General features: G+C 39.5%; 30 protein-coding genes, 16 long non-coding RNA genes, 1 other non-coding gene and 11 pseudogenes across 89 annotated transcripts; 29 read left to right on the top strand and 29 right to left on the bottom strand.

Annotated features, from left to right (window-relative positions):
• The first annotated feature begins 23201 nt into the window (after positions 1-23201).
• On the top strand, positions 23202-24558 carry LOC117162581 (uncharacterized; annotated as a pseudogene).
• A 23742-nt stretch (positions 24559-48300) lies between these two features.
• LOC143303385 (uncharacterized) lies at positions 48301-49970 on the bottom strand. Its single transcript, XM_076622880.1, has 3 exons — positions 49381-49970; positions 49172-49292; positions 48301-49065 (listed from the first exon to the last, which is right to left on the bottom strand). The coding sequence occupies exons 1-3, from the start codon at positions 49968-49970 to the stop codon at positions 48301-48303; spliced, it is 1476 nt and encodes a 491-aa protein (XP_076478995.1).
• A 21211-nt stretch (positions 49971-71181) lies between these two features.
• LOC143303384 (uncharacterized) lies at positions 71182-73209 on the top strand. Its single transcript, XM_076622879.1, has 3 exons — positions 71182-71984; positions 72285-72757; positions 72848-73209. Exons 1-3 carry the CDS (start codon positions 71182-71184, stop codon positions 73207-73209), a joined length of 1638 nt encoding a protein of 545 aa, XP_076478994.1.
• Positions 73210-138643: 65434 nt separating this feature from the next.
• On the top strand, positions 138644-139903 carry LOC143303383 (uncharacterized; annotated as a pseudogene).
• Positions 139904-162624: 22721 nt separating this feature from the next.
• Positions 162625-162743, bottom strand: LOC117162616 (5S ribosomal RNA; annotated as a pseudogene).
• Positions 162744-162753: 10 nt separating this feature from the next.
• On the bottom strand, positions 162754-162835 carry TRNAS-GCU (transfer RNA serine (anticodon GCU)). The gene has a single exon. It is a non-coding gene; the product is annotated as a tRNA-Ser (tRNA).
• Positions 162836-207361: 44526 nt separating this feature from the next.
• On the top strand, positions 207362-270821 carry LOC117165077 (glutathione S-transferase-like). Of its 3 annotated transcripts, none has more exons than XM_076622949.1 (5): positions 207362-207378; positions 268214-268371; positions 269337-269472; positions 269784-269951; positions 270209-270821. In XM_076622949.1, the coding sequence occupies exons 4-5, from the start codon at positions 269807-269809 to the stop codon at positions 270514-270516; spliced, it is 453 nt and encodes a 150-aa protein (XP_076479064.1). In that variant the 5' UTR covers positions 207362-207378; positions 268214-268371; positions 269337-269472; positions 269784-269806; the 3' UTR covers positions 270517-270821. The 3 variants fall into 3 exon arrangements, with proteins under 3 accessions (XP_076479064.1, XP_076479063.1, XP_076479065.1); XM_076622948.1 differs by lacking the exon at positions 207362-207378 and adding an exon at positions 228440-228531; XM_076622950.1 differs by lacking the exon at positions 207362-207378 and adding an exon at positions 247589-248063.
• Positions 244194-246415, bottom strand: LOC143303382 (uncharacterized). The gene is made up of 2 exons (XM_076622877.1): positions 246096-246415; positions 244194-245946 (listed from the first exon to the last, which is right to left on the bottom strand). Exons 1-2 carry the CDS (start codon positions 246413-246415, stop codon positions 244194-244196), a joined length of 2073 nt encoding a protein of 690 aa, XP_076478992.1.
• Positions 270822-278137: 7316 nt separating the features above from the next.
• LOC143303372 (glutathione S-transferase-like) lies at positions 278138-280940 on the top strand. Its single transcript, XM_076622850.1, has 2 exons — positions 278138-279073; positions 280019-280940. The coding sequence occupies exons 1-2, from the start codon at positions 278908-278910 to the stop codon at positions 280054-280056; spliced, it is 204 nt and encodes a 67-aa protein (XP_076478965.1). The 5' UTR covers positions 278138-278907; the 3' UTR covers positions 280057-280940.
• An 11519-nt stretch (positions 280941-292459) lies between these two features.
• On the top strand, positions 292460-293731 carry LOC143303371 (uncharacterized). Of its 3 annotated transcripts, none has more exons than XM_076622848.1 (2): positions 292460-292608; positions 293017-293731. In XM_076622848.1, the coding sequence occupies exons 1-2, from the start codon at positions 292497-292499 to the stop codon at positions 293550-293552; spliced, it is 648 nt and encodes a 215-aa protein (XP_076478963.1). In that variant the 5' UTR covers positions 292460-292496; the 3' UTR covers positions 293553-293731. The 3 variants fall into 3 exon arrangements, 2 of the variants coding, with proteins under 2 accessions (XP_076478963.1, XP_076478964.1); XR_013059570.1 differs by having other exon boundaries at positions 292511-292939; positions 293017-293141; XM_076622849.1 differs by having other exon boundaries at positions 292511-292875.
• Positions 293732-295091: 1360 nt separating this feature from the next.
• LOC143303370 (survival motor neuron protein-like) lies at positions 295092-300896 on the top strand (annotated as a pseudogene). Its single transcript, XR_013059569.1, has 7 exons — positions 295092-295532; positions 297695-297775; positions 299341-299523; positions 299649-299763; positions 300163-300460; positions 300583-300653; positions 300722-300896. The product of XR_013059569.1 is annotated as a survival motor neuron protein-like (transcript).
• Positions 296314-298645, bottom strand: LOC117162851 (adrenodoxin-like protein 2, mitochondrial; annotated as a pseudogene). The gene is made up of 4 exons (XR_013059571.1): positions 297836-298645; positions 297309-297420; positions 297012-297144; positions 296314-296644 (listed from the first exon to the last, which is right to left on the bottom strand). The product of XR_013059571.1 is annotated as an adrenodoxin-like protein 2, mitochondrial (transcript).
• Positions 300897-301300: 404 nt separating the features above from the next.
• Positions 301301-305030, bottom strand: LOC117162134 (katanin p60 ATPase-containing subunit A-like 2). The gene is made up of 8 exons (XM_076622847.1): positions 305021-305030; positions 304612-304682; positions 303998-304195; positions 303615-303903; positions 303270-303438; positions 303099-303211; positions 302686-302885; positions 301301-302535 (listed from the first exon to the last, which is right to left on the bottom strand). Exons 3-8 carry the CDS (start codon positions 304078-304080, stop codon positions 302175-302177), a joined length of 1215 nt encoding a protein of 404 aa, XP_076478962.1. The 5' UTR covers positions 304081-304195; positions 304612-304682; positions 305021-305030; the 3' UTR covers positions 301301-302174.
• Positions 304660-322942, top strand: LOC117162132 (uncharacterized). Of its 4 annotated transcripts, XR_013059572.1 has the most exons (6): positions 304660-305596; positions 306348-306443; positions 314072-314244; positions 315337-315485; positions 317156-317362; positions 320747-322942. It is a non-coding gene; the product is annotated as an uncharacterized LOC117162132 (long non-coding RNA). The 4 variants fall into 4 exon arrangements; XR_013059575.1 differs by lacking the exon at positions 317156-317362; XR_013059573.1 differs by lacking the exons at positions 304660-305596; positions 306348-306443 and adding an exon at positions 307117-311331.
• A 23-nt stretch (positions 322943-322965) lies between these two features.
• LOC143303369 (omega-amidase NIT2-like) lies at positions 322966-327130 on the bottom strand. Of its 3 annotated transcripts, none has more exons than XM_076622845.1 (6): positions 327029-327130; positions 326795-326941; positions 326048-326232; positions 325478-325646; positions 324970-325203; positions 322966-323233 (listed from the first exon to the last, which is right to left on the bottom strand). In XM_076622845.1, the coding sequence occupies exons 1-6, from the start codon at positions 327111-327113 to the stop codon at positions 323193-323195; spliced, it is 861 nt and encodes a 286-aa protein (XP_076478960.1). In that variant the 5' UTR covers positions 327114-327130; the 3' UTR covers positions 322966-323192. The 3 variants fall into 3 exon arrangements, with proteins under 3 accessions (XP_076478960.1, XP_076478961.1, XP_076478959.1); XM_076622846.1 differs by having other exon boundaries at positions 322966-323230; XM_076622844.1 differs by lacking the exon at positions 322966-323233 and adding an exon at positions 324195-324818.
• Positions 327131-333415: 6285 nt separating this feature from the next.
• LOC117165657 (uncharacterized) lies at positions 333416-335062 on the top strand. Its single transcript, XM_033348975.2, has one exon. The coding sequence runs from the start codon at positions 333950-333952 to the stop codon at positions 334901-334903; it is 954 nt and encodes a 317-aa protein (XP_033204866.2). The 5' UTR covers positions 333416-333949; the 3' UTR covers positions 334904-335062.
• A 4499-nt stretch (positions 335063-339561) lies between these two features.
• On the bottom strand, positions 339562-341861 carry LOC143303338 (omega-amidase NIT2-like). The gene is made up of 4 exons (XM_076622701.1): positions 341391-341861; positions 340821-340989; positions 340313-340546; positions 339562-340161 (listed from the first exon to the last, which is right to left on the bottom strand). The coding sequence occupies exons 1-4, from the start codon at positions 341472-341474 to the stop codon at positions 340070-340072; spliced, it is 579 nt and encodes a 192-aa protein (XP_076478816.1). The 5' UTR covers positions 341475-341861; the 3' UTR covers positions 339562-340069.
• A 16725-nt stretch (positions 341862-358586) lies between these two features.
• LOC143303363 (uncharacterized) lies at positions 358587-370973 on the top strand. Of its 4 annotated transcripts, XR_013059555.1 has the most exons (6): positions 358587-358663; positions 358934-359209; positions 360311-360449; positions 360940-361028; positions 361264-361353; positions 368068-370973. XR_013059555.1 is itself a non-coding variant. In XM_076622802.1 (5 exons), exons 1-4 carry the CDS (start codon positions 358592-358594, stop codon positions 360978-360980), a joined length of 528 nt encoding a protein of 175 aa, XP_076478917.1. In that variant the 5' UTR covers positions 358587-358591; the 3' UTR covers positions 360981-361028; positions 368068-370973. The 4 variants fall into 4 exon arrangements, 3 of the variants coding, with proteins under 3 accessions (XP_076478917.1, XP_076478915.1, XP_076478918.1); XM_076622802.1 differs by lacking the exon at positions 361264-361353; XM_076622800.1 differs by lacking the exons at positions 361264-361353; positions 368068-370973 and adding an exon at positions 361132-361212.
• A 1748-nt stretch (positions 370974-372721) lies between these two features.
• LOC143303366 (venom serine protease Bi-VSP-like) lies at positions 372722-381500 on the bottom strand. 6 transcript variants are annotated; one of them, XM_076622805.1, is made up of 8 exons: positions 381360-381500; positions 381134-381288; positions 380751-380805; positions 379004-379099; positions 375045-375323; positions 374701-374969; positions 374521-374617; positions 372722-374358 (listed from the first exon to the last, which is right to left on the bottom strand). In XM_076622805.1, the coding sequence occupies exons 2-4, from the start codon at positions 381263-381265 to the stop codon at positions 379092-379094; spliced, it is 195 nt and encodes a 64-aa protein (XP_076478920.1). In that variant the 5' UTR covers positions 381266-381288; positions 381360-381500; the 3' UTR covers positions 372722-374358; positions 374521-374617; positions 374701-374969; positions 375045-375323; positions 379004-379091. The 6 variants fall into 6 exon arrangements, 3 of the variants coding, with proteins under 3 accessions (XP_076478920.1, XP_076478921.1, XP_076478922.1); XR_013059558.1 differs by lacking the exons at positions 380751-380805; positions 381134-381288; positions 381360-381500 and adding exons at positions 379312-380365; positions 380464-380719; XR_013059559.1 differs by lacking the exons at positions 380751-380805; positions 381134-381288; positions 381360-381500 and adding exons at positions 379312-380341; positions 380464-380718.
• LOC143303367 (uncharacterized) lies at positions 379919-386485 on the top strand. Its single transcript, XR_013059561.1, has 5 exons — positions 379919-380055; positions 384744-384928; positions 385330-385491; positions 385766-385999; positions 386151-386485. It is a non-coding gene; the product is annotated as an uncharacterized LOC143303367 (long non-coding RNA).
• On the bottom strand, positions 381359-382896 carry LOC143303364 (venom serine protease Bi-VSP-like). Its single transcript, XM_076622804.1, has 4 exons — positions 382359-382896; positions 381923-381974; positions 381654-381851; positions 381359-381454 (listed from the first exon to the last, which is right to left on the bottom strand). Exons 1-4 carry the CDS (start codon positions 382377-382379, stop codon positions 381366-381368), a joined length of 360 nt encoding a protein of 119 aa, XP_076478919.1. The 5' UTR covers positions 382380-382896; the 3' UTR covers positions 381359-381365.
• Positions 386486-389413: 2928 nt separating the features above from the next.
• LOC143303365 (uncharacterized) lies at positions 389414-405902 on the bottom strand. 2 transcript variants are annotated; one of them, XR_013059556.1, is made up of 3 exons: positions 405732-405902; positions 403580-403728; positions 389414-390226 (listed from the first exon to the last, which is right to left on the bottom strand). It is a non-coding gene; the product is annotated as an uncharacterized LOC143303365 (long non-coding RNA). The 2 variants fall into 2 exon arrangements; XR_013059557.1 differs by lacking the exons at positions 403580-403728; positions 405732-405902 and adding an exon at positions 391002-391137.
• A 23814-nt stretch (positions 405903-429716) lies between these two features.
• LOC143303375 (uncharacterized) lies at positions 429717-437135 on the top strand (annotated as a pseudogene).
• Positions 437136-488987: 51852 nt separating this feature from the next.
• On the bottom strand, positions 488988-494143 carry LOC143303317 (uncharacterized). Its single transcript, XM_076622626.1, has 2 exons — positions 493999-494143; positions 488988-491175 (listed from the first exon to the last, which is right to left on the bottom strand). The coding sequence occupies exons 1-2, from the start codon at positions 494013-494015 to the stop codon at positions 489345-489347; spliced, it is 1848 nt and encodes a 615-aa protein (XP_076478741.1). The 5' UTR covers positions 494016-494143; the 3' UTR covers positions 488988-489344.
• A 149-nt stretch (positions 494144-494292) lies between these two features.
• On the bottom strand, positions 494293-500102 carry LOC143303320 (uncharacterized). Its single transcript, XM_076622630.1, has 2 exons — positions 498369-500102; positions 494293-496034 (listed from the first exon to the last, which is right to left on the bottom strand). The coding sequence occupies exon 2, from the start codon at positions 495646-495648 to the stop codon at positions 494293-494295; it is 1356 nt and encodes a 451-aa protein (XP_076478745.1). The 5' UTR covers positions 495649-496034; positions 498369-500102.
• A 16606-nt stretch (positions 500103-516708) lies between these two features.
• Positions 516709-526442, bottom strand: LOC143303327 (uncharacterized). Its single transcript, XR_013059498.1, has 2 exons — positions 526140-526442; positions 516709-520980 (listed from the first exon to the last, which is right to left on the bottom strand). It is a non-coding gene; the product is annotated as an uncharacterized LOC143303327 (long non-coding RNA).
• A 328-nt stretch (positions 526443-526770) lies between these two features.
• LOC143303316 (uncharacterized) lies at positions 526771-584233 on the top strand. Of its 4 annotated transcripts, XM_076622622.1 has the most exons (8): positions 526771-526899; positions 534662-534920; positions 546550-547081; positions 552241-552350; positions 574636-574852; positions 577187-577456; positions 579138-579222; positions 582046-584233. In XM_076622622.1, the coding sequence occupies exons 7-8, from the start codon at positions 579206-579208 to the stop codon at positions 583874-583876; spliced, it is 1848 nt and encodes a 615-aa protein (XP_076478737.1). In that variant the 5' UTR covers positions 526771-526899; positions 534662-534920; positions 546550-547081; positions 552241-552350; positions 574636-574852; positions 577187-577456; positions 579138-579205; the 3' UTR covers positions 583877-584233. The 4 variants fall into 4 exon arrangements, with proteins under 4 accessions (XP_076478737.1, XP_076478738.1, XP_076478740.1 ...); XM_076622623.1 differs by lacking the exons at positions 546550-547081; positions 552241-552350; XM_076622625.1 differs by lacking the exons at positions 546550-547081; positions 552241-552350; positions 574636-574852 and having other exon boundaries at positions 577205-577456.
• LOC143303315 (uncharacterized) lies at positions 526907-804161 on the top strand. 2 transcript variants are annotated; one of them, XM_076622621.1, is made up of 4 exons: positions 526907-527113; positions 790618-790924; positions 796515-797797; positions 799780-804161. In XM_076622621.1, the coding sequence occupies exon 4, from the start codon at positions 801212-801214 to the stop codon at positions 803096-803098; it is 1887 nt and encodes a 628-aa protein (XP_076478736.1). In that variant the 5' UTR covers positions 526907-527113; positions 790618-790924; positions 796515-797797; positions 799780-801211; the 3' UTR covers positions 803099-804161. The 2 variants fall into 2 exon arrangements, with proteins under 2 accessions (XP_076478736.1, XP_076478735.1); XM_076622620.1 differs by lacking the exons at positions 526907-527113; positions 790618-790924 and adding exons at positions 791403-792672; positions 793180-793378.
• On the bottom strand, positions 535942-546550 carry LOC143303322 (uncharacterized). Its single transcript, XM_076622632.1, has 2 exons — positions 546325-546550; positions 535942-536840 (listed from the first exon to the last, which is right to left on the bottom strand). The coding sequence occupies exon 2, from the start codon at positions 536764-536766 to the stop codon at positions 536050-536052; it is 717 nt and encodes a 238-aa protein (XP_076478747.1). The 5' UTR covers positions 536767-536840; positions 546325-546550; the 3' UTR covers positions 535942-536049.
• Positions 584290-591321, top strand: LOC143303318 (uncharacterized). Of its 2 annotated transcripts, XM_076622629.1 has the most exons (3): positions 584290-584544; positions 586226-586310; positions 589134-591321. In XM_076622629.1, the coding sequence occupies exons 2-3, from the start codon at positions 586294-586296 to the stop codon at positions 590962-590964; spliced, it is 1848 nt and encodes a 615-aa protein (XP_076478744.1). In that variant the 5' UTR covers positions 584290-584544; positions 586226-586293; the 3' UTR covers positions 590965-591321. The 2 variants fall into 2 exon arrangements, with proteins under 2 accessions (XP_076478744.1, XP_076478742.1); XM_076622627.1 differs by lacking the exon at positions 584290-584544 and having other exon boundaries at positions 586168-586310.
• On the top strand, positions 603388-603909 carry LOC117162960 (uncharacterized). The gene has a single exon (XM_033344938.1). The coding sequence runs from the start codon at positions 603388-603390 to the stop codon at positions 603907-603909; it is 522 nt and encodes a 173-aa protein (XP_033200829.1).
• LOC143303326 (uncharacterized) lies at positions 622353-625813 on the top strand. The gene is made up of 6 exons (XR_013059497.1): positions 622353-622435; positions 622708-623489; positions 623935-624057; positions 624547-624635; positions 624739-624960; positions 625095-625813. It is a non-coding gene; the product is annotated as an uncharacterized LOC143303326 (long non-coding RNA).
• Positions 662472-666012, bottom strand: LOC143303309 (uncharacterized). 4 transcript variants are annotated; one of them, XR_013059485.1, is made up of 6 exons: positions 665432-666012; positions 665124-665219; positions 664769-665047; positions 664425-664693; positions 664245-664341; positions 662472-664082 (listed from the first exon to the last, which is right to left on the bottom strand). It is a non-coding gene; the product is annotated as an uncharacterized LOC143303309 (long non-coding RNA). The 4 variants fall into 4 exon arrangements; XR_013059484.1 differs by having other exon boundaries at positions 662472-663329; positions 663474-664082; positions 664245-664693; positions 665432-665572; XR_013059483.1 differs by having other exon boundaries at positions 664245-664693; positions 665412-666001.
• Positions 666421-667992, bottom strand: LOC143303308 (venom serine protease Bi-VSP-like; annotated as a pseudogene).
• On the bottom strand, positions 694556-696127 carry LOC143303399 (venom serine protease Bi-VSP-like; annotated as a pseudogene).
• On the bottom strand, positions 726314-731366 carry LOC143303401 (venom serine protease Bi-VSP-like; annotated as a pseudogene).
• LOC143303403 (uncharacterized) lies at positions 733882-737137 on the top strand. Its single transcript, XR_013059620.1, has 2 exons — positions 733882-734058; positions 734333-737137. It is a non-coding gene; the product is annotated as an uncharacterized LOC143303403 (long non-coding RNA).
• On the bottom strand, positions 753087-759566 carry LOC143303402 (venom serine protease Bi-VSP-like; annotated as a pseudogene).
• LOC143303404 (uncharacterized) lies at positions 762274-765343 on the top strand. The gene is made up of 2 exons (XR_013059621.1): positions 762274-762766; positions 762918-765343. It is a non-coding gene; the product is annotated as an uncharacterized LOC143303404 (long non-coding RNA).
• Positions 784684-790234, bottom strand: LOC143303323 (venom serine protease Bi-VSP-like; annotated as a pseudogene).
• On the top strand, positions 788315-1086608 carry LOC143303324 (omega-amidase NIT2-A-like). The gene is made up of 4 exons (XM_076622633.1): positions 788315-788390; positions 1085097-1085281; positions 1085683-1085851; positions 1086126-1086608. Exons 2-4 carry the CDS (start codon positions 1085198-1085200, stop codon positions 1086257-1086259), a joined length of 387 nt encoding a protein of 128 aa, XP_076478748.1. The 5' UTR covers positions 788315-788390; positions 1085097-1085197; the 3' UTR covers positions 1086260-1086608.
• LOC143303321 (uncharacterized) lies at positions 824982-845146 on the top strand. Its single transcript, XM_076622631.1, has 2 exons — positions 824982-825189; positions 842713-845146. The coding sequence occupies exon 2, from the start codon at positions 843342-843344 to the stop codon at positions 844587-844589; it is 1248 nt and encodes a 415-aa protein (XP_076478746.1). The 5' UTR covers positions 824982-825189; positions 842713-843341; the 3' UTR covers positions 844590-845146.
• Positions 825343-859097, top strand: LOC143303325 (uncharacterized). Its single transcript, XR_013059496.1, has 3 exons — positions 825343-825370; positions 832758-833016; positions 858931-859097. It is a non-coding gene; the product is annotated as an uncharacterized LOC143303325 (long non-coding RNA).
• Positions 836847-837368, bottom strand: LOC117162594 (uncharacterized). Its single transcript, XM_033344436.1, has one exon. It carries the CDS (start codon positions 837366-837368, stop codon positions 836847-836849), a length of 522 nt encoding a protein of 173 aa, XP_033200327.1.
• LOC117162592 (uncharacterized) lies at positions 853253-853747 on the bottom strand. The gene has a single exon (XM_076622875.1). It carries the CDS (start codon positions 853745-853747, stop codon positions 853253-853255), a length of 495 nt encoding a protein of 164 aa, XP_076478990.1.
• LOC143303381 (uncharacterized) lies at positions 866253-868175 on the bottom strand. Its single transcript, XM_076622874.1, has 3 exons — positions 868076-868175; positions 867647-867978; positions 866253-867571 (listed from the first exon to the last, which is right to left on the bottom strand). The coding sequence occupies exons 1-3, from the start codon at positions 868173-868175 to the stop codon at positions 867431-867433; spliced, it is 573 nt and encodes a 190-aa protein (XP_076478989.1). The 3' UTR covers positions 866253-867430.
• LOC143303333 (uncharacterized) lies at positions 937160-940395 on the top strand. The gene is made up of 2 exons (XR_013059514.1): positions 937160-937555; positions 940089-940395. It is a non-coding gene; the product is annotated as an uncharacterized LOC143303333 (long non-coding RNA).
• LOC143303334 (uncharacterized) lies at positions 940616-944505 on the bottom strand. The gene is made up of 2 exons (XR_013059515.1): positions 943714-944505; positions 940616-943309 (listed from the first exon to the last, which is right to left on the bottom strand). It is a non-coding gene; the product is annotated as an uncharacterized LOC143303334 (long non-coding RNA).
• Positions 1039359-1056486, bottom strand: LOC143303400 (uncharacterized). Of its 8 annotated transcripts, XR_013059616.1 has the most exons (8): positions 1056386-1056486; positions 1055842-1056117; positions 1054761-1054899; positions 1054188-1054276; positions 1053863-1054084; positions 1048985-1053728; positions 1048860-1048910; positions 1039359-1040890 (listed from the first exon to the last, which is right to left on the bottom strand). It is a non-coding gene; the product is annotated as an uncharacterized LOC143303400 (long non-coding RNA). The 8 variants fall into 8 exon arrangements; XR_013059618.1 differs by lacking the exons at positions 1048860-1048910; positions 1048985-1053728 and having other exon boundaries at positions 1039359-1040633; positions 1040711-1040890; XR_013059613.1 differs by lacking the exons at positions 1048860-1048910; positions 1048985-1053728; positions 1056386-1056486 and having other exon boundaries at positions 1053863-1053952; positions 1055842-1055961.
• On the top strand, positions 1043173-1047881 carry LOC143303380 (uncharacterized). The gene is made up of 2 exons (XM_076622873.1): positions 1043173-1044046; positions 1047781-1047881. The coding sequence occupies exons 1-2, from the start codon at positions 1043173-1043175 to the stop codon at positions 1047798-1047800; spliced, it is 894 nt and encodes a 297-aa protein (XP_076478988.1). The 3' UTR covers positions 1047801-1047881.
• A 4762-nt stretch (positions 1086609-1091370) lies between the features above and the next one.
• Positions 1091371-1092359, bottom strand: LOC117162971 (uncharacterized). The gene has a single exon (XM_033344951.2). It carries the CDS (start codon positions 1092357-1092359, stop codon positions 1091406-1091408), a length of 954 nt encoding a protein of 317 aa, XP_033200842.2. The 3' UTR covers positions 1091371-1091405.
• A 152-nt stretch (positions 1092360-1092511) lies between these two features.
• Positions 1092512-1094296, top strand: LOC117162973 (uncharacterized). The gene is made up of 3 exons (XR_013059518.1): positions 1092512-1092851; positions 1093006-1093134; positions 1093382-1094296. It is a non-coding gene; the product is annotated as an uncharacterized LOC117162973 (long non-coding RNA).
• Positions 1094297-1097693: 3397 nt separating this feature from the next.
• Positions 1097694-1104803, bottom strand: LOC143303337 (uncharacterized). The gene is made up of 2 exons (XR_013059519.1): positions 1100172-1104803; positions 1097694-1099002 (listed from the first exon to the last, which is right to left on the bottom strand). It is a non-coding gene; the product is annotated as an uncharacterized LOC143303337 (long non-coding RNA).
• A 5250-nt stretch (positions 1104804-1110053) lies between these two features.
• LOC143303368 (uncharacterized) lies at positions 1110054-1112268 on the top strand. The gene is made up of 3 exons (XR_013059566.1): positions 1110054-1110720; positions 1110804-1110900; positions 1111063-1112268. It is a non-coding gene; the product is annotated as an uncharacterized LOC143303368 (long non-coding RNA).
• A 5429-nt stretch (positions 1112269-1117697) lies between these two features.
• LOC143303345 (uncharacterized) lies at positions 1117698-1119121 on the top strand. The gene is made up of 3 exons (XR_013059529.1): positions 1117698-1118026; positions 1118181-1118309; positions 1118557-1119121. It is a non-coding gene; the product is annotated as an uncharacterized LOC143303345 (long non-coding RNA).
• Positions 1119122-1124033: 4912 nt separating this feature from the next.
• LOC143303353 (omega-amidase NIT2-like) lies at positions 1124034-1128977 on the top strand. 2 transcript variants are annotated; one of them, XM_076622744.1, is made up of 6 exons: positions 1124034-1124439; positions 1124527-1124673; positions 1125236-1125420; positions 1125826-1125994; positions 1126269-1126502; positions 1128532-1128977. In XM_076622744.1, exons 1-6 carry the CDS (start codon positions 1124355-1124357, stop codon positions 1128570-1128572), a joined length of 861 nt encoding a protein of 286 aa, XP_076478859.1. In that variant the 5' UTR covers positions 1124034-1124354; the 3' UTR covers positions 1128573-1128977. The 2 variants fall into 2 exon arrangements, with proteins under 2 accessions (XP_076478859.1, XP_076478858.1); XM_076622743.1 differs by lacking the exon at positions 1128532-1128977 and adding an exon at positions 1126654-1127000 and having other exon boundaries at positions 1124040-1124439.
• A 1709-nt stretch (positions 1128978-1130686) lies between these two features.
• LOC117163884 (uncharacterized) lies at positions 1130687-1149918 on the bottom strand. Of its 4 annotated transcripts, none has more exons than XM_076622761.1 (6): positions 1149722-1149918; positions 1149485-1149580; positions 1141758-1141928; positions 1140516-1140664; positions 1138639-1138845; positions 1130687-1131382 (listed from the first exon to the last, which is right to left on the bottom strand). In XM_076622761.1, the coding sequence occupies exons 1-5, from the start codon at positions 1149771-1149773 to the stop codon at positions 1138786-1138788; spliced, it is 528 nt and encodes a 175-aa protein (XP_076478876.1). In that variant the 5' UTR covers positions 1149774-1149918; the 3' UTR covers positions 1130687-1131382; positions 1138639-1138785. The 4 variants fall into 4 exon arrangements, with proteins under 4 accessions (XP_076478876.1, XP_076478874.1, XP_076478875.1 ...); XM_076622759.1 differs by lacking the exon at positions 1138639-1138845 and adding an exon at positions 1132158-1132418; XM_076622760.1 differs by lacking the exon at positions 1138639-1138845 and adding an exon at positions 1132158-1132418 and having other exon boundaries at positions 1149485-1149577.
• Positions 1149919-1150324: 406 nt separating this feature from the next.
• LOC143303354 (katanin p60 ATPase-containing subunit A-like 2) lies at positions 1150325-1153204 on the top strand. 4 transcript variants are annotated; one of them, XM_076622766.1, is made up of 5 exons: positions 1150570-1151930; positions 1152025-1152313; positions 1152536-1152658; positions 1152717-1152829; positions 1153066-1153204. In XM_076622766.1, the coding sequence occupies exons 2-5, from the start codon at positions 1152310-1152312 to the stop codon at positions 1153099-1153101; spliced, it is 276 nt and encodes a 91-aa protein (XP_076478881.1). In that variant the 5' UTR covers positions 1150570-1151930; positions 1152025-1152309; the 3' UTR covers positions 1153102-1153204. The 4 variants fall into 4 exon arrangements, with proteins under 4 accessions (XP_076478878.1, XP_076478879.1, XP_076478880.1 ...); XM_076622763.1 differs by lacking the exons at positions 1152717-1152829; positions 1153066-1153204 and having other exon boundaries at positions 1150325-1151316; positions 1151733-1151930; positions 1152490-1152630; XM_076622765.1 differs by lacking the exon at positions 1153066-1153204 and having other exon boundaries at positions 1150569-1151930; positions 1152717-1152940.
• The last annotated feature ends 229 nt before the right edge of the window (positions 1153205-1153433 follow it).

Raw genomic sequence — 1153433 nt, 5'->3', positions numbered from 1 at the left:
AACAAAAAAGGATAAAGACGGCTCATCGCCCGCAAACCTACGACCCATAAGTCTCCTCCCCAACATAAGCAAAGTATTCGAAATAATCATAAACAACCCCCTAACCTCCTTCTGCACAAAAAATAACATAATCCCAGAGAATCAATTCGGCTTCCGACACAAACACTCCACAATTCACGCAATAAACAAACTCACGTCGGACATCTGCTGGGCTCTAAACGCAAAAGAACGAGTTGCCGCCTGCTTAATAGACCTCGAAAAAGCCTTCGACACAGTCTGGATCCCAGGTCTCATTTACAAACTGATCAAAAAAAAGTTCCCTAAACACCTGATTAAAATAGCCTGGGACATGATCACAAACAGAACATTCGTAATGACTGAAGGTTCACACTCATCAAGCAAAGAATTCTCCATAAAAAACGGTCTACAACAAGGTACAGTGAATTCCCCGTTACTTTTCAGTATTTACAACAGCGACTTACTAAACCTCTTTGAGCTCAATACATCCACCCATAAACGCTCCATAGCCTTCGCAGACGACCTAATCATATACGTAACAGGCCGCAAAACCAAAACTATAAAAACGGAACTCCAAGAACTCTTTGAGAAAATAAACGACTATTACCACGCATGGAAACTAAAAATCAACATAAGTAAATGCGAAACCATACTGTATAGACCCAAGTCAAGTGAAATCGGCCCAATAGAAAGAGAACACTGCAAAAAATTTCAGATAAGAGAAAAAACAGACAAAGGGGCCCTCATACCACACAAAAATTGCGTAAAATACTTAGGGGTAAACATAGATTACAAATTAAACTACAAGCAGCACACCGAAATTCAACTTACCAAGGCCAATAAAGCATTCTGGAAAATGAAAAAACTATTCCACTCCAAACATCTCGACAGCAAAGTAAAAATCCTATGCTACCAAGCACTAATCAGACCGATCATAACCTACGGCTGCCCAATCTGGTACAACATATCAGCCTCCCAAATGGAAAAAATTCGCATATTCGAAAGAAAATGCATCAGGGCTTGCTTGAGCACTTACAGATCCGAACACAGCGGATTCAAAAAATACGTAAAAAACAAAATAATATACGACCTAGCCAACGTTCACCGCATAGACTGTCACATCCTAAAGCTAATACGAAACCACTTCGCGCAAGCGGCAAAGATAAAAGAAAATAGTTTAATCTTCAGCTGTTTATTTCCAAATGACACATATTACAAAAACACTCTGACAACAGGCTACATCCCGCCGGAAGCTTTCCCATACCTTGACGGAAAGACTACCTACAAGACCAAAATAACATCCCGATAATTTATCATATAAAGAGAAAAATAGGGACCCAAACTATACTTTACGAGGAAAACCTAGACGGTCAGACCGCAGACACTAGATGGAGATACAACATGGCCCTCCCCCTGAAAGACACCAAAGACAAACATAGAAAAAATTCAAAAAAATATTGGTGGATACTGAACCCATAATAAAATAAGAAAGAAAATCTATTAAACCGATAAAAATCAATTCTGCCCCCGCACAACACTGGTGCAAACATTGTAATCTTCGCAATCCTCCTTCTTTTAAAAGAAACTTATTTATTTAACATCCCCCTCCCCCGCCCCCTCATCCACCCCCCCCGCCAAATTCCACATCATCCAAAAACATACTACCGAAGCGTCCTGTTTTTGCGACCCAGTTTCCAGGACAATAAAAACAAGTAAAAACAAAATCACATAGAAGCTCCGCTCCTCCAGCGGCTTAAACCAAAAGATATATTCAACACGAAAAATGTAAAGCGTCGACACATATTACAGCATGGCTACGTAGTACCGTTGCGTATCGGTACCTTTGCCTAAGATACCATTATATAAATTCACCGTTTATTGTGAACACTATAATGTATTTATAATTGTATATTGGGTTTTAATAAACAGTTTAAAAAAAAAAAAAAAAGCACTCGTTCTCGTCCGATCACGAAAGTTAAGCAACGTAGGGCGCGGATAGTACTTAGATGGGTGACCGCTTGGGAACTCCGTGTGGTGTTGGCTTTTTTAATTTTTTCCAATTCTTCCTATTTTTCTTAATAATTTATGGTCATGTACATCGTGTTAAATATATACTTTTAGTATTACGCGTATGTCAATGTCGTGGTTATTCGTTATACATTCAAGTACGCTTGTTTGAAAGTCAATAGACTATTGCCGAATCACGTACTACATATAAATTGTTGACTAGCACGTAAGTGTAATTTCATGTACATCATACAACAGTACTGTGGGCTATAATTCATGAACTGCACAATAGATTTAACGCACCAATTATCTATACATCTATTAGACTGATTCCTGCAGTAGTTTTTACTTTCGACACCCTATGGCCACCGTTTGCACAAAACGGCTATTTATATGTCGGATTGGCACTGGGAGTAGGGTTGTGAGCGTCAAATTAATCTTCTCGAGGATTAGCCATTGATACGGTACACACAGGCGTAGTTTATTGCAATGATAGAATTATTACAGTCTTGACAATTGATCACGACGATTCGGCACCCGCGACACTAGTGACGATGGTCTCGGGCTCAATAACGAATCCGCGGCCAACGGGATGACAACAGAACGTACTCACAAAGTCCAAGTCTGGTTAAAACGTGAAATAACCACTGATCGCGAAGACGTTACTGTTTAATCGATGAGATCGCGAGCGAGAATGACTTTCCCATCCCGATGATGCCACAGAGGAAAACTATATTGGGGTGTGTCTAAGGACACGAGATCATCGGATTCGTCGAGAAAAGCATTCGTTCAGAAAGTAAGGGAAATTGGCGTTGCCACTAATTGGTCAATCTCCATACCGGTGATTAGAAAAACATGCTAGCCGCCCTCGAGGGAAAGTTGCTAGTGGGAGACGCCGCTCGTTGAAAAATAGGTCTCCCCTATCTTCCCGTAGTTGGGACAAAGACCGTTTGTCTGTTTGAAGGACTTTAATTGTCTAAATCTTAAGATTTACAACGGGCCCTCGAGCTAGCTGAACATGTACTGCGGAGACGCATCGACATCTGGCAATCATCTTACTCGAAGAATAGGGTCTGCGTGTGGCGAGCCACGGGGCAGAAACCGTTGGAATGTTTACTGTCGAGTGCCGCCACGAATATTTCTTTTAAGGAGAGCTATAGGATTACTCCATACCTTTGTTAGACGAAACGTTCATCCCTTGGCCGCGGCTACGTTGGGCGACAGACTGTCGCCTCGAGCCAGAGCTCACTATCACCAATGTCGAACAATTACAATCGGATTGAATAACTACAATTGTTTAATTACTGCTATAGTAGACTCTAGGTTACAATGTTGCGGGATTAACCAAAATTCCAAAGACGCCGGTGTTCTTTCATCTCCGACATACATTTGTTCCAATTTTTATTCCACGGATGACGACGTAATAAATTTGTTAACATATAGCAAACTCGATATCGAATATTCATTACATACGTCTAATCCATTATGCCAGTCGTGATTTAAGTTAATATTTACTTTCACGTTAAAAAGACAAAGAAGGTGAAACCATACTAATTACTGTACGTTCTGGTCGTTGTAAAAGATTTTGGATGGAAGAAACATAAACAGCTTGGTTTTCTTTTCCTATTCAAATCCAGTCTCTTTCTATGATAACGCAGCGGATATCATGGAAAACAACGGATATAACATAGTTGATTAAAAAAACCAGTAACACCATAAATTAATTATGCGCATAAAGTTCATATGACTTGTCTACCAACCAACCAACCAACCAAACAGCACAAGTTATGTGATGTAAACAACGTGATGAGATAATCTTTCAAACACGAGTCCAAAATCTACAATGGCACAACTTTTCTTCGAAACAGAGACGTCCAGCTGTTTTTTCTACAGCCCGTTTTCACTATGAATTCAATGGAACACCGTTTGGCCTAAAAGGTGTAGCCACCTGAGCAAAATTTTATACATTTGCGTGGACGTATGCACATCGTTCATCTTCACGAACATTTATACGTAAAGTCACATACACGTATTGTCTCCATAGTTGTTCGAAAATCGTGTCTCCTTGGCGATGAATTACAGTAGAGTTTTGTACAGTAGTGACTTACTTAGAAAAGACAGCGCAAGCGAAACAGAAAAAGGTGTGAGAGTCGGCTTAATAAGATACATATCGGTCAAACAATGTCGGTCTTTTTGATTCAACGCTTGCATAAAATGGTAACAGTTATTCTTTTCGTAAAACAATATCAATTATTTATTAGCATACTATTTTTATAATCAATTTGTTATATTTTCTGTATAATTGATCGCAATTAATCGGTCGTCATTCCCGTTACTGGGGGGAAATGAACCTACAGGGCCCTAGTGTTCCCTTTAACACGCCGCGAAGTTCGACGGTTGAGTAGTGTAAAATGATCCGAATTCAATCGTCCATGAAAGAATACTAATTATCCATCAGTCAATGGTTTATGTTTAATTTTTTTAAATTAAATTTTTACTGATTTTTTGTGAGATTTTTCTGATTAAAATGAGGCCAAACACGATATAATTTACATCACATTTATATGTATATGTCGGAGATAAAAGGACACCGAAGCCTTTCCTTTGGAATTTTGGGAAAACCCCTTAACACATTAATATAGATTCTACTATAGCCGCAATTAAGCAATTGTCGTTATTCAATCCGATTGTATTTGTTCGAGATTTGTGATAATGAACTTGGGCTCGAGGCGACAATCAGTCGCCGAATGTAGCCGCGGTCAAGGGATGAACGCTTTCTCTAACAGAGGTATAGAGAAATTCTATAGCTCTCCTTAAAAGAAATAATTGTAGCGGCACTCGACAGTAAACATTCCAACGGTTTCTGTCCCGTGGCTCGCCACACGCAGACCATATTCTCCGAGTAAGATGATTACCAGATGTCGATGCATCTCCACAGTACATGTTCAGCTAGCTTGAGAACCCGTTATAAATTTTAAGATTTAGTTTACTAAAGTCCTTCAAACAGACAAACAGTTTTTGTCCCAACTACGTGAAGATAGGGGAAATGTATTTTTTTCACGAACGACGCTTCCCACTAGCAACCTTCCCACAAGGGCGGCTAGCATCCTTTTCTCGATACCAACATGGAAATTGATCAATTAAGAGCAACGTCAATTTCCCTCACTTTCCGAACAAGGGCTTTTCTCGACGAATCCGATGATCTCGTGTCCTTAGACACACCCCATCACAGTTTTCCTCTGCAGCATCACCCTGACGGAAAGTCATTCTCTCTCGTGATTTCTCAGTAGCGAGTTACATAGTGTCTTTACGCTCGGTGAATATTCTACGTTTTAACAAAGAGTTAGTTTAGTAATACTTGTACCGTAGACAAGCAAGTTGAGTACAACTTGGACTTTGGAAGGAAGCGCATTTTGTTATTCCGCTGACCGCGGATTCGTTATTGAACGTAGGATTATTGTCATTAGCATCTCGAGTATCGAATTACTACGGCTACTTGTCAAATTCTGTAATAATCATATTTGTACTAGTAAATATCTTCTCTGTTACATAACAACAATGGCTAATCCAAATGAAGATTCGTTTCACGCACCTAACCCTAATCATAATGAAATGAAAGCCGAAGCCTTTCCTTGGAAATTTTGGGAGCATCCTCTAGTACTTTAGTCTAGATTTTATTATAGCTGTAATTGTTTAAAATTTGTGATAGCGAGATTGGGTTCGAGGTGACAATTGGTCGCCGAACGTGGCCACGGTCACGAGATAAACGTTTTGCCTAACGGAGGTCTGGAGTGGTTGTATGGGTTTTCCGAGAAGTGTGATTGTGGCGGCAGGCGGCCTCTTGAGCGGGTCTAGCCACGTGTGAGGTTACCTCGGAGGTGTCGAGACAATGGGACATACATTGTATCAATAACCAAACTCCAGGCAGAAACTGCCTAGCAACGGCGTTCGGAACTTCTCGATGCTTCTAACGAGTGCGTATCGAATTGCAGACGAGGCTGGCACTCTTGCGATTGCCTTGGAGAGTGACACATCGAACATTTCTCGTCAATCGTATTTTGCGCCTAAGATTATTTTTTACGCTTAGTAGAGAGTTATCTCGTTGGCCGTGGATTCGTTTGAACCCAACAAAAGCATTGTTAATAGTGTACATAAATTTTTATTCGTAATTCGTATTATTCATTAACTTCATTGTTCATCAAATTTATCATTCATTAGACTTAATTATTTGTTAAGCTTAGTATGAGGTGGTATAGTGATAGGTGCGTAAGGAGCTACTCTTGGTGTTTTTAACGAATAACAGTTTATTAGGACTAATCAACAATCAGAGTTAACAATTAACGGTCAACAATAACATTTAACGGACAACAGGTAACAACTAACAAATAACGATAGACACCGAGATGCCGTTCGTCGCCTTGCTATCGAAAAGGGACCGAGGAGTTACACTTCTAATGACGCAAGCCAGACTGACCCTGCTTTTTGTTTTTCTTCGCGCAGACCTTCCCTTCGTAGCCCATCGATATCCCCACTCGCGTGCATTCATAAGATGTGTCGCCTGTGCTGGCACGAGTATGCTCTTCCGAGAATTCGGCGGAAAGAGTGTGAGGATATCGATGACAGATTGGGCACATGGGTGTTGCGCTTTGGTGGCGTCGCGCTTTGTATCTGGAGCCGTTGAAAAGTTCCGTGGCCCGTGCCGCCACAAGTATTATAATATAGTATTATAGTATTATAATATTATAACTTCATACTTTTCATAGCTTGCATACATTGGAAAGGAAAATATTTGAGTTTCGAAAGTTATTAATCCTCTTTAAGAACCCACTAATCCAATAATACGAAGCATAATTGTTAGAATTTAATCTCGGAATTAAGATTAATAATCTCTGGGAGACATAATGTTTGTGTTGAAATAATGTTATGTGATATTTATTAAACAATTATTACAGGGAATATAAGTGAGTGTTGTGGAATGTAGACAGTTGGCTAGTTATTCTCAGACTGACTGACTTAGTGACCCATGCCCCTTAAAAAGGTTTTGAACCCCACTCTCTATGCAGTAAAGAGTGTGACCTGAGTAGATGTCTGTGTGGCTTCACGGAACCTTCTAGCAGCTTCTCGATACAAAGCGCTACGCCGTCTAGGTGCGACACCGACGTGCCCAATGTTTCGTCCATATCCTTACGCTTCTTCCGCCGAATTCTCGGAAGAGCATGCACGTGCCAGCCGCCGCGGTACATCTAACGAACGTACGCTAGTGGGGACATCGCTGGGCAACGAAGGGAAGAATCCGTTCGATCAATCACCTCATCTATATGCGATTAATATCGTTGTATTCCAATACTCTTCCTCAACGATATTAGTCGCCAATCATTAATTCTGTAAATTGTATTTCTGTAACAGAAAATTCAATTTAATTGCACTTGAGGTTTTAGTTAGTGAATCAGCTATCATTTGATCCCGTACCCTTCAGGTTGACCCATGTAAACTGTTTCCTGCTGTTGTCTGCACGTTTCTGAATGTCTGTAGTGTGCCTTACTACTGGCGCAAACACTTTGTCGTAATCCTTTCCAAATTTTGTGAAAAGCTTTTTGCGACGAGTCTTGCCTTATATCTTACAATTTTGCCTTCGATGTTTCTCTTTATCTTGTAGACCCATCTACATCCAATAACCTTTCGCTGTTTAGGTGGAATCACAAGGTCCCAAGTTTTGTTATTTTTTAGTGAATCCATTTCCTCGTCCATCGCCTTTATCCACAGTTCTGCATTTGGCCTTGATAATGCATTCTTTCGATCCTTTGGTTCTTCTGGGCTAACTGTCATGTTTAGTGCTCCCATGTACCTATCGGGAGGAACTCCTTTATTTGATCTTTTTGATCGCCTTGGCTCTGAACCTTGAATATCTTTATTTGTTACTTTACTTTCCTTGTCTTTGTCTTCGGATTGATCTTTGGGTCCTTTTTCTTCAATAATATTCTTATTGTTGTCTCTTCTGTTTTCCTCAGTTTTATTAATTGTATCTTCAGTAATAGTCTGTTCTTCAAAAATAATTTCTTCAGTCCCGGATTCCTTATGAGTTTCAAGAAAGATCACATTACGGCTTATCTTTACTTTATCTGTAGCTTATCTGTACTTTATCTCTATCAAGTAATCTGTATGCTTTTGATTCTTCCGAATATCCGAAAAACCTTAATTTTTACTGCTCTCTCGTCTAATTTTCTTCGACACTCTTGAGGTATATGTGCATATGCCATAGTACCAAAAGGACGAAGATTTTTGACGTCAGGTAGCTTAGAATACCATAATTCATACGGCGTCTTACCTGTGTGTTTTGTGGGTATGACATTTTGCAGGTAGTTGGCTGTGTGTATTGCCTCACCCCAGTACTTCTTGTCCATGTCGGCGTCAATAAGCATACATTTAGCCATTTCTATTAGAGAGCGATTCTTCCTTCCAGCGACTCCATTTTGCTGCGGCGAGTATCCTGCTGTATACTGAATCTTTATGCCTTCATTATGAAAATAACTTCTCAGGTTGTTGTTGACGTATTCCCTTCCTCGACCCGATCTTATTACTTTAGGTATCTTATTTAATTGATTTTTCATTGATTGTACAAATTCTTTAATATATTTCGTGGTTTCATGTTTTGTTTCCATCTGATATATTCTAGTAAATCTACTGAAATCATCAATTATAGTTAAAACATACCTCTTCTTACCTGGAGTTGCAGTCTGCATTGGGCCACAAACATCTGTATGTATGAGATCCAGAATACTACTCGTCCTCGTCGTTGATTCTTTAGAGAAAGGTTTTTTCGCCATTTTTCCTTTTATACAGCACTCGTAAATTTCTCTTCTTCCGCAGTCCTTTATCTTTATCCCGGTTGCAAGGCCGTTTTCTAATTGCTTTATCACATCTATGTTTCTATGCCCGAAACGCTTATGCCACGTATGTTGACAGTTTTCATTGTGTTCCCTTTCCTTAATAGTACATGCGCTTTCGATGGTCGGCAGTAGATATAAGTTGCTTGAGGCTTTAGCGAACAGTTCTACTACTTCATCTTTTATAATACGACAACCGTCATTCTCGAAACTTACTTTATAGCCGTCATTTGTTAATTTTTTCACCGAAAGTAAGTTCGAGCTTAGTCCAGGTATGTACAACACATTGTCAACGTGCATGTTTATCACTTTACCGTTACTTGGGTACTTTATGATGCCTGATTCTTTGCCTTTTACATGAACTGCCTTAACTTCGTCTGCTAGAAGTACAAAACCCTTTTCATCTGGATTGAAGCTGTTGAAAAAATTTCTGTCTGCCGTCATGTGGCTCGTAGCCCCTGAGTCAATAATCCATACATCTTGGGAAACATCTTGGGAAATTTTCTCAGATGCCTTATGTTCTGTACTCACCAAAGCTTGCTGTTCCTCATCAGATGTTTATTCCATCATCTTATTCACTTTATCTTTCTTTGTTTTCCATGTGGCGTAATTACGGCAATCCTTCTTCATGTGCCCGGGTTTCTTACAAAAGAAACATTTCGAATGTCGGAGATGAAAGGACATCGGAGCCTTCCCTTTGGAAATTCGGGAAAATCCCTTAATACCGTAATCTAGATTCTATAATAGGTGTAATTAAACAATTGTCGTCATTCGATCCGATTGTATTTGTTCGAGATTTGTGATAATGAGCTTGGGCTCGAGGCTACATCTAACAAAGGTATGGAGTGATTCTATAGCTCTCCTTAAAAGAAATATTTGTGGCGGCACGCGACAGTAAACATTCCAACGGTTTCTGTTCCGTGGCTCGCCATACGCAGACCCTATTCTTCGAGTATGATGGTTACTAGATTCCGACGCATCTCCACAGTACATGTTCAGCTAGCCTGAGGGCCCGTTATGAATCTTAAAATTTAGTTGACTAAAGTCCTTCAGACAGACAAACAATCTTTGTCCCAGCAACGGAAAGATAGGGCAGACCTATTTTGCAACGAACGACGTCTCCCACTAGCAACTTTCCCTCGAGGGCGGCTAGCATCTTTTTCTAACCACCGATATGGAGATTAATCAATTAGCAGCAACGCCAATTTCCCTTACTTTCTGAACGAAGGCTTTTCTAGACGAATCCGATGATCTCGTGTCCTTAGACACACCCCATTATAGTTTTCCTCTGTGGCATCATCGGGACGGGAAAGGCATTCTCGCTCGCGATCTCACTGATGAAAGGAGTAACCCTTTACGACCAGTGAATATTACGCATCCGACTTAGATTTTGTGAGTACGTCCATCTATCATCCCGTCGACCGCGGATTCGTTATTGAACCTAGGATCATTGTCATTAGTTTCTCGAGTATCTAATTACCACGGTTACTTGTCCGGTTCTACGATAATCGTATTTGCACTAGTCAATGTCTTCTCCATTGCGTAATGACAACGTGTAATCCCAACGAAGATTCGTTTCACGCCCCTAACCCTAATTCTAATGTAAACCCGACATATATATTACCTCGTCATTTATTACGTGACAAAATAAACATCGCTGAGAGAGTCGAAAATTTGTCTCTTCAAATTTTAAGCGGATACGAGTTATCCCGACTACTTCGCGGAACTGATCACTGCAAGCAGTTTCCGGTGTTTTCTTTGTCTGCTCCAGCGATAATGCAATTACTCATAAACTTTCAAAGTAAGAAAAACGAAGTTTTCATATTTTTTATTTCATTGTTATAAAACTATTTAATTGGATTTTTGAGAATCTTACGATCAAAATGATATTGAACGATAGCTAAGCACTCCAAATGCGCAACGTTTAGTCAACTGCACAGAAGACGATACCTAAGTCCGACACAGCTCTTTGAAGTTACAATGAATGTTAATACTAAATCCGTCGTTTAGAGATACCTTTGGCTTCTTGCGACACTAAACTAAACAACTTCCGTTATTTGCTGACTAGTCCAAATGGATCCAGACACTGGTTAAATTCTATTTCTTTTGACTTTATTTGTCTAGATATAAAATCTGTAAGGTATCTCGTTGTATCTCAATTGCTTCTCTTGTTTCTTATTCTTACATTCACCGTATTCACAAAACAACGATCCAAAGACAAGTAATAGCGGTCAGTTTGTGAAAGGTGCTCGTTAACAAATCTTAAATTACAACGAAATGAAATTGTTGAACACCTTAAAATTGAAAATTATCGAACTAAGTAGGAAAAAGGCCACAATGTTTGTAGAAAAACTGAATAATTGTATTATAATTCACCAATATCGCCATTTTCAATTTAACAAAATTACATCGTAATTATATTTCAGGTATGCGTGAACCAAAATACTAATCATAAAAAGAAATTTGCTGTATGTAGCGAAAAACCGAGTTACGTCGCGTGAGATAAACCGTACGCCATCATCTCGTTGTCAAACATCGGCGCCTCTACATATTCATGGAGGCGGACACACCTGGACCCCGAACGAGGACTGTAGGCGAGGGTCGCGGCCCGCCGAGGAGGGGACACGCGCGCCCACCGCCAAGATGGAAGGTTAAGGAGATGAACGGGGATCTACTCCGGAAGGCTGCCATAGGAACAGCTTGGAGCTGGGAAGCCCCGACGACGACGACCGAGACAAACGTGGAAGAGGAAGCCGAGAACCTGCGCCGAGCCATGACAGCAATCTGCGACGCATCCATGCCACGTGCCACACCAGGTACGGTGCGAGGCAGGGCAGTCTACCCTGCCTGACATCGCGGAGCTGAGGACGAGATGCGTCCGGGCCCGAAGACAGTACCTAAGGGCCCGCCGCTGGCGACGACACAACGAAGAAGTCTCCTCGCGCTACCGGGCGTACCGCGTGCTACGGCGCTCGCTGCAAAAGGAGATTAAAAACGCGAAGGACCGTGCCTGGTCCGAACTGATCGGAACAGTCGAGGCCGACCCATGGGGAAGGCCGTATAGGACGGTGACACGGAAACTGCGCGCGAAGGGCTCCCTGGCAACGACGGAAATGGAACCTGCGCTGCTGCGGCAGATCATCGCGACACTGTTCCCCTCGCAAGAAGACAGGGCGACAGAACGGCCGCGGGAACCGACGCGGATGTTGGAATGGAGCGATGACTGGGAAGTCACAGAGGAGGAGATATGGGAGGCGGCCAGAAGAATGGCCTCCCGCGACGTGGCGCCGGGCCCGGACGGAATCTCGGGTCGGATCTGGGGGGAAGTGATGGGAGTCATGGCCCCCAGACTTCGGCGCCTCCACACAAGATACCTGAAAGAGGGAGCTTACCTCCGGGCATGGCAGACGGCGAGGCTGGTCTTGCTCCATAAAGAGGGTCGACCGACGACCTCGCCGTCAGCGTACTGGCCGATATGCCTGCTAGACGAGGTCGGCAAACTACTCGAGAGTTGGCACGAAAGCCAGTACGGCTTCCGGAAGGAACGCTCGACGACTGACGCCGTCAGACGCGCGCGGCACTGGCAGAGGACAGAGTTTCCCGGAACGACGTGGCGCTGGCGGTTTCCCTGGACATCGTCAACGCGTTTAACTCCATGCCGTGGGACAGGATACTGACGGCCCTGGAGCACTTCGAGGTTCCCAGCTACCTCGTCCGGCTGTTCCGGGCCTACCTCGACGACACGTGGATTTGCTACAGCAGCAAGGAGGGAGAGGAAAGGCGACCTGTCGAACGCGGAGTCCCGCAGGGCTCGGTGCTGGGACCAATCCTATGGAACATTGCGTACGACGAGGTACTGCGATGCCCCCAGGCGCGGCCATGGCGTGCTACGCGGACGACACCCTGGTCCTGGTCGGGGGTCGTGGCTGGCACGAGACACTGCGCATCGGCGAAATCGCAACGGCCTGCGCAATCCGTGCCCTGCGCGGATTGGGCCTGAGGGTCTCCCCTGCGAAGTCAGAGTCCACCTGGTTCTACGACAAGAAGCGGCGGGGGACCCCACCGCCCGGCCTATGCATAAACATGGCAGGCGAAACCGTCCAGGTGGGATCGCAAATGAAATACCTGGGTCTTGTCATCGACAGCCAGTGGACGTTCGAGCCACACTTCGACTGCCTGATTCCGAAAGTGTCGGTGGCCGCTAATGCCGCATGCGGCCTGCTACCGAACATCGGCGGGGCGGGAGACGCGGTGCGCCGACTTCACGAGGGTGTCATTCTGTCCCTAGTGATGTACGGGGCCCCGGTATGGGCGGACGACCTGATGGCTAGCCGCCGCAGCATCCTGCTTCTGAGGAGGCTACACAGGGTAACCGCCATCAAAGTCATTAGGGGATACCGGACGGTCTCTCACGCGTCGGCGAGCGCCCTAGCCGCGTCCCCCCCGTGGGAGCTCCGGGCGCCAGCGCTCAAAAAGTGATACACCCACCGGAGAGTATTGCATCCGGGAGAAGATCCGACCGAGCAGGCGGCTTCGAATGGCATAGGAACCGCTAAGGAGGACACGTGGGACCGGTGGCGATCCCAGCTGATCAACGAGGGAGGTGAACATCGGGGCGCGGAGGCGGTCCTCCCAAACTGGGAGGCATGGAGAAGCCGCCACGGCCTCCCGCTCACATTCAGAATGACCTAGATGTTCACCGGACACTGCGTGTTCGGCGAGTTCCTAAAGAGAATTGGACGGGAGACGACAGACATCTGCCACCACTGTGGAGAGGACAGGGACACGGCGCAGCAAACACTGGAGCTCTGCCCGGCGTGGAAGCTGCCCCGACACTCCCTGCGGCACGCCACAAGAGGAACACTGACCCCCCTGCGATTATAGGGGCGATACTGAGAGGGCCACAGGAATACGAGGCCGTCCGCCACTTCTGCGAGCGAGTTATGCTCGCGAAGGAGCGAGCGGAAAGGGAGAGGAAGAAAAACTCTCACCCCTGCAGGATAAGACGATGGAGAAGGATGGCAGTCAGGCGACCTAGAACCGCACCACCGCCGTCCCAACGGACCACGCCTGAAGGAGCGCAGCGCTAGGGGCAAGGACCCCCCTAACGCCAGCTCAATAGACGGAAGATACTAGGACTGGCTCGAACAAGAGGACTCGCGAGAAGGGCGCAACAGAAGTTAATTCATTGAGGTTCCTGGAGCACCCCCGTCGCACTCGTAGGATAGTCATCGTGGAGTTTTAGTCGGTAGGAGTCCGACACTGCTCTGCTGCTACGCGTCCACTGCAGCATCGGAGTGTCCATGAGGATTTCTCCACGTACAAAAAAAAAAAAGAAAAAGTTCGAAGAGCGTTGTACTCGACATTTGCTGCGTTATACAGCGCACGACAGAAGGTTCGCACTGTGTCAACACTGCTCTCTGTCAAAACCGATGCAATTTTACTACTTTTTAACGTTCGGGGCCAAAAATTCAATTCAACGAACCTCCGCTGTTTTTCGGCATACATGGGCAGTTCGTAGCACGTTGTACTCCTCATTTGCTGCTATATACTGAGCACATCAGAAGGATTGCACTGTGTCTATACTGCTGCCTGCCAAATCCGATGCAACTTTAATTTTTTTTAATGCTCAAGACTAAAAATTCAATTCAACGAATCTCCGCTGCTTATCGGGATACATGGACAGTTCGAAGCGCGTTGCACTCGACATTTTCTGCTTTATACAGCGCACATCAGAAGGTTCGCACTGTGTCAACACTGGTCCCTGTCAAAACCGATGCAATTTTCATTTTTTTAATGCTCAAGGCTAAAAATTCACATCAACGAACCTCCGTTGTTTTTCGGCTTACATGGACAGCGTGAAGCGCGTTGTACTCGTCCTTTGCTGCTTTATGCAGCGCACATCAGAAGGTTTGCACTGTGTCAACACTGCTCCCTGTTAAACCGCTCGTCTTCGCTGTATCGTAGTAACCATCGGTGCAAGTAGCAGCTTGTGCAAGAGAATAAATATGAACCTAGCGCGGAACGTGATGCGAACAGTAGCGGCGAGTCGAACGAAGCTCTTGGTGCTAATTATTAAAGTTAAAGTACTGTCGACTATAAACGGATGAAGAACACGCACTCAACTTATTTATTATTCATACTAACTCTTCCGAATTTTTCGAACGTAGATGATTGATTAATGTATCAAAAACTGAATAATTCGCAATGACGTATGTATTTTCGACCACTCGCGGGGAGACGCAATCGCGAGAAGAGACGTCAACGGGAGTCGTAAATTCCCGTTACGATTATAATAATCAACACCACGAGTTGATCGATCCCCTGATTTCCGTTAAGATAATAAGGGTGATTCAGTTATTATAACAGTGTGATTCACAGAATTATAAGGTTTTTATTTCCAGCACTTAAGTTACACTGTTGAGTAGATATGTGGCAGATGAAAAGAGAGTTTTGCGTTTCGTCCGGGGACTACCGGTGGACTCGTCAGTAAGGCTATGCCCGGTAGTCCCTGCCTTAGACGTAGAGGGAGTCTCGCTAGGTGCGGTATTTGTATCAATCGTCCGTATATTCGACCGCTAGCGAGATAGACAGACTCGTTGTCGTCGTAGCCCTCTAGTGTTGGCGGTTGGTACCCGCGGATCACCCGGGAGGTGTTCCGCCGCGTCGATACCTCGACCTGTCGGCGTCCTATTGATACCGACAACTTTTCGCACGAAGATAAGGTAGATATGCACAGTAGAGGAAGGTTCTTGGAGTTGAACTTGGCATGTTAGTGGACGTTGCACTAGAAGATACTTAATAGAGGAAGTGAATGTTCGGTGATCCCGAGAACTGACTTGGATAGTTGATGTGAGTTAGACTTAGACGCTGACTTCTCAAGCGTCTGTAGAAGAAGTAGTTGACTTAACCCCGCTAAAGTCGTAGGAGAAGTCGTTGACTTGACCCTCCTGAGGTCGTAGGAGAAGTAGTTGTCTTGACCCCACTTGTAATATCGGAATATATTAAAGGTGTAATTTTGTCCGATTAATTATAATTTATTAACAATGGATTGAAAATACAGATATTAGTTAGACAGAGAAACGATGTTTGATTAACAGGAAAACTAAATGCAACGCTCGTATTTACAACAAATAACTTGACAACTATTTGGTAACTCTCTCTCTCTCTCTCTCTCTCTCTCTCTCTCTCTCTCTCACTAGCAACTCTAACACTCGACAACACTCGCAACTCAATTCTAACGACTCTATGCTTCGACGTCTCGATCAACTCTGATTCTCGCAACACGCACACTTTTCGATTCGCCTTGGATAGCGAAACCGTCCTTCTTCTAACGTTGCCTATTGTTTCCCTCATACCTATGTAAGAACTACCAACTACGTGCCTTTAGTCACGTAGGCACTCTTAAATGTAAACGAACCACAGAAACACGACGTACACGGTTTTTCCATTTTCAGCCGATCTCCAATCAAAGCTATTCTACGATATCACAATCGGCCTTTCCTGACAATCACATCTGCCCTCAGATGTGCTCATCATCGCCGCTCGCACTTACATCACTATCGTCAGCATTCCACCATTTCATGTGATCGGCTGCCGTGGAAGTTGTACGTGGCCCTTCGTGCTCCCCCTCTCGCTGCACTATGTATCGGTCATTTCGCAGGACTTTTATCACCCGATACGGTCCAAGAAACTTCGGATGCAGCTTTAGCCCGGGACCCCTCTGCATCCTCTCGATTGCCACTAGATCTCCCGTCCTGTATGCTGTCGCCTTCTTGCGTCTCCTGTTATACGCCCGCTTGTTGCGGATTTGGATCTCCTCAATCCGTCTCTTTGCATCCGCACGCAGCTGATCTCGTTCCTCTTGGAACACCGCGGCCTGTTCGTCCTCGATGCTACTGCTCCTCTTTCGCTCCTCCTCTATCTTCCTCTCCGTTGTTTGTTTACCCATTTCACTCTTGTCAGGGGCTTTGATCGTCGTGGCAGCATCGTGACATTTTCGTAGGCTCGGTTCGTATATGGAAGACGTTAACAACTTACCATCTACCGAGACTATGATCTCTTTTCTTTCGAAGGTCTTCACGTTCATCGTGTCCTCGACAATCCCATCGTCGTCCTCGTCATCCACATACTCTGTATATCGAATCTTCGTATCGATATTATTGGAGGGATTCCGCGCGTGCGACTTCCCTTGTCTTTTCGTTCGCCTTGCATTCACTCTCTTCGAGTCTATCCGAAAACTTGAAACAACCCTCACACCCGCAACGCTATCCTTCTCAGTAAATTCGCAAATATCATCAACAACATCCTGTTGCTGTTGTTTAGCCAGATTCTTCCTCCTCGTGATGTTCGCTAAGTCCTCGTGCTAGCCGCAAGAATCCGACGAGGACACCATCTCGTGGTCCACTTTACCAATCACCACGTGTCTTGCCACTATTCTCCGTTCCTCCGACACTTGCTGCACAGCTGCCCGATACTTCTTCAAAACTTCTGCTAACTCTTCTTTATTTTCTTCCAATTGCGACAGTAGCTCAGTTCGTTCGCGACTAGCTACATTAATCACGATCTTCTGCTTCGGAACGTAGCCGCAGTACTTCCTGCAACGAAGCCTGCGTCTCATTCGGTTCTTGCTCCAGTGCCTGTTTCGCTTTAACTGCAACTGCTCTAGCGCATTCTGCATCTTCTAACTGGTTCTTCAGCTGTGCTACTTCCTCCTCCGTTTTGCTACCAAATGTTAACTCCTCAAGCTCTTGGCCCAATGTCCGCAATCTTTCTTCCTTCAATTCGATTTCCAATCTTGCGTCACTAAGGTTCTGTTCTATGGTAAACTTCTCCGCGATCGCGATTTCTTTTTCTCTAGCTAATCTTTTACGTTGCGCTTTCTCTTGCCGTAGATCGTTCATTAGATTCTGAGTTTCTGAATCAAATTTGCGCTGTTTCTTTTCCAGAAGATTATTCATAGCTGTTTGTTCTTCCAACAGTAGTCTCAAGTCGTGCATCTCGCCATTCAGACTTTGCACGCGTCGTTTCCATTGTCCAACAACCTGACGTTGTTCCTCGACCTCTTCGTAAGCATCAGCTAATTTCTTCTCCAATTGCTTCTTAAATCCAACCAGTTGCTCAAGATCATCCTCATGTTGCTGGGCACTTACTACATTTTCAAACTCATTCCTTAACGCCTTTTTTAGCTTTGCCCAGGACTTCGCGCATCGCTCTTGTCGTACGAAGGCCTGAGCGGAGCCTGTGAGTAATTTCTTAGCATAGGTCACCATGTGGGCGTCTGAGCAACCACACACTTCTGCCATTTCCTCGAAGTCTTCCACCCACTGATTTACACTCAGCAGATCATCCTCGCTGAATTTCTCTAATGACTCTTCTACGTCTTTAAGACTCAACATCGAACCGACGCATACCTTCTAGTGATACTCATTGCGGTCCTGATACACCGCTCGCGTGCCTCTCCTGTATTCTCGCGCGCCTTGTTTGTCGTCCTCGCCTTTACTTTCGTCGGAGCTCTCTTCTTCCGACGATACATCGTCTCCTTCTAGGGCCGCCTGTAGCCGCGCGCGTAGTTCGGATTTTCTTCCTGTTACCTTCAACCCCAAGCTAGCGAGACGCGCTCTCAGCTCTTTCGTCCTCAGCTTCTCGAGGTCTTCAACGTTCGCCATTTTATTCTATTCTTTTTCTACTCCCGCACAAATAGCTCCGTTAAATCGTGTAGTTTTCTGTCTTATTCGATCCCGGAGGGGCCCCCACTTGTAATATCGAAAAATAAGGATAGAAATTTTCTTTTTCGATTACTTACAATTTATTAATATTAAATTGAATATACAAATATAAATTGGACAGAGAACGATATTTAACGGAAACTAAATGCAATACTCGTATCTATATCAAATAACTTTACAGTTATTTGATCACTCTCGTCACAACGAATCTAACACACACACTCTCTCTCTCTAACAACTCTATCAATTCTCACGACTCTACTCTTCGACGACTCGAAACCTCTAACGACTTTACTCTTCGACAACTCGAAACCTCTAACGACTCTACTCTTCAACGACTCAATTCGCTCTGATCTTCGCCAATACACTCCTGCTCGGTCGTGCTCGCTCTTGCAGCAGGTTGGTGGTGGTGAAGGTTGGTGGACTAGGAAGGGTCTTAACCGCTCTCGATAGAAAGTTGCTAGTAGGAAGCATCGTGCGTGAGAAAAACTAACTTTCCCTTATCAAGCCGTAGTAGACAATAGTCTTTAGAAATGATTCAGAAAACAGCTGTTTGTTGGTTCTGAAGAACCTTAGCTAGCAAATTACTGGAATTTATGATGGGTTCTTAAGACGAGCGGGTACGCAGCAAGGATGAGCGGACATCTGGTTCTCGTCTGGCCCGCGGTGTATGGCCTGGTCTAGGTAGAGGGTCGCCCGACGTAACAACGTAAGCTGAGCGCGGCTCATCGATTTATACCCTTGCGTATTCCTCTTCCTGTGCATTGGTTCCTTTGAATTTGCCGGAACACACCGAGATCAAAAACGTTTGATCTAATGTACAAAAGGCTAATGTACAAAAAGTTAAAGACGTCCTGTAGAAGAGTAACAGCCGTCCGGAGCTTGCCAATCGGATCATAACACCGGTACCAACACAGCCGAAATCTGCCGAACGGGATCGTCGACTCACAGATATTAAAAAAAGCAAGCGCGATGCGAGAAGCGGTTGAGACATAAGAATCAAAACAGAAACCCTGATATAGTTCTTATATCTGAAATCAATCATATAATATAATCAATAATATCATAAATCATATAATAATAATCAATCAATAATCAAAATTAGAACTGCTCTTGTTCTAAACTTGTGTCCATTTATTAAAAGGCTCATGTATTTTCCTGCGTAAACACCTAAATCATACGTATAACCGCTCGGTAAACATAATTTGTATTATTTGATGTCGTATTTATGATATTTCCCTTTGGTATATTAGCGGAAATTTATCATTCTTATTTTTATTCTGGTAGAAATTTGCAAAATTCCAAAGAAGATATTCGAAATCCAAATTCAGGAATTTATGTCGCAAAAGTATTGATGATAAATTCTGTAGTAGGTTTAAGATCCTGCATGGTTCCAAACCTGTTGCTAAAATCCATGTTGATATAATCCTAATTTCCCCAAATTTTCATCTTTATTTTTACACTGCGATTTAAGGCAAGGAAAATGATTGAAAGTTTCTTTTGTTCTTGTTTCAAATCATTTTTTCTTCTTAAAAAGGATTTTAAGAAATATAAAAAATATGTCGGGTTTACATTAGAATTAGGGTTAAGGGCGTGAAACGAATCTTCGTTTGGGTTACACGTTGTCGTTATGCAATAGAGAAGACATTGACTAGTGCAAATATGATTATTATAGAACCGGACAAGTAACCGTGGTAGTTAGGTACTCGAGAAACTAATGACAATGATCCTAGGTTCAATAACGAATCCGCGGTCGACGGGATGATAGATGAACGTACTCACAAAATCTAAGTCGGATGCGTAATATTCACTGGTCGTAAAGGGTTACTCCTTTCATCAGTGAGATCGCGAGCGAGAATGCCTTTCCCGTCCCGATGATGCCACAGAGAAAAACTATAATGGGGTGTGTCTAAGGACACGAGATCATCGGATTCGTCGAGAAAAGCCTTCGTTCAGGAAGTAAGGGAAATTGGCGTTGCTGCTAATTGGTCAATCTCCATATCGGTGGTTAGAAAAAGATGTTAGCCGCCCTCGAGGGAAAGTTGCTAGTGGGAGACACCGCTCGTTGAAAAATAGGTCTCCCCTATTTTCCCGTAGTTGGGACAACGACTGTTTGTCTGTTTGAAGGACTTTAGTTGACTAAATCTTAAGATTTATAACGGACCCTCGAGCTAGCCGAACATGTACTGCGGAGACGCATCGACATCTGGCAATCATCTTACTCGAAGAATAGGGTCTGCGTGTGGCGAGCTACGGGACAGAAACCGTTGGAATGTTTACTGCCACCTGCCGCTACAAATCTTTCTTTTAAGCAGAGCTATAGGGTTACTCAATGCCTTTGTTAGACGGAGAGTTCGTCCCGTTGACCGCTGCTACGTTTCCCTGTTTCGGTTAAGATAACAGAGGTGGTTTAATGAATGTAACACTGTATTAACAGGTTAACATAGAATGATATATTTTATAATATTATGATGAATATGTTACAGAAATTTGACTCGACTTTGCGATATCTCTAGATAAATTCGTTTGCTCTGCAGATTTGTCGAAGTGTCACGTTTGACTCGTCAGAAGTAACTGATCATCCTTCGATTATTCCTTTGTCTCATTTGAAAGACGTCCCCCACTATGCTCGGGTCACGCCACCGCACGCGCCTATGATCACGCATGCCTCTTGTTACGTCGTGCGACATTCTATCTAGGCCAGGCCACACACCGCGGACGGGATGGCAACCAGATGTCCGCACGCCTTCACTACGTACCTTCAATAGTGTTAAGAGCCAATCATAAATCTTAGAGGAATTTCTAAGGTCCTTCAGACCGAACCAAACATCTGCACTAAGTCACTGTCTAAAGGTTATTGTTTACTACGGAAAGATAGGAGAAGTTCGTCTTTCTCATGTACGATGTTTTACACTAGCAACTTTCTCTCGAGGCGGTTAACACCCTTCCTCCACTCTTCCACACCAATCCAGAAAATTAACCTATTACCAGAGAAGTCCTTCCCTCACTCTCCCAACAAGAACTTGGTCTTAACAAATCAGCTTTTCTCGCATCATTAGACCCACCCATCGCAAGTTTCCTCCGCTGCATCATCGTTACAGAAAGTCAGTCATTACACGTTTTTTGAACCTTCAACATCTAAGCGTGCGTCGCGTACAACACCTTGTTACTCTAGCTATCAATCGAATTAATTGTACATTTCTAGTTAAGAAGTTGTTGGAATAAACATTAATTGTATTCGTTAATTCAGTGTAAAATCAATTTAACCATCCCTATTATCGCAAACGAAATTAGGGGATCGATCACTTTGTGGCGTCGATTATCCAATCGTAACGGGAATTTACGACTCCCATTGACGTGCTTCCTCACGATCGTGTCTCCCCGCAAATGGTCGAAACATTTTGGTCCTTCGAGCCGGATAACGTGTCAATGAGAGGTGTACTTGCCAGTGACCACACCATGCCACTTGAATACATTAAACCAGCAGCGGGAGTGTTATCACCATCACGAAGCCAGTGACGTCAGGTGTGTCACATTCGAAGGAGCACAACCCATTGGCAAAGGAACTCAACCACGCAGCCTCCCGCCACAGCTGGGCGAGCATCAAACCAACGAATTCCACAACTTAATAACACAACCAAACGAGTGGCCGTCGGGGAGGAACGAGGCGTTCCTCGCCAAGTATACACGCGACCTCACGACGCACGACAGTAAGGTAAGCTCGTTCCTTATATCGACCATCTCCTATCCTCGGCAACGATAGCAAGCGAAGACCAGCTCATCTCCCTGCGTCGGAGACGAGGCTATTGTAGCGGCCGATTCACATACGTATCGAACCGACTGGACGAGTACGAACAATCAGGGTGTCAGCAAAACTCCTTGCTAACGAACTACGAGAAACAACTGACGGACGCTGCGAGTCAATTCGAAGATATCCAATTCGAGTTAGAAGTATTAGACGAGGAGGAACAAGCGCGCGGCTTCGAAATAAGAGATCAGTACGTCGCGGTAGACATAAAGCTACAAAATCTTCTAAGGAAGCGCAAGCAGCATCGCCGTCGACATTCATAAACCTTCCAACCTGTGCATCATCCGCTAGTTCAAATCCGATAACTATTAAGTTACCAGATCTTCAGCTCCCTACTTTCGACGGAAGCTTAGAGAAATGGAACACGTTTTATGACATTTTTTTTCCACCATCGATAAAAATCCTAATCTCACGGAAGTACAGAAATTTCATTACCTGCAGTCCGCCCTGCAAGGAGAAGCAGCGGATTGCTTAAACGGGTTACCACTTAGTAATATAAACTACAGTCAGGCTATAAGGGTTCTTAAGAAGAGTTTCGAATGTCCACGATACACAACTGTCAGTCACGGCATGGCAATCATTGATTATCCAAAGTTAACCAAAGAATCTCCAACGGAATTGAGGCGCTTAGTCCACACATTCAAACAGCACATATCCGCGTTAAACAAATTAGGAGACTCTTACCCCGATACCAGTGCCGTACTTAACAGCCTCATTCTATCGAAAATCCCACCAAGAATCCAAAAATAATGGGAAATGACGCTGCCTAATAAGGAGCTGCCTCCGTACATTCAGCTATTGAGCTTCCTAGAGAGATTAGCACGAAGCTCCAGACCGATCACCACGGTCAAACAAACAAGAGAATCACCGGAACAAACCACTCTGGTCCGTCAACGCGCACCACGAGGGCATGCATTTACGGCGACACAGGTTACTCCGACATGCCCCACCTGTTAAGGACCACACCCCATTTGAAGGTGTGACACCTTCAAAACCAAATCCCTTCGCGAACGCATTCGGGAAGTCAAAGGAGCATCATTATGCCTCGGGAAAGGGCACACAACAAAACATTGTCTCGCGGGGTCATGCCGCGTCTGCGGTGAACGACATCATACGTTGCTGCATAGAGCAAAACACTATTCAGAATCTCGCTCCAGCACGCCCAGCCCGAAATCTTCCCCATCAAATAGTCGATCCACAACACCCTCTTTGCCACACTACTCACCACCCACTCGTCGCAAAAGGCACACAACAGACCACAGATCGGAACCACCACGAACAGCCGCGTCTAGAAGTCCACCTCCCAGTGACAGGCGAACACATAACCAATGACGCCGACGATCGACGACTCCGTTGACGACCGAACATACCAGACCAGCACCGTCCGAGTCACTATCCAATGATCTAGTCACCACAGCGCAGATTAACGTTTTGAATGATAAACGGCAACCAATCCGTTGTCGAGCGTTGCTCGACACCGGATCTAGTATGAATTACATTACCGAGAAATTAAAAAAATCGCTAAAAAATAAAGCACAACAAATGTTCGGTCCCAATCGGAGCTCTAGATACCTTGACGACGACCTCTAAGCGACACACCACGGCCACGATCACTTCCACTGACGGCACATACACACGGACATTAACGTTCCTTGTCATTCCGACCATATCAACCTTAATTTCAAGCGAACCCATCGATCGTTCGACACTTGAGATACCAAAAAATCTCAAATTGGCCGATCCACGATTTCATTCACCAGCTCCGATCGATGTGCTACTAAGCTCAGGTTCAACACTCGCGTCGATGTGTGTGGGACAAATCAACCTAACGCAACCAGACGAGCCTGAACTGCATCTGCAAAAAACGCGATTCGGATGGGTAATCGGGGGGAGTCCAACTTCCCAAACCGCGACAAATACATTTCACACACCCACGACGACTCTACAAGCAGACCTCGCGCGGTTTTGGCAAATTGACGAAGGACCCTCGATTACACATATCTCAGAGGCAGATCGACGATGCGAAGAACACTTCCAAGCCCACATCCGACGCACCAGCGAAGGACGTCGCTCTACCATTCAACGATCAGCTTCAGTCACCCGGATCCTCTGAAACGCTAGCAATTAAACGACTTGCCTCATTCAATCACCGATTCCAGCACGACAAACGCTTCGAATCAGAATATCGAACGGTAATACAGGAGTACCTGACATTGGGACACATGACGAAGGTCAATGTCAACCACTCCGACGACAACGGATACTATTTACCCCATCATAGCGTGATCGAAGCATCGACTCAAACCACCAAACTCCGTGTAGTTTTCGACGGATCGGCACCAAGCACTACCGGAATCTCCCTAAACGATACACTTCACACAGGACCAAAGTTACAGGAAGATTTATTTTACATACTAATTAGATTCCGCCGTCATCAATACGTACTCACTGGCGATATCGAAAAAATGTATCGGCAATTCCTCGTACGACCAGAGGATCGGAAATATCAAAAGATATTATGGCGCGGCTCGAGTTGAGAAACAGAAACATATCAGCTTAACACCGCAACGTTCGGTTTATCCGCAGCGCCGTATCTAGCCATTCGGTGCCTCAAGCAACTGGCAGAGGACGAAGGACATCGATTTCCACGTGCAGCGCAGGTACTGCAGCGGGATTTCTACGTCGACGACGCTCTTGTCACGTAATTTTTGGGGTTAGTTGATGAAAATAAAAAGTAGCTGAGTCGTAACACAACTATCGTCTTTATTTCACAGTACAGGTTTACATAGATTGGAGAGATGTTCACTGTTCGGTAGTTTTATCTATTTCTCCCCAGGTGTTTTCGTCTCATTACGGAGGAAAGCTCGGTGTGGGTGCGCCCTTTTTAATTAACAACGCGGATTCGCTGTTCGCACCTTCCGTTAGGAAAAGTGAGGGTAACGATCCACGATGCCAATTGGTTATAAGTCATGAAGATAGGAGGAGAAAGCCTTCTTCCAGCGCGGCTAGTAGGTAATATTGTTTATGGGAAAACCAGCTTTTTCGTTAGTCGAGTATTGGGTTTTTCCCATTAAGTAACTACCTGCTTTCCCGTAATTAGTAAGGACGTATAACAACCTAAGGGCTGTTTCAAGAACCATCCATAAACAGATAGAAGAAATAATAAACTTAAAATGTTTAGGTTTATGATGAGTCCTTGGGGTAATTGAGGGTACGGACTGAAGACCTGCATACATCCTGCCTCTAATGTGAAGCGACGTTACACTCTCACCGGAGCTGTGACGAGGGACGAAGCAATCACGCTTAGAACAGAACTCACCAATTTACTTCAACTGGCCGGCTTAAACATACGAAAATGGGCATCAAACGACAACAACTTATTACATGGACTTTCCATAGAAGAAACAAATCATCAATACTTTTTGGGCGGTTCGCAAACTTTGAAGACGCTGGAGGTGTTTCGGAATTCATCCGACGACTCCATTCTTCACTCGGTGGAAGTCAAACCCACCACCTCCCGAGTCACGAAACGAATCATTAGCTCGGAGATCGCAAAAATCTACGATTCGCTCGGTCTGCTCGCACCGGTGATTGTTCGGGCCAAGACGCTGTGTTACGACCGTTCGCGGAGAGACGTGATCGCGAGATAGCACGTCAACGAGAGTTGTAAATTCTCGCTACGATCATGTTAATCGACGCCGCGAAATAGTCGTTCCCCTGTTTCGTTTAGGATAACAGAGGTGGTTCAATGAATATAGCACTGTGTTAACACTAATAAATTAACGTTTATTTCAACAACTTATTAATTAGAAAGATATAAATGGAACAACAAAAGAAATGTAACTACGTAATGCGCGATATAAGATATGTATTGACTGTTTGGCTTCTCGAAACGTTCTGCCCGCCCTTCGATTTGTTGGTTTTTTCTGGAAGGCGACCCCCACTACGTTCGGATCACGCCACCTTTGTTTACGCCAGATAAAATAACGGCCACGAATCGACGCCTCTGGAGGTCGCTCCGCTTAATGAGCCATGCGCTTGCCACTACAATGTTTATTTGTCGGGCAGCCGCGACGATCCGTCCGCGACATTATAGTGCCGCGACCGACGGTTAAGAATATGATCTATGGCAAGCCGCATGGCGTAACACGCTGCTTCAACGAATATGGTCGTCGAAAATCAATTGGGATGAATCAGTTCCGATCGAGTTACATACAGAATGGGACAGGTACTACGCCCAATTACCCTTATTAAACAACATCAGGTTCCAACGCAAGGCAATAATGAAGTCGGCAACGGAAATTGAATTGCATGGTTTCTGCGATGCTAGCGAAAAGGCTTACGGAGCCTGTGTTTATCTCCGAACCCTTAACACTAACGGCCGTGTTTGTACCCAACTTTTAATCGCAAAATCGAAAGTCGCCCCGCTCAAGTACCAAACCATTCCTTGGCTTGAGCTGAGCGCGGCACTCCTTCTATAAATATAAATATATGTCGGGTTTACATTAGAGTTAGGGTTAGGCGAGTGAAACGAATCTTCGTTTGGGTTACACGTTGTCGTTATGCAATAGAGAAGACATTGACTAGTGCAAATACGATTATTATAGAACCGGACAAGTAACCGTGGTAGTTAGGTACTCGAGAAACTAATGTAGTATCGTGGACGAAAGGCCTGGGAAATATCGCACGAACTATGAACAGTGTCGCGAGAGCCGAGGCGCCGTCGGGCCCATCAGTGTGTCATCGGTCTTTTCAAGTGCATAGTTTCGTGGAAAAGACCTACGTGACCCTGGCTACGAGTGTCTGCAGAACACGTGTGCGGTGGGCCTAGGAAAAAGGCAATAGAATGGGACAACGGTCAGTCGAAAAGCAGTGTGCGAGTCGAGAAACAGAGCGCGAGTCGAGAAACAGAGTGCGAGTCGAGGAGCAGAGTGCGAGTCGAGGAGCCGAGTGCGAGTTGAGCGGAGACGGAGGTTGCGAGTGGCGTTGCCGAGAGAGTGTGGATTGCGCTGTTTTCTGTACGTTTGGTATGAATAGTTCAAGTTAAGCCACAATCGTCTTTTCTGTCTGATTAACATCTCTATTGTCCACTTTTTGTAAACATATTACATGACGATATTACACTAATGACAATGATCCTAGGTTCAATAACGAATCCGCGGCCGACGGGATGATAGATGAAAGTACTCACAAAATCTAAGTCGGATGCGTAATATTCACTGGTCGTAAAGGGTTACTCCTTTCATCAGTGAGATCGCGAGCGAGAATGCCTTTCCCGTCCCGATGATGGCACAGAGGAAAACTATAATGGGGTGTGTCTAAGGATACGAGATCATCGGATTCGTCGAGAAAAGCCTTCTTTCAGGAAGTAAGGGAAATTGGCGTTGCTGCTAATTGGTCAATCTCCATATCGGTGGTTAGAAAAAGGTGCTAGCCGCCCTCGTGGGAAAGTTGCTAGTGGGAGACACCGCTCGTTGAAAAATAGGTCTCCCCTATTTTCCCGTAGTTGGGACAAAGACTGTTTTTCTGTTTGAAGGACTTTAGTTGACTAAATCTTAAGATTTATAACGGGCCCTCGAGCTAGCCGAACATGTACTGCGGAGACGCATCGACATCTGGCAATCATCTTACTCGAAGAATAGGGTCTGCGTGTGGCGAGCCACGGGACAGAAACCGTTGGAATGTTTACTGTCGCGTGTCGCCACGAATATTTCTTTTAAGGAGAGCTATAGAATTACTCCATACCTTTTTTAGACAAAGCGTTTATCCCGTGACCGCGGCTACATTCGGCGACTGACTGTCCCCTCGAGCCCAAGCTCATTATCACAACTCTCGAACAATTACAATCGGATTGAATAACTACAATTGTTCAATTACAGCTATAATAGACTCTAGGTTACAATGTTGCGGGATTATCCAAAATTCCAAAGGCTCCGGTGTTCTTTCATCTCCGACATATAAATAATAAAAGACCAATCACCTCACCTTCTCGCGGGGCTCCCTGTCGCCCTGCACCGGCTTCGACCAGGATTAGGTTGGGGTTAGGTTGGGGTTAGGTTGGGGAGCATGAGGCGGGCATGGGTTCCCGGGGCATAGTACCATGCCCTGGGAAACCCCGATGGATCTGATGTTCTCTTACAGTCGGGTGGCGGCCGATCGGTGCCCTTGGCGCCCGTCGGTTCGCCGATCCGGTGCGGAGAACTTCGGAGAAGTTGGTGGGCCCATGCCTGTCAAGACCACACACCTCACCTTCTCGCGGGGCTCCCTGTCGCCCTGCACCGGCTTCGACCGGGACAGGGTGCGAAAGAGTGAGTGGCACCAGGACGGAGACTTCGACGACGACCTTGGCGAAAACAAAAAAAACAACATGGACATGGAGAACGTAAGCAACAAAGTTTACGATGCAGGGGAGGGATACCACAGTACCGGCGCAGTCGTGGGTAGTGAAGTGGGCCGCACTGCGTCGACATCTCGCGACCACGGCCGTTCGAGGGTGGACCACCAGGCCCCCGGACGTGTTTCTACGCCTGGCGATGAGACAGGAGACAGGAGGAAGACAACGGGAGGACAACCGGAGGACAACAGGATGGAGACCGCGGAGGAGCCTCCGAGGAGGGCGACGAGACGCTCGCTGAGAGCCGCGGACATCCGAGTACGTCTTTCTCGCACCGGCCATGATAGACGATGGCGCGTCACCGATGGCGGGGGGATCGCGGGGGCGAGCGAGGTCCGACGACGAGGAGTCGGTCGCCTCGGTCACCTCGCGCTCGTCGCTGGCTTCGATGGCGTCCAGGGGTAAGAGGAGGAGAATAGCAGCCACAACCCCGGAGGTGTCCGAAGAGTTGGAGGCGCAGATGAGGACGAGCTCCCCGGCGGACATCAGCGCGGGCCTGACGATGCACGTGTCCGAGATAATGTACGTCGCGACGACGTCGTCGAACCTGAAGGGGACCTACATCAGATCCCTGAAGAACGCGGCGAGCTACATCACCGCCGCCTGGAACACGTAATCCTCGAGGAGGACGAGGTCAGCGCGAGGCACCGACGACGTGGACGCGAGGCTGTCCGTGCTGGAAGAGGAGAATGCAGCCCTCCGCCAGGAACTGAGGAGACTGGCTGCTTGTATCCACGAGTGCCCGCGATGCGCAGACGCGACGCCCGAATACGTCCGTCCCCCGCGGGAATGCGGAAACGACAGGACGCGTCTAGACGCCCTGGAAAGAGTAGTCCGAGAATTGGGACCCTCCATTCTCAGGACCATAGAGGAACGATTCGGGGACACACGGTGGCAACACCCCCCCGCTCCGTCGATCCCCACGCTGCCCAACCGACGCCGCCCCCAAGGGAGCGGGAGGACGGGGGATGGGAACTGGCGGAGATGAAAAAGAAAAGGAGGAGAAGTAGGAAGAAGACGAACGGGACGAAGGCAGCCGCCGCCGCCGGAGGAGAGGCGGCGAGGAAAGGACCGATCGCGCCACCACCGACGCGGGCACGACGGCAGCAGCCCCACCCCGGCAGGACGACAGGCGCACCGAAAGCGAGCGCCCCCGCAACGCAGAAAGGACCACCGCGGACACCCAAGGTGGTCACCCCCCTTGCGCACCACGAACATCCGCGGTGACCCTGACGCTGAACGAGGGAGCGAGGATGTCGTACGCCGACGTCCTGGAAGCAGCCAGAACGAAGATCCCGCTATCGGAGCTCGGCATGGAGCGCTTGGAGATGAAGAAGGCGATGACGGGTGCCATCATAATCCAAGTCCCCGGAGACAAGGACAGGGGAAAGGTGACGCTACTGGCGACGCGTCTGGCCGAGACGCTGGACCCGATGGCAGTGAGAATCGCCACACCGACCAGGATGGCGGAGCTACGCGTGACCGGGATAAACATCTCGGTCAAGAAGGAGGAGCTGCGAAGAGCACTGGCCTCGGCGGCAGGATGCGGCAGCGCGGAGGTACAGGTGGGCGAGATCGGCGCCACCAGAGGCGGTCTCGGGTCGGCATGGATCAAGTGTCCGGCAGCAGGAGCCCGCAAGCTGGCCCAGGCGGAGAAGATAGCCCTGGGCTGGTCAACCGCGAGGATAAGGGCCATCCCGAAGCAGCCGTTGCAGTGCTTCAGGTGCCTGGAACTGGGGCACGTACGCGCCACCTGCGTATCCGGCGAAGACCGAGGGCACCTGTGTTACAGGTGCGGCGGGAGCGGACACCGCGCCAGAGACTGTCCCGCCTCCGCTCCCAAGTGCCCCCTGCGCCGCTCCAGGATAACTCACGATAGCTTTTGTCGTAAATGGACTACACATGTAATAATACAGTGCTATGTAAACGTGAGTGTTGATTTAAAAGGAAAACAATCTTAAATTGTTATCAGAAGTATTACGTTTGTCGCAAGTGGGCACTATGCTTGCATTTATACGAATTATACGAAATTATACTAGCACGACTTTGAACTAACGAATATCGGCCCCGTTGTATGTATCTTTCAAATGGATATATATATATGTAAGTAATGTAACTATCGTAGAGTTACTTCCAAAGTGCGATGCAATACCATATAATGAAAATACTATCTTGGGAGTAATTGTTTGAATATGTCGAATAAGTAGTTTTAGGAGACGGATAAATAACATTTTTTGAAATCTATATTGTTGAGGTTATTCGATGTGTAAACAGAGAAAACTCGTGAATAAATTGTAAGGCAGAAAATATATTTAAATAGAAGTGTAATTATAAGTAAGAATACAATTTGAGCTGATCCAGATCCGCAAGCTAGCTGTGTTACCCAATAACTGAAAACCCCGAAGTTAACGTCGCCTGTCTACTGTTTATGGTCTGTCTTCGTCGCAGTCTTTTGTCTACACGCTGTCGATGGCTTCAGTGCTGAGAAAACTAAAAAGACCAGATGTAGAGTTTTCTTAAAAGTGATAACCACTTCAACATATATAAAAAATATCTAGTAGATATTAATAGATTAATAATCGTAATAACTTTAAGCATTATCAAAAGTAATAAAGAAACTTCAAAGTCAAGTAATTTGTTGGAATTCTACATTTTTATATCTAATATACAAATATTAACGATTGCTAAGATAATCTCTGTGAGGTACGGCATTGTTATTTTAAGTTATGAAAGGATCTGAAAATCGTGGAGAACAACGTGATTAGCCGTGTTAATACAAAATTCTCCCTGTCTGGACATAGTTTATAAAATTGTCTGATGCCTACATAATAAAAGTTACATGACTTCAAGTATGGATATGATTAATATACACATACATATAAGCGTGTTTGAATGCAAATCGATTCCTATTACTAGTCGGACATGATGGTGGTCGAGAGATTATTATTGCTCTATATATTATTTTGCTTATAATAGTATTATTACGAACTCGTTGCTTTTTAATAAAAAGCTAATAATTGTGCATTATGTGCATTAAATAAATGAAACTTATGTTTCTGCTGACCATAATAGATGCTTCAATATAAAAAAAGGAAATATAAAAGGAAATAATTAATTGAATAACACTACCATGAAGAAATAGATATATAAACTAATAATCTCTCGAATATAGTAGGAAAATAGTACAGAATATTAATAAGAACTACAGTACGTTGACGTTTACTATTACTTAGTAGATCACGAGCAATAATAATGCGAGTTTAGCTAATGAAGACCGAAAAGTTGAACTTGGATGCGATTTGGTCTGATTTCGCAAAATTGCTTATTATAATACGTTGGCCTTCAAACGCAAATTATAGAACGTAGGCATAGACGAATCTGAATTTTTTTTCTTTTTTTTATTTAATTCTTTTGGTAAAATTTTTTAACTGTTTGATTATCATTTGGGTGACTACTCCCAGCAGGATACCATCTTCGTGTTTGTTAGGTTGTGTCCTTTGTGAGGTCTGCTGGGTGTCTCCTTTTCAGTCTTCTTTCCATGCTTGAGGTGTTGATCGTTTCCGCAGCTAGCCGGTTTGGGTATGTTCCTAATCTTTCTTTGTATTTTTCTGCATATCTGCTAATTTCCTCTTTGACCGTTGGTATTCCCAGATCCTTCCGTATGTCCTCGTTTCTAACGTACCATGGGACGTTTACTATTGTTGTAAGAATTTTTGCTTGTATTGTCTCTATTTTGTTTATATGGCTCATTGCTGCTGTCCCCCATAGTGATATTCCGTACGTTGAGATTGGTTTTATGATCGTTTTGTATACTTTTAATTTATTTTCTATGCTTAATTTGGATTTTCGACTTGTTAGCCATTGCATTTGTCTCCTTGTTGTCTGTATTTTGTCTATTATTGATTTAGTATGCTGTTTCCATGTGAGTTGTGTTTCTAGGTGGAGTCCTAGGTATTTGACTTGCCTTGTTTGCGGTATGTGCGTGCCGTTCAGTAGGATGTTTGGTGGTGTCTGTTTTCGCAGTGTGAGTGTAATATGGTTGCATTTATAGGGGTTTGCTTTTATTTGTTTATCTTGCAGCAACTTTTCTATTTTTGTGATATGTTCTTGTAGTAATGTGACTGCTGTTACAGGGTTAGTGTGTCTGACTGGTACAGCTGTGTCGTCCGCGAATGTCAGTATTTTGCTATTGGTAGTTGTTGGTATCTTGGTCGTGTATAGTGTGTATAGTGTTGGTCCTAAGACGCTTCCTTGTGGAACCCCTGCCTTGATGTCTTTAACTTCAGAGTATGTGTCCTTCATTTTTATTACGGAGGTTCTGCTGCTTAAGTAAGATTTTATTAATTGGTATATTTGCTGCGGGAATTGTTTCCTAATTTTTTGTAGGTGGATTTTTTGTAGTGGTTTATTTTGTCAAATGCTTTCTCTATGTCCATAAAGAGGGCTGCACAGTATTGTTTGTCTTCTAATGCTAGTATTATTTCGCTAATGAGCCTCTGCATTTGCTCTACCGTGGAATGTTTGTTTCTGAATCCAAATTAGTGATCTGGTATTAATTTTTCCTTCTCTATTATTGGTTTTATGCGGTCGTATATTATTTTCTCTAGTATTTTGGAAAACACAGGAAGTAGTGATATTGGTCTGTAAGATGCAGTTTGGTGTGGGTCTTTGCCTGGTTTAGATAACATTATGATCTGTGCTGGTTTCCATTGTTTAGGAAAGTATTGAATTCTTAGTATTGCATTGAATATTATTGTCATTAGTCTTATCGCTTTTGGCGGAAGGTTTTTCAAGATTTTACCATTGATTAGATCTATTCCTGGTGTTTTATTGTTTTTTGTTTTCTCGATTATGTTTCTAATTTCTTGTGCTGTTGTTTTAGGTATGGTGTAGTGTTTGTCAGTTGAGGTACTAGTGGTTTGCGCATCCTCGTCCGTATGACTATTGTGGTTGCTGTTGTTGATATTATGTGGTGTAAATGTATTGTAAAGGTGATTGGAAAATTCTTCAGCTTGATCTTCGCCGCTTCTTGCCCATATGTTGTCTGCTTTTCTGATTACTGGGATTAGTTTTGTTGGCTTCTTTATTTTTTTCGTGGCTTTCCATAGGGAGTAGTTGGAGTTTTCGTGTGCAGAGAGTGACTCTATGAATTTTGTGAATTCGTTATTGTTGTGCTCTTTTATTTTGTTTTTTATTTCCTTTGCAAGTTTGTTTAGGTGTTTTCTGTTTTCTCGTGTTTTATGTTTTCGCCATTTTGCTTTCGCTTTTCTTTTTTCTCTAATTTTTTCGAGGATGTCTAGTGGAACTGTTTTTGTTTGTCTGTTGGTTGGTTCAGGTATAGTGGTTGCCCATGCTGCTTCTTGGATAGTTTCTGTAAATGTTGTTACTGCCTGTTCGATGTGTTCGGGTGTTTTCAATGGAATGTTGCAGTTGGTTTTGCTCTCGATTATTTCTTTAAAAGTTTGCCATTTGGTGGTTCTGTTGCATAGTGTCTCTGGATTGCTATGAGGTATTGGTTTGTTTCTATATGCAATTATTATGGGTGTATGATCGAAGCTAAGCTCGAGGCTGGGTATTATTTTTAATTTATTTGCGTTCAGTCCCTTTGTGACTGCAAGGTCGGGTAGGTCAGGCATTTTACTCAGGTCTGTCGGTCAGTATGTCGGTCTTCCTGTGGATAATATATTGAGGTTGTTGTTTCTAATGTATTTTTCCAGGATTCTACCTCGAGGTGTGGTAATTCTTGATCTCCATAGCGTGTGCTTTGCATTGTAGTCTCCCGCTGCGATAGGCCTGTCACCTAAGTGTTGAAAGTACTCCTCCCACATTTGTGATGTCATTTTGTGTCGCGGTGGTACATATACTGCTGACAACAGGAAGTGGTTACTGCTAGTTTGTACCGTAACGGTGGTTGCTTGGGTATATTTCTTTCTTACTTGGCTATGTAAGTGATGTTTGATATCACTGCGGTCCCTCCGTGTGCTTTTCCTAAGGGGTGTTTGGTATCATATATGGTGTAGTATGGTAGTTTCATGTAGCCTTTTGGCGTGAAGTGCGTTTCTGAAACAAGTAATATGTCTATATTGTTGTTGTACAGGAATGTTTTAGCTTCTAGGTCCCGTTGTTGTAGGCCATTTGAGTTCCAGGCCGCTATTTTCAGCGTGTCTGTTTTTATTTTTTGCTTAGCATGTTTGTAAGAAGTTGTAACATGACTGTAATTTGTTGCGTTTGCTGTCTAAGAACTGCGTTTTGTTTGCTTATCATTTTTGTTAGCATTTCGGTGTTTTCGGTGGATTGTTTGAGCAGTTCCTTTATTTCTGTAGTGTCGTTGCTGTGATGGTTCTAATTTTGGTTGTCTAAGGATGGCAGTTGGTTGATTACTTGTGCGTAGCTTCGGCTACCAACGGTGTTGGTGTTACCGTGGTTATAGTTCATTACGTGCTGTAAATTTGGTATTGTCTCAGTTTCTGTGCTATTCTGTTGCGCGTGAAAGTTATTGCGTGTCCTGTTTCGAAGCGGCGGAAACAGTTTACGTTGCAATTGTTTTCTGACTACACAGCCTTTGTAGCTAGCTGGGTGGATTCCATTGCAGTTGTAGCATTTTACTTCATTTATTTTTCCTATGTACGGACAGTTTATTGTTAGGTGTTTTTCTGCTCATTTGACACACGCCGCGTTTCTGTTGCAGTAATTTTCTGTGTGTCCATATTGCTGACACCGTATGCATTGCGGTATGTCTTTTTTACGTCTGGGTGGCTGCACTGTTACTATTGTGTTTAGAACCTTTTTAATTTCAAAAATTTCGGTGTTATTATTTTTAGGTTCGAATTTTATTAGAAATAGCGGTAATGGTTGCTTCGTATCATACCGGGTTATATTGTTTATTGCTTTTACCTGGTCTCCGATTTTAGCTAGTTCCTCGCATATTTTATGAGTATTTGTTTTTGGGTGTAATCCTCTGAATACTGCTTTGTAACTTTTATCAGTTTTGAGCTGGTAAGTGTAATAGCCGGCGTTTTTTTTCTTTTAGTGTTTTTGTCACTTTTCTGAAAGTTTCTGGGGTGTTAGTTTGTACTTTTACCTGGTCTAGTTTTAATTGTTTTATACTGTAATTTTCTTTTCCTGCCACGTTGTTCAGTAGTTCAATGAGGGGGTCTATTATTTGGGCTGCAATGTAAATTGGCGGTGGTTTGGCGATATGGGTTATTGGTTTTCCGACTGGGTCTGTTTCTTTCTCTTCAGGCAGTGCGCTGAAGGAGTTTCGGAAAGTAATTTCTTGTAGCCATTGTTGCTTTTCTGCTTCGATAGCTTTCCTAACGTTCGTGTTTGGTGTCATTTTGCGTTTTTTATTGTAAATTGCCACCTTCCAGCTTTCATCCTGGTGGGTTAGTTCGTTGTTGGTTTTATTCTCGTCATTATTTTGTATTGTTTCCATTTCTATTTCATTTATAGGTGAGCACTCCTGTTCTGCGTTTAGTGATTGACTTGGATTTGATATATTTATAGCTTTGTTTATGTAATATGTTTCATCTTTGCTTATTATTTTTATCGGTGGTATGTGTTGTTGCACTTTGGATTTAGTAATAATAATCTTATCAGTAGAAAACACGGATTGTCCACCATTTGGCTATGGGCGTTGTCGTTCGTCACTTTCTTTTACCTTCTTGCCGCACTTTCACTGAAGCACTGTTTTACACGTCCGTTTAGCTCGGCTGCTTGGGCAGAACTGCGCATGCTTTTGACCTGTAACTTTGGTTTCTTTTTATCATTTCTCTTGCCATCGCTCCTATTGCGCTATTCGCCAAGGATTGTAATAAACAGTTATCTTTCGTTCCTCAAAAAGTTCTATAACTTACATATTCCGTTTAAGAAAATATGCTCTGTCCCTGTGGGATTTTTATGGAAAGAAATGTTATCCTTAGGAAATTTTTTAAAAAGTGTTGTCATGGAACAGACATTTTAGAATCTGCATAATAAAAATTCCATGAAAACAAGTTATTTTAAAACGTATAATAAAAGACGTTACATAAAATAAATAATACAGTACGAATAATGTTGTATTATTCATAAGATTATTTAATAAAAAAATATGAAAATTATAACGTAAATAATTCACAGTTTCAGGAGAAGTATTAAATGGAAAAAAATATTTGTTCAGAATAGTACTTAAATAAAATTCTTTTACCATTTAAATGAATAGAAATACATAAAAATTATGTAATATAATATATAGACAATATTATACATTATACAATGTAATATGTATTCGGGTTTACATTAGGATTAGGGTTAGAGGCGCTTAATGATTCTTCAATAGAATTAGACATTGACGTGGTACAACAATGGTAAAGTTTATTAACACAAGTATGGATATTACAGCGTTGGCAATTAACCGCGGTGATTAGGCACTCGTGACACTAATGGCAATGGCCTCAGGTTCGATAACGAATCTGCGGTCAACGGGATAACAAAATATGTTTCCTTCCAAAGTACAAGTTGTACTCAACTTGCTTGTCTACGGTACAAGTATCACTAAACTAACTCTTCATTAGAACGTAGAATATTCAGCGAGAGTAAAGATGCTATGTAACTCGATAATGAGACCTCACGAGAGGTCAGAGACATTCCGTTACGATAATGTTGCAGAGGAAAACTATGATGGGGTGTGTCTACGGACCGAGATCATCAGATTCGTCGAGGAAAGCCTTCGTTCGGAAAGTGAGGGAAATTGACGTTGCTAATTGGTCAATTTCCATGTTGGTGGTTAGAGAAGGCCGCCCTTGAGGGAAAGTTGCTATCGAGAAGCGTCGTTCGTGTGAATAATAGATTTCCCCTATCTTCCCGTAGTTGGGACAAAGACTGTTCGTCTGTTTGAAGGACTTTTGTTAACTAAATCTTCTGTAAATCTAAATAATCTAAATAATCTGTAATCATCTTACCCGAAGAATAGGGTCTGTGTGTAGCGGGCCACGGAATAGAAACCGTTGGAATGTTTACTGTCGCGTGTCTCTACAACTATTTCCTTTTAAGGAGAGCTATACTATTACTCTATACCTTTGTTAGACAAAACGTTCCCTTCACTGCGGCTACGTTCGGAGGCTGATTGTCGCCTCGAGCCTAAGCTCAATATCACAAATCTCGAACAAATACAATCGGATTGAATGACGACAATTGCTTAATTACGGCTATGAATAGAATCTAGATTATAATGTTAGGGGATTTTCCCAAAATTACAAAGGGAAGGCTTCGGTGTCCTTTCACCTCCGACATATATATAAGAAACGAGAAAATATATAGAGAGTAGAATCGATCAATAAACTAAAAATATATACGGACGCTAAAATAGGCGCGCGCTACAGTCGGCGCGTAATATGGAGTGAAAAGAGCATTCAAACGTCAAGATAGCTCAAACAGGAATGAGGTAACATCTAGTTTTCTTCAAAATCATTATAAGAATGCAGTTTGCGCGATGCCGGTGTAACGTCAATTTTATCAAAGGCCACCGCGTACCCTCAATTACCCCAGGGACCCACCATAAACTTAAACTTTTAGTTTATTATTTTTGTGTTATCTGTTTATGGATGGTCCTTGAAACAGCCCTTAAGTTGTTATACGTCCTCACTAATTACGGGGAAAGCAGGTAGTTACCTAATGGGAAAAACCCAACACTTGACTAACGAAAAAGCTGATTTTTCCCATAAACAATATTATTAACATGACCAATTGGCATCGCGGATCGTTACCCTCATCTTTCCTAACGTAAGGTGCGAACAGCGAATCCGCGTTGTTAATTAAAAAGGGCGCACCCACACCGAGCTTTCCTCCCTAATGAGACGAGAACACCTGGGGAGAAATAGACAAAACCATCGAAGAGTGAACATCTCTCCGATCAGTGTAAACCTGTGCTGTGCTAGAAAATAAAGACAATAGTTGTGTTACGACTTAGCTATTTTATTTCATCAACCAACCCTTAAGTTTACTGGCAGAAGAAGGGTTAAGCGCTTTTTAAGTGCGTATTCGCTTTTAATACTAATATAAAAATAATAAAAGAGAAAAGTTATTTATTCCTAAGCGAAAAATGTGGTAAGAGAATAATTTTCTCATGGTTGAAAATTTGAAGTCCATTGATATTTTCTCTATAACATTTTTATTATCACGACATAGTATCTGAAATTTTGACCAATCCAATGATTTTTATTCTTAGAAATATCTTGAATACGGAGAATTAAGAAATGTATAGTGAAGGATGTAAATAATGAAAATAAATTATGGTGGAGGAATCAACGAAGGAAAGTTATTTTGCTAATTATTATACGAATGAATATTCAAAATGTCGCGCAACGACTACTAAACTATTTAATAAACACTAACCTTACCCGGGTTAACGAAATGACTGGTTTAAAGATCTAATTTAAAATTGTACATTTATAGTTATTTCTTTTGTTCATCTAGCTTTATGTGAATTCTTATATTCTCCGATTAATTGATTTCTCAACTTTTAAAACTAGTTATGTGACCGGGCCTGATGAGATTAGTGTCGCAAGCCAGCCGGAAATTTTCTTCAATTTCTGATCTTCGGCTGATTTTCAGTATTTTGCCTCCGACCTTTCACCAGCAATTAGATTTGACAAACGAAATGCAATGTAAGACTTACCAACGTTTAGGCCATGTATCTTCTAACTGCAACAGACTGCCGCAGCGTTAAATTAAACGATAAATTATGATCCAAATAAACGTATTGACCCAGATTCATATACCGAAGAAAGCGAGGATAACACGAATCAACCTTGTTGCGTGTCGTGTAAAAATTCTGATCATCCTGTTCACATCAAGATTGCTTTCAACGCTTATTGTTAGTGTTAAAAAGGCGATGACAAAAGAGAATTTGGAATATTAACGAAGAGCGGAACAAATAAATACGATTCGTTTGTGAAACAAGTGACTCAAAAATTACTTGCAGAAAAAATTCCATCGAATAATAAATTAGATAATTGTCCTAACCTCTGTATTCCCTTATTTCATCGCGATATATCTGATGGCTAAATATGAACCACAATCCTAACACTGTCCTTGGAGAAGCGGCTAAATACAATACAAAGGTCAAACTCTAAACTTATAGGGGAAATCTTCACGTTTATACCGCAGCAACATAGCTCAACAGTGAACCGGCTCCTTTCACTTCACTAAATAATAGGGCGACGATCTCCTAGACGAGTCCAGTAACTCGGCGGTAAGAACAGAGCATCGCATGCAGCATTCAAGATTTCCAAACATATCCTACCGCCACGTATAGACAATAGAAAGCTACATCTGTATATCTATTATTAAACTATGTCTTGTTCCCTAACAATGTTTCAAATCAACCAAAAAATTTAAGAGAAAATAGTGCTTGCCCTCCGTATAAATGAAATATCATAATGGAACTTTCGGGCAGCCGACTAACTCAGAGACCAACTGACTCAGAGTTCAAAGTAATTACCCGTGCTTCCAGGTTTTTTCCTGAAACACGACTTGGGAAATCCCCCAACACAACAATCCCCAAAAATTTCGGAAATCCCCAAAACACATCTCCAAAGTAACAGCCCAACAATGGAACTTATTTAGAGCAGCCTCTATTTCTGTCAACAAACAAGTGGTCCGTAATGTACCGTAATGAGTTTCATGTCCTTTCAATTGTTCGTTAAATTTATTGTTTAGCATATCCACTCGAGAAATTTCGAGTTCTAGAGCATCGTTTGTTCTTCAGAAATTTGGATTATTTTCTCTTGTCTGCTGCTACATGTTGCTGTTATTTTATCAACTTCTTTCAACATAGGTGCTTGTTCTTTCTTTTTCAAGTAATATATCATTGTCCGTACCTTTGGATTTTACTTTTTTAACTGTATGTTCTTCATCTAAATTTATTACATAGTCTTCAGCTTCCATTCTGGCTTGTTTTGTTACTGACTCGAACGTATGAACTGCACGTCCTTATACTGAGTAGGTTTTTAAATTTTGTCTGGCGTTTGATATTACTTTTAGGCGATGATAACTCAAGCAAGGATTTAAACACTGATCCATCATTTGCTTTTTGCACTTCAGATACACTATCTTTTTCATTATCACATAAATTATTTTCGATAATAGGAGTTGAAATCTTTGGTTCACTGATACTGATTTCATTGGTTTCTTCAAATTCCTTAACGTTATCTTTAGGAACTTCGATATCGTCGTTATCACAATCATTTGAAACAATTTTACCTACTACCTCATCCTCAGCTGTAGCATCACAGCATTTCATTAAAGGAGAAATATCCTCCACTTTATTAATTTTAATAAAACATTATTTTTCAGTACTTTTTTCTTTTTAATAATTCTGATGTTTCTTAGGAACTTTCTACTATATCTTCTGCATCATGTTGAGTTTGATTTTTTTTTCTTCTATGAACTTAAGATCTTGATTTAAGCTTTGTGTTTCGCTATATGATTTATTACTATTAACTACTTCGACAATATTTTCATATTTTTTGTAAAGTAAATCATATTTATCATCTGATATACATTTTGAAGTAATTTCTGTCTGTATATTTTTTCCTTTCCCCTACTTCTTTTTCTCCTACTAATGAATTCTTTTTATACACTAAAATAATTTTTGTATCTTTAATTTTGTTAAGTTCAATTCTTATTTTTAATAATTTACTTTTATCTAATTTAGATAATGCTTGTGAATCTTCTATTACATCTTCCATATCATTTTGAGTGTAGCTCCTATCTTCAGTAAATTTAATATTTTGAACGATATCATTAATTTCATTAGCTCTTTCGGTATCAAACAAATCGCACTTATTATTTGATGTACCTTTTGAATTAACTCCTGTCTTTGCAGTTTTTTCTTTTGTATTTTCTTCGACTTTTCTTTGTTCTTTTAATCCACTCTTTTCATTTTGTAGGATCTTTCTTGTATCTTCGTCCTTTTTAACTTCAACTTTACCCAATCTCCTAGGTCTGCCTCTATGTTTCGCTTCTCTCTTTGCGATATTAGCATCTTTGTTTTCTTCTGATTGCTTTTCATTATCACAACACTTCGATCGCCGACTACGCGATAGGGGACTATCAAATAACATATTTATACGTAAACGAGATATTTCATTCCTATTACGTTGGCTTAAATCCGCTTCATCAATTGCTATTACACTCGTTACTGCATTATCATTTTCTACAGATTTACACCTATCGCTATCACTAGCTGTGTCCGTTAAAAGAACTTTGCTTCGTTGACGCGCATTAGTTGTTTCGCTTTCACTATCTGAAATTGATCACCCACTCCCTATGGTAGAATCAATCAATCCTAATGTACACATCTACAAATTTAAAGCCATCGTAGCAGAATATCCATCCACTAGGTAAACAAAATAAAAACCTGCCAAGCACGAACGCGGTATAGATTGTTGTCACCTGTTCGATTCGTGCTACATTTGACTAAAAAACTCGTGCGAAGTTATTTGAAATATAAAATTCGAATTAACATCTAGCTTTCAACAACCTGTCTAAAGATACCGCTCACAAACAAGCTATCATTTCTTGAAACAAATATATAAGATTTATTTATGTTATCAATTTTGTTGTGTGTCGAAATACAGCCCAATCAAAACATTCTATGGACCAAATAAAAAAATTGTTGACATTGATTGTCAACAAGTCCTATAAACTAAGATTTTTCATATTTCTTCTGCTTTTGATAATTAGACACAACCTCCCGCTAGCCGATGAGTCATTCTGCTATATTTGGCTTATCCTTTGTTATTATACAAATTGCTGCCATTTTTCACGGCTGACCTACTAATTCGTTTAGAGACTAGACACTACGTTAGATATTTTAATCAAATAAACTCATAATTGTAGCGATAAAATACTTCCTATCAGTACAATATATGATCTAAAATTTAAACATCCTGCTTCAGGACGACACATCCAGTGAATTAACGGCGCCTGAACAATCCCTTAAAACGGGTAAATCTATAACTTTATTATCTAATTTCAACCTAATATCCAAAAACTGATCAACATAATTTCACTATGCCCAAAAAGCATCGCCTTACAAATGATATCGATATTTACGACATTTCTTTGCTATATGAGTATAGTATTATTTGTTATAGATCCAGACCACCGACCTCGGCCAGGGCTATCAAAATTCGCCTTCGTCATGGCCAATAACCAATATAATATTAACTACGATAGAAACTGTCATTGTTAATTTAACACTAGCTATCATCGCTATAATACGAATGACCTATATACATATTAAATAAACTATAATAAATAACTTATTATCTTTAAATACACCTTGTCTTATTTATCTACACTTTCCTTTGTCTTGCAATCTACGTCCACCTTGATCTACGCATTGTCGCGTAAAATTCGTGATAAAAAAGGAGGAGCGGAGCAATAGCTTAACTTGACTGTCCTTGGAATAAAGTAAAACCCGAGCGAGAACGAAAAATATTTATTGCGGGTAGCCGCAACCGCGGCTTCGACCTTGCAATCCACTAGCGATAAAAAGTTCGCGTACAAGGTAAATAGCGGGCAAAAGAACGATATAGAGCATAGAGTGTAGAGTATTGCAGCGTCGCAGAAAAAGAAAAATCAACAGCTTGGTCGATCATTGCGCAGCAACAGATCGAGCAACAATACAAATGATCATGGAAGTGCGTTTCTGCTGCCCGGTCTGTTCGAACTATGACGATTTGTCTTTCTGATCTTTCCGACTCGACAGTCGCACCGTTCACTCGACCGTCGACTATAAATTGTTTCGCATTTTCTAGAGAACGGACACTTGAAACTACGTGCTTGCGGTACATTCGATAGCCAGGACAGAGGGATCATTCGTGAGCCTGTTTTCGTCCTGAGAGACGAGAAAATTATTAGAAATTCAATGGTGCAATTGTACGCGGTTTTATGTAACTTTGATTCTATGCGTGAACGATATTTAGCACAGAGGAGAAGGGTTAACATTTGCGCACTAATAGGTTCCTACGTAGCTAAAATAAAGCAAAAGTAGCGCGAAATTAAGGAATGACAATTGAGAAATTTCTTGGATGATCTACGTTTATTACGCACTGGTTGCCTGCGAGAATCGGTATCTAGTAGCATCTAAGTTGTCCGAGAGAGTTTCACGATAAAGGGACAGATCTCTGCCGATACTCTCTATCTGACTATCGTAGCAGATCTGCGTACTTTTGCAAGGTTCTCCAAATTAATACAAATTTCTAACTACCGTAAAATCGAGATACTATACGCCGTAAAGCAAAGATAAGGAGAGTGGCGATGACCTCAGAAACGCGAAAAATATCTTAGAAGGTAGAATTTTGGTTCCCCTCTTGACGTGTCTGCTCGGCGCCACCTCCGGCATCGTGACAACCACCGTATGCCCTAGGACGCCCTTACAACCTCCTTTACATCGTATATGCTCTTCTCGCCGGGATCCCGAAACGTTCGTAACCTAAGGCGCTAGCCACTGCGCTGCCGTCGTCCGACACTAGTTAGTGTCGAGTGGTGGTTTTTGCTGTTTAGTGCCGCCACAAATTCTTTATAAGTATTTAATATGTCGGAGATGAAAGGACATCGGACCCTTCCCTTTGGAACTTCGGGAAAATCCCTTAACACCGTAATCTAGATTCTATCATAGGCGTAATTAAACAATTGTCGTTCTTCGATCCGATTGTATTTGTTCAAGATTTGTGACAATGAGCTTGGGCTCGAGGCGACAGCCAGTCGCCGAACGTAGTCGCGGTCACGGGATGAACGCTTTGTCTAACAAAGGTATGGAGCAATTCTATAGCTCTGCTTAAAAGAAATATTTCTGGCGGCACGCGACAGTAAACATTCCAACGGTCTCTGTCCCGTAGCTCGCCACACGCAGACCCCACTCTTCGAGTAAGATGATTGCCAGATGTCGATGCGTCTCCGCAGTACATCTTCAGCTAGCCCGAGGGCCCGTTATAAATCTTTAGATTTAGCCAACTAAAGTCCTTCAAACAGACAAACAGTCTTTGTCCCAACTACGGGAAAATAGGGGAGACCTATTTTTCAACGAGCGGCGTCTCCCACTAGCAACTTTCCCTCGAGGGCGGCTAGCATCTTTTTCTAACCACCGATATGGGGATTGACCAATTAGCAACAACGCCAATTTCCATTACTTTCTGAACGAAGGCTTTTCTCGACGAATCCGATGATCTCCTGTCCTTAGACACACCGCATTATAGTTTTCCTTTGTGGCATCATCGGGACGGGAAAGTCATTCTCGCTCGCGATCTCATCGATGAAAAGAGTAACCCTTTACGACCAGTGAATATTACCAGTGAGTACCTAACTACCGCAGTTACTTGTCCGGTTCTATAATAATCGTATTTATACTAGTCAATGTCTTCTCTATTGCATAACGACAACGTGTAACCCACACGAAGATTCGTTTCACGCCCCTAACCCTAATTCTAATGTAAACCCGATACCCGCCCATCCGCTACTATCGGAGACAAGATCCCACTGGAATTATGGAAAGGTAAGGGATGTGACATCCAAGGGGAGATCAACGGACTGAGAGTATTTGGGTGCAGAGTTCGGTACCTCTGAAGTCCAAGCGGAGGAAAATTCGATAGCAGGGCAGATGATGGGATATTTGTAGGTTACGACAGATAAGTCAAAGGCTATACAATTTACCTGCCAAGGACAAAGAAAGTGATAATATCTTGTCATGTCAGGTTCGATGAGAATACGTTTCCCTATAAGAGTGTTAAGATGAATACGAGCAATATAAAAAGGAGGTCCTCAGAATGGATATGGGACGTAGAAGATTTTGAACTTTGAAGGGGAATTGACCAGACTGACGTCGAAACACAAAGTGATGGCGAAAACGATGAAGGGGAGACTGACTACTTCATGGACAATTTAACGAGTGAGGATAATACGGGGGAGGCTGTGAGTATACCGACTGAGCCCAGGAGGTCGGCAAGATTACATAAACCAAAGACGTGTGATAGTTCCGTTCATGTTGCGACCGTTTGCAAAACTCAAAGCATGTGTGTACCTGCGAATGTGTAAGGGGCCAGGTGCTCAAAAGTGGACTGATGCAATAATGGAGGAGTTAGACAATCTAAAAAGTAAAGACGAGTGGGACATTGTGCAAAGGCCCTTGAACAGAAACGTTATAGACTGTAAATGGGTGCTTGTAATAAAAAGAGACGCTGATAGGGACCTTTTTTGAGCGAGGAGGGGAAAATGCAGTTACGCATACCCAGCGTCACTGAGTTATGTGGGACTCGGCAGATGACGTCGCCATACCCACTAAAAACCCCACCTCCTATGCACTGCATTGAGATACTCGAGGTACCAACCCGGTACAGTCATTCGACATTACTTCGGGTTAGCTTCTACTTAAGCGTATCCACCTTCATCGGCAATCTTCTACGCTACACTCTTCTCCTCCTGCTTTCTCTTCTCCGCAGAGCTACCACCTCCCTCTCCTAGTTAAGCCAATTCGTCATGACCTTGGTGCACATTCTGCTGAATTTAAGCCATAGCCGCTCCTCGGCGGCCAGCTTCTCCACGATCCGGTTCTCTATCCTACATTCTTCTCCTATCTCGGCCTCCAACTCCGCGCGCTCCCCTGACCATCTAGGGCACCAGAACAGCAGGTGCTCGGCATCGTCCACGGCGGCTCCACAATCCCAACAACTGATGTGCGTCTCTTTCCCAATCCTGTGACGGTACCAATTGAAGATACTGTGCCCAGTGAGAATCTGCATGACGTGGTGTTGACGCCCCTCTTCATTCTGTAGAAGATCAACCGATCCTTTATCAACCTCTTAGTCCAGCTGTAGGGATTGTGGAACGTCTATTCCACCCTCCATCTGTCCTCGGCTTCGGTCTTCAGCCTCTCCATCTCCTCGTACAATGCCGGCTTCGTTCCCTCTGCATTCTCGACTATCCGCCTCTTCAAGCCGTACTGCTTCCACCGCAACCACGCCTTGATGTATGTGGGCATGTTACCCGTTACCACGCACAAGGCTCCGTGCGACACTGTACGGTAGGCGGTAGACGTACGGATCATCGCCGCCCTCTGTGCCCTCTTGATGATGTTCTTGTTCTTCACCTTGACCAGGGATGAGGCCCATATAGGTGCACCATACAGGAACACCGACCCCCATACCCCATAGTAGAGCCTTCGGACTGCGTCCCTAGGCCCATTCACGTTGGGGAGCAGGCCCCGTATGGCGCACAAGAACCGTTCCGCCTTGTCACACGCCGATTCGAGGTGGGAGCAGAACCCCCTAGCATTATCCAACCAAACTCCCAAGTACTTCACTGTCTTACTAGTGGAGATCTCCCCCCCCCCTCCCCGGCCCGCACGTCGAAGTTAAAACTCGTCGGTATCCTCTTCCTGGTTAGCAGGATAAGCTCCGTCTTCTCTCTTGCCAGATGAAGTCCCACGTCGCTGCAACCAACTGGTGGCCGTGCTGATGGCCGCCCTTATTCTGTCCTGGATTCCGAGGAACCCTGGCCTTAAGGAGTACCGCCAGGTCGTCGGCAAACGCCACGGTTTCGATGTCCTTCTCCCGGTCGAGCGTCTCCAGAATTCCGTCGTACACGAGGTTCCACAGTAGCGGTCCTAAGACCGACACATGCGGAATCCCCGCACCGACCTTCCTCCTTACGACGCTGTCCCGGCAGTGCGCTATGATCCTCCTATCGGCCAGGTAATCCCCGATCAACTCCTGAAGTCGTCCTGGCAACCGCCTCCTTCGCACTTCCTCCAGAATACTCTGCAGTCTCAGTATATTGAACGCGTTCTTCACGTCGAACGCGACCAGAACGCATACCAGGCCCTCTCTTTTGCAGTCCTCTGCAACCGCGACCGTCCTGTTTAGGACTTCGAGGGTCCCCCTCCTCCTCCTGAAGCCATACTGGTCCTTGTGGAAGGGATCTCGCCCGATGCTACTCTCGATGAGTATCTTCAGCGTGTGCTCCCAGACCTTGCTCAATGCCGGCAGTATGCTGATCGGCCTGTAAGCCGACGACAGTGTCGGGTCTCTGTTGGGCTTGGGTATCAGCATCACCCTAGCCACCTTCCATAACGCCGGTATCCTACCGCAGTTGTTAACTCCGTTGAGCACAGCTGGGCGCACCCTCGGTCTTCATTCCGCCAGCAGTCTGATCAAAGTACCGGAGATCCCATCCACCGTCTGCAGCCTTCCTAGGATCGCATTTCCCGACAGCCATCTTCAAATCTTCCTCGTCTATCCGTAGATCGTCGGCTCCGTCGAGTACCGCAGGTGGGGCCAGTCCGATTTCTTGCCTACCCGGTCGCGGTTGCTGCCCGGTAACGAAGATGTCGTCCAGGATACTCGCCACCCTGTCACCTCCGAGGGGCTCGGATGGTGCCGACCGCACCAATCTGCTCCTCACCACTCGATACGGCCTGCCTCATGGATCCTGGTCTAAAGTGGCACGGAAACCCTTCCCGCATTCCTCCTTACTGCGTTCGATCGCCCTCTTCAGGCTCCTTCGCGCAGCCTTGAATTCGGCCACCAGGAATTCGGCATCTTCCTTGCGAGCCGCCACCGCTAGTTGCGCTCTTCTCCTGCTCCTGCACATTGCGCTCCTTAACGTGGCTAGCTCGCTGTTCCACCAGTAATTGGCTTGTCTTCTCGCCCGCGACGGTAACGTCTTCCTCAAAGTCTCGGCACACGTGCGCTCCAAGCTATTCTGTGGCCTTTCGCCGCATGTCGACTCGTCGATTTTTAAAACGTGCCCCGCGTAGACAGCGTCGAATTTGCTCAAAAAGCTATCCGCATCGATCTGCTTCATCGAGTACACGAACGCTCCGCCAGCCGCCCTCTTAACGCTGCTCGTAAATACGTGTAATATATAAAAATGATTAGAGTCTGAGTACCAATCCAAGACGGCACTCCTCCTCCAACTCAGCCTCATACGTCGATCGATACACAACACATCCGGGAAACTAGTCCTTCCATTTCTCAGGAAGGAATAGCTCCCCGTCGTCCTAATCGGTACCAAACCGCGCTTCGTGATCACGTTCAGCAGGCATGTTCCCCTCCGTTCGGTCCTAATGCCACCCCACACACTAGAATTGGCATTAAAGTCGCCGGCGACCATTAGCGCCGATGCGCTTCTCCTCCCCTCCTTCAGAACCCCGTCTAGTTCCCCCCAAAAAGCATCGAAACGCACCTAGTCGTATTCGGGGAACAGTACCCAGTGACACAGAACACGTCGCCGAACCTGATTCCTACAATCCCAGCCTTTTGGACCAGGGTCTCGCTCATCGCGTATCTACCGTTAAACAGGTCGTAAACTCATCGTTAAACCAATAAGGCAATTGCCTGTAGGGCTCAGAGATGACCACGATGCCCACCCTGCTTTCACACGCGTACTGCATCATCAGGTCCTGCGCCAGTCTGCACCAATTTAAGTTAATCTGTAGGACTCTAATTGAGTCCCCGTCTAAACTTCCTAACTCCTAGGCGCACCATCGGGCACGCCTACGAACCGGTAATATGTTTCGCACTAATCCCCCCCTGCCCCGAACACATCGCGCATCTGGGTTCCCTATCGCAGTCCTTCATGGTGCATTCGGTACTCCCACACCTCCTACACAGTTCCCTACCCGGGCACACCATGGTACATTTCGCTGCCACGTGCCCCAACATGTGGCACTTGTAGCAGCGCTGTGCGCCGGTAAGCAACCTAACCGAGGCTATGGTTAGTCCCGTTCTCAACCTCCTGTCCCTATCTTCGCTCGGCACCCCATTAGCAGGGAGGACCACCACCGCGACCTGCGTGCCCCATGGTGCCATCTTCAGGGATTTCACCTCGACGCTCACACTATCCTTGATCCCCCATTGAGCTCTCATCTCTTCCACCTGCTCCTCTTTACTGGTGAGGGGGTCAACGTTTCTAATCTGCAACGTCGCCGTATTAACGACCGCGGCCACCTCCGTGCTGTCGCTTAACGCGGCTCTCAGTCTCATCGCCGCCTCGTGCACCGACACCGTTCTGTCGAACTCTATTAGGATGTGCCCTGCCCTCGTTCTTCGGACCCCCGTGGCTCCCTCCAGGGTGTTCCTAGCAGCCATTATCTTCTTGTACACCAGGAGCCACTCCGAACCTTCCTCCACCTTTACCAGGGGCGCCTCCCTCCTTCTTCTATCCCTCGGTGCACCCCTGACCTCCGGGGCCACCTCTCGACTATTTCAATGGGGCGCGCTTTCGGAGCCTCCTTTATCAAGGGAGCTCTCCTCTCCCTTTTCCTCCTTTCGACCCTCCTCCACACCTCGGAGTCGTCACTATACTCCTCCTCCATCCTGCTCTTACTGAACGTACTCTCACAGGCCTCCGCATAAGAGACCTCGCCTTTTCTAGGCCTCCTCCGCCCCCTTCGTCCTTGCCACCTCGGTCGGCGATATCCCTTTCCTCTTGGGATATCCGCCCTCGCTGGCCACCGTCACCCTACTGACCGCTCCATCGACAGGATCCCTCCTCCTCTTCCTCCTCGTATCCTTGTGCTCTCCGCACTACTCCAGGGACGATAGAATGCCTTTCACCATGTTCCCTACCTCCCTGATATCCTCGCCTTTGTCCTTGTCTACCCTGAACTTTTTCACAAGGGCGCCCAGCATCTGGACAACGCCAGTGAGGGCTTGCGTGAGCCCGTTAAGCTCCGCCCTCGATGTCACGACGTCTTCATCGTCGCTCGTCATCGTGTCATTCCTGGCACTGTCCTCTGCTTCGCCAGGCATGGTCGCACTCGCCTTTTTCACTCCAGCGTTTTTATCCACCACCCTTCTCGCCAGTAGCTTGGTGTAGGACAGTCCTCTCGTCCTCACTGGCGTACCGAGGTCGTTGTTCCCCATCCCGGCGGAACCCACCGAACCTTCGACTACTCCAATCTCGGGCCTAGCACCGCTCGTGGGGCTCCTCAGGTCCTTCCTACTGGGCCTGAAGGGGTTGCTCTCCTCATCCCCCCTACTCCTTGGTACCACCGAGATGGTGACCTTCTCCCCTATCCTTACATCGGACACCACCCTCGGTTTTTCTATACTACCCGCCAACCTCCTACCATTCACCTTGGCCCCAGTCGCTATTACCGTACGAGGGGGTGCCTGGGGTTCCACCTCCCCCCCCCCCCCGCCGTTCTTCCAGTAGCCAGATGACCGTCGGGTCGGGTCTGGAAAACCACCCGCAATCCCGACGGGGCCTGGGGGCTTCGAAACCCCCTGCGCCGTACTTTTATTTCCTATATTAACCTTATCCATATTACAATAATTATCAGTGCGGTGGACATCGCCATAGTCGTCGTCAGCCTAGCCAAAAACCGTCCGAATGTAACCAATCGTAAACCAAAAGAACTCGCCAAGTCATCAACAAAAGCAATTGATTAAACTGGGTCATACTTACGAATAAATAAATAAATAAATAAATAAATAAATACGTGACTACATACATGCATATCTAGGTGCAAGAACATCATAGTATCTTCGATCAATATAATAAAATATAATAATATAATCTTAAAGATTTACAATATTCAAGCTAGCTAACGCCTGCGCTTCGATAAAGGACCCGATGATGCATACGCGGATCGCCACCCGCGTAAATAGATAATATAGTACTAAATCGATATACAACAACTGGCTAAATAAATAAACAAATAACAATGATTAAATAAACTAAATAATAAATAAATAAATAACATAACTAAAAATAAATAAATAAATAAATAAATAAATAAATAAATAAATAAATAAATAAATAAATAATACATAACGAGCCAGTAGCACCTAGTTAATAAATAAATGATATAAGTAGGAATGCATATACCTACATACCCCACCTACGCCACATCGCACGACTCAAATAAAAACCTCCACGTGCGCAGCACCCTTCGTACTTATTTACTCTCATTCATTAATTCATTCTCCACGGAAGTTCGGCTCGAGTGGCGAAATGAACAAAATAAATAACATAAATACCGACGATATATAAAAATTAGAACTCTGGCCGACCCGACTTTGTTTCTTCCTACTAGGAACTTAAGTCGAGCCGGCCGTACATAGTCAAGTGTGCTGCCCGTAAGGTGGCGACGCCACATATCGACGCGGCAAACCACCTCGCCTGCGCCTCGTTCGGCTCCACGCGCACGTCCTGTCACTATTGTTGCAATAATGGCATCCATCTATCCGCGTGCGTGTCTCGATATTAAAGAAAATCACGTATTTCTCGTATCTCGCGTTGTCACGCAACGCGAGTGCCAAATCACATCCAACGAAGCTTAATAACGATTCTTACACGCCGGTGCGCTCAAATTACTAACTCTACAACGAATACCTCCCCAAAAGCATCCGTGTCTATACGAGTATACGTGATAGAGATTACTCAGATTACTCAGAAACATTCAGTCCAATAGTAAAACGCAGAACTCTAAGAATTCTGCTTGCTCTGTGTACAGAGAATGTGTGGGTTTATGAGCATATCAATGTGGAGTGTGCATATCTCAACAGTCCTCTGGATGATGATATATACATGGAGCAGCCAGAATTTTTTAAAGTTCCAGAGAAAGACAGGACTCAATATGTGTACAAACTCAAAAGGAACCTATATGGACTGAAGCAAGCCGGGAGAATGTGGTTTAAATACATAAATAGTATTTTGAAAGGAATGAGTTTGAACCCATGTATGAGTGATCCGTGTGTGTATGTGAATGCGTCCAAAGATCTGATTGTAGCTGTGTATGTGGATGACATTCTTATGTTTAGAACGAAGGATAGGATTGAAGTGTTCAAAACTAGAATTAATGAGAAATTAGACGTTAGGATGCTGGGCACAAATACTCAATTTCTATCCATCCACCTGAGTAAGCCAAACAGTACCACTGTCGTATTTGATCAATCCGTACAGATAGGTCAAATGCTGGATGTAGTTTCGACCAATCGCCGGGAGACGCAATCGCGAGGAGAGATGTCAACGGTAGTCGTAAATTACCGTTACGATTATAGTAGTGGACACCACGAATTGATCGATCCCCTGATTTCCTTTGAGATAATAGGGCTGATTCAGTTTGTATAACACTGTGATTCACAGAATTATATGTTATATATTTCCAACACTTAGATTGCACTGTTGAGCAGGTAACAACTTATCGCACGAAGCTAAGATAGATATGCACGCTAGATCAGGGCTTTTATAATTGAATTTAGTGTATTAGAGGACGTAGCACTATAGTAAACTTAGTAGAGGAGATGGATATTCGACAATACCGAGAACCGACTTAGATAGGTTACGTGAATTACGTACGTAACGTTAGGCATTAGATTTAAACTGAGTAGTTAACTTTACGCTCCTGATGTCGCAGAAGAAGTTTGACTTGACTCTCTTGAGGTCGTCGGAGCAGTAAGTTACAGTGACGATACTGTGTCGTAGGAAAGCTAATGATGGGTGTGTCTAGAGCACGGGACCATCGGATTTGTTCATGACATTTTTGGTCAGGAAAGTGAGGGCAGTATGCATTGCTTCTGATTGGATAAACGGAGGTTGGTGGACTAGGAAGGCTCTTAGCTGTCCTCGATAGAAAGTTGTTATTAGGAAGCATCCCTTCCCTTAGGAAGCATTAGGAAGTTTCCCTTGTCAAGCCGCGGTAGACAATCGTCTTTAGAAAGTGATTTAGAAAAAGACATTTGTTGGTTCTGAAGGACCTTAGCTAGCAAATTACTCGGATTTATGACGGGTCCTTGAGGCTATTGAGGGTACGCCGTAAGGATGAGCGGACATCTGGTGTCCGTCTGGCCCGCGGTGTATGACCTGGTCCAGGTAGAGAGTCGCCCGACGTAACACTGGATCAGTTTGACATTGCTCATGAGGTTGGAGTGTCAACACCGCTAGCTAAGGAATGTGAAGCCGATTTTGACATTGAGTGTGATGAGCCCTTCGATAATAAGTTGTACGAACAAGCTGTGGGGCATATAATGTATGTCGCAAGTATGAGTCGTCCTGATGTCGCGTGTGTAATAGGGAAATTAAGCCAAAGATGCGCAAATCCGACTGTATCCGATTGGAAAGCAGTGAGGCGGATTTTTAAGTACCTGCTAAAAACCAAAGACTTGAAGCTAGTATACCAAAGGACAGGACAACTTTTGAAGGTGTTTTGTGACTCGGACTTTGCGGGCTGTACGGTAGATAGCAAATCTAGGGGCAGGTATGTCTGCATACTTGCTGGTGGTGCAATATATTGGCTGTCCAAGAAACAACCAATTATAGCTCAATCGACGTGCGAAGCGGAGTTTGTGGCGATGCAAGAAGCAGCAAGGGAAATTGTGTGGATTTCCTTACTGCTGAGGGAGTTAGGTCAACTGTCATTCTTGCAAGATTTTTTGTAATAACATCGGGGCTATTTCATGGCCCAAAGATGAAGTAGTTGCTGAAAGATCTAAGCATGTGCAAGTACGTTATTTTTGTGTTAAGAACTGCGTGTCGAAGGGAATATTAGATTATACATGTCGGAGATGAAAGGAAAACCGGAGCCGTCGCTTTGCAATTTTGGGAAAGTCTCCTAATGCTTTAGCCTAGATTTTATGATAGCTGTAATTAAGCAATTGTTGTCATTTGTAATTGTTCGATATTTGTGATAGCGAAAGTGGGTTCGAGGTGACAACTGGTCGCCGAACGTAGCCGCGGTCACGGGATAAACGTTTTGCCTGACGAAGGTGTGGATCGGTTGTATTGTTCTCCCTAGAAATCACATAGAATTGTACTTTGGAGATGTCGATATAATGGGACACACGTTGTATTTGGAATCAAACTCCAGATAGAAACTGCCTAGCAACGGCGTTTGGATCTTTCTCGATGCTTCCAAAGAGTATACAACAAACTCTTGGCAGAAACTGCCTAGCAACGGCGATTGGAACCTTCTCGATGCCTCCAGCGAGCATATAACAAACAAATGCAGTCGTACAGCGAAAAAGATTTTCAGCAGATATTCATTCGTGTGATCGCCTTGGAAAGTGATACATCGAGTAATTTACCGAGTGTCTCAGCAACTGTATTTTGTGTTTAAAATTATTCTACACATAGTAAAGAGTTATCCCGTTGACCGTGGATTCGTTTGAACCCAGGAACATTGTTAATAGCGTTAATTAAATTCATTATTCGTTAAATTTATTATTCGTAAAACATATTATTCGTTACTCTTATTATTCGTTAAACTTATTATTCTTTAATCTAATCATTAGTTAAACTTATCGTTTGTTAATCTTATCATTCATTAAACTCAATATTCATAATATTTTGTAAAATCTTGTATATTCACGTAAATATAATCTCTGTTTCGTAAAACGATGGCTAATTCAAACGAAGAATCGTTACGCGCCTTAAATTCTAATGTTAACCCGACATACATATATACCTAGTCCTCAGAATGTTGCTGACATTCTCACCAAAGGCTTAAATAGAGTTAAGACTCAGTATTTTGCCAAAGCTATGGGGCTTGTAGAAACTACGATCAAAGGGGAGTGTTGAGAAAAGTTAAGTTCGCATGATCGCTAGTTACTACAAGCTAAGTTGGTACGACATCTAACGACGCTCTTTTGTCTTAGAAGTCAACCACGTGTTAATTGACTAATTGTATCTTGTGTGTTAAGACGTGTTGTACGAGGCGGAGAAGTATAGAGAGAAAAATCTAATCTGTGTGAATCGATTAATTATCAACCCCAAACCTACATCAATTAACAAAATTAGCAAAAATCAGACACCAAGCAAAAGCAATAATAACAAGAATAATAATAAGACGTGTTGTACGAGGCGGAGAAATATAGAGAGAAAAATCTAATCTGTGTGAATCGATTAATTATCAACCCCAAATCTACATCAATTAACAAAATTAGCAAAAATCAGACACCAAGCAAGAACAATAAATAATATAAACACATATGATACGAAACAGCCATTGCCACTGTTTCTAATAGAACTTGAACCCAAAGCTAATAACAAAAAAATCTTTGACATTAAAAAGATCATAAACACAACAGTAACAATTGAACCACTTCGTTATAAAAGGACATACCGCAATGCATACGGTGCCAACAATACGGACACACAAAAAACTACTGCAACAGAAACCCGGCGTGTGTCAAATGTGCAGAAAACCACCTAACAACAAACTGCCCATACATAGGAAAGATAAACGAAGTAAAATGCTATAACTGTAATGAAAACCACCCAGCAATAGAGAAAGGAATGTTAATACCAGATCACTAATTTGGGTTCAGAATCAGGCACTCCACGACAGAGGAAATTCACAGACTCATCAACGAAATTTTACTAGCAATAGAGAAGAAACAATACTGTTTAGCTCTCTTCATGGACATTGAGAAAGCATTTGATAAAGTGAACCATGAATACCACTTACAAACAATCAAAACACTTCCCGCAACAAATCCACCACTCACTCAAGTCATATTTACGCAACAGTATCTTTGTAGTAAAAATAAAGGATGTATGTTGTGAAATAAGAGCATCAAGGCAGGGGTACCGCAAGGAAGCGTCTTAGGACCAATATTATATACACTATACACGGTCGACATACCAACAACTACCAACAGCAAAATACTCACATTCGCGGACGACACGGCTGTACTAGTTAGGCACACTAATCCAGAAACAACAGTCACATTGCTACAAGAGCACATCACAAAAATAGAAAAATGACTACGAGATAAACAAATAAAAGCAAACCTCAGTAAATACAACCATATTAAATTTACACTCAGAAAACGGAAACCACCAAATATTCAATTGAATGACGCGCACATAACGCAAACAAAGCAAACTAAATACCTAGGACTTCACTTAGACACACAACTTACATGGAAACAACACATTAAATCAATTATAGATAAAATACGGATATAAAGAAGGGAGATGTACTGGCTAACTAGTCGAAACTCTAAATTCACCATAGGAAATAAATTAAAAATCTACGAAACAATAATAAAATCAATTTGGACGTACGGAATACCACTATCGGGGACAGCAGCAATGGTCCACATAAATAAATTAGAGTTTATTGCTGAGATATCGTAGATACTGCGAACAATAGTCAACACCCCATGGTATGTCAGAAACGAGGATATACATAAAGAGGTCAAAATACCAACGGTCAAAGAAGAAATCGACAACTCCATTCCACTGGACTGATAAATAACAGCATTTGACACATTGAAACTCTGTGATGCTCCGGTACTACAATACCCAGACTTTGAGAAAACATTTACATTAATAACACACGCAAGTAAGGAAGGATTAGGAGCAATACTCTCCCATCCAAATGGGCATCCATGCTGTATCATATCTCGAACCTTGAACCCTACTGAGAAAAACTATTTTACAACCGAGAAAGAGTTACTAGCAACAGTATGTTCAATCAAAAGACTAAGGCAATACCTACTTGATAGAAAATTTAAGATTCAAAGTGATCATCAAGCTTTAAAATGCTTAAAAAATGTTAATCTCTCCAATGAAGATATTCAATCCGTATCATTCGATCTAGAAAACCCAGACTATTATGATGACCATATCGACTGGAAAACTAATACAACCCGAGCTCCAATAACTCAAAAACCTAACAGACCACGCTTTAAACAAATTACAAGCCGAACTAGGAGACTTTAACGAACAGCACTGGTTATATAAGTAAACTAAACACTTTACTAAATGCCAAACTGAATTCTTACAAATAGGGATAAACGACAATAGTTTCAGCACGTTAGAAAAAGTAAACATTCGACCTATGTTAAGATTCTTGACAACGAGATTCCCTCAAATTAAACTAATATTTGGACAAGATCCGCCAGTAGACTACGATAATAAACAGAAACAAATAATATTAAGCGAAAACCATAACGAAATCGTAGGACACTTAGGTACACACCGCACCGTGAAACGAATACAAGAGCACCATCACTGGACAAATCTAGAACAACGCGTCACAGAATTAATAGAAAACTGCTAAACTTGCCAACGAGAGAAATTGAACCGTATCAGAGCAAAAGAGCAACCCTTAATAACTGACACACTCGTTAACCCTAATGACAAAATCGCAATGCATATATTCAGACCTCTCACAAAAACCAAACGAGGTAATCAATTTATCCTGTCTATTCAAAACTAATTGACCAAATACCACGTCCTCATCCTTTTAAAAGACCAAACAGCCAACTCGATCATCAACGAACTATCGAATCACTATGTGTACATATTTTCCGCACCTAAAAGTATCTTCACGGATATGGGACGAAATTTCGTGTACACTGATGGATACATTTGAAAAGGCTTTGAAGGTTTGACACATAAAAGCTACTTTCTTCCACCCGCAATTTAACGGATCCCTCGAACGAACACATGCTGTGATAAAAGACCTTATTCGAACTTGCACGATCGACCGACAAAACGACTGGGACGAAAACCTAAAACTAATATGTATGGGATATAATACTTCTGTACACGAAATAACCGGATACACCCCTTTCGAACTGACATTTGGACGACAAGCTAACATGCCATCCTCAATATCAAACACCCCCACTGTAACTAAAGAACAATTATTTAACCTCTGGAAAAATCGATATAACGCCTATTTAGTCAAAGCAAAACAAATCACTGGTCAAACAAAAAGCAATATCGGAGAGATTAGATATGAAAAGTCATTAAAACACAAACGATATTCCAGGTAAAGTATGGGTACATAACGATGACAAAACCAACAAACTAGACTACGAATAGCTAGGACCGGCAGAAATCCTCTCGTCTAATCCACCTACTTAGCTTATTGAATATTGCAATGATTAAACGCAAAGAATCCACGGTAACAGATTAAACCTTATTTTTCATGAAGGCGACCATAATATGGATAATTCTAACTCTCGAATACATTCAAAGCGATCTAGTGGTAAGACCACTAAGTTATGCCAACGTTTTCTTAGAACATATCGACGATTGCTATCTGTATAATGAACAAGTAGATATCACTCTTATAGTGGACCATAATGACCCAATCGATCAAACCAATAAATTACAACATTGAGCTAATAAACCGTTAATGCAAACCACCTTGCGCTTACATATCAGAGATAAACAATCTAAAAATCAAGTATAGAAATCTCGGAAACCTAACGCATCAACTTGAAATTGTTATTACATTATAGAAGCAAACGCGGACTGCTCAACGTCATAGGTTCAATATCTAAAACTCTATTCGGAACTCTCCTCGAAAAAGATCTAGAACTCATCAACGAAAATATTGATACATTATTTGACTCCAACAATAGAATACGATCCTTAGTAATCAAACCGCATTTATCAAACGCGTGCTAGACTATGCTAAGACGGATCAACTCGAAAACGTTAGCAATGTCATACGCAAGATTGAAAACCATAACGAGAAAAACGAAATATTGATCTCTTTACTAATTCAGACTGAATCTACCACATCTGAGCTCCATATTAACATCGACGAAATTTTTAACACTACCGTATCAGGAAAACAAGGAATCATAAACCCGCAAATTATAGAATCTAAACAATTCTTAACAATACTCAACCAAATAACGAAACAAAACTTTATGCGTAATCATATCGATCTTTCAGTTCAAGACTTTCTACTAATTCTATATCTAAGTAAACTAAAATTATGGACAAATGATAACAAACTTATATATACGATAACTGTACCGCTTTCAGAAGACAACGGATGGAAAATAAAAATTTATCCGATACCTTTCAAGCAAAACTCTGTATTTATCGTACCTGTAGTAGAAACTGATACTAATCAACTTAGAACGATACACCTTTGTCGATAGCCACTACTTAAACAAATATAAACGAATGGCAATGATGGACATTTGTAAGGGAACTCAACCAAGTCACAGTAGAATCAGTTCACCTGAATGTAGAATCGAATTAACTAATAATCAACAGACAGTCAAAACCTGCCAAACTGCTCTATTCAAGCTGGAAGAATTGACGATCGTACCCTTACAGACTGAAAATCATTATATTATCGTTAGGAAAAATATGCAGATCGACGTATCGTGTAAAATACATAAAATCTTAGAAATCAGACAACCGAGTTTAATTAGCAGCAAAACTAGAGTTCGACTCGAGACGTCGTTGCTTGCGGACGTGTTTGCCGCGAGCTCCCGCTCGGGAGCATAAGACTAGTTGTAATAGTAGTTGGTTAGGATGTGTCATATCGTGGGTGGAATTAGTTTAAAGGAAACATGAGAAATATCAATTTTTAACGAGCTAGATAATGATGGATAATTCCCATCTGAGATGAATTAGGGTGTCGTGGGTACGTACAGTGATTTTAGTTTATTGTTGACTTGAATAAGATGAGAGGGTTTAACGGATGCGAGAAGTCACAGGCTAAATTGGAAGACGTAGCGGGGCTAAAATCGATATAACAATTAATGTTATTCAGTGAGTAAGCGTTTAATGGATTTTAATTAAAGTTAAAGTGAGCTAAATTAATATTAAGTTAATCTATTGGCTAAACATTGGCTATTGCGGTCGACTGAGATAAGTTGTACTGTTGAGTGTAAGTAATTTTATTTACTTGTCATGTTATTTGCTTACCGCTCCTTCGGTTATTATTAGTACGGAGCTAAGCGTATAAAGTTGTGTATGTTTGATTTGATGATATCCTCGTATTATCAACAGTGACCTCCGAATACTGTCTGAATTATCACTATATTCAGGGATAATTCGAATGTGTTGACTATGTTTAACGCATGTAAGTATTGTTTAAGATTGGAAAAGTGGGGTTATTTTAATCAAGTGAGTTAATAACATGGAATAAGTCGGAATGGGAGTAATTTTCTAAACGAAAATTCTCAACAAAATGGCGGCTTGCGAAGTTTGGTTCTCGATACGCCATGTTATTGTACGGTTCGATATGTCTCCAGGCGCAATGTTCGATGTCCACTCGCAGCTTTGGGAAGAGGTTGCCACCATATGGACCTCTTGTTTGTTGGCAGAGATAGAGTCTGCTCGTAGTGGGTTCCACCGCGGTGGAGTCGTTTCATTGCAGATTTTTGGTATTTCGGAAATTTTCTCATGGTTTAAAATTATTGTAGTTAGTTTTATACAGTTGTAGCTATCTACTCGATAAATCGCGTGTCGGGAAAAAATCTGGAAGTATGGAAAAATTACTGTAGAATTTTGATACAGTCGGCTGCCCCGAAGTACCTTTATAATATTACATTTGCAACAGCGGTGTTCTGTGAATTTTTGGTGGATGGGAAATATTGTCGAGGATAAGACGTATTTTAGTAACAGATTATAGAAGCAGCTTCCTCTTGGCTATACGCGGCGGTAGGGAAGGTTTGGAAGTATGGTCTTAGATGCTATGAGCGATTTTTGGTCTTATTGCCGAGTAACTCATCTTTTCTAGTGGACCGCCGCCCTTTTATTTAACGAAATGAGAGGAGTCGGTTCACGGTCGAGCTATGTTGCTGCGGTATGATAGCGTGAAGATTTCCCCTGTACGTATAGAGTTTGAACATTGGACGATCATCGACGCACTGATTTCGGAACTTGGAGACACTGCGAACGGAAATAAAATTATGGTGAAACATTGAATTCGAATTTATGAGCTATGACTACTGTAGTATTTAGCCTTGCGATGGCCCCCAAGGGTGTTGACGGAATGTGATTTCGGCCCAGTGCTCTGAATGTCAACGTAAAAAAATTCAAAAAAAGCGCGGGTAACCTGGCGGGAGTAACTATGACTCTCTTAAGGTTTCCACAGGCCTCGTCATTGGATTAGTGACGTTACAAGGGCGGTGTGTCGCTTGGACTTGGTTGCGCTTGCTATATAGCGAGGTGCGGCCGGTCTCGGCGGCGCATCGCCATATTTTTTTTTAAGCCGAATTCGTGCTACACGAAACGGAAAAGGTGAACAGCAGCCTCGTCATCTGACTAGTGACGTTATAAAAGAAAGCAATACGCCGCTGGCACTTTGCCGCGCGTGCTCGAAAAGCAATACGCCGCTGGGACTTGGCTGTGCGCGCCAGAAAGTAATATGCCGCTGGCCCTTAGCCGCGTTCGCCCAAAAACGATACGCCGCTGGGACTTAGGCGGATGAGCTGGATGGTGGCATGGCTTGCCTACGTGTGTGCTGGAAGAGCCGCGCGGGGGTTGCTGGTTGAGCGAAGCGATCTTGCTCGTTGGGTGGCGGGACGTTGGAAAACGGCTTGTCTCCAACGATGGAAGAGTCATAGTTGCTTGGGGGCAGGCGGGGCTTCGGCCCCGTTTGCTCAAGTCGCACTCCTACCTCCTCGTGGTACCGCCGGTAACATACTCATTCGTGTCAGCGCGGGGAGCATCCCCCCGGACACCGAGTATGGCCAAAGGGAGTGCGGCGATGAAGGAGCGAGAGACGAAACCAAAAATCGGCTTGCCGATCTAACGGTGAATTTCACCGTGAAGTATGGAGTTATCTCCCTGAAAGGAACTCGTTCCTTGATTAGCTATGGCACGACTTGGCAGTAATAAGGTTAACGATTGGGCATGATTGAGAAAAATAACAAAAGCGTAATTAAACAGAATGAAATATCATGGTAAATAAAGACACAGAAAGCGCCTCGGACGCGGCATCTCTCGGTCCCGGAGACGTCGCGGCGGATTCTTCCGCTCTGGAGGGGACCTCTGTTGACGATTTGGCTTCATCCCCGGACACGATTGACATCATGGTACCGATCGTGGGTGACCAGGTTGCCTGCCCTGTCTGCCAGAAAAGGGAAATCGACCTTTTCTTTTTGTCATTGTCAGACTTAGGGCGGCACCTGGAGCAACATCATGTGACAGCCCGCATCCAATGGAGATGCAAAGACTGTGGGAAAGGCTTTCCGAAGCTTCATGGGGCCAGATGCCACCTGCCTCACTGTAGAGTCACAAGTCAAGGATCTGGTGGCTCATATAGATGCGAAACCTGCCCCATGAGCTTTGGGACGCTTAGAGGGCTGTCTACCCACGAGCAGCATGCGCACCCTGCCGTAAGAAACGTCAAAAGAAGGGGAAAGGACCCCCCTGAGAAAAAATGGACGGCAGAGGAGTTGGCTCAATTGAGGGAACTTTGTGAGATATATAATGATCACAAATTCCCCAACAAAATGATCAGTGAGATCCTCACCAGCAAGACGATCGAACAAATCAGATACCAGCGTAAAAAGCTGAGGCTGATTGGTGAGGAAGCAAATTCTCAAGAGCCCACTCAGGTGACAGAGGGAGGGTGCGATCCCGTTGATCCAGGCAATGCGTGTTTCGAAGAACCTGGAGTCAGCGGTCTAGAATATGAACAGTGGAGACTCCAGCTGGAGTCCGCAATAATGACACAAGTCGAGGTGCCACCTGTTTTAAGGTGGGTCCACACTCGACTGATGACAATCTGGGTCTCTCTCAAGGGAAATAGGGAAGCCCTTGAGAGTACTATAAATGAATTTTTAAAATTCACGCTCTATGGAGCCATAAAAGAAATTAATAGTAAAAAGAGGGCAAGTTCAGTTAAGAACAAAAGGATTGGTCACCAAGGAAAGAAAAAGGGAAATAGGAATGCTAGAAAGAGATACTCATACGCTCGTTGCCAAGAGTTGTTTACAGAAAATCCAAGGAGGTTGGCCGATGCCGTAATAAATGATGATCGGGCCTTCCTCCAACCGGCTAGGGATCTGCCTGATGCCGAGGAAGTGAGGAGGCTTTATGAGGATTTATGGGGCCAGACAGGACCTGTTGAAGCCCCCGTCCCAGGAAGTAGAGCCTCTGAGCTTTCCTTATGCGAGGTCTTCCCGCCAATTGCTGTTGAGGATGTGGCGGAGAAATTGAGCAGAATAAGAATGAAGGCTGCAGCAGGACCGGATGGCTTCCAGAAGGAACACCTTCTGATCCCTGGCCTGCCCACCATTTTAGCTGTATTGTACAATATCTTACTTTATTGCTCCTATTTTCCTCCTATATGGAAGGAAAATAGAACAACATTAATACCAAAACCAAATAAGTCGAGCAGCCTGGTCGAGAATTGGAGGCCTATAACTATAGGCCCCATTCTCGGCCGTATTTTCTCCTCCATAATTGACGGGAGGATAAGGAGGGGCATTGTGTTGAATCCAAGGCAGAAAGGATTCACCGCTGAAAGCGGTTGTAAAATAAACATCGACCTGTTGAGCGCTGCCTTGGATCATAGCAAGAAAAAGAAAGGCGGGGTATTCACTATTGTGGATATCTCCAAAGCCTTCGACACAGTGCCCCACTCGGCAATCGTCCCCTGCCTAAGGAGGAAGGGCGTGCCGATCCCCATTACTGACTTGATCAGGAACATGTATAACGAGGGCAAGACCACAATAAAATCTAAAAACAGCACCGGGGTCGAGATTAAGATCCTCAGGGGAGTTAAGCAGGGCGACCCTTTGTCACCGCTGCTATTCAACCTGTGCTTGGAGCCACTGCTGGATTTGATCGAGCAACAAACCAGCGGAATAAACGTGAATGAGACAAGAAAGATTCCTGTCCTGGCTTTTGCTGACGACGTAGTGTTGCTCGGCGCCGATATCGGGGAAGCGCAACGCCAAGTGGATGTGCTTGACGAGTATCTGAACGGCCTCGGTATGACCATCTCAAGGGATAAATGCCAGGCATTTCAAATAGTCGCAGAAAGGCGTACTTGGTTCATCAAAGAACCAAAAATTAAACATGGGAACAACACCATCCCAACAGTCGATCCCGACGAAGCCTTCAGGTACTTAGGCGCCAAAATGGGGCCTTGGAAAGGCATACACTGTGGCATAATCGTTCCCGAGCTTCTGAGTGTGGTGAGGAGAATTAGAAAGCTCTCTCTCAAGCCATGCCAGAAGCTCGAATTGATCACAAAACATATCTTTCCCCGATATATTTATAACCTGCTCGTAAGCCCGCCGAGCGACAGCGTTTTAAGATTGCTGGACAGCGAAGTCAGGCAGGAAATAAAGGCTATATTCCATCTAACGCCTTCAACTGCCACTGGATTTTTCTATGCCCCCAAATCCTGGGGCGGATTAGGGTTGCCGAGGTTCGAACACATCGTCAAACTTGGCACCCTAAAAAGTGCAATAAAAATGAAAAACTCGATCGACCCGGCGGTCTCCAGCCTGGTTGATGAAAAGTATAATGAGAAATTGAAAAAGATGGCAAACTCACTGAGGATCAATTGGCCAGACTCTGTGGAAGATATCGAAAGAGCCCGAAAAAGATTAAAAGCGGGGCATGTGAAGGAATCTGCAGAACTAAGAAGTCAGGGGCAGGGCGTACCTGACTTCTCGAGAAACAAAACTGGCAATGTGTGGCTTGAGGATTACGAACTGCTCAGGCCATCAAGATTTATAGATGCCCTCAAACTCAGGACCAACACCGTTGGTACAAGAACAGTGCTGGCACGGGTCGACAAAAATTTGGACATCAATTGTAGAAAATGTCGAGCCCAGCCCGAGACCCTTGGACATATACTCGGGCTGTGCCAGTACAACAAGGGCCTGAGGATTAAGCGACATGATGAAGCGAAAATGACCCTTGCCGAAAGTCTACGAAGGAATAATGAAGTTTTTGTTGAACCTACGCTCCGGGTGGGAGGTGCTCTTTTCAAGCCGGACCTCGTAGTTAAAAACGAGGAAAGGGTTCTCGTGGTCGACGTTACCGTCCGCTACGGGAATAAGGATTACCTCTCGCGCGCGGAGAAGGAAAAGATCAACAAATATCGACCTTGCTTCGAACACCTAAAGGCAAGATTTAATGTCGGCAAGGGAGAAGTAATACCGGTGGTCTTGGGCAGCCGTGGTACCATAACGCCTTCCACGGAAAGTAACCTCAAGCGTATGGGTATCGGTGGCCATGTGATAAAAACATTAGTGATGAATGTTTTGAGAAGCTCCATAGAGTTGTGTAATATATTTTTAGATACATAAATTAGACCCAGTTCTTTTATTTAAAATTATTTATTTATTTATTTATTTATTTAATAACTTATTATTACGTCCATGCATGATATTGAATAAATTTGCTGTAATCTTCGGGTTACATAGCAAATATGCTATATTTTAATGTCCCTACGAGGGGGATAAACCTCGGAAGTATGGTCCTCGTATCGAGGATCACAGATTATAGCCAAATGCCTCGTCATTGGATTAGTGACGTTATAAGGGCGCTGTGTCGCTTGGACTTGGTTGCGCTTGCTATATAGCGAGGTGCGGCCGGTCTTGGTGGCGCATCGCCTTATTTTTTTAAGCCGATTTCGTGTTACACGGAACGGAAAAGGTGAACAGCAGCCTCGTCATCTGACTAGTGACGTTATAAAAGAAAGCAATACGCCGCAGGCACTTTGCCGCGCATGCTCGAAAAGCAATACGCCGCTGGGACTTGGCTGTGCGCGCCAGAAAGCAATATGCCGCTGGCCCTTAGCCGCGTTCGTCCAAAAACGATACGCCGCTGGGACTTAGGCGGATGAGCCGGAAGATGGCCGTGGCTTGCCTATGCGTGTGCTGGAAGAGCCGCGAGGGGGTTGCTGGTTGAGCGTAGCGATCTTGCTCGTTGGGTGGCGGGACGTTGGAAAACGGCTTGTCTCCAACGATGGAAGAGTCATAGTTGCCGAAGCCCCGCCTGCTCAAGTCGCACTCCTACCTCCTCGTGGTACCGCCGGTAACATACTCATTTGTGTCAGCGTGGGGAGCATCCTCCCGGACACCGAGTATGGCTAAATGGAGTGCGGCCATGAAGGAGCGAAAGACTAAACCAAAGAATCGGCTTGCCGATCTAACGGTGAATTTCACCGTGAAATGCGGAGTTATCTCCTTTAAAGGAACTCGTTCCTTGGTTGGATATGGCACAACCTGGCAGTAACAAGGCTGACGATTGGGCATGATTGGAAAAAGTAGCATTGTTAAAATTAAATATCATGGTAAATCAAGATACACAAAGCGCCTCGGACGCGGCGTCTCTCGGTCCCGGAGACGCTGTGGCGGATTCTTCCGCTCTGGAGGAGACCTCTGTTGACGACCAGGCTTTATCCCTGGACATGATTGAGATATCGGTACCGATCGTGGGTGACCAGGTTGCCTGCCCTGTCTGCCAGAAAAGGGAAATTGACCTTTTCCTTTTGTCGTTATCAGACTTAGGGCGGCACCTGGAACAACATCACGTGACAGCCCGCATCCAATGGAGATGCAAAGACTGTGGGAAAGGCTTTCCGAAGCTTCATGGGGCCAGATGCCACCTGCCTCACTGTAGAGTCACAAGTCAAGGATCTGGTGGCTCATATAGATGCGAAACCTGCCCCATGAGCTTTGGGACGCTTAGAGGGCTGTCTACCCACGAGCAGCATGCGCACCCTGCCGTAAGAAACGTCAAAAGAAGGGGAAAGGACCCCCCTGAGAAAAAATGGACGGCAGAGGAGTTGGCTCAATTGAGGGAACTTTGTGAGATATATAATGATCACAAATTCCCCAACAAAATGATCAGTGAGATCCTCACCAGCAAGACGATCGGACAAATCAGATACCAGCGAAAAAAGCTGAGGCTGATTGGTGAGGAAGCAAATTCTCAAGAGCCCACTCAGGTGACAGAGGGAGGGTGCGATCACGTTGATCCAGGCAATGCGTGTTTCGAAGAACCTGGAATCAGCGGTATAGATTACGAACAATGGAGGCTCCAGTTGGAGTCCGCAATAGTGACGCAAGTCGAGGTGCCACCTGTTTTAAGGTGGGTCCACACTCGACTGATGACAATCTGGGTCTCTCTCAAGGGAAATAGGGAAGCCCTTGAGAGTGCTATAAATGAATTCTTAAAAATCACGCTCTATGGAGCCATAAAGGAAATTAACAGTAGAAAGAGGGCAAGTTCAGTTAGTAACAGAAGGATTGGTCACCAGAAAAAGAAAAACAGAAATGCAAGAAAGAGATACTCATACGCACGTTGCCAGGAGTTGTTTATAGAAAATCCAAGGAGGTTGGCCGATGCTGTAATAAATGATGATCAGGCCTTCCTCCAACCGGCTAGGGATCTACCTGATGCCGAGGAAGTGAAGAGGCTTTATGAGGATTTATGGGGCCAGACAGGACCTGTTGAAGCCCCTATCCCAGGAAGTAGAGCCACTGAGCTGTCCTTATGTGAAGTCTTCCCGCCAATTGCTGTTAAGGATGTGGCGGAGAAATTGAGTAAAATAAGAATGAAGGCTGCAGCAGGACCGGACGGCTTTCAGAAGGAACACCTGATCCCTGGCCTGCCTATCATCTTGGCTAAATTGTACAACATTTTACTATATTGTTCCTATTTTCCTCCTATATGGAAGGAAAATAGAACAACATTAATTCCGAAACCAAATAAGCCTAGCAGCCTGGTCGAGAATTGGAGGCCTATAACTATAGGCCCCATTCTCGGCCGTATTTTCTCCTCCATTATTGACGGGAGGATAAGGAGGGGCATTGTGTTGAATAAAAGGCAGAAAGGATTCACCGCCGAGAGCGGTTGTAAAATTAATATCGAACTGTTGAGCGCTGCCTTGGATTATAGCAAGAAAAAGAAAGGCGGGATATTCACTACTGTGGATATCTCGAAAGCCTTCGACACAGTGCCTCATTCGGCAATTGTTCCCTGCCTGAGGAGGAAGGGCGTGCCGACCCCCATTACTGACTTGATCAGTAATATGTACACTGAGGGCAAGACCACGATCAAATCCAAAGATAATATGGGGGTCGAGAATACGATCCTCAGGGGAGTTAAGCAGGGCGACCCTTTGTCGCCGCTGCTATTCAACCTGTGCTTGGAGCCACTGCTGGATTTGATCGAGAAACAAACCAGTGGAATTAACATAAGCGAGACACGAAAGATTCCTGTCCTGGCTTTCGCTGATGACGTAGTATTGCTCGACGCTGATGTCGGGGAAGCGCAACGCCAAGTGGACATGCGTGACGAGTGTCTGAATGGCTTCGGTATGACCATCTCACGGGATAAATGCCAGATATTTCAAATAGTCACAGAAAGGCGTACTTGGTTCATTAAAGAACCAAAAATTAAGCTTGGGAACAACACCATCCCAACAGTCGATCCCGACGAGGCCTTCAGGTACATGGGCGCCAAAATGGGGACCTGGAAAGGCATACACTGTGTCATAATTGTTCCCGAGCTTCTGAGTGTGGTGAGGAGAGTTAGAAAACTCTCTCTCAAGCCATGCCTGAAGCTCGAACTGATCACAAAATATATCTTTACCCGATATATTTATAACCTGCTCGTAAGCCCGCCGAGAGACTGCGTTCTAAGATTGCTGGACAGCGAAGTCAGGCAGGAGGTAAAGGCTATATTCCATCTCACGCCTTCAACTACCACTGGATTTTTCCATGCCCCCAAATCCTGGGGCGGATTAGGGTTGCCGAGGTTCGAACACATCGTCAAACTTGGCACCCTAAAAAGTGCAATTAAAATAAAAGACTCGATCGACCCGGCGGTCTCCAGCCTGGTTGATGAAAAGTATAATGAGAAATTGAAAAAGATGGCAAACTCACTGAGGATCAATTGGCCAGACTCTGTGGAAGATATCGAAAGAGCCCGAAAAAGATTAAAAGCGGGGCATGTGAAGCAATCTGCAGAACTAAGAAGTCAGGGGCAGGGCGTACCTGACTTCTCGAGAAACAAAACTGGCAATGTGTGGCTTGAGGATTACGAACTGCTCAGGCCATCAAGATTTATAGATGCCCTCAAACTCAGGACCAACACCGTTGGTACAAGAACAGTGCTGGCACGGGTCGACAAAAATTTGGACATCAATTGTAGAAAATGTCGAGCCCAGCCCGAGACCCTTGGACATATACTCGGGCTGTGCCAGTACAACAAGGGCCTGAGGATTAAGCGACATGATGAAGCGAAAATGACCCTTGCCGAAAGTCTACGAAGGAATAATGAAGTTTTTGTTGAACCTACGCTCCGGGTGGGAGGTGCTCTTTTCAAGCCGGACCTCGTAGTTAAAAACGAGGAAAGGGTTCTCGTGGTCGACGTTACCGTCCGCTACGGGAATAAGGATTACCTCTCGCGCGCGGAGAAGGAAAAGATCAACAAATATCGACCTTGCTTCGAACACCTAAAGGCAAGATTTAATGTCGGCAAGGGAGAAGTAATACCGGTGGTCTTGGGCAGCCGTGGTACCATAACGCCTTCCACGGAAAGTAACCTCAAGCGTATGGGTATCGGTGGCCATGTGATAAAAACATTAGTGATGAATGTTTTGAGAAGCTCCATAGAGTTGTGTAATATATTTTTAGACACATGAATAAGACCCAGCTTTTTTAAAAATTATTTATTTATTTATTTATTTATTATTACGTCCATGCACGATATTTATTAAATTTGCTGTAACCTTCGGGTTACAAAGCAAATGTGTTATATTTTAATGTCCCTACGAGGGGGATAAACCTCGGAAGTATGGTCCTCGTATCGAGGACCACAGATTATTTCCACAGGCCTCGTCATTGAATTAGTGACTTTACAAGGCGTGGTGTCGCTGGGACTTGGTTGCGCTTGCTTTATAGCGATGGGTAGCCGGTTTCGGTGGCGCATCGCCTTATTTTTTTTTAAGCCGTTTTCGTTAATCTATACGAAGCGGAACAGGTGAACAACTGCCTCGTCATCTAATTAGTGACGTTATAAAAGAAAGCAATACGCCGCCGGCACTTTGCCGCACGTGCTCGAAAAGCAATACGCCGCTGGCCCTTAGCCGCGTTCGCCTAAAAACGATACGCCGCTGGGACTTAGGCGGATGAGCCGGAAGGTGGCCGTGGCTAGCCTATGCGTGTGCTGGAAGAGCAGCGTGGGGGTTGCTGGTTGAGTGTAGCGATCTTGCTCGTTGGGTGGCATAACGCTGGAAACGGCTTGCCTCCAATGATGGAAGAGTCACAGCTGCTTGGTGGCAGGCGGGGCTTCGGCTCCGTCTGCTCAAGTCGCACTCCTACCTCCTCGTGGTACCGCCGGTAACATACTCATTTGTGTCAGAGTGGGGAGCATCCCCCGGGCACTGAGTATGGCTAAAGGGAGAGCGGCGATGAAGGAGCGAAAGACTAAACCAAAATCGGCTTGCCGATCTAACGGTGAATTTCACCGTGAAAAATGGAGTTATCTCCTTTAAAAGGAACTTGTTCCTTGACTGGATTTGGCACAACTTGGCAATAATGAGGCTAATGATTGGACACAATTGGAAAAGTAATATGGTGAAATATAATAATATTAAATATCATGGTAAATCAAAACTCACAAAGTGCCTCGAACGCGACGTCTCTCGGTCCCGGGGACGCCGTGGCGGGTTCTTCCGCTCTGGAGGAGACCTCTGTTGACGACCTGGCTTTATCCCTGGACATGATTGAAATATCGGTACCGGTCGTGGGTGACCAGGTTGCCTGCCCTGTCTGCCAGAAAAGGGAAATCGACCTTTTCTTTTTGTCATTGTCAGACTTAGGGCGGCACCTGGAGCAACATCATGTGACAGCCCGCATCCAATGGAGATGCAAAGACTGTGGGAAAGGCTTTCCGAAGCTTCATGGGGCCAGATGCCACCTGCCTCATTGTAGAGGAACAAGTCAAGGACCTAGTGGCTCATATAGATGCGAAACCTGCCCCATGAGCTTTGGGACGCTTAGAGGGCTGTCTACCCACGAGCGGCATGCGCACCCTGCCGTAAGAAACGTCAAAAGGAGGGGAACGGACCCCCCTGAGAAAAAATGGACGGCGGAGGAGTTGGCTCAGTTGAGGGATCTTTGGGAGATATATAAAGATCACAAATTCCCCAACAAAATGATCAGTGAGATCCTCACCAGCAAGACGATCGAACAAATCAGATACCAGCGTAAAAAGCTGAGGCTGATTGGTGAGGAAGCAAATTCTCAAGAGCCCACTCAGGTGACAGAGGGAGGGTGCGATCCCGTTGATCCAGGCAATGCGTGTTTCGAAGAACCTGGAGTCAGCGGTCTAGAATATGAACAGTGGAGACTCCAGCTGGAGTCCGCAATAATGACACAAGTCGAGGTGCCACCTGTTTTAAGGTGGGTCCACACTCGACTGATGACAATCTGGGTCTCTCTCAAGGGAAATAGGGAAGCCCTTGAGAGTGCTATAAATGAATTTTTAAAATTCACGCTCTATGGAGCCAAAAAAGAAATAAATAGTAGAAAGAGGGCAAGTCCAATTAAGAACAAAAGGATTGGTCACCAAAGAAAGAAAAAGGGAAATAGAAACGCTAGAAAGAGATACTCATACGCTCGTTGCCAGGAGTTGTTTACAGAGAATCCAAGGAGGTTGGCCGATGCCGTAATAAATGATGATCAGGCCTTCCAACCGGCTAGGGATCTGCCTGATGCCGAGGAAGTGAGGAGGCTGTATGTGGATTTATGGGGCCAGACAGGACCTGTTGAAGCCCCCGTCCCAGGAAGTAGAGCCTCTGAGCTTTCCTTATGTGAGGTCTTCCCGCCAATTGCTGTTGAGGATGTGGCGGAGAAATTGAGCAAAATAAGAATGAAGGCTGCAGCAGGACCGGATGGCTTCCAGAAGGAACACCTTCTGATCCCTGGCCTGCCCACCATCTTAGCTATACTATATAATATCTTACTTTATTGCTCCTATTTTCCTCCTATATGGAAGGAAAATAGAACAACATTAATACCAAAACCGAATAAGTCTAGCAGCCTGATCGAGAATTGGAGGCCTATAACTATAGGCCCCATTCTCGGCCGTATTTTCTCCTCCATAATTGACGGGAGGATAAGGAGGGGCATTGTGTTGAATCCAAGGCAGAAAGGATTCACCGCTGAGAGCGGCTGTAAAATAAACATCGAACTGTTGAGCGCTGCCTTGGATTATAGCAAGAAAAAGAAAGGCGGGGTATTCACTATTGTGGATATCTCCAAAGCCTTTGACACAGTGCCTCACTCGGCAATCGTCCCCTGCCTAAGGAGGAAGGGCGTGCCGATCCCCATTACTGACTTGGTCAGTAACATGTATAATGAGGGCAAGACCACGATAAAATCTAACAACAGCACCGGGGTCGAGATTACGATCCTCAGGGGAGTTAAGCAGGGCGACCCTTTGTCGCCGCTGCTATTCAACGTGTGCTTGGAGCCACTGCTGGATTTGATCGAGCAACAAACCAGCGGAATAAATGTAAGTGAGACAAGAAAGATTCCTGTCCTGGCTTTTGCTGACGACGTAGTGTTGCTCGGCGCCGATATCGGGGAAGCGCACGCCAAGTGGATGTGCTTGACGAGTATCTGAATGGCCTCGGTATGACCATCTCAAGGGATAAATGCCAGGCATTTCAAATAGTCGCAGAAAGGCGTACTTGGTTCATCAAAGAACCAAAAATTAAACATGGGAACAACACCATCCCAACAGTCGATCCCGACGAGGCCTTCAGGTACTTAGGCGCCAAAATGGGGCCTTGGAAAGGCATACACTGTGGCATAATCGTTCCCGAGCTTCTGAGTGTGGTGAGGAGAATTAGAAAGCTCTCTCTCAAGCCATGCCAGAAGCTCGAATTGATCACAAAACATATCTTTCCCCGATATATTTATAACCTGCTCGTAAGCCCGCCGAGCGACAGCGTTTTAAGATTGCTGGACAGCGAAGTCAGGCAGGAAATAAAGGCTATATTCCATCTAACGCCTTCAACTGCCACTGGATTTTTCTATGCCCCCAAATCCTGGGGCGGATTAGGGTTGCCGAGGTTCGAACACATCGTCAAACTTGGCACCCTAAAAAGTGCAATAAAAATGAAAAACTCGATCGACCCGGCGGTCTCCAGCCTGGTTTTATAGATTTATAGATGCCCTCAAACTCAGGACCAACACCGTTGGTACAAGAACAGTACTGGCACGGACCGACAAAAATGTGGATGTTAATTGTAGAAAATGTCGAGCCCAGCCCAAGACCCTTGGACATATACTCGGGCTGTGTCAGTACACCAAGGGCCTGAGGATGAAGCGGCACGATGAGGCAAAAATGACCCTTGCCGAGAGTCTACGGAAGAGTAATGAAGTATTTGTTGAACCTACGCTCAGAGTGGGAGGTGATCTGTTCAAGCCGGACCTCGTAGTCAAAAACGAGGAAAGGGTTCTCGTAGTCGACGTTACCGTCCGCTACGAGAATAGAGATTACCTCCTCAAGGCAAGGCAAAAAAAGGTTGACAAGTACCTCCCCTGTCTTGAGTACCTAAAGACAACGTATGGCCTGAAAGAAGGTTCGATCATGCCGATAGTGCTGGGAAGTAGAGGTACCATCACTACCAAAACGAAGGAAAGTCTACTGGAGCTGGGGCTAAACTATAATGAAATGAAGACTATAATAATGGATGTGCTCCGTAGCTCCATCGAAATGGGAAACATATTCCTAGACGGCTGACGATTTTAACCTGTATTTATCTATTTATTTATTTATTTAAGTTATTATATTTATTTATTTATTTATTTCAATACTCATCTTAACGAATGAGTAAATTGTACATATTGGAATAATTGACTTTTGTCAATTTTTAAGAACAAATCCTTACGAGGGGGTACCTCGGAAGTATGAAGCTTCTTTGGAGACTTCACAGGTTTTTTTTTCCAGAGGTCTCGTCATCTGGTTAGTGTCGTTATAATGGGCGGTGCGCTGGTCTCGGTGGCGCATCGCCTTATTTTTTCTAAGCCTTTTTGTGTATTTTATACGAAATGGAAAGGTGAGCAGCTGCCCCGTCGCCGATTAGTGACACAGTGAGACACTGAAAAGCAATACGCCGCTGGTCCTTAGCCGCGTTCGCCTGAAAACGATACGCCGCTGGGACTTAGTCGGATGCGCTGATTAGTGGTTTGCGGCTTAGCCTATGCGTGAGCTTGGTGAGTCACGCCGTGTTGGGCCGGTTGCGGGTTGCGATCCTGTGAGTTGGGTGGCAAGACGTTGCAAGACGGCTTGCCCTCAGCAACAGAAGAATCATAGTTACTCGGGGGCAGGCGAGGCCTCGGTCTCGTCTGCTCAAGTCGCACTCCTACCTCCCAGTGGTACCGCCGGTAACATGTTATGTCGTATCAGCGTGGGGTGTAGTCTCCCGGATGCGGCTGGCATGGCCAAACGGAGTGCGGCGACGAATAGGGGCGGAAGACAAAAAAAGAAGACGTCGGTTTACCGATTAACGGTGATTTCACCGTGAATATTGGAATTTTTGAACTTAATTAAGGGAACTTGTTCCCAAACTGAATCTATGACGACTTGTACCGCTAACGGCTAAGATTGGATTTTGATTGGATATTGGTTCGGGATCAAAATTTTTTGATAAAATTCGATAGTAGTAGAAATATAGCCTCGGACACGGCGTCTCTCGGTCCCGGAGGCGTCGTGGCGGATTTTTCCGCTTCGGAGGGGACCAATGGTGACGATCTGGCAACGTCCCTGGACATGAGTTTTAAAATATTAGTCCCATTGGTGGGGGTCAGATCGCCTGTCCAGTCTGCGAAAAGAGGGAAATCCGCCTCCTTTTCATGACGCTGCATGACTTGGACAGGCATCTTAACGAGCATCACTTAAATACTCCCATCCACTGGGGCTGTTATAAATGCAATAGAAGCTTCCCAAAGCTCCATGGTGCGCAGTGTCACATACCTAAGTGTCGTGTTCCCACGCAGCAGTGTGAGGGACTGTTCAAATGTGACGTCTGCCCCAAGAGCTTCGGGTCTCAGAGAGGTCTTTCGACTCACGAGCGACACGCGCACCCTGCCGTGCGGAATGTAAAAAGAAGGGGAATGGACCCCCAATGAATGTGGCAAGTGGTAGAGCATGGAACCTGGAGGAGGTTGCCCCCCTGAAGGAGCTAGATGCCGTACACAGAGATCACAAATTTCCCAACGTTGAGATTAGCAAGATTCTAACCACAAAATCAGTTGAACAAATTAGAAATAAACGGAAGGTACTAAAAACGGCTAACACAGAAGGGGACCTTCAGGAGGAAGCCCTGCGACAGAGGGCGGGTGCGATCTCGTTGAACCATTCATGGCGTCTGAGCGCCATGAAAACAGCGTCAATAGCGAAGAAGTGGTTCGCGAGTGGAAGCAATGCCTTGTCGGTGAGATAGAGAGACAAGCCGAGGTGCCCCCTGTTTTAAGGGACGCATATGCTCGGTTAGTAGAAATCTGGAACTCGAGTAGGGGGACATGAGTCTATTGCGCAAGCATGTCGACGAATATGTTTCCATAATTTTGTCTGTAGCTCTTAAAGATAAAAGTCGTAAGAATAGAAAGCCCGTTGATTATAAGAACCATAGACAGGATGGTCAAAAGAGAAACAAGTCTATGAATAATAGAAATAAGAAGAAGAGATACTCCTACGCACCTTGCCAGGAGATCTTTCTTGAATGCCCAAGGAAGTTGGCTGATGCCGTAGTAAACAAATTTCGGCTTTTCTGGAACCATCCAGAAAGCCACCAGACGCGGACGATATTAAGCGTTTATACGAAGCTCTGTGGGGTAGAACTGGAGCCACGAATTTAGAAATGACGTTTGAGTCGGCAGGAGCTTCGGAATTACTTTTAAATAACTCTTTCATGCCCGTCACCGTCGAGGAGGTCGAGAGAAAGATAACGAGTTTAAGGAATAAGACAACAGCAGGCCCAGATGGCCTGCTCAAAGAGAATTTATTAATACCTGGTCTGTCGACAATCCTAGCTAAACTCTTCAATATATTGTGGTACAGTTCCTGTTTTCCGACTGCATGGAAGGAGAACAGGACTACCCTCATACCGAAAACCAAGAAGGATCTTAATAAGGTCGAGAACTGGCGACCGATCACGATTAGCCCAATTCTGGGTAGAGTTTTCTCTTCGATCCTCGATGGGCGGCTGAGAAGCGGTATAGAGCAAAGCCTTAGACAAAAAGGCTTCACATCCGAGAATGGATGCAAAATAAATGTAGAAATGATAAACGCAGCCTTAAACTTTTGCAAAAAGAACCGAGGAGGAGTGTTCACAATCGTGGACATCTCCAAGGCTTTTGATACTATACCCCATGCTGGTATAAGGCCGTGTCTGGCAAAGAAAGGAGTACCGGCCCCTATTATCGATTTGATCTGTGATATGTACAAAGGTAACAATACTGCTATAAGAGCGAGCAGCGGTAAAGGGGCCGGGATAAATATACTCAGAGGAGTTAAGCAAGGAGATCCTCTGTCGCCACTACTTTTTAATTTGTGTATTGAGCCGCTGCTTCAGATCATCGAAGAAAGATCCAGTGGCATAAATATAAATAGTGGAAATAAAGTTTCTGTTCTGGCCTTCGCAGACATCGTCCTGCTCGGGCAAGATGAGAGGGAGGCACAGAGCCAAGTGGACGAGCTCCACAAGTATTTGACTAGGCTTGGCATGACTGTATCGGCCCAAAAGAGTCAGGCATTCCAGGTGGGGACAAAGAGGGATACCTGGGTGGTCAAGGACCCAATAATAAAAGTTGGCGAAGAAAGAATACCGGGCGTAGATCCAGACCAGGTCTTCAGGTACTTGGGCGCTAAAATAGGGCCATGGAAAGGCGTCCATTGTGGCATCATAGTGCCAGAGATTCTGAGCATGGTGAGGAGAGTAAGGAAACTTTCCTTAAAGCCGTGCCAGAAGATGGAATTACTTACGAAATACATATTCCCTCGATATATATACCATCTATTAATAAATCCCCCGGGTGACGGCGTATTGAAGATGATGGCCAGCGAGGTCAGGCAGGAGGTTAAAGCAATCCTGCATTTAGTGCCGTCTACAGCCACCGGCTTCTTCTACGCTCCTAAAAACTGTGGTGGATTGGGGCTACCGAGGTTTGAACACATAGTGAAATTCGGTACCCTCAGGAGCGCCCTAAAAATCAAAACTTCTCGTGACCCAGCAGCGGCCAGTCTAGTAGGCGACGAGGTCGATCTAAAACTGAAAAAGATGGCTAACTCCTTAAGAATTAATTGGCCAACCAGCTTGGAGGACATTGACAAAGCCAAAAAGAGACTGAAAGGAGAACATATAAAAGAATGGGCAAATCTTACAAGTCAGCGCCAAGGTGTCGCTGACTACGTTAAAGAGAGACTGAGCAACGTGTGGCTTAAGGAGTACAAACTGTTGAAGCCATCCCGCTTCATCGATGCCTTGCGCATGAGAACAAATACCTTTGGCACCAGGACCACCTTGGCAAGAGCAAATAAGAACATAGAAGTAGCTTGCCGAAGGTGCCATGCCCAGCCGGAAACCCTGGAACATGTGCTGGGTCTGTGCCAATACACAAAAGGTCTGCGCATGAAGAGGCATGATGAGGTTAAAGAATTTCTGGCCAACAAGTTGAGAGAAAGTAATGAGGTGTTTGTTGAATCTACTATTATAGTGAGGAGCAATCGGTACAAACCGGACCTCGTAGTCAAAAACGAGGAATGGCTTCTCGTAGTCGACGTAACTGTCCGCTACGAGAATAGAGATTACCTCCTCAAGGCAAGACAAGAAAAGGTTGACAAGTACCTCCCATGTCTTGAGCATTTAAAGACAGTGTATGGCCTGAAAGAAGGTTCGATCGTGCCGATAGTACTTGGTAGCAGAGGTACTATCACCACCAAAACGAAAGAGAGTCTACTGGAGCTGGGGCTAAACCAAAACGAAATAAAAACAATAATAATGAACGTGCTCCGTAACTCCATTGAAATGGGAAACATATTCCCAGACGGCTGATAATTTTAACTTATATTTATTTATTTATTTAATTTATTATTTTATATTTATTTATTTATTATTATTCATTTTAATGAATGAGCAAATTGTATATATTGAGAATTATTGACTTTTGTCAATTTTTAAATAACAAATCCCTACGAGGGGGTACCTCGGAAATATGGAGTCTCTTTTGCGGTTCCACAGCCTTTAGCCAAATGCCTGGTCATCTAATTAGTGACGCGCATGAATGGATTAACGAGATTCCCTCTGTCCCTATCTACTCTCCGCAGGGAGGATTCGCTTATGCAAGTCTATGGAGGCTGGCAAACGCACGTTCCCGCAGTCAGGGAGGACCGTCGGGACAAGCGTCCTGCTTACGTCAGTCTTCTATGTACACCGTAAGACTAAGTCCTCCCCGCGGAGCCTTGGGTAGTAGCGCACCCACGATCCTGAAGCGAAGGGTGAGACCGTCGGGAGAACCGCCGAGGTACATTTCCTCAACTCCCGCTTACGTGAGTCTCATCTGGGTCTGTCGAGGACGGTTAGCAGGATAGCCGTGCAGCAGAGACGTGGCGGTACATCCACAAAGAACAGTCCCACCATTGACTAAGGATGGTACCACGGGCGGTCGAGTGTTAGCCCATAGGGTGTAGCGAGCCCTCGACTCGGCCAATTATGGGTATGGACTCCTGGTGGCAGTGGTTATGGCCGAATACTGGCAACAGGGCCGATTTAAAGGGGACTTGGCTCCCCCGAATGGCCTTCGGCTGGTGAGCAGCGTCCCACCTGCTCCGGATACCGTCCCGAGGAGACGGAAGGGCTTGGAAAGGGCCCCGTTCGACCTGAGAAGAGTGAAAGCCCCTGCAGGCCTAACTAATCGAGGTAACATAGGTACTTGGTACATATGCGCTAGTTGGACATATCCCAACTCCGATGGCTTCTGGGGATGCCCGGGTACTGTATAGATTCTATATCTGAGGAAAGTACCCGACACCAAAGAACCACACTACATATAGTATTTAGTCGTCTCTCTAAGGACAAGGCTAGGGTTGTAGCTTGAATTCAGCCATTAGAGTTATCACGATAGAATAAGGGAATGCATGGTCTAGGACCGCACGTATCGATGGACTCACTTGAAAAAGACTCACTTGAACTGTTTCGCGACGACTTTGGCTACGATTTAAGGGCACGATAATGGTACAACTCTCTTATGACGAACGCGGCACTGTCCCTGTCCGATTATAAATTGTCCGAGATTTGTAATAATGAGCTTGGGCTGGTTACTAAAGTTCAATTCTTCGCCTTATTTGTAAAACGTTCAAACTGCGACAAAAGGAGATCACCGGTGATCTCTCAATTTTGCAATTTTTTGTGTCCACTACGTGACACTAACATCGTGGCGTCAGCGAGGGCGTGTTTAAACTCGCAGAAACTGTTTTCGGTCTGCTTCGAACACTCGATGGGCGCGTTGCCCTTTTTGCATCTTTTAGTAAATTGTTGAGTGGTTGGAAGATTTTAGGGCCGCTGATGTGAAATTATGGTAGAAGTTAATCATACCGGGGTATCTTCGCAGTTGCTTAGTCGCGAGCTTTGGAACGTTCACAATCGCTTTAACACGCTCGACCAGCTGCTTAATTCCATCGGCGTTTACGGTGTATCCTAAAAATGTGATTTCGCTCGAACCAAATTCATATTTCGTGGGATTAATTACAACACCGTAATCGTTTAAACGTTCGAAGGTTCGCAAGTGATCGCGATGTTGCTGCTTGTCTTCCGAGGCTATCAAGAGATCGTCGATGTACGCATATACGAAGTCTAAAGCAGACTAGAATCCGTACATGAATCGTTGCCACATTTGCGCTATGCTGCCGCAAAGGAGTGCGGAGGTTATTTGAAAGTAAAAAAATGGGAAACAGGACACCCTCCCAGTTCTACAGAGAATTGAAGAAGCTAGCCGCCCCATCGATTTCTGACGACCTCGTTCTGACGCTTTGGAAGAACCGCCTCCCAGTGAATGTGCAACGGATCCTGGCTGCCATAATAGAAACAAGTTCGAATGATCTCACCACGGTGGCAGACAGGCTCCACGAAATAAGCCCAGAACAGCCCGGACAGACAACAGCGGACAACGAGGAATCGAACTGCCCCCAGTCACGAAGTTCGCGGACGAGTAACGTAAATTCGCGCGCTGCTCTTCGACAGTCGTCGCAAACCACGATCGCGATCCCCGAATATCCGAGACATGACGCAGCAAAATGGTAGGATGTACTGTAAACGTAAACGTTCCAGAGGCTACGACTGTTAAGCAACTGCGAAGGTATATTCGTGATTCTCGTCAAATGTCTCGAGAATCGGCACCTGCAGCAAGTCGAGGATGCAGTGGTGAGTCTATCAGCCACGGAACGATACGAAAAATTAAAAAGTGAAATTATCCGGGAACTGGCTGATTCAGACAGCACGAGAATGCGAAAGTTGCTGGAATCTGAAGAAATGGGCGAAAGGAAGCCGTCCCAATTTTATCAATACCTACGAAAACTCACCAGGCACGTAGCATCCCCAGTCGGAGCGTCAACAGGTAAATTTGATCACATACATATACACATGCACATATCGTGATGCAGTATTCGCAAGGCTACCGATATTGTCTAACGTGTATCGACCGGTTCTCGTGTTGGTCCCAAGAAATACCCATACCCGACATGGAAGCATCAACCATTGCTTCAGCTCTCCTTTCCATTGTACCATCGAAAATAACAACCGATCAAGGACGCCAATTCAAGTCACAATTGTTCAAGGAACTATACCTGTTCTCGGTACCAAACATTTACGCACGACGACCTATCATCCCGCGTCCAACGGAATGGTAGAGCGTCTACATCGACAGTTGAAAGCAGCAATTAAGTAATATGTCAATATTATTGTTATACAGAAATGTTTTCATTTCGAGGGCCCGTTGTTGTAGACCACTGGAGTTCTTAGTTGCTATTTTCGGCGTGTCCATTTCTATTTTTTACTTTTTTTTTTATATTTGCGTGGAGGAAATCCACACGGACGCCAGGCCGCTTCTGGGGAAAGCGGCGTGGTAGTGTCGGACTCCAACCGACTAAAACCTCCGTGATGACCGTCCCGGCTGCGATCGAGAGAGGCCCGGGAACCGGTGTGAGCGTCGCAACGGGGCCTCCCCCGCGCGCCTAATACCACCGCTGATGGAGCGGGTATGTGGCCATTGTCACACCGCGCCTCGCCGGTGGAGCCGCCCGTGCCAGGCAGTCCGGTTCCCCTACCGGACTGCTTGGCGGCCCCGTGGCGCTGAGCCGCCAACGCGCTTCGCTAACACCACACGGAGTTTCCAGATGATCACCCATCCAAGTACTATCTGTGACCGGCGCTGCTTAACTTTCATGATCTGGCGGGAACGAGTGCACTCAGCGCGGCTAGGGCGCTGGCTTCATTTCTCTTTTTCACTTAACGTGTTTGTAAGTAGTTGTAGCATGACTGTAATTTGTTGTGTTTGTTGTCTGAGTACTGCATTTTGCTCACTTATTTTTGTTGACATTTCAGTGTTTTTGATAGATTGCTTGAACAGTTCCTTGATATCTGCAGCGTCGTTATTGTTGTTGTTTTGATTTTGGTTGTTTAAGGGTGGTATTTAGTTAATTACTTGTGCATAACTTCGGCTATCAAAGGTGTTGATGGGGTAGAACTGATGCCGATGGAATTTGACGAAATCGTTATTATGTTTAAATGTTACATTCATACATTAATTGTCGTAGAACATCGAGACTCCGTGATAGCCACGGTCATGGGATAAACGTTTTGCCTGACGAAGGTGTGGATCGGTTGTATTGTTCTCCCTAGAAATCACATAGAATTGTACTTTGGAGATGTCGATATAATGGGACACACGTTGTATTAGGAATCAAACTCCAGACAGAAACTGCCTAGCAACGGCGTTTGGATCTTTCTCGATGCTTCCAAAGAGTATACAACAAACTTTTGACAGAAACTGCCTAGCAACGACGATTGGAACCTTCTCGATGCCTCCAGCGAGCATATAACAAACAAATGCAGTCGTATAGCGAAAAAGATTTTCATCAGATATTCATTCGTGTGATCGCCTTGGAAAGTGATACATCGAGCAATTTACCGAGTGTCTCAGCAATCGTATTTTTGTGTTTAAAATTATTCTACGCATAGTAGAGAGTTATCCCGTTGACCGTGGATTCGTTTGAACCCCGGAACATTGTTAATAGCGTTAATTAAATTCATTATTCGTAAAACCTATCAATCGTTAATCTCATTATTCGTTAAATTTATTATTCGTAAGACATATTATTCGTTCCTCTTATTATTCGTTAAACTTATTATTCTTTAATCTAATCATTAGTTAAACTTATCATTTGTTAATCTTATCATTCATTAAACTCATTATTCATAATATTTTGTAAAATCTTGTATAATCGCGTAAATATAATCTTTGTTTCGTAAAACAATGGCTAATTCAAACGAAGAATCATTACGCGCCTTAAATTCTAATGATAACCCGACATATAAAATATGTTATAAAACTCACTTCACTTCACTTTCCATTCACTTTTTATAACACTTCATGCTTTGTTTTTTTTTTGTAAAATGTTTCGACGTACTCACTTTTTTATTATTTTTATGCAAAAGTATGTTATTCTACCAGTACTTTATAATTTAATTCTCTCAAGTTAACTTACTGTTTGAAATTGACTTCCTTCTGCGAAAACATTTTTGATTAAATTTACCCGGATATTTCCTGTATCCAATACTCAGATTATGCGGAGCATTTCAAAGCTTGAATTTCGAAAGAGGTCCCGGTACACCTCTATTAGGCGTCAAGTAGGCCAAAGTGAAGAAATTGACCTTTATATATGATAATAGAGTTTATTATGCAGATCTAACAGAGTAACGGTTCAAATTGTTACAGAATGATTCAAAGTATTACAAGAGACTACGTCAAAACATTTTAACAGACTGATTCGAGCGCTTATTTTGGAGGGTTTTTATACTGTGGTTTCTAAGCGGTGGTCTTCTTGAGCATGTGACACTATCGTGGGGTTTTAGTCGGTAAGTTTGACACTATCCCGACAGTGTTCATGAGGTTCTCCCCATGAAAAAAAAAGTTCAAGGCTTGAATATTTTTAGAAAAATAATAATTTCACTGATCTTAGTATCAATTTCAATAATTTCAGTAAAAATAAACGTAATTTTCAGTATTACTAACAATTCTATTCGCTGATAAAATTAACATGTTCTTCTGAAAATTGCACTTTGTTTTATCCTCTTCTTACCACATTTTGAAATACAAATTTTTAAATCTAAACTTCAATCTAACAATGAAGGTCATCATCCAGGTTGATACATGTTCCCGTTTCACATATACATCAAAAGAGGTGCCCGTTTTCTTAAGTTGAGATCACAGTAAGCATTTTCAGTCTATTCTCTTGTATTAATGGTAGAAACAAGCAATCAAAGAGGTAGTATGCATCAAAATATAATACAATATGCTCAAATATACTACAATATACTGCAAGAGCGACATCGGAAATTGTCTTTTTTTTTTTATTTAATTCTTTACATTCACAATTTGTCCAGTTTGGACATTAGGTAGAATTTTTTTACTGCTTTATAACTTTTATCAGCTTTGAGCTGGTAAGTGTGATACCTAGCGTTTTTTTCTTTTAGTGCTTTTGCCACTTTTCTGAAAGTTTCCGGTGTGTTCGTTTGTACTTTTACCTGATCTTGTTTTAATTGTTTTATACTGTAGTTTTCTTTTCCTGCCGTGTTGTTCAGTAGTTCAATGAGGGGGTCTGTTATTTGGGCTTCAATGTAAATTGGTAGTGGTTTGGCGATGTGGGTTATTGGTTTTCCGGCTGGGTCTGTTTCTTTCTTTTCTGGCAGTGCGCTGAAAGAGTTTCGGAGTGTAATTTCTTGAAGCCATTGTTGCTTTTCTGCTTCTATAGCTTTCCTAACGTTTGTGTTTGGTATTATTTTGCGTTTTTTATTGTAACTTGCCGCCTTCCAGCTTTCATCCTGGTGGGTTAGTTCGTTATTGGTTTTATTCTGGTCATTATTTTGTATTGGTTCCATCTCAATTTCGTTTGTAGCTGAGCACTCCTGCTCTTCGTTTAGTGATTGGCTTGGTTTTGACATATTTGTAGCTTCGTTTATGTAGTATGTTTCATCTTTGCTAATTATTTTTATCGGTGGGATGTGTTGTTGCATTTTAGATTTAGTAATAATAATCTTCTTAGTAGAAGACACGGATTTCCACCATTTGGCTGTGGGCGTTGTCGTTCGTAACTTTCTTTTCCCCACTTGCCGCACTTTCTCTGAAGCATTGTTTTACACGTCCCTTTAGCTCAGAACATAGAAGACCGAGAACTATAGCATCAGAAGCAGCTGGTTCCTTTTTGTTCCTTATTTGGACTTTTAGCTTTCCTCCCTTACATTAATCAGCTCTTTGTATTCTATCTGTTTCCTCTTCTTTTTCCACCTACTTAGGGGTTCATTCCTTGGAATCCGCGGATACAGTACCTAACTGATCTTCATCGAGCAACCTTGCCAATACGCATCGTCATTTGCCACTCGCTCATTTGAAGAGATTAGATCTCGATAGTATTCCTATTACAGCATGTATATATTTCATGATATGGAGTAATATCATATGATGGTAATAAAAACATACATGGAGTTCGGCAGACGTTCATATAGATCAAATGTTTGATATCCAAATTTACTACAGTGGTGCAGTGCAACATAGATTAAGTAATTTCACAAAACGACCTGAGTTGAAAATTTGGCAGGAGTCCCATTTCAAGGATAGGTTATCCGGAACAATAAACTCCATACATTTTAAGGCAGTCTATATGAGATGGCTGTCCCAATAGACTCAAATGTCAACAAGAACATCTTACAGAATTTTCAAATCCAAGTCAAAAATGCATTCATAAGCAGTTGCAATTTTCTTACAGCGATGATTAATTTCAGTCTTCTGTGCAAGCACTAAATATGTTTTCACTCGAGACCTTTTTGACTTCAGCTATTTTCAGGTTTTTCTTTGCATATTATCTATCTACAGTCTTGAGTACAGTGACGTTGGTTTGAAAATTTTGGGTGGGCTCGACACCCGTGTTTTGATGAGAAACGTAATTGTTGACAATACATCTGTTCGGTTGGAATGTACTACCGCACTGATACATTGTATTAATTGTATTGTCACTTACACCGTGACTATAGCCAGTTTTCAATGGTACGAGGAGCATTTTAACTCGTACAAGGATGACTGCAACGACATAAAAGGGGAAATGACGGAGTGCGTTGCCTGCAGTCAAAGCAGTGAAACTTTGTGCTCCTGTTTAGCAACTGGAGGTCAAGTTACGCGAATTGCATTTTTCTGTACAAGAAATTGCAAATACGTCTGTAGTAAGTGCCGAATATTCATCGAAAAGTAGTTCATAAGATTTTCAATTTTCAAATATTTTTGAGATGTTCATTAATTCTCTTCAAGAAGTTTATGCATCTTACAACCTTTTCCATCGATTGCGATCTTACTGCGTATAGTTTTGTTTATATTACATAAGCAAATGTTTCATTTGTTCGTTTATCCAAATTGAAACTTGATTTTTTTATATTAAATTTGATTATTTGATTATTTTATATTATTGTTGCTATATTACATTGCACAATCCTTATATTAAGAGAAACAAGTTAAAATTCTGGATATAATTTCCTTACAGGTAAAGCATGATTCTACATTCGAAGTATACAAATGTATTCGTTTGTGAAATAAGGAGGATCTCGTCTTCGTGATTAGAAAATTGATGTGCTGCATCGCATATCTGACAAAAATAATTGGGTCCATTTCCTTGAGTAAAGTTGTTACAAAACTGTGCTATTCACGCGATCATGTGATTTGAGTGTACAAACGAAAGATTGGAATCGTTATAGTTTTCTTCTTTTTATATATGTATCTGTATACAATTCTGCACGTTTTAAGCGAATCACGTTGTTCATCTTTTTCCCGTTACTGTGTCAAACTTTACACCGCAAATTTTTTTCTTTTATTTTTTATTAATAATTATTTACGAATCTGCCAAATTATTCGAATTTCCCATCACATAAATATATCACAAGTTCAAAACGTTGCTGTGTCATTGTCCAATCTGCATAGAGTTTTCGACGATATGATGACCAATATCTATATCTTCAGATTTGTTATAGATATCTCCAACATATGTCGATATACGATAAATTACAATATAGTAGATAATTGTTGGCTAGGAACTTCCTGAGTATTCTACAATTCCGTTCAATTAGACGGATTGCATTTCTTTAACGTTTTCTACATTGTATACTGTACAAGTATCTTTATGAACTCTATACGTTTTTCCTTACGTTGAGATGTGAATGATATCTAAGGTCGTAGCGTTGCATGTTGCAAATGCTTATATCGCTGCAAGATACATTGTACGGTTTATCGCAAGACCTACTATTTTACCGAATCCTCTTTGCCAATGAGACTGCTCTCTGCTCTTTCTTGTTTTATATTTTGTAGCACTTCTAAGCAACTGCTTTGCTGTCTTTTCATTTCTACTAATAAATTTTGTAACTTCTATGACGGTGTAATTAACTGTTTACTGTAATAGCAGAATTCTGTCAATTTCATTATTATTTAAAAATTTTTCCTTGAAGGGACACTTACTTACTTGCAAAATTTAGTAAGGAATAAAAGAATAAAATTTTGGGTAGACTTGTACTCTATTAGTTTACTTTCAAAATACCTCAACAGTAATTAATAAAAAATGTAATAGGATTCCTTCTATAACTTTAGATTTTCTGCTATAATTTCCATAATTAATTACAGCGATTTTCCATATGCTTTGCGCGACACGCATAACTTATAGAATATAAACTTGTAAAACTTATATAAATATTAAGTATGTTCTGTATCAATTGTAATGCCAGTTACCAAGAAAAGTATATAAAAAAAAAGAAAAAGAATGGAAAATCCAAACGAACAATGGAAGAAGGTAGGATATCTCTTGTAAAAACAACACAACTCCTATACGTAATCTGTTGTTTCAGTGATCGTGCTTTTATATATGAGAGTCATTTACGATTAATTGCAACTCGTTCGAATGAAATAATTACATAACTATACAGAATGATTTATACAGAGAGTCGCATTTAAAATCGTCCTGATGCAAAAAATATTACTAATTATTTACTCATAAAATATTGTACATAAAACTAAAGGCAAATTAAGACTTAGAAACTTAAATACATGGCATGTACCATGTTAATTAGCAATGAAGTTAGAAAGATTTACCGAATGGGCATATTGTAAGGTACAAATTAAATAAATAAATAAAGAAAATATATCTGTAGTGTCACATGAGTTAAAGAACGATTCGAATCGAGGGTGACTCATGTTGTTGTTTTGCCTCGGAGTATTATCATCGTTACGATGTACGAAATGTAATAATAAACAAACTCCGGACAGAACAATATCGCTGCTACGCGCAACCGTCAACCAGAGTCAGAATCGAACTTTACGGTACTCCCTCGACCAGTATAAATAGACGATCATGCTCTCCAGAAAGTGAATATCGAGCGAATATAAGCATTATCTAGTATACGAGTATCGGGCATTCTTATAGCGAGTATATCGAATAACATTGAGCGAACGACAATTAACTCTGTATTCTATACTTAGAATAATTTCAAGTACATTTGATATGTAGCGGCACACGAGTCAGAGAACAATTTAAATCCTGTTGCTGTTTTGCCTCGGAGTATCAAGACCGTTAGATTACAAGTAATGTAAGAACATATAAACTCCGGGCAAAACAATGTCGCCACTTCGTGCAACCGTCAAACGTAGAAGAATTCGAATTTTCCGGTTCTCCCCCGACCAGTATAAATAAACGGACGCAACCGAAAAGAATTTAATTATTTAGAGTTATCAACCAGTTATCTATTGAATATTTATTAGCGATCTGTACGGACGTCTTAGCGATTATGGTTTACATACATATTTATTGAATTATTTTAAATATATTCGACAGTTTCAACAATGAGCAATCTCGTCTAATACATTTCACGATCAAACATTCTCTACAAAAGTCCTCTACAACAATATTTCTGAAGTGCGATCGACAATACATATAAAAGAAATGCCAAAAGCAAGAAGGAATCGTTGACTAAACGATTCCCGAAATTAGAAGAGAATAAGAAAAAATTGGAAAAATTAGGAATACCTTAAAATTAGGAAACCACAGTGTTGAAATATGTATAATTTTCTGTGCTGGACTAGGTTAAACGCGTAATAGAGATACTTGTATGTGAATATCAGTGTGTGAAAGTATGTGTGTCCGAAGCGTCTCGAAAACAAAGGAATGTAAACAGTTCAATCTGTTAAGAGTCCGTTAACGGTCGGTTAAGAGTCGGTTAAAAGTCAGTTAAGAGTCGGTTAACAGTCGGGTATAAAAAAAAGTGCTGAAACGCGTGCATGTCTGTATCGTTTTGTCTATGAAATAAATATATCATTGTTTTAATATTAATCCTCAGTATAAATTTAATGTTCCTATAACATTATTTCGGACTCAAAGATCCACAATTCTCAACACACAGAACAAACAGAAATTAGTTTTATCCATCGAACTCACTTATACCCGAACGCGATCTAGGGCTGCATTGCCAATAGTTTAGGATAACGATAATTATCCTCGTCTTATAAACTATATAGAGAGTCAAGACCAGAATTTTGATAATAAATATCTAATTAAATAAAATCGAATAAATTACCAGTTACGAGACATTGAAATTATTTATTTATTCCTAGAAAACTTTAATCCTTCTCGCGCTAGTACTCTTCTGCCCATAGGAGCTAAGCTGAAACGTGGAGTTTATTTACCAATCGCATTAATACGTTAGTTAAAGCTACTCCTACGGTCATATTAACGAATTAGAATATCAAGGATATGACAGTTTGAAAATTCAAAATAGTGTTGCGCTTTAGGAAGGTGCGACAAGTTTTGAATCTATTCCATTCAATCGTTCGCCTTGTTTCGAAAATAACGAACGAGAGTCGAACTAATTGAAATAGTTTAACGACTATTTCTGGTGGCAGCAACTACCGCTTTGATTCAAGCGTCAATTTAAGGAAGCTAGGACCCGAAATCGAGAATATTAAGTAACGGTTACAAATACCGAAGATCAAGACCGGATCGTAACAGTAAATAATGACTAGGAAAGATAACGAATAATTGGAATTTGTTAATAATAATAATGATAATAATATAACGGACTTACTATAGCACCATAGTACAGAATTTACAAAGTTTTGTCTTATTCAAGAATAAGTTTCCTTGAATATCATAAAATGCATTTACCTTAAATTTCTGGCAACGAAAATTCTTGAATTTGGTACAAAATGATAGCTAATAAAATGAATGAAATAAAAGCTTCGAAAATCAACTAATATTAACAGGAATTGGAATAAGGGAAGGGTTGCATGTACAAGAATACGTAAGAGTGCACTTAGAAAAATCAAAATAATTGAAAATATAATTAGAACGTGGGAAGAAGATATCGCCCGAAAATTGCATATTATTTATTTAGTAGTAAATTTTATTTATTTCTATTACGTATTTCAATAGTCAATTAGTGTAAATCCTACTTTCTTTGAAAAGGACTTACGTAGCTCCAAAAATAATTTATTGTTAAAAATTTTAATTGATAAATCAATTAATTCGCTACTTTCATGCATATGTAATAGATTACGGTATTGACCACGAAATTACTAAGCACAATTATTCCGAGCATAAGCACAAACAATGAGAATCATTTCGAAGTCGTGACAAGTCTAGTCTAAACATTATCGTTTGTTATGTAAAAAATAATTGTACGCTGCTTAACCGAAACATTAAGCAAAAAAGATGAAAATACGTGTATTTTCAGGAAATGGCCTTTTTCCTGCTAGTGAATTCGAATATTTATCTAATGAGCAAAATTTATCTAATTGTGATAATGATGAACGAGACGAAAATTAAAAGAAAAAGATTGTTACAGGAAAACTCTGCTGAATGATTTTCCACTTTATGAGATCAACGGTTCATCGATCAATGTTTTTCAAAACTCATTGTACAGGAACGTAATGTGTATTTTATGTTTTTTCTTTATTATAACCATTTTTAAACTTCATGATTCACGGTATACTTCAATTTTAGAGTTGACAGCTATATTTTACAAAAAGATTAAACAGAGAATTACTTCCTTTACAGATTTACAAAAAATTTTGTATGAAGATCCGGGTTATGCCAATATTCCTGTTTGGCACTGTATTAGCATGAACGAACAATCTAACTTTGAGTCGACTTGACAAAAATCGAACGACTAGCACAAAGAACTAGCGACTGCTTATTTTCCATAGCTCGGAATACAGTTATGGACATTAGGACGAAATTGTTACCGCAGAAAATACAAAAGTTATGTAGTTCAATACGACAAGATTTCTACAGGTTTTCTACATGTTACGTATATAGAAACCAAAAATGTAATAAAAATAAAAGGCGACGTAAAATAAGAAGATTAAATATATTCGTACTCATGACTTACCCTTATATGTAGAATAACTTTCTGTCCGGTTACTGCATTACCCTATCTATTATGGAACAAATTTTTGGGTTACAATCATTTACACAAAGCTAATACGCGTACGAATATCTTTTCATTTTATAAACGTTTATGTATAAAATATCTATCCACGTTAAATCAATCTCTTTTTATAGAAACTTAATAAGTTAATTTTTTAGATCGAAAAATTAAAACTTTTAGTAAATTCTTGTACATCGCGCACTCTACTGCGTCCCGGATACGAATGACGAATGAACGTTATCGCTCTACGGCGATCGCTTATATAGTGACGACGACGGATTAGTATTGCTGAGTAATTGGCTACGCTTCGGGTCTAGAGGCGGTACTTGTACGCGCAAAAATCATTTCGTGGCATGCTCTCTTCCCTCACTCTGCTACGTCCTCCGTTCCCGCAACCCCGTAGTAACTAAAAGTAAGCTACTGATCTGTCCTGTTTTGCGATTAAGTTTTCAGGGCAGGAAAAAAGAGAAAAGACAATATCGTATAAAAGTATCGCTTTTGAGCAGCATAAATTAAATTACAAACTGTAATGTTAAAAATGTAAACCCAACACAAAATATGGTATGGCCACGTCGTACCGTTGCGTAAAGGTACTTTTGCCAAAACCACTATCAAACAGAAATTCATTGTTTATTACGAATACACATATGAAATTTATATTTTTCTTAGGCAATAAACATTATATATATGTAAATTCTATAGAATTTAGAACACCAACCGATGGTTTGACCTTCCCTGTGTTTACTGGCAGTCGGTCGAACGATATGAATATAGAAGGATGGAGACTTAGGATAGAGAATAAAACAGGACTTCGAGAGGCGAAGATTGAACAAAGAAAAAAGCTAAAACAACAAACTCAACTGTAAGAGCCTTGCTCTATTGTGCATGTATATCGCATCTTCATACGCCAAATCATCGTCTACGACTTATATCATACGAAACGGTGTAACTCTTCAGTGTGTAGGTGTTGGAAATTTCTGAAGAAACTCTACTATTAAATTAGAATTAAATGAGACAACAAATAATAATAGTAGGTATCCAATAAAATAAATACACACTATTTTTATCATGAATATAAAAGTATTTAAAATATATGTCGGAGATGAAAGAACACCGGAGCCTTTGGAATTTTGGATAATCCCGCAACATTGTAACCTGAACTAACCGGGCGACTCTCTGCCTGGCCCAGGTCACACACCGCGGGCCAGACGGACACCAGATGTCCGCTCTTCCGTACGGCTTACCCTCAATAGCCTTAAGCACCCGTCATAAACCCGAGTCACTTGCCTGCTAAGGTCCTTCAGACCCAACAAATGTCTTTTCTAAATCAGTTTCCAAAGACTATTGTTTACTACGGCTTGACACGGGAAAGTTAATTTTTCTCGCGTACGATGCTTCCTACTAGCAACTTTCTATCGAGGGCGGTTAAGACCCTTCCTAGTCCACTAACCTTCGTTTGTCCAATCCGAGGCAATGTATACTGCCCTCACTTCCTGACCTAAAATGGCATGAACAAATCCGATGATCCCGTGCGCTAGACACACCCATCACTAGCTTTCCTCCGTCACAGCATCGTCACTCAACTTCACTTCTTCTACATCGTTGGAAAAGTCAACTACTAAGTCTAACGCTAATGCCTATCGGGGCAGTCTAAGCATAACGCGAGAGTCGGGCTCGGTATTGTCTAGCATACATTTCCTCTCCTAAATATCTTATAGTGCTACGTCCACTAATACATTAAATCCAATTATAAGAGCCCTGCTCTAACGTACATATCTATCTTATCTTCGTGCGATAAGTGATTATCTATCTATCTATGCTCATCAGTGTAATCTAAGTGTTGGAAATATATAATTTATAATTCTGTGAATCACAGTGTTATACAAACTCAATCACCCCTATTATCTCAACGGAAATCAGGGGATCGATCAAGTCGTGGTGTCGATTGTTATAATCGTAAGGGGAATTTACGACTCCCGTTGACGTCTCTCCTAGCGACTACGTCTCCCCGCGATTGGTCGAACAAACACAAACTCTTCTGCTAGTTATATTTTTCTCGCATTTATACATCTTTTTACACTTGTATTAGTTACCATATATATTGCTGCGAATAATTGTAAACTCAACCATATTTTCAAATTATTTATGATACTAAAACAAAAATTGAAAGAATCGTTTGTATAATTTCACATTATAATATAAAACAAATCTGAAGATAGAACAAACAAAAATTGTCTTCTTTCGAACTCTGGAAAAAATTAAATTTTCTCTTAAAATTGTGTTTTTGGCTGTGAAACAATATAAATTCAATGTTAATTTTGTTATGCTTTTACTTAATATCTAGTGGATTTTCCCTTATTTTTTATTGCTTCTATCAATCTGTGAGGTACACTATGCACTGATTTATTTAAAAAACAGGAGAGGTATTATCCAAACAAATTATTACATTTTTTAAGAATTTAATGTATATATTAATTTATAAGTTAATATATGTATCAAAGAATGACATTGTCGTACTCAAATGGAGAGATTCGTGAGATTTATCAACAAAGCAGACTCCCATCATGGTACCAAGTACAAGAAATATTCTTAATATTCATGCTGCTTTTACGAGCCAACAGTCATCTGGAAAATTGAAACCACTATCTGTTCTTGCATACAGTAAAGTCTTTTGTTTCTAGACCTTGTGACCCGAAAACAACATTTATATTCAAGGACACAATAATATGGATCTCTCCTTTCCGTTAACTTTTTTGCTTCATTAAGTTCTATTTTCACCGTAACAGCGGTGTCCAGGTCACGAGTATACAAAAGAAAAAGATGTAGAGTTTTTCTAGAAGTAAATACTTCATCATGGACAATACATTACATTGTAAATAATTTTTAAATAAACCATGTTTCTATATTACTTTTATAACAGTTTAATAGTCTTATTATTGTTGAGAATTGTGGATCTTAGTCGCCGAAATAAACGTATAGCAACACTCACATTACACGTAGAAATGATATTACAATAGTTTCATATTTATTTAATATGTGATTTACAAGATACACACTGAACGTGTCTCAGTACTCTTTTTGTCTCATCATCATTTTCTCCGTTCTTCTGTTCTACGAGACGCTGCACGCACATACTCCCACACACACTCATACTCACATATATGTGTCACTATTACGCGGCTAATTTGTGTGTAGCACACAAAATTACACATATCTCAAAAATGATATTCTGTGAAATACCCCTCCAAATAACTTTCCCACTAACTTATCTCGTATGTACTCAAATAAGCGTTGTTCGGGATTGTGGTAAGAAACACGTCACTCGCATACGAAGAATTATCCACTAAACTGATAGCAATTGAGGCGAGTTTTGTCCGTATAGACAGTACTGGTGGAGTAGATGGGACAAAGAATATTCTTTCAACCGACTAATGATTAGGAAAAAATGGCATCAGCATGGCGCAACAAATTCCAAGGAAAGCATGATGGCCGTATCAAGGGACGACAACACGACAATGCCAGTATTCGCCCTAAGTAGCCTCTTATCCACTCATAACAGCAAACGAAGTAATTCGTCATACGACTTGCCGATATTTCTGACTCTGCCATTTATTTTCCGACTAGATTTAATACATTGTTACATTTCATTTTATAAAGTACGGAAATTCACGATCAAATACGAGATACAATCGGATAATTCTAACAATCAATCATTCTTACGCCATTTTACATATTCATCGTTTCGAAACGCGAAACAATGTATTGTGAACCTACTTCAGAAATACGAGAGAAATTTATCATAAATCCATTTTGTTACTTAACTTTATTAGTTTGCATAACGAACGAATGAACATATTTAAATCTGTATTTAATCGCAAATTCAGACCACGATCAATGATGTTCGGTTAGCGATGTTTATTACGTATAATAGTTGTATTATTATGATCGACTTTCTGGTTTGTCAATTAAAGAGAAAATAAGAGAAAAGAGGAATATGGTTGTGTAAATGAAACAAGCAATCGTGTACAGTATGCACAGCTTCCTATTAGTCTAGCTGTTCAATGTATGTATATTAAGATGCGCACGATAATTTTATATACCCACTTGCGTTGTAATAGTCGATTTTCTATCAGCAAGTTGGGAAAAACCATCGACGAATGCATCGAACGAATGGCCATTGCTCCTATTTTGCTGATGTGGAGAACTGTCGCAAGAAGACTGCCATATGCCATCTGTGAAGCCATCTGTAAACAGAAGAAGGTCCGCTTTCCCTTTAATTGTAACCATTTATAAATTTCGAACACGTAGATAACACGGACAATTATTATAACAGTGTACAAATTGCAGAGGAATTATCAGATTGTCCGAAAAATTTCTTTCGTTTCATAAGGTGATAATAGATGAACAACAATTTCTCTCTCATACCATTTTATTAAATTAGGCACGATCCATTTCGTTATATCTCTATTATTATGTTCGTGCATAATTCAATAAACTAATGTGAAACAAAAAACTGTGCGTCTATTATTTCTTTATAAAGCGAAAGTAACTTTCCGGATTACCTAATACCTTGAAGAAAAAAAGGTGTACGTGAAGCATTAAGAGAAAACGGATGTGAGCAAGCTTGTCTGAAACATATAAAACTAAAGGAGAATGCAACAACCTTTCATAGGAGTTATAATCTTCTACTACAAGCATAGAAAACAAAACAATGATTAAAACATTAATACAAGTAAGAAATGGCAAATGTAGTTTACCTCTTATGAATCTCTTCCACTCAAGAATAAAATGATATATTTGGGAATAACTTGGAACAAAAAACTTACCTAAAAATAACACATACGTCTGCTTGGAATGAAAGCTCAAGCTGTTCTTGGCACAATCGGGTGGCTACCATGGCACGCATCCCAATTAAAAATATGTCAAACAAAACATTACTATTTACAGATATGATCAAACCACTATGAACATGTGGTATGACATTATGAAGCACAAACTGCTAAATCCAAACGAGCAAAACTTAGAGGATTACAAACTTTTATTATGAAGAAAATATTAATTACTCTTTGGGGAGTTAGAACTGATGACATGGAACCTGCACCTTGTCCAGATTCAATTGGCTCCGAAATTATCAGACACTGTTGGAAACATCCTACTTCGACTACAACTGTTTTCAGAAACTTCCCAATGAAAGAAGAATCAGGGTGAGTTATCCATTGAATAGAAAGTACTCGTCTGCGTTTTCGTCACTGGCCTCTGCATTGGCTTGCTGGACAATAGTGTTCGAGATTTTGAGTGGCCGATCTCCTTGTTTTGGGAAAGTCCTAAGTGCCTGCCCCCACGACAGTCTTCATCAGAGCGCCGTATCGTTTATGTGATACTACATCGTATTTAATCTCAACAAAGTCGTACAACCGTCGTGATCAGAATGTCAAACTCTTCGTGTATACTAAAAGTGTCAAATAAGGTATCAAACCATATTAACACACGATATATTCAATTTACCTCCACATTAACTCATTCAAGGTTCGCTGTATCAACCGATTGGTTGAATCTGACCGATCGCTATTTAGTTGAGAATTCGCATCAAGTAGCATTCCAACTTCCAAATATTGTATACATGATAGTGAACAATACTTTAAAGAAAAGAAAAAAGGGCAAACGCAGTTGATGTTACAGATATCCAAAGAAACAAAAGGACAAACAAACCAATATATTTTTTTTTATTTAATTAGCACTTTACAATTTGTCCAGCTGGATATTCAGTAAATTTTTCTAACTTTATCGCTAATTAACATGTGGATGGCTATGTTGTATTTTTTTGGGTATCTCCCGACTTCTTCTTTAACCTTTGGTAGTTTTAGGCTTTTGCGTATATCCTTGTTTCTGACATACCATGGGGCGTTGACTACTGTTTTTGAGTATTTTCGATTGTAACGACTCTAGTTTATTTATGTGGGTTGTTTACGTTCCACTGGATTTTCACCGATTAATGAGAAACAAGAGGGCCACTTACATTGTATTTATTGGATACATTGTATAAAGGGACGTAGTCTGCTGTTTCAAGCCCTTCGTCTAGACCATATGGAACAATTAGAAAAGACCGGAGAGGATACAAACATTTTTTCACAGTCACTGGTGTGTTCACAAAATATATCAGGTGATATCTGTGCTAATCAACTTGGAGAAAGTTATTAACAGTATTTACCAATATTTTAGAACGTCTAGCAAACTGATACTCTGAAACTGATAATTTTACCCGCCATATTTTCAAAAAGTACGTAAAAGATGAGAAGATCGAACGTGTTCCATTGCGGTAGAAACCGCATACACGAACAGGTAAGTTGAACCCCCATGCCCCGTCGGCGATTCTAGTGGCTTTCTAGGCTCGACCCGACGGTCATCAAGCGACTGGAAAAACGGTGGGGGGATGTTGACCCCAAGGCGCCCCCGTGTGCGGAGGAAGCGACTTGGGAAAACAAGACGGATACAATGGGATGGAGGAGCTATGCGAGCGAGGAAGGCGGAACACAAGTATTGAAACGGGATGGGAAGAAGGAGACGTTTAAGGTTCTCTCGGACATTAAATTAAGTGACAATGCAACTATCACTGTTGTACCGAATCCGAAGGGAAAGGAGGAGGGAGATGGGTTCAGCCCATTTAAGTCGAGCAAGAGGCTGCAGAGAAGCCCGATTGTAAACAGGAAAATGCAGGCGGACGTGGGCGATGAATCGGAAAGGGTGAAGTATTGTTTGATGTCGAGGATAGTGACCAGAGTACGCCGCTTACAGTGAGAAATGATAAAAGGGGGAGGTATCTGGCGAGGAGCGCGGTTGAAAGAAGGACGCGCGCTAGATATGGCAAATTGTTGCCTGTGGACAGTGAGGCGGAGGATAGTGGGAGGGGGGATATATGCTCAGAATAGCGAAGTCGGAGGGGTAGAGATAATATTCATTATGAGTGAGATGAAGGGGTTCACGCAAGCCCTGTCGGGGGCGGTGGAAATGTTGAATGCACTGGTGAAGAAACTGAATCTCGAGAAGGAAAAGAACAAGGGAATTATAGTCGATAAATTATAACGAGGAATTATAACGAGGGAAGACACTGGTACTCTGCCTCTGATCACCTGTATTTACTACATGAATTTTCGAGTAATTACAAGAAGCCAGCGCGGGGTAGTTTTAGATATTCGACAAGAATATTGACGAGGGAAAATTCCTGAGGATGTTTGACGGTAACTTGAACTTTATGGCGAATGACGAGGCAACCCACGGCGCCCAATTCCAGAAAAGTCTGGAACGTACGTGTTCCAATGTATTGAAAAAGATCTTCCCGTCGCAAGGCAGGAGAAGTATTAACCACTGGTGGAACGAAGAGTTGTCCGGGTTAAGAAGGGCAACACTGAGATTAAGGAGAGCGCAACCGAGTTTAAGGAGGCAAGGAGGAGGTTAAGAAGGGCGATCGAACGCTGCAAGGAGGAATGGTGGAAGGAGTTTTGCGCAACTTTGAACCAGGATACCTGTGTAAGGCCATATCGAGTCGTAAAAGCTATAATGGCTCGGAATATACCGCCGGAGGACCTTAGTAAGGACAGAGTTGCGAAAATTCTAGAAAACATTTTCGTCATCAAACGAGCGGAACAGAAAGAAGAAGAGCACAGTTCTCAAATCCCGCAGAAGCAAACGGAAGAGGAACAAGATCTGCGCGCAACGAAGGAGGACCTGCGAACGGCTATTGTGAAATGTGATCCGAGCAACGCTGCGGGTGTCGCAGGCTATATTCGAGCAGCCATATGATAAACCGAAATTCCGAGCGCCTTATCACGTGTGACCGTCCGGTCAGCACCCATTCTCAGCCGCCTGGGTGGCATTCGGTCACTCCAGCCGTTCTCCGATGTATATAATAAGTACAAACAAAGACTTCTCCCACTCCAACGAATAAAAGAATATAAATGCTTCCTTCAAAATCATCCAGTCAGTCTAAAAAATTCTTAACTAACCCAAGTATCGAAAGTGTATCATCGCGAACCGAAAAAACTGTATAAATTGAGTAAAAATAAAAAGAACTCGATCTCCTGTTCGGAAATTGACAAGTTCCTTATTATTTTTTTCTTAATTTTACGCAACACGGGCGTGGAAGGGGTTCCTGGGGAGATCGTTAGGATCATCACGGGAGAACGACCTTTTTTTTTGTACGTGGAGAAATCCTCATGGACACTCCGCTGCTGCAGTAGATGCGTAGCAGCAGAGTAGTGTCGGACTCCTACCGACTAAAACTCCACGATGACCATCCTACGCGTGCGACGGGGGTGCTCCAGGAACCTCAATGAATTAACTTCTGTTGCACCCTCTTCTCGCGTCCTCTTGCTCGAGCCAGTCCTAGTATCTCCTGTCTATTGAATTGGCGTTAGGGGGGGTCATTGCCCCTAGCGCTGCGCTCCTTCAGGCATGGTCCGTTGGGATTGCGGTGGGGCGGCTCCAGGTCGTCTGACTGCCATCCTTCTCCATCGTCTTATCTTGCAGGGATGAGAGTTTTTCTTCCTCTCCCATTCCGCTCGCTCCTTCGCGAGTATAACTCGCTCGCAGAAGAGGCGGACGGCCTCGTATTCCTGTGCCCCTCTCAGCATCGCCTCTACAATCGCGGGGGGAGGAAGGGGTCAATGTTCCTCCCGTGGTGTGCCGCAGGGAGTATCGGGGCAGCTCCCACGCCGGGCAGAGCTCCGGGGTGTGCTGCGCCGTGTCCCTGTCCTCTCCGCAGTGGTGGCAGATGTCTGTCGTCTCCCGTCCGATTCTCTTCAGGAACTCGCCGAACACGCCGTGTCCGGTGAGCATCTGGGTCATTCTGAATGTGAGCGGGAGGCCGTGGCGGTTTCTCCATGCCTCCTAGTTTGGGGGGACCGCCTCCGCGCCCCGATGTTCACCTCCCTCGTTGATCAACTGGGATCGCCACCGTTCCCACGTGTCCTCCTCAGCGGTTCCTATGTCGTTCGGAGTCGCCTGCTCGGTCGGATCTTCTCCCGGATGCCATACCCTCCGCTGGGTGTATCTCTTTTTGGGCGCTAGCGCCCGGAGCTCCCACGGGGGGAGGGGGGCGGGCGCGGCTAGGGCGGTTGCCGACGCGTGAGACATCGTCCGGTATCCCCTACTGATTCTGACGGCGGTTAACCTTGTAGCCTCCTCAGGAGCAGGATGCTGCGGCGGCTAGCCATCAGGTCGTCCGCCCATACCGGGGCCCCGTACATCACTCGGGACCGAATGACGCCCTCGTAAAGTCGGTGCACCGCGTCTCCCGCCCCGCCGATGTTCGGTAGCAGGCCGCACAGGGCATTAACAGCCACAGACAGCTTCGGAATCAGGCAGTCGAAGTGTTGCTCAAACGTCCACTGGCTGGACAGTTTCGACTGCCATGTTTATGCATAGGCGGGGCGGTGGGGTCCCTCGCCGCTTCTTGTCATACAACCAGATGGCCTCCGACTTCGCAGGGGAGACCCGCAGGCCCCGTCCGCGCACGGCACGTTGCGATTTCGCCGATGCGCAGCGTCTCGTGCCAGCCACGACCCCCGACCAGGACCAGGGTGTCGTCCGCATAGCATACCATGGCCGCCCCTGGAGGCATTGGGCATCGCAGTACCTCGTCGTACGCAATGTTCCATAGGATCGGTCCCAGCACGGAGGCCTGCGGGACTCCGCGCTCAACAGGTCGCCTTTCCTCCCCTTCCTTGCTGGTGTAGCATATCCACCTGTCGTCGAGATAGGCTCGGATCAGCCGGACGAGGTAGCTGGGAACCTCGAAGTGCTCCAGGGCCGTCAGTATCCTGTCCCATGGTATGGAGTTAAACGCGTTGACGATGTCCAGGGAAACCGCCAGCGCCACGTCGTTCCGGGAAACCATGTCCTCTGCCAGTGCCCGCACGCGTCTGACCGCGTCAACCGTCGAGCATCCCTTCCGAAAGCCGTACTGGCTTTCGTGTCAACCTGGCACCTGACCCGCCATGTGTCGTTCCAAGCGGGTGGCGACTACCCTCTCGAGTAGTTTGCCGACCTCGTCTAGCAAGCATATCGGCCGGTACGCTGACGGCGAAGTCGATGGTCTTTACGGAGCAAGACCAGCCTCGCTGTCCGCCATACCCGGGGGTAAGCTCCCTCTTTCAGGCATCTTGTGTAGAGGCGCTGAAGTCTAGGGGCCATGACTGCCATCACTTCCCCCCAGATCCGACCCAAAATTCCGTCCGGGCCCGGCGCCACGTCGCGGGATGCCATTCTTCTGGTCGCCTCCCATATCTCTACCTTTGTGACTTCCCAGTCATCGCTCCATTCCAACGTCCGTGTCTTTTCCCGCGGCCGTTCTGCCCCCTGTCTTCTTGCGGGGGAAAAGCGTCGCGATGATCCGCAGCAGCAGCGCAGGTTCCATTTCCATCGTTGCCAGGGGGCCTTCGCGCGAGGTTTCCGCGTCACTGTCTTATATGGCTGTGGCGGATCGGTACCAACAGGACGCCGACAGGTCGAGGCATCAACGTGGTGCAACACCTCCCGGGCGATCCGCGGGTACCAACCACCAGCACCAGAGGGCTACGACGGCAACGAGTCTATCTATCTCGCTAGCGGTCGAATATACGTTCGAACGATACAAATACCGCAGCTAGCGAGAGTCCCTCTACGTCTAAGGCAGGGACTACCGGGCATAGCCTTACTGACGAGTCCACCGGTAGTCCCGGGAGGAAACGCAACCTCTCTTTACATCCACCACATGGCCTTCCCCATGGGTCGGCCTCGACTGTTTCAATTAGTTCGGACCAGGCACGGTCCCTCGCGTTTTTAATCTCTTTTTGCAGCGAACGCCTCGTTCTCCGCCTCTAAGTGTCGCTATGCGTCCTTGCGCTATAGCGAGGGCGGCGGAGGCGGGGTCTATTCTCCTCACCATCTCTGTTGCGCCCGCAGCGGTAGTCCTCGCCGCTTCCTTCAACGTTTTCCCCTGCATGCCCTTGAGGTTCCGAGATGTCTCGGCAACCGTGATCACCTCTGCGGCTCGACGGATCTGTTCCGCTCCTATCTCCGCCGTAGTAGAGGTTCGCATTTCTTCGGCGAGGTCCTCTTCCTCCGTCGTTTCTTCGGTCTGCGGGTTCTCCGTTTCCAGTGTGGGGTGGGAGGGCCCCTCTTTTGGCGGGGCCGCCCTCGTCATGCTCCTGGTGCTGACGTGTGACGGTTCAGCAACCACCACCGCTTCGCCCCCTCCTCTGACAATTTCCCCTACCTCCTTATCTTTCGCCACTGTTGCGTCTTTTTTCGCCATTGGTTCGCAAAAATGGCCACTTCCGCCGCACTTGCTATTCCACCAGTTGCTGTCACTTTCGAATGGTCCGCACGGCGCGCTTTGACGCACGTGCCAATATGGCTGCGTCTGTGTAGTTCCTCGGGTAGCCCGTGTAGCGGCGTTGTTATCACGCGTCCTAATATGGCTACCCCACCGTCATAACCTCGTACTCGGTTTACCTCCGCCTTCAGTGCCTTTCCACACCAGATTTCATGGGTTCTTACACTCGCTTTGCTTTCATGGGCGCTAAACCTTCACTCTGGTTACTTTCCTTGCCTGAATTCTACAGTATTCCGGAGATTTCGAGTACGCTCACGGCTCCGTCCTTCCTCCGTCTGCTCCATCACACAGTCACCACGAAAACTCATTCAATCTGTATCTGGAGTCACTGCTGGAGAATATTGAAAGGGATACCAGTGGCATTAAAGTGAACGATCAGAGAAAAGTTCCTGTTCTGACTTTTGGCGACGACATAGTACTGCTTGGCGAGGATGAGAGGGAGGCACAACAACAGTTGGATGCTCTTTATTGGCACTTAAGCTGTCTGGGAATGAATATTTCTGGGGAGAAGGGTCCGACTTTCCAGGGGGTCGCCAAAAAGGACACCTGGTTCATAAAAAACCCAGAAATTTAACTTAAAAATCATCGCAAAGCATCAGTCGATTCTTCAAGTCTTTAGGCGCCCAAATGGGGCCTTGGAAAGGTATTCACTGTGGCATAATAGTGCCAGAAATTCTGAGCATTATAAGAAGAGTAAAAAGCTCTCTTTAAAACCATGTCTAAAATCGAGTTAGTAACTAAGTACATCTTCCCTCGCTTCATCTACCACCTGTTGATCAATCCTCCAAGCGATTCATTCTTAAAATTGTTGGATAGCGAAGGCAGACAGGAAATAAAGGCAATAATACATCTTCTGCTTTCAACTACCACTGGATTCTGTTACACTCTCAAAGCAAACGGAGGTCCAGGTATACCTAGATTCGAACATCTTGTAAAGCTCGGTACCCTACAGAGTGAAACTGAAAAGAATGGCGAATTCCTTAAGGATTAATTGGGCCAGCCACTTCCGAGGATTTGAAAAAATTGAAAAAAGACTAAAAAGCGAACACTTGAACCAATGTGCCGAACTTAAAAGACAAGGACAAGGTGTCCCTGACTTTGCAAAAGAGAAAATTTTCAATGTGTGTATTAAGGAGTATCACTTGCTCAAGCCATCTAGGTACATTGATAATTTAAGATTGAGGACCAACACCTTTAGTGTGAAGACTGTATTGGCACGGGCTGACAAGAAAATGGATGTTAATTGAGTTTCGAGACCCAAAGAGGGTTATAGATGCATGAGTGGCATGCACACCCTGCCGTCAGAAATGTTAAGAGAAGAGGAATAACAGACCCCACTAATTAAGAAAGTAATAGTGGAGTGTGGTCGGTAGAAGAGATTACTCTCCTGACGGAGCTCGAACAATATTTTAAGAATTATAAATACCCCAACGTAGAAATAAATAAGTCTTTAACTAGCAAGACGACCGAGCAAATAAGAAATAAGAGAAAAAGTCCAAGGAATGAACACGTTGGTCCTTAGGAGAGTGCCCAAGAGACAGAGGGCGGGAGCGATCTCGTTGACCCAAACTGCGCGCTAGCGTAGGTTGAAAACATTATAACAAACGAAAAATCAATCCGCGAGTGGCGGCAGAATTTGATAAGAGAAATAGAGAGTTCAACCGATGTGCCCCCATCGTTAAGGGAGGTCTATACCCGGTTGGAACAGATCCGGGCCGAAGAGAGAAATGATAGGGAAGCGCTGAATAAAAAATTAGAACATTTTGTATGCACATCTTTACATGGAGCACTAGCGAAAAACATGAGTGAGAAGAAGAGTATGAAACGGTCGAAGCCCCGAAATAGAAAAGACGGAAAAGATGGAAAGAATAATAGAAATGGGAAGAAGAGATACTTGTTGAAAATGACAACGTAAGTTCGTGCTCGCCATCCATATGCAGATGTGTTAGTTATAGAAATAATAACTAGAAGATAATCCTAGTTACAATCGATAGGCTTAAGATGCTTTTTTGTTTTTATCCCTAGTTTTTGTAAGCGCGTGTAATAAAGGTTTTTCGGCTCACAACGGTGTGATAGATTTATCCATTCAATAAAATAATACCTATTGTGATCCTACCTCTGAGTATAGAAATAACAACAATACTTTTACGCACGTTGCCAAGAGATCCCTAAGAATGTTCGAGAAAGTTGGTCGATGCTGTCGTGAACAACGACCTGGTATACCTGGTGCCGGCCAGGTAACCGCCAGAGGCAAGAGAGGTGAAGAGGCTCTATGAAGATTTATGGGGTCGAGCTGATCCATCCAATCCCATAGTCCCAGGAGATAGAGCCTCCGAATTCTTATCATACGAAGTGTTTCTGCCGATACCGCCGAGGTATACTTATATAAGTGGATGATAGAAAAAGGTGAGGAAGAAAACTGCGGCAGGGCCAGGCGGATTACAAAAGGAGCACCTGATGATACCTGACCTGCTTGCAATAATAGCAAAAGTGTATAATATATTTTGTTTCAGTTTCTATTTTCCAACGGCATGGAAAGAGAATAGGACAACTTTGATACCTTGAAAACAAATAAGGATATCAGCAAGGTCGAGAATTGGAGGCTTGTAATTGTAGGCCCCATTTTCGGCCGAATCTTTTCGTGAACCCTCGACGGCAGGATAAGGAGGGGTATCGTGCAAAGTTTAAGACAGAAGACGGATGTAAAATAAATATTGAATTATTTAACGCTGTCTTAAATCATGGCAAACAATGTGGGGAGGGGGGGCTATTCACTATTGCGGATATCTGCAAAGCGTTTGACACGGTACCCCATTCGGATAAAACCTTGCCTGGAGAGGAAAGGTGTTCCGACTCCTATAATAGACTTAATAGAAAATATCTACTAGAATTGTAAAACAAAGATAAAAGCTAAAGATAATATAGGGGTCGAGATCGAAATCCTTAGGGGAGTTAAGCAGGCTCACCCTCTGACACCGCTGCTATTTAATCTGTGTCTGGAACCGCTACTGGATGAAATAGAGGAGAAAACCAGTGGCATAAATATAAATGATAAAATAAAGTCCCAATCCTGGCTTTCGCTGACGACATCGTTTTGCTGGGTGAAGATGGGAGGGAGGCACAATGTCAGGTGGATACGCTCCACAAATACCTGAAGAGCCTGGGAATGTCTATCACCAGAGAAAAAAGTCCAGCGTTCCAGGTGATCTCTAAAAAGGGCACCTGGTTCGTCAAAGACCCTAAAATAAAATTAGAAAAAGCTCAGGTACCAGCCAGGAGGAAGCCTTCAGATATTTAGGCCAAAATGGGGCCTTGGAAGGGTATCCACTGTGGCATAATAGTGCCGGAAATTCTGAGCGATGTGAGAAGGGTCAGAAAGCTCTCTCTTAAGACATGCCTATTTTTAGATGGATGAGCAAAATATTATTATTTATTTACTTATTTATTATTATTTATTTTCAATGTTAAATTATTATTGTTATTTATTTATTGACTATTATTTATTTATTTATTTATTTATCATTAACTATTATCATTAACTACTTCTAACTACTAATAGCTGAAGACGCAACTACTCAGGAACTGAGCAAGAATATCTGCGGATATGCTTTGCTATTTCCATTACCTTTCAAGAGCTGTGCTTGCCTCACCGACCACCGATTCTTAGTTTGAACAATTTCAGTCGAACGATCCACTCAAAATAAAACTCATGCAGCTACCAGAAAAAGAAATCCACTTCAGATTCAGACGAACATGAGAGAAGATTTGAAAATCTCCGTGATGGACGATCCACAAATACAATACTACGGTATCTATATACGGTATTTACCGGAAGCAGGCTCGATATTTGGATGACACCGGCTGGTATCTTACGCGTCAGAAAACTTCTTTTATGACCAATGGCCTTGTAGTTTCGACCAATCGCGGGGAGACGTAATCGCGAGGAGAGACGCCAACGGAAGTCGTAAATTCCCGTTACGATTATAACAATCGACACCACGAATTGATCGATCCCCTGATTTCCGTTGAGATAATAGGGGTAATTCAGTTTGTATAACACTGTGATTCACAGAATTATAAGTTATATATTTCCAACACTTAGATTACACTGTTGAGTAGAGATAAATAGATAACAACTTATCGCACGAAGATAAGATAGATATGTACGCTAGAGCAGAGCTCTTACAATTGAATTTAGTGTATTAGTGGACGTAGCACTATAATATATTTAGTAGAGGAGATGTATGTTCGACAATACTGAGAACCGACAAAATAGTTTGCGTGAAGTATGCTACTCTCGCGTTATGTTTAGACTGCCACGTTAGGCGTTAGCGTTAGACTTAGTAGGAGAACTAGTTGACTTTTGAACGTTGTAGAAGAAGTGAAGTTGAGTGACGATGCTGTGTCGGAGGAAAACTAGTGATGGGTGTGTCTAGCGCACGGGACCATCGGATTTGTTGGTGACGATTTTGGCTAAGAGAGTGAGGGAAATAGGCTTCGTTGTTAATTGGTTAAACGAAGGTTGGTGGACTAGGAAGGGTCTTAGCTGCCCTTGATAGAAAGTTGTTATTAGGAAGCATCGTACGTGGAAAAACCCAACTTTCCCTTGCCAAGCCGTAGTAAACAATAGTCTTTAGAAACTGATTTAGAAAAGGACATTTGTTGGGTCTGAAGGACCTTAACGAGCAAATTACTCGGGTTTATGACGGGTACTTAGGCTATTGAGGGTACGTCGTAAGGATGAGCGGACGTCTGGTGTCCGTCTGGCCCGCGGTGTATGACCTGGGCCAGGTAGAGAGTCGTCCGGCGTAACAGGCCTTAAAGTTCATTTTCTTTTCGAATTCTTACATCTATTTAAGAGTATTCGGAATAGTTCACTAAAAATGTTTTCTTAATTGATGGAACCTTAGTTTTGTGATACGATATGGCTTCATTCTGAAGTTTAGAAAAAGATAAAGACACAGAAGCGTGAAATTCGTAGAACAATACAAACTTTACTGTGATCCACGTGAGACTTCAAAGTGAGTAAAATTGCGGCTGTTTCTTCTCTATTATTAGCTTATGGAGCCACTTTTTAATAGTTTGAAATAAAAAATCTATTGAACTTGCACATAATAATGCAACTCTTGTATAGAAAACCAATAGAAAGAATAGAACTGAGTTGCTATCAGTTGCTGTGCAAGGTGCAAAAATTGTAGAAATCAGGATCAAATAAAACGCCGTTTTATTTGCTAAATAACTTTTGCGAGAACTAATAAACATTTGAGGCTTGATTTTTGCATACTTTTCAAAATTAAGAAAAGTCATATTTTCACAAAGCTTCAGGTTCGTATACTCAATTGTATATAAATATGTATCGGCACATGAGTAGAGGACAATTCAAATCATGTTGTTGTTTTGCCTCGGAGTATCAACATCATTAGGACACCAGTAATGTAAGAACAAATAGACTCTGGGCAAAACAACGTCGCCGCTACGCACAACCGTCGAACAAAGACGAATTTGAATCTTCCGACTTCCCCCCGGACCTGTATAAATAAACCGACGCAACCAAAAAGAGTTGAGTATCTACGACTATCTTTCTGTTTCAGTTCTGCCCGAGCAGCCGAGCTAAACGGGCGTGTGAAACAGTGCTCCGGAGAAAGTGCGGCAAGTGGGGAAGAGAAAACTACGAACGGTTACGCCTATAGCCAAACGGTGGAAACCCGTGTCCTATATCAAGAAGACTAGCAAACCTACTATGGAAAATATTCCACCGATAAGAATTATAAACAAACAAGATCAATATTACATACACAAAACAACAGATACATTAAAAACCAGTCAACCAACAAACCAAGGACAGGACTCCTCAGCCACAATAGAAGTTGACATGGAAAAGAACAATGCAACAACTCCACAGGATGAAAGCTGGAAGATAGCCAGCTATAACAAAAAAAGAAAAATAACAGCCAACCTAGATATGAAAAAGCAGCGATGGCTGCAAGAATTGCCGCTAAGAAACTCCTTCAGCTCGCTAACAGAAGAATCAGACGACGACCCAACAAGCAACACCACGACCCAATCAACACACATCACAAAACCACCACCAATATTTGTTGAGGCGCAAATAATAGACCCGCTTCTTGACCAACTTAACAATATTGTTGGAAAGGATAGTTACACACTAAAACAAACAAAACTAGAACAAATAAAAATCCAAACAAATACACCAGAAAATTACAGAAAAGTTATAAAAGAATAAAGGGGAAAAATGCCATATACTACACGTACTAGCTCAAAACGAAAAGGAGCTACAAAGTAGTTATAAGAGGACTGCACCCAAAAATTAACACAAAAAAACTAAGTGACGAATTAGCAAAGATGGGCCACCAAACAAGAACTATAAACAATATTACAAGGTACGATACGAAGCAACCACTACCGCTATTCCTAATAGAATTATAACCTAAAAATAACAACAAGGAAATTTTCGATATTAAAAAAATCTTAAACACATTAATCACAGTCGAGCCACCCAGGCACAAAAAAGACATACTACAATGCATGAGGTGTCAACAATATAGACACGCTAAAAATTACTGCAACAGGAACCCGGCGTGTGTCAAATGCGCAGAAAAGCACCTAACTGAGAACTGCCCACACACGGGAAAAATAAACGACGTAAAATGTTACAATTGCGGGGGAAATCACCCAGCGAGTTACAAAGACTGTCTGGTAAGAAAGCAACTTCAAGGCAAACTTTCTCCGCCGCTTCGTAACAGGACACACAACAATCTCCACACGCAACAGGACAACACAGAATCTACGTCAACACCAAAAACACAGCACGCAAGGAACAATAACCACACTAACACCAACACCGCTAGAAACCGAAGCTACGCGCAAGTAGTCAACCGGTCGTCACCCTTAGACAATCAAGAACAGAACAACCACAGCAACGACGCTAAAGAAATTAAAGAGTTAATAAAACATTCCATAAAAAACACCGAAATACTGACAAAAATGATACGCGACCAAAACGAACTCCTCAGACAGCAAACACAGCAGATAACAGTCATGTTACAATTACTTACTAACATGATGAGCAAAAAATAAAAATAGACCCGCTTAAAATAGCAGCCTGGAACTCTCACGGCCTACAACAAAGGGCCCTAGAAACAAAAACATTCCTGTACAACAATAATATCGACACACTATTCGTATCAGAAACGCACTTCACTACAAAAAGTTACATAAAAATACCGTACTACACCATATATGATACCAAGCATCCCTCAAGAAAAGCACACGGAGGGATCGCAGTAGCAATAAAAAACGACATTAAACATCACTTACACAGCCAAGTTAGTAACGGACATATACAAGCAGCCACCGTTACCGTGCAGACTAACAGCAACCAACTGCAATTGTCAGCAGTATACGTACCGCTGCGACACAAATTCACAACGCAAATGTGGGAAGACTACTTCCGACACTTAGGTGACAAGTATATTGCAGCGGGAGACTATAACTCAAAGCACACACTATGGGGATCAAAAATCACCACATCTCGAGGTAGAACCTTGGAAAAATACATCAGAAATAATAACCTCAATATATTATCCACAGCAAGACCGACATACTGGCCGACAAACCTGAGCAAAATACCTGACCTGCTAGACTTTGCAGTTACAAAGGGACTAAATGCAAATAAACTAAACATAGCACCCAGCCTTGAGTTTAGCTCCGACCATACGCCCATAATAATTACATACAGAAACAAACCAATACTTTACAGCAGCACAGAGAAGCTATGCAATAAAACCACCAAATGGCAAAACAAAAAACACCTAAACAAACTCACAAAAGAAATAAAAAACAAAATAAAAGAGCACAACAACAACGAGTTCACAAAGTTCATCGAGTCACTATCTGCTCACGAGAACTACAACTACTCCCTATGGAAAGCCACAAAAAAAAAAAAAAAAATAAAGAAGACAACAAAAATGGCACCAGCAATCAGAAGAGCAGACAATACATGGGCAAGAAGCAACGAAGAGCAAGCTGAAGAATTTTCCAACCACCTATGCAACACATTCACCCCACACAACATCAACAACAGCAACCACAATAGTCATACGGACGAGGATGCGCTAACTACTAGTACACCAACTGACAATCACTACACCATACCCAAAGCAACAGCATAAGAAATCAGAAACATAATTGAGAAAACAAAAAACAACAAAGCACCAGGAATCGACCTAATTAACGGCAAAATCTTGAAAAACCTTCCGCTAAAAGCGATAAGACAAATCACAATAATAGTAAACGCAATACTAAGAATACAATACTTTCCAAAAGCTTGGAAACTAGCACAAATCATAATGATACCCAAACCAGGCAAGGACTCACACGAAACCAAGTCCTACCGACCAATCTCACTACTTCCGGTGTTCTCCAAGATACTAGAGAAAATAATCTACGACCGGATAAAACCAATAATAGAGAAGAACCATCTAATACCGGATCACCAATTCGGATTCAGAAACAAACACAACACAATAGAAGAAACGCACAGACTCGTCAATGAAATCCTACAGGCGCTGGAAACAAAACAATACTGCACGGCACTCTTTATGGACATCGAAAAAGCATTCGATAAAATAAACCACACTAGCCTACTACAATCAATCAGAAAACAGTTCCCGGAGCAGATATGCCAATTAATCAAATCATACTTAAGTAGCAGAACCTCCTGAGTAAAAATCAAAGACACATACTCTGAAGTTAAAGAAATCAAGGCAGGAGTTCCGCAAGGAAGCGTCCTAAGACCAATTCTATACACATTATACACGGCCAACATACCAACAACTAACGATAGCAAAATACTGACATTCGCGGATGACACAGCTGTACTAGTCAGGCACACTAAACCTGCAACAGCAGTTACATTACTACAAGAACATATCACAAAAATAGAAAAGTGGCTTCAAGCAAAACAAATCAAAGCAAACCCCGAAAAATGCAAACACATTACATTCACACTGCGAAAACAGAAACCACCAAACATTGTACTAAACGGCACACACATAATACAAACAAGGCAAGTCAAATATCTAAGACTCCACTTAGATTCACGACTCACATGGAAACAGCATGTTAAAGCAACAATAGGCAAAATACAGATGGCAAGGAGACAAATGTACTGGCTAACAAGTCGAAAATCCAAACTAAGCATAGAAAACAAACTAAAAATATATAAAATGGTCATAAAACCAATCTGGACGTACGGAATAGCACTATGGGGAACAGCAACAATGAGTCATATAACCAAAATAGAGGCAACACAATCGAAAATACCCAGAACAATAGTAAACGCGCCATGGTACGTTAGGAACGAGGACATTCGGAAAGACCTGGGAATACCAACGGTCAAGGAGGAGATTAACAAACGTGCAAGAAGGCACGGAGAAAGAATAGCAACGCACCCAAACCGGCTGGCAGCGGAAACGGTCGACACATTAAGCATAAAAAGAAGATTAAAAAGGAAACACCCAACAGATCTCACAAAGGACATAACCTAACAAACACGATGATGGTACCCCGCTGGGGGTAGCCACCCACATGTTATATTAGTATACCGCTATAATATTTTACCAAATGTCCTACTGGACAAATTGTAAAATCCAAATAAATAAATAAAAAAAAATCTTTCTGTTTCGACGTGCTATCTAAGTGTCATGACGAGTTATCTACCGAGTTATCGACGAGCATTTATCGAGTATTTATCCGCGATTTTATTTTGCGATTTATACTCTGTAATAACGATTCAGCAATTATAGGCTGTATATTAATTTATTATTTTTAAATATATTCGATGGTTACGACAACAAACGATAACCTCCAATAAATCTCACGATTAAACATCCTATATACCTGTCCTCTACAAAATATACGAACGCGATCGTAACGTGACCAGTTTTTCAGTCTCACTCTCGAGCGATCTTAATAAAGATCGATACTTAGTGTTACGACCGTTCGCGGAGAGACGCGGTCGCGAGGAAGACGCGTCAGCGAGAGGCGTAAATTCTCGCTACGATTCGGTGAATCGACGCCGCGAAGTAGTCGTTCCCCTGTTTCGGTTAGGATAACAGAGGTGGTTGATTGAATATGACACAGTAGTAAGTTATATTTCACCGTTTATTCCACAACTTCTAACGAGGATAGTTACACTGGTGCGTGTGTACGAGATGAGTGAGTGACTGATCTGCGGGTGTGTATACCCGCTCGAAGGATGTTGACCGTTCGAAGGATGTGAAATCAGTGCCTCTTGGGAGACGATGCTGTCTCGGAGGAAGGCTAAGGATCCGTCTGTCTAGCGCACGGGACCATCGGATTTGTTGGTGCCGATGTTCTTTAGGAGAGTGAGGGAATAGGCTTCGTTTTTAATTGGTTAAACGAAGGGTCTTAACTGCCCTCGAGAGAAAGTGGTTGGTGGGAGGAAAGTTGCAGCGTGCGTGAGAAAAAACAACTTTCCCTTGTCCTTCCGTGGTAGACAATAGTGTTTAGAAATTCCTCGGGACCAGATGTTTGTTTTGTTTAAAGGACCTTTTCTAGGAAATCTATGATTTATGGACGGTGCTTAAAACTATTGAGGGTACGCCGTACGGAAGAGCGGACATCTGGTGTCCGTCTGGCCCGCGGTGTGTGACCTGGGCCAGGCAGAGAGTCGCGCGGCGTAACACTTAGTCTTAGCGAATCAGTTAGTATCGAGCGTCTTAGCGAATCAGTTAGTATCGAGCGAACATTCTCTGTATCTATTATTTTAAAATATATTTGACGGTTTTCAATATCAAGATATTTCGTCACTTAAAACACACTACCAATCATCTTCTACAACCGTGTGACACGGGTCACTGGGTATGCGTAATAGCATTTTCCCCTCCTTGTGAAAAAAATAGGTAATATGTATAAGATACAGACCGAGTGCGGAGTCGAATTGATAAAACGGTCAACGTGGAAATTCGTATGTGACTCAGGCATAAACAACCAAAAGGAGCAGCAAAACACACGCTCTCAGGACAACAGGTGCTGAATCTTAGTTCAAGATCCAGAACACAAAAGTCAATTCAACCAAGAGGAAACCATCGTGCAAATGGAAGAATAGCCTGCTGTTCGCCCATTCAATGGATCAGTGACTGATACCAAATGTCACACTCAAGAGAATCAAGAAATCAAATGAAGGTACTCTAACCTATGAGCGGCAATCGGAATTTGAAATAGATATATCGCTAAAAAAAGTAACAGCAAACACAAAGAAATTCGTTTCGAGAGATTTCTCTAGCGCTTTATTTTTTCGTCAGTAGCATACTACGTTATTTCCTAACATTTGAGATCGTATTTCAACTAAAATATATAATTCTAGCATTTAGTTTTGGTCAAGTGTAGCACATTGTTTCTATTTTCATATTCAAAACTGGCAATCCTTTTCTCTCACACCGAAAATCGAGGAAAACACCGCAATAGGGAATGAGCCGTTGCATTCGACTGTCTGTGATGATGATTGTCAGAAAAAGAGGGATTTTTCTTCATTATTTGGGCTCGATATGTTTATTGGGAAATACAGGAATGAAATACTCGAACCAATTGTAAAATCTGCTTTCTGACGCTCACTGTATTATTGGAAGGAAAGGTAGGAAACTCTAGACCATAAAAAATGGAAGGAAACAGATGCTTATGAATGTCCTGTCAACCACGGGAGAAACGTGCAGGAAAATTGAAGGTAGACGCCGTGACTGAAATGTTTTTGCTTTCAGAAAAATTACATGGCGTGAAATACGTGAATCATATCGATGCAAAGTCATTTAAAACATTAAGCGCGAAGCTGATTTTGTATGGATTGTGCTCTCCGTTCAAGCACTGTGCAGGCGTGGCCGCGGGAGGTGCGAATTAAAGTATAAGTAGACGATAATACACACATCGCGGTGACGATTTAGTTTCATTTTATACAAATTACAAACGAAAAATTACGAGATGGGGAACTCATTTCAAGTATGAAAATGAAGTTAAGAGAGCGGTGAAGTTATTTATCAAAAGCTTACTAGCAGCATCCAGCAGAATTCTTCGCTGGCGGAATGAAGAAACTTGTCACAGGTTGCCAAGTATGGATTAATGCAAATGGCAATTATATCGAAAAATAATTAACATATTTTATAGGTAATGAATTGAATTTTCATTTCCTTTCTGTTTCATTTCAATCAATCGTCGTAGTTCCCATTAAAAACAGAACTGCAGCTTCGTATCTCGGAAAATAATGTAAAAAAGAATTGTTTGTGTTATTCGATGATTCCGTTAAACGAAATAATAGCATCCATATATCTTTTGTGCGTTCATGTTTACAAAAAGCTAATTACACACAATAAAGGAAGGGGTTTAAAACAGGCGGATTTTTCGGTTACATTCTTATATGACAATATAAATTTACGTAACAATAAGCATAGTTAATAACTATATCAGAACAATATATATGTCGGAGATGAAAGGACATCGAAGCCTCCCCTTTGGAACTTCGGGATAATCCCCTAACACCGTAATCTAGATTCTATCATAGGCGTAATTAAACAATTGTTTTTCGATCTGATTGTATTTGTTTGAAATTTGAGATAGTGAGGCGACAGCCAGTCGCCGAACGTAGCCGCGGTCACGGGATGAACGCTTTGTCTAACAAAGGTACGGAGTAATTTTATAGCTCTCCTTAAAAGAAATATTTGTAGCGGCACGCGACAGTAAACATTGCAACGGTTGCTGTCCCGTTGCTCGCCGCACGCAGATCCTATTCTTCGGGTATGATGGTTACCAGATGCCGACGCGTCTCTACAGTACGTGATCAGCTAGCCCGAGGGCCGTTATAAACACTAAGATCTAGTTACCTAAAGTCCTTCAAACAGACAAACAGTCTTTGTCCCAACTACGGGAAGATAGGAGAGACCTATTTTTCATCGAACGGCGTCTCCCACGAGTAACTTTCCCTCGAGGGCGGCTAGCATCTTTTTCTAAGCACTAATATGGAGATTGACCAATTAGCAGCAACGCCAATTTCCCTCGCCTTCTGAACGAAGGCTATCCTCGACGAATCCGATGATCTCGTGTCCTTAGACACACCCCATCATAGTTTTCCTCCGCAGCATCATCGCGACGGAAAGTCATTCTCTCGCGCGATCTCATCGACGAAAAGAGTAACCCCTTACAACCAGTGAATATTACGCGTCTGACTTAGATTTTGTGAGCATATTCATCTATCATCCCGTTGACCGCGGATTCGTTATTGAACCTAGGATCATTGTCATTAGTTTCTCGAGTATCTAATTACCACGGTTACTTGTCCAATTCTATAATAATCGTATTTGCACTAGTCAATGTCTTCTGTATTGCATAACGACAATGTGTAATCCAAACGAAGTTTCGTTTCACGCCCCTAACACCAATTTTAATGTAAACCCGACATACATATATGTGATGTGATCTTATTTTCGAGTTATTTATGGTTTATTTTGCTACCTTTACCAGTTGTAGAGCGATACAGTGAAATCAATTCATAAGTGAGAATTTGTTATTGCATAAAGGCGAATAAAAATTTTCTCTATAATGTATCGAACATAATTACTTAGAAAAAAAAACGGACGAATAAATGTTCTTTTTAAAGAAAAAATTAATGAAGAAAAATGAGAATAAAATTTTAAATAATAAATTATTTAATAAGTTGCCGACAGCTTGAATTTCCATGATATGCTGTAGGAATCAACATTTCCAACAACTTCTTCCTTGGCATTTTACCGCCGCTCGGTCGTAGTTTCCGAGATATTCGCAAAAACTGTCGGTAACACTACATGTATATCTCTAATAGAGTCGCAAGCATAGCTGACACGTTCGCCGCTTTGTTCGTCGTGTTGCTTGGCGACTTGTTTATTTACATTCATTAGACATTGATGCTTTTGTCTTTGAACTCTACTTTCCGAATCCAACAATAATTAATTATTTACAATTGCGTATTCAAGACTATAAGAATCATTGTTGATATTGGCTGAAATGTATAAGTTGAAATAATAACAATAAAATATAAAGCTCGATATAAACTGTAATTTAAAAGACAGATTGTTCTAAACCTAACTCATACCATTAATAACAATAATTTTTATTACGCAGTTCTGCATGCGGCTATAATTCGAAGGATCCGTGGAATACCCAAGTTCGCCTCGTCTTCTTTTACATATTGCATGTAAATGGAAGATGACAGTTAGGTTTACATTAGCTTTCTAAATTCGGCCACTGCAAAGTAGTTGACAAACAATACGAACATATACGGTGCTACAGACACACAATTATATGTATCATTCACTGTAGTGGTGGTACCGACAGATTTTTGCAAAGATCTCGCAAAGCAAGGCTGAGTAATGGTAACATGCAAAGGAAGATGTTCAGAATGTCGATTTCTACGATATAGTGAAACATTACCGAAACCCACGCTGCTGTGACATCAATCACATCTCAACCTACATCAGTGATAAGACATCGACCGCCAACCTTCGGACACTTTTGGACACATCACCACCTTATCATCATAGCATACACCAAGGCTGTGACGCACCTTAGTCCACATCAGAGATAGGATATGGACCCCCGACCTTCGGACACTTTTCCACATCATAGCCTACACCTAGCCCCTCAACATCCTAAAACCAAAACGTATATAAACCGAGACTCACCCTTCGGGCAGTTCTTGTTCCTCTTCTAGTTGCTGTACTCATACAACTCCTATTCTCCGGTTCGGTGTTATTTTGTAAGTGTTAACATTTATAATAAAGTTTTATAAAAGAAAATTAGTAGTTGGGTTACGACTCAGCTTCTTACTACCACCCAAGTACCAACTTTACGTGACACTGCCAGCAGTTTTCTATATAATAACCAAATTTTATTCGTTATTCCTTATTCGACAGACTACCGATTTTAGGATCCTGATGTACAGAGCATCCCAATTTAACCTATAAATGCGAATTGCTCGTAAACTGCCCGCCGTGTAAGAAATATGTTGAGACAGAAATTTAATGGTTTCGCAGGTGTAATTAGTCTTTCTGTAAATAAACGTATAGCGGTCACATTTCCTATAAAAAATGAATATCCTATACATGTAAATTCTGTGAAATTTAGAACACCAACCGACGGTTTGACTTTTCCTGTGTTTACTACGAGTCGGTCGAACGATATAAATAGAGAATGACGGGTACTTAGGGGGGGGGGAGAATAAAACAGGATTTGGAGAAGCGAAGATGGAGAACAAAGAAAAAGAAAAGCAAGTTAAAAGTTAGAAAGAGAAAGAGAAGAGGGATTAGAAGCGGAGTTTTTAGAAGATACAGAAGAAGACTTAAAAAATCGATTCTTGAGTTTTCACGAATCGATCGCCTGATTTCCAACAATATTGCAACATTACGAATAGAATTTTTCCATACCATGCCGTTAAAAGTTATTCTCCGTATTACCATTAACGAAGACACGAAAGATGAAAAAATAGAGTGTATAAAATCCATAAGGAAAATGCAGGATGAAGTGTATTACGTTTAGTTTTGAAAACAGCCTTTATAAAGTTTTTTTCATCTAATTTTTAGGCTCAAACGCGCAAAAGAGTAAATTAATATTAAATTACTTTCCAAGATATACCAGTATACCAGTATATTAGTAGATTTAAATAATAAAAATAGCAGTCGTAAAACAACTTCTCCTGAAACATTGCATTTTATAAAATGCTGAATATTTTAAAATACCAATAAAACGTAGAAGTCCCTCTTGTGGTGAGTCCCTCGCTTAATAAAAAGTATGTTAAAACAACTTACTTTGATTCAACAAATTAAAGGACTTTGGACAGAGTAGAAACATTTTTAATGTTAAAAAGTTATACTGTTAAAAATATTGTGTAAAATCGAACCAATGAATACTTTTTGTTACATATGAGTAAAATAGAATTCAAAATTTTTGAAAATTGTTTATGGTAACTTAACCTTCACAAAATGTTATTTTTATGCTTTCTTTTTATATACGTTACTGTCCATGATATTAAATAAAGATTTATATGAAACCTCTGATTATCGGTTTTGTTTTTCTCTTCACTATAAACGCATCGTGGCACGGGCATCTAATATAATCCTGACCGTAGAGAAACATAAAGCAAACCTAAGCGGCATCTAGCCCACATCAAAGTGCAAATGTAAAAACATTTTTCATGGATACCTCGAAATCTAAAGCCGAGCCAAGATTATATGTATAGGAAAGGTGTGCAAAATCTTGATTGTGACAATACATTCAAAAATCACCGAAATCGACGATGCGGGCCTTTATCTGTATAATTGCTGTAGCGGCACCCGACAACAAAACTTTCGACAACAAATTTTAAAATTTAGTATTTATGTTACATTGCATTTTACGTGTTAAAGATATGTATAACACTATTATTTTTATAACAGTTTGCATAATGCACATATAATATTAAATACATTAATTAAGCACAGATGTATCAATTTTCTCTATGTAAGTGCATATTCATCAAACTTCTCCTGCATGCACATTGTATATATAGGGTGGTTGGTAACTGGTGGTACAAGCGGAAAAGGGGTGGTTCTACGCGAAAAAAGAAGTCGAAAATATAGAATAAAAATTTTTCGTTTGAGGCTTTGTTTTCGAGAAAATCGACTTTGAATTTTCGCTCGGTACGCGTGCACTTTATCACGTTTCGTTATAACGGATCTCACTGTAGATCGTTGTCTCGATTGACGGTATGTTGATAAACACTTCCAATGTGACCGAAGTGTTTTCCTACCTATTAACTTACTATCCGACTACCATTTTACTACCATCATGTCTACATACAGCAATCGGAAATATACTTTCGTCAGGTGCGTGTAGTTGTAACGCATCAGCCGCAGCTGATCATTACAGACACCGATATTCCAATCGTTGACAGACGTGTTATTCAAAGAGCAGAACGAACCCTCGGCGAATATGGTTCTTTTGAAAAACTTAGACGACATGGTGGTCGTCGACGACGCGTTAGTGTAAATGTTGAAGAGCAAATACTAAAGGACGTTTTGGAACATCCTGACATAAGTGCAAGAAACCTTTCTTTGCGGTATAATCTTAGTTGCTTCACGATTCTTCGAATTCTACACGAAAACAATTTACATGCTTATCATATCACCAGAGTACAAGGACTCATGCCTCATGATTTCGCAAAAGGCATTTGTCATTGGTTGCTTCAACACTATGCCAACGATGCAGAATTTCTGTTAAAAATTTTATGGACCGATGAAGCGAAATTTACGAGGGACGGCATGTTCAGTGTCCATAACATGCATAATTGGCAAAATGAGAATCCTCACTCTATTCTTGAAACACATTTTCAAGTAAGATGGAACGTAAACGTCTGGGCTGGCATAATCGGACATCTAATTATTGGGCCATATTTTTTCGAAGGAAATGTAACGTCAGCAGCATATTTCGATTTCTTACAAAACAAACTACCGGGATTATTAGAAGATGTACTGCTGAGAACTAGAGGAAGTTTAATTTTTCAACAAGACAGCGCACCGCCACATTTTAGTCATCATGTGAGAGATTTTTTAAACCAACATTACCAAGGCTGGATTGGTCGTGCTGGAACAATAGCTTGGCCACCACGCTCTCCTGACTTAACTCCGCTTGACTTTTATTTATGGAGCCATATTAAATCAATTGTCTATTCTGAAGAAATCGCAAGTTGCGAGCAATTGAAAGAAAAGATTATTGTAGCCTTTCATACTTTAAAACAATCGAATACGTTAGAAAGTGTTCATAGAAATTAAATTAGAAGAGCAGAAGTATGTGTTCGGCAGAATGGGCAACATTTTCAGCAATTTTTGTAACAATAAACTTTATGATTACTTCGTATTATTTCATTATGTATTCCTAATTTTCCGTTACGGCAAAAACAAACTTAAATTGCGATAATATCCATCGAGACAACGATCTACAGTGAGATTCGTTATAACGAGACATGATAAAGTGCACGCGTACCGAGTGAAAATTTAAAGTCGATTTTCTCGAAAACAAAGCCTCAAACGAAAAAATTTTATTCTATATTTTCGACTTCTTTTTCACGTAGAATCGCCCCTTTTCCGCTTGTACCACCAGTTACCAACCACTGTGTATATATCTTGCATAGCACTCTGCATATTTACTGCATATTGTAATGCATAAACTTCTGTAGCCTAACAAGAAGAGGTCAGCGTCGTTGGATCATTGGTTCTGACAAAAATTTTTCTTATGAATTTAGGACAAAAATAAACCAACCCATATTCTGATGTTTTAGTCAATACCCATTATTTAGGAAGATATTAAATATAATCAATCCATATTGTGGAAACAATAAGTTCTTATTAATTCTAGATTCATGGGATGGATAAACAGATGCTGCTTACTTTAATAGTACTCTTACAAATAACGATGGAAATTGTATATCAATATCACAAATTATTCCGCCACATTGTGGTTCCTATTACTATCTTTATGACATTTACTTTTTCCGCCAAGTACACTTTTTATGAACAGATTATAAAATTCGCAATTTATAAATATCAAGTGAATTCCCGAAAGACGTTAATTAAAAAAATGTTACCGTTAATTTTTTTATTTTATTAAATGATATAAATATTCATACATTTAATTGTTAATTTTCCTATTAATCCAACATAGAATGCAACAGTTCACTATAGTATTAGTATGTAGCGGCATGAGTCATAGGACGATTCGAACTGGGAGCTACTCATATTGTTGTAGCTCGAAGTATTAACGCTGTTTTGCATTTGCGAAGTTCTAGAATAGACAAACTCCAGACAAAAGCAGTATCGCTGTTATTTCATAATCGTCAACCTGAATCAAATATAATCTTCTATAAGTCCGCCGGACAAAATAAACGAACGAGCATTCTCTCTAAAACAGTCTAGAAAGCGAAGCAGTATAGTGAAGAATATAGCTAATTATCATAAGGAGTCATACGAACGACAGTTACAACCGACCTAAACTATCTTTGTATCTGTACTTAAAGTAATTTTAATATAATTGACTATTACAAATTTCCACTCGTCTCTTCAATAACCAATACGTTTAATATCACCTCAAGTGTAAGAAATAAGTAAATATATTTTTGTTAATATTTCGAAATTTTTTTATTTCTACTGTATCCTCTTATCATCATTGTATGAAGATCATAAGTATTACAATGGAAATTTTCAAGTTAACCACGACCGAGGAAAGCATGGCAGTGAGATCAAATGTTCAAGTCCTTCTCACAGCTTCTTTTTCGATTACCGTGGTATTGTGTTTCATAAATTTTTATCACAATATCTTACAATTCATAGAGAATACTATTTGAGCGTTTCACGCCAATTGTACGAAGCAATTCGAAGGATTTGTGAAGCAATCACTCGTAGAAATTGTACTACTATAGCACATCAGCTCATGCGTCACTACTGACTCGGGAGTTTCTCGCAAGAAATGACATTTACAATCACCATATTCACGTTGTGGAGGTTTATGTGTAGAGGATAGTTAGCGCGTGAGGTTTAAAGGACGAGATTATTCATTGTTGAAACCATCAAATATATTTAAAATAATAAATTAATGTACAGCCTGTATACGTGAGTCGTTAGTACAAAGTATAAATCGCAAAATAAAATCGCGGATAAATACTCGTTAATGCTCGGTAGATACTCGTGATACTCGAAGATACTGTAGATATTGTAGATACTGTTAGATACTGTTAGATACTGTTTCGCTCGCGAACGCGTCCGTTTACTTATAATGGTCGGGACAGAGTTGCATATAGCGGCGACATTGTCTACCCCGGAATTTATTTGTCATTACGTTTCACGTTTCAAGGCTCTTGCGCCGCTACAACCTGATCACTCTCTTGCGATTATTTGTTATTCTGCAGAATAAAAAAATAAAATAAAAGTCGTTATGCGAACTATGCACTATAGAAGAAAGTGCTTTCAGAAATGTGTTCATGACTGAAAGACACGTTGGCAAAAATATACTGTATTCTGTTGAGGTTGACTGATAGAAGAACGAGTGGATGAATTTGTAATAGAAAAATATATTGAAATAAATAAAGGTATAAGTATGTCGGAGATGAAAGGACACCGGAGCCTTCCCTCTGGAACTTCGGGAAAATCCGTAAAATTGCAATTAGAGTTTACAGCTGTAATTAAACAATTTGCCGTCATTCTACCCAATTGTACTTGTTTGCGATTTGTGATAATAAACTTGGGCTCAAGGCGGCCATCAGTAGCCGAACGTAGCCGCGGTCAACGGGACGGGCGCTTCGTCTAACAAAGGTGTGGAGTGGTAGTATGACCCTCATTAAAAGAAATACCCATAGAGGTACTTGACAGTAAAACATTCCAACGGTTCCTTCGGACACAATGAATACCAAATGTTGATGCACTTACACAGCACAAGTTCAGTTAGCCTGAGGACCCGCTATAAAACCTAGGTTTTTGGTAATTAAGGATCTTCAAACGGACAGGCAGTCTTTGTCCCAAATTGACTAATTGACAGCAACGTCAATTTCCCTTACTTTCTGAACGAGGGCTATACTCAACGAATCCGATGATCGCGTGTCCTCAGACACACCCCATCATAGCTTTCCTCTGCAGCATCATCGCGACGGAGAGTCATTCTCTCGTGAGGTCGTATTAGCGAGTTACTTAGTGTCTGTACGCTCGGTGGATATTCCACGTTTTCGCAAAGAGTCCGACTTTGATTTTTGTGAGCACGTACATCTATCATCCCGTTGACTGCGGATTCGTTATTGAACCTAAGACCAACATCACTAGTATCGCGAGTGTCCAACCGCCGCGGTTGTTTGTCGAGTCGGTAGTATCCATACTCGTATTATCAGACCGTACCTTCGTTATAACCCAACGATGGCCAATTCCAATGAAGATTTATCAAGCGCCCACGACCCTATTCCTGACGCTTCTCCGACATCAGAAGTGGGATCAATGCCGATTATAACACTACAAGAGCTACGACCATCGTACGCGAGTTAATTCAGTCGCTAGTGCAAAAATCGAGCGTGGAACCTAACAATTTTTGCCACCGCGTTTTAACCCTGAAAGTGCGAGCTCCGATTCCGCTGCATGATGCGCAGCTGTCAATTTGATTATGGAGGCAAATCCTTACAAAATAGTGCCCTGAATATAATCTCAATGACGAGCGGCGAGTCGACTTCTACGTAGTGGGAGCATCAACTGGTGGATCAAGTCATCCGGGTGAGTCGTTTCCATTTTACCCCGATTTTGGAGCCGAGTGTTCACTAATTAAAGAATCCGTAGTGTTGAGATCTTATGCCAAAAGAACGATCGATATAGTAGTAATGCGAGGAATGAGAAATATTTGTACATCTCAAATCTTGTCCGTTGCCGGCGTTAGTGGTTTTACATTAGAGATAAATTCGTCATGCCCTCGCTGATAGTCATTTTAAGATATGATATAGCGATTGATCGTGAAATTTTAAGTCAAGGTTTTGACGTAATATTACACAAAATAGCCTCGCTATGTGTAAGACAAATAATTAATGCCTGTAATAAAACCGCTGAAAACGAGATCGATGTTAATGAAGTTGACAATGATGTACGTGGTAGTGATAAAAGTTGATCTTCTTTTCGAAAATTCAAAGATTCATTCGTTACGGGTTTCCTACGTACTCGTGTAAATACAGGCCAGTTAGAAATACAATTAATTGATCCTAACATCACCGTACAAACGTGTCCTTATAGACTTCGCGAGGAAGAGAGCAAAATGGTACATGAGAGAAAGAGCGAATCAATTAGAGCCAAATATCATAAGGCCTAGTAATTTATCGTTCACGGGCCCCGTATTGCTCGTGAAGACGAACGATGGTTCAGATAGATGATTTGTAGATTTTCGAGAACTAAATAAAAATACGGTCGCGGATCGGTATCCTTTACCCCTTGTTGCGGATCAAATCGCGAGATTGCAAAAGCGAGATATTTTATTAGTCTGGGCATGGCCAGCGGGTTTCGCCAAATCCCTATTCATCCTAATTCTAAGAAATACGCAGCATTGGTTACAGCAAGCAGCATTGGCAGCAGCAAGATGGACAATTTGGGCAATAAGTTGTTGTTTTCTTCAAATTCTTTTGTGCCTTTGTTCGGTCCAGTCGACGTCTTTTGTTTGCATGGCATGGTTGCGTGCGCGTCTGGTGTTTCTTCCGAAATCATTTTTTCGAACAGCGATATTGTGCTGACTCCGTCGAAAGCGGAAATTCTTGCGTTTTTAGACACCCCTAATAATTTTGCAACTAATACTTGTCTAAATATTCTAATTTCTTCCTTGCTGCAATTTTTTTACCGTCAAAGCGTTTACCACAGAAATCCCCAGAGGTAATCGCATGCCAAATTTCCTGTACCATTTGATCCTTTTTCTAATTGTGGTGACATAAGAGGCCATTTGGTCGGAGTGATCTCTTCCACACTTTTCTTCATTGTATTTAGCGGCGGCTGGTGATTTTAATGTTACGAACAAACGAAACAAGAGATCATTCTTAAGATTCCTTTGAGAATGCGTATGGCAGCCAACGTGCCTTTCGTGCGTTGTTTATTTTGATGATGTTCTAATTATTGTCGACTCCATAGATCAAGCTCTAGATAGATTGTACACCGTATCAAATACCCTCGTAAATGGCGGATTTTCTTCTAATTTTTCTAAATGCCCTTTCCTAAACATATCGGTACTCTATTTGGGACATGTAATTCACAACGGAGAAGTTCGCCCCGATCCGGGTAAAATATAAACCTTGAGTACTTTGCTTGATCCAACGACCGTCACACAGTATAGACAGTTCATAGGTTCAGTTTCTTACGTCCGAAAATTCATCTCTAAGCTTTCAGAGGTAATGAAACCTCTATGCCCACTTACTTCCGGTAACAAAAACATAACTTGGACAGATAAATGCGAGAAGATGAGGCAAAAGGTAATTTCTGTCCTAATTTATGCTTTGGTGTTAACGATATTTGACCCTAATTATTCGATAGGATTACATACTGATGCTAATTTGGATGTATATGGGGTTACTTTAATGCATAAGGCTGAAAGTAAAAATAGAGTGGTAGAATATTATAGTAGAAGACCTAGCCCTGCGGAATCCAGGTATTTTTCATATGAACTAGAGACGTTAGCAGTTGTTACACGCTGTTAAACATTTTCGCTACTATTTACATAGATGAGAATTTCTTGTTGTTACTGATTGTACCTCCACAAAGGCATCTATTAATGGGGCGAATTTAAATGACAGGGTTTATAGGTGGTGGGCTTACTTACAAACTTTTATTTTCGACATTATGTATCAAGTAGGTAAACGGAGGGCCCACGTAGATTTCTTCTCGCGAAACCCCGTAGACTTGGATCAACAAAGTCGTAGAGAAGGAAATCAATCCGACCGCAATTCCCGAAGATTGGCTATTAGCGGTATAACATCGCGAACTCCAAATTTCTGAGATCGTCAGTAAATTGCAGAACGAGGAGCTCACGGAAGATATTGCGAATACATATTGTTGAAGTGGCTACCACTTGTAAGAAAACTCTACATCTGGTCTTTTTAGTTTTCTCAAGCATTGAAGCCATCGACAGCGCGTAGACAAAAGATTGCGACGAAGTCAGGCCATAAAGAGTAGACAGGCGACGTTGGCTTCGGGGTTTTTCAGTTATTGGGTAACACAGATAACGTGCGGATCTGGACCAGCTCAAATTGTATTCTTACTTAATACACTTCTATTTAAATATATTTTCTGCCTTACAATTTATCCACGTGTTTTCTCTGTTTACACATCGAATAACCTCAACACGTATGAATTACGGTCCGGTACTCTTCATCGTAAAATACAGAGAAAAGGCAGAACTCTTTGCTTGCTATTGTCTCAAGAGGTTTTAGGTAGTCCGTTATTAACCACGTCCATCAGTCAATTCTACTCTTAGGTTAGGATAAAACGCTCGAGAAACTGTACGAATATTACTGGTTCGAAGGAATGGCGAAATATGTTCGTAAATTCGTAGAGAACAGTCGTGCTTGTCGAGTTTCGAAGGCTAGTTCAGGTAAAATACCAGCTGTACTACATCCTATTCCTAAGGCCAGCATACCTTGGCATACCGTTCACGTGGACCTAACGGGCAAACTAAGCAGTAAAAGTGATTCGAAAGAATATGTCATTGTTTTGGTCGACGGCTTCACTAGATTCGCACATCTGCATCATATTCATACTTCGTTGAAAAATAGGTCTCTCCTATCTTCCCGTAGCTGGCACAAAGACTGTTTGTTTGAAGGACTTTAGTCAACTATATCCTAAGATTTATGACGGGCCCTCAGGCTAGCTGAACATGTACTGCGGAGACGCATCGACATCTGGCAATCATCTTACTCGAAGAATAGCGTCTGCGTGTGGCGAGCCACGGGACAGAAACCGTTGGAATGTTTACTGTCGAGTGTTACAACTATTTCCTTTTTAAGGAGAGCTATAGAATTATTCCATGCCTTTGTTAGACAAAGCGTTCATCCCGTGACCGCGGCTACGTTCGGCGACTGACTGTCGCCTCGAGCCCAAGCTCATTATCACAACTCTCGAACAATTACAATCGGATTCAATAACTACAATTGTTCAATTACAGCTATAGTGGACTCTAGGTTGCAATGTTGCGGGATTATCCAAAATTCCAAAAGTTCCGGTGTTCTTTCATCTCCGACATATATATGTCGGAGATGAAAGGAAAACCGGAGCCTTCCCTTTGCAATTTTGGGAAAGTCCTTTAATGCTTTAGCCTAGATGTTATCATAGCTGTAATTAACCAATTGTTGTCATTGAATCTGATTGTAATTGTTCGAGATTTGTGATAGCGAAAGTGGGTTCGGGGTGACAATTGGTCGTCGAACGTAGCCACGGCCACGGGATAAGCGTTTTGCCTGACAAAGGTGTGGAGCGGTTGTATGGTTCTCTCTAGAAATGTGGTTGTGGCGGCATATGGCCTCAAGAACGGGCTTGGCCACATAGGATTGTGCTTTGGAGGTGTCGATATAATGGGACACACGTTATATTAGCAATAAAACTCCAGACAGAAACTGCCTAGCAACGGCGTTTGTAACTTTCTCGATGCTTCCAACGAGTATACAACAAACTTTTGGCAGAAACTGCCTAGCGACGGCGATTAGAACCTTCTCGATGCTTCTGTAACGTCAATCCACATCAGAGACCAGGCCGCTGTCACGACCGGCTCACTTTAAAATCGGAGATAAAGATGTGGCGGCATTCGGCGACAATGTATATCGCCGAAGTGCCTAATGAGCCATCAATATCCCAACGATCCTTCCGCCGAATACTCGAGGAGAAGGCGTGCGTGGCGGCGATCGCGGATGCCTAACAAACTCAAGGATAGTGGGGATAAGAATACTTCCGTTTAGTTATAATTTTCATACATGCATCTATTCTTTTCCATTCCTTAATGACGTTCCGTAGTAAATAAAAAGCCCGAATGATCACCTTTTGACATCATTCAACTGATACTGAATTACCAAGTTAAAAAAATATCATTCTTTCATATTTCTTATTATATCATTATGACACGACTTCAGTCGGATTATCTAGATTCGTGCGATAAAATTCGTGGGGTCTGAGCTACCAGTATTCGCGAGCAACGGTCATAAAAGTTTGTCGAAATGCTCAAGAACACGTTCGCACATAGTTCTCTTGAACACATGTCCAGCCTTTGGGGAACGACGTTATCAATAACAGACACAATAACCTGTATGGACGTTACACTACGTTCTAGGTAATCCAGAACAATCGAGATCTATATAGATAGGACCGATGAAGATTGGATCCACAATAAAACTAAATATAAAGCTCGGGTGTTTCTCGCTCGGGCATTCCATTATCGCGTGTTCGCTACCGTAACAGTTCGTCTGCGTTTGCTCGTTCGAAGGTTGACAAATGTTGAACAAGTGCTAGACTGGTGAAATTAGTCGTGATGCTTTTACAATTTATCAATTCATCAATTACGATTTATCAATTTGCAATCCGTAGGAAAGAGATAACATGCCGATATTCTAGTTTGTAGCTGTAGATAAATAAAACATATATTTTCTATACATCTTTTATATTGCACACCTTATTGAACATATAGAAAATTGCTAGTAGAACATAGATATTATGAGAATATATTTAATTCATAAATACATTGTGAAAATTATAGAGGAAAATATAAATAGAATGTAAGCCGGTGGTAACAAAATTATATGAAACATTATTCAATATGTATTGTAGAACGAATATATTATTCGTTATTTATAATATTTCATGTTTTATTTCCCTTGTAAGATATATATTATATTTCGATTATATACTTAGTTTTCGAATATCTTTCTGCTAAATTATATTATTTTCCCAGAACATCATAATTAAATTTAATCTTACTGCTTGAAATGATTAACTTCCTTTTGTGAAAACACTCCTGACTAAATCTATCCGAACACTTTCCGTAATGCTCAGATCTGATAAATGTGCGAAACAAATCAGGGTTTGAATATTCTCAGGAAGATAATAGTTTCAGTAAATTTAAGTGTATCGAACATTATCACGTTGAAAGGATCCCTCCGTTCAATGCGACTAACATGCTGTTCTTATCTTCCATATATTAAACTGATATATCTATGACTGTTTATAGCACTATATCATTACTAATTGTATTCACTGCTTAAATTAATTAAATTAATTTTTTTCTGAAAATTGCGTTTTGTTTCATCCTTCTCTTACTTTCTACATTTTCAAATATAAATGTCGTTTAGATTAAACAACGTTTATCTAACAATGGAGAGGTTATGACACAAGTTCATATATGTTTCTGCTCCGAATTTATATCACAGGAAGATCCTCCTTTCTGAAGTTAAGATCACGACATGATCTTCTGTCTGTTCTAATGGAAATAAGTGATCGATGAAATAGTATGCAACGAAATATAATATGGTCAAATACACCAGAATCTGTTACAATATTCTTCAAGGACAGTATAGTTAATTGTCACCCAACACAATTGACTGTGATATTTGTGTTCTATCTGTTCCCTCTTCTTTTTCCATCTACTTAGAGCCTCATTTTTTGCACTGATTCCCATCGAGCAATCTTGTCAGAACGTGTCGTCACTTTTGCGGAAACTTGTAGACGACTTCAATACGTATTCGCCACTCGGTCATTAAAGAGATTGAAAAAATTCTGGTACATTTTCATTTAAGCATCGTCATCTCAAGAGTATTCCTATTAAAGCGTGCAAATATTTCATAACGGTAATAAATACATCGAGCTCAGCAAACGTTCATATAGATAAAATTTTGGACATCTAAATTTATTAGCGTAATGCAATGCAACATTTGCTTAAGTAGTTTCACAAACTGAGTTGAGTTTAAGAAATTGGTAGAACACTTGACAAAAAGCTTCTCAATATTCAGGATAATATGTGTTACGCCACGAGGCTTACAACAGGCTGTATTTTCTAACCGTCGCTCGCGGTCCTACAACGTCGCAGGCAGACCGTCTTATCTGCCCGCCGGATCATATACAATGTATCGACGAGAGCATAGTTGTCGCCAAGCAGCGAGCTCTAGAAACGTCGATTTTTGACCGTTACGTTTTTCACACAAGAAGAGGCATACGTGATCATAGGCGCGAGCGGTGGCGTGACTCGAGCATAGTGGGGGTCGTCTTCCAAATGAGACAAAGGAATAATCGAAGGGCGATCAGTTCCTTCTAACGAGTCAAACGTGACACTTCGACAAATCTGACGAGCAAACGAATTTATCTAGAGATATCGCAAAGTCGAGTCAAATTTCTGTAACATATTCATCATATTATTGTAAAATATATTGTTCTATGTTAACCTGTTAATACAGTGTTACATTCATTAAACCACCTCTGTTATCCTAACCGAAACAGGGGAACGACTATTTTGCGGCGTCGATTAACATAATCGCAGCGAGAATTTATGCCTCTCGCTGACGCGTTCTCCTAGCGACCGCGTCTCTCCGCGAACGGTCGTAACAATATGCTCCATATATTATAAGGAAGTTTTTATGATGCGATTGTTCCAATAGACTCAGATATTAGTAAAGATATTTTACAGGATCCTTAAATCCAAGCTGAAATTGCACGTATAAGCAGAATTGTAGTTTTTATTTAAGGATTTCATCCTTGAGTGAAAACGCTAAATATGTTTTCACTTAAATGATCTTTTTATTTGTGTTGATTGTGTCAATTTTTTTTTTTTTTTTGATTGTGTGTCTTCAAGATTTTCTTTGCATGTTGTCTACTGACAGCCTTGAATGCAATAATTTCATATTTGCAAATGTCGAAGGACTTGTGAATAAAATTGTCGCCATAATTATCAACTTTTCTATTTATTTTTATTTTTATTATTTATATTATTTCTGAAATAATACTGACATTTGCTATAAAATTTGAATGAGCTCGACACCTGTGTTTTGGTGAGAAACATAGCTGTTGACAAGGCATTCACGGCTGCGCTAGGGACGTACCGCTGCACTGTATCGTATTGATTGTATTGTCACCTATAATATTATTATAGTTAACTTCCAACGGTACGAAGATTATTGTATGGAGAAATCACGGAGTGTGTTGTTTGTAACCACAGCGGTGAAAGTTTGTGTTCGTGTTCAGCAACTGGAGATCAAATTATGCGAATTGCATTTTTCTATGCAACAAAATGCAAATACGCCTATAGAAAATGTGTCATGAACAACCTACTTCTCGATAAATGTGCGGACGTGTTTAAGATACCCAATATTCGAATATTTTTGAGATGCTCATCAACTTTCTTCCAGAAGCTTTTGAATCTTACAACCTTTTTCCATTGATTGCGATCTCACTGCGTATAGCTTTATTTATAAGTATTAGACAAGCAAATGTTTCATTTGTTCATTTATCCAAATTGAAACTTGATATTATTTCATATTATTGTTGCTATATTACATTGCACAATCCTTGTATCAAGAGAAAAATGTTAAAATTCTAGACATTTATTTTACAGATAAAGCACAATTCTAGATTCCAAGTATACAAATGTATTCGTTTGTGAAATAACGAAAATCTCCTCTTCATGAATAGAAAATTGGTGTGTACTGCATTGTATATCTGACAGCAATAATTGGATCCATTTCCTTGTTTTGTTCACGTGGTCATCTGATTTCACATATAATATCACATGCATCTTCTTCCCGTTTCGGTCTTAAACTTTAAAACGCAAGTTTATCGTTTCTAATCTTTTCACTTTTATGTTTTCTTCATTTTCTTTTATTAATAATCATTTTGTACTGCACCATTTATTTTTATTGTCTGATTACTCTGAGTACGAGTTCTTCAAACTATTCAAATTCCTCATCGTATAAATAGATATTGCAAGTTCAAAACACGTTGCTGTGTCATTGGCCAATCTGCATAAAGTTCTCGACCAATATCAATATCTTTAGATTTGTTATAGATTTTCCAACATATGTTGATATACGACAAATTACAACATAATATATAGTACATTGTTGGCTGGAAATTTTTTGTATATCTAGATGAATTGCTTTTTCATCGCCAAGTACAATTTTTCTAACTTTTAATTTTTTTTTTTGTAAATTCTATATATTGTTCTTTACGTTGAGACGTGAATGATATATAACGTTGCAGTGTTGCAAATGTTTATATCGCTGCAAAATACGTTGAACGGTTTATCGCAAGATCTACTATTTTAGCAAATAAATTTTTGGCAAAGCGATTGCTCTCTGCTCTTGCTTGTGTTATATTTCGTAGAACTTCTAAGCAATTATACTGTTATCTTTCCATTTCTACTATCAAATGAAGGAAGACTTATTTACAAAATTCATTAAGGAATAAAACAATAAAATATTGAGTAGACTTGTACTTTATTACTCTGCTATCAAAATACGTCAATAGCAATTAATAAGAGATATAACAAGATTCTATTAGGTTTCCCTCCATAAATTTCATATAATATTAATCATATAATATTCTACAACATATGGCAGCGATCTTCCCAGTGCGTTTAGCATAATATACAAGGTGGTTGGTAACTGGTGGTATAAGCGGAAAGGGGGTGATTCTACGCGAAAGAAGAAGTCGAAAATATAGAATAAAAAATTTTTTTTTATTTTTTTTTTTTAATTTTTCCATCGAGACAACGATCTACAGTGAGATCCATTATAACGTAACGCACGCGTACCAAGCGAAAATTCAAAATCGATTTTCTCGAAAACAAAGCCTCAAACGAAAAATTTTTATTCTATATTTTTAACCTTTCTTTCGCGTAGAATCACCCCCCTTCCGCTTGTACCACCAGTTACCAACCACCCTGTATACAATTTATAAAATATATGTAACATTTCCCCTTGGAGTCCTTAACATGCATCATGATGTAGTCTGCATCGAATGTAATGTCAGATTGCACTATAACGAATAATAATATTACTGGAAAAAATGGAAAATGCAAGTAACCAATATAAAAAAGTAGGATGTCTCTTGTTTAAAGCAACACAACCTCTATACATCGTCTGTTGTGTCAGTGCTTTTATATATGAGAATCATCTACAATTAATTACAACCGATCAGAATGAAATAATTACATAACTATCATACAGAATTATTTATAACACTGAGAGTAATTTAAAATTGTACGATACGATGCGAGAAATATTTTTTATGTATAAAATATCGCAAATAAAAGTGTAAGATAGTTTATATCAATGTAATCAATAATTGAACGATACTATATATTTTATTTGTTTCGGCAAAAAATTCTCATATTCGTAAAGTCAAAAATGTAGAAAGAACGAGTTCCATCGTCGGAAGATAAGTCAACGATTGCATAATTTTTCGTTTTTTGTAGAGGACTATTGCAATATTTATTGTGAAACTGTTTTTTAAATATATTAGAACACTTGCGCTACTTTCATCGGTATTTATAATCTACCTTGGAATAATAACGGCAATATTTTATTGGTTATGATAAGAAGTAGAGAACTAAGAGAACTATAGAGATTGAGGATCTCTCAGCGAAGAAAAAAGGATATTCCTTGACTGCAATGCCTGGAAAATTTAAGCTCTCGAAAATAGAAGTCAGAAGGATGCTTTTTTTTACTATTTAATTTGTAGTTTGAGGACTTTCAGTTTGGTATGGGGCTGGCATATGGAAGAAAGACTGGATAGAATACAAAGAAGATATGTGAAATGGATCTTAGGTTTAGATATGACAACACCAAATTATATGTCGGAGATGAAAGAACACCGGAGTCTGTAATTGAACAATTGTAGTTATTCAATCCGATTGTAATTGTTCGAGAGTTGTGATAGTGAGCTTGGGCTCGAGGCGACAGTCAGTCGCCGAACGTAGCCGCGGTCACGGGATGAACGCTTTGCCTAACAAAGGTATGGAGTAATTCTATAGCTCTCCTTAAAAGAAATATTCGTAGTGACACGCGACAGTAAACATTCCAACGGTTTCTGTCCCGTGGCTCGCCACACGCAGACCCTATTCTTCGAGTAAGATGATTGCCAGATGTCGATGCGTCTCCGCAGTACATGTTCGGCTAGCCCGAGAGCCCGTTATAAATCTTAAGGTTTAGTTAACTAAAGTCCTTCAAACAGACAAACAGTCTTTGTCCCAACTACGGGAAGATAGGGGAGACATATTTTTCAACGAGCGGCGTCTCCCACTAGCAACTTTCCCTCGAGGGCGGCTAGCATCTTTTTCTAACCACCGATATGGAGATTGACCAATTAGCAGCAACGCCAATTTCCCTTACTTCCTGAACGAAGGCTTTTCTCGACGAATCCGATGATCTCGTATCCTTAGACACACCCCATTATAGTTTTCCTCTGTGGCATCATCGGGACGGGAAAGGCATTCTCGCTCGCGATCTCATTGATCAAAGGAGTAACTCTTTACGATCAGTGAATATTACGCGTCCGACTTAGATTTTGTGAGTACGTTCATCTATCATCCCGTCGACCGCGGATTCGTTATTGAACCTAGGATCATTGTCATTAGTTTCTCGAGTGCCTAACTACCACGGTTACTTGTCCGGCTCTATAATAATCGTATTTGCACTAGTCAATATCTTCTCTATTGCATAACGACAACGTGTAACCCAAACGAAGATTCGTTTCACGCCCCTAACCCTAATTCTAATGTAAACCCGACATATAAGAAGCGAAATAGGTATAAGGGATGTAAAACCGAAAGTTCGTCCAAAGACGAAAGGCACGGACTAAGCAATAATAAATAATAAATAATTTGTAGTTTACAATTTGTCCAGCTGGACATTCGATAAATTTTTCTAGCTTAAAAAAAAAAAGAAAGCCATGTGATTGAGTCAAAAAGAGAAGTTTCGCTGAAGATGTACCAAGAACGGGTAGAAAACGCAAAACGACACTGCGGCAAGATATTCGTATCGTTCGCGAAATAAAGCGCAATCCATTAATTACGATTCGTGAAATAAAATGAACAGCGAACTTGAAGAAACGTTCCATTCTCTGCAATTTCGATGACTTTGAAACATGTTATGGAGATCGAAGGAAAGTGAATTCAAAATTTACGAGAATACTCCAATGCATTATAGATTTAAGATATCAAACTGAGATAACGAGTGTTTCACAGAAGCACGACCGTCCCTATGGAATAAACTAGGTCGCATAATTAGTAAAAAATACAATCATACAAAAATATAAGAATAAACACCGAAGAAAGTTCATTTAATAGAGAAATAAATTACAGTATCGATTATTAATAAAAAATAATCTTCAACATCCGGAAGATCGTCTACTAACACATTATTGAACAAAAGGAGTATCGGACAAAATATTGGACTTTTAGGTGTGGGTTAGAGTTTTCACCGACCGCTGCAAGGTGGGCGCAAACGGTTGCGTGAAGTAGTAACAAATTAATTATAAAAATAGTATGTGTAATGTATTCTAAAAATAATAAGTGAATGGGTAATTGATATTATTTTAGGAAATAGAATAATCGTTATTGTACACTTATTATAGGCGGATGATTGAAGGATTGCAAACTCAAGAGTGTCTATCACAAAATAATAACGTGCAATCCTGGACTCTTAGAGATAAAGCAAACCTATATCTTTTCAGAGCAGCCCTTCGATCAATATTGTGCTATTTTATATGTCGGAGATGAGAGGAAAACCGAAGCCTTTCCTTGGAAATTTTGGGAACATCCTCTAGTACTTTAGCCTAGATTTTATCATAGCTGTAATTGTTCAAGATTTGTGATAGCGATATTGGGTTCGAGGTGACAATTGGTCGCCGAACGTAGCCACGGTCACGGGATAGACGTTTTGCCTAACGGAGGTCTGGAGTGGCTGTTTTTGGTTTTTCCGAGAAATGTGGCTGTGGCGGCATGCGGCCTCGGGAGTGCGCCTAGCCACGTGTGATGTTGCCTCTGAGGTGCCGATATAATGAGACATACATTGTATTAATAATCAAACTCCAGGCCGAAACTGCCTAGCAACGGCGTTTGGAACCTTCTCAACGCTTCCAAACGAATATAGAAAACAAATGCAATCGTACAGCAGAGAAAAATCTCCACGAGGCTGGCATTCGTGCGATTGCCTTGGAGAGTGACACATCGAGCATTTTCAATATTCCATTTGCATTAGTCTACGCTTAGTAAAGAGTTATCCTGTTGACCGTGGATTCGTTTGAACTCAAGAACATTGTTAATAGCGTTCATTAAACTTATTATTCATTAAACTTACTATTCGTTAAACTTATTATTCATTAGACTTATTATTTGTTAAACGTATTATTCGTTCAACTTATTATTCACTAACATTATTATTCGTTAAACTTATTATTCATTAGACTTATTATTTGTTAAACTTTGTAGTAGTCTTGTATATACGTGTAAATATAATCTCGGCTTTGTAAAACAATGGCTAATTCACGTGAAGAGTTGTTACGCGCCCAAAATTCTAACCATAACCCGACATATGGTATATATTTTTCATTTCTGAGTTAAACATTTTATTTTGGATATAATATTAAAGTTTGATATATTGCTTATAGCTACATACTCCAAAGTAGAGATCTTGTTCTGTCAGTTATGTACCACGACAGCTACTTGTGTATCCCACGGTGCCATTCTCAGGGATTTAACCTCAATATTGTTGTTACTTATCTCCCACTGCGTCACTATGTCTTCCACCAGCTCCTCCTTGCTGGTGAGGGGATCGATATTCCTAATCTGTAGGTTCCCTCTGTTGACAAGAGCAGCTACCTCCGTATTGTCACTCAAAGCGGCTCTTAACTTGACCGCCGCCTCGTTCACCGCCACCGACCTGTCGAATTCTATCAATATATGACCGGCTCTCGTTCTACGCACCCCCGTAGCTCCTTCCAAGGTGCTCCTAGCCGCCATTATTTTTCTACAGACTTAAAGCCATTCACAGCCTTCTTCAACTTTAATTAGAATGGCTTCCTTCCTTCTCCTATTCCTTGTCTCCTGTTACCCGGACGTACCATAGGGGTAGCCTGTTCTAAGGGAGCTCTCCTCTCCCTCTTCCTTCTTTCTACTCTCATCCAACCTTCAGAATCCTTACTATAGTCTCGTTCAATCCTTACCTTCCTGATTTCCCTCCCACACGCCTCGGCGTAAGTGGCCTCTCCTCTTTGGGGCCTCTTAAGTTCCTCCACTCTCATTGTTTCAGTCGGCGATACCACTTTCCTTTTAGGGTATCCGCCTTTAGTCATCATCGCATCTTTCATTCTTTCTGCCCTGTCTACCCTTCTTTCTATCTCGACAGGCTCTCTTCTTCTCTTTCTCCTTCTAGCCGTCTGCTCTCCACATTGTTCCAAGGAAGACAGGATGCCTTTAATCAAATTTCCTATCTCCCTAATCCCCTCATCCTTATCTTTATCCAACTGAAATTTTTTGACTAAAACATTTAACATCTGCGCTGCACCCGCCAGGGCTTGTGTGAACCCTTTCAGCTCAGCCCTGGAAATCATGACGTCCTCATCATCGACGTCACTTGTCTGCGTGTCATCCCTCGCGCTATCTTCAGCTTCACTGGCCATAGCCGATCTCACGTATTAAGCGCTGACATTCTTCTCCACCACCTTCCTGGCCAGCTGTTTACCGGAAGCTATTCCTCTCCCTGTGACCGGCGTACTATGGTCGCTCTCTCTAATTCCAAAGGAACCCTCGGATTCCTCAACCACTTCTACTTCCGCCCTGCCACTAGTCATAGGGCTACTCGGTTTGAAGGGGCAAAAATCTTCTCTTTCCTCACTCCCATTTTTCCTCGGAATAACCGAGATTGTCACGTTATCACTTAACTTAATATCTGAAACCATCCTCGGTTTCTCTCCCCCCACTATCATCTTCTTTACCTTGCCTTTCTCTTTCTCTTTCTCCTTCTCCCCAGTAATTCTTACCGTACGAGGGGGTGCCTGGGGATCTACCTCCCCCCGCCATTCAGCCAGTAGCTGAATAACCGTCGCGTCGAGCCTGGACAGCTACTCGTTCTCCCGGCGGGGCCTGGGGGCTCCGAAACCCCCTGCGCCGTAACTTTATTTCCCTTATTCGACTTATCCATAATAGATTAAAAGTTAAGTCCGTGGACATCGCCAAAGTCGACATCATCCAATATCAGAAAACCGTCCAAATATATCCAATCATAACCATGATACTCGCGGTTTGACAGAGCTATTCGTGCTAGTTGTAAATTTGCCGGTGCGCGGTGCGATAAAAGGCGATATCGTTGGCTGTTTAAGTTTGTGTAGTGTGAAAAAATGGCAAACGTTGGGGACGAACGATTGTTGGGTGAAGAGGGTTCGACGCTGGAGGAGCTGAGGAGTAAGCTCGCGTGAATGAACCCCCCTATATCTGGTGCGAGGTCAGTGCTGATTGAAGGCTGAATCTGGCGTGTAGGGCTGGACAATCGTATCCTAAGGGATCGACGGGCGGTGAAGAGTTAACCGACCAACGAGACTTAGGAAATGTACAGAGAGCTGAGCGTGATCGAGATGAAGACGAAAATCTTAAGAAAATGAAGACAAAGGAGTTGAAAGAGCACCTCGCTAGTTTGGGGTTAAAAACGACGGGAAGAAAAACCCAATTACGCGCACGGCTACAAGCGGCCATGGATGGTAACGGCATATCGTCTGAAGAAGAAAATGAGGATGAAGATGACAAAAAAAAACGCAGGAGGATACAAGAGAGGTACGCGAAGAGTGTACCAGGACCGTGACGAATGTTGTCGAAGGGCATGTGTTGGTTCGACACTGAGTTTTAAAGACGTCGAAGATGTATTAGAGTCGTTTAGTGGCAACAAAGGCGAAAATGTCGAACGATGGTTCGAGTCGTTCGAGGATGTCGCTGATACGTGCATGTGGTCGGATGGACAGAAGGCGGTCTACGCGAGGAGGCTGCTGAAGGGATCAGCAAAAATATTTGCCAGCTTCGAGTGTCATGCCAGGACTTGGCATGAGTTGAAGAGGGGGTTAGTGAAAGAATTTTCGAAGAAGGTTAATAGTAGGCAAGTACATCAAAAACTTAGAGAAACAAAAAAGAAGAGTGATGAAGCATGCTTGGCTTACATGTACCGCATACTCGAAATAGCTAGCCATGTGGATATAGAGGAGGAAGCAAAGGTGGAATACATAGTGGATGGAATTGTAGACGACGAGAGCAATAAGTCTATGTTGTACGGTGCTATGTCAATCAAAGAGTTCAGGATGAGGTTAGTCATGTACGAAGAGCAGAAGAGTCGCAGAGTAAAGTCGATTGTGAAGTCGGCTAAAATTGAGAGTAACAGGAAGTCCAGTGAATCTGGAGATGTAGTGAACAAAAGAAGATGCTTCATTTGCGGTAGTGAGGATCATCTAAGAGCTAAGTGTCCGGAGAGAGGAAAAGGTATTAGGTGCTTTGAGTGCAGCGGATTTGGACATATTGCGGCGAAGTGTACAGCACGACCGAAAGAGACTTGCGTAATTTTAAGATCTGAGAAGAGGAAGTATATGAAGGAAGTGGCGATAGATAATTGTAGATAAGTGACGTTAGTGGATACGGGTAGTGATCTCATGTTCATTCGATCAGACGAGTATGCGAGGCTAGGATCACCACCGCTAGGTAATTGTAAGCTTAAGTTCGACGGTTTTGGTTCCGCTGGCAATGAGACCTGGGGTGAATTCACCAAGGTAATGATGGTTGATGGGTATAAATTGCCAGTCACTTTACACGTTGTTTCAAACAAAATATTGACGAAGCACGGCCTGTTGCTAGGCACTGACTTTCTGGATCAGGTAGAGTTGCGGGTTAAACGAGGCGAAGTGACCTTCTTGCGGCTTGACAAACAGACTAACAAAGACGTGCCAGATATGTTTAGAATCAACGTGGTAGAACAGACTGACGAAACAGACCTATCACACGTACAGGAACCGCATTATCGTGAGGCGATTCACGATATCATTAGGGGGTATAAGCCGGAGAAAAAGCGGGACGTCGGGATAACGGAAAAAATCGTTTTAAAGAGTGACAAACCTGTGGTCCGAAGGCCGCGAAGATTGGCGCCTTCGGAGAAAAACGAGGTGGACGAGTTCATGGAATTATGGACAAGTGAAGGCATAATAAAACCGTCCAACTCAGAATATGCAAGTCCCATAGTTGTAGTTAGAAAGAAAGATGGCTCCATCAGAGTCTGCGTTGATTTTCGCGAGCTTAGTGAACTTATTGAGTGTCCACGTTTCCCGTTGCCTTTAATTGACGATATTTTAGATGCATTGCAGGGTACTCAGTTTTTCAGGACGTTAAATTTAAAGAATGGTTTTTTTCACGTGTGTTTAGACAAAGACAACCAAAAGTATACATCTTTTGTTACGCGAACGGGGCAATATGAATTTTTGAAGTTGCCGTTTGGTTTAAAGATTTCACCCATCGTGTTTCAAAAGTATATTTCGATGATTTTCAAGGAACTAGTAGGTAAAGGTATTGTCATCGTGTACATGGATGACATTATTATTCTTGCAAAGAATTTAGAGGAGGCGTGGGAACGCTTGCAAATGGTCATAGAGTTAGCTGAGCAGTATAGGTTAATTATAAACTGGGGAAAGTGTCGTGTTTGCAGCAGAAAATTGAGTACTTGGGGTACATAGTCTCAAAAAAATACCATAAGGCCGTCTACACATAAAACTAGAGCAGTTGCAAACTTTCCCAAGCCAACATCTGTTAAAAAGGTCCAGAGTTTCTTGGAACTTACGGGGTACTTTCGAAAATTTATTAGGGGATACGCGACGATTGCTAAGCCTTTAACGGATTTGTTGAAAAAGGAGGTAAAGTTTCAGTTCGGGAATCGAGAAGTAGAGGCCTTTGAAACCTTGAAAGCAGCGCTTGCCAGCGAACCGGTGTTAAAGTTGTATAGAATGGGCGCAGAGACTGAGTTGCATGCAGACGCGTCCGCAGGGGGTTACGGAGCAATCTTAATGCAACTAGATCTGGACGATGGAAAATTCCATCCGGTCTACTTTGCTAGCGGAAAAACAACTCCCGCCTAAGCAAAGTACACCAGTTACGAACTGGAAGTACCAGCGATAGTAAAAGCGTTAAATAAGTTTAGAATATATCTGTTAGGTATGCCGTTTACTATCGTCACGGATTGCCCAAGCATTTGCTATGACAATGAGAAAAAAAGAGTTGTGTTTGGTGTAGCCAGATGGGCTTTATTGCTGGGTGATTTTAAGTATCAGGTATGTCATCGGCCGGGTAAAAATATGCAGCATGTGGATGCCCTGAGTAGAAATCCATTGCCGAGTACTATGTATGTAACTGAAAGTGAGAACGGGCTGCTTGCACCGTTGAGAAGTACACAGAACAAGGGCATTGAAGTCCGTAAGATTTTAGATGCTGTAACGTGCAGCCAGGTCGAGGGATATGTAATCAGAAATAATATTTTGTACAAAGATTGTAAAGATGATTTGTTAATGGTAGTACCGAAGGCTATGCAGACTCAAATAGTTAGGCAGGCGCACGAGCGTGGGCATTTTGGGGTCACCAAAACAGAAGCTAACGTCAAGAAGGATTTCCGGTTTAAGGGGCTGCGTGAAAAGGTCTTGATTGTATCCTAGCTGACCGAAAGTCGGGCAAGCCAGAAGGATATTTAAATCCTTTAGACAAAGGTGACACACCGCTAGACACTTACCATGCTGACCATGTGGGCCCTAGCTACGAAGAAAAGATATGCGCACATCTTTATGGTAGTGGATGCGTTTACGAAGTTTACGTGGCTTTATCCCACCAGGTCTACCGGTGCCGTGGATGTTATTGACCGATTGAAGAGGCAAGCGACGATTTTTGGGAACCCACGACGGATCATCTCCGATCGGGGAACAGCATTCACATCCAACGCTTTTCGAGAATATTGCGGAGAAGAAAATATCCAACATGTATTAATCACGATGGGGATACCGAGGGGAAGCGGACAAGTAGAGAGGGTCAACAGGACACTTATGCCGTTACTATCCAAGCTGACTGCCCCTAAGCCCGATGATTGGTACAAACATGTCGACCAAGTACAGAAATACCTGAATTCTATATTAAACAGAAGCCCGGAGAAACTGCTTTCTAGCTACTTGTCGCGGTCGAGATGCAAACTAAAGAAGACCCACAGGTCCGAAAATTAATTGAAGAAGAATGGGTTGCGGAATTCGAAGAGCAACGTCGTGAACTGCGTGAGGACGCGAAAAAGAAGATCGCTGCCACTCAAGAGGAAAATCGGAGGCACTACAACAAAAGAAGAAAAGGTGCGAAACAGTACCTAAGTGGAGAGTTAGTAGCCATAAAGAGAACGCAATTTGGACCAGGATTAAAACTTGGGGGTAAATTTTTGGGTCCGTACCGGATAGTGCGAGCAATGCGAAATGACCGTTACGTTTTGGAGAAGGTAGGGGAGCATGGGGGTCCGAAACAGTCATCAACTACCGCTGATTTTATGAAATCTTGGGTCATAAAGGCCGAAAGTGACGCATATGATGACAGCGAGATAGAAGACAACATCTGAGGGCAGATGTTATTGCAGGATGGCAGAGTGTAGTATCGCGAGCGAGGGGCCTGGGAGTTGGCGGGTGAACCGCGTGGAATGTCGCGAGAGCCGAGGCGTTCGTTTCGATCGTGTAGTTTTGGAAAGAGGAGGCCTACGTGATCTTGGCCACGAGCGGTTGCTAGGGGACGGGAAACGAATCAACAGTGATTGCGAGTTGCGTTGCCGAGAGAGTGCTGATTGCGTTTATGAAAGTCGAGACGTTGATTAATTATTTAGTTGTGCTGTTTATTATATGTTTGCTGCGATTAATTCATATTGAACAACTATCATTTTTCTGTCTGATTAACACCTGTATCATCCATTCATTGTAAATATATACCATCACGATATTACAGAACGTATGGAGAAAAGGTAGAGAGAAGAATGGAGTTATTATAGGGAGGATAATTGGACAAGGAGAGTTATAAATTACGCTTGTATTTTTAAGAAGTACAGAAGGAATATTGAAGACTTTACCATGCAGATCTTGAGTGGACATGGAATATTTAACGTATACCGTAAGACGATTAATAAGGAGGTCCACTCAAGATGCTGGGATTATAATGCTGAAGAAAATGATGCGGAGCATGCGTTGTACCATTGCCTTACGTGGATCAATGATAGAACAGTACTAGAAAATTACTTGGGCATGCAACTCTGCTAAGGAACCTGGAAGAGAGAGGCTGGATGATAATCAATGAAAGAGATATAGAAGGGGAGGAGTGGACATATATTGGGGAGAGAAGAAACTCAGTAATAGATTATGTGATTGGAAATCAGGAGGCGACAGAAGAAATAATCGACATGAAAGTAGCAAAAAAAACAGAGTCGGACCACATGGCGTTAGAAATAGAAATAGGGGGGCCGGAATTACAAAAAGTGAGGAAAAGAAAGAAAAAGAGAAGGAGAAAAGGGAATGAACAAACGAAAGTATGGAAAAATACCTGGAGGAATGTAAAGACTGGACCTGTAAGGGAAGAACAGTAGACGAAATGTGGATTGAAATCAAAAAGTAGATAAACGAAGCAATGCCAAAGAAGAAAGTGAAGATAAGGAAATGGGGCATGGGAGAGAAAGTGTGGTACGACAAGGAGTGGAAAGAAAGGAAAAGAAAGAAGAGAAGGAAGATGACAAAGTTTGTGAAAGGAAAATGCAGCAGGGAAGCGCTCATAGAGGAAAAAAGGCATTAAAGCAGTGGCGTAAACAAGGAAAGGAAAGACACGAAGAAGAAGAAATGTAGAAAATAAAGAAGATCAAAACAGAACAAGAAGCGTGGAAATACATAAATAAATACAGAAGAATAGAGAAGGTATAAATGAGGATATATGTTAAGGGAAAAATGAGCATGGAAAATGCTGTCAGAGTTGAATTTATCGTGGTCGTGTGAAGTTCGTTGTGTTGTTGTGTCGTAAAATTAGTGAGAAACGAATACGCGAAACGCGGTATTATATTCGATTTCGTGTGAGTGCAACGATATTGTATTTATCATACTGTTATTATGATATCATGTTTCATATCATGTTATGTTATCATTGGTATTATGTTATCATACTAATATCGTGTGTATTCATAGACATTATTGTAAAGTCTAAGATGGCAAATTGTGAAGAGAAACAATTTTCTAGTGAGGAAAATCTAACGATGGAAGAATTAAGAAACAAGCTTGCTCAGATGAATCTACCGCTTTCTGGTGCAAGGTCAGTGTTGGTGACCAGGCTAAATCGAGCGTGTAGTGCTGGTCAATCAAATTTCAAAGAGCAAGTGAACGGTGAAAGGTCCGCGGAGAAGCGAGGTTCGGGGAGCATACCAAGAACTAAGCGTGATCGAGATGTAGGCGAAAATCTCGAGGGGCTTAGGACAAAGGAATTAAGAGAACGTCTAGCTAGTATGGGGCTAGAGACGAGAGGAAGAAAGGCTGAATTACATGAGCGACTGCAGGCTGCCTTGGAAGAAGACGCATCGTCGAAGGGAGAAACTGACTACGAAAGTGAAACGGAAGACGATGAAGAAGGTGAAAGTGAACGCAGAAGGAGCGCGCGAGGTGTACATCAGAACTGTGACAAATGCTGTAGAAAGACACGTAGGCGTACAAGATTAAGTTTTCAACATGTCCAAGACGCCTTAGAAGATTTTACGGGCGAAAACAATGAAAATATCAATCAATGGTTCAAGACGTTTGAAGAAACGGCAAGCATGTGTATGTAGACAGAAGAACAGAAAGTAATTTATACAAAAAAGCTGATGAGACAACCAGCAAAAATATTTGTGAATTATGAGTGGCATGCTAGAACTTGGCATGAATTAAAAAGAGGACTAATAAAGGAATTTTCAAAAAAATTTAATACTTGGCAAATACACCATAGACTTCAAGAGACGAAAAAAAGAGATGACGAAGAGTGTACGGCCTACATGTACCGAATGCTTGGGATAGCTAGTCACATGGATATGGAAGAAGCAGCAAAAAATGCGGTACATCGTAGAAGGAATAAGAGAAAGAAGTCAATAAAGCAATACTTTATGGGGCCAAATCAACGAAAGAACTAAAGGGAAATCTAATCATTTATGAGGAACAAAAATCACGCATAGCAGGGTCATCTGTGAGACCGGTCAGAGCTGAGGACAACAGGAAATACAGGCAATCTGGAAGTGTAGTGAAGTATAGAAGATGTCATAATTGCGGCGACAAAGAACATGTGAGTGCCGATTGTCCGAACAAATCGAGAGGCCCTAACTGTTTCAAATGTAGAGAATTCGGAAACATTTCATCAAACTGTGCAAATATACTAAAGGATAAGACGCATTGTGATGGGTGGCGGAATGAAAATAAAAGAGGGGACAAGCAAATAAAGATTATGAACATGAATGTAGGGGCAAAGATAGACACAGGAAGTGATCTTAATTTAGTAAACATGAGTATGTATTTGGGTTTAGGAGCACCTCAACTTGAGAAAAGAATTATTAGATTCGATAGTATAGGCGCCGTTGACATACACACCATGGGACGATTCAAAACGGATATAATGATTGGCGGTTTAAAGGTAACGCTAGACTTTGACGTAGTTCCCGATAACTTCTTGGGACACGACGTACTATTAGGTTTTGAATTAACTGATCAAATGGAAGTAAGAGTGAAACATAAACAAGTAAAGTTTAAACAAATTAAAAAAGAACTACGTGAGAACCAGTGTGCTGCCGAAGATAGTGAATGGAGTGAAATGTTAAATATAGACGTATCTAGTAAACAAAACGATCGAGATCTGGTCGAGTTGGACCATATTGAAGATAAAAAACCGAAGACGATATCAAAAATTTAATTAGTGAATATACAGTGACGAAGACAAAGGACACAGGTGTACGTATGAAAATCATAATTGAAGATGATGCACCAGTATACCAAAACCCACGGAGATTGTCAGCAGAACAAAGGAAAAAGGTTACTAAAATCATCGATCGGCGGTTAAGTGAAAACATTTTACGTCATAGTGTGTCAGAATATGCAAGTCCTATTGTGGTACTAGAGAAAAAAATGGTGAACCGCGACTGTGTGTAAATTATAGGTTATTAAACAGGAAAATTGTTAAAGATAGGAACCCGTTACCATTAATAGAAGACCAGTTAGATAGACTACGGAATGTGAAAATATTTTCCACGTTAGATCTAAAGGACGGATTTTTCTATGTCCCAATTGACGAGAATAGTGTTAAATACACAGCTTTCGTGGTTCCCCATGGACATTATGAGCCGACATTATGTACCGTTCGGTTTGTGCAACTCACCTGCTGTGTTTCAGCGACATGTTCGTGCAGTGTTTCGACCTTTAATCAACGACGGAATTGTGTTAGCGTATCTAGACGATGTTATAGTTCCTGCAGAGACCGAGAGTGAGGCAATTGAAAAACTGAGAAAAGTGCTAAAAACCGGGGGTGAATATGGACTAGTAATTAACTGGCGAAAATGTAGTTTTTAGTCAAATAAGTGAATTATCTCGGGTACATCATTGAAAATGGACAAATTCGATCTTCGCAACAGAAGAAGTTGGCAGAGTCAAGATTTCCAGAACCTAAGACGACCAAACAGGTACAGAGTTTTTTGGGTTTAACGGGATATTACCGTAAATTCATAGAATCATATGCCGTGATTGAGCGAACATTATCGTAATTATTAAGAAACAACGTTGGATTTAAATTTGGACCGTTAGAGAAGGAGGCATTTGAAAGATTAAAAAAAGCCTTTATTGAAAACCGGCACATAGATTGTATCAAGTAGGAGCTAAAACCGAATTTCATACTGATGCTTATAAAGAAGGATTAGGGGCAATAATGTTACAGTAAAGTACCGATGACGGTAAATTTCATCCCGTGTACTATGCCAGCTGGAAGACGTCCTCCGCGGAAGAAAAATACACGAGCTACGCTTAGTGTCAGACCGCGGTTCAGCGTTCACTTTGAAAGCATTTAAACAGTATTGTCAAGAAGAAAACATCGAGCACATACTAATTACTACGGGTATACCGCGCGGAAATGGTCAGGTGGAAAGAATGAACGAAACAATCATACCTGTTCTAACGAAACTTTCTATAAGCAATCAAGCGGAATGGTGGAAACACGTGGGCAGAGTGCAAAAAATGATAAATGCAAACCATAACTGGAGTATTAAGAAGACACCATTTGAACTACTAATCGGAGAACAAATGAGACTTAAGGGAGACCAAGAATTAAAGCAACGGATATTCGCACTAAAGATCGCATGAAGATGAGATTAGAGGCCAAGGAAAATATTGCAAAAATCCAGGAAGAAAACAAAAGAACATACAATAAACGTCGTAAAACTGCCGCGAAATATAAAATTGGTGATTTAGTAGCAATTAAACGTTACGAAGTCATCAAAGCAGGTGAGCAAGAGGGACCGCAGAAAACAAGCTCCGCAGCTGATCATATGAAGCCATGGGTTAAATTTAATTAAATAAACCATTAGAATTTGACGATTTTGAAGACAACGAAGGATAATCGTCATCCATTGAGGTTGATAGTCGATGCAGAATAGCAAGAAATCAGGAGCACAAGTGAAATTAGTAATATTAGACACATCCGAGGGCAGATGTGTTTGTCAAAATGGCCGAAGTTGTGGGACACCAGGGGAGGACGTGGCGTGAGGAGTAATTGTTTATTAGCGTTGTCAAGATATGTTAATGTTGTCAAGGAATGTTGTGAGCGTTACGAAGGTATGTTAAGGGAAAAATGAGCATAGAAAATGCTGTCAGAGTTGAATTTATCGTGGTCGTGTGAAGTTCGTTGTGTTGTTGTGTCGTAGAATTAGTGAAAAGCGAATACGCGAAACGCGGTATTATATTCGATTTCGTGCGAGTGCAACGATATTGTATTTATCATACTGTTTTCTATAAACTTATAACATAACATTCCTACAATACTACCTTCTCGAAAATCGATCTTGTTCGCGCATATCATCAAATTCCGATAGCGCCCGAAGATGTTGAAAAAATCGCGATAACAACACCTTTCGGACTTTTCGAAGCAACAAACATGATGTGCGGACTTCGGAACGCCGCACAAACGTGTCAGCGATTCGTCGACGAAATTGTAACGTCAATCCACATCAGAGACCAGGTCGCTGTCACGACCGGCTCACTTTAAAATCGGAGATAAAGATGTGGCGGCACTCGGCGACAATGTATATCGCCGAAGTGCCTAATGAGCCATCAATATCCCAACGATCCTTCCGCCGAATATTCGAGGAGAAACTCAAGGATGGTGGGGATATTGAGCGGTGACAAATGACAAATAACCGAATCCGATTGGAAGTCGAGTTGTAAGAGTCAGTCTTGAAAAGTCACGCCTAGAGCTCGGAAGTAAAAAATTGTGAACTGTGTTAGAAAAAAATAAAGTTTCTTTTTTTTATTTTTTCTGTTTTTTTGTGTTATTTTACGTGACAAAATCACGCGCGGTCTCGATTTCGTGTACGCGTATATAGACGACATCCTCATAGCTTCGAAAGACGAAAAACAACATCGCGAACATTTACAAACCCTGTTTAACCGCCTCAACGACTATGGCGTAGTAATCAATCCCGCAAAATGCGAATTCGGTGCACACGAAATCACATTCCTCGGATATACGGTAAACTCCGACGGAATTAAGCCGCTAGCAGAGCGAGTGGAAGCAATCGTGAATGTTCCGAAGCCCGCGAACGTTAAACGGCTACGCAGGTATCTCGGCATGATTAACTTCTACTACCGACGTTTCATACCGAGGCCCGCGAAAATACTTCAGCCGCTAAATGACCTGCTAAAAGGTGCAAAAAAGGACAACGCGCCCGTTGAGTGGTCGCAACAAACCGAAAACAGCGAATTAAAACGGGCCCTGGCGGACGCAACGATGCTAGCGAATCCGATACCAGGCGCGCCCGTCAGCCTCGCGGTAGAATCGTCCGACTACGCAATGGGTGCAGTATTGCAACAACACGTGAACGACGAATGGCAGCCAACTGGGGTTCGCTACGAAATCATTAACCCCCGCGCAGAGAAAATATAGTGCGTATGATCGCGAACTACTCGCGATGTACACCGCGGTAAAACGTTTTCGGCACGCCGTAGGAGGCAGAAATTTCACGATATACACCGATCATAAGCTCTTGACGTACGCATTTAATCAAAGTCTAGAGAAGTGCTCGCCGCGACAATTTCGATACCTAAACTATATCGGACAATTTGCAACCGATATCCGGTATATAAAGGGGCTAGTTAACAATATAGCCGACACTTTATCCCAGATCGAAGCGATAGGGAAATCAGTCGACCATCGAATTTTAGCAGCCGCGCAAGAGAACGATACCGAGTTACGCAGAATCGTCAACTCAGCCACATGCGCGTTACGGCTAAAAAAGATACGATTTCCCGACAAGAATAATACAAGAGGATTCAACAGACCAACAGGCGATCAACATTGTGCAGTAAGCCCTATTATCATAAGACGTAGAAACGCTACTATTCACATCTAAGGACGTAGGAACGCTATCAATGACGTCTAAGCATGCAAAGCCCTCAGCATTTATATTTTCCCCCAAAATAATCAAATCGATAGATATGCCAAGCAAAGGAAAGAGTAAAAAGAAAAACAAAGAAAAGAGGGAACACTGTAACAATCATCTCGGAACAATGTAAAAGCCAGGTCGAACAAGAAGACCAGAGTGAATGGAAATCAACCTTGGAACGGCACTCATTCCGTTTTCTGCTTTCACGTGTGGAATAGTCCTCGTGATGCTTTTAATGCGTTCATCGTGTCATTTTTCATTTTTTTTTTTTTTTTTGAATACCTTTTTTTTAATCAGAAGCTTTTTCATGTAAACATATGATAGGAAAGAGTAATAAACGACAATTGAAATTTATGGCGACGGCTAGGAAATTGGAATGAGTGAAGGACTAGCGCCCGTGAATGCAAAGCGGGTGTAGGAACCCACGAAATCTGGTGTAGAAAGGTACTAAAGGCGGAGGTAAACCGAGTGCGAGGTTATGACGGAGGGGTAGCCATGTTGGGACGCGTGACAACAGCGCCGCCACACGGGCTACCCGAGGAACCACACAGACGCAGCCATATTGACACGTGCGTCAAAGCGCTCCGCGCGGGCCACATTTGCGCCCAATGGCGAAAAAGGACGCAGCAGTGGCGAAAAATAAGGAGGTGGGGGAAATCATCAAAGGAGAGGGCGAAGCGGAGCTGGTTGCTGAGCCGTCACAAGTCAGCACCAGGAGCATGACGAGGGCGGCACTGACAAAAGAGGGGCACTCCCACACCACACTGGGCGCGGAGAACCCGCGGAACCGAAGGAACGACGGAGGAAGAGGACCTAGCCCAAGAGATGAGAACCGCTACTACAGCAGACATAGGAGCGGAACTGATCCGTCGGGCCGCAGAGATGACCAAGGTTGTCGAGACATCTCGCAACTTCAAGAGTACGCAGGAGGAAACGTTAAAGGAAGTGGCGAGGACTATCACCGCGGGCACAACAGAGCTGGTGAGGAGAATAGACCCCGCCATCGTCGCCCTCGCTATAGCGGAAGGACGCATAACGACACTAGAGGCGAAGAAGGAGGCGCTCAAAAAAGAGCTGGCCATGCGTCCCCCCGCATATTCATCAGGGTGGTGGGTGTATACGTGTCACTCAACAGCGGACGGGCAGCATTCGAGGAATTCCTGGACGGAGTCGGCGATTGCGTCAGGCGACGACTCCCCCGGCAAGTGCTCGTCCTGGTGGACTTTAACGCGCACTCCACGGAATGGGGGATCGCCAGAACCAACGCGCGCGGCCGCACGCTGTCAAACTGTGCCGCGGGACTTGGACTTCTGTTGGTGAACAGGGGCTCGGCCAGTACCTGCGTGGCGTGGAGAGAGAGCTCCATCGTCGACATTACATGGGCCTCCCCCGATGCATTCAGGCGGCTCTCAGGCTGGAGAGTAGCCGAAGGGGTCGAGACACTTTCGGACCGCCTCTACATATTCATGGAGGCGGACACACCTGGACTCCGAACGTGGACTACAGGCGATGGTCGCGGCTCGCCGAGGAAAGGATACGCGCGCCCACCGCCAAGATGGAAGGTTAAGGAGATGAACGGGGATCTACTCCGGGCGGCTGCCATAGCAACAGCTTGGAACTGGGAGGCCCCGACGACGACGACCGAAACAGACGTGGAAGAGGAGGCTGAGAACCTACGCCGAGCCATGGCAGCAATCTGCGACGCATTCATGCCACGTGCCACACCAGGCATGGTGCGAAGCAGGGCAGTCTACTGGTGGAAGCCTGACATCGCGGAGCTGAGGACGAGAAGCGTCCGGGCCCGAAGACAGTACCTAAGGCCGCTGGCGACGTCGCGACGAAGAAGTCTCCTGGCGCTACCGGGCGTACCGCGTGCTACGGCGCTCGCTGCAGAAGGAGATCAAAAACGCGAAGGACCGTGCCTGGTCCGAACTGATCGGAACAGTCGAGGCAGACCCATGGGGAAGGCCGTATAGGACGGTGACGCAGAAACTGCGCGCGAAGGGCCCCCCTGGCAATGACGGAAATGGAACCTGCGCTGCTGCGGCGGATCATCGCGACACTTTTCCCCTCGCAAGAAGACAGGGCGACAGAACGGCCGCGGGAACCGACACGGACGTTGGAGTGGAGGGATGACTGGGAAGTCACGGAGGAAGAGATATGGGAGGCGACCAGAAGAATGGCCTCCCGCAACGTGGCGCCGGGCCCAGACGGAATCTCGGGTCGCACCTGGGGGGAAGTGATGGGAGTCATGGCCCCCAGACTTCGGCGCCTCTACACAAGATGCCTGAAAGAGGGAGCTTAACCCCGGGCATGGCGGACGGCCAGGCTGGTCCTGCTCCGTAAAGAGGGCCGACCGACAACCTCGCCGTCAGCGTACCGGCCGATATGCCTGCTAGGCGAGGTCGGCAAACTGCTGGAGAGGGTAGTTGCCACTCGCTTGGAGCGACACATAGCGGGCCAGGTGCCAGGTTGGCACGAAAGCCAGTACGGCTTCCGGAAGGGACGCTCGACGATCGACGCGGTCAGACACGTGCGGACGCTGGCAGAGGACAGAGTTTCCCGGAACGACGTGGCGCTGGCGGTTTCCCTGGACATCGTCAACGCGTTTAACTCCATGCCGTGGGACAGGAGACTGACGGCCCTGGAGCACTTCGAGGTTCCCAGCTACCTCGTCCGGCTGATCCGGGCCTACCTCGACGACAGGAGCATTTGCTACAGCAGCAAGGAGGGAGAGGAAAGGCGACCTGTCGAACGCGGAGTCCCGCAGGGCTCGGTACTGCGATGCCCGCTGCCCCCCGTCGCGGCCATGGTGTGCTACGCGGACGACACCCTGGTCCTGGTTGGGGGCCGTGGCTGGCACGAGACACTGCGCATCGGCGAAATCGCAACCGCCTGCGCAATCTGTGCCGTGCGCGGACTGGGCTTGAGGGTCTCCCCTGCGAAGTCAGAGGCCATCTGGTTCTTTGAGAAGAAGCGGCGGGGGACCCCACCGCCCGGCCTATGCATAAACATGGCAGGCGAACCCCCCAGGTGGGATCGCAAATGAAATACCTGGGTCTCGTCATCGACAACCAGTGGACGTTCGAGCCACACTTCGACTGCCTGATCCCGAAAGTATCGGTGGCCGCTAATGCCCTATGCGGCCAGCTACCGAACATCGGCGGGGCGGGAGACGCGCTGCGCCGACTTTACGAGGGCGTCATTCTGTCCCGAGTGATGTACGGGGCCCCGGTATGGGCGGACGACCTGATGGCGAGCCGTCGCAGCATCCTGCTTCTGAGGAGGCTACACAGGATAACCGCTATCAGAATCATTAGGGGATACCGGACGGTGTCTCACGCGTCGGCGACTGCCCTGGCCGCGTCCCCCCCCCCCCCCCCCGTGAGAGCTCCGGGCGCTAGCGCTCAAAAAGAGATACACCCGCCGGAGAGTATGGCATCCGGGAGAAGATCCGACCGAGCAGGCGGCTCCGAATGGCATAGGAACCGCTGAGGTGGACGCGTGGGACTGGTGGCGCTCCCAGCTGATCAACGAGGGACGTGAACATCGGGGTGCGGAGGCGGTCCTCCCAAACTGGGAGGCATGGAGAAGCCGCCACGGCCTCCCGCTCACATTCAGAATGGCCCAGATGCTCACCGGACACGGCGTGTTCGGCGAGTTCCTGAAGAGAATTGGACGGGAGACGACAGACATCTGCCACCACTGCGGGGAGGACAGGGACACGGCGCAGCACTCCCTGGAGCTCTGCCCGGCGTGGGAGCTGCCCCGACACTCCCTGCGGCACGCCACAGGAGGAACACCGACCCCCCAGCGATTATAGAGGCGATGCTGAGAGGTTCACAGGAATACGAGGTCGTCCGCCGCTTCTGCGAGCGAGTCATGCTCGCGAAGGAGCGAGTGGAAAGGGAGAAGAAGAAAAACTCTCACCCCTGCAGGATAAGACGATGGAGAAGGATGGCAGTCAAGCGACCTAGAGCCGCCCCAACGCCGTCCCAACGGAAGTTAATTCATTGAGGTGCCTGCCCCCCCCCCGCCGTCGCACGCGTAGGATGGTCATCGTGGAGTGTTAGTCGGTAGGAGTCCGACACTACTCTGCTGCTACGCGTCCTGCAGCAGCGGAGTGTCCATGAGGATTTCTCCACGTACAAAAAAAAAAAGAAAAAAATCGAACAAGAAATTCCTCAGGCTGGAAAAAAGACCGAATAAAAAAAATCTTTCAAAACCAGGAGCGCACTTAGCAGAGACGAAGAAAATGTAGCAGTGAAAAATGAAAAATACAAAATCTTAGAAAAAGGTGGATGCAATGTATTATATGACATAGATGGGCACATGAAATTTGCATAAATGTTGAGGGCTGATGGTTTAACTAACTAGCACTGCTCATTAGATTAATTATATGATCTCTTACGTCGTATCGCAAATTATTCCGATTATGTCCATGAAGCGTGAGTTATCTGTAAAATATAATCGTAGCGTTTAGCTTCCTTTCATAGACTTAGCTTATTATAGTTCGTAACGTCGTCGGCTGACTTGGAGCCTACATATTCATGCACACCATCAACAGAATGTTTGGATCTCTCGTAATGCGTCTTTTAACTGTTTTGCCAACCGATGCACTGATAAGGCGTCTTTCTCCAACACTCACTGCTGAAGTCATCAGGACATGGATTGCATTGGGTGATCGACAGAACGACGAGTTTTTGAAATTGCATGGTGGTCCCGCGGCCTGCTCTAAGACAGCGTCGAACGATGACACCGCGCTCCTTTCTATCTGGCTAGTCGTCAAGTCACTTCAAGTCCGTTCGAATCTATCAGTTTAAAGAATCGGTGCCAGTGCACTTCGCTGAGCGTGTGTTCTCGTGCGCTTTCGTGGGGAGAAAACGAATTAGAAAAGAGAAAAAAAAGGGATAAAAGCCGAAAGAACATTTCTTGACTTGGGCGAATTGCAACGCCCAAAGAACAAAAAAGAATGTAAGACAATTACTGGGGAAAATTAAGTTTTATTATAAATTTATAGAAGATACCTGCAAACTCCTGGAACCACTTCATAACTTAATAAGGAAAAATGTCGAATTCATCTGCAATGAAAAATCTGAGAAATCATTTCAGAAGATTAAGGAATATCTCTGTTCAAGTCCGGCCCTAGCAACATATGAGCAAAACAAAGAAATATTCATTTATACAGATGCAAGTGGTGATGGTTTAGGAGCCGTTTTAAAACAACCCCAAGATATGTTACACCCGGTTGCGCACTTCTCAAGAAAACTGAAAGCAAACAGAATCAATGAGGAAAGCAATCTATCTCGAATGCCCTGCTATTAAAAAAGCGATTCAATATTGGCAACATTACACATGACTGTTCCTTCGCACAGAATGCTTGATATGAAATGAACCTTATAGCGACAGCGTTCGTAATGAGAACTAGCTGCAGTGCGTATATAGTAGCAGATGGGTTCACGAAAATTGCATCAGGTCTAATATGGCGTTCTACGTGCACATCAACTGTAACTTGAACGATACACGTTGCTGAACCGAATAACAAGCGTATCAACTAAAAAATTGTGAAACAGAGATAACAATGAAGTGTTCATAAGTAATCTTAGTTAATATATCTTGAATTTTGTTGCTGCATTTTCGATGATAGCGACTAGTGTTATTTGCAAGAATTGCAAAAGAAAAATTCAGTCTTCTAGAACTAGAAACTGCGGCTTAGGTTCCAAAATTACAATTAAGTGTGAGTACTGGATGAAATTTTTCAACTCATCTCCACTAATTGGCAATGCCAATCCATACCAAAAGTCATCTGAAATAAATCGCAGGATTGTGTTGGCGACTTTTAGAGAGCGGAATGGAACAGATAAATTTATTTTGTGCCCTAATGGATATTTTTCAGTGATTGGCTATCAATAGATACTATGGCTGTACGGAAAATTTACATTCTGCTGTCTTACGGATATATAATCGTCCAATTTCGAGAGCTACCGAGAAAGACAAAAGAAAAGTTAGCGTTTCGGAAGAGAGAATGCCAGGAAAATGAGAGAATTGAATTCTTCGTTCGGGCTTGCTAGACTCCACGGGAAACACAGTAAGAAAGTGCTTGATATAATTGTAAAATCTAGTTTTCTGAATCTTGCAACGTTGCATGGGAGAATAAAACGGGCACAGAACAGTACAATGATGAGTATGAAGGCGACAAAGATAATTGCACTATAAACCATATCAGTGCTGATAAAGTGGAAATTTATGTCATCACAGAAATGTTTATGAGATCAGGAAAGAAACATCATGCCAAGTATAGTACATATATTGGAGATGGAGATAGCGAACCGCATAAAGATATTAATCCATACGAAGACATTGTCGTTTAAAAGAAAGAATATGTTGGTCATGTATAGAAACGAATAGGCACAAAGCTAAAGGATGCCAAATAACGTTAAATAAACTGTTTTCGAATAATTACAATAGCGTTTTCACAAAAAGTGGGATTTCTAACTGGAGAAGGACAGACATAATAATTTGTAAAAATCCTAGGAATAGCGAAGAGTATAATCCATGCATGTTTTAAACCAGTTAAAGCTGGATTCCAAGTCACTTTACATAAAGTTCATCTGAAATAGAACTTTTGTTTGTAATTGCTTTTGTTTGTATTTGCTTTTTCGATGAATATAATTAAGTGCTGTGGGCAAAACCTGAGCCCTCGTCAACATTTTATTGCCGACCTATTAAATTTGTATTTATGAAAGAAAATGTAGCATTGGTTAGGGAAGAACATAATAATGGAAATAAATAATCTTTCTCTCAATACATACAATTCAGACAATGATATTATAAAAGTTAACTTTTTATTGCGCTTAGCCTTATTATACGGTAGCGTTGGTAACATTTTATTAAATATAAATGTCGGTTCAAAATGTTGTACCGGTGGAGAATCTTCAAAGAAAATGAATTCGATAGAAATTATTCAAAAACCTCGCGTGTGCAGATATTTCGACGTTAGCACGCGAGCTAAGAATTTAATCGTAATTCGACCGTGTTTGTACTTTCAGGAAGAAAACAACCTTATTGACCGGGCAGTTCTATGTAAATATTTATAAATCGCACATTAAGCGAACTTGTTTACGAGTTAAAATTCAAAGGTCTCAGTTATAAGAACCACAAGAAAAGATAAAAGATACGTACCTTCGGAATTTCAATCTCATAAACTGAGGTTGAGGTCGTGAGGTAAACTGTTTTCTTTTTGGGTTCACTCAAGACAGGATATTGGTATCTTACGATCCCAAGAATTATGATCCCGTTGGTACAAGTGTGTATATAACAAAACAAAAATGAAACGTATTCTTTTCATTTGTAATTTTAAATAACGAATAGAAAAGATAACGCACACATGACCTTCTTTAAATGGTATAATGCATTCCACAATTAAAAGAGAATAAAGATACGAACTTACCAAAGCACCATAGGCAAGAATTTATGAAGTTTTATCTTACTCGGGAGTCAGTTTGCCTGAATATCACAAAATCCATTCATCTTAAATTTCTGGCAACGAGAACTCTTGAAATTTCCTAAAAATATGAATATTAGCAGACATTTTTTTCATTTTTCTAAATTTTAACAGGCAATTTAATATTTTAACATATTTAACAAGTTAACTACATACTAACAATATTTTAACTACTATAACGGTACCTCTTTATCCTCCGGTATACAACTTCCTGAAGCCGAAACTGTGATATTCCCAAAACGTTACTGTTAACTCATTTAGGTTATTAAGTCGTATGTATAAATTAACGCAGAATGAAAATATTAACTCAGCAGTTCGTTCTAAGTTTTGCATATACAAAAGGGAGAGGGATGATATACTGTTACGTTTTGTTTGTCTCGTTTTGGTTGCGTTGCCGTTAATTTTTAAATTTAGATTAAATTGTAGTATTGTCTGTTATTTAATGCGATTGGAAATTAAACTCCACGTTTTGGCTAACCTGCTATGCGCAGGAGTACTGGCGCGGGAGAGGATTAAAGTTGGTGAAAATAATCCTATTATATTATTAGACAAATATTCTTCACAAAAAAATGTTTATTCATATTCTAATTGGATATTGACAAAATGGTTCTTGAAATTTCGAATGCTCGGAATTACAATCGTGTGCAATACGTTTTCGCTCTTATTAATTACAAGATTTTAATTTCGATAGATTTTCGATAGTTTACAAATTGACACATACAAACACGTCGATTAACAATACTAATAAGAATTGGGAACTGATAAAACAAAGAACTAAAAGCTAAAGAACTAAAGGACTAAAGAACCTAAAAGCTGATAGCAAAAACTAAGAGCTAAAGGAATTAAGAGCTGAAAAACTAAGGAACTAAAGAATTAAAAGTGTTTTCGCACGTTCGCGGGAAGACGCGATCTCGAAGAAGCGCGCCAACGGGAGTCGTAAATTCCCGTTACGATTTGCTAATCGACGCCGCGAATCGCTCGATCCCTTATTTCGTTTAGGATAATAAGGGTAGTTAAATGAAAGATAACGCTGTTGCTAACAGGTTATTATATATTTTCACAAATCAACAACTTCGGTGTAACACAAAATGAATATTTGTTATGAGATGACTACGAATGAGTGCGACCTGAGTCTCTAGGCGGATTATCGCGGATACTGATGGATTTGTCGACTCACTGTATTCGAATTGTTGACCGCTTGACGAGATGCTTGATTGAGACTGACTGATCTTCGGGTGTAAACCCGGTCGAAGGATGTTGACTGTTCGAAGGATGTAAAATCAGTACCGTTCGGAGACGATGCTGTGGCGAAGGAAAGCCAAGGATGGGTGTGTCTAGCGCACGGGACCATCGGATTTGTGGATGACGATTTTGGCTAAGATAGTGAGGGAAATAGTCTTCGTTGTTAATTGGTTAAACGAAGGGTCTTAACCGCCCTCGAGAGAAAGTGGTTCGTGAGAGGAAAGTTGCATCATACGTGAGAAAAACCAACTTTCCCTTGTCAAGCCGTGGTAGACAATGGTCTTTGGAAATGCTTCGGAAACAGACGTTTGTTCAGTTTGAAAGACCTCGACTAGGAAATTCCTAAGATTTATGGACGATACTTGAGACTATTGGGGGTACGCAGTGAGTATCCGAAGACATCTGGTTGCCATCTTGCCCGCGGTGTGTGGCCTGGGTCAGGTAGAGTGTTAAGCGACGTAACAAAAAGGAAAGCAAAGGAATTGAGAAATTAAGAGCTAGAGGAATTAAGAATCAATCGCTATGAACAAGAAATTACTTGCCAAGTAATGGGGAACTGAGCGCCAAGTACCAAGGAGAACCACGAACTGAGGAACTAATCACACAAAACTGAGGAATTAACTACTCTAAAACTAATTATTTCGCTTCTCCTATGTCGCTACGCTTATTTATATTTAAGTCTACCGTGGAGGGGTCGTCATGTGACGGGTTATTCCGTGGGGGTTGTGAGGTTCGAATTTGGTTTCTATACAAATTGTTAAAATTTATTTAAATTTCAAATTGGAACGCTCTCTCGTGCTATTGGTAGTTTTAGTCTACGTTACGGTGCGTGCGCAGCGCGGGACGTGACAATACATATATAAATGAAATTCCTTATAAAACATTGCTGCCAGATATAACTTTAACGCAACGACATTGCACATTAAAAGAGAGTTATTAATTTATACCCCGTTAAGAATTTAGTACAGCGTAATCTGCATAGAAAGTTAGAAATTATTTTCTTGAAGACTATCGGAGGCAATTTGAAAAGTCTGTTTCAGGGTTTTAACGATTCACTATACCCTTTATCCCGCTTCGTAGAATAAATGAGATGATACAGTTACCCTCCTTTTCAGCAAGGGAGAGACACTTATTCGGCAAATGGAGTGGACATGTAAATTTTCGCGTTTTACGATAGTTTGTTTTATAAAATTTGTCCACTTCTAGACAATTGAAATAGGTAGCAAACACGAGATGGTATATATGTAATAAAAAAGTTAAAAAATCCCACGATTCTACATTAGTTGTTTATTTATACGTACTGGAGGGAACAATAGTAGAGCTGAGACTTTAATTTAATTACTAATGTCTGACGTCACGAAGCATGAATCGAAGTAAGAAGGGACTCTAGCAGGCCACCTGCGAACTTTACCTCCAGCTTATGTATGTCTACGACAGGATCTCTGATAGGATATTCCCTATTCCCAAAATGTTGTATAAAGGGACCTCGCCAAAACCACATAAAAAGATGTCACGATATTTCGCGTAGTTGTCGCATTTGTACTTTGCTGCAATCCAACTAGTATCATTATATTTCCTCATCGTTAAAGTTTGAAATTTAAAACACTAAAAAGATATTTGTCGATATGTATAAAAAAGATTTGAAATGTTAGGTTATCATCTTTGCGATGCCTGCATCTTGAATTTTGTATTCTATTGTTCAAGCGTTAATTACGTTGTATCCGTTCATCTGTTATGATTTTATTATAATATATTTTGTTCCGGTGAATAAAATACAGAGTTCAGAAACTCGAATATCCATTCGCGAAGGCTTTAAAAATGCTACATACATAGCGCAATATGTACAGCCGCAAATTTTCGCAAAATCGGCTGATTTATTCCTTCAAAGTGTTCCAAAAAAGTGAAAAATTGAAATTTCGAAAAACCCTTCCAGCGTTACCTGTAGAAAACTGTTATCTAACGAATGAACTTTGATTTTTTTATTTCAGATGATTCAGCACCAAGAGACACGCCCGAATAATTACTGCCATTGCCGTATTTTTTAGTATTTCTCCGTGAAAATTTTATACAATATTCTTCGAATGTCATACTTTAATGTACTATTGGTTTTAATAAAGAGATTTTAACTGTGTCGTCACAAATAATTCACAAAGACATGCCTTATTTTTGTACGAATTAACCTTACCCCCCCCCCTTAAAAGATTATAATCTTAAGAAACTTCCCTGTTGTTACTCATGACGTTGATAGAGCAATGACTTGCTCGATTGTGATGGACTTGGCATCCATCATACTCTAGTGACAATTATTTTAATGACAATGTTTAAAGATTTAGAGATTAATAAACACGTGCGGCTTTAACTTCTTCGAAGCTCTGCGTGGCCAACAGTTCGATAACGCGGATGCCTTCGTGAGTTTTGCTTCCTGCAATTGCACCCTGCACGCGAGTTCCTTGGATTGGCCACGCCAAACCAAATCAATTACTACTATTTTATTTACTATATTAATAACTCTGCTTTGTATACAACCAGTAATAAAGAAATTTAAGGTTTTCAAGTTGGCCATAACATCCATGTAAATAGAAGATGTGTGCGTGGAGTAACCGAGAGTGATAATGAGAACAAACGATTTTGCATCTTGGAGCCATTTTCTAAACCATTTCTTGTTGCGATAGTATATGCGATACCAAGTATATGCGATAAGAAACTATTTTAACGAATCTATTTATATTTCATCTTGAGTTAGATGAAATTTTATTCTTAAAGTTTCTATATTCTTTGCTGACGTATCCATGGAATAGTTAAATAAAAATGACTACATTAATGGATTAAAAAATTTTACGCTGCGTTTACTTCTTGCTCCAATTCTTGTGTACTTTATATTTATCAATATTGTAGTATAAAAATTATTTCGTTAATTGTGACAAGAATGAAAGAATGAATACATTTTGAAAAATGATATGAATAAATTCTTAAGCGTTGTATAACTAAATTTCTCCTACACAATTTTTACGTATAAATTATTTCTGTATATCTTATAATTGCTACGATACTTTTATTTCTTACATGTTAATAATCAGGTTGACTACCTTAAATATAAATTTCTAGAAGGTAAAAGTTGACTATAAAGTGTTACCAATATCTTCGCAGTTGTATTTAAGTGTTCTACACACTTAGTTACTTGTTGTCTCGTGAATCTGTCTTTAGTTTCACTTCAAATGGCTATAATTTGAAATAAATTTTGGAAAATTGTCGCAGTATGTGAAATTATGAAACTCGCAAACTCGTATAAAATTTCCTCCTCTTTCTCTTTACACGTTTAAAGTGTTAGTCGAAAAAATTCGAGTCTCGTAAAGTAGCATGAGTTGAAACACGGAAGTTGTTATCTGTGGAACAACACATCCGGCGCAAATGGAATTCGAGCCAAATTCTAGAATTTTAAACTTAAAATCATTTCGTTATAACCTTAGGTATTATTTGCTACCTTTACGCTGTAAATGTTAACAATAATATGACATTAGTATACCTTTTCACCGAAAATTAAATGTAATTATATCTTTTTTTTATATTTTACGTGGAGGAAATCCGCACGGTAGCCAGGCCGCTTCTGGGGAAGGCGGAGTGGTAGTGTCGGACTCCAACCGACTAAAACCTCCACGATAACCGTCTCGGCTGCGATCGAGAGAGGCCTGGGAACCGATGTGAGCGTCGCAACGGGGCTTCCCCCGCGCGCCTAATACCACCGCTGATGGGGCGGTGTGTGACCATTATCACACCGCGCCTCTTCGCCGGAGCCACCGTGCCAGGCAGCCCGGTTCCCCTACCGCACTGTTTGGCGGCCCCGAAGCGCTGAGCCACCAGCGCCCAAGCCCGAAACCCACGGGGGGCACGGCGGGCCCAGCGCGCTTCGCCAACGCCACACGGAGTTCCCAGGCGATCATCCATCTAAGTACTATCCGTGCCCAGCGCTGCTTAACTTTCGTGATCTGACGGGAACGAGTGCACTCAGCGCGGCCAGGGCGTTGGCCGAAAAACACCGACGAGGATGGGATTCGAACCGACGCGTGCAGAGCACATTGGATTAGCAGTCCAACGCTTTAACCACTCGACCACCTCGTCAACCAAATGTAATTATATCTAGATAACGTTTAAGCGTCTATACCTGTGGCAATTGTCAAGAAATTATGTGTCGCAAAATCTAAATAGAATGCAGCTGCAACGTCGATCGTGATTGTAAAATATTACAAAATTACTTACTCTAAAAAAACTTTCCCAACAAGAGCTAAGTGACTTGATATTATTAGTTTCTTCGTAGGTAGGTATGGAAGGACATACAAGAATTGAAAACACAACGTTTCTTTTAAGTAGAATCACATTTCTTTGTGCGTTGATCAACGCAATTCGTTATTTCACATAGGTCTGTAGGTTTCAGGTGAGTGTTTTAAATAAAAAGTCTTTCTTTAAAATTATCATTAAAAAAACATTAACATTAACACTAGCTTTACGGGAGCCACCAATTTGACGAATTTCGAACTTTGAAATGAAATATCTCAAAAACCATAGCATTAATTTTAACCATTTTGCATCGTAAATTGATCATTTCATCTAAAGAATTTATACAACTATTTTTTCCCAGGCTTTCTAATGTTTGAATTCTCTATGTAGTATGCCTATCTTTACTTAACCCGTCAAATTGACGGGCTAGCTGATTTCATAAACAACCCGTTTTTCAAAGACTGTGCAAAAGTTTCAGTTATTGTAGACATTTCCCATTATTGTCTCCGCTTATTGTAAGTATTTACAATAGGATAATTGAATTTGGGCACAGTATTTTCTTTTTCTGATGAATCCCCTTTTTCTAGCAATTATGAGTACATCCAGGAGATATAATAAGATATTGCACATAATTGTCAACATCAATGAAGATTGTTCTGAGGATGCCTTCGAAGAAGATCAATATGAATTAGGCCATAGCGAAGGTGACAGTGGAAGTCCGTTCTTATAATATTCAAAGATATCGCAGGGCTTACTGGCTACGCTAAGGGAAATATTATGTCGAGTTGTGTAACTAATGCTTTCGAATTGATAATTGACAGACGAGTTACGTAGTTTTTTAAGAATTCTATATGCCAGGGGCGCATATGAAGGGAGATCATTGAAAGTCCCCGAAAGATTACAAACAGATAAATTTGCGCTGATATCCGAAATATAGAACAGATTCATAAGTAATAGCCAGGCTTGTTACAAGTCATATGAAAATATCTCAATAGATGAAAAATTATTCCCAACGAAAGCCCGATGCAGGTTTACGCGATATATGCCGGATAAGCCTCATAAATTTGGCATTAAGGTTTGGTTTGCAGTTGACGTCAAAACAAAATATATTTTGAATGGTTTCCCTAATGTGGGGAAAGATGAAACTCTATGCTCTATGCTCTTCCACGCATGTGAAGATGCTGAAAGAAGTGGCGAGGTCCACTGCCGCTGGTGCAACAAAGATGGTGAGAAGAATGGACCCCGCTCCTGGTGCCTTCGCGATAATGGAAGGATGCATAGCGGCATTGGAATTGGCCTCGCGCTCCACTGTGGAGAAGAGCAGCGAGACAGCGCGTCTCGCCGCGACCGAACGCAAGGTGGAAGAGCTAGGCCCCCCGTTGATCCAGCTAATGGAAGAACGCCTCCAAAATGTAGAAAGAAGAAGGGAAAAGGAGATCGTCCTCGACGAGACCACGAGAAGGGTGGAACCTGGAGTTCTAAACAGTCCAGCGACCAAGGGAGGGCAAGCGGCTGCCATGAAAAGAAGATACAAAGAGGAAACAAAAAGAAGAAGGAGTCAGCGAAGAAACAACCGGCGAAGCTAACTCCAGGGACAGGGGTGAAGAGCCCGAGGAATGCCCCAGAGGGAGGATCGGAGGATAGATCGGGCCAATCCTACGCGGAGGTATTGGCCGCGGACAAGGACAGCGTCCCTCTGGCCGAGGTCGGCATCAACGCGGTAAGGATGCGTAAAACTATGACCGGAGGCGTTCTCCTGGAGGTCCCGAAGATCAGAAGAGGGAGAAGACCGCTGCGCTCGCAGCACGACTGACCGGGATCCTGGATCCGAGCAAGGTCCGCGTGGCGACACCCTTCCGAGCTGCGGTAGCAAGGGTGACTAGAATAGATATTTCGGCCAACAAGGATGAAATCAGCTAGCGGTGGTGGCCGAACCATACAGATTTCTGGATGCTCCGAACTGGACCGGAGATACGGACAAAATGATTGCTGTCACCTGGACATCAACGCTGGGGGCGTTCGCCCACGAAGTCCCGCTGGAGCGCAGGAACGGATACGTAGCGGTCGAGTGGGCAAGGACGGTGGTGGTAGGCGTGTACGTGTTACCCAACAGTGGATGGGCAGCGTTCGAGGAGTTCCTGGACGGAGTCGGCGGCTGCGTCAGGCGGCGCCCTCCCCGGCAGGTGCTCGTCCTGGGAGACTTCAACGCACACTCCACAGAATGGGGAAATCCCAGGACCAACGCATGCGGCCGCGCGTTGTCAGACTAGGCCGCGGGTCTTGGACTGCTGTTGGTGAACAGGAGCTCGGCCAGCACCTGCGTGGCGTAAATGGGGAGTTCCACCTATGCATTCAGGCGGATTTCAGGCTGGAGAGTGGCCGAGCGGATCGAAACACTCTCAGACCACCTGTACAAATTCATAGAAGTGAAAGACATACTTGGATCTGGAACGGTGACCGCGGGCGATGGTCGCGGCCCGCCGAAGGGAGGACGCGCGCCCATCATCAAGGTGGAGGATCAAGGAAAGGGACGACGATCTGCTTCGAGCTGCCGCAGTAGTGGTTGCCTGGAACTGAGAGGCCTCGTCGACGCCGACGAAAAGTGTGGAGGAGAAGGCCGAGAACCTCCGCCAAGGCGTAACGGCAATATGTGACACGCCCATGTCGCGAACCACACTGGACACCGCGCAAGGTAGAGCCGTGTATTGGTGAACTCCAGACATCGTGGAGCTGAGGGCGAGGTGTGTGACACGAAAACGTCGCGCGAAGGACCCTCTGGTAACGACGGAGATGGAACCTGCGTTGTTGCTGCAGATAATCGGGGCGCTTTTCCCCCCGCAAGAGGACAGTGCGACAGAACAGCCGCGGCAAACAACATGGACGGTAGAATAGACAGATGACTGGGAAGTCACGGAGGAAGAGCTGTGGGAGGCGACCAGAAGAATGGCCTTCCGCGACGTGGTGCCAGGTCCGGACGGAATCTGGGGCCGGATCTGGGGGAAGTGATGGGGGTCATGGCTCCCAAACTTCGTGTAGTAGTGAAGCGTGCCTAGCCTATATGTATCGCATGCTTGAGATAGCTAGTCATGTCGATATGGAAAAAGATGTAAAAGTTGAATACATTATAGACGGGATAATAGACGAGGAAGCAAATAAGTCTATGTTGTACGGCGTTGCATCCATCAACGAGTTAAGAAAGAGGTTGATCGCGTACGATGAGCAGAAGAGTCGTAGAGTAAAGTCGATTGCGAAGCCGGTCAAAACCAAGAAGAACAAGAAGCCCAGTCGATCTGGAGATGTGAAAAAGACGCGATGCTATAACTGCGGCGACAAGGAACACGGCTGTGCAGAGTGTCCAAACAGGTCAAGAGGGTCGAAGTGTTTTAAGTGTAGAGGGTACGGAGACAATGCATCGAAGTGCAACAATCTGGATAAGTCCTCTAAAGAAGTTTATAATGCGCGGAATTTGTTGCTGGCGAGTTGTAAAAGTATTAGAATTGGAAATTTCGAACTGAGCGCTCTGATAGACATTGGTAGTGAACTGACTTTAATGCAAGCAGATCTGCATGCTAAAATTGTTAATTGTTGATCGTTAATCGTCGCTTGTTGATTGCTGACTGTTAATTGTTTAATAATAATAATAATTAATAAAATAATAATTAATAAACATTTTTTGTTGAAAGTGGGGAGTATTTTTTGGGGCACTAACATGCAACACCACCTCAAATTAATATATTAACATGTTCTGGTTACAGACAGCCTCTTTCCGTCGTAACAATATTTCCCGCACATGAGAAGCATCGTTTCAACATAACCGGCATTGCTGGTATCATTAAATATCCTTTAGCATGTTCTGAAATTGCTGAGTATTAGGTTATCCTTGCCTTTCTCCATTTATATGGGTTCAAATTCAACATTTGCCTTAGCGTCATTACTTTCGTCGTATAGAAATTCGAAAGCACTCTTCTTGGTCAATTTTTCTGCACTTGCTATACGCAGGGCACAATTTCCGAGCAAGTGTTTCACTTTCCAGCGAATCATCTCTCTGATATTCAACGTTTCACGTTCCAAATCTTTGTATCGTGGATGAGAAAGCAGGATATATGGCTCAGTGACATAACGCCATGTTCGTTCCGTTTTGAATTTGAAGCGTTTCGTAATTTCTGAAATTAATGTCTGCTTGCGAAATTAACGTGTATGAAAAATTGTGTCTTCTGTATGTCTGAGAATTATTATGTCCTTACAATTTCTACTGTTTTTAAAATTCTGACGAGGGATTATGTCATTTCCACCCTCTTTCAGTAATTTTAAGACGCTGTGCCACGGATTGGTCCGCTATGACGTTTCATATTGGACTTCCACTTAAGCGGCGTGAAATATACAGAGTTCAATCCTTTCAATGTAAAATTAATTTTTATCGTTTACGAACACTCGATATCGTTTATTAATATTCATTCGGGATGTCTCAAAATGAGTTTCTGCATCTATTATCCTACCTCGATTCTGACTGATATCATACAGTCTCGTTAAATTCCATTACGGGGTCCTTTCTCTTCAAGTTAACCCAATTAGAAAGTAGTAAAGCCGAATATTCTAACTTGGGAAAAAGGATGGCACAGATTTTACGATATGTAGCTCATAAGGACAAACAAACAGATACCAGCTGAAATGCTTTGGGATTTATCGATTTCGACGTTATAAAACATTGAATTTTATTCTCTTCCGTGGCAAATATTGAAAACATTCGTTGTTCGTCTCGATACGTTTATATTCTTCTATTATTTCGTTCAAAAATAAAATTCATTTTTATGTATAATAACGTATCGATAAAAATGCGACGCGAGCAAAAACTTTGTCGACCGTAAAAAACGTGTCCATCGACGGATGAAAAAGTTAATCTCTTTGTCTAGACTTTGTGAATTATTATAGATAGGAATTACTAGCCAACGGAAAATTCGAGTCTGGCAGTGACTCGTGTTATTGTACCAACGTTGTTTTAATTTACAGGATCTAGAGTCAAACCAACTCGATACAGATTGTTATCGTCGTTCCTGGTAATCTCCAAACGAAGTTACGTAACTAAGTTCATATTACGACCGGCATGCACTATTTCTATACCCACACTAATTTTAATATAACTGACTATTGCAATTTTATCCTTTATGATGTTCCATAAAGGAACCATCATAATTTCGTAAACACGCGTTTAAGTATCGATTTTCAGACGTCTTCTTCAGGCTGTATACTTGCCAATTCATCTAGACAAGTAGCTTACCTGGAAGTAACACTTAAAAAGAAAGGAAAGGCAACTAGATATTGATTTAAAGAAGGAATATATAAACTACCATAATACCGATATGGTCATGCGGAATACAACGGCTGGCACCGTGTCATGTCACAAATGAAACGTTGCACAAAGATCTTTAAATAATACGGATATGCAAACTTGTCTAAAATCGTATGTCATAAGTATCACCTTCGTTAACAAAGTATCTTCATCACAAACAATGGCAAACGAAACAGAAATCACCTCCTTGTGTCGGGAGCGAAGCAATCTAAGCGACCAATTCCAGTCCATATGGAGATTACTCGACGAATACGAACAGTCTGGTCGGCACAACAAGGCCGCCTTAATAACCTATCAAAAACAAGTCGACGACATTTGGAAACGGTTCAACATTGTCAATGACGAATTACTCATGCTCGACGACGTCGCACCTGTAGACTTATTCGATGCCTATTTAGACCTGATAGTACGACTGAGCAATCTCATCGAAATTAATTCTTCCTCAACGAATGCCTCCAAGACAATGGCGAATCCAAAACCTCCTAAATGCAGCAGCAACACTCCTAGCAGTTTCCAGAGACGTAAGAATAATTTCAATAATAACAGTAACAATGATCACACTCCGCCGATGGAGAATATCGTATCGAATCTAACTCCGATCCCGTTGTATGACACGCGAAGCTCATTGCATAATACTAGCAGCTCGTCACCTACACGCGACTTGACGACAACCAAGTTCGCGTCCTCATTATCTGAACAATCTGATTCAACGCCACCAAACGCCGTAAATCAGACAACCTTTCACACTCGCAGCTCATCGCCAACACGCGACTTGACGACAACGAAGTTCGCGTCATCATTATCTCAACAATAGGATTCAACGCTACCAAACGCCTTGAATCAGAATACTCTTCACATTCGCAACTCATCGCCTACACGCGACTTGAGGGGGGAGCCCAGCCTCCCAATCAACTACAAAACTCCGCGTCGTGTTGGACGAATCAGCACCAAGCAACACCGGAGTTCCGTTCAACGATGCCTCTTGGACCGAGCTGGTCCATTATCTTTCCAGGACCGTGACGGTTCACGATCTTGCAAGGACCGGGACATTCAACGACACCTTCCGGGCCGAGAACTACAACTGAAAATTTCTAGGCAATGACGAGGCCCGCGGCGATCAAAACTACAAGGATTTTCCGAACAGGACATAGACAACAAACATGTCAAACTATTATAACTGCTATTTTTCAGATGAAATTCGTACTCTCCGAATGAAATCTCACCCATTTATCAACCACGGAATCAACTATTGAAGACCATTTTACGTCAAAGAGGGAAAGAATCGTAACCGCCGCAAAATTCAGGTATTCGTATCTAACTTGTATGTTGTGCAGTTAAGGCAGTCCACATCGAGCTGGTCAGCGATCTCATAAGCGAGGCCTTCATTGCTGCTCTGCTAAGATTCATCGCTCGTCGAAGATTCAGTCTTTTCATAACTCCCTTGTCCCTACTCCCGATCACTTCCTCATCAGAGACTCGCTAACAATTTTTCGAACGAGAACGAGATTTCAGGGACGCTGCATTCAATCATCTGTCCAGCTGACATAGAGAGTATCCACACGAGTTGAATATCCAAAACAAATGGGACAAGGGCAGTCACGGCATACGAGAAGGCACCATCGTCATTCTCAGAGAGAACAACGTTCCCTCAATGCAATGGCCATTGGGCTGAATCATCAAAGTCCAACCCGGCGCAGACGGCATCATACGGACGACTACCGTTCGAACAGCAACGAGCACCCTGGATCGGAGCATCAAGCGGATGGTACTCCGAAACAATCAGCAACAGCAACGAATTCTGAAAGGAGATTCACCTCACAGCATCACACCGTATTGTTTGATCGGTACCCTCTCAACGGGGGGAGTATGTTACGCCACGAAGCTTACCACAGGCTGTATTTCTAACCGTCGCTCGCGGCCCTACAGTGTCGCAGACTAATCGTCTTATCTGCCCGACGGAAAATATACAATATATCGACGAGCGCATAGGAAACGTCGATTTCGGTCCGTTATGCCATACATATAAAGAAAGTGGCATACGTGATCATAGGCGCGAACGGTGGCCGTCTCCCAGAGAAGACAAAGGAATAATCGAAGGGCAATCAGTCCCTTTTGAAGAGTCAAACGTTATACGTCGAGAGGTTTAGACAAAGAACATCCAGATCACTTAGTTTAACGCATACATCGAGATCGTAAAGTTGGGTCGAATTTCTCTAACATATTAACTGTATTCATCGCTAAATAATTTGTGACGTTTATATTATTACATTCATTATCGTTAAATATACAAGCTATATTAACCTGTTAATACGGTGTTAAATTCATTGAACTACCACTGTTATCTTAATCGAAACAGGGGAACGACTATTTCGCGGCGTCGATTAGCAGAATCGTGGCGAGAATTTACGCCTCTCGCTGGCGCGTTTTCCTCGCGACCGCGTCTCTCCGCGAACGGTCGTAACACTACGATTGATAATTAATTATACACAGCATGATAATTAAGGATAAGATAAATAATAAAGTGTAAAATAAATCACGAGAATATCATTGTGCAACACTAAATTCTAATAATAACGACAAACGGGAAAAAGAGCAAACAATTTCGTTTTTATTTTATATCCCTAAATAACGTTGCATAAGAAACTAATGTTACCAATTGTTCTTTTTAACCCTAAATTTAAAAAAAATACCTTTGTAGGTGCTATAATTTCCGCGATAATACGATTTTTTCCATGAGCTTCAATTTTTGCGCGGTCGAGCCAGAAATGGCGCGCGGAGCTCCCAGCGGTCTCGTTCGCTGCACTGAAGGCTTCTAATCGCCCGCTATGAAAATGGAACAACTTTATAAACGTGTTTTTATCTTTTATGGGCACCCAATCAATACGAAAAAAATACACATATAATACACGTAATAAACTATGAAACCACGCCTGTCGCACCGCTCAATTTTTTAATAGTTTAACGCTGGCGAGTTGTTCTGAAGCCAATTCCTCCTAGAGGAATATTTTTTTAAAATAATTAAGTTAGGCACGACTGGAGAAACCGACAGAGACAAGTAAGTCTCAGCACGGTAGGACATGACGTGCGAAAGTTATTGCATTTTACAACTAACTGGAAGCGATTATCGTTGTATATTAGCTGAGCGTTCAGGCGAAAAAGACTTTTACTCCTGCGAATCAAAATACAGGTCTTGTAGAAAACGTAAAGGCTTGAAGGATAAACTCAGATAAGTTCGTATTTGTATTGCAAATTTAACATTTTCTGCGTCGTAAAACAACAAATTGATCGTACGAAAGCTAACACACGAATCAATTGTATGATATTTTTACATGTCACATGGACTCGTAATCGTATGGCAATTTTAACTAAAATTAATTTGCAACCTAAAAAATTGGGGTCATCGCAAGTCTCATTTTACAGATATTTTAATTATATACAACATTCTACTGAAGCTTCTTCACGTACGATAAATGATTTTTTAAAGATGAGGTGTAGTAGTAGTTATGATAGTGTAGAGGCCGCGAGATAGTGTACCGCTACTTTTCTTCTGAGTTTTGTGTCGCGGAAGAAAAATCGGATCACGGGCGTCGGGATTTGAACCCCGGTCCCGAACGTTCGTAACCAAAGGCGCTAACCATTGCGCTTTGTTTTTCTTTTTTTTTATAACGTTTATCGTCAAAGTAGATGAGTATTACAATGTATATTATTCACAATAAACAATGAAGCGCTAACCACTGCGCTGCCGTCGTCCGGTGTTAGTTGCTATCAAGTGCCGCCACAAAGATATAAAACGAAATGTAAAAATAGTTGGGCTTTTTCGTTTAATTGACATTTTCTTTAGAAAGCACCGGAGGGAAATTGTTTCAAAATCGCTTCTTTTGTTCTAAATATCGTTGCAAATCATATTATGCAAAGATGTTTCTGCCATCAACTGTAATCATTTAATCCTCAACCAGAGGCATAATCATTTATTAATTTATTATTTGTTGTTAAACAAACAAAAATGCAATTTCATTATATTCCTCCATACATGGGCATACATTGTGCCTGAATAACATACAATTATTCAGTGCACATCGTTCGTGTGGACGTTGAAGAATTGGCACGTCAAAGACAGACATGTCCGTACAAACATGTTCGCGATCTGATGGAAACACTAATCCTCTTCATTTGGGAATTAAAAGGTAGCTTTTGACATGGATCGGCAGATTTTACGTTAGCGACAAAATGCACAATTGTTTACAACATCATCAGTTTTTCTTGTGACTTACACGTCACACGATAAATTGACGAATATGTGTCATCGAGTTTAAAACTGAAACTGCTAATATTCTGCTAATAATATACTTATTTAACAGATTTATTTATAATGGTGAAACAGGAAACTATGATTGTTCTACGATACTACAATATTTTGGTTACCACTCAGACACCAGCAGCTAATTATCAGTTCACAAACAAAGCTTAAAACGCAAATTTTGCTAATTGTAAAAAAAGAGATACACTTCACCGATCTGTTAGGGAAGTGATACATTTACACTGTACACGAGAGTGTGTGTGTAAGGGTTAGAGGGCGTCAAGGACTCAGTGGAGACAAAAGACTGTTGCCAGATGTTAGAAGAATCTAGGCTAGTCGGTTGGCAACCAGCGTGCGTGCAAGACGTTCTTAGAGAGGAATATAGATGTATAACTGTTGTATGGGAAATATAGTCAATAATTTGTATTCCCAAATCCTCGAATTTTCTTAACATGGTAGCAGAGCGTGGTTACTAGTTTTGCAAGATATTTAGTGCGTGGTTACGATCTTGCGAGTGAGTTTTCAGTAAAGAAAAAAAAACTTTCAGAGGAACAAAATATACTTCGAGCACGTAGGAACGCTTGAGTAAGAAAAGAAAAAAAAAAGAAGAATCAATTAAAATGGAGAGATCGGAAATCATGATACCTATATTCGATGGTGAGGATTATGGAATGTGGAAGCAAAGAATCACGATGTTTCTCAAATATAAGGAATGCGAGGTTGTTACAACTAGAATGAAGAACGAAAGAGACGATGAAGACTGGGACAAAAAGGATTTGAAGGCGATTAATATAATTTATAGTGCAATATCGAACAGACAATTGGAGTATGTTAGGGAAGGAAAAACGGCGTATGATATAATAAAAAGGTTCGATGAAATGTACTTGAAAGAGTCGACGGCACTGCAGATCGTATGCAGAAGGAGATTGGAAAACATAAGACTGGAGAACTACAGTGATTCAGCATCATTCTTTAACGATTTCGAGAAATTAATCAATGAATTAAAAGGTGCGGGCGCACAAGTAAGTGAGAGGGAAAAGCTGAATTACATGCTGAATACGTTACCCGAAGAATACAGCTACATAGCGGACATAATAGACGCATTGAAAGAAGAGGATCAAACGGTAGCGTATGTAAAAAATAAAATAGAGGTAGCAGAGAAGAAAAATAAATCCAATCGAGGAGAAAGGCAAACCAACGCCTTTTCTGCAAAAAAGGAAGGATGCTTCAGATGTGGAAGATTAGGACACTTTGCGAGAGAGTGTCAAAATGGCGTCCAAGCGGAAAGCAGTAACGGCTATTGGCATGGGCCAACACGTGGTCGAAACAGAAGAAGAGGGAACAAAGGCAATACGAGCAGAGGACGTGGAAACTTTCATCGTCAATCAACAACCGGCATGGGCGAGCATGGAAACTCAAGAGCAGGCATATGGATAGCAACGGCGCACGCAGCAAACAGCAGTGAGACGAATGAGATAAGTAAGAACGAAATAGTGTGGCTATTAGATAGCGGTTGTACTGATCACATAATTAATAATATAAATTATTTCGATAAATCTATCGACCTAAAAGAACCGGTAAATATATATTTAGGCGATAATAGACCGATAAAAGCGACAAAAGTTGGGAATGTTATAAGTTATTTTGAAGCATTCGGAAAACAAAATAAAATAAATATGAGGAAAGTATTTTACGCGAAAGAAATGTCCGCAAATTTGATTAGTTTAGGTAAACTAACAGACAATAAGAATACGGTTATTTCCAAAGGAAATATTGCGAAAATAATAGATGAGGATAATAAACTTACAGCTGTAGCGTTCAAAGAAAATGGGACATATAGAATAAAAAGTATATTGAAAGGGAAGAAGCACTTAGTAAACAGCGCCGAACGTAGTGGTATGAGTAAAAAGGAAAGATGGCATAGGATGCTAGGACACGTAAATTTTAAATATTTAGAGATTTTGGGTAAAGAGCAGCTAGTGACTGGCATACCGAATGAATTTGAAAAGGAACTTTTGAAATGTAGGGTGTGTATAGAAAGCAAAATGCATAACTTACCTTTCAAAAATAATCGAACTAAGGCTAGGGAAATAATGGAAATTATTCATACGGACGTATGTGGTCCCTTTAAGACCACCGGATTCAATGGAGAAAAATATTTCATTTCATTTATCGATGATTATAGTAAAATAGCTAGGATCTATTGTATAAAATCAAAAGATGAGGTCTTTGATTCTTTCGTACAGTTCGTAAATGAAGCCGAAAATTTAACGGGCAAGAGGTTAAAAATATTAAGATGCGATAATGGTAAAGAATATTTAAATAATCGAATTTATAAATTTGCTAGGGATAAAGGTATAAGAATAAATAATTGCCCAACATACGTACATAAATTAAACGGGACAGCGGAAAGGTATAATAGAACAGTGATGGACATGGCGCGTTGCTTGTTAGCGGAAGCGAAAGTACATAAAAGGTACTGGCCGGAAATAGTTTGTACAGCGGCATACTTGAAAAATCGAATATTAGCGAATACTATAGAAAGAAAGACACCTTTTGAAATATTCTTCGGGAGAAAACCAAGTGTTAAAAATCTACATCTATATGGAAGTAAAGTTTTTGTAAGAAGGCCAGAACAAAAAAGAGTTTCCAAATGGGACAAGAAGGCAGATATGGGAATTCTATTAGGATATAGTGAAGTAGGATACAGAGTCTTATTAGGTGGGAAAATAACAATAGCTAGACATGTAGAGGTCATAGAGACAGACACTAAATGTATCGGTTTTGAGGAAAATTCATTAGAGGCAGATAGAAATGATAGCGAAGATAACTATTCATTGGATGGTATGGATAAGGAAGAGTTAGAAGGTAGGAAAGATGAAAATAATAGTAGTATTGAAAGCTCAAACACTCCTAGGAGATCTACACGTATTAGAAAACTCCAGTAAGGTATCCAGAAAAGGAAAATATTTGCGAGATTCATGCAAATTATTGTAAAGTAGATATCCCTCGTACATTTGAGGAGGCGATTTGTTGCGAAAATAATGAAGTTTGGAAACAGGCTATGGATAAGGAAATAGAATGTCTCTATAAGAATAAAACTTGGAAATTGGTAGAAAGGGTAAAAGGTAAAGAAGTATTAGATGTAAAATGGGTTTACACGAAAAAAATCAGAGGACAGGTATAAGGCTAGATTAGTGGTAAGGGGATTTCAACAAAGAAACGTAGCCGATGACATATATTCTCCAGTGGCGAGTAATCAGACCTTTAAGATATTGCTATCATATTGTTGTCAAAATGGATTAATAATTGAGCAAATGGATGTAGAAACTGCCTTTTTAAATGGTGAAGTAACCTCGGAGGTATATGTAAATCAACCAAAGGGATATGCGGACGGAACGAATAGAGTTTGTAAATTATCGAAAGTGCTTTATGGGTTAAAAGAAAGTCCGAGGGACTGGTATGAGTGTTTTGATAAGTATGTGACGAGATTATGTTTTAAAAAGAACAATATAGAGCTGTGCCTATATACTTATGGAGAGGGAGAAAATGTTGTTTATTTGTTAATATACGTAGACGATTTGTTGATTTGTAGTAAAAACAAAGGGAAGATACAAAGTGTAAAAAAATTATTAACTGATAAATTTGAAATGAAAGATTTAGGTGAAGTAAAAGAATATCTTGGAATAAATATAGAGTATGATTATTTAAAAAATGAAATGAGATTAAGCCAAAAGAAATACATAAAATCATTAGCAAACAAATATAAATTACATAACAGCAAATTGTACTGTACACCTATGGAGACCAACTTAAAAATTGGAAAAGCTGAGATAAATAGAGAGGACATTGGATACAAGAATTTAATTGGCGCATTGCTGTATATTAGTGTAAATACCAGACTCGATATAAGTTATAGTGTGAATTATCTGAGTAGATTTCAAGATTGTTGTAACGAGACACATTTTAAATATGCCTTGCGAATATTGAAATATTTGTACCGGACTAGAGATTTAGGGCTACATTATAAAAGAAATGAAAAGTGCGAAACGATAGATTGTTATGTGGACGCTGATTGGGCAGGAGATCATATAGATAGGAAATCGACTTCTGGGTATGTAATTAGATTGTGTGGAAATGTAATTGGATGGAAGTCTAAAAAACAAAGGTGTGTGACAAAAGCCTGGACGTATGCAGAGTATGTAGCTCTATCGGAAGCGGTGAGCGAAGTAATGACTATCAGAGAACTAATGAAAATCTTCGATGTAAATGTAGACGATAACCCTGTAAAAATCTATGAGGATAACTCTGGAGTAATGAGTATAGCAAAATACGGAACTTTTACAAAAAATTCTAAACACATCGAAGTTCATTACCACTACGTTCACGAGTACGTAAAGGAAAATAAGATAAACATAATAAAAGTAAGTACAGAAGAAAACACTGCAGATATTTTTATGAAGGCACTGTGTAGAGAGAAATTTGAAAGGTTTAGGTCATGGATGAATGTAAAATAAGAGAAATGTAAAGAAAGCGATAAATGTCAAATATTCTGTTAATTCGACAAGTATGTAAATAAAATTAAGTGTACAGTATAAATGTAAGGAGGCGTGTTAGGGAAGTGATACATTTACACTGTACACGAGAGTGTGTGTGTAAGGGTTAGAGGGCGTCAAGGACTCAGTGGAGACAAAAGACTGTTGCCAGATGTTAGAAGAATCTAGGCTAGTCGGTTGGCAACCAGCGTGCGTGCAAGACGTTCTTAGAGAGGAATATAGATGTATAACTGTTGTATGGGAAATATAGTCAATAATTTGTATTCCCAAATCCTCGAATTTCCTTAACACGATCGTACTATCTTCGATATACATACATGAGGCGTAGTCTCACCGGGAATATTCGGATGTACCGAAATGTCATAAAAACGGACCTAAGGCGTAGCGCAGGAGGACCAGTGTGATATATATCTTGTAGGTTTTAGTAGGTGGCGGGCCTGGGCCAGCCTCGATTCTGATCCCTGGGGGCGCCCTTACAAGATGGTATTGAACAAACTCCGTCCATGGGCGTCTCCCTTAACGGAGAGCATGGACCCTCGGTTCCTGGAGGAGATCATCGGCACCTCGTTCCCGGGAGCAGCGAACGAGGGAAATAGCAGCCCTACCGAAGAGAAGGAGCAGGAGCCTCAACCTCCGGAAGAAGAACCACGTGCCTCCGCGGGAAGTTGGAGCCCGGAATCGCGGGTCACCGAGGAAGAACTGACCGGGGCCGTCGGGAGGATCGGAGCGCGGAAAGCTCCGGGTCCCGATGGAATCCCGGTCTGCTTGTGGAAGGACGTCGCCGGGGTCTTGGCCCCGAGACTAATGCGTCTATTCGACGGATGCCTGTTTCGAGGTGAATTCCCCGCTTCGTGGAAGGAGGGGCGGATGGTCCTGCTGCCGAAGCCGGGGCGCTCCCCGGACTCGCCTTCCGCCATCCGCCTTCCACCTTCGGGCCGGTGTGCCTTTTGGACGAGGCGGGCAAGCTGCTGGAGAAAGTGGTGGCTGCCCGCTTGGAGTCGGATCTGTCCCGGAATGTGCCCGGACTGCACGACGGCCAGTTCGGTTTCCGGAGAGGGCGGTCTACGACCAACGCTGTCGCCCGTGCTCCGCTCCCTTGTCGAGGGGGCCGAGCGGCGTTACGTGACCTTCGAATTTCATCGGGTGCCTGCGTACCTTAGGGGTGTGATCTGGGCGTTCCTCCGGGACCGGAGTATCGTCTACGCCGTCCAGGGCGAAGGGATGACCGAGAGGGCTGTACACCGCGGGGTCCCGCAGGGTTCGGAGTTGGGGTCCGTTGCTGTGGAGCATCGCGTACGACGCAGTGCTTCGGACGCCGATGCCTCCGAACGCGGCACTGGCGTGCTACGTCGACGACACGTTGATGCTGGTCTGGGGCACGGCATGGGGTAAAACCGTCCGCCTGGCGGAGCTGGCGGTGGCCTGCGTAGTCGCCGAGATCAAGGGATTGGGACTAAGGGTGTCCCCTGAGAAGTCCGAGACAATGTGGTTTTGCCGCAAGGCCGATCACGGGACGCCTCCAGCGGGTTATCGCCTGAGGTTGGAGGGGGCTGAGATAGGGATCGGAACCAGTATGAAGTATCTGGGCCTAACCCTTGACAGCCACTGGACCTTCGGCGCTCACCGATTGTTGAGGAGACGGCGAACGCCTTAGGACGTTTGCCGCCTCGGCTGGCCGGGCCCGACGTCGGAGCGCGCCGGCTGTACGCCGGCGTGGTGCGATCGAGGCTTCTGTACGGAGCTCCGATCTGGGCGGAGGACCTGATGACCAACCGTCGCAGCCTCCTAGCGATCAGGAGGCTGCACAGGACGGTGGCCATCAGGGTAGTGAGGGGCTTCCGCACCATTTCGGCGGCAGCACCGGTGGTGCTCTCCGGGTTTCCTCCTTCTTTCCCCGTTCGAATTGCAGGCCCTGAGATGCAGCGAGATTTATCTCGACACTCGGGGTATGTCGGGCGGGATGGGCCCGGCGGGCGCCGACGTCAGGGTTCGGGCTCGGTGGGCTTTTCGCTCCATTAGGGGATGTATTGAGCGCGGGGGTGGCCCGGTGTATCGCTCACACCGGTTCCCGGACCCCTCTCTATCGCAGCCAGGACGGTCATCGTGGAGGTTTTAGTCGGTTGGAGTCCTTCACTACCACGCCGCTTTTCCCCAGAAGCGACCTGGCTACCGTGCGGATTTCCTCCACGTTAATAAAAAAAAAGGAAAAGGTTTTAGTAGGTGAAAATCCGATACTATCCTACGTCCTTCCTTTAAAAAAACACTGTTTATGATGATGTTTTCCAGATAAAAAACAAGTACGAGTCAAACGCTAAAGAAGTAACTATAATTTCTGTGAAGTTTTATGGCAGTAACATAGAAAGGAGCACGCCTCATCGATTTCATTGAGCGTGCAAGAAACACTACGCCGGATATATATATGTCGGAGATGAAAGAACACCGGAGCCTTTGGAATTTTGTATAATCCCGCAACATTGTAACCTAGAGTCTCCTATAGCTGTAATTGAACAATTGTAGTTATTCAACCCGATTGTAATTGTTCGAGAGTCGTGATAATGAGCTTGGGCTCGAGGCGACAGTCAGTCGCCGAACGTAGCCGCGGTCACGGGATGAACGCTTTGTCTAACAAAGGTATGGAGTAATTCTATAGCTCTCCTTAAAAGAAATATTCGTGGCGACACGCGACAGTAAACATTCCAACGGTTTCTGTCCCGTGGCTCGCCACACGCAGACCCTATTCTTCGAGTAAGATGATTGCCAGATGTCGATGCGTCTCCGCAGTACATGTTCAGCTAGCCCGAGGGCCCGTTATAAATCTTAAGGTTTAGTTAACTAAAGTCCTTCAAACAGACAAACAGTCTTTGTCCCAACTACGGGAAGATAGGGGAGACATATTCTTCAACGAGCGGCGTCTCCCACTAGCAACTTTCCCTCGAGGGCGGCTAGCATCTTTTCCTAACCACCGATATGGAGATTGACCAATTAGCAGCAACGCCAATTTCCCTTACTTTCTGAACGAAGGCTTTTCTCGACGAATCCGATGATCTCGTGTCCTTAGACACACCCCATTATAGTTTTCCTCTGTAGCATCATCGGGGCGGGAAAGGCATTCTCTCGCTCGCGATCTCACTGATGAAAGGAGTAACCCTTTACGACCAGTGAATATTACGCGTCCGACTTAGATTTTGTTCATCTATCATCCCGTCGACCGCGGATTCGTTATTGAACCTAGAATCATTGTCATTAGTTTCTCGAGTACCTAACTACCACGGTTACTTGTCCGGTTCTATAATAATCGTATTTGCACTAGTCAATGTCTTCTCTATTGCATAACGACAACGTGTAACCCAAACGCAGATTCGTTTCACGCCCCTAACCCTAATTCTAATGTAAACCCTACATATATGATATGTAATTTATAAACAGAATTCATTGTAATGATATAGATAGATTTCTTAGATAGTTAAAGAAGGTAGTTGTTCGCAATCATGCACTTGACAACATATTCAAAAGTCATTGAAATCGGAAAAGACGTTACGGTTCTATAGTTTCACCCAATCAATATTTATTAATCATAAACGAAGTAGCTATAAATCTTGACAATTCCCAGTTAAACTTAAAATAATTATTGCATTTTTAAAAATAATGAAAATTTATTATTTGCATAAGCGATCTAATAATCATTCTTGCGTTCTTCATTGTAAATTAAAATAAATAAATTATACACTTTACTTTGTACCGCTTAGGACTGAATTATAACTTTACCGAAACAGTGCAAAGCATTCTTTAAAATTCTCTAAAATTCATTTGCATTCATTTCATTTATATACATATATTTATACATATGTTGAGTTGATAGTAAAAAGTACTTCAATGGAAATTATTTAATAATAATAATTATCTACTGTGCCCTGTTCTTTAAGGATTAAGTATGTAGTAGTTCCTGTGCTCACAGTTAGAAAATAAACTATCTATCTTGTCTTGTGCGTTCGGTTCCTCATTGTGTCTTTTGATGCCGTTGATGACACATATCACTTCATAGTGAAAAAAGCAACATTCAATCACGGACCAGCAACATACTCGAAATCTTATAAGGAAATTCAAGAAATTCAAAATAAAATAGAGTCGAACTCAATCCTAAAATCAAATGGAGTTATTATTACTCGACTGAACTATTTTCAATCAACTCTCATTGAGAATTATAAGTAAATTCTTTTGGCGTGGTACTGTAACAAGCAAAATTTAACATAATTTTGAGACGAAACGCGAAAGTAAATCGATAAAAAGGAGGGAGGGTTATATTTCCCCTTTCCTTCTTGAAAATAGGCCGAAATCACATTGAAGCGGATCAAATAGTACATATATACAATTACATAGTCAAATAAATACTAACAAAAGGGAAGCCAGCACCAATACCTTGGGCCTTGATATATGTTGACAAGGACACACTTCTGATTAACTTCCAGAAGATTTTAGCCATCACTCGTTAGTCCTTAAAAATTTATTAACAGAAGCATATTGCTACTACTATGTACAGCGTGTTAAAAAATTTATTTGTCAAAAAAGTGGAACGCCAAATTTCCTGAATGTTGAAATGGTTACCACTTCTAAGAAAATTCTACATCTGGTCTTTTTAGTTTTCTCAAGCACAGAAGCCATTGACAGCGCGTAGACAAAAGACTGCGACGAAGTCAGGCCATAAACAGTAGACAGGCGACGTTGGCTTCGGGGTTTTCAGTTATTGGGTAACACAGCTAGCGTGCGGATCTGGACCAGCTCAAATTGTATTCTTACTTATAATTACACTTCTATTTAAATATATTTTCTGTCTTACAATTTATCCACGTGTTTTCTCTGTTTACACATCGAATAATCTCCATGCTACAGAGGAAATCAGAACATGATTAACAAGGCCAAATTTTTTGCTGTTGCAAAAATCTGTTCTCTTAGGAACAGGTATTTAAAGTGTCCTGAATTTTTTAACTGATTTTGTTCATATTTTAAAGTCAGATATGTAGTATCGTGGACAGATTGCCTAAGAAATATCGATTTTTTCTCTATTTACCGTACCGTATAATCTACCGTACAAAGTTCTTGCATTATATGAACCATATAAAAACATAGACCTTCTTTACGTATTATTCTTCTTACTGTTTCTTGTGAAATTCCTACTCGATAAGCTATTGTTCGCAAATACATCAATAGATTTATACGTACACTGCACAAACGACACTTGCTCTTTCTTACGTCAATGTACACAACGAGCGTCGAGTGGAAATCAACCTAACCCCAATCGACGATCTGAAACTTCTACTTCACGCTGTGATCTTCCATCAGGTCTTGAACAAAGAACAATTCCCAGCACGCTTTCTAAACTTTATTACTTATTATTATGTTCATAATATTATTAATTTTGTATTAATACAATAATAATATCGTATCATTATTATATTATTTCTTTATTTTTCTGCTTGTATTGTCTTTTATTCGTAATATATTATCGCAATATAATAACAAAATTAGTTTAAGGGATAATGGAACCTTAAAGATTTTTTTCAAATGAACGGGTCATTTGCAAACCATGATGAACAAATGTTCTTCGTGATAAGTACTATATGACGCGGTAAAAAAATTTGATTTTGAATATCATGTTCAAAATCAGTTTTGCGAATCATTTTTTCAACAGATCTCCGCAGATTTAAAGATGTAGCATCACCCCCCCCCCCAAAGCAATTACAAATAATTTTTTTAATACCTTGTACATTGTATTCTGCCTATATGTAAATATATGTGACTGTGAATTGCAAATACGGACGTACGTGTTTATTTCCTAGTTTTTATTTGAAAGGAACATCACATATGTTGGTCGTTCCACTCGGTCCGCGAACTCTGCGAGTTCATAAAAATCTATTCCAACCCAATGTTCCATATGCGAGCGAAGCGGCTTCTCTAACTTTCGGCCAAAGAAACATTTCTAAAAATTTCTTGTTCGCTCGCATATGAAACTGGTATTAGGTTGGACTACCCTTTTTACGAGCGAGTAGAGCGAGCAACGAGAACAGTGTTTCTCTACTATATGTAAATGAATACTATACATTGTTTTTTATAAATATTTTTTATTGATAATTTCTTAGGGAATAACAGGCGATCGCTAAAATCTTCTAGAAATTGCTCAGGAAAATGTCCTTGACAACATATATCGAAGCGAACATCATTAGCAAAAACTCTGACGGATCATATATTTTTTAACAAGAACTTTAAGATAAAATATGCAAGAGAGAGAGAGAGAAATATTTTATTGATATAACTGTTTTACTATACTAGCAATAAGAGGAAAATTGAACAAAACAAAAGCTAATTAATTACATATATATGTCGGGTTCACATTATGATTAGGGTTAGGGGCGTGAAACAAATCTTTATTTGGATTAGACATTATTGTTATGCAATAGAGGAGATATGTACTAGTGTAAATATGATTATTACAGAATATGGCAAGTAACTGTGGTAATCAGATACTCGAGAAGCTAATAACAATGATCCTAGGTTCAATAACGAATCCGCGATTAACGGGATAACAGAATGCGCCTTCTTCCAAGGTCCACGTTGTACCCAACTTCCTTGTTTACGGTTCAAGTATTACTGAACTAACTCTTTGTTATAACATAGAATATCCACCGAGCGTAAGGACGCTATGTGACTAGCTAATGTGACCTCACGAGGGAATAAGTCTCCGTCGCGTTGGGGTGTGTCTAAGGACACGAGATCATCGGATTCGTGGAGAGATGCCTTCGTTCGGAAAGTGAGGGAAACTGACGTTGCTGTTAATTGGTCAATTTCCATGTTGGTGGTTAGAGGAGGATCCTTGAGGGAAAATTGCTAGCGGGAAGCGTCTTTCGTGAGAAAAATAGATTTCCCCTATCTTCTTGTAGTTGGTACAATGACTGTTTGTCGGTTTGAAGGACTTTAGTTAATTAAATCTTAAGATTTATAACGGGTCCTCAGGCTAGCTGAACATGTACTGTGGAGATGCGTCGACGTCTGTTAATCATCTTACCCGAAGAATAGGACTTGTGTGTGGCGAGCCACGGCACAGAAATCGTTGGAATGTTTACTGTCGCGTGCCGCTACAACTATTTCTTTTAAGGAGAGCTATAGAATCACTCCATACCTCTGTTAGGTAAAAACGTTCATCCCTTGACCGCGGCTACGTTCGGCGACTGGTTGTCGCCTCGAGCCCAAGCTCACTATCATAAATCTGGAACAAATACAATCGGATTGAATGGCGGCAATCGCTTAATTACGGCTATGGTAGAATCTAGATTAAAGTGTTAAGGGACTTTCCCAAAATTCCAAAGGAGAGGTTCCGGTGTCCTTTCATCTCTGATATATATATATATATATATGCTCAGATTTCAGAGCTTAGTTTTAGGAGTAATGTAATATCGTAAGGTAGTTCGAATTAGAAATCAGTTGAAAATAGATAAAACCGAGTACGTCGTCTTTCTGTGGTTCGTTTACATTTAAGAGTGCCTGCGTGACTAAAGGCACGTAGTTGGTAGTTCTTACATAGGTATGAGGGAAACAATAGACAACGTTAGAAGAAGGACGGTTTCGCTATCCAAGGCGGGACGACCGAAAGATCAGAGTGTGCGAGTCGAAAAGTGTGCGTGTTGCGAGAATCAGAGCTAATTGAGTCGTCGAAGAGTAGAGTCGTGAGAATTGATAGAGTTGTTAGAGAGAGAGAGAGTGTGTGTGTGTTAGATTCGTTGTGACGACGGTGGTCAAATAACTGTAAAGTTATTTGATATAGATACGAGTATTGCATTTAGTTTCCGTTAAATACACATCGTTTTCTGTCCAATTTATATTTGTATATTCAATTTAATATTAATAAATTGTAAGTAATCGGAAAAAAATTCTATCCTTATTTCCACGCTATTACAGTAATATATTGTATTTCCCAGATTACTTTCATTAATATTCGTCTTAAGACATTAATAACACTCAATTTTAATTTTATCAAAGCAAAATAAATATTTTTGTTTAATTAAAACTCTACTCCTAAAAAATAAAACTTTTCTATTTATGCAAAATTGCATGCAATGAAAGTTTCAATGAATACACTTCGTTTTGTAACTGTTTTCTTCAATCAGAAAAGATAACGGCCAAAAAATTATTGTTATTCCACAACTAATTGGAAATTTTGACAGTTTAATTCGATCATTGGATCAATTACACGTACGGTGATTTTTCAAATTCGGAATCAGTTACAGACCTGACTGAAGAGTTAAGCCCTGCGATGTGTAGTTGGTCCAGGGACAGTGTGGCAAATCTATTCGTTCAACGCTGATTGGTTCCGCCATTTATAAAAGCGCTTCCTGCAGCAGTTATGTATAGATTGGTATAAATATAAATGTATAAAGTATACGTTTACAAAGTTGTCTGTAAATAAAGTGTAATAATATTTACCGTGTATTGGAGTGTATATAACGACGAAAATAAAGAATAATAAGAAAAAGTAAGATATTATTAAAAGTCGCTCTTATTAATTGATATAAATAATACTTGAATAACCTTTTCATAATCCTCAGGAGTAGTCGCGTGCCAAGTCTTCTGTAGCATTTGACCCTTTTTAATTGCGGTGACATAAGAAATCATTTGGTCGGAGTGATCTGTACTACACTTTCCTTCGTTCCATTCAGCAGCGGCTGCTGATTTCGAGGTTGCGAACAAACGAAACGAGAGATCATTCTTGAGATTCCTTTGAAAACACGTATAACAGCCAACGTGCCATTCTTACGTTGTCGTCTATTTGGATGATCCCCTAATTATTGCCGACTCGATAGATCAAGCTCTAAAAGTATTGCACACCGTACTAGATACCCTTCTAAAAGCCGGATTCTCCTTTAACTTTTCAAAATGTTCTTTTCTAAAGGCATCGGTACTCTATTTGGTTCGTCCCAATCCGGATAAAATGCACGCCTTGAGTTCTTTACCTGCGTCAACGACTATCTCACAGCTCAGGCAGTTCATAGGTTTAGCCCTTTATTTCCGAAAATTCGTCCCTAAATTTTCACGGGTAATGAAACCCTTGTATGCGCTTACTTCCGATAATAAAAACATGACTTGGACAGATAGGCATGGAAAAATAAGGCAAAAGGTAATTTCCGCCTTGACCGACGCGCCGGTGTTAATGGTATTTGACCCGAACTACCCGATAGAACTTCGTATCGACGCTAGTTCGGATGGATATGAGGTTATTTTAATGCACAAGATTGAAGGTAAAAATAGAGTAATAGAATATTACAGTATAAGAAGTAGCCCTGCGGAATCTAGGTATCATTCTTACGAACTAGAAACGTTAGCAGTTGTGAACGCCGTCAAGCATTTCCGTCATTATCTCCACGGACGAGAATTTCTTGTCGTCTCCGATTGTAATCCTTTGAAGGCATCCAGTAGTAAGGTAAATTTAAATGACAGGGTTTACAGGTGGTGGGCTTACTTACAAACTTTTACTTTTGACATTCTGTACCGGGAGGGTAAACGAATGGCCCACGTAAATTTTGTCTCGCGAAATCCCGTAGACTTGGAGTATGAATTACGGCCCGGTACCCTTCATCGTAAAATACAGAGAAAAGGCAGAACTCTTTGCTTGTCCATTGTCCCCAGAGGTTTTAGATGATCTGTTATTAACCATGTGCAACAGTCCATTATGCACTTAGGTTGGGATAAAACGCTTGAGAAACTGTGCGACTGTTACTGGTTCGAAGGAATGGCGGAGTATGTTCGCAAATTCGTTGAGAACTGTCATGCTTGTCGAGTTTCGAAGGCTAGTTCAGGTAAAGTACAAGCTGAACTACATCCCATACCTAAGACCAGCATACCCTGGCATACGGTACACATGGATATAACGGGCAAATTGAGCGGTAAAAGTGACTCGAAGGAGTATACCATTGTTTTGGTCGACGCTTTTACAATATATAATGAAAAATAAAATGATGCTCCGTTTATATGAATTAATCGAATTAATCGTCCTGAGTTTATATCTTTTATAATATTTGAAATTCTATTAAATGCAATATTGATATTTGGACAGTAATTTATTGATAAAAATAATCCTGAGATAATTTGAATTATTAAAAATATTCCAAGTATTGATCCAAAATTTCATAAGTAATTAATATTAATTGTTGTAGGTAAATTAATAAATGATATAGGTGTTACGACCATTCGCGGAGAGACGCAGTCGCTAAGAGAACGCGTCAGCCAGAGGCGTAAATTCTAGCTACGATCATGTTAATCGACGCCGCGAAATAGTCGTTCACCTGTTTCGTTTAGGATAACAGAGGTGGTTTAATGAATGTAACACTGTATTAACAGGTTAACATAGAACAATATATTTTACAATAATATGATGAAGATGTTACAGAATTTTGGCTCGACTTTGATCTCTAGATAAATTCGTTTGCTCGTCAGATTTGTCGAAGTGTCACGCTTGACTCGTCAGAAGGAACTGCACGCCCTTCGATTATTTACGTCTTTTCTGGAAGGCGACCCCTTAATGAACCATGCGCTTGCCACTACAATGTTTGTTTGCCGGGCAGCCGCGACGATCCGTCTGCGACGTTGTAGGACCGCGAGCGACGGTTAGAAAATACAGCCTGTGGTAAGCCTCGTGGCGTAACAATAGGTAAATTTAATATATGAATTTCATAAATTGACAAACTTATTTTATTAATTTTTTGCTCGTAAGTTTTTATTTTTAATATAAAAAATTTTTGTTATAATTAATAGTATAATAATTAGGAAAATAATAAATATTAAAAGAATACAATAGTTGGGTTTTAAATATAATTTTTTAATATTATAAATTTTATTATTTTTGTAATAATTAAAATTTAATATTTTAATATTTATATCATAATGGTTTATTAAGAATAAAAAAGTTAATAATAAAGTTAGATTTGTTAAAAATAAATTTAAATAATCAGTTTTTTTTATAATTTATTAATTAAACTAATAAAATAAGAGAATAAAATTAAAATTCCTCTAATAAACTTAATTAATAAAATATATGTCGGGTTTACATTAGAATTAGGGTTAGGGGCGTCAAAGAATCTTCGTTTGGGTTACACGTTGTCGTTATGCAATAGAGAAGACATTGACTAGTGCAAATACGATTATTATAGAACCGGACAAGTAACCGCGGTAGTTAGGTACTCGAGAAACTAATGACAATGATCCTAGGTTCAATAACGAATCCGCGGTCGACGGGATGATAGATGAACGTACTCACAAAATCTAAGTCGGACGCGTAATATTCACTGATCGTAAAGAGTTATTCCTTTCATCAATGAGATCGCGAGCGAGAATGCCTTTCCCGTCCCGATGATGCCACAGAGGAAAACTATAATGGGGTGTGTCTAAGGATACGAGATCATCGGATTCGTCGAGAAAAGCCTTCGTTCAGAAAGTAAGGGAAATTGGCGTTGCTGCTAATTGGTCAATCTCCATATCGGTGGTTAGAAAAAGATGCTAGCCGCCCTCGAGGGAAAGTTGCTAGTGGAAGACGCCGCTCGTTGAAAAATATGTCTCCCCTATCTTCCCGTAGTTGGGACAAAGACTGTTTGTCTGTTTGAAGGACTTTAGTTAACTAAACCTTAAGATTTATAACGGGCCCTCGGGCTAGCCGAACATATACTGCGGAGACGCATCGACATCTGGCAATCATCTTACTCGAAGAATAGGGTCTGCGTGTGGCGAGCTACGGGACGGAGACCGTTGGAATGTTTACTGTCGCGTGTCGCCACGAATATTTCTTTTAAAGAGAGCTATAGAATTACTCCATACCTTTGCTAGGCAAAGCGTTCATCCCGTGACCGCGGCTACGTTCGGCGATTGACTGTCGCCTCGAGCCCAAGCTCATTATCACAACTCTCGTACAATTACAATCGGATTGAATAACTACAATTGTTCAATTACAGACTCCGGTGTTCTTTCATCTCCGACAAATATTTTTATTATACTTACTTGATTAGGAAAACAAATAATTGAATACCCATATACTAATTTAAATATATTATATACGTCATTATATTTTATATATTTAATTTTCTCATTTTTTATAAATAATATTTGAGATACATTGAATACAAATTAGTTTCAACTTATTAACTACGAAAATAGGAATGGGGAAGTATGAAAGAAAGTAGGAAACTAAGAAGTATGTTTTCATGCGGTCATAAAATTTGCTCGGCTATAAAGCTGCATGCTTACAAACAAATTTCTTTTGTATTTCTTGAAATTGCGGAAAGATTCGCGGTAATTATCGGATTTTTGTCCTCTTTTATCTGCTTTTTTTATTCGCAACTTATATGAGATATGAATTAATATTCAACGACGTGCGCTCTGTGCCACGAAATGAATTATCTCGCGTTAAGACTGCGGCAATTCTTACGTTTGATATTTCATTTAACGAACAGCCGCGCGTTCCTGAGTTTAAAAACCGCCACTCTGAACTTACGCTGAGAATAATATCAGGGAAAGCGAACGAGAGATGATTAGAAAGAAAATGCGAGGAGCAGTGAGGGGGATATTACTAGACTGCGCTTTTTTGTGCAAGTATAGCAGGATGTTTGGGAGTGTAAAATTTTAACGAATGCGTATAATATGAAAAAATATATGAAATATCCAAGGTATAGTTTTATTAAACTTACTTTTTATAATGCTTCGTAGGTAAAACAATTTTCTATCCAGATTCCACTTTCTCAATTATATTTTCAAAAATGCTCGATAAGGAGTACAATTTTCTACCCAGGTTGTACCTTTCTGATTATATCTTCCAAAATTCTTGATAGGTGAAACAATATTCCACCGACGATTTACTTTTTTAATTGTATCCCCAAAAATATGGACCTGCTTAACGTTTAGATATTATTATCTTTTTCGTTGTTACTTGATACGGCTAGCAATTAAATAGTGAGAATAAGAAGAATTGGAAGTGCCATTTTCGAAAAAGAATTTTGTTTTTCCTTGAAGAGGTTGTTTGTATGAAGGTTAATATCACTAAATATGAAGGGAAGTGTAATCATAATAATTCGTACAGTTTTTAACGTTTCATACGTGATATAGGTTGTGTATGATGTATGTTATACGATTAGTTCCCTAAATTAGACTGTGTGCACCATGTGCCAGCAAACTCCCTCCATCGTGCTTGAACATGTGCGTAGATAAATCTGCCTCAATTATCCCATCAGATAAGAAAATCTCTACTGACCTTCTTAAGCAAACTACATAATGGACTTACATATCTTCTCTTAAGATATAAAGAAGATATTTTTTTTATCGTTAATTAACAGATCTTTGAAACGATAGAATAGAGATATCGTAAAATTATACAAAGTATTATAATATGCGTAATAAATAAGTATCGTTATATTTTTCTAATAAATAACATTCCCATAAACAAACAATTTCTCATAAACAGTCGTTTCCCAGAAAACTTTAGTTTCGATACTGGCAACTTTATCTACTTCCGCTCTTCAATTATGAAGGATTAATCTTTACGAAACTTTTGGAACGGCTGAAGATTTCTCACGATGAAACGCGACGAATTCGATACAAACTACGCGGAAATAAAGACAGCTGCGATGGAGGATCGCGGGATTGATATTAATTAATTAATCTATGGCAACCATTATATCGATTCGTTACGTTATTGCGACAGGCCACGCAACATTTTATTGCTTCTGTTTCTACAATTTAATTACAAAGTATTCAATTTCCCGTTATAAACAAGGAAAGGACTGCAAGTTTGTACAGCTTTTATCAAGATTACGTGCCATTGAACATATCGATTGATTGACTTCTCATGTTTCGTATTAATCGACATCCGATATAGCTATGGGACCTGGAATATTGAAATATTGGGAAGTCAGTTATATTCAGGTGTTCTATAGATTTGACGTATAAGCCTTGTAACATGTACTTCTTCATCAGACGTTTACGAGATACTGAACGATGGCTACGCTTGTAGTATCCAAAAATTTTACGTCGATTTATAATCGAAGATTCGATCAAACTATAGATAGATTTGAATATTCTACGAATTGAATTTAATATTAAGAATTTTAGTTGTATAGATCATCGACGAAAGTCTGTTACGCGGACCCTTTCAACAGTTCTATACACACTTCTATTATATATTTTATTTTTTAAAAATAACGCTTTGGCATGATCAAGGATCGGAAGTATAAAAAATAATTGTGACAATTCGAGCAGTGAAAGCCTCTAGAGTAACATTATATTGGTCTCTATAGCGACATTGTGGTACCGTGTCATTTTCAAAGTTCTCAGATTTGGTACTGTATCCGATTTCAATGTTTAATATTCTTCCCGGTTCCTGGAAGAATTTCTTCAAAACTACGTTAACCCATGAAGAATCAACCAACAGTTTCTCATAATGCCGTTTTATCCACATCCTTTGAAACTCATGAAATTGTAGAATCCAGATAGAAAAAGTAGAGACGAGGTAAACGCGAAGCTCATCCTTGGAATTGCTTGTCATGGTGATAATGTTAACAAATAGAATTCGATAACGCAAATTCATTGGGGAAAAGGTGACAGATGAAATTCGCTAACGCAACGTTGCCCGTTAATGGGCTAAGAATTACGCTCCATGGGATCGCTCACTGCATTCTTCGAAACGACCCTCGTAATCCATAGGCTCGTAAACGGCTTCCGTAACCGTGACGAATTTCAATCTTGTTCACGGATCTCTGACCGCTCGTTTCGAGGTGTTATCGTGATTGTAAGGCGTGCTGGAGCAGATAAGTCCAATATGCTCGCGGAAATCGTCGAGATTCATTGCCCAAAGCTGGCTGATAGTCGAAATTAACTTCGCCTCGTCCGATTTCCGCGTTCACATCGCTTTCACGATGGTTAGGCGTTTCTTCGTTCGTTTCTAACGCTGAGTTTTCCCGTGTCGCAGTCAACCCATATTTGGATGTGTGTACACGTTGCACAGAAAATGTGGTCGGGGGATGAAACGCGGACAGAATGGAAAACGGACTATGGGAAACGCCGAGAAAGAGGCGTCGATGAGTTGAAGACACGTCGATGCTGAAGTACACGTGTATCTCGCGTCTTATAGCGAAGGAAGGATACGTGTGAAATTTTAGAAAATATTGGCTGGAAAATGTTCTAACGGACATTGAAGAAACGAATTTAAATTGTAAAAAGAAAAAGATGGTAGCCTAAAGACGTTCCGCTTTCTGTCCCATTACGGAAAACTGCAAAAGCTATGTATCTTGAGAACAGATAAAGTTAAGAAATGAAAAGGAAAAATTCGATTTACTACGTATTTTCGCTATATTTTATATTTACTGTATATTATCGGAATAGCCATCCCTGATTCAGAAAATCAATTACATATATCCCTTGGCGAGAGGGAGTGAGAATTAATCCGACTAATTGTAATGGTGGATCAGCTGGATCCTCATATTCTGAACGTCCAGAGACTCGCTAACTACGAAGAAACTGGTCTGTTTGTGACGCCTATCAATTGTTTGCTAGAGATTAATCTGCTGGTAAGCAGCGTCAAAATGCGACGATAACTAAACCGTCCGAAGATCGAATTATAGCAAATGAAACGCGTCTCTGCGCTAGTCTGACCGATTAACAGGGCCTATGGGGGTGGCTTTCAAATTTGCAAGCAAGGAATTACCGTGTAACGAGCAACTCGTATCGATTATTCAATGGGTTCATATGGAGGCGAATAGAAACTCGAACTCGAAACGTTTTCGACTCGACGCTGAGTATCGCGTTCATCCTTTAAATGCTACTTCAACATGGGCAAACGTTCATTTTGGTAATGTCGAGTTTTCTCATTGAATAATCTTCCGTTCGTCGATTTTACACGCTTAACCGACTAGATAAATTCGATGATTTTAAGCAACGTAATTAATGTAATTGATTAATTTTTCTTAAAGTGTGAACTATGGATGAAAGATTAGAAACCGTGACATTACAGAGTACAAAGTTAGAAATACAGGGGAACTTTATATTTTTCTTCACTGCTGATTAATTTCTTGCTGAACGTGCAACCACTCGGGAAAACTGTCGTTACCTGTTGCAAACTGATCGTAACATACATAGATCAAGGAACATCACAAATTTCACTTGACTACTTACGTTCGTACAACGAAGAATCCACATAATACAGTACGGCTAATATATTACTATAGAAATCGGATGGTTATACATACGCAACAATTTGGAAGAGGATATTTGCTTTCGGGTTGGGAATATCAGGGAATAGAATTGTTATTATGCGAATGACTGACGTTGATTCAATGTAATTAGTTAGGAGTAGAATTACAGTAAAAAAGGCATCAATACGATGGAATTGCACAGTTATTGTAAAAAAACAAACGATACTATATAATATATTTAGGTATACAGAAACAGTGACACTTCTGTATTGTCAATTATGATATAATTAAATGAGATAATACGAGTAATTGTAAATGCTATTAAATTGTTAAATTTTAATAATTTCCAATTCATCTTCGTATCAAAGCAAATACGAACAATTTACAACGTTGCTAGTTATGACAATAAATTTCTATTTCTCGTGTCAGTAATTTCAAATGTCGTTGGTTGCAATCAAAAATCTGTCGGCGGAAAATTTTCACCCAAGCTTCGTCAAATAAATGAAACATCGTATTATTCTCGGTCAATATCGAGTCACTTTCGAAATTACACGAATAAAATTTAAAAAACTTTTTTGATGAATTGCTCGTCGAGGCATCGTTCTGATGTCGATATCGCATTGAGCAACTCGAAGATCGAAGTCTTGGTAACGAGATTGTCGCGTCAAAGACGTAGCGAGGCCTATTACCCAGGCGATGATGGAAGCTATGCAACTATAAAGAATACTAGCGTCTTTTTCTACGATTTTATACGACTCGATGCCAGTCGAAGCTCTTGGAAAATATTGCAACAAAAAGTCAATATATAAAACAAAAAATAGGAGGTTTCTCCTTAAAGCAATTTAATCACTGTCCACGCAACTTTTATTGTTCTCATCTAGAACCGAGCAAGAAAAATAACTATTTTATTTTTATACCTTCTCTATATTGGGATTGTAAAAATTTGTCTGTTTGAAATGCATTGGAAAATTTCGTCGAATTATAAAGTTACACCGTTGGCTGTCACCATAGAATCGATTTTAGAATGGATTTTAAAATAACGTAAGAACGATTTTAATGAAATTTTGAGAGTACATATGTACGTACATAGAGAAGCGAATGTAGTTCACACGCATTGCTACTAGGAATATTTGTGACCTACATAGGTTTCAGGGAAAATATATGTCTGTTGCAAATAACACTAATTACAAATTCTATTTTTTCAAGCTTCGTGAAAACTCACATGAGAAATTAACCTGTCGAGATTCAGCATTTTTATATAATACTATCTTGACAAGTACATTTTACAAACAAACGAATATTACTAATTCGATACGAATAATTAATTAGTTTTTCAAGTTTTCTAAGATAAATAATAGAATCAGACATTATTCCAATTTCCACGAAGATCCATTGAAATATAATATCAGAAAATGATCTATTAACAATTTCAATTTTATTCGACGCTACTATAACCCTTCGCAATCGAGGGCTCCGCTAATAATATCAAATAAATTAAATAATTAATAAATTAAAAATTTAATAAATCAATAAATTAAAAATTTGTCCTTAACCTGTCAAATCATAATTATCTCACGTATTCTTGCAACGAACAGGTAAAATACAATCAGAAAAATAAACCGACGTATTGGCCGAAGATATATTACACTACCAAGCAAAATCGTATCGCACTGCGCGATGATAGTGAGTGAGTGAGTAGGTGATGTGTGATGCGGCTATGACTCTTCATTCTACGCATATATTTAACCAATTATACGAAAACACGTTCTTTCTACTGAAATTACTTGGAGTATCTGGTAATATGAATAAATGAAACCTTCGAATGCAAAGTATTAATATTATTAACGAAAATTAGAAATATAATTTATCAAACGGGATACGTGTATATAGTAAACCAAAGAATACAATGAATTATGCAATAACGACAGAAAAATTAACAGATATGACCAGATCTAATTGTTCAACCACTATACCCCTACATGTTCGAATCCTTGGGCGAACACCAGCAAACAGTTCGATCGATATTTTTCAACCTTCGAATTAGCTGTTATAACTAAAATATTTTCCATCCTTACAATGCATCCTGTCCCCAATTACATCGTTAATTTCGTTTCCGAGGTTCCGCTACAATACTTCGCAACGAGCAATTCAATAATTGAGACGACTCGCGTGATGCGCAGCAGTACGCTGGCCGTGAATTAATTGCATCGGATTACCTCGATTAATACGATTTTCTAGGACTACGCTGTAATGTCGAGTTAATTAATACGATAAAGTGCAATCGCGATCCAATGGAAACGCCTTCATTCTTACTTTTTCGCGCGATTTCACATCGGAGTCTAAGGAAAACGAGCTGCATCTTGCGGCATCTTGCGGAAAAACTGAAATTCATAGGACACAGGAAACCTGGTAAACAATAAATACGGCATGGTTCCACGATATGGACGCAAAATCAATGCTGGATGGCACGCTAATTCGATTGGCGGCTGGACAGGTCGAAGCATAGAGCTCAAAGTGTTTCCTCAAAGTGTTTCCGTTCCCTCATCCTCCCTTCAATAAATCTTGTTTCTCTCTCTCTCTCCCCCCCCCTCTCTGTCTCTTTCTCTTTCTCCTCCGAAAACTTGATCATCCGATTTGTGTAACGGAGTTTATTTTGTCTTTCTGTTAATAATCTATTAATACCAATAAGTTGCCTAATCGCGACACTTCTCGAGAAAATTTCTTTTAATCGCAAGGCCGCATAATTTTGACGAAATCCATGTGAAAAGAGTGTCCGGAATTAGGATGAAAAATATGTTTATATTTCATACGTGTATATGTTTCAAAATAGTTGCAATATAGAAATACCTTGTTTGTAAAGAAGATTGACTCTATTGAGATTAATCGTTTGGTTTCTGAAGAGTTCAATGTGAATAAGGTTTTACGGTAAATTGAAAGATGTAAAAATACGCGCGAAAGTGTACAAATATGCAAAGTCTAGCAGCTATTAATAGTTCAGTAAGTAAAATAAATTTCTGTCTAGGTTCTTCTTCTTCGTCGCGCTCTATAAAAACATAAATTTAAATAAATATCAGCAATGAGTGTAGCGATTTAGTCGATCGGATCTTAGAACGAAAAAACTTGTTTAAAAATGGTATCGATCAATTTAACTTCTCACTGGCTCACTTATCAGTGTTTATGTAACTCTTTCTCCCATTTCCTCTGCGTGAAACATGCAGCTTGGGAGTTTCGATTCGATAAAAAGTTGCGACTCTGAATATCCTTTGATCGTAAATTGAAGCATGAAAATATCATATATGTCGTATTTCGCTCTGAAACTGGATGAAAGAGGGAAATTGACTTGGTTCTTTCGCTGTTCCATTTTTTTCTTTTTTTCTATCTTTCGGCTATAGAATTACTCTGCCTATGGTGAAATTTGTAAAATTTAGTTGAATGTTACTAAGAGATACGCGATTTATCGATGGAAAGAAAGAAGAGAAATATTCACTCGTCGAAAGCTTAGTAGAACAACGTTTACTTCGCAGATGTAGAACATTTATTTCGGTTACCTATCGGTTGTATGAAACGCAGACGCCACCGGCCAGTTTATTCAATAATAAATTATCTGACGCGTCGATTGATCACGAACACATGCTGTCCACGAAATTGAATTGTGTTCCAATCTCTGCATTATAATGTTTATATATATGTTTATGTTTATATATATGTTTTGTAAGGATTCGTTTAGTCGTAAATATGGTTTAGTCGTAAAACAGAATTTTTACACTCAACTCGATTTGCGTAATGGAAATCATAAAATTAACAAAGGACAATTGCAGTTAGATTTAAGATTAAGATTAAGTGCAGTTAGATTTAAGATTTAGATTAAGATTAGGTAAGTGGCGAATAATGGCTCGTATAATTGATTCTTCTCTCCTTCTTTGAGGATATCTTCGCCGCTCTATAGCTTCTTTATTGTTGCAAGTGTGTAACCTTATTTTGTATAAATTAGATCAGTAACGAGGATTTAAGACGAGGATTAATTTAACAATAGCATATCAATTCTTTTCATTGAGATTTTCACACGAGAAACTGATCAGCCTTGTGAAAAATATAAAATTAATATAAAATTCCTCGATTTAATTATTTAAGTATATAATTAATATTCAGCATGCTAAAAAACGAACGATCTATTTTTCCAAATTTGCAATTATCTATCGCAAGGAATTGTAAAAAGTCACAGGCTCCTGTGGCGGCACGGGCCACGGAACTTTTCAACGGCTCCGGATACAAAGCGCGACGCCGCCAAAGCGCAACACCGACGTGCCCAATGTACCATCGATATCTTCACACTCTTTCCGCCGAATTCTCGGAAGAGCATACACGTGCCAGCACTGGCGGCACATCTAATGAATGCACGCTAGTGGGGATATCGATGGGCTACGAAGGGAAGAATCTGCGCGATCCGAAACAAAAGCAGAGTCAGTCTGTCTTGCGCCATTAAATGTGTAACTCCTCGGTACTATTTGATAGCAACGCGTCGAATGACCTCTCGGTGTCTATCGTTATTTGTTAGTTGTTACCTGTTGTCTGTTAAGTGTAATTGTGGATTGTTAATTGTTAACTCTGATTGTTGATTAGTTCTAATAAACTATTGTTCGTAAAAACACCAAGAGTAGTTCCTTACGCACCTATCACCGTACCACCTCACTCCAAGGTAAATTTTCAAAAGCGTTTGTAATTGTTTTCTGTTATTTTTCTCTGTGCTTGAATTTATGAAGGTGATCAGCGTGGCTCCTGAGCAAATTAAGCTAACAGAATGAAATACTTTCAGTATACAATTTCAATATTTTAATATATGATTACAGAATTTCAATATTGAAATTTAAATTATTATTTAGTGTTACGCCGTAAATAATATCAATAATACTTATTACGTAAAGTACGAAATACAAATCAACGTATATTATTGAAACTCTAAAATTGAGTAACTATTGCTGTACCAAGAATACTAATTAAGAGTTAATCGCATGGATCTGCCTGAGTGACTAAGGAATTTAACAATAGAAGATTTTTAATCGAACTTCTCTTTCAAGCTGAGTTGACCGTGATTCAATTCACGAATATCGGAGAGGAAAAGTCGTAACAGTCTTACAGTTTCGATTCACTTTCATCTCTTTTCGAGGGGGTACTCGCGATTCGCGGCTGCTTCGAGAACTTCCTGCTGGTTCATCCATTGAACCTCATTCTTCGGCGTTCTTTCAATCCCTCGTCTTCCATAGACAAGTCGTAAATCTTTCGAAAACTATTAGCTTGTCCAAAAAGTTTCTTTCGTTTTATGAGAAAATAATAGACGCACAACGTTTTTTTGTTTTATATTATTTTGTCGAATTACGTACGATCCAATTTGTTCTGTTGAGATAAATTTCACAGACTTGGTTTTACGTTTGTACGAAGGTGCATCGTTGTAAAAGACACGCTTGCGAAAGAAAGACACTTTCCGGACAACCTAATACTTTCTCTGTTCGTAAAAATTCTGTTCTACGTTTATTTCGTTCTTTCATATTAAAGGAAAGCGATACTGATCGATAAGTTACTTGATACCGTTTAGTATGTGTAACTGGTTAAAGTATAGTACAACTGGTTCTTACGAGTTTCGTAGCATTCAAATATTTAGTGCGTCTCATTAATCGTACTATAAAGGATAAGGTAAAATTTTCTACGTGAAGAAATAAATCGAAAATGTATAATTTTACAATGTACATTTTAAAATGTACAATTTTATCCTACGACGTTCTTCTTTTTGGAGAAGATAGATTTGAAATACTTTACGTCAGAAATTTATAAAGGTTATACGTTTGACAAAACCTGTTGCTTCGCTGAAAATAATACTTGGTAGGATATTCTGTCAGCCAATTTTTTTAAGAATTTTTACGATTTTGTTGTCTCAGAGTCATAACTTTACAATGCTACAACTATACACAATTGCTTCATTACGATATATGGGATACTTGTATAATCAATTATAATCATGAAGATAAAGAGTAGTAAATGGTATAATTGAAAAACACGATTTTGTTAATGTAACTTTATCGAATAATGTTAAAAAATGACTAGAAGTGATATTAATAAGTACCTTTTAAAAATATCTGAAACGAAGATTAATGGAAATGCAGTATATATACCGAAATAAAAAATATTGAAAAGTCCTCTGAGCTGTCTTGTTATTTTATAAATTTTTATTATAGATACTACACGAATTTCCAACTATGCGAATAATTTTCCCATTTAATGTAGGAAAAGTTTCATAAACTAAATATATTTCATTACGGTATATTTAACTCTATTTAATTGCATTTACCTATATTTAGTGTTAGAATTTAATCTTGGAATTAGGATTAATATTCTGTGGAAGACACAATGTTTATGTTGAAATAATATAATGTGATATTTATTAAACAATTATTTCAAGAGTTATAAATGTGCGTTCTGGAATGTAGACAGTTGGCCAGTTATTCACAGACTAACTGCCTTAGTGACCTGTGGCGCTTGTAAAGATTTTGAACCCCCACTCTCTATAATGAGTGTGACCTGAGTAGATGTCTGTGTAACGTCACGTGCCACGGAACTTTCTAGCAGCTTCTCGATACAAAGCGCTACGCTGTCAAGGCGCGACACCGACGTGCCCAATGTTCCATCCATATCCTTACGTTTCTTCCGCCGAGTTCTCGGAAGAGCATGTACGCGCCAGCCGCCGCGGTACATCTAACGAACGTACGCTAGTGGGGATGGCGCTGGGCAACGAATGGAAGAATCTGTACGATCAAACACTCTATCCGCATGCGACTGATATCGTTGTATTCCAACATTTAGCTATGTTTAATATAGAACACCTGCGTCCCATATATAATATAGTTTATATGTAAATATAATACAGCTTCATTGACGGTATCCAAAAATTTTTTTTTTTAGGCACGGATTGGCTTGGTCTTTGATCAGAACGTCGGCTATTATAGTCGATAAATTTTCATTATCCCTCGTGTCATCAATTTCGCGGCACGGAAATTCATCGTTGCTCGAACCACGCGAAAAATATCCAGGCCAAAGGAACGAACGAGAGAGAGAGGTGGGGGGGGGGGCAGAAGGAAATGGAAGAAGAAAAATGCGAGAGAAATAAAAGGGAGGAGACCGAAAAGAGAGCTGTTCGTATTAGGTCGGTGAGGTACGTATAGACGACTTTGAAGTGGGTACATGAATAAAAAATATGCCGCTAACACGCGTCGACCTATTTCGGCTTCTTTCTTCTTACTTTCTTGTAACCATGAATATTAAAACGCGTATAGTTCGTGAAATGTTAAGGGCCAGTTATCGAGTAGAAATTTTTAAGGAATTAATCGATACATCGATTCTGTTTTGTCTTTCGCTTTTCTTACGAATTTCAATAACTTTGAAGGAAAGCAATCTTTCGTTTATATTTAAATTTAATTAGAAGCATCGTAATTTAGACAAAAATTATGTTCCATTATGTAATATGGAAAAACGTGTAAAATATTCGAGGAATAGTACTCGATATAATATTATCCAGTGCTATTATCGAGTATTATTTAAATTATATCTATAAAAATATTAATTTGCATATTCAACCTACAGCATAAGCGATATACAAAAGTATTAGAATACAAAAACATTAAGGGATTAATAAACATGAAAGTTTATATTCTGAAATAATTCATCTCTTCTAGGTGATGCTTTTAATATGTTATTAATCATGTCAAGTACTGTTTTATTATTATGTTATGAGATGTAAATGGTGGGTGGGAATGACAGGGGATGAATGGGATTATATCATTGAGCAGAACATTTTGATAAGTTACGACAAGAGGTATTTATAACTTCCAGCACTAAGTAATAGTACAGTAATGCATGGGAAAGATAAAATGATGAACATTGTATTTTTCTCATTGTACCTTAGAAGTTTGAACAGTGTTTATGATTTTTTTAAATGACCAATATACGTAATCGACATATACAATTCAAAATTCTTTCTAAAATCTAAATGTAAGCACAAACACTTGCGTCTATCAAAAATGTCAAACTTCTGATGAAGATTCTTTCCACAAGTGAAACACAAGCGAGGAATTGAAACTTTCATTTCACTTTCCAATCCTAAACTTCACTTTTCATTCACTGCCAGAGCAACAAGTTCAGAGGATTCATTCATGCCTCGAAACAGTAAAAAGTAGGGGAAAAAGAGCGGGCACAAAGTGGGACAAAGGACACGTATAAATTAGAATATATTCATTTTGCTACGATTACTGCACAGAAAATAATCGATTCGAACTGACCAGCAGTCTCCTCGTATTTAAATTGCTACAATCAATCAGATCAAATAAAAAAGAATCGGACAAAGCTAAGGAAAGGACCGAAGACTCACAAAAATCAGAATAAATTTTATAATTATTCGATAGACAATGATCGAGCGAAACTCAACGTCGATGGTCTTGCGTATAAATTCAATAAAGGATGGACGATGCAAATTTATCAACAGTATCCTCGCATAAAAGTTCCTCACCTTTTTGACTAAGTAAGAAACAACGCGAAATGAAGAAAAGAAATTACACACAGAAATAAATTAGAATGATTTCTTGTAACTACATTTAGCGTCACGATGATTTCATAGAAGATATAGTGGATTTAAACTCACCGATGTCACCGAACTCAATGTCTTCACGTTGGAATTCCACCCTTTCGAGCAGGTTGGATGAACACTCGTATGGAGCGCAACTGGTACTGAGCTGTGGCGAAACTAAGGTCCTGGTGCTCCTTCTCCACCACTTGTTCGCTTGCCAGCAGTTTCCAGCTATGTCGAGCACGATGCGCAACCTCGAATATTTATGCAACCCTCCCCACCAGCAGGACGAGCTGTTCGAAACGAAAATTGTTTCAGGACTCGGAAGGTTTTCCCCTTCTCTTCCGACATTCACCTATCCGCGCTTCGGCTCGTTTCCTCCCCAGCCACCGACAAATCTTTTCTCATGCAAATGAACGAACGATTGGTATTTTGAACGCGGAACTCCCGTGGTTGGCTTAGTAGAGTTAAATATGGGAGGGACTTCAGGTTTGTTGACGTCAGGTACGTTCCTTGATGCGTGATGGTAATTTTAGACTGACGCAAATTGTTCTTTTTGGGCTGCTTGTTTCCGCAAATAAACTTTTATGATTGACGAAAGCGCAAAATGAGATTTCGGGGAAGGGGGAGGTCTGTAGAATTTTGAACATAATTGAAAAATGTAGGTATTTCATAATTTTATGGACAGGATGTATATGGAATGGATGTGGATGGTAACTGATGGTACAAGCGGAAAGGGGGTGAAAGAAGTCGAAAATATAGAATAAATATTTTTTTCTTAATTTTTCCATCGAGACAACGATCTACAGTGAGATCCGTTATAACGAGATAAGATTCAAAGTTGATTTTCTCGAAAACAAAGCCTCGAACGAAAGATTTCTATTCTATATTTTCTTTTTTCGCGTAGAATCACCCCCTTTCCGCTTGTACCACCAGTTACCAACCACCCTGTATATTCGTACGTGAAGCTAGTCTAAAGTCTATTATTATAAATACTAAATGTACAGAAAATCGGTTAGGTGTTCGAACTGTAAGACATATCCAAGTAAAATCATATATCTAAAAAGACGAGATTCTATGTTTTTTGTTTCGAGGAAATAGGAATAATTTCTGAATTTCGCCACTGGTAATTAGTGGTACACAAAGTTGGTAAAAACAAATCAAACAGATGTTATATTCAAATACGATTGCTCACGTGCAGCGGATGCCTGGCAGCCGCAGTAGAGCGTGCCTGTCTATGGTCGGACGCGTGCAAACAGGCGGAAACACAAATTAACAGTAACAGCTTAATCTTAAATCTTCCTACACCTTAACACATCGTTACAATTCCACGTATTTGCCCTTTCGAGTTCTCATTTATTCTATTAAAAAGTTTCTTTAAAATTCTGATCACTGAATTAATTGATTATACATAATCTATAAAATTTAATTTTTTTTTTTGTAACCATCAAAAAACACGATGTCTACGTTAAAATACCGTTAGGCAAAAAACAGTTTTTGCGACCATTATCATCGTTATCATGCGAACACAGTCTCATGGTAATATACCTCTCGCATTTGCATAAAAAGGCATTTTTAATATTTATCTAATATTATAAATATTTATGATGAATTTCTTTTTTTTGCAGTAATCTGCTTCAGAAAACCTTACGTTACTTATTTATCAAAAATTCCTGATTTAAAGACGTGGTACTCCGTTACGAATATTCTTCGTTCACTCGACGAAATCCTTACACTTCCAAAATTATAAATCAGAGAATAAAAATATTTCATCTGTCGGAGATGAAAGAACACCGGAGCCTTTGGAACTTTGGATAACCCCGCAACATTGTAACCTAGAGTCTACTATAGCAGTAATTAAACAATTGTAGTTATTTAATCCGATTGTAATTGTTCGAGATTGGTGATAGTGAGCTCTGGCTCGAGGCGACAGTCTGTCGCCCAACGTAGCCGCGGCCAAGGGATGAACGCTTTGTTTAACAAAGGTATGGAGTAATCCTATAGCTCAAAAGCTTAAAATCCTATACCTTAAAAGAAATATTCGTGGCGACACGTGACAGTAAATATTCCAACGGTTTTTGTCCCGTGGCTCGCCACGCGCAGACCCTATTCCTGGAGTAAGATAATTGCCAGATGTCGATGCGTCTCCACAGTACATGTTCAGCTAGCTCGAGGGCTCGTTATAAATCTTAAGATTTAGTGAAATAAAGTCCATCAAACAGACAAACAATCTTTGTCCCCACTACGGGAAAATAGGGGAGACCAATTTTTCAACGAGCGGCGTCTCCCACTAGCAACTTCCCCTCGAAAACAGCCAGCATCTTTTTCTAACCACCGGTATAGAGATTGACCAATTAGCGGCAACGACAATTTCTCTTACTTTCTGAACGGAGGCTTTTCTCGACGAATCCGATCTCGTGTCCTTAGACACGCCCCAATATAGTTTTCCTCCGTGGTATCATCGGGACGGGAAAGTCATTCTCGCTCGCGATCTCATCGACTAAAGAGTAACATCTTCGCGATCAGTGGTTATTTCACGTTTTAACCAGACTTAAACTTTGTGAGTACGTCCTTTTGTCATCCCGTTGGCCGCGGCTACGTTGGGCGACAGACTGTCGCCTCGAGCCAGAGATCACTATCACCTATCTCGAACAATTACAATCGGATTGAATAACTACAATTGTTTAATTACTGTTTTAGTAGACTCTAGGTTACAATGTTGCGGGGTTATCCAAAGTTCCAAAGGCTCCGGTGTTCTTTTATCTCCGACAGGTGTTCTTTCATCTCCGACACATCGATTTCCAATCTGTCTTGAATAGATCGATAAAATCGCGAAGGTGAAAATTTTTATGACCCACGAATATAATTCCAATCGAATTGCCATGAATATTTGATCCGTAAATCGCGTGAAGGTACTTGTAACTCACGCTGGGATGATCCGCGTGAGCGAATTCATCATCACGCGAGATTCCCTCGCAACGCGTTTTCATGTTACGCTATATCCATCGCGTAAACGTGGCCACGTGAACAGGGGAAGGCGGCGAGTGTACGTTAAATATTATGCCGTAGTTGGGTTGGTTAATTGGTCAGAGCAAGCCAGTTAGTTTCATTACGTTATCTCCATCTTCGTGGGTTTCGCACAATGGAAGCCTCTTCCAGTATCGGGGCCACTAGGCCTGCGTGCGTTCTAGAGCCTCTTTATCCGAACGAGACCGATTCCTCGATCGAATTCTATCGTTCTCCATAGTTTCCTGCTTTCTTTTTCGTATTTTTCATATTTCGATGAGACATGGATTTTAGTAAATGATTTTTTTGACGTATTAGTATGACGTATTACGTAAATAATTTGGAATTTCTTATGTAAACTATAACTGGTGCATAAACACGTTGCGTAAACTTGGCTTAATTACTGGTTTGTGATAATTCATATGTTCTAATTTTACCGATGAAAATTATATCATCCAGAAAATATGACATTCAAACGCTGATTTCAATGACTGCATCTTCCGAGATGACAGACAACCGTCTGTGTAACTTAAGAACATTTTTTTAGATATAGCGCGAGTTTGAGCTAATTCTGACTGCGAACTGAAGCAATTAGTTATACATATCGTAGCAAATATTTATTGTTTAATATCCACTATTACACTACACACTGTACGATGCGAACAATCGGATGAATTTCCAACTCAATAGCAGTATTGTTTAATCTTAAAGCTGATACAAACGCATTACACATATCGCTGACGTAGTCGACTGCATATGTGCATAGATGAAGTATTATGACAGAATTACCGATACGTATTATGCGAGGATAGGGAACACCATTGGAAATGTCATTGCATGTTAAGAATAACATTGTATTGCGACAAAGAAAAGGCATCTATAAGAAATGAGCAGAATTACACAAGCAAAAGCTACATAAATCTCAGATGTATCAAATAAATTCCTTAAAACATGTACGATGAATATATTACGAACACTCTTAAAAAAAGTTCTTTTCAATAAGCTTGAACGCATAATTTTTCGATTCTATTTCCCAGTCCCTCTCATATAACCTCTTTTCCAACATACAACTAAACTACTCAATCTTCCATTTCCTAGCCCGACTTGTAAACTGTTTCCCAGCTTCTCTGCAAGCCTCTCTTCCATCGTATAACCCTCTTCAGTCCTCTTTTTCGATCAGACTTTACTCGAATACAAAAATGCTTATCGTGACAACACATCGTTATACTATTCGCGTGAGAATCAAATTTGATCAAGGATATTTATGTAAATTTACACCTTCGTGTATCAAAGACATTATTTAGATGAGAGAAAAAAAGAAAAAATATGTCAAAAGGCAAAGTTTATACTTTAATGAATGATCAACGAAATAGATTGTAAGCAGAAATTTGTTTATTTACCAAATATTCTGGAACATTATAAAGAATACATTTTTGTATATTAGGAGCGTCTTACGGATTTTCTCGTTTCTAAATTTCCTATAGATGGATAAAACTCCACACTAATGTTCTATCTATGCACATTAATGTCTCAATGAAAATTAATATTTTTACATTGGGTAGGTATTAGGAGAGTATTAATTAAAGAAATGTTGAGATTAACAAGAATAAATTATGCAAAAGATCGCTATGAAGAACGACATCTTTTTATGTAGCACCGAATCCATCGAAAAATAGAATATTTTTATGATGCAGTAGTGATTTTTATTCAAAGCTTCTCTAGTTTCTCAAAAATGCATAGAATGTACGTTGCATAACCATCTATCAACCACGCGTAATAAATATATGGTAGATAGTAGCAACGACAATATGGAACAAGTTTACTATAGAAAATTAGATCTCCTCGTAGAGGATCGTGCGTTTTAAAAATCACAATGCTTTCGACATTCGTTGAATGTTCTCATCGAAAGCCTTTTCAACTGCCCGCGAACGTTTAAAAATCCACACAATCTAATAATCGACTCGAGTCAGCGAATAACGAAGATCATAACTTTATCTTGCATTTTTCGATCGAAAAAAGAAAAGAAGCAAAGAAGGTGAACGTAACGAAAAAGAATAAAGAGGATAAGAAGCGCGTGCACGAGAATTACGCGAGCTTCGAAAGATCGTGGAGGGCATCGTTAATGACCCACTCTATGTGGCGAAGAATTACACGCTGGCACGCTCTCCACGTACCCTGATCGAATGCAGGGCCTCTAAAATGCTGAACTACGTCCGCAAGTTTTGTTATCGTTGCCAGAGTGAGGTGACAGAGCTTTAGTGCAAGGTTAGTCGGCGATGAGTGAAGTGGCAATCCTCTGCACGGCCATTATTCTTCGGTAGCGGCTAGGACCAGAAAGGATTTCGTTCGAATTCCTGTCGTGAGTACATTGCTTCATCGGTACATTGGATGGAATATTTCTAAAAACCGACGTTCCTACGCGTCGATTTCGGTTCCTTTCTCTCTGATGTCTCTACATCATTTACGCACGTAGCGAGTCTTCTGGATTTACAGTTTGTAGAAAAGTTTATTCGCTCGAGAGGAGATAAACTCTTAAACAACATGTAATTTCTTTTCTCTTGTATTTTCCCAGCGTTTCGTTTACTTTCTCTCCCCTTTGATAAAAAGTTACGATAGTTGACATGGTTCAGCATTTTGAAACATCTGAGTTTTAATTGACAAGTTTCTCGATCGAAGAATATTAAATGGAGAACCTTTTAATTGAAAAGATGTTGGGTTTTTAAAATCACTGAGGAGCTTGTTTCAACTTCTGAAACTTTTCGGTCGGGATAGATTTTTGGAAAGTAATTTTAATTGATACGCTTGTACTTCGCTTAGTATACTACACCACCTGGAATATTTTCAATTGGATTTTTTATTGCAAAAATTTATTAATATTGAGAAAACTTTATTCTGCAACTGCATTCTCTTATACAAATATTTCTTCTTCATTTGCTACCCACCTCATTCTACAAATATTTCTCCACGATAATTTTGTAGCTCACTCTCTCTTATAAATTTGTTCAAATAATTAATATACGCGGGCAGTAGTCAAACGAAATCCATCTGTCACTCCATTTGATTATTTTACAAATTTCCATTTAATATTAAGGGGACAAATATTTAATTCGTTATTTTCACGATTTATGCTAAGGATCGCGCTACATCAAAACTTTCAGTTCGTAATGTACGTCAATTTTAATGTCATCTGAAGGTTGGAGTTATTCTGTATTCCTATCTCATTTAAAATTTAAACTCCACTCTGTAGCCATTAATTTGCAGCAGAGACAGCGAATGTATGTAGTAGTCATCTTATCCGTATGCTACAGCGTTCAACGAATTTGCAACTCGTTAATCTAAGCGACACACAACAAGTATTTTGTTTTAGCAGCATTGCCATTCGTTTCAACTTCATCTGAGCGAATGGAAAATCCACGTTCGATCAAAGGAAATATGGTGCGCGAGTTATTCAATTAATTGTCGTATTTATTGATAGTTTAATTAGTTTGCACATTTTCTTTATTTTCACCACAAATTCTGACCAGTTACAGCCTCCTGTTCTAATGTATTTGAAAAAATTAGTGGTTTTATATACAATTTATATACAATGATAAAATGAGAATATTTTAACGTTAATCGAACAAGCTTTTCTTTTAATCAGTAAAAATTATATCCTCGCGAAAAGTTATGACCATCGATATATTCTACCAATTCACGATATATTACGAGTCGTTAACGAATTAAAGAGCTCGTTTTCAAACATAGATCGTACAAAAATTGTTCATCAACCGAATTTGACGAATCGCCAGGCAATTTCTTTTAATTGAAAAAAAGAAACGCGAGGTCTTTTAATCCACCGAGAAGATTATTCGTACAGTTGTAAAATGTCGAATAGATAAAGATTGTACGCGTCTTGTCTTAAACTCTCATTAGCGTAGGTTGATTCGTGCAGTAAAAAAAAAAAGGAGGGGAAAATAACTTTGCTAAATTCAACCAGGCAGCTTTCGTCGTATTAAAAGTTTTAGGGTTGTTTTATAATTATTAGCCGAGGTTTGCGACAACGCGACGCAGTTTACAATAGTTCGTCGCAGTTGACAATACTTCAGCAACGCGTAGAATAACAGACGATGAAGAATAGTGGTGCAAAAAAACGAATGATATATTATAACGCATGACGTCATTGATCTGGAAACTCATTAAACGATAGGATTACGGCCATATTCGCGGATTGTATTCGCGACGGATATAAAACGACAAATTCCGTGGATAGGTTCGTTGTAACAACGTCGACCACTTGGACACAATACTCCTTGATTATCCGTGTGATTTTATTCGCGGGCGTGGAATTTCCACGAAAATTCGAAACTGTATGCCACGGTTTCGTAAACCGGTGTTCCATCGCGAAAGTGCTGGATGAAACTGAGTATACAACGTTCAATTCGCGCAATTCTCTTCAATTGACATCATTCCGCCCTATGTTGCATGACGTTTACGTCATGTTTCGAAGAATTTGACATAGTACGGCGCGAACACCATAAATCAATTGTTCGACAGGCGATCGATCGATTTTAAAGTAAGCTTAAACGCCGTTAGATGAACGGCGTCAAGTGAGTTGGCCGTCGTGTCGTCTGCCGGAAATCGAGCTGGCGACACCAGTTTCGCGCTTGTCACGCGCAAGTGTTAGATTGTTTTAAATGGCGTGACGCGGATGACACTTCTGTAATTGTTAAAATTGTTGATTCTTGTCTTTGAGATAACTGGCAAAGAATTGTAAAAGATAGCCTATTGTCAAGAGGAATTTCTCAGGAGTTCGATGGTTCGTTAAGAGGTTCAAGTTGTGCGATTTAGTATTGTTAAACACTGTATTGTGCAACTATTTGCACGTTCATAATGTATATTGATAAATCTAAATGGCGTGACGCGAACTATACTAAATGGCGTAATTGCTAAAATTGTTGGTTTTTGCCTTCGCGATAACTTTGAAAGCTTCCGTGAAAGATAGCGTATCGTCGAGGTCCGAAGTTTTTTCAGAAGTTCGCCGTTTCAGAAGTTTTATTTCAACTCGTATACTTTAGGATTTTTACGCGGCTTTATGCAACTATTTGGACTTTTATAATGTGTATTGATAAATTTAAACGTTGTGACGCGAATGGTATTAAATATTATGATTGTTAAACTTGTTGATTCTTTCCTTTAACATAGCTTTAAAAAGCTTCTATAAAAGCTAGCGTATTGTCAAGGTTCCTCAAAAAATCGGAGTTTTGTTGAAGATTCAAACTGGTTTAGGATTCTAAAACATTGGATATTTCTATTTTGAAACATTTTATAGCCGCGTTTTACGTTTAAGATATACTGAATCTTCATTTATATTACAGATTGTATCATTATGCTGTTATACCTTTAAATTGCAAGACCGTATCTTCAAGACTAATTATTAATCATCTTAGAATCTCAGGATTCGATCCTTCGACTTTTAAATTACGTTACGGTATTAAATCATATTACATGGTAATAAATTTTACCAACTTGTTGAAATAGCTTGTACTCTGCGCAAATCAAAATCGTATTATCACTAGATTGATATACAACTAAGTTACTGTATGTCATAGCAACTTTTCAAATCGATCGAAAATCAAAAACGATGCGGTTCGTATCGCGGCAAATAGTATGCCGTGTGTCACAAACATGAAGATCTTGTAGTAGACATTGAAAACTGTGGAAAAATATATATTACGATATTTATATATTATTAATATTATAACATTGCGAAGATATTCGTTGTTGCAATTTAATTACATTAGGGTTGAGTAAATTAAGCTCATTAAATGTCAGTATAAGAAGAGACAAAATTACATTTTAAATTAAGAACATCGATTTCAAAAATCTCTCGATATTTTTTATTTCTTTTTTTTTCCTCTTAAACATTATAGATCTTTAACTACAGCGCGTTGCAATGTAATATACTCGCGTTTAATAATTTTGCAGAACGATATCCTACGAATATTAAACCTTAATCGTTTCCTAGAATTAACTCAAATAAATCCAGGAAATCCCTCAGAGCCACTGATAATTGTCTTACCTGGTAGTAAGTACTTTAATTACGAAACATTACATTACATCGACGACTGTTAATGCGTTAACTGAATTATCGTTTATAGACTAGTAAATTAAGTCACCCTACATAGAAATACAAAATTAGATTTTACGTTGAAAGCGTTGATTTTGGAATAATGGGAATAAGGAAAAATACAGTTTAAATTATTAATATAAGAACTACTTCAAGTAAATTCAGATTTGCTTCTGAATAATCATGGTTTTCCCATGCTGAAAAATGATCGAGCAATATGAATAATAAAGAACCATTTCTTAGAATTAAATGAGTTTCTATATTTCATTTTCCTAATATAAAATTTTACCAAATACCAAAATTAATACACTTGGACCTAATTAACTAGTATGATATAATAAATACAATGTTATACTAAATAAATATATTAATAATTACAATGCTAAGTGTATTTCGAAATTATTTCTTATTCCCTTTAACAAAATCCTTGCACCTATCATGTTTTTGCAATAGCCTGTATATACAAGGTGTCTCGTCTTGATCGAGCCAGGCAAATATCTCTTAAACTGTATATTATTCGAAAGAAGTGTTTCTTCGAAAAAAACATAGCTTCGAGATCTCAAGGTGACCTTCGTTTATTCAAATGGATTTCTACATACATTTTTTTCATACGCTATTCGATGGATTTTTTAATTCCCTACAAACCAGTATTAGAGTACTTCAATGGAAAAATGATTAGTTCAAAAGGTATTCCAGCTTCAACCTTGTAAAACTTATCGCATGAAAGACAAGGAAAGATAACACAGCGCACTTACGTTTATATGTTTCTTGTCCTCCACACGCTCAATTTTAATGAAATTAACAATGAGATATCTTTTAAGCTAAGAATTTTCAGATACAACTACCTTGATACTTTTCCGTAGAGAACTAAAAAGTGCATCGGATGGTGTATGAAAGATAAAACGTATAATTCAATTGGAAGAAACAACGGTTATCTTAGAATCTCGTAAACGCTTCCACTTAGACAAATCCAATTGAACGTCGTAAGATGGGCCAATTGAAACCGTACAATTTTATTGTACGCTCTTTCTCGAATTACGTATAGTTTAGGATATATGTTTGCGTGGAACGATCAAAATGAGACACCATGTACATTAATACATTCCACATTCATTATCGCGAAATTGCGTTTCCCTTTGACTTTTTCAAGTTTCTGGGACGCGACAGCACGTTCCATTCAACCGCAATTCGCGTACTCGCTTACAATTAGTCAGGGTCGCGATACTCGCGAGTTCCACTCGCGCGATTAGTCATAATGGCTATTATTTTATTGTGTAACAGCTTTTTCCCTCGTTGCTTGCCAATCGAATTGCCTGTTACCGAGATGCACTACTCGACACGCCCGCGTCTTTAAACGTTAAATACCTTGAATATTAATGTCAGAGACGTCTGATATAGTGCATTTTACCGATGATGAAATCCACTCGATCACTAGGGAAAAACACGGCGTAACGAGGGCGTGTGTACACGAAACGTGGATCATTTGCTCCGCACGATCGATCATGCTAATGTAACGAATATAACAAATCGTTACGATAGCTTCTACTCTTGGAAGAAAGAATAGAAATACCAGCAGACACTGGGAAAATGACAAATGTACAATCATTTCCAAGTAATCCGCATGTCTTGAAAACATTGACATTCTTTGTTTAAATAAAGCATGTAGGAGTCAATCTGACAAGCTGAACTGATCGATTTCGATGTTTGAAAAGTTTTTAATTTTACGTATCAAAATACGTAAATAGGGTTCATTTCGCAGAAACGGAACGATTAATTAACCTCGATAGAATTGGTCAGTTTTATTTCTATATCGTAGTTACTTTTTGTTTTATTACGCAAGAATAAAACAGTTATGTTAATCGTTTTGTTACGAAATACGTTAACTCTACGCTGAAATTTTAGAAGATTTTACTCGAGTATAAATAGCCTTTCTATTATGAAGACTTTTGTATGGGAATGTAGATGCCGAAAAATGTCAGCTCGAAAATACAGAGGAAAGATCTATATATAAAATTCAGCATAAACCGGAAACGCCACTTCAAGACGCGTAAATGTACCAATGTATCTTTCATCAAGATAGAAAAAGAGACGTCGAAATTATTAATAGACTAAATTAAGATAAATCTGTTGAATGGTTTAATCGAGACACAATGGAATATACAATAGAATTCTTACAGAAATACATAATAACAGAGTAGTGATACATCAACGGCTGTCATCAATCTCAGGTGTGCGTTATTACGTTGACCCTGGCCACGGATTAGCTAACACCTTGATGGTGACGTTATTAATCGATGTGGTTTTTACTTTCTGAATGATATACAGCATTATGTGACGTTTCCTATTTCAGCAGATTGACTTTAGAAAGAAAGAAACTGTAAAAAGAGAAAGGGAGAAAATGGGGAGTCATAAATTCTCGTATCATTAATAGAAGTCTAAATATCACGTGATAAGTTTTATATTAATTTCACATTTTATATCTCGGAAATATAAATGTCACAAAATCACACAAAACAAAAATGTTGTCAACGCAGACCCAAAACGTAAAATATTCGGCTTACCTTTTCAATTTAGTTTCCATCAAAGATAGATTACGGATTTTTATGCAAATTCATATCTTTACGAATATAGCTGAAAGGAATGGGACCTCGATGGATAATCATTTTTTCGATAGATATTATAACGAGTACTATAGTTCGAATTTATTCATATATTTTTGCTTATGTTTCGCGTTTAAGTCTCCCATAAGTGCGTAAAAAGTTGCATACTAGTCAAAAATTGAATGGTCACACATTTTAGTCAAACTTGAGTTAAAAGTAAAATATGGTTCTACAGTGTTTGTAAATTATTGCAGATATTGCGATCAAAAGGCGATTTAATGTTAAACACAAGAAGCACATTAGGTGCTCGAAACTTGTGGCACAGCGTAGCTTAAAAACTCCTTTATCTCGACATGCGCTAAATGTGTTTCAGATCTTTACTTTCGGTTTCCATTCGATTAAAAACGTAGAATGAGAAACAAAACTCCAGAGAGTACAAACGTCCCTTCCATAGGATTCCACAGGAATCACCCCCATTCAACATACATAACATCTGTACGTACATCGATAAAAGTCCAGTATTTCTTTCCGATCGGAGAAAGCAAGCCATTCTCATGAGACTTAAAATTCGACATACTAAACTGACACACTCTCATAACTTTATCCTATTTGTAGATGATAATCTTCTTAATCGTAGCAACGTTAATGCATGAAAAGTAAATTAAATTAAGAAATAAATCAGAAGCATTGAAGATCTTCTTTATCTTCTCAAAGATATTAATCTGTATCAGCAATTATGATATCGTAAGCTACCTGCTTAATTCTAACATACGCTGTATCGTAGTATAGATATCGTTGTTTGAGTTTCTAACTTGCCTTATTGCATTCTACGCTTTGCTCTTTGTTACGTATTTTATTAATCGCGGTAGCTACCTAATCCCGGATCATAAAAATCATGAAAACGATAAAGAAATAAATAAATAAGGAAGAACAGAGCATCGACTATTAGTAAAACCTACTCGACGATAGAAGCGCCTTTTCTTCGTTTCGCGGTGCCGCGAAAACGAAAGAAAAACCGCGGCCAACAGAGCGAAGGTAAAGAATCGGAAGCCGGCGGCAGAATTAAGAGGCACGCCGTTGGCTGTTTACAGTGAATACCGGTCGCGATAAATCCAGCCTCCGGTACACTCGAAATTGCTTTTCGAGGGTCGCCTTGTAGCGGATGCAATTAAACAGGATCACTGTACGCTCGTAATAAAATCTCCAAGTTCCAGTGCGCTTCCGGGATGAAAGAATCGGCTGCCTCCGCGGTGCGACGCTATTCCCGGCCGTGCAAAAAGTTCCCTTGAAAGTGCGCACTCCTCGTAACGAGCTTTTGCTAATTTTTTTAATTAATTCAAGATCGAATAGGTATCGATTAGAATCGCGATCCACATTTACCCGTTTCGATGAAACACGAATTATTAACACGAAAACACTTTCGTATTGGGTTTGAATAACATATAACGAGGTTTGAAACGAGCAGAATGTTTAATTGAAAAATTTAACTTACATTTTTACGAAGCGTCAAGACATTGTGAGATATATTTCGAAGGATTATATTTTGCTCAAATGTTTGCATTGATTTGCACAAATTATGCAGCTATATTGTTACAATATGGAACGTAAATTATTATAATGAAACGTATATTGTTGCAATAATGTAAGGTAAAACCAATCCATAAATTACAGTAATGAAATTTCATATTGAATATGTACGATATTGTAACTATACAAATTAATGAACAGTTTAACAGTTTAATTAATGGACATGATAAACAATTTAATAAATCACAACTGAAGACCTTAGTAAAATAGACGTGTAAGTGCAGTTATTCAAGAAGATGATAAAAACGCTCATACAATTCCAGTTTTAATAGCATGAAAGTATAACTGCACTTACACATTTCAGAAATATTAATTATCCTAGTACTATTGCTCTTTTAATATAACGTTTTTGAACACGTAACATTAAAATCACGAAATCTATCATGATGGATCTGCCACATTATGTTCAGTTATGTTTCCTGTACTTCTCACGGAAATTACTTAACGAAATAAGGTTCGACTACGTCTAAATTTAATCTTAATTCTTTTATTTTTTTAAATTTGCTAAAAATCTCGTGTTATTTTTAGCTCATTAAAAAGGTTTCGTATTATATTCATATATTTATACAAATTGGTGGGAGGATTTTAATTAACGATAGCCTGCGTCCATTGTAATGAAAGTTTGCCAGTTGCACTCTGTGTTTAAACGGTTCGAAGGTATTTAGTGTTTTTTGTAGAAAATCGAGAGCCGCAATGTTATACAGATTGTGAAGCTGTTCGCAAGAGATACGAAAAGTTATGAAGATGGCTACTCGAAAGTTCCCATTAACCTACTTAATCCAAGTGCGTCGTCCTCAACGACAACAACACTTATACTCACCAGTCTCCACCAAAATATGCAAACTACCCCTATGAGAAGTATTTTTCTTTTCTTTTGATAAAAACAAAACTGTATAATAAGCGATACAGAACTTTGCAAGTATAATCACATAAAATCAAGCGGCGTTAGGTAAAACTTTGGTAAACTTGTTATGAATATCGTAACTTTGATCTTCAAAATATAGTAAATTATACCATCAACCCTTAACGCATACCAAGATAGGACAAGCGATGTCTTCTTATCAAGAAGGCTATTAACATTCTCGAAAAACTGTACGATCTTTTTAATAGTTCAATCGATTAGCATTAATATATTTTTTTTTTAGAAGAATATTATACAATATCGCGGAACATTTTACTCGAAGGATTTTATTAAAGTAAAAAGTACGTCAAAATAAAATTACGCTCTGACCAGAAATTATTAACAGTCACTGTGTACGCTATCATTTCGTAAAAGCGCGTTATAATTAAATTTTATTAAAAGGATAATACCGTTAAACAGCTTCGAGGCAAATACTAAAAGTATCGGATAAGCGTTTTTTCATCCAGCAAAAATTCAACAAGAACGTACTGTAAAATGGTAAGAAACTTCTAAAATCCTTTAATACGTCAAGAAGTTGGCGTTCGAGTCTAAAGTGGAGATAAAAAAATGCTTGTTTTCACCGAAAAGGCGAAAGCTCAAGAGATCGTTTTAAGCGTCTTAAGAAAATTATAGCCCGTAAGCATGGAACGTTGAAAAAGTAAATTCGAAGAACAGAATATTATTTGGAGATTGTTTTATTGGGCATGCGTATAAAGGAGCGCAACCACCTCTCTATGAACGCTTTCTACATACGAAACGGTTGTGTGCTGAACAAACATCGGACCAATCTCGGTTCACTTCTTCCCTCGCGGCCTGCTTTCACGAATCTCCATCCCTGAAACCATCCTTTCATCCCTCGTGGTCGTGGGTTTTTCGACGCTTCTCTCGTGCGATTGAAAGTAAAGGGAGAGAAAAGAATTAGAGCGATGTTCATCGATTAGGGACGAAGGGTGAGAAAGCATACAACAGTGAAATAGCAAACAGAGAACGTTTTAGGCCTTTAGGCTTTTAATCATTTTTGATAACGTTAGAATCCCAAGGAGAAGTGTAACTGGAAGTCCGCTTTACTGCGGAAGGCAGAATTATGAAATGTAAATAAATAAATAAAGTAACTTTAGAATCTTCAATTTTTAATGATTTAAAAATCTCTGATTTTTAATAATTTTAGGATCTTTAAGAGAAGATTAATCTTAATAATTTTGGAATCTCTGGACAATTTTCATAATTTCATTGATCGATTAAAATGATTTTTGATTCCAAAAATTAAAGTTTCGCGTGAAATTTATTTTTATCAATATCCATAGTTTTTAACAACAAAACACGAGATTCAGTATAAAATAATTTTTGTACCATCGCGCCGGTGTGAAATTTTAAGCATGGACACTGTGTACCTGGAAAATAAGTCGAATACAGAACGTAAAAACGCGTAAAATAGGTTTGAAATAGAGAAAATGAGGTTTGTAGAATTGTAAAGTGCTGTACCGAGCAGGATTTTTTATTCAAACGAAGTACTTTGTGGTCGAAAATTTTACGGATTCTAAAGCGATGAGAGCAACAGATTCCCTACTAAATGTTTCATATTTTTAACTAATTGTTAAGAATTTTAAACGGATGAGATAACCTCGTTAAAGACCGTAGAGAATTTTAAAGTTTGTCGTTTTGTATATAAAATCTGATTATAGACGGTCTCTACTGATACCATCTTTCGGTTTAAATCTTCTTCTTTGCAAATCAATTAAAAATTCTTTCAAATAAAAACTATTTATACTTATGTAAATTATTAGGAATTCATAAATATATTTAAATTTGTTGTGGTCAGACACGAAGGCCTAATGTAAAATAAACTGCCTTGCATAACTTACGTGTAATAACAGCTGGACAAATCTTTAATTCTGTGGTTGACGAGGAAAAAAACAAAAAATGTTTATCACGGAAAACGTATAAATATAAACTCGTTGATTCGATAAACGCAACAACGATGAGCCTTTGCGTCATTCTTATGCCAATACTATTGATCGAACTGAAAGAAGCTTTCAACACGTTGAATGCTAGCTTTACAGGGATTACCCGTGGCGCCATAATGAATTTTTTATTATGCGATAAATGTAACGGTGAAATATTATAGGTCCATATTTCATGTATAAATAAATTTATTTTTATATGTTTTATACTGTATTAATTTCGTCACGCCGTTGTAGTAACGATGGTGATAATGAACAATCGACATTTGTTCAAATTTTTTGATTTTATTTTTACCAATCTTGGCACTCCGGTTACCGGTGACCTCCATGGCGGCACCGACAAGTTGAGTGTCGGTGACCGATGACCCCCGTGGCATGTGACATGCTAAAATGAACGCGGTTCCGATCAGTCCTTGAAAAACTGCGTGATTCTCGTTTACAATAACATCATGACAGAAAAGTAATTTCAGATATAAAATATCTCAAGTTTTACAGTTTAGGTGTTAGATGCTGTGAAAAATTGAAATAGAATAAAATTGTCTAAAATATAATAACATAAGTCCAAACGAAACGTTTATGAGTCATTCGCGATTCGATGACATTAACTAAGCATTACATGCTATTTCCAATGAAATTAAGACAAAGTACTGTATAATTAATTTTATCGTAAATTATGTATCCCATGAAACAATGGAACGAACTGTGAAACGCGAAAACTGGAAAATTTCAATCTTCTCCTTCCATCGTTTTTGAAAGCAGGAAAATCGTAATTCAGAATGGAAACATTGTAAACACGATATTATGTTCATAGAATTATCAATTCGAGTAGGTACGTGATTTATTGTAACGTAAAACCGGACACTAACGATGATCGAGCATAATTCCCTTTCGCATAATTACTCGAGTTCTCTAATAAACGTTCACTAAATCAACCAAGGTTGCTCGTTCGATTGAAACGAAAAACCATTCGAATAAATAGTCTGAACGTTTAAAAAGCGGATCGAGAGGCAAGTTATATCAAGGTTTCCACGAAAAGAACCTACAAACGCCGCTAATAATAGCTGAGAACGAATCACCAACCAAAGCTAACGCGTTTACCGATCGTGTTACGATAATGACGCGCTACGTCAAGCCATTTCGATCTTAGATTTAAGCGAAGTTTTTTCTTCCTCATCTTATATTCATCTATCGGTATATTGATTCTGGATAATGGAAAAAGTCACGGAACTGCGACCAATAGAAACTTGTTAACACGTTGCGAGAATTCTTTTTGTTCTTTCGTCCTATTAGAAGTGGATCAGCGAGTATTGATCGATGAAATAAAGTAATAGATGCAGATGGAGTTTCACCGAAAGATCGTATAACACTGTCGTCTAGTTGATACTTCCATGGACCCAGTTTCGATGGATATACTTTGACGTAAAACGCGACTCATTACTTCCATCGAACCTCGTTTACCGTATCGTGCAACTATTTCCCTGGAACTGTTCCATTTATCGCCGGTACTCGTTAAGGAAACACTTCCTGTCCTTGGCTAACCCGGTCATAGAATGCCTCCTGAATGCTCCGTGATATTTTCAGAAATTCTAGGGAATTTGAGGTCACTTGTAATCGTTGTGTTACGCCATGCGGCTTGCCATAGATCATATTCTTAACTGTCGGTCGCAGCACTATAATGTCGCGGACGGATCGTCGCGGCTGCCCGGCAAATAAACATTGTAGTGGCAAGCGCATGGTTCATTAAGCGGAGCGACCTCCAGAGGCGTCGATTCGTGGCCGTTATTTTATCTGGCGTAAACGAATGTGGCGTGATCCGAACGTAGTGGGGGTCGCCTTCCAGAAAAAACCAACAAATCGAAGGGCGGACAGAACGTTTCGAGAAGCCAAACAGTCAATACATATCTAATATCGCGCATTACGTAGTTACATTTCTTTTGTTGTTCCATTTATATCTTTCTAATTAATAAGTTGTTGAAATAAACGTTAATTTATTAGTGTTAACACAGTGCTATATTCATTAAACCACCTCTGTTATCCTAAACGAAACAGGGGAACGACTATTTCGCGGCGTCGATTAACATGATCGTAGCGAGAATTTACAACTCTCGTTGACGTGCTATCTCGCGATCACGTCTCTCCGCGAACGGTCGTAACACGTTGTTCGTGACGTTACACGTCTAATACGTGATTCTTGTTTAGACACGGATTGAAATAATGCAGCGATTTTCAATTTTTGTTCAACCTACCGCGCGTCTAAACTAATTATCCAGCAAAATTCTGCTAAAATTCTATTAAAATTCTGGTACGTTAAAAAATATATTATATTTGATTTAACATATGCCATATGCTGTATAGCTATCGTTATGTTTATTTTCTTGAACGCATTCAATTTTTATATATTTTGCTTTAAAAGATAGATTGAGATGTACGAGGTAATGTTTATTCTTTGTAATGTGTTATTTTGTATTGGCACTGTTGGAGGAAAACACTCCACTCTTCCAGGAAAGTTCTACGTCTGCTCTACTGTTTAGTTTTCCTGATTTTCGAACCTATTAAGCATTATCTATTACTAAATTAATTTGAAGGGCCTTCCAGACCAATAGCCTTTTCTGGAATATGCCTTGTGTAGATGGTGCAGCGAGATGTAAACAAACTGGATTTTTGGAATTATAAATACCATAGGCCCATGGCTTCGGGGCTCTATTGTAATGTCACGCTGCCAGCGTGCAGATCTGGATTAGCATACACTGAACTTATACCGTTATACTCGAATATATTTCTGTTACACATTAACAGAATACAGATAACCCCAACAGGTACAATTTTTCTCCAACGATGTTATTTAAATGGTTCATGTTGTTGACAATTTTTTAATCCGTGAAATTCCTGTTTTAACCATTTTAAAAGATTCAATTTATTTTACCTAGTTGGTCACCGATAACCACCGTGACAACTAACGTGTTAACGGCGTGAAAAATTAAATTAAAGCAGAATCGTGAAAAAACTGTAAATTCCCACCGATAAAAATTCAAAAATAAATGTACCAAACAAATATCGGTCTTTTAAAATCAACGTCTAAAATACATGTACAAATCTCAAAAAGTAGTTTCCACGATTTTCTCCAGGAACTAATAGAAACAGCATCACTACTTCCCTTCCAAAATTGATGAGACATTTGAATGCATTTGAATGGCACGGCACGAAATCGCGAAGAAATCTCCGAGTATCGACGAGAGAATATCATCGCCTGACCTATCGTCATCCTCGTGCGATTCGTGAACCTGCATTTCATTTTTCTCTGCTTCTTTATGCCAGTTAATGCCACTAAAACTGCCGCGTGATCGATTCTCTGCTAATTTTGGGGAAGAGTTTGCTTTTTCTTTGACTTTGGTCTTCGCTGAACTTGTTAGCGAATCTGTTTCGCTTTTAGTGGGCGTAAGAAATAATTTAAGTATGGAATTATTTGAATAATCCTTCAGTTGGGTATTATTTTAATAATTCTTCAGATAAGATTATTTTAATGATTTTTTCAAGGGTTGGAATAATTTCAATAGTTTCGCAAAAGACATTTTTCTATTTTAAGATCGTTGAACGTTATATAGAATATTTTATACGATCGCTGGCGATTCCTGAACTTGCACGCTATTTCCTTCTTCTTCTTCTTTCTCTCGCGGGTTACATCATTGGAACTTTCGTGAGATCGATTCCTCGCTATATGTTGACTCGTGTGTAACTTTTTCTTTATTCTTTCTAAACTTCGTTATTGAATCTTTTCCTGTCTTAATGAATATAAGAAGGAAGTTAAGTAATGTCAATAGAATTCTTGTATGAGAGATACCAATACATCCTGTTATTAGACTTTCATTATTTAGAAGAATGAAAAAAGAAAAAAATAATGTTAACTCAGAAAGAAGATATATCGATGTCTCAAGTCGTGTCATGTGCGATGATTCGAGAAATGAACAAATGTTATATAAATTACTTGAGCTAAGGAGGGCTGTATAATTCCAAAGATATTAAAAATCGTAATTTTCCTCAAACCGCCCTGCAATTATTATTTCACTTAAAAGCTAATTAAATTATACACGATAGTTATTACTAATACACGCGATCGCCCATGGCAATTATATCTTTCAAGTTACGACGAGATAAAAAATTGCTTCAACCTGATAGACTCTATTTAACCAATCCGCCAGGAGATCCGCCTCTATTTAACCGCCAGGACTTGTTTACAATATCGATTGCAATAATTCCCCATGATCATGAAAAGGAAAAATCGCGTCTCTGTCTCTCCTCCTGTTCCACGTGCGCGATCGTTTTCTTCACGACGTACCTGGAAAAAATCGTCGATACTACAAATAACTGATTTTTTTCCTCCTTCGTGTAATATCAATCCATGAGCCAGCTGAGCGTGTCCAACTCGATATTTCCAAGGATACCTGGCTGAAAACGCATAGCAGTAGGGAATAAATGGAATTACAGTTATCGAAAATCGTAGAAAACAAGCCCGAAGAGCTATCTGACGTCCATCGGTGGAACCCACCGAGGAACGCTCGACAAACTTCGGAAATGTGGTCAGTCGAAGCTTGCTTGATCAACAATAAGGGACAGGGCATGTCCTCAAAATTGATCATGGACGAAGGGGAAATAATTAATGTACAATATATCCAGTCCATATACAATGTATTAAAATTACATACGTCATGATTAACGTCTAACTGTTAAAAATGTGATGGCAATATGGGGGAATATTTTTCGTAATTGACAGAAAAGCTTTAACCATTTAATCATCGTTTATATAGATTTCATAAAAAATTCAAATGTTCTATAATTAAGTATATAAATTGCGATTAATACACGTTTAACATGATATCAACGTACATTTCGATCGAATAAAAGCAAACTTAACTAGCTAAAAATGTGCTTAAGGTAAAGTTAGTCCTACTAAAAGTTAGTCACAGATTAAGATCATCGAATTTTATTCCATTCTAAATCACCTTATTTTGACGATTCGATATGCGTACGAAGAAACATGAATATAAACATACATACAAAGAGACATATGCTTATGTGCATGCATGTATGTACGTGTAAGTACCGTACATGTATGCACGTGTACCGTTCAACGGTACAGTCACCTGTTTTTATGCCGCAGATACAAGTAATTAACACCGTATGAGTTGTTATTCGCCTTCAAGACAGATTAATTACAATGCAACTTGTTCAGAACAATTTGAAGCAGTTATAGAATGTTGACATTTCGACCACACATGCACGCTGCTGTACAAGGAATTGCTTCATACGCGAGGAATTGCACTGTCCTCCTCGCGCGCACGGCTTCTCCGAATCTCTTTCATCCACAATAAATTATTTCCTTTTACAAACAAACCATCCATTTTAAAATCTGTACAGCAAGACTGTAATAAGCCACAATTTTTGTTTTTTTTCTTTTTTTTTTCATTATACACGATAGAAATTATTTGATTTTGGAATTGAATATGTGTTCTTGCCATACTTTTGGATATTTTGAAAATATTAATACGCTTATATTATATAAAATCCATAAAACTAATCTTATCTTTCTACCCGCGGTGTTCGATTTAATAACATCACACCAAAGTTGTTGTTTTATTTGATTTTAGGAATCTTTTCGTATATTATTGTAACTTCAAAAATATCAAAGTATTATTCATTTTAACAGATATGCACATTTTACTTCGACAAAATTTCCTCAGTTACACGTATCTTCGTATTTAACAGAATTCTTTCCACTTTTAACTGAAGCGTTTATTTTAAAAGTGATGTAAGTATATTTTTCGACAAAAATTGATAAAACGAGAGACTTACGTGTACTTTAACGTAAAACTTTTATTTATAAACGAATTATAATTTCACTCTTAGAATATTCGTTCGTTTGGATCAATCGAAACATCGTTAATAAATGGAATAGCATAATCGCGTAATCATAATTATTTTGGAAGCGGTATAAGTCTATTTCTTAATGATCTGTAGCTTGTCCAAATAGTCGAGGCAGCAATAATTAAAAAGAAATGATATCGAAATTAAACAGCAGTATTTTACGTGTTTCAATTCTTCAACGACAAGCTTCCGACTTAAACTTTATATTTATCGTGAATCATCAAATCTTCTCTTCGATTTTATTCAGAGGAGCTGATAAGGAAGTTTGCGATATGTGTGAAGCACCGTTTATAGCTGCGATTACGAATGCAAATGTTGTCGTCCTATGTGTCGACGTACGACATGTAGACGAATCCCCGGGCATGTTGCGTTGTCATGTCGCAACGTTATCGGAGCTATCATGCACGCAAATTTTATAAGAACGATCAACGACGATGTATCTTTCCATGATCTTGGCATGTGCACCTTTTGGATTTTGTTAAATAACAAAACGCACTAGAGTTGCTGAAATAATTTATTCATCGTGCAGCATCAGAACAGAATATTTTTCTTCCGAGTTGGATTAAAATATTTACAAAATAATAAATATTTACAAAATTAAATAAAGAATGACTGTACTTCGATAAAAATTTGAAATCAATATCAAGCAATTACAGACGATGATCTGTAGATATGCATAGTAATTATAAACAAACTGTACATAACGAGGAAATAATGAAACGAAAATTGGATACAAATCATAACGAGTATAACGAGTAATTGATATCAGAAATACCTATATATTCGCAACGTAGAATTGACGACCCTGAATAACAACATGCTAATAATCACCTTGTCGATCGAGTAATTAAAGGAACGTTATTGTCTTCTGTGAGAATCACAGTGCGTACTTTCATAACGTCTTTATAAAGTCAGGCAAAAGCTATTGTATGCATAAAAATGGATTTATTAAAAGTATTAATTATGCACTATCCTGCAACAGAAAAGAGAAATCTCCTTCCTAAAAAAAAAAAAAAAAAGAAAAAGAAAAAAAAAGGCGAAAGAAAAAAGATACTATATGCCTTCTAACGTTAATTTATGATACAGACGAACAAAAATGACAAGATCAATCAGCGTGATATACCGATTGTTTCAATTTTCTATGCTCTACAAGATGACGTAATTTTGAAAAAATATCAGCAAAAATCGTTATCTGTTTATGGTAATAATATCATCTCGCGACACACGTTGAACAGACCTATCAAACGGAATGATACAGGTATGTTACTTATAAGTAATCCCGATGATTTAGCGCTTTTATCGACAAATCTTAGAAACAACATATACTGCAGCAACCGAGACAATCTTCGAATTTGCAGAAGATCGTTGTAACCAACGAAAAAGAACGTTTTATGAACGTTGTTCAAACCGCTCGCAGGAAGATACCTCTGTTTTAGATTTCCTCTTAGATCAACGCAAGACGATGACTTATAATTCTTATAAATATCGATAAAACGTCTTTCTTCACGCGTCTATTACGAAATCTATCCTCCACTGCGATAAAATATAATTAATATTTATCAACGAATTTCGAGAATTAAATCGACGAATAATTTGAATAGCTTTTCGCGTTCACGAAATCTTTCGCGTTCGATTTCTATTGGCGAATTTTCAAGGAGGAACCCTTTACTGGAATACGCGCGAAATTCAAACTTCGTTTTCAAACTGTTCCGTTGCGTAAGAAAGATCGTAAGAGCGATCTTGCATCTCGCGTATATAACATGTAATTCTATTCTTTTTTTTCTTTTTCAAGGGTATCGGGTTTCTGAAGCAAATATCTTTGACGGTTAAGTCCCTGCGTCTCCGTGTTTCGCGAGTAGATTTCATTACTCAGCGAATTTGCCTGAAGCTATCAATGGGGCTATTTTGTTTCGGGAATCAGAAAAACTACCGTGTTCTTTCGTGACAATTGATTTAATTAACTACGGCTCAAGGAAGATAAAAACGGAAAATATCGCGCTCATTTATTTTCGGTGTCGAAGATCGCACGAATAGAAAATTTGTAATCCTCGATTGGCATAATCGACACTATCCGATCATAATTTTTTTATCTCTCGGGTAAACATAGAAGGTCAAAAAATTAGAACTCCGGCGATATCGAAGATTGGAAATTTGGAACTTGGACGATTTGAAGATATTTCAAAATTAGGATATTTGGAACTTCGAGCGCATCGAAACTGGAATATTTGGAAATTCGGAAATTTAGAAGTTCGACAATTTGAAAATTTGAAAGTTATTATTAGAAAGTTAAAATTGAGTGTTAAAAAATTTGAAAATGTCGATGCGATTAACCTCGATATTCTTCTATATATCTGTTGATTTTTTCGTTCACAATGTAACAAACCGAAGAACCGTAGAATTTCAATTTGAAAAAGATATCAAAAAACATTTACCATGTGAAGAAACATAGTGAAACAAAGTATGGTTCACTGAACGGTTGATTCGCTTTTACTCGAGTGCTATGCGAGAAAATGATGGATAAAAAAGAGAATTGCGTAAAACACAGAGAATTGTACAAGTCGAAGATAAGTAAGTGATGTGATGTTGGAACAATAAAATTGCCGATTGAATGATCATTGCGAGTACCGTGTGAATTACGATGAAACCAACTTTATCATGATTCACACACGGTATACGAACTTTTCAATTAATCCTATTAAATTTAATCACGCAAGACAAGCTGTTAATCAATTCACGTGTCAAGTATCATCGAGAACTAAAGTTTGTCTCTGTTTCTTTGTTTCTAAAGTCCTTTAAATTTAAATTCGTTAAGTCGTTAGTATATTTCCATATAGCTTTTACCCCATCAAATTTATTTTTTCTTAAATAGTAACATTTATTTTGTAAAATCTGTAAAACTAAAGCTACATATTACTCATTTTCCAACGTTTCTTTTCTACCATCGATTAATTAATGGTAAATCAATTTATATCAAATTTGTTAAATCAATTTCTATAACAATTAGTAATTAATATTAAAAGTCGAATAAATTAATGAGCCCCATTAGATAAATTCGTTCATTTCGTCGATAATGGAACGATTATTTCAAATTGTTTCATCGTTCGACTTTGAAAACCACTCAAGGAACTATCAGTTACACGATATCTGACTAACGCTTCGACGGATGGATAATCAACGTTTGATTCACATGATCATTGTTTTTACAGTTCACATATCATTAGCCGAATTCAATACCACGGTAAACCTGCGATACTAAAAATTACGTAATAATTTCTATTTTATAATCATTCTTTCCTACCTGAAAGAAATCGATCTTTCGTATATCATAAATCCCAATGTACGCAGCAAGCAACTTAGAATTATACTTTTTTCTTTTCCTTGCTAAACAATTCATACTCAATTAATATTCCTGATCAATTAACCAGCCTAGCTGTCTGCTTATTATTGTATCTCTTCCAATCTATACTATACAAACAACACTGTAAATTACCATACGTAATATGGTGAAACACAGGAAATTCACAAATTCTCACTCCAAATACTCCGCAACTGCACCTCGTAATATCACTCAAATTTCCATGAGTCACCAACAGGCGAATTAAGTTAGTTAACCAAACACAGTTTGAGGAAACATATCAAACCATGCAACAACGTCGCAACGTTCTCGGCAGGTACACTCACCTGCGCGTCACCAGTTTATGTCTCTCGCTTTCCGGTCGCGTATACGTGTCGCGACAAAGCGACGAGGGAGAAGGAAGATTGCGATGGTAGTGAGAAGAGCGAGAAGGGAAAAAAGCGTGCAAACGAGTCACGAGAAAACCCAACGGTCGCGGTGAAGCAGGAGAAGCGGCTCTTTGGAATCGTAAAATCCCCGCAGTTCTCCAGTGACGTCTTCGACTTCGGCGTTGCTGTCGACGGGACGATCCACGGGAACCAAAGTCATCGTCCAATAGCCGCACACACGACGCTGGTGGGGCTCCGCTTTCGTTTGCACACGCTATAAAGCCCCGCTAATTGTCCAGGCGGCGAACAGTCGGTGCGTGCCCCCTTTTAAACGACGATGTAGCGCGGCGTCCGAAAAATCGAGGATCCGTGCACCCAAGATCATTGTGACGATCGAGATCGAGCACGTGTCCTGGACTTGGATCACAGGATCACGAGAGTCGTTGCGATCCGCGATTTTTTTTGTTATTTTTCCAATTTCCGTTTTATCCTGTTGAAACAGTGAAAAGACATCCGGAAGAAGAAGAAGAAGAAGAAGAAAAGAGTAAAGTTTGTTCGAAATCGACTTATCGAGTCGGACAAAAGTGAAGAAGCTAAATTTCATTTTATTTCTGTGACTTCTGCAGAGAGTTTCTCGTTTTAGAAACAAAACCACGACGAGATTTGTGATACGCCGAGTGAAGTTTCGCGTTGCTCTCGGACGATCGTGAAAAAGGTAAACGTTTGTTTGCACCGATCATTCGTATCGATGTGTCGCGTGAGACTTGAATTTTAGTACAGTGGTTCGTCGTGAAAGTATTTGAACGCTGGTCGTAAAAGGCTTTGGTGCATAATGTATGTTATCTGTTACACGAAACATTATGAAGCATATCGGGAGAAACTTGTTCGATATAACCGTACCTGTGTTATCTTAGCCGTGTCTCATTACGGTGATAATTAAACTTCAAAATGTTTCGCCTAACACACATATTATAATATCTACTATATCCATAAAGGACTTCTATAAGTATTTCAGCATTTAGCATAGATAACTTACGTATCTTTATTGTATGCGTTACATAAAATATTTAAAAATTTCTTTAGTATCGGAATGAGACATGACTATTGTAGGTCAGTCAAATTTTTAGTCAATCTGAAAACTCATATAGGAACTACTGTGATATTCATTGATCGCGAACATAATACACATGATATATTTACAAAATGTTTGCACAAATATTCAGATATTTTCACGTGAGCTACTGTATATTTGCTATTTCGCGAAGAAGGAAAAAGAATGAAGTTCTTTCATTGCTCCAATCGTGTTTTATCTTTCATTAACACTTGCGTCGATAACCTGCTTAGATGACCAAATTTCCCTCGTTGAAGATAACAACTAAAAGTTTGGTATTTGCTTCGATCAAGTTACATACATACCATTTCTTCGTGATTACTCGGTCTCTTTACTTCTTCTCACTTTCACGACCAATTTAATTAAAATCCGAGCCAATGACTGCTATAACACTGCTATAATATAATAATATATGGCTCTTAAGATTGGAAGTTTCGTTAAATATCACGATATAATGGTGGTCCGTTAATTGATCGAAATTTTGATTTGTTAAATAAACAATTTTGTCCTTATTAGTTCTTTAAAATGTCTTCGTGATGTGACAGTCAGTGTATTTGTGTTGACCCTTAATATACTGATGTGCAGTGACTTTCACGTCTACATTTATTTAGTTCAGATATTTTACTAATTATTAGAAACATACTGCAGACAATGTAGTAGAGCCTCTCTTTTCTGAAATAATAGGAAGACGAAATTTCATTTATCCAAATACAGTTTAAGAGTAATCGACAGATTCTTTAAATATTTATGAATCCATAATCAGATAATTTTTTCATCGTAAATAACTACACAGAGTTACGTTCTTTATCGTACTTCGAATCATCGGAGTTCTTCTACGAGTGCCACGAGTGCTTTGGCATGAGCAGATATCTTTTCATTAGCTTTTTCGTCTGCTGTTTTCATTTATATAAAATCGCCATTATTATCGTCTACGTGAAACATTTCATTACATCAGAATACTTACGGCTTTTCTACCGTTGCCAACATCCGAGGAATCTACGTGTTTTGAAGAATTTTCAATTATGTTTTTCTTCCTTTAATGTCTGTGATTCTGGCTTCTCCAATATCGTGTATTTTTGCTAATTTTGTTGCGCTTACATCACTTTCCAGTTTTCTCGTTTACATCGTATTTTCCTGCGATAGTTAGAACGCTTCCTAGTTTCATACCAAATTCGTATAATCACAATTCAATGAATCAAATCAAGGAAAGAGTACATTGTGTATGAACACTGACGACATACGTATGTACATATTTGAAACGGAAAAGGGCATTCGTTACGAAGAAATATTGTGTTTGAATAATAGAACGTTCGGATATTAGGCTATTTGGATAATACCGTGATTTGCTACATTTGCTACATCCATTTCGGTGTACCAATTAGGAATAAAAACATTAAAAAAACAAGTTGAAATGATTTGTACAAGAAATAGAAATATTACCACGGTATCTTAGAATGTTTTAGTATATTACGTACATCATTTTGCTTCTTTTGTTTATTTTTTCAGTAAGTGAAACACAGCGTCTGTGCCAGAATAACTAAGAGTAAGTTAGACGTTTCTGAGAAACTGTGACTAACTCCGAGTACAACATTCGTTCTTTAAGGACCCTTTGTGAAGAAACGTCGATGATGGCATAAACATTGGTATGCTGAGAGTTGAAGGATAGACGTCTATAGAATTTTGATAGTATCTGTCAGATATCTGTATCTCGTTGAAGATCAACAGCATCGGAGATTTCCTAGAACTCTGGCTCATTTAACAGCTAATTATTTTAAAGAAGGTTAGACAGAAGAAATATGATAAATCCATTTACGTTGATTTTCTAATTATAGCGTTACTTGATGATTAAGTATAAGGTTGAAGAGGAATAAACTTATTAGATCAAAGTCCTTTAAAGCTTGCTTATTCTTTCGAAGATAACTAACAAATCCGCAAAACTTTGTAGAAAGCTGTTTAATCACAAAGTTAAATAGATCTTTGAAATAGAAAATTTGCCAGCTGTGTATTCAATCTTAACGCTAGAAACTAGCAAATCAGACAAAATCACTGACATCGGATTTGTTGTTTTTGGAATTTCTAAAAATATACAAGTGTTTTCGATAGCATCAGTGTTCACTTTTATTGGAACAGAAACGCGACTATATATACTTATCCATTATCGTGATATTTATCGTGACTATGTATAACATATTTAGATGGGAATCAAAAAGTCGGACGTTTTAATGATAAAATTATGTTTTTCTAAAGAACGTAAACTTAGAAAACTGCCTTCTTCTCTGTGAACTTGGTATGTTTAAATGCCACGATCGACTAACAAAGCACTGTACTACAAAATACCAATCGATGCCGTTCAGTGAGAGGTAAACTCACTATTCTAGAACAGGTGGTCAAACACTGCAATTAAGCAACAAGAATAGGACAACCGTGACTCATATAGTCTTTCAGAAGCCAAAATGATTAACTCTTTGTACACTAGTTCTTGCACATTATCCTGGCACACGGCGTTAGCGTTCAATTTTTCTAGAAGAGAAATTACTTCCATAAGCTCAATTTGTCGCAAAAAAGAACGCCGTAAACAATCATAAATTCCAAGATGAATAAGAAAAAAATAATTCCAATGTTGTCGCTGGACCATGGACTTTTATCATATAAAGCGATAATTAATCTAACTTACTCATTGTGTATTACAACAAATTTTTATTTCGCTTAAAAGCTTATTCGCGTTAAATATGGTAGAACTCGATTAATTAATCGAACTTTTACCGATTTGAAGCACTCACTTGAACGTGAGCTCGTATCACGCGAACGAAAAATGATGAGTAGCGAAGAAAATTGGTGAACTCTTGTTATATGAATTCCAATCGATCCATATAAATTGTCCGTCAGAAAAATCAGATAATTGGGATTACAATCTTAAATAAAATTTCTGTTTCTATCGACTACAATAAGTGTTTTAATGTATAATATTAAGAAACAATTAACTCGATAACGCCATTATAAATAAATAAATAGAACGATAATTCCTCGAAAACGATGGTATTCCAATATTAATAACAGATTTCTTTCCTTTCTTTTCTTCGTTTTCCCTTACGACCAAGAAGAACACCAATCAATAGGAAGACTTACGGTTGGAAGTGAAACCAAACGATCGTTCCACTTTGTATTGTTACGAGTCTGTAAGTTTTACTTTGTAGTTTGTGCGAGTTCCGCGAGATCAAAACGCCATGCTGTATCTCGTGTGCATCGAATGAATTTCAATGGTTCGATCGCGATCACAATCGCTTTCCCTGATCGATTCGAAGGCGAGAAAACTGGCCCCGCAGGGAAAAATCACGTATGCAAACTATATGTATCCATGCTAGCCATGATCGCTCTTATTAATTAGTTCTGGGATGTAATAGTTGTTCAAGGTGCGCACTTTTGTGTAACCGGTTACCGAGAACGTTTGACACACGCTTGTCCTCGTTGTTAAACGTCCAGGCCGGAACGGAAGCGATCGGTCGATAACGATCGTCCTGAGATCGTTAAGTCACTCGAGTTATGACGATCGTTACGAGCCTCCATTTTCATTGGTGCGTCGGTGGACGAGTTATTGCTACTCTGCTATGCGTTTTCAATCGGAAAAGGTCGGTTTTGAAGCTGTGTTCAATATTCACGCGTAGCTTTTGCTGGAGCATACGTTTCTCATTAATTTCACGGATCGATTACTTTGGGGAGGTTTCTTACATTTTTTAATCGTAAAATTATTGGTTGTAAGATTTTTTTGATATACCATAATCTAAGGGATCTCGCTTTTTTAATGTTGTAACAATTTTCTAGAAATTGCAATGTAATTCTTAATCGAATTTTTGAACCAGAATTATTTAAAATCATTATATCTAGCAATGTACGAGAAATATCGCAATACTTGTTTCATATAAGTTATTATATATACACACAGACAAATTATTTACATGCACAAATATCGCTTGCATTTTTTTGTCAGAATAAGGACGGTACCTGATGGGAAAATTCGTATTAATTTAGGTGGTTCTGGCTTAACGTTAGGGATAAACACGTGTTCGTTTTATTGCACACTTTACGCACAATCCGGAAATCAATGCTAACTTAGTCGATCGTTGTTCAAAGCGAACAATTTATCACAGCTGACTAGTTGCTACGTAGGAATGTGTTTATTCAGTATTTTTGTTAAGGAAAATGTATTTTTAGTGTTGTTTACTTCATGTATATACAGATGCAGCTACGACTCGGATAATTACTGATTAATGATAGCAATCTGCTATAATTGACTAATACTTACTATAATACGTTTACCTATTTTGCATACAATTTCTTTTATCCTTTTTTTTTTTTTTTTTTTTACTATGAGCAAATGGTGTTGGATCGAACGCATTATCTATCTTTTTCAAATTTTCTTATTTTACATTTTATATTTTTATTTTATAGCTTCCTTGAAAATTCTATGAAAATTAGGATTTTTAATGATTCGAAGATTAGAAAATTCGAAGATCGTGAGATTAGAAGATTCGAAAATTCAGACTGAACAATTTGGAGATTTGCAACCTTGTGAATTAAATTAAAAGATCCAGAATTTGTTAGACTTATTAAAAAATGGTATATTCAAAAATAGCATATTCTCTTTCGAAGACATTTTTCTCAATTTATCCTATTGGAAAGTACAAACTTCATATATCACTTGAATCTCGATTAGAATCTCAATTAAAGTAATCATCATTCCACACAATCATTATCGCCAAAAATGCCATTCAATTTGTGGCAGAAAAATTCTTTTCTCGTGTCCATCGACATACCGTTGTAACGTAAAGTGCGTTACAGTATACGCGAAATAATTTATGCAAATGTTACCAAGCCCCTAGAAAATAACAGTTATGTCACGGACTGGTCACTTCCGGTTCTCTCGTCATTAATACTCTTTTTTTTATCTAAGTTCGTGGTAATCGTAACGAACATTAATTACACAGAACCGTAATAAATAACCATCTACACTTATGAAACATCTATGTATGGACTGTTTTAAATGTTTTACATATGCGCTACGTCGGTGATTAATCGAACGCGATCATCTCATAGATTTCGTGAAAGATCAAATCTAACCGCAATTATCTTACAAAAAATGTCATTAAATTAATAATATTTTAAACGAACTTAATTCTACGAGAAATTTCATTGAACGCCAGTAAATTAACGATATTTAAATAATAAATAATATTTCATCAAATAAAGAAATAATTAATCACTTAAAACTTGCAGGAACGATTTTATAATTGATTTAATCAGCGATCTATTTTCGAAATGATTTGCAAGATTGAGATCTGAATCGTGTAAATTGCACGGTGTAAATATCATATCGTGTTGTACGATGGTTGAAAAAAAACGAGTTTGTGCAAAGGGGGATTTCTCTTGGGGGTATGAAAGATTTCTTAGAAGACGAAGGTGGTTGGGAAAGAGTTTAATTGGCGGCAAATTAAGGATTCAATTATCAAAGGGAGCAAAAGTTTTCGCGCGTATATTTTATATTGAAAATGATTGTTCTTGATTCAACGTTTATAACGTTGGCCTTCGTGAAGTAAACGTAAAATGGCGTTCGCTAACGGTGTCGAATTTTTTCTTAACGATTCTAGTTGAATAATATCACGAATTTGTCGGGATTATTGTAACAATAATTTTACTTACTTGTTTTAATTATCCAGTAATTAACTGTAGTAATCGTTCACTGATAGAATCAAATTTTTATCGAAAATTTTATTTAAACAAGATTCAAAGATTAATACAAATTACTATGGAGCTACAATAATTTCGTTTACTTCTTTCATAAGCACACAATCTTTACGATAAATATCTTCCTTGATAATTTTATTTATGTAATACCTACTTGGATTTTTTAATAATTAACTATAATTGCTTTTTTATTGGTGCTTGTTTCTTAACTGAATAATCTTTAAAAAAAAAAGGCAACAATCGTGTGACATTCTGCACAGTGTCAAAATAAGCAGGAACCGGAGATATGGTGCTCTATTATTTAAAATTTTCATTAATTGTCTTTGGAATTAATTATTATTTACACATTACGCACGATACATTTTGTGTATTTCATGATCATTTCTTCTAAACAAACTCTTCTATTCCAATGACAATTTACATCTGATTACATTACATTTTTATTTAACAATCCTCACGTCCCAAAAATATTATCTTCCTATTTGCAAAAAGGATCTAATAAGAAGCAAATTATTTAAAGGACACTCCAGTTAGAACGTACAAGTGACAGCAATAAGCCTTCGATAGTATCCTCCATTTTGCAATAACCTTGCAAAAATGTTCAACGCCCTTTGATATATGCGGAAATACGAAGCGATCTTATGATCAAAGCAGTAGAAGGGGAAATAAAATATCTATACAACGGATACATGATAGGGCTTGGAAACTATTCTAGCAATGTAGCAAATAATCTACAAGCATTTGCATGTTATAAATATTCCAAAATATACATTTTCTTCCTTTCAAAAAGCACAATGTTATACGAATGAAAAATATTCGTCTGATTAAGTCAAAATTATCGACTTAGGTTATTTAGAAGATTGATCAGTAATATAGAAGGGTGAATATATAAAAACGAAATGTACGAACTATTGGAAACGGCAGAAGCCCAGATGCTGAAGATACCAGAAATGACGAGGGAACCACACGCCAGCCATCTTCTGCCCCATCGATCAAGAACGAGCGTGAGGAACGTGTCAGCAGGCAGCTCGGTCGCTGCAGCAATCGTGAACGTAACAAACACGTCCAGGCCTAAATTATCGACGTTTCGTACGTGACCATCGAACACCAAAGAAATCGCCATCCTATATTTCGTAAAACAATTTCATATGATAAAGAAAAGCACGCTATCATATTTCATGTGAGAAGCAAATTCCTTGCTTCAGAAATGAAGTATTTTTAGACAAAAGATATAAAACTGTTCGTGAGATTTTTACAAGATACAATTCCGATTTTACGTCAATCTATTTGATATCTGTTTAATAGCGATACGAACCAAATAACAATAAATAGAATCGTGATATTCCGTAGTCGTGGCGTTCTAAATAGATCCAACACGGAGTACGTTTTGTCTGCTTCCTCCTCTTTGCAGATTCTGGCACAGGTTTCCTGTTATTAGCAAATTTTTAACTAGTTAATGTCGTTTGTCTGTTTTTCTTACAAATTTATGTGAACCTGTTATGTGTACAAAGATTACGATAAAATCCGGAAGAAAGTTTATGTTATATTTGTATGAGACGATCCTTTCGAAATAGTTTACTTGGACGTTCGCAAATCTTTTCATTTTACTTTATAAAACATCAAACCTCTGAAAGTCGATTATCTCCTTATATCGTTAATATTGCCATGATCTATTCATAGACTGAGCAGTTTCCAAATGTTTAATCTATTTGTATAAAAATTTTCAAAGATAAAAACAATATACAAATTCAATAAATAACATTACAGAAATAGACAATAACAGACAATAACAGAAATTGACAGCAATTTATCGCTGGCAATTTAGGTGATGAATAAGATATAAAATTACTAGGTTGTAAACAAATTTTCATTACGTAAAAGACCCAATTAGACTTCTATTCAAAGAAAATGATTATATGATATGCTTAAAGGCATATAAATTGGTATTTATAGAACGCACATAAAGCAGGAAAGATCATAAAAGTAGAAAATACGGAAAAGATTGCGGTAATCGGTTTATTTACCCGGAATCGTCTATAGGTGTCATCGGGCACCTTGGTGCCGTTGATTCGCTCGAATTTACCAAGGATTTTAATGGCCCTGTCTATCTGACCTTGGCTGACCAGCCATCGAGCGCTTTCCGGTATCAACCATGGCGTACCTACGGCTAGAACAAGAGGAACTGAGGTGACAATACAGGTCATCCTCCAGTCGGCCAAATAATAGGCGATCCAGGGTAGAATGCAAGTTGCAAATGTGAAGAATATTGCGATCGACATATTCGCCACGAATGTCCTCCACTTTGGTCCAACGTATTCTAATACTGGAATAAAAAACATAATATTTAGAAGAATCATCTGTGAAAGAAATATTCTGTGAATAAAGAATGGAACAATATATTAGGTTGTCGCAGAAATTTCTTTCGTCTCGTAAGGAGATAATAGACGCATACTATTTTTTGTTTTATATTATTTTATTGAATTATATTCATTGGGACAAAATAGATCATACGTAATTCAATAAAATAATATAAAACGAAAGAAACTTTTGGGGCAACTTAACGCAATATGAAGAAGAAAAATTTGAGTTACAAATATATAAAAAGTAGATATACAATATATAGATTAATTTAACAAACGTGTTTAGTTCTACGATTAAATCGTGTTTAGATCTAATAACAAGGACTTTAATAATTTCCCGATGATTGTTCAAGCCCATTTAAATTTCCGTAAGTGTTTCGATACTTATCGACAAGAATACGTTTCTATTTACGAATTATACAGGGTGGTTGGTAACTGGTGGTACACGCGGAAAGGGGATGATTCTACGTGAAAAAAGAAGTCGAAAATATAGAATAAAAATTTTTCGTTTGAGGCTTTGTTTTCGAGAAAATCGACTTTGAATTTTCGCTCGGTACGCGTGCACTTTATCACGTCTCGTTATAACGGATCTCACTGTAGATCGTTGTCTCAATTGACGTTATTTTTAAAATTTTTTAAATTTTTAAATTTTTAAATTTTTAAATTTTTAAATTTTTATTCTATATTTTCGACTTCTTTTTTCGCGTAGAATCACCCCCTTTCCGCTTGTACCACCAATTACCAATCACCCTGTATTTCTTAAAGATACAAAAGGTAGAATCACGCGTAACTAGCAATATCATAAATTAACTGTGAATAAACGGATCGTTAGAGTCAAAGGATCATTTACATAATTCAAACACGAGCGTGTGTTACCTTGTTAAGCTATTTATGGTAGATATTGAAAGATCGATAAGCCTGAGATACATATTTATGTCGAAACGAACATTCTCTACGGAAAGTCGAGTCTAATTCGATGAAAACAATTGACTTCCTGAACGAACATATCGATATATATCCACAGTGCAATGACAAGTAAATATTACTCTATTTTCGTACAAGAAAACAGATTAAAACGATGAGAAGTTATCTTGAACAATTGAACTGACCTTCGCGATGAATGAATCTCGCAATTTCACGAATACGTAGACGAAATTAATGTCTGGTGCGTATACGTCCAATAAATTAGAAACGCAAGGTTGTAACTCTTTAATCGCATAACAGGACAAGATGCGATAAACACGTGGAAATATATCATAGTGAACAACGTCTATTTGTAGTTGCCGTAAAATAGGGAGTAATTGCTCTTAATGAAGCAACCGTGTTAGCCACTTAATAGTGGCTTGCTTCTAATCCGGAATCACCTTCAATTGGTTGTAACTAGTGGCTTCCTGATAATTACCGCTCAGTGGTTGTTTCTTTTTTTTTTTTTTACTTTATTATAATTGCGATGCTCGAACCATGTTTACCATGGAACTCGCTTCCTTATTTAAAATCACTTTGTACCATTGATTTTTACTTTTCATGCTTCATAATGAACCAATTTATAATTCATAATAAACCAAAATGACGAACGTTCGTTTAAATCACGAGTTTCAGATATTTCTATTCTCTAAAATTACCTGAATTAATTTTTATTAAATAAAATAGCTATAGGATAATTCCACAAATCAGATATTTTGAGCAAATATCTCGGAATTTTCTGTTTAATTCGCCGTAAATTTTCCCAATACGCTCTAGACCTCCTACATATATATAACGTGTCTATACATAACTGTTAATTCATCATTTTCTCGTAATCCTAACAAACAATGCTTAAAAACTTTAACTACATTTTGGATTATTATCTCGCACGAATAAATTTTAAGCTATTAATCGCTTTCCTGAAAATCTGGGTTGGTTATCAGCTTCGGTACGAGACCATCGAGTAACTCCGGTACGCATGAACGGAAATAATCTCCCAGTGTTACGCCGGGCCTCTCTGCCTGGCCCAGGTCACACACCGCGGGCCAGACGGACACCAGATGTTCGCTTTTCCGTACGGCGTACCCTCAATATCCTTAAGCACCCGTCATAAACCCGAGTCACTTGCCTGCTAAGGTCCTTCAAAACAAACAAACATCTGTGTCCGAAGCATTTCTAAAGACTATTGTCTACCACGGCGGGACAAGGGAAAGTTAGTTTTCTCACGTGCGCTGCAACTTTCCTCCCACTAACCACTTTCTGTCGAGGGCAGTTAAGACCCTTCGTTTAACCAATTAAAAACGAAGCCTATTCCCTCACTCTCCTAAATAACATCGGCACCAACAAATCCGATGGTCCCGTGCGCTAGACACACCCATCCTTAGCTTTCCTCGGACACAGCATCATCACTCAACTTCACTTCTTCTACATCGTTGGAAAAGTCAACTACTAAGTATACGCTAATGCCCAACGGGGCAGTCTAAGCATAACGCGAGAGTCGGTCTCGGTATTGTCGAGCATACATTTCCTCTCCTAAATCTCATAGTGCTACGTCCACTAATATACTAAATCTAATTATAAGAGCCCTGCTCTAACGCACATATCTATCTTAGCTTCGTGCGACAAGTTGTTAATTACTTATTTCTCTACGTCAGTGTAATCTAAGTGCTGGAAACATATAATTTATAATTCTGTGAATCACAGGGTTATACAACCTCAATCACCCCTATTATCTCAACGGAAATCAGGGGATCGATCAATTCGTGGTGTCGATTGTTATAATCGTAACGGGGATTTACGACCCCCGTTGACGTCTCTCCTTGCGATTACGTCTCCCCGCGATTGGTCGAAGAAACACCCAGTTATATCCAAATGTTTAATAATTTTCTACATAGAAATTTAATGAAAAATAAGAATAGAAGAACCTCGAATTACAAAAATCAACTTCCATGAAATCTAAATATTATTTATGCTGTCTGTAATTTTCAACATCTTCTTTCGCAAATCATCATCACCATCATCATCATCACCATTGCGACAGCCATTCTAAAATATATGTATCATTAATTTAATAGAAAATAAGAGTAGAAGAACCTCACGTTATAAAAATCAATATTCATAAAACCAACAAAATATCGTTTTTTAAATATATGTATCATTCAGTTTGTATTGCCTTTACAACGCGTAGATAGGGCGAGGAGATCTCTTCTGAAGACGAGATATTATTCTCATAGAAAGGATACAGAAAGGAGAAGAAGACGTAAAGAAGCTTCTCTGAGACCACTCGTTTCATCACTTCGCCTCTCAAGGTTTACTGCCTTTAACATTACATTATTCGCGCAGAAAAAGTATTCGCTTTTCTTCCAGCTGTTTCCGTCACCCTGTAATTTCATATCGTGTTACCGTTCGATCAAAAGCGACAACTCATTTATTGTAAACGAAGATTCCGTGCGGCACAGTTAGCAAAGATAAATTACAGACGATCGTATTAATAATAATAATCTGACCGATATCTCGCAATGCGACCAATCGATAAACGCGAGCACCGTCCAACGCAAGGACGTTGTTAACGTTTCGAAACTGATTAACGTTCGTTCTCTTCTTTCTTTTCTTTCGTTTCTTCCTTCTCGCCTGTTGGCTCGTAAAAGTATCTTAGCATTTATAGACATTTTTTATTTATTTATATTTATTATATATGATGGTATCATAATTAGTACAACAAAGTATTATTACGTTTCTGTTATATATTCATGAATATATTGGAATTTCATTAGGATCGTAATAAAGTCATATAATAATTATATCGAATATGACGTCAGAATTATAAATACGGTTATTATAATGCAGAGTTTCAATTAAGTAAATTTAAAAATCTATATACAAGATACAAAATTATTTAGCGTAATTATATATTTCACAGTAATTACAAAAATATTTAATTATAAAAATAGTCAAACATTTATTATATTAATAAATCCCGATATTTGATAACCATTTATTACATGTTTAAGATAACTATTTATGCTGTATATTTGTACTAAATAAATGTTTGCATTAAATATCTCGTAACTTCTATGTGCACCTTCAGAAATGCTTCAAACTTTACCAATATAATCATTACAATGCTAATGAAATTTCAGAATGTTTTATATAACACATATTCTACATACATATAATTTTTCTGTGGTAAATATGTAAATGCTTTTATAAACTACAAGGTTTATACGCTTTGCAGTCTCATATTTTCCTCCCACTGTTAGCATTATCTGCAGTTTGTATGTGAGTTGTATGAAGTTGATCGAATTCTACGCTTTCAACGAGCTGGTCGAGTGAGGTTCTGCTTGAATAAGTTATAAATCCTGGCAGGAAGAAAGGCACATGTTATTGATATCGACTGGTTAGCTGGAATGTTGAATAGGAATTTAAAGAACCAACTCAAACTTTATCGATAATAAAATATGGAAAATATGACTGCAAATAATACGTGAAAAATAATGGAAATATTCTATAGGATATTTGAATGTTTATTAGAGAATTTTAATAATAATATGGAACATAAAGAAGAAAGAAATTCGATGATACTAAATAATGATGATACTGAAAATTTCAGTGATTTTTATTAATATAAAATTAACATTAATATAAATAAAAACAAAATCTATTATAAATGATATAGACGAACTTTTTAACTAAATATCGTTAGAAAGAAAAGTGACACAAGTATACATACGAAACAATACAAAAAATCCGCATCTATCTAGAGAAATTTGTTATGAATTTCAAAGTCTGTATAAATACGTATACTAATACATAAAGCTTCTAAAGCTCTAAAGTTTTAATGTTTAAAAAAAAGTACAAAAATATTTCTATTAAAATATATATGATATTTTCCACGGTATTTTCTACGCAGTTTCTACAATTAAGGATTTCCTCGTTCCCATCGATTTTCCTCTAGTTGTGAGACCCTCGGATAATCACGTCCCTTTCATTTTATCTTCGCTACGCTCGATTATAAATACGGAACTGAATATAGAATTATTTGCAAATCAATGAATCCGATGATGTAATTTGTTACGCGCTCGAAACGAATTAGTATCACTTATCTTAGTTTCAATCAATACCTCACTTTCTCAAGTCATTGATTAAAATACGATTTACACTCGTACAGATCGAGCCTTCTTTCTCAATATTTCCGTCGAATATTCGTGATCAATCGTTTAATCGACCTTGATAATTAGAATAGAAATAAGAAAATTCGAACGCCAAATCATTAACGAACCAGCCACTTGCTCACGAATCTCGTCAACTTGGCCTTGTTTTGTCGAACAAATTGTAAATTTTTCCAACCTCGGCTTGAGTCATCGATTCAGGGTTAATGCACGTTACCTGAGTTTCTTTGGTCTCGATTTTCACAATTGGAATGCTGTCTGCAGGACAAACTTGCTATTCGATCAAGAAAACTCGTTTCAATGACTCGTCTGATGAACTTTCAATCAGCGTTCTTACGTTTCAACAGAGTCTCTTCAAAAGTTTCAATCAGGGTCTTAACGCTGTACTTTCAGGGTATAAAATATCTTTCAAGACAGAGACTAGTCTAGATTTTCTCTTCAGTATATTGATATTAGAACAATAACTGGAAAATATATTTCTACAGTATTATAATTGAAATTTTTTCATGTAGAGTTATAATAAAATTTTGTATTATAAATTGCCTGTATTATGGATATCAGACAATGAATTCAGCATGAATTATATCGATCTTATATTAAACAATTTATTAGAATTTTCAATGGAATATTTAAAATGTTACTTGATTGTTTTATATTATTATGTGATATTTTTACGAATTTTAAATAAGTTTGCTAGAAGAAGATGTTCATTTTAATTAAAACCATATACATGTATGTATGTATATATATACATAGATTTATAGTTGTGGAAGCGTTCGTTGTAGAACCATTCATTCGTTACCTTCGCTTTCCGTTGGGAAGTGAAAATTTATGAAAACCCTGGTATGCTATAGTTGTCCAGAAATGAAAAGCAATTTTGAACAACTAATCCTTTGTAATCAGAATATTGTCTCGTTAAAAGAGAAAACAAAATTATAATTGATCGCGAGTATAGAGGGAAAATATTAGTGTTCTTTCACTCGCGGGGAGACACGATCGTGTAGAAGCGCATCAACAGGAGTTGTAAATTCCTGTTACGATTGTTCAATCGACGCCGCGAGATGATCGATCCCCTATTGCGTTTAGGCTAATAGAGGTGGTTAATTGAAGTGCACACTGCTGTAACGGGTTTTCAGTTGTGTTTTATTAAGACACTGTGGATACACTGAGTGGTGAATTAACAGCAACCGGGATACGGTTGGACTCGGTTAGAACGTAAGATCAGGGGATGAGAGGGCGAGAGCGTAAGCGCGAATCGTTGCTGCGAACTGAGACTTCCCGAGGTTGCTGACTGACTGACTGGCTGCCTGACTGACTCACTGACTGACTGCTGACTGACTCCCTCTTAGTTTTCCCCGAAGGAAAGCTTGATGCCGATTGGTCGTGACCCCGCTAAAGAAGCAGGACATGAGGAATTTCTCACCAGTGTCCGGGGTGATTTTATTGCTGGGGAAAACCAGTCGTTTCTATCCTATGTTTATGTGTTGGGTTTTCTCGTTCGGTGACTACCTGCCTTTTCCGAGCCTTTTTTAACAGCATAACAAACTCAAGGATTTTGCTAATCCGGACATAAACCGAAATGCTTCTAGACAACTAGATTGCTCGACACACATCTGGAAACAATTTAGCTAGAAGGTGACGTTTTATGGCCGGTCATTGAGTTTATTGGGGGTCTGGAAGCAGGTAGGTGGGCCGCTGACCGCCAGGTAGCGTTGGCTGGGGTTCCGCTGCTCCATGCGACGCAACATCCTCCCCCCGTTGAGAGGGCACCGATCAAATTCTGCCTGTGGGTTCGATGGGGGTGTGCTCTGCCTCCTTCGAGGTCAGCGATTGTCCGGGCGCTTCTGGATCTGATTGGAATGGCAGGGGGACCAGCCGCTTGACGCCGCGGTCCAGGAGGTTCGATGAAGTCTGCACAGTCGCTGTTCGGATTACGCCATCGGCTCCGGGATGGACCTTGACTACCCGTCCCAAGGGCCAGCACATCGAGGGAACGTTGTCTTCTCTGAGCAGGACGATTGCGCCTTCGTGTATGTTATGTCCACCCTTGGTCCATTTGCTGCGGTTGTTTAATTGGTTGAGGTACTCCTTGTGCCAGCGTTTCCAAAAATGCTGTTTCATCTTTTGGATATGCTGCCATCTGGAGAGTCGGTTGGCAGCAGCGGACGCAGTTCTTGATCGTGCGCCAGACTTGACTTCGGCCGTCGACGGACCAATATCGTTGTCTGACAGCGTACAACGTAGCCTGTGTCCCGGAGTGCAGGTGAATCTGGTGTGTATGCTCGATAATCCGAGCTGTGACGGATGCTTTGGGTAGCAGTATTGGGTGTTTTTGACCGAAAGTCATCGCCGAATGCCTGAGTCGACCCCCGACTCGCAGGATTCCTTTCTGGTCAATGAAAGGATTGAGTCGCGTGAGTTTCCTTGTTAACGCTGCGTTCCGATTCATTCGGAGCGTACGGATTTCCTCGGGGAAATGGATGCCTTGTAATAGTATGATTAATTTGTCGTGAGCAATGTGTAATTCCGTTGCGGTCAAGGGTGTCATTCGGTTCTGTTTCTGCCTCCAACGGAGGCAACGAGCGACGATCCGAATTAGCTTAGGCCAGGAGGAGTACCGTTCCAACAGGCTGCAATCGGCGGGAGCCGCGGATAGACAAGTTGCCGTTTTTTGTTCTAACAACTCCGTTTGTGGTATTGGGGTCCAGGTCGGCCAGGAATCTTCCGATTGTTGGAGCCATTCTGGACCGTGCTGCCAAATGGTCGGGCGGAGAAATTCTTCGGGTGTTTGGCCTCGCGATATTAGATCCGCGGGATTGTCGTGGGTGGGGACATGACGCCAACTGCCGATGCTGGTTTTTCTTTGGATCTCGGAGACCCTGTTGGCGACAAACGTCTTGAGTGTGTGGGGTGACGTGGTTAGCCAGTGGAGAACGATGGCGGAGTCGGTCCAATAGACCATACGAGTGGTGCTGTGTGATAAGGCTTGATGTATGGTAGCCATCAGGGACGTAAGAAGGAAGGCTCCGCTCAGCTCGAGCCGCGGAATGGTTTGGGATTTTAGCGGGGCTACTTTTGACTTCGCGGTTAGCAGCTGGGTCCGTACGCGGCCGTCCGGATTAACGGTTCGGAGATAGACGCATGCGCCGTAGGCCTTCTCGCTGGCGTCGCAAAAGCCGTGCATTTCGATCTCAGTTGCGGAGTCAATGATCGCCTTGCGTGGGAATGTAATATTGTTCAAGAGTGGCAATTGAGAATAATACCTGTCCCACTCTGAATGGAGATCTGATGGGAGAGATTCGTCCCACTCGACTTTCACTGCCCAGACTCGCTGAAGCAGGATTTTCGCGCGGACGATCACTGGCGCGAGCAGCCCCAGAGGATCGTAGATTCGAGCGATTACGGAGCTGATCGATCGCTTCGTAACGCGGGGAATGTCTGCCTTGGCGTCAACCGAATAAATGAGTGAATCATCGGAGGACTTCCAGAAGACCCCAAGTGTTTTTAAGGGTTGAGACTCGCCCAGCTGTAGCTTCTGATTTATGTCCGGGTCAGATAGTCCGTTGAGTAGTGTCCGGTTGTTGGACGACCATTTTCTGATTTTTAAACCGGCTAGTTGGAGGAGTTCGGTGAGTTCTGTGCGGATTGACAGCGCTTCGCCTATCGTATCCGCTCCGGTGAGAGCGTCGTCGACGTAAAAGTCCCGTAACAATACCGATGAAGCTCGCGGGAATCGGTGCCCTTCATCGCTTGCCAATTGTCTGAGACACCGGATGGCTAGATGGGTGCTGCAGACAGTCCGAACGTGACGGTGTTGATCTGATATGTTTCCAACTCGCCGTCGGAATTGCGCCATAAAATTTGCTGAAATCTTCGATCGGCCCGACGCACGAGGAATTGTCGGTACATTTTCTCGACATCGCCGGTGAGGACGTACTGGTGAGATCGGAATCTCAAGAGGATATCGAACAAATCCTCTTGCAGCTTCGGACCTGTATAAAGGGTGTCGTTCAACGAGACGCCGGTGGTACTGGGTGCGGATCCGTCAAACACAACGCGAAGTTTTGTGGATGTGCTCGAGTCCTTAACGACGCCGTGGTGTGGCAAGTAATAGTCGTTCTTCGGTTCGTGGCGTGATGCAACCTTGGTCATGTGGCCCAAGTCCAGATACTCCTGAATGACCGCCCGATACGCTGTTTCGAACTGTTGATTTCGTCTGAATTGCTGCTGGAGAGAGGCGAGTCGTTTCATCGCCATTGCCTTGGATGATCCGAGTGACGAGATTTTGTCGTTAAAGGGGAGTGCGACGATGTATCGCCCATCGCTGGTGCGTTGGACGTGATTTTGAAAATGCTCCTCACATCGTCGATCCGCCTCCGATAAGTGTTTTATCTGAGGTCCCTCGTCGAGTTCCCAAAAGCGGGTGAGGTCCGTCTCTAGTTCCGTTGTGGAGGCATGGAAGACCCTGGCAGGTCCTGGGGAAGGTGGGCTCCCCCCGATGACCCACCCGAATCGCGTTTTTTGCAGGCGCAGATCGGGGCCGGTTGATGGGTTAAGATTTATCTGTCCGACACACAATGAGGCAACGGTGGGCCCTGAGCCCAACAAAATATCAATCGGGGATGGGACATGGAATGCTGGATCGGCTAGCGGGACATTCTTAGGTATCGTGATTGCGGAACGATCTATGAATTGGTCTGGGATCAGTGTCGAGATTGTTGGGAGGATTAGGAACGTCAATGTGCGTCGGTAGGCTTGGTCAGAGGATGTGATCGTGGCTGTAATGTAACGCCTTGAAGTGACTGATAGGGTGTCAAGGGCTCCGATTGGCACCGAACATTGATATTGGGGAAGTTTTAATGAGTTTGCAAGCCGCTCAGTTATGAAATTCATAGTGGAACCGGTATCTAACAGGGCTCGACAGCGCACTGGTTGGATTTTGTGGTTTAGGATATTGACGCGTGCAGTGGTTAACAGGTCGTTGGATGGGGTTATGGTCCGTGAGTTGGTCTCCCTTGTTGCGCCTGCCCGTCTTAGTCATTGTCTGTTTTGTCGTTGCGAGTTGGATGATGGATTATTTGGATGGTATGACGGAGCTTTCCTTGTGCTTGGGGGCGTGGTGGGAGGCGTCTGATTGCTCATTGGCGCGTCTGATCGATGTAGGAGCGTGTGATGGCGTTGATCACATATGCGGCAAGAGCCAGAGGTGCAGTGTTGCAATTTGTGTCCTGGTAGCAGGCAATTCGTACACGCTGAGATTTCCTCGGCGGCTAGAATCCGTTCGTCGATCGTCTTCGTCCTAAAGGTGTTGCAGCGCCAAATTTTGTGTGGTCCATGGCAGATTGGACAGAGTGGCGGTGATCGTGACGTGACAAATGCCTGCCCTCGTGGTGGGCGTGTCATTCTTGCAGGTTCTATGACCTGACAGCGATCGTTCAAGAATTGCAAGAAGTCCGGGAACGTGGGGAATGGTGTGGACCTTATCTTTTCCTTCCATATTGAATCGGTTTCCCGATCAAGGTTGGCGGTACATAGGTGCAAAATCAGGGCATCTGCGGTTGGTTGTCCGATGGCGGCCAAGGCTTTGTAATGAGCTTCCAACTTGGTCGTGTAGGACTGCAAATCGCGATGTGCTATCCGTGATGAGGAGGCTGCGTCAAATATCTCCTGCAAGTGTCTCTCGACAATTTTGGCTGGTCTGTTATATCGTCGTTCTAATATTTCCCAGGCGACTGCGTAGTTAGCTGCCGCATTGCTTAATGACGCGATCGCTAGAGCTGCCCCATGCTTTAGGCAAGAACGGAGATACATCAGTCGCTTGCAGTCGTCTATGCGGGGGTTATCGTGGACCGTGGAGCGAAATTGATCCGCGAACCCCGGCCAATCTTCGTAGGCTCCAGAAAAGGTGGGTAGCTGAATTCTAGGCAAATCGACGGGTTCCGGCAATGACATGTCCGATGGCTTTGTTGCAAGATTTGTGGTGGTTGGTTCTGCTTGCTTGTTTGCCTCCTCAAGGATGGCGGACGCCTGTCCGGCGATGGTGTAGAACTTCTGTTGTAGGTCGACCCGGTCCTTCAGTGTTTGACCCTCGTCTCTGTCGTCTAATTCGCATTGGCCCTTTTTGAACGATGCAAACTCTCCCTCTAAGTCTTGCAAATTACGCTGAATAGCATGCACGGGTGTCCCTTCCTCGTGATTGTTGAGCAATGTGCGAAACGCTTCTAATTCTTGTCTGAATCCTTCGCGTTTCCGCAGCAATTGCCGGACGCGCTCTTCCTGAGGGGGAGCCATGAGGGATTTCAACAATTTGAGCGAGCTCACCTTGATGTTGCGTGGTAACTGGGGGTGCACTCTTTCACTGACACGTATCCGGCTCGAAGGACCAAAATGTTCTTTCACTCGCGGGGAGACACGATCGTGTAGAAGCGCATCAACAGGAGTCGTAAATTCCTGTTACGATTGTTCAATCGACGCCGCGAGATGATCGATCCCCTATTGCGTTTAGGCTAATAGAGGTGGTTAATTGAAGTGCACACTGCTGTAACGGGTTTTCAGTTGTGTTTTATTAAGACACTGTGGATACACTGAGTGGTGAATTAACAGCAACCGGGATACGGTTGGACTCGGTTAGAACGTAAGATCAGGGGATGAGAGGGCGAGAGCGTAAGCGCGAATCGTTGCTGCGAACTGAGACTTCCCGAGGTTGCTGACTGACTGACTGGCTGCCTGACTGACTCACTGACTGACTGCTGACTGACTCCCTCTTAGTTTTCCCCGAAGGAAAGCTTGATGCCGATTGGTCGTGACCCCGCTAAAGAAGCAGGACATGAGGAATTTCTCACCAGTGTCCGGAGTGATTTTATTGCTGGGGAAAACCAGTCGTTTCTATCCTATGTTTATGTGTTGGGTTTTCTCGTTCGGTGACTACCTGCCTTTTCCGAGCCTTTTTTAATAGCATAACAAACTCAAGGATTTTGCTAATCCGGACATAAACCGAAATGCTTCTAGACAACTAGATTGCTCGACACACATCTGGAAACAATTTAGCCAGAAGGTGACGTTTTATGGCCGGTCATTGAGTTTATTGGGGGTCTGGAAGCAGGTAGGTGGGCCGCTGACCGCCAGGTAGCGTTGGCTGGGGTTCCGCTGCTCCATGCGACGCAACAATTAGTATAGAAAATGATTGCGAACTAACTACCTTTAAATATCATAAATATTCAATGGTATATATAAATCCAAATATCTTAAAGTTTCATATTTTTATCTTGCATGAAATTCTTATAAAACAGGAAAATTAATTTTTCTCTGTCTCTCTCCCTCTCTTTGATATAAACGCCGCAGTTAAAAAATAAATATGTATGACCTCATGTATATTCATATGTATTTAAGCATCTTTCTTCGTAACTTTGAATGGTTTTCAATTTCATTTAAATTGTTGCATGGCAACGTGAGTTCTGTTGCAAAATTCATATACTTGTAGAAACGTCAGTCGTAAATCAAGCATAACAACAGTTTTACAGTATGTTGTAGAGATTACTTTGTTATTTAAACTTAGAGATCTTCCTGCTTACAGTAATTACAAAAAGTAACTGTACACCATCGTATTTAGAACAGCATTTATATATATACCAATTAATTAAGACTAAGTCTTAAGATAAGACTGATTAAAATATTAGCTTTCGTATCATTTGTAATACTTTCATACATGCTTATAAATAATTAATGCTATCAAAATGAAACGTAAAAACTGATTTAAAAAAAAGGAAGAGAGACGCTTCATTGGGAAATAAGGATACATACGTACAAGTACTTTTTGTAGCCACTGTGTGGCTTTCAAACTCAATTCCAGGGCAAAAAAGAAATTATTGAAAAACGGTTACCTAATATGTACATCATAGTGAAGCAATTATCAAAGGCGAATTCAACGAAAAAACGACACAAAGTGAACTGCCAGAAGCTACCCGTGAACGCAGTAGCCACCCCAGCGAGAAATCCCATTAAATTAGCTCCGAGCAAAGCTGGTATTCTTCCATATTGATCAGCAACCCATCCAAAAATTAATCCTCCGAAGATAGCGCCGATGAAGAAGATACTTTGAGCTATGGTTGGCAGTGCATCATACTGACAAACCCATCCCAGCTGCAACAGAAAACTACAGTCGAATGATTTACTTCTGATCACGATCAGCATCACGGGAATCTTATAGCAATTTCAACGCCTCGATTAAACGAATTTTCAATCAAAGTTTCGAAATTCCTAATGAAGCGCGCCTCTGTCCTTTTTCCTTTCCCTTTGAGGAAAAAAGAAGGAGAAGCTTAAGACCCTGCGCGTTCTCGCGTCCTTCTTCTGGATGCTTCCTACCCCTCGATGAATAATTCTCCTCCTGACGAGCGACGCAAAGTTCATGGAAATCCACTGGAGCAAAAAGTCTTGCAATTTATGTCGAACAAATCTGTGTGTTCGCGCTGTTGCTCGTTATAACGTTTTATTAAAGTTTCTTTTCAATCCGGTATTTTCATTTTCAGTTTCATTTTCAGATTGTATTTTATTTGGCAATGTAACGCTTGAATTTAGAATGTACTCTGTAATTTCACTACATGCACTAATTATTACTGCAATATGTACTAGTAATTCTGTTACGTACTATAATTTTCCTCTGTGGAAATCGACATTGTTAATTTTCCCACTTCTGAACTATCAATCTTTCCACAAACGTTTATTCGACCCTTTCCATCGTTCTTCTTTCTTTCCAAAAATTGTACACTACGCTTATTTTTTATCGAAATAGATCATGCAAATAATCGAATACGACATACACAGTATAAAGGGATTGATTGATAGGAACAGATAAAATATTCAAAAAGCAGGAAATTACAAGTCGAACATTTTCTGTCACCTCGGATGCCACAGACGCATAAGGGACGGTGGTATAATTAAATTCCCATCCTTGTTGGCAATCTTTCGTTGGCCACGATGGGTCCGGTACGTGGCTTCCATTTAGCAAAATTTCCGTGTAATTTACATCGTACATGCTGCATCTCGAGTAACCTTCGCGGTTGACTGGTATCGCCAGCGACAGCCTGAAACGAAGGAGAAGATAACGTAGATTGGTTCACGGTCTTCGATGCCGATGGACGTTCCGACAAGCGAGTAATTAACTTTCTATTTGAAACTCGACAAAAAACATTGGGAATCTCGAGTATTTATTGAGCTAATAATATTGATTGTTAGTCGAGTCTGATAAAACGTATTTGACTGGAATTTCATTTAAAGCGAAGAAAGTTATTTTCAATTGTAGCTGGATGTACGTTAATTGCTGTTTTCCTGTCTTTACAAATTACTCATTCCTTTGTTTCATCAGCCTTTTCGATTATTATTGTCTCGTATTATTATTGTCTCGTATTATTATTGTCGAGTATTGTCTCGTGGTTATTATCTCAACGCTTTTATCGTGTCAATTTATTGCGTTGTGTTCATACGGGTTTGTAGAATATATAATAAACAATGCAATGAGAAATGAAAATGAGAAAATTTTGAAGAATTATTAAATTAGGTAAATTGAAGGGAAAGAAGTTCTGTGAAGGAACTGGATTGGATCTAAACAGATAATAAAGAAAGATGATCCAAGATTTGCGACCTCCGACGTATGTCGAAAACACTTACTCATTAATAACGAATGTCATTAAGATAATTCAGTGACGGTAATTGCGTCTGTTATTCTGATGAATGTTACATAACGAGATAGGAAGTCGATGTCATGATGACTGACGCTGTCTGAATCAAATCAACCCTATTCACAACCAGATAATACCGTCAAACGATGTTTACATTATTATAATATGAAATCCAATTTGAAGGCTTCGTGAATTTCTATTATCCTTCAATGAAATTATGAAATAATGGCGCAATTTAATGATAAAGATTATTATTATTTCATTAGGCTTGCTGTATAATTTGCTAGATTGTCTTCAACCAGATAAATATATCAATAATTTTGGCAATGGCTATCATCACATACTTTATCGAAAGAGAGAACATTGGTTCTCTTTGATTTTCGATCGTTGAATCGTCGAAAGAAAACTTCGCGGCTCAGAGAAAGTTCTCCTACAAACACGTACATAGCATAAAAATCGGTAACACGCGGAAGTTCTACAGGAAAAAAATCAAAAAGACTTGCTGAGCAAGGCAAGAACTTTCCAATAGAAGGTGAGCATAATAATAAATAACACTTGCACGGATGCTTGCGGAGGAGTCGTTGACTATATTAAACTAATACTAATTATGAAACAATGTAACAGTAACGGTACTAGTCGTAATTAACATACTATCGTTAACATTATCGTGATATCGAAATTTCTTCCCACAAGATCACCGATTAATTGCATCGATTTGCGAAATTCTTAGTGTTCGATGATTATCATAGTCGAGGAAAGGTATTTACAAGATATTAACATCCGCATCTAATCACATCTCGTAGCATCGCGACTTATCACGCATATCGCCTAACCTTTACATGAATATTGAACGAACGAACACTTCGAACGCATTATACAAGTGTACGTTACGTTTTTCATTCGCCGGTAAAAGCTTTCAAAAACGAGTTAATGAGCGAATGATACGTGGCATGCGCGAAAGAAACGAATGCTTGCCCATAGAATAGCTGAAAATGATTCGAAAAGTATACTAGCAAAATAACAATAGATTCAGATGATAACTGACCAGTCGACCAGGATTAGTCACAGCCTTTTAACAATTCTATCGATTTTTTGCTACTATTATACTTATTTACTCCAAAGCTAAGATCCTACCTAGGCTAAACTAAACGTTAACTATGACTCACAGTTGGAAAATGCACTTATCTTATACGTAATCATTTATCAATTACTGAGTTCGTTAAGTTCTATTTTTGTTTGCTGAAAGGAAAAAATCTTCCATTAATTAATCATCGCTATATCGTTGTTTGCTATTGTCTTTCGTCTGATCGACAATCATTTACCCATTCCATCGTTGTAGAACTCTTCATTTCTGGTTCCTATAATCTGGTATTTAATATCATCGAATTTATTTTGAAGCACGTGCACGTGCCAAAAAATTAGGTCACGGAAGTTTTATGCATTTCTGTGAAATCTGAAAGGGCAAAATTGCAAAGTACACGTGTGACACGTGGAAATATATAAAACATCGGAAAGTAGCACGCTTTGTAACGTTTAATCGAGGTAAAACAATTTTTTATCCAGCTTCTAGTTTTTTCTTTCGTTTCCTTTATATTCTGAAAAATATGCGTAAAAATCCGCAGGCTACGTATTATGACGTAAACGGAATGGAACGAATCAATAATAGAATAAATTAAATAATATTAATATTAAAATATTAAATAATATTAATATTAATATAAAAATTATAATAATAATAATCGATAATAAAAGAAATTAAGGACAATGGAACGCATATTCGATTTATACTAAATATCCGCGGCTGTCCTGATATTTATTGCCAGTCGCGTACATACGTTCAAGTTATAATTTCTAATACCATTAGAAAGTTAGGAGAATTTTAACCGAGAACGAGCTCTATACCCTTTGAACGTAATTTGTTCGTCACTTAATCGCTGCACGCGGTAAACACTAACGAGCAGCTCTTAAACAAAAGTATTTGTACGTTATGGTCAACAACGGGGTGACTAGTTATTAGCGCGTTCTCCTGTTTCATTGAAATTTTAATTGCATCAACGTAGTACGTTCTATGGTCGACGTCTTAACATAATTGTACGGATCGAATGTCTTTACGTAAAACTGTCCCGTGCACATTGACGATTCGCGGCCAATCAACGATATCAGGCCGAATGTTACGTGCTCAACGCTATTTTTTCGCGTTCACGCTCTCATTGTTTGCGCGAAGGTTCAACGCATTCGCGCGGCGTACGCGATAATACGCGCTCCGGGAATTTTATCCAAGGAGCATTGTGCGAGCGCAACACGTTGCGACACCACATCCTTTGCCTCTCTCGAAATGTCTTAATAACGAATTATGGTGCAATCGAACCATGCGCGTATAGCAAAAAGCAATCGTTTCTAGCCGTTCACTTTGAACACCGCGAAGGTTAATTTGGCAACTACATATATATCCATGTATTGTGTTTCTAACGATTGCCAAATGCTATTTTCATGCATATAGTGATGCCATCCTTTTGTTACGAAGGATTAGCATCAGAGAAATTTTCGGCTTATTACGCATATTGAAAATGTAACGTAAGATTCATCTTTTTTTTCAGCAAATATGCAGAGATACGCACAGGTGCGTTTGAGTATTAGAGCACCTACTGGTTACATTTATTGGAACGCTCTAGCGGATTTTACGCTGTAAAACATACGACGTGAATGAAAGTTCGGATTTATAATAAAATAAGCAGAAGATGCAATCGGAAAAAGGATCTCAGCAAGACGATAGTATTAGGACAGCGTTAGGAAACGGTAGGCCAAGAAAAGCCGGTCGAAAGATGATTCGTAGAACTAAAGGAAAGTGTTGAGATATTGATCCGTTTCATAGCGCCGATGCGAGCGAAAAGCGAACTAAAAATTGCGCGTTTAAGCACTAAAATGTCTATATACTATCACGAAACTACGAAATATTACTAATCTTCTATTTACAACGAAGCTCGTAAGTCTCGTGACCAATTTACACGAAAAAAGATCGAGTTAGGGACACGATAACGCGTTAATGAAACTTCTAATCTCTAAATCTCTAGAGAGAAATCCTTAAAAGCTGTAGATCCTTAATAAACAATTTACCGATTACGACGATAAGTCCCCTGATGCTCGTAACCAATTTTACACAGAAAACGGATCACCAAAGTTGCAAGACTTTCGAGTTGGAGGGAATGACGCGTTAACGAGAGCGTCGCGACGTATAATGTTTACAAAGTTTGCGTGGAAATTAACACGATCAGGAATAAGCTGGATCGTTGTCACCGTTTACGATCGTGTTTCCGAGATGAAAGAAACAGCTACTATTATGCAATCGATCGTTTCGAACTAGTAAACGGCGTAGCGAAATAAAACTCGGTGTAAGTCTTAACATACGTTCACTAGCAGGAACGTGTTTTATTGAAACTTTTACGACTCGCTACCGGCTGCTCCAGCCGTTGCATTATTTGAATAACATCGAAGGTTGTTGACCTAGCAACCGAACGAAGGTGCGATCCAATTGGATGTGGATGTAATTACACCTTGAAATACCTTTCGTCATCGAGCATTTCCAATTCCCCGCCGAGTGTCCTCCATTTTTACGCTTAGTCTTTACGCTCGATATCGTCGCGATTTGCAAGCACTCGCTAGCAACAGAATGTGCGATCGTCGTCGCGCGTCGCCGTTTCGACAGAATTAACGTCGTTGGAATCTCACAACGATTGAGAAACCGCATATTTACTTCGCGCGAAAACCACGATGAACGAGTTATGTCTCGTTCGGGCTAATTTCTTTGAAGTAGTCAATGTGTCGATTTTTAATTTATGCTTCAAATATGTAATATCGGAAAATAAGGATAGAAATTTTTTTCCGATTACTTACAATTTATTAATATTAAATTGAATATACAAATATAAATTGGACAGAGAACGATATTTATTTAACGGAAACTAAATGCAATACTCGTATCTATATCAAATAACTTTACAGTTATTTGATCACTCTCGTCACAACGAATCTAACACACACACACTCTCTCTCTCTAACAACTCTATCAATTCTCACGACTCTATTCTTCGACGACTCAATTAGCTCTGATCTTCGCCAATACACTCCTGCTCGGTCGTGCTCGCTCTTGCTCTCGTCCTCTCACACACACACACACGCACACTTTTCGGCTCACATACTCTGGCCTCTCGATTGCCACTCCTTGAAATGTGGAACCGTACTTCTGTTTTGACGCTGCTTATCTTTTCTCGCGTCACTGTTACTAGGCGCTCTTGGATGAAAACAAACCACGAAAGACGACGTACACGGTGTTTTCTAATTTCAGCCGATCTCCAATCAAAGCTATTCTACGATATTACAAATATTAAGAATCGAAGATCCATTGTGGAGAATTTGAAGGGTTGACTCTGAGATTTGAGAGTAATTTCAGAGAATAGAAGCTTAATTCCTGCGATTACTTCCTTCACATACTTCCCCTTTTCGGACCTTGACACTACGCAAGTCTCTTTCGGTCGTGCCGTGCACCTCGCTGCAATATGTCCAAATCCGCTGCACTCGGAACACCTAACACCTTCTTCCCTCTCCGGACACTTAACACTTAGATGATCCTCACTACCGCAAATGAAGCATCTTCTTTTCTTCATTGCATCTACAGATTGACTGGGCTTCCCGTTCTTCTGGGTTTTAGCCGGCTTCACAATCGACTTTGCTCTGCGACTCTTCTGCTCTTCGTACATCACTAACCTCTTCCTCAACTCTTTGACGTAGCACCGTACAATATAGCCTTATTGTTCTCGTCGTCTATTATTCCATCCACTATGTATTCCACCTTTGCTTCCTCCTCTATGTCCACATGGCTGGCTATTTCGAGCATGCGGTACATGTAAGCCAAACATGCTTCATCACTCTCCTTTTTTGTTTCTTCAAGTTTCTGATGTACTTGCCTACTGTTGACTTTCCTCGAAAATTCTTTCACTAGCCCCCTCTTCAACTCATGCCAAGTCCTGGCATGACACTCGAAGCTCGCAAATATTTTCGCTGATCCCTTCAGCAGCTTCCTGGCGTAGACTGCCTTCTGCTCATCCGACCACATGCACGTATCAGCGACTTCCTCGAACGACTCGAACCATCGTTCGACATTTTCACCTTTGTCGCCACTAAACGACTCTAATGCATCTTCGACGTCTCTAAAACTCAGTGTCGAACCAACGCATGCCCTTCGACAATATTCATCACGGTCCTGATACACCATTCGCGTATCTCTCTTGTATCCTCTTGCGTTTTTCTTGTCATCTTCATCCTCACTTTCGTCGTCGCTTTCTTCTTCCGACGATATGTCGTTACCATCCATGGCCGCTTGTAGCCGTGCGCGTAATTCTACTTTTCTTCCCGCCGTTTTTAAACCCAAACTAGCGAGGCGCTCCTTCAACTCCTTCGTATTCATTTTCTCAACATCTTCATCTTCGTTACAATCACGCTCAGCTCTCTGTACGTTTCCTAAATCTCGTTGACCGGTTAGCGCTTCACCGCCCGTCGATCCCTTAGGATACGATTGTCCAGCCCTACACGCCCGATTCAGCCTTGCAATCAGCACTGACCTCGCACCCGATATAGGGAGGTTCATTCGCGCGAGCTTACTCCTCAGCTCCTCCAGCGTCGAACCCTCTTCACCCGACAATAGTTCGTCCCCAACGTTTGCCATTTTTCACACTACACAAACTTAAACAGTCAACGATATCGTCATTTACCGCACCGCGTACCGGTAAATTCACAACTAGCTCGAATAGCTCTGTTAAACCGTTCCGTTTTCTGTCTTGTCCAATCCCGGATGAGCCCCCAAAAATATGTAATATCGTGATATAATGTATTTACAAGGAGTGGACAATAGAGATGTTAATCAGACAGAAAAAGACGATTGTTGTTCAACCTGAACTATTCACGCCAAACGTACAGAAAACAGCGCAACTAAATAACTAGATAGCGACTCGACTTTTACCAAAACGCAATCAACACTCTCTCGGCAACGCCACTCGCAAACTCTGTCTCCGCTCAACTCGCACTCGGCTCCACGACTCACACTCTGTTTCTCGACTCACACTCTGGCCGTTGTCGCATTCTATTGCCTTTTTCCTAGGCCCACCGCACACGTGTTCTGCAGACGCTCGTAGCCAGGGTCACGTAGGTCTTTTCCACGAAACTATGCACTTGAAAAGACCGATGACACATCGTTGGGCCTGTCGGTGCTTCGACTTTCTCGCGACATTATTCATAGTTCGCCCGATATCTCTTAGGCCTTTGTTCCACGATGCTACATATATATATACTGGTGTACTGGTCATCTTTTTTCCACACGTTTTTAGCTTTTTAGCTGTTTGTGTATGGGCGCCTAATCAGCCAATCAGAAATAGCCGGTATTCTATGAATTCTTTTCTTCAATGCTCGAAGAGCTGGATATTTATCCAAAGCTGATGCCCCAAACATATACTCGAAATTTTCAAGGGCCGCTGCAAACACGAAGTCCGCCCATGTCGTCTGAAAAAAGGTTTGTATACATTTATTTTGTACCTCCTCTATTAAACAATTTTTTTAATTTACCTTGAAAAATGTGAAAAATCGAACTCTTAACTAAAGATCACTAGCTTTTTAGGAAGAATTTGGATTTTTATTTTATTGTCAGAATTTAATGGATAATTTTAGAAACTTCAACCTTTGGAGGTATTTGTTAATTAAAAATGACAAAACTGGTATTATGTAAAAAAGAGTAATGTGTATCCTGAATCAATGTCGAATGGAAATTAGACAGTTCTATAAAAATAATCCTTCTCACGATTCCACAACTTCATAGCTTAATTAAATACAATTCTTCGGCGATATAATTACAAATACATTTACAGGAATTGTGTAATATGATAAATATCTCGTTAAAGAAATTGAAATCGTAAATTCCGCGGATAACCAGCGTTTATCATATAGAGACAGGGATTTGCAAAGAATAAAAGTTGTAGAACGTTGAAAGGCGTTGAGAGAAACGTGATGTTATCCCGTTATTCGTTAACGCAACGCAGTTAAAAAAAATCCCGTAGGAAGATTACGATAATAGATAACCTGAGTCGAGTGTTTGTCGGGGGATCTAAAAGATTCTTTCGAGTTGAGCGTCTGAGATTGCAGAGAAGAAAATTTGGAAACCATCGAATTCGCGATGTCGATAGAAATCTTCAGTTGGAATCGTTGTATCATAACGTAGTCTGCTTATTGTCGATAAGACTTTACTAAACTAAAAGTGACTACTAAAAGTTTCTATCCTCTAAATTCTATCTACGATTCTATAATCTAAAAACTGACTTTTGCAAACAAACTGTAACATTCGCTTAACGGAAAGACATACGTATCTTGTTTGTACTCGTCTTTTCACAATGAATTCTTGAACGTCTGTCTCTGTGGTGAGACAAATGCAAAGTCATCTCATCAGTTACTCACCTTGCTTCAAATCTCCAAGAGTATCGACGAGCACGTCGCATATCATCGCATCCCATTCGTTCCTTCCCATTAGATCGTACTTCTTCGCCAAGTATCGCGCCACAGCGTTACTCTGCGCTACCGGTTTCCCGTCTATCTCCAGCACAGGCAGCATTTTATAAGGCATTGCTAAGAACAAACATGGCTCATATGAACACTGTGTAGAGGGAAACGATCGATAGGAAATCACAACACAGCTTCCGAGGCCGTTGCGTTCTTGTGAATAGATGAATCGAAATCATTTCGGTTTTAATCAACATGGCCTAGTAAAGAAATACAGAAATGTCTTCTTTCTCCTTTTTTTCTTTTCTTACGATTACGATGGACAGGGTATCGCGTGTTTTTGACTGTTGAGAAGAACCTAAAGTTTTTAAAATCAAGGATAAAAGATCGAGTATAAAATTTGTAATTCTCACGGAAAGGAACGAATCTGTCTGATGCGGTGTACTGAATGTACGAGGAACGATCAGTATCGTTTTGCGGGAAGACCTTATGCAATGATAGTGGACTTACAACTGCGAATAAAAAATTCACGTCGCATAATACCAGACACGGAAAAAATATTAGAAAATGTACACGGTTCTTGTAATGAAAATTGAAATGCAAGGAATATAAATCGAATGTCTCTTGCGAACGTAATTTTGTGTTTTACACCGACAGGATTGATTTACAGACTTACGTTGATTTTTGGTTTCTCTATCTGCAAGCGACATATAAGATTATATCGAAGACTATGCTGCGTAAAACTTTTATTATACTATTTACGATAGAAATGTCGCAACGGAAGATCGAATTTTATGTCTGCTTTGTTCTTTCGACTTTTTAGCTATGTTCTTGTTCATTTCCGAACTGATTTCAATTTTTTATCCTTTTTATCCGACAAGTCCTAAAAAGTTTTTAAATTAACGAGAAACGTAGAAGTATTTTTGTATTCCTATTTTAAGTCACCTATTTACGGTTTTCTCAAAATATTCGAAATGCTTCGATTCATTGAAAACAATAAAGATTGCAACACAAAAATTCGAGAATCGTAAGTGAATTAAGTTGGTATTCGATAAACACGATATTACGGAAGCAAAACTTAATGAAAAGTTCGACTTTATTCCGTATGAAATTTTACTTTAAGTAAGTTTAGCCTGCACGTGAAACGAAAGTTTTATATACAGAAAAGTTTGAGTAAATGGTAGATACCTGAGAGTTGAACGATGAAAGTAAAAATCGATTCTTCACGCTTACAATCCTTGTATTCAGGCCAGAGTTCTTCGGGGATCCTCTCGTCGGTATACTCGATGCCAGTATATGCAAATATGTACCGTATATGTTCGGCACGACCACGGGCATTGAAGTAGATTAGTTTGTAGGTAGGTTCGTCGCTCATTTTCCTTGCTCTGTCAACTTATCGAGAAAAATGATACAATTAACTCGTGTAATTAACAGACTGTGTGCGTGTTTGTGTGTATAGAGAACAATTTATTTATAGATGGAATAATTCGTATAATACGCAAAATAAATCATTTAGAAGGCTGGAATATGTGTTTTTGAAACAATTAATTATGTCGAAAAATATTTCAAACGAGATATAATTTTGAAAAAAATAATAATTAAATGTATGTAAATGTATGTAATAATAGTTAAATGTATGTAAATGTAATAATTAAATGTAATTAGTTGTGAAAAAAATAATAATAAAAAATAAATAAATGTAAAAAAAGAATTAAATGTAATTAGTTTCTTTTTACGCACGCGATATTATTGGCGATATATGAAGGTCAACTTTATTTTTTTAAATAGATATATTTATACATATATTTATAGATATAAATACATATATTATATAGATATAATAGTATATATAATATATATAATAATATATATGTCGAGTCTGAATCTCCGAGTCCGAGCTCGAGGCGCCCTCCCGGGGAGAGCTCGCGGGAGGTAGCGGTTCTGCGTTGAAGTTCTCCATCGTCCGGTAGCGCGTGGGGTACCTTTATTGTCGATAGTTACACTAGCGACGAGGGCCTCAGGCTTGATAACGAATCCGTGACCAACGGGAGGACAGGTTCCCTTGCTCTAACTCACACGTGCACCACTCCCTGCTCGTAAGGCACTCGACTTCCTTCACCGATCAGCTCTCTAGCAAGACTGCTCGTCATCCCAACGACGCCACCGAAACAAGACTCCGGTCGAGTGTCTCAGTACACACGATCCTCCGATCGACGTACGATTGCTATCGGTTTGGATACTTGCGATTGTTTCGTTATGGCTATATTAGGCTCTAGGTTGCAAGGTTAGGGTGTTGTCTTGAAGTTCCAGAGGGGCCCCGGCGTCCTTTCGTCTCCGACTCGGCCATCCTGACACTTACACGTCCTCGTGTGTGGCCTGCTGGCTTAGTCTACCCGTCGGGGCTTCCACCACGCAGGCATCGACCCGGCGCTCGTCCTCGGGGCAATGTTTTTCTTCTCGCCGCGATGGACAGCGAGACGCGATGTGTCCCGGCATGTGGCAGTGAAAGCACAACGCTTTTGGTGGTGCAGCCGGTCGGCTTTCCTCCGGGCGTCGGGGGTCCTCCTTCGGTTACCACTTCGCCCTCTTGCGGCATTCGAATGTCGGATGTCCGTAAATACCGCAGTGGCCACACCTGGTCCAGGGGGCGGGTGACCTGCCTCGTTTGTTTCCGGAGCTCGCTAATGATCTCCACGGCGGGGGCGTTGGCCACTCCGTGTATAGGAAGGGCTTCATTTCTCTTTGGAATTGTTTCACCGACGTGATGTCACTCGTGAGCGCTAGTCGTTTAAAACGTTCATCGCGCGAGCCCAGCAGATGGAGGGCGGTGGCGGCGAGTACCTCTTCCCTGGTTGAATTTCGCCACTTCGACCCCAGGAGGGTGATGATACGATTTCCGTACGCTCCTGGTGTTTCGCCGTCCCGCGGTAGTTCCTCGGCTACCTTGATTAGCGACGCGGCTGCTACTTCTTGGCCACCGAAGTGCGCGGCGAATTGTTCCTTAAAATCTGGCCAGGTGAGCTCGTCGCCGTTCATTATCTGCGTAAGCCAATACGCTGCCGGACCCTCTAGGGCACGGTTTAGGGCAGAATACAGTGCGCTGTTTTTCAGGCGGTGGTCCCTCATGAGCAGGCCGACGGCTGTGCACAGGCGGCTGGATCTGCGTCCGCGGCTTCGGGGTTGAAGCACGGTAGCGATACCCAGGTTGCCCGGTGTCCTTTCTTCTTCTTCTTCTTCTTCTTCTTCTTCCTCTTCTTCTTCCCTAGCGACCGCTTTAGTGCGCGCACGATACTCTTACGATCCCGTGCCGACAACGTGTGTTCGGATGCCACTTCTGATGTCGAGTCTGAATCCGAATCCGAGCTCGAGTCACATTCCGAGTCCGAGCTCGAGGCGCCCTCCCGGGCAGGGCTCGCGGGAGATTGCGATTCCGTGTTGGAGTTCTCCATCATCCGGTCGCGGGTGGGGTACCTTTATTGTCGATAGTGACACTAGTGACGAGGGCCTCAGGCTTGATAACGAATCCGCGGCCAACGGGAGGACTATCATATAAAAAGCAACAGGATACACGAAATAATATAATTCTGACTAGGACAACATAAACGCAAGAAGTGTTGATATTGAAAAAAATATTTAATTTTGTATATAAATATTTTCATATTTAAAAAAGTTTCCGGAAGCAGGAAGATTTACAAACAAATAATATCATAAACCGAATGTTTCATGATCCTTTTCTAATTAGAGTGTGTGACAGCATGTGAGAACGTTTCTTAAAAATATGACTTATTGCAATTACTTAATCGCAATTATAAACGATTAAGACCTTCTCACAACGAGGCAATCTATCCAAAGTATAAAACTCGTTATACTTGATGAGAAAACAAATCTCTACTTAGGTTTCATTTCGTTTCATCGCGTTCATAAAAAGTGAATTTGTATGAACACATCGTGCAATTTAGTAATTAGGACCGTTGATCTCGCTGCAACATAGATGGATAGAAAAAAGCCATTTAAAATGATACAACGTCGGGAAGACAATTATGAAAATTATAAATGGAACACAAGATAAAATTGTTTAAGATTAATTCTTCTTTTTTTTTTTTTTAATCGCGAGTGTTTGCAAACGAAGTTTCAATCTGTTTACAATGATAGCAATGAGAGGAGGATGTCTATGAAAGTTATAAATGCGATATTGAATAACATTTCTGCGAGTGGGTTTGTTTTTCGTTACAAATGTTTTTTAAACGAATCTGCAATCTGTTGGAAACAACGGAACAGTAACGGGACGACTGATAGGGAAATAAGAAAGATCGCGTTTTATTTGAACAGACAAATCTTTGAAATCTATTCGAAAGTCTATTTGAAATGGTACGAGCTCGAAAAGAACGGTGAATACTATAGAAGAAGGATTAATTAAAATTCTTATTAATCTGTACGCTTTGTATATTAAATACCTTGATCGATGCCAAGATAACAAATTATTATACAAAACAGTGAAGTATCCACGTCTGACATTAATATTGAGTATTACCATTACTGTAATTTAATTTTTAACCGATCCTGAAAATTCCTTAGAACGTAAAAAGTATAAAATGTTACTGTGCATTTCAAGATTAAATGCACTGTAATTTAGAAACAGTTATGAAGCGGAAACAAATAATTTATTCAGAATAAGAATTCTACGTAATCATGTTAAAAAAAAAAACGTACTTATAACGCGTTTAAACTCCAAATATGTAAAGACAATAAGGGAAAAAAATTAAACGAAGAATCGTATTTTTTGTAAATTCACACAAGATTTTATCCAAAAAAAATTGGCCTGTACCAATATTTTTATTTGTCGTTACAAGTTACGATGGTATTAAAAAATTGGCCACGAATGGACCAGAGATAAAAATTTATCAGACTTGCTCTCGTAAATTTCAAGACGTTGCATCGGATATTCTTGAAAATCTTTGGACAATGGCCTCGATAATTCGCAGCTTCTATCCTCGAAGCGGAAGAACTCGGCGTTAAAAGCGACAGAACTGGAGAAACCCGGTGACCGCGAGCCTTTCACGCTCTCGACAGATTTCTCATCCCTCGTAATCCTCCCGGTGTCACCCAATGTCCACCCTCGTATTGCGATTTGTTGCTTCCAACGAGGCGACACCTTGTCTTGTGATTTCCTTTTTCGTCGCGTGAAACACGACCGAACACTTGTTCAAACACACAATTCATATTTATCTAACTCGACAAAACGCCGTGTCATTGAAACAATAGCATTCTTTGGCTTTTATGTAAATTCCAATAAATTATGATAATGTTCGTGGAAACATTATTGCTACCTATTTTATCTGTCGTGATCCAAATTGATTTGTGGCTACGTATGTATATATATATATATATGTCGGAGATAAGAGGACACCGGTGCCTTCCCTCTGAAACCTCGGGAAAATCCATAAAAACATTGTAATTAAAATCTACAGTTGTAACTAAACGATTTGCCGTCATTCTAACCAATTGTATTTGTTTGAGACTTGTGACAATGAGCTTGGGCTCAAGGCGACAATTAGTCGCCGAACGTGGCCGCGGTCAAAGGGACGAACTCTCCATCTAACAAAGGCATTGAGTAATCCTATAGCTCTCCTTAAAAGAAAGATTTGTAGCGGCACGTGGCAGCAAACATTCCAACGGTTTCTGTCCCGTGGCTCGCCACGCGCAGACCCTATTCTTCGACTAAGATGATTGCCAGATGTCGATGCGTCTCCGCAGTACATGTTCGGCTAGCCCGAGGGCCCGTTATAAATCTTAAGGTTTAGTTAACTAAAGTCCTTCAAACAGACAAACAGTCTTTGTCCCAACTACGGGAAGATAGGGCAGACATATTTTTCAACGAGCGGCGTCTCCCACTAGCAACTTTCCCTCGAGGGCGGCTAGCATCTTTTTCTAACCACCGATATGGAGATTGACCAATTAGCAGCAACGTCAATTTCCCTTACTTCCTAAACGAAGGCTTTCCTCGACGAATCCGATGATCTCGTGTCCTTAGACACACCCCAGTATAGTTTTCCTCTGTGGAATCATCGGGACGGAACGCGCATTCTTTGACGCGCTCCCGTCGACTAAAGAGTAACGTCTTTACGCTCAGCAATTATTTTTACGAGTCAGACTTAGATTCAGCGAGAACGCCTATCTGTCATCCCGTTGACCGCGGATTCGTTATTGAACCTGAGATCACTGTCACTAGTGTCGCGGACGTCTCACCGCCGTGATAGATTGTCAAACCTGTGTTATTCATACCTGTGTCAATAAATCGTATCTTCGCCACACCGCAACGATGGCTACCTTCAATGAAGACTCCTCAAACACCGACAACCCTATCCCCACTGCTTCTCCGACATATATATTTGTATTTTCTTTTGTTCTTTCTTTTTAATTTATGTGATCTGAGAATTACATTTCTGAGAGTTCGGTGAAATTCGATGCTTTATTTTTATCAGTAGAATCTTCCTTGTCATTGTCAGAGCGCAGACGTTTACGCGTTTACGGAAAGTTTAAGGATACAAAAATACAGAAAAATGTAGAAAATATGCAAGAATATGTAAAATATCGAAAGTACAGTACTTCTAATAATACTTAGTAGCATGCTTACAAACAAATTTCTTTTGTATTTCTTGAAATTGCGGAAAGATTCGCGGTAATTATCGGATTTTTGTCCTCTTTTATCTGCTTTTTTTATTCGCAACTTATATGAGATATGAATTAATATTCAACGACGTGCGCTCTGTGCCACGAAATGAATTATCTCGCGTTAAGACTGCGGCAATTCTTACGTTTGATATTTCATTTAACGAACAGCCGCGCGTTCCTGAGTTTAAAAACCGCCACTCTGAACTTACGCTGAGAATAATATCAGGAAAAGCGAACGAGAGATGATTAGAAAGAAAATGCGAGGAGCAGTGAGGGGGATATTACTAGACTGCGCTTTTTTGTGCAAGTATAGCAGGATGTTTGGGAGTGTAAAATTTTAACGAATGCGTATAATATGAAAAAATATATGAAATATCCAAGGTATAGTTTTATTAAACTTACTTTTTATAATGCTTCGTAGGTAAAACAATTTTCTATCCAGATTCCACTTTCTCAATTATATTTTCAAAAATGCTCGATAAGGAGTACAATTTTCTACCCAGGTTGTACCTTTCTAATTATATCTTCCAAAATTCTTGATAGGTGAAACAATATTCCACCGACGATTTACTTTTTTAATTGTATCCCCAAAAATATGGACCTGCTTAACGTTTAGATATTATTATTCTTTTCGTTGTTACTTGATACGGCTAGCAATTAAATAGTGAGAATAAGAAGAATTGGAAGTGCCATTTTCGAAAAAGAATTTTGGTTTTAAATTGGAAATTAAATTTGGTTTGGACATATATGACACAATTTGTATGGACAATGAAGAGTACGAATCTACGAATTTCGAGGTAAAAGTATTGATATATGTATCGATATTTCTGGTCGTTACAATATCTCTAATCAATACAAAGTTCTAACTGAATGTTAGAATGTTAAACGTTAAAACGTTTAAAACGTTAAAATGTGTATCGAATCGTTGTAATTCCAAAGATGTCAATTGATGTAATGTAATAATAAAGTATAAAGTATAATAAAGTATAAAGTATAATAAAGCATAAAGTATAATTTCGTCTGTGGTATAATCTTTCTATTCCATTAAGTTACGTCGCACCGCGAGCAATATGGCAACCAGATGTCACCGGATACTCGCAGCGTATCCTCCATAGTTTCAAGTACCTTCCATAAATCTCATAGATTTCCTAGAAAAGGTCCTTCAAACCAAACAAACGTCTGTTTCCGAAGAATTTCTAAAGACTATTGTCTACCCCGACTGGACAAGGGAAAGTTAGTTTTTCTCACGTATGCTGCAACTTTCCTCCCACTAACCACTTTCTCTCGAGGGCGGTTAAGACCCTTCGTTAACCAATTAACAACGAAGCCACTTCCTTCACTCTCCTAACTAAAATCGTCACCAACAAATCCGATGGTCCCGTGCGCTAGACATACCCATCCTTAGCTTTCCTCCGAGACAGCATCGTCTCCCAAGACAGTTCTGATTTTACATCCTTCGAACGGTCAATATCCTTCCACCGGGTAGGACACACCCACAGATCAGTCACTTATTCATCTCGTACATACGCACCAGCGTAACTGCCTTCGTTATAAGTTGTTGGAATAAACGGTGAAATATAACTTACTATACTGTGTCCTATTCATTTAACCACCTCTTATCTTAACCGAAACAGGGGAACGACTACTTCGCAGCGTCGATTCGCCGAATCGTAGCGAGAATTTACGCCTCTCGCTACTGCGACTGCGTCTCTCCGCGAACGGTCGTAACACATTGATCGACAGAAGTACTAAACTCTAATAACATAAATTTATATATTTTCTATTTCCCAGCCACCAGTTTTATAGATTTTTCTATCTTCTGTACTACTTTTATCCCTTTTATTTTTTCTTACATGAGATTATTGTAAATTTAATATCATTTGTTCGCAATATTTGTTATTTATCTTTCCTTGAATTTGAAATTTCGCGCTTCAATGTTGTGTGTTGTTCGACGTTTTATCGAACGATGTTTATCGAACTAGTTTATGAATACATACATAATCATTAAAGAATCTATAAACCTTACTAGTTTGTTTTTACTAAGTTTTGTTACAGAAAACATGTTCTCATAAGTTTTCAACTTTAATTTATGGAAATTTATTAACCTTAAACTATAAAATCATTCAATGAGTCTTTCCGGATGTTTTTATGTAGTCATAATTTCACATATCAGCACAGCTCCACCAATAGGATAAGAGTTACATGGAAGCAACAGAGGGGAAGAAGAACATATAGAGATCTAAAGGTTATTTTTGTCTCATTCAAGTTTCTGTTAACCGGCTTGGAAATTTCCTGTGCTTGTTTCGACTTCGAAGTCTTAAAAAAAAAATTGTAAGTAAATAGTATATATATAGTATATATATCCTGAGTCAAAGTTTCTCTTTATAAATAATAAACCGTTTAAAAACTATATTTTGTATGTTTTTTCCTTATTCATAATTAAATAATAAATATGAAATACTTCTACAGAAAGCCGACATCCTTCAATTAACCGAACAGCAGATGATTTAAAAATTAGTAATTGAAAGAAATAAATGTTATTACATGTTCATAATTGATCGATAAATTTAAATATACAATTAGAAAATGTTTCTTCTTTATTGATAACTAAATAATACAGATAAGATACAAGATACTTGTACGAAAAGTCGGCGCGTCGTTCAATTAACGGAACAGCAGAGGATTTGAAAATTAGTAGTTGAAAGAAATAAATGTTATATGCTCATAATTGATCGATAAATTTAAGTATGCAATTAGAAAATGTTTCTTATATTTGGAAGAATATATAATCACTGCTGAATGTTTTGTAGTTACGAAAGTTGTATACAAACATACATTGTACATACGACTAGTAATGGTACTAAATTACTGTTAGAGGGTCTTGGGTGTATAGAACCATATGGTTAAATTAATACTAGAGATAACGAATCGCGCGAATGTAATTAATATTTTGAAATGCGTTGTTTGCATTAATTGATAGTTTTCTTATAAACTTTTTTATAAACAATTTCATTGCTATAGAAAAAAGATAAATGCCGGTAATATGTCTATCCTACTTAAATAGAAAGTGCAATATTTTGTTATAATATTTGGCGCAAGTTTATACATTATTACATCCAAAAATAATATTCTTTTTATATCTAAGCTATATTAAAATATAAAGATACAAATAGCTATGCGAGTAGTTAGTAGTTGATGCTTTTTACTTAAATTGTCTTATACTTCATAATTTGTAATAATATAATTCTTGTCATCAATGATTCTTTGTTTTTACTTTGTATATATTATACTTCCAGGAAGATGCCGCTCTATAAATTGACTTACTTCCCAGTTACGGCATTGGCAGAACCAATCCGTTCTTCTTCAGCTATGCTAGTATTCCATTTGAAGATGAACGTATCAAAAAGGACGTCTGGCCAGAAATAAAGCCCTGTAAGCTTAAAATTTAAAGAAGTTCTGTTTCTTAAATCTCATCTTTCCTAATTTAACTAAAGTAGCTAAATAAAGTAGAACACAATTATGCAGAGTATAACAGAGATTATTGTTTACTCTCCATTGCTCTATAAGATATGTGGGAGAACAATAGGTATTGTTAAGGAGACAATGCCCTTTGTTTGCTGATAAATTATCAATAAATTAAATTATATCTTTCCAAAACAGATAACAGGAAGCTAGATATTTAAGAAGCATCATAATCTGTTTGTTCGATAGAATCTTTGATTCTATTAGTTGTATGTTTTTAGTGACTCCTTATGGCCTGCTTCCTATGCTCGTAGCTGATAGAAGGAAGGTTGCTCAGTCTACAGCTATTTGCTGTTACTTAGCCAAACAATATGACTTAGCTGGAAAGACTGACTGGGCAAATCTTCATATTGATGCCACTGTTGATACTATTCATGATATTCGTCATAGTGAGTATCCAGTGCTGTTTTGCATAAATTTTATGAGAATCTTGATAACAGATAGTACATATCTGTTCAGGTATTTATTAGTTGAAATCCGATTTAATATTTGATTTAATCGAACGATACACGTATGTCAACAATACAAGACAAAGGATTAAAAAGGATTGTAATTCTATCTTCAGTATCATTTAAATTTCGCACAACACTGTATTCAAATTAGTATAACATTAGCGAATAGTATTTAACTGAAAACAAATTTTCAGAAATTGCCGCCTTCCACTATGAGGAGGACGAGAAGGTCAAAGCTGCAAAACGCAAGGCTGCTGAAGAGACGCTGCCGTTCATTTTAGAACGTTTGGACCAGCAAGTGAAGGAAAATGACGGCTACTTCTACGATGGTACTCTTTCTTGGGCTGATTTAACATTCGTTGCTCTGCTCGATTATTTGAACTTTATGTACAAGTCTGATCTGATCGAGAATTACGAGAATCTGAAGCTGCTGGAGAAAAAGGTCCTCCTTCTGCCCAAGATCAAAAACTGGATTGAGAGACGCCCAGTTAGCGAATTCTAAACTTCACGATTGCTTATGGTTTTATAAGCGTTTAAAGATTGCGGTCTTAGTGTGTTGAGAGAATGAAGAACGAATCGTGTTGATGGAAGTTTGTATGGAATATACTGATTGCTTTTAACATTCATTAGTTCCAGTTATTACCAATATTTTTGTCATTTAGTTAGGGTTTTCCCTTTAGATTACGTTGTGATAGAGAACTATTATTTGTGTATTCCTACAGAAACATACGAACTATATAAACTGTTGACACGATGTTGTGCTTTTGTATTATAGAGATAATAATAAAACCATCAAACAATCATTAATTATGTTTTTTATTATATTAATTAAGAATTGAAGATTACCTCCTTGGTGATCTTGATAATATCGTATTTTACAAATGTTGAACAAAAAAAATGTATGATTATTTTATTCAATACGTTATGAGGGTTGCTTTAAAAAAAATACGAGTTACATATTTCTTTGAAAAAAGCATGATTTTTATCGATACAATAATGTTCTTCTGTTATCGCTTTAAAGTTGAGTACTTCGTTGATTACACGAGAGAACTCGCCTACAGCAAACAAGATACGACCGTGTGTAAAGTAATTAATCTGTTTGCTCGTTGCTAGCTACACATAAGGCTTGCGTAAAAAAAATATGCATTTCAGTTCAGGCGGAGAATTATGTAGGAAGTCATTTTGTCGATCAATAACTTAGTTAATAAAAGATCAAATTTTCATGTACATAAATGTAAGTAACGTTCAAGTATTAATCATTACATACAATTTTTGTATAATTCGATATCTTGGTCACTTACATCTTACAAATGATATATAGATAATATTTATGAGATACATTGGAGCTATCTTTTAGTTAACGCCATTTTTTCTTGTTTTCTCTGTACTTTTACTATTCTTCCAAAAATATCAAAGGATCGATGACTTCAAATTAAACTAGAATTGCTTCGGTATATTGTCAATCAATGGCTATTTGTATTCACATCTATATCAAAGGAAAACCGATTGCAAAATTAATTACCCTTGCAACTCCGCAATCTGAAACTATGTGTGATCGACCTTGAAGATGACAAATCTCAATGTTTGAAGTAGTACAAAAAGATGATAATTTAATTTCGCTTTATCAAACTGTACAAAATTTGTATACACATACAGAAAAAAAACGGAGTTCAAACATTAATCAACATGAATTATCGGTTATTATTGCTGAGTAATTATTAGGATTAGAGTTTTGGAGTATCGATCGTATCGAGTTTTAACTATCGGTTTCCGCAATTTATTGTTTTTCTAAATTATGTCTAAATGGTATCAGTTTTTCAATATTTTATAGTTTACACTCCAACATACTGACGTAAGCTATCGAAAATAATTGTAAATTATGCAATATCATTTTTTTTATATTTCATAATCCAAATTTCAATCTATTTTTTGTATTTAACATCCCTTTTTTATTGTTCGTGTTCCGTCTTGTACGTTCTTCAAAAAATCTTAATTTTTTTTTGGATAAAATCTTGTGTGAATTTACAAAAAATACGATTCTTCGTTTAATTTTTTTCCCTTATTGTCTTTACATATTTGGAGTTTAAACGCGTTATAAGTACGTTTTTTTTTTTAACATGATTACGTAGAATTCTTATTCTGAATAAATTATTTGTTTCCGCTTCATAACTGTTTCTAAATTACAGTGCATTTAATCTTGAAATGCACAGTAACATTTTATACTTTTTACGTTCTAAGGAATTTTCAGGATCGGTTAAAAATTAAATTACAGTAATGGTAATACTCAATATTAATGTCAGACGTGGATACTTCACTGTTTTGTATAATAATTTGTTATCTTGGCATCGATCAAGGTATTTAATATACAAAGCGTACAGATTAATAAGAATTTTAATTAATCCTTCTTCTATAGTATTCACCGTTCTTTTCGAGCTCGTACCATTTCAAATAGACTTTCGAATAGATTTCAAAGATTTGTCTGTTCAAATAAAACGCGATCTTTCTTATTTCCCTATCAGTCGTCCCGTTACTGTTCCGTTGTTTCCAACAGATTGCAGATTCGTTTAAAAAACATTTGTAACGAAAAACAAACCCACTCGCAGAAATGTTATTCAATATCGCATTTATAACTTTCATAGACATCCTCCTCTCATTGCTATCATTGTAAACAGATTGAAACTTCGTTTGCAAACACTCGCGATTAAAAAAAAAAAAAAGAAGAATTAATCTTAAACAATTTTATCTTGTGTTCCATTTATAATTTTCATAATTGTCTTCCCGACGTTGTATCATTTTAAATGGCTTTTTTCTATCCATCTATGTTGCAGCGAGATCAACGGTCCTAATTACTAAATTGCACGATGTGTTCATACAAATTCACTTTTTATGAACGCGATGAAACGAAATGAAACCTAAGTAGAGATTTGTTTTCTCATCAAGTATAACGAGTTTTATACTTTGGATAGATTGCCTCGTTGTGAGAAGGTCTTAATCGTTTATAATTGCGATTAAGTAATTGCAATAAGTCATATTTTTAAGAAACGTTCTCACATGCTGTCACACACTCTAATTAGAAAAGGATCATGAAACATTCGGTTTATGATATTATTTGTTTGTAAATCTTCCTGCTTCCGGAAACTTTTTTAAATATGAAAATATTTATATACAAAATTAAATATTTTTTTCAATATCAACACTTCTTGCGTTTATGTTGTCCTAGTCAGAATTATATTATTTCGTGTATCCTGTTGCTTTTTATATGATAGTCCTCCCGTTGGCCGCGGATTCGTTATCAAGCCTGAGGCCCTCGTCACTAGTGTCACTATCGACAATAAAGGTACCCCACCCGCGACCGGATGATGGAGAACTCCAACACGGAATCGCAAGGAGAGCTATAGGATTACTCAATGCCTTTGTTAGATGGAGAGTTCGTCCCTTTGACCGCGGCCACGTTCGGCGACTAATTGTCGCCTTGAGCCCAAGCTCATTGTCACAAGTCTCAAACAAATACAATTGGTTAGAATGACGGCAAATCGTTTAGTTACAACTGTAGATTTTAATTACAATGTTTTTATGGATTTTCCCGAGGTTTCAGAGGGAAGGCACCGGTGTCCTCTTATCTCCGACATATATATATATATATACATACGTAGCCACAAATCAATTTGGATCACGACAGATAAAATAGGTAGCAATAATGTTTCCACGAACATTATCATAATTTATTGGAATTTACATAAAAGCCAAAGAATGCTATTGTTTCAATGACACGGCGTTTTGTCGAGTTAGATAAATATGAATTGTGTGTTTGAACAAGTGTTCGGTCGTGTTTCACGCGACGAAAAAGGAAATCACAAGACAAGGTGTCGCCTCGTTGGAAGCAACAAATCGCAATACGAGGGTGGACATTGGGTGACACCGGGAGGATTACGAGGGATGAGAAATCTGTCGAGAGCGTGAAAGGCTCGCGGTCACCGGGTTTCTCCAGTTCTGTCGCTTTTAACGCCGAGTTCTTCCGCTTCGAGGATAGAAGCTGCGAATTATCGAGGCCATTGTCCAAAGATTTTCAAGAATATCCGATGCAACGTCTTGAAATTTACGAGAGCAAGTCTGATAAATTTTTATCTCTGGTCCATTCGTGGCCAATTTTTTAATACCATCGTAACTTGTAACGACAAATAAAAATATTGGTACAGGCCAATTTTTTTTGGATAAAATCTTGTGTGAATTTACAAAAAATACGATTCTTCGTTTAATTTTTTTCCCTTATTGTCTTTACATATTTGGAGTTTAAACGCGTTATAAGTACGTTTTTTTTTTTAACATGATTACGTAGAATTCTTATTCTGAATAAATTATTTGTTTCCGCTTCATAACTGTTTCTAAATTACAGTGCATTTAATCTTGAAATGCACAGTAACATTTTATACTTTTTACGTTCTAAGGAATTTTCAGGATCGGTTAAAAATTAAATTACAGTAATGGTAATACTCAATATTAATGTCAGACGTGGATACTTCACTGTTTTGTATAATAATTTGTTATCTTGGCATCGATCAAGGTATTTAATATACAAAGCGTACAGATTAATAAGAATTTTAATTAATCCTTCTTCTATAGTATTCACCGTTCTTTTCGAGCTCGTACCATTTCAAATAGACTTTCGAATAGATTTCAAAGATTTGTCTGTTCAAATAAAACGCGATCTTTTTTATTTCCCTATCAGTCGTCCCGTTACTGTTCCGTTGTTTCCAACAGATTGCAGATTCGTTTAAAAAACATTTGTAACGAAAAACAAACCCACTCGCAGAAATGTTATTCAATATCGCATTTATAACTTTCATAGACATCCTCCTCTCATTGCTATCATTGTAAACAGATTGAAACTTCGTTTGCAAACACTCGCGATTAAAAAAAAAAAAAAAGAAGAATTAATCTTAAACAATTTTATCTTGTGTTCCATTTATAATTTTCATAATTGTCTTCCCGACGTTGTATCATTTTAAATGGCTTTTTTCTATCCATCTATGTTGCAGCGAGATCAACGGTCCTAATTACTAAATTGCACGATGTGTTCATACAAATTCACTTTTTATGAACGCGATGAAACGAAATGAAACCTAAGTAGAGATTTGTTTTCTCATCAAGTATAACGAGTTTTATACTTTGGATAGATTGCCTCGTTGTGAGAAGGTCTTAATCGTTTATAATTGCGATTAAGTAATTGCAATAAGTCATATTTTTAAGAAACGTTCTCACATGCTGTCACACACTCTAATTAGAAAAGGATCATGAAACATTCGGTTTATGATATTATTTGTTTGTAAATCTTCCTGCTTCCGGAAACTTTTTTAAATATGAAAATATTTATATACAAAATTAAATATTTTTTTCAATATCAACACTTCTTGCGTTTATGTTGTCCTAGTCAGAATTATATTATTTCGTGTATCCTGTTGCTTTTTATATGATAGTCCTCCCGTTGGCCGCGGATTCGTTATCAAGCCTGAGGCCCTCGTCACTAGTGTCACTATCGACAATAAAGGTACCCCACCCGCGACCGGATGATGGAGAACTCCAACACGGAATCGCAATCTCCCGCGAGCCCTGCCCGGGAGGGCGCCTCGAGCTCGGACTCGGAATGTGACTCGAGCTCGGATTCGGATTCAGACTCGACATCAGAAGTGGCATCCGAACACACGTTGTCGGCACGGGATCGTAAGAGTATCGTGCGCGCACTAAAGCGGTCGCTAGGGAAGAAGAAGAGGAAGAAGAAGAAGAAGAAGAAGAAGAAGAAAGGACACCGGGCAACCTGGGTATCGCTACCGTGCTTCAACCCCGAAGCCGCGGACGCAGATCCAGCCGCCTGTGCACAGCCGTCGGCCTGCTCATGAGGGACCACCGCCTGAAAAACAGCGCACTGTATTCTGCCCTAAACCGTGCCCTAGAGGGTCCGGCAGCGTATTGGCTTACGCAGATAAAGAACGGCGACGAGCTCACCTGGCCAGATTTTAAGGAACAATTCGCCGCGCACTTCGGTGGCCAAGAAGTAGCAGCCGCGTCGCTAATCAAGGTAGCCGAGGAACTACCGCGGGACGGCGAAACACCAGGAGCGTACGGAAATCGTATCATCACCCTCCTGGGGTCGAAGTGGCGAAATTCAACCAGGGAAGAGGTACTCGCCGCCACCGCCCTCCATCTGCTGGGCTCGCGCGATGAACGTTTTAAACGACTAGCGCTCACGAGTGACATCACGTCGGTGAAACAATTCCAAAGAGAAATGAAGCCCTTCCTATACACGGAGTGGCCAACGCCCCCGCCGTGGAGATCATTAGCGAGCTCCGGGAACAAACGAGGCAGGTCACCCGCCCCCTGGACCAGGTGTGGCCACTGCGGTATTTACGGACATCCGACATTCGAATGCCGCAAGAGGGCGAAGTGGTAACCGAAGGAGGACCCCCGACGCCCGGAGGAAAGCCGACCGGCTGCACCACCAAAAGCGTTGTGCTTTCACTGCCACATGCCGGGACACATCGCGTCTCGCTGTCCATCGCGGCGAGAAGAAAAACATTGCCCCGAGGACGAGCGCCGGGTCGATGCCTGCGTGGTGGAAGCCCCGACGGGTAGACTAAGCCAGCAGGCCACACACGAGGACGTGTAAGTGTCAGGATGGCCGAGTCGGAGACGAAAGGACGCCGGGGCCCCTCTGGAACTTCAGGACAACACCCTAACCTTGCAACCTAGAGCCTAATATAGCCATAACGAAACAATCGCAAGTATCCAAACCGATAGCAATCGTACGTCGATCGGAGGATCGTGTGTACTGAGACACTCGACCGGAGTCTTGTTTCGGTGGCGTCGTTGGGATGACGAGCAGTCTTGCTAGAGAGCTGATCGGTGAAGGAAGTCGAGTGCCTTACGAGCAGGGAGTGGTGCACGTGTGAGTTAGAGCAAGGGAACCTGTCCTCCCGTTGGTCACGGATTCGTTATCAAGCCTGAGGCCCTCGTCGCTAGTGTAACTATCGACAATAAAGGTACCCCACGCGCTACCGGACGATGGAGAACTTCAACGCAGAACCGCTACCTCCCGCGAGCTCTCCCCGGGAGGGCGCCTCGAGCTCGGACTCGGAGATTCAGACTCGACATATATATTATTATATATATTATATATACTATTATATCTATATAATATATGTATTTATATCTATAAATATATGTATAAATATATCTATTTAAAAAAATAAAGTTGACCTTCATATATCGCCAATAATATCGCGTGCGTAAAAAGAAACTAATTACATTTAATTCTTTTTTTACATTTATTTATTTTTTATTATTATTTTTTTCACAACTAATTACATTTAATTATTACATTTACATACATTTAACTATTATTACATACATTTACATACATTTAATTATTATTTTTTTCAAAATTATATCTCGTTTGAAATATTTTTCGACATAATTAATTGTTTCAAAAACACATATTCCAGCCTTCTAAATGATTTATTTTGCGTATTATACGAATTATTCCATCTATAAATAAATTGTTCTCTATACACACAAACACGCACACAGTCTGTTAATTACACGAGTTAATTGTATCATTTTTCTCGATAAGTTGACAGAGCAAGGAAAATGAGCGACGAACCTACCTACAAACTAATCTACTTCAATGCCCGTGGTCGTGCCGAACATATACGGTACATATTTGCATATACTGGCATCGAGTATACCGACGAGAGGATCCCCGAAGAACTCTGGCCTGAATACAAGGATTGTAAGCGTGAAGAATCGATTTTTACTTTCATCGTTCAACTCTCAGGTATCTACCATTTACTCAAACTTTTCTGTATATAAAACTTTCGTTTCACGTGCAGGCTAAACTTACTTAAAGTAAAATTTCATACGGAATAAAGTCGAACTTTTCATTAAGTTTTGCTTCCGTAATATCGTGTTTATCGAATACCAACTTAATTCACTTACGATTCTCGAATTTTTGTGTTGCAATCTTTATTGTTTTCAATGAATCGAAGCATTTCGAATATTTTGAGAAAACCGTAAATAGGTGACTTAAAATAGGAATACAAAAATACTTCTACGTTTCTCGTTAATTTAAAAAATTTTTAGGACTTGTCGGAAAAAAAGGATAAAAAATTGAAATCAGTTCGGAAATGAACAAGAACATAGCTAAAAAGTCGAAAGAACAAAGCAGACATAAAATTCGATCTTCCGTTGCGACATTTCTATCGTAAATAGTATAATAAAAGTTTTACGCAGCATAGTCTTCGATATAATCTTATATGTCGCTTGCAGATAGAGAAACCAAAAATCAACGTAAGTCTGTAAATCAATCCTGTCGGTGTAAAACACAAAATTACGTTCGCAAGAGACATTCGATTTATATTCCTTGCATTTCAATTTTCATTACAAGAACCGTGTACATTTTCTAATATTTTTTCCGTGTCTGGTATTATGCGACGTGAATTTTTTATTCGCAGTTGTAAGTCCACTATCATTGCATAAGGTCTTCCCGCAAAACGATACTGATCGTTCCTCGTACATTCAGTACACCGCATCAGACAGATTCGTTCCTTTCCGTGAGAATTACAAATTTTATACTCGATCTTTTATCCTTGATTTTAAAAACTTTAGGTTCTTCTCAACAGTCAAAAACACGCGATACCCTGTCCATCGTAATCGTAAGAAAAGAAAAAAAAGGAGAAAGAAGACATTTCTGTATTTCTTTACTAGGCCATGTTGATTAAAACCGAAATGATTTCGATTCATCTATTCACAAGAACGCAACGGCCTCGGAAGCTGTGTTGTGATTTCCTATCGATCGTTTCCCTCTACACAGTGTTCATATGAGCCATGTTTGTTCTTAGCAATGCCTTATAAAATGCTGCCTGTGCTGGAGATAGACGGGAAACCGGTAGCGCAGAGTAACGCTGTGGCGCGATACTTGGCGAAGAAGTACGATCTAATGGGAAGGAACGAATGGGATGCGATGATATGCGACGTGCTCGTCGATACTCTTGGAGATTTGAAGCAAGGTGAGTAACTGATGAGATGACTTTGCATTTGTCTCACCACAGAGACAGACGTTCAAGAATTCATTGTGAAAAGACGAGTACAAACAAGATACGTATGTCTTTCCGTTAAGCGAATGTTACAGTTTGTTTGCAAAAGTCAGTTTTTAGATTATAGAATCGTAGATAGAATTTAGAGGATAGAAACTTTTAGTAGTCACTTTTAGTTTAGTAAAGTCTTATCGACAATAAGCAGACTACGTTATGATACAACGATTCCAACTGAAGATTTCTATCGACATCGCGAATTCGATGGTTTCCAAATTTTCTTCTCTGCAATCTCAGACGCTCAACTCGAAAGAATCTTTTAGATCCCCCGACAAACACTCGACTCAGGTTATCTATTATCGTAATCTTCCTACGGGATTTTTTTTAACTGCGTTGCGTTAACGAATAACGGGATAACATCACGTTTCTCTCAACGCCTTTCAACGTTCTACAACTTTTATTCTTTGCAAATCCCTGTCTCTATATGATAAACGCTGGTTATCCGCGGAATTTACGATTTCAATTTCTTTAACGAGATATTTATCATATTACACAATTCCTGTAAATGTATTTGTAATTATATCGCCGAAGAATTGTATTTAATTAAGCTATGAAGTTGTGGAATCGTGAGAAGGATTATTTTTATAGAACTGTCTAATTTCCATTCGACATTGATTCAGGATACACATTACTCTTTTTTACATAATACCAGTTTTGTCATTTTTAATTAACAAATACCTCCAAAGGTTGAAGTTTCTAAAATTATCCATTAAATTCTGACAATAAAATAAAAATCCAAATTCTTCCTAAAAAGCTAGTGATCTTTAGTTAAGAGTTCGATTTTTCACATTTTTCAAGGTAAATTAAAAAAATTGTTTAATAGAGGAGGTACAAAATAAATGTATACAAACCTTTTTTCAGACGACATGGGCGGACTTCGTGTTTGCAGCGGCCCTTGAAAATTTCGAGTATATGTTTGGGGCATCAGCTTTGGATAAATATCCAGCTCTTCGAGCATTGAAGAAAAGAATTCATAGAATACCGGCTATTTCTGATTGGCTGATTAGGCGCCCATACACAAACAGCTAAAAAGCTAAAAACGTGTGGAAAAAAGATGACCAGTACACCAGTATATATATATGTAGCATCGTGGAACAAAGGCCTAAGAGATATCGGGCGAACTATGAATAATGTCGCGAGAAAGTCGAAGCACCGACAGGCCCAACGATGTGTCATCGGTCTTTTCAAGTGCATAGTTTCGTGGAAAAGACCTACGTGACCCTGGCTACGAGCGTCTGCAGAACACGTGTGCGGTGGGCCTAGGAAAAAGGCAATAGAATGCGACAACGGCCAGAGTGTGAGTCGAGAAACAGAGTGTGAGTCGTGGAGCCGAGTGCGAGTTGAGCGGAGACAGAGTTTGCGAGTGGCGTTGCCGAGAGAGTGTTGATTGCGTTTTGGTAAAAGTCGAGTCGCTATCTAGTTATTTAGTTGCGCTGTTTTCTGTACGTTTGGCGTGAATAGTTCAGGTTGAACAACAATCGTCTTTTTCTGTCCGATTAACATCTCTATTGTCCATTCTTTGTAAATATACTATATCACGATATTACATATATGTACGCTGGCATCGCTATGTTGGTAAATGTTCGATGTTATACGTGTCGTAAAATGTAACAGTTCTATTTAAAAAAAAAAATTTCGTGTCTATGAGTACGTTAAATGTTTAACTATAAAAAGTCTCATCTGAGCTGTGCTCCTTTATGGAAGGTATTATTGTGTTTGAAAGAATACAATATATAATAAATGTATGTATGTTGTATAATAAATGTATGTTCTTTCGAAAAAAGTTCGAAAATTATCTTTCTTTTATCCGTACTTAACTTTTTAATAAAATGCACGATTAATTCTTGTGTCTCGTTTAAACAGGTTTTGGTCTATCGTTATTTCGAATTATTTAAACATCGTGTGAATTTACTATTTAATTCTACAATATCATTTACTATATAATTTTACAATATCATTTACTATATAATTTTACAATTATAATTTTACAATATCAATAATTTACAATAAGTGAGGGAAAAATCATTGAATGTTATATCTAGATGTCTATATACTATTTTAAACAATACTTAACTCGAGATACTCGTTTCGTCTCTTCATGATACTTACTGGCAATACCGAGTACAAATATGATGTTCTTTGAAAATAAAAAATGGATTTGAAAACGTTAATGCACGTTTTTTTTTTTTATTTATTTGTTGAAATTACAATCAATTCTCGCGTTGAGAATTTTCAGTAATTTTTCTGGCGTGGCGCAGTGACATGGCTGTTTATTTACAATAAGTTAATACCTATTATAGATAGGTATAATTTATAAGTATTATAAGTAAGTGCATATGCTTAATTTGGATAATTAAATGAATCTAACGTTTAGGTCTAGCGGGTAGTGCCTCTTCAGCCTGCGAATCTGGTCCGTCGTATCGAGTAATCCAGTGATTAGGGGGTTTCGGTGTTTGTTGACTCTTTTGCTATATCTGTCGCTATATTTTGCTATTTCCTCTTTGACTGTAGGTATCTTGAGGTCGCGATGGATGGTTTCGTTGGTTACATACCAAGGTGCGTCAATTAGGGATCTTAGCGTTTTCGATTGAAAGCGTTGGAGTATTTCAATGTTGGAGTTACTTGCTGTTCCCCATAGTTGGATTCCGTAGGTCCAGATAGGTTTTATTACGGTCTTGTAGAGGGTAATTTTATTCTGTATGTTTAGTTTGGAGCGTCGGCCCGTGAGCCAATAGAGTTTTTTTAGTTTGTCCTTTAGTTGCTTCGTTTTATCTGAGATGTGTGTCTTCCACGTTAGTCTCCTGTCCAGGGTCATGCCCAGGTATCGGACTGTGTCCCTGCTAGGAACTGTTGCATTGTTGATGGTGACCTGGGGGCAGGTTTGTTTTCGGAGCGTGAAGGTTACATGTGAGGATTTCTTTTCGTTGACTTTGAAGCCCCATTTGTGAAACCACTTTTCCATGCAGTCGAGACTTCGCCGGAGAGTGGATGAGGCTATTACCGGGTCTGCGTGGGTAGCTAATAGCGCTGTGTCGTCTGCAAATGTCGCTATTGTTATATCGTTTGATATAGGTAGGTCAGCAGTATAGATGGAGTACAGTAGGGGTCCGAGGACACTACCTTGGGGTATGCCGGCTTCTATTGGGAATGTTGCGGAAGTGGCGTCTAGGCATTTAACCATGAATTGTCTATTGGTTAGGTAAGATTTTAGGATGGAGTAGTAGGGGTGAGGTAGGATCTTTTTAAGCTTGTATAGTAGCCCTTCATGCCATACTTTGTCGAATGCCTGTTGGATGTCTAGGAAAACCGCTGAGCAATATTTTTTCTTTTCGAGTGTTTGGCTGATCGTATGAGTTAAGCGGTGGATTTGCTCTACTGTAGAATGATGTTTTCGGAAGAAGAATTGGTGATCTGGGAGTGTTTTCAAGTTCTCTAGGATTGGAAGGAGTCGGTTCGTGAGCATCTTCTCGAATAGTTTGGACAGGGTAGGTAAAAGACTGATTGGGCGATAGGAGCTGGTTTCGTATATCGGTTTACCGGGTTTAGGGATGAGGGTAATCAATGAGATTTTCCAGGCCTTAGGATAGTGTTCCAGGCGAAGGATAGCATTAAAAATCGATGTGATGAGTGCTATCCCTTTTGTGGGAAGTTCCTTGATTGCTTTATTGCCTATTAGGTCGTGTCCTGCTGCTTTCTTGGGGTTTAGGCGACTGATTGTTTCTATAGTCTCTGCAGAGGAGAAGGGTTCGATAGGAGGGGACATTTGGAAGGGGGTGTGCAGGTATTCAGTAACGTCCGCGGCGGCTTTGGGGGAATGGGGTTTGAATACTTTTGACAAGTGTTTAGCAAACAGGTCGGCTTTTTCTATAGGGCTTCGTGCCCATCCACCTTGCGGACGGCGGATAGGTGGGATTATTTGTGGGGGGCGTGTGAGTTTCCTGGAGGCCTTCCATAGTGAGTAGTTGGAGTCGGCTGTGGGGGATAAGCTGGCAAGGTATTTATGGAAATAGTCGTTTTTATAGTTTTTTAAGGTTCTGGATAGCTTTCTAGTTGCGTTGTTAAGTTTGCGTTTATCCTCCGGTGTTCTATGGGTTTGCCATACTCTTCTTAGTCTACGTTTTTCTGCTATTTTTTTTAGTATGTATTGGGGATATTCTTGTTTGCTGTTAGATGGCTTTGTCGGTGTGGAGAGGCGGATTGCGTTTATTATGCTCGTGTTTAAGTATTCCGTGGCTGCTTCGATATCTTTCTTTGTTTTTAGTGGGGTGAAGACTGAGGTTGAATGTGTAAAGACTTCTCTGAAGAGCTGCCAGTTGGTGTGTTGGTTGTGAATGTATTCTCGATGATTGCTGTCTTACATGGGAGATATTTACTTCTCTTTCTTCGATACTGTCGGGTAGGGATAAGCCGTAGGGTCTCGCTGTTGTACCGATTAGTAGTTCCAACGGGCTTGACTTAGTCACGCGGTTGGTGGTACAATTCAAGGCCAGTTGTATTTCCCCGATCGCGTCTTGCCAGGACCGCCCGGTGGTTTCTATTGTTGTGAACATGTTTTTTAGCGTACTCATAATACGCTCTACCTGTCCGTTGGCCCTACTAGCTCCGGTCGCAATTAAATGGAGTTTTATGTATTTATCTTGACAAAAGTCTCGAAATTCTTTGCCCGTAAAACATCTTCCCTGATCCGCTATTATCCGGCAGGGACTGCCGAACAATAATATAGCGGACTTAAGCGCTTTAATGGTGTTGATGGAGTCTATCTTACGGGTATGGTGCAAGTATACGAACTTAGTAAAGGCGTCGACCAACACAATGACGTATTCCTTCGAATCGTTTTTATCGCTTAGTTTGCCCGTTATGTCCATATGAACCATATGCCAAGGTATACTGGTCTTAGGTATGGGGTGTAATTCGGCTTGTACTCTACCCGAACTTGCCTTTGAAACTCGACAAGCATGACAGTTCTCTACGAATTTGCGAACATACTTCGCCATTCCTTCGAACCAGTAATACTCATACAGTTTCTCAAGCGTTTTATCCCAACCTAAGTGCATAATGGACTGGTGCACATGGTTAATAACAGACCACCTAAACCCTTTCGGAACGACGGGCAGGCAGAGAGTTCTATCTTTTCTCTGTATTTTACGATGAAGGGTGCCGGACCGTAACTCATACGTATTCGCGACGTCTTCCGCGAGCTCTTCGTTCTGTAATTTATCGACGATCTCGGAAATTTGTGGGTCGCGACGTTGTTCCGCTAGTAGCCAATCGTCGTTAATTTCTTTCTCTACAATTTTGCTGAACGTACTGCGATCCAAGTCTACGGGATTTCGCGAAAAGAAATCTACGTGGGCCATTCGTTTACCTTCCCGGTACATAATGTCAAAGGTAAAAGTTTGCAGGTAAGCCCACCATCTGTAAACCCTGTCGTTCAAGTGTACCTTATTACTGGATGCTTTCAGGGAGTTGCAATCGGTGACAACGAGAAATTCTCGTCCGTGTAAGTAATGACGGAAGTGCTTGACGGCGTTTACAACTGCTAACGTTTCCAATTCGTAGGAATGATACCTAGATTCCGCAGGGCTAGTTCTTTTGCTGTAATACTCCACTATTCGATTTTTACCTTCGACCCTGTGCATTAAAATGGCTCCATATCCTTCCGAGCTAGCGTCCGTATGTAGTTCTATGGGGTAATTGGGGTCAAATATCATTAGCACCGGCGCGTCAGTCAGGACGGAAATTACCTTTTATCTTATCTGTTCGTGCCTATCCGTCCAAGGTATATTCTTGTTACTCGAGGTGAGTGCGTACAGGGGTTTCATTACTTGTGAAAATTTGGGAATGAAGTTTCGGAAATAAGAGGCCAAACCTATGAATTGCCTAAGTTGTGTGACGGTCGACGGTGCAGGTAAAGAACTCAAGGCTTGTATTTTACCCGGGTTTGGACGGACTTCTCCGTTACGAATTACATATCCCAAGTAGAGTACCGATGTCTTTAAAAAGGAGCATTTTGAAAAGTTAAAGGAGAATCCGGCTTTCACGAGGGTATCTAATACGGTGCTCAACCTTTCTAGGGCTTGATCTACTGAGTCGGCAATAATTAGGACGTCGTCCAAGTAAACAACAACGAACGAATACGCGAGGTCGCCTAAGGCGTTGAGAATGGCCCTCTGGAAAACGGATGGTGCATTTTTCAATCCGAACGGCATAGTCACGTACTCGTATTGCCCGTCGGGTGTAACGAACGCCGTATATTCCGTCGAATTGGGATGAATGGGGATTTGGTGGAATCCGCTGGCCATGTCCAGGCTAATGAAGTATCTCGCCTTCTGCAATCTCGCGATTTGATCCGCGATGAGGGGTAGGGGATACCGGTCCGCGACCGTATTTTTATTTAATGCCCGCAAATCTACGCACAGTCTATCTGAGCCGTCTTTCTTCTTTACAAGTAAGATAGGGCTCGCGAACGGTGAGTTGCTCGGCCTCACGATTTTTGCTCTAATTAACTCGTCTATTCTCTCACGCATTATCCTACGCTCTTCTTCGCTAAGTCGGTAGGGACTTCTTTGCACGGTAACATTAGGATCGATTAACCGTATTTCTAACTGGCCCGTGCTTACGCGAGTACGTGGGAAGCCCGTAATGAATGAATCTTTGAATTTCTCGAGGACAGAAATTAACCGACTTTTATCATTACCAACCACGTCAGTGTCAACCGCATTGATATTGATCTCGTCCTCGGAGGTTTTACTACAGGCATTAATAGTCTTCGTTTTACAAATATCGACGCTATTCCGTGTAATAGTTACATCAAAACCCTGGCTTAAGATCTCGCGGCCAATCATGATATCATAATGCAAGTGACTATCGGCCAGAACGTGGAAGGTTATCTCCAATGTAAAACAGTTAATGCGTACCGTAGATAAGATCTGGGATGTACTCTTAACGCAGGTGTTTCCTATTCCTCGCATAACTACTATATCTGTCGTTCTCCTACCGGAGAATTTCGGAGCGACAGATTCTCTAATTAATGAGCACTCGGCTCCGGAATCGAAGTAAAATGGGAACGACTCACCCAGATGACTTAAACTACCGGCTGGGGACTCCACCACGCAGGTGTAACGTCAATTCATATCAGAGACCAGGCCATACACCACGGACAGGATGGCACCCAGATACCTGCATATCCCTGGCGCGCACCCTCAATAGTCTTAAGTGCCTACCAGGGGCACTTGGCATTTTTATAGTTAAGGTCGTTCGGACCAAGCGAGTATTTCCTGTCGTAAATTCCGTCCCTTGTCCTTAGATACCCCCACCCCTAGCTTTCCTCAGACACAGTATCGTCAGTAAGACTTCACTTATTCTGTATCCTTAGAATAGTCAATATATCTATGTCGGTCTCTACTCTTATAAGTCGCGTACTTAATGTATCGTTGTAACTAAGTCTGACATAACGTGGTTGGAGTGAATTGTGATTTATGTTAATTCAGTGCGTGTTACATTGTGATTGCTGAATTCATAATAAAGGTTGATTAAAACCAAGTTGATAGTTGTGTTACGACTCAACTATATTTTATTTTCACCAACCAACCCAAAAATTACGTGACACAGGAGTTGACTTTACGCTCATCCTTGGGGCCTGGTCTACCGTCCCGTCGTGCCGGGCAGTTAGATGTGATATGACCTTCCGCATGACACCTGTAGCAAACCGCCTTGGACGGTGCGGCCGGTCGGCTTCCTTCCTGGCGTCGTGCATCCCTCTGCTGTTCGTTCTGCATCCTCTTGCGGCAGTCCTTTATTCTGTGTCCGAGAGTACCAGTAATGACACCTCGTCTGGTGGCACGATAACTTGCGTCGCTTAGCTTCGGGTTCCGCCGGTGCATCTCTCGGCGAAAATGTCGACTCTTCTTCGTAACAAAAGGGTCGCATTTCGCTCAGAAATTGGTCTTCCGTTCTGATATCACTCGTGAGGGCCAATCGTTTAAGACGTTGGTCGTGTGGAATTAATATGTAGAGAGTGACAGCGTTAAGTATTTCGTCTAGCGTAGAATGTTGCCACCGCGTCTGCAGGAGGGAACGGACACGGCCGGCAAACGCCCCCGTGGATTCGCCCGTTCCCCGCGATTCCCTGGATACCTTGATTAACGATGAGGACGTCGTCTCTCGGCCACCGAACTGTATAAGGAATCGTTCCTTAACTTTAGACCAAGTAACTTCTCCGTCTCCCGTCATTCCAGCCAATGTGCTGCAGAACCCTGTAGAGAGTCACTTAAGGCAGAGTATAGCGCGTCATCTCGCAGGGGGTTGTTCTGCATGGCCCTACTAACAGCCGCGCACCACGCGGCTGGGTCGGCGCCTGCGACTTCTGGGTTAAAATGTGGTAATTTGGTGATTCCCGTATTTGGTCGTTGCATTAGCGTATGAATTAGGTTGTTCATGACAGCGACCTGCCCTTCCAGCGCTCGCAACCGTTCTGATCCCACTTCTGATGTCGGATCGTCACTGGGAATGGGGTTGTGGGCGTCAAATGAATCTTCTCGAGGATTAGCCATTCATACGGTACACACAGGCGTAGTTTATTGCAATGATAGAATTATTACAGTCTTGACAATTGATCACGGCAGTTCGGCACTCGCGACACTAGTGACGATGCTCTCGGGCTCAATAACGAATCCGCGGCCAACGGGATGACAACAGAACGTACTCACAAAGTCTAAGTCTGAAAATAATCACTGATCGCGAAGGCGTTACTCTTTAATCGATGAGATCGCGAGCGAGAATGCCTTTCCCGTCCCGATGATGCCACAGAGGAAAACTATAACGGGGTGTATCTAAGGATACAAGATCATCGGATTCGTCGAGAAAAGCCTTCGTGCAGAAAGTAAGGGAAATTGACGTTGCTGCTAATTGGTCAATCTCCATATCGGTGGTTAGAAAAAGATGCTAGCCGCCCTCGAGGGAAAGTTGCTAGTGGGAGACGCCGCTCGTTGAAAAATATGTCTCCCCTATCTTCCCGTAGTTGGGACAGAGACTGTTTGTCTGTTTGAAGGACTTTAGTTAACTAAACCTTAAGATTTATAACGGGCCCTCGGGCTAGCCGAACATGTACTGCGGAGACGCATCGACATCTGGCAATCATCTTAGTCGAAGAATAGGGTCTGCGCGTGGCGAGCCACGGGACAGAAACCGTTGGAATGTTTACTGTCGCGTGTCGCCACGAATATTTCTTTTAAGGAGAGCTATAAAATTACTCCATACCTTTGTTAGACAAAGCGTTCATCCTGTGACCGCGGCTACGTTCGGCAACTGACTGTCGCCTCGAGCCCAAGCTCATTATCACGACTCTCGAACAATTACAATCGGGTTGAATAACTACAATTGTTCAATTACAGCTATAGTAGATTCTAGGTTACAATGTTGCCGAATTATCCAAAATTCCAAAGGCTCCGGTGTTCTTTCATCTCCGAAATATATATATAAATTATATTTAAGAAGTTTGGGATAGTTTAAAGATGAAATAAATTGCTTTTTAAGTTTAATCTCTTACTTTCGACGAAATCAAGTTTCTCTGGAATTTGGTGGAGTTTAAGATTTGATATCGGTGTCGTAGGAGTTATGTGACACTTTAAGGTGGAATAAATCTAGCGAGGAGTTTAAGGTGCGGCAAAGGAGCGTGGAATGTTGCAATAGAAATTTATTGCAGTGTTAGTGCATTGGTAGATTGATCAAATTTACGTGTAGCGTGGGTAACCAATGGTAAATATTTTGCAATGTGTATAATTTCTCAGTAATCTGAGGTTTATAAAATCTATTGACAACTAATGGAAATTGTTGATTTAACAGATCAATTTTAAATTCCTCGTTAATCTAAATTTTTTTAATCCTATTTACAGCTAAACCTTACGACGAAAAATTAACGAAGTGGAATAAAAATGGCATTGTGATTCTTCTCGTCGTGTATTGGTGTCACATCAAATTTAAGAGACAGTTTTACTTGCGGATGCTGTGTGTTACGTTGGTGAAGTCGACGAAAGTGTAAAATAGGAGCTCGTCCGAAATACACTAACGCGGAAGGTTAAATTTAACGCAAAAGGCTGAGAAATTAATCTAGAACTCGAAGTTTCATTGGTACGACGCACTTGAAACGCATTCAAAGAGGTCGGCGACCTCGAAAGTGGATGAACGCAACTGTTTCGTGGGAATTTCTTATTGTGGCTTATTTGGACGAAGTTGCTTTAAAATCAGCGCTGGATTCGTCTGTTTTTTGCCCGGAAATCATAAAATGTTTAGGCCAGGCGACTCCATGTACAGAAAATGTTATGTCCACTTTTTACGTCCGTAGAATTCAACTCTTTACTACTATGCACTTCTTCTCCAAAAAAATATCGCGTTTCAATATTAAAAAAAGTTTCAATAATATACTATCCATTAGAAGAATGATAACATGATAACCTTACAAATTATTAGTATTAACAAATTCTTATTGTCGTATAGAAATGCCAACTATTGCTTCGGTAAAACAAACAAAGGAATTTTACAGATAAATTTTACAAATTACAAGTCATCTTATAACGCAAAATACGACGTGTAAAATTGTCTCAATTTATTAATAGTATTAATAAATTATTATGATAAAAGATGCAGGAATCTTAGCCTCATGAGAAATTAGAGATGAAAATGAGTGGGAAAAGATTAATCACTGGTCCTCCTAAAAAGATGCAGTCCCATGGATGGATGGTTGTGCGAGTATTAAAGCAGCGCAAAACCGTCCCCGAATTCTCATCCCGAACGTCGTACGACCAAAGACAAAAACAACTCACTCGAGGGCATTGCGGAGAGACATTCATCGAGGACACAATAGTATTATTCCAGGAAGTGCTAGTTCTTCCTAGATTCCGGTTACAATGTTCTTAACGCGTGGAAATTAGTCTTGACCAGGAAACATCTATAACGGCATGTATTTTCTGCCGTGATTGTAAATCTGTTTGGAACATGCGGTTTGTCCGTTAATCTAGGCGCTGTTGTTCAATTGAGTCAATATTATTTGTTGGTAGATTAGTGTGTGCAAGAGCGCTCTATTCATTATTGACCAATTCGAGCACGTATTGGTAAATTTCACACCGGCAATTACGGTGAAATCGTTCGTGGTCGCTGGAAATTAGCAGTATCGTTTGCGGTCGTGAGCTGATTGACACTGCGTGAGCGGGGAATTATGTGAAGCAGCTTTGCTTTGTCGTTTCATGCATTTAATAGGTTTACGGCGGTGGACAGAGTTTGTAAAAAATGAAGACAAGGTAGAAAAAGATTATTTTTCATTTTTTACTATTAGATTATTTTCAAAGTGATCTTTTCAGTGAAATATGATTGACAAAAAATAAGATCTATAATTGAATCATTATAGAAAATAGAATAATATTGATAATAAAGAAATAAAAATCAATTATAGAATAACATATAATAATAATAATAATAATAATAATAACAATAATGTGGATAGACTTTATGTTTACTTTTATATGTATAATGATACTGTTTGATCCTTGAATTAAAGTTAAGATTAACGTTGCGATTATGATTATCCTTTGTCTGACTAAATATATTTGAAGTGTCAATTACAGTAGAATTTTTGAAAGATTCTTGGCTGTTAAACAAAAAACTGGTTCCTTTATATTTCGCTCAATTATCATAGAATCGTGAAACTGACTTTCACTTCAAATTTTGTCTGTTTCAGGAGTAACAAGTACCTGCAAAAATCATCCATCAGCCGGATATGTGCTGTCGGAGGGTTTTTCATTAGCATTCCCGTCTTTCTAACTGGTAAGAACCAATTCCTTCAATTCTGTCAACTTTAACCTTTTGAAAGATACTAGTACATAAGTTATACGTTTAATTTTTCTTGAATTCAGGCATGAATCTAAAAGATACTGTGAACTATCTCTGAGTGTATGAAATCAGTTTAGAAATCCAATGGAAATAAAGTTAATTTTAACGCCGAATAGTCATTATTTTTCTTAGAAAAATAAAAAATGATCGTCTTTTAGGGAAGTTTTAACAGATTAATTTATAAAGAGCTGAAACAGAATATTCATGTCATGCATGAATACGGCTGGTGGATGGATCGAGATCTAATCTAAAGTTTACGTTGTGTCATGCTAGTTTACACAGCTATCATTCGCTCGATCGATCGTTAAGCTGTTGAACTCGATTCAAGACGGACATTTTGACTCTGTTCAGAAGAAAACTGCGTTTTAATAAATTTGACGGAATAGAAATTATGATAGACTACAATGTTTTTTTAATTATATCATAAAATTTATTTATTTTTTTCTAATGTCATGTTAGAAACTTCAAATACTGTCCAAAACTTCGAACGTAATCGTTTTAGAAATTTGTAAATTACTTAACGACCAAAAATATTGAATTCTCTATTGTCTGAAGATAGATTCTCTATAATTTAAGTAATTTATTCGTCGAGAATTGATATATAAAGATTTAAATAATAAATTAATTGAAAAATAATTTGCGACTAGTATTGAAAATTTCAATGAAAAGCATATGTATATAGTTTACGCTTCGAGAATTATATGTATTGAGAATATGTATTTGCGCTGATTCTTTGTCCCGCTTGTTATAGCATACGTGTTATAATGATCCTCTAACAATGCTTTCAGGTATGATATTGTATACATTCATCCAGTTTCATTCGACGCCGGCAATCGTTACGTCGGTTTTCATAGGCCTTGGCATCGTGTTTTGTGGATGCGCAATGGTCCATAACGTCTTCGTGTGGCAGAGGGTAAGAACATATCGCTATTAAAAAAGAAAACGAACACGTTCAAACACGTCTAAATCATCTTTTATGTGTATTTTACCCGGAAATCATTTTATCGTGAAATTTTGTTTTTCAGAGTTACCATAATTTATCTGGTAGAGTTCATAAAAATTTTTCTGAAATCAATTGCAAGCTTTTAGGAAACCAGGATTTTTCACATTTTTAAGAAGCGTTATAATTATATTGCTGATCTTTATACGTTCGTGCGAAATTGAAAAGTACGCAAATGGCGCAAAATGCATAAAATGCGCTAAAATATACGTATATAAGAAAACAAATCTCTATTAAAATTTTATTTCTTTGATTGTGTTCGTAAAACTACAAACTTGTATAAAAATACGCATTCTAGTTATAAGTGTTAAAACATTCGATCTAGTCCTTATCACATTCATGAAAACCTCTATTTAACCATTCGTTGTATCAACAAACATTCATATGCAAAACTTACCACCTACCATATCCTCCGCGTATTAATATAATCCCCTCTTATAAATTATACACTTTAGAATGGACTGGTTGGGTCAGAGTGATATAAGCTTACAAGTTCTCGAGGAGTTCTACCGAAGTTACATTTACGTTTGCATAATTTCACCGAAAAAGATACTCTGTAGAATGACAGGTTCGTTTGTTTATGTGATCCGCGATCGCAACTATTTCAAGGGGATTTTATAAATAACCATACACACGATATTCAGTGTATTTTCGTATTCTCGTTTATTTTTGGGAGATTTGTAAAACTGTTGAACAAAATAATTGAGTAACGATTATATTTGCTGAGAAAAAGTCTTTTTCTCTGTACCCCTCCTTCTACTTCAAGCATGTAGTATTGACAATAAGATTGACAATGGCTGAAAGTAATCCAAAAGAGTTTTCACCATGGTTATCGGTAACGAAAAAGATTTGAATCATCTTTAATACTTATTCGTAACTAGAATCATTTCAACTAAAATGTAAATTCTTATATTATAACTTTTTTAATTTGTTATGGCCCCTGACTACAACCTAACCTATCATTCTTATTTCGTAGGAGAAGACGAATGCCGTGAAGGCGTTAGCGCGCGAACAGTGCGAAGCGGCGGTACAGCTGCAGCGTCAGCAGCAGCTGCAACAGCACCAGAACCAGCCCCAGCTACAACAGCAACAACAACTACGTGGCCCGTTAACCATCCACCATGCTGGCTGCCCAACGAAAATGGGCCCGTGACGAACCAACTAAATACCAGCCACGCAACGCACGGCCGAGCTGCACAGTACCAACACTATCATCAGCATCATCATCATCGACACGTGTCAATGTCTCCACCGCCCTTGTTGCTCTCATCGCCAGCTCCGATCGCGGCGACGCACAATCATCTGAACGTGAGCGGACACAGAAACGTGGTTACGCCACCGGATACACCAGCAGATAGATCGCCACCGAGTCCTGGAAATAAGCTAAATAGATCGCAGCATTTGCCACGGGAAGCAACCGGCAGCGTCAGTCCTGGTCTTCCGGCTGCCACATTGGATCTAAGTAGCGCAGCAACCACCAATAGTCCGCATGAATTGTCCACGTTAGTTTAGGAATTTGGTCCGAACATTATATCTTCACATAGGATTGGAGATTAATAGTTGATAGTTAATTTACACATCGATCTTTTTATTTGTAAATTGGGTCGTGGTTTAGAGTTGGTTTGTAAAAATTCGGTCCTAATTGTTAAATGATGAATATTGATTAAGAATAATAGGCATTGATGTACCAATCTTTTTTTAACTTATATACTTGAGCACACTCATTGGAGATTTCACTTTTATTCAGTGAAACAGCAACTTCATTACTCGCTTATTCAATACGGCAATTGCATATATTTCATGGACATTTTAACAATGTTTTGAATAATTTCTAACGGTACAATTGTGATGAAGTGAAAAAAATCGTGATAAGAAACAGAGAGAAAAGTTGCTCGTTAATGAATATTCACCAGAAATAAAGTAATTTCTAAAGAATATCCCGAAGACGTCGTAGATATTACGAAAGGAATGATTAATTTATACCCGCGTGTATCTTGCCATTACCATACTATTATTATTATTATTAATATTGTTAGTAGTACTCGGTTACATTATTATTAATATTAATATTATTGCCTTATTATTATTAATGTTATGGAACCTCTAGTCCTAGGTTACTTTCGCTGCCACGAAAGGATAAGATTTTCGAATTTTTGACTATTACGTGTAATTCAAGTTTTCCTGTTGCGCATGCGCAGTAGAAAGAAAGTTAGCGGAACTCAAATCTCGAACTATAGAGAGTTGAAAAGTAGTAAAAGTAAAAAAGCACGAATAACATTTGTATTTGTGCTGGATTAAGTTTGATAATTGAAAATTGAGTTTGATGATAACATTTTTTTCGTATTCGCTTTGGTAAATATTAGTTTTATTTAAAATTGAACAAAGCATTTTATGTTTTTCAAATACGGTACATAATCGTAATATCGAATTTTGTAAACTGATAGTAAGAAACTCTATAATTCGAGACTGGAACTTTGATCAAGTTCACATTGAACGTAAACTGACTTAATTTTGTTATTTAAGCGTGTATACTATACGTGTTTGTTCCTTCTTCTCTTGTGCGCAGGCTATAGCTTAATTACTTCCAATAAACGCAGTTATATCGAATCAATGACCGATACAAATTTAGATATTAGGATTATTTAAACAAGAGATTAAAAACTAAAAAGTATTGTTTTTATACTGCATATGTACATATGCAATATGAACGACAGTTTGTGTAATAATATGTACCCCTCTTCTTAGTTTACTTTTGTATATTTTGCGACATTTGATATTAATTTTATGAGGAACGTACTTACACTTTATCTTTGTAATTAAATGTGAAATGAAAGAAAAGAAATGACATGAGAAAAGGAAATTCGATGTATGAGTATATACGAATTGACGGAATTAAAATTTAACGCTATATTTAAATAGAAAACGTGAAATATCTTGTCATCTTAAAATAACTTGATCATTCCTATTCTTTTACATAAAAACACTTTTCGACTGTAACTTAAGAAAAATGTCTGCTAACGTGAAACGTGCCAGAAAAAATTAACAACTTCCATTAAATTGGCAAATTTCTCATTAATATCGTAAAACTCGCGTTTACAAAGATCAGATCAGTGTACATAATATACAAAACAAATGCAGAATATATAAATATAGCACATACGTTCTGAATTATATTCGAATTGGGCAGGGTAACCAAGTGAAAATATGTAAATTTCACGATGTGTAATGTACACTTTATCGAACTTGTAAGTAGTGTAGAAATAGAATATTTTACACGTAACAAAATATACAAACGACAATACACAAGTTAAATTATTTGTTAGATCCATGTATAACAAGCATAGTACAAAAGTGTTTTAGCTTTATGTACTGGTAATTATGAGAAATACCAACTTAATAGATGTATTTGCTATGTACCTAGTTAAGAAAACAATAAATTATTCTGAACAGATAAAGCGTTTAGTAGCTTGTGAAGTATGAATTTTCGAAAACGTAAGTATTTTATATCTAAGTAGTTAAGAAACGCGAGCAAGGGAAATCAAACAAAGGAACAAAGTTTTTTTGTTTAAAAATATTTAATTTGTTGTTCTATTATCCGAGGTTAGAAGCGATAATGTACAAAATCTGAATAAATAAGATTCCTCAATATTATTGAATTTTAATTCTAGGGTAAAGTAATATATCCGCATATTTTATTTATATACAATATGTATAAATAATGATGTGATTTGACTAATTTTGTTGAAAGAATATTTGTACTTTTTACGTAAAACTTCAGTCTTTTACAAACTTTCTTGTAATTAATAAACCAGTAAACACAATATTAATAAAATCTATTAAAATTATAAACAAACTCATAAGTTTTAATTTTAGTCCTTAAAGGTTGAAATATTTTGCCCCAATGTCGAGACATTTGTTTTAATCCAAAACATTACTATACTGAATCGATAATGTTGCATGTGCCACGAAAATGATGATAGTGTCAGATAACTTGTTGTGAAACGAAAAAGCATTACATGTACATTTCTGTTGTTTTGTTGACCATGAGTTTGATGATCTTTTAAACTTGCCCACAGCTAAGAAATCAAACAGTATATCTAAACGAAATTAATTTCAAATTATTTTTTAGGTTCTAAGCTTTTATCTAATCTTTCAGAAGTTGCAAAATTTATTCCACAAGAGTCTTTTTTATCATAACCAAGTACACATTTCTTCTTATCTTTAATAGTAACGAAAATAATTTAGATGAACGTTTTAAAATTGACACCCTGTATATTAAAAATAAAAGATATATTTTCTTCATAATTGGATAGGCTTTTTACAATGGCAATGTACAAATATCAAAATTGCAATTATACTATAACATATGTATATATATAAGCTTCACATTTAAACACAAGATTCTTTATTATATTTTTTTAATACCAATATTTTAATAATTATAACAAGGGTTTTTTAACAAGAGATGTATAACATTGTATACAAATTTTCAAAAACCTATAGATAATTTCAGTTATGCTCTTGCATCATTAATTGTTGATGTAACTCTTACCTCAATTCCATCTAGTTCCTTAGACATTACTATTTGACAGCCTAGCCGTGACCTGAAATTAAATATTATATAACTGAATATGTCAATAAATATATTTATTGCTATACAAATTAATACTAATACACAATAAGATTTCTATTTATCCATTTGAAAATCAACATTGTAAATATGCTAATTCCAACATAGATTTGTAATGATTATAGGGTCATAAATAAAAAACTATGAAAATTTATTATAATTTCAGTTTCGTAGTATTCAGAGATAGCGATTTGAAATTCTACATTGAGATGCAGATTTCGAAATACCCAATACTAACCTGTTTTTACATAAATTTAAATAGAAAAATTCACTTTATAAAATATTAAAAGGTAATAGAATTAATAATGTGAATGATTTGATACTGATTATTATGAACTAACGTATCTGTTAATTCATATGCTCAATACAACATGTCTAATTCTTCATCTGTTGGTTTGTCAGGAAGTGCATCATAAACTTCTTTCGAAAATATTAAATGGCACGTACTACAAGTTAATGTTCCTTCACAAGCACCTATATCAATTATATTTTAATATTACAACATACTTATATAATAAAGTATCAAAAGTTAAAAATAATAAGAATATTAAACTTGATAAAAATGAAAATTTTCAAATATTTTCTACCTCAAAATTATTTATTTTAAATTAAGTAAATTATGCTTCTTTAAAACATACCATATCCATCTAAATCAATTTCATTATTTACTACTATGCCTAATATAGTATCTCCAACTTTCCCTTTGCTTTGATTCTCTCTCCACTTGCTTTAACAAACGTTATATTTACTCTGAAAATAATATTTATGAAAGATAAAAATTATCTCAATATAATTATTTTCTTTATTTTTTGTGTTTCTTCAATTAATCTTCTCTTAATTATACCTTAATTATATGTCTCACTTATGATAATAGAAATAATTTAAAAATAAGATATACTTGTCTTAATAATACATAAATAAAATTCGTATATCATATATTTATAACAGTGTTATATTTTTAGTTGTTCACTGTCAATGTTGTTCTTATTAATACTATTCTATTAATACTATGTTATTTTTCTAGATGTTGTACTCCTACAAAGAGAAAAATTTCTTAGACATTATTATTAGCATTATTATTTTGACACCAATTTTATATTGGAAGGTAAGTACTGAAATTCTATTAAAAAAAGAAGGAAAGCACAAGAAAATTTGTATCACTTACTCTTGTTTTTCTGAAAGTGGTTGCGTGGTCGATATTCCTCTTGTTGCCTGCAAAAAGGGCAACGTTGTGTTGCTTGTATATTTTGAATAATTTGATGCAATACCGAGAATTGATCTCGAAAATTTTTGTAATTGATTTACTAACGCCATTCCACTGTCATGAGTATGGGACACCCTGACCGAACACCAGATATTGCGGAAAATATCAATTGTAGATCAATTGTACTTTGTACAGAAACTTTCACGGCATTCTTCGGCTGCTATACTGGGACGTTCCTTTACTGTGATAGGTTATAAAACGATTCCTAACACAAGTGACGTATCTCTACCGGACACGTGCTCTTCGGGCCACACGTTTTATGATACAAGACCAGCAAAATGATCAATGTGTAATTTTACATATCTTACATTTTTTCCAAATGAAATATTGTTTTTATTAAACGTTTAAAACCTCAGACAACATTTATTTCATCTGATTTCAGTTTTACAAATATATATCTATAATACATATCTGTATAAATTACGGTCTGGTTATATCAAACAGGGACCGACACTCGCTAGGGAAAACTGCCCAAAAATTGAATCGTAAAAACCAATATGAAAGACAACAAATTTCTCGTTCTGCGGAACAAATAGAAATGAGCAGAGTATCTTTATCTTTATCTGAGACATTCAAAGCGTATCACGCATACGCTAAACCTGAAGAAAACTTTCTTGTCTTCCATGTTCATTTTTCCCTTTCCATTTCCGAACGGTTTCTTCTATATTTATTTATATGTTCGTGATTGATGCTATTGACAACATACAACTAAGGGGAAATACGAATAGTAATAGATAGATGTATAATTCATTATGCAATTTTATAGAATTAAATCTTATTTATCTTCAGATATAAAAACTATATTTACCAGCTGAAACACTAACGCATATGCAGTATAATATAATTTACTTAACAATCCCGTTTTAGTTATAATATGTGATTAATTCTTTTGCTATTTCGCTATAAACAGTTTTTTGTGCATACAATATTTTTTTATAGTATTCTAATATATTGTTAGATATTGTAAAGAAAGTAAAATACAGTTATTGAAGTCTGGGAACATTCAATGTTAATCTTGCTTCAAAAAATAATCTTTCGAATGAATGGGGAATAGATTTTTAGTATTATAGTTGGTATAATGTCATCATTGTTTAGAATGTGTTAGAGTTAAAGAAATGAGACAAATTAATATTTCAGAAGCAAATTCAATATTTAAATGATGTTATTTTAAAATGGCAGATGATATGAATGTTCTTTTTATACGAGGAAATGGAAACGTATGTATGGTAATGGAAACGTAATGGTTTTAACATTATTTTAGTACAAGATCTTAGCATAATAGTAATTAACAGTATCCATTACCTTTTAGTCAATTTTTGAAAAATGACATATATGATAATTTGCAATAATTTGATAATAAAATACTTGTATCAATATTAATAACGTATAATTTGCTATCTCAAAAGGATACAGACACAGCCAATGATAATGTTTGGGATGATAGTGCATTAATAGAAGCATATGATAAAGCAATAAATTTAGCAAAAGAAGAAGTTATCAAGCGAATGGGAATGGATGTTGGAAATTCTCAACCGAAAGAAAACCTACAAAATCTTAAGCAGCCTAAACACGCAAGTAAATTACACAAGGTTGTGATTTTGATAGAATATTACAAATTTGATACAGAATATTATTAAATATATTGATTAAGAAGCAAATTATTTTATTTTGCTATTTACTTATATTTATTTGTATACACATCTTTTCTCTATAGAAATGGATCATAGGAGCACCTTGTCGTGCAATATACTCAGAGGATGGAGAAATTTATGAAGCTATAATATAAAAAATTTACGAAAACAATGGCACGTGTGTTGTAAAATTTGTAGGTAATACCTTTAGCATGATGGTTATGTCAATTAAGAAATGTACTAAAAATACATATATATATGAAGTAAAGGCTTTCGCATAGTGTATCACAGTGTCATTCAGCAGGTCCTTAACTGGGCAGGAGTACCTGTCAATGTCTATGGGGAGACCCATAGATGATATAGTGGGATATAGGGTCATGAACCATAAACATGCATGTTACTTATTGTTCATTATTATCTGCTTGGAATATAATTCTCCTCATTAGACGAGTGATTATTACTACATATATCAAGGCAAACATTTATACATATACATTTATGCACGGGAAATTCTAATACATTGCCTGTAAGGACAGTAACTGAATGGCACTCAGTCATTCTATTAAATGACAAAAATTTCTTTTACTCTGTGTTTAGGCTATGGTAATACAGAGAAAGTCGAGTTGAGTTCTCTTTTAGAATCAGAAGGTTTGCAAAGTCAAATAGCACAACAAAAGAAAGCTTTGGAAGAGAAATACAATGAAGAGAACGACGAGACTTGTGAGACTAATTTTTCTACAAATGTAAATTCGAAAAAATATAATGTAGAAAAAATGGATTGTGACTCTGAAGAAGCAAATGCGTATAAACATCGCTTCATACCGGGACCATCTTTCAATTCGATGACTGATATAATGCCACCTGCACCTCCTTTACCACCACAATTAATGGCCAAGTAAGTACAATTTAAAAATTCTAATGGAATGCTGAATACTTCTAATATTAATAAGTAATTTGGAATAAGTTTAACATTTTATTTGGAAAAAAAAAATACGAAATTTTAATAAAATGTACTAGATTACCAGATAATGATACAGACGCACTTTCAAGTATGTTGATGTCATGGTATATTAGTGGTTTTCACACAGGTAATTATTTCACATAAGTATTTTATTGTATATTAAATTTTCAATGGACTATGTTATTTCTTTTGTAGGTTATTATCATGGTTTGAAACAAGCAAGAAACAATCAAGAGAACAGGAAGAACTGTTGATTATATCAATTTTTTCAATAACAATATAACGATAATATAAGATATTAAAATAAGATATTATAATAAGATATAAGATAAATATAAGATATTAATATAAGATAATATAAAATATAAAACTCATTGTATTTATTTACTTCAATTATTTGAAATAAAGAACAGCTTTATTTTCATATAAGACTTTATTTTTTTAAAAATAATTACTAAGATAAGAAAAACTAAAAAACATATTTTTGATAAAATACACTCACATATATATGTCGGGTTATAATTAGGATTTAAGGCGCGTAATGATCCTTTGTTTGAATTAGCCATTGTTTTTCGAAACAGAGAATATATTTACGCGAATAAAGAAGATTTTACAAAATATTATAAATAATGAGTTTAATAAATAATAAGATTAACAAACGATAAGTTTAACTAATAATTAGATTAAAGATTAATAAGTTTAACGAACAATAAGAGGAACGAATAATATGTCTTACGAATAATGAATTTAACGTATAATGAGATTAACGATTGATAGGTTTCACGAATAATGAATTTAATTAACGCTATTAACAATGTTCCGGGGTTCAAACGAATCCACGGTCAACGGGATAACTCTTTACTATGTGTAGAATAATTTTAAACACAAAATACAATTGCTGAGACACTCGGTAAATTGCTCGATGTATCACTTTCCAAGGCGATCACACGAATGAATATCTGATGAAAATCTTTTTCGCTATACGACTGCATTTGTTTGTTATATGCTCGCTGGAAACATCGAGAAGGTTCCAATCGTTGTTGCTAGGCAATTTCTGTCAAAAGTTTGTTGTATACTCTTTGGAAACATCGAGAAAGATTCAAACGCCGTTACTAGGCAGTTTCTGTCTGGAGATTGATTCCTAATACAACGTGTGTCCCATTATATCGACATCTCTAAAGTACAATTCTATGTGATTTCTAGGGAGAACAATACAACCGATCCACACCTTCGTCAGGCAAAACGTTTATCCCGTGACCGTGGCTACGTTCGGCGACCAGTTGTCACCTCGAACCCACTTTCGCTTTCACAAATATCAAACAATTACAAATGACAATTGCTTAATTACAGTTATGATAAAATCTAGGCTAAAGCATTAGAAGGCTTCCTCAAAATTGCAAAGGGAAGGCTCCGGTTTTCCTTTCATCTCCGACATATATAATACAAGGATATAATACAACCGAACATTTTAAACTATAGCGCGTGCGCGCACACACACGCACACACATGACACACATGACACACATGCGCGGACACACATGCGCGCACACACATGCGCGCATACACACATGCACACACATGCGAATGATTTCTCGAACGATAATCCATTTATTTATATTTTTCAATATCTGTCCTTACGATTGCGTATTTATTTGTTCCATGTATCATATTTATCTATTTGCATAACTGTAGGTGACATCTTTTTTAACAATTTTGCTAATATTTCATAACTTTTTAATTCATATTTCAAAGTGGTAACAGGTGTTTCTTTCTTTTCAAGTCTCCTCCATATCGGGCTTATTTCTAGTAGCCACGCTTGCTTACAAAGCAATTTTATATCTGCACAAGAATATCTTTCAGTACATTTTACTATGTGGTTTACAATATCTGTATTTTCTAATAAGTGGTTGCTAAGGTATAATTTGAATATATCAAGTCGAGCAACTTCATTGGGTAATGATACGTATATTTGCTTTTCGAGACGCCTGAGTAAAGCTGCATCAATGCCCCTAATAACATATTTACAATAAATATTATCGTTCTATTATACTAATAATAATGAAGGAATACTTCAAACAACACAATAACATATTTGGAATTTGGAGAAATATTACGATATTTTCAACTTAGAAAACATTGAAATAACGTGATATACGTACCAAGGGGAATTAGTTGTAGCCAGAAGAACTACATTAGAATTCTCATTAGACACTAATCCATCCAATCTAGAAAGAAGTTCTGATCTGAATCTCTTTGCAGGTTCAGACAATATACAGTCTCCTTTATTTGTGGCGATCCAGTCAATCTCGTCGATAAAAATAATTGTAGGCGAATGACTATAGGCAAGTTCAAATAAAACCTGTTCAGTTTAACAAATATATTATTCATTAAATATTATATTCGAAATTCCTTAAATTCATTGCCTCATCACGAATATGATATCATTTCGTTTTCCAAACAACTATTCTATTTATATATAAATGACGAAAAATAAAATCAAATCTTTTTATACCTAGAATCTCTCCTTCATAGACAAAGGAACAAAGAAACTTACATAGACAAAGCAACTTACACGTATATACTTCTCGGAATCGCCTCTCCATTTGCTGACCAATGAGCTGGCAGTTATGTTAAAAAAGGTGCAATGGCATTCTGTCGCGACTGCCTTCGCTAACATCGTTTTCCCTGTTTTGTATATTTCTTGTAAACACGTACAGAAATGAAAAGAATGCGAGTATCTTACCTGTACCAGGTGGGCCGTACAGCAAAATACCTTTCCAGGGGGAAAACGGGCCATCAAAAAAGATAGGATACTCAAGGGGATACACAATGGCCTCCTTAACAGCGGTTTTACATTCTTCTAGGCCTATAACGTCATCCCAATGTACATTTAATTTGTTTACTATGATCTCCTGTGACGATACAAAGATAAAATGGCGTCTTCTCTATATTAAGTAAACGTTACGTAATTTGATATTTGAAGCGTTACTGAAATCACGTCATCGTCGATATACGTTGGACGGTTTATCGACGGGAATTTTATCGTTTAAAAGCTTTACGATACGTATATTAATCGAAAATAACTTACGCATGAGATGTCCTCAGCAATCTTTCGTAATTCCGGATTATCTGAATAAAGCTTTTCAATGCATTTCAATATCTTCGATTGCATGGATTGTTCCATTGGGACGTTAAATAGCTCTTCTGATGAACGTCCATCACTCTCATTGGGGAATAGTGACGTCACTGTCATTGCGAGATTAATATGATTCGTATTGTCATCAGTTATCTTCTGCTGTAGATTCGTCTCTTTCACAGGCTCACTTCTCGCTTCTTTACTAACAGATTTGGCTTTTGTCTCAATACTTCTACAAACACTGGATCATATTGTAATACGATACGTTGAATACGATATGTTGAATACGATACGTTGAATACCGTTTAATATCGTTAAATAATTTAAATTCTTACGTTTTGCTTGCATTTGTCACTTCCCTCGTCATTTCCCTTCCAGTTATTTTCTTACACAATATGGGATATTTTTGAAATTTCATCTTGTAATAATTTTCATACTCTGCAACGATAATTTCCAAATCGATGTTGTCGCAGACCCGATGTTCGGGAGATAGACGAGCTTCCCGGAATAATACATCGCTAATGTCTATATACCTAAAGAAATGTAGTTTTTAATTAATTATAGTTTTTAACTGATTAAAAATATTTTTCGCAATGACTGAACACTATAAGATAACCATCAAACAACTGTTTTATCTCTAGGTAAGACAGGCAAAAGAATGTATTTACTATATAAATCCTCGAAGATAATTTCTTGTCTTCTGCTCTTTAATTTCCAATTTTTAGATGGATAAGAATAATTTGAATTTATATTTCATATATTTGTTTATAACTAGTTAATCTACATTATCGATTGAGTTATTCTTAACTACTGAATTACCGATGTCGAATTTTCAAATTTGGTTTCGCCTTCTCTTTCCACGATGTCCACTGATTTCTATTTCGATTGGTCACTGACACTATTCAAGAGAATTGGAACTAGGAATATATTTTAATTATAATATACTCACCCATTGTGTTCCAAATAATCACATACAAGGTATAATATGTTCCGATGACGTTCCGAAATACGACTCTCCTCCTAATATAATTATTTTTTCATTACAATAATATAAGTTTTTTCATGTAATTTTTTGTTACATTTGCGAATTCAACGAGTTACACATGATTTTTCATGAAACACGAACGTTAAAAATATTTGATACAGCCTAATTATAAAAATTGTTAGAAGCAAAAGTCATAGATACTATGTGCGAGTATCGCATGAAACGAACAGCTATTAAGAGAACTGCAGCAATATTACAAATCAAATAACAAAACACACTCGTCTGTGACGTGGAAATTCTAAAATCTAAAATCTAAAATCTAGAATATTCCTTACCTTTTTTCGCAGATTATAAAATATCTTATTCATACTACCTTGCATCGATAAATCACCGTTCATAGTGACACTTTCAAATCGCCTATCGTTTCTCAATGGATACGAGAATTTCCGTTTATTACTTTAAAAACAACCCGTCCATTACGTTTCTCTTAAAAAATTCTTTCAACTCCGTTGAAAACCGAGCATCAAACAAGAGACAAACGATTTGTTGCCATGGAAATGTTTGGTTCACACATAAGCAACGCACAAATATAATGATAGAATAGCTGAGTGTGTGTACTGTATAGTAAGATGGATGCAACATGGAAATAGAAAGAGAACACCATGTATAGATACTTCCTGTCCTTGTTTAATCAGGCATGCACACTAGTGGACACTGACGCTGCTCGTATACCCCTGTTACATATTTCCTGTACAAGTGCGCGTCATTAGACAAGGACGGAACATCCTCTCTCTACTTCTCTATCGCGTTTTTAGTTCGCTCACGCGCTCTGTACTTATATCTATTACATTTCCACCATAAGCAGCGGCCGTGCAGTGACTTACAAAAGTTCCGAACGGTTCCATCCTGGGCGGACGGTTAATTGCGTTCGGTACTTCGAGGCAGGAAGGTGAGTACAGAATCGCTCCTCTTAGTACTCTTATTAGAAGTGTTATCATCGAATATAAGTTTTTTCAATAAATTCTTATCGTTTTACAATCTTTCTAGAATACAATGACGTCAGCAATCGATCATTTTCGCGAATTTATTGTAAATTAATTGGGGGAATATCTGGAGTTCTTTATCGGTTTCGACTGTAAAATCAGCAACTATTCGAATTTTTCATTCATAATTGTGACGTTTTCGACTCTTCCGTTGCCAAGACCCTCTTGAGAGATTTTTGGCACGTTCCATCACCCTTGTTAAACGAGTGCACATTGGTGGATATATTGATTTCAAAAACCAATACGTGAACGAGGTTTATTATCTCACTGGGACAAAGAAATCCGTTTTATTCGCGAATTTTCCGTGTTTCTTCTTAATTTTCGTGAGTGTCTGGCGCGAAGCATTATTTGAATGAACTTTTCATCGTTCAGATTATATTTCGTTTAAAAAGATTGAAATTGATGTCGAGAGGAAATGAAACAAGGTGCTCGGGCATTCCATCGTTTCCCGGGGAAAGAGAAATATGAAAAAAACGGTCGTTCTTCCTTCTGCCATTTTCGTCCATTACCAAAATGGTATGACCCAAATGTCCCGGGCCGTGAATCAATCAAGCGAATTTTGAATAATTTTTGAATAATATCCAGTTAATAATTTGTGAAACAAATTAATTTCATTTTATCGTTGGAAACAAATTAGTTGGATTTTTCTTTCTTTAGCAGTTTTCGCCGGAGTTGACCTGACGTGCTACTTCAGTTTCCATCATCGCTTCTCGAAACTTCCAACGTCCTTGGTGTTGGAGTCTCCTTGCCCAGGTGAGTACATAGCTTCTAGATACTCGTCGCTGTTCATCCTTACGAGCCTCTCGAGCTTTAGTTGTCAATTGTTATCGTTAAAGGAAGAGAAGCTCGCGACAGATGTTATCGAACAAATCGTTTGTTCTCGAAAAGTTCGAACTTGTTCGTTGCGTTTGAATATATATGGACGGATGCCATTTTTCATGACATCTTCATGATTTGTCATGTCGTGAGTATAGCTTCTGACTACCATATGTTTGTGGTTTATGTGAAATTTGACCACTATACCGTGATAGAAAAATATTTCCAATGAATTATAAATATTTTACATTGTGAATTATAAACATTTGTTAGAAATTATATCGTACTTGAGGTGAAAATGAACCATATATCTGCTTATGGAATACGAGGTAGTAAATCATTCGAAACATAATAACGATTAATTAAGTACATATACAATAACGTTTACGAATGAATATTGCGAATTATTGTATGGCTTTAATGCGGTATTTAATGTTTTGATTGCGGACTTTGAAATGGTATCATAGGTGCTGATATAATATCGCGCGAAAAAGGAAAGACCAGTGGTTAATATTGCATGTGCACCAGTGCGTTGCGCTCGTCGGGGGTGGTTTTGACGCCGGTGCCGAGGAGAGGCGCAGAACGTGTTCGATCGACCCGCGAACGTAGCCCGTGCTCATACTGCGACAGAGTTCGTTTCAGTTAGGCTCAGTCGCTGTTTGTCCGTCGACAGCGTATAATCGCGTCGGCCTACGATTCCTTTTTTCTTCTTGTTTCTTGCGAACTCTCTCGCAACAGCCGTTCTATACGTACGCCGCCAGTATATCGCGTGATCATCGTTCCCGTTGCTTCCCTTACCCTCTCACGTCCTTCGAAGAAGACCTCCCTTTGGTTTTTCCTTATTTGGAGGGAATTCATCGCTCGGACACATGGACTGCGAAGCACGAGGGTTGATCGAGGCATCAGCGTGATGTACTTTTCAGGTTTCATATTTTCTCTATGATACTTTCTAAGGAGAATTTGGAAGATATACATTTTTAGGAAATAAAGGTTTTTATGGAGTCATCGATAGGTTAGAATTTAATTAACTCTCTTATAACAGGTATTCCAATTTTTTAATATATAAATTTAGCTTCCTCTATGGTGTTAGAGAACATAATGCGGGCATTTTATGATATAACGAATATATTCGTATATATTTTAGTTTATTCATTTGTCAAATTTCCCTAGTAGGCCGGCCTGCAGCTCACATGCAGCACTTAGTAAAAATTTGTTTTGTTAGAGGTTGGCCATTCTTCTTGCTATAAAAATATCGCGAAGTCATATCATATGATAAAGCACCTTCTGAAAGCTAGATGCTCGATAACGAGCCTAATGATTCTCGGTAGTTTGTAATGTCAAGCTTTGAATTGGCGAGATCGCTCTGCTGTCAAACCGCCGTCCAGCGGCGACCACATTCTTTAACCACGTTCAAGGGGTATATCACGCTACAGAAACCATCAAAGGGTTTGCAAGTTAGTTGCCTTTTAGAAGTGGGGCATTTGGTTGTTACATGTAATCCGTAGTTGCTGGCTGTTCTCCTTAGTCGCCATACATCATAGAGACGACAGTTATAGTCGCCAGTTGTCCTTGCTAATGGTTGCTTGTTGTCGCTAGTTAGTTCTCGTTATCGTTATGTATTCCATCAATCACGCGAAATTTAACGTATGGGAATTTATTCTTCTTTATTCTTTCTGTAGGGAGATTTTTTAAGACGAGGAAAATATAGAATATTTTAAGACGACTGTTTTATGATACAACAAAGTGGGAAGACGATTTAATTTTATAAAGTTTAAGGTAATTTTTTAAAAAACTTCGAATTTAAAAGATTCAAATAGATATCTTAAACGTAATTAAACCCTCCATATCGTAAGAAATTAAATGAAACTGCGCAACAAAGTTAATACATTTAATGTATTATTTTAAACATTTATTTAAAAACATTTATTTAAAATTTAGCATTTGTCAGTTCGTTACATCTGCGGTAAAAGTTGTAACTACGAAGAAGCTTAACATATGGTGCGTCTCAAGACGACAGTAAAAAGTATTAAGAGATTTTTCGAGATTTTTTCTTTTAAGTTTCCAAGTACTTTTTCTATTTAACTTCTTTTTTTTTTGCATTTTCTAACAATATTCGATAAATAGAAACGAAATATGACAGTTCTTAGTTCGGGGATTTATTGGTTCGAAAGTTACTTCAAAAGTGTTTCTGGAGTTCGTGCGGTTAATACTTTTAAACTACTGAGTACGACTTATTCCGTATGGCTGGACAAATCTTTGTTGATACTGTAAGCGTAACTGGTCCGGATATTGTCTTGTGGAGATAGAAAAATACACGAAGTATTGATTGAACTACATATTTTTTAAATTCTTTTTTAATTCTTTTAGTTCTTCATATATTGATAATAAAACGATATTCCGCTACTTTGAGCATAATATAGTAATGTTTAAATAAATAATAAAATTTACGCATTTCGTCTTCATGCGTCGATAAGAAAATGCAAAAAAAGTTAAAGAAAGATGATGCGCAGACGCGAAGTTTAGTCAGCAGTAATATTTAAAACCTCTAAAATATATTGTACACATTTATTTGCGAATAAGCTCAATGAAATTGAACTGTAACTGTGTTTCCAATAATGTCTTCGATGTATTGCTCGCCATTATGTCGGATTAACAGCTCTAAGTGATCGACCTTAATCACTAAATGGCGGCCGTGATTCAGTGGTATAGCTTTACATATGACGGACATCGCAGGCGCTTGTAAGACGTCCATTGTGAAACGTTTCCAATAGCACCGTTCATGTGATGGTGAAATCTGAATATATATATCGCTGAAATATATATCGCTTATCACTTGAGTCTGACACGATCGTTTTTAAATAGAATCACAATTTTTTATTCTTTACAAAATCAGTCTTTAAAGATTATGTGCAAATAAAATAGATAAATAGATAAATGGTTGTACAAACTTATAAAACAGATATTACAAGTATATCTAAATAAATGATATATTTATAAATTGTAATATTTGATCTAAAGTTTAAATAAATAAAAGAGATACTCGTGACTTACAATAAACGTATTTTTTTTTCAATTTTTAAACAAAGCAAAAGTGGATAACAATTTTTCAAAGTGTAAAAATCAACACAATGGTTGGTTTCTTTAATTAATCAATAACGTTTAAAGTTAATTAATGTCCAGAGTGGTTTGTACATTTTGTATTTCGCCGTATTTCAACGTTCGATGTGTAAATAGAACTTGATGCCTGAAATATCGAAAAAATAATTAAATCCGATCGTTCCGTCGAATTTGCAAATTGTATACTCGTGTAAAATCGAGTGCGCTTGTGTATGCTGATACGAAAAGTGGTAGTATATTTTTCCTTTTTCGATTATCGTTATCACTTTTTGTGTGGAAAAATTAATTCCGTGAAATGGAAGTGCAATCAATACGGCTTATCACGAAATAATAGCACAACGACGGTACATATTGGTATTGACGTCAGCTTCGCAAAATTTCTCGAGTATCGCGGTCGACTATTTGGGTTAAGAATTCATTTTCAAGGTTCTACAAGCACGAGTATCTTATGGATATGAAATTTTCAGTGTACATTTTAATAACCATATTCCATATTGCATGCTGCGGTCCAAGAAAAATCCGCAGTTAATATTCTGCTAATCCCTGCTGCTTTTAAAGACCATAAGTAGTCGTCCGTAAGGTTTAAAAGATTTCGAGTAGATTTGTATTACGTATTTTATCTTCTAATTTTTAAAGAGAGGGTCGTGTTTAATTAATTGAAAATGACGAAACTGTAATGGGACATTATTATCAAATATTAAACGTGGTTCCATTGGGTACTTTTATGGTCTTTGCGAGATATATATGCATTATACGTTGCTATTAGCAACGCGTAGCGATGAACGATGGAGAGCAGTACCTTCGTTATCTCGTCTCGGTTGTGTACATATCAGTAATGCACAGTACTCGTACTAAATATCTTACAAATTCCATACAGATTTTCAGATTAGTTTCGAATAATACCAACACGACCATGATAGTCACAGTACAGTATTAAATGGTGCCACTATGCATAATACACTCCTAAAATGTTTCTACAAATATATTTGTCCGAATATTTTTGTCAGCTACTATATCCTAACCACGATTTATTAAACAATATATAGATTTAAAAAAGAATATATAACGACATTACTTGTTTAGGCTAGATTGGTTTAACTTGTATAGTTTTAGTAACTGTGTAAGATCAAACAAGAACTTATCGTTAGTTTGGCGAGATTTGATTACACGAAGCAACATAATTGCTTTGAAGCTCAGGACAGAAAACAATGTCAACCGGTAGACGCGTTTGTCTGGTGAACGTGTAACGCGTGAATAATAGATAGCGACAATCACACGAACGCTAGTTACAGTTGACTTGGCTTACATTGTAGCATTCAAACTAGAGTATACGAGCCGTAAGCACTATTGAAAGTTCAAAGGCCGACTAGTGAGCTTCATCCTATTTCATTTTTTAATCAGGCGATGGATCGATTTGAAATTGTATTGATTTCGAGGATTATTATAGTTCTGTGGAAATTTTAAAGCGTGGTTTGTCTAATCTTGTCTCGTTAGCTACAGACTCTTTGGCGAGCAGCCTGAAACTTGATCCAGTTTCGAGAAAATGAAAAATTCGTTTCTTCTCTTTGCTTCCCTGTTCCTTCTTTCCTCCTTTTTCCCTTTTTACATCGCGTTAAGACCCGTTAAATAATATTGACTGCCGTGGACGCTGGCTGAGAAGTGCACTTTATAACTAGCTTTAAAATCACTGACGTCGATGAGGACAAAGGTAAGTTAGAGGGTCATTTATCTGAGCTGGTGTTATTCGACCTGAACTCTGCAGCTTTTCAGAGTTTCTTTCGTTTTTCTTTTAAGAGCAGAGATGTTAACTGGTCTCTTGTTACGTGTAAGAAGTATGTACTAAAGCTTATTTATCACCAATTGGTTGCTCAAAGTCGAGATATACATACCTATATTATATTAATACGTTACAGAAGATTACGCGTTAGTTAGCTTATGAGAATTTATAGTGTGTCACAGATCACAAAAGCAGAATGACTACTTTTTCATAAACGATATATGTATATGAATTGAAAGTTTAACTATTACGTCACATAATAGTATCACTTCTCTCGATAAACGTCGTCGAGTGCATATTGTTAAAGAATATTAGCCATTTGAATTCAATAGTTTCGAAGATACTAATGCTTCTGTGAAGTTTTTGCAGGCTGTTAATTTTTTATTGAGATACTACAAATTTTAAATAACTTCGATTAGAAATAAAAATCACATTACATTAACGCGTAGAATGTAACGTAACGTAGATAATGTAAATATAAATTATATTACAAGGAAACAATACGGGTAGGTAATGTGAAACATTCTGGTTAAAATTGCATCCTTTGAAGGCTAGGACACACAGTACTTACGAAGTAGATTAAGTACCAAATGGGGTACTTAAGAAAATTCATGTTGTCATTGTTTAATAAACATCTTCAGCTAATAGCTTTCTGCAAAAGCTGGTTTAAGTTATGCTAGCTTATTCCTTATTAATTGCAATTATATTGTTCGTATCTCCTAGAGGATTAACAATCCATTTTTATAATGGATAATAAAAGTAAATTCCTATTAGGTTGTGCCAAGTTTCTTTCGTTTTATAAAGAAATGACAGTTATGTTATTCTATATTATTTTATATTAAATTGGAAAAAGGTGGATCACACGTAATTCAATAAAATAATATAAAACGAAAAATGTTGTACATCTATTACTTTCTTATAAAACGAAAGAAACTTTTGGAACAACCTAATATTTCTCTACTACGACGCTTCTACAGTGCTAAAATATTTGATAAAAATGTTAAGAAATTCTAATATTGATTTAAGCGTATCGATTTATCTGCTCTTCATATTTGATCAAACAGAAATTGTTAATTATGATTTCCACTTAAAAGCGGATTGCATATTATGAGGATAAATTATCAAATTCATCTCTAATATACACATTAGAGAATCATTCATAGCCGCAATCCTGTTTACCGCTAACATTCCTGGTACTCAATAATTCATTAGGTGACTGCTTTAGCCGCACAGAATACACCTGTAAATAATTAATCGCCATTAATATTCCATCGACTTTTGAAAATCCCTCATGTGATCTATTTCATGCGATGAGAATATGTATAAATTGAGATTGCGATCGACCATCCTCAGTCGGATAAATCGAGTGATTCAAATTATAACACAAAAAAAAGTTAAAACTAGTTACATTATCTTTTTCAATTTTTATGTATTATTTGGCGGAAGAAACTTTGGTAATTGGTAAGTAAAGTTCACCTCCTTAATGTTAATGATTTTAATATGTTATTAAGCTCAAAGTTCTAAGGAATTTTCTATATATATATACATATACATAACTGTGTGCGTATATATATAATATACGTATAACAGCCAAAGTTCAGCTCTCAAGTGTACGCAAAACTTTTATGTTCATTTTACGCTATACCAGTATGTTTCATGAATTTGTTTGCTAACAGTATCGAAACAAATAACAAGCAGAGGACGAGCTATTCATGAATTGTTTTGCCAGCGTGTACGCTGCCAATATTTTCTATTTGAGAAAACATACTTGTTGCTATTGCAACTACAAATATTTTTACAGTCGACGCTTTTGCCGTGAATCATTGGCTAACATGTAAAATCGAGAAAAAACATGGTTTATTGTGATGGAAATGTGGAAAACCGCAAAACCGATATAGAAGGGAAAATAAAGGAAAGGAAGGTAGGGATAAGTAGAAGCTTGGGGCCAAGTTTAATTCACTGAAACCGAGCTGCTTGTATTATCGCAAAACAAAATTGCCAGTACGTCATTTCCGTACTCTCGTCCTCGCGAAAATGGTTTTGCTCGTTAAGCAAAAACGAAGAGACAGGGAAGAGAGGAAAAAGCAAACGGAGAGCGCTTTTAAAAAGCTGGCGAACCGTGTGTTACCACAACGAGACACGCGGTGCTATTTGTCGCTTTAAATTGTGTCGCAACTCGTTTTTGAGATCTTTGCCAGGGACGCGTTAAAACACGCTGCAAATATATTTCTGGCTTTTTTGGGGTTTAACTGAAATATGACAAATAACATTGTAAAACATATGTACTTATGACTTACAGAGTAATTGAGTGTACAAAATATAATAGCCAGCGATTTAGGGCTTTAAAAGATCAAAAGAAAAGAAAAGAAAAGAAAAGAAAAGAAAAGAAAAGAAAAGAAAAGAAAAGAAAAGAAAAGAAAAGAAAAGAAGAAAGATAATATGTTGCGGCAGTTTAAGTCGATCTAAGAAAATAGATAACGGGAGGGGGGGAGGGCAAAGCTAGTTAATCTGGAAAGAATCCAAGCGTCAATTTCAAGCATTTACAGAGAATCAAGCGGGCTGGTTAAGGTCGTGAGTTGAGCAATTATCCCGCGTTAGGTTCAATCAGGTTAGTCCCACGCGAAATTGATCCAACCATGCGAAAACGAGTGTATTCTGATTTCTGTCGCAGATACTTCTGGCTAGTGCGGTACCTACATTACTGCTAAACTTCTTTTACGCATCTGATCGCATCTGATCTGATTACGACTAAGAAGATGTACTGTTGGAGATTCTGTCTGCAAGTGATCATAATTGCGGTCTCTGTACCGCCTGTCCCTCTTTACGCTTTTCCGTTAAAGAATGGTAAGTTGATACTGATTAATTATGCGATCGAAATCCTATATAATGGCTACAAAAAATATTTGCATCATTATTCTCGTTTCCTAATGAATCGCTGTTTTAATCAAGTTTTATATTGCATCAAATTTCTGTAGTTACACGAAAGTACTAAATTATAGAAAACTTGATATGCACGGATTTAATTAATTGATAAAGTAGTCAATATATAGGCATTATTATTTATTATATTATATATTATAGGCATTATATATTAGTAATGTATATATACACTTTTGAATTTTAGCCTTCTATTATTCTTATATCCTTTAAACGTCATTTCAAGCTACAAGCGACTTTAACTCAAATAGCTCGATTTCAAGTTCTAACGTATACTGTAAAGCACACTTGCGAAGTGAAACAGTAAACACGATATGAAAACTCTCTCCCCAGTAAGAAATCGAATATCCAATTTCAATCGTGCTTCATCGATGAAGCATCAATGCTACGTAGAAGCATCGTGGCAGCCGCAATGCGGATCCGTTGAACAAAAATTTCCTGGCACGATCGTTTTCGTAACGCTATTAGCCGTTTCAGTATCAGGGATGTTTTAAAAATCCGTATCGGATTGTACCATGAAGCGCAATAGCGCTTCGTTTATTTATTTACGAGAAGTGCCGATCAACTCGATTGCACTGCTCCTTTTTTTTGTCGAATCATACCGTTCAACGCGTTCACGCTTCACTTCATCAGCTATATCAGAAACGTTACACTAAAGAGTCAAAAGGTTGCCAAATATTCGTGCTTTACCTTTTGTTTGTGTGACGTTCTGTAATTGGTTTTCCAATTCAAGAGGTAATTTATACATTAGTTTTTTCTTTATTTGGTTTACGATTATTTGAAAGAAAAGTAATTACGAGAGGAAACTCTGATAGACTAGCGACAAGCTACGTTCGGAACCGAGCGCGTTGTGAATTGACAATCGTAACCAAACATCGCGACACAGTTCACCACACTACGCGTACAGCATGATCACGCTGAGTGGCGTTGAAACGGTTAACGTAACTGCGCGTACGACCGTCGAATGGCAAAGATATTCAAGCTGAGAATCGTTTTCAGATGCTACAAACAGCAGCTGTGCTGACTTTCAAGGAGAAACCATTCGACATGCTCTTACGCTTGAGGACGGACTTTCGGTTTGCAGTTACTGCATCTGCTATAATTCGAGGCCGGACTGGTGCGTGTCGATCGTATGCCACCCGCCCGAAGTGAGTATATGCTCATTACTTAAACACTTGACACAACCAGAGAGAAACTAAAGCACACCGTTAACGCTTGCACGCTGGTCGTTAAAGCACATGCTACGCGAATAGGGTACACAGCGATTCATCTAACTTGCCTTGAATTACTTTTACAAAGAGAAACATGGACAGGAATAATTTTTTGTTACGAGTCGTTTAATTTATTCGTTCGTTAGAACGATTGGTCTGACAAATTCAAAGTCTTGTTCCGTATAAATATTTTTAAACAAGCACGTCATAAGCTTTGTATATTTTTTTTATCGCAACGAAACTGTTCAGAGAAATGTTGAAATTATTAATTACAAAAGAAGACATTTACGTTGTAAAAATGTTAGCGAAAACATTTGTGAAAAAGTTACTTTGTTATAAATTCTACAAAAAGAAATATTGAAAATCACGCCCCATTTATTCAGTTGCACGTATGAAAAGTATTTTGCATTCGCGCAAAAAAATCCCTTAAGGATACATATTTTATAATAATTGGAGTGTCAAAGTTATTACGCGGATTGGCGTACCTTAACCACGTGCCTTTTAATGAAACTAGGTTATTCATTTGTTATTCGTTCCTAACTTTCAACTTTATGATTTTTGCGGAATAAAATTTTATATTCCGGTTCAGTTTATAAATGATTCATTTAGAATTTAATAAAATTAGAGTTACAGCAGTGCAAGTTAATAAAGAACAAATAATCATTTGTACTTTATTAAAATGTTCTTTTAGCGTCTCGTTTTAATATTTCTCTAATAATATTTTGTTAACCGTTATATTTAAATGAAGGTTTTCAAAGCAGAGACGTACTTTAACGTAGGAAATGGACGTACATTTATAATGAGAATTCAGAAGCAAAAATATTTCATACAAAAATAAATATTCCCCATGTGTAAATAGCTACGTTATGACTTTTATATGTATCTAACGTTTTTCCATGCAAGGTAACGTATATTTGCTTCTTCGCTTCTTCGCTTCTGAGTAGTAAAACCTGGCATTCATGCGGCTGATAGGTAGTTACGCGCTGACAACGAAAAACATAAAATGAATAAAAAGCATGAGCCATCCTATAAAAAAAATAAAGCTGCTTTTATCTTTCATTACATATTCGTCAGAATATTGTTAATAAATATTTAAGTTCAGATTTCATAAATTATGAATTTAAATAATGATTTAAATAAATGCATAGGATTGGACATTTATTTATATATGTATCTGTGAACGCTTTTTGACATAAAATTTTTATAACGACTAAAATGACATATTCCGATATTAAATTAATTTGATGAGAATAAAAACTGAATTTTTTAAACGAGATTTTGTATGAAGTTACATTTATTGGGAGAAATTCATTCTTTTATAATATGATAAAACGAGACTCATAGTCTGTATAAATCATTTCATGGAATATTATGTGTATGTACATGTGTTCTACGCTTTTATTATAAAAATGCTAAATGAACATAACGATCAAATGCATCGACAAATGCATTGAACATATCGATTGTTATTTTGAAAAATTGATTATCTTTTATTTGTTTCGAACTACAAATTGATTGAGACATTCGTGTTTGCTAAATTGCGAATTTAACGCAATGAAGTCGTCTGAATCCCTTGCTAGCATGTAAATATAGCGTCGAATTAACAGGTCAATTACTTGAGGTTGGAACTGAAAGAAAGAGAAAGATGGAGGAGGTCTTGCCTTTGAATGCTGGACACTTCTAAAGCCCACAGTTCGCTGAAATTGCCAGAGAATTCAATTAAATGGCAAATTAAACCATTGAACTGAATCTGTTTCCAATCGTGAGCTTGGAGGTTCTACCCTTTGAATTTTTAAACCAGTCACCCTTCTTTTGTACGTATGGTAACGAATATAATTCATAAACTAATGAAGTGTGTAATTCATTTGAAAGCTCTTTTCACTGAATTCAGTTTAGACTAAGAAAAATGATATAATAACGAAATTATCAATTTACAATTTATAGAGCGTATACTTTATTCGAAAGTGAAGTTTATTACTGCAAATATTAGTTGGCTATTTATAGCCTTCGTTAAACTATGATTACAGAGGATGGGTTTTTTGATAAAATGACATTCTGACAAATATATATAGATCGATATATATAGATATAGATAGACAAATATATAGATTCTTACAACAGTAGTTATGAATGAACAGTAGTTATTGTATCAATTCCGTTCTTCAGAAGCTTCATTTGTGAAAAGACAATTCGCCAGAATATGGATTCACTGTAGTTATAGCTATAGGATTTCAATCTAGTTGACAGACTTGCTTTACGTAGAGAATATCTGTCTCTTGTTCTACCTTATCGCGATTCTCTCCTCATCTTATACGCTTTGTCGAGCAAAGTAATATTGGCATATATCTCGGCTCTGGTTACAATCATTAGTTTCCGCCTAAACGGTTAGAATCACATAGCTCGCGCTCTAGTCTCGTTTATTCAACATTCAGGCCATATGGTCGCATGCGACGAGTTTTATGTTAATTCCGACCGATTACAATACCTTTCTTTCGTTTACAAGGAACGACGAGACTGGCAGTTGCGTGATTTCCAATGCAAAAGCCGCGATATCTGCACGATAACCTAACCTCAACCGATTTTGTTGTACTATTCTTATGTGGACTTCGTTTGTACCACTTTCGTAACAAAAATAGAATACGTAGAACACAGCATTCCGTTATGCGATATTGTCGATTCCTAACATCCGAAAAATCAGAGATAATTATTTCCCTACAGTTGTACATTTGTGTGAAAAATTACGAACGTAAAGTTGTTTGGTGCATGCACAGTCCTCCCCTCCCCTGCATTTGCGTGGACATGCTAGAAAGATTCACTTTTCCACGGTGAAACTGTATGTATTATAATTTCATTTTTACAAAGGTCGAACATCCTACTATGCATAAATTTAATATTAATATAAGCAGGTTTCGTGTTAAGTATTACATCTGACGTATAAGCACACGTGTGTACGAGCCTTGGTTTTAAATGTCTTATAGTAGACACCGAAAAGATTATTCAGTTGGATATCTGACTCAACATCAATATTTTACTAGGAGATAACATGTTAAGAACACGTTGGTGGATGGCATGGGAGATGATGAATGAAGACATACTTCTGTGAGATACATAAAATAGTAGTCAGAACGTATTTTGGCGCTTGGGGACAGTGATACTGTCGCTGGTGATACTGTCATACACCTCCATTTATAAACTTTCGAAAAGCGATGTGACCTTCAAACTTTAGTGTATTCTGTTTCACAGCACAAAATGTTTCCGAAACGTACGTTTATTGTTACAATGAACTTGACTAATGGCTCTGAAATACTATCCTTGAAAAAACAATGGGCGAATTGGAGCAAAGAAAAGAAGGAAATAAACAAAGACCTTGTTGGTTCGTAAAAATAAAATATGCTACAAGAAAAACTTTTTCCAACAGATTGAGATGCGACAAGCTTTAAAAGCTATGACGCGAATCGAGCGTTTGTCTACAAAAGCGCATTTTCGGTGGATATATAGATATACATGTATATGTGACGAAATATACTAAAGCAATATTGACCCTTTGTCGCTGAAAGTATCAAACTACAAAACTTCCTTTCAAATTTTTAGAATAAGGAAATCAGGATCATGATAAATAATTGGAACATAATTAAAAATAATATATCTTCTCTATAAGATAATGAATACATTGGTTCATTTAATTTTTATGGATATTCAAACGCTTCTGTGAAATAAAACGTCAAGATTATAGAGTATAAAATTCATAGCTATGAAATAACTAAAACTCTGATGTATTATTAAAGATATACGTTAGGTTGTATGTAGTGATACATACAAAGATTACATGTACAAACCCATAATTAACACAATGCTACCGCAACTATTCTGCAATCTACCTTGCCCAAAACACTCTTCCAGTCACCTCCAAACTCTTCAATTCTCTCCACCTAACCACCCACAAACCATTCACAAACATGCAATTCTCGACAAAAGAAGAACTTATCGTCAGTTGTCCTTAACATCTCGTTCATTCATTTGGTCCCTATCCCCCTATTTCCTCCCACTGCGATGATCGCACTACATTTTTCCACGTCTCTATTCTATTCTCTGGATGACCTGAATTCTCGAGCAGTCGAGTGACGATTGATCTGTACAATTGATCGATTTCTGTTTACTACAGCCATGCAGGAAATTTCGCCTTGGAAAACGATGTTGTGAGTTTGAATGCTTGGACCACGTAGAAAACATTACCGGAACCGGTGAAATTTATGTCCTTGAGGATAAGATATCCTCCAGCTCCTCGACTCACCAACAAACGCTACTCTGGGCGATGAGCTCAATGGTGCTGTTGCGGCTATTCTAATTTTTCAACAAGGATCCAGATGGCGCCGTTGACGAAATTCAATCATTATAAACGTCAACGATCAACATCAGCCATCAGGCAATTTCATATTTGTGACTTATTTCTTCTGTGTTATTTCTTCTAATTTTATTGTTAGTTCTTCAATTTGTATTCCAAAAGATTGAACTCTTTTTACGTGCGTGTGTGTTTTTCTTTTTTTTGTAACTCGTCGAGTTGCAATTCTAATTTTCGCACTTCCTCCTTCATGTCCTCTATGTGCTTCTCGAACTCTTGTGTCGTCCTGTCTTTGTCGGAACATTCTACTTGAAGATCAGCGAGTTGATGCTCGGGATCGTAATTCAATTTTTGGTCGTTAGCAGTAATAAGCTCACGTAACTTCACTTTTGAACTTGATCTTGTTTGGTCTTGATTGTGTTTTCGTGGTGCTTGTGGTGTTCTAAAAGTAATCGTCACGTTGCTTGCATTTTTAGTGCACATTGATACACTGCACTCTGCAGTTCTGTCTGTACATTTTCTTCTTTTCCCTTACTCCTCTTTCTCTTTCTAATGAATTCTTTTTATTCCGTAAAATAGTTTTTGTATATTCAATTTTGTTAAGTGCAATCCTTATTTCTGATAACTTACTTTTATTAGATAATTCTTGTGAAACTTCTACTACATCTTCCATATCATTTTGAGTGCGGCTTCTACCTTCAGTAAATTTAATATCTTGAACCGTATCATTAATTTCAATAGCTCTTTCGGTATCAAGTAAATCGCACTTATTATTTAATATACCTTTTGAATTGACTTCTGTCTCTGTATCTTCTTCGAGTTTTCTTCGTTCTTCTAATCCACCCTTCTCATTTTCTAGGATCTTCCTTGTTGTTACGCCGCCTAAAACATCTGCACGCCAGCCCGCGCCAGCTCGCGCCACCGGACAACAACCGGCCTGCGTAACGTCACTTCGACCCTCAATAAACCTAAGGACCCACCATAACTTTCACTTCCCTGTATTGTTTCGCCATGTGTCTTCAATCCGTTTGTCTTGAAGAATTTCTAAAGCTTAAAAATATTCTCGAAACACAGTCGGTTTTTAGAGAGGTCCTTGGGTTTATTAGGCGTACTTAAAACACGGAGAAAGCGGGTATGCACCCATTAGGAAAATCCGAATAGCCCTCTAATAAAACAAGCTATGTTTTCCTCACGCACACAGTCATCTATCCACCACGATGGTAGGAGACTTCCTACTCATCCCTTCGAGCAGTAGTGCAGGTCATGACCAATCGACACCGCGGTTCGTTACCCTCACTTTTCCTAACGAAAGTGGGAACAACGAATCCGCGTTCTTTAGACACAGGGGCACACCCACACCGAACTTTTCTTCTGTATTAGAAAAAGAGCGACAGTCAGTCTAAAAACTAACGCCTAACGCGGCAGTCTACACATAGCGCGAGAGTCGCATACTTCACGAAAATCTTTTGTCGGTTCTCGGTGTTGTCGAACATACATCTTCTCTCCTAAATATATTATAGTGCTAAGTCCATTAATACATTAATTTCCATTATAAGAGCCCTGCTCTAGCGTACATATCTATCACATCTTCGTGCGACAAGTTGTTAACTATTTATTTCTCTACGTCAGTGTAATCTAAGTGTTGGAAATATATAATTTATAATTCAGTGAATCACAGTGTTATACAAACTCAATCACCCCTATTATCTCAACGGAAATCAGGGGATCGATCAATTCGTGGTGTCGATTGTTATAATCGTAACGGGTATTTACGACCCCCGTTGACGTCTCCTCCCCGCAATTGGTCGGAATTTACACTTGTATCTTCATCTTTTTTAACTTCGACTTTATCCGATCTCCTAGGTCTGCCTCTATGTTTCGCTTCATCAGTTGCTATTACACCCGTTACTGCATTATCATTTTCTACAGATTTATACCTATCGCTATCACTAGCTGCGTTCGTTAAAAGAACTTCCCTTCGTTGACGAGTATCAGTTGTTTCGTTTTCACTATCTGAAATTGATTTTTGTTTAACACCTCTTTTTTCTTCTTTGGCAAATTTATTTTCTACATTTTCCGATGCCTTTTGTTTATTAATTATTTCAGACTTGTCTTCGATTAATTTCGTTTTTAAAGCGCTTCGCAAAATTTTATTTGTGTTTGATTGTCTGGTTTGATTATAAACAATTTCTTCAAATTTTGGCGAAGTAGCAGGCTTTGCAGCAACATTATAACGACTGCTCCGTTTACTACTATCTAACATAGATGGAGATGGATTCTTGTCATCTTTATTCTCTAAGGACTTCTCTTGTGTATTAGCATCTAAATTTCTCGACATAAATTTCTCAACGAAAATCATGTCAAGATCAATTTCGAAGCTATAAAATCGTCTTAAAAAAACGCTGTGATAAAAAATTTTTTGACACCTTGTACAAAGGTGTATATCAACGTAAGTGTACCTGTATGTCTATATTCGAGATTATTTATCTATTCAAGATAGCAAAGTAAAAATACTATATAGAGGATTTAATTAATGTGTGGATCAACGTATGTATCACTATATGTAACAATAATATTGACTGTATATGTACGTGTGTAATAAAAGATTTCCGGTTTACAATGTTTACGATACTGATATAAAAATACCATATAGAGGATTTAATTAACGTGTATATCTACGTATATATCATTATATGTAACAGTAACATTATGTGCATATGCGTATAATATTGGTTAAATGTTAAATGTTAATATTGGTTAAATGCGTTAAAGTGAAATGTTATTTACCTATTCAAGATAGCAAAGTAAACATACCATATAGAGGATTTACTACTGTTAACACTCGGTATTCTCGTATTAAAAGTATTTAACCAAATAATTTGGGAATCCAGCGGACGAGCTTGTATTTAATATGATTATATTTAATATAACAACTTTACTCAATATACGCGTAGGATTTTAAATGTCATGAGGGTTGCAGCGGACTCAATTTTAATGTACCTCGATATCTTAGCTTCTTATAATATCCTAATAAAATGTTATTTATCGATTACAATTGTCCTGTCGTATTTTATAGTGTTTGCTTTATAAATGTGAACTTTATTCAAAAAGAGTTCATCGATGATTATCCATTACAGGTTGTTAATAAACCTGAATTATGCACAAAGGAATTGCCGTTAATAACTTAAGATTCTCTGCCCGTCGTACAGGGTACATATAGTAATTATTCTCGACGATCGTAACGTTTAAGTCCAATTCGAGCTTATAGTCCCATGCGAGTTAAACAACGACAATAGTTTGAATTTCTATTTGTTCGTTTGTCGTCTGTTTATACCCGGAGCACCTGCTGTAAACCAATACAAAATTTATTAGATCTATAAATAACACATATAAAACTTATTAATTTATAATTAATATAAAATAGGAGAGCACGAAACTTCCTATTTTATGGATATGTTAAATCTTTGTAAAAAATACCATATCATTAGTATCATTTTAATCGTTCTAAAGGATTTAGCCGCATAAAGCTGTGACCCCTGGAAGAATCGATGTTCACGCGTGACAAATTGAAATTGTGCGAAGGTTCCGGTACGAACATCACAAGCGTCGATACCAGGGGCACAGGCACATGTTCTGGGTTCATTATATATTTATAAAGGGCTGACGATTCAGTGGATGGTCCGGGTAAATTTAAATTGTAAATGAACGCATTGCTGGTTTCAAGTAAAAGCCTGGATAAGAGCGGATATGGTATGAGAGTCTGTCGTGGAAAGGGGAACAGGCCGTTTTTATTTGTAAAGTTTGAATCTCCTCGATATTGAAGATGTTGAAGCTGCAATGATGTATTTCATTTTAATCCATTCGAGACCGAGATTTAATTGTAAAACGATACCTAGGTGTCGGTACGATCTGAATGTTTAGTTGGAATGATTCTGTGTTTTACTCTCTCCAGGGTATCCTTTTCATACTTTGATTTTAAATCGATGACAATCTTAAATAGTATGCCTCATATTTTTAAAATATAAAATTATACACTATGTTATTCTATAATGTATTATGTACAGTTATATATATATATATTATATTATTTATTATATATATATATATATATTATATTATTATATATATGTATAATAATTCTATATTGAAAAAAATATGAAATTAACATGATATATACATTACTACATAAGTTATATATAAAATATGTATATTATACCCTTGCCTACTGACTGATATGAATTTCTTTCGGTCTCGAATGCGTTGAAAGAGAGCGCAAAAAAGTCGAAATTACTTATTGTAATTAGTAAAACGACCTCTTTAAGTCTTTCATCGAGACAGACAATCTACAGGTATTAATCGACCAATTTCTCCAAGCTGATAACTTCGAATTGATGTTTATATATAAGAAGTGTTATGTGTTAATCTGTCTAAATGTTTAAAAGGTGTTATAAATTAAATGTTGTTAAACGATACGTAATTGCCTTTTGATCGTAAATTTTACTATCAAGGGGTCTTTTATGTATGCGTAATCATTGTGAATTATAACAATTTATGTGATCGATATTAAAGGTGTTTAAAAGCATATTATTATTATATATTATTATTCTATATTATTATTCTCCTATATTATTATCCTATATTATTATAGCATTCCTATATTATTATAATATCCAATTACATGTTGATACACAAGATATACAGATTATTATTTATAACGTTTTGGTTTTCTTAATTGAGTCATTCGTTTAGTACAAATGATAAGAAATTAGTAATAATTCACAAAAAAAGGATATTGTAGTAGAAATATTATAAAAAAACATTTTCTGTTTTAGTGTAGAGTTACTCCTTCTTACAGACAGTGTCGTACAAATCTGTACGTCTCTGAGAAAATGTAGGAATCTGAGCCCTTACTTCCTCAACAACTTTTAGATCTGTTAGAAAAAAGAAACATACGAAGTAATAAGTAATGCTTACTAATAAATTCAACAAATACAGAGGAAGATGGCTAAATCGATAAATTAACGAGACTAAAAATTAATTACATCATGGGTCTCTCGCTTTTAATTTTAAGCTGTAAATTACCGATATCGGTGACTGCCATATTCTCTTGAGTTTCCAAATCGTAAAGAATCTTTCCCCAGGGATTGGTCAACTGTGTATGCCCCCATGCGACGTAACTTGCTGAAGGAACACGAGCCGGTGATATGCAAGCAACGTATAATTGATTATCATTCGCTCTGGAACGCTGAAGTAATGACCAGTGCAGTGGTCCAGTGCTCATATTGAATGCCGCTGGATATATCAGCATTTGGCAACCTAACCCAGAGAAGCAGGAAATATGAAGCCACCGAATACCAATTAACTTCGTAGTTGCACGGTTCACATTCCATCATTTCTGAATATGCGAGGACAGTCCTCTTATTGTGCTTTTAATTCTTTTATTTGTTTCATTTTCAGCAAATATACTGGTTTTTTAAATTAAGCTTCTTTTTATACAGAGTTACAGATTATATTAATTTTATATAGAATATATTTAAGAAAGATATTTAATTTTTTGCTAGTTAAGTATTGATCGATTAAATTACTGTACCTTTGTTCCGATAAATGCGTGCCATTTCCTCGAATCTAATATCATAGCAAATGCCAATACCTATTTTGCAGCCCTTCACATCGAACGTCGTTAGGGAGTTACCAGGACTGAGTGAATCACTCTCTCGAAAAGTAATCTTATTAGGAATGTCGATGTCGAATAGATGTACCTAATAACATAAAAATGTGGTCGCTAATTCTATTGCTGCAACTTTTGTAATTTAATATCAAAGTTACCAACTCCTAAACTTTAATTATTTTTTATTTAATAACTGACAGCGTTTTTATCACTTTCTTTTATTAAAAAATCTTATCATTTAATAATGTTTAAAAAGGAGAAAAAATAAGTATAATAATATTTTAAGTATGTGAAAAATTTATACAACAACAAACACATTACAACAAAAATGGGCGTTTCCCGTATCATAACGTATTTTATAAACCGTAAATTATAGAATTGGTTATAGTATACGTATGTACATATGTATATTCCTAAATTATTCCTAGATAGAGTCACTTTCTTCACCCCAATATTTTCAAATTCAAAGCCATAAAGGAATATATTACTTACCTTTCGGTGCTTTGCTATCAGAGTTCCATCGGGACCCCAAATAGTACAGGTATTGTACAATTTATCGCCCTCTATTTCAGGCATCGTACCACCAACTACATAGATGTTGTTTTCTTTAGCTGCGTTCGATGAAGCAACGCTCGTTTCACCATCAGGAATACTCTCGGCGTATTTTGGAAAGTACTCTGCATTGCAATATTTCAATTAATGAAAAATAACTGTCTTTTGTTCCAACCATAAATTAAATTGAAATGTTTGTCAGTTTTTTATTTTTTAAATTATTAAAATAACTAAGTTTTATATTTCGACTTAATTAAATATGCAATTACTTAGCTAATAGTATATATAATAAATTGTTTCTACAGGTTCAAAATGAAAAATGAATATTTAGAAATATTTAATTACGACAATGCTATTTGTGTTAGCATCAGTGGCTTGTTACTCAACGACTTTGCTAGTACTTTTTGAAACATAAAGTTAGTTTTCAATTAACACTTATACTAGAGGCGGAATTATAAATGCAAAATAATTGATAATACTAATTTATAAGTACCTAATTATTAGTATCTTAAAAAATATATTTATACAAAAATCACGATAATCATGAAAATGGGGAAATCCTATATTCTCGACTCAATTCACAATCTTTATGGAAGTATAAACGGTAAGGTAATTTATCTACTTTTACTTTTTTCTATATAGTTGTTACACACATGGTAAATTATTGAAAAAAAAACAAATTATTACGTATTCCATATGGTGAATTAAAGCATTCAGGAAGAGCTATAATATCAGCATTGTGCTCTTTTGCGCTAGAAATGTAGGAAACTGCCCCCTCTACATTTTTGCGTTTTACTTCATTTACTTCAAGTTGTACCAACGCCAAGCGAAATGCTAAAATGTTGGAAAAGTTAAATACATTCGGTTATATATTTCCAATACTTTTTATCTATAAATACTTTTTACATAGTGAATACTTACTCGACATCGTTCGCACTACTTGTTTAGCGATGTTTGTAAGTATCATAATGTTGAGGTTATGTATGGTACTACTCAATATCAACATTACGTAAGCAATACGCAGGGATTTTTAATAATTCTTGGTAAAGTTTAGGACATTGATTTTGATGTAGTTGTAAACATTATTTGTTCACAATTTGTTCATTTACTTTGCAACAAAAAGAACGCATCTGCAAGCGTGTTAATCGGATAACGACGAACTTCATTTCGCAAACACCAACACGTGAAACATTTTGAAGTTACGTCGACGTGAGAGTAATTGGTTCCCTTAAATTACTCAATTTCCATTTCTTTCGCCATGTATATTCGAGTATTGCATTTGAATTGCAGAGCAGTCGAAAGTAGAGGAGCACCTCGCCGATATATCGACAGGAACATGAATTTTTTTTCATAGGGCGAATATTTTTTCCATTGAATTATTAAACCGAGTCAAATTTTCAAACTCAACCACTTAATTTAATCGTTTTACATAAAACATTTCAATCTTTTTTCTTCTAAATACTTTACCTATATTTCATCTGGCTGAATATTCCATATTTTTAAAGCTTGTTGATAATTACAAATACGTAATTATCATTCTGAAGCTAGAAATTTGAAATAAAATTGCTCTGCGCGTAAGGAAATAATTCAACGTTTTATATATAGCTGTTAAAATGATATAATAAGTTTCAGTAAAATAGCTTCACTAAAATTTGTGGTTTTTTTCCTTTTCTATTTTTTTTTTTTTTTTTTTTTTTGGTTTTATGTGTTCAAGGGCGAACGTTCCCTCTCATTTCTTGTATTTTTATGAGGAATTTAGCCTTTTTACACCACGAGAGCCTCAACGTTTTCATTTTCACGCCTACGCTACGCTCGTTAAACACGTTCTAATGAGACCATGTGCTGACATTGCGAGTTTTATTATTTTCGCACAATAATTTATCATTTTAGATTTCAAATATTACATTCATACATTTTTCGTTGTAAATTTCTTTCTCTATTTGAACAATTTACCATTGTTGCTACAATAAATCAATTAATTAAATTAATTGATCAGTTTAAATTTAAAATATCATTTCATAAGTTTTCGTCACTTGAATCTAAAAACAACAGAAAACGGTATACCCGCATCATACATAGAAAGGAGATTAAAACGCTAGGGTGATCATATTCAACGATCACAAAACGATAATAGGACATTGTGTTTCTTCTGAAGGGCATGAAATTGTCAGGAGATTATGCCATAAATGAAATTGGAAGCTGGCTGGTCAAAGGGATTAAACTCGGTTAAACTCAATTGTGCTATATTGCACAAAGACTTGAGAACTGCTACCAAATATCTACTAGCTTAAAGGTGTGCTGATTACACCTTACAAATTATAATTATATTTCAAATACAATCTCCTAAGTAATAAGTAAATTAAATTCATACTTTACCTAGAATCTGTGATACATTAATATAACAAAAATACATTTCTTAAATTATTCATTAATTTGCAATGTAATTAGAATATTATCTTTATTTTCTGGTGTCTTTATTATTCTTAAAAGATACGCTGCTTGTTTGCAAATTTAACACTACGTATGCTATTAATAAATCATTTTATATTTAATTTTGCAACCTTCAATCATTGTTAAAATTGATTGATAATATCGTTGGTTAATAGAAATTTGAAAATGCTCTCGTTTCCACTCGATTAAAAGGTAATTGCTCAAACTGTCACAGTGTTGACTACAAATCACGTGTGTCGTTCTATTAAATTTATACACAACAGTATTTATTCTCGTTTTAATTTAAAATGAAATATGTTATTGTATGAATAGCAGAATGTTCAAATAATTGAAACAACTTTTTGTCCTCTAATTAATGATTCTCATTTAAAAAAATTTAAGAATTTTAATCAAGAAGATTTTGAAGTCTCGATCTAAAATGACCAAGGATTGAAACAGAGAATATTTTGATGCCAACAAATACATATTCTTCAGATATGAAACAAATGTGATAATAAAAATCGGTGTACATGAATGAATGTTGAAATATTGGAAAATTGTATAATTATATCCATTCTCTGTTGCGTTTAGATGTTTCAATTAATGTTTCATCAGAATTTTTATCGAATATTTTAGAGGTACTGGCTGTAAGGTTTTTTTTTTAAATTAAAATTAAAATTAAATGTAAGAACAGATTCAAAGTATAACATTTAAAAATTTGTGGTTATAAAATTTACTTGTATGTCATAATTATGTAAGTGAATTAATCTCATAATTAATTAAATGAATTTATTCTATGTGAGTAAATTATATTTATCTATAATAAGTCTTAACTTATTATTAATAATCAGCTAACACTGCATAATACTAAGTAAAGTAACTGAAAATTCTCGACGTGAGAATTAATTATAATTTCAACAAGAAAATAAAAAAGAAAAGAAAAGAAAAAAAAAATTCTATGTAAGTGATTGTTCTATGTAAGTAATTCTATGTAAGTAATTCTATGTAAGTGATTTGGGGCTCGGCCAGTACCTTGCCCTTCTTTGGGATATTCCGAATTATCTGTCCTCTCCCAGCTGCAAATCTGATATCTCAGATGTTAGGGAAACCCCCTGGCCGGTAAGGCACGATAGACAGATGAGACTAAACGGCTGGTGGAGAGGGCAATCATCAACAGAGGGTCACACCGTGCGGATACAATACTGGGGTCTCAATAAAATCTTACAACCGTGGTGTTCAGAACATCAAACTCTGTTTGCATACACCCGGTGCACATAAAGTGTCAAATTACACTAACACTGGATTTATTGAACCTCTTTCACCTTGACCAGTGGCTCTTTAGTTTATGATTTGCAACAGAATCCCTGCATCAACGCAGGTTCACGAAACATACAACTTCACGCACCAAATATCGATTACAGTCAATCGACACTAGCAATCAATAATTTGTCTGCGAGATGCTCCTCTGGAAGTTTTAACTATATATATTCCGGTTTTAACTATATATATTTGACTATATATATTAACTATATATTTTCCCTAGGAACAGTAAGATTTTAACGATACAACTTTATCAAGAGATCTTAATGTCATAAACGGTATCGAAACTTCGTAATTAATACTGTTAAGGAAGAAAATATTGGTAATCTCCTCTAACGACGAGCGCTTGATATTCACAATTAGAACTCGATATCTTAGCTTCTTATAATATCCTAATAAAATGTTATTTATCGATTACAATTGTCCTGTCGTATTTTATTGTGTTTGCTTTATAAATGTGAACTTTATTCAAAAAGAGTTCATCGATATAACGGTATTGAAGAGAACTACTCGAGAAACTATATCTAGCGCTTGGATGGAGGGATTGCTTGCTTCTTACAATCGAATAATTGGAGTGTAACTAGAAACACGAACGGTAGTTTAGCAATGGAGAAGAACTTTAGAACGACAGCAATTTTCTTCTTGTTTCTTTGAGAAAGGCACCATTCATTTTATGTTTGACGAGAATGGGGTTGTTGGACGAATTTGATTAAAAAGGAAAGATCTTTAACAAATCTATATTTTTGATTTAATTATTTGAAAATGCAATTTTGCATATACCTATGTGCAATTATATACTATAATCGCAGGCGTTTCTTTAAAATGATGTACCATTGAAACAAGGCAAAATATCGTCGAATTCTTCTAGATTCAATTTCTCAAAAGAATGGCTCTATTGATTAACCAAACATAGTTCCCATAAGCATATACGTACTTCTCAGAAAAGATAGTTATATCTAGATCAATATTACTCCCCACAATGACCTATATGTCAAAGAAAAAAAAGACACATCAAGTATTAAATCATACTACTATTACGTCCACTATCTCTACAAATCCTCCACTCTTGGAAAAGTCTATCTTATTCAAACGTAACGTAACTCAAATTAAATCTTTTCCATCATCATAAATACGAAACATTTATAAAATTATCATCTTCGATTATTTACTCAACATCTAGCTAACAAAATCTTCTCCATCGCCGTACCCCTTAATCCTGACCGCATACAATTAACGTATGAATAGTTAATTTATTGAAATTTAAACGACCATTTTACGCTACTTGTACTCGAATGATTTTAGGATCTTGCTGTATCTCTTGCACAGTGTTATACTGACAGGCGAGAAACATAGAAACGTAACTTCCGATCCATTGATTTACCCTAAACAGACGATGATAGGTTATACGGTGGACGCAATACAGAAGCGTTTCCGATGCAATTCGAAGGTGCGTTGTTACAATGGAGTTCATCGATCCATAATGACTATTTCCCCGTCAGCTACAGCCTGTAATAACGGAATAGCCAATAAAGTATATCCTGTCGATTTAATCGTTACCCCCACGGTGCACCGCGCGCACGGAGATCGGATCGGTGATTTTCACGTGATGTTTCGCAAATCGTGAGGCGCTCGCGTGATTCGCGCGTTTTAAGCGTTCCCGCTCTTCCCGTCCGATAGAAAGAGAAAGGGAACAGGAGGTGGAAGGAAGAGGGAAGATACGTGATGCGGGTTCAACCTGCCGCGGGAACCTTTAAAGAAGGTCGGTGCAACGGGAGAGATGTAATTTTAATAAATTGGAGAACAAGTCATTGTAAAAGATGGATATTCAGATGTTGGAGATGCAGCAGATTTACGACTCGCTGGAATTAAGTTAGTTAAGGTGTTGAAAACCTAACGTCTTTTCAAAGGCGTTTGCCGCGTTTCTTTTCAAATCAAAATACATACACACGATACGTACAATGTATGCGCCTAAAGTTTTAAAGTTAATTTCTATTCAAGGAATGGACTGTTTTATTATAGGTTTAGGAAATTGAAAAGAAGCAATTGCTTGTTTCTAAGAAAGAATCGCGAGAAGTACAGTTAGAAACTGTATTGTGAATCACTTTTCCTGGTTTCCGTAAGGAAGTGAAAAAAAAACGCAGATAAGTCAGCTTTTACCGCAGCTAAATGGGAGATACGCAGGTACGAGTCGTTACAGTTTTGTCGTTGCAACGATTCCCGCTGCGTAATTTGATAATGAACAGTTGAAAAATAGCAGCGTTGTGTCCGTACTCTTTAATATCCCATTATATGGAAGTTAACGACCGGAAAATACACCGCTCGACTACTTGAAGGAAGTAGCTCATGAGCAAGTCTTTTGTATCCTCGCAATGGTATAATTCCTGTAACGTCTCGTTCTCGGAGGATTTATTTCGTTGATTTGTACATGTTTATTGCTTTTGTGTTTTCACGAATGGAGCATGTCGCATGCGAATCGTAATATGGTTTTAATGGCGTTTCGACTTCAATGATATCAGCGGCTGATTGCGCTTCCCGTAAGAAGCTTCCAATCATTATGTATTTTAGGAACAACAAATAAGGATATTTAGAGAACGAATTAATTATTCAATTGTTCGCGCAAGAAATACTCAGTACCTGTCTCTTTTTCGAAAGTTATAAATGCTGTTTTCAAAGAGTTCCTTAGCTCACCATAAACCAGATAAGAATCTTTGGTTCCATCTAGAAAAAGAAACCTTCAGATCAAACCGAAAGGGGTTCGGATTATATTTTCTAATCGTATTTGTATATTTCTTTTTACGGTCAGCTTGTCATCCACGTACAATCGAACAGAGAGTCCATTAATTATTTCCCTTCGACTTGTTTCAGGGGGAGCATCTCGGAAGCCATGCCGGCTGACGAGTTCGCTGGAAATCGAAACAGAAGCAAACCAAGACTGCAACCACCTTAACGAACCGCTATTATCACTGGCAAGGTCATCGGGCAGACCGGATCTAATCATGCTCACGCCGACCATGCTTCCTGTGCACTCGTTCCTCTTTCTTAACGACGTCAACCAGAAGATCGGGTGCTAAAAAATTCGAAATCGAGTTGATTGAAAATCTCAAGGAATATTAAAAAAAAAAATACGGATAAACAATTTGATATAGAAATCATCCATTTTGGGTAAAGAAAAGAAACAATCAGAAAAAGGAATAACCACAGAAGCTCTGAATTTCATTGCTTCCTAATGGTACTTCCTTGGATATTTTTACATTCTGGAGGCGTGAACGAACTCTGAAAAACAGAAATGACTTCTATCGGATGATCGAAAGAATTACCTGGACACTGAGTATAATTATTCACACGTGCGGATGCCATTTCCGGCATGTTTCTCCATGAAGAAGGTCAGCTTCAGTTTTTGCCACTTGTAGATAGAAGTTGAAGTGGCGGACGTCTTAACGAGGTTGCTAGAATGTCAAAGAAATAGATGAGGGAAATATTATGAAGATATATTTATGAATATTTAATTGAGCATTTAATTAAGAACTTAATCGAAAGACCAAAATAAGTTGGTTCTTGAGACCAAGTACCTATCTAAGTGTAATAGTCTTTTGTACTTACGGTTTAGTAAGAGGACTCGAGTAAAACGATTACTCGTTAAAAGGAACAATAGAATAATCATGCCTCCGCAGACGGTGGTCTCTGCTTTCATGCCTCATCGCGGAGAATCTCAGCGAAAAAAGTGTCCCGAAGCGTGAGCTGAAAGGTGGCTATGTAGGCTGCCTAGTGAATGCCGTCGCCATGGTGGAGCTGGCGTGTAGCAACTCCCTAAGTCCAGGAACCTAATCCCGCGTCAGAAAGACAAAATTCGCTACGGAGAAAAGTAAACAAAAATATATATATAGGAAAGAAGAGACAAAGATTAAAGGTCGTTAAGAATTAAAGGTAATTTAATGATAAAAGGGAGAAAGAATTGTGTAAAAATTCTACTGGGAAAGAAAAGAAAGAAGAAACCTCCAACGAGAAAGACGTGCTCAGAAGCGAGTCCCGCGTAGCGCCATGTAGAGGAGCAGGAAGAAGCGCAGTCTTCCTCAGGCATTCCAGCGTCGAGTAATGCTGAAGCATATCCTGACGGGGCAACCGTCGTCAGCGGGCTTCAGGCACCAGCACAATGACTACCAGGCGAGCTCGGGCTCGTTGTACGGCGGCCACCACCACCACCATCATTCTGGTCACCAACAGGATCAACAGCAACACCATCATTACAACCAAAACAGCAACGTTCGTGGAACGACAGGGGGGAGCCAAGGACGGGGAGTCGACGTTTACGACTCGGTGGTCCATCAAAGAGCCAACGTGCATCAGGCTGCCACCACGCCATCTTCCACTCACAGACACCCTTTGAATCATTCTCAGTTGAGCGTGAACAATCTTTCTCAACGATTGAATCACTCGCACGCTCTTAATCTGTCCACGTTGTCCACGTCGAAGCATTCTGTGAACAGCGTCAGTCCTGTTGCCGGTGGGAATAACAATAACAATAATAATAATCTGTCGACTACATTGGGGGTGATATCCCCGGCGCCGCTGCACCAGGACAACAGACCTAAAGCGAATGGAGGCTTTGATATCTCGAGACTGTCCAGATTACCCAGTCAGGCGACACCTTCGCCTGCACCTGCTCTTCAGGGTACGACTACCGGGGGACAGTTAACCGGTCCCGGTTCCACGGCGTACCCCTTGAACGCTTCCTGGTCGTCGTCCCTGTCAAGGAATCACAAGGACCACGAGGTTGGCGCGAAAGAGACGTTGACCAGTTTGGGTTTATTGTGTCTAGTGTCGTTGTTACTGGCGCTACTCTCGTTGATCTTCTTGCTGAAGATTTCACCGTTAACAGTGACGCCGAGTAGCCTGATCAGCCCGGAAGAGTATACGATTGTCTACGAGGTGACGTTAGCGCTGTGCGCACTCGCCCTCTCCCTAAACCTCTGCTGTCTCCTCGTGTGCGCTATACAGTTCCTCTTCACTGTAAAACTCGTCAAGACTTCGTATCAAGGACATTGGTGAGTAGAGTTTTCGTTTTATGCCACGTTGGGTAAATCTGTGATTTATAACGCTTTAAATACCTTTGTACATAATCCGTACTTTACTCAACCCGAAGGTCGAACAAGGTGTGAAAAATATATACGTTTAAAGTTTGTATCCTTAAGATACTGTTATCTTTGAAAATCTGGAAGTCAAACAAAATACACAAAGAGAAACTTCTAAAAGTGCAAATAAACATTGAGATACAAATATCCTTTAATCCGAACTATACATATGATGGAAAGAGGACTCTCATAGTCATCGACATTTTCCCTCCTAAATGTCAACAGCATCCATATTTACATTGTTGCTGTTGTACATGTAACTTTTCAAACTTACTTAGGTATTGATAAAGAAAAGAAAAACAAGCATTTTCCTGGTAGCTGGGAATTCGCGGGATTCGCGGTCGAACGATGATTACCATTAATTTCTATAATCTGGTGACGCTATCCTCAATCAAGATTATCCTTGTGCCGGAATATAAGTTCTCATTCGTCCATGCGTGGCCTATCTGTGTGCGTCTGGAACAATGGCAGTGTCCCGTATCCCGTGCGATGAATCAGAGGCCTGTCTAGTGTTTCTTCTCACGCGGCCTGGAGGACGAAACGCAAAAATTCACGTCCTGTACTTGACGTGCAAGCGTTCACCGACGGCGTGTCCCGTTTTTACCGATCAAACACGTGTCTGCAATCACAATACGATACTATGTGGTGAGATGTATCCGTAAATGCGTATGTTTCGTGACGCGAACCTTGAAAATGAAAATTACACTTTCGTTTATTCCTCGAGCGTCGTGCACGCAGGAAATCGTATAATAATTTTATTAGTAAGATTTTTTTTTATATAGACTACTGTTACGCCACGAGGCTTACCACGGGCTGTATTTTCTAACCGTCGCTCGCGGTCCTACAACGTCGCAGACGGATCGTCGCGGCTGCCCGGCAAACAAACATTGTAGTGGCAAGCGCATGGTTCATTAAGCAGGGCGACCTCCAGAAACGTCGACTCGTGGCCGTTATTTTACCTCGCGTAAAAGAATGTGGCGTGATCCGAACGTAGTGGGGGTCGCCTTCCAGAAAAGACGAAAATAATCGAAGGGCGGGCAGTTCCTTCTGACGAGTCAAACGTGACACACCGAACATATCAGACCAATAGCAGACGAATTTATCTAGAGATCAAAGTCGAGTCAAATTTCTGTAACATCTTCATCAGATTATTGTAAAATATATTGTTCTATGTTAACCTGTTAATACAGTGTTACATTCATTAAACCACCTCTGTTATCCAAAACGAAACAGGGGAACGACTATTTCGCGGCGTCGATTAACATGATCGTAGCGAGAATTTACAACTCTCGTTGACGTGCTATCTCGCGATCGCGTCTCTCCGCGAACGGTCGTAATATTTGATCCTTCGAGCCGGATCACGTGCCAGTGAAGAGTGCACTTACCAGTGACCACACAGTGCCACGTGACTTTATCAAAACCAGCAGCGGGAGCGGGAGCAACCACTACAGCGAAACCAGTGACGTCAGGCGCGTCATCTTCGAAGAAGCACATCCCATTGGCAAGGGAACGCAACCACGCAGCCTTCCGCCGCAGCTGGACAGTCATCAACGCAACGAATTTCACAACTTAAGAATACAACCGAACGAGTGGCCGTCGGGAAGGAACAAGGCGTTCCTCACCAAACATACACGCGACCTCACGCCGCACGACAATAAGGTAAGCTCGTTCCTTATTTCGACCATCTCCTATCCTCGGCAACGATGACGAGCGAAGACCAACTCATCTCCCTGCGTCGGAGACGAGGCTATTGTAGCGGCTGATTCACATAGTTATCGAACCGACTGGACGAGTACGAGCAATCCGGGAGTCAGCAAAACTCCTTATTAACGAACTACGAGAAACAACTGACCGAAGTTGCGAATCAATTCGAAGCGATCCAACTCGAGTTAGAAGTATTAGACGAGGAGGAACAAGCGCGCGGCTTCGAAATAAGGGATCAGTACGTCGCGGTAGACACAAAGCTACAAAATCTTCTGAGGAACGCGCAAGCAGCTTCGCCGTCGACATCCATAAACCTTCCAACCTGTGCATCATCCGCAAGTTTAAATCCAATAGCCATTAAATTACCAGATCTTCGGCTTCCTACTTTTGACGGAAGCCTAGAAAAATGGAACACGTTTTATGATACCTTTTCTTCCACAATCGATAAAAATCCTAGTCTCACGGACATACAGAAATTCCATTACCTGCAGTCCGCCCTGCAAGGAGAAGCAGCCGAGTGTTTAAACGCGTTACCCCTTAGTAATGTAAACTACAGTCAGGCTATAGCCGTTCTCAAGGAGAGTTTCGAATGTCCACGATACACAGCTTTCAATCACTGCATGGCAATAATTGATTATCCAAGGATAACCAAGGAATCTCCAACGGAATTAAGGCGTTTAGTCCACACATTTAAACAACACATATGTCGGAGATGAAAGAACACCGGAGCCTTTGGAATTTTGGATAATCCCGCAACATTGTAACCTAGAGTCTACTATAGCTATAATTGAACAATTGTAGTTATTCAATCCGATTGTAATTGTTTGAGAGTTGTGATAATGAGCTTGGGCTCGAGGCGACAGTCAGTCGCCGAACGTAGCCGCGGTCACGGGATGAACGCTTTGTCTAACAAAGGTATGGAGTAATTGTATAGCTCTCCTTAAAAGAAATATTCGTGGCGACACGCGCCAGTAAACATTCCAACGGTTTCTGTCCCGTGGCTCGCCACACGCAGACCCTATTCTTCGAGTAAGATGATTGCCAGATGTCGATGCGTCTCCGCAGTACATGTTCGGCTAGCCCGAGGGCCCGTTATAAATCTTAAGGTTTAGTTAACTAAAGTCCTTCAAACAGACAAACAGTCTTTGTCCCAACTACGGGAAGATAGGGGAGACATATTTTTCAACGAGCGGCGTCTCCCACTAGCAACTTTCCCTCGAGGGCGGCTAGCATCTTTTTCTAGCCACCGATATGGAGATTGACCAATTAGCAGCAACGCCAATTTCCCTTACTTTCTGAACGAAGGCTTTTCTCGACGAATCCGATGATCTCGTGTCCTTAGACGCACCCCATTATAGTTTTCCTCCGTGGCATCATCGGGACGGGAAAGACATTCTCGCTCGCGATCTCATTGATGAAAGGAGTAACTCTTTACGATCAGTGAATATTACGCGTCCGACTTAGATTTTGCGAGTACGTTCATCTATCATCCCGTCGACCGCGGATTCGTTATTGAACCTAGGATCATTGTCATTAGTTTCTCGAGTACCTAACTACCGCGGTTACTTGTCCGGTTCCATAATAATCGTATTTGCACTAGTCAATGTCTTGTCTATTGCATAACGACAACGTGTAACCCAAACGAAGATTCGTTTCACGCCCCTAACCCTAATTCTAATGTAAACCCGACATATATAATAATTCTATATTGAAAAAAATATGAAATTAACATGATATATACATTACTACATAAGTTATATATAAAATATGTATATTATACCCTTGCCTACTGACTGATATGAATTTCTTTCGGTCTCGAATGCGTTAAAAGAGAGCGCAAAGAAGTCGAAATTACTTATTGTAATTAGTAAAACGACCTGAGAGGCAGACAGATACAAGAAAGAAGGAATATTATATTAGCGGCATTTTTGTAGCCATTATATAGGGTTTCGATCGCATAATTAATCAGTATCAACTTACCAGTCTTTAACGGAAGGACAAAAAGAAGAGCAGACGGCACACAGACCGCAATCATGATCATTTTCAAGTAGAATCTCAAACTGCCGTACATCTTCGAAAACTTCGTTAGTCGTAAGGGATCAAAGGATGATGTCCGCGCTGCGGAAAATAGATGAGAAGCGACTATTTCAACAACCACCGTGTAGGTACTGCACTAGCCAGAAGTATCTGCGACAGAAATCAGAATACACTCGTTTTCGCGATGGTTGGATCAATTTCGCGTGGGACTAACCTGATTGAACCCAACGCGGGATAATTGCTCAACTCACGACTTTAACCAGCCCGCTTGATTCTCTGTAAATGCTTGAAATTGACGCTTGGATTCTTTCCAGATTAACTAGCTTTGCCCCTCCCTCCCTTTATCTATTTTCTTAGATCGACTTAGATTGCCACAACATATTATCTTTCTTCTTTTCTTTTCTTTTCTTTTGATCTTTTAAAGCCCTAAATCGCTGGCTATTTTGTATACTATATATTTTGTACACTCAATTACTCTGTAAGTCATAAGTACATATGTTTTACAACGTTATTTGTCATATTTCAGTTAAACCCCAGAAAAGTCAGAAATATATTTTCAGCATATTTTAACGCGCCCCTGGCAAAGATCTCAAAAACGAGTTGCGGCACAATTTAAAGCGACAAATGGCATCGCGTGTCTCGTTGTGGCAACACACGGTTCGCCAGTTTTTTTTTTTTTTGATATCGGTGACTGCCATATTCTCTTGAGTTTCCAAGTCGTAAAGAATCTTTCCCCAGGGATTGGTCAACTGTGTATGTCCCCATGCGACGTAACTTGCTTAAGTCGAAATTACTTATTGTAATTAGTAAAACGACCTCTTTAAGTCTTTCATCGAGACAGACAATCTGCAGGTATTAATCGACCAATTTCTCCAAGCTGATAACTTCGAATTGATGTTTATATATAAGAAGTGTTATGTGTTAATCTGTCTAAATGTTTAAAAGGTGTTATAAATTAAATGTTGTTAAACGATACGTAATTGCCTTTTGATCGTAAATTTTACTATCAAGGGGTCTTTTATGTATGCGTAATCATTGTGAATTATAACAATTTATGTGATCGATATTAAAGGTGTTTAAAAGCATATTATTATTATATATTATTATTCTATATTATTATTCTCCTATATTATTATCCTATATTATTATAGCATTCCTATATTATTATAATATCCAATTACATGTTGATACACAAGATATACAGATTATTATTTATAACGTTTTGGTTTTCTTAATTGAGTCATTCATTTAGTACAAATGATAAGAAATTAGTAATAATTCACAAAAAAAGGATATTGTAGTAGAAATATTATAAAAAAACATTTTCTGTTTTAGTGTAGAGTTACTCCTTCTTACAGACAGTGTCGTACAAATCTGTACGTCTCTGAGAAAATGTAGGAATCTGAGCCCTTACTTCCTCAACAACTTTTAGATCTGTTAGAAAAAAGAAACATACGAAGTAATAAGTAATGCTTACTAATAAATTCAACAAATACAGAGGAAGATGGCTAAATCGATAAATTAACGAGACTAAAAATTAATTACATCATGGGTCTCTCGCTTTTAATTTTAAGCTGTAAATTACCGATATCGGTGACTGCCATATTCTCTTGAGTTTCCAAATCGTAAAGAATCTTTCCCCAGGGATTGGTCAACTGTGTATGCCCCCATGCGACGTAACTTGCTGAAGGAACACGAGCCGGTGATATGCAGGCAACGTATAATTGATTATCATTCGCTCTGAAACGCTGAAGTAATGACCAGTGCAGTGGTCCAGTGGTCATATTGAATGCCGCTGGATATATCAGCATTTGGCAACCTAACCCAGAGAAGCAGGAAATATGAAGCCACCGAATACCAATTAACTTCGTAGTTGCACGGTTCACATTCCATCATTTCTGAATATGCGAGGACAGTCCTCTTATTGTGCTTTTAATTCTTTTATTTGTTTCATTTTCAGCAAATATACTGGTTTTTTAAATTAAGCTTCTTTTTATACAGAGTTACAGATTATATTAATTTTATATAGAATATATTTAAAAAAGATATTTAATTTTTTGCTAGTTAAGTATTGATCGATTAAGTTACTGTACCTTTGTTCCGATAAATGCGTGCCATTTCCTCGAATCTAATATCATAGCAAATGCCAATACCTATTTTGCAGCCCTTCACATCGAACGTCGTTAGGGAGTTACCAGGACTGAGTGAATCACTCTCTCGAAAAGTAATCTTATTAGGAATGTCGATGTCGAATAGATGTACCTAATAACATAAAAATGTGGTCGCTAATTCTATTGCTGCAACTTTTGTAATTTAATATCAAAGTTACCAACTCCTAAACTTTAATTATTTTTTATTTAATAACTGACAGCGTTTTTATCACTTTCTTTTATTAAAGAATCTTATCATTTAATAATGTTTAAAAAGGAGAAAAAATAAGTATAATAATATTTTAAGTATGTGAAAAATTTATACAACAACAAACACATTACAACAAAAATGGGCGTTTCCCGTATCATAACGTATTTTATAAACCGTAAATTATAGAATTGGTTATAGTATACGTATGTACATATGTATATTCCTAAATTATTCCTAGATAGAGTCACTTTCTTCACCCCAATATTTTCAAATTCAAAGCCATAAAGGAATATATTACTTACCTTTCGGTGCGTTGCTATCAAAGTTCCATCGGGACCCCAAATAGTACAGGTATTGTACAATTTATCGCCCTCTATTTCAGGCATCGTACCACCAACTACATAGATGTTGTTTTCTTTAGCTGCGTTCGATGAAGCAACGCTCGTTTCATCATCAGGAATACTCTCGGCGTATTTTGGAAAGTACTCTGCATTGCAATATTTCAATTAATGAAAAATAACTGTCTTTTGTTCCAACCATAAATTAAATTGAAATGTTTGTCAGTTTTTTATTTTTTAAATTATTAAAATAACTAAGTTTTATATTTCGACTTAATTAAATATGCAATTACTTAGCTAATAGTATATATAATAAATTGTTTCTACAGGTTCAAAATGAAAAATGAATATTTAGAAATATTTAATTACGACAATGCTATTTGTGTTAGCATCAGTGGCTTGTTACTCAACGACTTTGCTAGTACTTTTTGAAACATAAAGTTAGTTTTCAATTAACACTTATACTAGAGGCGGAATTATAAATGCAAAATAATTGATAATACTAATTTATAAGTACCTAATTATTAGTATCTTAAAAAATATATTTATACAAAAATCACGATAATCATGAAAATGGGGAAATCCTATATTCTCGAATCAATTCACAATTTATTTTGTATATTAATTAGATTCCGCGCTCATCAGTACGTACTCACTGGCGACATCGAGAAAATGTATCGGCAATTCCTCGTACGACCAGAGGATCGGAAATATCAAAGGATATTATGGCGCAGCGCGAGTGGAGAAACAGAAACATATGAACTTAACACCGTAATACTCTTATCATAGAAATAGAAGCAGTCCTCAATTCCCGCCCGCTAACTCCTATCTCCACCGATCCAAATGATCTCCTAGCCCTCACTCCCGGACATTTCCTCATTGGCGATTCATTAATGTGCTTACGTGATCGAGATTTCAGAGACATTCCATCGAACCGACTCTCCAAATGGCAGCATATCCAACAGCTTAAACAACATTTTTGGAACCGCTGGCATAAGGAGTATTTGAACGAGCTAACCAACCGCAATAAATGGAGCGAGGGTGGACACAGCATCCAAAAAGGCACAATCGTCATCCTCAGAGAGGACAACGTTCCCTCCATGCATTGGCCTCTGGGCCGAGTTATCAAGGTTCATCCAGGCGCCGATGGTGTCATCCGGACAGCTACAGTTCAGACGGCAAAGAGCATTTTGGATCGGGGCGTCAAAAGGCTTGTCCCACTGCCAATTCAACCCGATCTCGAGAAACCCGAACAACTAGCCACCGAGACGAAATGAGATGGGAACTTCAACCACACCTCCCTAGTTTGATCGGTACCCTCTCAACGGGGGGAGAATGTTACGCCATTCGGCTTACCATAGGTCATATTCTTAACTATCGATCGCGCCACTATAATGTCGCAGACGGATCGTCGCGTCTGCCCGGCAAACAAACATTGTAGTGGCAAGCGCGTGGTTCATTAAGCAGGGCGACTTCCAGAAACGTCGACTCGTGGCCCGTATTTTACCTCGCAGTAAAAGAATGTGGCGTGATCCGAACGTAGTGGGGGTCGCCTTCCAGAAAAAACGAAAAAAATCGAAAGGCGTTCAGAACTTTTCGAGAAGTCGAACCGTCAACACATGTGGTATGTCGCGCATTACTTATCAACCAAAACGCAGTTACATTTTTTTTGTTCCTTTTATATCTTTCTAGTTAATAAGTTGTTGAAATAAACATTAATTTATTTGTGTTAATTCTGTGGAATTTCATTGAACTACCCTTATTATCATAATCGAAATAAGGGGATCGATCAGTTCGTGGCGTCGATTATTTAATCGTAACGAGAACTTACAACTCTCGTTGACGTGCTATCTCGCGATCGCGTCTCTCCGCGAACGGATATATAAGGGATCAAAAACAACAGTTATTTTTCAAATTTGTATGAAAAGCCCTTAAGAAAATAAGTTCCTCCTTAAATTGAAAACAGTTATATGTATAGAAATCAAACTTGCGATAAAAGTAAAAAAGATAGAAAATAAGAAAATTGTATTTGTTTTTATGACTCATTTTTACATGTAGTATAATTTCCACCGCTATTTTAGCATAGAACGCTAAATGGAATGAATGGAACTAAATGAAACGAATTGTTCCAACTCGATAGTCCCTTGCTTTACTGTAAACGGAAAATTCTTTCGTGTTCTCAACCAAATTTATCAAATTCCAGCAATGACACATGCTATGTGATTGTCAGTAGAACATGAAGAAATGTTTCCAGTAAAGTTTCGAGCGACTTATCGGCGATTTTCAGGAGACACGACGCGACGATATCGCGTGTACAGTGCTTCTATCGGTGTTGATGCACTTTAATACATAGTGCAAGAGAACACTAATAAGATTTCCCAGTGGGCCTGTAAATCCTTATAGATCACTCAAAAATATATCATATTGTTTGTTTCAACTACTAGCAATTTAAAACGTCGTCTACATATATTTAGAAAGTTAGCAAAGACATATATTTGTTCCTGAGCATGATTTCTATCAGTTGAGCGTTGTAGCAAAATGTCCGATACAATTTAATGTTGAATTTGTCTTTTTTTTAGGCTAGCTTGATTGGATTACAGGTAGATTTAAACGATCCGTGTGTTGCATCTCCAAGGCATCTTCGACTCATCGATACGCAGTGATACCCGGCAAACTTCTAGTGGACAAGCGACGTTGCTTGCAGGCAGTTTATATACATGTTTTGGCATGTGTTGTCGGCAGGCAATGTCTACAGACGCCTGTAGTCTGCCCGTGCGCGCCTTAAGTTTCACTGACAGACATTGTCCGCCGATTACTACGACATCTGTCTGTGGACAATAGGCCGTCAGTGTGGAGTTATCTTTACCCGAATAATTTAAGAAATATAAAATGAACTTCAACGAAAAGTTGCTAGCTTCGATATCTTACTAATACAATGTTATCGAAATTGAATAAACCTCGTTACTGTATTTAAAAGGAAATTGCATTTATATTTCAAGTTTATAGAGACAACAACAACAACCAAATAAAGAATCGCAACGAAGAAATAAACGGATACAACAAACAGAACACTGGATCGAAGATAGAACAATAAACAAGATAGAACCAAGAAAACAACAGTAACGAAGAACCGGGACGCAGAAAAAAGCACGAAGCGTGCGAGCTGGAGAGGAAACCTGTGACCGTCGGTGCAAGCGGTAAGCATACAAAATGGTTGCCGAGCAGGAATAATCGGCTGGAGAGCCAACCTGCTGGGACCGAGCTATATGGTGGCAGGTATCGCGTGGCGCCAGCTAAGCGAGCTGCCGCCCGAAAAGGTAGGTTTAACTTGTCCAATGATCCGCAAGGAGAGGGCAAGTCGCGCGCCGACCATCTATGCGCGCCATTCCCAAGTCGAACGCGAACATCTAAATGCGAAGCCAGTATGCGTTTTTACTGCAGGTATGGCGCGGTCGACCAAAAGGTCGGGCCCTCAAACGCACACATTACTTGTACAATTCGAGTGCTGCAGATACGGAAAAGCAATTTATAATTTATCGTAATTTATCGTAATGCGAATTTTGGCGCGTCGTCATAAATAGATTTTTATTTAAAACGAAATTGTTAAATATCCTTTTGTATCAATTCACATAACGTTAATAAATCAATATTAGACATATTACTCATAAATTGTACATATCTTTGTGCATATACGCATAGTTTTCGTGCATATATCAATATTTGTATATTTTATGTGTATAACTTTCATATGCTTTTCGCAAATTTTACATTCATAAACATCTGCAATCTACACGTTACGTTTTTCGTTGTATTTACAAGTACGGACATTAGATATTCTATTACATTCTTTTATTATAATCTTTTGATATATTTATAGTTGTTTAATTATTAGGTCATCCCATAAGTTCGTGCCGTTTTTCGAGAGGTTATATATGTTAAGATCGTTTACATACCTTTCATGAAAAAATGTAATCCCCCTCTCGTTGTACAACTTCTTCCCATTTTTCTGGTAGGTTCCGTCTCGATAAAAGTTCTCTTGTTTTTCTTTAAAATAATTTTCTATGCTATTTTTGAGAGTGTCAATATTTTCAAATTTTTTAGCTACTAAAAAGTGTTGTAATGCTCTGAACAGGTGGTAATCAGATGAGGCAATGTCTGGGGAATATGGGGGATGTGGTAAAATTTTCCAATTAAATTCAGACAATTTTTTTGTAACGCTTTTCGCGACATGCGGTTTAGCATTGTCGTGATGGAAGATAACGTTGTTCCTATTCACTAAACCTGGCCGTTTTTCAGCTAGTGCTTCCCTTAATTTTTCTAACTGAGCGCAATATTTGTCTGAATTAATGGTATCACCACTAGATAAAAGTTCAAAATAGAGTATTCCTTTATAATCCCACCATACACACAAAAGAACTTTACGTGGATGTAACCCTGGTTTTGCACAGCGTTCAGGTGGCTGATTTCGTTGGGATCAGCTACGTTTCCGTTCAGGGTTTTCGCAAAGTATCCACTTTTCATCACCAGTTACCAGGCGTTTAAGGAATGGTTCACGTTTATTACGCGCAATTAATGACATGCACGCTGTCGTTCGTTCAAGACGGTTCCGTTCCGTAAGTTCATGGGGGACCCAAACGTTCAACTTTGACACCATCCCCATTTTTTTTAAACACCTATGAATCGTTGTCTTAGGTATTTTCAGGACATTTGACATCTCTTGAACTGTCAAACTTGGTGATTTTTCAACAAGATCCCGAATTTTATCTCCGTCTGTCTGAGGAGGACGCCCGGAGCGTACCTCCTCTTCTAAACAGAAATTCCCAGCTCTAAAACGTTGGAACCACTTCCTACAGGTGCGAGATGAAAGCGCATTTTCTCCGTAAACAGCACATATGTTTTTCCTGGCAATTTTTACCGAACTTTCTTTCCGAAATTCATATAACATGAGATGTCGAAAATGGATACGCATTTCACTCGTGATTTTTTACTGTTAGAAGTCACTGTGTTCACTATATTACGATCTTATGCCCACGAAGATCTACTCTAGCCTGTTCTCGATCAGCTAAGCTCAAGTGCATTGATCCCTTATCGCCGTATGTTTAGAAATCGACACATGAAATATATACACAAAAGTGTATAAATATATACACAAAAACTTATGGGATCACCTAATATGTAAACGATTTTGAACTATTTAATTTAATAAAGACCTTAGATCGACGGATTTTAATTGCTGTCACATAATTGTTAATTCATTACTTTTCCTCCAACTGTCACGAATTTTCACAAAGTGTGTGTTTCGGATCGTTAATCTCATATGGATGTAAACTTCATTTTCTTAATAATCTTGGTCAATCATGTATCACATTTTCTATAAAATCTATAAGATCAGAAAGTGCTCTAATACTTGTGAACAATCATATATCTTAATTCGTGCCTTTTGTATTAATACAGAAGCTTCATGCGAGAAAGAATTTTCGATATAAATGTTCTCAATGTTGTAAATCGAGTTCTGCCAGAGCAACCGAGCTAAACGGACGTGTAAAACAGTGCTTCAGAAAAAGTGCGGCAAGTGGGGAAGAGAAAGTTACGAACGGCAACGCCCATAGCTAAATGGTGGAAACTCGTGTCTTCTACTAAGAAGACTACAAGCAAAACTAAAATGAAAAAGCACATCCCACCGATAAAAATAATTAACAAAGACGAACAATACTACATAAATAAAACAACAAACATATCAAAACCAAGCCAACCAATAAACGAAGAACAGGAATGCTCAGCTACAAACGAAGTTGATATGGAAACAATACCAAACAATGAAGAGAATATTACCAATAACGAATTAACCCAACAGGATGAAAGCTGGAAGGTGGCAAGTTATAACAAGAAACGAAAAATAACAGGAAATTCAGATACAGAAAAGCAGCGATGGCTGCAAGAATTACCATTAAGAAACTCCTTCAGCTCACTTACGGAAGAAATAGACGACCCAACAACCAAAAACACAACTAAATCAACGCAAACTACAAAACCACCACCAATATTTGTCGACGCCCAGATAATAGACCCGCTTATTGATCGACTAAACGATATAGTTGGGAAGGAAAACTACACAATAAAACAAACAAAATTAGAACAAGTAAAAATTCAAATAAACACCCCAGAAAATTATAGGAAAGTGATAAAGGAATTAAAAGAAAAAACGCTGTGTACCACACATACCAGCTCAAAACGGAAAGGAGCTACGAAATAGTTATAAGAGGACTACATTCAAAAACTAACACAAAAAAAATTAAGTGACGAATTAGCAAAAATTGGTCACCAAACAAGAGCAATAAACAATATGACAAGATACGATACGAAGCATTTAACAACACACTGTCCATACGTAGGGAAAATAAATGAAGTAAAATGTTACAACTGTAATGGAAACCACCCAGCCAGCTATAAAGGATGCGAAATCAGAAAACAATCACAACGTAAACAGTTTCCACCACTTGGCAATAGATCAATCAATAACTACCAACCACAACAAAGTATAACGGATAATTAAGCAACATTGAAAGCACAAAATGAACCAAAAGCTATAAACGGAAACACCGATCCCCAAGGAAACCGCAGCTACGCGCAAGTAACCCAAAACATTAGACAAACAACGCCCACAAACAAACAGAATCAAAGCAACAACACCGAAGACGATACAGAAATCAAAGAAATGCTCAAACAATCCATTAAAGGTACAGAGATATTAAGAAAAATGGTAAGTGAGAAAAACACAATACTAAGGCAACAAGTACAACAAACAACAGTCATGTTACAACTACTCACAAACTTGCTAAGTAAAAAATAAAAATGGACATGCTTGAAATAGCAGCATGGAACTCTAACGGACTACAACAAAGGGCCCTAGAAACTAAAACATTCCTGTATAATAATAATATCGACATACTACTCGTATCGGAAACACACTTCACTATAAAAAGTTACATAAAAATACCGTATTACACAATATATGATACCAAGCATCCCTCAGGAAAATCACACGGAGGGACCGCAGTAATAATAAGAAACGACATTAAACACCACTAACACAGCCAAGCTAGTAAGGAATATATACAAGCAACCACCGTTACTGTACAAACTAGCAGCAACCATTTACAGTTGTCAGCAGTATATGTACCACCGCGACACAAAATGACATCACAAACGTGGGAAGAGTACTTTCAACACTTAGGTGACAAGTATATCGCAACGGGAGACTACAATGCAAACCACACGCTATGGGGATCAAGAATTACCACACCTCGAAGTAGAACCCTGGAAAAATACATTAACAACAACCTCAATATATTATCCATAGGAAGACATACTGGCCGACAGACCTGAGCAAAATACCTGGCCTACTCGATTTTGCAGTTACAAAGGGACTAAACGCAAATAAACTAAAAATAACACCCAGCCTCATTGCATACAGCCCAATTGCTTACAGAAACAAATTAATACTTTATAGCAATCCAGGGACACTATGCAACAGAACAACCAAATGGCAAATTTTTAAAGAAATAATCGAGAGCAAAACCAGTTGCAGCATCCCATTGGAAACACCCGAACACGTCGAACAGGCAGTAACACCATTGACAGAAACTATCCAAGAAGCATCATGGACAACCACTATACCTGAACCAACCAACAGACAAACAAAAATAATTCCATCAGACATACTTGAAAAAATTAGAGAAAAAAGAAAAGCGAAAGCAAAATGGCAAAAACATAGAACACGAGAAAACAAAAAACACCTAAACAAACTTGCAAAGGAAATAAAAAACAAAATAAAAGTGCACAACAATAACGAATTCACAAAATTCATAGAGTCACTCTCTGCTCACGAGAACTCCAACTACTCCCTATGGAAAGCCACGAAAAAAAAAGAAACCAATAAAACTAGTCACAGCAATCAGGACGGCAGACAACACATGGGCAAGAAGCAACGAAGAGCAAGCTGAAGAATTTTCCAACCACCTTTGAAACATATTTATACCACATAATATCAACAACAGCAACCCCAAATGTCATACGGACGAGGATGCGTTTACCACTAGTACCTCAACTGACAACCACTATACCATACCTAAAACAACAGCACAAGAAATTAGAAACATAATCGAGAAAACAAAAAACAATAAAACACCACGAATCGACCTAATCAATGGTAAAATCTTGAAAAACCTTCCGCCAAAAGCGATAACACTAATGACAATAATATTCAATGCAATACTAAGAATCCAATACTTTCCTAAACTGTGGGAACTAGCACAGGACATAATGTTACCTAAACCAGGCAAAGAACCACACCAAACTGCATCTTACAGACCAATATCACTACTTCCTGTGTTTTCCAAAATACTAGAGGAAATAATATGCAACCGCATAAAACCAATAATATAGAAGGAAAAATTAATACCAGATCACCAATTTCGATTCAGAAACATACACTCCACTATAGAGCACATGCACAGGCTCATTAAAGAAATAATACTAGCATTAGAAAACAAACAATACTATACAGCCCTCTCTATGGACATAGATAAAGCATTTGACAAAATAAACCACGAAAGCCTACTACAAACAATCAGGAAACAATTTCCGGAGCAAATATACCAATTAATAAAATCTTACTTAAGCAGCAGAACCTTCGTAATAAAAATCAAGGACACATACTCTGAAGTTAAAGACATCAAGGCAGGGGTTCCGCGAGGAAGCGTCTTAGTATCAATACTATACACAAAACATACCAACAACTACCAATAGCAAAATACTGACACTCACGGACGACACAGCTGTACTAGTCAGGCACACTAACCCAGAAATAGCAGTCAAATTACTACAAGAACATATCACAAAAATAGAAAAGTGGCTGCAAGATAAACAAATAAAAGCAAACCCCGATAAATGCAACCATATTACACTCACACTGCGAAAACAGACACCATCAAACATCCTACTGAACGGCACGCACATACCGCAAACAAGGCAAGTCAAATACCTAGGACTAGACCACCTAGAAACACAACTCACATGGAAACAGCATACTAAATCAATAATAGACAAAATACAGACAACAAGGAGACAAATGCATTGGCTAACAAGTCGAAAATCCAAATTAAGCATAGAAAATAAATTAAAAATATACAAAACGATCATAAAACCAATCTGGACGTACGGAATACCACTATGGGGGGCAGCGGCAATGAGCCATATAAACAAAATAGAGACAGTACAAGCTAAAATTCTTAGAACAATAGTAAACGCCCCATGGTACGTTAGAAACGAAGGCATACGGAAGGACCTGGGAATACCAATGGTCAAAGAGAAAATTAGCAGACACGCAGAAAAATACAAAGAAAGAATAGGAACACAGCCAAACTGGCTAGCTGCGGAAACGATCAACACCTCAAACATGGATAGAACGCTGAAAGGGAAATACCCAGCAGACCTCACAAAGGACACAACCAAACAAACACGAAGATGGTATCCCACTGGGGGTAGCTACCCACATAATAATCTAACAGCTAAAAAATTCTACCAAATGTCCAAACTGGACAAATTGTGAATCTAATCTATAAAATAAAAAAAAACCTGTGATCTGAGTTTAGATCTCAGTTTAGAGTGATACATCTCCTAAAAGGATTAAGAGATTTTTTAACAAATTCCCAAAATAACAGTGAATTTTAGAACAAAGATAATGGAAATACATAAACATCTTGTTAATAACGACGTGGGTATACTGATAGGAACTAATATCTGCAGAATATATGAATGTCTTAAACATAACGTAATGCTAAAAAACGTTCTCTTTGTCCAACGACCTCTTGATTCCTATACAACCTCTCCTGGTTATCTTGCGCACGCGTAACATTCACGTACCGTTACATGCATTGCCATTCCATACTTTTCGTATCCTTTTTATACTGTTACTTGAATATAGAATTATATAAAAAATACAAGAGCACAAAGATATAGAAAATATAAAAATATAAAAATAAAAGATTACAAAACTGTCAAAATTACAGAAAATCAGATTAAACATTAGTACCTATATTCTACATTCTTTTTGTATTACATATACATTTTTTACATTATAAATGTCGGGTTTACATTAGAATTAGGGTTAGGGGCGTGAAACGAATCTTCATTTGGATTACACATTGTCGTTGTGCAATAGGGAAGACATTGACTAGTGCAACTGCGATTATTATAGAATCGGACAAGTAACCGTGGTAATTAGATACTCGAGAAACTAATGACAATGATCCTAAGTGCAATAACGAATCCGCGGTCAACGGAATAGTGGATGTACGGGCTCACAAAATCTAAGTCGGATGCGTAATATTCACTGGTCGTAAAGGGTTACTCCTTTCATCAGTGAGATCGCGAGCGAGAATGCCTTTCCCGTCCCGATGATGCCACAGAGGAAAACTATAATGGGGTGTGTCTAAGGACACGAGATCATCGGATTCGTCGACAAAAGCCTTCGTCCAGAAAGTAAGGGAAATTGGCGTTGCTGCTAATTGGTCAATCTCCATATCGGTGGTTAGAAAAAGATGCTAGCCGCCCTCGAGGGAAAGTTGCTAGTGGGAGACGCCGCTCGTTGAAAAATAGGTCTCCCCTATTTTCCCGTAGTTGGGACAAAGACTGTTTGTCTGTTTGAAGGACTTTAGTTGACTAAATCTTAGATTTATAACGGGCCCTCGAGCTAGCCGAACATGTACTGCGGAGACGCATCGACATCTGGCAATCATCTTACTCGAAGAATAGGGTCTGCGTGTGGCGAGCCACGGGACAGAAACCGTTGGAATGTTTACTGTCGCGTGTCGCCACGAATATTTCCTTTAAGGAGAGCTATAGAATTACTCCATACCTTTGCTAGGCAAAGCGTTCATCCATTGAACGCGGCTACGTTCGGCGACTGACTGTCGCCTCGAGCCCAAGCTCATTATCACAACTCTCGAACAATTACAATCGGATTGAATAACTACAATTGTTCAATTACAGACTCCGGTGTTCTTTCATCTCCGACATATATATATGTCGAGTCAAGTTCCGAGTCTGGGCCCGAGTCGTCCTCGTGGCGGGGGCTTGGGACAGGTAAGGATTCCTCACTGAAGCTATCCATGTTTTCTTTTACACTGAAGTTATTTTTATTGACACACACGAAATTGTTACAGAGTTGACACAAACTCACAATGACCACATACTCGCGACGCTAGTGACAATGGTCTTAGGTTCGATAACGAGTCCGCGGACAACGGGGCGGTAGTCGTACGCACTCGCAAAAATCTAAGTCGGATTTTGTGTTGATATTCACTGACCGTAAGGCGTTAATCTCTTTTTGTCGGTGAGGTCGCAAGAGAGAATGACTTTCCGTCCCGGTGATACCCCAGAGGAAAACCATGACGGGGTGTGTCTAAGGACACGAGATCATCGGATTCGTCGGGGACATCCTACGTTCGGAAAGTAAGGGAAATTGACGTTGCTGCTAATTGGCCAATCTCCATATCGGTAGTTAGAAAAGGATGCTAGCCGCCCTTGAGGGAGGGTTGCTAGTGGGAGACGTCGTTCGTGGAAAAATAGGTCTCTCCTGTCTTCCCGTAACTGGGACAAAGACTGTGTATCTATTGAAGGATTTTAGGTAACTAGATATTAGTGTTTATGACGGTCCTCGGGCTAGCCGATCATGTACTGTGGAGACGCGTCGACATCTGGTAAACATCCTGCCCGGAGAATAGGATCTGCGTGTGGCGAGCTACGGGACAGAAACCGTTGGAATGTTTACTGCCATGTGCCGCTACAAATCTTTCTTTTAATGATAGCTATAGGATTACTTAATGCCTTTGTTAGATGGAGAGTTCGTCCCGTTGACAGCGGCTACGTTCGGCGACTAATTGTCGCCTTGAGCCCAAGCTCATTGTCACAAGTCTCAAACAAATACAATTGGTTAGAATGACGGCAAATCGTTTAGTTACAACTGTAGATTTTAATTACAATGTTTTTATGGATTTTCCCGAGGTTTCAGAGGGAAGGCACCGGTGTCCTCTTATCTCCGACATATATATATGTCGGGTTAACATTAGGATTTAAGGCGCGTAACGATTCTTCGTTTGAATTAGCCATTGTTTTACAAAACAGAGAATATATTTACACGAATAAACAAGGTTTTACAAATATTATGAATAATGAATTTTTATAAATGATATGATTGATTAACAAATGATAAATTAAATTATTAATTAGATTAAAGAATAATAAGTTTTATCGAACAATAAAAGAAACGAATAATATATCTTACGATTTACTAATTTAACGAATAATGAAAATTAACGATTGATAAATTTACAAATATTGAATTTAATTTACGCTATAAACAATGATCCGGGGTTCAAACGAATCCACGGTCAACGGGAAAACTTTAAACAATTTTTATAACACAAAAAAATACGTTTGCTGAATCACTCGGAAAAAAATTACTCGATGTATCACTTTCCAAGGCGATCACACGAATGCCTCTCTGATTAAAATCTTTTTCGTAATACGACTGCATTTGTTTGTTATATTCTCGCTGGAAACATCGAGAAGGTTCCAATCGTTGTTGCTAGGCAATATCTGTCAGAAGTTTGTTATATACTCCTTGGAAACATCGAGAAAGATCCAAACGCCGTTGCTAGGCAGTTTCTGTCTGGAGATTGATTCCTCATACAACGTGTGTCCCATTATATCGACATCTCTAAAGTACAATTCTATGTGATTTCTAGGGAGAACAATACAACCGATCCACACCTTCGTCAGGCAAAACGTTTATCCCGTGACCGTGGCTACGTTCAGCAACCAGTTGTCACCTCGAACCCACTTTCGCTTTTCACAAATGTCAAACAATTACAGATGACAATTACTTAATTACAGTTATGATAAAATCTGGGTTAAAGCATTAAAAGGCCTCCTCAAAATCGCACAGGGAAGGCTCCGGTTTTCATTTCATCTCCGACATATATATGTCGGAGAGGGAAGGACAGCGGGACTTTCCGTCGGGAATGCTGGGAAAAACCTTCCATCACCATGGTCAAGATTTTAATGTTTAAGCCATAAAAATAAGGAAAACAACTTTTAATGTTCCAACCTGGCGTTACGACGATGGGTTCAGGTTTAAGGTGACATAACGGGTCACCAGACGTAGCCACGGTCACGGGAGGGCCGCGTACCTGACAGAGGTACGGAATGATTTTATGACTCTCCTTAAAAACAGGGATTGACCCGAGAAGCGGGGACAGGAGTATATAAGGGTAGGTTCATCTGGATTCAGGGAGTTTTTTAGTTAGTGAGTCGTTGAGCGAATTGCCGAGTAAGTCACGCTGATACTGGTCATCCCGTGGACCGTGGATTCGTTATCGAACTTGGATTCGTTGTCATCATCATCTCGGACATCCTATTGCCGTTACTCATAGCCTCTTGTAGTGCCCAAATTCGCACTGATAAACACTAACCACATCCGCGATGGTAAAGTAAGTAAAGGTTCATAGAACGCCCCAAAGTGCCAACCTGACTCCGACATATATATGTCGGGGTTGCATTGAGGATCAGGTTGGGGGCGTTCGGCGAGTTGCCCTGAGGGGCAGCCATCGTTGCGATATCACGCAAACACCGTTTATTAACACAAATATCGAGAGTACAGAACCGGCGATCAACCCGGGGATTAGATGCTCGCGGTACTGGTGACGATGGTCTCCGGTTCGGTTACGAATACGCGGCCGACGGGGTGATAGATATGCTTAGTAGAACTCAAACGTGCACTGCTCCTGATCGTAAGACGCTCCGTGCTTCCTCGCTCAGATCTCTAGCAAGAATGCCCCAGTGCCCGTCCCGAGGATGCCCGACCCTCGTGTCTCCATCGGTCGCTTTTGGGACCAACCTGCCTGTCCATTAGGAAACTCTTAATTGCCGGAAGTGACCTAGGTTTTATGGCGGGTCCTCGGGCTAGCGGTACTCGTGTCGCGCAAGTGCCTCAACTTTGGGTATTCATTGTCTGAGGGGCCCGTTGGAATGTTTTACTGCCCGGTACTTCCTGTACTGGAGGTCATACTATCGCTCTGTACCTTTGCTAGACAAAGCGCCCGTCCCGTCGACCGCGGTTACGTTGGGCGACGGGCCGTCGCCCCGAGCCAAAGCTCACCATCACCAGTCTCGAACGATTACAATCGGATTAGCTAACTGTCATCGTTTGACTACAGCTATAGTAGACCCTGGAGTACACTGTTGCTGGACTATCCCAAGTTCTAGGTGTTCCGGTGTTCTTCCCTCTCCGACATATATATATATATATACATTTTAAATGTTAAGGTTATCTATTTTATGTTTGTTAAATATATTTAATTTTATATTTCCCCCTTTTTTTTTAATTAATAATATATCTATATATATATTTTTTTACATTTGTATTTGACAGTGTAGTTGCGCATAGAATTTATTAAAGAAAAATGTTAACAATGTGTTTTCATGATTTGTTTCTCGCGCCTGACTTCCATTAATCCCTAATATTCCTGTCGCCATGACGCGCGTTAGTTGTTCCGATGCGCACGTGTAAATCTAACATGGCTGCTCATAAATGTCACCAGTAAAGTTATAGTGGCGGGTCTTTAGTTTTGTTTGATATCGAAGTAATTTTCCGTCTGTCGCTCGTTTTTCCTTATTCTACCGCAATTAGAACATTTATTTATTAATATTGTTTAAAGTGACAATAGTATTGTTCGTGTGAATATACATATATATATATATATATTTATGTTGTGTGTCATTTTAATATGACTAATGTTTTGTAATTCTTCGATAGCGTTATTTATTGTTTTGAGTAGTTTATTTTATAGAGTGTTCGATAATATAAAACATACGCACACACACACACACACATATATATATACGTATTCATATGCATATTTCTTCTGGCAGTGTAGTATTCATACGAAATGAAATGTCAATTATTTATTTTATATTAACTTCATTTAATAAGATAGAACACGCACACGCACACGTATATATGTATATATTTCTGGCAATGTGATTTTCATTTAGATTCCTTAGCGATATAATGTGTATTTGAGGTTATGTGTCATTCATTTGATTTCATATATACATATATATCTTGTATTGTGGCAACATAGTATTGAAGGTTTTGTTTCTAGATTATTGTGTGTTTAATGTGTGTTTACATACTTGTGTTTGATGATAGAATTCCTCAAGTCGTTGCGGTGTTAATTATTTTGAGCGTTTGGCCTATCGATAGGTTGTCGCTTAGTCCCAAGTGTTGCGTTGTGTGTTCTATTTCTTTTGTAGATTATTAGTAGTGGTTTAGTTTAGAATATAGATTATTTATATATTTATGTAGAGACATGCATGTTTCGTAATGTAGTTCTTATTTTATAACTCTTTACCGGAATGTAGGCTAGTTTTAAGTATGTATCTTAGATTACTGTTTGATAGAATGCGCACACATATATATATGTTGCTGACAATGTAACCTTTATTTCTTTAATAATACAATATTGTATATTTTATGTATTCGTTAGACTATTAGTTTTTGACTTCATATATACTTATATTTCATAAATTGATAATATTGTATTTGTTGCATAGTATTGGAAGTACTGTCTCTAATATTTACTAGTTTATTACATGTCTGGCATATATGTTTATACTTATATGTAACTCTCCAAGTTGATTGATTAAAATATATTTATATATACATGTATTCCTGGCGTTTCAATTATTTCCCCTTTTGTAGTTATTCTTATTTCCTGGTTTATTTGTTTGGTTCGTAACTCGTTCAATCCATTAGCTGGTTCTATTTATTTTATTTTATACTGGTTGGATTTATATTATATTGAACCACAAGTTTTCAAATTGCAAGTCGGTTATTGGTAGGTTTATTTAGAGTTGTGTGTATATGTGTTTTGTTTATTGGTTAGATCTATTAGTCGCCCTCGTTTTGTTAATCCTTCCTTTAGTTTCGTAGCGCCGTGTGTTCGTTTGTGCATTCAAATCCTTATTCGCGCGTTTTGTATAGAATGGTTTTCTTGTTCTTGTTACGGCGCGTGCGGAGCGCGGGACGTGACACCCCCGCCCTTGGAGTTCAAATTTCCAAAGGAAATTTGACTGATGGTGTCTCTGAGTTCGCTCAAGGCGGACGTAGATGTCGTTGGTTGTTGAGTGACTACCGGTGTTATCGATATCCCTTGAGGTTGTGATGTTTGATCATGGATATTTCGTCTTCCTTTGAGGTATAGTAGCAGGTGGGTGACTGAGCCGCATATTGCTCCTAATAGGGTGATTCCACATCCGTAAGTTTCACGTAACTGGTATCCGTATATGGCTATATCTATTATCGTCTTGATTAATTTAAACATTACGAGTATTCCAAATATTGCTGCACTGACAGTTCCAAATTCCATGAAACCAGTCCATAAGCTTGATACGGTATTTTTCGCTATTGTCGTTAATGTGTTTTCGTCCATCATTCCCAGGATGTTTACTGTTCCAGGGACGATTGTTTTTCCTGTCGCTCCTCTGGCCAATGTGTTCAAGACTGCAGATTTTTCTGCCGGGAACATGACGTGGTCCCGTAGTGCGTCGAGGTCTTTTTGGGTATATATTCCGCTCGTGGCCAACGACGATGGTGCTGAATATCGCCACGTTTGGCGCACGTCCGGGCGGAGTTCCTGTGGTGTGATTCCCTTGCCAAACGGGTAGCTCCGAGTAGCATTCTGTTGTATGTCGTACCTTTACTTGTACCGGAATGCATTCGACTATATGGACTGCTTCTCCTGTGATCAGAGCCATGTGTCCTGGGTTTTGGTTATGGTGTATGCAAATTCGTCGGGCAGTTTGCCAAGCTTAAAGCGTTCTCTATTAGTTTCTTCTGTGTGGTGAGTCTTTGTGTCGGTATATCATGGTATAATGTTGTCATTTGTCATTTTACTTTCGAGTTTATTAGAAATAAGAATAACCTTTTATTATTATTAATATATATATATATATATAGAAAAAGAAAATTTTTTTATATTTTATATTTCTCTTTTTTTTCTTATTGTTAAAACTTTTGTTTTATTTTAGGTTTTACGTACATGTTATCAGTGAAAATAAATATTATGAATGCTACTTGGGTTATAATTATATACATATATGCATACGTATTGGTAAGTAGTATAGATGAGATTTGTTTTATTGTTATGAATATATAAGTATATATTATCAATAGGAATAGATATTACAAATATAGCTTGTCTTTGAATATATATATATGTGCGTGTAATGGTAAATATGACGGCTTATTTTTATGAGTCACTTGCATTATCAATGGAAGTGAGTGTTATAAATATCGCCTACTTTACAACATGCGTGTATATATATATTGGTAGATATAAGTGAGAATTATATGTATAGTTATAAATGTTGTTTGTTTACAGGTGGATAGCAAAAGTATTTGGTTTCGTGGGTGGCGTACAGGTGCCTTACAGTTCTACGGTGCGGATTGCTATTCCTTGGACTATAAAAATTTCTTTCGAGATGAGTCAGATTATTGTAACGATCATGCATGGGAGGATTTTCTGCAGAGATTCAAAATGCTCTCTGGATTCCTCGTGAAACGTCTGGACAACACCTACATGTACTTCCATCCGTCGTTCAGAGAATGGTTGATGAATTCGCCATCCGTTCTGCACACACATACAAAAATAGTTAATGTGAATATATATATTATTTATTTTTATTTTTTTTTTTTTATAACTTTCGTTCGGACCTGTTCCTTTGTACGAAGACTGTATCCCTGTATATAATATAATATATATAATATGTTATGATTATGTTAGTTGTTATTTATTATATATATATTTTCCTTATCTCTCTCTTTTTTTTGTTTGTTTTTTTTTATTAGTACCTAACATTGCTATTATGATGCTGTATTACATTGCATTGGCTATTATTTGTATGTGCGACGAATTTTTCAACATGGCCGCTCGCGTGTCTCTTTGGTATGGCGTTGGTTTAATGTCAACAGTAACGTGTTGTTGAAATAGCTAATTAATTGTTAATCATTATAATTTTATTTAGTAGTGTTTTTGTAATATTGTTTTGTATTTCATGATATTGTCTGTGTCAATACCGTGTGCTACTTTAATGTGATAGCATGGATTGTATTGTTACCGAATTTCAATAGTCATTGTTTTGATTATACGTGACTTGCATTTATGTAAGTCTTGTTTAATTTAGTTAATGTTTTGTGTATTGTGTTACCAGTTATTTTCGTGTAGCATAACTTTATTCCTTTGCACCGAGTTCAGTCATGTCTTGTTGTTAATATTTAGTTAGTCTATCTTGATTAATTTCTAACCTATTTCTGTGTTTATTGACTTTTCTTATTTTCCCTATTAATTTATTATTGCATGTACTTGCTATTTGTTATTATTTTGTGTATGATATGAATTAGTTTTCTTATTAGTGATTAAATTTTATTTGTTAGATTGACATTGTAATTTCTAACCCATTTCTGTGTTTATTGACTTTTCTTATTTTCCCTATTAATTTATTATTGCACGTACTTGCTATTTGTTATTATTTTGTGTATGATATGAATTAGTTTCCTTATTAGTGATTAAATTTTATTTGTTAGATTGACATTGTAATTTCTAACCCATTTCTGTGTTTATTAACCTTTCTTATTTTCCCTATTAATTTATTATTGCTTGTACTTGATATTTGTTATTATTTTATGCATGATATGAATTAGTTCCCTTATTAATGATTAAAATTTATTTGTTAGATTAACATTGTCTGTAATTCTTCAGATTCTGCTCTTTCGATGCTGCGTCACTTACCTGGATCGTTCCCACAACATCATCCGATTCTTTGATATGCCTTGGATACTTACTACGGCTGCCTTCTACTATGGCTGCCTTCAATCGTCTTATATCTGTGGTCATAAAGGTGGTGTTTAATTTATTTAATTCAATATGTGTATAATGCATTGTGTGCGCGACCGCTATTGGGCATTACAAAATAACATAACAATACTACGTAGATTAATGCATAACAAAATATCCTTTTACTCCGGTTATATTTATTACTAACTCTCAATTAATCTATCTTGATTATTTTCTAACCGCTTTCTATACTTTATTAGCTATTTTATTTCTTCTTACTAACCTGCGAAATTCATGCATGTACACTTCCTTGTATAGTGATTAATTGTTCACGAGGTAGGTTGCACTTTCACTGTTTTAGTTATTCGTTGAACTAACACGTTTTACGTTCAAACAGTAATTGGAGCGCTCGTAATAAACCTTTTCTTTTCAAGTTTCCGCTATCTGTGTTATTCAACGAACAGTGCCATGCTTCCACAGTATTGTTATAACATTTAGTACTGTTGTATTTTGCATTAAGGCAATTGAAGTTAATTTGTTCATTTATTTTTCAGCTGGCTGTTGTACATGGTGTTCCGCAAACAGGGAGCCATAACCTATTTTGCACGTAAACCTTCTCGTATGATGATTACTTGTTCACAAGGTAACTTTCACTTTCACTCTTTTAATTATTTATTGAATCAACACGTTTTATATTCAAACAATGATTGGAGTACACATGATAATTTTCTTTTTTTTCTTTTTAGGTGTTCACTATCTGTATTATTCGACGAACAGTGTCACACCTCCTTTTGATTTATCCACAATATAGTTATAACATTTAGTAACCTTGTATTTTGCACTGAGACGATTGAAACTAATTTATTCACTTATTTTAGGTAGCTGTCGTACATTATGTACCACGAACAACGATCCATAACCTATACTTGCACGTACACTTTCTTGTATGTTGATCACTTGTTCACAAGGTAACTTTCACTTTCACTAGTTAATTATTCATTGAGTTAACACGTTTTATATTTAAACAATAATTGAATCACATATAATAATTTTCCTTTTCTTTTCTTTTATGTTTTCGCTATCTGTGTCATTCGACGAACAGCACTACAACATACACTACTGCACTACGTTGCCCACTGAAATCACTTTATTCATTGTTTATTTCGATTATGCGCTAGTTTTAACTTGTTTAAGTGCACCGTTCGCGGAATCCCATTTTCACTTCAATCTTGACGTTTTGGTTCTGCAAGATTTCTAGCACTTTGTGTGGTCCAGTATATTGATCGGAGAATTTTCCTTTACTAGGTTCTTTTAGTAAATATATCGAATCTCCTATTTTAAAATCTTGAGGGTTGATTCGTCGATCGTAATATTCCTTTGATCTTAGTTTGGATTTTATCAAATTTTCTCTTGCCATTCGTTGTACGGTGTAAATTTTATTGAACAGATCTTCGAGATATTCTGAGTATGTTGGTTCCATGTTCTCTTCGATTATTACTTCACCAGTAGGTTCTCTGGCTAGATGTCCAAAACTAATTCGTGCGGGGAGAATTTCGTTCCTTTCCTTCATTTTAGTTTTTATTTTGCGCCAAGACGCAAGTTTACTGACATCGATCCAATTATCCAATTGCTTGCTAATAGCATTCAAAATACAAATTTTTGAAAGTGCCGCAGCCATATTAACCCAAAAATATTTTGTATATAGTATAGCGTGATACCATCTATATTTTCCTGGGGGAATCATAAGATCAGCACTACCTACTATGTTACCTACGTCAAATATTAGATGTAGTAACCAATAAAGTATTTTTAATCCAATTATAATCCAATGGCTAGTGTATTCAAGTTTTTATATATATCTTCAACTGGTGATTCCCTATTTTCTCCCTTTTGATTTCTTTGGGCTCGTTGAACTTGCGTTTCTTCAGCTTGAAAATGTTTAGAATCCTTTTCCTTGGTTACCCTTTTTCCTTCTTTATTTACTTTATTCACAACACCTTTATTTTTCTCTACCTTTTCAGGATGAATAGTTTCACTGGAAGTGCTTATTATAATTAAATTATTATTTATTTGTATGGAACGTTTAAGAATATTTTTGGTAGATTTGGAATTATTCTTTGAATTTTTATTACAAACCTTTTTGCTTATAGATTCTGTTTTGGATTTAGGGATAGCTATATTTTTATTTTCTATAGTGTGATCTTCCTTGCAATTTAATGATTTGGCTTTGAGTTCGATAAAGTTTCCTTCTGATGGTTTTATAGAAGTTTTTGAGTGAGATACACTCGCTATCTCTTTTCCTATTATGGTTGAGACATTCACGAAATTCGTGGAGTCTTGCTTTTGTATCTTTGCCAAGTCGAACGTGGAGAGGCAATTCGCACTTCCCAGCGGGTCCAATATCTCTGTGATATTATGCAGTGGATAAGCATTGCCTGTCGTCTCGTCGTTCAATTTCCTAGTTTCTGCTTCGTCTGAAAGTTCTTTGGCACTAATATTATTTATCTTGTTTGGTAACTCAGGAAATTTCTCACTCATGATCCTGTCTATGGCACCGTGCGTCCTCTTATTATTTAACGTGACATTATCCCTTATCACAGCAACGGAATGGTGTTTGCATTGAAAAGTTGATTGGTTGAAATGATCAGCATCTCTCTTTTGATTTAGATCTCTATCGAGGTATTTATTTATGCATTTTTCTTCCCAAATTATTGCTCTTGCTTCTTTTCTAACATTTTCTTCTATTCCCGGGTTGTTTAGATGTTTCCGCGACGGCGGTATAAATCTCCAGTTCTGGCGGTTGTTTCGGTTATAATTATTCGAAGGTGTCGAATGTTGGTATCGAATTCTATTGTTCACTTGTTTTAGTTCTCGTATTGCTTTCACGGTTTGGCGGTACGCATCGTCCAAGGATTGGTATCCTGCTATCTTTACTCGTAAATACACCTCGTTTCGAAGCCCCTTAACGAAAGCTTCTCTCGTGTCTCGATCTATCCTATCTTGAAATACGGTGCCGTACTCGTACCTTTCCCCGTTCATTATCGCCAGTCTGAGATCTTTGACGCGTTCTATCTAGTCCAAAATATCTTCTCCCGGTCGTTGAAATATTGTAGCTAATTCCCCTTTATATTCGTTAACCGTTTTTCCCGGACCGAACATATCTTTTAATTTATTCCCGAAATCGTTTAAACTTATTACTTCTGTGCCTTCTATGGCGAGAAATGCGTGTCCGCGAAGCTTATTCGTTAATAATTTTACTAACTGAGATTCTTGATGCCTAGGAACCATGTTTCGTGCGCGCTCGCATGCTCTTAAAAATCGAAATACCGACGGTCGATGTTCGTCGAACACTGGTACTGTCTCTATTGCATCTTTTAACTTAATTGGTTGGGTATTAACTTCTATCGGTATTGTCGCTTGGGAAATTATCGGCGATGATACGGGTGTCTTGATTTCTTTTTTTATTTTCAGTGAACGCACATCGTCTTGTAATTTATTCATTGTTGTACTCATGTCGCGAAAATTCGCATCCCATGCTTTAAGTTTTTCCGACAACATCAAGATCATGTCTTTGTCCAACGATTCTAATTTAGTCGACATTATTTCTTAGGTATATATTTTATCGATAATCGTAACAACTTTAATTCTTTGTGGAGCGAATCGAACCGTTTAAACCAACTTTAATCCTCCGTGAAGCGGATCCCACCGCTGCCACCAAAAATTTAAATCTCTAATGTTACGTATCAATTTGTTTGTTTAAATCGATCAAATCTTAAGTTTAAATTTTACTGAAAAATTTTTTTTTTCGTTCGAGTTTGAATTTAATCTGAAGGGAAATAAACTGAATTGATATTATTGTGTATGTAATACTGATTTAGATTTCTAATTAATACGGTAGTTGCTGCCACCAGAAATAGTCTAAGAACTATTTCAAAATATTTTATTTTTTATTATTTTTTTTCGTTTAATGGGTAGCGTTAACTGACGCTTAATGCAACTGGTAAACGATTTCCACTTTTCGGCTAACCTGCTATGTGCAGGGATATTGGCACGGGAGAGGATTAAAGCTGGGAACAATAAATATTTGTCCTCGTTAAACGGATTTTTATTTGAATGTAGAATTGCTTAGATTATTACCTTTATATATATTTTATTAGCCGGATATATATATTTTAGCGTTGCTGGATTGGATAGGAATGTGAGATTTTTCGTTGTTTTATATAAATTTATTTTTACGTTTGACTTCTTCTTCTCTTTTAATTTCGCTGTAGTAGTTTGCCGTTAGAACCGAAACTCAATTCATTTACTACGATGGATTCTGTTACCATGATTTTCTTGCCTTTTGAGTTTAATAATCGAGGATGATTCTAACGATCCTCTCTGTGTGGGACTCGTGTGATTTCGGAAGCCCTGCCCAAAGATGGGTAATATTTTACCAACAGTGGGAGGAGGAATGCGAAGATCGATGGGTGTTTTCGATAATCGAAAACACCGTTTGCACAAGCCAACACAGCGAACGATCCTTTGGTTAAATTTTCGAAGGGAAATTATTCTGCTATTTCTCTCTTACAATCGCATGCAATGATGGCAAGAATATCGGTTAATAGCAATGCCGGTATTGCTCTTAATTTTCGATTGACCCCGACGATGTATTTAATGGTCCTCTCTGTGCGGGACTTGTGTGATTTCGCAAGCCTTGCCCAAAGACGGACAATATTTTGCCAACAATGGGAGGAGGAATGCGAAGATCAGTGGGTGTTTCAGTAGCTGAAAATACCGTTCGCACAAGCCGACACAGCGGACAACTCCTTTGTTTAAAGTTTAAACAATGATTCTATCTTCAAAACCGTTCACGAAAATAAAACGAGATCGATGATAGGAAGTTCTAATTCGATTCTCGAGGGCAACGAGATTATCAGAGAAGAAGGAAATTTTCAAAATTAATTTTCTTACCTTGAGGAGTAGGTGCTGTCTGGTGCCATTACCTCAGCTGCTCCGGTGGTCGTCGAAGTTTTTGTTGGGTTTATTACTTGAACTCGAATATAGTTTACTATCAACTTTTACTTTATTTATCTATTTCGATACAGACTGAACAATTTACTAACTGGATTAATACCGCAATTACAATGCGCGTTTCTGTCTAAGCGATGAAATGAGGACTTCAAAGATAAAATCTTTCTTTTACTTAGTCGCGGTTCTCTTTTCTTGACCGAAAAACTAAAGACCCCGAAACGCAAAATACTATACAAAATTTCTAAACGCAATGATGAGCGCAATAACGAACGTAGTAACAATGAACACAAAATATAATGAGCACAAGAATAATGAACGGTAATAACAATGATCACTATAATAATGAACGCAAGAATAATGAACGTAATACGAATGATCCGTAATAACCATGAACACAAAATATAATGAGCGTAATAAGAATGTTCACCAGAATAATAATGAGCGCTGCTCTATGTTGCTTCGCTTATTTATAATGCCATCCCCCACGGGGTGGTGGTCCACTGGGGGTACGCATCCGTGGGAATCGGGATGTTGCAGTTTGGGTTTCTTGGAATCGTACGTGACAAAATGTAAATTCTGTATTTCGACTTAGTTTTTATCGGTCCTGTGCTTCTGCTGAGCTAGCGTCTAGGAGGCTTGAAGCATTCCATGCTGATCTAGTCTTTTCCGCGAGAAACTTCTATGTTTTGTACCGTGGGAATTACCCGTGTTTCTTCGGCGCGTGCAAGGGCCGGCGGTTGCAGCATCATTATCACCTCGATGTTTGCTCGGGCAACACGCGCAATTCCGCTGCTCTCCCACAACAAGGACCTCCTTCTTCGAGTTATTTTTCGTAAGTTTGGATATTCGCATATTATGGTTGTTTTTGCGATTTTAATGTTTTTTCCTTTTTTGTTGTTTCCCTAGGCTTCGGTGATCGTCGTTCGGACAATGTTTGCGGAGGCATTTCCATCAGAGGTTCCTTATTATTATTTTTTAGATGTATTTTGTTTTATGTACGATATATATATATATATATGAAATATATGAAAAGAATTAGGGTTAGGGGCGTGGAACGAATCTTCGTTTGGGTTACACGTTGTCGTTATGCAATAGAGAAGACATTGACTAGTGCAAATACGATTATTATAGAACCGGACAAGTAACCGCGGTAGTTAGGTACTCGAGAAACTAATGACAATGATCCTAGGTTCAATAACGAATCCGCGGTCGACGGGATGATAGATGAACGTACTCACAAAATCTAAGTCGGTACGCGTAATATTCACTGATCGTAAAGTAATATTCACTCCTTTCATCAATGAGATCGCGAGCGAGAATGTCTTTCCCGTCCCGATGATGCCACGGAGGAAAACTATAATGGGGTGTGTCTAAGGACACGAGATCATCGGATTCGTCGAGAAAAGCCTTCGTTCAGAAAGTAAGGGAAATTGGCGTTGCTGCTAATTGGTCAATCTCCATATCGGTGGTTAGAAAAAGATGCTAGCCGCCCTCGAGGGAAAGTTGCTAGTGGGAGACGCCGCTCGTTGAAAAATATGTCTCCCCTATCTTCCCGTAGTTGGGACAAAGACTGTTTGTCTGTTTGAAGGACTTTAGTTAACTAAACCTTAAGATTTATAACGGGCCCTCGGGCTAGCCGAACATGTACTGCGGAGACGCATCGACATCTGGCAATCATCTTACGCGAAGAATAGGGTCTGCGTGTGGCGAGCCACGGGACAGAAACCGTTGGAATGTTTACTGTCGCGTGTCGCCACGAATATTTCTTTTAAGGAGAGCTATAGAATTATTCCATATGTTTGTTGGGCAAAGCGTTCATCCCTTGACCGCGGCTACGTTGGGCGACAGACTGTCACCTCGAGCCAAAGCTCACCGTCACTAATCTCGAACAATTACAATCGGATTGAATAACTACAATAGTTTAGTTACAGTTATAGTAGACTTTAGATTGCAATGTTGCGGGGCTATCCAAAGGTTCCGGTGTCCTTTCATCTCCGACATATAGATATACATGTATATGTGACGAAATATACTAAAGCAATATTGACCCTTTGTCGCTGAAAGTATCAAACTACAAAACTTCCTTTCAAATTTTCAGAATAAGGAAATCAGGATCATGATAAATAATTGGAACATAATTAAAAATAATATATCTTCTCTATAAGATAATGAATACATTGGTTCATTTAATTTTTATGGATATTCAAACGCTTCTGTGAAATAAAACGTCAAGATTATAGAGTATAAAATTCATAGCTATGAAATAACTAAAACTCTGATGTATTATTAAAAATATACGTTAGGTTGTATGTAGTGATACATACAAAGATTACATGTACAAACCCATAATTAACACAATGCTACCGCAACCATTCTGCAATCTACCTTGCCCAAAACACTCTTCCAGTCACCTCCAAACTCTTCAATTCTCTCCACCTAACCACCCACAAACCATTCACAAACATGCAATTCTCGACAAAAGAAGAACTTATCGTCAGTTGTCCTTAACATCTCGTTCATTCATTTGGTCCCTATCCCCCTATTTCCTCCCACTGCGATGATCGCACTACATTTTTCCACGTCTCTATTCTATTCTCTGGATGATCTGAATTCTCGAGCAGTCGAGTGACGATTGATCTGTACAATTGATCGATTTCTTTTTACTACAGACATGCAAGAAATTCCGTGTTGGAGAGCGATGTTGCGAGTTCGAGTGCCTGGACCATCTGAAGAACGTTACCGGAACTGGTATAGTTTATGTCGTTGATGATAATAATTCCTCCACGACTCAGCAACAAGAGCTACTCTGGGTGATGAGCTTAATGGTGCTGTTGCGGCTATTTTAATTTTTCAACAAGGATCCAAATGGTGCCGTTGACGAAATTCTTTCATTATAAACGTCAACGATCAACATCAGCCATCAGGGAACGAAGAAGGTACGCTGTAACGTGTCTGAGTAATTATACCTCGAGGAGTACATACAGTTATGTAATGAAGATTCGTATGTGAGTGTTTGTTTTCTTATTTCTTTTCCCTTTGTTTCATTTGAATGGATTTTTGTACTCAAAGAGCGAGGTAAGATTACGTCAGATACGTTTTTACATATGCTAAAAAAATGGAAAATGATGATGATGAATCAATGACACGTAGAAAATTATGATCTATTGTATTGCTGTTATCTAATGGTGTTGTAGTTGACTGTATGGTGGATGTATCTAATGGTGTTGTAGTTGACTGTATGTTGTTCAATATTGCTATGAAACTCTTCTGATTCATTGTCACTTATACGAAGGATGGAAGTATACGAAATTGATAAAATTATTAATAATATTTACGAAGAGAAAGTAAGCTGTTCTATTTTAAATAAGAGACTGGTCAGCGTGGTTATTTTGTTTACAAAATCAAACGAATTTAATGAATGTAATGGTAAGGAAGTAACTATAAATGGCTGTTAAACTATTTTTATGCTTGAAAAGTAATTCGCAAAGTAATGTAAAGCAGTGCTACTGAGTTGTACATAACCTCTTTCAGAATTTGTTCTTAACCTCTTGCTTCATAACTTCCTTAATTATACTCTTCAAACTTATTGACTACTTCGATGTTGTTACGAACAGAAACTGATAAAATATTAATCTTAAATATAGATTGAAATGAAAGCTTGTCACGTAAATATATATATATGTCGGAGAAGCAGTGGGGATAGGGTTGTTGGTGTTTGGGGAGTCTTCATTGAAGGTAGCCATCGTTGCGGTGTAGCGAAGATACGATTTATTGACACAGGTATGAATAACACAGGTTTGACAATCTATCACGGCGGTGAGACGTCCGCGACACTAGTGACAGTGATCTCAGGTTCAATAACGAATCCGCGGTCAACGGGATGACAGATAGGCGTTCTCGCTGAATCTAAGTCTGACTCGTAAACGATAATTGCTGAGCGTAAAGACGTTACTCTTTAGTCGACGGGAGCGCGTCAAAGAATGCGCGTCCCGTCCCGATGATTCCACAGAGGAAAACTATACTGGGGTGTGTCTAAGGACACGAGATCATCGGATTCGTCGAGGAAAGCCTTCGTTTAGGAAGTAAGGGAAATTGACGTTGCTGCTAATTGGTCAATCTCCATATCGGTGGTTAGAAAAAGATGCTAGCCGCCCTCGAGGGAAAGTTGCTAGTGGGAGACGCCGCTCGTTGAAAAATATGTCTCCCCTATCTTCCCGTAGTTGGGACAAAGACTGTTTGTCTGTTTGAAGGACTTTAGTTAACTAAACCTTAAGATTTATTACGGGCCCTCGGGCTAGCCGAACATGTACTGCGGAGACGCATCGACATCTGGCAATCATCTTACGCGAAGAATAGGGTCTGCGTGTGGCGAGCCACGGGACAGAAACCGTTGGAATGTTTACTGTCGCGTGTCGCCACGAATATTTCTTTTAAGGAGAGCTATAGAATTATTCCATATGTTTGTTGGGCAAAGCGTTCATCCCTTGACCGCGGCTACGTTGGCCGACAGACTGTCGCCTCGAGCCAAAGCTCACCGTCACTAATCTCGAACAATTACAATCGGATTGAATAACTACAATAGTTTAGTTACAGTTATAGTAGACTTTAGATTGCAATGTTGCGGGGCTATCCGAAGGTTCCGGTGTCCTTTCATCTCCGACATATATATATATATATATATATATATATATGTACTACTTACTCAAACTATGGATCACATAACCTATACAAAAAAAAAAAAAATTATTGTACACTATAAAGCAAGAGGTTAAATCTTTAATCTGTTAAGAATTAAATTTTTTATTGTAACTGCGAAAATTATAAAAGTACCAAGCGAAGCAAGTACGGAATATATGCGGAATATGAATCGCTCAACGAACCAAAGAGCGGCTCAGTGACAAAATTAGTAAAATAAAGACCACGAATATTACAACATTATATTCTACCACAAAATAATTCTCTATACAAAAAAGGTACACAACGAATCGATTTTTTCACAACGATAAGAGTCAACAGAACTAATCAAGACCAGGCGAGACTCTCATAAGACAACGATATCAGAGGGATCAAATCAGCGACTTCAATCTATGTTACAGAGTATAGTTATCAAGAAAAATTGCTCTTTTCATGAAAAGTATGGTAATGATACTCTTATAATACATTGTATATCTGGCAGTCGGATGTGCCCGTGGCCATCGGAAATGTAAAGACGACGCTTTTAGAAAGTGATAGCGCCATCGCGTTTTAAAAACGCGTTAGAAGAAGGACGGTTTCGCTATCCAAGGCGAATCGAAAAGTGTGCGTGTTGCGAGAATCAGAGTTGATCGAGACGTCGAAGCATAGAGTCGTTAGAATTGAGTTGCGAGTGTTGTCGAGTGTTAGAGTTGCTAGTGAGAGAGAGAGAGAGAGAGAGAGAGAGAGAGAGAGAGAGTTAGTTACCAAATAGTTGTCAAGTTATTTGTTGTAAATACGAGCGTTGCATTTAGTTTTCCTGTTAATCAAACATCGTTTCTCTGTCTAACTAATATCTGTATTTTCAATCCATTATTAATAAATTATAATTAATCGGACAAAATTACACCTTTAATATATTCCGATATTACATTACCGTGATGTAATATTTATCATGCTTATTTTGTACGTAAAACGAATCGTTGGAATATTCCCGAAGCTAACGAAGCATTTCCCAAAAGTTAAACCGAAGAAATTAACGCGAATAGTTAAGTGAAATTTTTCCATTAACTTGCTGACCAACCGGCAAATAAAAAATCATAAAAATTGTTTCAATGTGTTGAGGTCACGCATAACTTCTTTTTTCATTGACGATTACCAAACAGGTAAAATTTCGAAATTGTACGAAGGCCACGTGACCAGATCGTATTGGAATTTGAAGTGCATGGAAAAAGACAACTCGAAGTACAAACCTTGAGCTGTACTACTCGAAGTACAAACGTGAACTAATAGATGCAGAAAAGCAATTAACGCCAAACATCCGAACAGCATCTTGGAGCCCGTCATTGTTCTGAAATAAAAGAAGTGACGAATTAAAAAGACGCAGGACTAATAATAATAAAGGAAACTTAGTTCGTATTATAAATTGAATTTACATCAGAAAAGAAGCACGATCAAGCGAAACAGATCGTAGAAATGACAAATATCATCGATATACGTTTCAGTGTAATTTCACTTTTGAAAATTATTTAGTTTAATACGATCGTATTCATCGCTCTGAAACTTTCATTGTGCTGCAATTTGTGCTGCGTCTTTTTAATTTCTCTATCTTTCTGTGTTTTCGGAAAAATTACTTGAAAGATTAAGAATTGCTTGCCTTATTTTATTTTCGATTAGTTAGGATTTGATTATTCCAGGTAAGGTTTATTATTTATAACAGGTTTTATCACTTGTTTATTATTTAGGAGTTTGTTATTTTAGGATTAGTACTTTTTAGGATTTCTTATCCTTCGAGTTTCTGTTTCAGATATCTAGGTCTATTTCAAGATGTTTCATTACATTAGGATTATTTATTCGATTAAGATAATTTAAGAGTTTCACAATGTACAAAGAAATAATCGCGTGAAATTTAGATTTATGCTTTAAACGTATTAAACACGCGGTAATTTCAATGTCTATAGCCTCGAACGTGTTCTGATTAGTTGTGTCATTGTCTGTGACATTGAAATCACAAAAATCCATTGCAAGTGTGCTGTCATGCAATGTGGATGTAATTGGGTTTTTTGGGTATTTCCTGTATCATCTGATTTGTACAGTACTATTTTAACGCAAGGACAGGAAACTTATTATATATTTCCCGTCCATTATTTGAATCGTTGTGAAGTGTAACGAATTATATTCGATTCGAGGAGATGTTAATGAATTACCCATTTCATATGTAATTACATGGAAATAAAAATCATTGCAAAAATAATTGATCTAATGACAACGGAATTTCCAATATTTTTTTGTTTCGTCACGTCTTTTTCATAATATATCTTTTATAGGTACGTGATTTATTAATCGTTCGAATGGAAATAATTATTCGTATAATATTCAAATGATTCTAGCCATAAAATAAATTAAAACGATACCTGTCAATGATATGCAATCTGCGTATGACGTCAACCTCGATCTATGCTTATACAAGAAATTTTATCAATCAATGACTAGATATACAATAATCAAATATTATAAAATTTCCTGAAATCCTTTAGGTGTTAATATTAAGGTGTTAATATCTTTAATATTTGCAAGTTATTGTTTAGCGCTAATTAGTTAGAATGTAACAAGTGGTGTACCAGAATTGAGATAATTAAGCCACACGAACAATCTTATTTAGATCTTTTTAATTTTTTAATTCTCTTTTGCTCCAATACTTCGTAAAATTAATCTTCGTTAGCTACTACACTTCATAGAATGACAAGAGATAATTTTTCTTATATAACGTTTCATTCATAAAATCTATCATTAAAGTATATCTTCATAAAAATATCATTCCATACTAACGGTATATTTGGTGTCATACGAGATAACAGTTACCAGTGATGACATATGTAACTTTATAAAGATATCTCGTTTTATTATATATTAAAAGAATGTACTCATTGCTGCTATATTTCAGATGAAAAAAAGGAGGCAACGATTTTACAGTAAAATCGTTCGTTTACAACTGATTCATTTACATTTCATGATAATACTGTGCATTCTGAATATGCTATGATTTGGTTTAAAATAATAAATAGTCCATTCTTGCATACTATTGCTCCGGCTTTACTTGTATTTTCGATATTGGTATAAATAGAAAGACAATTAATGTCGTTCGAGTCTATTTTCGGATCATTTATATTACGTTTAATCCATATAGTTATTATATGAGACATAGTATCGTAAAATTTGGAAGAATAAAACGTTCGTACAGGATGTACATTTTATAAGAACTCCAACAAATCTGTGTGTGCACCTAAAATACAAACCGATAGTGATTGTTCATAAGTTTATATACATTATCTAATGTCAATCGAAGGTATCAATTCTTTTTCTCCATAAGAGTACTTTTTCATTTATATGTGTTCAAAAATACATGTGTTCAACCGTGAAGCATATGTCACCTACAACGAAAAAGAGTTTTCCTATACTTAATATTTCCTTTGTATACCTATGAAAGTCTATTCTTCGCGTAGTATGAAATTATGAATAAATCTGGAATATTGTTCAATCTGAAAAGAAAAATAACTTATTGACATCATTCATTGATACGAGATTCAGAATGTTTGTTTTGTCTTGCAGAGAAAGAAGGCAGCCCTTTCTTTTAATGTGAAATAGAAAGCGAAAATTTGAAAACAGATTTTTTGGAAATTTACTTGCAAATATCGTTTTCAATATCGTGATTTTCTTCCCAATGGTACTGTACTTTCAAATTTTCCAGTATCCCTCTAAAAACAAAAAGTCGAACCTCGTTATTATTAACGTAGGCATTACAAGGAAGAGAAGTATTAGAAAGCAGCTCCTTTTTATTATGGATTTCTTTATAATCATGTAAATAAGAAATTCCGGAAATTTTTTCCTCAAGAATTTAATTCTTGTGTTTTGATTGATAATTATTATACTGCATACTAACTTTTCGCATACTGTTCGCGTCTAACAATTTCCTAATAATAACTACTTCAAAATTACATATGTTCTTGCACGAATTCAAAAGTACGTATGATACAATTACAATTGATTCTAAAATAATAATTATTTAAAGATATTAAGATACTAATTAAACGTTTCACTATATTTCAAAATCTGGAACAAATTTTTATTTATAAAAAATGAAACTGTCTTTATATATTCTTTGTCATGATGCTATTTCTTATTACCATGTCGACATTTTTTAAAATTCATTTTGTTATCTCTACGCAATATGAAAATTCATATACTGCTTAATATTTTTTACATATTATCCATCCACCGCATGATATCTCCTGAAAAATCAAAATATTAATGTTATATTATTACAATGCTTCTTAAATTTCAATTTTTGACAAATTTGAAATCCAATATATTTTGCACAATTATTATTTATCAAAAAATTCTAAGTTAGTAACATTCTTTTCAAATGGCAAATAACATATACTTTGACTTACCTGTAAGTTTTTGTTCCTAATCATCATTTCCTCTTATAGAACATCATTATTGTTCTTATAATTACTACCAGCGTCATAGATATTGTAGTGGCTACAACTGAATTAATAGAAAATGATAAATAACTGTGTATAACAATAACACATAACTGTGTATAACAATGACACATAACTTTTACTTACATATCAGTCGATAAAGGATTACTGTGATATCCTGTTGATGTTTCTTAAGACACTTGATTAGGTGTGATACGGTATCATTCCTTATGGTATACTGTAGATAAGTATTTTAGAAAATAACAAGAATAAATCTAAATTATTCAGAGGTTCCAGTTTCGGCTTAGACATAAATACAGGACCATTTGCAAAGAAGAAAGGGTGCGTTTCTACAGCCTCGTTATAGTAACCATGAATACCAATCTCTGAATTACTGGTTACTAAACATAAATATCCTATAAAATTTAATATATTTCTTTAATTTTTAATACATACATGAGTTAGTAGTTCTAAATTATGAATCATCCTACCTGTGATATTACACTTTTCCTTATAATATCATCACTCATGTAAACAACAATAAGATCATGTAAACCATGTCATCCTATCTTACTGTGAAGATACTTAGTTATGTTATCTAACATTATAAAAATATCATCAAATTCAAGTCCTTTTATTCACATCACATGGCCACGACGATCTGGTTCTTCGTTATATAATGTTCTAAAATTTGTCGTACATATAGGATGTACAAACCGTGATATCAAGGTATCAGTTCTTCTTTCCCAAGGGACAGTTTCATTAAAATTCTGATAGAATTAAAAATTAATTATTAATATTCTAACAATCATATATGTAGTATCGTGGACGAAAGGCCTGGGAAATATCGGACGAACTATGAACAGTGTCGCGAGAGCCGAGGCGCCGTCGGGCCCATCAATGTGTCATCGGTCTTTTGAAGTGCATAGTTTCGTGGAAAAGACCTACGTGACCCTGGCCACGAGCGTCTGCGGAACACGTGTGCGGTGGGCCTAGGAAAAGGACAACAGAATGCGACAACAGCCAGAAAGGAGCAGTCGAGAAACAGAGTGTGAGTCGAGAACGAGAGTGCGAGCGGAGGAGCTGAGTGCGAGTTGAGCGGAGACGGAGGTTGCGAGTGGCGTTGCCGAGAGAGTGTGGATTGCGCTGTGTTCTGTACGTTTAGTATGAATAGTTCAAGTTAGGCCACAATCGTCTTTTCTGTCCGATTAACATCTCTATTGTCCACGTTTTGTAAACATATTACATCACGATATTACATATTTTTGGGGGCTCAGCCGGGATTGGACAAGACAGAAAACGAAACGGTTTAACAGAGCTATTCGAGCTAGTTGTGAATTTACCGGTACGCGGTGCGGTAAAAGACGATATCGTTGACTGTTTAAGTTTGTGCAGTGTGAAAAATGGCAAACGTCGAGGACGAACGATTGTCGGGTGAAGAGGGTTCGACGCTGGAGGAGCTGAGGAATAAGCTCGCGCGAATGAACCTCCCTATATCGGGTGCGAGGTCAGTGCTGATTGCAAGGCTGAATCGGGCGTGTAGGGTTGGACAATCGTATCGTAAGGGATCGACGGGCGGTGAAGAGCTAACCGGTCAACGAGATTTAGAAAATGTACAGAGAGCTGAGCGTGATTGCAACGAAGATGAGGACGTTGAGAAAATGAATACGAAGGAGTTGAAGGAGCGCCTCGCTAGTTTGGGTTTAAAAACGACGGGAAGAAAAGTAGAATTACGCGCACGGCTACGAGCGGCTATGGATGGTAATGACATATCGTCGGAAGAAGAAAGCGACGACGAAAGTGAGGATGAAGATGACAGAAAAACCGCCAGAGGATACAAGAGAGATACGCGAAGGGTGTATCAGGACCGTGACGAATGTTGTCGAAGGGCATGTGTTGGTTCGACGCTGAGTTTTAGAGACGTCGAAGATGCATTAGAGTCGTTTAGTGGCAACAGAGGTGAAAATGTCGAACGATGGTTCGAGTCGTTCGAGGAAGTCGCTGATACGTGCATGTGGTCGGATGGGCAGAAGGCAGTCTACGCGAGGAAGCTGCTGAAGGGATCAGCGAAAATATTTGCGAGCTTCGAGTGTCATGCCAGGACTTGGCATGAGTTGAAGAGGGGGCTAGTGAAAGAATTTTCGAGGAAAGTCAACAGTAGGCAAGTTCATCAGAAACTTGAAGAAACAAAAAAGGAGAGTGATGAAGCATGTTTGGCGTACATGTACCGTATGCTCGAGATAGCCAGCCATGTGGACATGGAGGAGGAAGCAAAGGTGGAATACATAGTGGATGGAATAATAGACGACGAGAACAATAAGGCTGTATTGTACGGCGCTACGTCAATCAAAGAGTTGAGGAAGAGGTTAGTAATGTACGAAGAGCAGAAGAGTCGCAGAGCAAAGTCGATTGTGAAGCCGGCTAAAACCCAGAAGAACGGGAAGCCCAGTCAATCTGTAGACGCAATGAAGAAAAGAAGATGCTTCATTTGCGGTAGTGAGGATCATCTAAGTGTTAAGTGTCCGGAGAGGGGAGAAGGTGTTAGGTGTTTCAAGTGCAGCGGATTTGGACATATTGCAGCGAGGTGTACGGCACAACCGAAAGAGACTTGCGTAGTGTCAAGATCCGAAAAGGGGAAGTATGTGAAGGAAGTGGCGATAGATGATTGTAGGTTTGTGGCATTAGTGGATACAGGTAGTAACCTTACGTTCATACGAGCGGATGAGTATGCGAGGTTAGGATCACCACCTCTGGGAAATTGCAAACTTAGGTTCGATGGTTTTGGTTCTGTTGGCAATAGTACCTGGGGCGAGTTTACAAGGGTAATGACGGTCGACGGGTACGACTTTACTGTCACCCTGCATGTTGTCTCGAATAAGGTAATGACAAGACACAGTCTACTCTTAGGTACCGATTTTTTAGACCAGGTAGAGTTGCGAGTCAAACGGGGCGAGGTGACATTTTTACGACTCGACGATCAGACCGACGGTCACGAGGACGCGCCGGATGTACTGAGGGTAAACGCGATAGAACAATCCGACCAGATCGGTTTGTCACATGTACGAGAATCTCATTACCGTGAAGCGATTCGAGATATCGTTAGGGGGTATAGGCCGGAGAAGAAGCGAGACGTCGGAATAACCGAAAAAGTAGTTTTGGAAAGCGACAAGCCGGTAGCGCGAAGACCGCGAAGACTGGCGCCGTCGGAAAGAAAGGAAGAAGATGATTTGATGGAAGCGTGGACAAACGAGGGTGTCATCAAATCGTCAGACTTGGAGTATGCGAGTCCGATAGGTGTGGTTAGAAAGAAAGATTTGTGTGTGCGTGTGGCTAGATGGGCCTTGTTACTAGGCGAGATTAAGTATCAGGCGTGTCATCGGCCGGGGAAAAGTATGCAGCATGTAGATGCTCCGAGTAGGAACCCCCTGCCGAGCACTATGTATGTAACGGAGAGTGAAGACGGGCTGATTGCACGGTTGAGAAGGGCACAGAACAAGGACATTGAAGTCTGTAGGATTTTGGACGCCGCAACGTGCAGTCAGGCCGATGGGCAGGTAGTAAGAAACAATATTTTGTATAAGGAGTGTGAGGACGATGTGCTAATAGTAGTATCGAAGGCGATGCGGGCTCAGGTAGTCAGGCAAGCGCACGAGCGTGGGCATTTCGAGGTTACCAAAACAGAAGCTATGGTCAAGAAGGACTTCTGGTTCAAGGGGTTACGCGAAAGGGTCGAACACGTGGTATCCAACTGCCTTGACTGTAGCCTAACCGAACGAAACATGGGTAAGCTGGAAGGGAACCTGCGAAATTACAAGAAAAGAAGAAAGCGTGCGAAGCAGTACCTGAGGAAGGACCCGTGCACACCTCGATTTTATGAAACCTTGGGTCCTAAATGCCGAAAGTGACGCATCTGATGACAGCGAGATAGAAGGCAACATCTGAGGGCAGATGTTATTGCAGGATGGCCGAATGTAGTATCGTGGACGAAAGGCCTGGGAAATATCGGACGAACTATGAACAGTGTCGCGAGAGCCGAGGCGCCGTCGGGCCCATCAATGTGTCATCGGTCTTTTGAAGTGCATAGTTTCGTGGAAAAGACCTACGTGACCCTGGCCACGAGCGTCTGCGGAACACGTGTGCGGTGGGCCTAGGAAAAGGACAACAGAATGCGACAACAGCCAGAAAGGAGCAGTCGAGAAACAGAGTGTGAGTCGAGAACGAGAGTGCGAGCGGAGGAGCTGAGTGCGAGTTGAGCGGAGACGGAGGTTGCGAGTGGCGTTGCCGAGAGAGTGTGGATTGCGCTGTGTTCTGTACGTTTAGTATGAATAGTTCAAGTTAGGCCACAATCGTCTTTTCTGTCCGATTAACATCTCTATTGTCCACGTTTTGTAAACATATTACATCACGATATTACATATATGTTAAATACATTATAGTCAACGATATATACCTGAGCGAATGTAGGGGTGATTCCTTGATAATTATAAATGTCATCAGCCCACATCATTGTGCCACTTCTTTGTACTCCAGCCTCTAGATTAACAGCCTAAACAAACATACAAAATTTTATAGAAGCTGTACAAAATATAGTATATATGCGCAATATTGAAGCGTTCAAGGGGATATAAAGGTAATGTACATCACATACACGTGTACTCTCATGCAACAAAATACAATTAGATTTAATAGTACAAGCTCTTTTATTCATCATAATAGATTGGAAATTTAAGTGTCTTACGAGGGTGAGTAAAAAGTTACCCGCTCTATCGGTGTAGAATTTATTTTAAGCAATTGTCAAAAAAGGCATACATCATTTTTTGACGTAATCACTCAATTTCTGTATACACTTTGTCCATTTGCTGAAGGACCTTCGTATTTTCTCATTAAAAAATGTTTTGGGCTGAGCTGCGAACCACGAATGCATCGTCTTCACCTTTTCATCAGCTTTTTCGGCATCCATCTCGCACAAACTTTTTAAAACTCAAATCTGTCGTGCACTATTGCATAAGCAGAGCCGTGGCTGATTTGCAAATGATTTGCCACATTATCCAGTGTCACTCGTCCATTCCATAGAGCATAAGTTCATGAGCACGTTCAATGTTGTCATCGTGGATGTGGACGGGCGTCCAGCTGTTTTTTCATAACACTTGTGCGATCTTCTTTGAACTTTTGTGCCCATTCAAACACACTTCGTGACAAAACACTTTCTCCATAATGTGCATTAAATCTTTGATAAATATAGGCATCAAACATAACCTTTGACCACAAGAAACGAATCACAGCATCCTGCACTGTTTTCCTGCAAATCACCATTGCAAAGCGCCATTACTCGCGCAACAGTCACAAACGAATTGACGTAACACAATGAAACCTACGCAGCAGCACTGAACAGATATTGACGTCATACGAAGAGTGCAGATGGATCAATACGGTCGACAGAAGTTTTAACTATCTGGAGTGCGGATAAATTTTTACCGAGAGTCGTATAGGAATCTATAATCTGTAAGTACACCTTTGGCTGAATGGAAATTTCTCTTACATATAGTCAAAAATGCAGAAACAGTGTATTGAATTGGAAAGTGATAAAAAATAAGCGAAGTTTCGAGGTTGCATGTGATTGCATGAGTACACAGGACGTTTTTAGCGAATAAAAAATAATTTTGAAAGACACGAGACTTATCTTGTATTTTATGCACTCTCTGTGTCCGAATCTCCAGAAGCTCTCTATCTTATGAAGTGTTTTAGATTAGCCGGAAAATTTTGTATGTACATACAAGAAGTATACGATCTAAGTGGAATATTCCATTATTCTCTTGATACAACAGAAACGAAATTTACAGAACTTCTCAGAAAGTTGGTTTATTATTACCAAATTAATAGAATTAATATACGTTTATCATCTTTACATACCCAAGTCGTGGAGGTTTATCGTGCGTAAAAAATTAGTGTCGTTTCAAAGTTACATTTCGTACATTTTAAGCCTATAATTTGTAACGTACAAAACAATGTGAATTTGAGCTGTTTCTTATCTCCACAATAAGAAAATCCAACTTTACGTTTTTTACACAATGATATTTATGGAACAGTAATATCATATTATTGCATCGCTTGGAGAATGAAGTCAAGGTACGATGTGACCCTAGTGTAAACGCTGGGATAGCCAGCTGTGCCGCACTTATAAGCGTAAGACACAATACCTATTAAATACGAGGTTAATTCATGTTGTATCAGCAGTGGTCCGCCGAGGTCAGCCTGAAAGGATCGTTAAATTTTTAATCAAAGATACTGAAATATATCGATCGAATTGTATTGAAATTATACTTATATACAGTAATAATCTTCTATTGATTTGTGTATAGAAATACTCCAATTTATAATGTACATGTTATATGTATTTTGAGCAAAACTAAGATTAGAAGGAAATTAGATTAAATACCATAATGAGGTGTGTGAAGTGGGCAAAACTATTAAATTGTGTTTATCTATTATTTCTAATGTTTAAGACGTCGATTTGATGTTAATTCGAATTGACGTGTCTTCAGATACCGTATAGTTTGTAGTAACTCTGTAACTTAATTACCGTACAAGAATCCTCTCCACCCTGAGCATGTTCGGCGCATATTATACCATCAGTGATATCAGGTGCATTAGGAAATTTGGAATAAGCTATTTTGCATTCGGCGTTCTTAATCACTGGCATTTGTACTTCCATTAATGCATTACGTCGTGGTCGTCCTACGAAGAAAATAAGAAAGATATTTAAGACTGGAACTGTTTAATTTTATTATAAAATTGATATCACTTACTATATCTTAACGCTCCCCATCCAGCAACAAGGGGTTATAGCCGACGAAGTTGCTCTTTCGTAGGGGCTCTTTCGTACAAATGGGATATACGTACCCTGAAAAATAAAAAAATAAATGAAAATGCAGGAAACAAATGACGAAAAGTATGAGAAAGAATTGTACACGCTTTATGACACAATATATGTGTACAGTAAGAAATTTCAGGATATGATACTTCAGCAATACTCAATAGCATATATATATATATATATATATATATATATATATATATATATATATATATTGAGGAGTTACTCGAAAATGGCACCTCCTCCACCAATCTAAGAATGGCAATATTATGATTGTGTATGTTTTCTATTCCATCCATATGTGCACAATGTGCTGCGGTCAAAACATGCCTAGCCGATATCAGGGAACCTCCGCACTTCCATAGTGGTTTGTCTGGGTTTCGGGAATTACGAAAACCTAATGCAGCGATCCGTGGCCAAGCGCCTAAAATGCAATAGTCATAGTTGTGAATATACATAATTTTTTCTCACATAACGAGTAACAACGATTATTACCTATTCGATATTCGATCATACAGCAGACGATAAGTACATACGTACAAATACTCTGAAATAGAGATTTGATAAAGACAGAAATTAAATTTTTATTCCAGTGAAATACAAATTATTAAATAATTCTATATAATTTCTATTTGAACTATACTGAACTATAAAGTTCAAACGTGTAATTTCTGCCCTAACAGTTTTTGATCTCTATCCATATTATTACTCCTATATCAATTTTTTATTTCAAGCAAAAAGATACTCTTCCTAACATGAAGTAAAAGAAAGAAATAATTCAAGTTAATAAGTAAAGTTACTACCGATAAAATCATAGCATTATTATTTAGTCTAATTGAAATGTACATTGATGTGCTGTTTAATGCCTTTAAAGTTCATTCTTTGCAGTAAATGGCTTATTATTAATCGGAAAGAAAGACATAAAACGTACCAAGTTCAGCTGGTTTACCATCGACCACCCTGGTATGAGAGACGTTGCTAAAACCACAGTATGGTGGTCGCAAAGCCTTATACTTATACACAGTTTTTATTAAAATTTCTCTCTTCTCTTTGTTTGGATCGTTCGGACAGCAAACGATCGTAACATTGCCCTGGTATCTGCACACTGATCGTCTATAAAAATCGGTGGCTGTACGGTACTGTATCTGCCATATTTCTTGCAGAGGTTTACATTTTCTGTAGTCAAGGCACCTGCCTTCTTGATTGTCCGGTGTGGTACATTCTGGATCAAACAATTTTAAAACATTTATACAGTTCAAAGATGCGTAAGAAAGCGACACCGATTACTCAACTTTCGAAGTAAAAAGCCGATCAAGTCCACCGGATTGCCCTACAGACACGTATTAATCCGTAAGAGTTAGTCATCATGTTGATAATAATTATCTAAAGAAACTTTTCACGAGAAAATATAAAATTTTAATTGATTAGATATTGTGTTAGCCATACTTAAGAAAGAAAATGAAAATGAATGAAATGAAAGAAAAGGACTACCTTCAACCTCATTTTTTAAATAAACACTTTGTCAGTTTTGCGGTAAATAAATTCTTAGGAATTCAGGACAGTTTTTAGTGAATCATTTTGTTTCGACCGTTCGCGGAGAGACGCGATCGCGAGATAGCACGTCAACGAGAGTTGTAAGTTCCCGTTACGATTAAATAATCGACGCCACGAACTGATCGATCCCCTTATTTCGATTATGATAATAAGGGTAGTTCAATGAAATTCCACAGAATTAACACAAATAAATTAATGTTTATTTCAACAACTTATTAACTATAAAGATATAAACGGAACAAAAAAAATGTAACTGCGTTTTGGTTGATAAGTAATGCGCGACATACCACATGTGTTGACGGTTCGACTTCTCGAAAAGTTCTGAACGCCTTTCGATTTTTTTCGTTTTTTCTGGAAGGCGACCCCCACTACGTTCGGATCACGCCACATTCTTTTACTGCGAGGTAAAATACGGGCCACGAGTCGACGTTTCTGGAAGTCGCCCTGCTTAATGAACCACGCGCTTGCCACTACAATGTTTGTTTGCCGGGCAGACGCGACGATCCGTCTGCGACATTATAGTGGCGCGATCGATAGTTAAGAATATGACCTATGGTAAGCCGAATGGCGTAACATTCTCCCCCCGTTGAGAGGGTACCGATCAAACTAGGGAGGTGTGGTTGAAGTTCCCATCTTATTTCGTCTCGGTGGCTAGTTGTTCGGGTTTCTCGAGATCGGGTTGAATTGGCAGTGGGACAAGCCTTTTGACGCCCCGATCCAAAATGCTCTTTGCCGTCTGAACTGTAGCTGTCCGGATGACACCATCGGCGCCTGGATGAACCTTGATAACTCGGCCCAGAGGCCAATGCATGGAGGGAACGTTGTCCTCTCTGAGGATGACGATTGTGCCTTTTTGGATGCTGTGTCCACCCTCGCTCCATTTATTGCGGTTGGTTAGCTCGTTCAAATACTCCTTATGCCAGCGGTTCCAAAAATGTTGTTTAAGCTGTTGGATATGCTGCCATTTGGAGAGTCGGTTCGATGGAATGTCTCTGAAATCTCGATCACGTAAGCACATTAATGAATCGCCAATGAGGAAATGTCCGGGAGTGAGGGCTAGGAGATCATTTGGATCGGTGGAGATAGGAGTTAGCGGGCGGGAATTGAGGACTGCTTCTATTTCTATGATAAGAGTATTACGGTGTTAAGTTCATATGTTTCTGTTTCTCCACTCGCGCTGCGCCATAATATCCTTTGATATTTCCGATCCTCTGGTCGTACGAGGAATTGCCGATACATTTTCTCGATGTCGCCAGTGAGTACGTACTGATGAGCGCGGAATCTAATTAATATACAAAATAAATTGTGAATTGATTCGAGAATATAGTATTTCCCCATTTTCATGATTATCGTGATTTTTGTATAAATATATTTTTTAAGATACTAATAATTAGGTACTTATAAATTAGTATTATCAATTATTTTGCATTTATAATTCCGCCTCTAGTATAAGTGTTAATTGAAAACTAACTTTATGTTTCAAAAAGTACTAGCAAAGTCGTTGAGTAACAAGCCACTGATGCTAACACAAATAGCATTGTCGTAATTAAATATTTCTAAATATTCATTTTTCATTTTGAACCTGTAGAAACAATTTATTATATATACTATTAGCTAAGTAATTGCATATTTAATTAAGTCGAAATATAAAACTTAGTTATTTTAATAATTTAAAAAATAAAAAACTGACAAACATTTCAATTTAATTTATGGTTGGAACAAAAGACAGTTATTTTTCATTAATTGAAATATTGCAATGCAGAGTACTTTCCAAAATACGCCGAGAGTATTCCTGATGGTGAAACGAGCGTTGCTTCATCGAACGCAGCTAAAGAAAACAACATCTATGTAGTTGGTGGTACGATGCCTGAAATAGAGGGCGATAAATTGTACAATACCTGTACTATTTGGGGTCCCGATGGAACTCTGATAGCAAAGCACCGAAAGGTAAGTAATATATTCCTTTATGGCTTTGAATTTGAAAATATTGGGGTGAAGAAAGTGACTCTATCTAGGAATAATTTAGGAATATACATATGTACATACGTATACTATAACCAATTCTATAATTTACGGTTTATAAAATACGTTATGATACGGGAAACGCCCATTTTTGTTGTAATGTGTTTGTTGTTGTATAAATTTTTCACATACTTAAAATATTATTATACTTATTTTTTCTCCTTTTTAAACATTATTAAATGATAAGATTTTTTAATAAAAGAAAGTGATAAAAACGCTGTCAGTTATTAAATAAAAAATAATTAAAGTTTAGGAGTTGGTAACTTTGATATTAAATTACAAAAGTTGCAGCAATAGAATTAGCGACCACATTTTTATGTTATTAGGTACATCTATTCGACATCGACATTCCTAATAAGATTACTTTTCGAGAGAGTGATTCACTCAGTCCTGGTAACTCCCTAACGATGTGAAGGGCTGCAAAATAGGTATTGGCATTTGCTATGATATTAGATTCGAGGAAATGGCACGCATTTATCGCAACAAAGGTACAGTAACTTAATCGATCAATACTTAACTAGCAAAAAATTAAATATCTTTCTTAAATATATTCTATATAAAATTAATATAATCTGCAACTCTGTATAAAAAGAAGCTTAATTTAAAAAACCAGTATATTTGCTGAAAATGAAACAAATAAAAGAATTAAAAGCACAATAAGAGGACTGTCCTCGCATATTCAGAAATGATGGAATGTGAACCGTGCAACTACGAAGTTAATTGGTATTCGGTGGCTTCATATTTCCTGCTTCTCTGGGTTAGGTTGCCAAATGCTGATATATCCAGCGGCATTCAATATGACCACTGGACCACTGCACTGGTCATTACTTCAGCGTTTCAGAGCGAATGATAATCAATTATACGTTACCTGCATATCACCGGCTCGTGTTCCTTAAGCAAGTTACGTCGCATGGGGACATACACAGTTGACCAATCCCTGGGGAAAGATTCTTTACGATTTGGAAACTCAAGAGAATATGGCAGTCACCGATATCGGTAATTTACAGCTTAAAATTAAAAGCGAGAGATCCATGATGTAATTAATTTTTAGTCTCGTTAATTTATCGATTTAGCCATCTTCCTCTGTATTTGTTGAATTTATTAGTAAGCATTACTTATTACTTCGTATGTTTCTTTTTTCTATCAGATCTAAAAGTTGTTGAGGAAGTAAGGGCTCAGATACCTAAATTTTCTCAGAGACGTACAGATTTGTACGACACTGTCTGTAAGAAGGAGTAACTCTACACTAAAACAGAAAATGTTTTTTTATAATATTTCTACTACAATATCCTTTTTTTGTGAATTATTACTAATTTCTTATCATTTGTACTGAATGAATGACTCAATTAAGAAAACCAAAACGTTATAAATAATAATCTGTATATCTTGTGTATCAACATGTAATTGGATATTATAATAATATAGGAATGCTATAATAATATAGGATAATAATATAGGAGAATAATAATATAGAAAAAAATACATGCTTTTAAACACCTTTAATATCGATCATATAAATTGTTATAATTCACAATGATTACGCATACATAAAAGACCCCTTGATAGTAAAATTTACGATCAAAAGGCAATTACGTATCGTTTAACAACATTTAATTTATAACACCTTTTAAACATTTAGACAGATTAACACATAACACTTCTTATATATAAACATCAATTCGAAGTTATCAGCTTGGAGAAATTGGTCGATTAATACCTGTAGATTGTCTGTTTCGATGAAAGACTTAAAGAGAGCAAAAACATGATAATGCCGCTAATATAATATTCCTTCTTTCTTGTATCTGTCTGCCTCTCAGGTCGTTTTACTAATTACAATAAGTAATTTCGACTTCTTTGCGCTCTCTTTTAACGCATTCGAGACCGAAAGAAATTCATATCAGTCAGTAGGCAAGGGTATAATATACATATTTTATATATAACTTATGTAGTAATGTATATATCATGTTAATTTCATATTTTTTTCAATATAGAATTATTATATATATATATATATATAACTGTACATAATACATTATAGAATAACATAGTGTATAATTTTATATTTTAAAAATATGAGGCATACTATTTAAGATTGTCATCGATTTAAAATCAAAGTATGAAAAGGATACCCTGGAGAGAGTAAAACACAGAATCATTCCAACTAAACATTCAGATCGTACCGACACCTAGGTATCGTTTTACAATTAAATCTCGGTCTCGAATGGATTAAAATGAAATACATCATTGCAGCTTCAACATCTTCAATATCGAGGAGATTCAAACTTTACAAATAAAAACGGCCTGTTCCCCTTTCCACGACAGACTCTCATACCATATCCGCTCTTATCCAGGCTTTTACTTGAAACCAGCAATGCGTTCATTTACAATTTAAATTTACCCGGACCATCCACTGAATCGTCAGCCCTTTATAAATATATAATGAACCCAGAACATGTGCCTGTGCCCCTGGTATCGACGCTTGTGATGTTCGTACCGGAACCTTCGCACAATTTCAATTTGTCACGCGTGAACATCGATTCTTCCAGGGGTCACAGCTTTATGCGGCTAAATCCTTTAGAACGATTAAAATGATACTAATGATATGGTATTTTTTACAAAGATTTAACATATCCATAAAATAGGAAGTTTCGTGCTCTCCTATTTTATATTAATTATAAATTAATAAGTTTTATATGTGTTATTTATAGATCTAATAAATTTTGTATTGGTTTACAGCAGGTGCTCCGGGTATAAACAGACGACAAACGAACAAATAGAAATTCAAACTATTGTCGTTGTTTAACTCGCATGGGACTATAAGCTCGAATTGGACTTAAACGTTACGATCGTCGAGAATAATTACTATATGTACCCTGTACGACGGGCAGAGAATCTTAAGTTATTAACGGCAATTCCTTTGTGCATAATTCAGGTTTATTAACAACCTGTAATGGATAATCATCGATGAACTCTTTTTGAATAAAGTTCACATTTATAAAGCAAACACTATAAAATACGACAGGACAATTGTAATCGATAAATAACATTTTATTAGGATATTATAAGAAGCTAAGATATCGAGGTACATTAAAATTGAGTCCGCTGCAACCCTCATGACATTTAAAATCCTACGCGTATATTGAGTAAAGTTGTTATATTAAATATAATCATATTAAATACAAGCTCGTCCGCTGGATTCCCAAATTATTTGGTTAAATACTTTTAATACGAGAATACCGAGTGTTAACAGTAGTAAATCCTCTATATGGTATGTTTACTTTGCTATCTTGAATAGGTAAATAACATTTCACTTTAACGCATTTAACCAATATTAACATTTAACATTTAACCAATATTATACGCATATGCACATAATGTTACTGTTACATATAATGATATATACGTAGATATACACGTTAATTAAATCCTCTATATGGTATTTTTATATCAGTATCGTAAACATTGTAAACCGGAAATCTTTTATTACACACGTACATATACAGTCAATATTATTGTTACATATAGTGATACATACGTTGATCCACACATTAATTAAATCCTCTATATAGTATTTTTACTTTGCTATCTTGAATAGATAAATAATCTCGAATATAGACATACAGGTACACTTACGTTGATATACACCTTTGTACAAGGTGTCAAAAAATTTTTTATCACAGCGTTTTTTTAAGACGATTTTATAGCTTCGAAATTGATCTTGACACGATTTTCGTCGAGAAATTTATGTCGAGAAATTTAGATGCTAATACACAAGAGAAGTCCTTAGAGAATAAAGATGACAAGAATCCATCTCCATCTATGTTAGATAGTAGTAAACGGAGCAGTCGTTATAATGTTGCTGCAAAGCCTGCTACTTCGCCAAAATTTGAAGAAATTGTTTATAATCAAACCAGACAATCAAACACAAATAAAATTTTGCGAAGCGCTTTAAAAACGAAATTAATCGAAGACAAGTCTGAAATAATTAATAAACAAAAGGCATCGGAAAATGTAGAAAATAAATTTGCCAAAGAAGAAAAAAGAGGTGTTAAACAAAAATCAATTTCAGATAGTGAAAACGAAACAACTGATACTCGTCAACGAAGGGAAGTTCTTTTAACGAACGCAGCTAGTGATAGCGATAGGTATAAATCTGTAGAAAATGATAATGCAGTAACGGGTGTAATAGCAACTGATGAAGCGAAACATAGAGGCAGACCTAGGAGATCGGATAAAGTCGAAGTTAAAAAAGATGAAGATACAAGTGTAAATTCCGACCAATTGCGGGGAGGAGACGTCAACGGGGGTCGTAAATACCCGTTACGATTATAACAATCGACACCACGAATTGATCGATCCCCTGATTTCCGTTGAGATAATAGGGGTGATTGAGTTTGTATAACACTGTGATTCACTGAATTATAAATTATATATTTCCAACACTTAGATTACACTGACGTAGAGAAATAAATAGTTAACAACTTGTCGCACGAAGATGTGATAGATATGTACGCTAGAGCAGGGCTCTTATAATGGAAATTAATGTATTAATGGACTTAGCACTATAATATATTTAGGAGAGAAGATGTATGTTCGACAACACCGAGAACCGACAAAAGATTTTCGTGAAGTATGCGACTCTCGCGCTATGTGTAGACTGCCGCGTTAGGCGTTAGTTTTTAGACTGACTGTCGCTCTTTTTCTAATACAGAAGAAAAGTTCGGTGTGGGTGTGCCCCTGTGTCTAAAGAACGCGGATTCGTTGTTCCCACTTTCGTTAGGAAAAGTGAGGGTAACGAACCGCGGTGTCGATTGGTCATGACCTGCACTACTGCTCGAAGGGATGAGTAGGAAGTCTCCTACCATCGTGGTGGATAGATGACTGTGTGCGTGAGGAAAACATAGCTTGTTTTATTAGAGGGCTATTCGGATTTTCCTAATGGGTGCATACCCGCTTTCTCCGTGTTTTAAGTACGCCTAATAAACTCAAGGACCTCTCTAAAAACCGACTGTGTTTCGAGAATATTTTTAAGCTTTAGAAATTCTTCAAGACAAACGGATTGAAGACACATGGCGAAACAATACAGGGAAGTGAAAGTTATGGTGGGTCCTTAGGTTTATTGAGGGTCGAAGTGACGTTACGCAGGCCGGTTGTTGTCCGGTGGCGCGAGCTGGCGCGGGCTGGCGTGCAGATGTTTTAGGCGGCGTAACAACAAGGAAGATCCTAGAAAATGAGAAGGGTGGATTAGAAGAACGAAGAAAACTCGAAGAAGATACAGAGACAGAAGTCAATTCAAAAGGTATATTAAATAATAAGTGCGATTTACTTGATACCGAAAGAGCTATTGAAATTAATGATACGGTTCAAGATATTAAATTTACTGAAGGTAGAAGCCGCACTCAAAATGATATGGAAGATGTAGTAGAAGTTTCACAAGAATTATCTAATAAAAGTAAGTTATCAGAAATAAGGATTGCACTTAACAAAATTGAATATACAAAAACTATTTTACGGAATAAAAAGAATTCATTAGAAAGAGAAAGAGGAGTAAGGGAAAAGAAGAAAATGTACAGACAGAACTGCAGAGTGCAGTGTATCAATGTGCACTAAAAATGCAAGCAACGTGACGATTACTTTTAGAACACCACAAGCACCACGAAAACACAATCAAGACCAAACAAGATCAAGTTCAAAAGTGAAGTTACGTGAGCTTATTACTGCTAACGACCAAAAATTGAATTACGATCCCGAGCATCAACTCGCTGATCTTCAAGTAGAATGTTCCGACAAAGACAGGACGACACAAGAGTTCGAGAAGCACATAGAGGACATGAAGGAGGAAGTGCGAAAATTAGAATTGCAACTCGACGAGTTACAAAAAAAAGAAAAACACACACGCACGTAAAAAGAGTTCAATCTTTTGGAATACAAATTGAAGAACTAACAATAAAATTAGAAGAAATAACACAGAAGAAATAAGTCACAAATATGAAATTGCCTGATGGCTGATGTTGATCGTTGACGTTTATAATGATTGAATTTCGTCAACGGCGCCATCTGGATCCTTGTTGAAAAATTAGAATAGCCGCAACAGCACCATTGAGCTCATCGCCCAGAGTAGCGTTTGTTGGTGAGTCGAGGAGCTGGAGGATATCTTATCCTCAAGGACATAAATTTCACCGGTTCCGGTAATGTTTTCTACGTGGTCCAAGCATTCAAACTCACAACATCGTTTTCCAAGGCGAAATTTCCTGCATGGCTGTAGTAAACAGAAATCGATCAATTGTACAGATCAATCGTCACTCGACTGCTCGAGAATTCAGGTCATCCAGAGAATAGAATAGAGACGTGGAAAAATGTAGTGCGATCATCGCAGTGGGAGGAAATAGGGGGATAGGGACCAAATGAATGAACGAGATGTTAAGGACAACTGACGATAAGTTCTTCTTTTGTCGAGAATTGCATGTTTGTGAATGGTTTGTGGGTGGTTAGGTGGAGAGAATTGAAGAGTTTGGAGGTGACTGGAAGAGTGTTTTGGGCAAGGTAGATTGCAGAATAGTTGCGGTAGCATTGTGTTAATTATGGGTTTGTACATGTAATCTTTGTATGTATCACTACATACAACCTAACGTATATCTTTAATAATACATCAGAGTTTTAGTTATTTCATAGCTATGAATTTTATACTCTATAATCTTGACGTTTTATTTCACAGAAGCGTTTGAATATCCATAAAAATTAAATGAACCAATGTATTCATTATCTTATAGAGAAGATATATTATTTTTAATTATGTTCCAATTATTTATCATGATCCTGATTTCCTTATTCTGAAAATTTGAAAGGAAGTTTTGTAGTTTGATACTTTCAGCGACAAAGGGTCAATATTGCTTTAGTATATTTCGTCACATATACATGTATATCTATATATCCACCGAAAATGCGCTTTTGTAGACAAACGCTCGATTCGCGTCATAGCTTTTAAAGCTTGTCGCATCTCAATCCGTTGGAAAAAGTTTTTGTTAGGGAAGTGATACATTTACACTGTACATGAGAGTGTGTGTGTAAGGGTTAGAGGGCGTCAAGGACTCAGTGGAGACAAAAGACTGTTGCCAGATGTTAGAAGAATCTAGGCTAGTCGGTTGGCAACCAGCGTGCGTGCAAGACGTCCTTAGAGAGGAATATAGGTGTATAACTGTTGTATGGGAAATATAGTAAATAATTTGTATTCCCAAATCCTCGAATTTCCTTAACATGGTAGCAGAGCGTGGTTACTAGTTTTGCAAGATATTTAGTGCGTGGTTACGATCTTGCGAGTGAGTTTTCAGTAAAGAAAAAAAACTTTCAGAAAAAAAATATACTTCGAGCACGTAGGAACGCTTGAGTAAGAAAAGAAAAAAAGAAGAATCAATTAAAATGGAGAGATCGGAAATCATGATACCTATATTCGATGGTGAGGATTATGGAATGTGGAAGCAAAGAATCACGATGTTTCTCAAATATAAGGAATGCGAGGTTGTTACAACTAGAATGAAGAACGAAAGAGACGATGAAGACTGGGACAAAAAGGATTTGAAGGCGATTAATATAATTTATAGTGCAATATCGAACAGACAATTGGAGTATGTTAGGGAAGGAAAAACGGCGTATGATATAATAAAAAGGTTCGATGAAATGTACTTGAAAGAGTCGACGGCACTGCAGATCGTATGCAGAAGGAGATTGGAAAACATAAGACTGGAGAACTACAGTGATTCAGCATCATTCTTTAACGATTTCGAAAAATTAATCAATGAATTAAAAAGTGCGGGCGCACAAGTAAGTGAGAGGGAAAAGCTGAATTACATGCTGAATACGTTACCCGAAGAATACAGCTACATAGCGGACATAATAGACGCATTGAAAGAAGAGGATCAAACGGTAGCGTATGTAAAAAATAAAATAGAGGTAGCAGAGAAGAAAAATAAATCCAATCGAGGAGAAAGGCAAACCAACGCCTTTTCTGCAAAAAAGGAAGGATGCTTCAGATGTGGAAGATTAGGACACTTTGCGAGAGAGTGTCAAAATGGCGTCCAAGCGGAAAGCAGTAACGGCTATTGGCATGGGCCAACACGTGGTCGAAACAGAGGAAGAGGGAACAAAGGCAATACGAGCAGAGGACGTGGAAACTTTCATCGTCAATCAACAACCGGCACGGGCGAGCATGGAAACTCAAGAGCAGGCATATGGATAGCAACGGCGCACGCAGCAAACAGCAGTGAGACGAATGAGATAAGTAAGAACGAAATAGTGTGGCTATTAGATAGCGGTTGTACTGATCACATAATTAATGATATAAATTATTTCGATAAATCTATCGACCTAAAAGAACCGGTAAATATATATTTAGGCGATAATAGACCGATAAAAGCGACAAAAATTGGGAATGTTATAAGTTATTTTGAAGCATTCGGAAAACAAAATAAAATAAATATGAGGAAAGTATTTTACGCGAAAGAAATGTCCGCAAATTTGATTAGTTTAGGTAAACTAACAGACAATAAGAATACGGTTATTTCCAAAGGAAATATTGCGAAAATAATAGATGAGGATAATAAACTTACAGCTGTAGCGTTCAAAGAAAATGGGACATATAGAATAAAAAGTATATTGAAAGGGAAGAAGCACTTAGTAAACAGCGCCGAACGTAGTGGTATGAGTAAAAAGGAAAGATGGCATAGGATGCTAGGACACGTAAATTTTAAATATTTAGAGATTTTGGGTAAAGAGCAGCTAGTGACTGGCATACCGAATGAATTTGAAAAGGAACTTTTGAAATGTAGGGTGTGTATAGAAAGCAAAATGCATAACTTACCTTTCAAAAATAATCGAACTAAGGCTAGGGAAATAATGGAAATTATTCATACGGACGTATGTGGTCCCTTTAAGACCACCGGATTCAATGGAGAAAAATATTTCATTTCATTTATCGATGATTATAGTAAAATAGCTAGGATCTATTGTATAAAATCAAAAGATGAGGTCTTTGATTCTTTCGTACAGTTCGTAAATGAAGCCGAAAATTTAACGGGCAAGAGGTTAAAAATATTAAGATGCGATAATGGTAAAGAATATTTAAATAATCGAATTTATAAATTTGCTAGGGATAAAGGTATAAGAATAAATAATTGCCCAACATACGTACATGAATTAAACGGGACAGCGGAAAGGTATAATAGAACAGTGATGGACATGGCGCGTTGCTTGTTAGCGGAAGCGAAAGTACATAAAAGGTACTGGCCGGAAATAGTTTGTACAGCGGCATACTTGAAAAATCGAATATTAGCGAATACTATAGAAAGAAAGACACCTTTTGAAATATTCTTTGGGAAAAAACCAAATGTTAAAAATCTACATCTATATGGTAGTAAAGTTTTTGTAAGAAGGCCAGAACAAAAAAGAGTTTCCAAATGGGACAAGAAGGCAGATATGGGAATTCTATTAGGATATAGTGAAGTAGGATACAGAGTCTTATTAGGTGGGAAAATAACAATAGCTAGACATGTAGAGGTCATTGAGACAGACACTAAATGTATCGGTTTTGAGGAAAATTCATTAGAGGCAGATAGAAATGATAGCGAAGATAACTATTCATTGGATGGTATGGATAAGGAAGAGTTAGAAGGTAGGAAAGATGAAAATAATAGTAGTATTGAAAGCTCAAACACTCCTAGGAGATCTACACGTATTAAGAAAACTCCAGTAAGATATCCAGAAAAGGAAAATATTTGCGAGATTCATGCAAATTATTGTAAAGTAGATATCCCTCGTACATTTGAGGAGGCGATTTGTTGCGAAAATAATGAAGTTTGGAAACAGGCTATGGATAAGGAAATAGAATGTCTCTATAAGAATAAAACTTGGAAATTGGTAGAAAGGGTAAAAGGCAAAGAAGTATTAGATGTAAAATGGGTTTACACGAAAAAATCAGAGGACAGGTATAAGGCTAGATTAGTGGTAAGGGGATTTCAACAAAGAAACGTAGCCGATGACATATATTCTCCAGTGGCGAGTAATCAGACCTTTAAGATATTGCTATCATATTGTTGTCAAAATGGATTAATAATTGAGCTAATGGATGTAGAAACTGCCTTTTTAAATGGTGAAGTAACCTCGGAGGTATATGTAAATCAACCAAAGGGATATGCGGACGGAACGAATAGAGTTTGTAAATTATCGAAAGCGCTTTATGGGTTAAAAGAAAGTCCGAGGGACTGGTATGAGTGTTTTGATAAGTATGTGACGAGATTAGGTTTTAAAAAGAACAATATAGAGCTGTGCCTATATACTTATGGAGAGGGAGAAAATGTTGTTTATTTGTTAATATACGTAGACGATTTGTTGATTTGTAGTAAAAACAAAGGGAAGATACAAAGTGTAAAAAAAATTATTAACTGATAGATTTGAAATGAAAGATTTAGGTGAAGTAAAAGAATATCTTGGAATAAATATAGAGTATGATTATTTAAAAAATGAAATGAGATTAAGCCAAAAGAAATACATAGAATCATTAGCAAACAAATATAAATTACATAACGGCAAATTGTACTGTACACCTATGGAGACCAACTTAAAATTGAAAAAGCTGAGATAAATAGAGAGGACATTGGATACAAGAATTTAATTGGCGCATTGCTGTATATTAGTGTAAATACCAGACCCGATATAAGTTATAGTGTGAATTATCTGAGTAGATTTCAAGATTGTTGTAACGAGACACATTTTAAATATGCCTTGCGAATATTGAAATATTTGTACCGGACTAGAGATTTAGGGCTACATTATAAAAGAAATGAAAAATGCGAAACGATAGATTGTTATGTGGACGCTGATTGGGCAGGAGATCATATAGATAGGAAATCGACTTCTGGGTATGTAATTAGATTGTATGGAAATGTAATTGGATGGAAGTCTAAAAAACAAAGGTGTGTGACAAAAGCCTCGACGTATGCAGAGTATGTAGCTCTATCGGAAGCGGTGAGCGAAGTAATGACTATCAGAGAACTAATGAAAATCTTCGATGTAAATGTAGACGATAACCCTGTAAAAATCTATGAGGATAACTCTGGAGTAATGAGTATAGCAAAATACGGAACTTTTACAAAAAATTCTAAACACATCGAAGTTCATTACCACTACGTTCACGAGTACGTAAAGGAAAATAAGATAAACATAATAAAAGTAAGTACAGAAGAAAACACTGCGGATATTTTTACGAAGGCACTGTGTAGAGAGAAATTTGAAAGGTTTAGGTCATGGATGAATGTAAAATAAGAGAAATGTAAAGAAAGCGATAAATGTTAAATATTTTGTTAATTCGACAAGTATGTAAATAAAATTAAGTGTACAGTATAAATGTAAGGAGGCGTGTTAGGGAAGTGATACATTTACACTGTACATGAGAGTGTGTGTGTAAGGGTTAGAGGGCGTCAAGGACTCAGTGGAGACAAAAGACTGTTGCCAGATGTTAGAAGAATCTAGGCTAGTCGGTTGGCAACCAGCGTGCGTGCAAGACGTCCTTAGAGAGGAATATAGGTGTATAACTATTATATGGAAATATAGTAAATAATTTGTATTCCCAAATCCTCGAATTTCCTTAACAGTTTTTCTTGTAGCATATTTTATTTTTACGAACCAACAAGGTCTTTGTTTATTTCCTTCTTTTCTTTGCTCCAATTCGCCCATTGTTTTTTCAAGGATAGTATTTCAGAGCCATTAGTCAAGTTCATTGTAACAATAAACGTACGTTTCGGAAACATTTTGTGCTGTGAAACAGAATACACTAAAGTTTGAAGGTCACATCGATTTTCGAAAGTTTATAAATGGAGGTGTATGACAGTATCACCAGCGACAGTATCACTGTCCCCAAGCGCCAAAATACGTTCTGACTACTATTTTATGTATCTCACAGAAGTATGTCTTCATTCATCATCTCCCATGCCATCCACCAACGTGTTCTTAACATGTTATCTCCTAGTAAAATATTGATGTTGAGTCAGATATCCAACTGAATAATCTTTTCGGTGTCTACTATAAGACATTTAAAACCAAGGCTCGTACACACGTGTGCTTATACGTCAGATGTAATACTTAACACGAAACCTGCTTATATTAATATTAAATTTATGCATAGTAGGATGTTCGACCTTTGTAAAAATGAAATTATAATACATACAGTTTCACCGTGGAAAAGTGAATCTTTCTAGCATGTCCACGCAAATGCAGGGGAGGGGAGGACTGTGCATGCACCAAACAACTTTACGTTCGTAATTTTTCACACAAATGTACAACTGTAGGGAAATAATTATCTCTGATTTTTCGGATGTTAGGAATCGACAATATCGCATAACGGAATGCTGTGTTCTACGTATTCTATTTTTGTTACGAAAGTGGTACAAACGAAGTCCACATAAGAATAGTACAACAAAATCGGTTGAGGTTAGGTTATCGTGCAGATATCGCGGCTTTTGCATTGGAAATCACGCAACTGCCAGTCTCGTCGTTCCTTGTAAACGAAAGAAAGGTATTGTAATCGGTCGGAATTAACATAAAACTCGTCGCATGCGACCATATGGCCTGAATGTTGAATAAACGAGACTAGAGCGCGAGCTATGTGATTTTAACCGTTTAGGCGGAAACTAATGATTGTAACCAGAGCCGAGATGTATGCCAATATTACTTTGCTCGACAAAGCGTATAAGATGAGGAGAGAATCGCGATAAGGTAGAACAAGAGACAGATATTCTCTACGTAAAGCAAGTCTGTCAACTAGATTGAAATCCTATAGCTATAACTACAGTGAATCCATATTCTGGCGAATTGTCTTTTCACAAATGAAGCTTCTGAAGAACGGAATTGATACAATAACTACTGTTCATTCATAACTACTGTTGTAAGAATCTATATATTTGTCTATCTATATCTATATATATCGATCTATATATATTTGTCAGAATGTCATTTTATCAAAAAACCCATCCTCTGTAATCATAGTTTAACGAAGCATAATTAATAGAAGAGGTAGAGCGTTAAGTGGAGATGATTTAATCACAGTTAAGTAGATAAATCTCTATATTAGTCTCTTTAATTAAAATGTCCTACGTTTTATTTGCGTCATTTTTTTCCTTCATCCAATTTAAAATGTTTAAATAACAATAGCCTATACAGTATAATTTTATGTAAAAAAAATTGATTATACCATGTTTATTACAGATATTTAACATTTTTGTGTACATACAAAATTTAAATTATACCTCGCTTGAGAACAAAAATTCTATTTATTTTCCTAACATGTACTAATAATTATTGATCAAACTAGAAAAAGCTGGAGGAGATTACTTAGGAAGATTACTTAGCATCTTATATTCCTGGCAAGGCTCGAACGTTTTATCTTCCTTTAGATTTTCCTAAGTTTCCATTTCTCTGACTTGCTATTTTAGTTAGCTTAGTATACGTGCTATACATAGGTATGTATAGTGTCATGATCGCGACAGTCGTGAGTTACCCACGCTTTATCCTCTGTAAACTATTTATAAAAGAAGAACAAATTACATGTTAGAACTTTCATTCAATTTACCAATACAAATAATTTTAAACAAGAAAAAAGACCTAATGCAGTGGTTTCAACTTAAACATATCCAACAGTTATTTACGAATAAATAGTATAAATCTTTTAGCAACATGAAATTCGCGATATTTATTCAAATATTTATATTTACAGTGCGCCATCAGCAAAGAAAACGTGTTTATCGAAAGGTGCGCTATCGATTTTATGCTTTTTTATGCTTTTGCCACGCAAACAGGGAAATTGCAACTCAAAATTGAATTCGCACTGCAAAGCGTCGACGTTACGACATCAATTACATACTTCAAAAACACCGAAGGTATCACACGGAATCAGAGAGATTCTATGAGAAGTTAAACGCATAGTCACCCTATTGGGAATAGGATTGCTTTGATTCGAGCTCAAACATAGGGAAAGCTGAAAGAATCTTTTGCGGATCTTCCTTCTTCTTTACGTTGGATTTTATACAAAACGACTTTAACCTTTTCAAGGAAATACGGAAATAAGGATTTTAGATAGAGAGATTTATCTGGAAGGAAATGTTACCAATGTAATTTAAAACTTAAAAATAATCTATTACACGTAACAAAGAAAAAGATTTCTTCGCAAACGGTAACTCGAAAATTACAGCCATTGCTGTAGAAACATAGTTTTACAGGGAGAAGAATTTCGCTAGAAATTCTCGACGATGTCACATCAAGCGAAAATTCAATAAAGCGATTACTAACCATACTACCAGCGGCAATCGTGTTACGGCAATTCGTAAATAAGTTAGTCTTCTATTTGCAGAAACGTCTCTGGCAATATCGTCACACTCTTGATTACGTCGGCGCTATCAAATGGTCTTTGGAAGAAAGTTTTCCATTATCTACTTTTGCCCATGGCGTCGTTCCAACAAATGAATTCGAGTTCTGAATCGCTTTGTCTCGTATTACGACTTTATAACCGTGTTTCTTTAAACTTTAAACGATCGCAATAAATGTATTTACGGACGATGACTGATATCTGGTCTGTCTTAAAGTTTCAACTAATTAGTGCCCCGTTACTTTGGACGTTATGAAATGTTGTATAACCAAAGACTTATCTTCTCTTTTGGTAGTTGCATAAGAGAAGACTGAGCCATTGAAACGCTCGAATAGATTAGCTGATTCGCTTAACGTATTTTTACTTCCGACGAGCTAAACACAAGAGCAGAAAGCACATAAGGAATAATACAGAAACGTCAAACGTATACAGAAATATATTTCGTAAAAGCATTAGTACGTAACATGTCTTTATAATTCTATTTATGTATAGTAAAATGGCTTGTATCCCTTTTCATGAATTATGACTGACATTTCAAAGTATTCATGTAGATATGTAACTCTGGTTAATTAATAATTTAACAATGCGTCATGAAACGTATCATTTTCGTTTCTTCCTTTGTTTCGTTATACACGGAAACGAATTTGTAAATAAAGATGTATAATCAACGATAACATATGACAGCGAGTATAATAACTGTCAGCAAAGGAAGACGTCGGTAAAATGATTGTGGTTGATTTCAGTGTATCGGTAAATAAGCTTTGACAGACGTTGCCGGGGGACTCGGTGTCGGTGAAACCGCGTCGATGAAATGATTGTCAGTAATTTAAAGATAACCCAATTTATTGATCTGTCTCCCCTTCATGGCGTTGTACGTCTCTCTATAAAACATATTCTACCTCGGAGGGCTGAAAAATTTAACTTGGTCTCACTGGACTGGACTGTAAGTAAGAAAATTGAATTGCAAAATCCACGTGTGAGCGCAACGGTTTAGATGGAAAGTTCGATAGGACAATTATGTATATTAGCCTGAAAGAAAGCTCGTGGCTTCGCACGCAACACGTAATTTCCCTCGCTGAAATAATCCTATTACAACGATACGATTTAAAATTTTCCTTAACAGACCTCGAAATGTAATTCTTCATCTACAATTTTTTATTCGGCCTGAAACAAGAGACTTTCGAAGCCTTATAGAGTCTCGCGAATCTAAAAGTCAGGTTTCAACGTATTTTCGCGTCTTATTCTATAATACTGAAGACATTAAAGGTGTTAACGATTATTGTCTCACTATGTACGTACATCAAACGAGTTCTTACGTAAGAGACGAATGGAAATGGAAACAGCCGAGAATAATTGAAGATAATTTGAATACGTTCCAGGCTATAATACAATTTCTCGTGAACCGTAATTGATTCGCAGAAGGGAATTGCTGCTTCTCACGACTAGCAAAGTGTTTCGCAAAAAAAAAGAAAAAAAGAAAAATGGTATCGGAAGGATAGAAAAAAAGCGGTGGCCTACATCAAGCAATCTTCACGCCGATAATGCATTTATTATTCAGTTCGTTCATTTTCTATCGCGTAACAGACACTGGGATAACTGACAGAACGAGCGTATAAATCTGAGGCTGATGGAAGGAGAGTGAGAGAGTGCGTTTCGTCCCGGGACTACCGGTGGACTCGTCAGTAAGGCTATGCCCGGTAGTCCCTGCCTTAGACGTAGAGGGAGTCTCGCTAGGTGCGGTATTTATATCAATCGCTCGTATATTCGACCGCTAGCGAGTTAGACAGACAGACTCGTTGTCGTCGTAGCCCTCTAGTGTTGGCGGTTGGTACCCGCGGATCGCCCGGGAGGTGTTGCACCGCGTTGATGCCTCGACCTGTCGGCGTCCTGTTGATACCGATCCGCCACAAATCTTGTATCTCTCAACCTGACTTCTCCCGATGGAAAAATATTTACTGGTCTGGAATCGTGCATCGCTAATTAGTAAAAAAGTAATAAGCAAGAAAGCAATTATACTACCGGATTGGTATTTCTATTTTATTGGAGATTAATTAACCTGGGTAAACCAACAAAAACTTATCGAAAATCAATCGAAATTAAATCACCTTTTCAAACAGGCTATAAATAGCCAACTAATATTTGCAGTAATAAACTTCACTTTCGAATAAAGTATACGCTCTATAAATTGTAAATTGATAATTTCGTTATTATATCATTTTTCTTAGTCTAAACTGAATTCAGTGAAAGGAGCTTTCAATTGAATTACACACTTCATTAGTTTATGAATTATATTCGTTACCATACGTACAAAAGAAGGTTGACTGGTTTAAAAATTCAAAGGGTAGAACCTCCAAGCTCACGATTGGAAACAGATTCAGTTCAATGGTTTAATTTGCCATTTAATTGAATTCTCTGGCAATTTCAGCGAACTGTGGGCTTTAGAAGTGTCCAGCATTCAAAGACAAGACCTCCTCCATCTTTCTCTTTCTTTCAGTTCCAACCTCAAGTAATTGACCTGTTAATTCGACGCTATATTTACATGCTCGCAAGGCATTCAGACGACTTCATTGCGTTAAATTCGCAATTTAGCAAACACGAATGTCTCAATCAATTTGTAGTTCGAAACAAATAAAAGATAATCAATTTTTCAAAATAACAATCGATATGTTCAATGCATTTGTCGATGCATTTGATCGTTACGTTCATTTAGCATTTTTATAATAAAAGCGTAGAACACATGTACATACACATAATATTCCATGAAATGATTTATACAGAGTCTATTATGAGTCTCGTTTTATCATATTATAAAAGAATGAATTTTTCCCAATAAATGTAACTTCATACAAAATCTCGTTTAAAAAATTCAGTTTTTATTCTCATCAAATTAATTTAATATCGGAATATGTCATTTTAGTCGTTATAAAAATTTTATGTCAAAAAGCGTTCACAGATACATATATAAATAAATGTCCAATCCTATGCATTTATTTAAGCTGAAATCTGAACTTAAATATTTATTAACAATATTCTGACGAATATGTAATGAAAGATAAAAGCAGCTTTATTTTTTTTTATAGGATGGCTCATGTTTTTTATTCATTTTATGTTTTTCGTTGTCAGCGCGTAACTACCTATCAGCCGCATGAATGCCAGGTTTTACTACTCAGAAGCGAAGAAGCACAAATGCAAATATACATTACCTTGCATGGAAAGACGTTAGATACATATAAAAGTCATAACGTAGCTATTTACACATGGGGAATATTTATTTTTGTATGAAATATTTTTGCTTCTAAATTCTCATTATAAATGTACGTCCATTTCCTACGTTAAAGTACGTCTCTGCTTTGAAAACCTTCATTTAAATATAACGGTTAACAAAATATTATTAGAGAAATATTAAAACGAGACACTAAAAGAACATTTTAATAAAGTACAAATGATTATTTGTTCTTTGTTAAATTGCACTGCTGTAACTCTAATTTTATTAAATTCAAAATGAATCATTTATAAACTGAACCGGAATATAAAATTTTATTCCGCAAAAATCATAAAGTTGAAAGTTAGGAACGAATAACAAATGAATAACCTAGTTTCATTAAAAGGCACGTGGTTAAGGTACGCCAATCCGCGTAATAACTTTGACACTCCAATTATTATAAAATATGTATCCTTAAGGGATTTTTTTGCGCGAATGCAAAATACTTTTCATACGTGCAACTGAATAAATGGGACGTGATTTTCAATATTTCTTTTTGTAGAATTTATAACAAAGTAACTTTTTCACAAATGTTTTCGCTAACATTTTTACAACGTAAATGTCTTCTTTTGTAATTAATAATTTCAACATTTCTCTGAACTTTCTTCGTTGCGATAAAAAAATATACAAAGCTTATGACGTGCTTGTTTAAAAATATTCATACGGAACAAGACTTTGAATTTGTCAGACCAATCGTCCTAACGAACGAATAAATTAAACGACTCGTAACAAAAAATTATTCCTGTCCATGTTTCTCTTTGTAAAAGTAATTCAAGGCAAGTTAGATGAATCGCTGTGTACCCTATTCGCGTAGCATGTGCTTTAACGACCAGCGTGCAAGCGTTAACGGTGTGCTTTAGTTTCTCTCTGGTTGTGTCAAGTGTTTAAGTAATGAGCATATACTCACTTCGGGCGGGTGGCATACGATCGACACGCACCAGTCCGGCCTCGAATTATAGCAGATGCAGTAACTGCAAACCGAAAGTACGTCCTCAAGCGTAAGAGCATGTCGAATGGTTTCTCCTTGAAAGTCAGCACAGCTGCTGTTTGTAGCATCTGAAAACGATTCTCAGCTTGAATATCTTTGCCATTCGACGGTCGTACGCGCAGTTACGTTAACCGTTTCAACGCCACTCAGCGTGATCATGCTGTACGCGTAGTGCGGTGAACTGTGTCGCGATGTTTGGTTACGATTGTCAATTCACAACGCGCTCGGTTCCGAACGTAGCTTGTCACTAGTCTATCAGAGTTTCCTCTCGTAATTACTTTTCTTTCAAATAATCGTAAACCAAATAAAGAAAAAACTAATGTATAAATTACCTCTTGAATTGGAAAACCAATTACAGAACGTCACACAAACAAAAGGTAAAGCACGAATATTTGGCAACCTTTTGACTCTTTAGTGTAACGTTTCTGATATAGCTGATGAAGTGAAGCGTGAACGCGTTGAACGGTATGTTTCGACAAAAAAAAAGAGCAGTGCAATCGAGTTGATCGGCACTTCTCGTAAATAAATAAACGAAGCGCTATTGCGCTTCATGGTACAATCCGATACGGATTTTTAAAACATCCCTGATACTGAAACGGCTAATAGCGTTACGAAAACGATCGTGCCAGGAAATTTTTGTTCGGATCCGCAACGGATCCGCATTGCGGCTGCCACGATGCTTCTACGTAGCATTGATGCTTCATCGATGAAGCACGATTGAAATTGGATATTCGATTTTTTACTGGGGAGAGAGTTTTCATATCGTGTTTACTGTTTCACTTCGCAAGTGTGCTTTACAGTATACGTTAGAACTTGAAATCGAGCTATTTGAGTTAAAGTCGCTTGAAGCTTGAAATGACGTTTAAAGGATATAAGAATAATAGAAGGCTAAAATTCAAAAGTGTATATACGTACATATACATTTCAATAAAAATAGCAGATAATCTCAAGTAAAAAAAGTAGATTCGCGCTAGTAAAATAGTTTCAAAATACTTGTGAAAAGTCAAACGACTTGACTAATTAAAAATGGATGTAAGAGCTTAAAGGACAAAGGCGTATAAGAGTATCAATTAAGTAACAAATTCACAGTGACAAAGAGGTTTCCAGTCGATCGAATTCAAATAAATCGGCTAATTTGAACGAAACTTTAGATGCACGAGAAGCGACATTCGTCCTCAAGGACTACGAAAGTTCTACTGGGATGAATGAAAACTTTTGTCTGACCCGGTGTGTATACACAAGATGCGCGAATCTCGAGTACAGCTTGCATTAATTAAAGTAATTGGTTGGTTTGATCAAATTAATCGGTTTAAGCAAATCACTTTGAGTCCAATTACCGGATGTCATCGATGCTACGTTGAAATGGCGAACACCATCCAAGTAATTGATGTCCTCTGTAATTATTTGTTAATCATGCGCGGAATCAGAACGATTCGACCTCGTTTCAAAGCAAATCGTTACTAGAGTAGAGACGGGAATTAATAATTCGTGTCAATTGTTCGATCGTGTTCACAAATTCAAATGCGGTTGAGTGGCGGAAACCATTTATAACACGTCCCATACAGCGTAGATCGCATACACGTCTTAGGATGTATTTTTGGTACTTATATATACTCTATATATATTCTTACTCTATATATACTTATATGTACTCTATATATATTCTCTATCTTAGATATACCACAAAATATTTCGTGAAATCGCGTATTCGTGTCTAATGTCAGGGATTCTCTTTCCATAAGTCTGCGTTTTCTATATTATCTTTCTTCCTTATCACTAGGCATTCTCACAATTTGTGATTAATACTGCTCGTACAGGAATGTTAGGTTTTTGACGTTGTAAAATTTCACGTGAAATAATAATGCCTATATATTGACTAATTTATCAATTAATTAAATCCGTGTATATCAAGTTTTCTATAATTTAGTACTTTCGTGTAACTACAGAAATTTGATGCAATATAAAACTTGATTAAAACAGCGATTCATTAGGAAACGAGAATAATGATGCAAATATTTTTTGTAGCCATTATATAGGATTTCGATCGCATAATTAATCAGTATCAACTTACCAGTCTTTAACGGAAGAACAGAAAGAAGGGCAGACGGTACACAGACCGCAATCATGATCATTTTCATGTAGAATGTCAAACTGCCGTACATCTTCGTTAGTCGTAAGAAGTCGCGATGAGAAGCGTAAAAGAAGTCGATGAGAAGCGGTTATTTCAACAACCACTGTGTAGGTACTGCACTAGCCAGAAGTATCTGCGACAGAAATCAGAATACATTCGTTTTCGCATGGTTGGAACAATTTCGCGTGGGACTAACCTGATTGAACCTAACGCGGGATAATTGCTCAACTCATGACTTTAACCAGCCTGCTTGATTCTCTGTAAATGCTTGAAATTGACGCTTGGATTCTTTCCAGATTAACTAGCTTTGCCCCTCCCTCCCTTTATCTATTTTCTTAGATCGACTTAGACTGCCACAACATATTATCTTTCTTCTTTCTTTTCTTTTCTTTTCTTTTCTTTTCTTTTCTTTTGATCTTTTAAAGCCCTAAATCGCTGGCTATTTTGTATACTATATATTTTGTACACTCAATTACTCTGTAAGTCATAAGTACATATGTTTTACAACGTTATTTGTCATATTTCAGTTAAACCCCAGAAAAGCCAGAAATATATTTGCAGCGTGTTTTAACGCGTCCCTGGCAAAGATCTCAAAAACGAGTTGCGACACAATTTAAAGCGACAAATAGCACCGCGTATCTCGTTGTGGTAACACACGGTTCGCCAGTTTTTTAAAAGCGCTCTCCGTTTGCTTTTTCCTCTCTTCCCTGTCTCTTCGTTTTTTCTTAACGAGCAAAACCATTTTCGCGAGGACGAGAGTACGGAAATGACGTACTGGCAATTTTGTTTTGTGATAATACAAGCAGTTCGGTTTCAGTGAATTAAACTTGGCCCCAAGCTTCTACTTATCCCTACCTTCCTTTCCTTTATTTTCCCTTCTATATCGGTTTTGCGGTTTTCCACATTTCCATCACAATAAACCATGTTTCTTCTCGATTTTACATGTTAGCCAATGATTCACGGCAAAAGCGTCGACTGTAAAAATATTTGTAGTTGCAATAGCAACAAGTATGTTTTCTCAAATAGAAAATATTGGGAGCGTACACGCTGGCAAAACAATTCATGAATAGCTCGTCCTCTGCTTGTTATTTGTTTCGATACTGTTAGCAAACAAATTCATGAAACATACTGGTATAGTGTAAAATGAACATAAAAGTTTTGCGTACACTTGAGAGCTGAACTTTGGCTGTTATACGTATATTATATGTATACGCACACAGTTATGTATATGTATATATATGTCGGAGATGAAAGAACACCGGAGCCTTTGGAATTTTGGATAATCCCGCAACATTGTAACCTAGAGTCTACTATAGCTGTAATTGAACAATTGTAGTTATTCAATCCGATTGTAATTGTTCGAGAGTTGTGATAATGAGCTTGGGCTCGAGGCGACAGTCAGTCGCCGAACGTAGCCGCGGTCACGGGATGAACGCTTTGCCTAACAAAGGTATGGAGTAATTCTATAGCTCTCCTTAAAAGAAATATTCGTAGCGACACGCGACAGTAAACATTCCAACGGTTTCTGTCCCGTGGCTCGCCACACGCAGACCCTATTCTTCGAGCAAGATGATTGCCAGATGTCAATTACGTCTCCGGAGTAGATGTTCAGCTAGCCTGAGGGCCCGTCATAAATCTTAGAATTTAGTTGACTAAAGTCCTTCAAACAAACAGTCTTTGTCCCAGCTACGGGAAGATAGGAGAGACCTATTTTTCAACGAACGGCGTCTCCCACTAGCAACTTTCCCTCGAGGGCGGCTAGCATCTTTTTCTAACCACCGATATGGAGATTGACTAATTAGCAGCAACGCCAAATTCCCTCACCTTCTGAACGAAGGTTATCCTCGACGAATCCGATGATCTCGTGTCCTTAGGCACACCCCATTATATTTTTCCTCTGTGGCATCATCGGGACGGGAAAGTCATTCTCTCTCGCGATCTCATCGACGAAAAGAGTAACCCCTTACGACCAGTGAATTTTGTGAGTACGTTCATCTATCATCCCGTCGACCGCGGATTCGTTATTGAACCTAGGATCATTGTCATTAGTTTCTCGAGTACCTAACTACCACGGTTACTTGTCCGGTTCTATAATAATCGTATTTGCACTAGTCAATGTCTTCTCTATTGCATAACGACAACGTGTAACCCAAACGAAGATTCGTTTCACGCCCCTAACCCTAATTCTAATGTAACCCGACATATGTATTTATAGAGTATTGAACAGTTATTTAGATTTTTTTATGAAATAGTGTATTTCCGGCCTAATTAAGGGAATCCCACATTCGATCGCCGATTACTGGATACAAATTTGCTGAATCGTACTTGAGTAGATGAAGTAATATCATTTATACCGGAAGAGTATAGGAAAATGACGTACCGGGTACTCATATCTATTAATATTTAATCACCAGTCTGTTTGAATACTGCCTCGTTAATCTTATGATCGTTAACTGCCTGTTTTAACGCAATCGCGACGAAACGATTTACGGTCATTATGACTTGGCCAGCGAAAATGGTAGGTCTTCGTTGCGGTCTATATCGATACGACGTCTCACGTTAAAAATATTTTGGATAGAGAGAGGGATGCTATTTTGGATGAGAGACGGAGTTAACAAAATATTTAATTTTAATAACTGATTTACGTTGGACGGTGTGTCATTGTACGATTGATGTGATTCGGTTGAAGAAGGTTCTGAAGAATTTGAAGAACCTGAAGAAAGTTTCTCGATTGTCTGTTTTGGAATGCCCAACGCAGGAATGAACAACGCATCAAAAGTACTTATTTCTATTAGTACGAGGCATAATTTAATTAGATATAAATATATATGTCGAAGATGAAAGGAAAGCCGAAGCCTTTCCTCGGAAATTTTGGGAACATCCTCTAGTACTCTAGCCTAGATTTTATCATAGCTGTAATTGTTCAAAATTTGTGATAGCGAGATTGGGTTCAAGGTGACAATGTGTCGCCGAACGTAGCCAAGGTCACGAGATAAACGTTTTGCCTAACGGAGGTCTGGAGTGGTTGTATGGGTTTTCCGAAAAGTGTGGTTGTGGCGGCATGCGGCCTCGCGAGTGGGCCTAGCTACGTGTGGAGTTGCCTCGGAGGTGCCGATACAATGGGACATACATTGTATCAATAATCAAACTCCAGGCAGAAAATGCCTAGCAACGGCGTTTGGAACCTCCTCGATGCTTCTGTGGCGACTCGGTATCAACAGGACGCCGACAGGTCGAGGCACCAACGCGGCGCAACACCTCCCGGGTGATCCGCGGGTACCAACCGCCAACATCAGAGGGCTACGACGACAACGAGTCTATCTACCTCGCTAGCGGTCGAATATACGGGCGAACGATACAAATACCGCACCTAGCGAGACTCCCTCTACGTCTAAGGCAGGGACTACCGGGCATAGCCTTACTGACGAGTCTACCGGTAGACCCGGGACGAAACGCAACCTCTCTTTTCATCCGTGACACTTCCAAAAGAGTATAGAAAACAAACTGCAATCGTACAGCGAGAAATATCTCCACGAGGCTGGCATTCGTGCGATTGCCTTGGAGAGTGACACGTCGAGTATTTTCGTCAATCGTATTTTCGCTTTAGATTATTTTTTTACGCTTAGTAAAGAGTTAACTCGTTGACTCGTTTGAATCCCAAAAACATTGTTAATAGTGTTCATTAAATATATTATTCGTAAATCATATTATTCATTAAACTTACTGTTCGTTAAACTTATTATTCATTAGACTTATTATCTGTTAAACTTAATTATTCGTACAATTTATTATTCACTAACTTCATTGTTCATCAAACTTATTATTCATTACACTTATTATTTGTTATGCTTTGTGATAGTCTTGTATATACGTGTAAATATAATCTCGGCTTTGTGAAACGATGGCTAGCCCACGCGAAGAGTTGTCACGCGCCCAAAATTCCGATCTTAACCCGACATATATTTACGTATGTATGTACGTATGTATAATATAATCATCGAATTTATGATTAATTTATCGAGTGATGATCTCTGCAACAAGTTGTGATCGGCGGAAGTCGCGGACAGATAAATCGCCCTTTTCTGTTCCAGCAATTCAATTTGCGGTGTTAGTGTCCATGTCGTCCAGCAGTCTTCCGACTGTTGGAGCCAGTCAGGATCTGCTGCCAAATAGTCGGGCGTAGAAATTCGTCGGGCGTTTGGCCTCACGATATTAGATCCACAGAAATATCGTTGGTAGGAATATAGCGCTAATCGCGGACACTGGTGTTTGTTTGGATTTCGGAGACTCTGTTAGTGACAAATGTTTTGAGCGTGTGAGGTAATGTATTTATCCAGTGGAAGGTCATAGTGAAATCAGTCTAATGGGACAGTTCGAGTAATGTTGTGCAATAGGGCCTGCTGTAACGTCGATATCAGGGATGTAAGAAGGAGTGCTCCGCTCAGCTCGAGCCGAGGAATGGTTTGAGATTTGAGCGGGGCTACTTTTGATTATGTGGTTAGAAGCTGTGTACAGACGCGGCCGTCAGGTTTAATGGTTCGGAGATAAACACAGGCTAGGTAAGCTTTCTCGCTGGCATCGCAGATGCCATGCATTTCGATCTCCATTGAATAAAGTTACGACGCAGGGGGTTTCTAAACCCTCAGGTCCCGTCGGCATGGAGACGGTTGGGGCACCCACCTGGAGCAGATGTGGAGAGGACGGAGCCGTGAGCGTAATCGAAATCTCCGGAAAAACTGGAGAATTCGGACAAGGAAGGTAACCAGGAATGAAGGATTAGTGCCTGTGAAAGTAAAGCGGGTGTAGGAACTAACGAAATCTGGTCAAGAAAGACGTTAAAGGCAAAATTAAACCGAGTGTGAGCTTATGACGGTGAGGTAGCCACATTAGGACGCGTGATAACAGCGCCACTACACGAACTACCCGAGGAACTTCACAGATGCAGCCATATTGGCACGTGCGCCGAAAGCGCGCCGCGCGGGCCATTCGAAAATGGCAGTAACTGGTGGAGTGACAAGCGCGGAACAAGTGGCCATTTTGTGTCCAATGGGGAAAAGGGACGCAACCGCGGCGAAAGATAAGGAGATAGAGGAAACCGTGAGAGGAGGGGGTGAAGTGGAGTTGGCTGCTGAGCCGACACACGTCAGCACCAGAAGCATGAAGAAGGCGGCCCCGCATAAAGAGGGGTTCTCCTACTCCACACTGAACGCGGGGAACCTACGGACGGAAGAAACGACGGACGAAGAGGAAACCCCCGCCTGCGAAGCGCCCCGCGCGGAGAAAAGGAAGGCCGGCGGATCCCCCGAGCTCTCCACGTACCTAGCCGAAGAGATGCGAATATCTACTACGGCGGACATAGGAGCAGAACTGATCCGTCGAGCCTCTGAGGTGACCAAGGTTGCAGAGACATCTCCCAACCTCAAGGTCACACAGGGGAAAACGCTGAGAGAAGCAGCGAGGACCACTGCTGCTGGCGCAACAGAGATGGCGAGAAGAATAGACCCCGTCTCTGGCGCCCTCGCTATAATGCAAGGACGCATAGCGACACTAGAGGCGGAGAACCAGGTGCTCCGAAAGGAGCTGGCCTCGCGCCCCACCATGACGTAGCTAACTCCCGGGACAGGGCCGAAGAGCCCGAGGGAAGCCCCAGAGGGAGGATCGGAGAACGTGCGAAACGGGGGAAGCAAGCTGCCCCCCTGCTCCACATACATCGCGAACATCGGCGGTAACAATCGCACTGAGAGATAAATCGGGCTAACCCTACGCATCGGTCTGCATCCACGCGGTGAGAATGCGAAAGACCATTACCGGAGGCGCCATTCTGGAGGTCGCCGAGGACCAGGAGAGGGAGAAGGCCACTGCGCTCGCAGCACGGCTGACCCGGGCCTTGGATCCGAACAAAGTCCGCGTGGCGACACCCTTCCGAGCCGCAGAAGCAAGAGTGATTGTGATAGACATATCGGCTACTAAGGAGGAAATCAAGAAGAGTCCGAGAATCGGATCCATGTAACAACGTGTGATGGCATTGCCCGCATATGCGACAGGATCCGGCGTTACAATGTGGGAGCGTGTTTCCTGTGAGCAAGCAATTGATATACCATACGCTGATACTTCTTCGGCGGCTACAAGACGTTTCATCCTGAAGGTGTTGTAGCTTTAAATTTTATGTGGTCCGCGGTAAATCGGACAGAATGACAAAGATTGCGACGTTATAAATGCATGCCCTCGTGTTTGGCGTGTCGTTCTTATAGGTTCTATGATCTAACAACGATCGTTTAAAAACTTCAGGAGTTATTTGAACGTAGGGAATGGTGTGAATTGTGTTTTGTTCTTCCACATTAACTCAGTTTTACGATCTAACTTATGATGTGAATAAATACAGCAGCAAGGAATCGGCGGTCGGTTTTCCGAGTGGTTCCAAGGCCTCTACCTTGGTTGTATAGGACTGTAAGTCTCAATGTGATGTCCGTGTTAAGGGGGCCGTGTCAATCATCTCCTTCAAAGGTTTCTTCACGATTTTAGCCGGTTTATTGTATCGTTGTTCCAATATGTCCCAAATGGCCGAGTAATGAACTGCTGCGTTGCTTAACAATGCTATAACGATGCTGGCCAATCTTCGTAAGCCTTCGAAAATGTGGGTAACTGAATTTTCGTCAACTCGACGGAATCCGACAATGGTGTGCACGACAAGTTTGTTGTAATATTTCGAGTTATTTGCTCTTATCGCTTGTTTGCATCAATGATTTCTATCGCGCGTCCCATAATGGTATACAACATCTGTTGTAGGTCAATACGATCCTGCATTGTTTGATTCTCATCCCTATAGTCTAATTCACTTTGATTTTTCTTAAACGCCGTAGATTCTACCACTAAGTTGTCTAAATTACGTTGGATAGCAGTTGTAGGTGTCCTTTCCTCATAATTATTGAGAGCAGCGCGCAATGCTTCTAATTCTCTCCTGAACCCTTCTCGTTTCTGCACCAACTGTTTTATGCGCTCTTCCTGATTAGGAGCCATGATGGGTTTCGATATCTGAGCAACCTTACCTTGTGGTTGCGATATGGACGTTGTTGGTTTTCATAGATTCACGTGGCACTGTATAGTTACTGGTGAGTGCTCTTTTCACTTGGCACGGATCTGGCTCAAAGGACCTGTAGCGGCACTCGACAGCAAACGTTCCAACGGTTTCTGTCCCGTGGCTCGCTACACAAAGACCTTATCCTTCGGACAAGGTGATTGCCAGATGTCGATACATTCCTTCGGAACATTTTCAGCTAACTTAAGGACCCGCTATAAATCTTAGAATTTATTTAGCTAATGTCCTCCAAAGGAACAAACAGTCTTTGTCTCAACAGTCCCTGTACCTATCACCCACTACGAGAAGATGCTGGAAGTCTGCTTTCCTCACGTGCGACGCTTCCTGCTAGCAACTCTCTCTCAAGGATTGTTAGCATCCTTTCCCAACCAACGGCTCAGAATTTAGCCAATTAACAGCGACGTCCATTTCTCTCACTTTCCGAACTAACGCCTTCATCAAGGAATGCGATGATCTCGTATCCTGAGAAACACCCCATCATAGTTTTCCTATGCAGTATCATCACGAGAAGAAAGTCAGCCGCGAGTCGTCTGTCCGAATTGACAGTTAGTAGCTAGACTGAATCCGAGTTCCTCGACCTCTGCGGCAATCATCGTCCGAACTCAAAGCGTATGTCGAATCGTATTTATCGCATCTTGAACTTGTATCCGCGAACCGCGAACCGAATGTAACAACCGCGAGTTTTCGCCAAGTGCACTCCTTGGATATTACCGTTAATAAATATTTATTGTTAAACAAATTCGAGTGTTCCTTCAATCACTATCACGCCCTATCACCTCAGACCAAATGTTTCGATCGCACAGAAACGCGTCAAGGGAGTCGTAACTTCCCTTTACGATTATTTAATCAACGCTATAAAATAATCCCCTATTTAGATTATGAGAATAGAGGTGGTTGAATTGAATATTACACTGATTTTACTGGTTATGATATACAGTTTATTACGACAACTTGTTTCACATAGAGTATAAATGTTCGTAGGTACTTGTGGGTTAGATTACGATGTTGCGAGATAGATAAATTGTAAATAAGATATGAACCGCGAAATGGTTTCACCGATTTAGCGACTAGTAAAGAGTTTTGAATAGCGGGAAGAAGAAATAGCGGGAGCGAAGGATGTGCTCAGGGAAACAACTAGTGCAGAAAAGACCAGGATACATCTTAATTGAAATAAACAATAAGGTATTGGCGGACGAGATCGCAAAGAAACTGACAACGGCCATGAAGAAAGACATAGACACTTTGCCGTTGGCAAACAGGGAGACTCTAGACTCAGTCGCTGACTGAGGGCATAGCTACTGAGTTGGAGATTAACGACAAAAATTGGTTTCAGATAAAATCGCTGCGATGACACCTTGGGGAACCCAGGAAACGGTGGTGGTACTTCCGGCGAATAGCATTCCAAGGAAGAAACCCACTATCAGGATTAGGATAGGGTTGTCGATAGCAACAGCTAGAGTTATCCCGAATGTCCTCAGATGCTATTGATGCCATATGCTGGGACATAACGCGACGAGGTACAAGATATTGAGTTCAGGGAAGGAGCTAAGTTGGAGGTGTGGCGATGGCGATCACACTATAAACCGATGTGGTAAGGAACCAAGGTGTGCGATGTGCGCGGCGGAGAGAAGAGCCAACATGAAACATATAACGGAATCGCTGACATGCCTAGGGGTGAAGGATAGGATGAGAAGAGGAAATACATCCAGGAGATAAAAATCCTAATAATAAATTTAAATGATGATGACAACCGGCTATTTTAACGCAAAATCTAATGCGTGGGGTGGCCAGAGAACTGATCACAGGGGTACGAGCCTGATGAATATGTTGATAAAGAACGGCATTGTAACCATTAACATGAAGGAAAGCTATACATTCTGTAGGAACAGAGGGACAAGCTTCATCGACGTGGTAAGTACCGATAGAGTATAGGCCAAGAAATACGTGGGAGGGAAAATACCAAAGGTGTGGACAGCGTCGGACCACATGTATGCCCTGCACGATTTTAGAACGAAAAAGACGAGGCGTAACCTAGAAAATTTTACTTATACGTCGAAGGATGTTTATTTAAAGAAAGTTGTCTTAAGAATCGACGGAATTTACGATAAATATTTAGAGGGAATACAGATTTAGAAGAGAAGGTATATGAGGAGAGACTACAGTTTACGGTGGAAATAGCATGTCAAATTAAAGAAGGTTTACCCGCCGATGTGCAAGAAAAACCATAATTGTTGGAATACAACGATATTAATCTCATATAGATGAGGTGATTGACGGATTCTTCCCTTCGTTGCCCAGCGATATCCCCACTAGCGTACGTTCGTTAGATGTACCGCGGCGACTGGCGCGTGCATGCTCTTCCGAGAATTCGGCGGAAGAAACGTAAGGATATGGAACATTGGGCACGTCGGTGTCGCGCTTTGGCGGCGTAGCGCTTTATTTCGCGAAGCTGCTGGAAGGTTCCGTGGCACGTGCCCCCACAGAGCATCCACACAGGGCACACTTATTACTGTATAGAGAGTGGGGTTCAAAACCTATTCAAGGGCCATGGGTCACTAAGTCAGTCAGACTGAGAATAACTAGCCAACTGTCAACATTCCACAACGCTCACTTATGTTTCTTGTAATTTTTGTTTAATAAATATCACATAATATTGTTTCAATATAAACATTGTGTCTTCCACAGATTATTAATCTCAATTTCGAGATTAAATTCTAACAATAGTTACTGGTGGAGTGGGGAATTGGCAAAATTGAGAAAGGAGACGATGATGACGAGAAAAAGAGCTCAGAGGGCAATGGCGAGAGGAAATAGCGATGCGGCACAGTGAGCTCAGGAGTGGAGGAAAAGAAGAAGGAGACGAAGAATATGATACGAGCCAACAAGGGGAAGGGCTGGAAGGAGTTTTGTGCTATGGTGGAAAGGGATCCATACAGGGATCAAAGGTCATACAGAGAGATCATGAAAAAATTAATCCCGAAAGCCCGAACTGATGGTCGTCGTATGGACAAAGTGCGAGGTATTGTTCACGAGCTCTTCTTAACGAGATCGAGAGATTTTATTTGCAGAATCGGCGGGAGTATCAGTATGAGCGAAGGCGAGGACATCCGCTTGATTACTCAGGAAGCGATACTAAATGCTGGAGCTGGGATAAACCCTAATAAAGCGGTAGGCGTGAACAGCATACCGGGAATGGTGGTGAAGGAGTTAATTGAGAAGAGGATTGACAAGATGCTGAGAGTGTTGAACGCGGTAAATGTCAGTGGAAGGATACCTGCGATGTGGAAAGTGGCGAAGGTGGTACTTATTCCAAAACCGGATAGGGACCCCGCATTACCATCATCGTACCGGCCGATCAGTATATTGCCAGCGCTCAGTAATGTCTGGGAACACACTTTCAAGAATCTGATGGCGGAAAGGCTGGAGCTCGAACACTTCCATATAAATCAGTTTGGATTTCGTAGGAGGAAGACTACGGTGGTAGTAGTAAGTACCTACCGGGTAGGTAAATTGATGGACAGCTCTAAGAGAAGAAAACGGATAAGAGTGCTCACAGCGGTAGATATCAGGAATGCGTTCAATGCTCTCGGATGGAATAAGATTTATCTGGAGGTTGAGGCGAGAGGGATGCCCCGGTAAATTTCATGTCTTGTAGGCAGCTACCTAGAAGACAGGAAGATTGTAGTCCGTAACAACGGAGGGACGTTGAAGAGGAACGTTTACGCGGGAGTCCTACGTGGTTCCACGCTAGGTCCCCTGTTATGGAATCTTGTCTACGACGGCCTCCTGATAGAGCTTCAGGATATTCCTCGTAGCCTTTGCCGACGACCTGGCACTGATACTTGACGTGGCCAGCCTGGGGGAGATCGGGATAAGCTTGGGCAGGGCAATGAATATAGCGACGAGGTGGTATGCTGACAGTGGACTAGTGATAGGACACGAAAAGACGAAGATAATCCTGCTCACCGGGAAACGTATTACAAGGTCATGGATATCCACATTGAGGACCATCAATTGAAAACTAAGAAAGAGATCAGTTACCTTGGGGTACAGTTGGATAAAGGCAGGAGGTATCGGGCTCACTTTGAGAAAGTTTGTGGTACTGGCTCAGTCAGGAAGCGTTACTATGGAGTATGAGAGCCAGTGGTGCTTTATGCGTCCCCGGTATGGGCCAAACCGCTGTTGACGAAGAATAACAGAAACATCTTGAAGAGGGCAGAAAGGGCCGCACTCATAAGATCGTGTACGGCCTACAGAACTGTGTTGCAAGCAGCGCTGTGCGTATTGACGGGCACAATGCCAATTGTGCGGCTGCGGGCTGAGATCTACGAACTAAAGATGTATCAACGAGAATATGATGGGAACAGGAATCAGAGAAAATTCTATCTAGAGCAGGAATTGCTGAAAGTTCTGTACAAACAAGGAGGACGGTGGAAGAACGTATAGACGACAGGTGTAGGGATAAATGGAGTGTGTACAGAGAAGATAATGGGATAAAGAAATTAGTGTGTGAGGCTTGTGCCTTTAAGAAGTACAAAAGAAATGCTGATCATTGGACGATGCAACTGTTGACCGGACACGGGATATTCAACGCGTATCTTAGGACGATTAGCAAAGAGGTTCACTTCAAATGCTGCGATTGTGACGCGGAAATAGACGACGCGGAGCATGCGTTGTTACACTGCTCTAGGTAATCCCTTGATAGGACGGAACTGGAGAGCTATGTTGAAATAAAGTAGTAAAATAGTAATAGTAAAGTTAAAGAGTAAGACATGTGGGCAGCAAAGTTTTAAGTATTTATTCTTCGTCGGGCCATTTATACGTTTTACACAAATTTAAGACTAATATTTGCACCGGCAAGTCGAAATATTTTAAGTAATCGACAAGGGAACTCGAACCTGATGTTTTTATAGAGAAATTGGACGAAATGTTGACAGACGAGATTGTAAATAATACTGACTTAGCCGACAGAGCGGTAAGAATACGGAGGTGCATAGAAAAAACATGTAAGTAAAAATTGAAAAAAAGCAGGTAGCGCGGCGAAGCATAAATGCAGAAACTATTGGTGGGACAACGAAATTAGTGACCTAAAAACGTGACCAAAGCGAGGAGGAACGTGACGAGAACGAAGAGAAAAGTAAATATAGCAATAGATGTTCTTATAAAGGAATTCAAGGAAATGAGGAGGAAGATGAAGTACGAAATTGCTAAAAGCAAAAAGAGAGCGTAAACGGCATTTTGTGAGGTCTTAGAAAGAGACCCCTGTGGAAAGCCATACCGTACGGTTATGGCAAGAATAAATTTCCGCCAGATGATATGCCGGTTAATAAGGTAAGGACAATCATAAATGAGCTATTTATATTCGACGCACGGACCGTTACAGCAGAATATTGTAGTAATGGACACGACCGACGAAGAGGAACACGATTTAATAGTAGAGAAGGACGATGTAAAAGAAATCGCAGAGAAAATTAGCTTTAAGAGGACGGTAGGGATTGACGGAGTAACATCATTAAGTTAATTGTAGGTCACAGAAACGACATAATAACGGAAATGATAAACGGGTTCAACGAAACAGAGCAAATTCCAAAGAGATGGAAAGTAGCCAGGTTGATTTTCCTCGCCGTGGCTAAGGGCCTTAGGAGCGGTCCTTCCGATCTGGGATGTTTGGTTGAACGGTGGCGCCCCCTCACCTTAACTACAGGGTGACGCTGGTACTCACCGGGCACGGGTGCTTCGGCGAGTATCTACATCGAATCAGGAAGGAGGCGACCGCGCGTTGCCACCACTGCGACGCAGGTGTGGACTCGGCGCAGCACACGCTGGAGCACTGCCCTGCGTGGGCTGTGCCGCGCCATGCCCACACTGTGGAAAAGGCACCGAACCTCTCGCCGCCGGCGATCTTCAACGCGATACTGACGAGCGAGAGAGACAAGCGAGCCGTCGCCTCCTTCTGCGAGCAGGTTATACTCCGGAAGGAGGCGGCGGGGCGGGTGAGGGAGGGACTCCCACGCGGAGCGGATCGACGGGTGACAGAGGCCGTGGACACACCTCGGCGAGGCCCGCTGCGGTTTAAACTTAGGCGCTGAAAATCTCAGCGCCCAGGGACCGCCACGCAGGCCGGTTGGGGATCCAAGCGGCCTTGCACGGCGGTCCCAGCGACGGGCAGCGGTGTGACATAACCGCACATCATGCCACCAGCGAATGGATGGATCATCACGCGCGCGGTGGAGGCTCAGTGTTTGTTGCTTACCTACAGTTCCTGGGCCACCCTAGATCGCAACAGGGAAGGTTGGTTTTAATCGGTTGGAGTCCGACACTACCGCGCCGCTTCTCTCTCCCCCAGAAGCGATGCGGCGTCCGTGAGGATTTCCTCCACGTAAAAAAAGGTTGATTTTACTACCAAAGCCGGGTAAAGATCCGAAATTAGCCAATGCGTGTAGACCCATCAGCATACTATCAGCACTAAGCAAAGTATGGAAAAAATGCTTAAAACTGGTGATGGAGAGATGCATGAGTATGGATCCGTTCCATAGGAAGCAATATGGCTTTCGACGGAAACGCAGCAGTGTGGACGCAATAACTCCAGTTATGAAAATTGCGGACAGTTGTAAGAAGAAAGGGCAGATTTACGTGCTGGTAACGCTCGATATAAAGAACGCTTTCAGTACTCTCAGCTGGGAGAGTATAAGAAAAGAAATGATATGATCGTTATCAGCCAAGATAAGAAGGCTAGTGAAGAACTACTTGGCCGATAGAACAGTAATTGTCAGCAATGCGTTCGGCACGGTGGAAAGTGGGGTGTTTGCGGGAGTACCGCAGGGATTAGTGCTAGGACTATTCCTGTGGAACTTAGCATACGATGAATTACTTAAAAAATAACGTGACAATAAAAGCCATTGGGTTTGTGGATGACTTGGCGCTTACGTGCGCCATAAAGAAAAATGAATGTGCGAATCGGAGAATAAATGAAGTAATGAAAAAGATGGGGTGTGACTGTAGGAACCAGCCTAGTGAAGGACAAAACTGAAATCATAATGATAGCCGACAGGAGAATACCGAGGATAATCAAACTAATGTTGGGAGAGTTGGAAACCCAAACGAAAGAGGCAATTTAATACTTAGGGGTTATTATGATGGGAGGAGGAGGTTTGATAATCACATTGTTAGTGTACGGGAGAACCGGTTGTTAGGTTCGGCGCGTTGAGAAGTATCTTGCCGAACGTAAACGGATCTCCCAACTTAGTCCGTAGGTTGTATTATAACGCATGGGATGCAATAGTGATGTACGAAGTACCGATGTGGGCCGGAGCCTTGAATATTGCAAAAAATAGGAAAGTGATGAATGGGGGTAAAGAATGGCCCTGATTATAACAACTACGCCGTACGGTACAGTCTCTCATGCGGTATTATGCGTATTGTCCGGCAACATGCCGATCTACATCAAGGCAAGCATGAGGAAGGAAATATATAATAAAACAAGAAATCCTAAGAGAGTAACGCAAGTGGAACATGGGGTAGGTAATCGCAACACCCTGATGCTAGAAATTAATAATATAATACCTAATAATATAATAAATAAATAATAATTAAACTAAACGAAGAGTCGTAAATCAAATGGAATAATTATAACAAAGATAATTTCGCTGAAAAAATTGTAAAAAATGCAATAATGTTCAATATAAATAAGAAAGAAATATATCACTACACGATGCAAATGCTAACTGGGCACGGCATTATTTATTCCACAAATGCAGGAGAAAGGCAAGGAAAGACGTGGAATTAAAATGTTGGGATTATGGGGATACAGAAGACGAGGCGGAGCACGTGCTGTACATATGTCTGAAATGGATAATCTAGCGCACGGGGCTGGAAAATTTAGTGAGAGAGAGGCTAAACGCATTTGCATCATGGCCCTACTTCAGAGGACTGGTCCCTATCATCGTGCGCGGTCAGTCGTACATACAGTAAATAACATCCGAATTCTTCATGGGGTTTATCGAAAATTTATTGTTCAAAACGATTGGTGGACAATGTTACTTCGCAAACATCGCATTTGACATTCTTTATTTTTCAAGTGGGAAGAAAGAAGTGAGGTGCGGGTATAGTTGAGGTGCTAGTTCTACTACGGGTTTATATGTCGCTGGTGGGGTACTGCGGCGTTTACTTCTAATTTAAGTGTCGTGGAAGAAGAATCGGATTACGGGCGCTGGGATTTGAACCCGGATCCCGAACGTTCGTAACGTAAGGCACTAACCACTGCGTACCCACCCTCCGACGTGAGTTGCTATTGAGAGCCGCCACAGAAGTACAAAATGCACAAGGATAAATAGGTAACGGATAGACGGCAACCCCGAAATAATACCGAATGGTGATGCTAAGTTTGTCTTAGGACCTATTTTTTTGTTTTTTTTCGCGAAGAGGGGAAAATGCATTACGCGTGCCAGACGACCCGCGTCGCCGGGTTATGTGGGACTCGGCTGATGGTAGTGCCATACCGACTAAAAGCCCCTCCCCTACCAATCCTTCTTTGCGCGTCAGCACTGTTAATAGTAATAATAGTTGAGGTACTTATCAAGGCACTCCTCTGTGCCCTGCAGAGTTCGCCTACTGTCTTAATCCTGCTAAGCGCATCCACCCAGACCAAGAAAGCATATAGCATGGCCGACTCCCATACTCGATTGTAGTCCTCTGATGGCGCCTACAAACGCGTCTGCTTTAGTACAAACTACTTCGATGAGGTCACTGTATTTCCTTTCGGAGTCCAATACCACGCCTATGTATTTAACACTTTCGCGCGTGTTAAGCACCTCTCCTGTCAAAGTTATGTTAAAATTCTTTGGAGCACTTATTCAATAAAATGATCTCAGTTTTATTCTTTGCTATCTGGAGACCCGACTTTTTACACCATTTCAGGATCGTCTTCATGTGGAGATTCAAGTTGACCTACACACTTTCCTTCTTCTTCAGACCCACCAAGATAGCAAGGTCGTCCGCAAATGCAAAAGCTCTCAAATTCACTCGATTGTCAAATCTGGCCAGCAGACCATCGTAAGCTAGGTCCACAGAAGCCTACCACAGAGCCCTGTGGAACACCAGCAAAAATTTGTTTAACGATAAGACCACTCAGGTTGTCTGGAACTACGAATCAGTCCTTGAGGTAGTTTGCGAGAACCCTCGTCAGAATGTAAGGGTGGCTCCTGCGCTTCGCCTCTTTCAGGATTACCTCCCACCGCAGGGAATTGAACGCGTTTTTAACATCGATGCACATCGTGACGCAGACCATGCCCTTCATTCTGCAAGAATCAGCGAACTTGCAGACCTACGTGATGACATCGATGGTATTTTTCCCTTTGCGAAATCCAAATTGATTTCGGTGGAATGGGTCCATTCTCAGTTTCTTCTCGATGGCCAACTTGACTGTGTATTCCCACACTTTGTTCATCGCCGGTAGGATACTTCTTAGCCAATACGACGAGACCAACATGGGATCCTTACCCGGTTTATTGAGCAAGATCAACCTGGCCATTTTCCAATTCGCTGGAACTTTTTCCATCACGTAAATAGAGTTCACCGTATCGAGCAGATCGTGCGCCCGATGCCCGAAAATCCACTGAATGACCGTTCCCGGCACCTCGTCGATCACAACGGCTTTGTTTCCATTCAGCCGACCAACCGCTACCTGAGCTCGTCCATTTGGGCCACACCAACTCCGGGGGTTCCTCCGCCATTTTCCTCTATTACGTCCTCATTAGCAACGTCCGTGTCCTCGATTAGGAAGAGTTTGGCGATAATATTCTCAGCTTGCTGAGCTTGGCAATGGCTCTTTTATATGGAAGGCACCATGGATCACGGTCGAGGGTAGCTGTGAACTCCTTCCAGGCCAGCTTCTTGCTCGAATAGATAGCTGACCTGAGCTCTTTCCTATTCTTCCTGTAATCGGCATCAAGCTGAACAGCGCGCTCCTTATTTTGTCGCCTCGATCTCTGTGTTAATCTCCTCTTCCTAAGCCCCCCCCCCCGAAGCCACGCTATCTCGTCGTTCCACCAATAATTTGGGTTTCTTTTCCCTTAGGGGGAAATACTTTATTGAGTGGTAATAGGTAATCCTCTTGTTTTATCGTCTCCCTGGGCTGATCCTTCAATAATTTATTTTTCTTGTCGTCGAAACTACTTAAAAACTTTTCGGGCATAACATCCTTCGTCGAATATTTAAAACATTTCTTCCTTCTATAATTAGCGCCTCCTCTGAACTCGTGCAAAACGTATCTGTGATCCGAAGCACTGCATTCTCCAAGGATCCCAGAACGCTTATGCTTCTCGAAGAGCTTACTGCTCGCGTTCATTATATCCAGGAAACTCCTCTTCGAGCCTCTCTGAAATGTAAAGCCATCCAGGATCCCAATAGGAGCCTCCGTCAGCGTCTTTTCCCTTCTGTCATTCTTAGGGCAACCCTATACTATGGATTTCACATTGAAATCACCAACCATGTTCACTTCATTGCACCTCCTCGCAGTTGTCCCGATGGATATGTCGAGCCTCTCAGTGTACTGATCATAGTTAAGTACTGATCATAGGGCGAGCAGTAACCGCTCACGCAGTACACTTCCCCTATCTTGATCCCGACAAACCCCTCTTCTTCGATCAGCGTATTTTCGCTAGGGTGAAGTCCATTAAATATGGTTGCCAAGATAGATGCATCCCCCTTGTACTAAAAGGGGAGCTGTCTATTTGGTTCAGATATGATGACTACATCGACGCGCCCTTCCCAGGCCAGCATCAGGTCCTGGGCAAGCCTACTCCTATTTAAATTTATCTGAACCACCTTCAGGGTGCTCTCCCTCTAGTTGCCTCTTTCCGTATTATCCTGCTGAGCGTAGAGCAGGCTAGAGACGCCATGACATGATTAGTCCGTAATTCGTACCCCCTACTGTACAGTGTGCACTTCAGATCGTTTCCTCAATTTGATATTGTGTGCCCTTTTTTGCGCGAGAAGGGGAAAATGCTATTACGCATAACCAGACCCGTGTCACCATGTTATGTGGGACTCGACCAGATGACATCACCATACCCACTAAAAAACCCCTCCTCATTCTCTCTCTGCTACAGTACTCGAGGTACAAACCTGGTACAGTCATTCGACATTACTTCGGGTTGGCCTCTGCACAACATACCCAATCTTTATCTATCTTCTCTCCTCGTCTCTGGTCCTTCTTCTCCTCCTTCCTTCCCTTCTTCTTCTTGTGACCTCCATCTCCCTTTCGATAAACAGCCGGCATTTCATCGCCTTTGTACAGAATGCATAAGACTTGTTCCACAACTGTTCCTCCGCGGCCTCCAACTCCGTTCTCTCCACTATCCATCTAGGGCACCAAAAAAGCACATACTCGACATCATCCAGCACCGCTCCACAATCCCAACAACTGGTGTACGACTCTTTACCAATCCTGTGACGGTACCGATACCGAGTCCCGTAAGGATCTGCATCGTATGATAGTTGGTCTCCCTCTTTCTTTTGTACCAGATCAACGGATTTTCTACCAGTCTCCTAGTCCAATTGTAGGGGTTGTGGAACGCCCATTCCAATCTCCACCTGTCCTCTGCCTCCGTCTCCAAATCCTTCATTTCTTCTTGCCCAACATGTGCCATTTCTTCGGGGCTCTCGTTGATCCGCCTCTGCACTCCATACTGCTTCCACCGCAACCATGCCTTGATGTAAATCGGTATGCTACCGGTAAGCACACACAGTGCCCCATGTGACACCGTAGGGTAGGCGGTAGACGTACGGATCAGCGCCGCCCTTTGTGCCCTTCTCATGATCGTCCTATTTGTGTCTCTTTCCAGAGAGGAGGCCCATATCGGTGCGCCATATAGAACCACAGACTCCCAAAGGCCATAATATAGTCTTCTTACTACATCGTTAGGCCCGCCCACGTTAGGGGCTAGGCTCCGGACGGCGCCCAAGAACCGTTCCGCTTTATCACAAACTGCTACGAGGTGGGGGGAGGGGGGAATCCCCTAGCACTATCCAACACTTACCCCTAGGTACTTCACAACACGGCTAGTGGAAATCTTCTGGCCAAGGCTATGAATGCCCTTATCTTCTCATTGATGCCGTGGGACCCTCTGACCTTGAGTAGAATCGCCAGATCGTCGACGAACGCTACTGCTTCGGTATCCTTCTCCCGGTCCAGCGCCTCCAGCACCCCATTATACACGAGATTCCACAGTAACCATTTCCATACCGCCGGTATTTTTCCATAGGTATTTATGCCGTTGAGCACTGTCAGGAGGACACTAGGTCTTTGCTCAGCCAATAACCCCACGACAGTGTCAGGAATCCCTACCACTCCAACCACCTCCCTGGGATCGCATTTCCCAACAGCCATCCTTATGTCCACTTCCTCGATGTGTAACCCTCCTTCTTCGCTAGGTGGGATCGATGTCTCTTCTTGTGTAGCCGGTCGCATTTCCTGCCTGGTGACAAAGAGGTCATGCAGGATTCCCTTCACTCTATCTCGTCCAAGGGGCTCCGTTGGAGCCGACCGCATCATTCTCTTCCTCACAACTCGATACGGCCTGCCCCATGGATCCTGATCTAAGGTGGCGCAGAACCCCTTCCGATTCTCCTCCTTGATACGCCCGATCGCTGTTTTCAGTCGCCTCCTAGCTTCCTCGAATTCGGCCACCAGGACCTCGTCATTATCCTTGCGGGCCGCCACCGCTCGCTGGGCTCTCCTTCTAGCTCTTAGAGTTTCGCTCCTTAACGTAGCGAGCTCATCGCTCTACCAATAGTTGGCGCTCCTCTTCGCACTGATATTGTGTGCTCTATCTCGCCATATTTCCGGCAGCGCTTCTTGCTAGGACTGCACGAACACTTATTCGTCATGTGCCGCATATCGTGGCAACAATAACATCTGATTATTTTAAGCAAAATCCGCATAGTGAGAACGGTAAAGCTTGTTCTCATTTTTACTCTCCCTTTCTTGCTCGCGATATACGTAGCCAGTATAACAGCAATGGCAATCTGCGTGCCCCAGGGTGCTGCTTTTAACGACTTTACCTCCACCACGCTGGTATCGTTTACTCCCAGTCCTCTTGTTATGTCCTGCATGAGATCCTCCTTAGTTTCTTGCCGGCCGATGTCCTTGATCTCCACAGGTACCCTACTCAGGAGGGTGATAACACAGACCCTATGGCTTCTTTGATCTTAATGGCAACGAGTATGTCGCCGTCCCTTGTACGCCTGACACCCGTGCTTTCACTCAATGCCTCCTTGGCCCTCGTAAGCTCCCCATACTTTTGGATCCAGTCCTCATCCTTCCGGACTATCACCAAGAGAGCCTCAAGTCTGTTACATGTCCTCGGCTTCCATTCCCTCTGTCGTCTATTAATCGTTGGTCTAGATTTGTTGCTCCTCTCTTTAAGCCTCCTTTTATCTCTCCTGGTCATGTGGACAGTTAACTCCCCACCAGAATCGCATGTTTCTCTTGTCACGAGGTCGGTGTCATGTAAAATAACAAAACAAATAAAAAAACAAATTTAAGATAAAAATAAAAAAGAAACTTTACTTTTTTTCTAACACTTGGTTTTACAATTTGCTTCTGAGCTCTAAGCATAACTTTTCAAGGCTAACTTTTCTTGCAACTTTATTTCCGATTGGAATCGGTTATTTTTCTTTTGTCACTCCTCAATATCCCCACTGTCCTCGAGTTTGTTAGGCGCCCGCGACTGTTGCCACACATGCCTTCTTCTCGAACATTCGGCGGAAGCACCGTTGGGATATTGATGGTTCATTAGGCAGTTCGCTTAGGCGATATATATTGTTGCCGATTGCCGCCACATCATTGCCTTCGGTTTTGAACTGAGCCGGTCGTGACATCGGATTCGTTCCTTCTCCTCTCGCTGCATATCTCCGCGTACGAAGTATCACGTCTCTTTGTCCTTTTTATGTCGTCGCCCTTTCTGTCCTCTGCTGGTGACACAATTTTTCTCTTACTACTGTATTCCACTAGTACTCACTTTCCCTACTTCGACTTGGGCCGAAGCGGGAGGGGGGTTATGTTGAAGCGTTTACCTCGGCGGGCACATCCACCCGCCTCCTGCCTCTACGACCCTTCTTACTCAATATTACGTTTAATTTATCCCAAACACAGCCCATTTTCATATCGGCCGATGCTGCTATTTCCCCAATCTTTGAGTCCTTGTTGGTATACCTCTTAAGCTTATCCGCCGCATGTCTCATTTCATCGGCGGCATCTGTCATAAAATTCCTTAACTCGTCCCACTCGTCGAGACTAACTAGCACATAGTTTGCTTTTTCAGGCTCGATTCTTGATGTAATAATATTTTTATTCTTCATTGCCACTCTAGAGAGTGGTTACCTCGGTTGTTTGGCTTTAAACATCATCGGAGTATTATAGCTGCTGCTCTCCGAGGCGGAAGCCTCCCCCTCGGACGCGTTAGCAGTCTTCTCGACCGTCTCATTGGTCGATTTCGCCGCCATACTCGACCAAGATACGAGGGACCTTTCCTCACTTCCGATGGCTTCTTTCACGACAGGAGTTAAGAATTCCCCTTTGTCTGTAATAACAGAGACTATTCTCGACGGCGCCCGTCCACTGCTAGTCTTTAGGCTGCCCGAGCCCTTTTTCTCTACCGCCTCTCGTATGCCGTTGGTAAACTCCAGCAACTTCGCACTCTTCTTGGGGGGAGGGGGGGAGACCCTTCGCCGCTTTATAACTCTTTCTGCTGCTCCTCTGGTTTCCTGCTCCAATTCTGCACCCCGTTGCACCATTACTATGGTCCCCGGTCGTATCACCCGATCGAGAGGGCGCCCCGGATCCCACCCTCCTCTCGTCGTTTGCCCACTCGCTAGATAACCGCCGAGTAGAGCTTGGAACGTCACTCGAGTCAGCCACGGGGCCTGGGGTCACCGAAACCCCCTGCGCCGTTACTTTTTTTCCGATAATATACTTCTCCATTTTTATTAAAGGTAAAGAATAGTCCAAGGTCATAGCCAGTCGTCGTATATCTAACCATAACGCCACTCAAAACGCAAGACAATCATAGTCCCAATGCAAGCCAACGTCGTCATAATAAATCAAAACCCTAATATGTGGCTATACATAAAGTTGATTTACTACATCATACATATGTCGGGTTAAGATCGGAATTTTGGGCGCGTGACAACTCTTCGCGTGGACTAGCCATCGTTTCACAAAGCCAAGATTATATGTACACGTATATACAAGACTGTTACAAAACTTAACAAATAATAAGTCTAATGAATAATAAGCTTAACGAATAGTAAGATTAATGAATAATATGATTTACGAATAATGAATTTAATGAACACTATTAACAATGTTTTTGTTGGGTTCAAACGAATCCACGGCCAACGAGTAACTCTTTACTAAGCGTAAAAAAATAATCTTAGGCGAAAATACGATTGACGAAAATGCTCGACGTGTCACTCTCCAAGGCAATCGCACGAATGCCTGCCTCGTGGAGATTTTTCTCGCTGTACGATTGCCTCTTGTTTTTGTATACTCGTTTGGAAGCATCGAGAAGGTTCCAAACGCTCGTTACTAGAAAACTTCTGCCTGGAATTTGATACGCACTCGTTGAAAGCATCGAGAAAGTTCCAACCGCCGTTGCTAGGCAGTTTCTGCCTGGAGTTTGTTTATTGATACAATGTATGTTCCATTGTATCGGCACCTCCGAGGCAACCTCACACGTGGCTAGGCCCGCTCTCGAGGCGGCACGCCGCCACAATCACACTTCTCGGAAAACCCATACAACCACTCCAGACCTCCGTTAGGCAAAACGTTTATCTCGTGACCGTGGCTACGTTCGGCGACCAATTGTCACCTCGAACTCAATCTCGCTATCACAAATTTTAAACAATTACAGCTATGATAAAATCTAGACTAAAGTACTAGAGGATGTTCCCAAATTTTCCAAGGAAAGGCTTCGGCTTTCCTTTCATCTCCGACACATATAATCCATTATTTTTTTTACCTTATGGTACTTATGGTATGGTAATTATTTTTACCTTATGGACTATAATCAAATTTCAAATGTCTTAAACTATTGATTATCGCAGAGCACTATGTTTTATACAATTTTTTTAAGTATTATATATTATTATATTGTTTAATATATTATTTTGTTATTTATTGTTGAAAATGACAATGTGAGTTCGTTCTCGCCATCCATGCCGCAAATGCGTTACTTATAAGAAATAGTAACTAGAAGATAGTCTTAGTTACAATCGATAGATTTAATCGATAGGCTCAAGATGCCTTTTTGTTTTTATCCCTAGTTTTTGTAAGAGCGTGCAATGAAGGTTTTTTGGCTCAGAACGGTGTGATAGATTTATTCATTCAATAAAATAATTACCATTGTGATCCTACCTCTGAGTATAGAAATAGCAACAGGTTACGGGCCCAGGTGCAATAATTAGTTATTATTTTATTGAAAATGTTATTAATAGTAATAATATTGAGGAGCGCAGAAGATAACCTAAAAACAAAAGAAATGGGTGCGTGATCGATGATTCAGTGTTGAATATCATAAGGGCGCTTTATCGAGTATACAATAATTGCTTGCGTGATAATACAGTTGTCAAAAGAAAAAAAAAAGAAACAAATGTCGAGCGGGGCGAGTTTAAGTATTAAAAAGCTAAACAAAGTAAATTACGACACATGGAAATTACAAATAGAGGCAATACTCATTAAAGATGACTTGTGGAAATATGCAAATGGTTCAATAATTAAACCTGAAGCATTGGATGAAGTCTCTTTATGGAATAAAAGGGATGGTAAAGTCAGAGCCGATGTTATTCTTACCATAAGTTCGAGTGAGCTATGTCATGTGAAGCAAGAAAAGCTACGCTCCTAAAGCAATTATTATTCGCGAAAATGTCCGGTAGTGAAAATATGTACGATCACTTAAATAATTATTTCAGTCACGTGGATAAATTAAAAGAAATGGATATTCCAATCGCTGATAATTTATTGTCAATCCTATTATTATATAGCGTCCCGAACACATACGTAAATTTTAGATGTGCAATCGAATCGCGGGACCAATTACCTACTCCAGATGCGCTTAAGATAAAATTATTAGAAGAAGCTGATTCTCGTCATAATTCAAATGCTGTAAAAGATTACCAAGAAGCTCTGCAAGTGGAAGATTCAAATAAACACAAAAGCTATGATAAAAATAGAAATTCTTAAAATAAAAATGGATTTATTAAAGCTAACAAAGTAAAACACATCGAATGTTTTTACTGTCACAAACGTAAACATAAGGCAAATCAGTGTTTGAAGAAGAAAAACGATGATCATAAAGCTCAACTAGTACAAGTTCCTCAAATACCCAAAATTGAACAATGCTTGCGTGCTTCCAATATTCAGGATGAAGATAATCAGCATAAAATAGTATTGTTACTGATATTTCATTGAATATAAACATGGAACCACCGATGGAATAGTGCATTGACAGCGGTGCTACGTCACATATGTGCTGTGACTTAAACTGTTTTGAATCCATAGAGCCAGTCAGAAATCAGAAAGTAAAATTAGAGAATGACATATTAACTGAAGTCAAAGGTAAGGGTACTGAAATATTATTTAGTTGTATAAGAAACAAACTTGAGAAATTTAGATTGGAAAACGCTTTATACGTGCCAGAATTAAAAGCAAATTTGATCTCAGTATCAAAAGTTACAGCAAATGGAAAAAGGATCGTATTTACAAATAGAAGGGCTACAATATTTGGAAAGAATGATGAAGTCGTTATTACTGCTATTCGTAAAAGGGATTTATATGTCGGAGACGAAAGGAAAACCGGAGCCTTCCCTTTGCAATTTTGGGAAAGTCTTCTAATGCTTTAGCCTAGATTTTATCATAGCTGTAATTAAGCAATTGTTGTCATTCAATCTGATTGTAATTGCTCGATATTTGTGATAGCGAAAGTGGATTCGAGGTGACAACTGGTCGCCGAATGTAGCCACGGTCACGGGATGAACTTTTTGCTTGACGAAGGTATGGATCGGTTGTATAGTTCTTCCTAGAAATCACATAGAATTCTACTTTGGAGATGTCGATATAATGGGACACACGTTGTATTAGGAATCAAACTCCAGACAGAAACTGCCTAGCAACGGCGTTTGGAACCTTCTCGACGCTTCCAGCGAGCATATAACAAACAAATGCAGTCGTACAGCGAGAAAGATTTTCATCAGATCATCATTCGTGTGATCGCCTTGGAAAGTGATACATCGAGCAGTTTACCGAGCGACTCAGCAATCGTATTTTTTTGTGTCTAAAATTATTCTACGCATAGTAAAGAGTTATCTCGTTGACCGTGGATTTGTTTGAACCCAAGAACATTGTTAATAGCGTTTATTAAACTCATTATTCGTTAAACTTATTATTCGTAAAACCTATTATTCGTTAATCTCATTATTCGTTAAACTTATTATTCGTAAAACATATTATCCGTTAATCTTATTATTCGTTAAACTTATTATTCGTTAAACTTGTTATTCGTTAAACTTATTATTCGTTAATCTAATCATTAGTTAATCTAATCGTTTGTTAAACTTATTATTCATTAAACTCAACATTCATAATATTTTGTAAAATCTTGTATATACGCGTAAATATAATCTCTGTTTTGTAAAACGATGGCTAATTCAAACGAAGAATCGTTACGCGCCTTAAATTCTAATGTTAATCCGACATATATATTGTAGATACAAAATCCGAATATATTGGTATGGTATATGAAAACAGAAATACACTTATGGATTGGCGCTATCCATATGGACACTTAAATGAATCTGATCTTCGGAGATTAATAAATAAAAATATGGTAAATGGTCTACCTAATATAAGATTGAGTAAAATGAATACTTGCGATATATGTTTGAAAGGCAAACAGGCAACAACCCCAGTGCCAAAAAGATCTGAATTAAAGATGTTGGAAAAATTAGAACTGATACATTCTGATGTATGTGGCCCTATAAGACAAACATCTTTGGGTGGAGCTGTTAAGGAAATTCGAGGATTTGGAAATACAAATAATTGACTATATTTCACACACAACAGCTATACATCTATATTACACTCTGAAGAACGTCTTGCACGCACGCTTGTCGCCAACCGACTATACAGAATCTTCTAACGGCAGTCTTTTGTCTCAACTAAGACCTTTTTTTTTTTTTTTTTTAACGTGGAGAAATCCTCATGGACACCCGCTAGCGGGTAGTGTCGGACTCTTACCGACTAAAACTCCACGGTGGCCTGTCCTGACGCCTGAGTCGAGATGCACCCGGGATCTCTCCCGAATTACTCCGGTTGCCCCCGGGCGTCTACCTCTCCTTCTTGTCGAAGGGAGGCGTCCTTCTCTTCTTGGACCGCTGGGGGGGAACCACGCCCCCCAGCGCCTCGCTCCTGCTGCGTCATCCTGGGACCCCGTCCCCTGACGCCTCTTCCTGGTTCGACGTGGTCCTGGCAGGCGTGAGGCCCACTAACTTCTCCGAAAATTCTCCGCACCGGATCGGCGCACTGGCAGGTGCCGCGGACACCGCCAGCTGCCATCCGTCTATGAGAGAATATCAGATCCGTCGGGATGCTCACAGGACTCCGTGGGGGCCACCAACTTCTCCGAAATTTCCGCACCGGATCGGCGAACTGGCTAGTGTCGCGGGCACCGGCCAGCCGCCACCCGACTATAAGAAATATCAGATCCATCGGTGTTTTCCCAGGGTAGTCCTGTGTCCCGGGGCTTCTGCCTGCCTCGTGCTCCTTGGATGGTCCCGGTAAAAATGGCTTCGGTGCGCCTCCTTCCTTCTTTCGTCAACACCTCACGGAGCGGTCACCCATCCTAGACCGCTCCGTGACCGCTGCTGCTTAACTTTCGTGATCGGCCGGGAACGAGTGTTTCCAGCGCGGCTAACGGCGTTGACGTCTCAACTAAGACCTGGACGCCCTCTGACCCTTACACACACACTCTCATGTACAGTGTAAATGTATCACTTCCCTAACAGAACCAAAGTATTTTGCCACCTTTATCGATGATACATCAAGGTTTGTATATGTGTATATCCTTAAGACAAAAGATGAAGTTGAAAGTTCATTTTGGAGATTTAGAGCTTTAGTTGAAAGGCAAACGGGTAACAAGGTAAAAACCCTCTGTAAATTCGACCAATTGCGGGGAGACGTAATCGCGAGGAGAGACGTCAACGGGAGTCGTAAATTCCCGTTACGATTATACCAATCGCTCACTTAGATTACACTGATGAGCATAGATAGATAGATAACAATTTGTCGCACGAAGATGCGATAGATATGTACGCTAGAGCAGGGCTCTTATAATGGAAGTTAATGTATTAATAGACGTAGCACTATAATATATTTAGGAGAGGAGATGTATATTCGACAACACCGAGAACCGACAAAAGGTTTGCGTGAAGTATGCGACTCTCGCGCTATGTGTAGACTGCCGCGTTAGGCGTTAGTTTTAGACTGACTGTCACTCTTTTTCTAATACGGACGAAAAGTTCGGTGTGGGTGGCCCCTGTGCCTAAAGAACGCGGATTCGTTGTTCCCACTTTCGTTAGGAAAAGTGAGGGTAACGAACCACGGTGTTGATTGGTCATGACCTGCACTACTGCTCGAAGGGATGAGTAGGAAGTCTCCTACCGTCGTGGTGGATAGATGACCGTATTCGTGAAGAAAACCCAGCTTGTTTTATTAGAGGGCTATTCGGATTTTCCTAATGGGCGCATACCCGCTTCCTCCGTGTTTTAAGTGCGCCTAATAAACCCAAGGACCTCTCTAAAAACCGACTGTGTTTCGAGAATATTTTTAAGCTTTAGAAATTCTTCAAGACAAACGGATTGAAGACACACGGCGAAACAATACAGGGAAGTGAAAGTTATGGTGGGTCCTTAGGTTTATTGAGGGTCGAAGTGACGTTACGCAGGCCGGTTGTTGTCCGGTCGCGCGGGCTGGCGTGCAGATGTTTTAGGCTGCGTAACACCCTCAGAACTGATAATGGTTTGGAATATTTGGGATAGCATTTCACAAATGAATTGGGAAATTGTGGTATTTGCAGGAAATTTACAACTGCCCACACACCTCAGCAAAATGGAGTAGCTGAGCGAATGAATAGAACACTCGTGGAGATGGCACGATGCATGTTGATCCAGTCAAAGTTACCTATCCAATTTTGGGCAGAAGCTATTAATACGGCATCATACATTAGGAATAGGTGCCCAATAGGTCATGGTAAAACACTACATGAAATTTGGCACAAAAGGAAACGAAATGTGAATCACCTTAAAATTTTTGGTACCGAAGCCTATGTATTAAATAAATGGCCCGATAAAAGTAAATTTGAAGCAAGATATTTCGATGAATCAAAAGCGTTTCGACTATGGGATCCAAGTAAAAGAAAAATCTTAATAAGTAGAGATGTTTCTTTCTTAAGAAATATTGAGTACCACAATGATAAAATTAAAAATAAACTTGAACAATTTAAATATGAACTGATAAGTCAAGAACTTGACGAAGAAATCACAGAAGAGATTCATGAGGAAGAACATGATGATGGTGAAAACATAAATCAAAATGAAAATTATGTTCAGGATAGATCTGTGGTCAAGAGGGGAGGGGGGAAGGAAGGACACACATAATGCAAACAGGAAATGTCGGTAGACCAAGGAAAATTTATAAGACTGTCCCAATTGATCAAGAAACGGTACAATTAGTCAATGATGATTCGACTGAGTTAATAGATGAATTATTATCTGGACCTCATGCAGAAAAATGGAAAGAAGCCATGAAAGAGGAACATGACGTGTATTTTCGATCAATCACAGGGAGACGCAATCGCGAGGAAACACGTCAACGGGAGTCGTAAATTCCCGTTACTATTATAATAATCGACGCCGCGAATAGATCGATTCCCTGATTTCCGTTGAGATAATAGGGGTGGTTGAGGTGGTATAATGCTGCGATTAACAGGGTTATAAAATTTATATTTCCAACACTTAATACACTCAAGAGTTACACCGTTTCGTATGATATAAGTCGTAGACGATGATTTGGCGTATCAAGATGCGATATACATGCACAATATTCTTTGGGAATAGAGCAAGGCCCTTACAGTTGAGTTTCTTGTTGTAGTTGAAGTAGCAATAGAGGAGACGTAGAGTTGACACTGCTGATGTCGTAGAAGAAGTATAGAGATGTAGTGACTGCTTTGTAGTCTAGGGGATCAGTGACGTTCGTTCTTTTGTGATTACGGAGGAAAGCTCGGAGTGGATGTGTCTTTTGAACTAAGAACGTGGATTCGTTGTTCACACTTTCGTTAGAACAGTGAGGGTAACGATCCGTGATGCCCATTGGTTATAGCCAATATTAATAAGTGAAGATTGGAGGAGGAAGCCTCCTACCGACGTGACTCGGGGGTGACCTTGTGCATAGGAAAAACCTGCTTTTCCGTTAAACACCCATTCGCTTTCTCCGTAATCTGTAAGAACGTGCAATAAACCTAAAGACAGTTTTAAATACCAGGTATAAACCGAAAATACTTGCAGGATTAAAGGTTCCTGCAAGCTAGTAAGATTCGGTTTATGGTGGGGCCTTAGGTTTATTGAGGGTCTGTCGAAAGAGGATTGGGCCTTGACGGTCAGACAGTGAAGGACGTTGCACGGACCATTTCACGCGACGTAACATGACGCCTTGATCAAAAATAACGTTTCGGAATTAGTAAAATGTCCAGTAAATAGATCTGCAATTGCATCAAAATGGGTTTTAATGACCAAATACAATGAAAATGGAAAAGTTGAACTCAAAAAAGCTAGGTTAGTAGCGAGAGGTTTTGCTAAAAAACCAAGTATTAAATACAATGAAACCTTCGCTACTGTGGCACGATTAACTTCCATTAGAGTTATAATGGCCTTAGCTGCTATATTAAAATTGGATTTATATCAATTGGATATAACCATGGCATATACCTATAGTGATCTGAATGAAAATATTTAGATGCATCAAGCCAAATATTTTGAAGTACCGCGCAAGGAAGATTATATATACCATCTAAAGAAATCTTTATATGGATTGAAGCAATCCGGTAAACAAATGGTTTGATAAATTAAATGGCTGCTTGAAAGAACTTCCCCTTAATCAAGTTGAAGAAGATCCTTGTGTTTATTCAATAAGAGATGGAGATAAAATCCTCACACTGGCAGTTTATGTGGATAACTTAATAATAGCCACTAATAGATATATGTTGTTTACTTACTTAACAGAAAATTTAATGGAAAAGTTCGAAATAAGAGATCTTGGAAAATTGAATTTTTGTTTGGGCCATTTATCAAAATGAAGAGATCAAAGAGGTAAAAATAAGTCAAGAGGAAATATATTACAGATATGGTGAGGAAATTCGGTCTTGAAGATGCTAAAATCGCAACTACCCCATTGGAAGCAAAAATAAATTTAAGCAAAGATGACGATTCACCTGAAATTGATTCGAACATCTATCAGCCATTGATCGAATCATTAATGTATGTCGTCATAGCTACCTGACCCGATATAATATATGCTGTGAGCGTACTAAGTTGTTTTAATAACAACCCAAAGGAAAGTCATTGGTTATCCGCCAAAAGGGTCTGACGTTACCTTAAGGGAACGTCTAACATTGGTCCGTGTTTCAGGGATATTGGTGATGATATAACAGGATATGTCGAATCCGACTGGGGGGGGGGGTGATATTGATGATAAAAAATCCAGAACTGGCTTCATATTCAAACTATCGAATGGTGCTATATCATGGGAATCTAGAAAGCGAAAAGGTGTGGCAATTTCCAGCACCGAAGCAGAATGCATGACGCTAACAGAAGCCACTCCAGAAGCCGTATACTTGCGACGATTTCTAAGCAAGTTTGATATGATCGCTGAAGAAAGAGCAATCGAAATATATTGTGACAACCAGAATGCAGCCAAGTGAATTCAAAATCCAGTGTTCCACGGTCACACGAAACATATAGACATCTGCCATCATTATATTCGTGAAATTTTCCAAAAAGGAATCATTGGAATTCGCTATATGCCCACAAATGAGATGCCAGCCGATTTACTAACGAAAAGCTTGAGCAAGCCAAGTCATAGTGTTCACCTAGAGACCATTGGTTTGACGAGCATTCGAATTCCGTTGAGAGGGGGTGTTGTAAACGACAGCGTGAATTCGTGCTCGCCATCCATATGCAAATGCGTTAGTTATAAGAAATAGTAACAGAAGATAGTCCTAGTTACAATCGATAGATTTAATCGATAGGCTTAAGATGCCTTTTTGTTTTTACCCCTCGTTTTTGTAAGAGCATGCAATAAAGGTCTTTCTTTTTGGCTCAGAAGGTGTGATAGATTTATCCATTCAATAAAATAATAATTATTATGATTCTACCTCTGAGTATAGAAATAACAACATTTATTTTATTGTTCATTATTTTTATCGTTATGCGTGCGTATCAAATAAATTACGTTTCATAGTATTTAGCAACTTTATTCTCTAAACATTTTTTTTTTAATTCGCATTTTCCAAAATGTACCAGATTTACAACTGAGTTTGGCTCTATGTTCAATACATTCACTGGCAGTTTACTTCTCCACTTCGAGTCGCCACTCTCATATGTCACTAGTTCATAGTTTTACCAGTACGCCGCCGACAAGGTGGCGGCAACCGGGAACCAAACTCGTGTCACGTAAAATAAGAAAAGGAAATCTCAGATGAAAAGAAAAATAAAATATAAAAAAATAAAAAGAGAATTTATTTTTGAACACGTGGTTTATACTAATTACGATTTGGTTCTGAACTCCAGCCGTGACTTTCCAAGATTGAAGCTCTTACAATTTGCTCATTAAGCACTTCGGCGATATAAATTGTCGCCGAGTGCCGCCACATCTTTATCTCCATCATCAGTCCATCGGGGTTTGTCTGATCGCGCCAACGAAGGTTTTTGAAAAATTTGCGAGGAATTGTATTTGCTACAAAATATTGGGATCGCTATGAACCGATTTTCTGCATGTAATGGTACAAAAGTTATTTCGTTAATCTTAAATATAGCAAGTTTACAATATTTGATAGTGTTCAAAAAGCTAATGATTTTAGAGGAGCAATCATGTTGTAGTTTTCGATCGTGAATTGGCTGGGTTTGTTTACAAAGCGTAATTCCTATCCCGTGAATTTAAGGCAACTAAGAGTATTATTACTAGTATTATTTTAGAGTATTATTATTAGTATTATTATTAGCAGTATCCTGAAAAAAGTACGTTTTCAATCGGTCACCATCTATCTTTTTCTTAACATTGTCAATAGAAATAAAGTAATAAGAAGTTTTCACATCGTTGATTCTGTAGGGTTCTAACCATTCAATATCCAACTTATCTCTTTTATGGCCGTTGTGAATTAAAACAAAGTCTCCTTTCCTAAACACGGCCTGAGTTTTAACAATCTTTCTCTCTTAGTCTCGCTTTTATCGTTGCTTATTCTGAATGAGCGTTTTGCGAGCTGTTTCCCAATATTTATTCAACTATTTCTGCCAAAGTGAGTACATACCATAGGTAAGTGTGGGGAATTTGGATATTGCGGAAGGTAAGTTAGCTTTTCGCCCAAAGGTCAATTCAAAGGGAGAGAATCCTGTTCCTTCATGTTTCGCGGTGTTGTACCCTAAACAAATGAAATTAAGTACTTCATCCCATTCTTTGTCATTGTCGTGTAATGCAGTACGAATTAAATCTTTAACTGAGGCATGCGTTCTTTCGAGGGATCCGTTACTTTGTGGGTGAAATGAAGTTGTTTTGATGTGTTTGATTTTAAAAGCTTCTTCAAATTTCGTCATTAAATCGCTAACAAAATTTTGTCCCTGGTCTGTTAGGATCGTCTTTGATGCCGAAAATACGTAAATATAGTGTTCAGTGAGCGCGTTAATTATGGATTCAGTTCGCTGCGTTTTAAGGGGGACTAATATCAGATATTTCGTAAGTTCATCGTGAATTGAAAGTATGTATTGATTTCCGCGTTTGGTTTTCATCGCGTTTGGTTTGGTCATCATCGGTCCTATGATGTCCATAGCGATTTTGTCGTTAGGGTTAAGTGGCGTGTCTGAGATTTGTGGGGATTCTTTGGGTCTGATACGTGGTAGTTTCTCCTTTTGACATGTGTCGCATGTTTTCACAAAGTTTTCTACTCTTTCTAAAAGTCCGGAAATTTTGAATTTATCCTTGATCCGTTGATACGTTTTCTGTATCCCTAAATGTCCTACGGTGTCGTTGTGGTTTTCATTTATTGCTTGTATTATTTCGTTTTCGTCTAGTTTTAAGATGGGATTAGGTGCATAAGTAATTTTCTTGTACGTGTCGTTAAAATATATTAGCATGAGTTTAATCTGTGTTTTCTCTAATTCAGTGAAATCGTTATTTCCTTTGCCGACTTTTGTTGTATCTTTAAGAATTTTGTAAAGTCTTCTGATCCAAAGTGTCTCGTCGTATTCTCCTAAATCGTTTCGAGATAATTGGTAAAATGTTGGCAACCGGACAAATATGAATTCGTAAAACCCAAACTAGAATACTTAGGCCATGTAGGTAGTTTCATCCGAAGGAGTTAAACCAAACCCCAAGAAATTAGACGCTGTAAAAAACTTTCGATTACCCCGTAATGCCACGGACATGAAATTGTTACGTTTTATTTGGATCGTTTTGGTTGTGTTGCCGTTAAGTTTTGAATTCAGGTTAAATTGTAGTATTGTCTGTTGTTTAATGCGATTTGAAATTAAACTCCACGTTTCGGCTAACCTGCTACGCGCAGGAGTACTGGCACGGGAGAGGATCAAGGTCGATGAAAATAAATGTCCGCTTAATCCTATTATATTATTAGACAAATATTCTTCACAAAAGAAATGTTTATTCGTATTCTAATTGGATATTGACAGAATTGTCGTTGAAATTTCGAATACTCGGAGTTACAATCGTTCGCAATACGTTTTCACTCTTATTAATTACAAGATTTTAATTTCGATAGATTCTCGATAGTTTACAAATTGACAAATACAAACACGTCGATTAACAAGACTAACAAGAGCTGGGAACTAATGAAACAAAGAACTAAAAGTTAAAGAACTAAAGGACTAAAGAATTTAAGAACTGGGAGCGAAAACTAAGTGCTAAAAGAACTAAAAGCTGAAAAGCTAAGGAACTAAAGAATTGAAAGGCAAAGGAACTGAGAAATTAAGAGCTAAAGGAATTGAGAATTAATCACTATGAACAAGAAATTACTTGCCAAGAAATGGGGAACTGATCGCCAAGAACCAAGGAAATGATCACCAAGAACTGAGGAACTAATCACACAAAACTGAGGAATTAACTACTCTGAGCTAAGGAATTATTTTCTCTCTCTTCTATGTCGCTACACTTATTTATATTTATCTACCGTGGAGGGGTCGTCATGTGACGGGTTATTCCGTGGGGGTTGTGAGGCTCGAATTTGGTTGCTATACAAATTGTTAAAATTTATTTAAATTTCAAATTGGAACGCTCACTCGCGCTATTGGTAGTTTTAGTCTATGTTACGGCGCGTGCGCAGCACGGGACGTGACAATACCACACTCCCATACTTATCTACATCCCATGCTGATTAAAAACTACTTCCATTATATTCCCCCTATCTCATAACATAATTAAATTAATAATATAAATTAATTTGCCCACATATCTCATTAAAATAGAACCATCTGTAAACTCATACTATAAGATCGTGATACTACTCATTATATTATTCATCCACCTATATAATTAATATAAAACTTCGAGTCATGCCTTATAAAATCATTCTAGTATACTTCCAGTCATACCATATAAACTCATTGTTCCTTTCTATTGCTATATACCTCCTCCCTTGCACTAACCCATCGAATTAGGCTCCTATTAATAATTATAATTATCTATTACCTTTGATTATTCAACGTAACCAATGGACGATATTTGTTTTTAGGAGGGATCATCAAAATAATGTCGATCAGCCCGCTGTCTAAACAACTCAACTCAAAATTTCCCTGCGCCTTGTAGATCACAAATTTATTACTACATACATATATATGTCGGAGAGGTGACAGCTATAGGATTGTGGGCGTTTGATAAATCTTCATTGGAACTGGCCATCGTCGCGGTATAACAAACATCGTTGCGGTTTGCTAACACAAGTATGGATAGTACAGGCTTGACAATCAACCGTGGCGGTTGGACACTCGCGATACTGGTGATATTGGTCTTAGGTTCAATAACGAATCCGCGGCCAACGGGAGGATAGATCAACTTGCACAATACACTATCTCAAGCATGTAACGCTCACGAACCGTAAGGCGTTACTCCTCGCCGATGAGATCGCAAAAAGAATGAATCTCCGTCCCGATGATGCCGCCGAGGAAAACTATGATGGGGTGTGTCTAAGGACGCGAGGTTATCGGATTCGTCGAGGACAACCTTCGTTCAGAAAGTAAGGGAAATTGGCGTTGTTGCTAATTGGTCAATTTCTATATCGGTGGTTAGAAATGCTAGCCGCCCTTTAGAGAAAGTGGGAGACGTCGTTTGTTGAAAAATAGGTCTCCTCCTACGAGGAGATTTTCGTAGTTGGGACAAAGACTGTTTGTCTGTTTGAAGGACTTTAGTTAGCTAAATCTTAAGATTTATAACGGGCCCTCAGGCTAGCTGAACATGTACTGCGGAGACGCATCGACATCTGGCAATCATCTTACTCGAAGAATAGTGTCTGCGTGTGGCGAGCTACGGGACAGAGAGAGTTGGAATGTTTACTGTCGAGTTTTACAACTATTTCCTTTTTAAAGAGAGCCATAGAGTTACTCCATACCTTTGTTAGACAAAGCGTTCATTCCGTGACCGCGGCTACGTTTGGCGACTGACTGTCGCCCCGAGCCCAAGTTTATTATCACACATCGCAAACAAGTACAATGATAGCAAACCGCTTAATTACAATACTACGGATTCTCCGAAGTTCCAAAGGGAAGGTCTCCGGAGTCCTCTCATCTCCGACATATAAATTAACAATAGACTCACGTGCAATCAGCAAACAATACGTTGAAGAGTTAGGCGGATTACAAAATCGTATCAATAACCAAAAACAACTCGCAAAACACTTGAAAGCGTTAACACATACCCGGAGCACACGAGGTTTACTCAACATCATAGGTTCCGTATCGAAAAGTCTGTTCGGATGATGAGATCTTACGCTCATAAACAAGGATATGGACAAACTATTCGATGATAATAATAAAATCAAGACCATAATAGCTAATCAAACAGCACTTCTTAGAAAAATTATAAACTCAGAAAACCTAAACTACTTAGAGAAATCATATAATTATATATTAAAACTACAACAACAGGCAAATATCGATAGATTTATGCTTAAGATGATCATGAAAGTCGACACCGCGATGCAAACTTTACACTTCCAATTAGATGAAATACTTAACGTCATGATATTAGGCAAACAAGGAATAATTAGTCCACAAATACTCGACCCCGATGAATTCATAGAAAATTACGCCAAGGCAATAGGTAGCCAGATGTACAACCCCGCGATTTCTGCCAAAACCGAACATTTTCAATTCATACTCGACATCAGTGATCTTAAAATCTTCACAATAAATTACAAAATATTTTTCAAAATCATAGTACCTTTAGTCTCTAACACAGAATGGAACATATTACAGATATATCCTATCCCGAGTAAAAGAAATGGAGTATTTTTGGCTCCAGTAGTCGAACATCAGATATATTTAATCTCAGGTCTTTCATTTATAAACGCTGATATCGAGCATTTCAACAAACTTTGTAAGAATCGAGCCGGAACCACTATATGCAAACAAACACTACCAATCCATGACAGAAACTCAAGAACCGATTGTCGCAGCGAAATAATAAACTTCAAACCACACATTGAACATTATCAAACAACTGTACTTAAGATTGAAGACATTAGCTTTATACCGCTCAAAACTAGCAACTGTTACATTGCGATACCAGCAAATCCGATAGAAATAGACACAATTTGCCAAACGAAACATACCTTACAAAAAAGTTGACAAGCCTTCCATCATAAGAGCCAACACTTCTTGCGATATATTCTACAAAGACGAACACACGCGTAAGGGCGAAACAACAAACGAAGTCAAATACGAAATCAAAACAAAAACCCTAGCGCTCAAAACAAACGATAGTTTCACTCATCTATTAGATAAACTCGAGCGAGCACCGAAGATAATAGATAATTTACAAGGCTATAAAACAACGATCGATAAAATAGGCGACGAGATAGAAGCTCTTAATTTCGAATATAGAATAAAAAATATACAGTATTGGGGACTAACCACGCTCCAGATATTAGGGTATATAGCATTAGGCATACTAGGTATATATGGATTAAACAAAATAGGGATATTCAAATGCATCAGGAAATGTATACCGAACAAATTATGTATCAATCTATTTTGCTGCCGAAATGAAACCGTAATCAACAGCCACGATGCGACAGTCCCACCAGTATCACTCACCCTGGCCTCAACACCCAACATCTATATTCCAACCAACACATACCACTTAGATGAAGAGGAGGAATCAGCTGTAATTTTCAAGCCACGTCAAGTTCGATTCCACAAAAGTCTTCTGAAGAAAACTTCTGAAGAGACCAAGTTCAATCTAAGAAGGGGGAATGTCACAGGTGAAATTCGAGCAAGCCATATGATAAACCAAAATTCCGAGCGCCTTATCACGTGTGACCGTCCTGTCAGCACCCGTTCTCAGCCGCCTGGTTGGCATTCGGTCACTCCTGTCGTTCTCCGAAATACATGATAAGTACAAGCAAAGCCTTCTCCCACTGCAACGAATAAAAGAATATAAATGCTCCCTTCAAAATCATCCAGTCAGTCTAAAAAATTCTTAACTAACCCAAGTATCGAAAGTGTATCATCGCGAACCGAAAATAATATTGTACAAATTGAGTAAAAATAAAAAGAACTCGATCTCCTGTTCGGAAGTTGACAAGTGTCTTATTTTTATCTTAATTTTACGCGACACAGGATTGATACCTATGATAATAAAATGAGAATGAATCAAGTGGGTATATCAGTTGGCGAGGAAGCCGGGTACTTACTGCTTACTGCTCATAAGAAATTGTAAGAAATTATTAGAAGTTAACGTGTGGGGGCATAATACCAGTAATTAGAGATGAGATACCGGGGGATGTGAGATGGTGCGCCGTTTGTAGACATTGACGGAGGAGAGGGACATGCCACGCGCGGCCGAGTTGCGAGTGGTTAGGCGGATAGCGTAAGTACTTCTTCGTATGTTTCTTCGTTGCATACAATGAACGATGGAGGATTAAAATGGCATGAGAATAGACGCACTGTCACGCGTCGATATGGCCGATGCAAGTTAGTAAAAGTTGTCAACAATTATCAATTGGTAATCGGGAAATTATCAATTGGTAATTGGTAATTGACGCCGTATACGATCACACACGACGCAGCACATTTGTTTGTTAGATGTTTGCACTCGTAGGGCCGCGACACTTTACGGTCGCACGATGCGTAATACTTAATTAAGATATGCACGTGGGAGGCATTTGATGCCATCTTGCCCGTTGAAGCGCTAGAAAGCACGCGCACGCGCATGAGATGTGCTTCGCTGCGTCGCCATGTGGCGTAGAGAACGTATGGTCGGCTAGGTGTAAGCACTTATTACGAAGGAATAAAGTCGGGTCGACCAGAGTTTTATTCAGATATCTTTTCATTATTTTATCGAACTATGCAAAGTGTGGGAGAAGTGTCTCAAGTTGATTATCGAAAGATGTATGGGAGTGGACCTATTTCATAGGGGACAATATGGGTTCAGGAGAAGAAGGAGTACGGTGGACGCGATTACACAGGTGATTAAATTCGCGGACACCTGCAAGAAGAAAAGGATGGTATGCTTGATGATTGCGTTGGACATCAAGAATGCATTCAACACCCTTAGTTGGAACAGCATTGTTGACGAACTGACCAGGAGGTAGCTGCCTTGCAAGATCATTAGACTGGTAAAAAATTACCTGACGGACAGGAGGATAATCGTCAGCAACCAGTTTGGTACGGTGGAGTACCTGGTTGCGGCTGGAGTTCCGCAAGTATTTGTGCTGGGGCCTTTCCTATGGAACATAGTCTACGATCGGTTATTGGAAAGGCTAGATAACAGGGTAATGTTTAAGGCGGTCGCGTTTGCAGATGACCTGGCAATCGCATATACCGTGAAGAAAAACGGAGGCGTTAGCGGAATAGTAAGGGAGATCATGAGAACAGTGTGCGATTGGTGTGCAAGAGTGGGTTTGACGCTGGTTAAGGAGAAGACGGAAATAATCCTCATTACGGGCATGAGGGCGCCCAAAGTTATCGGCCTGAATGTGGACGGCATGGCTATCAACACGGTAGAGGCCACGAAATATCTTGGCGTCATGATTGACACGAATAGGAAATTTGGCAAGCACATTGTGCGATAAAGCGGGCATCAAATAGGAGCATTACGAGGAATCCTACCGAATATTAAGGGCCCGCCTGGTTTGGCAAGAAGGCTATATTACAGCGTGTGGGAATCCATAATAATATACGGTGCGCCTGTGTGGGCTGATGCGATGAAGTATGAGAAAGACAAGAAGATCATAAAAAGGGCTCAACGAACTGCCCTGTGCATCACATCCACGGCCTACCGCACCGTATCCCACACCGCGCTTTCTGTATTGACCGGGAACTTACCGATCTACATTAAAGTGCGAATGTTGATGGGGATATATGAGAGAAAGAAGATCTATAAGACCTCAGCTGTTGGAGAGGAGGTGATTGAGAGGCATGCGGAAAAGAAAGAAGATTTGAAAGAAGTAAAGAAGAAGGCCTCAACGGAGTGGCAGGCGGAATGGAGCATGTATAATGAGGATAATGTGACCAGGAGATTAATAAGTAATGCGATCATATTCGCCAGGAATAGATGAGACATCGATCACGTGACACGGCATCTTCAACAGCTACCGTAAGAGGATCGGTAAGGAGGTCGACACGCAGTGTTGGGACTGTGGAGACCCGAATGACGACGCCGAGCATGTCTTATTCGCGTGCCCTAAATGGATCAATAGAAGAATCGAGTTCGAAAACTTCTTGGGTAAGCGTGGACAACTTGGTGGACACTGTAGTTACCAGGGATAAATACTGGAGGAAGTTCACAGAGTTCTGTAAGGGCATAATGAGATATAGAAGGGATATGGAGAAGGCAATGGAGTCAGCGAATAGGAGGAGCGCCACCAGTACGCGACGATAATATGCCGCGACACGGTTGAGGACAACCCTGATGAATGCTGATCGGCTCTGCTGGGGTTGTCTGTGTCTAACAAATCAGAGGAAAGAGGAGGGGTTTTTAGTGGGTATGACGATGTCATCTGGAGTCCCACATAACCTGGTGTCGCGAGTCACTGGGTATGCTTAAATTCATTTTCCTCTCCTCGCGCAAAAAAAGGCCCCACCGACTTGGAGGAGGAGTTCATCCTTGGTACCGGTGGGCGTGAAGAATGCTGTGCCACACAAGCACTTTGGGGGGCTTTTTTTATTAACGTGGAGGAAGTCCGCACGGACACCAAGTCGCTTCTGGGGAAAAGCGGCTTGGTAGTGCCGGACGCCAACCGACTAAAACCTCCACGATGACCGTCCCGGCTGCGATCGAAAAGGGCCCGGGAACCGGTGTGAGCGAAACACCCCCCCCCGCCGAATACCACGGCTTAATGGAGTGGTGTGTGGCCATTGTCACACCGCGCCTCGTCGCCGGAGTCGCCGGACTGCTTTGCGGCCCCGGGGCGCTGAGTTGCCAGCGCCAAAGTTTGCACCCCACAGGGGGGGTGCGGCGGAACTAGCGCGCCTCACCGAAGCGCGTCCATGGCCACTGCCGCGCCCTCGCCGGTCAATCCTCTCAGAGTGAGAGTCCGCACCCTCACCCTCTCCGCAACCTCTTTTCGAAGCATAACTTGCTCACAGAAGGAGGTCACGGCCCATCTCCTTCTCTCGCTTACCAACCTCGCTAACTAATGCCTGGAGGATCGTCGGCAGCGAGAGATCCCATCCGAATTCAGCGATGAAGTCGTGGCGCGGCCGCGCCCACGCCAGGCAGTACTCCAGTGTGTGCTGCGCTGAATCCACGCTCGTGTCGCGTAAAATTAAGATAAAAATAAGACACTTGTCAACTTCCGAACAGGAGATCGAGTTCTTTTTATTTTTACTCAATTTGTACAATATTATTTTCGGTTCGCGATGATACACTTTCGATACTTGGGTTAGTTAAGAATTTTTTAGACTGACTGGATGATTTTGAAGGGAGCATTTATATTCTTTTATTCGTTGCAGTGGGAGAAGGCTTTGCTTGTACTTATCATGTATTTCGGAGAACGACAGGAGTGACCGAATGCCAACCAGGCGGCTGAGAACGGGTGCTGACAGGACGGTCACACGTGATAAGGCGCTCGGAATTTTGGTTTATCATATGGCTTGCTCGAATTTCACCTGTGACATTCCCCCTTCTTAGATTGAACTTGGTCTCTTCAGAAGTTTTCTTCAGAAGACTTTTGTGGAATCGAACTTGACGTGGCTTGAAAATTACAGCTGATTCCTCCTCTTCATCTAAGTGGTATGTGTTGGTTGGAATATAGATGTTGGGTGTTGAGGCCAGGGTGAGTGATACTGGTGGGACTGTCGCATCGTGGCTGTTGATTACGGTTTCATTTCGGCAGCAAAATAGATTGATACATAATTTGTTCGGTATACATTTCCTGATGCATTTGAATATCCCTATTTTGTTTAATCCATATATACCTAGTATGCCTAATGCTATATACCCTAATATCTGGAGCGTGGTTAGTCCCCAATACTGTATATTTTTTATTCTATATTCGAAATTAAGAGCTTCTATCTCGTCGCCTATTTTATCGATCGTTGTTTTATAGCCTTGTAAATTATCTATTATCTTCGGTGCTCGCTCGAGTTTATCTAATAGATGAGTGAAACTATCGTTTGTTTTGAGCGCTAGGGTTTTTGTTTTGATTTCGTATTTGACTTCGTTTGTTGTTTCGCCCTTACGCGTGTGTTCGTCTTTGTAGAATATATCGCAAGAAGTGTTGGCTCTTATGATGGAAGGCTTGTCAACTTTTTTGTAAGGTATGTTTCGTTTGGCAAATTGTGTCTATTTCTATCGGATTTGCTGGTATCGCAATGTAACAGTTGCTAGTTTTGAGCGGTATAAAGCTAATGTCTTCAATCTTAAGTACAGTTGTTTGATAATGTTCAATGTGTGGTTTGAAGTTTATTATTTCGCTGCGACAATCGGTTCTTGAGTTTCTGTCATGGATTGGTAGTGTTTGTTTGCATATAGTGGTTCCGGCTCGATTCTTACAAAGTTTGTTGAAATGCTCGATATCAGCGTTTATAAATGAAAGACCTGAGATTAAATATATCTGATGTTCGACTACTGGAGCCAAAAATACTCCATTTCTTTTACTCGGGATAGGATATATCTGTAATATGTTCCATTCTGTGTTAGAGACTAAAGGTACTATGATTTTGAAAAATATTTTGTAATTTATTGTGAAGATTTTAAGATCACTGATGTCGAGTATGAATTGAAAATGTTCGGTTTTGGCAGAAATCGCGGGGTTGTACATCTGGCTACCTATTGCCTTGGCGTAATTTTCTATGAATTCATCGGGGTCGAGTATTTGTGGACTAATTATTCCTTGTTTGCCTAATATCATGACGTTAAGTATTTCATCTAATTGGAAGTGTAAAGTTTGCATCGCGGTGTCGACTTTCATGATCATCTTAAGCATAAATCTATCGATATTTGCCTGTTGTTGTAGTTTTAATATATAATTATATGATTTCTCTAAGTAGTTTAGGTTTTCTGAGTTTATAATTTTTCTAATAAGTACTGTTTGATTAGCTATTATGGTCTTGATTTTATTATTATCATTATTATTATCATTTATTATTATCATATTGTTTATGAGCGTGAGATCGTCATCGTCGAGAGTTCCGAACAGACTTTTCGATACGGAACCTATGATGTTGAGTAAACCTCGTGTGCTTCGGGTATGTGTTAACGCTTTCAAGTGTTTTGCGAGTTGTTTTAGGTTATTGATACGATTTTGTAATCCGCCTAATTCTTCAACGTATTGTTTGCTGATTACACGTGAGTCTATTGTTAATTTATATGATTCTATTGTGCTTATCTGTTCGTATATGTCGCTAGTGTCTAATCCTACTATTGGCAGTATCTCTGTATAAATATCCTTTTCCTATGTTTTCTACGAATACAGAGTATCCTTCTAATGGCGTAATATTTATTTGCGCGGATACTATTCCGGCAAAGAGGAGCGTCGACCTGGAAAGTAAGGTTTTAAACGATTACCGTGTATCTTTTTGTCTTGAATCAGACAGTATGGAGTACATACTTTATCAATCGTGTATGGTCCTAACCATTCCGCATCAAGTTTATGCCTTTTATGATCGTTATGTATTAAAACGGAGTCTCCTTCTTTGAAAACTGATTGAGGTTTTATAATTTTACGTTTTTGATCGCGCTGATATCGCTGTTTATTTTTGATCAATGTTTCGCGAGCGTTTCGGAGTCTAGAGTCCCATTCCTTTTTGCGGAACGTGACTTCGTCTGCGTATGTGCGTTGGGGATTCTTGGATATTGTGGAGGGAAGATTGGCTTGGTGTCCGAATGTGAGTCCGAATGGCGTGTAACCAGTGGAGTCGTGTATCATTGTATTATATGCAAGGCATACAAAGTTAAGTTGATCGTCCCATTCTTCATCCGAATTTCGCTGTATCGATTTTAACATGTCTGTTATTACTGCGTGTGTCCGTTCTAAAGATCCGTTACTTTGTGGGTGCAAGGATGTCGTTTTGATATGTTTGATTTTAAACGCGCCTTTGTACTGTTGCATTAAACTAGATATAAAATTCTGTCCGCGGTCAGTTAATATCTTTTTTGGAGCGGAAAAGATGTAAATGTAACGATTGAGGAGTGCGTTCCAAATTGTTTCCGTTTGCTGAGTTTTTAGTGGTACGAGTATTAAGTATTTTGTCAGTTCGTCATGTATGGATAGATTGTACTGATTGCCTTTCTTCGTCTTTTTCAGTGGGCCTAATAAGTCCATATCAATTTTATCGTTTGGTTCGAGGGGTGTGTCGGTGATAGAAGGTTCTTCGCGCGGTCTGATACGTGTAGTTTTAGATGTTTGGTAGGTGTCGCATGATTCTATATGTTGTTGTATGCGTTTCATCAAATCTGGTACTCTGTGCCGTTCACGAATGCGGTCGTATGTCTTTTGTATACCGGGGTATCCTACTAAATGGTGATTTTCTTTTAATAATTCGTCTATTTCTTCGGCGCTATATGTTTGGATTGGTTCCCGTGCAAAATTTAATTCTTTACTGTGCCGTTCAGGAATAATAAAATTCGTTTGATCGCGTTCTTCTCGGTTTCTGTGAAACTGTCGTCGCCTATACCTATCTTCTCGTTTGCATGAATAATTTCGCTTAATTTAGTTAACCATTCGACACTGTCGTAATTTCCAAGCTCTGTTTTGGATAATTGATAGAAAGATTTACGGTTCGGAGTCATTTTGAGAATTTTGGGCAACGCGTCGGTAGATTTTTCCCAATCGTGAAACTTTTTGTCGAGTTCTATGTTCAAGTTTTCGCGTCGACTGTTCAGAATATGTATTCTAGATAGTGCGTCGGCTGCAGTGTTATCTTTTCCTTTCGTATATTCTATGTCGTATTCGTATTCTTCTAGTTTCAATCGCCATCTCATCAAGCGTGATGAGGTGTCTTTGCAATTCTGTAGCCATTTTAGTGCTTGGTGATCGGTTCGGATGAGGAATTTCCGCCCTAACAGATATTGTCGGAGGCGTTTCATGGCCCATACTATTGCTAAAAGTTCTTTTTCTGTGGTGGAATAATTTCGTTCCGGTGGGTTTAGAGTTCGCGAGATATAACAACATGGATGTCCGTCCTGTGATAAGATTGCACCTATACCTTCGGTACTGGCGTCAGTCGTTAATGTGAATGGTTTCGCAAAGTCTGAGAATTTTAGTACGGGTGATGAACAGAGTTTGTCTTTTAATGTCTGGAATGCTTTCTGAGTTTTATCTGTCCAATGAAATGGTGTCTCCTTTTTTGTAAGTTCGGTCAATGGTTTCGCGATTTTAGAAAAGCTTCTGATGAACTTGCGGTAATAACCTGCTTGTCCTAAGAACGATTTGATGTCTGTGGGATTACGTGGCTGTTTGAAATTGCTAACGGCTTCTAATTTTTGGGGATTTGGCTTTACACCTTCGGCGGTTACTATATGTCCGAGATGTTCTAATTCTGGTTTGAGAAATTCGCATTTGTCCGGCTGTATTTTGAGTCTGAGTTCGCGTAGGCGTTGCAATACTATCGCGAGGTTGCTATTGTGCTCTTCAATCGACTGTCCGAATATTATAATGTCGTCTAAATATACGAAGCAATGTTTATTTATGAGTCCTCTTAGCGCGGTATCCATCATGCGTTGAGATGTTGCAGGTGCATTCTTTAAACCGAATGGCATTCTATTGTAATGGTAGTGTCCTTGTGGTGTGGAGCATACTGTGTATTTCTTAGAGTCTGTGTCCATTGGGATTTGATGGAATCCGGAGGATAAATCGAGGGCTGAGAAAAATTTTGCGTTGCCTAGTTGGGATAGTATCTCGTCTATGTCAGGTAATGGATATGCATCCTGGTCAGTTAGTTCGTTTATTTTTCTGAAGTCTATTACAATTCGCCATTTCTGTTTCCCTGAGGCGTCAGCCTTTTTTGGTACTACCCAGACTGGTGAATTGTAAGGAGAATCAGATGGTTCTATGATGTTCTTTTGTAGCATTTCGTCCATTTATCGTTTGATTTCTTCTTTATGGCATTCAGGCGGTCGGTAAGATTTTGTGTTAATTATTTTATTTTCTTTTAACGTTATTGTGTGTTTAGCAAGGTTAGTGTATGGTAATAAGTCGGTCTCTAGATTGAATACGTCGAGGTAAAACAGCAATATCTTTTCGATTGGTTCACGGAGAGTTTTCTCTATATGCGAAAGTCTGACTAAATCTTTAAACGTGGAGACTTGATCGTACGTGTTTGAATTTTCGATAAAATTAGTCATTTTGACTGGGCACTCACCACCATTGATAAAGCATGTCGTTGTCGGTTTTCCTTCCAGGTAGACTGTTTTTGACACTGCTTGTTTTGGAGGTACGGTAATAAAAGTATATTATTGTCACGTTATAATTGTTGATTTGAGAGTTCAAATTTGGATTTAGATAGGGCTGGTAAACCGAGTATGCTGTCTTCTATAATTGGAAAGTTGTCTTCTACCACAAAGAATTCTAGAGGTTTGCCAAATAGTTTTATCAAAGCGTGTTCGTTAGTTTTAAATTTAGAGTGTCCCATCGAGAATTTTCGTTCTTTTGTTATTCTTGGTCGTAATAGGCATCTTCGCTTGAGTATATTAATTCCTGCTCCGCTGTCAATGAGGAATTTATATCGCTGTCCGTCGGATCGTAAAAGTACTGTGGGTAGTCTTCCTGTTGTGGCGTTAATTCGTAAGTCTGGTATATTGGTTTCTCTATTTCTTCCTTGCTTGTCTCGAGATTGTGGATTGCTGGTGGTCTCGGAAATTGGCTGTGTGTTCGAAAATTTCTACATTAACTGGAGACATGTCCGATCTGATTGCATTTGAAGCATTTTAATTGTGTCCTTTGGGCAAGTGGTATTTGTGCAGTTTGTCGGAAGCTTCTTGGCATTGGACTGGGTGTTGGAGTTGGTTTTCTAATGATTGAATAGGGATTATTGGTTGTTAGTCGTCGCTGCTCATGGAGTCGTAATCGTTCCATTGGTTTTGGTCGTCGATTTCGATCTTCCCTGAAGAATCGCTCGATGTCGGTGGCTTTCTTTACGACTTCAAGGATATTGTATGGTGGATTGGCGAGTAGTAATTGTCCTATTTCGCTTTTCAGGCCTCGAATAAAATTGATTACGGAGTCTCTTAAAATCCTGTCGTTCATAGCTCGTCTAGTAATTTCGTCACAGTATTCGTTCGTTATACTGTATTGTAGCTTATTGAGTGCTCTGCGGAACCTGATGATATAACTTTGCACACTTTCGTCGTGACGCTGTCTCGTTTCGCGTAGCTGGTCTTGTTGTTCTCTAACAGAATCTTGGGTGGCTACGTTTCGTCGTAGGGCATCGTACAGGTGTCCGTATTCGTTTATTGGTATATTGCGGATAGCCATTGCGGCTTTACCCGTGATTTTCCCGATTTTGATCATTTTTAGTAGTAGCGTGGGTTCGCTACACATGGCTCGCAATTCACGTACTTCCGATATCGTCTTCGCCGTTTAATTGCGGAATACATGCTTATAATAAGTAAGAATACAAAGCACTTAAACTATCTCATTCACTTATAGTAAATAAGAATACAAAACACTTAGCAGTAATCAATCTGTTTCGACCATTCGCGGGGAGACCCGATCGCGAGAAAGTACGTCAACGGGAGTCGTAAATTCCCATTACGATTGGATAATCGACGCCACGAAATGATCGATCCCCTGATTTCGTTTGCGATAATAGGGGTGGTTAAATTGATTTTACACTGAATTAACGAATACAATTAATGTTTATTCCAACAACTTCTTGACTAGAAATGTACAATTAATTCGATTGATAGCTAGAGTAACGAGGTGTTGTACGCGACGCACGCTTAGATGTTGAAGGTTCAAAAAACGTATAAAGACTAACTTTCTGTAACGATGATGCAGCGGAGGACACTTGCGATGGGTGCGTCTAATGATGCGAGAAAAGATGATTTGTTAAGACCAAGTTCTTGTTGGGAGAGTGAGGGAAGGACTTCTCTGGTAATAGGTTAATTTTCTGGATTGGTGGTGGAAGAGTGGAGGAAGGGTGTTAACCGCCCCGAGAGAAAGTTGCTAGTGTAAAACATCGTACATGAGAAAGACGAACTTCTCCTATCTTTCCGTAGTAAACAATAACCTTTAGACAGTGACTTAGTGCAGATGTTTGGTTCGGTCTGAAGGACCTTAGAAATTCCTCTAAGATTTATGATCGGCTCTTAAGACTATTGAAGGTACGCAGTGAAGGCGTGCGGACATCTGGTTGCCATCCTGTCCGCGGTGTGTGGCCTGTTCTAGAAAGAATGTCGCACGACGTAACACAATCGTTGTAAAAAACCCATCACGTATTAAATAGCTACCAGCTAACCTTATAAGGCACCATTTCATATTAACTTAATAAAAGTAAGGTAGCAACCTATCCCCATAATACTCGTTTTTACCTCTTTCAGGTATCGCCACCTCCTTCGCAGTATACACTCTGCTTCACAGAAACAGTTGAGTTCCACTCAATTACTTATGATATAAAAATACAAACCACTTAACGTAGCCATCTTTATAAGTACAAGTCACTTAATCTAGAGAAGTAAATTATTATTAATATACATAGCTACACAGTCTAGGCTAGAGGAATCCATCTCAATGTCAATTTAATATAATTATTAAAAATTTACTATAGGTTATATATTACTATTATACATTGATACTTCAATGTGGATCCACTCCTTACGCTAACGTTATCATAACTATCGCTATATTTACGTTTTTTATCCATTGCTTGCGACATGGCTACAGACTGAACATCATCTTCTGATCATGTAACATAAAAATTCATTGGCTTCGTTCACTTGTTTCTTTGAATTACTTTACATTTTTCTACAATTCCTAACCCCAATCTAACCCCAATTCGTCTTCTGAATAATCGTCTTCTGAATCACTGCACAAAAGTGCAGATTTCTTCTTTCTCTTGCGTTCTGGTTCATCTTTTTCTACTGTGACAATAAGACGGCCATCAGACGTAGTCTTAAATTCACGATCTTTCCGCTTTATAGCTGCTATTTTTGAATTAATAGCGACTATAGGTTGCGTTGCTTAAAAATTATTTTGTACATCTAATTCCAACTTCGACTAATCGAATTGAGAAAAATAACTAGATTTACTTGATATATTTCGAGCAGCCGTAGGATCAATGAGATCAACGATCTCTTCATGCTCATGAATCCAGGCTTGCAGTCATTTTGGCAGTGTTATGGCACTGCCGTGTGAAAAGGGACTGAGCGTTTCGTCCCGGGACTACCGGTGGACTCGTCAGTAAGGCTATGCCCTGTAGTCTCTGCCTTAGACGTAGAGTATATTCGACCGCTAGCGAGATAGACAGACTCGTTGTCGTCGTAGCGGCCCTCTGGTGTTGACGGTTGGTACCCGGATCGCCTTAGAGGTGTTACGACCGTGTTGATGCCTCGACCTGTTGGCGTCCTGTTGGTACCGATCCGCCACAAATCCCTTGAATAGCATTATGTCTTTTTAAATTTTCCTTAAGGCGCTTCGTCTCCGCCGCAATATACTGATCTGTTCAGCGTGGGCCATGTGTTAGTTTAATAGATTGAGCGAGCTTATCTTGAAGAACTGGACGTTGGTCCGGGAATCGGTTGCCTTTCGTTATTGTGCGGCGTGGGGTCGCGCATATGCTTAGCGAGGGAGGAGTTCCTTTCCGATGGCTACTCGTGTGATTAGGTGATTATGTCGATAAAATGTTGATTTCACGTGACACTGTATGGTCACTGGTAAGTGCACTTTTCAGTGGCACGTGATCCAGCTCGAAGGACCAGCGAGGACCAGCGAGGAGACGCGATCGCGAGGAAGCGCGTCAACGAGAGTCGTAAATTCTCATTACGATTATAAGAATCGACACCACGAACAGATCGATCCTCTTATTTCTTGTGGGATAATAGGGGTAATTGATGATATGGTATAATATAGCGATTGACAGGGTCATAAAATTCATATTTCCAATATCTTAATACACTAAATAGTTACACCTTTACGTATGATATTGTTACGACCGTTCGCGGAGAGACGCGGTCGCGAGGAAAATGCGTCAGCGAGAGGCGTAAATTCTCGCTACGATTCGGTTAATCGACGCCGCGAATTAGTCGTTCCCCTGTTTCGGTTAAGATAACAGAGGTGATTGAATGAATATGACACAGTATAGTAAGTTATATTTCACCGTTTATTCTAACAACTTATAACGAAGGCAATTACGCTGGTGCGTATGTACGAGATGAATGAGTGACTGATTTAGGAGTGTGTATACCCGGTTAAAGGATGTTGACCGTTCGAAGGATGTACAATCAGTGATGTTCGGAAACGATGCGGTGGCAAAGGAAAGCTAAGGATGGGTGTGTCTAGCGCACGGGACCATCGGATTTGTTGGTGATGATTTTAGTTAAGAGAATGAGGGAAATAGGCTTCGTTGTTAATTGGTTAAACGAAGGGTCTTAACCGCTCTCGAGAGAAAGTGGTTCGTGGGAGGAAAGTTGTATCATACGAGAGAAAAACCGACTTTCCCTTGTCTAGCCGTAGTAGACAATGGTCTTTAGAAATTCTTCGGACACAGACGTTTGTTTGGTTTGAAGGACCCCTACTAGGAAATTCCTGAGATTTATGGAAGATACTTGAGACTATTGAGGGTACGCAGTGAGTATCCGAAGACATCTGGTTGCCATATTGCCCGCGGTGTGTGGCCTGGGCTAGGTAGAGCGTTACGCGACGTAACATCCTCCCCCCGTTGAGAGGGCACCGATGAAGTGATATGGTGTGATGTTGTCAGGTGGATCTCTTGTCAGACTTCGGAGCTGTTGATTGGTTCGGAGTCGTCTGGAGTCGTTCTGCTCGGTAGTGGTACCATCCGCTTGATGCTCCGATCGAGGGTACTCGTCGCCGTTCGAACGATAGCCGTGCGTATGATGCCGTCTGCGCCGGGTTGGGCCTTGATGATTCTGCCCAATGGCCATTGCATCGGGGGGAAGTTGTCTTCTCTGAGAAGGACGATGGTGCCTTCTCGTATGTCGTGACTGCCCTTGCTCCATTTGTTTCGGATGTGTAGCCCGTTTAGATACTCTCGATTCCACCGGCGCCAGAAATGTTGTTTGAGTTTCTGAATATGCTGCCAGCAGGAGAGACGATTGGATGGCGTGTCCCTGAAATCTCGTTCTCGGAAACTTGTTAGTGAATCTCCGATGAGGAAATGACCGGGAGTGAGAACTAGGAGATCGTTTGGGTCTGAAGATATCGGAGTCAGCGGGCGGGAGTTGAAGATAGACTCGATTTCAATGATGAGAGTATTAAGGTTTTCGAAGCTCGTTACCTACGACACGTCTGAGATGTCGTTTGAAAGACTTCACTGCAGCCTCCCACAACCCGTCGAAGTGAGGTGAGTTGGGAGGGATGAAGCGCCATTCGATCCGTCGGTCGGCTGAAAAGGACTGGACCTGTGCCTTGTGATCGTCAGATTGCAGGAGATTTCGGAGCTCTCGTAATTCATTGTTGGCGCCAACGAAGTTGGTACCGTTGTCGGAGTAAATTGTCACACAGAATCCTCGGCGAGCGATGAATCTTCGCAGAGCAGCAATGAAGGCCTCGCTAGTGAGATCGCTGACCAACTCGACGTGGACTGCTTTAACTGCAAGACATACAAAGATTGCTACATATACCTTGATTTTGCGTCGGTTGCGATCCTTTCGTTCCTTGATGTAAAACGGTCCGCAGTAGTCGATTCCGACGTTGGTAAATGGCCGAGATTCTGTTATCCGTGCAGCTGGAAGGTCGCCCATTATGTAATCCACTGGAGGGGGTGGGGTGATGTGTTGATCCAATGTAGAACGATTGTGGAGTCAGTCCAATAAACGGTTCGAGCAATGTTGCTTCGTAAGGCTTGGAGACTAGAAACTATATAATATGTTTTAAAGTCGGTAATAAAGTTGTATAAATATACGTTTAATGAGTTTTTTATAGAAAGTTCTATATATTATTAACGAAGCTGACTAAGTTCCATATCTAAATTATTTTGTCAATTTTATTATTCGTTATCACATCAAAGCATGTGTTTTTGTAGATCATATTATAATAATGTTTCCATACAGGAATAAAAGCTTCACTAAAACATTCTTATAGAAACGCGCACATTTCTCTTAATTATGCTTATATTCCTTTAAAGTAAAATTAAGTTAAAATTAAAAAGTAAATTAAAAAGTTTACTGTTATTATGAATTAATATTTGTATAATTTACATTATTGTTATTTATAATATAAGTCTACAAGCCACTATAAAAGTCTATTAGTTAATGTTTCTATAGCTTTGTAGAACTTGTAATACGTTGTAATGTAACAGGTTAAAAAGAATTGGTGCAATTTGTACATTATTGTGGTATCATGAATGAGGGGCCTGGGGGGTGTCGTAAATCGCAGACATGTGCATGTGGTCAGAGGGACAGAAAGCGATTTATCCGAAGAGATTGCTGAAAGGATCAGGTAGAATATTCGCGAGTTTCGAGTGCCATGTTAGGACTTGGCATGAGCTGAAGAGAGGGCTGATTAAAGAATTCTCTAAAAAGATTAATAGTCGGCAAGTACATCAAAGACTTAGAGATACGAAAAAGAGAAGCGACGAAACATGCTTGGCTTATATGTACCGCATGCTTGAAATAGCCAGCCATGTTGATATGGAGGAGGAGGCAAAAGTGGAGTATATTGTAGAAGGAATAGTAGATGAAGAAAACAATAAGTCTACACTATACGGTACTACATCCATTACAGAATTGAGGAAGACGAGATGTTACAATTGCGGCGGCGAAGAATATGAGTGTACAGAGTGCCCGAATAGGTCGAGAGGATCTAAGTGCTTTAAGTGTAGAGAGTACGGACACATCGTATCGAAGTGCGACAACCTGAGCGAGTCCCATAAAGTTGTTTCTAGTATGTGGCAATCGTTGCAGACGAAGCGTGGTAAAGACGTTAAGATCGGAAATTTTGAATTGAGCGCGCTAATAGATACCGGTAGCGAACTAACTTTAATGAGAGCGGATCAGTATGTGAAAATTGGGGCGTCCAGATTAAGTCAGAAAATTGTTGAATTTCGCGGTATCGGGTCCGGAAGAAATTGTACACTCGAAGAATTTTCGACAGATATTCTGATAGATGATGAGTCGTGCGTTGTAACGATACATGTAGTTTCAGATATTTTGATGCAACACTCGTTGATAATTGGCACATACTTCCTGAATACTACCGAATTAAACATGTCGGAGAAGGGTCAGGAATAAGGTTGTGGGCGTTCGATGAATCTTCATTGGAATTGGCCATCGTCTTGTTATAACGAAGGTACGGTCTATTAATACGAGTATGGATGCTACCGACTCGACAATCAACCGCGGCGGTTGGACACTCGCGATACTAGTGATGTTGGTCGTAGGTTCAATAACGAATCCGCGGTCAACGGGATGATAGGTGTACGTGCTCACAAAATATAAGTCGGACTCTTTGCGAAACCGTGGAATATCCACCGAGCGTACAGACTGTAAGTAACTTGCTAATACGACCTCACGAGAGAATGACTCTCCGTCGCGATGATGCTGCAGAGGAAAACTATGATGGTGTGTGTCTGAGGACACGAGATCATCGGATTCGTCGAGGATATCCTTCGTTCAGAAGGTGAGGGAATTTGGCGTTGCTGCTAATTGGTCAATCTCCATATCGGTGATTAGAAAAGGATGCTAGCCGCCCTCGCGGGAAAGTTGCTAGTGGGAGACACCGTTCGTTGAAAAATAAGTCTCTCCTATCTTCCCGTAGCTGGGACAAAGACTGTTTGTTTGAAGGACTTTAGTCAACTAAATTCTAAGATTTATGACGGGCCCTCAGGCTAGCTGATCACGTACTGTGGAGACGCATCGACATCTGGCAATCATCTTGCTCGAAGAATAGGGTCTGCGTGTGGCGAGCCACGGGACAGAAACCGTTGGAATGTTTACTGTCGCGTGCCGCCACAAATATTTCTTTTAAGGAAAGCTATAGAATTACTCCATACCTTTGTTAGACAAAGCGTTCATCCCGTGACTGCGGCTACGTTCGGCGACTGGCTGTCCCCTCGAGCCCAAGCTCATTATCACAAATCTCAAACAAATACAAATCGGATCGAAAGACGACAATTGTTTAATTATGCCTATGGTAGAATCTAGATTACGGTGTTAGGGGATTATCCCGAAGTTCCAAAGGGGAGGCTTCGATGTCCTTTCATCTCCGACAAGGCCATCCTGACAATCACACGTCCTCGTGTGTAACTAAAATATTGCGTTTTTCCAACATTAGACTCGACGTAACTCATATTATTTACCGTTCAACTAAATGTTCCAAATAAGTCAAGGGTCCATTCCAACAATGAAATTTCGTTCGGAGGTTTGATAACAGAAAAATGAAAGAGAACGAGAATTTGTAGCGTTATAGTTTGTATTCAAAGTGCTAGTTGCGTCCTGTGATTTATCAGTCGGATCGTAATGGCATGATGGACTATTTGCGATTTTGTACCCAGTTGAATCTTGATTTTGTAGATTGCACGACCGCACAGAGTTTTATTACATTGTCACTGGTAGTGCGTGCGAATATATGGCCGATTTAGATTCGTAACATTGCAGCTGGCAGTGCGTACGAATGCACGACCGCTTCAGCTTCGTGGCACTGTCGCTGGCAGTGCATGTGAGTACACGACCGCTTCAGCTTCGTGGCATTGGGTTAATGACCCTCAGGGGTCGGGGTACCCATATCGCTTTGGGCACTGTTCTCGCCGCTACTACCAACGTCCAAATCCGCAGGAATGTGACTATTTGGCACTTTCATCAACCTGTCGTGACTGTACTTGTAAGAGTGTTTGCCGTCTAACGTTTTTAGAATATCTGTCTCCCTCAAAATTCTCTGCTATTACAAAATCAAAATTTTGCGTAATATAAAATCACCGACGTTAAATCTAACTATTTTAGCTTTAGTTTTGTCAACTCCATCTTTATCGTACTTGTTGAAAATTGTGGATCTTTGAGGCCGAAATAATGTTATAGGAACACTAAATTTATACTGAGGATTAATATTAAAATAATGAAATATTTATTTCATGGACGATTCCTTATATATTCATCGATACACACTTGCACGCGTCTCAGCATTTTCTTCTATACCTGACTGTAAACCGACTCTTCGACGACTCTTAACCGACTGAAGAGTTTACATTCATTTGTTTTCGAGACGCTTCGGACACACATACTTCCACACACTGATATTCACATAGAAGTATCTCTACTACGCATTTAACCTAGTCCAGCACAGAAAATTATACATACCTCAACACACCTCCTTAATTTTTTGTGCTGCATATTCATTTCCTTTTATAAGTCAATCAAACTATTCTTAAAAATAATCTAAAATTTTCAAATTTGTTCCTCCCTAGAGCCTTCGTTAAAATATCAGCTACATTATTTTCTGAATCTATTTTTTATAGTGTCAATCTTTTTATTGTCGTATCTTTCGTTCCCAAAATGGAAGTGAACTTCAATGTACTTAGAATTTTTTGTTAAGTTTCCAAATTTTGATATCGCAATCCCTCCAGAATTATCTTCGTAAATTTTTATTGGTGTCTCGATCGTTATTTTAAAATCTTTCAACAATTTTCTTACAAATTTAATTTCGCTCACAGCTTCCGATAAAGCTACATACTCGGCGGCTGTTGATGATTTTGTTACGCTACTTTGCTTTCTCGATTTCCAGTAAATTGCGTTTCCGAAAAATCTTATGATAAATCCCGTAGTGGATTTTCTATCTACTTTATCTCCAGCCCAATCAGCATCAACAAAACAATCAGTAACTCCAGCATTCAAATTTTTTTTATAAGTTAATTTTAATTTCCTAGTTAAATATAAGCACTTCAAAATTCTCAATGCATATCTATAGTGTGTCTCGTTGCAACTGTTTTGAAATCGACTTAAATAGTTTACACTATAGCTAACGTCTAATCTTGTTCCAGAACTAATATATAATAAAGCTTCTACGAGATTTCTATATCTTATATTGTCTGAAGCTGATTGTGCGGGTTCTAAACTTAAGATTTGTTCCATTGGTATAAAATATAGTTTACTATTTTCTATATTATATTGCCTTGCTAATGACTATATAACTACTCTGATCCAATTTCATCTCACACTTCTTATTATCGTACTCAATGTTTATTCCTAAGTAAGTCTTTACTTCACCTAAGTCCTTCATCGCAAATTGGTTTGACAATTTGTTTTTAATCTCATCGATTTTTCTTTTGTTTTTTCCACATACTAATAAGTCGTCTACGAATAGAATTAAATATATAAAATCATCGCTCTCATACTTCATATACAGACAATAATCACTCTTACTTCTTTGAAATCCTAATCTTTTTATATACTTGTCGAAACATTCATACCAAGCTCTTGAACTTTCACGCAATCCATATAACGCTTTTGATAATTTACATACTCTCCCGCTTTTATCGTCGTAACCTATAGGTTGTTTTACAGATACTTCCGTTTCTATAGTTCCGTTTAGGAATGCTGTTTCTACATCCATTTCCATGAAATGCTGTCATCTCCACTTAAAGCTTCTTCATAGGTTTGAGGACTGCCTGCGCTAACTACATTCACATAAATGAAATATGAGCTCGCTTGGCCATATCTTTGAGGTTTCTTTCTTTCCCGTTCTGACCGTCCCAAATTATTTTCTGTGTTCTCAAGTTTACTTTCTGATTCGTTACTTAAATTTCTCTCCTCTTTTATTGTGGCCTGCTCGACCTTTTCGTTTAAATCCTTTTCTGTTTCATTGTTTGGTCCATCTTCTCCTTGAAATCCTACTAAATTATCATCTTCACCTATAAATTCTACGTGTCTTGCAATTATAATTTTATTATTAACTAGGATCCTATATCCATTGTTTTCATAACCTACAAGTATCCCAGTATCTGCTTTTTTGTCCCATTTCGAATTTCTTTTAATTTCAGGCATTCTTACGAAAACTCTACTTCCGTACAATCTTAAATTATTTATATTCGGTTTCCTTTTAAAAAATATTTCAAATGGTGTTTTATTTTCATACGTGTTCGTAATGGTTCTATTTTTTAATTGCGCCACAGCTCTAATTATTTCCGGCCAATATTTAATATTCAGCTTTGAATCATATAATAAGCATCTAGCGGAATTCATAATTGTTCTATTGTAGCGCTCAGCTGTTCCATTTAATTCGTGAACATAAGGTGGGCATGGTTCTACGACAATTCCCTTTGCCCTAGTTAGATTGTACATGTTTTTGTTCATATATTCTTTTCTATTATCGCATCTTAATCTCTTTATCTTCTTTCCAGTAAGATTTTCAACTTTGTTTATGTAATCAAGAAAACAATTGTAAACTTCATCTTTTGATCTCAAAGTATAAATCAATGCGCATTTACTGTAGTCATCTATAAATGTTAAGAAATATTTGGATCCATCAAACCTGGTATTTTTATGAGGTCCATTTAAATCGGTATGTACTAATTCTAAAATCTCTCGTGCTCTACTACTGTTGTTTTGGAAGGGTAAATTGTGCATTTTATTTTGGATACATGTACCACATTTTAATTTTACTTGTTCAAAATTTTCTGGCATTCCCTCAACTATTTTTTTTCCTACACATTGTATCTAAATAATTAAAGTTTATATGCCCCAAGATCCTGTGATATTTTTCTTTATTTGTCATTTTTCCCACAATTTTAGCGTGAGATTATTGCCTTTCAATGTAACTACTTATTTCATATAAACCATTATCTTTGAATGCGATTCCTATCAACTTTCTGTATTTGTTATATATCTTTGAAATATTTCCGCAACATCCCGTCACACCGTAACCTGCGTTCACGGACAGCCGAGGCAAGTCTATTACGACTAAGACAAGTCGCACACTTGTTAGTCGCGAAGCAACTCGGACGCAAAACCTACGCAAAATATCAGCCGGATTCGGTGCCATTGGAGGAAGCATCAGTCCGGAGGATATCAGAATCCACGAGCTACAATCAACGGAGTGTCACCATCGGGAAGGAATCACCTTCACCACAAGGTACACGATGTAACATCCCGTTGCACCGTAACCGGCGTTCACGAACAGCCGAGGCAAGCCTATCACGACTAAGATAAGTCGCACACTTGGTAGTCGCGAAGCACCTCGGACGCCGAACCTACGTAAATTATCAGAGCTATCGTGCGCCAAGCCACCATGGCCCCTAACCAGGAAGCACGCATAAAACAATTGAAGCTGGAGCGGGAGGTATCCAAACAGGAAGTGGCGAGATTTCGAACGATCCTTGATAATTATGAGGCAAAGGGATCACTAAACACAGTTCAATTTATGTTAGAAGACTTGGAAGTCGAATACGCAATATGTAAAAAACATCAATGCGACTTAGACGGGATAGACAAGGGTCAGACAGTACAGGAACGACTAGACATTAAATATGAATTTCTGGACTGTAAAGGACGCGCCATCGATATAATTGAGCGAGCCAAGGGACGGAGCTCATTGCATGACACCCGCAGTTCATTACCCACACGCGACTTGACGACAACCAAGTTCGCGTCCGCATTATCTCGATCGTCTCACCCAACGCCACAAATCACCTTGAATTTGACAAACTTTAACGAGCCTTTGGACCTGAAGAAAGAGAAGGTCTCACCAGGCGACAACTCGTTTCAAAACCTAATCTCTCCTAATCTGTTACAGAACGTTCATAATTCTTTAACCGTAGTTCACAACCTAGAAAGCAACGGGTTGCGTCCCATCCAGGACAGCAAAGTCAACATTGAGTCGGAACGTACTGTAAAGGTTTCGAACTCCATTATGATCAAACCGTCCAGGGGCAGTTCTTCCTCGGGCAATACTTCCACGATGAGCGTCCAACACAACGTATCGGCGTTCAATGATCTATCTTACATCACGTCACCTGTACCACCCAGGATTAGAAACATGGCATCGGACAGTTACTCTCCGAGACCTAACGTAACGACTCCAACTTCGCCACCTCAGAGATGCGCCACACCTGCAATTGGGCCTAATCAGAATGATTTACGCATTATTACCACCATGACTAATCACTCAAATGGCATCGGTAACTTACATAACATTCCATCTGATCTCAAAGATTCTCTACTTGTTTCACAGAGCGCCACATCGAACAAGTCGCGTACCACAGACTTCTCCCTGAAGCCACTCTTGGCTGCCACGGCGTCCCAAGCACGACGCCCAACGCTTCTTCTCTACCAAAGATCATCACCAAGAGAATGCGATTCGGGCGGGTCATCGGGGGGAGGCCAGTCTCCCAACCCACTACAGACATCGTTCACATTTCCAAGGCAGATCATCCCTCAGACAACAGCTACTACCTGCCACATCACGATTCAATCAGGGAAAGGATCAAACCCTCAAAACTCCGCGCTGTGTTTGCTGAATCGTCACCAAGCACCACCAGAGTTCTGTACAACGACACCTCTGTGGAACACCTTTAGAATTTTGGATAATCCCGCAACATTGTAATCTAGAGTCTACTATAGCTACAATTAAACAATTGTAGTTATTCAATTCCATTGTAACTGTTCGCGAGTTGTGATAATGAGCTTGGACTAGAGGCGACAGCCAGTCGCCGAACGTAGCCGCGGTCACGGGATGAACACTTTGTCTAACAAAGGTATGGAGTAATTCTATAGCTCTCCTTAAAAGAAATATTCGTGGCGGCACGCGACAGTAAACATTCCAACGGTTTCTGTCCCGTGGCTCGCCACACGCAGACCCTATTCTTCGTGCAAGATGATTGCCAGATGTCGATGCGTCTCCGCAGTACATGTTCAGCTAGCCTGAGGGCCCGTCATAAATCTTAGGAATTAGTTGACTAAAGTCCTTCAAACAAACAGTCATTGTCCCAGCTACGGGAAAATAGGAGAGACCTATTTTCAACGAACGGCGTCTCCCACTAGCAACCTTCCCTCGAGGGCGGCTAGCATCTTTTTCTAACCACCGATATGGAGATTGACCAATTAGCAGCAACGCCAAATTCCCTCACTTTCTGAACGAAGTCTTTCCTTGACGAATCCGATGATCTCCTGTCCTCAGACACACCCCACGTAGTTTTCCTCTGTGGCATCATCGGGACGGGAAAGTCATTCTCTCTCGCGATCTCATCGACGAAAGGAGTAACCCTTTACGACCAGTGAATATTACGCGTCCGACTTAGATTTAGTGAGTACGTTCATCTATCATCCCGTCGACCGCCGATTCGTTATTGAACCTAGGATCATTGTCATTAGTTTCTCGAGTATCTAATCACCACGGTTACTTGTCCGGTTCTATGATAATCGTATTTGCACTAGTCAATGTCTTCTCTATTGCATAACGACAACGTGTAACCCAAACGAAGATTCGTTTCACGCCCCTAACCCTAATTCCAATGTAAACCCGACATATATTTTGTGGCATGCTTGTAAAATCTAGACATCATTCTTTTGATAGCTTTTCATAATTGTATCAGAATTTTAAGATTAATTAAACGAATATTTAATAATAATTTTAATATCGAAAATAACGATTATTATACTACGAATTTTTATATGAATAGAGTATGTTAGAATATGTGAAACATAAGGTCCGGTCAAGTACTATGAACAAACGAAAAACAGTTTTGTACGAAGAAAAACAAGAAAGATATAAAGAATAACAGGCTTTGTTTTCGAGAAAATTGATCTTGGAAATCTGTTTGAAACATATAAATTTGGTTAGTTACCGATTAAGCAGATGGAAGTTATTTTACGTGCAAAAATAAGAGAAAAATGTGGAATAAAATCTTTCCGTATAAAGCTTCATTTTCAAGAGAAACGAATTTCTTCGTGCTCAGTTGATAACACTGTTCAACACGTAATTTTGCAATCTTCAATTTCTTTTACCATCGTTCCTGGTATGCCACCCACACCAACCGCTTTATTCCGGTTCATCTCAGCTCCGGCATCCAGTAGCGCTTCCTTCGTGATCAAGCCCTCGCTGACACTAATACTCCCGTGGATTCTACTTATATTTCCCCTCGGTCTCGTTAAGAAAAGCTCATCGACAAGGGCTCGAATCAGTTTCCTCGTCTGCCTCTTCTTTTTCCGCAACTCCCGAACCCACTGTACCGCGTCTTCAGTTCCTCACGCCACTGCTCTCTGAGTTCTTCTTCTCGTCGTCATCACCTCCTCCTTTCTTAACTTCATCAACTGTTCATTCCGCCAATAATTATGATTTTTCTTGCCCGTCGGAGGGTAAACCCTTTTTAATTCGGAGGTACATGGGGTTTCCACCGTAACAGCGCACATCGAGCCCTACTGCATAGATGTCCCTCGGTACTTGTTACTAAGCTTTCCTAATTAACCATTGCTACCAGGTGACCCACTTAGCCAGATTGACACATACCATTTCATATTGAATAATACTTTACTTCATGCATGTAGATGGCACCACTCCTTTATGTATCATAAAGCCCCTAAAGAAGGGGCCCGCTTACCAATATGGCAACCGTGTGACACGTGCGCGTCTCATCACGTCGTTCAAGCTATTATGTGATCCCTACTTCCTACACTCCACTGCATATAAGCATTTGCATTTGCATTTCCCCTATCCCATCAACTCACAGTTGACCCCAGTGACAAGAAAACCCCACCGTGTCCCAATGAGTGCTACCACCCACATGTACTTTCTTCAATTCATCGATCTACTGATATTCATGTGCCAATCCAGCAGGTATTAACCGTGTCGAAGCCACCCAAAGGGTAGTGTTAGTGTACTATTGTGTTCCATCGTGTGCAATTGCATTCTCTATCATACTTCATAATCTTACAACATTTAAATCTATTATATTAATTATCATCTCGAAGCCAATATTAAATACTGTTGCGTTGTCAATTAATACAAAACCATTCTCGTTATTCAGTTAAAAGTAAAATAAATAACGACTAAAACAAAAACAAAACACGATAAACAGGCTTAGCGTGATGAGTTATTGTTATTAAAGGCGTTTTTAATCTTTCACTTTTTATTTAGCTAAACTTTATTTAGTTACATTTTTTGATTTTCTATATTCTATCCCATATAACGTAGCTTAATGTAAAAAATTCGAATTGTGTCAATTCTTGCCCTAACCATTAATTTAGTAGTTTGTAATTAATTAATTAATTTGTAGTTATGGAGCTATAATAACTCGTCAATAAATGCGAACAACCAACGTCCTTTCGAATTATCTACAACAACGTACTCACGCATATTAAACATTTACGAATACGTTATATACATTAATTTATTACTTTTTAAATTATTTACTGTTTCCTACTAATTCCTTTCCTTTTTAGTTTTGAAAATCAACGATATATACTACCACTTTCTAATTCTTCCACTGTTTTCCATTATGAACTGACTTTATCTGATGAGTCATTAAAGTTCCAAATATATTTATCCTAAGCTATTGTATTTAAATTACTTAAGATTGAAAATAAATTTCTTCTTGAAACTTTATATTTATATAGCTCTTCAATTATATTACGTAGAATACTCCTCCATTATATTACCACTCTTTATTATATTTTATTTAACTCTGGCTTCTTCTAATTGAATTCTAATTTTATTTCCTTTTAAAGTTTTATCATTTAAATTGAAATTCGTAATTGCATTTTCTATAGATATTCGACTTTACCAACTCCTCTTCATATTTTAATTCAATAGTTCAATAATTTATTGCTTTATGTTCTTTGTTATTGTTCACCTATGACTCATCACGCCATGATTATCGAGCATTACACTTCTTGTTTCTCTCACATTTAACATTAGATCCTCCAATTATTCCATTTATTTTTGTTCACCTAGGATATTACCATTTAATTATACCCAAACATATTGTAACTTACTCACTCGATCATAATCCACGTCGACTCCCTTGTAACATACACCCTGATATTCACTTAATACTATTCCACTCACACCAATTCTCCTATCATCTCATCCCACTTCACACCCCTTACAATTTATCGTAATAATTCATTGCACTTCCCTCTCCCTTTGTAATCCATTGTAACCCATTGCAATTTTCTTGAAATTCGCATAAGCATACTGTATTTTCGACCAGTCGCGGGGAGACGCTTCCGCTAGGAAATTCGCCACGGAAGTCGTAAATTCCCGTTACGATTGTAATAATCGACGCCGCGAACAAATCGATCCCCTGATTCCCGTTGATATATTAGGGGTGGTTGAGGTGATATAACGCTGCGATTAACAGGGTTATAAAATATGTATTTCCAACAACTTTACACAAGATAGTAACGCCGATACGTAAGAGGTAAGTGAAGAATAAATGGATTGCTCTTAGATGAGAGAATCAGTGTAGAGACGATGACTGATCTGAAGACAGAGCTCGAGTCCTAGTAGATATGTTGTCGTAGAGGAAGTCTTGAGGTGTTGAGTATGTTAGAATGGAGAGTTAACTGAACTTCCGCTCTCATGTAATTATGGAGGGAAGCTCGGTTTGTAGGTATTTTTTGAACAAAGGAGGCGGATTCGTTGTTCACACTTTTCGTTATGAAAAGTGAGGGTAACGGTCCGCGATGCCGCTTGATTATAACCCACCTTAATGCATAAAGGTATGAGGAGGAAGCCTCCTACCAACGTGGCTCATGAACTTGTTCATGGAAAAAACCAGCTTTGTCGTTAGACAAACATTCGTTTTTCCCATTAGGTGACTACCCGCTCTCTCCGTAATGTTTAACAGAGTCTAATAAACCTGACGAGTTTTCTAAGAACCAGCCATAAACCGAAAACACTTATAGGATTAGAAAATCCTTCCGGATAAGCACATTAACTTGAAAACATGTGCTAACAATTAAACTAAAAAGTTAAGGTTTATGGTGGCTCCTTAGGTTTATTGAGGACCGGAATGACGGTACGTGGACCATAGGCTGCTAGGCATTGTCGTGCCCAGTTTCGACAATCTTTGTTTATTGACGATCGGACGAAACACGTCGTCTCCATGTTTTGCGTAGCGCGTATCCAAAGATGGGAAAGTCCCTGAGCGAATTATATACGCTGTGCCGCAAGGATTTCGATACAAACGGTCATACAAAATCGCCTGATACGCCGTAATCAGGAAAACGTATCTTCTTTAATTGTAATACGGATGTATCGGACTTGACGATGTCGCGTAGCTCGGTGTCGTTTTCTTGCGCTGCGGCGAGAGTTTTATGGTCCACAGATTTCCCTATCGCTTCGATGCCAGATAGAGCGTCGGTTACATTATTGTCCAAGCCTTTAATGTATCGGATGTCGGTCGTGAACTGTCCGAAGTAGTCAAGATGGCGAAATTGTCGCGGCGAACATTTGTGTTGATATTGATTGAACGCGCACATGAGGGGTTTGTAATCGGTTTATATCGCGAAATTTCTCCCTCCTACGGCTTATCTAAAACGTTTAACTGCGGTGTACAAAGCAAGAAGTTCGCGGTCATATGCTCTATATTTTTTTGCTGCGCGGAGGTCAAGGATGTTGTAACGAATCTTAGCGGCAGCCATTTGTCGTTCACGCGTTGATGTAATACTGCTCCTATGGCGTAATCCGATGCGTCTACCGCGAGGCTGACGGGCCCGCCTGGTATCGGATGTGCTAGTGTCACACGCTCAGTAATGTCACATGTTAAGAAGCAGTAATAGGGTGAACAAAATATACTGCATGCCACAGCTATCGAAACAATAACCAGATAGTAACGGAATAGCCGCCTCTGATATACACCCGGCGATAATCCCTACAGGGGGACTAAAACCTCAGCATAAAAACCTTTCTAAATTAGCGCTCGATATCTTTTTTATTATAGCACTCTGAACCGTCACTATTTTGGATTCATACAATAAATTTTACTATTGTTAGGTAGACGATACATTTACACTGTACATGTGAATGTGTGTGTAAGCGTCGGAGAGCGTCCAGGTCTCAGTTGAGACAAAAGACGATTCGCAGCTGTTAGAAGAATCTGGTGGGGTCGGTTGACAACAAGCGTGCGTACAAGAAGGTTATCGAGGTCTTCGGAGTGTAATATATATCGGAGATGAAAGAACACCGGAGCCTTTGGAATTTTGGATAATCCCGCAACATTGCAACCCAGAGTCAACTATAGCTGTAATTGAACAATTGTAGTTATTCAATCCGATTGTAATTGTTCGCGAGTTGTGATAATGAGCTTGTGCTCGAGGCGACAGTCAGTCGCCAAACGTAGCCGCGGTCACGGGATGAACGCTTTGTCTAACAAAGGCATGGAATAATTCTATAGCTCTCTTTAAAAAGGAAATAGTTGTAACACTCGACAGTAAACATTCCAACGGTCTCTGTCCCGTAGCTCGCCACACGCAGACCCTATTCTTCGAGTAAGATGATTGCCAGATGTCGATGCGTCTCCGCAGTACATGTTCAGCTAGCCCGAGGGCCTGTTATAAATCTTAAGATTTAGTCAACTAAAGTCCTTCAAACAGACAAACAGTCTTTGTCCCAACTACGGGAAAATAGGGGAGACCTATTTTTCAACGAGCGGCGTCTCCCTCTAGCAACTTTCCCTCGAGGGCGGCTAGCATCTTTTTCTAACCACCGATATGGAGATTGACCGATTAGCAGCAACGCCAATTTCCCTTACTTTCTGAACGAAGGTTTTTTTCGACGAATCCGATGATCTCGTGTCCTTAGACACACCCCATTATAGCTTTCCTCTGTGGCATCATCGGGACGGGAAAGTCATTCTCTCTGGCGATCTCATCGACGAAAAGAGTAACCCCTTACGACCAGTGAATATTACGCGTCCGACTTAGATTTTGTGAGCACGTTCATCTATCATCCCGTCGACCGCGGATTCGTTACTGAACCTAGGATCATTGTCATTAGTTTCTCGAGTATCTAACTACCGCGGTTACTTGTCCGGTTCTATAATAATCGTATTTGCACTAGTCAATGTCTTCTCTATTGCATAACGACAACGCGTAATCCAAGCGAGGATTCGTTTCACGCCCCTAACCCTAATTCTAATGTAAACCCGACATATTTATTCATATAATGTATGCTACTCGTTCTTTTTCCCTTGTTTGGTTTGAAGATCACCAGCGTATGCTAACACTCACATATTATATTACTCCTCCTTTTACTTATTCACCGCTATGCATCATAGACACCATCACCAATGAGCCGTTAATGCATCACACACTTTTTTATCCTACGCTGCTACTGCTGTACTCGAGTTAATTTAACAGCTATTCCCCTACAACTTATCATGCCAATATTGACCGCCACGCTTCATGTTTCTCCCACTTTAATTGTACTCAAACGATCATATGATTATAATCCTTGTCGCCTCCATATGCATACACTCTGATATCGTCTCAATATTATTCCACTCACACCCCCTTGTAATTCACCACAATCCTTAGCAATCCTGCTTGCATTTTCACACGCATGTATCATCTTATATTGTCAAACACCTAGCTAGCGAGAGCGATCCACCAACATGTCCGCTCTCAATTGCGTCGCGAACCAGACTTCTGTCTATAACCTACGTTCACCTTAACATGTGACTCGTAGTTATTCATTTGTTATAGTTCCCGAACCGTAATTACACTTTATTTCAATTCCTATCCTAGTCAAATTCTAATTTCTATTTCCTTTAATTTAGCCAATAGATTAACTTAATATTAATTTAGCTCACTTTAGCTTCAATTAAAATCCACTAAACGCTTACTCACTCAATAACATTAATTGTTATATCGATTTTAGCCCCGCTACGCCTTCCAATTTAGCCTGTGACTTCTTGCATCCGTTAAACCCTCTCATCTTATTCAAGTCAACAATAAACTAAAATCACTGTACGTACCCACGACACCCTAATTCATCTCAAATGGGAATTATCCATCACTATCTAGCTCGTTAAAAATTGGTATTTCTCATGTTTCCTTTAAACTAATCCCACCCACGATATGACACATCTACCCCTAACCAACTACTATTACAACTAGCCTTATGCTCACGAGCGGGAGCTCGCGGCAAACACGTCCGCAAGCAACGACGTCTCGAGTCGAACTCCAGTTTTGCTGCTAATTAAACTCGGTTGTCTGATTTCTAAGATTTTATGTGTTTTACACGATACGTCGATCTGCACATTTTTCCTAATGATAATGATATAATGATTTTCTGTCTGTAAGGGTACGAACGTCAATTCTTCCAACTTGAATACAGCAGTTGGGCAGGTTTTGACTGTCTGTTGATTATTAGTTAATTCGATTCTACATTCAGGTGAACTGATTCTATTGTGACTTGACTGAGTTCCCTTACAAATGTCGATGATTGCCGTTCGTTTATATTTGTTTAAGTAGTGGCTATCGACAAAGGTGTATCGTTCTAAGCTGATTAGTATCAGTTTCTACTACAGGTGCGATAAATACAGAGTTTTGCTTGAAAGGTATCGGATAAATTTTTGTTATTTTCCATTCGTTGTCTTCTGAAAACGATACAGTTATCGTATATATGAGTTTGTTATCATTTGTCCATAATTTTAGTTTACTTAGATCTAGAATTAGTAGAAAGTTTTGAACTGAAAGATCGATATGATTACTCATAAAGTTTTGCTTCGTTAATTGGTCGAGTGTTGTTAAGAATTGTTTAGGTTCCATAATTTGCGGGTTTATGATTCCTTGTTTTCCTGATACTATAGTGTTAAAAATTTCGTCGATGTTAATATGGAGCTCCGATATGGTAGATTCAGTTCGAATTAGTAAAGAGATCAATATTTCGTTTTTCTCGTTATGGTTTTCAATCTTGCGTATGACGTTGCTAACGTTTTCGAGTTGATTCGTCTTAGCATAGTCTAGCACGCGTTTGATAAGTGCGGTTTGATTACTGAGGATCGTTTTTATTTTATTGTTGGAGTCAAATAATGTGTAGAGGATGAGTCGAGTCCGTGATGATTGTGGTTGGTGGCTGTAGATGTCGCTGCTGGGGGTACTGCTATATTTTCTTCCTATTTCAAATCGTGGAATAAAAATCGGACTTCGGTCGCCGGGATTCGATCCCGCGTTCCGAACGTTCGTAACCTTTTTTTTTTTTTGTACGTGGAGAAATCCTCATGGACACTCCGCTGCTGCAATAATCGCGTAACAGCAGAGTAGTGTCGGACTCCTACCGACTAAAACTCCACGAGGACCACCTTATGCGCGTGACAGGGGTGCTCCAGGAACCTCTTATGAATTAACTTCAGTTGCACCCCCTTCTCGCGTTCTCTTGTTCGAGCCGGCTATTGAGTAGGCGTTAGGGGGAGGTCGTTGCCCCTAGCGCTGTCACTTCTTCTGGTCGTAGTCCGTTGGGGTGGTGGCGGGGCGGCTCTGGGTCGTCTGTCTGCCATCCTTCTCCATCGTCTTATCCTGCAGGGGTGAGAGTTTTTTTTTCTCTCCCTTTCCGCTCGCTCCTTCGCGAGCATAACTCGCTCGCAGAAGAGGCGGACGGCCTCGTATTCCTGTGGCCCTCTCAACAGCGCTTCTACAGTCGCTTAGGGTGTCAACGTTTCCCCTATGGCGTGCCGCAGGGTGTAGCGGGGCAGCTCCCACGCCGGACAGAGCTCCAGGGTGTGCTGCGCTGTGTCCCTGCCATCTCCGCAGTGGTGGCAGGTGTCTGTCGTCTCTCGCCTTATTCTCTTCAGGAACTCGCCGAACACGCCGTGTCCGGTGAGCACTTGTGTCATCCTGAATGTGAGTGGGAGGCCGTGGCGGCTCCTCCATGCCTCCCAGTTTGGTAGGACCGCTTCCGCGCCTCGGTGTTCGCTTCTCCCGTTGATCAGTTGGGATCGCCACAGGTTCCATGTGTCCTCCTCGGCGGTTCCTGTGTCGTTTGGAGCCGCCTGCTCGGTGGGGTCTTCTCCCGGATGCCATTCTCTCCGGCGGGTGTATCACTTTTTGAGCGCCAGCGCCCGCAGCTCCCACGGGGGGGACGCGGCTAGGGTGGACGCCGACGCGTGAGACACCGTCCGGTATCCCCTAATGATTCTGATGGCGGTCACTCTGTGCAACCTTCTCAGGAGCAGAATGCTGCGACGGCTTGCCATCAGGTCGTCCGCCCATACTGGGGCCCCGTACATCACTCGTGACCGAACGACGCCCTCGTAAAGTCGGCGCACCGCGTCTCCGGCCCCGCCGATGTTCGGTAGTAGGCCGCACAGGGCATTGGCAGCCGCTGACACCTTCGGGATCAGAGAGTCGAAGTGCAGCTCGAACGTCCACTGGCTGTCGATGGTGAGTCCCAGATACTTCATCTGTGATCCCACCCGGACGGTTTTACCTGCCATGTTTATGCATAGGCCGGGCGGTGGTGTCCCTCGCCTCTTCCTGTCAAAGAACCAGGTGGCCTCCGACTTCGCAGGGGAGACTCTTAGGCCCAGTTCGTTCACGGCACGGATCGCACAGGCCGTTGCGATTTCGCCAATGCGCAGCGTCTCGTGCCAGCCACGACCCTCGACCAGGATTAGGGTGTCGTCCGCATAACATATCATGGCCGCGCCTGGGGTAGCGGGCATCGCAGTACCTCGTCGTGCGCAACGTTCCATAGTATGGGGCCCAGCACCGAGCCCTGTGGGACGCCACGCTCGACGGATCGCTTTTCCTGTCCTTCCTTACAGGTGCAACACACCCACCTGTCGTCGAGGTAGGCTCGGATCAATCGGACGAGGTAGCTGGGAACCTCGAAGTGCTCCAGGGCCGTCACTATCCTGTCCCATGGCATGGTGTTGAACGCGTTGACGATGTCCAGGGAAACCGCCAGCGCCACGCCTTTCCGGGAGACCAAGTCCTCCGCAATCGCTCGTACGCGTCTGACCGCGTCAATCATCGAGCGCCCCTTCCGGAAGCCGTACTGGCTTTCGCGCAAACCTGGCACTTGGCCCGCTATGTGTCGTTCCAAACGGGCGGCGACTACCCTCTCGAGTAGTTTGCCGACCTCGTCCAGTAGGCATATCGGCCGGTACGCTGACGGCGAGGTCGTCGGTTGGCCCTCTTTATGGAGCAGGACCAGTCTCGTCGTCCGCCACGCCCGGGGGTAGACTCCCTCCCTCAGGCATCTTGTGAAGAGGTGCCGGAGTCTGGGGGCCATGACCCCCATCACTTCCCCCCAGATCCGGCCAGGGATTCCGTCCGGGCCCGGTGCCACGTTGCGGGAGGTCATTCTTCTGGTAGCCTCCCATATCTCCTCCTCCGTGACTTCCCAGTCGTCCCTCCATTCCAGCGGTCGTGTCGTTTCCCGTGGCCGTTCCAGCACTCTGTTTTCTTGTGGGGGAAAGAGCGTTCCGGTGATCCGCGTCAGCAGCGCATGTTCCATCTCCGTCGTTGTCAGGGGGCCCTTCGCGCGTAGTTTCTGTGTCACCTTCCTGTATGGCCTTCCCCATGGGTCCGACTCGACTGTTTCGACCAGTTCGGACCAAGCACGGTCCTTCGCTTTTTTAATTTCCTTTTGTAGCGAGCGCCGTAGCGCGCGGTACGCCCGGTGGAGCAAGCCAGCGGCGGGCCCTTCGGCCACTCTCCAGCCTGAGATCCGCCTGAATGCCTCGGGGGAGGCCCATTTTATGTCAACAATGGGCTCCCTCTGCACGTCACGCAGGTACTGGTCGAGCCCCTGTTCACTAACAGAAGTCCAAGTCCCGCGGCCCAGTTTGATAGCGTGCGGCCGCGCGCGTTGGTCCTGGCGTTCCCCCATTCCGTGAAGTGCTTGCTGAAGTCTCCCAGGACGAGCACTTGTCGGGGGAGTCGTCGCCTGACGCAGTCGCCAACTCCGTCTAGGAATTCCTCGAACGCTGCCCGTCCGCTGTTAGGTGACACGTACACCCCCACCACCATCATCCCTGCCCACTCGACCGCGGCGTATCCGTTGCCGCGTTCCAGCAGGGCTCCGTGGGCGAACGCCCCGGGCGTTGATGTCCAGGTGACGGCAACCATTCCGTCCGTGTCTCCGACCCACTCCGGGGCATCCAGAACTCTGTATGGTTCCGCCACCACCGCTAGGGCGACCGTGCTCTCCCGGATGGTTTGGTGGAGCAGGTCTTGTGCTCGCCTTGACCTTCGCAGGTTAGTCTGGAGGATGCGCATTCTCAGTTCTTTGGTGTTCTTTCCTTGTTTGTGGCTTCCTCCGTGCCTACCTCCTTGTTCGCGGGCTTAGGGTCGCTTTGCGACGGGGAGCCTTTCTCGCTGCCTCATGTAGCCGTGGATCCGCGGGCGGCTCCTTTCCTTTCTTTCTTCGAGGGGGCGCAGGCCGGTTCCCCCATCCTGTGTACCGACGGTACTCCAAGCGCCTCGCAGAGCAGGCATTTCGGGCTCGCAGTAGTGCATGCTCTCGCCTGGTGCCCTGGTTCGCCGCATCTGAAGCACAGGTGCCCCTTGTCCTCCTTGGCGGTGCAGGTCTTCCCCGTGTGTCCTATCCCAAGGCACCTGTAGCACTGCAACGGTCTCCGTTCGATGGCTTCGACCTTCGCCGTCGACCAGCCTATGGCGACCTTTCCAGCCTGGGCCAGTTTCCTCACTGCACTGGCAGGGCCTCGTATCTACACGGTGCCAAGTCCGTTCCGGGCGGGGCGGATTTCTCCCAGCCGGATGTCCTCCGGCTTGCAGCCGCTCTTCCTCGCCAGGGTGTTCTGGATTTCCGCCTTGGTGGCCGCTATGTCTATCAGGGACACCCTTGCCTCCGCGGCTCGGAAGGGTGTCGCCACGCGGACCTCGTTCGGGTCCAGAGCCCGCGTCAGCTGTGCTGCGAGCGCTGCGGCCTTCTCCCTTCCCTGGTCCTCGGGGACCTCTAAGATGACGTCTCCGGCGATGGTCTTCCGCATCCTCATCGTGTTGATGCCGAGCCGGTCAGGGAGACACTGTCCTTGGCCGCAGCCAGCACCTCCGCGTAGGATTGGCTCGATTTGTCCGTCAGGGTGATTGTTACCGCTGACGTTCGCGGTGCGCGCGGGAGGAGCCCCCTGCCTCCCCCTCTTCGTGCGTTCTCCAATCCACTCTCCGGAATTTCCCTCTGTCTCTCCGCCCCTGTCTCGGGGATCAGCTTCGCCGGCTGCTTCTTTCCTGCTTCCTTCTTCTTTCCGCTTCTTTTTCTTTCAACCGTCTGCCATTCGATGACAGCTGTTCGGCCTCCCTTGGGCGCTGGGGCGTTTGAGGCTCCAGGCTCCATCCCTCTCGTGTTCGCGGCAGGAGCGACCTCCTTTCCTTCTCCTTTTTCTATTCTCTGCAGTCGTTCCTCCAGTTGGTGCAGCAAGGATCTCATCTCCTCTGCATGGTGTTTGACTGCAGCGAGACGCGCCCTGTAGCTGCTCTCATCCGCGGTTCGGGGGATTCGTTGGCCTTCCTTCTCTTCGCTCGGGGTGCTTCTCTGGCGGGGGTTTCCTCCTCCTCTGTTGTTTCCTCAGTCCATATTCCCTCCTTGTCCAGCGTGAAGCGGGAGGGTCCCTCCTTTGGCGGCATCGCCTTCGTCATGCTCCTGGTGCTGACGTGTGGCAGCTCCGCAGCCAGTTCCGTTTCCCTCCGTCCCCTAGCGTTTTCCTCTACCTCCTTCCCTTTCGCCATGGTTGCGTCTGTTTCCCCGTTGGGCGGGAAATGTCGCTCGGTCAGCACTTGCCACTCTGCCAGTCGCTGTCACTTTCAAGTGGCCCGCGCGACGCGCTTCGGCGCACGCGCCAATATGGCTGCGTCTGGGTAGTTTCTCGGGTAGCCCGTGTAGCGGCGCTGTTGTCACGCGTCCTAATATGGCTACTCCACCGTCCTAACCTCACACTTGGTTGGTTTTGCTTTAACTCCTTGTCCAAGCCAGACTTCCCGTAGCTACACCCGCTTTGCGTTCACAGGCACTAGTCCTCCACTCTGGTTACCTCCCTTGCCCAAGCTCTCCAGTTTTCCGGAGATTTCGATTACGCTCGCAGCTCCGTCCTCTCTACGTCTGCCTCCCATATATCCCCCCACTACTTTCCCCGAACGTTCGTAACCTAATGCGTTAACCACTGCGCTACCGTCGTCCGTTAGTTGTTTATGTCGAGTAGCGGTATTTGTGCTGTGTCGAGTGCCGCTACAAATGTATCAATATTTTCGTTAATGAGTTCTAGATCTTTTTCGAGGAGAGTTCCGAATAGAGTTTTAGATTCTGAGCCTATGACGTTGAGCAGTCCGCGTTTGCTTCTATAATGTAATGCGTATAATATGAAAAAATATATGAAATATCCAAGGTATAGTTTTATTAAACTTACTTTTTATAATGCTTCGTAGGTAAAACAATTTTCTATCCAGATTCCACTTTCTCAATTATATTTTCAAAAATGCTCGATAAGGAGTACAATTTTCTACCCAGGTTGTACCTTTCTGATTATATCTTCCAAAATTCTTAATAGGTGAAACAATATTCCACCGACGATTTACTTTTTTAATTGTATCCCCCAAAATATGGACCTGCTTAACGTTTAGATATTATTATCTTTTTCGTTGTTACTTGATACGGCTAGCAATTAAATAGTGAGAATAAGAAGAATTGGAAGTGCCATTTTCGAAAAAGAATTTTGTTTTTCCTTGAAGAGGTTGTTTGTATGAAGGTTAATATCACTAAATATGAAGGGAAGTGTAATCATAATAATTCGTACAGTTTTTAACGTTTCAGTTTACACGTTTTTACGTGATATAGGTTGTGTATGATGTATGTTATACGATTAGTTCCCTAAATTAGACTGTGTGCACCATGTACCAGCAAACTCCCTCCATCGTGCTTGAACATGTGCGTAGATAAATCTGCCTCAATTATCCCATCAGATAAGAAAATCTCTACTGACCTTCTTAAGCAAACTACATAATGGACTTACATATCTTCTCTTAAGATATAAAGAAGATATTTTTTTTTATCGTTAATTAACAGATCTTTGAAACGATAGAATAGAGATATCGTAAAATTATATAAAGTATTATAATATGCGTAATAAATAAGTATCGTTATATTTTTCTAATAAATAACATTCCCATAAACAAACAATTTCTCATAAACAGTCGTTTCCCAGAAAACTTTAGTTTCGATACTGGCAACTTTATCAATTCAATTATTTATGAATATTATTTATATTCAATTTCCCGTTATAAACAAGGAAAGGACTGCAAGTTTGTACAGCTTTTATCAAGATTACGTGCCATTGAACATATCGATTGATTGACTTCTCATGTTTCGTATTAATCGACATCCGATATAGCTATGGGACCTGGAATATTGAAATATTGGGAAGTCAGTTATATTCAGGTGTTCTATAGATTTGACGTATAAGCCTTGTAACATGTACTTCTTCATCAGACGTTTACGAGATACTGAACGATGGCTACGCTTGTAGTATCCAAAAATTTTACGTCGATTTATAATCGAAGATTCGATCAAACTATAGATAGATTTGAATATTCTACGAATTGAATTTAGTATTAAGAATTTTAGTTGTATAGATCATCGACGAAAGTCTGTTACACGGACCCTTTCAACAGTTCTATACACACTTCTATTATATATTTTATTTTTTAAAAATAACGCTTTGGCATGATCAAGGATCGGAAGTATAAAAAATAATTGTGACAATTCGAGCAGTGAAAGCCTCTAGAGTAACATTATATTAGTCTCTATAGCGACATTGTGGTACCGTGTCATTTTCAAAGTTCTCAGAATTGGTACTGTATCCGATTTCAATGTTTAATATTCTTCCCGGGTCCTGGAAGAATTTCTTCAAAACTACGTTAACCCATGAAGAATCAACCAACAGTTTCTCATAATGCCGTTTTATCCACATCCTTTGAAACTCATGAAATTGTAGAATCCAGATAGAAAAAGTAGAGACGAGGTAAACGCGAAGCTCATCCTTGGAATTGCTTGTCGTGGTGATAATGTTAACAAATAGAATTCGATAACGCAAATTCATTGGGGAAAAGGTGACAGATGAAATTCGCTAACGCAACGTTACCCGTTAATGGGCTAAGAATTACGCTCCATGGGATCGCTCACTGCATTCTCCGAAACGACCCTCGTAATCCATAGGGTCGTAAACGGCTTCCGTAACCGTAACGAATTTCAATCTTGTTCACGGATCTCTGACCGCTCGTTTCGAGGGTAACGAGGGGGTTGCGTGTTCACGTGCGTGCAACAGAAGGTGTTATCGTGATTGCAAGGCGTGCTGGAGCAGATAAGTCCAATATGCTCGCGGAAATCGTCGAGATTCATTGCCCAAAGCTGGCTGATAGTCGAAATTAACTTCGCCTCGTCCGATTTCCGCGTTCACATCGCTTTCACGATGGTTAGGCGTTTCTTCGTTCGTTTCTAACGCTGAGTTTTCCCGTGTCGCAGTCAACCCATATTTGGATGTGTGTACACGTTGCACAGAAAATGTGGTCGGGGGATGAAACGCGGACAGAATGGAAAACGGACTATGGGAAACGCCGAGAAAGAGGCGTCGATGAGTTGAAGACACGTCGATGCTGAAGTACACGTGTATCTCGCGTCTTATAGCGAAGGAAGGATACGTGTGAAATTTTAGAAAATATTGGCTGGAAAATGTTCTAACGGACATTGAAGAAACGAATTTAAATTGTAAAAAGAAAAAGATGGTAGCCTAAAGATGTTCCGCTTTCTGTCCCATTACGGAAAACTGCAAAAGCTATGTATCTTGAGAACAGATAAAGTTAAGAAATGAAAAGGAAAAATTCGATTTACTATGTATTTTCGCTATATTTTATATTTACTGTATATTATCGGAATAGCCATCCCTGATTCAGAAAATCAATTACATATATCCCTTGGCGAGAGGGAGTGAGAATTAATCCGATTAATTGTAATGGTGGATCAGCTGGATCCTCATATTCTGAACGTCCAGAGACTCGCTAACTACGAAGAAACTGGTCTGTTTGTGACGCCTATCAATTGTTTGCTAGAGATTAATCTGCTGGTAAGCAGCGTCAAAATGCGACGATAACTAAACCGTCCGAAGATCGAATTATAGCAAATGAAACGCGTCTCTGCGCTAGTCTGACCGATTAACAGGGCCTATGGGGGTGGCTTTCAAATTTGCAAGCAAGGAATTACCGTGTAACGAGCAACTCGTATCGATTATTCAATGGGTTCATATGGAGGCGAATAGAAATGCTACTTCAACATGGGCAAACATGGCTACTTTAAATGCTACATCAACATGGGCAAACGTTCATTTTGGTAATGTCGAGTTTTCTCATTGAATAATCTTCCGTTCGTCGATTTTACACGCTTAACCGACTAGATAAATTCGATGATTTTAAGCAACGTAATTAATGTAATTGATTAATTTTTCTTAAAGTGTGAACTATGGATGAAAGATTAGAAACCGTGACATTACAGAGTACAAAGTTAGAAATACAGGGGAACTTTATATTTTTCTTCACTGCTGATTAATTTCTTGCTGAACGTGCAACCACTTGGGAAAACTGTCGTTACCTGTTGCAAACTGATCGTAACATACATAGATCAAGGAACATCACAAATTTCACTTGACTACTTACGTTCGTACAACGAAGAATCCACATAATACAGTACGGCTAATATATTACTATAGAAATCGGATGGTTACACATACGCAACAATTTGGAAGAGGATATTTGCTTTCGGGTTGGGAATATCAGGGAATAGAATTGTTATTATGCGAATGACTGACGTTGATTCAATGTAATTAGTTAGGAGTAGAATTACAGTAGAAAAGGCATCAATACGATGGAATTGCACAGTTATTGTAAAAAAACAAACGATACTACATAATATATTTAGGTATACAGAAACAGTGACACTTCTGTATTGTCAATTATGATATAATTAAATGAGATAATACGAATAATTGTAAATGCTATTAAATTGTTAAATTTTAATAATTTCCCATTCATCTTCGTATCAAAGCAAATACGAACAATTTACAACGTTGCTAGTTATGACAATAAATTTCTATTTCTCGTGTCAGTAATTTCAAATGTCGTTGGTTGCAATCAAAAATCTGTCGGCGGAAAATTTTCACCCAAGCTTCGTCAAATAAATGAAACATCGTATTATTCTCGGTCAATATCGAGTCACTTTCGAGATTACACGAATAAAATTTAAAAAACTTTTTTGATGAATTGCTCGTCGAGGCATCGTTCTGATGTCGATATCGCATTAAGCAACTCGAAGATCGAAGTCTTGGTAACGAGATTGTCGCGTCAAAGACGAAGCGAGGCCTATTACCCAGGCGATGATGGAAGCTATGCAACTATAAAGAATACTAGCGCCTTTTTCTACGATTTTATACGACTCGATGCCAGTCGAAGCTCTTGGAAAATATTGCAACAAAAAGTCAATATATAAAACAAAAGATAGGAGGTTTCTCCTTAAAGCAATTTAATCACTGTCCACGCAACTTTTATTGTTCTCATCTAGAACCGAGCAAGAAAAATAACTATTTTATTTTTATACCTTCTCTATATTGGGATTGTAAAAATTTGTCTGTTTGAAATGCATTGGAAAATTTCGTCGAATTATAAAGTTACACCGTTGGTTGTCACCATAGAATCGATTTTAGAATGGATTTTAAAATAACGTAAGAACGATTTTAATGAAATTTTGAGAGTACATATGTACGTACATAGAGAAGCGAATGTAGTTCACACGCATTGCTACTAGGAATATTTGTGACCTACATAGGTTTCAGGGAAAATAAATGTCTGTTGCAAATAACACTAATTACAAATTCTATTTTTTCAAGCTTCGTGAAAACTCACATGAGAAATTAACCTGTCGAGATTCAGCATTTTTATATAATACTATCTTGACAAGTACATTTTACAAACAAACGAATATTACTAATTCGATACGAATAATTAATTAGTTTTTCAAGTTTTCTAAGATAAATAATAGAATCAGACATTATTTCAATTTCCACGAAGATCCATTGAAATATAATATCAGAAAATGATCTATTAACAACTTCAATTTTATTCGACGCTACTATAACCCTTCGCAATCGAGGGCTCCGCTAATAATATCAAATAAATTAAATAATTAATAAATTAAAAATTTAATAAATCAATAAATTAAAAATTTGTCCTTAACCTGTCAAATCATAATTATCTCACGTATTCTTGCAACGAACAGGTAAGATACAATCAGAAAAATAAACCGACGTATTGGCCGAAGATATATTACACTACCAAGCAAAATCGTATCGCACTGCGCGATGATAGTGAGTGAGTGAGTAGGTGATGAGTGATGCGGCTATGACTCTTCATTCTACGCATATATTTAACCAATTATACGAAAACACGTTCTTTCTACTGAAATTACTTGGAGTATCTGGTAATATGAATAAATGAAACCTTCGAATGCAAAGTATTAATATTATTAACGAAAATTAGAAATATAATTTATCAAACGGGATACGTGTATATAGTAAACCAAAGAATACAATGAATTATGCAATAACGACAGAAAAATTAACAGATATGACCAGATCTAATTGTTCAACCACTATACCCCTACATGTTCGAATCCTTGGGCGAACACCAGCAAACAGTTCGATCGATATTTTTCAACCTTCGAATTAGCTGTTATGACTAAAATATTTTCCATCGTTACAATGCATCCTGTCCCCAATTACATCGTTAATTTCGTTTCCGAGGTTCCGCTACAATACTTCGCAACGAGCAATTCAATAATTGAGACAACGACTCGCGTGATGCGCAGCAGTACGCTGGCCGTGAATCAATTGCATCGGATTACCTCGATTAATACGATTTTCTAGGACTACGCTGTAATGTCGAGTTAATTAATACGATAAAGTGCAATCGCGATCCAATGGAAACGCCTTCATTCTTACTTTTTCGCGCGATTTCACATCGGAGTCTAAGGAAAACGAGCTGCATCTTGCGGCATCTTGCGGAAAAACTGAAATTCATAGGACACAGGAAACCTGGTAAACAATAAATACGGCATGGTTCCACGATATGGACGCAAAATCAATGCTGGATGGCACGCTAATTCGATTGGCGGCTGGACAGGTCGAAGCATAGAGCTCAAAGTGTTTCCTCAAAGTGTTTCCGTTCCCTCATCCTCCCTTCAATAAATCTTGTTTCTCTCTCACTCTCTCTCTCCCCCTCTCTGTCTCTTTCTCTTTCTCCTCCGAAAACTTGATCATCCGATTTGTGTAACGGAGTTTATTTTGTCTTTCTGTTAATAATCTGTTAATACCAATAAGTTGCCTAATCGCGACACTTCTCGAGAAAATTTCTTTTAATCGCAAGGCCGCATAATTTTGACGAAATCCATGTGAAAAGAGTGTCCGGAATTAGGATGAAAAATATGTTTATATTTCATACGTGTATATGTTTCAAAATAGTTGCAATATAGAAATACCTTGTTTGTAAAGAAGGTTGACTCTATTGAGATTAATCGTTTGGTTTCTGAAGAGTTCAATGTGAATAAGGTTTTACGGTAAATTGAAAGATGTAAAAATACGCGCGAAGGTGTACAAATATGCAAAGTCTAGCAGCTATTAATAGTTCAGTAAGTAAAATAAATTTCTGTCTAGGTTCTTCTCTTTCGTCGCGCTCTATAAAAACATAAATTTAAATAAATATCAGCAGTGAGTGTAGCGATTTAGTCGATGGGATCTTAGAACGAAAAAACTTGTTTAAAAATGGAATCGATCAATTTAACTTCTCACTGGCTCACTTATCAGTGTTTATGTAACTCTTTCTCCCATTTCCTCTGCGTGAAACATGCAGCTTGGGAGTTTCGATTCGATAAAAAGTTGCGACTCTGAATATCCTTTGATCGTAAATTGAAGCATGAAAATATCATATATGTCGTATTTCGCTCTGAAACTGGATGAAAGAGGGAAATTGACTTGGTTCTTTCGCTGTTCCATTTTTTTCTTTTTTTCTATCTTTCGGCTATAGAATTACTCTGCCTATGGTGAAATTTGTAAAATTTAGTTGAATGTTACTAAGAGATACGCGATTTATCGATGGAAAGAAAGAAGAGAAATATTCACTCGTCGAAAGCTTAGTAGAACAACGTCTACTTCGCAGATGTAGAACATTTATTTCGGTTACCTATCGGTTGTATCGTTATCGACTTGCCAATCATGAAACGCAGACGCCACCGGCCAGTTTATTCAATAATAAATTATCTGACGCGTCGATTGATCACGAACACATGCTGTCCACGAAATTGAATTGTGTTCCAATCTCTGCATTATAATGTTTATATATATGTTTATGTTTATATATATGTTTTGTAAGGATTCGTTTAGTCGTAAATATGGTTTAGTCGTAAAACAGAATTTTTACACTCAACTCGATTCGCGTAATGGAAATCATAAAATTAACAAAGGACAATTGCAGTTAGATTTAAGATTAAGATTAAGTGCAGTTAGATTTAAGATTTAGATTAAGATTAGGTAAGTGGCGAATAATGGCTCGTATAATTGATTCTTCTCTCCTTCTTTGAGGATATCTTCGCCGCTCTATAGCTTCTTTATTGTTGTAAGTGTGTAACCTTATTTTGTATAAATTAGATCAGTAACGAGGATTTAAGACGAGGATTAATTTAACAATAGCATATCAATTCTTTTCATTGAGATTTTCACACGAGAAACTGATCAGCCTTGTGAAAAATATAAAATTAATATAAAATTCCTCGATTTAATTATTTAAGAATATAATTAATATTCAGCATGCTAAAAAACGAACGATCTATTTTTCCAAATTTGCAATTATCTATCGCAAGGAATTGTAAAAAGTCACAGGCTCCAAGGTAAATTTTCAAAAGCGTTTGTAATTGTTTTCTGTTATTTTTCTCTGTGCTTGAATTTATGAAGGTGATCAGCGTGGCTCCTGAGCAAATTAAGCTAACAGAATGAAATACTTTCAGTATACAATTTCAATATTTTAATATATGATTACAGAATTTCAATATTGAAATTTAAATTATTATTTAGTGTTACGCCGTAAATAATATCAATGATACTTATTACGTAAAGTACGAAATACAAATCAACGTATATTATTGAAACTCTAAAATTGAGTAACTATTGCTGTACCAAGAATACTAATTAAGAGTTAATCGCATGGATCTGCCTGAGTGACTAAGGAATTTAACAATAGAAGATTTTTAATCGAACTTCTCTTTCAAGCTGAGTTGACCGTGATTCAATTCACGAATATCGGAGAGGAAAAGTCGTAACAGTCTTACAGTTTCGATTCACTTTCATCTCTTTTCGAGGGGGTACTCGCGATTCGCGGCTGCTTCGAGAACTTCCTGCTGGTTCATCCATTGAACCTCATTCTTCGGCGTTCTTTCAATCCCTCGTCTTCCATAGACAAGTCGTAAATCTTTCGAAAACTATTAGCTTGTCCAAAAAGTTTCTTTCGTTTTATGAGGAAATAATAGACGCACAACGTCTTTTTGTTTTATATTATTTTATCGAATTACGATATTCTGTTGAGATAAATTTCACAGACTTGGTTTTACGTTTGTACGAAGGTGCATCCTTGTAAAAGACACGCTTGCGAAAGAAAGACACTTTCCGGACAACCTGATACTTTCTCTGTTCGTAAAAATTCTGTTCTACGTTTATTTCGTTCTTTCATATTAAAGGAAAGCGATACTGATCGATAAGTTACTTGATACCGTTTAGTATGTGTAACTGGTTAAAGTATAGTACAACTGGTTCTTACGAGTTTCGTAGCATTCAAATATTTAGTGCGTCTCATTAATCGTACTATAAAGGATAAGGTAAAATTTTCTACGTGAAGAAATAAATCGAAAATGTATAATTTTACAATGTACATTTTAAAATGTACAATTTTATCCTACGACGTTCTTCTTTTTGGAGAAGATAGATTTGAAATACTTTACGTCAGAAATTTATAAAGGTTATACGTTTGACAAAACCTGTTGCTTCGCTGAAAATAATACTTGGTAGGATATTCTGTCAACCAATTTTTTTAAGAATTTTTACGATTTTGTTGTCTCCGAGTCATAACTTTACAATGCTACAACTATACACAATTGCTTCACTACGATATATGGGATACTTGTATAATCAATTATAATCATGAAGATAAAGAGTAGTAAATGGTATAATTGAAAAACACGATTTTGTTAATGTAACTTTATCGAATAATGTTAAAAAATGACTAGAAGTGATATTAATAAGTAACTTTTAAAAATATCTGAAACGAAGATTAATGGAAATGCAGTATATATACCGAAATAAAAAATATTGAAAAGTCCTCTGAGCTGTCTTGTTATTTTATAAATTTTTATTATAGATACTACACGAATTTCCAACTATGCGAATAATTTTCCCATTTAATGTAGGAAAAGTTTCATAAACTAAATATATTTCATTACGGTATATTTAACTCTATTTAATTGCATTTACCTATATTTAGTGTTAGAATTTAATCTTGGAATTAGGATTAATATTCTGTGGAAGACACAATGTTTATGTTGAAATAATATAATGTGATATTTATTAAACAATTATTTCGAGAGCTATAAATGTGCGTTCTGGAATGTAGACAGTTGGCCAGTTATTCACAGACTAACTGCCTTAGTGACCTGTGGCGCTTGTAAAGATTTTGAACCCCCACTCTCTATAATGAGTGTGACCTGAGTAGATGTCTGTGTAACGTCACGTGCCACGGAACTTTCTAGCAGCTTCTCGATACAAAGCGTTACGCTGTCAAGGCGCGACACCGACGTGCCCAATGTTCCATCCATATCCTTACGTTTCTTCCGCCGAGTTCTCGGAAGAGCATGCACGCGCCTGCCGTGTAAAATTAAGGTAAAAAGTAAGGAACTTGTTAATTTCCGAAAAGGAGATAAAGTTCTTTTTATTTTTTACTCAATTTATACAATTTTTTCGGTTCGCGATGATACACTTTCGATACTTGGATTAGTTAAGAATTTTTTTATTAGACTGACTGGATGATTTTGAAGGGAGCATTTATATTCTTCCATTCGTTGGAGTGGGAGAAGGTTTTGTTTATACTTAGTGTAAAATTCGGAGAACGGCTGGAGTGATCGAATGCCACTCAGGCGGCTGAGAACGGGTGCTGACCGGACGGTCACACGCGATAAGGCGTTCGGAATTTCGGTTTGTTATATACAGTTGCTCGAATTTCGTCTGTGACATTCCCCCCTTCTTAGATTGAACTTGATCCCTCAAGTTTTCTTCAGAAGACTTTTGTGGAATCGGACTTGACGTGGCTTGAAAAGTACAGCTGATTCCTCCTCTTCATCTGAGTGGTATGTGTTGGTTGGAATATAGATGTTGGGTGTTGAGCCCAGGGTGAGTGGTACTGGTGGGGCTGTCGCATTGTGGCTGTTGATTACAGTTTCATTTCGGCAGCAAAATAAATTGATACATAATTTGTTCGGTATACATTTCCTGATGCATTTGAATACCCCTATTTTGTTTAATCCATATATACCTAGTATGCCTAATGCTATATACCCTAATATCTGGAGCGTGGTTAGTCCCCAATACTGTATATTTTTTATTCTATATTCGAAATTAAGAGCTTCTATCTCGTCGCCTATTTTATCGATCGTTGTTTTATAGCCTTGTAAATTATCTATTATCTTCGGTGCTCGCTCGAGTTTATCTAATAGATGAGTGAAACTATCGTTTGTTTTGAGCGCTAGGGTTTTTGTTTTGATTTCGTATATGACTTCGTTTTTTGTTTCGCCTATACGCATGTGTTCGTCTTTGTACAATATATCGCAAGAAGTGTTAGCTCTTATGATGGAAGGCTTGTCAAGTTTTTGTAAGGTATGTTTCGTTTGGCAAATTGTGTCTATTTCTATCGGACTTGCTGGTATCGCAATGTAACAGTTGCTAGTTTTGAGCGGTATAAAGCTAATGTCTTCAATCTTAAGTACAGTTATTTGACAATGTTCAATGTGTGGTTTGAAATTTATTATTTCGCTGCGACAATCGGTTTTTGAATTTCTGTCATGGATTGGTAGTGTTTGTTTGCATATAGTGGTTCCGGCTCGATTCTTACAAAGTTTGTTGAAATACTCGATATCAGCGTTTATAAATGAAAGACCTGAAGTTAAATATATCTGATGTTCGACTACTGGAGCCAAAAATACTCCATTTCTTTTACTCGGGATAGGATATACTTGTAATATGTTCCATTCTGTGTTAGAGACTAAAGGTACTATGATTTTGAAAAATATTTTGTCATCTATTGTGAAGATTTTAAGATCACTGATGTCGAGTATGAATTGAAAATGTTCGGTTTTGGCAGAAATCGCGGTGTTGTACATCTGGCTACCTATTGCCTTGGCGTAATTTTCTATGAATTCATTGGGGTCAAGTATTTGTGGACTAATTATTCCTTGTTTGCCTAATATCATGACGTTAAGTATTTCATCTAATTGAAAGTGTAAAGTTTGCATCGCGGTGTCGACTTTCATGATCATCTTAAGCATAGATCTATCGATATTTGCCTGCTGTTGTAATTTTAATATATCACTATATGATCTCTCTAAGTGGTTTAGGTTTTCTGAGTTTACAATTTTTCTAATAAGTGCTGTTTGATTAGCTATTATGGTCTTGATTTTATTATTATCATCGAATAGTTTGTCCATATTTTTGTTTATGAGCGTAAGATCATCATCGTCGAGAGTCCCGAACAGACTTTTCGATACGGAACCTATGATGTTAAGCAAACCTCGTGTGCTCCGGGTATGTGTTAACGCTTTCAAGTGTTTTGCGAGTTGTTTTAGGTTATTGATGCGATTTTGTAATCCGCCTAACTCTTCGACGTATTGTTTGCTGATTGCACGTGAGTCTATCGTTAATTTATATGATTCTATTGCGCTTATCTGTTCGTATATGTCGCTAGTGTCTAATCCTACTATTACATTGGCAGTGTCGCTGTATAAATATCCTTTTCCTATGTTTTCTACGAATACAGAGTTTCCTTCTAATGGTGTAATATTTATTTGCGCGGATACTATTCCGGCAAAGAGGAGCGTCGACCTGGAAAGTAAGGTTTTAAACGATTACCGTGTATCTTTTTGTCTTGAATCAGATAGTATGGAGTACATACTTTATCAATCGTGTACGGTCCTAACCATTCCACATCAAGTTTATGCCTTTTATGATCGTTATGTATTAAAACAGAGTCTCCTTCTTTGAAAACTGATTGAGGTTTTATAATTTTACGTTTTTGATCGCGCTGATATCGCTGTTTACTTTTGATCAATGTTTCGCGAGCGTGTCGGAGTCTAGAGTCCCATTCCTTTTTGCGGAACGTGACTTCGTCTGCGTATGTGCGTTGGGGATTCTTGGATATTGTGGAGGGATGATTGGCTTGGTGTCCGAATGTGAGTTCGAATGGCGTGTAACCAGTAGAGTCGTGTATCATTGTGTTATATGCAAGGCATACAAAGTTAAGTTGATCGTCCCATTCTTCATCCGAATTTCGCTGTATCGATTTTAACATGTCTGTTATTACTGCGTGTGTCCGTTCTAACGATCCGTTACTTTGTGGGTGGAAGGATGTCGTTTTGATATGTTTGATTTTGAACGCGTCTTCGTACTGCTACATTAAACTAGATATAAAATTCTGTCCGCGGTCAGTTAATATCTTTTTTGGAGCGGAAAAGATGTAAATGTAATGATTCAAGAGTGCGTTCCAAATTGTTTCCGTTTGCTGAGTTTTTAGTGGTACGAGTATTAAGTATTTTGTCAATTCGTCATGTATGGATAGAATGTACTGATTGCCTTTTTTCGTCTTTTTCAGTGGGCCTAATAAGTCCATAGCAATTTTATCGTTTGGTTCGAGGGGTGTGTCGGTGATACAAGGTTCTTCGCGCGGTCTGATACGTGTAGTTTTAGATGTTTGGCAGGTGTCGCATGATTCTATATGTTGTTGTATACGTTTCATCAAATCTGGTACTCTGTGCCGTTCACGAATGCGGTCGTATGTCTTTTGTATACCGGGGTGTCCTACTAAATCGTGATTTTCTTTCAATAATTCGTCTATTTCTTCGTCGCTATATGTTTGAATTGGTTCCCATGCAAAATTTAATTCTTTTACGGTGTCGTTCAGGAATAGTAAAATTTGTTTGATCGCGTTCTTTTCGGTCTCTGTGAAACTGTCGTCGCCTATACTTATCTTTTCGTTTATATGAATAATTTCGTTTAATTTAGTTAACCATTCGATTCTGTCGTAATTTCCTAGCTCTGTTTTGAATAATTGATAGAAAGATTTACGGTTCGGAGTCATTTTGAGAATTTTGGGTAACGCGTCGGTAGATTTTTCCCAATCGTGATATTTTTTATCGAGTTCTATGTTCAAATTTTCGCGTCGTCTGGTCAGAACATGTATTCTAGATAGTGCGTCGGCTGCAGTATTATCTTTTCCTTTCGTGTATTCTATGTCGTATTCGTATTCTTCTAGTTCTAATCGCCATCTCATCAAGCGTGATGAGGGGTCTTTGCAATTCTGTAACCATTTTAGTGCTTGGTGATCGGTTCGGATGAGGAATTTCCGTCCTAACAGATATTGTCGGAGGCGTTTCACGGCCCATACTATTGCTAAAAGTTCTTTTTCTGTAGTGGAATAATTTCGTTCCGGTGGGTTTAGAGTTCGCGAGATATAACAACATGGATGTCCGTCCTGTGATAAGATTGCACCTATACCTTCGTTACTGGCGTCAGTCGTTAATGTGAATGGTTTCGCAAAGTCTGGGAATTTTAGTACGGGTGATGAACAGAGTTTGTCTTTTAATGTCTGGAATGCTTCCTGGGTTTTATCTGTCCAATGAAATGGTGTCTCCTTTTTTGTAAGTTCGGTCAATGGTTTCGCGATCTTAGAAAAGTTTCTGATGAACTTACGGTAATAACCTGCTAGTCCTAAGAACGATTTGATGTCTGTGGGATTACGTGGCTGTTTGAAATTGCTAACGGCTTCTAATTTTTTGGGATTTGGCTTTACACCTTCGGCGGTTACTATATGTCCAAGATATTCTAATTCTGGTTTGAGAAATTCGCATTTGTCCGGCTGTATTTTGAGTCCGAGTTCGCGTAGGCGTTGCAATACTATCGCGAGGTTGCTATTGTGCCCTTCAATCGACTGTCCGAATATTATAATGTCGTCTAAATATACGAAGCAATGTTTATTTATGAGTCTTCTTAGCGCGGTATCCATCATGCGTTGAAATGTTGCAGGTGCATTCTTTAAACCGAATGGCATCCTATTGTAATGATAGTGTCCTTGTGGTGTGGAGAATGCTGTGTACTTTTTAGAGTCTATGTCCATTGGGATTTGGTGGAATCCGGAGGATAAATCGAGGGCTGAGAAGAATTTTGCGTTGCCTAGTTGGGATAGTATGTCGTCTATGTCAGGTAATGGATATGCGTCCTGGTCAGTTAGTTCGTTTATTTTTCTGAAGTCTATTACAATTCGCCATTTCTGTTTCCCTGAGGCGTCTGCCTTTTTTGGTACTACCCAGACTGGTGAATTGTAAGGAGAATCAGATGGTTCTATAATGTTCTTTTGTAGCATTTCGTCCATTTGTCGTTTGATTTCTTCTTTATGGCATTCAGGCGGTCGGTAAGATTTTGTGTTAATGATTTTATTTTCTTTTAACGTTATTGTGTGTTTAGCAAGATTAGTGCATGGTAATAAGTCGGTCTCTAGATTGAATACGTCGAGGTAGAACAGCAATATCTTTTCGATTGGTTCACGGAGAGTTTTCTCTATATGCGAAAGTCTAACTAAATCTTTAAACGTGGAGACTTGATCATACGTATTTGAATTTTCGATAAAATTAGTCATTTTGGCTGGGCACTCACCACCATTGATAAAGCATATCGTTGTCGGTTTTCCTTCCAGGTAGACTGTTTTTGACACTGCTTATTTTGGAGGTACGTCGTTTTCCTGTTGCAATAAAAGTATATTATTGTCAAGTTTTAATTGTTGATTCGAGAGTTCAAATTTGAATTTATAATTCAATATAAATTATATAATTGGAAAGTTGTCTTCTACCACAAAAAATTCTAGAGTTTTGCCAAATAGTTTTATCAAAGCGTGTTCGTTGGTTTTAAATTTAGAGTGTCCCATCGAGAATTTCCGTTCTTTTGTTATTCTTAGTCGTAATACGCATCTTCGCTTGAGTATATTAATTCCTGCTCCGCTGTCAATGAGGAATTTATGTCGCTGTCCGTCGGATCGTAAAAGTACTGTGGGTAGTGTTCCTGTTGTGGCGTTAATTCGTAGGTCTGGTCTATTGGTTCCTCTATTTCTTCCTTGTGTGTCTCGAGATTGTGGACTGCTGGTGGTCTCGGAAATTGGCTGGGTGTTCGAAAATTTTTACATTGACTGGAGACATGTCCGATTTGGTTGCATTTGAAGCATTTTAATTGTGTCCTTTGGGCAAGTGGTATTTGTTCGGTTTGTCGGAAGCTTCTTGGCATTGGATTGGGTGTTGGAGTTGGTTTTTTAGTGATCGGATTAGGATTATTGGTTGTTAGTCGTTGCTGCTCAGGAAGTCGTAATCGTTCTATTGGTTTTAGTCGTCGATTTCGATCTTCCCTGAAGAATCGCTCGATGTCGGTGGCTTTCTTTTCGGCTTCAAGGATATTGTATGGTGGATTGGCGAGTAGTAATTGTCCTATTTCGCCTTTCAGGCCTCGGATAAAATCGATCACGGAGTCTTTTAAAATCCTGTCGTTCATAGCTCGTCTAGTAATTTCGTCACGGTATTCGTTCGTTATACTGTATTGTAACTTATTGAGTGCTCTGCGGAATCTGATGATATAACTTTGCACACTTTCGTCGTGACGCTGTCTCGTTTCGCGTAGCTGGTCTTGATGTTCTCTAACAGAGTCTTGGGTGGCTACGTTTCGTCTTAGGGCATCGTACAGGTGTCCGTATTCGTATATCGATATATTGCAGATGGCCATTGCGGCTTTACCCGTGATTTTCCCGATTTTGATCATTTTTAATAGTAGCGTGGGTTCGCTACACATGGCTCGTAATTCGCGTACTTCGCGTATGAATTCTTCTACTCCGATATTGTCTTCGCCGTTTAATTGCGGAATACATACTATCGCGTCTTTGGCCCGTAAGCTCGGAGAGGCGAATTGCGGTGGACGGTCTTCGTAAGAGGGATGGTTGAATTCTTCTGTTCGAATTGGAACGCATGGTGGGGAAGTTCTATCTCTCGCGGCAACAGATTCGTCCATAGTAATAAGGGAGCCTAGTTCTGTAGTAGCGTCGCGTCCTATTTTTATTTTAGAGATATTTTTGCCTAATAGTTCTATTTCCGCTGCACGCTTCTTATTTTCACTGTCGGCCGTCCGTTGTGTCTCTTCTACACGTTGCGCAAGAATTTCAATTTGTTTTTGTATTACGTCGAGTATGGCACGAATCGAATTGTCCGTACCTCCGTTTGTAGAAACGGTTTCAATAGTTTCGACTTTGTCTTTTCGTGATGTGGGCATGATTCTAATTGAGCTTATTGATTCTGAACTACTGTTGCTATTTGAACTCGAAGCGCTTGAGAAACTGGGTTTTCTCACACGGTATCGTGAAAATGAATCCAGATTTTTCAGCTTACCGTAGTAGCTATGACCGTTGAGGAGTATCAGGGATGTTTCCTCTCTGGTTGGTTCTAGATTCCGAATCTTATTCGTAGGCTTGCTCTGCGCTGACCGTAGTCCTCTCGTCTAGTTTCACCGTAATGGAACGTTGAAAGTTGCTGCAGGGCTTCGTAGTAGCAAAGATTCGCACTGGGTCCGTTGATCCTTCGATCTTCAATGATGCGCGTACGCCGAAATCGTAATTTCGTTTGCACTGAAGTGAATAGATCCTGGCAGGATCGCTAAAACTGTCGTGTAAAATTAAGGTAAAAAGTAAGGAACTTGTTAATTTCCGAAAAGGAGATAAAGTTCTTTTTATTTTTTACTCAATTTATACAATTTTTTCGGTTCGCGATGATACACTTTCGATACTTGGATTAGTTAAGAATTTTTTTATTAGACTGACTGGATGATTTTGAAGGGAGCATTTATATTCTTCCATTCGTTGGAGTGGGAGAAGGTTTTGTTTATACTTAGTGTAAAATTCGGAGAACGGCTGGAGTGATCGAATGCCACTCAGGCGGCTGAGAACGGGTGCTGACCGGACGGTCACACGCGATAAGGCGTTCGGAATTTCGGTTTGTTATATACAGTTGCTCGAATTTCGTCTGTGACACGCCAGCCGCCGCGGTACATCTAACGAACGTACGCTAGTGGGGATGGCGCTGGGCAACGAATGGAAGAATCTGTACGATCAAACACTCTATCCGCATGCGACTGATATCGTTGTATTCCAACATTTAGCTATGTTTAATATAGAACACCTGCGTCCCATATATAATATAGTTTATATGTAAATATAATACAGCTTCATTGACGGTATCCAAAAATTTTTTTTTTTAGGCACGGATTGGCTTGGTCTTTGATCAGAACGTCGGCTATTATACTCGATAAATTTTCATTATCCCTCGTGTCATCAATTTCGCGGCACGGAAATTCATCGTTGCTCGAACCACGCGAAAAATATCCAGGCCAAAGGAACGAACGAGAGAGAGTGAGAGGGAGAGAGAGGGGGGGCAGGAGGAAATGGAAGAAGAAAAATGCGAGAGAAATAAAAGGGAGGAGACCGAAAAGAGAGCTGTTCGTATTAGGTCGGTGAGGTACGTATAGACGACTTTGAAGTGGGTACATGAATAAAAAATATGCCGCTAACACGCGTCGACCTATTTCGGCTTCTTTCTTCTTACTTTCTTGTAACCATGAATATTAAAACGCGTATAGTTCGTGAAATGTTAAGGGCCAGTTATCGAGTAGAAATTTTTAAGGAATTAATCGATACATCGATTCTGTTTTGTCTTTCGCTTTTCTTACGAATTTCAATAACTTTGAAGGAAAGCAATCTTTCGTTTATATTTAAATTTAATTAGAAGCATCGTAATATAGACAAAAATTATGTTCCATTATGTAATATGGAAAAACGTGTAAAATATTCGAGGAATAGTACTCGATATAATATTATCCAGTGCTATTATCGAGTATTATTTAAATTATATCTATAAAAATATTAATTTGCATATTCAACCTACAGCATAAGCGATATACAAAAGTATTAGAATACAAAAACATTAAGGGATTAATAAACATGAAAGTTTATATTATGAAATAATTCATCTCTTCTAGGTGACGCTTTTAATATGTTATTAATCATGTCAAGTACTGTTTTATTATTATGTTATGAGATGTAAATGGTGGGTGGGAATGACAGGGGATGAATGGGATTATATCATTGAGCAGAACATTTTGATAAGTTACGACAAGAGGTATTTATAACTTCCAGCACTAAGTAATAGTACAGTAATGCATGGGAAAGATAAAATGATGAACATTGTATTTTTCTCATTGTACCTTAGAAGTTTGAACAGTGTTTATGATTTTTTTAAATGACCAATATACGTAATCGACATATACAATTCAAAATTCTTTCTAAAATCTAAATGTAAGCACAAACACTTGCGTCTATCAAAAATGTCAAACTTCTGATGAAGATTCTTTCCACAGGTGAAACACAAGCGAGGAATTGAAACTTTCATTTCACTTTCCAATCCTAAACTTCACTTTTCATTCACTGCCAGAGCAACAAGTTCAGAGGATTCATTCATGCCTCGAAACAGTAGAAAGTAGGGGAAAAAGAGCGGGCACAAAGTGGGACAAAGGACACGTATAAATTAGAATATATTCATTTTGCTACGATTACTGCACAGAAAATAATCGATTCGAACTGACCAGCAGTCTCCTCGTATTTAAATTGCTACAATCAATCAGATCAAATAAAAAAGAATCGGACAAAGCTAAGGAAAGGACCGAAGACGCACAAAAATCAGAATAAATTTTATAATTATTCGATAGACAATGATCGAGCGAAACTCAACGTCGACGGTCTTGCGTATAAATTCAATAAAGGATGGACGATGCAAATTTATCAACAGTATCCTCGCATAAAAGTTCCTCACCTTTTTGACCAAGTAAGAAACAACGCGAAATGAAGAAAAGAAATTACACACAGAAATAAATTAGAATGATTTCTTGTAACTACATTTAGCGTCACGATGATTTCATAGAAGATATAGTGGATTTAAACTCACCGATGGCACCGAACTCAATGTCTTCACGTTGGAATTCCACCCTTTCGAGCAGGTTGGATGAACACTCGTATGGAGCGCAACTGGTACTGAGCTGTGGCGAAACTAGGTTGTGGTGCTCCTTCTCCACCACTTGTTCGCTTGCCAGCAGTTTCCAACTATGTCGAGCACGATGCGCAACCTCGAATATTTATGCAACCCTCCCCACCAGCAGGACGAGCTGTTCGAAACGAAAATTGTTTCAGGACTCGGAAAGTTTTCCCCTTCTCTTCCGACATTCACCTATCCGCGCTTCGGCTCGTTTCCTCCCCAGCCACCGACAAATCTTTTCTCATGCAAATAAACGAACGATTGGTATTTTGAACGCGGAACTCCCGTGGTTGGCTTAGTAGAGTTAAATATGGGAGGGACTTCAGGTTTGTTGACGTCAGGTACGTTCCTTGATGCGTGATGGTAATTTTAGACTGACGCAAATTGTTCTTCTTGGGCTGCTTGTTTTCGCAAATAAACTTTTATGATTGACGAAAGCGCAAAATGAGATTTCGGGGAAGGGGGAGGTCTGTAGAATTTTGAACATAATTGAAAAATGTAGGTATTTCATAATTTTATGGACAGGATGTATATGGAATGGATGTGGATGGTAACTGATGGTACAAGCGGAAAGGGGGCGAAAGAAGTCGAAAATATAGAATAAAAATTTTTTTCTTAATTTTTCCATCGAGACAACGATCTACAGTGAGATCCGTTATAACGAGATAAGATTCAAAGTTGATTTACTCGAAAACAAAGCCTCGAACGAAAGATTTCTATTCTATATTTTCTTTTTTCGCGTAGAATCACCCCCTTTCCGCTTGTACCGCCAGTTACCAACCACCCTGTATATTCGTACGTGAAGCTAGTCTAAAGTCTATTATTATAAATACTAAATGTACAGAAAATCGGTTAGGTGTTCGAACTGTAAGACATATCCAAGTAAAATCATATATCTAAAAAGACGAGATTCTATGTTTTTTGTTTCGAGGAAATAGGAATAATTTCTGAATTTCGCCACTGGTAATTAGTGGTACACAAAGTTGGTAAAAACAAATCAAACAGATGTTATATTCAAATACGATTGCTCACGTGCAGCGGATGCCTGGCAGCCGCAGTAGAGCGTGCCGGTCTATGGTCAGACGCGTGCAAACAGGCGGAAACACAAATTAACAGTAACAGCTTAATCTTAAATCTTCCTACACCTTAACACATCGTTACAATTCCACGTATTTGCCCTTTCGAGTTCTCATTTATTCTATTAAAAAGTTTCTTTAAAATTCTGATCACTGAATTAATTGATTATACATAATCTATAAAATTTAATTTTTTTTTTGTAACCATCAAAAAACACGATGTCTATGTTAAAATACCGTTAGGCAAAAAACAGTTTCTGCGACCATTATCATCGTTATCATGCGAACACAGTCTCATGGTAATATACCTCTCGCATTTGCATAAAAAGGCATTTTTAATATTTATCTAATATTATAAATACTTATGATGAATTTTTTTTTTTGCAGTAATCTGCTTCAGAAAACCTTACGTTACTTATTTATCAAAAATTCCTGATTTAAAGACGTGGTACTCCGTTACGAATATTCTTCGTTCACTCGACGAAATCCTTACACTTCCAAAATTATAAATCAGAGAATAAAAATATTTCATCTGTCGGAGATGAAAGAACACCGGAGCCTTTGGAACTTTGGATAACCCCGCAACATTGTAACCTAGAGTCTACTATAGCAGTAATTAAACAATTGTAGTTATTTAATCCGATTGTAATTGTTCGAGATTGGTGATAGTGAGCTCTGGCTCGAGGCGACAGTCTGTCGCCCAACGTAGCCGCGGCCAAGGGATGAACGCTTTGTTTAACAAAGGTATGGAGTAATCCTATAGCTCAAAAGCTTAAAATCCTATACCTTAAAAGAAATATTCGTGGCGACACGTGACAGTAAATATTCCAACGGTTTTTGTCCCGTGGCTCGCCACGCGCAGACCCTATTCCTGGAGTAAGATAATTGCCAGATGTCGATGCGTCTCCACAGTATATGTTCAGCTAGCTCGAGGGCTCGTTATAAATCTTAAGATTTAGTCAACTAAAGTCCATCAAACAGGCAAACAATCTTTGTCCCCACTACGGGAAAATAGGGGAGACCAATTTTTCAACGAGCGGCGTCTCCCACTAGCAACTTCCCCTCGAAAACAGCCAGCATCTTTTTCTAACCACCGGTATAGAGATTGACCAATTAGCGGCAACGACAATTTCCCTTACTTTCTGAACGGAGGCTTTTCTCGACGAATCCGATCTCGTGTCCTTAGACACGCCCCAATATAGTTTTCCTCCGTGGTATCATCGGGACGGGAAAGTCATTCTCGCTCGCGATCTCATCGACTAAAGAGTAACATCTTCGCGATCAGTGATTATTTCACGTTTTAACCAGACTTAGACTTTGTGAGTACGTCCTTTTGTCATCCCGTTGGCCGCGGCTACGTTGGGCGACAGACTGTCGCCTCGAGCCAGAGATCACTATCACCTATCTCGAACAATTACAATCGGATTGAATAACTACAATTGTTTAATTACTGTTTTAGTAGACTCTAGGTTACAATGTTGCGGGGTTATCCAAAGTTCCAAAGGCTCCGGTGTTCTTTTATCTCCGACAGGTGTTCTTTCATCTCCGACACATCGATTTCCAATCTGTCTTGAATAGATCGATAAAATCGCGAAGGTGAAAATTTGTATGACCCACGAATATAATTCCAATCGAATTGCCATGAATATTTGATCCGTAAATCGCGTGAAGGTACTTGTAACTCACGCTGGGATGATCCGCGTGAGCGAATTCATCATCACGCGAGATTCCCTCGCAACGCGTTTTCATGTAACGCTATATCCATCGCGTAAACGTGGCCACGTGAACAGGGGAAGGCGGCGAGTGTACGTTAAATATTATGCCGTAGTTGGGTTGGTTAATTGGTCAGAGCAAGCCAGTTAGTTTCATTACGTTATCTCCATCTTCGTGGGTTTCGCACAATGGAGGCCTCTTCCAGTATCGGGGCCACTAGGCCTGCGTGCGTTCTAGAGCCTCTTTATCCGAACGAGACCGATTCCTCGATCGAATTCTATCGTTCTCCATAGTTTCCTGCTTTCTTTTTCGTATTTTTCATATTTCGATGAGACATGGATTTTAGTAAATGATTTTTTTGACGTATTAGTATGACGTATTACGTAAATAATTTGGAATTTCTTATGTAAACTATAACTGGTGCATAAACACGTTGCGTAAACTTGGCTTAATTACTGGTTTGTGATAATTCATATGTTCTAATTTTACCGATGAAAATTATATCATCCAGAAAATATGACATTCAAACGCTGATTTCAATGACTGCATCTTCCGAGATGACAGACAACCGTCTGTGTAACTTAAGAACATTTTTTTAGATATAGCGCGAGTTTGAGCTAATTCTGACTGCGAACTGAAGCAATTAGTTATACATATCGTAGCAAATATTTATTGTTTAATATCCACTATTACACTACACACTGTACGATGCGAACAATCGGATGAATTTCCAACTCAATAGCAGTATTGTTTAATCTTAAAGCTGATACAAACGTATTACACATATCGCTGACGTAGTCGACTGCATATGTGCATAGATGAAGTATTATGACAGAATTACCGATACGTATTATGCGAGGATAGGGAACACCATTGGAAATGTCATTGCATGTTAAGAATAACATTGTATTGCGACAAAGAAAAGGCATCTATAAGAAATGAGCAGAATTACACAAGCAAAAGCTACATAAATCTCAGATGTATCAAATAAATTCCTTAAAACATGTACGATGAATATATTACGAACACTCTTAAAAAAAGTTCTTTTCAATAAGCTTGAACGCATAATTTTTCGATTCTATTTCCCAGTCCCTCTCATATAACCTCTTTTCCAACATACAACTAAACTACTCAATCTTCCATTTCCTAGCCCGACTTGTAAACTGTTTCCCAGCTTCTCTGCAAGCCTCTCTTCCATCGTATAACCCTCTTCAGTCCTCTTTTTCGATCAGACTTTACTCGAATACAAAAATGCTTATCGTGACAACACATCGTTATACTATTCGCGTGAGAATCAAATTTGATCAAGGATATTTATGTAAATTTACACCTTCGTGTATCAAAGACATTATTTAGATGAGAGAAAAAAAGAAAAAATATGTCAAAAGGCAAAGTTTATACTTTAATGAATGATCAACGAAATAGATTGTAAGCAGAAATTTGTTTATTTACCAAATATTCTGGAACATTATAAAGAATACATTTTTGTATATTAGGAGCGTCTTACGGATTTTCTCGTTTCTAAATTTCCTATAGATGGATAAAACTCCACACTAATGTTCTATCTATGCACATTAATGTCTCAATGAAAATTAATATTTTTACATTGGGTAGGTATTAGGAGAAATGTTGAGATTAACAAGAATAAATTATGCAAAAGATCGCTATGAAGAACGACATCTTTTTATGTAGCACCGAATCCATCGAAAAATAGAATATTTTTATGATGCAGTAATGATTTTTATTCAAAGCTTCTCTAGTTTCTCAAAAATGCATAGAATGTACGTTGCATAACCATCTATCAACCACGCGTAATAAGTATATGGTAGATAGTAGCAACGACAATATGGAACAAGTTTACTATAGAAAATTAGATCTCCTCGTAGAGGATCGTGCGTTTTAAAAATCACAATGCTTTCGACATTCGTTGAATGTTCTCATCGAAAGCCTTTTCAACTGCCCGCGAACGTTTAAAAATCCACACAATCTAATAATCGACTCGAGTCAGCGAATAACGAAGATCATAACTTTATCTTGCATTTTTCGATCGAAAAAAGAAAAGAAGCAAAGAAGGTGAACGTAACGAAAAAGAATAAAGAGGATAAGAAGCGCGTGCACGAGAATTACGCGAGCTTCGAAAGATCGTGGAGGGCATCGTTAATGACCCACTCTAAGTGGCGAAGAATTACACGCTGGCACGCTCTCCACGTACCCTGATCGAATGCAGGGCCTCTAAAATGCTGAACTACGTCCGCAAGTTTTGTTATCGTTGCCAGAGCGAGGTGACAGAGCTTTAGTGCAAGGTTAGTCGGCGATGAGTGAAGTGGCAATCCTCTGCACGGCCATTATTCTTCGGTAGCGGCTAGGACCAGAAAGGATTTCGTTCGAATTCCTGTCGTGAGTACATTGCTTCATCGGTACATTGGATGGAATATTTCTAAAAACCGACGTTCCTACGCGTCGATTTCGGTTCCTTTCTCTCTGATGTCTCTACATCATTTACGCACGTAGCGAGTCTTCTGGATTTACAGTTTGTCCAAACTATTTCTCATTAAGAATCTCTAAGAAAGTGAATATGATATGGTGTCTTTCTCTCAAGACTATCGGTTTTCTTTATCCTCGATCGAGTCGTTAAAAGTTTGTCTTAGATATTTTATGCAAAGATTGTCAAGAGAAATGTTATCACATTTACTTGTAGGATTTTAGTATTCGAATTATGAAGGTTTAATATGTGTAAAAATATATGTACACATTTTAAAAACCTGTTAAGCTATAGCTACATCGAATTACTCCTAGTAATTTTTGTTTTGAAACGATAAATTTGTCAGTGGTAATTTTCTTCAGTTCGATAGAATTCTGATGTAAAAGTTTTCTAACAGAACACAAAGTCCTGAACTGACTTTCTCTTAAATTCTTGAATTTTATTACAAATGTTTGATCAATAGCGTAAATAATTATGATTGAAGCGATATAACGAAAACCGTAACAATTTTGCCAATTGTAATGTACAAACGAAAAATCGGTCTGTGTCATTTTAATAGATTTAGCAATCTTAGTGTTGAGAGGGTGGTTTTTCATTTCTTTGTTTTAGCGGGGTAAATATAAGAGAACTGTAAGTCGTTAGCTTAGTGGAAGCGCGTTTCGCAGAAATAATTAATGCATCTTTCATTCCATTGTATCAAACTGTGATTAATCGCGACGAACGTGCAATTAAGATGTGTACCGGAGAAAAATCTGCTGCATTTAGTTGCGTGAATTCGAGTTAACCCGAGGCAGTGGAGAAATAATCTTATCGATAAATAACACGTAATTTTGTCGTATATTTCATGCCAGGAAACCTTGTTGACTGAAAAATTGTGATTTTCGTAAGTGATAATAAATTTACCAAACAATTTGTTTGTTTCTGATTAGAAAACCGATCGACTTTAAATTCTGAGAGAACGTGTTTCACAAATGATGAAGAATTTTCGAAACAATAGTGGCAAAATCTTTAATTTGATCTCTCAATAAAAAAAATCTGTACTCTCATTATGTTCTTAACTTCGATCGGTTCACACGAATTTAATCTAACAAGTCGTTACTTGGTACTGAAATAAACCAAATTTGCATGCAATCATATGATACAATATTTTAATTATTAATTTTTCATAGAGAGTTTTTCAACGTTTCTTAACTTGAAAACCTAAAAGAACAGTGAAGAGATATCTTCAGTCCTATGTAATTCAAATAAAACACTACAAAATACATTGTTATGGACGCTTGGAAAATTCAAAACAAAGTCCTCCGCGTGAATAGAGATATAGCACACATAGGATTAATCTTTCAATAATTTTCTAATAATATTTACGTATATTCAAAAATATTTCTAACAAATATAATATTAGTAAAATTGTCTACAATTCCAAGAATACATATTTCGCTGAAGATGGTCTCGCGTGAAAGAATTACCTGAATTTAAGTACAAAACAGAAACGAAACAAAAATCCGCGACGGATCAAGTCTAGTGTCCCAGCGAATGGAACTTGAAATCGAATTTGGATTGTTCGCCACGGACACGATTTCCAGGTAAATCGATACATTCTAAAAAGCAAGGAAGCCCGTGGGACGGGACAACAAAAATAAATTGAGAAGATTAATTGCAATTACCACATAGGTCGGGTTACACCATTGTTTGACCGACGTCCCTCCTGAACTTCGAAACTGGGTTGCATAATGCGGTCGAGGCACGAGCTTAACCCTGCATTGGGCTAAAATTTCATACATGCTCGTCAAAGAAAGCCTAGACGATGATAATTACCATTTTCAACTATGAAAATTATCACGGAAACTTAGAATTGCACAGCATTTCTGTCCATCTATTAACACGACGTAACATTTCTTCTTCTAGAAAGAAATTCAGAAGAAAAGATGATTGTGTCTAAAAAAAAAAAAAAAAAATGAAAAATGAAAAACACGAGATTCAGGTTTACGATCATAGAGAGTTTTCACCGTAACGTTGCGTTTACACAATTTTTATGTATTATTTTGCTACTTGGTTCTTAATAAGTTAATCGATGCCGTGACCAAGGGCACTCGAGAAGCAGAGTCGCGAGAATTCGAGACGTAGAGATCGTGCGAGTCAACGAATTTCTCGAGAGAAAAGTTTATTCGCTCGAGAGGAGATAAACTCTTAAACAACATGTAATTTCTTTTCTCTTGTATTTTCCCAGCGTTTCGTTTACTTTCTCTCCCCTTTGATAAAAAGTTACGATAGTTGACATGGTTCAGCATTTTGAAACATCTGAGTTTTAATTGACAGGTTTCTCGATCGAAGAATATTAAATGGAGAACCTTTTAATTGAAAAGACGTTGGGTTTTTAAAATCACTGAGGAGCTTGTTTCAACTTCTGAAACTTTTCGGTCGGGATAGATTTTTGGAAAGTAATTTTAATTGATACGCTTGTACTTCGCTTAGTATACTACACCACCTGGAATATTTTCAATTGGATTTTTTATTGCAAAAATTTATTAATATTGAGAAAACTTTATTCTGCAACTGCATTCTCTTATACAAATATTTCTTCTTCATTTGCTACCCACCTCATTCTACAAATATTTCTCCACGATAATTTTGTAGCTCACTCTCTCTTATAAATTTGTTCAAATAATTAATATACGCGGGCAGTAGTCAAACGAAATCCATCTGTCACTCCATTTGATTATTTTACAAATTTCCATTTAATATTAAGGGGACAAATATTTAATTCGTTATTTTCACGATTTATGCTAAGGATCGCGCTACATCAAAACTTTCAGTTCGTAATGTACGTCAATTTTAATGTCATCTGAAGGTTGGAATTATTCTGTATTCCTATCTCATTTAAAATTTAAACTCCACTCTGTAGCATTAATTTGCAGCAGAGACAGCGAATGTATGTAGTAGTCATCTTATCCGTATGCTACAGCGTTCAGCGAATTTGCAACTCGTTGATCTAAGCGACACACAACAAGTATTTTGTTTTAGCAGCATTGCCATTCGTTTCAACTTCATCTGAGCGAATGGAAAATCCACGTTCGATCAAAGGAAATATGGTGCGCGAGTTATTCAATTAATTGTCGTATTTATTGATAGTTTAATTAGTTTGCACATTTTCTTTATTTTCACCACAAATTCTGACCAGTTACAGCCTCCTGTTCTAATGTATTTGAAAAAATTAGTGGTTTTATATACAATTTATATACAATGATAAAATGAGAATATTTTAACGTTAATCGAACAAGCTTTCCTTTTAATCAGTAAAAATTATATCCTCGCGAAAAGTTATGACCATCGATATATTCTACCAATTCACGATATATTACGAGTCGTTAACGAATTAAAGAGCTCGTTTTCAAACATAGATCGTACAAAAATTGTTCATCAACCGAATTTGACGAATCGCCAGGCAATTTCTTTTAATTGAAAAAAAGAAACGCGAGGTCTTTTAATCCACCGAGAAGATTATTCGTACAGTTGTAAAATGTCGAATAGATAAAGATTGTACGCGTCTTGTCTTAAACTCTCATTAGCGTAGGTTGATTCGTGCAGTAAAAAAAAAAAAGGAGGGGAAAATAACTTTGCTAAATTCAACCAGGCAGCTTTCGTCGTATTAAAAGTTTTAGGGTTGTTTTATAATTATTAGCCGAGGTTTGCGACAACGCGACGCAGTTTACAATAGTTCGTCGCAGTTGACAATACTTCAGCAACGCGTAGAATAACAGACGATGAAGAATAGTGGTGCAAAAAAACGAATGATATATTATAACGCATGACGTCATTGATCTGGAAACTCATTAAACGATAGGATTACGGCCATATTCGCGGATTGTATTCGCGACGGATATAAAACGACAAATTCCGTGGATAGGTTCGTTGTAACAACGTCGACCACTTGGACACAATACTCCTTGATTATCCGTGTGATTTTATTCGCGGGCGTGGAATTTCCACGAAAATTCGAAACTGTATGCCACGGTTTCGTAAACCGGTGTTCCATCGCGAAAGTGCTGGATGAAACTGAGTATACAACGTTCAATTCGCGCAATTCTCTTCAATTGACATCATTCCGCCCTATGTTGCATGACGTTTACGTCATGTTTCGAAGAATTTGACATAGGACGGCGCGAACACCATAAATCAATTGTTTGACAGGCGATCGATCGATTTTAAAGTAAGCTTAAACGCCGTTAGATGAACGGCGTCAAGTGAGTTGGCCGTCGTGTCGTCTGCCGGAAATCGAGCTGGCGACACCAGTTTCGCGCTTGTCACGCGCAAGTGTTAGATTGTTTTAAATGGCGTGACGCGGATGACACTTCTGTAATTGTTAAAATTGTTGATTCTTGTCTTTGAGATAACTGGCAAAGAATTGTAAAAGATAGCCTATTGTCAAGAGGAATTTCTCAGGAGTTCGATGGTTCGTTAAGAGGTTCAAGTTGTGCGATTTAGTATTGTTAAACACTGTATTGTGCAACTATTTGCACGTTCATAATGTATATTGATAAATCTAAATGGCGTGACGCGAACTATACTAAATGGCGTAATTGCTAAAATTGTTGGTTTTTGCCTTCGCGATAACTTTGAAAGCTTCCGTGAAAGATAGCGTATCGTCGAAGTCCGAAATTTTTTCAGAAGTTCGCCGTTTCAGAAGTTTTATTTCAACTCGTATACTTTAGGATTTTTACGCGGCTTTATGCAACTATTTGGACTTTTATAATGTGTATTGATAAATTTAAACGTTGTGACGCGAATGGTATTAAATATTATGATTGTTAAATTTGTTGATTCTTTCCTTTAACATAGCTTTAAAAAGCTTCTATAAAAGCTAGCGTATTGTCAAGGTTCCTCAAAAAATCGGAGTTTTGTTGAAGATTCAAACTGGTTTAGGATTCTAAAACATTGGATATTTCTATTTTGAAACATTTTATAGCCGCGTTTTACGTTTAAGATATACTGAATCTTCATTTATATTACAGATTGTATCATTATGCTGTTATACCTTTAAATTACAAGACCGTATCTTCAAGACTAATTATTAATCATCTTAGAATCTCAGGATTCGATCCTTCGACTTTTAAATTACGCTACGGTATTAAATCATATTACATGGTAATAAATTTTACCAACTTGTTGAAATAGCTTGTGCTCTGCGCAAATCAAAATCGTATTATCACTAGATTGATATACAACTAAGTTACTGTATGTCATAGCAACTTTTCAAATCGATCGAAAATCAAAAACGATGCGGTTCGTATCGCGGCAAATAGTATGCCGTGTGTCACAAACATGAAGATCTTGTAGTAGACATTGAAAACTGTGGAAAAATATATATTACGATATTTATATATTATTAATATTATAACATTGCGAAGATATTCGTTGTTGCAATTTAATTACATTAGGGTTGAGTAAATTAAGCTCATTAAATGTCAGTATAAGAAGAGACAAAATTACATTTTAAATTAAGAACATCGATTTCAAAAATCTCTCGATATTTTTTATTTCATTTTTTTTCCTCTTAAACATTATAGATCTTTAACTACAGCGCGTTGCAATGTAATATACTCGCGTTTAATAATTTTGCAGAACGATATCCTACGAATATTAAACCTTAATCGTTTCCTAGAATTAACTCGAATAAATCCAGGAAATCCCTCAGAGCCATTGATAATTGTCTTACCTGGTAGTAAGTACTTTAATTACGAAACATTACATTACATCGACGACTGTTAATGCGTTAACTGAATTATCGTTTATAGACTAGTAAATTAAGTCACCCTACATAGAAATACAAAATTAGATTTTACGTTGAAAGCGTTGATTTTGGAATAATGGGAATAAGGAAAAATACAGTTTAAATTATTAATATAAGAACTACTTCAAGTAAATTCAGATTTGCTTCTGAATAATCATGGTTTTCCCATGCTGAAAAATGATCGAGCAATATGAATAATAAAGAACCATTTCTTAGAATTAAATGAGTTTCTATATTTCATTTTCCTAATATAAAATTTTACCAAATACCAAAATTAATACACTTGGACCTAATTAACTAGTATGATATAATAAATACAATGTTATACTAAATAAATATATTAATAATTACAATGCTAAGTGTATTTCGAAATTATTTCTTATTCCCTTTAACAAAATCCTTGCACCTATCATGTTTTTGCAACAGCCTGTATATACAAGGTGTCTCGTCTTGATCGAGCCAGGCAAATATCTCTTAAACCGTATATTATTCGAAAGAAGTGTTTCTTCGAAAAAAACATAGCTTCGAGATCTCAAGGTGACCTTCGTTTATTCAAATGGATTTCTACATACATTTTTTTCATACGCTATTCGATGGATTTTTTAATTCCCTACAAACCAGTATTAGAGTACTTCAATGGAAAAATGATTAGTTCAAAAGGTATTCCAGCTTCAACCTTGTAAAACTTATCGCATGAAAGACAAGGAAAGATAACACAGCGCACTTACGTTTATATGTTTCTTGTCCTCCACACGCTCAATTTTAATGAAATTAACAATGAGATATCTTTTAAGCTAAGAATTTTCAGATACAACTACCTTGATACTTTTCCGTAGAGAACTAAAAAGTGCATCGGATGGTGTATGAAAGATAAAACGTATAATTCAATTGGAAGAAACAACGGTTATCTTAGAATCTCGTAAACGCTTCCACTTAGACAAATCCAATTGAACGTCGTAAGATGGGCCAATTGAAACCGTACAATTTTATTGTACGCTCTTTCTCGAATTACGTATAGTTTAGGATATATGTTTGCGTGGAACGATCAAAATGAGACACCATGTACATTAATACATTCCACATTCATTATCGCGAAATTGCGTTTCCCTTTGACTTTTTCAAGTTTCTGGGACGCGACAGCACGTTCCATTCAACCGCAATTCGCGTACTCGCTTACAATTAGTCAGGGTCGCGATACTCGCGAGTTCCACTCGCGCGATTAGTCATAATGGCTATTATTTTATTGTGTAACAGCTTTTTCCCTCGTTGCTTGCCAATCGAATTGCCTGTTACCGAGAGGCACTACTCGACACGCCCGCGTCTTTAAACGTTAAATACCTTGAATATTAATGTCAGAGACGTCTGATATAGTGCATTTTACCGATGATGAAATCCACTCGATCACTAGGGAAAAACACGGCGTAACGAGGGCGTGTGTACACGAAACGTGGATCATTTGCTCCGCACGATCGATCATGCTAATGTAACGAATATAACAAATCGTTACGATAGCTTCTACTCTTGGAAGAAAGAATAGAAATACCAGCAGACACTGGGAAAATGACAAATGTACAATCATTTCCAAGTAATCCGCATGTCTTGAAAACATTGACATTCTTTGTTTAAATAAAGCATGTAGGAGTCAATCTGACAAGCTGAACTGATCGATTTCGATGTTTGAAAAGTTTTTAATTTTACGTATCAAAATACGTAAATAGGGTTCATTTCGCAGAAACGGAACGATTAATTAACCTCGATAGAATTGGTCAGTTTTATTTCTATATCGTAGTTACTTTTTGTTTTATTACGCAAGAATAAAACAGTTATGTTAATCGTTTTGTTACGAAATACGTTAACTCTACGCTGAAATTTTAGAAGATTTTACTCGAGTATAAATAGCCTTTCTATTATGAAGACTTTTGTATGGGAATGTAGATGCCGAAAAATGTCAGCTCGAAAATACAGAGGAAAGATCTATATATAAAATTCAGCATAAACCGGAAACGCCACTTCAAGACGCGTAAATGTACCAATGTATCTTTCATCAAGATAGAAAAAGAGACGTCGAAATTATTAATAGACTAAATTAAGATAAATCTGTTGAATGGTTTAATCGAGACACAATGGAATATACAATAGAATTCTTACAGAAATACATAATAACAGAGTAGTGATACATCAACGGCTGTCATCAATCTCAGGTGTGCGTTATTACGTTGACCCTGGCCACGGATTAGCTAACACCTTGATGGTGACGTTATTAATCGATGTGGTTTTTACTTTCTGAATGATATACAGCATTATGTGACGTTTCCTATTTCAGCAGATTGACTTTAGAAAGAAAGAAACTGTAAAAAGAGAAAGGGAGAAAATGGGGAGTCATAAATTCTCGTATCATTAATAGAAGTCTAAATATCACGTGATAAGTTTTATATTAATTTCACATTTTATATCTCGGAAATATAAATGTCACAAAATCACACAAAACAAAAATGTTGTCAACGCAGACCCAAAACGTAAAATATTCGGCTTACCTTTTCAATTTAGTTTCCATCAAAGATAGATTACTGATTTTTATGCAAATTCATATCTTTACGAATATAGCTGAAAGGAATGGGACCTCGATGGATAATCATTTTTTCGATAGATATTATAACGAGTACTATAGTTCGAATTTATTCATATATTTTTGCTTATGTTTCGCGTTTAAGTCTCCCATAAGTGCGTAAAAAGTTGCATACTAGTCAAAAATTGAATGGTCACACATTTTAGTCAAACTTGAGTTAAAAGTAAAATATGGTTCTACAGTGTTTGTAAATTATTGCAGATATTGCGATCAAAAGGCGATTTAATGTTAAACACAAGAAGCACATTAGGTGCTCGAAACTTGTGGCACAGCGTAGCTTAAAAACTCCTTTATCTCGACATGCGCTAAATGTGTTTCAGATCTTTACTTTCGGTTTCCATTCGATTAAAAACGTAGAATGAGAAACAAAACTCCAGAGAGTACAAACGTCCCTTCCATAGGATTCCACAGGAATCACCCCCATTCAACATACATAACATCTGTACGTACATCGATAAAAGTCCAGTATTTCTTTCCGATCGGAGAAAGCAAGCCATTCTCATGAGACTTAAAATTCGACATACTAAACTGACACACTCTCATAACTTTATCCTATTTGTAGATGATAATCTTCTTAATCGTAGCAACGTTAATGCATGAAAAGTAAATTAAATTAAGAAATAAATCAGAAGCATTGAAGATCTTCTTTATCTTCTCAAAGATATTAATCTGTATCAGCAATTATGATATCGTAAGCTACCTGCTTAATTCTAACATACGCTGTATCGTAGTATAGATATCGTTGTTTGAGTTTCTAACTTGCCTTATTGCATTCTACGCTTTGCTCTTTGTTACGTATTTTATTAATCGCGGTAGCTACCTAATCCCGGATCATAAAAATCATGAAAACGATAAAGAAATAAATAAATAAGGAAGAACAGAGCATCGACTATTAGTAAAACCTACTCGACGATAGAAGCGCCTTTTCTTCGTTTCGCGGTGCCGCGAAAACGAAAGAAAAACCGCGGCCAACAGAGCGAAGGTAAAGAATCGGAAGCCGGCGGCAGAATTAAGAGGCACGCCGTTGGCTGTTTACAGTGAATACCGGTCGCGATAAATCCAGCCTCCGGTACACTCGAAATTGCTTTTCGAGGGTCGCCTTGTAGCGGATGCAATTAAACAGGATCACTGTACGCTCGTAATAAAATCTCCAAGTTCCAGTGCGCTTCCGGGATGAAAGAATCGGCTGCCTCCGCGGTGCGACGCTATTCCCGGCCGTGCAAAAAGTTCCCTTGAAAGTGCGCACTCCTCGTAACGAGCTTTTGCTAATTTTTTTAATTAATTCAAGATCGAATAGGTATCGATTAGAATCGCGATCCACATTTACCCGTTTCGATGAAACACGAATTATTAACACGAAAACACTTTCGTATTGGGTTTGAATAACATATAACGAGGTTTGAAACGAGCAGAATGTTTAATTGAAAAATTTAACTTACATTTTTACGAAGCGTCAAGACATTGTGAGATATATTTCGAAGGATTATATTTTGCTCAAATGTTTGCATTGATTTGCACAAATTATGCAGCTATATTGTTACAATATGGAACGTAAATTATTATAATGAAACGTATATTGTTGCAATAATGTAAGGTAAAACCAATCCATAAATTACAGTAATGAAATTTCATATTGAATATGTACGATATTGTAACTATACAAATTAATGAACAGTTTAACAGTTTAATTAATGGACATGATAAACAATTTAATAAATCACAACTGAAGACCTTAGTAAAATAGACGTGTAAGTGCAGTTATTCAAGAAGATGATAAAAACGCTCATACAATTCCAGTTTTAATAGCATGAAAGTATAACTGCACTTACACATTTCAGAAATATTAATTATCCTAGTACTATTGCTCTTTTAATATAACGTTTTTGAACACGTAACATTAAAATCACGAAATCTATCATGATGGATCTGCCACATTATGTTCAGTTATGTTTCCTGTACTTCTCACGGAAATTACTTAACGAAATAAGGTTCGACTACGTCTAAATTTAATCTTAATTCTTTTATTTTTTTAAATTTGCTAAAAATCTCGTGTTATTTTTAGCTCATTAAAAAGGTTTCGTATTATATTCATATATTTATACAAATTGGTGGGAGGATTTTAATTAACGATAGCCTGCGTCCATTGTAATGAAAGTTTGCCAGTTGCACTCTGTGTTTAAACGGTTCGAAGGTATTTAGTGTTTTTTGTAGAAAATCGAGAGCCGCAATGTTATACAGATTGTGAAGCTGTTCGCAAGAGATACGAAAAGTTATGAAGATGGCTACTCGAAAGTTCCCATTAACCTACTTAATCCAAGTGCGTCGTCCTCAACGACAACAACACTTATACTCACCAGTCTCCACCAAAATATGCAAACTACCCCTATGAGAAGTATTTTTCTTTTCTTTTGATAAAAACAAAACTGTATAATAAGCGATACAGAACTTTGCAAGTATAATCACATAAAATCAAGCGGCGTTAGGTAAAACTTTGGTAAACTTGTTATGAATATCGTAACTTTGATCTTCAAAATATAGTAAATTATACCATCAACCCTTAACGCATACCAAGATAGGACAAGCGATGTCTTCTTATCAAGAAGGCTATTAACATTCTCGAAAAACTGTACGATCTTTTTAATAGTTCAATCGATTAGCATTAATATATTTTTTTTTTTAGAAGAATATTATACAATATCGCGGAACATTTTACTCGAAGGATTTTATTAAAGTAAAAAGTACGTCAAAATAAAATTACGCTCTGACCAGAAATTATTAACAGTCACTGTGTACGCTATCATTTCGTAAAAGCGCGTTATAATTAAATTTTATTAAAAGGATAATACCGTTAAACAGCTTCGAGGCAAATACTAAAAGTATCGGATAAGCGTTTTTTCATCCAGCAAAAATTCAACAAGAACGTACTGTAAAATGGTAAGAAACTTCTAAAATCCTTTAATACGTCAAGAAGTTGGCGTTCGAGTCTAAAGTGGAGATAAAAAAATGCTTGTTTTCACCGAAAAGGCGAAAGCTCAAGAGATCGTTTTAAGCGTCTTAAGAAAATTATAGCCCGTAAGCATGGAACGTTGAAAAAGTAAATTCGAAGAACAGAATATTATTTGGAGATTGTTTTATTGGGCATGCGTATAAAGGAGCGCAACCACCTCTCTATGAACGCTTTCTACATACGAAACGGTTGTGTGCTGAACAAACATCGGACCAATCTCGGTTCACTTCTTCCCTCGCGGCCTGCTTTCACGAATCTCCATCCCTGAAACCATCCTTTCATCCCTCGTGGTCGTGGGTTTTTCGACGCTTCTCTCGTGCGATTGAAAGTAAAGGGAGAGAAAAGAATTAGAGCGATGTTCATCGATTAGGGACGAAGGGTGAGAAAGCATACAACAGTGAAATAGCAAACAGAGAACGTTTTAGGCCTTTAGGCTTTTAATCATTTTTGATAACGTTAGAATCCCAAGGAGAAGTGTAACTGGAAGTCCGCTTTACTGCGGAAGGCAGAATTATGAAATGTAAATAAATAAATAAAGTAACTTTAGAATCTTCAATTTTTAATGATTTAAAAATCTCTGATTTTTAATAATTTTAGGATCTTTAAGAGAAGATTAATCTTAATAATTTTGGAATCTCTGGACAATTTTCATAATTTCATTGATCGATTAAAATGATTTTTGATTCCAAAAATTAAAGTTTCGCGTGAAATTTATTTTTATCAATATCCATAGTTTTTAACAACAAAACACGAGATTCAGTATAAAATAATTTTTGTACCATCGCGCCGGTGTGAAATTTTAAGCATGGACACTGTGTACCTGGAAAATAAGTCGAATACAGAACGTAAAAACGCGTAAAATAGGTTTGAAATAGAGAAAATGAGGTTTGTAGAATTGTAAAGTGCTGTACCGAGCAGGATTTTTTATTCAAACGAAGTACTTTGTGGTCGAAAGTTTTACGGATTCTAAAGCGATGAGAGCAACAGATTCCCTACTAAATGTTTCATATTTTTAACTAATTGTTAAGAATTTTAAACGGATGAGATAACCTCGTTAAAGACCGTAGAGAATTTTAAAGTTTGTCGTTTTGTATATAAAATCTGATTATAGACGGTCTCTACTGATACCATCTTTCGGTTTAAATCTTCTTCTTTGCAAATCAATTAAAAATTCTTTCAAATAAAAACTATTTATACTTATGTAAATTATTAGGAATTCATAAATATATTTAAATTTGTTGTGGTCAGACACGAAGGCCTAATGTAAAATAAACTGCCTTGCATAACTTACGTGTAATAACAGCTGGACAAATCTTTAATTCTGTGGTTGACGAGGAAAAAAACAAAAAATGTTTATCACGGAAAACGTATAAATATAAACTCGTTGATTCGATAAACGCAACAACGATGAGCCTTTGCGTCATTCTTATGCCAATACTATTGATCGAACTGAAAGAAGCTTTCAACACGTTGAATGCTAGCTTTACAGGGATTACCCGTGGCGCCATAATGAATTTTTTATTATGCGATAAATGTAACGGTGAAATATTATAGGTCCATATTTCATGTATAAATAAATTTATTTTTATATGTTTTATACTGTATTAATTTCGTCACGCCGTTGTAGTAACGATGGTGATAATGAACAATCGACATTTGTTCAAATTTTTTGATTTTATTTTTACCAATCTTGGCACTCCGGTTACCGGTGACCTCCATGGCGGCACCGACAAGTTGAGTGTCGGTGACCGATGACCCCCGTGGCATGTGACATGCTAAAATGAACGCGGTTCCGATCAGTCCTTGAAAAACTGCGTGATTCTCGTTTACAATAACATCATGACAGAAAAGTAATTTCAGATATAAAATATCTCAAGTTTTACAGTTTAGGTGTTAGATGCTGTGAAAAATTGAAATAGAATAAAATTGTCTAAAATATAATAACATAAGTCCAAACGAAACGTTTATGAGTCATTCGCGATTCGATGACGTTAACTAAGCATTACATGCTATTTCCAATGAAATTAAGACAAAGTACTGTATAATTAATTTTATCGTAAATTATGTATCCCATGAAACAATGGAACGAACTGTGAAACGCGAAAACTGGAAAATTTCAATCTTCTCCTTCCATCGTTTTTGAAAGCAGGAAAATCGTAATTCAGAATGGAAACATTGTAAACACGATATTATGTTCATAGAATTATCAATTCGAGTAGGTACGTGATTTATTGTAACGTAAAACCGGACACTAACGATGATCGAGCATAATTCCCTTTCGCATAATTACTCGAGTTCTCTAATAAACGTTCACTAAATCAACCAAGGTTGCTCGTTCGATTGAAACGAAAAACCATTCGAATAAATAGTCTGAACGTTTAAAAAGCGGATCGAGAGGCAAGTTATATCAAGGTTTCCACGAAAAGAACCTACAAACGCCGCTAATAATAGCTGAGAACGAATCACCAACCAAAGCTAACGCGTTTACCGATCGTGTTACGATAATGACGCGCTACGTCAAGCCATTTCGATCTTAGATTTAAGCGAAGTTTTTTCTTCCTCATCTTATATTCATCTATCGGTATATTGATTCTGGATAATGGAAAAAGTCACGGAACTGCGACCAATAGAAACTTGTTAACACGTTGCGAGAATTCTTTTTGTTCTTTCGTCCTATTAGAAGTGGATCAGCGAGTATTGATCGATGAAATAAAGTAATAGATGCAGATGGAGTTTCACCGAAAGATCGTATAACACTGTCGTCTAGTTGATACTTCCATGGACCCAGTTTCGATGGATATACTTTGACGTAAAACGCGACTCATTACTTCCATCGAACCTCGTTTACCGTATCGTGCAACTATTTCCCTGGAACTGTTCCATTTATCGCCGGTACTCGTTAAGGAAACACTTCCTGTCCTTGGCTAACCCGGTCATAGAATGCCTCCTGAATGCTCCGTGATATTTTCAGAAATTCTAGGGAATTTGAGGTCACTTGTAATCGTTGTGTTACGCCATGCGGCTTGCCATAGATCATATTCTTAACTGTCGGTCGCAGCACTATAATGTCGCGGACGGATCGTCGCGGCTGCCCGGCAAATAAACATTGTAGTGGCAAGCGCATGGTTCATTAAGCGGAGCGACCTCCAGAGGCGTCGATTCGTGGCCGTTATTTTATCTGGCGTAAACGAATGTGGCGTGATCCGAACGTAGTGGGGGTCGCCTTCCAGAAAAAACCAACAAATCGAAGGGCGGACAGAACGTTTCGAGAAGCCAAACAGTCAATACATATCTAATATCGCGCATTACGTAGTTACATTTCTTTTGTTGTTCCATTTATATCTTTCTAATTAATAAGTTGTTGAAATAAACGTTAATTTATTAGTGTTAACACAGTGCTATATTCATTAAACCACCTCTGTTATCCTAAACGAAACAGGGGAACGACTATTTCGCGGCGTCGATTAACATGATCGTAGCGAGAATTTACAACTCTCGTTGACGTGCTATCTCGCGATCACGTCTCTCCGCGAACGGTCGTAACACGTTGTTCGTGACGTTACACGTCTAATACGTGATTCTTGTTTAGACACGGATTGAAATAATGCAGCGATTTTCAATTTTTGTTCAACCTACCGCGCGTCTAAACTAATTATCCAGCAAAATTCTGCTAAAATTCTATTAAAATTCTGGTACGTTAAAAAATATATTATATTTGATTTAACATATGCCATATGCTGTATAGCTATCGTTATGTTTATTTTCTTGAACGCATTCAATTTTTATATATTTTGCTTTAAAAGATAGATTGAGATGTACGAGGTAATGTTTATTCTTTGTAATGTGTTATTTTGTATTGGCACTGTTGGAGGAAAACACTCCACTCTTCCAGGAAAGTTCTACGTCTGCTCTACTGTTTAGTTTTCCTGATTTTCGAACCTATTAAGCATTATCTATTACTAAATTAATTTGAAGGGCCTTCCAGACCAATAGCCTTTTCTGGAATATGCCTTGTGTAGATGGTGCAGCGAGATGTAAACAAACTGGATTTTTGGAATTATAAATACCATAGGCCCATGGCTTCGGGGCTCTATTGTAATGTCACGCTGCCAGCGTGCAGATCTGGATTAGCATACACTGAACTTATACCGTTATACTCGAATATATTTCTGTTACACATTAACAGAATACAGATAACCCCAACAGGTACAATTTTTCTCCAACGATGTTATTTAAATGGTTCATGTTGTTGACAATTTTTTAATCCGTGAAATTCCTGTTTTAACCATTTTAAAAGATTCAATTTATTTTACCTAGTTGGTCACCGATAACCACCGTGACAACTAACGTGTTAACGGCGTGAAAAATTAAATTAAAGCAGAATCGTGAAAAAACTGTAAATTCCCACCGATAAAAATTCAAAAATAAATGTACCAAACAAATATCGGTCTTTTAAAATCAACGTCTAAAATACATGTACAAATCTCAAAAAGTAGTTTCCACGATTTTCTCCAGGAACTAATAGAAACAGCATCACTACTTCCCTTCCAAAATTGATGAGACATTTGAATGCATTTGAATGGCACGGCACGAAATCGCGAAGAAATCTCCGAGTATCGACGAGAGAATATCATCGCCTGACCTATCGTCATCCTCGTGCGATTCGTGAACCTGCATTTCATTTTTCTCTGCTTCTTTATGCCAGTTAATGCCACTAAAACTGCCGCGTGATCGATTCTCTGCTAATTTTGGGGAAGAGTTTGCTTTTTCTTTGACTTTGGTCTTCGCTGAACTTGTTAGCGAATCTGTTTCGCTTTTAGTGGGCGTAAGAAATAATTTAAGTATGGAATTATTTGAATAATCCTTCAGTTGGGTATTATTTTAATAATTCTTCAGATAAGATTATTTTAATGATTTTTTCAAGGGTTGGAATAATTTCAATAGTTTCGCAAAAGACATTTTTCTATTTTAAGATCGTTGAACGTTATATAGAATATTTTATACGATCGCTGGCGATTCCTGAACTTGCACGCTATTTCCTTCTTCTTCTTCTTTCTCTCGCGGGTTACATCATTGGAACTTTCGTGAGATCGATTCCTCGCTATATGTTGACTCGTGTGTAACTTTTTCTTTATTCTTTCTAAACTTCGTTATTGAATCTTTTCCTGTCTTAATGAATATAAGAAGGAAGTTAAGTAATGTCAATAGAATTCTTGTATGAGAGATACCAATACATCCTGTTATTAGACTTTCATTATTTAGAAGAATGAAAAAAGAAAAAAATAATGTTAACTCAGAAAGAAGATATATCGATGTCTCAAGTCGTGTCATGTGCGATGATTCGAGAAATGAACAAATGTTATATAAATTACTTGAGCTAAGGAGGGCTGTATAATTCCAAAGATATTAAAAATCGTAATTTTCCTCAAACCGCCCTGCAATTATTATTTCACTTAAAAGCTAATTAAATTATACACGATAGTTATTACTAATACACGCGATCGCCCATGGCAATTATATCTTTCAAGTTACGACGAGATAAAAAATTGCTTCAACCTGATAGACTCTATTTAACCAATCCGCCAGGAGATCCGCCTCTATTTAACCGCCAGGACTTGTTTACAATATCGATTGCAATAATTCCCCATGATCATGAAAAGGAAAAATCGCGTCTCTGTCTCTCCTCCTGTTCCACGTGCGCGATCGTTTTCTTCACGACGTACCTGGAAAAAATCGTCGATACTACAAATAACTGATTTTTTTCCTCCTTCGTGTAATATCAATCCATGAGCCAGCTGAGCGTGTCCAACTCGATATTTCCAAGGATACCTGGCTGAAAACGCATAGCAGTAGGGAATAAATGGAATTACAGTTATCGAAAATCGTAGAAAACAAGCCCGAAGAGCTATCTGACGTCCATCGGTGGAACCCACCGAGGAACGCTCGACAAACTTCGGAAATGTGGTCAGTCGAAGCTTGCTTGATCAACAATAAGGGACAGGGCATGTCCTCAAAATTGATCATGGACGAAGGGGAAATAATTAATGTACAATATATCCAGTCCATATACAATGTATTAAAATTACATACGTCATGATTAACGTCTAACTGTTAAAAATGTGATGGCAATATGGGGGAATATTTTTCGTAATTGACAGAAAAGCTTTAACCATTTAATCATCGTTTATATAGATTTCATAAAAAATTCAAATGTTCTATAATTAAGTATATAAATTGCGATTAATACACGTTTAACATGATATCAACGTACATTTCGATCGAATAAAAGCAAACTTAACTAGCTAAAAATGTGCTTAAGGTAAAGTTAGTCCTACTAAAAGTTAGTCACAGATTAAGATCATCGAATTTTATTCCATTCTAAATCACCTTATTTTGACGATTCGATATGCGTACGAAGAAACATGAATATAAACATACATACAAAGAGACATATGCTTATGTGCATGCATGTATGTACGTGTAAGTACCGTACATGTATGCACGTGTACCGTTCAACGGTACAGTCACCTGTTTTTATGCCGCAGATACAAGTAATTAACACCGTATGAGTTGTTATTCGCCTTCAAGACAGATTAATTACAATGCAACTTGTTCAGAACAATTTGAAGCAGTTATAGAATGTTGACATTTCGACCACACATGCACGCTGCTGTACAAGGAATTGCTTCATACGCGAGGAATTGCACTGTCCTCCTCGCGCGCACGGCTTCTCCGAATCTCTTTCATCCACAATAAATTATTTCCTTTTACAAACAAACCATCCATTTTAAAATCTGTACAGCAAGACTGTAATAAGCCACAATTTTTGTTTTTTTTCTTTTTTTTTTCATTATACACGATAGAAATTATTTGATTTTGGAATTGAATATGTGTTCTTGCCATACTTTTGGATATTTTGAAAATATTAATACGCTTATATTATATAAAATCCATAAAACTAATCTTATCTTTCTACCCGCGGTGTTCGATTTAATAACATCACACCAAAGTTGTTGTTTTATTTGATTTTAGGAATCTTTTCGTATATTATTGTAACTTCAAAAATATCAAAGTATTATTCATTTTAACAGATATGCACATTTTACTTCGACAAAATTTCCTCAGTTACACGTATCTTCGTATTTAACAGAATTCTTTCCACTTTTAACTGAAGCGTTTATTTTAAAAGTGATGTAAGTATATTTTTCGACAAAAATTGATAAAACGAGAGACTTACGTGTACTTTAACGTAAAACTTTTATTTATAAACGAATTATAATTTCACTCTTAGAATATTCGTTCGTTTGGATCAATCGAAACATCGTTAATAAATGGAATAGCATAATCGCGTAATCATAATTATTTTGGAAGCGGTATAAGTCTATTTCTTAATGATCTGTAGCTTGTCCAAATAGTCGAGGCAGCAATAATTAAAAAGAAATGATATCGAAATTAAACAGCAGTATTTTACGTGTTTCAATTCTTCAACGACAAGCTTCCGACTTAAACTTTATATTTATCGTGAATCATCAAATCTTCTCTTCGATTTTATTCAGAGGAGCTGATAAGGAAGTTTGCGATATGTGTGAAGCACCGTTTATAGCTGCGATTACGAATGCAAATGTTGTCGTCCTATGTGTCGACGTACGACATGTAGACGAATCCCCGGGCATGTTGCGTTGTCATGTCGCAACGTTATCGGAGCTATCATGCACGCAAATTTTATAAGAACGATCAACGACGATGTATCTTTCCATGATCTTGGCGTGTGCACCTTTTGGATTTTGTTAAATAACAAAACGCACTAGAATTGCTGAAATAATTTATTCATCGTGCAGCATCAGAACAGAATATTTTTCTTCCGAGTTGGATTAAAATATTTACAAAATAATAAATATTTACAAAATTAAATAAAGAATGACTGTACTTCGATAAAAATTTGAAATCAATATCAAGCAATTACAGACGATGATCTGTAGATATGCATAGTAATTATAAACAAACTGTACATAACGAGGAAATAATGAAACGAAAATTGGATACAAATCATAACGAGTATAACGAGTAATTGATATCAGAAATACCTATATATTCGCAACGTAGAATTGACGACCCTGAATAACAACATGCTAATAATCACCTTGTCGATCGAGTAATTAAAGGAACGTTATTGTCTTCTGTGAGAATCACAGTGCGTACTTTCATAACGTCTTTATAAAGTCAGGCAAAAGCTATTGTATGCATAAAAATGGATTTATTAAAAGTATTAATTATGCACTATCCTGCAACAGAAAAGAGAAATCTCCTTCCTAAAAAAAAAAAAAAAAAAAGAAAAAGAAAAAAAAAGGCGAAAGAAAAAAGATACTATATGCCTTCTAACGTTAATTTATGATACAGACGAACAAAAATGACAAGATCAATCAGCGTGATATACCGATTGTTTCAATTTTCTATGCTCTACAAGATGACGTAATTTTGAAAAAATATCAGCAAAAATCGTTATCTGTTTATGGTAATAATATCATCTCGCGACACACGTTGAACAGACCTATCAAACGGAATGATACAGGTATGTTACTTATAAGTAATCCCGATGATTTAGCGCTTTTATCGACAAATCTTAGAAACAACATATACTGCAGCAACCGAGACAATCTTCGAATTTGCAGAAGATCGTTGTAACCAACGAAAAAGAACGTTTTATGAACGTTGTTCAAACCGCTCGCAGGAAGATACCTCTGTTTTAGATTTCCTCTTAGATCAACGCAAGACGATGACTTATAATTCTTATAAATATCGATAAAACGTCTTTCTTCACGCGTCTATTACGAAATCTATCCTCCACTGCGATAAAATATAATTAATATTTATCAACGAATTTCGAGAATTAAATCGACGAATAATTTGAATAGCTTTTCGCGTTCACGAAATCTTTCGCGTTCGATTTCTATTGGCGAATTTTCAAGGAGGAACCCTTTACTGGAATACGCGCGAAATTCAAACTTCGTTTTCAAACTGTTCCGTTGCGTAAGAAAGATCGTAAGAGCGATCTTGCATCTCGCGTATATAACATGTAATTCTATTCTTTTTTTTCTTTTTCAAGGGTATCGGGTTTCTGAAGCAAATATCTTTGACGGTTAAGTCCCTGCGTCTCCGTGTTTCGCGAGTAGATTTCATTACTCAGCGAATTTGCCTGAAGCTATCAATGGGGCTATTTTGTTTCGGGAATCAGAAAAACTACCGTGTTCTTTCGTGACAATTGATTTAATTAACTACGGCTCAAGGAAGATAAAAACGGAAAATATCGCGCTCATTTATTTTCGGTGTCGAAGATCGCACGAATAGAAAATTTGTAATCCTCGATTGGCATAATCGACACTATCCGATCATAATTTTTTTATCTCTCGGGTAAACATAGAAGGTCAAAAAATTAGAACTCCGGCGATATCGAAGATTGGAAATTTGGAACTTGGACGATTTGAAGATATTTCAAAATTAGGATATTTGGAACTTCGAGCGCATCGAAACTGGAATATTTGGAAATTCGGAAATTTAGAAGTTCGACAATTTGAAAATTTGAAAGTTATTATTAGAAAGTTAAAATTGAGTGTTAAAAAATTTGAAAATGTCGATGCGATTAACCTCGATATTCTTCTATATATCTGTTGATTTTTTCGTTCACAATGTAACAAACCGAAGAACCGTAGAATTTCAATTTGAAAAAGATATCAAAAAACATTTACCATGTGAAGAAACATAGTGAAACAAAGTATGGTTCACTGAACGGTTGATTCGCTTTTACTCGAGTGCTATGCGAGAAAATGATGGATAAAAAAGAGAATTGCGTAAAACACAGAGAATTGTACAAGTCGAAGATAAGTAAGTGATGTGATGTTGGAACAATAAAATTGCCGATTGAATGATCATTGCGAGTACCGTGTGAATTACGATGAAACCAACTTTATCATGATTCACACACGGTATACGAACTTTTCAATTAATCCTATTAAATTTAATCACGCAAGACAAGCTGTTAATCAATTCACGTGTCAAGTATCATCGAGAACTAAAGTTTGTCTCTGTTTCTTTGTTTCTAAAGTCCTTTAAATTTAAATTCGTTAAGTCGTTAGTATATTTCCATATAGCTTTTACCCCATCAAATTTATTTTTTCTTAAATAGTAACATTTATTTTGTAAAATCTGTAAAACTAAAGCTACATATTACTCATTTTCCAACGTTTCTTTTCTACCATCGATTAATTAATGGTAAATCAATTTATATCAAATTTGTTAAATCAATTTCTATAACAATTAGTAATTAATATTAAAAGTCGAATAAATTAATGAGCCCCATTAGATAAATTCGTTCATTTCGTCGATAATGGAACGATTATTTCAAATTGTTTCATCGTTCGACTTTGAAAACCACTCAAGGAACTATCAGTTACACGATATCTGACTAACGCTTCGACGGATGGATAATCAACGTTTGATTCACATGATCATTGTTTTTACAGTTCACATATCATTAGCCGAATTCAATACCACGGTAAACCTGCGATACTAAAAATTACGTAATAATTTCTATTTTATAATCATTCTTTCCTACCTGAAAGAAATCGATCTTTCGTATATCATAAATCCCAATGTACGCAGCAAGCAACTTAGAATTATACTTTTTTCTTTTCCTTGCTAAACAATTCATACTCAATTAATATTCCTGATCAATTAACCAGCCTAGCTGTCTGCTTATTATTGTATCTCTTCCAATCTATACTATACAAACAACACTGTAAATTACCATACGTAATATGGTGAAACACAGGAAATTCACAAATTCTCACTCCAAATACTCCGCAACTGCACCTCGTAATATCACTCAAATTTCCATGAGTCACCAACAGGCGAATTAAGTTAGTTAACCAAACACAGTTTGAGGAAACATATCAAACCATGCAACAACGTCGCAACGTTCTCGGCAGGTACACTCACCTGCGCGTCACCAGTTTATGTCTCTCGCTTTCCGGTCGCGTATACGTGTCGCGACAAAGCGACGAGGGAGAAGGAAGATTGCGATGGTAGTGAGAAGAGCGAGAAGGGAAAAAAGCGTGCAAACGAGTCACGAGAAAACCCAACGGTCGCGGTGAAGCAGGAGAAGCGGCTCTTTGGAATCGTAAAATCCCCGCAGTTCTCCAGTGACGTCTTCGACTTCGGCGTTGCTGTCGACGGGACGATCCACGGGAACCAAAGTCATCGTCCAATAGCCGCACACACGACGCTGGTGGGGCTCCGCTTTCGTTTGCACACGCTATAAAGCCCCGCTAATTGTCCAGGCGGCGAACAGTCGGTGCGTGCCCCCTTTTAAACGACGATGTAGCGCGGCGTCCGAAAAATCGAGGATCCGTGCACCCAAGATCATTGTGACGATCGAGATCGAGCACGTGTCCTGGACTTGGATCACAGGATCACGAGAGTCGTTGCGATCCGCGATTTTTTTTGTTATTTTTCCAATTTCCGTTTTATCCTGTTGAAACAGTGAAAAGACATCCGGAAGAAGAAGAAGAAGAAGAAGAAGAAAAGAGTAAAGTTTGTTCGAAATCGACTTATCGAGTCGGACAAAAGTGAAGAAGCTAAATTTCATTTTATTTCTGTGACTTCTGCAGAGAGTTTCTCGTTTTAGAAACAAAACCACGACGAGATTTGTGATACGCCGAGTGAAGTTTCGCGTTGCTCTCGGACGATCGTGGAAAAGGTAAACGTTTGTTTGCACCGATCATTCGTATCGATGTGTCGCGTGAGACTTGAATTTTAGTACAGTGGTTCGTCGTGAAAGTATTTGAACGCTGGTCGTAAAAGGCTTTGGTGCATAATGTATGTTATCTGTTACACGAAACATTATGAAGCATATCGGGAGAAACTTGTTCGATATAACCGTACCTGTGTTATCTTAGCCGTGTCTCATTACGGTGATAATTAAACTTCAAAATGTTTCGCCTAACACACATATTATAATATCTACTATATCCATAAAGGACTTCTATAAGTATTTCAGCATTTAGCATAGATAACTTACGTATCTTTATTGTATGCGTTACATAAAATATTTAAAAATTTCTTTAGTATCGGAATGAGACATGACTATTGTAGGTCAGTCAAATTTTTAGTCAATCTGAAAACTCATATAGGAACTACTGTGATATTCATTGATCGCGAACATAATACACATGATATATTTACAAAATGTTTGCACAAATATTCAGATATTTTCACGTGAGCTACTGTATATTTGCTATTTCGCGAAGAAGGAAAAAGAATGAAGTTCTTTCATTGCTCCAATCGTGTTTTATCTTTCATTAACACTTGCGTCGATAACCTGCTTAGATGACCAAATTTCCCTCGTTGAAGATAACAACTAAAAGTTTGGTATTTGCTTCGATCAAGTTACATACATACCATTTCTTCGTGATTACTCGGTCTCTTTACTTCTTCTCACTTTCACGACCAATTTAATTAAAATCCGAGCCAATGACTGCTATAACACTGCTATAATATAATAATATATGGCTCTTAAGATTGGAAGTTTCGTTAAATATCACGATATAATGGTGGTCCGTTAATTGATCGAAATTTTGATTTGTTAAATAAACAATTTTGTCCTTATTAGTTCTTTAAAATGTCTTCGTGATGTGACAGTCAGTGTATTTGTGTTGACCCTTAATATACTGATGTGCAGTGACTTTCACGTCTACATTTATTTAGTTCAGATATTTTACTAATTATTAGAAACATACTGCAGACAATGTAGTAGAGCCTCTCTTTTCTGAAATAATAGGAAGACGAAATTTCATTTATCCAAATACAGTTTAAGAGTAATCGACAGATTCTTTAAATATTTATGAATCCATAATCAGATAATTTTTTCATCGTAAATAACTACACAGAGTTACGTTCTTTATCGTACTTCGAATCATCGGAGTTCTTCTACGAGTGCCACGAGTGCTTTGGCATGAGCAGATATCTTTTCATTAGCTTTTTCGTCTGCTGTTTTCATTTATATAAAATCGCCATTATTATCGTCTACGTGAAACATTTCATTACATCAGAATACTTACGGCTTTTCTACCGTTGCCAACATCCGAGGAATCTACGTGTTTTGAAGAATTTTCAATTATGTTTTTCTTCCTTTAATGTCTGTGATTCTGGCTTCTCCAATATCGTGTATTTTTGCTAATTTTGTTGCGCTTACATCACTTTCCAGTTTTCTCGTTTACATCGTATTTTCCTGCGATAGTTAGAACGCTTCCTAGTTTCATACCAAATTCGTATAATCACAATTCAATGAATCAAATCAAGGAAAGAGTACATTGTGTATGAACACTGACGACATACGTATGTACATATTTGAAACGGAAAAGGGCATTCGTTACGAAGAAATATTGTGTTTGAATAATAGAACGTTCGGATATTAGGCTATTTGGATAATACCGTGATTTGCTACATTTGCTACATCCATTTCGGTGTACCAATTAGGAATAAAAACATTAAAAAAACAAGTTGAAATGATTTGTACAAGAAATAGAAATATTACCACGGTATCTTAGAATGTTTTAGTATATTACGTACATCATTTTGCTTCTTTTGTTTATTTTTTCAGTAAGTGAAACACAGCGTCTGTGCCAGAATAACTAAGAGTAAGTTAGACGTTTCTGAGAAACTGTGACTAACTCCGAGTACAACATTCGTTCTTTAAGGACCCTTTGTGAAGAAACGTCGATGATGGCATAAACATTGGTATGCTGAGAGTTGAAGGATAGACGTCTATAGAATTTTGATAGTATCTGTCAGATATCTGTATCTCGTTGAAGATCAACAGCATCGGAGATTTCCTAGAACTCTGGCTCATTTAACAGCTAATTATTTTAAAGAAGGTTAGACAGAAGAAATATGATAAATCCATTTACGTTGATTTTCTAATTATAGCGTTACTTGATGATTAAGTATAAGGTTGAAGAGGAATAAACTTATTAGATCAAAGTCCTTTAAAGCTTGCTTATTCTTTCGAAGATAACTAACAAATCCGCAAAACTTTGTAGAAAGCTGTTTAATCACAAAGTTAAATAGATCTTTGAAATAGAAAATTTGCCAGCTGTGTATTCAATCTTAACGCTAGAAACTAGCAAATCAGACAAAATCACTGACATCGGATTTGTTGTTTTTGGAATTTCTAAAAATATACAAGTGTTTTCGATAGCATCAGTGTTCACTTTTATTGGAACAGAAACGCGACTATATATACTTATCCATTATCGTGATATTTATCGTGACTATGTATAACATATTTAGATGGGTATCAAAAAGTCGGACGTTTTAATGATAAAATTATGTTTTTCTAAAGAACGTAAACTTAGAAAACTGCCTTCTTCTCTGTGAACTTGGTATGTTTAAATGCCACGATCGACTAACAAAGCACTGTACTACAAAATACCAATCGATGCCGTTCAGTGAGAGGTAAACTCACTATTCTAGAACAGGTGGTCAAACACTGCAATTAAGCAACAAGAATAGGACAACCGTGACTCATATAGTCTTTCAGAAGCCAAAATGATTAACTCTTTGTACACTAGTTCTTGCACATTATCCTGGCACACGGCGTTAGCGTTCAATTTTTCTAGAAGAGAAATTACTTCCATAAGCTCAATTTGTCGCAAAAAAGAACGCCGTAAACAATCATAAATTCCAAGATGAATAAGAAAAAAATAATTCCAATGTTGTCGCTGGACCATGGACTTTTATCATATAAAGCGATAATTAATCTAACTTACTCATTGTGTATTACAACAAATTTTTATTTCGCTTAAAAGCTTATTCGCGTTAAATATGGTAGAACTCGATTAATTAATCGAACTTTTACCGATTTGAAGCACTCACTTGAACGTGAGCTCGTATCACGCGAACGAAAAATGATGAGTAGCGAAGAAAATTGGTGAACTCTTGTTATATGAATTCCAATCGATCCATATAAATTGTCCGTCAGAAAAATCAGATAATTGGGATTACAATCTTAAATAAAATTTCTGTTTCTATCGACTACAATAAGTGTTTTAATGTATAATATTAAGAAACAATTAACTCGATAACGCCATTATAAATAAATAAATAGAACGATAATTCCTCGAAAACGATGGTATTCCAATATTAATAACAGATTTCTTTCCTTTCTTTTCTTCGTTTTCCCTTACGACCAAGAAGAACACCAATCAATAGGAAGACTTACGGTTGGAAGTGAAACCAAACGATCGTTCCACTTTGTATTGTTACGAGTCTGTAAGTTTTACTTTGTAGTTTGTGCGAGTTCCGCGAGATCAAAACGCCATGCTGTATCTCGTGTGCATCGAATGAATTTCAATGGCTCGATCGCGATCACGATCGCTTTCCCTGATCGATTCGAAGGCGAGAAAACTGGCCCCGCAGGGAAAAATCACGTATGCAAACTATATGTATCCATGCTAGCCATGATCGCTCTTATTAATTAGTTCTGGGATGTAATAGTTGTTCAAGGTGCGCACTTTTGTGTAACCGGTTACCGAGAACGTTTGACACACGCTTGTCCTCGTTGTTAAACGTCCAGGCCGGAACGGAAGCGATCGGTCGATAACGATCGTCCTGAGATCGTTAAGTCACTCGAGTTATGACGATCGTTACGAGCCTCCATTTTCATTGGTGCGTCGGTGGACGAGTTATTGCTACTCTGCTATGCGTTTTCAATCGGAAAAGGTCGGTTTTGAAGCTGTGTTCAATATTCACGCGTAGCTTTTGCTGGAGCATATGTTTCTCATTAATTTCACGGATCGATTACTTTGGGGAGGTTTCTTACATTTTTTAATCGTAAAATTATTGGTTGTAAGATTTTTTTGATATACCATAATCTAAGGGATCTCGCTTTTTTAATGTTGTAACAATTTTCTAGAAATTGCAATGTAATTCTTAATCGAATTTTTGAACCAGAATTATTTAAAATCATTATATCTAGCAATGTACGAGAAATATCGCAATACTTGTTTCATATAAGTTATTATATATACACACAGACAAATTATTTACATGCACAAATATCGCTTGCATTTTTTTGTCAGAATAAGGACGGTACCTGATGGGAAAATTCGTATTAATTTAGGTGGTTCTGGCTTAACGTTAGGGATAAACACGTGTTCGTTTTATTGCACGCTTTACGCACAATCCGGAAATCAATGCTAACTTAGTCGATCGTTGTTCAAAGCGAACAATTTATCACAGCTGACTAGTTGCTACGTAGGAATGTGTTTATTCAGTATTTTTGTTAAGGAAAATGTATTTTTAGTGTTGTATACTTCATGTATATACAGATGCAGCTACGACTCGGATAATTACTGATTAATGATAGCAATCTGCTATAATTGACTAATACTTACTATAATACGTTTACCTATTTTGCATACAATTTCTTTTATCCTTTTTTTTTTTTTTTTTTTTACTATGAGCAAATGGTGTTGGATCGAACGCATTATCTATCTTTTTCAAATTTTCTTATTTTATATTTTATATTTTTATTTTATAGCTTCCTTGAAAATTCTATGAAAATTAGGATTTTTAATGATTCGAAGATTAGAAAATTCGAAGATCGTGAGATTAGAAGATTCGAAAATTCAGACTGAACAATTTGGAGATTTGCAACCTTGTGAATTAAATTAAAAGATCCAGAATTTGTTAGACTTATTAAAAAATGGTATATTCAAAAATAGCATATTCTCTTTCGAAGACATTTTTCTCAATTTATCCTATTGGAAAGTACAAACTTCATATATCACTTGAATCTCAATTAGAATCTCAATTAAAGTAATCATCATTCCACACAATCATTATCGCCAAAAATGCCATTCAATTTGTGGCAGAAAAATTCTTTTCTCGTGTCCATCGACATACCGTTGTAACGTAAAGTGCGTTACAGTATACGCGAAATAATTTATGCAAATGTTACCAAGCCCCTAGAAAATAACAGTTATGTCACGGACTGGTCACTTCCGGTTCTCTCGTCATTAATACTCTTTTTTTTATCTAAGTTCGTGGTAATCGCAACGAACATTAATTACACAGAACCGTAATAAATAACCATCTACACTTATGAAACATCTATGTATGGACTGTTTTAAATGTTTTACATATGCGCTACGTCGGTGATTAATCGAACGCGATCATCTCGTAGATTTCGTGAAAGATCAAATCTAACCGCAATTATCTTACAAAAAATGTCATTAAATTAATAATATTTTAAACGAACTTAATTCTACGAGAAATTTCATTGAACGCCAGTAAATTAACGATATTTAAATAATAAATAATATTTCATCAAATAAAGAAATAATTAATCACTTAAAACTTGCAGGAACGATTTTATAATCGATTTAATCATCGATCTATTTTCGAAATGATTTGCAAGATTGAGATCTGAATCGTGTAAATTGCACGGTGTAAATATCATATCGTGTTGTACGATGGTTGAAAAAAAACGAGTTTGTGCAAAGGGGGATTTCTCTTGGGGGTATGAAAGATTTCTTAGAAGACGAAGGTGGTTGGGAAAGAGTTTAATTGGCGGCAAATTAAGGATTCAATTATCAAAGGGAGCAAAAGTTTTCGCGCGTATATTTTATATTGAAAATGATTGTTCTTGATTCAACGTTTATAACGTTGGCCTTCGTGAAGTAAACGTAAAATGGCGTTCGCTAACGGTGTCGAATTTTTTCTTAACGATTCTAGTTGAATAATATCACGAATTTGTCGGGATTATTGTAACAATAATTTTACTTGTTTTAATTATCCAGTAATTAACTGTAGTAATCGTTCACTGATAGAATCAAATTTTTATCGAAAATTTTATTTAAACAAGATTCAAAGATTAATACAAATTACTATGGAGCTACAATAATTTCGTTTACTTCTTTCATAAGCACACAATCTTTACGATAAATATCTTCCTTGATAATTTTATTTATGTAATACCTACTTGGATTTTTTAATAATTAACTATAATTGCTTTTTTATTGGTGCTTGTTTCTTAACTGAATAATCTTTAAAAAAAAAAGGCAACAATCGTGTGACATTCTGCACAGTGTCAAAATAAGCAGGAACCGGAGATATGGTGCTCTATTATTTAAAATTTTCATTAATTGTCTTTGGAATTAATTATTATTTACACATTACGCACGATACATTTTGTGTATTTCATGATCATTTCTTCTAAACAAACTCTTCTATTCCAATGACAATTTACATCTGATTACATTACATTTTTATTTAACAATCCTCACGTCCCAAAAATATTATCTTCCTATTTGCAAAAAGGATCTAATAAGAAGCAAATTATTTAAAGGACACTCCAGTTAGAACGTACAAGTGACAGCAATAAGCCTTCGATAGTATCCTCCATTTTGCAATAACCTTGCAAAAATGTTCAAGGATCTTTCCTTTTCTCTTCCTCTCTAGCAAATTCAAATCACTTTTTCCAGTACACTCTGTATCACCTTGAATTAGCCTTTACCTAAGATTATATCGTGTCAAAAAGTAGCATGGCAATATATCTAGACAATACAAACATCTACTTCCTTTCATCTCGACTTTAGATTTCATCTTCTTCATCTTGATTTCAACAATGTGGTTCACCTCACCTTGAACCCGTTTAAGAAAATTTAGCGAAGAAGAGATTTCTCCGCTTAATAAGAGAAAGATCATAACACGTTGATAAACATGAGAAATTATCCGGCTAAATGTAACGAAGAGATAGACATAAGAGAACTTGCTACTAAAACAACAGTCGCTCACATGAAAGTACTCGGGCACTTAAACAAACCTTTGGTGATCTTTATACGAGACACTTTGAAATTTCATTGACACTGAAGTGAGACACGATCGTCGTAATTACATTGAGAAAATTTGAAACAGATCTAAACGTGTATATAGAAATTACATATATTTATTGGAAACATACATTATTGTTATTTTATATATAAAAATTACCAGAGTATTTGAGCAGTCAATTATTCGCTAAATTAATAAGAATAATAAGCCACGATGTACGTAGTAAAATCATCATCATGTGTTATATACATATTAATTTTTCATTTAACATATATATTTGCGAAATATATATACATTGTCTCATGTAACTTCAATATACAATCTCAGATTGATTCCAAATTTTACTATTATAATCTCGATAATCGTATCTCGTTAGAGTGCTAACGAAATTATAGAATGTTTCGTGATATGAAAGTGTTCGAGTACTTCCGTGAGCTACTGTATATCATAAGATCGATCACCTTGATCGTTTATCGATCTGTATTCGTAAAACACATAAAAAGGTATGAACGCATTGCAACACGAATTTATTCGACGACCTAATAATACCCCATTCACTTCGAACTTAGTTTCCTCGTAACGTGTAATTCGAGTTAAGTAGGTGATCGAGGATCATGGATTCGCAGATATCGAGATAATGACAGTCATGGTGGAGTCCGTAAAAGCCGAGGAGGGCGAACGTCCGAAGATCGAAACCTTCGACGACATACTACCGTACGTTGGCGAGGCCAGCCGCTACCAATGGTTCCTTTTCATTATGCTCCTGCCCTTCACCTTCGTCTATGCGTTCCTCTACTTCACGCAGTTCTTCATCACGCTATTGCCAACTGAACACTGGTGTACCGTTCCGGAACTCGAACGATGGAACCTCACAGACAAACAAAAGTAAGTGACACTTTATGTGCAATTTGTCTTATTTGAATTATTGAGTTATACGTAACGAACGATCCTACATAGTTTCTTTATGTTCGAATTTACCCTGTTACGCGATAGACATTTTCAGCTCGGGCAGATCGAAATGGTCAATAATCATGTTGATCGTATAACAAATCAATACATGTTTTCATTAAAGACGTTCCTTTCGATGTCTAGAATTAACCACCTTCTATAGGAGACAATTTATATGCATATGTACATATCTGTTCAAGTCACGTGCACGTAGTTTAAACCAGGCTTCTCGAAAGCCTGTTTGTTTTCCATGCAGGTCGCAATAAATATTCTCGACGACAGAATCTTCCACTTGCACGGAGATTTCCATTTTCTCAGCTGTGATAACGTATCGCATCGCGGCAATTTGTTTCTTTAAAACCACAATATAATATCTGATAACTTGCACGAAACAACTGTGTTTATTGAATCAAGAAAACCCAGGTATCGCGTTGTATATGTAAATGCATATGTAAATATCGTGTCGTACGGGAGTGGGGGAGATACCTGTAACCAGTTTGCGACGAGATAAAAATAGTTGGAAATCGCGATACCATAGTTATACTATTATCAACGTCTTTTTCACGTGTTCTATTTCAAGAACGTAAGGAATTACCGGTGAAAGGATAGGAAGTCTGGATGGCACGATTCCAACGAATCGTGTGACCATTCTTGACGACGCACGCGAGATCTGGTTTTCTGCGATGCGTCAACGAGGAAAATCGTTCGTTAAGCTTGTTTTCCATTGAATCACCCTGGCCAATGCGAAACTATCGCTTTGTAGATCGACGATTTCTTAGCGTTCCGGGGGCCCGCCGGAAACCAGTTTGGTCGACGACCTCCGGCAGATTCTAGACGTTCACGTGTTCCGCGAACTTTTTTTTTTTGTACGTGGAGAAATCCTCATAGACACTCCGCTGCTGCAATAATCGCGTAACAGCAGAGTAGTGTCGGACTCCTATCGACTAAAACTCCACGATGACCATCTTATGCGCGTGACAGGGGTGCTCCAGGAACCTCTTATGAATTAACTTCAGTTGCACCCCCTTCTCGCGTTCTCTTGTTCGAGCCAACTATTGAGTAGGCGTTAGGGGGAGGTTGTTGCCCCTAGCGCTGTTCTTCTGGTCGTAGTCCGTTGGGGTGGTGGCGGGGCGGCTCTGGGTCGTCTGACTGCCATCCTTCTCCATCGTCTTATCCTGCAGGGGTGAGAGTTTTTTTTTCTCTCTCTTTCCGCTCGCTCCTTCGCGAGCATAACTCGCTCGCAGAAGAGGCGGACGGCCTCGTATTCCTGTGACCCTCTCAACATCGCTTCTACAATCGCTGAGGGTGTCAACGTTTCTCCTATGGCGTGCCGCAGGGTGTAGCGGGGCAGCTCCCACGCCGGACAGAGCTCCAGGGTGTGCTGCGCTGTGTCCCTGCCCTCTCCGCAGTGGTGGCAGGTGTCTGTCGTCTCTCGCCTTATTCTCTTCAGGAACTCGCCGAACACGCCGTGTCCGGTGAGCACTTGTGTCATACTGAATGTGAGTGGGAGGCCGTGGCGGCTCCTCCATGCCTCCCAGTTTGGTAGGACCGCTTCCGCGCCTCGGTGTTCGCTTCTCCCGTTGATCAGTTGGGATCGCCACAGGTTCCATGTGTCCTCCTCGGCGGTTCCTGTGTCGTTTGGAGCCGCCTGCTCGGTGGGGTCTTCTCCCGGATGCCATTCTCTCCGGCGGGTGTATCTCTTTTTGAGCGCCAGCTCCCATATTCCCTCCTTGTCCAGCGTGAAGCGGGAGGGTCCCTCCTTTGGCGGCATCGCCTTCGTCATGCTCCTGGTGCTGACGTGTGGCAGCTCCGCAGCCAGTTCCGTTTCCCTCCGTATTTGTGCTGTGTCGAGTGCCGCTACAAATGTATCAATATTTTCGTTAATGAGTTCTAGATCTTTTTCGAGGAGAGTTCCGAATAGAGTTTTAGATTCTGAGCCTATGACGTTGAGCAGTCCGCGTTTGCTTCTATAATGTAATAACAATTTTAAGTTCATGCGTTAGGTTTTCGAGATTTCTATACTTGATTTTTAGATTATTTATCTCTGGTATGTAAGCATAAGGTGGTTTGCATTAACGGTTTATTAGCTCAATGTTGTAATCTATTGGTTTGATCGATTGGTTTGATCATTAAGGTCCACTATAAGAGTAATATTTACTTCTTCATTATACAGATAGCAATCGTCGTTTCTAAGAAAACGTTGGCATAACTTAGTGGTCTTACCACTAGATCGCTTTGAATGTATTCGAGAGTTAGAATTATCCATGTTATGGTCGCCTTCATGAAAAATAAGGTTTTAATCTGTTACCGTGGTTTCTTTGCGTTTAATCATTGCAATATTCAATAAGATAAGTAAGTGGATTGGACAAGAGAATTTCTGCCGGTCCTAGCCATTCGTAGTCTAGTTTGTTGGTTTTTTCGTCGTTATGTACCCATACTTTACCTTTTACTTGGAATATCGTTTGTGTTTTAATGACTATTCATATCTAATCTCTCCGATATTGCTTTTTGTTTGATTTAGTAATTTGTCTTGCTTTGACTATATAGGCGTTATATCGATTTTTCCAGAGGTTAAATAATTGTTCTTTAGTTAGAGTGGGGGTGTTTGATATTGAGGATGGCATGTTAGCTTGTCGTCCAAATGTCAGTTCGAAAGGGGTGTATCCGGTTGTTTCGTGTACAGAAGTATTATATCCTATACATATTAGTTTTAGGTTTTCGTCCCAGTTGGTTTGTCGGTCGATCGTGCAAGTTCGAATAAGGTCTTTTTTCACATCATGTGTTCGTTTGAGGGATCCGTTAAATTGCGGGTGGAAAGAAGTAGCTTTTATGTGCCAAACCTTCAAAGCCTTTTCAAATGCATCTGTGGCGGATCGGTACCAACAGGACGCCGACAGGTCGAGGCATCAACGCGGCGCAACACATCTCGGGCGATCCGCGGGTACCAACCGCCAACACCAGAGGGCTACGACGACAACGAGTCTGTCTATCTCGCTAGCGGTCAAATATACGAGCGAATGATACAAATACCGCACCTAGCGAGACTCCCTCTACGTCTAAGGCAGGGACTACCGGGCATAGCCTTACTGACGAGTCCACCGGTAGTCCCGGGACGAAACGCAAAACTCTCTTTTCATGCGCCACATATCCATCACTTTACACACGAAATTTCGTCCCATATCCGTGAAGATACTTTTAGGTGCGGAAAATATGTACACATAGTGATCCGATAGTTCGTTAATGATGGAGTTGGATGTTTGGTCTTTTAAAAGGGTGACAACGTGGTATTTGGTCAATTAGTCTTGAATAGACAGGATAAATTGATTACCTCGTTTGGTTTTTGTGAAAGGTCTGAATATATGCATTGCGATTTTGTCATTAGGGTTAACGACTGTTTCAGTTATTAAGGGTTGCTCTTTTGCTCTGATACTGTTCAATTTCTCTCGTTGGCAAGTTTCGCAGTTTTCCATTAATTCTGTGACACGTTGTTCTAGATTTGTCCAGTGGTGGTGCTCTTGTATTCGTTTTACGGTGTGGTGTGTACCTAAGTCTCCTACGATTTCGTTATGGTTTTTGCTTAGTATTATTTATTTCTGTTTATTATCCTGGTCTACTGGCGGATCTTGTCCAAATATTAATTTAATTTGAGGGAATCTCGTTGTCAAGAATCTTAACATAGGTTGAATGTTTACATTTTCTAACGTGCTGAAACTATTGTCGTTTATTCCTATTTGTAAGAATTCAGTTTGGCACTTACTAAAGTGTTTAGTTTACTTATATAACCAGTGTTGTTCGTTAAAGTCTCCTAGTTCGGTTTGTAATTTGTTTAAAGCGTGGTCTGTTAGGTTTTTGAGTTATTGGAGCTCGGGTTGTATTAGTTTTCCAGTCGACATGGTCATCATAATAGTCTGAGTTTTCTAGATCGAATGATACGGATTGAATTTCTTCATTGGAGAGATTAACACTTTTTAAGCATTTTAAAGCTTGATGATCACTTTGAATCTTAAATTTTCTATCAAATAGGTATTGCCTTAGTCTTTTGATTGAACATACTGTTGTTAGTAACTCTTTCTCGGTTGTAAAATAGTTTTTCTCAGTAGGGTTCAAGGTTCGAGATATGTTACAACATGGATGTCCGTCTGGATGGGAGAGTATTTCTCCTAATCTTTCCTTACTTGCGTGTGTTATTAATGTAAATGTTTTCTCAAAGTCTGGTTATTGTAGTACCGGAGCATCACAGAGTTTTTGTTTCAATGTGTCAAATGCAAGCTGTTATTTAACAGTCCAGTGGAATGGAGTGTCTTTCTTTGTGAGATCTGTCAATGGTTTCGCGAATTTATAAAAGTCGTGTATAAATTTTCTGTAGTATCCAATGAGTCCTAAGAATGGTTTTATTTGAGTCGCGGTTTTTGGTATATTAAAATCTTTCACGGCCTGAATCTCTTTGAGATTGGGTTTCACTCCTTCCTTTGTTACTACGTGACCTATATATTCTAAAATTCGCATTTGTCCGATTGTATCTTGAATCCTAAATTTTGTAATCTTTCTAATACAATAGCTAGATTTCGGTTATGTTCTTGGATGGCGCTTCAGAATATTATGATATCTAAGTATACGAAACAGTTATGTCCTACTAATCCCGGTAGCGCGGTATCCATCGTGCGTTGGAACATTGCCGGTGCGTTTTTGAGTCCGAAGGGATGCGATTACATATATTTTTTATTATTTAATTTGTATTTTACAATTTGACCACCTGGACATTTGGTCAATTTTTCTAACCTAATTGCTAAATAACACGTAGATGGCTATCCCCAGCGGGATACCATCTTCGAGCTTAACTTCATTAGTGTGGTCAGTGGGGTGTTTTCTTTTTAGTTTTCTTTTTAGTTTTCTTTCTGCGTATTTTTCTGCGTACCTACCGATTTCTTCTTTGACCGTTGATATTTTGACGTTTTTACGTATATCCTCGTTTCTGACATTGCATGGGGTGTTGACTATTGTTCTCAGTATCTACGATATCTTCCAAATAAACTCTAATTTATTTATGTGGATCATTGCTGCTGTCCCCGATAGTGGTATTCCGTACGTTCAAATTGGTTTTATTATCGTTTTGTAGATTTTTAGTTTATTTCCTATGGTGAATTTAGAGTTTCGACTAGTTAGCCAGTACATCTCCCTTCTTTATATCCGTATTTTATCTATAATTGATTTAATGTGTTGTTTCCATGTAAGTTGTGTGTCTATGTGGAATCCTAGGTATTTAGCTTGCTTTGTTTGCGTTATGTGCGCGTCATTCAATTGAATATTTGGTGGTTTCCGTTTTCATAGTGTAAATTTAATATGGTTGTATTTACTGGGGTTTACTTTTATTTGTTTATCTTGTAGTCATTTTTCTATTTTTGTGATATGCTCTTGTAGTAATGTGACTGTTGTTTCTGGATTAGTGTGCCTAACTAGTACAACCGTGTCGTCTGCGAATGTGAGTATTTTGCTGTTGGTAGTTGTTGGTATGTCGGCCGTGTATAGTGTATATAATATTGGTCCTGAGATGCTTCCTTGCGGTACCCCTGCCTTGATGCTTTTACTTCACAACATACATCCTTTATTTTTATTACAAAGATTCTGTTGCTTAAGTATGACTTGAGTGAGTGGCGGATTTGTTGCGGGAAGTGTTTTTTGATTGTTTGTAAGTGGTATTCATGTTTCACTTTATTAAATGCTTTCTCAATGTCCATGAAGAGAGCTAAACAGTATTGTTTCTTTTCTATTGCTAGTAAAATTTCGTTGATGAGCCTGTGAATTTCCTCTATCGTGGAGTGCCTGATTCTGAACCCAAATTAGTGATCTGGTATTAACATTCCTTTGTCTATTGTTTGGTGGTTTCCATTACAGTTATAGCATTTTACTTCGTTTATCTTTCCTATGTATGGGCAGTTTGTTGTTAGGTGGTTTTCTGCACATTTGACACACGCCAGGTTTCTGTTGCAGTAGTTTTTTATGTGTCCGTATTGTTGGCACCGTATGCATTGCGATATGTCCTTTTATAACGAAGTGGTTCAATTGTTACTATTGTGTTTATGATCTTTTTAATGTCAAAGATTTCTTTGTTATTAGCTTTGGGTTCAAGTTCTATTAGAAACAGTGACAATGGCTGTTTTGCATCATATCTGGTTATATTATTTATTGTGCTTGCTTGGAGTCTGATTTTTACAAATTTTGTTAATTAATGTAGGTTTGGGGTTGATAATTAATCGATTCACACAGATTAGATTTTTCTCTCTATATTTCTCCGCCTTGTACAACAAGTCTTAACACACAGGATACAGTTAGTCAATTAACACGTGGTCGACTTCTAAGACAAAACAGTGTCGTTAGAAGTGGTACCAACTTAGCTTGTAGTAACTAGCGATCATGGGAACTTAACTTTTCTCAACACTCCCCTTTGATCGTAGTTTCTACAAGCCCCAAAACTTTGGTAAAATACTGAGTCTTAACTCTATTTAAGCCTTTGGTGAGAATGTCACGAAACATTCTCAGGACTAGGTATTGTAATATCGTAGAATAGATTTGAATTAGAGATCGGTTGAAAATAGAAAAAACCGTGTACGTCGTCCTTCTGTGGTTCGTTTACATTTAAGAGCGCCTATGTGACTAAAGTCACCTAGTTCTTACAGAGATATGAGAAAAACAAGAAACAACGTTAGAGCAGAAGGACGGTTTCGTGTTTCAAGGGCGGACGACCGGGAGGTCAGAGTATGCGAGTCGAAAAGCGAGTGTGCTGCGAGAGTCAGAGCTAATTGAGTCGTTGAAGAGTAGAGTCGTTAGAGGTTTCGAGTTGTCGAAGAGTAGAGTCGTTAGAGGTTTCGAGTCGTCGAAGAGTAGAGTCGTGAGAATTGATAGAGTTGTTAGAGAGAGAGAGTGTGTGTGTTAGATTCGTTGTGACGAGAGTGATCAAATAACTGTAAAGTTATTTGATATAGATACGAGTATTGCATTTAGTTCCGTTAAATAAATATCGTTCTCTGTCCAATTTATATCCTTATATTCAGTTTAATATTAATAAATTGTAAGTAATCGAAAAAAAAATTTCTATCCTTATTTTTATTACAGTATATATGTATGTCGGAGATGAAAGAACACCGGAGCCTTTGGAATTTTGGATAATCCCGCAACATTGTAACCTAGAGTCTACTATAGCTGTAATTGAACAATTGTAGTTATTCAATCCGATTATAATTGTTCGAGAGTTGTGATAATGAGCTTGGGCTCGAGGCGACAGTCAGTCGGGATGAACGCTTTGTCTAACAAAGGCATGGAATAATTCTATAGCCCCCTTAAAAAGGAAATAGTTGTAACACTCGACAGTAAACATTCCAACGGTCTCTGTCCCGTAGCTCGCCACACGCAGACCCTATTCTTTGAGTAAGATGATTGCCAGATGTCGATGCGTCTCCGCAGTACATGTTCAGCTAGCCCGAGGGCCCGTTATAAATCTTAAGATTTAGTCAACTAAAGTCCTTCAAACAGACAAACAGTCTTTGTCCCAACTACGGGAAAATAGGGGAGACCTATTTTTCAACGAGCGGCGTCTCCCACTAGCAACTTTCCCTCCAGGGCGGCTAGCATCTTTTTCTAACCACCGATATGGAGGTTGACCAATTAGCAGCAACGCCAATTTCCCTTACTTCCTGAACGAAGGCTTTTCTCGACGAATCCGATGATCTCGTGTCCTTAGACACACCCCAATATAGTTTTCGTCTGTGGCATCATCGCGACGGGAAAGTCACTCTCGCTCGCGATCTCATCGATGAAAAGAGTAACATCTTCGCGATCAGTGGTTATTTCACGTTTTAACCCGACTTAGATTTTGTGAGTACGTTCATCTATCATCCCGTCGACCGCGGATTCGTTATTGAACCTAGGATCATTGTCATTAGTTTCTCGACTACCTAACTAGCACGGTTACTTGTCCGGTTCTATAATAATCGTATTTGCACTAGTCAATGTCTTCTCTATTGCATAATGACAACGTGTAACGCAAACGAAGATTCGTTTATCGCCCCTAACCCTAATTCTAATGTAAACCCGACATGAGAAGTGGTATCAGTGCCGGTTATAGCAGTGCAAGAGCTTACGACCATCGTGCGCGAGTTAATTCCGTCGCTAGTGCAAAAATCGAGTGTGGAACCTAACAATTTTTCGACTCCGCTGCGTGGTGAGCAGCTACCAATCTGATTATGGAGGAAAATCCTTTACAAAGCAGTGCCCTGAATATAATTTCAATACCGAGTGTCGAATCGACTTCTACGTAATGGAGGCGCCAACTGGTAGATCAAGCCATCCGGGTGAGTCGTTTCCATTTTACCCCGATTTCGGAGCCGAGTGTTCGCTAATTAAAGAATCCGTAGTCTTGAGAATTTCTGGCAAAAGAACGATTGATATAGTAGTAATGCGAGGAAAAGAAATATTGGTACTAAACGTATCGCTCAAATCTTGTCTGTTGCAGGTGTCGGTGGTTAGAGATAAACTTTTCATGTTCTCGCTGATAGTTATTTAACAATACGATATCGCGATTTCTCGTTAAATTTTAAGCCAAGATTTTGACGTAATATTACACAAAATAGCCTCGCTATGTGTAAAACAAAAATAATTAATGCCTGTAATAAAACAGCTGAAAACGAGATCGATGTTAATGAAGTTGACAATGAGGAACGTGGTAGTGATAAAAGTCGATTAATCTTTCTTTCCGAAAATTCAGAGATTCATCCGTTACGGGTTCCCTAAGTACTCGTACAAAAAAATACAGGCCAGTTAGAAGTACAATTAATTGATCCTAACATCGCCGTACAAGGAGTCCTAATAGACTTCGCGAGCGCAGAATAGTACGTGAGAGAACAAGCGACTTGATTACAGCCAAAAATTATAAAGCCTAGTAATTCACCGTTCGCGAGCCCTGTGTTACTCGTGAAGACGAACAATGGTTCGGATAGATGATAGGTAGATTTTCGAGAACTAAATCAATATACGGTCGCGGATCGGTATCATTTGCCCCTCATTGCGGATCAAGTCGCGAGATTGCAAAAGCGAGATATTTTATTATTCTGGACATGGCCGGTGGGTTTCTCAAAATCCGTATTCATCCTAATTCTAGGAAGTATACAGCATTGATTACACTCGATGAACAATTTGGATAATAAGTTGTTGTTTTCTTCGAATTCTTTCGTGCCTTTGTTCGATCCATTCGATGTCCTTTATTTGCATAACATAAGTGTGTGCGCGTTTAATGTTTCTTCCGGAAGTCATTTTCCGGACGGCGATACTATGCCGACTCCGTCGAAAATAGGGATTCTTACATTTTCGGACAACCCTAATAATTTTGCAACTAATACTTGTCTATATATTCTAATATTTATGTTCTTCCTTGCTACAATTTTGTAAACCATCAAAGCGTTTACTACGGAAATCCTCAGGAGTAGTCGCATGCCAAGTCTTCTGTAGCATTTGACCCTCTTTAATTGTGGTGACATAAGAAATCATATGGTCGGAGTGATCTGTACTACACTTTCCTTCGTTTTATTCAGCAGCGGCTGCTGATTTCGATGTTGCGAACAAACGAAACGAGAGATCATTCTTGAGATTCCTTTGAAAACACGTATAACAGCCAACGTGCCATTCGTACGTTGTCGTCTATTTGGATGATGTCCTAATTATTGCCGACTCGATAGATCAAGCTCTAAAAGGATTGCACACCGTACTAGATACCCTTGTAAGCCGGATTCTCCTTTAACTTTTCAAAATGTTCTTTTCTAAAGGCATCGGTACTCTATTTGGAATATGTAATTTACGACGGAGAAGTTCGTCCCAACCCGGATAAAATGCACGCCTTGAGTTCTTTACCTGCGTCAACGACCGTGACACAGCTTAGGCGGTTCATAGGTTTAGCCTTTTACTTCCGAAAATTCGTCCCTAAATTTTCACGGGTAATGAAACCCTTGTATGCGCTTACTTCCGATAATAAAAACATGACTTGGACGAATAGGCATGGAAAAATAAGGCAAAAGGTAATATCCGCCCTGACCGACGCGCCGGTGTGAATAGTATTTGACCCGAACTATCCGATAGAACTTCATATCGACGCTAGTTCGGTTGGATATGAGGTTATTTTAATGCACAAGATTGAAGGTAAAAATAGAGTAATAGAATATTACAGTATAAGAAGTAGCCCTGCGGAATCTAGGTATCATTCTTACGAACTAGAAACGTTAGCAGTTGTGAACGCCGTCAAGCATTTCCGTCATTATCTCCACGGACGAGAAATTCTTGTCGTCTCCAATTGTAATCCTTTGAAGGCATCCAGTAGTAAGACATCAGTATATTAAGGGTCAACACAAATACACTGACTGTCACATCACGAAGACATTTTAAAGAACTAATAAGGACAAAATTGTTTATTTAACAAATCAAAATTTCGATCAATTAACGGACCACCATTATATCGTGATATTTAACGAAACTTCCAATCTTAAGAGCCATATATTATTATATTATAGCAGTGTTATAGCAGTCATTGGCTCGGATTTTAATTAAATTGGTCGTGAAAGTGAGAAGAAGTAAAGAGACCGAGTAATCACGAAGAAATGGTATGTATGTAACTTGATCGAAGCAAATACCAAACTTTTAGTTGTTATCTTCAACGAGGGAAATTTGGTCATCTAAGCAGGTTATCGACGCAAGTGTTAATGAAAGATAAAACACGATTGGAGCAATGAAAGAACTTCATTCTTTTTCCTTCTTCGCGAAATAGCAAATATACAGTAGCTCACGTGAAAATATCTGAATATTTGTGCAAACATTTTGTAAATATATCATGTGTATTATGTTCGCGATCAATGAATATCACAGTAGTTCCTATATGAGTTTTCAGATTGACTAAAAATTTGACTGACCTACAATAGTCATGTCTCATTCCGATACTAAAGAAATTTTTAAATATTTTATGTAACGCATACAATAAAGATACGTAAGTTATCTATGCTAAATGCTGAAATACTTATAGAAGTCCTTTATGGATATAGTAGATATTATAATATGTGTGTTAGGCGAAACATTTTGAAGTTTAATTATCACCGTAATGAGACACGGCTAAGATAACACAGGTACGGTTATATCGAACAAGTTTCTCCCGATATGCTTCATAATGTTTCGTGTAACAGATAACATACATTATGCACCAAAGCCTTTTACGACCAGCGTTCAAATACTTTCACGACGAACCACTGTACTAAAATTCAAGTCTCACGCGACACATCGATACGAATGATCGGTGCAAACAAACGTTTACCTTTTTCACGATCGTCCGAGAGCAATGCGAAACTTCACTCGGCGTATCACAAATCTCGTCGTGGTTTTGTTTCTAAAACGAGAAACTCTCTGCAGAAGTCACAGAAATAAAATGAAATTTAGCTTCTTCACTTTTGTCCGACTCGATAAGTCGATTTCGAACAAACTTTACTCTTTTCTTCTTCTTCTTCTTCTTCTTCCGGATGTCTTTTCACTGTTTCAACAGGATAAAACGGAAATTGGAAAAATAACAAAAAAAATCGCGGATCGCAACGACTCTCGTGATCCTGTGATCCAAGTCCAGGACACGTGCTCGATCTCGATCGTCACAATGATCTTGGGTGCACGGATCCTCGATTTTTCGGACGCCGCGCTACATCGTCGTTTAAAAGGGGGCACGCACCGACTGTTCGCCGCCTGGACAATTAGCGGGGCTTTATAGCGTGTGCAAACGAAAGCGGAGCCCCACCAGCGTCGTGTGTGCGGCTATTGGACGATGACTTTGGTTCCCGTGGATCGTCCCGTCGACAGCAACGCCGAAGTCGAAGACGTCACTGGAGAACTGCGGGGATTTTACGATTCCAAAGAGCCGCTTCTCCTGCTTCACCGCGACCGTTGGGTTTTCTCGTGACTCGTTTGCACGCTTTTTTCCCTTCTCGCTCTTCTCACTACCATCGCAATCTTCCTTCTCCCTCGTCGCTTTGTCGCGACACGTATACGCGACCGGAAAGCGAGAGACATAAACTGGTGACGCGCAGGTGAGTGTACCTGCCGAGAACGTTGCGACGTTGTTGCATGGTTTGATATGTTTCCTCAAACTGTGTTTGGTTAACTAACTTAATTCGCCTGTTGGTGACTCATGGAAATTTGAGTGATATTACGAGGTGCAGTTGCGGAGTATTTGGAGTGAGAATTTGTGAATTTCCTGTGTTTCACCATATTACGTATGGTAATTTACAGTGTTGTTTGTATAGTATAGATTGGAAGAGATACAATAATAAGCAGACAGCTAGGCTGGTTAATTGATCAGGAATATTAATTGAGTATGAATTGTTTAGCAAGGAAAAGAAAAAAGTATAATTCTAAGTTGCTTGCTGCGTACATTGGGATTTATGATATACGAAAGATCGATTTCTTTCAGGTAGGAAAGAATGATTATAAAATAGAAATTATTACGTAATTTTTAGTATCGCAGGTTTACCGTGGTATTGAATTCGGCTAATGATATGTGAACTGTAAAAACAATGATCATGTGAATCAAACGTTGATTATCCATCCGTCGAAGCGTTAGTCAGATATCGTGTAACTGATAGTTCCTTGAGTGGTTTTCAAAGTCGAACGATGAAACAATTTGAAATAATCGTTCCATTATCGACGAAATGAACGAATTTATCTAATGGGGCTCATTAATTTATTCGACTTTTAATATTAATTACTAATTGTTATAGAAATTGATTTAACAAATTTGATATAAATTGATTTACCATTAATTAATCGATGGTAGAAAAGAAACGTTGGAAAATGAGTAATATGTAGCTTTAGTTTTACAGATTTTACAAAATAAATGTTACTATTTAAGAAAAAATAAATTTGATGGGGTAAAAGCTATATGGAAATATACTAACGACTTAACGAATTTAAATTTAAAGGACTTTAGAAACAAAGAAACAGAGACAAACTTTAGTTCTCGATGATACTTGACACGTGAATTGATTAACAGCTTGTCTTGCGTGATTAAATTTAATAGGATTAATTGAAAAGTTCGTATACCGTGTGTGAATCATGATAAAGTTGGTTTCATCGTAATTCACACGGTACTCGCAATGATCATTCAATCGGCAATTTTATTGTTCCAACATCACATCACTTACTTATCTTCGACTTGTACAATTCTCTGTGTTTTACGCAATTCTCTTTTTTATCCATCATTTTCTCGCATAGCACTCGAGTAAAAGCGAATCAACCGTTCAGTGAACCATACTTTGTTTCACTATGTTTCTTCACATGGTAAATGTTTTTTGATATCTTTTTCAAATTGAAATTCTACGGTTCTTCGGTTTGTTACATTGTGAACGAAAAAATCAACAGATATATAGAAGAATATCGAGGTTAATCGCATCGACATTTTCAAATTTTTTAACACTCAATTTTAACTTTCTAATAATAACTTTCAAATTTTCAAATTGTCGAACTTCTAAATTTCCGAATTTCCAAATATTCCAGTTTCGATGCGCTCGAAGTTCCAAATATCCTAATTTTGAAATATCTTCAAATCGTCCAAGTTCCAAATTTCCAATCTTCGATATCGCCGGAGTTCTAATTTTTTGACCTTCTATGTTTACCCGAGAGATAAAAAAATTATGATCGGATAGTGTCGATTATGCCAATCGAGGATTACAAATTTTCTATTCGTGCGATCTTCGACACCGAAAATAAATGAGCGCGATATTTTCCGTTTTTATCTTCCTTGAGCCGTAGTTAATTAAATCAATTGTCACGAAAGAACACGGTAGTTTTTCTGATTCCCGAAACAAAATAGCCCCATTGATAGCTTCAGGCAAATTCGCTGAGTAATGAAATCTACTCGCGAAACACGGAGACGCAGGGACTTAACCGTCAAAGATATTTGCTTCAGAAACCCGATACCCTTGAAAAAGAAAAAAAAGAATAGAATTACATGTTATATACGCGAGATGCAAGATCGCTCTTACGATCTTTCTTACGCAACGGAACAGTTTGAAAACGAAGTTTGAATTTCGCGCGTATTCCAGTAAAGGGTTCCTCCTTGAAAATTCGCCAATAGAAATCGAACGCGAAAGATTTCGTGAACGCGAAAAGCTATTCAAATTATTCGTCGATTTAATTCTCGAAATTCGTTGATAAATATTAATTATATTTTATCGCAGTGGAGGATAGATTTCGTAATAGACGCGTGAAGAAAGACGTTTTATCGATATTTATAAGAATTATAAGTCATCGTCTTGCGTTGATCTAAGAGGAAATCTAAAACAGAGGTATCTTCCTGCGAGCGGTTTGAACAACGTTCATAAAACGTTCTTTTTCGTTGGTTACAACGATCTTCTGCAAATTCGAAGATTGTCTCGGTTGCTGCAGTATATGTTGTTTCTAAGATTTGTCGATAAAAGCGCTAAATCATCGGGATTACTTATAAGTAACATACCTGTATCATTCCGTTTGATAGGTCTGTTCAACGTGTGTCGCGAGATGATATTATTACCATAAACAGATAACGATTTTTGCTGATATTTTTTCAAAATTACGTCATCTTGTAGAGCATAGAAAATTGAAACAATCGGTATATCACGCTGATTGATCTTGTCATTTTTGTTCGTCTGTATCATAAATTAACGTTAGAAGGCATATAGTATCTTTTTTCTTTCGCCTTTTTTTTTCTTTTTCTTTTTTTTTTTTTTTTTTTAGGAAGGAGATTTCTCTTTTCTGTTGCAGGATAGTGCATAATTAATACTTTTAATAAATCCATTTTTATGCATACAATAGCTTTTGCCTGACTTTATAAAGACGTTATGAAAGTACGCACTGTGATTCTCACAGAAGACAATAACGTTCCTTTAATTACTCGATCGACAAGGTGATTATTAGCATGTTGTTATTCAGGGTCGTCAATTCTACGTTGCGAATATATAGGTATTTCTGATATCAATTACTCGTTATACTCGTTATGATTTGTATCCAATTTTCGTTTCATTATTTCCTCGTTATGTACAGTTTGTTTATAATTACTATGCATATCTACAGATCATCGTCTGTAATTGCTTGATATTGATTTCAAATTTTTATCGAAGTACAGTCATTCTTTATTTAATTTTGTAAATATTTATTATTTTGTAAATATTTTAATCCAACTCGGAAGAAAAATATTCTGTTCTGATGCTGCACGATGAATAAATTATTTCAGCAATTCTAGTGCGTTTTGTTATTTAACAAAATCCAAAAGGTGCACACGCCAAGATCATGGAAAGATACATCGTCGTTGATCGTTCTTATAAAATTTGCGTGCATGATAGCTCCGATAACGTTGCGACATGACAACGCAACATGCCCGGGGATTCGTCTACATGTCGTACGTCGACACATAGGACGACAACATTTGCATTCGTAATCGCAGCTATAAACGGTGCTTCACACATATCGCAAACTTCCTTATCAGCTCCTCTGAATAAAATCGAAGAGAAGATTTGATGATTCACGATAAATATAAAGTTTAAGTCGGAAGCTTGTCGTTGAAGAATTGAAACACGTAAAATACTGCTGTTTAATTTCGATATCATTTCTTTTTAATTATTGCTGCCTCGACTATTTGGACAAGCTACAGATCATTAAGAAATAGACTTATACCGCTTCCAAAATAATTATGATTACGCGATTATGCTATTCCATTTATTAACGATGTTTCGATTGATCCAAACGAACGAATATTCTAAGAGTGAAATTATAATTCGTTTATAAATAAAAGTTTTACGTTAAAGTACACGTAAGTCTCTCGTTTTATCAATTTTTGTCGAAAAATATACTTACATCACTTTTAAAATAAACGCTTCAGTTAAAAGTGGAAAGAATTCTGTTAAATACGAAGATACGTGTAACTGAGGAAATTTTGTCGAAGTAAAATGTGCATATCTGTTAAAATGAATAATACTTTGATATTTTTGAAGTTACAATAATATACGAAAAGATTCCTAAAATCAAATAAAACAACAACTTTGGTGTGATGTTATTAAATCGAACACCGCGGGTAGAAAGATAAGATTAGTTTTATGGATTTTATATAATATAAGCGTATTAATATTTTCAAAATATCCAAAAGTATGGCAAGAACACATATTCAATTCCAAAATCAAATAATTTCTATCGTGTATAATGAAAAAAAAAAGAAAAAAAACAAAAATTGTGGCTTATTACAGTCTTGCTGTACAGATTTTAAAATGGATGGTTTGTTTGTAAAAGGAAATAATTTATTGTGGATGAAAGAGATTCGGAGAAGCCGTGCGCGCGAGGAGGACAGTGCAATTCCTCGCGTATGAAGCAATTCCTTGTACAGCAGCGTGCATGTGTGGTCGAAATGTCAACATTCTATAACTGCTTCAAATTGTTCTGAACAAGTTGCATTGTAATTAATCTGTCTTGAAGGCGAATAACAACTCATACGGTGTTAATTACTTGTATCTGCGGCATAAAAACAGGTGACTGTACCGTTGAACGGTACACGTGCATACATGTACGGTACTTACACGTACATACATGCATGCACATAAGCATATGTCTCTTTGTATGTATGTTTATATTCATGTTTCTTCGTACGCATATCGAATCGTCAAAATAAGGTGATTTAGAATGGAATAAAATTCGATGATCTTAATCTGTGACTAACTTTTAGTAGGACTAACTTTACCTTAAGCACATTTTTAGCTAGTTAAGTTTGCTTTTATTCGATCGAAATGTACGTTGATATCATGTTAAACGTGTATTAATCGCAATTTATATACTTAATTATAGAACATTTGAATTTTTTATGAAATCTATATAAACGATGATTAAATGGTTAAAGCTTTTCTGTCAATTACGAAAAATATTCCCCCATATTGCCATCACATTTTTAACAGTTAGACGTTAATCATGACGTATGTAATTTTAATACATTGTATATGGACTGGATATATTGTACATTAATTATTTCCCCTTCGTCCATGATCAATTTTGAGGACATGCCCTGTCCCTTATTGTTGATCAAGCAAGCTTCGACTGACCACATTTCCGAAGTTTGTCGAGCGTTCCTCGGTGGGTTCCACCGATGGACGTCAGATAGCTCTTCGGGCTTGTTTTCTACGATTTTCGATAACTGTAATTCCATTTATTCCCTACTGCTATGCGTTTTCAGCCAGGTATCCTTGGAAATATCGAGTTGGACACGCTCAGCTGGCTCATGGATTGATATTACACGAAGGAGGAAAAAAATCAGTTATTTGTAGTATCGACGATTTTTTCCAGGTACGTCGTGAAGAAAACGATCGCGCACGTGGAACAGGAGGAGAGACAGAGACGCGATTTTTCCTTTTCATGATCATGGGGAATTATTGCAATCGATATTGTAAACAAGTCCTGGCGGTTAAATAGAGGCGGATCTCCTGGCGGATTGGTTAAATAGAGTCTATCAGGTTGAAGCAATTTTTTATCTCGTCGTAACTTGAAAGATATAATTGCCATGGGCGATCGCGTGTATTAGTAATAACTATCGTGTATAATTTAATTAGCTTTTAAGTGAAATAATAATTGCAGGGCGGTTTGAGGAAAATTACGATTTTTAATATCTTTGGAATTATACAGCCCTCCTTAGCTCAAGTAATTTATATAACATTTGTTCATTTCTCGAATCATCGCACATGACACGACTTGAGACATCGATATATCTTCTTTCTGAGTTAACATTATTTTTTTCTTTTTTCATTCTTCTAAATAATGAAAGTCTAATAACAGGATGTATTGGTATCTCTCATACAAGAATTCTATTGACATTACTTAACTTCCTTCTTATATTCATTAAGACAGGAAAAGATTCAATAACGAAGTTTAGAAAGAATAAAGAAAAAGTTACACACGAGTCAACATATAGCGAGGAATCGATCTCACGAAAGTTCCAATGATGTAACCCGCGAGAGAAAGAAGAAGAAGAAGGAAATAGCGTGCAAGTTCAGGAATCGCCAGCGATCGTATAAAATATTCTATATAACGTTCAACGATCTTAAAATAGAAAAATGTCTTTTGCGAAACTATTGAAATTATTCCAACCCTTGAAAAAATCATTAAAATAATCTTATCTGAAGAATTATTAAAATAATACCCAACTGAAGGATTATTCAAATAATTCCATACTTAAATTATTTCTTACGCCCACTAAAAGCGAAACAGATTCGCTAACAAGTTCAGCGAAGACCAAAGTCAAAGAAAAAGCAAACTCTTCCCCAAAATTAGCAGAGAATCGATCACGCGGCAGTTTTAGTGGCATTAACTGGCATAAAGAAGCAGAGAAAAATGAAATGCAGGTTCACGAATCGCACGAGGATGACGATAGGTCAGGCGATGATATTCTCTCGTCGATACTCGGAGATTTCTTCGCGATTTCGTGCCGTGCCATTCAAATGCATTCAAATGTCTCATCAATTTTGGAAGGGAAGTAGTGATGCTGTTTCTATTAGTTCCTGGAGAAAATCGTGGAAACTACTTTTTGAGATTTGTACATGTATTTTAGACGTTGATTTTAAAAGACCGATATTTGTTTGGTACATTTATTTTTGAATTTTTATCGGTGGGAATTTACAGTTTTTTCACGATTCTGCTTTAATTTAATTTTTCACGCCGTTAACACGTTAGTTGTCACGGTGGTTATCGGTGACCAACTAGGTAAAATAAATTGAATCTTTTAAAATGGTTAAAACAGGAATTTCACGGATTAAAAAATTGTCAACAACATGAACCATTTAAATAACATCGTTGGAGAAAAATTGTACCTGTTGGGGTTATCTGTATTCTGTTAATGTGTAACAGAAATATATTCGAGTATAACGGTATAAGTTCAGTGTATGCTAATCCAGATCTGCACGCTGGCAGCGTGACATTACAATAGAGCCCCGAAGCCATGGGCCTATGGTATTTATAATTCCAAAAATCCAGTTTGTTTACATCTCGCTGCACCATCTACACAAGGCATATTCCAGAAAAGGCTATTGGTCTGGAAGGCCCTTCAAATTAATTTAGTAATAGATAATGCTTAATAGGTTCGAAAATCAGGAAAACTAAACAGTAGAGCAGACGTAGAACTTTCCTGGAAGAGTGGAGTGTTTTCCTCCAACAGTGCCAATACAAAATAACACATTACAAAGAATAAACATTACCTCGTACATCTCAATCTATCTTTTAAAGCAAAATATATAAAAATTGAATGCGTTCAAGAAAATAAACATAACGATAGCTATACAGCATATGGCATATGTTAAATCAAATATAATATATTTTTTAACGTACCAGAATTTTAATAGAATTTTAGCAGAATTTTGCTGGATAATTAGTTTAGACGCGCGGTAGGTTGAACAAAAATTGAAAATCGCTGCATTATTTCAATCCGTGTCTAAACAAGAATCACGTATTAGACGTGTAACGTCACGAACAACGTGTTACGACCGTTCGCGGAGAGACGTGATCGCGAGATAGCACGTCAACGAGAGTTGTAAATTCTCGCTACGATCATGTTAATCGACGCCGCGAAATAGTCGTTCCCCTGTTTCGTTTAGGATAACAGAGGTGGTTTAATGAATATAGCACTGTGTTAACACTAATAAATTAACGTTTATTTCAACAACTTATTAATTAGAAAGATATAAATGGAACAACAAAAGAAATGTAACTACGTAATGCGCGATATTAGATATGTATTGACTGTTTGGCTTCTCGAAACGTTCTGTCCGCCCTTCGATTTGTTGGTTTTTTCTGGAAGGCGACCCCCACTACGTTCGGATCACGCCACATTCGTTTACGCCAGATAAAATAACGGCCACGAATCGACGCCTCTGGAGGTCGCTCCGCTTAATGAACCATGCGCTTGCCACTACAATGTTTATTTGCCGGGCAGCCGCGACGATCCGTCCGCGACATTATAGTGCTGCGACCGACAGTTAAGAATATGATCTATGGCAAGCCGCATGGCGTAACACAACGATTACAAGTGACCTCAAATTCCCTAGAATTTCTGAAAATATCACGGAGCATTCAGGAGGCATTCTATGACCGGGTTAGCCAAGGACAGGAAGTGTTTCCTTAACGAGTACCGGCGATAAATGGAACAGTTCCAGGGAAATAGTTGCACGATACGGTAAACGAGGTTCGATGGAAGTAATGAGTCGCGTTTTACGTCAAAGTATATCCATCGAAACTGGGTCCATGGAAGTATCAACTAGACGACAGTGTTATACGATCTTTCGGTGAAACTCCATCTGCATCTATTACTTTATTTCATCGATCAATACTCGCTGATCCACTTCTAATAGGACGAAAGAACAAAAAGAATTCTCGCAACGTGTTAACAAGTTTCTATTGGTCGCAGTTCCGTGACTTTTTCCATTATCCAGAATCAATATACCGATAGATGAATATAAGATGAGGAAGAAAAAACTTCGCTTAAATCTAAGATCGAAATGGCTTGACGTAGCGCGTCATTATCGTAACACGATCGGTAAACGCGTTAGCTTTGGTTGGTGATTCGTTCTCAGCTATTATTAGCGGCGTTTGTAGGTTCTTTTCGTGGAAACCTTGATATAACTTGCCTCTCGATCCGCTTTTTAAACGTTCAGACTATTTATTCGAATGGTTTTTCGTTTCAATCGAACGAGCAACCTTGGTTGATTTAGTGAACGTTTATTAGAGAACTCGAGTAATTATGCGAAAGGGAATTATGCTCGATCATCGTTAGTGTCCGGTTTTACGTTACAATAAATCACGTACCTACTCGAATTGATAATTCTATGAACATAATATCGTGTTTACAATGTTTCCATTCTGAATTACGATTTTCCTGCTTTCAAAAACGATGGAAGGAGAAGATTGAAATTTTCCAGTTTTCGCGTTTCACAGTTCGTTCCATTGTTTCATGGGATACATAATTTACGATAAAATTAATTATACAGTACTTTGTCTTAATTTCATTGGAAATAGCATGTAATGCTTAGTTAACGTCATCGAATCGCGAATGACTCATAAACGTTTCGTTTGGACTTATGTTATTATATTTTAGACAATTTTATTCTATTTCAATTTTTCACAGCATCTAACACCTAAACTGTAAAACTTGAGATATTTTATATCTGAAATTACTTTTCTGTCATGATGTTATTGTAAACGAGAATCACGCAGTTTTTCAAGGACTGATCGGAACCGCGTTCATTTTAGCATGTCACATGCCACGGGGGTCATCGGTCACCGACACTCAACTTGTCGGTGCCGCCATGGAGGTCACCGGTAACCGGAGTGCCAAGATTGGTAAAAATAAAATCAAAAAATTTGAACAAATGTCGATTGTTCATTATCACCATCGTTACTACAACGGCGTGACGAAATTAATACAGTATAAAACATATAAAAATAAATTTATTTATACATGAAATATGGACCTATAATATTTCACCGTTACATTTATCGCATAATAAAAAATTCATTATGGCGCCACGGGTAATCCCTGTAAAGCTAGCATTCAACGTGTTGAAAGCTTCTTTCAGTTCGATCAATAGTATTGGCATAAGAATGACGCAAAGGCTCATCGTTGTTGCGTTTATCGAATCAACGAGTTTATATTTATACGTTTTCCGTGATAAACATTTTTTGTTTTTTTCCTCGTCAACCACAGAATTAAAGATTTGTCCAGCTGTTATTACACGTAAGTTATGCAAGGCAGTTTATTTTACATTAGGCCTTCGTGTCTGACCACAACAAATTTAAATATATTTATGAATTCCTAATAATTTACATAAGTATAAATAGTTTTTATTTGAAAGAATTTTTAATTGATTTGCAAAGAAGAAGATTTAAACCGAAAGATGGTATCAGTAGAGACCGTCTATAATCAGATTTTATATACAAAACGACAAACTTTAAAATTCTCTACGGTCTTTAACGAGGTTATCTCATCCGTTTAAAATTCTTAACAATTAGTTAAAAATATGAAACATTTAGTAGGGAATCTGTTGCTCTCATCGCTTTAGAATCCGTAAAACTTTCGACCACAAAGTACTTCGTTTGAATAAAAAATCCTGCTCGGTACAGCACTTTACAATTCTACAAACCTCATTTTCTCTATTTCAAACCTATTTTACGCGTTTTTACGTTCTGTATTCGACTTATTTTCCAGGTACACAGTGTCCATGCTTAAAATTTCACACCGGCGCGATGGTACAAAAATTATTTTATACTGAATCTCGTGTTTTGTTGTTAAAAACTATGGATATTGATAAAAATAAATTTCACGCGAAACTTTAATTTTTGGAATCAAAAATCATTTTAATCGATCAATGAAATTATGAAAATTGTCCAGAGATTCCAAAATTATTAAGATTAATCTTCTCTTAAAGATCCTAAAATTATTAAAAATCAGAGATTTTTAAATCATTAAAAATTGAAGATTCTAAAGTTACTTTATTTATTTATTTACATTTCATAATTCTGCCTTCCGCAGTAAAGCGGACTTCCAGTTACACTTCTCCTTGGGATTCTAACGTTATCAAAAATGATTAAAAGCCTAAAGGCCTAAAACGTTCTCTGTTTGCTATTTCACTGTTGTATGCTTTCTCACCCTTCGTCCCTAATCGATGAACATCGCTCTAATTCTTTTCTCTCCCTTTACTTTCAATCGCACGAGAGAAGCGTCGAAAAACCCACGACCACGAGGGATGAAAGGATGGTTTCAGGGATGGAGATTCGTGAAAGCAGGCCGCGAGGGAAGAAGTGAACCGAGATTGGTCCGATGTTTGTTCAGCACACAACCGTTTCGTATGTAGAAAGCGTTCATAGAGAGGTGGTTGCGCTCCTTTATACGCATGCCCAATAAAACAATCTCCAAATAATATTCTGTTCTTCGAATTTACTTTTTCAACGTTCCATGCTTACGGGCTATAATTTTCTTAAGACGCTTAAAACGATCTCTTGAGCTTTCGCCTTTTCGGTGAAAACAAGCATTTTTTTATCTCCACTTTAGACTCGAACGCCAACTTCTTGACGTATTAAAGGATTTTAGAAGTTTCTTACCATTTTACAGTACGTTCTTGTTGAATTTTTGCTGGATGAAAAAACGCTTATCCGATACTTTTAGTATTTGCCTCGAAGCTGTTTAACGGTATTATCCTTTTAATAAAATTTAATTATAACGCGCTTTTACGAAATGATAGCGTACACAGTGACTGTTAATAATTTCTGGTCAGAGCGTAATTTTATTTTGACGTACTTTTTACTTTAATAAAATCCTTCGAGTAAAATGTTCCGCGATATTGTATAATATTCTTCTAAAAAAAAAAATATATTAATGCTAATCGATTGAACTATTAAAAAGATCGTACAGTTTTTCGAGAATGTTAATAGCCTTCTTGATAAGAAGACATCGCTTGTCCTATCTTGGTATGCGTTAAGGGTTGATGGTATAATTTACTATATTTTGAAGATCAAAGTTACGATATTCATAACAAGTTTACCAAAGTTTTACCTAACGCCGCTTGATTTTATGTGATTATACTTGCAAAGTTCTGTATCGCTTATTATACAGTTTTGTTTTTATCAAAAGAAAAGAAAAATACTTCTCATAGGGGTAGTTTGCATATTTTGGTGGAGACTGGTGAGTATAAGTGTTGTTGTCGTTGAGGACGACGCACTTGGATTAAGTAGGTTAATGGGAACTTTCGAGTAGCCATCTTCATAACTTTTCGTATCTCTTGCGAACAGCTTCACAATCTGTATAACATTGCGGCTCTCGATTTTCTACAAAAAACACTAAATACCTTCGAACCGTTTAAACACAGAGTGCAACTGGCAAACTTTCATTACAATGGACGCAGGCTATCGTTAATTAAAATCCTCCCACCAATTTGTATAAATATATGAATATAATACGAAACCTTTTTAATGAGCTAAAAATAACACGAGATTTTTAGCAAATTTAAAAAAATAAAAGAATTAAGATTAAATTTAGACGTAGTCGAACCTTATTTCGTTAAGTAATTTCCGTGAGAAGTACAGGAAACATAACTGAACATAATGTGGCAGATCCATCATGATAGATTTCGTGATTTTAATGTTACGTGTTCAAAAACGTTATATTAAAAGAGCAATAGTACTAGGATAATTAATATTTCTGAAATGTGTAAGTGCAGTTATACTTTCATGCTATTAAAACTGGAATTGTATGAGCGTTTTTATCATCTTCTTGAATAACTGCACTTACACGTCTATTTTACTAAGGTCTTCAGTTGTGATTTATTAAATTGTTTATCATGTCCATTAATTAAACTGTTAAACTGTTCATTAATTTGTATAGTTACAATATCGTACATATTCAATATGAAATTTCATTACTGTAATTTATGGATTGGTTTTACCTTACATTATTGCAACAATATACGTTTCATTATAATAATTTACGTTCCATATTGTAACAATATAGCTGCATAATTTGTGCAAATCAATGCAAACATTTGAGCAAAATATAATCCTTCGAAATATATCTCACAATGTCTTGACGCTTCGTAAAAATGTAAGTTAAATTTTTCAATTAAACATTCTGCTCGTTTCAAACCTCGTTATATGTTATTCAAACCCAATACGAAAGTGTTTTCGTGTTAATAATTCGTGTTTCATCGAAACGGGTAAATGTGGATCGCGATTCTAATCGATACCTATTCGATCTTGAATTAATTAAAAAAATTAGCAAAAGCTCGTTACGAGGAGTGCGCACTTTCAAGGGAACTTTTTGCACGGCCGGGAATAGCGTCGCACCGCGGAGGCAGCCGATTCTTTCATCCCGGAAGCGCACTGGAACTTGGAGATTTTATTACGAGCGTACAGTGATCCTGTTTAATTGCATCCGCTACAAGGCGACCCTCGAAAAGCAATTTCGAGTGTACCGGAGGCTGGATTTATCGCGACCGGTATTCACTGTAAACAGCCAACGGCGTGCCTCTTAATTCTGCCGCCGGCTTCCGATTCTTTACCTTCGCTCTGTTGGCCGCGGTTTTTCTTTCGTTTTCGCGGCACCGCGAAACGAAGAAAAGGCGCTTCTATCGTCGAGTAGGTTTTACTAATAGTCGATGCTCTGTTCTTCCTTATTTATTTATTTCTTTATCGTTTTCATGATTTTTATGATCCGGGATTAGGTAGCTACCGCGATTAATAAAATACGTAACAAAGAGCAAAGCGTAGAATGCAATAAGGCAAGTTAGAAACTCAAACAACGATATCTATACTACGATACAGCGTATGTTAGAATTAAGCAGGTAGCTTACGATATCATAATTGCTGATACAGATTAATATCTTTGAGAAGATAAAGAAGATCTTCAATGCTTCTGATTTATTTCTTAATTTAATTTACTTTTCATGCATTAACGTTGCTACGATTAAGAAGATTATCATCTACAAATAGGATAAAGTTATGAGAGTGTGTCAGTTTAGTATGTCGAATTTTAAGTCTCATGAGAATGGCTTGCTTTCTCCGATCGGAAAGAAATACTGGACTTTTATCGATGTACGTACAGATGTTATGTATGTTGAATGGGGGTGATTCCTGTGGAATCCTATGGAAGGGACGTTTGTACTCTCTGGAGTTTTGTTTCTCATTCTACGTTTTTAATCGAATGGAAACCGAAAGTAAAGATCTGAAACACATTTAGCGCATGTCGAGATAAAGGAGTTTTTAAGCTACGCTGTGCCACAAGTTTCGAGCACCTAATGTGCTTCTTGTGTTTAACATTAAATCGCCTTTTGATCGCAATATCTGCAATAATTTACAAACACTGTAGAACCATATTTTACTTTTAACTCAAGTTTGACTAAAATGTGTGACCATTCAATTTTTGACTAGTATGCAACTTTTTACGCACTTATGGGAGACTTAAACGCGAAACATAAGCAAAAATATATGAATAAATTCGAACTATAGTACTCGTTATAATATCTATCGAAAAAATGATTATCCATCGAGGTCCCATTCCTTTCAGCTATATTCGTAAAGATATGAATTTGCATAAAAATCAGTAATCTATCTTTGATGGAAACTAAATTGAAAAGGTAAGCCGAATATTTTACGTTTTGGGTCTGCGTTGACAACATTTTTGTTTTGTGTGATTTTGTGACATTTATATTTCCGAGATATAAAATGTGAAATTAATATAAAACTTATCACGTGATATTTAGACTTCTATTAATGATACGAGAATTTATGACTCCCCATTTTCTCCCTTTCTCTTTTTACAGTTTCTTTCTTTCTAAAGTCAATCTGCTGAAATAGGAAACGTCACATAATGCTGTATATCATTCAGAAAGTAAAAACCACATCGATTAATAACGTCACCATCAAGGTGTTAGCTAATCCGTGGCCAGGGTCAACGTAATAACGCACACCTGAGATTGATGACAGCCGTTGATGTATCACTACTCTGTTATTATGTATTTCTGTAAGAATTCTATTGTATATTCCATTGTGTCTCGATTAAACCATTCAACAGATTTATCTTAATTTAGTCTATTAATAATTTCGACGTCTCTTTTTCTATCTTGATGAAAGATACATTGGTACATTTACGCGTCTTGAAGTGGCGTTTCCGGTTTATGCTGAATTTTATATATAGATCTTTCCTCTGTATTTTCGAGCTGACATTTTTCGGCATCTACATTCCCATACAAAAGTCTTCATAATAGAAAGGCTATTTATACTCGAGTAAAATCTTCTAAAATTTCAGCGTAGAGTTAACGTATTTCGTAACAAAACGATTAACATAACTGTTTTATTCTTGCGTAATAAAACAAAAAGTAACTACGATATAGAAATAAAACTGACCAATTCTATCGAGGTTAATTAATCGTTCCGTTTCTGCGAAATGAACCCTATTTACGTATTTTGATACGTAAAATTAAAAACTTTTCAAACATCGAAATCGATCAGTTCAGCTTGTCAGATTGACTCCTACATGCTTTATTTAAACAAAGAATGTCAATGTTTTCAAGACATGCGGATTACTTGGAAATGATTGTACATTTGTCATTTTCCCAGTGTCTGCTGGTATTTCTATTCTTTCTTCCAAGAGTAGAAGCTATCGTAACGATTTGTTATATTCGTTACATTAGCATGATCGATCGTGCGGAGCAAATGATCCACGTTTCGTGTACACACGCCCTCGTTACGCCGTGTTTTTCCCTAGTGATCGAGTGGATTTCATCATCGGTAAAATGCACTATATCAGACGTCTCTGACATTAATATTCAAGGTATTTAACGTTTAAAGACGCGGGCGTGTCGAGTAGTGCCTCTCGGTAACAGGCAATTCGATTGGCAAGCAACGAGGGAAAAAGCTGTTACACAATAAAATAATAGCCATTATGACTAATCGCGCGAGTGGAACTCGCGAGTATCGCGACCCTGACTAATTGTAAGCGAGTACGCGAATTGCGGTTGAATGGAACGTGCTGTCGCGTCCCAGAAACTTGAAAAAGTCAAAGGGAAACGCAATTTCGCGATAATGAATGTGGAATGTATTAATGTACATGGTGTCTCATTTTGATCGTTCCACGCAAACATATATCCTAAACTATACGTAATTCGAGAAAGAGCGTACAATAAAATTGTACGGTTTCAATTGGCCCATCTTACGACGTTCAATTGGATTTGTCTAAGTGGAAGCGTTTACGAGATTCTAAGATAACCGTTGTTTCTTCCAATTGAATTATACGTTTTATCTTTCATACACCATCCGATGCACTTTTTAGTTCTCTACGGAAAAGTATCAAGGTAGTTGTATCTGAAAATTCTTAGCTTAAAAGATATCTCATTGTTAATTTCATTAAAATTGAGCGTGTGGAGGACAAGAAACATATAAACGTAAGTGCGCTGTGTTATCTTTCCTTGTCTTTCATGCGATAAGTTTTACAAGGTTGAAGCTGGAATACCTTTTGAACTAATCATTTTTCCATTGAAGTACTCTAATACTGGTTTGTAGGGAATTAAAAAATCCATCGAATAGCGTATGAAAAAAATGTATGTAGAAATCCATTTGAATAAACGAAGGTCACCTTGAGATCTCGAAGCTATGTTTTTTTCGAAGAAACACTTCTTTCGAATAATATACGGTTTAAGAGATATTTGCCTGGCTCGATCAAGACGAGACACCTTGTATATACAGGCTGTTGCAAAAACATGATAGGTGCAAGGATTTTGTTAAAGGGAATAAGAAATAATTTCGAAATACACTTAGCATTGTAATTATTAATATATTTATTTAGTATAACATTGTATTTATTATATCATACTAGTTAATTAGGTCCAAGTGTATTAATTTTGGTATTTGGTAAAATTTTATATTAGGAAAATGAAATATAGAAACTCATTTAATTCTAAGAAATGGTTCTTTATTATTCATATTGCTCGATCATTTTTCAGCATGGGAAAACCATGATTATTCAGAAGCAAATCTGAATTTACTTGAAGTAGTTCTTATATTAATAATTTAAACTGTATTTTTCCTTATTCCCATTATTCCAAAATCAACGCTTTCAACGTAAAATCTAATTTTGTATTTCTATGTAGGGTGACTTAATTTACTAGTCTATAAACGATAATTCAGTTAACGCATTAACAGTCGTCGATGTAATGTAATGTTTCGTAATTAAAGTACTTACTACCAGGTAAGACAATTATCAATGGCTCTGAGGGATTTCCTGGATTTATTCGAGTTAATTCTAGGAAACGATTAAGGTTTAATATTCGTAGGATATCGTTCTGCAAAATTATTAAACGCGAGTATATTACATTGCAACGCGCTGTAGTTAAAGATCTATAATGTTTAAGAGGAAAAAAAATGAAATAAAAAATATCGAGAGATTTTTGAAATCGATGTTCTTAATTTAAAATGTAATTTTGTCTCTTCTTATACTGACATTTAATGAGCTTAATTTACTCAACCCTAATGTAATTAAATTGCAACAACGAATATCTTCGCAATGTTATAATATTAATAATATATAAATATCGTAATATATATTTTTCCACAGTTTTCAATGTCTACTACAAGATCTTCATGTTTGTGACACACGGCATACTATTTGCCGCGATACGAACCGCATCGTTTTTGATTTTCGATCGATTTGAAAAGTTGCTATGACATACAGTAACTTAGTTGTATATCAATCTAGTGATAATACGATTTTGATTTGCGCAGAGCACAAGCTATTTCAACAAGTTGGTAAAATTTATTACCATGTAATATGATTTAATACCGTAGCGTAATTTAAAAGTCGAAGGATCGAATCCTGAGATTCTAAGATGATTAATAATTAGTCTTGAAGATACGGTCTTGTAATTTAAAGGTATAACAGCATAATGATACAATCTGTAATATAAATGAAGATTCAGTATATCTTAAACGTAAAACGCGGCTATAAAATGTTTCAAAATAGAAATATCCAATGTTTTAGAATCCTAAACCAGTTTGAATCTTCAACAAAACTCCGATTTTTTGAGGAACCTTGACAATACGCTAGCTTTTATAGAAGCTTTTTAAAGCTATGTTAAAGGAAAGAATCAACAAATTTAACAATCATAATATTTAATACCATTCGCGTCACAACGTTTAAATTTATCAATACACATTATAAAAGTCCAAATAGTTGCATAAAGCCGCGTAAAAATCCTAAAGTATACGAGTTGAAATAAAACTTCTGAAACGGCGAACTTCTGAAAAAATTTCGGACTTCGACGATACGCTATCTTTCACGGAAGCTTTCAAAGTTATCGCGAAGGCAAAAACCAACAATTTTAGCAATTACGCCATTTAGTATAGTTCGCGTCACGCCATTTAGATTTATCAATATACATTATGAACGTGCAAATAGTTGCACAATACAGTGTTTAACAATACTAAATCGCACAACTTGAACCTCTTAACGAACCATCGAACTCCTGAGAAATTCCTCTTGACAATAGGCTATCTTTTACAATTCTTTGCCAGTTATCTCAAAGACAAGAATCAACAATTTTAACAATTACAGAAGTGTCATCCGCGTCACGCCATTTAAAACAATCTAACACTTGCGCGTGACAAGCGCGAAACTGGTGTCGCCAGCTCGATTTCCGGCAGACGACACGACGGCCAACTCACTTGACGCCGTTCATCTAACGGCGTTTAAGCTTACTTTAAAATCGATCGATCGCCTGTCAAACAATTGATTTATGGTGTTCGCGCCGTCCTATGTCAAATTCTTCGAAACATGACGTAAACGTCATGCAACATAGGGCGGAATGATGTCAATTGAAGAGAATTGCGCGAATTGAACGTTGTATACTCAGTTTCATCCAGCACTTTCGCGATGGAACACCGGTTTACGAAACCGTGGCATACAGTTTCGAATTTTCGTGGAAATTCCACGCCCGCGAATAAAATCACACGGATAATCAAGGAGTATTGTGTCCAAGTGGTCGACGTTGTTACAACGAACCTATCCACGGAATTTGTCGTTTTATATCCGTCGCGAATACAATCCGCGAATATGGCCGTAATCCTATCGTTTAATGAGTTTCCAGATCAATGACGTCATGCGTTATAATATATCATTCGTTTTTTTGCACCACTATTCTTCATCGTCTGTTATTCTACGCGTTGCTGAAGTATTGTCAACTGCGACGAACTATTGTAAACTGCGTCGCGTTGTCGCAAACCTCGGCTAATAATTATAAAACAACCCTAAAACTTTTAATACGACGAAAGCTGCCTGGTTGAATTTAGCAAAGTTATTTTCCCCTCCTTTTTTTTTTTTACTGCACGAATCAACCTACGCTAATGAGAGTTTAAGACAAGACGCGTACAATCTTTATCTATTCGACATTTTACAACTGTACGAATAATCTTCTCGGTGGATTAAAAGACCTCGCGTTTCTTTTTTTCAATTAAAAGAAATTGCCTGGCGATTCGTCAAATTCGGTTGATGAACAATTTTTGTACGATCTATGTTTGAAAACGAGCTCTTTAATTCGTTAACGACTCGTAATATATCGTGAATTGGTAGAATATATCGATGGTCATAACTTTTCGCGAGGATATAATTTTTACTGATTAAAAGGAAAGCTTGTTCGATTAACGTTAAAATATTCTCATTTTATCATTGTATATAAATTGTATATAAAACCACTAATTTTTTCAAATACATTAGAACAGGAGGCTGTAACTGGTCAGAATTTGTGGTGAAAATAAAGAAAATGTGCAAACTAATTAAACTATCAATAAATACGACAATTAATTGAATAACTCGCGCACCATATTTCCTTTGATCGAACGTGGATTTTCCATTCGCTCAGATGAAGTTGAAACGAATGGCAATGCTGCTAAAACAAAATACTTGTTGTGTGTCGCTTAGATCAACGAGTTGCAAATTCGCTGAACGCTGTAGCATACGGATAAGATGACTACTACATACATTCGCTGTCTCTGCTGCAAATTAATGCTACAGAGTGGAGTTTAAATTTTAAATGAGATAGGAATACAGAATAATTCCAACCTTCAGATGACATTAAAATTGACGTACATTACGAACTGAAAGTTTTGATGTAGCGCGATCCTTAGCATAAATCGTGAAAATAACGAATTAAATATTTGTCCCCTTAATATTAAATGGAAATTTGTAAAATAATCAAATGGAGTGACAGATGGATTTCGTTTGACTACTGCCCGCGTATATTAATTATTTGAACAAATTTATAAGAGAGAGTGAGCTACAAAATTATCGTGGAGAAATATTTGTAGAATGAGGTGGGTAGCAAATGAAGAAGAAATATTTGTATAAGAGAATGCAGTTGCAGAATAAAGTTTTCTCAATATTAATAAATTTTTGCAATAAAAAATCCAATTGAAAATATTCCAGGTGGTGTAGTATACTAAGCGAAGTACAAGCGTATCAATTAAAATTACTTTCCAAAAATCTATCCCGACCGAAAAGTTTCAGAAGTTGAAACAAGCTCCTCAGTGATTTTAAAAACCCAACGTCTTTTCAATTAAAAGGTTCTCCATTTAATATTCTTCGATCGAGAAACCTGTCAATTAAAACTCAGATGTTTCAAAATGCTGAACCATGTCAACTATCGTAACTTTTTATCAAAGGGGAGAGAAAGTAAACGAAACGCTGGGAAAATACAAGAGAAAAGAAATTACATGTTGTTTAAGAGTTTATCTCCTCTCGAGCGAATAAACTTTTCTCTCGAGAAATTCGTTGACTCGCACGATCTCTACGTCTCGAATTCTCGCGACTCTGCTTCTCGAGTGCCCTTGGTCACGGCATCGATTAACTTATTAAGAACCAAGTAGCAAAATAATACATAAAAATTGTGTAAACGCAACGTTACGGTGAAAACTCTCTATGATCGTAAACCTGAATCTCGTGTTTTTCATTTTTCATTTTTTTTTTTTTTTTTTAGACACAATCATCTTTTCTTCTGAATTTCTTTCTAGAAGAAGAAATGTTACGTCGTGTTAATAGATGGACAGAAATGCTGTGCAATTCTAAGTTTCCGTGATAATTTTCATAGTTGAAAATGGTAATTATCATCGTCTAGGCTTTCTTTGACGAGCATGTATGAAATTTTAGCCCAATGCAGGGTTAAGCTCGTGCCTCGACCGCATTATGCAACCCAGTTTCGAAGTTCAGGAGGGACGTCGGTCAAACAATGGTGTAACCCGACCTATGTGGTAATTGCAATTAATCTTCTCAATTTATTTTTGTTGTCCCGTCCCACGGGCTTCCTTGCTTTTTAGAATGTATCGATTTACCTGGAAATCGTGTCCGTGGCGAACAATCCAAATTCGATTTCAAGTTCCATTCGCTGGGACACTAGACTTGATCCGTCGCGGATTTTTGTTTCGTTTCTGTTTTGTACTTAAATTCAGGTAATTCTTTCACGCGAGACCATCTTCAGCGAAATATGTATTCTTGGAATTGTAGACAATTTTACTAATATTATATTTGTTAGAAATATTTTTGAATATACGTAAATATTATTAGAAAATTATTGAAAGATTAATCCTATGTGTGCTATATCTCTATTCACGCGGAGGACTTTGTTTTGAATTTTCCAAGCGTCCATAACAATGTATTTTGTAGTGTTTTATTTGAATTACATAGGACTGAAGATATCTCTTCACTGTTCTTTTAGGTTTTCAAGTTAAGAAACGTTGAAAAACTCTCTATGAAAAATTAATAATTAAAATATTGTATCATATGATTGCATGCAAATTTGGTTTATTTCAGTACCAAGTAACGACTTGTTAGATTAAATTCGTGTGAACCGATCGAAGTTAAGAACATAATGAGAGTACAGATTTTTTTTATTGAGAGATCAAATTAAAGATTTTGCCACTATTGTTTCGAAAATTCTTCATCATTTGTGAAACACGTTCTCTCAGAATTTAAAGTCGATCGGTTTTCTAATCAGAAACAAACAAATTGTTTGGTAAATTTATTATCACTTACGAAAATCACAATTTTTCAGTCAACAAGGTTTCCTGGCATGAAATATACGACAAAATTACGTGTTATTTATCGATAAGATTATTTCTCCACTGCCTCGGGTTAACTCGAATTCACGCAACTAAATGCAGCAGATTTTTCTCCGGTACACATCTTAATTGCACGTTCGTCGCGATTAATCACAGTTTGATACAATGGAATGAAAGATGCATTAATTATTTCTGCGAAACGCGCTTCCACTAAGCTAACGACTTACAGTTCTCTTATATTTACCCCGCTAAAACAAAGAAATGAAAAACCACCCTCTCAACACTAAGATTGCTAAATCTATTAAAATGACACAGACCGATTTTTCGTTTGTACATTACAATTGGCAAAATTGTTACGGTTTTCGTTATATCGCTTCAATCATAATTATTTACGCTATTGATCAAACATTTGTAATAAAATTCAAGAATTTAAGAGAAAGTCAGTTCAGGACTTTGTGTTCTGTTAGAAAACTTTTACATCAGAATTCTATCGAACTGAAGAAAATTACCACTGACAAATTTATCGTTTCAAAACAAAAATTACTAGGAGTAATTCGATGTAGCTATAGCTTAACAGGTTTTTAAAATGTGTACATATATTTTTACACATATTAAACCTTCATAATTCGAATACTAAAATCCTACAAGTAAATGTGATAACATTTCTCTTGACAATCTTTGCATAAAATATCTAAGACAAACTTTTAACGACTCGATCGAGGATAAAGAAAACCGATAGTCTTGAGAGAAAGACACCATATCATATTCACTTTCTTAGAGATTCTTAATGAGAAATAGTTTGGACAAACTGTAAATCCAGAAGACTCGCTACGTGCGTAAATGATGTAGAGACATCAGAGAGAAAGGAACCGAAATCGACGCGTAGGAACGTCGGTTTTTAGAAATATTCCATCCAATGTACCGATGAAGCAATGTACTCACGACAGGAATTCGAACGAAATCCTTTCTGGTCCTAGCCGCTACCGAAGAATAATGGCCGTGCAGAGGATTGCCACTTCACTCATCGCCGACTAACCTTGCACTAAAGCTCTGTCACCTCGCTCTGGCAACGATAACAAAACTTGCGGACGTAGTTCAGCATTTTAGAGGCCCTGCATTCGATCAGGGTACGTGGAGAGCGTGCCAGCGTGTAATTCTTCGCCACTTAGAGTGGGTCATTAACGATGCCCTCCACGATCTTTCGAAGCTCGCGTAATTCTCGTGCACGCGCTTCTTATCCTCTTTATTCTTTTTCGTTACGTTCACCTTCTTTGCTTCTTTTCTTTTTTCGATCGAAAAATGCAAGATAAAGTTATGATCTTCGTTATTCGCTGACTCGAGTCGATTATTAGATTGTGTGGATTTTTAAACGTTCGCGGGCAGTTGAAAAGGCTTTCGATGAGAACATTCAACGAATGTCGAAAGCATTGTGATTTTTAAAACGCACGATCCTCTACGAGGAGATCTAATTTTCTATAGTAAACTTGTTCCATATTGTCGTTGCTACTATCTACCATATACTTATTACGCGTGGTTGATAGATGGTTATGCAACGTACATTCTATGCATTTTTGAGAAACTAGAGAAGCTTTGAATAAAAATCATTACTGCATCATAAAAATATTCTATTTTTCGATGGATTCGGTGCTACATAAAAAGATGTCGTTCTTCATAGCGATCTTTTGCATAATTTATTCTTGTTAATCTCAACATTTCTCCTAATACCTACCCAATGTAAAAATATTAATTTTCATTGAGACATTAATGTGCATAGATAGAACATTAGTGTGGAGTTTTATCCATCTATAGGAAATTTAGAAACGAGAAAATCCGTAAGACGCTCCTAATATACAAAAATGTATTCTTTATAATGTTCCAGAATATTTGGTAAATAAACAAATTTCTGCTTACAATCTATTTCGTTGATCATTCATTAAAGTATAAACTTTGCCTTTTGACATATTTTTTCTTTTTTTCTCTCATCTAAATAATGTCTTTGATACACGAAGGTGTAAATTTACATAAATATCCTTGATCAAATTTGATTCTCACGCGAATAGTATAACGATGTGTTGTCACGATAAGCATTTTTGTATTCGAGTAAAGTCTGATCGAAAAAGAGGACTGAAGAGGGTTATACGATGGAAGAGAGGCTTGCAGAGAAGCTGGGAAACAGTTTACAAGTCGGGCTAGGAAATGGAAGATTGAGTAGTTTAGTTGTATGTTGGAAAAGAGGTTATATGAGAGGGACTGGGAAATAGAATCGAAAAATTATGCGTTCAAGCTTATTGAAAAGAACTTTTTTTAAGAGTGTTCGTAATATATTCATCGTACATGTTTTAAGGAATTTATTTGATACATCTGAGATTTATGTAGCTTTTGCTTGTGTAATTCTGCTCATTTCTTATAGATGCCTTTTCTTTGTCGCAATACAATGTTATTCTTAACATGCAATGACATTTCCAATGGTGTTCCCTATCCTCGCATAATACGTATCGGTAATTCTGTCATAATACTTCATCTATGCACATATGCAGTCGACTACGTCAGCGATATGTGTAATACGTTTGTATCAGCTTTAAGATTAAACAATACTGCTATTGAGTTGGAAATTCATCCGATTGTTCGCATCGTACAGTGTGTAGTGTAATAGTGGATATTAAACAATAAATATTTGCTACGATATGTATAACTAATTGCTTCAGTTCGCAGTCAGAATTAGCTCAAACTCGCGCTATATCTAAAAAAATGTTCTTAAGTTACACAGACGGTTGTCTGTCATCTCGGAAGATGCAGTCATTGAAATCAGCGTTTGAATGTCATATTTTCTGGATGATATAATTTTCATCGGTAAAATTAGAACATATGAATTATCACAAACCAGTAATTAAGCCAAGTTTACGCAACGTGTTTATGCACCAGTTATAGTTTACATAAGAAATTCCAAATTATTTACGTAATACGTCATACTAATACGTCAAAAAAATCATTTACTAAAATCCATGTCTCATCGAAATATGAAAAATACGAAAAAGAAAGCAGGAAACTATGGAGAACGATAGAATTCGATCGAGGAATCGGTCTCGTTCGGATAAAGAGGCTCTAGAACGCACGCAGGCCTAGTGGCCCCGATACTGGAAGAGGCCTCCATTGTGCGAAACCCACGAAGATGGAGATAACGTAATGAAACTAACTGGCTTGCTCTGACCAATTAACCAACCCAACTACGGCATAATATTTAACGTACACTCGCCGCCTTCCCCTGTTCACGTGGCCACGTTTACGCGATGGATATAGCGTTACATGAAAACGCGTTGCGAGGGAATCTCGCGTGATGATGAATTCGCTCACGCGGATCATCCCAGCGTGAGTTACAAGTACCTTCACGCGATTTACGGATCAAATATTCATGGCAATTCGATTGGAATTATATTCGTGGGTCATACAAATTTTCACCTTCGCGATTTTATCGATCTATTCAAGACAGATTGGAAATCGATGTGTCGGAGATGAAAGAACACCTGTCGGAGATAAAAGAACACCGGAGCCTTTGGAACTTTGGATAACCCCGCAACATTGTAACCTAGAGTCTACTAAAACAGTAATTAAACAATTGTAGTTATTCAATCCGATTGTAATTGTTCGAGATAGGTGATAGTGATCTCTGGCTCGAGGCGACAGTCTGTCGCCCAACGTAGCCGCGGCCAACGGGATGACAAAAGGACGTACTCACAAAGTCTAAGTCTGGTTAAAACGTGAAATAATCACTGATCGCGAAGATGTTACTCTTTAGTCGATGAGATCGCGAGCGAGAATGACTTTCCCGTCCCGATGATACCACGGAGGAAAACTATATTGGGGCGTGTCTAAGGACACGAGATCGGATTCGTCGAGAAAAGCCTCCGTTCAGAAAGTAAGGGAAATTGTCGTTGCCGCTAATTGGTCAATCTCTATACCGGTGGTTAGAAAAAGATGCTGGCTGTTTTCGAGGGGAAGTTGCTAGTGGGAGACGCCGCTCGTTGAAAAATTGGTCTCCCCTATTTTCCCGTAGTGGGGACAAAGATTGTTTGCCTGTTTGATGGACTTTAGTTGACTAAATCTTAAGATTTATAACGAGCCCTCGAGCTAGCTGAACATATACTGTGGAGACGCATCGACATCTGGCAATTATCTTACTCCAGGAATAGGGTCTGCGCGTGGCGAGCCACGGGACAAAAACCGTTGGAATATTTACTGTCACGTGTCGCCACGAATATTTCTTTTAAGGTATAGGATTTTAAGCTTTTGAGCTATAGGATTACTCCATACCTTTGTTAAACAAAGCGTTCATCCCTTGGCCGCGGCTACGTTGGGCGACAGACTGTCGCCTCGAGCCAGAGCTCACTATCACCAATCTCGAACAATTACAATCGGATTAAATAACTACAATTGTTTAATTACTGCTATAGTAGACTCTAGGTTACAATGTTGCGGGGTTATCCAAAGTTCCAAAGGCTCCGGTGTTCTTTCATCTCCGACAGATGAAATATTTTTATTCTCTGATTTATAATTTTGGAAGTGTAAGGATTTCGTCGAGTGAACGAAGAATATTCGTAACGGAGTACCACGTCTTTAAATCAGGAATTTTTGATAAATAAGTAACGTAAGGTTTTCTGAAGCAGATTACTGCAAAAAAAAAAATTCATCATAAGTATTTATAATATTAGATAAATATTAAAAATGCCTTTTTATGCAAATGCGAGAGGTATATTACCATGAGACTGTGTTCGCATGATAACGATGATAATGGTCGCAGAAACTGTTTTTTGCCTAACGGTATTTTAACATAGACATCGTGTTTTTTGATGGTTACAAAAAAAAAATTAAATTTTATAGATTATGTATAATCAATTAATTCAGTGATCAGAATTTTAAAGAAACTTTTTAATAGAATAAATGAGAACTCGAAAGGGCAAATACGTGGAATTGTAACGATGTGTTAAGGTGTAGGAAGATTTAAGATTAAGCTGTTACTGTTAATTTGTGTTTCCGCCTGTTTGCACGCGTCTGACCATAGACCGGCACGCTCTACTGCGGCTGCCAGGCATCCGCTGCACGTGAGCAATCGTATTTGAATATAACATCTGTTTGATTTGTTTTTACCAACTTTGTGTACCACTAATTACCAGTGGCGAAATTCAGAAATTATTCCTATTTCCTCGAAACAAAAAACATAGAATCTCGTCTTTTTAGATATATGATTTTACTTGGATATGTCTTACAGTTCGAACACCTAACCGATTTTCTGTACATTTAGTATTTATAATAATAGACTTTAGACTAGCTTCACGTACGAATATACAGGGTGGTTGGTAACTGGCGGTACAAGCGGAAAGGGGGTGATTCTACGCGAAAAAAGAAAATATAGAATAGAAATCTTTCGTTCGAGGCTTTGTTTTCGAGTAAATCAACTTTGAATCTTATCTCGTTATAACGGATCTCACTGTAGATCGTTGTCTCGATGGAAAAATTAAGAAAAAAATTTTTATTCTATATTTTCGACTTCTTTCGCCCCCTTTCCGCTTGTACCATCAGTTACCATCCACATCCATTCCATATACATCCTGTCCATAAAATTATGAAATACCTACATTTTTCAATTATGTTCAAAATTCTACAGACCTCCCCCTTCCCCGAAATCTCATTTTGCGCTTTCGTCAATCATAAAAGTTTATTTGCGAAAACAAGCAGCCCAAGAAGAACAATTTGCGTCAGTCTAAAATTACCATCACGCATCAAGGAACGTACCTGACGTCAACAAACCTGAAGTCCCTCCCATATTTAACTCTACTAAGCCAACCACGGGAGTTCCGCGTTCAAAATACCAATCGTTCGTTTATTTGCATGAGAAAAGATTTGTCGGTGGCTGGGGAGGAAACGAGCCGAAGCGCGGATAGGTGAATGTCGGAAGAGAAGGGGAAAACTTTCCGAGTCCTGAAACAATTTTCGTTTCGAACAGCTCGTCCTGCTGGTGGGGAGGGTTGCATAAATATTCGAGGTTGCGCATCGTGCTCGACATAGTTGGAAACTGCTGGCAAGCGAACAAGTGGTGGAGAAGGAGCACCACAACCTAGTTTCGCCACAGCTCAGTACCAGTTGCGCTCCATACGAGTGTTCATCCAACCTGCTCGAAAGGGTGGAATTCCAACGTGAAGACATTGAGTTCGGTGCCATCGGTGAGTTTAAATCCACTATATCTTCTATGAAATCATCGTGACGCTAAATGTAGTTACAAGAAATCATTCTAATTTATTTCTGTGTGTAATTTCTTTTCTTCATTTCGCGTTGTTTCTTACTTGGTCAAAAAGGTGAGGAACTTTTATGCGAGGATACTGTTGATAAATTTGCATCGTCCATCCTTTATTGAATTTATACGCAAGACCGTCGACGTTGAGTTTCGCTCGATCATTGTCTATCGAATAATTATAAAATTTATTCTGATTTTTGTGCGTCTTCGGTCCTTTCCTTAGCTTTGTCCGATTCTTTTTTATTTGATCTGATTGATTGTAGCAATTTAAATACGAGGAGACTGCTGGTCAGTTCGAATCGATTATTTTCTGTGCAGTAATCGTAGCAAAATGAATATATTCTAATTTATACGTGTCCTTTGTCCCACTTTGTGCCCGCTCTTTTTCCCCTACTTTCTACTGTTTCGAGGCATGAATGAATCCTCTGAACTTGTTGCTCTGGCAGTGAATGAAAAGTGAAGTTTAGGATTGGAAAGTGAAATGAAAGTTTCAATTCCTCGCTTGTGTTTCACCTGTGGAAAGAATCTTCATCAGAAGTTTGACATTTTTGATAGACGCAAGTGTTTGTGCTTACATTTAGATTTTAGAAAGAATTTTGAATTGTATATGTCGATTACGTATATTGGTCATTTAAAAAAATCATAAACACTGTTCAAACTTCTAAGGTACAATGAGAAAAATACAATGTTCATCATTTTATCTTTCCCATGCATTACTGTACTATTACTTAGTGCTGGAAGTTATAAATACCTCTTGTCGTAACTTATCAAAATGTTCTGCTCAATGATATAATCCCATTCATCCCCTGTCATTCCCACCCACCATTTACATCTCATAACATAATAATAAAACAGTACTTGACATGATTAATAACATATTAAAAGCGTCACCTAGAAGAGATGAATTATTTCATAATATAAACTTTCATGTTTATTAATCCCTTAATGTTTTTGTATTCTAATACTTTTGTATATCGCTTATGCTGTAGGTTGAATATGCAAATTAATATTTTTATAGATATAATTTAAATAATACTCGATAATAGCACTGGATAATATTATATCGAGTACTATTCCTCGAATATTTTACACGTTTTTCCATATTACATAATGGAACATAATTTTTGTCTATATTACGATGCTTCTAATTAAATTTAAATATAAACGAAAGATTGCTTTCCTTCAAAGTTATTGAAATTCGTAAGAAAAGCGAAAGACAAAACAGAATCGATGTATCGATTAATTCCTTAAAAATTTCTACTCGATAACTGGCCCTTAACATTTCACGAACTATACGCGTTTTAATATTCATGGTTACAAGAAAGTAAGAAGAAAGAAGCCGAAATAGGTCGACGCGTGTTAGCGGCATATTTTTTATTCATGTACCCACTTCAAAGTCGTCTATACGTACCTCACCGACCTAATACGAACAGCTCTCTTTTCGGTCTCCTCCCTTTTATTTCTCTCGCATTTTTCTTCTTCCATTTCCTCCTGCCCCCCCTCTCTCTCCCTCTCACTCTCTCTCGTTCGTTCCTTTGGCCTGGATATTTTTCGCGTGGTTCGAGCAACGATGAATTTCCGTGCCGCGAAATTGATGACACGAGGGATAATGAAAATTTATCGAGTATAATAGCCGACGTTCTGATCAAAGACCAAGCCAATCCGTGCCTAAAAAAAAAAATTTTTGGATACCGTCAATGAAGCTGTATTATATTTACATATAAACTATATTATATATGGGACGCAGGTGTTCTATATTAAACATAGCTAAATGTTGGAATACAACGATATCAGTCGCATGCGGATAGAGTGTTTGATCGTACAGATTCTTCCATTCGTTGCCCAGCGCCATCCCCACTAGCGTACGTTCGTTAGATGTACCGCGGCGGCTGGCGTGTCACAGACGAAATTCGAGCAACTGTATATAACAAACCGAAATTCCGAACGCCTTATCGCGTGTGACCGTCCGGTCAGCACCCGTTCTCAGCCGCCTGAGTGGCATTCGATCACTCCAGCCGTTCTCCGAATTTTACACTAAGTATAAACAAAACCTTCTCCCACTCCAACGAATGGAAGAATATAAATGCTCCCTTCAAAATCATCCAGTCAGTCTAATAAAAAAATTCTTAACTAATCCAAGTATCGAAAGTGTATCATCGCGAACCGAAAAAATTGTATAAATTGAGTAAAAAATAAAAAGAACTTTATCTCCTTTTCGGAAATTAACAAGTTCCTTACTTTTTACCTTAATTTTACACGACAGTTTTAGCGATCCTGCCAGGATCTATTCACTTCAGTGCAAACGAAATTACGATTTCGGCGTACGCGCATCATTGAAGATCGAAGGATCAACGGACCCAGTGCGAATCTTTGCTACTACGAAGCCCTGCAGCAACTTTCAACGTTCCATTACGGTGAAACTAGACGAGAGGACTACGGTCAGCGCAGAGCAAGCCTACGAATAAGATTCGGAATCTAGAACCAACCAGAGAGGAAACATCCCTGATACTCCTCAACGGTCATAGCTACTACGGTAAGCTGAAAAATCTGGATTCATTTTCACGATACCGTGTGAGAAAACCCAGTTTCTCAAGCGCTTCGAGTTCAAATAGCAACAGTAGTTCAGAATCAATAAGCTCAATTAGAATCATGCCCACATCACGAAAAGACAAAGTCGAAACTATTGAAACCGTTTCTACAAACGGAGGTACGGACAATTCGATTCGTGCCATACTCGACGTAATACAAAAACAAATTGAAATTCTTGCGCAACGTGTAGAAGAGACACAACGGACGGCCGACAGTGAAAATAAGAAGCGTGCAGCGGAAATAGAACTATTAGGCAAAAATATCTCTAAAATAAAAATAGGACGCGACGCTACTACAGAACTAGGCTCCCTTATTACTATGGACGAATCTGTTGCCGCGAGAGATAGAACTTCCCCACCATGCGTTCCAATTCGAACAGAAGAATTCAACCATCCCTCTTACGAAGACCGTCCACCGCAATTCGCCTCTCCGAGCTTACGGGCCAAAGACGCGATAGTATGTATTCCGCAATTAAACGGCGAAGACAATATCGGAGTAGAAGAATTCATACGCGAAGTACGCGAATTACGAGCCATGTGTAGCGAACCCACGCTACTATTAAAAATGATCAAAATCGGGAAAATCACGGGTAAAGCCGCAATGGCCATCTGCAATATATCGATATACGAATACGGACACCTGTACGATGCCCTAAGACGAAACGTAGCCACCCAAGACTCTGTTAGAGAACATCAAGACCAGCTACGCGAAACGAGACAGCGTCACGACGAAAGTGTGCAAAGTTATATCATCAGATTCCGCAGAGCACTCAATAAGTTACAATACAGTATAACGAACGAATACCGTGACGAAATTACTAGACGAGCTATGAACGACAGGATTTTAAAAGACTCCGTGATCGATTTTATCCGAGGCCTGAAAGGCGAAATAGGACAATTACTACTCGCCAATCCACCATACAATATCCTTGAAGCCGAAAAGAAAGCCACCGACATCGAGCGATTCTTCAGGGAAGATCGAAATCGACGACTAAAACCAATAGAACGATTACGACTTCCTGAGCAGCAACGACTAACAACCAATAATCCTAATCCGATCACTAAAAAACCAACTCCAACACCCAATCCAATGCCAAGAAGCTTCCGACAAACCGAACAAATACCACTTGCCCAAAGGACACAATTAAAATGCTTCAAATGCAACCAAATCGGACATGTCTCCAGTCAATGTAAAAATTTTCGAACACCCAGCCAATTTCCGAGACCACCAGCAGTCCACAATCTCGAGACACACAAGGAAGAAATAGAGGAACCAATAGACCAGACCTACGAATTAACGCCACAACAGGAACACTACCCACAGTACTTTTACGATCCGACGGACAGCGACATAAATTCCTCATTGACAGCGGAGCAGGAATTAATATACTCAAGCGAAGATGCGTATTACGACTAAGAATAACAAAAGAACGGAAATTCTCGATGGGACACTCTAAATTTAAAACCAACGAACACGCTTTGATAAAACTATTTGGCAAAACTCTAGAATTTTTTGTGGTAGAAGACAACTTTCCAATTATATAATTTATATTGAATTATAAATTCAAATTTGAACTCTCGAATCAACAATTAAAACTTGACAATAATATACTTTTATTGCAACAGGAAAACGACGTACCTCCAAAATAAGCAGTGTCAAAAACAGTCTACCTGGAAGGAAAACCGACAACGATATGCTTTATCAATGGTGGTGAGTGCCCAGCCAAAATGACTAATTTTATCGAAAATTCAAATACGTATGATCAAGTCTCCACGTTTAAAGATTTAGTTAGACTTTCGCATATAGAGAAAACTCTCCGTGAACCAATCGAAAAGATATTGCTGTTCTACCTCGACGTATTCAATCTAGAGACCGACTTATTACCATGCACTAATCTTGCTAAACACACAATAACGTTAAAAGAAAATAAAATCATTAACACAAAATCTTACCGACCGCCTGAATGCCATAAAGAAGAAATCAAACGACAAATGGACGAAATGCTACAAAAGAACATTATAGAACCATCTGATTCTCCTTACAATTCACCAGTCTGGGTAGTACCAAAAAAGGCAGACGCCTCAGGGAAACAGAAATGGCGAATTGTAATAGACTTCAGAAAAATAAACGAACTAACTGACCAGGACGCATATCCATTACCTGACATAGACGACATACTATCCCAACTAGGCAACGCAAAATTCTTCTCAGCCCTCGATTTATCCTCCGGATTCCACCAAATCCCAATGGACATAGACTCTAAAAAGTACACAGCATTCTCCACACCACAAGGACACTATCATTACAATAGGATGCCATTCGGTTTAAAGAATGCACCTGCAACATTTCAACGCATGATGGATACCGCGCTAAGAAGACTCATAAATAAACATTGCTTCGTATATTTAGACGACATTATAATATTCGGACAGTCGATTGAAGGGCACAATAGCAACCTCGCGATAGTATTGCAACGCCTACGCGAACTCGGACTCAAAATACAGCCGGACAAATGCGAATTTCTCAAACCAGAATTAGAATATCTTGGACATATAGTAACCGCCGAAGGTGTAAAGCCAAATCCCAAAAAATTAGAAGCCGTTAGCAATTTCAAACAGCCACGTAATCCCACAGACATCAAATCGTTCTTAGGACTAGCAGGTTATTACCGTAAGTTCATCAGAAACTTTTCTAAGATCGCGAAACCATTGACCGAACTTACAAAAAAGGAGACACCATTTCATTGGACAGATAAAACCCAGGAAGCATTCCAGACATTAAAAGACAAACTCTGTTCATCACCCGTACTAAAATTCCCAGACTTTGCGAAACCATTCACATTAACGACTGACGCCAGTAACGAAGGTATAGGTGCAATCTTATCACAGGACGGACATCCATGTTGTTATATCTCGCGAACTCTAAACCCACCGGAACGAAATTATTCCACTACAGAAAAAGAACTTTTAGCAATAGTATGGGCCGTGAAACGCCTCCGACAATATCTGTTAGGACGGAAATTCCTCATCCGAACCGATCACCAAGCACTAAAATGGTTACAGAATTGCAAAGACCCCTCATCACGCTTGATGAGATGGCGATTAGAACTAGAAGAATACGAATACGACATAGAATACACGAAAGGAAAAGATAATACTGCAGCCGACGCACTATCTAGAATACATGTTCTGACCAGACGACGCGAAAATTTGAACATAGAACTCGATAAAAAATATCACGATTGGGAAAAATCTACCGACGCGTTACCCAAAATTCTCAAAATGACTCCGAACCGTAAATCTTTCTATCAATTATTCAAAACAGAGCTAGGAAATTACGACAGAATCGAATGGTTAACTAAATTAAACGAAATTATTCATATAAACGAAAAGATAAGTATAGGCGACGACAGTTTCACAGAGACCGAAAAGAACGCGATCAAACAAATTTTACTATTCCTGAACGACACCGTAAAAGAATTAAATTTTGCATGGGAACCAATTCAAACATATAGCGACGAAGAAATAGACGAATTATTGAAAGAAAATCACGATTTAGTAGGACACCCCGGTATACAAAAGACATACGACCGCATTCGTGAACGGCACAGAGTACCAGATTTGATGAAACGTATACAACAACATATAGAATCATGCGACACCTGCCAAACATCTAAAACTACACGTATCAGACCGCGCGAAGAACCTTGTATCACCGACACACCCCTCGAACCAAACGATAAAATTGCTATGGACTTATTAGGCCCACTGAAAAAGACGAAAAAAGGCAATCAGTACATTCTATCCATACATGACGAATTGACAAAATACTTAATACTCGTACCACTAAAAACTCAGCAAACGGAAACAATTTGGAACGCACTCTTGAATCATTACATTTACATCTTTTCCGCTCCAAAAAAGATATTAACTGACCGCGGACAGAATTTTATATCTAGTTTAATGTAGCAGTACGAAGACGCGTTCAAAATCAAACATATCAAAACGACATCCTTCCACCCACAAAGTAACGGATCGTTAGAACGGACACACGCAGTAATAACAGACATGTTAAAATCGATACAGCGAAATTCGGATGAAGAATGGGACGATCAACTTAACTTTGTATGCCTTGCATATAACACAATGATACACGACTCTACTGGTTACACGCCATTCGAACTCACATTCGGACACCAAGCCAATCATCCCTCCACAATATCCAAGAATCCCCAACGCACATACGCAGACGAAGTCACGTTCCGCAAAAAGGAATGGGACTCTAGACTCCGACACGCTCGCGAAACATTGATCAAAAGTAAACAGCGATATCAGCGCGATCAAAAACGTAAAATTATAAAACCTCAATCAGTTTTCAAAGAAGGAGACTCTGTTTTAATACATAACGATCATAAAAGGCATAAACTTGATGTGGAATGGTTAGGACCGTACACGATTGATAAAGTATGTACTCCATACTATCTGATTCAAGACAAAAAGATACACGGTAATCGTTTAAAACCTTACTTTCCAGGTCGACGCTCCTCTTTGCCGGAATAGTATCCGCGCAAATAAATATTACACCATTAGAAGGAAACTCTGTATTCGTAGAAAACATAGGAAAAGGATATTTATACAGCGACACTGCCAATGTAATAGTAGGATTAGACACTAGCGACATATACGAACAGATAAGCGCAATAGAATCATATAAATTAACGATAGACTCACGTGCAATCAGCAAACAATACGTCGAAGAGTTAGGCGGATTACAAAATCGCATCAATAACCTAAAACAACTCGCAAAACACTTGAAAGCGTTAACACATACCCGGAGCACACGAGGTTTGCTTAACATCATAGGTTCCGTATCGAAAAGTCTGTTCGGGACTCTCGACGATGATGATCTTACGCTCATAAACAAAAATATGGACAAACTATTCGATGATAATAATAAAATCAAGACCATAATAGCTAATCAAACAGCACTTATTAGAAAAATTGTAAACTCAGAAAACCTAAACCACTTAGAGAGATCATATAGTGATATATTAAAATTACAACAGCAGGCAAATATCGATAGATCTATGCTTAAGATGATCATGAAAGTCGACACCGCGATGCAAACTTTACACTTTCAATTAGATGAAATACTTAACGTCATGATATTAGGCAAACAAGGAATAATTAGTCCACAAATACTTGACCCCAATGAATTCATAGAAAATTACGCCAAGGCAATAGGTAGCCAGATGTACAACACCGCGATTTCTGCCAAAACCGAACATTTTCAATTCATACTCGACATCAGTGATCTTAAAATCTTCACAATAGATGACAAAATATTTTTCAAAATCATAGTACCTTTAGTCTCTAACACAGAATGGAACATATTACAAGTATATCCTATCCCGAGTAAAAGAAATGGAGTATTTTTGGCTCCAGTAGTCGAACATCAGATATATTTAACTTCAGGTCTTTCATTTATAAACGCTGATATCGAGTATTTCAACAAACTTTGTAAGAATCGAGCCGGAACCACTATATGCAAACAAACACTACCAATCCATGACAGAAATTCAAAAACCGATTGTCGCAGCGAAATAATAAATTTCAAACCACACATTGAACATTGTCAAATAACTGTACTTAAGATTGAAGACATTAGCTTTATACCGCTCAAAACTAGCAACTGTTACATTGCGATACCAGCAAGTCCGATAGAAATAGACACAATTTGCCAAACGAAACATACCTTACAAAAACTTGACAAGCCTTCCATCATAAGAGCTAACACTTCTTGCGATATATTGTACAAAGACGAACACATGCGTATAGGCGAAACAAAAAACGAAGTCATATACGAAATCAAAACAAAAACCCTAGCGCTCAAAACAAACGATAGTTTCACTCATCTATTAGATAAACTCGAGCGAGCACCGAAGATAATAGATAATTTACAAGGCTATAAAACAACGATCGATAAAATAGGCGACGAGATAGAAGCTCTTAATTTCGAATATAGAATAAAAAATATACAGTATTGGGGACTAACCACGCTCCAGATATTAGGGTATATAGCATTAGGCATACTAGGTATATATGGATTAAACAAAATAGGGGTATTCAAATGCATCAGGAAATGTATACCGAACAAATTATGTATCAATTTATTTTGCTGCCGAAATGAAACTGTAATCAACAGCCACAATGCGACAGCCCCACCAGTACCACTCACCCTGGGCTCAACACCCAACATCTATATTCCAACCAACACATACCACTCAGATGAAGAGGAGGAATCAGCTGTACTTTTCAAGCCACGTCAAGTCCGATTCCACAAAAGTCTTCTGAAGAAAACTTGAGGGATCAAGTTCAATCTAAGAAGGGGGGAATGTCACAGACGAAATTCGAGCAACTGTATATAACAAACCGAAATTCCGAACGCCTTATCGCGTGTGACCGTCCGGTCAGCACCCGTTCTCAGCCGCCTGAGTGGCATTCGATCACTCCAGCCGTTCTCCGAATTTTACACTAAGTATAAACAAAACCTTCTCCCACTCCAACGAATGGAAGAATATAAATGCTCCCTTCAAAATCATCCAGTCAGTCTAATAAAAAAATTCTTAACTAATCCAAGTATCGAAAGTGTATCATCGCGAACCGAAAAAATTGTATAAATTGAGTAAAAAATAAAAAGAACTTTATCTCCTTTTCGGAAATTAACAAGTTCCTTACTTTTTACCTTAATTTTACACGACAGTTTTAGCGATCCTGCCAGGATCTATTCACTTCAGTGCAAACGAAATTACGATTTCGGCGTACGCGCATCATTGAAGATCGAAGGATCAACGGACCCAGTGCGAATCTTTGCTACTACGAAGCCCTGCAGCAACTTTCAACGTTCCATTACGGTGAAACTAGACGAGAGGACTACGGTCAGCGCAGAGCAAGCCTACGAATAAGATTCGGAATCTAGAACCAACCAGAGAGGAAACATCCCTGATACTCCTCAACGGTCATAGCTACTACGGTAAGCTGAAAAATCTGGATTCATTTTCACGATACCGTGTGAGAAAACCCAGTTTCTCAAGCGCTTCGAGTTCAAATAGCAACAGTAGTTCAGAATCAATAAGCTCAATTAGAATCATGCCCACATCACGAAAAGACAAAGTCGAAACTATTGAAACCGTTTCTACAAACGGAGGTACGGACAATTCGATTCGTGCCATACTCGACGTAATACAAAAACAAATTGAAATTCTTGCGCAACGTGTAGAAGAGACACAACGGACGGCCGACAGTGAAAATAAGAAGCGTGCAGCGGAAATAGAACTATTAGGCAAAAATATCTCTAAAATAAAAATAGGACGCGACGCTACTACAGAACTAGGCTCCCTTATTACTATGGACGAATCTGTTGCCGCGAGAGATAGAACTTCCCCACCATGCGTTCCAATTCGAACAGAAGAATTCAACCATCCCTCTTACGAAGACCGTCCACCGCAATTCGCCTCTCCGAGCTTACGGGCCAAAGACGCGATAGTATGTATTCCGCAATTAAACGGCGAAGACAATATCGGAGTAGAAGAATTCATACGCGAAGTACGCGAATTACGAGCCATGTGTAGCGAACCCACGCTACTATTAAAAATGATCAAAATCGGGAAAATCACGGGTAAAGCCGCAATGGCCATCTGCAATATATCGATATACGAATACGGACACCTGTACGATGCCCTAAGACGAAACGTAGCCACCCAAGACTCTGTTAGAGAACATCAAGACCAGCTACGCGAAACGAGACAGCGTCACGACGAAAGTGTGCAAAGTTATATCATCAGATTCCGCAGAGCACTCAATAAGTTACAATACAGTATAACGAACGAATACCGTGACGAAATTACTAGACGAGCTATGAACGACAGGATTTTAAAAGACTCCGTGATCGATTTTATCCGAGGCCTGAAAGGCGAAATAGGACAATTACTACTCGCCAATCCACCATACAATATCCTTGAAGCCGAAAAGAAAGCCACCGACATCGAGCGATTCTTCAGGGAAGATCGAAATCGACGACTAAAACCAATAGAACGATTACGACTTCCTGAGCAGCAACGACTAACAACCAATAATCCTAATCCGATCACTAAAAAACCAACTCCAACACCCAATCCAATGCCAAGAAGCTTCCGACAAACCGAACAAATACCACTTGCCCAAAGGACACAATTAAAATGCTTCAAATGCAACCAAATCGGACATGTCTCCAGTCAATGTAAAAATTTTCGAACACCCAGCCAATTTCCGAGACCACCAGCAGTCCACAATCTCGAGACACACAAGGAAGAAATAGAGGAACCAATAGACCAGACCTACGAATTAACGCCACAACAGGAACACTACCCACAGTACTTTTACGATCCGACGGACAGCGACATAAATTCCTCATTGACAGCGGAGCAGGAATTAATATACTCAAGCGAAGATGCGTATTACGACTAAGAATAACAAAAGAACGGAAATTCTCGATGGGACACTCTAAATTTAAAACCAACGAACACGCTTTGATAAAACTATTTGGCAAAACTCTAGAATTTTTTGTGGTAGAAGACAACTTTCCAATTATATAATTTATATTGAATTATAAATTCAAATTTGAACTCTCGAATCAACAATTAAAACTTGACAATAATATACTTTTATTGCAACAGGAAAACGACGTACCTCCAAAATAAGCAGTGTCAAAAACAGTCTACCTGGAAGGAAAACCGACAACGATATGCTTTATCAATGGTGGTGAGTGCCCAGCCAAAATGACTAATTTTATCGAAAATTCAAATACGTATGATCAAGTCTCCACGTTTAAAGATTTAGTTAGACTTTCGCATATAGAGAAAACTCTCCGTGAACCAATCGAAAAGATATTGCTGTTCTACCTCGACGTATTCAATCTAGAGACCGACTTATTACCATGCACTAATCTTGCTAAACACACAATAACGTTAAAAGAAAATAAAATCATTAACACAAAATCTTACCGACCGCCTGAATGCCATAAAGAAGAAATCAAACGACAAATGGACGAAATGCTACAAAAGAACATTATAGAACCATCTGATTCTCCTTACAATTCACCAGTCTGGGTAGTACCAAAAAAGGCAGACGCCTCAGGGAAACAGAAATGGCGAATTGTAATAGACTTCAGAAAAATAAACGAACTAACTGACCAGGACGCATATCCATTACCTGACATAGACGACATACTATCCCAACTAGGCAACGCAAAATTCTTCTCAGCCCTCGATTTATCCTCCGGATTCCACCAAATCCCAATGGACATAGACTCTAAAAAGTACACAGCATTCTCCACACCACAAGGACACTATCATTACAATAGGATGCCATTCGGTTTAAAGAATGCACCTGCAACATTTCAACGCATGATGGATACCGCGCTAAGAAGACTCATAAATAAACATTGCTTCGTATATTTAGACGACATTATAATATTCGGACAGTCGATTGAAGGGCACAATAGCAACCTCGCGATAGTATTGCAACGCCTACGCGAACTCGGACTCAAAATACAGCCGGACAAATGCGAATTTCTCAAACCAGAATTAGAATATCTTGGACATATAGTAACCGCCGAAGGTGTAAAGCCAAATCCCAAAAAATTAGAAGCCGTTAGCAATTTCAAACAGCCACGTAATCCCACAGACATCAAATCGTTCTTAGGACTAGCAGGTTATTACCGTAAGTTCATCAGAAACTTTTCTAAGATCGCGAAACCATTGACCGAACTTACAAAAAAGGAGACACCATTTCATTGGACAGATAAAACCCAGGAAGCATTCCAGACATTAAAAGACAAACTCTGTTCATCACCCGTACTAAAATTCCCAGACTTTGCGAAACCATTCACATTAACGACTGACGCCAGTAACGAAGGTATAGGTGCAATCTTATCACAGGACGGACATCCATGTTGTTATATCTCGCGAACTCTAAACCCACCGGAACGAAATTATTCCACTACAGAAAAAGAACTTTTAGCAATAGTATGGGCCGTGAAACGCCTCCGACAATATCTGTTAGGACGGAAATTCCTCATCCGAACCGATCACCAAGCACTAAAATGGTTACAGAATTGCAAAGACCCCTCATCACGCTTGATGAGATGGCGATTAGAACTAGAAGAATACGAATACGACATAGAATACACGAAAGGAAAAGATAATACTGCAGCCGACGCACTATCTAGAATACATGTTCTGACCAGACGACGCGAAAATTTGAACATAGAACTCGATAAAAAATATCACGATTGGGAAAAATCTACCGACGCGTTACCCAAAATTCTCAAAATGACTCCGAACCGTAAATCTTTCTATCAATTATTCAAAACAGAGCTAGGAAATTACGACAGAATCGAATGGTTAACTAAATTAAACGAAATTATTCATATAAACGAAAAGATAAGTATAGGCGACGACAGTTTCACAGAGACCGAAAAGAACGCGATCAAACAAATTTTACTATTCCTGAACGACACCGTAAAAGAATTAAATTTTGCATGGGAACCAATTCAAACATATAGCGACGAAGAAATAGACGAATTATTGAAAGAAAATCACGATTTAGTAGGACACCCCGGTATACAAAAGACATACGACCGCATTCGTGAACGGCACAGAGTACCAGATTTGATGAAACGTATACAACAACATATAGAATCATGCGACACCTGCCAAACATCTAAAACTACACGTATCAGACCGCGCGAAGAACCTTGTATCACCGACACACCCCTCGAACCAAACGATAAAATTGCTATGGACTTATTAGGCCCACTGAAAAAGACGAAAAAAGGCAATCAGTACATTCTATCCATACATGACGAATTGACAAAATACTTAATACTCGTACCACTAAAAACTCAGCAAACGGAAACAATTTGGAACGCACTCTTGAATCATTACATTTACATCTTTTCCGCTCCAAAAAAGATATTAACTGACCGCGGACAGAATTTTATATCTAGTTTAATGTAGCAGTACGAAGACGCGTTCAAAATCAAACATATCAAAACGACATCCTTCCACCCACAAAGTAACGGATCGTTAGAACGGACACACGCAGTAATAACAGACATGTTAAAATCGATACAGCGAAATTCGGATGAAGAATGGGACGATCAACTTAACTTTGTATGCCTTGCATATAACACAATGATACACGACTCTACTGGTTACACGCCATTCGAACTCACATTCGGACACCAAGCCAATCATCCCTCCACAATATCCAAGAATCCCCAACGCACATACGCAGACGAAGTCACGTTCCGCAAAAAGGAATGGGACTCTAGACTCCGACACGCTCGCGAAACATTGATCAAAAGTAAACAGCGATATCAGCGCGATCAAAAACGTAAAATTATAAAACCTCAATCAGTTTTCAAAGAAGGAGACTCTGTTTTAATACATAACGATCATAAAAGGCATAAACTTGATGTGGAATGGTTAGGACCGTACACGATTGATAAAGTATGTACTCCATACTATCTGATTCAAGACAAAAAGATACACGGTAATCGTTTAAAACCTTACTTTCCAGGTCGACGCTCCTCTTTGCCGGAATAGTATCCGCGCAAATAAATATTACACCATTAGAAGGAAACTCTGTATTCGTAGAAAACATAGGAAAAGGATATTTATACAGCGACACTGCCAATGTAATAGTAGGATTAGACACTAGCGACATATACGAACAGATAAGCGCAATAGAATCATATAAATTAACGATAGACTCACGTGCAATCAGCAAACAATACGTCGAAGAGTTAGGCGGATTACAAAATCGCATCAATAACCTAAAACAACTCGCAAAACACTTGAAAGCGTTAACACATACCCGGAGCACACGAGGTTTGCTTAACATCATAGGTTCCGTATCGAAAAGTCTGTTCGGGACTCTCGACGATGATGATCTTACGCTCATAAACAAAAATATGGACAAACTATTCGATGATAATAATAAAATCAAGACCATAATAGCTAATCAAACAGCACTTATTAGAAAAATTGTAAACTCAGAAAACCTAAACCACTTAGAGAGATCATATAGTGATATATTAAAATTACAACAGCAGGCAAATATCGATAGATCTATGCTTAAGATGATCATGAAAGTCGACACCGCGATGCAAACTTTACACTTTCAATTAGATGAAATACTTAACGTCATGATATTAGGCAAACAAGGAATAATTAGTCCACAAATACTTGACCCCAATGAATTCATAGAAAATTACGCCAAGGCAATAGGTAGCCAGATGTACAACACCGCGATTTCTGCCAAAACCGAACATTTTCAATTCATACTCGACATCAGTGATCTTAAAATCTTCACAATAGATGACAAAATATTTTTCAAAATCATAGTACCTTTAGTCTCTAACACAGAATGGAACATATTACAAGTATATCCTATCCCGAGTAAAAGAAATGGAGTATTTTTGGCTCCAGTAGTCGAACATCAGATATATTTAACTTCAGGTCTTTCATTTATAAACGCTGATATCGAGTATTTCAACAAACTTTGTAAGAATCGAGCCGGAACCACTATATGCAAACAAACACTACCAATCCATGACAGAAATTCAAAAACCGATTGTCGCAGCGAAATAATAAATTTCAAACCACACATTGAACATTGTCAAATAACTGTACTTAAGATTGAAGACATTAGCTTTATACCGCTCAAAACTAGCAACTGTTACATTGCGATACCAGCAAGTCCGATAGAAATAGACACAATTTGCCAAACGAAACATACCTTACAAAAACTTGACAAGCCTTCCATCATAAGAGCTAACACTTCTTGCGATATATTGTACAAAGACGAACACATGCGTATAGGCGAAACAAAAAACGAAGTCATATACGAAATCAAAACAAAAACCCTAGCGCTCAAAACAAACGATAGTTTCACTCATCTATTAGATAAACTCGAGCGAGCACCGAAGATAATAGATAATTTACAAGGCTATAAAACAACGATCGATAAAATAGGCGACGAGATAGAAGCTCTTAATTTCGAATATAGAATAAAAAATATACAGTATTGGGGACTAACCACGCTCCAGATATTAGGGTATATAGCATTAGGCATACTAGGTATATATGGATTAAACAAAATAGGGGTATTCAAATGCATCAGGAAATGTATACCGAACAAATTATGTATCAATTTATTTTGCTGCCGAAATGAAACTGTAATCAACAGCCACAATGCGACAGCCCCACCAGTACCACTCACCCTGGGCTCAACACCCAACATCTATATTCCAACCAACACATACCACTCAGATGAAGAGGAGGAATCAGCTGTACTTTTCAAGCCACGTCAAGTCCGATTCCACAAAAGTCTTCTGAAGAAAACTTGAGGGATCAAGTTCAATCTAAGAAGGGGGGAATGTCACAGACGAAATTCGAGCAACTGTATATAACAAACCGAAATTCCGAACGCCTTATCGCGTGTGACCGTCCGGTCAGCACCCGTTCTCAGCCGCCTGAGTGGCATTCGATCACTCCAGCCGTTCTCCGAATTTTACACTAAGTATAAACAAAACCTTCTCCCACTCCAACGAATGGAAGAATATAAATGCTCCCTTCAAAATCATCCAGTCAGTCTAATAAAAAAATTCTTAACTAATCCAAGTATCGAAAGTGTATCATCGCGAACCGAAAAAATTGTATAAATTGAGTAAAAAATAAAAAGAACTTTATCTCCTTTTCGGAAATTAACAAGTTCCTTACTTTTTACCTTAATTTTACACGGCAGGCGCGTGCATGCTCTTCCGAGAACTCGGCGGAAGAAACGTAAGGATATGGATGGAACATTGGGCACGTCGGTGTCGCGCCTTGACAGCGTAACGCTTTGTATCGAGAAGCTGCTAGAAAGTTCCGTGGCACGTGACGTTACACAGACATCTACTCAGGTCACACTCATTATAGAGAGTGGGGGTTCAAAATCTTTACAAGCGCCACAGGTCACTAAGGCAGTTAGTCTGTGAATAACTGGCCAACTGTCTACATTCCAGAACGCACATTTATAGCTCTCGAAATAATTGTTTAATAAATATCACATTATATTATTTCAACATAAACATTGTGTCTTCCACAGAATATTAATCCTAATTCCAAGATTAAATTCTAACACTAAATATAGGTAAATGCAATTAAATAGAGTTAAATATACCGTAATGAAATATATTTAGTTTATGAAACTTTTCCTACATTAAATGGGAAAATTATTCGCATAGTTGGAAATTCGTGTAGTATCTATAATAAAAATTTATAAAATAACAAGACAGCTCAGAGGACTTTTCAATATTTTTTATTTCGGTATATATACTGCATTTCCATTAATCTTCGTTTCAGATATTTTTAAAAGTTACTTATTAATATCACTTCTAGTCATTTTTTAACATTATTCGATAAAGTTACATTAACAAAATCGTGTTTTTCAATTATACCATTTACTACTCTTTATCTTCATGATTATAATTGATTATACAAGTATCCCATATATCGTAGTGAAGCAATTGTGTATAGTTGTAGCATTGTAAAGTTATGACTCGGAGACAACAAAATCGTAAAAATTCTTAAAAAAATTGGTTGACAGAATATCCTACCAAGTATTATTTTCAGCGAAGCAACAGGTTTTGTCAAACGTATAACCTTTATAAATTTCTGACGTAAAGTATTTCAAATCTATCTTCTCCAAAAAGAAGAACGTCGTAGGATAAAATTGTACATTTTAAAATGTACATTGTAAAATTATACATTTTCGATTTATTTCTTCACGTAGAAAATTTTACCTTATCCTTTATAGTACGATTAATGAGACGCACTAAATATTTGAATGCTACGAAACTCGTAAGAACCAGTTGTACTATACTTTAACCAGTTACACATACTAAACGGTATCAAGTAACTTATCGATCAGTATCGCTTTCCTTTAATATGAAAGAACGAAATAAACGTAGAACAGAATTTTTACGAACAGAGAAAGTATCAGGTTGTCCGGAAAGTGTCTTTCTTTCGCAAGCGTGTCTTTTACAAGGATGCACCTTCGTACAAACGTAAAACCAAGTCTGTGAAATTTATCTCAACAGAATATCGTAATTCGATAAAATAATATAAAACAAAAAGACGTTGTGCGTCTATTATTTCCTCATAAAACGAAAGAAACTTTTTGGACAAGCTAATAGTTTTCGAAAGATTTACGACTTGTCTATGGAAGACGAGGGATTGAAAGAACGCCGAAGAATGAGGTTCAATGGATGAACCAGCAGGAAGTTCTCGAAGCAGCCGCGAATCGCGAGTACCCCCTCGAAAAGAGATGAAAGTGAATCGAAACTGTAAGACTGTTACGACTTTTCCTCTCCGATATTCGTGAATTGAATCACGGTCAACTCAGCTTGAAAGAGAAGTTCGATTAAAAATCTTCTATTGTTAAATTCCTTAGTCACTCAGGCAGATCCATGCGATTAACTCTTAATTAGTATTCTTGGTACAGCAATAGTTACTCAATTTTAGAGTTTCAATAATATACGTTGATTTGTATTTCGTACTTTACGTAATAAGTATCATTGATATTATTTACGGCGTAACACTAAATAATAATTTAAATTTCAATATTGAAATTCTGTAATCATATATTAAAATATTGAAATTGTATACTGAAAGTATTTCATTCTGTTAGCTTAATTTGCTCAGGAGCCACGCTGATCACCTTCATAAATTCAAGCACAGAGAAAAATAACAGAAAACAATTACAAACGCTTTTGAAAATTTACCTTGGAGCCTGTGACTTTTTACAATTCCTTGCGATAGATAATTGCAAATTTGGAAAAATAGATCGTTCGTTTTTTAGCATGCTGAATATTAATTATATTCTTAAATAATTAAATCGAGGAATTTTATATTAATTTTATATTTTTCACAAGGCTGATCAGTTTCTCGTGTGAAAATCTCAATGAAAAGAATTGATATGCTATTGTTAAATTAATCCTCGTCTTAAATCCTCGTTACTGATCTAATTTATACAAAATAAGGTTACACACTTACAACAATAAAGAAGCTATAGAGCGGCGAAGATATCCTCAAAGAAGGAGAGAAGAATCAATTATACGAGCCATTATTCGCCACTTACCTAATCTTAATCTAAATCTTAAATCTAACTGCACTTAATCTTAATCTTAAATCTAACTGCAATTGTCCTTTGTTAATTTTATGATTTCCATTACGCGAATCGAGTTGAGTGTAAAAATTCTGTTTTACGACTAAACCATATTTACGACTAAACGAATCCTTACAAAACATATATATAAACATAAACATATATATAAACATTATAATGCAGAGATTGGAACACAATTCAATTTCGTGGACAGCATGTGTTCGTGATCAATCGACGCGTCAGATAATTTATTATTGAATAAACTGGCCGGTGGCGTCTGCGTTTCATGATTGGCAAGTCGATAACGATACAACCGATAGGTAACCGAAATAAATGTTCTACATCTGCGAAGTAGACGTTGTTCTACTAAGCTTTCGACGAGTGAATATTTCTCTTCTTTCTTTCCATCGATAAATCGCGTATCTCTTAGTAACATTCAACTAAATTTTACAAATTTCACCATAGGCAGAGTAATTCTATAGCCGAAAGATAGAAAAAAAGAAAAAAATGGAACAGCGAAAGAACCAAGTCAATTTCCCTCTTTCATCCAGTTTCAGAGCGAAATACGACATATATGATATTTTCATGCTTCAATTTACGATCAAAGGATATTCAGAGTCGCAACTTTTTATCGAATCGAAACTCCCAAGCTGCATGTTTCACGCAGAGGAAATGGGAGAAAGAGTTACATAAACACTGATAAGTGAGCCAGTGAGAAGTTAAATTGATCGATTCCATTTTTAAACAAGTTTTTTCGTTCTAAGATCCCATCGACTAAATCGCTACACTCACTGCTGATATTTATTTAAATTTATGTTTTTATAGAGCGCGACGAAAGAGAAGAACCTAGACAGAAATTTATTTTACTTACTGAACTATTAATAGCTGCTAGACTTTGCATATTTGTACACCTTCGCGCGTATTTTTACATCTTTCAATTTACCGTAAAACCTTATTCACATTGAACTCTTCAGAAACCAAACGATTAATCTCAATAGAGTCAACCTTCTTTACAAACAAGGTATTTCTATATTGCAACTATTTTGAAACATATACACGTATGAAATATAAACATATTTTTCATCCTAATTCCGGACACTCTTTTCACATGGATTTCGTCAAAATTATGCGGCCTTGCGATTAAAAGAAATTTTCTCGAGAAGTGTCGCGATTAGGCAACTTATTGGTATTAACAGATTATTAACAGAAAGACAAAATAAACTCCGTTACACAAATCGGATGATCAAGTTTTCGGAGGAGAAAGAGAAAGAGACAGAGAGGGGGAGAGAGAGAGTGAGAGAGAAACAAGATTTATTGAAGGGAGGATGAGGGAACGGAAACACTTTGAGGAAACACTTTGAGCTCTATGCTTCGACCTGTCCAGCCGCCAATCGAATTAGCGTGCCATCCAGCATTGATTTTGCGTCCATATCGTGGAACCATGCCGTATTTATTGTTTACCAGGTTTCCTGTGTCCTATGAATTTCAGTTTTTCCGCAAGATGCCGCAAGATGCAGCTCGTTTTCCTTAGACTCCGATGTGAAATCGCGCGAAAAAGTAAGAATGAAGGCGTTTCCATTGGATCGCGATTGCACTTTATCGTATTAATTAACTCGACATTACAGCGTAGTCCTAGAAAATCGTATTAATCGAGGTAATCCGATGCAATTGATTCACGGCCAGCGTACTGCTGCGCATCACGCGAGTCGTTGTCTCAATTATTGAATTGCTCGTTGCGAAGTATTGTAGCGGAACCTCGGAAACGAAATTAACGATGTAATTGGGGACAGGATGCATTGTAACGATGGAAAATATTTTAGTCATAACAGCTAATTCGAAGGTTGAAAAATATCGATCGAACTGTTTGCTGGTGTTCGCCCAAGGATTCGAACATGTAGGGGTATAGTGGTTGAACAATTAGATCTGGTCATATCTGTTAATTTTTCTGTCGTTATTGCATAATTCATTGTATTCTTTGGTTTACTATATACACGTATCCCGTTTGATAAATTATATTTCTAATTTTCGTTAATAATATTAATACTTTGCATTCGAAGGTTTCATTTATTCATATTACCAGATACTCCAAGTAATTTCAGTAGAAAGAACGTGTTTTCGTATAATTGGTTAAATATATGCGTAGAATGAAGAGTCATAGCCGCATCACTCATCACCTACTCACTCACTCACTATCATCGCGCAGTGCGATACGATTTTGCTTGGTAGTGTAATATATCTTCGGCCAATACGTCGGTTTATTTTTCTGATTGTATCTTACCTGTTCGTTGCAAGAATACGTGAGATAATTATGATTTGACAGGTTAAGGACAAATTTTTAATTTATTGATTTATTAAATTTTTAATTTATTAATTATTTAATTTATTTGATATTATTAGCGGAGCCCTCGATTGCGAAGGGTTATAGTAGCGTCGAATAAAATTGAAGTTGTTAATAGATCATTTTCTGATATTATATTTCAATGGATCTTCGTGGAAATTGAAATAATGTCTGATTCTATTATTTATCTTAGAAAACTTGAAAAACTAATTAATTATTCGTATCGAATTAGTAATATTCGTTTGTTTGTAAAATGTACTTGTCAAGATAGTATTATATAAAAATGCTGAATCTCGACAGGTTAATTTCTCATGTGAGTTTTCACGAAGCTTGAAAAAATAGAATTTGTAATTAGTGTTATTTGCAACAGACATTTATTTTCCCTGAAACCTATGTAGGTCACAAATATTCCTAGTAGCAATGCGTGTGAACTACATTCGCTTCTCTATGTACGTACATATGTACTCTCAAAATTTCATTAAAATCGTTCTTACGTTATTTTAAAATCCATTCTAAAATCGATTCTATGGTGACAACCAACGGTGTAACTTTATAATTCGACGAAATTTTCCAATGCATTTCAAACAGACAAATTTTTACAATCCCAATATAGAGAAGGTATAAAAATAAAATAGTTATTTTTCTTGCTCGGTTCTAGATGAGAACAATAAAAGTTGCGTGGACAGTGATTAAATTGCTTTAAGGAGAAACCTCCTATCTTTTGTTTTATATATTGACTTTTTGTTGCAATATTTTCCAAGAGCTTCGACTGGCATCGAGTCGTATAAAATCGTAGAAAAAGGCGCTAGTATTCTTTATAGTTGCATAGCTTCCATCATCGCCTGGGTAATAGGCCTCGCTTCGTCTTTGACGCGACAATCTCGTTACCAAGACTTCGATCTTCGAGTTGCTTAATGCGATATCGACATCAGAACGATGCCTCGACGAGCAATTCATCAAAAAAGTTTTTTAAATTTTATTCGTGTAATCTCGAAAGTGACTCGATATTGACCGAGAATAATACGATGTTTCATTTATTTGACGAAGCTTGGGTGAAAATTTTCCGCCGACAGATTTTTGATTGCAACCAACGACATTTGAAATTACTGACACGAGAAATAGAAATTTATTGTCATAACTAGCAACGTTGTAAATTGTTCGTATTTGCTTTGATACGAAGATGAATGGGAAATTATTAAAATTTAACAATTTAATAGCATTTACAATTATTCGTATTATCTCATTTAATTATATCATAATTGACAATACAGAAGTGTCACTGTTTCTGTATACCTAAATATATTATGTAGTATCGTTTGTTTTTTTACAATAACTGTGCAATTCCATCGTATTGATGCCTTTTCTACTGTAATTCTACTCCTAACTAATTACATTGAATCAACGTCAGTCATTCGCATAATAACAATTCTATTCCCTGATATTCCCAACCCGAAAGCAAATATCCTCTTCCAAATTGTTGCGTATGTGTAACCATCCGATTTCTATAGTAATATATTAGCCGTACTGTATTATGTGGATTCTTCGTTGTACGAACGTAAGTAGTCAAGTGAAATTTGTGATGTTCCTTGATCTATGTATGTTACGATCAGTTTGCAACAGGTAACGACAGTTTTCCCAAGTGGTTGCACGTTCAGCAAGAAATTAATCAGCAGTGAAGAAAAATATAAAGTTCCCCTGTATTTCTAACTTTGTACTCTGTAATGTCACGGTTTCTAATCTTTCATCCATAGTTCACACTTTAAGAAAAATTAATCAATTACATTAATTACGTTGCTTAAAATCATCGAATTTATCTAGTCGGTTAAGCGTGTAAAATCGACGAACGGAAGATTATTCAATGAGAAAACTCGACATTACCAAAATGAACGTTTGCCCATGTTGATGTAGCATTTAAAGTAGCCATGTTTGCCCATGTTGAAGTAGCATTTCTATTCGCCTCCATATGAACCCATTGAATAATCGATACGAGTTGCTCGTTACACGGTAATTCCTTGCTTGCAAATTTGAAAGCCACCCCCATAGGCCCTGTTAATCGGTCAGACTAGCGCAGAGACGCGTTTCATTTGCTATAATTCGATCTTCGGACGGTTTAGTTATCGTCGCATTTTGACGCTGCTTACCAGCAGATTAATCTCTAGCAAACAATTGATAGGCGTCACAAACAGACCAGTTTCTTCGTAGTTAGCGAGTCTCTGGACGTTCAGAATATGAGGATCCAGCTGATCCACCATTACAATTAATCGGATTAATTCTCACTCCCTCTCGCCAAGGGATATATGTAATTGATTTTCTGAATCAGGGATGGCTATTCCGATAATATACAGTAAATATAAAATATAGCGAAAATACATAGTAAATCGAATTTTTCCTTTTCATTTCTTAACTTTATCTGTTCTCAAGATACATAGCTTTTGCAGTTTTCCGTAATGGGACAGAAAGCGGAACATCTTTAGGCTACCATCTTTTTCTTTTTACAATTTAAATTCGTTTCTTCAATGTCCGTTAGAACATTTTCCAGCCAATATTTTCTAAAATTTCACACGTATCCTTCCTTCGCTATAAGACGCGAGATACACGTGTACTTCAGCATCGACGTGTCTTCAACTCATCGACGCCTCTTTCTCGGCGTTTCCCATAGTCCGTTTTCCATTCTGTCCGCGTTTCATCCCCCGACCACATTTTCTGTGCAACGTGTACACACATCCAAATATGGGTTGACTGCGACACGGGAAAACTCAGCGTTAGAAACGAACGAAGAAACGCCTAACCATCGTGAAAGCGATGTGAACGCGGAAATCGGACGAGGCGAAGTTAATTTCGACTATCAGCCAGCTTTGGGCAATGAATCTCGACGATTTCCGCGAGCATATTGGACTTATCTGCTCCAGCACGCCTTGCAATCACGATAACACCTTCTGTTGCACGCACGTGAACACGCAACCCCCTCGTTACCCTCGAAACGAGCGGTCAGAGATCCGTGAACAAGATTGAAATTCGTTACGGTTACGGAAGCCGTTTACGACCCTATGGATTACGAGGGTCGTTTCGGAGAATGCAGTGAGCGATCCCATGGAGCGTAATTCTTAGCCCATTAACGGGTAACGTTGCGTTAGCGAATTTCATCTGTCACCTTTTCCCCAATGAATTTGCGTTATCGAATTCTATTTGTTAACATTATCACCACGACAAGCAATTCCAAGGATGAGCTTCGCGTTTACCTCGTCTCTACTTTTTCTATCTGGATTCTACAATTTCATGAGTTTCAAAGGATGTGGATAAAACGGCATTATGAGAAACTGTTGGTTGATTCTTCATGGGTTAACGTAGTTTTGAAGAAATTCTTCCAGGACCCGGGAAGAATATTAAACATTGAAATCGGATACAGTACCAATTCTGAGAACTTTGAAAATGACACGGTACCACAATGTCGCTATAGAGACTAATATAATGTTACTCTAGAGGCTTTCACTGCTCGAATTGTCACAATTATTTTTTATACTTCCGATCCTTGATCATGCCAAAGCGTTATTTTTAAAAAATAAAATATATAATAGAAGTGTGTATAGAACTGTTGAAAGGGTCCGTGTAACAGACTTTCGTCGATGATCTATACAACTAAAATTCTTAATACTAAATTCAATTCGTAGAATATTCAAATCTATCTATAGTTTGATCGAATCTTCGATTATAAATCGACGTAAAATTTTTGGATACTACAAGCGTAGCCATCGTTCAGTATCTCGTAAACGTCTGATGAAGAAGTACATGTTACAAGGCTTATACGTCAAATCTATAGAACACCTGAATATAACTGACTTCCCAATATTTCAATATTCCAGGTCCCATAGCTATATCGGATGTCGATTAATACGAAACATGAGAAGTCAATCAATCGATATGTTCAATGGCACGTAATCTTGATAAAAGCTGTACAAACTTGCAGTCCTTTCCTTGTTTATAACGGGAAATTGAATATAAATAATATTCATAAATAATTGAATTGATAAAGTTGCCAGTATCGAAACTAAAGTTTTCTGGGAAACGACTGTTTATGAGAAATTGTTTGTTTATGGGAATGTTATTTATTAGAAAAATATAACGATACTTATTTATTACGCATATTATAATACTTTATATAATTTTACGATATCTCTATTCTATCGTTTCAAAGATCTGTTAATTAACGATAAAAAAAAATATCTTCTTTATATCTTAAGAGAAGATATGTAAGTCCATTATGTAGTTTGCTTAAGAAGGTCAGTAGAGATTTTCTTATCTGATGGGATAATTGAGGCAGATTTATCTACGCACATGTTCAAGCACGATGGAGGGAGTTTGCTGGTACATGGTGCACACAGTCTAATTTAGGGAACTAATCGTATAACATACATCATACACAACCTATATCACGTAAAAACGTGTAAACTGAAACGTTAAAAACTGTACGAATTATTATGATTACACTTCCCTTCATATTTAGTGATATTAACCTTCATACAAACAACCTCTTCAAGGAAAAACAAAATTCTTTTTCGAAAATGGCACTTCCAATTCTTCTTATTCTCACTATTTAATTGCTAGCCGTATCAAGTAACAACGAAAAAGATAATAATATCTAAACGTTAAGCAGGTCCATATTTTGGGGGATACAATTAAAAAAGTAAATCGTCGGTGGAATATTGTTTCACCTATTAAGAATTTTGGAAGATATAATCAGAAAGGTACAACCTGGGTAGAAAATTGTACTCCTTATCGAGCATTTTTGAAAATATAATTGAGAAAGTGGAATCTGGATAGAAAATTGTTTTACCTACGAAGCATTATAAAAAGTAAGTTTAATAAAACTATACCTTGGATATTTCATATATTTTTTCATATTATACGCATTACATTATAGAAGCAAACGCGGACTGCTCAACGTCATAGGCTCAGAATCTAAAACTCTATTCGGAACTCTCCTCGAAAAAGATCTAGAACTCATTAACGAAAATATTGATACATTTGTAGCGGCACTCGACACAGCACAAATACCGCTACTCGACATAAACAACTAACGGACGACGGTAGCGCAGTGGTTAACGCATTAGGTTACGAACGTTCGGGGAAAGTAGTGGGGGGATATATGGGAGGCAGACGTAGAGAGGACGGAGCTGCGAGCGTAATCGAAATCTCCGGAAAACTAGAGAGCTTGGGCAAGGGAGGTAACCAGAGTGGAGGACTAGTGCCTGTGAACGCAAAGCGGGTGTAGCTACGGGAAGTCTGGCTTGGACAAGGAGTTAAAGCAAAACCAACCAAGTGTGAGGTTAGGACGGTGGAGTAGCCATATTAGGACGCGTGACAACAGCGCCGCTACACGGGCTACCCGAGAAACTACCCAGACGCAGCCATATTGGCGCGTGCGCCGAAGCGCGTCGCGCGGGCCACTTGAAAGTGACAGCGACTGGCAGAGTGGCAAGTGATGACCGAGCGACATTTCCCGCCCAACGGGGAAACAGACGCAACCATGGCGAAAGGGAAGGAGGTAGAGGAAAACGCTAGGGGACGGAGGGAAACGGAACTGGCTGCGGAGCTGCCACACGTCAGCACCAGGAGCATGACGAAGGCGATGCCGCCAAAGGAGGGACCCTCCCGCTTCACGCTGGACAAGGAGGGAATATGGACTGAGGAAACAACAGAGGAGGAGGAAACCCCCGCCAGAGAAGCACCCCGAGCGAAGAGAAAGAAGGCCAACGAATCCCCCGAACTCCCCGCGGACCCGGCTGAAGAAATGAGAACAGCCACAACGGCGGACATAGGAGCCGAACTGATTCGCCGGGCCGCCGAGGTGGCCAAGGCTGCCGAGGCACCCCGCAACCACAAGGGCACGCAGGTGAAAACCCTGAAGGAGGCGGCGAGAACCATCACCGCGTGCGTGACCGAAATAGTGAGGAAAACGGACCCTGTCACCGACGCACTCGCTATAGCGCAAAGACGCATAGCAACACTGGAGGCGGCGGTAGAGGCACTCCGAAAAGAGCCGGCCTCGCCCCCCACCGCGGATGAGAGCAGCTACAGGGCGCGTCTCGCTGCAGTCAAACACCATGCAGAGGAGATGAGATCCTTGCTGCACCGACTGGAGGAACGACTGCAGAGAATAGAAAAAGGAGAAGGAAAGGAGGTCGCTCCTGCCGCGAACACGAGAGGGATGGAGCCTGGAGCCCCAAACGCCCCAGCGCCCAAGGGAGGCCGAACAGCTGTCATCGAATGGCAGACGGTTGAAAGGAAAAGAAGCGGAAAGAAGGAGGAAGCAGGAAAGAAGCAGCCGGCGAAGCTGATCCCCGAGACAGGGGCGGAGAGACAGAGGGAAATTCTGGAGAGTGGATTGGAGAACGCACGAAGAGGGGGTGGCAGGGGGCCCCTCCCGCGCGCACCGCGAACGTCAGCGGTAACAATCACCTTGACGGACAAATCGAGCCAATCCTACGCGGAGGTGCTGGATGCGGCCAAGGACAGTGTCTCCCTGACCGAGCTCGGCATCAACACGATGAGGATGCGGAAGAGCATCGCCGGAGGCGTCATCTTAGAGGTCCCCGAGGACCAGGGAAGGGAGAAGGCCGCAGCGCTCGCAGCACAGCTGACGCGGGCTCTGGACCCGAACGAGGTCCGCGTGGCGACACCCTTCCGAGCCGCGGAGGCAAGGGTGTCCCTGATAGACATAGCGGCCACCAAGGCGGAAATCCAGAACACCCTGGCGAGGAAGAGCGGCTGCAAGCCGGAGGACATCCGGCTGGGAGAAATCCGCCCCGCCCGGAACGGACTTGGCACCGTGTAGATACGAGGCCCTGCCAGTGCAGTGAGGAAACTGGCCCAGGCTGGAAAGGTCGCCATAGGCTGGTCGACGGCGAAGGTCGAAGCCATCGAACGGAGACCGTTGCAGTGCTACAGGTGCCTTGGGATAGGACACACGGGGAAGACCTGCACCGCCAAGGAGGACAAGGGGCACCTGTGCTTCAGATGCGGCGAACCAGGGCACCAGGCGAGAGCATGCACTACTGCGAGCCCGAAATGCCTGCTCTGCGAGGCGCTTGGAACACCGTCGGTGCACAGGATGGGGGGACCGGCCTGCGCCCCCTCGAAGAAAGGAACGAAAGGAGCCGCCCGCGGATCCACGGCTGCATGAGGCAGCGAGAAAGGCTCCCCGTCGCAAAGCGACCCTAAGCCCGCGAACAAGGAGGTAGGCACGGAGGAAGCCACAAACAAGGAAAGAACACCAAAGAACTGAGAATGCGCATCCTCCAGACTAACCTGCGAAGGTCAAGGCGAGCACAAGACCTGCTCCACCAAACCATCCGGGAGACCACGGTCGCCCTAGCGGTGGTGGCGGAACCATACAGAGGTCTGGATGCCCCGGAGTGGGTCGGAGACACGGACGGAATGGTTGCCGTCACCTGGACATCAACGCCCGGGGCGTTCGCCCACGGAGCCCTGCTGGAACGCGGCAACGGATACGCCGCGGTCGAGTGGGCAGGGATGATGGTGGTGGGGGTGTACGTGTCACCTAACAGCGGACGGGCAGCGTTCGAGGAATTCCTAGACGGAGTTGGCGACTGCGTCAGGCGACGACTCCCCCGACAAGTGCTCGTCCTGGGAGACTTCAGCAAGCACTTCACGGAATGGGGGAACGCCAGGACCAACGCGCGCGGCCGCACGCTATCAAACTGGGCCGCGGGACTTGGACTTCTGTTAGTGAACAGGGGCTCGACCAGTACCTGCGTGACGTGCAGAGGGAGCCCATTGTTGACATAACATGGGCCTCCCCCGAGGCATTCAGGCGGATCTCAGGCTGGAGAGTGTGCCAAGGGGTCGAGACGCTGTCGGACCACCTCTACATATTCATGGAGGTGGACGCACCTGGACCTGGAATGCCGACGACAAACGACGGGCACGGCCCGCCGAGGGGGAGGCGCGTGCGCCCACCGCCCAGATGGAAAATAAAAGAAAGAAATGAAGATCTACTCCGGGCGGCTGCTATAGCAACAGCTTGGAGCTGGGAGGCCTCGACAACGACGACCGAAGCAGACGTGGAAGAGGAGGCCGAGAACCTCCGCCAAGCCACGGCAACCATCTGCGACGCATCCATGCCACAGGCCACACCGGGCACGGTGCGAAGCAGAGCAGTTTACTGGTGGAACCCCGACATCGCGGAACTGAGGACGAGATGTGTCCGGGCCCGAAGACAGTACCTAAGGGCCCGCCGCTGGCGACGACGCGACGAAGAAGAAGTCTCCTTGCTCCACCGGACGTACCGCGCGCTACGGCGCTCGCTACAAAAGGAAATTAAAAAAGCGAAGAACCGTGCTTGGTCCGAACTGGTCGAAACAGTCGAGTCGGACCCATGGGGAAGGCCATACAGGAAGGTGACACAGAAACTACGCGCGAAGGGCCCCCTGACAACGACGGAGATGGAACCTGCGCTGCTGACGCGGATCACCGGAACGCTTTTTCTCCCACAAGAAAACAGAGCGGTGGAACGGCCACGGGAAACGACACGACCGCTGGAATGGAGGGACGACTGGGAAGTCACGGAGGAGGAGATATGGGAGGCTACCAGAAGAATGACCCCCCGCAACGTGGCCCCGGGCCCGGACGGAATCCCTGGCCGGATCTGGGGGGAAGTGATGGGGGTCATGGCCCTCAGACTCCGGCACCTCTTCACAAGATGCATGAGGGAGGGAGTCTACCCCCGGGCGTGGCGGACGACGAGACTGGTCCTGCTCCATAAAGAGGGCCGACCGACGACCTCGCCGTCAGCGTACCGGCCGATATGCCTACTGGACGAGGTCGGCAAACTACTCGAGAGGGTAGTCGCCGCCCGCTTGGAACGACACATAGCGGGCCAAGTGCCAGGTTTGCACGAAAGCCAGTACGGCTTCCGGAAGGGGCGCTCGATGATTGACGCGGTCAAACGCGTACGAGCGATTGCGGAGGACATGGTCTCCCGGAAAGGCGTGGCGCTGGCGGTTTCCCTGGACATCGTCAACGCGTTCAACACGATGCCATGGGACAGGATAGTGACGGCCCTGGAGCACTTCGAGGTTCCCAGCTACCTCGTCCGATTGATCCGAGCCTACCTCGACGACAGGTGGGTGTGTTACACCAGTAAGGAAGGAGAGGAAAAGCGATCCGTCGAGCGTGGCGTCCCGCAGGGCTCGGTGCTGGGCCCCATACTATGGAACGTTGCGTACGACGAGGTACTGCGATGTCCGCTACCCCCAGGCGCGGCCATGATATGTTATGCGGACGACACCCTAATCCTGGTCGAGGGTCGTGGCTGGCACGAGACGCTGCGCATTGGCGAAATCGCAACGGCCTGTGCGATCCGTGCCGTGAACGAACTGGGCCTGAGAGTCTCCCCTGCGAAGTCGGAGGCCACCTGGTTCTTTGACAGGAAGAGGCGAGGGACACCACCGCCCGGCCTATGCATAAACAGGGCAGGTAAAACCGCCCGGGTGGGATCACAGATGAAGTATCTGGGACTCACCATCGACAGCCAGTGGACGTTCGAGCCGCACTTCGACTCACTGTTCCCGAAGGTGTCAGCGGCTGCCAATGCCCTGTGCGGCCTACTACCGAACATCGGCGGGGTCGGAGACACGGTGCGCCGACTTTACGAGGGCGTCGTTCGGTCACGAGTGATGTACGGGGCACCAGTATGGGCGGACGACCTGATGACAAGCCGTCGCAGCATTCTGCTCCTGAGAAGGCTGCACAGAGTGACCGTCATCAGAATCATTAGGGGATACCGGACGGTGTCTCACGCGTCGGCGTCCACCCTAGCCGCGTCCCCCCCGTGGGAGCTGCGGGCGCTGGCGCTCAAAAAGAGATACACCCGCCGGAGGGAATGGCATCCGGGAGAAGACCCCACCGAGCAGGCGGTTCCAAACGACACAGGAACCGCCGAGGAGGACACATGGAACCTGTGGCGATCCCAACTGATCAACGGGAGAAGCGAACACCGAGGGGCGGAAGCGGTCCTACCAAACTGGGAGGCATGGAGGAGCCGCCACGGCCTCCCACTCACATTCAGGATGACACAAGTGCTCACCGGACACGGCGTGTTCGGCGAGTTCCTGAAGAGAATAAGGCGAGAGACGACAGACACCTGCCACCACTGCGGAGAGGGCAGGGGCACAGCGCAGTACACCCTGGAGCTCTGTGCGGCGTGGGAGCTGCCCCGCTACACCCTGCGGCACGCCATAGGAGAAACGTTGACACCCTCAGCGATTGTAGAAGCGATGTTGAGAGGGTCACAGGAATACGAGGCCGTCCGCCTCTTCTGCGAGCGAGTTATGCTCGCGAAGGAGCGAGCGGAAAGGGAGAGAAAAAAAACTCTCACCCCTGCAGGATAAGACGATGGAGAAGGATTGCAGTCAGACGACCCAGAGCCGCCCCGCCACCACCCCAACGGACTACGACCAGAAGAAGTGACAGCGCTAGGGGCAACGACCTCCCCCTAACGCCTACTCAATAGCCGGCTCGAACAAGAGAACGCGAGAAGGGGGTGCAACTGAAGTTAATTCATAAGAGGTTCCTGGAGCACCCCTGTCACGCGCATAAGGTGGTCATCGTGGAGTTTTAGTCGGTAGGAGTCCGACACTACTCTGCTGTTACGCGATTATTGCAGCAGCGGAGTGTCCATGAGGATTTCTCCACGTACAAAAAAAAAAAAAGGTTACGAACGTTCGGAACGCGGGATCGAATCCCGGCGACCGAAGTCCGATTTTTATTCCACGATTTGAAATAGGAAGAAAATATAGCAGTACCCCCAGCAGCGACATCTACAGCCACCAACCACAATCATCACGGACTCGACTCATCCTCTACACATTATTTGACTCCAACAATAAACTAAAAACGATCCTCAGTAATCAAACCGCACTTATCAAACGCGTGCTAGACTATGCTAAGACGAATCAACTCGAAAACGGTAGCAACGTCGTACGCAAGATTGAAAACCATAACGAGAAAAACGAAATATTGATCTCTTTACTAATTCAGACTGAATCTACCATATCGGAGCTCCATATTAACATCGACGAAACTTTTAACACTATAGTATCAGGAAAACAAGGAATCATAAACCCGCAAATTATGGAACCTAAACAGTTCTTAACAACACTCGACCAAATAACGAAGCAAAACTTTATGAGTAATCATATCGATCTTTCAGTTCAAAACTTTCTACTAATTCTAGATCTAAGTAAACTAAAATTATGGACAAATGATAACAAACTCATATATACGATAACTGTATCGTTTTCAGAAGACAACGAATGGAAAATAACAAAAATTTATCCGATACCTTTCAAGCAAAACTCTGTATTTATCGCACCTGTAGTAGAAACTGATACTAATCAGCTTAGAACGATACACCTTTGTCGATAGCCACTACTTAAACAAATATAAACGAACGGCAATCATCGACATTTGTAAGGGAACTCAGTCAAGTCACAATAGAATCAGTTCACCTGAATGTAGAATCGAATTAACTAATAATCAACAGACAGTCAAAACCTGCCCAACTGCTGTATTCAAGTTGGAAGAATTGACGTTCGTACCCTTACAGACAGAAAATCATTATATCATTATCATTAGGAAAAATGTGCAGATCGACGTATCGTGTAAAACACATAAAATCTTAGAAATCAGACAACCGAGTTTAATTAGCAGCAAAACTGGAGTTCGACTCGAGACGTCGTTGCTTGCGGACGTGTTTGCCGCGAGCTCCCGCTCGTGAGCATAAGGCTAGTTGTAATAGTAGTTGGTTAGGGGTAGATGTGTCATATCGTGGGTGGGATTAGTTTAAAGAAAACATGAGAAATACCAATTTTTAACGAGCTAGATAGTGATGGATAATTCCCATTTGAGATGAATTAGGGTGTCGTGGGTACGTACAGTGATTTTAGTTTATTGTTGACTTGAATAAGATGAGAGGGTTTAACGGATGCAAGAAGTCACAGGCTAAATTGGAAGGCGTAGCGGGGCTAAAATCGATATAACAATTAATGTTATTGAGTGAGTAAGCGTTTAGTGGATTTTAATTGAAGCTAAAGTGAGCTAAATTAATATTAAGTTAATCTATTGGCTAAATTAAAGGAAATAGAAATTAGAATTTGACTAGGATAGGAATTGAAATAAAGTGTAATTACGGTTCGGGAACTATAACAAATGAATAACTACGAGTCACATGTTAAGGTGAACGTAGGTTATAGACAGAAGTCTGGTTCGCGACGCAATTGAGAGCGGACATGTTGGTGGATCGCTCTCGCTAGCTAGGTGTTTGACAATATAAGATGATACATGCGTGTGAAAATGCAAGCAGGATTGCTAAGGATTGTGGTGAATTACAAGGGGGTGTGAGTGGAATAATATTGAGACGATATCAGAGTGTATGCATATGGAGGCGACAAGGATTATAATCATATGATCGTTTGAGTACAATTAAAGTGGGAGAAACATGAAGCGTGGCGGTCAATATTGGCATGATAAGTTGTAGGGGAATAGCTGTTAAATTAACTCGAGTACAGCAGTAGCAGCGTAGGATAAAAAAGTGTGTGATGCATTAACGGCTCATTGGTGATGGTGTCTATGATGCATAGCGGTGAATAAGTAAAAGGAGGAGTAATATAATATGTGAGTGTTAGCATACGCTGGTGATCTTCAAACCAAACAAGGGAAAAAGAACGAGTAGCATACATTATATGAATAAATATGTCGGGTTTACATTAGAATTAGGGTTAGGGGCGTGAAACGAATCCTCGCTTGGATTACGCGTTGTCGTTATGCAATAGAGAAGACATTGACTAGTGCAAATACGATTATCATAGAACCGGACAAGTAACCGTGGTGATTAGATACTCGAGAAACTAATGACAATGATCCTAGGTTCAATAACGAATCGGCGGTCGACGGGATGATAGATGAACGTGCTCACAAAATCTAAGTCGGACGCGTAATATTCACTGGTCGTAAGGGGTTACTCTTTTCGTCGATGAGATCGCCAGAGAGAATGACCTTCCCGTCCCGATGATGCCACAGAGGAAAGCTATCATGGGGTGTGTCTAAGGACACGAGATCATCGGATTCGTCGAGAAAAACCTTCGTTCAGAAAGTAAGGGAAATTGGCGTTGCTGCTAATCGGTCAATCGCCATATCGGTGGTTAGAAAAAGATGCTAGCCGCCCTCGAGGGAAAGTTGCTAGTGGGAGACGCCGCTCGTTGAAAAATAGGTCTCCCCTATTTTCCCGTAGTTGGGACAAAGACTGTTTGTCTGTTTGAAGGACTTTAGTTGACTAAATCTTAAGATTTATAACAGGCCCTCGGGCTAGTTGAACATGTACTGCGGAGACGCATCGACATCTGGCAATCATCTTACTCGAAGAATAGGGTCTGCGTGTGGCGAGCTACGGGACAGAGACCGTTGGAATGTTTACTGTCGAGTGTTACAACTATTTCCTTTTTAAAGAGAGCTATAGAATTATTCCATGCCTTTGTTAGACAAAGCGTTCATCCCGTGACCGCGGCTACGTTTGGCGACTGACTGTCGCCTCGAGCCCAAGCTCATTATCACAACTCGCGAACAATTACAATCGGATTGAATAACTACAATTGTTCAATTACAGCTATAGTAGACTCTGGGTTGCAATGTTGCGGGATTATCCAAAATTCCAAAGGCTCCGGTGTTCTTTCATCTCCGATATATATTACACTCCGAAGACCTCGATAACCTTCTTGTACGCACGCTTGTTGTCAACCGACCCCACCAGATTCTTCTAACAGCTGCGAATCGTCTTTTGTCTCAACTGAGACCTGGACGCTCTCCGACGCTTACACACACATTCACATGTACAGTGTAAATGTATCGTCTACCTAACAATAGTAAAATTTATTGTATGAATCCAAAATAGTGACGGTTCAGAGTGCTATAATAAAAAAGATATCGAGCGCTAATTTAGAAAGGTTTTTATGCTGAGGTTTTAGTCCCCCTGTAGGGATTATCGCCGGGTGTATATCAGAGGCGGCTATTCCGTTACTATCTGGTTATTGTTTCGATAGCTGTGGCATGCAGTATATTTTGTTCACCCTATTACTGCTTCTTAACATGTGACATTACTGAGCGTGTGACACTAGCACATCCGATACCAGGCGGGCCCGTCAGCCTCGCGGTAGACGCATCGGATTACGCCATAGGAGCAGTATTACATCAACGCGTGAACGACAAATGGCTGCCGCTAAGATTCGTTACAACATCCTTGACCTCCGCGCAGCAAAAAAATATAGAGCATATGACCGCGAACTTCTTGCTTTGTACACCGCAGTTAAACGTTTTAGATAAGCCGTAGGAGGGAGAAATTTCGCGATATAAACCGATTACAAACCCCTCATGTGCGCGTTCAATCAATATCAACACAAATGTTCGCCGCGACAATTTCGCCATCTTGACTACTTCGGACAGTTCACGACCGACATCCGATACATTAAAGGCTTGGACAATAATGTAACCGACGCTCTATCTGGCATCGAAGCGATAGGGAAATCTGTGGACCATAAAACTCTCGCCGCAGCGCAAGAAAACGACACCGAGCTACGCGACATCGTCAAGTCCGATACATCCGTATTACAATTAAAGAAGATACGTTTTCCTGATTACGGCGTATCAGGCGATTTTGTATGACCGTTTGTATCGAAATCCTTGCGGCACAGCGTATATAATTCGCTCAGGGACTTTCCCATCTTTGGATACGCGCTACGCAAAACATGGAGACGACGTGTTTCGTCCGATCGTCAATAAACAAAGATTGTCGAAACTGGGCACGACAATGCCTAGCAGCCTATGGTCCACGTACCGTCATTCCGGTCCTCAATAAACCTAAGGAGCCACCATAAACCTTAACTTTTTAGTTTAATTGTTAGCACATGTTTTCAAGTTAATGTGCTTATCCGGAAGGATTTTCTAATCCTATAAGTGTTTTCGGTTTATGGCTGGTTCTTAGAAAACTCGTCAGGTTTATTAGACTCTGTTAAACATTACGGAGAGAGCGGGTAGTCACCTAATGGGAAAAACGAATGTTTGTCTAACGACAAAGCTGGTTTTTTCCATGAACAAGTTCATGAGCCACGTTGGTAGGAGGCTTCCTCCTCATACCTTTATGCATTAAGGTGGGTTATAATCAAGCGGCATCGCGGACCGTTACCCTCACTTTTCATAACGAAAAGTGTGAACAACGAATCCGCCTCCTTTGTTCAAAAAATACCTACAAACCGAGCTTCCCTCCATAATTACATGAGAGCGGAAGTTCAGTTAACTCTCCATTCTAACATACTCAACACCTCAAGACTTCCTCTACGACAACATATCTACTAGGACTCGAGCTCTGTCTTCAGATCAGTCATCGTCTCTACACTGATTCTCTCATCTAAGAGCAATCCATTTATTCTTCACTTACCTCTTACGTATCGGCGTTACTATCTTGTGTAAAGTTGTTGGAAATACATATTTTATAACCCTGTTAATCGCAGCGTTATATCACCTCAACCACCCCTAATATATCAACGGGAATCAGGGGATCGATTTGTTCGCGGCGTCGATTATTACAATCGTAACGGGAATTTACGACTTCCGTGGCGAATTTCCTAGCGGAAGCGTCTCCCCGCGACTGGTCGAAAATACAGTATGCTTATGCGAATTTCAAGAAAATTGCAATGGGTTACAATGGATTACAAAGGGAGAGGGAAGTGCAATGAATTATTACGATAAATTGTAAGGGGTGTGAAGTGGGATGAGATGATAGGAGAATTGGTGTGAGTGGAATAGTATTAAGTGAATATCAGGGTGTATGTTACAAGGGAGTCGACGTGGATTATGATCGAGTGAGTAAGTTACAATATGTTTGGGTATAATTAAATGGTAATATCCTAGGTGAACAAAAATAAATGGAATAATTGGAGGATCTAATGTTAAATGTGAGAGAAACAAGAAGTGTAATGCTCGATAATCATGGCGTGATGAGTCATAGGTGAACAATAACAAAGAACATAAAGCAATAAATTATTGAACTATTGAATTAAAATATGAAGAGGAGTTGGTAAAGTCGAATATCTATAGAAAATGCAATTACGAATTTCAATTTAAATGATAAAACTTTAAAAGGAAATAAAATTAGAATTCAATTAGAAGAAGCCAGAGTTAAATAAAATATAATAAAGAGTGGTAATATAATGGAGGAGTATTCTACGTAATATAATTGAAGAGCTATATAAATATAAAGTTTCAAGAAGAAATTTATTTTCAATCTTAAGTAATTTAAATACAATAGCTTAGGATAAATATATTTGGAACTTTAATGACTCATCAGATAAAGTCAGTTCATAATGGAAAACAGTGGAAGAATTAGAAAGTGGTAGTATATATCGTTGATTTTCAAAACTAAAAAGGAAAGGAATTAGTAGGAAACAGTAAATAATTTAAAAAGTAATAAATTAATGTATATAACGTATTCGTAAATGTTTAATATGCGTGAGTACGTTGTTGTAGATAATTCGAAAGGACGTTGGTTGTTCGCATTTATTGACGAGTTATTATAGCTCCATAACTACAAATTAATTAATTAATTACAAACTACTAAATTAATGGTTAGGGCAAGAATTGACACAATTCGAATTTTTTACATTAAGCTACGTTATATGGGATAGAATATAGAAAATCAAAAAATGTAACTAAATAAAGTTTAGCTAAATAAAAAGTGAAAGATTAAAAACGCCTTTAATAACAATAACTCATCACGCTAAGCCTGTTTATCGTGTTTTGTTTTTGTTTTAGTCGTTATTTATTTTACTTTTAACTGAATAACGAGAATGGTTTTGTATTAATTGACAACGCAACAGTATTTAATATTGGCTTCGAGATGATAATTAATATAATAGATTTAAATGTTGTAAGATTATGAAGTATGATAGAGAATGCAATTGCACACGATGGAACACAATAGTACACTAACACTACCCTTTGGGTGGCTTCGACACGGTTAATACCTGCTGGATTGGCACATGAATATCAGTAGATCGATGAATTGAAGAAAGTACATGTGGGTGGTAGCACTCATTGGGACACGGTGGGGTTTTCTTGTCACTGGGGTCAACTGTGAGTTGATGGGATAGGGGAAATGCAAATGCAAATGCTTATATGCAGTGGAGTGTAGGAAGTAGGGATCACATAATAGCTTGAACGACGTGATGAGACGCGCACGTGTCACACGGTTGCCATATTGGTAAGCGGGCCCCTTCTTTAGGGGCTTTATGATACATAAAGGAGTGGTGCCATCTACATGCATGAAGTAAAGTATTATTCAATATGAAATGGTATGTGTCAATCTGGCTAAGTGGGTCACCTGGTGGCAATGGTTAATTAGGAAAGCTTAGTAACAAGTACCGAGGGACATCTATGCAGTAGGGCTCGATGTGCGCTGTTACGGTGGAAACCCCATGTACCTCCGAATTAAAAAGGGTTTACCCTCCGACGGGCAAGAAAAATCATAATTATTGGCGGAATGAACAGTTGATGAAGTTAAGAAAGGAGGAGGTGATGACGACGAGAAGAAGAACTCAGAGAGCAGTGGCGTGAGGAACTGAAGACGCGGTACAGTGGGTTCGGGAGTTGCGGAAAAAGAAGAGGCAGACGAGGAAACTGATTCGAGCCCTTGTCGATGAGCTTTTCTTAACGAGACCGAGGGGAAATATAAGTAGAATCCACGGGAGTATTAGTGTCAGCGAGGGCTTGATCACGAAGGAAGCGCTACTGGATGCCGGAGCTGAGATGAACCGGAATAAAGCGGTTGGTGTGGATGGCATACCAGGAACGATGGTAAAAGAAATTGAAAATTGCAAAATTACGTGTTGAACAGTGTTATCAACTGAGCACGAAGAAATTCGTTTCTCTTGAAAATGAAGCTTTATACGGAAAGATTTTATTCCACATTTTTCTCTTATTTTTGCACGTAAAATAACTTCCATCTGCTTAATCGGTAACTAACCAAATTTATATGTTTCAAACAGATTTCCAAGATCAATTTTCTCGAAAACAAAGCCTGTTATTCTTTATATCTTTCTTGTTTTTCTTCGTACAAAACTGTTTTTCGTTTGTTCATAGTACTTGACCGGACCTTATGTTTCACATATTCTAACATACTCTATTCATATAAAAATTCGTAGTATAATAATCGTTATCTTCGATATTAAAATTATTATTAAATATTCGTTTAATTAATCTTAAAATTCTGATACAATTATGAAAAGCTATCAAAAGAATGATGTCTAGATTTTACAAGCATGCCACAAAATATATGTCGGGTTTACATTGGAATTAGGGTTAGGGGCGTGAAACGAATCTTCGTTTGGGTTACACGTTGTCGTTATGCAATAGAGAAGACATTGACTAGTGCAAATACGATTATTATAGAACCGGACAAGTAACCGCGGTAGTTAGGTACTCGAGAAACTAATGACAATGATCCTAGGTTCAGTAACGAATCCGCGGTCGACGGGATGATAGATGAACGTGCTCACAAAATCTAAGTCGGACGCGTAATATTCACTGGTCGTAAGGGGTTACTCTTTTCGTCGATGAGATCGCCAGAGAGAATGACTTTCCCGTCCCGATGATGCCACAGAGGAAAGCTATAATGGGGTGTGTCTAAGGACACGAGATCATCGGATTCGTCGAGAAAAACCTTCGTTCAGAAAGTAAGGGAAATTGGCGTTGCTGCTAATCGGTCAATCTCCATATCGGTGGTTAGAAAAAGATGCTAGCCGCCCTCGAGGGAAAGTTGCTAGAGGGAGACGCCGCTCGTTGAAAAATAGGTCTCCCCTATTTTCCCGTAGTTGGGACAAAGACTGTTTGTCTGTTTGAAGGACTTTAGTTGACTAAATCTTAAGATTTATAACAGGCCCTCGGGCTAGCTGAACATGTACTGCGGAGACGCGTCGACATCTGGCAATCATCTTACTCGAAGAATAGGGTCTGCGTGTGGCGAGCCACGGGACAGAAACCGTTGGAATATTTTCTGTCGCGTGTCGCCACGAATATTTCTTTTAAGGAGAGCTATAGAATTACTCCATACCTTTGTTAGACAAAGCGTTCATCCCGTGACCGCGGCTACGTTCGGCGACTAATTGTCGCCTTGACCCCAAGCTCATTGTCACAAGTCTCAAACAAATACAATTGGTTAGAATGACGGCAAATCGTTTAGTTACAACTGTAGATTTTAATTACAATGTTTTTATGGATTTTCCCGAGGTTTCAGAGGGAAAGGCACCGGTGTCCTCTTATCTCCGACATATATATATATATATATATGTCGGATCAGGATTCGAATTTTGGGCGCGCGACGACTCTTCATGTGGACTAGCCATCGTTTCACAAAGCCGAGATTTTATTTACACGTATATACAGGTCTATCACTAAGCTTAACAAATAATAAGTACAACTAATAATAAGTCTAACAAACACTAAGCCTAATGAATAATACGATCTACGAATAATTAAATTAAATAATACTATTAGCAATGTTTGAGTTCAAACGAATCCACGGTCACCGGGATAACTCCTTACTAAGCGAAACTAACTTAGACGCAAATGCGATCCTCGAAAACGCTCGATGTATCACTCTCCAAGGCAATCGCAAGAATGCCAGCCTCGTGGAGATTTTTCTCCCTGTACGATTGCATTTTGTTTTCTATCCCCGTTTGGAAGCATCGAGAAGGTTCCAAACGCCGTTGCTAGGCACACTCGTTGGAAGCATCGAGAGAGTTCCAAACGCCGTTGCTAGGCAGTTTCTGCCTGGAGTTTTGGTTACTAAATACAATGTATGTCCCATTGCATCGGCACCTCCGAGGCAACATCACACGTGGCTCGGCCCGCTCTCGAGGCCGCATGCCGCCACAACCACACTTCTCGGAAAACACATACAACCACTCCAGACCTCCGTTAGATAAAACATCCATCCCGTGACCGTGGCTACGTTCAGCGACCGATTGTCACCTCGAACCCAATCTCGCTTATTACAAATCTTAAACAATTACAACTATAATAAAATCTAGGCCAAGGTACTAGAGGATGTTCCCAAAATTTCCAAGGAAGGGCTTCGGCTTTCCTTTCATCTCCGACACGGCCATCCTGACTATCACACGTCCTCGGGTGTACCTTCGTTAACAAAACAAAAGGAAACAAGATTAGTGTCATTGTGATTAGCATTCAAAGTGCCAGTTGCATTCTGCGTGCTTTCAGTCGGGTCGTAATGACATGACGGACCATTCTCGATTTCACACCCAAATGGGTCTCATCCTTCGAATCGCACATACTCTCAAAGTTCGTTACATAACCAGCTTCGTAACACGATCGCTGTCAACACTAGACCGCCTCCAGCCTCGTGACATTGTCACTGTCGGTACTAGACCAGCTCCAGCTTCGTGACATCGTCGCTGTCGGTACTAGACCAGCTCCAAATCCGTGACATTGTCGCTGTCGGTACTAGACCAGCTCCAACCTCGTGACATTGTCGCTATCGGTACTAAACCAGCTCCAACCTCGTGGCATTGTCGCTGTCGGTACTAAACCGGCTCCCAGCTTCGTGACATCGTCGCTGTCGGTACTAAACCGGCTCCCAGCTTCGTGACATCGTCGCTGTCGGTACTAAACCGGCTCCCAGCTTCGTGACATCGTCGCTGTCGGTACTAAACCGGCTCCCAGCTTCGTGACATCGTCGCTGTCGGTACTAAACCGGCTCCCAGCTTCGTGACATCGTCGCTGTCGGTACTAAACCGGCTCCCAGCTTCGTGACATCGTCGCTGTCGGTACTAAACCGGCTCCCAGCTTCGTGACATCGTCACTCCCAGTGCCTGACCGCACTGAACTCCGTCCCATGGCCGCACCTGGGCTCATATAATTCTACGATCCTCTGGGATCGGGGTACTCACATCGCCATGGTCACTGTTCTCGTCATCACAACAGACATCCAACTCCGCAGGAATGCGACTATCCGGCATTTTCCTTAACCTGTCATGACTGTACTTGTATGACCTTTTCCCATCCAGTGTTTTCAAGGTATATCGGTCTCCTCCCAGGACCTCCGATATCACAAACGGACCCCTGAATTTTGGATCCAATTTTGTCTGGTTCCTTTCTTCATTTTGGCGTAGTACCAAATCACCAGGATTAAACCTAACTACTTTAGCTTTGGTTTTATCGAATCTCTCTTTGTCATACCTAGCACTAGTTTCCATCTCTTTTATTGCCTGTTGTCTTACACTGGAGATATCTATTTCTTTTTCCTCGATGTTATCAGGTAGTAATAAGTCATACGGTCTTGCTGCTCTACCAATCAATAACTCTAAAGGACTCGATTTGGTTACGCGGTTGATGGTGCAATTCAAAGCCAATTGCATCTCCCCGATCGCGTCTTGCCATGAACGCCCGGTCGTTTCTACCGTTGTGAACATATTTTTTAACGTGCTCATAACACGCTCTACTTGCCCATTGGCCCTACTTGCACCGGTCGCGATCAAATGAACTTTGATTTGTTTGCTTGCACAGAATTCTTGAAACTCCCGGCCCGTGAAACATCTACCCTGATCTGCTATTATCCGACAGGGACTACCGAACAAAAACACGGCGGACTTAAGTGCCTTGATAACGCTGAGCGAATCCAATTTGCGTGTGTGATATAAGTGCACGAATTTCGTAAAGGCATCGATCAAGACGACGACATACTCTTTCGAGTCATTCTTGCCACTCAGCTTGCCCGTTATGTCCATATGCACCGTATGCCACGGTATGCCGGTCTTAGGTATAGGATGCAGTTCAGCCTGTATTTTACCTGAACTAGCCTTCGAAACTCTACAAGCATGGCAGTTCTCGACAAACTTGCGAACATACTTCGCCATTCCCTCGAACCAATAATACTCATAGAGCTTCTCGAGCGTTTTATCCCATCCTAAGTGCATAATTGACTGATGCACATGGTTGATGACGGACCATCTAAAACCTCTCGGAACAATGGGTAAGCAAAGGGTTCTGCCCTTTCGTTGTACTTTACGGTAAAGTGTACCGGATCGCAGTTCGTAGGTATTCGCGATATCTTCCGCGAGCTCTTCGTTCTGTAATTTATTAACGATTTCGGAGATTTGCGGATCGCGACGTTGTTCCGCTAATAGCCAGTCTTCGGAGATCTCGGCCAGATTAATCTCTTTCTCTGCGACCTTGTCTATCATACGGCGATTCAAGTCTACGGGGTTTCGCGAAAAGAAATCTACGTGGGCCATTCGTTTACCCTCTCGATACATGATGTCAAAATCGAATGTTTGCAAATAAGCCCACCACCTATAAACCCGGTCGTTTAAGTTTACTTTGTTGCTGGAGGCTTTCAAAGAATTACAGTCCGTAACTACTAAGAATTTCCGTCCATGTAAGTAGTGTCGGAAATGCTTAACGGCGCTTACTACTGCTAGTGTCTCCAGTTCGTACGAATGATACCTAGATTCCGCGGGACTGGTCCTTTTACTATAATATTCGATGACTCTGTTTTCCTTTTCGACTCTATGCATTAAAATAGCTCCATACCCCTCCGAACTAGCGTCGGTATGTAGCTCTATGGGCCGATTGGGATCAAATATCATTAACACCGGCGCGTCGGTCAGAACGGAAATTATCTGTTGTCTTATCTTTTCGTGCCTGTCCGTCCAAGTTATGTGCTTGTTACTAGAAGTGAGTGCGTACAAGGGTTTCATCACTTGCGAAAATTTAGGAATAAATTTTCGGAAGTAAGAGGCCAAACCTATAAACTGCCTAAGCTGTGTGACGGTCGGCGGTGCAGGTAAAGAATTCAAAGCTTGTATTTTTCCCGGGTTTGGACGAACTTCTCCGTTACGAATTACATATCCCAAATAAAGTACCGACGTCTTCAGAAAAGAACATTTTGAAAAGTTAAAGGAGAATCCGGCGTTTACGAGAGTGTTTAGTACAGTGTGCAACCTTTCTAGAGCTTGATCTATTGAGTCGGTGATTATTAGAACGTCGTCCAAATAAACAACGACATACGAATAAGCGAGGTCGCCTAAGGCCTTGAAAATGGCTCTCTGGAAAGCGGCTGGTGCATTTTTCAACCCAAACGGCATCGTCACGTATTCGTATTGACCGTCGGGGGTAACGAACGCAGTATATTCCGTCGAGTTAGGGTGAATGGGAATCTGGTGAAATCCGCTAGCCATGTCCAGGCTAATGAAGTATCTCGCACTCTGCAATCTCGCGATTTGGTCAGCAATAAGGGGTAAGGGATACCGATCCGCGACCGTATTTTTATTCAGCGCTCGAAAGTCTACGCACAATCTGTCTGAGCCGTCCTTCTTCTTCACGAGTATTATAGGGCTCGCGAACGGCGAATTACTAGGTTTTACAATTTGTGCTTTAATTAACTCGTCTATCCTCTCGCGTACTATTCTTCGCTCTTCCACGCTAAGCCTGTAAGGGCTTCTCTGCACGGTGACGTTGGGATCGATTAGCCGTATTTCCAACTGGCCCGTACTGACGCGAGTACGCGGGAAACCCGTAATGAATGATTCTTTGAATTTTTCGAGAACAGAGATTAATCGATCTTTATAGTTACCGATCACATCAGTGTCAACCTCGTTAATGTTGACCGCATCTTCTGCGACTTTACCACAAGCGTTAACGACCTTTGTTTTACAAATAACGAGGCTATCTTGCGCGATATTTACGTCGAATCCCTGGCTCAAAATCTCGCGACCAATCATGATGTCGTATTTTAGGTAATCGTCAGCAAGGACATGAAAAACTATCTCCAATGTAAGATCGTTAATACGAACAGTGGACAAAATCTGAAGTGTACTCTTAATACAAGTATTCCCGATCCCCCGCATCACTACCACATCGGTTATTCTTTTGCCCGAAAATTTCGAGGCTAGGGACTCTTTGATTAACGAACACTCGGCCCCAGAATCAAAGTAAAATGGATACGACTCACCCAGATGGCTTAATCTACCAGCCGGAGCTTCTACTACACAGGAGTCGATCCGGCGTTCGTCAATGGAATCGTAGTTTCTTTTCCGCGATGATGGGCAATTAGGCGCGATATGTCCCTCCTCGTGGCATTTGAAGCAGGTCACCTTCGACGATGCGGCTGGTCGTTTTTCCTTCGGGTTTCGTATATCCTGCTCCTTCCCCGTTTGTGTTTGCAGGCGACACTCCGTTCTCCTATGTCCGTGAGCACCACAGCGGTAGCACTTAATCCGAGGAACTGATAGCCTGCTGCGTTTAGCTTCAGGTTCCGTTAGTGAATTTCTTGGCGAAAATGTCGGCTGATCGTTGTAAGGGAGAATCCTCATTTCATCATGAAATTGGTCCTCCGTCCTGATATTATTCGCGAGCGTTAGTCGCCGAAAGCGTCGATCTTGTGAACTCAGCATATAAAGGGCGAGGGCATTGATCACTTCGGGCATCGTTAGATCTTGCAACTTCATCTGCAGCATGGAGCGGAGGCGACTACCGTACGCTCCCGGAGATTCAGTCTCCGACGGTCGTTCTCTGGATATCCTTATTAACGCCGAAGCGGCTGTCTCTCTGCCACCAAAACGCGAAAGAAATTGTTCCTTAAACGTTGGCCAGGTAAGCTTTCCACCGCGCACCATTTGTGAAAGCCAATGCGCAGCAGAACCCCTTAGGGCGCGATTTAGAGCGGAAAGTAACGCACTCTCTTGCATCGGGTGGTCTTTCAAAATCAGATCAGCATGAGAGCACCACGCGGATGGATCGGCGCCCGCGCCTTCGGGGTCAAAACGTGGTAACGTTGCATCCTTAGATTCCGTACTCGGTCGTTGCTCCCCCGGTTTGTGCGCTAGCGTCTGAATTAACTCGCGCATAAGGTCCATTTGCTCTTGTAGCACTTTAAACGGTTCTGATCCCACTTCTGATGTCGGATCAGGATTCGAATTTTGGGCGCGCGACGACTCTTCATGTGGACTAGCCATCGTTTCACAAAGCCGAGATTTTATTTACACGTATATACAGGTCTATCACTAAGCTTAACAAATAATAAGTACAACTAATAATAAGTCTAACAAACACTAAGCCTAATGAATAATACGATCTACGAATAATTAAATTAAATAATACTATTAGCAATGTTTGAGTTCAAACGAATCCACGGTCACCGGGATAACTCCTTACTAAGCGAAACTAACTTAGACGCAAATGCGATCCTCGAAAACGCTCGATGTATCACTCTCCAAGGCAATCGCAAGAATGCCAGCCTCGTGGAGATTTTTCTCCCTGTACGATTGCATTTTGTTTTCTATCCCCGTTTGGAAGCATCGAGAAGGTTCCAAACGCCGTTGCTAGGCACACTCGTTGGAAGCATCGAGAGAGTTCCAAACGCCGTTGCTAGGCAGTTTCTGCCTGGAGTTTTGGTTACTAAATACAATGTATGTCCCATTGCATCGGCACCTCCGAGGCAACATCACACGTGGCTCGGCCCGCTCTCGAGGCCGCATGCCGCCACAACCACACTTCTCGGAAAACACATACAACCACTCCAGACCTCCGTTAGATAAAACATCCATCCCGTGACCGTGGCTACGTTCAGCGACCGATTGTCACCTCGAACCCAATCTCGCTTATTACAAATCTTAAACAATTACAACTATAATAAAATCTAGGCCAAGGTACTAGAGGATGTTCCCAAAATTTCCAAGGAAGGGCTTCGGCTTTCCTTTCATCTCCGACATATATATATATATATATATATATATATATATATATATATATATATATATATATATGTACATTTTAAATGTTAAGGTTATCTATTTTATATTTGTTAAATATATTTAATTTTATATTTCCCCCTTTTTTTTAATTAATAATATATCTATATATATATGTCGGAGATGAAAGGACACCGGAACCTTCGGATAGCCCCGCAACATTGCAATCTAAAGTCTACTATAACTGTAACTAAACTATGATAACTAAGACAACGTGTAACCCAAACGAAGATTCGTTTCACGCCCCTAACCCTAATTCTAATGTAAACCCGACATATATATAGAAAAAGAAAATTTTTATATTTATATGTATTTTTTCTCTTTTTTTTTCTTATTGTTAAAACCTTTGTTTTATTTTAGGTTTTACGTACATGTTATCAGTGAAAATAAATATTATGAATGCTACTTGGGTTATAATTATATACATATATGCATACGGATTGGTAAGTAGTATAGATGAGATTTGTTTTATTGTTATGAATATATAAGTATATATTATCAATAGGAATAGATATTACAAATATAGCTTGTCTTTGAATATATATATATATGTGCGTGTAATAGTAAATATGACGGCTTATTTTTATGAGTCACTTGCATTATCAATGGAAGTGAGTGTTATAAATATCGCCTACTTTACAACATGCGTGTATATATATATTGGTAGATATAAGTGAGAATTATATGTATAGTTATAAATGTTGTTTGTTTACAGGTGGATAGCAAAAGTATTTGGTTTCGTGGGTGGCGTACAGGTGCCTTACAGTTCTACGGTGCGGATTGCTATTCCTTGGACTAAAAAAATTTCTTTCGAGATGAGTCAGATTATTGTAACGATCATGCATGGGAGGATTTTCTGCAGAGATTCAAAATGCTCTCTGGATTCCTCGTGAAACGTCTGGACAACACCTACATGTACTTCCATCCATCGTTCAGAGAATGGTTGATGAATTCGCCATCCGTTCTGCACACACATACAAAAATAGTTAATGTATATATATATTATTTATTTTTATTTTTTTTTTTTTTATAAGTTTCGTTTGGACCTGTTCCTTTGTACGAAGACTGTATCCCTGTATATAATATAATATATATAATATGTTATGATTATGTTAGTTGTTATTTATTATATATATATTTTCCTTATCTCTCTCTTTTTTTTTGTTTGTTTTTTTTTATTAGTACCTAACATTGCTATTATGATGCTGTATTACATTGCATTGGCTATTATTTGTATGTGCGACGAATTTTTCAACATGGCCGCTCGCGTGTCTCTTTGGTATGGCGTTGGTTTAATGTCAACAGTAACGTGTTGTTGAAATAGCTAATTAATTGTTAATCATTATAATTTTATTTAGTAGTGTTTTTGTAATATTGTTTTGTATTTCATGATATTGTCTGTGTCAATACCGTGTGCTACTTTAATGTGATAGCATGGATTGTATTGTCACCGAATTTCAATAGTCATTGTTTTGATTATACGTGACTTGCATTTATGTAAGTCTTGTTTAATTTAGTTAATGTTTTGTGTATTGTGTTACCAGTTATTTTCGTGTAGCATAACTTTATTCCTCTGCACCGAGTTCAGTCATGTCTTGTTGTTAATATTTAGTTAGTCTATCTTGATTAATTTCTAACCTATTTCTGTGTTTATTGACTTTTCTTATTTTCCCTATTAATTTATTATTGCATGCACTTGCTATTTGTTATTATTTTGTGTATAATATGAATTAGTTTCCTTATTAGTGATTAAATTTTATTTGTTAGATTGACATTGTAATTTCTAACCCATTTCTGTGTTTATTAACCTTTCTTATTTTCCCTATTAATTTATTATTGCTTGTACTTGCTATTTGTTATTATTTTATGCATGATATGAATTAGTTCCCTTATTAATGATTAAAATTTATTTGTTAGATTAACATTGTCTGTAATTCTTCAGATTCTGCTCTTTCGATGCTGCGTCATTTACCTGGATCGTTCCCACAACATCATCCGATTCTTTGATATGCCTTGGATACTTACTACGGCTGCCTTCAATCGTCTTATATCTGTGGTCATAAAGGTGGTGTTTAATTTATTTAATTCAATATGTGTATAATGCATTGTATGTGCGACCACTATTGGGCATTACAAAATAACATAACAATACTCGTAGATTAATGCATAACAAAATATCCTTTTACTCCGGTTATATTTATTACTAACTCTCAATTAATCTATCTTGATTATTTTCTAACAGCTTTCTATACTTTATCAGCTATTTTATTTCTTCTTATTAACCTGCGAAATTCATGCATGTACACTTCCTTGTATAGTGATTAATTGCTCACGAGGTAGGTTGTACTTTCACTGTTTTAGTTATTCGTTGAACTAACACGTTTTGCGTTCAAACAGTAATTGGAGCACTCGTAATAAACCTTTTCTTTTCAAGTTTCCGCTATCTGTGTTATTCAACGAACAGTGCCATGCTTCCACAGTATTGTTATAACATTTAGTACTGTTGTATTTTGCATTAAGGCAATTGAAGTTAATTTGTTCATTTATTTTTCAGCTGGCTGTAGTACATGGTGTTCCGCAAACAGGGAACCATAACCTATTTTGCACGTAAACCTTCTCGTATGATGATTACTTGTTCACAAGGTAACTTTCACTTTCACTCTTTTAATTATTTATTGAATCAACACGTTTTATATTCAAACAATGATTGGAGTACACATGATAATTTTCTTTTTTTTCTTTTTAGGTGTTCGCTATCTGTATTATTCGACGAACAGTGTCACACCTCCTTTTGATTTATCCACAATATAGTTATAACATTTAGTAACCTTGTATTTTGCACTGAGACGATTGAAACTAATTTATTCACTTATTTTAGGTAGCTGTCGTACATTATGTACCACGAACAACGATCCATAACCTATACTTGCACGTACACTTTCTTGTATGTTGATCACTTGTTCACAAGGTAACTTTCACTTTCACTAGTTAATTATTCATTGAGTTAACACGTTTTATATTTAAACAATAATTGAATCACATATAATAATTTTCCTTTTCTTTTCTTTTATGTTTTCGCTATCTGTGTCATTCGACGAACAGCACTGCAACATACACTACGGCACTACGTTGCCCACTGAAATCACTTTATTCATTGTTTATTTCGATTATGCGCTAGTTTTAACTTGTTTAAGTGCACCGTTCGCGGCATCCCATTTTTACTTCAATCTTGACGTTTTGGTTCTGCAAGATTTCTAGCACTTTGTGTGGTCCAGTATATTGATCGGAGAATTTTCCTTTACTAGGTTCTTTTAGTAAATATATCGAATCTCCTATTTTAAAATCTTGAGGGTTGATTCGTCGATCGTAATATTCCTTTGATCTTAGTTTGAATTTTATCAAATTTTCTCTTGCCATTCGTTGTACGGTGTAAATTTTATTGAACAGATCTTCGAGATATTCTGAGTATGTTGGTTCCATGTTCTCTTCGATTATTACTTCACCAGTAGGTTCTCTGGCTAGATGTCCAAAACTAATTCGTGCGGGGAGAATTTTCCTTTCCTTCATTTTAGTTTTTATTTTGCGCCAAGACGCAAGTTTACTGACATCGATCCAATTATCCAATTGCTTGCTAATAGCATTGAAAATACAAATTTTTGAAAGTGCCGCAGCCATATTAACCCAAAAATATTTTGTATATAGTATAGCGTGATACCATCTATATTTTCCTGGGGGAATCATAAGATCAGCACTACCTACTATGTTACCTACGTCAAATATTAGATGTAGTAACCAATAAAGTATTTTTAATCCAATTATAATCCAATGGCTAGTGTATTCAAGTTTTTATATATATCTTCAACTGGTGATTCCCTATTTTCTCCCTTTTGATTTCTCTGGGCTCGTTGAACTTGCGTTTCTTCAGCTTGAAAATGTTTAGAATCCTTTTCCTTAATTACCCTTTTTCCTTCTTTATTTACTTTATTCACAACACCTTTATTTTTCTCTACCTTTTCAGGATGAATAGTTTCACTGGAAGTGCTTATTATAATTAAATTATTATTTATTTGTATGGAACGTTTAGGAATATTTTTGGTAGATTTGGAATTATTCTTTGAATTTTTATTACAAACCTTTTTGCTTATAGATTCTGTTTTGGATTTAGGGATAGCTATATTTTTATTTTCTATAGTGTGATTTTCCTTGCAATTTAATGATTTGGCTTTGAGTTCGATAAAGTTTCCTTCTGATGGTTTTATAGAAGTTTTTGAGTGAGATACACTCGCTATCTCTTTTCCTATTATGGTTGAGACATTCACGAAATTCGTGGAGTCTTGCTTTTGTATCTTTGCCAAGTCGAACGTGGAGAGGCAATTCGCACTTCCCAGCGGGTCCAATATCTCTGTGATATTATGCAGTGGATAAGCATTGCCTGTCGTCTCGTCGTTCAATTTCCTAGTTTCTGCTTCGTCTGAAAGTTCTTTGGCACTAATATTATTTATCTTGTTTGGTAACTCAGGAAATTTCTCACTCATGATCCTGTCTATGGTACCGTGCGTCCTCTTATTATTTAACGTGACATTATCCCTTATCACAGCAACGGAATGGTGTTTGCATTGAAAAGTTGATTGGTTGAAATGATCAGCATCTCTCTTTTGATTTAGATCTCTATCGAGGTATTTATTTATGCATTTTTCTTCCCAAATTATTGCTCCTGCTTCTTTTCTAACATTTTCTTCTATTCCCGGGTTGTTTAGATGTTTCCGCGACGGCGGTACAAATCTCCAGTTCTGGCGGTTGTTTCGGTTATAATTATTCGAAGGTGTCGAATGTTGGTATCGAATTCTATTGTTCACTTGTTTTAGTTCTCGTGTTGCTTTCACGGCTTGGCGGTACGCATCGTCCAAGGATTGGTATCCTGCTATCTTTACTCGTAAATACACCTCGTTTGGAAGCCCCTTAACGAAAGCTTCCCTCGTGTCTCGATCTATCCTATCTTGAAATACGGTGCCGTACTCGTACCTTTCCCCGTTCATTATCGCCAGTCTGAGATCTTTGACGCGTTCTATCTAGTCCAAAATATCTTCTCCCGGTCGTTGAAATATTGTAGCTAATTCCCCTTTATATTCGTTAACCGTTTTTCCCGGACCGAACATATCTTTTAATTTATTCCCGAAATCGTTTAAACTTATTACTTCTGTGTCTTCTATGGCGAGAAATGCGTGTCCGCGAAGCTTATTCGTTAATAATTTTACTAACTGAGATTCTTGATGCCTAGGAACCATGTTTCGTGCGCGCTCGCATGCTCTTAAAAATCGAAATACCGACGGTCGATGTTCGTCGAACACTGGTACTGTCTCTATTGCATCTTTTAACTTAATTGGTTGGGTATTAACTTCTATCGGTATTGTCGCTTGGGAAATTATCGGCGATGATACGGGTGTCTTGATTTCTTTTTTTATTTTCAGTGAACGCACATCGTCTTGTAATTTATTCATTGTTGTACTCATGTCGCGAAAATTCGCATCCCATGCTTTAAGTTTTTCCGACAACATCAAGATCATGTCTTTGTCCAACGATTCTAATTTAGTCGACATTATTTCTTAGGTATATATTTTATCGATAATCGTAACAACTTTAATTCTTTGTGGAGCGAATCGAACCGTTTAAACCAACTTTAATCCTCCGTGAAGCGGATCCCACCGCTGCCACCAAAAATTTAAATCTCTAATGTTACGTATCAATTTGTTTGTTTAAATCGATCAAATCTTAAGTTTAAATTTTACTGAAAAATTTTTTTTTTCGTTCGAGTTTGAATTTAATCTGAAGGGAAATAAACTGAATTGATATTATTGTGTATGTAATACTGATTTAGATTTCTAATTAATACGGTAGTTGCTGCCACCAGAAATAGTCTAAGGACTATTTCAAAATATTTTATTTTTTATTATTTTTTTTCGTTTAATGGGTAGCGTTAACTGACGCTTAATGCAACTGGTAAACGATTTCCACTTTTCGGCTAACCTGCTATGTGCAGGGATATTGGCAGGGGAGAGGATTAAAGCTGGGAACAATATTTGTCCTCGTTAAACGGATTTTTATTTGAATGTAGAATTGCTTAGATTATTACCTTTATATATATTTTATTAGCCGGATATATATATTTTAGCGTTGCTGGATTGGATAGGAATGTGAGATTTTTCGTTGTTTTATATAAATTTATTTTTACGTTTGACTTCTTCTTCTCTTTTAATTTCGCTGTAGTAGTTTGCCGTTAGAACCGAAACTCAATTCATTTACTACGATGGATTCTGTTACCATGATTTTCTTGCCTTTTGAGTTTAATAATCGAGGATGATTCTAACGATCCTCTCTGTGCGGGACTTGTGTGATTTCGCAAGCCTTGCCCAAAGACGGACAATATTTTGCCAACAATGGGAGGAGGAATGCGAAGATCAGTGGGTGTTTCAGTAGCTGAAAATACCGTTCGCACAAGCCGACACAGCGGACAACTCCTTTGTTTAAAGTTTAAACAATGATTCTATCTTCAAAACCGTTCACGAAAATAAAACGAGATCGATGATAGGAAGTTCTAATTCGATTCTCGAGGGCAACGAGATTATCAGAGAAGAAGGAAATTTTCAAAATTAATTTTCTTACCTTGAGGAGTAGGTGCTGTCTGGTGCCATTACCTCAGCTGCTCCGGTGGTCGTCGAAGTTTTTGTTGGGTTTATTACTTGAACTCGAATATAGTTTACTATCAACTTTTACTTTATTTATCTATTTCGATACAGACTGAACAATTTACTAACTGGATTAATACCGCAATTACAATGCGCGTTTCTGTCTAAGCGATGAAATGAGGACTTCAAAGATAAAATCTTTCTTTTACTTAGTCGCGGTTCTCTTTTCTTGACCGAAAAACTAAAGACCCCGAAACGCAAAATACTATACAAAATTTCTAAACGCAATGATGAGCGCAATAACGAACGTAGTAACAATGAACACAAAATATAATGAGCACAAGAATAATGAACGGTAATAACAATGATCACTATAATAATGAACGCAAGAATAATGAACGTAATACGAATGATCCGTAATAACAATGAACACAAAATATAATGAGCGTAATAAGAATGTTCACCAGAATAATAATGAGCGCTGCTCTATGTTGCTTCGCTTATTTATAATGCCATCCCCCACGGGGTGGTGGTCCACTGGGGGTACGCTTCCGTGGGAATCGGGATGTTGCAGTTTGGGTTTCTTGGAATCGTACGTGACAAAATGTAAATTCCGTATTTCGACTTAGTTTTTATCGGTCCTGTGCTTCTGCTGAGCTAGCGTCTAGGAGGCTTGAAGCATTCCATGCTGATCTAGTCTTTTCCGCGAGAAACTTCTATGTTTTGTACCGTGGGAATTACCCGTGTTTCTTCGGCGCGTGCAAGGGCCGGCGGCTGCAGCATCATTATCACCTCGATGTTTGCTCGGGCAACACGCGCAATTCCGCTGCTCTCCCACAACAAGGACCTCCTTCTTCGAGTTATTTTTCGTAAGTTTGGATATTCGCATATTATGGTTGTTTTTGCGATTTTAATGTTTTTTCCTTTTTTGTTGTTTCCCTAGGCTTCGGTGATCGTCGTTCGGACAATGTTTGCGGAGGCATTTCCATCAGAGGTTCCTTATTATTATTATTTTTTAGATGTATTTTGTTTTATGTACGATATATATATATATATATATATATATATATATATATGTCGGATCAGGATTCGAATTTTGGGCGCGCGACGACTCTTCATGTGGACTAGCCATCGTTTCACAAAGCCGAGATTTTATTTACACGTATATACAGGTCTATCACTAAGCTTAACAAATAATAAGTACAACTAATAATAAGTCTAACAAACACTAAGCCTAATGAATAATACGATCTACGAATAATTAAATTAAATAATACTATTAGCAATGTTTGAGTTCAAACGAATCCACGGTCACCGGGATAACTCCTTACTAAGCGAAACTAACTTAGACGCAAATGCGATCCTCGAAAACGCTCGATGTATCACTCTCCAAGGCAATCGCAAGAATGCCAGCCTCGTGGAGATTTTTCTCCCTGTACGATTGCATTTTGTTTTCTATCCCCGTTTGGAAGCATCGAGAAGGTTCCAAACGCCGTTGCTAGGCACACTCGTTGGAAGCATCGAGAGAGTTCCAAACGCCGTTGCTAGGCAGTTTCTGCCTGGAGTTTTGGTTACTAAATACAATGTATGTCCCATTGCATCGGCACCTCCGAGGCAACATCACACGTGGCTCGGCCCGCTCTCGAGGCCGCATGCCGCCACAACCACACTTCTCGGAAAACACATACAACCACTCCAGACCTCCGTTAGATAAAACATCCATCCCGTGACCGTGGCTACGTTCAGCGACCGATTGTCACCTCGAACCCAATCTCGCTTATTACAAATCTTAAACAATTACAACTATAATAAAATCTAGGCCAAGGTACTAGAGGATGTTCCCAAAATTTCCAAGGAAGGGCTTCGGCTTTCCTTTCATCTCCGACATATATATATATATATATATATATATATATATATATATATATATATATGTCGGATCAGGATTCGAATTTTGGGCGCGCGACGACTCTTCATGTGGACTAGCCATCGTCTCACAAAGCCGAGATTTTATTTACACGTATATACAGGTCTATCACTAAGCTTAACAAATAATAAGTACAACTAATAATAAGTCTAACAAACACTAAGCCTAATGAATAATACGATCTACGAATAATTAAATTAAATAATACTATTAGCAATGTTTGAGTTCAAACGAATCCACGGTCACCGGGATAACTCCTTACTAAGCGAAACTAACTTAGACGCAAATGCGATCGTCGAAAATGCTCGATGTATCACTCTCCAAGGCAATCGCAAGAATGCCAGCCTCGTGGAGATTTTTCTCCCTGTACGATTGCATTTTGTTTTCTATACCCGTTTGGAAGCATCGAGAAGGTTCCAAACGCCGTTGCTAGGCACACTCGTTGGAAGCATCGAGAAAGTTCCAAACGCCGTTGCTAGGCAGTTTCTGCCTGGAGTTTTGGTTACTAAATACAATGTATGTCCCATTGCATCGGCACCTCCGAGGCAACATCACACGTGGCTCGGCCCGCTCTCGAGGCCGCATGCCGCCACAACCACATTTCTCGGAAAACACATACAACCACTCCAGACCTCCGTTAGATAAAACATCCATCCCGTGACCGTGGCTACGTTCAGCGACCGATTGTCACCTCGAACCCAATCTCGCTTATTACAAATCTTAAACAATTACAACTATAATAAAATCTAGGCTAAGGTACTAGAGGATGTTCCCAAAATTTCCAAGGAAGGGCTTCGGCTTTCCTTTCATCTCCGACACGGCCATCCTGACTATCACACGTCCTCGGGTGTACCTTCGTTAACAAAACAAAAGGAAACAAGATTAGTGTCATTGTGATTAGCATTCAAAGTGCCAGTTGCATTCTGCGTGCTTTCAGTCGGGTCGTAATGACATGACGGACCATTCTCGATTTCACACCCAAATGGGTCTCATCCTTCGAATCGCACATACTCTCAAAGTTCGTTACATAACCAGCTTCGTAACACGATCGCTGTCAACACTAGACCGCCTCCAGCCTCGTGACATTGTCACTGTCGGTACTAGACCAGCTCCAGCTTCGTGACATCGTCGCTGTCGGTACTAGATCAGCTCCAAATCCGTGACATTGTCGCTGTCGGTACTAGACCAGCTCCAACCTCGTGACATTGTCGCTATCGGTACTAAACCAGCTCCAACCTCGTGACATTGTCGCTGTCGGTACTAAACCGGCTCCCAGCTTCGTGACATCGTCGCTGTCGGTACTAAACCGGCTCCCAGCTTCGTGACATCGTCACTCCCAGTGCCTGACCGCACTGAACTCCGTCCCATGGCCGCACCTGGGCTCATATAATTCTACGATCCTCTGGGATCGGGGTACTCACATCGCCATGGTCACTGTTCTCGTCATCACAACAGACATCCAACTCCGCAGGAATGCGACTATCCGGCATTTTCCTTAACCTGTCATGACTGTACTTGTATGACCTTTTCCCATCCAGTGTTTTCAAGGTATATCGGTCTCCTTCCAGGACCTCCGATATCACAAACGGACCCCTGAATTTTGGATCCAATTTTGTCTGGTTCCTTTCTTCATTTTGGCGTAGTACCAAATCACCAGGATTAAACCTAACTACTTTAGCTTTGGTTTTATCGAATCTCTCTTTGTCATACCTAGCACTAGTTTCCATCTCTTTTATTGCCTGTTGTCTTACACTGGAGATATCTATTTCTTTTTCCTCGATGTTATCAGGTAGTAATAAGTCATACGGTCTTGCTGCTCTACCAATCAATAACTCTAAAGGACTCGATTTGGTTACGCGGTTGATGGTGCAATTCAAAGCCAATTGCATCTCCCCGATCGCGTCTTGCCATGAACGCCCGGTCGTTTCTACCGTTGTGAACATATTTTTTAACGTGCTCATAACACGTTCTACTTGCCCATTGGCCCTACTTGCACCGGTCGCGATCAAATGAACTTTGATTTGTTTGCTTGCACAGAATTCTTGAAATTCCCGGCCCGTGAAACATCTACCCTGATCTGCTATTATCCGACAGGGACTACCGAACAAAAACACGGCGGACTTAAGTGCCTTGATAACGCTGAGCGAATCCAATTTGCGTGTGTGATATAAGTGCACGAATTTCGTAAAGGCATCGATCAAGACGACGACATACTCTTTCGAGTCATTCTTGCCACTCAGCTTGCCCGTTATGTCCATATGCACCGTATGCCACGGTATGCCGGTCTTAGGTATAGGATGCAGTTCAGCCTGTATTTTACCTGAACTAGCCTTCGAAACTCTACAAGCATGGCAGTTCTCGACAAACTTGCGAACATACTTCGCCATTCCCTCGAACCAATAATACTCATAGAGCTTCTCGAGCGTTTTATCCCATCCTAAGTGCATAATTGACTGATGCACATGGTTGATGACGGACCATCTAAAACCTCTCGGAACAATGGGTAAGCAAAGGGTTCTGCCCTTTCGTTGTACTTTACGGTAAAGTGTACCGGATCGCAGTTCGTAGGTATTCGCGATATCTTCCGCGAGCTCTTCGTTCTGTAATTTATTAACGATTTCGGAGATTTGCGGATCGCGACGTTGTTCCGCTAATAGCCAGTCTTCGGAGATCTCGGCCAGATTAATCTCTTTCTCTGCGACCTTGTCTATCATACGGCGATTCAAGTCTACGGGGTTTCGCGAAAAGAAATCTACGTGGGCCATTCGTTTACCCTCTCGATACATGATGTCAAAATCGAATGTTTGCAAATAAGCCCACCACCTATAAACCCGGTCGTTTAAGTTTACTTTGTTGCTGGAGGCTTTCAAAGAATTACAGTCCGTAACTACTAAGAATTTCCGTCCATGTAAGTAGTGTCGGAAATGCTTAACGGCGCTTACTACTGCTAGTGTCTCCAGTTCGTACGAATGATACCTAGATTCCGCGGGACTGGTCCTTTTACTATAATATTCGATGACTCTGTTTTCCTTTTCGACTCTATGCATTAAAATAGCTCCATACCCCTCCGAACTAGCGTCGGTATGTAGCTCTATGGGCCGATTGGGATCAAATATCATTAACACCGGCGCGTCGGTCAGAACGGAAATTATCTGTTGTCTTATCTTTTCGTGCCTGTCCGTCCAAGTTATGTGCTTGTTACTAGAAGTGAGTGCGTACAAGGGTTTCATCACTTGCGAAAATTTAGGAATAAATTTTCGGAAGTAAGAGGCCAAACCTATAAACTGCCTAAGCTGTGTGACGGTCGGCGGTGCAGGTAAAGAATTCAAAGCTTGTATTTTTCCCGGGTTTGGACGAACTTCTCCGTTACGAATTACATATCCCAAATAAAGTACCGACGTCTTCAGAAAAGAACATTTTGAAAAGTTAAAGGAGAATCCGGCGTTTACGAGAGTGTTTAGTACAGTGTGCAACCTTTCTAGAGCTTGATCTATTGAGTCGGCGATTATTAGAACGTCGTCCAAATAAACAACGACATACGAATAAGCGAGGTCGCCTAAGGCCTTGAAAATGGCTCTCTGGAAAACGGCTGGTGCATTTTTCAACCCAAACGGCATCGTCACGTATTCGTATTGACCGTCGGGGGTAACGAACGCAGTATATTCCGTCGAGTTAGGGTGAATGGGAATCTGGTGAAATCCGCTAGCCATGTCCAGGCTAATGAAGTATCTCGCACTCTGCAATCTCGCGATTTGGTCAGCAATAAGGGGTAAGGGATACCGATCCGCGACCGTATTTTTATTCAGCGCTCGAAAGTCTACGCACAATCTGTCTGAGCCGTCCTTCTTCTTCACGAGTATTATAGGGCTCGCGAACGGCGAATTACTAGGTTTTACAATTTGTGCTTTAATTAATTCGTCTATCCTCTCGCGTACTATTCTTCGCTCTTCCACGCTAAGCCTGTAAGGGCTTCTCTGCACGGTGACGTTGGGATCGATTAGCCGTATTTCCAACTGGCCCGTACTGACGCGAGTACGCGGGAAACCCGTAATGAATGATTCTTTAAATTTTTCGAGAACAGAGATTAATCGATCTTTATAGTTACCGATCACATCAGTGTCAACCTCGTTAATGTTGACCGCATCTTCCGCGACTTTACCACAAGCGTTAACGACCTTTGTTTTACAAATAACGAGGCTATCTTGCGCGATATTTACGTCGAATCCCTGGCTCAAAATCTCGCGACCAATCATGATGTCGTATTTTAGGTAATCGTCAGCAAGGACATGAAAAACTATCTCCAATGTAAGATCGTTAATACGAACAGTGGACAAAATCTGAAGTGTACTCTTAATACAAGTATTCCCGATCCCCCGCATCACTACCACATCGGTTATTCTTTTACCCGAAAATTTCGAGGCTAGGGACTCTTTGATTAACGAACACTCGGCCCCAGAATCAAAGTAAAATGGATACGACTCACCCAGATGGCTTAATCTACCAGCCGGAGCTTCTACTACACAGGAGTCGATCCGGCGTTCGTCAATGGAATCGTAGTTTCTTTTCCGCGATGATGGGCAATTAGGCGCGATATGTCCCTCCTCGTGGCATTTGAAGCAGGTCACCTTCGACGATGCGGCTGGTCGTTTTTCCTTCGGGTTTCGTATATCCTGCTCCTTCCCCGTTTGTGTTTGCAGGCGACACTCCGTTCTCCTATGTCCGTGAGCACCACAGCGGTAGCACTTAATCCGAGGAACTGATAGCCTGCTGCGTTTAGCTTCAGGTTCCGTTAGTGAATTTCTTGGCGAAAATGTCGGCTGATCGTTGTAAGGGAGAATCCTCATTTCATCATGAAATTGGTCCTCGAAAGTAACGCACTCTCTTGCATCGGGTGGTCTTTCAAAATCAGATCAGCATGAGAGCACCACGCGGATGGATCGGCGCCCGCGCCTTCGGGGTCAAAACGTGGTAACGTTGCATCCTTAGATTCCGTACTCGGTCGTTGCTCCCCCGGTTTGTGCGCTAGCGTCTGAATTAACTCGCGCATAAGGTCCATTTGCTCTTGTAGCACTTTAAACGGTTCTGATCCCACTTCTGATGTCGGATCAGGATTCGAATTTTGGGCGCGCGACGACTCTTCATGTGGACTAGCCATCGTCTCACAAAGCCGAGATTTTATTTACACGTATATACAGGTCTATCACTAAGCTTAACAAATAATAAGTACAACTAATAATAAGTCTAACAAACACTAAGCCTAATGAATAATACGATCTACGAATAATTAAATTAAATAATACTATTAGCAATGTTTGAGTTCAAACGAATCCACGGTCACCGGGATAACTCCTTACTAAGCGAAACTAACTTAGACGCAAATGCGATCGTCGAAAATGCTCGATGTATCACTCTCCAAGGCAATCGCAAGAATGCCAGCCTCGTGGAGATTTTTCTCCCTGTACGATTGCATTTTGTTTTCTATACCCGTTTGGAAGCATCGAGAAGGTTCCAAACGCCGTTGCTAGGCACACTCGTTGGAAGCATCGAGAAAGTTCCAAACGCCGTTGCTAGGCAGTTTCTGCCTGGAGTTTTGGTTACTAAATACAATGTATGTCCCATTGCATCGGCACCTCCGAGGCAACATCACACGTGGCTCGGCCCGCTCTCGAGGCCGCATGCCGCCACAACCACATTTCTCGGAAAACACATACAACCACTCCAGACCTCCGTTAGATAAAACATCCATCCCGTGACCGTGGCTACGTTCAGCGACCGATTGTCACCTCGAACCCAATCTCGCTTATTACAAATCTTAAACAATTACAACTATAATAAAATCTAGGCTAAGGTACTAGAGGATGTTCCCAAAATTTCCAAGGAAGGGCTTCGGCTTTCCTTTCATCTCCGACATATATATATATATATATATATATATATATATATATATATATATATATGTCGGAGCGGACATTAGAATTAGGGTTAGGGGCGTGAAACGAATCTTCGTTTGGGGTACACGTTGTCGTTATGCAATAGAGAAGACATTGACTAGTGCAAATACGATTATTATAGAACCGGACAAGTAACCGCGGTAGTTAGGTGCTCGAGAAACTAATGACAATGATCCTAGGTTCAATAACGAATCCGCGGTCGACGGGATGATAGATGAACGTACTCACAAAATCTAAGTCGGACGCGTAATATTTACTGGTCGTAAAGAGTTACTCCTTTCATCAATGAGATCGCGAGAAAGAATGTCTTTCCCGTCCCGATCATGCCACAGAGGAAAACTATAATGGGGTGTGTCTAAGGACACGAGATCATCGGATTCGTCGAGAAAAGCCTTCGTTCAGAAAGTAAGGGAAATTGGCGTTGCTGCTAATCGGTCAATCTCCATATCGGTGGTTAGAAAAAGATGCTAGCCGCCCTCGAGGGAAAGTTACTAGTGGGAGATGCCGCTCGTTGAAAAATATGTCTCCCCTATCTTCCCGTAGTTGGGACAAAGACTGTTTGTCTGTTTGAAGGACTTTAGTTAACTAAACCTTAAGATTTATAACGGGCCCTCGAGCTAGCCGAACATGTACTGCGGAGACGCATCGACATCTGGCAATCATCTTACTCGAAGAATAGGGTCTGCGTGTGGCGAGCCACGGGACAGAAACCGTTGGAATATTTTCTGTCGCGTGTCGCCACGAATATTTCTTTTAAGGAGAGCTATAGAATTACTCCATACCTTTGTTAGACAAAGCGTTCATGCCGTGACCGTGGCTACGTTCGGCGATTGACTGTCGCCTCGAGCCCAAGCTCATTATCACGACTCTCGAACAATTACAATCGGATTGAATAACTACAATTGTTCAATTACAGACTCCGGTGTTCTTTCATCTCCGACATATATATATGTATAAGATTTATAAAATGAATGCTAGGTAAAATGTCTGTGATAAATAATTCCAATTAAAATGGAAAAATTTTTAATTGCATTGCTTCGACTATACATATACATATACTTAATGTGACTTTGTATGAGAAAAATTCTGTTTGTCATTCGATATCGAGAGCTGATAATGCTAACATACGATGAAACGATAACAGAAGAATCCGAATATTCAGAACTTTTCACGATATATGTTAAATAATATTATGAAATAAATTAAATAATTACTCCGCATTGCTTCCAGCGTACGTGTTCACGATTCTCGGCGAAACCGAATATGGCAGCAGGAAATCAACCAATCACCTTGTTTATTCGACCAATCGCGGGGAGACGTAGTCGCTAGGAGAGACGTCAACGGGAGTCGTAAATTCCCGTTACGATTATAACAATCGACACCACGACTTGATCGATCCCCTGATTTCCGGTGAGATAATAGGGGTGATTGAGTTTGTATAACACTGTGATTCACAGAATTATAAATTATATATTTCCAACACTTAGATTACACTGATGAGCATAGATAGAGAGATAATCACTTATCGCACGAAGATAAGATAGATATGTACGTTAAAGCAGGGCTCTTGTAATTGGATTCAATGTATTAGTGGACGTAGCACTATAAGATATTTAGGAGAGGAAATGTAGGCTCGACAATACCGAGGCCGACTCTCGCGTTATGCTTAGACTGCCCCGCTGGGCATTAGCGTATACTTAGTAGTTGACTTTTCCAACGATGTAGAAGAAGTGAAGTTGAGTGACGATGCTGTGTCAGAGGAAAGCTAAGGATGGGTGTGTCTAGCGCACGGGACCATCGGATTTGTTGGTGACGATTTTAGTTAGGAGAGTGAGGGAATTGGCTTCGTTGTTAATTGGTTAAACGAAGGGTCTTAACCGCCCTCGAGAGAAAGTGGTTAGTGGGAGGAAAGTTGCAGCATACGTGAGAAAAACTAACTTTCCCTTGTCACGCCGTGGTAGACAAGAGTCTTTAGAAATTCTTCGGAAACAGACGTTTGTTTGGTTTGAAGGACCTCTACTAGGAAATTCCTGAGATTTATGGAAGATACTTAAGGCTATTGAGGGTACGCCGTACGGAAGAGCGGACATCTGGTGTCCGTCTGGCCCGCGGTGTGTGACCTGGGCCAGACAGAGGGTCGCCCGGCGTAACACACAACTTCGGAAGAAAGTTAAGCGCGGGAAGAAATCGCGGCATCCAGCTTCCTGCGAATCTATTCTTGATCTCGATGTAAGCAGTAATCTTTCGATAATCGTTTTGCAAAATGGCGTGCCTTAAACGAAGTGTATAGTAAAATTCGTATTTGAGAGACGCATAAATAAAAGATATCAGGCTATTTCCCGCGAGAAATTCACGTTCGGTTGCAACATAACATGTCACGTATGTATTTTCGTCGAAAACTGATTTCGAGGGACGTGTATATGTACGTATCAAGTTACTTGGCGAAAGTTCAACGACAGACTGTGACTTTAAAACAGTAAGTATGTAAGCCTATGTTTGTTGTCCGAGAATTGGAAGAATCTGTCATGTTTTGTTTACGTCGGCTGTAATGGAGTGGTGTTTTTGTCTTGTGGTAACTGAATATCTCAAACAACAAACTCGAGGTTTCAATCGATCTTCGAAAAGAAGTCATACCCATTGGCCTTGGGTGAGCTGTGATTTCATTAACTTTTTAATTCATAATTGATAACATAAGGTTATTGTAAGACCGATGAAAATATGGATAGCAACCAATTGCAATTGAATATCTGGCCTGTCTTGCACTATTGAAATTTTGCAAGTCACTAAAGTTACCAGCATTAATATGTTCCCTTGCACAAGTTTGACGATAAAACAAATTAAATTTTACTAATTGCAAGTTATTTGATTATTCTATTTAACGAAAAATTATAAAATCATAAAATAGAATTCTATATAACCTGTAAATCGTAACTTGTCAATCTACTAGTACATATATTATAAATTGGTAAACTTTTGTGTGTGGGGGAGGGGGTGCTAGATGTAACACTGATGCGACATTTTGAAAAAATATTTAATTATAATCATGAAAGGCGTTATTGAAATATTGAATTTTTATTAATGTTCCTTGCAACTTCGAGTTTGCGTACTATATTTAAAATGTACATAAGATATTGACATATAAATCACATATAAGTATATTGACAAGTAACAGTCACAAAATTGTTTCAAATGAGGATAATCATCCTAATATCAACTTATCAATTGTGATCTGATAAACAAGAATTCAAAATACAGTTAAACTGTGTTCTACATACAATAATCTTTTTCGGAGGAGATTTAAATATATGAACATATTGTGATATTTTGTCCATAATAACATGGATAATATAAAGTTTCGTATTACATATACTCTATTTTTTAATATATTCTGCATATCTCATTTTATGACAACAGACAAGCAAACTATACTCCCATTATAAGCTTCGCTCTAATTTCGCATCGTTTCACCTGAATATATCGTGAAATTTCATCCCGTCAAAATTTTGCGTCAATCTTTTTTATCTTAAAGGATTAAAGACAGTTGCAAAACGCCACGGTGTTTCGGGGTTTGTTTAAATTTCCGCCAAATGAAAAAGAAGTTTCGCGAAAAATGGTAGTTACTAACGGCACGTCTGGTTACAATTTTCGTTTACAATACTTTTGGCGAGTAAATATGATGTACTGGGTCGATACTAAGTAGTCGGTTGTCCCTGAAATTTGAACTGTTGAGAACGAGGTAATAACAGGGTGACTGGTTTGTTGCTGTGTAACGTATACACGTTTCTGAATAGTTTTCTACTTTAAATGAAATTAACTGCTACCCGACGGAGTTTCGACGTAGCGATAAACACGTCACTGAAAAAAGCGACGAATGGGAATGGAAAATACGTAAAGATTTTTTTGACAAAATAAAGAATCATTTTGTCAGATTTCAAGAAGAGTTTGGGTAAATTCAATTTATGCTCTTTGCTACTTGACTTATGTTTATAACACTAAAAGTTATCTTTACAAGCAGCGAAGTGATTTAGTTTCATCCGTAGTTCGGTTGCTTCCAATTTTTTCATTTTCACATTGCGTATTACAATATTGATGTTAAAATATTATTATAGAAAACATGTTAGCAACTTAATTTTCTATTTGTTCTTTTCTCTGTTTTCCTTATTCTGTTTTTGGATTTGTGGTGGATGATTTAAATAATGACGTGACGAGTTGATACTTGATATTGTCAAATATATTTAAAATTATTCCAAATACAGAATTAATCGCACGGGAGACAAAGATTTTGTAACGAATCCTAGCGGCTGCCATTTGTCGTTCACGCGCTGTTGCCGATACCGGATGCGCTAATGTCACGTAAAATAACAAAATAAAAAAAGAAATTTAAGGTGAAAAATAAAAAAAAGAAACTTTATTTTTTTTCTAACAACAATTCACTTTACAATCCACTTCCAAACTCTAGGCGTGACTTTCCAAGACTGAAGCTCTTATGATTTGACTTTCGATCGAATCCGATTACTTTCTTTTGTCATCCCTCAACATCCCCACCATGCATTTGCATTTGCTAGGCGTCCGCGACCGTTGCCACGTGCTCTTTCTTCTAGAACCTTCGGCGGAAGGACCGTTGGGATGTTGATGGTTCATTAGACACTTCAGCGATATTGCCGCCGATTGTCGCCGAGTGCCGCCACATCTTTATCTCCATCGTCAGTCCATCGGATTTGAAGTATGTCGGTCGTGACACTAACATTGTGGCGTCAGAGACGACGCGTTTTGACTCGCGAAAGGCGTTTTCGGTTTGCTTCGACCACTCGATTCGCCGCGAACAGCTCGTACGTATCTTTGTTCGCGGATCCGCGTAGTTTGTTGCACGGGTATACGTTTATATTGACACCGGTGTTCACGAGGAAAGAGATCCTTGGTGCCCTGTCTGTCACGAAAATGCGACGGGATACTAAAGCCATCGCCACATGCCGCGTTTACGGACGGCTGGTCTCGTTTCACTGGGTCCAGTTGCAAGGGGCCCGGCACTTCCTTGCGCGGTCTCGAAAGGTCTCGTGGTAATAGCAGAGACCAGACTTCTGCGGTCTGTCCTTCGAACTTGATATCAATCTTGCCTTCCGTATGTAGAATAACGATGTGAGGTGGATAGTGGGTGAAGGTGCCCACAAGAAATACTCTTGATGTTCAACAAAAAAGTTAATTAAATTATTAACAATCAACAGTCAACAATTTATGATCAACAATTAACGACTAACGATTAACTGTCAACAACAATTAACGATTAACGATGAACGATCAAAAACAATTAACGATTAACGATGAACAACAATTAACGATTAACGATTAACTATCAAGAGTCAATAATCACGTATCTCTAATTGCGTTTGCTTCGCTATGACGCTTAACCTTTCGCACTCCGCAGCTCGGGGCAGAATGAATCTTTGATTCGAAACCAAATGGATTCTTTTCTTTGTTGTCCCTCGATATCTCCACTACGCACGCGTTTATTAGATGTCCGCAACGGTTGCCGCGTATGCATTCTTCCGAATATTCGGCGAAAGAACTGTAGGGATATCGATGGTACATTAGGCGTGTCGGCTTTACGCTTTGAAGGTATAGCGCTTTGTGTCGCGAAGCCGTTGGAAAGTTCCATGGTCGAGTGCCACCACAGATGCATGACGATTAGATACAAACGCTTCAAGTATTACAATTAATAGCTGATACAATTGCAACAAAACAGATGTCCTTTATGCAAGACTACTGAAATTACACAGCTACAATAAAATAAGGAATACGTCTGTACTATGGGAAACATAAATAAATATACACATAGTAGCTTATACAACATGTATGTGGAGGACGATTAAACGCGTTGTTGATTAATGACCAGACGAGTTGATACTTAGTGTAGTCAAATGTATTTAAAATTATTTGCAGTACAGAATTAGTCGTCGTTCGCTTAGTGTTGCTCGATATGTGTATACAAGGTAATGCTTACGTTCGTTCGATATTAATTCGCTATAAGAATGTTCGATACTAACTGTCTTAACGATCGTGTTCTTTTATTTATACTCGGGGGAGTATCGAAAACTTTAAATTCAACCTCGGTTGACGATTGCACGTAGCGGCAACATTGTTTTGCCCGGAGTTTGTTTATCGTTACGCTTTGCTTGTCACGTAAAAGTAATGGGAAAATAATAATAAAAAAATGTTGGATTCTTGAACCAGAGTTCGAGATACCTCTATTCTATAATAGGATTACAAGTGTGCGATTAAACTGTTACCGAAAGACTGAAGCCTCGATCAAGAACCAGCCCTTCTAGATGTTCGTTTATCTTATGCCTACGTGCCGAATTCATAATCCTTTATTTTGGGAGTCGGTGTCGTATGCAAGGCGGTTCAGGTTTCCTGAGTCGGTTGGAGATATTTGTTGACGTTACATTCCCCCAGTGTTAGAGTGCGGCTGGTCCTCCAGACTCTTATTTTCGGTGTAGTGCCTCCTTTTGTATGCCCTTTTGGAATCTTACATGCCTTGCTTCGAGGATGACTGAATTGGTGTCTTCAGGTAATTCTCCTAATGGTTGTATTTCAGGTGTGGAATATGTGTTTAAAGGTGCGCTAGGTGTCTCTATTGGTCTAGAGATATTGCTTATACCTGTGTCTTTTTTTTTTCTTTGGTTTTACAACATAATACACGAATACATAATTTGGAAGGTAGGCATTTGCTTATAATATCGAATAATCCTATTTTGTTAAATATACATATGTTCCTAGTAATGCTAGATGAATATAACTAATAATTTATAAGACACTTAGTTCCTATTTCTTAAGACTTCTAATTCTATGTTCATAATTAAGAGAGTTTACTTCGTTGGTAATTTGATTGAGGTGCATTCTATACGATTATACATTATTAATGATTTTTGGAGCGTTTTCAATTTTTGTTAGGATTTCTTCTAGACTGTCAGTTAAGGGTAAAGCTATAGTTTTGAGATTTGTTTTGTAAGTTATATTGGTTTTTAAGTTATTGTTTTCATCAAAAAATTTATCTATATTTTTATTCATTAATTCTAAATTATCGTTATCCAGAGTTACAAATAGACTTCTAGAAATGGATCCAACAAAATTCAATGACCCTCTTCGGTAACAAGTGTGTGTCATAAATTTAATATGCATGATTAAATTGTCTAAATTTCTTTTGCGAGCGCGTGTAATCATTTCATTGGAATACGGGCATTCACTTTTAAAATGTTCTGTTAACATTAGTCTAAATCTTTTAATTTCGCTGAGTTTTGCATATATATCCTTAATGTCTAAACCTATAATTACGTTTACAGATTCGCTATATAAGTATGCATGAGCTAATTTTTCTTGATATATAGAACTACCGTTAAGGGGTATAACGTTTAGCTTAGCTAACTATGAAGAAGGTGAAGATCGTCCTGGAAAGTAAGGTTTAATACGGTTACCATGTATTTTCCTAATCGAGTGATTTACTATTATTTCATAATAAGGGGTTTTTCACTTTTTCAATGGTGTATGGCCCTGGCCATTCAGTATCTATCTTGTGTTCTTTATGATCGTTAAGAATTAATACTAAATGTCCTTCTTTAAAAATAGATTGAGGTTTGGCAATTTTAGAGAAGTTTCTAATAAATTTTCTATAGTATCCAGCTAGCCCAAGGAATGATTTTACATCAGTAGGATTTTTTGGTAGTTTGAAATTCTTTACTGTTTCTATCTTTTTAGGGTTAGGTTTTACTCCATCTGCTGTCACTACATGTCCTAGATATTCTAATTCGGGCTTTAAGAATTCACATTTATCTGGTTGTATTCTTAGACCTACTTTCCCGAGTCTTTGGAATATAATGACTAAGTTTTTAGTATGTTCTTCTATCGATTGCCCGAATATAATGATATCATCGAGATAAACGAAACAATGATTGTTAATCAAACCTCTTAACGTGGTATCCATCATTCTTTGAAAGGTAGCAGGTGCGTTCTTGAGCTCGAATGGCATTCTATTATAGTGGAAGTGTTCTTGTGGTGTGCTAAATGCAGTGTATTTCTTTGAATTCTCGTCCATGGGTATTTGATGGAACCCTGAGGATAAGTCTAAAGAGGAGAAATATTTCGCATTTCCTAGCTGTGATAGTATATCGTCAATGTCAGGTAGTGGATACGCGTCTTGGTCTGTTAGTTCGTTTAACTTCCTAAAGTCAATCACTACTCGCCACTTTTGTTTCCCTGATGCGTCGATTTTCTTTGGAACGATCCAGACAGGAGAGTTATAGGGGGAGTCGGAGGGTTCTATAATCTCTTTGTTTAACATTTCAGTCATCTGTTTATTTATTTCGGTTTTATGATGTTCGGGAGGACGGTAGGATTTTACGTTGATGATCTTGTTAGGTAGATGATACATTTACACTGTACACGTGAATGTGTGTGTAAGCGTCAGAGGGCGTCCAGGTCTCAGTAGAGACAAAAGACGATTGGAGGCTGTTAGGAGAATCTAGAGGAGGTGGTTGACAACAAGCGTGCGTGCAAGAAGGTTATCGAAGTCTTCAGAGTGTAATATATATATGTATAGCTGTTGTGTGCGAAATAAAGTAAACTATTTGTATTTTCGAATCCTCTCTATACCTTAACATGGTAGCAGAGCGTGGTTACTTGTTTTGCAGGCTATTTAGTGCGTGGTTTTTAGTCTTGCGAGTTTAGTAAGGGAAGAAACGTTCAAAGAATATAAAATAAAAGAAAAAATACTTCAAGCACGTAGGAACGCTTGAGTAAAGAATAGGAAATCAATTAAAATGGAGAGATCGGAAATTATGCTATCGATATTTGATGGTGAGGGTTACGGTATGTGGAAGAAAAGAATAACAATGTTTCTGAGATATAAAGAATGTGATATTGTTATAACTAGAGTGAAGACTGAAACAGACAATCCAGACTGGGATAAAAAGGATCTGAAGACGATAAATATAATTTACAGTGCCTTCTCAAATAGACAATTAGAATATATTAGGGAAGAAAAAACAGCGTATGAAATAATGAAAAAGTTCGACGAAGTGTACTTGAAAGAATCGACGGCACTAGATCGTGTGCAGAAGGAGATTGGAGAAGATAAGTCTTGATAAATACAGTGATTCAGCATCGTTTTTTAGCGATTTTGAAAAATTAATAAATGAATTAAAAGGTGCAGGCGCAAAAGTGAGTGAGAGGGAAAAGCTGAATTACATGATAAATACGTGTTACGTCGCGTAACATTCTACCTAGCCCAGGCCACACACCGCGGGCAAGATGGCAACCAGATGTCTTCAGATACTCACTGCGTACCCTCAATAGTCTCAAGTATCTTCCATAAATCTTAGGAATTTCCTAGTCGAGGTCCTTCAAACTGAACAAACGTCTGTTTCCAAAGCATTTCTAAAGACCTTTGTCTACTACGGCTTGACAAGGGAAAGTTGGTTTTTCTCACGTATGATGCAACTTTCCTCCCACGAACCACTTTCTCTCGAGGGCGGTTAAGACCCTTCGTTTAACCAACTAACAACGAAGACTATTTCCCTCACTTCCTTAGTCAAAATCGTCACCAACAAATCCGATGGTCCCGTGCGCTAGACACACCCATCCTTAGCTTTCCTCCGCCACAGCATCGTCTCCGAACATCACTGATTTTACATCCTTCGAACAGTCAACATCCTTCGACCGGGTTTACACCCGAAGATCAGTCAGTCTCAATCAAGCATCTCGTCAAGCGGTCAGCAATTCAAATACAGTGAGTCGACAAATCCATCAGTATACGCGATAATCCGTCTAGAGACTCAGGTCGCACTCATTCGTAGTCATCTCATAACAAATATTCATTTTGTGTTACACCGAAGTTGTTGGTTTGTGAAAATATATAATAACCTGTTAGCAACAGCGTTATCCTTCATTTAACTACCCTTATTATCCTAAACGAAATAAGGGATCGAGCGATTCGCGGCGTTGATTAGCAAATCGTAACGGGAATTTACGACTCCCATTGGCGCGCTTCTTCGAGATCGCGTCTCCCCGCGAACGTGCGAAAACAATACGTTACCCGAAGAGTATAGCTACATAGCGGATATAATAGATGCAGTGAAAGAAGAGAAACAAACGGTAGCGTGCGTGAAGAATAAAATAGAAATAGCGGAAAAGAAAGATAAGTCTAATCGAGGAGAAATGAAAACTAATGCCTTTGCTGCAAAAAAAGAAGGATGCTTCAAATGTGGAAGAGTGGGATATTTTGCATGAGAGTGTCAAAATGGCGTCCAAGCGGGAAGCAGTAACAGTTATCGGCGTGGGTCAACACGTGGTCGCAGCAGAGGAAGAGGAAACAAAGGCAATACGAACAGGGAGCGTGGAAACTTCCATCGTCAATCAGCAGCCGGCACGAGCGAATATGGCAACTCAGAAGCAGGCACATGGATGGCAACAGCGCACGCAGCACACAGCAGCGAGATGAACGAGATAAGTGGTAACGAAATAACATGCCTATTAGATAGCGGTTGTACCGATCACATTATTAACGATGTAAATTATTTTGATAAATCTATCGACCTTAAAGAACCGGTAAATATATATTTGGGCGATAATAGATCGATAAAGGCAACAAAAGAATGAAATGTTATAAGCTATTTTGAAGCATTTGAAAAACGAAATAAAATAAATATGAATAAAGTTTTTTATGTGAAAAAAATGTCCGCAAACTTGATTAGTTTCGGCAAGTTAACGGATAATAATAATATGGTTATTTCAAAAGGAAATATTGCAAAAATAATAGATGAGAACAATAAACTTACAGCTTTAGCGGTCAAAGAGAATGATACATATAAAATGAAAAGTATATTGAAAGGAAGAAGCACTTAGTAAACAGTGGCGAAAGTAGTGATGAGTAAAAAGGATGGCATAGGATGCTAGGACACGTAAATTTTAGATACTTAAATATTTTGGGCAAGTAAAGAGCAGCTAGTGACAGGCATACCGAACAAATTTGAAAAGGAATTGTTGAAATGTAAGGTGTATATAGAAAGTAAAATTCATAATTTATCTTTCAAAAATAATCGAACTAGGGCTAGGGAGATAATGGAAATTATTCATACGGACGTGTGCGGTATCTTTAAGACTACCGGATTAAATGAAGAGAAATATTTTATTTTATTTATCGATGATTATAATAAAATAGCTAGGATCTATTGTATAAAATCAAAAGATAAGGTCTTTCATTTTCTCGTACAGTTTGTAAAGAGGTTAAAAATATTAAGATGCGATAATGGAAGAGAATACTTAAACAATCGAATTTATAAATTTGCTAGGGATAAAGGTATCATAATAAATAATTGTCCAACCTACGTACATGAATTAAACGGGACAGCGGAAAGGTATAATAGAACAGCGATGGACATGGCGCGTTGCTTGTTAACGGAAGCGAAAGTACATAAAAAGTACTGACCGGAAGTAGTATGTACAGCGGCGTACTTGAAAAATCGAAGACTAGCAAACACTGCAGAGAGAAAGACACCTTTTGAAATATTCTTCGAGAGAAAACCAAGTGTTGAAAATTTGTATCTATATGGAAGTAAAGTTTTTGTAAGAAGGCCAGAACAAAAAAAGAGTTTCTAAATGGGATAAGAAGGCAGATATGGGAATTCTGTTAGGATATAGTGAAGTAGGTTAGAGAGTCCTATTAGGTGTAAAAATAACAGTAGCGACATGTAGAGGTCGTAGAAACAGACAAAAAATGTATCGGTTTTGAGGAGAATTCATTCGATGCAGTTAGCGATGATAGTAAAGATAATTATTTATTGGACAGCATGAATAAGGAAGAGTTAGAAAGTAGAGAAGATGAAAATGATAATAGTTCTGAAAGCTTAAAGATTCCTAGGAGATCTACACGTAATAAGAAAACTCCAGTAAGGTATCCAGAAAAGGAAAACAGTAGTGAGATTCACGCAAATTATTGTAGAGTAGATATCCTTTGTACATTTGAGGAGGCGATTTGTTGTGAAAATAGTGAAGATTGGAAACAGGCTATGGATAAAGAAATAGAGTGTCTCTATAAAAACAAAACTTGGAAATTGGTAGAGAGGGTAAAAGGCAAAGAAGTATTAGATGTAAAATGGGTTTACACGAGAAAATCAGATGACAGGTATAAGGCTAGATTAGTGGTAAGAGGATTTCAACAAAGAAACGTAGTCGTTGATGACATATATTCTCTTCTCTTCTATCATATTGTTGTCAAAATGGATTAATCATTGAGCAAATGGATGTAAAAACTGCCTTTTTAAATGGCGAAGTAAGTTCGGAGGTATATGTAAATCAAGCAAAGGGATATGCAGACGGAACGAATAGAGTTTGTAAATTATCGAAAGCGCATTATGGGTTAAAAGAAAGTCCGAGGGACTGGTATGAGTGTTTTGATAGGTATGTGACGACATTGGATTTTAAGAAGAATAACATAGAGTTGTGCCTATATACTCATGGAGAGGGGGAAAATGTTGTTTATTTGCTAATATATGTAGACGATTTGTTAATCTGTAGTAAAAACAAAAAAAGGATACAAAATGTAAAGAAGCTATTACCTGATAAATTTAAAATGAAAGATTTAAGTGAAGTAAAAGAATATTTTGGAATAAATATAGAGTATGATTATATAAAAAATGAAATGAAACTAAGCCAAACGAAATACATTGAATCATTAGCGAACAAATATAAATTACAAAACAGCAAATTGTACTGTACACCAACAGAAACAAATTTAAAAATTGAAAACGCTGAGATAAATAGAAATGACATTGGATACAAGAACTTAATTGGTGCATTGCTGTATATTAGTACAAATACCAGACCCAATATAAGTTATAGTGTGAATTATCTTAAGTAGATTTCAAGATTGTTGTAGCGAGACACATTTTAAATATGCTTTGCGAATATTGAAATATTTGTACCGAAATATTGAAATATTTAATATTAAAGATTTAAGGTTACATTAGAAAAGGAATGAAAAGTATGAAACGATAGATTGTTCTGTGGACGTTGATTGGGCAGGAGATCATTTAGATAGGAAATCTACTTCTGGATATGTAATTAAATTGTATGGAAATGTAATCGGTTGGAAATCTAAAAAACAAAGGTGTGTGACAAAAACCTGGACGTATGCAGAGTATGTAGCTCTATCGGAAGCGGTGAGTGAATTAATGTCTATTAGAGAAATTATGAAGGTCTTCAATGTAAATCTAGACAATAACCCTGTAAAAATTTATGACGATAACTCTGGAGTGATAAGTATAGCAAAGTACGGAAATTTCACAAAAAATTCTAAACACATTGAAGTTCATTACCACTACGTTCACAAATGCTTAAAGGAAAATAAGATAAATATAATTTAAGTAGGTACAGACGAAAATACTACATAGGTTCTCTAAGAGGTTTTTCTATGTGCGATAGTCGAATCAAAGATTTGAATTTTTCGATTTGATCTACAGTGTTTATATTTTCAATAATGTTAGAAATTTGGACTGAAAACTTACCACCATTGATAAAGCATACTGGCATTGGCTTTCCGTCGAAGTATACAATTTTTTGAACGATTTCTCCCGATGCGAGGGTTGGTTCTTGCTGCAGCAGAAGGGTATTATTATCTAATTTTAATGTTTTATTGGAGAGTTCGAATCGATATTGATTTAAACCGGGTAAGCCTAATATGCCGTCTTCTGTGATAGGGAAATTATCGTCTACTAAGGAAAATTCTATCTCTTTGTTGAATAAATTTAGTTTAATTTTGGAATTGGATTCGTATTTGGAATGTTCCATGGAGAATTTCTATGTGTCTGGTATTATTGTTCTTCCTGGGTAGCATCCTCGTTTAAGCAAGTTGATTCCTGCTCCCGAGTCAACGAAAAATCGCAATCCTGGTCGTCCTGGTAATTGTAGTCGTATTGTGGATAATCTTCCTGAGGTAGCATTGTTAATTCTGATTGTTCTTGAATGTGGTTTATTCCTGGAGGGGCTTTTGTTTGAGGCGGTATTCGAAAATTTTGGCATTGATTGGCAAGGTGTCCCAATCGATTGCATTTGAAACATTTCGTTTGTGGCCTTTCGTTTAATGGTCGATTTTCAAGCTTTGTAAAATTATTCATTCTTGGTTGAATGTTTTGTGTGGGTGGAGTTTTGTTATTCATGTTACTTGTAATCGTGAAGCGGTTACCTACTGGACGAGACGTCTGGTTACGATAAGATGGTGGAGTGGTTGTTTGTCGTGTCATCCGTCTGCGAGCGTTGTCTTCGCGAAAGTATTTTTCCACGTCCATTGCCTTTTTTTCTGCATCGATGATGTTTGGGGGGGGGGTATTAGCCAATAGCACGTGTCCTATTTCTGAATGAAGGCCTCTTACATAGTCAATCACAGAAACCATGTATAGTCGATCGTTCATCGCTCATCGAGTTAGTTCGTCTTTATATTCATTGGTAATGCTGTATTGAAGTTTGTTGAAAACACGTCGAAATCTAATGTTATAATTTTGCACGCTTTCGGTTATTCCTTGCTTTATCACTCTTAACTGATCTTGGTGTTCTCTTACTGATGCTTGAGTAGCTACGTTACGTCTTAATCCTTCGTACAGAGTTTCGAATTCGTTAATATGGATATTGCGGATTGTCATTGCGGCTTTTCCTACAATTTTCTCTATTTTGATCATTTTTAATAATAACGTTTGTTCGCTACACATCATTCTCATTTCTTTTATTTCACGAATAAAATCTTCTACACTTATATCGTTTTCTCCGTTTAGTATCGGAGATACTAAACAGCTTTTAGATTTCCAGAGTTTGCAGCTGTTGGATTGGATGGTTGGACATATGTTGGTGGCTTTTGTGGCATAGGTGGAGGTGGATTAGTATCGTGTTTTAATACTGATATATTATCGTCATCGTCAGTCATCATAGAACCGAATTCAGTTGATTTTACGTTTATTTGTGGTAGTTTAACACGAGAGAGGTTTCTAGCTAATATTTCCATTTCGTTAGCGCGTTTTCTATTTTCTTCGTTCGCTAATTTTAAAGCATTCTTTATTTCGTTAAATTGTTGTCGAAATTCTTCGTTCTGTCTCTGTATTAAGTCTAAAATTGCTCTGGTAGAGGAATCGAGTGATCCCGTTTTATTTTGGACTCCACTTGTAGAGGGTAAACTTGTCTCGGCTTTTGAGTCTTTCTTGTTGTTCATATTGTCTCTTCGCCAGAGTTACTAGAGAAACTAATTTTTCGCGTTCTATATTGTTTAAAAGAATTCCGACTTTTCTCACCTTGATACGTAAGTTCGTAGAATGAGGTTCCCTTGCGGTGTTTTCCTCTGTGGCGCGTTCAAATGTGTTGTTTGAGTGTCAAACTCGTTCTGTTGATTTGTTCTATGCTGACAGTGGCCCCGTTGATTTGGTCCACCGTGGTAAATTATTGGCACCAAAGTTCATAACACAAGTAGTTCGAATCCTTCGATCTTCAATAATGTCCGTAGACCGAAATCGTAACTTCGTTTACACTGAAGCGAATGGATCCTGGCAGGATCGCCAAAATGTCACGTAAAAATAATGGGAAAATAATAATAAAAAAATGTTGGGTTCTTGAACCAGAGTTCGAGGTACCTTTATTTTATAATAGGATTACAAGTGTGCGATTTGACCGTTACCGAAAGACTGAAAGACTCGATCAAGACTCAGCCCTTCTAGATGTTCGTTTATCTTATGCCTATGCGCCGAATTCATATTCCTTTGTTTTGGGAGTCGGTGTCGTGTGCAAGGCGGTTCAGGTTTCCTGAGTCTGTTGGAGATATTTGTTGACGTTACATGTACGTCAAGACTGTGTAAGTGTCACGAGGCAAAACAATAATATGAGTCGCTCTCGATTTGCATCGTTCTCTAACTCATGTGCCGCTACATACTTATATAGCTATTATTTCTTACAACCTAGCGTATGCAGTTGTGTATGGGACCTTAGGTTCACTGTTTATAGATACTGCTAGGAATTAATCGAACGAATTCAACGCAGTCGCGTTTACAGTGTTCCGTATTATCGGAAATGCCGAATTCGCGTGGTTTCGCTTTGACGTTCGTCCACGTTGACGATTGTTCAAAGAACAACCGAGTGGCCTCCGCGTCACAGCTACGAAAGACATCGAAGCCGCGACACCCTTGAGTGACTTCCCTATCTTTTCCTAAAACCAAGGATGACGCAACTCAGGCAATCGTTACAAGCGTTCGAACTTCACATTTTCTTACCATACTATCAACAAAAAATGAAAGCTGGTTTTCAATGAGTCATTATATAATTATATGTCGGAGATGAAAGAACACCGGAGCCTTTGGAATTTTGGATAATCCCGCAACATTGTAACCTAGAGTCTACTATAGCTGTAATTGAACAATTGTAGTTATTCAATCCGATTGTAATTGTTCGAGAGTTGTGATAATGAGCTTGGGCTCGAGGCGACAGTCAGTCGCCGAACGTAGCCGCGGTCACGGGATTAACGCTTTGCCTAGCAAAGGTATGGAGTAATTCTATAGCTCTCCTTAAACGAAATATTCGTGGCGACACGCGACAGTAAACATTCCAACGGTTTCTGTCCCGTGGCTCGCCACACGCAGACCCTATTCTTCGAGTAAGATGATTGCCAGATGTCGATGTGTCTCCGCAGTACATGTTCGGCTAGCCCGAGGGCCCGTTATAAATCTTAAGGTTTAGTTAACTAAAGTCCTTCAAACAGACAAACAGTCTTTGTACCAACTACGGGAAGATAGGGGAGACATATTTTTCAACGAGCGGCGTCTCCCACTAGCAACTTCCCCTCGAGGGCGGCTAGCATCTTTTTCTAACTACCGATATGGAGATTGACCAATTAGCAGCAACGTCAATTTCCCTTACTTCCTAAACGAAGGCTTTCCTCGACGAATCCGATGATCACGTGTCCTTAGACACACCCCATTATAATTTTCCTCTGTGGCATCATCGGGACGGGAAGGGCATTCTTTTACGCGCTCCCGTCGACCAAAGAGTAACGTCTTTACGCTCAGCAATTATTTTTACGAGTCAGACTTAGATTCAGCGAGAACGCCCATCTGTCATCCCGTTGGCCGCGGATTCGTTATTGAACCGGAGACCACTGTCACTAGTGTCGCGGACGTCTCACCGCCGTGGTAGATTGTCAAACCTGTGCTATTCATACCTGTGTCAATAAATCGTATCTTCGTTACACCGCAACGATGGCTACCTTCAATGAAGACTCCACAAACACCGACAACCCTATCCCCAATGTCATTCCGACATATATATCCACCGAAAATGCGCTCTTGTAGACAAACGCTCGATTCGCGTCATAGCTTTTAAAGCTTGTCGCATCTCAATCCGTTGGAAAAGGTTTTTCCTGTAGCATATTTTATTTTTACGAACCAACAAGGTCTTTGTTTATTTCCTTCTGTTTTTTGCTCCAATTTCCCCATTGTTTTTTCAAGGATAGTATTTCAGAGCCACTAGTCAAGTTTATTGTAACAATAAACGTACGTTTCGGAAACATTTTGTGCTGTGAAACAGAATATACTAAAGTTTGAAGGTCACATCGATTTTCGAAAGTTTATAAATGGAGGTGTATGACAGTATCACCAGCTGTTGCTGTCCAAGTAACTCCAACATCGAAATACTACAACGATTACAATCGAAAACGCTAAGAGCCTTAATAGACGCACCTTGGTATGTTACCAACAAAACCATCCATCGCGACCTCAAGATACCTACAGTCAAAGAGGAAATAGCAAAATATAGCGACAGATATAGCAAAAGAGTCAACAAACACCGAAACCCCCTAATCACTGGACTACTCGATACGACGGATCAGATTCGATTTCTTTTTACTACAGACATGCAAGAAATTCCGTGTTGGAGAGCTATGTTGCGAGTTCGAGTGCCTGGACCATCTGAAGAACGTTACCGGAACTGGTATAGTTTATGTCGTTGATGATAATAATTCCTCCACGACTCAGCAACAAGAGCTACTCTGGGTGATGAGCTTAATGGTGCTGTTGCGGCTATTTTAATTTTTCAACAGGGATCCAGATGGCGCCGTTGACGAAATTCTTTCATTATAAACGTCAACGATCAACATCAGCCATCAGGGAACGAAGAAGGTACGCTGTAACGTGTCTGAGTAATTATACCTCGAGGAGTACATACAGTTATGTAATGAAGATTCGTATGTGAGTGTTTGTTTTCTTATTTCTTTTCCCTTTGTTTCATTTGAATGGATTTTTGTACTCAAAGAGCGAGGTAAGATTACGTCAGATACGTTTTTACATATGCTAAAAAAATGGAAAATGATGATGATGAATCAATGACGCGTAGAAAATTATAATCTATTGTATTGCTGTTATCTAATGGTGTTGTAGTTGACTGTATGGTGGATGTATCTAATGGTGTTGTAGTTGACTGTATGTTGTTCAATATTGCTATGAAACTCTTCTGATTCATTGTCACTTATACGAAGGATGGAAGTATACGAAATTGATAAAATTATTAATAATATTTACGAAGAGAAAGTAAACTGTTGGATATATGACAAAATAATTCTATTTTAAATAAGAGACTGGTCAGCGTGGTTATTTTGTTTACAAAATCAAACGAATTTAATGAATGTAATGGTAAGGAAGTAACTATAAGTGGCTGTTAAACTATTTTTATGCTTGAAAAGTAATTCGCAAAGTAATGTAAAGCAGTACTACTGAGTTGTACATAACCACTTTCAGAATTTGTTCTTAACCTCTTGCTTCATAACTTCCTTAATTATACTCTTCAAACTTATTGACTACTTCGATGTTGTTACGAACAGAAACTGATAAAATATTAATCTTAAATATAGATTGAAATGAAAGCTTGTCACGTAAATATATATGTCGGAGATGAAAGGAAAGCCGAAGCCCTTCCTTGGAAATTTTGGGAACATCCTCTAGTACCTTAGCCTAGATTTTATTATAGTTGTAATTGTTTAAGATTTGTAATAAGCGAGATTGGGTTCGAGGTGACAATCGGTCGCTGAACGTAGCCACGGTCACGGGATGGATGTTTTATCTAACGGAGGTCTGGAGTGGTTGTATGTGTTTTCCGAGAAATGTGGTTGTGGCGGCATGCGGCCTCGAGAGCGGGCCGAGCCACGTGTGATGTTGCCTCGGAGGTGCCGATGCAATGGGACATACATTGTATTTAGTAACCAAAACTCCAGGCAGAAACTGCCTAGCAACGGCGTTTGGAACTTTCTCGATGCTTCCAACGAGTGTGCCTAGCAACGGCGTTTGGAACCTTCTCGATGCTTCCAAACGGGTATAGAAAACAAAATGCAATCGTACAGGGAGAAAAATCTCCACGAGGCTGGCATTCTTGCGATTGCCTTGGAGAGTGATACATCGAGCTTTTTCGACGATCGCATTTGCGTCTAAGTTAGTTTCGCTTAGTAAGGAGTTATCCCGGTGACCGTGGATTCGTTTGAACTCAAACATTGCTAATAGTATTATTTAATTTAATTATTCGTAGATCGTATTATTCATTAGGCTTAGTGTTTGTTAGACTTATTATTAGTTGTACTTATTATTTGTTAAGCTTAGTGATAGACCTGTATATACGTGTAAATAAAATCTCGGCTTTGTGAGACGATGGCTAGTACACATGAAGAGTCGTCGCGCGCCCAAAATTCGAATCCTGATCCGACATATATATGTACTAGTTACTCAAACTATGGATCACATAACCAAATAAAAAAAAAAAAAAAAATTATTGTACACTATAAAGCAAGAGGTTATATCTTTAATCTGTTAAGAATTAAATTTTTTATTGTAACTACGAAAATTATAAAAGTACCAAGCGAAGCAAGTACGGAATATATGCGGAATATGAATCGCTCAACGAGCCAAAGAGCGGCTCAGTGACAAAATTAGTAAAGTAAAGACCACAAATATTACAACATTATATTCTACCACAAAATAATTCTCTATACAAAAAAGGTACACAACGAATCGATTTTTCACAACGATAAGAGTCAACAGAACCAATCAAGACCAGGCGAGACTCTCATAAAACAACGATATCAGAGGGATCAAATCAGCGACTTCAATCTATGTTACAGAGTATAGTTATCAAGAAAAATTGCTCTTTTCATGGAAAGTATGGTAATGATACTCTTATAATACATTGTATATCTGGCAGTCGGATGTGCCCGTGGCCATCGGAAATGTAAAGACGACGCTTTTAGAAAGCGATAGCGCCATCGCGTTTTAAAAACGCGTTAGAAGAAGGACGGTTTCGCTATCCAAGGCGAATCGAAAAGTGTGCGTGTTGCGAGAATCAGAGTTGATCGAGACGTCGAAGCATAGAGTCGTTAGAATTGAGTTGCGAGTGTTGTCGAGTGTTAGAGTTGTTAGTGAGAGAGAGAGAGAGAGAGAGAGAGAGAGTTACCAAATAGTTGTCAAGTTATTTGTTGTAAATACGAGCGTTGCATTTAGTTTTCCTGTTAATCAAACATCGTTTCTCTGTCTAACTAATATCTGTATTTTCAATCCATTATTAATATATTCCGATATTACAAGTGGGGGCTCGTCCGGGATTGAATAAGACAGAGAAACGATACGATTTAACGGAGCTATTTGTGCGGGAGTAGAAAGGAATAGAATAAAATGGCAAACGTTGAAGACGAACGATTGTCGGGTGAAGAGGATTTGACGCTGGAGGAGCTGAGGAGTAAGCTCGCACAGATGAATCTGCCTATATCCGGTGCGAGATCAGTGCTGGTTGCCAGGTTGAACAGAGCGTGCAAACCTGGTCGATCTACTCCTAAGGATTCGAAGCGTGGCGAAGAACCAACAAACCAGCGAGATCTAAGAAGCAAGCAGCGAGCCGAACGCAGTCAAGAGGGAGAGGAAGACCTCGAGAAGCTGAGGACGAAAGAGCTGAGAGCGCGTCTCGTTAGCTTGGGGTTGAAGGTAACGGGAAGAAAATCCGAACTACGCGCGCGGCTACAGGCGGCCCTAGAAGGAGACGATGTATCGTCGGAAGAAGGGAGCTCCAACGAAAGTGAAGGCGAGGACGATAAACAAGGCGCGCGAGAATACAGGAGAGGCACGCGAGCGGTGTATCAGGACCGCGATGAGTATCAGCAGAAGTATATGCGTCGGTTCGATGTTGAGTCTTAAAGACGTGGAAGACTCATTAGAGAAATTCAGCGGGGATGATCTGCTGAGTGTAAATCAGTGGGTGGAAGACTTCGAGGAAATGGCAGAAGTGTGGGGTTGGTCAGACGCCCACATGGTGGCCTATGCTAAGAAATTACTCGCAGGCTCCGCTCAGGCCTTCGTACGACAAGAGCGATGCGCGAAGTTTTGGGCAAAGCTAAAAAAGGCGTTGAGGAATGAGTTCGAAAATGTAGTAAGCGACCAACAGATACATGGCGAGTTATCCCATAGAAAGAAGAAAGCAGATGAGAGTCTGCAACAATATATGTATCACATGTGCGGGATTGCAAAAGAAGGAAGGGTTGATACGCAATCCTTGATAGACTACATTATTCAAGGCATTCCCGACGAGGTCGCGAACAAGACTGTGCTATACGGAGCCAGGAATATCGAGCAATTAAAAGAGCGTTTCAGGCGCTACGAAGCGATAAAAAGAGATATGGAGATGAGGACGAAATTTGAGGAGCCGAAGAGTAGCAGGGTAAAGCCGGTGGCGAAGCTGTCCGAAACCGAGAGGAACAAGGAACCCGGTCGATCTGGAGATGCGAGGAAGGCGCGATGCTACAATTGCGGTGATGCGGAGCACGTGTGTGCGGAGTGTCCGAGCAAGTCGAGAGGACCTAAATGCTTCAAATGTAGGGAGTACGGACACATCGCATCAAAATGCGACAAGGCACTGGGTGAGCCCTCAAAAAAAGTTTACAGCGTGTTTCGGTCGTTACAAACAAGGCGTGGTAAGGATGTTAAGATGGAAAATTTCGAATTGAGCGCGTTGATAGACACCGGTAGTGAGCTGACTCTAATGCGAGCAGATCAGCATGTGAAAATCGGAGCGCCCAGATTAAGTCGGGAAATCGTTGGATTTGGCGGTGTCGGTTCCGGAAGGAATTTTACGCTCGGGAAATTTTCGACGAACATTATTATAGACAATGAGTCGTACTGTGATGCAACATTCGCTTATTATTGGCGCAGACTTTTTGGACACTGTTGAAATAAGTATAAAAGGGGGAGAATCTTTTATTAGTAGAATAAAGGACAAAAATCCCGATGAGTGTCCGGAAGTCCTCAAGATAGATGTAGAGACACAGGCGAGTGAGATAGATTTGTCACACGTTAAGGACATGCAACATAGGCTAAAAAGAGATTTGAAGAGAACCAAAGCATTGCTAAGAGACGCTCAAACGATGCTGGAGAAATCGAAAGGTGACTCGACGGGTAAAGCAGCTTTACGACAGCTGAAGAACCAGTTAGAAGATGCAGAATGCGCTAGAGCAGTTGCAGTTAAAGCGAAACAGGCACTGGAGCAAGAACCGAATGAGGCGCAGGCTTCGTTGCAGGAAGTACTGCGGCAACGTTCCGAAGCAGAAGATCGTGTTAATGTAGCTAGTCGCGAACGAACTGAGCTACTGTCGCAATTGGAAGAAAATAAAGAAGAGTTAGCAGAAGTTTTGAAGAAGTATCAGGCAGCTGTGCAGCAAGTGTCGGAGGAACGGAGAATAGTGGCAAGACACGTGGTGATTGGTAAAGTGGACCACGAGATGGTGTCCTCGTCGGATTCTTGCGGCTAGCACGAGGACTTAGCGAACATCACGAGGAGGAAGAATCTGGCTAAACAACAGCAACAGGATGTTGTTGATGATATTTGCGAATTTACTGAGAAGGATAGCGTTGCGGGTGTGAGGGTTGTTTCAAGTTTTCGGATAGACTCGAAGAGAGTGAATGCAAGGCGAACGAAAAGACAAGGGAAGTCGCACGCGCGGAATCCCTCCAATAATATCGATACGAAGATTCGATATACAGAGTATGTGGATGACGAGGACGACGATGGGATTGTCGAGGACACGATGAACGTGAAGACCTTCGAAAAAGAAGAGATCATAGTCTCGGTAGATGGTAAGTTGTTAACGTCTTCCATGTACGAACCGAGCCTACGAAAATGTCACGATGCTGCCACGACGATCAAAGCCCCTGACAAGAGTGAAATGGGTAAACAAACAACGGAGAGGAAGATAGAGGAAGAGCGAAAGAGGAGCAGTAGCATCGAGGACGAACAGGCCGCGGTGTTCCAAGAGGAACGAGATCAGCTGCGTGCGGACGCAAAGAGACGGATTGAGGAGATCCAAATCCGAAACAAGCGGGCGTATAACAGGAGACGCAAGAAGGCGACAGCATACAGGACGGGAGATCTAGTGGCAATCGAGAGGATGCAGAGGGGTCCCGGGCTAAAGCTGCATCCGAAGTTTCTTGGACCGTATCGGGTGATAAAAGTCCTGCGAAATGACCGATACATAGTGCAGCGAGAGGGGGAGCACGAAGGGCCACGTACAACTTCCACGGCAGCCGATCACATGAAATGGTGGAATGCTGACGATAGTGATGTAAGTGCGAGCGGCGATGATGAGCACATCTGAGGGCAGATGTGATTGTCAGGAAAGGCCGATTGTGATATCGTAGAATAGCTTTGATTGGAGATCGGCTGAAAATAGAAAAACCGTGTACGTCGTGTTTCTGTGGTTCGTTTACATTTAAGAGTGCCTACGTGACTAAAGGCACGTAGTTGGTAGTTCTTACATAGGTATGAGGGAAACAATAGACAACGTTAGAAGAAGGACGGTTTCGCTATCCAAGGCGAATCGAAAAGTGTGCGTGTTGCGAGAATCAGAGTTGATCGAGACGTCGAAGCATAGAGTCGTTAAAATTGAGTTGCGAGTGTTGTCGAGTGTTAGAGTTGCTAGTGAGAGAGAGTGAGAGAGAGAGAGAGAGAGAGAGAGTTACCAAATAGTTGTCAAGTTATTTGTTGTAAATACGAGCGTTGCATTTAGTTTTCCTGTTAATCAAACATCGTTTCTCTGTCTAACTAATATCTGTATTTTCAATCCATTATTAATAAATTATAATTAATCGGACAAAATTACACCTTTAATATATTCCGATATTACATTACCGTGATGTAATATTTATCATGCTTATTTTGTACGTAAAACGAATCGTTGGAATATTCCCGAAGCTAACGAAGCATTTCCCAAAAGTTAAACCGAAGAAATTAACGCGAATAGTTAAGTGAAATTTTTCCATTAACTTGCTGACCAACCGGCAAATAAAAAATCATAAAAATTGTTTCAATGTGTTGAGGTCACGCATAACTTCTTTTTTCATTGACGATTACCAAACAGGTAAAATTTCGAAATTGTACGAAGGCCACGTGACCAGATCGTATTGGAATTTGAAGTGCATGGAAAAAGACAACTCGAAGTACAAACCTTGAGCTGTACTACTCGAAGTACAAACGTGAACTAATGGATGCAGAAAAGCAATTAACGCCAAACATCCGAACAGCATCTTGGAGCCCGTCATTGTTCTGAAATAAAAGAAGTGACGAATTAAAAAGACGCAGGACTAATAATAATAAAGGAAACTTAGTTCGTATTATAAATTGAATTTACATCAGAAAAGAAGCACGATCAAGCGAAACAGATCGTAGAAATGACAAATATCATCGATATACGTTTCAGTGTAATTTCACTTTTGAAAATTATTTAGTTTAATACGATCGTATTCATCGCTCTGAAACTTTCATTGTGCTGCAATTTGTGCTGCGTCTTTTTAATTTCTCTATCTTTCTGTGTTTTCGGAAAAATTACTTGAAAGATTAAGAATTGCTTGCCTTATTTTATTTTCGATTAGTTAGGATTTGATTATTCCAGGTAAGGTTTATTATTTATAACAGGTTTTATCACTTGTTTATTATTTAGGAGTTTGTTATTTTAGGATTAGTACCTTTTAGGATTTCTTATCCTTCGAGTTTCTGTTTCAGATATCTAGGTCTATTTCAAGATGTTTCATTACATTAGGATTATTTATTCGATTAAGATAATTTAAGAGTTTCACAATGTACAAAGAAATAATCGCGTGAAATTTAGATTTATGCTTTAAACGTATTAAACACGCGGTAATTTCAATGTCTATAGCCTCGAACGTGTTCTGATTAGTTGTGTCATTGTCTGTGACATTGAAATCACAAAAATCCATTGCAAGTGTGCTGTCATGCAATGTGGATGTAATTGGGTTTTTTGGGTATTTCCTGTATCATCTGATTTGTACAGTACTATTTTAACGCAAGGACAGGAAACTTATTATATATTTCCCGTCCATTATTTGAATCGTTGTGAAGTGTAACGAATTATATTCGATTCGAGGAGATGTTAATGAATTACCCATTTCATATGTAATTACATGGAAATAAAAATCAACAGACAACGGAATTTCCAATATTTTTTTGTTTCGTCACGTCTTTTTCATAATATATCTTTTATAGGTACGTGATCTATTAATCGTTCGAATGGAAATAATTATTCGTATAATATTCAAATGATTCTAGCCATAAAATAAATTAAAACGATACCTGTCAATGATATGCAATCTGCGTATGACGTCAACCTCGATCTATGCTTATACAAGAAATTTTATCAATCAATGACTAGATATACAATAATCAAATATTATAAAATTTCCTGAAAACCTTTAGGTGTTAATATTAAGGTGTTAATATCTTTAATATTTGCAAGTTATTGTTTAGCGCTAATTAGTTAGAATGTAACAAGTGGTGTACCAGAATTGAGATAATTAAGCCACACGAACAATCTTATTTAGATCTTTTTAATTTTTTAATTCTCTTTTGCTCCAATACTTCGTAAAATTAATCTTCGTTAGCTACTACACTTCATAGAATGACAAGAGATAATTTTTCTTATATAACGTTTCATTCATAAAATCTATCATTAAAGTATATCTTCATAAAAATATCATTCCATACTAACGGTATATTTGGTGTCATACGAGATAACAGTTACCAGTGATGACATATGTAACTTTATAAAGATATCTCGTTTTATTATATATTAAAAGAATGTACTCATTGCTGCTATATTTCAGATGAAAAAAAGGAGGCAACGATTTTACAGTAAAATCGTTCGTTTACAACTGATTCATTTACATTTCATGATAATACTGTGCATTCTGAATATGCTATGATTGCATACTATTGCTCCGGCTTTACTTGTATTTTCGATATTGGTATAAATAGAAAGACAATTAATGTCGTTCGAGTCTATTTTCGGATCATTTATATTACGTTTAATCCATATAGTTATTATATGAGACATAGTATCGTAAAATTTGGAAGAATAAAACGTTCGTACAGGATGTACATTTTATAAGAATTCCAACAAATCTGCGTGTGCACCTAAAATACAAACCGATAGTGATTGTTCATAAGTTTATATACATTATCTAATGTCAATCGAAGGTATCAATTCTTTTTCTCCATAAGAGTACTTTTTCATTTATATGTGTTCAAAAATACACGTGTTCAACCGTGAAGCATATGTCACCTACAACGAAAAGGAGTTTTCCTATACTTAATATTTCCTTTATATACCTATGAAAGTCTATTCTTCGCGTAGTATGAAATTATGAATAAATCTGGAATATTGTTCAATCTGAAAAGAAAAATAACTTATTGACATCATTCATTGATACGAGATTCAGAATGTTTGTTTTGTCTTGCAGAGAAAGAAGGCAGCCCTTTCTTTTAATGTGAAATAGAAAGCGAAAATTTGAAAACAGATTTTTTGGAAATTTACTTGCAAATATCGTTTTCAATATCGTGATTTTCTTCCCAATGGTACTGTACTTTCAAATTTTCCAGTATCCCTCTAAAAACAAAAAGTCGAACCTCGTTATCATTAACATAGGCATTACAAGGAAGAGAAGTATTAGAAAGCAGCTCCTTTTTATTATGGATTTCTTTATAATCGTGTAAATAAGAAATTCCGGAAATTTTTTCCTCGAGAATTTAATTCTTGTGTTTTGATTGATAATTATTACACTGCATACTAACTTTTCGCATACTGTTCGCGTCTAACAATTTCCTAATAATAACTACTTCAAAATTACATATGTTCTTGCACGAATTCAAAAGTACGTATGATACAATTACAATTGATTCTAAAATAATAATTATTTAAAGATATTAAGATACTAATTAAACGTTTCACTATATTTCAAAATCTGGAACAACAAATTTTTATTTATAAAAAATGAAACTGTCTTTATATATTCTTTGTCATGATGCTATTTCTTATTACCATGTCGACATTTTTTAAAATTCATTTTGTTATCTCTACGCAATATGAAAATTCATATACTGCTTAATATTTTTTACATATTATCCATCCACCGCATGACATCTCCTGAAAAATCAAAATATTAATGTTATATTATTACAATGCTTCTTAAATTTCAATTTTTGACAAATTTGAAATCCAATATATTTTGCACAATTATTATTTATCAAAAAATTCTAAGTTAGTAACTTTCTTTTCAAATGGCAAATAACATATACTTTGACTTACCTGTAAGTTTTTGTTCCTAATCATCATTTCCTCTTATAGAACATCATTATTGTTCTCATAATTACTACCAGTGTCATAGATATTGTAGTGGCTACAACTGAATTAATAGAAAATGATAAATAACTGTGTATAACACTAACACATAACTGTGTATAACAATGACACATAACTTTTACTTACATATCAGTCGATAAGGGATTACTGTGATATCCTGTTGATGTTTCTTAAGGCACTTGATTAGGTGCGATACGGTATCATTCCTTATGGTATACTGTAGATAAGTATTTTAGAAAATAACAAGAATAAATCTAAATTATTCAGAGGTTCCAGTTTCGGCTTAGACATAAATACAGGACCATTTGCAAAGAAGAAAGGGTGCGTTTCTACAGCCTCGTTATAGTAACCATGAATACCAATCTCTGAATTACTGGTTACTAAACATAAATATCCTATAAAATTTAATATATTTCTTTAATTTTTAATACATACATGAGTTAGTAGTTCTAAATTATGAATCATCCTACCTGTGATATTACACTTTTCCTTATAATATCATCACTCAAGTGAACAACATTAAGATCATGTAAACCATGTCATCCTATCTTACTGTGAAGATACTTAGTTATGTTATCAAACATTATAAAAATATCATCAAATTCAAGTCCTTTTATTCACATCACATGGCCACGGCGATCTGGTTCTTCGTTATATAATGTTCTAAAATTTGTCGTATATATAGGATGTACAAACCGTGATATCAAGGTATCAGTTCTTCCTTCCCAAGGGACAGTTTCATTAAAATTCTGATAGAATTAAAAATTAATTATTAATATTCTAACAATCATATATGTTAAATACATTATAGTCAACGATATATACCTGAGCGAATGTAGGGGTGATTCCTTGATAATTATAAATGTCATCAGCCCACATCATTGTGCCACTTCTTTGTACTCCAGCCTCTAGATTGACAGCCTAAACAAACATACAAAATTTTATAGAAGCTGTACAAAATATAGTATATATGCGCAATATTGAAGCGTTCAAGGGGATATAAAGGTAATGTACATCACATACACGTGTACTCTCATGCAACAAAATACAATTAGATTTAATAGTATAAGCTCTTTTATTCATCATAATAGATTGGAAATTTAAGTGTCTTACGAGGGTGAGTAAAAAGTTACCCGCTCTGTCGGTGTAGAATTTATTTTAAGCAATTGTCAAAAAAGACATACATCATTTTTTGACGTAATCACTCAATTTCTGTATACACTTTGTCCATTTGCTGAAGGACCTTCGTATTTTCTCGTTAAAAAATGTTTTGGGCTGAGCTGCGAACCACGAATGCATCGTCGTCTTCACCTTTTCATCAGCTTTCTCGGCATCCATCTCGCACAAACTTTTTAAAACCCAAATCTGTCGTGCACTATTGCATAAGCAGAGCCGTGGCTGATTTGCAAATGATTTGCCACATTATCCAGTGTCACTCGTCTATTCCATAGAGCATAAGTTCATGAGCACGTTCAATGTTGTCGTCGTGGATGTGGACGGGCGTCCAGCTGTTTTTTCATAACACTTGTGCGATCTTCTTTGAACTTTTGTGCCCATTCAAACACACTTCGTGACAAAACACTTTCTCCATAATGTGCATTAAATCTTTGATAAATATAGGCATCAAACATAACTTCCGACCACAAGAAACGAATCACAGCATCCTGCACTGTTTTCCTGCAAATCGCCATCGCAAAGCGCCATTACTCGCGCAACAGTCACAAACGAATTGACGTAACACAATGAAACCTACGCAGCAGCACTGAACAGATATTGACGTCATACGAAGAGTGCAGATGGATCAATACGGTCGACAGAAGTTTTAACTATCTGGAGTGCGGATAAATTTTTACCGAGAGTCGTATAGGAATCTATAATCTGTAAGTACACCTTTGGCTGAATGGAAATTTCTCTTACATATAGTCAAAAATGCAGAAACAGTGTATTGAATTGGAAAGTGATAAAAAATAAGCGAAGTTTCGAGGTTGCATGTGATTGCATGAGTACACAGGACGTTTTTAGCGAATAAAAAATAATTTTGAAAGACACGAGACTTATCTTGTATTTTATGCACTCTCTGTGTCCGAATCTCCAGAAGCTTTCTATCTTATGAAGTGTTTTAGATTAGCCGGAAAATTTTGTATGTACATACAAGAAGTATACGATCTAAGTGGAATATTCCATTATTCTCTTGATACAACAGAAACGAAATTTACAGAACTTCTCAGAAAGTTGGTTTATTATTACCAAATTAATAGAATTAATATACGTTTATCATCTTTACATACCTAAGTCGTGGAGGTTTATCGTGCGTAAAAAATTAGTGTCGTTTCAAAGTTACATTTCGTACATTTTAAGCCTATAATTTGTAACGTACAAAACAATGTGAATTTGAGCTGTTTCTTATCTCCACAATAAGAAAATCCAACTTTACGTTTTTTACACAATGATATTTATGGAACAGTAATATCATATTATTGCATCGCTTGGAGAATGAAGTCAAGGTACGATGTGACCCTAGTGTAAACGCTGGGATAGCCAGCTGTGCCGCACTTATAAGCGTAAGACACAATACCTATTAAATACGAGGTTAATTCATGTTGTATCAGCAGTGGTCCGCCGAGGTCAGCCTGAAAGGATCGTTAAATTTTTAATCAAAGATACTGAAATATATCGATCGAATTGTATTGAAATTATACTTATATACAGTAATAATCTTCTATTGATTTGTGTATAGAAATACTCCAATTTATAATGTACATGTTATATGTATTTTGAGCAAAACTAAGATTAGAAGGAAATTAGATTAAATACCATAATGAGGTGTGAGAAGTGGGCAAAACTATTAAATTGTGTTTATCTATTATTTCTAATGTTTAAGACGTCGATTTGATGTTAATTCGAATTGACGTGTCTTCAGATACCGTATAGTTTGTAGTAACTCTGTAACTTAATTACCGTACAAGAATCCTCTCCACCCTGAGCATGTTCGGCGCATATTATACCATCAGTGATATCAGGTGCATTAGGAAATTTGGAATAAGCTATTTTGCATTCGGCGTTCTTAATCACTGGCATTTGTACTTCCATTAATGCATTACGTCGTGGTCGTCCTACGAAGAAAATAAGAAAGATATTTAAGACTGGAACTGTTTAATTTTATTATAAAATTGATATCACTTACTATATCTTAACGCTCCCCATCCAGCAACAAGGGGTTATAGCCGACGAAGTTGCTCTTTCGTAGGGGCTCTTTCGTACAAATGGGATATACGTACCCTGAAAAATAAAAAAATAAATGAAAATGCAGGAAACGAATGACCAAAAGTATGAGAAAGAATTGTACACGCTTTATGATACAATATATTTGTACAGTAAGAAATTTCAGGATATGATACTTCAGTAATACTCAATAGCATATATATATATATATATTTGAGGAGTTACTTGAAAATGGCACCTCCTCCACCAATCTAAGAATGGCAATATTATGATTGTGTATGTTTTTTATTCCATCCATATGTGCACAATGTGCTGCGGTCAAAACATGCCTAGCCGATATCAGGGAACCTCCGCACTTCCATAGTGGTTTGTCTGGGTTTCGGGAATTGAGAAAACCTAATGCAGCGATCCATGGCCAAGCGCCTAAAATGCAATAGTCATAGTTGTGAATATACATAATTTTTTCTCACATAACGAGTAACAACGATTATTACCTATTCGATATTCGATCATACAGCAGACGATAAGTACATACGTACAAATACTCTGAAATAGAGATTTGATAAAGACAGAAATTAAATTTTTATTCCAGTGGAATACAAATTATTAAATAATTCTATATAATTTCTATTTGAACTATACTGAACTGTAAAGTTCAAACGTGTAATTTCTGCCCTAACAGTTTTTGATCTCTATCCATATTATTACTCCTATATCAATTCTTTATTTCAAGCAAAAAGATACTCTTCCTAACATGAAGTAAAAGAGAGAAATAATTCAAGTTAATAAGTAAAGTTACTACCGATGAAATCATAGCATTATTATTTAGTCTAATTGAAATGTACATTGATGTGCTGTTTAATGCCTTTAAAGTTCATTCTTTGCAGTAAATGGCTTATTATTAATCGGAAAGAAAGACATAAAACGTACCAAGTTCAGCTGGTTTACCATCGACCACCCTGGTATGAGAGACGTTGCTAAAACCACAGTATGGTGGTCGCAAAGCCTTATACTTATACACAGTTTTTACTAAAATTTCTCTCTTCTCTTTGTTTGGATCGTTCGGACAGCAAACGATCGTAACATTGCCCTGGTATCTGCACACTGATCGTCTATAAAAATCGGTGGCTGTACGGTACTTTATCTGCCATATTTCTTGCAGAGGTTTACATTTTCTGTAGTCAAGGCACCTGCCTTCTTGATTGTCCGGTGTGGTACATTCTGGATCAAACAATTTTAAAACATTTATACAGTTCAAAGATGCGTAAGAAAGCGACACCGATTACTCAACTTTCGAAGTAAAAAGCCGATCAAGTCCACCGGATTGCCCTACAGACACGTATTAATCCGTAAGAGTTAGTCATCATGTTGATAATAATTATCTAAAGAAACTTTTCACGTGAAAATATAAAATTTTAATTGATTAGATATTGTGTTAGCCATACTTAAGAAAGAAAATGAAAATGAATGAAATGAAAGAAAAGGACTACCTTCAACCTCATTTTTTAAATAAACACTTTGTCAGTTTTGCGGTAAATAAATTCTTAGGAATTCAGGACAGTTTTTAGTGAATCATTTTGTTTCGACCGTTCGCGGAGAGACGCGATCGCGAGATAGCACGTCAACGAGAGTTGTAAGTTCCCGTTACGATTAAATAATCGACGCCACGAACTGATCGATACCCTTATTTCGATTATGATAATAAGGGTAGTTCAATGAAATTCCACAGAATTAACACAAATAAATTAATGTTTATTTCAACAACTTATTAACTATAAAGATATAAATGAAACAAAAAAAATGTAACTGCGTTTTGGTTGATAAGTAATGCGCGACATACCACATGTGTTGACGGTTCGACTTCTCGAAAAGTTCTGAACGCCTTTCGATTTTTTTCGTTTTTTCTGGAAGGCGACCCCTACTACGTTCGGATCACGCCACATTCTTTTACTGCGAGGTAAAATACGGGCCACGAGTCGACGTTTCTGGAAGTCGCCCTGCTTAATGAACCACGCGCTTGCCACTACAATGTTTGTTTGCCGGGCAGACGCGACGATCCGTCTGCGACATTATAGTGGCGCGATCGATAGTTAAGAATATGACCTATGGTAAGCCGAATGGCGTAACATTCTCCCACCGTTGAGAGGGTACCGATCAAACTAGGGAGGTGTGGTTGAAGTTCCCATCTTATTTCGTCTCGGTGGCTAGTTGTTCGGGTTTCTCGAGATCGGGTTGAATTGGCAGTGGGACAAGCCTTTTGACGCCCCGATCCAAAATGCTCTTTGCCGTCTGAACTGTAGCTGTCCGGATGACACCATCGGCGCCTGGATGAACCTTGATAACTCGGCCCAGAGGCCAATGCATGGAGGGAACGTTGTCCTCTCTGAGGATGACGATTGTGCCCTTTTGGATGCTGTGTCCACCCTCGCTCCATTTATTGCGGTTGGTTAGCTCGTTCAAATACTCCTTATGCCAGCGGTTCCAAAAATGTTGTTTAAGCTGTTGGATATGCTGCCATTTGGAGAGTCGGTTCGATGGAATGTCTCTGAAATCTCGATCACGTAAGCACATTAATGAATCGCCAATGAGGAAATGTCCGGGAGTGAGGGCTAGGAGATCATTTGGATCGGTGGAGATAGGAGTTAGCGGGCGGGAATTGAGGACTGCTTCTATTTCTATGATAAGAGTATTACGGTGTTAAGCTCATATGTTTCTGTTTCTCCACTCGCGCTGCGCCATAATATCCTTTGATATTTCCGATCCTCTGGTCGTACGAGGAATTGCCGATACATTTTCTCGATGTCGCCAGTGAGTACGTACTGATGAGCGCGGAATCTAATTAATATACAAAATAAATTGTGAGTTGATTCGAGAATATAGGATTTCCCCATTTTCATGATTATCGTGATTTTTGTATAAATATATTTTTTAAGATACTAATAATTAGGTAGTTATAAATTAGTATTATCAATTATTTTGCATTTATAATTCCGCCTCTAGTATAAGTGTTAATTGAAAACTAACTTTATGTTTCAAAAAGTACTAGCAAAGTCGTTGAGTAACAAGCCACTGATGCTAACACAAATAGCATTGTCGTAATTAAATATTTCTAAATATTCATTTTTCATTTTGAACCTGTAGAAACAATTTATTATATATACTATTAGCTAAGTAATTGCATATTTAATTAAGTCGAAATATAAAACTTAGTTATTTTAATAATTTAAAAAATAAAAAACTGACAAACATTTCAATTTAATTTATGGTTGGAACAAAAGACAGTTATTTTTCATTAATTGAAATATTGCAATGCAGAGTACTTTCCAAAATACGCCGAGAGTATTCCTGATGATGAAACGAGCGTTGCTTCATCGAACGCAGCTAAAGAAAAAAACATCTATGTAGTTGGTGGTACGATGCCTGAAATAGAGGGCGATAAATTGTACAATACCTGTACTATTTGGGGTCCCGATGGAACGTTGATAGCAAAACACCGAAAGGTAAGTAATATATTCCTTTATGGCTTTGAATTTGAAAATATTGGGATGAAGAAAGTGACTCTATCTAGGAATAATTTAGGAATATACATATGTACATACGTATACTATAACCAATTCTATAATTTACGGTTTATAAAATACGTTATGATACGGGAAACGCCCATTTTTGTTGTAATGTGTTTGTTGTTGTATAAATTTTTCACATACTTAAAATATTATTATACTTATTTTTTCTCCTTTTTAAACATTATTAAATGATAAGATTTTTTAATAAAAGAAAGTGATAAAAACGCTGTCAGTTATTAAATAAAAAGTAATTAAAGTTTAGGAGTTGGTAACTTTGATATTAAATTACAAAAGTTGCAGCAATAGAATTAGCGACCACATTTTTATGTTATTAGGTACATCTATTCGACATCGACATTCCTAATAAGATTACTTTTCGAGAGAGTGATTCACTCAGTCCTGGTAACTCCCTAACGACGTTCGATGTGGAGGGCTGCAAAATAGGTATTGGCATTTGCTATGATATTAGATTCGAGGAAATGGCACGCATTTATCGGAACAAAGGTACAGTAACTTAATCGATCAATACTTAACTAGCAAAAAATTAAATATCTTTCTTAACTATATTCTATATAAAATTAATATAATCTGTAACTCTGTATAAAAAGAAGCTTAATTTAAAAAACCAGTATATTTGCTGAAAATGAAACAAATAAAAGAATTAAAAGCACAATAAGAGGACTGTCCTCGCATATTCAGAAATGATGGAATGTGAACCGTGCAACTACGAAGTTAATTGGTATTCGGTGGCTTCATATTTCCTGCTTCTCTGGGTTAGGTTGCCAAATGCTGATATATCCAGCGGCATTCAATATGACCACTGGACCACTGCACTGGTCATTACTTCAGCGTTTCAGAGCGAATGATAATCAATTATACGTTGCCTGCATATCACCGGCTCGTGTTCTTTAAGCAAGTTACGTCGCATGGGGACATACACAGTTGACCAATCCCTGGGGAAAGATTCTTTACGATTTGGAAACTCAAGAGAATATGGCAGTCACCGATATCGGTAATTTACAGCTTAAAATTAAAAGCGAGAGATCCATGATGTAATTAATTTTTAGTCTCGTTAATTTATCGATTTAGCCATCTTCCTCTGTATTTGTTGAATTTATTAGTAAGCATTACTTATTACTTCGTATGTTTCTTTTTTCTATCAGATCTAAAAGTTGTTGAGGAAGTAAGGGCTCAGATACCTACATTTTCTCAGAGACGTACAGATTTGTACGACACTGTCTGTAAGAAGGAGTAACTCTACACTAAAACAGAAAATGTTTTTTTATAATATTTCTACTACCATATCCTTTTTTTGTGAATTATTACTAATTTCTTATCATTTGTACTAAATGAATGACTCAATTAAGAAAACCAAAACGTTATAAATAATAATCTGTATATCTTGTGTATCAACATGTAATTGGATATTATAATAATATAGGAATGCTATAATAATATAGGATAATAATATAGGAGAATAATAATATAGAAAAAAATACATGCTTTTAAACACCTTTAATATCGATCACATAAATTGTTATAATTCACAATGATTACGCATACATAAAAGACCCCTTGATAGTAAAATTTACGATCAAAAGGCACTTACGTATCGTTTAACAACATTTAATTTATAACACCTTTTAAACATTTAGACAGATTAACACATAACACTTCTTATATATAAACATCAATTCGAAGTTATCGGCTTGGAGAAATTGGTCGATTAATACCTGTAGATTGTCTGTCTCGATGAAAGACTTAAAGAGAGCAAAAACATGATAATGCCGCTAATATAATATTCCTTTTTTCTTGTATCTGTCTGCCTCTCAGGTCGTTTTACTAATTACAATAAGTAATTTCGACTTCTTTGCGCACTCTTTTAACGCATTCGAGACCGAAAGAAATTCATATCAGTCAGTAGGCAAGGGTATAATATACATATTTTATATATAACTTATGTAGTAATGTATATATCATGTTAATTTCATATTTTTTTCAATATAGAATTATTATATATATATATATATATATATATATATATGTCGGAGATGAAAGGAAAGCCGAAGCCTTTCCTTGGAAATTTTGGGAACATCCTCTAGTACCTTAGCCTAGATTTTATTATAGTTGTAATTGCTTAAAATTTGTAATAAGCGAGATTGGGTTCGAGGTGACAATCGGTCGCTGAACGTAGCCACGGTCACGGGATGGATGTTTTATCTAACGGAGGTTTGGAGTGGTTGTATGTGTTTTCCGAGAAATGTGGTTGTGGCGGCATGCGGCCTCGAGAGCAGGCCTAGCCACGTGTGATGTTGCCTTGGAGGTGCCGATGCAATGGGACATACATTGTATTAGTAATCAAAACTCCAGGCAGAAACTGCCTAGCAACGGCGTTTGGAACTTTCTCGATGCTTCCAACGAGTGTGCCTAGCAACGGCGTTTGGAACCTTCTCGATGCTTCCAAACGGGTATAGAAAACAAAATGCAATTGTACAGGGAGAAAAATCTCCACGAGGCTGGCATTCTTGCGATTGCCTTGGAGAGTGATACATCGATCATTTTCGACGATCGCATTTGCGTCTAAGTTAGTTTCGCTTAGTAAGGAGTTATCCCGGTAACCGTGGATTCGTTTGAACTCAAACATTACTAATAGTATTATTTAATTTAATTATTCGTAGATCGTATTATTCATTAGGCTTAGTGTTTGTTAGACATATTATTAGTTGTACTTATTATTTGTTAAGCTTAGTGATAGACCTGTATATACGTGTAAATAAAATCTCGGCTTTGTGAAACGATGGCTAGTCCACATGAAGAGTCGTCGCGCGCCCAAAATTCGAATCGTGATCCGACATATATATATGACTGTACATAATACATTATAGAATAACATAGTATATAATTTTATATTTTAAAAATATGAGGTATACTATTTAAGATTGTCATCGATTTAAAATCAAAGTATGAAAAGGATACCCTGGAGAGAGTAAAACACAGAATCATTCCAACTAAACATTCAGATCGTACCGACACCTAGGTATCGTCTTACAATTAAATCTCGGTCTCGAATGGATTAAAATGAAATACATACTTGCAGCTTCAACATCTTCAATATCGAGGAGATTCAAACTTTACAAATAAATGTAAATTGCGATGTAAAACAAAGCGATGTAAAAAGGGAAAAAGGAGGAAAGAAGGAACAGGGAAGCAAAGAGAAGAAACGAATTTTTCATTTTCTCTTGCCAGGAATATAAGATGCTAAGTAATCTTCCTAAGTAATCTCCTCCAGCTTTTTCTAGTTTGCTCAATAATTATTAGTACATGTTAGGAAAACAAATAGAATTTTTGTTCTCAAGCGAGGTATAATTTAAATTTTGTATGTACACAAAAATGTTAAATATCTGTAATAAACATGGTATAATCAATTTTTTTACATAAAATTATATTGTATAGGCTATTGTTATTTAAACATTTTAAATTGGATGAAGAAAAAAAATGACGCAAATAAAACGTAGGACATTTTAATTAAAGAGACTAATATAGAGATTTATCTACTTAACTGTGATTAAATCATCTCCACTTAACGCTCTACCTCTTCTATTAATTATGCTTCGTTAAACTATGATTACAGAGGATGGGTTTTTTGATAAAATGACATTCTGACAAATATATATAGATCGATATATATAGATATAGATAGACAAATATATAGATTCTTACAACAGTAGTTATGAATGAACAGTAGTTATTGTATCAATTCCGTTCTTCATTTGTGAAAAGACAATTCGCCAGAATATGGATTCACTGTAGTTATAGCTATAGGATTTCAATCTAGTTGACAGACTTGCTTTACGTACTCTTGTTCTACCTTATCGCGATTCTCTCCTCATCTTATACGCTTTGTCGAGTGTCACGTAATTTTTGGGTTGGTTGGTGAAAATAAAATATAGTTGAGTCGTAACACAACTATTAACTTGGTTTTAATCAACCTTTATTATGAATTCAGCAATCACAATGTAACACGCACTGAGTTAACATAAATCACAATTCACTCCAACCACGTTATGTAAGACTTAGTTACAATACATTAAGTACGCGACTTATAAGAGTAGAGACCGACATAGATATGTTGACTATTCTAAGGATACAGAATAAGTGAAGTTTTACTGACGATACTGTGTCTGAGGAAAGCTAGGGGTGGGTGTGTCTAAGGACACGGGACTATCGGATTTGTTGATGACAATTTTGGTTAAGGAAGTGAGGGCAGTAGACACCATCTCCGATTGGATAATAGGACGGTTGGTGGACCAGGAAGGGTTTTAGCCGCCCTCGCGAGAAAGTTGCCAACGGAACATACCAGATGTGGAGAAAACCAACTTTCTAAGCTAACACGTGGTAGACAATAAACGTAAAGGGAAATTTAAGACAGGAAATACTCGCTTGGTCCGAAGGACCTTAACTATAAAAATGCCAAGGCCCCTGGTGGGCACTTAAGACTATTGAGGGTGCGCGCCAAGGATATGCAGACATCTGGGTGCCATCCTGTCCGTGGTGTGTGGCCTGGTCTCTGATATGAATTGAGGTTACACGAGCAAAGTAATATTGGCATATATCTCGGCTCTGGTTACAATCATTAGTTTCCGCCTAAACGGTTAGAATCACATAGCTCGCGCTCTACTCTCGTTTATTCAACATTCAGGCCATATGGTCGCATGCGACGAGTTTTATGTTAATTCCGACCGATTACAATACCTTTCTTTCGTTTACAAGGAACGACGAGACTGGCAGTTGCGTGATTTCCAATGCAAAAGCCGCGATATCTGCACGATAACCTAACCTCAACCGATTTTGTTGTACTATTCTTATGTGGACTTCGTTTGTACCACTTTCGTAACAAAAATAGAATACGTAGAACACAGCATTCCGTTATGCGATATTGTCGATTCATAACATCCGAAAAATCAGAGATAATTATTTCCCTACAGTTGTACATTTGTGTGAAAAATTACGAACGTAAAGTTGTTTGGTGCATGCACAGTCCTCCCCTCCCCTGCATTTGCGTGGACATGCTAGAAAGATTCACTTTTCCACGGTGAAACTGTATGTATTATAATTTCATTTTTACAAAGGTCGAACATCCTACTATGCATAAATTTAATATTAATATAAGCAGGTTTCGTGTTAAGTATTACATCTGACGTATAAGCACACGTGTGTACGAGCCTTGGTTTTAAATGTCTTATAGTAGACACCGAAAAGATTATTCAGTTGGATATCTGACTCAACATCAATATTTTACTAGGAGATAACATGTTAAGAACACGTTGGTGGATGGCATGGGAGATGATGAATGAAGACATACTTCTGTGAGATACATAAAATAGTAGTCAGAACGTATTTTGGCGCTTGGGGACAGCAACAGCTTTTTTTTTTTTTTATTTATTTGTTGGAATTACAATCAATTCTCGCGTTGAGAATTTTCAGTAATTTTTCTGGCGTGGCGCAGTGACATGGCTGTTTATTTACAATAAGTTAATACTTATTATAGATAGGTATAATTTATAAGTATTATAAGTAAGTGCATATGCTTAATTTGGATAATTAAATGAATCTAACGTTTAGGTCTAGCGGGTAGTGCCTCTTCAGCCTGCGAATCTGGTCCGTCGTATCGAGTAGTCCAGTGATTAGGGGGTTTCGGTGTTTCTTGACTCTTTTGCTATATCTGTCGCTATATTTTGCTATTTCCTCTTTGACTGTAGGTATCTTGAGGTCGCGATGGATGGTTTCGTTGGTAACATACCAAGGTGCGTCTATTAAGGCTCTTAGCGTTTTCGATTGGAATCGTTGTAGTATTTCGATGTTGGAGTTACTTGCTGTTCCCCATCGCTTCCTATATCCCTATATTCCGTACTTGCTTCGCTTGGTACTTTTATAATTTTCGTAGTTACAATAAAAAATTTAATTCTTAACAGGTTAAAGATTTAACCTCTTGCTTTATAGTGTACAATAATTTTTTTTTTTTTTTTTTTGTATAGGTTATGTGATCCATAGTTTGAGTAACTAGTACATATATATATTTACGTGACAAGCTTTCATTTCAATCTATATTTAAGATTAATATTTTATCAGTTTCTGTTCGTAACAACATCGAAGTAGTCCATAAGTTTGAAGAGTATAATTAAGGAAGTTATGAAGCAAGAGGTTAAGAACAAATTCTGAAAGAGGTTATGTACAACTCAGTAGTACTGCTTTACATTACTTTGCGAATTACTTTTCAAGCATAAAAATAGTTTAACAGCCACTTATAGTTACTTCCTTACCATTACATTCATTAAATTCGTTTGATTTTGTAAACAAAATAACCACGCTGACCAGTCTCTTATTTAAAATAGAATTATTTTGTCATATATCCAACAGTTTACTTTCTCTTCGCTTTGTCTCGCATTACGACTTTATAACGGTGTTTCTTTAAACTTTAAACGATCGTAATAAATGTATTTACGGACGATGACTGATATCTGGTCTGTCTTAAAGTTTCAACTAATTAGTGCCCCGTTACTTTGGACGTTATGAAATGTTGTATAACCAAAGACTTATCTTCTCTTTTGGTAGTTGCATAAGAGAAGACTGAGCCATTGAAACGCTCGAATAGATTAGCTGATTCGCTTAACGTATTTTTACTTCCGACGAGCTAAACACAAGAGCAGAAAGCACATAAGGAATAATACAGAAACGTCAAACGTATACAGAAATATATTTCGTAAAAGCATTAGTACGTAACATGTCTTTATAATTCTATTTATGTATAGTAAAATGGCTTGTATCCATTTTCATGAATTATAACTGACATTTCAAAGCATTCATGTAGATATGTAACTCTCGTTAATTAATAATTTAACAATGCGTCATGAAACGTATCATTTTCGTTTCTTCCTTTGTTTCGTTATACACAGGAACGAATTTGTAAATAAAGATGTATAATCAACGATAACATATGACAGCGAGTATAATAACTGTCAGCAAAGGAAGAGGTCGGTAAAATGATTGTGGTTGATTTCAGTGTATCGGTAAATAAGCTTTGACAGACGTTGCCGGGGGACTCGGTGTCGGTGAAACCGCGTCGATGAAATGATTGTCAGTAATTTAAAGATAACCCAATTTATTGATCTGTCTCCCCTTCATGGCGTTGTACGTCTCTCTATAAAACATATTCTACCTCGGAGGGCTGAAAAATTTAACTTGGTCTCACTGGACTGGACTGTAAGTAAGAAAATTGAAATGCAAAATCCACGTGTGAGCGCAACGGTTTAGATGGAAAGTTCGATAGGACAATTATGTATATTAGCCTGAAAGAAAGCTCGTGGCTTCGCACGCAACACGTAATTTCCCTCGCTGAAATAATCCTATTACAACGATACGATTTAAAATTTTCCTTAACAGACCTCGCAATGTAATTCTTCATCTACAATTTTTTATTCGGCCTGAAACAAGAGACTTTCGAAGCCTTATAGAGTCTCGCGAATCTAAAAGTCAGGTTTCAACGTATTTTCGCGTCTTATTCTATAATACTGAAAACATTAAAGGTGTTAACGATTATTGTCTCACTATGTACGTACATCAAACGAGTACTTACGTAAGAGACAAATGGAAATGGAAACAGCCGAGAATAATTGAAGATAATTTGAATACGTTCCAGGCTATAATACAATTTCTCGTGAACCGTAATTGATTCGCAGAAGGGAATTGCTGCTTCTCACGACTAGCAAAGTGTTTCGCAAAAAAAAAAAAAAGAAAAGAAAAATGGTATCGGAAGGATAGAAAAAAAGCGGTGGCCTACATCAAGCAATCTTCATGCCGATAATGCATTTATTATTCAGTTCGTTCATTTTCTATCGCGTAAGAGACACTGGGATAACTGACAGAACGAGCGTATAAATTTTGCATCTCTCAACCTGACTTCTCCCAATTCGTATACTTCCATCCTTCGTATAAGTGACAATGAATCAGAAGAGTTTCATAGCAATATTGAACAACATACAGTCAACTACAACACCATTAGATACATCCACCATACAGTCAACTACAACACCATTAGATAACAGCAATACAATAGATTATAATTTTCTACGCGTCATTGATTCATCATCATCATTTTCCATTTTTTTAGCATATGTAAAAACGTATCTGACGTAATCTTACCTCGCTCTTCGAGTACAAAAATCCATTCAAATGAAACAAAGGGAAAAGAAATAAGAAAACAAACACTCACATACGAATCTTCATTACATAACTGTATGTACTCCTCGAGGTATAATTACTCAGACACGTTACAGCGTACCTTCTTCGTTCCCTGATGGCTGATGTTGATCGTTGACGTTTATAATGAAAGAATTTCGTCAACGGCGCCATCTGGATCCTTGTTGAAAAATTAAAATAGCCGCAACAGCACCATTAAGCTCATCACTCAGAGTAGCTCTTGTTGCTGAGTCGTGGAGGAATTCTTATCATCAACGACATAAACTATACCAGTTCCGGTAATGTTCTTTAGATGGTCCAGGCATTCGAACTCGCAACATCGCTTTCCAAGACGGAATTTCTTGCATGTCTGTAGTAAAAAGGAATCGAATCTGGTCCGTCGTATCGAGTAGTCCAGTGATTAGCGGGTTTCGGTGTTTGTTGACTCTTTTGCTATATCTGTCGCTATATTTTGCTATTTCCTCTTTGACTGTAGGTATCTTGAGGTCGCGATGGATGGTTTCGTCGGTAACATACCAAGGTGCGTCTATTAAGGCTCTTAGCGTTTTCGATTGGAATCGTTGTAGTATTTCGATGTTGGAGTTACTTGGACAGCAACAGCTGGTGATACTGTCATACACCTCCATTTATAAACTTTCGAAAATCGATGTGACCTTCAAACTTTAGTGTATTCTGTTTCACAGCACAAAATGTTTCCGAAACGTACGTTTATTGTTATAATAAACTTGACTGGTGGCTCTGAAATACTATCCTTGAAAAAACAATGGGGAAATTGGAGCAAAAAACAGAAGGAAATAAACAAAGACCTTGTTGGTTCGTAAAAATAAAATATGCTACAGGAAAAACTTTTTCCAACGGATTGAGATGCGACAAGCTTTAAAAGCTATGACGCGAATCGAGCGTTTGTCTACAAGAGCGCATTTTCGGTGGATATATATGTCGGAATGACATTGGGGATAGGGTTGTCGGTGTTTGAGGAGTCTTCATTGAAGGTAGCCATCGTTGCGGTGTAACGAAGATACGATTTATTGACACAGGTATGAATAACACAGATTTGACAATCTACCACGGCGGTGAGACGTCCGCGACACTAGTGACAGTGGTCTCCAGTTCAATAACGAATCCGCGGCCAACGGGATGACAGATGGGCGTTCTCGCTGAATCTAAGTCTGACTCGTAAAAATAATTGCTGAGCGTAAAAACGTTACTCTTTGGTCGACGGGAGCGCGTAAAAGAATGCCCGTCCCGTCCCGATGATGCCACAGAGGAAAACTATAACGGGGTGTGTCTAAGGACACGAGATCATCGGATTCGTCGAGAAAAGCCTTCGTTCAGAAAGTAAGGGAAATTGGCGTTGCTGCTAATTGGTCAATCTCCATATCGGTGGTAAGAAAAAGATGCTAGCCGCCCTCGAGGGAAAGTTGCTAGTGGGAGACGCCGCTCGTTGAAAAATATGTCTCCCCTATCTTCCCGTAGTTGGGACAAAGACTGTTTGTCTGTTTGAAGGACTTTAGTTAACTAAACCTTAAGATTTATAACGGACCCTCGGGCTAGCCGAACATGTACTGCGGAGACGCATCGACATCTGGCAATCATCTTACTCGAAGAATAGGGTCTGCGTGTGGCGAGCCACGGGACAGAAACCGTTGGAATGTTTACTGTCGCGTGTCGCCACGAATATTTCTTTTAAGGAGAGCTATAGAATTACTCCATACCTTTGTTAGGCAAAGCGTTCATCCCTTGACCGCGGCTACGTTGGGCGACAGACTGTCACCTCGAGCCAAAGCTCACCGTCACTAATCTCGAACAATTACAATCGGATTGAATAACTACAATAGTTTAGTTACAGTTATAGTAGACTTTAGATTGCAATGTTGCGGGGCTATCCAAAGGTTCCGGTGTCCTTTCATCTCCGACATATAGATATACATGTATATGTGACGAAATATACTAAAGCAATATTGACCCTTTGTCGCTGAAAGTATCAAACTACAAAACTTTCTTTCAAATTTTCAGAATAAGGAAATCAGGATCATGATAAATAATTGGAACATAATTAAAAATAATATATCTTCTCTATAAGATAATGAATACATTGGTTCATATAATTTTTATGGATATTCAAACGCTTCTGTGAAATAAAACGTCAAGATTATAGAGTATAAAATTCATAGCTATGAAATAACTAAAACTCTGATGTATTATTAAAAATATACGTTAGGTTGTATGTAGTGATACATACAAAGATTACATGTACAAACCCATAATTAACACAATGCTACCGCAACCATTCTGCAATCTACCTTGCCCAAAACACTCTTCCAGTCACCTCCAAACTCTTCAATTCTCTCCACCTAACCACCCACAAACCATTCACAAACATGCAATTCTCGACAAAAGAAGAACTTATCGTCAGTTGTCCTTAACATCTCGTTCATTCATTTGGTCCCTATCCCCCTATTTCCTCCCACTGCGATGATCGCACTACATTTTTCCACGTCTCTATTCTATTCTCTGGATGATCTGAATTCTCGAGCAGTCGAGTGACGATTGATCTGTACAATTGATCGATTTCTTTTTACTACAGACATGCAAGAAATTCCGTCTTGGAAAGCGATGTTGCGAGTTCGAATGCCTGGACCATCTAAAGAACACTACCGGAACTGGTATAGTTTATGTCGTTGATGATAAGAATTCCTCCACGACTCAGCAACAAGAGCTACTCTGGGTGATGAGCTTAATGGTGCTGTTGCGGCTATTTTAATTTTTCAACAAGGATCCAGATGGCGCCGTTGACGAAATTCTTTCATTATAAACGTCAACGATCAACATCAGCCATCAGGGAACGAAGAAGGTACGCTGTAACGTGTCTGAGTAATTATACCTCGAGGAGTACATACAGTTATGTAATGAAGATTCGTATGTGAGTGTTTGTTTTCTTATTTCTTTTCCCTTTGTTTCATTTGAATGGATTTTTGTACTCGAAGAGCGAGGTAAGATTACGTCAGATACGTTTTTACATATGCTAAAAAAATGGAAAATGATGATGATGAATCAATGACGCGTAGAAAATTATAATCTATTGTATTGCTGTTATCTAATGGTGTTGTAGTTGACTGTATGGTGGATGTATCTAATGGTGTTGTAGTTGACTGTATGTTGTTCAATATTGCTATGAAACTCTTCTGATTCATTGTCACTTATACGAAGGATGGAAGTATACGAATTGGGAGAAGTCAGGTTGAGAGATGCAAAATTTATACGCTCGTTCTGTCAGTTATCCCAGTGTCTCTTACGCGATAGAAAATGAACGAACTGAATAATAAATGCATTATCGGCATGAAGATTGCTTGATGTAGGCCACCGCTTTTTTTCTATCCTTCCGATACCATTTTTCTTTTCTTTTTTTTTTTTTTGCGAAACACTTTGCTAGTCGTGAGAAGCAGCAATTCCCTTCTGCGAATCAATTACGGTTCACGAGAAATTGTATTATAGCCTGGAACGTATTCAAATTATCTTCAATTATTCTCGGCTGTTTCCATTTCCATTCGTCTCTTACGTAAGTACTCGTTTGATGTACGTACATAGTGAGACAATAATCGTTAACACCTTTAATGTTTTCAGTATTATAGAATAAGACGCGAAAATACGTTGAAACCTGACTTTTAGATTCGCGAGACTCTATAAGGCTTCGAAAGTCTCTTGTTTCAGGCCGAATAAAAAATTGTAGATGAAGAATTACATTGCGAGGTCTGTTAAGGAAAATTTTAAATCGTATCGTTGTAATAGGATTATTTCAGCGAGGGAAATTACGTGTTGCGTGCGAAGCCACGAGCTTTCTTTCAGGCTAATATACATAATTGTCCTATCGAACTTTCCATCTAAACCGTTGCGCTCACACGTGGATTTTGCATTTCAATTTTCTTACTTACAGTCCAGTCCAGTGAGACCAAGTTAAATTTTTCAGCCCTCCGAGGTAGAATATGTTTTATAGAGAGACGTACAACGCCATGAAGGGGAGACAGATCAATAAATTGGGTTATCTTTAAATTACTGACAATCATTTCATCGACGCGGTTTCACCGACACCGAGTCCCCCGGCAACGTCTGTCAAAGCTTATTTACCGATACACTGAAATCAACCACAATCATTTTACCGACCTCTTCCTTTGCTGACAGTTATTATACTCGCTGTCATATGTTATCGTTGATTATACATCTTTATTTACAAATTCGTTCCTGTGTATAACGAAACAAAGGAAGAAACGAAAATGATACGTTTCATGACGCATTGTTAAATTATTAATTAACGAGAGTTACATATCTACATGAATGCTTTGAAATGTCAGTTATAATTCATGAAAATGGATACAAGCCATTTTACTATACATAAATAGAATTATAAAGACATGTTACGTACTAATGCTTTTACGAAATATATTTCTGTATACGTTTGACGTTTCTGTATTATTCCTTATGTGCTTTCTGCTCTTGTGTTTAGCTCGTCGGAAGTAAAAATACGTTAAGCGAATCAGCTAATCTATTCGAGCGTTTCAATGGCTCAGTCTTCTCTTATGCAACTACCAAAAGAGAAGATAAGTCTTTGGTTATACAACATTTCATAACGTCCAAAGTAACGGGGCACTAATTAGTTGAAACTTTAAGACAGACCAGATATCAGTCATCGTCCGTAAATACATTTATTACGATCGTTTAAAGTTTAAAGAAACACCGTTATAAAGTCGTAATACGAGACAAAGCGAAGAGAAAGTAAACTGTTGGATATATGACAAAATAATTCTATTTTAAATAAGAGACTGGTCAGCGTGGTTATTTTGTTTACAAAATCAAACGAATTTAATGAATGTAATGGTAAGGAAGTAACTATATGTGGCTGTTAAACTATTTTTATGCTTGAAAAGTAATTCGCAAAGTAATGTAAAGCAGTACTACTGAGTTGTACATAACCTCTTTCAGAATTTGTTCTTAACCTCTTGCTTCATAACTTCCTTAATTATACTCTTCAAACTTATGGACTACTTCGATGTTGTTACGAACAGAAACTGATAAAATATTAATCTTAAATATAGATTGAAATGAAAGCTTGTCACGTAAATATATATATGTACTAGTTACTCAAACTATGGATCACATAACCTATACAAAAAAAAAAAAAAATTATTGTACACTATAAAGCAAGAGGTTAAATCTTTAATCTGTTAAGAATTAAATTTTTTATTGTAACTGCGAAAATTATAAAAGTACCAAGCGAAGCAAGTACGGAATATATGCGGAATATGAATCGCTCAACGAGCCAAAGAGCGGCTCAGTGACAAAATTAGTAAAGTAAAGACCACAAATATTACAACATTATATTCTACCACAAAATAATTCTCTATACAAAAAAGGTACACAACGAATCGATTTTTCACAACGATAAGAGTCAACAGAACCAATCAAGACCAGGCGAGACTCTCATAAAACAACGATATCAGAGGGATCAAATCAGCGACTTCAATCTATGTTACAGAGTATAGTTATCAAGAAAAATTGCTCTTTTCATGGAAAGTATGGTAATGATACTCTTATAATACATTGTATATCTGGCAGTCGGATGTGCCCGTGGCCATCGGAAATGTAAAGACGACGCTTTTAGAAAGCGATAGCGCCATCGCGTTTTAAAAACGCGTTAGAAGAAGGACGGTTTCGCTATCCAAGGCGAATCGAAAAGTGTGCGTGTTGCGAGAATCAGAGTTGATCGAGACGTCGAAGCATAGAGTCGTTAGAATTGAGTTGCGAGTGTTGTCGAGTGTTAGAGTTGTTAGTGAGAGAGAGAGAGAGAGAGAGTTACCAAATAGTTGTCAAGTTATTTGTTGTAAATACGAGCGTTGCATTTAGTTTTCCTGTTAATCAAACATCGTTTCTCTGTCTAACTAATATCTGTATTTTCAATCCATTATTAATATATTCCGATATTACAAGTGGGGGCTCGTCCGGGATTGAATAAGACAGAGAAACGATACGATTTAACGGAGCTATTTGTGCGGGAGTAGAAAGGAATAGAATAAAATGGCAAACGTTGAAGACGAACGATTGTCGGGTGAAGAGGATTTGACGCTGGAGGAGCTGAGGAGTAAGCTCGCACAGATGAATCTGCCTATATCCGGTGCGAGATCAGTGCTGGTTGCCAGGTTGAACAGAGCGTGCAAACCTGGTCGATCTACTCCTAAGGATTCGAAGCGTGGCGAAGAACCAACAAACCAGCGAGATCTAAGAAGCAAGCAGCGAGCCGAACGCAGTCAAGAGGGAGAGGAAGACCTCGAGAAGCTGAGGACGAAAGAGCTGAGAGCGCGTCTCGTTAGCTTGGGGTTGAAGGTAACGGGAAGAAAATCCGAACTACGCGCGCGGCTACAGGCGGCCCTAGAAGGAGACGATGTATCGTCGGAAGAAGGGAGCTCCAACGAAAGTGAAGGCGAGGACGATAAACAAGGCGCGCGAGAATACAGGAGAGGCACGCGAGCGGTGTATCAGGACCGCGATGAGTATCAGCAGAAGTATATGCGTCGGTTCGATGTTGAGTCTTAAAGACGTGGAAGACTCATTAGAGAAATTCAGCGGGGATGATCTGCTGAGTGTAAATCAGTGGGTGGAAGACTTCGAGGAAATGGCAGAAGTGTGGGGTTGGTCAGACGCCCACATGGTGGCCTATGCTAAGAAATTACTCGCAGGCTCCGCTCAGGCCTTCGTACGACAAGAGCGATGCGCGAAGTTTTGGGCAAAGCTAAAAAAGGCGTTGAGGAATGAGTTCGAAAATGTAGTAAGCGACCAACAGATACATGGCGAGTTATCCCATAGAAAGAAGAAAGCAGATGAGAGTCTGCAACAATATATGTATCACATGTGCGGGATTGCAAAAGAAGGAAGGGTTGATACGCAATCCTTGATAGACTACATTATTCAAGGCATTCCCGACGAGGTCGCGAACAAGACTGTGCTATACGGAGCCAGGAATATCGAGCAATTAAAAGAGCGTTTCAGGCGCTACGAAGCGATAAAAAGAGATATGGAGATGAGGACGAAATTTGAGGAGCCGAAGAGTAGCAGGGTAAAGCCGGTGGCGAAGCTGTCCGAAACCGAGAGGAACAAGGAACCCGGTCGATCTGGAGATGCGAGGAAGGCGCGATGCTACAATTGCGGTGATGCGGAGCACGTGTGTGCGGAGTGTCCGAGCAAGTCGAGAGGACCTAAATGCTTCAAATGTAGGGAGTACGGACACATCGCATCAAAATGCGACAAGGCACTGGGTGAGCCCTCAAAAAAAGTTTACAGCGTGTTTCGGTCGTTACAAACAAGGCGTGGTAAGGATGTTAAGATGGAAAATTTCGAATTGAGCGCGTTGATAGACACCGGTAGTGAGCTGACTCTAATGCGAGCAGATCAGCATGTGAAAATCGGAGCGCCCAGATTAAGTCGGGAAATCGTTGGATTTGGCGGTGTCGGTTCCGGAAGGAATTTTACGCTCGGGAAATTTTCGACGAACATTATTATAGACAATGAGTCGTACTGTGATGCAACATTCGCTTATTATTGGCGCAGACTTTTTGGACACTGTTGAAATAAGTATAAAAGGGGGAGAATCTTTTATTAGTAGAATAAAGGACAAAAATCCCGATGAGTGTCCGGAAGTCCTCAAGATAGATGTAGAGACACAGGCGAGTGAGATAGATTTGTCACACGTTAAGGACATGCAACATAGGCTAAAAAGAGATTTGAAGAGAACCAAAGCATTGCTAAGAGACGCTCAAACGATGCTGGAGAAATCGAAAGGTGACTCGACGGGTAAAGCAGCTTTACGACAGCTGAAGAACCAGTTAGAAGATGCAGAATGCGCTAGAGCAGTTGCAGTTAAAGCGAAACAGGCACTGGAGCAAGAACCGAATGAGGCGCAGGCTTCGTTGCAGGAAGTACTGCGGCAACGTTCCGAAGCAGAAGATCGTGTTAATGTAGCTAGTCGCGAACGAACTGAGCTACTGTCGCAATTGGAAGAAAATAAAGAAGAGTTAGCAGAAGTTTTGAAGAAGTATCAGGCAGCTGTGCAGCAAGTGTCGGAGGAACGGAGAATAGTGGCAAGACACGTGGTGATTGGTAAAGTGGACCACGAGATGGTGTCCTCGTCGGATTCTTGCGGCTAGCACGAGGACTTAGCGAACATCACGAGGAGGAAGAATCTGGCTAAACAACAGCAACAGGATGTTGTTGATGATATTTGCGAATTTACTGAGAAGGATAGCGTTGCGGGTGTGAGGGTTGTTTCAAGTTTTCGGATAGACTCGAAGAGAGTGAATGCAAGGCGAACGAAAAGACAAGGGAAGTCGCACGCGCGGAATCCCTCCAATAATATCGATACGAAGATTCGATATACAGAGTATGTGGATGACGAGGACGACGATGGGATTGTCGAGGACACGATGAACGTGAAGACCTTCGAAAAAGAAGAGATCATAGTCTCGGTAGATGGTAAGTTGTTAACGTCTTCCATGTACGAACCGAGCCTACGAAAATGTCACGATGCTGCCACGACGATCAAAGCCCCTGACAAGAGTGAAATGGGTAAACAAACAACGGAGAGGAAGATAGAGGAAGAGCGAAAGAGGAGCAGTAGCATCGAGGACGAACAGGCCGCGGTGTTCCAAGAGGAACGAGATCAGCTGCGTGCGGACGCAAAGAGACGGATTGAGGAGATCCAAATCCGAAACAAGCGGGCGTATAACAGGAGACGCAAGAAGGCGACAGCATACAGGACGGGAGATCTAGTGGCAATCGAGAGGATGCAGAGGGGTCCCGGGCTAAAGCTGCATCCGAAGTTTCTTGGACCGTATCGGGTGATAAAAGTCCTGCGAAATGACCGATACATAGTGCAGCGAGAGGGGGAGCACGAAGGGCCACGTACAACTTCCACGGCAGCCGATCACATGAAATGGTGGAATGCTGACGATAGTGATGTAAGTGCGAGCGGCGATGATGAGCACATCTGAGGGCAGATGTGATTGTCAGGAAAGGCCGATTGTGATATCGTAGAATAGCTTTGATTGGAGATCGGCTGAAAATAGAAAAACCGTGTACGTCGTGTTTCTGTGGTTCGTTTACATTTAAGAGTGCCTACGTGACTAAAGGCACGTAGTTGGTAGTTCTTACATAGGTATGAGGGAAACAATAGACAACGTTAGAAGAAGGACGGTTTCGCTATCCAAGGCGAATCGAAAAGTGTGCGTGTTGCGAGAATCAGAGTTGATCGAGACGTCGAAGCATAGAGTCGTTAAAATTGAGTTGCGAGTGTTGTCGAGTGTTAGAGTTGCTAGTGAGAGAGAGTGAGAGAGAGAGAGAGAGAGAGAGAGTTACCAAATAGTTGTCAAGTTATTTGTTGTAAATACGAGCGTTGCATTTAGTTTTCCTGTTAATCAAACATCGTTTCTCTGTCTAACTAATATCTGTATTTTCAATCCATTATTAATAAATTATAATTAATCGGACAAAATTACACCTTTAATATATTCCGATATTACATTACCGTGATGTAATATTTATCATGCTTATTTTGTACGTAAAACGAATCGTTGGAATATTCCCGAAGCTAACGAAGCATTTCCCAAAAGTTAAACCGAAGAAATTAACGCGAATAGTTAAGTGAAATTTTTCCATTAACTTGCTGACCAACCGGCAAATAAAAAATCATAAAAATTGTTTCAATGTGTTGAGGTCACGCATAACTTCTTTTTTCATTGACGATTACCAAACAGGTAAAATTTCGAAATTGTACGAAGGCCACGTGACCAGATCGTATTGGAATTTGAAGTGCATGGAAAAAGACAACTCGAAGTACAAACCTTGAGCTGTACTACTCGAAGTACAAACGTGAACTAATGGATGCAGAAAAGCAATTAACGCCAAACATCCGAACAGCATCTTGGAGCCCGTCATTGTTCTGAAATAAAAGAAGTGACGAATTAAAAAGACGCAGGACTAATAATAATAAAGGAAACTTAGTTCGTATTATAAATTGAATTTACATCAGAAAAGAAGCACGATCAAGCGAAACAGATCGTAGAAATGACAAATATCATCGATATACGTTTCAGTGTAATTTCACTTTTGAAAATTATTTAGTTTAATACGATCGTATTCATCGCTCTGAAACTTTCATTGTGCTGCAATTTGTGCTGCGTCTTTTTAATTTCTCTATCTTTCTGTGTTTTCGGAAAAATTACTTGAAAGATTAAGAATTGCTTGCCTTATTTTATTTTCGATTAGTTAGGATTTGATTATTCCAGGTAAGGTTTATTATTTATAACAGGTTTTATCACTTGTTTATTATTTAGGAGTTTGTTATTTTAGGATTAGTACCTTTTAGGATTTCTTATCCTTCGAGTTTCTGTTTCAGATATCTAGGTCTATTTCAAGATGTTTCATTACATTAGGATTATTTATTCGATTAAGATAATTTAAGAGTTTCACAATGTACAAAGAAATAATCGCGTGAAATTTAGATTTATGCTTTAAACGTATTAAACACGCGGTAATTTCAATGTCTATAGCCTCGAACGTGTTCTGATTAGTTGTGTCATTGTCTGTGACATTGAAATCACAAAAATCCATTGCAAGTGTGCTGTCATGCAATGTGGATGTAATTGGGTTTTTTGGGTATTTCCTGTATCATCTGATTTGTACAGTACTATTTTAACGCAAGGACAGGAAACTTATTATATATTTCCCGTCCATTATTTGAATCGTTGTGAAGTGTAACGAATTATATTCGATTCGAGGAGATGTTAATGAATTACCCATTTCATATGTAATTACATGGAAATAAAAATCAACAGACAACGGAATTTCCAATATTTTTTTGTTTCGTCACGTCTTTTTCATAATATATCTTTTATAGGTACGTGATCTATTAATCGTTCGAATGGAAATAATTATTCGTATAATATTCAAATGATTCTAGCCATAAAATAAATTAAAACGATACCTGTCAATGATATGCAATCTGCGTATGACGTCAACCTCGATCTATGCTTATACAAGAAATTTTATCAATCAATGACTAGATATACAATAATCAAATATTATAAAATTTCCTGAAAACCTTTAGGTGTTAATATTAAGGTGTTAATATCTTTAATATTTGCAAGTTATTGTTTAGCGCTAATTAGTTAGAATGTAACAAGTGGTGTACCAGAATTGAGATAATTAAGCCACACGAACAATCTTATTTAGATCTTTTTAATTTTTTAATTCTCTTTTGCTCCAATACTTCGTAAAATTAATCTTCGTTAGCTACTACACTTCATAGAATGACAAGAGATAATTTTTCTTATATAACGTTTCATTCATAAAATCTATCATTAAAGTATATCTTCATAAAAATATCATTCCATACTAACGGTATATTTGGTGTCATACGAGATAACAGTTACCAGTGATGACATATGTAACTTTATAAAGATATCTCGTTTTATTATATATTAAAAGAATGTACTCATTGCTGCTATATTTCAGATGAAAAAAAGGAGGCAACGATTTTACAGTAAAATCGTTCGTTTACAACTGATTCATTTACATTTCATGATAATACTGTGCATTCTGAATATGCTATGATTGCATACTATTGCTCCGGCTTTACTTGTATTTTCGATATTGGTATAAATAGAAAGACAATTAATGTCGTTCGAGTCTATTTTCGGATCATTTATATTACGTTTAATCCATATAGTTATTATATGAGACATAGTATCGTAAAATTTGGAAGAATAAAACGTTCGTACAGGATGTACATTTTATAAGAATTCCAACAAATCTGCGTGTGCACCTAAAATACAAACCGATAGTGATTGTTCATAAGTTTATATACATTATCTAATGTCAATCGAAGGTATCAATTCTTTTTCTCCATAAGAGTACTTTTTCATTTATATGTGTTCAAAAATACACGTGTTCAACCGTGAAGCATATGTCACCTACAACGAAAAAGAGTTTTCCTATACTTAATATTTCCTTTATATACCTATGAAAGTCTATTCTTCGCGTAGTATGAAATTATGAATAAATCTGGAATATTGTTCAATCTGAAAAGAAAAATAACTTATTGACATCATTCATTGATACGAGATTCAGAATGTTTGTTTTGTCTTGCAGAGAAAGAAGGCAGCCCTTTCTTTTAATGTGAAATAGAAAGCGAAAATTTGAAAACAGATTTTTTGGAAATTTACTTGCAAATATCGTTTTCAATATCGTGATTTTCTTCCCAATGGTACTGTACTTTCAAATTTTCCAGTATCCCTCTAAAAACAAAAAGTCGAACCTCGTTATCATTAACATAGGCATTACAAGGAAGAGAAGTATTAGAAAGCAGCTCCTTTTTATTATGGATTTCTTTATAATCGTGTAAATAAGAAATTCCGGAAATTTTTTCCTCGAGAATTTAATTCTTGTGTTTTGATTGATAATTATTACACTGCATACTAACTTTTCGCATACTGTTCGCGTCTAACAATTTCCTAATAATAACTACTTCAAAATTACATATGTTCTTGCACGAATTCAAAAGTACGTATGATACAATTACAATTGATTCTAAAATAATAATTATTTAAAGATATTAAGATACTAATTAAACGTTTCACTATATTTCAAAATCTGGAACAACAAATTTTTATTTATAAAAAATGAAACTGTCTTTATATATTCTTTGTCATGATGCTATTTCTTATTACCATGTCGACATTTTTTAAAATTCATTTTGTTATCTCTACGCAATATGAAAATTCATATACTGCTTAATATTTTTTACATATTATCCATCCACCGCATGACATCTCCTGAAAAATCAAAATATTAATGTTATATTATTACAATGCTTCTTAAATTTCAATTTTTGACAAATTTGAAATCCAATATATTTTGCACAATTATTATTTATCAAAAAATTCTAAGTTAGTAACTTTCTTTTCAAATGGCAAATAACATATACTTTGACTTACCTGTAAGTTTTTGTTCCTAATCATCATTTCCTCTTATAGAACATCATTATTGTTCTCATAATTACTACCAGTGTCATAGATATTGTAGTGGCTACAACTGAATTAATAGAAAATGATAAATAACTGTGTATAACACTAACACATAACTGTGTATAACAATGACACATAACTTTTACTTACATATCAGTCGATAAGGGATTACTGTGATATCCTGTTGATGTTTCTTAAGGCACTTGATTAGGTGCGATACGGTATCATTCCTTATGGTATACTGTAGATAAGTATTTTAGAAAATAACAAGAATAAATCTAAATTATTCAGAGGTTCCAGTTTCGGCTTAGACATAAATACAGGACCATTTGCAAAGAAGAAAGGGTGCGTTTCTACAGCCTCGTTATAGTAACCATGAATACCAATCTCTGAATTACTGGTTACTAAACATAAATATCCTATAAAATTTAATATATTTCTTTAATTTTTAATACATACATGAGTTAGTAGTTCTAAATTATGAATCATCCTACCTGTGATATTACACTTTTCCTTATAATATCATCACTCAAGTGAACAACATTAAGATCATGTAAACCATGTCATCCTATCTTACTGTGAAGATACTTAGTTATGTTATCAAACATTATAAAAATATCATCAAATTCAAGTCCTTTTATTCACATCACATGGCCACGGCGATCTGGTTCTTCGTTATATAATGTTCTAAAATTTGTCGTATATATAGGATGTACAAACCGTGATATCAAGGTATCAGTTCTTCCTTCCCAAGGGACAGTTTCATTAAAATTCTGATAGAATTAAAAATTAATTATTAATATTCTAACAATCATATATGTTAAATACATTATAGTCAACGATATATACCTGAGCGAATGTAGGGGTGATTCCTTGATAATTATAAATGTCATCAGCCCACATCATTGTGCCACTTCTTTGTACTCCAGCCTCTAGATTGACAGCCTAAACAAACATACAAAATTTTATAGAAGCTGTACAAAATATAGTATATATGCGCAATATTGAAGCGTTCAAGGGGATATAAAGGTAATGTACATCACATACACGTGTACTCTCATGCAACAAAATACAATTAGATTTAATAGTATAAGCTCTTTTATTCATCATAATAGATTGGAAATTTAAGTGTCTTACGAGGGTGAGTAAAAAGTTACCCGCTCTGTCGGTGTAGAATTTATTTTAAGCAATTGTCAAAAAAGACATACATCATTTTTTGACGTAATCACTCAATTTCTGTATACACTTTGTCCATTTGCTGAAGGACCTTCGTATTTTCTCGTTAAAAAATGTTTTGGGCTGAGCTGCGAACCACGAATGCATCGTCGTCTTCACCTTTTCATCAGCTTTCTCGGCATCCATCTCGCACAAACTTTTTAAAACCCAAATCTGTCGTGCACTATTGCATAAGCAGAGCCGTGGCTGATTTGCAAATGATTTGCCACATTATCCAGTGTCACTCGTCTATTCCATAGAGCATAAGTTCATGAGCACGTTCAATGTTGTCGTCGTGGATGTGGACGGGCGTCCAGCTGTTTTTTCATAACACTTGTGCGATCTTCTTTGAACTTTTGTGCCCATTCAAACACACTTCGTGACAAAACACTTTCTCCATAATGTGCATTAAATCTTTGATAAATATAGGCATCAAACATAACTTCCGACCACAAGAAACGAATCACAGCATCCTGCACTGTTTTCCTGCAAATCGCCATCGCAAAGCGCCATTACTCGCGCAACAGTCACAAACGAATTGACGTAACACAATGAAACCTACGCAGCAGCACTGAACAGATATTGACGTCATACGAAGAGTGCAGATGGATCAATACGGTCGACAGAAGTTTTAACTATCTGGAGTGCGGATAAATTTTTACCGAGAGTCGTATAGGAATCTATAATCTGTAAGTACACCTTTGGCTGAATGGAAATTTCTCTTACATATAGTCAAAAATGCAGAAACAGTGTATTGAATTGGAAAGTGATAAAAAATAAGCGAAGTTTCGAGGTTGCATGTGATTGCATGAGTACACAGGACGTTTTTAGCGAATAAAAAATAATTTTGAAAGACACGAGACTTATCTTGTATTTTATGCACTCTCTGTGTCCGAATCTCCAGAAGCTTTCTATCTTATGAAGTGTTTTAGATTAGCCGGAAAATTTTGTATGTACATACAAGAAGTATACGATCTAAGTGGAATATTCCATTATTCTCTTGATACAACAGAAACGAAATTTACAGAACTTCTCAGAAAGTTGGTTTATTATTACCAAATTAATAGAATTAATATACGTTTATCATCTTTACATACCTAAGTCGTGGAGGTTTATCGTGCGTAAAAAATTAGTGTCGTTTCAAAGTTACATTTCGTACATTTTAAGCCTATAATTTGTAACGTACAAAACAATGTGAATTTGAGCTGTTTCTTATCTCCACAATAAGAAAATCCAACTTTACGTTTTTTACACAATGATATTTATGGAACAGTAATATCATATTATTGCATCGCTTGGAGAATGAAGTCAAGGTACGATGTGACCCTAGTGTAAACGCTGGGATAGCCAGCTGTGCCGCACTTATAAGCGTAAGACACAATACCTATTAAATACGAGGTTAATTCATGTTGTATCAGCAGTGGTCCGCCGAGGTCAGCCTGAAAGGATCGTTAAATTTTTAATCAAAGATACTGAAATATATCGATCGAATTGTATTGAAATTATACTTATATACAGTAATAATCTTCTATTGATTTGTGTATAGAAATACTCCAATTTATAATGTACATGTTATATGTATTTTGAGCAAAACTAAGATTAGAAGGAAATTAGATTAAATACCATAATGAGGTGTGAGAAGTGGGCAAAACTATTAAATTGTGTTTATCTATTATTTCTAATGTTTAAGACGTCGATTTGATGTTAATTCGAATTGACGTGTCTTCAGATACCGTATAGTTTGTAGTAACTCTGTAACTTAATTACCGTACAAGAATCCTCTCCACCCTGAGCATGTTCGGCGCATATTATACCATCAGTGATATCAGGTGCATTAGGAAATTTGGAATAAGCTATTTTGCATTCGGCGTTCTTAATCACTGGCATTTGTACTTCCATTAATGCATTACGTCGTGGTCGTCCTACGAAGAAAATAAGAAAGATATTTAAGACTGGAACTGTTTAATTTTATTATAAAATTGATATCACTTACTATATCTTAACGCTCCCCATCCAGCAACAAGGGGTTATAGCCGACGAAGTTGCTCTTTCGTAGGGGCTCTTTCGTACAAATGGGATATACGTACCCTGAAAAATAAAAAAATAAATGAAAATGCAGGAAACGAATGACCAAAAGTATGAGAAAGAATTGTACACGCTTTATGATACAATATATTTGTACAGTAAGAAATTTCAGGATATGATACTTCAGTAATACTCAATAGCATATATATATATATATATTTGAGGAGTTACTTGAAAATGGCACCTCCTCCACCAATCTAAGAATGGCAATATTATGATTGTGTATGTTTTTTATTCCATCCATATGTGCACAATGTGCTGCGGTCAAAACATGCCTAGCCGATATCAGGGAACCTCCGCACTTCCATAGTGGTTTGTCTGGGTTTCGGGAATTGAGAAAACCTAATGCAGCGATCCATGGCCAAGCGCCTAAAATGCAATAGTCATAGTTGTGAATATACATAATTTTTTCTCACATAACGAGTAACAACGATTATTACCTATTCGATATTCGATCATACAGCAGACGATAAGTACATACGTACAAATACTCTGAAATAGAGATTTGATAAAGACAGAAATTAAATTTTTATTCCAGTGGAATACAAATTATTAAATAATTCTATATAATTTCTATTTGAACTATACTGAACTGTAAAGTTCAAACGTGTAATTTCTGCCCTAACAGTTTTTGATCTCTATCCATATTATTACTCCTATATCAATTCTTTATTTCAAGCAAAAAGATACTCTTCCTAACATGAAGTAAAAGAGAGAAATAATTCAAGTTAATAAGTAAAGTTACTACCGATGAAATCATAGCATTATTATTTAGTCTAATTGAAATGTACATTGATGTGCTGTTTAATGCCTTTAAAGTTCATTCTTTGCAGTAAATGGCTTATTATTAATCGGAAAGAAAGACATAAAACGTACCAAGTTCAGCTGGTTTACCATCGACCACCCTGGTATGAGAGACGTTGCTAAAACCACAGTATGGTGGTCGCAAAGCCTTATACTTATACACAGTTTTTACTAAAATTTCTCTCTTCTCTTTGTTTGGATCGTTCGGACAGCAAACGATCGTAACATTGCCCTGGTATCTGCACACTGATCGTCTATAAAAATCGGTGGCTGTACGGTACTTTATCTGCCATATTTCTTGCAGAGGTTTACATTTTCTGTAGTCAAGGCACCTGCCTTCTTGATTGTCCGGTGTGGTACATTCTGGATCAAACAATTTTAAAACATTTATACAGTTCAAAGATGCGTAAGAAAGCGACACCGATTACTCAACTTTCGAAGTAAAAAGCCGATCAAGTCCACCGGATTGCCCTACAGACACGTATTAATCCGTAAGAGTTAGTCATCATGTTGATAATAATTATCTAAAGAAACTTTTCACGTGAAAATATAAAATTTTAATTGATTAGATATTGTGTTAGCCATACTTAAGAAAGAAAATGAAAATGAATGAAATGAAAGAAAAGGACTACCTTCAACCTCATTTTTTAAATAAACACTTTGTCAGTTTTGCGGTAAATAAATTCTTAGGAATTCAGGACAGTTTTTAGTGAATCATTTTGTTTCGACCGTTCGCGGAGAGACGCGATCGCGAGATAGCACGTCAACGAGAGTTGTAAGTTCCCGTTACGATTAAATAATCGACGCCACGAACTGATCGATACCCTTATTTCGATTATGATAATAAGGGTAGTTCAATGAAATTCCACAGAATTAACACAAATAAATTAATGTTTATTTCAACAACTTATTAACTATAAAGATATAAATGAAACAAAAAAAATGTAACTGCGTTTTGGTTGATAAGTAATGCGCGACATACCACATGTGTTGACGGTTCGACTTCTCGAAAAGTTCTGAACGCCTTTCGATTTTTTTCGTTTTTTCTGGAAGGCGACCCCTACTACGTTCGGATCACGCCACATTCTTTTACTGCGAGGTAAAATACGGGCCACGAGTCGACGTTTCTGGAAGTCGCCCTGCTTAATGAACCACGCGCTTGCCACTACAATGTTTGTTTGCCGGGCAGACGCGACGATCCGTCTGCGACATTATAGTGGCGCGATCGATAGTTAAGAATATGACCTATGGTAAGCCGAATGGCGTAACATTCTCCCACCGTTGAGAGGGTACCGATCAAACTAGGGAGGTGTGGTTGAAGTTCCCATCTTATTTCGTCTCGGTGGCTAGTTGTTCGGGTTTCTCGAGATCGGGTTGAATTGGCAGTGGGACAAGCCTTTTGACGCCCCGATCCAAAATGCTCTTTGCCGTCTGAACTGTAGCTGTCCGGATGACACCATCGGCGCCTGGATGAACCTTGATAACTCGGCCCAGAGGCCAATGCATGGAGGGAACGTTGTCCTCTCTGAGGATGACGATTGTGCCCTTTTGGATGCTGTGTCCACCCTCGCTCCATTTATTGCGGTTGGTTAGCTCGTTCAAATACTCCTTATGCCAGCGGTTCCAAAAATGTTGTTTAAGCTGTTGGATATGCTGCCATTTGGAGAGTCGGTTCGATGGAATGTCTCTGAAATCTCGATCACGTAAGCACATTAATGAATCGCCAATGAGGAAATGTCCGGGAGTGAGGGCTAGGAGATCATTTGGATCGGTGGAGATAGGAGTTAGCGGGCGGGAATTGAGGACTGCTTCTATTTCTATGATAAGAGTATTACGGTGTTAAGCTCATATGTTTCTGTTTCTCCACTCGCGCTGCGCCATAATATCCTTTGATATTTCCGATCCTCTGGTCGTACGAGGAATTGCCGATACATTTTCTCGATGTCGCCAGTGAGTACGTACTGATGAGCGCGGAATCTAATTAATATACAAAATAAATTGTGAGTTGATTCGAGAATATAGGATTTCCCCATTTTCATGATTATCGTGATTTTTGTATAAATATATTTTTTAAGATACTAATAATTAGGTAGTTATAAATTAGTATTATCAATTATTTTGCATTTATAATTCCGCCTCTAGTATAAGTGTTAATTGAAAACTAACTTTATGTTTCAAAAAGTACTAGCAAAGTCGTTGAGTAACAAGCCACTGATGCTAACACAAATAGCATTGTCGTAATTAAATATTTCTAAATATTCATTTTTCATTTTGAACCTGTAGAAACAATTTATTATATATACTATTAGCTAAGTAATTGCATATTTAATTAAGTCGAAATATAAAACTTAGTTATTTTAATAATTTAAAAAATAAAAAACTGACAAACATTTCAATTTAATTTATGGTTGGAACAAAAGACAGTTATTTTTCATTAATTGAAATATTGCAATGCAGAGTACTTTCCAAAATACGCCGAGAGTATTCCTGATGATGAAACGAGCGTTGCTTCATCGAACGCAGCTAAAGAAAAAAACATCTATGTAGTTGGTGGTACGATGCCTGAAATAGAGGGCGATAAATTGTACAATACCTGTACTATTTGGGGTCCCGATGGAACGTTGATAGCAAAACACCGAAAGGTAAGTAATATATTCCTTTATGGCTTTGAATTTGAAAATATTGGGATGAAGAAAGTGACTCTATCTAGGAATAATTTAGGAATATACATATGTACATACGTATACTATAACCAATTCTATAATTTACGGTTTATAAAATACGTTATGATACGGGAAACGCCCATTTTTGTTGTAATGTGTTTGTTGTTGTATAAATTTTTCACATACTTAAAATATTATTATACTTATTTTTTCTCCTTTTTAAACATTATTAAATGATAAGATTTTTTAATAAAAGAAAGTGATAAAAACGCTGTCAGTTATTAAATAAAAAGTAATTAAAGTTTAGGAGTTGGTAACTTTGATATTAAATTACAAAAGTTGCAGCAATAGAATTAGCGACCACATTTTTATGTTATTAGGTACATCTATTCGACATCGACATTCCTAATAAGATTACTTTTCGAGAGAGTGATTCACTCAGTCCTGGTAACTCCCTAACGACGTTCGATGTGGAGGGCTGCAAAATAGGTATTGGCATTTGCTATGATATTAGATTCGAGGAAATGGCACGCATTTATCGGAACAAAGGTACAGTAACTTAATCGATCAATACTTAACTAGCAAAAAATTAAATATCTTTCTTAACTATATTCTATATAAAATTAATATAATCTGTAACTCTGTATAAAAAGAAGCTTAATTTAAAAAACCAGTATATTTGCTGAAAATGAAACAAATAAAAGAATTAAAAGCACAATAAGAGGACTGTCCTCGCATATTCAGAAATGATGGAATGTGAACCGTGCAACTACGAAGTTAATTGGTATTCGGTGGCTTCATATTTCCTGCTTCTCTGGGTTAGGTTGCCAAATGCTGATATATCCAGCGGCATTCAATATGACCACTGGACCACTGCACTGGTCATTACTTCAGCGTTTCAGAGCGAATGATAATCAATTATACGTTGCCTGCATATCACCGGCTCGTGTTCTTTAAGCAAGTTACGTCGCATGGGGACATACACAGTTGACCAATCCCTGGGGAAAGATTCTTTACGATTTGGAAACTCAAGAGAATATGGCAGTCACCGATATCGGTAATTTACAGCTTAAAATTAAAAGCGAGAGATCCATGATGTAATTAATTTTTAGTCTCGTTAATTTATCGATTTAGCCATCTTCCTCTGTATTTGTTGAATTTATTAGTAAGCATTACTTATTACTTCGTATGTTTCTTTTTTCTATCAGATCTAAAAGTTGTTGAGGAAGTAAGGGCTCAGATACCTACATTTTCTCAGAGACGTACAGATTTGTACGACACTGTCTGTAAGAAGGAGTAACTCTACACTAAAACAGAAAATGTTTTTTTATAATATTTCTACTACCATATCCTTTTTTTGTGAATTATTACTAATTTCTTATCATTTGTACTAAATGAATGACTCAATTAAGAAAACCAAAACGTTATAAATAATAATCTGTATATCTTGTGTATCAACATGTAATTGGATATTATAATAATATAGGAATGCTATAATAATATAGGATAATAATATAGGAGAATAATAATATAGAAAAAAATACATGCTTTTAAACACCTTTAATATCGATCACATAAATTGTTATAATTCACAATGATTACGCATACATAAAAGACCCCTTGATAGTAAAATTTACGATCAAAAGGCACTTACGTATCGTTTAACAACATTTAATTTATAACACCTTTTAAACATTTAGACAGATTAACACATAACACTTCTTATATATAAACATCAATTCGAAGTTATCGGCTTGGAGAAATTGGTCGATTAATACCTGTAGATTGTCTGTCTCGATGAAAGACTTAAAGAGAGCAAAAACATGATAATGCCGCTAATATAATATTCCTTTTTTCTTGTATCTGTCTGCCTCTCAGGTCGTTTTACTAATTACAATAAGTAATTTCGACTTCTTTGCGCACTCTTTTAACGCATTCGAGACCGAAAGAAATTCATATCAGTCAGTAGGCAAGGGTATAATATACATATTTTATATATAACTTATGTAGTAATGTATATATCATGTTAATTTCATATTTTTTTCAATATAGAATTATTATATATATATATATATGTCGGAGATGAAAGGAAAGCCGAAGCCCTTCCTTGGAAATTTTGGGAACATCCTCTAGTACCTTAGCCTAGATTTTATTATAGTTGTAATTGCTTAAGATTTGTAATAAGCGAGATTGGGTTCGAGGTGACAATCGGTCGCTGAACGTAGCCACGGTCACGGGATGGATGTTTTATCTAACGGAGGTCTGGAGTGGTTGTATGTGTTTTCCGAGAAGTGTGGTTGTGGCGGCATGCGGCCTCGAGAGCGGGCCGAGCCACGTGTGATGTTGCCTCGGAGGTGCCGATGCAATGGGACATACATTGTATTTAGTAATCAAAACTCCAGGCGGAAACTGCCTAGCAACGGCGTTTGGAACTTTCTCGATGCTTCCAACGAGTGTGCCTAGCAACGGCGTTTGGAACCTTCTCGATGCTTCCAAACGGGTATAGAAAACAAAATGCAATCGTACAGGGAGAAAAATCTCCACGAGGCTGGCATTCTTGCGATTGCCTTGGAGAGTGATACATCGAGCGTTTTCGAGGATCGCATTTGCGTCTAAGTTAGTTTCGCTTAGTAAGGAGTTATCCCGGTGACCGTGGATTCGTTTGAACTCAAACATTGCTAATAGTATTATTTAATTTAATTATTCGTAGATCGTATTATTCATTAGGCTTAGTGTTTGTTAGACTTATTATTAGTTGTACTTATTATTTGTTAAGCTTAGTGATAGACCTGTATATACGTGTAAATAAAATCTCGGCTTTGTGAAACGATGGCTAGTCCACATGAAGAGTCGTCGCGCGCCCAAAATTCGAATCCTGATCCGACATCAGAAGTGGGATTAGAACCGTTTAAAGTGCTACAAGAGCAAATGGTCCTTATGCGCGAGTTAATTCAGACGCTAGCGCACAAACCGGGGGAGCAAAGGCCGAGTACGGAATCTAAGGATGCAACGTTACCACGTTTTGACCCCGAAGGCGCGGGCGCCGATCCATCCGCGTGGTGCTCTCATGCTGATCTGATTTTGAAAGACCACCCGATGCAAGATAGTGCGTTACTTTCCGCTCTAAATCGCGCCCTAAGGGGTTCTGCTGCGCATTGGCTTTCACACATGGTGCGCGGTGGAAAGCTTACCTGGCCAACGTTTAAGGAACAATTTCTTTCGCGTTTTGGTGGCAGAGAGACAGCCGCTTCGGCGTTAATAAGGATATCCAGAGAACGACCGTCGGAGACTGAATCCCCGGGAGCGTACGGTAGTCGCCTCCGCTCCATGCTGCAGATGAAGTTGCAAGATCTAACGATGCCCGAAGTGATCAATGCCCTCGCTCTTTATATACTGAGTTCACAAGATCGACGCTTTCGGCGACTAACGCTCGCGAATAATATCAGGACGGAGGACCAATTTCATGATGAAATGAGGATTCTCCCTTACAACGATCAGCCGACATTTTCGCCAAGAAATTCACTAACGGAACCTGAAGCTAAACGCAGCAGGCTATCAGTTCCTCGGATTAAGTGCTACCGCTGTGGTGCTCACGGACATAGGAGAACGGAGTGTCGCCTGCAAACACAAACGGGGAAGGAGCAGGATATACGAAACCCGAAGGAAAAACGACCAGCCGCATCGTCGAAGGTGACCTGCTTCAAATGCCACGAGGAGGGACATATCGCGCCTAATTGCCCATCATCGCGGAAAAGAAACTACGATTCCATTGACGAACGCCGGATCGACTCCTGTGTAGTAGAAGCTCCGGCTGGTAGATTAAGCCATCTGGGTGAGTCGTATCCATTTTACTTTGATTCTGGGGCCGAGTGTTCGTTAATCAAAGAGTCCCTAGCCTCGAAATTTTCGGGTAAAAGAATAACCGATGTGGTAGTGATGCGGGGGATCGGGAATACTTGTATTAAGAGTACACTTCAGATTTTGTCCACTGTTTGATTTAACGGTCTTACATTGGAGATAGTTTTTCATGTCCTTGCTGACGATTACCTAAAATACGACATCATGATTGGTCGCGAGATTTTGAGCCAGGGATTCGACGTAAATATCACGCAAAATAGCCTCGTTATTTGTAAAACAAATGTCGTTAACGCTTGTGGTAAAGTCGCGGAAGATGCGGTCAACATTAACGAGGTTGACACTGATGTGATCGGTAACTATAAAGATCGATTAATCTCTGTTCTCGAAAAATTTAAAGAATCATTCATTACGGGTTTCCCGCGTACTCGCGTCAGTACGGGCCAGTTGGAAATACGGTTAATTGATCCCAACGTCACCGTGCAGAGAAGCCCTTACAGGCTTAGCGAGGAAGAGCGAAGAATAGTACGCGAGAGAATAGACGAATTAATTAAAGCACAAATAGTAAAACCTAGTAATTCGCCGTTCGCGAGCCCTATGATACTCGTGAAGAAGAAGGACGGCACAGACAGATTGTGTGTACACTTTCGAGCGCTGAATAAGAATACGGTCGCGGATCGGTATCCCTTACCCCTTATTGCTGACCAAATCGCGAGATTGCAGAGTGCGAGATACTTCATTAGCCTGGACATGGCTAGCGGATTTCACCAGATTCCCATTCACCCTAACTCGACGGAATATACTGCGTTCGTTACCCCCGACGGTCAATACGAATACGTGACGATGCCGTTTGGGTTGAAAAATGCACCAGCCGCTTTCCAGAGAGCCATTTTCAAGGCCTTAGGCGACCTCGCTTATTCGTATGTCGTTGTTTATTTGGACGACGTTCTAATAATCACCGACTCAATAGATCAAGCTCTAGAAAGGTTGCACACTGTACTAAACACTCTCGTAAACGCCGGATTTTCTTTCAATTTCGCTAAATGTTCTTTTCTGAAGACGTCGGTACTTTATTTGGGATATGTAATTCGTAACGGAGAAGTTCGTCCAAACCCGGGAAAAATACAAGCTTTGAATTCTTTACCTGCACCGTCGACCGTCACACAGCTTAGGCAGTTTATAGGTTTGGCCTCTTACTTCCGAAAATTTATTCCTAAATTTTCACAAGTGATGAAACCCTTGTACGCACTCACTTCTAGTAACAAGCACATGACTTGGACTGACAGGCACGAAAAGATAAGACAACAGATAATTTCCGTTCTGACCGACGCGCCGGTGTTAATGATATTTGATCCCAATCATCCCATAGAGCTACATACCGACGCTAGTTCGGTGGGGTATGGAGCTATTTTAATGCATAGAGTCGAAAAGGAAAACAGAGTCATCGAATATTATAGTAAAAGGACCAGTCCCGCGGAATCTAGGTATCATTCGTACGAACTGGAGACACTAGCAGTAGTAAGCGCCGTCAAGCATTTCCGACACTACTTACATGGACGGAAATTCTTAGTAGTTACCGACTGTAATTCTTTGAAAGCCTCCAGCAACAAAGTAAACTTAAACGACCGGGTTTATAGGTGGTGGGCTTATTTGCAAACATTCGATTTTGACATCATGTATCGAGAGGGTAAACGAATGGCCCACGTAGATTTCTTTTCGCGAAACCCCGTAGACTTGAATCGCCGTATGATAGACAAGGTCGCAGAGAAAGAGATTAATCTGGCCGAGATCTCCGAAGACTGGCTATTAGCGGAACAACGTCGCGATCCGCAAATCTCCGAAATCGTTAATAAATTACAGAACGAAGAGCTCGCGGAAGATATCGCGAATACCTACGAACTGCGATCCGGTACACTTTACCGTAAAGTACAACGAAAGGGCAGAACCCTTTGCTTACCCATTGTTCCGAGAGGTTTTAGATGGTCCGTCATCAACCATGTGCATCAGTCAATTATGCACTTAGGATGGGATAAAACGCTCGAGAAGCTCTATGAGTATTATTGGTTCGAGGGAATGGCGAAGTATGTTCGCAAATTTGTCGAGAACTGCCATGCTTGTAGAGTTTCGAAGGCTAGTTCAGGTAAAATACAGGCTGAACTGCATCCTATACCTAAGACCGGCATACCGTGGCATACGGTGCACATGGACATAACGGGCAAGCTGAGTGGCAAGAATGACTCGAAAGAGTATGTCGTCGTCCTGATCGATGCCTTTACGAAATTCGTGCACTTACATCACACACGCAAATTGGATTCGCTTAGCGTTATCAAGGCACTTAAGTCCGCCGTGTTTTTGTTCGGTAGTCCCTGTCGGATAATAGCAGATCACGGTAGATGTTTCACGGGCCGGGAATTTCAAGAATTCTGTGCGAGCAAACAAATCAAAGTTCATTTGATCGCGACCGGTGCAAGTAGGGCCAATGGGCAAGTAGAACGTGTTATGAGCACGTTAAAAAATATGTTCACAACGGTGGAAACGACCGGGCGCTCATGGCAAGACGCGATCGGGGAGATGCAATTGGCTTTGAATTGCACCATCAACCGCGTAACCAAATCGAGTCCTTTAGAGTTATTGATTGGTAGAGCAGCAAGACCGTATGACTTATTACTACCTGATAACATCGAGGAAAAAGAAATAGATATCTCCAGTGTAAGACAACAGGCAATAAAAGAGATGGAAACTAGTGCTAGGTATGACAAAGAGAGATTCGCCAAAACCAAAGCTAAAGTAGTTAGGTTTAATCTCGGTGATTTGGTACTACGCCAAAATGAAGAAAGGAACCAGACAAAATTGGATCCAAAATTCAGGGGTCCGTTTGTGATATCGGAGGTCCTGGAAGGAGACCGATATACCTTGAAAACACTGGATGGGAAAAGGTCATACAAGTACAGTCATGACAGGTTAAGGAAAATGCCGGATAGTTGCATTCCTGCGGAGTTGGATGTCTGTTGTGATGACGAGAACAGTGACCATGGCGATGTGAGTACCCCGATCCCAGAGGATCGTAGAATTATATGAGCCCAGGTGCGGCCATGGGATGGAGTTCAGTGCGGTCAGGCACTGGAAGTGACGATGTCACGAAGCTGGGAGCCGGTTTAGTACCGACAGCGACAATGTCACGAGGTTGGAGCTGGTCTAGTACCGACAGCGACAATGTCACGGATTTGGAGCTGGTCTAGTACCGACAGCGACGATGTCACGAAGCTGGAGCTGGTCTAGTACCGACAGTGACAATGTCACGAGGCTGGAGGCGGTCTAGTGTTGACAGCGATCGTGTTACGAAGCTGGTTATGTAACGAACTTTGAGAGTATGTGCGATTCGAAGGATGAGACCCATTTGGGTGTGAAATCGAGAATGGTCCGTCATGTCATTACGACCCGACTGAAAGCACGCAGAATGCAACTGGCACTTTGAATGCTAATCACAATGACACTAATCTTGTTTCCTTTTGTTTTGTTGACGAAGGTACACCCGAGGACGTGTGATAGTCAGGATGGCCGTGTCGGAGATGAAAGGAAAGCCGAAGCCCTTCCTTGGAAATTTTGGGAACATCCTCTAGTACCTTAGCCTAGATTTTATTATAGTTGTAATTGCTTAAGATTTGTAATAAGCGAGATTGGGTTCGAGGTGACAATCGGTCGCTGAACGTAGCCACGGTCACGGGATGGATGTTTTATCTAACGGAGGTCTGGAGTGGTTGTATGTGTTTTCCGAGAAGTGTGGTTGTGGCGGCATGCGGCCTCGAGAGCGGGCCGAGCCACGTGTGATGTTGCCTCGGAGGTGCCGATGCAATGGGACATACATTGTATTTAGTAATCAAAACTCCAGGCGGAAACTGCCTAGCAACGGCGTTTGGAACTTTCTCGATGCTTCCAACGAGTGTGCCTAGCAACGGCGTTTGGAACCTTCTCGATGCTTCCAAACGGGTATAGAAAACAAAATGCAATCGTACAGGGAGAAAAATCTCCACGAGGCTGGCATTCTTGCGATTGCCTTGGAGAGTGATACATCGAGCGTTTTCGAGGATCGCATTTGCGTCTAAGTTAGTTTCGCTTAGTAAGGAGTTATCCCGGTGACCGTGGATTCGTTTGAACTCAAACATTGCTAATAGTATTATTTAATTTAATTATTCGTAGATCGTATTATTCATTAGGCTTAGTGTTTGTTAGACTTATTATTAGTTGTACTTATTATTTGTTAAGCTTAGTGATAGACCTGTATATACGTGTAAATAAAATCTCGGCTTTGTGAAACGATGGCTAGTCCACATGAAGAGTCGTCGCGCGCCCAAAATTCGAATCCTGATCCGACATATATATATATATGTCGGAGATGAAAGGAAAGCCGAAGCCTTTCCTTGGAAATTTTGGGAACATCCTCTAGTACCTTAGCCTAGATTTTATTATAGTTGTAATTGCTTAAAATTTGTAATAAGCGAGATTGGGTTCGAGGTGACAATCGGTCGCTGAACGTAGCCACGGTCACGGGATGGATGTTTTATCTAACGGAGGTTTGGAGTGGTTGTATGTGTTTTCCGAGAAATGTGGTTGTGGCGGCATGCGGCCTCGAGAGCAGGCCTAGCCACGTGTGATGTTGCCTTGGAGGTGCCGATGCAATGGGACATACATTGTATTAGTAATCAAAACTCCAGGCAGAAACTGCCTAGCAACGGCGTTTGGAACTTTCTCGATGCTTCCAACGAGTGTGCCTAGCAACGGCGTTTGGAACCTTCTCGATGCTTCCAAACGGGTATAGAAAACAAAATGCAATTGTACAGGGAGAAAAATCTCCACGAGGCTGGCATTCTTGCGATTGCCTTGGAGAGTGATACATCGATCATTTTCGACGATCGCATTTGCGTCTAAGTTAGTTTCGCTTAGTAAGGAGTTATCCCGGTAACCGTGGATTCGTTTGAACTCAAACATTGCTAATAGTATTATTTAATTTAATTATTCGTAGATCGTATTATTCATTAGGCTTAGTGTTTGTTAGACTTATTATTAGTTGTACTTATTATTTGTTAAGCTTAGTGATAGACCTGTATATACGTGTAAATAAAATCTCGGCTTTGTGAAACGATGGCTAGTCCACATGAAGAGTCGTCGCGCGCCCAAAATTCGAATCGTGATCCGACATATATATATGACTGTACATAATACATTATAGAATAACATAGTATATAATTTTATATTTTAAAAATATGAGGTATACTATTTAAGATTGTCATCGATTTAAAATCAAAGTATGAAAAGGATACCCTGGAGAGAGTAAAACACAGAATCATTCCAACTAAACATTCAGATCGTACCGACACCTAGGTATCGTCTTACAATTAAATCTCGGTCTCGAATGGATTAAAATGAAATACATACTTGCAGCTTCAACATCTTCAATATCGAGGAGATTCAAACTTTACAAATAAATGTAAATTGCGATGTAAAACAAAGCGATGTAAAAAGGGAAAAAGGAGGAAAGAAGGAACAGGGAAGCAAAGAGAAGAAACGAATTTTTCATTTTCTCTTGCCAGGAATATAAGATGCTAAGTAATCTTCCTAAGTAATCTCCTCCAGCTTTTTCTAGTTTGCTCAATAATTATTAGTACATGTTAGGAAAACAAATAGAATTTTTGTTCTCAAGCGAGGTATAATTTAAATTTTGTATGTACACAAAAATGTTAAATATCTGTAATAAACATGGTATAATCAATTTTTTTACATAAAATTATATTGTATAGGCTATTGTTATTTAAACATTTTAAATTGGATGAAGAAAAAAAATGACGCAAATAAAACGTAGGACATTTTAATTAAAGAGACTAATATAGAGATTTATCTACTTAACTGTGATTAAATCATCTCCACTTAACGCTCTACCTCTTCTATTAATTATGCTTCGTTAAACTATGATTACAGAGGATGGGTTTTTTGATAAAATGACATTCTGACAAATATATATAGATCGATATATATAGATATAGATAGACAAATATATAGATTCTTACAACAGTAGTTATGAATGAACAGTAGTTATTGTATCAATTCCGTTCTTCATTTGTGAAAAGACAATTCGCTAGAATATGGATTCACTGTAGTTATAGCTATAGGATTTCAATCTAGTTGACAGACTTGCTTTACGTACTCTTGTTCTACCTTATCGCGATTCTCTCCTCATCTTATACGCTTTGTCGAGTGTCACGTAATTTTTGGGTTGGTTGGTGAAAATAAAATATAGTTGAGTCGTAACACAACTATTAACTTGGTTTTAATCAACCTTTATTATGAATTCAGCAATCACAATGTAACACGCACTGAGTTAACATAAATCACAATTCACTCCAACCACGTTATGTAAGACTTAGTTACAACAATACATTAAGTACGCGACTTATAAGAGTAGAGACCGACATAGATATGTTGACTATTCTAAGGATACAGAATAAGTGAAGTTTTACTGACGATACTGTGTCTGAGGAAAGCTAGGGGTGGGTGTGTCTAAGGACACGGGACTATCGGATTTGTTGATGACAATTTTGGTTAAGGAAGTGAGGGCAGTAGACACCATCTCCGATTGGATAATAGGACGGTTGGTGGACCAGGAAGGGTTTTAGCCGCCCTCGCGAGAAAGTTGCCAACGGAACATACCAGATGTGGAGAAAACCAACTTTCTAAGCTAACACGTGGTAGACAATAAACGTAAAGGGAAATTTAAGACAGGAAATACTCGCTTGGTCCGAAGGACCTTAACTATAAAAATGCCAAGGCCCCTGGTGGGCACTTAAGACTATTGAGGGTGCGCGCCAAGGATATGCAGACATCTGGGTGCCATCCTGTCCGTGGTGTGTGGCCTGGTCTCTGATATGAATTGAGGTTACACGAGCAAAGTAATATTGGCATATATCTCGGCTCTGGTTACAATCATTAGTTTCCGCCTAAACGGTTAGAATCACATAGCTCGCGCTCTACTCTCGTTTATTCAACATTCAGGCCATATGGTCGCATGCGACGAGTTTTATGTTAATTCCGACCGATTACAATACCTTTCTTTCGTTTACAAGGAACGACGAGACTGGCAGTTGCGTGATTTCCAATGCAAAAGCCGCGATATCTGCACGATAACCTAACCTCAACCGATTTTGTTGTACTATTCTTATGTGGACTTCGTTTGTACCACTTTCGTAACAAAAATAGAATACGTAGAACACAGCATTCCGTTATGCGATATTGTCGATTCATAACATCCGAAAAATCAGAGATAATTATTTCCCTACAGTTGTACATTTGTGTGAAAAATTACGAACGTAAAGTTGTTTGGTGCATGCACAGTCCTCCCCTCCCCTGCATTTGCGTGGACATGCTAGAAAGATTCACTTTTCCACGGTGAAACTGTATGTATTATAATTTCATTTTTACAAAGGTCGAACATCCTACTATGCATAAATTTAATATTAATATAAGCAGGTTTCGTGTTAAGTATTACATCTGACGTATAAGCACACGTGTGTACGAGCCTTGGTTTTAAATGTCTTATAGTAGACACCGAAAAGATTATTCAGTTGGATATCTGACTCAACATCAATATTTTACTAGGAGATAACATGTTAAGAACACGTTGGTGGATGGCATGGGAGATGATGAATGAAGACATACTTCTGTGAGATACATAAAATAGTAGTCAGAACGTATTTTGGCGCTTGGGGACAGCAACAGCTTTTTTTTTTTTTTTATTTATTTGTTGGAATTACAATCAATTCTCGCGTTGAGAATTTTCAGTAATTTTTCTGGCGTGGCGCAGTGACATGGCTGTTTATTTACAATAAGTTAATACTTATTATAGATAGGTATAATTTATAAGTATTATAAGTAAGTGCATATGCTTAATTTGGATAATTAAATGAATCTAACGTTTAGGTCTAGCGGGTAGTGCCTCTTCAGCCTGCGAATCTGGTCCGTCGTATCGAGTAGTCCAGTGATTAGGGGGTTTCGGTGTTTCTTGACTCTTTTGCTATATCTGTCGCTATATTTTGCTATTTCCTCTTTGACTGTAGGTATCTTGAGGTCGCGATGGATGGTTTCGTTGGTAACATACCAAGGTGCGTCTATTAAGGCTCTTAGCGTTTTCGATTGGAATCGTTGTAGTATTTCGATGTTGGAGTTACTTGCTGTTCCCCATCGCTTCCTATATCCCTATATTCCGTACTTGCTTCGCTTGGTACTTTTATAATTTTCGTAGTTACAATAAAAAATTTAATTCTTAACAGGTTAAAGATTTAACCTCTTGCTTTATAGTGTACAATAATTTTTTTTTTTTTTTTTTGTATAGGTTATGTGATCCATAGTTTGAGTAACTAGTACATATATATATTTACGTGACAAGCTTTCATTTCAATCTATATTTAAGATTAATATTTTATCAGTTTCTGTTCGTAACAACATCGAAGTAGTCCATAAGTTTGAAGAGTATAATTAAGGAAGTTATGAAGCAAGAGGTTAAGAACAAATTCTGAAAGAGGTTATGTACAACTCAGTAGTACTGCTTTACATTACTTTGCGAATTACTTTTCAAGCATAAAAATAGTTTAACAGCCACTTATAGTTACTTCCTTACCATTACATTCATTAAATTCGTTTGATTTTGTAAACAAAATAACCACGCTGACCAGTCTCTTATTTAAAATAGAATTATTTTGTCATATATCCAACAGTTTACTTTCTCTTCGCTTTGTCTCGTATTACGACTTTATAACGGTGTTTCTTTAAACTTTAAACGATCGTAATAAATGTATTTACGGACGATGACTGATATCTGGTCTGTCTTAAAGTTTCAACTAATTAGTGCCCCGTTACTTTGGACGTTATGAAATGTTGTATAACCAAAGACTTATCTTCTCTTTTGGTAGTTGCATAAGAGAAGACTGAGCCATTGAAACGCTCGAATAGATTAGCTGATTCGCTTAACGTATTTTTACTTCCGACGAGCTAAACACAAGAGCAGAAAGCACATAAGGAATAATACAGAAACGTCAAACGTATACAGAAATATATTTCGTAAAAGCATTAGTACGTAACATGTCTTTATAATTCTATTTATGTATAGTAAAATGGCTTGTATCCATTTTCATGAATTATAACTGACATTTCAAAGCATTCATGTAGATATGTAACTCTCGTTAATTAATAATTTAACAATGCGTCATGAAACGTATCATTTTCGTTTCTTCCTTTGTTTCGTTATACACAGGAACGAATTTGTAAATAAAGATGTATAATCAACGATAACATATGACAGCGAGTATAATAACTGTCAGCAAAGGAAGAGGTCGGTAAAATGATTGTGGTTGATTTCAGTGTATCGGTAAATAAGCTTTGACAGACGTTGCCGGGGGACTCGGTGTCGGTGAAACCGCGTCGATGAAATGATTGTCAGTAATTTAAAGATAACCCAATTTATTGATCTGTCTCCCCTTCATGGCGTTGTACGTCTCTCTATAAAACATATTCTACCTCGGAGGGCTGAAAAATTTAACTTGGTCTCACTGGACTGGACTGTAAGTAAGAAAATTGAAATGCAAAATCCACGTGTGAGCGCAACGGTTTAGATGGAAAGTTCGATAGGACAATTATGTATATTAGCCTGAAAGAAAGCTCGTGGCTTCGCACGCAACACGTAATTTCCCTCGCTGAAATAATCCTATTACAACGATACGATTTAAAATTTTCCTTAACAGACCTCGCAATGTAATTCTTCATCTACAATTTTTTATTCGGCCTGAAACAAGAGACTTTCGAAGCCTTATAGAGTCTCGCGAATCTAAAAGTCAGGTTTCAACGTATTTTCGCGTCTTATTCTATAATACTGAAAACATTAAAGGTGTTAACGATTATTGTCTCACTATGTACGTACATCAAACGAGTACTTACGTAAGAGACGAATGGAAATGGAAACAGCCGAGAATAATTGAAGATAATTTGAATACGTTCCAGGCTATAATACAATTTCTCGTGAACCGTAATTGATTCGCAGAAGGGAATTGCTGCTTCTCACGACTAGCAAAGTGTTTCGCAAAAAAAAAAAAAAGAAAAGAAAAATGGTATCGGAAGGATAGAAAAAAAGCGGTGGCCTACATCAAGCAATCTTCATGCCGATAATGCATTTATTATTCAGTTCGTTCATTTTCTATCGCGTAAGAGACACTGGGATAACTGACAGAACGAGCGTATAAATTTTGCATCTCTCAACCTGACTTCTCCCAATTCGTATACTTCCATCCTTCGTATAAGTGACAATGAATCAGAAGAGTTTCATAGCAATATTGAACAACATACAGTCAACTACAACACCATTAGATACATCCACCATACAGTCAACTACAACACCATTAGATAACAGCAATACAATAGATTATAATTTTCTACGCGTCATTGATTCATCATCATCATTTTCCATTTTTTTAGCATATGTAAAAACGTATCTGACGTAATCTTACCTCGCTCTTTGAGTACAAAAATCCATTCAAATGAAACAAAGGGAAAAGAAATAAGAAAACAAACACTCACATACGAATCTTCATTACATAACTGTATGTACTCCTCGAGGTATAATTACTCAGACACGTTACAGCGTACCTTCTTCGTTCCCTGATGGCTGATGTTGATCGTTGACGTTTATAATGAAAGAATTTCGTCAACGGCGCCATCTGGATCCTTGTTGAAAAATTAAAATAGCCGCAACAGCACCATTAAGCTCATCACCCAGAGTAGCTCTTGTTGCTGAGTCGTGGAGGAATTCTTATCATCAACGACATAAACTATACCAGTTCCGGTAATGTTCTTTAGATGGTCCAGGCATTCGAACTCGCAACATCGCTTTCCAAGACGGAATTTCTTGCATGTCTGTAGTAAAAAGAAATCGATCAATTGTACAGATCAATCGTCACTCGACTGCTCGAGAATTCAGATCATCCAGAGAATAGAATAGAGACGTGGAAAAATGTAGTGCGATCATCGCAGTGGGAGGAAATAGGGGGATAGGGACCAAATGAATGAACGAGATGTTAAGGACAACTGACGATAAGTTCTTCTTTTGTCGAGAATTGCATGTTTGTGAATGGTTTGTGGGTGGTTAGGTGGAGAGAATTGAAGAGTTTGGAGGTGACTGGAAGAGTGTTTTGGGCAAGGTAGATTGCAGAATGGTTGCGGTAGCATTGTGTTAATTATGGGTTTGTACATGTAATCTTTGTATGTATCACTACATACAACCTAACGTATATTTTTAATAATACATCAGAGTTTTAGTTATTTCATAGCTATGAATTTTATACTCTATAATCTTGACGTTTTATTTCACAGAAGCGTTTGAATATCCATAAAAATTAAATGAACCAATGTATTCATTATCTTATAGAGAAGATATATTATTTTTAATTATGTTCCAATTATTTATCATGATCCTGATTTCCTTATTCTGAAAATTTGAAAGAAAGTTTTGTAGTTTGATACTTTCAGCGACAAAGGGTCAATATTGCTTTAGTATATTTCGTCACATATACATGTATATCTATATGTCGGAGATGAAAGGACACCGGAACCTTTGGATAGCCCCGCAACATTGCAATCTAAAGTCTACTATAACTGTAACTAAACTATTGTAGTTATTCAATCCGATTGTAATTGTTCGAGATTAGTGACGGTGAGCTTTGGCTCGAGGTGACAGTCTGTCGCCCAACGTAGCCGCGGTCAAGGGATGAACGCTTTGCCTAACAAAGGTATGGAGTAATTCTATAGCTCTCCTTAAAAGAAATATTCGTGGCGACACGCGACAGTAAACATTCCAACGGTTTCTGTCCCGTGGCTCGCCACACGCAGACCCTATTCTTCGAGTAAGATGATTGCCAGATGTCGATGCGTCTCCGCAGTACATGTTCGGCTAGCCCGAGGGTCCGTTATAAATCTTAAGGTTTAGTTAACTAAAGTCCTTCAAACAGACAAACAGTCTTTGTCCCAACTACGGGAAGATAGGGGAGACATATTTTTCAACGAGCGGCGTCTCCCACTAGCAACTTTCCCTCGAGGGCGGCTAGCATCTTTTTCTAACCACCGATATGGAGATTGACCAATTAGCAGCAACGCCAATTTCCCTTACTTTCTGAACGAAGGCTTTTCTCGACGAATCCGATGATCTCGTGTCCTTAGACACACCCCGTTATAGTTTTCCTCTGTGGCATCATCGGGACGGGACGGGCATTCTTTTACGCGCTCCCGTCGACCAAAGAGTAACGTTTTTACGCTCAGCAATTATTTTTACGAGTCAGACTTAGATTCAGCGAGAACGCCCATCTGTCATCCCGTTGGCCGCGGATTCGTTATTGAACTGGAGACCACTGTCACTAGTGTCGCGGACGTCTCACCGCCGTGGTAGATTGTCAAACCTGTGTTATTCATACCTGTGTCAATAAATCGTATCTTCGTTACACCGCAACGATGGCTACCTTCAATGAAGACTCCTCAAACACCGACAACCCTATCCCCAATGTCATTCCGACATATATATCCACCGAAAATGCGCTCTTGTAGACAAACGCTCGATTCGCGTCATAGCTTTTAAAGCTTGTCGCATCTCAATCCGTTGGAAAAAGTTTTTCCTGTAGCATATTTTATTTTTACGAACCAACAAGGTCTTTGTTTATTTCCTTCTGTTTTTTGCTCCAATTTCCCCATTGTTTTTTCAAGGATAGTATTTCAGAGCCACCAGTCAAGTTTATTATAACAATAAACGTACGTTTCGGAAACATTTTGTGCTGTGAAACAGAATACACTAAAGTTTGAAGGTCACATCGATTTTCGAAAGTTTATAAATGGAGGTGTATGACAGTATCACCAGCTGTTGCTGTCCAAGTAACTCCAACATCGAAATACTACAACGATTCCAATCGAAAACGCTAAGAGCCTTAATAGACGCACCTTGGTATGTTACCGACGAAACCATCCATCGCGACCTCAAGATACCTACAGTCAAAGAGGAAATAGCAAAATATAGCGACAGATATAGCAAAAGAGTCAACAAACACCGAAACCCGCTAATCACTGGACTACTCGATACGACGGACCAGATTCGATTCCTTTTTACTACAGACATGCAAGAAATTCCGTCTTGGAAAGCGATGTTGCGAGTTCGAATGCCTGGACCATCTAAAGAACATTACCGGAACTGGTATAGTTTATGTCGTTGATGATAAGAATTCCTCCACGACTCAGCAACAAGAGCTACTCTGGGTGATGAGCTTAATGGTGCTGTTGCGGCTATTTTAATTTTTCAACAAGGATCCAGATGGCGCCGTTGACGAAATTCTTTCATTATAAACGTCAACGATCAACATCAGCCATCAGGGAACGAAGAAGGTACGCTGTAACGTGTCTGAGTAATTATACCTCGAGGAGTACATACAGTTATGTAATGAAGATTCGTATGTGAGTGTTTGTTTTCTTATTTCTTTTCCCTTTGTTTCATTTGAATGGATTTTTGTACTCAAAGAGCGAGGTAAGATTACGTCAGATACGTTTTTACATATGCTAAAAAAATGGAAAATGATGATGATGAATCAATGACGCGTAGAAAATTATAATCTATTGTATTGCTGTTATCTAATGGTGTTGTAGTTGACTGTATGGTGGATGTATCTAATGGTGTTGTAGTTGACTGTATGTTGTTCAATATTGCTATGAAACTCTTCTGATTCATTGTCACTTATACGAAGGATGGAAGTATACGAATTGGGAGAAGTCAGGTTGAGAGATGCAAAATTTATACGCTCGTTCTGTCAGTTATCCCAGTGTCTCTTACGCGATAGAAAATGAACGAACTGAATAATAAATGCATTATCGGCATGAAGATTGCTTGATGTAGGCCACCGCTTTTTTTCTATCCTTCCGATACCATTTTTCTTTTCTTTTTTTTTTTTTTTGCGAAACACTTTGCTAGTCGTGAGAAGCAGCAATTCCCTTCTGCGAATCAATTACGGTTCACGAGAAATTGTATTATAGCCTGGAACGTATTCAAATTATCTTCAATTATTCTCGGCTGTTTCCATTTCCATTCGTCTCTTACGTAAGTACTCGTTTGATGTACGTACATAGTGAGACAATAATCGTTAACACCTTTAATGTTTTCAGTATTATAGAATAAGACGCGAAAATACGTTGAAACCTGACTTTTAGATTCGCGAGACTCTATAAGGCTTCGAAAGTCTCTTGTTTCAGGCCGAATAAAAAATTGTAGATGAAGAATTACATTGCGAGGTCTGTTAAGGAAAATTTTAAATCGTATCGTTGTAATAGGATTATTTCAGCGAGGGAAATTACGTGTTGCGTGCGAAGCCACGAGCTTTCTTTCAGGCTAATATACATAATTGTCCTATCGAACTTTCCATCTAAACCGTTGCGCTCACACGTGGATTTTGCATTTCAATTTTCTTACTTACAGTCCAGTCCAGTGAGACCAAGTTAAATTTTTCAGCCCTCCGAGGTAGAATATGTTTTATAGAGAGACGTACAACGCCATGAAGGGGAGACAGATCAATAAATTGGGTTATCTTTAAATTACTGACAATCATTTCATCGACGCGGTTTCACCGACACCGAGTCCCCCGGCAACGTCTGTCAAAGCTTATTTACCGATACACTGAAATCAACCACAATCATTTTACCGACCTCTTCCTTTGCTGACAGTTATTATACTCGCTGTCATATGTTATCGTTGATTATACATCTTTATTTACAAATTCGTTCCTGTGTATAACGAAACAAAGGAAGAAACGAAAATGATACGTTTCATGACGCATTGTTAAATTATTAATTAACGAGAGTTACATATCTACATGAATGCTTTGAAATGTCAGTTATAATTCATGAAAATGGATACAAGCCATTTTACTATACATAAATAGAATTATAAAGACATGTTACGTACTAATGCTTTTACGAAATATATTTCTGTATACGTTTGACGTTTCTGTATTATTCCTTATGTGCTTTCTGCTCTTGTGTTTAGCTCGTCGGAAGTAAAAATACGTTAAGCGAATCAGCTAATCTATTCGAGCGTTTCAATGGCTCAGTCTTCTCTTATGCAACTACCAAAAGAGAAGATAAGTCTTTGGTTATACAACATTTCATAACGTCCAAAGTAACGGGGCACTAATTAGTTGAAACTTTAAGACAGACCAGATATCAGTCATCGTCCGTAAATACATTTATTACGATCGTTTAAAGTTTAAAGAAACACCGTTATAAAGTCGTAATACGAGACAAAGCGAAGAGAAAGTAAACTGTTGGATATATGACAAAATAATTCTATTTTAAATAAGAGACTGGTCAGCGTGGTTATTTTGTTTACAAAATCAAACGAATTTAATGAATGTAATGGTAAGGAAGTAACTATATGTGGCTGTTAAACTATTTTTATGCTTGAAAAGTAATTCGCAAAGTAATGTAAAGCAGTACTACTGAGTTGTACATAACCTCTTTCAGAATTTGTTCTTAACCTCTTGCTTCATAACTTCCTTAATTATACTCTTCAAACTTATGGACTACTTCGATGTTGTTACGAACAGAAACTGATAAAATATTAATCTTAAATATAGATTGAAATGAAAGCTTGTCACGTAAATATATATATGTACTAGTTACTCAAACTATGGATCACATAACCTATACAAAAAAAAAAAAAAATTATTGTACACTATAAAGCAAGAGGTTAAATCTTTAATCTGTTAAGAATTAAATTTTTTATTGTAACTGCGAAAATTATAAAAGTACCAAGCGAAGCAAGTACGGAATATATGCGGAATATGAATCGCTCAACGAGCCAAAGAGCGGCTCAGTGACAAAATTAGTAAAGTAAAGACCACAAATATTACAACATTATATTCTACCACAAAATAATTCTCTATACAAAAAAGGTACACAACGAATCGATTTTTCACAACGATAAGAGTCAACAGAACCAATCAAGACCAGGCGAGACTCTCATAAAACAACGATATCAGAGGGATCAAATCAGCGACTTCAATCTATGTTACAGAGTATAGTTATCAAGAAAAATTGCTCTTTTCATGGAAAGTATGGTAATGATACTCTTATAATACATTGTATATCTGGCAGTCGGATGTGCCCGTGGCCATCGGAAATGTAAAGACGACGCTTTTAGAAAGCGATAGCGCCATCGCGTTTTAAAAACGCGTTAGAAGAAGGACGGTTTCGCTATCCAAGGCGAATCGAAAAGTGTGCGTGTTGCGAGAATCAGAGTTGATCGAGACGTCGAAGCATAGAGTCGTTAGAATTGAGTTGCGAGTGTTGTCGAGTGTTAGAGTTGTTAGTGAGAGAGAGAGAGAGAGAGAGTTACCAAATAGTTGTCAAGTTATTTGTTGTAAATACGAGCGTTGCATTTAGTTTTCCTGTTAATCAAACATCGTTTCTCTGTCTAACTAATATCTGTATTTTCAATCCATTATTAATATATTCCGATATTACAAGTGGGGGCTCGTCCGGGATTGAATAAGACAGAGAAACGATACGATTTAACGGAGCTATTTGTGCGGGAGTAGAAAGGAATAGAATAAAATGGCAAACGTTGAAGACGAACGATTGTCGGGTGAAGAGGATTTGACGCTGGAGGAGCTGAGGAGTAAGCTCGCACAGATGAATCTGCCTATATCCGGTGCGAGATCAGTGCTGGTTGCCAGGTTGAACAGAGCGTGCAAACCTGGTCGATCTACTCCTAAGGATTCGAAGCGTGGCGAAGAACCAACAAACCAGCGAGATCTAAGAAGCAAGCAGCGAGCCGAACGCAGTCAAGAGGGAGAGGAAGACCTCGAGAAGCTGAGGACGAAAGAGCTGAGAGCGCGTCTCGTTAGCTTGGGGTTGAAGGTAACGGGAAGAAAATCCGAACTACGCGCGCGGCTACAGGCGGCCCTAGAAGGAGACGATGTATCGTCGGAAGAAGGGAGCTCCAACGAAAGTGAAGGCGAGGACGATAAACAAGGCGCGCGAGAATACAGGAGAGGCACGCGAGCGGTGTATCAGGACCGCGATGAGTATCAGCAGAAGTATATGCGTCGGTTCGATGTTGAGTCTTAAAGACGTGGAAGACTCATTAGAGAAATTCAGCGGGGATGATCTGCTGAGTGTAAATCAGTGGGTGGAAGACTTCGAGGAAATGGCAGAAGTGTGGGGTTGGTCAGACGCCCACATGGTGGCCTATGCTAAGAAATTACTCGCAGGCTCCGCTCAGGCCTTCGTACGACAAGAGCGATGCGCGAAGTTTTGGGCAAAGCTAAAAAAGGCGTTGAGGAATGAGTTCGAAAATGTAGTAAGCGACCAACAGATACATGGCGAGTTATCCCATAGAAAGAAGAAAGCAGATGAGAGTCTGCAACAATATATGTATCACATGTGCGGGATTGCAAAAGAAGGAAGGGTTGATACGCAATCCTTGATAGACTACATTATTCAAGGCATTCCCGACGAGGTCGCGAACAAGACTGTGCTATACGGAGCCAGGAATATCGAGCAATTAAAAGAGCGTTTCAGGCGCTACGAAGCGATAAAAAGAGATATGGAGATGAGGACGAAATTTGAGGAGCCGAAGAGTAGCAGGGTAAAGCCGGTGGCGAAGCTGTCCGAAACCGAGAGGAACAAGGAACCCGGTCGATCTGGAGATGCGAGGAAGGCGCGATGCTACAATTGCGGTGATGCGGAGCACGTGTGTACGGAGTGTCCGAGCAAGTCGAGAGGACCTAAATGCTTCAAATGTAGGGAGTACGGACACATCGCATCAAAATGCGACAAGGCACTGGGTGAGCCCTCAAAAAAAGTTTACAGCGTGTTTCGGTCGTTACAAACAAGGCGTGGTAAGGATGTTAAGATGGAAAATTTCGAATTGAGCGCGTTGATAGACACCGGTAGTGAGCTGACTCTAATGCGAGCAGATCAGCATGTGAAAATCGGAGCGCCCAGATTAAGTCGGGAAATCGTTGGATTTGGCGGTGTCGGTTCCGGAAGGAATTTTACGCTCGGGAAATTTTCGACGAACATTATTATAGACAATGAGTCGTACTGTGATGCAACATTCGCTTATTATTGGCGCAGACTTTTTGGACACTGTTGAAATAAGTATAAAAGGGGGAGAATCTTTTATTAGTAGAATAAAGGACAAAAATCCCGATGAGTGTCCGGAAGTCCTCAAGATAGATGTAGAGACACAGGCGAGTGAGATAGATTTGTCACACGTTAAGGACATGCAACATAGGCTAAAAAGAGATTTGAAGAGAACCAAAGCATTGCTAAGAGACGCTCAAACGATGCTGGAGAAATCGAAAGGTGACTCGACGGGTAAAGCAGCTTTACGACAGCTGAAGAACCAGTTAGAAGATGCAGAATGCGCTAGAGCAGTTGCAGTTAAAGCGAAACAGGCACTGGAGCAAGAACCGAATGAGGCGCAGGCTTCGTTGCAGGAAGTACTGCGGCAACGTTCCGAAGCAGAAGATCGTGTTAATGTAGCTAGTCGCGAACGAACTGAGCTACTGTCGCAATTGGAAGAAAATAAAGAAGAGTTAGCAGAAGTTTTGAAGAAGTATCGGGCAGCTGTGCAGCAAGTGTCGGAGGAACGGAGAATAGTGGCAAGACACGTGGTGATTGGTAAAGTGGACCACGAGATGGTGTCCTCGTCGGATTCTTGCGGCTAGCACGAGGACTTAGCGAACATCACGAGGAGGAAGAATCTGGCTAAACAACAGCAACAGGATGTTGTTGATGATATTTGCGAATTTACTGAGAAGGATAGCGTTGCGGGTGTGAGGGTTGTTTCAAGTTTTCGGATAGACTCGAAGAGAGTGAATGCAAGGCGAACGAAAAGACAAGGGAAGTCGCACGCGCGGAATCCCTCCAATAATATCGATACGAAGATTCGATATACAGAGTATGTGGATGACGAGGACGACGATGGGATTGTCGAGGACACGATGAACGTGAAGACCTTCGAAAAAGAAGAGATCATAGTCTCGGTAGATGGTAAGTTGTTAACGTCTTCCATGTACGAACCGAGCCTACGAAAATGTCACGATGCTGCCACGACGATCAAAGCCCCTGACAAGAGTGAAATGGGTAAACAAACAACGGAGAGGAAGATAGAGGAAGAGCGAAAGAGGAGCAGTAGCATCGAGGACGAACAGGCCGCGGTGTTCCAAGAGGAACGAGATCAGCTGCGTGCGGACGCAAAGAGACGGATTGAGGAGATCCAAATCCGAAACAAGCGGGCGTATAACAGGAGACGCAAGAAGGCGACAGCATACAGGACGGGAGATCTAGTGGCAATCGAGAGGATGCAGAGGGGTCCCGGGCTAAAGCTGCATCCGAAGTTTCTTGGACCGTATCGGGTGATAAAAGTCCTGCGAAATGACCGATACATAGTGCAGCGAGAGGGGGAGCACGAAGGGCCACGTACAACTTCCACGGCAGCCGATCACATGAAATGGTGGAATGCTGACGATAGTGATGTAAGTGCGAGCGCCGATGATGAGCACATCTGAGGGCAGATGTGATTGTCAGGAAAGGCCGATTGTGATATCGTAGAATAGCTTTGATTGGAGATCGGCTGAAAATAGAAAAACCGTGTACGTCGTGTTTCTGTGGTTCGTTTACATTTAAGAGTGCCTACGTGACTAAAGGCACGTAGTTGGTAGTTCTTACATAGGTATGAGGGAAACAATAGACAACGTTAGAAGAAGGACGGTTTCGCTATCCAAGGCGAATCGAAAAGTGTGCGTGTTGCGAGAATCAGAGTTGATCGAGACGTCGAAGCATAGAGTCGTTAAAATTGAGTTGCGAGTGTTGTCGAGTGTTAGAGTTGCTAGTGAGAGAGAGTGAGAGAGAGAGAGAGAGAGAGAGAGTTACCAAATAGTTGTCAAGTTATTTGTTGTAAATACGAGCGTTGCATTTAGTTTTCCTGTTAATCAAACATCGTTTCTCTGTCTAACTAATATCTGTATTTTCAATCCATTATTAATAAATTATAATTAATCGGACAAAATTACACCTTTAATATATTCCGATATTACATTACCGTGATGTAATATTTATCATGCTTATTTTGTACGTAAAACGAATCGTTGGAATATTCCCGAAGCTAACGAAGCATTTCCCAAAAGTTAAACCGAAGAAATTAACGCGAATAGTTAAGTGAAATTTTTCCATTAACTTGCTGACCAACCGGCAAATAAAAAATCATAAAAATTGTTTCAATGTGTTGAGGTCACGCATAACTTCTTTTTTCATTGACGATTACCAAACAGGTAAAATTTCGAAATTGTACGAAGGCCACGTGACCAGATCGTATTGGAATTTGAAGTGCATGGAAAAAGACAACTCGAAGTACAAACCTTGAGCTGTACTACTCGAAGTACAAACGTGAACTAATGGATGCAGAAAAGCAATTAACGCCAAACATCCGAACAGCATCTTGGAGCCCGTCATTGTTCTGAAATAAAAGAAGTGACGAATTAAAAAGACGCAGGACTAATAATAATAAAGGAAACTTAGTTCGTATTATAAATTGAATTTACATCAGAAAAGAAGCACGATCAAGCGAAACAGATCGTAGAAATGACAAATATCATCGATATACGTTTCAGTGTAATTTCACTTTTGAAAATTATTTAGTTTAATACGATCGTATTCATCGCTCTGAAACTTTCATTGTGCTGCAATTTGTGCTGCGTCTTTTTAATTTCTCTATCTTTCTGTGTTTACGGAAAAATTACTTGAAAGATTAAGAATTGCTTGCCTTATTTTATTTTCGATTAGTTAGGATTTGATTATTCCAGGTAAGGTTTATTATTTATAACAGGTTTTATCACTTGTTTATTATTTAGGAGTTTGTTATTTTAGGATTAGTACCTTTTAGGATTTCTTATCCTTCGAGTTTCTGTTTCAGATATCTAGGTCTATTTCAAGATGTTTCATTACATTAGGATTATTTATTCGATTAAGATAATTTAAGAGTTTCACAATGTACAAAGAAATAATCGCGTGAAATTTAGATTTATGCTTTAAACGTATTAAACACGCGGTAATTTCAATGTCTATAGCCTCGAACGTGTTCTGATTAGTTGTGTCATTGTCTGTGACATTGAAATCACAAAAATCCATTGCAAGTGTGCTGTCATGCAATGTGGATGTAATTGGGTTTTTTGGGTATTTCCTGTATCATCTGATTTGTACAGTACTATTTTAACGCAAGGACAGGAAACTTATTATATATTTCCCGTCCATTATTTGAATCGTTGTGAAGTGTAACGAATTATATTCGATTCGAGGAGATGTTAATGAATTACCCATTTCATATGTAATTACATGGAAATAAAAATCAACAGACAACGGAATTTCCAATATTTTTTTGTTTCGTCACGTCTTTTTCATAATATATCTTTTATAGGTACGTGATCTATTAATCGTTCGAATGGAAATAATTATTCGTATAATATTCAAATGATTCTAGCCATAAAATAAATTAAAACGATACCTGTCAATGATATGCAATCTGCGTATGACGTCAACCTCGATCTATGCTTATACAAGAAATTTTATCAATCAATGACTAGATATACAATAATCAAATATTATAAAATTTCCTGAAAACCTTTAGGTGTTAATATTAAGGTGTTAATATCTTTAATATTTGCAAGTTATTGTTTAGCGCTAATTAGTTAGAATGTAACAAGTGGTGTACCAGAATTGAGATAATTAAGCCACACGAACAATCTTATTTAGATCTTTTTAATTTTTTAATTCTCTTTTGCTCCAATACTTCGTAAAATTAATCTTCGTTAGCTACTACACTTCATAGAATGACAAGAGATAATTTTTCTTATATAACGTTTCATTCATAAAATCTATCATTAAAGTATATCTTCATAAAAATATCATTCCATACTAACGGTATATTTGGTGTCATACGAGATAACAGTTACCAGTGATGACATATGTAACTTTATAAAGATATCTCGTTTTATTATATATTAAAAGAATGTACTCATTGCTGCTATATTTCAGATGAAAAAAAGGAGGCAACGATTTTACAGTAAAATCGTTCGTTTACAACTGATTCATTTACATTTCATGATAATACTGTGCATTCTGAATATGCTATGATTGCATACTATTGCTCCGGCTTTACTTGTATTTTCGATATTGGTATAAATAGAAAGACAATTAATGTCGTTCGAGTCTATTTTCGGATCATTTATATTACGTTTAATCCATATAGTTATTATATGAGACATAGTATCGTAAAATTTGGAAGAATAAAACGTTCGTACAGGATGTACATTTTATAAGAATTCCAACAAATCTGCGTGTGCACCTAAAATACAAACCGATAGTGATTGTTCATAAGTTTATATACATTATCTAATGTCAATCGAAGGTATCAATTCTTTTTCTCCATAAGAGTACTTTTTCATTTATATGTGTTCAAAAATACACGTGTTCAACCGTGAAGCATATGTCACCTACAACGAAAAAGAGTTTTCCTATACTTAACATTTCCTTTATATACCTATGAAAGTCTATTCTTCGCGTAGTATGAAATTATGAATAAATCTGGAATATTGTTCAATCTGAAAAGAAAAATAACTTATTGACATCATTCATTGATACGAGATTCAGAATGTTTGTTTTGTCTTGCAGAGAAAGAAGACAGCCCTTTCTTTTAATGTGAAATAGAAAGCGAAAATTTGAAAACAGATTTTTTGGAAATTTACTTGCAAATATCGTTTTCAATATCGTGATTTTCTTCCCAATGGTACTGTACTTTCAAATTTTCCAGTATCCCTCTAAAAACAAAAAGTCGAACCTCGTTATCATTAACATAGGCATTACAAGGAAGAGAAGTATTAGAAAGCAGCTCCTTTTTATTATGGATTTCTTTATAATCGTGTAAATAAGAAATTCCGGAAATTTTTTCCTCAAGAATTTAATTCTTGTGTTTTGATTGATAATTATTACACTGCATACTAACTTTTCGCATACTGTTCGCGTCTAACAATTTCCTAATAATAACTACTTCAAAATTACATATGTTCTTGCACGAATTCAAAAGTACGTATGATACAATTACAATTGATTCTAAAATAATAATTATTTAAAGATATTAAGATACTAATTAAACGTTTCACTATATTTCAAAATCTGGAACAACAAATTTTTATTTATAAAAAATGAAACTGTCTTTATATATTCTTTGTCATGATGCTATTTCTTATTACCATGTCGACATTTTTTAAAATTCATTTTGTTATCTCTACGCAATATGAAAATTCATATACTGCTTAATATTTTTTACATATTATCCATCCACCGCATGACATCTCCTGAAAAATCAAAATATTAATGTTATATTATTACAATGCTTCTTAAATTTCAATTTTTGACAAATTTGAAATCCAATATATTTTGCACAATTATTATTTATCAAAAAATTCTAAGTTAGTAACTTTCTTTTCAAATGGCAAATAACATATACTTTGACTTACCTGTAAGTTTTTGTTCCTAATCATCATTTCCTCTTATAGAACATCATTATTGTTCTCATAATTACTACCAGTGTCATAGATATTGTAGTGGCTACAACTGAATTAATAGAAAATGATAAATAACTGTGTATAACACTAACACATAACTGTGTATAACAATGACACATAACTTTTACTTACATATCAGTCGATAAGGGATTACTGTGATATCCTGTTGATGTTTCTTAAGGCACTTGATTAGGTGCGATACGGTATCATTCCTTATGGTATACTGTAGATAAGTATTTTAGAAAATAACAAGAATAAATCTAAATTATTCAGAGGTTCCAGTTTCGGCTTAGACATAAATACAGGACCATTTGCAAAGAAGAAAGGGTGCGTTTCTACAGCCTCGTTATAGTAACCATGAATACCAATCTCTGAATTACTGGTTACTAAACATAAATATCCTATAAAATTTAATATATTTCTTTAATTTTTAATACATACATGAGTTAGTAGTTCTAAATTATGAATCATCCTACCTGTGATATTACACTTTTCCTTATAATATCATCACTCAAGTGAACAACATTAAGATCATGTAAACCATGTCATCCTATCTTACTGTGAAGATACTTAGTTATGTTATCAAACATTATAAAAATATCATCAAATTCAAGTCCTTTTATTCACATCACATGGCCACGGCGATCTGGTTCTTCGTTATATAATGTTCTAAAATTTGTCGTATATATAGGATGTACAAACCGTGATATCAAGGTATCAGTTCTTCCTTCCCAAGGGACAGTTTCATTAAAATTCTGATAGAATTAAAAATTAATTATTAATATTCTAACAATCATATATGTTAAATACATTATAGTCAACGATATATACCTGAGCGAATGTAGGGGTGATTCCTTGATAATTATAAATGTCATCAGCCCACATCATTGTGCCACTTCTTTGTACTCCAGCCTCTAGATTGACAGCCTAAACAAACATACAAAATTTTATAGAAGCTGTACAAAATATAGTATATATGCGCAATATTGAAGCGTTCAAGGGGATATAAAGGTAATGTACATCACATACACGTGTACTCTCATGCAACAAAATACAATTAGATTTAATAGTATAAGCTCTTTTATTCATCATAATAGATTGGAAATTTAAGTGTCTTACGAGGGTGAGTAAAAAGTTACCCGCTCTGTCGGTGTAGAATTTATTTTAAGCAATTGTCAAAAAAGACATACATCATTTTTTGACGTAATCACTCAATTTCTGTATACACTTTGTCCATTTGCTGAAGGACCTTCGTATTTTCTCGTTAAAAAATGTTTTGGGCTGAGCTGCGAACCACGAATGCATCGTCGTCTTCACCTTTTCATCAGCTTTCTCGGCATCCATCTCGCACAAACTTTTTAAAACCCAAATCTGTCGTGCACTATTGCATAAGCAGAGCCGTGGCTGATTTGCAAATGATTTGCCACATTATCCAGTGTCACTCGTCTATTCCATAGAGCATAAGTTCATGAGCACGTTCAATGTTGTCGTCGTGGATGTGGACGGGCGTCCAGCTGTTTTTTCATAACACTTGTGCGATCTTCTTTGAACTTTTGTGCCCATTCAAACACACTTCGTGACAAAACACTTTCTCCATAATGTGCATTAAATCTTTGATAAATATAGGCATCAAACATAACTTCCGACCACAAGAAACGAATCACAGCATCCTGCACTGTTTTCCTGCAAATCGCCATCGCAAAGCGCCATTACTCGCGCAACAGTCACAAACGAATTGACGTAACACAATGAAACCTACGCAGCAGCACTGAACAGATATTGACGTCATACGAAGAGTGCAGATGGATCAATACGGTCGACAGAAGTTTTAACTATCTGGAGTGCGGATAAATTTTTACCGAGAGTCGTATAGGAATCTATAATCTGTAAGTACACCTTTGGCTGAATGGAAATTTCTCTTACATATAGTCAAAAATGCAGAAACAGTGTATTGAATTGGAAAGTGATAAAAAATAAGCGAAGTTTCGAGGTTGCATGTGATTGCATGAGTACACAGGACGTTTTTAGCGAATAAAAAATAATTTTGAAAGACACGAGACTTATCTTGTATTTTATGCACTCTCTGTGTCCGAATCTCCAGAAGCTCTCTATCTTATGAAGTGTTTTAGATTAGCCGGAAAATTTTGTATGTACATACAAGAAGTATACGATCTAAGTGGAATATTCCATTATTCTCTTGATACAACAGAAACGAAATTTACAGAACTTCTCAGAAAGTTGGTTTATTATTACCAAATTAATAGAATTAATATACGTTTATCATCTTTACATACCTAAGTCGTGGAGGTTTATCGTGCGTAAAAAATTAGTGTCGTTTCAAAGTTACATTTCGTACATTTTAAGCCTATAATTTGTAACGTACAAAACAATGTGAATTTGAGCTGTTTCTTATCTCCACAATAAGAAAATCCAACTTTACGTTTTTTACACAATGATATTTATGGAACAGTAATATCATATTATTGCATCGCTTGGAGAATGAAGTCAAGGTACGATGTGACCCTAGTGTAAACGCTGGGATAGCCAGCTGTGCCGCACTTATAAGCGTAAGACACAATACCTATTAAATACGAGGTTAATTCATGTTGTATCAGCAGTGGTCCGCCGAGGTCAGCCTGAAAGGATCGTTAAATTTTTAATCAAAGATACTGAAATATATCGATCGAATTGTATTGAAATTATACTTATATACAGTAATAATCTTCTATTGATTTGTGTATAGAAATACTCCAATTTATAATGTACATGTTATATGTATTTTGAGCAAAACTAAGATTAGATGGAAATTAGATTAAATACCATAATGAGGTGTGAGAAGTGGGCAAAACTATTAAATTGTGTTTATCTATTATTTCTAATGTTTAAGACGTCGATTTGATGTTAATTCGAATTGACGTGTCTTCAGATACCGTATAGTTTGTAGTAACTCTGTAACTTAATTACCGTACAAGAATCCTCTCCACCCTGAGCATGTTCGGCGCATATTATACCATCAGTGATATCAGGTGCATTAGGAAATTTGGAATAAGCTATTTTGCATTCGGCGTTCTTAATCACTGGCATTTGTACTTCCATTAATGCATTACGTCGTGGTCGTCCTACGAAGAAAATAAGAAAGATATTTAAGACTGGAACTGTTTAATTTTATTATAAAATTGATATCACTTACTATATCTTAACGCTCCCCATCCAGCAACAAGGGGTTATAGCCGACGAAGTTGCTCTTTCGTAGGGGCTCTTTCGTACAAATGGGATATACGTACCCTGAAAAATAAAAAAATAAATGAAAATGCAGGAAACGAATGACCAAAAGTATGAGAAAGAATTGTACACGCTTTATGACACAATATATTTGTACAGTAAGAAATTTCAGGATATGATACTTCAGTAATACTCAATAGCATATATATATATATATATATATATATATATATATATATATATATATATATATATATATATTTGAGGAGTTACTCGAAAATGGCACCTCCTCCACCAATCTAAGAATGGCAATATTATGATTGTGTATGTTTTTTATTCCATCCATATGTGCACAATGTGCTGCGGTCAAAACATGCCTAGCCGATATCAGGGAACCTCCGCACTTCCATAGTGGTTTGTCTGGGTTTCGGGAATTGCGAAAACCTAATGCAGCGATCCATGGCCAAGCGCCTAAAATGCAATAGTCATAGTTGTGAATATACATAATTTTTTCTCACATAACGAGTAACAACGATTATTACCTATTCGATATTCGATCATACAGCAGACGATAAGTACATACGTACAAATACTCTGAAATAGAGATTTGATAAAGACAGAAATTAAATTTTTATTCCAGTGGAATACAAATTATTAAATAATTCTATATAATTTCTATTTGAACTATACTGAACTGTAAAGTTCAAACGTGTAATTTCTGCCCTAACAGTTTTTGATCTCTATCCATATTATTACTCCTATATCAATTTTTTATTTCAAGCAAAAAGATACTCTTCCTAACATGAAGTAAAAGAAAGAAATAATTCAAGTTAATAAGTAAAGTTACTACCGATAAAATCATAGCATTATTATTTAGTCTAATTGAAATGTACATTGATGTGCTGTTTAATGCCTTTAAAGTTCATTCTTTGCAGTAAATGGCTTATTATTAATCGGAAAGAAAGACATAAAACGTACCAAGTTCAGCTGGTTTACCATCGACCACCCTGGTATGAGAGACGTTGCTAAAACCACAGTATGGTGGTCGCAAAGCCTTATACTTATACACAGTTTTTATTAAAATTTCTCTCTTCTCTTTGTTTGGATCGTTCGGACAGCAAACGATCGTAACATTGCCCTGGTATCTGCACACTGATCGTCTATAAAAATCGGTGGCTGTACGGTACTTTATCTGCCATATTTCTTGCAGAGGTTTACATTTTCTGTAGTCAAGGCACCTGCCTTCTTGATTGTCCGGTGTGGTACATTCTGGATCAAACAATTTTAAAACATTTATACAGTTCAAAGATGCGTAAGAAAGCGACACCGATTACTCAACTTTCGAAGTAAAAAGCCGATCAAGTCCACCGGATTGCCCTACAGACACGTATTAATCCGTAAGAGTTAGTCATCATGTTGATAATAATTATCTAAAGAAACTTTTCACGTGAAAATATAAAATTTTAATTGATTAGATATTGTGTTAGTCATACTTAAGAAAGAAAATGAAAATGAATGAAATGAAAGAAAAGGACTACCTTCAACCTCATTTTTTAAATAAACACTTTGTCAGTTTTGCGGTAAATAAATTCTTAGGAATTCAGGACAGTTTTTAGTGAATCATTTTGTTTCGACCGTTCGCGGAGAGACGCGATCGCGAGATAGCACGTCAACGAGAGTTGTAAGTTCCCGTTACGATTAAATAATCGACGCCACGAACTGATCGATACCCTTATTTCGATTATGATAATAAGGGTAGTTCAATGAAATTCCACAGAATTAACACAAATAAATTAATGTTTATTTCAACAACTTATTAACTATAAAGATATAAATGAAACAAAAAAAATGTAACTGCGTTTTGGTTGATAAGTAATGCGCGACATACCACATGTGTTGACGGTTCGACTTCTCGAAAAGTTCTGAACGCCTTTCGATTTTTTTCGTTTTTTCTGGAAGGCGACCCCTACTACGTTCGGATCACGCCACATTCTTTTACTGCGAGGTAAAATACGGGCCACGAGTCGACGTTTCTGGAAGTCGCCCTGCTTAATGAACCACGCGCTTGCCACTACAATGTTTGTTTGCCGGGCAGACGCGACGATCCGTCTGCGACATTATAGTGGCGCGATCGATAGTTAAGAATATGACCTATGGTAAGCCGAATGGCGTAACATTCTCCCACCGTTGAGAGGGTACCGATCAAACTAGGGAGGTGTGGTTGAAGTTCCCATCTTATTTCGTCTCGGTGGCTAGTTGTTCGGGTTTCTCGAGATCGGGTTGAATTGGCAGTGGGACAAGCCTTTTGACGCCCCGATCCAAAATGCTCTTTGCCGTCTGAACTGTAGCTGTCCGGATGACACCATCGGCGCCTGGATGAACCTTGATAACTCGGCCCAGAGGCCAATGCATGGAGGGAACGTTGTCCTCTCTGAGGATGACGATTGTGCCCTTTTGGATGCTGTGTCCACCCTCGCTCCATTTATTGCGGTTGGTTAGCTCGTTCAAATACTCCTTATGCCAGCGGTTCCAAAAATGTTGTTTAAGCTGTTGGATATGCTGCCATTTGGAGAGTCGGTTCGATGGAATGTCTCTGAAATCTCGATCACGTAAGCACATTAATGAATCGCCAATGAGGAAATGTCCGGGAGTGAGGGCTAGGAGATCATTTGGATCGGTGGAGATAGGAGTTAGCGGGCGGGAATTGAGGACTGCTTCTATTTCTATGATAAGAGTATTACGGTGTTAAGCTCATATGTTTCTGTTTCTCCACTCGCGCTGCGCCATAATATCCTTTGATATTTCCGATCCTCTGGTCGTACGAGGAATTGCCGATACATTTTCTCGATGTCGCCAGTGAGTACGTACTGATGAGCGCGGAATCTAATTAATATACAAAATAAATTGTGAGTTGATTCGAGAATATAGGATTTCCCCATTTTCATGATTATCGTGATTTTTGTATAAATATATTTTTTAAGATACTAATAATTAGGTAGTTATAAATTAGTATTATCAATTATTTTGCATTTATAATTCCGCCTCTAGTATAAGTGTTAATTGAAAACTAACTTTATGTTTCAAAAAGTACTAGCAAAGTCGTTGAGTAACAAGCCACTGATGCTAACACAAATAGCATTGTCGTAATTAAATATTTCTAAATATTCATTTTTCATTTTGAACCTGTAGAAACAATTTATTATATATACTATTAGCTAAGTAATTGCATATTTAATTAAGTCGAAATATAAAACTTAGTTATTTTAATAATTTAAAAAATAAAAAACTGACAAACATTTCAATTTAATTTATGGTTGGAACAAAAGACAGTTATTTTTCATTAATTGAAATATTGCAATGCAGAGTACTTTCCAAAATACGCCGAGAGTATTCCTGATGATGAAACGAGCGTTGCTTCATCGAACGCAGCTAAAGAAAAAAACATCTATGTAGTTGGTGGTACGATGCCTGAAATAGAGGGCGATAAATTGTACAATACCTGTACTATTTGGGGTCCCGATGGAACGTTGATAGCAAAACACCGAAAGGTAAGTAATATATTCCTTTATGGCTTTGAATTTGAAAATATTGGGATGAAGAAAGTGACTCTATCTAGGAATAATTTAGGAATATACATATGTACATACGTATACTATAACCAATTCTATAATTTACGGTTTATAAAATACGTTATGATACGGGAAACGCCCATTTTTGTTGTAATGTGTTTGTTGTTGTATAAATTTTTCACATACTTAAAATATTATTATACTTATTTTTTCTCCTTTTTAAACATTATTAAATGATAAGATTTTTTAATAAAAGAAAGTGATAAAAACGCTGTCAGTTATTAAATAAAAAGTAATTAAAGTTTAGGAGTTGGTAACTTTGATATTAAATTACAAAAGTTGCAGCAATAGAATTAGCGACCACATTTTTATGTTATTAGGTACATCTATTCGACATCGACATTCCTAATAAGATTACTTTTCGAGAGAGTGATTCACTCAGTCCTGGTAACTCCCTAACGACGTTCGATGTGGAGGGCTGCAAAATAGGTATTGGCATTTGCTATGATATTAGATTCGAGGAAATGGCACGCATTTATCGGAACAAAGGTACAGTAACTTAATCGATCAATACTTAACTAGCAAAAAATTAAATATCTTTCTTAACTATATTCTATATAAAATTAATATAATCTGTAACTCTGTATAAAAAGAAGCTTAATTTAAAAAACCAGTATATTTGCTGAAAATGAAACAAATAAAAGAATTAAAAGCACAATAAGAGGACTGTCCTCGCATATTCAGAAATGATGGAATGTGAACCGTGCAACTACGAAGTTAATTGGTATTCGGTGGCTTCATATTTCCTGCTTCTCTGGGTTAGGTTGCCAAATGCTGATATATCCAGCGGCATTCAATATGACCACTGGACCACTGCACTGGTCATTACTTCAGCGTTTCAGAGCGAATGATAATCAATTATACGTTGCCTGCATATCACCGGCTCGTGTTCTTTAAGCAAGTTACGTCGCATGGGGACATACACAGTTGACCAATCCCTGGGGAAAGATTCTTTACGATTTGGAAACTCAAGAGAATATGGCAGTCACCGATATCGGTAATTTACAGCTTAAAATTAAAAGCGAGAGATCCATGATGTAATTAATTTTTAGTCTCGTTAATTTATCGATTTAGCCATCTTCCTCTGTATTTGTTGAATTTATTAGTAAGCATTACTTATTACTTCGTATGTTTCTTTTTTCTATCAGATCTAAAAGTTGTTGAGGAAGTAAGGGCTCAGATACCTACATTTTCTCAGAGACGTACAGATTTGTACGACACTGTCTGTAAGAAGGAGTAACTCTACACTAAAACAGAAAATGTTTTTTTATAATATTTCTACTACCATATCCTTTTTTTGTGAATTATTACTAATTTCTTATCATTTGTACTAAATGAATGACTCAATTAAGAAAACCAAAACGTTATAAATAATAATCTGTATATCTTGTGTATCAACATGTAATTGGATATTATAATAATATAGGAATGCTATAATAATATAGGATAATAATATAGGAGAATAATAATATAGAAAAAAATACATGCTTTTAAACACCTTTAATATCGATCACATAAATTGTTATAATTCACAATGATTACGCATACATAAAAGACCCCTTGATAGTAAAATTTACGATCAAAAGGCACTTACGTATCGTTTAACAACATTTAATTTATAACACCTTTTAAACATTTAGACAGATTAACACATAACACTTCTTATATATAAACATCAATTCGAAGTTATCGGCTTGGAGAAATTGGTCGATTAATACCTGTAGATTGTCTGTCTCGATGAAAGACTTAAAGAGAGCAAAAACATGATAATGCCGCTAATATAATATTCCTTTTTTCTTGTATCTGTCTGCCTCTCAGGTCGTTTTACTAATTACAATAAGTAATTTCGACTTCTTTGCGCACTCTTTTAACGCATTCGAGACCGAAAGAAATTCATATCAGTCAGTAGGCAAGGGTATAATATACATATTTTATATATAACTTATGTAGTAATGTATATATCATGTTAATTTCATATTTTTTTCAATATAGAATTATTATATATATATATATATATATATATGTCGGAGATGAAAGGAAAGCCGAAGCCTTTCCTTGGAAATTTTGGGAACATCCTCTAGTACCTTAGCCTAGATTTTATTATAGTTGTAATTGCTTAAAATTTGTAATAAGCGAGATTGGGTTCGAGGTGACAATCGGTCGCTGAACGTAGCCACGGTCACGGGATGGATGTTTTATCTAACGGAGGTCTGGAGTGGTTGTATGTGTTTTCCGAGAAATGTGGTTGTGGCGGCATGCGGCCTCGAGAGCAGGCCTAGCCACGTGTGATGTTGCCTTGGAGGTGCCGATGCAATGGGACATACATTGTATTAATAATCAAAACTCCAGGCAGAAACTGCCTAGCAACGGCGTTTGGAACTTTCTCGATGCTTCCAACGAGTGTGCCTAGCAACGGCGTTTGGAACCTTCTCGATGCTTCCAAACGGGTATAGAAAACAAAATGCAATTGTACAGGGAGAAAAATCTCCACGAGGCTGGCATTCTTGCGATTGCCTTGGAGAGTGATACATCGATCATTTTCGACGATCGCATTTGCGTCTAAGTTAGTTTCGCTTAGTAAGGAGTTATCCCGGTAACCGTGGATTCGTTTGAACTCAAACATTGCTAATAGTATTATTTAATTTAATTATTCGTAGATCGTATTATTCATTAGGCTTAGTGTTTGTTAGACTTATTATTAGTTGTACTTATTATTTGTTAAGCTTAGTGATAGACCTGTATATACGTGTAAATAAAATCTCGGCTTTGTGAAACGATGGCTAGTCCACATGAAGAGTCGTCGCGCGCCCAAAATTCGAATCGTGATCCGACATATATATATGACTGTACATAATACATTATAGAATAACATAGTATATAATTTTATATTTTAAAAATATGAGGTATACTATTTAAGATTGTCATCGATTTAAAATCAAAGTATGAAAAGGATACCCTGGAGAGAGTAAAACACAGAATCATTCCAACTAAACATTCAGATCGTACCGACACCTAGGTATCGTCTTACAATTAAATCTCGGTCTCGAATGGATTAAAATGAAATACATACTTGCAGCTTCAACATCTTCAATATCGAGGAGATTCAAACTTTACAAATAAATGTAAATTGCGATATAAAACAAAGCGATGTAAAAAGGGAAAAAGGAGGAAAGAAGGAACAGGGAAGCAAAGAGAAGAAACGAATTTTTCATTTTCTCTTGCCAGGAATATAAGATGCTAAGTAATCTTCCTAAGTAATCTCCTCCAGCTTTTTCTAGTTTGCTCAATAATTATTAGTACATGTTAGGAAAACAAATAGAATTTTTGTTCTCAAGCGAGGTATAATTTAAATTTTGTATGTACACAAAAATGTTAAATATCTGTAATAAACATGGTATAATCAATTTTTTTACATAAAATTATATTGTATAGGCTATTGTTATTTAAACATTTTAAATTGGATGAAGAAAAAAAATGACGCAAATAAAACGTAGGACATTTTAATTAAAGAGACTAATATAGAGATTTATCTACTTAACTGTGATTAAATCATCTCCACTTAACGCTCTACCTCTTCTATTAATTATGCTTCGTTAAACTATGATTACAGAGGATGGGTTTTTTGATAAAATGACATTCTGACAAATATATATAGATCGATATATATAGATATAGATAGACAAATATATAGATTCTTACAACAGTAGTTATGAATGAACAGTAGTTATTGTATCAATTCCGTTCTTCATTTGTGAAAAGACAATTCGCCAGAATATGGATTCACTGTAGTTATAGCTATAGGATTTCAATCTAGTTGACAGACTTGCTTTACGTACTCTTGTTCTACCTTATCGCGATTCTCTCCTCATCTTATACGCTTTGTCGAGTGTCACGTAATTTTTGGGTTGGTTGGTGAAAATAAAATATAGTTGAGTCGTAACACAACTATTAACTTGGTTTTAATCAACCTTTATTATGAATTCAGCAATCACAATGTAACACGCACTGAGTTAACATAAATCACAATTCACTCCAACCACGTTATGTAAGACTTAGTTACAACAATACATTAAGTACGCGACTTATAAGAGTAGAGACCGACATAGATATGTTGACTATTCTAAGGATACAGAATAAGTGAAGTTTTACTGACGATACTGTGTCTGAGGAAAGCTAGGGGTGGGTGTGTCTAAGGACACGGGACTATCGGATTTGTTGATGACAATTTTGGTTAAGGAAGTGAGGGCAGTAGACACCATCTCCGATTGGATAATAGGACGGTTGGTGGACCAGGAAGGGTTTTAGCCGCCCTCGCGAGAAAGTTGCCAACGGAACATACCAGATGTGGAGAAAACCAACTTTCTAAGCTAACACGTGGTAGACAATAAACGTAAAGGGAAATTTAAGACAGGAAATACTCGCTTGGTCCGAAGGACCTTAACTATAAAAATGCCAAGGCCCCTGGTGGGCACTTAAGACTATTGAGGGTGCGCGCCAAGGATATGCAGACATCTGGGTGCCATCCTGTCCGTGGTGTGTGGCCTGGTCTCTGATATGAATTGAGGTTACACGAGCAAAGTAATATTGGCATATATCTCGGCTCTGGTTACAATCATTAGTTTCCGCCTAAACGGTTAGAATCACATAGCTCGCGCTCTACTCTCGTTTATTCAACATTCAGGCCATATGGTCGCATGCGACGAGTTTTATGTTAATTCCGACCGATTACAATACCTTTCTTTCGTTTACAAGGAACGACGAGACTGGCAGTTGCGTGATTTCCAATGCAAAAGCCGCGATATCTGCACGATAACCTAACCTCAACCGATTTTGTTGTACTATTCTTATGTGGACTTCGTTTGTACCACTTTCGTAACAAAAATAGAATACGTAGAACACAGCATTCCGTTATGCGATATTGTCGATTCATAACATCCGAAAAATCAGAGATAATTATTTCCCTACAGTTGTACATTTGTGTGAAAAATTACGAACGTAAAGTTGTTTGGTGCATGCACAGTCCTCCCCTCCCCTGCATTTGCGTGGACATGCTAGAAAGATTCACTTTTCCACGGTGAAACTGTATGTATTATAATTTCATTTTTACAAAGGTCGAACATCCTACTATGCATAAATTTAATATTAATATAAGCAGGTTTCGTGTTAAGTATTACATCTGACGTATAAGCACACGTGTGTACGAGCCTTGGTTTTAAATGTCTTATAGTAGACACCGAAAAGATTATTCAGTTGGATATCTGACTCAACATCAATATTTTACTAGGAGATAACATGTTAAGAACACGTTGGTGGATGGCATGGGAGATGATGAATGAAGACATACTTCTGTGAGATACATAAAATAGTAGTCAGAACGTATTTTGGCGCTTGGGGACAGCAACAGCTTTTTTTTTTTTTTTATTTATTTGTTGGAATTACAATCAATTCTCGCGTTGAGAATTTTCAGTAATTTTTCTGGCGTGGCGCAGTGACATGGCTGTTTATTTACAATAAGTTAATACTTATTATAGATAGGTATAATTTATAAGTATTATAAGTAAGTGCATATGCTTAATTTGGATAATTAAATGAATCTAACGTTTAGGTCTAGCGGGTAGTGCCTCTTCAGCCTGCGAATCTGGTCCGTCGTATCGAGTAGTCCAGTGATTAGGGGGTTTCGGTGTTTCTTGACTCTTTTGCTATATCTGTCGCTATATTTTGCTATTTCCTCTTTGACTGTAGGTATCTTGAGGTCGCGATGGATGGTTTCGTTGGTAACATACCAAGGTGCGTCTATTAAGGCTCTTAGCGTTTTCGATTGGAATCGTTGTAGTATTTCGATGTTGGAGTTACTTGCTGTTCCCCATCGCTTCCTATATCCCTATATTCCGTACTTGCTTCGCTTGGTACTTTTATAATTTTCGTAGTTACAATAAAAAATTTAATTCTTAACAGGTTAAAGATTTAACCTCTTGCTTTATAGTGTACAATAATTTTTTTTTTTTTTTTTTGTATAGGTTATGTGATCCATAGTTTGAGTAACTAGTACATATATATATTTACGTGACAAGCTTTCATTTCAATCTATATTTAAGATTAATATTTTATCAGTTTCTGTTCGTAACAACATCGAAGTAGTCCATAAGTTTGAAGAGTATAATTAAGGAAGTTATGAAGCAAGAGGTTAAGAACAAATTCTGAAAGAGGTTATGTACAACTCAGTAGTACTGCTTTACATTACTTTGCGAATTACTTTTCAAGCATAAAAATAGTTTAACAGCCACTTATAGTTACTTCCTTACCATTACATTCATTAAATTCGTTTGATTTTGTAAACAAAATAACCACGCTGACCAGTCTCTTATTTAAAATAGAATTATTTTGTCATATATCCAACAGTTTACTTTCTCTTCGCTTTGTCTCGTATTACGACTTTATAACGGTGTTTCTTTAAACTTTAAACGATCGTAATAAATGTATTTACGGACGATGACTGATATCTGGTCTGTCTTAAAGTTTCAACTAATTAGTGCCCCGTTACTTTGGACGTTATGAAATGTTGTATAACCAAAGACTTATCTTCTCTTTTGGTAGTTGCATAAGAGAAGACTGAGCCATTGAAACGCTCGAATAGATTAGCTGATTCGCTTAACGTATTTTTACTTCCGACGAGCTAAACACAAGAGCAGAAAGCACATAAGGAATAATACAGAAACGTCAAACGTATACAGAAATATATTTCGTAAAAGCATTAGTACGTAACATGTCTTTATAATTCTATTTATGTATAGTAAAATGGCTTGTATCCATTTTCATGAATTATAACTGACATTTCAAAGCATTCATGTAGATATGTAACTCTCGTTAATTAATAATTTAACAATGCGTCATGAAACGTATCATTTTCGTTTCTTCCTTTGTTTCGTTATACACAGGAACGAATTTGTAAATAAAGATGTATAATCAACGATAACATATGACAGCGAGTATAATAACTGTCAGCAAAGGAAGAGGTCGGTAAAATGATTGTGGTTGATTTCAGTGTATCGGTAAATAAGCTTTGACAGACGTTGCCGGGGGACTCGGTGTCGGTGAAACCGCGTCGATGAAATGATTGTCAGTAATTTAAAGATAACCCAATTTATTGATCTGTCTCCCCTTCATGGCGTTGTACGTCTCTCTATAAAACATATTCTACCTCGGAGGGCTGAAAAATTTAACTTGGTCTCACTGGACTGGACTGTAAGTAAGAAAATTGAAATGCAAAATCCACGTGTGAGCGCAACGGTTTAGATGGAAAGTTCGATAGGACAATTATGTATATTAGCCTGAAAGAAAGCTCGTGGCTTCGCACGCAACACGTAATTTCCCTCGCTGAAATAATCCTATTACAACGATACGATTTAAAATTTTCCTTAACAGACCTCGCAATGTAATTCTTCATCTACAATTTTTTATTCGGCCTGAAACAAGAGACTTTCGAAGCCTTATAGAGTCTCGCGAATCTAAAAGTCAGGTTTCAACGTATTTTCGCGTCTTATTCTATAATACTGAAAACATTAAAGGTGTTAACGATTATTGTCTCACTATGTACGTACATCAAACGAGTACTTACGTAAGAGACGAATGGAAATGGAAACAGCCGAGAATAATTGAAGATAATTTGAATACGTTCCAGGCTATAATACAATTTCTCGTGAACCGTAATTGATTCGCAGAAGGGAATTGCTGCTTCTCACGACTAGCAAAGTGTTTCGCAAAAAAAAAAAAAAAGAAAAGAAAAATGGTATCGGAAGGATAGAAAAAAAGCGGTGGCCTACATCAAGCAATCTTCATGCCGATAATGCATTTATTATTCAGTTCGTTCATTTTCTATCGCGTAAGAGACACTGGGATAACTGACAGAACGAGCGTATAAATTTTGCATCTCTCAACCTGACTTCTCCCAATTCGTATACTTCCATCCTTCGTATAAGTGACAATGAATCAGAAGAGTTTCATAGCAATATTGAACAACATACAGTCAACTACAACACCATTAGATACATCCACCATACAGTCAACTACAACACCATTAGATAACAGCAATACAATAGATTATAATTTTCTACGCGTCATTGATTCATCATCATCATTTTCCATTTTTTTAGCATATGTAAAAACGTATCTGACGTAATCTTACCTCGCTCTTTGAGTACAAAAATCCATTCAAATGAAACAAAGGGAAAAGAAATAAGAAAACAAACACTCACATACGAATCTTCATTACATAACTGTATGTACTCCTCGAGGTATAATTACTCAGACACGTTACAGCGTACCTTCTTCGTTCCCTGATGGCTGATGTTGATCGTTGACGTTTATAATGAAAGAATTTCGTCAACGGCGCCATCTGGATCCTTGTTGAAAAATTAAAATAGCCGCAACAGCACCATTAAGCTCATCACCCAGAGTAGCTCTTGTTGCTGAGTCGTGGAGGAATTCTTATCATCAACGACATAAACTATACCAGTTCCGGTAATGTTCTTTAGATGGTCCAGGCATTCGAACTCGCAACATCGCTTTCCAAGACGGAATTTCTTGCATGTCTGTAGTAAAAAGGAATCGAATCTGGTCCGTCGTATCGAGTAGTCCAGTGATTAGCGGGTTTCGGTGTTTGTTGACTCTTTTGCTATATCTGTCGCTATATTTTGCTATTTCCTCTTTGACTGTAGGTATCTTGAGGTCGCGATGGATGGTTTCGTCGGTAACATACCAAGGTGCGTCTATTAAGGCTCTTAGCGTTTTCGATTGGAATCGTTGTAGTATTTCGATGTTGGAGTTACTTGGACAGCAACAGCTGGTGATACTGTCATACACCTCCATTTATAAACTTTCGAAAATCGATGTGACCTTCAAACTTTAGTGTATTCTGTTTCACAGCACAAAATGTTTCCGAAACGTACGTTTATTGTTATAATAAACTTGACTGGTGGCTCTGAAATACTATCCTTGAAAAAACAATGGGGAAATTGGAGCAAAAAACAGAAGGAAATAAACAAAGACCTTGTTGGTTCGTAAAAATAAAATATGCTACAGGAAAAACTTTTTCCAACGGATTGAGATGCGACAAGCTTTAAAAGCTATGACGCGAATCGAGCGTTTGTCTACAAGAGCGCATTTTCGGTGGATATATATGTCGGAATGACATTGGGGATAGGGTTGTCGGTGTTTGAGGAGTCTTCATTGAAGGTAGCCATCGTTGCGGTGTAACGAAGATACGATTTATTGACACAGGTATGAATAACACAGGTTTGACAATCTACCACGGCGGTGAGACGTCCGCGACACTAGTGACAGTGGTCTCCAGTTCAATAACGAATCCGCGGCCAACGGGATGACAGATGGGCGTTCTCGCTGAATCTAAGTCTGACTCGTAAAAATAATTGCTGAGCGTAAAAACGTTACTCTTTGGTCGACGGGAGCGCGTAAAAGAATGCCCGTCCCGTCCCGATGATGCCACAGAGGAAAACTATAACGGGGTGTGTCTAAGGACACGAGATCATCGGATTCGTCGAGAAAAGCCTTCGTTCAGAAAGTAAGGGAAATTGGCGTTGCTGCTAATTGGTCAATCTCCATATCGGTGGTTAGAAAAAGATGCTAGCCGCCCTCGAGGGAAAGTTGCTAGTGGGAGACGCCGCTCGTTGAAAAATATGTCTCCCCTATCTTCCCGTAGTTGGGACAAAGACTGTTTGTCTGTTTGAAGGACTTTAGTTAACTAAACCTTAAGATTTATAACGGACCCTCGGGCTAGCCGAACATGTACTGCGGAGACGCATCGACATCTGGCAATCATCTTACTCGAAGAATAGGGTCTGCGTGTGGCGAGCCACGGGACAGAAACCGTTGGAATGTTTACTGTCGCGTGTCGCCACGAATATTTCTTTTAAGGAGAGCTATAGAATTACTCCATACCTTTGTTAGGCAAAGCGTTCATCCCTTGACCGCGGCTACGTTGGGCGACAGACTGTCACCTCGAGCCAAAGCTCACCGTCACTAATCTCGAACAATTACAATCGGATTGAATAACTACAATAGTTTAGTTACAGTTATAGTAGACTTTAGATTGCAATGTTGCGGGGCTATCCAAAGGTTCCGGTGTCCTTTCATCTCCGACATATAGATATACATGTATATGTGACGAAATATACTAAAGCAATATTGACCCTTTGTCGCTGAAAGTATCAAACTACAAAACTTTCTTTCAAATTTTCAGAATAAGGAAATCAGGATCATGATAAATAATTGGAACATAATTAAAAATAATATATCTTCTCTATAAGATAATGAATACATTGGTTCATTTAATTTTTATGGATATTCAAACGCTTCTGTGAAATAAAACGTCAAGATTATAGAGTATAAAATTCATAGCTATGAAATAACTAAAACTCTGATGTATTATTAAAAATATACGTTAGGTTGTATGTAGTGATACATACAAAGATTACATGTACAAACCCATAATTAACACAATGCTACCGCAACCATTCTGCAATCTACCTTGCCCAAAACACTCTTCCAGTCACCTCCAAACTCTTCAATTCTCTCCACCTAACCACCCACAAACCATTCACAAACATGCAATTCTCGACAAAAGAAGAACTTATCGTCAGTTGTCCTTAACATCTCGTTCATTCATTTGGTCCCTATCCCCCTATTTCCTCCCACTGCGATGATCGCACTACATTTTTCCACGTCTCTATTCTATTCTCTGGATGATCTGAATTCTCGAGCAGTCGAGTGACGATTGATCTGTACAATTGATCGATTTCTTTTTACTACAGACATGCAAGAAATTCCGTCTTGGAAAGCGATGTTGCGAGTTCGAATGCCTGGACCATCTAAAGAACATTACCGGAACTGGTATAGTTTATGTCGTTGATGATAAGAATTCCTCCACGACTCAGCAACAAGAGCTACTCTGGGTGATGAGCTTAATGGTGCTGTTGCGGCTATTTTAATTTTTCAACAAGGATCCAGATGGCGCCGTTGACGAAATTCTTTCATTATAAACGTCAACGATCAACATCAGCCATCAGGGAACGAAGAAGGTACGCTGTAACGTGTCTGAGTAATTATACCTCGAGGAGTACATACAGTTATGTAATGAAGATTCGTATGTGAGTGTTTGTTTTCTTATTTCTTTTCCCTTTGTTTCATTTGAATGGATTTTTGTACTCAAAGAGCGAGGTAAGATTACGTCAGATACGTTTTTACATATGCTAAAAAAATGGAAAATGATGATGATGAATCAATGACGCGTAGAAAATTATAATCTATTGTATTGCTGTTATCTAATGGTGTTGTAGTTGACTGTATGGTGGATGTATCTAATGGTGTTGTAGTTGACTGTATGTTGTTCAATATTGCTATGAAACTCTTCTGATTCATTGTCACTTATACGAAGGATGGAAGTATACGAATTGGGAGAAGTCAGGTTGAGAGATGCAAAATTTATACGCTCGTTCTGTCAGTTATCCCAGTGTCTCTTACGCGATAGAAAATGAACGAACTGAATAATAAATGCATTATCGGCATGAAGATTGCTTGATGTAGGCCACCGCTTTTTTTCTATCCTTCCGATACCATTTTTCTTTTCTTTTTTTTTTTTTTTGCGAAACACTTTGCTAGTCGTGAGAAGCAGCAATTCCCTTCTGCGAATCAATTACGGTTCACGAGAAATTGTATTATAGCCTGGAACGTATTCAAATTATCTTCAATTATTCTCGGCTGTTTCCATTTCCATTCGTCTCTTACGTAAGTACTCGTTTGATGTACGTACATAGTGAGACAATAATCGTTAACACCTTTAATGTTTTCAGTATTATAGAATAAGACGCGAAAATACGTTGAAACCTGACTTTTAGATTCGCGAGACTCTATAAGGCTTCGAAAGTCTCTTGTTTCAGGCCGAATAAAAAATTGTAGATGAAGAATTACATTGCGAGGTCTGTTAAGGAAAATTTTAAATCGTATCGTTGTAATAGGATTATTTCAGCGAGGGAAATTACGTGTTGCGTGCGAAGCCACGAGCTTTCTTTCAGGCTAATATACATAATTGTCCTATCGAACTTTCCATCTAAACCGTTGCGCTCACACGTGGATTTTGCATTTCAATTTTCTTACTTACAGTCCAGTCCAGTGAGACCAAGTTAAATTTTTCAGCCCTCCGAGGTAGAATATGTTTTATAGAGAGACGTACAACGCCATGAAGGGGAGACAGATCAATAAATTGGGTTATCTTTAAATTACTGACAATCATTTCATCGACGCGGTTTCACCGACACCGAGTCCCCCGGCAACGTCTGTCAAAGCTTATTTACCGATACACTGAAATCAACCACAATCATTTTACCGACCTCTTCCTTTGCTGACAGTTATTATACTCGCTGTCATATGTTATCGTTGATTATACATCTTTATTTACAAATTCGTTCCTGTGTATAACGAAACAAAGGAAGAAACGAAAATGATACGTTTCATGACGCATTGTTAAATTATTAATTAACGAGAGTTACATATCTACATGAATGCTTTGAAATGTCAGTTATAATTCATGAAAATGGATACAAGCCATTTTACTATACATAAATAGAATTATAAAGACATGTTACGTACTAATGCTTTTACGAAATATATTTCTGTATACGTTTGACGTTTCTGTATTATTCCTTATGTGCTTTCTGCTCTTGTGTTTAGCTCGTCGGAAGTAAAAATACGTTAAGCGAATCAGCTAATCTATTCGAGCGTTTCAATGGCTCAGTCTTCTCTTATGCAACTACCAAAAGAGAAGATAAGTCTTTGGTTATACAACATTTCATAACGTCCAAAGTAACGGGGCACTAATTAGTTGAAACTTTAAGACAGACCAGATATCAGTCATCGTCCGTAAATACATTTATTACGATCGTTTAAAGTTTAAAGAAACACCGTTATAAAGTCGTAATACGAGACAAAGCGAAGAGAAAGTAAACTGTTGGATATATGACAAAATAATTCTATTTTAAATAAGAGACTGGTCAGCGTGGTTATTTTGTTTACAAAATCAAACGAATTTAATGAATGTAATGGTAAGGAAGTAACTATAAGTGGCTGTTAAACTATTTTTATGCTTGAAAAGTAATTCGCAAAGTAATGTAAAGCAGTACTACTGAGTTGTACATAACCTCTTTCAGAATTTGTTCTTAACCTCTTGCTTCATAACTTCCTTAATTATACTCTTCAAACTTATGGACTACTTCGATGTTGTTACGAACAGAAACTGATAAAATATTAATCTTAAATATAGATTGAAATGAAAGCTTGTCACGTAAATATATATATGTACTAGTTACTCAAACTATGGATCACATAACCTATACAAAAAAAAAAAAAAAATTATTGTACACTATAAAGCAAGAGGTTAAATCTTTAATCTGTTAAGAATTAAATTTTTTATTGTAACTGCGAAAATTATAAAAGTACCAAGCGAAGCAAGTACGGAATATATGCGGAATATGAATCGCTCAACGAGCCAAAGAGCGGCTCAGTGACAAAATTAGTAAAGTAAAGACCACAAATATTACAACATTATATTCTACCACAAAATAATTCTCTATACAAAAAAGGTACACAACGAATCGATTTTTCACAACGATAAGAGTCAACAGAACCAATCAAGACCAGGCGAGACTCTCATAAAACAACGATATCAGAGGGATCAAATCAGCGACTTCAATCTATGTTACAGAGTATAGTTATCAAGAAAAATTGCTCTTTTCATGAAAAGTATGGTAATGATACTCTTATAATACATTGTATATCTGGCAGTCGGATGTGCCCGTGGCCATCGGAAATGTAAAGACGACGCTTTTAGAAAGTGATAGCGCCATCGCGTTTTAAAAACGCGTTAGAAGAAGGACGGTTTCGCTATCCAAGGCGAATCGAAAAGTGTGCGTGTTGCGAGAATCAGAGTTGATCGAGACGTCGAAGCATAGAGTCGTTAGAATTGAGTTGCGAGTGTTGTCGAGTGTTAGAGTTGTTAGTGAGAGAGAGAGAGAGAGAGAGAGAGAGAGAGAGTTACCAAATAGTTGTCAAGTTATTTGTTGTAAATACGAGCGTTGCATTTAGTTTTCCTGTTAATCAAACATCGTTTCTCTGTCTAACTAATATCTGTATTTTCAATCCATTATTAATATATTCCGATATTACAAGTGGGGGCTCGTCCGGGATTGAATAAGACAGAGAAACGATACGATTTAACGGAGCTATTTGTGCGGGAGTAGAAAGGAATAGAATAAAATGGCAAACGTTGAAGACGAACGATTGTCGGGTGAAGAGGATTTGACGCTGGAGGAGCTGAGGAGTAAGCTCGCACAGATGAATCTGCCTATATCCGGTGCGAGATCAGTGCTGGTTGCCAGGTTGAACAGAGCGTGCAAACCTGGTCGATCTACTCCTAAGGATTCGAAGCGTGGCGAAGAACCAACAAACCAGCGAGATCTAAGAAGCAAGCAGCGAGCCGAACGCAGTCAAGAGGGAGAGGAAGACCTCGAGAAGCTGAGGACGAAAGAGCTGAGAGCGCGTCTCGTTAGCTTGGGGTTGAAGGTAACGGGAAGAAAATCCGAACTACGCGCGCGGCTACAGGCGGCCCTAGAAGGAGACGATGTATCGTCGGAAGAAGGGAGCTCCAACGAAAGTGAAGGCGAGGACGATAAACAAGGCGCGCGAGAATACAGGAGAGGCACGCGAGCGGTGTATCAGGACCGCGATGAGTATCAGCAGAAGTATATGCGTCGGTTCGATGTTGAGTCTTAAAGACGTGGAAGACTCATTAGAGAAATTCAGCGGGGATGATCTGCTGAGTGTAAATCAGTGGGTGGAAGACTTCGAGGAAATGGCAGAAGTGTGGGGTTGGTCAGACGCCCACATGGTGGCCTATGCTAAGAAATTACTCGCAGGCTCCGCTCAGGCCTTCGTACGACAAGAGCGATGCGCGAAGTTTTGGGCAAAGCTAAAAAAGGCGTTGAGGAATGAGTTCGAAAATGTAGTAAGCGACCAACAGATACATGGCGAGTTATCCCATAGAAAGAAGAAAGCAGATGAGAGTCTGCAACAATATATGTATCACATGTGCGGGATTGCAAAAGAAGGAAGGGTTGATACGCAATCCTTGATAGACTACATTATTCAAGGCATTCCCGACGAGGTCGCGAACAAGACTGTGCTATACGGAGCCAGGAATATCGAGCAATTAAAAGAGCGTTTCAGGCGCTACGAAGCGATAAAAAGAGATATGGAGATGAGGACGAAATTTGAGGAGCCGAAGAGTAGCAGGGTAAAGCCGGTGGCGAAGCTGTCCGAAACCGAGAGGAACAAGGAACCCGGTCGATCTGGAGATGCGAGGAAGGCGCGATGCTACAATTGCGGTGATGCGGAGCACGTGTGTGCGGAGTGTCCGAGCAAGTCGAGAGGACCTAAATGCTTCAAATGTAGGGAGTACGGACACATCGCATCAAAATGCGACAAGGCACTGGGTGAGCCCTCAAAAAAAGTTTACAGCGTGTTTCGGTCGTTACAAACAAGGCGTGGTAAGGATGTTAAGATGGAAAATTTCGAATTGAGCGCGTTGATAGACACCGGTAGTGAGCTGACTCTAATGCGAGCAGATCAGCATGTGAAAATCGGAGCGCCCAGATTAAGTCGGGAAATCGTTGGATTTGGCGGTGTCGGTTCCGGAAGGAATTTTACGCTCGGGAAATTTTCGACGAACATTATTATAGACAATGAGTCGTACTGTGATGCAACATTCGCTTATTATTGGCGCAGACTTTTTGGACACTGTTGAAATAAGTATAAAAGGGGGAGAATCTTTTATTAGTAGAATAAAGGACAAAAATCCCGATGAGTGTCCGGAAGTCCTCAAGATAGATGTAGAGACACAGGCGAGTGAGATAGATTTGTCACACGTTAAGGACATGCAACATAGGCTAAAAAGAGATTTGAAGAGAACCAAAGCATTGCTAAGAGACGCTCAAACGATGCTGGAGAAATCGAAAGGTGACTCGACGGGTAAAGCAGCTTTACGACAGCTGAAGAACCAGTTAGAAGATGCAGAATGCGCTAGAGCAGTTGCAGTTAAAGCGAAACAGGCACTGGAGCAAGAACCGAATGAGGCGCAGGCTTCGTTGCAGGAAGTACTGCGGCAACGTTCCGAAGCAGAAGATCGTGTTAATGTAGCTAGTCGCGAACGAACTGAGCTACTGTCGCAATTGGAAGAAAATAAAGAAGAGTTAGCAGAAGTTTTGAAGAAGTATCGGGCAGCTGTGCAGCAAGTGTCGGAGGAACGGAGAATAGTGGCAAGACACGTGGTGATTGGTAAAGTGGACCACGAGATGGTGTCCTCGTCGGATTCTTGCGGCTAGCACGAGGACTTAGCGAACATCACGAGGAGGAAGAATCTGGCTAAACAACAGCAACAGGATGTTGTTGATGATATTTGCGAATTTACTGAGAAGGATAGCGTTGCGGGTGTGAGGGTTGTTTCAAGTTTTCGGATAGACTCGAAGAGAGTGAATGCAAGGCGAACGAAAAGACAAGGGAAGTCGCACGCGCGGAATCCCTCCAATAATATCGATACGAAGATTCGATATACAGAGTATGTGGATGACGAGGACGACGATGGGATTGTCGAGGACACGATGAACGTGAAGACCTTCGAAATAGAAGAGATCATAGTCTCGGTAGATGGTAAGTTGTTAACGTCTTCCATGTACGAACCGAGCCTACGAAAATGTCACGATGCTGCCACGACGATCAAAGCCCCTGACAAGAGTGAAATGGGTAAACAAACAACGGAGAGGAAGATAGAGGAAGAGCGAAAGAGGAGCAGTAGCATCGAGGACGAACAGGCCGCGGTGTTCCAAGAGGAACGAGATCAGCTGCGTGCGGACGCAAAGAGACGGATTGAGGAGATCCAAATCCGAAACAAGCGGGCGTATAACAGGAGACGCAAGAAGGCGACAGCATACAGGACGGGAGATCTAGTGGCAATCGAGAGGATGCAGAGGGGTCCCGGGCTAAAGCTGCATCCGAAGTTTCTTGGACCGTATCGGGTGATAAAAGTCCTGCGAAATGACCGATACATAGTGCAGCGAGAGGGGGAGCACGAAGGGCCACGTACAACTTCCACGGCAGCCGATCACATGAAATGGTGGAATGCTGACGATAGTGATGTAAGTGCGAGCGGCGATGATGAGCACATCTGAGGGCAGATGTGATTGTCAGGGAAGGCCGATTGTGATATCGTAGAATAGCTTTGATTGGAGATCGGCTGAAAATAGAAAAACCGTGTACGTCGTGTTTCTGTGGTTCGTTTACATTTAAGAGTGCCTACGTGACTAAAGGCACGTAGTTGGTAGTTCTTACATAGGTATGAGGGAAACAATAGACAACGTTAGAAGAAGGACGGTTTCGCTATCCAAGGCGAATCGAAAAGTGTGCGTGTTGCGAGAATCAGAGTTGATCGAGACGTCGAAGCATAGAGTCGTTAAAATTGAGTTGCGAGTGTTGTCGAGTGTTAGAGTTGCTAGTGAGAGAGAGTGAGAGAGAGAGAGAGAGAGAGAGAGTTACCAAATAGTTGTCAAGTTATTTGTTGTAAATACGAGCGTTGCATTTAGTTTTCCTGTTAATCAAACATCGTTTCTCTGTCTAACTAATATCTGTATTTTCAATCCATTATTAATAAATTATAATTAATCGGACAAAATTACACCTTTAATATATTCCGATATTACATTACCGTGATGTAATATTTATCATGCTTATTTTGTACGTAAAACGAATCGTTGGAATATTCCCGAAGCTAACGAAGCATTTCCCAAAAGTTAAACCGAAGAAATTAACGCGAATAGTTAAGTGAAATTTTTCCATTAACTTGCTGACCAACCGGCAAATAAAAAATCATAAAAATTGTTTCAATGTGTTGAGGTCACGCATAACTTCTTTTTTCATTGACGATTACCAAACAGGTAAAATTTCGAAATTGTACGAAGGCCACGTGACCAGATCGTATTGGAATTTGAAGTGCATGGAAAAAGACAACTCGAAGTACAAACCTTGAGCTGTACTACTCGAAGTACAAACGTGAACTAATGGATGCAGAAAAGCAATTAACGCCAAACATCCGAACAGCATCTTGGAGCCCGTCATTGTTCTGAAATAAAAGAAGTGACGAATTAAAAAGACGCAGGACTAATAATAATAAAGGAAACTTAGTTCGTATTATAAATTGAATTTACATCAGAAAAGAAGCACGATCAAGCGAAACAGATCGTAGAAATGACAAATATCATCGATATACGTTTCAGTGTAATTTCACTTTTGAAAATTATTTAGTTTAATACGATCGTATTCATCGCTCTGAAACTTTCATTGTGCTGCAATTTGTGCTGCGTCTTTTTAATTTCTCTATCTTTCTGTGTTTTCGGAAAAATTACTTGAAAGATTAAGAATTGCTTGCCTTATTTTATTTTCGATTAGTTAGGATTTGATTATTCCAGGTAAGGTTTATTATTTATAACAGGTTTTATCACTTGTTTATTATTTAGGAGTTTGTTATTTTAGGATTAGTACCTTTTAGGATTTCTTATCCTTCGAGTTTCTGTTTCAGATATCTAGGTCTATTTCAAGATGTTTCATTACATTAGGATTATTTATTCGATTAAGATAATTTAAGAGTTTCACAATGTACAAAGAAATAATCGCGTGAAATTTAGATTTATGCTTTAAACGTATTAAACACGCGGTAATTTCAATGTCTATAGCCTCGAACGTGTTCTGATTAGTTGTGTCATTGTCTGTGACATTGAAATCACAAAAATCCATTGCAAGTGTGCTGTCATGCAATGTGGATGTAATTGGGTTTTTTGGGTATTTCCTGTATCATCTGATTTGTACAGTACTATTTTAACGCAAGGACAGGAAACTTATTATATATTTCCCGTCCATTATTTGAATCGTTGTGAAGTGTAACGAATTATATTCGATTCGAGGAGATGTTAATGAATTACCCATTTCATATGTAATTACATGGAAATAAAAATCAACAGACAACGGAATTTCCAATATTTTTTTGTTTCGTCACGTCTTTTTCATAATATATCTTTTATAGGTACGTGATCTATTAATCGTTCGAATGGAAATAATTATTCGTATAATATTCAAATGATTCTAGCCATAAAATAAATTAAAACGATACCTGTCAATGATATGCAATCTGCGTATGACGTCAACCTCGATCTATGCTTATACAAGAAATTTTATCAATCAATGACTAGATATACAATAATCAAATATTATAAAATTTCCTGAAAACCTTTAGGTGTTAATATTAAGGTGTTAATATCTTTAATATTTGCAAGTTATTGTTTAGCGCTAATTAGTTAGAATGTAACAAGTGGTGTACCAGAATTGAGATAATTAAGCCACACGAACAATCTTATTTAGATCTTTTTAATTTTTTAATTCTCTTTTGCTCCAATACTTCGTAAAATTAATCTTCGTTAGCTACTACACTTCATAGAATGACAAGAGATAATTTTTCTTATATAACGTTTCATTCATAAAATCTATCATTAAAGTATATCTTCATAAAAATATCATTCCATACTAACGGTATATTTGGTGTCATACGAGATAACAGTTACCAGTGATGACATATGTAACTTTATAAAGATATCTCGTTTTATTATATATTAAAAGAATGTACTCATTGCTGCTATATTTCAGATGAAAAAAAGGAGGCAACGATTTTACAGTAAAATCGTTCGTTTACAACTGATTCATTTACATTTCATGATAATACTGTGCATTCTGAATATGCTATGATTGCATACTATTGCTCCGGCTTTACTTGTATTTTCGATATTGGTATAAATAGAAAGACAATTAATGTCGTTCGAGTCTATTTTCGGATCATTTATATTACGTTTAATCCATATAGTTATTATATGAGACATAGTATCGTAAAATTTGGAAGAATAAAACGTTCGTACAGGATGTACATTTTATAAGAATTCCAACAAATCTGCGTGTGCACCTAAAATACAAACCGATAGTGATTGTTCATAAGTTTATATACATTATCTAATGTCAATCGAAGGTATCAATTCTTTTTCTCCATAAGAGTACTTTTTCATTTATATGTGTTCAAAAATACACGTGTTCAACCGTGAAGCATATGTCACCTACAACGAAAAAGAGTTTTCCTATACTTAACATTTCCTTTATATACCTATGAAAGTCTATTCTTCGCGTAGTATGAAATTATGAATAAATCTGGAATATTGTTCAATCTGAAAAGAAAAATAACTTATTGACATCATTCATTGATACGAGATTCAGAATGTTTGTTTTGTCTTGCAGAGAAAGAAGGCAGCCCTTTCTTTTAATGTGAAATAGAAAGCGAAAATTTGAAAACAGATTTTTTGGAAATTTACTTGCAAATATCGTTTTCAATATCGTGATTTTCTTCCCAATGGTACTGTACTTTCAAATTTTCCAGTATCCCTCTAAAAACAAAAAGTCGAACCTCGTTATCATTAACATAGGCATTACAAGGAAGAGAAGTATTAGAAAGCAGCTCCTTTTTATTATGGATTTCTTTATAATCGTGTAAATAAGAAATTCCGGAAATTTTTTCCTCAAGAATTTAATTCTTGTGTTTTGATTGATAATTATTACACTGCATACTAACTTTTCGCATACTGTTCGCGTCTAACAATTTCCTAATAATAACTACTTCAAAATTACATATGTTCTTGCACGAATTCAAAAGTACGTATGATACAATTACAATTGATTCTAAAATAATAATTATTTAAAGATATTAAGATACTAATTAAACGTTTCACTATATTTCAAAATCTGGAACAACAAATTTTTATTTATAAAAAATGAAACTGTCTTTATATATTCTTTGTCATGATGCTATTTCTTATTACCATGTCGACATTTTTTAAAATTCATTTTGTTATCTCTACGCAATATGAAAATTCATATACTGCTTAATATTTTTTACATATTATCCATCCACCGCATGACATCTCCTGAAAAATCAAAATATTAATGTTATATTATTACAATGCTTCTTAAATTTCAATTTTTGACAAATTTGAAATCCAATATATTTTGCACAATTATTATTTATCAAAAAATTCTAAGTTAGTAACTTTCTTTTCAAATGGCAAATAACATATACTTTGACTTACCTGTAAGTTTTTGTTCCTAATCATCATTTCCTCTTATAGAACATCATTATTGTTCTCATAATTACTACCAGTGTCATAGATATTGTAGTGGCTACAACTGAATTAATAGAAAATGATAAATAACTGTGTATAACACTAACACATAACTGTGTATAACAATGACACATAACTTTTACTTACATATCAGTCGATAAGGGATTACTGTGATATCCTGTTGATGTTTCTTAAGGCACTTGATTAGGTGCGATACGGTATCATTCCTTATGGTATACTGTAGATAAGTATTTTAGAAAATAACAAGAATAAATCTAAATTATTCAGAGGTTCCAGTTTCGGCTTAGACATAAATACAGGACCATTTGCAAAGAAGAAAGGGTGCGTTTCTACAGCCTCGTTATAGTAACCATGAATACCAATCTCTGAATTACTGGTTACTAAACATAAATATCCTATAAAATTTAATATATTTCTTTAATTTTTAATACATACATGAGTTAGTAGTTCTAAATTATGAATCATCCTACCTGTGATATTACACTTTTCCTTATAATATCATCACTCAAGTGAACAACATTAAGATCATGTAAACCATGTCATCCTATCTTACTGTGAAGATACTTAGTTATGTTATCAAACATTATAAAAATATCATCAAATTCAAGTCCTTTTATTCACATCACATGGCCACGGCGATCTGGTTCTTCGTTATATAATGTTCTAAAATTTGTCGTATATATAGGATGTACAAACCGTGATATCAAGGTATCAGTTCTTCCTTCCCAAGGGACAGTTTCATTAAAATTCTGATAGAATTAAAAATTAATTATTAATATTCTAACAATCATATATGTTAAATACATTATAGTCAACGATATATACCTGAGCGAATGTAGGGGTGATTCCTTGATAATTATAAATGTCATCAGCCCACATCATTGTGCCACTTCTTTGTACTCCAGCCTCTAGATTGACAGCCTAAACAAACATACAAAATTTTATAGAAGCTGTACAAAATATAGTATATATGCGCAATATTGAAGCGTTCAAGGGGATATAAAGGTAATGTACATCACATACACGTGTACTCTCATGCAACAAAATACAATTAGATTTAATAGTATAAGCTCTTTTATTCATCATAATAGATTGGAAATTTAAGTGTCTTACGAGGGTGAGTAAAAAGTTACCCGCTCTGTCGGTGTAGAATTTATTTTAAGCAATTGTCAAAAAAGACATACATCATTTTTTGACGTAATCACTCAATTTCTGTATACACTTTGTCCATTTGCTGAAGGACCTTCGTATTTTCTCGTTAAAAAATGTTTTGGGCTGAGCTGCGAACCACGAATGCATCGTCGTCTTCACCTTTTCATCAGCTTTCTCGGCATCCATCTCGCACAAACTTTTTAAAACCCAAATCTGTCGTGCACTATTGCATAAGCAGAGCCGTGGCTGATTTGCAAATGATTTGCCACATTATCCAGTGTCACTCGTCTATTCCATAGAGCATAAGTTCATGAGCACGTTCAATGTTGTCGTCGTGGATGTGGACGGGCGTCCAGCTGTTTTTTCATAACACTTGTGCGATCTTCTTTGAACTTTTGTGCCCATTCAAACACACTTCGTGACAAAACACTTTCTCCATAATGTGCATTAAATCTTTGATAAATATAGGCATCAAACATAACTTCCGACCACAAGAAACGAATCACAGCATCCTGCACTGTTTTCCTGCAAATCGCCATCGCAAAGCGCCATTACTCGCGCAACAGTCACAAACGAATTGACGTAACACAATGAAACCTACGCAGCAGCACTGAACAGATATTGACGTCATACGAAGAGTGCAGATGGATCAATACGGTCGACAGAAGTTTTAACTATCTGGAGTGCGGATAAATTTTTACCGAGAGTCGTATAGGAATCTATAATCTGTAAGTACACCTTTGGCTGAATGGAAATTTCTCTTACATATAGTCAAAAATGCAGAAACAGTGTATTGAATTGGAAAGTGATAAAAAATAAGCGAAGTTTCGAGGTTGCATGTGATTGCATGAGTACACAGGACGTTTTTAGCGAATAAAAAATAATTTTGAAAGACACGAGACTTATCTTGTATTTTATGCACTCTCTGTGTCCGAATCTCCAGAAGCTCTCTATCTTATGAAGTGTTTTAGATTAGCCGGAAAATTTTGTATGTACATACAAGAAGTATACGATCTAAGTGGAATATTCCATTATTCTCTTGATACAACAGAAACGAAATTTACAGAACTTCTCAGAAAGTTGGTTTATTATTACCAAATTAATAGAATTAATATACGTTTATCATCTTTACATACCTAAGTCGTGGAGGTTTATCGTGCGTAAAAAATTAGTGTCGTTTCAAAGTTACATTTCGTACATTTTAAGCCTATAATTTGTAACGTACAAAACAATGTGAATTTGAGCTGTTTCTTATCTCCACAATAAGAAAATCCAACTTTACGTTTTTTACACAATGATATTTATGGAACAGTAATATCATATTATTGCATCGCTTGGAGAATGAAGTCAAGGTACGATGTGACCCTAGTGTAAACGCTGGGATAGCCAGCTGTGCCGCACTTATAAGCGTAAGACACAATACCTATTAAATACGAGGTTAATTCATGTTGTATCAGCAGTGGTCCGCCGAGGTCAGCCTGAAAGGATCGTTAAATTTTTAATCAAAGATACTGAAATATATCGATCGAATTGTATTGAAATTATACTTATATACAGTAATAATCTTCTATTGATTTGTGTATAGAAATACTCCAATTTATAATGTACATGTTATATGTATTTTGAGCAAAACTAAGATTAGATGGAAATTAGATTAAATACCATAATGAGGTGTGAGAAGTGGGCAAAACTATTAAATTGTGTTTATCTATTATTTCTAATGTTTAAGACGTCGATTTGATGTTAATTCGAATTGACGTGTCTTCAGATACCGTATAGTTTGTAGTAACTCTGTAACTTAATTACCGTACAAGAATCCTCTCCACCCTGAGCATGTTCGGCGCATATTATACCATCAGTGATATCAGGTGCATTAGGAAATTTGGAATAAGCTATTTTGCATTCGGCGTTCTTAATCACTGGCATTTGTACTTCCATTAATGCATTACGTCGTGGTCGTCCTACGAAGAAAATAAGAAAGATATTTAAGACTGGAACTGTTTAATTTTATTATAAAATTGATATCACTTACTATATCTTAACGCTCCCCATCCAGCAACAAGGGGTTATAGCCGACGAAGTTGCTCTTTCGTAGGGGCTCTTTCGTACAAATGGGATATACGTACCCTGAAAAATAAAAAAATAAATGAAAATGCAGGAAACGAATGACCAAAAGTATGAGAAAGAATTGTACACGCTTTATGACACAATATATTTGTACAGTAAGAAATTTCAGGATATGATACTTCAGTAATACTCAATAGCATATATATATATATATATATATATATATATATATATATATATATATATATATATATATATATATATATATATTGAGGAGTTACTCGAAAATGGCACCTCCTCCACCAATCTAAGAATGGCAATATTATGATTGTGTATGTTTTTTATTCCATCCATATGTGCACAATGTGCTGCGGTCAAAACATGCCTAGCCGATATCAGGGAACCTCCGCACTTCCATAGTGGTTTGTCTGGGTTTCGGGAATTGCGAAAACCTAATGCAGCGATCCATGGCCAAGCGCCTAAAATGCAATAGTCATAGTTGTGAATATACATAATTTTTTCTCACATAACGAGTAACAACGATTATTACCTATTCGATATTCGATCATACAGCAGACGATAAGTACATACGTACAAATACTCTGAAATAGAGATTTGATAAAGACAGAAATTAAATTTTTATTCCAGTGGAATACAAATTATTAAATAATTCTATATAATTTCTATTTGAACTATACTGAACTGTAAAGTTCAAACGTGTAATTTCTGCCCTAACAGTTTTTGATCTCTATCCATATTATTACTCCTATATCAATTTTTTATTTCAAGCAAAAAGATACTCTTCCTAACATGAAGTAAAAGAAAGAAATAATTCAAGTTAATAAGTAAAGTTACTACCGATAAAATCATAGCATTATTATTTAGTCTAATTGAAATGTACATTGATGTGCTGTTTAATGCCTTTAAAGTTCATTCTTTGCAGTAAATGGCTTATTATTAATCGGAAAGAAAGACATAAAACGTACCAAGTTCAGCTGGTTTACCATCGACCACCCTGGTATGAGAGACGTTGCTAAAACCACAGTATGGTGGTCGCAAAGCCTTATACTTATACACAGTTTTTATTAAAATTTCTCTCTTCTCTTTGTTTGGATCGTTCGGACAGCAAACGATCGTAACATTGCCCTGGTATCTGCACACTGATCGTCTATAAAAATCGGTGGCTGTACGGTACTTTATCTGCCATATTTCTTGCAGAGGTTTACATTTTCTGTAGTCAAGGCACCTGCCTTCTTGATTGTCCGGTGTGGTACATTCTGGATCAAACAATTTTAAAACATTTATACAGTTCAAAGATGCGTAAGAAAGCGACACCGATTACTCAACTTTCGAAGTAAAAAGCCGATCAAGTCCACCGGATTGCCCTACAGACACGTATTAATCCGTAAGAGTTAGTCATCATGTTGATAATAATTATCTAAAGAAACTTTTCACGTGAAAATATAAAATTTTAATTGATTAGATATTGTGTTAGTCATACTTAAGAAAGAAAATGAAAATGAATGAAATGAAAGAAAAGGACTACCTTCAACCTCATTTTTTAAATAAACACTTTGTCAGTTTTGCGGTAAATAAATTCTTAGGAATTCAGGACAGTTTTTAGTGAATCATTTTGTTTCGACCGTTCGCGGAGAGACGCGATCGCGAGATAGCACGTCAACGAGAGTTGTAAGTTCCCGTTACGATTAAATAATCGACGCCACGAACTGATCGATACCCTTATTTCGATTATGATAATAAGGGTAGTTCAATGAAATTCCACAGAATTAACACAAATAAATTAATGTTTATTTCAACAACTTATTAACTATAAAGATATAAATGAAACAAAAAAAATGTAACTGCGTTTTGGTTGATAAGTAATGCGCGACATACCACATGTGTTGACGGTTCGACTTCTCGAAAAGTTCTGAACGCCTTTCGATTTTTTTCGTTTTTTCTGGAAGGCGACCCCTACTACGTTCGGATCACGCCACATTCTTTTACTGCGAGGTAAAATACGGGCCACGAGTCGACGTTTCTGGAAGTCGCCCTGCTTAATGAACCACGCGCTTGCCACTACAATGTTTGTTTGCCGGGCAGACGCGACGATCCGTCTGCGACATTATAGTGGCGCGATCGATAGTTAAGAATATGACCTATGGTAAGCCGAATGGCGTAACATTCTCCCACCGTTGAGAGGGTACCGATCAAACTAGGGAGGTGTGGTTGAAGTTCCCATCTTATTTCGTCTCGGTGGCTAGTTGTTCGGGTTTCTCGAGATCGGGTTGAATTGGCAGTGGGACAAGCCTTTTGACGCCCCGATCCAAAATGCTCTTTGCCGTCTGAACTGTAGCTGTCCGGATGACACCATCGGCGCCTGGATGAACCTTGATAACTCGGCCCAGAGGCCAATGCATGGAGGGAACGTTGTCCTCTCTGAGGATGACGATTGTGCCCTTTTGGATGCTGTGTCCACCCTCGCTCCATTTATTGCGGTTGGTTAGCTCGTTCAAATACTCCTTATGCCAGCGGTTCCAAAAATGTTGTTTAAGCTGTTGGATATGCTGCCATTTGGAGAGTCGGTTCGATGGAATGTCTCTGAAATCTCGATCACGTAAGCACATTAATGAATCGCCAATGAGGAAATGTCCGGGAGTGAGGGCTAGGAGATCATTTGGATCGGTGGAGATAGGAGTTAGCGGGCGGGAATTGAGGACTGCTTCTATTTCTATGATAAGAGTATTACGGTGTTAAGCTCATATGTTTCTGTTTCTCCACTCGCGCTGCGCCATAATATCCTTTGATATTTCCGATCCTCTGGTCGTACGAGGAATTGCCGATACATTTTCTCGATGTCGCCAGTGAGTACGTACTGATGAGCGCGGAATCTAATTAATATACAAAATAAATTGTGAGTTGATTCGAGAATATAGGATTTCCCCATTTTCATGATTATCGTGATTTTTGTATAAATATATTTTTTAAGATACTAATAATTAGGTAGTTATAAATTAGTATTATCAATTATTTTGCATTTATAATTCCGCCTCTAGTATAAGTGTTAATTGAAAACTAACTTTATGTTTCAAAAAGTACTAGCAAAGTCGTTGAGTAACAAGCCACTGATGCTAACACAAATAGCATTGTCGTAATTAAATATTTCTAAATATTCATTTTTCATTTTGAACCTGTAGAAACAATTTATTATATATACTATTAGCTAAGTAATTGCATATTTAATTAAGTCGAAATATAAAACTTAGTTATTTTAATAATTTAAAAAATAAAAAACTGACAAACATTTCAATTTAATTTATGGTTGGAACAAAAGACAGTTATTTTTCATTAATTGAAATATTGCAATGCAGAGTACTTTCCAAAATACGCCGAGAGTATTCCTGATGATGAAACGAGCGTTGCTTCATCGAACGCAGCTAAAGAAAAAAACATCTATGTAGTTGGTGGTACGATGCCTGAAATAGAGGGCGATAAATTGTACAATACCTGTACTATTTGGGGTCCCGATGGAACGTTGATAGCAAAACACCGAAAGGTAAGTAATATATTCCTTTATGGCTTTGAATTTGAAAATATTGGGATGAAGAAAGTGACTCTATCTAGGAATAATTTAGGAATATACATATGTACATACGTATACTATAACCAATTCTATAATTTACGGTTTATAAAATACGTTATGATACGGGAAACGCCCATTTTTGTTGTAATGTGTTTGTTGTTGTATAAATTTTTCACATACTTAAAATATTATTATACTTATTTTTTCTCCTTTTTAAACATTATTAAATGATAAGATTTTTTAATAAAAGAAAGTGATAAAAACGCTGTCAGTTATTAAATAAAAAGTAATTAAAGTTTAGGAGTTGGTAACTTTGATATTAAATTACAAAAGTTGCAGCAATAGAATTAGCGACCACATTTTTATGTTATTAGGTACATCTATTCGACATCGACATTCCTAATAAGATTACTTTTCGAGAGAGTGATTCACTCAGTCCTGGTAACTCCCTAACGACGTTCGATGTGGAGGGCTGCAAAATAGGTATTGGCATTTGCTATGATATTAGATTCGAGGAAATGGCACGCATTTATCGGAACAATGGTACAGTAACTTAATCGATCAATACTTAACTAGCAAAAAATTAAATATCTTTCTTAACTATATTCTATATAAAATTAATATAATCTGTAACTCTGTATAAAAAGAAGCTTAATTTAAAAAACCAGTATATTTGCTGAAAATGAAACAAATAAAAGAATTAAAAGCACAATAAGAGGACTGTCCTCGCATATTCAGAAATGATGGAATGTGAACCGTGCAACTACGAAGTTAATTGGTATTCGGTGGCTTCATATTTCCTGCTTCTCTGGGTTAGGTTGCCAAATGCTGATATATCCAGCGGCATTCAATATGACCACTGGACCACTGCACTGGTCATTACTTCAGCGTTTCAGAGCGAATGATAATCAATTATACGTTGCCTGCATATCACCGGCTCGTGTTCTTTAAGCAAGTTACGTCGCATGGGGACATACACAGTTGACCAATCCCTGGGGAAAGATTCTTTACGATTTGGAAACTCAAGAGAATATGGCAGTCACCGATATCGGTAATTTACAGCTTAAAATTAAAAGCGAGAGATCCATGATGTAATTAATTTTTAGTCTCGTTAATTTATCGATTTAGCCATCTTCCTCTGTATTTGTTGAATTTATTAGTAAGCATTACTTATTACTTCGTATGTTTCTTTTTTCTATCAGATCTAAAAGTTGTTGAGGAAGTAAGGGCTCAGATACCTACATTTTCTCAGAGACGTACAGATTTGTACGACACTGTCTGTAAGAAGGAGTAACTCTACACTAAAACAGAAAATGTTTTTTTATAATATTTCTACTACCATATCCTTTTTTTGTGAATTATTACTAATTTCTTATCATTTGTACTAAATGAATGACTCAATTAAGAAAACCAAAACGTTATAAATAATAATCTGTATATCTTGTGTATCAACATGTAATTGGATATTATAATAATATAGGAATGCTATAATAATATAGGATAATAATATAGGAGAATAATAATATAGAAAAAAATACATGCTTTTAAACACCTTTAATATCGATCACATAAATTGTTATAATTCACAATGATTACGCATACATAAAAGACCCCTTGATAGTAAAATTTACGATCAAAAGGCACTTACGTATCGTTTAACAACATTTAATTTATAACACCTTTTAAACATTTAGACAGATTAACACATAACACTTCTTATATATAAACATCAATTCGAAGTTATCGGCTTGGAGAAATTGGTCGATTAATACCTGTAGATTGTCTGTCTCGATGAAAGACTTAAAGAGAGCAAAAACATGATAATGCCGCTAATATAATATTCCTTTTTTCTTGTATCTGTCTGCCTCTCAGGTCGTTTTACTAATTACAATAAGTAATTTCGACTTCTTTGCGCACTCTTTTAACGCATTCGAGACCGAAAGAAATTCATATCAGTCAGTAGGCAAGGGTATAATATACATATTTTATATATAACTTATGTAGTAATGTATATATCATGTTAATTTCATATTTTTTTCAATATAGAATTATTATATATATATATATATATATATATATATATGTCGGAGATGAAAGGAAAGCCGAAGCCTTTCCTTGGAAATTTTGGGAACATCCTCTAGTACCTTAGCCTAGATTTTATTATAGTTGTAATTGCTTAAAATTTGTAATAAGCGAGATTGGGTTCGAGGTGACAATCGGTCGCTGAACGTAGCCACGGTCACGGGATGGATGTTTTATCTAACGGAGGTCTGGAGTGGTTGTATGTGTTTTCCGAGAAATGTGGTTGTGGCGGCATGCGGCCTCGAGAGCAGGCCTAGCCACGTGTGATGTTGCCTTGGAGGTGCCGATGCAATGGGACATACATTGTATTAATAATCAAAACTCCAGGCAGAAACTGCCTAGCAACGGCGTTTGGAACTTTCTCGATGCTTCCAACGAGTGTGCCTAGCAACGGCGTTTGGAACCTTCTCGATGCTTCCAAACGGGTATAGAAAACAAAATGCAATTGTACAGGGAGAAAAATCTCCACGAGGCTGGCATTCTTGCGATTGCCTTGGAGAGTGATACATCGATCATTTTCGACGATCGCATTTGCGTCTAAGTTAGTTTCGCTTAGTAAGGAGTTATCCCGGTAACCGTGGATTCGTTTGAACTCAAACATTGCTAATAGTATTATTTAATTTAATTATTCGTAGATCGTATTATTCATTAGGCTTAGTGTTTGTTAGACTTATTATTAGTTGTACTTATTATTTGTTAAGCTTAGTGATAGACCTGTATATACGTGTAAATAAAATCTCGGCTTTGTGAAACGATGGCTAGTCCACATGAAGAGTCGTCGCGCGCCCAAAATTCGAATCGTGATCCGACATATATATATGACTGTACATAATACATTATAGAATAACATAGTATATAATTTTATATTTTAAAAATATGAGGTATACTATTTAAGATTGTCATCGATTTAAAATCAAAGTATGAAAAGGATACCCTGGAGAGAGTAAAACACAGAATCATTCCAACTAAACATTCAGATCGTACCGACACCTAGGTATCGTCTTACAATTAAATCTCGGTCTCGAATGGATTAAAATGAAATACATACTTGCAGCTTCAACATCTTCAATATCGAGGAGATTCAAACTTTACAAATAAATGTAAATTGCGATGTAAAACAAAGCGATGTAAAAAGGGAAAAAGGAGGAAAGAAGGAACAGGGAAGCAAAGAGAAGAAACGAATTTTTCATTTTCTCTTGCCAGGAATATAAGATGCTAAGTAATCTTCCTAAGTAATCTCCTCCAGCTTTTTCTAGTTTGCTCAATAATTATTAGTACATGTTAGGAAAACAAATAGAATTTTTGTTCTCAAGCGAGGTATAATTTAAATTTTGTATGTACACAAAAATGTTAAATATCTGTAATAAACATGGTATAATCAATTTTTTTACATAAAATTATATTGTATAGGCTATTGTTATTTAAACATTTTAAATTGGATGAAGAAAAAAAATGACGCAAATAAAACGTAGGACATTTTAATTAAAGAGACTAATATAGAGATTTATCTACTTAACTGTGATTAAATCATCTCCACTTAACGCTCTACCTCTTCTATTAATTATGCTTCGTTAAACTATGATTACAGAGGATGGGTTTTTTGATAAAATGACATTCTGACAAATATATATAGATCGATATATATAGATATAGATAGACAAATATATAGATTCTTACAACAGTAGTTATGAATGAACAGTAGTTATTGTATCAATTCCGTTCTTCATTTGTGAAAAGACAATTCGCCAGAATATGGATTCACTGTATGTTACGACCGATCGCGGAGAGACGCGGTCGCGAGGAAAACGCGTCAGCGAGAGGCGTAAATTCTCGCTACGATTCGGTGAATCGACGCCGCGAAGTAGTCGTTCCCCTGTTTCGGTTAAGATAACAGAGGTGGTTGAATGAATATGACACAGTATAGTAAGTTATATTTCACCGTTTATTCCACAACTTATAACGAGGATAGTTACACTGGTGCGTATGTACGAGATGAGTGAGTGACTGATCTGCGGGTGTGTATACCCGCTCGAAGGATGTTGACCGTTCGAAGAATGTGAAATCAGTGCCTCTTGGGAGACGATGCTGTCTCGGAGGAAGGCTAAGGATCGGTCCCTCCAGCGCACGGGACCATCGGATTTGTTGGAGCCGATGTTATTTAGGAGAGTGAGGGAATAGGCTTCGTTTTTAATTGGTTAAACGAAGGTTGGTGGATTAGGAAGGGTCTTAGCTGCCCTTGATAGAAAGTTGTTATTAGGAAGCATCGTACGTGGAAAAATCCAACTTTCCCTTGCCAAGCCGTAGTAAACAATAGTCTTTAGAAACTGATTTAGAAAAGGACATTTGTTGGGTCTGAAGGACCTTAACGAGCAAATTACTCGGGTTTATGACGGGTACTTAGGCTATTGAGGGTACGCCGTACGGAAGAGCGGACATCTGGTGTCCGTCTGGCCCGCGGTGTGTGACCTGGGCCAGGCAGAGAGTCGCACGGCGTAACATCCTCCCCCCGTTGAGAGGGTACCGATCAAAATTTCATTAAAGGTGGAGTTAATTGGAGCAGCCGCCCGACTCCTTGTTGATTGCTGATTGTCCTTATTCTGCGTGATCGGGTTGGCTCGTTGGTAGGACGCGCTGCGTGGCACGTCGTTCCAAGATGCTCGTTGCCGTATGACTTGTGGTAGTCTGGATGAGGCCGTTGTCGCCAGGGTGACTTCGAATATACGGTCGAAGGCCCGTTGCCTGGATGGCACGTTGTCCCCTTTGTAGTCTGGATCGCCGTCTTCCTCGCCGATGCCGAGCGATTTCCAGGTGAAATTCACGACCCAAGAAGTGTCGTGAATCTTGCTTCTGGAAGTGTCGTTAAACACCTCGGCCCAGGAAGTATCGTCGAAGGGAACGTCGGTGATGCTTGGTGAAGATTCATCAAGCGCGGTGCGGCGGTTTGAGGTTGATTGGGAGGCTGGACTCCCCCCGATGACCCGCTCGAATCGCATTCTCTTAGTGATGATTCTTGATAGAGGAGAAGCGTTGGGCGTCGTGATTTGGACTTGTTTTGCCATTGGAGAGTGTGGTAGCGTCGTTGCAGCCAAGGGTGACTTCAGGGAGAAGTCCGTGACACGCGACTTGTTCGGTGTGGCGCTCTGTGAACTCAGCAGCGAATCGTTGAGATCAGATAGAATGTTCTGTAAATTACCGATACCATTTGAGTGATTAGTCATGGTATTAATAATGAGGCAATGATTCTGAGTAGGGCCAATTGCAGGCGTAGCACATCTCTGAGGTGGCGAAGTAGGAGTCTTCGCGTTACGTCTCGAAGTGTGACTGTCCGATGCAATGTTTCTAATCTCGGGTGGTGCAGATGACGTGATGTAAGAGAGATGATTGGACGTCGATACGTTGTGTTGGACGTCCATCGTAGAAGTATTGCCCGAAGAAACACTGCTCCTGGATGGTTTGAGCACAGTGGATTTCGAAGCCTTTACAGTAGGTTTCGACTCGACGTTGACCTTGTAACTATCCTGGATGGGATTCAACCCGTTACTATCTAGGTTGTGGGCTGCGGTTAAAGAGTCATGAACGTTCGATGCTAATGTGGTTGTCGTCGGGCCGCGTTTAGGTGACACGTTGCGAGTGTGATGCGATGAGCTTCGCGTGTCTTGCGATGGGATCGGTGGTCTCTGGAACCTGCTAGGAGCTTTGTTGCTGCATTCCGGAGGTTTTGGATTCGCTACTCTCTTGGAGGCATCCGTTGAGGAAGAATTAAGTTCGATGAGAGCGCTCAATCGTACTACCAGATCTACATAGACATCGAGTAAGTCCACAGGTGCGAAGTCGTCGAGCTCAAGTAATTGGTCGTTGACAATGTTAAACCGTTTCCAAATGTCGTCCACTTGTTTTCGATAAGTTCTTAAAGTGGCCTTGTAGTGCTGACCAGACTGTTCGTATTCGTCGAGTGATTTCGATACGGCCTGGAATTGGTCGCTTAGATTGCTTCGCTCCCGATGCAAGGAGGTGATTTTCTCTGCGTTTCCGGTTGTCATTGTTTGTTAGATAAGTGGAATGGTTATAACTTACTTCTGTTGAAGATTGTCCAGTTGCGGCAGGAGGTTGCGTGGTTGCGTTTTAACCACCGAATTTTACCTCTTCAAGGGTGACGATCCTTGACGTTACTGACCTCGCTGGGGGGTAACGCTTCCGCTGCTGGTTATGTTGGATTCACGTGGCACTGTATGATAGTGGGTGTCACTGGTGTGCGCTTTTCACTTGACGCGTGATGCGGCTTTGAGGGTCGAATGATTCGACCGGTTACGTGTCCACACTTTTCACTTGTCACTGAATCCGGCTCGAAGGACCAAATGTTTCGACCGGATGGGTGACAAAACTATCCACTGCCACTGATGATCCGGCTCGAAGGACCAAATGTTACGACCGATCGCGGAGAGACGCGGTCGCGAGGAAAACGCGTCAGCGAGAGGCGTAAATTCTCGCTACGATTCGGTGAATCGACGCCGCGAAGTAGTCGTTCCCCTGTTTCGGTTAAGATAACAGAGGTGGTTGAATGAATATGACACAGTATAGTAAGTTATATTTCACCGTTTATTCCACAACTTATAACGAGGATAGTTACACTGGTGCGTATGTACGAGATGAGTGAGTGACTGATCTGCGGGTGTGTATACCCGCTCGAAGGATGTTGACCGTTCGAAGGATGTGAAATCAGTGCCTCTTGGGAGACGATGCTGTCTCGGAGGAAGGCTAAGGATCGGTCCCTCCAGCGCACGGGACCATCGGATTTGTTGGAGCCGATGTTATTTAGGAGAGTGAGGGAATAGGCTTCGTTTTTAATTGGTTAAACGAAGGTTGGTGGATTAGGAAGGGTCTTAGCTGCCCTTGATAGAAAGTTGTTATTAGGAAGCATCGTACGTGGAAAAATCCAACTTTCCCTTGCCAAGCCGTAGTAAACAATAGTCTTTAGAAACTGATTTAGAAAAGGACATTTGTTGGGTCTGAAGGACCTTAACGAGCAAATTACTCGGGTTTATGACGGGTACTTAGGCTATTGAGGGTACGCCGTACGGAAGAGCGGACATCTGGTGTCCGTCTGGCCCGCGGTGTGTGACCTGGGCCAGGCAGAGAGTCGCACGGCGTAACACTGTAGTTATAGCTATAGGATTTCAATCTAGTTGACAGACTTGCTTTACGTACTCTTGTTCTACTTTATCGCGATTCTCTCCTCATCTTATACGCTTTGTCGAGTGTCACGTAATTTTTGGGTTGGTTGGTGAAAATAAAATATAGTTGAGTCGTAACACAACTATTAACTTGGTTTTAATCAACCTTTATTATGAATTCAGCAATCACAATGTAACACGCACTGAGTTAACATAAATCACAATTCACTCCAACCACGTTATGTAAGACTTAGTTACAACAATACATTAAGTACGCGACTTATAAGAGTAGAGACCGACATAGATATGTTGACTATTCTAAGGATACAGAATAAGTGAAGTTTTACTGACGATACTGTGTCTGAGGAAAGCTAGGGGTGGGTGTGTCTAAGGACACGGGACTATCGGATTTGTTGATGACAATTTTGGTTAAGGAAGTGAGGGCAGTAGACACCATCTCCGATTGGATAATAGGACGGTTGGTGGACCAGGAAGGGTTTTAGCCGCCCTCGCGAGAAAGTTGCCAACGGAACATACCAGATGTGGAGAAAACCAACTTTCTAAGCTAACACGTGGTAGACAATAAACGTAAAGGGAAATTTAAGACAGGAAATACTCGCTTGGTCCGAAGGACCTTAACTATAAAAATGCCAAGGCCCCTGGTGGGCACTTAAGACTATTGAGGGTGCGCGCCAAGGATATGCAGACATCTGGGTGCCATCCTGTCCGTGGTGTGTGGCCTGGTCTCTGATATGAATTGAGGTTACACGAGCAAAGTAATATTGGCATATATCTCGGCTCTGGTTACAATCATTAGTTTCCGCCTAAACGGTTAGAATCACATAGCTCGCGCTCTACTCTCGTTTATTCAACATTCAGGCCATATGGTCGCATGCGACGAGTTTTATGTTAATTCCGACCGATTACAATACCTTTCTTTCGTTTACAAGGAACGACGAGACTGGCAGTTGCGTGATTTCCAATGCAAAAGCCGCGATATCTGCACGATAACCTAACCTCAACCGATTTTGTTGTACTATTCTTATGTGGACTTCGTTTGTACCACTTTCGTAACAAAAATAGAATACGTAGAACACAGCATTCCGTTATGCGATATTGTCGATTCATAACATCCGAAAAATCAGAGATAATTATTTCCCTACAGTTGTACATTTGTGTGAAAAATTACGAACGTAAAGTTGTTTGGTGCATGCACAGTCCTCCCCTCCCCTGCATTTGCGTGGACATGCTAGAAAGATTCACTTTTCCACGGTGAAACTGTATGTATTATAATTTCATTTTTACAAAGGTCGAACATCCTACTATGCATAAATTTAATATTAATATAAGCAGGTTTCGTGTTAAGTATTACATCTGACGTATAAGCACACGTGTGTACGAGCCTTGGTTTTAAATGTCTTATAGTAGACACCGAAAAGATTATTCAGTTGGATATCTGACTCAACATCAATATTTTACTAGGAGATAACATGTTAAGAACACGTTGGTGGATGGCATGGGAGATGATGAATGAAGACATACTTCTGTGAGATACATAAAATAGTAGTCAGAACGTATTTTGGCGCTTGGGGACAGCAACAGCTTTTTTTTTTTTTTTATTTATTTGTTGGAATTACAATCAATTCTCGCGTTGAGAATTTTCAGTAATTTTTCTGGCGTGGCGCAGTGACATGGCTGTTTATTTACAATAAGTTAATACTTATTATAGATAGGTATAATTTATAAGTATTATAAGTAAGTGCATATGCTTAATTTGGATAATTAAATGAATCTAACGTTTAGGTCTAGCGGGTAGTGCCTCTTCAGCCTGCGAATCTGGTCCGTCGTATCGAGTAGTCCAGTGATTAGGGGGTTTCGGTGTTTCTTGACTCTTTTGCTATATCTGTCGCTATATTTTGCTATTTCCTCTTTGACTGTAGGTATCTTGAGGTCGCGATGGATGGTTTCGTTGGTAACATACCAAGGTGCGTCTATTAAGGCTCTTAGCGTTTTCGATTGGAATCGTTGTAGTATTTCGATGTTGGAGTTACTTGCTGTTCCCCATCGCTTCCTATATCCCTATATTCCGTACTTGCTTCGCTTGGTACTTTTATAATTTTCGTAGTTACAATAAAAAATTTAATTCTTAACAGGTTAAAGATTTAACCTCTTGCTTTATAGTGTACAATAATTTTTTTTTTTTTTTTTTGTATAGGTTATGTGATCCATAGTTTGAGTAACTAGTACATATATATATTTACGTGACAAGCTTTCATTTCAATCTATATTTAAGATTAATATTTTATCAGTTTCTGTTCGTAACAACATCGAAGTAGTCCATAAGTTTGAAGAGTATAATTAAGGAAGTTATGAAGCAAGAGGTTAAGAACAAATTCTGAAAGAGGTTATGTACAACTCAGTAGTACTGCTTTACATTACTTTGCGAATTACTTTTCAAGCATAAAAATAGTTTAACAGCCACTTATAGTTACTTCCTTACCATTACATTCATTAAATTCGTTTGATTTTGTAAACAAAATAACCACGCTGACCAGTCTCTTATTTAAAATAGAATTATTTTGTCATATATCCAACAGTTTACTTTCTCTTCGCTTTGTCTCGTATTACGACTTTATAACGGTGTTTCTTTAAACTTTAAACGATCGTAATAAATGTATTTACGGACGATGACTGATATCTGGTCTGTCTTAAAGTTTCAACTAATTAGTGCCCCGTTACTTTGGACGTTATGAAATGTTGTATAACCAAAGACTTATCTTCTCTTTTGGTAGTTGCATAAGAGAAGACTGAGCCATTGAAACGCTCGAATAGATTAGCTGATTCGCTTAACGTATTTTTACTTCCGACGAGCTAAACACAAGAGCAGAAAGCACATAAGGAATAATACAGAAACGTCAAACGTATACAGAAATATATTTCGTAAAAGCATTAGTACGTAACATGTCTTTATAATTCTATTTATGTATAGTAAAATGGCTTGTATCCATTTTCATGAATTATAACTGACATTTCAAAGCATTCATGTAGATATGTAACTCTCGTTAATTAATAATTTAACAATGCGTCATGAAACGTATCATTTTCGTTTCTTCCTTTGTTTCGTTATACACAGGAACGAATTTGTAAATAAAGATGTATAATCAACGATAACATATGACAGCGAGTATAATAACTGTCAGCAAAGGAAGAGGTCGGTAAAATGATTGTGGTTGATTTCAGTGTATCGGTAAATAAGCTTTGACAGACGTTGCCGGGGGACTCGGTGTCGGTGAAACCGCGTCGATGAAATGATTGTCAGTAATTTAAAGATAACCCAATTTATTGATCTGTCTCCCCTTCATGGCGTTGTACGTCTCTCTATAAAACATATTCTACCTCGGAGGGCTGAAAAATTTAACTTGGTCTCACTGGACTGGACTGTAAGTAAGAAAATTGAAATGCAAAATCCACGTGTGAGCGCAACGGTTTAGATGGAAAGTTCGATAGGACAATTATGTATATTAGCCTGAAAGAAAGCTCGTGGCTTCGCACGCAACACGTAATTTCCCTCGCTGAAATAATCCTATTACAACGATACGATTTAAAATTTTCCTTAACAGACCTCGCAATGTAATTCTTCATCTACAATTTTTTATTCGGCCTGAAACAAGAGACTTTCGAAGCCTTATAGAGTCTCGCGAATCTAAAAGTCAGGTTTCAACGTATTTTCGCGTCTTATTCTATAATACTGAAAACATTAAAGGTGTTAACGATTATTGTCTCACTATGTACGTACATCAAACGAGTACTTACGTAAGAGACGAATGGAAATGGAAACAGCCGAGAATAATTGAAGATAATTTGAATACGTTCCAGGCTATAATACAATTTCTCGTGAACCGTAATTGATTCGCAGAAGGGAATTGCTGCTTCTCACGACTAGCAAAGTGTTTCGCAAAAAAAAAAAAAAAGAAAAGAAAAATGGTATCGGAAGGATAGAAAAAAAGCGGTGGCCTACATCAAGCAATCTTCATGCCGATAATGCATTTATTATTCAGTTCGTTCATTTTCTATCGCGTAAGAGACACTGGGATAACTGACAGAACGAGCGTATAAATTTTGCATCTCTCAACCTGACTTCTCCCAATTCGTATACTTCCATCCTTCGTATAAGTGACAATGAATCAGAAGAGTTTCATAGCAATATTGAACAACATACAGTCAACTACAACACCATTAGATACATCCACCATACAGTCAACTACAACACCATTAGATAACAGCAATACAATAGATTATAATTTTCTACGCGTCATTGATTCATCATCATCATTTTCCATTTTTTTAGCATATGTAAAAACGTATCTGACGTAATCTTACCTCGCTCTTCGAGTACAAAAATCCATTCAAATGAAACAAAGGGAAAAGAAATAAGAAAACAAACACTCACATACGAATCTTCATTACATAACTGTATGTACTCCTCGAGGTATAATTACTCAGACACGTTACAGCGTACCTTCTTCGTTCCCTGATGGCTGATGTTGATCGTTGACGTTTATAATGAAAGAATTTCGTCAACGGCGCCATCTGGATCCTTGTTGAAAAATTAAAATAGCCGCAACAGCACCATTAAGCTCATCACCCAGAGTAGCTCTTGTTGCTGAGTCGTGGAGGAATTCTTATCATCAACGACATAAACTATACCAGTTCCGGTAATGTTCTTTAGATGGTCCAGGCATTCGAACTCGCAACATCGCTTTCCAAGACGGAATTTCTTGCATGTCTGTAGTAAAAAGAAATCGATCAATTGTACAGATCAATCGTCACTCGACTGCTCGAGAATTCAGATCATCCAGAGAATAGAATAGAGACGTAGATGGAAAAATGTAGTGCGATCATCGCAGTGGGAGGAAATAGGGGGATAGGGACCAAATGAATGAACGAGATGTTAAGGACAACTGACGATAAGTTCTTCTTTTGTCGAGAATTGCATGTTTGTGAATGGTTTGTGGGTGGTTAGGTGGAGAGAATTGAAGAGTTTGGAGGTGACTGGAAGAGTGTTTTGGGCAAGGTAGATTGCAGAATGGTTGCGGTAGCATTGTGTTAATTATGGGTTTGTACATGTAATCTTTGTATGTATCACTACATACAACCTAACGTATATTTTTAATAATACATCAGAGTTTTAGTTATTTCATAGCTATGAATTTTATACTCTATAATCTTGACGTTTTATTTCACAGAAGCGTTTGAATATCCATAAAAATTAAATGAACCAATGTATTCATTATCTTATAGAGAAGATATATTATTTTTAATTATGTTCCAATTATTTATCATGATCCTGATTTCCTTATTCTGAAAATTTGAAAGAAAGTTTTGTAGTTTGATACTTTCAGCGACAAAGGGTCAATATTGCTTTAGTATATTTCGTCACATATACATGTATATCTATATGTCGGAGATGAAAGGACACCGGAACCTTTGGATAGCCCCGCAACATTGCAATCTAAAGTCTACTATAACTGTAACTAAACTATTGTAGTTATTCAATCCGATTGTAATTGTTCGAGATTAGTGACGGTGAGCTTTGGCTCGAGGTGACAGTCTGTCGCCCAACGTAGCCGCGGTCAAGGGATGAACGCTTTGCCTAACAAAGGTATGGAGTAATTCTATAGCTCTCCTTAAAAGAAATATTCGTGGCGACACGCGACAGTAAACATTCCAACGGTTTCTGTCCCGTGGCTCGCCACACGCAGACCCTATTCTTCGAGTAAGATGATTGCCAGATGTCGATGCGTCTCCGCAGTACATGTTCGGCTAGCCCGAGGGTCCGTTATAAATCTTAAGGTTTAGTTAACTAAAGTCCTTCAAACAGACAAACAGTCTTTGTCCCAACTACGGGAAGATAGGGGAGACATATTTTTCAACGAGCGGCGTCTCCCACTAGCAACTTTCCCTCGAGGGCGGCTAGCATCTTTTTCTAACCACCGATATGGAGATTGACCAATTAGCAGCAACGCCAATTTCCCTTACTTTCTGAACGAAGGCTTTTCTCGACGAATCCGATGATCTCGTGTCCTTAGACACACCCCGTTATAGTTTTCCTCTGTGGCATCATCGGGACGGGACGGGCATTCTTTTACGCGCTCCCGTCGACCAAAGAGTAACGTTTTTACGCTCAGCAATTATTTTTACGAGTCAGACTTAGATTCAGCGAGAACGCCCATCTGTCATCCCGTTGGCCGCGGATTCGTTATTGAACTGGAGACCACTGTCACTAGTGTCGCGGACGTCTCACCGCCGTGGTAGATTGTCAAACCTGTGTTATTCATACCTGTGTCAATAAATCGTATCTTCGTTACACCGCAACGATGGCTACCTTCAATGAAGACTCCTCAAACACCGACAACCCTATCCCCAATGTCATTCCGACATATATATCCACCGAAAATGCGCTCTTGTAGACAAACGCTCGATTCGCGTCATAGCTTTTAAAGCTTGTCGCATCTCAATCCGTTGGAAAAAGTTTTTCCTGTAGCATATTTTATTTTTACGAACCAACAAGGTCTTTGTTTATTTCCTTCTGTTTTTTGCTCCAATTTCCCCATTGTTTTTTCAAGGATAGTATTTCAGAGCCACCAGTCAAGTTTATTATAACAATAAACGTACGTTTCGGAAACATTTTGTGCTGTGAAACAGAATACACTAAAGTTTGAAGGTCACATCGATTTTCGAAAGTTTATAAATGGAGGTGTATGACAGTATCACCAGCTGTTGCTGTCCAAGTAACTCCAACATCGAAATACTACAACGATTCCAATCGAAAACGCTAAGAGCCTTAATAGACGCACCTTGGTATGTTACCGACGAAACCATCCATCGCGACCTCAAGATACCTACAGTCAAAGAGGAAATAGCAAAATATAGCGACAGATATAGCAAAAGAGTCAACAAACACCGAAACCCGCTAATCACTGGACTACTCGATACGACGGACCAGATTCGATTCCTTTTTACTACAGACATGCAAGAAATTCCGTCTTGGAAAGCGATGTTGCGAGTTCGAATGCCTGGACCATCTAAAGAACATTACCGGAACTGGTATAGTTTATGTCGTTGATGATAATAATTCCTCCACGACTCAGCAACAAGAGCTACTCTGGGTGATGAGCTTAATGGTGCTGTTGCGGCTATTTTAATTTTTCAACAAGGATCCAGATGGCGCCGTTGACGAAATTCTTTCATTATAAACGTCAACGATCAACATCAGCCATCAGGGAACGAAGAAGGTACGCTGTAACGTGTCTGAGTAATTATACCTCGAGGAGTACATACAGTTATGTAATGAAGATTCGTATGTGAGTGTTTGTTTTCTTATTTCTTTTCCCTTTGTTTCATTTGAATGGATTTTTGTACTCAAAGAGCGAGGTAAGATTACGTCAGATACGTTTTTACATATGCTAAAAAAATGGAAAATGATGATGATGAATCAATGACGCGTAGAAAATTATAATCTATTGTATTGCTGTTATCTAATGGTGTTGTAGTTGACTGTATGGTGGATGTATCTAATGGTGTTGTAGTTGACTGTATGTTGTTCAATATTGCTATGAAACTCTTCTGATTCATTGTCACTTATACGAAGGATGGAAGTATACGAATTGGGAGAAGTCAGGTTGAGAGATGCAAAATTTATACGCTCGTTCTGTCAGTTATCCCAGTGTCTCTTACGCGATAGAAAATGAACGAACTGAATAATAAATGCATTATCGGCATGAAGATTGCTTGATGTAGGCCACCGCTTTTTTTCTATCCTTCCGATACCATTTTTCTTTTCTTTTTTTTTTTTTTGCGAAACACTTTGCTAGTCGTGAGAAGCAGCAATTCCCTTCTGCGAATCAATTACGGTTCACGAGAAATTGTATTATAGCCTGGAACGTATTCAAATTATCTTCAATTATTCTCGGCTGTTTCCATTTCCATTTGTCTCTTACGTAAGTACTCGTTTGATGTACGTACATAGTGAGACAATAATCGTTAACACCTTTAATGTTTTCAGTATTATAGAATAAGACGCGAAAATACGTTGAAACCTGACTTTTAGATTCGCGAGACTCTATAAGGCTTCGAAAGTCTCTTGTTTCAGGCCGAATAAAAAATTGTAGATGAAGAATTACATTGCGAGGTCTGTTAAGGAAAATTTTAAATCGTATCGTTGTAATAGGATTATTTCAGCGAGGGAAATTACGTGTTGCGTGCGAAGCCACGAGCTTTCTTTCAGGCTAATATACATAATTGTCCTATCGAACTTTCCATCTAAACCGTTGCGCTCACACGTGGATTTTGCATTTCAATTTTCTTACTTACAGTCCAGTCCAGTGAGACCAAGTTAAATTTTTCAGCCCTCCGAGGTAGAATATGTTTTATAGAGAGACGTACAACGCCATGAAGGGGAGACAGATCAATAAATTGGGTTATCTTTAAATTACTGACAATCATTTCATCGACGCGGTTTCACCGACACCGAGTCCCCCGGCAACGTCTGTCAAAGCTTATTTACCGATACACTGAAATCAACCACAATCATTTTACCGACCTCTTCCTTTGCTGACAGTTATTATACTCGCTGTCATATGTTATCGTTGATTATACATCTTTATTTACAAATTCGTTCCTGTGTATAACGAAACAAAGGAAGAAACGAAAATGATACGTTTCATGACGCATTGTTAAATTATTAATTAACGAGAGTTACATATCTACATGAATGCTTTGAAATGTCAGTTATAATTCATGAAAATGGATACAAGCCATTTTACTATACATAAATAGAATTATAAAGACATGTTACGTACTAATGCTTTTACGAAATATATTTCTGTATACGTTTGACGTTTCTGTATTATTCCTTATGTGCTTTCTGCTCTTGTGTTTAGCTCGTCGGAAGTAAAAATACGTTAAGCGAATCAGCTAATCTATTCGAGCGTTTCAATGGCTCAGTCTTCTCTTATGCAACTACCAAAAGAGAAGATAAGTCTTTGGTTATACAACATTTCATAACGTCCAAAGTAACGGGGCACTAATTAGTTGAAACTTTAAGACAGACCAGATATCAGTCATCGTCCGTAAATACATTTATTACGATCGTTTAAAGTTTAAAGAAACACCGTTATAAAGTCGTAATACGAGACAAAGCGAAGAGAAAGTAAACTGTTGGATATATGACAAAATAATTCTATTTTAAATAAGAGACTGGTCAGCGTGGTTATTTTGTTTACAAAATCAAACGAATTTAATGAATGTAATGGTAAGGAAGTAACTATAAGTGGCTGTTAAACTATTTTTATGCTTGAAAAGTAATTCGCAAAGTAATGTAAAGCAGTACTACTGAGTTGTACATAACCTCTTTCAGAATTTGTTCTTAACCTCTTGCTTCATAACTTCCTTAACTATACTCTTCAAACTTATGGACTACTTCGATGTTGTTACGAACAGAAACTGATAAAATGTTAATCTTAAATATAGATTGAAATGAAAGCTTGTCACGTAAATATATATATGTACTAGTTACTCAAACTATGGATCACATAACCTATACAAAAAAAAAAAAATTATTGTACACTATAAAGCAAGAGGTTAAATCTTTAATCTGTTAAGAATTAAATTTTTTATTGTAACTACGAAAATTATAAAAGTACCAAGCGAAGCAAGTACGGAATATATGCGGAATATGAATCGCTCAACGAGCCAAAGAGCGGCTCAGTGACAAAATTAGTAAAGTAAAGACCACAAATATTACAACATTATATTCTACCACAAAATAATTCTCTATACAAAAAAGGTACACAACGAATCGATTTTTCACAACGATAAGAGTCAACAGAACCAATCAAGACCAGGCGAGACTCTCATAAAACAACGATATCAGAGGGATCAAATCAGCGACTTCAATCTATGTTACAGAGTATAGTTATCAAGAAAAATTGCTCTTGTCATGAAAAGTATGGTAATTATACTCTTATAATACATTGTATATCTCGCAGTCGGATGTGCCCGTGGCCATCGGAAATGTAAAGACGACGCTTTTAGAAAGTGATAGCGCCATCGCGTTTTAAAAACGCGTTAGAAGAAGGACGGTTTCGCTATCCAAGGCGAATCGAAAAGTGTGCGTGTTGCGAGAATCAGAGTTGATCGAGACGTCGAAGCATAGAGTCGTTAGAATTGAGTTGCGAGTGTTGTCGAGTGTTAGAGTTGTTAGTGAGAGAGAGAGAGAGAGAGAGAGAGAGAGAGTTACCAAATAGTTGTCAAGTTATTTGTTGTAAATACGAGCGTTGCATTTAGTTTTCCTGTTAATCAAACATCGTTTCTCTGTCTAACTAATATCTGTATTTTCAATCCATTATTAATATATTCCGATATTACAAGTGGGGGCTCGTCCGGGATTGAATAAGACAGAGAAACGATACGATTTAACGGAGCTATTTGTGCGGGAGTAGAAAGGAATAGAATAAAATGGCAAACGTTGAAGACGAACGATTGTCGGGTGAAGAGGATTTGACGCTGGAGGAGCTGAGGAGTAAGCTCGCACAGATGAATCTGCCTATATCCGGTGCGAGATCAGTGCTGGTTGCCAGGTTGAACAGAGCGTGCAAACCTGGTCGATCTACTCCTAAGGATTCGAAGCGTGGCGAAGAACCAACAAACCAGCGAGATCTAAGAAGCAAGCAGCGAGCCGAACGCAGTCAAGAGGGAGAGGAAGACCTCGAGAAGCTGAGGACGAAAGAGCTGAGAGCGCGTCTCGTTAGCTTGGGGTTGAAGGTAACGGGAAGAAAATCCGAACTACGCGCGCGGCTACAGGCGGCCCTAGAAGGAGACGATGTATCGTCGGAAGAAGGGAGCTCCAACGAAAGTGAAGGCGAGGACGATAAACAAGGCGCGCGAGAATACAGGAGAGGCACGCGAGCGGTGTATCAGGACCGCGATGAGTATCAGCAGAAGTATATGCGTCGGTTCGATGTTGAGTCTTAAAGACGTGGAAGACTCATTAGAGAAATTCAGCGGGGATGATCTGCTGAGTGTAAATCAGTGGGTGGAAGACTTCGAGGAAATGGCAGAAGTGTGGGGTTGGTCAGACGCCCACATGGTGGCCTATGCTAAGAAATTACTCGCAGGCTCCGCTCAGGCCTTCGTACGACAAGAGCGATGCGCGAAGTTTTGGGCAAAGCTAAAAAAGGCGTTGAGGAATGAGTTCGAAAATGTAGTAAGCGACCAACAGATACATGGCGAGTTATCCCATAGAAAGAAGAAAGCAGATGAGAGTCTGCAACAATATATGTATCACATGTGCGGGATTGCAAAAGAAGGAAGGGTTGATACGCAATCCTTGATAGACTACATTATTCAAGGCATTCCCGACGAGGTCGCGAACAAGACTGTGCTATACGGAGCCAGGAATATCGAGCAATTAAAAGAGCGTTTCAGGCGCTACGAAGCGATAAAAAGAGATATGGAGATGAGGACGAAATTTGAGGAGCCGAAGAGTAGCAGGGTAAAGCCGGTGGCGAAGCTGTCCGAAACCGAGAGGAACAAGGAACCCGGTCGATCTGGAGATGCGAGGAAGGCGCGATGCTACAATTGCGGTGATGCGGAGCACGTGTGTGCGGAGTGTCCGAGCAAGTCGAGAGGACCTAAATGCTTCAAATGTAGGGAGTACGGACACATCGCATCAAAATGCGACAAGGCACTGGGTGAGCCCTCAAAAAAAGTTTACAGCGTGTTTCGGTCGTTACAAACAAGGCGTGGTAAGGATGTTAAGATGGAAAATTTCGAATTGAGCGCGTTGATAGACACCGGTAGTGAGCTGACTCTAATGCGAGCAGATCAGCATGTGAAAATCGGAGCGCCCAGATTAAGTCGGGAAATCGTTGGATTTGGCGGTGTCGGTTCCGGAAGGAATTTTACGCTCGGGAAATTTTCGACGAACATTATTATAGACAATGAGTCGTACTGTGATGCAACATTCGCTTATTATTGGCGCAGACTTTTTGGACACTGTTGAAATAAGTATAAAAGGGGGAGAATCTTTTATTAGTAGAATAAAGGACAAAAATCCCGATGAGTGTCCGGAAGTCCTCAAGATAGATGTAGAGACACAGGCGAGTGAGATAGATTTGTCACACGTTAAGGACATGCAACATAGGCTAAAAAGAGATTTGAAGAGAACCAAAGCATTGCTAAGAGACGCTCAAACGATGCTGGAGAAATCGAAAGGTGACTCGACGGGTAAAGCAGCTTTACGACAGCTGAAGAACCAGTTAGAAGATGCAGAATGCGCTAGAGCAGTTGCAGTTAAAGCGAAACAGGCACTGGAGCAAGAACCGAATGAGGCGCAGGCTTCGTTGCAGGAAGTACTGCGGCAACGTTCCGAAGCAGAAGATCGTGTTAATGTAGCTAGTCGCGAACGAACTGAGCTACTGTCGCAATTGGAAGAAAATAAAGAAGAGTTAGCAGAAGTTTTGAAGAAGTATCGGGCAGCTGTGCAGCAAGTGTCGGAGGAACGGAGAATAGTGGCAAGACACGTGGTGATTGGTAAAGTGGACCACGAGATGGTGTCCTCGTCGGATTCTTGCGGCTAGCACGAGGACTTAGCGAACATCACGAGGAGGAAGAATCTGGCTAAACAACAGCAACAGGATGTTGTTGATGATATTTGCGAATTTACTGAGAAGGATAGCGTTGCGGGTGTGAGGGTTGTTTCAAGTTTTCGGATAGACTCGAAGAGAGTGAATGCAAGGCGAACGAAAAGACAAGGGAAGTCGCACGCGCGGAATCCCTCCAATAATATCGATACGAAGATTCGATATACAGAGTATGTGGATGACGAGGACGACGATGGGATTGTCGAGGACACGATGAACGTGAAGACCTTCGAAAAAGAAGAGATCATAGTCTCGGTAGATGGTAAGTTGTTAACGTCTTCCATGTACGAACCGAGCCTACGAAAATGTCACGATGCTGCCACGACGATCAAAGCCCCTGACAAGAGTGAAATGGGTAAACAAACAACGGAGAGGAAGATAGAGGAAGAGCGAAAGAGGAGCAGTAGCATCGAGGACGAACAGGCCGCGGTGTTCCAAGAGGAACGAGATCAGCTGCGTGCGGACGCAAAGAGACGGATTGAGGAGATCCAAATCCGAAACAAGCGGGCGTATAACAGGAGACGCAAGAAGGCGACAGCATACAGGACGGGAGATCTAGTGGCAATCGAGAGGATGCAGAGGGGTCCCGGGCTAAAGCTGCATCCGAAGTTTCTTGGACCGTATCGGGTGATAAAAGTCCTGCGAAATGACCGATACATAGTGCAGCGAGAGGGGGAGCACGAAGGGCCACGTACAACTTCCACGGCAGCCGATCACATGAAATGGTGGAATGCTGACGATAGTGATGTAAGTGCGAGCGGCGATGATGAGCACATCTGAGGGCAGATGTGATTGTCAGGAAAGGCCGATTGTGATATCGTAGAATAGCTTTGATTGGAGATCGGCTGAAAATAGAAAAACCGTGTACGTCGTGTTTCTGTGGTTCGTTTACATTTAAGAGTGCCTACGTGACTAAAGGCACGTAGTTGGTAGTTCTTACATAGGTATGAGGGAAACAATAGACAACGTTAGAAGAAGGACGGTTTCGCTATCCAAGGCGAATCGAAAAGTGTGCGTGTTGCGAGAATCAGAGTTGATCGAGACGTCGAAGCATAGAGTCGTTAAAATTGAGTTGCGAGTGTTGTCGAGTGTTAGAGTTGCTAGTGAGAGAGAGTGAGAGAGAGAGAGAGAGAGAGAGAGAGTTACCAAATAGTTGTCAAGTTATTTGTTGTAAATACGAGCGTTGCATTTAGTTTTCCTGTTAATCAAACATCGTTTCTCTGTCTAACTAATATCTGTATTTTCAATCCATTATTAATAAATTATAATTAATCGGACAAAATTACACCTTTAATATATTCCGATATTACATTACCGTGATGTAATATTTATCATGCTTATTTTGTACGTAAAACGAATCGTTGGAATATTCCCGAAGCTAACGAAGCATTTCCCAAAAGTTAAACCGAAGAAATTAACGCGAATAGTTAAGTGAAATTTTTCCATTAACTTGCTGACCAACCGGCAAATAAAAAATCATAAAAATTGTTTCAATGTGTTGAGGTCACGCATAACTTCTTTTTTCATTGACGATTACCAAACAGGTAAAATTTCGAAATTGTACGAAGGCCACGTGACCAGATCGTATTGGAATTTGAAGTGCATGGAAAAAGACAACTCGAAGTACAAACCTTGAGCTGTACTACTCGAAGTACAAACGTGAACTAATGGATGCAGAAAAGCAATTAACGCCAAACATCCGAACAGCATCTTGGAGCCCGTCATTGTTCTGAAATAAAAGAAGTGACGAATTAAAAAGACGCAGGACTAATAATAATAAAGGAAACTTAGTTCGTATTATAAATTGAATTTACATCAGAAAAGAAGCACGATCAAGCGAAACAGATCGTAGAAATGACAAATATCATCGATATACGTTTCAGTGTAATTTCACTTTTGAAAATTATTTAGTTTAATACGATCGTATTCATCGCTCTGAAACTTTCATTGTGCTGCAATTTGTGCTGCGTCTTTTTAATTTCTCTATCTTTCTGTGTTTTCGGAAAAATTACTTGAAAGATTAAGAATTGCTTGCCTTATTTTATTTTCGATTAGTTAGGATTTGATTATTCCAGGTAAGGTTTATTATTTATAACAGGTTTTATCACTTGTTTATTATTTAGGAGTTTGTTATTTTAGGATTAGTACCTTTTAGGATTTCTTATCCTTCGAGTTTCTGTTTCAGATATCTAGGTCTATTTCAAGATGTTTCATTACATTAGGATTATTTATTCGATTAAGATAATTTAAGAGTTTCACAATGTACAAAGAAATAATCGCGTGAAATTTAGATTTATGCTTTAAACGTATTAAACACGCGGTAATTTCAATGTCTATAGCCTCGAACGTGTTCTGATTAGTTGTGTCATTGTCTGTGACATTGAAATCACAAAAATCCATTGCAAGTGTGCTGTCATGCAATGTGGATGTAATTGGGTTTTTTGGGTATTTCCTGTATCATCTGATTTGTACAGTACTATTTTAACGCAAGGACAGGAAACTTATTATATATTTCCCGTCCATTATTTGAATCGTTGTGAAGTGTAACGAATTATATTCGATTCGAGGAGATGTTAATGAATTACCCATTTCATATGTAATTACATGGAAATAAAAATCAACAGACAACGGAATTTCCAATATTTTTTTGTTTCGTCACGTCTTTTTCATAATATATCTTTTATAGGTACGTGATCTATTAATCGTTCGAATGGAAATAATTATTCGTATAATATTCAAATGATTCTAGCCATAAAATAAATTAAAACGATACCTGTCAATGATATGCAATCTGCGTATGACGTCAACCTCGATCTATGCTTATACAAGAAATTTTATCAATCAATGACTAGATATACAATAATCAAATATTATAAAATTTCCTGAAAACCTTTAGGTGTTAATATTAAGGTGTTAATATCTTTAATATTTGCAAGTTATTGTTTAGCGCTAATTAGTTAGAATGTAACAAGTGGTGTACCAGAATTGAGATAATTAAGCCACACGAACAATCTTATTTAGATCTTTTTAATTTTTTAATTCTCTTTTGCTCCAATACTTCGTAAAATTAATCTTCGTTAGCTACTACACTTCATAGAATGACAAGAGATAATTTTTCTTATATAACGTTTCATTCATAAAATCTATCATTAAAGTATATCTTCATAAAAATATCATTCCATACTAACGGTATATTTGGTGTCATACGAGATAACAGTTACCAGTGATGACATATGTAACTTTATAAAGATATCTCGTTTTATTATATATTAAAAGAATGTACTCATTGCTGCTATATTTCAGATGAAAAAAAGGAGGCAACGATTTTACAGTAAAATCGTTCGTTTACAACTGATTCATTTACATTTCATGATAATACTGTGCATTCTGAATATGCTATGATTGCATACTATTGCTCCGGCTTTACTTGTATTTTCGATATTGGTATAAATAGAAAGACAATTAATGTCGTTCGAGTCTATTTTCGGATCATTTATATTACGTTTAATCCATATAGTTATTATATGAGACATAGTATCGTAAAATTTGGAAGAATAAAACGTTCGTACAGGATGTACATTTTATAAGAATTCCAACAAATCTGCGTGTGCACCTAAAATACAAACCGATAGTGATTGTTCATAAGTTTATATACATTATCTAATGTCAATCGAAGGTATCAATTCTTTTTCTCCATAAGAGTACTTTTTCATTTATATGTGTTCAAAAATACACGTGTTCAACCGTGAAGCATATGTCACCTACAACGAAAAAGAGTTTTCCTATACTTAACATTTCCTTTATATACCTATGAAAGTCTATTCTTCGCGTAGTATGAAATTATGAATAAATCTGGAATATTGTTCAATCTGAAAAGAAAAATAACTTATTGACATCATTCATTGATACGAGATTCAGAATGTTTGTTTTGTCTTGCAGAGAAAGAAGGCAGCCCTTTCTTTTAATGTGAAATAGAAAGCGAAAATTTGAAAACAGATTTTTTGGAAATTTACTTGCAAATATCGTTTTCAATATCGTGATTTTCTTCCCAATGGTACTGTACTTTCAAATTTTCCAGTATCCCTCTAAAAACAAAAAGTCGAACCTCGTTATCATTAACATAGGCATTACAAGGAAGAGAAGTATTAGAAAGCAGCTCCTTTTTATTATGGATTTCTTTATAATCGTGTAAATAAGAAATTCCGGAAATTTTTTCCTCAAGAATTTAATTCTTGTGTTTTGATTGATAATTATTACACTGCATACTAACTTTTCGCATACTGTTCGCGTCTAACAATTTCCTAATAATAACTACTTCAAAATTACATATGTTCTTGCACGAATTCAAAAGTACGTATGATACAATTACAATTGATTCTAAAATAATAATTATTTAAAGATATTAAGATACTAATTAAACGTTTCACTATATTTCAAAATCTGGAACAACAAATTTTTATTTATAAAAAATGAAACTGTCTTTATATATTCTTTGTCATGATGCTATTTCTTATTACCATGTCGACATTTTTTAAAATTCATTTTGTTATCTCTACGCAATATGAAAATTCATATACTGCTTAATATTTTTTACATATTATCCATCCACCGCATGACATCTCCTGAAAAATCAAAATATTAATGTTATATTATTACAATGCTTCTTAAATTTCAATTTTTGACAAATTTGAAATCCAATATATTTTGCACAATTATTATTTATCAAAAAATTCTAAGTTAGTAACTTTCTTTTCAAATGGCAAATAACATATACTTTGACTTACCTGTAAGTTTTTGTTCCTAATCATCATTTCCTCTTATAGAACATCATTATTGTTCTCATAATTACTACCAGTGTCATAGATATTGTAGTGGCTACAACTGAATTAATAGAAAATGATAAATAACTGTGTATAACACTAACACATAACTGTGTATAACAATGACACATAACTTTTACTTACATATCAGTCGATAAGGGATTACTGTGATATCCTGTTGATGTTTCTTAAGGCACTTGATTAGGTGCGATACGGTATCATTCCTTATGGTATACTGTAGATAAGTATTTTAGAAAATAACAAGAATAAATCTAAATTATTCAGAGGTTCCAGTTTCGGCTTAGACATAAATACAGGACCATTTGCAAAGAAGAAAGGGTGCGTTTCTACAGCCTCGTTATAGTAACCATGAATACCAATCTCTGAATTACTGGTTACTAAACATAAATATCCTATAAAATTTAATATATTTCTTTAATTTTTAATACATACATGAGTTAGTAGTTCTAAATTATGAATCATCCTACCTGTGATATTACACTTTTCCTTATAATATCATCACTCAAGTGAACAACATTAAGATCATGTAAACCATGTCATCCTATCTTACTGTGAAGATACTTAGTTATGTTATCAAACATTATAAAAATATCATCAAATTCAAGTCCTTTTATTCACATCACATGGCCACGGCGATCTGGTTCTTCGTTATATAATGTTCTAAAATTTGTCGTATATATAGGATGTACAAACCGTGATATCAAGGTATCAGTTCTTCCTTCCCAAGGGACAGTTTCATTAAAATTCTGATAGAATTAAAAATTAATTATTAATATTCTAACAATCATATATGTTAAATACATTATAGTCAACGATATATACCTGAGCGAATGTAGGGGTGATTCCTTGATAATTATAAATGTCATCAGCCCACATCATTGTGCCACTTCTTTGTACTCCAGCCTCTAGATTGACAGCCTAAACAAACATACAAAATTTTATAGAAGCTGTACAAAATATAGTATATATGCGCAATATTGAAGCGTTCAAGGGGATATAAAGGTAATGTACATCACATACACGTGTACTCTCATGCAACAAAATACAATTAGATTTAATAGTATAAGCTCTTTTATTCATCATAATAGATTGGAAATTTAAGTGTCTTACGAGGGTGAGTAAAAAGTTACCCGCTCTGTCGGTGTAGAATTTATTTTAAGCAATTGTCAAAAAAGACATACATCATTTTTTGACGTAATCACTCAATTTCTGTATACACTTTGTCCATTTGCTGAAGGACCTTCGTATTTTCTCGTTAAAAAATGTTTTGGGCTGAGCTGCGAACCACGAATGCATCGTCGTCTTCACCTTTTCATCAGCTTTCTCGGCATCCATCTCGCACAAACTTTTTAAAACCCAAATCTGTCGTGCACTATTGCATAAGCAGAGCCGTGGCTGATTTGCAAATGATTTGCCACATTATCCAGTGTCACTCGTCTATTCCATAGAGCATAAGTTCATGAGCACGTTCAATGTTGTCGTCGTGGATGTGGACGGGCGTCCAGCTGTTTTTTCATAACACTTGTGCGATCTTCTTTGAACTTTTGTGCCCATTCAAACACACTTCGTGACAAAACACTTTCTCCATAATGTGCATTAAATCTTTGATAAATATAGGCATCAAACATAACTTCCGACCACAAGAAACGAATCACAGCATCCTGCACTGTTTTCCTGCAAATCGCCATCGCAAAGCGCCATTACTCGCGCAACAGTCACAAACGAATTGACGTAACACAATGAAACCTACGCAGCAGCACTGAACAGATATTGACGTCATACGAAGAGTGCAGATGGATCAATACGGTCGACAGAAGTTTTAACTATCTGGAGTGCGGATAAATTTTTACCGAGAGTCGTATAGGAATCTATAATCTGTAAGTACACCTTTGGCTGAATGGAAATTTCTCTTACATATAGTCAAAAATGCAGAAACAGTGTATTGAATTGGAAAGTGATAAAAAATAAGCGAAGTTTCGAGGTTGCATGTGATTGCATGAGTACACAGGACGTTTTTAGCGAATAAAAAATAATTTTGAAAGACACGAGACTTATCTTGTATTTTATGCACTCTCTGTGTCCGAATCTCCAGAAGCTCTCTATCTTATGAAGTGTTTTAGATTAGCCGGAAAATTTTGTATGTACATACAAGAAGTATACGATCTAAGTGGAATATTCCATTATTCTCTTGATACAACAGAAACGAAATTTACAGAACTTCTCAGAAAGTTGGTTTATTATTACCAAATTAATAGAATTAATATACGTTTATCATCTTTACATACCTAAGTCGTGGAGGTTTATCGTGCGTAAAAAATTAGTGTCGTTTCAAAGTTACATTTCGTACATTTTAAGCCTATAATTTGTAACGTACAAAACAATGTGAATTTGAGCTGTTTCTTATCTCCACAATAAGAAAATCCAACTTTACGTTTTTTACACAATGATATTTATGGAACAGTAATATCATATTATTGCATTGCTTGGAGAATGAAGTCAAGGTACGATGTGACCCTAGTGTAAACGCTGGGATAGCCAGCTGTGCCGCACTTATAAGCGTAAGACACAATACCTATTAAATACGAGGTTAATTCATGTTGTATCAGCAGTGGTCCGCCGAGGTCAGCCTGAAAGGATCGTTAAATTTTTAATCAAAGATACTGAAATATATCGATCGAATTGTATTGAAATTATACTTATATACAGTAATAATCTTCTATTGATTTGTGTATAGAAATACTCCAATTTATAATGTACATGTTATATGTATTTTGAGCAAAACTAAGATTAGAAGGAAATTAGATTAAATACCATAATGAGGTGTGAGAAGTGGGCAAAACTATTAAATTGTGTTTATCTATTATTTCTAATGTTTAAGACGTCGATTTGATGTTAATTCGAATTGACGTGTCTTCAGATACCGTATAGTTTGTAGTAACTCTGTAACTTAATTACCGTACAAGAATCCTCTCCACCCTGAGCATGTTCGGCGCATATTATACCATCAGTGATATCAGGTGCATTAGGAAATTTGGAATAAGCTATTTTGCATTCGGCGTTCTTAATCACTGGCATTTGTACTTCCATTAATGCATTACGTCGTGGTCGTCCTACGAAGAAAATAAGAAAGATATTTAAGACTGGAACTGTTTAATTTTATTATAAAATTGATATCACTTACTATATCTTAACGCTCCCCATCCAGCAACAAGGGGTTATAGCCGACGAAGTTGCTCTTTCGTAGGGGCTCTTTCGTACAAATGGGATATACGTACCCTGAAAAATAAAAAAATAAATGAAAATGCAGGAAACGAATGACCAAAAGTATGAGAAAGAATTGTACACGCTTTATGATACAATATATTTGTACAGTAAGAAATTTCAGGATATGATACTTCAGTAATACTCAATAGCATATATATATATATATATATATATATATATATATATATATATATATATTTGAGGAGTTACTTGAAAATGGCACCTCCTCCACCAATCTAAGAATGGCAATATTATGATTGTGTATGTTTTTTATTCCATCCATATGTGCACAATGTGCTGCGGTCAAAACATGCCTAGCCGATATCAGGGAACCTCCGCACTTCCATAGTGGTTTGTCTGGGTTTCGGGAATTGAGAAAACCTAATGCAGCGATCCATGGCCAAGCGCCTAAAATGCAATAGTCATAGTTGTGAATATACATAATTTTTTCTCACATAACGAGTAACAACGATTATTACCTATTCGATATTCGATCATACAGCAGACGATAAGTACATACGTACAAATACTCTGAAATAGAGATTTGATAAAGACAGAAATTAAATTTTTATTCCAGTGGAATACAAATTATTAAATAATTCTATATAATTTCTATTTGAACTATACTGAACTGTAAAGTTCAAACGTGTAATTTCTGCCCTAACAGTTTTTGATCTCTATCCATATTATTACTCCTATATCAATTCTTTATTTCAAGCAAAAAGATACTCTTCCTAACATGAAGTAAAAGAGAGAAATAATTCAAGTTAATAAGTAAAGTTACTACCGATGAAATCATAGCATTATTATTTAGTCTAATTGAAATGTACATTGATGTAGTATCGTGGACGAAAGGCCTGGGAAATATCGGGCGAACTATGAACAATGTCGCGAGAGCCGAGGCGCCGTCGGGCCCATCAATGTGTCATGGGTCTTTTCAAGTGCATAGTTTCGTGGAAAAGACCTACGTGACCCTGGCTACGAGCGTCTGCAGAACACGTGTGCGGTGGGCCTAGGAAAAGGACAACAGAATGCGACAACGGCCAGAGAGTTGCGAGTCGAGGATTCGAGTGCGAGTCGAGCGGAGACAGAGTTTGCGAGTGGCGTTGCCGAGAGAGTGTGGATTGCGCTGTTTTCCGTACGTTTGGTATGAATAGTTCAAGTTAATCAACAATCGTCTTTTTCTGTCTGATTAACATCTCTATTGTCCACTCTTTGTAAACAGTATTACATCACGATATTACATTTATTTCTTTCAACTACTAATTTTCAAATCCTGTGCTGTTCCGTTAATTGAACGACGCGCCGACTTTTCGTACAAGTATCTTGTATCTTATCTGTATTATTTAGTTATCAATAAAGAAGAAACATTTTCTAATTGTATACTTAAATTTATCGATCAATTATGAACATGTAATAACATTTATTTCTTTCAACTACTAATTTTTAAATCATCTGCTGTTCGGTTAATTGAAGGATGTCGGCTTTCTGTAGAAGTATTTCATATTTATTATTTAATTATGAATAAGGAAAAAACATACAAAATATAGTTTTTAAACGGTTTATTATTTATAAACAGAAACTTTGACTCAGGATATATATACTATATATATATTATTTACTTACAATTTTCTTTTTTAAGACTTCAAAGTCGAAACAAGCACAGGAAATTTCCAAGCCGGTTAACAGAAACTTGAATGAGACAAAAATAACCTTTAGATCTCTATATGTTCTTCTTCCCCCCTGTTGCTTCCACGTAACTCTTATCCTATTGGTGGAGCTGTGCTGATATGTGAAATTATGACTACATAAAAACATCCGGAAAGACTCATTGAATGATTTTATAGTTTAAGGTTAATAAATTTCCATAAATTAAAGTTGAAAATTTATGAGAACATGTTTTCTGTAACAAAACTTAGTAAAAACAAACTAGTAAGGTTTATAGATTCTTTAATGATTATGTATGTATTCATAAACTAGTTCGATAAACATCGTTCGATAAAACGTCGAACAACACACAACATTGAAGCGCGAAATTTCAAATTCAAGGAAAGATAAATAACAAATATTGCGAACAAATGATATTAAATTTACAATAATCTCATGTAAGAAAAAATAAAAGGGATAAAAGTAGTACAGAAGATAGAAAAATCTATAAAACTGGTGGCTGGGAAATAGAAAATATATAAATTTATGTTATTAGAGTTTAGTACTTCTGTCGATCAATGTGTTACGACCGTTCGCGGAGAGACGCAGTCGCAGTAGCGAGAGGAGTAAATTCTCGCTACGATTCGGTGAATCGACGCCGCGAGGTAGTCGTTCCCCTGTTTCGGTTAAGATAAGAGGTGGTTAAATGAATATGACACAGTATAGTAAGTTATATTTCACCGTTTATTCCAACAACTTATAACGAAGGCAGTCACGCTGGTGTGTATGTACGAGATTTTTTTTTTTATTTATTTGTTGAAATTACAATCAATTCTCGCGTTGAGAATATGTACGAGATGAATGAGTGACTGATCTGTGGGTGTGTCCTACCCGGTGGAAGGATATTGACCGTTCGAAGGATGTGAAATCAGAACTGTCTTGGGAGACGATGCTGTCTCGGAGGAAAGCTAAGGATGGGTGTGTCTAGCGCACGGGACCATCGGATTTGTTGGTGACGATTTTAGTTAGGAGAGTGAAGGAAGTGGCTTCGTTGTTAATTGGTTAACGAAGGGTCTTAACCGCCCTCGAGAGAAAGTGGTTAGTGGGAGGAAAGTTGCAGCATACGTGAGAAGAACTAACTTTCCCTTGTCCAGTCGGGGTAGACAATAGTCTTTAGAAATTCTTCGGAAACAGACGTTTGTTTGGTTTGAAGGACCTTTTCTAGGAAATCTATGAGATTTATGGAAGGTACTTGAAACTATGGAGGATACGCTGCGAGTATCCGGTGACATCTGGTTGCCATATTGCTCGCGGTGCGACGTAACAAAATGGAATAGAAAGATTGTACCACAGACGAAATTATACTTTATACTTTATTATACTTTATACTTTATTATTACATTACATCAATTGACATCTTTGGAATTACAACGATTCGATACACATTTTAACGTTTTAAACGTTTTAACGTTTAACATTCTAACATTCAGTTAGAACTTTGTATTGATTAGAGATATTGTAACGACCAGAAATATCGATACATATATCAATACTTTTACCTCGAAATTCGTAGATTCGTACTCTTCATTGTCCATACAAATTGTGTCATATATGTCAAAACCAAATTTAATTTCCAATTTAAAACCAAAATTCTTTTTCGAAAATGGCACTTCCAATTCTTCTTATTCTCACTATTTAATTGCTAGCCGTATCAAGTAACAACGAAAAGAATAATAATATCTAAACGTTAAGCAGGTCCATATTTTTGGGGATACAATTAAAAAAGTAAATCGTCGGTGGAATATTGTTTCACCTATCAAGAATTTTGGAAGATATAATTAGAAAGGTACAACCTGAGTAGAAAATTGTACTCCTTATCGAGCATTTTTGAAAATATAATTGAGAAAGTGGAATCTGGATAGAAAATTGTTTTACCTACGAAGCATTATAAAAAGTAAGTTTAATAAAACTATACCTTGGATATTTCATATATTTTTTCATATTATACGCATTCGTTAAAATTTTACACTCCCAAACATCCTGCTATACTTGCACAAAAAAGCGCAGTCTAGTAATATCCCCCTCACTGTTCCTCGCATTTTCGGTTTTTAAACTCAGGAACGCGCGGCTGTTCGTTAAATGAAATATCAAACGTAAGAATTGCCGCAGTCTTAACGCGAGATAATTCATTTCGTGGCACAGAGCGCACGTCGTTGAATATTAATTCATATCTCATATAAGTTGCGAATAAAAAAAGCAGATAAAAGAGGACAAAAATCCGATAATTACCGCGAATCTTTCCGCAATTTCAAGAAATACAAAAGAAATTTGTTTGTAAGCATGCTACTAAGTATTATTAGAAGTACTGTACTTTCGATATTTTACATATTCTTGCATATTTTCTACATTTTTCTGTATTTTTGTATCCTTAAACTTTCCGTAAACGCGTAAACGTCTGCGCTCTGACAATGACAAGGAAGATTCTACTGATAAAAATAAAGCATCGAATTTCACCGAACTCTTAGAAATGTAATTCTCAGATCACATAAATTAAAAAGAAAGAACAAAAGAAAATACAAATATATATATATATATACATACGTAGCCACAAATCAATTTGAATCACGACAGATAAAATAGGTAGCAATAATGTCTCCACGAACATTATCATAATTTATTGGAATTTACATAAAAGCCAAAGAATGCGATTGTTTCAATGACACGGCGTTTTGTCGAGTTAGATAAATATGAACTGTGTGTTTGAACAAGTGTTCGGTCGTGTTTCACGCGACGAAAAAGGAAATCACAAGACAAGGTGTCGCCTCGTTGGAAGCAACAAATCGCAATACGAGGGTGGAAATTGGGTGACACCGGGAGGATTACGAGGGATGAGAAATCTGTCGAGAGCGTGAAAGGCTCGCGGTCACCGGGTTTCTCCAGTTCTGTCGCTTTTAACGCCGAGTTCTTCCGCTTCGAGGATAGAAGCTGCGAAATATCGAGGCCATTGTCCAAAGATTTTCAAGAATATCCGATGCAACGTCTTGAAATTTACGAGAGCAAGTCTGATAAATTCTTATCTCTGGTCCATTCGTGGCCAATTTTTTAATACCCTCGTAACTTGTAACGACAAATAAAAATATCGGTACAGGCCAATTTTTTTTTGGATAAAATCTTGTGTGAATTTACAAAAAATACGATTCTTCGTTTAATTTTTTTCCCTTATTGTCTTTACATATTTGGAGTTTAAACGCGTTATAAGTACGTTATTTTTTTTTAACATGATTACGTAGAATTCTTATTCTGAATAAATTATTTGTTTCCGCTTCATAACTGTTTCTAAATTACAGTGCATTTAATCTTGAAATGCACAGTAACATTTTATACTTTTTACGTTCTAAGGAATTTTCAGGATCGGTTAAAAATTAAATTACAGTAATGGTAATACTCAATATTAATGTCAGACGTGGATACTTCACTGTTTTGTATAATAATTTGTTATCTTGGCATCGATCAAGGTATTTAATATACAAAGCGTACAGATTAATAAGAATTTTAATTAATCCTTCTTCTATAGTATTCACCGTTCTTTTCGAGCTCGTACCATTTCAAATAGACTTTCGAATAGATTTCAAAGATTTGTCTGTTCAAATAAAACGCGATCTTTCTTATTTCCCTATCAGTCGTCCCGTTACTGTTCCGTTGTTTCCAACAGATTGCAGATTCGTTTAAAAAACATTTGTAACGAAAAACAAACCCACTCGCAGAAATGTTATTCAATATCGCATTTATAACTTTCATAGACATCCTCCTCTCATTGCTATCATTGTAAACAGATTGAAACTTCGTTTGCAAACACTCGCGATTAAAAAAAAAAAAAAAAGAAGAATTAATCTTAAACAATTTTATCTTGTGTTCCATTTATAATTTTCATAATTGTCTTCCCGACGTTGTATCATTTTAAATGGCTTTTTTCTATCCATCTATGTTGCAGCGAGATCAACGGTCCTAATTACTAAATTGCACGATGTGTTCATACAAATTCACTTTTTATGAACGCGATGAAACGAAATGAAACCTAAGTAGAGATTTGTTTTCTCATCAAGTATAACGAGTTTTATACTTTGGATAGATTGCCTCGTTGTGAGAAGGTCTTAATCGTTTATAATTGCGATTAAGTAATTGCAATAAGTCATATTTTTAAGAAACGTTCTCACATGCTGTCACACACTCTAATTAGAAAAGGATCATGAAACATTCGGTTTATGATATTATTTGTTTGTAAATCTTCCTGCTTCCGGAAACTTTTTTAAATATGAAAATATTTATATACAAAATTAAATATTTTTTTCAATATCAACACTTCTTGCGTTTATGTTGTCCTAGTCAGAATTATATTATTTCGTGTATCCTGTTGCTTTTTATATGATAGTCCTCCCGTTGGCCGCGGATTCGTTATCAAGCCTGAGGCTCTCGTCACTAGTGTAACTATCGACAATAAAGGTACCCCACGCGCGACCGGACGATGGAGAACTTCAACGCAGAACCGCTACCTCCCGCGAGCCCTCCCCGGGAGGGCGCCTCGAGCTCGGACTCGGAGATTCAGACTCGACATATATATTATTATATATATTATATATACTATTATATCTATATAATATATGTATTTATATCTATAAATATATGTATAAATATATCTATTTAAAAAAATAAAGTTGACCTTCATATATCGCCAATAATATCGCGCGCGTAAAAAGAAACTAATTACATTTAATTCTTTTTTTACATTTATTTATTTTTTATTATTATTTTTTTCACAACTAATTATATTTAATTATTACATTTACATACATTTAACTATTATTGCATACATTTACATATATTTAATTATTATTTTTTTCATAATTATATCTCGTTTGAAATATTTTTCGACATAATTAATTGTTTCAAAAACACATATTCCAGCCTTCTAAATGATTTATTTTGCGTATTATACGAATTATTCCATCTATAAATAAATTGTTCTCTATACACACAAACACGCACACAGTCTGTTAATTACACGAGTTAATTGTATCATTTTTCTCGATAAGTTGACAGAGCAAGGAAAATGAGCGACGAACCTACCTACAAACTAATCTACTTCAATGCCCGTGGTCGTGCCGAACATATACGGTACATATTTGCATATACTGGCATCGAGTATACCGACGAGAGGATCCCCGAAGAACTCTGGCCTGAATACAAGGATTGTAAGCGTGAAGAATCGATTTTTACTTTCATCGTTCAACTCTCAGGTATCTACCATTTACTCAAACTTTTCTGTATATAAAACTTTCGTTTCACGTGCAGGCTAAACTTACTTAAAGTAAAATTTCATACGGAATAAAGTCGAACTTTTCATTAAGTTTTGCTTCCGTAATATCGTGTTTATCGAATACCAACTTAATTCACTTACGATTCTCGAATTTTTGTGTTGCAATCTTTATTGTTTTCAATGAATCGAAGCATTTCGAATATTTTGAGAAAACCGTAAATAGGTGACTTAAAATAGGAATACAAAAATACTTCTACGTTTCTCGTTAATTTAAAAACTTTTTAGGACTTGTCGGAAAAAAAGGATAAAAAATTGAAATCAGTTCGGAAATGAACAAGAACATAGCTAAAAAGTCGAAAGAACAAAGCAGACATAAAATTCGATCTTCCGTTGCGACATTTCTATCGTAAATAGTATAATAAAAGTTTTACGCAGCATAGTCTTCGATATGATCTTATATGTCGCTTGCAGTAGAGAAACAAAAAATCAACGTAAGTCTGTAAATCAATCCTGTCGGTGTAAAACACAAAATTACGTTCGCAAGAGACATTCGATTTATATTCCTTGCATTTCAATTTTCATTACAAGAACCGTGTACATTTTCTAATATTTTTTCCGTGTCTGGTATTATCTTTTATCCTTGATTTTAAAAACTTTAGGTTCTTCCCAACAGTCAAAAACACGCGATACCCTGTCCATCGTAATCGTAAGAAAAGAAAAAAAGGAGAAAGAAGACATTTCTGTATTTCTTTACTAGGCCATGTTGATTAAAACCGAAATGATTTCGATTCATCTATTCACAAGAACGCAACGGCCTCGGAAGCTGTGTTGTGATTTCCTATCGATCGTTTCCCTCTACACAGTGTTCATATGAGCCATGTTTGTTCTTAGCAATGCCTTATAAAAAGCTGCCTGTGCTGGAGATAGACGGGAAACCGGTAGCGCAGAGTAACGCTGTGGCGCGATACTTGGCGAGGAAGTACGATCTAATGGGAAAGGACGAATGGGATGCGATGATATGCGACGAGCTCGTCGATACTCTTGGAGATTTGAAGCAAGGTGAGTAACTGATGAGATGACTTTGCATTTGTCTCACCACAGAGACAGACGTTCAAGAATTCATTGTGAAAAGACGAGTACAAACAAGATACGTATGTCTTTCCGTTAAGCGAATGTTACAGTTTGTTTGCAACAGTCAGTTTTTAGATTATAGAATCGTAGATAGAATTTAGAGGATAGAAACTTTTAGTAGTCACTTTTAGTTTAGTAAAGTCTTATCGACAATAAGCAGACTACGTTATGATACAACGATTCCAACTAAAGATTTCTATCGACATCACGAATTCGATGGCTTCCAAATTTTCTTCTCTGCAATCTCAGACGCTCAACTCGAAAGAATCTTTTAGATCCCCCGACAAACACTCGACTCAGGTTATCTATTATCGTAATCTTTCTACGGGATTTTTTTTAACTGCGTTGCGTTAACGAATAACGGGATAACATCACGTTTCTCTCAACGCCTTTCAACGTTCTACAACTTTTATTCTTTGCAAATCCCTGTCTCTATATGATAAACGCTGGTTATCCGCGGAAGGAGCGAGGACAACGAAGTGTTACTCAATGATCAAAGACAGGAAGATCCTGGTACGCGATAACGTTACTAATTTCCAATTACGATATGTGTGATTACGTAACATCTGCTGTCTGCATAATGCGTTAACGATCTGCGCGTTGATCGCATAAATATAAATCGAAGGGAATGGAATCGCTCGAAACTCATGCAACTATCCGCAGGTGTTTAAAATCGTGTTTTTACACCGCCAACGTAACGTCACGCCAGTCGAATCGAAAAATTATTACTAGACAGAGAAGGTGAACAAAAAACGAGGTAAATAGGCTACCGATTGAATAATATCATAACGATCGTATCTCTGGTTTTTGCTCGTCTTTTATATTTGTTTCAAATGTATAAAATATAATCGTATCGATATCGTCCACGATTAAAGCTATCCATCCGCCATCGACGAGGAACGAACGATTATATTTTATCATTTATGCGAATCCTTCTCTTCTCTTCTTTCTCTATTTACGCCCCTCGCCTTGCTTCGTACCGCCGATGATTCACAATTCGATGCACCTGAACAGCTGGAACGTCGCAGATTTTTCCGTACGATAACAAACGTGTTTTTGATGGCCTGCTTTAAACCGTGACGATCGCCATGACGTGCATCAATTGTCGAATGATGTAGTGCGACGATACTCCTACGCAACTTTTTTTTACGCTGTTTTTCCCTCTATTTTTTCTTCCTGTGTGTTATCACATGATCATGAGATACCTGTATAGAAGATGCAAAGAGTCTGTGAAGAATTTACAGATATTTAAGATTATCATAATGATTAAGCAAAAGCTAAGACGCAAAATATTGCTCAAGATGTAATTATGTAATATTTACTCAATTTCTAGAAGACTGTTTATATCTTGTTGTTATTCTTGATATGGAGATAAATATAGTATACTTTATTAAGACCTAGATAAAAGACTTTTTTCTCGTTTCTCTTCTCTTACTTAATCACTAAGAGTTATATAACGTTTATTCGATAATTCTGCTTCTCCTGACCTTTCCACAAATGGTTGTTTATATCTCGACATTCTTGGTACTTTTAATCAAATTTTAATAACAGTACAGAAGTAAATAAAAAAGCTCTAGGTAGAAGCAAGGATTTACTTACCTTTCCTTTCTCGAATCTCAGTTAGCAATGTTGTTCCTCTTGAAAGATTTTCCAAGTTTCCAAGACAATTTCCACGCTGGTAACATTGTATATATTTCAAGTATCGTGAACCACAGGAACTTGTTGAGGCAATATTGAAGAAAGCAAAGAGAAGGAAGATTAAATTCTGACAATAAAATAAAAATCCAAATTCTTCCTAAAAAGCTAGTGATCTTTAGTTAAGAGTTCGATTTTTCACATTTTTCAAGGTAAATTAAAAAAATTGTTTAATAGAGGAGGTACAAAATAAATGTATACAAACCTTTTTTCAGACGACATGGGCGGACTTCGTGTTTGCAGCGGCCCTTGAAAATTTCGAGTATATGTTTGGGGCATCAGCTTTGGATAAATATCCAGCTCTTCGAGCATTGAAGAGAAGGATTCATAGAATACCGGCTATTTCTCATTGGCTGATTAGGCGCCCATACACAAACAGCTAAAAAGCTAAAAACGTGTGGAAAAAAGATGACCAGTACACCACTACATATATGTAGTATCGTGGACGAAAGGTCTAAGAAATATCGGGCGAACTATGAACAAGAGCGAGAGCCGAGGCGCCGTCGAGCCCATCAATCTTTCATCGGTCGTTTCAAGTGCACAGTTTCGTGGAAACAACCTACGTGACCCTGGCTACGAGCGTCTGCAGAACACGTGTGCGGTGGGCCTAGGAAAAAGGCAATAGAATGCGACAACGGCCAGAGTGTGAGTCGAGAAACAGAGTGTGAGTCGAGGAGCCGAGTGCGAGTTGAGCGGAGACAGAGTTTGCGAGTGGCGTTGCAGAGAGAGTGTTGATTGCGTTTTGGTAAAAGTCGAGTCGCTATCTAGTTATTTAGTTGCGCTGTTTTCTGTACGTTTGGCGTGAATAGTTCAGGTTGAAAAACAATCGTCTTTTTCTGTCTGATTAACATCTCCATTGTCCACTCCTTGTAAATACATTATATCACGATATTACATATTTTTGGGGGCTCGTCGGGGATTGGACAAGACAGAAAACGAAACGGTTTAACAGAGCTATTCGAGCTAGTTGTGAATTTACCGGTACGCGGTGCGGTAAAAGACGATATCGTTGACTGTTTAAGTTTGTGTAGTGTGAAAAATGGCAAACGTTGGGGACGAACGATTGTCGGGTGAAGAGGGTTCGACGCTGGAGGAGCTGAGGAGTAAGCTCGCGCGAATGAACCTCCCTATATCGGGTGCGAGGTCAGTGCTGATTGCAAGGCTGAATCGGGCGTGTAGGGCTGGACAATCGTATCCTAAGGGATCGACGGGCGGTGAAGAGCTAACCGGTCAACGAGATTTAGGAAACGTACAGAGAGCTGAGCGTGATTCTAACGAAGATGAAGATGTTGAGAAAATGAATACGAAGGAGTTGAAGGAGCGCCTCGCTAGTTTGGGTTTAAAAACGACGGGAAGAAAAGTAGAATTACGCGCACGGCTACAAGCGGCCATGGATGGTAACGACATATCGTCGGAAGAAGAAAGCGACGACGAAAGTGAGGATGAAGATGACAAGAAACACGCAAGAGGATACAAGAGAGATACGCGAAGGGTGTATCAGGACCGTGATGAATACTGTCGAAGGGCATGTGTTGGTTCGACACTGAGTTTTAGAGACGTCGAAGATGCATTGAGTCGTTTAGTGGCGACAAAGGTGAAAATGTCGAACGATGGTTCGAGTCGTTCGAGGAAGTCGCTGATACGTGCATGTGGTCGGATGGGCAGAAGGCAGTCTACGCAAGGAAGCTGCTGAAGGGATCAGCGAAAATATTTGCGAGCTTCGAGTGTCATGCCAGGACTTGGCATGAGTTGAAGAGGGGGCTAGTGAAAGAATTTTCGAGGAAAGTCAACAGTAGGCAAGTACATCAGAAACTTGAAGAAACAAAAAAAGAGAGTGATGAAGCATGTTTGGCTTACATGTACCGCATACTCGAAATAGCCATCCATGTGGACATAGAGGAGGAAGCAAAGGTGGAATACATAGTGGATGGAATAATAGACGAAGAGAAAAATAAGGCTGTATTGTACGGCGCTACGTCAATCAAGGAGTTGAGGAAGAGGTTAGTGATGTACGAAGAGCAGAAGAGTCGCAGAGCAAAGTCGATTGTGAAGCCGGCTAAAACCCAGAAGAACGGGAAGCCCAGTCAATCTGTAGATGCAATGAAGAAAAGAAGATGCTTCATTTGCGGTAGTGAGGATCATCTAAGTGTTAAGTGTCCGGAGAGGGGAGAAGGTGTTAGGTGTTCCGAGTGCAGCGGATTTGGACATATTGCAGCGAGGTGTACGGCACGACCGAAAGAGACTTGCGTAGTGTCAAGATCCGAAAAGGGGAAGTATGTGAAGGAAGTGGCGATAGATGATTGTAGGTTTGTGGCACTAGTGGATACGGGTAGTGATCTCACGTTCATTCGATCAGACGAGTATGCGAGGTTAGGGTCACCACCGCTAGGTAAATGCAAGCTTAAGTTCGACGGTGTTGGTTCCGCTGGCAATGAGACCTGGGGTGAATTCACCAAGGTAATGACGGTTGATGGGTGTAAACTGCCAATCACTTTGCACGTTGTTTCAAACAAAATATTGACGAAGCACGGTCTGTTGTTAGGCACTGATTTTCTGGATCAGGTAGGGTTACGGGTTAAACGGGGCGAAGTGACTTTCTTGCGGCTTGACGAACAGACTAACAAAGACGTGTCGGATGTGTTTAGAATTAACGTAGTAGAACAGACTGACGAAACAGACCTAACACACGTACAGGAACCGCATTATCGTGAAGCGATTCGAGATATCGTTAGGGGGTATAGGCCGGAGAAGAAGCGAGACGTCGGAATAACCGCAAAAGTAGTTTTGGAAAGCGACAAGCCGGTAGCGCGAAGACCGCGAAGACTGGCGCCGTCGGAAAGAAAGGAAGAAGATGATCTGATGGAAGTGTGGACAAACGAGGGTGTCATCAAATCGTCAGACTCGGAGTATGCGAGTCCGATAGGTGTAGTTAGAAAGAAAGATTTGTGTGTGCGTGTGGCTAGATGGGCCTTGTTACTAGGCGAGTTTAAGTATCAGGTGTGTCATCGGCCGGGGAAAAGTATGCAGCATGTAGATGCTCCGAGTAGGAACCCCCTGCCGAGCACTATGGATGTAACGGAGAGTGAAGACGGGCTGATTGCACGGTTGAGAAGGGCACAGAACAAGGACATGGAAGTCCGTAGGATTTTGGACGCCGCAACGTGCAGTCAGGCCGATGGGCAGGTAGTAAGAAACAATATTTTGTATAAGGAGTGTAAGGACGATGTGCTAATAGTAGTATCGAAGGCGATGCGGGCTCAAGTAGTCAGGCAAGCGCACAAGCGTGGGCATTTCGAGGTTACCAAAACAGAAGCTATGGTCAAGAAGGACTTCTGGTTCAGGGGGTTACGCGAAAAGGTCGAACACGTGGTATCCAACTGCCTTGACTGTAGCCTAACCGAACGAAACATAGGTAAGCTAGAAGGGAACCTGCGAAATTACAAGAAAAGAAGAAAGCGTGCGAAGCAGTACCTGAGGAAGGACCCGTGCACACCTCGATTTTATGAAACCTTGGGTCCTAAATGCCGAAAGTGACGCATCTGATGACAGCGGATTAGAAGGCAACATCTGAGGGCAGATGTTATTGCAGGATGGCCGAATGTAGTATCGTGGACGAAAGGCCTAAGAAATATCGGGCGAACTATGAACAATGTCGCGAGAGCCGAGGCGCCGTCGGGCCCATCAATGTGTTATCGGTCTTTTCAAGTGCATAGTTTCGTGGAAAAGACCTACGTGACCCTGGCTACGAGCGTCTGCAGAACACGTGTGCGGTGGGCCTAGGAAAAAGGCAATAGAATGGGACAACGGCCAGAGAGGGTCAGTCGAGGAGCAGAGTGCGAGTCGAGGAGCCGAGTGCGAGTTGAGCGGAGACGGAGGTTGCGAGTGGCGTTGCCGAGAGAGTGTGGATTGCGCTGTTTTCTGTACGTTTGGTATGAGTAGTTCAGGTCTGACATCTCTATTGTCCACTCCTTGTAAATACATTATATCACGATATTACATATATATGTACGCTGGCATCGCTATGTTGGTAAATGTTCGATGTTATACGTGTCGTAAAATGTAACAGTTCTATTTAAAAAAAAAATTTCGTGTCTATGAGTACGTTAAAAGTTTAACTATAAAAAGTCTCATCTGAGCTGTGCTCCTTTATGGAAGGTATTATTGTGTTTGAAAGAACACAATATATAATAAATGTATGTATGTTCTATAATAAATGTATGTTCTTTCGAAAAAAGTTCGAAAATTTTCTTTCTTTTATCCGTACTTAACTTTTTAATAAAATGCACGATTAATTCTTGTGTCTCGTTTAAACAGCTTTTGGTCTATCGTTATTTCGAATTATTTGAACATCGTGTGAATTTACTATTTAATTTTACAATATCATTTACTATATAATTTTACAATTATAATTTTACAATATCAATAATTTACAATAAGTGAGGGAAAAATCATTGAATGTTATATCTAGATGTCTATATACTATTTTAAACAATACTTAACTCGAGATACTCGTTTCGTCTCTTCATGATACTTACTGGCAATACCGAGTACAAATATGATGTTCTTTGAAAATAAAAAATGGATTTGAAAACGTTAATGCACGTTCTTTTTTTTTTTTTATTTATTTGTTGAAATTACAATCAATTCTCGCGTTGAGAATTTTCAGTAATTTTTCTGGCGTGGCGCAGTGACATGGCTGTTTATTTACAATAAGTTAATACTTATTATAGATAGGTATAATTTATAAGTATTATAAGTAAGTGCATATGCTTAATTTGGATAATTAAATGAATCTAACGTTTAGGTCTAGCGGGTAGTGCCTCTTCAGCCTGCGAATCTGGTCCGTCGTATCGAGTAGTCCAGTGATTAGGGGGTTTCGGTGTTTCTTGACTCTTTTGCTATATCTGTCGCTATATTTTGCTATTTCCTCTTTGACTGTAGGTATCTTGAGGTCGCGATGGATGGTTTCGTTGGTAACATACCAAGGTGCGTCTATTAAGGCTCTTAGCGTTTTCGATTGGAATCGTTGTAGTATTTCGATGTTGGAGTTACTTGCTGTTCCCCATCGCTTCCTATATCCCTATATTCCGTACTTGCTTCGCTTGGTACTTTTATAATTTTCGTAGTTACAATAAAAAATTTAATTCTTAACAGATTAAAGATTTAACCTCTTGCTTTATAGTGTACAATAATTTTTTTTTTTTTTTTTTTGTATAGGTTATGTGATCCATAGTTTGAGTAACTAGTACATATATATATTTACGTGACAAGCTTTCATTTCAATCTATATTTAAGATTAATATTTTATCAGTTTCTGTTCGTAACAACATCGAAGTAGTCCATAAGTTTGAAGAGTATAATTAAGGAAGTTATGAAGCAAGAGGTTAAGAACAAATTCTGAAAGAGGTTATGTACAACTCAGTAGTACTGCTTTACATTACTTTGCGAATTACTTTTCAAGCATAAAAATAGTTTAGCAGCCACTTATAGTTACTTCCTTACCATTACATTCATTAAATTCGTTTGATTTTGTAAACAAAATGACCACGCTGACCAGTCTCTTATTTAAAATAGAATTATTTTGTCATATATCCAACAGTTTACTTTCTCTTCGCTTTGTCTCGTATTACGACTTTATAACGGTGTTTCTTTAAACTTTAAACGATCGTAATAAATGTATTTACGGACGATGACTGATATCTGGTCTGTCTTAAAGTTTCAACTAATTAGTGCCCCGTTACTTTGGACGTTATGAAATGTTGTATAACCAAAGACTTATCTTCTCTTTTGGTAGTTGCATAAGAGAAGACTGAGCCATTGAAACGCTCGAATAGATTAGCTGATTCGCTTAACGTATTTTTACTTCCGACGAGCTAAACACAAGAGCAGAAAGCACATAAGGAATAATACAGAAACGTCAAACGTATACAGAAATATATTTCGTAAAAGCATTAATACGTAACATGTCTTTATAATTCTATTTATGTATAGTAAAATGGCTTGTATCCATTTTCATGAATTATAACTGACATTTCAAAGCATTCATGTAGATATGTAACTCTCGTTAATTAATAATTTAACAATGCGTCATGAAACGTATCATTTTCGTTTCTTCCTTTGTTTCGTTATACACAGGAACGAATTTGTAAATAAAGATGTATAATCAACGATAACATATGACAGCGAGTATAATAACTGTCAGCAAAGGAAGAGGTCGGTAAAATGATTGTGGTTGATTTCAGTGTATCGGTAAATAAGCTTTGACAGACGTTGCCGGGGGACTCGGTGTCGGTGAAACCGCGTCGATGAAATGATTGTCAGTAATTTAAAGATAACCCAATTTATTGATCTGTCTCCCCTTCATGGCGTTGTACGTCTCTCTATAAAACATATTCTACCTCGGAGGGCTGAAAAATTTAACTTGGTCTCACTGGACTGGACTGTAAGTAAGAAAATTGAAATGCAAAATCCACGTGCGAGCGCAACGGTTTAGATGGAAAGTTCGATAGGACAATTATGTATATTAGCCTGAAAGAAAGCTCGTGGCTTCGCACGCAACACGTAATTTCCCTCGCTGAAATAATCCTATTACAACGATACGATTTAAAATTTTCCTTAACAGACCTCGCAATGTAATTCTTCATCTACAATTTTTTATTCGGCCTGAAACAAGAGACTTTCGAAGCCTTATAGAGTCTCGCGAATCTAAAAGTCAGGTTTCAACGTATTTTCGCGTCTTATTCTATAATACTGAAAACATTAAAGGTGTTAACGATTATTGTCTCACTATGTACGTACATCAAACGAGTACTTACGTAAGAGACGAATGGAAATGGAAACAGCCGAGAATAATTGAAGATAATTTGAATACGTTCCAGGCTATAATACAATTTCTCGTGAACCGTAATTGATTCGCAGAAGGGAATTGCTGCTTCTCACGACTAGCAAAGTGTTTCGCAAAAAAAAAAAAAAGAAAAGAAAAATGGTATCGGAAGGATAGAAAAAAAGCGGTGGCCTACATCAAGCAATCTTCATGCCGATAATGCATTTATTATTCAGTTCGTTCATTTTCTATCGCGTAACAGACACTGGGATAACTGACAGAACGAGCGTATAAATTTTGCATCTCTCAACCTGACTTCTCCCAATTCGTATACTTCCATCCTTCGTATAAGTGACAATGAATCAGAAGAGTTTCATAGCAATATTGAACAACATACAGTCAACTACAACACCATTAGATACATCCACCATACAGTCAACTACAACACCATTAGATAACAGCAATACAATAGATTATAATTTTCTACGCGTCATTGATTCATCATCATCATTTTCCATTTTTTTAGCATATGTAAAAACGTATCTGACGTAACCTTACCTCGCTCTTTGAGTACAAAAATCCATTCAAATGAAACAAAGGGAAAAGAAATAAGAAAACAAACACTCACATACGAATCTTCATTACATAACTGTATATACTCCTCGAGGTATAATTACTCAGACACGTTACAGCGTACCTTCTTCGTTCCCTGATGGCTGATGTTGATCGTTGACGTTTATAATGAAAGAATTTCGTCAACGGCGCCATCTGGATCCTTGTTGAAAAATTAAAATAGCCGCAACAGCACCATTAAGCTCATCACCCAGAGTAGCTCTTGTTGCTGAGTCGTGGAGGAATTCTTATCATCAACGACATAAACTATACCAGTTCCGGTAATGTTCTTTAGATGGTCCAGGCATTCGAACTCGCAACATCGCTTTCCAAGACGGAATTTCTTGCATGTCTGTAGTAAAAAGAAATCGATCAATTGTACAGATCAATCGTCACTCGACTGCTCGAGAATTCAGATCATCCAGAGAATAGAATAGAGACGTGGAAAAATGTAGTGCGATCATCGCAGTGGGAGGAAATAGGGGGATAGGGACCAAATGAATGAACGAGATGTTAAGGACAACTGACGATAAGTTCTTCTTTTGTCGAGAATTGCATGTTTGTGAATGGTTTGTGGGTGGTTAGATGGAGAGAATTGAAGAGTTTGGAGGTGACTGGAAGAGTGTTTTGGGCAAGGTAGATTGCAGAATGGTTGCGGTAGCATTGTGTTAATTATGGGTTTGTACATGTAATCTTTGTATGTATCACTACATACAACCTAACGTATATTTTTAATAATACATCAGAGTTTTAGTTATTTCATAGCTATGAATTTTATACTCTATAATCTTGACGTTTTATTTCACAGAAGCGTTTGAATATCCATAAAAATTAAATGAACCAATGTATTCATTATCTTATAGAGAAGATATATTATTTTTAATTATGTTCCAATTATTTATCATGATCCTGATTTCCTTATTCTGAAAATTTGAAAGAAAGTTTTGTAGTTTGATACTTTCAGCGACAAAGGGTCAATATTGCTTTAGTATATTTCGTCACATATACATGTATATCTATATGTCGGAGATGAAAGGACACCGGAACCTTTGGATAGCCCCGCAACATTGCAATCTAAAGTCTACTATAACTGTAACTAAACTATTGTAGTTATTCAATCCGATTGTAATTGTTCGAGATTAGTGACGGTGAGCTTTGGCTCGAGGTGACAGTCTGTCGCCCAACGTAGCCGCGGTCAAGGGATGAACGCTTTGCCTAACAAAGGTATGGAGTAATTCTATAGCTCTCCTTAAAAGAAATATTCGTGGCGACACGCGACAGTAAACATTCCAACGGTTTCTGTCCCGTGGCTCGCCACACGCAGACCCTATTCTTCGAGTAAGATGATTGCCAGATGTCGATGCGTCTCCGCAGTACATGTTCGGCTAGCCCGAGGGCCCGTTATAAATCTTAAGGTTTAGTTAACTAAAGTCCTTCAAACAGACAAACAGTCTTTGTCCCAACTACGGGAAGATAGGGGAGACATATTTTTCAACGAGCGGCGTCTCCCACTAGTAACTTTCCCTCGAGGGCGGCTAGCATCTTTTTCTAACCACCGATATGGAGATTGACCAATTAGCAGCAACGCCAATTTCCCTTACTTTCTGAACGAAGGCTTTTCTCGACGAATCCGATGATCTCGTGTCCTTAGACACACCCCGTTATAGTTTTCCTCTGTGGCATCATCGGGACGGGACGGGCATTCTTTTACGCGCTCCCGTCGACCAAAGAGTAACGTTTTTACGCTCAGCAATTATTTTTACGAGTCAGACTTAGATTCAGCGAGAACGCCCATCTGTCATCCCGTTGGCCGCGGATTCGTTATTGAACCTGAGATCACTGTAACTAGTGTCGCGGACGTCTCACCGCCGTGATAGATTGTCAAACCTGTGTTATTCATACCTGTGTCAATAAATCGTATCTTCGCCACACCGCAACGATGGCTACCTTCAATGAAGACTCCTCAAACACCGACAACCCTATCCCCACTGCTTCTCCGACATATATATTTGTATTTTCTTTTGTTCTTTCTTTTTAATTTATGTGATCTGAGAATTACATTTCTGAGAGTTCGGTGAAATTCGATGCTTTATTTTTATCAGTAGAATCTTCCTTGTCATTGTCAGAGCGCAGACGTTTACGCGTTTACGGAAAGTTTAAGGATACAAAAATACAGAAAAATGTAGAAAATATGCAAGAATATGTAAAATATCGAAAGTACAGTACTTCTAATAATACTTAGTAGCATGCTTACAAACAAATTTCTTTTGTATTTCTTGAAATTGCGGAAAGATTCGCGGTAATTATCGGATTTTTGTCCTCTTTTATCTGCTTTTTTTATTCGCAACTTATATGAGATATGAATTAATATTCAACGACGTGCGCTCTGTGCCACGAAATGAATTATCTCGCGTTAAGACTGCGGCAATTCTTACGTTTGATATTTCATTTAACGAACAGCCGCGCGTTCCTGAGTTTAAAAACCGCCACTCTGAACTTACGCTGAGAATAATATCAGGAAAAGCGAACGAGAGATGATTAGAAAGAAAATGCGAGGAGCAGTGAGGGGGATATTACTAGACTGCGCCTTTTTGTGCAAGTATAGCAGGATGTTTGGGAGTGTAAAATTTTAACGAATGCGTATAATATGAAAAAATATATGAAATATCCAAGGTATAGTTTTATTAAACTTACTTTTTATAATGCTTCGTAGGTAAAACAATTTTCTATCCAGATTCCACTTTCTCAATTATATTTTCAAAAATGCTCGATAAGGAGTACAATTTTCTACCCAGGTTGTACCTTTCTAATTATATCTTCCAAAATTCTTGATAGGTGAAACAATATTCCACCGACGATTTACTTTTTTAATTGTATCCCCCAAAATATGGACCTGCTTAACGTTTAGATATTATTATTTTTTTCGTTGTTACTTGATACGGCTAGCAATTAAATAGTGAGAATAAGAAGAATTGGAAGTGCCATTTTCGAAAAAGAATTTTGTTTTTCCTTGAAGAGGTTGTTTGTATGAAGGTTAATATCACTAAATATGAAGGGAAGTGTAATCATAATAATTCGTACAGTTTTTAACGTTTCGTACGTGATATAGGTTGTGTATGATGTATGTTATACGATTAGTTCCCTAAATTAGACTGTGTGCACCATGTGCCAGCAAACTCCCTCCATCGTGCTTGAACATGTGCGTAGATAAATCTGCCTCAATTATCCCATCAGATAAGAAAATCTCTACTGACCTTCTTAAGCAAACTACATAATGGACTTACATATCTTCTCTTAAGATATAAAGAAGATATTTTTTTTATCGTTAATTTACAGATCTTTGAAACGATAGAATAGAGATATCCTAAAATTATACAAAGTATTATAATATGCGTAATAAACAAATATCGTTATATTTTTCTAATAAATAACATTCCCATAAACAAACAATTTCTCATAAACAGTCGTTTCCCAGAAAACTTTAGTTTCGATACTGGCAACTTTATCTACTTCCGCTCTTCAATTATGAAGGATTAATCTTTACGAAACTTTTGGAACGGCTGAAGATTTCTCACGATGAAACGCGACGAATTCGATACAAACTACGCGGAAATAAAGACAGCTGCGATGGAGGATCGCGGGATTGATATTAATTAATTAATCTGTGGCAACCATTATATCGATTCGTTACGTTATTGCGACAGGCCACGCAACATTTTATTGCTTCTGTTTCTACAATTTAATTACAAAGTATTCAATTTCCCGTTAGAAACAAGGAAAGGACTGCAAGTTTGTACAGTTTTTATCAAGATTACGTGCCATTGAACATATCGATTGGTTGACTTCTCATGTTTCGTATTAATCGACATCCGATATAGCTATGGGACCTGGAATATTGAAATATTGGGAAGTCAGTTATATTCAGGTGTTCTATAGATTTGACGTATAAGCCTTGTAACATGTACTTCTTCATCAGACGTTTACGAGATACTGAACGATGGCTACGCTTGTAGTATCCAAAAATTTTACGTCGATTTATAATCGAAGATTCGATCAAACTATAGATAGATTTGAATATTCTACGAATTGAATTTAATATTAAGAATTTTAGTTGTATAGATCATCGACGAAAGTCTGTTACACGGACCCTTTCAACAGTTCTATACACACTTCTATTATATATTTTATTTTTTAAAAATAACGCTTTGGCATGATCAAGGATCGGAAGTATAAAAAATAATTGTGACAATTCGAGCAGTGAAAGCCTCTAGAGTAACATTATATTGGTCTCTATAGCGACATTGTGGTACCGTGTCATTTTCAAAGTTCTCAGAATTGGTACTGTATCCAATTTCAATGTTTAATATTCTTCCCGGTTCCTGGAAGAATTTCTTCAAAACTACGTTAACCCATGAAGAATCAACCAACAGTTTCTCATAATGCCGTTTTATCCACATCCTTTGAAACTCATGAAATTGTAGAATCCAGATAGAAAAAGTAGAGACGAGGTAAACGCGAAGCTCATCCTTGGAATTGCTTGTCATGGTGATAATGTTAACAAATAGAATTCGATAACGCAAATTCATTGGGGAAAAGGTGACAGATGAAATTCGCTAACGCAACGTTGCCCGTTAATGGGCTAAGAATTACGCTCCATGGGATCGCTCACTGCATTCTTCGAAACGACCCTCGTAATCCATAGGCTCGTAAACGGCTTCCGTAACCGTAACGAATTTCAATCTTGTTCACGGATCTCTGACCGCTCGTTTCGAGGTGTTATCGTGATTGTAAGGCGTGATGGAGCAGATAAGTCCAATATGCTCGCGGAAATCATCGAGATTCATTGCCCAAAGCTGGCTGATAGTCGAAATTAACTTCGCCTCGTCCGATTTCCGCGTTCACATCGCTTTCACGATGGTTAGGCGTTTCTTCGTTCGTTTCTAACGCTGAGTTTTCCCGTGTCGCAGTCAACCCATATTTGGATGTGTGTACACGTTGCACAGAAAATGTGGTCGGGGGTTGAAACGCGGACAGAATGGAAAACGGACTATGGGAAACGCCGAGAAAGAGGCGTCGATGAGTTGAAGACACGTCGATGCTGAAGTACACGTGTATCTCGCGTCTTATAGCGAAGGAAGGATACGTGTGAAATTTTAGAAAATATTGGCTGGAAAATGTTCTAACGGACATTGAAGAAACGAATTTAAATTGTAAAAAGAAAAAGATGGTAGCCTAAAGACGTTCCGCTTTCTGTCCCATTACGGAAAACTGCAAAAGCTATGTATCTTGAGAACAGATAAAGTTAAGAAATGAAATGGAAAAATTCGATTTACTATGTATTTTCGCTATATTTTATATTTACTGTATATTATCGGAATAGCCATCCCTGCTTCAGAAAATCAATTACATATATCCCTTGGCGAGAGGGAGTGAGAATTAATCCGATTAATTGTAATGGTGGATCAGCTGGATCCTCATATTCTGAACGTCCAGAGACTCGCTAACTACGAAGCAACTGGTCTGTTTGTGACGCCTATCAATTGTTTGCTAGAGATTAATCTGCTGGTAAGCAGCGTCAAAATGCGACGATAACTAAACCGTCCGAAGATCGAATTATAGCAAATGAAACGCGTCTCTGCGCTAGTCTGACCGATTAACAGGGCCTATGGGAGTGGCTTTCAAATTTGCAAGCAAGGAATTACCGTGTAACGAGCAACTCGTATCGATTATTCAATGGGTTCATATGGAGGCGAATAGAAACTCGAACTCGAAACGTTTTCGACTCGACGCTGAGTATCACGTTCATCCTTTAAATGCTACTTCAACATGGGCAAACGTTCATTTTGGTAATGTCGAGTTTTCTCATTGAATAATCTTCCGTTCGTCGATTTTACACGCTTAACCGACTAGATAAATTCGATGATTTTAAGCAACGTAATTAATGTAATTGATTAATTTTTCTTAAAGTGTGAACTATGGATGAAAGATTAGAAACCGTGACATTACAGAGTACAAAGTTAGAAATACAGGGGAACTTTATATTTTTCTTCACTGCTGATTAATTTCTTGCTGAACGTGCAACGACTCGGGAAAACTGTCGTTACCTGTTGCACACTGATCGTAACATACATAGATCAAGGAACATCACAAATTTCACTTGACTACTTACGTTCGTACAACGAAGAATCCACATAATACAGTACGGCTAATATATTACTATAGAAATCGGATGGTTATACATACGCAACAATTTGGAAGAGGATATTTGCTTTCGGGTTGGGAATATCAGGGAATAGAATTGTTATTATGCGAATGACTGGCGTTGATTCAATGTAATTAGTTAGAAGTAGAATTACAGTAGAAGAGGCATCAATACGATGGAATTGCACAGTTATTGTAAAAAAACAAACGATACTACATAATATATTTAGGTATACAGAAACAGTGACACTTCTGTATTGTCAATTATGATATAATTAAATGAGATAATACGAATAATTGTAAATGCTATTAAATTGTTAAATTTTAATAATTTCCAATTCATCTTCGTATCAAAGCAAATACGAACAATTTACAACGTTGCTAGTTATGACAATAAATTTCTATTTCTCGTGTCAGTAATTTCAAATGTCGTTGGTTGCAATCAAAAATCTGTCGGCGGAAAATTTTCACCCAAGCTTCGACAAATAAATGAAACATCGTATTATTCTCGGTCAATATCGAGTCACTTTCGAGATTACACGAATAAAATTTAAAAAACTTTTTTGATGAATTGCTCGTCGAGGCATCGTTCTGATGTCGATATCGCATTAAGCAACTCGAAGATCGAAGTCTTGGTAACGAGATTGTCGCGTCAAAGACGAAGCGAGGCCTATTACCCAGGCGATGATGGAAGCTATGCAACTATAAAGAATACTAGCGCCTTTTTCTACGATTTTATACGACTCGATGCCAGTCGAAGCTCTTGGAAAATATTGCAACAAAAAGTCAATATATAAAACAAAAAATAGGAGGTTTTTCCTTAAAGCAATTTAATCACTGTCCACGCAACTTTTATTGTTCTCATCTAGAACCGAGCAAGAAAAATAACTATTTTATTTTTATACCTTCTCTATATTGGGATTGTAAAAATTTGTCTGTTTGAAATGCATTGGAAAATTTCGTCGAATTATAAAGTTACACCGTTGGTTGTCACCATAGAATCGATTTTAGAATGGATTTTAAAATAACGTAAGAACGATTTTAATGAAATTTTGAGAGTACATATGTACGTACATAGAGAAGCGAATGTAGTTCACACGCATTGCTACTAGGAATATTTGTGACCTACATAGGTTTCATGGAAAATAAATGTCTGTTGCAAATAACACTAATTACAAATTCTATTTTTTCAAGCTTCGTGAAAACTCACATGAGAAATTAACCTGTCGAGATTCAGCATTTTTATATAATACTATCTTGACAAGTACATTTTACAAACAAACGAATATTACTAATTCGATACGAATAATTAATTAGTTTTTCAAGTTTTCTAAGATAAATAATAGAATCAGACATTATTCCAATTTCCACGAAGATCCATTGAAATATAATATCAGAAAATGATCTATTAACAATTTCAATTTTATTCGACGCTACTATAACCCTTCGCAATCGAGGGTTCCGCTAATAATATCAAATAAATTAAATAATTAATAAATTAAAAATTTAATAAATCAATAAATTAAAAATTTGTCCTTAACCTGTCAAATCATAATTATCTCACGTATTCTTGCAACGAACAGGTAAGATACAATCAGAAAAATAAACCGACGTATTGGCCGAAGATATATTACACTACCAAGCAAAATCGTATCGCACTGCGCGATGATAGTGAGTGAGTGAGTAGGTGATGAGTGATGCGGCTATGACTCTTCATTCTACGCATATATTTAACCAATTATACGAAAACACGTTCTTTCTACTGAAATTACTTGGAGTATCTGGTAATATGAATAAATGAAACCTTCGAATGCAAAGTATTAATATTATTAACGAAAATTAGAAATATAATTTATCAAACGGGATACGTGTATATAGTAAACCAAAGAATACAATGAATTATGCAATAACGACAGAAAAATTAACAGATATGACCAGATCTAATTGTTCAACCACTATACCCCTACATGTTCGAATCCTTGGGCGAACACCAGCAAACAGTTCGATCGATATTTTTCAACCTTCGAATTAGCTGTTATAACTAAAATATTTTCCAACGTTACAATGCATCCTGTCCCCAATTACATCGTTAATTTCGTTTCCGAGGTTCCGCTACAACACTTTGCAACGAGCAATTCAATAATTGAGACAACGACTCGCGTGATGCGTAGCAGTACGCTGGCCGTGAATCAATTGCATCGGATTACCTCGATTAATACGATTTTCTAGGACTACGCTGTAATGTCGAGTTAATTAATACGATAAAGTGCAATCGCGATCCAATGGAAACGCCTTCATTCTTACTTTTTCGCGCGATTTCACATCGGAGTCTAAGGAAAACGAGCTGCATCTTGCGGCATCTTGCGGAAAAACTGAAATTCATAGGACACAGGAAACCTGGTAAACAATAAATACGGCATGGTTCCACGATATGGACGCAAAATCAATGCTGGATGGCACGCTAATTCGATTGGCGGCTGGACAGGTCGAAGCATAGAGCTCAAAGTGTTTCCTCAAAGTGTTTCCGTTCCCTCATCCTCCCTTCAATAAATCTTGTTTCTCTCTCTCTCTCTCTCTCTCCCCCCCTCTCTGTCTCTTTCTCTTTCTCCTCCGAAAACTTGATCATCCGATTTGTGTAACGGAGTTTATTTTGTCTTTCTGTTAATAATCTGTTAATACCAATAAGTTGCCTAATCGCGACACTTCTCGAGAAAATTTCTTTTAATCGCAAGGCCGCATAATTTTGACGAAATCCATGTGAAAAGAGTGTCCGGAATTAGGATGAAAAATATGTTTATATTTCATACGTGTATATGTTTCAAAATAGTTGCAATATAGAAATACCTTGTTTGTAAAGAAGGTTGACTCTATTGAGATTAATCGTTTGGTTTCTGAAGAGTTCAATGTGAATAAGGTTTTACGGTAAATTGAAAGATGTAAAAATACGCGCGAAAGTGTACAAATATGCAAAGTCTAGCAGCTATTAATAGTTCAGTAAGTAAAATAAATTTCTGTCTAGGTTCTTCTCCTTCGTCGCGCTCTATAAAAACATAAATTTAAATAAATATCAGCAGTGAGTGTAGCGATTTAGTCGATCAGATCTTAGAACGAAAAAACTTGTTTAAAAATGGAATCGATCAATTTAACTTCTCACTGGCTCACTTATCAGTGTTTATGTAACTCTTTCTCCCATTTCCTTTGCGTGAAACATGCAGCTTGGGAGTTTCGATTCGATAAAAAGTTGCGACTCTGAATATCCTTTGATCGTAAATTGAAGCATGAAAATATCATATATGTCGTATTTCGCTCTGAAACTGGATGAAAGAGGGAAATTGACTTGGTTCTTTCGCTGTTCCATTTTTTTTCTTTTTTTCTATCTTTCGGCTATAGAATTACTCTGCCTATGGTGAAATTTGTAAAATTTAGTTGAATGTTACTAAGAGATACGCGATTTATCGATGGAAAGAAAGAAGAGAAATATTCACTCGTCGAAAGCTTAGTAGAACAACGTTTACTTCGCAGATGTAGAACATTTATTTCGGTTACCTATCGGTTGTATCGTTATCGACTTGCCAATCATGAAACGCAGACGCCACCGGCCAGTTTATTCAATAATAAATTATCTGACGCGTCGATTGATCACGAACACATGCTGTCTACGAAATTGAATTGTGTTCCAATCTCTGCATTATAATGTTTATATATATGTTTATGTTTATATATATGTTTTGTAAGGATTCGTTTAGTCGTAAATATGGTTTAGTCGTAAAACAGAATTTTTACACTCAACTCGATTCGCGTAATGGAAATCATAAAATTAACAAAGGACAATTGCAGTTAGATTTAAGATTAGGTAAGTGGCGAATAATGGCTCGTATAATTGATTCTTCTCTCCTTCTTTGAGGATATCTTCGCCGCTCTATAGTTTCTTTATTGTTGCAAGTGTGTAACCTTATTTTGTATAAATTAGATCAGTAACGAGGATTTAAGACGAGGATTAATTTAACAATAGCATATGAATTCTTTTCATTGAGATTTTCACACGAGAAACTGATCAGCCTTGTGAAAAATATAAAATTAATATAAAATTCCTCGATTTAATTATTTAAGCATATAATTAATATTCAGCATGCTAAAAAACGAACGATCTATTTTTCCAAATTTGCAATTATCTATCGCAAGGAATTGTAAAAAGTCACAGGCTCCAAGGTAAATTTTCAAAAGCGTTTGTAATTGTTTTCTGTTATTTTTCTCTGTGCTTGAATTTATGAAGGTGATCAGCGTGGCACCTGAGCAAATTAAGCTAACAGAATGAAATACTTTCAGTATACAATTTCAATATTTTAATATATGATTACAGAATTTCAATATTGAAATTTAAATTATTATTTAGTGTTACGCCGTAAATAATATCAATGATACTTATTACGTAAAGTACGAAATATAAATCAACGTATATTATTGAAACTCTAAAATTGAGTAACTATTGCTGTACCAAGAATACTAATTAAGAGTTAATGGCATGGATCTGCCTGAGTGACTAAGGAATTTAACAATAGAAGATTTTTAATCGAACTTCTCTTTCAAGCTGAGTTGACCGTGATTCAATTCACGAATATCGGAGAGGAAAAGTCGTAACAGTCTTACAGTTTCGATTCACTTTCATCTCTTTTCGAGGGGGTACTCGCGATTCGCGGCTGCTTCGAGAACTTCCTCCTGGTTCATCCATTGAACCTCATTCTTCGGCGTTCTTTCAATCCCTCGTCTTCCATAGACAAGTCGTAAATCTTTCGAAAACTATTAGCTTGACCAAAAAGTTTCTTTCGTTTTATGAGGAAATAATAGACGCACAACGTTTTTTTGTTTTATATTATTTTGTCGAATTACGTACGATCCAATTTGTTCTGTTGAGATAAATTTCACAGACTTGGTTTTACGTTTGTACGAAGGTGCATCGTTGTAAAAGACACGCTTGCGAAAGAAAGACACTTTCCGGACAACCTAATACTTTCTCTGTTCGTAAAAATTCTGTTCTACGTTTATTTCGTTCTTTCATATTAAAGGAAAGCGATACTGATCGATAAGTTACTTGATACCGTTTAGTATGTGTAACTGGTTAAAGTATAGTACAACTGGTTCTTACGAGTTTCGTAGCATTCAAATATTTAGTGCGTCTCATTAATCGTACTATAAAGGATAAGGTAAAATTTTCTACGTGAAGAAATAAATCGAAAATGTATAATTTTACAATGTACATTTTAAAATGTACAATTTTATCCTACGACGTTCTTCTTTTTGGAGAAGATAGATTTGAAATACTTTACGTCAGAAATTTATAAAGGTTATACGTTTGACAAAACCTGTTGCTTCGCTGAAAATAATACTTGGTAGGATATTCTGTCAGCCAATTTTTTTAAGAATTTTTACGATTTTGTTGTCTCAGAGTCATAACTTTACAATGCTACAACTATACACAATTGCTTCATTACGATATATGGGATACTTGTATAATCAATTATAATCATGAAGATAAAGAGTAGTAAATGGTATAATTGAAAAACACGATTTTGTTAATGTAACTTTATCGAATAATGTTAAAAAATGACTAGAAGTGATATTAATAAGTACCTTTTAAAAATATCTGAAACGAAGATTAATGGAAATGCAGTATATATATCGAAATAAAAAATATTGAAAAGTCCTCTGAGCTGTCTTGTTATTTTATAAATTTTTATTATAGATACTACACGAATTTCCAACTATGCGAATAATTTTCCCATTTAATTTAGGAAAAGTTTCATAAACTAAATATATTTCATTACGGTATATTTAACTCTATTTAATTGCATTTACCTATATTTAGCTATGTTTAATATAGAACACCTGCGTCCCATATATAATATAGTTTATATGTAAATATAATACAGTTTCATTGACGGTATCCAAAAATTTTTTTTTTTAGGCACGGATTGGCTTGGTCTTTGATCAGAACGTCGGCTATTATACTCGATAAATTTTCATTATCCCTCGTGTCATCAATTTCGCGGCACGGAAATTCATCGTTGCTCGAACCACGCGAAAAATATCCAGGCCAAAGGAACGAACGAGAGAGAGAGAGAGAGAGAGAGAGAGGGGGGGCAGGAGGAAATGGAAGAAGAAAAATGCGAGAGAAATAAAAGGGAGGAGACCGAAAAGAGAGCTGTTCGTATTAGGTCGGTGAGGTACGTATAGACGACTTTGAAGTGGGTACATGAATAAAAAATATGCCGCTAACACGCGTCGACCTATTTCGGCTTCTTTCTTCTTACTTTCTTGTAACCATGAATATTAAAACGCGTATAGTTCGAAAATGTTAAGGGCCAGTTATCGAGTAGAAATTTTTAAGGAATTAATCGATACATCGATTCTGTTTTGTCTTTCGCTTTTCTTACGAATTTCAATAACTTTGAAGGAAAGCAATCTTTCGTTTATATTTAAATTTAATTAGAAGCATCGTAATTTAGACAAAAATTATGTTCCATTATGTAATATGGAAAAACGTGTAAAATATTCGAGGAATAGTACTCGATATAATATTATCCAGTGCTATTATCGAGTATTATTTAAATTATATCTATAAAAATATTAATTTGCATATTCAACCTACAGCATAAGCGATATACAAAAGTATTAGAATACAAAAACATTAAGGGATTAATAAACATGAAAGTTTATATTATGAAATAATTCATCTCTTCTAGGTGATGCTTTTAATATGTTATTAATCATGTCAAGTACTGTTTTATTATTATGTTATGAGATGTAAATGGTGGGTGGGAATGACAGGGGATGAATGGGATTATATCATTGAGCAGAACATTTTGATAAGTTACGACAAGAGGTATTTATAACTTCCAGCACTAAGTAATAGTACAGTAATGCATGGGAAAGATAAAATGATGAACATTGTATTTTTCTCATTGTACCTTAGAAGTTTGAACAGTGTTTATGATTTTTTTAAATGACCAATATACGTAATCGACATATACAATTCAAAATTCTTTCTAAAATCTAAATGTAAGCACAAACACTCGCGTCTATCAAAAATGTCAAACTTCTGATGAAGATTCTTTCCACAAGTGAAACACAAGCGAGGAATTGAAACTTTCATTTCACTTTCCAATCCTAAACTTCACTTTTCATTCACTGCCAGAGCAACAAGTTCAGAGGATTCATTCATGCCTCGAAACAGTAGAAAGTAGGGGAAAAGGAGCGGGCACAAAGTGGGACAAAGGACACGTATAAATTAGAATATATTCATTTTGCTACGATTACTGCACAGAAAATAATCGATTCGAACTGACCAGCAGTCTCCTCGTATTTAAATTGCTACAATCAATCAGATCAAATAAAAAAGAATCGGACAAAGCTAAGGAAAGGACCGAAGACGCACAAAAATCAGAATAAATTTTATAATTATTCGATAGACAATGATCGAGCGAAACTCAACGTCGATGGTCTTGCGTATAAATTCAATAAAGGATGGACGATGCAAATTTATCAACAGTATCCTCGCATAAAAGTTCCTCACCTTTTTGACCAAGTAAGAAACAACGCGAAATGAAGAAAAGAAATTACACACAGAAATAAATTAGAATGATTTCTTGTAACTACATTTAGCGTCACGATGATTTCATAGAAGATATAGTGGATTTAAACTCACCGATGTCACCGAACTCAATGTCTTCACGTTGGAATTCCACCCTTTCGAGCAGGTTGGATGAACACTCGTATGGAGCGCAACTGGTACTGAGCTGTGGCGAAACTAGGTTGTGGTGCTCCTTCTCCACCACTTGTTCGCTTGCCAGCAGTTTCCAGCTATGTCGAGCACGATGCGCAACCTCGAATATTTATGCAACCCTCCCCACCAGCAGGACGAGCTGTTCGAAACGAAAATTGTTTCAGGACTCGGAAGGTTTTCCCCTTCTCTTCCGACATTCACCTATCCGCGCTTCGGCTCGTTTCCTCCCCAGCCACCGACAAATCTTTTCTCATGCAAATAAACGAACGATTGGTATTTTGAACGCGGAACTCCCGTGGTTGGCTTAGTAGAGTTAATATGGGAGGGACTTCAGGTTTGTTGACGTCAGGTACGTTCCTTGATGCGTGATGGTAATTTTAGACTGACGCAAATTGTTCTTCTTGGGCTGCTTGTTTTCGCAAATAAACTTTTATTATTGACGAAAGCGCAAAATGAGATTTCGGGGAAGGGGGAGGTCTGTAGAATTTTGAACATAATTGAAAAATGTAGGTATTTCATAATTTTATGGACAGGATGTATATGGAATGGATGTGGATGGTAACTGATGGTACAAGCGGAAAGGGGGTGAAAGAAGTCGAAAATATAGAATAAAAATTTTTTTCTTAATTTTTCCATCGAGACAACGATCTACAGTGAGATCCGTTATAACGAGATAAGTTTTCTAGCAATTTTCTATGCTCTACAAGATGACGTAATTTTGAAAAAATATCAGCAAAAATCGTTATCTGTTTATGGTAATAATAACATCTCGCGACACACGTTGAACAGACCTATCAAACGGAATGATACAGGTATGTTACTTATAAGTGATCCCGATGATTTAGCGCTTTTATCGACAAATCTTAGAAACAACATATACTGCAGCAACCGAGACAATCTTCGAATTTGCAGAAGATCGTTGTAACCAACGAAAAAGAACGTTTTATGAACGTTGTTCAAACCGCTCGCAGGAAGATACCTCTGTTTTGGATTTCCTCTTAGATCAACGCAAGACGATGACTTATAATTCTTATAAATATCGATAAAATGTCTTTCTTCACGCGTCTATTACGAAATCTATCCTCCACTGCGATAAAATATTATTAATATTTATCAACGAATTTCGAGAATTAAATCGACGAATAATTTGAATAGCTTTTCGCGTTCACGAAATCTTTCGCGTTCGATTTCTATTGGCGAATTTTCAAGGAAGAACCCTTTACTGGAATACGCGCGAAATTCAAACTTCGTTTTCAAACTGTTCCGTTGCGTAAGAAAGATCGTAAGAGCGATCTTGCATCTCGCGTATATAACATGTAATTCTATTCTTTTTTTTCTTTTTCAAGGGTATCGGGTTTCTGAAGCAAATATCTTTGACGGTTAAGTCCCTGCGTCTCCGTGTTTCGCGAGTAGATTTCATTACTCAGCGAATTTGCCTGAAGCTATCAATGGGGCTATTTTGTTTCGGGAATCAGAAAAACTACCGTGTTCTTTCGTGACAATTGATTTAATTAACTGCGGCTCAAGGAAGATAAAAACGGAAAATATCGCGCTCATTTATTTTCGGTGTCGAAGATCGCACGAATAGAAAGTTTGTAATCCTCGATTGGCATAATCGACACTATCCGATCATAATTTTTTTATCTCTCGGGTAAACATAGAAGGTCAAAAAATTAGAACTCCGGCGATATCGAAGATTGGAAATTTGGAACTTGGACGATTTGAAGATATTTCAAAATTAGGATATTTAGAACTTCGAGCGCATCGAAACTGGAATATTTGGAAATTCGGAAATTTAGAAGTTCGACAATTTGAAAATTTGAAAGTTATTATTAGAAAGTTAAAATTGAGTGTTAAAAAATTTGAAAATGTCGATGCGATTAACCTCGATATTCTTCTATATATCTGTTGATTTTTTCGTTCACAATGTAACAAACCGAAGAACCGTAGAATTTCAATTTGAAAAAGATATCAAAAAACATTTACCATGTGAAGAAACATAGTGAAACAAAGTATGGTTCACTGAACGGTTGATTCGCTTTTACTCGAGTGCTATGCGAGAAAATGATGGATAAAAAAGAGAATTGCGTAAAACACAGAGAATTGTACAAGTCGAAGAAAAGTAAGTGATGTGATGTTGGAACAATAAAATTGCCGATTGAATGATCATTGCGAGTACCGTGTGAATTACGATGAAACCAACTTTATCATGATTCACACACGGTATACGAACTTTTCAATTAATCCTATTAAATTTAATCACGCAAGACAAGCTGTTAATCAATTCACGTGTCAAGTATCATCGAGAACTAAAGTTTGTCTCTGTTTCTTTGTTTCTAAAGTCCTTTAAATTTAAATTCGTTAAGTCGTTAGTATATTTCCATATAGCTTTTACCCCATCAAATTTATTTTTTCTTAAATAGTAACATTTATTTTGTAAAATCTGTAAAACTAAAGCTACATATTACTCATTTTCCAACGTTTCTTTTCTACCATCGATTAATTAATGGTAAATCAATTTATATCACATTTGTTAAATCAATTTCTATAACAATTAGTAATTAATATTAAAAGTCGAATAAATTAATGAGCCCCATTAGATAAATTCGTTCATTTCGTCGATAATGGAACGATTATTTCAAATTGTTTCATCGTTCGACTTTGAAAACCACTCAAGGAACTATCAGTTACACGATATCTGACTAACGCTTCGACGGATGGATAATCAACGTTTGATTCACATGATCATTGTTTTTCCAGTTCACATATCATTAGCCGAATTCAATACCACGGTAAACCTGCGATACTAAAAATTACGTAATAATTTCTATTTTATAATCATTCTTTCCTACCTGAAAGAAATCGATCTTTCGTATGTCATAAATCCCAATGTACGCAGCAAAGCAACTTAGAATTATACTTTTTTCTTTTCCTTGCTAAACAATTCATACTCAATTAATATTCCTGATCAATTAACCAGCCTAACTGTCTGCTTATTATTGTATCTCTTCCAATCTATACTATACAAACAACACTGTAAATTACCATACGTAACATGGTGAAACACAGGAAATTCACAAATTCTCACTCCAAATACTCCGCAACTGCACCTCGTAATATCACTCAAATTTCCATGAGTCACCAACAGGCGAATTAAGTTAGTTAATCAAACACAGATTGAGGAAACATATCAAACCATGCAACAACGTCGCAACGTTCTCGGCAGGTACACTCACCTGCGCGTCACCAGTTTATGTCTCTCGCTTTCCGGTCGCGTATACGTGTCGCGACAAAGCGACGAGGGAGAAGGAAGATTGCGATGGTAGTGAGAAGAGCGAGAAGGGAAAAAAGCGTGCAAACGAGTCACGAGAAAACCCAACGGTCGCGGTGAAGCAGGAGAAGCGGCTCTTTGGAATCGTAAAATCCCCGCAGTTCTCCAGTGACGTCTTCGACTTCGGCGTTGCTGTCGACGGGACGATCCACGGGAACCAAAGTCATCGTCCAATAGCCGCACACACGACGCTGGTGGGGCTCCGCTTTCGTTTGCACACGCTATAAAGCCCCGCTAATTGTCCACGCGGCGAACAGTCGGTGCGTGCCCGCTTTTAAACGACGATGTAGCGCGGCGTCCGAAAAATCGAGGATCCGTGCACCCAAGATCATTGTGACGATCGAGATCGAGCACGTGTCCTGGACTTGGATCACAGGATCACGAGAGTCGTTGCGATCCGCGATTTTTTTGTTATTTTTCCAATTTCCGTTTTATCCTGTTGAAACAGTGAAAAGACATCCGGAAAAGGAAGAAGAAGAAGAAGAAGAAAAGAGTAAAGTTTGTTCGAAATCGACTTATCGAGTCGAACAAAAGTGAAGAAGCTAGATTTCATTTTATTTCTGTGACTTCTGCAGAGAGTTTCTCGTTTTAGAAACAAAACCACGACGAGATTTGTGATACGCCGAGTGAAGTTTCGCGTTGCTCTCGGACGATTGTGGAAAAGGTAAACGTTTGTTTGCACCGATCATTCGTATCGATGTGTCGCGTGAGACTTGAATTTTGGTACAGTGGTTCGTCGTGAAAGTATTTGAACGCTGGTCGTAAAAGGCTTTGGTGTATAATATATGTTATCTGTTACACGAAACATTATGAAGCATATTGGGAAAAACTTGTTCGATATAACCGTACCTGTGTTATCTTAGCCGTGTCTCATTACGGTGATAATTAAACTTCAAAATGTTTCGCCTAACACACATATTATAATATCTACTATATCCATAAAGGACTTCTATAAGTATTTCAGCATTTAGCATAGATAACTTACGTATCTTTATTGTATGCGTTACATAAAATATTTAAAAATTTCTTTAGTATCGGAATGAGACATGACTATTGTAGGTCAGTCAAATTTTTAGTCAATCGGAAAACTCATATAGGAACTACTGTGATATTCATTGATCGCGAACATAATACACATGATATATTTACAAAATGTTTGCACAAATATTCAGATATTTTCACGTGAGCTACTGTATATTTGCTATTTCGCGAAGAAGGAAGAAGAATGAAGTTCTTTCATTGCTCCAATCGTGTTTTATCTTTCATTAACACTTGCGTCGATAACCTACTTAGATGACCAAATTTCCCTCGTTGAAGATAACAACTAAAAGTTTGGTATTTGCTTCGATCAAGTTACATACATACCATTTCTTCGTGATTACTCGGTCTCTTTACTTCTTCGCACTTTCACGACCAATTTAATTAAAATCCGAGCCAATGACTGCTATAACACTGCTATAATATAATAATATATGGCTCTTAAGATTGGAAGTTTCGTTAAATATCACGATATAATGGTGGTCCGTTAATTGATCGAGATTTTGATTTGTTAAATAAACAATTTTGTCCGTATTAGTTCTTTAAAATGTCTTCGTGATGTGACAGTCAGTGTATTTGTGTTGACCCTTAATATACTGATGTGCAGTGACTTTCACGTCTACATTTATTTAGTTCAGATATTTTACTAATTATTAGAAACATACTGCAGACAATGTAGTAGAGCCTCTCTTTTCTGAAATAATAGGAAGACCAAATTTTATTTATCCAAATACAGTTTAAGAGTAATCGACAGATTCTTTAAATATTTATGAATCCATAATCAGATAATTTTTTCAACGTAAATAACTACACAGAGTTACGTTCTTTATCGTACTTCGAATCATCGGAGTTCTTCTACGAGTGCCACGAGTGCTTCGGCATGAGAAGATACCTTTTCATTAGCTTTTTCGTCTGCTGTTTTCATTTATATAAAATCGCCATTATTATCGTCTACGTGAAACATTTCATTACATCAGAATTCTTACGGCTTTTCTACCGTTGCCAACATCCGAGGAATCTACGTGCTTTGAAGAATTTTCAATTATGTTTTTCTTCCTTTAATGTCTGTGATTCTGGCTTCTCCAATATCGTGTATTTTTGCTAATTTTGTTGCGCTTACATCACTTTCCAGTTTTCTCGTTTACATCGTATTTTCCTGCGATAGTTAGAACGCTTCCTAGTTTCATACCAAATTCGTATAATCACAATTCAATGAATCAAATCAAGGAAAGAGTACATTGTGTATGAACACTGACGACATACGTATGTACATATTTGAAACGGAAAAGGGCATTCGTTACGAAGAAATATTGTGTTTGAATAATAGAACGTTCGGATATTAGGCTATTTGGATAATACCGTGATTTGCTACATTTGCTACATCCATTTCGGTGTACCAATTAGGAATAAAAACATTAAAAAAACAAGTTGAAATGATTTGTACAAGAAATAGAAATATTACCACGGTATCTTAGAATGTTTTAGTATATTACGTACATCATTTTGCTTCTTTTGTTTATTTTTTCAGTAAGTGAAACACAGCGTCTGTGCCAGAATAACTAAGAGTAAGTTAGACGTTTCTGAGAAACTGTGACTAACTCCGAGTACAACATTCGTTCTTTAAGGACCCTTTGTGAAGAAACGTCGATGATGGCATAAACATTGGTATGCTGAGAGTTGAAGGATAGACGTCTATAGAATTTTGATAGTATCTGTCAGATATCTGTATCTCGTTGAAGATCAACAGCATCGGAGATTTCCTAGAACTCTGGCTCATTTAACAGCTAATTATTTTAAAGAAGGTTAGACAGAAGAAATATGATAAATCCATTTATGTTGATTTTCTAATTATAGCGTTACTTGATGATTAAATATAAGGTTGAAGAGAAATAAACTTATTAGATCAAAGTCCTTTAAAGCTTGCTTATTCTTTCGAAGATAACTAACAAATCCGCAAAACTTTGTAGAAAGCTGTTTAATCACAAAGTTAAATAGATCTTTGAAATAGAAAATTTGCCAGCTGTGTATTCAATCTTAACGCTAGAAACTAGCAAATCAGACAAAATCACTGACATCGGATTTGTTGTTTTTGGAATTTCTAAAAATATACAAGTGTTTTCGATAGCATCACTTAGTGTTCATCGATAGTGTTCACTTTTATTGGAACAGAAACGCGACTATATATACTTATCCATTATCGTGATATTTATCGTGACTATGTATAACATATTTAGATGGGTATCAAAAAGTCGGACGTTTTAATGATAAAATTATGTTTTTCTAAAGAACGTAAACTTAGAAAACTGCCTTCTTCTCTGTGAACTTGGTATGTTTAAATGCCACGATCGACTAACAAAGCACTGTACTACAAAATACCAATCGATGCCGTTCAGTGAGAGGTAAACTCACTATTCTAGAACAGGTGGTCAAACACTGCAATTAAGCAACAAGAATAGGACAACCGTGACTCATATAGTCTTTCAGAAGCCAAAATGATTAACTCTTTGTACACTAGTTCTTGCACATTATCCTGGCACACGGCGTTAGCGTTCAATTTTTCTAGAAGAGAAATTACTTCCATAAGCTCAATTTGTCGCAAAAAAGAACGCCGTAAACAATCATAAATTCCAAGATGAATAAGAAAAAAATAATTCCAATGTTGTCGCTGGACCATGGACTTTTATCATATAAAGCGATAATTAATCTAACTTACTCATTGTGTATTACAACAAATTTTTATTTCGCTTAAAAGCTTATTCGCGTTAAATATGGTAGAACTCGATTAATTAATCGAACTTTTACCGATTTGAAGCACTCACTTGAACGTGAGCTCGTGTGACGCGAACGAAAAATGATGAGTAGCGAAGAAAATTGGTGAACTCTTGTTATATGAATTCCAATCGATCCATATAAATTGTCCGTCAGGAAAATCAGATTATTGGGATTACAATCTTAAATAAAATTTCTGTTTCTATCGACTACAATAAGTGTTTTAATGTATAATATTAAGAAACAATTAACTCGATAACGCCATTATAAATAAATAAATAGAACGATAATTCCTCGAAAACGATGGTATTCCAATATTAATAACAGATTTCTTTCCTTTCTTTTCTTCGTTTTCCCTTACGACCAAGAAGAACACCAATCAATAGGAAGACTTACGGTTGGAAGTGAAACCAAACGATCGTTCCACTTCGTATTGTTACGAGTCTGTAAGTTTGACTTTGTAGTTTGTGCGAGTTCCGCGAGATCAAAACACCATGCTGTATCTCGTGTGCATCGAATGAATTTCAATGGCTCGATCGCGATCACGATCGCTTTCCCTGATCGATTCGAACGCGAGAAAACTGGCCCCGCAGGGAAAAATCACGTATGCAAACTATATGTATCCATGCTAGCCATGATCGCTCTTATTAATTAGTTCTGGGATGTAATAGTTGTTCAAGGTGCGCACTTTTGTGTAACCGGTTACCGAGAACGTTTGACACACGCTTGTCCTCGTTGTTAAACGTCCAGGCCGGAACGGAAGCGATCGGTCGATAACGATCGTCCTGAGATCGTTAAGTCACTCGAGTTATGACGATCGTTACGAGCCTCCATTTTCATTGGTGCGTCGGTGGACGAGTTATTGCTACTCTGCTATGCGTTTTCAATCGGAAAAGGTCGGTTTTGAAGCTGTGTTCAATATTCACGCGTAGCTTTTGCTGGAGCATACGTTTCTCATTAATTTCACGGATCGATTACTTTGGGGAGGTTTCTTACATTTTTTAATCGTAAAATTATTGGTTGTAAGATTTTTTTGATATACCATAATCTAAGGGATCTCGCTTTTTTAATGTTGTAACAATTTTCTAGAAATTGCAATGTAATTCTTAATCGAATTTTTGAACCAGAATTATTTAAAATCATTATATCTAGCAATGTACGAGAAATATCGCAATACTTGTTTCATATAAGTTATTATATATACACACAGACAAATTATTTACATGCACAAATATCGCTTGCATTTTTTTGTCAGAATAAGGACGGTACCTGATGGGAAAATTCGTATTAATTTAGGTGGTTCTGGCTTAACGTTAGGGATAAACACGTGTTCGTTTTATTGCACGCTTTACGCACAATCCGGAAATCAATGCTAACTTAGTCGATCGTTGTTCAAAGCGAACAATTTATCACAGCTGACTAGTTGCTACGTAGGAATGTGTTTATTCAGTATTTTTGTTAAGGAAAATGTATTTTTAGTGTTGTATACTTCATGTATATACAGATGCAGCTACGACTCGGATAATTACTGATTAATGATAGCAATCTGCTATAATTGACTAATACTTACTATAATACGTTTACCTATTTTGCATACAATTTCTTTTATCCTTTTTTTTTTTTTTTTTTTTACTATGAGCAAATGGTGTTGGATCGAACGCATTATCTATCTTTTTCAAGTTTTCTTATTTTATATTTCATATTTTTATTTTATAGCCTCCTTGAAAATTCTATGAAAATTAGGATTTTTAATGATTCGAAGATTAGAAAATTCGAAGATCGTGAGATTAGAAGATTCGAAAATTCAGACTGAACAATTTGGAGACTTGCAACCTTGTGAATTAAATTAAAAGATCCAGAATTTGTTAGACTTATTAAAAAATGGTATATTCAAAAATAGCATATTCTCTTTCGAAGACATTTTTCTCGATTTATCCTATTGGAAAGTACAAACTTCATATATCACTTGAATCTCGATTAGAATCTCAATTAAAGTAATCATCATTCCACACAATCATTATCGCCAAAAATGGCATTCAATTTGTGGCAGAAAAATTCTTTTCTCGTGTCCATCGACATACCGTTGTAACGTAAAGTGCGTTACAGTATACGCGAAATAATTTATGCAAATGTTACCAAGCCCCTAGAAAATAACAGTTATGTCACGGACTGGTCACTTTCGGTTCTCTCGTCATTAATACTCTTTTTTTTATCTAAGTTCGTGGTAATCGCAACGAACATTAATTACACAGAACCGTAATAAATAACCATCTACACTTATGAAACATCTATGTATGGACTGTTTTAAATGTTTTACATATGCGCTACGTCGGTGATTAATCGAACGCGATCATCTCGTAGATTTCGTGAAAGATCAAATCTAACCGCAATTATCTTACAAAAAATGTCATTAAATTAATAATATTTTAAACGAACTTAATTCTACGAGAAATTTCATTGAACGCCAGTAAATTAACGATATTTAAATAATAAATAATATTTCATCAAATAAAGAAATAATTAATCACTTAAAACTTGCAGGAACGATTTTATAATCGATTTAATCATCGATCTATTTTCGAAATGATTTGCAAGATTGAGATCTGAATCGTGTAAATTGCACGGTGTAAATATCATATCGTGTTGTACGATGGTTGAAAAAAAGCGAGTTTGTGCAAAAGGGGATTTCTCTTTGGGGTATGAAAGGTTTCTTAGAAGACGAAGGTGGTTGGGAAAGAGTTTAATTGGCGGCAAATTAAGGATTCAATTATCAAAGGGAGCAAAAGCTTTCGCGCGTATATTTTATATTGAAAATGATTGCTCTTGATTCAACGTTTATAACGTTGGCCTTCGTGAAGTAAAAGTAAAATGGCGTTCGCTAACGGTGTCGAATTTTTTCTTAACGATTCTAGTTGAATAATATCACGAATTTGTCGGGATTATTGTAACAATAATTTTACTTACTTGTTTTAATTATCCAGTAATTAACTGTAGTAATCGTTCACTGATAGAATCAAATTTTTATCGAAAATTTTATTTAAACAAGATTCAAAGATTAATACAAATTACTATGGAGCTACAATAATTTCGTTTACTTCTTTCATAAGCACACAATCTTTACGATAAATATCTTCCTTGATAATTTTATTTATGTAATACCTACTTGGATTTTTTAATAAATAACTATAATTGCATTTTTATTGGTGCTTGATTCTTAACTGAATAATCTTTAAAAAAAAAGGCAACAATCGTGTGACATTCTGCACAGTGTCAAAATAAGCAGGAACCGGAGGTATGGTGCTCTATTATTTAAAATTTTCATTAATTGTCTTTGGAATTAATTATTATTTACACATTACGCACGATGCATTTTGTGTATTTCATGATCATTTCTTCTAAACAAACTCTTCTATTCCAATGACAATTTACATCTGATTACATTACATTTTTATTTAACAATCCTCACGTCCCAAAAATATTATCTTCCTATTTGCAAAAAGGATCTAATAAGAAGCAAATTATTTAAAGGACACTCCAGTTAGAACGTACAAGTGACAGCAATAAGCCTTCGATAGTATCCTCCATTTTGCAATAACCTTGCAAAAATGTTCAAGGATCTTTCCTTTTCTCTTCCTCTCTAGCAAATTCAAATCACTTTTTCCAGTACACTCTGTATCACCTTGAATTAGCCTTTACCTAAGATATTATCGTGTCAAAAAGTAGCATGGCAATATATCTAGACAATACAAACATCTACTTCCTTTCATCTCGACTTTAGATTTCATCTTCTTCATCTTGATTTCAACAATGTGGTTCACCTCACCTTGAACCCGTTTAAGAAAATTTAGCGAAGAAGAGATTTCTCCGCTTAATAAGAGAAAGATCATAACACGTTGATAAACATGAGAAATTATCCGGCTAAATGTAACGAAGAGATAGACATAAGAGAACTTGCTACTAAAACAACAGTCGCTTACATGAAAGTACTCGGGCACTTAAACAAACCTTTGGTGATTTTTATACGAGACACTTTGAAATTTCATTGACACTGAAGTGAGACACGATCGTCGTAATTACATTGAGAAAATTTGAAACAGATCTAAACGTGTATATAGAAATTACATATATTTATTGGAAACATATATTATTGTTATTTTATATATAAAAATTACCAGAGTATTTGAGCAGTCAATTATTCGCTAAATTAATAAGAATAATAAGCCACGATGTACGTAGTAAAATCATCATCATGTGTTATATACATATTAATTTTTCATTTAACATATATATTTGCGAAATATATATACATTGTCTCATGTAACTTCAATATACAATCTCAGATTGATTCCAAATTTTACTATTATAATCTCGATAATCGTATCTCGTTAGAGTGCTAACGAATTTATAGAACGTTTCGTGATATGAAAGTGTTCGAGTACTTCCGTGAGCCACTGTATATCATAAGATCGATCACCTTGATCGTTTATCGATCTGTATTCGTAAAACACATAAAAAGGTATGAACGCATTGCAACACGAATTTATTCGACGACCTAATAATACCCCATTCACCTTGAACTTAGTTTCCTCGTAACGTGTAATTCGAGTTAAGTAGGTGATCGAGGATCATTGATTCGCAGATATCGAGATAATGACAGTCATGGTGGAGTCCGTAAAAGCCGAGGAGGGCGAACGTCCGAAGATCGAAACCTTCGACGACATACTACCGTACGTTGGCGAGGCCAGCCGCTACCAATGGTTCCTTTTCATCATGCTCCTGCCCTTCACCTTCGTCTACGCGTTCCTCTACTTCACGCAGTTCTTCATCACGCTATTGCCAGCTGAACACTAGTGTACCGTTTCGGAACTCGAACGATGGAACCTCACAGACAAACAAAAGTAAGTGACACTTTATGTGCAATTTGTCTTATTTGAATTATTGAGTTATACGTAACGAACGATCCTACATAGTTTCTTTATGTTCGAATTTACCCTGTTACGCGATAGACATTTTTTGCTCGGTCAGATCGAAATGGTCAATAATCATGTTGATCGTATAACAAATCAATACATGTTTTCATTAAAGACGTTCCTTTCGATGTCTAGAATTAACCACCTTCTATAGGAGACAATTTATATGCATATGTACATATCTGTTCAAGTCACGTGCACGTAGTTTAAACCAGGCTTCTCGAAAGCCTGTTTGTTTTCCGTGCAGGTCGCAATAAATATTCTCGACGACACTTGCACGGAGATTTCCATTTTCTCAGCTGTGATAACGTATCGCATCGCGGCAATTTGTTTCTTTAAAACCACAATATAATATCTGATAACTTGCACGAAACAACTGTGTTTATTGAATCAAGAAAACCCAGGTATCGCGTTGTATATGTAAATGCATATGTAAATATCGTGTCGTACGGGAGTGGGGGAGATACCTGAAACCAGTTTGCGACGAGATAAAAATAGTTGGAAATCGCGATACCATAGTTATACTATTATCAACGTCTTTTTCACGTGTTCTATTTCAAGAACGTAAGGAATTACCGGTGAAAGGATAGGAAGTCTGGATGGCACGATTCCAACGAATCGTGTTACCATTCTTGACGACGCACGCGAGATCTGGTTTTCTGCGATGCGTCAACGAGGAAAGTCGTTCGTTAAGCTTGTTTTCCATTGAATCACCCTGGCCAATGCGAAACTATCGCTTTGTAGATCGACGATTTCTTAGCGTTCCGGGGGCCCGCCGGAAACCAGTTTGGTCGACGACCTCCGGCAGATTCTAGACGTTCACGTGTTCCGCGAACTTTTTTTTTTGTACGTGGAGAAATCCTCATGGACACTCCGCTGCTGCAATAATCGCGTAACGGCAGCGTAGTGTCGGACTCCTACCGACTAAAACTCCACGATGACCACGATGACCTGCGCGTGACAGGGGTGCTCCAGGAACCTCTTATGAATTAACTTCAGTTGCACCCCCTTCTCGCGTTCTCTTGTTCGAGCCGGCTATTGAGTAGGCGTTAGGGGGAGGTCGTTGCCCCTAGCGCTGTCACTTCTTCTGGTCGTAGTCCGTTGGGGTGGTGGCGGGGCGGCTCTGGGTCGTCTGACTGCCATCCTTCTCCATCGTCTTATCCTGCAGGGGTGAGAGTTTTTTTTTTCTCTCCCTTTCCGCTCGCTCCTTCGCGAGCATAACTCGCTCGCAGAAGAGGCGGACGGCCTCGTATTCCTGTGACCCTCTCAACATCGCTTCTACAATCGCTGAGGGTGTCAACGTTTCTCCTATGGCGTGCCGCAGGGTGTAGCGGGGCAGCTCCCACGCCGGACATAGCTCCAGGGTGTGCTGCGCTGTGTCCCTGCCCTCTCCGCAGTGGTGGCAGGTGTCTGTCGTCTCTCGCCTTATTCTCTTCAGGAACTCACGGAACACGCCGTGTCCGGTGATCACTTGTGTCATCCTGAATGTGAGTGGGAGGCCGTGGCGGCTCCTCCATGCCTCCCAGTTTGGTAGGACCGCTACCGCGCCTCGGTGTTCGCTTCTCCCGTTGATCAGTTGGGATCGCCACAGGTTCCACGTGTCCTCCTCGGCGGTTCCTGTGTCGTTTGCAGCCGCCTGCTCGGTGGGGTCTTCTCCCGGGTGCCATTCTCTCCGGCGGGCGTATCACTTTTTGAGCGCCAGCGCCCGCAGCTCCCACGGGGGGGACGCGGCTAGGGTGGACGCCGACGCGTGAGACACCGTCCGGTATCCCCTAATGATTCTGATGGCGGTCACTCTGTGCAACCTTCTCAGGAGCAGAATGCTGCGACGGCTTGCCATCAGGTCGTCCGCCCATACTGGGGCCCCGTACATCACTAGTGACCGAACGACGCCCTCGTAAAGTCGGCGCACCGCGTCTCCGGCCCCGATGTTCGGTAGTAGACCGCACAGGGCATTGGCAGCCGCTGACACCTTCGGGATCAGAGAGTCGAAGTGCAGCTCGAACGTCCACTGGCTGTCGATGGTGAGTCCCAGATACTTCATCTGTGATCCCACCCGGACGGTTTTACCTGCCATGTTTATGCATAGGCCGGGCGGTGGTGTCCCTCGCCTCTTCCTGTCAAAGAACCAGGTAGCCTCCGACTTCGCAGGGGAGACTCTTAGGCCCAGTTCGTTCACGGCACGGATCGCACAGGCCGTTGCGATTTCGCCAATGCGCAGCGTCTCGTGCCAGCCACGACCCTCGACCAGGATTAGGGTGTCGTCCGCATAACATATCATGGCCGCGCCTGGGGATAGCGGGCATCGCAGTACCTCGTCGTACGCAACGTTCCATAGTATGGGGCCCAGCACCGAGCCCTGCGGGACGCCACGCTCGACGGATCGCTTTTCCTCTCCTTCCTTACTGGTGTAACACACCCACCTGTCGTCGAGGTAGGCTCGGATCAATCGGACGAGGTAGCTGGGAACCTCGAAGTGCTCCAGGGCCGTCACTATCCTGTCCCATGGCATGGTGTTGAACGCGTTGACGATGTCCAGGGAAACCGCCAGCGCCACGCCTTTCCGGGAGACCATGTCCTCCGCAATCGCTCGTACGCGTCTGACCGCGTCAATCATCGAGCGCCCCTTCCGGAAGCCGTACTGGCTTTCGCGCAAACCTGGCACTTGGCCCGCTATGTGTCGTTCCAAACGGGCGGCGACTACCCTCTCGAGTAGTTTGCCGACCTCGTCCAGTAGGCATATCGGCCGGTACGCTGACGGCGAGGTCGTCGGTTGGCCCTCTTTATGGAGCAGGACCAGTCTCGTCGTCCGCCACGCCCGGGGGTAGACTCCCTCCCTCAGGCATCTTGTGAAGAGGTGCCGGAGTCTGGGGGCCATGACCCCCATCACTTCCCCCCAGATCCGGCCAGGGATTCCGTCCGGGCCCGGTGCCACCGTGAAGAGGTCATTCTTCTGGTAGCCTCCCATATCTCCTCCTCCGTGACTTCCCAGTCGTCCCTCCATTCCAGCGGTCGTGTCGTTTCCCGTGGCCGTTCCACCGCTCTGTTTTCTTGTGGGGGAAAGAGCGTTCCGGTGATCCGCGTCAGCAGCGCAGGTTCCATCTCCGTCGTTGTCAGGGGGCCCTTCGCGCGTAGTTTCTGTGTCACCGTCCTGTATGGCCTTCCCCATGGAACCGACTCGACTGTTTCGACCAGTTCGGACCAAGCACGGTCCTTCGCTTTTTTAATTTCCTTTTGCAGCGAGCGCCGTAGCGCGCGGTACGCCCGGTAGCGCAAGGAGACTTCTTCTGCGTCGCGTCGTCGCCAGCGGCGGGCCCTTAGGTACTGTCTTCGGGCCCGGACACATCTCGTCCTCAGTTCCGCGATGTCGGGGTTCCACCAGTAAACTGCTCCGCTTCGCACCGTGCCCGGTGTGGCCCGTGGCATGGATGCGTCGCAGATTGCTGTCGTGGCTTAGCGGAGGTTCTCGGGCTCCTCTTCCACGTCTGCTTCGGTCGTCGTTGTCGAGGCCTCCCAGCTCCAAGCTGTTGCTATAGCAGCCGCCCAGAGTAGATATTCATTCCTTTCTTTTATTTTCCATCTGGGCGGTGGGCGCGCGCGCCTCTCCCTCGGCGGGCCGTGCCCGTCGTTTGTCGTCGGCATTCCAGGTCCAGGTGCGTCCACCTCCATGAATATGTAGAGGTGGTCCGACAGCGTCTCGACCCCTTCGGCCACTCTCCAGCCTGAGATCCGCCTGAATGCCTCGGGGGAGGCCCATGTTATGTCAAGAATGGGCTCCCTCTGCACGTCACGCAGGTACTGGTCGAGCCCCTGTTCACTAACAGAAGTCCAAGTCCCGCGGCCCAGTTTGATAGCGTGCGGCCGCGCGCGTTGGTCCTGGCGTTCCCCCATTCCGTGGAGTGCGCGTTGAAGTCTCCCAGGACGAGCACTTGTCGGGGGAGTCGTCGCCTGACGCAGTCGCCAACTCCGTCTAGGAATTCCTCGAACGCTGCCCGTCCGCTGTTAGGTGACACGTACACCCCCACCTCCATCATCCCTGCCCACTCGACCGCGGTGTATCCGTTGCCGCGATCCAGCAGGGCTCCGTGGGCGAACGCCCCGGGCGTTGATGTCCAGGTGACGGCAACCATTCCGTCCGTGTCTCCGACCCACTCCGGGGCATCCAGAACTCTGTATGGTTCCGCCACCACCGCTAGGGCGACCGTGCTCTTCCGGATGGTTTGGTGGAGCAGGTCTTGTGCTCGCCTTGACATTCGCAGGTTAGTCTGGAGGATGCGCATTCTCAGTTCTTTGGTGTTCTTTCCTTGTTTGTGGCTTCCTCCGTGCCTACCTCCTTGTTCGCGGGCTTAGGGTCGCTTTGCGACGGGGAGCCTTTCTCGCTGCCTCTTGCAGCCGTGGATCCGCGGGCGGCTCCTTTCGTTCCTTTCTTCGAGGGGGCGCAGGCCGGTCCCCCCATCCTGTGCACCGACGGTGCTCCAAGCGCCTCGCAGAGCAGGCATTTCGGGCTCGCAGTAGTGCATGCTCTCGCCTGGTGCCCTGGTTCGCCGCATCTGAAGCACAGGTGCCCCTTGTCCTCCTTGGCGGTGCAGGTCTTCCCCGTGTGTCCTATCCCAAGGCACCTGTAGCACTGCAACGGTCTCCGTTCGATGGCTTCGACCTTCGCCGTCGACCAGCCTATGGCGACCTTTCCAGCCTGGGCCAGTTTCCTCACTGCACTGGCAGGGCCTCGTATCCACACGGTGCCAAGTCCGTTCCGGGCGGGGCGGATTTCTCCCAGCCGGATGTCCTCCGGCTTGCAGCCGCTCTTCCTCGCCAGGGTGTTCTGGATTTCCGCCTTGGTGGCCGCTATGTCTATCAGGGACACCCTTGCCTCCGCGGCTCGGAAGGGTGTCTCCACGCGGACCTCGTTCGGGTCCAGAGCCCGCGTCAGCTGTGCTGCGAGCGCTGCGGCCTTCTCCCTTCCCTGGTCTTCGGGGACCTCTAAGATGACGCCTCCGGCGATGGTCTTCCGCATCCTCATCGTGTTGATGCCGAGCTCGGTCAGGGAGACACTGTCCTTGGCCGCAGATAGCACCTCCGCGTAGGATTGGCTCGATTTGTCCGTCAGGGTGATTGTTACCGCTGACGTTCGCGGTGCGCGCGGGAGGGGCCCCCTGCCTCCCCCTCTTCGTGCGTTCTCCAATCCACTCTCCGGAGTTTCCCTCTGTCTCTCCGCCCCTGTCTCGGGGATCAGCTTCGCCGGCTTCTTCTTTCCTGCCTCCTTCTTCTTTCTGCTTCTTTTCCTTTCAACCGTCTGCCATTCGATAACAGCTGTTCGGCCTCCCTTGGGCGCTGGGGCGTTTGGGGCTCCAGGCTCCATCCCTCTCGTGTTCGCGACAGGAGCGACCTCCTTTCCTTCTCCTTTTTCTATTCTCTGCAGTCGTTCCTCCAGTCGGTGCAGCAAGGATCTCATCTCCTCTGCATGGTGTTTGACTGCAGCGAGACGCGCCCTGTAGCTGCTCTCATCCGCGGTGGGGCGGGAGGCCGGCTCTTTTCGGAGTGCCTCTACCGCCGCCTCCAGTGTTGCTATGCGTCTTTGCGCTATAGCGAGTGCGTCGGTGACAGGATCCGTTCTCCTCACTATTTCGGTCACGCCCGCGGTGATGGTTCTCGCCGCCTCCTTCAGGGTTTTCACCTGCGTGCCCTTGTGGTTGCGGGGTGCCTCGGCAGCCTTGGCCACCTCAGCGGCCCGGCGAATCAGTTCGGCTCCTATGTCCGCCGTTGTGGCTGTTCTCATTTCTTCAGCCGGGTCCGCGGGGAGTTCGGGGGATTCGTTGGCCTTCTTTCTCTTCGCTCGGGGTGCTTCTCTGGCGGGGGTTTCCTCCTCCTCTGTTGTTTCCTCAGTCCATATTCCCTCCTTGTCCAGCGTGAAGCGGGAGGGTCCCTCCTTTGGCGGCATCGCCCTCGTCATGCTCCTGGTGCTGACGTGTGGCAGCTCCGCAGCCAGTTCCGTTTCCCTCCGTCCCCTAGCGTTTTCCTCTACCTCCTTCCCTTTCGCCATGGTTGCGTCTGTTTCCCCGTTGGGCGGGAAATGTCGCTCGGTCAGCACTTGCCACTCTGCCAGTCGCTGTCACTTTCAAGTGGCCCGCGCGACGCGCTTCGGCGCACGCGCCAATATGGCTGCGTCTGGGTAGTTTCTCGGGTAGCCCGTGTAGCGGCGCTGTTGTCACGCGTCCTAATATGGCTACTCCACCGTCCTAACCTCACACTTGGTTGGTTTTGCTTTAACTCCTTGTCCAAGCCAGACTTCCCGTAGCTACACCCGCTTTGCGTTCACAGGCACTAGTCCTCCACTCTGGTTACCTCCCTTGCCCAAGCTCTCCAGTTTTCCGGAGATTTCGATTACGCTCGCAGCTCCGTCCTCTCTACGTCTGCCTCCCATATATCCCCCCACTACTTTCCCCGAACGTTCGTAACCTAATGCGTTAACCACTGCGCTACCGTCGTCCGTTAGTTGTTTATGTCGAGTAGCGGTATTTGTGCTGTGTCGAGTGCCGCTACAAATGTATCAATATTTTCGTTAATGAGTTCTAGATCTTTTTCGAGGAGAGTTCCGAATAGAGTTTTAGATTCTGAGCCTATGACGTTGAGCAGTCCGCGTTTTCTTCTATAATGTAATAACAATTTTAAGTTCATGCGTTAGGTTTTCGAGATTTCTATACTTGATTTTTAGATTATTTGTCTCTGTTATGTAAGCATAAGGTGGTTTGCATTAACGGTTTATTAGCTCAATGTTGTAATCTATTGGTTTGATCGATTGGTTTGATCATTAAGGTCCACTATAAGAGTAATATTTACTTCTTCATTATACAGATAGCAATCGTCGTTTCTAAGAAAACGTTGGCATAACTTAGTGGTCTTACCACTAGATCGCTTTGAATGTATTCGAGAGTTAGAATTATCCATGTTATGGTCGCCTTCATGAAAAATAAGGTTTTAATCTGTTACCGTGGTTTCTTTGCGTTTAATCATTGCAATATTCAATAAGATAAGTAAGTGGATTGGACAAGAATTTCTGCCGGTCCTAGCCATTCGTAGTCTAGTTTGTTGGTTTTTTCGTCGTTATGTACCCATACTTTACCTTTTACTTGGAATATCGTTTGTGTTTTAATGACTATTCATATCTAATCTCTCCGATATTGCTTTTTGTTTGATTTAGTAATTTGTCTTGCTTTGACTATATAGGCGTTATATCAATTTTTCCAGAGGTTAAATAATTGTTCTTTAGTTAGAGTGGGGGTGTTTGATATTGAGGATGGCATGTTAGCTTGTCGTCCAAATGTCAGTTCGAAAGGGGTGTATCCGGTTGTTTCGTGTACAGAAGTATTATATCCTATACATATTAGTTTTAGGTTTTCGTCCCAGTTGGTTTGTCGGTCGATCGTGCAAGTTCGAATAAGGTCCTTTTTCACATCATGTGTTCGTTTGAGGGATCCGTTAAATTGCGGGTGGAAAGAAGTAGCTTTTATGTGCCAAACCTTCAAAGCCTTTTCAAATGCATCTGTGGCGGATCGGTACCAACAGGACGCCGACAGGTCGAGGCATCAACGCGGCGCAACACATCTCGGGCGATCCGCGGGTACCAACCGCCAACACCAGAGGGCTACGACGACAACGAGTCTGTCTATCTCGCTAGCGGTCAAATATACGAGCGAATGATACAAATACCGCACCTAGCGAGACTCCCTCTACGTCTAAGGCAGGGACTACCGGGCATAGCCTTACTGACGAGTCCACCGGTAATACCCGGACGAAACGCACAACTCTCTTTTCATCCGCCACAATTGTTTATGGGAAAAACCATCTTTTTCGTTAGTCAAGTATTGGAGTTTTCCCATTAGCTAACTACCTGCTTTCCCCGTAATTAGTAAGGACGTATAACAACCTAAGGGCTGTTTCAAGGACCAAACAGATAACACAAAAATAATAAACTAAAAGTTTAAGGTTATGGTGGGTCCCTGGGCTAATTGAGGGTACGCGCTGAACACATCCGGCCTCTAATATGAATTGACGTTACATAAGCAAGGGAGCGAGTTTCTTATTGCGAAGTTCGTGTAACTTCTCGGTTACTTGCGAGTTTACATTTATATATTGCCACCTTTGCCTCGATATCGTGGAAAAGAATCTTGAACTTCTGCATCGAACCGCTGTCGAATAACCTGAAACAAAATTGTGACGTGAATAACGTTATGTGCAAGGTGTTGAGCGTAGAAGGAGAAAATTTCCCTCTTTTTTCACGTATAATATCCCTCTTAATATGTTCGCCTGAAGCAGATCTGATAAAAAGATCCTTTCAAATCTATTATTGTATTCGATAGAGAAAATTGGTTCCGATATCAAGTTGCTTTCACGAATGGATATTGCTACATTGCAAGGGTAATCAGGCATGACAAATCTCAATCGCTGGATTATCATAAATGTTAAACGTAAACGTAATATTGATTGTGAATCTTCGATTAAGAAAGAAAGGATATAAAACCTTCAGATTATTGAAGTTACCTTAACTGATATTGTTTTTACCATATAATCGTATTATATGTGTTACGTCGGGCGACCCTCTACCTAGACCAGGCCAGACACCGCGGGCCAGACGGGAACCAAATGTCCGCTGATCCTTACTGCGTACCCTCAATAGTCTCAAGGACCCATCATAAATCTCAGTAATTTGCTAGCTAAGGTCCTTCAGACCCAACAAATATCTTTTTCCTAAATCACTTTCTAAAGAGTATTGTCTACTACGGCTTGACGCGGGAAACGTAGTTTTTCTCACGTACGATGCTTCCCACTAGCAACTTTCTGTCGAGGGCGGATGTTAAAAACGCGTTCAATTCCCTGCGGTGGGAGGTTATGCTGAAAGAGGCAAAGCGTAGGAGTCTCCCCTCCAATTTGACGAGGGTTCTCGCGAACTACTTCAACCCTAGTGGACTTATCGTGAAACAAATTTTTGCGGGTGTTCCACAGGGCTCTGTGTAGGTCCGCTTCTGTGGGACGTAGTTCACGATGGCCTGTTGGCCAGATTTGACAATCGAGTAAGTTTGAGAACTATTGCATTTGCGGACGACCTTGATTTGAATCTCGATATGAAGACGATACTAAAATGGTGTGAAGATTCGAGTCTCCAGATAGCAAAGGATAAAACTGAGATTATCTTATTGAGGAGAATGAGAGTCCCAAAGAATTTTAATATAACATTGACAGGAGAGGTGCCTAACACACGCGAAAAGGTTAAATACCTAGGCGTGGTGTTGGACTCCGAAAGGAAATATATTGACCACATCGAAGCAGTTTATACTATAGCGGACGCGATTTAGGAGCCATCAGAGGGCTCGTGCCGAATGTGAGCGGCCCCTCTGACGTCTGTAGAAAGTTGTACTATCAGGTATGGGAGACGGTCGTGCTATATGCCTCCCTGGTCTGGATGGATGCGCTTAACAAGGTCAAGACACTAGGCAAACTCTGCAGGGCACGGAGGAGTGCCTTGATAAGTACCTCTACGGCCTACAGGACTGAACAGTTTACATTCCTTTGTTTTCGAGACGCCGCGCACACATACTTCCACACACTGATATTCACATACAAGTGTAGTATCGTGGACGAAAGGCCTGGGAAATATCGGGCGAACTATGAATAATGTCGCGAGAGCCGAGGCGCCGTCGGGCCCATCAATGTGTCATCGGTCTTTTCAAGTGCATAGTTTCGTGGAAAAGACCTACGTGACCCTGGCCACGAGCGTCTGCAGAACACGTGTGCGGTGGGCCTAGGAAAAGGGCAATGGAATGCGACAACAGCGAGTCGAGAAACAGTGTGCGAGTCGAAAAGCAGTGTGCGAGTCGAAAAGCAGAGCGGGAGTCGAGAAACAGTGTGCGAGTCGAGAACGAGAGTGCGAGTCGAGGAGCCGAGTGCGAGTTGAGCGGAGACGGAGGTTGCGAGTGGCGTTGCCGAGAGAGTGTGGATTGCGCTGTTTTCTGTACGTTTGGTATGAATAGTTCAAGTTAAGCCACAATCGTCTTTTCTGTCTGATTAACATCTCTATTGTCCACTCTTTGTGAACATATTACATCACGATATTACATATTTTGGGGGCTCGTCCGGGATTGGACAAGACAGAAAACGAAACGGTTTAACAGAGCTATTCGAGCTAGTTGTGAATTTACCGGTACGCGGTGCGGTAAAAGACGATATCGTTGACTGTTTAAGTTTGTGTTGTGTGAAAAATGGCCAACGTCGGGGACGAACGATTGTCGGGTGAAGAGGGTTCGACGCTGGAGGAGCTGAGGAATAATCTCGCGCGAATGAACCTCCCTATATCGGGTGCGAGGTCAGTGCTGATTGCAAGGCTGAATCGGGCGTGTAGGGCTGGACAATCGTATCGTAAGGGATCGACGGGCGGTGAAGAGCTAACCGGTCAACGAGATTTAGAAAATGTACAGAGAGCTGAGCGTGATTGCAACGAAGATGAGGATGTTGAGAAAATGAATACGAAGGAGTTGAAGGAGCGCCTCGCTAGTTTGGGTTTAAAAACGACGGGAAGAAAAGTAGAGTTACGCGCACGGCTACGAGCGGCCATGGATGGTAATGACATATCGTCGGAAGAAGAAAGCGACGACGAAAGTGAGGATGAAGATGGCAAGAAAAACGCAAGAGAATACAAGAGAGATACGCGAAGGGTGTATCAGGACCGTGACGAATGTTGTCGAAGGGCATGTGTTGGTTCGACGCTGAGTTTTAGAGACGTCGAAGATGCATTAGAGTCGTTTAGTGGCAACAGAGGTGAAAATGTCGAACGATGGTTCGAGTCGTTCGAGGAAGTCGCTGATACGTGCATGTGGTCGGATGGGCAGAAGGCAGTCTACGCCAGGAAGCTGCTGAAGGGATCAGCGAAAATATTTGCGAGCTTCGAGTGTCATGCCAGGACTTGGCATGAGTTGAAGAGGGGGCTAGTGAAAGAATTTTCGAGGAAAGTCAACAGTAGGCAAGTACATCAGAAACTTGAAGAAACAAAGACGGAGAGTGAAGACGGGCTGATTGCACGGTTGAGAAGGGCACAGAACAAGGACATTGAAGTCCGTAGGATTTTGGACGCCGTAACGTGCAGTCAGGCCGATGGGCAGGTAGTAAGAAACAATATTTTGTATAAGGAGTGTGAGGACGATGTGCTAATAGTAGTATCGAAGGCGATGCGGGCTCAGGTAGTCAGGCAAGCGCACGAGCGTGGGCATTTCGAGGTTACCAAAACAGAAGCTATGGTCAAGAAGGACTTCTGGTTCAAGGGGTTACGCGAAAGGGTCGAACACGTGGTATCCAACTGCCTTGACTGTAGCCTAACCGAACGAAACATAGGTAAGCTAGAAGGGAACCTGCGAAATTACAAGAAAAGAAGAAAGCGTGCGAAGCAGTACCTGAGGAAGGACCCGTGCACACCTCGATTTTATGAAACCTTGGGTCCTAAATGCCGAAAGTGACGCATCTGATGACAGCGGATTAGAAGGCAACATCTGAGGGCAGATGTTATTGCAGGATGGCCGAATGTAGTATCGTGGACGAAAGGCCTGGGAAATATCGGGCGAACTATGAATAATGTCGCGAGAGCCGAGGCGCCGTCGGGCCCATCAATGTGTCATCGGTCTTTTCAAGTGCATAGTTTCGTGGAAAAGACCTACGTGACCCTGGCCACGAGCGTCTGCAGAACACGTGTGCGGTGGCCCTAGGAAAAGGGCAATGGAATGCGACAACAGCGAGTCGAGAAACAGTGTGCGAGTCGAAAAGCAGTGTGCGAGTCGAAAAGCAGAGCGGGAGTCGAGAAACAGTGTGCGAGTCGAGAACGAGAGTGCGAGTCGAGGAGCCGAGTGCGAGTTGAGCGGAGACGGAGGTTGCGAGTGGCGTTGCCGAGAGAGTGTGGATTGCGCTGTTTTCTGTACGTTTGGTATGAATAGTTCAAGTTAAGCCACAATCGTCTTTTCTGTCTGATTAACATCTCTATTGTCCACTCTTTGTGAACATATTACATCACGATATTACACAAGTATCTCTACTACGCATTTAACCTAGTCCAGCACAGAAAATTATACATATCTCAACAATTCTTTTTGGCATTTATACGCTTTCAAGTTATGACAATAAAAGGGCTAGTGAAAATTGGCGAATAGCGGTACTGGAGATTCTGTTAGCGGTGATACGCGGTCAATGATGTGATAGGTTTTAGAAAGATACGATGCTCGTACTTAAATTTTTCTGGGAGAACTTCTGAGGAATAGAATGTTGATAGATTTAGTATTGGGTAATCTGATTATTGGTTTGTTCAGATTTTTGTACTGATATATTAGGTAAAATTTTTAATGACATTGATGCGTAGCGGCACATGAGTCATAGGACAAGGCGGATCGAGAGCGTCTCATATTGTTGTTATGCCTCGAGCAATCCTCCACAGACGATTTTAAGACTATATTTTTGTATTTATTCAATTCTATGGATATTTTCTAAACTCGCCATCAGAATTCGCACTAGAATAGAATTCTTTAAAATCTACATTAAATTATTCCATTCATAAAATATACAATGTGCAAAATGAATTTCATTACAATTGAAGATTCTTTGATACATAAAGCTTTAATCGATAATGCGTTCTGGAATGTCATCAGTGCCAATGGCGCCATGTTGGTTTCCCTTTGAATCGTATCTTTACTTTAATCATTGACTGTAATACGATTCCAATTTGAAGCAAACGCGAGTACATGGTAGGAAACTGTAAATGAATGCTTTCTGCTCCACTGTTTCATTAAGCATATGCGTTTTGAAATCGGAAATCGTAAATCGTAAATCCAATCGTATAATGCATAGTAAACTGCTTTAAATTGCCGGTTACGTGTATTACTATCGCACTGAGTCTCTGAAAATTAGTGGAATATTCGATGAATATCTAGAAATTTTGCTTTATTATTTTGAAAAAGATGAAAAAGGTAGGATTAAATACCAATGAAAATAAAAGTAGATATACTATATATTCGTTAATTCTATTATTCAAAGCGAAACTATTTGACAAATTTAATTAAAGGCTGTAAAGAATCATGTGTCGCAACCATGAAGTTTAGACGTTCATTGTTTCAGGAGTGTTTTAAGTGAAGTAAAGTAAGTCATCGATAGGATTATTTATTTAACAACAAAGTAGGCTAGCATTACTCACAGAATAGATTTTATAAATTTATTCTATAACACATAATGGTTAACATATGTGGTTCATTGTGTGTCGTCGCTTTAAATTCGGCGAATCTCGAGCAATTTGGCTGTAAAAGGGAAGATTAGAAATGTCAAGTTCGGATTAATTTTTAATACCGACTCTCTAATCGAACAAAATCAACTATCATAAAGAACGACATGCATGAATTTAGCAAATGCATACGAATTTTCATTTGGCATCAGAAGTACATAGAATAAAATTCATCTTAAATCTGATTAAAGTCTTACATCCTCTATTAACACGATACTCAGAGTGAGTAATTTTATCCGGATATTTGCAGGTTGCAAAGGAGTGTAGGGGATGTGCATCAACGAGGTAAAGCATCCTGAACAGACGGATGTACTCGTACAATGGGCACTCGAATGTTTTTCGAGTGATTCCTGAATAGGATCGCCCATCTCAAAGGGAAGAGCCTCGAGTGCACGACAATTTCACTAAAATTTGCACGAGGAGGTGTTAATATTTTTTTCTGTTACTTCAAGTAAAATTTGCCCGTTATAAATTATCGCACACAATAAATTGAATGAAATTTGATGTGCCGGATTAAAGCTAGCACATTTTTGATACTCGAACAACACAGGTTACTATCGAGTTTCGGATAATCGATAATTAGGCTATACTAAATACAGCGTAGTCAACTAAATGATAAATTTAACCACCACGATAGTGAGGCGATTTTTTAAACTTTTGATCACAGCCTAAGTTGTTCGATTCCTCGAAAAAAAAAAATTATTTCGCGGTTCGGAAATTGTAGTACAATTAATTTAGAAGTAAATCGAACATATACTTTGACTTGCTTAACTAAGTACCGATTAGTTATGAATAAACAATCAATACGAAGTTATTATAAATGTTAAAATAAGTTCAAAATGTTAAGTAATATTTGCCCGTATAGTCTTATTTTCAAGAAAATATAATTTGAACGTGTTTAATTGCGAACTACTTTGGTATACGCGTATGATATGATTTTTAAGTTTATTTGTCTCACAAAAACAAAACACCTTAAGTAAAAATGTTTTCCTACATCTTTGTATGTAGCAATTTCCACATGTAGCTTAAACTCCTGTTCAGTCCGGGAATTAGCCAATTTTAAGTATGTTTGTCAAATTTTGAAACTCGATTTTTCCGGGAACTGAACCTCAGATGGAGAAATGTTATATCAAATTTTTTTCTTATTTTTCCACATAAAGCCACTCTTTGCCCGTGTACGTTGATTATAATAATTATATAATAATTATATACGTTGCGCTAGACAGACATCGAAATGGTTTTTTTGTATCAGACGTTGCATCCAACTGGAAACGGTGCTGGTACGTCCGAAACGTATCTACTTCTTCAGTGTGTAAGTGATGCACCTGATCATCTGCGAATGATTACCTAATGCAATTTCAATAAAAGATTTTTGTTGTGTCGTTAAAGCGATGATAAAACAACACTCTTCTCTTTTTTTTCTTTTTACTTTTGCCAAGACTAGGATCAAATACTTTGCTATATTTAAACTAAAACGAGGAATATGTAGCTCGTCATTTAAACGAGAATTGAGACAACGAACTCTTAAATAACGAAACTGCTCCATATTGTTTGATACTTATAGATACCTTATAGATACATCTTTTCACGCGGATTTGATAATGTCACAATGTTTTTCGACAACCTTAATAAAGAGTAAAATCGCCCTGAGTCAATCTATTTGTAATTTTTTAACTAAATCATATTCTGTTGAAAATAAGCACACGCTTTCGATTCAACGATGTTAATTAAGGATTAATATTAATTTTACAAATTTTTTACGAAAGATTAATAATTTAGATACATTTGTCTTCCCCAAAATGTCTTTTCAGCTAAGTGATGCCAGAAAGTCGAAGCTGCAGAAGTTCTCAAAAAGAAGAAGATATCACATTGAAATGACGGACAAGAGAAATTAAATTATTGGAAATTTTTTATGCATACGTATGTACATTATATCGAAACTGGCCACCATGATATTCCGTTCCAATTACTAAAAGGGTATGTATCCTTAAGCCATCCGAATGTGTCGATTTCGGTTACTCTCTGCACATCATATCGCACATCGCATAATAATAATCGTACATGAATAACCTTTCACTTTTAACCAAAAGTTTCCGTTAGATTTAATGAATGTTTGTACTGGGTATAGGATTTGTGAATGTTCCGATTTCACGTTACGATTTCATTCGTACATCCAGTCGACGCAATATATCTAAATGTATATATTTTTTTAAATATTTGCATACGTGCAATCTATCGTTTAATGATAATGAGCATCGACATGTGCTAGGTTAGGTTGACCTGAACATCGATACATTCAATGGTATACCAAACTAATGCTGTTTAACTGAATCGCTAAATCTGACGTACCTGCAGAAAATAAAATTTCTTCAATCTTCTACGTTCTTCGAAGATGTACTTATGGCCAAGATGTTGGCACGATTTCTTCTTTTACTGAGGGAATTTCTTTAATTATTACTTGCTGGTTTCGAATGTACAAATCTGCATTCATCGTAGCTCCTGGCTTTTCATTCTGTCATCTTTCTATCGTTTTTATGTTGCAGTCTAAAGCTATGCCCTATAATTGACAGACTTATTGCGATTGTTTACCAATCAAACATAAAAGTTTTCTATGCCTTTCGCTCAATCGATCCTTTTCTTTATGAATGCACGTTTTCCATAATAGTTTTCCGTCCAGTATATACTTGGTTGTTTCCTGCTACGGTATTTCATTGTCGTTTAATTCTACTGGGGAACATATAGGACGGGTAACATTGATTTTAGTTCTCCGTGTTCTTAACCAGAGCTCTATTTCGTAAAGATGATGTTGTAATTCTTTTGAGGCTTCGTGGAGCATTTCGAAGGTAGCTGTTGTACTATTTCGTATTGTCGGGAAGACTGGCGTGTATACGATATATATGATACTGATTGAATAGAATAAAGTAATAGAAAGTAACAGAAATCGAGTGGTTCATTGTGTTTTGCCCTAGAATAATCTGTCCGAGAGGTACAATTTTATGAGAGGATAACATGATTCTGATTAACACAGCAGTGTACCACACTGTGTTACAATGCAATTGCAATTATTACAATCCAGCAGATTGGGAAGTAACCTATTCTGACCATCGCGTCAGAGATAACAGTCACAAGCATTGTTTTTCGAAAGTGTTGGATTTCGCCTGGGGAGAAGTATTTGATCGAATGATTTCAGCCGCCCATCTGCTCGATCTGTCAATCTGTCGTTTTCTTGGTGACTTCTTTAGTTTGCTGGTAGTTGAAACACTTTTGAAAGATGCTCGGTAAACATTTCCGCTTTTTCTATCTCAATCCTTGCCTAGTTTCCAATTTCCATTTTTGTCGGAGGAACAGGTTTCATAAGCTGTCTTATCTTTTTCTGGATTTCCATGATGAATGATCTGTGGTTGTATTAGGTGCGAGATTTTTCAGGAATTCATTGAACGAATCGTTTCGACTTCTTTGTAGCAGGAGTTTCATTTTTTTTGTGTGCTTGGTTTAGTCTCGTTCTATCATACAAGTGTTTGGTTTCTTGCCATCTTCTTCTTTTTTGAATTAACAACTCTCTTATTTCGTTCAAGCGATGAAGGTTTCTTACTTTTCGACGATGGAGTGGGTTTCCACACAACTGCCTGTATTGCGTGGATAAAATGATCTACAGCTCCATCTATTTGTCCTTCCGCTTTTAGTGACATTTCTTTTTCTGTCCCGTCTTCTGGAATTAATCAAAAGTTTTTTAGCATTATAGGTAGCATTACATAACGTAGGTGGCTTTTTCTTATACGTAATGCTTTTATTCGTGATAGTTGCCGATATTGCTGTATGTTTTGATTCCAGGACTAAGTATGATTAGACAGAGAAACTTTCTTGATTTATCGCTTTTGTGACGAAGAAATCTAGTACATCAGATCTTTCGTGGGTAGGGCAATATGTAAGTTCTCCAGTTGCAAGGATTTGTACGTGCAGCCTTTGTGTCGCTTACAGTAGATTGCTTCCTTGCGCGTTTATTACCCTTGCTCTTCGATAAGAGTGTTTAGCTGCATTAAACAAGTTTAAGTACATTTTCATTGATATTTTACGACGACTTTCTACGACTACGTTTGTAGTTTGTAGGTAAGCCTCCATAAAAGATCGTAACACATTGCGTTTAATAATATCTTTTATCATTATGCGGAACCTACATGTACATTATCACTGAGGTAACTGGCAGAGTATACTTTGTATCTCGGTATTTTACAATAACTGCGGTTTGTAAAATGCGTTTTGGAAATTAGCAGTATATCTGGACGTCCAGGATATGTTGAAAGACCACCGACACTTCGTAACGTTATTATACTTATACTTTTATTATACTATATACTATACTATACTATACTATATTATACTATATTATATTATACTATACGTTATACTTTTAGAAGAGTGCTCAAAATTCAGCATTATTGGAAATGGCTTTACCTGCTTTGCTTGCCCACTAATGAGATTTTCCATTTCTGACATCGTTATGGCGACCTTTTCGTTGTTGTGTTTTCTGCCATTGTTCAAGGTTTGTTCCTTAGAATGCCTTTTTTCTGTTCTGATGTTTGGTGATACTCGAGTAGAATAGATTCATTTCCTTTATATCTGGTGTACTATTGGGTCGGTATGTGTCATATGGTATATATTTGTCGGGTTAGCGCTAGGAATAGGGTTGTGGGCGTCAACTGAATCTTCACGGGGATTAGCCATTGATACGGTACAACACAGGTGTAATTTATTACAATAATGTTACAGCCTTGACAATTAATCACGGCGATTAGGCACTCGCGACGCTAGTGATGATGGTCTCAGGTTCGATAACGAATCCGCGGTCAACGGGATGATAGATGAACGTTCTCACAAAATCTAAGTCTGACTCTTTGTTGGTAAAACGTGAAATAATTGCTGATCGTAAAGACGTTACTCTTTAGTCGACGGGATCGCGAGAGAGAATGAATTTCCGTCCCGATGATGCCACAGAGGAAAAATATATGAGGCGTGTCTAAGGGCACGGGATCATCGGATTCGTCGAGGATAGCCTTCGTTCAGAAAGTAAGGGAAATTGACGTTGCTGCTAATTGGTCAATCTCTGTATCGGTGGTTAGAAAAAGATGCTAGCCGCCCTGGAGGAAAAGTTGCTAGTGGGAGACGCCGTTCGTTGAAAAAAATAGGTCTCCCCTATTTTCCCGTAGTTGGGACAAAGACTGTTTGTCTGTTTGAAGGACTTTAGTTAACTAAATCCTAAGATTTATAACGGCCCGTGGCATCTGGTAACCATCATACCCGAAGAATAGGATCTGCATGTGGCGAGGCACGGGACAGAAACCGTTGGAATGTTTACTGTCGCACGCCGTCACAAATATTTCTTTTAAGGAGATCTATGGAGTTACTCCTGTAGGGGATCGAATAATGAGACTACCAATATGTGTACTCGTTAGTGTATTTAAAACAGATCTTGTCGCGAAACGATATGTATACAGTCGTTTAGTCACAGTTTATACTAAATCGCTTGCGATCACGTTCGTTTATTGTAATCGTCAGAAGAAGGTCAAAAGATACAAATTCGTCTTGTTTTACGGTTACATGTAGCGGCGCCATTGTTTTGCTCGGAGTTCATAACTCCTTACAATACCTGTGACCTAACGGTCTTGATACTCCGAAGCAAAACAACAACATGGTTTGAAGCAAATTCTAACTCTTGTGCCGCTACATCACCCCCTACCAGTGATAACGTTTTATTGCTTTTGCAGAGAAAGTCCCCGTGTGTAATCTTTTGTGATGCCTAGCCGAAACCTGCCTGTAGCCAATCAGGAAAACGGACTCTTCGGCCTGACCGTGTAACATACCTATTACTAGTGTTTCCTTCGTTGTTGCTATTCACGTCGCTTTCATTGCGAGTGTTCATTTGTTCTAGTGGAATAAGTATGTTACAGGTTTCGGCGGTTCTCGCGTCGAGATCCTCTGATACTACAAATGCTCGCTTAAGCCGGTCGACGGAAACCGTTATATCACGATTGTTAACCTTGATGGTGTACATTTTCTCGCCTCTTCGCATTACTCTAAACGGTCCATCGTAAGACGGCTGTAAAGGGCCTCTAATTGCGTCGTGTCGCAAGAATACATAGGGAGAGGACTCCACTTCGCGGAAAGTGAATACTTTCTTTTCCCTGTGTTACGTCACAGGCTGAGGCGGGACTTTCTCCATTTGTTCCTTAAGCAGGGTTGCAAATTCCGTGGTAGCTCGCTGCTTAGTTGGTAGAAAAAACTCTGCCGGTAAACATATGCCGGTACCGCATATCATCTCGGCCGCCGTTGCGTTTAGGTCCTCTTTTGTCGCAGTTCTAATTCCTAACAGCACAATTGGCAGAATCTCGACCCAGTTGCTCGTGTCGTGGCACCTGATCGCCGCTTTAAGCTATCTATGCAGGCGTTCTACCATCCCATTAGACGCAGGATGTTAGGCCGATGTGCGCAGGTGCGTGACGCCGAGCAACCGGCACAGCTCTTCGAACAGGTTCCGTTTCCCGATTTCCATGTGCACGGTGAGGTGCAATTTCTCGCGCGTTCCCCGTACGTCGCATGATAAAAGCATAAGCCACCCTGCCGTGACGGGCTTCGGGATCGCGAACGGCAACGGTTTTTCGCGCAGGGGCATGGTCGCCGGCGGCCCCCGATGGTCAACGCGCTTACCTGCGTCTGTATCTGCGTTATTTGTTCCTTCAGCGCGTTGATGGCGCCATAGCATCGTTTACTCCGCCGCCGTACGTTGTTGGATTGCCTCCTGCCGTGGTTCGGTCTGTACTGACCGCAACAACCTGTCCTAGTTCCGGGTGTATTTCGTAGATGCTGTCAGGCGATCGCGGTCAGAGTTTCGGGCCTCTTATCCTGGACGGCGGCTAGGACGTGTTGCACGTGCACCGGGAGTCGGCCTTCCCAGAGAGTCCGGATAAGTTCGTCTGATATTGCCGGGGTGGCGAGGCTTTTCAGATCCCGGTAGAATTGAGAAGGCGTCCTGTCGCCTATTTGTTCACTCTCGACTATTTTGCGTAGGCGTTGGGCGTCTGACTCGCCCAGCCTTTTGATAAGTTCGTTTTTAAGGAACACGTACTGCCCGCTCTCCGGTGGATTGGCTACGATGTCGCGGATGAGTCGCACATACGGTTTGTCTATGTTCGCGATGGCGGCATTATATTTGGCCTCCTCACTCGTAATCCGAGCGTGTTTGAACTGTGCCTCTAGCACGTTAAACCACAGCTCTACATCATCCGCCCAGAACGGTGGTATGCGAAGCTGGGCGTTTACCGCGTCCATGTTACCGAGCTCGTTTTTGTCGGTACTCGTCATCTCGGAAGCTCTAATACTCGCGATTACTTTATCACTTCCAATCACGTCGCGGTCACCAATTTGTAGGGGATCGAATAATGAGACTACCAATATGTGTATTCGTTAGTGTATTTAAAACAGATCTTGTCGCGAAACGATATCTATACAGTCGTTTAGTCACAGTTTATACTAAATCGCTTGCGACCACGTTCGTTTATTTATAATCGTCAGAAGAAGGTCGAAAGATACAAATTCGTCTTGTTTTACGGCTACATGTAGCGGCGCCATTGTTTTTCCCGGAGTTCATAAATCCTTACAATACCTGTGACCTAACGGTATTGATACTCCGAAGCAAAACAACAACATGTTTTGAAGCAAATTCTAACTCTTGTGCCGCTACACTCCATACCTTTGTTAGACAAAGCGTTCATCCCTTGACCGCGGCTACGTTTGGCGATTGACTGTCCCCAAGCTCATTATAACAAATCTCGGACAATTACAATCGGATTGAATAACTACAATTGTTTAATTACAGCTACAGTAGACTCTACATTACAATGTTGCGGGATTATCCAAAATTCCAAAGGCTCCGGTGTTCTTTCATCTTCGACATATTATTAGTATTAATTAGTTTGATTGAAAGTGGTTGCAAGTGGTTGCAGTGGTTTGCAAAATAAATTGAGCACCAGTAGCATAAATAAAGCTTAAGCAGCAAAAAGGATTTGTATTCATTATACTACATTATATTACAATAAAGTATATAGATTCCAAAAAATATTACACAATCAATACTAAAATTTTTAGTTTTAATTATAAAATAAAAGTAATAGATACCTTTTCTTTTAAAACGTTAAATATTTTAGTGAATATCTCTTATGTTTAATAACGTATTTTAAACAATTTCACATGTTACGTATTATTTTCTGTAAATAATTTATTCCTATTTTTTACCGTTCTTCCATTAAACAGTTTCTTAATTCGTCCGTAGAATTTAGTATTTTTTATGGAAAGAATATTAAAAATATTAAAACAGAGAATTGAATTCCAAGACCTTAAGAACTGTATTTACCAAGTAAAATAAAAAACATTCAATCGATATTTAATTTTTTTGGGATTAATATCTTCGTTATTCAATAGAATTTTGTATTTTCGTTTTCCTTTATCGTAAATAAAGTTTGTGATGGTATATAAATAATGTTTATAAAGGTAGGTGATAAATGCACCTATGTATGTATGTGCATTAGATGATATAAAACAATGTAATTTGAAAGCATACATACATACCTCGATTAGTAATTTATATTTTCGAATAGGAAGAAGCTTGCTATGATCTTTCGATATTGCGTTTGATAATGTAATTGTACTGTATCATGGGGACGTAATATTAATTTAGTTATCGTTCTTATTGTTCGAGTTTCGTATTTACATTCGATATATTACGAAATATACTTAAATTACTTGAAAATATAAAATTGCAAAAAACCCTAGTTAAACTAGTTGAACCTAGGATTAAGTATAATTGTGAATATCGTTGATATTAATTTTTAAATCAACGATATCTGAGTTGTTGCAACCACCTTCGTAGACGCGTCTCCTCCTAACGAGGACAAACGTGAAGCGTTAGAAGTTCCCAGAAAGATTACGAAATTTCCCAGCTCGGAACTTCTGCAACTATATCGTTCTTAAATTACTTTTGAGATGCACAACACGTAGTCGGCTATTGAACGTGACAGAAAGCAAAAATCCTAGAGAAACCAATGATTATTGTAGCTAACACATGCCCTAAGATTTCTATTCAGAAGCAGCCTTCTTTCACGCTTTGCCAACAAAGATTTCACATATTTTCTTGCATGTTTTAAAACGCAACATATGTACATATAAATATTGAAATTTTGTTAAGAAAATTTTTTCTTATTATGTTATTATTAATGCCAGTCAATTTTTTTCAAAATCATTTTAGTATAAACGAAGCTACTTTTAGTTAAAAAAATAAATTTTTAGACAAATTAAATACTTAAATACAATGATTAAACTTATATTATCTAAGCGAATCCTTTAATTTATGTCTCTGCAATAGCTAAATGTGTATTAGCTTCCATAGGCATTAGGCCACTTATAGAAAATAAAATAAATCTAAAAATTGTCAGCGACTTATTGAAACCTTCGTGATTATCTCATTTGAGTATTGACTTGTACAGTATTCGTATAGTCCATGTTATAATAAGAATTTCATAAATGCATTTGTTTTCATAAATTGATCCAATAATTTATCCAGTGATTATTGCTAAGTTCAAGTCTTAAAATTTTAGAGTCGTCAACACGCGCTGGCTTCTTGAAGACAAAATATCCCTTGCAGTGGCATTGGTATTACTTTATGTAAAAATCACAAGAGATGATAAACGTGATAAATCAATTTCTGTTGATTTTTTTGATTAAATGTTAAAGGTAATAGAGAAATAGATTTAAAAATAGTTGACAAACTTTGCAAAAAAGCAGATATTTCTAACATCATTCGATACTTTTAAAATGTTCAGAACTGTCGAAACAAGCATAAATTTAATCTAACAAGCAAATAAAAAGTATGTTATTTATTTTGAAATTGTTGTGCTCATAAGATTTTCCCTCAAGAAAAAGTAAAAAGTATGGCATACTTGCATTCAAAGATTTAATAGCTTTGATACAATGTTAAATTCCTATGTTAATAACGTGTAATTAGGAAGACAAACGATTTACAATGTTGACAAACTCTATTTTTCAGGCAAATATGTGTTTTAAAATTAAGATTTATGATACGGACATCGAAGATAGTGGACACCTATAAAGATTCGTTAAGGATCAATGTGTAAAAATCACTTTATGGATGCAGAAAATCTGGCTTCATATAACCTATCGGGATCTGGCGGCTACATTCTCGATATCGCTAAACGTGTCATGAACTATTGACACAGTCGCGCAATTCATCATATAATATGATAGCGTCATATAGCCATAAGTTAACACACCAGTTCTCATAGACACCTCTACACGTGTCGCTTTTTGCTCATTCTGCGATACAAGCAAATCTTTTTTATTGAGGCAAGTGGAATTTCCGTGAAAAGATTATCTCGAAGCAAGTTGTATGTTATTTATCATCAAACAATTATGATATAATACATAATTTTCTTAAATCGTTAGATTACACTTTTCTAAAAATAAATAAGATAGGGTTAGAAATCGCTGCTGTAAGTTTTGTAAATATACTGATATCCAAGTAAAATTTAACTTTGTTGTCGTTTAAAATTTTTGTTTATAAAAGTGAAAAACTTCCATTCTTACTTTTAAGGATATATGGACTAGTTTTTAAAGTTTGTAACAGAATGCTTCAAGAAGAGTAACGTACTTGGGAACATGAATAAATTGGTAGTTTCAGAACGATTCTGATGCAATTTTAATTGTAACGCAAAATTCTAACGAAGCGATAGAAAACGTGGTTTTTCCGTAATAGCTGCTAAGAGCAATTAAAAAGTAAGCAATCAAAAATCCTGTCTGTATTATGAACTGATATATCGAAATAGATATTAAATTAATTAAGCCAATTGAATTAACATTTTAGACAACTGACGCAAGAGTGCCTGCGTAGGTGCAGAATGTATACAGCCTTAGATCAATTGATGAGTCTACTTAATGCTTTACGACTTTACTGTATCACTTCCACCTATTATATGGCTGTACAGTCGCGAACAGATCTGCTCGTGTTCTGTTCACGAGTTGTTCGCCAGCTCCAGTGTAAACACAATGCTATTTTTGTGCATGATCAGTATACAGACAGCTCGCTGTCTGTTCTAGTCAAAGTAGACGTAGCATTGCTAAGGCTATGGAAGTATAAATTATCAAAAAGTATAATATCGTACAATTCATCTAATTATACGCGTTGTTGAGTTAATCCCTTGACGACGTAATAAAATGACGAAGAATTCAGGACGAACGACTTCAATTTGCTGTACTTACTACTATACTGATCAAAATTTACTGTATTTCTCGTAGTGGGTAGACAAAATTTATACTTTGAACATTTTATAAGGAATGAATGTTAGTTGTATTGCGAATGATGATATTCAAGTGTGACATTTATTTCTTACGAATCTAGAGGTCTCTATTACTAACAGTGACCATTTATGTATACAAATTTCACATCAAAGTATTATATCTGAGGTGTCCGTGTTGTCTGTGATAATTGAGCTGCTGGCTGTAGATGTCGCCGATGGGGTACTGCTGATTTTCTTCCGTTTTTGATACGTAGAAGAAATATCGAACTCCGGTCGCCGGAATTTGAACCCGGGTCCCGAACATTCGTAACGTAAGGCGCTAACCACTGCGCTGCCGTCGTCCGACAGAAATTAGTGTCGAATGGCGGTATTTGTTGTCGAGTACCGCCACACATCAAAGTATACATCAAAAACACTTTCTTCTCAAATCGCTGGAGCGATTGCAATTAAACTGCGAGTACTTTATCGATAGTATTAAATAAATAGAGCGAACAGTTATCTTATTAATTTTTGGTTTACATTGTTATTTTTATCGATATAGAGAATTAATATGGAACGAAAGCGCGGGTAAACGGCGGGAGTAACTATGACCCTCTTAAGGCCTGTAAACAGCATGCCGCTGTTAAATGGTTGTGCTGTGGGCCCCTAGGAGTGTGATAGTTGCTCAGGGACAGGGAAGACTTCGGTCTCGTCTGCTCAAGTCGCACTCCTACCTCCCCGTGGTACCGCCGGTAACATGAACGCCGCGTCGGCGTGGGGAATGGTCCCCCGGACGCGGCGTCCATGGCTAAACGGAGTGCAGCGACGAAGGAGCGGAAGACTATATGAAATTAAATGAATAACGAATCGCCTGCCAATCTAACGGTAATACCGCTTCTCGGCCCCGGAAGCGCTGTGGCGGATTTATTTGCTTCGGAGGGGACCATGGGTAATGAATTGGCGAGGCCCCCGGACATGATTCCTAAGATCATGGCGCCTTTGATGGGAGACAAGATTGCTTGTCCGATCTGTGAGAAAAGGCAAGTTCACCTTTGTTACGACCGTTCGCGGAGAGACGCGGTCGCTAGGAGAACGCGCCAGCGAGAGGCGTAAATTCTCGCTACGATTATGTTAATCGACGCCGCGAAATAGTCGTTCCCCTGTTTCTTTGCTATATTAATATAGTATTATTTGTTATAGATCCAGATCACCGACCTCGGCCAGGGCTATCAAAATTCGCCTTTGTCATGGCCAATAACCAATATAATATTAACTACGATAGAAACTGTCATTGTTAATTTAACACTAGCTATCGCCGCTATAATACGAATGGCCTGTATACACATTAAATAAACTATAATAAATAACTTATTATTTTTAAATACACCTTCTCTTATTTATCTATACTTTCCTTTGTCTTACGATCTACGTCCACCTTGACCTACGCATTGTCACGTAAAATTCGTGATAAAAAAAGGAGGAGCTGAGCAATGGCTTAACTTGACTGTCCTTGAAATAAAGTAAAACCCCAGCGAAGACGTAAAATATTTATTGCGGGTAGCCGCAACCGCGGCTTCGACCTTTTTGCAATCCACTAGCGATAAAAAGTTCGCGTACAAGGTAAATAGCGGGCAAAAGAACGATATAGAGCATAGAGTGTAGAGTATAGCAGCGTCGCAGAAAAAGAAAAATCAACAGCTTGGTCGGTCATTGCGCAGCAACAGATCAAGCAACGATAGAAATGATCATGGAAGTGCGTTTCTGATTCCCGGTCTCGACAATCGCACCGTTCACTCGACGATTGACCATAAATTGTTTCGCATTTTCTAGCGAACGGACACTTGAAACTACGTGCTTGTGGTACATTCGATAGCCAGGACAGAGGGATCATTCGTGAGCCTGTTTTCGTCCTGCGAGACGAGAAAATTATTAGAAATTCCCTGATGCAATTGTACGCGGTTTTATGCAACTTTGATTCTACGCGTGAACGATATTTAGCACAGAGGAGAAGGGTTAACATTTGCGCACTAATAGGTTCCCACGTAGCTAAAATGAAGCAAAAGTTGCGCGAAATTAACGGATGACAATTGAGAAATTTCTTGGATGATCTACGTTTATTACGGAATGGTTGGCTGCGAGAACCGATATCTAGTAGCATCTAAGTTGTGTGAGAGAGTTTCACGATAAAGGTACAGATCTCTGCCGATACTCTCTATCTGACTATCGTAGCAAATCTGCGTACTTTTGCAAGGTTCTCCAAATTAATACAAATTTTTAACTACCGTAAAATCGAGATATTATACTGTTAGGGAAGTGATACATTTACACTGTACATGAGAGTGTGTGTGTAAGGGTTAGAGGGCGTCAAGGACTCAGTGGAGACAAAAGACTGTTGCCAGATGTTAGAAGAATCTAGGCTAGTCGGTTGGCAACCAGCGTGCGTGCAAGACGTTCTTAGAGAGGAATATAGGTGTATAACTGTTGTATGGAAATATAGCCAATAATTTGTATTCCCAAATCCTCGAATTTCCTTAACATGGTAGCAGAGCGTGGTTACTAGTTTTGCAAGATATTTAGTGCGTGGTTACGATCTTGCGAGTAAGTTTTCAGTAAAGAAAAAAAACTTTCAGAAAAAAAATATACTTCGAGCACGTAGGAACGCTTGAGTAAGAAAAGAAAAAAAAGGAATCAATTAAAATGGAGAGATCGGAAATCATGATACCTATATTCGATGGTGAGGATTATGGAATGTGGAAGCAAAGAATCACGATGTTTCTCAAATATAAGGAATGCGAGGTTGTTACAACTAGAATGAAGAACGAAAGAGACGATGAAGACTGGGACAAAAAGGATTTGAAGGCGATTAATATAATTTATAGTGCAATATCGAACAGACAATTGGAGTATGTTAGGGAAGGAAAAACGGCGTATGATATAATAAAAAGGTTCGATGAAATGTACTTGAAAGAGTCGACGGCACTGCAGATCGTATGCAGAAGGAGATTGGAAAACATAAGACTGGAGAGCTACAGTGATTCAGCATCATTCTTTAACGATTTTGAGAAATTAATCAATGAATTAAAAAGTGCGGGCGCACAAGTAAGTGAGAGGGAAAAGCTGAATTACATGCTGAATACGTTACCCGAAGAATACAGCTACATGGCGGACATAATAGACGCATTGAAAGAAGAGGATCAAACGGTAGCGTATGTAAAAAATAAAATAGAGGTAGCAGAGAAGAAAAATAAATCCAATCGAGGAGAAAGGCAAACCAACGCCTTTTCTGCAAAAAAGGAAGGATGCTTCAGATGTGGAAGATTAGGACACTTTGCGAGAGAGTGTCAAAATGGCGTCCAAGCGGGAAGCAGTAACGGCTATTGGCATGGGCCAACACGTGGTCGAAACAGAGGAAGAGGGAACAAAGGCAATACGAGCAGAGGACGTGGAAACTTTCATCGTCAATCAACAACCGGCACGGGCGAGCATGGAAACTCAAGAGCAGGCATATGGATAGCAACGGCGCACGCAGCAAACAGCAGTGAGACGAATGAGATAAGTAAGAACGAAATAGTGTGGCTATTAGATAGCGGTTGTACTGATCACATAATTAATGATATAAATTATTTCGATAAATCTATCGACCTAAAAGAACCGGTAAATATATATTTAGGCGATAATAGACCGATAAAAGCGACAAAAGTTGGGAATGTTATAAGTTATTTCGAAGCATTCGGAAAACAAAATGAAATAAATATGAGGAAAGTATTTTACGCGAAAGAAATGTCCGCAAATTTGATTAGTTTAGGTAAACTAACAGACAATAAGAATACGGTTATTTCCAAAGGAAATATTGCGAAAATAATAGATGAGGATAATAAACTTACAGCTGTAGCGTTCAAAGAAAATGGGACATATAGAATAAAAAGTATATTGAAAGGGAAGAAGCACTTAGTAAACAGCGCCGAACGTAGTGGTATGAGTAAAAAGGAAAGATGGCATAGGATGCTAGGACACGTAAATTTTAAATATTTAGAGATTTTGGGTAAAGAGCAGCTAGTGACTGGCATACCGAATGAATTTGAAAAGGAACTTTTGAAATGTAGGGTGTGTATAGAAAGCAAAATGCATAACTTACCTTTCAAAAATAATCGAACTAAGGCTAGGGAAATAATGGAAATTATTCATACGGACGTATGTGGTCCCTTTAAGACCACCGGATTCAATGGAGAAAAATATTTCATTTCATTTATCGATGATTATAGTAAAATAGCTAGGATCTATTGTATAAAATCAAAAGATGAGGTCTTTGATTCTTTCGTACAGTTCGTAAATGAAGCCGAAAATTTAACGGGCAAGAGGTTAAAAATATTAAGATGCGATAATGGTAAAGAATATTTAAATAATCGAATTTATAAATTTGCTAGGGATAAAGGTATAAGAATAAATAATTGCCCAACATACGTACATGAATTAAACGGGACAGCGGAAAGGTATAATAGAACAGTGATGGACATGGCGCGTTGCTTGTTAGCGGAAGCGAAAGTACATAAAAGGTACTGGCCGGAAATAGTTTGTACAGTAGCATACTTGAAAAATCGAATATTAGCGAATACTATAGAAAGAAAGACACCTTTTGAAATATTCTTCGGGAGAAAACCAAGTGTTAAAAATCTACATCTATATGGAAGTAAAGTTTTTGTAAGAAGGCCAGAACAAAAAAGAGTTTCCAAATGGGACAAGAAGGCAGATATGGGAATTCTATTAGGATATAGTGAAGTAGGATACAGAGTCTTATTAGGTGGGAAAATAACAATAGCTAGACATGTAGAGGTCATAGAGACAGACACTAAATGTATCGGTTTTGAGGAAAATTCATTAGAGGCAGATAGAAATGATAGCGAAGATAACTATTCATTGGATGGTATGGATAAGGAAGAGTTAGAAGGTAGGAAAGATGAAAATAATAGTAGTATTGAAAGCTCAAACACTCCTAGGAGATCTACACGTATTAAGAAAACTCCAGTAAGGTATCCAGAAAAGGAAAATATTTGCGAGATTCATGCAAATTATTGTAAAGTAGATATCCCTCGTACATTTGAGGAGGCGATTTGTTGCGAAAATAATGAAGTTTGGAAACAGGCTATGGATAAGGAAATAGAATGTCTCTATAAGAATAAAACTTGGAAATTGGTAGAAAGGGTAAAAGGCAAAGAAGTATTAGATGTAAAATGGGTTTACACGAAAAAATCAGAGGACAGGTATAAGGCTAGATTAGTGGTAAGGGGATTTCAACAAAGAAACGTAGCCGATGACATATATTCTCCAGTGGCGAGTAATCAGACCTTTAAGATATTGCTATCATATTGTTGTCAAAATGGATTAATAATTGAGCAAATGGATGTAGAAACTGCCTTTTTAAATGGTGAAGTAACCTCGGAGGTATATGTAAATCAACCAAAGGGATATGCGGACGGAACGAATAGAGTTTGTAAATTATCGAAAGCGCTTTATGGGTTAAAAGAAAGTCCGAGGGACTGGTATGAGTGTTTTGATAAGTATGTGACGAGATTAGGTTTTAAAAAGAACAATATAGAGCTGTGCCTATATACTTATGGAGAGGGAGAAAATGTTGTTTATTTGTTAATATACGTAGACGATTTGTTGATTTGTAGTAAAAACAAAGGGAAGATACAAAGTGTAAAAAAAAATTATTAACTGATAAATTTGAAATGAAAGATTTAGGTGAAGTAAAAGAATATCTTGGAATAAATATAGAGTATGATTATTTAAAAAATGAAATGAGATTAAGCCAAAAGAAATACATAGAATCATTAGCAAACAAATATAAATTACATAACAGCAAATTGTACTGTACACCTATGGAGACCAACTTAAAAATTGAAAAAGCTGAGATAAATAGAGAGGACATTGGATATAAGAATTTAATTGGCGCATTGCTGTATATTAGTGTAAATACCAGACCCGATATAAGTTATAGTGTGAATTATCTGAGTAGATTTCAAGATTGTTGTAACGAGACACATTTTAAATATGCCTTGCGAATATTGAAATATTTGTACCGGACTAGAGATTTAGGGCTACATTATAAAAGAAATGAAAAATGCGAAACGATAGATTGTTATGTGGACGCTGATTGGGCAGGAGATCATATAGATAGGAAATCGACTTCTGGGTATGTAATTAGATTGTATGGAAATGTAATTGGATGGAAGTCTAAAAAACAAAGGTGTGTGACAAAAGCCTCGACGTATGCAGAGTATGTAGCTCTATCGGAAGCGGTGAGCGAAGTAATGACTATCAGAGAACAAATGAAAATCTTCGATGTAAATGTAGACGATAACCCTGTAAAAATCTATGAGGATAACTCTGGAGTAATGAGTATAGCAAAATACGGAACTTTTACAAAAAATTCTAAACACATCGAAGTTCATTACCACTACGTTCACGAGTACGTAAAGGAAAATAAGATAAACATAATAAAAGTAAGTACAGAAGAAAACACTGCGGATATTTTTACGAAGGCACTGTGTAGAGAGAAATTTGAAAGGTTTAGGTCATGGATGAATGTAAAATAAGAGAAATATAAAGAAAGCGATAAATGTTAAATATTTTGTTAATTCGACAAGTATGTAAATAAAATTAAGTGTACAGTATAAATGTAAGGAGGCGTGTTAGGGAAGTGATACATTTACGGGTTAGAGGGCGTCAAGGACTCAGTGGAGACAAAAGACTGTTGCCAGATGTTAGAAGAATCTAGGCTAGTCGGTTGGCAACCAGCGTGCGTGCAAGACGTTCTTAGAGAGGAATATAGGTGTATAACTGTTGTATGGAAATATAGCCAATAATTTGTATTCCCAAATCCTCGAATTTCCTTAACATATACGTCGTAAAGCAAAGATAAGGAGAGTGGCGATGACCTCGGAAACGCGAAAAATATCTCAGAAGATAGAATTTTGATGGCGCGAGGGACAAATGTTCGTGATGGTTTTCCCAATAGCGATTCTGATTCCTCCTTGACGTGTCTGCTCGGCGCCAGTTCCGGCATCGTGACAACCACCGTAAGACCTAGAACGCCCTTACAGCCTCCTTTACATCGTATATGCTCTTCTCGCTGTTGATGAAAATCCTATTTGTTAAATTAGACGTTTTCTCGCTTTTAAACAAAGTAAACCGCGTTTCTCACAGATGATCGGCAGATGGCAATGATGCGATATAGTGCAACAGAGTGAAATTTTACGCGCGTGAATCGAGCAGGATTATAATGTAACAGGAGCACAACAAAGTGGAAACTTGTAATGAAAAAGGAAGAACATACTGCCAAAGAAACTCATTTTCTCCATTTTCTTTCGTAGAATTATATTTCACTTGCGAGTATTATAGCATGTCTGCTTTTGATACAAAAGTCATAAAAGGTTTACGTATCTGCACGTATATTTACGCTGTATGAACAACACTTGAGTATTACACGCATACATTATCGACAAATAGATCCACGTTCGAGATAAGAGTTCCTCGTTGATTCTTTCTCATGGTATAAATAACGAGAAATTATCAGGAAGTATGTAATAACGTTACAGTAAAACTACTTGTACTTTGTTAATTTTACACGCATGTATAACAGCTACAACGATATTCGTCGTTAAATCAATAAATAAAAGCGTTCCCCAGCGTACGTACAAGACTAGATCTTGAAATATAAGAATCGACGTAAGAATAAGACTAGAAAAGTTCGAAATGAAAATAATTCGCCGAAACGGCAAAAAGAGAATGCCTGACACAAAAATAACGATATGGTAAATCAGCGTCCCGTTTTAATTTTCATCGATCCGTCGTCCAGCAAACGAGATGTGTCAAGCAGCGATGGCGACAAGATAGCAGAGACGAAATATTATCGAGTTAACGCGCGCGAAGTGGTCGCAGGAATGGCTGACGGGTGCGAGAGTGTAATGCACTTACGTCACGTGAATTTCAGACGAAACAACCGGTGGTGTAACGAAAATTTAGCGTCGTAACCGAACGTTCTAAATATAAACAGAATGGCTGTTGACCGAGAGAAAAATGCTCGACGATTTGTTCTCTTACAAGATTGAACGTCCACGGTCGACCCATTTATCAGACCCTCCTCGTGCCACGAAGAGACGAAATTCCCCAGTGCTATTTAATCGTGCGAATTATATCACGCGTATCTCGCGAATTATTACACGATAGTGATAATAAGTCAAATCTAATAAAATTTACTTCTCATTAAAAAGTCGTACCAAAACAATTACTTATTAATTGCGTTATTTATTAATTCTTAAGAAGACACATATAAATAAGAAGAAATGATAATATTTGATTAGCATAATAAAAATAATATATGCCTATGATCATCCCAAAATATAAAAAGTGTAGTCTTACGTTCATTGATATATTAAGAACACATACATATTTTAACGATAGTTACAATGTAACATCATTTCTATATTATATGCAAGGTATAACAAGTATTTTTGCTCTAAGGCACAATTTGAAATCAACAACGTTCAGTTTAACAAATTATAACTTTTATTCGTTTTCCATCATGGAATAACGCGGTGGTGTCTTTCATATTGCACTGGACGTGCTTTGTAATCTACTACTATCAATATTTTGAAACATTTCAGTTAAATCTGGTGTGCACTTTCTGCTATCAAAGAATTTATAGACTGCTTTCTCCGGAATGTATCGTTGCATTGAGAGTTGATTTTCATGTATGTGCGCTAAAATTGATAAAAATTCGAGTACTCTAATGTTTATTAACTCATTTAGTAAAACAATACTTACATTGTGCCCAATGTGGAATTGTATTGTCACGTCCCGCGCTGCGCACGCGCCGTAACGTAGACTAAAACTACCAATAGCGCGAGTGAACGTTTCAATTTTTGATTCAAATAAACTTTAACAATTTGTATAGAAACTAAATTCGAGTCTCACAACCCCCACGGAATAACCCGTCACATGACGACCCCTCCACGGTAGACCTAATTATAAATAAGCGTAGCGACATAGAAGACAGAGAGATAATTCCTTAGTTCAGAATAGTTAATTCCTCAGTTCTTGGTGATTAATACCTTGGTTCTTGGCGATCAGCTCCCCAATTCTTGGCAAGTAATTTCTTTGTTCATAGCGATTAGTTCTCAATTCCTTTAGCTCTTAATTTCTCAGTTCCTTTGCCTTTCAATTCTTTAGTTCGTTAGTTTTTCGGCTCTTAGTTCCTTTAGCTCTTAGTTTTTTGCTCTCAGTTCTTAAGTTCTTTAGTCCTTTAGTTCTTTAGCTTTTAGTTCTTTGTTTCACTAGTTCGCAGTCCTTGTCAGTTTTGTTAATCCACGTGTTTGTATTTGTCAATTTGTAAATTATTGAAAATCAATTAAATTAAAATCTTGTCATTAATAAGAGTGAAAACGTATCGCGAGTGATTGTAACTTCGGGTATTCGAAATCTCAACGACAATTCTGTCAATACTCAATTAGAATAAACATTTGTTGTGGAGAATATTTGTCTAATAATATAATAGGATTAAGCGAACATTTATTTTCACCAACTTTAATCCTCTCCAGTGCCAGTACTCCTGCGCGCAGCAGGTTAGCCGAAACGTGGAGTTTAATTGCCAATCGCATTAAACATCAGACAACGCTACCATTTAATCTAAATTCAAAAATTAACGGCAACACAACCAAAACGAACCAAACAAAAACGTAACAGTATGCTTTGGTCTGGATTCATGACCTGATTCATCGTTGTCAAGTTCACCATCCAAAACGTAAGTGGTTGGACCTTGCTGTTTGGAGCCATATTTTGGCTAAAATATTGAATGAATAATAGCTTGTGCTTTTATAACAGAAGAATACTTTGATATTATTGTTTATAATCTTACCTGTGATGTAATTATCTGATGCTTAGTTTTCATTGCTTCATCCGCAGCTTGTCGTTGAGCTCTTAATTCGGCGTCTTTTCGTTTTTCAGCTTTCTGTTCTCGACGTCTTTGTTCAGCTAATATTCGCTCCGCTTTTTCTTGTTCTTGTAAACGTTGTAAACGCTGTTGCTCTTCTTGTTTTCTTCTTTCATCGACATCCTTATTCTGTTTTGCTAATAAAATTTTTTTGGCTTTTGCAATCAACTTTCGTGCTAATTTATTAGCAATCGCTTTTTCTGCAATGTTTGCATTTTCCGAAGCTTCTGTTTGTGCAGCAGCTCTAGTGTTTTGTTCTCGTATTTTTGTTGCGTTTGTATGTATGTATTACAGTAGAATCTGATACTGTATTATCAATATTGGTAATAGCATTTTCTGGGATAGTCTCTATACGGTGATGACCCTTTTTCTTCAAAACTTTCGGCGTCTTTGTAGTTGAAGGGCCAGAGACTGATTGTGGCATTTCAGCAATTAAACTATGTAAATAATCCATAGTATCTTTAAACTAGTCGTTTTTAAATTTTTTAACATCCAAGCAATAATTATGTATATTCGATATATCTTTGGTAATCATTGCTTTAATCTCATTCTTTGATCTAGTACTCATATTTAAAATCTACAAATAAATTTGAGGCGCAAGTGTTGTCCATGATACTTGTAGCTGCTGAATGTAGATGTCGCGCTGCTGGGGTACTGCTGATTTTCTTCCGCTTTTTGATGCATCCGGTCGCCGGGATTCGAACCCGGATCCCGAAACGTTCGTAACCTAAGGCGCTAACCACTGTGCTGCCGTCGTCCGACACTAGTTAGTCTCGAGTGGTGGTTTTTGCTGTTTAGTGCCGCCACAAATTCTTTATAAGTATTTAATATATACATTAAAATATACTTTTTAATAATACGCAGCATAATGTAATATTATGGTTGAAATTATGACATATATAACAATCAATATAAACACATTATGTTTACTTCTATTAACTTAGAAGCATATATAAATTATTTAAAAAAAATATTTATATGAAATAATAATAAAATAATGAAGTAACGTTGAAAATAGAATCTAGTTTAATTATACAATACAATATACTTAAAAATACAATATACTTTAATTAACAAAATAAGTAAATAACGAAGTATTTATTAATATTATTATATAGCATTATATTAAATTATTATAATATGTCGGAGGTGAAAGAACACCGGAGTCTTTGGAATTTTGGTTAATCCCGCAACATTGTAACCTAGAGTCTACTATAGCTGTAATTAAACAATTGTAGTTATTCAATCCGATTGTAATTGTTCGCGAGTTGTGATAATGAGCTTGGGCTCGAGGCGACAGTCAGTCGCCGAACGTAGCCGCGGTCACGGGATGAACGCTTTGTCTAACAAAGGTATGGAGTAATTCTAAGCTCTCCTTAAAAGAAATATTCGTGGCGACACGCGACAGTAAACATTCCAACGGTTTCTGTCCCGTGGATCACCACACGCAGACCCTATTCTTCGAGTAAGATGATTGCCAGATGTCTTTAATCTTGTGCATTAAAATAACCTCATATCCATCCGAACTAGAGTCGATACGAAGTTCTATCGGATGGTTCGGGTCAAATACCATTAACACCGGCGCGTCGGTCAGGGCGGAAATTACCTTTTGCCTTATTTCTTCATGCCTGTCCGTCCAAGTCATGTTTTTATTATCGGAAGTAAGCGCATACAAGGGTTTCATTACCCGTGAAAATTTAGGGACGAATTTTCGGAAATAAAAGGCTAAACCTATGAACCGCCTAAGCTGTGTCACGGTCGTTAACGCAGGTAAAGAACTCAAGGCGTGCATTTTACCCGGGTTGGGACGAACTTCTCCGTCGTAAATTACATATTCCAAATAGAGTACCGATGCCTTTAGAAAAGAACATTTTGAAAAGTTAAAGGAGAATCCGGCTTACAAGGGTATCTAGTACGGTGTGCAATCCTTTTAGAGCTTGATCTATCGAGTCGGCAATAATTAGGACATCATCCAAATAGACGACAACGTACGAATGGCACGTTGGCTGTTATACGTGTTTTCAAAGGAATCTCAAGAATGATCTCTCGTTTCGTTTGTTCGCAACATCGAAATCAGCAGCCGCTGCTGAATAAAACGAAGGAAAGTGTAGTACAGATCACTCCGACCAAATGATTTCTTATGTCACCACAATTAAAAAGGGTCAAATGCTACAGAAGACTTGGCATGCGACTACTGAGGATTTCCGTAGTAAAAGCTTTGATGGTTTACAAAATTGTAGCAAGGAAGAACATAAATATTAGAATATTTAGACAAGTATTAGTTGCAAAATTATTAGGGTTGTCCGAAAATGTAAGAATCCCCATTTTCGACGGAGTCGGCATAGTATCGCCGTCCGGAAAATGACTTCCGGAAGAAACATTAAACGCGCACGCACTTATGTTTTGCAAATAAAGGACATCGAATGGATCGAACAAAGGCACGAAAGAATTCGAAGAAAACAACAACTTATTATCCAAATTGTTCATCGAGTGTAATCAATGCTGTATACTTCCTAGAATTAGGATGAATACGGATTTGGAGAAACTCACCGGCCATGTCCAGAATAATAAAATATCTCGCTTTTGCAATCTCGCGACTTGATCCGCAATGAGGGGTAAAGGATACCGATCCGCGACCTTATATTTATTTAGTTCTCGAAAATCTACCTATCATCTATTTGAACCATTGTTCGTCTTCACGAGTAACACAGGGCTCGCGAACGGTGAATTACTAGGCTTTATGATTTTTGGCTGTAATTAAGTCGCTTGTTCTCTCACGTACTATTCTGCGCTCGCGAAGTCTATTAGGACTCCTTGTACGGCGATGTTAGGATCAATTAATTGTACTTCTAACTGGCCTGTATTTTTTTGTACGAGTACTTAGGGAACCCGTAACGGATGAATCTCTGAATTTTCGGAAAGAAAGATTAATCGACTTTTGTCACTACCACGTACCTCATTGTCAACTGTTGAAGTGGTTACCACTTCTAAGAAAACTCTACATCTGGTCTTTTTTAGTTTTCTCAAGCACTAAAGCCATCGACAGCGTGTAGACAAAATACTGCGACGAAGTCAGGCCATAAACAGTAGACAGGCGACGTTGGCTTCGGGGTTTTTCAGTTATTAGGTAACACAGCTAGCGTGCGGATCTGGACCAGCTCAAATTGTATTTTTACTTATTACACTTCTATTTAAATATATTTTCTACCTTACAATTTATCCACGTGTTTTCTCTGTTTACACACCGAATAACCTCAACAGGTTATGGGCCCAGGGCTGTAAATTGCAAGGCAGCAACGTGAAGTGAATAAATTGTTAAAGTGTTGTGCTTAGTAAAATAAGGGATAGTGCTAAAATGGAATCAGCAAGTGCGAAGGTCGAGATGTTACGCGGCGAAGAAAATTGGCTCCAGTGGCGTTTTGTTATGCGTACACTTTTGGAGGAAGATGACGACCTGATCAACGTGTGTGAAGGGAATTTGTGTCATCCAGGTAACAGCGCGGAGAAAGAAATCGCTCGTGGAAGATTTTTGAAAGCAGATCGATTAGCGAGAAAATTAATCGTGACCTCAGTAGGAAAGAAACCGGTGGATTTTAACGAAGCGATGAGATCCGAAAAGAAAGAGTTATGGGAAACAGCTATGAATGATGAAATGAAATCGCACCATGAAAATAAGACGTGGATACTTGTAGAAAAACCTAAAGATCAGAAGGTACTTAGCAATAGGTGGGTTTTAACGATAAAGCTAAATCCGGACAACTCGGAACGATACAAAGCGCGACTTGTAATAAAAGGGTGTTCACAGAAAGAAGGCATAGATTATAAGGAAACATATATTCCCGTTGCTCGGTTTGACACAATTAGATTAATGCTCAGTATTGCAGCCAAAAATAATTTACACCTCGGACAGTTCAACATTAAAACCGCATTCTTATATGGAAGTCTGAAAGAAGATATTTATATGAAACAACCTAAAGGTTATGATGATGGTACAAATCGGGTTTGTAAATTGCTAAAAAGCCTATATGGCTTAAAGCAGTCTCCAAGATGTTGGACGGAACGTTTCACAAAATTTATCTTGAACTTAAAATTTTATCAGAGTAACGCAGATCCTTGTTTTTATATTTATACAGAAGACGACAAATTAATGTTGATGACCATATACGTAGACGATGGACTGGTAGCAGCTTCAGACGAATCTTTAATTGATAAATTCTTCGATGATTTAAATAAAGAATTCAAAATTACGAGTTCGAAAGAAGTAAAGAGTTTTCTTGGACTTGAAATTAATAGATTAGAAGATGGTTCAATATTCATTCATCAGAGTAGGTATATCGAAAATATATTGGAAAAATTTAATATGAATGAGGCAAACAGTGTTTCTACACCTATCGAGACTAATTGGAACGAAAGTAACATAGGCGATAATGATTGTAACGCACCATACAGAGAAGCCGTAGGGAACTTAATGTTTTTACAAACCGTAAGTAGGCCAAATATTAGTTTTGCAATAAATATAGCGGCGAGACACTTAGAGAATCGAAACCAGTATCAATGGAAATTAGTCAAACGAATTTTGCGCTACATAAAAGGGACCGCAGACATGGGACTCTTATATACAAAAGCAGGCAGTCTCGAAACCTTTAGCGACGCTGACTATGCAGGCGACAAAGAAACAAGAAAGTCGACATCAGGCGTTGTATGTAAGTATGCGAATGCGGCCATCACATGGCAATGTAAGCGACAACAATGTATAGCTCTATCTACGACCGAAGCTGAATATGTCAGTGCAGCCTCAGGAGCGAAAGAAATTATGTGGCTAAAGAAAATATTTCTTGAATGTAAATTAGAGATCCTTAAGTATATGCTATGTGTAGACAATACTAGTGCCGTGAAATTAATTAAGAATCCAGAATTCCATCAAAGAAGTAAGCATATTGACGTAAGATATCATTTCTTGCGAGATTTATACAATAGAGGCGAAATTGATATAACGTATGTAACAAGCGAAGAGCAATTGGCAGATATATGTACAAAGGCGTTGCCAAAACCGAGATTTGAATATTTAAGGAAAAAGTTAGGTTTGAAAAATAAAAAAGATATTAAGAGGTAATTGTTTGTAAACATGTAGAGTTTTTAGGGAGGGTGTCGAAGTGATTATTACTTCTCAAAAAAAAAAAGAGGAAAAACTCTACATGATCTGTTTAGTCTTCTAGTTTTTTTTTGTGTAATAAATTAATTTGTATGGAAAAGAGAAAGGCGACTGGCAAATGTACGTGAGAAGGCATTGACAAATTAATTTTCAGATATTTACGACAAGAGTTAGAAAATATTAAGAGATAATTTGTAAATTTGAGATAATTGTTTGTAGGGATGTAGAGTTTTAGGGAGGGTGTTGAAGTGGTTACCACTTCTAAGAAAACTCTACATCTGGTCTTTTTTAGTTTTCTCAAGCACTGAAGCCATCGACAGCGTGTAGACAAAAGACTGCGACGAAGTCAGGCCATAAACAGTAGACAGGCGACGCTGGTTTCGGGGTTTTTCAGTTATTAGGTAACACAGCTAGCGTGCGGATCTGGACCAGCTCAAATTGTATTTTTACTTATTACACTTCTATTTAAATATATTTTCTACCTTACAATTTATCCACGTGTTTTCTCTGTTTACACACCGAATAACCTCAACATCAACTTCATTAACATCGATCTCGTTTTCAGCTGTTTTATTACAGGCATTAATTATTTTTGTTTTACACATAGCGAGGCTATTTTGTGTAATATTACGTCAAAATCTTGGCTTAAAATTTGACGAGCAATCGCGATATCGTATTTTTAAATAACTATCAGCCAGGACATGAAAAATTTATCTCTAACCACTAACACCTGCAACGGACAAGATTTGAGCGATACGTTTAGTACCAATATCTCTTATTCCTCGCATTACTACTATATCAATCGTTCTTTTGCCAGAAATTCTCAAGACTACGGATTCTTATTTAGCGAACACTCGGCTCCGAAATCGGGGTAAAATGGAAACGACTCACCCGGATGGCTTGATCTACCAGTTGGCGCCTCCATTACGTAGAAGTCGATTCGAAACTCGGTATTGAAATTATATTCAGGGCACTGCTTTGTAAAGGATTTTCCTCCATAATCAGATTGGTAGCTGCGCACCATGCAGCGGAGTCGAAAAATTGATAGGTTCCACACTCGATTTTTGCACTAGCGACGGAATTAACTCGCGCACGATGGTCGTACGCTCTTGCACTGTTATAACCGGCACTGATCCCACTTCTGATGTCGGGTTTACATTAGAATTAGGGTTAGGGGCGTGAAACGAATCTTCGTTTCGGGTTACACGTTGTCGTTATGCAATAGAGAAGACATTGACTAGTGCAAATACGATTATTATAGAACCGGACAAGTAACCGTGGTAGTTAGGTACTCGTGAAACTAATGACAATGATCCTAGGTTCAATAACGAATCCGCGGTCGACGGGATGATAGATGAACGTACTCACAAAATCTAAGTCGGGTTAAAACGTGAAATAACCACTGATCGCGAAGATGTTACTCTTTTCATCGATGAGATCGCGAGCGAGAGTGACTTTCCCGTCGCGATGATGCCACAGACGAAAACTATATTGCGGTGTGTCTAAGGACACGAGATCATCGGATTCGTCGAGAAAAGCCTTCGTTCAGAAAGTAAGGGAAATTGGCGTTGCTGCTAATTGGTCAACCTCCATATCAGTGGTTAGAAAAAGATGCTAGCCGCCCTGGAGGGAAAGTTGCTAGTGGGAGACGCCGCTCGTTGAAAAATAGGTCTCCCCTACTTTCCCCTAGTTGGTACAAAGACTGTTTGTCTGTTTGAAGGACTTTAGTTGACTAAATCTTAAGATTTATAACGGGCCCTCGGGCTAGCTGAACATGTACTGCGGAGACGCATCGACATCTGGCAATCATCTTACTCGAAGAATAGGGTCTGCGTGTGGCGAGCTACGGGACAGAGACCGTTGGAATGTTTACTGTCGAGTGTTACAACTATTTCCTTTTTAAGGGGAGCTATAGAATTATTCCATGCCTTTGTTAGACAAAGCGTTCATCTCGACTGACTGTCTCCTCGAGCCCAAGCTTATTATCACAACTCTCGAACAATTACAATCGGATTGAATAACTACAATTGTTCAATTACAGCTATAGTAGACTCTAGGTTACAATGTTGCGGGATTATCCAAAATTCCAAAGGCTCCGGTGTTCTTTCATCTCCGACATACATATATACTGTAATATCGAAAAATAAGGATAGAAATTTTTTTTCGATTACTTACAATTTATTAATATTAAACTGAATATAAGGATATAAATTGGACAGAGAACGATATTTATTTAACGGAACTAAATGCAATACTCGTATCTATATCAAATAACTTTACAGTTATTTGATCACTCTCGTCACAACGAATCTAACACACACACACACACTCTCTCTCTAACAACTCTATCAATTCTCACGACTCTACTCTTCGACGACTCGAAACCTCTAACGACTCTACTCTTCAACGACTCAATTAGCTCTGACTCTCGCAACACACTCGCTTTTCGACTCGCATACTCTGACCTCCCTGTCGTCCGCCCTTGAAATACGAAACCGTCCTTCTGCTCTAACGTTGTTTCTTGTTTTTCTCATATCTCTGTAAGAACTAGGTGACTTTAGTCACATAGGCGCTCTTAAATGTAAACGAACCACAGAAGGACGACGTACACGGTTTTTTCTATTTTCAACCGATCTCTAATTCAAATCTATTCTACGATATTACAATACCTAGTCCTGAGAATGTTTCGTGACATTCTCACCAAAGGCTTAAATAGAGTTAAGACTCAGTATTTTACCAAAGTTTTGGGGCTTGTAGAAACTACGATCAAAGGGGAGTGTTGAGAAAAGTTAGGTTCCCATGATCGCTAGTTACTACAAGCTAAGTTGGTACCACTTCTAACGACACTGTTTTGTCTTAGAAGTCGACCACGTGTTAATTGACTAACTGTATCCTGTGTGTTAAGACTTGTTGTACAAGGCGGAGAAATATAGAGAGAAAAATCTAATCTGTGTGAATCGATTAATTATCAACCGAAAACCTACATTAATTAACAAAATTTGTAAAAATCAGACTCCAAGCAAGAACAATAAATAATATAACCAGATATGGTACAAAACAGCCATTGCCACTGGTTGTAATAGAACTTGAACCCAAAGCTAATAACAAAGAAATCTTTGACATTAAAAAGATCATAAAAACAATAGTAACAATTGAACCACTTCGTTATAAAAGGACATATCGCAATGCATACGGTGCCAACAATACGGACACACAAAAAACTACTGCAACAAAAACCCGGCGTGTGTCAAATGTGCAGAAAACCACCTAACAACAAACTGCCCATACATAGGAAAAATAAACGAAGTAAAATGCTATAACTGTAATGGAAACCACCAAACAATAGACAAAGGAATGTTAATACCAGATCACTAATTTGGGTTCAGAATCAGGCACTCCACGATAGAGGAAATTCACAGGCTCATCAACGAAATTTTACTAGCAATAGAAAAGAAACAATACTGTTTAGCTCTCTTCATGGACATTGAGAAAGCATTTAATAAAGTGAACCATGAATACCACTTACAAACAATGAAAAAACACTTCCCGCAACAAATCCGCCACTCACTCAAGTCATACTTAAGCAACAGAATCTTTGTAATAAAAATGAAGGATGTATGTTGTGAAGTAAAAGCATCAAGGCAGGGGTACCGCAAGGAAGCGTCTCAGGACCAATATTATATACACTATACACGGCCGACATACCAACAACTACCAACAGCAAAATACTCACATTCGCAGACGACACGGCTGTACTAGTTAGGCACACTAATCCAGAAACAACAGTCACATTACTACAAGAGCATATCACAAAAATAGAAAAATGACTACAAGATAAACAAATAAAAGTAAACCCCAGTAAATACAACCATATTAAATTTACACTATGAAAACGGAAACCACCAAATATTCAATTGAATGACGCGCACATAACGCAAACAAAGCAAGCTAAATACCTAGGACTCCACATAGACACACAACTTACATGGAAACAACACATTAAATCAATTATAGATAAAATACGGATATAAAGAAGGGAGATGTACTGGCTAACTAGTCGAAACTCTAAATTCACCATAGGAAATAAACTAAAAATCTACAAAACGATAATAAAACCAATTTGAACGTACGGAATACCACTATCGGGGACAGCAGCAATGATCCACATAAATAAATTAGAGTTTATTTGGAAGATATCGTAGATACTGAGAACAATAGTCAACACCCCATGCAATGTCAGAAACGAGGATATACGTAAAAACGTCAAAATATCAACGGTCAAAGAAGAAATACGCAGAAAGAAAACTAAAAAGAAAACTAAAAAGAAAACACCCCACTGACCACACTAATGAAGTTAAGCTCGAAGATGGTATCCCGCTGGGGATCCACCAAACCATCCGGGAGAGCACGGTCGCCCTAGCGGTGGTGGCGGAACCATACAGAGTTCTGGATGCCCCGGAGTGGGTCGGAGACACGGACGGAATGGTTGCCGTCACCTGGACATCAACGCCCGGGGCGTTGGCCCACGGAGCCCTGCTGGATCGCGGCAACGGATACACCGCGGTCGAGTGGGCAGGGATGATGGAGGTGGGGGTGTACGTGTCACCTAACAGCGGACGGGCAGCGTTCGAGGAATTCCTAGACGGAGTTGGCGACTGCGTCAGGCGACGACTCCCCCGACAAGTGCTCGTCCTGGGAGACTTCAACGCGCACTCCACGGAATGGGGGAACGCCAGGACCAACGCGCGCGGCCGCACGCTATCAAACTGGGCCGCGGGACTTGGACTTCTGTTAGTGAACAGGGGCTCGACCAGTACCTGCGTGACGTGCAGAGGGAGCCCATTCTTGACATAACATGGGCCTCCCCCGAGGCATTCAGGCGGATCTCAGGCTGGAGAGTGGCCGAAGGGGTCGAGACGCTGTCGGACCACCTCTACATATTCATGGAGGTGGACGCACCTGGACCTGGAATGCCGACGACAAACGACGGGCACGGCCCGCCGAGGGAGAGGCGCGCGCGCCCACCGCCCAGATGGAAAATAAAAGAAAGGAATGAAGATCTACTCTGGGCGGCTGCTATAGCAACAGCTTGGAGCTGGGAGGCCTCGACAACGACGACCGAAGCAGACGTGGAAGAGGAGGCCGAGAACCTCCGCTAAGCCACGACAGCAATCTGCGACGCATCCATGCCACGGGCCACACCGGGCACGGTGCGAAGCGGAGCAGTTTACTGGTGGAACCCCGACATCGCGGAACTGAGGACGAGATGTGTCCGGGCCCGAAGACAGTACCTAAGGGCCCGCCGCTGGCGACGACGCGACGCAGAAGAAGTCTCCTTGCGCTACCGGGCGTACCGCGCGCTACGGCGCTCGCTGCAAAAGGAAATTAAAAAAGCGAAGGACCGTGCTTGGTCCGAACTGGTCGAAACAGTCGAGTCGGTTCCATGGGGAAGGCCATACAGGACGGTGACACAGAAACTACGCGCGAAGGGCCCCCTGACAACGACGGAGATGGAACCTGCGCTGCTGACGCGGATCACCGGAACGCTCTTTCCCCCACAAGAAAACAGAGCGGTGGAACGGCCACGGGAAACGACACGACCGCTGGAATGGAGGGACGACTGGGAAGTCACGGAGGAGGAGATATGGGAGGCTACCAGAAGAATGACCTCTTCACGGTGGCACCGGGCCCGGACGGAATCCCTGGCCGGATCTGGGGGGAAGTGATGGGGGTCATGGCCCCCAGACTCCGGCACCTCTTCACAAGATGCCTGAGGGAGGGAGTCTACCCCCGGGCGTGGCGGACGACGAGACTGGTCCTGCTCCATAAAGAGGGCCAACCGACGACCTCGCCGTCAGCGTACCGGCCGATATGCCTACTGGACGAGGTCGGCAAACTACTCGAGAGGGTAGTCGCCGCCCGTTTGGAACGACACATAGCGGGCCAAGTGCCAGGTTTGCGCGAAAGCCAGTACGGCTTCCGGAAGGGGCGCTCGATGATTGACGCGGTCAGACGCGTACGAGCGATTGCGGAGGACATGGTCTCCCGGAAAGGCGTGGCGCTGGCGGTTTCCCTGGACATCGTCAACGCGTTCAACACCATGCCATGGGACAGGATAGTGACGGCCCTGGAGCACTTCGAGGTTCCCAGCTACCTCGTCCGATTGATCCGAGCCTACCTCGACGACAGGTGGGTGTGTTACACCAGTAAGGAAGGAGAGGAAAAGCGATCCGTCGAGCGTGGCGTCCCGCAGGGCTCGGTGCTGGGCCCCATACTATGGAACGTTGCGTACGACGAGGTACTGCGATGCCCGCTATCCCCAGGCGCGGCCATGATATGTTATGCGGACGACACCCTAATCCTGGTCGAGGGTCGTGGCTGGCACGAGACGCTGCGCATTGGCGAAATCGCAACGGCCTGTGCGATCCGTGCCGTGAACGAACTGGGCCTAAGAGTCTCCCCTGCGAAGTCGGAGGCTACCTGGTTCTTTGACAGGAAGAGGCGAGGGACACCACCGCCCGGCCTATGCATAAACATGGCAGGTAAAACCGTCCGGGTGGGATCACAGATGAAGTATCTGGGACTCACCATCGACAGCCAGTGGACGTTCGAGCTGCACTTCGACTCTCTGATCCCGAAGGTGTCAGCGGCTGCCAATGCCCTGTGCGGTCTACTACCGAACATCGGGGCCGGAGACGCGGTGCGCCGACTTTACGAGGGCGTCGTTCGGTCACTAGTGATGTACGGGGCCCCAGTATGGGCGGACGACCTGATGGCAAGCCGTCGCAGCATTCTGCTCCTGAGAAGGTTGCACAGAGTGACCGCCATCAGAATCATTAGGGGATACCGGACGGTGTCTCACGCGTCGGCGTCCACCCTAGCCGCGTCCCCCCCGTGGGAGCTGCGGGCGCTGGCGCTCAAAAAGTGATACGCCCGCCGGAGAGAATGGCACCCGGGAGAAGACCCCACCGAGCAGGCGGCTGCAAACGACACAGGAACCGCCGAGGAGGACACGTGGAACCTGTGGCGATCCCAACTGATCAACGGGAGAAGCGAACACCGAGGCGCGGTAGCGGTCCTACCAAACTGGGAGGCATGGAGGAGCCGCCACGGCCTCCCACTCACATTCAGGATGACACAAGTGATCACCGGACACGGCGTGTTCCGTGAGTTCCTGAAGAGAATAAGGCGAGAGACGACAGACACCTGCCACCACTGCGGAGAGGGCAGGGACACAGCGCAGCACACCCTGGAGCTATGTCCGGCGTGGGAGCTGCCCCGCTACACCCTGCGGCACGCCATAGGAGAAACGTTGACACCCTCAGCGATTGTAGAAGCGATGTTGAGAGGGTCACAGGAATACGAGGCCGTCCGCCTCTTCTGCGAGCGAGTTATGCTCGCGAAGGAGCGAGCGGAAAGGGAGAGAAAAATAACTCTCACCCCTGCAGGATAAGACGATGGAGAAGGATGGCAGTCAGACGACCCAGAGCCGCCCCGCCACCACCCCAACGGACTACGACCAGAAGAAGTGACAGCGCTAGGGGCAACGACCTCCCCCTAACGCCTACTCAATAGCCGGCTCGAACAAGAGAACGCGAGAAGGGGGTGCAACTGAAGTTAATTCATAAGAGGTTCCTGGAGCACCCCTGTCACGCGCAGGTCATCGTGGTCATCGTGGAGTTTTAGTCGGTAGGAGTCCGACACTACGCTGCCGTTACGCGATTATTGCAGCAGCGGAGTGTCCATGAGGATTTCTCCACGTACAAAAAAAAAAGTTCGCGGAACACGTGAACGTCTAGAATCTGCCGGAGGTCGTCGACCAAACTGGTTTCCGGCGGGCCCCCGGAACGCTAAGAAATCGTCGATCTACAAAGCGATAGTTTCGCATTGGCCAGGGTGATTCAATGGAAAACAAGCTTAACGAACGACTTTCCTCGTTGACGCATCGCAGAAAACCAGATCTCGCGTGCGTCGTCAAGAATGGTAACACGATTCGTTGGAATCGTGCCATCCAGACTTCCTATCCTTTCACCGGTAATTCCTTACGTTCTTGAAATAGAACACGTGAAAAAGACGTTGATAATAGTATAACTATGGTATCGCGATTTCCAACTATTTTTATCTCGTCGCAAACTGGTTTCAGGTATCTCCCCCACTCCCGTACGACACGATATTTACATATGCATTTACATATACAACGCGATACCTGGGTTTTCTTGATTCAATAAACACAGTTGTTTCGTGCAAGTTATCAGATATTATATTGTGGTTTTAAAGAAACAAATTGCCGCGATGCGATACGTTATCACAGCTGAGAAAATGGAAATCTCCGTGCAAGTGTCGTCGAGAATATTTATTGCGACCTGCACGGAAAACAAACAGGCTTTCGAGAAGCCTGGTTTAAACTACGTGCACGTGACTTGAACAGATATGTACATATGCATATAAATTGTCTCCTATAGAAGGTGGTTAATTCTAGACATCGAAAGGAACGTCTTTAATGAAAACATGTATTGATTTGTTATACGATCAACATGATTATTGACCATTTCGATCTGACCGAGCAAAAAATGTCTATCGCGTAACAGGGTAAATTCGAACATAAAGAAACTATGTAGGATCGTTCGTTACGTATAACTCAATAATTCAAATAAGACAAATTGCACATAAAGTGTCACTTACTTTTGTTTGTCTGTGAGGTTCCATCGTTCGAGTTCCGAAACGGTACACTAGTGTTCAGCTGGCAATAGCGTGATGAAGAACTGCGTGAAGTAGAGGAACGCGTAGACGAAGGTGAAGGGCAGGAGCATGATGAAAAGGAACCATTGGTAGCGGCTGGCCTCGCCAACGTACGGTAGTATGTCGTCGAAGGTTTCGATCTTCGGACGTTCGCCCTCCTCGGCTTTTACGGACTCCACCATGACTGTCATTATCTCGATATCTGCGAATCAATGATCCTCGATCACCTACTTAACTCGAATTACACGTTACGAGGAAACTAAGTTCAAGGTGAATGGGGTATTATTAGGTCGTCGAATAAATTCGTGTTGCAATGCGTTCATACCTTTTTATGTGTTTTACGAATACAGATCGATAAACGATCAAGGTGATCGATCTTATGATATACAGTGGCTCACGGAAGTACTCGAACACTTTCATATCACGAAACGTTCTATAAATTCGTTAGCACTCTAACGAGATACGATTATCGAGATTATAATAGTAAAATTTGGAATCAATCTGAGATTGTATATTGAAGTTACATGAGACAATGTATATATATTTCGCAAATATATATGTTAAATGAAAAATTAATATGTATATAACACATGATGATGATTTTACTACGTACATCGTGGCTTATTATTCTTATTAATTTAGCGAATAATTGACTGCTCAAATACTCTGGTAATTTTTATATATAAAATAACAATAATATATGTTTCCAATAAATATATGTAATTTCTATATACACGTTTAGATCTGTTTCAAATTTTCTCAATGTAATTACGACGATCGTGTCTCACTTCAGTGTCAATGAAATTTCAAAGTGTCTCGTATAAAAATCACCAAAGGTTTGTTTAAGTGCCCGAGTACTTTCATGTAAGCGACTGTTGTTTTAGTAGCAAGTTCTCTTATGTCTATCTCTTCGTTACATTTAGCCGGATAATTTCTCATGTTTATCAACGTGTTATGATCTTTCTCTTATTAAGCGGAGAAATCTCTTCTTCGCTAAATTTTCTTAAACGGGTTCAAGGTGAGGTGAACCACATTGTTGAAATCAAGATGAAGAAGATGAAATCTAAAGTCGAGATGAAAGGAAGTAGATGTTTGTATTGTCTAGATATATTGCCATGCTACTTTTTGACACGATAATATCTTAGGTAAAGGCTAATTCAAGGTGATACAGAGTGTACTGGAAAAAGTGATTTGAATTTGCTAGAGAGGAAGAGAAAAGGAAAGATCCTTGAACATTTTTGCAAGGTTATTGCAAAATGGAGGATACTATCGAAGGCTTATTGCTGTCACTTGTACGTTCTAACTGGAGTGTCCTTTAAATAATTTGCTTCTTATTAGATCCTTTTTGCAAATAGGAAGATAATATTTTTGGGACGTGAGGATTGTTAAATAAAAATGTAATGTAATCAGATGTAAATTGTCATTGGAATAGAAGAGTTTGTTTAGAAGAAATGATCATGAAATACACAAAATGCATCGTGCGTAATGTGTAAATAATAATTAATTCCAAAGACAATTAATGAAAATTTTAAATAATAGAGCACCATACCTCCGGTTCCTGCTTATTTTGACACTGTGCAGAATGTCACACGATTGTTGCCTTTTTTTTTAAAGATTATTCAGTTAAGAATCAAGCACCAATAAAAATGCAATTATAGTTATTTATTAAAAAATCCAAGTAGGTATTACATAAATAAAATTATCAAGGAAGATATTTATCGTAAAGATTGTGTGTTTATGAAAGAAGTAAACGAAATTATTGTAGCTCCATAGTAATTTGTATTAATCTTTGAATCTTGTTTAAATAAAATTTTCGATAAAAATTTGATTCTATCAGTGAACGATTACTACAGTTAATTACTGGATAATTAAAACAAGTAAGTAAAATTATTGTTACAATAATCCCGACAAATTCGTGATATTATTCAACTAGAATCGTTAAGAAAAAATTCGACACCGTTAGCGAACGCCATTTTACTTTTACTTCACGAAGGCCAACGTTATAAACGTTGAATCAAGAGCAATCATTTTCAATATAAAATATACGCGCGAAAGCTTTTGCTCCCTTTGATAATTGAATCCTTAATTTGCCGCCAATTAAACTCTTTCCCAACCACCTTCGTCTTCTAAGAAACCTTTCATACCCCAAAGAGAAATCCCCTTTTGCACAAACTCGCTTTTTTTCAACCATCGTACAACACGATATGATATTTACACCGTGCAATTTACACGATTCAGATCTCAATCTTGCAAATCATTTCGAAAATAGATCGATGATTAAATCGATTATAAAATCGTTCCTGCAAGTTTTAAGTGATTAATTATTTCTTTATTTGATGAAATATTATTTATTATTTAAATATCGTTAATTTACTGGCGTTCAATGAAATTTCTCGTAGAATTAAGTTCGTTTAAAATATTATTAATTTAATGACATTTTTTGTAAGATAATTGCGGTTAGATTTGATCTTTCACGAAATCTACGAGATGATCGCGTTCGATTAATCACCGACGTAGCGCATATGTAAAACATTTAAAACAGTCCATACATAGATGTTTCATAAGTGTAGATGGTTATTTATTACGGTTCTGTGTAATTAATGTTCGTTGCGATTACCACGAACTTAGATAAAAAAAAGAGTATTAATGACGAGAGAACCGAAAGTGACCAGTCCGTGACATAACTGTTATTTTCTAGGGGCTTGGTAACATTTGCATAAATTATTTCGCGTATACTGTAACGCACTTTACGTTACAACGGTATGTCGATGGACACGAGAAAAGAATTTTTCTGCCACAAATTGAATGCCATTTTTGGCGATAATGATTGTGTGGAATGATGATTACTTTAATTGAGATTCTAATCGAGATTCAAGTGATATATGAAGTTTGTACTTTCCAATAGGATAAATCGAGAAAAATGTCTTCGAAAGAGAATATGCTATTTTTGAATATACCATTTTTTAATAAGTCTAACAAATTCTGGATCTTTTAATTTAATTCACAAGGTTGCAAGTCTCCAAATTGTTCAGTCTGAATTTTCGAATCTTCTAATCTCACGATCTTCGAATTTTCTAATCTTCGAATCATTAAAAATCCTAATTTTCATAGAATTTTCAAGGAGGCTATAAAATAAAAATATGAAATATAAAATAAGAAAACTTGAAAAAGATAGATAATGCGTTCGATCCAACACCATTTGCTCATAGTAAAAAAAAAAAAAAAAAAAAGGATAAAAGAAATTGTATGCAAAATAGGTAAACGTATTATAGTAAGTATTAGTCAATTATAGCAGATTGCTATCATTAATCAGTAATTATCCGAGTCGTAGCTGCATCTGTATATACATGAAGTATACAACACTAAAAATACATTTTCCTTAACAAAAATACTGAATAAACACATTCCTACGTAGCAACTAGTCAGCTGTGATAAATTGTTCGCTTTGAACAACGATCGACTAAGTTAGCATTGATTTCCGGATTGTGCGTAAAGCGTGCAATAAAACGAACACGTGTTTATCCCTAACGTTAAGCCAGAACCACCTAAATTAATACGAATTTTCCCATCAGGTACCGTCCTTATTCTGACAAAAAAATGCAAGCGATATTTGTGCATGTAAATAATTTGTCTGTGTGTATATATAATAACTTATATGAAACAAGTATTGCGATATTTCTCGTACATTGCTAGATATAATGATTTTAAATAATTCTGGTTCAAAAATTCGATTAAGAATTACATTGCAATTTCTAGAAAATTGTTACAACATTAAAAAAGCGAGATCCCTTAGATTATGGTATATCAAAAAAATCTTACAACCAATAATTTTACGATTAAAAAATGTAAGAAACCTCCCCAAAGTAATCGATCCGTGAAATTAATGAGAAACGTATGCTCCAGCAAAAGCTACGCGTGAATATTGAACACAGCTTCAAAACCGACCTTTTCCGATTGAAAACGCATAGCAGAGTAGCAATAACTCGTCCACCGACGCACCAATGAAAATGGAGGCTCGTAACGATCGTCATAACTCGAGTGACTTAACGATCTCAGGACGATCGTTATCGACCGATCGCTTCCGTTCCGGCCTGGACGTTTAACAACGAGGACAAGCGTGTGTCAAACGTTCTCGGTAACCGGTTACACAAAAGTGCGCACCTTGAACAACTATTACATCCCAGAACTAATTAATAAGAGCGATCATGGCTAGCATGGATACATATAGTTTGCATACGTGATTTTTCCCTGCGGGGCCAGTTTTCTCGCGTTCGAATCGATCAGGGAAAGCGATCGTGATCGCGATCGAGCCATTGAAATTCATTCGATGCACACGAGATACAGCATGGTGTTTTGATCTCGCGGAACTCGCACAAACTACAAAGTCAAACTTACAGACTCGTAACAATACGAAGTGGAACGATCGTTTGGTTTCACTTCCAACCGTAAGTCTTCCTATTGATTGGTGTTCTTCTTGGTCGTAAGGGAAAACGAAGAAAAGAAAGGAAAGAAATCTGTTATTAATATTGGAATACCATCGTTTTCGAGGAATTATCGTTCTATTTATTTATTTATAATGGCGTTATCGAGTTAATTGTTTCTTAATATTATACATTAAAACACTTATTGTAGTCGATAGAAACAGAAATTTTATTTAAGATTGTAATCCCAATAATCTGATTTTCCTGACGGACAATTTATATGGATCGATTGGAATTCATATAACAAGAGTTCACCAATTTTCTTCGCTACTCATCATTTTTCGTTCGCGTCACACGAGCTCACGTTCAAGTGAGTGCTTCAAATCGGTAAAAGTTCGATTAATTAATCGAGTTCTACCATATTTAACGCGAATAAGCTTTTAAGCGAAATAAAAATTTGTTGTAATACACAATGAGTAAGTTAGATTAATTATCGCTTTATATGATAAAAGTCCATGGTCCAGCGACAACATTGGAATTATTTTTTTCTTATTCATCTTGGAATTTATGATTGTTTACGGCGTTCTTTTTTGCGACAAATTGAGCTTATGGAAGTAATTTCTCTTCTAGAAAAATTGAACGCTAACGCCGTGTGCCAGGATAATGTGCAAGAACTAGTGTACAAAGAGTTAATCATTTTGGCTTCTGAAAGACTATATGAGTCACGGTTGTCCTATTCTTGTTGCTTAATTGCAGTGTTTGACCACCTGTTCTAGAATAGTGAGTTTACCTCTCACTGAACGGCATCGATTGGTATTTTGTAGTACAGTGCTTTGTTAGTCGATCGTGGCATTTAAACATACCAAGTTCACAGAGAAGAAGGCAGTTTTCTAAGTTTACGTTCTTTAGAAAAACATAATTTTATCATTAAAACGTCCGACTTTTTGATACCCATCTAAATATGTTATACATAGTCACGATAAATATCACGATAATGGATAAGTATATATAGTCGCGTTTCTGTTCCAATAAAAGTGAACACTATCGATGAACACTAAGTGATGCTATCGAAAACACTTGTATATTTTTAGAAATTCCAAAAACAACAAATCCGATGTCAGTGATTTTGTCTGATTTGCTAGTTTCTAGCGTTAAGATTGAATACACAGCTGGCAAATTTTCTATTTCAAAGATCTATTTAACTTTGTGATTAAACAGCTTTCTACAAAGTTTTGCGGATTTGTTAGTTATCTTCGAAAGAATAAGCAAGCTTTAAAGGACTTTGATCTAATAAGTTTATTTCTCTTCAACCTTATATTTAATCATCAAGTAACGCTATAATTAGAAAATCAACATAAATGGATTTATCATATTTCTTCTGTCTAACCTTCTTTAAAATAATTAGCTGTTAAATGAGCCAGAGTTCTAGGAAATCTCCGATGCTGTTGATCTTCAACGAGATACAGATATCTGACAGATACTATCAAAATTCTATAGACGTCTATCCTTCAACTCTCAGCATACCAATGTTTATGCCATCATCGACGTTTCTTCACAAAGGGTCCTTAAAGAACGAATGTTGTACTCGGAGTTAGTCACAGTTTCTCAGAAACGTCTAACTTACTCTTAGTTATTCTGGCACAGACGCTGTGTTTCACTTACTGAAAAAATAAACAAAAGAAGCAAAATGATGTACGTAATATACTAAAACATTCTAAGATACCGTGGTAATATTTCTATTTCTTGTACAAATCATTTCAACTTGTTTTTTTAATGTTTTTATTCCTAATTGGTACACCGAAATGGATGTAGCAAATGTAGCAAATCACGGTATTATCCAAATAGCCTAATATCCGAACGTTCTATTATTCAAACACAATATTTCTTCGTAACGAATGCCCTTTTCCGTTTCAAATATGTACATACGTATGTCGTCAGTGTTCATACACAATGTACTCTTTCCTTGATTTGATTCATTGAATTGTGATTATACGAATTTGGTATGAAACTAGGAAGCGTTCTAACTATCGCAGGAAAATACGATGTAAACGAGAAAACTGGAAAGTGATGTAAGCGCAACAAAATTAGCAAAAATACACGATATTGGAGAAGCCAGAATCACAGACATTAAAGGAAGAAAAACATAATTGAAAATTCTTCAAAGCACGTAGATTCCTCGGATGTTGGCAACGGTAGAAAAGCCGTAAGAATTCTGATGTAATGAAATGTTTCACGTAGACGATAATAATGGCGATTTTATATAAATGAAAACAGCAGACGAAAAAGCTAATGAAAAGGTATCTTCTCATGCCGAAGCACTCGTGGCACTCGTAGAAGAACTCCGATGATTCGAAGTACGATAAAGAACGTAACTCTGTGTAGTTATTTACGTTGAAAAAATTATCTGATTATGGATTCATAAATATTTAAAGAATCTGTCGATTACTCTTAAACTGTATTTGGATAAATAAAATTTGGTCTTCCTATTATTTCAGAAAAGAGAGGCTCTACTACATTGTCTGCAGTATGTTTCTAATAATTAGTAAAATATCTGAACTAAATAAATGTAGACGTGAAAGTCACTGCACATCAGTATATTAAGGGTCAACACAAATACACTGACTGTCACATCACGAAGACATTTTAAAGAACTAATACGGACAAAATTGTTTATTTAACAAATCAAAATCTCGATCAATTAACGGACCACCATTATATCGTGATATTTAACGAAACTTCCAATCTTAAGAGCCATATATTATTATATTATAGCAGTGTTATAGCAGTCATTGGCTCGGATTTTAATTAAATTGGTCGTGAAAGTGCGAAGAAGTAAAGAGACCGAGTAATCACGAAGAAATGGTATGTATGTAACTTGATCGAAGCAAATACCAAACTTTTAGTTGTTATCTTCAACGAGGGAAATTTGGTCATCTAAGTAGGTTATCGACGCAAGTGTTAATGAAAGATAAAACACGATTGGAGCAATGAAAGAACTTCATTCTTCTTCCTTCTTCGCGAAATAGCAAATATACAGTAGCTCACGTGAAAATATCTGAATATTTGTGCAAACATTTTGTAAATATATCATGTGTATTATGTTCGCGATCAATGAATATCACAGTAGTTCCTATATGAGTTTTCCGATTGACTAAAAATTTGACTGACCTACAATAGTCATGTCTCATTCCGATACTAAAGAAATTTTTAAATATTTTATGTAACGCATACAATAAAGATACGTAAGTTATCTATGCTAAATGCTGAAATACTTATAGAAGTCCTTTATGGATATAGTAGATATTATAATATGTGTGTTAGGCGAAACATTTTGAAGTTTAATTATCACCGTAATGAGACACGGCTAAGATAACACAGGTACGGTTATATCGAACAAGTTTTTCCCAATATGCTTCATAATGTTTCGTGTAACAGATAACATATATTATACACCAAAGCCTTTTACGACCAGCGTTCAAATACTTTCACGACGAACCACTGTACCAAAATTCAAGTCTCACGCGACACATCGATACGAATGATCGGTGCAAACAAACGTTTACCTTTTCCACGATCGTCCGAGAGCAACGCGAAACTTCACTCGGCGTATCACAAATCTCGTCGTGGTTTTGTTTCTAAAACGAGAAACTCTCTGCAGAAGTCACAGAAATAAAATGAAATCTAGCTTCTTCACTTTTGTTCGACTCGATAAGTCGATTTCGAACAAACTTTACTCTTTTCTTCTTCTTCTTCTTCTTCCTTTTCCGGATGTCTTTTCACTGTTTCAACAGGATAAAACGGAAATTGGAAAAATAACAAAAAAATCGCGGATCGCAACGACTCTCGTGATCCTGTGATCCAAGTCCAGGACACGTGCTCGATCTCGATCGTCACAATGATCTTGGGTGCACGGATCCTCGATTTTTCGGACGCCGCGCTACATCGTCGTTTAAAAGCGGGCACGCACCGACTGTTCGCCGCGTGGACAATTAGCGGGGCTTTATAGCGTGTGCAAACGAAAGCGGAGCCCCACCAGCGTCGTGTGTGCGGCTATTGGACGATGACTTTGGTTCCCGTGGATCGTCCCGTCGACAGCAACGCCGAAGTCGAAGACGTCACTGGAGAACTGCGGGGATTTTACGATTCCAAAGAGCCGCTTCTCCTGCTTCACCGCGACCGTTGGGTTTTCTCGTGACTCGTTTGCACGCTTTTTTCCCTTCTCGCTCTTCTCACTACCATCGCAATCTTCCTTCTCCCTCGTCGCTTTGTCGCGACACGTATACGCGACCGGAAAGCGAGAGACATAAACTGGTGACGCGCAGGTGAGTGTACCTGCCGAGAACGTTGCGACGTTGTTGCATGGTTTGATATGTTTCCTCAATCTGTGTTTGATTAACTAACTTAATTCGCCTGTTGGTGACTCATGGAAATTTGAGTGATATTACGAGGTGCAGTTGCGGAGTATTTGGAGTGAGAATTTGTGAATTTCCTGTGTTTCACCATGTTACGTATGGTAATTTACAGTGTTGTTTGTATAGTATAGATTGGAAGAGATACAATAATAAGCAGACAGTTAGGCTGGTTAATTGATCAGGAATATTAATTGAGTATGAATTGTTTAGCAAGGAAAAGAAAAAAGTATAATTCTAAGTTGCTTTGCTGCGTACATTGGGATTTATGACATACGAAAGATCGATTTCTTTCAGGTAGGAAAGAATGATTATAAAATAGAAATTATTACGTAATTTTTAGTATCGCAGGTTTACCGTGGTATTGAATTCGGCTAATGATATGTGAACTGGAAAAACAATGATCATGTGAATCAAACGTTGATTATCCATCCGTCGAAGCGTTAGTCAGATATCGTGTAACTGATAGTTCCTTGAGTGGTTTTCAAAGTCGAACGATGAAACAATTTGAAATAATCGTTCCATTATCGACGAAATGAACGAATTTATCTAATGGGGCTCATTAATTTATTCGACTTTTAATATTAATTACTAATTGTTATAGAAATTGATTTAACAAATGTGATATAAATTGATTTACCATTAATTAATCGATGGTAGAAAAGAAACGTTGGAAAATGAGTAATATGTAGCTTTAGTTTTACAGATTTTACAAAATAAATGTTACTATTTAAGAAAAAATAAATTTGATGGGGTAAAAGCTATATGGAAATATACTAACGACTTAACGAATTTAAATTTAAAGGACTTTAGAAACAAAGAAACAGAGACAAACTTTAGTTCTCGATGATACTTGACACGTGAATTGATTAACAGCTTGTCTTGCGTGATTAAATTTAATAGGATTAATTGAAAAGTTCGTATACCGTGTGTGAATCATGATAAAGTTGGTTTCATCGTAATTTACACGGTACTCGCAATGATCATTCAATCGGCAATTTTATTGTTCCAACATCACATCACTTACTTTTCTTCGACTTGTACAATTCTCTGTGTTTTACGCAATTCTCTTTTTTATCCATCATTTTCTCGCATAGCACTCGAGTAAAAGCGAATCAACCGTTCAGTGAACCATACTTTGTTTCACTATGTTTCTTCACATGGTAAATGTTTTTTGATATCTTTTTCAAATTGAAATTCTACGGTTCTTCGGTTTGTTACATTGTGAACGAAAAAATCAACAGATATATAGAAGAATATCGAGGTTAATCGCATCGACATTTTCAAATTTTTTAACACTCAATTTTAACTTTCTAATAATAACTTTCAAATTTTCAAATCGTCGAACTTCTAAATTTCCGAATTTCCAAATATTCCAGTTTCGATGCGCTCGAAGTTCCAAATATCCTAATTTTGAAATATCTTCAAATCGTCCAAGTTCCAAATTTCCAATCTTCGATATCGCCGGAGTTCTAATTTTTTGACCTTCTATGTTTACCCGAGAGATAAAAAAATTATGATCGGATAGTGTCGATTATGCCAATCGAGGATTACAAATTTTCTATTCGTGCGATCTTCGACACCGAAAATAAATGAGCGCGATATTTTCCGTTTTTATCTTCCTTGAGCCGCAGTTAATTAAATCAATTGTCACGAAAGAACACGGTAGTTTTTCTGATTCCCGAAACAAAATAGCCCCATTGATAGCTTCAGGCAAATTCGCTGAGTAATGAAATCTACTCGCGAAACACGGAGACGCAGGGACTTAACCGTCAAAGATATTTGCTTCAGAAACCCGATACCCTTGAAAAAGAAAAAAAAGAATAGAATTACATGTTATATACGCGAGATGCAAGATCGCTCTTACGATCTTTCTTACGCAACGGAACAATTTGAAAACGAAGTTTGAATTTCGCGCGTATTTCAGTAAAGGGTTCCTCCTTGAAAATTCGCCAATAGAAATCGAACGCGAAAGATTTCGTGAACGTGAAAAGCTATTCAAATTATTCGTCGATTTAATTCTCGAAATTCGTTGATAAATATTAATTATATTTTATCGCAGTGGGGGATAGATTTCGTAATAGACGCGTGAAGAAAGACGTTTTATCGATATTTATAAGAATTATAAGTCATCGTCTTGCGTTGATCTAAGAGGAAATCTAAAACAGAGGTATCTTCCTGCGAGCGGTTTGAACAACGTTCATAAAACGTTCTTTTTCGTTGGTTACAACGATCTTCTGCAAATTCGAAGATTGTCTCGGTTGCTGCAGTATATGTTGTTTCTAAGATTTGTCGATAAAAGCGCTAAATCATCGGGATTACTTATAAGTAACATACCTGTATCATTCCGTTTGATAGGTCTGTTCAACGTGTGTCGCGAGATGTTATTATTACCATAAACAGATAACGATTTTTGCTGATATTTTTTCAAAATTACGTCATCTTGTAGAGCATAGAAAATTGGAACAATCGGTATATCACGCTGATTGATCTTGTCATTTTTGTTCGTCTGTATCATAAATTAACGTTAGAAGGCATATAGTATCTTTTTTCTTTCGCCTTTTTTTCTTTTTCTTTTTTTTTTTAGGAAGGAGATTTCTCTTTTCTGTTGCAGGATAGTGCATAATTAATACTTTTAATAAATCCATTTTTATGCATACAATAGCTTTTGCCTGACTTTATAAAGACGTTATGAAAGTACGCACTGTGATTCTCACAGAAGACAATAACGTTCCTTTAATTACTCGATCGACAAGGTGATTATTAGCATGTTGTTATTCAGGGTCGTCAATTCTACGTTGCGAATATATAGGTATTTCTGATATCAATTACTCGTTATACTCGTTATGATTTGTATCCAATTTTCGTTTCATTATTTCCTCGTCCTACATTATTTCCTACAGATTATCGTCTGTAGTTGCTTGATATTGATTTCAAATTTTTATCGAAGTACAGTCATTCTTTATCTAATTTTGTAAATATTTATTATTTTGTAAATAAATAATTATTTTGTAAATATTTTAATCCAACTCGGAAGAAAAATATTCTGTTCTGATGCTGCACGATGAATAAATTATTTCAGCAACTCTAGTGCGTTTTGTTATTTAACAAAATCCAAAAGGTGCACACGCCAAGATCATGGCAAGATACATCGTCGTTGATCGTTCTTATAAAATTTGCGTGCATGATAACTCCGATAACGTTGCGACATGACAACGCAACATGCCCGGGGATTCGTCTACATGTCGTACGTCCACACATAGGACGACAACATTTGCATTCGTAATCGCAGCTATAAACGGTGCTTCACACATATCGTAAACTTCCTTATCAGCTCCTCTGAATAAAATCGAAGAGAAGATTTGATGATTCACGATAAATATAAAGTTTAAGTCGGAAGCTTGTCGTTGAAGAATTGAAACACGTAAAATACTGCTGTTTAATTTCGATATCATTTCTTTTTAATTATTGCTGCCTCGACTATTTGGACAAGCTACAGATCATTAAGAAATAGACTTATACAGCTTCCAAAATAATTATGATTACGCGATTATGCTATTCCATTTATTAACGATGTTTCGATTGATCCAAACGAACGAATATTCTAAGAGTGAAATTATAATTCGTTTATAAATAAAAGTTTTACGTTAAAGTACACGTAAGTCTCTCGTTTTATCAATTTTTGTCGAAAAATATACTTACATCACTTTTAAAATAAACGCTTCAGTTAAAAGTGGAAAGAATTCTGTTAAATACGAAGATACGCGAAACTGAGGAAATTTTGTCGAAGTAAAATGTGCATATCTGTTAAAATGAATAATACTTTGATATTTTTGAAGTTACAATAATATACGAAAAGATTCCTAAAATCAAATAAAACAACAACTTTGGTGTGATGTTATTAAATCGAACACCGCGGGTAGAAAGATAAGATTAGTTTTATGGATTTTATATAATATAAGCGTATTAATATTTTCAAAATATCCAAAAGTATGGCAAGAACACATATTCAATTCCAAAATCAAATAATTTCTATCGTGTATAATGAAAAAAAAAGAAAAAAAACAAAAATTGTGGCTTATTACAGTCTTGCTGTACAGTATTCAATTTTAAAACTGCTCCGTAAAAAATATAAAACGTAATTTATCCTGCTTTTTCCCTATAATTTTCATAGGTAATATTCGTGGAAATCAGAAACTGGTTAGACATCGCGATGATGCATAAATTAACGATCCATGATATGAAAGATTGATTTTAGATAGAGAAGTTATTAAGAGAACATGTTGCTTGCCAGCTAGGAGGAGCACCTCGAGGAAAAGCGATAATATTTAAAATTAGATTAAATTCAATTAATGTTTAATGATCTTCGAGTAAATAAAATATAGTTCAGGCGAATTTTCCGACGTTAAAATGTATGTTTGATGTTGATTGCGGAAGATAAAGTTCTATTGTCTTGAGGCGATTGAAAAGAGAGGGAGAGCGTTTCGTCCCGGGACTACCGGTGGACTCGTCAGTAAGGCTGTGCCCGGTAGTCCCTGCCTTAGACGTAGAGGGAGTCTCGCTAGGTGCGGTATTTATATCAATCGCTCGTGTATTCGACCGCTAGCGAGTTAGACAGACAGACTCGTTGTCGTCGTAGCCCTCTAGTGTTGGCGGTTGGTACCCGCGGATCGCCCGGGAGGTGTTGCGCCGCGTTGATGCCTCGACCTGTCGGCGTCCTGTTGATACCGATCCGCCACAGTCTAATAGCTGTTTGGAAAGCAATTATGCCTGCAAAACACGAAATTACTATTTCGTGTAGACGATTGCACAATTTGCCATTCCTGCAAATTATTTCATCATGTGTATTAATTTCTATTTCGGGATCTCTTTCTTCGAAGATTTTTATAAATGCAAGAGCGAAACTCGATGATTTTTAAGAAAAAAAACAGCTTATATCAACGTTATCAACAGTATAATCTAATATTAATAATTTTCATAATTCAATATTCAATATTTAATATTGTTCTTGTAAATTTCAAAATATCTTCAATAGTACAGATAATGTATTCGTAAAAGAAATTCGAATACTTTTTTGTAAGTCTGTTTTTGTGTGTAGGCCTATTCGTTTATAATTTAGATTAAAATTTCAAATTAATTATAATTCTCTATGTGTGATATATTTTATTGTAGTTTCGTCTTTAACGTGTTGGAGATCATTTCTCAAATATCAATATCGATCAAGACAAAGACGAATACGAAGACGAGATTGAATTGCAAGACACAAATTTGGGATAGCAATATCATTGAGATTAATGAGAGAATAATGTGTGGTAACAGCTTAAGCGCTACACAATAAAGGACTACGATGAAGCTACAGCAGCATGCGTCTGTGGAAAAAGAGCGAAAGATAGCACGTGCACATAAGTTTCGCAATTTTGAATCGATTTCTTCTGAAACGCGGCGGCCTTCGGCCGCGTGAATTAATTTATGAATAAAGGAAGCAAGATATCTGGAAGTGCGTAAAGCGTTACTACATTCCCACGGATGAATGCAACATGCTTGTAACACGTGTTTGTATTCCGTATGTTTAAATACCATTCGGCGTTCGTTTTTAAAGAGTAGAAAATCAAACAATCGTATAATGGAAAAGGCGATACCATAAGCGAAGCTCATTCGAATTTATTTCTTCGATTGTAAAGTCGTGACGTACCTTTGCATATTGTTCTTTCATTTTGGATAATAAAAATGTCTGTTGGAAGTATGCAAATGTGTCGACGTTACATAAAAGTTAATGAAAAGTCGAGGAATTAAATAAAAGTCAAAAATTCAAAAGATCGACAAGTCACGAATATAAAAGAAAAAGATCGAAAAATTACACGAATTTCTGGATATACGTTGATCAACTCCATACACCGAAAGGCAGAGAAACGCGAGTGACGATATTTGTTACGACCGTTCGCGGAGAGACGCGGTCGCGAGGAAAACGCGTCAGCGAGAGGCGTAAATTCTCGCTACGATTCGGTGAATCGACGCCGCGAAGTAGTCGTTCCCCTGTTTCGATTAAGATAACAGAGGTGGTTAAATGAATATGACACAGTAGTAAGTTATATTTCACCGTTTATTCCAACAACTTATAACGAAGACAGTTACGCTGATGCGTATGTACAAGATGAGCGAGTGACTGATCTGCGGGTGTGTATACCCGCTCGAAGGATGTTGACCGTTCGAAGGATGTAAAATCAGTACCGTACTGGGAGACGATGATGTGTCGGAGGAAAGCTAAGGATGGGTGTGTCTAGCGCACGGGACCATCGGATTTGTTGGTGCCGATGTTATTTAGGAGAGTGAGGGAATAGGCTTCGGTTCTAATTGGTTAAACGAAGGGTCTCAACCGCCCTCGAGAGAAAGTGGTTAGTGGGAGGACAGTTGCGGCGTACGTGCGAAAAACCAACTTTCCTTAGTTAAGCCGTGGTAGACAATAGTCTCGAGAAATTCCTCGGAAACAGATGTTTGTTTGAAGGACCTTAGCAGACAAGTGACTCGGGTTTATGACGGATGCTTAAGGCCATTGAGGGTACGCCGTACGGAAGAGCGGACATCTGGTGTCCGTCTGGCCCGCGGTGTGTGACCTGGGCCAGGCAGAGAGTCGCCCGGCGTAACAATATTGTAACATTTTCTGTAATCTATCTTGGAACTTGCAGCTTCTTCTTTTTACGATAAATACACGTTTCTTCTTTTTTTTTTCTTTGAGAAGTTTAGCTCTAAATATTTAGCTAAGCAAGAACAAAAAATCCAGTTTAGTAGATCTGTTTTAAACAAGAAAGAAATTAAAGAAGTAAATAAGAATTGAAGAAGTAAACAAAGAAATCCAAGGAATCGAGGAAATTTTAAAGCTAAATATAAATCATTCTCTCCATGTAGCTTTAAATTTTTCTATTTTCAATGGAAAACACCTAACATGAATTTATGAACAAACTGAGACGAATAATCAATGAATTCACGTTCTAATCTCCGTAACAAAATTCCAGAGCTGGTGTCCTAGTTCTGGATCTAGTAGTGAGCTTGATCGAAATTCAAGAAGTTGTGAATTTTGTAATAGAAGCTTGCCCATAGTAAACTCCTATTCTTTTGTCTTGAAACTCGATACGACTTGAAAGATTCGGTTTTCCCATCCCTGTAACTGGAATTTCGTTACATGCGAACCATCGATCCTGGTTAGGCACAACGAGCCGAAACGATTTTTGCGTGCTGTCACATTCGGTTTTATTCATCGGAAAGCTGTTGACCTTGAAAGCAATGGACGCCCAGGGAAAGTCCGTGGTTCCCAGCGAATCGAAGAGCAACTCACAGGCAAGCAGCGACCGAAGAAGGTCGGCCAAGTGATTACCAGAAGCCACGAAGACGAGTTTGAAACCGGTTCATGGAAGAACGAATGAAGATGGAAGAGTGGCGAAAACATGAGACTAGATAAGCCGTGTGTACGACCGATGAAAGAAATTCAGGTAAAATTTCATTGGCAAACCGCAACTATCCTTGATACGAACTTTTCCTTGCCGAATTATCGATTTATTTGTCATTTTTACGTTCTTCCTGTTATGTCATTTCATTTTATTTTATTTTATTTGTAATTCTTAAATCAAATTCTTCAAATTTATATTCTTTACTATTTCTAGACTCTAGTAAACATCGTTTATCCTTGCATAGTCGTATTTTGGAAATTTGTATTTTATTGATATCGTTGCATTTTGAAAATTGTTGCTCTATTAGCATCGTTATATTTTATCTATAGATTAGAAGTTGTTAATTGTCCATTTTCATGAGCAATTAGAAAGATAATAACTTTGTAAAATGTTTTATATTTTTACGAATTCCTTGTGTTTGAGAACTCGATTTTACTTTGCGTGTCTCATTTTATGAGTTTAGTTTATTTACGAAAATATCTATTTTTCTCTTGTCCAATAAGTGTCAATTATAATGATGTTACGCGGAACTTCCTAAACCTTACACCACTATCAAACCAATGTTTCAAAGTCCAACTTTCGTCCCAAGTTGTGGCAGAATTTTTATTTACCAAGGTCCATTAATGTCGAAATGAGTAGAAAGGTTGGATCTATTGTGGAGTTCAATTCGGAGGACCTTGAGATTTTTAAGGCACTTGCGTTTAATAAAAGCGAATCGTTTTATTTGACATCTGAGTTAGCGAATTTAGATGTTAACGTTTTATGAGAGCAACCATATAGCGTCGAGGGTTCGATAATCAACACGGTAAATACGAAAAATGAAATTTTGACTATTAGTTGAATCAGAATTTTAAAAGGAAATAGCTATCATTTTACATATCAATTACAAAATTATTTAAATATTTAGAACTCTCAGATTAATTTTTTACAATTACCACGAATTACCGATAGCTATGAAGCTATGCTTTCTCATTGCGTGATATGAGACATAATTTTATTGGAAAAGCAGAATCGACTAAACTTTAGGTTTAAAAAGCAACATTAAATTAACATTCGTTCGTGTATAAATTAAAGGTGTTCTCAATAATTCGATGTTTCAGCTTGAACACACAGAACTTACTCATTGTCAGTTTTAGGTATGTTCAGTTTTCAGCGATTTTTCTGGCAACACCATTATCTATCCATTTTCTTTATGTCTTCAGGCAACACTGTTATTTATCTATCTTTTATGTCTACAAAAATTGCAGTCTCTTCACATTTTCGAAATACTTCATCTCTTTTTTTATCGCATTTCCGTTATTTCTGAACATAAATCCTTCTTTTCGTCGTCGTGTTACGCGACACGCTATAATATCGCACGATAATATCGCCGACCAATTTTTGTTACAGATTAATAGTAGCATATCGTAAAGTATCTGCTATTTTCTGTTACGAGAAAGCGCGATGCAATTAGAAATTTTACAATTTTTTTAATATTCAAGAAAGTCCTAATATAAAAGATATCCTGACAAATTCCTTGATTTGTTTTTTTTTTCGTAGATAATAATACATTCTAGATAAAGCTTACTAAAAAAAATTATTTAAAATTATTTAATTTCATAAAACATTACTCACGTGTAAAAATCTGCGACAAATTTTCGAAACATGGACATCATTCGGTAATCTTCCGTAGATAGATGTTTCCATAGATCAGAATCTTAATGCAGACATCATGCAAAGAAATGAACACACATGTGTAAACTACATACATAAACATGTGTAAACTACAAGAGAGTTCTGGCTAATGACAAGGAAAATTGAACTTTCTAGGAAAAATAAGATATTTGCTTTACGTATGTAAGCGTAAAGTATGTTATTAATAAATTATAGCCTAAGTAGCGACCATTCTTTCCCAGTTGACTTTAGAGGAAAATAATGTTATTACGTGCCATTTACACTCTTCTATAATCGGATAAATGGTATGGATAATGTTTTCTACTTAAAATTCTAATTTTTTGTTACGCCTTGGAATAACCCAACGAAAATACGTAAGACCTTTTCCGTTACATTTCTCGGCAATTAAGGAATTTTAGATAAGTCAGCTATAAGAACTAAAATGTTATTTCTGGAGTAATTTGAAACAGCGCGTAAATAGAATTGACTGTAATTTGAAAAAAACAAAATTTCAACCGGTTAACGCCTAAAAATAGAAAAATTAGTGGCTATGAACATGGCCGAAAGAACAATGTTGAGAAAGTTAAACGCGAATAACTAACTATATAGTTATACGAATAATATGACCAACTAACAAAGAATTAATAGATGCAGCATCAACGAAGAGGTTGAGACTATACAGACATCTATTAAAAAAAGGGTAATTTCATGCTTGAAGATTAACGAGAGAACAATGTTGGAGAAATTAAAAACGAACGACGTGTAAAATCAGAAGAATTAAAAGATCAATGAGAAGTAGAATGCATCGGAGAAGATCAAACGATACAGCGCTAACATTATCCCGAAGCACGAATAAAAGAACGGTATTAAAATTGTCTGGAGTTCCAATTTCAAACAAGATCTCGGATTATCTGCAGGAAATCAAGCACAATGCAATTACTTTGCTTATCGGTTGAGAAATTTCTGTATCGCGTCATTCGCCCTTCTCTTGTGACGCAAATCGTGGTATTACGCATGATTGCTAATAAAATAAAAATCAGAAAGAAAGACAGCAAGCAAAAATGTAACGATGACGGTGATTATCAGCGCGATAAATCATTCGTTCTACTTCCTGATGTCCTTCTCTACACGATGATAGGCTCGATTTAAAGAAACGCATAGACGTAAGCAGAAGAATACCATATTAGTAAACTGGAAGCTGTAGCAGCCTTTAGAATGGCCAGAAAAGAAGGAAAAATACGAGGGGCACCGTTCAGTTCCTATGTTGCGGTTTCGTAATCTGTCGTTAATGTTAGAGATAATGTTTCTGCTGGTCGTTATCGAATTGTCCGCTTTTGAAACAGACATGACCGTCACTACGAAACAGATATTCCGATTGGCTTGCATAATATGTGTCAGCTTTTACAGCTGTGCGTAATATTTGCCTCTCAGCGTGTCCTTCTTCCTTCGAGTTTCGTATCCATCTGATTTCTCCCGCCGCTTCTATATTTTCTCCTGTTTTTTGGTCATTCGTTCTTCATTTACACGTAGTATTATTCGATCGGTTCTACGACATCTTTCCATTCTTTTCAATCTTCCTTGTTCGTAGTATTTTACGATATCGAGTTTGCTTATTTGGGAAATATAAAATATCTTGACTTTCGTAAATCGATAATTTACAATTTCTCTTTGGTTCGCGAGCTCACGCTAAAAACTGTGACTTGAGAGAAATTGTAAATTAATAGAAAAATGGTAACTTTCCCTCTTTCGAAGTAACTTTATAATTTTCTTCTCTTTGTTCGTCTTTCTGAATTGTTAAATTTCAAGATATTAGCGATTTCCTTGACTCGAAAAATATTGACAAATTTTCATAGAATTATTTCAACGTCGTGTTCTCCAGGATGGAGCGAAGAAACGTGCAATTTCGAAGGTTTAGATGCGAGACGGTTAACTGTATATCAAGGTAAGAGCCGAAAAGCAATTTGTACGATCGTTTCTTTATACAAAGACGAGAGAAGTGACTCCCATGAATGGATGAAACGACCGCAAGCAAGGCCATCCTGGCTGCCTGGTTCCATTCGCTTTTTACGAATACACATTTAAGCTCAAGTTCACCGGCGTAAACGATCTTGAACGAGTTCGACGAAAAGACACGGTTAAATGTTATCTAATCGTCCTTCAATTTCGCTTCGGTCCTACTTGACAGGTATATCATTTTCTTAAGTAACTTCCTTACTTAACTCTTACTTAACTAGCTGATTAAACAATTATTTCAACAGACTTTTTCCATTTCGAGATGTGTAATAAACCTTAGGTTGTTTTACTTATCTCGCGCTCTGTATCTTTTGCTTTTTAACGGCCACTTTCATTTAACGCCATTTTGCTAGCTATGCTTCCTTTAATTACACTTTAGTTATACTGTTTAGTAACTATACAGTATTGCGTGTATAGCTTATGGTTAAATAGTTCAATCATCTAAACAGGGAACAATCGGAATGTTTTCTTTTTTCTATCATTTATTTATTTACATCTTACAATTTGTCCAGTAGGACATTTGGTAAAATATTATAGCTCAGTGATATAGCAATATAGCTGTGGATGGCTACCACCAGTGGGATACCATCTTCGAATTTGATTGATTTATTTCTTTAGTGTGGTGAGTGTTTGTATGTTAGGTTACGTCCTTTGTGAAATCTGTTTGGTGTTTCTTTTTTAATCTTCTTTTTATGTTTGATGCGCCGACCATGGAATGTTTTTAGAAAAAAGAAAAAAATCATGTAAGGCAAAAGGTCGAAACAAGTTAATTATATTGGAAGTTTTAATTTTTTAAATATAAATTACGTGTAAGTTGGTAATTATAATAGCTTTAAAGAACTTTGTTTCAATTTCTAACAATTTTAACAATTTTAATAATTATTTGACTGGAGAATACACTTGCCACTTATGTATATTTATATATTCATTATGACCTTTACATTAATAGAATTTTTCAAAAAACTTTTTAGTTCATCCGTATCGGCTTTGTTTTCAAGGAGATTTATCGTTTCTTTGAAGCACGCTTTCATCCATTTTCTTTCCTCTCACATGCACGCGTGTCCTTTCGTTTATCGTTACATTTATTGCGATAAAAATATTCTCTCCCTTTGTTTCTAGATTCTTATTTCAATCGAATATTAATACACCGTTAAGAGCAAACAGAGCTCAGAACTCCCCTTTCAAGTCATTGCAGCGTGCACGTTAAAAATTATAAATATTGTCCATTTACGAAGCAATGCGCAGAATCGTTTGACTTGGAATATTTTAATTAAGGACATCTCTCTACGTCAGAGAAATAATAGAAAGAGACAGAGTTCTTGAATCGATATATCGTTGATACTTCCGTTTTATCGTTTATAAGTTATGCACCACATTGACACAGTTTCCCTATCGATCGTTTCAATCCTGTAAAAAAATACCAACAGTTTATAAAGGAAAATATTTGAAAATTGCAATTTTCTTTTAAATATGTCTCTTGTATTTTCTAGCAAGTACATTCCTTTTTTTTTCGATCGAGTTACAGTATATTTTTCTTCGATTTCCGACAAGGAACCGAGACCTTTTTTTCTATAATTCGACCTTCCATTTAGCTCCATGGCCACAGGGAGTTTAATGGGTTCGATGAAAGGGCTAGTGCGTGACGAAAAAATGATCTTGCGAGATTGTGCTTTACCGGAAACTGCCATCATGTTTTTGCCAACTTTTCCTTTGATGTTCACCACCTTTTCGTGGAGGGAACTTTGGTTAGTGGCTTCTTAATCAAATCGCTCGGAGGTATGTTGCTTCCCTTTGGGGAAAATATATCCTACTTTGATAAAATTTTAATACACTCTTGCATTAATTTTGATACTTCTCTACCCTAATTTTATTTGTAGTACTTTTCCTGGATCCGACTCTCTATTCTTTTTATTCCTTTCTATTTTATAATTCTGTTCTCGTTTATTTGGAGAATATAAAATGCCACACAGCTTTTATTCAATTATTCTAAATCTATATTATCTAATTTACCATTATTCTTTCATTCGTCGAGTAAAATCATACTTTGAAGAATGGCATTTTAACAAAGTGAAACTTTCCTCCCTTAAAGACAAGTTTCATAATCTCCTGTTGCTTTTCATGGCCTATGTTATACAAACTACAATTCTCTTATATTGTCCTTAAATCAATCGCAATATTTCCCATAATCTTGATTAGTCAGTATTACTAATTTATAAATAAAATCGACGGAAGGAACTACGTCTCTTAGAAAGATAATTCCGTTTCAGTTTCTAGGATATTATCATATAAACGATCAGTGTTTATAGCGTTATAAACATGAATTAAAGATATGAACGATAGAACACCAGAACATCGTTAGCAACCACCATGGCGTAAGAAATACTATTTTCGACCTCCATTTGCTGGATTTTTTATTCGAACGCGAACACCTGTCCGAGAAAATCAATCTTCTGGAAACTATAAAATGAAATACTCCACTCGAACAATAATTGTATTGTGTTCTCTCTTAACATATTATTCCCGGATTATTCTCGCGTTATCTGCCATTGATAAACATTTATCTTCGCGCTTTGCTAAATATTCCATATTCATAAAAATGTCCATAATTCTAGAATATACATTTGGTCTACCAGGTGACAATTTTATCACGAACGTTCTGTTTTTCCCACGCGATCATTGACATTTGTAAATAATTTGTGATATTGTTTTTCAATTATATTTATGAAGATATAAAAACAAATAAACTTCAGCAGTAAATATATATGTACTGACAAATTAACACGTTTCAGTGCGAAATCGATGCACGTATCAACATCATTTATTTACTTTTTTTTCAATACTTCTCAACAATAACGAATTAATATTTGTGAAATAAAAATCAAGCGAGAAAATTGTTTCCACCTTTTTCTTTTTTCTCCTGAGCGGAAAGCAGGAATCGTAGAAATCTTCCCGACTTGAACATGTTAAACGAGAAAAAAATTCGCCATGTCATCGCAGTACGGCATTTGGGCGAGCACTCGCGACGAAGATAAAAGACGCATATAACGTGCAATCTCTCTGCAGCTTGATATCAGGAGATCTGTCGAGTAAAAGCCTGTTTATAAAATTTTTGTTGGTATCTCCCTGACTCGAAACATTTTGAATATTTGCTTTTTTGTTTATCACCACACATCAGTGTGAGAAGTGTTGCTTAAGTAAATAAATCCTACCACTTTATCGTGAGCGTCATGCAGAAATCATTTATCTTCCCTTCCATGTCTTCAGATATTGCGCTGACATTCGGCGAAGAACAGACTTTTCGTGTAACTTTAATTTTAACTAAAGATCCAACTAAAAAAATAATGAACATCGAATGTAGCAGTTTGTAACGAAAGTTACATAGCATGTAACTTTGTGATACGATACCTTCTTGACACAGAACGATCAAAATTAATGTAAGGTGGTTTGAACGATATTTTTCAAATTGCTCTTTGAAGGGGGGAAGAAATTTTCTAATTAGAAATTAAAATTGCACGTATCTTTGCTCAAATTCTTCATATTTAAGTCGTAACAAACGCTATTTAACAAGAGCTAACAAACAAGAACGTACAGTGAACGAGCTAATTTTCAAGTGATTAGACTTTGATGTGCTAACGATTTTACTAATCCTCCCTTTTTACCAATACTCTATTGCTTCCGCGGACGATTATTGTTTACAATTATAATATTACTTACTTACGCGCTGACGATATCATATCGGCGTAATGAGATCAAAATCGAACAGCGACTATTTCTATTTTTGTCCATTGCACACCGTACTGCGATGGTAACTTGATAATTGCGAAACAAATTCAGGAAACGTTTGCTACGAAGTAAGAAGTAATAACAAGCAAGAGTAGTAATAATAAGCGAAGGTATCTTCGGTCCGTAATTGAGTTGCATCGATCATCTTCAATGCCAGTCAGACGAATCTCGTCGATAAACGCAAAGAAGCTCGTGTTCATGGTGATACATTTTTCTGTCGCATGGCTGAACGTTGCGTTACTGCGACGCTACGTTGATACTACACCGGCGTTCTCGATAAAAAATCCCCTCGAGCCAGCTTGGATTTTTCAAATGATTCGATCAGTTTTATGTAGTATGCGTATGAATCGTTTTCCTTTACTTCTTGTTCCTTTTTTTCTTCTTCTTTTTTTCTCGAGAATCTCGAGAAATCGTGCAATTAACGAACAAGGTAGAATCAGTAATTAATTATCAGGATGACGGAAACGACGTTCTTACGCGTGTCCTTCTTATCCGTAGAATCTGGAATTTCTGATGGAATAATTTTTGTCCTGGCAAAGGCACGTGTCGAAGACAATTGCCAAGTCTCCGTGACGAGTAATTAAAGGATCGTTAATTGGTCCAATTTTAGAATGTTAGAACGCAACAATTACGTGATTCGTCGGTAAAAAAGGGAAGACGTAGAAATGTACAGCTATGGCGTGCGCGTATGACCCTCTTTTCCGTATACGAAGGAATTCTTGATTGTATCGTTTCTTGCCCCGGCAAAGAGGGGTGTCGAAAACAATCGCGACGTTTTCACGGCGAGTAATTAAAATTTCATCGACGCTAAATACGATTTTAAAATGGATGGTTTGTTTGTAAAAGGAAATAATTTATTGTGGATGAAAGAGATTCGGAGAAGCCGTGCGCGTTAGGAGGACAGTGCAATTCCTCGCGTATGAAGCAATTCCTTGTACAGCAGCGTGCATGTGTGGTCGAAATGTCAACATTCTATAACTGCTTCAAATTGTTCTGAACAAGTTGCATTGTAATTAATCTGTCTTGAAGGCGAATAACAACTCATACGGTGTTAATTACTTGTATCTGCGGCATAAAAACAGGTGACTGTACCGTTGAACGGTACACGTGCATACATGTACGGTACTTACACGTACATACATGCATGCACATAAGCATATGTCTCTTTGTATGTATGTTTATATTCATGTTTCTTCGTACGCATATCGAATCGTCAAAATAAGGTGATTTAGAATGCAATAAAATTCGATGATCTTAATCTGTGACTAACTTTTAGTAGGAATAACTTTACCTTAAGCACATTTTTAGCTAGTAAAATTAAGTTTGCTTTTATTCGATCGAAATGTACGTTGATATCATGTTAAACGTGTATTAATCGCAATTTATTTACTTAATTATAGAACATTTGAATTTTTTATGAAATCTATATAAACGATGATTAAATGGTTAAAGCTTTTCTGTCAATTACGAAAAATATTCCCCCATATTGCCATCACATTTTTAACAGTTAGACGTTAATCATGACGTATGTAATTTTAATACATTGTATATGGACTGGATATATTGTACATTAATTATTTCCCCTTCGTCCATGATCAATTTTCAGGACATGTCCTGTCCCTTATTTTTGATCAAGCAAGCTTCGACTGACCACATTTCCGAAGTTTGTCGACCGTTCCTCGGTGGGTTCCACCGATGGACGTCAGATAGCTCTTCGGGCTTGTTTTCTACGATTTTCGATAACTGTAATTCCATTTATTCCCTACTGCTATGCGTTTTCAGCCAGGTATCCTTGGAAATATCGAGTTGGACACGCTCAGCTGGCTCATGGATTGATATTACACGAAAGAGGAAAAAATCAGTTATTTGTAGTATCGACGATTTTTTCCAGGTACGTCGTGAAGAAAACGATCGCGCACGTGGAACAGGAGGAGAGACAGAGACGCGATTTTTCCTTTTCATGATCATGGGGAATTATTGCAATCGATATTGTAAACAAGTCCTGGCGGAAATATTTTAATCAACTTGCGATTGGTTAAATAGAGTCTATCAGGTTGAAGCAATTTTTTATCTCGTCGTAACTTGAAAGATATAATTGCCATGGGCGATCGCGAGTATTAGTAATAACTATCGTGTATAATTTAATTAGCTTTTAAGTGAAATAATAATTGCAGGGCGGTTTGAGGAAAATTACGATTTTTAATATCTTTGGAATTATACAGCCCTCCTTAGCTCAAGTAATTTATATAACATTTGTTCATTTCTCGAATCATCGCACATGACACGACTTGAGACATCGATATATCTTCTTTCTGAGTTAACATTATTTTTTTCTTTTTTCATTCTTCTAAATAATGAAAGTCTAATAACAGGATGTATTGGTATCTCTCATACAAGAATTCTATTGACATTACTTAACTTCCTTCTTATGTTCATTAAGACAGGAAAAGATTCAATAACGAAGTTTAGAAAGAATAAAGAAAAAGTTACACACGTCAACATATAGCGAGGAATCGATCTCACGAAAGTTCCAATGATGCAACCCGCGAGAGAAAGAAGAAGAAGAAGGAAATAGCGTGCAAGTTCAGGAATCGCCAGCGATCGTATAAAATATTCTATATAACGTTCAACGATCTTAAAATAGAAAAATGTCTTTTGCGAAACTATTGAAATTATTCCAACCCTTGAAAAAATCATTAAAATAATCTTATCTGAAGAATTATTAAAATAATACCCAACTGAAGGATTATTCAAATAATTCCATACTTAAATTATTTCTTACGCCCACTAAAAGCGAAACAGATTCGCTAACAAGTTCAGCGAAGACCAAAGTCAAAGAAAAAGCAAACTCTTCCCCAAAATTAGCAGAGAATCGATCACGCGGCAGTTTTAGTGGCATTAACTGGCATAAAGAAGCAGAGAAAAATGAGATGCAGGTTCACGAATCGCACGAGGATGACGATAGGTCAGGCGATGATATCCTCTCGTCGATACTCGGAGATTCCTTCGCGATTTCGTGCCGTGCCATTCAAATGAATTCAAATGTCTCATCAATAATTCATGAGGCCGGTTATCAAGGCTACAAATCTTAGGCTCGGGTCCTGTGCATCGTCTGTAATGTTTCATGGCACTCGAAAAGATTCTCCATGAGACGTTACAAAATTATATCAATACTAGTAACAACGACAACAACGGCAACAACGGCAACAACGACAACAACGACAACAACGACAACAACGACAACAACGACAACAACGACAACAACAACGACAACAACCATAATAATAACAACAATAATAATAATAATAACAATAATAACAATAATATTAATCGATTAAAACTTTTTCTGGAGACATCAACAAAGATGAACGATGAAGTGTTGTAATCAGGTGAGAGGCAAACGTTGCGTGCCGGAAATGTGAACGTGTCATCGTTAACGCGGCCGGAGGCCCGTCGTCACACTTCCCACTAGGGAGAAACACTTTATCTTGAGTTTCCCTTCGCGGGCTAACCTTGCTGAATTGCTTCAAACAAATGATTTTTTTTTTGCTTTTGTTTTCCATGGGAATCTAAGGTGGATTTTGAAAGTTGACGAGTTTCGAATCGATTGGATTTTGGAAGGGAAGTAGTGATGCTGTTTCTATTAGTTCCTGGAGAAAATCGTGGAAACTACTTTTTGAGATTTGTACATGTATTTTAGACGTTGATTTTAAAAGACCGATATTTGTTTGGTACATTTATTTTTGAATTTTTATCGGTGGGAATTTACAGTGTTTTCACGATTCTGCTTTAATTTAATTTTTCACGCCGTTAACACGTTAGTTGCCACGGTGGTTATCGGTGACCAACTAGGTAAAATAAATTGAATCTTTTAAAATGGTTAAAACAGGAATTTCACGGATTAAAAAATTGTCAACAACATGAACCATTTAAATAACATCGTTGGAGAAAAATTGTACCTCTTGGGGTTATCTGTATTCTGTTAATGTGTAACAGAAATATATTCGAGTATAACGGTATAAGTTCAGTGTATGCTAATCCAGATCTGCACGCTGGCAGCGTGATATTACAATAGAGCCCCGAAGCCATGGGCCTATGGTATTTATAATTCCAAACATCCAGTTTGTTTACATCTCGCTGCACCATCTACACAAGGCATATTCCAGAAAAGGCTATTGGTCTGGAAGGCCCTTCAAATTAATTTAGTAATAGATAATGCTTAATAGGTTCGAAAATCAGGAAAACTAAACAGTAGAGCAGACGTAGAATTTTCCTGGAAGAGTGGAGTGTTTTCCTCCAACAGTGCCAATACAAAATAACACATTACAAAGAATAAACATTACCTCGTACATCTCAATCTATCTTTTAAAGCAAAATATATAAAAATTGAACGCGTTCAAGAAAATAAACATAACGATAGCTATACAGCATATAGCATATGTCAAATCAAATATAATATATTTTTTAACGTACCAGAATTTCAATAGAATTTTAGCAAAATTTTGCTGGATAATTAGTTTAGACGCGCGGTAGGTTGAACAAAAATTGAAAATCGCTGCATTATATCAATCCGTGTCTAAACAAGAATCACGTATTAGACGTGTAACGTCACGAACAACGATTACAAGTGACCTCAAATTCCCTAGAATTTCTGAAAATATCACGGAGCATTCAGGATGCATTCTACGACCGGGTTAGCCAAGGACAGGAAGTGTTTCCTTAACGAGTACCGGCGATAAATGGAACAGTTCCAGGGAAATAGTTGCACGATACGGTAAACGTGGTTCGATGGAAGTAATGAGTCGCGTTTTACGTCAAAGTATATCCATCGAAACTGGGTCCATGGAAGTATCAACTAGACGACAGTGTTATACGATCTTTCAGTGAAACTCCATCTGCATCTATTACTTTATTTCATCGATCAATACTCGCTGATCCACTTCTAATAGGACGAAAGAACAAAAAGAATTCTCGCAACGTGTTAACAAGTTTCTATTGGTCGCAGTTCCGTGACTTTTTCCATTATCCAGAATCAATATACCGATAGATGAATATAAGATGAGGAAGAAAAAACTTCGCTTAAATCTAAGATCGAAATGGTTTGACGTAGCGCGTCATTATCGTAACACAATCGGCAAACGCGTTAGCTTTGGTTGGTGATTCGTTCTCAGCGATTATTAGCGGCGTTTGTAGGTTCTTTTCGTGGAAACCTTGATATAACTTGCCTCTCGATCCGCTTTTTAAACGTTCAGACTATTTATTCGAATGGTTTTTCGTTTCAATCGAACGAGCAACCTTGGTTGATTTAGTGAACGTTTATTAGAGAACTCGAGTAATTATGCGAAAGGGAATTATGCTCGATCATCGTTAGTGTCCGGTTTTACGTTACAATAAATCACGTACCTACTCGAATTGATAATTCTATGAACATCGTGTTTATGATGAATATCGTGTTTACAATGTTTCCATTCTGAATTACGATTTTCCTGCTTTCAAAAACGATGGAAGGAGAAGATTGAAATTTTCCAGTTTTCGCGTTTCACAGTTCGTTCCATTGTTTCATGGGATACATAATTTACGATAAAATTAATTATACAGTACTTTGTCTTAATTTCATTGGAAATAGCATGTAATGCTTAGTTAACGTCATCGAATCGTGAATGACTCATAAACGTTTCGTTTGGACTTATGTTATTATATTTTAGACAATTTTATTCTATTTCAATTTTTCACAGCATCTAACACCTAAACTGTAAAACTTGAGATATTTTATATCTGAAATTACTTTTCTGTCATGATGTTATTATAAACGAGAATCACGCAGTTTTTCAAGGACTGATCGGAACCGCGTTCATTTTAGCATGTCACATGCCACGGGGGTCATCGGTCACCGACACTCAACTTGTCGGTGCCGCCATGGAGGTCACCGGTAACCGGAGTGCCAAGATTGGTAAAAATAAAATCAAAAAATTTGAACAAATGTCGATTGTTCATTATCACCATCGTTACTACAACGGCGTGACGAAATTAATACAGTATAAAACATATAAAAATAAATTTATTTATACATGAAATATAGACCTATAATATTTCACCGTTACATTTATCGCATAATAAAAAATTCATTATGGCGCCACGGGTAATCCCTGTAAAGCTAGCATTCAACGTGTTGAAAGCTTCTTTCAGTTCGATCAATAGTATTGGCATAAGAATGACGCAAAGGCTCATCGTTGTTGCGTTTATCGAATCAACGAGTTTATATTTATACGTTTTCCGTGATGAACATTTTTTGTTTTTTTCCTCGTCAACCACAGAATTAAAGATTTGTCCAGCTGTTATTACACGTAAGTTATGCAAGGCAGTTTATTTTACATTAGGCCTTCGTGTCTGACCACAACAAATTTAAATATATTTATAAATTCATAATAATTTACATAAGTATAAATAGTTTTTATTTGAAAGAATTTTTAATTGATTTGCAAAGAAGAAGATTTAAACCGAAAGATGGTAGAGACCGTCTATAATCGGATTTTATATACAAAACGACAAACTTTAAAATTCTCTACGGTCTTTAACGAGGTTATCTCATCCGTTTGAAATTCTTAACAATTAGTTAAAAATATGAAACATTTAGTAGGGGACCTGTTGCTCTCATCGCTTTAGAATCCGTAAAACTTTCGACCACAAAGTACTTCGTTTGAATAAAAAATCCTGCTCGGTGCAGCACTTTACAATTCTACAAACCTCATTTTCTCTACTTCAAACCTATTTTACGCGTTTTTACGTTCTGTATTCGACTTATGTTCCAGGTACACAGTGTCCATGCTTAAAATTTCACACCGGCGCGATGGTACAAAAATTATTTTATACTAAATCTCGTGTTTTGTTGTTAAAAACTATGGATATTGATAAAAATAAATTTCACGCGAAACTTTAATTTTTGGAATCAAAAATCATTTTAATCGATCAATGAAATTATGAAAATTGTCCAGAGATTCCAAAATTATTAAGATTAATCTTCTCTTAAAGATCCTAAAATTATTAAAAATCAGAGATTTTTAAATCATTAAAAATTGAAGATTCTAAAGTTACTTTATTTATTTATTTACATTTCATAATTCTGCCTTCCGCAGTAAAGCGGACTTCCAGTTACACTTCTCCTTGGGATTCTAACGTTATCAAAAATGATTAAAAGCCTAAAGGCCTAAAAAGTTCTCTGTTTGCTATTTCACTGTTGTATGCTTTCTCACCCTTCGTCCCTAATCGATGAACATCGCTCTAATTCTTTTCTCTCCCTTTACTTTCAATCGCACGAGAGAAGCGTCGAAAAACCCACGACCACGAGGGATGAAAGGATGGTTTCAGGGATGGAGATTCGTGAAAGCAGGCCGCGAGGGAAGAAGTGAACCGAGATTGGTCCGATGTTTGTTCAGCACACAACCGTTTCGTATGTAGAAAGCGTTCATAGAGAGGTGGTTGCGCTCCTTTATGCGCATGCCCAATAAAACAATCTCCAAATAATATTCTGTTCTTCGAATTTACTTTTTCAACGTTCCATGCTTACGGGCTATAATTTTCTTAAGACGCTTAAAACGATCTCTTGAGCTTTCGCCTTTTCGGTGAAAACAAGCATTTTTTTATCTCCACTTTAGACTCGAACGCCAACTTCTTGACGTATTAAAGGATTTTAGAAGTTTCTTACCATTTTACAGTACGTTCTTGTTGAATTTTTGCTGGATGAAAAAACGCTTATCCGATACTTTTAGTATTTGCCTCGAAACTGTTTAACGGTATTATCCTTTTAATAAAATTTAATTATAACGCGCTTTTACGAAATGATAGCGTACACAGTGACTGTTAATAATTTCTGGTCAGAGCGTAATTTTATTTTGACGTACTTTTTACTTTAATAAAATCCTTCGAGTAAAATGTTCCGCGATATTGTATAATATTCTTCTAAAAAAAAAAATATATTAATGCTAATCGATGGAACTATTAAAAAGATCGTAAAGTTTTTCGAGAATGTTAATAGCCTTCTTGATAAGAAGACATCGCTTGTCCTATCTTGGTATGCGTTAAGGGTTGATGGTATAATTTACTATATTTTGAAGATCAAAGTTACGATATTCATAACAAGTTTACCAAAGTTTTACCTAACGCCGCTTGATTTTATGTGATTATACTTGCAAAGTTCTGTATCGCTTATTATACAGTTTTGTTTTTATCAAAAGAAAAGAAAAATACCTCTCATAGGGGTAGTTTGCATATTTTGGTGGAGACTGGTGAGTATAAGTGTCGTTGTCGTTGAGGGCGACGCACTTGGATTAAGTAGGCTAATGGGAACTTTCGAGTAGCCATCTTCATAACTTTTCGTATCTCTTGCGAACAGCTTCACAATCTGTATAACATTGCGGCTCTCGATTTTCTACAAAAAACACTAAATACCTTCGAACCGTTTAAACACAGAGTGCAACTGGCAAACTTTCATTACAAGATCAAGTTTAATTCCACTTGCCTCGATGGACGCAGGCTATCGTTAATTAAAATCCTCCCACCAATTTGTATAAATATATGAATATAATACGAAACCTTTTTAATGAGCTAAAAATAACACGAGATTTTTAGCAAATTTAAAAAAATAAAAGAATTAAGATTAAATTTAGACGTAGTCGAACCTTATTTCGTTAAGTAATTTCCGTGAGAAGTACAGGAAACATAACTGAACATAATGTGGCAGATCCATCATGATAGATTTCGTGATTTTAATGTTACGTGTTCAAAAACGTTATATTAAAAGAGCAATAGTACTAGGATAATTAATATTTCTGAAATGTGTAAGTGCAGTTATACTTTCATGCTATTAAAACTGGAATTGTATGAGCGTTTTTATCATCTTCTTGAATAACTGCACTTACACGTCTATTTTACTAAGGTCTTCAGTTGTGATTTATTAAATTGTTTATCATGTTCATTAATTAAACTGTTAAACTGTTCATTAATTTGTATAGTTACAATATCGTACTTATTCAATATGAAATTTCATTACTGTAATTTATGGATTGGTTTTACCTTACATTATTGTAACAATATACGTTTCATTATAATACGTTCCATATTGTAACAATATAGCTGCATAATTTGTGCAAATCAATGCAAACATTTGAGCAAAATATAATCCTTCGAAATATATCTCACAATGTCTTGACGCTTCGTAAAAATGTAAGTTAAATTTTTCAATTAAACATTCTGCTCGTTTCAAACCTCGTTATATGTTATTCAAACCCAATACGAAAGTGTTTTCGTGTTAATAATTCGTGTTTCATCGAAACGCGTAAATGTGGATCGCGATTCTAATCGATACCTATTCGATCTTGAATTAATTAAAAAAATTAGCAAAAGCTCGTTTCAAGGGAACTTTTTGCACGGCCGGGAATAGCGTCGCACCGCGGAGGCAGCCGATTCTTTCATCCCGGAAGCGCACTGGAACTTAGAGATTTTATTACGAGCGTACAGTGATCCTGTTTAATTGCATCCGCTACAAGGCGACCCTCGAAAAGCAATTTCGAGTGTACCGGAGGCTGGATTTATCGCGACCGGTATTCACTGTAAACAGCCAACGGCGTTCCTCTTAATTCTGCCGCCGGCTTCCGATTCTTTACCTTCGCTCTGTTGGCCGCGGTTTTTCTTTCGTTTTCGCGGCACCGCGAAACGAAGAAAAGGCGCTTCTATCGTCGAGTAGGTTTTACTAATAGTCGATGCTCTGTTCTTCCTTATTTATTTATTTCTTTATCGTTTTCATGATTTTTATGGTCCGGGATTAGGTAGCTACCGCGATTAATAAAATACGTAACAAAGAGCAAAGCGTAGAATGCAATAAGGCAAGTTAGAAACTCAAACAACGGTATCTATACTACGATACAGCGTATGTTAGAATTAAGCAGGTAGCTTACGATATCATAATTGCTGATACAGATTAATATCTTTGAGAAGATAAAGAAGATCTTCAATGCTTCTGATTTATTTCTTAATTTAATTTACTTTTCATGCATTAACGTTGCTACGATTAAGAAGATTATCATCTACAAATAGGATAAAGTTATGAGAGTGTGTCAGTTTAGTATGTCGAATTTTAAGTCTCATGAGAATGGCTTGCTTTCTCCGATCGGAAAGAAATACTGGACTTTTATCGATGTACGTACAGATGTTATGTATGTTGAATGGGGGTGATTCCTGTGGAATCCTATGGAAGGGACGTTTGTACTCTCTGGAGTTTTGTTTCTCATTCTACGTTTTTAATCGAATGGAAACCGAAAGTAAAGATCTGAAACACATTTAGCGCATGTCGAGATAAAGGAGTTTTTAAGCTACGCTGTGCCACAAGTTTCGAGCACCTAATGTGCTTCTTGTGTTTAACATTAAATCGCCTTTTGATCGCAATATCTGCAATAATTTACAAACACTGTAGAACCATATTTTACTTTTAACTCAAGTTTGACCAAAATGTGTGACCATTCAATTTTTGACTAGTATGCAACTTTTTACGCACTTATGGGAGACTTAAACGCGAAACATAAGCAAAAATATATGAATAAATTCGAACTATAGTACTCGTTATAATATCTATCGAAAAAATGATTATCCATCGAGGTCCCATTCCTTTCAGCTATATTCGTAAAGATATGAATTTGCATAAAAATCCGTAATCTATCTTTGATGGAAACTAAATTGAAAAGGTAAGCCGAATATTTTACGTTTTGGGTCTGCGTTGACAACATTTTTGTTTTGTGTGATTTTGTGACATTTATATTTCCGAGATATAAAATGTGAAATTAATATAAAACTTATCACGTGATATTTAGACTTCTATTAATGATACGAGAATTTATGACTCCCCATTTTCTCCCTTTCTCTTTCTACAGTTTCTTTCTTTCTAAAGTCAATCTGCTGAAATAGGAAACGTCACATAATGCTGTATATAATTCAGAAAGTAAAAACCACATCGATTAATAACGTCACCATCAAGGTGTTAGCTAATCCGTGGCCAGGGTCAACGTAATAACGCACACCTGAGATTGATGACAGCCGTTGATGTATCACTACTCTGTTATTATGTATTTCTGTAAGAATTCTATTGTATATTCCATTGTGTCTCGATTAAACCATTCAACAGATTTATCTTAATTTAGTCTATTAATAATTTCGACGTCTCTTTTTCTATCTTGATGAAAGATACATTGGTACATTTACGCGTCTTGAAGTGGCGTTTCCGGTTTATGCTGAATTTTATATATAGATCTTTCTTCTGTATTTTCGAGCTGACATTTTTCGGCATCTACATTCCCATACAAAAGTCTTCATAATAGAAAGGCTATTTATACTCGAGTAAAATCTTCTAAAATTTCAGCGTAGAGTTAACGTATTTCGTAACAAAACGATTAACATAACTGTTTTATTCTTGCGTAATAAAACAAAAAGTAACTACGATATAGAAATAAAACTGACCAATTCTATCGAGGTTAATTAATCGTTCCGTTTCTGCGAAATGAACCCTATCTACGTATTTTGATACGTAAAATTAAAAACTTTTCAAACATCGAAATCGATCAGTTCAGCTTGTCAGATTGACTCCTACATGCTTTATTTAAACAAAGAATGTCAATGTTTTCAAGACATGCGGATTACTTGGAAATGATTGTACATTTGTCATTTTCCCAGTGTCTGCTGGTATTTCTATTCTTTCTTCCAAGAGTAGAAGCTATCGTAACGATTTGTTATATTCGTTACATTAGCATGATCGATCGTGCGGAGCAAATGATCCACGTTTCGTGTACACACGCCCTCGTTACGCCGTGTTCTTCCCTAGTGATCGAGTGGATTTCATCATCGGTAAAATGCACTATATCAGACGTCGCTGACATTAATATCCAAGGTATTTAACGTTTAAAGACGCGGGCGTGTCGAGTAGTGCCTCTCGGTAACAGGCAATTCGATTGGCAAGCAACGAGGGAAAAAGCTGTTACACAATAAAATAATAGCCATTATGACTAATCGCGCGAGTGGAACTCGCGAGTATCGCGACCCTGACTAATTGTAAGCGAGTACGCGAATTGCGGTTGAATGGAACGTGCTGTCGCGTCCCGGAAACTTGAAAAAGTCAAAGGGAAACGCAATTTCGCGATAATGAATGTGGAATGTATTAATGTACATGGTGTCTCATTTTGATCGTTCCACGCAAACATATATCCTAAACTATACGTAATTCGAGAAAGAGCGTACAATAAAATTGTACGGTTTCAATTGGCCCATCTTACGACGTTCAATTGGATTTGTCTAAGTGGAAGCGTTTACGAGATTCTAAGATAACCGTTGTTTCTTCCAATTGAATTATTCGTTTTATCTTTCATACACCATCCGATGCACTTTTTAGTTCTCTACGGAAAAGTATCAAGGTAGTTGTATCTGAAAATTCTTAGCTTAAAAGATATCTCATTGTTAATTTCATTAAAATTGAGCGTGTGGAGGACAAGAAACATATAAACGTAAGTGCGCTGTGTTATCTTTCCTTGTCTTTCATGCGATAAGTTTTACAAGGTTGAAGCTGGAATACCTTTTGAACTAATCATTTTTCCATTGAAGTACTCTAATACTGGTTTGTAGGGAATTAAAAAATCCATCGAATAGCGTATGAAAAAAATGTATGTAGAAATCCATTTGAATAAACGAAGATCACCTTGAGAAGCTATGTTTTTGTCGAAGAAACACTTCTTTCGAATAATATACGGTTTAAGAGATATTTGCCTGGCTCGATCAAGACGAGACACCTTGTATATACAGGCTGTTGCAAAAACATAATAGGTGCAAGGATTTTGTTAAAGGGAATAAGAAATAATTTCGAAATACACTTAGCATTGTAATTATTAATATATTTATTTAGTATAACATTGTATTTATTATATCATACTAGTTAATTAGGTCCAAGTGTATTAATTTTGGTATTTGGTAAAATTTTATATTAGGAAAATGAAATATAGAAACTCATTTAATTCTAAGAAATGGTTCTTTATTATTCATATTGCTCGATCATTTTTCAGCATGGGAAAACCATGATTATTCAGAAGCAAATCTGAATTTACTTGAAGTAGTTCTTATATTAGTAATTTAAACTGTATTTTTCCTTATTCCCATTATTCCAAAATCAACGCTTTCAACGTAAAATCTAATTTTGTATTTCTATGTAGGGTGACTTAATTTACTAGTCTATAAACGATAATTCAGTTAACGCATTAACAGTCGTCGATGTAATGTAATGTTTCGTAATTAAAGTACTTACTACCAGGTAAGACAATTATCAATGGCTCTGAGGGATTTCCTGGATTTATTTGAGTTAATTCTAGGAAACGATTAAGGTTTAATATTCGTAGGATATCGTTCTGCAAAATTATTAAACGCGAGTATATTACATTGCAGCGCGCTGTAGTTAAAGATCTATAATGTTTAAGAGGAAAAAAAAAGAAATAAAAAATATCGAGAGATTTTTGAAATCGATGTTCTTAATTTAAAATGTAATTTTGTCTCTTCTTATACTGACATTTAATGAGCTTAATTTACTCAACCCTAATGTAATTAAATTGCAACAACGAATATCTTCGCAATGTTATAATATTAATAATATATAAATATCGTAATATATATTTTTCCACAGTTTTCAATGTCTACTACAAGATCTTCATGTTTGTGACACACGGCATACTATTTGCCGCGATACGAACCGCATCGTTTTTGATTTTCGATCGATTTGAAAAGTTGCTATGACATACAGTAACTTAGTTGTATATCAATCTAGTGATAATACGATTTTGATTTGCGCAGAGTACAAGCTATTTCAACAAGTTGGTAAAATTTATTACCATATAATATGATTTAATACCGTAACGTAATTTAAAAGTCGAAGGATCGAATCCTGAGATTCTAAGATGATTAATAATTAGTCTTGAAGATACGGTCTTGTAATTTAAAGGTATAACAGTATAATGATACAATCTGTAATATAAATGAAGATTCAGTATATCTTAAACGTAAAACGCGGCTATAAATTCAAAATAGAAATATCCAATGTTTTAGAATCCTAAACCAGTTTGAATCTTCAACAAAACTCCGATTTTTTGAGGAACCTTGACAATACGCTAGCTTTTATAGAAGCTTTTTAAAGCTATGTTAAAGGAAAGAATCAACAAGTTTAACAATCATAATATTTAATACCATTCGCGTCACAACGTTTAAATTTATCAATACACATTATAAAAGTCCAAATAGTTGCATAAAGCCGCGTAAAAGTCCTACAGTATACGAGTTGAAATAAAACTTCTGAAACGGCGAACTTCTGAAAAAACTTCGGACCTCGACGATACGCTATCTTTCACGGAAGCTTTCAAAGTTATCGCGAAGGCAAAAACCAACAATTTTAGCAATTACGCCATTTAGTATAGTTCGCGTCACGCCATTTAGATTTATCAATATACATTATGAACGTGCAAATAGTTGCACAATACAGTGTTTAACAATACTAAATCGCACAACTTGAACCTCTTAACGAACCATCGAACTCCTGAGAAATTTCTCTTGACAATAGGCTATCTTTTACAATTCTTTGCCAGTTATCTCAAAGACAAGAATCAACAATTTTAACAATTACAGAAGTGTCATCCGCGTCACTCCATTTAAAACAATTTAACACTTGCGCGTGACAAGCGCGAAACTGGTGTCGCCAGCTCGATTTCCGGCAGACGACACGACGGCCAACTCACTTGACGCCGTTCATCTAACGGCGTTTAAGCTTACTTTAAAATCGATCGATCGCCTGTCGAACAATTGATTTATGGTGTTCGCGCCGTCCTATGTCAAATTCTTCGAAACATGACGTAAACGTCATGCAACATAGGGCGAAATGATGTCAATTGAAGAGAATTGCGCGAATTGAACGTTGTATACTCAGTTTCATCCAGCACTTTCGCGATGGAACACCGGTTTACGAAACCGTGGCATACAGTTTCGAATTTTCGTGGAAATTCCACGCCCGCGAATAAAATCACACGGATAATCAAGGAGTATTGTGTCCAAGTGGTCGACGTTGTTACAACGAACCTATCCACGGAATTTGTCGTTTTATATCCGTCGCGGATACAATCCGCGAATATGGCCGTAATCCTATCGTTTAATGAGTTTCCAGATCAATGACGACATGCGTTATAATATATCATTCGTTTTTTTGCACCACTATTCTTCATCGTCTGTTATTCTACGCGTTGCTGAAGTATTGTCAACTGCGACGAACTATTGTAAACTGCGTCGCGTTGTCGCAAACCTCGGCTCATAATTATAAAACAACCCTAAAACTTTTAATACGACGAAAGCTGCCTGGTTGAATTTAGCAAAGTTATTTTCCCCTCCTTTTTTTTTTACTGCACGAATCAACCTACGCTAATGAGAGTTTAAGACAAGACGCGTACAATCTTTATCTATTCGACATTTTACAACTGTACGAATAATCTTCTCGGTGGATTAAAAGACCTCGCGTTTCTTTTTTTCAATTAAAAGAAATTGCCTGGCGATTCGTCAAATTCGGTTGATGAACAATTTTTGTACGATCTATGTTTGAAAACGAGCTCTTTAATTCGTTAACGACTCGTAATATATCGTGAATTGGTAGAATATATCGATGGTCATAACTTTTCGCGAGGATATAATTTTTACTGATTAAAAGGAAAGCTTGTTCGATTAACGTTAAAATATTCTCATTTTATCATTGTATATAAATTGTATATAAAACCACTAATTTTTTCAAATACATTAGAACAGGAGGCTGTAACTGGTCAGAATTTGTGGTGAAAATAAAGAAAATGTGCAAACTAATTAAACTATCAATAAATACGACAATTAATTGAATAACTCGCGCACCATATTTCCTTTGATCGAACGTGGATTTTCCATTCGCTCAGATGAAGTTGAAACGAATGGCAATGCTGCTAAAACAAAATACTTGTTGTGTGTCGCTTAGATCAACGAGTTGCAAATTCGTTGAACGCTGTAGCATACGGATAAGATGACTACTACATACATTCGCTGTCTCTGCTGCAAATTAATGCTACAGAGTGGAGTTTAAATTTTAAATGAGATAGGAATACAGAATAATTCCAACCTTCAGATGACATTAAAATTGACGTACATTACGAACTGAAAGTTTTGATGTAGCGCGATCCTTAGCATAAATCGTGAAAATAACGAATTAAATATTTGTCCCCTTAATATTAAATGGAAATTTGTAAAATAATCAAATGGAGTGACAGATGGATTTCGTTTGACTACTGCCCGCGTATATTAATTATTTGAACAAATTTATAAGAGAGAGTGAGCTACAAAATTATCGTGGAGAAATATTTGTAGAATGAGGTGGGTAGCAAATGAAGAAGAAATATTTGTATAAGAGAATGCAGTTGCAGAATAAAGTTTTCTCAATATTAATAAATTTTTGCAATAAAAAATCCAATTGAAAATATTCCAGGTGGTGTAGTATACTAAGCGAAGTACAAGCGTATCAATTAAAATTACTTTCCAAAAATCTATCCCGACCGAAAAGTTTCAGAAGTTGAAACAAGCTCCTCAGTGATTTTAAAAACCCAACGTCTTTTCAATTAAAAGGTTCTCCATTTAATATTCTTCGATCGAGAAACTTGTCAATTAAAAATCAGATGTTTCAAAATGCTGAACCATGTCAACTATCGTAACTTTTTATCAAAGGGGAGAGAAAGTAAACGAAACGCTGGGAAAATACAAGAGAAAAGAAATTACATGTTGTTTAAGAGTTTATCTCCTCTCGAGCGAATAAACTTTTCTCTCGAGAAATTCGTTGACTCGCACGATCTCTACGTCTCGAATTCTCGCGACTCTGCTTCTCGAGTGCCCTTGGTCACGGCATCGATTAACTTATTAAGAACCAAGTAGCAAAATAATACATAAAAATTGTGTAAACGCAACGTTACGGTGAAAACTCTCTATGATCGTAAACCTGAATCTCGTGTTTTTCATTTTTCATTTTTTTTTTTTTTTTAGACACAATCATCTTTTCTTCTGAATTTCTTTCTAGAAGAAGAAATGTTACGTCGTGTTAATAGATGGACAGAAATGCTGTGCAATTCTAAGTTTCCGTGATAATTTTCATAGTTGAAAATGGTAATTATCATCGTCTAGGCTTTCTTTGACGAGCATGTATGAAATTTTAGCCCAATGCAGGGTTAAGCTCGTGCCTCGACCGCATTATGCAACCCAGTTTCGAAGTTCAGGAGCGACGTCGGTCAAACAATGGTGTAACCCGACCTATGTGGTAATTGCAATTAATCTTCTCAATTTATTTTTGTTGTCCCGTCCCACGGGCTTCCTTGCTTTTTAGAATGTATCGATTTACCTGGAAATCGTGTCCGTGGCGAACAATCCAAATTCGATTTCAAGTTCCATTCGCTGGGACACTAGACTTGATCCGTCGCGGATTTTTGTTTCGTTTCTGTTTTGTACTTAAATTCAGGTAATTCTTTCACGCGAGACCATCTTCAGCGAAATATGTATTCTTGGAATTGTAGACAATTTTACTAATATTATATTTGTTAGAAATATTTTTGAATATACGTAAATATTATTAGAAAATTATTGAAAGATTAATCCTATGTGTGCTATATCTCTATTCACGCGGAGGACTTTGTTTTGAATTTTCCAAGCGTCCATAACAATGTATTTTGTGGTGTTTTATTTGAATTACATAGGACTGAAGATATCTCTTCACTGTTCTTTTAGGTTTTCAAGTTAAGAAACGTTGAAAAACTCTCTATGAAAAATTAATAATTAAAATATTGTATCATATGATTGCATGCAAATTTGGTTTATTTCAGTACCAAGTAACGACTTGTTAGATTAAATTCGTGTGAACCGATCGAAGTTAAGAACATAATGAGAGTACAGATTTTTTTTATTGAGAGATCAAATTAAAGATTTTGCCACTATTGTTTCGAAAATTCTTCATCATTTGTGAAACACGTTCTCTCAGAATTTAAAGTCGATCGGTTTTCTAATCAGAAACAAACAAATTGTTTGGTAAATTTATTATCACTTACGAAAATCACAATTTTTCAGTCGACAAGGTTTCCTGGCATGAAATATACGACAAAATTACGTGTTATTTATCGATAAGATTATTTCTCCACTGCCTCGGGTTAACTCGAATTCACGCAACTAAATGCAGCAGATTTTTCTCCGGTACACATCTTAATTGCATGTTCGTCGCGATTAATCACAGTTTGATACAATGGAATGAAAGATGCATTAATTATTTCTGCGAAACGCGCTTCCACTAAGCTAACGACTTACAGTTCTCTTATATTTACCCCGCTAAAACAAAGAAATGAAAAACCACCCTCTCAACACTAAGATTGCTAAATCTGTTAAAATGACACAGACCGATTTTTCGTTTGTACATTACAATTGGCAAAATTGTTACGGTTTTCGTTATATCGCTTCAATCATAATTATTTACGCTATTGATCAAACATTTGTAATAAAATTCAAGAATTTAAGAGAAAGTCAGTTCAGGACTTTGTGTTCTGTTAGAAAACTTTTACATCAGAATTCTATCGAACTGAAGAAAATTACCACTGACAAATTTATCGTTTCAAAACAAAAATTACTAGGAGTAATTCGATGTAGCTATAGCTTAACAGGTTTTTAAAATGTGTACATATATTTTTACACATATTAAGCCTTCATAATTGGAATACTAAAATCCTACAAGTAAATGTGATAACATTTCTCTTGACAATCTTTGCATAAAATATCTAAGACAAACTTTTAACGACTCGATCGAGGATAAAGAAAACCGATAGTCTTGAGAGAAAGACACCATATCATATTCACTTTCTTAGAGATTCTTAATGAGAAATAGTTTGGACAAACTGTAAATCCAGAAGACTCGCTACGTGCGTAAATGATGTAGAGACATCAGAGAGAAGGGAACCGAAATCGACGCGTAGGAACGTCGGTTTTTAGAAATATTCCATCCAATGTACCGATGACATGGGCGACAGACTGTCGCCTCGAGCCAGAGCTCACTATCACCAATCTCGAACAATTACAATCGGATTAAATAACTACAATTGTTTAATTACTGCTATAGTAGACTCTAGGTTACAATGTTGCGGGGTTATCCAAAGTTCCAAAGGCTCCGGTGTTCTTTCATCTCCGACAGATGAAATATTTTTATTCTCTGATTTATAATTTTGGAAGTGTAAGGATTTCGTCGAGTGAACGAAGAATATTCGTAACGGAGTACCACGTCTTTAAATCAGGAATTTTTGATAAATAAGTAACGTAAGGTTTTCTGAAGCAGATTACTGCAAAAAAAAAATTCATCATAAGTATTTATAATATTAGATAAATATTAAAAATGCCTTTTTATGCAAATGCGAGAGGTATATTACCATGAGACTGTGTTCGCATGATAACGATGATAATGGTCGCAGAAACTGTTTTTTGCCTAACGGTATTTTAACATAGACATCGTGGTTTTTGATGGTTACAAAAAAAAAATTAAATTTTATAGATTATGTATAATCAATTAATTCAGTGATCAGAATTTTAAAGAAACTTTTTAATAGAATAAATGAGAACTCGAAAGGGCAAATACGTGGAATTGTAACGATGTGTTAAGGTGTAGGAAGATTTAAGATTAAGCTGTTACTGTTAATTTGTGTTTCCGCCTGTTTGCACGCGTCTGACCATAGACCGGCACGCTCTACTGCGGCTGCCAGGCATCCGCTGCACGTGAGCAATCGTATTTGAATATAACATCTGTTTGATTTGTTTTTACCAACTTTGTGTACCACTAATTACCAGTGGCGAAATTCAGAAATTATTCCTATTTCCTCGAAACAAAAAACATAGAATCTCGTCTTTTTAGATATATGATTTTACTTGGATATGTCTTACAGTTCGAACACCTAACCGATTTTCTGTACATTTAGTATTTATAATAATAGACTTTAGACTAGCTTCACGTACGAATATACAGGGTGGTTGGTAACTGGCGGTACAAGCGGAAAGGGGGTGATTCTACGCGAAAAAAGAAAATATAGAATAGAAATCTTTCGTTCGAGGCTTTGTTTTCGAGTAAATCAACTTTGAATCTTATCTCGTTATAACGGATCTCACTGTAGATCGTTGTCTCGATGGAAAAATTAAGAAAAAAATTTTTATTCTATATTTTCGACTTCTTTCACCCCCTTTCCGCTTGTACCATCAGTTACCATCCACATCCATTCCATATACATCCTGTCCATAAAATTATGAAATACCTACATTTTTCAATTATGTTCAAAATTCTACAGACCTCCCCCTTCCCCGAAATCTCATTTTGCGCTTTCGTCAATCATAAAAGTTTATTTGCGAAAACAAGCAGCCCAAGAAGAACAATTTGCGTCAGTCTAAAATTACCATCACGCATCAAGGAACGTACCTGACGTCAACAAACCTGAAGTCCCTCCCATATTTAACTCTACTAAGCCAACCACGGGAGTTGCGCGTTCAAAATACCAATCGTTTATTTGCATGAGAAAAGATTTGTCGGTGGCTGGGGAGGAAACGAGCCGAAGCGCGGATGGGTGAATGTCGGAAGAGAAGGGGAAAACTTTCCGAGTCCTGAAACAATTTTCGTTTCGAACAGCTCGTCCTGCTGGTGGGGAGGGTTGCATAAATATTCGAGGTTGCGCATTGTGCTCGACATAGTTGGAAACTGCTGGCAAGCGAACAAGTGGTGGGGAAGGAGCACCACAACCTAGTGTCGCCACAGCTCAGTACCAGTTGCGCTCCATACGAGTGTTCATCCAACCTGCTCGAAAGGGTGGAATTCCAACGTGAAGACATTGAGTTCGGTGACATCGGTGAGTTTAAATCCACTATATCTTCTATGAAATCATCGTGACGCTAAATGTAGTTACAAGAAATCATTCTAATTTATTTCTGTGTGCAATTTCTTTTCTTCATTTCGCGTTGTTTCTTACTTGGTCAAAAAGGTGAGGAACTTTTATGCGAGGATACTGTTGATAAATTTGCATCGTCCATCCTTTATTGAATTTATACGCAAGACCGTCGACGTTGAGTTTCGCTCGATCATTGTCTATCGAATAATTATAAAATTTATTCTGATTTTTGTGCGTCTTCGGTCCTTTCCTTAGCTTTGTCCGATTCTTTTTTATTTGATCTGATTGATTGTAGCAATTTAAATACGAAGAGACTGCTGGTCAGTTCGAATCGATTATTTTCTGTGCAGTAATCGTAGCAAAATGAATATATTCTAATTTATACGTGTCCTTTGTCCCACTTTGTGCCCGCTCTTTTTCCCCTACTTTCTACTGTTTCGAGGCATGAATGAATCCTCTGAACTTGTTGCTCTGGCAGTGAATGAAAAGTGAAGTTTAGGATTGGAAAGTGAAATGAAAGTTTCAATTCCTCGCTTGTGTTTCACTTGTGGAAAGAATCTTCATCAGAAGTTTGACATTTTTGATAGACGCAAGTGTTTGTGCTTACATTTAGATTTTAGAAAGAATTTTGAATTGTATATGTCGATTACGTATATTGGTCATTTAAAAAAATCATAAACACTGTTCAAACTTCTAAGGTACAATGAGAAAAATACAATGTTCATCATTTTATCTTTCCCATGCATTACTGTACTATTACTTAGTGCTGGAAGTTATAAATACCTCTTGTCGTAACTTATCAAAATGTTCTGCTCAATGATATAATCCCATTCATCCCCTGTCATTCCCACCCACCATTTACATCTCATAACATAATAATAAAACAGTACTTGACATGATTAATAACATATTAAAAGCATCACCTAGAAGAGATGAATTATTTCATAATATAAACTTTCATGTTTATTAATCCCTTAATGTTTTTGTATTCTAATACTTTTGTATATCGCTTATGCTGTAGGTTGAATATGCAAATTAATATTTTTATAGATATAATTTAAATAATACTCGATAATAGCACTGGATAATATTATATCGAGTACTATTCCTCGAATATTTTACACGTTTTTCCATATTACATAATGGAACATAATTTTTGTCTAAATTACGATGCTTCTAATTAAATTTAAATATAAACGAAAGATTGCTTTCCTTCAAAGTTATTGAAATTCGTAAGAAAAGCGAAAGACAAAACAGAATCGATGTATCGATTAATTCCTTAAAAATTTCTACTCGATAACTGGCCCTTAACATTTCACGAACTATACGCGTTTTAATATTCATGGTTACAAGAAAGTAAGAAGAAAGAAGCCGAAATAGGTCGACGCGTGTTAGCGGCATATTTTTTATTCATGTACCCACTTCAAAGTCGTCTATACGTACCTCACCGACCTAATACGAACAGCTCTCTTTTCGGTCTCCTCCCTTTTATTTCTCTCGCATTTTTCTTCTTCCATTTCCTCCTGCCCCCCCCTCTCTCTCTCTCTCTCTCTCTCTCTCGTTCGTTCCTTTGGCCTGGATATTTTTCGCGTGGTTCGAGCAACGATGAATTTCCGTGCCGCGAAATTGATGACACAAGGGATAATGAAAATTTATCGAGTATAATAGCCGACGTTCTGATCAAAGACCAAGCCAATCCGTGCCTAAAAAAAAAAATTTTTGGATACCGTCAATGAAACTGTATTATATTTACATATAAACTATATTATATATGGGACGCAGGTGTTCTATATTAAACATAGCTAAATATAGGTAAATGCAATTAAATAGAGTTAAATATACCGTAATGAAATATATTTAGTTTATGAAACTTTTCCTAAATTAAATGGGAAAATTATTCGCATAGTTGGAAATTCGTGTAGTATCTATAATAAAAATTTATAAAATAACAAGACAGCTCAGAGGACTTTTCAATATTTTTTATTTCGATATATATACTGCATTTCCATTAATCTTCGTTTCAGATATTTTTAAAAGGTACTTATTAATATCACTTCTAGTCATTTTTTAACATTATTTGATAAAGTTACATTAACAAAATCGTGTTTTTCAATTATACCATTTACTACTCTTTATCTTCATGATTATAATTGATTATACAAGTATCCCATATATCGTAATGAAGCAATTGTGTATAGTTGTAGCATTGTAAAGTTATGACTCTGAGACAACAAAATCGTAAAAATTCTTAAAAAAATTGGCTGACAGAATATCCTACCAAGTATTATTTTCAGCGAAGCAACAGGTTTTGTCAAACGTATAACCTTTATAAATTTCTGACGTAAAGTATTTCAAATCTATCTTCTCCAAAAAGAAGAACGTCGTAGGATAAAATTGTACATTTTAAAATGTACATTGTAAAATTATACATTTTCGATTTATTTCTTCACGTAGAAAATTTTACCTTATCCTTTATAGTACGATTAATGAGACGCACTAAATATTTGAATGCTACGAAACTCGTAAGAACCAGTTGTACTATACTTTAACCAGTTACACATACTAAACGGTATCAAGTAACTTATCGATCAGTATCGCTTTCCTTTAATATGAAAGAACGAAATAAACGTAGAACAGAATTTTTACGAACAGAGAAAGTATTAGGTTGTCCGGAAAGTGTCTTTCTTTCGCAAGCGTGTCTTTACAACGATGCACCTTCGTACAAACGTAAAACCAAGTCTGTGAAATTTATCTCAACAGAACAAATTGGATCGTACGTAATTCGACAAAATAATATAAAACAAAAAAACGTTGTGCGTCTATTATTTCCTCATAAAACGAAAGAAACTTTTTGGTCAAGCTAATAGTTTTCGAAAGATTTACGACTTGTCTATGGAAGACGAGGGATTGAAAGAACGCCGAAGAATGAGGTTCAATGGATGAACCAGGAGGAAGTTCTCGAAGCAGCCGCGAATCGCGAGTACCCCCTCGAAAAGAGATGAAAGTGAATCGAAACTGTAAGACTGTTACGACTTTTCCTCTCCGATATTCGTGAATTGAATCACGGTCAACTCAGCTTGAAAGAGAAGTTCGATTAAAAATCTTCTATTGTTAAATTCCTTAGTCACTCAGGCAGATCCATGCCATTAACTCTTAATTAGTATTCTTGGTACAGCAATAGTTACTCAATTTTAGAGTTTCAATAATATACGTTGATTTATATTTCGTACTTTACGTAATAAGTATCATTGATATTATTTACGGCGTAACACTAAATAATAATTTAAATTTCAATATTGAAATTCTGTAATCATATATTAAAATATTGAAATTGTATACTGAAAGTATTTCATTCTGTTAGCTTAATTTGCTCAGGTGCCACGCTGATCACCTTCATAAATTCAAGCACAGAGAAAAATAACAGAAAACAATTACAAACGCTTTTAAAAATTTACCTTGGAGCCTGTGACTTTTTACAATTCCTTGCGATAGATAATTGCAAATTTGGAAAAATAGATCGTTCGTTTTTTAGCATGCTGAATATTAATTATATGCTTAAATAATTAAATCGAGGAATTTTATATTAATTTTATATTTTTCACAAGGCTGATCAGTTTCTCGTGTGAAAATCTCAATGAAAAGAATTCATATGCTATTGTTAAATTAATCCTCGTCTTAAATCCTCGTTACTGATCTAATTTATACAAAATAAGGTTACACACTTGCAACAATAAAGAAACTATAGAGCGGCGAAGATATCCTCAAAGAAGGAGAGAAGAATCAATTATACGAGCCATTATTCGCCACTTACCTAATCTTAAATCTAACTGCAATTGTCCTTTGTTAATTTTATGATTTCCATTACGCGAATCGAGTTGAGTGTAAAAATTCTGTTTTACGACTAAACCATATTTACGACTAAACGAATCCTTACAAAACATATATATAAACATAAACATATATATAAACATTATAATGCAGAGATTGGAACACAATTCAATTTCGTAGACAGCATGTGTTCGTGATCAATCGACGCGTCAGATAATTTATTATTGAATAAACTGGCCGGTGGCGTCTGCGTTTCATGATTGGCAAGTCGATAACGATACAACCGATAGGTAACCGAAATAAATGTTCTACATCTGCGAAGTAAACGTTGTTCTACTAAGCTTTCGACGAGTGAATATTTCTCTTCTTTCTTTCCATCGATAAATCGCGTATCTCTTAGTAACATTCAACTAAATTTTACAAATTTCACCATAGGCAGAGTAATTCTATAGCCGAAAGATAGAAAAAAAGAAAAAAAATGGAACAGCGAAAGAACCAAGTCAATTTCCCTCTTTCATCCAGTTTCAGAGCGAAATACGACATATATGATATTTTCATGCTTCAATTTACGATCAAAGGATATTCAGAGTCGCAACTTTTTATCGAATCGAAACTCCCAAGCTGCATGTTTCACGCAGAGGAAATGGGAGAAAGAGTTACATAAACACTGATAAGTGAGCCAGTGAGAAGTTAAATTGATCGATTCCATTTTTAAACAAGTTTTTTCGTTCTAAGATCTGATCGACTAAATCGCTACACTCACTGCTGATATTTATTTAAATTTATGTTTTTATAGAGCGCGACGAAGGAGAAGAACCTAGACAGAAATTTATTTTACTTACTGAACTATTAATAGCTGCTAGACTTTGCATATTTGTACACTTTCGCGCGTATTTTTACATCTTTCAATTTACCGTAAAACCTTATTCACATTGAACTCTTCAGAAACCAAACGATTAATCTCAATAGAGTCAACCTTCTTTACAAACAAGGTATTTCTATATTGCAACTATTTTGAAACATATACACGTATGAAATATAAACATATTTTTCATCCTAATTCCGGACACTCTTTTCACATGGATTTCGTCAAAATTATGCGGCCTTGCGATTAAAAGAAATTTTCTCGAGAAGTGTCGCGATTAGGCAACTTATTGGTATTAACAGATTATTAACAGAAAGACAAAATAAACTCCGTTACACAAATCGGATGATCAAGTTTTCGGAGGAGAAAGAGAAAGAGACAGAGAGGGGGGGAGAGAGAGAGAGAGAGAAACAAGATTTATTGAAGGGAGGATGAGGGAACGGAAACACTTTGAGGAAACACTTTGAGCTCTATGCTTCGACCTGTCCAGCCGCCAATCGAATTAGCGTGCCATCCAGCATTGATTTTGCGTCCATATCGTGGAACCATGCCGTATTTATTGTTTACCAGGTTTCCTGTGTCCTATGAATTTCAGTTTTTCCGCAAGATGCCGCAAGATGCAGCTCGTTTTCCTTAGACTCCGATGTGAAATCGCGCGAAAAAGTAAGAATGAAGGCGTTTCCATTGGATCGCGATTGCACTTTATCGTATTAATTAACTCGACATTACAGCGTAGTCCTAGAAAATCGTATTAATCGAGGTAATCCGATGCAATTGATTCACGGCCAGCGTACTGCTACGCATCACGCGAGTCGTTGTCTCAATTATTGAATTGCTCGTTGCAAAGTGTTGTAGCGGAACTTCGGAAACGAAATTAACGATGTAATTGGGGACAGGATGCATTGTAACGTTGGAAAATATTTTAGTTATAACAGCTAATTCGAAGGTTGAAAAATATCGATCGAACTGTTTGCTGGTGTTCGCCCAAGGATTCGAACATGTAGGGGTATAGTGGTTGAACAATTAGATCTGGTCATATCTGTTAATTTTTCTGTCGTTATTGCATAATTCATTGTATTCTTTGGTTTACTATATACACGTATCCCGTTTGATAAATTATATTTCTAATTTTCGTTAATAATATTAATACTTTGCATTCGAAGGTTTCATTTATTCATATTACCAGATACTCCAAGTAATTTCAGTAGAAAGAACGTGTTTTCGTATAATTGGTTAAATATATGCGTAGAATGAAGAGTCATAGCCGCATCACTCATCACCTACTCACTCACTCACTATCATCGCGCAGTGCGATACGATTTTGCTTGGTAGTGTAATATATCTTCGGCCAATACGTCGGTTTATTTTTCTGATTGTATCTTACCTGTTCGTTGCAAGAATACGTGAGATAATTATGATTTGACAGGTTAAGGACAAATTTTTAATTTATTGATTTATTAAATTTTTAAATTATTAATTATTTAATTTATTTGATATTATTAGCGGAACCCTCGATTGCGAAGGGTTATAGTAGCGTCGAATAAAATTGAAATTGTTAATAGATCATTTTCTGATATTATATTTCAATGGATCTTCGTGGAAATTGGAATAATGTCTGATTCTATTATTTATCTTAGAAAACTTGAAAAACTAATTAATTATTCGTATCGAATTAGTAATATTCGTTTGTTTGTAAAATGTACTTGTCAAGATAGTATTATATAAAAATGCTGAATCTCGACAGGTTAATTTCTCATGTGAGTTTTCACGAAGCTTGAAAAAATAGAATTTGTAATTAGTGTTATTTGCAACAGACATTTATTTTCCATGAAACCTATGTAGGTCACAAATATTCCTAGTAGCAATGCGTGTGAACTACATTCGCTTCTCTATGTACGTACATATGTACTCTCAAAATTTCATTAAAATCGTTCTTACGTTATTTTAAAATCCATTCTAAAATCGATTCTATGGTGACAACCAACGGTGTAACTTTATAATTCGACGAAATTTTCCAATGCATTTCAAACAGACAAATTTTTACAATCCCAATATAGAGAAGGTATAAAAATAAAATAGTTATTTTTCTTGCTCGGTTCTAGATGAGAACAATAAAAGTTGCGTGGACAGTGATTAAATTGCTTTAAGGAAAAACCTCCTATTTTTTGTTTTATATATTGACTTTTTGTTGCAATATTTTCCAAGAGCTTCGACTGGCATCGAGTCGTATAAAATCGTAGAAAAAGGCGCTAGTATTCTTTATAGTTGCATAGCTTCCATCATCGCCTGGGTAATAGGCCTCGCTTCGTCTTTGACGCGACAATCTCGTTACCAAGACTTCGATCTTCGAGTTGCTTAATGCGATATCGACATCAGAACGATGCCTCGACGAGCAATTCATCAAAAAAGTTTTTTAAATTTTATTCGTGTAATCTCGAAAGTGACTCGATATTGACCGAGAATAATACGATGTTTCATTTATTTGTCGAAGCTTGGGTGAAAATTTTCCGCCGACAGATTTTTGATTGCAACCAACGACATTTGAAATTACTGACACGAGAAATAGAAATTTATTGTCATAACTAGCAACGTTGTAAATTGTTCGTATTTGCTTTGATACGAAGATGAATTGGAAATTATTAAAATTTAACAATTTAATAGCATTTACAATTATTCGTATTATCTCATTTAATTATATCATAATTGACAATACAGAAGTGTCACTGTTTCTGTATACCTAAATATATTATGTAGTATCGTTTGTTTTTTTACAATAACTGTGCAATTCCATCGTATTGATGCCTCTTCTACTGTAATTCTACTTCTAACTAATTACATTGAATCAACGCCAGTCATTCGCATAATAACAATTCTATTCCCTGATATTCCCAACCCGAAAGCAAATATCCTCTTCCAAATTGTTGCGTATGTATAACCATCCGATTTCTATAGTAATATATTAGCCGTACTGTATTATGTGGATTCTTCGTTGTACGAACGTAAGTAGTCAAGTGAAATTTGTGATGTTCCTTGATCTATGTATGTTACGATCAGTGTGCAACAGGTAACGACAGTTTTCCCGAGTCGTTGCACGTTCAGCAAGAAATTAATCAGCAGTGAAGAAAAATATAAAGTTCCCCTGTATTTCTAACTTTGTACTCTGTAATGTCACGGTTTCTAATCTTTCATCCATAGTTCACACTTTAAGAAAAATTAATCAATTACATTAATTACGTTGCTTAAAATCATCGAATTTATCTAGTCGGTTAAGCGTGTAAAATCGACGAACGGAAGATTATTCAATGAGAAAACTCGACATTACCAAAATGAACGTTTGCCCATGTTGAAGTAGCATTTAAAGGATGAACGTGATACTCAGCGTCGAGTCGAAAACGTTTCGAGTTCGAGTTTCTATTCGCCTCCATATGAACCCATTGAATAATCGATACGAGTTGCTCGTTACACGGTAATTCCTTGCTTGCAAATTTGAAAGCCACTCCCATAGGCCCTGTTAATCGGTCAGACTAGCGCAGAGACGCGTTTCATTTGCTATAATTCGATCTTCGGACGGTTTAGTTATCGTCGCATTTTGACGCTGCTTACCAGCAGATTAATCTCTAGCAAACAATTGATAGGCGTCACAAACAGACCAGTTGCTTCGTAGTTAGCGAGTCTCTGGACGTTCAGAATATGAGGATCCAGCTGATCCACCATTACAATTAATCGGATTAATTCTCACTCCCTCTCGCCAAGGGATATATGTAATTGATTTTCTGAAGCAGGGATGGCTATTCCGATAATATACAGTAAATATAAAATATAGCGAAAATACATAGTAAATCGAATTTTTCCATTTCATTTCTTAACTTTATCTGTTCTCAAGATACATAGCTTTTGCAGTTTTCCGTAATGGGACAGAAAGCGGAACGTCTTTAGGCTACCATCTTTTTCTTTTTACAATTTAAATTCGTTTCTTCAATGTCCGTTAGAACATTTTCCAGCCAATATTTTCTAAAATTTCACACGTATCCTTCCTTCGCTATAAGACGCGAGATACACGTGTACTTCAGCATCGACGTGTCTTCAACTCATCGACGCCTCTTTCTCGGCGTTTCCCATAGTCCGTTTTCCATTCTGTCCGCGTTTCAACCCCCGACCACATTTTCTGTGCAACGTGTACACACATCCAAATATGGGTTGACTGCGACACGGGAAAACTCAGCGTTAGAAACGAACGAAGAAACGCCTAACCATCGTGAAAGCGATGTGAACGCGGAAATCGGACGAGGCGAAGTTAATTTCGACTATCAGCCAGCTTTGGGCAATGAATCTCGACGATTTCCGCGAGCATATTGGACTTATCTTCTCCATCACGCCTTACAATCACGATAACACCTTCTGTTGCGCGCACGTGAACACGCAACCCCCTCGATACCCTCGAAACGAGCGGTCAGAGATCCGTGAACAAGATTGAAATTCGTTACGGTTACGGAAGCCGTTTACGAGCCTATGGATTACGAGGGTCGTTTCGAAGAATGCAGTGAGCGATCCCATGGAGCGTAATTCTTAACCCATTAACGGGCAACGTTGCGTTAGCGAATTTCATCTGTCACCTTTTCCCCAATGAATTTGCGTTATCGAATTCTATTTGTTAACATTATCACCATGACAAGCAATTCCAAGGATGAGCTTCGCGTTTACCTCGTCTCTACTTTTTCTATCTGGATTCTACAATTTCATGAGTTTCAAAGGATGTGGATAAAACGGCATTAAGAGAAACTGTTGGTTGATTCTTCATGGGTTAACGTAGTTTTGAAGAAATTCTTCCAGGAACCGGGAAGAATATTAAACATTGAAATTGGATACAGTACCAATTCTGAGAACTTTGAAAATGACACGGTACCACAATGTCGCTATAGAGACCAATATAATGTTATTCTAGAGGCTTTCACTGCTCGAATTGTCACAATTATTTTTTATACTTCCGATCCTTGATCATGCCAAAGCGTTATTTTTAAAAAATAAAATATATAATAGAAGTGTGTATAGAACTGTTGAAAGGGTCCGTGTAACAGACTTTCGTCGATGATCTATACAACTAAAATTCTTAATATTAAATTCAATTCGTAGAATATTCAAATCTATCTATAGTTTGATCGAATCTTCGATTATAAATCGACGTAAAATTTTTGGATACTACAAGCGTAGCCATCGTTCAGTATCTCGTAAACGTCTGATGAAGAAGTACATGTTACAAGGCTTATACGTCAAATCTATAGAACACCTGAATATAACTGACTTCCCAATATTTCAATATTCCAGGTCCCATAGCTATATCGGATGTCGATTAATACGAAACATGAGAAGTCAACCAATCGATATGTTCAATGGCACGTAATCTTGATAAAAACTGTACAAACTTGCAGTCCTTTCCTTGTTTCTAACGGGAAATTGAATACTTTGTAATTAAATTGTAGAAACAGAAGCAATAAAATGTTGCGTGGCCTGTCGCAATAACGTAACGAATCGATATAATGGTTGCCACAGATTAATTAATTAATATCAATCCCGCGATCATCCATCGCAGCTGTCTTTATTTCCGCGTTGTTTGTATCGAATTCGTCGCGTTTCATCGTGAGAAATCTTCAGCCGTTCCAAAAGTTTCGTAAAGATTAATCCTTCATAATTGAAGAGCGGAAGTAGATAAAGTTGCCAGTATCGAAACTAAAGTTTTCTGGGAAACGACTGTTTATGAGAAATTGTTTGTTTATGGGAATGTTATTTATTAGAAAAATATAACGATATTTGTTTATTACGCATATTATAATACTTTGTATAATTTTACGATATCTCTATTCTATCGTTTCAAAGATCTGTAAATTAACGATAAAAAAAATATCTTCTTTATATCTTAAGAGAAGATATGTAAGTCCATTATGTAGTTTGCTTAAGAAGGTCAGTAGAGATTTTCTTATCTGATGGGATAATTGAGGCAGATTTATCTACGCACATGTTCAAGCACGATGGAGGGAGTTTGCTGGCACATGGTGCACACAGTCTAATTTAGGGAACTAATCGTATAACATACATCATACACAACCTATATCACGTACGAAACGTTAAAAACTGTACGAATTATTATGATTACACTTCCCTTCATATTTAGTGATATTAACCTTCATACAAACAACCTCTTCAAGGAAAAACAAAATTCTTTTTCGAAAATGGCACTTCCAATTCTTCTTATTCTCACTATTTAATTGCTAGCCGTATCAAGTAACAACGAAAAAAATAATAATATCTAAACGTTAAGCAGGTCCATATTTTGGGGGATACAATTAAAAAAGTAAATCGTCGGTGGAATATTGTTTCACCTATCAAGAATTTTGGAAGATATAATTAGAAAGGTACAACCTGGGTAGAAAATTGTACTCCTTATCGAGCATTTTTGAAAATATAATTGAGAAAGTGGAATCTGGATAGAAAATTGTTTTACCTACGAAGCATTATAAAAAGTAAGTTTAATAAAACTATACCTTGGATATTTCATATATTTTTTCATATTATACGCATTCGTTAAAATTTTACACTCCCAAACATCCTGCTATACTTGCACAAAAAAGCGCAGTCTAGTAATATCCCCCTCACTGCTCCTCGCATTTTCTTTCTAATCATCTCTCGTTCGCTTTTCCTGATATTATTCTCAGCGTAAGTTCAGAGTGGCGGTTTTTAAACTCAGGAACGCGCGACTGTTCGTTAAATGAAATATCAAACGTAAGAATTGCCGCAGTCTTAACGCGAGATAATTCATTTCGTGGCACAGAGCGCACGTCGTTGAATATTAATTCATATCTCATATAAGTTGCGAATAAAAAAAGCAGATAAAAGAGGACAAAAATCCGATAATTACCGCGAATCTTTCCGCAATGTCAAGAAATACAAAAGAAATTTGTTTGTAAGCATGCTACTAAGTATTATTAGAAGTACTGTACTTTCGATATTTTACATATTCTTGCATATTTTCTACATTTTTCTGTATTTTTGTATCCTTAAACTTTCCGTAAACGCGTAAACGTCTGCGCTCTGACAATGACAAGGAAGATTCTACTGATAAAAATAAAGCATCGAATTTCACCGAACTCTCAGAAATGTAATTCTCAGATCACATAAATTAAAAAGAAAGAACAAAAGAAAATACAAATATATATATATATATACATACGTAGCCACAATCAATTTGGACCACGACAGATAAAATAGGTAGCAATAATGTCTCCACGAACATTATCATAATTTATTGGAATTTACATAAAAGCCAAAGAATGCTATTGTTTCAATGACACGGCGTTTTGTCGAGTTAGATAAATATGAATTGTGTGTTTGAACAAGTGTTCGGTCGTGTTTCACGCGACGAAAAAGGAAATCACAAGACAAGGTGTCGCCTCGTTGGAAGCAACAAATCGCAATACGAGGGTGGAAATAGGGTGACACCGGGAGGATTACGAGGGATGAGAAATCTGTCGAGAGCGTGAAAGGCTGGCGGTCACCGGGTTTCTCCAGTTCTGTCGCTTTTAACGCCGAGTTCTTCCGCTTCGAGGATAGAAGCTGCGAAATATCGAGGCCATTGTCCAAAGATTTTCAAGAATATCCGATGCAACGTCTTGAAATTTACGAGAGCAAGTCTGATAAATTCTTATCTCTGGTCCATTCGTGGCCAATTTTTTAATACCCTCGTAACTTGTAACGACAAATAAAAATATTGGTACAGGCCAATTTTTTTTGGATAAAATCTTGTGTGAATTTACAAAAAATACGATTCTTGGTTTAATTTTTTTCCCTTATTGTCTTTACATATTTGGAGTTTAAACGCGTTATAAGTACGTTTTTTTCTTTTAACATGATTACGTAGAATTCTTATTCTGAATAAATTATTTGTTTCCGCTTCATAACTGTTTCTAAATTACAGTGCATTTAATCTTGAAATGCACAGTAACATTTTATACTTTTTACGTTCTAAGGAATTTTCAGGATCGGTTAAAAATTAAATTACAGTAATGGTAATACTCAATATTAATATCAGACGTGGATACTTCATTGTTTCGTATAATAATTTGTTATCTTGGCATCGATCAAGGTATTTAATATACAAAGCGTACAGATTAATAAGAATTTTAGTTAATCCTTCTTCTATAGTATTCACCGTTCTTTTCGAGCTCGTACCATTTCAAATAGACTTTCGAATAGATTTCAAAGATTTGTCTGTTCAAATAAAACGCGATCTTTTTTATTTCCCTATCAGTCGTCCCGTTACTGTTCCGTTGTTTCCAACAGATTGCAGATTCGTTTAAAAAACATTTGTAACGAAAAACAAACCCACTCGCAGGAATGTTATTCAATATCGCATTTATAACTTTCATAGACATCCTCCTCTCATTGCTATCATTGTAAACAGATTGAAACTTCGTTTGCAAACACTAGCGATTAAAAAAAAAAAAAAAAGAAGAATTAATCTTAAACAATTTTATCTTGTGTTCCATTTATAATTTTCATAATTGTCTTCCCGACGTTGTATCATTTTAAATGGCTTTTTTCTATCCATCTATGTTGCAGCGAGATCAACGGTCCTAATTACTAAATTGCACGATGTGTTCATACAAATTCACTTTCTATGAACGCGATGAAACGAAATGAAACCTAAGTAGAGATTTGTTTTCTCATCAAGTATAACGAGTTTTATACTTTGGATAGATTGCCTCGTTGTGAGAAGGTCTTAATCGTTTATAATTGCGATTAAGTAATTGCAATAAGTCATATTTTTAAGAAACGTTCTCACATGCTGTCACACACTCTAATTAGAAAAGGATCATGAAACATTCGGTTTATGATATTATTTGTTTGTAAATCTTCCTGCTTCCGGAAACTTTTTTAAATATGAAAATATTTATATACAAAATTAAATATTTTTTTCAATATCAACACTTCTTGCGTTTATGTTGTCCTAGTCAGAATTATATTATTTCGTGTATCCTGTTGCTTTTTATATGATAGTCCTCCCGTTGGCCGCGGATTCGTTATCAAGCCTGAGGCCCTCGTCACTAGTGTCACTATCGACAATAAAGGTACCCCACGCGCGACCGGACGATGAAGAACTTCAACGCAGAACCGCTACCTCCCGCGAGCCCTCCCCGGGAGGGCGCCTCGAGCTCGGACTCGGAGATTCAGACTCGACATATATATTATTATATATATTATATATACTATTATATCTATATAATATATGTATTTATATCTATAAATATATGTATAAATATATCTATTTAAAAAAATAAAGTTGACCTTCATATATCGCCAATAATATCGCGTGCGTAAAAAGAAACTAATTACATTTAATTCTTTTTTTACATTTATTTATTTTTTATTATTATTTTTTTCACAACTAATTATATTTAATTATTACATTTACATACATTTAACTATTATTGCATACATTTACATATATTTAATTATTATTTTTTTCATAATTATATCTCGTTTGAAATATTTTTCGACATAATTAATTGTTTCAAAAACACATATTCCAGCCTTCTAAATGATTTATTTTGCGTATTATACGAATTATTCCATCTATAAATAAATTGTTCTCTCTACACACAAACACGCACACAGTCTGTTAATTACACGAGTTAATTGTAACATTTTTCTCGATAAGTTGACAGAGCAAGGAAAATGAGCGACGAACATACCTACAAACTAATCTACTTCAATGCCCGTGGTCGTGCCGAACATATACGGTACATATTTGCATATACTGGCATCGAGTATACCGACGAGAGGATCCCCGAAGAACTCTGGCCTGAATACAAGGATTGTAAGCGTGAAGAATCGATTTTTACTTTCATCGTTCAACTCTCAGATATCTACCATTTACTCAAACTTTTCTGTATATAAAACTTTCGTTTCACGTGCAGGCTAAACTTACTTAAAGTAAAATTTCATACGGAATAAAGTCGAACTTTTCATTAAGTTTAGCTTCCGTAATATCGTGTTTATCGAATACCAACTTAATTCACTTACGATTCTCGAATTTTTGTGTTGCAATCTTTATTGTTTTGAATGAATCGAAGCATTTCGAATATTTTGAGAAAACCGTAAATAGGTGACTTAAAATAGGAATACAAAAATACTTCTACGTTTCTCGTTAATTTAAAAACTTTTTAGGACTTGTCGGAAAAAAAGGATAAAAAATTGAAATCAGTTCGGAAATGAACAAGAACATAGCTAAAAAGTCGAAAGAACAAAGCAGACATAAAATTCGATCTTCCGTTGCGACATTTCTATCGTAAATAGTATAATAAAAGTTTTACGCAGCATAGTCTTCGATATGATCTTATATGTCGCTTGCAGTAGAGAAACAAAAAATCAACGTAAGTCTGTAAATCAATCCTGTCGGTGTAAAACACAAAATTACGTTCGCAAGAGACATTCGATTTATATTCCTTGCATTTCAATTTTCATTACAAGAACCGTGTACATTTTCTAATATTTTTTCCGTGTCTGGTATTATCTTTTATCCTTGATTTTAAAAACTTTAGGTTCTTCCCAACAGTCAAAAACACGCGATACCCTGTCCATCGTAATCGTAAGAAAAGAAAAAAAGGAGAAAGAAGACATTTCTGTATTTCTTTACTAGGCCATGTTGATTAAAACCGAAATGATTTCGATTCATCTATTCACAAGAACGCAACGGCCTCGGAAGCTGTGTTGTGATTTCCTATCGATCGTTTCCCTCTACACAGTGTTCATATGAGCCATGTTTGTTCTTAGCAATGCCTTATAAAAAGCTGCCTGTGCTGGAGATAGACGGGAAACCGGTAGCGCAGAGTAACGCTGTGGCGCGATACTTGGCGAGGAAGTACGATCTAATGGGAAAGGACGAATGGGATGCGATGATATGCGACGAGCTCGTCGATACTCTTGGAGATTTGAAGCAAGGTGAGTAACTGATGAGATGACTTTGCATTTGTCTCACCACAGAGACAGACGTTCAAGAATTCATTGTGAAAAGACGAGTACAAACAAGATACGTATGTCTTTCCGTTAAGCGAATGTTACAGTTTGTTTGCAACAGTCAGTTTTTAGATTATAGAATCGTAGATAGAATTTAGAGGATAGAAACTTTTAGTAGTCACTTTTAGTTTAGTAAAGTCTTATCGACAATAAGCAGACTACGTTATGATACAACGATTCCAACTAAAGATTTCTATCGACATCACGAATTCGATGGCTTCCAAATTTTCTTCTCTGCAATCTCAGACGCTCAACTCGAAAGAATCTTTTAGATCCCCCGACAAACACTCGACTCAGGTTATCTATTATCGTAATCTTTCTACGGGATTTTTTTTAACTGCGTTGCGTTAACGAATAACGGGATAACATCACGTTTCTCTCAACGCCTTTCAACGTTCTACAACTTTTATTCTTTGCAAATCCCTGTCTCTATATGATAAACGCTGGTTATCCGCGGACGGAGCGAGGACAACGAAGTGTTACTCAATGATCAAAGACAGGAAGATCCTGGTACGCGATAACGTTACTAATTTCCAATTACGATATGTGTGATTACGTAACATCTGCTGTCTGCATAATGCGTTAACGATCTGCGCGTTGATCGCATAAATATAAATCGAAGGGAATGGAATCGCTCGAAACTCATGCAACTATCCGCAGGTGTTTAAAATCGTGTTTTTACACCGCCAACGTAACGTCACGCCAGTCGAATCGAAAAATTATTACTAGACAGAGAAGGTGAACAAAAAACGAGGTAAATAGGCTACCGATTGAATAATATCATAACGATCGTATCTCTGGTTTTTGCTCGTCTTTTATATTTGTTTCAAATGTATAAAATATAATCGTATCGATATCGTCCACGATTAAAGCTATCCATCCGCCATCGACGAGGAACGAACGATTATATTTTATCATTTATGCGAATCCTTCTCTTCTCTTCTTTCTCTATTTACGCCCCTCGCCTTGCTTCGTACCGCCGATGATTCACAATTCGATGCACCTGAACAGCTGGAACGTCGCAGATTTTTCCGTACGATAACAAACGTGTTTTTGATGGCCTGCTTTAAACCGTGACGATCGCCATGACGTGCATCAATTGTCGAATGATGTAGTGCGACGATACTCCTACGCAACTTTTTTTTACGCTGTTTTTCCCTCTATTTTTTCTTCCTGTGTGTTATCACATGATCATGAGATACCTGTATAGAAGATGCAAAGAGTCTGTGAAGAATTTACAGATATTTAAGATTATCATAATGATTAAGCAAAAGCTAAGACGCAAAATATTGCTCAAGATGTAATTATGTAATATTTACTCAATTTCTAGAAGACTGTTTATATCTTGTTGTTATTCTTGATATGGAGATAAATATAGTATACTTTATTAAGACCTAGATAAAAGACTTTTTTCTCGTTTCTCTTCTCTTACTTAATCACTAAGAGTTATATAACGTTTATTCGATAATTCTGCTTCTCCTGACCTTTCCACAAATGGTTGTTTATATCTCGACATTCTTGGTACTTTTAATCAAATTTTAATAACAGTACTTTACTCGTCAGAAGTAAATAAAAAAGCTCTAGGTAGAAGCAAGGATTTACTTACCTTTCCTTTCTCGAATCTCAGTTAGCAATGTTGTTCCTCTTGAAAGATTTTCCAAGTTTCCAAGACAATTTCCACGCTGGTAACATTGTATATATTTCAAGTATCGTGAACCACAGGAACTTATTGAGGCAATATTGAAGAAAGCAAAGAGAATGAAGAAATTGTAGGAACTATGAGAGGCTACTCCTTCTTTCACAACTTATTTTCTCTTCGTTTGGGGGGAAAAACACAAATGAACGTAACGGTTGATTTCATATGCGTTTCAGATATCTGCTACTATCGCATGGAGGAGAATCCTGAAAAGAAGGAAGCGAGGAAGAATCAACTTTTGAACGAAACAATACCATTTTACTTGACTAAATTCGACCAGATTATTGGCAAAAATAAAGGATATATCATTCCTTCTACCGTAAGATTTTTTATCCAAATTTAATGTTAAAATTTTTAGTCTTTGTGCAAACTGGGCCATGTTGTCCATAAAAAATTATTGAAACTTTGTTGCGACAAGACAGCTTTAATTGTTGAGAGCAGAGTGTATCTTTAAAATTCACTCCTGTTAGTTTATGTACAAATGAATTTGCCAAGATTTTCAGCTTTTAGATACTTATTCATGTATCTTCCTCATCAAGTTTGATAGAAATTATTACTATCGTAATCAAAGCAAAGATTAAGATATGTAAAATCATTTCTCTGGATATGACACTCTTGTTTAATGAGTGATAAATGATACCATTCGAAATATCATATTTATATAATATATAATGATACTTATAAGTGTAATCACTTAAGTACAGATATCTGAATATTTCTCACTGTCACTGACATAGATACGTATTATCGTTCCTTAGATTACTTGACCAGTTTATTTCTTTCATCACTGTGTTATTATATAATAATAATAAATAGTCACATTAAATTAATTTAGTATGATTATGTTGTTTAATAATACGTGTTTCATTGCAAAATATTTAGCGATTGAAGGGCTCATAGGAAACATGAAAGTGAAAGAATACTAGAATCTAGAGTTTACGATTTCAATTTCTTTAACGAGATACTTATCATATTACACAATTCCTGTAAATGTATTTGTAATTATATCGCCGAAGAATTGTATTTAATTGAGGTATGAAGTTGTGGAATCGTGAGAATTATTATTTTTATAGAACTGTCTAATTTCCATTCGACATTGATTCAGGATACACATTACTCACCGACGCACTCGCTATAGCGCAAAGACGCATAGCAACACTGGAGGCGGCGGTATAGGCACTCCGAAAAGAGCCGGCCTCGCGCCCCTCCGCGGATGAGAGCAGCTACAGGGCGCATCTCGCTGCAGTCAAACACCATGCAGAGGACATGAGATCCTTGCTGCAGAGACTGGAGGAACGACTGCAGAGAATAGAAAAAGGAGAAGGAAACCACGGTGTCGGAGGCATTCCATGGCCAGGTGTCGGACCACCTCTACATATTCATGCAGGTGGACGCACCTGTACCTGGAATGCCGACGACAAACGACGGACACGGCCCGCCGAGGGATAGGCGCGCTCGCCCACCGCCCAGATGGAAAATAAAAGAAAGGAATGTAGATCTACTCCGGGCGGCTGCTATAGCAACAGCTTGGAGCTGGGAGGCCTCGACAACGACGACCGAAGCAGACGTGGAAGAGGAGGCCGAGAACCTCCGCCAAGCCACGACAGCAATCTGCGACGCATCCATGCCACGGGCCACACCGGGCACGGTGCGAAGCGGAGCAGTTTACTGGTGGAACCCCGACATCGCGGAACTGAGGACGAGATGTGTCCGGGCCCGAAGACAGTACCTAAGGGCCCGCCGCTGGCGACGACGCGACGAAGAAGAAGTCTCCTTGCGCTACCGGGCGTACCGCGCGCTACAGCGCTCGCTACAAAAGGAAATTAAAAAAGCGAAGGACCGTGCTTGGTCCGAACTGGTCGAAACAGTCGAGTCGGTACCATGGGGAAGGCCATACAGGACGGTGACACAGAAACTACGCGCGAAGGGCCCCCTGACAACGACGGAGATGGAACCTGCGCTGCTGACGCGGATCACCGGAACGCTCTTTCCCCCACAAGAAAACAGAGCGGTGGAACGGTCACGGGAAACGACACGACCGCTGGAATGGAGGGACGACTGGGAAGTCACGGAGGAGGAGATATGGGAGGCTACCAGAAGAATGACCTCCCGCAACGTGGCACCGGGCCCGGACGGAATCCCTGGCCGGATCTGGGGGGAAGTGATCGGGGTCATGGCCCCCAGACTCCGGCACCTCTTCACAAGATGCCTGAGGCAGGGAGTCTACCCCCGGGCGTGGCGGACGACGAGACTGGTCCTGCTCCATAAAGAGGGCCAACCGACGACCACGCCGTCAGCGTACCGGCCGATATGCCTACTGGACGAGGTCGGCAAACTACTCGAGAGGGTAGTCGCCGCCCGTTTGGAACGACACATAGCGGGCCAAGTGCCAGGTTTGCGCGAAACCCAGTACGGCTTCCGGAAGGGGCGCTCGATGATTGACGCGGTCAGAAGCGTACGAGCGATTGCGGAGGACATGGTCTCCCGGAAAGGCGTGGCGCTGGCGGTTTCCCTGGACATCGTCAACGCGTTCAATACCATGCCATGGGGCAGGATAGTGACGGCCCTGGAGCACTTCGAGGTTCCCAGCTACCTCGTCCGATTGATCCGAGCCTACCTCGACGACAGGCGGGTGTGTTGCACCAGTAAGGAAGGACAGGAAAAGCGATCCGTCGAGCGTGGCATCCCACAGGGCTCGGTGCAGGGCCCCATACTATGGAACGTTGCGCACGACGAGGTACTGCGATGCCCGCTACCCCAGGCGCGGCCATGATATGTTATGCTGACGACACCCTAATCCTGGTCGAGCGTCGTGGCTGGCGCGAGACGCTGCGCATTGGCGAAATCGCAACGGCCTGTGCGATCCGTGCCGTGAACGAACTGGGCCTAAGAGTCTCCCCTGCGAAGTCGGAGGCCACCTGGTTCTTTGACAGGAAGAGGCGAGGGACACCACCGCCTGGCCTATGCATAAACATGGCAGGTAAAACCGTCCGGGTGGGATCACAGATGAAGTATCTGGGACTCACCATCGACAGCCAGTGGACGTTCGAGCTGCACTTCGACTCTCTGATCCAAGAAGGTGTCAGCGGCTGCCAATGCCCTCTGCGGCCTACTACCGAACATCGGCGGGGCCGGAGACGCGGTGCGCCGACTTTACGAGGGCGTCGTTCGGTCACGAGTGATGTACGGGGCCCCAGTATGGGCGGACGACCTGATGGCAAGCCGTCGCAGCATTCTGCTCCTGAGAAGGTTGCACAGAGTGACCGCCATCAGAATCATTAGGGGATACCGGACGGTGTCTCACGCGTCGGCGTCCACCCTAGCCGCGTCCCCCCCGTGGGAGCTGCGGGCGCTGGCGCTCAAAAAGTGATACACCCGCCGGAGAGAATGGCACCCGGGAGAAGACCCCACCGAGCAGGCGGCTGCAAACGACACAGGAACCGCCGAGGAGGACACATGGAACCTGTGGCGATCCCAACTGATCAACGGGAGAAGCGAACACCGAGGCGCGGAAGCGGTCCTACCAAACTGGGAGGCATGGAGGAGCCGCCACGGCCTCCCACTCACATTCAGGATGAAACAAGTGCTCACCGGACACGGCGTGTTCGGCGAGTTCCTGAAGAGAATAAGGCGAGAGACGACAGACACCTGCCACCACTGCGGAGATGGCAGGGACACAGCGCAGCACACCCTGGAGCTCTGTCCGGCGTGGGAGCTGCCCCGCTACACCCTGCGGCACGCCATAGGAGAAACGTTGACACCCTCAGCGATTGTAGAAGCGATGTTGAGAGGGTCACAGGAATACGAGGCCGTCCGCCTCTTCTGCGAGCGAGTTATGCTCGCGAAGGAGCGAGCGGAAAGGGAGAGAAAAAAAAACCCTCACCCCTGCAGGATAAGACGATGGAGAAGGATGGCAGTCAGACGACCCAGAGCCGCCCCGCCACCACCCCAACGCACTACGACCAGAAGAAGTGACAGCGCTAGGGGCAACGACCTCCCCCTAACGCCTACTCAATAGCCGGCTCGAACAAGAGAACGCGAGAAGGGGGTGCAACTGAAGTTAATTCATAAGAAGTTCCTGGAGCACCCCTGTCACGCGCATAAGATGGTCATCGTGGAGTTTTAGTCGGTAGGAGTCCGACACTACTCTGCTGTTACGCGATTATTGCAGCAGCGGAGTGTCCATGAGGATTTCTCCACGTACAAAGAAAAAAAAGAAAAAAACAGGTTACGAACGTTCGGAACGCGGGATCGAATCCCGGCGACCGAAGTCCGATTTTTATTCCACGATTCTAAATAGGAAGAAAATATAGCAGTACCCCCAGCAGCGACATCTACAGCCACCAACCACAATCATCACGGACTCGACTCATCCTCTACACATTATTTGACTCCAACAATAAAATAAAAACGATCCTCAGTAATCAAACCGCACTTATCAAACGCGTGCTAGACTATGCTAAGACGAATCAACTCGAAAACGTTAGCAACGTCATACGCAAGATTGAAAACCATAACCAGAAAAACGAAATATTGATCTCTTTACTAATTCGGACTGAATCTACCATATCGGAGCTCCATATTAACATCGACGAAACTTTTAACACTATAGTATCAGGAAAACAAGGAATCATAAACCCGCAAATTATGGAACCTAAACAATTCTTAACAACACTCGACCAAATAACGAAGCAAAACTTTATGAGTAATCATATCGATCTTTCAGTTCAAAACTTTCTACTAATTCTAGATCTAAGTAAACTAAAATTATGGACAAATGATAACAAACTCATATATACGATAACTGTATCGTTTAGAGAAGACAACGAATGGAAAATAATAAAAATTTATCCGATACCTTTCAAGCAAAACTCTGTATTTATCGCACCTGTAGTAGACACTGATACTAATCAGCTTAGAACGATACACCTTTGTCGATAGCCACTACTTAAACAAATGAACTGTCACTGACATAGATACGTATTATCGTTCCTTAGATTACTTGACCAGTTTATTTCTTTCATCACTGTGTTATTATATAATAATAATAAATAGTCACATTATATTAATTTAGTATGATTATGTTGTTTAATAATACGTGTTTCATTGCAAAATATTTAGCGATTGAAGGGCTCATAGGAAACATGAGAGTGAAAGAATACTAGAATCTAGAGTTTACGATTTCAATTTCTTTAACGAGATACTTATCATATTACACAATTCCTGTAGATGTATTTGTAATTATATCGCCGAAGAATTGTATTTAATTAAGGTATGAAGTTGTGGAATCGTGAGAATTATTATTTTTATAGAACTGTCTAATTTCCATTCGACATTGATTCAGGATACACATTACTCACCGACGCACTCGCTATAGCGAAAAGACGCATAGCAACACTGGAGGCGGCGGTATAGGCACTCCGAAAAGAGCCGGCCTCGCGCCCCACCGCGGATGAGAGCAGCTACAGGGCGCGTCTCGCTGCAGTCAAACACCATGCAGAGGAGATGAGATCCTTGCTGCACCGACTGGAGGAACGACTGCAGAGAATAGAAAAGGGAGAAGGAAACCACGGTGTCGGAGGCATTCCATGCACAGATGTCGGACCACCTCTACATATTCATGCAGGTGGATCCACCTGTACCTGGAATGCCGACGACAAACGACGGACACGGCCCGCCGAGGGAGAGGCGCGCGCGCCCACCGCCCAGATGGAAAATAAAAGAGAGGAATGAAGATCTACTCCGGGCGGCTGCTATAGCAACAGTTTGGAGCTGAGAGGCCTCGACAACGACGACCGAAGCAGACGTGGAAGAGGAGGCCGAGAACCTCCGCCAAGCCACGACAGCAATCTGTGACGGATCCATGCCACGGGCCACACCGGGCACGGTACGAAGCGGAGCAGTTTACTGGTGGAACCCCGACATCGCGGAACTGAGGACGAGATGTGTCCGGGCCCGAAGACAGTACCTAAGGGCCCGCCGCTGGCGACGACGCGACGAAGAAGAAGTCTCCTTGCTCTACCGCTACGGCGCTCGCTACAAAAGGAAATTAAACAAGCGAAGGACCGTGCTTGGTCCGAACTGGTCGAAACAGTCGAGTCGGTACCATGGGGAAGGCCATACAGGACGGTGACACAGAAACTACGCGCGAAGGGCTCCCTGACAACGACGGAGGTGGAACCTGCGCTGCTGACGCGGATCACCGGAACGCTCTATCCCCCACAAGAAAACAGAGCGGTGGAACGGCCACGGGAAACGACACGACCGCTGGAATGGAGGGACGACTGGGAAGTCACGGAGGAGGAGATATGGGAGGCTACCAGAAGAATGACCTCCCGCAACGTGGCACCGGGCCCGGAAGGAATCCCTGGCCGGATCTGGGGGGAAGTGATCGGGGTCATGGCCCCCAGACTCCGGCACCTCTTCACAAGATGCCTGAGGCAGGGAGTCTACCCCCGGGCGTGGCGGACGACGAGACTGGTCCTGCTCCATAAAGAGGGCCAACCGACGACCACGCCGTCAGCGTACCGGCCGATATGCCTACTGGACGAGGTCGGCAAACTACTCGAGAGGGTAGTCGCCGCCCGTTTGGAAAGACACATAGCGGGCCAAGTGCCAGGTTTGCGCGAAAGCCAGTACGGCTTCCGGAAGGGGCGCTCGATGATTGACGCGGTCAGACGCGTACGAGCGATTGCGGAGGACATGGTCTCCTGAAAAGGCGTGGCGCTGGCGGTTTCCCTGGACATCGTCAACGCGTTCAATACCATGCCATGGGGCAGGATAGTGACGGCCCTGGAGCACTTCGAGGTTCCCAGCTACCTCGTCCGATTGATCCGAGCCTACCTCGACGACAGGTGGGTGTGTTGCACCAGTAAGGAAGGAGAGGAAAAGCGATCCGTCGAGCGTGGCGTCCCACAGGGCTCGGTGCAGGGCCCCATACTATGGAACGTTGCGCACGACGAGGTACTGCGATGCCCGCTACCCCAGGCGCGGCCATGATATGTTATGCGGACGACACCCTAATCCTGGTCGAGCGTCGTGGCTGGCGCGAGACGCTGCGCATTGGCGAAATCGCAACGGCCTGTGCGATCCGTGCCGTGAACGAACTGGGCCTATGAGTCTCCCCTGCGAAGTCGGAGGCCACCTGGTTCTTTGACAGGAAGAGGCGAGGGACACCACCGCCTGGCCTATGCATAAACATGGCAGGTAAAACCGTCCGGGTGGGATCACAGATGAAGTATCTGGGACTCACCATCGACAGCCAGTGGACGTTCGAGCTGCACTTCGACTCTCTGATCCCGAAGGTGTCAGCGGCTGCCAATGCCCTGTTGCGGCCTACTACCCAACATCGGCGGGGCCGGAGACGCGGTGCGCCGACTTTACGAGGGCGTCGTTCGGTCACGAGTGATGTACTGGGCCCCAGTATGCGCGGACGACCTGATGGCAAGCCGTCGCAGCATTCTGCTCCTGAGAAGGTTGCACAGAGTGACCGCCATCAGAATCATTAGGGGATACCGGACGGTGTCTCACGCGTCGGCGTCCACCCTAGCCGCGTCCCCCCCGTGGGAGCTGCGGGCGCTGGCGCTCAAAAAGTGATACACCCGCCGGAGAGAATGGCACCCGGGAGAAGACCCCACCGAGCAGGCGGCTGCAAACGACACAGGAACCGCCGAGGAGGACACATGGAACCTGTGGCGATCCCAACTGATCAACGGGAGAAGCGAACACCGAGGCGCGGAAGCGGTCCTACCAAACTGGGAGGCATGGAGGAGCCGCCACGGCCTCCCACTCACATTCAGGATGACACAAGTGCTCACCGGACACGGCGTGTTCGGCGAGTTCCTGAAGAGAATAAGGCGAGAGACGACAGACTCCTGCCACCACTGCGGAGATGGCAGGGACACAGCGCAGCACACCCTGGAGCTCTGTCCGGCGTGGGAGCTGCCCCGCTACACCCTGCGGCACGCCATAGGAGAAACGTTGACACCCTCAGCGATTGTAGAAGCGATGTTGAGAGGGTCACAGGAATACGAGGCCGTCCGCCTCTTCTGCGAGCGAGTTATGCTCGCGAAGGAGCGAGCGGAAAGGGAGAGAAAAAAAAACCCTCACCCCTGCAGGATAAGACGATGGAGAAGGATGGCAGTCAGACGACCCAGAGCCGCCCCGCCACCACCCCAACGCACTACGACCAGAAGAAGTGACAGCGCTAGGGGCAACGACCTCCCCCTAACGCCTACTCAATAGCCGGCTCGGACAAGAGAACGCGAGAAGGGGGTGCAACTGAAGTTAATTCATAAGAAGTTCCCGGAGCAACCCTGTCACGCGCATAAGATGGTCATCGTGGAGTTTTAGTCGGTAGGAGTCCGACACTACTCTGCTGTTACGCGATTATTGCAGCAGCGGAGTGTCCATGAGGATTTCTCCACGTACAAAGAAAAAAAAGAAAAAAACAGGTTACGAACGTTCGGAACGCGGGATCGAATCCCGGCGACCGAAGTCCGATTTTTATTCCACGATTCTAAATAGGAAGAAAATATAGCAGTACCCCTAGCAGCGACATCTACAGCCACCAACCACAATCATCACGGACTCGACTCATCCTCTACACGTTATTTGACTCCAACAATAAAATAAAAACGATCCTCAGTAATCAAACCGCACTTATCAAACGCGTGCTAGACTATGCTAAGACGAATCAACTCGAAAACGTTAGCAACGTCATACGCAAGATTGAAAACCATAACGAGAAAAACGAAATATTGATCTCTTTACTAATTCGGACTGAATCTACCATATCGGAGCTCCATATTAACATCGACGAAACTTTTAACACTATAGTATCAGGAAAACAAGGAATCATAAACCCGCAAATTATGGAACCTAAACAATTCTTAACAACACTCGACCAAATAACGAAGCAAAACTTTATGAGTAATCATATCGATCTTTCAGTTCAAAACTTTCTACTAATTCTAGATCTAAGTAAACTAAAATTATGGACAAATGATAACAAACTCATATATACGATAACTGTATCGTTTAGAGAAGACAACGAATGGAAAATAATAAAAATTTATCCGATACCTTTCAAGCAAAACTCTGTATTCATCGCACCTGTAGTAGACACTGATACTAATCAGCATAGAACGATACACCTTTGTCGATAGCCACTACTTAAACAAATGAACTGTCACTGACATAGATACGTATTATCGTTCCTTAGATTACTTGACCAGTTTATTTCTTTCATCACTGTGTTATTATATAATAATAATAAATAGTCACATTATATTAATTTAGTATGATTATGTTGTTTAATAATACGTGTTTCATTGCAAAATATTTAGCGATTGAAGGGCTCATAGGAAACATGAGAGTGAAAGAATACTAGAATCTAGAGTTTACGATTTCAATTTCTTTAACGAGATACTTATCATATTACACAATTCCTGTAGATGTATTTGTAATTATATCGCCGAAGAATTGTATTTAATTAAGGTATGAAGTTGTGGAATCGTGAGAATTATTATTTTTATAGAACTGTCTAATTTCCATTCGACATTGATTCAGGATACACATTACTCACCGACGCACTCGCTATAGCGAAAAGACGCATAGCAACACTGGAGGCGGCGGTATAGGCACTCCGAAAAGAGCCGGCCTCGCGCCCCACCGCGGATGAGAGCAGCTACAGGGCGCGTCTCGCTGCAGTCAAACACCATGCAGAGGAGATGAGATCCTTGCTGCACCGACTGGAGGAACGACTGCAGAGAATAGAAAAGGGAGAAGGAAACCACGGTGTCGGAGGCATTCCATGCACAGATGTCGGACCACCTCTACATATTCATGCAGGTGGATCCACCTGTACCTGGAATGCCGACGACAAACGACGGACACGGCCCGCCGAGGGAGAGGCGCGCGCGCCCTCCGCCCAGATGGAAAATAAAAGAAAGGAATGAAGATCTACTCCGGGCGGCTGCTATAGCAACAGTTTGGAGCTGGGAGGCCTCGACAACGACGACCGAAGCAGACGTGGAGGAGGAGGCCGAGAACCTCCGCCAAGCCACGACAGCAATCTGCGACGCATCCATGCCACGGGCCACACCGGGCACGGTACGAAGCGGAGCAGTTTACTGGTGGAACCCCGACATCGCGGAACTGAGGACGAGATGTGTCCGTGCCCGAAGACAGTACCTAAGGGCCCGCCGCTGGCGACGACGCGACGAAGAAGAAGTCTCCTTGCGCTACCGGGCGTACCGCGCGCTACGGCGCTCGCTACAAAAGGAAATTAAACAAGCGAAGGACCGTGCTTGGTCCGAACTGGTCGAAACAGTCGAGTCGGTTCCATGGAGAAGGCCATACAGGACGGTGACACAGAAACTACGCGCGAAGGGCCCCCTGACAACGACGGAGATGGAACCTGCGCTGCTGACGCGGATCACCGGAACGCTCTTTCCCCCACAAGAAAACAGAGCGGTGGAACGGCCACGGGAAACGACACGACCGCTGGAATGGAAGAACGACTGGGAAGTCACGGAGGAGGAGATATGGGAGGCTACCAGAAGAATGACCTCCCGCAACGTGGCACCGGGCCCGGACGGAATCCCTGGCCGGATCTGGGGGGAAGTGATGGGGGTCATGGCCCCCAGACTCCGGCACTTCTTCACAAGATGCCTGAGGGAGGGAGTCTACCCCCGGGCGTGGCGGACGACGAGACTGGTCCTGCTCCATAAAGAGGGCCAACCGAAGACCTCGCCGACAGCGTACCGGCCGATATGCCTACTGGACGAGGTCGGCAAACCACTCGAGAGGGTAGTCGCCGCACGTTTGGAACGACACATAGCGGGCCAAGTGCCAGGTTTGCGTGAAAGCCAGTACGGCTTCCGGAAGGGACGCTCGATGATTGACGCGGTCAGACGCGTACGAGCGATTGCGGAGGACATGGTCTCCCGGAAAGGCGTGGCGCTGGCGGTTTCCCTGGACATCGTCAACGCGTTCAACACCATGCCATGGGACAGGATAGTGACGGCCCTGGAGCACTTCGAGGTTCCCAGCTACCTCGTCCGATTGATCCGAGCCTACCTCGACGACAGGTGGGTGTGTTGCACCAGTAAGGAAGGACAGGAAAAGCGATCCGTCGAGCGTGGCATCCCACAGGGCTCGGTGCTGGGCCCCATACTATGGAACGTTGCGCATGTCGTGTAAAATTAAGGTAAAAATAAGGAACTTGTTAATTTCCGAAAAGGAGATTAAGTTCTTTTTATTTTTTACTCAATTTATACAATTTTTCGGTTCGCGATGATACACTTTCGATACTTGGATTAGTTAAGAATTTTTTTATTAGACTGACTGGATGATTTTGAAGGGAGCATTTATATTCTTCCATTCGTTGGAGTGGGAGAAGGTTTTGTTTATGCTTAGTGTAAAATTCGGAGAACGGCTGGAGTGATCGAATGCCACTCAGGCGGCTGAGAACGGGTGCTGACCGGACGGTCACACGCGATAAGGCCTTCGGAATTTCGGTTTGTTATATACAGTTGCTCGAATTTCGTCTGTGACATTCCCCCCTTCTTAGATTGAACTTGATCCCTCAAGTTTTCTTCAGAAGACTTTTGTGGAATCGGACTTGACGTGGCTTGAAAATTACAGCTGATTCCTCCTCTCCATCTGAGTGGTATGTGTTGGTTGGAATATAGATGTTGGGTGTTAAGCCCAGGGTGAGTGGTACTGGTGGGGCTGTCGCATTGTGGCTGTTGATCACAGTTTCATTTCGGCAGCAAAATAAATTGATACATAATTTGTTCGGTATACATTTCCTGATGCATTTGAATACCCCTATTTTGTTTAATCCATATATACCTAGTATGCCTAATGCTATGTACCCTAATATCTGGAGCGTGGTCAGTCCCCAATACTGTATATTTTTAATTCTGTGTTCGAAATTAAGAGTTTCTATCTCGTCGCCTATTTTATCGATCGTTGTTTTATAGCCTTGTAAATTATCTATTATTTTCGGTGCTCGCTCGAGTTTATCTAATAGATGAGTGAAACTATCGTTTGTTTTGAGCGCTAGGGTTTTTGTTTTGATTTCGTATATGACTTCGTTTTTTGTTTCGCCTATACGCATGTGTTCGTCTTTGTACAATATATCGCAAGAAGTGTTAGCTCTTATGATGGAAGGCTTGTCAAGTTTTTGTAAGGTATGTTTCGTTTGGCAAATTGTGTCTATTTCTATCGGATTTGCTGGTATCGCAATGGAACAGTTGCTAGTTTTGAGCGGTATAAAGCTAATGTCTTCAATCTTAAGTACAGTTATTTGACAATGTTCAATGTGTGGTTTGAAATTTATTATTTCGCTGCGACAATCGGTTTTTGAATTTCTGTCATGGATTGGTAGTGTTTGTTTGCATATAGTGGTTCCGGCTCGATTCTTACAAAGTTTGTTGAAATACTCGATATCAGCGTTTATAAATGAAAGACCTGAAGTTAAATATATCTGATGTTCGACTACTGGAGCCAAAAATACTCCATTTCTTTTACTCGGGATAGGATATACTTGTAATATGTTCCATTCTGTGTTAGAGACTAAAGGTACTATGATTTTGAAAAATATTTTGTCATCTATTGTGAAGATTTTAAGATCACTGATGTCGAGTATGAATTGAAAATGTTCGGTTTTGGCAGAAATCGCGGTGTTGTACATCTGGCTACCTATTGCCTTGGCGTAATTTTCTATGAATTCATTGGGGTCAAGTATTTGTGGACTAATTATTCCTTGTTTGCCTAATATCATGACGTTAAGTATTTCATCTAATTGGAAGTGTAAAGTTTGCATCGCGGTGTCGACTTTCATGATCATCTTAAGCATAGATCTATCGATATTTGCCTGCTGTTGTAATTTTAATATATCACTATATGATCTCTCTAAGTGGTTTAGGTTTTCTGAGTTTACAATTTTTCTAATAAGTGCTGTTTGATTAGCTATTATGGTCTTGATTTTATTATTATCATCGAATAGTTTGTCCATATTTTTGTTTATGAGCGTAAGATCATCATCGTCGAGAGTCCCGAACAGACTTTTCGACACGGAACCTATGATGTTAAGCAAACCTCGTGTGCTCCGGGTATGTGTTAACGCTTTCAAGTGTTTTGCGAGTTGTTTTAGGTTATTGATGCGATTTTGTAATCCGCCTAACTCTTCGACGTATTGTTTGCTGATTGCACGTGAGTCTATTGTTAATTTATATGATTCTATTGCGCTTATCTGTTCGTATATGTCGCTAGTGTCTACTCCTACTATTACATTGGCAGTGTCGCTGTATAAATATCCTTTTCCTATGTTTTCTACGAATACAGAGTTTCCTTCTAATGGTGTAATATTTATTTGCGCGGATACTATTCCGGCAAAGAGGAGCGTCGACCTGGAAAGTAAGGTTTTAAACGATTACCGTGTATCTTTTTGTCTTGAATCAGATAGTATGGAGTACATACTTTATCAATCGTGTACGGTCCTAACCATTCCACATCAAGTTTATGCCTTTTATGATCGTTATGTATTAAAACAGAGTCTCCTTCTTTGAAAACTGATTGAGGTTTTATAATTTTACGTTTTTGATCGCGCTGATATCGCTGTTTACTTTTGATCAATGTTTCGCGAGCGTGTCGGAGTCTAGAGTCCCATTCCTTTTTGCGGAACGTGACTTCGTCTGCGTATGTGCGTTGGGGATTCTTGGATATTGTGGAGGGAAGATTGGCTTGGTGTCCGAATGTGAGTTCGAATGGCGTGTAACCAGTAGAGTCGTGTATCATTGTGTTATATGCAAGGCATACAAAGTTAAGTTGATCGTCCCATTCTTCATCCGAATTTCGCTGTATCGATTTTAACATGTCTGTTATTACTGCGTGTGTCCGTTCTAACGATCCGTTACTTTGTGGGTGGAAGGATGTCGTTTTGATATGTTTGATTTTGAACGCGTCTTCGTACTGTTGCATTAAACTAGATATAAAATTCTGTCCGCGGTCAGTTAATATCTTTTTTGGAGCGGAAAAGATGTAAATGTAATGATTCAAGAGTGCGTTCCAAATTGTTTCCGTTTGCTGAGTTTTTAGTGGTACGAGTATTAAGTATTTTGTCAATTCGTCATGTATGGATAGAATGTACTGATTGCCTTTCTTCGTCTTTTTCAGTGGGCCTAATAAGTCCATAGCAATTTTATCGTTTGGTTCGAGGGGTGTGTCGGTGATACAAGGTTCTTCGCGCGGTCTGATACGTGTAGTTTTAGATGTTTGACAGGTGTCGCATGATTCTATATGTTGTTGTATACGTTTCATCAAATCTGGTACTCTGTGCCGTTCACGAATGCGATCGTATGTCTTTTGTATACCGGGGTGTCCTACTAAATCGTGATTTTCTTTCAATAATTCGTCTATTTCTTCGTCGCTATATGTTTGAATTGGTTCCCATGCAAAATTTAATTCTTTTACGGTGTCGTTCAGGAATAGTAAAATTTGTTTGATCGCGTTCTTTTCGGTCTCTGTGAAACTGTCGTCGCCTATACCTATCTTTTCGTTTATATGAATAATTTCGTTTAATTTAGTTAACCATTCGATTCTGTCGTAATTTCCTAGCTCTGTTTTGAATAATTGATAGAAAGATTTACGGTTCGGAGTCATTTTGAGAATTTTGGGTAACGCGTCGGTAGATTTTTCCCAATCGTGATATTTTTTATCGAGTTCTATGTTCAAATTTTCGCGTCGTCTGGTCAGAACATGTATTCTAGATAGTGCGTCGGCTGCAGTATTATCTTTTCCTTTCGTGTATTCTATGTCGTATTCGTATTCTTCTAGTTCTAATCGCCATCTCATCAAGCGTGATGAGGGGTCTTTGCAATTCTGTAACCATTTTAGTGCTTGGTGATCGGTTCGGATGAGGAATTTCCGTCCTAACAGATATTGTCGGAGGCGTTTCACGGCCCATACTATTGCTAAAAGTTCTTTTTCTGTAGTGGAATAATTTCGTTCCGGTGGGTTTAGAGTTCGCGAGATATAACAACATGGATGTCCGTCCTGTGATAAGATTGCACCTATACCTTCGTTACTGGCGTCAGTCGTTAATGTGAATGGTTTCGCAAAGTCTGGGAATTTTAGTACGGGTGATGAACAGAGTTTGTCTTTTAATGTCTGGAATGCTTCCTGGGTTTTATCTGTCCAATGAAATGGTGTCTCCTTTTTTGTAAGTTCGGTCAATGGTTTCGCGATCTTAGAAAAGTTTCTGATGAACTTACGGTAATAACCTGCTAGTCCTAAGAACGATTTGATGTCTGTGGGATTACGTGGCTGTTTGAAATTGCTAACGGCTTCTAATTTTTTGGGATTTGGCTTTACACCTTCGGCGGTTACTATATGTCCAAGATATTCTAATTCTGGTTTGAGAAATTCGCACTTGTCCGGCTGTATTTTGAGTCCGAGTTCGCGTAGGCGTTGCAATACTATCGCGAGGTTGCTATTGTGCTCTTCAATCGACTGTCCGAATATTATAATGTCGTCTAAATATACGAAGCAATGTTTATTTATGAGTCCTCTTAGCGCGGTATCCATCATGCGTTGAAATGTTGCAGGTGCATTCTTTAAACCGAATGGCATCCTATTGTAATGATAGTGTCCTTGTGGTGTGGAGAATGCTGTGTACTTTTTAGAGTCTATGTCCATTGGGATTTGGTGGAATCCGGAGGATAAATCGAGGGCTGAGAAGAATTTTGCGTTGCCTAGTTGAGATAGTATGTCGTCTATGTCAGGTAATGGATATGCGTCCTGGTCAGTTAGTTCGTTTATTTTTCTGAAGTCTATTACAATTCGCCATTTCTGTTTCCCTGAGGCGTCTGCCTTTTTTGGTACTACCCAGACTGGTGAATTGTAAGGAGAATCAGATGGTTCTATAATGTTCTTTTGTAGCATTTCGTCCATTTGTCGTTTGATTTCTTCTTTATGACATTCAGGCGGTCGGTAAGATTTTGTGTTAATGATTTTATTTTCTTTTAACGTTATTGTGTGTTTAGCAAGATTAGTGCATGGTAATAAGTCGGTCTCTAGATTGAATACGTCGAGGTAGAACAGCAATATCTTTTCGATTGGTTCACGGAGGGTTTTCTCTATATGCGAAAGTCTAACTAAATCTTTAAACGTGGAGACTTGATCATACGTATTTGAATTTTCGATAAAATTAGTCATTTTGGCTGGGCACTCACCACCATTGATAAAGCATATCGTTGTCGGTTTTCCTTCCAAGTAGACTGTTTTTGACACTGCTTGTTTTGGAGGTACGTCGTTTTCCTGTTGCAATAAAAGTATATTATTGTCAAGTTTTAATTGTTGATTCGAGAGTTCAAATTTGAATTTAGATAGGGCTGGCAAACCGAGTATGCCGTCTTCTATAATTGGAAAGTTGTCTTCTACCACAAAAAATTCTAGAGTTTTGCCAAATAGTTTTATCAAAGCGTGTTCGTTGGTTTTAAATTTAGAGTGTCCCATCGAGAATTTCTGTTCTTTTGTTATTCTTGGTCGTAATACGCATCTTCGCTTGAGTATATTAATTCCTGCTCCGCTGTCAATGAGGAATTTATGTCGCTGTCCGTCGGATCGTAAAAGTACTGTGGGTAGTCTTCCTGTTGTGGCGTTAATTCGTAGGTCTGGTCTATTGGTTCCTCTATTTCTTCCTTGTGTGTCTCGAGATTGTGGACTGCTGGTGGTCTCGGAAATTGGCTGGGTGTTCGAAAATTTTTACATTGACTGGAGACATGTCCGATTTGGTTGCATTTGAAGCATTTTAATTGTGTCCTTTGGGCAAGTGGTATTTGTTCGGTTTGTCGGAAGCTTCTTGGCATTGGATTGGGTGTTGGAGTTGGTTTTTTAGTGATCGGATTAGGATTATTGGTTGTTAGTCGTTGCTGCTCAGGAAGTCGTAATCGTTCTATTGGTTTTAGTCGTCGATTTCGATCTTCCTTGAAGAATCGCTCGATGTCGGTGGCTTTCTTTTCGGCTTCAAGGATATTGTATGGTGGATTGGCGAGTAGTAATTGTCCTATTTCGCCTTTCAGGCCTCGGATAAAATCGATCACGGAGTCTTTTAAAACCCTGTCGTTCATAGCTCGTCTAGTAATTTCGTCACGGTATTCGTTCGTTATACTGTATTGTAACTTATTGAGTGCTCTGCGGAACCTGATGATATAACTTTGCACACTTTCGTCGTGACGCTGTCTCGTTTCGCGTAGCTGGTCTTGATGTTCTCTAACAGAGTCTTGGGTGGCTACGTTTCGTCTTAGGGCATCGTACAGGTGTCCGTATTCGTATATCGATATATTGCAGATGGCCATTGCGGCTTTACCCGTGATTTTCCCGATTTTAATCATTTTTAATAGTAACGTGGGTTCGCTACACATGGCTCGTAATTCGCGTACTTCGCGTATGAATTCTTCTACTCCGATATTGTCTTCGCCGTTTAATTGCGGAATACATACTATCGCGTCTTTGGCCCGTAAGCTCGGAGAGGCGAATTGCGGTGGACGGTCTTCGTAAGAGGGATGGTTGTCTTCTTCTGTTCGAATTGGAACGCATGGTGGGGAAGTTCTATCTCTCGCGGCAACAGATTCGTCCATAGTAATAAGGGAGCCTAGTTCTGTAGTAGCGTCGCGTCCTATTTTTATTTTGGAGATATTTTTGCCTAATAGTTCTATTTCCGCGGCACGCTTCTTATTTTCACTGTCGGCCGTCCGTTGTGTCTCTTCTATACGTTGCGCAAGAATTTCAATTTGTTTTTGTATCACGTCGAGTATGGCACGAATCGAATTGTCCGTACCTCCGTTTGTAGAAACGGTTTCAATAGTTTCGACTTTGTCTTTTCGTGATGTGGGCATGATTCTAATTGAGCTTATTGATTCTGAACTACTGTTGCTATTTGAACTCGAAGCGCTTGAGAAACTGGGTTTTCTCACACGGTATCGTGAAAATGAATCCAGATTTTTCAGCTTACCGTAGTAGCTATGGCCGTTGAGGAGTCTCAGGGATGTTTCCTCTCTGGTTGGTTTTAGATTCCGAATCTTATTCGTAGGCTTGCTCTGCGCTGACCGTAGTCCTCTCGTCTAGTTTCACCGTAATGGAACGTTGAAAGTTGCTGCAGGGCCTCGTAGTAGCAAAGATTCGCACTGGGTCCGTTGATCCTTCGATCTTCAATGATGCGCGTACGCCGAAATCGTAATTTCGTTTGCACTGAAGTGAATAGATCCTGGCACGGATCGCCAAAAATGTCGTGTAAAATTAAGGTAAAAATAAGGAACTTGTTAATTTCCGAAAAGGAGATTAAGTTCTTTTTATTTTTTACTCAATTTATACAATTTTTCGGTTCGCGATGATACACTTTCGATACTTGGATTAGTTAAGAATTTTTTTATTAGACTGACTGGATGATTTTGAAGGGAGCATTTATATTCTTCCATTCGTTGGAGTGGGAGAAGGTTTTGTTTATGCTTAGTGTAAAATTCGGAGAACGGCTGGAGTGATCGAATGCCACTCAGGCGGCTGAGAACGGGTGCTGACCGGACGGTCACACGCGATAAAGCGTTCGGAATTTCGGTTTGTTATATACAGTTGCTCGAATTTCGTCTGTGACACGCACGACGAGGTACTGCGATGCCCGCTACCCCAGGCGCGGCCATGAAATGTTATGCGGACGACACCCTAATCCTGGTCGAGGATCGTGGCTGGCACGAGACGCTGCGCATTGGCGAAATCGCAACGGCCTGTGCGATCCGTGCCGTGAACGAACTGGGCCTAAGAGTCTCCCCTGCGAAGTCGGAGGCCACCTGGTTCTTTGACAGGAAGAGGCGAGGGACACCACCGCCTGGTCTATGCATAAACATGGCAGGTAAAACCGTCCGGGTGGGATCACAGATGAAGTATCTGGGACTCACCATCGACAGCCAGTGGACGTTCGAGCTGCACTTCGACTCTCTGATCCCGAAGGTGTCAGCGGCTGCCAATGCCCTGTGCGGCCTACTACCGAACATCGGCGGGGCCGGAGACGCGGTGCGCCGACTTTACGAGGGCGTCGTTCGGTCACGAGTGATGTACGGGGCCCCAGTATGGGCGGACGACCTGATGGCAAGCCGTCGCAGCATTCTGCTCCTGAGAAGGTTGCACAGAGTGACCGCCATCAGAATCATTAGTGGATACCGGACGGTGTCTCACGCGTCGGCGTCCACCCTAGCCGCGTCCCCCCCGTGGGAGCTGCGGGCGCTGGCGCTCAAAAAGTGATACACCCGCCGGAGAGAATGGCATCCGGGAGAAGACCCCACCGAGCAGGCGGCCCCAAACGACACAGGAACCGCCGAGGAGGACACATGGAACCTGTGGCGATCCCAACTGATCAACGGGAGAAGAGAACACCGAGGCGCGGGAGCGGTCCTACCAAACTGGGAGGCATGGAGGAGCCTCCACGGCCTCCCACTCACATTCAGGATGACACAAGTGCTCACCGGACACGGCGTGTTCGGCGAGTTCCTGAAGAGAATAAGGCGAGAGACGACAGACACCTGCCACCACTGCGGAGATGGCAGGGACACAGCGCAGCACACCCTGGAGCTCTGTCCGGCGTGGGAGCTGCCCCGCTACACCCTGCGGCACGCCATAGGAGAAACGTTGACACCCTCAGCGATTGTAGAAGCGATGTTGACAGGGTCACAGGAATACGTGGCCGTCCGCCTCTTCTGCGAGCGAGTTATGCTCGCGAAGGAGCGAGCGGAAAGGGAGAGAAAAAAAAACCCTCACCCCTGCAGGATGTGACGATGGCGAAGGATGGCAGTCAGACGACCCAGAGCCGCCCCGCCACCACCCCAACGGACTACCACCAGAAGAAGTGACAGCGCTAGGGGCAACGACCTCCCCCTAACGCCTACTCAATAGCCGGCTCGAACAAGAGAACGCGAGTAGGGGGTGCAACTGAAGTTAATTCATAAGAAGTTCCTGGAGCACCCCTGTCACGCGCATAAGATGGTCATCGTGGAGTTTTAGTCGGTAGGAGTCCGACACTACTCTGCTGTTACGCGATTATTGCAGCAGCGGAGTGTCCATGAGGATTTCTCCACGTACAAAGAGAAAAAAGAAAAAAACAGGTTACGAACGTTCGGAACGCGGGATCGAATCCCGGCGACCGAAGTCCGATTTTTATTCCACGATTCTAAATAGGAAGAAAATATAGCAGTACCCCCAGCAGCGACATCTACAGCCACCAACCACAATCATCACGGACTCGACTCATCCTCTACACGTTATTTGACTCCAACAATAAAATAAAAACGATCCTCAGTAATCAAACCGCACTTATCAAACGCGTGCTAGACTATGCTAAGACGAATCAACTCGAAAACGTTAGCAACGTCATACGCAAGATTGAAAACCATAACGAGAAAAACGAAATATTGATCTCTTTACTAATTCGAACTGAATCTACCATATCGGAGCTCCATATTAACATCGACGAAATTTTTAACACTATAGTATCAGGAAAACAAGGAATCATAAACCCGCAAATTATGGAACCTAAACAATTCTTAACAACACTCGACCAAATAACGAAGCAAAACTTTATGAGTAATCATATCGATCTTTCAGTTCAAAACTTTCTACTAATTCTAGATCTAAGTAAACTAAAATTATGGACAAATGATAACAAACTCATATATACGATAACTGTATCGTTTAGAGAAGACAACGAATGGAAAATAATGAAAATTTATCCGATACCTTTCAAGCAAAACTCTGTATTTATCGCACCTGTAGTAGAAACTGATACTAATCAGCTTAGAACGATACACCTTTGTCGATAGCCACTACTTAAACAAATAAACTGTCACTGACATAGATACGTATTATCGTTCCTTAGATTACTTGACCAGTTCATTTCTTTCATCACTGTGTTATTATATAATAATAATAAATAGTCACATTAAATTAATTTAGTATGATTATGTTGTTTAATAATACGTGTTTCATTGCAAAATATTTAGCGATTGAAGGGCTCATAGGAAACATGAAAGTGAAAGAATACTAGAATCTAGAGTTTACGATTTCAATTTCTTTAACGAGATACTTATCATATTACACAGTTCCTGTAAATGTATTTGTAATTATATCGCCGAAGAATTGTATTTATTTAAGGTATGAAGTTGTGGAATCGTGAGAATTATTATTTTTATAGAACTGTCTAATGTCCATTCGACATTGATTCAGGATACACATTACTCACCGATGCACTCGCTATAGCGCAAAGACGCATAGCAACACTGGAGGCGGCGGTATAGGCACTCCGAAAAAAGCCGGCCTCGCGCCCCACCGCGGATGAGAGCAGCTACAGGGCGCGTCTCGCTGCAGTCAAACACCATGCAGAGGAGATGAGATCCTTGCTGCACCGTCTGGAGGTACGACTGCAGAGAATAGAAAAAGGAGAAGGAAACCACGGTGTCAGAGGCATTCCATGCACAGGTGTCGGACCTCCTCTACATATTCATGCAGGTGGACGCACCTGTACCTAGAATGCCGACGACAAACGACGGACACGGCCCGCCGAGGGAGAGGCGCGCGCCCAACGCCCAGATGGAAAATAAAAGAAAGGAATGAAGATCTACTCTGGGCGGCTGCTATAGCAACAGCTTGGAGCTGGGAGGCCTCGACAACGACAACCGAAGCAGACGTGGAAGAGGAGGCCGAGAACCTCCGCCAAGCCACGACAGCAATCTGCGACGCATCCATGCCACGGGCCACACCGGGCACGGTGCGAAGCGGAGCAGTTTACTGGTGGAACCCCGACATCGCGGAACTGAGGACGAGATGTGTCCGGGCCCGAAGACAGTACCTAAGGGCCCGCCGCTGGCGACAACGCGACGAAGAAGAAGTCTCCTTGCGCTACCGGGCGTACCGCACGCTACGGCGCTCGCTACAAAAGGAAATTAAAAAAGCGAAGGACCGTGCTTGGTCCGAACTGGTCGAAACAGTCGAGTCGGTTCCATGGGGAAGGCCATACAGGACGGTGACACAGAAACTACGCGCGAAGGGCCCCCTGATAACGACGGAGATGGAACCTGCGCTGCTGACGCGGATCACTGGAACGCTCTTTCCCCCACAAGAAAACAGAGCGGTGGAACGGCCACGGAAAACGACACGACCGCTGGAATGGAGGGACGACTGGGAAGTCACGGAGGAGGAGATATGGGAGGCTACCAGAAGAATGACCTTCCGCAACGTGGCACCGGGCCCGGACGGAATCCCTGGCCGGATCTGGGGGGAAGTGATGGGGGTCATGGCCCCCAGACTCTGGCACCTCTTCACAAGATGCCTGAGGGAGGGAGTCTACCCCCGGGCGTGGCGGACGACGAGACTGGTCCTGCTCCATAAAGAGGGCCAACCGACGACCTCGCCGTCAGCGTACCGGCCGATATGCATAATGGACGAGGTCGGCAAACTACTAGAGAGGGTAGTCGCCGCCCGTTTGGAACGACACATAGCGGGCCAAGTGCCAGGTTTGCGCGAAAGCCAGTACGGCTTCCGGAAGGGGCGCTCGATGATTGACGCGGTCAGACGCGTACGAGCGATTGCGGAGGACATGGTCTCCCGGAAAGGCGTGGCGCTGGCGGTTTCCCTGGACATCGTCAACGCGTTCAACACCATGCCATGGGACAGGATAGTGACGGCCCTGGAGCACTTCGAGGTTCCCAGCTACCTCGTTCGATTGATCCGAGCCTACCTCGACGACAGGTGGGAGTGTTGCACCAGTAAGGAAGGAGAGGAAAAGCGATCCGTCGAGCGTGGCGTCCCACAGGGCTCGGTGCTGGGCCCCATACTATGGAACGTTGCGCACGACGAGGTACTGCGATGCCCGCTACCCCAGGCGCGGCCATGATATGTTATGCGGACGATACCCTAATCCTGGTCGAGCGTCGTGGCTGGCTCGAGACGCTGCGCATTGGCGAAATCGCAACGGCCTGTGCGATCCGTGCCGTGAACGAACTGGGCCTAAGAGTCTCCCCTGCGAAGTCGGAGGCCACCTGGTTCTTTGACAGGAAGGGGCGAGGGACACCACCGCCTGGCCTATGCATAAACATGGCAGGTAAAACCGTCCGGGTGGGATCACAGATGAAGTATCTGGGACTCACCATCGACTGCCAGTGGACGTTCGAGCTGCACTTCGACTCTCTGATCCCGAAGGTGTCAGCGGCTGCCAATGCCCTGTGCGGCCTACTACCGAACATCGGCGGGGCCGGAGACGCGGTGCGCCGACTTTACGAGGGCGTCGTTCGGTCACGAGTGATGTACGGGGCCCCAGTATGGGCGGACGACCTGATGGCAAGCCGTCGCAGCATTCTGCTCCTGAGAAGGTTGCACAGAGTGACCGCCATCAGAATCATTAGGGGATACCGGACGGTGTCTCACGCGTCGGCGTCCACCCTAGCCGCGTCCCCCCCGTGGGAGCTGCGGGCGCTGGCGCTCAAAAAGTGATACACCCGCCGGAGAGAATGTCACCCGGGAGAAGACCCCACCGAGCAGGCGGCTGCAAACGACACAGGAACCGCCGAGGAGGACACATGGAACCTGTGGCGATCCCAACTGATCAACGGGAGAAGCGAACACCGAGGCGCGGAAGCGGTCCTACCAAACTGGGAGGCATGGAGGAGCCGCCACGGCCTCCCACTCACATTCAGGATGACACAAGTGCTCACCGGACACGGCGTGTTCGGCGAGTTCCTGAAGAGAATAAGGCGAGGGACGACAGACACCTGCCACCACTGCGGAGATGGCAGGGACACAGCGCAGCACACCCTGGAGCTCTGTCCGGCGTGGGAGCTGCCCCGCTACACCCTGCGGCACGCCATAGGAGAAACGTTGACACCCTCAGCGATTGTAGGAGCGCTGTTGAGAGGGTCACAGGAATACGAGGCCGTCCGCCTCTTCTGCGAGCGAGTTATGCTCGCGAAGGAGCGAGCGGAAAGGGAGAGAAAAAAAAACTCTCACCCCTGCAGGATAAGACGATGGAGAAGGATGGCAGTCAGACGACCCAGAGCCGCCCCGCCACCACCCCAACGGACTACGAACAGAAGAAGTGACAGCGCTAGGGGCAACGACCTCCCCCTAACCCCTACTCAATAGCCGGCTCGAACAAGAGAACGCGAGAAGGGGGTGCAACTGAAGTTAATTCATAAGAAGTTCCTGGAGCACCCCTGTCACGCGCATAAGATGGTCATCGTGGAGTTTTAGTCGGTAGGAGTCCGACACTGCTCTGCTGTTACGCGATTATTGCAGCAGCGGAGTGTCCATGAGGATTTCTCCACGTACAAAAAAAAAAAAAAAAGGTTACGAACGTTCGGAACGCGGGATCGAATCCCGGCAACCGAAGTCCGATTTTTATTCCACGATTCCAAATAGGAATAAAATATAGCAGTACCCCCAGCAGCGACATCTACAGCCACCAACCACAATCATCACGGACTCGACTCATCCTCTACACATTATTTGACTCCAACAATAAAATAAAAACGATCCTCAGTAATCAAACCGCACTTATCAAACGCGTGCTAGACTATGCTAAGACGAATCAACTCGAAAACGTTAGCAACGTCATACGCAAGATTGAAAACCATAACGAGAAAAACGAAATATTGATCTCTTTACTAATTCGAACTGAATCTACCATATCGGAGCTCCATATTAACATCGACGAAATTTTTAACACTATAGTATCAGGAAAACAAGGAATCATAAACCCGCAAATTATGGAACCTAAACAATTCTTAACAACACTCGACCAATTAACGAAGCAAAACTTTATGAGTAATCATATCGATCTTTCAGTTCAAAACTTTCTACTAATTCTAGATCTAAGTAAACTAAAATTATGGACAAATGATAACAAACTCATATATACGATAACTGTATCGTTTAGAGAAGACAACGAATGGAAAATAATAAAAATTTATCCGATACCTTTCAAGCAAAACTCTGTATTTATCGCACCTGTAGTAGACACTGATACTATTCAGCTTAGAACGATACACCTTTGTCGATAGCCACTACTTAAACAAATAAACTGTCACTGACATAGATACGTATTATCGTTCCTTAGATTACTTGACCAGTTTATTTCTTTCATCACTGTGTTATTATATAATAATAACAAATAGTCACATTAATTTAATTTAGTATGATTATGTTGTTTAATAATACGTGTTTCATTGCAAAATATTTAGCGATTGAAGGGCTCATAGGAAACATGAAAGTGAAAGAATACTAGAATCTAGAGTTTACGATTTCAATTTCTTTAACGAGATACTTATCATATTACACAATTCCTGTAAATGTATTTGTAATTATATCGCCGAAGAATTGTATTTAATTGAGGTATGAAGTTGTGGAATCGTGAGAATTATTATTTTTATAGAACTGTCTAATTTCCATTCGACATTGATTCAGGATACACATTACTCACCGACGCACTCGCTATAGCGCAAAGACGCATAGCAACACTGGAGGCGGCGGTATAGGCACTCCGAAAAGAGCCGGCCTCGCGCCCCTCCGCGGATGAGAGCAGCTACAGGGCGCATCTCGCTGCAGTCAAACACCATGCAGAGGAGATGAGATCCTTGCTGCAGAGACTGGAGGAACGACTGCAGAGAATAGAAAAAGGAGAAGGAAACCACGGTGTCGGAGGCATTCCATGGCCAGGTGTCGGACCACCTCTACATATTCATGCAGGTGGACGCACCTGTACCTGGAATGCCGACGACAAACGACGGACACGGCCCGCCGAGGGAGAAGCGCGCGCGCCCACCGCCCAGATCGAAAATAAAGGAAAGGAATGAAGATCTACTCCGGGCGGCTGCTATAGCAACAGCTTGGAGCTGGGAGGCCTCGACAACGACGACCGAAGCAGACGTGGAAGAGGAGGCCGAGAACCTCCGCCAAGCCACGACAGCAATCTGCGACGCATCCATGCCACGGGCCACACCGGGCACGGTGCGAAGCGGAGCAGTTTACTGGTGGAACCCCGACATCGCGGAACTGAGGACGAGATGTGTCCGGGCCCGAAGACAGTACCTAAGGGCCCGCCGCTGGCGACGACGCGACGAAGAAGAAGTCTCCTTGCGCTACCGGGCGTACCGCGCGCTACGGCGCTCGCTACAAAAGGAAATTAAAAAAGCGAAGGACCGTGCTTGGTCCGAACTGGTCGAAACAGTCGAGTCGGTTCCATGGGGAAGGCCATACAGGACGGTGACACAGAAACTACGCGCGAAGGGCCCCCCGACAACGACAGAGATGGAACCTGCGCTGCTGACGCGGATCACCGGAACGCTCTTTCCCCCACAAGAAAACAGAGCGGTGGAACGGCCACGGGAAACGACACGACCGCTGGAATGGAGGGACGACTGGGAAGTCACGGAGGAGGAGATATGGGAGGCTACCAGAAGAATGACTTCTCGCAACGTGGCACCGGGCCCGGACGGAATCCCTGGCCGGATCTGGGGGGAAGTGATGGGGTTCATGGCCCCCAGACTCCGGCACCTCTTCACAAGATGCCTGAGGGAGGGAGTCTACCCCCGGGCGTGGCGGACGACGAGACTGGTCCTGCTCCATAAAGAGGGCCAACCGACGACCTCGCCGTCAGCGTACCGGCCGATATGCCTACTGGACGAGGTCGGCAAACCACTCGAGAGGGTAGTCGCCGCCCGTTTGGAACGACACATAGCGGGCCAAGTGCCAGGTTTGCGCGAAAGCCAGTACGGCTTCCGGAAGGGGCGCTCGATGATTGACGCGGTCAGACGCGTACGAGCGATTGCGGAGGACATGGTCTCCCGGAAAGGCGTGGCGCTGGCGGATTCCCTGGACATCGTCAACGCGTTCAACACCATGCCATGGGACAGGATAGTGACGGCCCTGGAGCACTTCGAGGTTCCCAGCTACCTCGTCCGATTGATCCGAGCCTACCTCGACGACAGGTGGGTGTGTTGCACCAGTAAGGAAGGAGAGGAAAAGCGATCCGTCGAGCGTGGCGTCCCACAGGGCTCGGTGCTGGGCCCCATACTATGGAACGTTGCGCACGACGAGGTACTGCGATGCCCGCTACCCCAGGCGCGGCCATGATATGTTATGCGGACGACACCCTAATCCTGGTCGAGGGTCGTGGCTGGCACGAGACAATGCGCATTGGCGAAATCGCAACGGCCTGTGCGATCCGTGCCGTGAACGAACTGGGCCTAAGAGTCTCCCCTGCGAAGTCGGAGGCCACCTGGTTCTTTGACAGGAAGAGGCGAGGGACACCACCGCCCGGCCTATGCATAAACATGGCAGGTAAAACCGTCCGGGTGGGATCACAGATGAAGTATCTGGGACTCACCATCGACAGCCAGTGGACGTTCGACCTGCACTTCGACTCTCTGATCCCGAAGGTGTCAGCGGCTGCCAATGCCCTGTGCGGCCTACTACCGAACATCGGCGGGGCCGGAGAAGCGGTGCGCCGACTTTACGAGGGCGTCGTTCGGTCACGAGTGATGTACGGGGCCCCAGTATGGGCGGACGACCTGATGGCAGCATTCTGCTCCTGAGAAGGAGGCACAGAGTGACCGCCATCAGAATCATTAGGGGATACCGGACGGTGTCTCACGCGTCGGCGTCCACCCTAGCCGCGTCCCCCCCGTGGGAGCTGCGGGCGCTGGCGCTCAAAAAGTGATACACCCGCCGGAGAGAATGGCATCCGGGAGAAGACCCCACCGAGCAGGCGGCTCCAAACGACACAGGAACCGCCGAGGAGGACACATGGAACCTGTGGCGATCCCAACTGATCAACGGGAGAAGCGAACACCGAGGCGCGGAAGCGGTCCTACCAAACTGGGAGGCATGGAGGAGCCGCCACGGCCTCCCACTCACATTCAGGTGGACACAAGTGCTCACCGGACACGGCGTGTTCGGCGAGTTCCTGAAGAGAATAAGGCGAGAGACGACAGACACCTGCCACCACTGCGGAGATGGCAGGGACACAGCGCAGCACACCCTGGAGCTCTGTCCGGCGTGGGAGCTGCCCCGCTACACCCTGCGGCACGCCATAGGAGAAACGTTGACACCCTCAGCGATTGTAGAAGCGATGTTGAGAGGGTCACAGGAATACGTGGCCGTCCGCCTCTTCTGCGAGCGAGTTATGCTCGCGAAGGAGCGAGCGGAAAGGGAGAGAAAAAAAAACTCTCACCCCTGCAGGATAAGACGATGGAGAAGGATGGCAGACAGACGACCCACAGCCGCTCCGCCACCACCCCAACGGACTACGACCAGAAGAAGTGACAGCGCTAGGGGCAACGACCTCCCCCTAACGCCTACTCAATAGCCGGCTCGAACAAGAGAACGCGAGAAGGGGGTGCAACTGAAGTTAATTCATAAGAAGTTCCTGGAGCACCCCTGTCACGCGCATAAGATGGTCATCGTGGAGTTTTAGTCGGTAGGAGTCCGACACTGCTCTGCTGTTACGCGATTATTGCAGCAGCGGAGTGTCCATGAGGATTTCTCCACGTACAAAAAAAAAAAAAAAGGTTACGAACGTTCGGAACGCGGGATCGAATCCCGGCAACCGAAGTCCGATTTTTATTCCACGATTCCAAATAGGAATAAAATATAGCAGTACCCCCAGCAGCGACATCTACAGCCACCAACCACAATCATCACGGACTCGACTCATCCTCTACACATTATTTGACTCCAACAATAAAATAAAAACGATCCTCAGTAATCAAACCGCACTTATCAAACGCGTGCTAGACTATGCTAAGACGAATCAACTCGAAAACGTTAGCAACGTCATACGCAAGATTGAAAACCATAACGAGAAAAACGAAATATTGATCTCTTTACTAATTCGAACTGAATCTACCATATCGGAGCTCCATATTAACATCGACGAAATTTTTAACACTATAGTATCAGGAAAACAAGGAATCATAAACCCGCAAATTATGGAACCTAAACAATTCTTAACAACACTCGACCAATTAACGAAGCAAAACTTTATGAGTAATCATATCGATCTTTCAGTTCAAAACTTTCTACTAATTCTAGATCTAAGTAAACTAAAATTATGGACAAATGATAACAAACTCATATATACGATAACTGTATCGTTTAGAGAAGACAACGAATGGAAAATAATAAAAATTTATCCGATACCTTTCAAGCAAAACTCTGTATTTATCGCACCTGTAGTAGACACTGATACTATTCAGCTTAGAACGATACACCTTTGTCGATAGCCACTACTTAAACAAATAAACTGTCACTGACATAGATACGTATTATCGTTCCTTAGATTACTTGACCAGTTTATTTCTTTCATCACTGTGTTATTATATAATAATAACAAATAGTCACATTAAATTAATTTAGTATGATTATGTTGTTTAATAATACGTGTTTCATTGCAAAATATTTAGCGATTGAAGGGCTCATAGGAAACATGAAAGTGAAAGAATACTAGAATCTAGAGTTTACGATTTCAATTTCTTTAACGAGATACTTATCATATTACACAATTCCTGTAAATGTATTTGTAATTATATCGCCGAAGAATTGTATTTAATTGAGGTATGAAGTTGTGGAATCGTGAGAATTATTATTTTTATAGAACTGTCTAATTTCCATTCGACATTGATTCAGGATACACATTACTCACCGACGCACTCGCTATAGCGAAAAGACGCATAGCAACACTGGAGGCGGCGGTATAGGCACTCCGAAAAGAGCCGGCCTCGCGCCCCACCGCGGATGAGAGCAGCTACAGGGCGCGTCTCGCTGCAGTCAAACACCATGCAGAGGAGATGAGATCCTTGCTGCACCGACTGGAGGAACGACTGCAGAGAATAGAAAAGGGAGAAGGAAACCACGGTGTCGGAGGCATTCCATGCACAGATGTCGGACCACCTCTACATATTCATGCAGGTGGATCCACCTGTACCTGGAATGCCGACGACAAACGACGGACACGGCCCGCCGAGGGAGAGGCGCGCGCGCCCACCGCCCAGATGGAAAATAAAAGAATGAAGATCTACTCCGGGCGGCTGCTATAGCAACAGCTTGGAGCTGGGAGGCCTCGACAACGACGACCGAAGCAGACGTGGAAGAGGAGGCCGAGAACCTCCGCCAAGCCACGACAGCAATCTGCGACGCATCCATGCCGCGGGCCACACCGGGCACGGTGCGAAGCGGAGCAGTTTACTGGTGGAACCCCGACATCGCGGAACTGAGGACGAGATGTGTCCGGGCCCGAAGACAGTACCTAAGGGCCCGCCGCTGGCGACGACGCGACGAAGAAGAAGTCTCCTTGCGCTACCGGGCGTACCGCGCGCTACGGCGCTCGCTACAAAAGGAAATTAAAAAAGCGAAGGACCGTGCTTGGTCCGAACTGGTCGAAACAGTCGAGTCGGTTCCATGGGGAAGGCCATACAGGACGGTGACACAGAAACTACGCGCGAAGGGCCCCCTGACAACGACGGAGATGGAACCTGCGCTGCTGTCGCGGATCACCGGAACGCTCTTTCCCCCACAAGAAAACAGAGCGGTGGAACGGCCACGGGAAACGACACGACCGCTGGAATGGAGGGACGACTGGGAAGTCACGGAGGAGGAGATATGGGAGGCTACCAGAAGAATGACTTCTCGCAACGTGGCACCGGGCCCGGACGGAATCCCTGGCCGGATCTGGGGGGAAGTGATGGGGTTCATGGCCCCCAGACTCCGGCACCTCTTCACAAGATGCCTGAGGGAGGGAGTCTACCCCCGGGCGTGGCGGACGACGAGACTGGTCCTGCTCCATAAAGAGGGCCAACCGACGACCTCGCCGTCAGCGTACCGGCCGATATGCCTACTGGACGAGGTCGGCAAACCACTCGAGAGGGTAGTCGCCGCCCGTTTGGAACGACACATAGCGGGCCAAGTGCCAGGTTTGCGCGAAAGCCAGTACGGCTTCCGGAAGGGGCGCTCGATGATTGACGCGGTCAGACGCGTACGAGCGATTGCGGAGGACATGGTCTCCCGGAAAGGCGTGGCGCTGGCGGATTCCCTGGACATCGTCAACGCGTTCAACACCATGCCATGGGACAGGATAGTGACGGCCCTGGAGCACTTCGAGGTTCCCAGCTACCTCGTCCGATTGATCCGAGCCTACCTCGACGACAGGTGGGTGTGTTGCACCAGTAAGGAAGGAGAGGAAAAGCGATCCGTCGAGCGTGGCGTCCCACAGGGCTCGGTGCTGGGCCCCATACTATGGAACGTTGCGCACGACGAGGTACTGCGATGCCCGCTACCCCAGGCGCGGCCATGATATGTTATGCGGACGACACCCTAATCCTGGTCGAGGGTCGTGGCTGGCACGAGACAATGCGCATTGGCGAAATCGCAACGGCCTGTGCGATCCGTGCCGTGAACGAACTGGGCCTAAGAGTCTCCCCTGCGAAGTCGGAGGCCACCTGGTTCTTTGACAGGAAGAGGCGAGGGACACCACCGCCCGGCCTATGCATAAACATGGCAGGTAAAACCGTCCGGGTGGGATCACAGATGAAGTATCTGGGACTCACCATCGACAGCCAGTGGACGTTCGACCTGCACTTCGACTCTCTGATCCCGAAGGTGTCAGCGGCTGCCAATGCCCTGTGCGGCCTACTACCGAACATCGGCGGGGCCGGAGACGCGGTGCGCCGACTTTACGAGGGCGTCGTTCGGTCACGAGTGATGTACGGGGCCCCAGTATGGGCGGACGACCTGATGGCAGCATTCTGCTCCTGAGAAGGAGGCACAGAGTGACCGCCATCAGAATCATTAGGGGATACCGGACGGTGTCTCACGCGTCGGCGTCCACCCTAGCCGCGTCCCCCCCGTGGGAGCTGCGGGCGCTGGCGCTCAAAAAGTGATACACCCGCCGGAGAGAATGGCATCCGGGAGAAGACCCCACCGAGCAGGCGGCTCCAAACGACACAGGAACCGCCGAGGAGGACACATGGAACCTGTGGCGATCCCAACTGATCAACGGGAGAAGCGAACACCGAGGCGCGGAAGCGGTCCTACCAAACTGGGAGGCATGGAGGAGCCGCCACGGCCTCCCACTCACATTCAGGATGACACAAGTGCTCACTGGACACGGCGTGTTCGGCGAGTTCCTGAAGAGAATAAGGCGAGAGACGACAGACACCTGCCACCACTGCGGAGATGGCAGGGACACAGCGCAGCACACCCTGGAGCTCTGTCCGGCGTGGGAGCTGCCCCGCTACACCCTGCGGCACGCCATAGGAGAAACGTTGACACCCTCAGCGATTGTAGAAGCGATGTTGAGAGGGTCACAGGAATACGTGGCCGTCCGCCTCTTCTGCGAGCGAGTTATGCTCGCGAAGGAGCGAGCGGAAAGGGAGAGAAAAAAAAACTCTCACCCCTGCAGGATAAGACGATGGAGAAGGATGGCAGACAGACGACCCACAGCCGCTCCGCCACCACCCCAACGGACTACGACCAGAAGAAGTGACAGCGCTAGGGGCAACGACCTCCCCCTAACGCCTACTCAATAGCCGGCTCGAACAAGAGAACGCGAGAAGGGGGTGCAACTGAAGTTAATTCATAAGAAGTTCCTGGAGCACCCCTGTCACGCGCATAAGATGGTCATCGTGGAGTTTTAGTCGGTAGGAGTCCGACACTGCTCTGCTGTTACGCGATTATTGCAGCAGCGGAGTGTCCATGAGGATTTCTCCACGTACAAAAAAAAAAAAAAAGGTTACGAACGTTCGGAACGCGGGATCGAATCCCGGCAACCGAAGTCCGATTTTTATTCCACGATTCCAAATAGGAATAAAATATAGCAGTACCCCCAGCAGCGACATTTACAGCCACCAACCACAATCATCACGGACTCGACTAATCCTCTACACATTATTTGACTCCAACAATAAAATAAAAACGATCCTCAGTAATCAAACCGCACTTATCAAACGCGTGCTAGACTATGCTATGACGAATCAACTCGAAAACGTTAGCAACGTCATACGCAAGATTGAAAACCATAACGAGAAAAACGATATATTGATCTCTTCACTAATTCGAACTGAATCTACCATATCGGAGCTCCATATTAACATCGACGAAATTTTTAACACTATAGTATCAGGAAAACAAGGAATCATAAACCCGCAAATTATGGAACCTAAACAATTCTTAACAACACTCGACCAATTAACGAAGCAAAACTTTATGAGTAATCATATCGATCTTTCAGTTCAAAACTTTCTACTAATTCTAGATCTAAGTAAACTAAAATTATGGACAAATGATAACAAACTCATATATACGATAACTGTATCGTTTAGAGAAGACAACGAATGGAAAATAATAAAAATTTATCCGATACCTTTCAAGCAAAACTCTGTATTTATCGCACCTGTAGTAGACACTGATACTATTCAGCTTAGAACGATACACCTTTGTCGATAGCCACTACTTAAACAAATAAACTGTCACTGACATAGATACGTATTATCGTTCCTTAGATTACTTGACCAGTTTATTTCTTTCATCACTGTGTTATTATATAATAATAACAAATAGTCACATTAAATTAATTTAGTATGATTATGTTGTTTAATAATACGTGTTTCATTGCAAAATATTTAGCGATTGAAGGGCTCATAGGAAACATGAAAGTGAAAGAATACTAGAATCTAGAGTTTACGATTTCAATTTCTTTAACGAGATACTTATCATATTACACAATTCCTGTAAATGTATTTGTAATTATATCGCCGAAGAATTGTATTTAATTGAGGTATGAAGTTGTGGAATCGTGAGAATTATTATTTTTATAGAACTGTCTAATTTCCATTCGACATTGATTCAGGATACACATTACTCACCGACGCACTCGCTATAGCGAAAAGACGCATAGCAACACTGGAGGCGGCGGTATAGGCACTCCGAAAAGAGCCGGCCTCGCGCCCCACCGCGGATGAGAGCAGCTACAGGGCGCGTCTCGCTGCAGTCAAACACCATGCAGAGGAGATGAGATCCTTGCTGCACCGACTGGAGGAACGACTGCAGAGAATAGAAAAGGGAGAAGGAAACCACGGTGTCGGAGGCATTCCATGCACAGATGTCGGACCACCTCTACATATTCATGCAGGTGGATCCACCTGTACCTGGAATGCCGACGACAAACGACGGACACGGCCCGCCGAGGGAGAGGCGCGCGCGCCCACCGCCCAGATGGAAAATAAAAGAATGAAGATCTACTCCGGGCGGCTGCTATAGCAACAGCTTGGAGCTGGGAGGCCTCGACAACGACGACCGAAGCAGACGTGGAAGAGGAGGCCGAGAACCTCCGCCAAGCCACGACAGCAATCTGCGACGCATCCATGCCACGGGCCACACCGGGCACGGTGCGAAGCGGAGCAGTTTACTGGTGGAACCCCGACATCGCGGAACTGAGGACGAGATGTGTCCGGGCCCGAAGACAGTACCTAAGGGCCCGCCGCTGGCGACGACGCGACGAAGAAGAAGTCTCCTTGCGCTACCGGGCGTACCGCGCGCTACGGCGCTCGCTACAAAAGGAAATTAAAAAAGCGAAGGACCGTGCTTGGTCCGAACTGGTCGAAACAGTCGAGTCGGTTCCATGGGGAAGGCCATACAGGACGGTGACACAGAAACTACGCGCGAAGGGCCCCCTGACAACGACGGAGATGGAACCTGCGCTGCTGACGCGGATCACCGGAACGCTCTTTCCCCCACAAGAAAACAGAGCGGTGGAACGGCCACGGGAAACGACACGACCGCTGGAATGGAGGGACGACTGGGAAGTCACGGAGGAGGAGATATGGGAGGCTACCAGAAGAATGACTTCTCGCAACGTGGCACCGGGCCCGGACGGAATCCCTGGCCGGATCTGGGGGGAAGTGATGGGGGTCATGGCCCCCAGACTCCGGCACCTCTTCACAAGATGCCTGAGGGAGGGAGTCTACCCCCGGGCGTGGCGGACGACGAGACTGGTCCTGCTCCATAAAGAGGGCCAACCGACGACCTCGCCGTCAGCGTACCGGCCGATATGCCTACTGGACGAGGTCGGCAAACCACTCGAGAGGGTAGTCGCCGCCCGTTTGGAACGACACATAGCGGGCCAAGTGCCAGGTTTGCGCGAAAGCCAGTACGGCTTCCGGAAGCGGCGCTCGATGATTGACGCGGTCAGACGCGTACGAGCGATTGCGGAGGACATGGTCTCCCGGAAAGGCGTGGCGCTGGCGGTTTCCCTGGACATCGTCAACGCGTTCAACACCATGCCATGGGACAGGATAGTGACGGCCCTGGAGCACTTCGAGGTTCCCAGCTACCACGTCCGATTGATCCGAGCCTACCTCGACGACAGGTGGGTGTGTTGCACCAGTAAGGAAGGAGAGGAAAAGCGATCCGTCGAGCGTGGCGTCCCACAGGGCTCGGTGCTGGGCCCCATACTATGGAACGTTGCGCACGACGAGGTACTGCGATGCCCGCTACCCCAGGCGCGGCCATGATATGTTATGCGGACGACACCCTAATCCTGGTCGAGGGTCGTGGCTGGCACGAGACAATGCGCATTGGCGAAATCGCAACGGCCTGTGCGATCCGTGCCGTGAACGAACTGGGCCTAAGAGTCTCCCCTGCGAAGTCGGAGGCCACCTGGTTCTTTGACAGGAAGAGGCGAGGGACACCACCGCCCGGCCTATGCATAAACATGGCAGGTAAAACCGTCCGGGTGGGATCACAGATGAAGTATCTGGGACTCACCATCGACAGCCAGTGGACGTTCGACCTGCACTTCGACTCTCTGATCCCGAAGGTGTCAGCGGCTGCCAATGCCCTGTGCGGCCTACTACCGAACATCGGCGGGGCCGGAGACGCGGTGCGCCGACTTTACGAGGGCGTCGTTCGGTCACGAGTGATGTACGGGGCCCCAGTATGGGCGGACGACCTGATGGCAGCATTCTGCTCCTGAGAAGGAGGCACAGAGTGACCGCCATCAGAATCATTAGGGGATACCGGACGGTGTCTCACGCGTCGGCGTCCACCCTAGCCGCGTCCCCCCCGTGGGAGCTGCGGGCGCTGGCGCTCAAAAAGTGATACACCCGCCGGAGAGAATGGCATCCGGGAGAAGACCCCACCGAGCAGGCGGCTCCAAACGACACAGGAACCGCCGAGGAGGACACATGGAACCTGTGGCGATCCCAACTGATCAACGGGAGAAGCGAACACCGAGGCGCGGAAGCGGTCCTACCAAACTGGGAGGCATGGAGGAGCCGCCACGGCCTCCCACTCACATTCAGGATGACACAAGTGCTCACCGGACACGGCGTGTTCGGCGAGTTCCTGAAGAGAATAAGGCGAGAGACGACAGACACCTGCCACCACTGCGGAGATGGCAGGGACACAGCGCAGCACACCCTGGAGCTCTGTCCGGCGTGGGAGCTGCCCCGCTACACCCTGCGGCACGCCATAGGAGAAACGTTGACACCCTCAGCGATTGTAGAAGCGATGTTGAGAGGGTCACAGGAATACGTGGCCGTCCGCCTCTTCTGCGAGCGAGTTATGCTCGCGAAGGAGCGAGCGGAAAGGGAGAGAAAAAAAAACTCTCACCCCTGCAGGATAAGACGATGGAGAAGGATGGCAGACAGACGACCCACAGCCGCCCCGCCACCACCCCAACGGACTACGACCAGAAGAAGTGACAGCGCTAGGGGCAACGACCTCCCCCTAACGCCTACTCAATAGCCGGCTCGAACAAGAGAACGCGAGAAGGGGGTGCAACTGAAGTTAATTCATAAGAAGTTCCTGGAGCACCCCTGTCACGCGCATAAGATGGTCATCGTGGAGTTTTAGTCGGTAGGAGTCCGACACTGCTCTGCTGTTACGCCATTATTGCAGCAGCGGAGTGTCCATGAGGATTTCTCCACGTACAAAAAAAAAAAAAAGGTTACGAACGTTCGGAACGCGGGATCGAATCCCGGCAACCGAAGTCCGATTTTTATTCCACGATTCCAAATAGGAATAAAATATAGCAGTACCCCCAGCAGCGACATCTACAGCCACCAACCACAATCATCACGGACTCGACTCATCCTCTACACATTATTTGACTCCAACAATAAAATAAAAACGATCCTCAGTAATCAAACCGCACTTATCAAACGCGTGCTAGACTATGCTAAGACGAATCAACTCGAAAACGTTAGCAACGTCATACGCAAGATTGAAAACCATAACGAGAAAAACGAAATATTGATCTCTTTACTAATTCGAACTGAATCTACCATATCGGAGCTCCATATTAACATCGACGAAATTTTTAACACTATAGTATCAGGAAAACAAGGAATCATAAACCCGCAAATTATGGAACCTAAACAATTCTTAACAACACTCGACCAATTAACGAAGCAAAACTTTATGAGTAATCATATCGATCTTTCAGTTCAAAACTTTCTACTAATTCTAGATCTAAGTAAACTAAAATTATGGACAAATGATAACAAACTCATATATACGATAACTGTATCGTTTAGAGAAGACAACGAATGGAAAATAATAAAAATTTATCCGATACCTTTCAAGCAAAACTCTGTATTTATCGCACCTGTAGTAGACACTGATACTATTCAGCTTAGAACGATACACCTTTGTCGATAGCCACTACTTAAACAAATAAACTGTCACTGACATAGATACGTATTATCGTTCCTTAGATTACTTGACCAGTTTATTTCTTTCATCACTGTGTTATTATATAATAATAACAAATAGTCACATTAAATTAATTTAGTATGATTATGTTGTTTAATAATACGTGTTTCATTGCAAAATATTTAGCGATTGAAGGGCTCATAGGAAACATGAAAGTGAAAGAATACTAGAATCTAGAGTTTACGATTTCAATTTCTTTAACGAGATACTTATCATATTACACAATTCCTGTAAATGTATTTGTAATTATATCGCCGAAGAATTGTATTTAATTGAGGTATGAAGTTGTGGAATCGTGAGAATTATTATTTTTATAGAACTGTCTAATTTCCATTCGACATTGATTCAGGATACACATTACTCACCGACGCACTCGCTATAGCGAAAAGACGCATAGCAACACTGGAGGCGGCGGTATAGGCACTCCGAAAAGAGCCGGCCTCGCGCCCCACCGCGGATGAGAGCAGCTACAGGGCGCGTCTCGCTGCAGTCAAACACCATGCAGAGGAGATGAGATCCTTGCTGCACCGACTGGAGGAACGACTGCAGAGAATAGAAAAGGGAGAAGGAAACCACGGTGTCGGAGGCATTCCATGCACAGATGTCGGACCACCTCTACATATTCATGCAGGTGGATCCACCTGTACCTGGAATGCCGACGACAAACGACGGACACGGCCCGCCGAGGGAGAAGCGCGCGCGCCCACCGCCCAGATCGAAAATAAAGGAAAGGAATGAAGATCTACTCCGGGCGGCTGCTATAGCAACAGCTTGGAGCTGGGAGGCCTCGACAACGACGACCGAAGCAGACGTGGAAGAGGAGGCCGAGAACCTCCGCCAAGCCACGACAGCAATCTGCGACGCATCCATGCCACGGGCCACACCGGGCACGGTGCGAAGCGGAGCAGTTTACTGGTGGAACCCCGACATCGCGGAACTGAGGACGAGATGTGTCCGGGCCCGAAGACAGTACCTAAGGGCCCGCCGCTGGCGACGACGCGACGAAGAAGAAGTCTCCTTGCGCTACCGGGCGTACCGCGCGCTACGGCGCTCGCTACAAAAGGAAATTAAAAAAGCGAAGGACCGTGCTTGGTCCGAACTGGTCGAAACAGTCGAGTCGGTTCCATGGGGAAGGCCATACAGGACGGTGACACAGAAACTACGCGCGAAGGGCCCCCTGACAACGACGGAGATGGAACCTGCGCTGCTGACGCGGATCACCGGAACGCTCTTTCCCCCACAAGAAAACAGAGCGGTGGAACGGCCACGGGAAACGACACGACCGCTGGAATGGAGGGACGACTGGGAAGTCACGGAGGAGGAGATATGGGAGGCTACCAGAAGAATGACTTCTCGCAACGTGGCACCGGGCCCGGACGGAATCCCTGGCCGGATCTGGGGGGAAGTGATGGGGGTCATGGCCCCCAGACTCCGGCACCTCTTCACAAGATGCCTGAGGGAGGGAGTCTACCACCGGGCGTGGCGGACGACGAGACTGGTCCTGCTCCATAAAGAGGGCCAACCGACGACCTCGCCGTCAGCGTACCGGCCGATATGCCTACTGGACGAGGTCGGCAAACCACTCGAGAGGGTAGTCGCCGCCCGTTTGGAACGACACATAGCGGGCCAAGTGCCAGGTTTGCGCGAAAGCCAGTACGGCTTCCGGAAGCGGCGCTCGATGATTGACGCGGTCAGACGCGTACGAGCGATTGCGGAGGACATGGTCTCCCGGAAAGGCGTGGCGCTGGCGGTTTCCCTGGACATCGTCAACGCGTTCAACACCATGCCATGGGACAGGATAGTGACGGCCCTGGAGCACTTCGAGGTTCCCAGCTACCACGTCCGATTGATCCGAGCCTACCTCGACGACAGGTGGGTGTGTTGCACCAGTAAGGAAGGAGAGGAAAAGCGATCCGTCGAGCGTGGCGTCCCACAGGGCTCGGTGCTGGGCCCCATACTATGGAACGTTGCGCACGACGAGGTACTGCGATGCCCGCTACCCCAGGCGCGGCCATGATATGTTATGCGGACGACACCCTAATCCTGGTCGAGGGTCGTGGCTGGCACGAGACAATGCGCATTGGCGAAATCGCAACGGCCTGTGCGATCCGTGCCGTGAACGAACTGGGCCTAAGAGTCTCCCCTGCGAAGTCGGAGGCCACCTGGTTCTTTGACAGGAAGAGGCGAGGGACACCACCGCCCGGCCTATGCATAAACATGGCAGGTAAAACCGTCCGGGTGGGATCACAGATGAAGTATCTGGGACTCACCATCGACAGCCAGTGGACGTTCGACCTGCACTTCGACTCTCTGATCCCGAAGGTGTCAGCGGCTGCCAATGCCCTGTGCGGCCTACTACCGAACATCGGCGGGGCCGGAGACGCGGTGCGCCGACTTTACGAGGGCGTCGTTCGGTCACGAGTGATGTACGGGGCCCCAGTATGGGCGGACGACCTGATGGCAGCATTCTGCTCCTGAGAAGGAGGCACAGAGTGACAGCCATCAGAATCATTAGGGGATACCGGACGGTGTCTCACGCGTCGGCGTCCACCCTAGCCGCGTCCCCCCCGTGGGAGCTGCGGGCGCTGGCGCTCAAAAAGTGATACACCCGCCGGAGAGAATGGCATCCGGGAGAAGACCCCACCGAGCAGGCGGCTCCAAACGACACAGGAACCGCCGAGGAGGACACATGGAACCTGTGGCGATCCCAACTGATCAACGGGAGAAGCGAACACCGAGGCGCGGAAGCGGTCCTACCAAACTGGGAGGCATGGAGGAGCCGCCACGGCCTCCCACTCACATTCAGGATGACACAAGTGCTCACCGGACACGGCGTGTTCGGCGAGTTCCTGAAGAGAATAAGGCGAGAGACGACAGACACCTGCCACCACTGCGGAGATGGCAGGGACACAGCGCAGCACACCCTGGAGCTCTGTCCGGCGTGGGAGCTGCCCCGCTACACCCTGCGGCACGCCATAGGAGAAACGTTGACACCCTCAGCGATTGTAGAAGCGATGTTGAGAGGGTCACAGGAATACGTGGCCGTCCGCCTCTTCTGCGAGCGAGTTATGCTCGCGAAGGAGCGAGCGGAAAGGGAGAGAAAAAAAAACTCTCACCCCTGCAGGATAAGACGATGGAGAAGGATGGCAGACAGACGACCCACAGCCGCCCCGCCACCACCCCAACGGACTACGACCAGAAGAAGTGACAGCGCTAGGGGCAACGACCTCCCCCTAACGCCTACTCAATAGCCGGCTCGAACAAGAGAACGCGAGAAGGGGGTGCAACTGAAGTTAATTCATAAGAAGTTCCTGGAGCACCCCTGTCACGCGCATAAGATGGTCATCGTGGAGTTTTAGTCGGTAGGAGTCCGACACTGCTCTGCTGTTACGCGATTATTGCAGCAGCGGAGTGTCCATGAGGATTTCTCCACGTACAAAAAAAAAAAAAAATGTTACGAACGTTCGGAACGCGGGATCGAATCCCGGCAACCGAAGTCCGATTTTTATTCCACGATTCCAAATAGGAATAAAATATAGCAGTACCCCCAGCAGCGACATCTACAGCCACCAACCACAATCATCACGGACTCGACTCATCCTCTACACATTATTTGACTCCAACAATAAAATAAAAACGATCCTCAGTAATCAAACCGCACTTATCAAACGCGTGCTAGACTATGCTAAGACGAATCAACTCGAAAACGTTAGCAACGTCATACGCAAGATTGAAAACCATAACGAGAAAAACGAAATATTGATCTCTTTACTAATTCGAACTGAATCTACCATATCGGAGCTCCATATTAACATCGACGAAATTTTTAACACTATAGTATCAGGAAAACAAGGAATCATAAACCCGCAAATTATGGAACCTAAACAATTCTTAACAACACTCGACCAATTAACGAAGCAAAACTTTATGAGTAATCATATCGATCTTTCAGTTCAAAACTTTCTACTAATTCTAGATCTAAGTAAACTAAAATTATGGACAAATGATAACAAACTCATATATACGATAACTGTATCGTTTAGAGAAGACAACGAATGGAAAATAATAAAAATTTATCCGATACCTTTCAAGCAAAACTCTGTATTTATCGCACCTGTAGTAGACACTGATACTATTCAGCTTAGAACGATACACCTTTGTCGATAGCCACTACTTAAACAAATAAACTGTCACTGACATAGATACGTATTATCGTTCCTTAGATTACTTGACCAGTTTATTTCTTTCATCACTGTGTTATTATATAATAATAACAAATAGTCACATTAAATTAATTTAGTATGATTATGTTGTTTAATAATACGTGTTTCATTGCAAAATATTTAGCGATTGAAGGGCTCATAGGAAACATGAAAGTGAAAGAATACTAGAATCTAGAGTTTACGATTTCAATTTCTTTAACGAGATACTTATCATATTACACAATTCCTGTAAATGTATTTGTAATTATATCGCCGAAGAATTGTATTTAATTGAGGTATGAAGTTGTGGAATCGTGAGAATTATTACTTTTATAGAACTGTCTAATTTCCATTCGACATTGATTCAGGATACACATTACTCACCGACGCACTCGCTATAGCGAAAAGACGCATAGCAACACTGGAGGCGGCGGTATAGGCACTCCGAAAAGAGCCGGCCTCGCGCCCCACCGCGGATGAGAGCAGCTACAGGGCGCGTCTCGCTGCAGTCAAACACCATGCAGAGGAGATGAGATCCTTGCTGCACCGACTGGAGGAACGACTGCAGAGAATAGAAAAGGGAGAAGGAAACCACGGTGTCGGAGGCATTCCATGCACAGATGTCGGACCACCTCTACATATTCATGCAGGTGGATCCACCTGTACCTGGAATGCCGACGACAAACGACGGACACGGCCCGCCGAGGGAGAGGCGCGCGCGCCCACCGCCCAGATGGAAAATAAAAGAATGAAGATCTACTCCGGGCGGCTGCTATAGCAACAGCTTGGAGCTGGGAGGCCTCGACAACGACGACCGAAGCAGACGTGGAAGAGGAGGCCGAGAACCTCCGCCAAGCCACGACAGCAATCTGCGACGCATCCATGCCACGGGCCACACCGGGCACGGTGCGAAGCGGAGCAGTTTACTGGTGGAACCCCGACATCGCGGAACTGAGGACGAGATGTGTCCGGGCCCGAAGACAGTACCTAAGGGCCCGCCGCTGGCGACGACGCGACGAAGAAGAAGTCTCCTTGCGCTACCGGGCGTACCGCGCGCTACGGCGCTCGCTACAAAAGGAAATTAAAAAAGCGAAGGACCGTGCTTGGTCCGAACTGGTCGAAACAGTCGAGTCGGTTCCATGGGGAAGGCCATACAGGACGGTGACACAGAAACTACGCGCGAAGGGCCCCCTGACAACGACGGAGATGGAACCTGCGCTGCTGACGCGGATCACCGGAACGCTCTTTCCCCCACAAGAAAACAGAGCGGTGGAACGGCCACGGGAAACGACACGACCGCTGGAATGGAGGGACGACTGGGAAGTCACGGAGGAGGAGATATGGGAGGCTACCAGAAGAATGACTTCTCGCAACGTGGCACCGGGCCCGGACGGAATCCCTGGCCGGATCTGGGGGGAAGTGATGGGGGTCATGGCCCCCAGACTCCGGCACCTCTTCACAAGATGCCTGAGGGAGGGAGTCTACCCCCGGGCGTGGCGGACGACGAGACTGGTCCTGCTCCATAAAGAGGGCCAACCGACGACCTCGCCGTCAGCGTACCGGCCGATATGCCTACTGGACGAGGTCGGCAAACCACTCGAGAGGGTAGTCGCCGCCCGTTTGGAACGACACATAGCGGGCCAAGTGCCAGGTTTGCGCGAAAGCCAGTACGGCTTCCGGAAGCGGCGCTCGATGATTGACGCGGTCAGACGCGTACGAGCGATTGCGGAGGACATGGTCTCCCGGAAAGGCGTGGCGCTGGCGGTTTCCCTGGACATCGTCAACGCGTTCAACACCATGCCATGGGACAGGATAGTGACGGCCCTGGAGCACTTCGAGGTTCCCAGCTACCACGTCCGATTGATCCGAGCCTACCTCGACGACAGGTGGGTGTGTTGCACCAGTAAGGAAGGAGAGGAAAAGCGATCCGTCGGCGTGGCGTCCCACAGGGCTCGGTGCTGGGCCCCATACTATGGAACGTTGCGCACGACGAGGTACTGCGATGCCCGCTACCCCAGGCGCGGCCATGATATGTTATGCGGACGACACCCTAATCCTGGTCGAGGGTCGTGGCTGGCACGAGACAATGCGCATTGGCGAAATCGCAACGGCCTGTGCGATCCGTGCCGTGAACGAACTGGGCCTAAGAGTCTCCCCTGCGAAGTCGGAGGCCACCTGGTTCTTTGACAGGAAGAGGCGAGGGACACCACCGCCCGGCCTATGCATAAACATGGCAGGTAAAACCGTCCGGGTGGGATCACAGATGAAGTATCTGGGACTCACCATCGACAGCCAGTGGACGTTCGACCTGCACTTCGACTCTCTGATCCCGAAGGTGTCAGCGGCTGCCAATGCCCTGTGCGGCCTACTACCGAACATCGGCGGGGCCGGAGACGCGGTGCGCCGACTTTACGAGGGCGTCGTTCGGTCACGAGTGATGTACGGGGCCCCAGTATGGGCGGACGACCTGATGGCAGCATTCTGCTCCTGAGAAGGAGGCACAGAGTGACCGCCATCAGAATCATTAGGGGATACCGGACGGTGTCTCACGCGTCGGCGTCCACCCTAGCCGCGTCCCCCCCGTGGGAGCTGCGGGCGCTGGCGCTCAAAAAGTGATACACCCGCCGGAGAGAATGGCATCCGGGAGAAGACCCCACCGAGCAGGCGGCTCCAAACGACACAGGAACCGCCGAGGAGGACACATGGAACCTGTGGCGATCCCAACTGATCAACGGGAGAAGCGAACACCGAGGCGCGGAAGCGGTCCTACCAAACTGGGAGGCATGGAGGAGCCGCCACGGCCTCCCACTCACATTCAGGATGACACAAGTGCTCACCGGACACGGCGTGTTCGGCGAGTTCCTGAAGAGAATAAGGCGAGAGACGACAGACACCTGCCACCACTGCGGAGATGGCAGGGACACAGCGCAGCACACCCTGGAGCTCTGTCCGGCGTGGGAGCTGCCCCGCTACACCCTGCGGCACGCCATAGGAGAAACGTTGACACCCTCAGCGATTGTAGAAGCGATGTTGAGAGGGTCACAGGAATACGTGGCCGTCCGCCTCTTCTGCGAGCGAGTTATGCTCGCGAAGGAGCGAGCGGAAAGGGAGAGAAAAAAAAACTCTCACCCCTGCAGGATAAGACGATGGAGAAGGATGGCAGACAGACGACCCACAGCCGCCCCGCCACCACCCCAACGGACTACGACCAGAAGAAGTGACAGCGCTAGGGGCAACGACCTCCCCCTAACGCCTACTCAATAGCCGGCTCGAACAAGAGAACGCGAGAAGGGGGTGCAACTGAAGTTAATTCATAAGAAGTTCCTGGAGCACCCCTGTCACGCGCATAAGATGGTCATCGTGGAGTTTTAGTCGGTAGGAGTCCGACACTGCTCTGCTGTTACGCGATTATTGCAGCAGCGGAGTGTCCATGAGGATTTCTCCACGTACAAAAAAAAAAAAAAGGTTACGAACGTTCGGAACGCGGGATCGAATCCCGGCAACCGAAGTCCGATTTTTATTCCACGATTCCAAATAGGAATAAAATATAGCAGTACCCCCAGCAGCGACATTTACAGCCACCAACCACAATCATCACGGACTCGACTAATCCTCTACACATTATTTGACTCCAACAATAAAATAAAAACGATCCTCAGTAATCAAACCGCACTTATCAAACGCGTGCTAGACTATGCTAAGACGAATCAACTCGAAAACGTTAGCAACGTCATACGCAAGATTGAAAACCATAACGAGAAAAACGATATATTGATCTCTTTACTAATTCGAACTGAATCTACCATATCGGAGCTCCATATTAACATCGACGAAATTTTTAACACTATAGTATCAGGAAAACAAGGAATCATAAACCCGCAAATTATGGAACCTAAACAATTCTTAACAACACTCGACCAATTAACGAAGCAAAACTTTATGAGTAATCATATCGATCTTTCAGTTCAAAACTTTCTACTAATTCTAGATCTAAGTAAACTAAAATTATGGACAAATGATAACAAACTCATATATACGATAACTGTATCGTTTAGAGAAGACAACGAATGGAAAATAATAAAAATTTATCCGATACCTTTCAAGCAAAACTCTGTATTTATCGCACCTGTAGTAGACACTGATACTATTCAGCTTAGAACGATACACCTTTGTCGATAGCCACTACTTAAACAAATAAACTGTCACTGACATAGATACGTATTATCGTTCCTTAGATTACTTGACCAGTTTATTTCTTTCATCACTGTGTTATTATATAATAATAACAAATAGTCACATTAAATTAATTTAGTATGATTATGTTGTTTAATAATACGTGTTTCATTGCAAAATATTTAGCGATTGAAGGGCTCATAGGAAACATGAAAGTGAAAGAATACTAGAATCTAGAGTTTACGATTTCAATTTCTTTAACGAGATACTTATCATATTACACAATTCCTGTAAATGTATTTGTAATTATATCGCCGAAGAATTGTATTTAATTGAGGTATGAAGTTGTGGAATCGTGAGAATTATTATTTTTATAGAACTGTCTAATTTCCATTCGACATTGATTCAGGATACACATTACTCACCGACGCACCCGCTATAGCGAAAAGACGCATAGCAACACTGGAGGCGGCGGTATAGGCACTCCGAAAAGAGCCGGCCTCGCGCCCCACCGCGGATGAGAGCAGCTACAGGGCGCGTCTCGCTGCAGTCAAACACCATGCAGAGGAGATGAGATCCTTGCTGCACCGACTGGAGGAACGACTGCAGAGAATAGAAAAGGGAGAAGGAAACCACGGTGTCGGAGGCATTCCATGGCCAGGTGTCGGACCACCTCTACATATTCATGCAGGTGGACGCACCTGTACCTGGAATGCCGACGACAAACGACGGACACGGCCCGCCGAGGGAGAAGCGCGCGCGCCCACCGCCCAGATCGAAAATAAAGGAAAGGAATGAAGATCTACTCCGGGCGGCTGCTATAGCAACAGCTTGGAGCTGGGAGGCCTCGACAACGACGACCGAAGCAGACGTGGAAGAGGAGGCCGAGAACCTCCGCCAAGCCACGACAGCAATCTGCGACGCATCCATGCCACGGGCCACACCGGGCACGGTGCGAAGCGGAGCAGTTTACTGGTGGAACCCCGACATCGCGGAACTGAGGACGAGATGTGTCCGGGCCCGAAGACAGTACCTAAGGGCCCGCCGCTGGCGACGACGCGACGAAGAAGAAGTCTCCTTGCGCTACCGGGCGTACCGCGCGCTACGGCGCTCGCTACAAAAGGAAATTAAAAAAGCGAAGGACCGTGCTTGGTCCGAACTGGTCGAAACAGTCGAGTCGGTTCCATGGGGAAGGCCATACAGGACGGTGACACAGAAACTACGCGCGAAGGGCCCCCTGACAACGACGGAGATGGAACCTGCGCTGCTGACGCGGATCACCGGAACGCTCTTTCCCCCACAAGAAAACAGAGCGGTGGAACGGCCACGGGAAACGACACGACCGCTGGAATGGAGGGACGACTGGGAAGTCACGGAGGAGGAGATATGGGAGGCTACCAGAAGAATGACTTCTCGCAACGTGGCACCGGGCCCGGACGGAATCCCTGGCCGGATCTGGGGGGAAGTGATGGGGGTCATGGCCCCCAGACTCCGGCACCTCTTCACAAGATGCCTGAGGGAGGGAGTCTACCCCCGGGCGTGGCGGACGACGAGACTGGTCCTGCTCCATAAAGAGGGCCAACCGACGACCTCGCCGTCAGCGTACCGGCCGATATGCCTACTGGACGAGGTCGGCAAACCACTCGAGAGGGTAGTCGCCGCCCGTTTGGAACGACACATAGCGGGCCAAGTGCCAGGTTTGCGCGAAAGCCAGTACGGCTTCCGGAAGCGGCGCTCGATGATTGACGCGGTCAGACGCGTACGAGCGATTGCGGAGGACATGGTCTCCCGGAAAGGCGTGGCGCTGGCGGTTTCCCTGGACATCGTCAACGCGTTCAACACCATGCCATGGGACAGGATAGTGACGGCCCTGGAGCACTTCGAGGTTCCCAGCTACCACGTCCGATTGATCCGAGCCTACCTCGACGACAGGTGGGTGTGTTGCACCAGTAAGGAAGGAGAGGAAAAGCGATCCGTCGAGCGTGGCGTCCCACAGGGCTCGGTGCTGGGCCCCATACTATGGAACGTTGCGCACGACGAGGTACTGCGATGCCCGCTACCCCAGGCGCGGCCATGATATGTTATGCGGACGACACCCTAATCCTGGTCGAGGGTCGTGGCTGGCACGAGACAATGCGCATTGGCGAAATCGCAACGGCCTGTGCGATCCGTGCCGTGAACGAACTGGGCCTAAGAGTCTCCCCTGCGAAGTCGGAGGCCACCTGGTTCTTTGACAGGAAGAGGCGAGGGACACCACCGCCCGGCCTATGCATAAACATGGCAGGTAAAACCGTCCGGGTGGGATCACAGATGAAGTATCTGGGACTCACCATCGACAGCCAGTGGACGTTCGACCTGCACTTCGACTCTCTGATCCCGAAGGTGTCAGCGGCTGCCAATGCCCTGTGCGGCCTACTACCGAACATCGGCGGGGCCGGAGAAGCGGTGCGCCGACTTTACGAGGGCGTCGTTCGGTCACGAGTGATGTACGGGGCCCCAGTATGGGCGGACGACCTGATGGCAGCATTCTGCTCCTGAGAAGGAGGCACAGAGTGACCGCCATCAGAATCATTAGGGGATACCGGACGGTGTCTCACGCGTCGGCGTCCACCCTAGCCGCGTCCCCCCCGTGGGAGCTGCGGGCGCTGGCGCTCAAAAAGTGATACACCCGCCGGAGAGAATGGCATCCGGGAGAAGACCCCACCGAGCAGGCGGCTCCAAACGACACAGGAACCGCCGAGGAGGACACATGGAACCTGTGGCGATCCCAACTGATCAACGGGAGAAGCGAACACCGAGGCGCGGAAGCGGTCCTACCAAACTGGGAGGCATGGAGGAGCCGCCACGGCCTCCCACTCACATTCAGGATGACACAAGTGCTCACCGGACACGGCGTGTTCGGCGAGTTCCTGAAGAGAATAAGGCGAGAGACGACAGACACCTGCCACCACTGCGGAGATGGCAGGGACACAGCGCAGCACACCCTGGAGCTCTGTCCGGCGTGGGAGCTGCCCCGCTACACCCTGCGGCACGCCATAGGAGAAACGTTGACACCCTCAGCGATTGTAGAAGCGATGTTGAGAGGGTCACAGGAATACGTGGCCGTCCGCCTCTTCTGCGAGCGAGTTATGCTCGCGAAGGAGCGAGCGGAAAGGGAGAGAAAAAAAAACTCTCACCCCTGCAGGGTAAGACGATGGAGAAGGATGGCAGACAGACGACCCACAGCCGCTCCGCCACCACCCCAACGGACTACGACCAGAAGAAGTGACAGCGCTAGGGGCAACGACCTCCCCCTAACGCCTACTCAATAGCCGGCTCGAACAAGAGAACGCGAGAAGGGGGTGCAACTGAAGTTAATTCATAAGAAGTTCCTGGAGCACCCCTGTCACGCGCATAAGATGGTCATCGTGGAGTTTTAGTCGGTAGGAGTCCGACACTGCTCTGCTGTTACGCGATTATTGCAGCAGCGGAGTGTCCATGAGGATTTCTCCACGTACAAAAAAAAAAAAAAAAGGTTACGAACGTTCGGAACGCGGGATCGAATCCCGGCAACCGAAGTCCGATTTTTATTCCACGATTCCAAATAGGAATAAAATATAGCAGTACCCCCAGCAGCGACATCTACAGCCACCAACCACAATCATCACGGACTCGACTCATCCTCTACACATTATTTGACTCCAACAATAAAATAAAAACGATCCTCAGTAATCAAACCGCACTTATCAAACGCGTGCTAGACTATGCTAAGACGAATCAACTCGAAAACGTTAGCAACGCCATACGCAAGATTGAAAACCATAACGAGAAAAACGAAATATTGATCTCTTTACTAATTCGAACTGAATCTACCATATCGGAGCTCCATATTAACATCGACGAAATTTTTAACACTATAGTATCAGGAAAACAAGGAATCATAAACCCGCAAATTATGGAACCTAAACAATTCTTAACAACACTCGACCAATTAACGAAGCAAAACTTTATGAGTAATCATATCGATCTTTCAGTTCAAAACTTTCTACTAATTCTAGATCTAAGTAAACTAAAATTATGGACAAATGATAACAAACTCATATATACGATAACTGTATCGTTTAGAGAAGACAACGAATGGAAAATAATAAAAATTTATCCGATACCTTTCAAGCAAAACTCTGTATTTATCGCACCTGTAGTAGACACTGATACTTTTCAGCTTAGAACGATACACCTTTGTCGATAGCCACTACTTAAACAAATAAACTGTCACTGACATAGATACGTATTATCGTTCCTTAGATTACTTGACCAGTTTATTTCTTTCATCACTGTGTTATTATATAATAATAACAAATAGTCACATTAAATTAATTTAGTATGATTATGTTGTTTAATAATACGTGTTTCATTGCAAAATATTTAGCGATTGAAGGGCTCATAGGAAACATGAAAGTGAAAGAATACTAGAATCTAGAGTTTACGATTTCAATTTCTTTAACGAGATACTTATCATATTACACAATTCCTGTAAATGTATTTGTAATTATATCGCCGAAGAATTGTATTTAATTGAGGTATGAAGTTGTGGAATCGTGAGAATTATTATTTTTATAGAACTGTCTAATTTCCATTCGACATTGATTCAGGATACACATTACTCACCGACGCACTCGCTATAGCGAAAAGACGCATAGCAACACTGGAGGCGGCGGTATAGGCACTCCGAAAAGAGCCGGCCTCGCGCCCCACCGCGGATGAGAGCAGCTACAGGGCGCGTCTCGCTGCAGTCAAACACCATGCAGAGGAGATGAGATCCTTGCTGCACCGACTGGAGGAACGACTGCAGAGAATAGAAAAGGGAGAAGGAAACCACGGTGTCGGAGGCATTCCATGCACAGATGTCGGACCACCTCTACATATTCATGCAGGTGGATCCACCTGTACCTGGAATGCCGACGACAAACGACGGACACGGCCCGCCGAGGGAGAGGCGCGCGCGCCCACCGCCCAGATGGAAAATAAAAGAATGAAGATCTACTCCGGGCGGCTGCTATAGCAACAGCTTGGAGCTGGGAGGCCTCGACAACGACGACCGAAGCAGACGTGGAAGAGGAGGCCGAGAACCTCCGCCAAGCCACGACAGCAATCTGCGACGCATCCATGCCGCGGGCCACACCGGGCACGGTGCGAAGCGGAGCAGTTTACTGGTGGAACCCCGACATCGCGGAACTGAGGACGAGATGTGTCCGGGCCCGAAGACAGTACCTAAGGGCCCGCCGCTGGCGACGACGCGACGAAGAAGAAGTCTCCTTGCGCTACCGGGCGTACCGCGCGCTACGGCGCTCGCTACAAAAGGAAATTAAAAAAGCGAAGGACCGTGCTTGGTCCGAACTGGTCGAAACAGTCGAGTCGGTTCCATGGGGAAGGCCATACAGGACGGTGACACAGAAACTACGCGCGAAGGGCCCCCTGACAACGACGGAGATGGAACCTGCGCTGCTGTCGCGGATCACCGGAACGCTGTTTCCCCCACAAGGAAACAGAGCGGTGGAACGGCCACGGGAAACGACACGACCGCTGGAATGGAGGGACGACTGGGAAGTCACGGAGGAGGAGATATGGGAGGCTACCAGAAGAATGACTTCTCGCAACGTGGCACCGGGCCCGGACGGAATCCCTGGCCGGATCTGGGGGGAAGTGATGGGGTTCATGGCCCCCAGACTCCGGCACCTCTTCACAAGATGCCTGAGGGAGGGAGTCTACCCCCGGGCGTGGCGGACGACGAGACTGGTCCTGCTCCATAAAGAGGGCCAACCGACGACCTCGCCGTCAGCGTACCGGCCGATATGCCTACTGGACGAGGTCGGCAAACCACTCGAGAGGGTAGTCGCCGCCCGTTTGGAACGACACATAGCGGGCCAAGTGCCAGGTTTGCGCGAAAGCCAGTACGGCTTCCGGAAGGGGCGCTCGATGATTGACGCGGTCAGACGCGTACGAGCGATTGCGGAGGACATGGTCTCCCGGAAAGGCGTGGCGCTGGCGGATTCCCTGGACATCGTCAACGCGTTCAACACCATGCCATGGGACAGGATAGTGACGGCCCTGGAGCACTTCGAGGTTCCCAGCTACCTCGTCCGATTGATCCGAGCCTACCTCGACGACAGGTGGGTGTGTTGCACCAGTAAGGAAGGAGAGGAAAAGCGATCCGTCGAGCGTGGCGTCCCACAGGGCTCGGTGCTGGGCCCCATACTATGGAACGTTGCGCACGACGAGGTACTGCGATGCCCGCTACCCCAGGCGCGGCCATGATATGTTATGCGGACGACACCCTAATCCTGGTCGAGGGTCGTGGCTGGCACGAGACAATGCGCATTGGCGAAATCGCAACGGCCTGTGCGATCCGTGCCGTGAACGAACTGGGCCTAAGAGTCTCCCCTGCGAAGTCGGAGGCCACCTGGTTCTTTGACAGGAAGAGGCGAGGGACACCACCGCCCGGCCTATGCATAAACATGGCAGGTAAAACCGTCCGGGTGGGATCACAGATGAAGTATCTGGGACTCACCATCGACAGCCAGTGGACGTTCGACCTGCACTTCGACTCTCTGATCCCGAAGGTGTCAGCGGCTGCCAATGCCCTGTGCGGCCTACTACCGAACATCGGCGGGGCCGGAGACGCGGTGCGCCGACTTTACGAGGGCGTCGTTCGGTCACGAGTGATGTACGGGGCCCCAGTATGGGCGGACGACCTGATGGCAGCATTCTGCTCCTGAGAAGGAGGCACAGAGTGACCGCCATCAGAATCATTAGGGGATACCGGACGGTGTCTCACGCGTCGGCGTCCACCCTAGCCGCGTCCCCCCCGTGGGAGCTGCGGGCGCTGGCGCTCAAAAAGTGATACACCCGCCGGAGAGAATGGCATCCGGGAGAAGACCCCACCGAGCAGGCGGCTCCAAACGACACAGGAACCGCCGAGGAGGACACATGGAACCTGTGGCGATCCCAACTGATCAACGGGAGAAGCGAACACCGAGGCGCGGAAGCGGTCCTACCAAACTGGGAGGCATGGAGGAGCCGCCACGGCCTCCCACTCACATTCAGGATGACACAAGTGCTCACTGGACACGGCGTGTTCGGCGAGTTCCTGAAGAGAATAAGGCGAGAGACGACAGACACCTGCCACCACTGCGGAGATGGCAGGGACACAGCGCAGCACACCCTGGAGCTCTGTCCGGCGTGGGAGCTGCCCCGCTACACCCTGCGGCACGCCATAGGAGAAACGTTGACACCCTCAGCGATTGTAGAAGCGATGTTGAGAGGGTCACAGGAATACGTGGCCGTCCGCCTCTTCTGCGAGCGAGTTATGCTCGCGAAGGAGCGAGCGGAAAGGGAGAGAAAAAAAAACTCTCACCCCTGCAGGATAAGACGATGGAGAAGGATGGCAGACAGACGACCCACAGCCGCTCCGCCACCACCCCAACGGACTACGACCAGAAGAAGTGACAGCGCTAGGGGCAACGACCTCCCCCTAACGCCTACTCAATAGCCGGCTCGAACAAGAGAACGCGAGAAGGGGGTGCAACTGAAGTTAATTCATAAGAAGTTCCTGGAGCACCCCTGTCACGCGCATAAGATGGTCATCGTGGAGTTTTAGTCGGTAGGAGTCCGACACTGCTCTGCTGTTACGCGATTATTGCAGCAGCGGAGTGTCCATGAGGATTTCTCCACGTACAAAAAAAAAAAAAAAGGTTACGAACGTTCGGAACGCGGGATCGAATCCCGGCAACCGAAGTCCGATTTTTATTCCACGATTCCAAATAGGAATAAAATATAGCAGTACCCCCAGCAGCGACATTTACAGCCACCAACCACAATCATCACGGACTCGACTAATCCTCTACACATTATTTGACTCCAACAATAAAATAAAAACGATCCTCAGTAATCAAACCGCACTTATCAAACGCGTGCTAGACTATGCTAAGACGAATCAACTCGAAAACGTTAGCAACGTCATACGCAAGATTGAAAACCATAACGAGAAAAACGATATATTGATCTCTTCACTAATTCGAACTGAATCTACCATATCGGAGCTCCATATTAACATCGACGAAATTTTTAACACTATAGTATCAGGAAAACAAGGAATCATAAACCCGCAAATTATGGAACCTAAACAATTCTTAACAACACTCGACCAATTAACGAAGCAAAACTTTATGAGTAATCATATCGATCTTTCAGTTCAAAACTTTCTACTAATTCTAGATCTAAGTAAACTAAAATTATGGACAAATGATAACAAACTCATATATACGATAACTGTATCGTTTAGAGAAGACAACGAATGGAAAATAATAAAAATTTATCCGATACCTTTCAAGCAAAACTCTGTATTTATCGCACCTGTAGTAGACACTGATACTATTCAGCTTAGAACGATACACCTTTGTCGATAGCCACTACTTAAACAAATAAACTGTCACTGACATAGATACGTATTATCGTTCCTTAGATTACTTGACCAGTTTATTTCTTTCATCACTGTGTTATTATATAATAATAACAAATAGTCACATTAAATTAATTTAGTATGATTATGTTGTTTAATAATACGTGTTTCATTGCAAAATATTTAGCGATTGAAGGGCTCATAGGAAACATGAAAGTGAAAGAATACTAGAATCTAGAGTTTACGATTTCAATTTCTTTAACGAGATACTTATCATATTACACAATTCCTGTAAATGTATTTGTAATTATATCGCCGAAGAATTGTATTTAATTGAGGTATGAAGTTGTGGAATCGTGAGAATTATTATTTTTATAGAACTGTCTAATTTCCATTCGACATTGATTCAGGATACACATTACTCACCGACGCACTCGCTATAGCGAAAAGACGCATAGCAACACTGGAGGCGGCGGTATAGGCACTCCGAAAAGAGCCGGCCTCGCGCCCCACCGCGGATGAGAGCAGCTACAGGGCGCGTCTCGCTGCAGTCAAACACCATGCAGAGGAGATGAGATCCTTGCTGCACCGACTGGAGGAACGACTGCAGAGAATAGAAAAGGGAGAAGGAAACCACGGTGTCGGAGGCATTCCATGCACAGATGTCGGACCACCTCTACATATTCATGCAGGTGGATCCACCTGTACCTGGAATGCCGACGACAAACGACGGACACGGCCCGCCGAGGGAGAGGCGCGCGCGCCCACCGCCCAGATGGAAAATAAAAGAATGAAGATCTACTCCGGGCGGCTGCTATAGCAACAGCTTGGAGCTGGGAGGCCTCGACAACGACGACCGAAGCAGACGTGGAAGAGGAGGCCGAGAACCTCCGCCAAGCCACGACAGCAATCTGCGACGCATCCATGCCACGGGCCACACCGGGCACGGTGCGAAGCGGAGCAGTTTACTGGTGGAACCCCGACATCGCGGAACTGAGGACGAGATGTGTCCGGGCCCGAAGACAGTACCTAAGGGCCCGCCGCTGGCGACGACGCGACGAAGAAGAAGTCTCCTTGCGCTACCGGGCGTACCGCGCGCTACGGCGCTCGCTACAAAAGGAAATTAAAAAAGCGAAGGACCGTGCTTGGTCCGAACTGGTCGAAACAGTCGAGTCGGTTCCATGGGGAAGGCCATACAGGACGGTGACACAGAAACTACGCGCGAAGGGCCCCCTGACAACGACGGAGATGGAACCTGCGCTGCTGACGCGGATCACCGGAACGCTCTTTCCCCCACAAGAAAACAGAGCGGTGGAACGGCCACGGGAAACGACACGACCGCTGGAATGGAGGGACGACTGGGAAGTCACGGAGGAGGAGATATGGGAGGCTACCAGAAGAATGACTTCTCGCAACGTGGCACCGGGCCCGGACGGAATCCCTGGCCGGATCTGGGGGGAAGTGATGGGGGTCATGGCCCCCAGACTCCGGCACCTCTTCACAAGATGCCTGAGGGAGGGAGTCTACCCCCGGGCGTGGCGGACGACGAGACTGGTCCTGCTCCATAAAGAGGGCCAACCGACGACCTCGCCGTCAGCGTACCGGCCGATATGCCTACTGGACGAGGTCGGCAAACCACTCGAGAGGGTAGTCGCCGCCCGTTTGGAACGACACATAGCGGGCCAAGTGCCAGGTTTGCGCGAAAGCCAGTACGGCTTCCGGAAGCGGCGCTCGATGATTGACGCGGTCAGACGCGTACGAGCGATTGCGGAGGACATGGTCTCCCGGAAAGGCGTGGCGCTGGCGGTTTCCCTGGACATCGTCAACGCGTTCAACACCATGCCATGGGACAGGATAGTGACGGCCCTGGAGCACTTCGAGGTTCCCAGCTACCACGTCCGATTGATCCGAGCCTACCTCGACGACAGGTGGGTGTGTTGCACCAGTAAGGAAGGAGAGGAAAAGCGATCCGTCGAGCGTGGCGTCCCACAGGGCTCGGTGCTGGGCCCCATACTATGGAACGTTGCGCACGACGAGGTACTGCGATGCCCGCTACCCCAGGCGCGGCCATGATATGTTATGCGGACGACACCCTAATCCTGGTCGAGGGTCGTGGCTGGCACGAGACAATGCGCATTGGCGAAATCGCAACGGCCTGTGCGATCCGTGCCGTGAACGAACTGGGCCTAAGAGTCTCCCCTGCGAAGTCGGAGGCCACCTGGTTCTTTGACAGGAAGAGGCGAGGGACACCACCGCCCGGCCTATGCATAAACATGGCAGGTAAAACCGTCCGGGTGGGATCACAGATGAAGTATCTGGGACTCACCATCGACAGCCAGTGGACGTTCGACCTGCACTTCGACTCTCTGATCCCGAAGGTGTCAGCGGCTGCCAATGCCCTGTGCGGCCTACTACCGACCATCGGCGGGGCCGGAGACGCGGTGCGCCGACTTTACGAGGGCGTCGTTCGGTCACGAGTGATGTACGGGGCCCCAGTATGGGCGGACGACCTGATGGCAGCATTCTGCTCCTGAGAAGGAGGCACAGAGTGACCGCCATCAGAATCATTAGGGGATACCGGACGGTGTCTCACGCGTCGGCGTCCACCCTAGCCGCGTCCCCCCCGTGGGAGCTGCGGGCGCTGGCGCTCAAAAAGTGATACACCCGCCGGAGAGAATGGCATCCGGGAGAAGACCCCACCGAGCAGGCGGCTCCAAACGACACAGGAACCGCCGAGGAGGACACATGGAACCTGTGGCGATCCCAACTGATCAACGGGAGAAGCGAACACCGAGGCGCGGAAGCGGTCCTACCAAACTGGGAGGCATGGAGGAGCCGCCACGGCCTCCCACTCACATTCAGGATGACACAAGTGCTCACCGGACACGGCGTGTTCGGCGAGTTCCTGAAGAGAATAAGGCGAGAGACGACAGACACCTGCCACCACTGCGGAGATGGCAGGGACACAGCGCAGCACACCCTGGAGCTCTGTCCGGCGTGGGAGCTGCCCCGCTACACCCTGCGGCACGCCATAGGAGAAACGTTGACACCCTCAGCGATTGTAGAAGCGATGTTGAGAGGGTCACAGGAATACGTGGCCGTCCGCCTCTTCTGCGAGCGAGTTATGCTCGCGAAGGAGCGAGCGGAAAGGGAGAGAAAAAAAAACTCTCACCCCTGCAGGATAAGACGATGGAGAAGGATGGCAGACAGACGACCCACAGCCGCCCCGCCACCACCCCAACGGACTACGACCAGAAGAAGTGACAGCGCTAGGGGCAACGACCTCCCCCTAACGCCTACTCAATAGCCGGCTCGAACAAGAGAACGCGAGAAGGGGGTGCAACTGAAGTTAATTCATAAGAAGTTCCTGGAGCACCCCTGTCACGCGCATAAGATGGTCATCGTGGAGTTTTAGTCGGTAGGAGTCCGACACTGCTCTGCTGTTACGCCATTATTGCAGCAGCGGAGTGTCCATGAGGATTTCTCCACGTACAAAAAAAAAAAAAAGGTTACGAACGTTCGGAACGCGGGATCGAATCCCGGCAACCGAAGTCCGATTTTTATTCCACGATTCCAAATAGGAATAAAATATAGCAGTACCCCCAGCAGCGACATCTACAGCCACCAACCACAATCATCACGGACTCGACTCATCCTCTACACATTATTTGACTCCAACAATAAAATAAAAACGATCCTCAGTAATCAAACCGCACTTATCAAACGCGTGCTAGACTATGCTAAGACGAATCAACTCGAAAACGTTAGCAACGTCATACGCAAGATTGAAAACCATAACGAGAAAAACGAAATATTGATCTCTTTACTAATTCGAACTGAATCTACCATATCGGAGCTCCATATTAACATCGACGAAATTTTTGACACTATAGTATCAGGAAAACAAGGAATCATAAACCCGCAAATTATGGAACCTAAACAATTCTTAACAACACTCGACCAATTAACGAAGCAAAACTTTATGAGTAATCATATCGATCTTTCAGTTCAAAACTTTCTACTAATTCTAGATCTAAGTAAACTAAAATTATGGACAAATGATAACAAACTCATATATACGATAACTGTATCGTTTAGAGAAGACAACGAATGGAAAATAATAAAAATTTATCCGATACCTTTCAAGCAAAACTCTGTATTTATCGCACCTGTAGTAGACACTGATACTATTCAGCTTAGAACGATACACCTTTGTCGATAGCCACTACTTAAACAAATAAACTGTCACTGACATAGATACGTATTATCGTTCCTTAGATTACTTGACCAGTTTATTTCTTTCATCACTGTGTTATTATATAATAATAACAAATAGTCACATTAAATTAATTTAGTATGATTATGTTGTTTAATAATACGTGTTTCATTGCAAAATATTTAGCGATTGAAGGGCTCATAGGAAACATGAAAGTGAAAGAATACTAGAATCTAGAGTTTACGATTTCAATTTCTTTAACGAGATACTTATCATATTACACAATTCCTGTAAATGTATTTGTAATTATATCGCCGAAGAATTGTATTTAATTGAGGTATGAAGTTGTGGAATCGTGAGAATTATTATTTTTATAGAACTGTCTAATTTCCATTCGACATTGATTCAGGATACACATTACTCACCGACGCACTCGCTATAGCGAAAAGACGCATAGCAACACTGGAGGCGGCGGTATAGGCACTCCGAAAAGAGCCGGCCTCGCGCCCCACCGCGGATGAGAGCAGCTACAGGGCGCGTCTCGCTGCAGTCAAACACCATGCAGAGGAGATGAGATCCTTGCTGCACCGACTGGAGGAACGACTGCAGAGAATAGAAAAGGGAGAAGGAAACCACGGTGTCGGAGGCATTCCATGCACAGATGTCGGACCACCTCTACATATTCATGCAGGTGGATCCACCTGTACCTGGAATGCCGACGACAAACGACGGACACGGCCCGCCGAGGGAGAAGCGCGCGCGCCCACCGCCCAGATCGAAAATAAAGGAAAGGAATGAAGATCTACTCCGGGCGGCTGCTATAGCAACAGCTTGGAGCTGGGAGGCCTCGACAACGACGACCGAAGCAGACGTGGAAGAGGAGGCCGAGAACCTCCGCCAAGCCACGACAGCAATCTGCGACGCATCCATGCCACGGGCCACACCGGGCACGGTGCGAAGCGGAGCAGTTTACTGGTGGAACCCCGACATCGCGGAACTGAGGACGAGATGTGTCCGGGCCCGAAGACAGTACCTAAGGGCCCGCCGCTGGCGACGACGCGACGAAGAAGAAGTCTCCTTGCGCTACCGGGCGTACCGCGCGCTACGGCGCTCGCTACAAAAGGAAATTAAAAAAGCGAAGGACCGTGCTTGGTCCGAACTGGTCGAAACAGTCGAGTCGGTTCCATGGGGAAGGCCATACAGGACGGTGACACAGAAACTACGCGCGAAGGGCCCCCTGACAACGACGGAGATGGAACCTGCGCTGCTGACGCGGATCACCGGAACGCTCTTTCCCCCACAAGAAAACAGAGCGGTGGAACGGCCACGGGAAACGACACGACCGCTGGAATGGAGGGACGACTGGGAAGTCACGGAGGAGGAGATATGGGAGGCTACCAGAAGAATGACTTCTCGCAACGTGGCACCGGGCCCGGACGGAATCCCTGGCCGGATCTGGGGGGAAGTGATGGGGGTCATGGCCCCCAGACTCCGGCACCTCTTCACAAGATGCCTGAGGGAGGGAGTCTACCCCCGGGCGTGGCGGACGACGAGACTGGTCCTGCTCCATAAAGAGGGCCAACCGACGACCTCGCCGTCAGCGTACCGGCCGATATGCCTACTGGACGAGGTCGGCAAACCACTCGAGAGGGTAGTCGCCGCCCGTTTGGAACGACACATAGCGGGCCAAGTGCCAGGTTTGCGCGAAAGCCAGTACGGCTTCCGGAAGCGGCGCTCGATGATTGACGCGGTCAGACGCGTACGAGCGATTGCGGAGGACATGGTCTCCCGGAAAGGCGTGGCGCTGGCGGTTTCCCTGGACATCGTCAACGCGTTCAACACCATGCCATGGGACAGGATAGTGACGGCCCTGGAGCACTTCGAGGTTCCCAGCTACCACGTCCGATTGATCCGAGCCTACCTCGACGACAGGTGGGTGTGTTGCACCAGTAAGGAAGGAGAGGAAAAGCGATCCGTCGAGCGTGGCGTCCCACAGGGCTCGGTGCTGGGCCCCATACTATGGAACGTTGCGCACGACGAGGTACTGCGATGCCCGCTACCCCAGGCGCGGCCATGATATGTTATGCGGACGACACCCTAATCCTGGTCGAGGGTCGTGGCTGGCACGAGACAATGCGCATTGGCGAAATCGCAACGGCCTGTGCGATCCGTGCCGTGAACGAACTGGGCCTAAGAGTCTCCCCTGCGAAGTCGGAGGCCACCTGGTTCTTTGACAGGAAGAGGCGAGGGACACCACCGCCCGGCCTATGCATAAACATGGCAGGTAAAACCGTCCGGGTGGGATCACAGATGAAGTATCTGGGACTCACCATCGACAGCCAGTGGACGTTCGACCTGCACTTCGACTCTCTGATCCCGAAGGTGTCAGCGGCTGCCAATGCCCTGTGCGGCCTACTACCGAACATCGGCGGGGCCGGAGACGCGGTGCGCCGACTTTACGAGGGCGTCGTTCGGTCACGAGTGATGTACGGGGCCCCAGTATGGGCGGACGACCTGATGGCAGCATTCTGCTCCTGAGAAGGAGGCACAGAGTGACAGCCATCAGAATCATTAGGGGATACCGGACGGTGTCTCACGCGTCGGCGTCCACCCTAGCCGCGTCCCCCCCGTGGGAGCTGCGGGCGCTGGCGCTCAAAAAGTGATACACCCGCCGGAGAGAATGGCATCCGGGAGAAGACCCCACCGAGCAGGCGGCTCCAAACGACACAGGAACCGCCGAGGAGGACACATGGAACCTGTGGCGATCCCAACTGATCAACGGGAGAAGCGAACACCGAGGCGCGGAAGCGGTCCTACCAAACTGGGAGGCATGGAGGAGCCGCCACGGCCTCCCACTCACATTCAGGATGACACAAGTGCTCACCGGACACGGCGTGTTCGGCGAGTTCCTGAAGAGAATAAGGCGAGAGACGACAGACACCTGCCACCACTGCGGAGATGGCAGGGACACAGCGCAGCACACCCTGGAGCTCTGTCCGGCGTGGGAGCTGCCCCGCTACACCCTGCGGCACGCCATAGGAGAAACGTTGACACCCTCAGCGATTGTAGAAGCGATGTTGAGAGGGTCACAGGAATACGTGGCCGTCCGCCTCTTCTGCGAGCGAGTTATGCTCGCGAAGGAGCGAGCGGAAAGGGAGAGAAAAAAAAACTCTCACCCCTGCAGGATAAGACGATGGAGAAGGATGGCAGACAGACGACCCACAGCCGCCCCGCCACCACCCCAACGGACTACGACCAGAAGAAGTGACAGCGCTAGGGGCAACGACCTCCCCCTAACGCCTACTCAATAGCCGGCTCGAACAAGAGAACGCGAGAAGGGGGTGCAACTGAAGTTAATTCATAAGAAGTTCCTGGAGCACCCCTGTCACGCGCATAAGATGGTCATCGTGGAGTTTTAGTCGGTAGGAGTCCGACACTGCTCTGCTGTTACGCGATTATTGCAGCAGCGGAGTGTCCATGAGGATTTCTCCACGTACAAAAAAAAAAAAAAATGTTACGAACGTTCGGAACGCGGGATCGAATCCCGGCAACCGAAGTCCGATTTTTATTCCACGATTCCAAATAGGAATAAAATATAGCAGTACCCCCAGCAGCGACATCTACAGCCACCAACCACAATCATCACGGACTCGACTCATCCTCTACACATTATTTGACTCCAACAATAAAATAAAAACGATCCTCAGTAATCAAACCGCACTTATCAAACGCGTGCTAGACTATGCTAAGACGAATCAACTCGAAAACGTTAGCAACGTCATACGCAAGATTGAAAACCATAACGAGAAAAACGAAATATTGATCTCTTTACTAATTCGAACTGATTCTACCATATCGGAGCTCCATATTAACATCGACGAAATTTTTAACACTATAGTATCAGGAAAACAAGGAATCATAAACCCGCAAATTATGGAACCTAAACAATTCTTAACAACACTCGACCAATTAACGAAGCAAAACTTTATGAGTAATCATATCGATCTTTCAGTTCAAAACTTTCTACTAATTCTAGATCTAAGTAAACTAAAATTATGGACAAATGATAACAAACTCATATATACGATAACTGTATCGTTTAGAGAAGACAACGAATGGAAAATAATAAAAATTTATCCGATACCTTTCAAGCAAAACTCTGTATTTATCGCACCTGTAGTAGACACTGATACTATTCAGCTTAGAACGATACACCTTTGTCGATAGCCACTACTTAAACAAATAAACTGTCACTGACATAGATACGTATTATCGTTCCTTAGATTACTTGACCAGTTTATTTCTTTCATCACTGTGTTATTATATAATAATAACAAATAGTCACATTAAATTAATTTAGTATGATTATGTTGTTTAATAATACGTGTTTCATTGCAAAATATTTAGCGATTGAAGGGCTCATAGGAAACATGAAAGTGAAAGAATACTAGAATCTAGAGTTTACGATTTCAATTTCTTTAACGAGATACTTATCATATTACACAATTCCTGTAAATGTATTTGTAATTATATCGCCGAAGAATTGTATTTAATTGAGGTATGAAGTTGTGGAATCGTGAGAATTATTATTTTTATAGAACTGTCTAATTTCCATTCGACATTGATTCAGGATACACATTACTCACCGACGCACTCGCTATAGCGAAAAGACGCATAGCAACACTGGAGGCGGCGGTATAGGCACTCCGAAAAGAGCCGGCCTCGCGCCCCACCGCGGATGAGAGCAGCTACAGGGCGCGTCTCGCTGCAGTCAAACACCATGCAGAGGAGATGAGATCCTTGCTGCACCGACTGGAGGAACGACTGCAGAGAATAGAAAAGGGAGAAGGAAACCACGGTGTCGGAGGCATTCCATGCACAGATGTCGGACCACCTCTACATATTCATGCAGGTGGATCCACCTGTACCTGGAATGCCGACGACAAACGACGGACACGGCCCGCCGAGGGAGAGGCGCGCGCGCCCACCGCCCAGATGGAAAATAAAAGAATGAAGATCTACTCCGGGCGGCTGCTATAGCAACAGCTTGGAGCTGGGAGGCCTCGACAACGACGACCGAAGCAGACGTGGAAGAGGAGGCCGAGAACCTCCGCCAAGCCACGACAGCAATCTGCGACGCATCCATGCCACGGGCCACACCGGGCACGGTGCGAAGCGGAGCAGTTTACTGGTGGAACCCCGACATCGCGGAACTGAGGACGAGATGTGTCCGGGCCCGAAGACAGTACCTAAGGGCCCGCCGCTGGCGACGACGCGACGAAGAAGAAGTCTCCTTGCGCTACCGGGCGTACCGCGCGCTACGGCGCTCGCTACAAAAGGAAATTAAAAAAGCGAAGGACCGTGCTTGGTCCGAACTGGTCGAAACAGTCGAGTCGGTTCCATGGGGAAGGCCATACAGGACGGTGACACAGAAACTACGCGCGAAGGGCCCCCTGACAACGACGGAGATGGAACCTGCGCTGCTGACGCGGATCACCGGAACGCTCTTTCCCCCACAAGAAAACAGAGCGGTGGAACGGCCACGGGAAACGACACGACCGCTGGAATGGAGGGACGACTGGGAAGTCACGGAGGAGGAGATATGGGAGGCTACCAGAAGAATGACTTCTCGCAACGTGGCACCGGGCCCGGACGGAATCCCTGGCCGGATCTGGGGGGAAGTGATGGGGGTCATGGCCCCCAGACTCCGGCACCTCTTCACAAGATGCCTGAGGGAGGGAGTCTACCCCCGGGCGTGGCGGACGACGAGACTGGTCCTGCTCCATAAAGAGGGCCAACCGACGACCTCGCCGTCAGCGTACCGGCCGATATGCCTACTGGACGAGGTCGGCAAACCACTCGAGAGGGTAGTCGCCGCCCGTTTGGAACGACACATAGCGGGCCAAGTGCCAGGTTTGCGCGAAAGCCAGTACGGCTTCCGGAAGCGGCGCTCGATGATTGACGCGGTCAGACGCGTACGAGCGATTGCGGAGGACATGGTCTCCCGGAAAGGCGTGGCGCTGGCGGTTTCCCTGGACATCGTCAACGCGTTCAACACCATGCCATGGGACAGGATAGTGACGGCCCTGGAGCACTTCGAGGTTCCCAGCTACCACGTCCGATTGATCCGAGCCTACCTCGACGACAGGTGGGTGTGTTGCACCAGTAAGGAAGGAGAGGAAAAGCGATCCGTCGAGCGTGGCGTCCCACAGGGCTCGGTGCTGGGCCCCATACTATGGAACGTTGCGCACGACGAGGTACTGCGATGCCCGCTACCCCAGGCGCGGCCATGATATGTTATGCGGACGACACCCTAATCCTGGTCGAGGGTCGTGGCTGGCACGAGACAATGCGCATTGGCGAAATCGCAACGGCCTGTGCGATCCGTGCCGTGAACGAACTGGGCCTAAGAGTCTCCCCTGCGAAGTCGGAGGCCACCTGGTTCTTTGACAGGAAGAGGCGAGGGACACCACCGCCCGGCCTATGCATAAACATGGCAGGTAAAACCGTCCGGGTGGGATCACAGATGAAGTATCTGGGACTCACCATCGACAGCCAGTGGACGTTCGACCTGCACTTCGACTCTCTGATCCCGAAGGTGTCAGCGGCTGCCAATGCCCTGTGCGGCCTACTACCGAACATCGGCGGGGCCGGAGACGCGGTGCGCCGACTTTACGAGGGCGTCGTTCGGTCACGAGTGATGTACGGGGCCCCAGTATGGGCGGACGACCTGATGGCAGCATTCTGCTCCTGAGAAGGAGGCACAGAGTGACCGCCATCAGAATCATTAGGGGATACCGGACGGTGTCTCACGCGTCGGCGTCCACCCTAGCCGCGTCCCCCCCGTGGGAGCTGCGGGCGCTGGCGCTCAAAAAGTGATACACCCGCCGGAGAGAATGGCATCCGGGAGAAGACCCCACCGAGCAGGCGGCTCCAAACGACACAGGAACCGCCGAGGAGGACACATGGAACCTGTGGCGATCCCAACTGATCAACGGGAGAAGCGAACACCGAGGCGCGGAAGCGGTCCTACCAAACTGGGAGGCATGGAGGAGCCGCCACGGCCTCCCACTCACATTCAGGATGACACAAGTGCTCACCGGACACGGCGTGTTCGGCGAGTTCCTGAAGAGAATAAGGCGAGAGACGACAGACACCTGCCACCACTGCGGAGATGGCAGGGACACAGCGCAGCACACCCTGGAGCTCTGTCCGGCGTGGGAGCTGCCCCGCTACACCCTGCGGCACGCCATAGGAGAAACGTTGACACCCTCAGCGATTGTAGAAGCGATGTTGAGAGGGTCACAGGAATACGTGGCCGTCCGCCTCTTCTGCGAGCGAGTTATGCTCGCGAAGGAGCGAGCGGAAAGGGAGAGAAAAAAAAACTCTCACCCCTGCAGGATAAGACGATGGAGAAGGATGGCAGACAGACGACCCACAGCCGCCCCGCCACCACCCCAACGGACTACGACCAGAAGAAGTGACAGCGCTAGGGGCAACGACCTCCCCCTAACGCCTACTCAATAGCCGGCTCGAACAAGAGAACGCGAGAAGGGGGTGCAACTGAAGTTAATTCATAAGAAGTTCCTGGAGCACCCCTGTCACGCGCATAAGATGGTCATCGTGGAGTTTTAGTCGGTAGGAGTCCGACACTGCTCTGCTGTTACGCGATTATTGCAGCAGCGGAGTGTCCATGAGGATTTCTCCACGTACAAAAAAAAAAAAAAAGGTTACGAACGTTCGGAACGCGGGATCGAATCCCGGCAACCGAAGTCCGATTTTTATTCCACGATTCCAAATAGGAATAAAATATAGCAGTACCCCCAGCAGCGACATTTACAGCCACCAACCACAATCATCACGGACTCGACTAATCCTCTACACATTATTTGACTCCAACAATAAAATAAAAACGATCCTCAGTAATCAAACCGCACTTATCAAACGCGTGCTAGACTATGCTAAGACGAATCAACTCGAAAACGTTAGCAACGTCATACGCAAGATTGAAAACCATAACGAGAAAAACGATATATTGATCTCTTTACTAATTCGAACTGAATCTACCATATCGGAGCTCCATATTAACATCGACGAAATTTTTAACACTATAGTATCAGGAAAACAAGGAATCATAAACCCGCAAATTATGGAACCTAAACAATTCTTAACAACACTCGACCAATTAACGAAGCAAAACTTTATGAGTAATCATATCGATCTTTCAGTTCAAAACTTTCTACTAATTCTAGATCTAAGTAAACTAAAATTATGGACAAATGATAACAAACTCATATATACGATAACTGTATCGTTTAGAGAAGACAACGAATGGAAAATAATAAAAATTTATCCGATACCTTTCAAGCAAAACTCTGTATTTATCGCACCTGTAGTAGACACTGATACTATTCAGCTTAGAACGATACACCTTTGTCGATAGCCACTACTTAAACAAATAAACTGTCACTGACATAGATACGTATTATCGTTCCTTAGATTACTTGACCAGTTTATTTCTTTCATCACTGTGTTATTATATAATAATAACAAATAGTCACATTAAATTAATTTAGTATGATTATGTTGTTTAATAATACGTGTTTCATTGCAAAATATTTAGCGATTGAAGGGCTCATAGGAAACATGAAAGTGAAAGAATACTAGAATCTAGAGTTTACGATTTCAATTTCTTTAACGAGATACTTATCATATTACACAATTCCTGTAAATGTATTTGTAATTATATCGCCGAAGAATTGTATTTAATTGAGGTATGAAGTTGTGGAATCGTGAGAATTATTATTTTTATAGAACTGTCTAATTTCCATTCGACATTGATTCAGGATACACATTACTCACCGACGCACTCGCTATAGCGAAAAGACGCATAGCAACACTGGAGGCGGCGGTATAGGCACTCCGAAAAGAGCCGGCCTCGCGCCCCACCGCGGATGAGAGCAGCTACAGGGCGCGTCTCGCTGCAGTCAAACACCATGCAGAGGAGATGAGATCCTTGCTGCACCGACTGGAGGAACGACTGCAGAGAATAGAAAAGGGAGAAGGAAACCACGGTGTCGGAGGCATTCCATGCACAGATGTCGGACCACCTCTACATATTCATGCAGGTGGATCCACCTGTACCTGGAATGCCGACGACAAACGACGGACACGGCCCGCCGAGGGAGAGGCGCGCGCGCCCACCGCCCAGATGGAAAATAAAAGAATGAAGATCTACTCCGGGCGGCTGCTATAGCAACAGCTTGGAGCTGGGAGGCCTCGACAACGACGACCGAAGCAGACGTGGAAGAGGAGGCCGAGAACCTCCGCCAAGCCACGACAGCAATCTGCGACGCATCCATGCCACGGGCCACACCGGGCACGGTGCGAAGCGGAGCAGTTTACTGGTGGAACCCCGACATCGCGGAACTGAGGACGAGATGTGTCCGGACCCGAAGACAGTACCTAAGGGCCCGCCGCTGGCGACGACGCGACGAAGAAGAAGTCTCCTTGCGCTACCGGGCGTACCGCGCGCTACGGCGCTCGCTACAAAAGGAAATTAAAAAAGCGAAGGACCGTGCTTGGTCCGAACTGGTCGAAACAGTCGAGTCGGTTCCATGGGGAAGGCCATACAGGACGGTGACACAGAAACTACGCGCGAAGGGCCCCCTGACAACGACGGAGATGGAACCTGCGCTGCTGACGCGGATCACCGGAACGCTCTTTCCCCCACAAGAAAACAGAGCGGTGGAACGGCCACGGGAAACGACACGACCGCTGGAATGGAGGGACGACTGGGAAGTCACGGAGGAGGAGATATGGGAGGCTACCAGAAGAATGACTTCTCGCAACGTGGCACCGGGCCCGGACGGAATCCCTGGCCGGATCTGGGGGGAAGTGATGGGTGGTCATGGCCCCCAGACTCCGGCACCTCTTCACAAGATGCCTGAGGGAGGGAGTCTACCCCCGGGCGTGGCGGACGACGAGACTGGTCCTGCTCCATAAAGAGGGCCAACCGACGACCTCGCCGTCAGCGTACCGGCCGATATGCCTACTGGACGAGGTCGGCAAACCACTCGAGAGGGTAGTCGCCGCCCGTTTGGAACGACACATAGCGGGCCAAGTGCCAGGTTTGCGCGAAAGCCAGTACGGCTTCCGGAAGCGGCGCTCGATGATTGACGCGGTCAGACGCGTACGAGCGATTGCGGAGGACATGGTCTCCCGGAAAGGCGTGGCGCTGGCGGTTTCCCTGGACATCGTCAACGCGTTCAACACCATGCCATGGGACAGGATAGTGACGGCCCTGGAGCACTTCGAGGTTCCCAGCTACCACGTCCGATTGATCCGAGCCTACCTCGACGACAGGTGGGTGTGTTGCACCAGTAAGGAAGGAGAGGAAAAGCGATCCGTCGAGCGTGGCGTCCCACAGGGCTCGGTGCTGGGCCCCATACTATGGAACGTTGCGCACGACGAGGTACTGCGATGCCCGCTACCCCAGGCGCGGCCATGATATGTTATGCGGACGACGCCCTAATCCTGGTCGAGGGTCGTGGCTGGCACGAGACAATGCGCATTGGCGAAATCGCAACGGCCTGTGCGATCCGTGCCGTGAACGAACTGGGCCTAAGAGTCTCCCCTGCGAAGTCGGAGGCCATCTGGTTCTTTGACAGGAAGAGGCGAGGGACACCACCGCCCGGCCTATGCATAAACATGGCAGGTAAAACCGTCCGGGTGGGATCACAGATGAAGTATCTGGGACTCACCATCGACAGCCAGTGGACGTTCGACCTGCACTTCGACTCTCTGATCCCGAAGGTGTCAGCGGCTGCCAATGCCCTGTGCGGCCTACTACCGAACATCGGCGGGGCCGGAGAAGCGGTGCGCCGACTTTACGAGGGCGTCGTTCGGTCACGAGTGATGTACGGGGCCCCAGTATGGGCGGACGACCTGATGGCAGCATTCTGCTCCTGAGAAGGAGGCACAGAGTGACCGCCATCAGAATCATTAGGGGATACCGGACGGTGTCTCACGCGTCGGCGTCCACCCTAGCCGCGTCCCCCCCGTGGGAGCTGCGGGCGCTGGCGCTCAAAAAGTGATACACCCGCCGGAGAGAATGGCATCCGGGAGAAGACCCCACCGAGCAGGCGGCTCCAAACGACACAGGAACCGCCGAGGAGGACACATGGAACCTGTGGCGATCCCAACTGATCAACGGGAGAAGCGAACACCGAGGCGCGGAAGCGGTCCTACCAAACTGGGAGGCATGGAGGAGCCGCCACGGCCTCCCACTCACATTCAGGATGACACAAGTGCTCACCGGACACGGCGTGTTCGGCGAGTTCCTGAAGAGAATAAGGCGAGAGACGACAGACACCTGCCACCACTGCGGAGATGGCAGGGACACAGCGCAGCACACCCTGGAGCTCTGTCCGGCGTGGGAGCTGCCCCGCTACACCCTGCGGCACGCCATAGGAGAAACGTTGACACCCTCAGCGATTGTAGAAGCGATGTTGAGAGGGTCACAGGAATACGTGGCCGTCCGCCTCTTCTGCGAGCGAGTTATGCTCGCGAAGGAGCGAGCGGAAAGGGAGAGAAAAAAAAACTCTCACCCCTGCAGGATAAGACGATGGAGAAGGATGGCAGACAGACGACCCACAGCCGCTCCGCCACCACCCCAACGGACTACGACCAGAAGAAGTGACAGCGCTAGGGGCAACGACCTCCCCCTAACGCCTACTCAATAGCCGGCTCGAACAAGAGAACGCGAGAAGGGGGTGCAACTGAAGTTAATTCATAAGAAGTTCCTGGAGCACCCCTGTCACGCGCATAAGATGGTCATCGTGGAGTTTTAGTCGGTAGGAGTCCGACACTGCTCTGCTGTTACGCGATTATTGCAGCAGCGGAGTGTCCATGAGGATTTCTCCACGTACAAAAAAAAAAAAAAAAGGTTACGAACGTTCGGAACGCGGGATCGAATCCCGGCAACCGAAGTCCGATTTTTATTCCACGATTCCAAATAGGAATAAAATATAGCAGTACCCCCAGCAGCGACATCTACAGCCACCAACCACAATCATCACGGACTCGACTCATCCTCTACACATTATTTGACTCCAACAATAAAATAAAAACGATCCTCAGTAATCAAACCGCACTTATCAAACGCGTGCTAGACTATGCTAAGACGAATCAACTCGAAAACGTTAGCAACGTCATACGCAAGATTGAAAACCATAACGAGAAAAACGAAATATTGATCTCTTTACTAATTCGAACTGAATCTACCATATCGGAGCTCCATATTAACATCGACGAAATTTTTAACACTATAGTATCAGGAAAACAAGGAATCATAAACCCGCAAATTATGGAACCTAAACAATTCTTAACAACACTCGACCAATTAACGAAGCAAAACTTTATGAGTAATCATATCGATCTGTCAGTTCAAAACTTTCTACTAATTCTAGATCTAAGTAAACTAAAATTATGGACAAATGATAACAAACTCATATATACGATAACTGTATCGTTTAGAGAAGACAACGAATGGAAAATAATAAAAATTTATCCGATACCTTTCAAGCAAAACTCTGTATTTATCGCACCTGTAGTAGACACTGATACTATTCAGCTTAGAACGATACACCTTTGTCGATAGCCACTACTTAAACAAATAAACTGTCACTGACATAGATACGTATTATCGTTCCTTAGATTACTTGACCAGTTTATTTCTTTCATCACTGTGTTATTATATAATAATAACAAATAGTCACATTAAATTAATTTAGTATGATTATGTTGTTTAATAATACGTGTTTCATTGCAAAATATTTAGCGATTGAAGGGCTCATAGGAAACATGAAAGTGAAAGAATACTAGAATCTAGAGTTTACGATTTCAATTTCTTTAACGAGATACTTATCATATTACACAATTCCTGTAAATGTATTTGTAATTATATCGCCGAAGAATTGTATTTAATTGAGGTATGAAGTTGTGGAATCGTGAGAATTATTATTTTTATAGAACTGTCTAATTTCCATTCGACATTGATTCAGGATACACATTACTCATCGACGCACTCGCTATAGCGAAAAGACGCATAGCAACACTGGAGGCGGCGGTATAGGCACTCCGAAAAGAGCCGGCCTCGCGCCCCACCGCGGATGAGAGCAGCTACAGGGCGCGTCTCGCTGCAGTCAAACACCATGCAGAGGAGATGAGATCCTTGCTGCACCGACTGGAGGAACGACTGCAGAGAATAGAAAAGGGAGAAGGAAACCACGGTGTCGGAGGCATTCCATGCACAGATGTCGGACCACCTCTACATATTCATGCAGGTGGATCCACCTGTACCTGGAATGCCGACGACAAACGACGGACACGGCCCGCCGAGGGAGAGGCGCGCGCGCCCACCGCCCAGATGGAAAATAAAAGAATGAAGATCTACTCCGGGCGGCTGCTATAGCAACAGCTTGGAGCTGGGAGGCCTCGACAACGACGACCGAAGCAGACGTGGAAGAGGAGGCCGAGAACCTCCGCCAAGCCACGACAGCAATCTGCGACGCATCCATGCCACGGGCCACACCGGGCACGGTGCGAAGCGGAGCAGTTTACTGGTGGAACCCCGACATCGCGGAACTGAGGACGAGATGTGTCCGGACCCGAAGACAGTACCTAAGGGCCCGCCGCTGGCGACGACGCGACGAAGAAGAAGTCTCCTTGCGCTACCGGGCGTACCGCGCGCTACGGCGCTCGCTACAAAAGGAAATTAAAAAAGCGAAGGACCGTGCTTGGTCCGAACTGGTCGAAACAGTCGAGTCGGTTCCATGGGGAAGGCCATACAGGACGGTGACACAGAAACTACGCGCGAAGGGCCCCCTGACAACGACGGAGATGGAACCTGCGCTGCTGACGCGGATCACCGGAACGCTCTTTCCCCCACAAGAAAACAGAGCGGTGGAACGGCCACGGGAAACGACACGACCGCTGGAATGGAGGGACGACTGGGAAGTCACGGAGGAGGAGATATGGGAGGCTACCAGAAGAATGACTTCTCGCAACGTGGCACCGGGCCCGGACGGAATCCCTGGCCGGATCTGGGGGGAAGTGATGGGGGTCATGGCCCCCAGACTCCGGCACCTCTTCACAAGATGCCTGAGGGAGGGAGTCTACCCCCGGGCGTGGCGGACGACGAGACTGGTCCTGCTCCATAAAGAGGGCCAACCGACGACCTCGCCGTCAGCGTACCGGCCGATATGCCTACTGGACGAGGTCGGCAAACCACTCGAGAGGGTAGTCGCCGCCCGTTTGGAACGACACATAGCGGGCCAAGTGCCAGGTTTGCGCGAAAGCCAGTACGGCTTCCGGAAGCGGCGCTCGATGATTGACGCGGTCAGACGCGTACGAGCGATTGCGGAGGACATGGTCTCCCGGAAAGGCGTGGCGCTGGCGGTTTCCCTGGACATCGTCAACGCGTTCAACACCATGCCATGGGACAGGATAGTGACGGCCCTGGAGCACTTCGAGGTTCCCAGCTACCACGTCCGATTGATCCGAGCCTACCTCGACGACAGGTGGGTGTGTTGCACCAGTAAGGAAGGAGAGGAAAAGCGATCCGTCGAGCGTGGCGTCCCACAGGGCTCGGTGCTGGGCCCCATACTATGGAACGTTGCGCACGACGAGGTACTGCGATGCCCGCTACCCCAGGCGCGGCCATGATATGTTATGCGGACGACACCCTAATCCTGGTCGAGGGTCGTGGCTGGCACGAGACAATGCGCATTGGCGAAATCGCAACGGCCTGTGCGATCCGTGCCGTGAACGAACTGGGCCTAAGAGTCTCCCCTGCGAAGTCGGAGGCCACCTGGTTCTTTGACAGGAAGAGGCGAGGGACACCACCGCCCGGCCTATGCATAAACATGGCAGGTAAAACCGTCCGGGTGGGATCACAGATGAAGTATCTGGGACTCACCATCGACAGCCAGTGGACGTTCGACCTGCACTTCGACTCTTTGATCCCGAAGGTGTCAGCGGCTGCCAATGCCCTGTGCGGCCTACTACCGAACATCGGCGGGGCCGGAGACGCGGTGCGCCGACTTTACGAGGGCGTCGTTCGGTCACGAGTGATGTACGGGGCCCCAGTATGGGCGGACGACCTGATGGCAGCATTCTGCTCCTGAGAAGGAGGCACAGAGTGACCGCCATCAGAATCATTAGGGGATACCGGACGGTGTCTCACACGTCGGCGTCCACCCTAGCCGCGTCCCCCCCGTGGGAGCTGCGGGCGCTGGCGCTCAAAAAGTGATACACCCGCCGGAGAGAATGGCATCCGGGAGAAGACCCCACCGAGCAGGCGGCTCCAAACGACACAGGAACCGCCGAGGAGGACACATGGAACCTGTGGCGATCCCAACTGATCAACGGGAGAAGCGAACACCGAGGCGCGGAAGCGGTCCTACCAAACTGGGAGGCATGGAGGAGCCGCCACGGCCTCCCACTCACATTCAGGATGACACAAGTGCTCACCGGACACGGCGTGTTCGGCGAGTTCCTGAAGAGAATAAGGCGAGAGACGACAGACACCTGCCACCACTGCGGAGATGGCAGGGACACAGCGCAGCACACCCTGGAGCTCTGTCCGGCGTGGGAGCTGCCCCGCTACACCCTGCGGCACGCCATAGGAGAAACGTTGACACCCTCAGCGATTGTAGAAGCGATGTTGAGAGGGTCACAGGAATACGTGGCCGTCCGCCTCTTCTGCGAGCGAGTTATGCTCGCGAAGGAGCGAGCGGAAAGGGAGAGAAAAAAAAACTCTCACCCCTGCAGGATAAGACGATGGAGAAGGATGGCAGACAGACGACCCACAGCCGCCCCGCCACCACCCCAACGGACTACGACCAGAAGAAGTGACAGCGCTAGGGGCAACGACCTCCCCCTAACGCCTACTCAATAGCCGGCTCGAACAAGAGAACGCGAGAAGGGGGTGCAACTGAAGTTAATTCATAAGAAGTTCCTGGAGCACCCCTGTCACGCGCATAAGATGGTCATCGTGGAGTTTTAGTCGGTAGGAGTCCGACACTGCTCTGCTGTTACGCGATTATTGCAGCAGCGGAGTGTCCATGAGGATTTCTCCACGTACAAAAAAAAAAAAAAAAGGTTACGAACGTTCGGAACGCGGGATCGAATCCCGGCAACCGAAGTCCGATTTTTATTCCACGATTCCAAATAGGAATAAAATATAGCAGTACCCCCAGCAGCGACATCTACAGCCACCAACCACAATCATCACGGACTCGACTCATCCTCTACACATTATTTGACTCCAACAATAAAATAAAAACGATCCTCAGTAATCAAACCGCACTTATCAAACGCGTGCTAGACTATGCTAAGACGAATCAACTCGAAAACGTTAGCAACGTCATACGCAAGATTGAAAACCATAACGAGAAAAACGAAATATTGATCTCTTTACTAATTCGAACTGAATCTACCATATCGGAGCTCCATATTAACATCGACGAAATTTTTAACACTATAGTATCAGGAAAACAAGGAATCATAAACCCGCAAATTATGGAACCTAAACAATTCTTAACAACACTCGACCAATTAACGAAGCAAAACTTTATGAGTAATCATATCGATCTTTCAGTTCAAAACTTTCTACTAATTCTAGATCTAAGTAAACTAAAATTATGGACAAATGATAACAAACTCATATATACGATAACTGTATCGTTTAGAGAAGACAACGAATGGAAAATAATAAAAATTTATCCGATACCTTTCAAGCAAAACTCTGTATTTATCGCACCTGTAGTAGACACTGATACTATTCAGCTTAGAACGATACACCTTTGTCGATAGCCACTACTTAAACAAATAAACTGTCACTGACATAGATACGTATTATCGTTCCTTAGATTACTTGACCAGTTTATTTCTTTCATCACTGTGTTATTATATAATAATAACAAATAGTCACATTAAATTAATTTAGTATGATTATGTTGTTTAATAATACGTGTTTCATTGCAAAATATTTAGCGATTGAAGGGCTCATAGGAAACATGAAAGTGAAAGAATACTAGAATCTAGAGTTTACGATTTCAATTTCTTTAACGAGATACTTATCATATTACACAATTCCTGTAAATGTATTTGTAATTATATCGCCGAAGAATTGTATTTAATTGAGGTATGAAGTTGTGGAATCGTGAGAATTATTATTTTTATAGAACTGTCTAATTTCCATTCGACATTGATTCAGGATACACATTACTCACCGACGCACTCGCTATAGCGAAAAGACGCATAGCAACACTGGAGGCGGCGGTATAGGCACTCCGAAAAGAGCCGGCCTCGCGCCCCACCGCGGATGAGAGCAGCTACAGGGCGCGTCTCGCTGCAGTCAAACACCATGCAGAGGAGATGAGATCCTTGCTGCACCGACTGGAGGAACGACTGCAGAGAATAGAAAAGGGAGAAGGAAACCACGGTGTCGGAGGCATTCCATGCACAGATGTCGGACCACCTCTACATATTCATGCAGGTGGATCCACCTGTACCTGGAATGCCAACGACAAACGACGGACACGGCCCGCCGAGGGAGAGGCGCGCGCGCCCACCGCCCAGATGGAAAATAAAAGAATGAAGATCTACTCCGGGCGGCTGCTATAGCAACAGCTTGGAGCTGGGAGGCCTCGACAACGACGACCGAAGCAGACGTGGAAGAGGAGGCCGAGAACCTCCGCCAAGCCACGACAGCAATCTGCGACGCATCCATGCCACGGGCCACACCGGGCACGGTGCGAAGCGGAGCAGTTTACTGGTGGAACCCCGACATCGCGGAACTGAGGACGAGATGTGTCCGGGCCCGAAGACAGTACCTAAGGGCCCGCCGCTGGCGACGACGCGACGAAGAAGAAGTCTCCTTGCGCTACCGGGCGTACCGCGCGCTACGGCGCTCGCTACAAAAGGAAATTAAAAAAGCGAAGGACCGTGCTTGGTCCGAACTGGTCGAAACAGTCGAGTCGGTTCCATGGGGAAGGCCATACAGGACGGTGACACAGAAACTACGCGCGAAGGGCCCCCTGACAACGACGGAGATGGAACCTGCGCTGCTGACGCGGATCACCGGAACGCTCTTTCCCCCACAAGAAAACAGAGCGGTGGAACGGCCACGGGAAACGACACGACCGCTGGAATGGAGGGACGACTGGGAAGTCACGGAGGAGGAGATATGGGAGGCTACCAGAAGAATGACTTCTCGCAACGTGGCACCGGGCCCGGACGGAATCCCTGGCCGGATCTGGGGGGAAGTGATGGGGGTCATGGCCCCCAGACTCCGGCACCTCTTCACAAGATGCCTGAGGGAGGGAGTCTACCCCCGGGCGTGGCGGCCGACGAGACTGGTCCTGCTCCATAAAGAGGGCCAACCGACGACCTCGCCGTCAGCGTACCGGCCGATATGCCTACTGGACGAGGTCGGCAAACCACTCGAGAGGGTAGTCGCCGCCCGTTTGGAACGACACATAGCGGGCCAAGTGCCAGGTTTGCGCGAAAGCCAGTACGGCTTCCGGAAGGGGCGCTCGATGATTGACGCGGTCAGACGCGTACGAGCGATTGCGGAGGACATGGTCTCCCGGAAAGGCGTGGCGCTGGCGGATTCCCTGGACATCGTCAACGCGTTCAACACCATGCCATGGGACAGGATAGTGACGGCCCTGGAGCACTTCGAGGTTCCCAGCTACCTCGTCCGATTGATCCGAGCCTACCTCGACGACAGGTGGGTGTGTTGCACCAGTAAGGAAGGAGAGGAAAAGCGATCCGTCGAGCGTGGCGTCCCACAGGGCTCGGTGCTGGGCCCCATACTATGGAACGTTGCGCACGACGAGGTACTGCGATGCCCGCTACCCCAGGCGCGGCCATGATATGTTATGCGGACGACACCCTAATCCTGGTCGAGGGTCGTGGCTGGCACGAGACAATGCGCATTGGCGAAATCGCAACGGCCTGTGCGATCCGTGCCGTGAACGAACTGGGCCTAAGAGTCTCCCCTGCGAAGTCGGAGGCCACCTGGTTCTTTGACAGGAAGAGGCGAGGGACACCACCGCCCGGCCTATGCATAAACATGGCAGGTAAAACCGTCCGGGTGGGATCACAGATGAAGTATCTGGGACTCACCATCGACAGCCAGTGGACGTTCGACCTGCACTTCGACTCTCTGATCCCGAAGGTGTCAGCGGCTGCCAATGCCCTGTGCGGCCTACTACCGAACATCGGCGGGGCCGGAGACGCGGTGCGCCGACTTTACGAGGGAGTCGTTCGGTCACGAGTGATGTACGGGGCCCCAGTATGGGCGGACGACCTGATGGCAGCATTCTGCTCCTGAGAAGGAGGCACAGAGTGACCGCCATCAGAATCATTAGGGGATACCGGACGGTGTCTCACGCGTCGGCGTCCACCCTAGCCGCGTCCCCCCCGTGGGAGCTGCGGGCGCTGGCGCTCAAAAAGTGATACACCCGCCGGAGAGAATGGCATCCGGGAGAAGACCCCACCGAGCAGGCGGCTCCAAACGACACAGGAACCGCCGAGGAGGACACATGGAACCTGTGGCGATCCCAACTGATCAACGGGAGAAGCGAACACCGAGGCGCGGAAGCGGTCCTACCAAACTGGGAGGCATGGAGGAGCCGCCACGGCTTCCCACTCACATTCAGGATGACACAAGTGCTCACCGGACACGGCGTGTTCGGCGAGTTCCTGAAGAGAATAAGGCGAGAGACGACAGACACCTGCCACCACTGCGGAGATGGCAGGGACACAGCGCAGCACACCCTGGAGCTATGTCCGGCGTGGGAGCTGCCCCGCTACACCCTGCGGCACGCCATAGGAGAAACGTTGACACCCTCAGCGATTGTAGAAGCGATGTTGAGAGGGTGACAGGAACACGAGGCCGTCCGCCTCTTCTGCGAGCGAGTTATGCTCGCGAAGAAGCGAGCGGAAAGGCAGAGAAAAAAAACTTTCACCCCTGCAGGATAAGACGATGGAGAAGGATGGCAGTCAGACGACCCAGAGCCGCCCCGCCACCACCCCAACGGACTACGACCAGAAGAAGTGACAGCGCTAGGGCCAACGACCTCCCCCTAACGCCTACTCAATAGCCGGCTCGAACAAGAGAACGCGAGAAGGGGGTGCAACTGAAGTTAATTCATAAGAAGTTCCTGGAGCACCCCTGTCACGCGCATAAGATGGTCATCGTGGAGTTTTAGTCGGTAGGAGTCCGACACTACTCTGCTGTTACGCGATTATTGCAGCAGCGGAGTGTCCATAAGGATTTCTCCACGTACAAAAAAAAAAGGTTACGAACGTTCGGAACGCGGGATCGAATCCCGGCGACCGAAGTCCGATTTTTATTCCACGATTCTAAATAGGAAGAAAATATAGCAGTACCCCCAGCAGCGACATCTACAGCCACCAACCACAATCATCACGGACTCGACTCATCCTCTACACATTATTTGACTCCAACAATAGAATAAAAACGATCCTCAGTAATCAAACCGCACTTATCAAACGCGTGCTAGACTATGCTAAGACGAATCAACTCGAAAACGTTAGCAACGTCATACGCAAGATTGAAAACCATAACGAGAAAAACGAAATATTGATCTCTTTACTAATTCGGACTGAATCTACCATATCGGAGCTCCATATTAACATCGACGAAATTTTTAACACTATAGTATCAGGAAAACAAGGAATCATAAACCCGCAAATTATGGAACCTAAACAATTCTTAACAACACTCGACCAAATAACGAAGCAAAACTTTATGAGTAATCATATCGATCTTTCAGTTCAAAACTTTCTACTAATTCTAGATCTAAGTAAACTAAAATTATGGACAAATGATAACAAACTCATATATACGATAATTGTATCGTTTAGAGAAGACAACGAATGGAAAATAATAAAAATTTATCCGATACCTTTCAAGCAAAACTCTGTATTTATCGCACCTGTAGTAGAAACTGATACTAATCAGCTTAGAACGATACACCTTTGTCGATAGCCACTACTTAAACAAATATAAACGAACGGCAATCATCGACATTTGTAAGGGAACTCAGTCAAGTCACAATAGAATCAGTTCACCTGAATGTAGAATCGAATTAACTAATAATCAACAGACAGTCAAAACCTGCCCAACTGCTGTATTCAAGTTGGAAGAATCGACGTTCGTACCCTTACAGACAGAATATCATTATATCATTATCATTAGGAAAAATGTGCAGATCGACGTATCGTGTAAATCGCATAAAATCTTAGAAATCAGACAACCGAGTTTAATTAGCAGCAAAACTGGAGTTCGACTCGAGACGTCGTTGCTTGCGGACGTGTTTGCCGTGAGCTCCCGCTCGTGTGCATAAGGCTAGTTGTAATAGTAGTTGGTTAGGGGTAGATGTGTCATATCGTGGGTGGAATTAGTTTAAAGGAAACATGAGAAATACCAATTTTTAACGAGCTAGATAGTGATGGATAATTCCCATTTGAGATGAATTAGGGTGTCGTGGGTACGTACAGTGATTTTAGTTTATTGTTGACTTGAATAAGATGAGAGGGTTTAACGGATGCAAGAAGTCACAGGCTAAATTGGAAGGCGTAGCAGGGCTAAAATCGATATAACAATTAATGTTATTGAGTGAGTAAGCGTTTCGTGGATTTTAATTGAAGTTAAAGTGAGCTAAATTAATATTAGGTTAATCTATTGGCTAAATTAAAGGAAATAGAAATTAGAATTTGACTAGGATAGGAAATGAAATAAAGTGTAATTACGGTTCGGGAACTATAACAAATGAATAACTACGAGTCACATGTTAAGATGAACGTAGGTTATAGACAGAAGTCTGGTTCGCGACGCAATTGAGAGCGGACATGTTGGTGGATCGCTCTCGCTAGCTAGGTGTTTGACAATATACGATGACACATGCGTGTGAAAATGCAAGCAGGATTGCTAAGGATTTGGGGTGAATTACAAGGGGGTGTGAGTGGAATAATATTGAGACGATATCAGAGTGCATGCATATGGAGGCGACAAGGATTATAATCATATGATCGTTTGAGTACAATTAAAGTGGGAGAAACATGAAGCGTGGCGGTCAATATTGGCATGATAAGTTGTAGGGGAATAGCTGTTAAATTAACTCGAGTACAGCAGCAGCAGCGTAGGATAAAAAAGTGTGTGATGCATTAACGGCTCATTGGTGATGGTGTCTATGATGGATAGCGGTGAATAAGTAAAAGGAGGAGTAATATAATATGTGAGTGTTAGCATACGCTGGTGATCTTCAAACGAAACAAGGGAAAAAGAACGAGTAGCATACATTATATGAATAAATATGTCGGGTTTACATTAGAATTAGGGTTAGGGGCGTGAAACGAATCCTCGCTTGCCTTACGCGTTGTCGTTATGCAATAGAGAAGACATTGACTAGTGCAAATACGATTATAATAGAACCGGACAAGTAGCCGTGGTGATTAGATACTCGAGAAACTAATGACAATGATCCTAGGTTCAATAACGAATCGGCGGTCGACGGGATGATAGATGAACGTACTCACAAAATCTAAGTCGGACGCGTAATATTCACTGGTCGTAAAGAGTTACTCCTTTCATCAATGAGATCGCGAGCGAGAATGCCCTTCCCGTCCCGATGATGCCACAGAGGAAAACTATAATGGGGTGTGTCTAAGGGCACGAGATCATCGGATTCGTCGAGGAAAGCCTTCGTTTAGGAAGTAAGGGAAATTGACGTTGCTGCTAATTGGTCAATCTCCATATCGGTGGTTAGAAAAAGATGCTAGCCGCCCTCGAGGGAAAGTTGCTAGTGGGAGACGCCGCTCGTTGAAAAATATGTCTCCCCTATCTTCCCGTAGTTGGGACAAAGACTGTTTGTCTGTTTGAAGGACTTTAGTTAACTAAACCTTAAGATTTATAACGGGCCCTCGGGCTAGCCGAACATGTACTGCGGAGACGCATCGACATCTGGCAATCATCTTACTCGAAGAATAGGGTCTGCGTGTGGCGAGCCACGGGACAGAAACCGTTGGAATGTTTACTGTCGCGTGTCGCCACGAATATTTCTTTTAAGGAGATCTATAGAATTACTCCATACCTTTGTTAGACAAAGCGTTCATCCCGTGACCGCGGCTACGTTCGGCGACTGACTGTCGCCTCGAGCCCAAGCTCATTATCACAACTCTCGAACAATTACAATCGGATTGAATAACTACAATTGTTCAATTACAGCTATATTAGACTCTAGGTTACAATGTTGCGGGATTATCCAAAATTCCAAAGGCTCCGGTGTTCTTTCATCTCCGACATATAATTATATAATGACTCATTGAAAATCAGCTTTCATTTTTTGTTGATAGTATGGTAAGAAAATGTGAAGTTCGAACGCTTGTAACGATTGCCTGAGTTGCGTCATCCTTGGTTTTAGGAAAAGATAGGGAAGTCACTCAAGGGTGTCGCGGCTTCGATGTCTTTCGTAGCTGTGACGCGGAGGCCACTCGGTTGTTCTTTGAACAATCGTCAACGTGGACGAACGTCAAAGCGAAACCACGCGAATTCGGCATTTCCGATAATACGGAACACTGTAAACGCGACTGCGTTGAATTCGTTCGATTAATTCCTAGCAGTATCTATAAACAGTGAACCTAAGGCCCCATACACAACTGCATACGCTAGGTTGTGAGAAATAATAACTATATAAGTATGTAGCGGCACATGAGTTAGAGAACGATGCAAATCGAGAGCAACTCATATTATTGTTTTGCCTCGTGACACTTACACAGTCTTGACGTACATGTAACGTCAACAAATATCTCCAACAGACTCAGGAAACCTGAACCGCCTTGCACACGACACCGACTCCCAAAACAAAGGAATATGAATTCGGCACATAGGCATAAGATAAACGAACATCTAGAAGGGCTGAGTCTTGATCGAGTCTTTCAGTCTTTCGGTAACGGTCAAATCGCACACTTGTAATCCTATTATAAAATAAAGGTACCTCGAACTCTGGTTCAAGAACCCAACATTTTTTTATTATTATTTTCCCATTATTTTTACGTGACATTTTGGCGATCCTGCCAGGATCCATTCGCTTCAGTGTAAACGAAGTTACGATTTCGGTCTACGGACATTATTGAAGATCGAAGGATTCGAACTACTTGTGTTATGAACTTTGGTGCCAATAATTTACCACGGTGGACCAAATCAACGGGGCCACTGTCAGCATAGAACAAATCAACAGAACGAGTTTGACACTCAAACAACACATTTGAACGCGCCACAGAGGAAAACACCGCAAGGGAACCTCATTCTACGAACTTACGTATCAAGGTGAGAAAAGTCGGAATTCTTTTAAACAATATAGAACGCGAAAAGTTAGTTTCTCTAGTAACTCTGGCGAAGAGACAATATGAACAACAAGAAAGACTCAAAAGCCGAGACAAGTTTACCCTCTACAAGTGGAGTCCAAAATAAAACGGGATCACTCGATTCCTCTACCAGAGCAATTTTAGACTTAATACAGAGACAGAACGAAGAATTTCGACAACAATTTAACGAAATAAAGAATGCTTTAAAATTAGCGAACGAAGAAAATAGAAAACGCGCTAACGAAATGGAAATATTAGGTAGAAACCTCTCTCGTGTTAAACTACCACAAATAAACGTAAAATCAACTGAATTCGGTTCTATGATGACTGACGATGACGATAATATATCAGTATTAAAACACGATACTAATCCACCTCCACCTATGCCACAAAAGCCACCAACATATGTCCAACCATCCAATCCAACAGCTGCAAACTCTGGAAATCTAAAAGCTGTTTAGTATCTCCGATACTAAACGGAGAAAACGATATAAGTGTAGAAGATTTTATTCGTGAAATAAAAGAAATGAGAATGATGTGTAGCGAACAAACGTTATTATTAAAAATGATCAAAATAGAGAAAATTGTAGGAAAAGCCGCAATGACAATCCGTAATATCCATATTAACGAATTCGAAACTCTGTACGAAGGATTAAGACGTAACGTAGCTACTCAAGCATCAGTAAGAGAACACCAAGATCAGTTAAGAGTGATAAAGCAAGGAATAACCGAAAGCGTGCAAAATTATAACATTAGATTTCGACGTGTTTTCAACAAACTTCAATAAAGCATTACCAATGAATATAAAGACGAACTAACTCGATGAGCGATGAACGATCGACTATACATGGTTTCTGTGATTGACTATGTAAGAGGCCTTCATTCAGAAATAGGACACGTGCTATTGGCTAATCCCCCCCCCCCAAACATCATCGATGCAGAAAAAAAGGCAATGGACGTGGAAAAATACTTTCGCGAAGACAACGCTCGCAGACGGATGACACGACAAACAACCACTCCACCATCTTATCGTAACCAGACGTCTCGTCCAGTAGGTAACCGCTTCACGATTACAAGTAACATGAATAACAAAACTCCACCCACACAAAACATTCAACCAAGAATGAATAATTTTACAAAGCTTGAAAATCGACCATTAAACGAAAGGCCACAAACGAAATGTTTCAAATGCAATCGATTGGGACACCTTGCCAATCAATGCCAAAATTTTCGAATACCGCCTCAAACAAAAGCCCCTCCAGGAATAAACCACATTCAAGAACAATCAGAATTAACAATGCTACCTCAGGAAGATTATCCACAATACGACTACAATTACCAGGACGACCAGTATTGCGATTTTTCGTTGACTCGGGAGCAGGAATCAACTTGCTTAAACGAGGATGCTACCCAGGAAGAACAATAATACCAGACACATAGAAATTCTCCATGGAACATTCCAAATACGAATCCAATTCCAAAATTAAACTAAATTTATTCAACAAAGAGATAGAATTTTCCTTAGTAGATGATAATTTCCCTATCATAGAAGACGGCATATTAGGCTTACCCGGTTTAAATCAATATCGATTCGAACTCTCCAATAAAACATTAAAATTAGATAATAATACCCTTCTGCTGCAGCAAGAACCAACCCTCGCATCGGGAGAAATCGTTCAAAAAATTGTATACTTCGACGGAAAGCCAACGCCAGTATGCTTTATCAATGGTGGTAAGTTTTCAGTCCAAATTTCTAACATTATTGAAAATATAAACACTGTAGATCAAATCGAAAAATTCAAATCTTTGATTCGACTATCGCACATAGAAAAACCTCTTAGAGAACCTATGTAGTATTTTCGTCTGTACCTACTTAAATTATATTTATCTTATTTTCCTTTAAGCATTCGTGAACGTAGTGGTAATGAACTTCAATGTGTTTAGAATTTTTTGTGAAATTTCCGTACTTTGCTATACTTATCGCTCCAGAGTTATCGTCATAAATTTTTACAGGGTTATTGTCTAGATTTACATTGAAGACCTTCATAATTTCTCTAATAGACATTAATTCACTCACCGCTTCCGATAGAGCTACATACTCTGCATACGTCCAGGCTTTTGTCACACACCTTTGTTTTTTAGATTTCCAACCGATTACATTTCCATACAATTTAATTACATATCCAGAAGTAGATTTCCTATCTAAATGATCTCCTGCCCAATCAACGTCCACATAACAATCTATCGTTTCATACTTTTCATTCCTTTTCTAATGTAACCTTAAATCTTTAATATTAAATATTTCAATATTTCGGTACAAATATTTCAATATTCGCAAAGCATATTTAAAATGTGTCTCGCTACAACAATCTTGAAATCTACTTAAGATAATTCACACTATAACTTATATTGGGTCTGGTATTTGTACTAATATACAGCAATGCACCAATTAAGTTCTTGTATCCAATGTCATTTCTATTTATCTCAGCGTTTTCAATTTTTAAATTTGTTTCCGTTGGTGTACAGTACAATTTGCTGTTTTGTAATTTATATTTGTTCGCTAATGATTCAATGTATTTCGTTTGGCTTAGTTTCATTTCATTTTTTATATAATCATACTCTATATTTATTCCAAAATATTCTTTTACTTCACTTAAATCTTTCATTTTAAATTTATCAGGTAATAGCTTCTTTACATTTTGTATCCTTTTTTTGTTTTTACTACAGATTAACAAATCGTCTACATATATTAGCAAATAAACAACATTTTCCCCCTCTCCATGAGTATATAGGAACAACTCTATGTTATTCTTCTTAAAATCCAATGTCGTCACATACCTATCAAAACACTCATACCAGTCCCTCGGACTTTCTTTTAACTCATAATGCGCTTTCGATAATTTACAAACTCTATTCGTTCCGTCTGCATATCCCTTTGCTTGATTTACATATACCTCCGAACTTACTTCGCCATTTAAAAAGGCAGTTTTTACATCCATTTGCTCAATGATTAATCCATTTTGACAACAATATGATAGAAGAGAAGAGAATATATGTCATCAACGACTACGTTTCTTTGTTGAAATCCTCTTACCACTAATCTAGCCTTATACCTGTCATCTGATTTTCTCGTGTAAACCCATTTTACATCTAATACTTCTTTGCCTTTTACCCTCTCTACCAATTTCCAAGTTTTGTTTTTATAGAGACACTCTATTTCTTTATCCATAGCCTGTTTCCAATCTTCACTATTTTCACAACAAATCGCCTCCTCAAATGTACAAAGGATATCTACTCTACAATAATTTGCGTGAATCTCACTACTGTTTTCCTTTTCTGGATACCTTACTGGAGATTTCTTATTACGTGTAGATCTCCTAGGAATCTTTAAGCTTTCAGAACTATTATCATTTTCATCTTCTCTACTTTCTAACTCTTCCTTATTCATGCTGTCCAATAAATAATTATCTTTACTATCATCGCTAACTGCATCGAATGAATTCTCCTCAAAACCGATACATTTTTTGTCTGTTTCTACGACCTCTACATGTCGCTACTGTTATTTTTACACCTAATAGGACTCTCTAACCTACTTCACTATATCCTAACAGAATTCCCATATCTGCCTTCTTATCCCATTTAGAAACTCTTTTTTGTTCTGGCCTTCTTACAAAAACTTTACTTCCATATAGATACAAATTTTCAACACTTGGTTTTCTCTCGAAGAATATTTCAAAAGGTGTCTTTCTCTCTGCAGTGTTTGCTAGTCTTCGATTTTTCAAGTACGCCGCTGTACATACTATTTCCGGTCAGTACTTTTTATGTACTTTCGCTTCCGTTAACAAGCAACGCGCCATGTCCATCACTGTTCTATTATACCTTTCCGCTGTCCCGTTTAATTCATGTACGTAGGTTGGACAATTATTTATTATGATACCTTTATCCCTAGCAAATTTATAAATTCGATTGTTTAAGTATTCTCTTCCATTATCGCATCTTAATACTTTTAACCTCTTGCCCGTTAAGTTCTCAACTTCATTTACAAACTGTACGAGAGAATGAAAGACCTTATCTTTTGATTTTATACAATAAATCCTAGCTATTTTACTATAATCATCGATAAATAAAATAAAATATTTCTCTTCATTTAATCCGGTAGTCTTAAAGATACCGCACACGTCCGTATGAATAATTTCCATTATCTCCCTAGCCCTAGTTCGATTATTTTTGAAAGATAAATTATGAATTTTACTTTCTATATACACCTTACATTTCAACAATTCCTTTTCAAATTTATTCGGTATGCCTGTCACTAGCTGCTCTTTACTTGCCCAAAATATTTAAGTATCTAAAATTTACGTGTCCTAGCATCCTATGCCATCTTTCCTTTTTACTCATCACTACGTTCGCCACTGTTTACTAAGTGCTTCTTCCTTTCAATATACTTTTCATTTTATATGTACCATTCTCTTTGACCGCTAAAGCTGTAAGTTTATTGTTCTCATCTATTATTTTTGCAATATTTCCTTTTGAAATAACCATATTATTATTATCCGTTAACTTGCCGAAACTAATCAAGTTTGCGGACATTTTTTTCACATAAAAAACTTTATTCATATTTATTTTATTTCGTTTTTCAAATGCTTCAAAATAGCTTATAACATTTCATTCTTTTGTTGCCTTTATCGATCTATTATCGCCCAAATATATATTTACCGGTTCTTTAAGGTCGATAGATTTATCAAAATAATTTACATCGTTAATAATGTGATCGGTACAACCGCTATCTAATAGGCATGTTATTTCGTTACCACTTATCTCGTTCATCTCGCTGCTGTGTGCTGCGTGCGCTGTTGCCATCCATGTGCCTGCTCCTGAGTTGCCATATTCGCTCGTGCTGGCTGCTGATTGACGATGGAAGTTTCCACGCTCCCTGTTCGTATTGCCTTTGTTTCCTCTTCCTCTGCTGCGACCACGTGTTGACCCACGCCGATAACTGTTACTGCTTCCCGCTTGGACGCCATTTTGACACTCTCATGCAAAATATCCCACTCTTCCACATTTGAAGCATCCTTCCTTTTTTGCAGCAAAGGCATTAGTTTTCATTTCTCCTCGATTAGACTTATCTTTCTTTTCCGCTATTTCTATTTTATTCTTCACGCACGCTACCGTTTGTTTCTCTTCTTTCACTGCATCTATTATATCCGCTATGTAGCTATACTCTTCGGGTAACGTATTGTTTTCGCACGTTCGCGGGGAGACGCGATCTCGAAGTGCGCGCCAACGGGAGTCGTAAATTCCCGTTACGATTTGCTAATCAACGCCGCGAATCGCTCGATCCCTTATTTCATTTAGGATAATAAGGGTAGTTAAATGAAGGATAACGCTGTTGCTAACAGGTTATTATATATTTTCACAAACCAACAACTTCGGTGTAACACAAAATGAATATTTGTCATGAGATGACTACGAATGAGTGCGACCTGAGTCTCTAGACGGATTATCGTGTATACTGATGGATTTGTTGACTCACTGTATTCGAATTGCTGACCGCTTGACGAGATGCTTGATTGAAACTGCCTGATCTTCGGGTGTAAACCCGGTCGAAGGATGTTGACTGTTCGAAGGATGTTGACTGTTCGAAGGATGTTGACTGTTCGAAGGATGTAAAATCAGTGATGTTCGGAGACGATGCTGTGGCGGAGGAAAGCTAAGGATGGATGTGTCTAGCGCACGGGACCATCGGATTTGTTGGTGACGATTTTGACTAAGGGAGTGAGGGAAATAGTCTTCGTTGTTAATTGGTTAAACGAAGGATCTTAACCGCCCTCGAGAGAAAGTGGTTCGTGGGAGGAAAGTTGCATCATACGTGAGGAAAACCAACTTTCCCTTGTCAAGCTGTAGTAGACAAAGGTCTTTAGAAATGCTTTGGAAACAGACGTTTGTTCAGTTTGAAGGCCTCGACTAGGAAATTCCTAAGATTTATGGAAGATACTTGAGACTATTGAGGGTACGCAGTGAGTATCCGAAGACATCTGGTTGCCATCTTGCCCGCGGTGCGTGGCCTGGGCTAGGTAGAGTGTTACGCGACGTAACACGTATTTATCATGTAATTCAGCTTTTCCCTCTCACTCACTTTTGCGCCTGCACCTTTTAATTCATTTATTAATTTTTCAAAATCGCTAAAAAACGATGCTGAATCACTGTATTTATCAAGACTTATCTTCTCCAATCTCCTTCTGCACACGATCTAGTGCCGTCGATTCTTTCAAGTACACTTCGTCGAACTTTTTCATTATTTCATACGCTGTTTTTTCTTCCCTAATATATTCTAATTGTCTATTTGAGAAGGCACTGTAAATTATATTTATCGTCTTCAGATCCTTTTTATCCCAGTCTGGATTGTCTGTTTCAGTCTTCACTCTAGTTATAACAATATCACATTCTTTATATCTCAGAAACATTGTTATTCTTTTCTTCCACATACCGTAACCCTCACCATCAAATATCGATAGCATAATTTCCGATCTCTCCATTTTAATTGATTTCCTATTCTTTACTCAAGCGTTCCTACGTGCTTGAAGTATTTTTTCTTTTATTTTATATTCTTTGAACGTTTCTTCCCTTACTAAACTCGCAAGACTAAAAACCACGCACTAAATAGCTTGCAAAACTAGTAACCACGCTCTGCTACCATGCTAAGGTATAGAGAGGATTCGAAAATACAAATAGTTTACTTTATTTCGCACACAACAGCTATTCATATATATATTACACTCTGAAGACTTCGATAACCTTCTTGCACGCACGCTTGTTGTCAACCACCTCCTCTAGATTCTCCTAACAGCCTCCAATCGTCTTTTGTCTCTACTGAGACCTGGACGCCCTCTGACGCTTACACAGTGTAAATGTATCATCTACCTAACAAGATCATCAACGTAAAATCCTACCGTCCTCCCGAACATCATAAAACCGAAATAAATAAACAGATGACTGAAATGTTAAACAAAGAGATTATAGAACCCTCCGACTCCCCCTATAACTCTCCTGTCTGGATCGTTCCAAAGAAAATCGACGCATCAGGGAAACAAAAGTGGCGAGTAGTGATTGACTTTAGGAAGTTAAACGAACTAACAGACCAAGACGCGTATCCACTACCTGACATTGACGATATACTATCACAGCTAGGAAATGCGAAATATTTCTCCTCTTTAGACTTATCCTCAGGGTTCCATCAAATACCCATGGACGAGAATTCAAAGAAATACACTGCATTTAGCACACCACAAGAACACTTCCACTATAATAGAATGCCATTCGAGCTCAAGAACGCACCTGCTACCTTTCAAAGAATGATGGATACCACGTTAAGAGGTTTGATTAACAATCATTGTTTCGTTTATCTCGATGATATCATTATATTCGGGCAATCGATAGAAGAACATACTAAAAACTTAGTCATTATATTCCAAAGACTCGGGAAAGTAGGTCTAAGAATACAACCAGATAAATGTGAATTCTTAAAGCCCGAATTAGAATATCTAGGACATGTAGTGACAGCAGATGGAGTAAAACCTAACCCTAAAAAGATAGAAACAGTAAAGAATTTCAAACTACCAAAAAATCCTACTGATGTAAAATCATTCCTTGGGCTAGCTGGATACTATAGAAAATTTATTAGAAACTTCTCTAAAATTGCCAAACCTCAATCTATTTTTAAAGAAGGACATTTAGTATTAATTCTTAACGATCATAAAGAACACAAGATAGATACTGAATGGCCAGGGCCATACACCATTGAAAAAGTGAAAAACCCCTTATTATGAAATAATAGTAAATCACTCGATTAGGAAAATACATGGTAACCGTATTAAACCTTACTTTCCAGGACGATCTTCACCTTCTTCATAGTTAGCTAAGCTAAACGTTATACCCCTTAACGGTAGTTCTATATATCAAGAAAAATTAGCTCATGCATACTTATATAGCGAATCTGTAAACGTAATTATAGGTTTAGACATTAAGGATATATATGCAAAACTCAGCGAAATTAAAAGATTTAGACTAATGTTAACAGAACATTTTAAAAGTGAATGCCCGTATTCCAATGAAATGATTACACGCGCTCGCAAAAGAAATTTAGACAATTTAATCATGCATATTAAATTTATGACACACACTTGTTACCGAAGAGGGTCATTGAATTTTGTTGGATCCATTTCTAGAAGTCTATTTGTAACTCTGGATAACGATAATTTAGAATTAATGAATAAAAATATAGATAAATTTTTTGATGAAAACAATAACTTAAAAACCAATATAACTTACAAAACAAATCTCAAAACTATAGCTTTACCCTTAACTGACAGTCTAGAAGAAATCCTAACAAAAATTGAAAACGCTCCAAAAATCATTAATAATGTATAATCGTATAGAATGCACCTCAATCAAATTACCAACGAAGTAAACTCTCTTAATTATGAACATAGAATTAGAAGTCTTAAGAAATAGGAACTAAGTGTCTTATAAATTATTAGTTATATTCATCTAGCATTACTAGGAACATATGTATATTTAACAAAATAGGATTATTCGATATTATAAGCAAATGCCTACCTTCCAAATTATGTATTCGTGTATTATGTTGTAAAACCAAAGAAAAAAAAAAGACACAGGTATAAGCAATATCTCTAGACCAATAGAGACACCTAGCGCACCTTTAAACACATATTCCACACCTGAAATACAACCATTAGGAGAATTACCTGAAGACACCAATTCAGTCATCCTCGAAGCAAGGCATGTAAGATTCCAAAAGGGCATACAAAAGGAGGCACTACACCGAAAATAAGAGTCTGGAGGACCAGCCGCACTCTAACACTGGGGGAATGTAACGTCAACAAATATCTCCAACCGACTCAGGAAACCTGAACCGCCTTGCATACGACACCGACTCCCAAAATAAAGGATTATGAATTCGGCACGTAGGCATAAGATAAACGAACATCTAGAAGGGCTGGTTCTTGATCGAGGCTTCAGTCTTTCGGTAACAGTTTAATCGCACACTTGTAATCCTATTATAGAATAGAGGTATCTCGAACTCTGGTTCAAGAATCCAACATTTTTTTATTATTATTTTCCCATTACTTTTACGTGACAAGCAAAGCGTAACGATAAACAAACTCCGGGCAAAACAATGTTGCCGCTACGTGCAATCGTCAACCGAGGTTGAATTTAAAGTTTTCGATACTCCCCCGAGTATAAATAAAAGAACACGATCGTTAAGACAGTTAGTATCGAACATTCTTATAGCGAATTAATATCGAACGAACGTAAGCATTACCTTGTATACACATATCGAGCAACACTAAGCGAACGACGACTAATTCTGTACTGCAAATAATTTTAAATACATTTGACTACACTAAGTATCAACTCGTCTGGTCATTAATCAACAACGCGTTTAATCGTCCTCCACATACATGTTGTATAAGCTACTATGTGTATATTTATTTATGTTTCCCATAGTACAGACGTATTCCTTATTTTATTGTAGCTGTGTAATTTCAGTAGTCTTGCATAAAGGACATCTGTTTTGTTGCAATTGTATCAGCTATTAATTGTAATACTTGAAGCGTTTGTATCTAATCGTCATGCATCTGTGGTGGCACTCGACCATGGAACTTTCCAACGGCTTCGCGACACAAAGCGCTATACCTTCAAAGCGTAAAGCCGACACGCCTAATGTACCATCGATATCCCTACAGTTCTTTCGCCGAATATTCGGAAGAATGCATACGCGGCAACCGTTGCGGACATCTAATAAACGCGTGCGTAGTGGAGATATCGAGGGACAACAAAGAAAAGAATCCATTTGGTTTCGAATCAAAGATTCATTCTGCCCCGAGCTGCGGAGTGCGAAAGGTTAAGCGTCATAGCGAAGCAAACGCAATTAGAGATACGTGATTATTGACTCTTGATAGTTAATCGTTAATCGTTAATTGTTGTTCATCGTTAATCGTTAATTGTTTTTGATCGTTCATCGTTAATCGTTAATTGTTGTTGACAGTTAATCGTTAGTCGTTAATTGTTGATCATAAATTGTTGACTGTTGATTGTTAATAATTTAATTAACTTTTTTGTTGAACATCAAGAGTATTTCTTGTGGGCACCTTCACCCACTATCCACCTCACATCGTTATTCTACATACGGAAGGCAAGATTGATATCAAGTTCGAAGGACAGACCGCAGAAGTCTGGTCTCTGCTATTACCACGAGACCTTTCGAGACCGCGCAAGGAAGTGCCGGGCCCCTTGCAACTGGACCCAGTGAAACGAGACCAGCCGTCCGTAAACGCGGCATGTGGCGATGGCTTTAGTATCCCGTCGCATTTTCGTGACGGACAGGGCACCAAGGATCTCTTTCCTCGTGAACACCGGTGTCAATATAAACGTATACCCGTGCAACAAACTACGCGGATCCGCGAACAAAGATACGTACGAGCTGTTCGCGGCGAATCGAGTGGTCGAAGCAAACCGAAAACGCCTTTCGCGAGTCAAAACGCGTCGTCTTTGACGCCACAATGTTAGTGTCACGACCGGCATACTTCAAATCCGATGGACTGACGATGGAGATAAAGATGTGGCGGCACTCGGCGACAATCGGCGGCAATATCGCTGAAGTGTCTAATGAACCATCAACATCCCAACGGTCCTTCCGCCGAAGGTTCTAGAAGAAAGAGCACGTGGCAACGGTCGCGGACGCCTAGCAAATGCAAATGCATGGTGGGGATGTTGAGGGATGACAAAAGAAAGTAATCGGATTCGATCGAAAGTCAAATCATAAGAGCTTCAGTCTTGGAAAGTCACGCCTAGAGTTTGGAAGTGGATTGTAAAGTGAATTGTTGTTAGAAAAAAAATAAAGTTTCTTTTTTTTATTTTTCACCTTAAATTTCTTTTTTTATTTTGTTATTTTACGTGACATTAGCGCATCCGGTATCGGCAACAGCGCGTGAACGACAAATGGCAGCCGCTAGGATTCGTTACAAAATCTTTGTCTCCCGTGCGATTAATTCTGTATTTGGAATAATTTTAAATATATTTGACAATATCAAGTATCAACTCGTCACGTCATTATTTAAATCATCCACCACAAATCCAAAAACAGAATAAGGAAAACAGAGAAAAGAACAAATAGAAAATTAAGTTGCTAACATGTTTTCTATAATAATATTTTAACATCAATATTGTAATACGCAATGTGAAAATGAAAAAATTGGAAGCAACCGAACTACGGATGAAACTAAATCACTTCGCTGCTTGTAAAGATAACTTTTAGTGTTATAAACATAAGTCAAGTAGCAAAGAGCATAAATTGAATTTACCCAAACTCTTCTTGAAATCTGACAAAATGATTCTTTATTTTGTCAAAAAAATCTTTACGTATTTTCCATTCCCATTCGTCGCTTTTTTCAGTGACGTGTTTATCGCTACGTCGAAACTCCGTCGGGTAGCAGTTAATTTCATTTAAAGTAGAAAACTATTCAGAAACGTGTATACGTTACACAGCAACAAACCAGTCACCCTGTTATTACCTCGTTCTCAACAGTTCAAATTTCAGGGACAACCGACTACTTAGTATCGACCCAGTACGTCATATTTACTCGCCAAAAGTATTGTAAACGAAAATTGTAACCAGACGTGCCGTTAGTAACTACCATTTTTCGCGAAACTTCTTTTTCATTTGGCGGAAATTTAAACAAACCCCGAAACACCGTGGCGTTTTGCAACTGTCTTTAATCCTTTAAGATAAAAAAGATTGACGCAAAATTTTGACGGGATGAAATTTCACGATATATTCAGGTGAAACGATGCGAAATTAGAGCGAAGCTTATAATGGGAATATAGTTTGCTTGTCTGTTGTCATAAAATGAGATATGCAGAATATATTAAAAAATAGAGTATATGTAATACGAAACTTTATATTATTCATGTTATTATGGACAAAATATCACAATATGTTCATATATTTAAATCTCCTCCGAAAAAGATTATTGTATGTAGAACACAGTTTAACTGTATTTTGAATTCTTGTTTATCAGATCACAATTGATAAGTTGATATTAGGATGATTATCCTCATTTGAAACAATTTTGTGACTGTTACTTGTCAATATACTTTATATCTTATGTACATTTTAAATATAGTACGCAAACTCGAAGTTACAAGGAACATTAATAAAAATTCAATATTTCAATAACGCCTTTCATGATTATAATTAAATATTTTTTCAAAATGTCGCATCAGTGTTACATCTAGCACCCCCTCCCCCACACACAAAAGTTTACCAATTTATAATATATGTACTAGGAGATTGACAAGTTACGATTTACAGGTTATATAGAATTCTATTTTATGATTTTATAATTTTTCGTTAAATAGAATAATCAAATAACTTGCAATTAGTAAAATTTAATTTGTTTTATCGTCAAACTTGTGCAAGGGAACATATTAATGCTGGTAACTTTAGTGACTTGCAAAATTTCAATAGTGCAAGACAGGCCAGATATTCAATTGCAATTGGTTGCTATCCATATTTTCATCGGTCTTACAATAACCTTATGTTATCAATTATGAATTAAAAAGTTAATGAAATCACAACTCACCCAAGGCCAATGGGTATGACTTCTTTTCGAAGATCGATTGAAATCTCGAGATTGTTGTTTGAGATATTCAGTTACCACAAGACAAAAACACCACTCCATTACAGCCGACGTAAACAAAACATGACAGATTCTTCCAATTCTCGGACAACAAACATAGGCTTACATACTTACTGTTTTAAAGTCACAGTCTGTCGTTGAACTTTCGCCAAGTAACTTGATACGTACATATACACGTCCCTCGAAATCAGTTTTCGACGAAAATACATACGTGACATGTTATGTTGCAACCGAACGTGAATTTCTCGCGGGAAATAGCCTGATATCGTTTATTTATGCGTCTCTCAAATACGAATTTTACTATACACTTCGTTTAAGGCACGCCATTTTGCAAAACGATTATCGAAAGATTACTGCTTACATCGAGATCAAGAATAGATTCGCAGGAAGCTGGATGCCGCGATTTCTTCCCGCGCTTTACTTTCTTCCGAAGTTGTGTGTTACGCCGGGCGACCCTCTGCCTGGCCCAGGTCACACACCGCGGGCCAGACGGACACCAGATGTCCGCTCTTCCGTACGGCGTACCCTCAATAGCCTTAAGTATCTTCCATAAATCTCAGGAATTTCCTAGTAGAGGTCCTTCAAACCAAACAAACGTGTTTCCGAGGAATTTCTAAAGACTCTTGTCTACCACGGCGTGACAAGGGAAAGTTAGTTTTTTACATTTCCTCTCCTAAATATCTTATAGTGCTACGTCCACTAATACATTGAATCCAATTACAAGAGCTCTGCTCTAACGTACATATCTATCTTATCTTCGTGCGATAAGTGATTATCTCTCTATCTATGCTCATCAGTGTAATCTAAGTGTTGGAAATATATAATTTATAATTCTGTGAATCACAGTGTTATACAAACTCAATCACCCCTATTATCTCACCGGAAATCAGGGGATCGATCAAGTCGTGGTGTCGATTGTTATAATCGTAACGGGAATTTACGACTCCCGTTGACGTCTCTCCTAGCGACTACGTCTCCCCGCGATTGGTCGAATAAACAAGGTGATTGGTTGATTTCCTGCTGCCATATTCGGTTTCGCCGAGAATCGTGAACACGTACGCTGGAAGCAATGCGGAGTAATTATTTAATTTATTTCATAATATTATTTAACATATATCGTGAAAAGTTCTGAATATTCGGATTCTTCTGTTATCGTTTCATCGTATGTTAGCATTATCAGCTCTCGATATCGAATGACAAACAGAATTTTTCTCATACAAAGTAAGTCACATTAAGTATATGTATATGTATAGTCGAAGCAATGCAATTAAAAATTTTTCCATTTTAATTGGAATTATTTATCACAGACATTTTACCGAGCATTCATTTTATAAATCTTATACATATATATATGTCGGAGATGAAAGAACACCGGAGTCTGTAATTGAACAATTGTAGTTATTCAATCCGATTGTAATTGTTCGAGAGTTGTGATAATGAGCTTGGGCTCGAGGCGATAGTCAGTCGCCGAACGTAGCCGCGGTCACGGGATGAACGCTTTGTCTAACAAAGGTATGGAGTAATTCTATAGCTCTCCTTAAAAGAAATATTCGTGGCGACACGCGCCAGTAAACATTCCAACGGTTTCTGTCCCGTGGCTCACGCAGACCCTATTCTTCGAGTAAGATGATTGCCAGATGTCGATGCGTCTCCGCAGTACATGTTCGGCTAGCTCGAGGGCCCGTTATAAATCTTAAGGTTTAGTCAACTAAAGTCCTTCAAACAGACAAACGGTCTTTGTCCCAACTACGGGAAGAAAGGGGAGACATATTTTTCAACGGGCGGCGTCTCCCACTAGCAACTTTCCCTCGAGGGCGGCTAGCATCTTTTTCTAACCACCGATATGGAGATTGACCAATTAGCAGCAACGTCAATTTCCCTTACTTTCTGAACGAAGGCTTTTCTCGACGAATCCGATGATCTCGTATCCTTAGACACACCCCATTATAGTTTTCCTCTGTGGCATCATCGGGACGGGAAAGGCATTCTCGTTCGCGATCTCACTGATGAAAGGAGTAACCCTTTACGACCAGTGAATATCACGCATCCGACTTAGATTTTGTGAGTACGTTCATCTATCATCCCGTCGACTGCGGATTCGTTATTGAACCTAGGATCATTGTCATTAGTTTCTCGAGTGCCTAACTACCACGGTTACTTGTCCGGCTCTATAATAATCGTATTTGCACTAGTCAATGTCTTCTCTATTGCATAACGACAACATGTAACCCAAACGAAGATTCGTTTCACGCCTCTAATCCTAATTCTAATGTCCGCTCCGACATATATATATGCAATATATATATATATATGTCGGAGATGAAAAGAACACCGGAGCCTTTGGAATTTTGGATAACCCCGCAACATTGTAACCTAGAGTCTACTATAGCTGTAATCAAACAATTGTAGTTATTCAACCCGATTGTAATTATTCGAGAATTGTGATAATGAGCTTGGGCTCGAGGCGACAGTCAGTCGCCGAACGTAGCCGCGGTCACGGGATGAACGTTTTGCCTAACAAGGTATGGAGTAATTCTATAGCTCTCCTTAAAAGAAATATTCGTGGCGACACGCGACAGTAAACATTCCAACGGTTTCTGTCCCGTGGCTCGCCACACGCAGACCCTATTCTTCGAGTAAGATGATTGCCAGATGTCGATGCGTCTCCGCAGTACATGTTCGGCTAGCCCGAGGGCCCGTAATAAATCTTAAGGTTTAGTTAACTAAAGTCCTTCAAACAGACAAACAGTCTTTGTCCCAGCTACGGGAAGATAGGGGAGACATATTTTTTAACGAACGGCGTCTCCCACTAGCAACTTTCCCTCGAGGGCGGCTAACATCCTTTTCTAACCACCGATATAGAGATTGACCAATTAGCAGCAACGCCAATTTCCCTTACTTTCTGAACGAAGGCTTTTCTCGACGAATCCGATGATCTCGTGTCCTTAGACACACCCCATTATAGTTTTCCTCTGTGGCATCATCGGGACAGGAAAGGCATTCTCGCTCGCGATCTCATCGATCAAGGAGTAACGCCTTCGCGATCAGTGATTATTTTCAGACTTAGACTTTGTGTGAACGTTCTGTCGTCATCCCGTTGGCCGCGGATTCGTTATTGAGCCCGAGAACATCGTCACTAGCGTCGCGAGTGCCGAACCGCTGTGATCAACTGTTAAGACTGTAATAATTCTATCATTGCAATAAACTACGCCTGTGTGTACTGTATCAATGGCTAATCCTCGAGAAGATTCATTTGACGCCCACAACCCCATTCCCAGTGATGATCCGACATCAGAAGTGGGATTCGAACGGTTGCGAACGCTGGAAGGGCAGGTCGCTACCATGAGCAACCTGATGCATACGCTAATGCAACGACCAAATACGGGAATCACCAAATTCCCACATTTTAACCCAGAAGTCGCAGGCGCCGACCCAGCCGCGTGGTGCGCGGCTGTTAGCATGGCCATGGAGGACAACCCCCTGCGAGGTGGCGCGCTATACTCTGCCTTAAGTGACTCTCTACAGGGTTCTGCAGCACATTGGCTGGCGCGAACAACGGGAAACGGAGAAATTACTTGGCCTAAAGTTAAGGAACGATTCCTTACACAGTTCGGTGGCCGAGAGACGACGTCCTCATCGTTAATCAAGGTATCCAGGGAACCGCGGGGAGCGGGCGAATCCACGGGGGCGTTTGCCGGCCATGTCCGCTCCCTCCTGCAGATGCGGTGGCAACATTCTACGCTAGACGAAATACTTAACGCTGTCACTCTCTACATATTAATTCCACACGACCAACGTCTTAAACGACTGGCCCTCACGAGCGATATCAGAACGGAGGACCAATTCCTGAGCGAAATGCGACCCTTTTGTTACGAAGAAGAGTCGACATCTTCGCCGAGATATGCACCGGCGGAACCCGAAGCTAAGCGACGCAAGTTATCGGGCCACCAGACGAGGTGTCATTACTGTGGTACTCTCGGACACAGAATCAAGGACTGCCGCAAGAGGATGCAGGGCGAACAACAGAGGGATGCACGACGCCAGGAAGGAAACCGACCGGCCGCACCGTCCAAGGTGGTCTGCTACAGGTGTCATGCGGAAGGCCATATCGCACCTAACTGCCCGGCACGACGGGACGGTAGACCAGGCCTCAAGGATGAGCGTAAAGTCAACTCCTGCGTGGTGGAGTCCCCAGCCGGTAGTCTAAGTCATCTGGGTGAGTCGTTCCCATTTTACTTCGATTCCGGAGCCGAGTGCTCATTAATTAGAGAATCTGTCGCTCCGAAATTCTCCGGAAGGAGAACGACAGATATAGTAGTTATGCGAGGAATAGGAAACACCTGCGTTAAGAGTACCTCCCAGATCTTATCTACGGTGCGCATTAACTGTTTTACATTGGAGATAACCTTCCACGTTCTGGCCGATAGTCACTTACATTATGATATCATGATTGGCCGCGAGATCTTAAGCCAGAGTTTTGATGTAACTATTACACGGAATAGCGTCGATATTTGTAAAACGAAGACTATTAATGCCTGTAGTAAAACCTCCGAGGACGAGATCAATATCAATGCGGTTGACACTGACGTAGTTGGCAACGATAAAAGTCGGTTAATTTCTGTCCTCGAGAAATTCAAAGATTCATTCATTACGGGCTTCCCACGTACTCGCGTAAGCACGGGCCAGTTAGAAATACGGTTAATCGATCCTAATGTTACCGTGCAAAGAAGCCCCTACCGACTTAGCGAAGAAGAGCGTAGGATAGTGCGTGAGAGAATAGACAAGTTAATTAGAGCAAAAATCGTGAGGCCGAGCAGCTCGCCGTTCGCGAGCCCTGTCTTACTTGTAAAGAAGAAAGACGGCTCAGATAGACTGTGCGTAGATTTTCGGGCACTAAATAAAAATACGGTCGCGGACCGGTATCCCCTACCCCTCATCGCGGATCAAATCGCGAGATTGCAGAAGGCGAGATACTTCATTAGCCTGGACATGGCCAGCGGATTCCATCAAATTCCCATTCATCCTAATTCGACGGAATATACGGCGTTCGTTACACCCGACGGGCAATACGAATACGTGACTATGCCGTTCGGTTTGAAAAACGCACCATCCGTTTTCCAAAGGGCCATTCTCAACGCCTTAGGCGACCTCGCGTATTCGTTCGTTGTTGTTTACTTGGACGACGTCCTAATTATCGCCGACTCAATAGATCAAGCTCTAGAAAGGTTGAGCACCGTATTAGATACCCTCGTGAAAGCCGGATTCTCCTTTAACTTTTCGAAATGCTCCTTTTTAAAGACATCGGTACTCTACTTGGGATACGTAATCCGTAACGGAGAAGTCCGTCCAAACCCGGGTAAAATACAAGCCTTGAGTTCTTTACCTGCACCGTCCACCGTCACACAACTTAGACAATTCATAGGTTTGGCCTCTTATTTCCGAAGCTTCGTTCCCAAATTTTCACAAGTAATGAAACCCCTGTACGCACTTACCTCGAGTAACAAGAATATACCTTGGACGGATAGGCACGAACAGATAAGACAAAAGGTAATTTCCGTTCTGACTGACGCGCCGGTTCTGATGATATTTGACCCCAATTACCCCATAGAACTACATACGGACGCTAACTCGGAAGGATATGGAGCCATTCTAATGCACAGGGTCGAAGGCAAAAATCGAGTAGTGGAGTATTATAGCAAAAGGACTAGCCCTGCGGAATCTAGGTATCATTCCTACGAATTGGAAACGTTAGCAGTTGTAAACGCCGTCAAACACTTCCGTCATTACTTACACGGACGAGAATTTCTCGTCGTCACCGATTGCAACTCCCTGAAAGCATCCAGTAGTAAGGTACACTTGAACGACAGGGTTTACAGATGGTGGGCTTACCTGCAAACTTTTACCTTCGACATTATGTACCGGGAAGGTAAACGAATGGCCCACGTAGATTTCTTTTCGCGAAATCCCGTAGACTTGGATCGCAGTACGTTTAGCAAAATCGTAGAGAAAGAAATTAACCTAACCGAAATCTCCGACGATTGGCTACTAGCGGAACAACGTCGCGACCCACAAATTGCCGAGATCGTCGATAAATTACAGAACGAAGAGCTCGCGGAAGATGTCGCGAATACGTATGAGTTACGGTCCGGCACCCTTCACCGTAAAATACAGAGAAAAGGTAGAACTCTCTGCCTGCCCATCGTTCCGAGAGGGTTTAGGTGGTCTGTTATTAACCATGTGCACCAGTCCATTATGCACTTAGGTTGGGATAAAACGCTTGAGAAACTGTACGAGTATTACTGGTTCGAAGGAATGGCGAAGTATGTTCGCAAATTCGTAGAGAACTGTCATGCTTGTCGAGTTTCAAAGGCGAGTTCGGGTAGAGTACAAGCCGAACTACACCCCATACCTAAGACCAGTATACCTTGGCATACGGTTCATATGGACATAACGGGCAAACTAAGCGGTAAAAACGATTCGAAGGAATACGTCGTTGTGTTGGTCGACGCCTTCACCAAGTTCGTATATTTGCACCATACCCGTAAGTTAGACTCCGTTAACACCATTAAAGCGCTTAAGTCCGCTATATTTTTGTTCGGCAGTCCCTGCCGGATAATAGCGGATCAGGGAAGATGTTTTACGGGCAAAGAATTTCGCGACTTTTGTCAAAGTAAACACATAAAACTCCATTTAATTGCGACCGGAGCTAGTAGGGCCAACGGGCAGGTAGAGCGTATTATGAGTACGCTAAAAAACATGTTCACAACAATAGAAACCACCGGGCGGTCCTGGCAAGACGCGATCGGGGAAATACAACTAGCCTTGAATTGTACCACCAACCGCGTGACTAAGTCAAGCCCGTTGGAACTACTAATCGGTAAAACAGCGAGACCCTACGGCTTATCCCTACCCGACAGTATCGAAGAAAGAGAGGTAAATATCTCCCATGTAAGACAGCAGGCGATAAAGAATATAGAAGCAAGCGCCAAATACGATAAGGATAGGTTCGACGAAAACAAAGCTAAAATAGTTAGGTTCAACCTTGGCGATTTCGTATTACGCAAGAACGAGGAACGGAACCAGACGAAGTTAGATCCGAAATTCAGGGGTCCGTTCGTAATAGCAGAGATTTTGGAAGGAGATAGATATACCCTAAAAACCTTAGACGGCAAACGATCATATAAGGACAGACACGACAGACTGAGAAAGATGCCAGAAGGTTGCGTCCCTGCTGAGTTAGACGTCTGCGGTGATGACGACGGCGGTGATAATAACGATGCAAGTACACTGACCTCAGAGGATCATTAACACTGCGTTGTGGTCATAGTAATACACCGAGTGGTTTTATGTGCTTTTGTTGTAACCCGGTGAGTGGGTTGATGTGCTTTTGTTGTAACCCGGTGAGTGGGTTGATGTGCTTTTGTTGTAACCCGTTGAGTGGGTTGATGTGCTTTTGTTGTAACCCGTTGAATGGGTTGATGTGTTTCTGTTGTAGCCCGTTGAGTGGGTTGATGTGCTTTTGTTGTAACCCGTTGAGTGGGTTGATATGCTTTTTGTTGTAACCCGTTGAGTGGGGTTACGTGCTTTTGTTGTAACCCGTTGAGTGGGGTTACGTGCTTTTGTTGTAACCCGTTGAGTGGGCTTACGTACTTTCTGGGTGTAATGCACCCAACGTGGCAATATGATCCAACAAACTGAGGTTCACCAGTGTACGAAATCGAAAATGATCTGTTATGTCATTACGGTCTGACTGGCGACTCACAGAACGCACCTGACACTTTGAGTACAAATTATAACATTACAAATTCCTATTCTCTTTTATTTTTCTGTTGTCAAACCTCCGAACGAAACTTTGTTATTGCACTGGACCCTTGACTTACTTAGACATTTAGTTAAATCGTAAACAATGTCGGTTGTAGCGAATCTAATGTAAGAAATACGATATTTTAGTTACACACGAGGACGTGTGATAGTCAGGATGGCCGTGTCGGAGATGAAAAGAACACCGGCGCCTTTGGAATTTTGGATAACCCCGCAACATTGTAACCTAGAGTCTACTATAGCTGTAATCAAACAATTGTAGTTATTCAACCCCATTGTAATTATTCGAGAATTGTGATAATGAGCTTGGGCTCGAGGCGATAGTCAGTCGCCGAACGTAGCCGCGGTCACGGGATGAACGTTTTGCCTAACAAGGTATGGAGTAATTCTATAGCTCTCCTTAAAAGAAATATTCGTGGCGACACGCGACAGTAAACATTCCAACGGTTTCTGTCCCGTGGCTCACGCAGACCCTATTCTTCGAGTAAGATGATTGCCAGATGTCGATGCGTCTCCGCAGTACATGTTCGGCTAGCACGAGGGCCCGTTATAAATCTTAAGGTTTAGTCAACTAAAGTCCTTCAAACAGACAAACGGTCTTTGTCCCAACTACGGGAAGAAAGGGGAGACATATTTTTCAACGGGCGGCGTCTCCCACTAGCAACTTTCCCTCGAGGGCGGCTAACATCCTTTTCTAACCACCGATATAGAGATTGACCAATTAGCAGCAACGCCAATTTCCCTTACTTTCTGAACGAAGGCTTTTCTCGACGAATCCGATGATCTCGTGTCCTTAGACACACCCCATTATAGTTTTCCTCTGTGGCATCATCGGGACAGGAAAGGCATTCTCGCTCGCGATCTCATCGATCAAGGAGTAACGCCTTCGCGATCAGTGATTATTTTCAGACTTAGACTTTGTGTGAACGTTCTGTCGTCATCCCGTTGGCCGCGGATTCGTTATTGAGCCCGAGAACATCGTCACTAGCGTCGCGAGTGCCGAACCGCTGTGATCAACTGTTAAGACTGTAATAATTCTATCATTGCAATAAACTACGCCTGTGTGTACTGTATCAATGGCTAATCCTCGAGAAGATTCATTTGACGCCCACAACCCCATTCCCAGTGATGATCCGACATATATATATATAGATATATATATCGTACATAAAACAAAATACATCTAAAAAATAATAATAATAAGGAACCTCTGATGGAAATGCTTCCGCAAACATTGTCCGAACGACGATCACCGAAGCCTAGGGAAACAACAAAAAAGGAAAAAACATTAAAATCGCAAAAACAACCATAATATGCGAATATCCAAACTTACGAAAAATAACTCGAAGAAGGAGGTCCTTGTTGTGGGAGAGCAGCGGAATTGCGCGTGTTGCCCGAGCAAACATCGAGGTGATAATGATGCTGCAGCCGCCGGCCCTTGCACGCGCCGAAGAAATACGGGTAATTCCCGCGGTACAAAACATAGAAGTTTCTCGCGGAAAAGACTAGATCAGCATGGAATGCTTCAAGCCTCCTAGACACTAGCTCAGCAGAAGCACAGGACCGATAAAAACTAAGTCGAAATACGGAATTTACATTTTGTCACGTACGATTCCAAGAAACCCAAACTGCAACATCCCGATTCCCACGGATGCGTACCCCCAGTGGACCACCACCCCGTGGGGGATGGCATTATAAATAAGCGAAGCAACATAGAGCAGCGCTCATTATTATTCTGGTGAACATTCTTATTACGCTCATTATATTTTGTGTTCATTGTTATTACGGATCATTCGTATTACGTTCATTATTCTTGCGTTCATTATTATAGTGATCATTGTTATTACCGTTCATTATTCTTGTGCTCATTATATTTTGTGTTCATTGTTACTACGTTCGTTATTGCGCTCATCATTGCGTTTAGAAATCTTGTATAGTATTTTGCGTTTCGGGGTCTTTAGTTTTTCGGTCAAGAAAAGAGAACCGCGACTAAGTAAAAGAAAGATTTTATCTTTGAAGTCCTCATTTCATCGCTTAGACAGAAACGCGCATTGTAATTGCGGTATTAATCCAGTTAGTAAATTGTTCAGTCTGTATCGAAATAGATAAATAAAGTAAAAGTTGATAGTAAACTATATTCGAGTTCAAGTAATAAACCCAACAAAAACTTCGACGACCACCGGAGCAGCTGAGGTAATGGCACCAGACAGCACCTACTCCTCAAGGTAAGAAAATTAATTTTGAAAATTTCCTTCTTCTCTGATAATCTCGTTGCCCTCGAGAATCGAATTAGAACTTCCTATCATCGATCTCGTTTTATTTTCGTGAACGGTTTTGAAGATAGAATCATTGTTTAAACTTTAAACAAAGGAGTTGTCCGCTGTGTCGGCTTGTGCGAACGGTATTTTCAGCTACTGAAACACCCACTGATCTTCGCATTCCTCCTCCCATTGTTGGCAAAATATTGTCCGTCTTTGGGCAAGGCTTGCGAAATCACACAAGTCCCGCACAGAGAGGACCATTAAATACATCGTCGGGGTCAATCGAAAATTAAGAACAATACCGGCATTGCTATTAACCGATATTCTTGCCATCATTGCATGCGATTGTAAGAGAGAAATAGCAGAATAATTTCCCTTCGAAAATTTAACCAAAGGATCGTTCGCTGTGTTGGCTTGTGCAAACGGTGTTTTCGATTATCGAAAACACCCATCGATCTTCGCATTCCTCCTCCCACTGTTGGTAATATATTACCCGTCTTTGGGCAAGGCTTGCGAAATCACACGAGTCCCACACAGAGAGGATCGTTAGAATCATCCTCGATTATTAAACTCAAAAGGCAAGAAAATCATGGTAACAGAATCCATCGTAGTAAATGAATTGAGTTTCGGTTCTAACGGCAAACTACTACAGCGAAATTAAAAGAGAAGAAGAAGTCAAACGTAAAAATAAATTTATATAAAACAACGAAAAATCTCACATTCCTATCCAATCCAGCAACGCTAAAATATATATATCCGGCTAATAAAATATATATATAAAGGTAATAATCTAAGCAATTCTACATTCAAATAAAAATCCGTTTAACGAGGACAAATATTTATTGTTCCCAGCTTTAATCCTCTCCCGTGCCAATATCCCTGCACATAGCAGGTTAGCCGAAAAGTGGAAATCGTTTACCAGTTGCATTAAGCGTCAGTTAACGCTACCCATTAAACGAAAAAAAATAATAAAAAATAAAATATTTTGAAATAGTCCTTAGACTATTTCTGGTGGCAGCAACTACCGTATTAATTAGAAATCTAAATCAGTATTACATACACAATAATATCAATTCAGTTTATTTCCCTTCAGATTAAATTCAAACTCGAACGAAAAAAAAAATTTTTTCAGTAAAATTTAAACTTAAGATTTGATCGATTTAAACAAACAAATTGATACGTAACATTAGAGATTTAAATTTTTGGTGGCAGCGGTGGGATCCGCTTCACGGAGGATTAAAGTTGGTTTAAACGGTTCGATTCGCTCCACAAAGAATTAAAGTTGTTACGATTATCGATAAAATATATACCTAAGAAATAATGTCGACTAAATTAGAATCGTTGGACAAAGACATGATCTTGATGTTGTCGGAAAAACTTAAAGCATGGGATGCGAATTTTCGCGACATGAGTACAACAATGAATAAATTACAAGACGATGTGCGTTCACTGAAAATAAAAAAAGAAATCAAGACACCCGTATCATCGCCGATAATTTCCCAAGCGACAATACCGATAGAAGTTAATCCCCAACCAATTAAGATTAAAAGATGCAATAGAGACAGTACCAGTGTTCGACGAACATCGACCCTCGGTATTTCGATTTTTAAGAGCATGCGAGCGCGCACGAAACATGGTTCCTAGGCATCAAGAATCTCAGTTAGTAAAATTATTAACGAATAAGCTTCGCGGACACGCATTTCTCGCCATAGAAGACACAGAAGTAATAAGTTTAAACGATTTCGGGAATAAATTAAAAGATATGTTCGGTCCGGGAAAAACGGTTAACGAATATAAAGGGGAATTAGCTACAATATTTCAACGACCGGGAGAAGATATTTTGGACTAGATAGAACGCGTCAAAGATCTCAGACTGGCGATAATGAACGGGGAAAGGTACGAGTACGGCACCGTATTTCAAGATAGGATAGATCGAGACACGAGGGAAGCTTTCGTTAAGGGGCTTCCAAACGAGGTGTATTTACGAGTAAAGATAGCAGGATACCAATCCTTGGACGATGCGTACCGCCAAGCCGTGAAAGCAACACGAGAACTAAAACAAGTGAACAATAGAATTCGATACCAACGTTCGACACCTTCGAATAATTATAACCGAAACAACCGCCAGAACTGGAGATTTGTACCGCCGTCGCGGAAACATCTAAACAACCCGGGAATAGAAGAAAATGTTAGAAAAGAAGCAAGAGCAATAATTTGGGAAGAAAAATGCATAAATAAATACCTCGATAGAGATCTAAATCAAAAGAGAGATGCTGATCATTTCAACCAATCAACTTTTCAATGCAAACACCATTCCGTTGCTGTGATAAGGGATAATGTCACGTTAAATAATAAGAGGACGCACGGTGCCATAGACAGGATCATGAGTGAGAAATTTCCTGAGTTACCAAACAAGATAAATAATATTAGTGCCAAAGAACTTTCAGACGAAGCAGAAACTAGGAAATTGAACGACGAGACGACAGGCAATGCTTATCCACTGCATAATATCACAGAGATATTGGACCCGCTGGGAAGTGCGAATTGCCTCTCCACGTTCGACTTGGCAAAGATACAAAAGCAAGACTCCACGAATTTCGTGAATGTCTCAACCATAATAGGAAAAGAGATAGCGAGTGTATCTCACTCAAAAACTTCTATAAAACCATCAGAAGGAAACTTTATCGAACTCAAAGCCAAATCATTAAATTGCAAGGAAGATCACACTATAGAAAATAAAAATATAGCTATCCCTAAATCCAAAACAGAATCTATAAGCAAAAAAGTTTGTAATAAAAATTCAAAGAATAATTCCAAATCTACCAAAAATATTCCTAAATGTTCCATACAAATAAATAATAATTTAATTATAATAAGCACTTCCAGTGAAACTATTCATCCTGAAAAGGTAGAGAAAAATAAAGGTGTTGTGAATAAAGTAAATAAAGAAGGAAAAAGGGTAACTAAGGAAAAGGATTCTAAACATTTTCAAGCTGAAGAAACGCAAGTTCAACGAGCCCAGAGAAATCAAAAGGGAGAAAATAGGGAATCACCAGTTGAAGATATATATAAAAACTTGAATACACTAGCCATTGGATTATAATTGGATTAAAAATACTTTATTGGTTACTACATCTAATATTTGACGTAGGTAACATAGTAGGTAGTGCTGATCTTATGATTCCCCCAGGAAAATATAGATGGTATCACGCTATACTATATACAAAATATTTTTGGGTTAATATGGCTGCGGCACTTTCAAAAATTTGTATTTTCAATGCTATTAGCAAGCAATTGGATAATTGGATCGATGTCAGTAAACTTGCGTCTTGGCGCAAAATAAAAACTAAAATGAAGGAAAGGAAAATTCTCCCCGCACGAATTAGTTTTGGACATCTAGCCAGAGAACCTACTGGTGAAGTAATAATCGAAGAGAACATGGAACCAACATACTCAGAATATCTCGAAGATCTGTTCAATAAAATTTACACCGTACAACGAATGGCAAGAGAAAATTTGATAAAATCCAAACTAAGATCAAAGGAATATTACGATCGATGAATCAACCCTCAAGATTTTAAAATAGGAGATTCGATATATTTACTAAAAGAACCTAGTAAAGGAAAATTCTCCGATCAATATACTGGACCACACAAAGTGCTAGAAATCTTGCAGAACCAAAACGTCAAGATTGAAGTAAAAATGGGATTCCGCGAACGGTGCACTTAAACAAGTTAAAACTAGCGCATAATCGAAATAAACAATGAATAAAGTGATTTCAGTGGGCAACGTAGTGCCGTAGTGTATGTTGCAGTGCTGTTCGTCGAATGACACAGATAGCGAAAACATAAAAGAAAAGAAAAGGAAAATTATTATATGTGATTCAATTATTGTTTAAATATAAAACGTGTTAACTCAATGAATAATTAACTAGTGAAAGTGAAAGTTACCTTGTGAACAAGTGATCAACATACAAGAAAGTGTACGTGCAAGTATAGGTTATGGATCGTTGTTCGTGGTACATAATGTACGACAGCTACCTAAAATAAGTGAATAAATTAGTTTCAATCGTCTCAGTGCAAAATACAAGGTTACTAAATGTTATAACTATATTGTGGATAAATCAAAAGGAGGTGTGACACTGTTCGTCGAATAATACAGATAGCGAACACCTAAAAAGAAAAAAAAGAAAATTATCATGTGTACTCCAATCATTGTTTGAATATAAAACGTGTTGATTCAATAAATAATTAAAAGAGTGAAAGTGAAAGTTACCTTGTGAACAAGTAATCATCATACGAGAAGGTTTACGTGCAAAATAGGTTATGGTTCCCTGTTTGCGGAACACCATGTACAACAGCCAGCTGAAAAATAAATGAACAAATTAACTTCAATTGCCTTAATGCAAAATACAACAGTACTAAATGTTATAACAATACTGTGGAAGCATGGCACTGTTCGTTGAATAACACAGATAGCGGAAACTTGAAAAGAAAAGGTTTATTACGAGTGCTCCAATTACTGTTTGAACGCAAAACGTGTTAGTTCAACGAATAACAATGAAAGTACAACCTACCTCGTGAACAATTAATCACTATACAAGGAAGTGTACATGCATGAATTTCGCAGGTTAATAAGAAGAAATAAAATAGCTGATAAAGTATAGAAAGCTGTTAGAAAATAATCAAGATAGATTAATTGAGAGTTAGTAATAAATATAACCGGAGTAAAAGGATATTTTGTTATGCATTAATCTACGTAGTATTGTTATGTTATTTTGTAATGCCCAATAGGGGTCGCACATACAATGCATTATACACATATTGAATTAAATAAATTAAACACCACCTTTATGACCACAGATATAAGACGATTGAAGGCAGCCGTAGTAGAAGGCAGCCGTAGTAAGTATCCAAGGCATATCAAAGAATCGGATGATGTTGTGGGAACGATCCAGGTAAGTGACGCAGCATCGAAAGAGCAGAATCTGAAGAATTACAGACAATGTTAATCTAACAAATAAATTTTAATCATTAATAAGGGTACTAATTCATATCATGCATAAAATAATAACAAATAGCAAGTACAAGCAATAATAAATTAATAGGGAAAATAAGAAAGGTTAATAAACACAGAAATGGGTTAGAAATTACAATGTCAATCTAACAAATAAAATTTAATCACTAATAAGGAAACTAATTCATATCATACACAAAATAATAACAAATAGCAAGTACATGCAATAATAAATTAATAGGGAAAATAAGAAAAGTCAATAAACACAGAAATAGGTTAGAAATTAATCAAGATAGACTAACTAAATATTAACAACAAGACATGACTGAACTCGGTGCAAAGGAATAAAGTTATGCTACACGAAAATAACTGGTAACACAATACACAAAACATTAACTAAATTAAACAAGACTTACATAAATGCAAGTCACGTATAATCAAAACAATAACTATTGAAATTCGGTAACAATACAATCCATGCTATCACATTAAAGTAGCACACGGTATTGACACAGACAATATCATGAAATACAAAACAATATTACAAAAACACTACTAAATAAAATTATAATGATTAACAATTAATTAGCTATTTCAACAACACGTTACTGTTGACATTAAACCAACGCCATACCAAAGAGACACGCGAGCGGCCATGTTGAAAAATTCGTCGCACATACAAATAATAGCCAATGCAATGTAATACAGCATCATAATAGCAATGTTAGGTACTAATAAAAAAAAAACAAACAAAAAAAGAGAGAGATAAGGAAAATATATATATAATAAATAACAACTAACATAATCATAACATATTATATATATTATATTATATACAGAGATACAGTCTTCGTACAAAGGAACAGGTCCGAACGAAACTTATAAAAAATAAAAATAAATAATATATATATACATTAACTATTTTTGTATGTGTGTGCAGAACGGATGGCGAATTCATCAACCATTCTCTGAACGACGGATGGAAATACATGTAGGTGTTGTCCAGACGTTTCATGAGGAATCCAGAGAGCATTTTGAATCTTTGCAGAAAATCCTCCCATGCATGATCGTTACAATAATCTGACTCATCTCGAAAGAAATTTTTTTAGTCCAAGGAATAGCAATCCGCACCGTAGAACTGTAAGGCACCTGTACGCCACCCACGAAACCAAATACTTTTGCTATCCACCTGTAAACAAACAACATTTATAACTATACATATAATTCTCACTTATATCTACCAATATATATACACGCATGTTGTAAAGTAGGCGATATTTATAACACTCACTTTCATTGATAATGCAAGTGACTCATAAAAATAAGCCGTCATATTTACCATTACACGCACATATATATATATTCAAAGACAAGCTATATTTGTAATATCTATTCCTATTGATAATATATACTTATATATTCATAACAATAAAACAAATCTCATCTATACTACTTACCAATACGTATGCATATATGTATATAATTATAACCCAAGTAGCATTCATAATATTTATTTTCACTGATAACATGTACGTAAAACCTAAAATAAAACAAAGGTTTTAACAATAAGAAAAAAAAAGAGAAAAAATACATATAAATATAAAAATTTTCTTTTTCTATATATATATATGTCGGAGATGAAATGAAAACCGGAGCCTTCCCTATGCAATTTTGAGGAGGCCTTTTAATGCTTTAGCCCAGATTTTATCATAACTGTAATTAAGTAATTGTCATCTGTAATTGTTTGACATTTGTGAAAAGCGAAAGTGGGTTCGAGGTGACAACTGGTCGCTGAACGTAGCCACGGTCACGGGATAAACGTTTTGCCTGACGAAGGTGTGGATTGGTTGTATTGTTCTCCCTAGAAATCACATAGAATTGTACTTTAGAAATGTCGATATAATGGGACACACGTTGTATGAGGAATTAATCTCCAGACAGAAACTGCCTAGCAACGGCGTTTGGATCTTTCTCGATGTTTCCAAGGAGTATATAACAAACTTTTGACAGATATTGCCTAGCAACAACGATTGGAACCTTCTCGATGTTTCCAGAGAATATAACAAACAAATGCAGTCGTATTACGAAAAAGATTTTAATCAGAGAGGCATTCGTGTGATCGCCTTGGAAAGTGATACATCAAGTAATTTTTTCCGAGTGATTCGGCAAACGTATTTTTTTGTGTTATAAAAATTGTTTAAAGTTTTCCCGTTGACCGTGGATTCGTTTGAATCCCGGATCATTGTTTATAGCGTAAATTAAATTTAATATTTGTAAATTTATCAATCGTTAATTTTCATTATTCGTTAAATTAGTAAATCGTAAGATATATTATTCGTTTCTTTTATTGTTCGATAAAACTTATTATTCTTTAATCTAATTAATAATTTAATTTATCATTTGTTAATCAATCATATCATTTATAAAAATTCATTATTCATAATATTTGTAAAACCTTGTTTATTCGTGTAAATATATTCTCTGTTTTGTAAAACAATGGCTAATTCAAACGAAGAGTCGTTACGCGCCTTAAATCTTAATGTTAACCCGACATATATATATTAATAATAATAAAAGGTTATTCTTATTTCTAATAATTATACCATGATATACCGACACAAAGACGCACCACACAGAAGAAACTAATAGAGAACGCTTTAAGCTTGGCAAACTTACCGCCCGACGAATTTGCATACACCATAACCAAAACCCAGGACACATGGCTCTGATCACAGGAGAAGCGGTCCATATAGTCGAATGCATTCCGGTATCACACCACAGGAACTCCGCCCGGACGTGCGCCAAACGTCGCGATATTCAGCACCATCGTCGTTGGCCACGAGCGGAATATATACCCAAAAAGACCTCGACGCACTACGGGACCACGTCATGTTCCCGGCAGAAAAATCTGCAGTCTTGAACACATTGGCCAGAGGAGCGACAGGAAAAACAATCGTCCCTGGAACAGTAAACATCCTGGGAATGATGGACGAAAACACATTAAGGACAATAGCGAAAAATACCGTATCAAGCTTATGGACTGGTTTCATGGAATTTGGAACTGTCAGTGCAGCAATATTTGGAATACTCGTAATGTTTAAATTAATCAAGACGATAATAGATATAGCCATATACGGATACCAGTTACGTGAAACTTACGGATGTGGAATCGCCCTATTAGGAGCAATATGCGGCTCAGTCACCCACCTGCTACTATATCTCAAAGGAAGACGAAATATCGATGATCAAACATCACAACCTCAAGGGATATCGATAACACCGGTAGTCACTCAACAACCAACGACATCTACGTCCGCCTTGAGCGAACTCAGAGACACCATCAGTCAAATTTCCTTTGGAAATTTGAACTCCAAGGGCGGGGGTGTCACGTCCCGCGCTCCGCACGCGCCGTAACAAGAACAAGAAAACCATTCTATACAAAACGCGCGAATAAGGATTTGAATGCACAAACGAACACACGGCGCTACGAAACTAAAGGAAGGATTAACAAAACGAGGGCGACTAATAGATCCAACCAATAAACAAAACACATATACACACAACTCTAAATAAACCTACCAATAACCGACTTGCAATTTGAAAACTTGTGGTTCAATATAATATAAATCCAACCAGTATAAAATAAAATAAATAGAACCAGCTAATGGATTGAACGAGTTACGAACCAAACAAATAAACCAGGAAATAAGAATAACTACAAAAGGGGAAATAATTGAAACGCCAGGAATACATGTATATATAAATATATTTTAATCAATCAACTTGGAGAGTTGCATATAAGTATAAACATATATGCCAGACATGTAATAAACTAGTAAATATTAGAGACAGTACTTCCAATACTATGCAACAAATACAATATTATCAATTTATGAAATATAAGTATATATGAAGTCAAAAACTAATAGTCTAACGAATACATAAAACATACAATATTGTATTATTAAAGAAATAAAAGTTACATTGTCAGAAACATATATATATGTGTGCGCATTCTATCAAACAGTAATCTAAGATACATACTTAAAACTAGCCTACATTCTGGTAAAGAGTTATAAAATAAGAACTACATTACGAAACATGCATGTCTATATATAAATATATATAATCTATATTCTAAACTAAATTACTACTAATGTGTGCGCATTCTACATTATTAAATCAAATTAGTAATCTAAGATACATACTTAAAACCAGCCTACATTCCGGTAAAGAGTTATAAAATAAGAACTACATTACGAAACATGCATGTCTCTACATAAATATATAAATAATCTATATTCTAAACTAAACCACTACTAATAATCTACAAAAGAAATAGAACACACAACGCAACACTTGGGACTAAGCGACAACCTATCGATAGGCCAAACGCTCAAAATAATTAACACCGCAACGACTTGAGGAATTCTATTATCAAACACAAGTATGTAAACACACATTAAACACACAATAATCTAGAAACAAAACCTTCAATACTATGTTGCCACAATACAAGATATATATGTATATATGAAATCAAATGATTGACACATAACCTCAAATACACAACATTATATCGCTAAGGAATCTAAATGAAAATCACATTGCCAGAAATATATACATATATACGTGTGCGTGTGCGTGTTCTATCTTATTAAATGAAGTTAATATAAAATAAATATCGTATGATAATAAATAAATAAATTTCGTATGAATACTACACTGCCAGAAGAAATATGCATATGAATACGTATATGTCGGAGATGAAAGAACACCGGAGCCTTTGGAATTTTGGATAATCCCGCAACATTGTAACCTAGAGTCTACTATAGCTGTAATTGAACAATTGTAGTTATTCAACCCGATTGTAATTGTTCGAGAGTCGTGATAATGAGCTTGGGCTCGAGGCAACAGTCAGTCGCCGAACGTAGCCGCGGTCACGGGATGAACGCTTTGTCTAACAAAGGTATGGAGTAATTCTATAGCTCTCCTTAAAAGAAATATTCGTGGCGACACGAGACAATAAACATTCTAACGGTTTCTGTCCCGTGGCTCGCCACGTGCAGACCCTATTCTTCGAGTAAGATGATTGCCAGATGTCGATGCGTCTCCGCAGCACATGTTCGGCTAGCCCGAGAGCCCGTTATAAATCTTAAGGTTTAGTTAACTAAAGTCCTTCAAACAGACAAACAGTCTTTGTCCCAACTACGGGAAGATAGGGGAGACATATTTTTCAACTAGTGGCGTCTCCCACTAGCAGCTTTCCCTCGAGGGCGGCTAACATCCTTTTCTAACCACCGATATGGAGATTGACCAATTAGCAGCAACGCCAATTTCCCTTACTTTCTGAACGAAGGCTTTTCTCGACGAATCCGATGATCTCGTGTCCTTAGACACACCCTATTATAGTTTTCCTCTGTGGCATCATCGGGACAGGAAGGGCATTCTCTCGCTCGCGATCTGATCGATCAAGGAGTAACGCCTTCGCGATCAGTGATTATTTTCAGACTTTGTGTGAACGTTCGGTTGTCATCCCGTTGGCCGCGGATTCGTTATTGAACCTAGGATCATTGTCATTAGTTTCTCGAGCACCTAACTACCGCGGTTACTTGTCCGGTTCTATAATAATCGTATTTGCACTAGTCAATGTCTTCTCCATTGCATAACGACAACGTGTAACCCAAACGAAGATTCGTTTCACGCCCCTAACCCTAATTCTAATGAAAACCCGACATATATATATATATGTGTGTGTGTGTGCGTATGTTTTATATTATCGAACACTCTATAAAATAAACTACTCAAAACAATAAATAACGCTATCGAAGAATTACAAAACATTAGTCATATTAAAATGACACACAACATAAATATATATATATATGTATATTCACACGAACAATACTATTGTCACTTTAAACAATATTAATAAATAAATGTTCTAATTGCGGTAGAATAAGGAAAAACGAGCGACAGACGGAAAATTACTTCGATATCAAACAAAACTAAAGACCCGCCACTATAACTTTACTGATAACATTTATGAGCAGCCATGTTAGATTTACACGTGCGCATCGGAACAACTAACGCGCGTCATGGCGACAGGAATATTAGGGATTAATGGAAGTCAGGCGCGAGAAACAAATCATGAAAACACATTGTTAACATTTTTCTTTAATAAATTCTATGCGCAACTACACTGTCAAATACAAATGTAAAAAAATATATATATAGATATATTATTAATTAAAAAAAAGGGGGGAAATATAAAATTAAATATATTTAACAAACATAAAATAGATAACCTTAACATTTAAAATGTATATATATATATATATATGTCGGAGATGAAAGGAAAGCCGAAGCCCTTCCTTGGAAATTTTGGGAACATCCTCTAGTACCTTAGCCTAGATTTTATTATAGTTGTAATTGTTTAAGATTTGTAATAAGCGAGATTGGGTTCGAGGTGACAATCGGTCGCTGAACGTAGTCACGGTCACGGGATGGATGTTTTATCTAACGGAGGTCTGGAGTGGTTGTATGTGTTTTCCGAGAAATGTGGTTGTGGCGGCATGCGGCCTCGAGAGCGGGCCGAGCCACGTGTGATGTTGCCTCGGAGGTGCCGATGCAATGGGACATACATTGTATTTAGTAATCAAAACTCCAGGCGGAAACTGCCTAGCAACGGCGTTTGGAACTTTCTCGATGCTTCCAACGAGTGTGCCTAGCAACGGCGTTTGGAACCTTCTCGATGCTTCCAAACGGGTATAGAAAACAAAATGCAATCGTACAGGGAGAAAAATCTCCACGAGGCTGGCATTCTTGCGATTGCCTTGGAGAGTGATACATCGAGCATTTTCGACGATCGCATTTGCGTCTAAGTTAGTTTCGCTTAGTAAGGAGTTATCCCGGTGACCGTGGATTCGTTTGAACTCAAACATTGCTAATAGTATTATTTAATTTAATTATTCGTAGATCGTATTATTCATTAGGCTTAGTGTTTGTTAGACTTATTATTAGTTGTACTTATTATTTGTTAAGCTTAGTGATAGACCTGTATATACGTGTAAATAAAATCTCGGCTTTGTGAAACGATGGCTAGTCCACATGAAGGGTCGTGATCCGACATCAGAAGTGGGATCAGAACCGTTTAAAGTGCTACAAGAGCAAATGGACCTTATGCGCGAGTTAATTCAGACGCTAGCGCACAAACCGGGGGAGCAACGACCGAGTACGGAATCTAAGGATGCAACGTTACCACGTTTTGACCCCGAAGGCGCGGGCGCCGATCCATCCGCGTGGTGCTCTCATGCTGATCTGATTTTGAAAGACCACCCGATGCAAGAGAGTGCGTTACTTTCCGCTCTAAATCGCGCCCTAAGGGGTTCTGCTGCGCATTGGCTTTCACAAATGGTGCGCGGTGGAAAGCTTACCTGGCCAACGTTTAAGGAACAATTTCTTTCGCGTTTTGGTGGCAGAGAGACAGCCGCTTCGGCGTTAATAAGGATATCCAGAGAACGACCGTCGGAGACTGAATCTCCGGGAGCGTACGGTAGTCGCCTCCGCTCCATGCTGCAGATGAAGTTGCAAGATCTAACGATGCCCGAAGTGATCAATGCCCTCGCCCTTTATATGCTGAGTTCACAAGATCGACGCTTTCGGCGACTAACGCTCGCGAATAATATCAGGACGGAGGACCAATTTCATGATGAAATGAGGATTCTCCCTTACAACGATCAGCCGACATTTTCGCCAAGAAATTCACTAACGGAACCTGAAGCTAAACGCAGCAGGCTATCAGTTCCTCGGATTAAGTGCTACCGCTGTGGTGCTCACGGACATAGGAGAACGGAGTGTCGCCTGCAAACACAAACGGGGAAGGAGCAGGATATACGAAACCCGAAGGAAAAACGACCAGCCGCATCGTCGAAGGTGACCTGCTTCAAATGCCACGAGGAGGGACATATCGCGCCTAATTGCCCATCATCGCGGAAAAGAAACTACGATTCCATTGACGAACGCCGGATCGACTCCTGTGTAGTAGAAGCTCCGGCTGGTAGATTAAGCCATCTGGGTGAGTCGTATCCATTTTACTTTGATTCTGGGGCCGAGTGTTCGTTAATCAAAGAGTCCCTAGCCTCGAAATTTTCGGGTAAAAGAATAACCGATGTGGTAGTGATGCGGGGGATCGGGAATACTTGTATTAAGAGTACACTTCAGCTTTTGTCCACTGTTCGTATTAACGATCTTACATTGGAGATAGTTTTTCATGTCCTTGCTGACGATTACCTAAAATACGACATCATGATTGGTCGCGAGATTTTGAGCCAGGGATTCGACGTAAATATCGCGCAAGATAGCCTCGTTATTTGTAAAACAAAGGTCGTTAACGCTTGTGGTAAAGTCGCGGAAGATGCGGTCAACATTAACGAGGTTGACACTGATGTGGTCGGTAACTATAAAGATCGATTAATCTCTGTTCTCGAAAAATTTAAAGAATCATTCATTACGGGTTTCCCGCGTACTCGCGTCAGTACGGGCCAGTTGGAAATACGGCTAATCGATCCCAACGTCACCGTGCAGAGAAGCCCTTACAGGCTTAGCGTGGAAGAGCGAAGAATAGTACGCGAGAGGATAGACGAATTAATTAAAGCGCAAATTGTAAAACCTAGTAATTCGCCGTTCGCGAGCCCTATAATACTCGTGAAGAAGAAGGACGGCTCAGACAGATTGTGCGTAGACTTTCGAGCGCTGAATAAAAATACGGTCGCGGATCGGTATCCCTTACCCCTTATTGCTGACCAAATCGCGAGATTGCAGAGTGCGAGATACTTCATTAGCCTGGACATGGCTAGCGGATTTCACCAGATTCCCATTCACCCTAACTCGACGGAATATACTGCGTTCGTTACCCCCGACGGTCAATACGAATACGTGACGATGCCGTTTGGGTTGAAAAATGCACCAGCCGTTTTCCAGAGAGCCATTTTCAAGGCCTTAGGCGACCTCGCTTATTCGTATGTCGTTGTTTATTTGGACGACGTTCTAATAATCGCCGACTCAATAGATCAAGCTCTAGAAAGGTTGCACACTGTACTAAACACTCTCGTAAACGCCGGATTTTCTTTCAATTTCGCTAAATGTTCTTTTCTGAAGACGTCGGTACTTTATTTGGGATATGTAATTCGTAACGGAGAAGTTCGTCCAAACCCGGGAAAAATACAAGCTTTGAATTCTTTACCTGCACCGTCGACCGTCACACAGCTTAGGCAGTTTATAGGTTTGGCCTCTTACTTCCGAAAATTTATTCCTAAATTTTCGCAAGTGATGAAACCCTTGTACGCACTCACTTCTAGTAACAAGCACATAACTTGGACGGACAGGCACGAAAAGATAAGACAACAGATAATTTCCGTTCTGACCGACGCGCCGGTGTTAATGATATTTGATCCCAATCGTCCCATAGAGCTACATACCGACGCTAGTTCGGAGGGGTATGGAGCTATTTTAATGCATAGAGTCGAAAAGGAAAACAGAGTCATCGAATATTATAGTAAAAGGACCAGTCCCGCGGAATCTAGGTATCATTCGTACGAACTGGAGACACTAGCAGTAGTAAGCGCCGTTAAGCATTTCCGACACTACTTACATGGACGGAAATTCTTAGTAGTTACGGACTGTAATTCTTTGAAAGCCTCCAGCAACAAAGTAAACTTAAACGACCGGGTTTATAGGTGGTGGGCTTATTTGCAAACATTCGATTTTGACATCATGTATCGAGAGGGTAAACGAATGGCCCACGTAGATTTCTTTTCGCGAAACCCCGTAGACTTGAATCGCCGTATGATAGACAAGGTCGCAGAGAAAGAGATTAATCTGGCCGAGATCTCCGAAGACTGGCTATTAGCGGAACAACGTCGCGATCCGCAAATCTCCGAAATCGTTAATAAATTACAGAACGAAGAGCTCGCGGAAGATATCGCGAATACCTACGAACTGCGATCCGGTACACTTTACCGTAAAGTACAACGAAAGGGCAGAACCCTTTGCTTACCCATTGTTCCGAGAGGTTTTAGATGGTCCGTCATCAACCATGTGCATCAGTCAATTATGCACTTAGGATGGGATAAAACGCTCGAGAAGCTCTATGAGTATTATTGGTTCGAGGGAATGGCGAAGTATGTTCGCAAGTTTGTCGAGAACTGCCATGCTTGTAGAGTTTCGAAGGCTAGTTCAGGTAAAATACAGGCTGAACTGCATCCTATACCTAAGACCGGCATACCGTGGCATACGGTGCATATGGACATAACGGGCAAGCTGAGTGGCAAGAATGACTCGAAAGAGTATGTCGTCGTCTTGATCGATGCCTTTACGAAATTCGTGCACTTATATCACACACGCAAATTGGATTCGCTCAGCGTTATCAAGGCACTTAAGTCCGCCGTGTTTTTGTTCGGTAGTCCCTGTCGGATAATAGCAGATCAGGGTAGATGTTTCACGGGCCGGGAATTTCAAGAATTCTGTGCAAGCAAACAAATCAAAGTTCATTTGATCGCGACCGGTGCAAGTAGGGCCAATGGGCAAGTAGAACGTGTTATGAGCACGTTAAAAAATATGTTCACAACGGTAGAAACGACCGGGCGTTCATGGCAAGACGCGATCGGGGAGATGCAATTGGCTTTGAATTGCACCATCAACCGCGTAACCAAATCGAGTCCTTTAGAGTTATTGATTGGTAGAGCAGCAAGACCGTATGACTTATTACTACCTGATAACATCGAGGAAAAAGAAATAGATATCTCCAGTGTAAGACAACAGGCAATAAAAGAGATGGAAACTAGTGCTAGGTATGACAAAGAGAGATTCGATAAAACCAAAGCTAAAGTAGTTAGGTTTAATCCTGGTGATTTGGTACTACGCCAAAATGAAGAAAGGAACCAGACAAAATTGGATCCAAAATTCAGGGGTCCGTTTGTGATATCGGAGGTCCTGGAAGGAGACCGATATACCTTGAAAACACTGGATGGGAAAAGGTCATACAAGTACAGTCATGACAGGTTAAGGAAAATGCCGGATAGTCGCATTCCTGCGGAGTTGGATGTCTGTTGTGATGACGAGAACAGTGACCATGGCGATGTGAGTACCCCGATCCCAGAGGATCGTAGAATTATATGAGCCCAGGTGCGGCCATGGGACGGAGTTCAGTGCGGTCAGGCACTGGGAGTGACGATGTCACGAAGCTGGGAGCCGGTTTAGTACCGACAGCGACGATGTCACGAAGCTGGGAGCCGGTTTAGTACCGACAGCGACAATGTCACGAGGTTGGAGCTGGTTTAGTACCGATAGCGACAATGTCACGAGGTTGGAGCTGGTCTAGTACCGACAGCGACAATGTCACGGATTTGGAGCTGATCTAGTACCGACAGCGACGATGTCACGAAGCTGGAGCTGGTCTAGTACCGACAGTGACAATGTCACGAGGCTGGAGGCGGTCTAGTGTTGACAGCGATCGTGTTACGAAGCTGGTTATGTAACGAACTTTGAGAGTATGTGCGATTCGAAGGATGAGACCCATTTGGGTGTGAAATCGAGAATGGTCCGTCATGTCATTACGACCCGACTGAAAGCACGCAGAATGCAACTGGCACTTTGAATGCTAATCACAATGACACTAATCTTGTTTCCTTTTGTTTTGTTAACGAAGGTACACCCGAGGACGTGTGATAGTCAGGATGGCCGTGTCGGAGATGAAAGGAAAGCCGAAGCCCTTCCTTGGAAATTTTGGGAACATCCTCTAGTACCTTAGCCTAGATTTTATTATAGTTGTAATTGTTTAAGATTTGTAATAAGCGAGATTGGGTTCGAGGTGACAATCGGTCGCTGAACGTAGCCACGGTCACGGGATGGATGTTTTATCTAACGGAGGTCTGGAGTGGTTGTATGTGTTTTCCGAGAAATGTGGTTGTGGCGGCATGCGGCCTCGAGAGCGGGCCGAGCCACGTGTGATGTTGCCTCGGAGGTGCCGATGCAATGGGACATACATTGTATTTAGTAACCAAAACTCCAGGCAGAAACTGCCTAGCAACGGCGTTTGGAACTTTCTCGATGCTTCCAACGAGTGTGCCTAGCAACGGCGTTTGGAACCTTCTCGATGCTTCCAAACGGGTATAGAAAACAAAATGCAATCGTACAGGGAGAAAAATCTCCACGAGGCTGGCATTCTTGCGATTGCCTTGGAGAGTGATACATCGAGCATTTTCGACGATCGCATTTGCGTCTAAGTTAGTTTCGCTTAGTAAGGAGTTATCCCGGTGACCGTGGATTCGTTTGAACTCAAACATTGCTAATAGTATTATTTAATTTAATTATTCGTAGATCGTATTATTCATTAGGCTTAGTGTTTGTTAGACTTATTATTAGTTGTACTTATTATTTGTTAAGCTTAGTGATAGACCTGTATATACGTGTAAATAAAATCTCGGCTTTGTGAAACGATGGCTAGTCCACATGAAGAGTCGTCGGGCGCCCAAAATTCGAATCGTGACCCGACATATATATATGTCGGAGAGGGAAGAACACCGGAACACCTAGAACTTGGAATAGTCCAGCAACAGTGTACTCCAGGGTCTACTATAGCTGTAGTCAAACGATGACAGTTAGCTAATCCGATTGTAATCGTTCGAGACTGGTGATGGTGAGCTTTGGCTCGGGGCGACGGCCCGTCGCCCAACGTAACCGCGGTCGACGGGACGGGCGCTTTGTCTAGCAAAGGTATAGAGCGACAGTATGACCTCCAGTACAGGAAGTATCGGGCAGTAAAACATTCCAACGGGCCCCTCAGACAATGAATACCCAAAGTTGAGGCACTTGCGCGACACGAGTACCGCTAGCCCGAGGACCCGCCATAAAACCTAGGTCACTTCCGGCAATTAAGAGTTTCCTAATGGACAGGCAGGTTGGTTCCAAAAGCGACCGATGGAGACACGGGGGTCGGGCATCCTCGGGACGGGCACTGGGGCATTCTTGCTAGAGATCTGAGCGAGGAAGCACGGAGCGTCTTACGATCAGGAGCAGTGCACGTTTGAGTTCTACTAAGCATATCTATCACCCCGTCGGCCGCGTATTCGTAACCGAACCGGAGACCATCGTCATCAGTACCGCGAGCATCTAACCCCGGGTTGATCGCCGGTTCTGTACTCTCGATATTTGCGTTAATAAACGGTGTTTGCGTAATATCGCAACGATGGCTGCCCCTCAGGGCAACTCGCCGAACGCCCCCAACCTGATCCTCAATGCAACCCCGACATATATATATATGTCGGAGCGGACATTAGAATTAGGGTTAGGGGCGTGAAACGAATCTTCGTTTGGGTTACACGTTGTCGTTATGCAATGGAGAAGACATTGACTAGTGCAAATACGATTATTATAGAACCGGACAAGTAACCGCGGTAGTTAGGTGCTCGAGAAACTAATGACAATGATCCTAGGTTCAATAACGAATCCGCGGTCGACGGGATGATAGATGAACGTACTCACAAAATCTAAGTCGGACGCGTAATATTCACTGGTCGTAAAGAGTTACTCCTTTCATCAATGAGATCGCGAGAAAGAATGTCTTTCCCGTCCCGATCATGCCACAGAGGAAAACTATAATGGGGTGTGTCTAAGGACACGAGATCATCGGATTCGTCGAGAAAAGCCTTTGTTCAGAAAGTAAGGGAAATTGGCGTTGCTAATTGGTCAATCTCCATATCGGTGGTTAGAAAAGGATGTTAGCCGCCCTCGAGGGAAAGTTGCTAGTGGGAGACGCCACTCGTTGAAAAATATGTCTCCCCTATCTTCCCGTAGTTGGGACAAAGACTGTTTGTCTGTTTGAAGGACTTTAGTTAACTAAACCTTAAGATTTATAACGGGCTCTCGGGCTAGCCGGACATGTACTGCGGAGACGCATCGACATCTGGCAATCATCTTACTCGAAGAATAGGGTCTGCACGTAGCGAGCCACGGGACAGAAACCGTTGGAATGTTTACTGTCGCGCGTCGCCCCGAATATTTCTTTTAAGAAGAGCTATAGAATTACTCCATACCTTGTTAGGCAAAACGTTCTTCCCGTGACCGCGGCTACGTTCGGCGACTGACTGTCGCCTCGAGCCCAAGCTCATTATCACGACTCTCGAACAATTACAATCGGGTTGAATAACTACAATTGTTCAATTACAGCTATAGTAGACTCTAGGTTACAATGTTGCGGGATTATCCAAAATTCCAAAGGCTCCGGTGTTCTTTCATCTCCGACATATATATGTCGGAGATAAGAGGACACCGGTGCCTTCCCTCTGAAACCTCGGGAAAATCCATAAAAACATTGTAATTAAAATCTACAGTTGTAACTAAACGATTTGCCGTCATTCTAATCAATTGTATTTGTTTGAGACTTGTGACAATGAGCTTGGACTCAAGGCGACAATTAGTCGCCGAACGTAGCCGCGGTCAACGGGACGAACTCTCCATCTAACAAAGGCATTAAGTAATCCTATAGCTATCCTTAAAAGAAAGATTTGTAGCGGCACATGGCAGTAAACATTCCAACGGTTTCTGTCCCGTAGCTCGCCACACGCAGATCCTATTCTCCGGGCAGGATGTTTACCAGATGTCGACGCGTCTCCACAGTACGTGATCGGCTAGCCCGAGGACCGTCATAAACACTAATATCTAGTTACATAAATCCTTCAACAGATACACAGTCTTTGTCCCAGTTACGGGAAGACAGGAGAGACCTATTTTTCCACGAACGACGTCTCCCACTAGCAACCCTCCCTCAAGGGCGGCTAGCATCCTTTTCTAACTACCGATATGGAGATTGGCCAATTAGCAGCAACGTCAATTTCCCTTACTTTCCGAACGTAGGATGTCCCCGACGAATCCGATGATCTCGTGTCCTTAGACACACCCCGTCATGGTTTTCCTCTGGGGTATCACCGGGACGGAAAGTCATTCTCTCTTGCGACCTCACCGACAAAAAGAGATTAACGCCTTACGGTCAGTGAATATCAACACAGAATCCGACTTAGATTTTTGCGAGTGCGTACGACTACCGTCCCGTTGTCCGCGGACTCGTTATCGAACCTAAGACCATTGTCACTAGCGTCGCGAGTATGTGGTCATTGTGAGTTTGTGTCAACTCTGTAACAATTTCGTGTGTGTCAATAAAAATAACTTCAGTGTAAAAGAAAACATGGATAGCTTCAGTGAGGAATCCTTACCTGTCCCAAGCCCCCGCCACGAGGACGACTCGGGCCCAGACTCGGAACTTGACTCGACATATATATATGTCGGAGATGAAAGAACACCGGAGTCTGTAATTGAACAATTGTAGTTATTCAATCCGATTGTAATTGTTCGAGAGTTGTGATAATGAGCTTGGGCTCGAGGCGACAGTCAGTCGCCGAACGTAGCCGCGGTTACGGGATGAACGCTTTGTCTAACAAAGGTATGGAGTAATTCTATAGCTCTCCTTAAAAGAAATATTCGTGGCGACACGCGACAGTAAACATTCCAACGGTTTCTGTCCCGTGGCTCGCCGCACGCAGACGCTATTCTTCGAGTAAGATGATTGCCAGATGTCGATGCGTCTCCGCAGTACATGTTCGGCTAGCTCGAGGGCCCGTTATAAATCTTAAGATTTAGTCAACTAAAGTCCTTCAAACAGACAAACAGTCTTTGTCCCAACTACGGGAAAATAGGGGAGACCTATTTTTCAACGAGCGGCGTCTCCCACTAGCAACTTTCCCTTGAGGGCGCCTAGCATCTTTTTCTAACCACCGATATGGAGATTGACCAATTAGCAGCAACGCCAATTTCCCTTACTTTCTGGACGAAGGCTTTTCTCGACGAATCCGATGATCTCGTGTCCTTAGACACACCTCATTATAGTTTTCCTCTGTGGCATCATCGGGACGGGAAAGGCATTCTCGCTCGCGATCTCACTGATGAAAGAAGTAACCCTTTACGACCAGTGAATATTACGCATCCGACTTAGATTTTGTGAGCCCGTACATCCACTATTCCGTTGACCGCGGATTCGTTATTGCACTTAGGATCATTGTCATTAATTTCTCGAGTATCTAATTACCACGGTTACTTGTCCGATTCTATAATAATCGCAGTTGCACTAGTCAATGTCTTCCCTATTGCACAACGGCAATGTGTAATCCAAATGAAGATTCGTTTCACGCCCCTAACCCTAATTCTAATGTAAACCCGACATTCATAATGTAAAAAATGTATATGTAATACAAAAAGAATGTAGAATATAGGTACTAATGTTTAATCTGATTTTCTGTAATTTTGACAGTTTTGTAATCTTTTATTTTTATATTTTTATATTTTCTATATCTTTGTGCTCTTGTATTTTTTATATAATTCTATATTCAAGTAACAGTATAAAAAGGATACGAAAAGTATGGAATGGCAATGCATGTAACGGTACGTGAATGTTACGCGTGCGCAAGATAACCAGGAGAGGTTGTATAGGAATCAAGAGGTCGTTGGACAAAGAGAACGTTTTTTAGCATTACCTTATGTTTAAGACATTCATATATTCTGCAGATATTAGTTCCTATCAGTATACCCACGTCGTTATTAACAAGATGTTTATGTATTTCCATTATCTTTGCTCTAAAGTTCACTGTTATTTTGGGAATTTGTTAAAAAATCTCTTAATCCTTTTAGGAGATGTATCACTCTAAACTGAGATCTAAACTCAGATCACAGGTTTTTTTTATTTTATAGATTAGATTCACAATTTGTCCAGTTTGGACATTTGGTAGAATTTTTTAGCTGTTAGATTATTATGTGGGTAGCTACCCCCAGTGGGATACCATCTTCGTGTTTGTTTGGTTGTGTCCTTTGTGAGGTCTGCTGGGTATTTCCCTTTCAGCCTTCTATCCATGTTTGAGGTGTTGATCGTTTCCGCAGCTAGCCAGTTTGGCTGTGTTCCTATTCTTTCTTTGTATTTTTCTGCGTGTCTGCTAATTTTCTCTTTGACCATTGGTATTCCCAGGTCCTTCTGTATGCCTTCGTTTCTAACGTACCATGGGGCGTTTACTATTGTTCTAAGAATTTTAGCTTGTACTGTCTCTATTTTGTTTATATGGCTCATTGCCGCTGCCCCCCATAGTGGTATTCCGTACGTCCAGATTGGTTTTATGATCGTTTTGTATATTTTTAATTTATTTTCTATGCTTAATTTGGATTTTCGACTTGTTAGCCAATGCATTTGTCTCCTTGTTGTCTGTATTTTGTCTATTATTGATTTAGTATGCTGTTTCCATGTGAGTTGTGTTTCTAGGTGGTCTAGTCCTAGGTATTTGACTTGCCTTGTTTGCGGTATGTGCGTGCCGTTCAGTAGGATGTTTGATGGTGTCTGTTTTCGCAGTGTGAATGTAATATGGTTGCATTTATCGGGGTTTGCTTTTATTTGTTTATCTTGCAGCCACTTTTCTATTTTTGTGATATGTTCTTGTAGTAATTTGACTGCTGTTTCTGGGTTAGTGTGCCTGACTAGTACAGCTGTGTCGTCCGTGAGTGTCAGTATTTTGCTATTGGTAGTTGTTGGTATGTTTTGTGTATAGTATTGATCCTAAGACGCTTCCTCGCGGAACTCCTGCCTTGATGTCTTTAACTTCAGAGTATGTGTCCTTGATTTTTATTACGAAGGTTCTGCTGCTTAAGTAAGATTTTATTAATTGGTATATTTGCTCCGGAAATTGTTTCCTGATTGTTTGTAGTAGGCTTTCGTGGTTTATTTTGTCAAATGCTTTATCTATGTCCATAGAGAGGGCTGTACAGTATTGTTTGTTTTCTAATGCTAGTATTATTTCTTTAATGAGCCTGTGCATTTGCTCTATAGTGGAGTGTATGTTTCTGAATCGAAATTGGTGATCTGGTATTAATTTTTCCTTCTATATTATTGGTTTTATGCGGTTGCATATTATTTCCTCTAGTATTTTGGAAAACACAGGAAGTAGTGATATTGGTCTGTAAGATGCAGTTTGGTGTGGTTCTTTGCCTGGTTTAGGTAACATTATGTCCTGTGCTAGTTTCCACAGTTTAGGAAAGTATTGGATTCTTAGTATTGCATTGAATATTATTGTCATTAGTGTTATCGCTTTTGGCGGAAGGTTTTTCAAGATTTTACCATTGATTAGGTCGATTCGTGGTGCTTTATTGTTTTTTGTTTTCTCGATTATGTTTCTAATTTCTTGTGCTGTTGTTTTAGGTATGGTATAGTGGTTGTCAGTTGAGGTACTAGTGGTAAACGCATCCTCGTCCGTATGACATTTGGGGTTGCTGTTGTTGATATTATGTGGTATAAATGTGTTTCAAAGGTGGTTGGAAAATTCTTCAGCTTGCTCTTCGTTGCTTCTTGCCCATGTGTTGTCTGCCGTCCTGATTGCTGGGACTAGTTTTATTGGTTTCTTTTTTTTTCGTGGCTTTCCATAGGGAGTAGTTGGAGTTCTCGTGAGCAGAGAGTGACTCCATGAATTTTGTGAATTCGTTATTGTTGTGCACTTTTATTTTGTTTTTTATTTCCTTTGCAAGTTTGTTTAGGTGTTTTTTGTTTTCTCGTGTTCTATGTTTTTGCCATTTTGCTTTCGCTTTTCTTTTTTCTCTAATTTTTTCAAGTATGTCTGATGGAATTATTTTTGTTTGTCTGTTGGTTGGTTCAGGTATAGTGGTTGTCCATGATGCTTCTTGGATAGTTTCTGTCAATGGTGTTACTGCCTGTTCGACGTGTTCGGGTGTTTCCAATGGGATGCTGCAACTGGTTTTGCTCTCGATTATTTCTTTAAAAATTTGCCATTTGGTTGTCCTGTTGCATAGTGTCCCTGGATTGCTATAAAGTATTAATTTGTTTCTGTAAGCAATTGGGCTGTATGCAATGAGGCTGGGTGTTATTTTTAGTTTATTTGCGTTTAGTCCCTTTGTAACTGCAAAATCGAGTAGGCCAGGTATTTTGCTCAGGTCTGTCGGCCAGTATGTCTTCCTGTGGATAATATATTGAGGTTGTTGTTAATGTATTTTTCCAGGGTTCTACCTCGAGGTGTGGTAATTCTTGATCCCCATAGCGTGTGGTTTGCATTGTAGTCTCCCGTTGCGATATACTTGTCACCTAAGTGTTGAAAGTACTCTTCCCACGTTTGTGATGTCATTTTGTGTCGCGGTGGTACATATACTGCTGACAACTGTAAATGGTTGCTGCTAGTTTGTACAGTAACGGTGGTTGCTTGTATATATTCCTTACTAGCTTGGCTGTGTTAGTGGTGTTTAATGTCGTTTCTTATTATTACTGCGGTCCCTCCGTGTAATTTTCCTGAGGGATGCTTGGTATCATATATTCTGTAGTACGGTATTTTTATGTAACTTTTTATAGTGAAGTGTGTTTCCGATACGAGTAGTATGTCGATATTATTATTATACAGGAATGTTTTAGTTTCTAGGGCCCTTTGTTATAGTCCGTTAGAGTTCCATGCTGCTATTTCAAGCATGTCCATTTTTATTTTTTACTTAGCAAGTTTGTGAGTAGTTGTAACATGACTGTTGTTTGTTGTACTTGTTGCCTTAGTATTGTGTTTTTCTCACGTACCATTTTTCTTAATATCTCTGTACCTTTAATGGATTGTTTGAGCATTTCTTTGATTTCTGTATCGTCTTCGGTGTTGTTGCTTTGATTCTGTTTGTTTGTGGGCGTTGTTTGTCTAATGTTTTGGGTTACTTGCGCGTAGCTGCGGTTTCCTTGGGGATCGGTGTTTCCGTTTATAGCTTTTGGTTCATTTTATGCTTTCAATGTTGCTTAATTATCCGTTATACTTTGTTGTGGTTGGTAGTTATTGATTGATCTATTGCCAAGTGGTGGAAACTGTTTACGTTGTGATTGTTTTCTGATTTCGCATCCTTTATAGCTGGCTGGGTGGTTTCCATTACAGTTGTAACATTTTACTTCATTTATTTTCCCTACGTATGGACAGTGTGTTGTTAAATGCTTCGTATCGTATCTTGTCATATTGTTTATTGCTCTTGTTTGGTGACCAATTTTTGCTAATTCGTCACTTAATTTTTTTTGTGTTAGTTTTTGAATGTAGTCCTCTTATAACTATTTCGTAGCTCCTTTCCGTTTTCAGCTGATATGTGTGGTACACAGCGTTTTTTCTTTTAATTCCTTTATCACTTTCCTATAATTTTCTGGGGTGTTTATTTGAATTTTTACTTGTTCTAATTTTGTTTGTTTTATTGTGTAGTTTTCCTTCCCAACTATATCGTTTAGTCGATCAATAAGCGGGTCTATTATCTGGGCGTCGACAAATATTGGTGGTGGTTTTGTAGTTTGCGTTGATTTAGTTGTGTTTTTGGTTGTTGGGTCGTCTATTTCTTTCGTAAGTGAGCTGAAGGAGTTTCTTAATGGTAATTCTTGCAGCCATCGCTGCTTTTCTGTATCTGAATTTCCTGTTATTTTTCGTTTCTTGTTATAACTTGCCACCTTCCAGCTTTCATCCTGTTGGGTTAATTCGTTATTGGTAATATTCTCTTCATTGTTTGGTATTGTTTCCATATCAACTTCGTTTGTAGCTGAGCATTCCTGTTCTTCGTTTATTGGTTGGCTTGGTTTTGATATGTTTGTTGTTTTATTTATGTAGTATTGTTCGTCTTTGTTAATTATTTTTATCGGTGGGATGTGCTTTTTCGTTTTAGTTTTGCTTGTAGTCTTCTTAGTAGAAGACACGAGTTTCCACCATTTAGCTATGGGCGTTGCCGTTCGTAACTTTCTCTTCCCCACTTGCCGCACTTTTTCTGAAGCACTGTTTTACACGTCCGTTTGGCTCGGTTGCTCTGGCAGAACTCGATTTACAACATTGAGAACATTTATATCGAAAATTCTTTCTCGCATGAAGCTTCTGTATTAATACAAAAGGCACGAATTAAGATATATGATTGTTCACAAGTATTAGAGCACTTGCTGATCTTATAGATTTTATAGAAAATGTGATACATGATTGACCAAGATTATTAAGAAAATGAAGTTTACATCCGTATGAGATTAACGATCCGAAACACACACTTTGTGAAAATTCGTGACAGTTGGAGGAAAAGTAATGAATTAACGATTATGTGACAGCAATTAAAATCCGTCGATCTAAGGTCTTTATTAAATTAAATAGTTCAAAATTGTTTACATATTAGGTGATCCCATAAGTTTTTGTGTATATATTTATACACTTTTGTGTATATATTTCATGTGTCGATTTCTAAACATACGGCGATAAGGGACCAATGCACTTGAGCTTAGCTGATCGAGAACAGGCTAGAGTAGATCTTCGTGGGCATAAGATCGTAATATAGTGAACACAGTGACTTCTAACAGTAAAAAATCACGAGTGAAATGCGTATCCATTTTCGACATCTCATGTTATATGAATTTCGGAAAGAAAGTTCGGTAACAATTGCCAGGAAAAACATATGTGCTGTTTACGGAGAAAATCCGCTTTCATCTCGCACCTATAGGAAGTGGTTCCAACGTTTTAGAGCTGGGAATTTCTGTTTAGAAGAGGAGGTACGCTCCGGGCGTCCTCCTCAGACAGACGGAGATAAAATTCGGGATCTTGTTGAAAAATCACCAAGTTTGACAGTTCAAGAGATGTCAAATGTCCTGAAAATACCTAAGACAACGATTCATAGGTGTTTAAAAAAAATGGGGATGGTGTCAAAGTTGAACGTTTGGGTGCCCCATGAACTTACGGAACGGAACCGTCTTGAACGAACGACAACGTGCATGTTATTAATTGCACGTAATAAACGTGAACCATTCCTTAAACGCCCCTGGTAACTGGTGATGAAAAGTGGATACTTTTCGAAAACCCTGAACGGAAACGTAGCTGATCCCAACGAAATCAGCCACCTGAACGCTGTGCAAAACCAGGGTTACATCCACGTAAAGTTCTTTTGTGTGTATGGTGGGATTATAAAGGAATACTCTATTTTGAACTTTTATCTAGTGGTGATACCATTAATTCAGACAAATATTGCGCTCAGTTAGAAAAATTAAGGGAAGCACTAGCTGAAAAACGGCCAGGTTTAGTGAATAGGAACAACGTTATCTTCCACCACGACAATGCTAAACCGCATGTCGCGAAAAGCGTTACAAAAAAATTGTCTGAATTTAATTGAAAAATTTTACCACATCCCCCATATTCCCCAGACATTGCCTCATCTGATTACCACCTGTTCAGAGCATTACAACACTTTTTAGTAGCTAAAGAATTTGAAAATATTGACACTCTCAAAAATAGCATAGAAAATTATTTTAAAGAAAAACAAGAGAACTTTTATCGAGACGGAACCTACCAGAAAAATGGGAAGAAGTTGTACAACGAGAGGGGGATTACATTTTTTCATGAAACTGAAAGGTATGTAAACGATCTTAACATATATAACCTCTCGAAAAACGGCACGAACTTATGGGATGACCTAATAATTAAACAACTATAAATATATCAAAAGATTATAATAAAAGAATGTAATAGAATATCTAATGTCCGTACTTGTAAATACAACGAAAAACGTAACGTGTAGATTGCAGATGTTTATGAATGTAAAATTTGCGAAAAGCATATGAAAGTTATACACATAAAATATACAAATATTGATATATGCACGAAAACTATGCGTATATGCACAAAGATATGTACAATTTATGAGTAATATGTCTAATATTGATTTATTAACGTTATGTGAATTGATACAAAAGGATATTTAACAATTTCGTTTTAAATAAAAATCTATTTATGACGACGCGCCAAAATTCGCATTACGATAAATTACGATAAATTATAAATTACTTTTCCGTATCTGCAGCACTCGAATTGTACAAGTAATGTGTGCGTTTGAGGGCCCGACCTTTTGGTCTACCGCGCCATACCTGCAGTAAAAACGCATACTGGTTTCGCATTTAGATGTTCGCGTTCGACTTGGGAATGGCGCGCATAAATGGTCGGCGCGCGACTTGCCCTCTCCTTGCGGATCATTGGACAAGTTAAACCTACCCTTTCGGGCGGCAGCTCGCTTAGCTGGCGCCACGCGATACCTGCCACCATATAGCTCGGTCCCAGCAGGTTGGCTCTCCAGCCGATTATTCCTGCTCGGCAACCATTTTGTATGCTTACCGCTTGCACCGACGGTCACAGGTTTCCTCTCCAGCTCGCACGCTTCGTGCTTTTTTCTGCGCCCCGGTTCTTCGTTACTGTTGTTTTCTTGGTTCTATCTTGTTTATTGTTCTATCTTTGATCCAGTGTTCTGTTTGTTGTATCCGTTTATTTCTTCGTTGCGATTCTTTGTTTGGTTGTTGTTGTTGTCTCTATAAACTTGAAATATAAATGCAATTTCCTTTTAAATACAGTAACGAGGTTTATTCAATTTCGATAACATTGTATTAGTAAGATATCGAAGCTAGCAACTTTTCGTTGAAGTTTATTTTATATTTCTTAAATTATTCGGGTAAAGATAACTCCACACTGACGGCCTATTGTCCACAGACAGATGTCGTAGTAATCGGCGGACAATGTCTGTCAGTGAAACTTAAGGCGCGTACGGGCAGACTACAGGCGTCTGTAGACATTGCCTGCCGACAACACATGCCAAAACATGTATATAAACTGCCTGCAAGCAACGTCGCTTGTCCACTAGAAGTTTGCCGGGTATCACTGCGTATCGATGAGTCGAAGATGCCTTGGAGATGCAACACACGGATCGTTTAAATCTACCTGTAATCCAATCAAGCTAGCCTAAAAAAAAGACAAATTCAACATTAAATTGTATCGGACATTTTGCTACAACGCTCAACTGATAGAAATCATGCTCAGTAACAAATATATGTCTTTGCTAACTTTCTAAATATATGTAGGCGACGTTTTAAATTGCTAGTAGTTGAAACAAACAATATGATATATTTTTGAGTGATCTATAAGGATTTACAGGCCCACTGGGAAATCTTATTAGTGTTCTCTTGCACTATGTATTAAAGCGCATCAACACCGATAGAAGCACTGTACACGCGATATCGTCGCAGTGTCTCCTGAAAATCGGCGATAAGTCGCTCGAAACTTTACTGGAAACTTTCTCCATGTTCTACTGACAATCACATAGCATGTGTCATTGCTGGAATTTGATAAATTTGGTTGAGAACACGAAAGAATTTTCCGTTTACAGTAAAGCAAGGGACTATCGAGTTGGAACAATTCGTGTTTGAAAATAGCGTTCTATGCTAAAATAGCGGTGGAAATTATACTACATGTAAAAGTGAGTCATAAAAACAAATACAATTTTCTTATTTTCTATCTTTTTTACTTTTATCGCAAGTTTGATTTCTATACATATAACTGTTTTCAATTTAAGGAGGAACTTATTTTCTTAAGGGCTTTTCATACAAATTTGAAAAATAACTGTTGTTTTTGATCCCTTATCTCTATCTTTATCCTTCTATTTTTGTGAGACTGTATCGGTTATTTATTCTTAATTTTTACAATCCGAAGTCTAATTTATGTGCCGTATTAATTTTCTGTGAATAATTTAGAGATATGTGAAATCTTGCTATATATATATACTGTTTGGTACCTATTAGAAGTGCGTTCGATCTAATGTGGAAAATTCGTAATTTTAATAAAATAGTTTCAAATTGCTAAGGCTGGGGCAAACTAAGAAGTTTCTGGAATATACAGGGTAGTAAGTCGCTTCGCAAATATGTGTACATCGGGACAATATGTTACATATGTAATCCCTTACACAGTTTCATATTATCTTGTAAAATAATCATTCTTCTTTTAATATCAGTTGGTTTTTGTATTTTTATTTCATTTATCTCATAGATTATAATTCCTTTAGGAAATTTTTGCAAAAATTTTCGCTGGAAATTTTCAGAAAACCTTATTCCTGAACAAAATTTGTTTTGTACTACGAACTGTCGCATTTAAATAAGAAAAATTCTATTTATGTAATTTTGTTATTAAGCTTGTTCATATCTAACTTCAAATTATCTGTAGCTTGTTTATAATTAATTAAGTTTGAAATGTTTGTTTGTTAGTTATTACAAAAGGGTCATAGTTAAGTTTTTGAGTTGTGCTCAGGTTATTATAACTTCAGTTATTATGCTCTGAGCGTCATGTTTCTTAATAAAATTCTTTAGTCTCAATAATCAATTTTCTCTGTTCATAAAGATGGTGGTTGTTTATTTTAAGAATTTTGTTCTTAATTCCAAATATTGCGGACATTCTTTTATTATGCATTAGTTGGTATCCAATCTTCTTGGATAGGACGTATTGCATATTCCATTTTTATTTGTTTTATATTTTATCCTGTTTCCTAGACTCACTGCACAATCACGTTTGTCTCTCTGCTAATCTAACTTGTACTATTATTCTTTTAGTTATTAACAATAATTTCATATCTAAGCAACTCACTTCAATTATGTTTTCTGAGTCGTTAGTATATTTATATACTTCACCGTTGATAATCCTGTAGATTATTCTATTCTCTCCGTTTATTACGCCCCAAGGCTTACTATAGGCCGTGTTCCTAACCGTCGCAAACAGATCGTCTTACATGACCGTCGAGATATACACAAAGTAGCGATAAACGCATAGTTGTCGTCAAGCAGCGAGTTCCAGAAACATCTATTCGCCTTCGGTGCGTTATTTTATCCGCATAAAGAAGCTGGTATACGTGATCATAGGCGCGAACGGTGGCGTGATCCGAGCGTAGTGGGGGTCGTCTTCCAGAGAAGACAACGAAAAGGATCGAAGAGTAATCGGTCCCTTCTGAAGAGTCAAACGTTATAAATTGCTTAGTCTAACGAATTCATTGAGAGATATCGCAAAGTCGGGTCGAATTCCTATAACATATCAACTGTATTTATCGCTAAATAATTTGTGACGTTTTTATTATTACATTCATTATTTTTAAATATACAAGCTATATTAACCTGTTAATACAGTGTTAAATTCATTGAACCACCCCTATTATCGTAACAGAAATCAGGGGATCGATCAGTTCGTGGCGTCGGTTATCTAATTGCAACGGGAATTTACTACTCCCGTTGACGTGCTTTCTCGCGATCGCGTCTCTTCGCGAATGCTCGAATAAACACGGATTGCTTTTTAACTAAACATATTCATATCCTGTTTTCTCAAAATCGAAAGCTTAAAACATCCATTCTTACTGATGTTATTTCAATTATATTTATATCGCGTTATTTCAATTATCTAATATATTTTTTACTTTTTTCATGTAAAATCATCATTTTACCAATTGTACCATAATTATTAGGAAGCTCTGTTAGAATTTAATCTTGGAATTAAGATTAATAATCTGTGGAAGACACAATGTTTGTGTTGAAACAATATAATGTGATATTTATTAAACAATTATTACAGGAATTATAAGTGTGTGTGTTCTGGAATGTAGACAGTTGACTGACTGGCACAGACACAGACACAGACTGACTGGCTTAGTGACCCATGGCCCTTGAAAAGGTTTTGAACCCCACTCTCTATGCAGTAATGAGTGTGACCTGTGTGGGTGTCTGTGTGGCGTCACATGTGCCGCAGAACCTTCTAGTAGCTTCTCGACGTGCCCATCGGGAATGTTCCATCCATATTCCTACGCTTCTTCCGCCGAATTCTCGAAAGAGCATGCACGTGCTAGCCGCCGTGGTACATCTCACGAACGCACGCTAATGAGGATATCGCTGAACAACGAAGGAAAGAATCCGTTCGATCAATCACCTCATCTGTATGCGATTAATATCGTTGCATTCCAACAAACTCTGAACAATAACTTAAACACGAAACTGTAATTTGTGTCTTTATAATTTGCAACGTTGTTAAAATTTTGTATCTCCCTTTGCAAATGCAAATAATTTAAATGAAAAAATACATGGTTTTTAAATCGTTTCTCTTATATTCGTAATAATAATTTCGTTCTACAGTGAATGCATTTATTATTCAACGACGTGATTTTCGGTTGTTTATTGGAAAGTTATAATGCTGCTGATCTATAGAATTAGTACTGACTGTTATAGTAATATGCACAGCGAGTCATTTGTAATAAATTGTAATTACTTGTAATGTATATCGATTGTAATTACTCGTAAACCACTCAATTCATAAATGCATACATATGTGGCGGCACTCGACAGCACAAATACGACAACTCGACACTAACTAATACCAGACAACGACAGCGCAGTGGTTAGCGCCTCAAGTTACGAACGTTCGGGATCTGGGTTCTTAAATCCCGGCGACCGTAGTCCGATTTTTCTTCCACGATTCTTAAATGAAAAGAAAATACAGCAGTACCCTAGCAGCGACATCTACAGCCAGCAGCTACAATTATCATTTGTGTCTTTGTTCTCTCCTAAAGGCCGTCCAAGGGACTTGAAAATGCAAAGAAGAAGTGCTGCAAGAACATAACAAATATATTTACAAACCAAAACCAATTCATTACAACGCTCATCCTTCAATTACATCCTCCGTCGCGAAAATCCTCCGCTTCCTTTCTGTCAATCCATCTTGCCCATATGTGGTTCCATAGCTGCTGAATCGTATATAGACAAACAACAACTTGAGTAAGCAAGGGGGATGGATGTAGAGCCGACAAATAAAGGAAAAGGAGAGAGAAGTGTTTCGTCCTTGAGTTTATCATATTGTGGTGGCCGGGGGATTCAACGCTATGTCCTCGATTCGCTCTAAGTACTCAGGTTCTAGACACCCTTGGAGGGCGGTAGATTTTTCTTCATCGCCCGCGATGCTCGCCGCCGCGAGCTATCTCTCTAGTAAGGAGAACCATAGCACTATCTTCTAGGGCATCGTCAAAGGCACGCGGACTTTTCACTGGTCGTAACTGTTTTATTCTTGTTTGACATATCGTTAGCGCGCCCAGAATCACGATAATTGAAATCTCATTAGCTCGATCACGTCGGGGTCACTTACACCTCACATATTTCAAATAAAATCTGCATAATTCTGAAGGAAACACAACTACATTTGGGTTATCTTGTTTTCACAGAAACCTGAGAATTGCTCAGAGTATTTTAATAAAATATTCAACTACTTTAAAACGCAAAAAATAGTTTATTGTATGGAATATATAGAGTGGGTCACGCAATTGTTTCGGCATAATTGAAAATTCGAAATGTGTAGCTTTAAAAATATTGCAGAGGAAAAATCGGATTCGTCGAGGACAACCTTCGTTCAGAAAGTAAGGGAAATTGGCATTGCTGCTAATTGGTCAATTTGTATATCGGTGGTTAGAAAAGGATGCTAGCCGCTCTCGAGAGAAAGTCTCTAGTGGGAGACGTCGTTCGTTAAAAAATAGGCGTTTCGATCGTTCGCGGAGAGACGCGATCGCGAGATAGCACGTCAACGAGAGTTGTAAGTTCCCGTTACGATTAAATAATCGACGCCACGAACTGATCGATCCCCTTATTTCGATTATGATAATAAGGGTAGTTCAATGAAATTCCACAGAATTAACACAAATAAATTAATGTTTATTTCAACAACTTATTAACTAGAAAGATATAAATGGAACAAAAAAAAATGTAACTGCGTTTTGGTTGATAAGTAATGCGCGACATATCAGATGTGTAGACGGTTCGACTTCTCGAAAAGTTCTGAACGCCTTTCGATTTTTTTCGTTTTTTCTGGAAGGCGACCCCCACTACGTTCGGATCACGCCACATTCTTTTACTGCGAGGTAAAATACGGGCCACGAGTCGACGTTTCTGGAAGTCGCCCTGCTTAATGAACCATGCGCTTGCCACTACAATGTTTGTTTGCCGGGCAGACGCGACGATCCGTCTGCGACATTATAGTGCCGCAATCGATAGTTAAGAATATGACCTATGGTAAGCCGCATGGCGTAACATTCTCCCCCCCGTTGAGAGGGTACCGATCAAACTAGCGAGGTGTGGTTGAAGTTCCCATCTTATTTCGTCTCGGTGGCTAGTTGTTCGGGTTTCTCGAGATCGGGTTGAATTGGCAGTGGGACAAGCCTTTTGACGCCCCGATCCAAAATGCTCTTTGCCGTCTGAACTGTAGCTGTCCGGATGACACCATCGGCGCCTGGATGAACCTTGATAACTCGGCCCAGAGGCCAATGCATGGAGGGAACGTTGTCCTCTCCGAGGATGACGATTGTGCCCTTTTGGATGCTGTGTCCACCCTTGCTCCATTTATTGCGGTTGGTTAGCTCGTTCAAATACTCCTTATGCCAGCGGTTCCAAAAATGTTGTTTAAGCTGTTGGATATGCTGCCATTTGGAGAGTCGGTTCGATGGAATGTCCCTGAAATCTGGATCACGTAAGCACATTAATGAATCGCCAATGAGGAAATGTCCGGGAGTGAGGGCTAGGAGATCATTTGGATCGGTGGAGATAGAAGTTAGCGGGCGGGAATTGAGGACTGCTTCTATTTCTATGATAAGAGTATTACGGTGTTAAGCTCATATGTTTCTGTTTCTCCACTCGCGCTGCGCCATAATATCCTTTGATATTTCCGATCCTCTGGTCGTACGAGGAATTGCCGATACATTTTCTCGATGTCGCCAGTGAGTACGTACTGATGAGCCCGGAATCTAATTAATATACAAAATAAATTGTGAATTGATTCGAGAATATAGGATTTCCCCATTTTCATGATTATCGTGATTTTTGTATAAATATATTTTTTAAGATACTAATAATTAGGTACTTATAAATTAGTATTATCAATTATTTTGCATTTATAATTCCGCCTCTAGTATAAGTGTTAATTGAAAACTAACTTTATGTTTCAAAAAGTACTAGCAAAGTCGTTGAGTAACAAGCCACTGATGCTAACACAAATAGCATTGTCGTAATTAAATATTTCTAAATATTCATTTTTCATTTTGAACCTGTAGAAACAATTTATTATATATACTGTTAGCTAAGTAATTGCATATTTAATTAAGTCGAAATATAAAACTTAGTTATTTTGATAATTTAGAAAATAAAAAACTGACAAACATTTCAATTTAATTTATGGTTGAAACAGAAGACAGTTATTTTTCATTAATTGAAATATTGCAATGCAGAGTACTTTCCAAAATACGCCGAGAGTATTCCTGATGGTGAAACGAGCGTTGCTTCATCGAACGCAGCTAAAGAAAACAACATCTATGTAGTTGCTGGTACGATGCCTGAAATAGAGGGCGATAAATTGTACAATACCTGTACTATTTGGGGTCCCGATGGAACTTTGATAGCAAAACACCGAAAGGTAAGTAATATATTCCTTTATGGCTTTGAATTTGAAAATATTGGGGTGAAGAAAGTGACTCTATCTAGGAATAATTTAGGAATATACATATGTACATACGTATACTATAACCAATTCTATAATTTACGGTTTATAAAATACGTTATGATACGGGAAACGCCCATTTTTGTTGTAATGTGTTTGTTGTTGTATAAATTTTTCACATACTTAAAATATTATTATACTTATTTTTTCTCCTTTTTAAACATTATTAAATGATAAGATTTTTTAATAAAAGAAAGTGATAAAAACGCTGTCAGTTATTAAATAAAAAATAATTAAAGTTTAGGAGTTGGTAACTTTGATATTAAATTACAAAAGTTGCAGCAATAGAATTAGCGACTACATTTTTATGTTATTAGGTACATCTATTCGACATCGACATTCCTAATAAGATTACTTTTCGAGAGAGTGATTCACTCAGTCCTGGTAACTCCCTAACGACGTTCGATGTGAAGGGCTGCAAAATAGGTATTGGCATTTGCTATGATATTAGATTCGAGGAAATGGCACGCATTTATCGGAACAAAGGTACAGTAACTTAATCGATCAATACTTAACTAGCAAAAAATTAAATATCTTTCTTAAATATATTCTATATAAAATTAATATAATCTGTAACTCTGTATAAAAAGAAGCTTAATTTAAAAAACCAGTATATTTGCTGAAAATGAAACAAATAAAAGAATTAAAAGCACAATAAGAGGACTGTCCTCGCATATTCAGAAATGATGGAATGTGAACCGTGCAACTACGAAGTTAATTGGTATTCGGTGGCTTCATATTTCCTGCTTCTCTGGGTTAGGTTGCCAAATGCTGATATATCCAGCGGCATTCAATATGACCACTGGACCACTGCACTGGTCATTACTTCAGCGTTTCAGAGCGAATGATAATCAATTATACGTTGCCTGCATATCACCGGCTCGTGTTCCTTAAGCAAGTTACGTCGCATGGGGACATACACAGTTGACCAATCCCTGGGGAAAGATTCTTTACGATTTGGAAACTCAAGAGAATATGGCAGTCACCGATATCAAAAAAAAAAAAACTGGCGAACCGTGTGTTACCACAACGAGACACGCGATGCTATTTGTCGCTTTAAATTGTGCCGCAACTCGTTTTTGAGATCTTTGCCAGGGGCGCGTTAAAATATGCTGAAAATATATTTCTGGCTTTTCTGGGGTTTAACTGAAATATGACAAATAACGTTGTAAAACATATGTACTTATGACTTACAGAGTAATTGAGTGTACAAAATATATAGTATACAAAATAGCCAGCGATTTAGGGCTTTAAAAGATTAAAAGAAAAGAAAAGAAAAGAAAAGTAGAAAGATAATATGTTGTGGCAGTCTAAGTCGATCTAAGAAAATAGATAAAGGGAGGGAGGGGCAAAGCTAGTTAATCTGGAAAGAATCCAAGCGTCAATTTCAAGCATTTACAGAGAATCAAGCGGGCTGGTTAAAGTCGTGAGTTGAGCAATCCCGCGTTAGGTTCAATCAGGTTAGTCCCACGCGAAATTGATCCAACCATGCGAAAACGAGTGTATTCTGATTTCTGTCGCAGATACTTCTGGCTAGTGCAGTACCTACACGGTGGTTGTTGAAATAGCCGCTTCTCATCTATTTTCCGCAGCGCGGACATCATCCTTTGATCCCTTACGACTAACGAAGTTTTCGAAGATGTACGGTAGCTTGAGATTCTACTTGAAAATGATCATGATTGCGGTCTGTGTGCCGTCTGCTCTTCTTTTTGTCCTTCCGTTAAAGACTGATAAGTTGATACTGATTAATTATGCGATCGAAACCCTATATAATGGCTACAAAAATGCCGCTAATATAATATTCCTTCTTTCTTGTATCTGTCTGCCTCTCAGGTCGTTTTACTAATTACAATAAGTAATTTCGACTTCTTTGCGCTCTTTTTTAACGCATTCGAGACCGAAAGAAATTCATATCAGTCAGTAGGCAAGGGTATAATATACATATTTTATATATAACTTATGTAGTAATGTGTTACGCCATGCGGCTTGCCATAGATCATATTCTTAACTGTCGGTCGCGGCACTATAATGTCGCGGACGGATCGTCGCGGCTGCCCGGCAAACAAACATTGTAGTGGCAAGCGCATGGTTCATTAAGCAGAGCGACCTCCAGAAACGTCGATTCGTGGCCGTTATTTTATCTGGCGTAAACGAATGTGGCGTGATCCGAACGTAGTGGGGGTCGCCTTCCAGAAAAAACTAACAAATCGAAGGGCGGGCAGAACGTTTCGAGAAGCCAAACAGTCAATACATATCTTATATCGCGCATTACGTAGTTACATTTCTTTTGTTGTTCCATTTATATCTTTCCAGTTAATAAGTTATTGAAATAAACGTTAATTTATTAGTGTTAATACAGTGCTATATTCATTAAACCACCTCTGTTATCCTAAACGAAACAGGGGAACGACTATTTCGCGGCGTCGATTAACATGATCGTAGCGAGAATTTACAACTCTCGTTGACGTGCTATCTCGCGATCACGTCTCTCCGCGAACGGTCGTAACATAATGTATATATCATGTTAATTTCATATTTTTTTCAATATAGAATTATTATATATGTCGGGTTTACATTAGAATTAGGGTTAGGGGCGTGAAACGAATCTTCGTTTGGGTTACACGTTGTCGTTATGCAATAGAGAAGACATTGACTAGGGCAAATACGATTATTATAGAACCGGACAAGTAACCGCGGTAGTTAGGTACTCGAGAAACTAATGACAATGATCCTAAGTGCAATAACGAATCCGCGGTCAACGGGATAGTGGATGTACGGGCTCACAAAATCTAAGTCGGATGCGTAATATTCACTGGTCGTAAAGGGTTACTCCTTTCATCAGTGAGATCGCGAGCGAGAATGCCTTTCCCGTCCCGATGATGCCACAGAGGAAAACTATAATGGCGTGTGTCTAAAGACACGAGATCATCGGATTCGTCGAGAAAAGCCTTCGTCCAGAAAGTAAGGGAAATTGGCGTTGCTGCTAATTGGTCAATCTCCATATCGGTGGTTAGAAAAAGATGCTAGCCGCCCTCGAGGGAAAGTTGCTAGTGGGAGACGCCGCTCGTTGAAAAATAGGTCTCCCCTATTTTCCCGTAGTTGGGACAAAGACTGTTTGTCTGTTTGAAGGACTTTAGTTGACTAAATCTTAAGATTTATAACGGGCCCTCGAGCTAGCCGAACATGTACTGCGGAGACGCATCGACATCTGGCAATCATCTTACTCGAAGAATAGGGTCTGCGTGTGGCGAGCCACGGGACAGAAACCGTTGGAATGTTTACTGTCGCGTGTCGCCACGAATATTTCTTTTAAGGAGCGCTATAGAATTACTCCATACCTTTGTTAGACAAAGTGTTCATCCCGTAACCGCGGCTACGTTCGGCGACTGACTGTCGCCTCGACCCCAAGCTCATTATCACAACTCTCGAACAATTACAATCGGATTGAATAACTACAATTGTTCAATTACAGCTATAGTAGACTCTAGGTTACAATGTTGCGGGATTATCCAAAATTCCAAAGGCTCCGGTGTTCTTTCATCTGCGACATATGTGTTGTTTAAATGTGTGGACTAAACGCCTTAATTCCGTTGGAGATTCCTTGGTTATCCTTGGATAATCAATTATTTCCATGCAGTGATTGAAAGCTGTGTATCGTGGACATTCGAAACTCTCCTTGAGAACTGCTATAGCCTGACTGTAGTTTACATTACTAAGGGGTTAACGCGTTTAAACACTCGGCTGCTTTCCTTGCAGGGCGGACTGCAGGTAATGGAATTTCTGTATGTCCGTGAGACTAGGATTTTTATCGATTGTGGAAGAAAAGGTATCATAAAACGTGTTCCATTTTTCTAGGCTTCCGTCAAAAGTAGGGAGCCGAAGATCTGGTAATTTAATGGCTATTGGATTTAAACTTGCGGATGATGCACAGGTTGGAAGGTTTATGGATGTCGACGGCGAAGCTGCTTGCGCGTTCCTCAGAAGATTTTGTAGCTTTGTGTCTACCGCGACGTACTGATCCCTTATTTCGAAGCCGCGCGCTTGTTCCTCCTCGTCTAATACTTCTAACTCGAGTTGGATCGCTTCGAATTGATTCGCAACTTCGGTCAGTTGTTTCTCGTAGTTCGTTAATAAGGAGTTTTGCTGACTCCCGGATTGCTCGTACTCGTCCAGTCGGTTCGATAAGTATGTGAATCGGCCGCTACAATAGCCTCGTCTCCGACACAGGGAGATGAGTTGGTCTTCGCTCGTCATCGTTGCCGAGGATAGGAGATGGTCGAAATAAGGAACGAGCTTACCTTACTGTCGTGCGGCGTGAGGTCGCGTGTATGTTTGGTGAGGAACGCCTTGTTCCTTCCCGACGGCCACTCGTTCGGTTGTATTCTTAAGTTGTGAAATTCGTTGCGTTGATGACTGTCCAGCTGCGGCGGAAGGCTGCGTGGTTGCGTTCCCTTGCCAATGGGATGTGCTTCTTCGAAGATGACGCGCCTGACGTCACTGGTTTCGCTGTAGTGGTTGCTCCCGCTCCCGCTGCTGGTTTTGATAAAGTCACGTGGCACTGTGTGGTCACTGGTAAGTGCACTCTTCACTGGCACGTGATCCGGCTCGAAGGACCAAATATTACGACCGTTCGCGGAGAGACGCGATCGCGAGATAGCACGTCAACGAGAGTTGTAAATTCTCGCTACGATCATGTTAATCGACGCCGCGAAATAGTCGTTCCCCTGTTTCGTTTTGGATAACAGAGGTGGTTTAATGAATGTAACACTGTATTAACAGGTTAACATAGAACAATATATTTTACAATAATCTGATGAAGATGTTACAGAAATTTGACTCGACTTTGATCTCTAGATAAATTCGTTTGCTATTGGTCTGATATGTTCGGTGTGTCACGTTTGACTCGTCAGAAGGAACTGCCCGCCCTTCGATTATTTTCGTCTTTTCTGGAAGGCGACCCCCACTACGTTCGGATCACGCCACATTCTTTTACGCGAGGTAAAATAACGGCCACGAGTCGACGTTTCTGGAGGTCGCCCTGCTTAATGAACCATGCGCTTGCCACTACAATGTTTGTTTGCCGGGCAGCCGCGACGATCCGTCTGCGACGTTGTAGGACCGCGAGCGACGGTTAGAAAATACAGCCCGTGGTAAGCCTCGTGGCGTAACAGTAGTCTATATAAAAAAAAATCTTACTAATAAAATTATTATACGATTTCCTGCGTGCACGACGCTCGAGGAATAAACGAAAGTGTAATTTTCATTTTCAAGGTTCGCGTCACGAAACATACGCATTTACGGATACATCTCACCACATAGTATCGTATTGTGATTGCAGACACGTGTTTGATCGGTAAAAACGGGACACGCCGTCGGTGAACGCTTGCACGTCAAGTACAGGACGTGAATTTTTGCGTTTCGTCCTCCAGGCCGCGTGAGAAGAAACACTAGACAGGCCTCTGATTCATCGCACGGGATACGGGACACTGCCATTGTTCCAGACGCACACAGATAGGCCACGCATGGACGAATGAGAACTTATATTCCGGCACAAGGATAATCTTGATTGAGGATAGCGTCGCCAGATTATAGAAATTAATGGTAATCATCGTTCGACCGCGAATCCCGCGAATTCCCAGCTACCAGGAAAATGCTTGTTTTTCTTTTCTTTATCAATACCTAAGTAAGTTTGAAAAGTTACATGTACAACAGCAACAATGTAAATATGGATGCTGTTGACATTTAGGAGGGAAAATGTCGATGACTATGAGAGTCCTCTTTCCATCATATGTATAGTTCGGATTAAAGGATATTTGTATCTCAATGTTTATTTGCACTTTTAGAAGTTTCTCTTTGTGTATTTTGTTTGACTTCCGGATTTTCAAAGATAACAGTATCTTAAGGATACAAACTTTAAACGTATATATTTTTCACACCTTGTTCGACCTTCGGGTTGAGTAAAGTACGGATTATGTACAAAGGTATTTAAAGCGTTATAAATCACGGATTTACCCAACGTGGCATAAAACGAAAACTCTACTCACCAATGTCCTTGATACGAAGTCTTGACGAGTTTCACAGTGAAGAGGAACTGTATAGCGCACACGAGGAGACAGCAGAGGTTTAGGGAGAGGGCGAGTGCGCACAGCGCTAACGTCACCTCGTAGACAATCGTATACTCTTCCGGGCTGATCAGGCTACTCGGCGTCACCGTTAACGGTGAGATCTTCAGCAAGAAGATCAACGAGAGTAGCGCCAGTAACAACGACACTAGACACAATAAACCCAAACTGGTCAACGTCTCTTTCGCGCCAACCTCGTGGTCCTTGTGATTCCTTGACAGGGACGACGACCAGGAAGCGTTCAAGGGGTACGCCGTGGAACCGGGACCGGTTAACTGTCCCCCGGTAGTCGTACCCTGAAGAGCAGGTGCAGGCGAAGGTGTCGCCTGACTGGATAATCTGGACAGTCTCGAGATATCAAAGCCTCCATTCGCTTTAGGTCTGTTGCCCTGGTGCAGCGGCGCCGGGGATATCACCCCCAATGTAGTCGACAGATTATTATTATTGTTATTGTTATTCCCACCGGCAACAGGACTGACGCTGTTCACAGAATGCTTCGACGTGGACAACGTGGACAGATTAAGAGCGTGCGAGTGATTCAATCGTTGAGAAAGATTGTTCACGCTCAACTGAGAATGATTCAAAGGGTGTCTGTGAGTGGAAGATGGCGTGGTGGCAGCCTGATGCACGTTGGCTCTTTGATGGACCACCGAGTCGTAAACGTCGACTCCCCGTCCTTGGCTCCCCCCTGTCGTTCCACGAACGTTGCTGTTTTGGTTGTAATGATGGTGTTGCTGTTGATCCTGTTGGTGACCAGAATGATGGTGGTGGTGGTGGCCGCCGTGCAACGAGTCCGAGCTCGCCTGGTAGTTATTGTGCTGGTGCCTGGAGCCCGCTGACGACGGTTGCCCCGTCAGGATATGCTTCAGCATTACTCGACGCTGGAATGCCTGAAGAAGACTGCGCTTCTTCTTGCTTCTCTACATGGCGCTACGTGGGACTCGCTTCTGAGCACGTCTTTCTCGTTGGAGGTTTCTTCTTTCTTTTCTTTCCCAGTAGAATTTTTACACAATTCTTTCTCCCTTTTATCATTAAATTACCTTTAATTCTTAACGACCTTTAATCTTTGTCTCTTCTTTCCTATATATATATTTTTGTTTACTTTTCTCCGTAGCGAATTTTGTCTTTCTGACGCAGGATTAGGTTCCTGGACTTAGGGAGTTGCTACACGCCAGCTCCACCATGGCGACGGCATTCACTAGGCAGCCTAGATAGCCACCTTTCAGCTCACGCTTCGGGACACTTTTTTCGCTGAGATTCTCCGCGATGAGGCATGAAAGCAGAGACCACCGTCTGCGGAGGCATGATTATTCTATTGTTCCTTTTAACGAGTAATCGTTTTACTCGAGTCCTCTTACTAAACCGTAAGTACAAAAGACTATTATACTTAGATAGGTACTTGGTCTCAAGAACCAACTTATTTTGGTCTTTCGATTAAGTTCTTAATTAAATGCTCAATTAGATATTCATAAATATATCTTCATAATATTTCCCTCATCTATTTCTTTGACATTCTAGCAACCTCGTTAAGACGTCCGCCACTTCAACTTCTATCTACAAGTGGCAAAAACTGAAGCTGACCTTCTTCATGGAGAAACATGCCGGAAATGGCATCCGCACGTGTGAATAATTATACTCAGTGTCCAGGTAGTTCTTTCGATCATCCGATAGAAGTCGTTTCTGTTTTTCAGAGTTCGTTCACGCCTCCAGAATGTAAAAATATCCAAGGAAGTACCATTAGGAAGCAATGAAATTCAGAGCTTCTGTGGTTATTCCTTTTTCTGATTGTTTCTTTTCTTTGCCCAAAATGGATGATTTCTATATCAAATTGTTTATTCGTATTTTTTTTAATATTCCTTGAGATTTTCAATCAACTCGATTTCGAATTTCTTAGCACCCGATCTTCTGGTTGACGTCGTTAAGAAAGAGGAACGAGTGCACAGGAAGCATGGTCGGCGTGAGCATGATTAGATCTGCCCGATGACCTTGCCAGTGATAATAGCGGTTCGTTAAGGTGGTTGCAGTCTTGGTTTGCTTCTGTTTCGATTTCCAGCGAACTCGTCAGCCGGCATGGCTTCAGAGATGCTCCCCCTGAAACAAGTCGAAGGGAAATAATTAATGGACTCTCTGTTCGATTGTACGTGGATGACAAGCTGACCGTAAAAAGAAATATACAAATACGATTAGAAAATATAATCCGAACCCCTTTCGGTTTGATCTGAAGGTTTCTTTTTCTAGACGGAACCAAAGATTCTTATCTGGTTTATGGTGAGCTAAGGAACTCTTTGAAAACAGCATTTATAACTTTCGAAAAAGAGACAGGTATTTCTTGCGCGAACAATTGAATAATTAATTCGTTCTCTAAATATCCTTATTTGTTGTTCCTAAAATACATAATGATTGGAAGCTTCTTACGGGAAGCGCAATCAGCCGCTGATATCATTGAAGTCGAAACGCCATTAAAACCATATTACGATTCGCATGCGACATGCTCCATTCATGAAAACACAAAAGCAATAAACAAGTACAAATCAACGAAATAAATCCTCCGAGAACGAGACGTTACAGGAATTATACCATTGCGAGGATACAAAAGACTTGCTCATGAGCTACTTCCTTCAAGTAGTTGAGCGGTGTATTTTCCGGTCGTTAACTTCCATATAATGGGATATTAAAGAGTACGGACACAACGCTGCTATTTTTCAACTGTTCATTATCAAATTACGCAGCGGGAATCGTTGCAACGACAAAACTGTAACGACTCGTACCTGCGTATCTTCCATTTAGCTACGGTAAACGCTGACTTGTCTGCGTTTTTTTTTTTCACTTCCTCGTTACGGAAACCAGGAAAAGTGATTCACAATACAGTTTCTAACTGTACTTCTCGCGATTCTTCCTTAGAAACAAGCAATTGCTTCTTTTCAATTTCCTAAACCTATAATAAAACAGTCCATTCCTTGAATAGAAATTAACTTTAAAACTTTAGGCGCATACATTGTACGTATCGTATGTATGTATTTTGATTTGAAAAGAAACGCGGCAAACGCCTTTAAAAAGACGTTAGGTTTTCAACACCTTAACTAACTTAATTCCAGCGAGTCGTAAATCTGCTGCATCTCCAACATCTGAATATCCATCTTTTACAATGACTTGTTCTCCAACTTATTAAAATTACATCTCCCCCGTTGCACCGACCTTCTTTAAAGGTTCCCGCGGCAGGTTGAACCCGCATCACGTATCTTCCCTCTTCCTTCCACCCCTGTTCCCTTTCTCTTTCTATCGGACGGGAAGAGCGGGAACGCTTAAAACGCGCGAATCACGCGAGCGCCTCACGATTTGCGAAACATCACGTGAAAATCACCGATCCGATCTCCGTGCGCGCGGTGCACCGTGGGGGTAACGATTAAATCGACAGGATATACTTTATTGGCTATTCCGTTATTACAGGCTGTAGTTGGCGGGGAAATAGTCATTATGGATCGATGAACTCCATTGTAACAACGCACCTTCGAATTGCATCGGAAACGCTTCTGTATTGCGTGCACCGTATAACCTATCATCGTCTGTTTAGGGTAAATCAGTGGATCGGAAGTTACGTTTCTATGTTTCTCGCCTGTCAGTATAACACTGTGCAAGAGATACAGCAAGATCCTAAAATCATTCGAGTACAAGTAGCGTAAAATGGTCGTTTAAATTTCAATAAATTAACTATTCATACGTTAATTGTACGCGGTCAGGATTAAGGGGTACGGCGATGGAGAAGATTTTGTTAGCTAGATGTTGAGTAAATAATCGAAGATGATAATTTTATAAATGTTTCGTATTTATGATGATGGAAAAGATTTAATTTGAGTTACGTTACGTTTGAATAAGATAGACTTTTCCAAGAGTGGAGGATTTGTAGAGATAGTGGACGTAATAGTAGTATGATTTAATACTTGATGTGTCTTTTTTTTCTTTGACATATAGGTCACTGTGGGGAGTAATATTGATCTAGATATAACTATCTTTTCTGAGAAGTACGTATATGCTTATGGGAACTATGTTTGGTTAATCAATAGAGCCATTCTTTTGAGAAATTGAATCTAGAAGAATTCGACGATACTTTGCCTTGTTTCAATAGTACATCATTTTAAAGAAACGCCTGCGATTATAGTATATAATAGCACATAGGTATATGCAAAATTGCATTTTCAAATAATTAAATCAAAAATATAGGAATGTATCAATGGGAAGAATATTTGTTAAAGATCTTTCCTTTTTAATCAAATTCGTCCAACAACCCCATTCTCGCAAACATAAAATGAACGGTGCCTTTCTCAAAGAAACAAGAAGAAAATTGCTGTCGTTCTAAAGTTCTTCTCCATTGCTAAACTACCGTTCGTGTTTCTAGTTACACTCCAATTATTCGATTGTAAGAAGCAAGCAATCCCTCCATCCAAGGGCTAGATATAGTTTCTCGAGTAGTTCTCTTCAATACCGTTATATCGATGAACTCTTTTTGAATAAAGTTCACATTTATAAAGCAAACACAATAAAATACGACAGGACAATTGTAATCGATAAATAACATTTTATTAGGATATTATAAGAAGCTAAGATATCGAGTTCTAATTGTGAATATCAAGCGCTCGTCGTTCGAGGAGATTACCAATATTTTCTTCCTTAACAATATTAATTACGAAGTTTCGATACCGTTTATGACATTAAGATCTCTTAATAAAGTTGTATCGTTAAAATCTTACTGTTCCTAGGGAAAATATATAGTTAATATATATAGTTAAATATATGTCGGAGATGAAAGGACACCGGAACCTTGGGATAGCCCCGCAACATTGCAATCTAAAGGCCACTATAACTGTAACTAAACTATTGTAGTTATTCAATCCGATTGTAATTGTTCGAGATTAGTGACGGTGAGCTTTGGCTCGAGGTGACAGTCTGTCGCCCAACGTAGCCGCGGTCAAGGGATGAACGCTTTGCCTAACAAAGGTATGGAGTAATTCTATAGCTCTCCTTAAAAGAAATATTCGTGGCGACACGCGACAGTAAACATTCCAACGGTTTCTGTCCCGTGGCTCGCCACACGCAGAGCCTATTCTTCGAGTAAGATGATTGCCAGATGTCGATGCGTCTCCACAGTACATGTTCGGCTAGCCCGAGGGCCCGTTATAAATCTTAAGGTTTAGTTAACTAAAGTCCTTCAAACAGACAAACAGTCTTTGTCCTAACTACGGGAAGATAGGGGAGACATATTTTTCAACGAGCGGCGTCTCCCACTAGCAACTTTCCCTCGAGGGCGGCTAGCATCTTTTTCTAACCACCGATATGGAGATTGACCAATTAGCAGCAACGTCAATTTCCCTTACTTCCTAAACGAAGGCTTTCCTCGACGAATCCGATGATCTCGTGTCCTTAGACACACCCCATTATAGTTTTCCTCTGTGGCATCATCGGGACGGGACGGGCATTCTTTTACGCGCTCCCGTCGACCAAAGAGTAACGTCTTTACGCTCAGCAATTATTTTTACGAGTCAGACTTAGATTCAGCGAGAACGCCCATCTGTCATCCCGTTGGCCGCGGATTCGTTATTGAACCGGAGACCACTGTCACTAGTGCCGCGGACGTCTCACTGCCGTGGTAGATTGTCAAACCTGTGTTATTCATACCTGTGTCAATAAATCGTATCTTCGTTACACCGCAACGATGGCTACCTTCAACGAAGACTCCTCAAATACCGACAACCCTATCCCCCCTGCTTCTCCGACATATAATTAATTAAAAAGGGGGAAATATAATTCTGTAATATCGTAGAATAGCTTTGATTGAAGATCGGCTGAAATTAGAAAACACCGTGTACGTCGTCTTTTTGTAGTTTGTTTACATCCAAGAGCGCCTAGTAACAGTGACGCGAGAAAAGATAAACAGCGTCAAAACAGAAGTACGGTTTCATATTTCAAGGAGTGGCAATCGAGAGGCCAGAGCATGTGAGCCAGAAAGTGTGTGCGTGTGCGTGTGCGTGTGCGTGTGCGTGTGTGCGTGCGTGTGTGTGTGTGTGTGTGTGTGTGTGTGTGTGTGTGTGTGAGAGAGAGAGGACGAGAGCAAGAGCGAGCACGACCGAGCAGGAATGCATTGGCGAGGGTCAGAGTTGATCGAGACGTCGAAGCATAGAGTCGTTAGAATTGTCGAGTGTTAGAGTTGCCAGTGAGAGAGAGAGAGAGAGAGAGAGAGAGAGAGAGTTACCAAATATAAAAAATACGAGCGTTGCATTTAGTTTTCCTGTTAATCAAACATCGTTTCTCTGTCTAACTAATATCTGTATTTTCAATCCATTATTAATAAATTATAATTAATCGGACAAAATTACACCTTTAATATATTCCGATATTACAATAACTTACCTTTTTCTACGTCAATGGACACGAAAGACGTTGAGTGAGGAATTAGAACAAGTGTGGATCGTTGGAAACCACTATGCTGCGGTCTACCATTCGTTTTACCCTATATATACCACGGAACAAAGGATAATTTTCACCGGCTTGGCTATGGCTACTGGTGTGGATCCAAGTATTCGGGCCATACTAGACGCTATGCAGAAGCAGAACGAAATCAAGTTAAGAAAACTGTTAAAGGAGACTATTAAAGCAGCGACTGATTTCCGTTGAGATAATAGGGGTGATTGAGTTTGTATAACACTGTGATTCACTGAATTATAAATTATATATTTCCAACACTTAGATTACACTGACGTAGAGAAATAAATAGTTAACAACTTGTCGCACGAAGATGTGATAGATATGTACGCTAGAGCAGGGCTCTTATAATGGAAATTAATGTATTAATGGACTTAGCACTATAATATATTTAGGAGAGAAGATGTATGTTCGACAACACCAAGAACCGACAAAAGATTTTCGTGAAGTATGCGACTCTCGCGCTATGTGTAGACTGCCGCGTTAGGCGTTAGTTTTTAGACTGTCTGTCGCTCTTTTTCTAATACGGAAGAAAAGTTCGGTGTGGGTGTGCCCCTGTGCCTAAAGAACGCGGATTCGTTGTTCCCACTTTCGTTAGGAAAAGTGAGGGTAACGAACCGCGGTGTCGATTGGTCATGACCTGCACTACTGCTCGAAGGGATGAGTAGGAAGTCTCCTACCATCGTGGTGGATAGATGACTGTGTGCGTGAGGAAAACATAGCTTGTTTTATTAGAGGGCTATTCGGATTTTCCTAATGGGTGCATACCCGCTTTCTCCGTGTTTTAAGTACGCCTAATAAACCCAAGGACCTCTCTAAAAACCGACTGTGTTTCGAGAATATTTTTAAGCTTTAGAAATTCTTCAAGACAAACGGATTGAAGACACATGGCGAAACAATACAGGGAAGTGAAAGTTATGGTGGGTCCTTAGGTTTATTGAGGGTCGAAGTGACGTTACGCAGGCTGGTTGTTGTCCGGTGGCGCGAGCTGGCGCGGGCTGGCGTGCAGATGTTTTAGGCGGCGTAACAACAAGGAAGATCCTAGAAAATGAGAAGGGTGGATTAGAAGAACGAAGAAAACTCGAAGAAGATACAAAAGAAGAAACTACAGAGACAGAAGTCAATTCAAAAGGTATATTAAATAATAAGTGCGATTTACTTGATACCGAAAGAGCTATTGAAATTAATGATACGGTTCAAGATATTAAATTTACTGAAGGTAGAAGCCGCACTCAAAATGATATGGAAGATGTAGTAGAAGATTCACAAGAATTATCTAATAAAAGTAAGTTATCAGAAATAAGGATTGCACTTAACAAAATTGAATATACAAAAACTATTTTACGGAATAAAAAGAATTCATTAGAAAGAGAAAGAGGAGTAAGGGGAAAGAAGAAAATGTACAGACAGAAATTATTTCAAAAAATATATCAGATGATAAATGTGATTTGCTTTAGAAAAAAAAAAAAAAATATTATCCACAAACTACATTAGGAATTTATCTATTTTAGTGAGGAGAAAGAGAAAGGATAGAGGAGTTGATCAATAGACTGTGGATTTTGAAGCGTTTATGAAAAACTTACAATTTTAATAAAATATTCAATGTAAAGTCTTTGTTATAATATTCAGATAGATAGATGAAAAAAATACTGAATTTGCATAATTACTCATGGCTTATTGATCAATCATGCGACTCGTTCAGAGGTAACTCGAGTTGTAAAGGCGACAATTTATTAAAAATGGTATATCTGACGTACGATGCATTTGCTCATGTTAAACTATTTAAATAAGTATAAAAATCACGCGAAAAAAAAATCTACTGAAAATAATGTTGAACTAGTTAATAATAACAAATCATATAGTGAAACACAAACCTTAAATCAAGATTTTAAGTTCAAAAAAAAAAAAAGAAAGAAGAAGAAAGAAGTTGATAAAATGACAGCAATAAAATGACCAAAAATTGAATTACGATCCCGAGCATCAACTCGCTGATCTTCAAGTAGAATGTTCCGACAAAGACAGGACGACACAAGAGTTCGAGAAGCACATAGAGGACATGAAGGAGGAAGTGCAAAAATTAGAATTGCAACTCGACGAGTTACAAAAAAAAGAAAAACACACACGCACGTAAAAAGAGTTCAATCTTTTGGAATACAAATGGAAGAACTAACAATAAAATTAGAAGAAATAACACAGAAGAAATAAGTCACCAATATGAAATTGTCTGATGGCTGATGTTGATCGTTGACGTTTATAATGATTGAATTTCGTCCACGGCGCCATCTGGATCCTTGTTGAAAAATTCAAATAGCCGCAACAGCACCATTGAGCTCATCACGTTTGTTGGTGAGTCGAGGAGCTGGAGGATTTCTCATCCTCAAGGACATAAATTTCACCGGTTCCGGTAATGTTTTTTACATGGTCCAAGCATTCGAAATCACAACATCGCTTTCCAAGACGAAATTTCCTGCATGGCTGTAGTAAACAGAAATCGATCAATTGTACAGATCAATCGTCACTCGACTGCTCGAGAATTCAGGTCATCCAGAGAATAGAATAGAGACGTGGAAAAATGTAGTGCGATCATCGCAGTGGGAGGAAATAGGGGGATAGGGACCAAATGAATGAACGAGATGTTAAGGACAACTGACGACAAGTTCTTCTTTTGTCGAGAATTGCATGTTTGTGAATGGTTTGTGGGTGGTTAGGTGGAGAGAATTGAAGAGTTTGGAGGTGACTGGAAGAGTGTTTTGGGCAAGGTAGATTGCAGAATGGTTGCGGTAGCATTGTGTTAATTATGGGTTTGTACATGTAATCTTTGTATGTATCACTACATAGAACCTAACGTATATTTTTAATAATACATCAGAGTTTTAGTTATTTCATAGCTATGAATTTTATACTCTATAATCTTGACGTTTTATTTCACAGAAGCGTTTGAATATCCATAAAAATTAAATGAACCAATGTATTCATTATCTTATAGAGAAGATATATTATTTTTAATTATGTTCCAATTATTTATCATGATCCTGATTTCCTTATTCTGAAAATTTGAAAGGAAGTTTTGTAGTTTGATACTTTCAGCGACAAAGGGTCAATATTGCTTTAGTATATTTCGTCACATATACATGTATATCTATATATCCACCGAAAATGCGCTCTTGTAGACAAACGCTCGATTCGCGTCATAGCTTTTAAAGCTTGTCGCATCTCAATCAGTTGGAAAAAGTTTTTCCTGTAGCATATTTTATTTTTACGAACCAACAAGGTCTTTGTTTATTTCCTTCTTTTTTTTGCTCTAATTCCCCCATTGTTTTTTCAAGGATAGTATTTCAGAGCCATTAGTCAAGTTCATTGTAACAATAAACGTACGTTTCGGAAACATTTTGTGCTGTGAAACAGAATACACTAAAGTTTGAAGGTCACATCGATTTTCGAAAGTTTATAAATGGAGGTGTATGACAGTATCACCAGCTGTTGCTGTCCCCAAGCGCCAAAATACGTTCTGACTACTATTTTATGTATCTCACAGAAGTATGTCTTCATTCATCATCTCCCATGCCATCCACCAACGTGTTCTTAACATGTTATCTCCTAGTAAAATATTGATGTTGAGTCAGATATCCAACTGAATAATCTTTTCGGTGTCTACTATAAGACATTTAAAACCAAGGCTCGTACACACGTGTGCTTATACGTCAGATGTAATACTTAACAGGAAACCTGCTTATATTAATATTAAATTTATGCATAGTAGGATGTTCGACCTTTGTAAAAATGAAATTATAATACATACAGTTTCACCGTGGAAAAGTGAATCTTTCTAGCATGTCCACGCAAATGCAGGGTAGGGGAGGACTGTGCATGCACCAAACAACTTTACGTTCGTAATTTTTCACACAAATGTACAACTGTAGGGAAAAAATTATCTCTGATTTTTCGGATGTTAGGAATCGACAATATCGCATAACGGAATGCTGTGTTCTACGTATTCTATTTTTGTTACGAAAGTGGTACAAACGAAGTCCACATAAGAATAGTACAACAAAATCGGTTGAGGTTAGGTTATCGTGCAGATATCGCGGCTTTTGCATTGGAAATCACGCAACTGCCAGTCTCGTCGTTCCTTGTAAACGAAAGAAAGGTATTGTAATCGGTCGGAATTAACATAAAACTAGTCGCATGCGACCATATGGCCTGAATGTTCAATAAACGAGAGTAGAGCGCGAGCTATGTGATTCTAACCGTTTAGGCGGAAACTAATGATTGTAACCAGAGCCGAGATATATGCCAATATTACTTTGTTCGACAAAGCGTATAAGATGAGGAGAGAATCGCGATAAGGTAGAACAAGAGACAGATATTCTCTACGTAAAGCAAGTCTGTCAACTAGATTGAAATCCTATAGCTATAACTACAGTGAATCCATATTCTGGCGAATTGTCTTTTCACAAATGAAGCTTCTGAAGAACGGAATTGATACAATAACTACTGTTCATTCGTAACTACTGTTGTAAGAATCTATATATTTGTCTATCTATATCTATATATATCGATCTATATATATTTGTCAGAATGTCATTTTATCAAAAAACCCATTCTCTGTAATCATAGTTTAACGAAGCATAATTAATAGAAGAGGTAGAGCGTTAAGTGGAGATGATTTAATCACAGTTAAGTAGATAAATCTCTATATTAGTCTCTTTAATTAAAATGTTCTACGTTTTATTTGCGTCATTTTTTTCCTTCATCCAATTTAAAATGTTTAAATAACAATAGCCTATACAATATAATTTTATGTAAAAAAATTGATTGTACCATGTTTATTACAGATATTTAACATTTTTGTGTACATACAAAATTTAAATTATACCTCGCTTGAGAACAAAAATTCTATTTGTTTTCCTAACATGTACTAATAATTATTGATCAAAATAGAAAAAGCTGGAGGAGATTACTTAGGAAGATTACTTAGCATCTCATATTCCTGTCAAGGCTCGAACGTTTTATCTTCCTTTAGATTTTCCTAAGTTTCCATTTCTCTGACTTGCTATTTGAGTTAGCTTAGTATACGTGCTATACATAAGTATGTATAGTGTCATGATCGCGACAGTCTTGAGTTACCCACGCTTTATCCTCTGTAAACTATTTATAAAAGAAGAACAAATTACATGTTAGAACTTTCATTCAATTTACCAATACAAATAATTTTAAACAAGAAAAAAGACCTAATGCAGTGGTTTCAACTTAAACATATCCAACAGTTATTTACGAATAAATAGTATAAATCTTTTAGCAACATGAAATTCGCGATATTTATTCAAATATTTATATTTACAGTGCGGCATCAGCAAAGAAAACGTGTTTATCGAAACGTGCGCTATCGATTTTATGATTTTGCCACGCAAACAGGGAAATTGCAACTCAAAATTGAATTCGCACTGCAAAGCGTTGACGTTACGATATCAATTACATACTTCAAAAACACCGAAGGTATCACACGGAATCAGAGAGATTCTATGAGAAGTTAAACGCATAGTCACCCTATTGGGAATAGGATTGCTTTGATTCGAGCTCAAACATAGGGAAAGCTGAAAGAATCTTTTGCGGATCTTCCTTCTTCTCTACATTGGATTTTATACAAAACGACTTTAACCTTTTCAAGGAAATACGGAAATAAGGATTTTAGATAGAGAGATTTATCTGGAAGGAAATGGATAGAAAACGTAGAACCAGTTCTTGTTGGTTGAAAGATTTTTTCTCTTCGCAGAGATTCAAGCTTTAAAGAACGATCAAATATGTGCGCAGCTGACTTACGAGTGAAGTTATTATTAAAAAAAATTGTTAGTTCAATTATCATAAGTTTAAAGATATGTAGATATTGTATTTACATATCGAAAATCAGACAGCAATATTAATTAACACACCTAGTCAAACGCACACGTACTTTAAAACCGTGCTTTAAAATCGATATTCGCTGAAACAATACATCGCTCTGCGCTTCCAATTTGTTTTCGCACGAAGAATCAGTCCACTCATTGTTACCGTCACCATCTCTACCGTAATCTATATTACTCGAATAAATTCTATATCTTGATTGGAAAATCACATATTTTAACGAACTTCCCTATTTTTTGTTTTTTATGACTTTAACTGGCAATTTCCATAATGTTCTATAACTTGACAACAGACTGATAATATTTCAGGATATATATACATACATCATGTTTTTGAGGATTCTGTAGTAAAATAATTATAGTTGGGGAGTCCAACTTCCCAAACCGCGACAAACATATTTCACACATCCACGACGACTTTACAAGCAGACCCCTCGCGGTTTTGGGAAATCGATGAAGGACCCTCAATTAAACATATCTCAGAGGGCAGATCGACGATGCGAAGAACACTTCCAAGCCCACACCCGACGCACCAGCGAAGGACGATACATCGTCGCTCTACCTTTCAATGATCAGCTTCAGTCACTCGGATCCTCTAAAACGCTGGCAATTAAACGACTCGCCTCACTCAATCGCCGATTCCAGCACGACAAACGCTTCGAATCAGAATATCGAACGGTAATACAGGAATACCTGGCATTGGGACACATGACGAAGGTCAATGTCAACCACTCCGACGACAACGGATACTATTTACCCCATCATGGCGTGACCAAAGCATCGAGTCAAACCACCAAACTCCGTGTAGTTTTCGACGGATCGGCACCAAGCACTGCCGGAACCTCCCTAAACGATACACTTTACACAGGACCCAAGTTACAGGAAGATTTATTTTGTATATTAATTAGATTCCGCGCTCATCAGTACGTACTGACTGGCGACATCGAGAAAATGTATCGGCAATTCCTCGTACGACCAGAGGATCGGAAATATCAAAGGATATTATGGCGCAGCGCGAGTGGAGAAACAGAAACATATGAGCTTAACACCGTAATACTCTTATCATAGAAATAGAAGCAGTCCTCAATTCCCGCCCGCTAACTCCTATCTCCACCGATCCAAATGATCTCCTAGCCCTCACTCCCGGACATTTCCTCATTGGCGATTCATTAATGTGCTTACGTGATCGAGATTTCAGAGACATTCCATCGAACCGACTCTCCAAATGGCAGCATATCCAACAGCTTAAACAACATTTTTGGAACCGCTGGCATAAGGAGTATTTGAACGAGCTAACCAACCGCAATAAATGGAGCAAGGGTGGACACAGCATCCAAAAGGGCACAATCGTCATCCTCAGAGAGGACAACGTTCCCTCCATGCATTGGCCTCTGGGCCGAGTTATCAAGGTTCATCCAGGCGCCGATGGTGTCATCCGGACAGCTACAGTTCAGACGGCAAAGAGCATTTTGGATCGGGGCGTCAAAAGGCTTGTCCCACTGCCAATTCAACCCGATCTCGAGAAACCCGAACAACTAGCCACCGAGACGAAATAAGATGGGAATTTCAGCCACACCTCGCTAGTTTGATCGGTACCCTCTCAACGGGGGGAGAATGTTACGCCATGCGGCTTACCATAGGTCATATTCTTAACTATCGATAGCGCCACTATAATGTCGCAGACGGATCGTCGCGTCTGCCCGGCAAACAAACATTGTAGTGGCAAGCGCGTGGTTCATTAAGCAGGGCGACTTCCAGAAACGTCGACTCGTGGCCCGTATTTTACCTCGCAGTAAAAGAATGTGGCGTGATCCGAACGTAGTGGGGGTCGCCTTCCAGAAAAAACGAAAAAAATCGAAAGGCGTTCAGAACTTTTCGAGAAGTCGAACCGTCAACACATGTGGTATGTCGCGCATTACTTATCAACCAAAACGCAGTTACATTTTTTTTGTTCCTTTTATATCTTTCTAGTTAATAAGTTGTTGAAATAAACATTAATTTATTTGTGTTAATTCTGTGGAATTTCATTGAACTACCCTTATTATCATAATCGAAATAAGGGGATCGATCAGTTCGTGGCGTCGATTATTTAATCGTAACGGGAACTTACAACTCTCGTTGACGTGCTATCTCGCGATCGCGTCTCTCCGCGAACGGTCGAAACAAAATGATTCACTAAAAACTGTCCTGAATTCCTAAGAATTTATTTACCGCAAAACTGACAAAGTGTTTATTTAAAAAATGAGGTTGAAGGTAGTCCTTTTCTTTCATTTCATTCATTTTCATTTTCTTTCTTAAGTATGGCTAACACAATATCTAATCAATTAAAATTTTATATTTTCACGTGAAAAGTTTCTTTAGATAATTATTATCAACATGATGACTAACTCTTACGGATTAATACGTGTCTGTAGGGCAATCCGGTGGACTTGATCGGCTTTTTACTTCGAAAGTTGAGTAATCGGTGTCGCTTTCTTACGCATCTTTGAACTGTATAAATGTTTTAAAATTGTTTGATCCAGAATGTACCACACCGGACAATCAAGAAGGCAGGTGCCTTGACTACAGAAAATGTAAACCTCTGCAAGAAATATGGCAGATACAGTACCGTACAGCCACCGATTTTTATAGACGATCAGTGTGCAGATACCAGGGCAATGTTACGATCGTTTGCTGTCCGAACGATCCAAACAAAGAGAAGAGAGAAATTTTAATAAAAACTGTGTACAAGTATAAGGCTTTGCGACCACCATACTGTGGTTTTAGCAACGTCTCTCATACCAGGGTGGTCGATGGTAAACCAGCTGAACTTGGTACGTTTTATGTCTTTCTTTCCGATTAATAATAAGCCATTTACTGCAAAGAATGAACTTTAAAGGCATTAAACAGCACATCAATGTACATTTCAATTAGACTAAATAATAATGCTATGATTTCATCGGTAGTAACTTTACTTATTAACTTGAATTATTTCTTTCTTTTACTTCATGTTAGGAAGAGTATCTTTTTGCTTGAAATAAAGAATTGATATAGGAGTAATAATATGGATAGAGATCAAAAACTGTTAGGGCAGAAATTACACGTTTGAACTTTATAGTTCAGTATAGTTCAAATAGAAATTATATAGAATTATTTGATAATTTGCATTCCACTGGAATAAAAATTTAATTTCTGTCTTTATCAAATCTGTATTTCAGAGTATTTGTACGTATGTACTTATCGTCTGCTGTATGATCGAATATCGAATAGGTAATAATCGTTGTTACTCGTTATGTGAGAAAAAATTATGTATATTCACAACTATGACTATTGCATTTTAGGCGCTTGGCCATGGATCGCTGCATTAGGTTTTCGTAATCCCCGAAACCCAGACAAACCACTATGGAAGTGCGGAGGTTCCCTGATATCGGCTAGGCATGTTTTGACCGCAGCACATTGTGCACATATGGATGGAATAGAAAACATACACAATCATAATATTGCCATTCTTAGATTGGTGGAGGAATTGCCATTTTCGAGTAAGTCCTCAAATATATATATATATATATATGCTATTGAGTATTACTGAAGTATCATATCCTGAAATTTCTTACTGTACACATATATTGTGTCATAAAGCATGTACAATTCTTTCTCATACTTTTGGTCATTCGTTTCCTGCATTTTCATTTATTCTTTTATTTTTCAGGGTACGTATATCCCATTTGTACGAAAGAGCCCCTACGAAAGAGCAACTTCGTCGGCTATAACCCCCTTGTTGCTGGATGGGGAGCATTAAGATATAGTAAGTGATATCAATTTTATAATAAAATTAAACAGTTCCAGTCTTAAATATCTTTCTTATTTTCTTCGTAGGACGACCACGACGTAATGCATTAATGGAAGTACAAATGCCAGTGATTAAGAACGCCGAATGCAAAATAGCTTATTCCAAATTTCCTAATGCACCTGATATCACTGATGGTATAATATGCGCCGAACATGCTCAGGGTGGAGAGGATTCTTGTACGGTAATTAAGTTACAGAGTTACTACAAACTATACGGTATCTGAAGACACGTTAATTCGAATTAACATCAAATCGACGTCTTAAACATTAGAAATAATAGATAAACACAATTTAATAATCTTGCCCACTTCTCACACCTCATTGTGGTATTTAATCTAATTTCCTTCTAATCTTAGTTTTGCTCAAAATACATATAACATGTACATTATAAATTGGAGTATTTCAATACACAAATCAATAGAAGATTATTACTGTATATAAGTATAATTTCAATACAATTCGATCGATATATTTCGGTATCTTTGATTAAAAATTTAACGATCCTTTCAGGCTGACCGCGGCGGACCACTGCTGATACAACATGAATGAACCTCGTATTTAATAGGTATTGTGTCTTATGCTTATAAGTGCGGCACAGCTGGGTATCCCAGCGTTTACACTAGGGTCACATCGTACCTTGACTTCATTCTCCAAGCGATGCAATAATATGATATTACTGTTCCATAAATATCATTGTGTAAAAAACGTAAAGTTGGATTTTCTTATTGTGGAGATAAGAAACAGCTCAAACTTACATTGTTTTGTACGTTACAAATTATAGGCTTAAAATGTACGAAATGTAACTTTGAAACGACACTAATTTTTTACGCACGATAAACCTCCACGACTTAGGTATGTAAAGATGATAAACGTATATTAATTCTATTAATTTGGTAATAATAAACCAACTTTCTGAGAAGTTCTGTAAATTTCGTTTCTGTTGTATCAAGAGAATAATGGAATATTCCACTTAGATCGTATACTTCTTGTATGTACATACAAAATTTTCCGGCTAATCTAAAACACTTCATAAGATAGAGAGCTTCTGGAAATTCGGACACAGAGAGTGCATAAAATACAAGATAAGTCTCGTGTCTTTCAAAATTATTTTTTATTCGCTAAAAACGTCCTGTGTACTCATGCAATCACATGCAACCTTGAAACTTCACTTATTTTTTATCACTTTCCAATTCAATACACTGTTTCTGCATTTTTGACTATATGTAAGAGAAATTTCCATTCAGCCAAAGGTGTACTTACAGATTATAGATTCCTATACGACTCTCGGTAAAAATTTATCCGCACTCCAGATAGTTAAAACTTCTGTCGACCGTATTGATCCATCTGCACTCTTCGTATGACGTCAATATCTGTTCAGTGCTGCTGCGTAGGTTTCATTGTGTTACGTCGATTCGTTTGTGACCGTTGCGCGAGTAATAGCGCTTTGCAATGGCGATTTGCAGGAAAACGGTGCAGGATGCTGTGATTCGTTTCTTGCGGTCGGAGGTTTTGTTTGATGCCTATATTTATCAAAGATTTAATGCACATTATGGAGAAAGTGTTTTGTCACGAAGTGTGTTTGAATGGGCACAAAAGTTCAAAGAAGATCGCACAAGTGTTATGAAAAAACAGCTGGACGCCCGTCCACATCCACGATGACAACATTGAACGTGCTCATGAACTTATGCTCTATGGAATAGACGAGTGACGCTGGATAATGTGGCAAATCATTTGCAAATCAGCCACGGCTCTGCTTATGCAATAGTGCACGACAGATTTGGGTTTTAAAAAGTTTGTGCGAGATGGATGCCGAGAAAGCTGATGAAAAGGTGAAGACGACGATGCATTCGTGGTTCGCAGCTCAGCCCAAAACATTTTTTAACGAGAAAATACGAAGGTCCTTCAGCAAATGGACAAAGTGTATACAGAAATTGAGTGATTATGTCAAAAAATGATGTATGTCTTTTTTGACAATTGCTTAAAATAAATTCTACACCGACAGAGCGGGTAACTTTTTACTCACCCTCGTAAGACACTTAAATTTCCAATCTATTATGATGAATAAAAGAGCTTATACTATTAAATCTAATTGTATTTTGTTGCATGAGAGTACACGTGTATGTGATGTACATTACCTTTATATCCCCTTGAACGCTTCAATATTGCGCATATATACTATATTTTGTACAGCTTCTATAAAATTTTGTATGTTTGTTTAGGCTGTTAATCCAGAGGCTGGAGTACAAAGAAGTGGCACAATGATGTGGGCTGATGACATTTATAATTATCAAGGAATCACCCCTACATTCGCTCAGGTATATATCGTTGACTATAATGTATTTAACATATATGATTGTTAGAATATTAATAATTAATTTTTAATTCTATCAGAATTTTAACGAAACTGTCCCTTGGGAAGGAAGAACTGATACCTTGATATCACGGTTTGTACATCCTATATATACGACAAATTTTAGAACATTATATAACGAAGAACCAGATCGTCGTGGCCATGTGATGTGAATAAAAGGACTTGAATTTGATGATATTTTTATAATGTTAGATAACATAACTAAGTATCTTCACAGTAAGATAGGATGACATGGTTTACATGATCTTAATGTTGTTCACTTGAGTGATGATATTATAAGGAAAAGTGTAATATCACAGGTAGGATGATTCATAATTTAGAACTACTAACTCATGTATGTATTAAAAATTAAAGAAATATATTAAATTTTATAGGATATTTATGTTTAGTAACCAGTAATTCAGAGATTGGTATTCATTACTATATATTGGTATTCGTTACTATAACGAGGCTGTAGAAACGCACCCTTCCTTCTTTGCAAATGGTCCTGTATTTATGTCTAAGCCGAAACTGGAACCTCTGAATAATTTAGATTTATTCTTGTCATTTTCTAAAATACTTATCTACAGTATACCATAAGGAATGATACCGTATCACACCTAATCAAGTGCCTTAAGAAACATCAACAGGATATCACAGTAATCCCTTATCGACTGATATGTAAGTAAAAGTTATGTGTCATTGTTATACACAGTTATGTGTTAGTGTTATACACAGTTATTTATCATTTTCTATTAATTCAGTTGTAGCCACTACAATATCTATGACACCGGTAGTAATTATAAGATCAATAATGATGTTCTATAAGAGGAAATGATGATTAGGAACAAAAACTTACAGGTAAGTCAGAGTATATGTTATTTGCCATTTGAAAAGAAAGTTACTAACTTAGAATTTTTTGATAAATAATAATTGTGCAAAATATATTGGATTTCAAATTTGTCAAAAATTGAAATTTAAGAAGCATTGTAATAATATAACATTAATATTTTGATTTTTCAGGAGATATCATGCGGTGGATGGATAATATGTAAAAAATATTAAGCAGTATATGAATTTTCATATTGCGTAGAGATAACAAAATGAATTTTAAAAAATGTCGACATGGTAATAAGAAATAGCATCATGACAAAGAATATATAAACACAGTTTCATTTTTTATAAATAAAAATTTGTTGTTCCAGATTTTGAAATATAGTGAAACGTTTAATTAGTATCTTAATATCTTTAAATAATTATTATTTTAGAATCAATTGTAATTGTATCATACGTACTTTCGTGCAAGAACATATGTAATTTTGAAGTAGTTATTATTAGGAAATTGTTAGACGCGAACAGTATGCGAAAAGTTAGTATGCAGTGTAATAATTATCAATCAAAACACAAGAATTAAATTCTTGAGGAAAAAATTTCCGGAATTTCTTATTTACATGATTATAAAGAAATCCATAATAAAAAGGAGCTGCTTTCTAATACTTCTCTTCCTTGTAGTGCCTACGTTAATAATAACGAGGTTCGACTTTTTGTTTTTAGAGGGATACTGGAAAATTTGAAAGTACAGTACCATTGGGAAGAAAATCACGATATTGAAAACGATATTTGCAAGTAAATTTCCAAAAAATCTGTTTTCAAATTTTCGCTTTCTATTTCACATTAAAAGAAAGGGCTGCCTTCTTTCTCTGAAGACAAAACAAACATTCTGAATCTCGTATCAATGAATGATGTCAATAAGTTATTTTTCTTTTCAGATTGAACAATATTCCAGATTTATTCATAATTTCATACTACGCGAAGAATAGACTTTCATAGGTATATAAAGGAAATATTAAGTATAGGAAAACTCTTTTTCGTTGTAGGTGACATATGCTTCACGGTTGAGCACATGTATTTTTGAACACATATAAATGAAAAAGTACTCTTATGGAGAAAAAGAATTGATACCTTCGATTGACATTAGATAATGTATATAAACTTATGAACAATCACTATCAGTTTGTATTTTAGGTGCACACGCAGATTTGTTGGAGTTCTTATAAAATGTACATCCTGTACGAACGTTTTATTCTTCCAAATTTTACGATACTATGTCTCATATAATAACTATATGGATTAAACGTAATATAAATGATCCGAAAATAGACTCGAACGACATTAATTGTCTTTCTATTTATACCAATATCGAAAATACAAGTAAAGCTGGAGCAGTAGGATGCAAGAATGGACTATTTATTATTTTAAACCAAATCATAGCATATTCAGAATGCACAGTATTATCATGAAATGTAAATGAATCAGTTGTAAACGAACGATTTTACTGTAAAATCATTGCCTCCTTTTTTCATCTGAAATATAGCAGCAATGAGTACATTCTTTTAATATATAATAAAACGAGATATATTTTATAAAGTTACATATGTCATCACTGGTAACTGTTATCTCGTATGACACCAAATATACCGTTAGTATGGAATGATATTTTTATGAAGATGTACTTTAATGATAGATTTTATGAATGAAACGTTATATAAGAAAAATTATCTCTTGTTATTCTATGAAGTGTAGTAGCTAATGAAGATTAATTTTACGAAGTATTAGAGCAAAAGAGAATTAAAAAATTAAAAAGATCTAAATAAGATTGTTCGTGTGGCTTAATTATCTCAATTGTGGTACACCACTTGTTACATTCTAACTAATTAGCGCTAAACAATAACTTGCAAATATTAAAGATATTAACACCTTAATATTAACACCTAAAGGTTTTCAGGAAATTTTATAATATTTGATTATTGTATATCTAGTCATTGATTGATAAAATTTCTTGTATAAGCATAGATCGAGGTTGACGTCATACGCAGATTGCATATCATTGACAGGTATCGTTTTAATTTATTTTATGGCTAGAATCATTTGAATATTATACGAATAATTATTTCCATTCGAACGATTAATAAATCACGTACCTATAAAAGATATATTATGAAAAAGACGTGACGAAACAAAAAAATATTGGAAATTCCGTTGTCATTAGATCAATTATTTTTGCAATGATTTTTATTTCCATGTAATTACATATGAAATGGGTAATTCATTAACATCTCCTCGAATCGAATATAATTCGTTACACTTCACAACGATTCAAATAATGGACGGGAAATATATAATAACTTTCCTGTCCTTGCGTTAAAATAGTACTGTACAAATCAGATGATACAGGAAATACCCAAAAAACCCAATTACATCCACATTGCATGACAGCACACTTGCAATGGATTTTTGTGATTTCAATGTCACAGACAATGACACAACTAATCAGAACACGTTCGAGGCTATAGACATTGAAATTACCGCGTGTTTAATACGTTTAAAGCATAAATCTAAATTTCACGCGACTATTTCTTTGTACATTGTGAAACTCTTAAATTATCTTAATCGAATAAATAATCCTAATGTAATAAAACATCTTGAAATAGACCTAGATATCTGAAACAGAAACTCGAAGGATAAGAAATCCTAAAAGGTACTAATCCTAAAATAACAAACTCCTAAATAATAAACAAGTGATAAAACCTGTTATAAATAATAAAGCTTACCTGGAATAATCAAATCCTAACTAATCGAAAATAAAATAAGGCAAGCAATTCTTAATCTTTCAAGTAATTTTTCCGAAAACACAGAAAGATAGAGAAATTAAAAAGACGCAGCACAAATTGCAGCACAATGAAAGTTTCAGAGCGATGAATACGATCGTATTAAACTAAATAATTTTCAAAAGTGAAATTACACTGAAACGTATATCGATGATATTTGTCATTTCTACGATCTGTTTCGCTTGATCGTGTTTCTTTTCTGATGTAAATTCAATTTATAATACGAACTAAGTTTCCTTTATTATTATTAGTTCTGCGTCTTTTTAATTCGTCACTTCTTTTATTTCAGAACAATGACGGGCTCCAAGATGCTGTTCGGATGTTTGGCGTTAATTGCTTTTCTGCATCCATTAGTTCACGTTTGTACTTCGAGTAGTACAGCTCAAGGTTTGTACTTCGAGTTGTCTTTTTCCATGCACTTCAAATTCCAATACGATCTGGTCACGTGGCCTTCGTACAATTTCGAAATTTTACCTGTTTGGTAATCGTCAGTGAAAAAAGAAGTTATGCGTGACCTCAACACATTGAAACAATTTTTATGATTTTTTATTTGCCGGTTGGTCAGCAAGTTAATGGAAAAATTTCACTTAACTATTCGCGTTAATTTCTTCGGTTTAACTTTTGGGAAATGCTTCGTTAGCTTCGGGAATATTCCAACGATTCGTTTTACGTACAAAATAAGCATGATAAATATTACATCGCGATAATGTAATATCGGAATATATTAAAGGTGTAATTTTGTCCGATTAATTATAATTTATTAATAATGGATTGAAAATACAGATATTAGTTAGACAGAGAAACGATGTTTGATTAACAGGAAAACTAAATGCAACGCTCGTATTTACAACAAATAACTTGACAACTATTTGGTAACTCTCTCTCTCTCTCTCTCTCTCTCTCTCTCTCTCACTAGCAACTCTAACACTCGACAACACTCGCAACTCAATTCTAACGACTCTATGCTTCGACGTCTCGATCAACTCTGATTCTCGCAACACGCACACTTTTCGATTCGCCTTGGATAGCGAAACCGTCCTTCTTCTAACGCGTTTTTAAAACGCGATGGCGCTATCACTTTCTAAAAGCGTCGTCTTTACATTTCCGATGGCCACGGGCACATCCGACTGCCAGATATACAATGTATTATAAGAGTATCATTACCATACTTTTCATGAAAAGAGCAATTTTTCTTGATAACTATACTCTGTAACATAGATTGAAGTCGCTGATTTGATCCCTCTGATATCGTTGTCTTATGAGAGTCTCGCCTGGTCTTGATTGGTTCTGTTGACTCTTATCGTTATGAAAAATCGATTCGTTGTGTACCTTTTTTGTATAGAGAATTATTTTGTGGTAGAATATAATGTTGTAATATTTGTGGTCTTTACTTTACTAATTTTGTCACTGAGCCGCTCTTTGGTTCGTTGAGCGATTCATACTCCGCATATATTCCGTACTTGCTTCGCTTGGTACTTTTATAATTTTCGCAGTTACAATAAAAAATTTAATTCTTAACAGATTAAAGATTTAACCTCTTGCTTTATAGTGTACAATAATTTTTTTTTTTTCGTATAGGTTATGTGATCCATAGTTTGAGTAAGTAGTACATATATATATATATATATATTTCCTCCCACTGCGATGATCGCACTATATTTCATATATATATATATATATATATGACAGATATATATATATATATTTAGACAGATTAACACATAACACTTCTTATATATAAACATCAATTCGAAGTTATCAGCTTGGAGAAATTGGTCGATTAATACCTGTAGATTGTCTGTCTCGATGAAAGAATTAAAGAGAGCAAAAACATGATAATGCCGCTAATATAATATTCCTTCTTTCTTGTATCTGTCTGCCTCTCAGGTCGTTTTACTAATTACAATAAGTAATTTCGACTTCTTTGCGCTCTCTTTTAACGCATTCGAGACCGAAAGAAATTCATATCAGTCAGTAGGCAAGGGTATAATATACATATTTTATATATAACTTATGTAGTAATGTATATATCATGTTAATTTCATATTTTTTTCAATATAGAATTATTATATATATATATATATATATATATATATATATAACTGTACATAATACGTTATAGAATAACATAGTATATAATTTTATATTTTAAAAATATGAGGCATACTATTTAAGATTGTCATCGATTTAAAATCAAAGTATGAAAAGGATACCCTGGAGAGAGTAAAACACAGAATCATTCCAACTAAACATTCAGATCGTACCGACACCTAGGTATCGTTTTACAATTAAATCTCGGTCTCGAATGGATTAAAATGAAATACATACTTGCAGCTTCAACATCTTCAATATCGAGGAGATTCAAACTTTACAAATAAAAGCGGCCTGTTCCCCTTTCCACGACAGACTCTCATACCATATCCGCTCTTATCCAGGCTTTTACTTGAAACCAGCAATGCGTTCATTTACAATTTAAATTTACCCGGACCATCTACTGAATCGTCAGCCTTTTATAAATATATAATGAACCCAGAACATGTGCCTGTGCCCCTGGTATCGATGTTCGGCTTGTGATGTTCGTACCGGAACCTTCGCACAATTTCAATTTGTCACGCGTGAACATCGATTCTTCCAAGGGTCTCAGCTTTATGCGGCTAAATCCTTTAGAACGATTAAAATGATACTAATGATATGGTATTTTTTACAAAGATTTAACATATCCATAAAATAGGAAGTTTCGTGCTCTCCTATTTTATATTAATTATAAATTAATAAGTTTTATATGTGTTATTTATAGATCTAATAAATTTTGTATTGGTTTACAGCAGGTGCTCCGGGTATAAACAGACGACAAACGAACAAATAGAAATTCAAACTATTGTCGTTGTTTAACTCGCATGGGACTATAAGCTCGAATTGGACTTAAACGTTACGATCGTCGAGAATAATTACTATGTGTACCCTGTACGACGGGCAGAGAATCTTAAGTTATTAACGGCAATTCCTTTGTGCATAATTCAGGTTTATTAACAACCTGTAATGGATAATCATCGATGAACTCTTTTTGAATAAAGTTTACATTTATAAAGCAAACACTATAAAATACGACAGGACAATTGTAATCGATAAATGACATTTTATTAGGATATTATAAGAAGCTAAGATATCGAGGTACATTAAAATTGAGTCCGCTGCAACCCTCATGACATTTAAAATCCTACGCGTATATTGAGTAAAGTTGTTATATTAAATATAATCATATTAAATACAAGCTCGTCCGCTGGATTCCCAAATTATTTGGTTAAATACTTTGAATACGAGAATACCGAGTGTTAACAGTAGTAAATCCTCTATATGGTATGTCTACTTTGCTATCTTGAATAGGTAAATAACATTTCACTTTAACGCATTTAACCAATATTAACATTTAACATTTAACCAATATTATACGCATATGCACATAATGTTACTGTTACATATAATGATATATACGTAGATATACACGTTAATTAAATCCTCTATATGGTATTTTTATATCAGTATCGTAAACATTGTAAACCGGAAATCTTTTATTACACACGTACATATACAGTCAATATTATTGTTACATATAGTGATACATACGTTGATCCACACATTAATTAAATCCTCTATATAGTTTCTCGAGTAGTTCTCTTCAATACCGTTATATCGATGAACTCTTTTTGAATAAAGTTCACATTTATAAAGCAAACACAATAAAATACGACAGGACAATTGTAATCGATAAATGACAGTTTATTAGGATATTATAAGAAGCTAAAATATCGAGTTCTAATTGTGAATATCAAGCGCTCGTCGTTCGATGAGATTACCAATATTTTCTTCCTGCTCCTCTACATGGCGCTACGCAGGACTCGCTTCTGAGCACGTCTTTCTCGTTGGAGGCTTAATCTTTCTTTTCTTTTCCAGTAGAATTTTTACACAATTCTTTCTCCCTTTTATCATTAAATTACCTGTAATTCTTAACGATCTTTAATCTTTGTCGCTTCTTCCCTATATATATATTTTTGTTTACTTTTCTCCGTAGCGAATTTTGTCTTTCTGACGCAGGATTAGGTTCCTGGACTTAGGGAGTTGCTACACGCCAGCTCCACCATGGCGACGGCATTCACTAGGCAGCCTAGATAGCCACCTTTCAGCTCACGCTTCGGGACACTTTTTTCGCTGAGATTCTCCGCGATGAGGCATGAAAGCAGAGACCACCGTCTGCGGAGGCATGATTATTCTATTGTTCCTTTTAACGAGTAATCGTTTTACTCGAGTCCTCTTACTAAACCGTAAGTACAAAAGACTATTATACTTAGATAGGTACTTGGTCTCAAGAACCAACTTATTTTGGTCTTTCGATTAAGTTCTTAATTAAATGCTCAATTAGATATTCATAAATATATCTTCATAATATTTCCCTCATCTATTTCTTTGACATTCTAGCAACCTCGTTAAGACGTCCGCCACTTCAACTTCTATCTACAAGTGGCAAAAACTGAAGCTGACCTTCTTCATGGAGAAACATGCCGGAAATGGCATCCGCACGTGTGAATAATTATACTCAGTGTCCAGGTAGTTCTTTCGATCATCCGATAGAAGTCGTTTCTGTTTTTCAGAGTTCGTTCACGCCTCCAGAATGTAAAAATATCCAAGGAAGTACCATTAGGAAGCAATGAAATTCAGAGCTTCTGTGGTTATTCCTTTTTCTGATTGTTTCTTTTCTTTGCCCAAAATGGATGATTTCTATATCAAATTGTTTATTCGTATTTTTTTTAATATTCCTTGAGATTTTCAATCAACTCGATTTCGAATTTCTTAGCACCCGATCTTCTGGTTGACGTCGTTAAGAAAGAGGAACGAGTGCACAGGAAGCATGGTCGGCGTGAGCATGATTAGATCTGCCCGATGACCTTGCCAGTGATAATAGCGGTTCGTTAAGGTGGTTGCAGTCTTGGTTTGCTTCTGTTTCGATTTCCAGCGAACTCGTCAGCCGGCATGGCTTCAGAGATGCTCCCCCTGAAACAAGTCGAAGGGAAATAATTAATGGACTCTCTGTTCGATTGTACGTGGATGACAAGCTGACCGTAAAAAGAAATATACAAATACGATTAGAAAATATAATCCGAACCCCTTTCGGTTTGATCTGAAGGTTTCTTTTTCTAGACGGAACCAAAGATTCTTATCTGGTTTATGGTGAGCTAAGGAACTCTTTGAAAACAGCATTTATAACTTTCGAAAAAGAGACAGGTATTTCTTGCGCGAACAATTGAATAATTAATTCGTTCTCTAAATATCCTTATTTGTTGTTCCTAAAATACATAATGATTGGAAGCTTCTTACGGGAAGCGCAATCAGCCGCTGATATCATTGAAGTCGAAACGCCATTAAAACCATATTACGATTCGCATGTGACATGCTCCATTCATGAAAACACAAAAGTAATAAACACGTACAAATCAACGAAATAAATCCTCCGAGAACGAGACGTTACAGGAATTATATCATTGCGAGGATACAAAAGACTTGCTCATGAGCTACTTCCTTCAAGTAGTCGAGCGGTGTATTTTCCGGTCGTTAACTTCCATATAATGGGATATTAAAGAGTACGGATACAACGCTGCTATTTTTCAACTGTTCATTATCAAATTACGCAGCGGGAATCGTTGCAACGACAAAACTGTAACGACTCGTACCTGCGTATCTCCCATTTAGCTGCGGTAAAAGCTGACTTATCTGCGTTTTTTTTTCACTTCCTCGTTACGGAAACCAGGAAAAGTGATTCACAATACAGTTTCTAACTGTACTTCTCGCGATTCTTTCTTAGAAACAAGCAATTGCTTCTTTTCAATTTCCTAAACCTTTAATAAAACAGTCCATTCCTTGAATAGAAATTAACTTTAAAACTTTAGGCGCATACGTTGTACGTATCGTGTGTATGTATTTTGATTTGAAAAGAAACGCGGCAAACGCCTTTGAAAAGACGTTAGGTTTTCAACACCTTAACTAACTTAATTCCAGCGAGTCGTAGATCTGCTGCATCTCCAACATCTGAATATCCATCTTTTACAATGACTTGTTCTCCAATTTATTAAAATTACATCTCTCCCGTTGCACCGACCTTCTTTAAAGGTTCCCGCGGCAGGTTGAACCCGCATCACGTATCTTCCCTCTTCCTTCCACCCCCTGTTCCCTTTCTCTTTCTATCGGACGGGAAGAGCGGGAACGCTTAAAACGCGCGAATCACGCGAGCGCCTCACGATTTGCGAAACATCACGTGAAAATCACCGATCCGATCTCCGTGCGCGCGGTGCACCGTGGGGGTAACGATTAAATCGACAGGATATACTTTATTGGCTATTCCGTTATTACAGGCTGTAGCTGACGGGGAAATAGTCATTATGGATCGATGAACTCCATTGTAACAACGCACCTTCGAATTGCATCGGAAACGCTTCTGTATTGCGTCCACCGTATAACCTATCATCGTCTGTTTAGGGTAAATCAATGGATCGGAAGTTACGTTTCTATGTTTCTCGCCTGTCAGTATAACACTGTGCAAGAGATACAGCAAGATCCTAAAATCATTCGAGTACAAGTAGCGTAAAATGGTCGTTTAAATTTCAATAAATTAACTATTCATACGTTAATTGTACGCGGTCAGGATTAAGGGGTACGGCGATGGAGAAGATTTTGTTAGCTAGATGTTGAGTAAATAATCGAAGATGATAATTTTATAAATATTTCGTATTTATGATGATGGAAAAGATTTAATTTGAGTTACGTTACGTTTGAATAAGATAGACTTTTCCAAGAGTGGAGGATTTGTAGAGATAGTGGACGTAATAGTAGTATGATTTAATACTTGATGTGTCTTTTTTTTCTTTGACATATAGGTCACTGTGGGGAGTAATATTGATCTAGATATAACTATCTTTTCTGAGAAGTACGTATATGCTTATGGGAACTATGTTTGGTTAATCAATAGAGCCATTCTTTTGAGAAATTGAATCTAGAAGAATTCGACGATATTTTGCCTTGTTTCAATGGTACATCATTTTAAAGAAACGCCTGCGATTATAGTATATAATTGCACATAGGTATATGCAAAATTGCATTTTCAAATAATTAAATCAAAAATATAGATTTGTTAAAGATCTTTCCTTTTTAATCAAATTCGTCCAACAACCCCATTCTCGTCAAACATAAAATGAACGGTGCCTTTCTCAAAGAAACAAGAAGAAAATTGCTGTCGTTCTAAAGTTCTTCTCCATTGCTAAACTACCGTTCGTGTTTCTAGTTACACTCCAATTATTCGATTGTAAGAAGCAAGCAATCCCTCCATCCAAGCGCTAGATATAGTTTCTCGAGTAGTTCTCTTCAATACCGTTATATCGATGAACTCTTTTTGAATAAAGTTCACATTTATAAAGCAAACACAATAAAATACGACAGGACAATTGTAATCGATAAATAACATTTTATTAGGATATTATAAGAAGCTAAGATATCGAGTTCTAATTGTGAATATCAAGCGCTCGTCGTTCGAGGAGATTACCAATATTTTCTTCCTTAACAATATTAATTACGAAGTTTCGATACCGTTTATGACATTAAGATCTCTTGATAAAGTTGTATCGTTAAAATCTTACTGTTCCTAGGGAAAATATATAGTTAATATATATAGTTAAATATATATAGTTAAAACCGGAATATATATAGTTAAAACTTCCAGAGGAGCATCTCGCAGACAAATTATTGATTGTTAGTGTCGATTGACTGTAATCGATATTTGGTGCGTGAAGTTGTATGTTTCGTGAACCTGCGTTGATGCAGGGATTCTGTTGCAAATCATAAACTAAAGAGCCACTGGTCAAGGTGAAAGAGGTTCAATAAATCCAGTGTTAGTGTAATTTGACACTTTATGTGCACCGGGTGTATGCAAACAGAGTTTGATGTTCTGAACACCACGGTTGTAAGATTTTATTGAGACCCCAGTATTGTATCCGCACGGTGTGACCCTCTGTTGATGATTGCCCTCTCCACCAGCCGTTTAGTCTCATCTGTCTATCGTGCCTTACCGGCCAGGGAGTTTCCCTAACATCTGAGATATCAAATTTGCAGCTCGGAGAGGACAGATAATTCGGAATATCCCAAAGAAGGGCAAGGTACTGGCCGAGCCCCAAATCACTTACATAGAATTACTTACATAGAACAATCACTTACATAGAATTTTTTTTTCTTTTTTCTTTTCTTTTCTTTTCTTTTTTATTTTCTTGTTGAAATTATAATTAATTCTCACGTCGAGAATTTTCAGTTACTTTACTTAGTATTATGCAATGTTAGCTGATTATTAATAATAAGTTAAGACTTATTATAGATAAATATAATTTACTCACATAGAATAAATTCATTTAATTAATTATGAGATTAATTCACTTACATAATTATGACATACAAGTAAATTTTATAACCACAAATTTTTAAATGTTATACTTTGAATCTGTTCTTACATTTAATTTTAATTTTAATTTTAATTTTAAAAAAAACCTTACAGCCAGTACCTCTAAAATATTCGATAAAAATTCTGATGAAACATTAATTGAAACATCTAAACGCAACAGAGAATGGATATAATTATACAATTTTCCAATATTTCAACATTCATTCATGTACACCGATTTTTATTATCACATTTGTTTCATATCTGAAGAATATGTATTTGTTGGCATCAAAATATTCTCTGTTTCAATCCTTGGTCATTTTAGATCGAGACTTCAAAATCTTCTTGATTAAAATTCTTAAATTTTTTTAAATGAGAATCATTAATTAGAGGACAAAAAGTTGTTTCAATTATTTGAACATTCTGCTATTCATACAATAACATATTTCATTTTAAATTAAAACGAGAATAAATACTATTGTGTATAAATTTAATAGAACGACACACGTGATTTGTAGTCAACACTGTGACAGTTTGTGCAATTACCTTTTAATCGAGTGGAAACGAGAGCATTTTCAAATTTCTATTAACCAACGGTATTATCAATCAATTTTAACAATGATTGAAGGTTGCAAAATTAAATATAAAATGATTTATTAATAGCATACGTAGTGTTAAATTTGCAAACAAGCAGCGTATCTTTTAAGAATAATAAAGACACCAGAAAATAAAGATAATATTCTAATTACATTGCAAATTAATGAATAATTTAAGAAATGTATTTTTGTTATATTAATGTATCACAGATTCTAGGTAAAGTATTAATTTAATTTACTTATTACTTAGGAGATTGTATTTGAAATATAATTACAATTTGTAAGGTGTAATCAGCACACCTTTAAGCTAGTAGATATTTGGTAGCAGTTCTCAAGTCTTTGTGCAATATAGCACAATTGAGTTTAACCGAGTTTAATCCCTTTGACCAGCCAGCTTCCAATTTCATTTATGGCATAATCTCCTGACAATTTCATGCCCTTCAGAAGAAACACAATGTCCTATTATCGTTTTGTGATCGTTGAATATGATCACTCTAGCTTTTTAATCTCCTTTCTATGTATGATGCGGGTATACCGTTTTCTGTTGTTTTTAGATTCAAGTGACGAAAACTTATGAAATGATATTTTAAGTTTAAACTGATCAATTAATTTAATTAATTGATTTATTGTAGCAACAATGGTAAATTGTTTAAATAGAGAAAGAAATTTACAACGAAAAATGTATGAATGTAATATTTGAAATCTAAAATGATAAATTATTGTGCGAAAATAATAAAACTCGCAATGTTAGCACATGGTCTCATTAGAACGTGTTTAACGAGCGTAGCGTAGGCGTGAAAATGAAAACGTTGAGACTCTCGTGGTGTAAAAAGGCTAAATTCCTCATAAAAATACAAGAAATGAGAGGGAACGTTCGCCCTTGAACACATAAAACCAAAAAAAAAAAAAAAAATAGAAAAGGAAAAAACCACAAATTTTAGTGAAGCTATTTTACTGAAACTTATTATATCATTTTAACAGCAAATATATAAAACGTTGAATTATTTCCTTTCACGCAGAGCAATTTTATTTCAAATTTCTAGCTTCAGAATGATAATTACGTATTTGTAATTATCAACAAGCTTTAAAAATATGGAATATTCAGCCAGATGAAATATAGGTAAAGTATTTAGAAGAAAAAAGATTGAAATGTTTTATGTAAAACGATTAAATTAAGTGGTTGAGTTTGAAAATTTGACTCGGTTTAATAATTCAATGGAAAAAATATTCGCCCTATGAAGAAAAATTCATGTTCCTGTCGATATATCGGCGAGGTGCTCCTCTACTTTCGACTGCTCTGCAATTCAAATGCAATACTCGAATATACATGGCGAAAGAAATGGAAATTGAGTAATTTAAGGGAACCAATTACTCTCGCGTCGACGTAACTTCAAAATGTTTCACGTGTCGGTGTTTGCGAAATGAAGTTCGTCGTTATCCGATTAACACGCTTGCAGATGCGTTCTTTTTGTTGCAAAGTAAATGAACAAATTGTGAACAAATAATGTTTACAATTACATCAAAATTAATGTCCTAAACTTTACCAAGAATTATTAAAAATCCCTGCGTATTGCTTACGTAATGTTGATATTGAGTAGTACCATACATAACCTCAACATTATGATACTTACAAACATCGCTAAACAAGTAGTGCGGACGATGTCGAGTAAGTATTCACTATGTAAAAAGTATTTATAGATAAAAAGTATGGGAAATATATAACCGAATGTATTTAACTTTTCCAACATTTTAGCATTTCGCTTGGCGTTGGTACAACTTGAAGTAAATGAAGTAAAACGCAAAAATGTAGAGCGGGCAGTTTCCTACATTTCTAGCGCAAAAGAGCACAATGCTGATATTATAGCTCTTCCTGAATGCTTTAATTCACCATATGGAATACGTAATAATTTGTTTTTTTTTCAATAATTTACCATGTGTGTAACAACTATATAGAAAAAAGTAAAAGTAGATAAATTACCTTACCGTTTATACTTCCATAAAGATTGTGAATTGAGTCGAGAATATAGGATTTCCCCATTTTCATGATTATCGTGATTTTTGTATAAATATATTTTTTAAGATACTAATAATTAGGTACTTATAAATTAGTATTATCAATTATTTTGCATTTATAATTCCGCCTCTAGTATAAGTGTTAATTGAAAACTAACTTTATGTTTCAAAAAGTACTAGCAAAGTCGTTGAGTAACAAGCCACTGATGCTAACACAAATAGCATTGTCGTAATTAAATATTTCTAAATATTCATTTTTCATTTTGAACCTGTAGAAACAATTTATTATATATACTATTAGCTAAGTAATTGCATATTTAATTAAGTCGAAATATAAAACTTAGTTATTTTGATAATTTAGAAAATAAAAAACTGACAAAAATTTCAATTTAATTTATGGTTGGAACAAAAGACAGTTATTTTTCATTAATTGAAATATTGCAATGCAGAGTACTTTCCAAAATACGCCGAGAGTATTCCTGATGGTGAAACGAGCGTTGCTTTATCGAATGCAGCTAAAGAAAACAACATCTATGTAGTTGGTGGTACGATGCCTGAAATAGAGGGCGATAAATTGTACAATACCTGTACTATTTGGGGTCCCGATGGAACTTTGATAGCAAAACACCGAAAGGTAAGTAATATATTCCTTTATGGCTTTGAATTTGAAAATATTGGGGTGAAGAAAGTGACTCTATCTAGGAATATACATTTAGGAATATACACAATTTAGGAATATACATATGTACATACGTATACTATAACCAATTCTATAATTTACGGTTTATAAAATACGTTATGATACGGGAAACGCTCATTTTTGTTGTAATGTGTAATATAAATTTTTCACATACGAAAATACTTATTTTTTCTCCTTTTTAAACATTATTAAATGATAAGATTTTTAAATAAAAGAAAGTGATAAAAACGCTGTCAGTTATTAAATAAAAAATAATTAAAGTTTAGGAGTTGGTAACTTTGATATTAAATTACAAAAGTTGCAGCAATAGAATTAGCGACTACATTTTTATGTTATTAGGTACATCTATTCGACATCGACATTCCTAATAAGATTACTTTTCGAGAGAGTGATTCACTCGGTCCTGGTAACTCCCTAACGACGTTCGATGTGAAGGGCTGCAAAATAGGTATTGGCATTTGCTATGATATTAGATTCGAGGAAATGGCACGCATTTATCGGAACAAAGGTACAGTAATTTAATCGATCAATACTTAACTAGCAAAAAATTAAATATCTTTCTTAAATATATTCTATATAAAATTAATATAATCTGTAACTCTGTATAAAAAGAAGCTTAATTTAAAAAACCAGTATATTTGCTGAAAATGAAACAAATAAAAGAATTAAAAGCACAATAAGAGGACTGCCCTCGCATATTCAGAAATGATGGAATGTGAACCGTGCAACTACGAAGTTAATTGGTATTCGGTGGCTTCATATTTCCTGCTTCTCTGGGTTAGGTTGCCAAATGCTGATATATCCAGCGGCATTCAATATGACCACTGGACCACTGCACTGGTCATTACTTCAGCGTTCCAGAGCGAATGATAATCAATTATACGTTGCTTGCATATCACCGGCTCGTGTTCCTTCAGCAAGTTACGTCGCATGGGGGCATACACAGTTGACCAATCCCTGGGGAAAGATTCTTTACGATTTGGAAACTCAAGAGAATATGGCAGTCACCGATATCGGTAATTTACAGCTTAAAATTAAAAGCGAGAGACCCATGATGTAATTAATTTTTAGTCTCGTTAATTTATCGATTTAGCCATCTTCCTCTGTATTTGTTGAATTTATTAGTAAGCATTACTTATTACTTCGTATGTTTCTTTTTTCTAACAGATCTAAAAGTTGTTGAGGAAGTAAGGGCTCAGATACCTACATTTTCTCAGAGACGTACAGATTTGTACGACACTGTCTGTAAGAAGGAGTAACTCTACACTAAAACAGAAAATGTTTTTTTATAATATTTCTACTATAATATCCTTTTTTTGTGAATTATTACTAATTTCTTATCATTTGTACTAAATGAATGACTCAATTAAGAAAACCAAAACGTTATAAATAATAATCTGTATATCTTGTGTATCAACATGTAATTGGATATTATAATAATATAGGAATGCTATAATAATATAGGATAATAATATAGGAGAATAATAATATAGAATAATAATATATAATAATAATATGCTTTTAAACACCTTTAATATCGATCACATAAATTGTTATAATTCACAATGATTACGCATACATAAAAGACCCCTTGATAGTAAAATTTACGATCAAAAGGCAATTACGTATCGTTTAACAACATTTAATTTATAACACCTTTTAAACATTTAGACAGATTAACACATAACACTTCTTATATATAAACATCAATTCGAAGTTATCAGCTTGGAGAAATTGGTCGATTAATACCTGTAGATTGTCTGTCTCGATGAAAGACTTAAAGAGGTCGTTTTACTAATTACAATAAGTAATTTCGACTTCTTTGCGCTCTCTTTTAACGCATTCGAGACCGAAAGAAATTCATATCAGTCAGTAGGCAAGGGTATAATATACATATTTTATATATAACTTATGTAGTAATGTATATATCATGTTAATTTCATATTTTTTTCAATATAGAATTATTATACATATATATAATAATATAATATATATATATAATAAATAATATAATATATATATATATATAATTGTACATAATACATTATAGAATAACATAGTATATAATTTTATATTTTAAAAATATGAGGCATACTATTTAAGATTGTCATCGATTTAAAATCAAAGTATGAAAAGGATACCCTGGAGAGAGTAAAACACAGAATCATTCCAACTAAACATTCAGATCGTACCGACACCTAGGTATCGTCTTACAATTAAATCTCGGTCTCGAATTGATTAAAATGAAATACATACTTGCAGCTTCAACATCTTCAATATCGAGGAGATTCAAACTTTACAAATAAAAGCGGCCTGTTCCCCTTTCCACGACAGACTCTCATACCATATCCGCTCTTATCCAGGCTTTTACTTGAAACCAGCAATGCGTTCATTTACAATTTAAATTTACCCGGACCATCCACTGAATCGTCAGCCCTTTATAAATATATAATGAACCCAGAACATGTGCCTGTGCCCCTGGTATCGGTGTTCGGCTTGTGATGTTCGTACCGGAACCTTCGCACAATTTCAATTTGTCACGCGTGAACATCGATTCTTCCAAGGGTCACAGCTTTATGCGGCTAAATCCTTTAGAACGATTAAAATGATACTAATGATATGGTATTTTTTACAAAGATTTAACATATCCATAAAATAGGAAGTTTCGTGCTCTCCTATTTTATATTAATTATAAATTAATAAGTTTTATATGTGTTATTTATAGATCTGAGGCGGATGAAAAGAGAGTGAGAGTGCGTTTCGTCCCGGGACTACCGGTGGACTCGTCAGTAAGGCTATGCCCGGTAGTCCCTGCCTTAGACGTAGAGGGAGTCTCGCTAGGTGCGGTATTTATATCAATCGCTCGTATATTCGACCGCTAGCGAGTTAGACAGACAGACTCGTTGTCGTCGTAGCCCTCTAGTGTTGGCGGTTGGTACCCGCGGATCGCCCGGGAGGTGTTGCGCCGCGTTGATGCCTCGACCTGTCGGCGTCCTGTTGATACCGATCCGCCACAGATCTAATAAATTTTGTATTGGTTTACAGCAGGTGCTCCGGGTATAAACAGACGACAAACGAACAAATAGAAATTCAAACTATTGTCGTTGTTTAACTCGCATGGGACTATAAGCTCGAATTGGACTTAAACGTTACGATCGTCGAGAATAATTACTATATGTACCCTGTACGACGGGCAGAGAATCTTAAGTTATTAACGGCAATTCCTTTGTGCATAATTCAGGTTTATGAACAACCTGTAATGGATAATCATCGATGAACTCTTTTTGAATAAAGTTCACATTTATAAAGCAAACACTATAAAATACGACAGGACAATTGTAATCGATAAATAACATTTTATTAGGATATTATAAGAAGCTAAGATATCGAGGTACATTAAAATTGAGTCCGCTGCAACCCTCATGACATTTAAAATCCTACGCGTATATTGAGTAAAGTTGTTATATTAAATATAATCATATTAAATACAAGCTCGTCCGCTGGATTCCCAAATTATTTGGTTAAATACTTTGAATACGAGAATACCGAGTGTTAACAGTAGTAAATCCTCTATATGGTATGTTTACTTTGCTATCTTGAATAGGTAAATAACATTTCACTTTAACGCATTTAACCAATATTAATCGGACAAAATTACACCTTTAATATATTCCGATATTACAATAACTTACTTTTTTCTACGTCAATGGACACGAAAGACGTTGAGTGAGGAATTAGAACAAGTGTGGATCGTTGGAAACCACTATGCTGCGGTCTACCATTCGTTTTACCCTATATATACCACGGAACAAAGGATAATTTTCACCGGCTTGGCTATGGCTACTGGTGTGGATCCAAGTATTCGGGCCATACTAGACGCTATGCAGAAGCAGAACGAAATCAAGTTAAGAAAACTGTTAAAGGAGACTATTAAAGCAGCGACTAGTCGGAGTTATCAGGGTAGTTTAGTTTCTAATAATTTGAACAAAAGCTTGGAGAAAACAGACGTTACTGTAGGAAATGAAGAAATGGTTTTGAAAGAATTTTCAAAAGAATTGCAGTCTAATGTAGAACATTCTTATGAAAAGAAAGTATCAATTGACACCGCTTCACAGGATTATATTTTCATTAAAACAGACTTAATGTTTGATGTCAATAGCTCAACAGAATACCAGAAAGAGTCTGTGAAACGAAGGAAAGAAGATATTGCAGTATTGTATAATGATTTGTCACCATCTTCGTCACAAGATACTCAAAATTTACAAGAATGGTTTGACAAAAAAAGTAAAAGTTTAGGAGAAGCAGAAAAAGATCATAACAAGAAGGATAATATTTCAATGAGAAATATTTTGGACGGCGATACAAATAAAGAAAACCAAATTGAAACGAAGGAATTAGAAGCAGTTAGTAAATCAACTGCTGAAAATGATACAAAATCAATAGACAACGTTGAACAAAATATATCATTAGAATCCATACAAAAAGCAAGAGATAATGCTTACAATAATGAACATTTGCTTATAGAAGAAGACCAAATGATGACAGCGAAAAATGCGTGTGACACTACAGAATCAAAAACTTCAGCAGATCTTATGTCGAGAAATTTAGATGCTAATACACAAGAGAAGTCTTTAGAGAATAAAGATGACAAGAATCCATCTCCATCTATGTTAGATAGTAGTAAACGGAGCAGTCGTTATAATGTTGCTGCAAAGCCTGCTACTTCGCCAAAATTTGAAGAAATTGTTTATAATCAAACCAGACAATCAAACACAAATAAAATTTTGCGAAGCGCTTTAAAGACGAAATTAATCGAAGACAAGTCTGAAATAATTAATAAACAAAAGGCATCGGAAAATGTAGAAAATAAATTTGCCAAAGAAGAAAAAAGAGGTGTTAAACAAAAATCAATTTCAGATAGTGAAAACGAAACAACTGATAAGTTCGTCAACGAAGGGAAGTTCTTTTAACGAACACAGCTAGTGATAGCGATAGGTATAAATCTGTAGAAAATGATAATGCAGTAACGGGTGTAATAATAGCAACTGATGAAGCGAAACATAGAGGCAGACCTAGGAGATCGGATAAAGTCGAAGTTAAAGAAGATGAAAATACAAGTGTAAATTCCGACCAATTGCGGGGAGACGTAACCGCGAGGAGAGACGATAATAGGGGTGATTGAGTTTGTATAACACTGTGATTCACTGAATTATAAATTATATATTTCCAACACTTAGATTACACTGACGTAGAGAAATAAATAGTCAACAACTTGTCGCACGAAGATGTGATAGATATGTACGCTAGAGCAGGGCTCTTATAATGGAAATTAATGTATTAATGGACTTAGCACTATAATATATTTAGGAGAGAAGATGTATGTAATATCGTGATGTAATATGTTTACAAAACGTGGACAATAGAGATGTTAATCAGACAGAAAAGACGATTGTGGCTTAACTTGAACTATTCATACCAAACGTACAGAAAACAGCGCAATCCACACTCTCTCGGCAACGCCACTCGCAACCTCCGTCTCCGCTCGACTCGCACTCTGTTTCTCGACTCGCACTCTGCTCCTCGACTAACTATTGTCGCATTCTATTGCCCTTTTCCTAGGCCCACCGCACACATGTTCCGCAGACGCTCGTGGCCAGGGTCACGTAGGTCTTTTCCACGAAACTATGCACTTGAAAAGACCGATGACACATTGATGGGCCCGACCTGACGCATTGAAGACACATGGCGAAACAATACAGGGAAGTGAAAGTTATGGTGGGTCCTTAGGTTTATTGAGGGTCGAAGTGACGTTACGCAGGCCGGTTGTTGTCCGGTGGCTCGAGCTGGCGCGGGCTGGCGTGCAGATGTTTTAGGCGGCGTAACAACAAGGAAGATCCTAGAAAATGAGAAGGGTGGATTAGAAGAACGAAGAAAACTCGAAGAAGATACAGAGACAGAAGTCAATTCAAAAGGTATATTAAATAATAAGTGCGATTTACTTGATACCGAAAGAGCTATTGAAATTAATGATACGGTTCAAGATATTAAATTTACTGAAGGTAGGAGCCGCACTCAAAATGATATGGAAGATGTAGTAGAAGTTTCACAAGAATTATCTAATAAAAGTAAGTTATCAGAAATAAGGATTGCACTTAACAAAATTGAATATACAAAAACTATTTTACGGAATAAAAAGAATTCATTAGAAAGAGAAAGAGGAGTAAAGGAAAAGAAGAAAATGTACAGACAGAACTGCAGAGTGCAGTGTATCAATGTGCACTAAAAATGCAAGCAACGTGACGATTACTTTTAGAACACCACAAGCACCACGAAAACACAATCAAGACCAAACAAGATCAAGTTCAAAAGTGAAGTTACGTGAGCTTATTACTGCTAACGACCAAAAATCGAATTACGATCCCGAGCATCAACTCGCTGATCTTCAAGTAGAATGTTCCGACAAAGACAGGACGACACAAGAGTTCGAGAAGCACATAGAGGACATGAAGGAGGAAGTGCGAAAATTAGAATTGCAACTCGACGAGTTACAAAAAAAAGAAAAACATACACGCACGTAAAAAGAGTTCAATCTTTTGGAATACAAATTGAAGAACTAACAATAAAATTAGAAGAAATAACACAGAAGAAATAAGTCACAAATATGAAATTGCCTGATGGCTGATGTTGATCGTTGACGTTTATAATGATTGAATTTCGTCAACGGCGCCATCTGGATCCTTGTTGAAAAATTAGAATAGCCGCAACAGCACCATTGAGCTCATCGCCCAGAGTAGAGTTTGTTCATGAGTCGAGGAGCTGGAGAATATCTTATCCTCAAGGACATAAATTTCACCGGTTCCGGTAATGTTTTTTACGTGGTCCAAGCATTCAAACTCACAACATCGTTTTCCAAAGCGAAATTTCCAGCATGGCTGTAATAAACAGAAATCGATCAATTGTAGAGATCAATCGTCACTCGACTGCTCGAGAATTCAGGTCATCCAGAGAATAGAATAGAGACGTGGAAAAATGTAGTGCGATCATCGCAGTGGGAGGAAATAGGGGGATAGGGACCAAATGAATGAACGAGATGTTAAGGACAACTGACGATAAGTTCTTCTTTTGTCGAGAATTGCATGTTTGTGAATGGTTTGTGGGTGGTTAGGTGGAGAGAATTGAAGAGTTTGGAGGTGACTGGAAGAGTGTTTTGGGCAAGGTAGATTGCAGAATAGTTGCGGTAGCATTGTGTTAATTATGGGTTTGTACATGTAATCTTTGTATGTATCACTACATACAACCTAACGTATATCTTTAATAATACATCAGAGTTTTAGTTATTTCATAGCTATGAATTTTATACTCTATAATCTTGACGTTTTATTTCACAGAAGCGTTTGAATATCCATAAAAATTAAATGAACCAATGTATTCATTATCTTATAGAGAAGATATATTATTTTTAATTATGTTCCAATTATTTATCATGATCCTGATTTCCTTATTCTGAAAATTTGAAAGGAAGTTTTGTAGTTTGATACTTTCAGCGACAAAGGGTCAATATTGCTTTAGTATATTTCGTCACATATACATGTATATCTATATATCCACCGAAAATGCGCTCTTGTAGACAAACGCTCGATTCGCGTCATAGCTTTTAAAGCTTGTCGCATCTCAATCAGTTGGAAAAAGTTTTTCCTGTAGCATATTTTATTTTTACGAACCAACAAGGTCTTTGTTTATTTCCTTCTTTTTTTTGCTCTAATTCCCCCATTGTTTTTTCAAGGATAGTATTTCAGAGCCATTAGTCAAGTTCATTGTAACAATAAACGTACGTTTCGGAAACATTTTGTGCTGTGAAACAGAATACACTAAAGTTTGAAGGTCACATCGATTTTCGAAAGTTTATAAATGGAGGTGTATGACAGTATCACCAGCTGTTGCTGTCCCCAAGCGCCAAAATACGTTCTGACTACTATTTTATGTATCTCACAGAAGTATGTCTTCATTCATCATCTCCCATGCCATCCACCAACGTGTTCTTAACATGTTATCTCCTAGTAAAATATTGATGTTGAGTCAGATATCCAACTGAATAATCTTTTCGGTGTCTACTATAAGACATTTAAAACCAAGGCTCGTACACACGTGTGCTTATACGTCAGATGTAATACTTAACAGGAAACCTGCTTATATTAATATTAAATTTATGCATAGTAGGATGTTCGACCTTTGTAAAAATGAAATTATAATACATACAGTTTCACCGTGGAAAAGTGAATCTTTCTAGCATGTCCACGCAAATGCAGGGTAGGGGAGGACTGTGCATGCACCAAACAACTTTACGTTCGTAATTTTTCACACAAATGTACAACTGTAGGGAAAAAATTATCTCTGATTTTTCGGATGTTAGGAATCGACAATATCGCATAACGGAATGCTGTGTTCTACGTATTCTATTTTTGTTACGAAAGTGGTACAAACGAAGTCCACATAAGAATAGTACAACAAAATCGGTTGAGGTTAGGTTATCGTGCAGATATCGCGGCTTTTGCATTGGAAATCACGCAACTGCCAGTCTCGTCGTTCCTTGTAAACGAAAGAAAGGTATTGTAATCGGTCGGAATTAACATAAAACTAGTCGCATGCGACCATATGGCCTGAATGTTCAATAAACGAGAGTAGAGCGCGAGCTATGTGATTCTAACCGTTTAGGCGGAAACTAATGATTGTAACCAGAGCCGAGATATATGCCAATATTACTTTGTTCGACAAAGCGTATAAGATGAGGAGAGAATCGCGATAAGGTAGAACAAGAGACAGATATTCTCTACGTAAAGCAAGTCTGTCAACTAGATTGAAATCCTATAGCTATAACTACAGTGAATCCATATTCTGGCGAATTGTCTTTTCACAAATGAAGCTTCTGAAGAACGGAATTGATACAATAACTACTGTTCATTCATAACTACTGTTGTAAGAATCTATATATTTGTCTATCTATATCTATATATATCGATCTATATATATTTGTCAGAATGTCATTTTATCAAAAAACCCATCCTCTGTAATCATAGTTTAACGAAGCATAATTAATAGAAGAGGTAGAGCGTTAAGTGGAGATGATTTAATCACAGTTAAGTAGATAAATCTCTATATTAGTCTCTTTAATTAAAATGTCCTACGTTTTATTTGCGTCATTTTTTTCCTTCATCCAATTTAAAATGTTTAAATAACAATAGCCTATACAGTATAATTTTATGTAAAAAAAATTGATTATACCATGTTTATTACAGATATTTAACATTTTTGTGTACATACAAAATTTAAATTATACCTCGCTTGAGAACAAAAATTCTATTTATTTTCCTAACATGTACTAATAATTATTGATCAAACTAGAAAAAGCTGGAGGAGATTACTTAGGAAGATTACTTAGCATCTTATATTCCTGGCAAGGCTCGAACGTTTTATCTTCCTTTAGATTTTCCTAAGTTTCCATTTTTCTGACTTGCTATTTTAGTTAGCTTAGTATACGTGCTATACATAGGTATGTATAGTGTCATGATCGCGACAGTCGTGAGTTACCCACGCTTTATCCTCTGTAAACTATTTATAAAAGAAGAACAAATTACATGTTAGAACTTTCATTCAATTTACCAATACAAATAATTTTAAACAAGAAAAAAGACCTAATGCAGTGGTTTCAACTTAAACATATGCAACAGTTATTTACGAATAAATAGTATAAATCTTTTAGCAACATGAAATTCGCGATATTTATTCAAATATTTATATTTACAGTGCGCCATCAGCAAAGAAAACGTGTTTATCGAAACGTGCGCTATCGATTTTATGCTTTTTTATGCTTTTGCCACGCAAACAGGGAAATTGCAACTCAAAATTGAATTCGCACTGCAAAGCGTCGACGTTACGACATCAATTACATACTTCAAAAACACCGAAGGTATCACACGGAATCAGAGAGATTCTATGAGAAGTTAAACGCATAGTCACCCTATTGGGAATAGGATTGCTTTGATTCGAGCTCAAACATAGGGAAAGCTGAAAGAATCTTTTGCGGATCTTCCTTCTTCTCTACGTTGGATTTTATACAAAACGACTTTAACCTTTTCAAGGAAATACGGAAATAAGGATTTTAGATAGAGAGATTTATCTGGAAGGAAATGGATAGAAAACGTAGAACCAGTTCTTGTTGGTTGAAAGATTTTTTCTCTTCGCAGAGATTCAAGCTTTAAAGAACGATCAAATATGTGCGCAGCTGACTTACGCGTGAAGTTATTATTAAAAAAAATTGTTGCATTTAAAAGGATAAATATTAATTTAAATTTAAAAAAATTGTTAGTTCAATTATCATAAGTTTAAAGATATGTAGATATTGTATTTACATATCGAAAATCAGACAGCAATATTAATTAACACACCTAGTCAAACGCACACGTACTTTAAAACCGTGCTTTAAAATCGATATTCGCTGAAACAATACATCGCTCTGCGCTTCCAATTTGTTTTCGCACGAAGAGTCAGTCCACTCGTTGTTACCGTCACCATCTCTACCGTAATCTATATTACTCGAATAAATTCTATATCTTGATTGGAAAATCACATATTTTAACGAACTTCCTTATTTTTTGTTTTTTATGACTTTAATTGGCAATTTCCATAATGTTCTATAACTTGACAATAGACTGATAATATTTCAGGATATATATACATACATCATGTTTTTGAGGATTCTGTAGTAAAATATATTATAATAAATTATAGGAAAAACAAACTATTTAAGAAAAAATTACCACCTTCGAGTAATAAATTATAGAAGGTTACCAATGTAATTTAAAACTTAAAACTTAAAAATAATCTATTACACGTAAGAAAGAAAAAGATTTCTTCGCAAACGGTAACTCGAAAATTACAGCCATTGCTGTAGAAACATAGTTTTACAGGGAGAAGAATTTCGCTAGAAACTCTCGACGATGTCACATCAAGCGAAAATTCAATAAAGCGATTACTAACCATACTACCAGCGGCAATCGTGTTACGGCAATTCGTAAATCAGTTAGTCTTCTATTTGCAGAAACGTCTCTGGCAATATCGTCACACTCTTGATTACGTCGGCGCTATCAAATGGTCTTTGGAAGAAAGTTTTAAATCGTATCGTATTAAATTTTCCATTATCTACTTTTGCCCATGGCGTCGTTCCAACAAATGAATTCGAGTTCTGAATCGCTTTGTCTCGTATTACGATTTTATAACGGTGTTTCTTTAAACTTTAAACGATCGTAATAAATGTATTTACGGACGATGACCGATATCTGGTCTGTCTTAAAGTTTCAACTAATTAGTGCCCCGTTACTTTGGACGTTATGAAATGTTGTATAACCAAAGACTTATCTTCTCTTTTGGTAGTTGCATAAGAGAAGACTGAGCCATTGAAACGCTCGAATAGATTAGCTGATTCGCTTAACGTATTTTTACTTCCGACGAGCTAAACACAAGAGCAGAAAGCACATAAGGAATAATACAGAAACGTCAAACGTATACAGAAATATATTTCGTAAAAGCATTAGTACGTAACATGTCTTTATAATTCTATTTATGTATAGTAAAATGGCTTGTATCCATTTTCATGAATTATGACTGACATTTCAAAGCATTCATGTAGATATGTAACTCTGGTTAATTAATAATTTAACAATGCGTCATGAAACGTATCATTTTCGTTTCTTCCTTTGTTTCGTTATACACGGAAACGAATTTGTAAATAAAGATGTATAATCAACGATAACATATGACAGCGAGTATAATAACTGTCAGCAAAGGAAGACGTCGGTAAAATGATTGTGGCTGATTTCAGTGTATCGGTAAATAAGCTTTGACAGACGTTGCCGGGGGACTCGGTGTCGGTGAAACCGCGTCGATCAAATGATTGTCAGTAATTTAAAGATAACCCAATTTATTGATCTGTCTCCCCTTCATGGCGTTGTACGTCTCTCTATAAAACATATTCTACCTCGGAGGGCTGAAAAATTTAACTTGGTCTCACTGGACTGGACTGTAAGTAAGAAAATTGAAATGCAAAATCCACGTGTGAGCGCAACGGTTTAGATGGAAAGTTCGATAGGACAATTATGTATATTAGCCTGAAAGAAAGCTCGTGGCTTCGCACGCAACACGTAATTTCCCTCGCTGAAATAATCCTATTACAACGATACGATTTAAAATTTTCCTTAACAGACCTCGCAATGTAATTCTTCATCTACAATTTTTTATTCGGCCTGAAACAAGAGACTTTCGAAGCCTTATAGAGTCTCGCGAATCTAAAAGTCAGGTTTCAACGTATTTTCGCGTCTTATTCTATAATACTGAAGACATTAAAGGTGTTAACGATTATTGTCTCACTATGTACGTACATCAAACGAGTACTTACGTAAGAGACGAATGGAAATGGAAACAGCCGAGAATAATTGAAGATAATTTGAATACGTTCCAGGCTATAATACAATTTCTCGTGAACCGTAATTGATTCGCAGAAGGGAATTGCTGCTTCTCACGACTAGCAAAGTGTTTCGCAAAAAAAAAAAAGAAAGAAAAAAGAAAAATGGTATCGGAAGGATAGAAAAAAAGCGGTGGCCTACATCAAGCAATCTTCATGCCGATAATGCATTTATTATTCAGTTCGTTCATTTTCTATCGCGTAACAGACACTGGGATAACTGACAGAACGAGCGTATAAATCTTGCATCTCTCGACCTGACTTCTCCCGATGGAAAAATATTTACTGGTCTGGAATCGTGCATCGCTAATTAGTAAAAAAGTAATAAGCAAGAAAGCAATTATACTACCGGATTGGTATTTCTATTTTATTAGAGATTAATTAACCTGAGTAAACCAACAAAAACTTATCGAAAATCAATCGAAATTAAATCACCTTTTCAAACAGGCTATAAATAGCCAACTAATATTTGCAGTAATAAACTTCACTTTCGAATAAAGTATACGCTCTATAAATTGTAAATTGATAATTTCGTTATTATATCATTTTTCTTAGTCTAAACTGAATTCAGTGAAAAGAGCTTTCAATTGAATTACACACTTCATTAGTTTATGAATTATATTCGTTACCATACGTACAAAAGAAGGGTGACTGGTTTAAAAATTCAAAGGGTAGAACCTCCAAGCTCACGATTGGAAACAGATTCAGTTCAATGGTTTAATTTGCCATTTAATTGAATTCTCTGGCAATTTCAGCGAACTGTGGGCTTTAGAAGTGTCCAGCATTCAAAGGCAAGACCTCCTCCATCTTTCTCTTTCTTTCAGTTCCAACCTCAAGTAATTGACCTGTTAATTCGACGCTATATTTACATGCTAGCAAGGGATTCAGACGACTTCATTGCGTTAAATTCGCAATTTAGCAAACACGAATGTCTCAATCAATTTGTAGTTCGAAACAAATAAAAGATAATCAATTTTTCAAAATAACAATCGATATGTTCAATGCATTTGTCGATGCATTTGATCGTTATGTTCATTTAGCATTTTTATAATAAAAGCGTAGAACACATGTACATACACATAATATTCCATGAAATGATTTATACAGACTATGAGTCTCGTTTTATCATATTATAAAAGAATGAATTTCTCCCAATAAATGTAACTTCATACAAAATCTCGTTTAAAAAATTCAGTTTTTATTCTCATCAAATTAATTTAATATCGGAATATGTCATTTTAGTCGTTATAAAAATTTTATGTCAAAAAGCGTTCACAGATACATATATAAATAAATGTCCAATCCTATGCATCTATTTAAATCATTATTTAAATTCATAATTTATGAAATCTAAACTTAAATATTTATTAACAATATTCTGACGAATATGTAATGAAAGATAAAAGCAGCTTTATTTTTTTTATAGGATGGCTCATGCTTTTTATTCATTTTATGTTTTTCGTTGTCAGCGCGTAACTACCTATCAGCCGCATGAATGCCAGGTTTTACTACTCAGAAGCGAAGAAGCGAAGAAGCAAATATACGTTACCTTGCATGGAAAAACGTTAGATACATATAAAAGTCATAACGTAGCTATTTACACATGGGGAATATTTATTTTTGTATGAAATATTTTTGCTTCTGAATTCTCATTATAAATGTACGTCCATTTCCTACGTTAAAGTACGTCTCTGCTTTGAAAACCTTCATTTAAATATAACGGTTAACAAAATATTATTAGAGAAATATTAAAACGAGACGCTAAAAGAACATTTTAATAAAGTACAAATGATTATTTGTTCTTTATTAAATTGCACTGCTGTAACTCTAATTTTATTAAATTCTAAATGAATCATTTATAAACTGAACCGGAATATAAAATTTTATTCCGCAAAAATCATAAAGTTGAAAGTTAGGAACGAATAACAAATGAATAACCTAGTTTCATTAAAAGGCACGTGGTTAAGGTACGCCAATCCGCGTAATAACTTTGACACTCCAATTATTATAAAATATGTATCCTTAAGGGATTTTTTTGCGCGAATGCAAAATACTTTTCATACGTGCAACTGAATAAATGGGGCGTGATTTTCAATATTTCTTTTTGTAGAATTTATAACAAAGTAACTTTTTCACAAATGTTTTCGCTAACATTTTTACAACGTAAATGTCTTCTTTTGTAATTAATAATTTCAACATTTCTCTGAACAGTTTCGTTGCGATAAAAAAAATATACAAAGCTTATGACGTGCTTGTTTAAAAATATTTATACGGAACAAGACTTTGAATTTGTCAGACCAATCGTTCTAACGAACGAATAAATTAAACGACTCGTAACAAAAAATTATTCCTGTCCATGTTTCTCTTTGTAAAAGTAATTCAAGGCAAGTTAGATGAATCGCTGTGTACCCTATTCGCGTAGCATGTGCTTTAACGACCAGCGTGCAAGCGTTAACGGTGTGCTTTAGTTTCTCTCTGGTTGTGTTAAGTGTTTAAGTAATGAGCATATACTCACTTCGGGCGGGTGGCATACGATCGACGTGCACCAGGCCGGCCTCGAATTATAGCAGATGCAGTAACTGCAAACCGAAAGTCCGTCCTCAAGCGTAAGAGCATGTCGAATGGTTTCTCCATGAAAGTCAACACAGCTGCTGTTTGTAGCATCTGAAAACGATTCTCAGCTTGAATATCTTTGCCATTCGACGGTCGTACGCGCAGTTACGTTAACCGTTTCAACGCCACTCAGCGTGATCATGCTGTACGCGTAGTGTGGTGAACTGTGTCGCGATGTTTGGTTACGATTGTCAATTCACAACGCGCTCGGTTCCGAACGTAGCTTGTCGCTAGTCTATCAGAGTTTCCTCTCGTAATTACTTTTCTTTCAAATAATCGTAAACCAAATAAAGAAAAAACTAATGTATAAATTACCTCTTGAATTGAAAAACCAATTACAGAACGTCACACAAACAAAAGGTAAAGCACGAATATTTGGCAACCTTTTGACTCTTTAGTGTAACGTTTCTGATATAGCTGATGAAGTGAAGCGTGAACGCGTTGAACGGTATGTTTCGACAAAAAAAAAAGAGCAGTGCAATCGAGTTGATCGGCACTTCTCGTAAATAAATAAACGAAGCGCTATTGCGCTTCATGGTACAATCCGATACGGATTTTTAAAACATCCCTGATACTGAAACGGCTAATAGCGTTACGAAAACGATCGTGCCAGGAAATTTTTGTTCAACGGATCCGCATTGCGGCTGCCACGATGCTTCTACGTAGCATTGATGCTTCATCGATGAAGCACGATTGAAATTGGATATTCGATTTCTTACTGGGGAGAGAGTTTTCATATCGTGTTTACTGTTTCACTTCGCAAGTGTGCTTTACAGTATACGTTAGAACTTGAAATCGAGCTATTTGAGTTAAAGTCGCTTGTAGCTTGAAATGACGTTTAAAGGATATAAGAATAATAGAAGGCTAAAATTCAAAAGTGTATATATACATTACTAATATATAATGCCTATAATATATAATATAATAAATAATAATGCCTATATATTGACTACTTTATCAGTTAATTAAATCCGTGCATATCAAGTTTTCTATAATTTAGTACTTTCGTGTAACTACAGAAATTTGATGCAATATAAAACTTGATTAAAACAGCGATTCATTAGGAAACGAGAATAATGATGCAAATATTTTTTGTAGCCATTATATAGGATTTCGATCGCATAATTAATCAGTATCAACTTACCATTCTTTAACGAAAAAGCGTAAAGAGGGACAGGCGGTACGGAGACCGCAATTATGATTACTTTCAAAAAAAATCTCCAACAATACATCTTCTTAGTTGTAATCAGATCAGATGCGATCAGATGCGGATCAGAAAAGAAATTTAGCAGTGACCAGCAATAGCCAGAAGTATCTGCAACAGAAATCAGAATACACTCGTTTTCGCATGGTTGGATCAATTTCGCGTGGGACTAACCTGATTGAACCTAACGCGGGATAATTGCTCAACTCACGACCTTAATCAGCCCGCTTGATTCTCTGTAAATGCTTGAAATTGACGCTTGGATTCTTTCCAGATTAACTAGCTTTGCCCTCCCCCCCTCCCGTTATCTATTTTCTTAGATCGACTTAAACTGCCGCAACATATTATCTTTCTTCTTTTCTTTTCTTTTCTTTTGATCTTTTAAAGCCCTAAATCGCTGGCTATTATATTTTGTACACTCAATTACTCTGTAAGTCATAAGTACATATGTTTTACAACGTTATTTGTCATATTTCAGTTAAACCCCAGAAAAGCCAGAAATATATTTGCAGCGTGTTTTAACGCGTCCCTGGCAAAGATCTCAAAAACGAGTTGCGACACAATTTAAAGCGACAAATAGCACCGCGTGTCTCGTTGTGGTAACACACGGTTCGCCAGCTTTTTAAAGCGCTCTCCGTTTGCTTTTTCCTCTCTTCCCTGTCTCTTCGTTTTTTCTTAACGAGCAAAACCATTTTCGCGAGGACGAGAGTACGGAAATGACGTACTGGCAATTTTGTTTTGTGATAATACAAGCAGCTCGGTTTCAGTGAATTAAACTTGGCCCCAAGCTTCTACTTATCCCTACCTTCCTTTCCTTTATTTTCCCTTCTATATCGGTTTTGCGGTTTTCCACATTTCCATCACAATAAACCATGTTTTTTCTCGATTTTACATGTTAGCCAATGATTCACGGCAAAAGCGTCGACTGTAAAAATATTTGTAGTTGCAATAGCAACAAGTATGTTTTCTCAAATAGAAAATATTGGCAGCGTACACGCTGGCAAAACAATTCATGAATAGCTCGTCCTCTGCTTGTTATTTGTTTCGATACTGTTAGCAAACAAATTCATGAAACATACTGGTATAGCGTAAAATGAACATAAAAGTTTTGCGTACACTTGAGAGCTGAACTTTGGCTGTTATACGTATATTATATATATACGCACACAGTTATGTATATGTATATATATATAGAAAATTCCTTAGAACTTTGAGCTTAATAACATATTAAAATCATTAACATTAAGGAGGTGAACTTTACTTACCAATTACCAAAGTTTCTTCCGCCAAATAATACATAAAAATTGAAAAAGATAATGTAACTAGTTTTAACTTTTTTTTGTGTTATAATTTGAATCACTCGATTTATCCGACTGAGGATGGTCGATCGCAATCTCAATTTATACATATTCTCATCGCATGAAATAGATCACACGAGGGATTTTCAAAAGTCGATGGAATATTAATGGCGATTAATTATTTACAGGTGTATTCTGTGCGGCTAAAGCAGTCACCTAATGAATTATTGAGTACCAGCAATGTTAGCGGTAAACAGGATTGCGGCTATGAATGATTCTCTAATGTGTATATTAGAGATGAATTTGATAATTTATCCTCATAATATGCAATCCGCTTTTAAGTGGAAATCATAATTAACAATTTCTGTTTGATCAAATATGAAGAGCAGATAAATCGATACGCTTAAATCAATATTAGAATTTCTTAACATTTTTATCAAATATTTTAGCACTGTAGAAGCGTCGTAGTAGAGAAATATTAGGTTGTTCCAAAAGTTTCTTTCGTTTTATAAGAAAGTAATAGATGTACAACATTTTTCGTTTTATATTATTTTATTGAATTACGTGTGATCCACCTTTTTCCAATTTAATATAAAATAATATAGAATAACATAACTGTCATTTCTTTATAAAACGAAAGAAACTTGGCACAACCTAATAGGAATTTACTTTTATTATCCATTATAAAAATGGATTGTTAATCCTCTAGGAGATACGAACAATATAATTGCAATTAATAAGGAATAAGCTAGCATAACTTAAACCAGCTTTTGCAGAAAGCTATTAGCTGAAGATGTTTATTAAACAATGACAACATGAATTTTCTTAAGTACCCCATTTGGTACTTAATCTACTTCGTAAGTACTGTGTGTCCTAGCCTTCAAAGGATGCAATTTTAACCAGAATGTTTCACATTACCTACCCGTATTGTTTCCTTGTAATATAATTTATATTTACATTATCTACGTTACGTTACATTCTACGCGTTAATGTAATGTGATTTTTATTTCTAATCGAAGTTATTTAAAATTTGTAGTATCTCAATAAAAAATTAACAGCCTGCAAAAACTTCACAGAAGCATTAGTATCTTCGAAACTATTGAATTCAAATGGCTAATATTCTTTAACAATATGCACTCGACGACGTTTATCGAGAGAAGTGATACTATTATGTGACGTAATAGTTAAACTTTCAATTCATATACATATATCGTTTATGAAAAAGTAGTCATTCTGCTTTTGTGATCTGTGACACACTATAAATTCTCATAAGCTAACTAACGCGTAATCTTCTGTAACGTATTAATATAATATAGGTATGTATATCTCGACTTTGAGCAACCAATTGGTGATAAATAAGCTTTAGTACATACTTCTTACACGTAACAAGAGACCAATTAACATCTCTGCTCTTAAAAGAAAAACGAAAGAAACTCTGAAAAGCTGCAGAGTTCAGGTCGAATAACACCAGCTCAGATAAATGACCCTCTAACTTACCTTTGTCCTCATCGACGTCAGTGATTTTAAAGCTAGTTATAAAGTGCACTTCTCAGCCAGCGTCCACGGCAGTCAATATTATTTAACGGATCTTAACGCGATGTAAAAAGGGAAAAAGGAGGAAAGAAGGAACAGGGAAGCAAAGAGAAGAAACGAATTTTTCATTTTCTCGAAACTGGATCAAGTTTCAGGCTGCTCGCCAAAGAGTCTGTAGCTAACGAGACAAGATTAGACAAACCACGCTTTAAAATTTCCACAGAACTATAATAATCCTCGAAATCAATACGATTTCAAATCGATCCATCGCCTGATTAAAAAATGAGATAGGATGAAGCTCACTAGTCGACCTTTGAACTTTCAATAGTGCTTACGGCTCGTATACTCTAGTTTGAATGCTACAATGTAAGCCAAGTCAACTGTAACTAGCGTTCGCGTGATTGTCGCTATCTATTATTCACGCGTTACACGTTCACCAGACAAACGCGTCTACCGGTTGACATTGTTTTCTGTCCTGAGTTTCAAAGCAATTATGTTGCTTCGTGTAATCAAATCTCGCCAAACTAACGATAAGTTCTTGTTTGATCTTACACAGTTACTAAAACTATACAAGTTAAACCAATCTAGCCTAAACAAGTAATGTCGTTATATATTCTTTTTTAAATCTATATATTGTTTAATAAATCGTGGTTAGGATATAGTAGCTGACAAAAATATTCGGACAAATATATTTGTAGAAACATTTTAGGAGTGTATTATGCATAGTGGCACCATTTAATACTGTACTGTGACTATCATGGTCGTGTTGGTATTATTCGAAACTAATCTGAAAATCTGTATGGAATTTGTAAGATATTTAGTACGAGTACTGTGCATTACTGATATGTACACAACCGAGACGAGATAACGAAGGTACTGCTCTCCATCGTTCATCGCTACGCGTTGCTAATAGCAACGTATAATGCATATATATCTCGCAAAGACCATAAAAGTACCCAATGGAACCACGTTTAATATTTGATAATAATGTCCCATTACAGTTTCGTCATTTTCAATTAATTAAACACGACCCTCTCTTTAAAAATTAGAAGATAAAATACGTAATACAAATCTACTCGAAATCTTTTAAACCTTACGGACGACTACTTATGGTCTTTAAAAGCAGCAGGAATTAGCAGAATATTAACTGCGGATTTTTCTTGGACCGCAGCATGCAATATGGAATATGGTTATTAAAATGTACACTGAAAATTTCATATCCATAAGATACTCGTGCTTGTAGAACCTTGAAACTGAATTCTTAACCCAAATAGTCGACCGCGATACTCGAGAAATTTTGCGAAGCTGACGTCAATACCAATATGTACCGTCGTTGTGCTATTATTTCGTGATAAGCCGTATTGATTGCACTTCCATTTCACGGAATTAATTTTTCCACACAAAAAGTGATAACGATAATCGAAAAAGGAAAAATATACTACCACTTTTCGTATCAGCATACACAAGCGCACTCGATTTTACACGAGTATACAATTTGCAAATTCGACGGAACGATCGGATTTAATTATTTTTTCGATATTTCAGGCATCAAGTTCTATTTACACATCGAACGTTGAAATACGGCGAAATACAAAATGTACAAACCACTCTGGACATTAATTAACTTTAAACGTTATTGATTAATTAAAGAAACCAACCATTGTGTTGATTTTTACACTTTGAAAAATTGTTATCCACTTTTGCTTTGTTTAAAAATTGAAAAAAAAAATACGTTTATTGTAAGTCACGAGTATCTCTTTTATTTATTTAAACTTTAGATCAAATATTACAATTTATAAATATATCATTTATTTAGATATACTTGTAATATCTGTTTTATAAGTTTGTACAACCATTTATCTATTTATCTATTTTATTTGCACATAATCTTTAAAGACTGATTTTGTAAAGAATAAAAAATTGTGATTCTATTTAAAAACGATCGTGTCAGACTCAAGTGATAAGCGATATATATTTCAGCGATATATATATTCAGATTTCACCATCACATAAACGGTGCTATTGGAAACGTTTCACAATGGACGTCTTACAAGCGCCTGCGATGTCCGTCATATGTAAAGCTATACCACTGAATCACGGCCGCCATTTAGTGATTAAGGTCGATCACTTAGAGCTGTTAATCCGACATAATGGCGAGCAATACATCGAAGACATTATTGGAAACACAGTTACAGTTCAATTTCATTGAGCTTATTTGCAAATAAATGTGTACAATATATTTTAGAGGTTTTAAATATTATTGCTGACTAAACTTCGCGTCTGCGCATCATCTTTCTTTAACTTTTTTTGCATTTTCTTATCGACGCATGAAGACGAAATGCGTAAATTTTATTATTTATTTAAACATTACTATATTGTGCTCAAAGTAGCGGAATATCGTTTTATTATCAATATATGAAGAACTAAAAGAATTAAAAAAGAATTAAAAAAATATGTAGTTCAATCAATACTTCGTGTATTTTTCTATCTCCACAAGACAATATCCGGACCAGTTACGCTTACAGTATCAACAAAGATTTGTCCAGCCATACGGAATAAGTCGTACTCAGTAGTTTAAAAGTATTAACCGCACGAACTCCAGAAACACTTTTGAAGTAACTTTCGAACCAATAAATCCCCGAACTAAGAACTGTCATATTTCGTCTCTATTTATCGAATATTGTTAGAAAATGCAAAAAAAAAGAAGTTAAATAGAAAAAGTACTTGGAAACTTAAAAGAAAAAATCTCGAAAAATCTCTTAATACTTTTTACTGTCGTCTTGAGACGCACTATATGTTAAGCTTCTTCGTAGTTACAACTTTTACCGCAGATGTAACGAACTGACAAATGCTAAATTTTAAATAAATGTTTTTAAATAAATGTTTAAAATAATACATTAAATGTATTAACTTTGTTGCGCAGTTTCATTTAATTTCTTACGATACGGAGGGTTTAATTACGTTTAAGATATCTATTTGAATCTTTTAAATTCGAAGTTTTTTAAAAAATTACCTTAAACTTTATAAAATTAAATCGTCTTTCCACTTTGTTGTATCATAAAACAGTCGTCTTAAAATATTCTATATTTTCCTCGTCTTAAAAAATCTCCCTACAGAAAGAATAAAGAAGAATAAATTTCCATACGTTAAATTTCGCGTGATTGATGGAATACATAACGATAACGAGAACTAACTAGCGACAACAAGCAACCATTAGCAAGGACAACTGGCGACTATAACTGTCGTCTCTATGATGTATGGCGACTAAGGAGAACAGCCAGCAACTACGGATTACATGTAACAACCAATTGCCCCACTTCTAAAAGGCAACTAACTTGCAAACCCTTTGATGGTTTCTGTAGCGTGATATACCCCTTGAACGTGGTTAAAGAATGTGGTCGCCGCTGGACGGCGGTTTGACAGCAGAGCGATCTCGCCAATTCAAAGCTTGACATTACAAACTACCGAGAATCATTAGGCTCGTTATCGAGCATCTAGCTTTCAGAAGGTGCTTTATCATATGATATGACTTCACGATATTTTTATAGCAAGAAGAATGGCCAACCTCTAACAAAACAAATTTTTACTAAGTGCTGCATGTGAACTGCAGGCCGGCCTACTAGGGAAATTTGACGAATGAATAAACTAAAATATATACGAATATATTCGTTATATCATAAAATGCCCGCATTATGTTCTCTAACACCATAGAGGAAGCTAAATTTATATATTAAAAAATTGGAATACCTGTTGTAAGAGAGTTAATTAAATTCTAACCTATCGATGACTCCATAAAAACCTTTATTTCCTAAAAATGTATATCTTCCAAATTCTCCTTAGAAAGTATCATAGAGAAAATATGAAACCTGAAAAGTACATCACGCTGATGCCTCGATCAACCCTCGTGCTTCGCAGTCCATGTGTCCGAGCGATGAATTCCCTCCAAACAAGGAAAAACCAAAGGGAGGTCTTCTTCGAAGGACGTGAGAGGGTAAGGAAAGCAACGGGAACGATGATCACGCAATATACTGGCGGCGTACGTATAGAACGGCTGTTGCGAGAGAGTTCGCAAGAAACAAGAAGAAAAAAGGAATCGTAGGCCGACGCGATTATACGCTGTCGACGGACAAACAGCGACTGAGCCTAACTGAAACGAACTCTGTCGCAGTATGAGCACGGGCTACGTTCGCGGGTCGATCGAACACGTTCTGCGCCTCTCCTCGGCACCGGCGTCAAAACCACCCCCGACGAGCGCAACGCACTGGTGCACATGCAATATTAACCACTGGTCTTTCCTTTTTCGCGCGATATTATATCAGCACCTATGATACCATTTCAAAGACCGCAATCAAAACATTAAATACCGCATTAAAGCCATACAATAATTCGCAATATTCATTCGTAAACGTTATTGTATATGTACTTAATTAATCGTTATTATGTTTCGAATGATTTACTACCTCGTATTCCATAAGCAGATATATGGTTCATTTTCACCTCAAGTACGATATAATTTCTAACAAATGTTTATAATTCACAATGTAAAATATTTATAATTCATTGGAAATATTTTTCTATCACGGTATAGTGGTCAAATTTCACATAAATCACAAAGCTATACTCACGACATGACAAATCATGAAGATGTCATGAAAAATGGCATCCGTCCATATATATTCAAACGCAACGAACAAGTTCGAACTTTTCGAGAACAAACGATTTGTTCGATAACATCTGTCGCGAGCTTCTCTTCCTTTAACGATAACAATTGACAACTAAAGCTCGAGAGGCTCGTAAGGATGAACAGCGACGAGTATCTAGAAGCTATGTACTCACCTGGGCAAGGAGACTCCAACACCAAGGACGTTGGAAGTTTCGAGAAGCGATGATGGAAACTGAAGTAGCACGTCAGGTCAACTCCGGCGAAAACTGCTAAAGAAAGAAAAATCCAACTAATTTGTTTCCAACGATAAAATGAAATTAATTTGTTTCACAAATTATTAACTGGATATTATTCAAAAATTATTCAAAATTCGCTTGATTGATTCACGGCCCGGGACATTTGGGTCATACCATTTTGGTAATGGACGAAAATGGCAGAAGGAAGAACGACCGTTTTTTTCATATTTCTCTTTCCCCGGGAAACGATGGAATGCCCGAGCACCTTGTTTCATTTCCTCTCGACATCAATTTCAATCTTTTTAAACGAAATATAATCTGAACGATGAAAAGTTCATTCAAATAATGCTCCGCGCCAGACACTCACGAAAATTAAGAAGAAACACGGAAAATTCGCGAATAAAACGGATTTCTTTGTCCTAGTGAGATAATAAACCTCGTTCACGTATTGGTTTTTGAAATCAATATATCCACCAATGTGCACTCGTTTAACAAGGGTGATGGAACGTGCCAAAAATCTCTCAAGAGGGTCTTGGCAACGGAAGAGTCGAAAACGTCACAATTATGAATGAAAAATTCGAATAGTTGCTGATTTTACAGTCGAAACCGATAAAGAACTCCAGATATTCCCCCAATTAATTTACAATAAATTCGCGAAAATGATCGATTGCTGACGTCATTGTATTCTAGAAAGATTGTAAAACGATAAGAATTTATTGAAAAAACTTATATTCGATGATAACACTTCTAATAAGAGTACTAAGAGGAGCGATTCTGTACTCACCTTCCTGTCTCGAAGTACCGAACGCAATTAACCGTCCGCCCAGGATGGAACCGTTCGGAACTTTTGTAAGTCACTGCACGGCCGCTGCTTATGGTGGAAATGTAATAGATATAAGTACAGAGCGCGTGAGCGAACTAAAAACGCGATAGAGAAGTAGAGAGAGGATGTTCCGTCCTTGTCTAATGACGCGCACTTGTACAGGAAATATGTAACAGAGGTATACGAGCAGCGTCAGTATCCACTAGTGTGCATGCCTGATTAAACAAGGACAGGAAGTATCTATACATGGTGTTCTCTTTCTATTTCCATGTTGCATCCATCTTACTATACAGTACACACACTCAGCTATTCTATCATTATATTTGTGCGTTGCTTATGTGTGAACCAAACATTTCCATGGCAACAAATCGTTTGTCTCTTGTTTGATGCTCGGTTTTCAACGGAGTTGAAAGAATTTTTTAAGAGAAACGTAATGGACGGGTTGTTTTTAAAGCAATAAACGGATATTCTCGTATCCATTGAGAAACGATAGGCGATTTGAAAGTGTCACTATGAACGGTGATTTATCGATGCAAGGTAGTATGAATAAGATATTTTATAATCTGCGAAAAAAGGTAAGGAATATTCTAGATTTTAGATTTTAGATTTTAGAATTTCCACGTCACAGACGAGTGTGTTTTGTTATTTGATTTGTAATATTGCTGCAGTTCTCTTAATAGCTGTTCGTTTCATGCGATACTCGCACATAGTATCTATGACTTTTGCTTCTAACAATTTTTATAATTAGGCTGTATCAAATATTTTTAACGTTCGTGTTTCATGAAAAATCATGTGTAACTCGTTGAATTCGCAAATGTAACAAAAAATTACATGAAAAAACTTATATTATTGTAATGAAAAAATAATTATATTAGGAGGAGAGTCGTATTTCGGAACGTCATCGGAACATATTATACCTTGTATGTGATTATTTGGAACACAATGGGTGAGTATATTATAATTAAAATATATTCCTAGTTCCAATTCTCTTGAATAGTGTCAGTGACCAATCGAAATAGAAATCAGTGGACATCGTGGAAAGAGAAGGCGAAACCAAATTTGAAAATTCGACATCGGTAATTCAGTAGTTAAGAATAACTCAATCGATAATGTAGATTAACTAGTTATAAACAAATATATGAAATATAAATTCAAATTATTCTTATCCATCTAAAAATTGGAAATTAAAGAGCAGAAGACAAGAAATTATCTTCGAGGATTTATATAGTAAATACATTCTTTTGCCTGTCTTACCTAGAGATAAAACAGTTGTTTGATGGTTATCTTATAGTGTTCAGTCATTGCGAAAAATATTTTTAATCAGTTAAAAACTATAATTAATTAAAAACTACATTTCTTTAGGTATATAGACATTAGCGATGTATTATTCCGGGAAGCTCGTCTATCTCCAGAACATCGGGTCTGCGACAACATCGATTTGGAAATTATCGTTGCAGAGTATGAAAATTATTACAAGATGAAATTTCAAAAATATCCCATATTGTGTAAGAAAATAACTGGAAGGGAAATGACGAGGGAAGTGACAAATGCAAGCAAAACGTAAGAATTTAAATTATTTAACGATATTAAACGGTATTCAACGTATTGTATTCAACGTATCATATTCAACGTATCGTATTACAATATGATCCAGTGTTTGTAGAAGTATTGAGACAAAAGCCAAATCTGTTAGTAAAGAAGCGAGAAGTGAGCCTGTGAAAGAGACAAATCTACAGCAGAAGATAACTGATGACAATACGAATCATATTAATCTCGCAATGACAGTGAAGTCACTATTCCCCAATGAGAGTGATGGATGTTCATCAGAAGAGCTATTTAACGTCCCAATGGAACAATCCATGCAATTGAAGATATTGAAATGCATTGAAAAGCTTTATTAAGATAATCTGGAATTACGAAAGATTGCTGAGGACATCTCATGCGTAAGTTATTTTCGATTAATATACGTATCGTAAAGCTTTTAAACGATAAAATTCCCATCGATAAACCGTTCAACGTATATCGACGATGACGTGATTTCAGTAACGCTTCAAATATCAAATTACGTAACGTTTACTTAATATAGAGAAGATGCCATTTTATCTTTGTATCGTCACAGGAGATCATAGTAAACAAATTAAATGTACATTGGGATGACGTTATAGGCCTAGAAGTATGTAAAACCGCTGTTAAGGAGGCCATTGTGTATCCCCTTGAGTATCCTATCTTTTTTGATGGCCCGTTTTCCCCCTGGAGAGGTATTTTGCTGTACGGCCCACCTGGTACAGGTAAGATACTCGCATTCTTTTCATTTCTGTACGTGTTTACAAGAAATATACAAAACAGGGAAAACGATGTTAGCGAAGGCAGTCGCGACAGAATGCCATTGCACCTTTTTTAACATAACTGCCAGCTCATTGGTCAGCAAATGGAGAGGCGATTCCGAGAAGTATATACGTGTAAGTTGCTTTGTCTATGTAAGTTTCTTTGTTCCTTTGTCTATGAAGGAGAGATTCTAGGTATAAAAAGATTTGATTTTATTTTTCGTCATTTATATATAAATAGAATAGTTGTTTGGAAAACGAAATGATATCATATTCGTGATGAGGCAATGAATTTAAGGAATTTCGAATATAATATTTAATGAATAATACATTTGTTAAACTGAACAGGTTTTATTTGAATTTGCCTATAGTCATTCGCCTACAATTATTTTTATCGACGAGATTGACTGGATCGCCACAAATAAAGGAGACTGTATATTGTCTGAACCTGCAAAGAGATTCAGATCAGAACTTCTTTCTAGATTGGATGGATTAGTGTCTAATGAGAATTCTAATGTAGTTCTTCTGGCTACAACTAATTCCCCTTGGTACGTATATCACGTTATTTCAATGTTTTCTAAGTTGAAAATATTGTAATATTTCTCCAAATTCCAAATATGTTATTGTGTTGTTTGAAGTATTCCTTCATTATTATTAGTATAATAGAACGATAATATTTATTGTAAATATGTTATTAGGGGCATTGATGCAGCTTTACTCAGGCGTCTCGAAAAGCAAA

This window comes from Bombus vancouverensis, chromosome 11 (genome assembly GCF_051014615.1).
Source record: "Bombus vancouverensis nearcticus chromosome 11, iyBomVanc1_principal, whole genome shotgun sequence".
In the NCBI taxonomy this organism is placed as follows: Eukaryota; Metazoa; Arthropoda; class Insecta; order Hymenoptera; family Apidae; genus Bombus; species Bombus vancouverensis.
The sequence above is the reverse complement of the archived record's forward strand: the minus strand, read 5'-3'. Positions and strand labels throughout refer to the sequence as shown.

What these genes read in the sequence shown, in the direction of transcription:
- LOC117163884 (XM_076622759.1), bottom strand. Translation starts at nt 1,149,773, where the DNA reads ATGAAAAAAACGGTCGTTCTTCCTTCTGCCATTTTCGTCCATTACCAA. An exon ending in CGCTTTTTCGTTAAAGAATG is followed by an intron (nt 1,140,665 to 1,141,757) that starts GTAAGTTGATAC and finishes AATCGTTTTCAG; the next exon opens with ATGCTACAAACAGCAGCTGT. An exon ending in TCGTATGCCACCCGCCCGAA is followed by an intron (nt 1,132,419 to 1,140,515) that starts GTGAGTATATGC and finishes TGTTTATTACAG; the next exon opens with CCATGCTGGAAATTTCGCTT.
- LOC143303384 (XM_076622879.1), top strand. Translation starts at nt 71,182, where the DNA reads ATGGTAAATCAAAACTCACAAAGTGCCTCGAACGCGACGTCTCTCGGT. An exon ending in GAGGTGCCACCTGTTTTAAG is followed by an intron (nt 71,985 to 72,284) that starts GTGGGTCCACAC and finishes CCAACCGGCTAG; the next exon opens with GGATCTGCCTGATGCCGAGG. An exon ending in ATTCACCGCTGAGAGCGGCT is followed by an intron (nt 72,758 to 72,847) that starts GTAAAATAAACA and finishes ATATCTCCAAAG; the next exon opens with CCTTTGACACAGTGCCTCAC.
- LOC117162592 (XM_076622875.1), bottom strand. Translation starts at nt 853,747, where the DNA reads ATGACGAGTACCGACAAAAACGAGCTCGGTAACATGGACGCGGTAAAC.
- LOC117165077 (XM_076622949.1), top strand. Translation starts at nt 269,807, where the DNA reads ATGCTCGTAGCTGATAGAAGGAAGGTTGCTCAGTCTACAGCTATTTGC. An exon ending in TATTCATGATATTCGTCATA is followed by an intron (nt 269,952 to 270,208) that starts GTGAGTATCCAG and finishes ACAAATTTTCAG; the next exon opens with AAATTGCCGCCTTCCACTAT.
- LOC143303324 (XM_076622633.1), top strand. Translation starts at nt 1,085,198, where the DNA reads ATGCCTGAAATAGAGGGCGATAAATTGTACAATACCTGTACTATTTGG. An exon ending in TGATAGCAAAACACCGAAAG is followed by an intron (nt 1,085,282 to 1,085,682) that starts GTAAGTAATATA and finishes TTATGTTATTAG; the next exon opens with GTACATCTATTCGACATCGA. An exon ending in ACGCATTTATCGGAACAAAG is followed by an intron (nt 1,085,852 to 1,086,125) that starts GTACAGTAACTT and finishes TCTCTGGGTTAG; the next exon opens with GTTGCCAAATGCTGATATAT.
- LOC143303382 (XM_076622877.1), bottom strand. Translation starts at nt 246,415, where the DNA reads ATGGCGATGAAACGACTCGCCTCTCTCCAGCAGCAATTCAGACGAAAT. An exon ending in TTGAGATTCCGATCTCACCA is followed by an intron (nt 245,947 to 246,095) that starts GTACGTCCTCAC and finishes GACTGTCTGCAG; the next exon opens with CACCCATCTAGCCATCCGGT.
- LOC143303322 (XM_076622632.1), bottom strand. Translation starts at nt 536,766, where the DNA reads ATGACGAAGGCGATGCCGCCAAAGGAGGGACCCTCCCGCTTCACGCTG.
- LOC117162594 (XM_033344436.1), bottom strand. Translation starts at nt 837,368, where the DNA reads ATGCGCATCCTCCAGACTAACCTGCGAATGTCAAGGCGAGCACAAGAC.
- LOC143303366 (XM_076622805.1), bottom strand. Translation starts at nt 381,265, where the DNA reads ATGGAAGTACAAATGCCAGTGATTAAGAACGCCGAATGCAAAATAGCT. An exon ending in GTGGAGAGGATTCTTGTACG is followed by an intron (nt 380,806 to 381,133) that starts GTAATTAAGTTA and finishes CGATCCTTTCAG; the next exon opens with GCTGACCTCGGCGGACCACT.
- LOC143303320 (XM_076622630.1), bottom strand. Translation starts at nt 495,648, where the DNA reads ATGCCCACATCACGAAAAGACAAAGTCGAAACTATTGAAACCGTTTCT.
- LOC117162960 (XM_033344938.1), top strand. Translation starts at nt 603,388, where the DNA reads ATGCGCATCCTCCAGACTAACCTGCGAAGGTCAAGGCGAGCACAAGAC.
- LOC117162134 (XM_076622847.1), bottom strand. Translation starts at nt 304,080, where the DNA reads ATGAAATTTCAAAAATATCCCATATTGTGTAAGAAAATAACTGGAAGG. An exon ending in GTGACAAATGCAAGCAAAAC is followed by an intron (nt 303,904 to 303,997) that starts GTAAGAATTTAA and finishes AATATGATCCAG; the next exon opens with TGTTTGTAGAAGTATTGAGA. An exon ending in ATTCCGAGAAGTATATACGT is followed by an intron (nt 302,886 to 303,098) that starts GTAAGTTGCTTT and finishes TAAACTGAACAG; the next exon opens with GTTTTATTTGAACTTGCCTA.
- LOC143303315 (XM_076622621.1), top strand. Translation starts at nt 801,212, where the DNA reads ATGTGGTCGGATGGGCAGAAGGCAGTCTACGCAAGGAAGCTGCTGAAG.
- LOC143303372 (XM_076622850.1), top strand. Translation starts at nt 278,908, where the DNA reads ATGCCTTATAAAATGCTGCCTGTGCTGGAGATAGACGGGAAACCGGTA. An exon ending in TCTTGGAGATTTGAAGCAAG is followed by an intron (nt 279,074 to 280,018) that starts GTGAGTAACTGA and finishes ACCTTTTTTCAG; the next exon opens with ACGACATGGGCGGACTTCGT.
- LOC143303321 (XM_076622631.1), top strand. Translation starts at nt 843,342, where the DNA reads ATGGCCAACGTCGGGGACGAACGATTGTCGGGTGAAGAGGGTTCGACG.
- LOC143303381 (XM_076622874.1), bottom strand. Translation starts at nt 868,175, where the DNA reads ATGGATTATTTACATAGTTTAATTGCTGAAATGCCACAATCAGTCTCT. An exon ending in GAAGAAAAAGGGTCATCACC is followed by an intron (nt 867,979 to 868,075) that starts GTATAGAGACTA and finishes CAAAAATACGAG; the next exon opens with AACAAAACACTAGAGCTGCT. An exon ending in ATCAGATAATTACATCACAG is followed by an intron (nt 867,572 to 867,646) that starts GTAAGATTATAA and finishes TCAATATTTTAG; the next exon opens with CCAAAATATGGCTCCAAACA.
- LOC143303338 (XM_076622701.1), bottom strand. Translation starts at nt 341,474, where the DNA reads ATGCCTGAAATAGAGGGCGATAAATTGTACAATACCTGTACTATTTGG. An exon ending in TGATAGCAACGCACCGAAAG is followed by an intron (nt 340,990 to 341,390) that starts GTAAGTAATATA and finishes TTATGTTATTAG; the next exon opens with GTACATCTATTCGACATCGA. An exon ending in ACGCATTTATCGGAACAAAG is followed by an intron (nt 340,547 to 340,820) that starts GTACAGTAACTT and finishes TCTCTGGGTTAG; the next exon opens with GTTGCCAAATGCTGATATAT.
- LOC143303371 (XM_076622848.1), top strand. Translation starts at nt 292,497, where the DNA reads ATGGACTGGTTGGGTCAGAGTGATATAAGCTTACAAGTTCTCGAGGAG. An exon ending in GATACTCTGTAGAATGACAG is followed by an intron (nt 292,609 to 293,016) that starts GTTCGTTTGTTT and finishes CTTATTTCGTAG; the next exon opens with GAGAAGACGAATGCCGTGAA.
- LOC143303353 (XM_076622743.1), top strand. Translation starts at nt 1,124,355, where the DNA reads ATGTTGATATTGAGTAGTACCATACATAACCTCAACATTATGATACTT. An exon ending in TGATAGCAAAACACCGAAAG is followed by an intron (nt 1,125,421 to 1,125,825) that starts GTAAGTAATATA and finishes TTATGTTATTAG; the next exon opens with GTACATCTATTCGACATCGA. An exon ending in TATGGCAGTCACCGATATCG is followed by an intron (nt 1,126,503 to 1,126,653) that starts GTAATTTACAGC and finishes TTTTTCTAACAG; the next exon opens with ATCTAAAAGTTGTTGAGGAA.
- LOC143303363 (XM_076622802.1), top strand. Translation starts at nt 358,592, where the DNA reads ATGTTATCAGTGAAAATAAATATTATGAATGCTACTTGGGTTATAATT. An exon ending in ACATATATGCATACGTATTG is followed by an intron (nt 358,664 to 358,933) that starts GTAAGTAGTATA and finishes GTTTGTTTACAG; the next exon opens with GTGGATAGCAAAAGTATTTG. An exon ending in TTATATCTGTGGTCATAAAG is followed by an intron (nt 360,450 to 360,939) that starts GTGGTGTTTAAT and finishes TTTATTTTTCAG; the next exon opens with CTGGCTGTTGTACATGGTGT.
- LOC143303380 (XM_076622873.1), top strand. Translation starts at nt 1,043,173, where the DNA reads ATGAGCAACCTGATGCATACGCTAATGCAACGACCAAATACGGGAATC. An exon ending in CGGTAGTCTAAGTCATCTGG is followed by an intron (nt 1,044,047 to 1,047,780) that starts GTGAGTCGTTCC and finishes ACGATATTTTAG; the next exon opens with TTACACACGAGGACGTGTGA.
- LOC117162971 (XM_033344951.2), bottom strand. Translation starts at nt 1,092,359, where the DNA reads ATGCTGAAGCATATCCTGACGGGGCAACCGTCGTCAGCGGGCTCCAGG.
- LOC117165657 (XM_033348975.2), top strand. Translation starts at nt 333,950, where the DNA reads ATGCTGAAGCATATCCTGACGGGGCAACCGTCGTCAGCGGGCTTCAGG.
- LOC143303354 (XM_076622763.1), top strand. Translation starts at nt 1,151,848, where the DNA reads ATGAAATTTCAAAAATATCCCATATTGTGTAAGAAAATAACTGGAAGG. An exon ending in GTGACAAATGCAAGCAAAAC is followed by an intron (nt 1,151,931 to 1,152,024) that starts GTAAGAATTTAA and finishes AATATGATCCAG; the next exon opens with TGTTTGTAGAAGTATTGAGA.
- LOC143303385 (XM_076622880.1), bottom strand. Translation starts at nt 49,970, where the DNA reads ATGGCTGCTAGGAACACCCTGGAGGGAGCCACGGGGGTCCGAAGAACG. An exon ending in GCGAAACATATTACCGGTTC is followed by an intron (nt 49,293 to 49,380) that starts GTAGGCGTGCCC and finishes AAATTGGTGCAG; the next exon opens with ACTGGCGCAGGACCTGATGA. An exon ending in AGTTTACGACCTGTTTAACG is followed by an intron (nt 49,066 to 49,171) that starts GTAGATACGCGA and finishes GAATACGACTAG; the next exon opens with GTGCGTTTCGATGCTTTTTG.
- LOC143303364 (XM_076622804.1), bottom strand. Translation starts at nt 382,379, where the DNA reads ATGGTAAACCAGCTGAACTTG. An exon ending in TGGTAAACCAGCTGAACTTG is followed by an intron (nt 381,975 to 382,358) that starts GTACGTTTTATG and finishes TCTCTATTTCAG; the next exon opens with AGTATTTGTACGTATGTACT. An exon ending in TATGATCGAATATCGAATAG is followed by an intron (nt 381,852 to 381,922) that starts GTAATAATCGTT and finishes ATTGCATTTTAG; the next exon opens with GCGCTTGGCCACGGATCGCT.
- LOC143303369 (XM_076622844.1), bottom strand. Translation starts at nt 327,113, where the DNA reads ATGTTGATATTGAGTAGTACCATACATAACCTCAACATTATGATACTT. An exon ending in AGTAGTGCGAACGATGTCGA is followed by an intron (nt 326,942 to 327,028) that starts GTAAGTATTCAC and finishes CCAACATTTTAG; the next exon opens with CATTTCGCTTGGCGTTGGTA. An exon ending in ACGCATTTATCGGAACAAAG is followed by an intron (nt 325,204 to 325,477) that starts GTACAGTAATTT and finishes TCTCTGGGTTAG; the next exon opens with GTTGCCAAATGCTGATATAT.